At 54.7% G+C, this 1,020,000-nt stretch overlaps 66 protein-coding genes, 4 long non-coding RNA genes and 3 other non-coding genes across 181 annotated transcripts in view; 43 read left to right on the top strand and 30 right to left on the bottom strand.

Annotated features, from left to right (window-relative positions):
* SRRM1 (serine and arginine repetitive matrix 1) overlaps positions 1–2,250 on the bottom strand; it is a 23,734-nt gene extending 21,484 nt beyond the window's left edge. For all 15 annotated transcript variants that reach the window (XR_010425034.1, XM_064634993.1, XM_064634990.1 and 12 more), the window contains exon 1: positions 2,146–2,250. Coding sequence is in view for 14 of the 15 variants with exons in the window: in XM_064634993.1 (XP_064491063.1) it covers positions 2,146–2,166 (21 nt within the window). In the remaining variant the exon portion in view is untranslated. The remainder of the gene's footprint in view (positions 1–2,145) is intronic.
* Positions 2,251–2,443: 193 nt separating this feature from the next.
* Positions 2,444–4,211, top strand: LOC135402197 (uncharacterized). Its single transcript, XR_010425050.1, has 2 exons — positions 2,444–2,708; positions 2,969–4,211. It is a non-coding gene; the product is annotated as an uncharacterized LOC135402197 (long non-coding RNA).
* A 1,683-nt stretch (positions 4,212–5,894) lies between these two features.
* NCMAP (non-compact myelin associated protein) lies at positions 5,895–17,602 on the bottom strand. 5 transcript variants are annotated; one of them, XM_064635127.1, is made up of 5 exons: positions 16,313–16,680; positions 9,707–9,774; positions 7,817–7,911; positions 7,588–7,672; positions 5,895–6,612 (listed from the first exon to the last, which is right to left on the bottom strand). In XM_064635127.1, the coding sequence occupies exons 3-5, from the start codon at positions 7,899–7,901 to the stop codon at positions 6,471–6,473; spliced, it is 312 nt and encodes a 103-aa protein (XP_064491197.1). In that variant the 5' UTR covers positions 7,902–7,911; positions 9,707–9,774; positions 16,313–16,680; the 3' UTR covers positions 5,895–6,470. The 5 variants fall into 5 exon arrangements, with proteins under 5 accessions (XP_064491197.1, XP_064491195.1, XP_064491199.1 ...); XM_064635125.1 differs by lacking the exon at positions 16,313–16,680 and adding an exon at positions 9,848–16,297; XM_064635129.1 differs by lacking the exons at positions 9,707–9,774; positions 16,313–16,680 and adding an exon at positions 17,075–17,602.
* Positions 17,603–21,326: 3,724 nt separating this feature from the next.
* On the bottom strand, positions 21,327–30,345 carry RCAN3 (RCAN family member 3). 4 transcript variants are annotated; one of them, XM_064635115.1, is made up of 7 exons: positions 30,095–30,345; positions 29,090–29,120; positions 26,372–26,412; positions 25,470–25,712; positions 24,779–24,952; positions 24,157–24,328; positions 21,327–23,397 (listed from the first exon to the last, which is right to left on the bottom strand). In XM_064635115.1, the coding sequence occupies exons 4-7, from the start codon at positions 25,662–25,664 to the stop codon at positions 23,189–23,191; spliced, it is 750 nt and encodes a 249-aa protein (XP_064491185.1). In that variant the 5' UTR covers positions 25,665–25,712; positions 26,372–26,412; positions 29,090–29,120; positions 30,095–30,345; the 3' UTR covers positions 21,327–23,188. The 4 variants fall into 4 exon arrangements, with proteins under 4 accessions (XP_064491185.1, XP_064491184.1, XP_064491186.1 ...); XM_064635114.1 differs by lacking the exon at positions 29,090–29,120 and having other exon boundaries at positions 30,095–30,344; XM_064635116.1 differs by lacking the exons at positions 26,372–26,412; positions 29,090–29,120 and having other exon boundaries at positions 30,095–30,344.
* Positions 30,346–32,686: 2,341 nt separating this feature from the next.
* NIPAL3 (NIPA like domain containing 3) lies at positions 32,687–46,961 on the bottom strand. Of its 2 annotated transcripts, none has more exons than XM_064635084.1 (12): positions 46,579–46,961; positions 45,164–45,547; positions 43,547–43,615; positions 43,287–43,458; positions 43,134–43,193; positions 42,418–42,539; positions 41,660–41,756; positions 40,412–40,547; positions 39,756–39,844; positions 38,510–38,573; positions 37,439–37,533; positions 32,687–36,800 (listed from the first exon to the last, which is right to left on the bottom strand). In XM_064635084.1, the coding sequence occupies exons 2-12, from the start codon at positions 45,260–45,262 to the stop codon at positions 36,601–36,603; spliced, it is 1,203 nt and encodes a 400-aa protein (XP_064491154.1). In that variant the 5' UTR covers positions 45,263–45,547; positions 46,579–46,961; the 3' UTR covers positions 32,687–36,600. The 2 variants fall into 2 exon arrangements, with proteins under 2 accessions (XP_064491154.1, XP_064491153.1); XM_064635083.1 differs by having other exon boundaries at positions 42,418–42,563; positions 46,579–46,955.
* An 11,949-nt stretch (positions 46,962–58,910) lies between these two features.
* GRHL3 (grainyhead like transcription factor 3) lies at positions 58,911–85,525 on the bottom strand. Its single transcript, XM_064635075.1, has 16 exons — positions 85,200–85,525; positions 74,308–74,494; positions 73,579–73,640; positions 71,682–72,027; positions 71,353–71,432; positions 69,616–69,769; positions 69,029–69,140; positions 68,791–68,885; positions 67,066–67,224; positions 66,441–66,519; positions 65,945–66,078; positions 65,253–65,287; positions 64,475–64,563; positions 64,263–64,348; positions 63,390–63,454; positions 58,911–59,733 (listed from the first exon to the last, which is right to left on the bottom strand). Exons 1-16 carry the CDS (start codon positions 85,214–85,216, stop codon positions 59,619–59,621), a joined length of 1,815 nt encoding a protein of 604 aa, XP_064491145.1. The 5' UTR covers positions 85,217–85,525; the 3' UTR covers positions 58,911–59,618.
* Positions 85,526–120,568: 35,043 nt separating this feature from the next.
* Positions 120,569–125,541, top strand: IFNLR1 (interferon lambda receptor 1). The gene is made up of 7 exons (XM_064635205.1): positions 120,569–120,924; positions 121,385–121,508; positions 121,748–121,929; positions 122,269–122,411; positions 122,904–123,060; positions 123,563–123,681; positions 123,881–125,541. The coding sequence occupies exons 1-7, from the start codon at positions 120,828–120,830 to the stop codon at positions 124,811–124,813; spliced, it is 1,755 nt and encodes a 584-aa protein (XP_064491275.1). The 5' UTR covers positions 120,569–120,827; the 3' UTR covers positions 124,814–125,541.
* A 2,793-nt stretch (positions 125,542–128,334) lies between these two features.
* IL22RA1 (interleukin 22 receptor subunit alpha 1) lies at positions 128,335–135,341 on the top strand. Of its 3 annotated transcripts, XM_064635072.1 has the most exons (8): positions 128,335–128,553; positions 129,220–129,350; positions 130,893–131,025; positions 131,342–131,523; positions 132,730–132,914; positions 133,362–133,497; positions 133,700–133,821; positions 134,270–135,341. In XM_064635072.1, exons 2-8 carry the CDS (start codon positions 129,245–129,247, stop codon positions 135,245–135,247), a joined length of 1,842 nt encoding a protein of 613 aa, XP_064491142.1. In that variant the 5' UTR covers positions 128,335–128,553; positions 129,220–129,244; the 3' UTR covers positions 135,248–135,341. The 3 variants fall into 3 exon arrangements, with proteins under 3 accessions (XP_064491142.1, XP_064491143.1, XP_064491144.1); XM_064635073.1 differs by lacking the exon at positions 129,220–129,350 and having other exon boundaries at positions 128,342–128,553; XM_064635074.1 differs by lacking the exons at positions 128,335–128,553; positions 129,220–129,350 and adding an exon at positions 129,437–130,528.
* A 4,406-nt stretch (positions 135,342–139,747) lies between these two features.
* MYOM3 (myomesin 3) lies at positions 139,748–165,264 on the top strand. The gene is made up of 37 exons (XM_064635066.1): positions 139,748–139,850; positions 141,965–142,099; positions 142,240–142,314; positions 142,961–143,120; positions 143,365–143,522; positions 144,506–144,601; positions 145,268–145,356; positions 147,743–147,787; positions 148,001–148,141; positions 148,682–148,843; positions 149,105–149,246; positions 149,339–149,538; positions 149,828–149,881; positions 150,190–150,317; positions 150,896–151,079; positions 151,783–151,957; positions 152,556–152,677; positions 153,326–153,513; positions 153,656–153,782; positions 154,459–154,637; positions 154,714–154,828; positions 155,114–155,270; positions 155,608–155,717; positions 156,210–156,254; positions 156,374–156,510; positions 157,955–158,099; positions 159,098–159,157; positions 159,893–159,960; positions 160,247–160,357; positions 161,106–161,193; positions 161,825–161,863; positions 162,311–162,416; positions 163,170–163,333; positions 163,667–163,703; positions 163,816–163,838; positions 163,929–163,984; positions 164,688–165,264. Exons 2-37 carry the CDS (start codon positions 141,993–141,995, stop codon positions 164,982–164,984), a joined length of 4,290 nt encoding a protein of 1,429 aa, XP_064491136.1. The 5' UTR covers positions 139,748–139,850; positions 141,965–141,992; the 3' UTR covers positions 164,985–165,264.
* A 1,061-nt stretch (positions 165,265–166,325) lies between these two features.
* Positions 166,326–169,119, top strand: LOC135402195 (fatty acid-binding protein, liver). Its single transcript, XM_064635123.1, has 4 exons — positions 166,326–166,460; positions 167,522–167,694; positions 167,958–168,047; positions 169,009–169,119. Exons 1-4 carry the CDS (start codon positions 166,394–166,396, stop codon positions 169,057–169,059), a joined length of 381 nt encoding a protein of 126 aa, XP_064491193.1. The 5' UTR covers positions 166,326–166,393; the 3' UTR covers positions 169,060–169,119.
* On the bottom strand, positions 166,369–172,274 carry LOC135402198 (uncharacterized). The gene is made up of 3 exons (XR_010425051.1): positions 171,674–172,274; positions 170,606–170,681; positions 166,369–167,200 (listed from the first exon to the last, which is right to left on the bottom strand). It is a non-coding gene; the product is annotated as an uncharacterized LOC135402198 (long non-coding RNA).
* Positions 172,275–172,419: 145 nt separating this feature from the next.
* SRSF10 (serine and arginine rich splicing factor 10) lies at positions 172,420–182,958 on the top strand. Of its 5 annotated transcripts, XM_064635104.1 has the most exons (7): positions 172,422–172,633; positions 174,586–174,692; positions 176,364–176,465; positions 177,920–178,082; positions 178,377–178,430; positions 178,611–178,712; positions 181,750–182,958. In XM_064635104.1, exons 1-7 carry the CDS (start codon positions 172,569–172,571, stop codon positions 181,766–181,768), a joined length of 612 nt encoding a protein of 203 aa, XP_064491174.1. In that variant the 5' UTR covers positions 172,422–172,568; the 3' UTR covers positions 181,769–182,958. The 5 variants fall into 5 exon arrangements, with proteins under 5 accessions (XP_064491173.1, XP_064491174.1, XP_064491176.1 ...); XM_064635103.1 differs by lacking the exon at positions 181,750–182,958 and having other exon boundaries at positions 172,420–172,633; positions 178,380–178,430; positions 178,611–180,796; XM_064635106.1 differs by lacking the exon at positions 178,611–178,712 and having other exon boundaries at positions 178,380–178,430.
* A 230-nt stretch (positions 182,959–183,188) lies between these two features.
* On the bottom strand, positions 183,189–187,132 carry PNRC2 (proline rich nuclear receptor coactivator 2). The gene is made up of 3 exons (XM_064635122.1): positions 186,988–187,132; positions 185,864–186,068; positions 183,189–185,434 (listed from the first exon to the last, which is right to left on the bottom strand). The coding sequence occupies exon 3, from the start codon at positions 185,414–185,416 to the stop codon at positions 185,012–185,014; it is 405 nt and encodes a 134-aa protein (XP_064491192.1). The 5' UTR covers positions 185,417–185,434; positions 185,864–186,068; positions 186,988–187,132; the 3' UTR covers positions 183,189–185,011.
* A 33-nt stretch (positions 187,133–187,165) lies between these two features.
* CNR2 (cannabinoid receptor 2) lies at positions 187,166–199,955 on the top strand. Its single transcript, XM_064635100.1, has 2 exons — positions 187,166–193,622; positions 197,588–199,955. Exon 2 carries the CDS (start codon positions 197,655–197,657, stop codon positions 198,702–198,704), a length of 1,050 nt encoding a protein of 349 aa, XP_064491170.1. The 5' UTR covers positions 187,166–193,622; positions 197,588–197,654; the 3' UTR covers positions 198,705–199,955.
* Positions 199,956–200,330: 375 nt separating this feature from the next.
* Positions 200,331–205,475, top strand: FUCA1 (alpha-L-fucosidase 1). The gene is made up of 8 exons (XM_064635077.1): positions 200,331–200,695; positions 201,519–201,653; positions 201,873–202,010; positions 202,589–202,694; positions 203,067–203,267; positions 203,765–203,955; positions 204,535–204,634; positions 205,229–205,475. The coding sequence occupies exons 1-8, from the start codon at positions 200,346–200,348 to the stop codon at positions 205,370–205,372; spliced, it is 1,365 nt and encodes a 454-aa protein (XP_064491147.1). The 5' UTR covers positions 200,331–200,345; the 3' UTR covers positions 205,373–205,475.
* Positions 205,476–205,605: 130 nt separating this feature from the next.
* Positions 205,606–211,817, top strand: HMGCL (3-hydroxy-3-methylglutaryl-CoA lyase). Of its 3 annotated transcripts, none has more exons than XM_064635109.1 (9): positions 205,606–206,232; positions 207,025–207,114; positions 207,494–207,601; positions 207,929–208,024; positions 208,658–208,806; positions 209,508–209,571; positions 209,904–210,092; positions 210,366–210,491; positions 211,205–211,817. In XM_064635109.1, exons 1-9 carry the CDS (start codon positions 206,182–206,184, stop codon positions 211,304–211,306), a joined length of 975 nt encoding a protein of 324 aa, XP_064491179.1. In that variant the 5' UTR covers positions 205,606–206,181; the 3' UTR covers positions 211,307–211,817. The 3 variants fall into 3 exon arrangements, with proteins under 3 accessions (XP_064491179.1, XP_064491181.1, XP_064491180.1); XM_064635110.1 differs by lacking the exon at positions 205,606–206,232 and adding an exon at positions 206,363–206,449; XM_064635111.1 differs by lacking the exons at positions 210,366–210,491; positions 211,205–211,817 and adding an exon at positions 210,178–210,271.
* Positions 211,818–213,301: 1,484 nt separating this feature from the next.
* GALE (UDP-galactose-4-epimerase) lies at positions 213,302–216,593 on the top strand. The gene is made up of 10 exons (XM_064635101.1): positions 213,302–213,422; positions 213,503–213,618; positions 213,829–213,942; positions 214,315–214,491; positions 214,601–214,714; positions 214,801–214,867; positions 214,968–215,053; positions 215,182–215,259; positions 215,401–215,515; positions 215,592–216,593. The coding sequence occupies exons 1-10, from the start codon at positions 213,302–213,304 to the stop codon at positions 215,645–215,647; spliced, it is 1,044 nt and encodes a 347-aa protein (XP_064491171.1). The 3' UTR covers positions 215,648–216,593.
* Positions 216,594–216,745: 152 nt separating this feature from the next.
* Positions 216,746–225,700, bottom strand: LYPLA2 (lysophospholipase 2). 2 transcript variants are annotated; one of them, XM_064635113.1, is made up of 10 exons: positions 225,563–225,700; positions 223,203–223,307; positions 222,377–222,408; positions 221,654–221,719; positions 220,902–220,949; positions 220,658–220,728; positions 220,339–220,412; positions 220,111–220,212; positions 219,728–219,904; positions 216,746–219,226 (listed from the first exon to the last, which is right to left on the bottom strand). In XM_064635113.1, exons 2-10 carry the CDS (start codon positions 223,278–223,280, stop codon positions 219,176–219,178), a joined length of 699 nt encoding a protein of 232 aa, XP_064491183.1. In that variant the 5' UTR covers positions 223,281–223,307; positions 225,563–225,700; the 3' UTR covers positions 216,746–219,175. The 2 variants fall into 2 exon arrangements, with proteins under 2 accessions (XP_064491183.1, XP_064491182.1); XM_064635112.1 differs by lacking the exon at positions 225,563–225,700 and adding an exon at positions 224,521–224,917.
* Positions 225,701–225,752: 52 nt separating this feature from the next.
* PITHD1 (PITH domain containing 1) lies at positions 225,753–229,030 on the bottom strand. Its single transcript, XM_064635119.1, has 6 exons — positions 228,827–229,030; positions 228,072–228,115; positions 227,877–227,954; positions 226,840–226,944; positions 226,173–226,281; positions 225,753–226,006 (listed from the first exon to the last, which is right to left on the bottom strand). Exons 1-6 carry the CDS (start codon positions 229,010–229,012, stop codon positions 225,905–225,907), a joined length of 624 nt encoding a protein of 207 aa, XP_064491189.1. The 5' UTR covers positions 229,013–229,030; the 3' UTR covers positions 225,753–225,904.
* A 1,427-nt stretch (positions 229,031–230,457) lies between these two features.
* Positions 230,458–244,537, bottom strand: ELOA (elongin A). 2 transcript variants are annotated; one of them, XM_064635068.1, is made up of 11 exons: positions 244,370–244,537; positions 239,411–239,467; positions 238,674–238,792; positions 236,673–237,873; positions 235,495–235,609; positions 234,987–235,139; positions 234,533–234,630; positions 234,111–234,291; positions 233,519–233,630; positions 233,099–233,250; positions 230,458–232,560 (listed from the first exon to the last, which is right to left on the bottom strand). In XM_064635068.1, exons 1-11 carry the CDS (start codon positions 244,439–244,441, stop codon positions 232,499–232,501), a joined length of 2,322 nt encoding a protein of 773 aa, XP_064491138.1. In that variant the 5' UTR covers positions 244,442–244,537; the 3' UTR covers positions 230,458–232,498. The 2 variants fall into 2 exon arrangements, with proteins under 2 accessions (XP_064491138.1, XP_064491137.1); XM_064635067.1 differs by having other exon boundaries at positions 234,987–235,142; positions 244,370–244,536.
* Positions 244,538–244,584: 47 nt separating this feature from the next.
* Positions 244,585–256,315, top strand: PPT1 (palmitoyl-protein thioesterase 1). Of its 3 annotated transcripts, none has more exons than XM_064635085.1 (10): positions 244,585–244,801; positions 250,738–250,827; positions 252,018–252,127; positions 252,922–253,049; positions 253,354–253,424; positions 254,185–254,287; positions 254,368–254,458; positions 254,932–255,030; positions 255,220–255,291; positions 255,625–256,315. In XM_064635085.1, exons 1-10 carry the CDS (start codon positions 244,600–244,602, stop codon positions 255,745–255,747), a joined length of 1,089 nt encoding a protein of 362 aa, XP_064491155.1. In that variant the 5' UTR covers positions 244,585–244,599; the 3' UTR covers positions 255,748–256,315. The 3 variants fall into 3 exon arrangements, with proteins under 3 accessions (XP_064491155.1, XP_064491157.1, XP_064491156.1); XM_064635087.1 differs by lacking the exon at positions 244,585–244,801 and adding an exon at positions 248,397–248,480; XM_064635086.1 differs by lacking the exons at positions 244,585–244,801; positions 250,738–250,827 and adding an exon at positions 251,486–251,765.
* RPL11 (ribosomal protein L11) lies at positions 246,174–248,848 on the bottom strand. The gene is made up of 6 exons (XM_064635120.1): positions 248,734–248,848; positions 248,308–248,458; positions 247,825–247,931; positions 247,325–247,456; positions 246,868–246,978; positions 246,174–246,249 (listed from the first exon to the last, which is right to left on the bottom strand). Exons 1-6 carry the CDS (start codon positions 248,845–248,847, stop codon positions 246,220–246,222), a joined length of 645 nt encoding a protein of 214 aa, XP_064491190.1. The 5' UTR covers position 248,848; the 3' UTR covers positions 246,174–246,219.
* A 172-nt stretch (positions 256,316–256,487) lies between the features above and the next one.
* CAP1 (cyclase associated actin cytoskeleton regulatory protein 1) lies at positions 256,488–268,948 on the bottom strand. The gene is made up of 13 exons (XM_064635079.1): positions 268,930–268,948; positions 263,822–263,934; positions 263,365–263,465; positions 262,832–262,909; positions 260,817–260,960; positions 260,645–260,730; positions 260,410–260,515; positions 260,140–260,311; positions 259,308–259,495; positions 258,978–259,101; positions 258,783–258,865; positions 258,146–258,289; positions 256,488–257,847 (listed from the first exon to the last, which is right to left on the bottom strand). The coding sequence occupies exons 2-13, from the start codon at positions 263,913–263,915 to the stop codon at positions 257,764–257,766; spliced, it is 1,404 nt and encodes a 467-aa protein (XP_064491149.1). The 5' UTR covers positions 263,916–263,934; positions 268,930–268,948; the 3' UTR covers positions 256,488–257,763.
* A 5,776-nt stretch (positions 268,949–274,724) lies between these two features.
* MFSD2A (MFSD2 lysolipid transporter A, lysophospholipid) lies at positions 274,725–284,533 on the bottom strand. Its single transcript, XM_064635078.1, has 14 exons — positions 284,426–284,533; positions 284,186–284,308; positions 283,442–283,566; positions 279,973–280,096; positions 279,745–279,823; positions 279,004–279,176; positions 278,808–278,898; positions 278,091–278,212; positions 277,730–277,813; positions 276,896–276,979; positions 276,462–276,574; positions 276,117–276,260; positions 275,732–275,908; positions 274,725–275,376 (listed from the first exon to the last, which is right to left on the bottom strand). Exons 1-14 carry the CDS (start codon positions 284,501–284,503, stop codon positions 275,319–275,321), a joined length of 1,575 nt encoding a protein of 524 aa, XP_064491148.1. The 5' UTR covers positions 284,504–284,533; the 3' UTR covers positions 274,725–275,318.
* Positions 284,534–287,876: 3,343 nt separating this feature from the next.
* Positions 287,877–295,141, top strand: MYCL (MYCL proto-oncogene, bHLH transcription factor). The gene is made up of 2 exons (XM_064635082.1): positions 287,877–290,961; positions 293,276–295,141. Exons 1-2 carry the CDS (start codon positions 290,277–290,279, stop codon positions 293,845–293,847), a joined length of 1,257 nt encoding a protein of 418 aa, XP_064491152.1. The 5' UTR covers positions 287,877–290,276; the 3' UTR covers positions 293,848–295,141.
* A 2,409-nt stretch (positions 295,142–297,550) lies between these two features.
* On the top strand, positions 297,551–313,243 carry TRIT1 (tRNA isopentenyltransferase 1). Of its 2 annotated transcripts, XR_010425048.1 has the most exons (12): positions 297,551–297,738; positions 303,353–303,495; positions 303,912–304,008; positions 304,339–304,487; positions 305,339–305,481; positions 305,752–305,863; positions 305,969–306,081; positions 307,056–307,133; positions 308,458–308,567; positions 308,895–309,012; positions 310,135–310,312; positions 311,924–312,001. XR_010425048.1 is itself a non-coding variant. In XM_064635076.1 (11 exons), the coding sequence occupies exons 1-11, from the start codon at positions 297,583–297,585 to the stop codon at positions 312,061–312,063; spliced, it is 1,359 nt and encodes a 452-aa protein (XP_064491146.1). In that variant the 5' UTR covers positions 297,554–297,582; the 3' UTR covers positions 312,064–313,243. The 2 variants fall into 2 exon arrangements, 1 of the variants encoding a protein (XP_064491146.1); XM_064635076.1 differs by lacking the exon at positions 310,135–310,312 and having other exon boundaries at positions 297,554–297,738; positions 311,924–313,243.
* A 3,912-nt stretch (positions 313,244–317,155) lies between these two features.
* On the bottom strand, positions 317,156–324,994 carry LOC135402182 (CYFIP-related Rac1 interactor A-like). Of its 6 annotated transcripts, XM_064635093.1 has the most exons (13): positions 324,815–324,979; positions 322,078–322,161; positions 321,499–321,579; positions 320,189–320,268; positions 319,552–319,673; positions 319,366–319,471; positions 319,013–319,149; positions 318,808–318,885; positions 318,569–318,685; positions 318,380–318,459; positions 318,162–318,288; positions 317,866–317,936; positions 317,156–317,779 (listed from the first exon to the last, which is right to left on the bottom strand). In XM_064635093.1, the coding sequence occupies exons 4-13, from the start codon at positions 320,259–320,261 to the stop codon at positions 317,716–317,718; spliced, it is 975 nt and encodes a 324-aa protein (XP_064491163.1). In that variant the 5' UTR covers positions 320,262–320,268; positions 321,499–321,579; positions 322,078–322,161; positions 324,815–324,979; the 3' UTR covers positions 317,156–317,715. The 6 variants fall into 6 exon arrangements, with proteins under 6 accessions (XP_064491163.1, XP_064491165.1, XP_064491164.1 ...); XM_064635095.1 differs by lacking the exon at positions 320,189–320,268 and having other exon boundaries at positions 324,815–324,994; XM_064635094.1 differs by lacking the exon at positions 321,499–321,579 and having other exon boundaries at positions 324,815–324,980.
* A 2,984-nt stretch (positions 324,995–327,978) lies between these two features.
* HPCAL4 (hippocalcin like 4) lies at positions 327,979–331,762 on the top strand. The gene is made up of 4 exons (XM_064635121.1): positions 327,979–328,080; positions 329,826–329,995; positions 330,138–330,353; positions 330,615–331,762. The coding sequence occupies exons 2-4, from the start codon at positions 329,834–329,836 to the stop codon at positions 330,810–330,812; spliced, it is 576 nt and encodes a 191-aa protein (XP_064491191.1). The 5' UTR covers positions 327,979–328,080; positions 329,826–329,833; the 3' UTR covers positions 330,813–331,762.
* A 1,926-nt stretch (positions 331,763–333,688) lies between these two features.
* On the top strand, positions 333,689–344,800 carry NT5C1A (5'-nucleotidase, cytosolic IA). Of its 2 annotated transcripts, XM_064635098.1 has the most exons (7): positions 333,689–333,771; positions 333,807–333,912; positions 339,409–339,576; positions 340,399–340,528; positions 340,812–340,934; positions 341,372–341,556; positions 341,780–344,800. In XM_064635098.1, exons 1-7 carry the CDS (start codon positions 333,704–333,706, stop codon positions 342,143–342,145), a joined length of 1,146 nt encoding a protein of 381 aa, XP_064491168.1. In that variant the 5' UTR covers positions 333,689–333,703; the 3' UTR covers positions 342,146–344,800. The 2 variants fall into 2 exon arrangements, with proteins under 2 accessions (XP_064491168.1, XP_064491167.1); XM_064635097.1 differs by lacking the exon at positions 333,689–333,771 and having other exon boundaries at positions 333,817–333,912.
* A 12,564-nt stretch (positions 344,801–357,364) lies between these two features.
* Positions 357,365–366,407, top strand: HEYL (hes related family bHLH transcription factor with YRPW motif like). Its single transcript, XM_064635107.1, has 5 exons — positions 357,365–357,601; positions 361,210–361,276; positions 361,719–361,802; positions 362,259–362,340; positions 363,775–366,407. Exons 1-5 carry the CDS (start codon positions 357,522–357,524, stop codon positions 364,440–364,442), a joined length of 981 nt encoding a protein of 326 aa, XP_064491177.1. The 5' UTR covers positions 357,365–357,521; the 3' UTR covers positions 364,443–366,407.
* A 4,472-nt stretch (positions 366,408–370,879) lies between these two features.
* On the top strand, positions 370,880–385,022 carry PABPC4 (poly(A) binding protein cytoplasmic 4). Of its 2 annotated transcripts, XM_064635070.1 has the most exons (17): positions 370,881–370,988; positions 371,310–371,552; positions 371,820–372,042; positions 377,682–377,875; positions 378,151–378,266; positions 378,734–378,873; positions 379,095–379,189; positions 379,769–379,906; positions 380,496–380,591; positions 381,066–381,338; positions 381,594–381,681; positions 381,844–381,960; positions 382,532–382,659; positions 383,278–383,371; positions 383,480–383,610; positions 383,691–383,790; positions 384,687–385,022. In XM_064635070.1, exons 3-16 carry the CDS (start codon positions 371,850–371,852, stop codon positions 383,775–383,777), a joined length of 1,890 nt encoding a protein of 629 aa, XP_064491140.1. In that variant the 5' UTR covers positions 370,881–370,988; positions 371,310–371,552; positions 371,820–371,849; the 3' UTR covers positions 383,778–383,790; positions 384,687–385,022. The 2 variants fall into 2 exon arrangements, with proteins under 2 accessions (XP_064491141.1, XP_064491140.1); XM_064635071.1 differs by lacking the exon at positions 371,310–371,552 and having other exon boundaries at positions 370,880–370,988.
* LOC135402401 (small nucleolar RNA SNORA55) lies at positions 380,213–380,345 on the top strand. The gene has a single exon (XR_010425111.1). It is a non-coding gene; the product is annotated as a small nucleolar RNA SNORA55 (small nucleolar RNA).
* LOC135402402 (small nucleolar RNA SNORA55) lies at positions 380,847–380,975 on the top strand. Its single transcript, XR_010425112.1, has one exon. It is a non-coding gene; the product is annotated as a small nucleolar RNA SNORA55 (small nucleolar RNA).
* LOC135402400 (small nucleolar RNA SNORA55) lies at positions 382,099–382,232 on the top strand. Its single transcript, XR_010425110.1, has one exon. It is a non-coding gene; the product is annotated as a small nucleolar RNA SNORA55 (small nucleolar RNA).
* Positions 385,023–386,143: 1,121 nt separating the features above from the next.
* On the top strand, positions 386,144–389,420 carry PPIE (peptidylprolyl isomerase E). 2 transcript variants are annotated; one of them, XM_064635089.1, is made up of 10 exons: positions 386,145–386,246; positions 386,329–386,427; positions 386,583–386,626; positions 387,221–387,247; positions 387,422–387,503; positions 387,624–387,724; positions 387,853–387,976; positions 388,062–388,247; positions 388,821–388,963; positions 389,064–389,420. In XM_064635089.1, exons 1-10 carry the CDS (start codon positions 386,159–386,161, stop codon positions 389,130–389,132), a joined length of 963 nt encoding a protein of 320 aa, XP_064491159.1. In that variant the 5' UTR covers positions 386,145–386,158; the 3' UTR covers positions 389,133–389,420. The 2 variants fall into 2 exon arrangements, with proteins under 2 accessions (XP_064491158.1, XP_064491159.1); XM_064635088.1 differs by having other exon boundaries at positions 386,144–386,246; positions 387,422–387,724.
* Positions 389,421–390,926: 1,506 nt separating this feature from the next.
* LOC135402177 (bone morphogenetic protein 8B-like) lies at positions 390,927–403,060 on the bottom strand. Its single transcript, XM_064635080.1, has 7 exons — positions 402,631–403,060; positions 396,569–396,761; positions 395,478–395,626; positions 394,629–394,823; positions 393,911–393,990; positions 393,457–393,567; positions 390,927–391,786 (listed from the first exon to the last, which is right to left on the bottom strand). The coding sequence occupies exons 1-7, from the start codon at positions 403,043–403,045 to the stop codon at positions 391,637–391,639; spliced, it is 1,293 nt and encodes a 430-aa protein (XP_064491150.1). The 5' UTR covers positions 403,046–403,060; the 3' UTR covers positions 390,927–391,636.
* A 665-nt stretch (positions 403,061–403,725) lies between these two features.
* MACF1 (microtubule actin crosslinking factor 1) lies at positions 403,726–544,924 on the bottom strand. 12 transcript variants are annotated; one of them, XM_064635064.1, is made up of 99 exons: positions 544,834–544,924; positions 543,222–543,492; positions 509,896–509,957; positions 508,758–508,847; positions 506,108–506,185; positions 504,540–504,632; positions 498,281–498,447; positions 497,461–497,573; positions 497,261–497,367; positions 496,710–496,829; positions 496,509–496,604; positions 496,129–496,256; positions 495,944–496,037; positions 495,097–495,251; positions 494,695–494,971; positions 494,153–494,281; positions 493,806–493,883; positions 493,501–493,662; positions 492,785–492,889; positions 492,096–492,191; positions 491,742–491,867; positions 489,518–489,670; positions 488,876–489,030; positions 488,358–488,484; positions 487,749–487,932; positions 487,003–487,172; positions 486,566–486,744; positions 486,254–486,392; positions 485,623–485,816; positions 485,293–485,455; positions 484,754–484,837; positions 484,537–484,644; positions 483,778–483,876; positions 483,474–483,626; positions 483,293–483,381; positions 482,716–482,851; positions 474,573–479,864; positions 473,938–474,087; positions 473,486–473,701; positions 473,257–473,406; positions 472,190–472,423; positions 470,680–470,823; positions 470,360–470,593; positions 469,535–469,762; positions 468,467–468,988; positions 467,707–467,883; positions 467,083–467,206; positions 466,565–466,773; positions 465,694–466,011; positions 464,666–464,832; positions 463,453–463,609; positions 462,603–462,720; positions 461,130–461,192; positions 460,144–460,385; positions 459,487–459,616; positions 458,480–458,679; positions 457,293–457,788; positions 455,251–456,722; positions 436,453–436,614; positions 436,136–436,306; positions 434,863–435,029; positions 433,737–433,896; positions 432,204–432,288; positions 431,094–431,335; positions 430,741–430,947; positions 429,866–429,985; positions 428,616–428,723; positions 428,045–428,263; positions 427,278–427,481; positions 425,065–425,296; positions 424,160–424,386; positions 423,160–423,282; positions 422,952–423,053; positions 422,468–422,569; positions 422,195–422,368; positions 421,939–422,094; positions 421,600–421,797; positions 421,109–421,237; positions 420,612–420,785; positions 419,694–419,849; positions 419,347–419,553; positions 419,096–419,215; positions 418,753–418,922; positions 418,444–418,603; positions 418,019–418,213; positions 417,191–417,319; positions 416,970–417,113; positions 416,670–416,858; positions 416,236–416,353; positions 415,567–415,730; positions 415,223–415,234; positions 414,298–414,460; positions 414,041–414,195; positions 413,711–413,785; positions 412,942–412,959; positions 410,814–410,931; positions 408,344–408,555; positions 405,707–405,830; positions 403,726–405,355 (listed from the first exon to the last, which is right to left on the bottom strand). In XM_064635064.1, the coding sequence occupies exons 2-99, from the start codon at positions 543,439–543,441 to the stop codon at positions 405,099–405,101; spliced, it is 22,020 nt and encodes a 7,339-aa protein (XP_064491134.1). In that variant the 5' UTR covers positions 543,442–543,492; positions 544,834–544,924; the 3' UTR covers positions 403,726–405,098. The 12 variants fall into 12 exon arrangements, with proteins under 12 accessions (XP_064491134.1, XP_064491133.1, XP_064491122.1 ...); XM_064635063.1 differs by lacking the exons at positions 415,223–415,234; positions 543,222–543,492; positions 544,834–544,924 and adding exons at positions 407,654–407,764; positions 432,944–433,270; positions 515,989–516,126; XM_064635052.1 differs by lacking the exons at positions 504,540–504,632; positions 506,108–506,185; positions 508,758–508,847; ... (1 more) ...; positions 543,222–543,492; positions 544,834–544,924 and adding exons at positions 407,654–407,764; positions 432,944–433,270; positions 501,158–502,200 and having other exon boundaries at positions 415,223–415,237.
* A 5,416-nt stretch (positions 544,925–550,340) lies between these two features.
* NDUFS5 (NADH:ubiquinone oxidoreductase subunit S5) lies at positions 550,341–551,831 on the bottom strand. The gene is made up of 2 exons (XM_064635141.1): positions 551,480–551,831; positions 550,341–550,553 (listed from the first exon to the last, which is right to left on the bottom strand). Exons 1-2 carry the CDS (start codon positions 551,693–551,695, stop codon positions 550,449–550,451), a joined length of 321 nt encoding a protein of 106 aa, XP_064491211.1. The 5' UTR covers positions 551,696–551,831; the 3' UTR covers positions 550,341–550,448.
* A 791-nt stretch (positions 551,832–552,622) lies between these two features.
* On the bottom strand, positions 552,623–559,293 carry AZIN2 (antizyme inhibitor 2). Of its 3 annotated transcripts, none has more exons than XM_064635132.1 (11): positions 558,863–559,293; positions 558,184–558,285; positions 556,933–557,107; positions 556,683–556,856; positions 555,792–555,964; positions 555,223–555,354; positions 554,728–554,893; positions 554,447–554,609; positions 554,260–554,372; positions 553,838–554,052; positions 552,623–553,493 (listed from the first exon to the last, which is right to left on the bottom strand). In XM_064635132.1, exons 3-11 carry the CDS (start codon positions 557,029–557,031, stop codon positions 553,352–553,354), a joined length of 1,377 nt encoding a protein of 458 aa, XP_064491202.1. In that variant the 5' UTR covers positions 557,032–557,107; positions 558,184–558,285; positions 558,863–559,293; the 3' UTR covers positions 552,623–553,351. The 3 variants fall into 3 exon arrangements, with proteins under 3 accessions (XP_064491202.1, XP_064491201.1, XP_064491203.1); XM_064635131.1 differs by lacking the exon at positions 558,863–559,293 and adding an exon at positions 558,446–558,601; XM_064635133.1 differs by lacking the exons at positions 558,184–558,285; positions 558,863–559,293 and adding an exon at positions 558,446–558,634.
* A 946-nt stretch (positions 559,294–560,239) lies between these two features.
* On the top strand, positions 560,240–567,519 carry AK2 (adenylate kinase 2). 4 transcript variants are annotated; one of them, XM_064635139.1, is made up of 7 exons: positions 560,289–560,446; positions 560,907–561,032; positions 563,003–563,113; positions 563,215–563,309; positions 563,893–563,965; positions 564,092–564,239; positions 564,544–564,681. In XM_064635139.1, exons 1-6 carry the CDS (start codon positions 560,327–560,329, stop codon positions 564,230–564,232), a joined length of 666 nt encoding a protein of 221 aa, XP_064491209.1. In that variant the 5' UTR covers positions 560,289–560,326; the 3' UTR covers positions 564,233–564,239; positions 564,544–564,681. The 4 variants fall into 4 exon arrangements, with proteins under 4 accessions (XP_064491206.1, XP_064491210.1, XP_064491209.1 ...); XM_064635137.1 differs by lacking the exon at positions 564,092–564,239 and adding an exon at positions 566,710–567,519 and having other exon boundaries at positions 560,290–560,446; positions 564,544–564,739; XM_064635136.1 differs by lacking the exon at positions 564,092–564,239 and having other exon boundaries at positions 560,240–560,446; positions 564,544–565,633.
* Positions 567,520–569,687: 2,168 nt separating this feature from the next.
* On the top strand, positions 569,688–596,754 carry RNF19B (ring finger protein 19B). The gene is made up of 10 exons (XM_064635130.1): positions 569,688–569,749; positions 583,763–584,430; positions 589,082–589,287; positions 590,990–591,134; positions 592,332–592,494; positions 593,147–593,261; positions 593,761–593,901; positions 594,147–594,354; positions 595,343–595,474; positions 595,963–596,754. The coding sequence occupies exons 2-10, from the start codon at positions 583,871–583,873 to the stop codon at positions 596,438–596,440; spliced, it is 2,148 nt and encodes a 715-aa protein (XP_064491200.1). The 5' UTR covers positions 569,688–569,749; positions 583,763–583,870; the 3' UTR covers positions 596,441–596,754.
* Positions 596,755–597,890: 1,136 nt separating this feature from the next.
* On the top strand, positions 597,891–600,128 carry TMEM54 (transmembrane protein 54). The gene is made up of 6 exons (XM_064634865.1): positions 597,891–597,903; positions 598,467–598,660; positions 599,025–599,084; positions 599,261–599,449; positions 599,531–599,665; positions 599,821–600,128. Exons 1-6 carry the CDS (start codon positions 597,891–597,893, stop codon positions 599,911–599,913), a joined length of 684 nt encoding a protein of 227 aa, XP_064490935.1. The 3' UTR covers positions 599,914–600,128.
* Positions 600,129–600,171: 43 nt separating this feature from the next.
* HPCA (hippocalcin) lies at positions 600,172–603,716 on the bottom strand. Of its 2 annotated transcripts, none has more exons than XM_064635135.1 (4): positions 603,641–603,716; positions 601,716–602,176; positions 601,045–601,150; positions 600,172–600,794 (listed from the first exon to the last, which is right to left on the bottom strand). In XM_064635135.1, the coding sequence occupies exons 2-4, from the start codon at positions 602,091–602,093 to the stop codon at positions 600,697–600,699; spliced, it is 582 nt and encodes a 193-aa protein (XP_064491205.1). In that variant the 5' UTR covers positions 602,094–602,176; positions 603,641–603,716; the 3' UTR covers positions 600,172–600,696. The 2 variants fall into 2 exon arrangements, with proteins under 2 accessions (XP_064491205.1, XP_064491204.1); XM_064635134.1 differs by having other exon boundaries at positions 601,716–602,171; positions 603,641–603,663.
* An 8,033-nt stretch (positions 603,717–611,749) lies between these two features.
* FNDC5 (fibronectin type III domain containing 5) lies at positions 611,750–628,278 on the top strand. Its single transcript, XM_064635348.1, has 6 exons — positions 611,750–612,077; positions 620,852–620,967; positions 621,275–621,473; positions 622,987–623,079; positions 625,650–625,783; positions 626,508–628,278. The coding sequence occupies exons 1-6, from the start codon at positions 611,999–612,001 to the stop codon at positions 626,547–626,549; spliced, it is 663 nt and encodes a 220-aa protein (XP_064491418.1). The 5' UTR covers positions 611,750–611,998; the 3' UTR covers positions 626,550–628,278.
* Positions 617,156–643,169, bottom strand: LOC135402293 (uncharacterized). Of its 6 annotated transcripts, XM_064635333.1 has the most exons (6): positions 643,089–643,169; positions 639,698–640,846; positions 639,382–639,479; positions 638,588–638,692; positions 633,831–633,885; positions 632,769–633,548 (listed from the first exon to the last, which is right to left on the bottom strand). In XM_064635333.1, exons 2-6 carry the CDS (start codon positions 640,724–640,726, stop codon positions 633,492–633,494), a joined length of 1,344 nt encoding a protein of 447 aa, XP_064491403.1. In that variant the 5' UTR covers positions 640,727–640,846; positions 643,089–643,169; the 3' UTR covers positions 632,769–633,491. The 6 variants fall into 6 exon arrangements, with proteins under 6 accessions (XP_064491402.1, XP_064491404.1, XP_064491403.1 ...); XM_064635332.1 differs by lacking the exons at positions 632,769–633,548; positions 633,831–633,885 and adding an exon at positions 617,156–617,347; XM_064635334.1 differs by lacking the exons at positions 632,769–633,548; positions 633,831–633,885 and adding an exon at positions 630,999–631,156.
* On the top strand, positions 643,168–648,635 carry YARS1 (tyrosyl-tRNA synthetase 1). The gene is made up of 14 exons (XM_064635316.1): positions 643,168–643,301; positions 643,413–643,477; positions 643,984–644,130; positions 644,213–644,388; positions 644,727–644,856; positions 645,129–645,209; positions 645,484–645,576; positions 645,775–645,910; positions 646,083–646,168; positions 646,545–646,680; positions 647,066–647,160; positions 647,275–647,468; positions 647,601–647,742; positions 647,930–648,635. Exons 1-14 carry the CDS (start codon positions 643,286–643,288, stop codon positions 648,038–648,040), a joined length of 1,608 nt encoding a protein of 535 aa, XP_064491386.1. The 5' UTR covers positions 643,168–643,285; the 3' UTR covers positions 648,041–648,635.
* Positions 648,636–648,832: 197 nt separating this feature from the next.
* NHSL3 (NHS like 3) lies at positions 648,833–672,704 on the bottom strand. Of its 3 annotated transcripts, none has more exons than XM_064635298.1 (7): positions 672,473–672,704; positions 654,933–655,088; positions 654,638–654,693; positions 653,352–653,469; positions 652,870–652,986; positions 649,881–652,751; positions 648,833–649,658 (listed from the first exon to the last, which is right to left on the bottom strand). In XM_064635298.1, exons 1-7 carry the CDS (start codon positions 672,687–672,689, stop codon positions 649,636–649,638), a joined length of 3,558 nt encoding a protein of 1,185 aa, XP_064491368.1. In that variant the 5' UTR covers positions 672,690–672,704; the 3' UTR covers positions 648,833–649,635. The 3 variants fall into 3 exon arrangements, with proteins under 3 accessions (XP_064491368.1, XP_064491369.1, XP_064491370.1); XM_064635299.1 differs by lacking the exon at positions 672,473–672,704 and adding an exon at positions 664,595–665,112; XM_064635300.1 differs by lacking the exon at positions 672,473–672,704 and adding an exon at positions 656,509–660,750.
* On the top strand, positions 662,717–664,317 carry LOC135402303 (uncharacterized). The gene is made up of 2 exons (XR_010425080.1): positions 662,717–663,191; positions 663,720–664,317. It is a non-coding gene; the product is annotated as an uncharacterized LOC135402303 (long non-coding RNA).
* Positions 672,705–678,916: 6,212 nt separating the features above from the next.
* Positions 678,917–684,785, top strand: SYNC (syncoilin, intermediate filament protein). Of its 2 annotated transcripts, none has more exons than XM_064635310.1 (4): positions 678,917–679,095; positions 680,402–681,809; positions 682,969–683,093; positions 684,206–684,785. In XM_064635310.1, the coding sequence occupies exons 1-4, from the start codon at positions 679,052–679,054 to the stop codon at positions 684,267–684,269; spliced, it is 1,641 nt and encodes a 546-aa protein (XP_064491380.1). In that variant the 5' UTR covers positions 678,917–679,051; the 3' UTR covers positions 684,270–684,785. The 2 variants fall into 2 exon arrangements, with proteins under 2 accessions (XP_064491380.1, XP_064491381.1); XM_064635311.1 differs by lacking the exon at positions 678,917–679,095 and adding an exon at positions 679,379–679,854.
* A 385-nt stretch (positions 684,786–685,170) lies between these two features.
* RBBP4 (RB binding protein 4, chromatin remodeling factor) lies at positions 685,171–693,188 on the bottom strand. 3 transcript variants are annotated; one of them, XM_064635335.1, is made up of 12 exons: positions 693,022–693,188; positions 691,570–691,717; positions 691,292–691,437; positions 690,102–690,275; positions 689,340–689,455; positions 689,038–689,198; positions 688,801–688,927; positions 688,615–688,692; positions 687,491–687,567; positions 687,320–687,377; positions 687,113–687,223; positions 685,171–686,291 (listed from the first exon to the last, which is right to left on the bottom strand). In XM_064635335.1, the coding sequence occupies exons 1-12, from the start codon at positions 693,035–693,037 to the stop codon at positions 686,226–686,228; spliced, it is 1,278 nt and encodes a 425-aa protein (XP_064491405.1). In that variant the 5' UTR covers positions 693,038–693,188; the 3' UTR covers positions 685,171–686,225. The 3 variants fall into 3 exon arrangements, with proteins under 3 accessions (XP_064491405.1, XP_064491406.1, XP_064491407.1); XM_064635336.1 differs by having other exon boundaries at positions 691,570–691,714; positions 693,022–693,166; XM_064635337.1 differs by lacking the exon at positions 693,022–693,188 and adding an exon at positions 692,189–692,209.
* Positions 693,189–693,277: 89 nt separating this feature from the next.
* Positions 693,278–700,333, top strand: ZBTB8OS (zinc finger and BTB domain containing 8 opposite strand). Of its 4 annotated transcripts, XR_010425074.1 has the most exons (9): positions 693,278–693,496; positions 694,795–694,961; positions 696,738–696,762; positions 697,301–697,422; positions 697,649–697,731; positions 698,233–698,285; positions 698,456–698,492; positions 699,135–700,212; positions 700,304–700,333. XR_010425074.1 is itself a non-coding variant. In XM_064635338.1 (8 exons), exons 2-8 carry the CDS (start codon positions 694,874–694,876, stop codon positions 699,219–699,221), a joined length of 495 nt encoding a protein of 164 aa, XP_064491408.1. In that variant the 5' UTR covers positions 693,278–693,496; positions 694,795–694,873; the 3' UTR covers positions 699,222–700,333. The 4 variants fall into 4 exon arrangements, 3 of the variants coding, with proteins under 3 accessions (XP_064491408.1, XP_064491410.1, XP_064491409.1); XM_064635338.1 differs by having other exon boundaries at positions 699,135–700,333; XM_064635340.1 differs by lacking the exon at positions 694,795–694,961 and having other exon boundaries at positions 693,298–693,496; positions 699,135–700,333.
* Positions 700,334–701,660: 1,327 nt separating this feature from the next.
* LOC135402288 (zinc finger and BTB domain-containing protein 8A-like) lies at positions 701,661–706,555 on the bottom strand. 5 transcript variants are annotated; one of them, XM_064635322.1, is made up of 5 exons: positions 706,512–706,555; positions 704,619–705,580; positions 702,976–703,145; positions 702,423–702,769; positions 701,661–702,261 (listed from the first exon to the last, which is right to left on the bottom strand). In XM_064635322.1, exons 2-5 carry the CDS (start codon positions 705,550–705,552, stop codon positions 702,246–702,248), a joined length of 1,467 nt encoding a protein of 488 aa, XP_064491392.1. In that variant the 5' UTR covers positions 705,553–705,580; positions 706,512–706,555; the 3' UTR covers positions 701,661–702,245. The 5 variants fall into 5 exon arrangements, with proteins under 5 accessions (XP_064491392.1, XP_064491389.1, XP_064491388.1 ...); XM_064635319.1 differs by having other exon boundaries at positions 702,440–702,769; positions 706,512–706,541; XM_064635318.1 differs by lacking the exon at positions 706,512–706,555 and adding an exon at positions 706,039–706,171 and having other exon boundaries at positions 702,440–702,769.
* On the top strand, positions 706,507–724,392 carry LOC135402302 (uncharacterized). Of its 2 annotated transcripts, XR_010425078.1 has the most exons (4): positions 706,507–706,600; positions 707,746–707,857; positions 720,368–720,487; positions 724,261–724,392. It is a non-coding gene; the product is annotated as an uncharacterized LOC135402302 (long non-coding RNA). The 2 variants fall into 2 exon arrangements; XR_010425079.1 differs by lacking the exons at positions 720,368–720,487; positions 724,261–724,392 and adding an exon at positions 710,278–710,410.
* Positions 708,588–714,988, bottom strand: ZBTB8A (zinc finger and BTB domain containing 8A). Of its 2 annotated transcripts, XM_064635323.1 has the most exons (4): positions 714,858–714,988; positions 712,510–713,477; positions 711,902–712,071; positions 708,588–711,521 (listed from the first exon to the last, which is right to left on the bottom strand). In XM_064635323.1, exons 2-4 carry the CDS (start codon positions 713,447–713,449, stop codon positions 711,189–711,191), a joined length of 1,443 nt encoding a protein of 480 aa, XP_064491393.1. In that variant the 5' UTR covers positions 713,450–713,477; positions 714,858–714,988; the 3' UTR covers positions 708,588–711,188. The 2 variants fall into 2 exon arrangements, with proteins under 2 accessions (XP_064491393.1, XP_064491394.1); XM_064635324.1 differs by lacking the exon at positions 714,858–714,988 and having other exon boundaries at positions 712,510–713,557.
* ZBTB8B (zinc finger and BTB domain containing 8B) lies at positions 718,357–725,407 on the bottom strand. 2 transcript variants are annotated; one of them, XM_064635325.1, is made up of 4 exons: positions 725,340–725,407; positions 723,597–724,529; positions 720,875–721,053; positions 718,357–719,733 (listed from the first exon to the last, which is right to left on the bottom strand). In XM_064635325.1, the coding sequence occupies exons 2-4, from the start codon at positions 724,525–724,527 to the stop codon at positions 719,413–719,415; spliced, it is 1,431 nt and encodes a 476-aa protein (XP_064491395.1). In that variant the 5' UTR covers positions 724,528–724,529; positions 725,340–725,407; the 3' UTR covers positions 718,357–719,412. The 2 variants fall into 2 exon arrangements, with proteins under 2 accessions (XP_064491395.1, XP_064491396.1); XM_064635326.1 differs by lacking the exon at positions 725,340–725,407 and adding an exon at positions 725,148–725,252.
* BSDC1 (BSD domain containing 1) lies at positions 725,349–733,075 on the top strand. Of its 2 annotated transcripts, none has more exons than XM_064635327.1 (11): positions 725,349–725,431; positions 726,138–726,198; positions 726,673–726,789; positions 727,608–727,778; positions 727,891–727,945; positions 728,259–728,374; positions 728,725–728,793; positions 728,983–729,061; positions 729,463–729,975; positions 730,957–731,060; positions 731,284–733,075. In XM_064635327.1, exons 1-11 carry the CDS (start codon positions 725,421–725,423, stop codon positions 731,314–731,316), a joined length of 1,329 nt encoding a protein of 442 aa, XP_064491397.1. In that variant the 5' UTR covers positions 725,349–725,420; the 3' UTR covers positions 731,317–733,075. The 2 variants fall into 2 exon arrangements, with proteins under 2 accessions (XP_064491397.1, XP_064491398.1); XM_064635328.1 differs by having other exon boundaries at positions 725,420–725,482.
* A 748-nt stretch (positions 733,076–733,823) lies between these two features.
* KPNA6 (karyopherin subunit alpha 6) lies at positions 733,824–750,440 on the top strand. Of its 3 annotated transcripts, none has more exons than XM_064635308.1 (14): positions 733,824–733,931; positions 740,080–740,189; positions 740,949–741,044; positions 741,723–741,822; positions 742,114–742,208; positions 743,212–743,343; positions 743,568–743,656; positions 744,555–744,654; positions 745,619–745,782; positions 746,496–746,574; positions 746,667–746,792; positions 747,337–747,464; positions 747,876–748,054; positions 748,943–750,440. In XM_064635308.1, exons 1-14 carry the CDS (start codon positions 733,928–733,930, stop codon positions 749,125–749,127), a joined length of 1,587 nt encoding a protein of 528 aa, XP_064491378.1. In that variant the 5' UTR covers positions 733,824–733,927; the 3' UTR covers positions 749,128–750,440. The 3 variants fall into 3 exon arrangements, with proteins under 3 accessions (XP_064491378.1, XP_064491376.1, XP_064491377.1); XM_064635306.1 differs by having other exon boundaries at positions 740,080–740,282; XM_064635307.1 differs by lacking the exon at positions 733,824–733,931 and adding an exon at positions 739,541–739,560 and having other exon boundaries at positions 740,080–740,282.
* A 620-nt stretch (positions 750,441–751,060) lies between these two features.
* Positions 751,061–760,451, top strand: TXLNA (taxilin alpha). 4 transcript variants are annotated; one of them, XM_064635301.1, is made up of 12 exons: positions 751,061–751,259; positions 752,352–752,494; positions 753,405–753,713; positions 754,173–754,264; positions 754,896–755,066; positions 755,786–755,980; positions 756,576–756,695; positions 756,923–756,997; positions 757,448–757,540; positions 757,809–757,904; positions 758,386–758,490; positions 759,015–760,451. In XM_064635301.1, the coding sequence occupies exons 2-12, from the start codon at positions 752,377–752,379 to the stop codon at positions 759,384–759,386; spliced, it is 1,746 nt and encodes a 581-aa protein (XP_064491371.1). In that variant the 5' UTR covers positions 751,061–751,259; positions 752,352–752,376; the 3' UTR covers positions 759,387–760,451. The 4 variants fall into 4 exon arrangements, with proteins under 4 accessions (XP_064491371.1, XP_064491375.1, XP_064491373.1 ...); XM_064635303.1 differs by lacking the exon at positions 751,061–751,259 and adding an exon at positions 751,692–752,033; XM_064635302.1 differs by lacking the exon at positions 751,061–751,259 and adding an exon at positions 752,072–752,220.
* A 409-nt stretch (positions 760,452–760,860) lies between these two features.
* On the top strand, positions 760,861–767,001 carry LOC135402285 (coiled-coil domain-containing protein 28B-like). 4 transcript variants are annotated; one of them, XM_064635312.1, is made up of 10 exons: positions 761,096–761,282; positions 761,878–762,051; positions 762,132–762,286; positions 762,588–762,742; positions 762,828–762,850; positions 763,455–763,753; positions 764,422–764,583; positions 765,566–765,830; positions 765,956–766,065; positions 766,246–767,001. In XM_064635312.1, exons 1-10 carry the CDS (start codon positions 761,111–761,113, stop codon positions 766,348–766,350), a joined length of 1,620 nt encoding a protein of 539 aa, XP_064491382.1. In that variant the 5' UTR covers positions 761,096–761,110; the 3' UTR covers positions 766,351–767,001. The 4 variants fall into 4 exon arrangements, with proteins under 4 accessions (XP_064491385.1, XP_064491382.1, XP_064491384.1 ...); XM_064635315.1 differs by lacking the exons at positions 761,096–761,282; positions 764,422–764,583; positions 765,566–765,830; positions 765,956–766,065; positions 766,246–767,001 and adding an exon at positions 760,861–761,007 and having other exon boundaries at positions 763,455–763,646; XM_064635314.1 differs by lacking the exons at positions 764,422–764,583; positions 765,566–765,830; positions 765,956–766,065; positions 766,246–767,001 and having other exon boundaries at positions 761,153–761,282; positions 763,455–763,646.
* A 123-nt stretch (positions 767,002–767,124) lies between these two features.
* DCDC2B (doublecortin domain containing 2B) lies at positions 767,125–771,161 on the top strand. Of its 6 annotated transcripts, none has more exons than XM_064635343.1 (9): positions 767,125–768,024; positions 768,108–768,159; positions 768,615–768,691; positions 768,916–769,047; positions 769,497–769,637; positions 770,077–770,116; positions 770,423–770,606; positions 770,791–770,885; positions 771,040–771,161. In XM_064635343.1, exons 1-9 carry the CDS (start codon positions 767,756–767,758, stop codon positions 771,043–771,045), a joined length of 996 nt encoding a protein of 331 aa, XP_064491413.1. In that variant the 5' UTR covers positions 767,125–767,755; the 3' UTR covers positions 771,046–771,161. The 6 variants fall into 6 exon arrangements, 4 of the variants coding, with proteins under 4 accessions (XP_064491413.1, XP_064491411.1, XP_064491414.1 ...); XM_064635341.1 differs by having other exon boundaries at positions 770,423–770,612; XR_010425076.1 differs by lacking the exon at positions 770,077–770,116.
* Positions 771,162–771,187: 26 nt separating this feature from the next.
* EIF3I (eukaryotic translation initiation factor 3 subunit I) lies at positions 771,188–781,197 on the top strand. Of its 2 annotated transcripts, none has more exons than XM_064635345.1 (11): positions 771,188–771,318; positions 777,091–777,183; positions 777,268–777,355; positions 778,009–778,074; positions 778,665–778,814; positions 778,901–779,028; positions 779,318–779,428; positions 779,831–779,920; positions 780,177–780,250; positions 780,424–780,516; positions 780,819–781,197. In XM_064635345.1, exons 1-11 carry the CDS (start codon positions 771,301–771,303, stop codon positions 780,898–780,900), a joined length of 993 nt encoding a protein of 330 aa, XP_064491415.1. In that variant the 5' UTR covers positions 771,188–771,300; the 3' UTR covers positions 780,901–781,197. The 2 variants fall into 2 exon arrangements, with proteins under 2 accessions (XP_064491415.1, XP_064491416.1); XM_064635346.1 differs by lacking the exon at positions 771,188–771,318 and adding an exon at positions 776,763–776,862.
* Positions 772,643–776,800, bottom strand: TMEM234 (transmembrane protein 234). The gene is made up of 5 exons (XM_064635349.1): positions 776,717–776,800; positions 775,409–775,560; positions 774,016–774,082; positions 773,766–773,858; positions 772,643–772,870 (listed from the first exon to the last, which is right to left on the bottom strand). Exons 1-5 carry the CDS (start codon positions 776,727–776,729, stop codon positions 772,773–772,775), a joined length of 423 nt encoding a protein of 140 aa, XP_064491419.1. The 5' UTR covers positions 776,730–776,800; the 3' UTR covers positions 772,643–772,772.
* Positions 781,198–781,859: 662 nt separating the features above from the next.
* On the bottom strand, positions 781,860–785,441 carry LOC135402283 (myotubularin-related protein 9-like). The gene is made up of 10 exons (XM_064635309.1): positions 785,008–785,441; positions 784,418–784,526; positions 784,027–784,152; positions 783,770–783,943; positions 783,434–783,651; positions 783,146–783,307; positions 782,916–783,057; positions 782,608–782,828; positions 782,327–782,478; positions 781,860–782,208 (listed from the first exon to the last, which is right to left on the bottom strand). Exons 1-10 carry the CDS (start codon positions 785,187–785,189, stop codon positions 782,045–782,047), a joined length of 1,650 nt encoding a protein of 549 aa, XP_064491379.1. The 5' UTR covers positions 785,190–785,441; the 3' UTR covers positions 781,860–782,044.
* Positions 785,442–786,245: 804 nt separating this feature from the next.
* On the top strand, positions 786,246–788,444 carry FAM167B (family with sequence similarity 167 member B). Its single transcript, XM_064634937.1, has 2 exons — positions 786,246–787,250; positions 787,874–788,444. Exons 1-2 carry the CDS (start codon positions 786,966–786,968, stop codon positions 788,135–788,137), a joined length of 549 nt encoding a protein of 182 aa, XP_064491007.1. The 5' UTR covers positions 786,246–786,965; the 3' UTR covers positions 788,138–788,444.
* Positions 788,445–789,237: 793 nt separating this feature from the next.
* Positions 789,238–798,272, top strand: LCK (LCK proto-oncogene, Src family tyrosine kinase). Its single transcript, XM_064634935.1, has 13 exons — positions 789,238–789,481; positions 792,253–792,359; positions 792,442–792,523; positions 792,606–792,696; positions 792,822–792,920; positions 793,040–793,143; positions 793,222–793,371; positions 793,948–794,100; positions 795,004–795,183; positions 795,727–795,803; positions 795,898–796,051; positions 796,508–796,639; positions 797,369–798,272. The coding sequence occupies exons 2-13, from the start codon at positions 792,258–792,260 to the stop codon at positions 797,569–797,571; spliced, it is 1,527 nt and encodes a 508-aa protein (XP_064491005.1). The 5' UTR covers positions 789,238–789,481; positions 792,253–792,257; the 3' UTR covers positions 797,572–798,272.
* Positions 798,273–798,648: 376 nt separating this feature from the next.
* On the top strand, positions 798,649–812,782 carry HDAC1 (histone deacetylase 1). The gene is made up of 14 exons (XM_064634908.1): positions 798,649–798,766; positions 803,127–803,239; positions 803,650–803,767; positions 805,432–805,506; positions 806,867–807,005; positions 807,551–807,692; positions 808,521–808,613; positions 808,903–809,011; positions 809,123–809,263; positions 809,471–809,579; positions 809,673–809,803; positions 810,422–810,568; positions 810,651–810,699; positions 811,012–812,782. The coding sequence occupies exons 1-14, from the start codon at positions 798,718–798,720 to the stop codon at positions 811,037–811,039; spliced, it is 1,443 nt and encodes a 480-aa protein (XP_064490978.1). The 5' UTR covers positions 798,649–798,717; the 3' UTR covers positions 811,040–812,782.
* A 2,084-nt stretch (positions 812,783–814,866) lies between these two features.
* KHDRBS1 (KH RNA binding domain containing, signal transduction associated 1) lies at positions 814,867–866,535 on the bottom strand. Of its 7 annotated transcripts, none has more exons than XM_064634902.1 (12): positions 866,142–866,535; positions 858,530–858,657; positions 857,823–857,939; positions 856,676–856,822; positions 854,806–854,942; positions 853,769–853,982; positions 852,165–852,232; positions 851,847–851,905; positions 851,001–851,051; positions 848,887–849,085; positions 842,461–845,904; positions 841,765–842,354 (listed from the first exon to the last, which is right to left on the bottom strand). In XM_064634902.1, exons 1-10 carry the CDS (start codon positions 866,470–866,472, stop codon positions 848,988–848,990), a joined length of 1,350 nt encoding a protein of 449 aa, XP_064490972.1. In that variant the 5' UTR covers positions 866,473–866,535; the 3' UTR covers positions 841,765–842,354; positions 842,461–845,904; positions 848,887–848,987. The 7 variants fall into 7 exon arrangements, with proteins under 7 accessions (XP_064490970.1, XP_064490976.1, XP_064490972.1 ...); XM_064634903.1 differs by having other exon boundaries at positions 841,765–844,114; positions 845,849–845,904; XM_064634904.1 differs by having other exon boundaries at positions 841,765–842,676; positions 845,849–845,904.
* On the bottom strand, positions 815,485–817,479 carry MARCKSL1 (MARCKS like 1). The gene is made up of 2 exons (XM_064634907.1): positions 817,349–817,479; positions 815,485–816,363 (listed from the first exon to the last, which is right to left on the bottom strand). The coding sequence occupies exons 1-2, from the start codon at positions 817,409–817,411 to the stop codon at positions 815,740–815,742; spliced, it is 687 nt and encodes a 228-aa protein (XP_064490977.1). The 5' UTR covers positions 817,412–817,479; the 3' UTR covers positions 815,485–815,739.
* On the bottom strand, positions 832,518–848,909 carry TMEM39B (transmembrane protein 39B). Of its 2 annotated transcripts, XM_064634897.1 has the most exons (10): positions 848,887–848,909; positions 845,849–845,904; positions 839,144–839,320; positions 836,341–836,560; positions 835,989–836,072; positions 835,221–835,375; positions 834,200–834,536; positions 833,592–833,779; positions 833,127–833,247; positions 832,518–832,909 (listed from the first exon to the last, which is right to left on the bottom strand). In XM_064634897.1, exons 3-10 carry the CDS (start codon positions 839,269–839,271, stop codon positions 832,673–832,675), a joined length of 1,470 nt encoding a protein of 489 aa, XP_064490967.1. In that variant the 5' UTR covers positions 839,272–839,320; positions 845,849–845,904; positions 848,887–848,909; the 3' UTR covers positions 832,518–832,672. The 2 variants fall into 2 exon arrangements, with proteins under 2 accessions (XP_064490967.1, XP_064490968.1); XM_064634898.1 differs by lacking the exons at positions 845,849–845,904; positions 848,887–848,909 and adding an exon at positions 841,452–841,549.
* A 2,110-nt stretch (positions 866,536–868,645) lies between the features above and the next one.
* PTP4A2 (protein tyrosine phosphatase 4A2) lies at positions 868,646–889,987 on the top strand. 2 transcript variants are annotated; one of them, XM_064634910.1, is made up of 6 exons: positions 868,646–868,801; positions 876,913–877,638; positions 879,347–879,439; positions 884,319–884,449; positions 886,461–886,535; positions 887,585–889,987. In XM_064634910.1, exons 2-6 carry the CDS (start codon positions 877,543–877,545, stop codon positions 887,691–887,693), a joined length of 504 nt encoding a protein of 167 aa, XP_064490980.1. In that variant the 5' UTR covers positions 868,646–868,801; positions 876,913–877,542; the 3' UTR covers positions 887,694–889,987. The 2 variants fall into 2 exon arrangements, with proteins under 2 accessions (XP_064490980.1, XP_064490981.1); XM_064634911.1 differs by lacking the exon at positions 868,646–868,801 and adding an exon at positions 870,431–870,651.
* Positions 889,988–962,395: 72,408 nt separating this feature from the next.
* Positions 962,396–990,509, top strand: ADGRB2 (adhesion G protein-coupled receptor B2). Of its 6 annotated transcripts, none has more exons than XM_064635407.1 (32): positions 962,396–962,497; positions 969,556–970,363; positions 974,205–974,288; positions 975,343–975,507; positions 976,602–976,766; positions 977,892–978,056; positions 978,786–978,950; positions 979,029–979,130; positions 979,433–979,539; positions 980,198–980,392; positions 980,484–980,552; positions 980,665–980,773; positions 980,847–980,993; positions 981,692–981,767; positions 981,840–981,942; positions 982,424–982,467; positions 983,751–983,877; positions 984,394–984,497; positions 984,773–984,875; positions 985,122–985,272; positions 985,509–985,578; positions 985,685–985,751; positions 985,865–985,950; positions 986,545–986,643; positions 987,406–987,577; positions 987,649–987,744; positions 987,913–987,952; positions 988,104–988,762; positions 989,064–989,099; positions 989,400–989,504; positions 989,658–989,711; positions 989,831–990,509. In XM_064635407.1, the coding sequence occupies exons 2-32, from the start codon at positions 969,571–969,573 to the stop codon at positions 990,023–990,025; spliced, it is 4,653 nt and encodes a 1,550-aa protein (XP_064491477.1). In that variant the 5' UTR covers positions 962,396–962,497; positions 969,556–969,570; the 3' UTR covers positions 990,026–990,509. The 6 variants fall into 6 exon arrangements, with proteins under 6 accessions (XP_064491477.1, XP_064491478.1, XP_064491480.1 ...); XM_064635408.1 differs by having other exon boundaries at positions 962,415–962,497; positions 978,789–978,950; XM_064635410.1 differs by lacking the exon at positions 976,602–976,766 and having other exon boundaries at positions 962,415–962,497.
* A 3,705-nt stretch (positions 990,510–994,214) lies between these two features.
* Positions 994,215–1,016,400, top strand: COL16A1 (collagen type XVI alpha 1 chain). The gene is made up of 71 exons (XM_064635459.1): positions 994,215–994,321; positions 995,356–995,468; positions 997,370–997,432; positions 997,569–997,686; positions 999,151–999,274; positions 999,361–999,636; positions 999,726–999,806; positions 1,000,060–1,000,191; positions 1,000,584–1,000,637; positions 1,001,487–1,001,522; positions 1,001,955–1,001,981; positions 1,002,140–1,002,202; positions 1,002,352–1,002,393; positions 1,002,470–1,002,514; positions 1,002,718–1,002,753; positions 1,002,925–1,002,987; positions 1,003,116–1,003,160; positions 1,003,244–1,003,339; positions 1,003,436–1,003,474; positions 1,003,733–1,003,777; positions 1,004,049–1,004,084; positions 1,004,209–1,004,325; positions 1,004,417–1,004,452; positions 1,004,556–1,004,591; positions 1,004,670–1,004,759; positions 1,004,864–1,004,908; positions 1,005,042–1,005,077; positions 1,005,203–1,005,256; positions 1,005,404–1,005,520; positions 1,005,596–1,005,631; positions 1,005,738–1,005,845; positions 1,005,932–1,006,054; positions 1,006,127–1,006,180; positions 1,006,248–1,006,289; positions 1,006,373–1,006,408; positions 1,006,620–1,006,673; positions 1,006,741–1,006,809; positions 1,006,926–1,006,970; positions 1,007,104–1,007,130; positions 1,007,210–1,007,275; positions 1,007,402–1,007,455; positions 1,007,534–1,007,587; positions 1,007,676–1,007,729; positions 1,007,856–1,007,900; positions 1,007,987–1,008,103; positions 1,008,524–1,008,559; positions 1,008,785–1,008,865; positions 1,009,009–1,009,053; positions 1,009,343–1,009,387; positions 1,010,510–1,010,563; positions 1,010,676–1,010,729; positions 1,011,071–1,011,124; positions 1,011,253–1,011,297; positions 1,011,401–1,011,454; positions 1,011,546–1,011,581; positions 1,011,843–1,011,905; positions 1,012,023–1,012,094; positions 1,012,297–1,012,350; positions 1,012,443–1,012,487; positions 1,012,702–1,012,746; positions 1,012,849–1,012,902; positions 1,013,019–1,013,072; positions 1,013,206–1,013,256; positions 1,013,401–1,013,490; positions 1,013,608–1,013,643; positions 1,013,773–1,013,817; positions 1,014,909–1,015,097; positions 1,015,200–1,015,266; positions 1,015,345–1,015,521; positions 1,015,857–1,015,934; positions 1,016,034–1,016,400. Exons 2-71 carry the CDS (start codon positions 995,393–995,395, stop codon positions 1,016,234–1,016,236), a joined length of 4,839 nt encoding a protein of 1,612 aa, XP_064491529.1. The 5' UTR covers positions 994,215–994,321; positions 995,356–995,392; the 3' UTR covers positions 1,016,237–1,016,400.
* A 796-nt stretch (positions 1,016,401–1,017,196) lies between these two features.
* Positions 1,017,197–1,020,000, top strand: part of PEF1 (penta-EF-hand domain containing 1) — a 3,681-nt gene continuing 877 nt past the window's right edge. Inside the window, exons 1-4 of the mRNA XM_064635460.1 lie at positions 1,017,197–1,017,227; positions 1,017,560–1,017,782; positions 1,018,417–1,018,572; positions 1,019,076–1,019,219. Of these exons, the coding sequence (XP_064491530.1) occupies positions 1,017,210–1,017,227; positions 1,017,560–1,017,782; positions 1,018,417–1,018,572; positions 1,019,076–1,019,219 (541 nt within the window). The 5' untranslated portion in view covers positions 1,017,197–1,017,209. The remainder of the gene's footprint in view (positions 1,017,228–1,017,559; positions 1,017,783–1,018,416; positions 1,018,573–1,019,075; positions 1,019,220–1,020,000) is intronic.

Genomic DNA, 1,020,000 nt, shown 5'->3' with positions numbered 1-1,020,000 from the left:
GGAATGCACAAACTTCCCAAAAGGAATAAAGTCTTTTTCCTCATTCCAGGAACAGAAATGTCCTATTTGCTTACAGTGATTATCTCTGAAACCTCTGGGTGACTTGTCTGGGGCAAACCACCCCCCTGGGAGCCAGAAGGGTACAAAGAATACTCTTTATTGATCCTCCTCTGTTAAAAGTTGACCAACTCATCCCACTTGCATGGACAGACACTGCAGGTTAATTCATTTGGAAGGGAAAGGCCTGGAAGTTCAGTTCTGGAAAACTTACTTGTAGAGAAGTCAACAGAACCAGACAGGAATAAGAGGAAGTGCAGAGCTACAGCCAAACCCTGATGGGCTGTTAAAGATTCAGAGCAAACCCACAGCCTGGGAAGTTTATTCAGGAAAACAACGTGACTGATGGAAAACATGGAATTTAATTCATGTCATTCCCTGGGCCTGGAGGAAGGGGCTCAGCACCAGCAATAACAGCAGCTGTCAATGAACCAAATGATAACAAATAAGAAAAAAACCTCAACATTCTAAGCTCCCCAATCACTTTGGTCAGAAAGCACCTGGAATGAGCAACATGACATGCTGCAAAGTCATCACCCATGGAAAGGGAACAAACTACTGACATTCCCATTTGCTATTGCAGACCATGGGAATCCTAAAGACTGCCTGTGGCACAGGCACTTCACAGGATTAAGCCTGTTTAAAACTCTTTATAGTATCTGCAGTCTGCTGTGTGGCTCAGAACAAACACAACACTTGCCAGTTCACCCAGCAATTTAATGTTCTTTTTGGGTTTTGTTTCTTTTTTTTTCAATTCTTTCACAACCCAGAAAGGAAGGAAGATTTTTGTACCCTGTTTCTAACACGTGGCAAGAGGCAAAGGGAACCGAAGGGACAGAGCACGAGGGCTACAGGAATTTAAACACAGAGACAAAACAGTTTGCACTGAAACTTCACACACGTGTGAAGAACTGAAAGAACTATTAATAGGAGCTTTCTTGAGACAGGGAGTCCAAACTGCTGCTCTGCTGCACTTGTGTCATTTCACAATAACTTTGGTTCCTCCAGGACTCAGACTAAAGCCAGAACACCGTTCACAGCCCCAGTTCAGTGCCACGTTGCTTCTGTTTTTATAAAATGTCACCTTCACAGGCCAGTTTAAAAGAACGTTAGATTTCTAATTCAGTGTTTTCAGCCCCAGTAATTGTGCTGTCAATTACAACCACTTGATTTACAAACTTTGTAACAACTGCGCTGGCACAAGTGCAGATTTAACTCGTAATTATTTTTCTCAACACGAAACTGAATGGAGGGAAGGGTTACGTGTGTGCCGTGTTTTAAAAGCCTCCTAGTTGCAGAAATTGAAAAGAACAAGCGAATGAATCTTGAAAATTTAAACTGGCTTTCAAAATTACCAGGGAAAACCAAAACTAAGGTCGTTTCAATAGAAGAAAAAGCTGAAAAGAAGCAGGCATTAAACCTAGGCAGGTTTAATGGCCTCTGCAGAAAATGCAGCATAGCTGCAATAGAGACAAAATTCAATGATTAAAATAAGATAGCAAGGTTAAGAATAAGGCACAACTTCGTTTTGCCATGAATACACTTAACAACCTTAAAAATCCCTCTCTAAAAAAAAAAAATAAAAAAAAGGGGCAGGTTTGTTTGGTCGCTTCGAACGCGGACACAGCAGAACGTGGTCAGCGCAGAGCGGTGCTCGCTCCCCGTGGCCTCCCGGCCCGGTCCCCCCTCCCACAGCCCGGGGGGCTTGGGGGTCGCAGCCGTGACACGGCCCCGCGTGGGTCGGGCCCTGAGACCGGGGACGGCCAAGGAGCTTCCCCGCTGGAAGGAGAGTCCTCCCAGCGACAATCCTGCCGGCGAGGATCCTCTCAGCGCCGATTCTTTCCTCCGCCCCCCGCTCCCCTCACGCTCCCGCCCGGGCCGCGCCGCCGCCATTTTCTCCGCGGCGAGGAGCCTGCGCAGGGCGCGGGGAGGAGGAGGGGGGGGGAGGGTGCTCGGGCCGCCGCGCGAAGCAGCGCGGCCCCAGCGCGGCTCACGCAGCGGGCTCGGCCTGTCCCCTCCCCGCGCCCCGTGGCGGTGCGGCCGCAGCGCAGCCCGCCCTCAGGGCCTCGGCGGGGCCCCGGCACTTACGCGGAAGAACCCGGCGTCCATCTTGGCTCCTCCGCCTCCTCCCGGCCGCGGCGCGCGCTGCCGTCCCGGCGTGCACCGCGCGCCCCCCCCAGCCGCGCCGGGGGAGGAAGAAGGGGCGGGGACGGAGAGCGCGACGGAAGGGGCGGGGCCACAAGGCGCCTGCCCATTGGTTGGAGGGTCGGACGGGGGCCAATCAGAGAGCGTTCCGCGGCGGCGCGCGCGCGCGCGCGGGGGGGTGTGCGTGTGTGAATGTGTGACTCCTGCTCTCGCGAGATGTTGACACGCGCGGCTGGTTGCGACGCCGGAGTCTCGCGAGATCTCGCGTGCCCTCGCGGGGGCCGTGACTACCCCGCAGCGATGGCGGCGCGGACGGTTCGTGAGGGCGCAGCGGCTCCGGCCCGCGGGAACAGCCCCCGGACCGACACGACGGGGGGTTCGCGACGGAAAACGGGGCTCTGCAGCCTTCACAGAATGGCGGAATGGTTGGGGTTGGAAAGGCATTCTGGAGATTACACAGTCAGAGGCAGGGTCACCTGGAGCAGGTGACACAGGAGCACGCCCGGGTGGGTCTGGAATGTCTCCAGAGAGGGAGACTCCACGCCCTCCCTGGGCAGCCTCTGCCACCTCCACGGAAAGAAGTTCTGCCTCATGTTGAGGTGGAACTTGTTATGTTTTGCTTTATGTCCATTACTTCTCGTCCTGTCACTGGGCACCATTGAAAAGAATCTGGGACCATCCTGTGACACCCCTTGGAGATATCTGTGTGGATTGATGAGATATTTGTATGGATTTATGGGTCCCCTCTCAACTTTCCCTCTCCCAGACTGACCAGGCCCAGCTCCCGCGGTGTCTCCTCATCCCAGAGATGCTCCAGACCCCAAATCATCCCTGCGGCCTCCACTGGACCCTCCCCAGCAGCTCCTTATCCTTCTTGTCCTGAGGAGCCCAGAACTGGACAGAGACACTGCTGTGAGAGTTCTCTCCCCACACCTCAGTCACCAGTGTCCAGGACAGCAAACTGGTGTGACTGGTGCAGGTCACACGAATGTGACCTGCTGAAAGATGTGGGAGTAAAGTTACACCTCGCTGAGGTCAATACAAATTTACCCACAGCCTTGGGTTTTATCCCAAAGTAACTCCTATGCCTTTCATCTTCAATAAGGATAGTTTGCTTTAAATAAAAAATTATTAATAATAATTAATAAATAAAATTAATTGCTACTCAAAGCATCGCAGCTGCTTCCTGCTTCAGCAGCAGCCCTGTGAGAGACACGTGAGAGACACGTGGGTTTATGGTTGTGTTTTTGGGAGATAAATTGTTTATGGGACTGGGGAATAAAACCCAAAGAACATTCTTGTATTTTATCTGCTTAGACCTGCCTTGATCTGTGCTTTGCACGGCCAAACCTGGAGGAGTTCTGGGCTCAGCTGCTCCAGCACGGTGGATTGAGGGGAAGGAGGACTGGGATGGGGGTCAAGGTGGTGTCAGGAATTCAGTTGTCAGCTAAACTTGGAATTGCTTTGTGGTTTTGTTGGGAAAGGCAAGTTCCAGGCGGCCGGGAGGGAGGAGGACACTAGGTGGAGCTCTGTGCTCTCTGCTGGGGGATGAGGATGAAGATGAGGGGTGAGAGCTGCCGCCCCGCAGGAGTTTTGGGGTCGGGACTTACCCAGCGTTGCAAAATTAAACATTTTACCAGCGTATTTGCATCTCTTAAAGTGCCAGCTGTGAGAGTGAAGGACCCGACCTGCTGAAGGTACTCCAGAAGACTTTTAGGAGCAAAAAAAAAACCCCACCACTGATTCTTGCAAGACCAGCTCTTAACTCTGACCATCGAAAAACTTGTAGTGATATTTTTTTCTCTGCCCTGCGGCCCCAATGTCCTCATTGTCACTGCTGAACCAAAGCACAGAGCAAGGGGCTGGAAATGTTGCTTGTTCCTCCCAGGGAGAAAGGCACTGGGGCCACGAGTGCCCAAATCTTGTTGATTTGCAGAGTTCCATGGATAATCTCCAGCGAGTCTTGTGTGGATCACAAAGTGTTGCACTCACACTGCCTGTTCTCTCCACAGCTTTCAGTGTTTCTTTAACCAGCTGGTTTCCCTGGGGGGCAGGAGAGCAGCAGGGGCAGCTGAAGGGGGGCTTTCCCAAAACCTGGGCCTTTGGGAGTGGAATCAGGGAGCCGAGACGGGGCAGGTCGAGTCAGCGCTGAGGCGGCGCAGGGAGAGCGTGGGATCGTTCCTGGAAAACTTCAATCCACAGCAAATTACACAAGTGGAAATACAGGGGGGTTTTTGTTTCTTAGGAAGGTGATTTTGCTTGCTCAGCACAAGCTGCCAGGAGGGGATGGTGGGGGCCTCCCAGGATGGGCCAATACGAGGCAAATTTTTACTGGGATTGGAATTTTTTCGATTGAGCAAATGCTGGGGAGGCCAAAGCAGTGACTCTCCTGCCAGGAACAGCAATTCTACAAAAGCAGAGTTGCTCACAGTAGCTCTGCTTATTCTGCTCATGAACTTCAGTGGTTTGAAATGAAGTAAATGGAAAGTAAACAAAATTTGCTAGAAGTAGGTCTGGCAGGTGATGTTGAACACAACAGTAGGATGGGGCTTATCTTTCCTAAAGGTCTTGGTTTCAATACATGCCCAGAGAACATCCTTAGCTGATCAGAGATGGCAACAGAAGGTCAACTCCTTCATATTTTTTAGGAAAAAAATCAGATTTGCATCTGCTGTCCCTTCTGAATGATTAAATCAATCACCCCTGCCACAAAAAATAAGAGAACTAGGACAAGTAAAATATTTACAGCGAGATTCAGAAACTTCACAAGCAGCTGTCTCAATATTTAGCTTGGAATTCAAACCCTGCTCCAGTTTCAGACAAAAAAAAATATTGCAAAGTAATTGAATTTAGTTTCTGCACAAAAAAAAAAAACAAACAAAAAAACCAACCCAAACCCAACAAACCACCAGTTAGTAAAAGTGACCTGTTCAAGAGGTGGCTTCTTGGAAAAAAATATATAAAAAGTAGATGAAGTTGTCCCCCAGTCCCTCCCCCCCTCCCCTGAGGACGGGGGGGTTCAGGGATGTACCTGTTGGTGACGTGTTGGGAAGAAGCTGCAGGACAAAAAGCTCTAAAGCTGGAGGTTCTCTGATCAGTTCAGTCAGACAACAGGAACTTCTCCCTCTGTCCAGCCATTCCAGTGAGTGATTCCATAAAACTTAAGCTCTGTGTGTCAGGGAGTGGAGCTGTTCCCCAGAGCCTCATGTCCTTCCCTTTGAGACGAGGTTTAACTCCTCAGCTCCTTCCTAAAACCCTTCCTGTCTCTGTCAGCATTGGGGGCTGCTCTGACACACCCTCAGACAATCAGCCACTGATTGACAATGCTGCTCTGTGTTCCCACTCAGTGGGCTGTGAATATCCCTGGGAATTCCTTTGTGGCATTGCTGTACACCCACAACCATCACACTCACAAAACAACATCGTTTCTCTCAGTTCCTTTCTAGGATAAAAAAATTTCTAAAAATAGTTGGAGCCCGGTCTGCACCAGAGAACAAAGCCTTGCAGGGGGGGAGTGGCACACTGGGGCTCTGCAAAGCCTCACTTGCTTTAAAAAAGGTTATTCCTTCTATTCCCAGGGTTATTTTTCCAATTAAAGAACTCACATTTTGTGCAAGACAAAACATTCTCAGGCAGCTCCAGCCCTGGACCCGAAGCGATTCTCGAGAGTGAAAACCCTCAGACACCCGAGCTCCTTTGGAAATGGAGAGTTACATGGTTTATAGAAATAGTTTAAAAATACTTGCAAATAAAAAGTACCCTTTTATCTCAACCCATACACACGTGGGCTTAGAAACACGACAGGTGGGTAACGATAAATACAATTCTGATGCTTCCTGTGCCATCCAGCGTGTGTGAAACACACCACAAACCTGTGCCATGTAACTCACAACAAACCCAGCTCCAACCTGAGTTGTGGCACGTCCAGGTTTTTCTTCCTGTTTACCAGCAGAGCAGAGAAAGTTCAAACTCTGAGCCAGCAAAAGCTCCACAAAATCTGAGCTGGCACCTTCTCGCTTCATCCGCTCTCCCCACACCCCGGGCTCTGATGATTCCTGTGCCTCCACCAGCTGATTTCAGCCACAGGAAGAGTGTCCAGACCTCTCATTTTTCCTCTCAAAGAGAGAAATCAGGATTAATTACAATCCACAGCCAAAGCAACAGCCTGTTGCTGTTCCAAAAGCTTTGCTGCGGAGTCCCAGGTCCGTGTGAGCGACAGTTCCACCTCTTGTCTGCGGGGAGGACGAGTGTTCCCTGAGTGTTCCCGGTTACCTGTCGTGCAGGTGGATGTCCACAGGGATGAAGGTCACCGTGGGAGGCTGGCACAGGCCGTGGCTGTTGTGCCCCAGAGGAGGTGGCATCGCTGCCTTGGGGGGTTTGGGTTCCAGCTCCCGCTTCACCCGCATGCGCCTGCGGAGGGAACGGCACCGTCAGCGGGGTCGGGGCTCCCCTGGGGAGGGTTGGGGAGGTTCCCACAGAGCCAGGTTACATTGTACAGTTATTTGAAAGTCAGTAAAAGCCAGGATTTCATCCCAAAGAATCAACAGAGGAAGCACAGAGCTACAGCAGAACCCTGATGGGCCGTTAAGGATTCAGAGCAAACCCACTGGCCTGGGAAGTTTATTCAGGAAAACAACGTGACTGATGGAAAACATGGAATTTAATCCATGTCATTCCCTGGGCCTGGAGGAAGGGGCTCAGCACCAGCAATAACAGCAGCTGTCAATGAACCAAATGATAACAAATAAGAAAAAAACTCAACATTCTGAGCTCCCCAACCACTTTGGTCAGAAAGCACCCGGAATGAGCAACATGACATGCTGCAAAGTCATCACCCATGGAAAGGGAACAAACTACTGACATTCCCATTTGCTATTGCAGACCATGGGAATCCTAAAGACTGCCTGTGGCACAGGCACTTCACAGGATTAAGCCTGTTTAAAACTCTTTATAGTATCTGCAGTCTGCTGTGTGGCTCAGAACAAACACAACACTTGCCAGTTCACCCAGCAATTCAATGTTCTTTTTTGAGTTTTTTTTTTCAATTTCCTTTTTCAATTTCATCCCAAAGGTACAAAATGGCAAGTCAATGCTTCCAGAGCACGAGAAGTGAGAAATCAAGCTCCCCTCTGGCAGCTTTGCTGCACGCTCAGACCTTCCCTGCATCCACAGGAATCCCTAAAAGGAGCTTCCACCAAGCATCCCCCATGAAGGAATTCTGCTTCCTGACAACCCAGTCACTGACTGGGAGAATCAGGACACTTCCAGCAGCACACTGAGGTTTGGATTCTTCTGGAAACTGTCAGCAACAAATCCTGAAGTGCTCTGCTGGCTGAGAGCGGGGACTTTGGTCCATTTTGGTGAACACAGAACTTGGCCACGTACCTGTTGTATGTTTTCAAGGTGAGCAGAACCACTGTAAAAATGATGATCACTCCCACCACGATGGCAGCAACTATTGCTCCAGAACCTGGGAGAGAAACAGGGAGGGGAAAAAACAACCCCTTATTTACAAAGTTGTCACTGTACTCTTTGAAGTTTGGTAAGTACAAGGTCCACTTAAAAAATAAAATAATAAAATAAAAAAAAGCCACCAGCCCATTCCTTTTCTTACTTTGGTAGAGACTTTGTTCTTGAGACTTTGTGGTCACGTTCCCTGAGAGCTGGGTGTTGTTGCTCAGTGGCGTGGCCGTCGTCATCTTGATTCAGCTGCAGGGGGAAACAGGGCAGTGAGTTCATAAAACATTAATGAAACATCAACCCAAGTTTGACAGTGGTAATTAGGCAACTGTCCATTAAAGGGTCAGAACCTACAAAGTGAGGGTTCACCGAGCTGGGGTTCTTAATGTTTGCACTGTGGTGAAAATCTGGAATGGAAATTTCGCCCCAATCTTGAGCAGTTTGCTTTAAAATATCCCCTGTTTGGTATTAAAAAGATAAAATAAGACATAAACACAAGAATGCATTGTTGCTATGTACCATTGCTGTTTGGAATAACGGGTATTTTAAAAGCTTTAGGATTTTTAGATTATCATCTCAGGTTGAAGTACAAGTGTGAGGGATTCTGCACCCAGAATTCAGCAACATGTCTTGAGGGAAGGGGAAAAGTCAGCACAGGAAGGTTTAAAAACTCCATTCTAAAATAGAATTTAGAATAGTTTCATTCTGATTTGAAGCTCCAGAAGTTCCATGGCAAACAGGAGCCACCCCAGGACAGGGTCACTGCTGTGCCAGAGGGTTGGTGTGAGTTCAGCCCAGCACCTCCCTTGCCCCGCTGTCACCTCAGCTCTGTTGTTGGAAGTGGACAAGCTTCCAAGTGGACAGCTGAAAATATGCCTGTTCCTGGGTTTGAGTAAAACTAGATCTAGAAGAAGCAGCCTGGATGTTTACTGGTTTTATAAGCCTTTTCCAAATGTTTTCTCAGTGTACCTGGTAACCTGAGCCATCAAAGGGCTCCTTCAGCCCGAGGGAGGTGTGAGCACCACTTCCAACAGCCCTCTGGAACCACTTCAGCTCCCAGCTCCAGAGAGCTGGGACACTCCAGCTACCCTTTGAAAAGTAAATTATTCTTCAACACTCCTTATGGAACTGAGTTTCCCATTTCAGATGCTTCCCAGCACAACCAGGCAGGGCTCTGTTATACTCCACTGGGATACTGTGGCCCTGTGGCATGTTCTTGGTGCAGGTAATTCTGCACAGCACAAGACACACGACAGCCAGGAATAATTCAGGGGATAGAAATCAGCTGGTAAGAAAAATAACTGGGAATCTGACAGGCAGCCTGCCCTCCCTTCCCCCTGCTGAGGCTTTCCCAAAGGTTTCTGCAAAGCAGCCTCTATCCAACACCACACAGGGTGGCAGGCACGGATTTGGGAGGCAGGAGGACACAATGGGATGGACAGGGACAGGCAGGGGGTTGTCTGGGGAGGGCACCAGCTGAGTCAACACACGGTGTGTCCCTGGGAGGCTCCGTGGCAGGAACGAGAGGGATCAAGGACCAGCAGGAAGGGAAGCAGTCAGGGTTTGCCTGGGGATGTGGGATCAGGACTGCAAGGTCCATTTCACCAAATACTTCAATCCCCCAAAGGTAAAAAGTTTGGGTTTCTTCTTTTAACCTAAACCCCCAAAATAACTCTGTCCCGAGCCTGTGACTGGGTCGTTCTCCTCTGGCTGAATGATGCCTTTGTTCAGCCCAGGCCACGTTAATTCAGCAGCACAAACAGCAGCTGCAGATCTTTCAACACGGAAATATTTTGTGTTTAGAGCTGGCCCAGCCTTGTGGTGCAGCACAGGGAAAGGGTTCACACACACCTGGGGGCACCTGAGAGGTACCAGAGCTCAGGGAAGAGCTGTCCCTGCCCCTCCCCACCACTCAAAACTGTGGGGATGGGGGTTGTACATTGGCAGCAGAGGCTGAAGAGCCTCTCCATCCCTCTGCAGGCTGGGGAAAGCTGGGCATGGGCAAAATTCAGAAAATTCAGAAAAAAACACATCCAACTGTCACCTTGTGGCTCCTGACCAGAAGAGCTCAAACCCCAGGCTCACAGGAGTGTTCTGCCCCTCCTCTGGCTGCTAAAATAAAACCCCCCAAATAAATAAGGCTGAATAGTTTGATATTAGGTCATGTAATACTCCTGCTTCCTACCTTCCACCTGGTTCAAACCACCTTGAGAAGGGTTGAGCTGTTTGTGCATGACTCACCCAAACCTAAAGGATTTTTACTGTCAGTGAAACCTCCTGTTTACAAAAAGGATTAATTGATCTGCCAGGGTGGGAACAAACAATTGGAAAAATGCATCAGGTCAGGTTTTTTCTCAATGGTGCAGCAAATCAAGAGGTCTAAGACCTGTGTCTCCAAGGTCTGTGTCTCCAGCCAGGGCAGGAGGGGCCTGTCCTTTACCTGCAGCAAGTCCCTGCCCCGTGAATCAGCAGGTTCCACCTGACCAAGCCCCTGCTGCGAGACTCAGGGACCCAGCAAAGCCCAGCAAAATCCATGGGAACCCACTGCTTTTGGGGCATTGCAGCCTGGATCCCACTCTGTATGGGAAAGCACATGGGAAGTCAGGAGTGCTGGACAAAAGCCGTTCAGCAGGGGAGAAGAAATGGACTTTGATACAGCAATCACAGGACATTCCTTCTCCATGACACACTGCTGCACTTCCCCCTGTGCACACACACCTGCCTGGCCTTTGAGAGCCTCTAACTCACCCAGCCTGGGGGTGGAGGCTCACACTGCTGGTTGTTTTACAGAGCTGCAAATGTTTCCATAAAGTTCAGCCTCGGGCCCGTTTCCATGTAAAACACCTTGGCAGACACAGAGTGTGGGTTGTTTTGGCCCGTGGGAGCGATGCCCCCGTTGGTACAGCCCTCCTGCCCCCCCTGCCCTGCCCAATTTCAGCTGGGGGGGCCCCCCTGCTCCTTCAGGAGGGGCTGGGGATCAGAGCTCACCCATCAGCAGCTCCTGCACAATTACAGGAGAGGGGGGACAGGGAACAGAGGGCTCTGTTTGAGTCTTTATCCAGGAGAGCTGGGCTTGGAGAAGCAACTCCCTGCCAGGGAAGGCAGGTGCTGGTGAGGAATGCACCCAAATTCAGTGCTTGGCCACCTGGAAAAGGTGGGGTTTGCATGGAGCACCTTCCCAGCATCACTGGGAACGTCAGCGGGGATTGGGACAAGCGGTGATTTCAGACAGAGATAAAAACACCACGTGCTTCAGTGGGACCTGAATGTGCCCAGATCCACCCTGAGGGGCTCTAAAGAGGGAGGAAGGAGGGAAAGAAACCCCGAGTTCAAACTGCTGGGGGGCAGCTGGGGCAGAGCTGTGGCCTCAAGAGAACAACCCCTGTCTGTGCGAGCCCCTTCGTGCCCCACGTCAGAGCAGCACCTTTGTGGGTTTGTCTCAGGGTCTGGCACGGGCTCCCCAGGTTTAGCTGTTGTTAAAACACACATTAAAAGCTTTCCATTTCCTTGCCAGGCCAGAGAGAGTTCTGCAAACTGCAGCAGCTCTGTGCAGCAGCAGCACCAAGGAGGGGAGCTTAGTCACCCTCCCTGGCTTGTGTGGTGAGAGGGGCTCAAACCCCTCAGCTCACACAGGTGACAAGAGAACCAAACCCCTGGGAAGAAACCCCCTCATTTCCAGAGCCACACCTGGGAATATGAACCCAACAGACTCTTGTCCCTGACTTGCCCAGGAGCAATGCCTGAACGAGGCTGTGAACTGCACATTTCCCAGTTCTAATCCTCCTTTTTTGTTTTAAAATTCTGGGCCACACACATTTTTCCTCTCCCTCTGGGTGAATGGACTTATTCATGGGAACGACAGCAACTCCACCATGTGCAGCAAAGTGCATTCAGACCCTAAAAAACCACCCCAGACCCTTCAGGGTAGGACTGCCCATGCAGGCAAGCCAGGATGTGGAAGCAAAACAAGCCAGAGGTATTTTCCCACTGGTTACAGGCCAGGATCTGAGGCACACTGGGATCAGAAGCCTTGTGAAATGTCCAACAGAACCAGGGTTTGAAGTTAGAATGGAAAAAACCCCAGCAAAGCACCGCCACCCTGCTGGAGCTCCTGCAGCTCAGAGCCTGGGCACAGAACTGCCCAGGGGGGGCTGCTGGGTTGGGCTCAGATGCCTGTTCTTAATTTTTGTGCCTTTTAAACAGCCCAAATCACCCCTTTTCCCCTGACAAATATCATATGTGTCACCTAGAGCTTCCCACCCTGGACCCAGGCAGGATTTACTGCTTGTCTGAGCTTCCAGGCAGGAAGCTGGGATGCACAAAACCCCCTCCCCACCCAGAAATGCCAAACAGACCCGAATTTTTCAAACTAATACATCATCCAAGAGAAAAAGGGTCTGTTTAACCTGCTGTGGTTACTTAGTGAGGTCCTTAAAAGACATTTGCAACAAATCATTTGGTCCCGTGGCTGCATTTGCAGGAGGTGGAATTACTTCATTATTTAGGTCCCAAATAATTCATTAAGAGGAAATGGAATAAGATTTTAAACCCAAATTCCCATTTTCATGCACTGCACAGATGATACATCAAGAGAGAGCTGGGAGCAAATGTGAAGCTTATTCCTGAAAGCAATGCTAGAGGCTGTCTTTTGTTGGCAGCTTTTTTAAATGATTGTTAGAAAGCTCTTATTCTACATTTTTAGCCTATGACTCTACACACAGGCACCAAATTAAGCAACTCCAAGTGGTGTAACCAAGAGCTGGCAAATGAGAACTCTCATGGGATCCAACTCACTGTAACAAAGAGGAGAAGATGCAATGATCTGGTTTTGGGAGAAGAGATTCCTGTCCAACCACACTGAGCCATGTCTCCAGCCATATTCCTTAGGAATCCTTAGGGGTTCAGTCACCCCTGCACAGATTCAATAGCTCAGATCACGGCTGCTCATCTGGAAATCTGGGATACACCCCCCCTGCAGCAAGTCCTGTGCCTTCTGGAAGGGATTGGAGGCATTTCCACACTACATGTTACACCAGATGGGTTTGGATACACCAGCACATCCCAGAAATGCAGCTCCTGTGCTGGAGGCAGCTCATGAGCAAACAATTCAGTCAGGGAAGGCACCAGGAGGGAGAGAATTCCCTGTACAGAACAAGGCCCGAGGCTCATTCCCAGCTCATCTGGACTCAGCGGGAGCTGGGAGATCATTCCCTGCTCAAAGAGCTTCACAGAACCATATCTGTGAACAGCAGCTCCCACCAGTGCCTGCAGCACAATTAACCTGGGATTTGGGAATGAAAAATGGGGTCTGGTGGGTTGCAAGACCCACCACAGCAATGGGGGAAGAAAACCCACCTGCCCTCGTGCACGTGAAGGTGATGGTTGTTAGAGCAGGTACAAAGCATCACAGGAGCCCCAAAACACGACACAGGAGCCTCAAAACACGACACAGGAGCCCCAAACCCATGACACAACCCAGACTTTTTTGCTTGCAGCAAGGTGGTTCTGCCCATTGCTCACATCCCACGCTCTGGGAGGGTTCCTGGGAATGCTCATCAGGTGGGGGGCACGGGAGGGAAGGCCGTGTAATCAGCAGTTAAACATTACCCAGAGAAAAAACTGATTCAGAGAGGAGAAAAATGCCTCCAGGCACCTGCAGGAATCTCTCAAGGCAGGAGTGGCTCCTGGGGGATGGTCAGTGAGACTCGAGGGGACAGATGTTGGAGACCACCAGTGTGGGCACTCAAACGGAAAGCAAGAGGATTAATCCGAGCTGAGCCCTCAGTTAGAGCCTGGCAGGGGTCAGTGGCATCGTGCCAAGCACCCCCAAATCCCACCACCCAACAGTTTATCTCTGCTGTTCAAAGAAGTTCCAGCCAAGTGCCTGTTGGTGGCAAGTTCTGGACAAATAAAGCACAAAAACGCGGCTCATCCGTGAGGACATTTCCCACAGCGGAAAGTCAACCCCACTTTGAGCATGTAACCACCTAGAAAAGGCCCTGCCACTGCTCTGGAAAAGTCCCCACAGCTTTTCAGATCGCTGGAGGAGAGAGTTTTAAAAAAAAAAAAAACAACACTGCAGACTCAGCAATGTGTTTGCAGAAGTGCTTCCCAGGCTCTGCACCTCCCTGGATCTGCCTGGAGCAGCTCAGGAGGTTGGGGAAATCCTCTGTCACCTGCCATTTTCCATCAGAGCATCTGCTTTACTCCAGGCAAACCCCATAAATGCTCCACAGCAGGAGGGAGGGGGTCAGGGCTGAATTTGGAGCTCCCCCACCCCGAGCTGTGTTTCTTTTGGAGAGTGGATTGGCACAAACACGTGTGACCCCACACTGCTCCCGTGGGCTGCCTTTCCTAAAGACAGGCACACCTGCTGGGTTGAAGGTTTTGAGGCTTCCCTTACAGGCTGATATATCAGGAGGGAATTTGCCTTTCCAAGGGATTCTTTGGGTTTCTGCAGGAACACAGCAGAGCCTGGGTGATGCTCTGGGTTGGCACCGTGGGCAGCCCCCCGGGGCTGATTCATGGGCTCCTTCACCCTCCTCACCCCAAGCACTGCCAAATCCCACCAAAGAGCACCTTCCCAGCCAGCCCAGAGCTGAGTGGTGCAGTGCTGATGCTACATGGGAATATGGGGGTGTGTTTGCTCTGGGGGCTGCCCCATCCCAGTGGGACTGTGGTACAGGCAGAGCCCCTTCCTGTGCCCTCCCACCCAGCCTGGCACTTGAAGCAGCTGCACCTTCAGCCTCGTGGCTGGGCAGGGGCATCCCTGGCTGGTATCTGCCCTGAGCACCTGACAGCAAGGGAGGACTCCAGGGCCTCTGGAATTGGGTTGTAACTTGGTTGCTCTGTGGAGGTGGTTGTGAAAACACTCAGCTGTGTGTGTCAGTGGGAAACCGGGTGACTCAGACATCCCTGCAGCTCCTTCCCTGCTTTCCCTGCTCTGTGATCTCCATTCATGCCTCACAGCATCCCTCCCTGCAAGAGGCCTGACCAGGGCTATAGGTTTGAGCTGCATTTCCTGGGGTTTGTGGCTCTCCATGAAAGCAGCACAGTCATCCCCCACCACATTCCTTCCCTCTCCCACTGCCCAACACCAGGCCAGGGCAGGGCTCACCCTCTGGCCCCAACCAAACCCCCTCCTGACACAGTGACCCCCATCCCAGCCCAGCACGAGGGCAGGGAGCCCAGGGTGTGGGGTGTCACCCAGGGGAGCAGGGGCTGCTCTGGGCAGGGCCCAGCACCCCACAGGGTGTTCAGGATTGGGGGATTTGCCCTCAGAGCACAGGAGCTGCTGATCTGAGAGCCCTGGGTTGCCCATGGGCACTAAATCCTGACTGATTCACTCTCCATTGCCACAGGTGAGGAGAAGAATTCAGTGTAACTGATAAAAATCACACTTGCAGGAGCAGCAGACAGAGAGGAGCTGGGCTGGACAGGAAAGCTTCAGGAATTCCTGCCAACAAGGCAGCCAAGCCTCCTGCCAGCTGTGGGCCAGAGCTTTGGGAGTGTTGTCCTTGCTCAGCAGCTCAACCTGAGGTACAGCAGGCTCCCCAGCTGCTGGGCTGGACCTGCTGCAGCTGAAGCTCTTCAAGGACCAGAAAAATGCAAATCCTGATGCTTTTGTGAGAACCTCTGAGAGCTTCACATCCTTCAGGGTTTTCTGTATTAAAAACTAGAGAGAGACTCCTAAGTGGAGTACAGAGACTCCTGGATGGAATATCACACTGTCAGGGGGCAGGGTTAGATGGGATATTAGGAAAACACTCTTCCCTGTGAGGGTGGGGAGGTCCTGGCACAGGTTGCCCAGAGAAGCTGTGGCTGCCCCATCCCTGGAAGTGTCCAAGGCGAGGTTGGACGAGGTTTGGAGCAACCTGGGCTAGTGGAAGGTGTCCCTGCCTATGGTTAGAAGACAAACTTTAAGGTCCCTTCCCAACTCAAACCATTCTATGATATAAAGACTCTGTATACACAACACAAGGAACTCTCTCTGCAGCAGGGAAATGCAGCTCCTTTCACTTTGCAAACAGCAGCACAAAAGCACTCACAGGATTTCTTGCACATGCCAACTTGTTGAATCAGTGAGGCACCTTCCCCTCTCCCAGGAACCCTTTAGACAAACACACAGGTGGTTGACACCTCATGTTTTCAGCCTGGGAATCCCTCAAGCCCAGCCTGGCACCCACAGCCTGGTTACCTGTCCCTCCAGAGAGACAATGACTGACAGGCTGTGGAGTCACCAGTCCCTGCTCTGCCTTTGTCTCCTGGTTTGTAAGCACTAAACGAAACCCTCCTGCCCAAACACTCCAGCCCAGCCCAGCGTATCACAGCAGTGAAATCTGTTTACAAAATGCTCTGCTTCCTTTAGCAAGGACTTCCTGGGGCATTAAATACATAAATTACCAGGAAAGACCAGAAATGGCCGTTTAAACCTGTCAGCAACTTCAGCATGTTCCCAAATAATGCAAGCACTGTAGTTCAGTGGAGTCACTCAGCGAGCTGTAACACAATGCTCTGAGCTTTCTAGTCCTTCTCCTTTTAAATATTACTTTGCCAGCCCTTTCCAGCCACTCAACAGATTAAAGAAAAAATAAAACCAAACCCACACACACACACAACAAAACCACAAACAAAAAAAACGCCAACAAACCCTTATTTATAGCGCTGGGGTTGAATAGGTCAGGACCAGAGATCCAGCGTTTCCAGCGATGAAAGGACACCGCCAGCGAGGGAACAATCGCTCAACAGCCGCGCCGAGTTCTCTCCGGGGAGGGAACAACGCGCCAGCTCAACCCCAGCCCCGTCCCTTCGAGGTTTCCAATTAATGGAACAACTGCTCGAGCAGCAGCCGAACAGGGCGAGGGCATCTGCTCTCTGTTTCTCCCCGGCTCAGAGCTGCCCATAAAGGGCTCCGCGTTTGCCGCGGTAGGCGAGCACAAACCCGGAGTAACCCCGCGCACAAACCCGGGGCAACCGCGCCCAGAAAGGGGTGTTGGCACCGGCAGAAGGGTGCAAACGGGGAGGGGGAAATCGGTGGTAAATCAAGGGCGATTCCCCCGCCGCGGGTACTCACGGAGGATGCTGCGGGCTCGGGGCGCTCCCGCGGCCGCTCCGGCACCTTCCCCCGGCCGGGGCTCGCCCGCCGCCCCCTGCCCGGCCCGGGGACAGCCCGGGGACAGCCCGGTGCCGCTGTCGCTGCCGCCGCAGCCCCGGCACGGCCCCGGTACAGCCCCGGTACAGCCCCGGCACGGCCCCGCCGCCCGCAGGTGCCTCCCCGGGGCCGCCCAGCCCGGCCCGGCCCCCGGCGCCGCCTCCGCGGGTGCCCCCGGCACGGCCGGGCAGCGGCTGGGAGGGGGGTGGATGATGGAAGGCTCTGGGATACTATTCCCCACCACCACCACCACCAGCTCACAGCCAGAGCGCCGGAGATTTGGGAACAGCCCGACTCCCGCGGCGCTTCAGTGCCCAAAGGTCTTCCAGGCTCTTCGGGGGAAGGATCCCAAACGCGTCCATCCCGGGGGGTTCTGTCCACTCGTCAGGATCAAGCTGGAAAGGAATCCTTGCCTTTAACCTGTGCTTCGATGGCTTTATCCTGCGTTTCCCTCTAAAGAGTGGGGAAGAAGTGTGTGACCACAGTCCCTATCGGGATTTTTCCTGTGGAAATCCCACTTATAAAAGGGATCTGCCCCCTGCCTAGACCTGATGCTGCTCCCACGGGAAACCAGAAAACCACATGAACAAGCCACAGCCCTCAGCCCAGGCTCAGCTCGTGGTTTAGGGTTGTTGTGCAGATGTTTCTCCCCCCATCCTCCAGTTCAGCTTCCCCAGCTGCAACCAGAGCCACCATCCCTGCAACAATCCATCTGAAACACATGGATGGAACCTGCCCCTTACAAAGTCCTGCCTCCACATGCAAAGGCAGCAACAGGGGCATCCCAACTGTCCGTGAACATTTGCAGTGGATTTCTTGGGAAGACCAGAGCCTGAAAAGTTGGGATGAGCAATGAGGTGCTTCCTTAATTCACAGCTCTCTGCTTCTTCCTGGGTGAGAAACGTTCACTCTGTGTCTGTGCACAATGATCTGCAGGTTCACCACATAAAGCACTTTGGGGAGCCATTGACAAAGATGTCAAATATAAACCTGAACTTGCCCTTATAAACCTGAACTTGGATTTATAAACCTAAACCTGGATTTATAAACCTAAACTTGCCTTGGTGCCAGTCAGTGCTTGCACCAAAGAGAAAGCTACAGCCACACGTCCCATTTGAGAAGCTGGTGCTCAAGTCCAGGTGAAGACATAAAGAACAACCAGACCAGCACAGACCACCACAGGGAATGAGAACTCACCTCCTCCAGAAACTTCTGTGTTCCCAACACAGGTCATGCTCAGTCTGGTGCCCACCATGGACTGGTTTCTACACTGCACCCCAAGCTGAACCCCACAGAGGCTTTCTCACCAGAAACCACATCCAATTATTCAGCAATTTTCCTGTACAACTACAAAGACCCACATTAGTCACTTCCAGCTCAATCCTTTTGCCTCAATCCCTCCCTGTGCAGCTCCTTAAAACCAGAGACTGAAGTCTCAGCAGGGATTACTCACCAGTCATCCTTTCAAGGGAATAAATTTTGCTTGATTGGTTTCTTTTCAATTACTGCCTCATCCTGCATGAACAAGAAGGAACATGAGGCTCTCCTGGGAACAGGAGTGGTTTTCCAGCCACGTACCTTCCCTGGGCTGTATCTCTGGAGAGCACAAGGGGCTTCTTTCAACAGTGAGCAACCATCACTTGGAAGAGGTATGAATGTAAGTTAATGAAAGTAATTAATAACTCAATTTAAATAGTGTAAGAAAGAAGGAACCAGCCTCTGTGACTGTTGGATGGATGTGGAAAGAAGAAAATGTTCTGTGTTGCTACCAAGCATTGGCTGGATGATGTTCCTCCCTTGCAGAGATGCAAGTTCAAAGGAGAATTCAGATCTCCTGCTTCCCACTGCTTTGTCCTGAACAAGGACATTCCCTCTGGGACAGGTACCTGAGGAAAGACAGACCCCTTGCTTTAGAGAAACCCCCCCTGGAGCTTCTGTTCGAAGTCTCATCCACGTGAGAAAACCAATCCAGAGGATCCCCCTGGGAGGAACTGGCACACAGCAATCCCAGCTGGAAGCAGCCCAGTGTCATTGCTCCCAGGCACCCCAGTGTGCTCAGCATCCTTTAAGCCATAAAACCCACCTGGATTTATGAGGTGCTGCCCCTGCCCCGACGCTCAGGAGGGTGTGAACATCCACGGGGACGCCAAGGACGAGCCCAGCAAAGGCAAATGTGAGACAGCAGAGAGGGAGGGTGGGACTTTCCCAAGTGTTTGCTTGGGAAGAAATCCCTCACCAGGTCCTAAACTTGTAGCCCTTTACCATTAGCTACAGTAATAAACCCACACACTGGGTTTACACACCGTTAAATGTGTAAATACATATAAATGTTTATACACTGTTGTGTATAAACTGCTGCCAACACCAGTTACCCAGTTTACAGCTCCTCAGCCACCAATCCTGATCTATTCCTGTTAGAGGAGGACAAAAGGAGACACTGGGGTGCTCCAGAACAATCCTGACAGAGTCAGTGAACGCTGAAAGACGTAACAGGACTCTCAATTAACTACAAGGGCTGCCACAGCCTTACAGAAGCCCTAAGGAAGATAAATTCCCCGAATTTAATCATGGAGAAGGTCTGGACTCCTCCTGGAACACCAGGGCAGTTCACAGCACCACTGGTTACGTTTCCTGCACTGAGCAGGGCAGGGCCTGGGACTGTCTTAGTGAGAACAAAGAGAGAACAAAGGGAGAGCAGAGATATTGCAACAGACTGACCAGAAATTCATTATTAGAGTCTGGGATTGTGTTGTGAAACCGGGACCTCGGCACTCTACACATCCCCACAGCCTCCAAAGCCATTCCCAGACAGCCCTGCAAGGGCTGGAGCTGAGCTGAGGGGACCTGTCCCAGCAGGAGAGCACAGCCCAGGCCCTGCCTGCTGGGCTGAGCTGTCCCGACAGGGACAGGGTCCTGCACAGTCACCAAGGACACACAATTCGGTATTTTGATATTTTATGTAACAGCAAACCAGGAGTGTCCTTCCCACTGCCTCACCCTGGGACTGCTGATAGCTGGGATGTGTTCAGTGCAGCAGGGAAATCAAACATTCCCTTCCACAAGCCTGAACATGCCAAGGTGTTAAAAAGGCGAGAGCCCTCGTTCAGAGGAGGATTTTAACACATCAGGTAACGTTGGAACACGGTGTGGTTTTAGTGGGACTCAGCACAAACACAACCTAAAATGCCTAAAAAAGCTCAAGGTCCCACCCATTCCTCCACTCAGATGGGCACATGGTAAGACACAACTCCAGTCCTGGTCTTTTTTAATTGAGATAAATTAAACAGAGCCTGTGAAACCTTCCTGGAGCTGAGTGCGAGGTCAGGGCCAGCCCTGTGTCACACCCCCCCGGGCTGCAGGGGCAATACCTGCAGGAGAAGGAGTGTTTTATCCTGCTCTGCATTTTCTCCAAGGGAATGAGGCTTGGCTGGGGTCTCCTTCCACATTAAACACACACTGGACCATAAATCTCTCCTAGCAAGTTTTCCACTCAGAGCAGAACAAGTAAACAAAGCCTGGCAAGATGAACATAACAATCTTCTGTTCTGGGCTAAATAATCCAAAAGCAGACAAAAATGGAAGTGAAACCTTTCAAGGAATAAATGAAGCAATAGGCATTTTATCCATGAGGCCTTTCCAGGGGAAGCAGTTCAGCAAAGAGGTAGAACGAGGAGTTGTAATCACAAGTTTGCAAAAACAGGGCTTGTTCTCAGCTGTTGGGAAATAAAACCAAACCACCCTCAGCAACTGTAAATCCAGAAGACACAGGCCCAGAGAAACACCACACATTTCAGCTGCTTCTCCAGGAAGCTTTAAAGGGATCTGGGGTATTTATTTATACAAAGTGCAGGCTCGGAAAGGGCCGAGCTGGTGCCCCTGTGCCAGCCCTGCTGCTAAAAATAGCACCCAGCAGCAGGTCAGTGATTCAGAGAAACAGGTTCTGGTGGTTGTCACCGAGTCAAGGCACGCAGTAAATAAAGCAGAGCTGGCGTTCATTCACTCCCAAGGCAGGGTGTCACCCTGGAGTGACCAGAGCCACTTCTGGTACCGACCCATGGCCAGGACTCACCTGCTCCTGATGTCACCCAGGACAAAAGCCCATGGTTTAGTTTTGTGGATCAGTGCATCCCACATTATTTCTGTGAAGTCTGGCCCTTTCTCTCCTGCGGAAATGGGTCTTGGGAGATTTTTTGAAAGCAAGGAAATATTTCTCTTAATTGCAACAAAATCTTTGCAGAGCTCAGGACTGGCCCAAGTGTCAAACTCCCCTGAGGACTGACCTGGGCTGTGAGAGGCCCCCAAACCCACCAAAAACACCCTCAGTCCCTCCTGCAGCCCAGCAGCTCCCAGGATATTTCTGCTGAAACCCCCAACTCCTTCACTTCCCTGATAATTTCCACATGGAAAACCACAAACAGTTATTGGGAGCGTTCACTCAAGGCAGACACCACCATTAAAAATCTTATATATCAAACTTGGTCCAACCTCTGGAAAACAGCTAAAATCCCAAGTGTGAATGGCACTGCATTGTTTTATTTTAAGTGTCTTTACACAATGAGAAGTGCTGGAATGTTCCACATTTTACACGTTTACACATCGACAACATCACACTTGCTTTGCCTTAGAAAACTGTTTCTGAGGGTTTTCCACTTATTCCTACTCACAGCACCTTCTACAGTGGGGGAGAAATCAAACAGCTCACAAAATATAAACAGCACAGAGAATCCAGACAGGGCTTCTGGAATTTTAACAATCCACAAGCCTGATGGGTAGTACAGGTTTTTGTTGGGTTTTTCCCCTTTGTTTCGGTACCACAGAACAGTGAGACAGAGAAGTTGGTCTTTGAGTGATTTTAATACCTGAAGAGATACATAAATATCACACCTGTGGAGGCAAGGTGAACAAACCCCATTCTCCTACCTTTTTAATCTCTACTATTCCTGCCTCTGGAACAAGGACCTGCCTGCAGGATCCCACTTTGCAACGTGGAGCTGGTGGTGGGAGGGATCACAATCCAGGACAACACAAGAGCTGGAAACTGCTCCATCCTTGTGAACCCCTGACCATTCCTGTTCTCTCTGCTGTCAGCCAAGTGAGAACACTTTGGGAAGTTCAATAAGCACGTCATGAACGACTGAACCACACCAAAATGAACCCGAAAAATCCGAATTTCTGAACGACTCAAGTGATTTCTACACACAAACATCAGCAGCCTGGTTTGTTCACAAATCATTTTATCCTCTGAAATAGAAAAAAAAAAAAAAAGAAGAATCTGTCTAGACTAAAAAAGTTTGGCTATAAAATAGCATAAAAGCACAGGAGTAGGTGTTGTTATACCAAGGCATATTTTCCTCCTACTAAAAAACACTTAACACAAGATCACAAAATTAAAGATCTGTATTCTAAAAGATGCACCCTGCTCTCAGAGGCAGCAGATGCTCTGCCAGACACGCAGGATGCCACACAGGAAAACAGCAAACAAGGGCTGAAACTGCATAAGAACTGGCTAAGCCAGGCAACTGATTGTCTTTGAGAATACAAAACAGACTGGAGAAGTTAAAAATTAACCCTCAGCATCTTATCTCCTGACATGACCTAACAGTCACTGCATATCCGGCCCAGGAGCCGCCTGGAGGACTGGACATGTTCAGAGAGGATCAGAGACAACCATTCAGCTGCTGGACCCATATCTTAATCTACCCACTGTAATTAACTCCTAATGAGGTGTCAGTGCAAACCAGCAGTGCACCACCCAGAGCTCAGAGCAGGAGTGTTGGGGACAGACTCAGTGTGTGGCTCTTCCCCGGTGCAGCCACCAAACCCAGCTGAGTTCAGCTCCATCCCCGTGTTTGTGCCTCGTGTCAAATCACAAACACACACTTGGTGTTTCTGAGGAAAGCAAAGGTTAATCCCCACCTCAGCTGGGAAGGAGTTTTAGCACAAAGAGTGCATTTCACTTGTGTTTAACACTATATTAACTGGAAGCTGCTGGACCAGCACAGATCAGCTTTAAGTTGCTGTGCAAGGAGCTTTCTGGAACCCAGTCACGACAGCTAGAGATTATTTCAGCACTTGGTACATCACACTGTACAACAGAAACAAAAAAGAGTAACATCTTAAAAAAAAAACCAAACCCAAAACACAACCAGACTCCCTAATTGTCACTATTTCAAGTCAGGTGGATTTGCTACACTCGGGGGGGTGGGGGAGGGACTAGTCCCTAAAATTAAAGTGCTTTTCAGAGCATTGGCATCCAAACTCTTGAGCATGAGAGACAACTACAAGTCAGATCTGTTGTCGCTACAGCAGCAGCACAGACATCAACACATGGACTCAGGAGTGTCTGGTGTTGGTACCCCCTGGAGCAGCCCAGCTCTAGCAGGGCATGGTGCCCCCCACCTCCAGGGCACACTCGAAGGCCTTGGAGTCGCCCAGGATGGTCGGGGGGGGGTCTGGGCGCCGGGTCTGCAGGATCTTCTGTCTGGGGTTTCTGATCTCCTCCTCCTCCTCTGTCTCGCTCTCGCACACGTGCACCACGACGCTGGGGGTGGAGTCTGTCCCCGCGTGCAGCTCGTACTTCTCCCCTGGCAGCAGCAAACAAAAAACCGGGCTAAAGCACCCCCAGGGCAAAGCATTTCACCTCAAAAGCTCCTCAACATCCCCAGCAGCACAACCAAAGGTTCGGTTTGCTCAACCTCCACACTTCACTGAGCCTCTTTAAAATACTTACATCGTCCTTCGAACACAATCAGCCTTTCAACGGGCATTTAAAGCAAGGGAGGGATGCTAAAAACCCTCAGGAGCCACTGAAGACATCAAAGCACAAGCAGCACACCCGTTTTTAAGTGGCATCATTCATGCTGTACATTTTATGTGACATTTGTAAATGGAAACCCACAAAAGCCCTCGAAAAGGTTAAGCCTCCATATTTCCTGTTTCTCACAGAAAGCAAACACCAGGTTTCCCAGGAAGGCTCAGAAAGAAGATGATGATTAAACCCAAAAAGTACATATTAGCACCTCTACACCCTTGGTAACTTGAGCTGCCCATCTGCAAGAGACTGAAGTTCTCATGCCTCCTTTATAGTTTGTTCCTTAATGCTGAGACTCTGACAGAATTCAATATATGGATGTGATGGAGGCAGTACCACACAGGCCAGTCTGTGCTACTCTTTCAACCAATTAACTAATTAAGTGAAAAAAGTGATGGATCATTTCATTCAAGGAAGAAACATCACATAAAAGAGACCGAGTTTCTTCTCACACAAAGGTAAGGAGATAAAATCCCTCTATAACCATTTTTTAAAGTTAAGCATCACAGCAAAAGCAGGTCAATGTTCCCACCTGGTCCCAGCTTGGAGACAGCACACAGCAAGTCATAGTTTATCAGGGGAGTTGCATCTTCACTTTGTTTCCACCCAACTGGTGGAGAGGCAGGTGGGGAAATCAGGAACTGTTTGACAGGTTGTGGAGGGAGGAGGTAGGACTTGTCCCCTATTTCGCTGGATACCTGCACCTGGAGGCAAAACCAGGAGATACAGATGGCAAATATTAATTCCCTCTTTATTTAGTCCCTTCTCCACTAATGCTTTTCCACCCTTTGCTTTAGCAATGCTCCATTCAGCCCAGCTTTAAAAATAATTTCCCCCAGGGAAACGCTGCAGTTCAGAACTTGGCCTGTGCAAGTGCTGCCAGTGCTGATCCAGCAACAATATCTCTGCAAAGCATCTGTTATATGGAACATTTTGCATCCACTTCTTTCTTTTCAGCACATTTCTGTTTGGGTAGGAACAGCAAAACTGCCCCTAAAGGGTGAATTTTATCCCTGCCAGTGACTCCCTGACACGGCTCAGTGCAGGACAACGAGGCTGGAGGTGACTTCTGATGGTTGTCACAAATGGAACTCTGGGACAAAGGAGGAATAAAGGGACAGGGACACAGGCACAACATCTTTGTTCCATCACACCTGTGCAAAGTAAAGCTTCAGCTTCTTCCCACTGAAGTCTGTTTCGTGCAGCTCTATCCGTGCTCTCGCTGCTGCCTCGGGATTGCTGAAGTTTATCCTCACCCTCCTGAAGCTCTTAAACAACTGGAATGTCACCTGGTCATCATAGACTGTGAAAAGGGCTTCAAACCTTTCCTAGAGATGAAGTACAAACATTCTCCAGACACAAAATGAACATTTTCTCTCTGGGAAAACACACTGTCCTTTCCCTTTCCCCTCCCAAATCCCATCCAATTCCTTGATCTCCTCCACCTGCCCATTCCACACCTCCCTCAGTCACCCTGTAAACCCGTGTTCAGTGCAGCAGCTTTGTCCCAGAGTTAAACCTGAAACTCCAAGAGCACCTGGATGTGAACAGAGACCAAAAGCTCGGAATACACAAACTGCCACCTAGTGAGAGAAACTCGAAGTGCAGATCTCCAAAAATTCACATCACAGCACCGTGTATCCACTAACAATTCCAAAGGCCAGGGAAGAGTGGGATTATCTGCTCTTTGGTAACTCTACTCATGCTGCTCTGAGCTTCCCAGGAAAACACTTCGGGTTGGGTTGTTCCCCCAGTTATAACAAGCATTAATACACTGAAAATCCAGGCAAAAACATTAAATAGCTGCAGCTGCACTTCCAACCCCACACCCTCCCCCTGCCTTACCTTTTCCTCCTGCACCTCAAACACAGCTTCGTGGACACTGCAAGCAAAGAGGGAGGTAGGCAAGTCACTTAAATCCATCATCTCTTCCAAATCATCTTCATTTTCCCCAAAAATCATCTGCTCCTCCTCCTCCTGGTCGCTGCTGTACAGGTCTGACTGGCTGTCGCTCCAGGACTTCATGGGATCCCTCAGCATCCTTCACCCTCTGCAGCTCCTGGGCACGGGCCAGCTTCCAGCAGGGCTCTGCCATCCCAAAAAACACAACCCCAACTGAGTGGGAGGGCACCACACCACCCTGCCCTGGCTGGGGAGGCAGAGAATTTTACAAAAGCAAAGAAGAGAAGTCACCCTGACGTTTGTTGTCGCCCCCAAATGAGCAGCATCTCATCCCAACCCTGCAAGGGGAGCAGAGACTCTGCTGCTCAATCAAAAGGAACAGAAAGTTCCTTTCCTGTCAAGGAGCTGAAATTCCTCCTCCCTTTGCCCTGACAGAAAACCAAAATGACAACATTGTTCTAGAAGCTTTTCTCCATGACACACTCTGCACTGAACAGCCATTTCTTATTTAACAATTAAAACCCCTTCCCGAGTCATCAGAGGGGTCTTCTGATAGTTGAGGAAATAACTTTATTTCCTCAGGTACCCAGCAAAGTTAAACCACCTCTCCAAAGCCTCTCCAGGCACATATGGAACAAAATCTAAAATCTCCTAATGGAAGGAAATTTCCTTCTCCTGAGCACTGGAAAGTACCTTTCCTTCCCGTGGGGAAGAGTATCTACAGCTGTGAGTAAACACATCAAGGGATTAAAAAAAAACATGCAAAAAAAAAAGCAAAAGACTAAATAAAAGAGTTTAGGGAGACTAGCTTTTATACAGTAAAAAAAGATTTTAAAGGAGCATACCTTCTGCCACCTATGGCTGCAATAATCTTGAGGTTATCACACTGCAAATGAGAGAAAACATGGAACTGCACTGGATCTACCTTTGGAAAGAGTGTTAATTTAGCACATAACACTAAAAAAAGATAGGTAAATATATTGGTGTTTCATTGGCAATGGTCTCATTTGGAATATCAGCTTATTCTTTTGAAGCAGACACTGAGAAATGCTATGAACTGAAACAAAAACACATTAAAAATGCAGAATAAACCCACTCTCACTCATGGGAAAACATTAAGACAAGACTTCTAATTAACAACACACAAACACTTTGCAGTTAAGGAGAAAAAACCACGTAAAAATGAGGGAAAAATATTTAGGATAAATGGTTTTAAGTATTTCCAAACTGCTCTGGGACACACCTAAGGTGTGATGCTCCATTAAATGAGTTAAATTCATGGAACAAAAGCTGTTGGAAGGATCCTGTGCTCCTGTAACTGCCCCAGTCCCTGTCACCCCTTCAGCCAAACCACCACAAACTCGGGCACAGACCTGGGAACATTTCCTGAATTTCTCCAGGAAAAGCTCCTCAGTGTCACAGAAAGGATGGAAAGGGAAGAAAATGAGTTGCTGGTGGAAACCTCCTTTTTTGTGCTCGCTGATTCACACAAGGAGGGAAGAGAAAAGGGAACAAAAATGTGCCAACAAGGGAAAAAACAAAAGGCACCATCTGGCTCTGGGAGAAATCTGGGCTCAGCAAACCAGGCAGCAGGACACAGACACTCCTCCAGTCCAGCCAAGGTGGAACTGAGAGCAACATTCCAGCCCTTGGTTCTAAAACATCAGCTTAAAAGACCTAAAGAATGCATTATTGGGGGGGGGGGAAAAAATCTCAGTTTTTCCTTCTTTTTCCGAATTTGGTTGAAGTAATTCAGAGAATTATAATTAAGTTCAAAGTTCCAGCAGGAGGAGGTTCTAAAACTCTGAAACTCCTTTTGCATTTTGGAAAAAAAAAAAAAAAGAAGACATCCACGTTATTGCCACGTCTTGTGGTGGAACAGAACAGGGCAGTTTTGTAAAGGAAAAGGTGACAAATGGAAAAGTAAAAGGCAAGACTGATGGTAGGGCAGGCAACACAATTAAGGAAAGGTCTTTGCCAAATCGACTCAGGAATAGGAGAGGGATCAATAACAAACAGAAGTGTTTGCAGACAAGTGCCAGGAGCTCAGATATCCCAGACAGCACACACACAGTCAGAGAGGAGGGATGAAAAAGGAAAGGGGGAAAAAAAGCCAAGAAAAGAGCCAGAGCACCCAGCTTCTCTACAATTAATTTCTGTACCACTGAACAATTCGAGTTCCCTGGGAAGTGGACAGACAGTGATGGTTGCACAGTCACTGTGACTGTCAAGAGATGCACACAAACCTGCCCAGTTATCATCTTAACAGTGAATAAATTCAGCTGGCAGGCCCTGCACCTTCACTCTGTGTCCTGATTCGCTCCATCCAGCCCCCTGTGAAAAACAGGCAACCAAGCACCACCTCTGCCCTCCCACCTCCAAACCACACGGGGATTAAACCAACTGCACATCTGGGTTCTGGGCACAGAGCTGAGGTGACAGCCCTGCTGGCCCTGCCCTGCAGGCCTGCCCTCTGCTCACCACTGTGGCATTTTCCCCTGTAAACGCCTTCCATACTTGGAAAATCCCAATTTTTGCTGCCCAGCAACGTGTGGCATCATGGCCCACATCAAATCCTGCAGGAGGGGGAACTGTTGCACTGAGCAGATGCTCTGCAGGTCTGTAGAGTTTAAGGATCCTGATGGAAAACACCCTGTCCCCAGCTCTTGATCAGATACCAAACCATCATGTTTTAAGATTTAAATACAGCAGGAAAATGCCCGACTGGGTTAAATTTTCTGCCCTGTGAAAAGGCAGCAGGTCTCCAGTGAGGAGTGTAAATGACACCAGGGAGCTGGGGCAGTTTAACCCTCCCCGTGCCAGGAAGCAGATTAAATTCCTTCCTCAGCCAGGAACACAAATTTAATTCCCAGAAATCATCTCACTGCTTTAAAGAACAAGAGTGGAAACCTGGACATGGTTAAGCTGCAGAGCACAATGCAGTTATTCCCTTGAATTCCTGCAGCTTGCAGGGGAAGGGATTTAATAGAATCAATTTTAGCCTAAGTTAAGGGAACATTTCAGCAGCAACATCAAGAGCTCTGTGTAATTTCCAGCACAGCATTTCCTGCTGTAAAACCAAAATCTGAAAAGCTTCTGTAGAGAACACTGAGCTATAAAAGCTACTTCAATTATGCTGTGGTTCTTCCTTCATTAAGAATGCATCATAGTTCTATTCTTTTTAATCATAAACCTACATGGTTAATTCTGTTTTGGTTTTTTTTCTCATGTTACTCGTTTTTCATGACTTCACCCAAATCAGTATCAGAGCACCTGGTTACTGAGCAGTGCAAGAATATCCAACACCTTCCCTGGTATCAGATGAGACAGGTAAGACTGATGTGTGAACGTTAATTAACAAGTCCAGTGACAAACAGCCCTGTGAGAAGTGATATTTTAAAGAGAACAGGCAGAATTATTTGATTATGCAATTATTAGAAAGCATTAAAACCAGAAGAAGGGCACTCCAAGCTTGAGACAGGCACAGGAATGTGATTATCAGTGCAACAGCCAAAACACTCTGATTCACCTTCCCTAGGAAAAAAGGGAATTTCTTCACTTACCTCCCTGGAAAGGTGAGAGGTTCCCACTTATCTGTGAATGGAGATATGCAAATGCAAATTACAACCAGCTAATTCCTATTATGATCAGCTAATTCTTACAAGAGTATTAACTGCAATAAACAAATTAAAAGCGATTTCACTGCAATACTCATTAGCAAACTATTTGCTCGTTTCAGATTTGACACCCTCACACAGCTCGACTGAGGGGATCCCAAGAACTAAAGCCACTGGGATCAGACCTTTCACTGAGCCCTTTCTTCTGGGAATTAATACCTGCTTACCACTTGAACACCGGGTGACAGGGGCCGCTCAAACGCTCGAAAGCAAACTCTCCAACTTCACGCAGAGCTAAAAAAACCTTCTGAAATTTAAGCGAAGCAGCTTCTGCCACCGGGGGCTTCAGTTCTTCCCCGGCACAGGCAGCACTGGGGGGTTTTCCTGGACATCCTCTGGAGCAGCAGCTGAGCAGGAGCAGCTCCCTCCCAGTCACATCCCACCCTCCCGAAAACCCTCGACGTGAGGGCTGCACATGGCGATTCCCGCAGCAACAGGATCCTCCCCGAGGAGCTGAGGGGCAGAAATCCTTCCCTGGGAGGGAGGGAGGCCCTGGCACGGGGTGCCCAGAGGAGCTGTGGCTGCCCCATCCCTGAAGTGTCCAAGGCCAGGTTGGACAGGGCTTGGAGCCACCTGGGCTGGTGGAAGGTGTCCCTGCCCATGGCAGGGGTGGCACTGGGTGGTCTTTGAGGTCCCTTCCCACCCCACCCACGACCCCACACCCCGTGGAGCTGCCCCGGGCGAGCGCAGGGCCCGGGTGTCACCCCCCGCCCGGGCCGGAGCCCTCGCTGGGGATATTCTTTAATTAACCCCCCCCAAACCCTCGGGATCCGCCCTAAGGGAGAGAAAAGCAACAACAACAACAACAACAACCACCAAACAACAACAACCAAACAACAACTTCCCCACCCGCGGCTCGGAGCGCTCGGCCCGGGCCGGGCCTCACCTCACCTGCGGGCGGGGCGGCGGGAGCGCGCACCGCGGGGTCCCTGTCGTGGGGCTGGAGCGGCGGGAGCGCGCACCGGCCGAGGAGCGGTGCCCGTGTGGGGCCGGAGCGGCGGGAGCGCGCACGGGCACGGCGCGGGAGCGGCGGGAGAGGCGGGAACGCGCCTGCGCGCGCCCCCCCCTCCTCTCCCCCCCCCGCGCCTCCGGGAGCGGCGGGGAGGGGGTCGGTGACCCGGATGGAGGGAGGGAGAGAGGGAGGGAGAGGGAGAAGAGGAGGGAAGGGGAGTACGAGAGAGGAGGGAGGGAGGGGCGGCCCCGCGCATGCCCCGCCCCGCTGAGGGGTCGCGCCGGGCGGGTCACGTGGGCTCGGCGATGGCTGAGGTCGGGCGGGGGGGGGGGGGGGGATTTATTTAAATTTATTTAAAAATTCCGCACATCGCCCTCGGAGCTGCATCTGGAGAAGAGCCGGCGGCTCTGGCAGGGCCGAGCACGGAGGAAGGAGCCGCTTCAGAGCTGCCCGGAGGAGCTGCGGCCGCCCCGCCCCTGGGAGCATCCCGGGATGGTGGGACGTGTCCCTGCCCCTGGAACCGCATCATCTCCAAGGTCCCTTCCAGCCCAAACCATCCCACGGTTCTGGGGTAGCGGGAGGTGTCCCTGCCCCTGGAACCGCATCATCTCCAAGGTCCCTTCCAGCCCAAACCATCCCACGGTTCTGGGATAGCGGGAGGTGTCCCTGCCCCTGGAACCGGATCATCTCCAAGGTCCCTTCCAGCCCAAACCATCCCACGATTCTGGGATAGCGGGACGTGTCCCTGCCCCTGGAACCGGATCATCTTTTAGGTCCTTTCCAGCCCAAACCATCCCACGATTCTGTGATTCCACAGTTCCATCACCTGTTGCCGGAGGTCGGGGGAGCGCCGGGGGCTGTCCCGGCAGGGCAGGGGGCTCGGGGGTGCTCCGTGTGCCGGCACAGATGCTGCTCCTCCAGGGGGGATTTCTGGGCAGCCCTGGCCAGCTGCCAGCTGGGAACAGCGACAGTGGGAGTAAATCTCGGCTTTAATCCCAGCCGAGAGACGGTTCGAGGCAGCCCGTCATCCGAGCCGGCTGATAAATCCATGCCTGTGTCCCTCCACCTCTCAAAACACAAAGCAGCGTTCCTTTGTTTGGCCGCATTTGGCTGTCGGATTTCGGCGACATTTAGTTCAGCGGCTTTGTCCTCGCTTGGAAAGCCAGAAGACAGAGTGGGCTTTTAACATGAACACTATAAATTCCTGTGGTTGAAATGCATTTTATTCTAAATTTCAGGTGCGGTAAAAAAAGGGGGAGAAAGCAGCTCTCAGCTGGTCTTCTCCACCAGGCTGGGGATTTATTTGTGCACAGGGCAGGCCTTTCCCTCATAAGAAAACAGCAGAGCAGAACTCACTTTAGAAAGGTAAGATCAGTCTCACCTGCCCAGATAAAGGGATTCTGCAATTTGGATGCCGTGCAAATTTAGGTGGTGGTTGGTTACTCTCAGTTACCTCAGCCTTCCCTTGCTGCAGTCACATACTTCATTGTTCCAACACCACATTCTTCCTCCCTGGCCAGCAATATGTTCTGCTTTAATACCACAAACTCCCAACCTTTATGGCCATTTCAGAGGCATTTTAAATACTTCTGTCTCATTTGAAATAACACCTCCTCAGTAGCACGTGTTTCTGTAATGCTCCTGACATCTGGCTCAATTGCCATCACTTGATATGAGCACTTAAAACACTTGTCTGTTATACAAGACACTAACCCTTAAATGATTGATGTCAACAAATTATTACCACATTTATCAGAAATTCTGGGGCTTGGGGAAGCTGCTTCTGCCAGCATTGTCCAGGGATTCAATCAAGTGCAGCTCTTTAACACCAAAGCAGCTGAGGCTGCTCTTGGATTGGTTTTGGGTTTTTTTTCCCCTTTGTGGTTTGGGACCCCAAGAGATACATTTAATTAAGAGTATCCTGAGGGTTATCCCTCTTATCCCCCTTGACTAAAACCCATCTGTTAAGTGTTAATTAAGTTGGCAAGCAGTCGATTAAGCTGCGTCCCCACTATTCTAAATTTATTTACGACTGTCTCTAGATCTCTAAATGGCAGTGAAGCTGCTCCTGCATCAAAGACATTGTGCCCTGGAGCTGAAGGATGACAACTCCTCCAGCAGAGCATTCCCAGCTTGTATCAGAGGGCTTGGCTGTCTCAGAGAACAATTTCAGTAAAAAACTCATCAGTCAAGCCACCAGTGATTTTGGGGTTATGTCTCCCCACTCCTTTAGATTATCCTTGGATCACATTTTCAAGCTCTTCTCCAAAATAATAAATGCTAATTTTTTTTTTAAGCCCTGTAAAACAAAGTTTTTTAAGTAAATTGCCCAATTCCTACAGCTGACACCAAATACTTGGACACTCATGTAAAGCTGCAGCCCCAAAACACATCAATCTGCATTTCATTTATGAGTGTCCTGTTAAAAAACAGACAGACAGGCCTTTCAATACACATAAATTCTGCCTTAACTTCTCTCAAGACATTTAGGGCCAATTAAAACTATTCCCAGAGCATGGAGCAAGCCAGAATTCTATCAGTTTTACAACAACCTTTTATTCAAAGTTTCATTTTACCACAATCTTTTTATTGAAAGTTTCATTTCCAAAGGCCTCACCTAAAAGACAAACAGAATTAAATAGACATGCAACATTGCTTGTGAAAAATGAAGCAGTTATCCTGATAGTGCAATACTGTAAAGCTTGATTTATTTACACATTTTTATGTGAATGAGACAACACTGAAGGCAGTCATTTTATACATTCAGCCAGCACAGGAGCTGTGCTGCACAGCATTAAATTACACATAAAATACACACTGAGAGTGTATTAAGTGCTCTGGTGCATTGAGAAGCCACACAGTGTGGAGGCAAAGAGATGTCAGTTCACACTGGATGAAGAAGCCAGAGACAGAGCCAAGGAGCTGTTCCACAGTTTAGTGAAGGAAACAGCTCCTGGTGCTGAAAAATCCTTCCCCTTTGGGAATCTGTGGGTGCTGTGCTGTGAGCAGGGCCCTGCCTCCCTGGGGGTCACACTGCAGGGCTGACATTCACATGTTAAAAATGTGCTGTGCCTCAGTTTTATTATTTTTCACTCTCCTTTAAACCTCCCTGTGCTGCTCAGCTGTAAATATTTGCTGCAATCCTGGGCATGGCCATTGTCACCTCAGAATAACAAATACTCAAAGTTCAGACCTGAAGGTACAGATACCTTCCCTGTTTCAGCTTCTCTGAACCAGAAGGGAGGTGAGGAGTTTAATTCAATCCTGAGCTCTACCCTGCCACTGTCAGGAAGAGCACAGGAGTCCTACAAGTCAGGTTTAAATAAGATCCTTGGCCTCTCAGGGCCCTGCTCGTGCCTTCTCAGCTGTAAGACTGGGCTAGAGAGCAGAAAATAAGATTTTTTGGAAGCCTGTGAGAAAAAGCAAGAAAGGCAGAAGTACATAATACAATTAAAAACCCCAAACCCCCCACATTTTAGAATTCAAGTGTTGAACAGCAGCAGCAAACAGGAGTGAGGTGCAATCCATCAGTCCCACAATGCAACCCCTCCCTCAGGGCCTGGAGTTGAGGCCCAAGGAACACCTCAGGCTCTACTGATGTGGCAGGAGAATCAAAAATATTGTGATTTATGTGCTGTAGAAACAAGACACCACCTCCCCTGCAGTCCTTTGTCAGGAAGTTTCCAAAGGCTGATAAAGGGAGTTTTTCCCTGTGGCTGCAGGTAAATGGAACTGTCATTATTAAGCAGAATTATTTGAACACACAGAGACTGTGTAAATAAAACATGGTTATGTAAAGCTTTGGAGCAAGACTCTTCTTTCAAAGATTCTAAAGGCAAAAGAGCCAAAACCACACAATGACACAAAAGCTCAAGTTCTGGCTGGAGGAAATTTCCCTCAGAGCAGAAGTGCTGACACACCTGAGGGCTCTGTGCAGAGAGGAAGGTCAGGAGTCAGTCAGGGCTGGGGAAATTGGGCAGTTTACAGAAAAAGAAATCCCTGATTCAGGCCAGAGAGCAGCTTGCAGGAGAAGCAGAAGCCAGGCAGAGCAGCTGTGTCCCCTGGCAGAGCACTCTGTGCCCACCTCTCAGGATGTCAGGGCCTGTGATGAGGAGAAAAAAAACCCCAAACCAATCATTTATTGCTGCAAAGTCTGTGCTTGGTCACCTGCCCTTTTTAAATACTGAGAAACCACGTTCTGTTACACACAGGACCCTCCTGAGACAGATGTCAACAGCAAAACATTTAGGCCCTTCTGATGAATTATTTTATGCCACAGCAGCATCTGTAATAATTAAACACAGAGAATATTGCCACGTTAAGGGTGTTTGTAGCTGTCAGTGGTTTAGCACAGCCTGTTTTCAAGCTGTGTTCTGTGGTGGCAGAACTAATAGGTCAAAACAGCCACTGCCTGGTTGATTAAAAGGGCAGAGATAAGGAAAGGCAGCACTCCTGTGCCCTTCCCATTCAGCCTCCCTGCATGACTTCATTTGGCATTGTTAATGAACAAAAGCTGCCCATAAATTCACCATTGATTACCAGGATCCAAAGGCAGTAAATCAGTGTCACTGCAGCTGAGCAGATGAATGAATGCTCTGGCAGCATCAGCCCATCAACATCCTGATCTTGCTTAAACACAGAAAAGGATTGAGGGGAAAAGAAAAGCTGTTATTTCTCGAGGTTTCATAAAGCTGCAGTGTAGGGGATGCCACTGATAAGATCTGAATTGTCAGACTGGTGAAGAAACTTCACCCAGGTAGGGCCCCTGGGCACCTCCTCTGTGCAGGGGGGAAGGTTTTAATTCTTCTAAGCTGCACAAAAATGCCAGAGCAAAAAAAAAGTATGTCCAGGTTAATTTAGTCTTCAGAGCTGACAAGGCAAATCTCTGCAAAAGAAGGGTTCTGTTGTCACACACAACAGCAAGAACCTGGAAAAACTCTGTACAAGTCAGTGGAGTTGCAGGGGATTTTTGGCAGTGGGAACAGAAACTGGCCACGAGTCAATTTAAGACATAAAAATAAATAAAGGCAGAAAGAAACTGTCCCAAGTCCAGGATCCTCCCAAACACTTTGGTATTAGAGTAACCACTTAAAAATGCACCATTCCTTTCAAATACAGTCTTCCAAGGTCCTGGAGACACCTCCCTGTGCTTACAGCCCAAGACACACCAAATAGACCTAAAATTGAGTTTCACAGAAAAAAACCCCCAACTTTTAGAGAGGACAAGGATACCAAAGTGCCAGGATAACTTGCCTATACCAGTAAACGCTGTACTTTGTCCTTTTTCACTTGACAAGTCCCCCTTCTCCCCCCCTCCTGTCTGTTCTCCCTCCATATCAGCTCCTGGCCATCTGTTGGAAGCTGGAAAGATAAATATCACAAGTACACAAAGCTCAGTTATTGTTACAGTCCTGTGCACACCTCTCTTTTCTCCTTAGGTCATCCAGAAGAGTAGACAAGTATTTTCTTCCTTTTTAAAAAAAAAAAAAAAGAAAAAGGGGGGGAGGATCCCAGTTTATAAGACCCAGACTGAGCTTTTGAACTAAGGAATGTCACCACCTGTAAGTATTTGGGACCACTGAAGTTGGACATGCTGCCTCAAGCAGAACAAAAATAAACATGATAAATAATTAAGACATCAGGAAAAATTATATAAAATTCCCCACCAGATCCAGTCACATTATCCTCATTTCTCCCTGCCCTTGTACCTCACCAGTTAATCCAACTTGAAGCTCCTGCCGTGGAACAGAAAACTGGCAAATAATCTTTGTTCTAAGCCGACATATAATCCAGTGGTGCTCTAAAAACAACTCAACATCCTCAGTGCTTGTGTTCAACACCAGCCAGAGAACAGTTGTACAGGAAGTGCCCAAAAATTCGTGGTCTGAAGGAATCAAGCAGCTTGCTCACTCTGAGCAGTTCTGCTGCTCTAAAACCACAGTAAGTTCCAGTGTTGGTGCTCGAAAACAATTCCATTTATTGCCATGTTAAGTAAGTCAGTGGTCACACCAGACACGAGAGGATTTACAGCCTTCCTGCAAATCCATCAGTCTCTATAAATGAAAGATTAAATCCTGCTCTTCTCTCTCTCTCTCTGTGAGCCACTCCTGAAAACTTCTGGCTGGAGATAAACCCACTCCCAGCAGGACTAAAAATTGCACAGTCACTTCTCTTCCCACAGCATCTGCTCTCTCATCAGTTCCATGGTGCTGCACTCCCCATTTCACACTTCCAGCCAGCACAATTCCATGCAGAACTGGGATTTACTCCTTTTCAACTTCACAGCTATAAAGAGTTGCTTATTTTAATAATCAGCCTGGAAAGTTCAGCTGGAGACGAGCTTTCAGCTCTGTCCAGGGTTGGCTTTACACTTGCTTGTATTTTAATGGGTAAATAAATAAAAGGTCAGACTTCTGAGGATTCAAATCAGTCCTTTAAAGGTCACTCACTCCTTTTTGCTGTGCTCCAGCACCCGGTAGGGTGGGGCAGAGACTCCTTTGGAACCGTGTTGCTCCTGCACGATGGGCAGCGTGGCTGGGGTGTAAATCTCAGGCATGGTGTCGTTGTTCTCCAGGGCTCCGTAGGAAAAGGAAGCTTTGAGGTCAGGCTGGACTGCAATCCCTTTGTCATGCATGTTCTGCATGCCTGGAGAGAGCAGAGGTTCAATGCTTAGGGACAAAAATGCATCTTTCCTGTGCTCTGTTAAATCAGTGAATTATCAGGTCTCCCTGTTTTCCAGCTCAGCAGTTCCTCGAGTGTTAAATGAGAGACAGGATGGTTTTGTGCTCAGCACTGGAGCAGCTAATGGGGAAATGAGCTCCAAGGGAATGAGGGATGGCAGTCAGTTATCCATCAAGTGCTGCATAACTCTCACAGGGCTCACCAGAAAGTTTAGCTGTGCTTCCCAAAGGAAATTCCTGCTCCCCCTGGCCTCTGCCTCTTGCACAATCTCAGCCTTCCCCAAGAATCAGCTCTTCTTGCTGGACCAATCCCAAGCATATGCTCAAAAATAGTTAAATCTCCCTGGAGAGCAGCCAACTGGACAAGGCTGTTCTGACAGGACAGGGACCCAGTGGCATCCCAGTGGCACATCATCATCCCCTGTCTGCTCTGTGCAAAACATGCACAAACCCTTCATGAGGCACAAAAAAACCAGAAGGAAAACCACAGGAAACACCACAACTCTCTGATCCCTCTGACACTGAACAGAGCCCAGAGCCTGAGCTCTCACTGGGAACCCAACACTCCCAAAGAGTGAGGAACCCCTGGATTTTTCCTGTTACCTGGCATGGCATCCATGGATATGTATGGTTCAAAGGGCACAGGCTTCTTCCTGTTTCTTGTGATCAGGAAAACACCCAGGAATGCTATGAGGCACCTGAGGGAGAGGAACAACATTACTGAGATCACTGAAAAGGGAGGGCACACAATATTGCAAGTTGCTTTTCCAGGGTGCCTACCATGTAGCTCCAGAGAGGATTCAGAGCTATGAAGTTCAAGAACTGCAAAGTCAAGAATTCCAGAGCACTGTCCCAGCTGAGCCCCCTTCACCAGCACTGAAACCCCCCCAGCACTCAGCACAATGTCCCCTTTTCCTTATCAAAACACAGGGAAATTTTTCATGTTAATTAATGAATTAACCTTGACTAACTGAAGGGGAAAGGCAGCATATCAACACTTGGTTTCCTTTGATGAAATTCCAGGATTTAGCAGCCTGACCTTTGAAAGGTTTTCTGTAGGTAAACACAGTAACAACCACTGATCTGGATTTTTCCAGTGGGTCCACAGAGGAAGGTGCAGTTCAAAACAATAATCTCCCAATTGTGTTTTGTTTTTTTTCTTTCCTTATCTAAAAGCCATTTCACAATGTCCCCTGATTATGGAGAGCTAATTACATCAAGACACAGGAAATGTTCTACTGATCTATGTGCCCCAAGAACCAGACTCCAGAAGTCAGTCACAGTTCAGTGAAGGTGCAAAACCTCAAACAGATTCCCCAGAAATGGTTTCTTTCAGTTATTCTACAGTTCTTCCAGATTCATGAGCAGGTAGCTTGAAAAGCAGCCCCTATGACCCAACATCTGAGCTGATCTCCAGGACAGCCAGTAAAAGATTTAGTGATTAATGTTGTAATTGTGCATTACTGAGTGTTACACAACCTTTCTAGAGCTTCCAGCATCACCCAGACACGACACTGAGCTCTGCCAGAGAAAGTGTTTGCAGTCTGTCCTCCTCCCAAGACAGTTTGTACCCCCAGCAGAGACATATTTTTAAAGAAGAGATGTATTTTTAAAGTTTGAGTCACATGAAGCAATACTGTCCAGTTTTCTCTCAAGGAAACTTGAAGCACTTACCCCAGTGCAAACATACATATGTGGAGAACATCTTCACCCGTGAAGTCCAAGTAAAAAGTTGCTCCTTCAAAAGGAAATAAGTCATTACATCTTTCCCCCTCCAGTTACACCTCCAGCACTAATCCCTCCAGAAACCACATCAGGCAAGCTCCCTGTTTTTATAGTCAGCCCCTTTGTTTTGTTAATGATCTCGAAATAGAAAAAGGTGGCCTGATTTCTGTTTTAACACAAAATTATTGACGAATCTTCTAAAGAGTTTTGCTCCCAAAACAGCTCTACTGCTGTAACTGGATCTAACTGCAACAGGATACAAACCCTTGACCCCAAACAATAAGATCCAGCTCAAACCTCTCAAGATAAACATCCTTGGTGTCCTGGGTGTCAGCAGGACACATGTTCTGGGTCCTACTCTTTGCATTTTTAACTGAATAAGCTGATGGATCTGAGAGCCTGGGACATGACAGGAAATAAATACAAGGACAGAGTCTCTCATGACACTGAAGAGGAGCATTAAAAAGCACTGTGCAATTTTTGGGGGAAGTTATTGCCCTCTGTTCCAAGCAGAGGAACAAACTACTCTGTACCCAGCACTGCCAGACAAATGCACTCTCTTGAGTGCTGGGGTTTGGTTTTTTGTGTTTGTTTCCCCCAGCTTTGCTCATGTGTTTAAGTGAGGAGAACAAAACCTTACAAAGGCTGTTCCTCAGGTCTGAGCCCCAGGGGTTGGAAATGCTCAATCTTTGTTCCTGCAGACAAAGCTTTGCTACCATGGGCAAGGGCTGAAACTGGAGAAATGCAGAAAGAAAAAAAGCCTCTTTTGAGCAGCTGCACTCTGGATACAACAACAAGACTATTGGGGAGAGATCCCAACACCTTTGAGCAGAGGAAGCAAACAGGTTTGTACACTGTGTGGCACATTTGAACAAAATCTAGATAAAATTCAACCAGGAGAAAACTGAGCTGGGTACTGAACTGCACATCTAAGATCACACATCACCCTGCATGGAATGAGTAGTAATAGTCTCAAATCTAAAGATCCCCTGCATTTTTAATGAAGTGACAGCACTTAACAGAAAATTTTAACACAGTCTAATGGGATAATTCATGTTTTTTGAAGGAAAAACCAAACAAAGACGACAAGAAAATACAAGTCATCATCTTGCTGAGTGTTCACCTTCCTCAGCTGGGAGTGAGGATTATTTTCCAAAACCTTTGGCCCTTCTTTTGGGAAGGTTTGTGCCCTTACCTGCTGAGATTGCTGCTGCTGTGGACAGGATGTAGCCAACACTGGCAATCTGAGCTGAGTCATAGAGCTGTGAGGCTTGAGCTAAAAACCTGCAACAGAGTCACAGACAACATGGCTTCATTTGCAGGGACACTCTTTTTGGAAACACCTTGCAGAAGTGATGCATAGATTTAGAAAATTAATAATTTTTCTCACTAAAGCAGCAGCAGCAGCATCCCTTGGAATGAGTGACCTCAGGGCCACTCACATTTTGAGAAGCTTTTTATCCCTGCTGCTACTGGGTTTTCATGTTATTGCAAGTGCAAAGGGGAAGAAAAAAAAAAGCTAAAAACAGACACATTTTCAACAACACTGATTCGACAGTTTGATTTTAGCCAGTGCACAGATAACTGGATCTGATTTACCACCATTTCATTCCTAAAATTGTGTTGCAAATGCTTGGATGATGTATATCCACATTTGGGGTTAAAACTACTTGGCAGTGTCACTGCACGGAAAAAGCAAAGCCCACCACTACCCCAGGCTCCTGTGAGGTGGATTTGAGGACAGGTCACAGAAGAGAAGAATGGAGAGTTTTAATCAGAGCTTTTTGGAAGGGTACCAAGCAGCCCAAACCACCAGAACAATGACAGACACACAAAGAGTGAAGGGCTTACGTGGCCTGGTAGATGGCTGTGGCAATCATACACACCAACATGATGTAGAATATGGGGGAGTCCAGCTGCAGGGTCCCTTGGATGGAGACAACAATCATCCCTGCCACAGCCTTCACAGTCACCACGGTCATGGAACCTGGGGAAGGTCATGGAAGTTCACCCCACTCAGCTGGAGCACTGGCAGGAAGCTCCAAACAACCCCCAGAAACCTGACCCCCCCCTTTTCCAGGCCAAACGAGGGAGCAAACTGCCCCTTTTAGCACCAGCCCTGCCACTTTTATTCCCAACAACTTCAACAAGTGCCTGAACCTTTCTGTATCACAATCCCCATGTCTACAGAGCATTTACTGTTTCTTCTCCAAGTGCTGTCACATGATGGAAGGATACAAATCTTCCTCTGGCTTGGTTAATAAAAGCCGAGGAAGTTTCCAAAGCAAGAATCAGAAAGAACCTTCTTCTCCCTCTGTTAAAAGCCATTCAGAATTAGTGAAGTTGCTTTGTCTGTAATTCACAGAGCCTTTGAGGTATCAGTGACTGAAATCCAGCCCCAAACAGTTCAAAAAAACCCAAAAAACAAAGAAAAAAGAGTAAAAGACACTGCAGTGACTGAAGCTGCATAAATAGCAAACATTGAGGACTGAGACACAGATTTAAGTGTGTCAGACTGAGTCACTGCCTTGCTTTATTCACCCTTTTTAAAGTTTAACTGAGTAGAGTTTCTTTAAAAACAAACCCAGATTAATGTGGAGAAAGGTACCAGTGAAATGCTGCCCTTTCCAGAGTCACTGCAGGATCCCAGTGTGCACTTTAGGGATAGATTTGACTCCAAGCCCAGAGACTCTCCCAGTTTCAACAGGGACACACTGGCAGGGCAAAGTATTTCTCATTCCCTTACCCTCACAGCAAATCTTCCCAGAGCCAAGAAGACTCTTGTAGGTCAAATCCTCTCTTTCCTCCACTGGACCATTTATTCACTGAATACCGTGCTTTGTGTGCACAGATTAAAATTAAAATTAAATAAATAACTTGCACTTTCTGTGCTTGGCAGATTATTCCTCCTTATGGGAAATAAGCCTTAATTGTTCAAAGGTCATTTGCAAAGATGTCCAGCCTTTGTAGTAACAGTTCTGGAGCAGACTGGTGCATTTTATGGCATTAATTAGGTCAATATAATCTCCTAAATGCCAGAGATGCCTCAATTTACTGTAGTTTACTGTTTAAAGATGTTACAGCTCCACATCAACTCACCCAGCAAAGCCACCAGCAGAAGAATAACTACAAGGTAGTTTGCATTTTTCTCCTTGTAAAAATACAGCAGCAGGCAGAAAACAATGATCTCCACAAGCTACAAAAGACAGAAATGAGAATATCAAAAATGCAGATTAGATGGGGTTGGCAGTAAATGGGATTCTGAGCCAGACAAACACTGGAATTACACAATAGGGCAAATCAAAGGAAAATGGGGATCCCCCACAATTATAGATTAAATTTAGCATGATCTTAGAATCAGTTAAATGAGCTATTCAGTGGCTTCTTGCAGAACAGGAAACATGGGACACTTTAGACATTATATTTATGGTAAAGCAGCAGATCAAATAATCCTGACTGAATATTCCCATCAGAGATCTCAGCCTGCTTTCTGTGATGAGGTTCTGTAAGTGATCCCTGAAGCACAAGTCTCAGTTAATGGCCAAGCTCCTCTCAAATATAAAATGACAGATTTCATAAGATTTTCAGTGAGAAAGTAATGGCTCCAGTGAGAAAGTCAGTGTAGAAAAAGCCCAGCTGCAAGCACAGTAACTTCCAAATTAAATATCTTTCAAGTCAGAGAAGGAATGGGAGAGTTCTAAGTTGTACTTGTGCCTGACACCTGGAAAAGCTACCAGAGGTTCATCAGGGAGTACAAGGAACACTGGCAGCAACCATAAGGAAAAATAATGCTTGAAAGGAAACTCCCAAAGCAGGCATGTTGAGAAAACCACCCCCCATTTCCTGGGCCACCTTACCATGTAGAGCAGGAATGGCCAGCTCACTAAGTGCCTGGTGATGTTTTCTGCTGTCATCTTCTCGTGGCTGTTGGGTCCAAATGTCACCAGCAGGTAAGTCCCCACAACTGCCAGACCACAGCCTACGAAGGACAGGACGTAACGTCCTTGCAGCCAGGACAGGAGAGAGAGGGCAGAGTTAAGGAGTTGGGTGTGGGGAATTAACACCACACCTGAACATTCCTGGGGGTGACTCAGTGCCCCACTTCCAAAAGATCAGAGCCATCAAGCCCTGGGCAGTGGGGGTGTGGGAGCTGGGACAAACAGCTGATCCCAGAGCTACAGATCTGTATGGGGGGCTTCTCCTGCCCTGCACGGCCCTTTTCCTAGGAAATGCAGGGATGAATGCCCCAGTTCTGCAAACACTGATTTCCCTGGGCCTCAGATTTAGGGCTGCAGCTTCATCCTGGAGAGCCAGGATCCTCAAATCCTGCAATTCCTTGAATTTCTAAGATCTGTGAGATTCAGGTGATTTGGCACAAGTCTGAGAAAAAATATCCATCTTTAACCAACAGTGGATGAGATGACACCTTTATTCCAACAGACACCATGGAGACCTTGCCATCCCTCTAATAATAATATAAAATAATGACTGTATAATTCTTGAGAGGCCATGCTATGTGTGTTGAATGGCTTGTAAACAGAGAGGAAAACCAAAAAGGAATTGTAGAACTTACTCAAAAATTCCTTGGGCTTCCATTTTTCTTTAATAAATATAATCCCTATGATTGCACTAGCTATAAAAAAAAAAAAAAAAAGGGAAAGAGAAACAGTGAGTTGTGGGATCAACCAGGAATGTGCCACTGGAACACACTCAGAATCCTCCTTACCTATGACAGACACTGCACTGAGTGGCACAATCAGGGAGAGAGGAGCAAAGGCATAGGAGGAAAACACTCCCAGTTCTCCCAGCACCAGCAGGAGGAACCCACACCACCAGGTCTTGGTTTTGAAGTAGGCCCTGGGGTCTTTGGAGCCTGCCAGCCTGATGTGGCTGTACTTCTGGAAAAGAGAAGGGAACAGAAGCCAAGCAGGTTGGTCGTGGTGGATGGTTTTGGTGCAGGATGAATGTTTGCTTCAGGACACTCACCTGCAGGTTGAGTGCAATGCTGCTGACAAGGTGCCCAAAAATAGCCAGTAATGCCCCAATCAAGTTCTCCTGTACAAACAAAGGGAACACACAGGCATTCAGTTCAGCCAAGGGACTGGGAGGTTTTTTTTGCACACTCTGGAAGAAAGACTTTTAAAAGTGTTGCTGAATCATAGCATAGTTTGGGTTGGAAAGGACCTCTGAAGGTCATCTAGTCACCCACCTGTCAATAAAATCTGTTTATCTTCCTCCCTTTCTGCTGATCTGGGGCAAGCCAGAGAAGTCCCTGAGTCCCAAATCTGTGAACTCAGGTGAAAACCCCTAATAACCACTTTCTCCAAGAGACTTCAGTTAGTTTGCAGTTTCTCTGAGGGGAGGAAGATAAAGCCAAACACAATCACCCTGTCACTCATTCCCTTTGAGAAAACTCCTTTCATGAGGATGTTTATTGTCCTGGAATTCCACAGTATGGATCAGGAACCTATTTTGCTCTTCTCCACTTGTAACAGCTGCTGGTTCACTCAGTAATTCAGCCCATCTGAAGAGGCAGCTCAATTGTCACAGATTTTATGCTGTTTATATGAACCAGTTATTCCAAAAGTCACTGGTAACAGCTCCCAGCAGACTCCCAGCCCCTTCTGCACTGGCATTCCCAGCTCAGCAATAATTCCCACGATCTATAAAGGTGGAATTTGAAATAAAACAGGATGTAAAGCAGGTTGAGTCACAAAGGAAATGTGGAGTAGGAGTGAGGAGCCTGAGGCTAAGCCAGGCCTTTCAGCATTTGTGTGCTCCCAACAACTGTCTAAATCTCATCAGATGTCTTTAGCACTGTTCATTCAGTGCTGGTCTCCAAAATACAGTCCAGTCCCCCCTTGGGCTGATTTGGGATAACCCAGCTCACATTCACATCCCTCCCTGCACAGTGAATGTATGAATCTTGATTTTCTCATACACAGTAAAACAAGAACTCTCAGATCTGGAGTGGAACAAAAATCTCCTCATCGGGATGTACAAAAACCAGACTCACCCCAAACCCCCTGGGAGATCTCCCCCCACACACAGTGAAGGTGGCACAAGGATGTCACTGTGTGATCAGAGTTTTCTGGGCTGTGAGAGCCACAGGTCAACAGCAGTTGGGTCAACAAGGACCCAGGACTGTGGGCTCTGAGTACTTTGTCCAGCAAAAAAAAAAGCCCTTCTTGCTGAGGTTTCCTGAGCACCTTCAGAACCAGAGATTCAGAGGAAGCTGAGCTGGGAACAGCCCTGGAGAACACATCCCATCCCAAGTGCAGGCTCTGCATGGCTGTGGGCTGACCCACCCAAAATTCAAGCCCTTGAATACACAGCAAACCAGAACAACCTGGCAGAATTTACTGCACTTAAACACCTTCAGACACCCCCATCTTTTAACTGCCAGCCCTTCCTTCACTTTGGCTGCTCTGCAGACACAGACTTTCTCTTTCTTTCTCTCACTATACACAGCATGTAACACCCAGAAGTGGCTGGATACAAAGACAGAGCACTTTCTGCAAAAAATAACCCAAACAGAGCAGCATTATCAGCTCAATCCAACAGTCAGAGCCTTCTAGGGATGGACTGGGGTGGAAATCTGACCTTGTAGGAGAAGGAGTCTGTGTGTGGCTGCACAGAAACTGCTGCTGTGGCCAAGGGGAGCTGCTGGAGTTGCAGATTTGGGCTGTTGCCTCCTTCCATTTTGGTTCTTTGGAGTGTTTGCTTTTCAGCCTCTCTGCTGCTGGAACTTCTCTTTAAAGATGAGACGTGGACCTTGCTGGAACCAGCTTTTGGTACCTCTCCTTCCCATCCATCCTGTTTCCTTGGCCAAGCAACAATTAGTTCAGTGAAGCACAAATTCTCTGCAGCCTGTCAGTGCTTTCCTTCCCCACCAGCCCACACTGGGATAGAACAGACAGAAGGGCAGATGAGCCACTATTTCCACCAGTCAGTGGGGCAACAGGGTTATATTCCTCCAAGGTGACACTAAGGGGAAAAAAAAAGAATAATAATTAAAAAAAGGAATTAGATCAAATTAAATCAGTGGTCCAAAATCCTGCAGTGAAATCCTGCTGAAGGGTAGGCCACAGAAAAAAAAAACACCCCTGGAAACAAACTCTCAGCAGAGAAAGCAGATTTTAAATGTCTTCTTACAAACCTGGACAGAAACTCCTACAGACTTGGCTTTACAAGAGCTCTGAGCTGGCTGGGCCCCAGGGGTGACACACTCAGCTGGCATTTAACAGCACCACAAAGTCTCTGAAGTCCTGCAAGAGCTGCTTTTCATTCTCCTCCTGCCTGTACCCCTGGGGTTTGTTGAGGACCAGCAGTACATGAGTCACCCCATCCCCACGTGCTGGGGATGACAGAGCTGCTCCCAGAGGTCATCCCAGTGCAATCCCTGGGAGCAGTGGGGAGCCGGAATTCCTCGGAGCCGGAATTCCCCGGAGTCAAACTCATCCTAAGTGTCTGGCAAGCACCACAGAGAGTCTGTCTGAGCTCCCTGCACCCCCTGATGGCTCCTTCTCCCTCGGGGAGCACCGGCATCACCCCTGCCTGGTATGGAAGGAGATGCAGGTTTACAGACAGAGAGGGGGTGATCCCCACCCGTGACACGTCCTCAGGCCATCAGACCCCCGGGAGTGGTGCAGACTGAGCATCCCAGCCCGGGACCCTGGAAAGTGAGGCAGCAGGACCGCCCCGTGCTGGGCTGGGCACCGCAACCCCCCTGAGCCCACCCTGGTGCCCTTAACCCGCCCCGAGCCTCCAGCGCGCGGGGAACAGGGGCAGCACCTCAGTCCGGGCAGGAAACGGCAAAAAAACCCGCTGTGAGGGGAGGTGGGGGGCAAACCCCCCTCCCGGTGTGAGCGAACCCCCAGCGCAGAGCCCGGGTCGGGCAGGGGGTGTCCCCACACACCCTCGGGCCGGGCCGCCCTGCCCAGCCCAGCCCCGGGTTGTTCCCCACCGAACCCTGCGGAGTCCCGGGCACTCCGGGACGGGACGGCCCCGCCACTCACCTGTCCCTGACCTGTCCCTCAGGTGCGGCCCGTCCTTCCCCCGCCGCCCCCGGCCTCGGCCACAACTCCGGCTCCCGGTCAGCGCCGCGGGCGGTCCCCGCCCGGCTCCTCCGATTGGCCGCCAGCGCTGTCAATCCATACCTGGGCCCCAGCTGTGCGCGAGGATTGGCTGCGGCGCGGAGGCGGGACCCGGCCCAGCCAATGGGCGCAGAGCTCTGAGGGGCCAGGCGGAAGGAGCCGCGTTCCGCCGCTCTGTTGGGGCGGGGAGGCCCCGCGGGCCCCTCCCGGGGCTCCGGGGGAGCTCCCCGGTTCAGGGCTGCACGGACAGGCAGGGGCCCCCGCCCTGCCCCGGTGGGGCCCGTCCCTCCCACAGTGGGTCCGGTGGCGCAGCCATAGCCGCCTTAAGGCGCATGCGCGAAGCTCCTCCGCCGAGCCACCTTAAACCAGCCGCGGCGGCTCTGAGAGCTCGCCTGTGATTGGGCGCCTGCTTCCGTTCCCAAAGTAAGGGGCGCGGTGATTGGAGGAGAGCGGGGCCGGAGGTTGTCACGGCAACGGGGTGTCCGCGTTCCCTCCGCGCCGGCCCCGCCGGGGGACGGGGATGGGCCGGGGATGCACCGGCAGGTACCGGGAGGTACCGACCCTACACCTCACCGGGGCGGGGCAATGGGGTGTGCGCTGCCTCAGTCGCCCGGGTACCGCCGCTCCCAGCGGCGCCCTTCCCGGCATTCACCGCGGCGCCTCACCTGGGCGGGGCGCGGCCCCGAGCGGACTTCCGGTATCGCCACCCAGGGTCCACCTGGGGTCTCGCTTGGGGCTTCTCCTCAGGCTTCACCTGGGGCTTCATCTGACTCCTTTGGCCCCTGAGCCATCGCCCCGTGTGCTGGCAGCTCTCAGGCTGCCCTGTCCCATCTCTGTCAAACCAGCCCTTCAGCCCCTGCCCTGCAGCCCCTGAGCGCCTGGGACTGGTTTTAGAACCAAAAATCCCGGTGCCACACTGAGCAGGGACACTGGAATGGGATCTGAACTGGATTCCTGCCTTCCCACGGGTGCTCAGGGATGTCCCGGAGGGCGAGGCACGTGAAGCACAAAAGCAGCTCTTGGTGACATGTCCCCAAAATAAACAGCACTTCGAGCACAGCTGGGGAGTAAAAGCCCCAACCACGTGAAGGTTTTTCACTCAAGGCACAGCAGAGGGTCCATTAATGGAACAAATGAAATGATACTATTTATATCCACAGCAGGTTAGAGCTGTTTGAGGTCCTAAATTTCTCTCCTTGGGGTCAAATCAGGACAAGGGACTAAGAAATGCCATCAAATGTGCCCTGTGGCACTGCCCAGCTCCTCGTCCCACCACCTCCCCTGTGACAGCAGTGACTCAAACCTCTGCCCTGCAGTTGCAGGGCTCTGCTGAAGGCCTGTGCTGTCCTTGGGCACAATCCCACTTACATTTCCATGGATTGGAAGGGACATTAAAGATCATCCACCTTCCACTATCCCAGGTTGTTCCAACCTGGCCTTTGGACACTTCCAGGGATGGGGCAGCCACGGCTTCTCTGGGCAGGATCTGGGGTGTTCAGCATCTCCCCTCAGCTTTCCAGTTTGGGGAGGGTCATCCCCGTGGTTGTTCAAGTCCCTGACTCACTAAATGAGGACAATCTGCAAAAGTGATTTAGAGCACTGAGTCACAGCCCATTCAGCAGCAGCAGAGCTTCCAAGGGCTCTTTATCCTCCCACTCCCCCTCAATTTGCTTCTTAAATAAAACAGGGAAATGAAATGCAGAAGTGACTGCTGATTTCCTGGCTGGAATACTGTGCTAATGTTAGATTTGCCTTTCTCTTGCACCTCCCATTTAAAATGAAAGCTGGGCTTGGATTTGCATTTTCCTGTATCTCCATATTCAGAATCTCGTCATCATTGGCTGTTCCTTTGGGGTTTCAAGATTTCCTCCAGTCCTTATAAACACCATAGGAAAGTGAGCTCAGACTAGGGGGAAAAAAACCAGATTTTAGTCTCAGTCAAAGAGATTTCAGTATAACCAAGTGAGCAACAAAAATGTTTGAAGTTTAAGCCTTTGTTTGGAGGGGTTTTTTGCCACTGATAATGATCCTGGTTTGTAACAAGAACAGCAACTAAGTTAAGGTCGTTAAATTTGTAATCACGGCTGATAACAGGATGAGAAAAACGGTAATTCAATAATTTTTGTTCATTTGTGCCGTCTCCCACCCACCCACCCAATCACACACACACACACACACACACACACGTTGCGTTTTTTCAGGAGCACATTCAAAGAAATCGGTGGAGTTAATGTTTGTGCGCTGACAGCACAAGGTAACCCCTCCTATCTTTTGCTCTCCTTCCCGCTGATCCCCGATTTTCAGGAATTCCCTGGGCACAGCTCTGTCTGACCAGCAGAGGGAAGCAGAAAGACACTTTCAAACCCCCGCGATTCCCCAGCCTGCCCTCGCCCGGGTTCCTTTTCAAGTCCAGCCAAGACTCACAGGTGCCAAGGGCCTCCTGGGCTTTCTGGATCCACCTTTCAAGCTACTTCCTCAGCTGGTGGAAGGAGGATGCCCTTCCACGGCCTCCTGCTGTCTGGTGACTACGTGGTAACCCCAGAACTCCAAAAATCACGTACATTAAGAATTTCTGAAACTTTGCACCGGGTATGTAAAGCAGGTGAATCAAGGAAGTGCGTTTGACATCTTCCCTCTTTCTTCTTCTGCCTTTGGCATCTTCTCTTTCTTCTCCTTCCTTTGATCTCTTCCCCCTTGCTTGTCTCTCCCATCTCAGTGATATCAGGAGTGTTTTATCTCCGGATGGAACAACAGCAATCAAGGATGGAAAGGACAAAAGATGAGGGAAAATGATCAAGGTGGAGAAGTTGCTTCTGTCCCTTCTGCAGGCGCCGTCAGTCTGCCTGGTCAGCTTCCAGCAGTTCCAGGTGACCTGGTGCTGAGCTGTGACTAAAAGAGAAGAGGCAGAGTCTGGAGGCAGCTTCTCAGAGCACTCCCTTCCCTTTGAGAATTTCCTGCTCGAAGGGCAGAGCGGGCAGGGAGCCAAACCACAAAGCTACACAAGGGCTTGGCTGGTTCCTTCGTGGGCTTTATCCCTGGGGAAAGGTCCCTGCAGCAGCTTGGGGAGGGGAAGCGTTGGATCCATTAACACCAGACCTTTTGGGGGCTGCTGACTTAGTTCCCTCCACCAAAAGCACTTGGCTGTGTCCTCTCCAGCACGAGCCATTCCAGAGCACATTCCTTTAGTCAAGGATAGATGCCAGGACACGGAGTTTACCCACTGGTAATTTAGGCAACAGTAAGGAGCTTATTTGCTTCTCCCTCCCTGACCTAGAACACCCAACAGGTGAGTTGACCCACTTTTGTAGCTCTGCCAGTTTAGCCCTGTTTTCTCCCACCCAGGGGACACAGGGGGAAGCTGTTTCTGGGGGATTTACCTCTCAGCACAGTGGCCCTTGTGTTACCAAAACACAGTTCCAGGCGTTCTGAGGGCACTTTGAGGTGCAGCCACTTTAGCAAGAGGTAAAAAAACCTCCAAGGGTGTGTAGATGCCTAATCTCCAATTACTTCCAGCAGCACTGAGGTGATGATGGACATGCCAAACCCAGAGCTGGATGCACTGGATGGGAGAAGGGCTCTGTGGCTGCTTCTCTGACACGTGCTGTCCTGGAAGGTGCTAATCAAGAACGTGCTGCCAGAGCAGTAACTCCCCTTGTGGGGCAGGGCTGGGCATGGAGCTGCATCCCAGCCTCAGCAGGCTGGTCAGCAGGAGCAGCCAAGCCTGCCAACACCAGGGAACAGAGCTTGCAGATGCAGTTTTTTATCAGCTGCTGTGGAAACCTGCTGCAATTTTAATAGCCAGTTCCAGCACACTGGGCTGCTCTTGTTTCCCTCAGCACAAGCCTCCTGTCCAGGGTGGAGAACCTCAGGCACGTGGCAGGGCTCCCACACAGCAGGGATGGGAGCCCAGGACCAGGGGCAGGGGCTGTTCTGCTCCTGGGGCTTGATAAGGAATAGCTGGCTCAGGATCCCTGCTCCTCACACCACAGCCAGAAACCTCCCCCTGTCACTTTGGCACCCCTGGAGTGTCCCATGTGCTTAAAGGGAAGCACAGCCCTGCAGAAACTTCCCAGTTGTATCACACCCCTCAAACTTTGGTCTGTCCTGAAGAATTTTTCCTACAAAGAAAAATTAAAGTGGGAAGGATTATTCGTGTCCACCTGCTTGGTAAGTGGCATTTTTACCAGAAGGGCTGAATCCACAGGAATTGTGCATGCACATGAGAACTGGAGGCTGGTTCCTCGGGATCTGACTCCTTGCAAAGCTCTTCCAGCTTTCATGGAGGTGGCACATATTTGGGGTTTATTATTTTTAGCACTGTTACACTTGTCCGTGCACGCAGCAGGAACAGCTCAGGAAAACAGCCTGGGAAGTGATTTGCCTGTGATGTCACCATAAATCAGCACCTTCTCCAGCAGGAGCACTGCCTGCCCACCCCCAGCTCCTCTTCCCTTCAGAATTTTGCAAGACCAAGCAGAGCAGGAGCCTCCATTCCTCTCCTCTCCCTGCCATCCATTCCTGGTTGTTTCCTAAGGGGCATCAAGTCATTCCAGAGCTGCTGCTGCTGTGGATACCAGCACAGGTCCTGCCTGGATGATGTTTTTAATCAACCCCTTGCTCATCCTATGCAGGCTTCCATTTTCCCCCTTTGAACCCTGCACCATCCTGGTTGATCCTGCAAAACCTTCCACACAGTTAAATCCCCTCATCTATGAGTGCAATAATGCCCAAACTACTTTATCCTCTCCTCTCAACTGCACTTTTCCTTGTTCTCCAGTCCCAGGCATCCTGTTCTCCCTCCCTCCCTGTCACACACGTGCTGTTTTGGGGAGGGGGCATCAGATCCCTGCCAGAATCCATCTCTCAAGCCTTCAGAACAGGAGCTAAGTCCCTTCCAGAACATTTTCCCTTGGCAACTGGCAGACAAGACAATTAATGAAGTCCACAGGATGCTCTTAAAGATCAGGAACTCCAGTTCTCCCCATTGGAATAATTTCATATTTACATTAGCACAAAGGTGCTGCTTTCACCTTGCACGATCCCAGACCTTCCAAGCCACACTTTTTTTTTCTGGGATTGGCAGACAAGGGCATTCAGCACTTCATGGGACCAGGTCTGAAAAGCTGAGACAGGTTGGGATTTATTTGGCTCTATAAATAGAATCCTGCCCAGTCCTCTTTTTGAAAAGCCCAGGAAGAGAAGAGAGGCAGGAAAGGTGTGGTACTGCAAATAATGCCTTCTGCCCACATGCTGAATTAATTAGGCCCAACTCAGATGTTACAGTGAGATTTTTAGATCTGCCTTGGCTCCCAGTCTGTACAAACTGCCCTGTAAACAGAGAGAAATTTGATCCTCCTCATGCCCAGAAATGTCCAGCTTTCCATGCAACATGGAGACTTGCATTAAAGGATTATAATTTTGAAATTATGAAGACACAGTTAAAACCAAAACCTAAAATTCATGTGACTTGGAGAACAATAGAAGAAATACAATAATACCATCAGTGATGGTGCTGGTACATCTTCAGCTGGGATGTTGTGTTTAGTTCTGGCCACACTAACCCAGAAAGGCAATGGCACAAATAGACTTAATTTATAAATAAGAGATATTAGAGTCCCTGTAAAGACTGAAAACATTGAAGATGTTTAATTTAGAGAGAAGGCAAGTAAGGTGTATGTGAGATAACTGAGAAAAGTGAAATAATGAGCTTCTCCCACACCATATAAACCAGAGGGATACCAGCATAAACTTAAACCCCAGTAAATTAAAACTTGGAAGAAGAAAGTAATTGCACAAACAATGTTCATTCTCCATGTGTAAACTGGGATGATCATCTGCCATGAAAGCTGTTGGGAGCAACAGGTAGAGAAATAAAATAGTAATTAATAGTAGTTCGTTTGTGGAACTCACAGTAAGCAAAGTTTAAAAATTGTTTATATACATATGGACACGTATGGACTAGATGGACCACTGTTGTGTTCTCAGAGTAATTCCTATAAAAATTGGTTTGTCTTGGCCTGTGAAGGATGAAAAGCAGGGATATGCTGGAGCCATCCCATTACCATTGATGGTCCAGGTGGGATCTTCCCCCTGCCCTAACAACATCCCCCTGCCTGGGTGGGTTAGAGGGGGAGCTCAAGGCAGGTCAGAGTCACATCTTCAACAGGTCCTGCCTTTGAGGTTCACCCCCAGAGCTGGGGATCAGCTCTGTGCCCACGTGCTGGCCCTGCCCCTGGAGCTGTGCCAGCTCCTGTCAGCGAGGACCTGCCTTGGGGTTCAGTTCCTCAAGTCCTGCTGATTCACCCTTGTGCAAGGCACTGAACTGTCCTGTGCCTGCTGCTCCCCACCCCTGCCAGGCTCCACAGGGGTGCTGCCAGCTCTAACCCCCAGCAGTTCAGTGTTCTCAGACAGGAGCTGTCAATGAGGCACAGGGTTATTAATTAGATGGTTCATGGTGACACTCACGCTGCTCGTGGACTTACCTGTCCCTTCCACGGTGTCTTGCTGGATCTGTCACTGCTTTGGGGTTGTTTTGTTATTTTAGAAGGAGTTTTTCCTCCCTTTGTGCACAGCAGCTGCTCCCCAGTGATTTGTCCCCTTTCAAACTGCACTAGGTGCAGACACATCCCTGTGCTGAGGCAGAGCCTGTTCACTCTCTGATACCTGATGACTCTGCAGAGCTGTTTAAGGCAGGGTGAAGACACAACTTAATCAGCTTAATAAGCTGCCACTCATCAGCTGAGACATCTTAACTGGCTGCATGCATGCTCTTGAAGCAATTCATGCCTTTACAGTCATTTGACACAGCTGAAACATCAGCAGGGGTGTCTTACCTCACAGTTTGGGTGTGCAAAGAACACACGAGGTACCAGGCTCAGCTGACAGGGGATAATCCTGTTTGCTCACACAGCCCTTACACTGAGACTGTGAACTTTCTTACAATGACTCACTCTGGCTGAGCACCTGCCCCAGCATGTTCTGAGTTGATTAAACTGGTTTGCAGGCCATAATTATTTTCTATATCACAGTATAATGGCTTCGCATCGTATTAATTTTAACATTGTAAGAATTTGCTCCTGGGAACGGCCTTCTGGAATTAATCACTGACTCATGATTTACTGGGGGAGATAATATCTAACCTACAAGAGGCAGAACAGGAAACTATCTATTTAAAAGATGGCAGTGGCTGATAATTTATGGCTATAGACAAAGAGACATCTGAGAAGAAGGAGTGGACAGATCCTGCAATTTTCGTGGTCACTGCTCTCCCTCAGCAAAAAGGAACTTTTGTCTGGTAGCTGCAGGTTCTGCTGTTGAGGCAGTGACAGCTGAAAAGTGACAAATTTGGGAGGGCAAAAAAAGGAGTGAGAAACAAGAAAATAGTGTCCCAAGCTGTCCTCAAAGTCATCTTCAGCTCTGGGACCAAACCCTTTGTTAAAACAGAGGCAGTTAAATATGGCAGATTGGAGGCATTTCACCAGCTTAGCATAGGAAACACAAGGGCCAAAAAAAACCCAGGGAAAAAGCATCATGTTTTTTTGTTTGAATCTCTAAGTTAATTAGTTCAGTGCCTCAAAATCCGTGCTCATTTTCTGCCAGAGACTCAAACCCTCAGTGCCTTTGTGAATGCAACCTTTGCATCTTGGGCAGGCACAGAGAGACCCACCCACACTTGGGAAGCTCTCCCAGATTTTGGGCCTGGTGCTGCCAACAGCCCTGCCATTAGAACCACTCACAGCGGAGACAACTGGATTTTAAATGTGGGTTTTCCTTTGTTGGTCATTACCCACAGGAAAAGGCAATTCAAGGGCGTCCACAAAGCCCTTTTTCTTTCTGAAACAAACCTTTGTGCTTTTCTGCAAGCAAAGCAACACCAGTTCTGGCCAGGCAGTGTTTATGTCCCAAACCACAAGAGGATTTCATTTGGAAACATTTGGAAAACGGCCTTCTCTGGACCTGTGAGCCTTGAGCTGGGAGGGAAGGTGTTGCTGTTGATTTTGGTTCTGATCCTCCGTGGTGCAGAGCACCTTAACACACAAATCCAGCTGCCTCAGAGCTTCTCAAGGCATGTCTGATCTCAGTGCCACAGACACTGGTGGGTCTCCCTTCCGTGAGCTCTGGGAAGGTCCCTTGGAAGCTCTGCTGAGAAAACCACCTGGAAACCACCCTGGAAGTTTGGAGTAGCCTTAAGGAATCACTAGAACACTCCACAGCTCGCTGTGAAAGCCAGAGGCTTCAGGAGAAGCCACACTAGTGCATAATGCACCCAACATGTGCTGCTGGCCCACTGCCTGCTGAGGTTTGGGACCTGCAGCGTGAGGGCACAGAGTTTATCTCACAACTTCCACCACGTGGGAGTTCTCCTCCTGCTTGATTCTTTGACACTGCTAATGATCCATTTGTTCCTGTGCTCGGGACAGAGTTTAGTGTTGCCTTATCAGTGTCCCTGGAAATCAGCTCTGCCTGGGACAGCACTTTTAAATCCAGCAGCAGCTTCCCCACACAGTCCTGTCACACCGGTTGCTTTTCCTCTCTCACCTTCCCTGATGGATGCACTCTGCTCTCTCAGTGCCTGGTTTGGTGTTTGCACCCCTTGCCTGTTTGTCCTGAAGGTCACTCCAACACTGATTGTCTTCCAAGGCAGTAACACCCTGCTGCAAGTCAGAGACCTGGAACTGAGAGTTATTCCAGAGCCTGCGACCTCTCAGCCACACAAACCTCCCAGGGAAGCAGAGAAAGCGAGTCCAGCCTGGGAGACACCACTTTGATGGGATGGATGAGAACACATCAGACAGCAGAGCCATCCCAGAGTGTCCCACTGTCCATCCTGCTCCAGGGGGGCTGGTCACTGCCATAGATCCACAGGCACTGGCTCTGAGGTGCCTGGAAGGGGAGTGTGGGTTGAGAACAGCCTGGAGCAGTGGATCAGGGGCCCCAGACAGGTACAAACAGTAATTAAATCCTGCACCACCCTGAGATGTGGGAGCAATTTCTTATCCCCACTGCACAGAGGAAGAAGCCACAGCACACACGACCTGGAAAAAGATCCCTCATATCCAAAGCAGGGGCTTTAGACATTTAGGCTGTGTTTGTTTTGTGCCTGAACTCACCCCCAGAGGAACACACTGGGCATAAAGACTCGAAGCTGGGAACCACTGGGCAGGAATGGCAAGGGATACTCGTGGCTGCCCAGCATGGCAAGGAACCAGGGTAAAACCTGGGGCTGGGAATTAGAGCTGGAGAGAGGCTTGTAAAAGTCTCAAGTGCTTCCTTTGAGCCAGAACTGCCATTCCCACCTGTTCCATCCCACCACTGTTTCAAAGAGATGGAAAGGCACCAATGGAAACTCCCCTCTCCCGGGCCCTCCTGCCCCTCAGAATCCTCATGAGAAGACAAATAAATCCATCAGCAGATTGTTCAAGAGCGTTTATTGTCCCCGTGCAGTGACGTTGCCTGGCCTAAGATTAAGATCAACAATAAATTCCTGACCATGGAAAACAAAAAAAATGAGCCCATGAGAAAGCCCAGGGCTCTCCTTACCCAACAGGGGTATCTTTACTACATCTTTACTACATCTCTCAGCACTTGTATCTTGTCACAGGGGGTTGGTAAAAGAGGGGGAAGCTGCAGGCTGGGAGGGAAGCAGTGCCAAGAGGCATTTGATGAGGACAGAGGGCAAATTAAATATGAGGGGAGAAGATCACCAGTCTGTGTTATCAGAAAACACACAAACACTCCACACCCAACTGCTGGGGTTGGAGCCTGTGCCCTCTCCTGATCCAGGCAGTGGGAGAGAACAGGAGGGACCCCCAGTTGGAGTCAGCTGGTATGTGTCTGCAGGGCTGGACCACTGCAAATCCACGTATTTTACAATAAACATTGTAAAATAGATTGTAAAATAAACATAGCACTTCAACTGGGCCCATCAGAAATTCAATTATCCAAACCCAAAGGGAAACAGGTGAGACAGCAGAGCTGGGGGAACCCTCAGCAGCTTTATGGAAGGTTTCCACTCTGCAAAGCAGATGCAGACAGGGCTTCATCTTCCTGTCTTTAATCCTCTCCTCCGATACCCAGCACAGTGCCAGGGCTCCTCCGAGCGCGGCGTGTGGGTGTCCCAGCAAAACACGGGATGCTGCTTTTCCCTTTATAGCACTGCAGAACCACACCACACACCGAGCTCCTGGGCTGCCTGGCTGGTGATGCAAGGAATGAATAAGCACGAATAAAGACACAGAAACTGGGTGTTGTTTGCAGAAGTGAAGAGCAGAGCCCTCCGCCCAGCGCCGGGGATACCAGAGCTCTTGCACAACTCAGCTCACATGCTGCTGCTTCTCTTTTGGGTGCACCCCTGTCTTTGTGGGCACTCATTCACCAGGAGCACTTTGGAAGTGTTCCTTCCTCCACAGCTGCGGGGAGGGGGGGGAAGTGGCTCCCAGCCTGTGAGCAGCAGGACTGGGATGCCAGAGTGGGATTCCTCCACCAGGATTTCCCCCAAGCCCTGCAGAGCACACAGTGAGCAGTCCTGCTCTCAGCCTAAAAGGGCTGGATCAGTGGTAGCTCAGCAGCTCATTGGTGGAACTTGGCTCTGTGAATTAGAGAATGGTCATTAGTTAAAGCTGGTTTGAAAGCTTCCAGTTTTGTAGATGTCGAATAATTAACACAAAATAATAATTAATGCAAAAACCCCCACCTCCTCTGTGTTTCCAGCTGAGAACACCAGTGCTGCAGGCTGACTGTGCCATTCCATAGGGAATGCTACCCTGGAAGGGGAGGTCCCTCCTGAGCAGGGCAGGAATAAGGGAGAAGGGCAGGGGGGCAGATCCTGGAGCTCAGGGATGGGCTCTGGGGTCTGTCACACACTGCCCTGTGCAGAGCACACATCCAGCCCCTGCAGTGTCCATCTCCCAGACCAGTTTACTTTGTGTTCCTGACTGGAGTCAGCACAAACCAGCTCCCAGCTGTCCGGGGCAGCCCCTCCTGTGTCAGCAGGAGCCCTTTGCACAACACAACTTCTCCCACTTTCACACGACCTCTGCTCGCTGGGGTGGGGGTGTGTGTGTGTGAATCGCCTCCGTCCTTCTCTCGTATCTTGATCTTCAAAAGGAACTGGTGGGCTCCGGGCGAGGAGCCAGGAATGCTCTCACATATTTGGGAGCTCTGCTTTGCGCAACCTCCGCGGCAGCTCCTCGCCCTTGGCTGGGAGGGATGAGCGATACTGAGCCAGTCAGCAAAACACCCACCTCTGGGTGGCAGCGGGCGGAGGCTCCGCTCCTGCGCTGCCCTGGATCAACCGGCGCTTCCCTGCCCGCAGCGGGCACCGGCACCGAAACCCTCCCAGAGCCAGGATCACCCGGGAAAAGCCCCTGGTTCTCTGCCCCCATCCCACCGGCAGAAAGCCAGGGAGTTATTTGGGAGGTGCAGGCTCAGGGAGCCCTGCAGAGCTCAGGGTGGTTTCCCGTGGGATGGAACGCCTTGAAATCCAGCAAAATGCAGCTTTGTTCTGCTGGGAACCCGAGGTTACAACGTTTTTGCTGCTGTAAATTAGGAGTGGTGCTGCTCGAGTCACTGGAGTCAGAGAGAAGGGGGTCAGATGGGCAAAGCTGAGCGTTGGGGGATTCCTGGTGTGACTGGTTTGAACTGGAGCTGAAGTTCTGCTGCAGGAGGACTGCAGGCACAGCCTCACAGAACCAACAGTGAATCAGAGAAATCCTGCTGAAGAAGGAGTTTGTGATATGAAATGAGGGAGTGCAGAGTGCTGGAGAGATCTCAAAGGTTGATAAAGCCTTTAACTTATCTGAGCTTCATCTTAGAGGCCTCTACCAACACTTAAGTAACACAAAATTCACCCACCTGATGCATTTCTTTCCCAGTGAAGGCAGAGCTGTTCTCTCTTCCCCAGTCACGGGACTCAGGTGCATCTTTAACGTGGTGAGGGAAAGCAGAGGATGAAGAGGAGGGAGGAGGAAAGGCCCCAGTTTCCATTGGTCAGAGGATTAATTAGAAAATACAGGGCTCCCCTTGGCATTGGATTACCTGAATGGGAATCAGCTGTAAACAGTTGTAGCACAGGGGTGAAGGACTGAGGGCTGGCAGAGTGAGGAGTTCAAACAGTCCGTGCAGGGCAGGGAGGAGGATCACGGCTGCTGCAAAACCATCCTGGAGTCCTTTGGGTGCCTCTGAGGTCACATCCCTGCCCTGGCTCCTGCCCAGCCCATCCCAACTCCGACTCCAGAGCTGGGTGAAACAGCTCATTTTCCGTCTTTGAACCTTTATTGCTACGGAATATCCAAAACAACAAAACCAACAACACAGTTACAAAAGGAGTTCACGGAGAAATGTGAAGCAGCCTGTGTTTGAAATGCTCTGTGTCACCGTACTGAGTCCAATATAAAACAATGCATATTTATACATATATAAAATACAAAAGGAACAATACATCAGAAATGTATAAACAAGGGCTGTGGAGGCCTTGGTGGTATTTACAGTCAGAGATGTGGCAGGGTGGGGGGTTGGAGCAGGCAGTGTCCGTTCAACAGGGAGCTGAAAATGCATCTGTGAGAGTCTCTGTGACAGAGAGAAGCTCAGAGCTGGAAACAGTCAGAAGGTTCTGTGGTCTGGGAGAAGCCCAAGACCTGGGGTAGGATCAGTCACAGCCAAGGCCACCAACTCTGGTCTCTCTGCCTGTTAATGTCACTTGGTGTCCCCAGCTCTGCAACAGCAGGTCAGGCCCTCAGCGCCAGAAGAGAATAAAATAAAATAAAATAAAAAATAATAATAATAATAAGCCCAGCAGAGCAAAGTTCCACGTTCACATCCATCCTGATCTCGAGGCAGTTCCGTGGCCCGGCCCCGAGGCCGCCCCGGCCACGGGGGGTTCAAGTCAAGGCAACAAGAAGGGGCACGAGGCTGAGCTCCGTGGGCTTGGAGAGAAGTCCCAGTTAAGTGCTGCCTGAGGCTCTTTAGAGCTCCTTGAGGATGACCTGGAACTTGTTCTCTGTTTCCACCACGTCCAGGAGAAAGGCCATGTGGTTGCTGTAGTGCTGGATGATGTTGTTGTCCATGTTCACCAGGATCCTACGGGAGAGGGAGAGGGGCTGGGTCAGCACGTTGAAAGCAGGTCCACTTTGCCCAGCCCGAGGGGCTTAGCCACCGTTAATCAATTAATTAACTGATGGATTAAAGCCACAGCACAACACAAGGGAAGGTCCTGCTGAGCTTTTCCCAATTCTCCCAGACATGCCTTGGCCCAGCGTTGGCTCCACAGGTAAATCCCCCTGGATTATCAGGGTGTGAATTCAGAGCAGAACTGCTCACTCCTCCCTTCCCACCCAGGTGCTTCCAGGGCTGTTCTGAAGGAGCTGAGGCTGCTTTGGGAGCACATGGAAGTGGTTTGGGAGAGGCCTTTCTCCTTTCCAGAACTGCCTCCGAGTGCTGCCTGGGACCCCCTTCTGCAGGAACTCCCCCAGCCCATGGCAAATCCCTCCCTGTGCTCCAGGGATCCCAGCCCTGCTGCAGGTGCCTCAGCTTCCCTGAGCAGGAATCAATTCCATGGAGACACGAGGAAAAGGGAACATTTCCAGGGCAGATTTAAACCCCAGGCTGTGGTTCTGTGCCAGGCAAGAGCCCCTTGTCTGGGAAGGGGCAGCCTGGCATCACCCCACAGTGTTCCCATAAACCAGTGTGAAATTTGGAGGAAACAAAGAACAAATGCTCTTTCTTTGCAGGAAGCAACAACCCCTCCAGGTTCCCACTGGGGTCATTAATGGGGCAAGAGCGTTAATTGTGCAACGCTCCTCAAGCCAAGACTGAAAAGGAGGAAGGCTGAGCCTCTGACAGATCCAGCAGTTCAACAAGCACAGACAGGGGGCCCTGGTGCCCCCCAGGGAACCCCTCAGGGGCAGGGCAGGCTCCTCACAGCCCACCCTGCAGCCCTGGAGTGGCAGCTCTGCCCTCGTGTCTGGGCTGCTCTGCTCTGAGCCGTGCCCAGGGCTCGGTGCTGCCTTTCAGGGGTGCCCAGAACATTTCCCAAGGCTGGGAGTTCTGCCAGGGCACAGTTGGGGGGCACAGCCCACCCAGCACAGGGGAAGGCTGGGACACAGGGGCTGATCCATCCAGGGTGTCCCTGGGGAATCACAACCTCCGTGGCTGTATCCCAGCCCCAGCACCCAGGGGCAGGTCCTCAAGCCCTGGATCCCAGGTCTGGCCTCCCACAGGTGCCCCAGAGAGTTTCTGAGGGTTCCCAAGGGTGGGATGTCACAAAAAGCTTTGCAGCAGCAGAGCTGCTCCCTTTATCTCTGCCCATCTCAGTGCAGGAAGCCAGAGGAGTCACCTGTGCCTGCTGCTCCTGTGCTTCCATCTGATTTCCCAACCACAAACGATTCCAGGCAGTGTTGATTAGGAATCTGAGAGCCCTGTATTGTTTTTCTAGACCAAACCTCACCAAGATACGGAATTGCTTATTATTGCTCCTGAGTCACCCTGGGCCTGAGTTCATCTGCGTGAGCTCATGGCCCTGGGCAGGCCCGTGGCTGGGGTAGGACCTCACCTGCCATCAGGGCCAGGCAGGACCACTGAGCTTCACTGCTTTCCACCAGATGAAGATCTGCCCCCCAAGCTGTAATTACCGAGGGACGATTGTTTAGGGTGGAGCAATAGGATGAAATTATTGAAAATTAAATCTGGGGGAGCAGGAAACGGGGCCTGACCCTGCCATTGTACCACACTGGAGGTGTCTTTTATCTCCCTCACGCTTCAGCAGTAACTTCTGGCACTGGTCACCTCCAGCTTTCATCAAACCAGGTGTCAAGATTATTTATTTGAACTAATTTCCAGGCGTGGCCTTTTCTCTTCATCAGGCACCCCTTTGCTCCTCCATCCTGGGGAAGAGCTGGAAGGACACTTGCCTGTTTTCCCTCCCAGTCATTATTAAACAACATTCACTAAGTATCAGACCAAGTAATGAACAGAATCAAAGCCAAACAGAGTTAAGGAGACCTCTCCCCTGAAACACTGCTGTTTCCTGGTCCACCTGCAAACTCACCAGGGCTGGGACCTCTCCTGCCCTGCACATGCTGACACTCAGCTGGGCCAGGACACTCCAGCCCAAGCTGGAGTCACCTCAGAGGAGCTGCTGCCTGATGACACTCTGGTGACCTGTGGTGGCCACATCACAAGCCACCAGCACCGCTGACACACCTGGGGTTGGGCTCAGCCCTGGAGCTGGAACAATAAACTGACCTCCCCTGTCCCTCACAGTTGTTCTTCTCCCAGGTCAGACTCGAGGCCCTCTCTGGCTGCAGGAGCAGGGACAGCCCCCTCCTCACCAGTGCTGCTCTTCTCCTCTGGGGAGAAAATTCCACTTTCTGGGGCTAATGGATGAGCAGCATTTGACAGAGCTGAGGGCCCCGAGCTCAGGAACAGGTGGAAGAACATCCTGACAAAGTTGGATACCTCACTATGGCCCATCCCTCATCCTAAAATTAGGGCCATATTGAAAAACTGTTTTTAAGGGGGAAAGGTTGCTCGGTTCTGGATTTGGAGCTGAGGTGGTTCAGCTTCCCAGTTCAGTGACACATCCCAGTGTGGAGGAGCAAGCACTGCCTCTCCCCTCCCACCTTGCAGCTGCCTCCAGGCCTCCCTTCAGCTCTGCCCCCACAAAGCAAACCAGCCCAGTCCCCTGGGATCGAGTTATGGTGACACCAAACGAGGTGGAAGATCCCACCCAGGAGCTTTAGGACTTTCTCACGCCACTGCCACCAGGAAGGAGATGCAGAAGCAGGGCTTTGGGCTAAGCCCAAGATCCCCAGGGCCCTGCTGTCACACAGAGAACCTCTCTGGGCCGTGCTGGGGGGAGCAGCAGAGCTGCCCAACACAGGACCTGTCGTCAGCCCCGTGTCTCTGCCTCTCCCCGTGCTCAGAGCTGGGCCAGGGCCAGCAACAACAATGAGTTCATCTCCCAGGCAGTCGCTGCTGCTGCCCAAGCCTGATGGTATCTCACTCACTCTGCAGGAGGGGCTCTAAGCTGGGCTCTGTGAAAAGAAGCCTGGCACTTTATGAGTCGTTCCCACTCCATCAGCTGAAGGGAGAACTCGGTGCCGGAGCTGGGGATGGCACAGGGGGGATCTCAGTCCAGAAAGCATCCCTGAAAGTAGCACCTGGCTCCTCATGGAGAGCTCTGCCCTCCAGGGAACACTCAGCTCCTGCAAACCCACACCATTCCCTGCCTGGATGGGGCAGATCCGCAGGGATCCGTCCCTAACAAGCACCACGTCAGAATAACTTGAGAAGCCATTTCACATTTACCACAAACCTCACCTGTCACCCCCTGAAAGCATCACCTGAGCCAGCACAGTCTCCCCCTGAGCCAGGGACATTTCAGAGCTGGTTTGGAGAAGCAAACATTGATCCCTGTTTGATAAGTTCTCCATAACCTCAGGCTTTTAGGCTGAGACACAAAGGATCACCCATTAAACTACCCAAATAATTCCTCCTTCACCCAACTTCCTTTCCTTGGGGGACTTCACCCTCCAAACAAATATAATACAAACAGGTATTATCCGAAATCTTTAAAGCCCAGAGAGATCTGAGTTTTATATGCTCCAAATGGCACAGCCTGACATGGCTTTGCCTTTTATTATCTTGTTAAAATGCTGTTTGAGCCTATGGCAGCGTCCCAGAGAGGATGGGGGGTTTGGAGGCACAGCATGAAAGCAGATGAGAGATTAGCTTACCCTCTTTTGCATTTTTTGTAGACTTTATAAATGCTTTCTTCAGGAAGCCCATATTTTTCTGAAATCTGTGAGAGAAAACATGGCAAATCTTTGTACTTGTAAAATGAAATTCCCATGATAAAAATCAAAGATAACACCAAGCCAGGGGTGTTCAGCAGCAAAAGATCCCCCTCCCTCTTACTCAAGAAAAAAGGGGCCAAAGCCACAATCTGAACATTTCCCTGGGGAAGTTCAGTTTTGGTCTTAGGATGATAGGAGGCTTGTAGGTTTTTCCCAAGCATTTTCCACAGAGTTTTTTTCCTCTTTGTGGTGAGGGACAAGATGGCAAAGGATCCTCTGTGCTGACATTTTTCAAACTCTCTGTTTTTAAAAATCTGTAAAACCAACAGAGCTTAAAGTGCAGCCATAAAGCCACCCCAAATCTGGGAGGTTTATTGTTTGCTTCCTTCCCAGCAGTCTCCAAAGAGAGCTGGGTTATCAGAGATGCTGCTGATAATGGTCACAGAAATATGTCTGTGCTCCTCAAACACAGCCAGGGAATTCCAGCAGGAGGCCAGAGCTGACTCCAGCTCACACATCTCCAGCCTTGAGAACGGAAAAGGTGTTTTACGGTGGAAAATGTGAATGTGCTGCCACAGGAGGAGGTTCTGTCATGCTCTGAGCAGAACATCTTGCCATGAGGTGTGTTCCAACCCAGCCCGTGCCAGGAGCTGTTGGTGGAACTCACCTGCTGCTCACACTTTCCGTTTCCATTCCCAAGGGAGAGCAGACAGGAGGTGGGAGCAGCCTTACCTCCACCCCGCTGTCCCCCAGCACCATGCCCTTTTCTCTGCAGTTTGCTCATTCCCCAAGGGGGGTTTTGAGAGCACTTACAGCTGTCCTGAGGCCCTGGAGATCCGGTGTCTTCAGCATGAGAGCATCAAACACTTCCTCCGACTCCCTGCGCACGTACAGCAGGACTGGAAGAGAGAAGGGGCAGCACTGACTCAGGGGTCCCCCCAGCAGGGTCCCACAGCCACGTGGCCTTGTGGAATTCAAGACCCAAGGTTTGCCTGAATGGAATGGGTTCCCCTCCCAGGGATTACCTCTCTGGGGATCCTCTTCCTTGGTTTGCTTCAGAGGAATCGGGTCGAACTCGTCCGTGAAGGAGGCGCCGCTCCGCTTTAGGGGCAGCCTGAGGCAAAGGAAACAACTCTCTCAGGAGCACAGAAACAACAGCCAGCAAAATAACTCCAGCAACTGAACTTCTGATTGAACAACCAATTACCCCAGCAACCAACCAGCAATTAAATATGGGTCTGTAATTGCAGCAGCAAGTGTCCACCAGAGCTGTGACTTCCTGCCTAAAGCCCACGGGGAGCTCAGGGAGAACCCACAGGGGGTTTGGTGTCACACCAAAACCAAAAGTCTTTTGTACTCTTGTGCCATTGTCTCTCTATTGATATCACCAGATGGTGGATCATGGGGGAGATGCTGGTTCCCCCCACTTCAGACACAGCACAAGTGTGATTTCTACTTCATTCCAGGTTATTTTACAGCCTCTGGTTGCTTGAACCCTCCAGTGATGGTTGTGATCTTTTATCTTCCCTTTCTAACGTTGTCTCAACGAGAACAGCAGGACAGTCAGGGACCAGCTCACACTGGAGGGGCTCAGTGACAGGGACAGAAATGGATCCATGTTTCTGCAGCCCTTGAGTCCATTCTGGGCCCAAGTTTAACACATCCTGACTCTCAAGGGCATCAGGGAGACACTGTGCCGTGTTATTTTGCACCCGTGGACACACTGCCCATGGATATCAGCCAGCCAGGACATTCCCAAAGGCAGAGAGCAGCTGATGGGTGGGAAATGCACACAATCCTTACCTGTTTGCAGCGTTGGGAGCAGCAGGAGGGAGCACCTGAAATGGAAGGGGAACGTGGATCTGTGAGTTTGCACAGCACCACTGTGAGCCAGACAAGCTGGGTTGGGGCAACACGGGCACAGTTTAAACGTGAGTTCCCTCCTCCCAGCCCATCAGTTTTCCTATGCAATTAAACCCAAACACCTGTTTGTGTTTCTTAGATCAAACGAAATCTGATGTAAAGAACTGCTCTAGATTCCTTCTTTTTGGCAAACTGGACAGTTGTTTCTGAGGCAAGGAATGCTGATGAGCTCTGAAGGACACTGGGTTTAGGTTTCCTTCAGCTCAAGGGGGTAGAGAGGGGCAGAGATGTCCCACACATGCAGGGACTGATAATCATATTTTTCTACAGTTTCCTTTCTGCTGATATTTTTGCTACCACTCCAGTCCTCTGTGGAAGCTGCAGGTAATACCTGGAAGCCACAGGAATATCTGGCTGGAAGGAACCTGGCAAGGTTATCTTGCCCATCACTGTTGCACGACTGGGCCACTCCTGACAGCCGCGTCTTTGAGTTCACCACATTCCCACAAGGAATTGTGGCTTGGTTTGGGATTTTTGCATGACACAAGTCATGTGTGGGAGACTGATCAGCCTGGAAATGATGGGGGTGACAGGTGAGGGCGGCAGGTTGGTTGTTTTCTGCGGGGACTCACCGTGCCACACCTCTGCAGGCTGGAGAAGTGGACGTTGGGGATGAACAGGACCGGCTGCGTTTCCAGGTCGGTCTCCGGCCGCAGGAACGTGATCTCGTTCCCTCTGAAGCCAGAGAGCAAACAGCCTTTCAGACCTACAGATGGAAAGTCCAGTTCATCTCAGTTCAGGTGGCCCCGTGAGAGGCAGCTGTGAGAGAGGGGAAGGCGCCTTCCCACGGTGTCCCAACAGGAATATTGGAATGAAGACAGGGCTCTGTGGAACTGGCTGCCCTGGGGAAGGTCCTGCCATGAGTCCAAAGGGATTCAGAAGGGTTGGTTGGTGTCAATAAAAGGCTTTGGGAGACTTGGTAGGAGCCCAGCAAGGACCTGACTGACAGGCTGCTTCCGAGTGGTGCTGATTTCATCAGGCTTGGGATACCCGGGGCCAGATCCCGTAGGAGTTAACGGACATGGATTTCAACACACTTGGGATCAGGTAACAAACACAAGCACTGACCATTGTTGTTGGAGTCCAAGCATTTTCCTTTCCTTCTGAACTGTTTCCTTTCATCATCCCGCATTTTCCTCTCTGCTCCCTGTGGGCAAGATCGGGCAAAAATCAGGACATTGGGAATTCCAAGAGAGGGTTCACTGGCTGCCTCTTGGATGGGGAGCACACTAAGGTAAAGGCAGCCTTTATTCAAAAATGATCACCTCAGAGGCTCTACAGGCCATCAAACACTCTGATAACTTATCAATTAGAAAAAAAAAACCCCAACAAAAATAGAATTTGCTTTTAAAAATGAAAAAATGTGGATGAAAATAGCAGTGAGAAATTTTTCCACGGGGGAAAAAATATCTGAGATGGGGGAAGAACCTCGAAGGAAATTCTCACCTCTTCTGATATTTAAAAACTTTGGAAAAATAGAGTTTATTGCGAGGCACAACCCCAGGTAGGTCTGATTTGGGGAGAGCTCATCAGTGATTGTTCTGCAAAGGCCTCAGCGCAGACCCAACCCCGCCCAGGGGTCCTCAGCCCTGACCTCTGGGCTGTTCTGGGCTCTCCCAACCTTTCTGCCTTTACTCCTGGAGCCTCTGGCCACCAGGCTGAGCCCCCCTTGGAGCAGCAGCTGGAGCTGTACCTTGTCACAGAAGATCTTGATCTGGCAGACGGCGCGGTGCACGAGCTGGCTGCCGCCGCCGCCGCAGTCGTACGTGTCGATCTGCAGGTTCAGGGGGACACCCTTCACCCCCTTCTGGGAGGAGAAGTCTGTGCTCAGGCAGTTCACCCCAATAAACACCTGCAAGCAGGGACAGAGGATGATGTTTTCAGCACCAACGTTCTCACCCAGCAAAGGGAGGACAGGACGGGACCAAAGCAGCTGCTGAGCCTCCTCCCAACCCTCCTGGTGCCAGCCCAGCACCTGAGCTGTTGGTTTTGAGCACAGTCTTGTTCCCCTACACCTATTCCAGCTCTTCAGCACTCCCAAAATTCTGCCTGGGGATGTTCTTGCTGATATTTCTGAGCTTTCATTTGAACGAGGGACCCCCAGAGAGCAGAGCCCCCGAGGGAGGGAGGAGGGATAAGCTGCAGCCTCGGGAATTGCACTGCAGTGCTGCTGCTTAAATGAATATTCATCACACACTGGTCTCTTTTATCAGGAGGATGGAGTCAGCTCCAGTGGAAGCTTTTGAAGAAAAGCTGAGCACAGCTATAATCCACATTTTATCTCCAAATTGCCAACTCATTGGTATGATCTTGAAATTCCTCTGGACTCTGGGGACAGATTTGCAGCTGGAGAAGCTCCCACAGCTCCCTCAGCAAGGCTCCAGCTGAGGATTACAGCCCTGAAACCCAGTGTCAGCTCTAGTCAGTACCCGAGTATGAGAAAGAAAACCACTCAACTGTGGTGTGAAGTTTAGTTGGAAGGAGAGAAGTAACAGGTGCCACAGACGACCCAAATTCCTGACCCCTCCTGTCTCACTCCCAGCCCTCCCAGCTCTCTGAAGTCTCACCTTTACCTGCCCCAGGCCAGTGCAGGGACAGAGTTTCTGCTAAGAGTTAAACCCAGTTTTGCTGAGGTGCCCCCAGGGCTTGCCACATACCTGACATATTTCCATTTCTGACAACTTTGCCTTGAAGACATTTCTTAACCTCTTGGGTTGTAAAAGACCCACGTTGCCTTTGGGCTAAAGAAGGGCTTATTGAGATCCCAAAGCAGAGTTTTCCCAAGCTTCAGAGACATGGGGTATTTATGCTTTCCTTTTTTTCTTTCCTTCATCTGTTTTTTACATGCTCCTCTCAATCCACAGCCGACACAAAGTGCTAATGAGAGGCTCTGAGGAGACAGCAGAGCTGGAAAGTTGTTGCTCTAAGCTTTATAGAGATTCTAAGGTGAAAAGGGATCTTGTGACCTGCCTGGCTCCTTTCCACATCACACAAGGCACGGGAGGGTGGTCAGTCATGTCTGCAACCAACTGCTGCCTTGAAAGGAGGGTCTTTGTTCCCTGAGCTGGGGGTTATTTAAACAGGCTTCAGGTACATGTGAGCAGAGCCCTGAGCTGCTGCAAAAACCTTTTCTTCAGAGTTATCCATCAGCACTAAGAAAACATCTCTGAGCCTGTCTGGGGTGTACCCAGTGTGTTTATTAGCTAATGGCAATGCTTAAACACACAGAGAAGCCCCGTGTCCTCCCCGCTGTCCTGGCGGGCAAACACTCCCTGGGGCCGCTGGAATGGCACTGTTTGGATTTGGAACTCTCCCTGTCTTTCAGCTGAGGAGTGGGGGGGAGCATCTGGGCCGTCAGGGAGGAGCTGCTGCTGCAGACCAAGGCTTCCCACATCCCTCTCCCACGCACAGTTGGTACCTTTGCCTCCTCGTGGATGTTCCACACGAAGGACAGGGCGTTGTAGGCCAACTCCTCGATGTTCTGCACCGTGTTGAAGTTCTCCTTGCAGTCAGCTGGAAGGCAGTGGAGAGGCAGTTTATACTCAGGCTGCAAGACATCCCCCAGGCTCCCCAAAATCCTGCCCCTCCAAGGCCAAAAGAAGCCTTGTGATTTAATAAAGCAGTGCCAGGAGTCCCCAAGCCCACCCAGCTCGTACCCACGTCGATGACCCTCTGCTTGGCCGTGGGCTGGCGGGAGTGCCAGTGCTTCCAGAACTTGAGCTGCTCCGTGGGGATCTTCTCGTTGTCAAAAACGATCATCACCACGCTCTGTAACACAGGACAGCCCAGGTCAGCACACACAGCAGGCTGGGGCTTGGTGCCTGCATTGCCCTTTCCACCCGTGCCCTGGCCAAGTGTCACAGAAAACAGGAGGTTCTATACCTGGGGAAACTGAGGCAGGCAAGGGAAGGGATTTGAGCACAGTCCCAGGGGTGGCTCTGAGGCCTGGCCACACATCCCAGGAACAAGACTGGGAACCTCTCCCTAGCTCCATCTCCCCAGCAGGGCCCCCAGCCAGCCCTCTGTGCACCCCTGGTCTCACTGTGAGAGGTTCCAGCTGCCCAGGGACACGGGCTGTGCATCAGAGGATTCCCTTGCTGTGAGTGAACCCAAGCCACTCATCCCTCCAAGCCAACAGGAGCCACAAAGCCATCACTCCTCACGCTCAGCTCTGTTCCCAGGCCCGTGGAATTGCTGCGTGTCCGACTCCGCGTGTCAGCAAAATTGTCAGCTTGGCTCTTACCTTCACTTTATTTGAGGACAAGTGTAAACATTTGCTGTCTCCTGCTGTCCGCAGAGTGATGGGGTAGAACTGTCCTTTGTTGAGGTAGGCCATGGGAGAGTCCCCAGACTTGATGTGAATGGCTTTGGGTGACCCCAGCGTGTATTCAAAGTCACTTGTACGGAACAAAGAGAGAATGATGAATAAGCACACGTTGCTGTTTCACTCCAAAAAGCAAAACAAGAGCCGTGGAAGCCTCCACCCCTGCAGGTTACAGGTTGCAGACACTGCACACACAGGAGTTTCTGCCCTGCTCCCCATCTCACACACCCCGACAGCACCGAGCACCTCCCAGCACAGCACATTCTGATCCTCCCCAACACCCCAGGGAGCAGCAGTTCTCCAAGAGGCTCATTTTACCCTTTGGTTTTGGCTTAAAAATCCCTGGACATGATTGTAACCAATATTTTTCTGTGGATGGCAACAGAACCATTGCTCAACCAACACCATAAACCAGAGCACCAGGTACCCACAATGAGACTTTTACAACGTGCTAAACTCAGATTCCTGTCTCCAAATTCACACCCATAAATGGCTGAGCCAGGAATACTGTCCCTTGATGGTCCTGTCGAAGCAGGAGGACCTGCAGGACATTGCTTGATTATCCAGGTAGAGCTGGACTAAGAAGCCCAGCTTGTGGAACCCTCAGCCTGGTGGGCAGCAACTTTAGTCTTAAGCTAGAAAAGATTTGTGTCACACAGAGAAAGGTGTCACTGTGGACAAGGAAATCTGAGAGAAGATCCTGATTTTCAAAAGCTCTTGGGCATCCACCAGCACCTCTGAGCATTCAGACCAGGAGGCCACAGCTCAAGCTGCTTTCTGCTGTGAGGAATCTGAGCAGGAGTCTTCACACAGACCCTCCAAGTGCCCTGTTCAGTCACCAACCCATCTTTTTCCTGCTCCACCTCTGAAGATTGGCTTGGCAGCTCCTCTAATCTAGAGCCAGGAGAGCCAGAGAACTCCAGTGCACAATAGGGAACAGAGACGAGCTGGTGTCTGTGTGAACATCCCCACGTCTGACAGCTGAGTCACCCAGTCAGCTGACTCAGGAGGCAAATAAAAAGTGGGAGGTGAAATAATGTTACCTGCTGGGAGGTTTGATGCAGTATCTAGAGCAGTGAGGCTCTGCCTGAGAGAGGGGTGGAAAGGAGGAAGACATCCCTCTCATGTTTTAGGAATGAGAGGCACTGGCACCCTCTAAAATCAAGGTTGACTAACAGTGCTAAGTGAGAACCTAAACCTTAGATTAGGAGGAGGGTAATTATCACCCTCATCAACTGCAATCCTTGTTTTCTCTGTCATTTGCCCCATTCCAAGTAGCCTGTGGGAAGATGGTGCAGCCACCTGGATCTGTCTGTATCCCAGGAGCCAAGCAGTGCTCCCTGGGAAGGGGCTGGAACACAAAAAACCCTCACATGGACACCTCAGGGCCAAGGTGCTCATGAGATGTGACCAAATTTACACCAGTTTGTACAGAGAACATGAACTGCTTTGGGTCTAAAAGCTCATGGGACAGCAACTTGCTCCAAAGGCACCGGGGAGACACAAATTGTCTCTGGAAAAGCACGAGCCCTGTAATTTGCACTGGTCATTGCCCAGACTGGAGTGGGGAGAGGGAAGGGATGAAGTCATTCCCCAGGGAAGGGACACAGAGCCCAGTGTTCACTGGAAAGCCCAAGCCCAGGGACTGGCAGTTACCTCTTCACACCGTCCGTGCCGTAACTCTCGGGGCAGGGCGGCTCCGGCTGCGGCTTGAGGATGTCACTGAAGAGCAGAGACTGCAGACAAGTGCAAACAAAACAGTCAGAAGCAGAACCTTCCAGTGCTTTTTCCATCCACCTTCTCCCAGATGCCCCAACAGAGGCCACAGATAAAACACAGACCCCCATTTCAAAGCCTTATCCCATTTCCAAACCCAGCGATCCCATGGGAGCAGCATCCTAAGGCAAAAGCAAAGCTCCCTCTGACTCCAGCATGAGCAGAGCCCAAAGGAGACCCCCAAACTCCAGCAGTGAAAGGGCTCTGACCTCCTGGGGGTCCTCTTTGAAGGTGCTGTCTGGCTGCCACCGCTGCTGCGCCGGGGCCATGGGGAGGCTCTCGAAGAGGGAGTTCAACGAGCTGTTGTCGTACACGTCCCCCGCAGGGACCAGGTAGTTGTCTGGGGTGGCCTCCAGCTTGCTGGTGCCTGGAGGGAGCAGGGCTGGCTTGTGAGGGGGAGGAGGAGGAGGGATGCCTTCGAGACTCAAGCCGTTCTTCTTCTGTGGCTCACAGTACTCCTGGGTCATGGAAACGTTCTCGGACAGGAGCTTCATGAGATGGGCTGAGCCGTCGAAGGAGGCGATCTCCGGGTCGTAGTCCATCCCGTGGCAGTGCCTGGGGGAGAAAGGGGCCTGTCTCAACCTGGGGCAGAGCGTGGACAACCCCAGCGAGCTGTCACAGCAGGAACCAAGCGCCTTGATGTGCTGCTGGGGAGCAAACTGCACAGGTGACCTTGAGTCAGCTCCTGCTTGGCATGGCAGACCTGGCAGGCCCCTGGGTGATCTCCACCCACACCTCCCAGTGCAATCAGCAAGAGCCAGAGGTGCTCAGCAGATAAGGGATGATCACATGGGATCAGAGAATATGATTTAGACGTGGTTTGAGGCTGCACATCCAGGGCCTACATCCATTATTCCTTTATTTAGGCTATTAAATGCTCAGAGCAGCAGGGACAGTAAGAAAGATAACTGCTATGTGGTCTTTGCATCTCAGTCTTTTTAGGGCTCATTGATGCTTAAAGTTGATTTTTTTAATATATTCTGGTTTTTTGTTTGTTTTGGGTTTTTTTTTAAAGGAAAAACAATTCTCATACAAATTCACAAACTCCAGGAGCTTAGGAAGCAAAATTCCCAGAGAACAAGATCAGTGAAAATCTAACAAGGCTGCAGTGTTGGAAGTGGCCTCTTCAGAGCAGAAAATACTTAAAGTGCAGGAGCTACCAAGTGATAAAAACCTACAAAACCACCCTCCTTGCACAGGGAAACCATCCCTTTGTGCAGCATCCCAAACTGGTCCCTCCTGCAGCAGTGACTCCATGACCTGCTGACTCTGCAGCTCTGGCTGAGCTGGGAAAAGGGGATTTTCTGCCCCTGTTACCAGGCTAAGAAAACACACCAACCCCCACATCAGCAACCCCTTGGCAGCAGGAGCCACCCCAAGGGTGAGCCAGGAGCTCCCACCCACTTTGAGCTTCACCTTCAGGTATTTGCTGAAATATCCACACTTAATAAAAATTGTAGCACTGCCCAGAATGCAGAGGCCTTTCAGAGAGGAGAAATCAGCTCAATTCAGTTTACTTATGAAGAAGGAATGAAGTATCACTCGAGAGGCTTATTCTGTCAAGTAGTTAAAAACTGACGACCAGAAAAGGTTGCCAAAGTACACAACATCCAGGGGAGCTGAACTCACAGTGGCAAATGAGCCATTAATTTAATAGTTAATTATCTGAAAACCTCAAAGGACAAATGGAGTCACTGGAAGAGAACCCTGGGAGACTGTAAGGAAGTGAAACAGAAACCCTTATCAGCCCAGGGAATGGGAGAGGACTTGGCCATTCCCTTCTTGCTGCCAGTGCTTAATCCTTTTGCCCTTTCCAGCTGTCACAAAGCAGGAAATAAAGACAAATTCTTCAGCTGCTGCACATCAGCACAACCCCTCTGAGCACAGCCAGACAGATCCTCAGGTGTGTAAATGGGTGTAGCTCCATTTATACCCGCTTGGGATCTGGCCTAAAGAATTTTAATGTATGTCTCAGGGTTAATAACCTGCACTGTTGTTGGTAATAACACTGTGCTTTGATGTCTATTTTATGCAAGCTAAGAGCCCCATCCTGCCAGCAGCTGCAGGAGAGGGAGACAGCTACAGAGAGCACAAACTGCAGCCAACCTCTTTCCTAGTTCGTTGCGTCCCATCATTCCAGCTGGAAGAATCCTCTTCTCCTTTGGGACCTGAAGCAAGGCAGAACAAAGGGGTTGTTTATTGTTAGATTTTATTAATGGAAAACAGAGGCAAAAATTAGCCTTGTCTGTGAGCAAGTGAAGTCTCAGAGATAAAACACTGTGTGAATAACAAACACAGCAGAGCTGGGCTCTCCTGCTGGGCTGCTGCCATGGATTCCCAAGTAACCTTAGGCAAGCCACATCATCTTGTTCTGGGAAGGACCTTCAAAAGCACCCAAGTGAGTGGGAACATCAGTCCTATTGGTTTCAATTAGGGATAAATCATATCCACATTTCTTGAAGCTCCATCCTACAGCAGCACTGGAAAAATAAAGCTGCTGGGGTCTGTGACAGCTATTCCAGCCCCGCGTCTCTCAAAAGCTGTGGGGTGAAAAACCCACCAGCTTGAGACTCAAGACACCTGGGTTCAGTTTTTCAACATGGTCTGGATTCCCTCAGAATGGTGGTTTGTGCCTCAGTTTACCCCCTGTGTGCCCTGGGGTAATTGTGGCACCGGGGGTCTTCTGAGGATCATTACATAAACAACAGGAGGAGCTCAGGAGATGGGTCCCCTCCTGAGGTGCTACATATTTTACACATATTTTACACATATTTTCCCTTCACACTTCTCCTCTGGGACCAAAGCCCCCCCAGCCCCATTCCCAGGGGGATGTACCATGTAGTAGTCATAGAGGAGGCTCAGGGCGGCCACGCTGTCGTCGTCCCCGTTCACCCTCATCATGGCCTTGGTGGCTGCAGTCAAGGGGTTCTCCAGGTAGGTTTTCCAGGCTTCATCTTCATTGGTGTAGGGAAATTTCTGGAAGTTCATGGTGTCATTCTTCATCAGGCGCACAGACCTAAAACTGAGCCACACAGAGGGAACCAGGAGTGAAGGGTGAGAATTTCCCACAGGGCCATTTCCCTGTCACCCAGCTGGACACACAGAGGGCTTCCCAAAGGTGCTCTGGGATAGAGGAGGGATGCTTTCCTGGTCCTTAACTCCCAGAGTCTTTGGGAATACCAACTCTCCTGCCTGTAACTGTGTCCAAAATGAGGCCATGCAGGGGCAGCTGTGCCTCTGCTCCCTCCTCCTGCCCCACGGATGCAGAACCACGGCATCGTCTGCGCCTGCTCCTTCCTCAGCACACACCACCAGCCACTCACATCACACACATCACAGGGGGATGTTGGTCAGTAAAAAGGGATCAGGAAACTCACAGTTTTTCCTTGAATTTGGAGCTACAGGCCAGTGCAACCCACAATTAGACCCTGTCACTCCGTGTTCGGAGAACCTGCCCTGCCCAGACAAAACCAAACCTCATCCATTCTCTTTGCTGCAGTTCACGGGTTTTAAATTTAGTCCTAATCTAAATAAGGATTTTTTCCATCATTTGTATGTGATTTTACTCAGAGGGAAGCAGACAGGCAGATCACAACCCCCTCCCTTCCACTAAAAAATTCCTGGCAGAGGTGAGGCTCATGGGACTAAGTGAGCTGGGAAGCAACACACCAAAGTAATGCCCTGCCTGTCCTCTCTTCTGGCACTTTCTCCAGGCCTCTCCATCTTATGTTAATAAACTGTCAGACACTTAATTACCCAAACATTGGTCATCTTTCCTTTTCCTCCAGCAAACCCTACCAGCAGCCAGCACAGAAGTACCTCCGTGCATTCCCTGGGTGCTCCGTGCTGGAGGCTCCCCCTGCTCCGAGGGCAGAATCATGGAATCACAGGATCATTAAGGTTGGAAAAGACCTCCAAGATCATGGAGTCCAACCTTTGACCGAATATCCACCAAACCACAGAGGATGAGCCAGTGGCTGTGCTCCTGTCACACCCTTCAGCCACGTGTACACGGTGTCACCACCACAGCTCACACTATTCAGCATAAAATAACAAGTCCGTGGACAAAAATTATTTCTACCTCCAAGTGGAAATGCTCAGCAGGGTCAAGCAGGGTTTTTTTAGCAGAAGAGATTTAAAAAAAATCACAAGAAGATTTCTTTAAGTCTCCAAAGTCGCCAAGAGCCAGCTGGGGTTAAATCATGACATGAGTTGCTGATGTATTTTATGGGAAGGTGAAGAAAATCTACAGGAATTAAGGCAGTGAATGCTGCATTTTAATGGCATTTTTATAAGGAATATGTTGTTTTCTTTAAGCTACTCTCCTTGTGTTTATAATAAGTCCTGGTCTAGACTTTTAAGTGAATCATTGGGAGAACAATAATTCCTCTTGAAAGGAACCTGGCACCTCTGAAACTCTCCATGACTGGAAACCCTGACAGGTAGTGCCAGCCTACATTGTGGGAGCTGCCCACGCTGGCAGGGGCAAAGCTGAGGGCTCAGCAGATGCTCCTGGGATGGAACCTTGGAAGGCCACGGAGGTGGACCTTGGATGGGGTGAAGGATGCTGGTCCATCCTCCCTGGCAGCCTGGCTTCACTCCTGCACACCCCCCAGTCTCTCCCACTGCCACGTCTCCAGCAGGGAGTACACTTATAAACCACACAGGGGTAGCTTTGGTGATGCTCCTGAGCTCTCCTTGGCTGAGCAGCAGGGATGGGGCCATCAAGGGCTGCCTCTGCTCTCCTTGTCACCTTGTATTAAGGAATAAGTTGCTCTTCCTTCCACACCTGAGCTGCACGGGAGAGAAGCTGGAAACAGCTCTGCTGGCGGCCCGAGGCACCCAAATCCTGCTGGTTTCTGTGCTCACGTGGTTGAGCTCAGGCTGGTCCAAGGAGCAGCTCTTCCACCTGCTCCCCTCGCCCAGCAGGATAACGGGGATGCTGAGTTTGCTCCTCTTCTCCCTCACGCCGGGATGATGCACCAGCACCGTGAAACCTCAGCGGGTGGTTGGGGAGTTTCGTTGTCTTTAGCGTTTCTCACGCAGCCCTTCCTCCCTCCCTCCCTCCTCCCCTCCAGTGCCGCCGCTGTCTCCGAGCAGAGCAGTCGCCGTGACTCAGGTTTCGCCGCTGCCGACTCGGCGATGGGCTGTTGGGTCCTGCCTGGACAGGAATCCTCACCCGCTCTCAATCCCATCTTCTCAAGGAAGAACAGGCAGCACCAGGGCTTGCTCAGGGTGAGACTCGGCTCCTATCACTCGTAATCAACACAGATAAACACACCGGGGCCAGATGTAGCAACAGAGCATTCAGGAGCTTGGAAAAGCACAGATATGACAAGGAAAAAAAATGCTTTGGAGCTTTACTCTCCCTCACCCGAAGCACTCCTTGTGTGACTCCCTCCTGCCTCCCTGCCTTGTCCCCTTGTCAGCATTTCTCACCTGCTCTGCACTCTGGGGGCACAGGGAAGTTTGGGGGGGAGCTTGAGGTCTCAGTTAGTGAAGAACACAAAGTTCCGAAAAATGCCCTTGGACCCAGCATCTCATTTTCAGATGTGGCTTCATGGGGCAGCTCACAGACATCTCCCCCTCATCCCTGCCTGCCCCACAACTCTGCTGGGATAAACCATCCTTGGAGCAGAGTGGGAAACCTGCCTGGCCCTCAGCCTGGCACCCAGCAAAGGTACTGTCCTAAAGTGAACTTGAGAGACCTGAAATGTGGGCACACTTTGCCTCGTGGCACTTCTGTCACGAAGCAGAAACTCCAGGGATGGGAGGATTAGGACAGCAGCATTTTAGGATACTCCAGTAGGACCACTGGGAGCTTCAGGCAGGACCTTGTGGTGCTTGGAACCCGCTGAGGACTGAGACAGAGGTGGAATGATGGGGACTGCACAAATATTCCACCTTGTTTCTGTTCCAGAGTCTGTATGATCCCTGAAGTCACTGAACTACGTGATTGGAGCCACGGGAATCACCTCAGCACACTCTGCAGACGAGGTGCAGGGCAGACCCCATCCCATTTACTTTTCCAGCTCTGCTCTGACCCTATTCCAGAAGGTCAACAGGGCTAACCAGTACCTGAGAAGAGAGGGTGATGTGAGGAGATAAGCAGATATGGTGACGTGTTTAAGGCACCTTTTTGACACCAGCTGCATTTCAGTCCATGACATGACAGGACCCCGTCCCACCAGTTTGCTCCCACAGCACCTGAGATTGCACAGATCGCATTAGGAACCTCTGTGCAGGGCAGATGCAGGAAAGAGGCACCCAAATCCAGATCCAAACACACCTGAACTTTACTTTCCTCGCTCCCTGCGGTGCCCCTTCCCTGTGGCTGGGCCGTGTTTGCCCATTGCAAACTCCCTGCTGTGTTTGGCAAAGCAAACGCTCCTTTCCCGGTGCTGTGGCTCCAACCCAGGGAAACACAAACACGTGGGACCTGCAGCCTCCTTCCCTCCCTCCCTCCCTCCCTGCCTGCTGGAGCCTCGGGGTCATGTGCAAAGCAGAGCAGGGTTTTGGGAAGGGAGCAGCCTGTTTGTTTCCAAACAGTTCCGAGTTTGACACGAGGTGATCTCGGCCCCCTTTCCCGCTCCATCCCACCCCATCTCTGTTTCCCCTGTTTATCTGCCATACCAGTGGCCTCCTGGTGATGAATAAACACTCAGGGCTATGCTGAAACAGGAGAATGTGCCCAAAGGGTCTCGGTGGGGAGATGAGCCAAGCAGGAAAGAAACCCTTGTATTCCTTTTGCCTTTTGTTGGGTTTCTGTGGGAGGTTTTGCTGGCCTTTAAGCTTTGTGTTGCTTGTCTTTGTTCTCTCCCCTACAACTGATTAAGCCTCCAACCTAAATATCAGCCGTGCCAGATGCTGATGGCTACAGAGCAACACCACACTGTAAACGGAGCAGGGAATCCACGGCAACCAGCAGCAGGAATTCAAAGCCACAGAATAGAGACCCTGGCCTGGAGGACTTTAGAGGTACCCCAGGCAGCTCAGGAGGGGTCTTTCTTTAGCTCTGGTTTTGTGCACTGCACTCACCTCCCCCTTGAAGAACCCCATGTTCCCCAACAGCCTCTTATCAGAAATATAGGGAGGGTCAACACTGCACTGGAGAGAGCAAGGCCAGTGAAATGCTTTCTGGAGGAGATTTTGGCCTGTAAACCCTTGTCAAGGAAGAAGAGCATCCCACAAAGTGGCCTCGTAACCAAAGTCAAACTTCTCGGCTAATTCTGATTTTACCCTTTCTGCCCAAGCTCAATAAACAAGCACACCTGGAGACAAGGTGACAGCACAGCCAGCAGTGAGTGTGTTGTCACAGGCCCATTCCCAGTCAGGCAAAAATCCAAACGGAGACAGAACCAGGAAAAAAAGAAAACACAGAAAGAAACACAACAAACACAGACTAATGACAAAGAGCTCTGCCTACATGCCAAGTACAACAGAGTGTCAATCCATAGGCAAAGGCCCAGGATACCATAATCTCACAGCCCCTGACCTGCTCTGCCAAAGGGATTGGAATATTTTCTCTGGCAGCTGGAGAACAATGTGGGCTCTGTCACTGGTTCTGCAGGGGCATTTCAGGTTGTGCCCCTGGGGCAGTGCAGGTTGTTAACTCAGCACAGCCTGGTGCTCCCAACCATCCCTCAGCAAAGGCTCACCCCCAGACAGAGCAGGAGCTTCTCTTTTCCCTGGAAGCCCCGTGTGGCACAGGCAAGAGCCAGGAAACCCATCCCAGCCAGCCTGGGCCCTGCACAGGGGCACAGCACAGGGCAGGGACTGCAGGGAGAGCAGAGCAGGAAAGTGCCATGGATGGGGTGGGAAGAGAAGGGGCCATCCCCACTTTGGGAAGTGGCTCCTGGTTCCCAAAAGGGCTCAGTGGGTGGCCAGTGGAGCTCAGCACCCCTGGAAGGTGGGTTGGTTCTGGCCATGCCATGGGGAGGGTGTGGTGTGTCCTCGGTGGGATGGGATGGGATGGAGCAGGGGGGGCCTGGGGATGTGTTGTGCTGGAGGCAGAGCCCTGCCAAGCTCTTGGACTGAATCCCCCAACTCCAGCTCTCCTGTGGAGCTGGAACCAGCTGGAAGTTTGCAGGGTTGAATCCATGGTGGAACCAGATAAACCATCTAGGGGCAGGTGCTACCTGCAAAATATCCAGGGAACTCAGCTGTCTCCTGGCCTTTTTAGGTTACTTACAGCTCTTTAGGACCCTTATAACCCTTAAACTCAATATTCCTCCTTTTTTCCACGGCAGCCTAACTCCCTGCTTTTGTAGCTCTTCACTCTCCCAGGAGGAGAACCTGAGGCACAGGGATTTTTAAAATGCCTTATCCCAGGCTGCCCAGCCAAGAAGAGAGAACAGAACCAGCCCTGAACCTCTGCTATAAACCTTCCCATTGCTCTGGTTCCTGCCTCCTCAGCCTGCAGGGCTCCAGGAGACAATCCACTGCTGAGTGATGTTTGGGGGACACCAGCTGGTTTTGTGTTTTACCTGATAACATCACCCTTGAGGGATCCACCCACACAATCCTATTTCACAAATGATTCCTGCTTTAGTGCCTCCCCTGCCTAACAAAACAAATTACAGCACAGACTTAGTTTGCAGTTCAGGAATTACGGCTGATTTTTTTTTTTTTTCCAGAAGCAGTTTGTGATGTCAGACAGTTCCTTTTTGGGGTGCCCTGAGTTCCAGGACCATCTGCCTCCAAAGGGAGGGCACAAAACCAGGCCCTGAGCATCTGCTGCCACCTGGCACTTGTGAGATATCAGTGTAAACTTCACTCTCTTTCTTATTTTCATTATGGACAGTTAAGATACCTTAAATACACGTATTCATGGACACAAACCTTCATCTCACCAACACACAACACACTCTGCATTGAAGCTCCCAGTCCCTCACACACCATAAGGAAGATTACACACAATGAGAAGAGCTTCATAACTCCAAGAGTTTAGGTGCTTTCAGTTATTTTTTTGTTTGTTTTCAGTGCCTATGAATTTCTCTCCTGGCTTTCACATGCAAAATCCTACCTCCTACTTGCCATTTTATTTTTTAATTCTTGTTAGTCCCTAACTCCAAGAGTTTTGGCTTTTAAATAAAATAAAATAAGAAAAAAAAATCAGTTTTACAAGACTTGGATAAAAAAAAACCAAACAAAACAAAAATGGCAGCAATAAAGGGACGTGAAATCTTCTGTAAGAAAATGTGTTTCTTTTTTTGCTGCTCTTCAGGTAATCTGGTTTTAATCCAGTTATTATGTGCTACTATAGTGAGAGCAGAGCCCAGTTTTACCCCAGTTTCCATGCTTCCCTCATCACATCCTATCAGAGGAGCCTGCAGTGACACACTAAATGATGTTTCTGTGTGAAAAAGAAGAATTAAGGAATCAGTGAGAGCAGAGATGGACATTGACCCCCCAGGAGCCCTGGTTTGAGCCTCGGGCTCCCAACGTGCCCCAGGAGCCAACAGGACAGTTGGTCCTCCTGTTTCAGTCTGGGATGTGCTGACCTCTCCCTGTTGCCTGCAAGTTCAGTCAGGGATCCAACCTGGCACCTGATTTAGGCTGGCTGAAGGTGAGTCCTGTTGCCCAGGAGGCTCCAGGAGGCCGTGTCAGGGCAGGACACTCAACACGGAGCAGCTGCTCCCCTGCCCTGTCCTGTTCCATCCTCCCTCAGCTGCACCAGGGACTGTCTGCAGAGCTGGGATACAGCCAGGGTGGGCTCTGCCCTTTGGTTTTTATCTCTGTCTTCCCATCCTGGAGGGATTTTTCATCCTGGAGAACGTGCCTGGCTGATGCACTCTGCACGTACCCTCTGAGCTGTTGTGATTCAGAGTGTCCTGTGAACACACACCCCAAGGTCAACAAGGCTTTTGCTTTGCTGGTTAATAGAAAAAAAAAAACAACCCAACAAAACAACAAACCAGCATAATGTGCTTCAAACAGTGTTTTTGCCAAACAAAAGTGATTCATCCCATTGCAGGTATAACCCTATGAAACAAGGTATTTCTGGAGAGCAGGGACAAGCATCAGCACTTGGACTGCAAAAAGCAGAAGGATGAAAAGAAATAAAAAGTTGACAGAGCAGGAGGCTGGAACCTGGGTAAATGACAGCTCCTCTTGTCCTCTGAACACTCGTGGTTAGGAACTAAGGGGGATAAGGACTATTTTTGGATCAGAGCTACTCCTCACCCCCCCATAACCAGCTACCAGCCAGAACAACATCAACACCTAAAGAACAACAGGAAACAAACCACGACAGAACCATGGAAAGGTTTGGGTTGAAAGAGACCTTAAGGATCATCCAGTTGCACCCCCTGCCATGGGCAAGGACACCTTCCACTAGCCCAGGTTGCTCAGAGCTCCATCCATCCTGGCCTTGGACACTTCCAGGGATGGGGCAGCCACAGCTTCTCTGGGCAACCTGTGCCAGGGCCTCCCCACCCTCATGGGGAAGAATTCCTTCCCAATATCCAATCTATATCCATCCTTTCCCAGTAGTGTTTCACATTTCTTATCTTTCAAACTTGGCTGTTAGCAATGGAGCCTCAGATGGAATACAAGCATATGTTAAATAATCAGTTCCAGGGATTAATGTGTTTTTCATCCCTGAGCACACACTACTCCAGGATCCCTCTCCCTGCCAGTCAGCTGAACCAAAGTGCTCACAGGTGCAATCCAAGTACAAGTGCATTTCTGGATGAATACCTGACAATGATCAACAATTTAAACACCAGCCAGAACAAAGCAGGAGAAGATCCTCATCAGTGTGACTGTCTCTATTCCACAAATTTCCCTGGAATCATTCCCATGTACCAATCAGTTGAAAATGTGACCCAGAGCATCAAAGCAGAGATACTATGTAAATGTTGATTTATCCCTGCTTTGAGTCTGGAGTTTATTCAGAGGGCTTTTACTTCTTTGTTAGGAATTGCATAGCAGTTATTTGATTGTTGCTTCTTTAATTTACAAATCTCTCCTTCTCTTTACATAACTTGAAAAAAAAAAAAACCAACAACTCCAACTCAGCCTCCCTTGAAAGCTCACTTGCTCCAGCTTGGTTATCCCTTGTGTGCTTTGCTGCCAGGATTTTATAAAAGGGCTTTAACTTTTCATTCACCAGGAGCATAACTCAAGTTTTAATAACACACCTTATGCATGACAAAAATTTGCTTCTGGCGATCATGGTTTCGACCACAAAACCACAACTGGGAGTAACTCCTGGTTAACTCTTTCAAGCCCACACACTGCCAGAGTTAGACAGAAGTTCAGCTTAGAAGACTATGGAAATTATCAGTTAGAATATTTTACAATAGGCAAAACATCCCATTCTCCCATGGCACGCCAGTCTCTCCCCCGTCCTTCCTGTGAAATTAAAGTCCCAGAGGGAGAGATGAGATTGTTCTCCCTGTCATTTTGGGTGACAGGACCAGTCCATGGGGATATCACAGCGCCCTTAACATCAGCCACATCTGGGCACATGTTCAGGGCTCAGATCCATCCTCCGAGGTAGGGAGTGGATAAAGAACCACTCCAGATCCTCCAAGCGCTGCTCCTGGTGTCTGGAAAGCTACACCCAGGAGTTCACAGCTCCTTCAGAGCCCCATTGCTCAGATGAGGGGCTTTAGCAGCCTCTTCTCTCTTCTCTCCTCCCCCTGACACCTTTCCCCCTTTACAATAACCCCAAAGCCGAAGGTTTCAGCCATTCCTTTGCTCCCAGCTCCCTTATCTCCTATCAGTGCTCCCCTTCAGCCCCTGGGGAGTTTTCCATGAGGTGCTCCAGGTCCATTGTGATCCCAAAAGGTCCCCCCGGGGAGCTCTGCCCCCTGCCCAGGCACCAGCGGGATGGGGTTGCCGCACCCACCTCCCGAGGGAATTTCCCCCCCCAGTGAAGTAAAGCGGAGTTTTCCCGGAGCTCTGCAGGCGTGTCCTCGGCATCAATTTATGGAAAAACCTCGCACAGGGCCCTTTACCTTCAGGGGTGACCAAACACAGCCCCATCCCGGGGGCTGTCCTAAAGAGCCGAGATGGGAATGCCAAAGGCGGTGCTGCTCCCTCGCTCCCCTTTCTCATGCGCGGGGTTAACGGCCCGTTAGCAGCGCGGGAGCCAAACAACCGTGTAATTCAGCAGGCAACGTAATGGCCCGGGCCCTAATTAGTGATAAATACATCAATGGCCCTCCGCAGCCCTTCACACACACTCCGGGCGCTCCGAGAGCGAAACACGACTCCTCAATCTAAAAAGCATCACCTGTCAATGACCCAGAAACTTCAGAAAGCGAAAATTTTAAGTCGCTGGCTCTTAATCAATCCAAGCAGATTGATCCCAGCATTTACATAAAATAATAATTACTGCTGCGCCTTTTCAGGGTTCTTAATTAGGAAGGGATTAGCTGACACAGCAGCTCTGCCAGGCTTGTAAACACACACACACAGAGGCATGTGGTTTTCATCCAAAAAAACACCTTCCTAAGCACCATATCTGTAATCATACCTATATATATATATATATATGTTTATTTTTATATATATATTTATTTTTATATATATATATATTTTTATATATATATTTTTATATATATATTTATTTTTATATATATATTTATTTTTATATATATATTTATTTTTATATATATATTTATTTTTATATATATATTTATTTTTATATATATATTTATTTTTATATATATATTTATTTTTATATATATTTATTTTTATATATATTTATTTTTATATATATATTTATTTATATATATATATTTATTTTTATATATATATTTATTTTTATATATATATATATATGGACATAGATTTCTTGCTAAATTATTTCACTCACAAGTATTTCACACAGGGTTCCTCGCCCAGACAGCTCTTTACCACTGGATTGACAGCACCATTCCCCAGCATTATTCAATATTCCTTCAGCCTTTCCTACACCCTGTCATACCAATGTGACATTTGTTTGCTTTTATTTTAGAGGTGTGAGGCATAATATGCTGCGTTGATACCATCAGCCTCCAAAGTCCAAAATGTTTTGGAAGTGCCAAAATCAGAAGGGAGAATTACACAGGATCAATATGGTAAAACGCTTTTTCTTGTTTAAAAAAAAAAAAAAAAGAAGAAAAAAGGAAAAAAAAAAAGAAAAAATCAATTACAATCCTATCAATTACAATTGATAGGGTCACAGTGTGAATCCGTTTACTTAAAAAAAAAACAAAACCAAAAAAACACAAACAAAACAACCGAAAGCAAAACACAAATCCTCCCAAACAAGCAAACAAACCCCAATAAAAATTCCTCCAACCACGCCAAAAAAAAAAAAAAAAAAAAAAAAAGAATATGACACAACAACCCCTACCCTCAAAAACTAGAAACTGGTAAATACTGTGGAAGACATTTTCTAAAATTAATAAAATAAAATAAAATGCTGTGGCTCCTGTCAGATCTTGTTGGATAGAGGCAGAGCAGACTTGCCTCTAGACAGAAACCCCATGTGTCAAGTTTTAGGCTGGGGATAAAAAGGAACCAGGACTTTAAACAACTCCTAAATAAAACCACTACGAAGTGATTCCTCCTCAGAGCAGCAACAGGTCACCGAGGGACAGAAAGTGTGGAAAACTGCACTTGCCAACAGCTGGGCAGGCAGAGAACTCAGGAGTCTCCTCCAGCCCCGGAGCAGCCCCGGCAGGAGAGGAGAGAGAGAGAGAGAGAAAAAAAAACCCAACTCCACTTACTCAAGTTCATTGGACATATTTCCCCTGGGTCTCCCAAATGCTCGCAGCCAGCTAATCCCGGTGACCGCTCTCTTCTAGGACCTGCCGAAGACAGACATTGCCTGCGAAGTGTTTGATTTATGCGGAGGTTTCCCGTGCAGGTATTTGGCTGACAGGTGGGTCGGGGCCGGGATTGGCTGCCGGGACAGGTGCCCTGGGACAGGTACACCCAGACAGGTGCAGCGTAACCCTCTGCCTGCCGGCCCGCGAGGGTGGGGACGGGCCGGTGGGTGGGGAAGGAGGGAAAAGCCCTCCGGGGGGAAGGAGGTAGGATAAAGGAGTGGAATCAGGTATTCAGCTGGGTGATAATTAGTTTCAGCTTGGCGGACGCGTTCCCATCTCCCGCGATGCCAAGGAACTGTCATTTTTATGAATCGGGGGTTGATTTGTCCTTTGCTGTTTCTTTATATATAAATACACAGATAAAAATACATACTCTCTCTCTCTATATATATAAGGGAATAAATTAGGGAAGAAGAAAAGGCTCTTATTTTCCTCTCATTCCTACCTGGTAATTGTACAGGATAACCCTTTCTTGCCTTTCCTCACCTTCCCTGAGCTGCTCGCTCCAGAATGTCTTCGTAGATGTGGAGGCTTTTTTTCCCCCCCTCTTAAAATTTTCCTCTTAAAAAAATAACTTTAACCCCCCCCCCCCTCCTAACTTTAGATGCCAAGTCATGCTGGCCCAGGGAATCCTTGCATTACACTGGATGTGTAAGGAGCAGGTCTCTGGGATGACCTCTTTCCATACCATTCACTCCTGCCTTCGTTATCCCAGCGGGAAGTCCAGGCACCGTTTTGGGAGCTGGCTGCGGGAATACCACGCAGGCAACACCTCTGTAGCAACTCACCTGTAAATGGGGAAAAGGTTTTATGCAACAGAACAAAACTCATCGTGGCTTCAAGCCCTCTTGTTGGATGGTTTCTGTCATCCGTGTTGCAATGGGGAGGCAGAGGATGGGCTCAGCCGTGACTCAACGTTGACTGGATTTGGAAGGCAGGAGAGGATTTTACGAGGCAAGTTGATACAAGCCTTAAAACAAAGGGAAAAAGAAAGGCTTCCACCCCTCGTCCTCACCCCCCATCGTGTCTCACTCACTGACTGTCCCACTGGGCTCCTGCTCAGCAGGTGAACGCAGGTTTGGAGGTTTTGGAGGTGCTCACATAACAGTCAGAGCAGCTCTCCCCGGTGACAAACAGCCTCCCCAGCCCACTCGGGCGGGCACGAGGCGTGTCCACACAGGCACAGGTGAAGGCAGAGCACATTAATTTGGGTACAACACCCTCTAACACATCTCTGTGGCTCCTGGCTCAGCAGGGCCAGCTCGGAGCGCAGCACGAGGAGTGACCCTGGTGTATCTGCTGATAACGACCTGCTGGGCTGAGCTTTGTCTGAGCCAGCAATGATCCCCCTCCACTCTGCTGTGTGAGCTCCTGCCAGGAGTGCTGTGTGAGGCAGCCAGGGGCTGGGCAAAGGCTGTTTTCTGGAGATGGAAACCAAAGGTCTGGAGCAATGCAAACTCCATTCGGGATTGCTGGAGAGCAGCAGCTGCCAAAAGCTTGCACAGCACAGGACAGCAATACCCAAAAATCAGCTGCATGAGAGCTGGTGATCAAACCAATGCCATAGCACAGACCTTGCAGTGCTGAGAGTACAAAGAAAGAAGAGAAGAGAACCCATATAGAATTACAGAATCACAGAGGGGTTTGGGTTGGAAGGGACCTTTAAGATAATCCACTCCCAACCACCCTACCAAGTGCAGGGACATGCCCTATTAACCCAAGCAAAGCACAAATCTTATGCAGTCATGGCATTAGTTGATCAATATTCTGATTATATGTCCAAATTCATGAAGCTTTGCCCAGTTCATGATGACCAGAGTCACAGTCCTGGGTACTTGTCCTTTACCAGGACCCAGACAGAGTATTTCACTGACTCTGGGTAGTGCAGAGCAGCACCATCCCCTGAGGGGATTTCCAAGTTTCTTCTGACCTTTCAGTGAGACTTACTGAATTCCAGCAACAAAAGTGAAGGAGGAGAAAACACTACCTGAGCCAGCCCATGCAGGGGAACAGCAGGGCATGGGATTCTGACCTCTGTGGGGAAAAGCCCATGTCAGAGAAAAGAGAGGGAGAAATGTGTCTGGCAAAGCTGAGCAGTGACAGGCTTTGCCCTGGTGAAAGGTGTCCTGTGCCACCACTGCCAGGCCAAATCCACCTCTGGATTTGGTTCAGGTTTTCAGCCTTGGCCTTTTGCAGACCAGCAGGGATGACACTGCTGCTTTAGGAGAGGGGACAGGAGGAAAATGAACCCACCAGACCCTTCTGCCTGCCCAGAGCCAAGGTCTGTGACTAATGTGCTTCTGGCACAGCTTTGGCTCCACCTCTGGGGGTCTAAGCCCACCCCTGCTTCACCTGCAGCTCAACACCACTCGGGTGGGACTGGGACAGACAGGGCCAGTCTGGCCTTAGCAGGCTCCTGGTGCTGCCTGACAGTCTCTGGCAAGGCTTTGTGCCCTGACTGGAATCTGCCTGAGGAGCCACGAGGTCCCTCCTGGGAAGGCAAAGCACAGATTCTCCTTGAACAAACTCTCTGGGATTCCCCGAGGACAGCTGTGAATGACTCTCTTAGTTTTACTAATTCGGCTTTTTAGCATTAAGTTTCTTCTTAGCTTTGCTCCAGGACTTCACCTTTTTTCCTGAGAGGATCTTACTGAACAAGAGACTTGGCCAGGCTGGAAGACACGTGCTGGTTCTCACATCCAGCCTCATTCCTCATGCAATTCCCTGTGTCCCTGTCCCCAGCACTGGGGGCTCTCCCAGACCCCAGGAATGATGGTGCCTGGGAGCATCACTCCCAGCACCAACCTGCCCCTTCTGTGGGGCTGTGCATGTCTGGCTGCTTCTGGGTACCACCAGAGCTCTCTCAAACACCTTTTCAAGGCCAGAGGAAAATGTTTTCCTGCTCCCCATCCACCTCCCCCCTGACAGGACCCTCACAGCCTGTCCTGAGAGAGCTTTAGGCCAGCCCAGCACACACCAGTGTGGGTGTGATGTGTCCTGGTGGGAAGCAGGGACAGCCCTCCCGACCTGGGCACTGAGCTGCCTCCTCCACCAGCTCCTGCCAGACGGGACCACCCCTGCCCTGCCCCTTCCATCCCCTCTCTTTCCTGGGATAATGTGTGTGTTTTACGGCGCCTGAGAGGCCTCCAGGCCTGGACGCCCAGACAATCCCTTTGACTGTGATTTCAGTATTTCTAATTATTATTTTCTCTCTCTCTTTTTCTTTTCTTTTCTTTTTTTTTTTTTTTTTCATTTATACTCCACCCTCCAAGAGTATCTGGTGAGGGGGTGGGTTTAGAAGAAAGAGACCAAGAGATACATTCTCCCTGCACAAAACCCTCCCACTTCCCTTCCACTCCCCTGTTAAATATACCTTGGAACAAAAGCCTTTTATGATGCTCTAAAAATAAAGCATGCAGCAGTCAAGACAAACTGCAAGGTTTGGAAGAGAGGGCCAAATTTTGCTCACAGCTACACCCTCTCTAAGGCAACAGGGTTGCACTCGTGTTTGGCTTGTTAAACCCTCTTTAAACATCCAGGGGCAGACTGTGATTAGCTGCATTTCATTGGGGACAGATCAGCAGCTCAGTGACTGAGGACAACATCACTCAGCGGGTCTCCAGCCCTCAGGAGAGGGATGGGGCTGCACCTGGAGGAGCTGCCCAAGGTGCACAGTGGCCCTGTGTCCGTGACATCCCAATATTCCTAGTTTTCCCTCCCCTGTCGAAGTGCAGTGTGACCTCACATAAGTCATTCTGCACTCCTCGTTCCCAGCCTGGCTTCTTTTCTGTATAACCTGCAAGAAACTTCAAAGCAAGGGCTTTAATCCCTTTAGGATACACAGCTTTTCCCACTGACAGCTGTCAAACATCCTCTCCAGCTGTCCCGTGATGTGCCAGGAATTTCAGCTGTCTTTGAGCAAAGGTTATTAAAACACTTCAACAATTAATAGTCAGTAAGAGGAAGCAGCCTGGAGCAGGTTGAAGTGAGCTGCTCTCCAAAGGGAGATGTGGCTGCTTCAGGTGCTTTTCCAGCAAAAAGCACAGCTTGTGCCATGTAAGTTTGTAGAGACCTTTGATATCCAAAGCAGACAATCTTTCCCAGTGTCTCCCACAGCCTTTTCCTTGGGAAGGCAGAACAAAAAGCTGAGCTGGGACTTCCCTGGGCTGCAAGGCTCAGTCTGGCAGCACTGCCCTTCCTTCTGTTTGTACAGCACAGCAGAGGCTCCAGAAGTGCCTCTATAGCTCTATTGTCAGAGTCCTAACGAGGAAAAGGAAAAGGAGGATTTGGCCTCCTGAAGCCCGAGGGACAAACCCCTCACTGGCCCTTTCCCAGCAGCTGTTTTCCAGTGGGTGCAGCAAGGTTTCTGGGAATCCAGCTGGCTCTGCTGGATCCCAGCACCACTAAACAACATGACCCGATGCTTAAATGTCTTTTTAATAGAGTCAGGCCAGTTTGTTATTATCTGTTGTAGCCCACGGGGCTATAGGAAAATTCCTGTTGTCTTTATCTAGTTCTACCAGTTTTTAGGCAGTAACAAGCTTGGGTTGCAAACAACTGACCCAACTGAGAGTCTTCAGGGCAGGGACCTCCAGTTAAACAAACAAACATGACCCCCCATCCCAGCCACCTTCTCTTGGTGGAAGAAGCTTCACTTTTTCTCTGTGTTCTCTGGCCTGAGCTCATCCTGTGCTTTCTCTGGAGCTGACTGTCAATCCAAACCCAGCTGGAAGGATCCCACAGCAGGGATGGACATCCCAGGTTAGTCTAGAGAGGGAGGGTGTTGGCTGGAGATGTCGTAAGGATGTTCTCCATTTCAGGCTCAGGGTTCCTGTGATGTTCAGCTACAAACATGTACAGGGAAGGAGGCAGGGGAAGGTTTCTCAGAGGAAAACTGTGTCCTCTTTAAAAGGGACTTCACACAGACTCCAAGGAAATGTTGTCTCCTAACCCCAGCACCCCACAGCAGGCACATGCTGCAGCTCCTCAGCCATACCAGCTCAGGGGGCTTCCCTCCCATCCAACTCTAAACACAAAAGCACATTTCCTCCTGCAAAAACACAAGGGATAGAACTCCCCCTGGGTGATCAGCACAGCAGGAGCAGGAGGTGCTGTCAGCAACGCCAGCAGTGCAGGGAAGGGCTCAGGGCTGGGCCCACAGTTACCACAGCGCTGCGATTCCTCCCCGAGAGAAACTTATTTTTAAACATGAAAACAGTTTTTACAATGGACCAGATGCAAAACATCAGGTATTGCTCCCAACCATTTCCCCCACTGCTGCAGCCTGATCAAAGCTGCCTCCCTGCAGGAAGTTATCTGATGTCAGGCAGTGACGCTCCAGCAGAGATGAGTTTGGTCTCGGGTACCTCAGTTGACTCCACTCCTCATTAATCAGCCCTCCGTGAGCAGAGATATGGAAATGGCACTGGCAGAGGTGTCCCGAGCTGCTCAGAATAAATTACCCTTATCAGGCAGCACTGTCAGATCCCAACTGGGCTCGGATTCAGGCTCCAGCTGAAGCACCCAGTGGGTTTGGATCCCACTGTCTGCTCCCTTCACACCGCTGCAGAGACACCAGTTCCCACCTGAACCCAAGCCCAGCACAGAAATGGGATTTCATTTGGTAAATTCTGAAGTAGCAAATAAAAAAGAGGAAATACAAGTGAATATCAGCCCATCCTGGAGGACTGTAGTGAATCTCAGGGAGCTTTGAAAGGAACCTTGACGTGACAGCTTAGTTTCTGTAGGTAATTAGAAAAGCTCAGGCCAGAGATACTTATCTGTGAGCAGCATCTGGAACTAATAATGCCTTGGGTTTGCCAGGCCTCCACGGTTTCATCACAAATCTGCTGATACTTGCTGTTATTAGTTTATTTAGTTGCCTCTCAGAGCCTGACTTCCTGTAATCATCCCATCATGTGAAAGTTTCCTCTGCATAAAAACCTCCGTCCTTGGTGATCGTTGCAAAACGCCTCAAAACCCGATTCCTACAGGCTCAGGAATGAAGAGACAGAAAGGAAAATAACTCCCTCACACACCCCACAAAATGAAGCAATTTTAAAGCCAATCCTGCACCTACCAAGGACCTGGCCTGTGGTTTCCCCTGTGTTGGCAGGACCGGGGCTCATGACCTATTAGTGCTGAGGTTGGTCAGTACTGGACTCATCAAAGCACTGCCAATTTTAATTATTTCTCACTTCTGCCCTACACCTGTCATTACTCATCTGAATCACTCCCGGGATACTGGTACAGGGGGTGTTTTGGGGTGGCCAGGACAGGCACACAGCAGCAGTCATCCTGCCTTTCTCTGCCTCAGCACTTTGCAGGAGATGACTTTCCCACCACAGCTTGAGAAAACAGCTGTCAGACCTGATTATTTACAGAGAAGAGGAAGAAGTCGGCTCCACAATCTTGATTTGACTCTAAAATTGTCCCCAGAATTGGGATTCCCTGCTCAGATCCCAGGCCTGGCTTGGAGACACCTCCTGCTCTCGAAGCATTCAAATGAAAAGGTGAAGGCAGAGGGAGGGGAGAGGCAGCAAAGCTGGGCAGGGGCTCAGGACAGCGACTGTGGGAACTGAATCTCATTCCCAGTGAGAAAACTGGGAAGCCCAAAGGCCCTGTGTGAGTCAGAGCTGTCGCTGATACCGCTCAGGGAACACAGCCCCAGCTCCTGAGCAAGCCCACGGCTGCTTGGAGCTCCAGTTCTCAGCTCTTTGCAGGCAGGGAGGGATTTCCCTTTGAAAATCTCCCGTGAACAGGCCCAGTGCTGGTCCTGCTCCCTCCCCAAGGGCTCCAGATTTGTCCTGTCAACACGCAGCCAACAGCCCCCTCCAAAAATACAGTTCCCAGTGGGTTGGATGCTGCAGCAAAGCCCAAGCAAAGTGACAGTGCTGGAGTCTCTAGCCCAGAAAGGGCTAGAGAAAGAGGAAACTTGAACTTTCGGGGTTATCTTTTGGTTCAAGGGAGTTGCTGCAAAATGTCACCTTCCTCTGACAGCATGAGGAGTCAGTGGCTCCCCTCTGGTCCTGCACAGCCCTGCTGGGACCAGCCCTCTGCCAGCACAGGGGAAGCTTTATCGGGGTGGTGGGACCTCTGGAATCATTCCAGCACCCCCTCAGCTGCACAGTCCTCCTCCATCCACAGCTGCATCCAGCCCTGGATGAGGCTGTGAGACAGGTAGTCACAGCCAGGTATCAGAGCCCACACACCACAGCCCATCCCCTGCTGACACCTCTCCCACAGAGCCCAAAAGCTGGATGGAACCCGGGATCCGCTCCCATCGTTCTCTCCTGAGGGAACAGGACAGCTTGGAGAGCCCTGAAACTCCACCAGGATCATCTCCCCCAAACATCCTCCCCATGGCTCTGAAGTCTAGGAGGGAAAAAGCAAGATACCCATCTACCCCACCCTCTGGTAGTGGGCAAGCTCTGCTTCCTCGCTGGCACTTGTCTGTCATATTTGATACCAAATAAAGGCCCACTTAGTTCTGACTCACTCCACCTGCTCGTGTTGCTTAGTCTTCCTGGCCAGGCCATAATGCAACATCTGCAGTGAAAAATCTTACCATCTGAATTGAAACTGAAATTCAAATCATATCAGTTCATCACCCCCTCAGACAACAAATCTGACCAAAGCTTGTAAGAGCTTATTGGACTGTTTCTAGATCGCAGGTCAAACACACAAATCCACAAACAAATCCAGCTGATAAGTTTAGTTTTTGTCAGCCTCTGTAGGGCTGGAACTTGCAAGGAACTTGCTCCTTGGGGCAGGTTGTTGTTGGGGGATTAAGAGAAAGTTCACAGCCAGCTATCCCATGGAGTGGAAAAATATCAGGTGGTTTTGCAACGTTTAAAGAGATGCACCAAGAATGTCCTGGGTGGCACATGAGGGCTGCTGGCCCTCGGGGTCTGGGGATTTTCCTTCCTCAGAGAAAATGCCTTCTGCAAAAAGCACACAGCTCTTACAAAACCAGCTGTTGCTTTGGCTTTGTTAAATACAGAAATCAACCTCCTTTTACTTCAAGGTCTGAGGATCAGCCTCCCTCCTAAGCTGACATCATGTTCTCCCCACAAATACTGTATGGCACCCAAACCCCAGGCTCTGATGGCCAGGTAGGATCTGTGAGAGTGGCAGACCTGATTTATCATTTACCTGGTGCTGGGTCCAGCAGCAACGGCCTCATCACTGATATTCAGGGAGGAGGGAATCACAGAATATCCTGATTTGGGAGGGACCCACAAGGATCATCCAGCCCAACTCCTGGCCCTGCACAGACACCCCAACAATCCCACCCTGGCCCTCAGAGCATTGTCCAAACACTCCTGGAGCTCTGGTGCTGTGCCCACTGCCCTGGGGAGCCTGGTCAGTGCCCGACCACCCTCTGGGGGAAGAACCTTTTCCTGAGATCCAACCTGACCCTGCCCTGACACAGCTCCAGCCATTCCCTGGATCCTGTCATTGCTCACAGAGAGCAAGGACCAGTCCCTGCCCCTCCTGAGGAAGTTGTGGATCGCTCTGGACCCGTTTCCATGGGAAGCAGGAGCCCAAAGCTCTGCCCGCTGCACGTCCGTGAGCCCGGGCTCTGCCTCTCCCCACCTTTGAGCCTGTTCCAGTGCCAGGCCTGTTTGGGCAGTCCCACATGGAGCCCTTGGAGAGGAGCCACCCCCGGGGCTCTCATGGGATCTGCAGCCAGGACCGTGCTGCGAGTAATTTTATGCGAGTCTTAGAAAAATTTGCCTACCCCGAGTGTCTGCTCACCCACGCAAACCACTGGTGGAGATGTGACTTATAGCAATGCATTTTTACCCCAGTTTGAAACAAGATCAAACAAATTAGGCTGCACCAGCATAAACTGTGTCTCTGCTGGAGCCGGAACTGGTGCTTGTGGCCAAAACCCAAGTACAAGTGAGTCCTAAAAAGGCACAAAAGGAAGCTCCGATTTCATCTGAACCTGGAGGATTTATAGCCTTGACAGTGAGACCTTTTCCAGAGAGCTCCCAGAGCAGCTTTAGGATTAATCACTGCCAGTGAAAGCGGTGCCTGCTGCTCTAAATTTCATGATAGAATTAAATAATTTTAGGATGAATTAGAAAAATCTAATCTGAGTCAGACCCAGGACAACCAGTTCCAGAGCTCAGTGGAGAGGCAAAGCTGGAGCCTGGGTTCGGGTGAAGGATGGCAGATGGTTGCAGAAAGCCTTGCTGTAAGAATTTGAATGTGTTTTATTCCCTCTTGAATAAAAGGTCAGAGAAATGAGACACAAGGCCTACCTGGCTCTCCATTTGGGTTCCTGCACTTGAAGGTGCTCAGCAGGTAGGCAGGGATTAGGCTACTCCCTGTCTTAGGTCTGCCCTGCCTTTGCATTCCAGCTGATGGGAATAAGTGCATTAGAGTAGTTCTTCACCTTGACCAGGCTCTGGAAGGAGCAGAAGGACCATAGATGGGGAACACAACACGACCTGAGGACTTTTCCTTGCTCCCAGCTACTTAATCCTACAAATGTCATCCCACCAGAGATGACATTTGGGGAGCCCAACCAGCTGCCTGGAGCCAGCACTGAACCCTCAGTGCAGGCAAGTGCCAATCTGCCAAACAGGGCAGTGTGAGCCTTCCCAAGGGAGATTTTGGGGTGGGGGGGTTGTTCTTTCCTTCCACACAGTGACAAAGTGCCCCTGGCAGAGTGAGCTGGCACTGAGGCAGAGGGCAGGGGAGGCACTGGGGGACTCTCCCCCTTGGCCTGAGCGTGACATTTGGCTGACATTGCTGCAGGGCTCATCCCTGCAGTATCTGATCCTTTCTCCCTCTGATCTCCCGTGTCCTAAAGACCCCAGGCAGCCCCCCTGGCTACCAGGAACCCAGATCAATTCTGGCCATTCGCTGCCTGGGGTCAGGCTGTAAAATGAACAACCCAGGGTTGCCCCGAAAGGCAGATGTACTAATTAGAGAAACCATGGGTGGCAGTTCCGAGCCCGGTGCTTTTAATAACTGCAGGGATGTTGAGAAGCAAATAAATTATATGATGAAAGTCTACCAGGCTGCAGAACCCAGATATGTAATAAGCAAGACTGGCACCAAGACTGAAATTTTGCCCCCTGGGCTTGGCATTTTGTCTGATTGCCTTTCCAGATGGGAAGGTATCCGGAGCTTCCGGTCCTGCCGACTGCTTGGCAGAAAAGTATTTCTCAACAACAACCTGGAGAATCATCCTGGGAAGGCTGGAATTAGGGAGCCAGCTCTTACTGGCACTCAGGAAAGTGCAGCCAGGTTTTCACCAGAAGAGAGAAACCTTGGGTTTCTCTCCCGACTTTTGGATTTAAAAGGAGATATAAACCATATGGAATGTGCTTTGTATTTTAAGAAGGCAACTGGGTGAGGCATCAGTCCTTCCCTTTGGCCAGTGCACTGATGAAGAGGCTCTGGCAGCTCCAAGGGTCTGGAATGATCCTCGTCTCCTCTGACCCCACCAAGTGCCCCAAACTTCTATGGTTCATCATCCCAGCACCCTCATGAGGCTGGGAAAACCTCTCCTCTCCTTGGGCTCTGAGGTGCCTTCACCTGAGGACACAGCACAGTACAAAGGTCCCCATGGAAAGAGAGGCACAAACTGTTCACATCTGCAGGGTGCCAACCACACCTGGGCCTGCCTAAAGCCACCCCCAGGGGGTCACAGGAACAAACTTCTCCTTTCAACCTAAGCCTCTTCTCCCACAGGGTCAGTACACCCAAAATGCCCATCACAGGGTCATACCAGGGGCCACAAACAGACCCCACACCAGACATCTGGACCAACAGAGATCATTGTTCCCACCAATGGAATTGGTGGGAATTCTCTGCCCATCCCTGACCAGGAAAGGAGGACACCAGTGTCTGTACCATGCTGTCAGAGCTCCATTCCCTCACAGGCTGCTACACGTCCCAGCCCAGCCACACACAGTTATTTTCAATGGCAATTACAGCCCAGCTCCTGTTTCCAGGGCTGGACAATGGAATTGCAGGAAGAGCTGCCCTGACCCAGCACCATTGTGTCCATAAAATCGCTGCACTGGGAGATGCCGACGCTCCTCTCGGCTCCAATTCACTTTTAATTCTCCCGGGCCTGAAACCCTGCAGGAGTAATCTGGGGAGTTTGTAGCCATGGCACGGGGATTTGGGAGCAGCACCTGTTTTAGGAATAATCAGCCCAGCAGGAGGAAAATTTCACTCGGCTGGTCTCGGAGTATTTACATTTTTGACCTCATCTCAGCATGATAATAGTGCACTTTGTCACTCTGGAGGGCTCTGTGACTGGTTTGGCTGACTCCTGCATGGCTCTATTATGATTTTTCAAAAGACCTCCCATAAGGGTTAAATGACCTCACATTAGTGCTAATTTGGGGCTAACTTTCCTATTCAGCACATAACAAAGCGATGGGTGTTTACCCAAGTCCCGTGAAGTGACAGGGACCACACACAACCTCCTGCTCTCAGGACGCAGACAAACCTCCACCCCGGCCCCGTTCCATGAGAGAGGGATGAAAAATAAGAGAGGCTGTCGGAAAATCTTCCCCCAGCCTGTGCTCCAAGCACGACAGGCTGCATTAACACCCAGCAGACAACCTGAGGCAGCTCCACTGTGTCCCCAGGGACACAGTGCATCCTCCTGCAAAGGGAGGTGACAGTGTTCATCCCTTCCGCTCCCCTACGTGGCCCAATTGCAACCTGCTGAGTCACAGACCCACAAAACACTCGCCTGCCTCATTCCTCAGCTGCTTTTCTGCTCCACAGGCTCCTTGTGAGTTTAACTCTTATTAATTTGATGCCAGTAAATCACCCTGCACAGCCAATAAATGAAATGTCTCGTTGCCCCCGCTCCCGGGAAAGGAAAGGTTTGGCGGAGAGGAGGCAGCACGGAGGCTGCCAAAGGAATCCAGTCTCATCCCCATCCCACCTGCCTGTCCAGGATTAGTGAGAGCACAAATAGGGCAGGCTGGAAAGAACAACAAATCGTGACTGATGCTGCCAAGCACAGAGCCAGACACAGACCTTTGGCTACCTGGACTTGGTGTCAGGAGCGGAGCTGAACATCCGACACCAGCTCAGTGAGAGACCCAGAAACGCCAGGAAGGGCTTATTCAGAGCATCACTCCACTGCATCAGGGCCATGGATTTGGCCCCTTCCCGTTGCAATTAAAGAAGGTCAAAAAAGAAAAATAAAGAGGGAACACAAACATGTTATTGGCCGAGTGAGTAAACATTTCAGCCTCTTGTGCAATCGTTAATAATGGGACGAGGCATGTGTGAACTTCCTGTCACTGTCCTGCAGCTCATCCTGAATTCACCAAGGCAATTAGGGTGTCTTTTGTGCAAGAGCTGAAATTCTCCTAGATTGATTTAACGAGTATAATTTCCTCTTTGGAAGTGCTGGGAATTAATCACCACTTGTCCAAGCTCCATCTGGAATTCACTCCGTCAGCACAACGCGCGGCTCTAGTGGTGGAATCTTCGTGCTGACTGGGCTGGTGTTGACTTTGTTCAAGTATTTCCTACACTTAGAATGGGAAACATCTCAAATATGCAGCAAAGTCAACTGTCCCAGCACAGAACACGAAAAATCAGAAAACTGATTTTTTCTCTAGTGACAACACCACACAGACAATAAACCCAATTCTCTCCTTGCTCAGCTTTCATTGAAGATTCTGCAGCACTTTAATTACATCGACTCTTAATTTGCAGCAAGTGAAAGCAGCAGAACTGATGGAATATTTTAAAGAGAAATTAAATAAATACACCTAACCACTTACATATCTAACATGCATTTGCACATAAAAATGTCAATTTGTGCATGCAAATCAGGTATCTAGCCAGCTAATTCCCTATTTTCATGGCCACCCATCTGACTTGGGTGTCCAGCTGTAGGATTTGGGTGTCCAGCTGTAGGATTTGGGTGTCTAACTGTAGGATCTGGAGAGCTGAGAGCAGTGAATGTCTCTGAGAAATGACTGAATTATCTGGACTGCAAGAAATCTGTTCTTTCTTGCCCATCCCAAACTCCATAAAAACCTATAAATGGAGTCAGACAAAGGAAAAAGAAAACAATTCACAGCATATGGAGACACACAGTTGAAGTGACTGGCAGCTAAAAGAGCAGACTGCTCTAGAAAGAAAACTGTTTTGTTTATTTAAACAATTACTACTGCTTAAAAGGAAGAGCACTGAAGGAGGTGTGAATGAACTGCCCTTCTCAAAACTGAGGTGTGGCTGCTCCAGAGGTTTTCCCAGCATTTTGGTGTCTTTTGATGTAAACCACAGAAACTAAACTATATGAATTAAAATCAGAGCTCCTTAAAATTCACTAGTTCCAGGATTCTTCTTGGGAGCTGACCCATCCCTAGAACACCCCACAGGTGTACAGTCACAAAGGGACTGACATGAAAGTTTCAGCCAGTCTTTGTTGACTTCTTCCACCCCAGTGTTGACCCATTTTGAACCATCAGTAGTTTTCAACATCTTTTGGATGAGGATCTCTCTACATTTTCCATCCTTCTCTATAAAACCAGTTTAAACCAACTGACAACAACCTTCTTTTTCCCAGTTACCATCTGCAGAAGTTGTGCAAATCCCCCAGGGGTCTGTGGTTCAAAAGAGTTGATCCCTATCCCTTAATTGCTTCTCCAGCACATCCCACCCTTCATTCTCCCTCCTGGGAAAAGCCAGGACTTACTCCAGAATATCTTTTTCTCTGGGCAATAACAGTTCTGCCACAGGGAGCTGCATATTGGAAGCACTCTGCAGGGACATCTAATTAGAGATTGCAGCATCCCTGGGAGAATTATCAACCCATTGGATTCTGTCTATTGATAACAAACTCAAAGCTGAAGTGTCCTCATGGGAGAGCAGCAGAGCCAAGATAACAGCACCAGTCCTGCTTCCTGCCACTCTGCTTCCAGATTCTGGCTGAGACCAGGGGAAAAAAAAAAAAACATGCTCAGATCTGCCTTCTGCAAAGTTTCTGCCTGTCTTTGGACAGCTGGAAATGAAATGAAAATATCTCCTCTTAAAAAGGCCTCCATCCAGTTTTGCAAATAAACAGATAAGCAGCCACCCAGTGGGGGAACAAGATCATAACCAGCTGGGTCTGGGATGTGGAAAGGTGTGTAAAACAAAGAGAAAAGCGTTCAGGATGGCAAGAGGGATGTGTAGGAGACGGAATTACAGACACAGAATTACAGACACTCCTAATAAGGGAGAGGAGAGTTTGAACTTCCTGTGAAAAATTAAACCCACAAACAGACCTGGGAGATTCTCAGGGCCACGGAGAAAGGATTAGGGAGAGGAGAGGCGGGGTAAAACTGCGTCGAGTAGGAAACTGCCACAGAGAACTCTGAGCTTTCAAAGCCTTCCCTTTTATCTGGAGGGCTTTGGGGTAAGAATGGAGCAAGAGGGAGTAATAAGCATAGGTGCTAATTGCATGGAGCATCTCCACGGAGCTTTAGATTAAAGACTCCAGCACCTCGGGGGGTGAGGGAATCTGTTAATCTTGGAGACAGTATGTGGGGCAGGCAGCTGCACCCTTTGTTACCGACCTGCCTCCCTTCCCCATCTGATCATGTAAATGAGAGCTACAAATGCGGGAGTTTACAGCAACATCTGAGCTGGGATCTCCGGGGAGACAGCCATGGATTTATTTACATGTTCTGGGTTATCTCTGCAAACGATCTAACAGGGGCCCCTTCACTTCTGTAGAGTCCTGATGAAAGTAAAAACACTGTGCCCAGGGATTTCTGTTTGTGCTCGTGGGGCTGGGGATGGAAAGGTCGGATCCTCTGCCTGCTTCACACCTCCCTCAGCACCAGCACTGGCTGCTCTGCTCCTAAAGCCACGTCCCTGATGATGAGTTTGTGTTTCCAGGGGAAGAACCAGGGCCAGATTTAGTCTGATTTGCTTCAGCTTGGCTTTACATCGTCCCCAGGTGCCAGCCCAGCGTGGCTCATGATCCCAACTGCCCTACAAAGCTGCAGCAGCTTCCCAGAGAGGGATGTCCCTGCCCTGGGATGGTGGGACATCCAAGCAGGGGAAAAGCACCCACAGCCCTCAGGTGCAGCAGCTGTTGGGCTCTGCCTACCCTGAAAAGCTTTAGTACCTTCTCTTGCTGCAGGATGGTGGTAGCCCAGGGCTCCTCAATTCATCATTTTTCCCATGCTTCCATGTCTTCTACACCTGCACCCCTGGCAGGGTTTGTTTGGAAAAGCAGTAGGTTTACAGGACATTCCATGTGGTGAGGAAGCAGCTTGTGCTTCTCGTTTTTACTAGAGCAGCCACTCCTGGGCATCTTTGTAGATGATCCTGCTTTCTATGGTATTTTTGCTTTGAAACAAGAAGATTTCATGTGTTTTTATGCAGCCCCAGAGAAGGGAAGGGAAGGGAAGGGAAGGGAAGGGAAGGGAAAAGGGAAAGGTTCTCATCCTTATTTATTGGAAAAAAAACATGAAGTCTAGAACCAAAGAACAAGTAAAACTAACTGAGCTCCACAGTCCCTACAGTATTTCCTGCCTTTGGAACACAGGAGACTCATTTAAAGAGCAACTGAGCTGGGTGGGGAGACCATCGAATTTCCTTGGCCTGTGCTCTGAAAGGATGATTCAGAGAGGCCTCAGTGCTTCTGGGGGCACAGCAAAAATCCTTGTGGTGTGAGCCAAGCACAGCTCCCCCAGGTTATTTTCCCCAAACCCTCTGTCCCTGTGCATCTCTCTTTGAAGTAACTCCCAGGCCCATCCTGCAGCTCCATCCTGAGGGGTGCTGAGCACCCTCAGCCAGAGCCTGAGGGGAAAAGCAGGCTCTGAGTGCAATGAAAGGGCTCCCAGAGGGAAGGAGCTGTGTCCAGGGCCCAGGAATTCGCAGCCGCGGGAAGGCGGCCGAGACAAACGACGGGCTTCAAACTTGAGCTGGAAAATTTTACAGCTGCAAATAGCACTGGCAGTCACATAACCCAAGGGAAAAAAACAGGGGTAATGAAGCCTCCTGCTCCAGGGCACGAGCTGGTGGCCTCTGGGACAAGGGAGGAATTTTTCCTCCCATTCACAGCATTGCTCAGGTAGCTGGGTGCATTCTGCAGGAGTTTCACCATCCATGGAAATACCAGGTAAAAAAAGACAAAGATACTGCACTGGACGAGCCTCTGGCTGGATTTGGTGAGGACACCTAACAGAGGAGGCAGGCAGCAGCACTGCCATGAAGTAAAAGGGACATTGGATGAGAAGCCAGCCATGGGGTCCTGAGGGATCAGCAGGGATGCTCTCCAGGGACTGCAGATAAACACACCAGGCACAAAGGGAAATGCAGGCCAAACATGGTGTTTGGACTCTGAGCTGGAGCAGAATTCCCAGTGCTGCTCTGCTGGCCAGCCAAAGAGTATGTCTGTGGAACTGATTTCAAATTCCCACCTTTGGTGGCTGAAGACTGGGCACTTGGATCTGTGGCTCTGTCTGGGCTCTTCCTCCCAAACACTCCCTGTCTACTGACACAGGGAGTTGGCTGGATGTCTCCAAACATGTTATCTCTGTGGGCAAAAGTGTCTCTCATTGTCAGTCTAAATTCACTTTAAATTCACTGATTGTTATGTCAGTATTGTCCTTCCTCTGAAAATTTCTTTTCCTCCTGCCCGGTGCCCACAGCTCACAGATCTGCTGTGATGCACACTCAGGCCCTTCCCTTCTTTTGTTACCTCCAAATTAAACATTCCCTGTTTGTAGCTGTTAGTTTTTAATCCCTGAATACATCGATTTGCATTTTGTACTTTGAATGTCTTGCGTTCTACACTTTGAATGTCATCTTTCTTCTACTGCTGTGATCCTAAAAGTGACACAGCTCTTTCTGTAGAACGCCCTGACCCTCCTCTGCTCTTGATGATAAAGTCCAGATGAGAGCCAGCAGATTTCATGACTCCACATTGAAGAAAACTGATAAATTGGAGCCCAAAAATTATTCTGGAAAAACTCCTCTAGTAACCAACCTCCTTCCTGCCTAGTGCTGTCAACATTTCCCTCTGGGGTAAGTCCTTCTGCCTCAGTTTTCCTGTCTGCTTGGAGTGAATTATCATGTCCAGATCGACCCTCATTTTCACAAGGTCTCAGGTACAGCTACACCCCCCCCCCAAATAAGTACCTTAAAACCCCAGATGTTGGGACTCAAGAGCCCAGCAAATGGGCACAACAGCCTCTCCTGCCCTGTAACACTGTCAGCAGCTCCAAAGGCACTCAGGCCCAAAGGGATTAGGTGGTTTATGGGACCAAAGCTGGCAGATTTCCCCCCAGGGCCCCCACAGCCCTTTGCTCTGTCGCTCATCATTCCTGTCAGGCGGGTTCAGAGCGTCCCTGCCTTTGCTCCCAGTGGATTAAGGGGTGGCTGAGCAGTTCTTTTCTCCTGCTTTGTTGCTTGGAGTCGGGGCTGCAGAGGGGAATGAATTACATCAGACAAACACACTGAGCTGTCACTCTTGGAATTAACTGGGAGCCCCCCTGGTCCCTCCAGGAAAACGGCACAAGTGGCAAGAGAAGAGACACGGGAGGAATCTCCGCTCTCGTTCGCATGGATGGATCGACACGGTCATAACTTTTCTCCCCAGTAATTAATTTCAGTGTGTTATTAATTGTAATAACCATCAATTTCTAATGAACACGCTGGGCCTCATCAAAATCCTGGAGCACAGTTGTCACAATTAAAGTAACTGTAGCATTCCCTGAGCAACGGGCTCTGTTCTTCCACCTCCTCCCGCTCGGATCAGAGCTCAAAGCACCCCACGGGCAGGAGGAAAGCCAGGGGATTGCAGCATTATCCCAGAATCCAGGGTCTCTGCTGCAGGTTTTATACAGGGCTTTGAGGAAAACTCTCTTTCCCTCCATTTCATGCCGTGGTTACCATCAGTCCTGTGCTGCACTCGTTTGTTTGGAGGGAAGTTGTGAGAAAGGCAGGGATGATTCCAGGGATGATTCAGGTATAAAGCAAACAGGATCCTCGAGGGACCGTCTGCTGAGGGGAAAACAGCCTGGGGAATCCTGCTAAAAACATCTCTGAATGAAAGATCCAAGTCTTTTTGAGGTGCTGAGGTGGTTTAACCCAACTTAGAATCCCAGAATCCCTGAGGTTGGAAAAGCCCTCCCAGCCCGTGGATCCCCCCTGTGCCCGATGCCCACCTTGTCCCCCAGCCCAGAGCACTGAGTGCCACAACCAGGCCTTCCTTGGGCACCTCCAGGGCTGGGGACTCCAAACCTCCCTGGGCAGCCCCTTCCAATGCCTGACCACCCTTTCCATGGAGAAATTCCTCCTGATGTCCAACTTGAACATGCCCTGGCACAGCTGGAGGCCGTTCCCTCTCCTCCTGTCCCTTGTTCCCTGGGAGCAGAGCCCGACATCCCCCCAGCTCCTCCCTCTTGTCAGGGAGCTGTGGAGATGTCAGGAGACAATTACACTGCTGAGAGCTTGTTCCAGGCTCCCAAAGTGACAGCAACAGAGGGTTTGTCACTTCCTCTGCACAACTTCACCGACCAGAACCAAAACAACGGATTGCTCCACGTGCCATTAACCTTCTCCCTCTCACCCCTCACACACTGTAATCAAATACAGAGAAACAAGTAGTAATTACAGCATCAATGTCTTAGTCACCCGTCCTGATCAAAACAAAACTCAGGAATTTTATCATTCAATACTCAAAATGAGAAGCAGGAAAGCTACAGGAACATATTGTGCTGTTTTTTGGGACAGAGACTTTTGTTCTGAGCTGGCCCAGCTCTAGCACAGGGGTCCTGGGCCACTACTACAACAGCAATTAAGTTTCCCATTAAGACACACGTACCTTATTATCAGAGGTAATAGTTACAATTATGGCAAAATAGGCAAATCTATCAATTAATTCTTTTCTTCCATGTCTCCATATTCCTTCAAAGAAAACATCCCGAGAATGGCATCAAGGCTGCAAGAGCCAAAATAGATCAATATTTTCAATATTCAGTATTAAAAAGATCAATAACTTTTAGGTCAGGGTTAAGGACATGATGTGATGTTGAAGCACACAGCACAAATCCTGACTCTGGGGAGCCACAGTCCTGCCTATATCAAGATTTCCCAGTGTTAAGTCAAGGCAGGATTTGCAGAGAGGGGGCATTATCCCTTTCCAGGATTTCACAGTGCATTTGAGGAAGGCAAAGATTTGTGGTGAGGAGTGTTATCTTTTATAAACCAGCTGCTAGAGCTAAAAAAACAGAGATGCTTTTGGGCACTCAAACACACATCCAGATCTGACTGGAAGCACCAAATTTCCATCTGCATTTCAGCCAAGAAAATTGTTCCTGAATTGAATGAAATTATGGTGAACATCTTGGACAAAGCAGAGAGAAGAAGGGGTGGATATTTGTGCCAAGTTTTCACTTGTCAGCACAAGCTCCTGGGATGTTAATGAGGCCAATGGACTTCAGGCTGAAAGAACTGCAGTTTTTGTTGGCTCAGGGTATGGACAGGGGAGGTTCAGGATCTCCTGTGCCTGTCCAGGTGAGGTTCAGGATCTCCTGTGCCTGTCCAGGTGAGGTCCAGGATCCCCTGTGCCTGCCCATGGCCTGAGCTGGGCAGCCAGTGACCGGTTTGAGCTGTGGGCAGTTATTTCCTTACTCATTTCCGTGCTCTGCCACGGTTGTAATTTACAGGCCCTGTAAGTAGGTACAACGTTATCACCTCCCCGTGTTTTTTTTAATGAAATTTTTTTGGTTCTGGACTATGACCCAACCAAATGGTTTAGAACAACAGGTGAATCTCAGGATCTCTGGCTGTTGTAACCTCCCTCCTCCCCTCTGAGTCTCCTCCCCTTTGTTTACTGCAATCCTTCCTTTGCCCTTAGATTTTTGGGATCTCAAGAGCTGGACCATGTCCTGCCTTTGTGCTGCCTGGGATACATAAACACCCATTTGCATCCAGTGGGAGACTTTCCTGACCCCAGGACTCGCTCAGAGTGGTGGGATGAAGGTGAAATGTATTTACATACATGTAAATTTTTGCCATTTGCTGTGCAAAAATATCCTGTCTCTGAGATACAGGAAGACACGGTTCTGACTCAGAATTGATGCTATCGTTCCTGTCAAGATTAGAGTCTAAATTGTGCAATCCATCTTAACTCACAGTATCACTTGCTATGCAAAAGACAGTGTTTCATGCAGAGGTGTGGCCTTTCCAGAGATTGCAACAAATACAGACCACAGCTGGCTTGTCATTTAGATCCAATACAAATGGAAAGCACAGCCAATACTTCAGGTTTGATCCTAAAGGGAGCTCATCGTTCCTCATAAGCTGTGGGCTGACCTTAAATCATGGGGAAATTAATGGGATTGAGAGCTTTCCAACACCTGTCATGAAACTGCCCCTAAATTAAAACCAAAAAAAAAAAAAACCACCAAAAAAAAAAGACAACAGAAAAGGTGAAAGCACTTAAAAGAAAAAGAAGAAAAAACCCTCCTTTTTTCCCACAGGAAACTTCCATCACTGTTGTATTTTCCCTAAGGACATTTCTGTATCTGTCACTAAAAATTACTGCTGTCAGTGGTAATGCATCAGCCCAAACCAGAGGGCTGGGCTTTGGTGGGCTGAAAAGGGATGTAAACCACAGTTGCTTTTAACCACCAGCTCACCTTAGCTATAAGAGAACATATTGTTTGGGCAATAAATCCTATTTTGTCTCGGGGAAAAACGATGTTGGAAGGAAAAACGGCCTGTTGGTGTTGTTTCCACGAGCGCATGACTGATGCCTAATCAAGGCTGAGAGAGGCATTTCACTCACACAGGGCTGAGCAAGGGCCAAAACAGAGGGAGGAGAAAGGTATTTGACAGGGAAACAACTGCAGGTGAACGACAAAACCCCTTCAGCCCCCTGAAACAGCAAAACTCTCTCCCACCAGAGCCCCTAAACAAGGGGCCTTACGATTTCAGTGGCTGCAGGAACGAGCCTAAATTAACAGATTTCCTCCACAAAGTGAAATAACGCCCTGGAAAATTACACTCCAATAAAAAGCTAATGAAAAGGTGCAGTCTTGCCCTACAGATAACTTGTCCCTCCCGATCTTAATGAATTCCCTTGCAATTTTGACAAGCTTTTATTACAGTGGCACTCAACGCCCTGGAAAGGTGCTGTTCAAAGAGATGGTCTTTGTCCCAAAGAACATGATGTAACCCTGAAAAAGGCAATGATAGAGGCTGCTAATTATGCATTGTTTGCACAGGGAATAAAAAAAGGTTTATATGGAACTAACGTATGGGTAAGTGTAAGTATCATTAGGAGTAATTATAGTAACTGCCTCTATGATCCTCCTCTGTTATATTTGAGGCAGGCTTCGTTTCATAACTACAGGTTTGGCTGCTGAAAATCCTCTTTCACAACAGACAGCCCATTGCAAGCCCATGGCTTCCATGTATCCTGTCACTCTGCTCTTCCAGCTCCTCTGGGCTCAGGCTAGAGGAAAGCTGCAGCAATCAGTGCTGGGTTTCTCTTCTCTAATGTGATTATTGAGGGCTTTGCACGGGGAGATTTAATGCCAGAAACGTGGGCTTGTCACATCACCCAGGGAAAGGGACAGTGGAAAGCCCCTGAGCCCCTACACCTGACTTCAGGCACCGCTCAGCAGGGAGGTGAGGAAGGGTGTCCTCTGCCTGCAGGGCTGTTGCTGGGTAAGGGCAGAATGAAATGGGATGAGGAGGGCGTGGACTGGAGATAGGGAACGGGATCTCTCGTGGTGCAAGAGCCTGGTGTGGGGATCGGGGCACAGCCCAGGCTGGAGCTCCCTGGCCATGGCCGTGTCCACCCTGGCCGAGGTTCCCCATCACCCCCTGGCCCAGAGGGGCACAGGATCCCTCTCGGTGCCCCCAGGGAGCCCTGCAGGGATGGATCTGGGTGCCTGTCGGTGACTGCAGTGGCAGGAGGCCTCAGCTCAGCCCGGCGAGCCCACGCAGGCACCCAGGGCGGGTCTGTTTGTCCTTCAGGGCCACAGAAACCAACAAACAGCAGCGGGAAGGAGGAACCTCGGCCGTGTCCTCATCACGCCCACGCGCCCACGGCTGCCCTTCCTCCTGCCTAATGAACTGGGGATTAATTAGGGGAGGCAATGGGCTTCTGCAGGACTGTTGCTGTTTGTTGAGCCGGTGAGGCGTTTTGTAATCCCTCGCCCTGTTTTGCAGCGGGTGCAGGTAAAAAAAAAAACCAAAACAACCCACTGAGCTTTACCAAGGGAAAAAGAGAGTTTTATCAGATTTATCAAAGCCAAGGCACCTGTGAAGACCCTGTGGAAATGATGGCTGCTGCTGTATAAAACTGAGCAACAGCAAATATACAATCAGTGTTCCCCATTCATCCCTAGAAGAAAATATAGTATGGGAACATATACAGAGCATACAGTATGGGAAACAACAAAAAAAATCAGTTTTCCATCTTTGTTCAAAAAGGAGGGGGAAAAATTAAAGGGGATTTGACATTTACTTCTTTTAAATGAACAAAAAAAATTATTTTCCCTTAAAATGTTCTTACTGGCACACCGTTTATATAGTGGGGGATATACTGCTCAGGCAGTGGTGACTTGCCCCAAAAAACAGGCTGGGGGGGAAAACCCAATGTGTTTCCTTTTGTCATTGACCCATGCAGAACACAGGACACCCCAGAGCCTGAATTTTCCTTGTCTTTGCCTCATCCAAGCTCTTGTACCCATAAAAATACAGTGTTTAGCAGCATTAGCCTTTAATAGTCAGCATCCACACTGCCTTTTGTGGCAATGCCTCAGAGCAAGGCATTCCCAAGCCCCTGCTGTTCCCATGCTTTCCCTACAATTCTACTCTGGGCTGGGCTGTAAACTAATCCTGAAAAGGGTCTTTCAAAGTTTTCCCAGCAGAACCACTTGGCAAAGGACAAAGTTACTCTCCTGGGGCTGAAATAACTCTTATCTCCCTGGCCAGCCCACCTGGATGTTAACAGTCACTCTCCTGTCATGTAACTCAGTCTTGAGAGTGTGAACAAACATTAGCAGGTTTTAACTGCCACATTTCTGCATTTGGGCTCAGCAGAGCTCAGGGCAGAGATCCAATGTTGTCTTTGCCTGTACAAACCCACCACAAAAAAATAATTAAAGCGCCGAGACTTGACTTTTCCCCTTGGTTCCTTTCGAGAAAGGCTGAAGCTTCACCCAGGCACTGAAAACTTGAGGCCCCTTTAAAAACTCCCCCCCTCCCAGGATTATATTTGCCTCCTCAGCAGGACAGATGTCACGTTGGATTTCATTTCGTTTTCTCAGGACGTGACATTTTTGTTGGCTCCTGCAAGGGGCAGGTGTCTCATGCCTTTCTGAAGATCTTCACATGCATGAGCACACCAGAGAGCAGGCAAAGCCTTTGCCCTTCCCAGGAGAGAGATTTCGGAGAGGGATGTGCTGTGAGGGGGGGGACAAGGCTTCCTAAGCAGGGTCCACCATGAGGAGAGCAATCCCCGTGCAAAGGGCAGAGAGTCTGGCCCATTTGCTGTGAGATTCCACAGATCCTCTGTCAAAAATGAAGAGCAGGGTGTGAGTAGCTGTGTCCTGTCCTGCAGGAACAGCCTCTGCAGGCTGGAGTGCCAGGATTTCGGGTGGGAATGTCCAGGAGAAGACTGACTTTCCTCAGTTTTCCTACCTTTACCCCACACCTGGGTGGTTCCAGGGAATACGTGCAGGTTTAAAACAACCTGCCACGGCTTTGGGGACCAGACACAGCTGGTGGCAGCAGTCCCAGCCTGCTGACATTCTGCTTCCCACAGTGCCTGAGTCACCTGGGACACGGCTGTTCCTAAAGGACTGCTCCAGGAAATCCCTGCCTGCCCTATGGAACCAGGAAGAGTGACTTCCACTCATGAGGGATGCAGCAACAGCTCCAGCGTGCCTTCAAACAGGCTGGGCAAGGCTCTGCTGAGCTGTTGCTCCACTCTGTTGGCCACAGGGGCCAGAGGAACTGTCCCTTTCCTTTCCTGGTGAAGGAAGACTTGCTGTTTTGAGGTATTTCCTAATGGTCATGCCAATGTCCTCCCCCACTCCTCGCTTCCTCCCTCCTCCACCAAGTAGCTGAAGGCTATGAAAAGCTCTGGAGGTCCAGTGGAGTCATCTCAGATGATGCTGAAACGCCTTGAGCTTGGCTATGTGGCAAAAATTTAGGGAAATAATTTGAGTGCCTGAATGGTAATAACTTAAAATAGGTCAGTAAAATGGCAGTGAAGTCCAGGCAGATGCTCCAGTTCAGAATCGGGTAGTCTTAATCAAGCATTTTTAATCTGAAATCACTTTCAATTAAATTACAGCAAATACAAAGAATCCTAACAGAATTATTTAATTCTGAGTCTATATAGACCACTCCAATTCCAGTTGAATCTAAGGGGAGTTAGGTAGCTCAATTCATATTCACACTTTTAAAGACACTGACAAAACAAAGCTTGAAAACACAATGGGACAAAATGCTCTTCAACAGGGGGACACAGAAAAGTCCTGCAAAGCCCCAGAATCCCAGAATGGTTCAGGTTGGAAGGGACCACAGTGGGTCAACTGGTCCATCCTCCCTGCCCAGGCAGGGTCATCCCAGAGCACACAGCACAGGGTTGTGTCCAGCTGGTTGTGGAACATCCCCAGTGAGGGAGATGGAATTTGCTGCCTGTACTGGTTGTCCTCAAGCCTGGTTATAAAGATTCCACGTTCCCACAGCTGCCTCACCTGGAAGTTAAACACTAGGCACGGCCTGCACCATCCTGCACAGAAAAATCTGTATAAGGAACATATATTTTTAATGCAAACACATTCCCAGGAGCACAAAGGCACCCAGTGAAGGTGTTTCCTCATTGCTGGGTGCCTGTGCCCCACTGCCATCAGCACTAAAGGGAAAGAACAGGAGCCTGAGAAGACTCATCCTCTTGGGTGGAGGCTTATCATCACCACAGGAGATTTTAGGGTGATTCTCAGGGATTTAGACCTCCCATTTCAAATCACTGGCGTTTTACACTTCCAGATCAGCTGTGAAGTTGTAAAATCACTGAAGAAAGTGAAAATCAGGCCACATTAGTACCAAAAGGACCCAAAGTATGTGCAATTTCCCTCACAGCCTGGTGCTCTCAGTTAACTGAACTGTTGTTTTGTCTCTGACCATTCCCAAATAGGTTTTCTTACAACATCAACACTGATTTTCTTTTGACTTATCTGATAGAGTTAAAAGAAAACACCCTGGCAATGCCACTGCATCACAGGAGAGGCTTTGATCATCTGGAACTGCCAACACACCTTGAAGGGTGTTAAACACATCTGACTTGGCTGATGGAACCTGCCTGTTCCCATTAAGTGTCCCTGCCAGGAGCCACCTGAGGAGAAGGGGCAGCACAAGGGAGGAACAACCCAGGTTTGGGTTCCTGGATACTCCCTGAGGTTTTTTCCTGGGAGGAACTTTAGGACTTTGTGTTTAGCAGGTCACCCAGGCAGAGGTCAGGTGAAAGTGCATTTCTGCACAAGCTTTTAGGAGGAACTGACCTTTCCACTGTGGCTGTGAGCAGAGAAACCTTCCAGCAGGAAAAATCCTCTTTGGGATGGGGTGCTCATGTAAACTCAACAGATGAGGTTCAGCCCCTTGGATGGCAGGTCCAGGTGGGTGATCCAGAATGCCAGGACACTGCAGAGTTGGGATTCATGAGCCTCTCTGTGTGCAAAGGCCCTCCCAGCTGAAACCAGCTCTAACATTGCCAGGGCACGGATTGTAGACTCGGATTTTAAAGACTCGGATTAGAGGAGCAGATAGAGATAAATGCTGGAGTAGGAGAGACACTGCTGATGAAATGCTGATACTTCCACTCAATCTGTGTGTCTCAGAAACCTCCTTTTGGGGAAAAAAAAAAAAGAAAAAATAGTAATCCATTTGCACCAGCCTCTTTTATTTCCTGCTAATGGTTCAAGACTTTTCCCAGTTATCCTCTGCAGCCTGAAACACCAGGGGCACCTCATCCCCTGCCCTCTGGGAATGTGATTCTGGCTCTGTAGGTTATCTGGGGTGGGGGAGGAAGCAGGGCAGAAGAACGAGGGGGTGCCGTGCAGCTGATTCTCATTAATTTTGGAAGGAGTTATAAAAAGTAAGCTTTAAAGTCTGTCCTAAATATAAGGATTCAGCTGATTGAGAGCTCATCTGCTTCTATCTCTTGGCTAATCGTGAATACACTTCTGCTGTGTCACTTCAAAGGCACTGCACAGCTGGGAGGGTTTTCATCAAAGCTTCTGCATGTCTGGGGGAGGTTTTCCCCCCCATGAATATACATCACTGGAGGCACCTTTTCCCAACTTTTCCCATGCCTCCCTCTGATTGATCCTCATTTCATTCAGATGAGCTCTTCCTCTCTGGATGGCTAAAGGGCAAGAGACAGCTCCCTCCAAAGCTTTCCCACTCGCCTGGATGCCTCTCCGAAGATTTTCCTCTCATCAGAGTGGGGGAGGGAGGGAGCTGTTCAGACAAGAGATTGAGCCTTTAAATTAAATTCTTGTCATCTGAGGGCTGGGCCTGATAGTAGCGGGGGTGGGAAGTGTATTCTCCCAGTATCTCTGGGATAACTCTGGCCTGATCCTGAGCTGGTGTAAATGAGGACTGATCTCAGCACTGGAGTCTCCACCCCCCCAGTGCCAGGCAGGAGGCTGTTGGGTGAAGCAGCACCATCCCCTGCCTGGCTGCCCCGCGGGGTACATGAGCTCCAGGGACTCAGAGCACTCTCTGGAATTGCTCAATTCCCCTCTTTTTTCGGTGGGGAAGGAGGGCCGGGCAGCCCGGTGGAATTTCAAACACTCAGCCACCCTCAGCCGGGCTGGGATTTCACAAGAGCCCAAGACCCAGCACGTGCAGAGTGCTGGTGGAAATGGGGGCCCCTCCACAGCCCTGGGACGGGAGCTCCCCCCTCCTGGAAACTCTGGGCCCGGTGCCACTTGGTTACAGCACGTCTCCTGGCTGCTGGCCAGAGCAGAGGAGCCTCAACCTCATCCCAGCTCTCCTGCCCTCCACCCTCTAATTGTGTGTTCCCCAGGGCCAAAATGACCCCAGCACTGCCAGGTCAGGACACTGGATGAGCACTCCCACACCCCTGGGAGGTTGGCCCGTAGGGGCGGGAACGTGATGCTCTGGATGATTTTTTTAAAAAATGTTACAAATCTCCTACTCAGTGATCCATGTAAGAGTGACCTCCTCAGAGATTATCCAGTGAGATCTTCCTCCATTCCAGTGAGACCCCTCAACAGTCCCTCCCTGGAGCAGGAGAACTGCAGAGCCACCGCCCTCCCGTCACCAGCCAGTTCCACACTGGTGTCCTCACAGCCTCCTGTGCATCCTCTCAGTTCCATAAACCCACACCCTGGACCTTTACCAGGAAGTTCAAACCAGGTCCCCAGGGACATGTCACCCTCATGGGGACTCTCCAACGCCATAACCTCTCTTGGCACCTCTGAATCCTGTCCTCCATGCCCAGCTCCAGGCTGGAACCCTCCCCTCCACAGCAAGAGCCCCTCTGGACAGGCATTTAAGGCCAGGTCAGGTGTGATGGTGTTCTTTGTGATCAGGACCTTTCTTCCCCCCAGACAGAGATGGGATTTCCCCCACACCAATCCCTGAATAGTTAATTGGATTGTGAATGGTTTATCACATCTTTCACTGGGGTGTGTGGCTGGATTTACTTTGACACAAGCCCCTTTCTGAATTGCAAGTTGGCAACAATAAAAGGGAGAAGTCTTTAATTAGTTATCTGGCTAATTAACTTTTACAGCACTGTATAGCTTTGGCATCCAAATACTGCAATGCAAAACATTGCAAACATTCAAAGACTTCCCACCCCACCAGGAAGCTGCTGCCACCAGTGGTTGCAGGGGAAAAGCATCTCCCAGCCTTGGCCAAGGTGCCTGGAAATCCGCCTCTCCCTGGGCTCCCTGCACACCCACCCCTGCAGATAACTCACCTTCTCATGGTGATGTTCAAACTAAGGATACAGAACATATATGGCATCCCCACCTTATAGAATCATGGAATCATTAAGGGTGGAAAAGATCTTTAAGGTCATCGTCGACCCAGCACCACCACCGTGTTCACCACTAAAACATCCACATGTTTCCTGGACACTTCCAGGGATGGTGACTCCACCACTGCCCTGGGCAGCTTCTTCCAATGCTTTACAACCCTTTCAATGAAGAATTCCCTAATATGTAACCTAAAACTCCTCTGGCACAGCTTGAGGCCGTTTCCTCTCATCCTATCCCTTGTTCCCTGGGAGCAGAGCATGACCCCCCCCGGCTCCACCCTCCTGTCAGGGAGTTGTAGAGAGTGAGGAGGTCTCCCCTGAGCATCCTTTTCTCCAGGCTGAGCCTCCCCAGCTCCCTCAGCCACTCCTGGTGCTCCAGCCCCTTCCCCAGCTCTGTTCCCTTCTCCAGCCTCTCTCCAGCTCCACGTCACCCTTCTCCTTCCCAGCGTGTGCACTCACTTCACCACTGGTAAAATACACTCAAGATCAAGTTTATCTCCTGCTTGCAAGGGGTGTGCAGAGATCCCTGCTTCCCTGAGTTTCAGTCAGGGCCATCCCACAGTCCTGAGCCAAGAGTGAAACCTCTCTCATCAGGCAGGGTGACGTCATATCACAGTGTCAGGAACTGCTCCCCAAGGGGTGGTAAGCTCAGAATCCTGTGGGATGACCCCCAAGAGCAGGGTTTGGCTCGGGGAGTACAACAGGCAGGTTGCTGGAATTCAATCTCTCTGTTGGAACATGCAGGGTCCCCAGCACTTTTCCCACGCTGGGAGCTGGGGGTTTCGGGAGGCTCGGTGCCCCCGGGACGTTCCCGTGTTGTTGTATCTGCACCTTGTGGGCAAGCACGTGTTTTCCTCCCTGTGCACTGGAGTTTCGCCGTTGCTGCATGTCCAGGCAGCTCCCTGCCTGCTCTCAGCCTCAATGAAAAGGCACTGGGAAGGGGAGGGAAGGGGCAGGTTTCAGGGAAAGCAAGAGAAGCAGCGTAAAAAACGGGCCACCAGCTGGAGCCCACTAAGCCACACATCCCACTGCCCCACTGCTCAGGGAGGCACAGAGGGAAAGGTCTGTCTGTGGTCAGGCTGGGATCCAAACTCTGCCTGCTTTGTTGGAGTTTGGATTTCAGGTGAGATCCGTTTAACCACTGTGTTTAATTTATTAAGGGTAGAAAAGGATTTCGCTTGCTGCCAGGTCCAACACCACCAGGCAAAACCAGGAGCAAGGCTTTGCCCCCTCCCTGTGCCCATCCCTGTGGGATCTGGGGATCAGCTGAATTTCCAGCTGACAGAAGTGCTGCCTTTGCTCAAGAGCCAAGCTGTGCCTTTAGTGTTCCACAGGCAGCTGGTGGCTCCAGGACCTCAGTGCAGCAGCCCCGTGTTTGCACAGCACAGTCTGCACCCAAAACCCAGGTCACGGGGAAGGTAGACTGAAGTCAGTTTGGAGCTGCAGAAAGAGGATCAAGGCCCAGCATGGGCATGAGAGATTCTTCTCCTTGTTCATTTGTTCATTAAACCTCTTAGAGGGGCTGATTTCACTCTGTGAGTGCAGGGTTTGCTGAGGAAATAAAAAAATCTCTGCAGATTTGCACTTGCTAAATGATCAAGCAGCAAGGGACGGGGCAGGAAGGATGGGCTGGATCACTGACACAGGGAGGACATGAGGGGAAGGTTCTCTCTCCCTGTACCAGAGGAGGATCTAAACCTGGAGGGGACAGAGATGCCTGTATTCTCCCCCTGCAGAAGCAGACTATTAAATGTGTACACCCTCTAAATCATGCCCCTGGTATCAGGAGCTGTGTCAGCCCCAGTTGCTGTGCACAGGCAAAGCCCTGAGTTCCTTTAAGAACCCTCCCCCAGAAGAAAAAAATAAAGGAGATTAAATGATTCATAGCACTTGTATGGGGAAAACTTTATGGGCTTGTTTTTGCTTTTGCTTTTCATTTTAAGTCTTTTCAGGCTCAGTTTAAAAAACAAATCAAGCCCATTCTCTTCCCTTCCTCCTGGTGACAGGTTGCCCAGATGCCTGTCTGGGTCAAGGGGACACTGCTGCATTTTGTTTTACCATCTGCCATCTCCCAGCTCTGCGGATTTTTTTTTAACCTCTTAATTCTCAGTAGCATTTCGTTCTGTGCTAACCCCATGTTTGCTTCCCTGAACCTTCCAAAGTAATTCCCATCAACTGCACCACTCAGCAGTGTGTAAACCATGACAGTGCCAGGGCTGTTTCCAGGCACAAAGAACAGGAAATTTCCCCTTTGGAGCCACAGAAGATCAAGTGCCCCCCAGCTCCACGTCAGAGCTAAGCCTCCAACAAAAAGCTTTCTGGGGAGAGACAAGAAGGTTCCAGGTCCCCACAGCCAGGATGGTGCTGGCAGTGTGTTGGCAGTGCCAGGCTGTCCCTGGGATCTCTCTCCTCCCCTCGGGGTGTCCCTGCACCCTCTGCCAACGCCACACGCGGGGCGGGGGCTGTTTCCACACTCCTGTTCCTGGATGACACGGGTGCCTTTGCCACACAACTCGTCCTACAGACCTACATAAGCCAGGGAGAGCAAGGGAGAGCTGGGCAGAAGAGCTGCCAAGGAGGTGAAGACAGTGTGGGGTACAGTGATCCCTGCACCTCAGGGCCAAAGTTGTCCTTTCCTTGTGAGGAACTCAGGACAGGGGAGGAAGTTTCCAAAACTAGTGACTTGTTTGGACATTTTCTGCCCCTCCCCTAAGCATAGGTCTCCTTGTAAAACAGGATGTTCTCCCCCCAAAAATTGCAAGTGGTTTCCACAGAAAACTTTGGAAGTGCATAAAGTCTCACTTTCAGTTTCAAATTATGTTTTTATGTTTGGTTTGGGGCTGAGGGATATTTTCTCTTCAGACACTGCCATGCTCGTTCACTTTTCCAAGTGGATGGTGAAGAAATGTTGAAGGAAAAATTATTCCCCTGCCCTCAGATTTTGCTTTGCCCAGCTCTGAAGACAGGCCCACTTGGCACACTTTTACCACCACGGTTGGCAGAGGGTGGGTTTAGACTGGATATTAGGAATTCTCCCCTGTGAGGGTGGTGAGGCCCTGGCACAGGTTGCCCAGAGAAGCTGTGGCTGCTCCTGGATCCCTGGGAGTGTCCAAGGCCAGGTTGGATGGGGCTTGGAGCAGCCTGGGCTGGTGGAAGGTGTCCCTGCCCATGGCAGGGGGTGGAATGAGGTGGGCTTTAAGGTCCCTCCCAACCCAAACCATTCTAGGATTCTATGATCCACAGTTATATCAGCTCCACCACCTCCAGAAATGAAGAGATTAAGCCAAGAAAAGCAGTCTCACACTGGTGAGGACTCCAGCTCCACCTGGAAGCTCTGCAGGTCACTTCCCAAGTCAAAGACATTATTTTCTCACTGCCAAGCCTTGGGCTCACACAATTTTCCTGTCTCAGTCCCTGTGTGCACAATACCTGAGCACACATCCATGGTGAGAGGGATCTGGGGTGATGTTCCAGGGAAATGCTGAGGAATGCTCCAGGTCTGGGGGCTGTGGGAGCACAGGGACAGCCCAGGGATGGGTGGCAGGGGCTGCCAGGACTGTCTGAGGCATCATCACACCCTCAGCGGGAAGTTAATTAAACAGCAGAGAAGGAAAAGACCATTTAAAGAGCTGAGTCTGAGCAACTAAAGGCCTTAGTCACTCAGTGATGAAGATCTTAGGCAAAACCTGCTTTTAAAACAGTATTTATCTGGATCATGTTCCTTTAAGAAGTGTCTCAAATCACCCAGTGAGGGCTGCTGGGAAATGTCACTCTTGTTCCCTGACACTTTCAGTGTCCAGAAGGTTTGTGACAACTGCCACCTCCTCTCCCCACCTGCAGCTGAGCAATCCCACAGCACAGAACTGCCAGAGCTGCTAGAGAAGAACAATTCCTGACCTGAAGAAACTGAAAATTTTCTTCCCCAAATATGTGGAGTCGAAACTTTCCGGTGTTCCAATAGGAACGTTCTCCAAATGCACCTTCTGGTTTCATTCGGGGAAAGAAAAGCTCTTAACACTCAGAAAGAAACAAAAAAATCAACTGGGAAAGTCCATGTGGAGGATATTTCAGAAAAGGTATTTCACATTTTAAGAAATACTGAAAACATTCCCCAGCCCTGGGAGTGTCCAAGGCCAGGTTGGACGGGGTTTGGAGCAACCTGGGCTAGTAGCAGGTTCCCTGCCTGTGGCAGGGGGTGGAATGAGATGAGCTTTAAGGTCCTTCCCAACCCAAACCACTCTGTGATTCTGTGATTCATCCAACCCCCCCCACAACGTGGTGGTGATGGAAATGTGAGAGCACACTGGAAGTGTTAATCACGCTGCACTTATGGATCTGTGGTTCCTTGTGGTGCCATTTGTACCAGAAATGCCCTGTTACGTTTTTTAATCTGTGGATGTTCTTTATTCCCCAGGCTCAGTCACCCTCCCAGGCTCTCAGAACGCAGCACACACAGTTCTGGGTGGGGTAAGAGCAAAAGGAAGGAGCTGGGGTGACTTGATGCTGCCTGTTGCCTCCAAAGGCTTCACAAAATCAAACCACAGCCCCAACTGTGCCTCCTCCCAAGGGTGACACTGTGTTTCCTGCAGTGCCCTTCCTCAAGATGGGCAGATACCCGTCAGTGTGACTCAGGAAAGGTCGCAGGGTTTGCCCCCCTGGGCTGAATCAGTTGTTGCTCGTGGAGAGGGAAGAGGTGGCACATGGAGAGTTCCCCAGGTATCACAGAGCATGCAAAGGTGGAGGATGAGGCTGTGGAATGTACTGTGGAATGACAACCCCATCCCAAAGCATTTCACAGAATCACAGAATGATTCACAGAATCACTGAATGTCCTGAGCTGGAAGGGACCCACAAGGATCATCCAGTCCAATTCCTGGCTCTGCCCAGACACCCCAACAATCCCACCCTGTCCCTGAGAGCGTTGTCCAAACCCTTCTGGAGCTCTGGCAGCCTTGGGGCCGTGCCCACTGCCCTGGGGAGCCTGTTCAGTGCCCAACCACCCTCTGGGGGAAGAACCTTTCCTGATATTAAGGATGGAAGAGGACCACAGTGGGGCCAAGCAGGGTCATCCTAAAGCACATTGCACAGGATTGCATCCAGATGGCTCTTGAATAAGGATATTTGGGTATTTATGCTACATATGTGTAAAACAGTGGGAGGACTTGGGCACAGCTACTTATTTGCCCAAGGACAAAGAGTGTTCTCCTTCCTCTGCAGCAGCAGCTTCCCTGCCTGCATCATAAAGTCATCAGAGGCCACAGGACCCCCCAGGAGCCCCCCAGCACCGTGCAGCTGATCATCCTGCCCTTCCCACAGGTGACAGTCCTGATCCCCTCCCTGCCTGGGCACCCACAGCCGGGGACAAAGGGGAGTGGGGCAGGAGAGCAGAACTTTGGGTGGTCGGTGCCCTGTGTGCCCTCCGTGAGAGGATGCTGTGGGACCGCTCAGGGGGGCACGGCCCGGGCCGGGGGTGCTGAGCAGCGCGGAGGGCGGAGGGAGTTCTGAGTGCTTTGCCAAAGTTCCAAATCGGTGTCGCTCGGAGGAAAAGCGGGTTTTGTTTGATGGGCAGCGACACCTCGTGGCATTGGCCACCCCCTGTGCCAGCAGCGCTCCGGGATTTCCTGGGACAGGCGTGCTAAAATCAGGGGGAGTTTTGCCACAGAGGCCGGTGGAGCCCAGATTTCAGGGCAGAAGTTTCACAGGAAATGATGATGATGATGGTGATGATGATGGTGATGATGATAATGATTATAAGATTCACCTTCTTGCAAATGCTGACTAAAAGTGGCACCTCATCTTTGAGAGAAGCTGCCTGAGGGCTCTTAGCAAGACCTTAATGACTGGTCCTGGAACTGCTTCTGATTCTGCCCAGGCTGGTACAGGAAGCACAAGATCCATGTGTTGGTCCTGGCTCTGATGTTTGGATGCTGAAGGGGAATAGACCCTTCAGATACTTTGCTTTGGGTTTTTCCTTATACAGGATTATAGTTCTTTTTTTGCAGAAGAAAGAGAAACTTCATAAAAACTAAATGAAATTAAACAGAGGTAGCAAAAACAGCCAAGGACAAGTTCCAGTAACAGAACCCCATGGTGAGAAGAAATGGAGATTTTTGGAGTAAATTGTGACTGAAGAAACTCGTAACTTTGCCTCCTCCTATGGCTCGAATCATACCATGTTCATGGAAATGAGACATTTGATGCATTCCTGGTAAAAACACAGGCTTTGACCAGTACAAACCCAGCTCCATCAGCTCTTCTCCTGCTTAGTACCCAGACCCTGACACTCACAGGAGCAGCAATGGGCTGTCTGTTGGGCTGGGTGAGTTTTCCAGCTGGGGAAGAGCCAGGAAAACCCCTTTTCCCTAAGCTGTAACTTCATTGACTCATTCCCTTTCCTCATGGCACAGGCCTGGAGGTGACTGTGATGGGAAAGCAGGAGAACAGATGTGCCAAACAACAGCACAATCGATCCAGGGATTTCCCCCTTCTCTCTCTGTGCACAGGATGCAGTGGCACAGCCATTCCAAGCACATCCCCCTGGGCATTGTACTTGTAACGTGGCTGAGCCAGGATATTTCTTGATTTTCTGAGACACACAGAACAAAACTGCTGCTCCTTGGCTTTGCTTCAGGAAGAACTGTGAGGGTATGGGACACAGCAGCAACTTAGGAACCAGGCTGTGCTCCAGGAGAGCTCTGGAGTTGAAAGGAACTGTGTTGTGAGGACACAAACACCTTGAGAGTCTTATGGCTGCAAATTCCAAGGCCAACAGCCAGTGTGCCCATGGGTCTGGGAGCACAGGGGCCAAGCATGACCCATGTGCTGGCTCAGCCCTGGCAGCTGGTCCTGATCCTCAGGGAGATTTTTGGTCTCCTGACAGATAACTGGTAACCAAGTATAGGGAAGTTGCAGCACTGGCATTCAGGAGACACACAGGATTGAGCAGATGGATCCAGGTCCTTTCACTTGCCCACAGTGGGAAGGGGCAGATCCCTGTCCCACCTCTGCACCTCCCCCCTGCATCTGGAAAGTGGAGTGATTCCCTGACTCCTGAAAAACGTGATGGTGACAGAAATAAAGAGAAAATCCTCGATCTCTTGTAAACACCAGGCTATCAGAGCACCCCACCCTTCCGGTTTTTATTGGTGGTGGTTATAAATAGATTCCTCCAGCAGTGAAACCTCAGTTGATTTCTATTAATATTTCACAGCCACGCAGGTACATTCCAAAGGTCTGATTTTTAACGAGGTTGGGCTGGGCTTCCTCTGCGTTCCACAGCCTGTGCCGAGGAGCACTGGAGGGCGTAGTACTGCAACCTTTCACGCCTCCTTTCCCCAAAATTCCTCTCCCACGGGCTCCTTGCCCGGTCCAACGTGCAGGGCTGTGCTTGGCTGTAGCAGGAAGGGAGGGTGTGCGTGTGTGTGCGGGGCATTAACTCCAGCATCCCCTGGATTCATACAACTTTAGTCAAGAAAAACAGCGCCATGGAAAGGTGTCAAGGGAAGGAAGAGGTGACCAGCGGGATGTTCTCCTGGAGGGTCAGAGTCCTGCTGGCTCTGTGCTTCCTGCACCCGGCTGGAGGTACCTGTTTGTTACTTTTCCTTTCACAACGTGGCTTTGCTTGTAGGAGGAGAGACAGATAGGGGTAAATTTTAAGCAGTTTGAATGGGAATGATTCACACAAAGTGAGTTATTCCACGGCAAAGGCAATTTAAAATCTGTCTATAGAAGGGGTCTTGTTGAGGGCTGGTGATGGATGTACTGGTCTGCCAGGAAAAATAGGTGCCAGGAAAGTCCATGTGGCAGAGCTGGATGCTGCACCTTGCTGCATTCCTGGCAGGATCTGCCTGGGAGAATGTTTTATAAGAAATGAGGAAAAAAAAATTACTATATCACACCTGCTTCCATAGCCAATTTCCAGTTTTAAATGAACTGAGCTGCTCTGCCTCGAATTTTGACACCACCTCAATCAAAACCAGGTGATATTTCCTATCCCCAAAGTTATTTTTAAATAATCCACATGATTTTCCCTTTTGATCAGGTCATGTTCGACTTCTCCCTCCTCAGAATGTTACACTGCTGTCAAAGGATTTTGAAATGATTGTGACATGGGCTCCAGGAGAAGGATCTCCCCAAGATGTGACATATACTGTGAGTTATGAAAGGTGAGTCTGATTGAAGGTGTGGCACAGGGCAAACAACTGTGCAACTCTGTTAATCAATGTCATAATGATCAGTGACCTTTCAGCAAAAACCAAACATTATCCACGTTGAAAGTGCTCCAAACTCCGAGCAAGATTTGGGACCCATCCTCCAAAACACTCCCTTCTCTTGCTGCACAAATTATAGCAAAACAACACGTTTAATATTATGGCAATTATGGTGTGGTTGTTTCTTCTTTCAGCAAGGATCACGAGGGCAAATGGCTGGAGGTTCCTCATTGCAGCAACATTCCCACAACCTCTTGCATTCTGACTTGTGAGCCTTCAAACATCTTCGCCGAGGTCCGGGCTCGAGTGAGGGCTGTTTCAGGCCGGCTCCAGTCACGCTGGGTAAAATCCCGGTTCAAGGATTACTATTCAGCAGGTGAGTCTGCCAGGTTCCAGCCTGGATGGAGGGACATCCCAGCAACAGTGGTGCCTGAGCAAATGAGCAGCTCACACACCACAGGAACAGAAATCAGGAGCTTTGTGGAGCACAAACTGCGACGAGCCCTCATAGGTTGAAAATTAAATTTGCAGCAAGAGTTGTCAGAATTTGTTCATCGGAGCTCCAGGTGAACAAACTGGCTTCAAGCTTTCCATATACCAGCAGGGGGATGTGGGGTAAAAAAGGTGTTCCTTTGCCTCCCTCCTGGTGTGGATCAGTCTCAGAAAGGTAAGACCCAAGCAAGCACCATTCTCATGTCTGGCTGCTCGGTTGCAGTGGAACTGGCTCCCCCCGTGCTCATCCTGAAGGTCAAGGAGAATTTAATCCATGTGAGTGCCTCCTTCCCTTTGCCCACCTGTGTGGAGAAGCTCACCTGGAAGTACGAACTGAACTACTGGAAAGCTGGATCTGAAGACAAGGTCAGTAAAAGTGGCTCTTCTTGGGGGAGAAGGAGGAACAATGGCCAGCTTGAACTGAAACAGCTTCACATTTCTGCATCCAGGGCCTAGGGAAAAGGGACTGGCCAAACCAGAGTTAAACCAAAGCCAGAGGAAAAAAGTAGATGTGAGTGCATGTGTGTGTGTTGTGTGTGGTGTGTGTGTGTGCCTCCTTATTTTATTGTCAGTTCCTCATTTTTATCAGGAAGGGGATGCTACACTACAGTCAATATCTGAGGTTTAAAACAACCAGGTCAGCATTCCCTGGCAGAACAGAGCACAGCACAGCTGGAAATCCCACCCTGGGATCCATAACCCTGGGAGAGATTCTTGCTTGGAATGTCTCTCCATGCACCTCCCAACCCCTGAAGCCACACAACGTAACGAAGGGAATCATGGGCTGAAATGGTAGAGAAACACCACCCAAATAGTGAAAGAACCATCTCTCCAATCCTCTGTTTTGTTTCCAAACAGAAGAAATATGAAGATAAATTCAGGAGGGACTCAGTGACTATTAACACCACTGCACTCAGAGGCAACTACTGCTTTAGTGCCAGATCTATCTACGAAAGCTACCCCACAAAATACAGCGAGTTCTCCCCACCAGTGTGTCTGCCATTAAACCACAAAGGTATGTGGACCTTTTTCTGGTCCTTCCCAGAAAAGGATGTGGTGGGACATCGAGTGGGATTAGGCCAAGTCAAAGATTTCCACCAAAACCAGCTCTTCAAAACCAACAACAACAATGATGGGTTTCCTGTTAAAGGGTTGGATTTTCTAGTGAACTGTTCCTGCTTTCTGGAGAAACATTTTCACTTAAAAAAGCCAACCCTGAAATGTTTGCTGAATGTCCTGAATATTGTTGTGCTCTTGAGGGAAATTTGGGGAAAAATATGTGAATAAAGCTTCATGTTTTCTCCGATCCAAGTAAAGCATTGGCTGGTATGAACATTCCTTTGTGACCATGACTTAGAGTCTGATCTTAGGCAGGTCTGTTCTCCTTCCCCTGCATTTGCAAAATACAGATCTTGAGCCCACCATTTTTTGAGATTTCTGAAAGAACAGCTGAATATAAAGCCCACAACTGCTACAAAAACAGCACCAACAGGAGATTATTTTTTCTTCTTCACCAGTGAAGTTCCCACTTCCTGCCACGATCCCTGTGTTTGTCCTCCCCATCTTCCTGATTGGTGCCTTCATCCTCTGCTTTTTGAAACAAGAAGCCAAGCAAAGGAAGATGCCTCAGGCTCTGGTATGGCCCAGATTCTGGGGTCCCCTCCTGACTCAAAGCCTTGCTGGTTTTCAGAGGGGAACTGGGGAGGAGTGGGGAGGAGGGTTCTGCACGTCTCAGTTTTGTGTTCATAAGTCCCACTTTAAGTAGGCTTTCCTGTATCCAAACTTTTATTTTAAAAGCATCACTAACTGACTGTCTCCCTCCTTTTCCCTGGCAGGATTTTCGTCGCTTCCACGCTGCTGGAGCAGCCTTTCCCTGGGAGCTCAGTGAGAAGGAATTCTGCAGTGATGATCTGACCTGCACAGAGAAGCCAAAGGCACAAAGGAAGACAGGCAGAGCCTTAGCAAGGAACAGCCTACCACAGGTGGCTTCTTTCCTATCACCATCACCATCATCTTCATCATCATCATCGGAGGAGGAGGAGGAGGAGGAGGAGGAGGAGGAAGACAGCGGCACTTTCATCCCATACAACCAAGTGACTCGCTTTCCAAAGAGACATCTCAGCTGCCAACTACCCCAAGTAGTTCAGGGGAAAACAAGCTCGGATTCAGGAACTGGAGGTCTCTCTGTGGACAGTGAATCTCTGCTTGACCTCAGTACCTCGGGTTTCTCCTCCTTCCCAGAGAGAAAGGATGAGGTGGACACCTCGGGACCCCAAGCAAATGAGGAACCATCCCTTTCTCACAGTTCCTCCTTAGGGACAATATCCCTCACTGATGTGAGATTCCCAGGTTTCAGTGAACAGCACGAGGCAGACAGGGGTGAGAGCCTGGGAATGACCCTCCCTCATCCACTGATGGAGGGGGTTTGTGCCCAAGGCCCTCCCGGTGAGCACCACCCGCAGCAGGAGGGTCATCCCTTCACCAGGTATCACCAGAAATCAATCACTGATCTGCAGGGCCAGACCCACGGGATATCCCAGCTCGGGAAGGATCCCAGCATCCAGCTGCTCATCCCCTTACACACTCTGCAGGTGGCAGCAGATGAAGGGATCTCGAGTGACTGTGACAGCGACAGTTCTACCGAAGGGACACCTCCCACATCCACGGTGCTGAGTGACACCTTTGGACCTTCAAACACGGGGGACAAATATGATCCAAAGTTTCAATTCAAAGGCTACAGCCATGCACATTACTTGGGAAGGACCTAGAGCACCCAGAGTGCCTGGAAAATGCTGGAGAGCTCCAGATATCCAGGCAAGGAGACCTGAACAAGGACAAATATCTTGAGAGTGACGCTGGTTTTTTATTTATTCACTTGGAGTTTTCTCTGCTGATGTCTGGCCTATCAAGGCATATGACTTTAGGGACACAGAAGGTGTAATTAATTTCCCAGTAACCTCTGTACACTGTCCCAATGTACTGTGATAAGGTGCTCAGGCTCTGATTAGAGCCAGGGGTGAGTCAGGCAGAGGTATCTCGGGAGGTTTCACACAGCAAACAGGCACTGCCTCCTGTTCACCCAAAACTTCAGAGCAAGGGAGCTGCTACATGTGAGTTATGAAAGGCAAAACCACAACCCAGACTCGTGTGAAACCATCAGCTGGGCCCTGAAAACACAGTGTTGTGCCTGCACGTTGATTTGGAGGAGATTTTAAACTGTTTACGTCACATTTGCTCCTCCCCAACTGCAGAACTGCACCTCTGCTGGGCTGGGAGCACCTTACAGAGACAGTCAGCAACATCTGTTTTTTGTGGGATGGAAAGTTCTCTACCTCAGCCTAAAAAGATCACCTTCTGTGTTCCAACAGAGGGAGAAATATGCAGCATGTTTGTTTATTTATTTTTTGTTTTATATGGATATACTTACAGAAGCTGAAACTCCTCCTGCTGTGCAGAGTGTCTGAGAGCAATAATATTTTGATATTTTTATATATAACTCCATGTGTGTGTGTTTTTGTGTCCCAGAGCTACAAAGGGTGACTGCAGCTCATCCTGAAAAATATTACATTTTAAAACAGGACCCCACCTGGGCCTTCCTAATGCTTTGGTTGGAGTAGAATCCTATGAGACTTCCCAGACAGGCCATCCTGGGCACTGAAAAACCAGGACTGTGACCCTCTCTCTGAACAAAGAATCATGGAGTGGTTTAGGTTGGAAGTGACCTGAAAGCTCATTTCATTCCAGTCCCCTGCCCTGGGCAGGGACACCTTCCACTAGCCCAGCTTGCTCCAACCTGGCCTTGGACACTTCCAGGGATGGGGCAGCCACAGCTTCTCTGGGCAACCTGTGCCAGGGCCTCCCCACCCTCCCAGGGAACAATTTCTTCCTTATATCTAATCTAGCTCTCCCCTCTGTCAGTTTAAAGCCATTATCCCTTGTCCTATCACTATGTGCCCTTGTAAAAAGTCTTTTTATACTGAAGTATAAAGAGAGAGCCTTTGTGTGGAGGACACACCGAAAAGCAAAGCCTTAAAAGAAAGAGGGAAACACCCCCCAGCCATTCTCTGCATTCAGGGAGAGTTGTCTCAGATGAGGGGAGGGTGTTGATGGAGGGTATTAAAGCTGAAATCTTTAGAGAATCAGGAGAACAATATTTGAAAGGGGGAGGGGGTGATAGGAGGGTTTGGGAAGGGCTTTGAAGCAAGATGTGCTAATTAAGGGCCTGGATTAAAGTGGGAGGTTGGAGAAAGGACCCATCAACTAGAATTATCCTTTCTTTTCTTGCCTGTCCTCTGCAAAGTGTCCTTTGGTACATCCTGCATTGTAATCCCTCCAGTTCATTTAGAAAGATACAGGTGATACAAAGTAATCACCACCCAATTTCTTGTGCAATCAAGGAAAAACCCCCAGGCTTTGAGTTACAGGAAGCTCTGGAGTTGTGTAACCTCTACAAAATTATTTTGACATGTCACAGCTCTGCAAACAGGGCCTGGGATCAGTTCTTTGTCTTTCCAGGGAGCTGAGGGACAGGCTGCAGGGCCAGGTGAGCTGCACTGGGGGAGGCAGCATCCCACTCCTCCACGTTTTCTTTCAGCAGGGCCTGAGACCTGTTTTCCACTGCAAAAGGGTCAGTCACAGCCAGAGCACATGTAGCAGTCACCAGGTTTGCTGCAGGCCCCCCCCAGGACTGTGAGGGAGCTGAAAGTTTGAGGAGGTTTGGAAGTTCGAAGCCAAGTGCTTAATTTCAAACTTGAAAGTAGAGATTTGGAAACCTTCAGGCACCTAAAGATTCAGGGAGGTGCTTCCTGGGCTGTTCAAAAGGTGGCATCTTGCTAGAAATAAGGGCAGGAATGAAGCTGGAAGTTATATTCTCAAAACTAAAGTCTCAGGTGCAATCCAAGGTCCCTGATCCCTGCCCTGTCACACAGCAGAGGCACAAGGTAGTGACGTGAGTGAAGGAAAAAAGTGGAAATACTTTAGCAGGTCATTCAGGGAACACCCTAAGGAAGAGTTATACTTAACTAGATGTGGGCCACGCTGCTGGATAGGTGTGTCTTGTTTAACACACCTGTGAGGCTTCTGCCTTTGTCCAGGTGAGGTGAGAAAGACAAAATGCCCAGTGGTGCATCATGGCATGGTTGGAGCCCTGTTAACACCCTAGCAGAGCAGGGAACAGAAAGAGCTTCAGGAACAGACAATCCACGAGGTAAAGAGGGAAGCAGAAGGGGTAGTTGGGATTTGTGGAACTTTGGTGGAACTTGACCTTTATTCAGTGGTCCAGTTAGTCCTGGGCAAAGCTGAGGGCTGAGGACAGGAGCCCCAGCTGTGAAGAGGGGATGAGATAAAGCAGAGGAATGAGCCACAGAGGTAATCCAGTTTTGAAAAAGGAATAGCCACACTATAAACAGTCAAAAGCAGTGGCTCAGGGAGCGTCCTAAGCCTCAAATACAGGCTGCATGTGTGAAGCCTTCTCCTCTTGGGATATCTTGGGTAAAATAAGCAGCATGCAGAGGTACCAGTTCTCAAGTGTTCTATGCACCTGGTGGTTCTAAACCTGCATCTCCTGGAGATTTCAGTTTTCTCTTCTGAGAAAAACCTGAACATGTAATTTAATAACACCTTAAATAACTGAGCAGGCTATGGAAAAGGAACTATATCTCACAAACTCCCAGTTCTTACCACCAGGCATTCAGGGTAAGAACAGAGCCTTAAATTGTAAACAGACACAAAAATAAACTGTAGGTCTACAGTGGCCCCTGCACAAAGCATGTGCTCCTCCTGTGGAAAGGCCACCTCCTTTCTACCTCCTTCCTATGTCAGGTGAGAGAACTTCTGCACCCACCTGGCAGGGCAGAGCAGGGCAGAGCTGAGGAGCTGCCAAGGCTGCAGCAGGGCACGTGCTGGTCATTTGGTTCCCATCCAAGGTCAGTGTGAAGAGTGTAAAAACAAAGTGATCTGGCTGACTTTCACTTTGAGTAAGTATTCAAGGGTTTTTCTCGAGGAAATAGGTGTATTACTTGCAGCAGGCATTAAAGCCAACCAGGTGCACCAGCACAAAGTTTTAATTTCTAGAGTTTCAACAAGCCCGAGTCGCCCGACCAGAAAAGCCAGGCTCAAACCCCAGAAACCTCAGGGAGGGCTTTCGGGCAGGAAGCTCTCAGCAAAAAGGTACTTGGCTCTTTTTCAAGATTTGAGGGACTTTCTGAGCCTCTGGCTCGTGCACCTCTGTACAGTCAGGTGGGGAGAGGTGCTCCTGTGGTGGCTCCCGCGCTCCCTCACACATGCGCACGGCTCGGGGCTGGTGAGCTCAGCTCCCAGGGGAGGCGGGATAGGAGCTCTGCAGCCTGTTACTGAGCAACAAATCCAGCCTGGCCTCACAAGGGAGAATTTACCTCTCATGAAAGGTGATTCACCTGCACGCAGGATCAGCCGCCTGCCCTCCCAGCCCAGCCTGCCCAGGGATTCATGAAGCGATTCCTGCTCGTCCTGGCTGGGTTTGCAGTGGTCGGTAAGTCCTGACTTCTCCTTCTTTCCTGTCACTAATTGGGGTGTTTCTGCTTGATCCTGTAGTATGGGACATACTTCTATCATGTTTACTGAATTAACACCTAGAGAGCGAGCTGTTGTCTGAGGTTGCATAAAACTTGTTTTCCATGTTGTTCTCTCCTTTTTATAATTCCCATGTGGGTTGAGGTGCTCAGTGCTTGAAGGATTAGTAGGGAGGCAAAAAGATTCTTTCACTTCAAAGCATTTGCCACTGGTGTGTTACAGCCCAAATCCTACAGGATTAAAGGATATTCCTTGATTTCAGTGGGCTTTGGATCAGTCTCCTTGTGTCTCAAGCAGAGACACAAATGAACAAATAACCCTGGTTTTAAAAGAGGTACAAACAAATAATGTAATCTGAAAATCACAGAATCATCACACAGTGGTTTGGGTAGGAAGGGACATTGAAGAACATCCAATTCCACCCCCTGTCATGGACAGGGACACCTTCCACTAACCCAGGTTGCTCAGAGCTCCATCCAATCTGGCCTTGGACACTTCCAGGGATGGGGCAGCCACAGCTTCTCTGGGCAACCTGTGCCAGGGCCTCCCCACCCTCACAGGGAAGGATTTCTCCCTTATATCTAATCTAAATCTACCCTCTAAAAGCCATTTAATCCTACTCCAGATATGGCAAACTCACTCCTGGGATAATGAAGGATAAACTTGCTGTTTCCAAACTCCAGCTTGTCATTGTCTGCTCCTGTCTGTGCTCCTACATCGCAGGGAAGGCGCCTTCAGAAACTCCTAGAACAGAAGGTCTGTCACTGTGAAATATCCTGGTTTTCCCCTGCCCACACTTGACTGTGTTTGTGTTACACTGCTTTGCATAACTGTTTTAGTGTGGATAAATGTGGGAAGACAGAGATTTCCTACTCCTGATACGATCAGGATATTGGTGACTCAGTTTTCAATGTGCTCAGATAGGGAAACCCACCCACCCCCTTCCTACAGGACAGGGGTGCTGAGCCTTGAGCGAGCAGAGGCAGGTGTTGAAATCTGGGCAAAAGCTGGACTAGATTTCAGTCCATTCCTGTGTCATTTCCCTGCCCAAATGCCACACACAGCCCTGAGGATGGATCTGTGCCTTTCTGCCTGGCTGTCCTCCCCTGCAGCCAGCTGGTTTAGCTGCTGGCACTCAGCTCTGCTCCAGGGAGGCAGCAGGAGGGAAAGCTTGGAGCAGGATCTGGATGTGATTTAGCCTCTGCTCCTCCACAGCTGCTCAATGGGATCTTGTCCAAGTCACCCCCATGCTGCCCTCAGTTTTCCCTCCCTACTTTCACTTGCTCACCCCCTTCTCTAACAAGGGATCTCATTCATTTTGAGCACCATGGTGGGACTGATCACTCTCAGCAAGCACAGGCTGAAGCCCACCCATGTTCCAGGTGTTTATCAACACCACAAACTGCATTGAGTAATGTATAAATGATCTACCTTTGAGGATCTGTCTATAAATTGAATTTACGGAGCTTACAAGTCCTGAAGGTTGCCCTGCAATTTAGAACCTTGTGACTCAGCCTTGGGAAATTTTGCAGTGTTTATTCTCACGGCAGGAGACAAAAGTCTGTAGGACATTTCTGCAGCACCTGCTCAGAGGGACTATGGTTGTGTCCTGCTCTACAGGGCCACGTTTGTCAGGGACAGGTGACATCCCTGCTCAGCAAAGCCAGAGCCCACCCTCTGTGGGGCAGAGGAGCAGGGCTTGGGAAGCAGGGAGCTGGGTGAGTTGTTTGCTTTCAGCCTGGCACACCCAGATCAGAGTCCGGACATCGGGTCCCTGCGTGTCACTCCACAGATCAACCCAATAAAACACGGAGCAGGAGAGGTCAACAGCAGCCACATCTTCAGGGATGTGAAACTGAGCTCTGCAGGCCACTTCCCTGAGTAGGGGCAGAAAGCAGAGCCATTCATAGACATGATTCTGGTCTTGAAAACAGGTTATTATTCTTATTTTACCATTATTCTTATTTTACCGGTTTTGTTTTAACTGCTTTAAAAGAAACTTGACAAGAAATTCAAGGATTCTCTCTCTGGCTTGAGTTTTTGAGGCCTTTCTGTGTAACTTCCTGCCTTACATTTCTTTGGGATGAGTCAACAACCTGCAAGGTGTATATATGGTGATGTGTGCAGGGTTTGAAGTCTTGTTCTGCTCAAGCTTCTGCTTTGCAGCCCAGCTCTAGCAGAATATCAGGAAGTGGCATCCCTGATATTTCTGTTCACTAAACAGCACCAGACCCACGTTCATCTGAGGGCTGAGATGCCAGAATATGCTTTTTAATACCAGTTTCTTTGCTCCTCCAGGTATTGTGAGTACAGGGAGATCACCATGTCTGAAACGTGCAGTGTTTTCTTCCACGAACTTTGAGAACATCCTGACCTGGGAAACAGAAGCAGATATCCCCCCTGGCACTGTATTTGAGGTCCAGTACAAACAGTATGTGAAGTTTGCTTCTTTCTGGGAGTTGTGCTGTTTTTAGGGAGAGAGAGAAGGGCCAGCAAACAAAAGCTGGTTTTGCTGTTTTACTGTTAAGGAAATGGCTCTGCTTGGAGAAGAGCTCAGTGAAGGACAGGATTATTCAAAGTGGTACACGATGCTCAGTTGGGCAAATATTTTACAGCTTGGGTTGCCAACTTCACTCCCTTACTGAGCTACTCTTTGCCTTTAGCAACTTCCTCCTCTATTCCTCCGGTCATGTCCTACCAAACAAACTAAAAGCTTCTTGGTTTGGTTTTTTTTTTTTTAAACTCAGGTATGGAGAAAAATCCTGGCTCCCCAAGGCCGAGTGCCAGAGTATCACCCAGCACTTCTGCAACCTCACTGGTGAGACAGAGAACTTCACAGAGCATTACTACGCCCGGGTGAGGGCGACGGGCCGGAGCGGCTGCTCCTCCGGCTGGGTGCGCTCTGAGAGGTTTGAGCCCAGGAAAGAGAGTAAGTACCCAGCCCAAAGCCCCCAAATCCCACTTGCTGGGGAGCCAGCCCTGCTCTCACTGGTGTTTAGGGCAGCACCTCCCCTGATTTCAGTGTTGGAGGGCTCCTGTGCTTGCTAAGGGAGGGAGAGAAGGCCTGAAGGTTTGGTGTCGGGGCAAGGAGGCAAATGAGCAAATGGGCTCATTTGATCCAACATCAAAGTGGGACTACAGGGGAAAAGGAAAAGCCAGGTGTCTCTGATTCTGTGAGTCTCTGACCACATGACTCTGTGCCCTTGAAGGAAGAGCTGCTATTAAGGCTGATGAGAGGCAGAAGGAAATTAGTAAGACACAACCCAAGGACAGCCAGTAATAAAGTCCCAGGAGCTGTGAAATGTGAGCTCCTGAAAATTGGGATAAGCATCCAGCCCCATGGATACTTCATGTTCCCAACCCTTAAGTGAGCCCTCCTACAGACACACAGCACAGCCTTTGGAAGCATTATTGGTTCTGTGACTAAACTCTTCCCACTGCATATTCACCCAGAATAATTCAAGGTGCCAGTCAATGATTGTGAAGAGCCTTCAGATCTTTGCACCAAAAGAGCCACAGGCTGCTTTGGTCATTAAACACTCACTGTCATTGCAGTGTGGGCATCAGACATGAGGTGATCCTACCTCCCAGAGCTGCTCTTTGCAGCTTCATGTTTCCAAACTACAGGTCCATGAAGGAATCCCACTGCTGCTCTTAGAGCTGCTGCTAGAGCTGGGGTTAAACCTCTGTTTAGTGCTGGGTGTAACGTGTGCCTGTCACTAGGGATAAGTGTAGACACAAAAGACCTGAACTACTCTAAAATCTGGCATAGGTTGGGAATAGGAGTCTTGTCTGAGTGCCCTGTGGTGGGATTTCACACCATCACACACATGGGGGAGGATGTCCCTGGGAGGGACAGGGAAGCAACGTGGAATCACTGAGAACAGGGTCCTAAGGAAAAGCCTGGGGCAAGAACTCCTAGGAACAAACACTGGCTGAGTGTGGCAGAACCCCACAGCACCTGTGTCTCCAGTTGCCTGACTTTTCCCATGCTCATACAGCTCAAACCCTTGTTGTGCACGAGCAGAAGGAATAATTCCAGTGAGTCTGGGGGGGAGTGTGGTGTATTTAAGATGATCTGACAATTATCAGCTTTACCCTTCCCAGCTGACAGTGCCTGTTGTGTCTTTCCCAGCTGTTATAGGAGCCCCACAAGTGGAGTACATTCCCCAGGTACGGTCCATAAAGTTTCTCATCCGGCCCCCCTACACTCCCCTGAGGGGGGAGGACAACCAGCAGCTCACTGTGGAGGACATTTACAGCAAATTTGGGGCTGTTGGTTATCACCTGACAATATTCAACCAAAGGACACATCAGCAGGTAAAGCACAACCTCAGGCACTGGCCTGTGATTCTGTAAATCACATTTTGGGTAAGATGGAGAAGGATCTCAGAGCTTACACACGATGGAGGGGATTTCTGATGGGACAGGGAAAGTCTCGGAGTCTTTGACTCTCAGCAGACAATGGGAACTTTAAGCATTCCTCTTAAATTCTGGAAAAGAAACTGGAGTTTCTGAGGGTACTGTGACTAAAAAGATGACTTAATTAGCTCAAGTCTCGAGAAACTGAAATGCACAATTAAAAAGAGCAACAACAGAAAGCAAAGTGGTGTAAATATTTAAAATTCCATACGTACAGAATAATTATAGCACTAAAACACCTTATCAAGTAAAATAATATTTTATGCTGAATTTTGCAATCTGATTTGAAGAAAATGTAGCATTGAATCTTTCTAAAACACAGATTTTACCTTTGTTTTCAAACAGCGGACAAAGAATGAGCACAACAAAGAATTTGAAGTTTCCGACTTGGACCCAGACACGGAATATAATGGAACAGTTTATATGTATCTCCTCCAGAAAAGCAGCAAATCTCAAGTGTTTTGGGTTAAAACACTAGAAGGTGAGGCTGTTCACTCTGCTGATTGAAAAGTCCATCCAGGATGCTGGATACACAAAATACACTGATTTTCATCAAGGAACACCAACTTAAATAATTTAACAATTAAGTGCTATGAGACGAAACCTATAACACCATTTAGCTGATCTGGTGCAGCTTTTCTAATCCAACCCTCTTTCCACTTGTTCTCTTCCCCACTAACCAGACAAGACGTGGGTTCTCTACAGTCTGGTGGCCCTGGGATTCTGTGCTGGGCTGGTGTTTGCTGCCACTGGTTACGTGATCTACAAATATGTCAAACAACACAGTGCCCAGCCCATGGCTCTGGTGAGTGTCCATCAGCCCCTGCAGCAGAGCTTTAAGGTCATAAAATCCCAGAATAGCTTGGGCTGGGAGGGACCTGAAAGATCAGGGATTCTCACCTATCCTTCACCTCCCACACTGAGTGCTGGGTCTTCACGTGAGGTGAGCTTAAGGGATAATAAAGTATAATAATAAAATAAAAGGTTATTTCCACACTGTGCATAAATTAAAGGAGGAGTTTTCCTTCCTCGTGTTTTAGGATTGCACAGTTGATACACAGTGAGAGCTGTCTGTATTCCTGTGAGGGCTCATTCCCCAGGAAAAAAGGAGTTCTGTCAGCAGAGCAGATCCCTGGTGGTTGTTACTGGCTCTTACTGACACTTCTCCAAGGAAAATTTTAAAGAACCAAAAGCAAACCTTCAAGGTTACAGCTTCTTGTTAATAACTCCTGCTTGTTTGTCTACTCCAACAGGACTTCAGAGGGATTTCATCGTTCCAGCCTCTCACACTGACAGTGGAGCACATCATAAAGCCCATTAGTTTATCCAAACCTTCCCTTTTCACCTCTGAAGTGCCGCTGCCACAGATCAGCCAACAACTGGACCGAGCACTGGAGCCACCACAGCCTTCCTGCCCCCCCGAAAGTGGCTACCAGCAACAGGCAGAGGTGCCAACATTCCAGCTGCCCCCTCAGCCGTCCTGCAAGGAAATTGCGGCTCCGACTGGTTACGCTCCTCAAAAGGCCCAGCAAAGCATTCCCGCTGCCACATCCCCCCAAACCCTGCCCCTGACCTACGGGCTGTGCGGCGAAGGCACCGACCACGGGTACAAGAATTTGCAGCCAGACCAAACGCTGAAGGAAATCTCTCCGGGTCGTTTTGCTGATGGAAAGCTCACGACCCAGGTGCTGGGAAAGAGCTGGAATTACAAAGAACAGCAGCCAAAGGTGGCGTTGTGGGGGAGCAGGGGCAGAGCAGAGCCAGTGCCCTTCCAGGGGAGCCCTGGGCAAACGCAGCTGCTGCTGCAGAGTGACAGGGTGGAAACTCCGGAGAGTGTACCCCAGTTGTCCCTGTCTTTGCTGAAACAAGGAGGATGCTACAGACAACAGGCAGCAGGACTGCCACTGCTCCTGCCTGCAGGGAACGCTGGCACTGACTGTGCTCCAGGGGAGGAACTGTCAGCACCCCTCCTCTCCTCCGTCCGGACTGGGAACCACTCCCCTGGGGAGGACAACACGGAGCAGTGGATGTTGCCAGAGCCATTCCCACATCCTGCAAAGCAAATGCAGCTCCCAGAGACTCCAGACGTGGAAATGTTCCCGGCAGCAAAGGGGCTGAGCTGCACAGACACTGTCCCAGGCCGGGGCAGTGGCACTGCTCTCACTATGTTCTTCAAGGATTTGGAGTTAAAACTACAGGGGGATGAGGATGGGAACACATCATTTTGTTAGGATGACAACGATGTTAAAATCCAGATTATGTTTTCTTGCATGAAACGGAAGCAATGCAATAAAAACAGCTAATCCTGGATGGATTGACACAGCACAGGGTTGTCAGACTGTCCCACCACAGAGATTGGTACCTTTACTGACATAATTACTTCTTGGGTCACTGCAATATTGTGTCTTTTCACTTATTTCTTGCACATTCTTCAAACTTATTATGAGTTGGACTACTTTAAAAGCTGAGTTAAGATTCAGGTTCAAATTCCAGATTCAGTTTACTGAAAATTTACAACAGAAACTGCCTTTGCCCTTTACCAACACCAAAGATCCAGGTCCAAGACATATCCACCCTTTGAAGAAATTCAGGGATGCAAACCTAAAAGAATGAAATGTACCATGGTACAGTAAAAGAATCAAACAGAGATTGGTGGATATATGATTCTTGGAAAACAGTAGGCTACTTCCCTGCAATGGACTTAGTCACTGAACTGGGTAACAGCTCCTGATGCAGCACTTCTGTGAAACATGTCCTTGTCCTGCTGTGCTCTTTAAAGCCTTTAGCACTTGCACAGTCACAAAAGGCAATCTAAATCCTACTTGTTCAGGGGACAGGGGAGGAAATTATTTTTCATTCAGAGGAAGGCAGAGTTCAGCCTGTTGATTCCCACTGCTGTGGTGAAAAAAATGTGCGTGATGACATCAGTTTTAGGGGAGAACTGAAACCATTTATAGGAATAAGCAAGGCTTGAATGGTATGGGGAAGTATTTGCTCAAAGAGCCAAAGGCTGACCAGAGGCAAAACTCAGCTGTTCTCACTCTAAGTGCACTTGGGTGTTTTCTCACTCCAGGGAAACTGAAGCTAAAGGCTGAACTCCTCTTGCTTTGGGGTGATTTTGCAAATCAACCAAGGCCTTGTGAAGTAAAGATTTTTCATGATTCAAACCAGGATTAAAGGACTAGTGTTAGAAACTTTCCAGGCAAAGATTCAGCTCTGAACTGCAGCAGCAACAACTGACAAAGCACCGTGGCCATGTTGTGTGAGGCCAAAAGGTCCAGGTGTGGTGAAGAGCTGTCATGGCACAGGGTTTGAAAGGTTTAAATATGTGCAGGGTTTGGGTGGAGACCAGAGGGACATTTCCACTCCTCACCCCTCTTCATACCGTTCAGTCCCAAAGGGTTTGTGGAATGTCCTTTGATCTCTGTCACGTGCTTTGTGCCCCAAAACACCAACACACAGAGAAACTCTGCAGCTACAGGAGCTGCAGCAGCCCAGCTGTGCTGATTCCAAGGAGTGTGAGACCCCAGGGATAATATTTTTCCCTACTAAAGACCCCCTGGAGAGGCTTTTAAAGCCAGTGATGCCAATTACCTTATTCAGAGTTGCCTGTGGGCTGCATATCTTGTGTCAACAACATTCCCAGCCACACTGCTCAGGGAATAATCAAATGCCACAATGTCAACATTTTGGCTTGTGTTGTGAAACATAATCCCCCAGCACAGGATCAGTATGGGCAGCCTCGTGTGGAAGGAAGAGGGGCCTTGGGAGAGCATTTGAAGATGCTGTTAAAAAATCCATTATTTTCTATTTTAAAAGCCTTTTCAATTCCATCTGCAGACCCCCTGCCACAGGGTCTGGCCATGTCCAGACTGTAATACATGTATCATCTTGGAGAAGGGGAGATGGAAACTGAGGTGCAGAGAGTCTAGGAATGGGTCTTTAGAATGTCTGTAGGTTCCTAAAGATGCAAAGTGTCCCAGAGCTGGGACATCCATCTCTCCCTCAGGAACCTTAAAGACCTTCAAGGCTACATTGCCTCTGCACAGAAAGGCTGTGTATGGCAGGAATGATTCCAGCCCCCTCCCATCCTGCCTGTTCCACCCTTACCAGCAGCAGCTGGGATGGTCAGGGATCCCAGGCAGGAGGGAGGCTCTGAGCCATGTCCCAGGCAGGTGACTGACTCCAATATTCCCGATTTCCTGCTCTCACCATGGCTTAGTCAATGTTTATCTTTTAGGCCTTGATCTTCTAAGCAGAAGGACATTGGTTCTTGTCTCATGAGTCACCTCTCCAGTTTTACAGGAAGATCAACCCTTCTAAAACTGTTTCTCTCCAGAAAATCTTGGAAAGAGGTGTTGACGTTATTGAACTTTATTGGAGCTGCACAAGGAATGTGTCATCCATCCCTCATCAACCTGTGCTGACCTCACTGCCTTCAGCTTCCCTGCTGTTCAGAACCAAGCTGATGCCCTTGTTTGTGTCAAACAGCTGCTCCAGGACCTTGTTATCTCTGTCTCCTGTGCATGAACATATTCAGATTAAACAGCAGGATTTCAACACTGTTTCGAAGGTCATCCCATGCCAGCCACCTGTGCCCAGCAACACGCTGCTCCTCAGCTATCCTGGCTTTCCCAGATAACAGTTCTGATAGCTGCAGATAACAACCATGGGAGTGCCCTGCCACGAAGCCCGTGGGTCTGGCCAGGCAGATGTCCCGGCGATGACAGGGGAGCGTGGCAGTCCCAGTTGTCCCAGGGACATCAGAGTGGCAGGTGGCAGCTGCAACCCCGGAGCAAAGCACTGCTCTTTGTCTTCCCAGCTAAATCTGGGAGCTGTCACTCCCTCCCTCCCAGGCCAGCAGCCCTGCTCAAAGCTAGCAGGGATCCTTGCCCCGGGGATGAACGAGCTGCGGGCTGAGGCTCCTGTTCTCCCTCCCTCCCTGTTCCTTATTTCAGCCTTGGAATGTGCCCTCCCTGCTTGAACACCATGGAAAAGTCACTGATGGTTTTATAACAAGTCCTCTGAGGAAAATCTTAACTCAAGGGACAAATGAAAGCTCCAAATTCTGGAGGCAGAATGAAGCAGAGTTCATAGAGTCACAGAATATGCTGAGCTGGAAGGGACCCACAAGGATCATCCAGTCCTACCCCTGACCCTGCACAGACACCCCAACAATCCCACTCTGTCCCTGAGAGTGTTTCCAAACCCTCCTGGAGCTCTGGCAGCCTTGGGGCTGTGCCCACTGCCCTGGGGAGCCTGGGCAGTGCCCAACCAGCCTCTGGGGGAAGAACCTTTTCCTGAGATCCAACCTGAGCCTGCCCTGACACAGCTCCAGGCGTTCCCTGGGTCCTGTCACTGGTCACCAGGGACAAGGGATCAGTGCCTGCTCCTCTCTATAAATGTATCTACATAAAATAGATTTTTTGTCTTAGTTCTGGCCTGCCAGCATTGCTGTCAGTGATGGGGCAGTGGTGCAGCAGGACTGCAGCAGCTGGATCTCAGTGCTGAGCAGTGGCCTCATACTGCAGAGCATTTAAAATGTCCATGTATATCTTCTTTCTCCTCAGTCCGAGATAATGAGAGCTGTGAGACATGATTATTAGATGTTTTTGCAAGAAAAAGGTGAAAAAGTGGTCAGCCTTCATATGAGGAGAGCATAAGATTCGTCTTAAAGCATATAAGTGTTGATGTGACAAAGATGAATGAAGTTATTAATATTAAGTAGAATAAACAAATAACTACCCATTACTTCTCATAATATAAAATTCAGGAAAGCACTAGAATAGTCATGGAACTGTCCAAAACCAATGGAAGAATAATGTTCTTTCCCTTTGACAGCTCAGCTCATACCAAAGCACATTCAGGCCTGCCTGCCCAGTTGTTCCTGTTTGTTGCTTTCTCAGGAATGTCTGAAACACAGCCACCAAATAACCTTCCCACCTGGAAGTCCCTGTAGTTCTAATGCTGATCCTGAGTTTCTTCTTTGGCTGGTGAAGCAAACAAGGTTCTTAGAAATGGATCCTACTGATCTGGGCAGGGTGACTCAACCTGGGCCAGATTTGATGGGGGAGTTCATTTCCATAAGGCCTCTGACATCACAAAAAAATATCTCCTGCCTCTCACCTTGCTGGGAAGGGTTTATCCTGAGTGCTGGAATTGCAAGATCATCTCAAATAAATGGAAAAACAGCACTCTGTTCTGTGACCCCAAACTCTCAGACACCACCATGGGGAGCTGGATACCCAAACTCACCCTCCACTGGGGCACCAAGGCTTCATCTGCCTGTAAAAAGGGAAGTAAACCAGTCACAGCTGACCAAAACATAAGAGCTGCTGTAGCTCCTGGTCTAATTATACACTGACAAGATTTGCCTGGAGTTGCCATTCACTAAAGAGATGCCAAAGCCAATAATTTCACTCTCTTAGACAGCAGTGGCAAGGTTAACCCCAGGGAGATCCCTGGAGGGGGTTAAAATACTCATCATTCAGTTCAGGTGCTTTGTGAGCCTCTATCCTAAAAGAGCAGAGGATAATCCACCCCTGTGGATTTTGGAGGCACCTGCCTTCCCTTCCAGCCTTTGGCAAAGGCAATAATTGGCCTGGTTTAGAGGGAGTTTGGGAGCCCTTGGCACTGCAGTGACCACGCAGGGGCTCCCCATTGTCCCGGGGAGGGCAGGGCACGAGGCTAAATTTGACTCCAGGATGGGCACTCCAACATGGGGAACATTCTTTTGGGGAGAGTCATTCTTAGTGTCATCACCAGGGAGAAGGGAAGCCTCCTTTGTCCTCTCTCTTGCCTGAGGACAGGAGCTCTCAGCAGAGTCTTCACTGGGTGAGTTTGGTTTATCTGTAAATAAGCTGCTGTTTGTTGTGAGATTTTATAAGATCTTCAGAGCAGCATCAGTTATTTTTTTTTTCATGACAGCTTTGTCTGACTTGCACTTCAGAAATAGACTGTGCTTTGTCATTGTGTCTGCTTTAAAGTGTAATTGCTGTTTTTCTGTTCTGTGTTTCTGTTCTGTTTAGAAAATAATACATGCTTGAATTGAAAAGTGTAGGTTGTAGCAGATCAGAACTCTGTATCTTTGCACAAACACCAGATTATAAAGCACTGAAATTTGTCCAGGGTAAAATAAAAAAAAAAATATAGTAAAAATTAATCTGGATCAGTAATTATTTGTGAACATGGACACAAAGATCTGATGCCCAGGATGACAGGAGTCATTCTGCAGCTGAATCAGTCCTGAAGAGACCAGTATTTCATGCAATCACAAAGATATTTTCCCATAAAAGCCTGTTTTATTTTCTCTTTCTTACCCAACATTTCTTTGTTCCTTCCAAAGTTAACATCTACTAAGGAAATATTATCATGTTAATTCCTTATTTTCATTTTCATGTTGGGATATTTTGCATTTACCAGGACAATTGTGCTTTTCCATGGGCTCTTTATAAATTTATTTACATCAACAGAAAATTGTAAAAGTGAACAAAACAGCATGAAAAAATTGTCCTGGTGAAAGCTGAGGGGTCTGTATTTTTTCATAGAGCTCAGATTAGAAAGCAGTAAAGCTAAAATCCAGGAGGAAAATTTGCCAAGGGAAAATTTCAGTCATGGAACATGAGCTAGGGAAAGATTTACAAGTATGTTTGAGCAAATTTTATTCGGCAACAATTGCATTTGCAAAGCTGCTTTCACAAAGTAACCCGAGCTCTCAGAACTTGTAAATGTGCACAGTTTAAGGCTTGTGCTGTGTGGGTTTGAATTAAATGAGGGGAGAGGGAGATAAGGAGGGATAGACTTGTAAAATTTAGTTTAGTTTAATGCCCACCATTAGTCAGAGCCTGAAAGCAGCGAGCTGTGGATTCCCAGAGCAGGGGCTGCGGCAGAGCCAGGGATGGAGGGGAGCCAAGAGTGCCAGGGTTTGCTCCAATGTTTGCTCCCAGGTTTCACCTGTTGGAGCAGGATCTCCCTGGGAAGCTCCTCTGGTCACTCTTTGGGAAAATCCTGCTGCTTGCTGAGCAAGTCCTTTCAGGCTCACCTTCTGAAGGATGCTGTTTTCCCCGTGCTTTATCAACCTTTCTCTAAGGGCTAAGAAGTGATGACTGATCTCTCAGGATGCAACCAAAGGACTGGATAAAGCATTATCCTCCCAAAGTACTGGACTGTAACTGTTCCTGTCACCAACCTGGGAATAGGGAATTGCAGGTGGGAAGAGTGCAAAGGAGTGCTCTGTCTCAGCAGCTGGAACTGGCTGAGCATCCTGGGCTAGTGGAAGGTGTCCCTGCCCATGGCAGGGGGGTGGAATGAGATGGGCTTTAAGGTCCCTTCCAGCCCAAACCATTCCATGATTCCTGCACAGCAGCCTGTGTGCTTGGCTCAGCAGCATTGCCTTATCTAATCCCTGGCACATCCAGGCAGGGGCAGGTGTGATCACAGCCTGGGGGTCACAGGCTCTTTGCCATCACAGCTACCCCTGCAATATAGTTTCCAGCCTGAAAATCTGCTTATTTCCTAAACTTTTCTTCCACATCTCACTATCTGATGTTCCATATCTTATTTTATCCCTAATCTTCCATGTCCCTCTGGTCTCCCTCTCACAGTGCTCCTCATTTGCCTGCCTGCTATATTGGGGCTCTGATCTAATGGAACTCCCTGGGGGAATATCCACCAGATTTAGAGCACAGGATCAGTCCTGGGGAAACAAATCCATCCACAAGGTGCTGCCTACTGACTGTTCTGTTACAGGACTTCATTTCTTCATCTGATTCCCTTTTTCACAGAAGCACAAACCCCTCTCACAGTCTGAAAGTCAGCAAATGGTGTCATGTGAACCTTCACTCACAGCCCCTGAACATCAAAGCAAAGCAAGGACTTAATTATAACTCTGGGATATTTTGTTGAGGTGCCTTATTTGAAAAACCACTTTATGTTTTATCCTATTCCAGCTAAAAAGCTCATTTCTCACTTCCCAACATGGGAACCCGAACCTTCTTCCACCACAGAGAGGAGGAGCAGAAGGAGGAGAGGAAACACAGCTTGGAAATGACCTCCACAACCAGGAAGAAAAAGTTCAAAACCAGGTGAGCCCCAGAGCTGGGGACAGGTCGAGTCAACTGGGCCCAGACAGGACTTCCTACACATTCACAGGTTTGCTGAGTTTTGAGTTTATGAACTCATGGAATCTTGTCTGGGTTCTTTTCCATGTGTCTGCCTCTGGAAGTGAGGAAGAAGAGACTTTCAGCCTTTCAGAGCTGTCGATAGCAGCTGCCCTTGCCTTGACCTCTGAACCACCAAAGTAAGTCAGGAATCATGGTAACTCAAATATAACCACTCTAAGGGTCACAGTTTCCAATTTATTTTGTTTGGAAGCAAAATCAGCAGGTTGAATTGAAAGGTTCTTCCTTTAAAAACACCAGATCTCAACTAAAATGCAGGAAATGAAATGATAGTGCCTTAGTACCTGTGATAATGAGGAATATTGTCCTGCTCACAAGCAAAGGACTAAGAGAAACCAGATTTCAAAGGAATAAGTGAAAAATAACAGTCAGATTAATAAATTAATGGTAGCAGATGGGACTCTCCCTCTTTCCTAGAAAATCTTGGCATTGATCCTGCTGTCCATCTTTCTGTGATGGCTGAACAACCAACATCCCTTCTCCCTTCAATCCGTCTCCCAGCTTCGTGCCTGGCATTAAAACTGGTCAAACAGTGGGTCCCTGTCTTGTGCCATGGAAGTTTGATCTTTCATGGGAGTGCTGCTGGTTCCTGTGAAGGATAACTGCCCAACATTCATACCCACACTGCAAGCAGCCAGTGTTTCTGTCCTTAACACTTCTGGTTTAACCAAAAATATGTGCTATAAACAACAGCAAAAAAGGACCAAAACAAAACAAAAAACATTATCCTGACTTCTGATGGCTTTTTACCATCCTGTGTTCCAGGGATCACAAGATAAGCAGGGAAGCTGACATCCTAGAGCTGGAACAGAGGGGGCAAAAGAGGATTCGGTTTGGGAATGACCTGGAACACTTTGAGGAGGAGGTGATCCGGACCTGCAGGCTGCTGCGCGTGAGGGCCGACCGGAAAGCCCTGCGCAGGAAGGTCAGCTCAGACACCTCCACTGGGAACAGAAATGCCAACAGGGTTAAAATTACAGCCAATAGTAGCACCCTGGAGAGGATCCTGAACCTCAGCAGGTGTTAGGACAACCTCAGAGTCGCTCAAACCAAGGACAAGGCCTTGTGCTCCTGCCACTGAGGCATTGTCACACACCCCTTTTGTGAGAGAATTTGTGCAATAACAGAATCCCTTTCCATCGCCTTCATGTGGTGTCTCCTTGTCCCAGGCTGTGGAAAAGGCACGTGTGGAGAAGGAATACATTGAGCTGCGCTCAGGGAGACCCCCCATGTTCTGGATCCCCCTCAGAGCACACGCAGTGTGGGAGAGGATGGATGTGAAGTTGGCCTGTACCGTCCTGGGCTCCCCACCACCGCAGGTCACTTGGTAGGTCAGTCCCAGCAATGACCCCTGTGGGCACAGTCTGTGCATTCCAGGGAGCAGCCAGAGGAATAACATCCATGTCCTGCCAGAGAGAAGGAAGGGGGAGCTTCAGAGGTCACAGAAAACACTCTCAGTTCTCCAGCTCTGCTGTAAGGGCACTGAGTACTCCGTGGGCCTGGAAGCAGTGGACAGTCCAACAGGGCTCCTTCTGGGATTGTTATTCATGTAGATTTATTTCCCTGTTCCCTTGGTGTTGTCCTCTGTCATGCAGAAAAACTTGGGATTTAAGTCTCAGAAACCAGGATCTATCTTCAGCACTAAACCACCTTACACATACACACCTTCAAGGCCTGGCTGCCCTGGACACCACGAGAGTTTCAGCATTAAACTGCTGTTGCTTCTACACTTCGTAAAATACAACACAACTCTCACATTTACTCACTTGGCATATTTGCCAACCTCAGGGAAGGAGTGTTAAGTTCTGGGCCTGACTGCAGCACACACCATAGCAGAGAGATGGAAATAGATGAAAGATCACCTCAGAAAACAATTTGATCAGTTTGTCAAAGCCATGGACCCTTCCTCCCCTGGAAGGTTTAAGTAGGCAAACATTTGGATTACTAATGACTTCACAGGCAGGGAGCTCCCCATGTCCTGTGTCCTTCCAGAGGGGCCTCTTTGAATTATTCAAAGAGCAAAGAGAATATGATCCTCCCACAGATCCCCGAGGAACACAAAGCAGAGACATCTGCAAACTCCCTCCCACGACCTGCAGAGCAGGGAATGTTAAGTCAAGGCCACGCTGCCTCAGGCAGCCACCAGCATCCCTAGGGAAGGGGCAAGCAGGACTAGGGAGGGGATCTAGGTCAGCTGCAAGGCTGTTTTGAAGTGGGAGACCTGTAAAAGAGGGAATTGTATCTACTCCTCTTTTGTGCTGTGTTTGAGACAGGTAATTTCCTAATAGCACGTTGTTTGTGTCCAACTAGGTTTAAAAACGGAGTCCCCATCGATCCCCGCCTGGCCCCAGCAGGAAAATACAAGATAAAAAACAAATTTGGGATGCTGACCCTGCACATCAGCAGGTAATGTGTGTGCCCTTGGCTGAGCTGGTTTTTTTTCAGTTGAATAAGACCTGCTCTGCCACAACTCCCCATTTGTGTATGATAAACCATAAAAGGTAATTCTTCTGGAATCTGACCTCGCCTGACTTCAGGGCGCTGTCTTTGAGCTAAACCTGTGCCAATCTCAACAGCAGTTCATGAAACAGCAGTTCATTTAAAAATCCTAAAAAAAAATAAAATTTAGAGCCTTAATTTATTTCTCCTCCTCTTTTTAGGCATCACCAACATTTTCTCCTTCAGGGTAAGGCCACGCACGTGAAGCACTTCACAAACAGACACAGCAATGTGATTTAGGATGGATCAGTGTGATGAGAGAGACATCAGTTCAACTCTGAGAATTATACATGTGATAGACACATGCATATCCTCAGTGAAATCAAGTGTTCCACAGGTCTTTTGCTTGCTCAGTACTTGAAATGTTTTGCTTTCGGGTATCAAGAGAAAAAATTGGCCCCAAAGTATCAGAAATCCTTGTAATCAAAAGGAAAAGCAGCTTCTGGATGAAAAGCAAATATCTGCTTTTATTTTCTGGGATTAACGGGGAACCCCTTTGAATCTGTCCTGTGAAATATGAACAATAATTGAAAGCTAAAAAGGAGGGGGAATGTGTTTTGGTTTTTTTTTCAGATGCTCCATGGAAGATTCTGCTGAATACAGTGTGGAAGTGAAGAACCAGCACGGAGAGGCTTATTCCTTTGCCACGGTGCTGGTCAGGAGTAAGTACAAAATATGCTCCTTTGGCTTTAAACTTTCAAACTCTGTAGAATCTTCAAAATATTTTCATATATTATATTTTTCACTCTGGAAAAAAAGCACTGTTAATGGGAGAGGAGAATTCCTCTCACCTGTTAGTGAGGAGAAAGCACAACTGGCTAAAATAATCTTGGCTGCCACTAATATATATGCACATGGCTGATAGAACAGCTTCTCTTTCTCACTCACTTCTGGACTCAGCCAAAATCTTTCAGATTCCATATGGACACAGCTGTCCCTGGGTTAAAATTGAACTAAATTTAGGCATTTTTTTCTGCTGTGAAACAGTCACACAGTTAAATACATAACAGGCCTAGCAAGACTCTGCTGCATTTCTGAAGACAAGCAAGAAATTGGTTACCAAGACCTGTGGCTTTCAGAGGGACCTCTCAGTGCAGTAGTGCAGAGAATACCACATTTCTCTCTCATATCAGTAACTACCAAGAGCAAATACAAGATTTTCTTATTTGATCTGTGCTGTTCTTAAAATAACTGGCATAGGGAATAATTCAAATGGCAACAGATGAACAGGAAGGGTTTGTTTTGGATGTCTTTGGTCATGAAGAGATGGGTTTCTTCAACTGATTGAATTCCAAAGCCAGCTTGAACTATGTTTGCAGACAGAATGGGTTTTGTTTGGTTTAGACAATATATTTATTACAATATATTTATTTATTATTAGTGCTGCAAATATATTCTTGGCTCTGTCGTGGGTTATGTTAATATCAGACTTATTCTTCACATGCCATATTTTGATCACATCTGAATCCCATTTGGGATACGTATCCCTACAGAAGAATGTGACTCCAGAATTGTAACAGAAGTGCATCAGGATATCTTTCAGATCCTTTAATTGAACGGTGTCAAAATTCAACATACCTGGAAATGTGCAGCAGATATTTACCAGTTCTAAAGGGTTCTGTATAATAACCCAGAAAACCTTCATTTGCAGCTTTCCCAGATTTCTAAATACCCTTACCCCAGTGCAGAAATACAGAAAAAGTTGCCAGGTGTGCAATGCTTCTGCATTCCCAGTGTCCACACCTCAGGAACTGGCCTTTGCCACAGAGCAGCAGCAGCTGCCTGAGAGAAAAATTCCATGCCAATAACCACATCCTCCTCTCAGTTCCTGTCAGAATCTTTAGGACCAGGGTGTGATGGCAGGATAAGGGTCTAGCCCTGGATGAGATGGCTCTCCTCACCTCTAAGTGCCTGATTAACCTGTCTCTCATCAGGCTTTCCAAACCACTGTGGCTGTGGTGAGGGGCCCACTCTGCCCCTTCTCCCAGGATTTCTCATGCCATCCCAGTAACATGAGTCTTCCTCTTGCTATTTGCATTTAACAGTCTGAAAATAGAGACTCCAGCAAGGCCTTAATCCTGCCTGCACTGGAAACATTCCCCGGGCAGGCCGATGGCATCTGTGCCCCCGGCCCCGCTCTGTCTGCAACGGCCTCGATGCCAGGGGAGGGTCTCTGGGCTTTCACTCTCCCTGAAGACATCACTGAGGGTCTCTCAGGAACCTGGGATGAGGCTCTGCTTTAGTTCCCATGCTTTGTATTTCTTTCCTCCTCAGCTGTTAACACTCAGCCTCATGTTTTGCTTGTCAGCGAGCTCAGCTACTGCCAGACCTCAGTCCCTGGAAGAACAGGCGTTATTTTGTGGGCATTTCTGCCAACTTAAGGAAGTGTCTCAGTTTCATCATGTGTTAAGTGCATCAGTTCTTGGATTTCAGCTCCAAATAATGTCACTTTGTGATGTGGTGCCAACAGGCCAGAGCAGGTGGAGTGGGCCAGCACTCACCTGTGATGCCCCTAAAGAATTCACAATCTTGAAACAAGTGATGTGGGGACACACTTCCCTCAGCTCCAGGGATTACCTCAGTGTATCATCAGAAGAAACATCCTTGCTTTTGGTTAAATCTTGAAGTCCCAGTCACTGGTAGTTTTCAAGAATCCCACATCATCCTCTGGGAATGCTGTTTCAAGCCAGGGGTTTGCCTTCACTCAAATTTTTATTCTGTTTGCTTTTAACTTGCCTAGTGCAGCTTTGAAAGGCAGAAGCCAACCTTGAAAAACCCTCCTGAGCTCTGAATAACTGAGTGCACGTGAGCATCCAGAGCAGTATTGCTCACACTGGTACAGCCATGGGAACAATCCCCTCTGCAGACACATCCCCAGTTGTTTGTGAAGGGCATCAGCTGTCAAATGAATTACAGTTTTACCTCTTTGAAGGCTCACACTAAGGGCTGCTTCAAGGGAAAAATGGTTTGCTGAGCATCACTGGACATTTTTGAGGAGAAAAACACTGGCACGAGATTTGCTAAAAGTATTTCCTTCTTGTCTTACAGAATACTATGGAAAGGAGTCAGGATTTGATTCAGAAATATACAAAAGTGAGTAAATCATTGATGTTATTGTTATTTGTTTTTATAGCCTGAAGCAACTTGATTCTTTTTTTTCCTGAGCCAGAGCTTTTCCCATTAGCCTGACTGCACGTGCAAAGTGCAAGCTCAGGTACCACTCTAAATGTATGACAATAAAAACACTACAGGGAGGAAAGCTCTGGAGGCCTCTTTATCTTGCTGACTTTTACTCTTATTCCACAGGATCCCTTATGGCCAGGGAGGCAGATTTTGCTTTTCCAATGAAACCCTTATTTTCAAGAGAAAAGGAGCCTTTCACCCTCTCCTGTTACTTCTCTTCTGATTTACTTGACCACCAACGAGACATCACCTGGTTCAGAGATGGTTTGTAGACAACACATAAGTTTATATGTCTTTACCTCTAAGAATGTACCACTGGAATTTGTAGCTGTGACTGAATGTTCAAAGAAAAGGATCAAAATTCAGGATTCCTGAGCTGCTCTCAGCTCTCCTCAAGATACAGATGCCACTATTTAATTTCTCTGTTTTCCCCACTTGTAAAGGATGATACCACTAAAATGTTTTGGAGGTAAGGACATTCCTGCCCATGGGAATAATTTAAAAGCCTTAGTCCTATCCAGAGAAAGCATCAAGTGGAAAACTTTTGTTATACTCAGCTGGCAATCAGGGATTTCCCTCTTGGCCACACTGGTGATCTTTATCTGCTGTTAAGTTTTGGAAAGCAGGAACAATGCAGCAAAGTTGGATCAGTCCATGGCTATAACTTGGAGGCACAACAATAACATCAGGAATGTCTTACAGACTCTCATCTTGCTCTTTTGTGGGTTTTGCTGCCTTTTTTTTATGCCACTCCTAACCAGCCACTCCAGGTGAAGTTCCTGTCCCCCTTCTCATGCTCCACAGGTGAGTTGCTGCAGAATTCCCAACGTCAGGAGCTGAAGTACCAGGACCGGGAGGCTTCTCTGACGGTGCCGTGTGCCCACAAAGAGGACGAGGGATTCTACACCATCCGTGTCCCCTCCCTGGATGGGTACAAAGAACAGACCACTTATGTGTTTGTTAGAGGTACATGCAGAGAACAAAACCTCCTTCCATGATACCTTGGCAGGAAGGAATTCCCAACCTCACACACAAGGAAATAGCTCCCAGTTCTGCGCAGGGATGCAGTTATTGAAGTGACCAAATCTTATTTTCAGTAGTGATTTAGAAAACAAGGCTTGCATTACTGGGATGTAGGTCCTGAGACACTTAAAATTAAGCTACTGAACGAAAATTTTGGAACAGAAAGGAACAGACAGTAACCACCATCCCTTGGTGTTTCCACAGATGCTGCAGCAGAAACTCCTGGTGCTCCTGGATCCCCACTCAACATGAAATGTCATGATGTGAACAAAGACTGCTTGATTGTCTCCTGGGTAGCACCCAGTGATGATGGAGGAAGTCCAGTCCTGGGGTACCTTATTGAAAGGTCTGTAAGTTAATCACCTTTGAGCTAAAAAAGCTCATTATATTGTTGTGGGAATACCCTGAAGGAACTCCCTGGGCTGTGTTTTGTTCCAGGTGTGTTGCTGGGTCAGAGGATTGGGTTCCCTGCAATGCCCAGCCTGTGAAAACCTGCAGGTGCCCTGTCCTGGGCCTTGCTGAGGGACAGACGTACCAGTTCCGAGTAAAGGCTGTCAATAAAGTGGGCATCAGTCACCCCTCAAAAGCCAGTGATCCAGTTACAACATATGATCCCAACAGGGACAGGAGAGTGACAGGTTTGTACAAAATCAGGAAAAACTTCTCCTCAAGGACAGAGGGAGGCTGCAGCTATAACTGAAGGCAGTTTGTCCAAGTTCTCCCCATTCTCACAAACACCATTGGAACACTCTGTGCCTTCACTGAACCCACCTTGGGACTATTCTGGGCAGAAAAACAACAAAATACCATTGTATGTGACATGAAAGGTATATAATTAGGCATACAACAAATGCCACAGTCCTGGGTTCTGCCTCTCTTCCCAGCATCTCCTCTGAGTGGATAACATTGCCCTGTTTGACATTACAGTTATTCCGTACGATGAAGGCAGGACGATAGAAGTATCCAAGGATGACCTGGAAGGTAAGTTCCAATTTCCCCTGAGCCTTTTTCTAAGAGAGGAGTGATTGTTCTGCAACAAGGAGATCTGTGAAAACATGACTGGAGAAAGGATACTTTGGAAGATAACCATAATAAGCTGCACAAGGATCAGAACTATCCCAAAGAGCACAGCCTTTCATCAGAATCTTGGTTTGCCTCTGTGTCCCCAGAGGGTTTGTCTACTCCTGTATATTGATGAATCTTAATTTCTAGTGGGAAAACAGCAGCCACTGTAAAAGAACTTTATTTTCCTGCCACATTATCACTAAAGCCTTTCTGCCTTCCCATAGGACACATTAAAATTCCACTGCCACCCACCAATGTTCATGCAAGTGAGGTCAGAGAAGATTATGTGGCTTTGGCCTGGGATGAACCAGATCCAAGAGGCAGAGAGCCCCTGAATTATTATGTGGAAAAGGTAAGAAAATAACATCACAGAGAAGGGGAACTGCAGAGCAGAACCATTCCTTCCTCAGGTGGGTTGTGGCACTGGAGAACCACAGCCTCAAAAGTGGCTGGTTCAGCCTCCCTCCAGCTCCTCAGGGCACCTCATCCTGACTGACACCCACTCCAGGACTAACAGTTAACAGAGAATAAACTTTTACACTGCAGAACAGTGGCAGGATTTTAACAGGAAGGACCCTTCCTGCCCCAAAGTGTGGAAAAGCTGTGGAAAAACTGCACAGTCCTTCACTGTCCTGTTCCCCACTAATCATTTTGCTGGTTAATTAGTATCTACTCCCAGTCTCCTCTCATACACACTCATTTCTCACCCGCTGCACCACTTCTCCTGCAAAGGGGCCCTCTGTTGCCATGGGAGAAAAGTTTGGGTATATCAACAAGAAATCTGTAATTTATGGGTTTGGTTTATGGTTTTGTTTGTTTGGTTGGTTTTTTTCCCACTACTTTCCTACAATGATCAGCTTTGTTATCTGTGGGGGGGGGGTGTGCCTGAGTTACAACACAAGTTGTAAATTATCACCTTTTTCGTTACAGTCCATTGTGGGCAGCAACTCCTGGCAAATGGTTAATCTGGACATGCCAGTTAATTCCCCAAGATTTGCACTCTTTGATCTCGTGAAAGGCAAATGTTACCGTTTCCGTGTGCGATCCGTTAACAAGTATGGAATCAGTGAGCCATCCCTGCCCAGCCAGCCTGTGACTGCAGGAGCAAAACTGGGTAATTATTTCATTACTCTGCTCTGAAAATAACATGGGAGTTCCCCTGCCTGCCCCTTCTTTTAAACTTCACAGTCTGTGATTACACAGCAGTTGCTTTGATATAAGGAAATCTCTCAAAGCCTTAAATCCTTGTTTAATTACTTTGCAGTTGGTCAGTGCAGTGTAAATCTAACCAAGCAGCAGGGGGGGGAATTACATTTAATAAAATAGAAACAGTTGAAGTCTGTGTTTAATCCAAGTATGCTTCCAGCAGGGTGTGAGGGAGGTGACACAGACCAGTGTGGAAGCATGACCCCCTGTTTTGGGGGGTTCAGGCAGGAGGCAGAGGAAGAGGAGACGTGGCAAACCCAGACATAAAACCAGAGTCTGTAGACTGGGACAGTGTCCATGGCATTTTGCTCTAATTTCATACAGTCACAAACTGGTTTGGGTTGGAAGGGACCTTAAAGCTCATCTCATTCCACCCCCTGCCATGGGCAGGGACACCTTCCACTAGCCCAGGTTGCTCCAACCCCTGTCCAACCTGGCTTTGGACACTTCCAGGGATGGGGCAGCCACAGCTTCTCTGGGTAACAATTTGAAAATGGTGCTCTGGAAAAGGTGAATAAATCAAACAGGCCAACTCAATGTTTTGGTGGTTTTTTTAAATTATAGATTTTAAACTTCCCTATTTTTCTCTGTATTTTTTTCTCTCTTTTTAGCTCCTCTGCCTCCACCATCTCAGGTTTTAGCTTTCAGAGACACCAAGACATCTGTTGTTCTGCAGTGGGATAAGCCAAAGGATGGTCAGGAGCCCCTTGGGTATTACATCTACTGCAGGGAGACTGGGACAGAGGAGTGGCAAACTGTCAATAACAAGCCTGTGACATGCAATGAGTGAGTTCAGCTCTTCTCCTCCACTGAGAGATGACAGGGCCCAACCTGGATTCTTCTGTTTCTGGCTGGAGTCATATTTCAGATAAAAAAAGACCTTCCTTCACTCCCCCCACACAGGCTCACCCACACACAAACCCCACGTCCTCCCTGAGAAATCAGAATTGCTCAAAGCCTCACTTTTACACCCAAAGCCAGGCTGACAGCAAAGTCTGTGTGTTCTTCTCAGCCTGGGGCTGTGCAGGTACACACACCTTGGGGCACCAGTAGAACCACATTCCATTTTTTTGCTTGTTTTCCAGTAGAGTAAGTTGGCATCACTCACATGTAGGATGTAGAGTCCCTCTCTCACTGTGGGGGTCACATAAAGTCCATTAAAAAGTCCTGTTTTTCCCCCTGACAATTCCAGCCAGCAGAGTGATTCCTGTCCACCTGTTCCATACCCACTGTCTGATTTATTGGGTGACACTTTAATATGTAATGGCAAATAATGATTTTTGTAAGAACAAAGCCTTATTAATAATGTGTTGCTGTCTGTTCTAAGCACTGTTTACTTTTACTTTGCACAGTCAAACACAAACATATTAATTTACTCTCCCAGATTTACTGTTCCTGGGCTGCAGCCTGGAAAAGAATATGTCTTTTGTGTGAAATCTGTCAGTGAGGCAGGACTGAGTGAGAGCTCCCCAGAGACAGATCCCATCGTTGTCAGGCCAGCGATCGGTGAGTGGTGACACACCCTGCACAAACACACCAAAATTAAACCCCTCAACCCCCCAGCCATCATACATAGCTATTACTGCATGTAATGATGATAATGTTTGAGAAGTAAAGCAACAGAGAATTGATTTTTCTTGTGCCCTGCAGCTTCTGCCATCAACTGCACTTGCCACGGGTGGGCAGAGTTAGTTAAGTAGCATTTTGACTTAGCACTGTGTTACATTCCCAGTATTAACTTGGCTCTGCTACAGGTGACCATTTTAAGAGCTCAGTTATGCTGTGTCTTGAAATCAGCACTGGGAATTTCTCAGGGCAATTACAAAGTCCTACTGACCACATCAGCCAGGATCTGCCCCTCCATGTTCCTCATTTTATTGATCCCCTGCTTTCACCTCCTCTGTCACACAATCCATAAAGCAACACGGGAGAAACATCCTGAGACACAGCCCTGCCTTTTGCTGTGACTTCCAAATGAGAACCTGGTCATCTTCAAACCCTTTTACACTGCCAAAGTGGTATTTAGGGAGCCTTCACATAACCAGAATCACATGAGCACACTGAGATTTCCTCACCACAGTTCCTCCTGACACTTGGACTACGCTTCTTTTCCCAGCCCTGCACTGAACAATTCCCTGTTTTCTCTTTGCTCAGCTTGCCCATCGGCCCCACACGGCTTTGTCCTCCTGCACTGTGGGAAGACCAACATGACCATCGGCTGGAAAGCCCCGAAGCGCAAAGGAGGAACAAAGATCCTGGGTTATTTCCTAGACCAGCACGACAGCTCCGAGCTGGACTGGCAAGGAGTGAACATCCAGCCAATTCCTCGGCGAGTCTGCACGGTATTGCTCTCAGCTGTGCCCCTGTGCTGCTCCCAGCACAGCTGTACCAAGGGCTGAGCTGCCCCTAGTTCCAGCCTAGGAGTCTCCTCTGCCCCTCCCCAGCAGGGCTGTACTGACCATGTTTGCCCTCCTGCACCCAAAGGTCAGCGGCCTGCAGGAAGGTCACCTGTACGAATTCCGTGCCTGTGCCATGAACATGGCTGGAGTTGGGGAAGTGTCTGAGCCCAGTGACCTGTTCAGGTGTGAGGAGTGGACGATGCCAGAGCCAGGTACCTCTCATGTACATCACTGTCATCACGAATGGCAGAGTATTCTGAGCTGGAAGGGACCCACAAGGATCATCGAGTCCAACTCTTAAGTGAATGGCCCCTACAAATCATCTACAAAAATGTCACTAGGTGTATTAGTTATGGCCCTTACAAATCATCTACAAAAATGTCACTAGGTGTATTAGTTATGGCCCTTACAAATCATCTACAAAAATGTCACTAGGTGTATTAGTTATGGCCCCTACAAATCATCTACAAAAATGTCACTAGGTGTATTAGTCATCTCCTCACTCGCCCATGAATCCAAGGGGCTTCTGAACACTACACATCTGTGTAAATGTTCCTGCCAGCACAGGAAAGCACAAAAACATTTCCAGGGATGTCCCAGTTCACAGTATTATTTCTGCACTACACAGATACAGCACCCAGGTATTTTTAACAATATTGCTTCCAGAGAATGAACAATCTGGATCTAAAATCCTAATTCCTTTGTCTATTACACCACAGCAAATAACATTAAAGCAGCTGGTTTATGCTTTTTTTTTTTCCTAGAGCCCTAATTACCACAGAAAGCATCTCCTAGTCACTTGTTACCTTAAAACCCTTTCTGCCCCCAACCCCAAAGTGCACCCAGCTGCAGTTTTGAATGTTGGACAGCTTTCCTTTGTCTGCACAGGCCCCCCTTACGATGTGAGGTGCAGTGAAGTGAGAGACTCATCCCTGCAGCTCCACTGGGAAGCACCACTGTACACGGGAGCAGGTCCAGTTACAGGGTATTATGTGGACATGTGTGAAGAAGGCTCAGAGGAATGGAAACAGATAAATAAACAACCCGTAGCCACAACCCACATGAAGGTCTGTACACACTCTGAGTATCCAAGTGGTGCTTCTCAGTTGGTCTCACATTAATTCCTGCCAATGTTTCCTGCAGGTTTCAGGCCTGGACACAGGGAAATGCTATATTTTCCGAGTAAGAGCACTGAACAAGGCTGGCATTGGACCCCCTTCGCTCCCCTCAGATCCTGTGGTGGCCAAAACCAAACCTGGTATGAAACTAAAAGTGATGAGATCGTGTGAGTCTGTGGGTAGAATGATGATTCCAGTGAAAAACTGCCTTATGATGCACCAGCTACTTGTTTCAGAGCAAGAAAGACCCCCAGTCAAAATAAAGACTAGCAAATCAAACTGCCCAAATTGATCTACTCAAATGTACACTTTGTGGTTTGGGGTTTTTTGTTTGTTTTTTTTTGTTTGTTTGGGTTTTTTTCAGTTAGATGTGCAGAAGCTCAGCCCTGATCTGCTTTGGTAAGGAATGTTTTTCACTCATACAGGCACAAATGAAATTGAACTTGGGGTCGACGAAGAGGGTTTCATTTATATGGCTTTTGAAGCTCCTGAAAAGAATGAATCCTCTGAATTTATCTGGTCAAAGGACTACAAAGGACCACCAGATCCTGACAGAGTTGAGACTGAAGAGAAAGGCAACAGGTGAGTATGTAAAGCACACTGAGAAAACTAATTGTGGACTGTTGAATAAAGAACACATTAAACACTAAGAAAAACATGAAGCCAAATGTTTCCCTCTCCCTTCCCTGATTCCCAGCTCTGGTGTCCAGGAAATGCACCATTCAGTGCAACCTGCAGGTCACCAAAGGCACCAGTTGTCACACTGCCAGTGTTTCTGCCTTGCTCCTCGGTGTCATTTATAAATGCCAATTAATTCTCTATTTCATGTTCTGGGTGTATCAAATGTATTGCATTCTGTTAGAGGAGGCATGTTTTTTGAGGAAAACATAATTTTTATTGTTGTTCTTTTTACTTCTAGATCTAAGCTTATACTGAAAGAGCCCTCAGAAAAGGATCTGGGTGTCTATTCAGTGGAGGTCACGGATGTAGATGACGATATCTCTGCCAGCTGCACTCTAACAAAAGAAGGTAAACCCTAATAATTACCAACAACAAAAACCTAGTGTGCCCTAATTTTCTAATATTAGATGTCTAGAGGAAAGTTTCATGTAGAGGAATAGTAAGTGATTGATGTCACTTAATGACAGTGGCATCATTAGAAAGATGCTTCCCATTCCTTGAAGTCTCAAGGGCAGTTTCTTTTACAGTGCCCTAAGGAAAGATTCCATGCTTCCAACTCGACTGGAAAGTCATTTTTCCATCACAGTTCAGGTTTCACACACAGCTACACTATCACAGTGATTTAAAACTTCTTTAACACGCTCCTTGAATTGATACAACCAACATTTTATTCAGACACAACTAAGAATTATCTTCACAACCTTCTCTAGTCCTTCCCATTATCAAGTATTTTCTTTCTTCTTGGCACAGTTCATTAACAAATTAAATTACATGGATACAATTAATTTGTTTTGGCCTAGTTGTATGTATCCAAATGACTTTTTATTCTTTGCATTTCAGACCTGGACAAGCTACTGAAACGTAGCCATGAAATCAGGAACCCACGTAAGTCGAAGCAGTAAAACACCACAACCACATGTACAGACAGGGAAAGGGGAACCCTGGCTGAGCCAAATCCTGTGGTTTGCCTGTGATTCCCCTCCATGGTTCTCTTTGTTTGCCAGTGATCAAGCTGATATCTGGCTGGAACATTGATGTTCTGGAGAAAGGAGAAGTGAGGCTGTGGCTGGAGGTGGAGAAGCTGTCCCCGAACGCTGAGCTGCACCTCATCTTCAATGACAAGGAGCTCAAAAGTACTCCAGTAGGTTTTATTTTTGGATTTCATTCTGACTTCTGCTGTACAGGGAGATAGAGCAAATGGGTACACTCCCAGTTTTCTAAATTCCCATCTGATATTTTGTGCCTAAACAGAAAGGCAACTGCCTGATTCTCGAGCTGTGCAGTCCCAGCTGCGAGGCTGCAGCTCTGACACAGTCACAGACAGGACAATATTCCTCAGCAATATTCCTCTGACAACTTGCCACTTCCCTTTGCTAAAGGACTTTTCTGACAGTAAACCTCAGCCACATGTAATTTGTGGGATGCTCCAAATGCACCCGTGCAGGATGCAGAGCTCTGTCCTGGGGGACCACACTCGACCCATTTCAGTGGATGCTAAAGAAATTCCATCTCTTGGAATGGGATGGGATATTTTTCTTCTGCCTTCCCAAGCCAAGCTGAGGCTTTCCACCCCATCCATTTGAACTAAATACAGACAAATCTCATGAATCCTAGAAGCAGATGGAAGTGATTTATTTGCCAGTGTGGGGCACTGGAAATAGCCCTGCCTGGTGTGTCACGGCGTGCCCCGACCTCCTGAGACAGCCAGAAAAACGCTCAGCCCTCCTCCTTGTCTTCCCATATCAAGTTAATATTATAACATTTGAAAAGTATTTGGAATGACAGGACCAGAGGGGAGAACAGTTGAGAATGAAGCACAGTATAAATCAGCAGCCTGTCAGTTCAGTGCAGAGTGGCAATGCCAAGATAAGAAACAGAGCCCAGGGAACAAAGGACCAGCCCAGAGCAGTTCAGAGCAGTCAGTGCCGTGTTGGGGGGTTTAAAACAACACCCAACAAGTTTATCTAAGGCTTTGTCTCTTCTAAGAACTGTGGCTTCCCCACTGGAGGGCTGACATGTTTACAGACAATTAGAAGTGTTTGTCAGGCTCTTTGTAAGGACAATATTTGCTCGGAGCAAACAAGGCAGTGAGGCAGAATGATGATATTGATGTTGGAGCATCTGGCAGTTTCGGGTGTATGTGGAGGAGGTTCAGCAGCACCTGCAGGAGGGTGGAAATGTTACTCATCACGGCCACATATGCAATTACCTGTCACAGATTTTAATTAGTACAACACTTCTGTGATACTAAAAATCAGAGAGCTGAAAGGTGCATAATATCCAGCAAGGAGGAATGTGTTGTGTTTGTTAGGTGGTTTTAACAAAAAGTTTCTCCCTGAGGAAGGCTCTGCTGGAAGCAATTCTACCATTCCTACACATATAAATAATAGCTGAATCTCACAGGATGGAATAGCAGAGGGCAGTGGCTTCATTATCCTGTAAGAAGAGGGAAGTTTATAAAGATACAAATACAAAATGACTGGAAAGGTATTGTAGAAGATGCTGTGCCAGGAGCTGACCTTGGAGCAGTGGAAACAATACTGTGGAAAAACTCTTCAATTTATTGTATTTTCTTCGTTCCACAGACACATAAGATAAACTTTGTCAAGGAGAAAGGTCTCGTGGAACTGATTATCCAGGATTTCTGTGCAGATGACAAAGGGATGTACACAGCCCAGCTGCAGGATGGGAAAGCCAAGAACCAGTTCACCCTAGTTCTTATGGATGAATGTAAGTGGAAATTCGGGATCAAATATAGACTGCCATGCCCAGTGGAAACTTTGTGAGGCACTTGAGGCCCCCAAGTATTTCCAGCAGTTACAATGGCACACTGGGAATGGGGAGAGCAAATACTTATTTTAGCACACATTTAAAGTCCAGGAATCATTTAGGAAATTACCTGAATTTCTCTTTAACAAAAATTGAAGCTTTTGGTCTTATAAATAGAGTCCTTGATGATAAAAACAGTGGAATGCTTAGTTATTTCTTTCAGATGTTTTACATATTACCTTGCTATGGCAAACTGTGCCTTGGCAGCAAACTGTGTGATGTGTTATTTAGTACATGTTTATCTCAGGACAGGAGCAGGTTGAAAATTCAGTGTATTCAACAGCTGGGTGATTGCATTGCACTGAATGCAATAAAGAAACCAGTGTCATCTGCACTCCAGGACAAGGCCAGGCAGCAAAGCAACATGAAACACGCAGGGTCCTTGGAGATGCAGCACAGAGAGCCTTTTAAAATGAATTAAAAATAGAAAGTAACAAGATTGCCATTCAAATCCTTCCCCATCGAGTTCCTATCTCTAGTTTCAGTTCTTGCATTTTGCTTTCGAGTGACCTTCTAAAGCTTCCAAAGTTTTTGAATGGAAAATGTCTCTAAAATGGCAAGTCTGGTTGACTCCTGGAGAGAAACAGGCAGCTCCCCAGAGTGATTCAGCACATGCTGCATTCAGGATACAGAATAAATTCGAGGAGTTGTGCTCTGAAAGTGCCCATTTATCTTTGCTGACAATGAATGAGGCAGAGAAGCTGTGGTTGTCCAAGACTAGGAAAATTCTGTGCTCTCTGCCTTCTGTGGTTTATTGCTTTTTAAAGTTATTATTTCAGGGGGGGTTTAAGCTTTTTGTAAGGTCAAGACACCTCCTTCATTTTCTAAAACACCTTTTGGGAGCAGAAATTTCTAAACACAGGGGGGGTTTGTTGATTTTGTCCATTGCTATTTCGTAGGTTTTGCTAAAGTTGCAGAAGAGGCTGATGCAAAACGGAGGGAATGGAAGAAAAAGCAGGGTAAGATAAACCAGAGGTTCATCACTTGCCAGAATTGTGTTAAAAGGATGGCAAAACCCAAGCAAAGTTATTTCATTGAGTGCTCTAAATATTTTTCTTTATCATCTTTTTAAACACATTATTTAAGCTGATTACTACTCTAGGATAACACTCCTTATTTTCAGATACTTTGCCCTGCCCTTAAAAATCAAAATAATTTATTTAAATAACTTTAGCCAAACTACCCAGAATTCTTAGTATGGATCTGCTGGATCAGTGCTGTAACATTTTTGAATTCTGAAAACTGTCCAGTCTATATGTAATAATGAATACCATGAAAAAAATGTAATTAAGATCCACTTACTTTCCCTGGAGAAAACAGGATTCTCTAGATAAGTTTATAAAGATCAGTGTGTTCCACTTTCATTTTATCCCCCAATTTATATTCATAAATAAGGAAGTTCCTAAAACAAATTCAGAGGAAAAACTACTAAATTGGAAAGATTATTCCCTTCCCGTGAGGGGTAAAAATATTCGCTTAATAACGACTGTGATAACACATTAGACCACAGGTCCAGTTTCCCGGCTTGAGTTGCTTCTTACAGGATGAAAGTGCATCTCCCAATTTCCCCTCCCTATTCCAGAGCGTTCCCTCAGCGGCACTGCGGGAATTCAGCACTAGGGGGAAGCATTTCTGCGGGTAACACCAGAGAGCTGAGGAAACGCATCGCCCAAGACGTTTATTTTCTTTTCTAGGTCCACATTTTATAGAGAATTTGAGATGGAAGGTGACAGAGAGCTGCGAGGTGCTCCTTACCTGCAAGGTACACACAGCCCGGGGTGCAACTGCCCCGGCTGAATTCCTTCAGCATTCAATTTTAGGGGTGGATTTTAAGAGGATATGAAGTGTTCATCCAAATGCTTTGTTGCCAGCCAATGAAAGTAAGGAGATGTTATATTTTGGGCAGGAATTTTAATGAAGAAGGGGGGTTTCTAAGATTCTGGAGCAATTCTCTAATTGTAAGTGATGCTTCCTGTTAGAAGGCCATCCAGGAATTGAGAATTAAAATGCATTTGGGATCCTGACCTCTAAATGTTGACTTCAAACAGGCAACAAACCTGAGGAAGGACACCAAGTTCCAGTGGTTCTTCAACCAGAAAGCTCGAGCAGGTGGTGTGTTTGACCCCCAGACTGGGATAGGAACTCTACGTATTCCAAAGGTGAAAACCATAAAACAACTCAGAGGCTTTGGTGATCACATGAAAATGCAAAAAAATATGGGTTGATCTTATTAATATTCCTCGTGGTTTGGGGAGAGGAGAAAACTTCTAATGTTGTAGTTTAATGACTATGAATTTTAGTGGAAGGTGTCCCTGCCTGTGGCAGGGGTTTGGAACTAAAGGATCTTTAAGGTCCCTTCCAACCCAAATCAGTCTCTGACTTTATGATTCTAATAAGAAATAAGATGTTTTTAACAGTGAGTGGCTGTTAAAAGTTTAACACATCCTGAGAGGCTAAAAAGAACCTGAGGGCTTTTCTGATCAGCACTGGCTGCTTATTCTGGAGATGAACTTTAGTGCCATTGAAAAAAGAGTTACTGAGCTCGTTACAGAATGACCTGAATGCAATTTTATGGTTTAACCTATGGAGAAGGCCAGAGAAGCTGCCATAACCCCCCTTGTAATCTGAACTGCCTCAGAGAAGGTGCAGCTGAACAAAGGGAGGTTGGTGGTGCAGGGGGAGCTTCAGTGCAGTCTCTGTGTGGCTCCTTCCAATCTTGTTTGGGTTTGATTTTATATTTTAATTTCAAACAGCCAAATCATCGCTAGAAAACAACAAGAAGAAAATATCAGCTTCTCCCCCTCTTCCCAACCCTGTTTCAATGATATGGGAAATTCCTTTTGGGAGGGGTGTTGTTTGGTTTTGGGGTTTGTTTCTTTTTAAAGATATTACCCATATGTTTGGTAGGTGACCAAAGCAGATGAAGGTCAGTACAAAGCAGTTGTTTCAGACGAGCGAGGAGAGGACTCCACCCAACTGGATCTCACAAAAGGAGGTAAGAGAACCTTGTATCACACAATAATACACACTGACAGCCCTGCCTAGGATTAATTTTTGGATTTAAAACCAAATTTCATCACTTTCTACGACATTGTTAATTACCACAGTACTTTTTATAGAGATTAAAACCTGCATTAAAAATTCACTGGTCGAATTTAAAGGGTTTCCTGATCTACATCATAATGTCATTTACATCTGCAGTCATTTCTCAAGTTTGGACTGCACTATAAATTCTGTCAAGCACCATAGTTAAAAGCTCAGGAATTTTTCAGTCACTTCAACTCAGCATCAATCAGAAGATTCTGCTTCCCGAGATTAAATCCTACCCCGACATCTGGAATCCATCATTTAAACCTGACACATAAATCTCTTTTCTGGGAGGCAGTTGGTTGCACATGTTGAATGTTAAGGAAGATAGGAGCATCTAAATTTGGTAAGAAATGCCCAGCATCTAAAAATACATGAATCAGTGGCAAAAACTCCATTCCCAGTGAGCTCTGCAACAGAAGACGACAACAAATAACCAGTGGATATAAAACATCCTAAACACAGTGAAAGAAAGTTGGTAGATCAGATGTGATTTGATAAATACTCTATTTATAGACATTTCAATCTTTGTCTTCCAGCCTTTGAAGAGCTTCTCAAGGAGCTGTGCAGGATCAGTGGTATGTCATCAGTGATAACAGAAGGGGAGAAAGGGGGATGTCCCAGTCAGAGCAAACTGCTCTGGAGCTGCCCCTGGGTTTGGATCCAGTAAAACACCACCCATTCTCCTTCAGTGTGAGGAGGATGGTCAGTAAATAAATCCAGGGACTTAAAACCCCCTGCACTTACAAATTAACTCTGTGCTGGCACCTGCTCCTTGTCCCAGCACTGCTCTGGGAATTTGGCCAAGCTGTGCTACTTCTCTGACATGTGTAGCCCAGACCCGTGTTCTCCACAAGAGACAGTTTTTCTCCAGCTCCTGAAAGCTCCAGGGTCTCCAAGAGGCAGAATTCCACCCTGCTCTCAGCTGGCCACCTTCTCCACAGCGAAATGTTAACGTGTTCCTTGGGATTTTGTTGGTGTGACGTTTAAAATTGTGTGTTCTTGAAAGTCCTCCTCAATTTCAGCTCTTTCTGCCACACCTCTGAAAATCCAGCCCACTGAGGAAGGCATCAAAATCTACACTGATGTGAAGTATTTCACAGACTACATGAAAACAACCTGGTATCACAAGTGAGTCCCAAAAAAATGTTTGCAAAGCTCTTCTGGAACTCTGTTTCTTGTAACTGTTTATCCAAAATGAAACAGCTGGGCCCATTTAAGGCAACTGCAGATTTGTCTGAGTAAGGGCTGAAAACCACAATTCACTCTCATCCTGCAACATGTCTTGGAATTCCAGAATGAGCAGTCTTGTGATTTTTATCTTAGCACTGCAGAAATATTTATAAGTGATTTTCTTTACCAGAATAATAATGATGCCCTTACAACACTGCTCAGTTACAGCCTCCTTGGTTACAGACAGGGTTTTTTCCAAACACTTTATTTCTACTACTCTTTTCCTAAACCACTCTATTCCCCCACTCTGAATAACAAATATTCCCAAACACTATAAAATTCTTCCCAAACACTGGCTAATTTAGCCTCATAATGTCTTTATAAATAGAGAAATGGTGTTTTATTAGACACCACCTTCACACATATATAAGGATGCCAATTTTTAATAATGTTTAAGAGCTAAATGCTTACAAATATTCAACACGTAAATGCTATTTAATCTCCTAAATAAGGTCTTTTTTAAGTCTGTAAAGCTCTGGCAAACTGCCTAAAATCCCATGGCCCATGGGATTTCCACAAGTGACTAAGTACAAAACTCTCCCTGAAGTGAATTCTGACTCCCACACTTCCAACCAGCACAGGTCTAAAAAAAGTTAATGCTCTAATTTATCCAGCTCTTCTAAATACTAATGAGGTGATGTGTTTGCTTAGGGATAAACAACTAGAAAGCCGTGACAGGATGAAAGCTGGGAGCACCATGGATCGGGTCTGGCTCCACATCCTGAACCCCACGGATGCTGATAAGGGAAAATACACCCTGGAGTTATTTGATGGGAACAAGTCCCACAAACTGTCAACAGACCTGTCTGGGCAAGGTGAGCTGAGCCAAACCATCCCAGGAATGAGAAATACCTGAGCTGCTTTCCAAGAGTCCTCCAAAGCCAGGGCAGGGATTCCTCTCTCCTTTGTCTGAGCTGGAGCTCCAAACTGTTGGAGGTTTTTTCCCCCCTCTGAACTTCTCTTTGGAAAGGTCCCACTTCTTTCAACAGTATTAGAAATAGAGCCATATTTCCCTAAGGCAGGCATAGACACCATCTAGATGATAATTACATTTATCTGTGTGATCCCAACACTGAGGCATTATGTTAAATTTACTGAGTCAAAAAAAACCAAACAGCAACTTTCCCTAACACCTTTCATTCTTGCAGCCTTTGAAGATGCCCTGGCTGAGCACAGAAGGCTAAAGTAAGTTCCTGCCTAAATGTTTTCACAGCTAAATCTATTTTGAGTGTCATACTCTAAACTGAGAATATAATGGCTAATAAATAAAACCACAATCATTTTCTCTCACTTGCAGGGAAGCAGCAATAGCAGAAAAGCGTAAGTAAATTAATTTCTTTCCTTCAGTTAAACAAAGCCAAATGGTTTGCTGATAAGAAAAACTAAAAGGTTGTATTTGTTGATTCCCAGGTCGTGCCAGAGTTGTTCAAGGTCTGCCAGATGTTGCCACCATCATGGAGGATAAGGTAATATTGAGTAACTTCGTTAATTGGCCCTTGCACAGACACAGAAGAATCACTGATGGGGAGGAAAACTGCTGTTTTTCCCCTCCTGTACATTCCCAGCAGCTTTTCTGAGCTCCTGCATTTGCCAGGGGTGGAAAGTGGGAACCCCCCCAGCTCATTTTCACAGCCAGATCCCTTCTGTTGTCTCCCCATTTCATAGGATTAGACTTTTAAGGCCTTTAAGTGCTGGACCTGATTTTCCCATCATACCAACTCCCTGTTTGCATTTCTGAGTCACATTCCCCTTTACACAGGCAGAACAAAACCCCTGTGCAATAACTGCAAATTCATCATGTGCCTGTTTAAGTGTGACTTTACAGCATAAGAAGCTATAAAAAGGCAGTAGCACAAATACAAGTCAGGCCCAGTGGATTCAGGCAGGTTAATCCTGATTATACCAGAAGATACCAGAAAAAGGAGTGGCAGTCTGGGAATGTCACCTGTGGAAAATGAGAGGATTGATTTTTATTTTTCTTTTTGTTATTTAAAAGCCATGTGGATGTGGCTTTTGGGGGTGTGGTTCACTGGTGGCCTTGGCAGTGCTGGGTTAAGGGTTGGACTCGATGGTCTTATTTCCAACCTAAATGATTGGGATTCTATGAACTGAATTTCCTTGCATGTTTATAGCTTCATAATCTGTCTCTGCTCTCTTGTTTTACAACAGACCCTGTGTTTAACTTGCTGTGTTTCTGGAGATCCTTACCCAGAAATCACTTGGTTCAAAAACGAGAAGGTTATTGTGTTCAAAGACCGGTACAAGATGGATGTGAAGGGTTCAGTGGTGACAATCACCATAGAGAAAGTCTGCAATGAAGACACAGGAAAATACAGCATTTATGTCAAGAATAAATATGGGTCTGAAACAGGGCAGGTCACTATCAGTGTCTATAAACACGGAGAGATCCCGATAGGAACAGAGCAGGAAGTCCCAGCTGGGATCAGGATGAAAAAGCCTAAATGAATTAGTTAATTATGTCCCCTTGAATTTAGCAGGAATTTAACTCCTTTCAGTGTCTCTGCCCTAAAATTCAGGCTCGTGTCTCTATGTTTATTTTAGAAATATTTCAGTGTTTTTATTTTGGTAGTTGAACTCTGTGTGGGAAATACCAGAGGATTCACACGTGAGAACCAGGCTTTGGGTGGAGGGTTTTTGTATTAAATCACTGTGTGTTATGGATTTTCTTGTAGCTGACAATTGCTAATGTGTGTGTCATTAAACTTCAACCCTTGGTGACATCTCAGCACTGCTGTTGAGTATATCCATGATGAAATCAGTCAGTGTGTGTGTGGGAAGTCAGGACACACTCCACACATAAAAACAGCCTTATTCCCTAGCACTACTTCATCCTTGCTACTCAGGGATTCTATCCTGTAAATGTAACTATAAAACTGGCTCTTTGTGTGTGAATTTTCTTTAAAACTTACTAAAAGGGAGGTTGAGAATTTCTAAGAAGAAGTTCAGTGTTGGTTTTCTATTTAAATAGAAGAATTACTGACAGGTATGAACTCAGAGAGGTCACCCACCCCTGGGATACAGGCTCTGTTTGAATTAAGCAATATAACTGCAAGACACATAATCTATTGAATGCCTTCCAAAATCAACAGTCACACCTGCACAGACAGCAAGGAATATCATTTGAGGGCTGTAATGAGTGAGAATTCCTGGTGCAGCTGGTGAGAAGAAAAAATAACACATTGTGTTTACTTCTTGCATTCACTCTCCAAGCAATGTTCCATGTTTTATTTTACCTTTTGTCCTCTATGTATGCAGTGCTTGTTGAAAAACAGCAATAATAAACTGAATTTAATTCAGATTTAGATGCACATTACTGACATCTACTGGATAGAGTCATAACTGATGTCCCACTCTAACATGATTTTCCCTGATCTCAAGCAATTGGAGACCCACAATTTTGGAAGAAATAGCTGTGGATTTTATTAATTCACTATTCACCATTTAAGGTTCAAGAGAATATTGTGATAATTAGGAAGTTCCTGCAGTGCAACAGTAATTACCTCAGCCTATCATAAATTATGGCATTTTATCTGAAGAATTCTATTCAAAACACAGTAAAATGTATAAAAGAGAGAAGCTGTGAACTAAAAAAAATACAAATGAAGCTATGCACCACTTTACAACAATCATGGCTAATTAGAAGTGGGGTCAGTGACCCCCAACACCCCAAACGTCAAGGTAAGGCTTTCCACAGAGCAGAACGAACTAGAGGTTATGATCATTAAGAACAAATAAATGATTAATAATTGTTATTTCCCAGTTAATAATTAGCCATCTGACAATTTGGGCTGGCCTGTCCCCTTCCATAAATAGCACCCCAATGGGCAGGGAGAGCCCTCACCCCGTGGCACACGATGGCCTTCGCTGGGACCTGGCAGGTCTACGCTCAGGAGAACCTCGAGCCCTTTCTCAAAGCTCTGGGTAAGTGCCTGGTTCCTCCTGACATCATTTGCACCACACACTTTGCATCACAGCTTTCCAGGTTTTTTGACTTTTTTTTTTCCCACTGCCTGGTTAAGACTGTTATATCTAATTTGGACATGAAAAGGAGCTGAGAATCATAAAAATTGATGTAGAAGGGCTACAGATAACTGTCAAATTCCTATTTTGATGTTAGATGAGTTCCTTGAGAAAGAAGAGCTATGCTAGAAATGAACTTGTATTTATTAACATATAACTTTATAAATACATTCAACTAGAAATAAGCTGTTGATGACGTGTTCAGCTGCCCAAAGTGCTACTGGTACTCAGGCCCTTTCTGCAGTTAATCACCAGTGATTAACTTGTGTGCTAGCTGGTCAGGAATTGTGTGTGATTACCATGTGTGAAGCTGGTTAGTGATCTGTGAGTGATTAACAGGTCAGTAATCTGTGAGGAATCCACTCATGGTTATGATTGAAAGGTGCTACTTCAACAAAAATGCACTTACCTTCTTGACAATCCTGAAAAAACCTTCCCATTGGTGTTTTTAAGAGGGTGTAAGGGATATTCAGGAGAGTAAAATTCAGTTCCAGTAGAAGAGCCCAGTCTGACAGTATGGTGCCTGAACCAGCCCCTCTCCTGTTAACTGTGACACCCTCAAATCACACCAGGGAACCTCAATAAGGGAGTCTGAGGTACTCACACTGTTGCAGCTCTGTCTAGGCAGATCCACCTCCAATCTCCTGGGAAAACAACAATACACACAGTTTTTGTTATTGAGAAATGTCCTCATGTAGCCAGATGTTACTGACAGAAACAACACATATTCTGACCCACCATCAACAAACACAATGTCAAAATCTATCCAGACTAGAAGGAATGGAGCCAAATGCCCACAGGGGAGTGAAGAATCCACAACAGGATTTGTTTTTTAACCTGGACATCACTTTCTATGATTGGTTTGTACCTTTTGTGCCTTTACTGGAGAAAAGAATTTGCTGTTTCCTATCAACACAACTGCTCCATAATGGAAAAAAGTCCCATTTTGCCTGTTTTCACAGGGTTGCCAGATGACATCATCAAAGTGGCCAAAGACATTAAGCCTGTTGTGGAAATACAGCAAAAAGGAAATGACTTTGTTGTGACATCAAAAACACCCAAGCAATCTGTAACCAACTCCTTCACCCTGGGCAAAGAGGCCGACATCACCACCATGGATGGCAGGAAGCTGAAGGTAAAGGATTCAGGAAGGGGGCTCCTCTTTCTTCACCCCTGGGCTTCAGTTTCTGCACGAGTGGAACTTGTTTGTACCATTTCTGTTAGCAAACATTTCTATCCCTTCAACCAGCAGAAATGTGTCTTCTAAAACTCCCATTCCAATGCCCTGGGCTCCCGTTTAAATCAGCAGATGTGAATAGGAAACATCAGTATGGTTTATTTTCTATTTGCTAGTCCTGTGCTGATTCTAATCGAGTTCCAAAATCTGTGTTCCAACAGTGCACTGTGAACTTGGTCAACGGGAAGCTTGTGTGCAAATCAGATAAATTCTCTCACGAGCAAGAAGTGAAAGGAAATGAAATGGTGGAGGTAAGTGTTAGAAAATAACACAATTAAGAACATTGGGGAAAATGCTGATGGAAAACAGGTTGATTAGCTCTTAGTGTAGGCTCAAAATCCTGGCCCCAAAATCACATTACTTGCAGAATTCCTACACATGCAAGTACAGAATTTAAATATATCAAACCAACCAGATAGTGGAAGACACTATTAGTATTCTTTATTATTCATTTGTCTTATTAAGACCAATGCAGATGATTCTCCTTTAGATATTGCCCATGTATTTAACACATCCTGCTCAACAAATCCCTTTATTAATTACTACCCTGGGGCCAACTCCAGGCACAGAAGTGTGAAGGGTTTTAGCTGCTGAGCTGCAGGAAGGCTCCTTATAAATTCCCTGGATTACCACAGCAGTGTGTCCCCCCAGCTCTGGCTCCAGCAGCACCTCTGAAAGGACAGTAAGGGCTGAGTCAAACCTGAACATTCACAGTGCCCTCCTTCCACCTCAATTCTTCAGAGTTCTTCAGCTCTAAATTATTTAGTGCTGACAAAGAGCTTTGCTCTACAGTGAAGCTCGTTGGGCTTCTACAAAGTGTCCTCTTGGGTAAAGATGGATCCAAGGAGCACAACTAATTCCATAAAAGTTATAAGGTTTGGACACACAATTTCCTCAGGTCTTAGAGGGTATAAGGTCTAAAGGAATATAATAACACCTGAGTTAGAAAACTACTTTTCTAACATTAAGTAAGCAAGATAGCAACAGAATGGAGTTGATGAAGGCATTTATATTTAGATTTTCTGTCTTCAGATCTGGTACTGTAAACATTTTTCCCTGGTATGAATGTTATATTTATAGTCAGGTGTTGTGACTGTATTTTCCTGTGGACTAAGATGGATTTATACATGAATTACAGAAATGTCACTTAGCTACAAATAGATTTCCTAAAGTCTAAGTGGAAAACAAATTATGTATATTTGTCTTCTACAGACTATAACATCTGGTGGAGTAACACTGGTCAGAAGAAGCAAGAAAGTTTAAAGACAGACCATCTCTTTTGTGATATCTCTACATACCTAAAATAAAGTGCACTTTCCACAAGGTGTGATCTTTGTTATCTGAAAAAACAGTACAGGAAATAATTATGATTTCTGCTCTCCTTTCACACCTGCATCACTTCCCATTATTATAGGACTGTTTTCCCTGAGTGCTCTCACAGATCCCTTCTGTACTCAGAGTGACAAATTTTGCCTCCCAGACAACCAAACCTGGGCAAAAAAATCATGATGTTCCAGTTAATCACAATAATAGCTGGGAGCAGACAAAAGCTATATAAATGCTTCTTGATTTCTTACATACTCACCAAACATATTCCTGTGTCTAATAAAGTTTAGTCTTCTACTAAACCACTTTCTCTATAACCTGGCCAGCAAAGAACAAGCAGACATTTGTGGAGCTGATCTGCACCACATGTCACAGGAATGGAAACAGTGGTATTTTAAAAGCTCTGATGTATTTAACAGTCATTAACAATTACAAAGTAATAATAGGGTGGCTGCTCCTATTCTGAACTGCATATGAGTACAATTAACAAAAAAATGAGGCACTGCAAGAGCAAAGAGAATTAAAAATTCTTTCTGTTTGCAACGAACTCCCAGGATCTTGTCACGGTCCCAGTTTGGGAAGCTCAATTAAACCAGACTGTTTTGTTCAGACTCTGTGTCTCTACTGAAGTATAAAATGCACAGGACCTGTGCCTAGAACCATTTCTCTGTTCCCTGCTGATCAGCTCCTACTATTATATCAGCAGCCCCATTTCATACTTATACAAGCCACTGCAGATTTCTTGGAGTTGGTCTCGGGTGTAAGATCTCCATGAAAAAAAGCTCCTGGACTGATTATGCCATTTCAAAGCCTCATGGAGACGTTCCATTCCAATGAAGAGTGCTGAGTGTACATGTTCCTGTGCTAGAAGAGCAGTTTGTGAGGGGGAGGCTGTGTTTTAGTTAGTAACACTTACAATGGGGTACAAGCAACTTGGGAAGTGTATTCTTATTCTGGGATAAGGCTGTTCTCATGGGGAGTGTTACTGGCATAAAGGATCATTGTGTTCATTTTGCTTCCCAGGCAGTTCTAATGCTAAGTAGACTTTTACAGCCAGAATTAAATTCCATGGGAGAGTTGCACAGAAATAAGATCAACAGCAGAGAAATCAAGGCTGGTAGAACTCAGGGAGGAGGAGGAGGCTGCTTTAAAGCACCAGTGCTGCAAAAAGCCATCCAAGAGCTCGCCACCATTGTTTGGGAGTTGCTGGGTAACTGCTGCAAACTACACCCTGAAACCAAACACACAACGTGGTTTTCCAACAGTAACTTCACAGAACACTGATCAAATGCTGTATCTGTAAATGGAGGATGGAAAATACGAGACACTTCGGGTTGATCTCTAAACCAATGCAGAGATCATTCATTACTCATTTAAAGCTTGTTACAGTACAACAGGGATTTGCTTTGATGACATTAAAGCAAAATGTGTATATGTGTGTTTGTTTTGAAAAGAAACATGAAGGGTTATTTTGGTTCAGTACCTACCTAAGTATTCCCAGCACACTTGACACAATCTGCCTGGCAAACTCACATCTATTCAACCTCAAACAGTGACAACTGGAACACAAAAGTGGTTTATCAAGTTATAGATTGTAGATACTACACACTAAAAACACTAATCCTGTTTAGAACTTTAACTGATATTAAGCCATTTTAATTTTAATCTACTAAAAATTCAGAGACCCCCATCTCTTTTCTGCAGAGTCCTGAACAGACCACTGAGTGTATAACCACCATGAACTCCTCTTTTTTTTTTTTGGAAGAGTTGTGTATATAGCTGACACACATCTCCTGTGTGTGTGATTGAACTGCATTTGTCATTCAAAAACTGTAAAACCCGTGCAATTCGGAATGTGAGATTGCCAGGATATGAACAGCAGTGTCCACCCACCAGTTTTCATTCATGAATATTAAAGAAAAAAAGTGAAAATCCACTAGTGGCAGACATCAGGGCTGCAACAACTCCAAGTCTTTCAGTCCCAGCAGCAGTTTGCTGAAAATCCCTCACATGAAATGCAAACACAGTTCATTGAACCCTTCATCAAATCCTATGACAGTTTGGTCACAGATCTGCCATTTCTTCTCCTGTATATGGTGAGTCACACGAGGGTGGTAAGAAATAATATCTGATTTCAGCACAGTTGCTGTCTTTATTAGTTTCTTCCTTATCTTGGGAGTTCTGCCAGATGTCCTTGTGGCCCATAAATTCAGCATTCCTTGTGTCCACTATCAGTGGTAAATCCTTCTCGCCAAGCTCTGTTAACCTCCCCCTAAGTCTGAGATCATTGAAGTATGTCCAGCCCTAAACCTTAACAAGGCAATTCTACCAACAAGTAATTTGCTTTTTTGACACATGGAGCTTGTTAGCTGCTCTGTTTCAGATTAAATCTCCCTTTTTGCTGATTAGGCATGAAAGTATACGAAGATCAAACATAAAAGAACATCCTTTTCTAAAAAAATTTTTACATATTACAGAATCACAGAATTAACTAGGTTGGAAAAGACCTCTGAGATCGTGGAGTCCAACCTCTGACCTAACACCACCTTACCTACTAGACCATGGCTCTGAGTGCCACATCCAGCCTCTTAAACAAGTCGAGGGATGGTGAATCCTCTATCTAGATGGGCAGCCCATTGCAATGTCTGATGACTCTCCTCGCAAAGAATTTCTCCTACATTTTGCAACAGTACAGTAAAAACTCCTGGGGCTCACTGGGGGTAACAGGGGCCAGAGAACTGCAATTCTTTGTGCCTCAGGAAGTGGCTCAAGGGGAGCTCAGGTGGCTCAAGAGTGAGGGAAGAGCGCTTGTGGTTTGTGGTGCAGGAGTACACAGGAGGACATATTACAGGAGCACACATGAGTGCACAGAAGTCCACTGGAGTACACAGTCTCAGTTTGCTGTGCAGGGGTGTACAGGAGTATACAGAGGAGTACATATATTACAGGAGCACCAGGGAGCACACAGGAGTACACATGAGCGCACAGGAGGGGGCCATGGCGCCCTGAGGCAGCTGCGTGAGGCGGGAGCCCCCTCTCCCCTCACGGGTGGGCTCCGCCGCCATCTTGCCCTCACCCCCACCTCTCCTCCTTTTCGGCGGGAAAACCGAGCGCTCGTGGCCCGGCGCGCGGGGAACGTACTGCGCACGCGCAGCGCGCGCCGAGGCGCGGGACCGCGCGCTCCCGCTCGTGGCGAAGGGGGAGATCGAGTTCGGCGCATGCGCGGAGCGGCCCCCACCGAGGGAGAGGGGGCAGGTTTTGGCGCCGCGCTCCGCTCTCGCCGGAAGCCCCCGCGCGCGCGGGAAGTCTCGCGAGAGGCGGCGCGCGGGCGGGCGGGCGGTGCAGCTCCCCTCAGGTCGCCTCAGCCGCTCCCGCCGCGCCCGGGCCGCGCCGCCCTCCCTCCTTCCCTCCTTCCTTCCTTCCTCCCCCTCACCGCCGACGCCGACATGTCCCGCTACCTGCGGCCCCCCAACACCTCGCTCTTCGTGCGGAACGTGGCCGACGACACCCGGTGAGTGGGGGCGGAGCGGGGGCTCGCGCAGGCTTTGGCGGGCTCGCTAGGCCGCGCGCGCAGGGGTCCCCCCGCGGCGAGCCCGGCCCGCTCTCTCTCTCCCCCCGCATTCCTGTCTCCCTCCCTCCTCTCTCCCTGCCGTCCATTTCGCTGCGCTCCTTGCGGTGCTGCCCGTTCCCCGCCTTCTCCACGAGGATCCCGTTTTCCCAAACAGCGCCTTCCAGAACAAAGCTGGGCCGCGAGAAAGTGGAGACTCCCGCACCCGCCGCTGAGCGGGAGATTCCAGGCGGGATGTTGCCCCGCTGAAGCTGGGAATGCTCTTCTTGAAAAAGCAGCGTTGTAGTTAGATTGTGAGAAAACAGCGCGTTTATGCCCCAAAATGCCTGGCGTGGCCGGTTCCGTTAGTGCGGGAACCGCAGCCGGTTCAGGTGGAATGTTCCTGCGTTACATGCTCAGGACGGAGCGGGGGAAGCGGCGCTTGTTCTCCGTTATAACCGCGTTGTAGCGAGACCCCGTGAGGACTAAGAACGTGCAGTGAGAGAACTCCTCACAGGGAATTAAAATAATCTCGAAGTGCGCATCACACGGGTTCTTATTTAGGTGTTTTCAGTAAGCTGCTATTTTCTCCATTCCTCTTTTGCAGTTTATCGTGTTTCTTTAGTGTTGTCAGTTGTGGGACATTTATAGAGCATTTTGGTGCGGAGTGCCCGTGTCAGAGCACTCGTGTGTTGTTGATTTTTTGTAGAATTTTTATAGAAGTCCCTTGCGAGATATAATTCTACAAAATGCAGCTTTTCCAACTCTCTGCCTGGACGACTTGTATCAAAGTTGCTCAGCAAATAACAGCAGCGTGGGCACGGTGGAATGGAATGAATTAGGAACCTTGTGATCAAAAGTGTAAATAGCTTCAAAATAATTTTTTTTTTTTTTTGCATGAATTTTCTCTTTCCAGTCGTTTAATTTACTGTAAGAACAGATGAGGAGGACGATTACTTCCAAATTCTTTAAAATTATGTGGATCCTGTTGAGGCTTCACCATAAGCTTGTGATTAGGTAGCTCAGTGTTCCTGGAGATGGTTTCATTGTGAGGTCTCAGTGCTGGTTGTTGTGGTTCCCTTCTGCCAGCTCTGACTGTGTGGAGATTTGTTTCGCAACTGATGAGAAAGAGAAGTGTAAAAATACTAAAAAAACAGTAGTAACTCACTATACCCTCTAAATATGGTATTATATTAGTCTTTCTCATACAGGTTTTTGTCCTCATATGTCACAAAAATACATGTAAAGAAGCTGATGTGATTAAGAAACCTCTGTTGAGGACAGAGTGGTTGTTCCAGGGATAGTTGCACTTGGACGGTTTTGTCCCAGATCTCTAAAGCCAATTCCTTGGAAAAACTGTCCTGAGGGCATGAGTAGTTGCTCACTCGAGATCTGTTCTGTTTGATGTGGTTGTAAGTATTGATTATTCTATGCAAATGAGTTTGGGTGACTGGTTCATTCTTGTAATGTTTGTTTGGATCTTATAATTGATGTTTGGGTGTTGCAAAATGACTGTTGAGCTGTGAGGTACTTGAATAATAATAATAATAATTCTTAACAGTCCTTTTTTCCCCCGCTTTCTGCCCACCTTTGCTGGTACCTCCTGCTTTGAATTAACTGATGTGCATCACTCCTCAGTTGATACTTCTTTGAGTTATGCTGAAGGCTGTTTCCAACTGCCAGGGTATATCCTGAGCATCCCAAGTCCGGAGTGATTCAGAGAATCCCAGTGTTCCCCCAACGCTGAATTGCTCAAACAATGTTTTGCTACTTTCCTCCTCTCCCAGCTGCTTCCAAAAACCAGAGTTGGTCTTACTGATTGTAGGTTTTTATTTTTATTTTTTTTAAATTTGGTGGATGTTTCGTAACACTTTAAACAGTGAAAAAAACCATATAAGCTGTTTGTGATGTTCCAGGTCTGAAGATTTGCGCCGTGAGTTTGGTCGTTATGGGCCTATAGTTGATGTTTACGTTCCACTTGACTTCTACACTCGCCGTCCCAGAGGATTTGCTTATGTTCAATATCCTTTCTTCAGATGGCTCATTAGTGAGGGGTGTTGAAGTTTGAAATTCAAGTTTGTGTAAGAGGTAACCAATCTAAATGAAAAAGCAGTTTACTTTTGTGTTGTATCTAATAAGTGTCTTACTTATGTCGTGGTGTTTCGTTATTTTTGAAGATTAACTTCTCTCAATTGTTCTTTGCCTTTTTTGCAAAACTTAAATCAAGTCCAGTAATATAAAAGCTTGCTTATGTCACTGAAATTAATATTATATGATTTAAATGCAAATTTATCACTGACTCAAAATTGTCTGCCACGTTTTAATTATCACTGGTGTGTAAGTAAAGTTGTGCTTAGCAAAATGTGGCTGGTATTCCAATATAATATATTGTTAATTTAACAAATGGAAACTGGAATCACTTGATCAAAATCAGATTGTATAAAAACTTAGGTGAACTTCTCTCTTTAATATTGTCCCCTAATTTGCTGTCCTCTGTTGTTGCCTCAGAATGTAAAGCTGTACAGTAATGGCGACCCCAAAGAGAAAGCATGAAAGAACCTTTAGAGTAGAGTTCAACAATTAAGGCAAGTAGACAAGCCAAAGACCTCTTAAGGATCAGGCTTGAAGAGAAGGGAGAGTTTGGGAAAAGAAAAAATAAAGAAAAGCTGGAAGAAGGACAAGCCATAATGGGAGACAAAGCTTCGCTTTATCTACAAAAGGGGGAAAAGGTTGTTTTTCAAAGTAAAAGATAAAGCCATCTGTCATTTTTGGCCAAGCATCTCATGACAAGTCCTTCTGACAAGCACTTAAAGAGTTAAAGGTCAAGATGAAGTTGAATGGTGGCCAAGATTAAAGGAGTCATACCTGATGTATCCTACAGAATAACAGTTTTTCTTCTGTCTGTCATGTAAGCAGTGATTTGATGAATTATTCTGGTTTAGTCCATTGACAAAACCTGTAATATTTCTCTTGTGAGTGCTCCTGTAACTGTGGTCTGAATGAAATGGGGTTTATCGAGGGAGATGCTACAGCAGGGCAGTTGATCTTCTGCAGAGCTGATGCTGCTGAGAACTGAGTTGCCTCGAGGAGAAGGGAACTCGTTGTTTTGGGTCCCGTAGCTGGAGCAGGTGCACGAATTGCAGCATGAGAATGAGTGTGTGACCCTGCACGTTGGCCCTGACACAGTGCAGGGCTGGCAGGGTCTGCTCTTACCTCAGCCTGGGCAAGGTCTGTACACACAGCAATTTAAAACCACTTTGGTAAAGCTTTATCCCAGTTCTAACGTTGATATTTACTGTTGGTACGTCCAACGTAATTTAGGAATAGGGTTTAATTTTAATAAACTCAGTGCAGTGGAGAGAACTAAATGACCATTAATAAGTGTATTTGGAAAAGGATACCTTTATTTTCTTTGCATAAGTACAAGTGGGAGAAGAGAAAAGTTAGAGTATCACATAGCAACTGCTTGCTGATGGATGAGTTCTGGTCATATTATGAGAGTTTAATTTTATTACAGGAGTTCTCAGCTGGTGGTTAATTAAAAAAAATAATTCACTAGTGCCTAGTGTAGCATGACAAAAGAACTTGAAAAAAAGCCGCCTGTAAAATTAGAAAATAACTGACTTTTATTTTTGTTTTAAATACCAAATGTGTAAACTGCTCAAATTCCCAAGTACCTTAACACTCCCCACATTCGAAGATGTCCGTGATGCAGAGGATGCTCTCCATAATTTGGATCGAAAGTGGATTTGTGGAAGGCAAATAGAAATCCAGTTTGCACAGGGGGACCGGAAGAGTAAGTGCCTTGTGTGTGTTTCATCACACTGTGATTTTACCCTTCATTTTAGCACCAGACAGCATTCCATGTGTTACTGGTTGTTCTGATATGTTCTGACTTGTATATAAATAGCATGTGGATGTTTTGCTTTTTATCCAGTAACTATTAATGACTCGTTTTAGTTATAAACAGATAACTAAGTGCAACAGTCACTTGCCACAGTCATTCTTAGGACCATTCTGTGCAGTTCTCTGTTATTCCCAGGATTCAGGTAACGTGTTCATTTCCATTTGGTTTCAGGATAAAAGTAAATTTCAAGGTATCTCAGTTCAACAGGGAACAGAATCCTGCTTTTCTGAACAGAAACTGAGGTCTTCTAAATCTGTTTTTTCTGTACATAGTCTTAATTTGCAGGGAGGTACAGGTATTATATAAAACCAAAACATGCTCTTGGTAAACCTGGCACAAACCTGCTGATCTAAACCAGGGCTGTAATACTTGTGTGCTGCTTGGGAATAAAAGTACCTTAAAGATCTTTAGTTACAGCTCTCAGAGAAACAACCTGACTGTCCAGTTTTCCCTCAAATACACACAATTAACTTTTATTGAAGTCAATGGAAATTTTACACTCTAAAGGACAAGTTTCTGTCCTGTGTATAAACACTGGGATTTCTAATAAGCTTCTGAACAACATTAACTAAATCTCCCTTAGTGTTTTAAGCAGCAGCACTTAAGCATAATAATTAAAGGCATTTAGTACAGTGGTTGTTACAGTGTGGGATGTTTAAAATACTTAGAGCATGGTCTTTGGGTTTGAATGAGAGTGGGATTTGATACAAAGAAAAGAGAGCTGTGCTGTTTAGAGGAAATACAATGGAACACTAATAAGTTCATTCATTCTTAATTACTTTAATAACTAAGCTACAGATTGAATGTGCATTGTTTTACTGGGGGGTCCTTTTGGAATCAAACTTCTCTTTGTGTGGCATCCACTGATGCTCCATATTAGCTGGCTTTTAATCATTAAAGAAAGCTGTGGATCAGGTGTGATGCCTGGTGCTGTGTAATCAGGAAAATGAGTGTTTAATTAATTCCCTGTTAGCTTTCACTCATTGGGTAAATTCAGGAATGTTAGAATGTCTCGGTCATGGGTTTGACCTGACATACCAGTTTCCAGCTGGCCTGAAATCACCTCTGCCAGTTCTGTGTTCTGGTTTTATGGAGCATTAGTCCTTCCTTACTGTTTTTGAGGGGTTTTTTGTTTGGTTTTTTTCCTAGATTTATAATGCCCACGAGGCTGCATTAATTTTTGTCCAGTGGTTAAAGCAGCAGAAAGTGGCCTCTCGTGTCCTTTCCTAAACATCTCTGATAGAATCACGAACGAGCGTTTGCTAAACACCAGATATATGGATTAGTCACTAAGGGGGAAAGTAGGGCATCTTTTTCAACTTATGTATTGCTATTTTTTACAGCACCAAATCAAATGAAAGCCAAGGAAGGGAGAAACCTGTACAGTTCCTCTCGTTACGATGACTATGACAGATACAGGCGATCCCGGAGTCGCAGTTACGAGAGGAGACGGTCGAGGAGTCGTTCCTTTGATTACAGCTATAGAAGATCCTATAGTCCCAGAAAGTAAGTGTGTAGTGTGTGTTTGGCCTCAGCTGCACAGCAGCCTGCTGGAGGAGAAACACCACATTGACTGTTTAATCGTTATAAAATTGTGAATAATCCTTTTCTGTCGTGGGAGTAACCTGTGGGAGTTGCATATCTTGCATGCTGCATCAGATCAGAGACAGTGAATGAAATGGCTCTGTGCTTCACTGGAGAATAATTTAAAAATGCACAGCTTGAAAATTAATTTATGAAGCATTTGTGTGTCTGCATAGGTATTTGTCACCGTTTACTTTTTCTGATGTACCTTTTTAGCAGTAGACCTACGGGAAGACCTCGTCGTAGCAGAAGCCATTCGGACAATGATAGGTAAAACACTTTTTACACCCTTTGAATTGAAAGCTAGATCACTGTATTCCTTTAACTATAGGTTTAAAAAAAAAAAAAAAAGTTTCTCCTGCAAAAACGGTAAAACAATTTTTGATGTACTAGATGTGTAAGAATAGTGTTTTTACATTCAAATCTCCTCTCTCCCCTTTATTCTGATAGGTTCAAACACCGCAATCGATCTTTTTCAAGATCTAAGTCCAATTCAAGATCACGATCCAAGTCACAGCCCAAGAAAGAAATGAAGGCTAAATCACGGTCTAGGTCTGCATCTCACACCAAATCTAGAGGCACCTCTAAAACAGATTCTAAAACACACTATAAGTCCAGCTCAAGATATGAGAAGGAGTCGAGAAAAAAAGAACCAGCTAGATCCAAATCACAGTCAAGATCACATTCTAGATCTAGGTCAAAATCCAGATCGAGGTCTTGGACTAGTCCCAAGTCCAGTGGCCACTAACAGTGTTTCCATGTTGGTTTAGGCATGTAAGATTCATTTACACACAGTTCAGTTTACTTAAATTATCAGGAATATGATGTTGCAACAGTGCTAAAAAATATTTTCTTTGTCAGTTTTCCCTGTAGCCCACAATGGTTAAAATTAAAACAGTGTTGAGAAGCCACAGAGAGAGAGAGAGACAGAGAGAGAGGGAGAGAGAATGTCCACTTGGTTACATGTCATGGGCAGCTACTGATTTGGTTGTGGTGTCTCTATGTATATTTTTGTAAAGATTTGCATTTTTAATGCTTAGATATTGGTGATGAGTCGATCGATCGTAACTTGCAACATTGTCCTTTTACAAATGTCACACCCATAGAGAAATTGGTACCAGTTTGTGCTGAGCAGTTAAACCAGCTGTTTAACTGGTTCTTTTGACGCTAAACTTTGTGAGAGAACAGAAAACTGGACAGCTGTAGTGCAACACTGGCTGCTGGGCAATCAGCCTGGCAGTTTGGTCCCGTGGCTCCGGGGCAGGTTTCGGTGTTCTCCGTGCCCACCACCAGCACCAGTAGGGTGGTAATTGGAGCCCTTTGGAGAGATATTTTGGAGATTTCTCTTTAACCCTGGAGAGATGGTACTGACACTGCATGTACAACACGGGGAGAGAGTTGGGCTGTGCAGTGTCGTGACGGGTCGGGACAGAGGCTTCACTGCCTTTGGCCCGGCTGCTACTAAAGGTGTGAGAGGGGGGAGAAAAACCCACCTGGAAATGGAAAATCAAATTCAGATTTCAGCAGAGCAACTGAATATTAGGTTGTATGTACATTTTATGCAGTTTTTGTATCTATTCTAAATTTTAGTGAGCAGTTAACCATAAAATTGCTTAGTTTTCCTGCTGTTAGATACAAGTAGATTGTTTCGAGTTGTGTGTGTACAGTATATAAGAACTAAACTTTTATGCCAATGACTCCTGTGGTTAGTTGGTGTATTCATAGGTATCAAACCGTAGCCATCTCTCTTCCTGGGTAACCAGGCTTGCTTTTACACAGCAAAAAGCAGTTGGTCAAGCAAGTCTGAATCACTCCTTCCTCAGAATTGATAGTGGTTTGGTTACAAGATTTTGGTTTACTTCAGAACAAACGTTTGGAGTTGGATATGAACAAGAGCTGCATCTCTAGCTATGTAGTTTATCACTAATACAGTATCTTTAGAAAAATGAATGTGAAAAATAACAAACCCAGTGTGTAATCTCACCAGTATTTCTCTAGAAGGCAAGATCCTTTGTTATGGAAATGGCTTTTGGTGTTGGTTGTTTTTTATTTCTATTTACTTTCAAAAGCCAGCATCAAACATTTAGTGTTCCTCGCTGTCTGATGTCGTAGCATATAAAGACATTGATTTCCAAAAGTTCCTTTTTAGAGAAATGTTTTAGGGTTTGGCTTTAGTGTTTCAGCAGGGCCTTTAAAGAAGTGCAGATGGCTTTGGAGTGTTGGAACGTGCTTTAGGGGTTTGATCGTAGAATCTTTGTACGTTTGGTAGTGTTTCTAACTTTTTCTTTACTGTTTGCAGTTAATGTTCATGTTCTGCTATGCAATCATTTATATGCACGTTCCTTTAATTTTGTAGACTTTCCTGGATGTATAGTTTAAAAAAACAGCAAAAAGTCTATTTAAAACTGTAGCAGTAGCGTGCAGCTCTAGCAGAGGAAAGTTGTGGGATTAAACTTTGTATTTCCTTTCTTATAGAGGCTTCTAAAAAGGTATTTTTATATGTTCTTTTTAACAAATATTGTGTACTACCTTTAAAACATCGATGTTTTGATCAAAATAACTACAGACCCAGCTTATTTTCTGCTTGCTGTAAATTTAGCAAACATGCTGTAATAAAAAAATGAAGGAAATACTGATCCACTGGAATTATTGTAGCTTTAGAATTTGACTCCAAAGCATGGTTAGGAATAGAGCTATGCACCCCTTATGGAGTAAAATCCTTCCTATGGTATTTCAGTAAAGGCAGGAATTTATCATTTAATATCTGAATAAATGTCTTTTCACAGTTTTAAAGGGGTACGAGACAAAATGAGAATGATAAGCATAAGTTTTAGTCTAATATATTGAATTTTATTTACCATTAACTTTCATTATTGCTGGATGAACTTGTCCTATGGTTATAATTCAGATTTTATTAGCCGGGTTATGAACTACATAAAAGCTACAACTGAAGGTGCTAATAGAATCAAATTTATAGTGTCACCTTATCAATTTAGAGGTGCCATATCAAAACTGGCACCAGCAGTGGTTCTGTGGGAGGTGACAAAGCTTTGCTGGTGACATTCAGAGATGGAGCTGCCTCCTGGCACTGGAGGAGGTTCTACCACTCAAAGAAAAAAACTTAATTAGTTTGTTACACTCTTACACTGTGTAAGCTGAGCTGTGAATTATCCTGCAGCTTTCTGCTTCTACCAGCAGAACCCCCCACCCTTTTCAGCTTCATCTGTGTGGTCTTCATGACTAAATCCTGCTTAAAAGGGGTCTTCATGACTGTGGTGGGGAAAGCAGGGTTTGTTTCTGTCAGGGGCCTGCAAGGTCGTTCATGCTCTACCTTAGTCCAGCTGGGATTAGAGCTGGATCAGTGGGAGGAGGGCGGAGAACATCTCCGAGCCCAGGCTGAGTGATTTGAGACTGCAGAATAACAGTAACTATTCCTTTACTATTGTGTCAGCATGTCCTTATATTGTGTGCCTCAACATTTATGTATAGCACAGTTTAATTTTTTTTTTTTTTTTGTTTTGAAAATCCAGTTCATTGCAAGTATAATGTAGTGTCTGCCAGTTCTGATGGTTCTTTCTTTCTCTCCCAGAGGTAGGACTAAACTTTGACTTGACTTGTGTATATGAACAAGCCAGAAAAGCCGAACACAAACCCACGATGTTTCAAGAGTGCATGAATAAAGATGTTGTCCTAGTTCTTGCTCCCATGGAAAAATTGTGAAGAAGCTGTTCTGTGGGCCTTTCAGTTGGGGACGAGTTAGCAGGATGTGGCCAAAAGGGCAGGGAATGTTTATGCATTCATGCAAGTCAAGCCACAGCCCATCTAGATAACATCTCCCTTCCTTGATGCAGGTATCCTAGTCCTGCCCTAAAAAAAGCAGGAGCCTGTCTTGTGCAAGCTTCCTGCAGGTTATGCACAGCTGGAATGCAAGAACATTGCAGGCTACAAAAGATCATGTCTAGGCATCTTTCTTTTGGAGTCTCAAGAACGGTGGGAATTGCGTTTTTTTTTCCTGTGGTAAACTAGATTTTTGTCATTCCTGCGAAATTTGTAGAATTGAAGTAGTGTGTAAAAAAAAAAATAATATTCTGCTGAAATAATGGCTGTGCTCTAAAGTATCTGCAGCAAATCGATGGGTGGCAGCAGTCATAGAAGGCTCTATTGGAACTTCTTTTTCACCTAAAGTCCATGCACCCAACTGGTAATTAAAACTCTTCAATTTAGTGGTTAAGTAGCTGGGTGTTTAATTAGGGACTCTGATAGACTGGTCTCTGAAAGCTCAATGTTATCCTTTCTATGTCTTTTCAAGATGTTTAATGTACAGTATCATGGTTTTATTGGAAGTGGAATTTTTCCGTTTCAATGTTATTTTGAGCTCTCTGCTCGGGCAGAGCTTTTTTCCTGCCTGTCCAGTCTGGGGGCACAGCCCGGAGCGCGCTCGGAGCAGGGCAGTGGAGCTGCTGCTGGCTTTGCCAGGGATGGTGCAGACCAACATTCTGAAATACAAAGGGATAAATTGACACATTTTTAGGACATAATCACCCATTGAGAATTGCTGGTTTTCTCCATTTATCTTGTAACTTGCTTAAAAAGTCTGTAGTCCATTGCTATAATATTTGTCTAAAGATGCTCTTGCTGATGAGACTATTGTAGGAAGGGAAGACTCTGTACCCTGTAGTGTGTTTGATCAAAGATGCTGATGTTTTATTCATCCACATCCTTTCTTCTTGAGTTTTGTGTTCCATCTGTGCAAATAACCCTGTGAATTGGGAATAAAATGTACAAGTTTTGACTATAACTTGAGAGCACCTTCTGACTTAATTAATTAGTCTGTGGGAGATGGAGCCCCAGTGTCGCCAGGTTCTGGTTCTGTGAGGAATGTTAATTAGTGTTAATTTTCAAGCCCTATGTTCCCAAACCTCTGGAAGGGCATAAAGGAAAAGGCTGCAGTTAAACCTTCTCTGTGAAGGGAGCTGCCAAAATGATGTCATCCCACTTTCCCATTTCCATCTGAAAACAAATAGATGCTTTTAGGGGGTAAAAAAAAAAAGTTTATTTAAATTTTTTTGTTTCCAATTTGTACAAACACCATCGGTAATTGACAATTTGAAATGAAGAACAGATAATTAACTGGGATACAGCTCAGACTCTGGTGATGGTCCAGGTCACAACACAGGTTTAGAGACTGCCAATTCCATCTGATTGGGAGCAATAATTTGTAAACATTCAGCTGCCACTGTGTTTGGAATGTACAGAAAGACACCTCAGAACATTTCACAATCTGCAAAAGTCCCTTTCAAATTAAAGCACTTTTTTTTTGGTAATTCCTGTATTTTGAAAGAACCCTGGATGATCCTGTTCTCACAGTTCAGCTGTTCCTGCTGCAGGATCAGCTGGAATGTGACAGCACAGGAGCTGTTGCTGAAGGATTTGAGCAAATACTGGGAGAAATTGATGTCTTGCAGAGCATCGATGCATTTCCAAAACACAAAATGGTTACAATTCTTCGGTTTATCAAGCACCCAAACCCAGGCATTTGCATTTCTTACCGAACGCTTGATTTGGAACACATCAGTGTTTTTTCATCACTGAACACACACCTCTCCTCCACATTCTCAACAGGAGGAGCTGAAACTTCATCAGCTCCATTTTTTTTTAAGTTTTTTTTTATTTTATTTAAAAAATCTAAATAAGCCTCTTTTGCACTGATTTAACCTTAAAAAATGAGCTCACAACGAAGTACAACGTGCATATTCACTGCATGTGAAGTGCAAGGGCACAGCCACAAATGTCTTTTTTTTTTTTTTTTTTAAACAAAATAACATTTTTTTTTAAACTAGGCCACGTACTCAACATGGTCATCTTACATTCAGCAGTTTTGTACTAAAAATACTTCTGTGCAGGAAAGCCCAGCATAAATTTACATATGCTACAATGTTTTACATGTATTTACATGGCTCTGTCTTCCCTGTGAAAACACTGAATACCTGCCCCAAACTACTGTTAATTATTAGAAGGGAACCAATTCAAGACCAGTCTAAGGAACTACCTCACCTTTTATCATTATAAAAACTGATAGAAAAATGTGGTTTAGAACTCCTCAGTGCAGTGGGCATCCAAGGGATTTTTGGGGAGTTTTTTGGCAGTCACCTGGCAATGCAAAGTCTTTAGTTGGCACTCTGACTCGTGGAGATTCCCGGGAAGCACTGCTGGAGCTGGAGAGAGGCATTACGGATCTGCCTGGACTTCTTCCATCCCTTCAGGACGTTCTAGATTAGAGTCACGGGCTTGAAATGCTCATCCCCCACTCCAGGAGTGCCACCAAAGCTCCCAGGTACAGGTAAGAGAATCGTCTGTGCTTCACCTTGTGCCCAGGGGGAGGTTTCTGCTCAGCAAATCCACAGAATGTTTGTTTAGCACAATTTTACACCAGTCTGAAAAGCAGCAAATAACCTGACTAAAGCTTTCAGTGCAGTTTTTTTTTTCCAGTTCATGCTGCATTAAGTTAGGTAAGAGCTGGTTTTCTAACGATTCAAATCACAATTTTCCAATTCTGGGAGACAGTCCCATTTACTCTTACAATAAATACAATAAACGGTGACTGTTCAGGATTTGATTTGATTGATTTTAGAGAAAAATACCTATTTCACAGTGACGTGAACACAGCACTGAACTTTTGAGGTAAAACATGAGGGGAATGTAAACTTCCACCCCTCTTCCAAGTGACTAACTACATGCAGCAAGAACACCTGGCTCCACACACCTGTGCAGCTGGAGTTAGGAATAACAATGCTCAGATTTGAAACCCTGTCAATTTAAATCACTTCTGAAAAATAAGGAAAAGTTACATCTCAAGCCTGGACTTTTAGTAATGTTTTCAGCTGAAATGTCATAATTTCTTTGTCAGAAGGTTTAAAAGAAACAGGTACCCAGTGGCTCGGAGGCTTAGGAAGAACACTTGGGGAGGGTGGCTCGCTGAACTTGGCTCCAGCATAGTTCTGGTTGCTCTGGGGGGTGAACAACAGGTTGTGATTGTTGGGATTGCTGGGGAAGGGAACGTTGCTCTTGCCCCCTTTCTGCATGGCCTGCCATGCACCAGGGGATGAGCTGCCTCCACGTCCTCTTTCCTTCTTCATGTAGGTCTTCATCTGCGAGTTCTGCTCTTTGTTCTTCTGCCTGTTTTTAAGTTGTTGATGGTTCTTGGTGGTATTTCTAGACTGGGGAACTGGAATGTTGTATCTTTCTCCACCACCCATCTTCAACTTAAATGTCACCTGTAAAAACAGGAAGAAAAGTCGGGTGAGTTCTCATCACTCATTTTTTTTAAGCAGAAGATATTTCAGAGGATGTTTAGATTCTAAGCAAGGGGACACAAATCAGTCTAACCAAAACTTGTATCAATTCTGAGTAGTGGTTTTTACTTCTTTACTGGATACCACTTGAGTAATAAAAGGTGTTACTATTGAGTGCTGGAGAGATTTAAACCAAGCTTGTTACACCTAAAGATAGGGCAAAGTTTGCACCGATACAGCCACTCCCTCCAGGCTTCCTGCTAAGTGCAAGAATTACTCTGATAAACCCAAAGTGAACTGAAAACCACCTCCAAACAGACTGTAATTGAACTGCCAGACACCATCACATGGTGCTTGGCACCTTTCTGCTGACATTCCTGCAGTAATTTCCCCTCTCTCACCCCCATTTACCTCTCAGTTGTCTTCTCAGATTCCACACCCTCCAACTCTTGCCCCCTTTCTTGCTTCCAAGCCTGAAAGAACAGGTGCTGCCTTGTGCTGGACTCCTTCCTTTGGCTGGGAATAGAAGTTTTCATGGGCTGATGTGCTGTCTTCAGCCAGGGAGCCGAGCCCAACATCGGATTCTCGGCACAGAAGCTCCAAGGGAGAAGTCCCGCTGCAGAAAAGAGAAGGACATTTGACGTCAGAGTAAGGAAACAATTGTTTCGATTTGGGAGGGGGAAGCAGCAAATTCACAGTTAGCTGTGTCTCTTGCTAAAAATGACAACATGCTGCAAACAACCTCCCATCCAAAAACACAAGGCAGTATTTGTCTTACTCTCCTTATACAAACTTCAGCATCATACTTTGCATTTCACCAGTAACAGCCTTTTTATTATGCTCTCTCACTCTCTGTGTCTTAAAAAGCATTTCATGAGGCAATGAAGAACCTCATATTTTTTTTTTTTAATATGGAAAAAGCAACATACTTTGGGATTAACTTTAGGGAAAGCTCAACGGATCACTTGAGCACAAAGAAACCCCTCCCTGTAAACTGCCCCTGGAGAACGCACCCACCTAACTGGGACCAGTATAGGAACTGCCCCCAAATGTCCCAACACTTCCCGTGACACCCCCTGTACTCCCCAAGCATCATAGAGCTCAATTTCTCATCTGTCAGCTATTTTTTTTCACCTTGTTAGCCAAGTAATTCCTTATTAACTCTTACACTAACTTCCTGTTTAGCCCATGGCTTGTACTTTCCTGTAATCTCTAAGATTTTAATCTCGAGTCACTCCAATCTGTTCACCTCCTGTAAATCTCCGAACTCATCAGCCCCCAGCCCATCCCTCCGTCAACTCTAGAGGAGCCGCCCATCTCCATTTCTTTCGCCTTGTTTGGACTCAAACCAAGGGAATATAACCAGTCTCAGCCCAGCTGCTGCTGCTCCCACGAACCGGCGCTTCTTCGCCTCGGAACTTTCTCCTCTCCCCGAGCCCCGCGGGGAGCCGGGACCCCCCGTCTCCACCGCCCCACAACGGAGCACAACATGGCGGCGGCCGCGCCCGGCCCTTCCCGCACCGCTCCGCCCTTACCGACTTCAGTCCGCTCCGTTCGCCCGCAAGCAGAGACAACACACACGGGTCACTCGGAACCGACCCCTTGCTGCTCCGCCGTCAATCTCCAACCCCCCCACCCTCAAAGCTCCCTCCACCCTGCGCTGCCCCTCTCGCTCCTTCACAAAATGGCGGCCGCGTCCTGCGCGGTTTAACACCTTCACCCTCCTCCCCCCTCACTGCTCCCCGCGCCTTCAGCCAATCGGAGCGCGCCGCTCTCTCGCTCCGCCAATGGGCGCCAAGCTCCGTCTGTTGCTAGGCGGGGCCGGGGCAGAGCGGCCGCGGCGCGCGGGCGGGCGGGGCCGCCATTTGAATCCCCTCACGAAGGGCAGCGTGGGTCCGGCTGTGGGGCTTTGTCCCGCCCGGCTCGACCCGTCCGCCGGGTACCGCCCGGGGGTCCCCGGGCTCCCCTCCACAGCCCCCGGGTTCCACTCCACAGCCCCGGGACACACTGCCAGCAACCCCCTCCGCTCAGCCCCGCTCGGGAATTAGCACAACAAAAGGTTGTGGGACGCCCGCGCCAGCTGCCGCTTGGGGCTTCAATGATGTAAAATAATTCACGCACACACACACAAAAAAAAAGGAAAAACGCACAAAAACACACACACATCCCGCGGCTGTGCGAGGGGATTCAGCGAACAAAGAGTAAAATCCGGCCCCTCAGAGATCCCGCAGCGCTCTGGTGTCAGAGGGTTCACTGAGCCAATTCCACACACCTGCGCTTAGTTAAACTATTTAATGTTTAAATTTAAAGTATTAAAAATAGCGTAGAGGGATTTTTTTATTTCGTGTCAAAATACAGGGAAAAGCTTCCGCGGGTTTAAACTGCTGCTGTGGGAAAGCAAAGCCCCTGGCAGCAGCTGCAGTTCATGTTTATATTCACATCCTCTTACTTAACCTCAAAGTATAATTTTACACCAAAACCCACAAGATTTGGCCTTTACAATTATAGGGTGAATGAATATTAAATATATGTTAAAAATTTGCAGGTTTAAGAGTGCTCCCTGCCCACTGCTGAGGGGCCAGTTGAGCACTGTACACCACATTAAGGGCCAAAAAAAAGGAATTTCCAAAGAAAATGGAAAAGAACTAACTCAGTTCCAACACCACCAGATCAAAGCAGTACTTAAAACCAACACATGAACATTCAGATTTTTTTATTTTGAGGTACAGACAGACCCCTTGGGTTCCTTGAGTTACCCTGCATTTTTAGCTACAGAATGGAAAAAACTACTCTTTCCTCTTTTATCCCCAAAACATCTAAACCAAAAGTGTTTCCTTACTGACCAGCACCTGGTGTTACGGGGCTGTGACCCACTCCAGGGTCTTCAGGCACTACCAGGATAATGTAAAGAAGTTTGTATTTGTTATGCAGTTATTAAAAAACCCCATCAGATGTTTAAATACATGAGATGTGTTGACATACCCAAGCACCGACCTTTGTTCATATTCTTTATCGTATGTTTGCACAAACCAAGCTGAAATTACTTTGTTTTCCTCCCTTTGCTTTGGATTTTTTGGCATAATGTTATGGCTGAGATCCTTGTAGCAGCTTTCATTTTAGATAGAAGACAACAATATCTGTTGTAACCAAACCCTTAAGCCTTGAAATTCCACTGATTATCTCAAGCAACTCTCCTATAATGCACATCAGCAGATTTTTTGCTTTGGTTCTATCTTTAGTTTATTTCTGCTGAAACAATCTCATCTCAGTTTTCAAGTCAGGACATGTCACTGGGATTAAGAAACAGTATTTTACAGGCTGCAAACGTGCTCCCTTGTCCGGGGAGCAGAACATCCGTGTGCTTTTCAATCCAGATCAAGGATGACACAAGGTCTGGCAGTTTTTCCTCACTATCTTTGAGAATTCAAAAAACATCTCGTCTTTCAGAGCTGGTTTCGGGGTCGGGCTGACACATTTAGCCTGACAGGAGCAGGAAATGTCAAGGATAAACCAGTGCTGTACTTGTGCAGGGACTGTTCTGCTGAAACACACTGGGAACCCGGTGACTGCAGCAAGTTGTGTTGTTCAGAGTTCAAAAATACACAAAGGGGTATTTTTTAAATCAAAAGGACGGGCAGTCCAGAATATCCCAAACACCACAATGCCCAAATTGCAAAGTTACCCATTTTTTACACTTCAGCTGTTGAAGCCTTGGGCTGGTTTTCAGTCTTGCAATGGAAGAAAAGGAGATATTCCCAGAGCCATGGTAACCTTGGCAGGGACAGAAGCTCTCAAATCCCTGCCGTGTCCTGAAGACACAGCACAGACTGAATCCAGGGTTCAGTCCCCCTTATCATCAAAATCTGAGATTCCTTCAAGAGAAGCTACTTCGCTCCTTCAAACAACTATTTTTAACCCCTCTATTTTTTCCAAAGGCCTCAACATAAGACTTCTTGCTCCAAAGCTTGTGGCACTACATTCCCCTCAGGTACTCACAGGTAGTCTGAGGTATTTTAGCTGCCTCCAGGACCGTGTTGTGCCCACCCTTCATACCCACACAGCCCTCCAGCTGCCACAGACCAAGCTCCAGAGCCAGGGCAGTGCTTCCAAACCCGACTGTGCTGTGCCACGTGGGGACACGCACTCAGTGACCTCAGCTCCACTACATCCTCTCACAACACGTACGTGGTTTTTCTATTGTGCAAGTGTCTGCCCTGTCAGGATTATTCTGCTTCCTCATGTAATCCAAGGCTTGCTGCAACGAATACAGACTTTCTTCATGTTCCCAGGGAGCCAGTTTCTGCATTACCCAAATCCTCCTCATCTCCCCACCATATTTTTGCTGCTGCAGCGACAACAATTCAAGGTTTCCCCTGGACACTGCTATTTTTCACTCAGCATCTCTGTTCCCTCTCACAGCAAATGTTAATCCAGCCCAGGGAAGCAGCTCCATCTGTGCTGGCACTGCCACAACCAGCACTTTGAACCGAAGTTCCAGTGAAGACAAAGTCCCTGGAGCTTCATTAGCCCCAAACTGAGCCGCTTCCAGCTGTGGCTGGGATGGGTCTCACCACGCTGGAGCATCTACACATTCATGTGTTTATGGAATGCCAAAACTCCCGCTGGAGGGTTTCACTGGAATTACCCGTGGTGGATCCTGCAGGAAGTCAGCAGCACGGATGAATCATTTGTTGAGTTAACAGTGAACCGTTGCCCCAGTGCTGTTTTACAGTGACAAGTTTCCGGTACTAAGTGACTTTTAGTAAGCCCAAGATGTTTACTTTTTGCAGCTCTCAGAGCCCCCATGACACACTTGAAACTAGACTGACATTTCCATCTGAGTCAAACATTAAGCAGGGTATCAATCTATCCTCGAGTGAGAAATGTGTTGAGTTTGTATTTTCTTGAAAATCTGCACTAGAGTATTGAGTATACAGTCATGTTTAGAATATCCTTTGTTCTGTCTGGCAGAGGACTCCTTTTCCTCTGTCAAATAAAGCTCAGGAAATCCACAGCAACGATCTACAGGAACTGGGTGGATATTTGAATCTCTGCAGAGTAAATAGAGAAGAGGAACAAGAACCCCAACAATTTAATAAAATTACATACTTTAATTGTTTAAAGCTCCTCATAAGAACATTAAATAAAACAAAAGCAGGAGACTTAATGATATTTTCTATGTAAGCTGTACATATGAGTTAAGTCAGTGTCCACCAGTACCTGAGGTACATCAGCTCCACAACATGACTTCTGAACTCCATAAATAAAAGCACCTCCAGGCACAACTCCCAAGTCACACCCTGTGTGTTTTCTGTCTCAACAGCTCCCCATTCAAACTCCACCAGCCCTGAGTCACAGAACCCTGCAGGACCCTTCAACCCATTCAAATCAATACGCCTGGTTCACATCCTATCAGCAGGGAAAACATTGCCACCCTCAACCTCCTCCCTGCAGGGCAGCACAGGAGTTTCTGCGGCAGGAACAGCTCTCCTGGGCCACAGGAAGACCCCTTGGACAGGCCCTGTTTGCTCTCAGGAGCTGTGCTAGACAAGAGAATAAGTCTGGGGTTATTTTTTCTGAACATTTCCTCTAAGAGTGCAATATAAAGTCACTCACCTGGCTCTGAGTCACACCTTATCAAGGTGAGCAGTGCCTCCACTCCCTGCCCTGTCTGGGCCACCCAGTTTTCAAATTCAGCTTCAGCAAACACAACAGTCAGAGAAATACAAGCAAGTCCTCCCACAAGGCACAGACACCCTTCCTGCCAGGGCTGGTGTCTGAGTGTCCCATCACATGAGCTGTGTCCCAACACAGCCCCGGGGTGTTCCCTCTGCTCTGCAGACAGAGACACCACCACTGAGCAACACCAAGCTCACAGTCCCTTTTCCCCAGTGCCTGCACAGCATTTCCTTGACCCTTTCCCCCAACACCCTGCAGGACCAGAGCTGGCAGCTCGCCAGACACAGCCCCAGCCCCTCCTGCACCCCAGTAAGATGGGCACCCAACAGCCAGACACCTCTGCAGCCAGGGCTGCTACCTGTGCGAGGGCCACAAGGAAAGCATCCCTTCCCAGGGCTGTCTGCCCACTTGCCAGTTCTGCTCAGCCCTGGGAGGATCCAGTTCAGCTCCTGGCACCAAGGCCAGGAGTGCAAAGTGCTGCCAAGACTGCCCCAAAGAGCTCAGCAAACCCCTGCACCACTGTCTGTGTGACAGCTCAGTCACACCTGAATATACTTCTGGCTTAAATGCCATAAAATCAGGTACACTGAATTCAGGTAACGTCACCCAGCTGAGCCAGAGGGTCAGCAATCTGGCAGGACAATTTTTGCCATAAATGAGACTCAAAATACAAACTTTTAACTATGCTGCCACAATAATGTTTCTTTCCTGTAACACAGACTCCTGTGTCACAACAGTTCTGCCTGCAGACAGAGGAAACTTGGGTCCATATTTCACAGAATCCTGCTGGATGTGAAGGTGTGTCAGAGCAGGGAACAGTCTGAGGCTGAGAGCTGCTTTTTGTACTCAGGAATAGTATAAAGCATCTTCCTGTTTCTCACCTATTCTTTACAGTCTCGTAGCTGTTCCTGCAAAGGAAAATTTGTCAGTTCGTGGGAACTGAAATGGAAGCCCTTATTTTTTGAGACCGAGCTGATAACCCACCTCTTCTGCTCCGCTTACACAACAGTACGAGAGGCCTTTCACTGTTATTGTGGTTTCCACACACGAGATCCAGAGAGGGGCTTCCAAACCCGCCCAGCTCTGAGCAGCATCTAAAGGGTCAGGCAGGTCCCTGCAGTGTCCAAGCGCCCTGGTGAGCTGGGAATCCCCTTTTCCCGGCCAGGGGCCGAGGGGAAGCGCTGGGTTCCCAATTCTGCCTCTTTTCTCAAGCCTTCACAAGCCGATGCCCCGCGAGTGCTGCAGGTTTCCCTGGAGAGGGCAGCCGAGCATCGCTGACCGCCCGAGCTCCGGCTGCCGGGAACCCCCCTGGGCCACAAATAACGGCAGAGGGGAAAGAGGCAAAGCAGGATTCGGAGAGCACGAGGTGTAACTGCTGTTCAAAACCATCCCAGAATGGGGGAACTGGGATCCAAGCAGGAGGGAAGGCTGAGCTCCCACTTGGAGGAGGCGGGTTGCTGGTGCTGGGATGGGGCTGTGGGATGGCTCTGTAGGGTGGCAGAGCAGGGTAAGGTGCATCCAGGGGCCAAGGATCACGTCTTTGCTTCACACCCAGCACTGTGTGCACTCCCCACTGCAGCTTGGATGGTCTGTACACAACCATATGTGGCCAGTTCCTCTGGGATTTGGGGCAAACTTGCCTCTACCCACCAACACAGCGACACTGTCCCCCAGCAGCTGTCCCTGCTTTCCAGCAGCACCAGCACAACCTGCCCACACCCAGCTCCAGGCAGCTGCTGCCCAGCCAAGGGGGGGGAAGTGGTTATGGGAGGAAGGATGGCTAAGAGGAGGTAGAGCAGTGACTGCAGGCTCAGCAGCCCCTGGGTCTGTCCTCACCACAGGATTGTACCACTGAAGACCTTCCCTTCCTCTTGCAAGAGAGAAAATCACCTCATTCCTCTGGCATTAGCTGAGCGAGTGCACAAAGCAGGGCCTTCCCCACTTTGGGGGGCACAGAGGGGTGAGGTTTGTGCTGCTAATGGGGCTGAAAGACAGTAGATTTCTGAGCTTGCCCTTAAACCTGCCCTGAAACAGCCAGGTATATGCAGACTTTTCCATGTCTGCCTCCTAGGCCTTTTCCTCTCCCTCCTCTCCCACTTCTCCAGAGAAATCAGAAGAGCCCCTTGACTGTCCCTTGCCTCAAACGCTGCAGGTACATGGAAGAATCAGATGGAGTGAGAGAATTATTTCAGCAAGCCAGGAGCGCTCGAGCGGTTGTGAGATGTGGCAGTAGCAGGCAGAAGAACACAACACCCAAGAGGGGAAGTGGGGAAGGAAAGAAAACCCGACACACATTCACAGAAAGAGCAAGAAAGCGGAGGGAGGACTCGCACTGATGGTTTTCCAGCCCGGGGGAATAAACCAGAGTGGTAGAAGAAAGCCAGCTGAAAGCAGAAGTGCGTGAGAGGAGAGGGAAGCAGCCGCCGCTCGCAGCTGCACGGGCTGCCCTGGGAGCCAGAGGGATGGGAAGCCCCCGAGCAGCCGCGGGGAGGTGAGTGGCTTGCCTTTGCTGCCCCACAGCATCCGGCAGGGTCCTTTTTCTCACACGGGGCGGGCTGGGGAGGCTCCGCTGCACAGGGAGGTTCCTGGTGCTGCTCGGGATGAACTGCGGCGTGTGGCAAAGGGGGGGAAATTGGGGTTTAGGACGAATTCTTTCTTAAGGAGAGGATGAAAGGTAAGTGCTTAATAGCAGGCTGTGGGGTAAGTCTTTACAGCTGATTTTTGGAAATATTAACGCTGGATCAGTTCATCAGGAACTATGGGGATGGGACAATGGGGAATGGCTTCACACTGACAGGATTAGACAGGATTTTGGGAAGAAATCCTTCCCTGGGAGGGTGGGGAGGCCCTGGCACAGGTTGCCCAGAGAAGCTGTGGCTGCCCCATCCCTGGAAGTGTCCAAGGCCAGGTTGGACAAGGCTTGGAGCAACCTGGGCTAGTGGAAGGTGTCCCTGCCCATGGCAGGGGGTGGGACTGGATGAGCTTCAAGGTCCCTTCCAACCCAAACCATTCCATGATTCTGTGTGTCACAGGTATTTCCAAAAGTCTCACAGGGAGGAGTGTGATGCTGAGCTCAGTGTTTACTCTGACTCTGTGCATGGTGGTTTTGGTGGAGTGAGGGCAGCTCCATTTTGCCCTGTTTTGTGCCCAAACTGGCCCTCACAGCTGCTCTGCACCCACCCCATCCTGGGCTTCAAACACTGTCCCCCCCCAGGCAGTCACACGTGGGCAGAGCTGGACTCTGGAAAGAAATGAAGCAAATAATCTTCAGTGTGACATTTGTGCCAGACAGGTCCTACAGCAGAGAGGGAATTCCACTCCCCAGTATTTGATGTGGTCAGAGGGACAGGCTGGGATGAACAGCTATTTCCAAAATAATGGAAAAACTTCTGCGACTAGAACAAGAACTCACAGATAAACCAAAATATTTGTAAAGCAGAAGGTATTTTGCTTTTTCAACAAGTGAAATATCCAAGCATTAATGACAATTTTTGCATAGATCATATCAGGTGATCATTTAAGACATTTTATTTTATCATAACGATACATCTCAGAAATTCTGAACATGAAATATTCAAGACTTTCAGAGTGCTGCAGGCACAATGCACGGGCTGATTGCAGCAGGAAAACTTAATTTTACATTATCTAAGCAACTGGTATGTAACTTATTAATCACCAGGATGCTGTGATGGCTCTGTAAATGCAGGAGTGGAAGCAGGAATCGTGCTGCTGCGTGAGAAGTGTTGCAAATCTGACAGCTGGAATCAATCCCAGCAATGCACTGAGAAGGAAAAGGACTTTTCCATTTGTAAATTTAATTTCCCCCAAAGCCAGTGGAGTTATTAGGCTGGAGTGAGTGGGCTCACAGCAGATCTAATGGAGGGGGAGGTTTCTGTGCTGCTCTGGGCAGAGTTTAAAGTCACTGGGGCTGTATCAGGAATATGTTGCATTCCCAAATGTCATTCCTGGATTCTGTTCCTAATAACTGGGCTCCTCATTTATTCAGGGTGTTGTTTCCTGGGGCTCTGCTGTTGGTGCTGGCACTGTCTGGGGGGTTTCTCCGTTGCAAGGGTGCTTTGTTTTGGCAAAATATCCCCCCCTGGGAGATCCTGCTGGCAGGAGACACTGTGCCAGACAGAGTTATTCCTGTGCAGAAGCCCAGGGAATCCACACTTGGCTCCTTCCAGGGCACCAGTCCCTCTGTGCCACAGCTCCTGGAGTGAAAGGAGGGTGAGAAGCCACTTTGCTCTTTATTGCTGAGCTGAGTTGTCAGCTGGGACTCCCTGGGCTCCTTGGGCTGGTTGTGGGGCTGGAATTGCCAGGGAGGTGAAGATGCTGCTCCTGGAAAGGGGTTTTCCACCCTGGATGTGGGATTTGCCCTGTGGAGGATGCTGCAGATCAGCTCTCCCCCAGATACGGGCTGGAGTGTTTCCCAGGAGCTGAGCTGTGCAGGAGGCAGGGGGCATGAAAAAACAAATCCAGGAGCTCATCTGGTGAGAGGGAAATGTCCCCTGGGCATGAAAAAGCAGCTTTATGTCCAAAAAAAAAAGCAAACAAAAAAGGGGGACAGGCAGTGCAGGAGTTTTTTACCATTATAACCAAATTCTCTCCCCAAGCAATGTAATGTCAGGGATGGCATTTTGCTGCCTTCAGTCTCTTGCCCAGCATTCAGCAGTTTCCAAGCTTCTAAGCAAGTTAGTTGGATATTGCACAACTTCAGATTAGAGGATTTATGATGGCCCTGGGAATGCTGGCTGCAGGTAAGGGATGCCAGGATGATGCTGGAGTCTGCTTAATTAAAGGATGTCTTGGTCTGGATGCTGGAGTTTGGCTGGGGAGGTTTGGGTACTCGAGGCAGTTGTTACCCTGGTGGTCCCTGGTGAGCCCTGTGATATGAAAAGTCCATCTGTCTGCTAAAATCCACCTCTCTCTGGAGGGAGGGATGTTGTCAGGTTTAATAACAGCAGTTGGTAATTCCCTCTGCCCGTGTCGTGTTCCTGTGAAGAGCTGCAGGAAACGAGAGCCCTGAGATGTGAGTGCAACATCCCCAGTCCTGTTACCCCATGCCAGGGTCTGATGTAAGAGGAGAGAGACTTGCTGCAAGGCTGAGCCCACATGTCAGCCAAGGTCCAGGACTGCTCCAGCCTGACATGCCAAGAAATCCAGTTCAGGATAGACCTGCTCTGCCTGTAACACGCACCAAACGTCCTGGAGCCGCCAATATTCCAGCCCCACAGGCAGCAGGAGTGAAGTGTGGGGCTCAGGCTCTCCTCCAAGACCTCCTGGGCAGCATGTCAAGTACTGAGAAGCTCGAGGGTATTTTGCAGCTGCTGCAAACAACAGAACCGGGGATGAGCGTCAGGGAAATCAGTGGGGAAGGAAGTCACGGGGTCAGGTATAAAACACGTGTCAGATGTTGTAGATGGAGGTTTGTTGGTCAGTGCTGGCTGTTGTCACCTCTACAAACAGCTGCTGCTATTGCTGGATTTCCCAAAACAGGCAGAGAAACCACAGGTGGTGGATTACAGGTGGCTGGAGCCCCCAGCCCAGCAGCCCAGCCCCTGCCCTGCTCCCCAGGGAGCTGTGGCTGTCACAGTCCTGGCTGTGCCTCACGTGTTTGGCACATTTCCCCTTTCAAAAAAGAGCTGAGGGGAAGGAGAGATAGTGACTTGTTTGTTCTGGGGAAAAGGTAATGCTGTCAGGTCAATGCTCTCCTCCAGCAGTGGGAACTCATGGTCCCGTTGCCTGGATAAAGGATCCTGGACACTCAAAGCCAGGGAGATGCTTTCTAGAATGGGCTCCTGTTCTGTGGGATTTTCCAGCAGATGCTTGGCACTTGGAACATAGCATCTTGCTGTAAATCAGGCAGGTTTAGTGTATCCCAGAGCTGCCTCTTCACCTGCTCTCTGTAGCCTTTGTTCCCTGTAACCTGGGGCAGCACAACTGAGCCCTCAGTGGAAGTGCACTTGGTTTAAACACCAGTGTAACCCACAGCAAGGATGGGAGAAGACAACTGAAGGACAAGCCCCTCAGTGTGACGAAGATGAAAGGGGTTAAATGCATTGAGCTGCAGAAGTGGAGAGAAAAACCCAACTCTGCTGCCACAGGGTGCCCTGAGCAGTGAGTCCTGGAGGACTGGTAAGAACTGGCCCAGGATCTGTGCAATTCCCAGTGTTGCTGCTTCCCTCTTGTGGTGAGGAACCGGCCCGGGAATGGACGTGGTGCAGACGTGGTACCCGTGGGCTGTGACAGATGGGGCTCAGCTACATCACCAGACAAAGCCTGGATCTCTGCTGGGAAAGGGTTGAAGTTGGCTCCAGCATTTGGGCTGTGGACCTGAAAATAGGTCCCCATGGGCTATTTTCCTTTTGCTTGCTTCCCTCTAAAGGGGGGGAATGTGTCTGGGTTGAATTTATTGCCTGTTGTGTAAGTCCTCTTCCCCTCTACCTTTTTCAGAGCATCTGAGGAAGAGCAGAAGGAAGCAGAAAGGCTCTCTGTGAGCTCCTAGATCCAGTTATCAACCATGGATATCTGTAAGAAACCTGAAAACGCCTCCAAGTGCAGTGGGAGCACCATGGAGTGCTTCATGGTGCTCAGCACACAGGCACAGAAGATAAGCATTGCCACCCTGTGCTGCCTCTTTGGGACACTGTGTGTTTTCGAGAACTCCTTGGTGCTCTACTTGATCTTCTCTTCCCCCAGGACCAGGAAAAAGCCTTCCTACATCTTCATCAGCAGCCTGGCCCTCGCTGACATCCTGGCCAGCATCATCTTTGTCTGCAGCTTCGTGAACTTCCACGTGTTCAACGGAACTGGTTTTTCCAAGGAGGCGTTCCTGCTGCAGCTGGGAGGGGTGAACACCTCCTTCTCCGCCTCCCTCAGCAGCCTGCTGCTCACAGCCCTGGACCGCTACGTCTCCATCAGCCGGCCCTCCGAGTACAAGCTCCTGATGACGAGGAGAAGAGCCTGGATAGCCCTGGGAGTGCTCTGGGCCACCTGCGCCGCCGTGGCTTCCCTGCCCCTCCTGGGCTGGAACTGCTGCACGCTGGACTCCTCCTGCTCCGAGCTGTTCCCCTTCGTGGACGACAACTACCTGTCGGGCTGGGTGTGCCTCACCCTGCTCCTGCTGGGCTGCATCGTCTACGCCTACGCCCACGTGCTGTGGAGGGCCCGCCAGCACGTGGCCTACATGGAGCAGCACCAGGCACAGGCCGGGAAGCAGAACACCCGCATGAGGATGGACGTGAGGCTGGCCAAGACCCTGGTCATGGTGCTGGCTGTCCTCGTGCTCTGCTGGTCCCCCGTCCTCGGGCTCATGATCTACAGCATCTTCTCCAGGCTGAGCGACCGCCTGCGCAAGGTGTTCGCCTTCTGCAGCACCCTCTGCCTGCTCAACTCCATGGTGAACCCCATCATTTACGCCCTGCGGAGCAAGGAGCTGAATTCCTCCCTGAGGAGGGTGTTTTCTCACTTCAGGAGGCAGCTGAAGGCCCCTGAGGAGAGCCCGGAGGTTGAGAGCACCCACAGGTCCTCCGTGGTAGAGACCATCTGCGAGGACGCGCACGTGACGTAGGGAGGCATCCGTGGGAGACCCGTGAACTCAGGCTGGCAGAAACAGTCTGGATCACTTTCCCGTTTCTTTTCTCTTCTGGTGGAGGACCTGGGAGATGAGGATCAGCTGCCTGCCATGGAGACAGCTCCTGCTGATATTGTCCTTCAGTGCTGGGACATGAAGCGCATGGACTTTGCCCTCAGGCACATGGTGGGATTGCTGGGGTGTCCTGTGCAGGAGCTGGACTTGATGATCCTTGTTGATCCCTTCCAACCCAGAATATTCTGTGATTCTGTGATTCTACCACCTCCTGCCGGGGGAGGTTCAGGTTGGACATCAGGAGGAATTTCTTCACTGGAAGGGTTAAACAGTGGAAGGGGCTGCCCATCCCTGGACGTGGCACTCAGTGCTCTGGGCTGGGTGACAAGGTGGGGATTGGTCAAAGATTGGACTCGGTGATCTTGGAAGTCTTTTCCCATCTAAATAATTCCGTGATTCTATAACTTACACAGGCAGCCAGTCCCCAGGTTGCAGAGTTACCAGTGCCAGCCACGACACAGTGGATAAAACCACATCCCAGAACAGCAGATCCTAATATTTTATGACAATTCCCCCTGCCTGTCCACCAATAACCCCCAATGTGTTTTTATCACATTCAGTGGTGTCTTCCTTACACTCCTTAACACAGAGGTAACATCAAGTAAAACCCTCCACAGACCTTCAAGTCCTCCAGAAATCCCCAGGGATCACATAATCTCCCTAAATCACTTCACTGGGTACAGGCAGAGCTGTGCCAGCACCATCAGCAGAGTGCTGAGAGCACATGAGGCAGAGGTGCATCTATTTATACCAGACTCTGGGGGTTGTGTATGTGCAGCACAGTGACAAAAAAAGTCCTCATGTCCTGGCAAAGGTGAACAACAGAGACAACACAAAGTCATGATGAGCTCCCACTGGCAGGGAATGCCTGGCTGGATCCCACAGGAGCAGGATGGCAGCATCTTGGCTCTTCCTAGGAAAGGTGCAGATGGTTCCTCTGGACTTGCAGACAGTCTTGGCCAATTGTGTCTCACAGCATTTGGGACCATGTTGGTTTTAGCATCCAATCATGAAAAACTGGAATGTTCTCACTGTGGTTTATGGACTCAGCCATAGCTGGGGCAGACAGGACCCTGCAGGTACCACGTTTCCTCCAGCAAATTCCAGGAGAGCTGACCTAACCACGCAGTGTTTGGTGGATGTTACATGATTAAACATTACAGCCACTTCTCATGTTTTATTTCTGTTTCTTCCCTGGTGCATAAACACCTCCAGTTGACAAGGCTGTTCACTCAGACTTAACACAGGCAGGTTTAGCTATTTAGAATAAACGAGAGAAGTGCTCCGTGACACTGGCAAAACCTGGGGAACGTGGGAAGTTACAGGCGGCCTGGACAGACAGGAGCAGGGGGCATGGGGCTAACCAAGGGGACGCGGTTGCAGCACCAAGGCTGCCAGAGCTCAAGGATCATTTGGCGTGACCCTCGGGGATGTTCCTGCGCGAGGCTAAGGGTTGGATCGGGCACCCCCGCGGGAATGTGGCGGACCGCAGCCTCGAACCCGCGGCCCCGCGGTCCCGCCGTTGCCCCGGTCCCCACGGCGGCGGCCGTGACGTCACGGGCCATGGCGGCGGGCGCGGTGCTGTGCGTGGCGGCCGCGCTCGGGCCGTGCCTGGCGGCCCCGCCGTCACAGTACCGCCCGGACTGGGGCAGCCTGGACGCGCGCCCGCTGCCGGCCTGGTTCGACCGCGCCAAGGTCGGCGTGTTCGTGCACTGGGGGGTGTTCTCGGTGCCCGCCTGGGGCTCCGAGTGGTTCTGGTGGCACTGGCAGGGCCAGCGCGATGCCGCCTACGAGCGCTTCGTGCGGACCCGGTTCCCGCCCGGCACCTCTTACGCCGAGTTCGCCCCCCATTTTACCGCCTACGACTTCCAGCCCCGGCAGTGGGCAGAGCTCTTCTGGAGGGCAGGGGCCAGGTCGGCACCTGGGGCTGGCTGGGGTGGGGTCCCTGAGGGGCTGGGGAGGGTCTGGGGGTCCATGAGGGGACAGGGGGTCCCTGAGGGAATGGGTGCCATGGCCAGGGGTTCCTGAGGGGATAGGGGCTGGATCTGGGGGTCCCTGAGGGGATGGAGGAGTCCCTGAGGGAATGGGTGCCTGGCCATGGGTTCCTGAGGGGCTGGGGAGGGTCTGAGGGTCCCTGAGGGGAAAGGGGGTCCCTGAGGGGATGGGTGGTCGATCTGGAGGTCCCTGAGAGAACAGGGGGTCCCTGAGGGAACAGGGTGGGGTCTGAGGGTCCCTGAGGGGATGGGGAGGGTCTGGGGGTCTCTGAGGGAATAAGTACCATGGCCATGAGTCCCTGAGGGGATGGGAGGGTCCGGGCATCCCTGGGGGTATAGAGGAGCCATTTCTGGGAATGTCTGAGGGTTGGAGGTCCGTGGTGACCGAGCAGAGAGGAGACCGATGACTGGGGGTCCCTGAGTCCCTGGAGAGGCCCAGAGAAGATGGGGGCACTGTGCCTGGGGTCCCCAAGAGGCTGCAGGGGTCCCTGAGGGGATGGGTCAATGCCCAGAGTGCTGAGGAGATGACTGGTCTTGCTGCTTCCCAAGTCTCGATTGTTCATTCTTTTCCAGCATTAAAATCCATTTAAAACCTCTGTTATTCTTGTAGTTGCTTCTAAATTTGAAGGGTAGTGGCAGAGGGCTCCTCGCAGTGTGGTTATCCAGTCCCTGGCTGTTTTAGTGACTGTGGAATATCTCAGCTGTCCCCTTGCCATCCTGATCAAAACCTTTTTCCCCTCAGGTACGTGGTCCTGACCACAAAGCACCATGAAGGCTTCACCAACTGGGGGTCGCCCAGGTCCTGGAACTGGAATTCTGTGGATGTAGGGCCCCACCGAGACCTCGTAGGAGAGCTGGGAGAAGCCCTCAGGGAGAGGTATGGCACTGCCAAACTGCTGTTCTGTCAGCTGAATCAGTTGTTTGGGGGTTTTTTTTTGTATAATATTGCAGTGAATCCTCCTGGCTGTGCTGACAAACAGCAGAAAATGATGAGTTTAGTGTGAAAAACCTAGTGCTTGCAAATAATGAAATAATAATGCCAGCAGTTCTTAATCCCCACTGGAGCCTAACTCTTCCCTCCGTTTCTGTCCTTCAGGAACCTACACTATGGGCTCTATCACTCCCTCATGGAGTGGTTTAACCCACTCTATCTTGCTGACAAAAAAAATGACTTCAAGACCCAGAACTTCGTTATGAAGAAGATGATGCCTGAACTTTATGATCTTGTGTTAAAGTAAGAGCTACAGCGAATTCAGAACCGTGAGCACTTCCCGCTTCCAGAGAAGAGAGTGTTAATTTTTTGCCAAGGCAAATCTCATTACTAACCATTAGAAAATGGGTTCACATTTGTCCTGTGAACAGTCTAATCTGTAGAATAAGGTAGGGACAAATTCTTCATGGAAAACCAGTTCCCTTTAATCCTGCCTTTGTGCAGGGTGGCTGGAAGCGGGGCAACCTGCCTGGTATTTGTAGAGTAGAAGAGTGATTTCACTGTGGATTTACATCCTTGCCTTGCTTCCCCTTTCTGACAAAAATACCAGGCTTGGGCACATGGACAGAAAGGCTGTTGTCCCAGCTCAAGAATGTGCCTCAGAATTGCCTTTGGGATGCCAAATTCTGTTTTTTTGGAAGAACTGCATCCTCTCTTGAGCTGTGCAACAACCTCCCTTAGAGCTTTGTGCGAAGCAGAAAGTGAAGCAAAACCTCCTGGTGACACAGGCAGTGGGAAGGGGAAGTAAAATTATGTCAGATACAGGAAACACTGTGGCAGGAGAAAATGAGCCATTTTGAGATAACATTTATCTCTCTTAGGTACAAACCAGACTTGATTTGGTCGGATGGAGACTGGGAAGCTCCAGATTCATACTGGAATTCCACCTCTTTCCTTGCCTGGCTCTATAACGACAGTCCCGTCAAGGTACCAGTGTCTGCTGTCCCTCCTTGTGTGGGTGTGGGAGGTCTGGCAGCAGAGAAGCGTGTGATAACACCAAAAACCCACCTGGCAGATGCCAAATGTGTTTTATTCTTCCACAAAAACCAAGAAGGCCCGACAGTGCTCCTGTGAGAAGCTCCACTGTCCTTTGCAGCACTGCCTGAGAGAACAGGGAGGTGCTCTCTCAGAGACAGATTCAGCCTTCTCAGGAAGATTCTCTCTTTCAATACACGGGGAATTTTAATTTTAGGTGTTTACCTCCTCACTTGGATGCCTTTGCTGGCCTAGGGGGGTGATTGCAGGTGGAACAATCCAAGACAAAACGTTCTCTGCCCTGAGCTGAGTGTGTTCCCTCAGGACACCGTCGTCGTTAACGACCGGTGGTGTAACCGCTGCTCCTGCCGGCACGGAGGGTTCTACAACTGTGCTGACAAATACAAGCCAGGCACTCTGCCAGATCACAAGTGGGAGATGTGCTCCTCCATTGACAAGCTGTCCTGGGGCTACCGGAGCAACATGAGCATCGCTGAGGTCATGGATGAAGCAAGTATCATTGAGGTGAGGAAGCTGAAATCATAACAGCTATGGGGGAAGAACTGAGAACTAGAGGTTTCCTTCATCCCCCTACTTGCCAAAGGAGTTGTCGTGTGTTCCATACACTCAGGCTGGAGTTAAGGAGCAGTTGATGAGTGCCATCATTCATATTTAGATACAGTGATGTTCTAAATAAGACCTGGTCTATAATGGGAAAATAATATATTTCATGGGAAATATTGACACATTTTCAGATATGCGAGATATTTTTATTCCAACTTGTAACATTATTTCCATGATCTGAAGGCAATCATACTTTAATCAAACCAATTTCCAGAGCTGATTATGCTTTTAACAGACTGGGCTGTGTAAATACTGCCCTTCATTTAATCTACTGAGCCATTAGCTCAAGTGCTGTGAGAAAGAAGCAGCATGGGGCAGGAGAAAAGAAACACCAAAACAAAAGGTGTTTCTGTGTCCTCAGAGGTGAAGATGAGGTTACCTTGGTTTATCTGCCACAGGAGCTGGTGCAGACTGTGAGCTTGGGAGGCAACTACCTTCTCAACGTGGGACCTACCAAAGAAGGGGTGATTGTCCCCATCTTCCAAGAAAGACTCCTGGCCCTTGGGAGGTGGCTGGACATCAATGGGGAGGCAATTTATGAATCCCGGCCTTGGAGAGTGCAGATGGAGAACAGCACAGACACAGTCTGGTAAGGATTCTGCTGCTCAGCACCATCTGGGCTGGGACTTCCACAGCTGACATTTATTTCTTATTTGTTCTTAAATTTGGCACACTCTGAACCGTTGCTATCAGGTGCAGATGGTGTTTAGGTAATATCATACAGTTGGAACATTCAGTTACTGCCCCAGGCTGTTACCTAAGGAATATCTTGCTTGAAAGAAGAGAATACAAATTAGGACGTCACCCATCTTGCTTGGATTGTTAAAAAACAACCCTTCTTTTCAAAAAAAGTCAGGACTGCTTTAGGCAGTGGTTCTGGCCAGAAATCTCTACAAACTGGAGTTGTTTTTGTTTCCTCCAGTGTGTTCAGTGTGGAAATGCAGAGCAGTGGTGGGGATGACGCTGAGCCCAGGACACGTTCACAGATGACATTTGCACACATGGACTTTGTTTGGGTTTCATCAGCCAGCGCTGGTGGTGGGTCCAAAGTGACAGGGTTTGGAATGAGGGGAAAGTAGGTGACCCCTGTGTGGTGACAGGTGAGCTGGTGTTCTCGTGCCTGGTGCTGCCATGAGGCTCCTGACCCTGCTGGACTCCTGTCCCACAGGTACACCTCCAAGGGACAGGTCGTCTATGCCATCTTCCTGCTCTGGCCTCAGGACAGCGTTTTGAAGCTCTGCTCGCCCATTCCATGCCCAGCCACACAAGTAAGGAACCTGAAAAACAGATGACACACACTGAGAGCATATTTGGGGTGTTTATAGGCTGGGAAGGGCCAATCTGGCTTCATCTGGGAACTGGGGAGAGCAGGAGAGTTGTGTGCTCTGGCCTCCCTCCAGATCCTTGCAGCATCCTGGGCTATTCCTTGGTTCACTGAACATGGACAGGAGTTGCCAGGACAGGCTCATAGCTGCCATGGAATAGGCAGATTCTTCTCCCCTGGAATCTTCCGGTCCTGCTGATGCAGGGAGGGGAAGTAAATCCATATCCAGCCTCCCCCAGGGCAGGGATGGCTGTTCCTGCACCTCAGCCCGTGCTCAGGGGCACTGACCTGCTCATGGCAGGTGTCACCCTGACGCAAATTCTCCAGTGCCCTTTGCTCTAAACAAACAGAGGCAAAGCCTCAGTAACAAAGAAACACACAAACAACCAACAAACATCAAATGTTTGGCCTCAAAACATCCCGAGTGTCACCTCCTGTGCCCTGTGAATGATGGGTGGGGATGAATGGGAGATGCTCTGGGGTGTGCAAAGGGGGCCCGTGTGAGCTCCAGCTGATTGTCCCCTGCCCTCCTCTGCAGGTGACCATGCTGGGATATGCAGGGACTCTGAAGTGGCAGGAAGAAACCCCAGGGAAAGGGCTGCTCATCACCCTGCCCTACATGCTCCCATCTCCTCTCCCCCCTCAGTCGGGCTGGGCCGTGAAGCTCGAGGGTGTGTTGTGACAGCTGTGGGATGGGCACAGCATCTCCCAGTGCCTTTCTTTTTGACTGAATCCAAGAGGATTTTTCATTTATTGTTGAATAAATAATGTTTCACTTAAGAGAAGCTCTCCTCTAATCCCTTCTGCCTTGTATTCCTTTGGTGTTGATTGGAACAGTTGTGATCACCTTTCATCACAAATAAATGCAACAGAAGCTTGTTGGAAGAGATCTACACAAAAACCATAATCTAATACGAATCCATCCACAAACTTTTATTTATATCCTGTGGGGACAGCTACAAGGAGAAGAGGTTTTGTTCTTAGTGAATTGAAGAAAAGCCACTGTTCTGAGCTGATCTTCTGCTGTTGGAGTGAGAGCAGATTTCCAGCGTGGATGTTGAACCTCTCCATAGAGGGCTGAACTTCCTGAGTGATGAAACTCCTCACCAGAGCAGCCCGGGTGGATGTGGAGGACCCACAACGCTGCAAACAGGCACTGCTGGTTACTGTCCCACCCAGCACAAGCAAAAGCTGCCAGAACAGAGCCCCAGGGCTGTTTCTCAATGGACAAACATCCTGACCGCCTGCCAGGAGTCCCTCACGGGAGCATCACCCGGCCCCGCGATGACGCCGTTAGACACCGAAAAGGGACAAGAGAGCCACGGCCGCTTTGCCTCTCAACCTCATCACGCCGGTAACCTCTGTCGCAGCGCGGGGGCCCGTCCAAAACAAACAGCGCCGTGTTTACTCAGCGCCCGGGCCACCGGATAAACCCATCCTATAAGTGCGCGGCGGGCGCGGGGCCGGGCAGTGCCGGGGCCAGAGCGAAACATGCCGCAGTACGACACGACGGGAGCGCCCAGGGACGGCGCCTGGGCACAGGTAGGGGCTGGGGACGGAGGGGATGAGAGGATGGAGGGGATGAGGGATGAACGACACGGAGGGTCCGAGCCCCGGCTCCGGTTCGGGCTCCACGTGGGCGGCGCGGCCACGTGACCGCCCGTGTCACGTGCGGGGGGCGGGCGCGGTCACGTGATCGCGGTCGGACATGGCGGCGGCGCGGCGGCTGCTCCCGCGCTGGGCGGGATCGCTGCGGCCCGTGAGGGGGAACGGGGGGACCGAGGGGCCGGGGGGAGCGGGCCGAGGGAGCAGCGGGGCCGGGGAACGCTCGGGGCCGGTGAGGGGGGACCGGGACACCCGGGCGGGATTGAGGGGTCCAAGGGACCGGGGGGGCACCGGGATGGGGGAGATCGAGGCCGGTGATTCAAAGAAATCAAATTTAGTATGATGCTGTTAAGCCGTGCCGTCGGAGTAGGGTCGGGATAGCTCCTTCATAAACACCCCACTGAAACAAGGATTTTTCGAGCTTTTATACACTTTTAACACCTCAAGCCCCTCCTTGACAGTCAGTCATTTAATCCTTACAAGGCATCAACATTAATCTTTAGTTAAAGATAACTTAGACTTCTTTTATTTAAACAACCTTTGAAATAGTTTTCTATTTTATTGCTACGAGACACCAACATCAATCTTTGGTTAAAGACAACTTAAACTTTTACTTAAACAACCTTTGATTGATTTAGCTACCTAGAGTGTATTTTCAGATCTTGTTGTGGGTGGGGGTGAGGGGGCTGGGGGGCTCGGGGTCCCTGCTGACACTGCCCTCTGTGCCAGGTGAGCGCGGCGGCCACAGGGACGGGGACGTACCCGAGGCGGGTGAAGGTGGTGGAGGTGGGACCCCGTGACGGGCTCCAGAACGAGAAGGTACAAGGGGGGCTCCTGGCAGCTCAACCTCAGCCCTGCCCGGCCCCTCAACCCCTCCCTGGGGGGTTCTGGAATCACATACTCCAAATGTGCCACTCTGCCCAACAGCAGGGCTTTCCCTTCTTCTTTTTCTTTTTTTTTCTTCTTTTTTTTCTTCTTCTTCCTTTTCTTCTCCTTCTCCTTTTCCTTCTTCTTCTCCTTCTTTTCCTTTTTCTTCTTCTTTTTTGTTTTCTTTAAATGCCGCCTTTTTTATGTTGAAAAACGATCTTTTCTTTTTTAATTTTTTGCCTTTTTTTTTTTTTTTGCAATGAAAAGTTTACTGTGGAAATAATGACTTGAGGTCGTTTTTCTTTTCTTTTCTTCTTCTTTTTCCTCTTAGAACGTTGTGCCCACCCCTGTGAAGATCAGTTTGATCAACATGCTGTCAGAGACAGGGCTGCAGGTCATAGAGGCCACCAGCTTTGTGTCCCCCAAGTGGGTCCCTCAGGTCGGTGTTCCAGCTGGATTTACAGTGTCACAGCAGTAACCCAGTGACTCTGCTCGCTCCAAACCCTTCATTGCTGGGCAAGAACCAGTTGCAATATTCCAGACTTCCCCTTTGGACCCTGGGGAAGGGCAGAGGGACAGCTGGTCGTGCACGTCAGCCTGGCTGAGTGCCTGACCTCTGATCCCTCACAGGGTGCAGTGTTTGCTCTCAGAGGCCCATTTCTCTCAGCCCTAAATATTTCTGTTCCCATTACAAAAAGACATTTGAAGGGTTGTTTTCTAGGTTGGCTGTTGTCGCTGTTACAGAGCTCTGCTGGTTTCTTTGCAGATGGCTGATCACACCGAGGTCATGCAGGGCATCACTAAGGTGCCTGGGATCAGTTACCCTGTGCTGACCCCCAACCTGAAGGGATTCCAGGCAGCGGTAAGGGCTGGCAGCACCTCAACAGCCACGTGTTTGTCTTGCTTTTAGTCCCCTCTGGTGTCCCACAGCTCTCCTGACAGCTCCCAGCAGCTGCAGCTTTGCTGCTGCACCTGTAACTTTGCACTTTTGGAGAAAAACTTGGATGTGTCGTGGTGGTTCTGCTGTGGAACAAACTTTGGGGAGGAACTGGGGTATTTGGGGAAAAAGTACTTTTACAGAGTGAGAGAACTGTAGTTATAGATCATGGAACATCACAGAGTCATTGAGGTTGGAGAAGACCTCCAAAATCATCAGGTCCAGCCTTAAAGTTTAAATAATCAGGAACAGAAAAGTTTCTGTAAAGGGAAGTGTTTTATGGGGCTGGTTTGAAACTTCTCTACCAAGAGAGGCCATTGAAACACTTGAATTAACACTTGGCCATGAAATGACTTGAATTGAACTCCTGAAATCACTTGAATTGAGTCATGGCTGAGCTTGTCATTTCCCATGCAAGAAAGACCACCCAGCTGGGATTTAAAAACTGGCAGTGGGTTGGACTGCTTGGATTTAGAAACTGGCTGAGGGTTGGACTTGCTGCTCTCAGAGGTCTTTTCCAGCTCTAATGGTTCTGTGATTTATGGTGTTTGTTTGCAGGTGGCTGCAGGGGCCAAGGAAGTGTCGATCTTTGGAGCAGCGTCCGAGCTGTTCACGAAGAAGAACATCAACTGTTCCATAGAGGAGAGCCTGGAGAGGTTCAGCGAGGTGATGGCAGCAGCAAGGGCAGCCAACATTCCTGTCAGGGGGTAAGGAATTCCTGCAGCCAGCATTCCCACTCAGGGGTAAGGAATTCCTGCAGCCACCTTGGCATTGAGCAGGAGACGTGGCTGCTGGAGTTTATCCCTTTGGAGCCCAGTCCACGCAGCACTAAGGAGTGGGATTTCTTTACAACTTCTATTTTTTGGGATGTCTCTGCCTGGATTTCTGTGAGCTCAGGGCATGGAGGAGCTTTAGTTTGGACCACACTCAAGGTTTCAGCTGCTGCCTTGGTGCAAAGCCTGTTCTGCTCAGGACAGTCCACGCTCCTCCAGTTGGATTCACCCACCGTGTGGTTATTCTGTTGTCAGAAGGATCCAGAATAACAACAGTTTCTTGGCAGACATTCCACATGGAAGTGCAAAGATCACAATCCCAGGAATGCTGTGTGCTCTTGTCTTGGCAGATTTTTCATGTCCGTGGAAGAAGGAATTGTTGAGCAGTTAATTCTGTAATTGTTGAGCAGTTAATTCTGTAATTGTTGAGCAGTTAATTCTGTAACTGTTGAGCTGTTAATTCTGTAATTGTTCAGTAATTAATTCCGTAAGATTTGGCCACTGAACTTTTGGAACATGAAACTAATTCTTCCATCATAAAGACACACAAGATGCACTAAGTCCTGACTGATTTGGCCAGCTGAATGTCCTTGCCATTTTTCTAGCTGAAAGGTGTGTGCTTTTCTTAACCACAGATACGTTTCCTGTGTCCTTGGATGTCCCTACGAAGGGAAGATTTCTGCAGCTAAAGTTGCAGAGGTGAGTTTAACACAGATACAACCAGAATTTCTGAGAAAGGTTTTGGCTCATTTTTAGGGATATGAGTTGGGCACTGGGGCTGGGGGGGTGTCAAACCATTTAGCCAAAGCCTGGGAAAGGGAAGGCTGGGAAAGGTTCCAGCCACCACAGGGAGGGGAGACTGAGTCCAGCTGAAATGCACAGGGGAATTCAGGGAGGTTTGGGCACCTGGAGGTTTTCAGTCCCACAGAAGAGTCTCGTGGCTGCTCCAGGACATCACACACCGATCCCTGTGTGCAGCTCTGGGGAAGGGGGTGATGTACTTCCCAGGGCACATCCTGGCTTTTGGACAGGTCTCCAAGAAGATGTACTCCATGGGATGCTACGAGATCTCCCTGGGGGACACCATCGGCGTGGGCACCCCCGGGAGCATGAAGGAGATGCTGAGCATGGTGATGAAGGAGGTGCCCGTGGGGGCTCTGGCTGTTCACTGCCACGACACCTATGGACAGGCCCTGGCCAACATCCTGGTGGCCCTCCAGGTAGGATCCTTCCTTTGGATCACAGACTCATGGGGTGGTTTGGGTTGGCAGGGACCTTAAATCCCATCTCGTTCCCCCTGGGCAGGGACACCTCCCACTAGCCCAGGGTGCTCCCACCTGGCCTTGGACCCTTCCAGGGATGGGGTGTCCACACAAATAAAGCGTCTTCCTTTGGGTTTGTTCATTTTTTTGCTTGTGAATGGAAGCTGTGAGGGGCAGGAGGTTGTGCTGGCAGAGCAGTCACGCCTGGCTGTGGTGTGGGTTCCTCTGCAGATGGGGGTGAGCGTGGTGGACGCGTCCGTCGCCGGCCTGGGGGGCTGCCCCTACGCCCAGGGAGCGTCGGGGAACGTGGCCACGGAGGACCTGGTGTACATGCTGAACGGGCTGGGCATCCACACGGTGAGTGGGGCAGCCCCTGCATCCCCCTCCTGCTCCAGGGCTCTGCTCAGGCCTCAGCAGGGCTCTGGGTTCGGCCCAGGGAGCCTGAGCTTGGTGGGGATGGGGAGAGTCACACTGGGTCTGTGTGGGGGGGGTTGTCCTTCCACACCAATCCCACCCCCTCTGCTGGGAGCATTCCCTCCTCTTGGGATTGTTCAGCCTTGGGGTGACCTAATTGTGGCCTTCCTGAAGGGGCCCACAGGAAAGGTGGAGAGAGACTATCTTGTAAATAGTCTGTCCCTGGAGGGACAGGACACAAGGAATGGTTTCACACTGACAGAGGGATGCTGGATATTAGATGGGATATTGGGGAGAAATCCTTCCCTGTGAGGGGGGGGAGGCCCTGGCACAGTTTCCCAGAGAAGCTGTGGCTGCCCCATCCCTGGAAGTGTCCAAGGCCAGGTTGGAGCAGCCTGGGATAGTGGAAGGTGTCCCTGCCCATGGCAGAGGTGGAGTGAGATGAGCTTTAAGGTCCCTCCCAACCCAGACCACTCTGGGATTCTCTCCCACATCACACCCTGGGATCTGACCCTTGCTGTCAGTGAGGCTGCATTAAAGTTCCCTCCAAAGGCTCCCTCGCTCCCTGGTAGTCTCTCCCAGTGATCCCAGTTGTCACTGGGCAGCTGTACCCAACAGAAGCAGTGCCAAGGCCGTGCTGTGCTTCCCCCATGCAGGGTGTGGATCTGCAGAAGCTCATGGACACAGGAACCTTCATCTGCAACGCTCTCAACCGAAGAACCAACTCCAAGGTGTCCCAGGCATCCTGCAGACTGTGACACTGAGGGGAGTTTCTCCCTGGATCGAGAAGAAAGCGAGGATCTGGCACTGCCTGGAATTCCTCTCTGATCTCCAGTGCTCCTTCCTGGCTCAGCACTTGAGAGGGAACTCATAATCCACCAGAATTTATGAAGAAATGAGGGAAACGAGAATATTAGATTTGACCTTGAGGATGTCACCATTTGCCTTAGGGAAGGGAGGATGTGGATGGGCTCTGGTCAGACCAGCATCCACTGACTCCTGCCTTGAGCCTTAGGCCACCAGCCAGGGATAATCCACAGTTTTTCCAGCTGGAGCACTTCTCCAGGTCGGGCTTTCCCTTCCCTTCTCACTACAAATGTTAAGCCTGAGTCAAAAGCCTCTGAATGTCCTGGGGCAGCCTTGGACAGTCTTACAGGGACTGTGGCAAAGGACAGTGTATCTGTTGTAAGATACCTTTAAACACTAGGATAAGAAACATTATTTAACATTCTGAACAAATCACGTTTCTAATAAACTGAACCAGTTAAAGCTGCTGCTTCAGTTCCAAGTGCCTCCTCCACGTGGAAAGACCACATCATCTGGGGCCGTGGCAGAGAGTGTGAAACACTCCCTGCTCCTCACAGGTCACGGGGAACACCCCCCACATCCCCCAATCTATTTAAAATAATTTATTTTAACAGTTTATTTGCGAGGCGGGAGCCTCGTCCTTCCTTCGGGTGGGGTTCGCCTTTCTCTGCGTGCGGCGCCGTCTCTCCACATCCCTTCAATGAACTGTGGCAATTAAATAAACGTTCAACAATAACCGGCGCTGAAATGGGGCGGAATCGGGCAATAACCGGGGATTTTGGGGAGGGCGCAGTTCCCTCCTCCCGCCGCCGGGCGCCGCCGTCCCTCGCGGTGTTTTGTCCGCGCCGGGCTCCCGTAGCGGGGACACGTTTCCATGGAGGGGCCTTAAAGGGGCCGCGCCCGCGGGCGGAGCGGGAGCGGAGGGTGAGTGACTGAGGGGAATGGGGACGGGAACGGGAACGGGAGGACGGATGTGCTGCCCCGTTCGGCCGTGCCTTTCTGTAGCAGGGAGAGCCCAAAACCCCGGCGCCCGAGATAATTCCAGCCCCTGGGATACCCCAGGACCCCTAGGATAGATCCAGCCCCTGGGGTAATTCCAGCCCCTGGGATACCCCAGGACCTCTAGGATAGATCCAGCCCCTGGGGTAATTCCAGCCCCCGGGGCACGTTCGGCCCCAGGGACCCCTAGGAAGGCCCTGTCCCACCCCAGGGGAGCCCCCCGGGATCCCCTGAGCCCCCCCGGGCACCCCCGCCCGGCCCTGCCCGTGCCCCGGTCCCACCCCCGTATCCTCCCCCGCGCTGAAATCCGCCTTATTCTCCCTCCCCAGGGGCTGTTCCCCCCCGGCACTGCCCTCCCAGCATTTTGGGGGGCTCGGGGTGGAACCTCTCCCTGTGCTGGTCCCACACCCCGGTAACGCGGCGGGTCCTTCCCTCCGGGAGTGGAACAGGAGCTGCTGCTCCTTCCCGGGAGCTCCCGGGTCCCCCAGAGATCCCCGCAGTGTCCTGGGAAGCGGGGGTGGAACGGGGCCAGCACTGGGAAGGGCGGCTGGGACCGCGATGAAGGGGGGACTCCAGAGCTGCAGGAAAACCGGGGAATGGGTGGGGAAAGGGCAGAGCCGAGCCCCCTGTGGAGACCACCCGAATTCATCCCAACTCCCTGCACCTGTGCTCTGGGGCGAACCCCGAGGGGTCTGTGCTGGGGGATACGGGAGAGAGCGGGATCTCACAGGAAGGACGAGGGCTTTTCCCGGGCTGTGGCAGTGCCAGACCCACCCTCCGTGTCCGGGAGGTGTGCCCGCGCTGGCAGGTCGCGCTCCAGCCCATCCCTGTCCCCGGGAGAGCTGCAGGAAGTGCCGGAGGCGCTGCTGACGTGACAGTGCCCCAGCTGTGCCCGTTCCAGGCCGCCCCACACGGAGCTGAGGGATTTTCCTGCCCCAGGGAGAGCCATGGCCGAGAAGATCCTGGTGACGGGCGGCGCTGGGTACATCGGCAGCCACTGCGTGCTGGAGCTGCTGGAGGCTGGATACGTCCCCGTGGTCATTGACAACTTCCACAACGCCATCCGAGGTACGGAGGAGCCTCATCCCTCCCCGGGCTGTGCCGGGAGCTCCAGAAATCCCAGCTCCTCACTCCCCTCCATCCCCCAGGGTCGGACGCGCTCCCCGAGAGCCTCCGGCGGGTGGAGCAGATCGCGCACCGGCCCGTCCTCTTCCAGGAGCTGGATATCACCGATGGGGCCGCGCTCCAGGAGCTCTTCAGGAAGGTGAGAGCAGGAGCTGCGGCGCCCCAGGTGGCTCCTGGGGGGAGTGAGGTGGGAACCGGGGGGAAAAGGACAGCGCTGAGGAAACCCCTGTTCCTGCGGGGCGTGGAGCCCCCCCGGGGGGGTGAATGGCGCTCCTGGGGGGGGGAATCCCGGCTGGTTCCTGCCCGGAGATCCCATGTCCTGTTGCTGTTCCCCCCCCCTCCTGTGCAGCACCAGTTCTCGGCTGTGCTGCACCTTGCGGGGCTGAAGGCGGTGGGGGAGTCAGTGCAGAAGCCTCTGGAATATTACAGAGTGAACCTCACCGGGACCATCCGGCTGCTGGAGGTGAGAGGGGGTGCTCGGGGTGGTGCTGAGGGGCTGCAGGGGGGGCTGGGACCACCATAAAGGGGGGATTTCGGAGCTGCAGGAAAAACGGGGAATGGGTGGAAAAGGGCAGAGATCATCCAAATGAACACTGTGAGAACTCCCTGCCTTGGGGTAAAGCCTGAGGGACCTGTGCTGTGGGATATGGGAGAGACCAGGATCTTGGCTGGGTTTCACAGGAAGAACAAGGGCGTGATCCTGGGCTGAGGTGGCTGTGCTGCTCCATGTGCTGCTCCCAGTGCTCCCCGTGCCCGGGATGTGGCAGTGCCTGGGCAGGGCTGACCCCCCAGCACGGGATCTCCTGGCTCAGTGCTGGCTGTTCCTGCCCCCCAGACCATGCAGGCCCACGGCGTGAGGAACATCGTGTTCAGCAGCTCTGCCACCGTCTACGGGGACCCCAAGTACCTCCCCCTGGACGAGAACCACCCGGTGGGAGGCTGCACCAACCCCTATGGCAAATCCAAGTTCTTCATCGAGGAGATGATCCAGGATCTCTGCAAAGCAGAGCGGGTGAGGGGCTGCCCCGCGGGGCCGGGAGCCAAGGGCTGTTCCCACTGGAGCGAGGGGTGAGCAGGCAGCCCCCCAGGCACCCACCCAGGCAGTGTCTGTGTCCCCCCAGGACTGGAACGCTGTTCTCCTGCGCTACTTCAACCCCATCGGTGCCCACGAGTCAGGGATGATCGGGGAAGATCCTCAGGGGATCCCAAACAACCTCATGCCCTACGTGGCGCAGGTACCGCCCCACTGCAGCCTTTGGGGACCCCTGGAGTCATATGGGGGGGGGGCACAGGCTGACAGGGCTCCTTGTTCCTCTGCCAGGTGGCAGTGGGACGCCAGGAATTCCTGAGTGTGTTTGGGAACGACTACAAGACAGATGATGGAACAGGTATGGCATGGAAAGGGTGGAGCAGAACTGCCCTGCAGCCCCCCCAGCCTGGGGTCACCCCGGGCACAGGGCTCTGCCCTCACCCTCTGCCTCCCTGCAGGAGTCAGGGATTACATCCACGTCGTGGATTTGGCCAAAGGCCACATCGCTGCTCTGAAGAAGCTCAAGGAGAACTGTGGCTGCAAGGTGCCCTGGGGGACACTGGGGGCTGCCAGCCCTGGGGGGGGGGGGGGGTTCCCAGGGAGATAAAGGCGAAGTTTGGCCCTTGTCTCCTTCCAAAAGCAGCTGATCCATGTCCCTTATCCTCCTGCCAGATCTACAATCTGGGCACAGGCACCGGCTACTCCGTCCTGCAGATGGTCCAGGCCATGGAAAAAGCCTCGGGGAGGGAGGTAAGGTCTGACCTGCAGGGCACAGGTTCCCAGAGACCTCCCTCGCCCCCCCCAAGCCATCACTGCCACAGCAGCCCCTGGCACTGCCCCCTCAGTGCCCTCTCTGAGCCCCCAGAGCCCACAGAGCTGCTTTCCCTGCAGATCAAGTACAAGGTCACGGCCCGGCGGGAGGGGGACGTGGCCTCCTGCTACGCGGACCCGGCGCTGGCCGAGCGGGAGCTGGGCTGGAAAGCTGCCTTTGGCCTGGACAAGATGTGTAAGGACACCCCCTCCCTGGCACACGGGGCACTGCCAGGCCTGGCCCACCCTCACCTCCCCTCCCCCCATTCCAGGTGAGGACCTGTGGCGGTGGCAGCTGCAGAATCCCACGGGCTTCAGCAAGAACTGAGCCATGGCCGAGGGCTGGCCGGGCTCGGGGGCTGCTCCAGGCCAGCCTTTCCTGCCTCCCACGGCCCCAGCGAGGCCATCACCGTCCTGAGAGCAGCTGCAGCTCCCCCTCCTGCCTCTGGCACGGGGCAGGAAGGCTGGAGCATCCTCAGCCTTCCTCATCCTCATCCCCCTCAAGTCCTTTGCATCTCGCAGAGCAAAACCACAATGGAGAAAAGAGCCAGGGCTTGGTTTGGCTCCCATGGAACCCCCCATGGGAATGTCCAAGGGCTGTGCTTGGCTGGGCCCTGCAGCCACCACTGGAGCTGCTCCTGGGCCCTCCCTGTGCCCTGGGAAGTGGCTGCATCCAGCACTTGGACACTGTGAGTCCTGCTGAGCCCAGACTGCAGAGGAGGCCCCCCGTTCCCTGCTGCCCCACCTGGCTCTTGGTCTCGGGGGAGGTACCCACAGCCCCTGCCCTGGGCATGGAGAAGGTGCTGAGCCCCAGGAACACCCCCATTCCCCATTCCCACAGGGACCAGTCACATTCCAAGGCCACCACGGCTCATTTCCCCAGCCCACGTCTCCAGGGCCAAGGGCTTTGCACACACACACACACTTTTCCCTGCCCCCAGCATGGTTTTGGGGACCAAATCTCATCCCACGTGCTCCTGCTGAGCCAGAGAAGCCCCTGCCAGGGCTGTGCCAGCCTGGCCTGGTTTATCACCCCACTGGTGCCTGGTTTTGCTTCCACGTTCCCTGTGGCAGCTGCTTCCCAAATCCCGTTGCCAAAGGCTGCCCAGGAGCCTCTCATACTGCTCCTATTTATTCCTGGCAGCTCCAAGGGCTCTGTCAGGCAGGGATGACGCAGTCGGCCCCCTTTGCTGTCGGCTGGATGAATAACTTATGCTTCTAAATTATGAATTGAGCTTTTGATTTCTTTTTAAATAAACTTTCCTACTTTCTAAGTGGCAGCTTTGTTCTGCTTCCCCTCAGCCAGAGCTGCTGCCCCCAAAAATGGCACCTTGGGGCCTCGTTCTAACCCGCTCCCCTCCCCAACCCTCCCTTCCCAGAGGTGCTGTTGGGGGTCCTGCCCAGCCAGGAATGAGGCCAGCTCAGCTCTGGGGTAGGTTCAGGATTTATTTAACCTTGTTTCTCTGTGGAACGCACGCACACACACACAAAAAACCCCAAACATTTACAAGGAAGACGAGAGAAGGAAAAAAAAAAAGGAAAAAAAAAAACAACCAACAAAAAAACCCCAAAAAAACAAACCAAAGCTGTATTGAGGAATGGAGAGAAGCCATTCTCCCTCCTGGGTTCCCAGGTGGGGAGTGAGCAGGAATGCTCTGCAGGAGGGGGCCAAACGAGGCCCCCCAGGGATGGTCCCAGGTCCCCCCATCGCACACGGTTCCAGTTCACAGTCAAACAGGTCGGTCTGTCCATCGCCAGCCCTCGGTACCCCCGGGGAGCTGCACTCCCACCCCAGCCAGTGATCCACAGGGAGCTGCACTCCCACCCCAGCCAGTGATCCACAGGGAGCTGCACTCCCACCCCAGCCAGTGATCCACAGGCAGCTGCACTCCCACCCCAGCCAGCCCTCAGTGATCCACAGGGAGCTGCACTCCCACCCCAGCCAGTGATCCACAGGGAGCTGCACTCCCACCCCAGCCAGCCCCCTGTGCCCCCACCCTGGCCCAGCACAGGGAGAGGGGACAGAGCAGTGTTAAAACACAACACAGAAGATCCAGCAGGACTAACCCCCAGGCCAGGACTGACCCCCAGGGCAGGGGCAGTGCCAGGCTCCCCCCAACACCAGCATCAGCTTTGCTGGTTTAAGACTTCCCAAAGGGGAGAAAAAAAATTAAAAACCCAACCAAACCCCAAGCCAAGAACCCAACCAAGGGTGGGTCCCACAGATCCAACTCTCCGGAGAGCAGGTTATTGCTTTGGGCATCCCGGGCTGGGGGGGCACGGCTGGAGCAGAGCCCCCTCCAGAGTCCCCCACCAGCCCCCAGAGCAGCCCCTGGCCCTGGGGAGCTGCCAGCCCTGGCCCCAGCCCACTGCTGGTCCTGGGGCACCGGGCAGAAGCTCCACAGGGTGAGAGGCTGGGCCCAGACCAGGGGAGAGTGGGGACAGCCCTGGGGCCAGGGGTGGTGTGGGGGGGTTCTAAAATACATGATCAGCCCCAGGCCTTGGGGGTGTGGGCTCAGCCCGGGGGGGAGGCGAGGGCAGTGCTGCTCCACAGCCACTGCCCTCTGCCCTGTGGGAGGGGAGGGGAGGGGGGGCCAGGAGCCCACCCAGAGGAGACATTCGGGGCCCTGTCCCGGGGAGCTGCTGGGGACGGTCCTGGCCCCGCACCCAGCACGATGCCAGCACTCAGGAGAGGACAAACCCATGGGCAAGGGACCCCGGGGACCCTGGTGATTGTACACAGTGGGACAAGAGCCCACAGCCCCAGGGAGCAGAGAGACCCCCAGGGAGCACAGAGACCCCTGCGCTGCCCACAGGACGGGGTGCAGCAGCACCCAGGCCTCAGACGCTGGTGAGATGATGGCTTGGGGGCAAAGCTGCTTCTTCCAGCTGCGCCAGGAGCCAAACCTGGGGTCCAGGGACATCACCCCTCCCTCCCCGAGCCAGCCCAAGTCCAAAGGAAAGGACAAGTAGCAGCAAGAGAGACATTAAGGACGGGGCCGGCGCCGGGCGGCTCCGCCTGTGACTGTAAACGAAGCTTCAGGGCTCTGAGGGTGCAGAGCTGGGCTGGGGAATGGGGGTAGACACCTCTGGGACCCCCAAGGGCCGAGGAGGAGATTGTAAAAGCAACAGGAGGAGGAGGAGGAAGAGAAGGAAGGAGGAGATTATCTGAGGAGGGCAGAGCTGCCCAGGCCGGGGGGAGTGTGCGTGTGCGACAGGCGGGGCCGTGCAGGAGGTGCGGGGGCTGCGCTGACCCTGCCCCGGCCCCGGGCAGCCTTTGGCGGTACCGGCCCAGGGCAGAGCCTGCCCCGGGGCCTGGGGGCATCTGCAGGGGAGTCCCGGGTTCCTGAGCTCTGATTGAAAACCCGTGAGTCACCTGAGGGAAGGCCAAGAGCAGCCCCCGAGGGCACAGCCCGGGCTAGGCCACAGGGGTGCCCCAGCCCTGCCCTGTGCCCGTCCCGCTCCCCCCGCCGCACCCGGGCACGTCCCACCCCTAATACTGGTACAAAAAACCCAAACCCAACAGAAACACCTCCCCCACCCTGTGCCAGCCCACACACTGCAGGGGCCCGGGGGACGTGACCCCCACGGAACCCGCTTGGAGCAAGAGGAGGAGAGAAAAGGCCACTCCAAGACTCGCCTTCGACCGCTCCACCCTCGGCTCCGAGAGCAGCAGGGGCAGCCGGGGCACCCCCGGCCCGAGAGGGCGCGGTGAGAGGCGGCGGGGGGAGGTGGGGGTGCGGCGGGAGGTGCAGTGGGGGGCCATGGCTTCCGTTTGCAGCAGGCGGGTCACGGGGGGGAGATGGGCGGCTGTGACCTCGGCACCCTCCCCTGCGACAGTCCCGAGCGGCTCCGCTCAGATCCGCGGCAGCAGCTTCTCGATGAACTCCTTCACCGCCATCATCTCCTGCGGGGAGCGCAGGGCCCGTCACCCCGGGGACACCCCAAAGGGTGGGCCCTGCCCTGGGCATGGGGGCTCTGCAGCTTCCCCGGTGCAAGGTGGGAACAAACACATCCCGTGTGTTTTCCCTGACCCACCGTGCTGGGGATGGTCCCAAAGATCCCAAAGGTGATTCCAACCCCTGAGGGTCACAGAATATGTTGAGCTGGAAGGGACTCACAAGGATCATCCAGTCCAGCTCCTGGCCCCGCACTGACACCCCAACAATCCCACCCTGTCCCTGAGAGGATCATCCAAATGCTTCTTGAGCTCTGGCAGCCTTGGGGCCGTGCCCACTGCCCTGGGGAGCCTGTTCAGTGCCCGTCCACCCTCTGGGGGAAGAACCTTTTCCTGAGACCCAACCTAACCCTGCCCTGGGACAGCTCCAGCCGTTCCCTGGGCCCTGTCCCTGCTCACAGAGAGCAGAGACATTCCCGGGGGGATCCCATCCCCTCCCACGGCACTGACCTGAGGACAGGAACTGTGCATCACGCCAGGGTAGGTTTTGAACTGGACCTTGGTGGGGGTGACGACAGATTTCAGCTTCTCGGCAGTGAGGGCCCCGAAGCGGACGGGGATCATGGGATCCATCTCCCCGTGGCACTGCAGGATGGCAATGTCCTTGTTCACGCCGTTGTTCGCCGCCTGCCGCGAGAAGGGAATGCTGAGGTGTGCCCAGGTGAAGGCATTCCAGCAGGGATGGGGGGGCAGTGCTGCATCCCTGTGCCCAACACACCACCCAGCAGCTCAACAGGGCTGTGGGGGAAAGCTGCTGGGAAACTCCGCTCTGGAGAAGTCCAGATGGGAAAATTCCCCCCGCCCCTCCCTGTGGACACGGCAGCACGGGATACCTGTGGGAAGGCCTTGTGGAGCGGGAGCCAGCAGCTGAGTGCCACAATTCCAGCCAGCTGGTGCTGGCAGGTGAGAGCCGTGTACAGCGACAAGGCACCGCCCTGGAGCAGAGGAGGATGGAGTTAGTGCTGGGGGGGGATCCTGGGGCACTCACCCACCTCCTCACCACAGAACATCCCTCTGAGAGGTGTCTTTTGGGGTCCCAACCCTCATGTTCTCCAGCTCACCTGTGAGAAGCCCCCCAGGATGATGCGGTTGGCAGGGATCCCGTTCTTCATCTCATGTTCAATAATTGCTTTAACTGGAAGAAGACGGAGAAACGGGTCAGTGGAAGGTGGGGAAGGGGTGAAAAGCATCACCTGACACTTCCAGATGCACACAGGACATTTGGCACATCAGGGAGAGGCAGAGACCCCAGGGAGAAGGTGGACTGGGATCACAGAAGGGCAGAGAGGAAGGAGAGGTGGAAGGAAAACACCTGCTTCAGCCCCAGTGAGGGAGAGGCACTCAGGAGCCCACCACTTCCCCCTTCCCCAGGCTTCTTACTGTTTTCTGCAGCTTTCTTGATCCCAGCTTCATCCTCAGGTGCGTCCGGAGTCAATCCCATGAGGTCAAACCTGGGAGAAGCAGCAGGGTCAGCCCCAACCTCTCCCAGCACCCAGGGTATGGGGAGGCAGGAGCTGGGTGTGCTTTGCCCTCCCTGACTCCCACAGGGCAGTGGATTTTGGCTCTTCATCCCTCCCACTCCCCAAAAGGGTCCCACCCACCCCTGCTCCCCCCAAGCACTGACCAGGAGGGCATGACCATCTTCATGTTGAGGGTCACTGGGATCCGGGGCCTGTGGAGAAACAGTGTGGGTGGTTTAGCTCAAGGCAGAGTCAAGGAGCACAGGGGGACTGTCCCTCCTGTCCACAGTTGCAGGACATGACTCCCAAGGGAAAGTGGCAGATCAGGGCCACCAGACCCAGCCCAGGGGCTGCAAGGTGACCCTGGGGATCACCTGCCATCCCTGAGCAGATCCCGGATGAGCTCGAGGCTCCAGGGCACTGCCAAGCAGCCCAGGTGGGCAGCAGAGCACCTGCATCCCTCTCCTGTTTGCTGCTCCCAAGGCCAAGATGGGACATTGGAAAGGGACAGCAGAGCTCTCCCAGCCCAGTGAGTGTCCCCTGCACAGGCTATTGGCACTGGGGACACATCAGGACTGTGTCCTTCCCTTCCTGCTGAGTCCCCTCCTGCCTGACCAGCAGACGGAGAAGGAGCTCCAGTGCCTTTGGCTTTCACTGCAGCCACCAGGGATAAGCAGAGGACAGGAGGGGGAGGAAAAGAGCCTCAGAGCAGCAGCTCCTGTGCTGGTAGCTCTGTGGGGAACCGCTCTGCCTGCAGCAGGAACCGGCCGCGGCAGCTGAGCCAGCCTGGCTGTGCAGCCCCATGGGCAGGTCAGGGCTCAGGCCACCATCTGCCTCCCCCAACAAACAGCCCTGGCAGTCTCACAGCCCCCCAAGACACCCCCCCAGGGCACCCCCAGGCAAAGGCAGGACTTACGCATGAGGGCAAATGTATTTCACGTAGGGGAGGCGGATGGAGGAGAGAGCGTCGGCCCAGCTGTGCCTGCAAGAGAGGGAGGGCACAGGGTGTTCAAGGCTTGTCTGAGCCACTTGCCCCAAGGCTTGTGCCCACCCTGCCCCTCCCCTGATGTTATTTTACCAGGTCCTGCCCTCCCCAACAGCCTGATCCCCCTGTGAAGCCCCAGCACTGAGCCCCTGCTGTCGCTGATCCCCCTCTGCATCAGGGCGAGGGCAGCACACAAAGCCCTGGAGCTGGAGGCAGGGAGGACAAGGGGGAGGGGATCTCCTGCAGAGGGAGATGCGCCTTTGTCACCTCCACACCCCACACTGTCCTCCCTAGGTGGCCTTGCACGCCAGAGATGCCCTGGGCCAGGCACAGCCCAGCTCCCAGCGCTCCCAAGGACTGGAAAAGCCGCAGTGCTTATCAGCAATCCTGAAAGGCAGCACCACCCGCGGGGGGTGGGGGCTGCCAGGCTGCCGGCATCATAAATATTCAAGTGCAGACAGCTGCCGGCCTCAATTCCCTGTGATTCCCTGCCATTCCCTGTCAGGGCGGTGCAGGAACAGTTATGGACCCCAGCCCAAAGCCCCACACTGATCTCGGGCTGCCCCTGCCCCGGGCAGAGCAGCAGCAAAGGGCAAAATGCAAACGTCAGCAAAGCCACACGTCCCCAGCAGAGCCTGCTCCAGGGATACTCACCCCGTGTCTCCAAGGCCATGTAGGAAAATGACCTGTCAAACAGCAAAAGGAGAGGATTAGCTGATGTGAGAGTTGGAGCCCTGGGAGAGGGGCTGGGCTGGGCTGGGCTGGCAGTGAGGTGGCAAATGGACACTGAGTCACTGCCTAGAAGAGACTCGACTCAGCGACGCTCAGGACACGTCTGTGCTGTTTGGAGCATGAGGGATGGGTGGATCAGGGACATGGTAGAGGCTCAGTCTCAACTGCAGAATGGTTTGTGTTGGAAGGGACCTTAAATGTCATCCACTGCCACCCCCTGCCATGGGCAGGGACACCTTCCACTATCCCAGGCTGCTCCAACCTGGCCTTGGACACTTCCAGGGATGGGGCAGCCACAGCTTCTCTGCGCAGGCTGTGCCAGGGCCTCCCCACCCTCACGGGGAGGAATTTCTTTTGTGTATCACCAAACACTCACAAACCCATCCCCATGGGCTTTTCATCTGAGGCTACAGAAAGCCCTAAGCCATGGGGGGCAGAGGGAAAGCAGCCTGGGCACCCCAGGGAAGGACTGGGAGGGGATTTTCTTTTAAAAGCTTAAATAGCCAAATCAGCTCCAGCTTCCAAGGCCGAGCTGCGAGGCTGTGTCCGTGCTTCCACACCGGAACATCCCGGCCCAAGGACAGTCACTTTTCCCAAGCAAGGCGAGCCCTTGCTGGCCCTGCCTCCCACCCTGATGAGCTGAGGGACCACAGGCCCGGCTCAAGGCTCCTCTGAACCTCATGGAAGCATCTCCCTGTTTTCCAGCCTCCTGCCAGGAGGGAGGTAGCAGGGGGGGTCCCTCCCTTACCGCGGCGGTCTCCCGCTCTGCCCCTGAGACGGTCACGGCGTCGGCGAGGAGGGGGACAGACATGTTGTTACCACACATACACCGAGAGGGACTCGACACTGGCACCTGCAGGACACAGGGACAAGGGTGAGGCAGGAAAATAAACTACTCTTCCCCTCTCTTGTTCCCCCCCCCCAGCAACTATTTGCTGCGGAGGCAGCAGCTGTTTGGGGGAAAATTAAAGGGTAGGTGAAGGCTTTGATGTTTCAAGCCCTCGGGACACCCCACTCCATCCCCGGCCTGGTGGTGCTGGAGAGTCAGGAAGCAGCAAACACTTCCCATGTTGCACACTGTGGGGTGCTGGAAGTGTTAAAATTAGCTCAAAAATTACACCTCAGAGCCAAAGTTATTCCTGTGACTGCACTGGCGTGGGCAGAGGGCGCAGCCCCAGCATCCCTTCATTCCTTCATCCCCTCATCCCTGCCAGTGGAGCCATGGAGGAGCCTGACCCACATCTGCTCCGACAGGGAAGCAGGAAATGCCAGCAGCAGCACAGGGTTTACTGCACTAAAAAAGGTCCAGCCCTGTTTTATGGAGCTTTTTTAGGGATAAGCCGGAGCACTGGCAGCTGGCCTGAGCCCCAGCCCCTCCTGGAGCTGTGCCCCCCCAGTGATGGATGACATCCTTGTCCTGTCCTGTGACTGCAGCCAAAGCCACCCACTGTCCCCACTGCCAGTGTCCTGCCAGCACCAAGGGCTGTCACCTCCCAGATCCCGGGTTCAGCAGGGCTGACAGCTCCCACAACAGTCCATGGTGTTTATTCCCAGCTCCTCACATGACCCCGCTGACCCACCAGGACTAATTAGATCAGAGCTCGTTTACAGCACTGCCATCATCCCCCAGGAGCAGGATCAGCCTCCCAGAGGAAGATCACAGAATATCCTGAGTTGGAATGGACCCACAAGGATCATCCAGCCCAACTCCTAGCCCTACACTGACACCCCAACAATCCCACCCTGTCCCTCAGAGCGTTGTCCAAACACTCCTTCAGCTCTGGGGCCGTGCCCACTGCCCTGGGGAGCCTGTTCAGTGCCCGACCACCCTCTGGGGGAAGAACTTTTTCCTGAGATCCAACCTGACCCTGCCCTGACACAGCTCCAGCTGTTCCCTCAGGTCCTGTCCCTGCTCACGCAGAGCAGAGATCGGAGCTGCCCCTCTGAGGAAGCTGCAGAGCCCACAGCCTGCTCCAGCCTCACATCCCACGGCAGCACCATCCCCAGCACGGTTCGGATCACCCAAACCTTCCCCAAAACCGCGGTGTCCCAGCAGACATCCTTACCCAAGAGAAACAGCCTCCTCCTCTCCCAGCCCGGGCCAAAGACCTGCCTGACTCGTTCGCCCGACTGCTCATCAGCCGCTTCCCGGCTCCAATAAAAACACCGGGAAACAACCGGCTCCCCGGATCTGACACAGACACGCGGCCCACGTGCTCGTGTGTGTGTGTACTCCAGGGGCAAAACAACCAGCCAGGAGGAGCAGCAGCACCTGCCAAAAATCCTGGCGACAGGAGCCATAAATAAAAGCATCTCTGAAAAATCCTGGCAGACGGAGCCGCTCCCCGGGGAAGGCTCAGCCCCTCACGGCTCTGCCTCGCTGGGGGGGGCTCTGGGGGAAAGGAAGGGCTGGTCAGAGCTGCCCCAAACACCCCGTGGGGACACCCGGGAATGCCCTGCGAGGGAACACGACACCGGGAGCGGCGGGAACACGACACCGGGAGCAGCGGGAAGGACAAAGCCCCACAGCCCGCGTGGGTGTGGAAGCATCACCACAGCGATACGGGGCTCTCCGGGGGGGAGCCGGGTCCGATCGGGGCTGGTTAAAGTGTGGTACCCGCACTGACACACACGCACCCCTCGCGACGCTCATTAGGACGGGGCGCAATTAGCGTTTATTAGCGTTAATAATTACGGCGGCCCAGCCGCTCGCTCGGGCCCGAGAGAAACGAATCCCGCCTGGAAGCGGATGCGGTGGAGGCGGGAGCCGGCCTGACCTGCCCCGGCCGGGGCGGGAGCGCCGGTTTTCCCTGGAAAACAGGGATTTTCGGAGAGGCTTTTCCCGCTGTGACTCCTGAAGGCTCGCAGGGGGTGGGTTTGGGGGGCGGGAAGCGGGTGGACCAGCTACGGGAGCCAGAACCGCGGCCCCTCGGATCCCCCTCCCCCGTTAACCCCCGTGAGGGGGCCCGGCCGACCCCCCCCCATCCCCGCGGCCCTCACGGCTCTCCCCCCCCCCGCGCCCGCCGCAGTGGTACATCCCCCCCACCCCGGTTTTCCCGCCCGTCTCCCCCCGCCCCCCCCGGTGGTACGTGCCGCCCCCCCCCTCACCTCTCCCGCGGCCCGGCGCGCGCGCTCCTCGCGGCTCTCCCCCCCCGCCTCGCGCCGGAACTTCCGCCGGCGCGGCGCGAAGTGACGTCACGCGGGAGCGACGGCGGCGGGGAGGCGCCGCGGCCGCCATGATGGAACCGGGCACCGGGAGAGACCCCCGCGACAGCCGCACTCAGGGACAGCGCACAGCTCTGCACCTCAGCGTGTTTATTGCCCGCCACAGCCCGGCCCGCGGGCAGCGCCTCACACACGCGGCCCGGCCGCGCCTGTCCCGACACGTGGGGCTGGATGTCGTGTCCCGGGAGCCGCCCCGGTGTCCCGGGAGCCGCCCCGTCCCAGCCCTCAGGAGATGAAGTGTGTCTGAGGCGTGATCTGCTCCAGCCTGTGGTCGGCGGGGTTCGCGGAGGCCTCGTAGTTGCAGATGGTGACCTCGTGGCGATGAGCCTGGGTGGAAATGGGGGCTGTTACGTCCAGGGGGAGCGGGATTCCAACCCGCCCTCGGGCCCCCCGTACCGCTCGCGGCTCTGTCCCACCACCAGAATTCAACTTAATAATTTCGAGCCCTTCGCACCCCCCTGGCTCGGGCTTGTCCCTCTCTGCCCTCACTCACTTCTGTCCACTCCCCCTTCAGGCCGATGTAAAAGATCTTCGTTGTCTCCGCCCCGAAGTTCTTTGGGAAGTGCATGGAGAGGTGGTAAACGTTGGAGAAACGGGCAATTCTGGAAGGAAACACACCCTGAGGCCGGAGCTGCCACTCCAGCACAGCCCCACAGCCACACTCCAGCTCCCCCTGATCCCACTCGGACTTGGGATCAAACATCTGAGGTGCAGGAGGGGCTGCTCCCTCACACCCGTGGGTCAGCAATGAGCTGTCCCAGGGCCAGGGGACAGGACACCAGGGTGATTCTGCACCCTCAGTGATGCCTTCAAATCTATATTACATGAATTTTAGTACAGCTTGCTAGTACCTGTAGCCTGCTAGTAACTCTGTACAAAATTCCTAAAAATACCGTTTTAACATTCCTTGTTAAGAATTTAAGGTAAAATACAGATTTTAAGGCATCACAAGAAGCCCTGGGGCACTGGAACTGCCACTCCCAGGCTCCAGGAGGAGGTTTCAGGCCAGAGCTCCCACCTGGCAAGGGCAGGACAGAGCTGGGGAGGCGAATTCTGCCCTGGGCTGACACTGCCCTAAATTTGGCAGCACGTGGGCAGGCTGGACTGAGCTCCTGTGGCAGGGAGGAGCAGCCCCCAAACCCCCAGGGTGTGTCTCTCACTTGGTGGGATACTCCAGCTCGCCCAGGGGGTCCCGGTTCAGGCTGAAGGTCTGCTCTGCTTCCCTGGCTGTGTCATCAAAGGACATGTGAGGAATGTTCCTGAACCTGGGGAGACAGGAAGGAAACCCAGGGAGTTGTTAACAGCAGGGCAAGATAATTGTTTTCCTCCCCATCCATTAGCACTGCCCACATTCTTCTCAAGGAGAAGCTGAATTGACTTTGTCTTCTCATGTCCCCACAAAGAATCACCAGAAAACAACAAAAGGCTGAAGAAATAACATGGAAAAGCGTGGGACAAAGTTGGGGAGATGCAGATCTCTCTTGGATACATGAGGGAGCCCAGATATTGGAGGAAAACAGGGGAAGCTGGGTGCCACATAGCAGGTAATTCCAGCTAAAATTCAGCACCAGCACTTGGGCTGTGCATCTCCTTTGTCCCTCAGAGCACAACAACAGGACCAGGTGCAAGGTGAGCCCAGCAGGGCTTCACATCCTCTCTGTGGGACACACTGGACAATGTTGGCTCGATTAAGGTGTGTTTTTCCCCTCAGAAGCAGGAACTGCAGAGCACTCAACACTCTTGTTAAAATAAGAAAGAAGGAGTGTAAAGAAGGATCTGTCTCCCTTCAGGAGGGAAAGAGACAAAGAGGCCACGTGGCTCAGCACAACAGGAGCCTTACAAACCTCACCTGGCTGCAGGATACTGTCACTTCTCTTCACACTCCCTCCTTCCCACTGCTCAGAGCTCCCCTCTGGACCCTCTGACCCACCCCACTGAGCCCATGGCAGGTTGGTTCCTCACAGTGCACAGCCAGTGTCTGAACCAAATAGTCTAACTCAAACCAGCCCCTCATTTCTCTGGAGAAAAGGCAGCACCCATCCCACACAGGCTGCAGTTTATTTTCCCTCTTGGGTCCTTGGGATGACCAGGCAGCACAGCACCAGAGCACAGCCCTCAGCGGTGCCTGGGCACGGCGTGAGGGTGCTCAGCTCAGCTCAGCTCAGCTCCAGAAAGGTGAGAAGCTGGTTTTACTCACAGCCTCATCTCCGCCGGGTGCGTCCCGTCGTCCTCGCCCATCACAAGGACTCCTTTTAACTTCACGCTGCCTGTGAACCTGCCCAGACACACAGAGCGCCGTCTGCACCTCCAGTCTCTCCAAAATCAGCCCCTGTTGGAGGGGCACATGCTGTGCCTCGTCCCCAGGGGAGGAACAAGGGGTGGTGGAACTTACGGGATGTTAAACAGCAGCTCCTCGTCGTCATCGCTTTCCACGAACTGGGAAGAGAAGGAAGAGCAGGTCAGGACTGGGGCTGGTGGGGAGAGCAGGGATGTCACCCCAGAGGGGCTCAGGGGCACAGCAGCACCTCACTCACAGAGTCACAGACTATTTGGGGTTGGATGGGACCTCTGGAGATCACCCAGTCCAACCCCCCTGCCCACGCAGGGTCACCTGGAGTAGGTGACACAGGGACGTGTCCAGGTGGGGCTGGGATGTCTCCAGAGACTCCACACCCTCCCTGGGCAACTGTTCCAGGCTCTGACACCTCCATGGAAAGGTGTTCTGCCTCAGGTTGAGGTGGAACTTGTTGTGTTTTAGTTTATGGCCATTGCTTCTTGCCCTGTCACTGAACAGAGTCTGGGACCATCCTCTGACACCCCCTGGAGATATTTGTATGGATTGATGAGATATTTGTGTGGATTTATGGGTCCCCTCTCAACCTTCCCTCCCCCAGACTGACCAGGCCCAGCTCCCGCGGTGTCTCCTCATCCCAGAGATGCTCCAGACCCCAAATCATCCCTGCGGCCTCCACTGGACCCTCCCCAGCACCTCCTCCTCTTTCCCGCACCGAACAGCCCAGAACTGCCCGCATCGCTCCAGATGCGCCCGCCCAGCCCCGAGCCGAGGGGCAGCACCCAGGACCCCCCTCCCTGCCCTGCCGCGCACCCCACACGCCCCAGGGGCCCCCTCGCACCGCCGGCCCTCACCTTCGCGCGGTCGCCGCGCTCCTCCCAGGCGCGGAACACGAGAGCCCCGGAGCCCTCCCGGCGCTCGTTGAGGCACTGCAGGCGCTGGCGGTCGATGCGCAGGTAGAGCGCCCAGGCCGCCCCCCGCTCCGCCGCCTCCTCCCCGCAGCAGCAGCGGCACCGCCCGGGCCCGTGTCCGTGCGCCATGGCTGCGCACCGCGCATGCGCTCCGCCGGGGCACGCCCACTGCCCCGCCGAGGCCACGCCCACAGCTGACCAGGGCACGCCCATTGAGGTGTCGCCCCGCCCACAGGGCCATAAGGACGCGCCCGTTGCGCTGAAAGCCACGCCCACAGAGCGCTCAGGGCACGCCCGTTGTTGGGTTGCCACGCCCACAGAGCTAAGAAGACACGCCCATCACCCTGTTGCTCCGCCCACAGAGCCCTCCGGACACGCCCACCGCCCCAAATACGTGCGGAGCACAAAGGACGCGCCCACCGCCCCCTGACCACGCCCATGGAGCCTTGTGGGCACGCCCACAGAGCCCAGGACACGCCCACCGCCCCATAGAGCACAGCAGTCAGTGCATCAGAAACCGCGCCCACTTTTATCACCACGCCCACATACACCGAACACGCCCATTACCCCGCCCACATAGCCCAAAGCCCCGCCCACGAGGGCGTGGCCGGGCGCTGCACGTGCTGAGTAACCCCGGTGGTCCCGGCGAGGGGGCTCGGAAAGGCTCCGAGGGTCAAACTTGGGGGCCTTTTCCAGCCAGGAAGGGAGCAGGAGCAGCATTCCCTTCGGGAATCCCAATCCCGGAGCATCATTCTCCAAGGGGCCACAGAGACCCGTTAGTTTAACATTCACTGTCAGAGCCACGAAAGAACAAGCAGCCCAGGGTCCAGCGTTTGGCTTTTATTGAAACATGATTCTCCTCTTTTCATATAACTTATCTAATTAAAATATTCATCTCGGTTACCACAAAAAAAAAAAGGGAACATAGAAAATCGTATATACACAGTTATGGGACCAAAATACAAACGCGAGGCCAAATCGCTCCCCCCTCTCCTCACTCCTGTCAACTCATCCCGCCGGGATGGGGCGGGGAAGGGGGAAGAGGCAGCTCTGCTCGGTCCTCTGTGTGTGGTGGAGCACAGAACAACTGCACAAGGCTGGGAATGAGCACTTTAATCCCAGACTTATCCCATGGAAATAACCCTCCTCTGCTCCCGGCCGAGGGATGACCCTCCTCTGCCCTGTAGTGTCCGAGCAAAAGGAAGGGAAGGGCAAAGAACTGGCATCATCCCCGTGGGGTGCACAGAGCAGAGTCACTCCAGACACAGTGTCACCTCCCTGCAATCCCACAGAGCTAAAACACGGACACGGCTGGCAAAGCCTGGAGCAAAGGGGCTGCTCTGAGAGGGAAGGAGCATCACCCCAAAACAGCAACGACTGGGCAACACCCCCCTCTGAACACTGAGCTGGGGTATTAATTAACTGGCAGTTTTAGCAGAGCCCAAAATTGTTCTTGGGCATCACCCAGCTCCTTTGTTCGAAGCTCCATCGTGTCTGAACACGATGCCAAGCTCTGCTTCCCTCCCCTCTGCCCCTGCCCCAAGTACAGAGGAGAAATAAACGGTAGCACAACGGTCAGCAGAAGGAGAATATATTGTTATCTAATTAAAAATACAGCAAAATTAAATACAGCAAAAACGCAGGAGTAAGGAGCCAGTATTTTACAGCACAACACACACTGAAGATGCTGCACGGTAACATTTAAGCATCTGGGACTGTAACAAACTTACAGCACATGAGAGTCTGAGAACATTTTTCCAAGAACTTCAAACTAAGAAAAGAAGAGACCAAATAAACAGCAGACAGAATGATTTTAAAGCAAGAAATCTTTTAAAAGGGAGGAAGAAAAAAAAAAAAAAGGAAAGAAACAGACAACCCAAGAGAAAGCCAGAAGCAAACAGGGATTTTTCCAGAGCCCTCCAGGGAGGACCCTTCACAGCGAGGTTTCCCCCGGTCAGTGCACACAGACAACTCCACCGGTTTGGGATTTGGCAGCCACGGAAAGCCAGCAGCAGAGCTTCTCAGGAGCTGCCAACAACAACAGCATCCACTACCAGCATCTTTTCCACCCAGACAGTGAAGTCCTAGGGCAGCAAATATGGCTTGGAACAGGAGAATCCCTCCCCTCTCCGATCCAGTCGGGCCTCTGAGCCCTCACAGAGGCCACCACGAGACCTGGGTCTCACCAGCCCCATCCTCTGCTTGCACCAGCCCTGAGGAATTCACCTGGGGACAGACACAACCCACGAGCAGAAACCTTCCCCACGAGGCTCCACATGGCACAGCCTGGGTGTGTCCAGCCAGCCCAGTTGCCACCACACCCCTCAGCAGCACCGGGCTATGACACTCCCAGGAGCCCCAGGGCACTTCCTCACACTCCCACCAGCCACTGGCTCCACTTCACACACCTTTTCCTTCCCGAGCTCCAGCTCCTCAGACACCAAGTACAAGGGAGCCTTTTGAACTGCTGTGAAGGACACACGTTAGAACAACCACGTTCTGTCACTCACTTCCCTCCAACCTCATTCAAGTGGTTCCAGGTTCAGAGACCACAGTCCTTGGACTCTTCCAAAGAGGGGGCAGAGCAAAACATACAGAGGCAAAGACAGGATTTAGGCACCAGCTTCCAAACTGGAAATAAATCCTTTCCAATTCCACACAGAAAACAAGATAAAAGTATTCCTTCTTTCCACTAAAAGAGGCAAACGATGCCTTCATTGATATTTAAAAACTTCTTTCAATTGCAAAGTCCCCTATTCCTCTCCCAATAAAAAGTTAAAATCCCACTTGGTGCACAGTAAAATTCCTCCCCAATCCCTTGCAATTTTATTCCCAGTAGCCAGCAGAAGACAACAACAGCAGCAGAGGAAACGTCCCCAAAGGCTCTTGGCATCCCTGCACGGCCACAAAAGCATCTGTACAGGATCTACAGCAACAGCAGGGGGGAAGGTCAAGAGCTCAGGTTTTATTAACACACACGAGCAGGGAGCGAAGCCTCGGGACTTGATGCACTTGCTAAAGGAGTGACAAGTGGATGGGCCACCAGTCCTACCTGTCCCAGAGTCTCCAGGTGAGACTTTGGGCCCAGCAGGTACCAGATCACAAGGAAAGACTCCCGTGACACCCAGTTTCCACTCAGACAGATGGATTCCAGCTCAAGTCACAGAGGACGACCCCTTGGACTGGACTGGGAGGGGAGAGACTACTGGGAGCGACATAAATAACACAGCAGGGTAGAGGGGCAAAATATTAATTAAAACCATTTCATAATTTATTAAGAGGTTAAATAGTAAATAAGTCTCTGGATCTTCCACTCTCAGCAGGTGCCAAGACTTCACATTTTCCTGTGTCAGGAGATTCTGTACACCCTTCTTTCGACGGATGCCAAAGCCAGAAACAGGATGTTGAGGGCAGGGGGGAAAGAGGGGGGGCTTGACACTGAGAAAGGGACCAGAATAAAAGATAAAATACTGTGCCGTCATCTTGTGCAGATTGAAGCTTCTCCCAGCAGCTGCAGCCTCCAAAGAGTCCAAGGGCAAGGGCTGTTTGGGAACCTTCTCCCCCTCCAGTGCCACTCCTTCCCATGAGAGAAAGTCCCAGGTCAGCACTGCAAACTTATCTCCGAGAGAACCTGTTTTTGAAAGCTTTGATAGTCTTTGCCATCATTGGTGCAATTTCTGCAACGGAGAAAGAAGGGGAAAAAAAAAAAAAAAAAAAGACAAATCAAACAACAAACTCCCACACATGAAAGGAGCAGTGGCAGAGTAAGAGCAGAGAGCAATTCAAAGCTGCAGCCCTGGTAAGTGTGTGCTCTCTGATCGTGGCCCATCCTATTTATCAGGTCACAGACTGAGGAGAACCCACTGCTTTCTGCACTGCAAGAACACAGACCTCTGGTTAAACCCTCCCTGCTTCTCTCCCAGGAGAACTCCACCACATTTTCATAGTTCCCAACAGCTGGACAGACACAGGACAGCAGGAGGGCACTGGTGCCAGTAGGACAGGCTGACACAGACAGCTCTGAGCAGAAAAAGTGAATTGGATGTTTCCCTGTGCTTTCCCTTGTGAAAGAAGTTTGAACAGGCTCTCCTCAGGGAGAGGAGATGTCAACATCAAACCCTCCAGCATAGCCTGGAATTATCCTGCCGCACAAGCAGCTGTTGGTGAAGAAGGAGCAAAAAGAGGCCACAGGGATGTTCTGCAGGTTGTACTTACTCTTCACTGGGGGTTTCCTGGGGTCGAAGGAGGAGAAGGTGCTACCTGAAGATGGGACAGAGTGGGCACTGCTGGTGCTGGGCCCATCGTAGGACTGCTCGTCACTCACTCGAGCGTGGCTTTTGCTGGATGTGTACAGGACAGGTTTGATTCTGAAACACACAGGGGACAGGCATTTCAGTAAAGATTCACCACAGTTTGATGCAGTTCTACAGACATGAGCCATGTTTGCCAGCACCACGGCTGATACCACGTGGAACCACCTCTGTACTTCCCAGCAAGAAACAGCCCAGCAGAGTTACATGTTTCACTGCAAAAGGAGCTCCCAGACACACAGTATCCTTTCCTGCCCGGATGCAGAGCTTCAGGGGGAAGCTGGCAGGAGGCCCTGAGCAGCAAGAGCTACTGAGAAACACTCACTTGGTCTTCTCTGGCAGAAGAGGCCCTCCAGTTCCAAACTTCTCTTGTCTCCTTCGTACATCCCGAGGGGGCTTCGCTGCAGAGTTCACAAATGCCATTTTGGCCACTCTCCCTGCAAGAGGCCAGAGGGAAACATCACTTAGATTCAGCTTACTATAAAGGAGGCTCCTCAGTGCTTGTCTTCAAGTTCATCCACCTCTCCCCAGCCCATCCACTCCCAAGCTCTGGTAACAAGTCTCCTCCCCAGGGTCTGAACCTCTTGCAGTCACAGCATGGGCTGTGAGAAATCAGACTGATCAGCTCAGGAGTTCTCATTACATTCATCAAAAGAGCAGGAATGATTCTCCCCACTCTACTTTTCTTCAATCCCAGCATGGAGAAGCCACTCTGGAACAGGAGGTGCTTATTCAGCCCTAAACATTCCTGCTGTAAAATATCAAAAGATCGCTCTGCATCAACACCGCTAGGACGAGAGCGAGAGGCTGCCAAACCCAGAAGCAAAGGCCACCACATAAAGAACCCAGAGCTATGCACCTCCTAAACTGGACTAGTTTTAAGCCAGTCACCCCAGAACACCCTCCCTCAGCCCCACCTTTGGGTTTGTTGGCGTGGGCCGAGCCGATGTTCCGCGCCAGCATGAGCAGCCGCTGCTCGCGCGCGTCGTGCAGCCGCAGGTACATCTCCCGCCACGACTCGAACTCCTCTGGCTTCTCATTCTTGAAATCTCTGAGGCAGTGATTGTGCCACAGCTGATCCGTGTCCTCAATGAGCACCTGAAACAAACCCACACGGAGCTGGCATCCCTCCGGGCACACCTCCACTCCCCTCTCCCCTCGGCACCGGCGTCGCTGGAATTCCGCAGAGGGGCAAGATGGGAAAACCAGGAACTCAGGACTATCAAAAGCCAACTCTTGTTATAAAAAAAACCCCTTTGTTCTCTGCTATTCTGCTACTGCAGATGAGGACAGAACATGACTGTTCCATGTCACATCCCTTCCCAGCCAAGGCACTCACATGATTACATTCCTCGATGCGATACAGCTGCTCCGGGGTGCATCTCTCCAACACCGGCTCCAGCACGGAGAAAGGGACACCACCCACTTCATAGATTGCTAGAGAGAAGCAAGATGCACAGAGTATTATTTATCCTGCTCCTTCCTTGCAAGGAAAGGGTTTGACACCTTCAAATGCAGTGGGAAAAACTGCAGGGGAAGGGGAAATGAACCTGAGGCACCGGTACCTTCAGGTTAAGAAGTGCCCATGCAGGCTCTGTTTGCCACAATTTCCAGTGCTTTAGCACTGCCTGAAAGCATTCTGGGTGCTGATCCCTGCAGCACATGAGCTTTCAGGGAGATCTGTCCCATATTTGTGACAAGGGGCAGGTGTTCCCACGCTCCAGGCCAGGTGCTGCCAGGATTTATACAAACAAGCTGCCAAAATTTCAGTGTAACTGAGGCAAGGTACTTACAGTCGATGTTGTTGCTGAGGACCCTGATGCACTGCTGGTACAAGGACATCATCTTTGGGAGGTAGGCGGTTTTGGAGCCCGAGTACACCTGCATTTTTGAGTTTAACCGTCGGCCTGTGAAACCTGCTTCGCTCTCTTCGACCGGTGAGGACACTGCTGTGAGGGGAAGGACTTGGAGTCAGAAGGGAGCAGAGAAATGAAGAGCCCACCCCGATGAACACCACAGAGACACAAATTGGATTAATCCAGGAGCAACCCCATGGGCAAAGCCTTCTCCAGGAGACCTGCAACCTCTCTCAGGAAGGGAAGGCCCAAAGCCCAAACCCCAAAGAAGGGTCAGCAAAGGATTTTCCTTGTTTCTGCCGGAGCAGGTGGGAAAGCAGCTGCTTTTCTCTGAAACCTGGACTCTGAGCAGAGCCCAACAGAAAGACCTGGACCCAGCCAGCATCCACTCCTGCTCTCTCCCACAAACTGGCTCGTTCCAAACCTGTTTTCCTGCCCAACATACCTTTCCTTTTTGTCTGGGAGCAGGTAATGGACTCGATGGAGGGAAGAGGACGATAGTTGGCCTGGATCGGGGGCAGTGGGATGTCTGGTAACGTTGGTACCACATCTAAGATTATCTGGAAAGAGAGGATGGACATGCAAGTGAGACAGGAGTGCAGGAGAATGTGACATCCCACCAGTGTACAAACAGCACTGAACTGCATTCTTCTGCATAGTTTGAATAAACCACTCAATGCTGATCACTTCCCACTGGGAAACAGCCTCGGGGGTGGCTCTGACTAGGCTGTCAATATGAAGAAGCCAAAATCTGGGATCTGAATCACTCAGCTTCCTCCAGTAAGAGCCATCCACATCTTTAACCTACCCAGGACAAGCAGAAACATATCCTTGATATGTCATTTACCTGTTCTGCCTCTTCTCCTCCTGCTGCAAAAAAACTCTGCAGTGGTAGAGGAGGGAATGTCACAAACTGAGAGAAACTTAAAACTTTGATATGGGGCACTTTTTAGAATGAATGGCAAAGCAGAATTTTAAATGCTGTTAACATTATAAAAAACACTTTTTGAAGAGCCAAGTGCTTCAAAGTTCAGTAAAAGGATGAAACAGTAAAGGTTTTATATGTTAGTCCCTATTTATACACCAAGCCCTGGCACCCATGTGACAATGAATATGAACAGAAATACTGCTCATTTTCCAGGCTTTCACAAAAGAAGGTTTGTCTTTTGGAATAAGCTGCCTGTAACACCAGTTCTCCCATTTCTGGACACCAACAGATTTAATTAACAAAACTGTAGTACCAATACAGATAAAAAAAGACTCATTTTAGAGTGTAAATACTTGAGAGGGGAGACATGGGAACCTTGTTAGCAGGAGATGCACTGAACACTGGGCTGGATTCTGAGCTGACTCACCTCTACAGATACTCTGCCTGTTTAACAAGTGCATCATTGTCCAATACTCTTCCATATGAGTATTTAGCTGAAGGTTTTCTCTTTTACTCTCCCCATTTTTTGACCAAACATAAAATAATAAGCATAAAAAACACCCACTGCATTTCTTTCTTCCCCTCCCTCTTCACCCACTTTTCCAAGGGGAAAACCAACAAGCCCTAGACAGCAGAGGACCGAGAGCAGCTGATCCCACCTTCTTTGCTCACTGTCACATCCTTCCAAACCTTACCCTCTTTGGTTTAGGAGGCTCTGGAGGTTTCTTCTCTGCCTTTTTCTCACTTGTTTTCTTGTGGCTTGGACTTTTCTGACTCAAGCTCGAGCTGTTGCTGCTGGCTTTGGATCCGTTCTGTTTACTTTGCCCTCGGTCCTTCTCCCCAGCTGAGGGTTTGACCACTTTCTTTTTCTTTTTCTGGGGCTGGTCATAGCTGAGATACGACTCAAAGGACATCGTGGGCTGTTCAAACTCATCCTCCGCTTCCCCCTCCCCAGAATTTGAGGAAAAACCCACCGATTTTTTGTCCACGTCGGAGGTTTTGCGCTTCCCCTCTGAGGACTTTAAGCTCCCAGAAACCCCCTTTTCCTTGACCCTGTTTGACGAGTCAGCCTCAGCTTTCCGCTTCTCCCGCTCCGTGCTGGAGCTCTCCAGGCTCGGCTTGGACTTCTCCAATTTGCTTTTTTCAGAGTCCCGATGCTTTTGCTTCTTAACGTGGTTGTCCAAAGACTCTTCCAAGGGCGGCAGCGTGTGCAGCTTCTCCTTTTTGGAGGTGCTGCTTTCTCGGTTCTTCTCCTTCTTGGTGCCATCTGACGTCCTCTGCTTCTCCTTGCCGGCCGCTGCCACGGGGGATTCTCGGAGCTGCTCTTTAAAAGAGGTCTTGTGCAATCTTTCTGGGCTGAAGGCAGAGGTCCTCTCGTCCCCTCTGCCATCAAGTCGCTGCTTCTTGTGAGATTTGTGCTCTTTGCTTCGACTCGTGTTCCCTTTGTCACAGAAGTCACCGGAGTTCCGGCCTCCCACGAGCTTCTCCTGAAAGCTGTGGCCTTTGTTGGCTTTCCGGTGGAACACTGTGGGTTCTTCCTGCTCCTCAGAGGCATAAGGGTCTGTGTCCATATCCTGAGGGCTCTCGCTCGGCTCAGGTGACACAGCTTGTCCACAGTCCGAGTACTCCTGATCTGAAGAGAGCACCGGGGAAGATCTGCCCCAACCCTTCCCCTGGTGGCTGCTATAGCCGTAAGTCTCATGGGCTCTCTCAGGCCTGGGGTACCTTTTGGACTTCTTTTCCCTATGATCTGGGTTGTAGGATTGGCTGCAAGATGGCTGGAAGGGTTCTGAATAATCCTGGTCAGGCTCCTCATCCTCCCTGAGGGAGGACTCCTGATGTCTTTTGCTCAAGCTGCTCCTCTCGTAGTCGCGGTCTTCAGAGTCCAGGTTATTTCTGAAGGGAGAAAAAACCAAACCAGTTAGATTAAAACTTCCCACTGTGACTGAAAAGAGCCAATCCCTTTGGAGCATGTGGACTGGAACATCTCTTACAGAAGACTAAGGCTGTATTTGGTAGTTTTGTGGTGAGAATGCCACTGATTTTCTCAGGTTCAGGGATTTAAAAACTGCATTTCTAGTGCAAGAATTGATTAAACACTTTTATTAGAACTAGAGACAGATGTGTACAGAACCTTCTCCCTGGCTGTGTGGTGCCCATGGGGAATGTCACCCAGTTCCCAGGGAAGCACGTAGGAATGAATAACTGGGTCTTTATCACTCAAATCTATTTGATCTCAGTGCTGGGTTCAACACAGCTTTGTTACTGCAACATGCCTGCTGTCAGCAACTCCCAGTTTCCCCAGGGTTTTGGTTCATAAAAGCCTTCTTTCAAAGCAGGCCACTTCCTTTCCTTGGGCCTAGAACTTCCTGTCTTTGGCACCATAAAATGGGAAGCAAGCAGATTGCAGCTCTTGCTTTATTTAAGGCACTCTTCTGGCATCTCCTGTTAATCTCTTCATCAAATTCTTGAAAATTGGCCCCCTACTTCCACACAAAACTGCAGCCATCAGCACCCAACGCTCCACAGCCAGCAAAGGCAGGAGGTTTGTGCCAAAACCAGGCAAAAACCCCCAGGCAGAGTTAGACATTTGTTTTATGAGCTTTTCCAGAGCCTTCACTTTGCTTCCTTGGCCAGGGAGGTTTATGATGTCCCCTGCAAAGACATCCCAAAGCTCATCCATGAGGTTCACTCACCGCTCTGCCTCTTGGGCCACCGGCACCAGCTTCTTCCACCTGGCCACGAGGTCCTTGGCAAAGTCTCCCACGAGCTCGTGCTTCCGAAGGCTGTTCACAGTCTTCCCAACACCCGTCTCCTGCGTGAGAGAGCCAAGAACATGAATCCATCTTAGCAAAACGGGCATTCTCACCCCTGCTAAACTTCCTAAGGAGTCAATGAAGTCAACACACCACCTCCTGCTGTGAGGTAGGGATAAAGTTCCTTGATCTAGCAGCAGAGAGATCACATTTACCATGTTTCCTGCTGACATTGTCATTTACTACGTGTAAATCAGAGACTTAATCCTACCTGAGTCTAATTATGTGTATTAATAAACCAAGTTAGTATTTGCCATGGCAGCTGATAAATTTGAGGACAGAAGCCATCAATAATTTTAAGGATTAGCTCTCTTCCTAATTTCATGCTGATTTATCACTGGGATCCGCTCCGACTCTCATATCCCAGTCAAGTGTTAAGCTTTTGGAAGAACTGAGGATGACAGACTGCCCTCCATGGCTTCCCACCTGCTCTGACACGCTCCTTGCCCGTTCCTGGCACTTCCAGAACCTTATCACAATCACGCCCGTGACACCAGGCTGGAGCAGGTGGCCAAGGAAACACACCCCCTTCCAGGGAAAGCAGCATTTCCGTGGAAAACACTTATCCCGTGACTCGACAGACACGATGAAAGAGTGAGAGATTTCACAGCTCTTACCACGAGAATGTCAACTGTGATGGGCAACTCTGAGAGCCTCTTCAGACTTTTCAGCAGCTGTGGAGACAAGAGGAAAAGCGTTCAGAGTTGTCACACGGAACCACAGACCGGGATTAGGGAGGAGGAAAATTCTGCACTGCCTGAGAGCCTGTTAGGAAGATCCAAGTGGCTGCCAGCTGCTGTCTCGCTCCAAAAGAGCTCCTGAGTAGCTGAACACAAGGGCAAACTGTAAAGAAATTATCATCTCTTTGCCTAAGAGAACACATCTGAGTCTTGTAACGCAATCAAATATTAATGTTTTCCTCACACGGGCCTGCAACTTAAATCTGGCTCAAAGCATTGGGAACAGACACGCAGCAAGAGGAAGGAAGGGCTCGGAAAGCGGTGCTGGAATCGAATCCCTTGGCAAGGGAGGTGGGAACAAACACAAAAAAAAAAGGGGAAGGAAGATTTCTAGATGCTCTAAAAGACCTAAAAGGGGAACCTGTGTCTCCTGTGCTGACCCCCCCTGGGCCAGTGCTGCTGACAGCCTCTCTGCTCTCAGGTGCTAAAAAAGCACCTGAGCCCTTCCACAGCCTCTGCCTCTCATCCCACTTGTTTCTCTTCCCTTCACTGAACACCAGGGAAGTGTTTCCTCCACGCACCCCAAGCGAGGCCCTGTCAGCACCTACAGCCACTCCATGGGACAGGGACTCCAATGTCACCCCAGCAACAAGGTGTAGGAGCTTGACAAGGGGCAACGGCCTCAAGCTGCACCACGGGAGGTTAAGGTGGGACATCAGGAAGAATTTCTTCACTGGAAGGGTTGCCAGACCCTGGAATGGGCTGGAAGTGTTCAAGGAATGACTGGACATGGCACTCAGTGCTCTGGTCTGGTTGGCAAGGTGGGGACTGGTCACAGGTTGGACTCAATGGTCTTGAAGGTCTTTTCCAACCCTAATGATTGTGGGATTCGAGGTGAATGGGATGTACTTGTACCTCTGCCACCCAGGTGGTTTGGGACATTGCTTCACCCACGTCTATTGGCTCTGTAGCTACAGCACATGGTAGAACACATCTGACAGCACTGTTGCCCCTCACATTATTTCCCACAGCTCAGCTATAGCCACAGTCCAGCCTCATCAGCATTCCCATTATTATAGCCCCTATACAGCCCAGGCTTTGCTCAGCACTCCTATGCTATATGCCATACAAAGGGCTGCCCCTGATCCAGATCTTCTCTTTAAAACACTGTGCTCGTGCTCAAATCAGCACTGTCAGCCTCAGCTATTCCAGTCACCCCCACGTCCACCACGCAAGGGTCAGAGAGCTTTACAAGTCTCCCTTTTGAAGGAAATGAGTTCTTTTAACCTCAAGAGAAAAAACCCTCCTCGACACCGAGGGTTCACCTGGCTTAAGCAAAACCAGGACACTTCCTGCTCACTAGAAACCAACTCCTTTATATTTAGGACTTAATAACCGTGACACAAGGTTTCGGTTTTCTTGTTTTAGAAGACTGAAACAGTGATACCAAGAGTAACTGCTCTGTTGCCTTGCCAGCGCAGCTGCTCAACAAGTGCACTGGCAACTGAAGCCATCAAACCAGAGACAGCAGAGACACAGCCCAGCTCTGCTGCCTTCCCCCAGACAGGCAAGGCCTGCCACAATTCCTGAGTCAGGATCTCTCTAGGAAGGCCAAGATCCTCCTGGCAATGACAGTAAAGGAGTTTGGACTAGTGTGCACAAAGGTCCACTGGAAGGGGAAGAAGGGTGGATTTTGTAGGAGCTAGAAAAAGTCAAACAGGACATTATTAAGACAACAGCATCCCTTTAAGCTGATTAACTTCCTAGAGAGGTTGTTTCAGAGCTTACAAAATCCCACCATGAGAATAAGAGCCTGGGGAGGACTTGTTCTGGTATCCATAAAGCCTCTCAATTATTTTCTAGCTACACCCCACTGTAGCATTTCCCACAGCTCTTTAGCTATTTGTTGCCCTCAGGGCTGAATTCCAGGAAGAAAAGCGCTGTTCTCAATGGGAATGCTGTTCTCAATGTGGTTTGAGACCAGGGGACCCACACATTTGATCCAGAACACGTCTCACAGGGAGCTGGGTTATTCCACACCCACTTCAATCAACGCCTGCAGCCTCTGTGGAGCACAAGTCCTCGTGCATGAGATGCACAAAGTGAGACAAATCCAAAGCAGTGAGGCCTAAAAACTTGTACTAATGTGTACTTCCCATGGAAATGAGCTGATGGAGTGCATCCCACTGAAATCAGCCAAACCCACTCCAAGGGACATCAGGAAGAATTTTGGACATCAGGAAGAATTTCTTCCTGGAAAGGGTGGTCAGGGATTGGAAGGGGCTGCCCGGGGAGGTGGTGGAGTGACCGTCCCTGGAGGTGTTCAAGGAATGACTCGATGTGGCACTGAGTTGATATGGAAGGGTTGGGTCAAAGGTTGGACTCGATGACCCTGGAGGTCTCTTCCAACCCTAATGATACTGTGATTCTATATCTGGCAGCTCATCTCAGAAAAAACCAAGATCCTACGAGTCCTGTGAGGAAAAGGCGACCAGGCAGAAGACAGAGAACACCAGGCCCGTATCTTGGGAGGCACCAGATCGAACACACAGGACAAAGCTCTTCCAAAACACCCCAGTGCAGAGCAGAGTTCTAGTCAATCAGCCACAAGACACAACCCATGAAAACCTCCCTTGGTTCCAGCTCCAATCAGGTTTTGTTGAACATGGGTGGATTGTTTTCTTATTCTAAAACTCATCCAGACCGTTACGACACTAAAAACACAGATTAATATCAAATTACTCCAGCACAGACTGGTTGCTTCCTCTCAGTGAAGATGCTCTTATTCATGTTTTCCTTCTCCTATTTCTTCCCTCAGTCCTGCAGCAGAGTTTGTACCTTCTCTGCTGGGAAAAAAAAAGACTCTTTCCAAACCATTACAGCACTGCCCAAGATTTCCCTCACACCGCTCTGTGCCAATTTTCACCTAAAACCAATAATAATACTTAACACCTTTCAGCAAGGCAACGAGTTGAACACTTTACTGGGCAAATATTGTTCTTTCACATTCCTGATATGACATTTTCAAAGGACAAGGCAAGTAAAGTGAAGACTGGAAACGGTGTAAGGTGTGGGCAGCACCCAGGGATGCCGTGGATTTGTCCTGCTGGCAGGGTAAACTTTTATGGCACACGAAGATCCTCAGAAAATCCATCAAAGAAATGCAATGGCTACTAAATTCAAGCTTTAAAACACTAATGCTTTCAAGGATATAGCTGGAAAGGTACCAGAAATCAAGAGTACAGATGAAAGGACCTTTCTGCTGGGGAAGGGAAAAGGTTTTGGTGTCACCACCCTGCTCTACCTCCTCTGCCCGCCCTCGCAAGACTGCACAGGATCAACAGAGCAAGAAACCACTTTACTCCACGAGGTCACTGGAGAGAGAGTCAGGCTGTGCAAACAGTGCCCCAAGTCCCGCAGCGCCCCAGAAACACACACAAGCACTTCTTGCCCCAAGCTGACACAAGGGTCAGGGAACAGGAGCACTAATTCTATGTGCAATATTTGAAGTCTCGCCCGTGTTCTCGGCACCACGGAGCCCACACCCCCTGCAATTGGCTCCCTGGCAGTCCCTCAGCTCCATTTGGGGCTCCACCAGTTAAACCCTGCCCTGGCCCTGGCTGACAGGATGAGGAGAGTAACCAGATCCTATCACATCACCCCCAGCGAGGCTGGAGCTGGTGCAGGGGCTCCCATTTCAAAGGGTCAGCACTTGATCATCCACTCTTCTTCCTGGGCAGCGGGAGATCTTAGAAAGAGAGTTCTGCAGGTGTTTGCCTCAGTTAAACAAAGCCAGCCAAGCACAGAGCACCTGCACAACCCTCCCTGCCTCCTCTTTCACCAGAACTACGCAAAACACGAACCAAACACCTGCGAGCCAGCCACAACAGATGCTCCCCCTTTAAAACAGGACATCTCGCAGAACGGGTTCACAGCACGCCCGGGATCAACCGTAACTCCAAAATTTCCCTTGAAAAAGCAGCTCGGGAGGCCGGTTTGTCCCAGCAGGGGGGTCACTGCCGGCAGCCGAATGTCACCGAACACGCCGAGCCGGGGCAGGTCGGGGCAGTGCGAGCACAGCGGCCGCCCCACGGCAGCTGCTGCGGGCAGCACATTTTGGCAGCGGGCACGTTCCCGGCGTGGAGAAGGGGCAAGAAGAGCCAAGAAACTCCCCCAGACGGAGCCAGCCCCTCGCCCCCACCCACCCCCGCGGCGGTGCCAGGGGGTCCCGTCCCCCACCGTGTCCCCCCTCCAGCCCCGCGGTTGTGCCCCCCCCGCCCCGTCTCCTCCTGCCCCCGCTCGGGCACCGCGGCTCCTCCACGGGGAACACGTCACCAGGGAAAGACTCTTCCGGCGTGTTTTCCCGATGCCCAACCGCGCCCCAGCCCCTGCCAGCGGGGACCCCAAAAGGGACGCCCGCCTGTCACTGCCACGGGGGGTCCCCAAAAGTGACCCCGGCCCGATACTGTGGCGGGGGGACTCCACGAGGGACCCCTGCCCGCCACTGCTACAGGGGGACCCCAAAACGGATCCCTGCCCAGCCGCACCCCGCCTGTGCCACAGGGGTACCCCAAAAAGGGACCCCTGCCTGCACCCCACCCGTGCCACGGGGGGACCCCACACGGGACCCCTGCCCGCTGCTGCCAGGGGGGCACCCCGAAAGGGACCGCAGCCCGCTGCAACGAGCCCGGCCCGGGCTGGTGACAGAGCAGGGGATCCCATCGCGGACAGCCCCCGGACCGCCCGCCCGCCTCGCCCCACGGACCGCAGCCGGGCACGGCACTCCGCGGAGGGGGACCCGCGGCGGTGGGCAGGCCCCGCGCCGCTCTCCGCGCCCTCCCGCGCCCCGTCCCCGCCGTCGGGCCCCCCCCGGCGGGCCGGAGGAGCCGCCGTCACCTTCTTGGGCTCGGCGCTGCCCGCCAGCCGCGCCTGCAGCCGGCCCACGACTTCCAGCACCGACTCCGCCATGTTTAGTGCTGGCCGGGCCGGGCGGCGGAAGCGGCTTCAGCGCCCGCCGGGCACACGGCGCGGCCCCGCCGCCGCCGCCATCTTGGCTGCGGGCAGGAAGCGGAAGGGGCGCAGCGCGGCCTCGGCCATGAAGGGTGAGGGCAGAGTTCGGCGCCGCCATGTTGAGGCCTGGCGGCGGCGCGCGCGGCGCCATCTTGAGTGAGGGCAGGGCGGAGCTGAGGGGGGCGCGGCCGCCATGCCCGGCCCTGAGGGAGCTGAGGGGGCGTTGCCGGAATCGGGACGGGCTTCCACGGAATTACGGAGTGATTGAGGTTGGAAGGGACCCCTCGAGATCATCCAGTGACACAGGAACGCGTCCAGGTGGGTTTGGAGTGTCTCCAGAGAGGGAGATTCCACGCTTTCCCTGGGCAGCTGTTCCAGGGCTCTGCCACCCTCCCAGGGCTCTGCCACCCTCCGTAGAAAGTAGTTCTGCCTCATGTTGAGGTGGATCTTGTGTTTTAGTTTATGTCCACTGCTCCGTGTCCTGTCACTTGAAAAGAGTCTGGCACCATCCTCTGACTCTCCTTGGAGATACTTGTGTGGATTGATATTTGTAGGGGTTTATGGGTATTTGTATGGATTGATGGATCCATACAAATGGATGGATCCTCTCAGCCTTCCCTTCTCCAGACTGACCAGGGCCAGCTCCCCCAGTCTCTCTTCCTCACAGAGATGCTCCAGTCCTTTAATCATCTTTGTGGCCTCCACTGGACCCTCTCCAGCAGCTCCTTGTCTTTCCCAAGCGCCCTCAACCACTTCTCATGTGGTTCACTGCCTTCCCCTGCTGCTGTGGCAATGCCCTTGGCTGGGGATATCCAGGATAATTCCTTCTTCCCTTTGGGATTGTTGGCAGTGAGGATGTTCTTGCAGTGCTGTATCTCAGGTCTGAGTCTGGACCTGAGTCCAGCCCTTTCCATGTCCCCCACTGAGCCCACACCACCCCAAAAGCCTGCTGTGAATGTAGAAGTGATATGAGCAGTCAGGTGCCTGGGGGCGGGCGGGGGTGAGGAGGATGTTGCAAGGGAAAAGTTGAGGGTCTCTGTGCCTCAACCTGCAAATCCCAGTGCTTCCACCCTGGACTAACCAGTCTGAGAGCCAGGTAAGAGCAGCCCCAGCATTTGGTGAGTCACGGGGAGCCAGGGCTCATGTGGCAGGATCTGCAGAGATTTGTGTGGGGCACAGGAACTGCCGAATAATGGAAATAATGTCATGGGGAAATACTTTGGTGCTTTCTAAAATGGGGCTGCAGCAAAGTAGTGTCTGGAGCTGCAGTGTCCAAGTAGTTTTGTAGGTTGGCTTGGAGTTTGCTGTGACTCACACCCTGATTAAACCCAGGGCTGGAGGCACCAGCAGGTGAAGGAGAAGGACTCTGTCTGGTTAGATACTTAAGAAAATAATCCTGACAACTTTCTGAAGACACAGTGTCACCCAGTGTAAGTCCTGCTTCTCCTTGGGACTGGTGGCAGTAAGGATGCTCTTGCATTGCTGTTATCTCAGGGAGATGCAGGTCTGAGGGATCTGGAGAGAAAAACTGGAAAAAATATTTTTTACTTCCTGTGAAAGTTCAATATTTAACTTGTGTTTTCACTTCCAAACCCAGCTGAAAAGCTCCTGTCTTTCGAGTGCAGGTGTCCCTTGCTCCCAGCAGCTTCCCAGGTCTGGAAGAGCCCCCTCACAAAATTCACAACACAAGTAAGGGGTTAGAAAATTTTATTTACTTTTTTGGTAACAGGAACTGCTCATTTACCAGGAAGGATGATGCCATCATACTGTGAGGAAAGAAAAAGAAAGAACCAAGTGAGGCAGGAGGAGGGGAAAGGGATTCAGCAGGAGCAGGCTGGAGCCCTCCCTGTGCAGGGTATGACCTGTGTAGGTCCAGGCAGAGTAAAGAGCCTCCAGACAGACCATCCCTCCTTTCCACCTCTGAAAAACTATCAGCAGTCTCCACCCCTGAGACTTCCAACCCAGCTTTCAGCAGCTCCCCTTCGTGATCCAATTATTCGTTATATGGCCCCAAGGATTTATTTGGATTGCTCCATCCTCCAAGCCTGGCAGCTGAGCTGGGAGCAGGGTCGGAGCAACAAATCCTAACCCTGCCCCATCACTCGTGATCCACCTACATGTCACACCTCCAAAAACCTTTTCCACTCCTTCCAGCTCTCCTGCAAGAGCTGCTCTTTCAGTTCACCACACACACAAATAAAAAAGCACGAACAGCACCTCGTGCTCAAATGCAGCTTCTACTGCTCCGGGGCAGTAAAAATCTCTGATTTAAGCACTGATCAAGATCTTCCCCTGCCCAGCAACTTCCTGCAGCCCTTCCACAAAGCATTTTGCTGACTCTTGCTTGGGAATCCTTGGGATAGAAAAATAAAGAGGGCCTTTACCTTTTGCTGAAACCAGCGCATGGCTTCCTCCTTCCCAATTCTGTGCTTGGCCCCGATGTTGCCAGTCCTGCGTTTCTTGTCAGCAATGCTGAAGCCTGGCCTGCCCAGCACCTGCAGGAGGAGGCCAACAGCACTGCTTCACCCCCTGTATTTATTGATTTTCTTAAATTAAACCTTTCTCTAGGAGGGGAGCCTGGAACTTCCACAGTGCTGCTGCTCTTTCCCTCCCCAAACCCAGCCCAGCTATCTCTGTGTCATCCCAAAGGAACAGTATTTGCTTCTGAAGAGGCTTTTGTGAGGCTTTCCATAAATCAAGGATTTTATGGCAGCCCTGGGAATCTCAGATTAGAACCAAGGTTACCTTCCAGCACTTGGCAGCAAGTTCCATGGGAAGGCAGCTATCCTTCCAGAGCTTTCCCACGAGCCCAGCTGCTGCAGGGAAGCAGGGAATACTCACCACGTAGAAGTCCAGGCCGTAGATACCGATGCTGGGATCGTATTTAATGCCCAGATCGATGTGTTCCTGGATTCCAAAGCCAAAGTTCCCGGTGTCTGAGAAGTTGTTTTTCCTCAACTCGTATTCTCTCACCTGAAACGTTGGTTGTTGGTCACTATTTTGTTACTGAGAGTAACAAATCCTGGGAGTAACAAGTAACATGTTCTGCCAGCTGCTACCAGACCCCCAACCCGCTCACATGCTACTAAATCTTCATCCCTGAGATTTTCCTCCCCCAGGCTGCTCATAAATCCCAGCAGCAAAGACAAATTCCCTCCCAAAATGAGCTCATAAATAAGGATGAAACAGCACCCAAAGAAACTGAACATTCCCTGTATCAGACTGTATCCACGACTGACTTGCATCCAGATCAGGTGCAGCATTTTGGAACACACATCTCTTCACTAGGAACGGGGAGGTTTTGTTCTTCCACAAACCAAAGATCCAGCCCAAATTCTCACCTTCAACCCCTTCTCCAGGATCTCCTCTGCCTTGGCCCCACGCACCGTGCAGTGAACAGCGATCTTCTCGTTCCTCCTGATCCCAAAGGACCTCACCGTATACCGGGCTGTGGGCAGCAACAACCGCACTCAGGGAACAGCCAGAGAATTCCCACCAGGGGGGTTCAGAGCTCCGTACCACCAAAAAAATTAAAGGGAATTAAAAAGAGCCAAGGCGGCCTCTCTTTGGGGATGTTGGCAGAGCAGCAGCAGAGTCTGGAGGCAGAACGGACCTGACGCAACCACCCGCCAGCCCCTGATTATTTAAAACCCTCAGTTCTCCAGCAGGACCCACATCGGAGCGGCCCTTCCCACACCGGAGCCCCTTCCTGGGAGCTGCGCTGCCCCTGCACCCTCCGCACGCCCAAGAGAGGGAGGAAACCAAGAGAAACAACCAGGAAGAGCCAGGAAAACCACCAGGAACAAGCTGTTGTTGCCCCTCACCTTTGGAGAACACGGGGGTCTGGCCCGTGAGCTGCTCCAGCACTTTGGCGGCGCGGGTCAGCCGGTCCCCGCTCTCCCCGACGCAGATGTTGAGGCAGAGTTTGCGGATCCGCAGCTCCCGCATCGGGTTCTCCTTCTCACCCTGGTCTTGCTGCGGAGAAACCACACCGGCCGTCACCGGGGGTGCCCGGGGGAAGGGCTCCCGCAGGCGGACACCGCGCCCCCGCCGCCCCTTCCCCAGCAGCGGGCGGGCCGCGGCCTGTCACCGCAACCGCTCCCCACGGGCGCCGCACCGAGCGCTGCCCGCCCATCCCGCCCCCGCAGTTGTCCCGCCTGCCCGTCCCGCTCCTGCCGCGGCCGGGCGAGCCCCGGCGCGGGCGATGGCGGCGGATGGAGCCGGGCCGGGCCCGCGGCACGGCCACTCACCGCCATGATGGAGGCGGGGAAGAGGCGGGCCCGCCGCCGCCGCGGGGGGTTATGGGAGGGCGCGGCCGCGGCGGCGCCCCCTGGCGGACGGAGGGCCGCGCGGGCGGTTGCCATGGCAACCGCGGGACTGCCGTGGCTCCGCCCCCGATATTGATTATTGCTAATGATAGGAAACGAGTTAAGGTACAATAATAATGGATGATGATGATAACAACAACAACAATAATAACAATATCACTAACAATAATAACGACAATAACAATAATAATTATTATAATAATAATTATGACAATAATAATTATTATAATTATTATAATGATGATAGTAATAATAATATTAACAACAACGAAAGGAAAGGGAACACAATTTCTGGGGTGTCCTGTGCAGGGCCAGGAATTGGACTTGATCCTGACAACAACAACAGCAATAATAATAATACAAGGGAAAGAAAGAAAAAAAAAACAAAACCAGAAAAACAATTGATGCGCAATTCTTGGGGTGTCCTGTGCAGGGCCAGGAGTTGGACTCAATGCTGAAGCTTCTCCACTCCCAACCAGCAGCAAGTGTAACTTATCAGAGCTTCTCACACCCTCACAGCCCCATATTCCTTGAACCAGATTTGGGAACACAGTTCAGTTTCACTTCACTCTTTCAGTAAAGTGTTGGTGGGTTTGGGGGCTCTGCCTGGGATCTGGATCCTCTTTTTGCACCATTTTGGCACAGTCTGGAGCAAGGGTGGATTGCAGCCCACTCCCTGCTGCAGCCTGGGCTTTGCAATGCCATCAATTATTTTTTGCCCCAGTTGCTTCTAAGAGAGGATGAAGGATAAATGAATAATCAGCTTGTCTCATTAAGAAGAGGAAAAAAAAAGTGTGGGCAGTCTGTGTGCAGAGGGTGTGAAAAGCCTCTGGTTAAAAACTAACGTTGGTGCTTCATTATCAATTTACTTCATCTCAGAACAGCTTTGCTGGAAATAGCTGCAGGCTTGGCTGGCATCCAGCTTGCCAGCAATCCATGGATCCCATTTGGGATCTGTCCATGCTGCAGTGCTCCTTCTCACAGGGTGAAGGGCTGGTGCCTCCCCAGGGGAGCAGATTGGGGTCAGGAGGTGGACAGAGGTGGGTGGAAGTGCTGCCCCTGCTCCCCTGGGCCCCTTCCCAAGCTCGTGGCTCTCACCCCACAGCATTGTCCTGCCTGGCCCAGTCCTGGATGGTCCCACTGCCAAAGGCTGTGCAGAAGATCAGGCCAAAGAGGTTGAGGGCTGCAAGGAGGAAGAAGGAATTCCTCCAGCCACTGTGGAGATCCTGGGGGGCAAAAATAGAGCACGAGGGTGTCAGCCTTCCCTTTTTCTCTTTGCAGTGACCACCCAACTGCTGCCACCCACTAGTGAAGGCATTGACTCATCTCCATCCTCTGCTTGTAACTCCTGCCAACAGCAGAAGAGCTTTGCTCAACTCCAGACATACGGAATCAGGGAATCATGGAATGGCTTGGGTTGGAAGGGACCTTAAAGCTCTCCTCATTCCACCCCCTGCCGTGGGCAGGGACACCTTCCACTAGCCCAGGCTGCTCCAAGCCCTGTCCAACCTGGCCTTGGACACTTCCAGCCACAGTCCAACCTGTGTCAGCACCCACCAGCTCACAGCGAGGAATTGCCAGACCCCTCTTGTTGCAGAACCATTTCCTGCCTTGGCATTTTTGGAAACATTACATGCTGTGCTGAATTCAGGAAGCTTTCCTGCCTGGCACAGAGCTTCCCCCTCACTCCACTCCCTCGACCCTCTCCCCATCTCCAAGTACACCCAGATGGGTCCCATGCAGAGCTCTTCCTGCTTTCTGAGTCATCCCTGTGTCCCCAAAAATAGTGCTGAGCTCTGTTTTGCTGGGTGCTACATCCCATGTGCTCTTTGGGAGAGTGGGTTGGCTTGGTGTAATTTTTGATTCAGTGCAAAGAAAGAAATCCATTGCTGAGAGCAGATTTGTGGTGTTGGTTTTTTTTTCCAGGGATGTGCTGTTGGTTTGTGGCCCCAAATTACCTGGCTGATGAAAAGTCCAACTGCAGTGGGAGCAATAATTCCTGCCACTATGCCAAAGGTATTTGTGATAACCAGCAGGAACCCTGCATATCTGGGGACAGAAAGCAAAGGTTTCCTGAGTGGGGCAGAGAGGTGACTGTCACAGGGAGGGTGAGGAGTGGGTGCTTCCAGTCCCTTCCCTCACTGCAGGAGGGATTTCATCCTGCTCTGCTTCCCCCCCTCCCCTGCCTGCGTGTTGTCCTCGTGGCACTGCATCCTGCCCTGCCTGCAACGCTGCTGCCTGCTCCTACTCAGGATAATATCCAGCCTTGTTGGGAAACAAACCAAAAATGTCAACGAACACGGGAGCAGCCAGGCAGTGACCACTGGCATTTCCTCCCGGCACGGTGAGAGCGGAGCAGGCTGCACTGCCGGCATGGACACTTCGTGAGCACGGGGATCTACAGCAGCTTCAAACCTCCCCAGGACAGCCTTACTTACACCCCTGCTTTATAACCCTCGACCACAACAGCCTGGCAGGGCAGCGGGGTCTGTCCCCTGGGGGTACCCACTGCCCTGGGAGGCTCATTCCCTGACCCACCCTGTCCCCCAGGGGTAGCTCACGCAGCGGGAGAGGTGTCTCCCAAGCCCAGAGAGGGGACCAGCGGGGTCGTGGATCTCCCGGCTCCGTGTTCCGGGGCGGGGGAAGAGAGGCAGCCACGTGCTGTGGCGGGATTCGGGATTTCGGGGGGATGGAGCAACGCTGGGACTCGAACCCGCGACCCGGGCGGGAGCTTCCCCTGCCACGCCCCTTGCTGATAGACCACGCCCCCAGCGCTGGTCCCTCCTCTGATTGGTCCCGCCTCACGAGGCCACGCCCCCGGTGCCGGGGGCGAGTCATGTGGTCGGTCAAGATGGCGGCGCTCAGGGCGGCGATGCCGGTGCTGCTGCTGCTGCTCGGGCTGTGCCTGGAACCCGCGGCCACCGCCGCACCCCTGGTCATCTGGCACGGCATGGGTGAGCGGGACCCTCCACGGGGCGGCGGGGGAGGCTGGGAGCCGAGCAGGCCCAAGGGCTGCTCGCCGGCCCCTCTCCGGTGTCCCCCTCCGCCGGTGCCCACGGGGGCCGGGAGGTGCTGACCCTCCTCCACCGGCCCTGCGAGTGGCTGGCAGCTCCCGGCCCCGTCGCAGCGCGGGCTCGCGGTGTGTTTGTGGAGGTCAGGGCCCCGGGCCGTGGCGTGACGGTGCCTCCTGGTGTTCCCTCTCCCAGGAGACAGCTGCTGTAACCCGATGAGCATGGGCTACGTTCAAAAGATGGTGGAGAAAAAAATCCCGGGGATTTACGTTCTGTCTCTCAAGATTGGAAGCAACCTGATACAGGTAACTGGGGTGTCACTGGGGTTTCTGTGAGCAGGGGTGGCCAGTGGGTGGGTCTGAAGTTGCTGCAGTCTCTGGTATTAACAGGATTCCACAACGATTCGTGTTGTGCTTTCCCTGCTAATTGTTTTCTTCTGAGTGAAGTAAACAGCTTTGACACGTTAATAAAGTCCAATAAAGTCCAGCTAATACCTGCAGAAAAGAACTGGGGAAAACCAAATCCCTAATCTAAATTGGATTAATATGCAAATCCACTGATTAGCACACTCTAACCACTCCAGGTAATACATGTGATAGATGCTGTGCTAAAGCAGAGCTTTATCCCTGCCCACCCTTCTTGATTTACAACTGTTTATTCACTATAGTGTAATAAATTAGACTTCTGCACCTTTGTGGGTTTTGACAGTTTTATGTAGCCCTTTGGAATTCCTTTTAATAATCTCTCAGGATAATGTGCAATGTATGTAGTTTTCTGTTTTCTGGAGGAGATGGGTGAAGTTTGATTTAGTTTTATATACCTATAAATTTAATTTTATTTTTATATATATAAAATTTGAAGGGACTCAAACTGTGAAGAAGTTTGGGGAAATGTCACTGTCCCACACGAGGTGGTTTTGCCAGAGGAGGGAACAAAGATGTGGTGAAGTCTCAAAACTGGGGTTTCACTTCCCTCACTGTGAAAGCTCAGGTCCTCTTTCAAAACCAGAACTGTTAGTGATCTGCTTGCAGAGTTTCAAATAACACCAGGCATTGTAAAGGTGTACAAATGATATGTTTTAACCTGGCTAATCCCTCAGGACATGGAGAACAGCTTCTTCATGAACGTGAACGATCAGGTGAGGGAGGTTTGCAGCCAACTCGCCGCGGACCCTCACCTGAAGGGAGGCTACAACGCCATGGGCTTCTCCCAGGGAGGCCAATTCCTGTGAGTTCACATCCTGCTCCATCTCCAGTGATTTCTGTTGGGGTTCAGGCTCTGATTTAAAACCCTTTAGAAGTACTAAGCAGACATAAACTGCCAAACTCCTTCACAGAGGCAGGAGCGCTCAGAGCGCGTTTGCCTGTGGCCCTTCTCTCCCAGGAAGGGTTAAAATTCTCTCTGCAAACGTTACACAAGTGCCCAAGCCCACACAGAACCAGCACCTGTGGCCTTGGCATGTGAGCTGTGCATGTGAGCCAGGTCTCATGGCCTGGGCACGCCGAGCTCAGCTCTTCATCCTCCCCCACAGGAGGGCCGTGGCCCAGAGGTGCCCTTCTCCTCCCATGCTCAACTTGATCTCCATCGGGGGACAGCACCAAGGTAGTGTCCTCTCCAGCTGTCACACCTCCTGGTCACCCTGAAGGGGTGGGGGGCTCCTGTTAGCAAGAGGAATGGGATTTTTTTTGGCCTCTCCCTCAACTCTGAACCTTTTCTTTATGAATTAAACTGTCCCTTTGCTCTTGGATCTGGTGATCTGCTTTGGCCCAATTATTAGCCTCAGCCAACTGCATTATCTTCTGGGCTTGCTTAACTAGCAGTGAAAAGGGACCTTTGTAAGTAGATGACTCATTGTCTGAGTAGATTTCTTACATGCCTTGGGGGCAATAGGGATTAGTTATTTCAGGAGAAATTTCTACAGATCAAAGCCTTTGTGCAACTAAACCACCTGAGTATTTTACAATCAGTATCTGAAAGGCCAAAGCCCCAAGGAAAGGGAGGTATGAAATGGAATTTTAAGAGGTGTACAGTTAAAAGTGGCTGGAAATGAGTTTCAAATACTCTCTCCTTAGAAGTTCCATGGCTTGAGTGTATTTCTTTGTAGTGTAGTGGGGGAGACTTATAGGGAGCCATCCTGGGAACACCCCAGGTGAGCTGGACAGTGTTCAGCACTCCCCATCCATTATCTTTGCCACAGTTCCTGGGGCAGGACGGTTGCCTAATGGGATTGCAGGATTAAAGGCTGCCTGATTCCCTGGATAATTCTTGGCTCCTGCTCTGTAAGAGGTGGTTCTTTACCCTCCAGAAGGATTAAGGGATTTAATTTTGGCTCCCTGAGCTGTCATACCTCTCCATCCCCCAGGCGTGTACGGCTTTCCACGCTGTCCTGGGGAGAGCTCCCACATCTGTGACTGGATCCGGAAGACCCTGGATCTGGGAGCCTACACTCAAGCTGTTCAGGAGCAGTGAGTACATCCATCAGCAGCCAGAGCCATGGGAGCAGCTCTGGGTTTCCAGTCTGATCCTTGGTTTCTCTCCTCTCCAGCTTGGTACAAGCAGAGTATTGGCACGACCCGCTGAAGGAGGAGGACTACAGGAAAAACAGCATCTTTTTGGCTGATATCAACCAGGAGAGGGTAAGGAGGAGGAGGAGGATGTGACCAGGAGAGCAGAAGCTTTATCAGTGACTTCATTTATGTTGGTTCTCCTTGGCAGCAGCTTTGCTGGAGTCCCAAGGGAAGCACTTTTTGCCCTGAATCCCAAGGTATTTTTGCTGGTAGACTGATGAGTGAGATTGGTCTGTGGCAGAGCAGCTCCTGTGTCACTGAGCTCCTTTGGAGTGGTTGGTGTGGACATGTCACGTGCTCAGACCACCTTCAAGTGGGTGAAGCCTCTCCCTCTTCCGGGAAGGCAGGAAAGGCCCATCCCCTCCCTACAGCCTGGAGATGAACCCAAATGTCATGGGATTGTTGACACGTGGCACATTCCCACCCTCGAGGCTGGTGCAGTCCAGGGCTCCCTGTGCAGCTGAAGAGCAGGTTGGAGCAGTTTCCCTGACCTGTCTCTGGGCTTTCCAGTGGCTTGGATCTGTTCTGTTGCTTCCATGCAGGGCATCAACGAGACCTACAAGAAGAACCTGATGGCTCTGAAAAAGTTTGTGATGGTGAAATTCCTCAACGATACCATGGTGGACCCTCCAGCCTCTGAGGTGAGGAAGGCAGGGCAGGAGCTGCTTCTGGGTGGTGTTTTGGGGCTTCTGTTTTGTCTGGAGGTTGCTGAGGAGCAGGCTGGGCACAAACAGGGGCCTGACACCACACAGTCTCCAGCAGAAGCTGCTGAAGGCCTGCTTGGCTCCTGGAAGCCCTTCAGCAGCTGTTCCCTTGTTTTTATCCTGCAGTGGTTTGGGTTTTACAGAAGTGGCCAAGCCAAGGAGACCGTCCCGCTGCAGGAGACCTCACTGTACAAGGAGGTACGTGCTGGGGGGAGTGTCTTCTGCTTTCCACTCTTTAGTGTCCCTGGGGCCTTCAGGAGCTCTAAACCCCACAGCTCTGCTCTTCTCACCATCTCTGCCATTCCTGGGGCATTGCCTCCCCTTGCCAGTAGCTGTTTATTTGGGAAGGCACTTCTCTTCAGTCAGTTCTGGCAGTGGAAGTGCCACTGGTGGTTCATGCCTGGCTCTGGATCCCCTTCAGTGTGTGTTTAATGAAATCTGCTCCTGTAAGATTCACACAAAATTCCTTGTTCCCCTCCCTGAGGAGGAGGTTTGAAGAGCAGAGGTGGAACCCTGTACTTCTCTCCATAGGATCGCCTGGGGCTGCAGGAGATGGACAAAGCAGGGAAGCTGGTGTTCCTGGGGGTGAAAGGGGATCACCTGCACTTCTCAGAAGAGTGGTTTGACACCACTATCCTCCCCTTCCTCCAGTGAAGCTCCTGTGAGAGCACTGGGAAGGGTTTACTGCTCTAGTTAATGCTACTGTGCAACAGCACTTTGTGTGTCCAAGCCTGCAGGGATCTGGGGAAGGGGAAGAAGAGGGGGTTTAGCTCAGCACTTCCATAACAGTGGAATTCCTGGTGTAATTCCAGTCCCACGTGGGTGGGCTGAGCCTTGCACTGAGTCTGACACACTCCATCCTGCACAGGGCCTGGCAAATCTGCTTCAGCTCTCAGAGCTGTGGCCAGTCTGGTCTCTGGGTGATGCAGAAGGATCAGCTGTGCCAGAGGTTTGTTCTCCATCACCTGTTCCTCGCAGGACACAATGGCAGTATTAACCCAAATCACTAGTGCAGGGATCAGCAAGACTTACATGGCTGTATGCAGGGGAATTATATTACAGCCTGTCCTTCAGGATGGGGAAAAGGGCCAAATTTAGGCGTTTCTGGGGAAAAAGGAGGGTTTGGAATTCAGCAGGTATTAACAGCTTGAACAGTTTTCAACTAATGGCTTGTTTTATGCACTTTTGTACAACTGAAATCAATAAAGAACTTTACCTCTAACCAACTAAAAAAGGTGAGATTTGACAACTACTGAGACTGTTTCAAGGGGAGCTGAGGAAGGTCTGTGCTTCCCTGTGGAAAACTATTCAAAGGAATTGAGGAAAGCAAGGCAGAGGTGCATCTTGTCCTACCTGAGCTCCTGTGTGCCCCCAAAAAGAGACCAGAGCCACAGTAATGAGCAAGTTGGCATTAACTTTATTCTATCTTCTGTATAATCTTAAGTACATAAGAAAGGTTTTTTTCACAAGCCTCAGGAGAAGACGAGTACAAGTCACAGGACAGTTTCAAAATAAAAAAAATTTGCTTTTTTTTTTTTTTGTAAGTTTTGTACTAGAGAAAAAGAACATTGACACTTTTACAGAGGGAATGCATTTTAAGATATGCTTATGCCACCCGAGGCGTTGGAAAAAATGAAGGTCAAAGCACGTGCAGCTCCCTTTATGGGCCAGTACAGTACTGTGTGATCCATCACTCTGCTCCAGGGCCCTGGAACAGAGGCTACGACCTCCCACCAAAATAAAAGAGCCAAGCAACAGGGGGAAAAGGGTAGGATTCACTTCGTGGGGGCTGATTGCAGATGAGGAAGAGAGCGATGAACCGACTTGATCCAACTCGGGTATTTACAACTGACCTGGAATGGAGGAGGCCCCTTCCTCGGTGGAAGGGGACAGGTTCAGAAGAACCAACCTGGAAGACTGAACCTGAGTTCAGCTGCTCCAAGAAGGAAGCCCTGGGGCAAAGGTTCCCTTGTGAAGGTGGAGGGCTCATGGAGTAAGAGGTGCTCAGCTCCAAGCTACCAGCCAGGCTGCCAAGTAACCAGGGTTACACCACTGCAGCCTTCCTGTGGCACTGGGTAATTAAAGCCTCCTGTCATGGCACAATCAGAAATACACTGAGCTAGTAGGAATGATGAAAGAGAGGTCAGGGTGGAATGCTACGGCCCTTTGGTCCAACAAAACCATTCCCATGTCCTGTAACGCCACCAGCTAATACACAGAGCTGGAATTGGCAGCTTCCAGAACCTTCTCAAGACATCTGCCATAGCAACTGGGTACTGTGGACTCCGACAGACACCGTTACTCGTTAAAAAGGGGACAACATTCCTCTCACATTAACAGTTTGCTTAAAGGCAAAATACAAAAAAAACCCGAACAACACTCTGAAAGCCAACTGCCAGGACTGGCTGTGAAGTTCACTCTGATCAATTGGTGCAGTTAGAGGGGAGAGAAAATACACCTTCCTGCTGATAGATGTGGACAATAACTGACCCGCCACCTACCCCAAACCCCAGGCAGAGGAATTTCAGTGACGGCAGGTAGCTGTGTCTCTCGGGTAGAAGAGAAGCAGTTTGAGAGCAGAAAGGTACAAGAAATCTAAGAGAATCATCTGAAAGCAGATTTGTCCCACAGCAGGGCCAGGGGAGGGCATGAGCCTTGGTGCTTTTCTGCTTAGCCAGCAATTTCCGTCACAGTGGTGACCAACTTCTGACCGTTCCACACTGTCTTGAACTGTTCTGGGACAGGGAATTCAGTCTGGAGGGTGAAAACAGATCAAAAATCAGTTTATGGCTAAGACTAGTAACTACTCCCACTGCTTTAGGCATTTCTTTTCATAGATATGTACTGTGCCCCCTCCTGTGCCACCATCACTGCCTGTTCTGCCCCCAAGATGCCGAGGAAGAAGCAGCTCTCACGAAACACCAAGAATCATTCACAACCACCAGACTCTAGAAGCTGTCCCTCCACACCTTGCTGTAACTGGCATTCCCTGCAGGGCTCAAAACACATCCCCAAAGCAGAGCTCCACAAGGATTTCACAACAGACACTTACAAAGTCCCCCCCCTCTGTGGGAATGAGGACGTTCATCTCCGACGACTTGGCACTGACGATCTCGCAGTCCAGGGAGCTCTGGCTCAGGTACACGTGGCAACCGTCTGTCTTGTTGATGGAAATCGTTGGCACTTTACCCATGACCTGGCAGGGCCAGAGCAGCATTAGCTTGGACTGGGCAACCACAGCATTTTTCTTTGGTGTTTGTCTCCAACCACCCCCCTCCCAGACACGTGGGATTCAAATATTCCCACCTTTAGCAAAAATCCTAAGTTAACTTCTTGTTTTGATCTCTACAACAAAATTTCAGTGGATGCTGGGCAAACTGACCATCCCAAACCAGGTACCAAAACTGGAATTGGAGTATATTCTACTGCTGGCCTCCTGCTGCCCACCTCACAGAGCCTCAGCTTTTCCCTACAGCCCAGAAGCAGGAAGCAAATTGTACCCTTTCAGTGAGGCAAATTTCAGCCCTTTCTTAAGGGCTGGGTGAGCTGCAGAGCAGTAGGACAGATGGTGTTTCATAAATGTTCTCCAGAGATGCACATTCCTGTTCTGGAAATAAAACTACTCCAAGAACCAGATGCTGCAGATGCAGCAGTCACACTCCTGGCAGAGAGAGGTGACAGACGCTCACCTGAACTTTAACATCCCTGCTGTTGATGATCTCTACAATTCCCACCACGTCATCAAACACCAGACCCAGCTTCTTGCAGTTATCTGCAAAAAAAAAAAAAAAAAAAAGCAGAGTAGATCACTGAAAGGTTTTGGAGACTCAGGTTCTGCAAACACACCAGCACACAGAAGCAGTTTTCAGGGTTTTCCCACTCACCGAGGGTGATGGAGTTGATCTTGCCTTTGATTTGGAGTGTACTGTTTGTGCACTTGAAAACATATGCTACCTGCTTCAACTCTGTGTCACTAATTACCAGGTTAGTGGCATTCTCCTGGTTTTCCTGAAAAGGCAGGGAAAACACCCTTCATTTTCTGAATGCAGAGCAACTAACCCACACGAGCAGCAGGGCACAGCAGCTCCTTTAAAAGCAAACTGCAGGTGCTTTCAGGCTGCTGCCTCTTACAAGAAAGGTCTCCAGGAGACCCTCCTTCCCTGCTCCAAAGCTCCCATCCCTCCAACCCACTCATGCCAACACCAGGCACTCACCACTCTCCACTTTTTGCCCTCTAACTCCAGCAGTGGAGGTGCCTTTGGAGAGGTGGTTTGGGAGGGATTAGCATTACAGGCTGGTTTGGGAGCAGTGAAAGGTTTGGGGCCACTTCTCACAGGGCCCCCTTGGTTCTTCAGGGCTGGATTCTTGTGGGTTTTCATGTCATCTGAAACGTGCCTCAAGCCTGCAAGAGAAGTCAAACCTGAGACCCAGCTCTGCTCCAAGAATGCAGTTCCACAAACAGCAGACATCAGTGGTTACACCAATCATGACAGCATTTGTCAAAATGCAAATAAATTATTGGGACTGGACCTAAGTTGAGCCCAAACTTGTGACAAGTGGAGGGAGCAGGAAACACTGATGCAATACTGATGAGAACACATGTGCCACAGAACCAGAGTGTGCCAGCTCTTCCACTCTGCAGCTGGAAAAAGCCTTCAGCCAAGCACCTCACCTTTGTTTCACATCTGTTCTGATGTGCTGAGTGGGTAACACAAAAAAAAGGAGAAGGTTTGTGCAAATAATAGGTGCAAAACTGCACCTTTTACACTGGAGACATGCAGGGCTCGGTCTCCATTCCAGCTAGAGGTCAATGTCTTGTTGCACTTGCCAGGTGAGGGTGGGAATTCTCCCCTGGGTGAGCTCCCTTTGTCCCACTGATCTGGCTCAGCGCTGCCTCTGCCCCATACTGGGACCAGAGGGGTTTTTGTCATGTACTTTCTAAGGAGGTGTACTGAGGGACAGCAGCAAAACCAGGACCTGCAGCACAGCAGCTCCCTGGCTGGTGGCTGCTCTCCCTCCTCCCCTCCCTCTGCCACTCCCACTCACCCGAGGTGATCCCTTCTCCCCGGTTGATCTGGGCGAAGAGCGCGGAGCGCGAGGCAGAGTCGTCTGTGCTGGAGCTCACGGGGGCAGGAGGAGGGGGAGGGCCTGGAGGGGGGGGTGCAACCCCAGCAGGGGCAGCAGGTGCTGCTTTAGCCCCTTCTGTGGCTACAGGACCCTGTAAGAGCAGAGAAGAGGAAAGGCACTTGCACAAGCTCTGTTTCTGCTGCAATAATCACGCAACGATCAGCTCCTGCTGACAGAGCCAGCACTCACTGTTTTGCTCCAGGTCAGCCCTGTGGTGTGATACTCTTTGATGTAGGCCTGCAGCTCTGTCCAGATACTCAGATAAGCTTTCACCCAGTCCACTTGCTTTTTATCTCTGAGGACACAAGGAGATCAAAGAAGGAGGAATTAAAGACCAAGGAGGCTGTGGTCAGATACTGGAGCAGCCCCTTCACACCCAGCAAACTGAGTTCAACGACATCCTTAAGGGATAAGATGAACTTACACATCCTTGTACTCCTTGAGGATCCGATTGGTGTAAAACATGGCAGCATCAGTCATTTCCTTCACATAAGGACCAGGCTTTGGAGCCTAGAGCAGGAAGAACACATTGGAACAGCTGAGCAGTGAGCCAGACTTTTCCCACCAGTCCAACCACTCCCCACTGCAGTCCTTACCATGGCCACCCAGCCCAGGGCTGGGATGCTCTCACTGACAGCAGATAAGTGGTTGAACATTTTGCTACCACGGTTCTTCTCCCTGAAATTCTGCACCGCCTGGATTTGCTCCGAGATGGGTTTCAGGAGTGCTGAGAAGGCATTCTGCAGAGGGACAATAACAAGTAAGAAGATTAATTAGCATTGCTCTGGAACGGCTGCACGTCTTCATGGGCGGCTCTGCTGAGATGATGGTGACTCAGGAGAAGATTCCAACTGGCACAAGTTTCTGCTCCAGCTCCTGCCTAGGCCTGGCCCTCCCCTCTAGCCCAGCTCAGCCCCACAGCCCAGCTCCTCCAGGGCTGAAGTCATTGCTCCCAGTCGGATTGGTACGATGGGAGTACGCCAAGAACTGTGACTCATGTTCAATCCAGGAGACACTGACAAAGCTTGTTAGTAACCAGGACAGAAATAGCATTTGCCTCTCCTGGATTCTTTTGTTCCAAGACAGTTTGTTACATTTTTCCTCTCCTTCTCAAACCCTCAGAGAATGGGGTGCTGGGCAGGTTTGGGACCTGCAGCCTGCACCACAATCAAGAGTCACAGCAAGTTCAAAGGTCATCCTACCAAGCCAGACTTCAGGATTCCAGTTATTTCTCAAATCAATCCAAACCTTTAGTATTTGGATGGTAAAAACTGTTTCTGTGTGTTGCTCACTTGGAATGCTGACTGGAAGTGCTAAAAAGGGCTCTGGGGTCAGAGCAAAGCAACAAGAAGGTTACATGTTTCCAGAGCTGCCTCTTAGGCAACTTTTCGTTCCTTTACACTTAGAAAGTCTCCTGCTGGTGGCAGCAGAGAGAGACAAATTTGGGCAAAAGTTGCTTTTCAAAGCCTCAGCTTCTCTTGCTGTCCCTTCCCCTGTTTAGATGAAAACTGAGAGGTCCCAAAGCACCACTGGCCAGGCCACACTTCCAGAAGCTCTGGCCTAGTGCCACTGTCCAGTCACAAGATGGGGAAATTCTTCACCACAAGCACTGAGAGTTCACACATTTTGCATTTTAAACTGGCTGCTCCAGAACTAGACTCCTGCCAGACAACCTGCACAAAGACCTAACCTAGATTAAGGTGTTCTTTGTTCATAATCCTTTATTTAAATAACGTGTCAGTGGGATTTGTAAGCAGATTCTCAGGCTGGAGGCTACGTAGAGCATCCCAGCCAGCCTGGTGAGAGATAAACAACCCTCCAATGCTGAGTTTGGGGAAAAAGATGCAGATTTATTTTGCAGTGACTAGGAAAGGAGCACAGAAATCCAGCTCCCACAAGGTAACAGTAGAAGCCATGGCTGAGCCAGATAATAACTGCAAAAAGCAAGGTGGGATCCTGTTGCTCAGGAAAAACAGTTCTCAGCAGGGAAAAGCCAATACATTCAGGATCAGATTCTCAGCCACACATCCTGCTGAGAAGCAGCAGCCCAGGGTGAAGTGTTGAATTACTTGCTAAGGACAAATCAATCCTAAAAGCCCAGCTATTATTCAGAGGCCATTCAATAGACAGAAGTGTCTGTTTTGCTCCAGGAGGAGTTTGATGCCTGAAAGTCTGTGAGCATCACATAATGAAAAGCACACGCTACACAAATCCCAGTGTGGCTCCTGGCTCAGACAAGTTCCTGTCTGCAGGTTCTCAGGGAGCAGTGATTGTGCAGTGCTGGTGCCAGGTGAAACTGGAGACAGAGGCTGTGAGGTGACACTCACAAGCTGCTCCGACAGCTACAGAACAATTGTTGCTGTAACAACTGGGAAATGCCAGTTCTGCAGCTCTAAGAACCGACCTCCAGAACTCTGCTTGGTCTTGGGGGAGCCCCCAGAGCAGTTCATGCCTTCAGCAAGTGTCACTCAGGTGTGCAAGTGTCCCCAGTGCTCCTCCAGTTCCTCTTTTGGAGCAGCTGTAACAGCCCAGGCTCCCCTACACTCACAGACACCCCTGACTCCGAGGGAAGAGCCCACCAGGTTTCTGATCAGAGACGTCCCAGACTCACCTCTGCTGGCTGCTGATGCTGAGATGCCACCACCAGAAGAGCCCTTTCACTCATCAAACCCGCATGAACCATCTCAGCCTAAGGACAGAGACAAACATGAGAGAGATTCCCTTGCACCCAGACTCATGTTAACAAGTCATCCCACCGCCCTCAGCTCCTGGTCTGGGAGGAAGCAGCTACACTGATCTCAAACCATGTATTTTGAAGACAGCCATCCTCAAGAGAAACCTCAAAAGAGTGTAACAGCTCCTGAGCTGGGTAGTTTTCAGGCCTCCTAAAGGCCTGCACCAAGGTCTAGATAAAGCCAGGCACTTAACTACCTAAGATTTCCAGGAGCAGGTTTGATTCATCGTGTGTGCGTAGGTGGCAACCTGTTGGAGGTTATCTGGGCATCTGTTTTGAATCCTCAGGGATTACAAAGATCCTAGAATGCAGCACTAAAGGAATGCAGACACTGACAGCAAACGTGGCCCTTGCAGCCCTGAAGGACACGCAGCATCTCTCCAGACCAGAGGGAGAACACGAGTCCTTACGTGTTTCTGCACATCCCCGCCGACTTCTTTGCTGATCTTCACGTATTCGGCTACTGGGCCAGACAGAAGGGCATCGAAAGCCTGCACGTACTGAGCCACTCCTGCAGAGAAGGAACCAGGGCACAGGGATCGCTGGGAGGCACTGGGAGCACCCCCACAGGCACTGAGCTCCCAGGCTGCACCTCCCACCTGGGGCACACCATCCGAGTGCAGGAGGCTCAGCCTGGAGGGAAGTGCTGCAGCCACAGGAAGTTCTTATCTTCACAGGACAGTAACCACAGCCCTCTGCGCCTGCACAGGGTCTGCTCCCAACCCCGCTTCTCCCTGAGCAGGGCCAGCTCCCCCAGAGCCCCACAAGTGCCCTGTGCCAGCTCGGCACAGCTGCTGCCGGTGCCCGGCACTGCCCGGCCAGGCCTTCAGCACAGAGACTGCCCCAGGGAGGTGCTTTGGGCCTTACCTTTGGAGGAGCCCTCTCCACACATGCCAGGCCCTTGGCACACCGTCTCCAGGCGCTCCACAGCCTTCTCCAACCGTTCAACCAGCCTTTCCATATCGACCGCTGTCCACAACCTGCAGAGGCAGAAGGCAATTATTTGCATCCTCTGACAGTGTGGAACTCGAGTGCCAAACACTGCAGAGGGTTTATCAGCTGTCTGGTACAAGCTCTACCAGTTCCAGGAGAATAATTCCTACCCAGCTCTGCAGCCTGATGATGGACAGCAAATACCCTCACATTAGCAAAGACAGTCAGATTACACAACAGCCACTTGCTATTGCCACAGTCGCTCCTTTAATACTTTCTATTCCATTTTAAGAACTTCTTACACGTATAACGACACAAAACTTCCGCCTTCTAACCTTGTAGTGACACAAGTAACACACCAGTCTGCCCAGAATCTCACTGCAGTCAGTTCCTGGCCAAAGTCCCAGCTGCGACCACACAGCAAATGAAGCACAACTGCTCTGCTGGGAGCTCACACGCTCCAGGTGAAAACCAGAGAGTTTGACCCTGCAAATGCATCCACAGGGACCCCCTGGGGCCCTGAATTCCTGCAGGGAACATCTGTAAGCCCAGCATCACTACAGTGCAGAGCCTCAGCCTGCAGAATGAGCCGCCCTGGCACACGCCAAGAGGAGCAGCTGCACGAGCTGGGGCGGCAGAGCCGCTGCTGCAACAACGCGCCCCTGTTCTTCCTCTACAGCCTCCTCTGCAGGCACTGCACAGGAAAGAGGTGGAGGCACACAAGCCATTTGCAGCATCTCATCTGGAAAAGTCTTAAAAGTCATCTAAACTTTCCATTAATTACTGCTTTGCAGAGCCTCTGCACCAAGCAACAAGATGGGTCACGCTCGGAGCACACTAATGCACAGGGAATGCAGGGAGGGAGCAGCAAGTCACCAATTGCATTTTTATCTTATCACCACTCATCAAAAGATTTTACAGTATGAATCACTCTTATGGCCTGGACACAGCTTCCTTCTCACTGCTAGAGCCTGCAAAAGCTCCAGCTCCTGGAGGAGAGGGTCTTTCCCAAAATATTCCCTAGAATACTCAAAGAGGGAGGCAGGGTTTACTCAGCTGAACGATGAACTGATACCAGATCCCCTCAGAAATGAAACCTCACGTTCTCACTAGAGTTTTGCTTTCACTCACAAGCCTTCTCAGCCCTGCTCCAAAGTGCATGTTTTCACCTAATTTCCAGAGGATGTGGGGCAGATCCAGCATTAGTCACGAGCAGCAGCGCTGATGTCACAAGACAAACAAGGCCATTTTCCACCCCTCTTTCCCCTGGTTGCATGAGGAGGAGCAGCACTGCTGTGGGGGGCAGGGGAGAGGCCACCCCCCTTCCAAGAGGAAAAGAGTGGTTTCCTCCTCTGCCCAAGAGCGAGCCAGAGGACAGGCTGTGCATAAAACTAGACAGCAGTGACTGGATGGCTTCCAGATACACAAGAAAGAGTTCAGAGAAGCTGAAACTCGATGGCAGCCACCCCTATAATCACAGTAATGACACCTCTGCCTCTTGAATTCTGTGCCATGTAGAAATCCTGACCGCAGGATCCTCAGTTCTCTGCTGCATCCAGAACAGGGCTCACGTCTCCCCGTGGGAGCACAGCCAAGAGCAGAGCTCTGCCTCCCCCGCTCTCAGCACGCTCAAAGTGTGGGTTTTTTCCCCCAAAAGAGCCACCTGTTAAGGGAGCTCTGCCTGGCTTTGAGAGCAGCAAGGCAGAGGGATGTAACGCAGGGGGTTCAGGAAGGACACCGGGTGTGCTGGGCAGACAAAGCTGCTGTTCTGCACCACTGATCCCCACCACATTCCAGGCGAGGCTCTAATCTGATCAGCCCCATTACCCAGTGGCAAAGTGCAGTTCAAATCAGGATTACAAACCAGAAAGTCCAGATGGAAGGGCTGCTTCCTACCCCCAGCAGTAAAACACGCTGCTGCGAGGAGCATATCACATCAGCTGTTGGGATTAATGTCCTTTAACATCCCACTGTTCCTTGAGACACACATTCCTTCCACTCTCCCTGCCAATTTGACATGCCCTTCCTTGTTTTTCCTGACAGCAGCCATAAACTCACAGTGCTCTGTAAACCTGGTGCTATGGGGCAGATGGTGAACTCATTTTAATTTGTTTTTAATGGGTGGCATTAGGGCAACTTACAAGATAAGTCACTTGGTAAATTGGCAGCAAAATGAGAACTAAGTGCAGGCAGCCCAAAGTCCTGGATCTCAGTCAGTCTCTTGACTCACCCTCCCCTGTGCTCTTTGCACTGTGGATGCAGCTATTTCTGCTGCCTGCATACCCATATGGAGTGAAATAAAAAGATTTAGTCGTAACTGAATCAGAGCTTGTAATCCAGAGATTAACATTTAGCAAGGAAAATAAAAATAATCAAAAAGAGGACCTGCTTGGGCTACAGCTAGAGAGTGTTTTGTCCATGGATCACTTTGAATGTAAAAATAATTTGACAGCAAGTGACAAATTGACTTCACAAATCTCAGTGCAAACAATCAGGTCTCATTTCCCTTCTCTAAAGGGGAGGCTGAGACACACAGATCATCAAAGAGTCATTGTTGTTCTGCACATCATCCTGTGCTCTGGAGGGGTGAGGAAGACTTTCCAGGGGTTGGAGTTCTCCAGAGTGGAGAGGAAGCTCTCCCTGCAGGATTTAAACCCAGGTCTTGTTTAAATTCACTTGAACTCCGATTGCCAATGGAGCGGAAGTGATGGGCTCGCAGCAAACACACATTTCACTGTGGGCCAGGGAGGCCATTCCTTTTCACAGCACATTTGTTAATGTATCAACTGCCCTTTATTTCCATCACAGCTTGGGAACACGGCTTTGAACACGCTGTACCAAAACCAGGCTCCATCTACAGCGAGACTGTTTGGATACACTGAGCAGAGCAATAAAGGGAAGGGATTTTATCTGTAAAAACACCAGTTACCCCAAAGCCAGCCCTGGACATCACAGCAAGAGGAGTCTCCTGCTCGAGGAACATCGAGCAGTGGCACATCCCAGCCAAAGGCTCCTCAGAGCAGGGAGCAAGCTCTCATAAAACCAGCACAAATTAAATTACTCAGTTGCCTGAGACAGCACATTAACCTGAGCCCTTCCTTAGACATTCTGGAAGACACAAATGTTGGTTTTATAGCCAAAGCAAGTCAAACCTACGCTCCTGCTCACACTGAGCTGTGAGAAGCCCGACAAACTGCTGTCAGCACCATGAGATTTGCATCAGCGACTTCCTGTTTCTACGGGCAAGAGAAATAAAGATGGGACAACTAAATTAGGAACATACCACAGTTTATTTCTGAGCTGACACTGGAATATCTCAGGGGATCAGCTACCAGATGATTTCCAACATTTATATCTGCCAAAAGCCCAAAGAATTTTATTTTTTTTTTAAACAGTTCAGCTCATCAAGGAAGGAATTATTTGAAGCAAGACAGGAGTCAAATGCCTGAATTTAGTCAGTGGTCAGGACCAGCCACGAACACAAGACAGCTATTGCTGGTCCCAGCAGCTGCCAGGACAGAGATCTCGGCTGTTTATAGTACAACAATACTTTCTGACATGGTGCCAGAACCCGTGCTGGCTGCTCCTGCTATGTCACATCCACTTTATTTAGAAAACCAAAAGTGCTTTAAAAAAAAAAAAAATCCATCTGGCCTCTATTCCAGCTCTCCCATATAACAAAGCCATTAAAAATGTTATTTGGTGTTTTATTCACACATTAAGAGACGGTTAAATTGTCGCCTCGCTCCTCACTAGAGCAAAGATTCCTTTTTCACCACAATTAACTGGATTAGGGGGTTTGCATTTGCCAGACTCTGTTGCCACACTCCTCTCATTTCCATTCCCTGCCAGGGCAATGAATCCACTAGGGAAGTAATGAGGATCTCGGATCTAAGCTAAATTGGACACAGCACCAAGCTCCATATCAGGAATTCAGAGCATGGAAGCTCGTCAGCATCCCTCCTGAGCTGTGCCTGCTCCAGCACAGGCTGCTTGGCTGAACTTTCTACATGAATAATAGGGGGTATTTTTGGCTTCCAGAAAGCTCAGCAATATTCCAGGGACACAAGGATCGCCTCTGGAAGAGGATGGGAACACAGCAGTTCCTTGATGCCATGGATTCCTGGGTTTCCAGTGCACCTACAGCACAGGTCCTGGAGAATCCCAGATGGGCAAAAATCCTGTGACTTGATGTGTAAAACATTCACACTGTTATTTTTTCATTTCAGCATCACAAAACCCAGAGCAATGCCACGCTCATCCCGCCCTAAGCACCGCCAGGATGCAGCAGGAGGAATCAGCAACAGGCTGAGGGCAGGAACCACCCCGGGAAGACGGAGACGGTACCTGGGGCGTGGAGCACAAACCACACCAACATCCTCGCTCCGGGCTGCGGCAAGTCAGTGTGGGAAGGCGGATAAACCCCTGGCACACACCTGCCTGTCCAGGATAAACCCTCTGGCACACACCTGCCTGTGCAAGACAAATCCCCTGGCACACACCTGCCTGTCCAGCACAAATCCCCTGGCACACACCTGCCTGCCCGGTGAGTCGCTCCAGCCCCGGGAACGTGTGTCCCCGCACCCCCGAGACACCCCCGCTCCCGCAGGGACCCCCCGAGGCTGCCCCGGTCACAGCCCCGCCGAGGCGTTTGCACCGTTCCGTGACTAAATCCCCCCAAAAGCACCGCGTTTAGCGGGTCGACCCTCCGGTCCCGGCGGGTGGGACCCCGGCGGGTGGGACCCCTCCGGTAGTGACCCCGGTACTGGGCTCATCTTCCCGGCGGGCAGCGACCGTGTCTCCGCCCCTCCCGGTTCCCAGCCCCCGGTACCGCCCCCAGGACCTGGCTCACGGCCGTGTCCTCCCCGCCCGGTTCCTGGTCCCCTCCCGCCCCCGGGGCTGGGCCGTGTCCCCCCGCGCGGTGCCCGATGCCCGTCCCCGCTCGCTCCCGCAGCCGTGACCGTGCCCAGGGCCGTGTCCCCCCTCTCGCTCCCGCTGTTCCCGCTCCCGGTTCCTGGTTCCCGGTGCCGGTCCCCGCTCACCTCCCGCCGCTCCCGCTCCGCCGCCGCCCTGCCCCCCCCGCGCCCGCCGCTTCCGGCCCCGCCCCGCGCGCCGGATGTGCGCACGGCCCTGCGCGAGGGGGCGGGGCCTGGGGCGGATGCCGCCCCACGATTGGCGGCTGTGTGGGTGTGGGCGTGGCCGGAGAGGGCGAGGGGCGGGGCTTATGGGCGTGGTCTCTGCTATGGGAGGGGCCAGGGGGAGCGGGACCCCCGGGAGGGCCTGGGGGGGCTTCGGGGTCCGGGAGGTGCCCGAGGATCACACAGAGAGTTTGGGAGGGCTGGGAGCCCCGGCAGAGGCAGCTGGGACCAACCCCCGGGGGAGGACTGCAGACCACTCCCCCAGGAGGGGTTATTGGGGCTGTGGGGTCCTCAGAGGTCTGGGCCCCCCGGGAGGGGTCGGGGGGGCTCCAGGGACCGAGAGGTGCCTGAGACCCACAAAGAGGGGTTGAGAGCCCCAGCAGGGGCATCTGGGACCCCCCCGGGGGAGGGCTGCAGAAACCCCCCCCCGAAAGGGTTATTGGGCCTCTGGGGTCCTTAAGAGGTCTGGGACCCTCTAGAGGGTCTGGGGGGGCTCCAGGGGCTTCGACGTGCCTGACACCCCCAAAGAGAAGCTGGGGGAAACCTGAGAGCCCCTGCAGGGACGGCTGGGCCCCATCGGGGTTATTGGTGCAGTGGGGTCCTCAGGAGGCCTGGGACCACTCAAAAGGGGCTGAGGGTGGTTTAGGGTGCTGGGAGAGGTTGCACCCCTGAGAGGGGGTTTAGGCTGGAGGTTGGGGCCCTGGAGACATGGCTAGGGCTGCACCCTGGACCCCAGGGTGGGGCTGGGTGGGATGAGCCCCCTTTGGGGTCAGTATCGTTCTGCTCTTGCAGGGACAGTGCTTGGCTGGGGAGGGGGGTGGTTTGGGCTGGGGCTGGGAGGAGGTGGAAGGGATCATCGGGTCCTCCCAAATGGCTGCAACAGCAGGAGCTGAGGGCAAGGCCCCTCTGAGCTACATCTGGTGGGTTCAGGGTGGGAGAAAGGTCCTCATGGGACCACCAAAGCAGCTCCACCCTCTCTCAGGGTAAATCCAGGGGGGCTCTGGGCCCTGGATGCATCGTGCCATGGGTGATTGTCATTGCTGGCTCTGTGGGGAGTGCTGGCACATCCCAAGCATTAAAAAACTGCGAGGCTCCTGTGCTTCCAGGGTTATGGGGCACTCCAGAGCCTTGGGCTCACAGACCCCCAAGGGTCTCAAATCACTTGTCAGAGCGTGGATAAATATCGTCCCAGCTTTGTTGCTGGAGAGACTGAGATCAGGGTGGTCAAGAGGAAAATAACTTGGATGGAATAAGAGATCCATGGATTCGGCTTGGGATTGTTCCCACAGGAGGCTCCACTGTCTGCTGTTACCATCAGGGCAAGACTCGTTCCCAAAAGGTGTGTTTGCTGCAGTGGTTAGGGAAAGGGCAGCAGTGGGGACCGGAGCTTTGCTTTTCTCTCTGTTTTCGGGCCCCAGCCGCCCTGGGGAGGGGGTTAAACCCGCCCTCGGAGCCGGGGGTCTGGTGCGGACAAACAGACGGAGCTGGGGGTCTGTGCAGACAAACAGACGGCGTGTCTGTCCCGGCGAGGGCTGGGACACGTTGACAGGATGGGAAGGAGGAGAAACCCGCCGAGCTCGGCTGCCCCCAGCGCCGCTTCCTGCGCTCGCTGCGCTACCATAGATGGTCACGGCTGGGACTGGGATCCCAAGCGAGCCTGGGACCGGCCGGGGATGGCAGCGGGATCGCCGGGAGCGGGGCTCTGCTGACATCTAGTGAGGTTGCATCCTCCGGCTTTGAGCTCCCGCTGGGGCGGCATCCAAAGCCCTCCGAGGGCTGGATTTCTGTGCGCAGCCAGAGGATGGGAGTTGTGTGTCTGCTGGGTGAGCACACAGCTCCCACTGTCCCCCTCCCTTGGAGACACACAATTCCCCGCTCTCCCCCTCCCGTCCGTGCAGCCGCTGCCCTGGCAGAGCACATCCAGCCCAGCAGGACCCACCACTGCCCTCTCCTCCTCCTTCCCAGTCCGGCTGAGGTTCCCTGCAGCTCCCTCCGCTCACTCAGGCTGTTTGCTGCTTTTCTTGCCTCATTTCCCCCCCCTGCCAACACCTGATGTGCCTCTTGCTGTGTCTCTGTCGTGATCAGACACCTCAGGATCAATTGGCATGATGCAAAATAGAAAACAAGGTAAAACCACCTCTTTGCCATGCAGCCAATGAGTTCTGTTTTATAGCATCCTAAAACAGTCACTGCAGTGAAACACCAGCTCTATCCTGCCTCAGCAGTGCAGGGCAGTGTCTGTGGGGAGGAAGCAAGACTGGGAAGAGGAAGGAGAAATAACCAGAGAACAGGGAGAGGAACTAGAAGTAACCAGAGAATGGGGAGAGGGAGAGCTCTGCCCACTGGGGACATCACGGCCCAGCCCCAGTCGGGGTGTTTGCCTTTGGGTGGGTCTGTTCAGCTGAGCACAGTTCCTGGAGGAACAAAAATCAAGTTCCTGGTAAGGCTGGGTCAGGATAAACCCTTTGGCACCTAAACAAGAGCTGCCTGTTTGCAGAAGGGCTGTGAGGTCAGTGAGCTGTGGGGGATCCCAGTGCCCAAAAAGCTGTACCATCCCTGCCCTGTCTCCAGGGCAAAGCTTACACCTTCCCCATGCTGCTGCCAGGTGGTTCGTGCCTTGCCCCCCCTTTCCCCAAGCACCAAGGGAATATTTTCTTCATTTTTTTTAGCCATTCGTGTCCCCTAGGCAGCACCCTTTGGCTTTTTGCAGGAGAGCACTTGTCCCTGCTCTGTTGTGGTGCACTTGTCTGAGCTGCAGTGCAGCTTCATTCCTGTGAAAACAGATTTTTGATAGCAAGAAACCCTCTCACTGCCCCACCATTTCTGTGCACGCCCTGCAGTGCTGTGGCTGCCTCCAACCTTGGGAACAGTGGCCTTGCAAAACATTAACCAAAGCCCACCAGAGCAGGTCGGGAGCCTTCAGTCTGTGTTTGCAGATGAAGTGAGTGACCTCAGGCGGTGGCACAGACAGGATGACCCCTGGGGACAGCTGTTCCCAGGAATGCCTCCCTGCTGCCCACCTGGCCCTGGTTCCAGCTGGTGACAGAGCCCAGCGAGCCAGGGACGTGTGTCTGCTCACCATGACCCAACACCTGTCCTGAGCACAGCCCTGCTCCAGCATTCCTGCTTCCCCCCAGAGCTTCCCAGGCTGAGCTAATTTCCAGCTGGATCTCTTCCCTGATCCAGCCTCCCAGAGACTGTACCAGCACGGTGGGGTGACACCCCTTTCCAAGGATGCTTGATTCATGCTGAGGTGTCTGAAACCAGCCCTGGGTGATTCCTGCTGCAGTCTGGGGCATGTGGGTCCTTCCAGCCCAGGGGCTAAGGGAAAACCATCCCCAGCAGCAGCCATTGGAATGTTTCACAAATCTGGCTGGGAGATAAACCTGAGGCTTTTTGTCCTATCCCTGCAGATAAGGAGGGTGGTTATTCCTGACCCTCTGCAAGGAGAGACTTTCCACACTTCCACTTATCCCCTGCAGGGTGAATAGACCCAGCATGGCTGCTTTCACCCCAGGGACTGTCCCTCCTGCTGCCTCTGCCTTGGCCAGGATGGTTCTGCCTCTTGGCAAAGCCACCTTGGCATCAGAGGATGCACATCCAATTCTGCAGGATGACATGCTGCCCTTCAGAGCTACAACTGATATTTGCTTGGTGTTGTCCCCTCTGCAGTCATCTGGTTCCCCGAGCAGAGCAGAAACCCTCTGCTCTGTTCCTGCACAGGCAGCAGTGCCCCCCGAGTTCAGGGAAGGCTCCCCTGGTACCAGACAGGCTCCCCTGGCAGCCTGTTAGAGCCCATCAGCTGGGACTCGGCCCATTCCCAGCCCTTGCAGCTGATTCCCGGGAAGCAAAGCCCCAGCCCCTGTGCAGTGAGAGGCACCAGCTCAGCAGGTGGGAGCACACAGCTGACACCCTGTGTTTTCCCTGTCCTGTCTTTGACTCCACAGGGACAGCACTGCCCCTGCGTCAGCCCAGGCACACGGCTCACCCACAGGACACACCCAGCTGTCACTCCAGCTTTGCAAGGAGGTGCTTCCCAGCACTTGGATGCATTTCCTCCATCCCAAAGTCCATGTGGATTAAGCCATAGTGCAGCTGTACGTGCGGGCAACCTCTCCCCTCGTGTTTCTTGCCAGGCAGACTTCCCGTGCCAGAGGCTTTCTCTGTGCTTGGACTGAAACCCTCTGTAATCACAGCTGGAGCAAGATCTCAGCTTCGAGGCTGGAGTTTTGCCCAGGGCTCAAGTGTTATCGACTGCCATGGTCATTTTTTCCTCTCAAATCTATTTTCTTAAAAGCCTCAAATAGGAGAGGTGTGCTCTGCTTGGAATGTCCGGGCCCCGCTTCAATCTCCGGCTGGTTTTAGTCTCTTGAGCTGGCTGCAAAAAACCCTGAACACAGACTCCTCATGAGCCCCACAGAGCCAAGAAAACAAGGAGGCAGAGAATAAAATGTCCCTTATTTCTGTTGAAGCTCTTTGAAAACCAAAGCTAGCAGCAATCTTTCAAATCCTTGGAGGCAGCAGCGCTGCCCACACCCTTTGGAGGCAGCCAGGTCGTGGCAGTGGCTGGGATAACTCCCAGCAATCCTGGCCAGAAGCAGGGCAGGGGTCAGCACATTCACAACAGTCCCGAGCTCTGTGTTGGCTGGAGCCCTGCCCTCCTCTTTCTCCTCTCACAGAGGGTGCACATGACACCCACCTGCCATGCCACAGGGGTTGCTGGCTTTGTCCCCATCTTGTCCTGCCTGTGTTCCTTCCCTGCAAGCTCCATCCCCGGGAAAGCAGGGAGCACCCCAGCCAGGGCCAGCACTGCCTCCTGCCACTGCTCAGCACAAAGCCAGCTCCCAGCTTCCTCCCATCATCCCTTTTCCTTCTTTCCATGACCATGGTGGCAGAGTGGGGCCCAGTTAAGCATTCCCAGCTAAGGTCTAATCCCTCTGGGCTATTTTTAAATCCGATCCTCATTCCAGTCCTTTGTACCCAAATGTGGAACAAAGGATGAGCCCCCCTAAGCCCCCTGCTCTCAGCTCAGCCCTGACCCCCCACAACTTCTCAGTGTGACAAATGTGCTTAACAAAAGGCAGCAGCCCTGTCCCCTGGCACAGTGGCCTTGGGGACAGAGCAGAGCCAGCACAGTCCCCACACTGGGAATTCACCCCATCCTGCTTCATCCCTGGTGCATCCTCCCTGCACTGATTCCAGCCCGCTTTTCCCCGGAGTTACACTTGCTGCTGGGGGTGTGGGGAAGGCAGGGCTCTCCCCCACTGCTGCTGTGGAACAGGGAATGCAAGAGGATGATATAAATATCCACGGAGATTAGTGCTCCCACGGCCCTCTGTCCCAGGAGGGAGTGTTGAGTGTCACCCACAGCCTGCATTCCCTTTCTCTCTGCTCCCCAGCTGCCTCTCCTGTTTCCAGCCCTGGGTTCATGGTCTCCGCTGGCAGCACTTTGATTTCATTCCTCCCTCCACCCCCGTTCCCTCTTGAAAAGGAGAAAATAATAGAGCCTTTGTTGGATCGCTGCAGCACCGAGCAAGGAGCTGCACGGGGGAAAGGGGCTGCCTGGATTATGGCATTCCTGTGCCACGGCTCAGGAAAAGTCAATCCTGCACCCCATGGCGTGTAAAGGGACCCTGGGCTTGCTGACAGCCGTGAAAAAAACCCAGCCAAGCAAAAAAAATACCATCCTTCACACCCACTGCTGGCTTCCCCCACTTTTATGTAAATTAATATTAACAGGTCCTCGAGTTCGGTTTCTGTACAGATATATACAAACAGGAAACAGCTTCATATTTACATCATTAAGTTAATTGGGCCATATAAAAAAGAAAATAACAGGTTCCCAAAGTAGTCTCCTATGTACAGACAGCAGAGGTGAGCTCACGTGCTCGGCGTGGGCACACTGACAGTGTAATGTACACCAACCATCACCCCTGTCCCCCAGGTCACAGCCCACGGGGGCCAGGCACAGAGGGGCAGTGGGCACGAGTGTTCCAGGCAAAACAATCCCCATCCAGCCTTTTCTGCTCTCCAGGCCCCCGGCAGGATCAGTGCTTGTGTCTGGTGAGGCACACGAGTACCTCGGCGTGTGTAATGTACACTACCAGCGCTCTGTGCATCCCGTGGAAGGCACGAGACCGGCACAGATCCCATGTTTTCCAGGCGGTGGATGCTCCACACGGCTTCTCCAGGTGCTCTAAAGGCAGACACCTGCATTGGCACGAGGCTGGGCCAGCCCAGAGAGGCAGAGTCCTTCGGAGAGCCCCGGTGGGAGCGGATGGACCCGGCCTGGGTCACACGATGCTGGCCAGTTCTGTGTTGTCCGACTCCGAGCTGCTGTTGCTCTCCCCCCTGGGGAAAAGAGTTGGGAAGGAGGCATGGAATGAGCCACAGAGCAAGGTCTGCATCCCAGCAATACCTGCCTTGGAGCATAGGAGCTTCTGAATGGCTCAAGAGGGATGTCCCCGGACAAGTTTTGTGCAGCAACTGGGGCGGGTTCCTGCTGATTTCCCAACACTTCACGCCACCTCTTTGGAAGTTGGGATTGGGAAAACAAGTCAGCCCTTCCCTCACCCCACCACCCACGGGTCCTGAAGGATTCCTGGACAAGTCACAGTGTGTCCCAACCCGCCTGGTCCTGCCCCCACACACCCCCAACATGCTGGCATGCCACGTTTGCCACCTGGGGAGCACAGCTGGCACTCACCTTAAATCCTGCAGGGCTTTCTTGTTTTTCCTCCGTTTCTCCTCGTCAATGGGATACAGCTTGAACAGGAGCAGGCCCAGCAGGATCAGCACCACAGGTGCAGCAGACACCAGCATCTTCAGGGTGAAGTTCACCTCGCTGGGCTGGGAGCACCCCCGGGTCTGGTACCCTGCAAAGCTGTGGACAGAAAGGTACCTTCAGGCAGAGGAAATGGGGTTTCTAGGAGGTGAATTCATCCCTGCAGGGAGAGGTTTGCAGCAACAACTGGATTTAGAGCCCTTCAACTCCCTCCCGGCCCTTGGGAAGCAGAGATGTCTGGATGCAGAGGTACAAGACTGGTCTCCCTCCCTGCCCACCAACCCTCAGCTCCCACGCAAGAACTCACTCCAGGCTGAGTGTGGAGATGCCCAGGGAGACCCCAGAGGTAAACTTGGTGAAGAAGACATAGAAAGAGAAGAAGATGGCTTCATGGCCATGGGAGCCGGGGTGCTGCAGCTTGAAGTCATCTACGACATCTGGGAGCATGGACCTGTGCAGAGAGCGGGATGGTGAACACCAGGACTGGGCCAACAAAGCACCTCCTCTCTGCTGAGAGGATTTCCCAGCCCCATCTCGGACTGAAAACACTGCAAAGTGGCCTTTCAAGGATTTCTAACCCCCCCTCAGGCTCTGGAAGCACCTTGCCCAGCCCTGGGGAGCAGTGCTGGGAGCACCAGGCCCTCACACTCACCAGGGCAGCAGGAAGGCGGCTGCGACGCTGATCCCGGCCGCGACAGCCACGATGTAGGTGACGATGAGGTTACTGTCCAGGACAGCCACCATGATGAGGAAAGGGATGGCAGACTGGAGAGGGGACAGAAATCAGGTTGGCATCAGTAATGCCTGATCCAGACTCCCTGCCTTTTTGCCTTCCCTTCCACACATTCCAGCCCTCCAACTGCAGGGGCAGCCAGGGAACCAGTGGTGCCGCCTTTACCCCTGAGCCCCACAGCACATTCCCTGCTGACCTTGGCCACATCCACAGCAGCACTAACAGCAGGATGAGGGACAGGCACCAAATCATCCTCAGCAGCAGCCCCTGCCCAGCTCTGGGCCCTCTCAGAGGGACACAGCTCTGCTTTATCCCATGTGGGATCCACCCCCAGGCCCGAGGGACTCACTCACCGAGATGCCCACGTAGACAGCTGTCTTCTTCCCAAAGCGAGTAAGGAACCACTGCCAGAAGGGGATGGTCAGGGTGGCCGACAGCTATGGGAAGAGAAGGTCACATAGTGTCACAGGGCTCTTCTCTGGGGGGAAAAGCTCTTCCCAGCAAGAAGCAGCTCCTGAGCACAGCCTCCTCCCATCACATTCCCAGCACCCGTGATTTCCACATGCTGCTGGGACTGGCACGAAGCCACACGTGTGTGCGGGGCCACCTCCTCCCCCAGCGTGGAGAACCCTGGCACCACACCTGCACAAACAGAGGGAGGACCCAGCTCAATCCTGGGTGCTGGGAAGGGACCTGATCTTGTCACCACAGGCACAGCATGGCCAGGAGCCAGGCTCTGGGGGGAATATGGCACCTTAGGCCTTTCCACCCCACTGAGGAGAGAGTGGGAAGTGCTCCCAGGGATGAGGCAAGCTGGAAAGGGCTCTCAAGGAGCTGTTTTGCTCCATCTTCCTGGCAGTAAACACTGAGATCCTTTTCTCGAAGCAGGGGGAAGGGAGATAAGTAGCAGGATTTGGACAAAAGGCCCCCATGGCTCCTGGTCTGCCCCGTCTCTGGCCGCCTTCATTTGGGAACAAAGGCCTTGCTGTTCCTGCCAACCCACCAGGCCTTTGCAGGACATTTGGCAGCTTCTTCTCCCTCCCCTTCTCCCAGGGGATCTTTGATCATTATCCCTGTAGCAGAGCACCACAGCCCCATGGCCTCCCTGCCCTGAGATCCCATCCCATGCCAGCTCCCAGGGAGGACCCACGGGATCCCACCACGTTCCAGGACAGGGCCACACTCACCATGATGGCCAGGAGGATGTTCTGGAACTCGTTGCGGAAGCCCAGGGTGTAGGTGCAGAAGAGGGCAAAGTTTCCCTCCAGTAGCTGTGGAGGAGGCAGACAGGGATTAGGGGGGACACCCCACCTCCTCAGGGGGACACCCTCCTCCTCCCACAGCTGCACCCCCAGCACAAGCAGGGGAAGAAAGCAGCCATTCACTGACCCATCCGAGGGCACGAGGCCACATCCTTCCTCTCTGCCCTGGGGCAGCTCCGGCTCAGGGAGCTGCCACCTCACATGCTCCCAGCCCGCCAGGATCGTCCCTGCAGCCACCCCCAAGCTGTGCTGCTGCCATTCCCTCACCCCAGTCCTTCCAGCTCACCATGAAGCCCAGCGAGGTGAAGAGGAAGCCAGCAATGAGCTTGATGTAGGCACCGTGGTTCATCACCAGCCTCAGCCCCTGGAAGAAGGAGACAGGCTCGTCCGACTGGAGCTCAGAGGACTCTGGGGAGCAGAGCAAATCAGCCCATCGTTAGTCCCACCGAAACAGCACCCTTGGGTGCAAGGGGTGCAGGGCCCCATCCTGCCGCTCAGCACCCTGCACAAACCCCTGCCCCTCTACAGCACCCCACCCCAGGGGAGTCAGGGCAATCCCTGCCCTCATGCAGGGGTCCCTCAGCCCCACGGCGGGGAGAGGGTGGCCTGGCTGATCCCTCATGGGATAAGCAGGGGGAGGGAAGGACAGAAGCTACTGGACTTTGGATATCACATTCCCCCCCTGGGATATCCTAGTTGGCACTGGCAACCTTGGCCAGCCAAAAATGTGCAAGATAAAGGTTATCTCTGACAGTGCAGAGCAGAGCTAAGCCCTCATGGCTGTGCCTGACGCACCCCAGGGATGCTCTGGCCTCCTGCCTGCAGTGCTGCCCTTATGCAGCACCTCCCTGGGCCCCCAGACCCGGAGGTCAGCTCTACCCACCCCTCTCCTCTGGGGCTTGACCCGTGAATGAGGGGCCAAAGGCTCAGCCAGGCTTCTGGAGAGGAAGGAACCAGAGCATTTCCACAGGTGTGGGGTGTTGCAGCACCTCCCAAGCCTCACCTCTCTTCTCGCGCACGCCCGCCCACAGGATCAAGGCACAGAGGATGTAGAGCCCCCCGATGACCCCCGCAGCGATCATGTAGGCATTTCTCTGTGCAAGAGAGAGGGGGGACAGGTGAGGAAGGGGAAAATCCCGGGAATCAGCCTGGTCCAAAGGGCAAGGAAACATGGCAGGGTCTCCCCCACCCCAGCTTACGGTGTCTGTGAGCGAGCCGGTGTCGTGGGTCATGTTTAGCTCCTCCAGGGCCACCGAGGAGTTGGTCATGCCAAAGAAAAGGGGGCTCTCAATGCAGGGAGTGTCCGCTTTGCCCACGATCTGGCCCTGGATGGCGGTGCCCAGCACAGTGCCCAGCACTTCCACAGTCATACCTGGAGGGAGAAGCCAGAGGGACTGAGCACAGCCCTTGGGCACCCAGGGTGTGGGTGCAAATCCTCGTCCACAGTAGAGCCTCCCCAGCTGCCCTTCACTGCCCTTCACCGGGAGAAATGAGCCAGGCCAGCTCTGCTGTGGCTCCTTCCAAATCCCCACGTGATAAAGCCACAGGGAAGGAAAGTGCCTGCTGGGGAAACTGAGTCAGAGAGGGAGGCCAAGCTGTGGTCATGTGGCTCCCACTGCTGCACGATGGAGCAGGAGGAAAAGCTCAGGAGCTCAGACTCCCCATCATCTGCTCCAGGCAGAGCCATAACAGGGATCATCTCCCCTTCAGCCCAGCTCACACCAGACCAGACAAGGATGTCTGCTGGAGGAGCCAGGGAAGAGGAACGGGAAGAGCTGGACCAGCTGCAATTCAAGCCCTGAATGATCATCACACACCACCCTTGGGATGGAGGGGTAATCAAAGGAGCCCTTGCCAGGAGGGTTTATAAGGAGGATCTCCCCAGTGAGAGTTGGGAGGAAGGGGAGGAGGAAGAAAGGAACAAGGGGGGGAACTCTTACGGTAGGCAGTGGCTGAGTCCCGCTCGCTCTGCTCCCTGCTGATGAACATGGTCAGTGCTGAGTAAGGCACATGAAAGCACTGCAATGGCACAAGAAGAATTAGCTCAGGGAGGGTGTAACAGCCCAGGGGACCTGGGGCAGGGGAGGACCTGCCCCTCTGTGCAGCTCAGCACAGGGGAGGCAGGGACTGGTCCCCTCCATCCCTGGTGCGTGCAGAGCCCAACTCACCGTCACGAGGGTCTGGAAGACACAGTAGAAGACAAGATACCACATCACTTGGCCACTGGAGATGTCTGGCACAAACCAGATGAGGATGTAGGAGATGACAGCGAATGGGGTGGAGAAGATGATCCTTTGAGAGAGCAGAGTGTTAGTCTCATGGGCACACAGGGCCTGGGTAACCCCACTAGCCCAGGTCCCCCTGCTTCCACACATGCAGTGGGGTTCAGGCACCCGATCTGGGGGGCTCCTGAGCTGCCCCAGCATGGCCCACCCGGCTCCAACCCTTGGCCAGGAGGTGGTTGCCCCAGAGGTGATCTAAACCAGGCTGAAGGCAGCAGCTCAGGTGTCACAGGGTGGAAAGGGCTGACTCAGACTTCCAGGGAAGAGCTTTACTTGCAAGAACAGACATACCTCCTTCCATGGAAGTGATTGATCTGTTCTTGCCTTTGGCTTCCACCCTCAGACCCAGCCTCTTCCCCAGGCAGCACTGCTGTGTTCAGCAGGATGCAATCACCTCCCTCATCCTGGCAAGAGCTGGGGAGTAGCTGGGGGACAGCCAGGCAGCTCAGCCCTGCTCCCCAGCAGCCAAAAACCTCTCACCAGCTTGGCTTTTCTGCCAGGCCCCCCAGGCCCTGGTCCTGGGGTCACTCTAGTTCTGCTGGCAGCGATGGGGCAAACCACCATCTAGCAGCAGCCTGGCTCCTTCTTCCACCTCTGCCCAACTTCCCAGAGCTGTGGGAGCAGGGGCATGGGATGCAAAACGCAACGGAGGATCAGAGGGGATTGCTCAAGTGCTGGTCCCTGCAGGACCAGCCAGCAAAGGTGATGGGAGCAAGAAGCGATCCAGAGCACCTGCCCACTTCATCCAGGGGATCTCATAACTCCTGTCCTGGTGCAGGACAGCCAGGGCACAGCTCTGCTCTGCACCAGCACCCCAAGGACACCACAAGCTCCCAGGACCCCACAGCACTCCAGGAAGCACGGGAGGAATTCCTCCTCCTGGAGGGAAGCGAGCCAGGTGTTGAGGTCACATCCACATCTGTTTAGGAGATGGATTTTTGCTTGGCAATTTGTGAGCATCCTGCACTCCACAAACTCCAGGAGGCTGCGTCCTGGAGCGAATCCAGCAGAACTGGGCACGGGACCGATCCACACACGGCCAGAGCTGGCCCTGCACCGCCAGGGTACAGTGAGATCTTTCCGTCGGGGCTGACGTACAGGATGCAAAGTTTAAATTTAAAGTCGCGCAGGGAGGCGGGGGGGGGTAGAACGAGAAACTGGATCTCCATGGATGGAGAGCGACAGAGGCGCTGCACAGGACCCAACACATGCACATTCTTCCGCACCCACGTCACCCTCTCGGGGAAGAGGTGGGGGGAGGAAAGGGGCGAGCCTGCTCCAGCCCCTCCTCTGCTGCCGCTTATCGCCGAGCACATACGTGGAGCCCGGGGAAATGCTGAATGAATCACCAGAGCAGCGGCGGGAAGAGCGTCACGCTGCCCGTGGGCGCCTGAACGTCAGATGCGCCAGTTCCCCGTGGGTCACCCCAGCCCCGACACCGGGATGCTCAGCCCCGGCCAGGGCTGACCGGCAGCTCCGGGCAGACACTGAGGAGTGACTGGGAGTAACCCCTGACCCAGGCCGAGGTGATTAAGGCGCTCGGAGGCGGCTGCCGTGACGCGCTCGCCCGCTCATTGGCCCCGGCGCGATGGTGTGTTCCTTTGTGCCGCGCTCACACCCCTTCCCGGCCCCGCCGTTTTTAACTGTTTGCAAACGGCTGCGGCCCCGGAGAAGGTCAAAGCCAGGGGTTCCTCCGTCACCGACACCGCGAGGAAAAGTTTAGTCACCGGGAAGTCTGGGGTGGTCAAGGAAAAGGGGATCCCAGCTCTTAGCTGGAAGTCCCAGCTCAGAGCAGAATCCACGAGGCTGGGGGAAAAGAGGAAGCAGCCACCGGATGAGCTGCTGGGAAAAAACGTGACAAAAAGTGTTTCGAAAGGAAAGAATTGAAAGGGAGAGAAGTGATGGCCCTCAGAGAAGCTCTCCTCGCCCGTCTAAGGAGCTGGAGCAGCCGTGAGCTTTGAGCTGGAGGCAGCAGGAACCACAGATCAGCCCCCTCAGAACCTGGCAATAAACCCTCACGCGGGGGGGGGGTTACACAGAGTCATCTCATGAGTGCTGAGGGTTGGGGTCCGGCAGCAGCCTCCGAGACCACCCCAGTGCCTGCAACTCCTGGCTTTGCACGCAGGGAAACTGAGGCAGCACGGGCAGCTCTGCAGCCACAGCAGCAACACCTGCCTGGGGCTGTGCAGCCCCATACCGCCAGCAAACCCTGGGTTTAAGAGGTTTAAAATCAGCTCAGCTCCATCCAAACTGGACTCAGCGGGCAGCCCTTGAGCCATGTACAATAGCAGCAAGCTCCGGCTGCCCCGGCACTGCTGAGGGGCCCAGAGCGAGCCGAAAGCTCTGGCTAATTTTAACGAAGCAGGAGCCGCTTGGAGGAATGCAGCCGCTCCATCCCCACCCCCTGCCTCGAGATTAGGGCGAGCAGAGCCACGACAGCCATCCCTGGCTGTCCCACACAGCCCAGCCAGCCCCGTGCTAATCTCCAGACCCCAGACCCGGCCGCGCGCACGGCTGCGGGGCAGCTATTTCAGGCCGTGCGTGGAGCCTGGCTCCAACAACTGCCTGCTGCTGCCCAGAGCTATTCCAGGAAAGCCAGGAAGCAGAGGGTATAATCTGCGGGGGAAAGGACTGCTGTCCCTCCAATTCCACTCCCCCCATGCCCACCCTCTTCGCTGCATTGTATTTCAGCAATCCCACAGGCGCCCGGGGTTATTTTAGCACAGGACATGCCACCATGGCCACACCGAGGCATTAGCGCCCTGAAACGCTCCTGCACAGGGACAGGTGTTCATGGATGTCCTAAATCTGCCCCGGGTGCAGGCACGAGCCATTTGGGGGTTCACAAACCCCATGCCATCTGCTCCAAACTCCCCGCTCCCGAGGGCGGGCGGGAGCATCCACATGCGGTCACCCAGCTCCATGACAGCTGTTTTCCTGCCCCAGGAGTGCCCTCGTGACTGTCAGCCAGCACCCACCACCACGCACCTCCGCACACACCCCCGTCCCTCCTCCCTCTGGGTGTGATGCCATCTGCTCTGCTGGCACCTTGGCCCTGCCACCAGCCAGGTCTCTGCAACCACCGCTGAACAAAGTCCAGCAGGGACTTTGGAGCTCACAGGTGCAGTGACACGGAGGTCAGCCAGGTCAGGCCGACCAGCCAGAGCAACAGGCACAAACTTGAGGCCTCCCAGCTGTTGGTGGCACTTTGGGGCACTTGGCACATCACCTGTGTGAGCCAGGGCGTCAGCACGTCCTGCCCTGCACACCTCATGCCAGGGGATACTCAAAGCTGACACTCAAAGTGCTGTGACACATCAGGCAGGGAATGCAGGATGCTACCAACAGCTCTTACCAGGGCATCAGGCGGCCGAAGCAGGTCCATGAGGATTTGCTGATGAAGAAACCCACCATGGGGTCTGTGATGGCATCCCAGGCTCGTCCCACAAACAGGATGATGGAGGCATAGAAAGCATCCAGCTGCAGGAGGAAGATCTTGTGTCAGCACATGCAAACCCTCAGTGCCCCCAGCTGCCCTTCCTGAGCCTCTCAGGACCCTCCCAACCCTACCTACAGCAACCCCACTGCCATTTGGCAGCAGGGGACGAGTCTCTTGGTCTCTCCCGCTCGTTCAGGGGGATTTGAGGTGCCCAGTCCCTCCGAGCGCTGCCCCACCACACTCTTTCCACACCAAACTCCCACATCTCAGAGCTGAGTTCCCCAAACCCACCCCTGAGCCAGCACGAGGGAGCCCGCGGGCACTTCTCCCGTGGCTTTCTTCCCTTCGTTGTTTCACACCGATCCAGCACGCTGCGGGCCCATGGGACGCGTCCTGCCCCCCGCCAAAAAACAGCCACCACCAGCCCGTTTTATCGCGCGGGGAACCCAAGCGCGGAGCGGGCGCACAGCAACACGCGTGGGAGCGGCCCGCGGGAAACCCGCAGCCCCCGGAGAGGACTCCCGCCCCCGCGGGGCGATTCCAGCGGGGGCGGGGGCATTTCCCAGCCCCGGGTACGTCCATCCGACGGGCAAAGCGGCACGGGGAGCTCCGAGACCCCCGGCCCCGGCCCACCCCCCTCAGCCCCGGTCCCAGCCATACCTGCGCCACGTCCAGGAGGTAGATCTGGAGGAAGAAGCCGAGGGCGCAGCCCGTGATCTGGTAAGGAGCCCCCCCGACGGCGTAGCACAACTTGCTGCACACCGACAGCCGCTCGCGGCTCTCCTGCAACCGGGACCTGGCGTCAGCCACACCGGGAAGCGCCCCCCGGCCCGACATGTCCCGTCCCGTCCCGTCCCGTCCCATCCATCCCACCCCCGCCGAGGCGGTCCCGGCGCTCACCTTGCGGCGGTGCTGGCGGCAGAGGGGGGGCAGGAGCCCCCCTGCCCCGGCCCGCTCGGCGCCGCCGCCCCCGGCCATGCCGTGCGCGATGAATGGGGCCGCGCCGCCGCCGCCCGCCCTTGTACCGGCAGCGCCCGCCCCGGGAGGGGCCGCGCCGGCCCGCCCCCGTCCGCCTCCCGCGAGCGGCTGCCTCCTCCTCCTTCTTCTCCTCCTTCTCCTCCTGCCCCGGCCCTTCCCCCCTTCCCCACCCCCCGTCCGCCCACCCGTCTGTCCCCGTCTTTCCTCTGCGTCTCTGCTGTCTCACATCCCCTCATCCCTCCATTCTCGCATTCTTTCATCCCTCAGCTCCCCCCCTCAGCTCCATCCCTTCCTTCCAATCCCAGCTCTTCATCGCTTATAATCAAAGAATGGTTTGGGTTGAAAGGGACCTTAAAGACCATCTCGTCCCATTGTGCCAGGGGCAGGGACACTCTCCACTAGCCCGGGTTGCTCCAAGCCCTGTCCAGCCTGGCCTTGGACACTTCCAGGGATGGAGTATCCACCACCTCTCTGGGCAACCTGTGCCAGTGTCTCACCACTCTCATCCTAAAAAGCTTTATAATCTCTATATCTAACATAAATAATTTAGTTTATAACCATCACCCCTATCACAACAGGTCCTACTAGAAAGGGTGCAGTGCTGCAGTGACCCCAGCACTGGATGGTGACGTGGACATAGATCCCAGCACCTCTCAGCTGTGCCAGGTGCTGTTTGCCAACCAATGAGCACACACAGACCAGTGCCAGTGTTGTGTCACTGCAGTGACAGCCACCAACTCTGCTTGGCTCAGGCCACTGATCAAAGATCACCCCAAGACGGGACTGCAGAGCAGGGTTGAGCCAAGGGGGCCAGCGTGGCACCAGTGCCATCACCTGACTGCCACGTGGGACTGGGCATGGGGACAGGGGATGGGCAGGGAGGACGAGCCGCTGGCACCCAGCAGAGACCTGGGATGCAGCAGAACCTGAGTGGATGCTGGGGATGAGCAGGGTGGGCAGCCCCTGGCATGGAGCAGTGAGTGGCACAGCAGCTCCGTACACTCCCTGGTTTCAGCACTGAGCTGGTGTCACTGCTGACTCACAGTTTCCGGCCCCTCACACACGTGCAGTGGGTTCTCCCAGTGCTGCTCTGCGTCACAGCCCCGTGTCCGGCCACACCGGGAGCTCAGAGCTGCTCCCCACTGGGGACAGGGACCTGGGTGAGGCTTCAGAGTGTCCAAATTTGTTCAGTGATGCAAAATACCTCGAAACAAAAGGTGAGTGAGGTGTGAACAATGCCACTCACCCAGTCAGTGTGAGAGAGACCTGCCCCTGGCTCCTCGTCCTGCTGTGCTGTGCTGACTCTGGGTGCTGGTGTGGAGCAGAGGGCCCTGGTCACCTTCTTACTGGCAATGACCATGTCCCTGGGCAGCACTGGTGCAGCCACTGGGGACACAGAACCATAGACTGGGTTGGGTTGGAAGGGACCTTAAAGACCATCTTGTTCCTACCCCCTGCCCCGACAGGGACACCTCCAGTGTGACACTTCCAGGGACATCCATGTAGGTTTGTGTCCCTGCCTGAGAAAGTCCTGCACCACCCTGAAAACACAGATTTGGATCCCCCCAAAGCTCTCTGGTTCCCAAAGACAAGGAACCAGGGGAGGTGTATTTGAGTCTGCTCTGTGCCTCAGTTTCCCTTTCCACAGAAAAAACCTCTTTTGAAGGAACAGAGGGGACACTTGATTGACACTTGATCTGTAGGGACCAGACTCCCCTCTATGTGTGACCCCAGCACTATTACTCTGCTCCCTTTGTCCCAGAGGCTCCTCAGCTCCTGAGAATGCTTTTGGCATTCCTGTCCTTGAGTAAAGCACTCAAAAACCACCTCCTGGGCAAACTCGGCTTTAGGGGAACAAAGAGATGGCCTTTGAGAAGGAGATTGTGCAGAAAGATCACAGATAGGTGAGCTCAGCCTTACATATGAAGAGGAGAAGTAGACAGACCAGGATTTCTCAGGATTAGGAGGATTTTCTCCCCCAAATCTGGTGTTGCACAATTTCCTCTGGGGGATTTGAGATCTTCTTCCCAAGCAGATGCTCTGGGGGATCCTCACAGCAGTAAAGGGACTGCCAAGGGCTGATCCCTGTGGGGGTGTCAGTGCAGCAGCTCCCACCAGGTTTGGGGGCTCCAAGGTACAGGTGGTTGGGGCTGGGCCACTCCCAAGGTCACCTTTGTCAGTGTGATGGTCTGGCAGGCACAACCTGAGCTCAAATACCCTTTGATGTGACAGTGTGCCACATCCCTCAGATGGGGACACCACTGGGGACTCTTCATGGGCTGAGCCCCAAATACTGGCCTTGGGGACAGGAACAGGGATGGGGACTGCTGCTCCAGTGCATGATGCCATCCCCTGCCACCCACACCTCCTGCTGTCATGCATCCGGCACAGCCTGGAGCAGGATCTGAGCAAGTGTGAGAGCACCTGAAACCAGACAGCCCTGCCAGGCTGGGCCAGCCAGGACGGGGAGGATGGGCTTGGGGGCAAATGGCAGTGAGGTGGTCACGGAGCTGCCAGGGTGACACAGTGTGTGCCTTAGTGTGGCTCCCCAGCACTGAGAGAGCACTGCCCCAATGTCACAGAGCTTCTCCAGGGCTCAGGGCACCTCCTGGCACCAGGCAGGGTGTGACGGGGGCAAAATGGGACTGGAGGGGGGAGGAGGCAGCAAGACTGGAGCCAGTGGTGCAATTTCCTCTCCCTTCTCTGTCCCTCTCTGCTAAACTCAGAGTGGGTGGCTGCATGCCCAGAGAGCTGGGGCGGCCATGACCCTGGGGCTGTGGGCATTGTCCCCCACCCGGGCTGGGAAGAATTTCATGGTGCTCCCAAACCCCAAAGGGGCTCGGGTTGGCATTTCACAACCGCCCAGCCAGCCCCCATGGCTGCTGCCCAGCAGCTTCACGGGGACAAAGGGGACACATTGCACGGCAGCACGTGGCAGCTGCCCTGTGCTGCCCACCCCTCTCCTGCGTGGGACCCTGGGGAGCATGTCACAAGGCTGAGCAGGATGAGATAGGGCCAGGATGTGCTGGCACGTGGCTCACAGCCTCTGCTGTCCCTGGGGATCTGGGACCCCCATGGGGACAGCAGGGTGGCTCGAAGGCTGCTGCTGCAGCAGGATGGGGAGAGCCAGAGGCAGAGCCCAGCTCAGGATGCTCCTGGGCCAGGCTCAGGGTGACTGCCCACCGTGGGGAAGCACTTTGGGGTCTCAAAGTCCAGTCCTGCTGTCAGTGGGGATCCAAAGGGCACGGGGGCCCCCGGGGAACTGCCTTTCATCATGTGCTGGAGCCGCGCCAGCCACGGCAGCTCCCATGGGGCTGTGCCAGCGCCGGGGACACGTGCTCGGTGCTGGCTGTGGAGCTGTGCCAGTGGGCATGGTGAGAGTTATCCTGTCCCGTGGGCGGCCCCTCCATCCCTGTCACCTGCGGTGCTGCCGCAGCCCCCGGGGCTCTCACCCACCCACCCACCCACCCTGTTTGCGCAGCCGGCGCCGCAGCGAGAGGCTCTCGGCTCCTGTTTGCCCAGTGCCTGGAGAGGCCGGGATGAAAGGGCTGCGTGGCCCCTCCAGCCCTCTCCAGCGGTGCTTCCGCACCTTCAAAGCATCCGGAGCCCCTTGAAGCCGGGACAAGCACCTGCCTCACCCTGGGAAAAGCCGGAGACATCCCGGAGGCCAGCAGGGACGGGGAAGGAGACGTGGCTGAGAGCTATAGGCTGTAGGAGGCTTTGCTTCTGTGCCCGAGGATGTGTTGGTGTTGGATGGAACGGGCGGTTTGGGGCAGTGCCAGCAGTGTCCCCAGCCATGACCGCTTGTCCCTGCAGGTGCTGGGACAGGACAAGCCTCTGTGGCAACTCAGTCTCTGCCCTCAGTGTAGAGTGATTTGTTTCCTACTGAGGAAGAGGGGGCATCACCGACGACGCCCTCCCGGGGAGGGGAAAGGATTGGGAGCAGCCCTAGGGTGGGAGGATTCTGGCCTGGGACAGGGCTGGGAACTGGGGCCAACGCTGAGACAGGAGCAGAGAGGGAGCATCAGCCTGGGCTCCAAGGGGATACCTGGATCCCGCAGCTCCTGCCCCACAGGCATGCGGGCAGGATTGGGATGCTCAGGGCTGCTCTGGAAGGGCCAGGAGGGCATGCAGGGTGCTGCGGCCATCGCGGGGACCTCACGGCAGCGTCGCGGCTGGGAAACCACAGCCCCGGGCGAGCACCAGCACCCTCCCAGATGCGGGAGCTGGCAAAACTTCGCAAGCTCTGCTGCGCCCCGAGCCAGCAAGTGAAGGGCTGGAGCTTCCCTCGGGCACACCGGGGCACGTCGGGCTCCCCCGGGGCACCCCACCCGCGTGGGGACCCCGGGCCAGCCGCCAGCCCAGCGCCCGCTCCCGGCGCTGCTCCTCTGCCTCCCCCCGCGCCCGCCTCGGCAACGGGGAAACTGAGGCACGGAGCAGCGCCGGCCCCCCGCGCTGCCCTCCACGCGGGTCGGGTGCCCGTGGGGTGTCCCCGCCGCGTCCCCGTCCCCGCCGCCCCACGGACGGTGGTTCGCGGGCCCAGCAGGTGGCGCCCCGCGCCCGCCGGTGGCGGCGAACGGAGCCCGGGACCGGGAAGGACCGGGAGGGACCGAAGGGGACCGGGGGAAAACGGGGGGAGCTGTGATGGACCGCACTGGGCGGCGCTGGTTCGTGCGGGGCTGGGCTGGGCTTGTCTGTGCTGATCCGTGCCGGGCTACACTGCTCTGGGCTGTACTGGGCAGCGCTGGTCTATGCTTGGCTACACTGGGCTGACTGCACCGGGCTGTACTGGGCTGTACTGGGCAGTGCTGGTCCAGGAAGGGCCGTGCAGGGCTGGGCTGCACTGGGTTGTACTGGGCTGTGCTGGTGCATGAAGGACCATAGAGGGCTGTGCAGTGCTGGGCAGTACTTGGCTGTGCTGGGCTATACTGGTGGCTGGACTGGGACAATTTCCTCCCAGCATGGCTGATGCTGCATCCCAAGGACCAGTGCCCAGCATCCCCCTCCCTCCCAGCTCCCACTGCCACCGGCTGGGGCAGATCCTCTGTCCCCATCCACACTGGGTGGCAAAAGGAGGGTGCTGGGGCTGAAGTGGGTTCACACAGGCTGTGGGGGCAATCTGCTCGTTCCAGGTGGACTTTGTACCAGCATATGTGTGTGTGTGTAATGATGTCACAGCTGTTAGTCCACGAGGTGAAAGTCTCTCTGTGTCCTCATAACATTAATTGCTCTTCCTAGAAGGACCCTGGCAGTGGAGAGATGCAGTATCCTGCTGGGCTTGCTCGGATCCCACCATCTTATATTGGATGTTGGGGAGAAATTCCTCCCTGGGAGGGTGGTGAGGCCTGACACAGGTTGCCCGGAGAAGCTGTGGCTGCCCCATCCCTGGACGTGTCCAAGGCCAGGTTGGAGGGGGCTTGGAGCCACCTGGGCTAGTGGAAGGTGTCCCTGCCTACGGCAGGGGGTGGAACGAGATGAGCTTTAAGGTCCCTCCCAACCCAAACCACTCTGTGATTCCATAACTCCATGGTGCTCCAGTTTGCTTTGCCACCATGCTCAGCCGAATGTCCCCAGGCTGGTGGCATCGCTGCGTGCCTCTCCTTGCAGAGGGGGGGACCCCCAAACCCTGGCAGGACAGCGAGGGGCCCCCAGCGCAGCGCAGGGGGTGGCCGCTGGTTCAGAGCCCCGTTACCGGGGGCTCCGGGGGGGCCGCGGGATCGCTCCCCCCGTGCCCTCCCGGGGGGGCGGGGAACAGGGCAGGGCCCCTCCCTCTATGAAATGCAGGCCCGGCGATTGGCGGGGGCGGGGCCGGGCTCCGCGGCCGGGCTATAAGAGCGGGGGGAACAATGCGCCCGCGGTCCCGGCTCGGGGGCTGGCGCCGGGGTGGGGGTTCCCCCTCATCCCTGGGGCTGCCCCTCGTTTTTCTCTCTGTCTCCCCCTTCCTCATGCCGAGATGGAGTTTGACTCGTACCAGCATTACTTCTACGACCACGATGCCCAGGAGGATTTTCACCGCTCCACGGCTCCCAGCGAGGACATCTGGAAGAAGTTCGAGCTGGTCCCCACGCCCCCTCTGTCCCCGCTGGGTACCCCCGGGGAGAAGGGGTGCTGCTCGGGGGCGGAGGAGCGCTCGGGATGGCTCTCCCGGTACTGCCTCGCCGGGGAAGAGCCGGAGTATCTCATAGGGACCGGACAGATCTTCGGGAACCTGAGCGCTTTCATCCTCAAGGATTGCATGTGGAGCGGATTTTCAGCCCGGGAGAGACTGGAGAAGGCGATGACAGAGAAACTTTCCACGGGCACGCAGAGAGCCACCCCACTCAAACCCTCCTTCGCGCAGGATTTTGGGTTCAGCAGCTCCGTGAGCGAGTGCGTGGATCCCGCTGCCGTCTTCCTTTGCCCGCTGGCCGAGAGCAAGATCCCCGCATCCTCGGGATCCGAGGGCCAAAGCGACTCCGGTAAGGGATGGAGCTGCTCCGCCGCCGGGGTGCGGGCTGCCCCGGCCCAGCCACCCTCCAGCCTTGCTGGAGCCCGGCGTGGAGGACACGCGTGTCCACACATGTGCGTGCCGGGAGCCTCCCAGCCGGGCTGCGCCTTTGTTGAGGCTCCAAGCGAGCCCCGGTCCCGGCCCCACGAACAAAGCGGGCTCGGCTTCTCCCCTTCCCGCGGGGCTTCTGCTCGGGAAACCCCTGCCCCTCTCGGGACGGTGCGTGGGGCTCTGGTGGCCCGTCTCCCTCGTCCCGGGAGCCTCGTGGGCAGGTTGAAGGGCAAGTTTGCAGCTCGCCGTGGGAAGTTTTGGTTTTTCGAGTGTCGCAGCGTGCCCTGCTGCCGGCTCGTAACTTCGGCTGATTCTTCCTACGCTCCCACGGCCCACCCGGGACGGGCTTCCTTCGGGACAAAAGGCAAATTATGCCCTGGGGGCAGCAGGTTTGGGAGCAGCGGCGTGTCCCCCGAGGCGGTGGCTCCGTGGGACGGGCAGGAACAGCCGCATCAGCTTCCCAGCCCAGCCCCGGGGCACGTCTGTCTGTCCCGCGTGGGGGTGTTCACACGGGGGCTCGGCCTGGGAAGCCTCCGAAACCCACCAGCCAAGGGCGACGTGGCTCCACCCTCCCCCCGCATCTCCCCCGTCTCGCACCAATTTTCAATCCTTATTTACAAACATCCCCCGGGGCTCTCCAACCCCCCCCATCCCCAGTCCCGCAGCCCCGGCGGGGGCCGTGCGCTGTTTCCCTCGCTCCCACGGCAGCCGGGCTGACTCGGCTGCCGCGGTGCCGTGACCCCGTTAATAAATCTGCCGGTGGCCGCCACCTGCGCCGGTGAGTCACGGCGCGGGAAGGGCGCTTAATGCCATTAAGGAGCCCGGGCACTGTAAGCAGGTCGCGGGCGTTAAGAGGCTTAACCCAAATATGTGGGGCCGAGCGGGGGCCCGCGGGGGTCCCGGCGGGGTCCCGGTGCCGCGGGGGTCCCGGTGGGGTCCGGCCGCGCCACGTGGGCGCCGAACAAAAAGCAACAGATTGCAAACAATGAGAGCGGGCGCGGTGATGGACAGGAGCGGCGGCCAATGGGGTGGCGGGACGGCCGGTCTGCCCCGCCGGGCAGCCAATGGGCGGCTCCGGGGGGCGGGGCCCCGCGGTCCGACTTTTATTAATGAGCGGGGGGGGCTCCGTGTGTGTCCACGTGGCTGAGAACGGGCGGGTTGTGACACCGATGAGCGCGGCCCTCGGCCTGTGTGGGGCAGCGAGTGGCCCCCCCACCCCAGCGTCTCCAGTAGCAGGGTGGTTTGGGCTTGCTGGGCAGAGCCCCGAAGCCTGGGGGGACTGCGGTGTGGGCTGGGGGCCACGAGCAGGAATGTGTCCTGGAGGACCAGGCCTCTGCCCACAACGCTAGTGGGGATTTGGGTGTTTTGGGGGACCTTTAGCGAATGGCTGTATTTTCCCCTGAAGCTTAGGAAAAAAGTTGGAGGTGCATCTCTAAAGCGAGAGTAGTCACAAGTGTGTCTGCAGCCTGGTCATCTCAGTGTCCCCAGGGCCAGCTTCCTGCCACTGGGCTTTGCTGGCATAGGACAAACTGCACTGACAACAGGCAGGGTGCTTTGGGGTCAGTTATGCTTTATTTAGGTCTTTCTGTTCCCGGGCTTGGGATGCCTTCGAGGTTCAGGGTCTGTTGGAGGGACCCTTTCACCTCTCCCTCCCCCCCTGCACAGTGGGGGATTGTCCCCTCTGTCCCCGGGAAGCCGGGGTTGAATGGGCTTTATCACTTGTGAAAAGTAACAAGTCACCGAGGTGGGAAGCTGCAGCCGAGGGGAACAAAGGGCAGCTCTGCCCCCACATCCCTCATTTACAATTCCAATGGGCCATGAAAGCACCCGACCGGGATGAACTTTGGAGCTAGGCTGTCCCAGCATCTTGCTCCTCCAGTCCCTCCCAAGCAGGAGGGCTCAAGTGTTTCTTGCCTGATGATCCTTTACACGAACACATGTTGCTCCTGGTGCTGAAGTGAGGCAGAAATAAAGCCCCGTCCCATTTTGGGGGACCAGGCACATGAATGTGGAAGGAATTCTGCTCCTCTCCACACAATTGTATTGGAAGAGCACTTAAATCACATAGTCCCTTCAGGAGGTTGCAGAGTGGCTTTGCAGTGCATGAGCGAACTTCAGTGGGACAGCAGCAGGGAGATTGTCCAGGGGGGCTCTGGGGACTCCCACAAAGGGGCGACTGGTGGTTCCCAGCTGACGGGGATTTGTTCTTTCTTTGCCATGTCTGTTTTGAGCAGAAGGAGAAGAGATCGATGTGGTGACGGTGGACAAGAGACAATCGCTCAGCCTGAGGAAGCCGGTGACCATCACCCTGCGCGCAGACCCCCTGGACCCCTGCATGAAACGTTTCCACATCTCCGTCCACCAGCAGCAGCACAACTACGCCGCCCGCTCGCCACCAGACTCCTGTCCCCCACTGGAGTCACCCCAGCAGGACCAGGACCGAGACGAGGACGAGCCACCAAGTGCCGCAGAGCCAGTCCCTGCCATCACACCTCCTGAGCCCAGCTTGCCAAAGCTCAGCAGCAGCCCCGGCTCCGACAGCGAGGATGTGGCCAAGAGGAAAAACCACAACTACCTGGAGCGCAAGCGGCGCAACGACCTGCGCTCGCGGTTCCTGGCCCTGCGGGACCAGGTGCCCGGGCTCGCCAGCTGCCCCAAGACGCCCAAGGTGGTGATCCTGAGCAAATCCTCCGAGTACCTGCAGTCGCTCATCAGTGCCGAGAGGCGGATGGCAGCCGAGAAGCGGCAGCTGCAGCAGCGCCAGACCCAGCTGCTCAAACGGATTGCTCACCTCAAGGGGCACTAGCACCCAGGGTACCCCCCGCCCCAGTCCCCACAACCCCCCTGGCTCCCTCTCAATTTGCACATTTTTTTTTTTATTTTATTTTTTGGTTGTTTGTTGAACTCTTGGCCCCGGGGGGCTGGAGCACGTGGCGGTTGCTGCATGTGGGGTGGCCGTGGTGCTGCTCCTGGATGAGGGAATGGGGCCACGGTGGAGACCCCCCCCCATGGCATCACCTGCCTGGGGCTGGTTTCTTGGCACCAAGTGTTGCAAGATTTCCCCTGTCCCTGCTGTGAAGCTTTGTCAAGTGATTACTTCAATTCAAGAGCTCAACTCTACTCCCCCTCCCCAGCAGCCCCGGCACCCCTCTCTGCTGTTTTCCACCAACAGCATCACTGGGAGCTGCCCCTGGGCATCTGTCTCGCCCTAAAAATCCCAAGCAACCATGGTCTGCCTTGGCTCATGGAAGCAGGCAGACACAGAGCCCAGCACGGGCCTCGTCTCTGGATGGATCCCACGGAGATGGTGAGGGCAGGATGTCTCTCACCAGGGTGAGCAGTACCCTGTGGGTGATCCCCGATCCCCTTGCTCGGCTGGACCGTACCTCACTTCCTTATCACTTCACGCAGTAGCTGGTCTTGGATTTTATGTTCTAGAAACTGCTGCTGTAACTGCGAGTCTTATACTGGAGGCTGTGTTTTTATACTGTATTTTTGTACCACTTTTTGAGAAGTATTGGTAAAGAGTTTGCTTTTTTTATATATATATAAAAACTTTTTTTTTAAGGGGGGGGTTTCCTGCTGCAGGGGAGGGCTCAGTCCTGCTGCACTTGAGGGAGATCAGGAAGGGGCTGGCTCCTGCTGGACCCTCGAGCTGAGTCCTCACAGAGGCCATTTACCCCCTTGCAGCTCTCCAAACCACCCATTTGCAATAACAGGGGATTTTATCCCTTTCCTCTCCTTGTGAGTATCCTTGTGACCCCTTTTCCCACCCTTGTGAGTACCCTCTCACCAGCAGCCACTTAAAATCCTCAGCGAAGCTTTGGGCTTTGCAGGGGGCAGGTTGTGCATGTGTGTGGGGCTGCTCTGCCTTCGAGGCTTCCCCCTGCCTGTGCCCTCCTGCTGCCCAACCTGCGGTGGGGTACGTGGGTGGCAGAGTCCCCTGTCCCCTCCCAGGGGTGCTGGCAGGGGTGGTCCTGCAGGACAGCACCCTCGGGCCCCCACTGACCTGCTGAGAACTGTTAGAGTTAACACTGTGGTCGGATTTAGCACTTTCTTCATTACCTCACACTTCATAAATAAATAAGTTTGCAACAGCCTGGGTTGGCTTTTTCCATGCAGTCGGCTCTGGGTTTCCATGCATCACATCATGAGGCTCCTTGGGGGGGCTGACCTGGCCCCTGTGTTTTGGGGTATCCTGGACATGAATGGGAGTTAATATATTTTGCACCAGGGCTTGGCTGTGCCAAGACTGAGCTCTTTGTCCTGGTTTTCTCCCAGCAACTGAAGAAGTGTTCATGGTGGTGGGGCCAGGGAAATGAATCACCTGGATTATTTTTCCTCTTTTTAAGTGGTTTTATTGGCAAGGAGGGGCAGGGAGAGCCCACACTGGGCTCAGAGGAGGCTTTGGTGTAACTATAAACCCCCCTAATGGGGCTCAGGGCAGGCAGTGTGGGGTGATCACTGCCCCACAGGTCACGGGCTGTGGCTGGCAGTAACCCTATAGGGAGGGGGGAATGCAATCCCCTCGCTTCCAGGGGCATTGGAGAACTCCCTATCCCAGATCTGCCAAGTGGATGAAATTATATATATGTGTGTTCTCTGTGCTGCCCCCAAACTCAATGCATTTGGGTTTCCTTTGTCCTGGCAGCAAAAGTCTTACTCTAAATGCAGGAGGGACATGGGATCCTGTTACTGCTGAGGAGTCAGGAGAGAGGAGCCGCTGCTGGAGACTCGATCACCCGGGGGAAACCAGCCTTAAACAGCAACGATTCCACCCAGAAGCCCTTAAACACCCACCCTTTGGTTCCAGCAACATTTTGCGCTCTGTGTGTTGCATCACACCGTGTCACAGCCGTTCAGAGCTGCATTAAAAGGTGCTCTCGTGACCCACAGCTTAACCAGGGAGCAGGGTGACCTAAATCTGACACCTCGCCCATGCGCAGGAAACAAAGCCCAGATGTACCAGCCCCTCAAACGGTTATTTTTGTTGTGTGTACACTCACACTTGCAGCCTGGCAAGTCTTTCTTCAGCTCAAGGTGACCCTCCCGAGAAGCTTTTTAGTAAGTTGGGCTTTTTGATTTCTTGCTGAAGGCACATCAGAGGTTTGAAACATTAATTATCTTTGTTGGAAGTGATGAGCAAATCCACGGTCTGAGCTGAGACTGTTACCAGTGGGAAATGTAGTTGGTCGGGGGTGAAATAAGGAACAGCTCCAGTTTTGCATGTACCTTTGAGTTCTCCTGCTTAAAGCTGCATACACAAGTACACATCTACCTGAAACTTCCCTGGTTACTGGTGCATGTGTCTCCTCTCGTATCACCAGTCAGGATGAGGAAAGGAGACTGACAGTGCTGTGAAGTGAACAAAATAAACACACAGGGCTTTCCCCCTTGCTTGTTCAGCACTGCAGTTTGTGAGTGTCAGCTGTAATCACCACAGTTCGACGTTTCCGGGCCTGAATTAGTTATTTTTTATCACACACTGCCCTGCTCACACCCCGCTCCTTGCTGTACCCCCCAACCCACCTCTGCTCACCCATCACATCAGCACCGGCCCGGGGGTGTCGTGGGCACGATGCTGCCTTCACGCCTGGGCTGGCAAATTTTTAGGACAGTTTCCCGAGGCGCCGATAATCCCTTCCCTGCCGAGGGGGGCCGGCTGCCCGCACCCCCCCTCCCTCCCGGGCCCGCAGCCTCCCTCTCGCTGTTGCCATGGCGAGGGATGTGTGTTGCCGGGGAAAGCGGCACCAAGGAGGTGCCATGGCAACCGCCTCCCCATTTCCCTGCCCTCTGTTGCCACGGAGACAGCCGCCCGCTCCCCATCCCCTCCAGTTGCTGTGGCGATGGGGAGGACGAGTCTCCGCGGAGCCTGCGGTTGCCACGGCAATGTGCTCTTCTCCCTCGCCATGGCAACAGCCCCGCATCATCCTACTCTGCCCCGTTGCTATGGCAACAGCCCCCGCTCCTCATCCTCCCGCACCGTTGCCGCGGCAACAGCATCCCTTCCACCCCGTTATACTCCCTGGAAAAAAAAGGGACCGCGGGGCTGAGCCCCACGCGTGGACACGGGTGTGAGGGGCCCAGAGGGATTTTGGGGGGGGGAAGAGGGGAGCAAAGGCCCCCAAAAGAAGGCAGGGGCGTGGGGATGGGTTTGGAGACCCAGAATGCTGGAAGGGGAACCAGGCTGGCTCTGGGGACCCAGGACTCGGGGAGGGAGGGACCCAGGGGTACGGGGAGAGACCGGGGGACACGGGGAAGGACCGGGCTGGGTCTGAGGACTCGGGGCGAGACCGGGGGACACGGGGAAGGACCGGGCTGGGTCTGGGGAGCCGGGACACGTGGAGGGCCCCGGGGTCACGGGGGGGGGGGGGGCGTGTCTCGGGACACGTGGAGTGCCCCGGGGGCACCGGGAGGGACCGCGCTGGGCTCCGGAACGCCGGCGGGCAGGGGCGCACGGTGCTCGGGGCCCGGCCCGGACCCTCCCCGCGGGCGGCCCCGGCCCCGTCCCGCCCCCGTCCCGCCCGCCCGTGGCCGGGCCATGGCGGCGGCGGCCGCGCTGTGCCTGGGCCGGGCCCCGCGGCCGCCGCGGCCGCTCGTGGTGATCCTGGGAGCCACCGGCACCGGGAAGTCGGCGCTGGCGCTGCAGCTCGGGCTGCGCCTCGGCGGGGAGATCGTCAGCGCCGACTCCATGCAGGTACGGCCGGGAGCGGGCCCCGGGCCCCGGGCAGGCCGCGGGCGGGCCCCGGGCCGGGCCCGCGGCGCTGGGAGGCGGCCTGGGCTGCACCGGGGAGGGCCCGGGCTGGGCCTGGAGGGGCGGCAGGGCCCGGGCGGGGCTCGGAGGGGCTCAGCCCCGGGGGGCTGCGGGCTGGTGCCCCCCCGGGAGCCCCCGGGCCCTGTGTCGGGGTGTCTGCCGGGGAGAGCACGGGGAACGGATCCTGCTCGCTGGGAGCGCTCCCGGTGCCCTGTCCCAGCCCCAGTGACCCTGTCCCGGTGCCCCTGCCCTGGTGACCCTCTCCAGGTCCCGGTGACCCTGTTCTGGTGACCCTGTTCTGGTGACCCTGTCCAGGCCACAGTGCCCCTGTCTCAGTCCCAGTGCCCAGTCCCTGTGCCCCTGTCTGGACATGGTGCCCGTGTCCTGTCCCAGCCCTGGTACCCTTGTCCCAGTGCTCCTGTCCCAGCTCCAGTGTCCTGGTGTCCCTGTCTTGATGCCCATGTCCCAGTCCCAGTGCCCCTATCCTGATGTCCCTGTCCCAGCCCTGGTGCCCCTGTCCTGCTTGGTAGTTGTTTGTTCAGTGTGAGCAGTGTCACCATCTCCTCTCCTGCAGCCAGAGGACGGTGCCCTGTGGGTTTGTGGGCTCTGAACATGGTGGCACAACCGAAACTGCAGGGCTGGGAGTATACAGCCACCCCATCCCAAATAAAATCCTTCTGAAAGGAAACCAAAACAAAGATGTTTTAATTTTAGCCCACCCAAAGCTACATGGAGGTGTAAGGGGTTAACTGAGAGAGGCAGCAGCTGGAGTTACTTGGTAATGAGTGACACCCAGGGTGATATCCTCCTCACTAGCAAAGGGACACCAAGAGATATGGGAAAGGGTATTAAAAATTATATTTTTAATATCACTTGCCAGTGACAAGTGGTGTCATCTCTTATTGCAAACAGCAGCATGGAATAAATATATCAGTTGTTTACTTGGGTTCAGTCAACACTGAGGAGCCATACCTCATTTTTTGGTCCTAATGGTGTTCAGCTGCAGGAGCTTTGTCACAATGTACATTTCGGCCACCACAAGAATAACAATTTTGTTATTGTTTAACAAAATGTTTTCCTAATCCACACTTTCATGGTCTTCTTCCTGTAGTGCCTGAACTTTCCACCAAGTGTAACGTTTAATGTATTTATTACGCTTTCTAAAAAGGTGTTTTCTGCCAACACCACCCTTTGTGCTGCTCAGGGACACACACCTGCTGTGCTGTGCCCACCTCCTGGTTTCCTGCCCCAGCCTGCCACTGCTGGTCATTGTTTGTGTCCTAGAGAGCTAAACTTAAAAACTCCCTCTCCTGATTTTGGAGCAAGCAATCAGAAAGTAATTTCATGGAATGTTTTCCTTAAACTCTTGGGGAAGAAGCGTTTGAGGTCTGAGCTGAAGTGACAAAATCCCACAGGGGCAAAACATTCGTGCAAAGCGCGGAAGCTTTGTCCAGCTTTAATAGCAGGGAAGTGGCTGTTGGCTTGAATGATCCTGTGAACACGAGGCTGCTGCTGCACCCCGAGCTCTGCAGACGTGGTTGGGGCCGCCTGGCACGCTGTGAATTCCCGCCGCACGCTGGTGGATGTTTTGGAGCGTGTATTTTGTGCTCTGGTTGTTTCAGGTCCCACTATGGGAATGCGGGCGCTGGGAGGACTCTGCTGCAGGCGCCCAATGGCATCCAGGCTCCAGTGGCTCTTGTCCTCCTTTCCTTTTAATCTCATTCTAGCGTGACTGTGGAGCCAGAGCCGAGCAGCTCCGCTGTTTTATCCCGTAATGCACCGTGCTGCCGGCGCGGCCCCAAGGGGCGGCGAGGAGGGGGAGCCCGGCAGCCCCAAGGCCCGGCCCCGAGGGGCTGCGCCTCCCCCACCACACTCCACTGACCCCCCGTGCCCCCCAGCCGGGGCTGCTTTCTTGCTGGCTTTGTTCCCGTGGAATATTGTCTCCCCCCGCGGCGTATCCCTCCCTCTGCCACGCAGAGCTGGCTCTGGTGTCCCTGTGGAAGAGTTGCCGGGTTTTAAAAACCCCATTGCTCATTCTGGACTGACAGCTGCCAGCGACCGTGTCGCCCTCAGCCCCTGTTGTCCATTCATCCCTGGGCTCCGTGGAGCTCTGACAAATGCTGGCAGTGTTTTGGGCAGCTGCTGGAGTTGGAGCCAGGCTCGGGAAGGGGCCAGGGAGCCCCAAGCCCACCTGTTCCACACACAGGCACCACTCCATCTATCTCCAGGGTGTTTTCGTCATGGCTGTGAGTTGCTGTGGTCAAATTACAGACTTAGCTGCTGCCTGCTTGCAGCTCAGGAGCTCTGGTTAATCTGCTGGCCTCTTAATCTTTCTTTTTGTCCTTTCTGTTGCTGTTTGTCATCCCAGTGAGTTTTGTTGATGAGTAAGTAATTCCTTGGAAAGCCAGGCAGGGTGAAGCCAGTCCTATTTCTTCATTCCTGGCAGAGTAATGAACATGCAGCAATCCCAATTGCTTACAATCCCACTGTCCCTTCTGGATTTCACCCTTGGAAGTGGTGATGCAGTCCTTCTCCAGAGATTGCTCTAGTACACTGGGTACATTTATTAGTTAGTATTTCAAGTCATGACATTTTAAGAGCCTTTTCTGACATCACTCTCCTGGCAGGGGTCAGAGTGGGGAGTGAATTATGTTCTCCTTGCACCTTTGCTTGGTTTGGGTCCTCCATGCCCGTCTCCAGCTGGGAGATCCCTTGGTCCCCGTGAAATGTTGATGCTTTTCCTGACTGTAGGTGGTTTGAATGTGTCTGGGGCCACTCATATCACCTTGTATACTGTGGTATAGAAGTACCAGGGGGTACCTTTCCCCCGCGAGCGCCGATGGCGACAGAGGGGCAGAGTTTGGGATTGTGGGTGAAACTGGTGGCAGAGCCAGGCTTTGGGAGAGCCTGCCCTTCCCGGGCTGTGGATCCTCGAGGCACCACGTCCTGGGGATCTCTGGTGTTTGTGTCTCCTGCCTCAGTGTCCCCATCCTTTCCAAGGGGACGGCGCTGCCCTTCCAGCCCGGAGCCGCGGGGCCGCCTGTGCGGGGGCTCAGCGCAGAGGTGGGAGGACGCCGTCAAGGCTAAGCGTCTTTAGTCCTGGCTTGTGTTCCGTGTCTCGGAGGCCGGCTGCTCCAGGCTGCTGCTAATCTGTTTTGGGGCCTTAGAAAGCAACAAAGGCTTATCTGAGCCACTGGCTGAAAATAGAAATGAGTGTCAGGAGGACGTCTTGGTGCGAGGCCCTGCCGACAGCCAGCTGGTGGAAACCTTCTCTGGGCTTTGCTGGGTGTGTGTAAAAGGCTGCCTTTGTTTCCTCCCAGCCCACACACTGACACCACATTCCTCCTCTAGTTGCCAGATACTCCAGGAGCCTCTCGAGTGTTTAATCTCCAGGAGAACCTGGGGATTGCAGCGTGAACTGTGTATCCTGGATCTGCCCATGCAGGGCACTGGGAGCTCCTGCCTGACTCCGAGCCTCCCATCAGCCCACTGTATTCACTGTGATTGCAGACAGACAGTGGGAATTGGAGGAGCTGAAGGGCTGGAAATGGGGAGGGCAGGCACTGAGCCAAAGCTCACCGAATTCAAAGGCTTTCGGTGCCGACTGGAGCCCTGTGTTGAATGGAGCTGCTGAGCCCAGGGATCAATAGGCTGCCTGCAGCCACGGGGCATGTTGGCAGAGCTGCCTGTGGGCCTCTCCTGCCTGCTCACCATCCCCTGAGGCAGCTGGGTTTCTGCAGGGCAGAAGGGAAGAGTATTTGGTTGCCCTCCCTCTGCCCTGCCCCGGGGAGAGCCTTTCAGGACAGGAGCAGGAGCCGGCCCTCACCCTCCCGGCAGCAAGTGCCAGAGTTAGGCAAGACAGGAGCAGTGCTGGTTCAGCCACCCCAGTAGCTCACATGACTGCTCCAGGCAGAGATTGGACTTTCCTGCTCCACTAACCTTGGATTGTCCCTGGCTGCCACTCCGTGCCTGGTGCCCGTGGGTCACCTCTGTGTCACCTTGTCCTTCTGCCTGGGACCAGGGGAGCAGTGGGTGGAGGTCATGCTGCAGCCGGAGGTTTGGCAGCTTCTCAGAGGGTATTAAGGGGAAATTTATTTCTTAAAGTCTGGCTCTCTGGCTGGGGTGGTTTCTGGTTGATGGAGGAGGAAATGAGTACAGCTATTTCCAGTCCTTTTTCCCATTATCAGAGTTTATCCCAAGCTGAGAGACTTCTCTAAGCAGGAAGGTGCTGAGAACAAAACACGTCCTTCCAAAGTACCTCCTTTATCGTGCAGAGCTGGGCTGGGCTGAGAGGCTTTGTGTGCCCCACTGCCAGCACCCTTGGGATGCAAGTTCCCACTCTGATCCCTGTTTATCTGCAGCTCTGCAGAACCTTGCAGCACCCACTGACAGGTGTGCTTGGGACAGTGCCGGGGCACAGGACACCCTGTGCTGAGGAGGGCTGTGTTTGCATGCCATGGGAAGCAGGCTGAGGGGCCATCCTCCCTTCTCCTGGGTGGAATCTGCTCTCATCAGGAAGGGCTCTGCTGAGCTGTGGGGATGGGACTCCAGCCCGAGGCATCTCCAGTCCTTGCACCGCCTGGATCTGTGGGCTGGGCTGTGGCTGGTGCTTTATGCAGCCTGGAGGGTGGATTTGGTGCATCTGCTGGGATCCAGGTTGTCTTGGCTCTTTGCCAGGAATGTTCCTGAGGGGTTGGTTTGGGTGGCTTTTCTCCCTGCACTGCTCTCACTGAGGGCTAGCATGTCTCAGCAGTGCTCTCCCAGGTTATGTATCCCAAACTTGAGACTGAAGACACATCAAATGCTGCTGGTTGTGTTCACCAGTGTCCTGGCACCTTGGCCAGGACAGTGCCACTTTTTCCTGGGGTCACTGACCTGCACTGATGTGTAGCTTGCTCTGTATCCAAGTGTCTCAAGGGAGAACAGGCAGCATGTCAGGCTTTTAAGGTGTGCCTGAGCTCAGACTGTTTGTGTGTGTTTAGGAGGCTCCATGGAGTTCCATGTTGCATCCAGAGAGATCTTTGTGTGTTACAGGAAGCAGTGATCCTTGTCCTTGCATGAGACTCCGTGCTGTGCTGGAAATGGGTGTCTGGAGAGAGGTACCTCTGAGCTTTTAGCTGCAAACAGCAGCAGATGAGGAGGTGGCAGCTTGGAGGTAGCTGCCCTTGTTTCAGAGCTCTGTGCTGGGCTGGTGGCATTGACTGGGCTCTGACTCTGCTCTCTGATTGTTCAATCAGCCTTTCCATCCCTAATTACAGGGTTATATCAAACCAGGAAAGCAGTCACGTGTGGTTGGACTCAACAGTTCATCTCCCATGGGCAGGAACAAACACCAGAGAGATGCAGTTTGGCCCTGGCAAGAGCAGGAGTTGGCAAGATTCCTGCTGCCCTGCCTGAATAGGGCACGTGCCCCTGCCTGTGCTGCCTGCTCCAGAGACCAGCAAGGGGCTTTGAGGGGTGACTGGGACAGGCAGGGGCTGTAGGGGGGGGGAAGGAGCAGTGGTTGGTGCAGGTTTCATGGGTACAGAGGTGAAGGACGGGCTCTTCTCTTCCACAGGTGTACAAGGGCTTGGACATCATCACCAACAAGGTTTCTCCTCAGGAGCAGCGTCTGTGCAGGCACCACATGATCAGCTTTGTGGATCCCCTTGTCTCCAACTACACAGTGGTGGATTTCAGGGACAAAGCCATGGCTCTGATATCCTTTCACACTGCAGCCTGCCTGGCCAAGCAGATATGGGCTTCCCACCTCTATGGCCAGACCTGCCACAGAGATCAGTGTTTGGGCTCTCATATCCCAACTAACTCTGTTTTTTCAGAGGATATTGCTGGGGGGGGGGGGGGTTGGAGCTTCTCTTACCCAGCTAATGCTCAGGGCAGCCCAGGGAAGATCTCTGCTGCTCTGCAACAGCTGAGCTGGGCATTGCCCTCCCTGGCAGTCCCTGGGTGTCCGAGTTTTTGGTGGTGGCTGGCAGAGGTAACAGAGAGATGAGGGACACCTTTAACCCTGTCCTGCAGCCTCACTGGCCCCGTGGGGCTGGGAGAGTGGGCCCCAAGGTGCTGCTTCCCTCAGCCCTGCCTTACATCTGTGCTTAGCCTCCCTGACTATGGCACATTGAAGATATCTTTGCCCGAGACAAGATCCCGATTGTTGTGGGAGGAACCAACTACTACATTGAGTCCCTGCTCTGGAAGGTCCTTATCAACACCAAGGTACCGTGGGGGGCTGTGAATCCCTCTGGGAAGGGGTTAGAGACCCTGAGATTAGCTCTGTTGGTTAGAGCATGGTGCTAAACATGCCAAGACTGTGGGTTCACTTAACAGTTGGACTTATTGATCCTCTTGGGTCCCTTCCAACATAGAATATTCTGTTATTCTGCGAGCCCCACGTTCAAGGCAGGCTCGGTGCTGCCCCTGCTAGAGTGGGGCAAGGAGAACCCAAAGCCCCTTGTTCACCCCGTGGGTCTGGAGGATCTTTTTTCCTTCCTCTGGCCTTGCACAGGGATGAGCAGTTTGATTCAGGGCTGCCTTTGTGCCCCACAGGAGAAGACCAGCAGTGCCCCTGGGCCGGTCAGCGACAGGAAGGTGGAGCTGGAGCAGCTGGACAGCGCTGAGCTGCACCGCCGCCTGAGCCGGGTGGACCCCGAGATGGCGGCCAAGCTGCACCCCCACGACAAGCGCAAAGTGGCCCGGTGAGCTTGGCATGCCCGGGGCAGGAGGTGCCAGGGCCCAGCACCCCTTCCCCAGGGAATCGTGTGCCTGGGAAGGTGGCTCTCCCACCCCGGGCTCTGCTCCTGGCCTCGCAGTGGGACCTTGGAGCACTGGGGTTGGGGAGCTCTCTGGGCTCTGAGACCTCTGGCCACACAGACCCCTGCCTGAGCTGCCTTTGGGGTCCGGGGCAGCGCCTCACCCCTGGGCTGTGCACACCGGGGCTGCTCCCGCTGCCCTGCCCCAGCAGCAGGGTTTATCTGGAGCTATTTAAAGACAAGCTGCTGTGCTGGCTGAGTAACATAACTGAGCTCTGTGGGAACAGCACGGCAGCAAGACCAGGCTTGCTGCTTTGGCGGGCCCATCCCAGCCGAGCCCTGGCCCGGGGGGGAGCAGAACACCACCCACCCCATTCGCACGGTGCAGGGGACAGAGGGTTGGGCACCCAGCACAGCTTCCTGCACCTCCCTGGCTGGGCTGGGCTGAGCTGGTGGTAAAGCTCTGCAGCAGCATCAGCAGCGCTGGCCCCTTCCCTGCAGCCCTGCCTGGCTGGAAAGGGCAGGGCTGGAGCCAGGTCCCTGTCCCCTGCAAGGCTTGTCCCAGTGCCAGGCAGGAGTGGGTGGCTGTGCTCTGGGCTCCTTGGGTGCCCCCAGGACCTGGGTGTGCACGGATGCCGGGCACGGGAGAGGGATGAAACCTGCCCTCCCCCCACATGAGAGGGTTGGATCCCAGCAAGTGTCTGCGGTTCCCTTTGCTGGAGCCCCCGGGGCTGCTGGGGAAATGGGAAAAGCTCATTCTCACCGAGCCTCTGAGCTCTGTCTGTCTCTGCTTACAGGAGCCTCCAAGTGTTTGAAGAGACAGGGATCCCCCACAGTGAAATCTTGCACCAGCAGCAGGAGGAGGAAGGTGGGGGGCCCTTAGGTGGGCCCCTGAAATACCCACATTCCTGCATCTTGTGGCTCCATGCAGACCAGGCAGGTGAGAACGGGCTCCTGGCTGGCTAAGGTGGTGCAGGGTTAGGGCTGACTCCCTGCTTCTGCCCCAGCCTCCTCCCTGGAGAAGGCAGCAATTCCTTTGGCACCAGTGGGTGTGACAGAAAGCTCATTCCCCTCACCTGCTGGGCCCTGCCGTGCTCGGGTGGGGCGGGAGGTTGGCAGTGCCGAATCACGTCCTGGCACACTGTCCAGCCCTGGGCCTCCCGAGGGCAGGGCTCCAGGGGCTGAGCGTGCCCTGCTGTCCTGCCCCCAGCTCTGGATGCCCGGCTGGAGAAGCGGGTGGATGACATGCTGGCTGCAGGGCTGCTGGAGGAGCTGCGGGACTTCCACCGCCGCTACAACCGCCAGAAGGTGGCCGAGAACCGGTGGGTGAGGAGGCAGCTCCTCTCTGCTCCCACTCCCCAGCTTCCTCTGGGAAGGGCTGGGACAAGGGGATGGCTGTGACTCTCGCCCCTTGTCTTGTTCTCCAGGCAGGATTACCAGCATGGCATCTTCCAGTCCATTGGCTTCAAGGAGTTCCACGAGTACCTCGTCAGTGAAGGGAATTGCTCACCTGAGACCAGTGCCCTGCTGCTGCAGAAAGGTGGGAGGAGCACCCTGTGTGCCCCACGTCCCTCAGCCCCACACAGCTCCAGGTGACACCACAAGATGGTCTGGACCAAGGTCAGACCTTGGGGCAGGTCTTGTTGGGGTTGAGCTGCACCTTTCTCTCTGCATTTCCCACTTCTGCCAGCTCAAGAGAGCAGGGACTCATTTTCCAGGGCTTGGAGAGCGTCTCTGAGCATACCCAGAGCAACCCCTCCCTTCCCCCAGGCCTCGTTGCAGGATGTACAGGGCACAGCATGACGTGGGATCTGGGGCTGGTCTACTTGGGTGATGGGATCCCAGCTGGGCTGTGAATGCTGTGCAGAACAGGGGTAGAAAGGAGGACTGAAGCAGAACTCAAGGAGGGTTCAGTGTGGAGATGGAGACTGAAGAAACCACAGAAATGATAAAAGGCTTGAAAACAAGTCTGGTGCAGAAGGGGCTTGTTTTGTCTGCTCAGGAGACAATTAGGAGGGATATGATAAGCCTGGTATGAAATATTGACTGGTGGTACAGTGGTAAATCATCCTCTGGGCCCACTGTGGGTGGGACAAGCAGTCCTGGGCTCCATTTGTGCAGAGAATCGTTCAATTAGGCATTATGAGAGCAGTGCAGCCCTTGATTGTCCTACCTGCTAAAAGCTTCAGAATGGAGGGTTTGGGCTCTTTCCACCCACTGTTCATTCAGGGGTATTTGGGACATCTTATCCAGCCTTTCCACGCTGCCACTGCCCCTACACTGTCTGTCAGGGCTTGACCTCTTTGCTGTGATGACCCTTCTCAGTGCTGGCTCAAGCCCCCCAGACTGACAGTAGAAATAATTCTGGTGGTGCCACCCAGCACAAACATCTGTCTTGTGTGATTCCCCCCCTGGAGCCAACAGCCTCTTCTCACTGCTTTGAGCTCAGTTTGCAGCATTGCCCTGACCTTTGGGGTTTTTTTTTTTCTCTTCTTTAATCCCCCTGTTTCAAAGGGATCCAGGCCCTGAAGCAGGTGACCAAGAAATACGCCCGGAGGCAGAACAAATGGGTGCGAAACCGCTTCCTGAAACGTGAGTCCTCTGTTCCCATCCCTGTTCTTACACCTCTCCTCATCCCTCCTCAGTGCATCCCCCACTCCAGCTGGAGAGGGGAGAGTGGTGCTTTGGGGCAGTCTGTGTCCATGTGTGCCCTGAGCACAGCCTCTCATCCCAGACACTCAGAAGCCACCTCCTCCTCACTCTACCCTGTACCCCATCCCCTCCCCACAGCAGTGCCATCAGGATGGATAAAATCCCAACAGGACACAGTAAGCCTTGTGCCAGGCTCTGGTGGATGATGATGATGGCCACAGCATCCCTGCAGATTATCCCACCAGCAGCTCCTGAGGGGCTCAGGGAGGGGGTCCCCACGCACCCACACATGCTCCTGGCTCTGCAGGGAGAAAAGCCCATTTGACAGCTGCCCTCCAGATTAGGAGCAGGAGCCCTGTGGCTGCTCTTAGCCTGGGCTGTGCTCTCTGTGGTGGCAGGGAGCCAGCAGGACTTCCCTGTCCCAGCCCCAGCCTTGGAGCAGGGCCAGCAGCAGCAGCTGGGAGCCGGGCACTTGTTGAAAGGTGCTCGGTAGGGGCAAAACAACAATAAAATAAACAATAATAATAATAATAATAAAAAAGGCAGGGAGAAACTCAAGTCAGAAGAAAGATGGACTTTGAACGGGGCTCAAGAGCTCTCCCGGAGCCATGTGCTGGGTGGCTGCGGCTCACCTTTCTGGTGGCAGGTGTGCTTCAGATGGGCCCTGTCAGGGGCTTGTTTGTGGGTACAGCAATAAAACCAGCACCTGCTGGGGACTGGCAGGCGGCACCTTTTGATGGCTTTGTCCGGGCAGGGACAACCATGTGCCTGTGGGCAGGTGAGTTGTGGAGGGCAGGTGAGCCACAGAGAGCAGCCACGTTGCCCCAGGGAGCTGGCACTCTCTCAAAGCAGCTCTCTCACCCAGGCTGGGCTGCAGCAAGTGCCCCGTGCCCTGGCATCAGTCCCAGGGTGGCTGTGAACCTGTCCCTTGTCAGATTGAGGCACTGGTAAAGTATCTCCTGCCGTGACCTGGGAGCACCAGCCCCTGCACAATCAATTACAGCTCTGAGGCTCCACATCTGCATCTTCTTGTAAGCTTGGTGTGATGGCTTTGTGCCTGGATCCAGCTTTTTCATCTTCCTCAGCCTCCTGTGGGGCGTGGCTGGGGTGGGGTGGTTGTTCTCGTGACGAGCTGTTGGCATGCTCAGGTTCTGCAGTGCTCTCCTGAAGGCAGCCAGCCGTGGAGAGGCTTCCTTGAGTTCCAGGGTGTTCCTGCTGCTTGCTGGGGGTTCTGGTGGTGACCTGCCTTCCCGTGTCTCTGTAGGTCCTGGGCCCAACGTGCCACCAGTGTATGGCTTGGAGGTGTCTGATCTCCAGCGGTGGGAGGAGGATGTGCTGAAACCTGCTCTGGAGATTGTGGAGAGCTTCATCCAGGTACTGGATAACTGGAGTGAACACACGAGCAGTGGCAGTCTCAGCAGTCTCCAGGCCCCATGACTTGGCACACAGTCTCTCCCTTGAGCAGGGCTGGCTGCTTACGTGTCCAGCCTTGGGCTTTCCTTGCAGTAGTAGAAGTTTGTTGTCTAAGCTGAAAATTTCTCCTAATGCCCAGTGTTCCACTTGATAAAACTGCAGTGTTTGTCCTGCCCACCTTAGTGTCTGGGTTTGGCGAGCCCACATCCCAAACTCATCTACCAAAGTGAACACAGAGGGGCAAATTCTCATGCCAGAAACCAATTTGAGACATTATTTAATCTGCAGGGACGGGAGCCCCCGGCAGAGCCCCTGAAGATGGAGCACGATGTGACCGAGAACAAGCGGAGCCATCGCGTGTGTGAGCTCTGTGACAGACTCATCATCGGGGACAGGGAGTGGGCAGGTAGGATTCCAGCAGGGGGACAGGAGGGGCCTGGGAGGGGACACAGCGAGTGTGGTTATGTGGAGGGAGGGATGGAGCAGCTTCCCTGGCTGTCTCTGTGTGGCCGGATGACCCTCGGCACATGATCTTGGGCTTTCAAGGATTGTTTACAGCCCCTGGATGAAAGCAGCCATTTGCAAGCCCAGAGGGGGTGCAGGAGCTGTGCCACAGCAACCATCTGTCGGGCTTCCCCCCTTCCCCAGGCTTCCCCCCTTCCCCAGCACCCAGTAAACACAGGGAGTGTCATGCCAGGGATCTGGATGTAGCATCTGACTGTGTTTAGTCAGGGCTGCTGGTCCTTTACAACACTTTGGATGCTTCCTCAAAAAGCACAGAACAAATCTGTTTCTTCTAAAATTCTGCTGTATAAATGAAAGTATCTTAATGTTTTAATAGCTCTCTTTTGCTCCAGTGTATCCTATTTGTATGGGGTTCTTTTTTTTCTTTTTTTTTTTTAAAAGTATAGTAATAGAAAGGGATTTTCTATTTTCAATAGACTTACTTTAAAAGAGCTCAGCTGGAATCAGATTAAGTCAGTGAATTTATCTGTGCTGGGAGGCTCATGCTGAGAGCCAGAAACAAAAAGTAGTGGAGAAACTGGCTGCAGAAATGAAACTGGTAAATCTCCATGTGTTGCCCAAATGCAGGATGTGCAGGGTCGTGGTTTAACCCCAGCTGCATCCGAGACTTGCACAGTGGCTGGTTTTGGCTGGGACAGCTGATCCCAACTGGCCCACTGCCCACCAGTGGGATGGGGGAGAGAACTGGAAGGGTAAAAGTGAGGAAAACTTGTGGGTTGAGTTAAACACGGTTTAATAGAGAAAGCAAAGCAAAACAAGGAATTAATTCCCTGCTTCCCGTGGTTGGGCAGGTGCTCAGCCATTCCCAGTAAAGCCAGGCTCCATCACATCTAATGGTGACTTGGGAAGACAAACTCCATCCCTCCCAGTATCCCCCCCTTCCTCTTTCTTCTCCCCCAGTTTTATATACTGAGCATGAGCCTTATGGTCTGGGATATCCCTGGGGTCAGCTGGGATCAGCTGTCCCAGCTGTGTCCCCTCCAAACTCCTTGTGCACCCCCAGCCGTGGTGGCCTGAGGAGCAGAAAAGGCCTTGACGCCGTTCAAGAGCTGCTCAGCAACAACAAAACATCCCTGAATTATCCACCCTGTGTTCAGCACAAACCCAAACACAGCCCCAGACCGGCCACTGTGAAGGAAACCAACTCTGCCCCAGCCAAAACCAACACACGCAGACACAAGGTAAAGATAAATTTCCCAGGCTGTAGATCTTCAGATTTGAACGAGTCACTTATTCCGACTGAGCTGGGGAAGTGCTGGAAGCAAAGATGGAAGCTCATTGTAATGAGATCAGTTTGTGAGTGCAGTTGTTATTTTAGCCAGTCTCAGCTTGGAGGTGCTTTGAAGGAGCTCTGCCTGCCCCAGAACTAGAGCACTCTCAGAGCTGTCAGGGACCCTGTCACCCCTCCAGGTCCAGCAAGTTCTGTGACCGAGTGGGAGCTCCTCAAACACCACAGCTGCAGCTCCACGTCCTTAGGGATGTCATCCCAGATTCCAATCGATTGTGACAGTACCTCCCTCAACCAAGACCAGCTGTTGTTCTCTGCATCCAGCTGAACTGGGCTCAAATCCCCCAGATGGTGGGAGAAAAATGGCCCAAAACCTGGGTGCTACTTGTGCCTGCAAAATGGAAAAGGAAGGTGAAAACAGTGGTGGGAACTGAGTGGATCTGCAATCTGGTCTGTTTTCTTAAGTCAAGTTGCAGATAGTTCTGGGAACTGCTCCCAGTACCCTGCTGGCTCTGGAAGATTTTAAAATTTTATGTAATTATACAATTTGTGTGGACTTAAAGAGCTCGACTCCCCAGATAGCAGCAGCAATCAGCCCTTCTTCAGCCACTGCAGCTTTGGTGTTGCTTGTGACAAATTGCAAGAGGTGAGACTTTACTTCAAGCTGAGGGTGACCCTCCAGCATTGTGATAAAGCAGCAGCTTTGCATGTAATTTCATCCTTTGGCAGAAAAAGGATGACTGGAAAACACCTGAGGGCCTTAATTCAGCGAGAAAAATACCCTTGTTTAATTAAGGCCCTGCTTGAAAAGTTTGTGCTTTAATTGCTGCTCTGATCTCTTTGGAAACAGCAGAACCGCCCCGCTAAGGTGGTCAGACAAAGCACCTTCCCTGAGTTAAAAACACTAATAGAGGAGGTTTTGCCGTCCTTGAGGATGTGATTTCACACAGAAATGCAGCTCCTGCTGCCCCGCTGTGTCCATACAAGCTGAATCCCTGGGGTTACCCCTGTGTTCCCCTCTGTCTGCTGCTGCAGTGCCCTCCTGGCTGGGGCATTGCCCTGGGGTTATGCAGAAGTGTAGTTGTGCTCCAGGCTCCATCCCTGACTGCTCTGTAGATGCACAGGATATTCCCAGTGCTGTGGTGCAGGCATCCAGCCCTACAAATGATCCTGGCAGAGCTCCACAGGGAGCTGAGAGTTGCACAACCTCACCTGCAACCTGCAAAGTGCCACCTCTTTGGAAACACTTTCCCTTCTCCCGCCCTCTTGGGAGAGGCTGGGAGCAGACTTCCTGGGAGAACTGAGTCATGACATGGACTCTTCTGCATGTACAGAACCAAGATTATTCCTTCTTCCAGTCCTCCCTGTGTTCAGGAGGAGGTTTGGGAGCATTGTCCCCCTCTGAGCCCTGATAGTTTGGCCTAGAAGTGTCCAGAGAAACAGCCAGGGTGGGGCTTGGGAGTTCACTTTTCTGCAGGAGTGAGTTGTGCGGGAGGGTGGGAAGGGAGGATTGAGTGTTTCCTCCTCCAAATTCCACAGATTAAACTGCTCTGTTTGCCTCCAGCTCACACAAGATCCAAATCCCACCTGCACCACCTGAAGAAGAGGAGGAAGCTGGAGGCAGCCAGCTGTGCCACAGGGACTGCCGGGGACAGTGGGGACACAGAGACCTCAGATGAGGATGGCAGCCTGCCTGTGCCATAGGCCTGGAAACCAGCTGGCAAAGAGGATCAGCTGTGCATCCACCTGCATGGCGAGGAAGCACCTTAGTCCTGGGCAGCCTTGAACCAACGAGCTGAGTCCTTTTTTTGGGGATGAGGCAGGTGTGTGATGGCAAAGGCCGTCGGCTGCGTTGGATCCTCTTCACGTGGCCTCATCCCGCCGTGTTCCCAAGCTTCCCCAGCCCTGCCTGGAAAGGGCTGGGCCCCAGGGCAAGGCTGCTGGGAGCGTCCTCCCATGCAAAGTGTGAATTCCTGCCAGAGAGGCAGCGTTATCCTTGGAATGGTTGAGCTGATGCTGCTGGCATGTGGACGTGTGGATCCCAGAGACAAAAATACCCCGACTCCTCCAGCTTGGCCAGGAGTGCAGCTCCAGAGCTAAGGGAGCTCTTGCTGCCTTTATTGTGGAGAGGATATTTTTTTTTGTTCTTTTATATGGAAATACAGTTGCAGGATTATTGTGGGTTCACCTCCCTGTTAACAGGTGCGGTTTCCTTGCTCTCTGATTCCACCTGGCCCAGGTTCTCCGCTCTGGGCACAGGGCAGGAGGTCCAGGTCTGGTTCCTTCTTCCAGTAACCTTTTCCACAGCTTCTGAGGGAGCTGAGCAGATGTTCCCAGCATAGTGGGGGAAGGCTGATCCCTGAGCACACAGCAGGTGCAGAAGGAGCTGGCACCTGTTAAACAGGAACTTGGAAATGATCTCATCGAGTTTGCAACAGATGAGTCTGTCCTAGTTAAGGCTGAATTCCCGGGGGTTTTACACTGTGGTTTGGCAGTGGGAACCAGCCCTGCATTTGAATCTGAGCTGCTGAGCAGCAAATTCCTGGTGTTCCAGGCAGTTGGTGTCCCAGCATTGTTCCTGGAGGACGTGAGTGCCGTCTGTGCCTCTGTGCTCCCCGGCATGCTGCTCTGGTGAAACCAGGACAGCCTTTTCCAGGGCATTTGGGATTCTCCTGGCAAATGAAATTGGGACAGTTCCTCCTGGGAGGATTTTGGGTTGGTAGAGCGCAAGTTTTTCCTTCAGCTGCTTGTGCCATGTGGCAAGAGCCACCTCCCAGGGCTCATCCTGCGAGGGGAAGGGCTGCGTGGGTGGATCTGCCAGCGCAGGCTCTGGAGATTCCTGCTTTGGTGGGGATTAGATTAAACCTCCTTTTTGTGTTCCTCAGCACTGAGTTATTTCTGTCACGCTCTGGGGGGTGTGATGGAGTGTGGGGTGGCTTGGGAGCTTGTACCGAAGGGAATATGTGGGGAAGAGCTGGGAATTTGGCATTGGGCAGAGCTGGGCATCAGGTTTGGAATGCTGGGCACTGCATTTGTGTTGCTGGGTCTGTGCAGCACCAGCTGAGCCTCTTCTCCAGCCCAGACTTGTTTGCCATCCATGCTGACTCAGCCCATGGATATGGGCTCAGCCCAGGGCTGGAGCACAAGGCCATGAGGTCGTGACATGGAATCGTGTTCTCCCAGCCTGGATGGACGGGATGTGAGCCCCACTCACTGCCAGTGTGCTGGGCATGGTTTTTGACAGACAGCACGGAGATGTTGAGTCATCTCCCCAGGCCAGGCCAGGATAAACGGGGCCGCACTGGGAATGAGGGGTGGGATTATCTGCTCCGGCTCCTGAGTGCAGTCAGATGTCCATACTGTTAGAAATGGATTAAATATCCTTAATCGGTTTAATATGAACTTTGTTATCCCCACAGATACATGTTATTCCTCTTCCACAATAACTGTAGTCTGCCTGTTCTCTTCAAGAGCCTGCTCAGGATGGGCTGTTCTGAGCCATGGCCGAGCAGGGGCTCCCAGGCCTTCCCAGGAGAACAGGGTCTGTCATACTTGTCCATACTGTGACTGGGGTGGGAAGTGGAAGGAGGAAGCACACCCTGATCCTGCCAGCAGTGAGGAGCAGGTGAGTTTGCTTCCTTGGAGAGGTGGGGGCTGTCAGTGGGGACACAGTGTTTTATTCAGGCATCCTTGCCATGGTTTGCTCTCCAGGGAGGGAGCCGGTGTCTGTTGTACCTCTGCTGTTTGAGGGTCTCCAGGCAGGGTCGCACAGTTCTGGCACCAGCACCATCTCCTGCTCCTCCTGCTCTGGGCCCTGCAGAAGGGACAAACAATTTGGAATCGCCCTCCAGTCCCAGCCAGGACTCGCTGAGAAAGTTGTTGTGGTCTCAGGTTTCAGGCTGCTGTCAGTGCCGGGAGGTTTGGGGATGGGAATGGCACTTCACTCCATCTGCCCTCCGCTAATCCCCAGACAAACGCGGCTCTTCCATCTGTGCAGCCGGAGCCGCCGAGCCCATCACACCAGCCACTTAATCTAAATGGCTTTGGCCAAAGATAAGGTCATTAATTACACTGGGATTAGAAAACAGTCCAGGCCCAGCGTGGCTTGGCTCACCATCAATTAAAGTCCTCAGCGCCCTGGCCTGGCTGAGCATCGAGCGGAGAGCTCGAGCTGGAGGAGCTCTGTGTCCTTGCTGACAGGACGCTGCCTGTCCTCGGAGGAGCCCCCTCACCTGGGCACTGGTGTTTTGGCACAGCACTGGGGTGGCCTCCTGTCCCTGGTCACTGGCAGGGCTGTGTGCGAGGCAGAGCTGCAGATGCAGGTCCAAGGAGCGTGGGCACCGTGGCAGCCAGTTCAGCACAAATCCTTGTGTCCAGCAGTGAGAGGTACGTGAGCAGCACCTCCCCATCTGCATCCCCATCGCTGGCTGCCTCCAGCCTCCACCAGCCCCTGCCAGGCCACCACACTGAGCTTGGCCCTGACTCACTGCCCACACGGGTGGCCAAGCCCCAATGCCCTCGCTGTCCCCAGAGCTCAGAGCCCAAAGTCTGGCTGTGACTTGTGCTTCCTTCTGCTCCTCCACCTTTCGGTTCCCTTTTCTTACCAGATTTTGGGTATAAAATGCTCCGATCTGCTCATCCCACAGGAAATGGCTCATCCGTGCAATGCTGCCCTTTGCTGGGGCGGGATGTGCCACTTGCTCTGCCCTGCCAGGTGCCACGCTGGGGAACAGTCAGGGCTGGGACATGTCACAAGTTTGGCCTCATCCCCTCCCCTCACAAGCAAGAGGCACCATGAGGGAGGTGGGGGGACATTATGGGCTCTGTGCCAGGAGCCAACTGGCACTGGGGCACGGGGGCACAGCTGCCACCTCGCCCGGTGACCAGCTGGTGTCTGTGCCCCTGTTCACTGGTGGGTTTAAAGCACCCGGCTGTCCCTTAACTCCCGTTGGAGGTCCCGACTGGTGACGCTGCCCTGGCTCTTCCCACCCCAGTTCCCACACTGCAGGGACAGTCCTGCACCGGTGCCTCGGACGGGCTGGGCACCATCTGTGGGATGGTGTCACCTGGGGCCATCGGCTCCTGCAGACACACGGCAGCTGCAGCACCGAACTGAGCCGTGTCCTGGGCTCGTCTTCGGTTCCCAGGTGGGATCATCGTGTCGTGGAGCACCGGGGGGATTTAACGTGGACCTGGGTGGTGGGTGTGGTGGGAGGGAGTCCTCAGGGTCCATCTGGGCTCAGCAGGGCTGAGTGGCACTGCTGGCACCGCTGCTGTTGCAGGGCTGGTGGGTGAAGGAAACTAAAGGGGAACCCGAGTCATGGCTGGGGCACGGAACTGCTGGGAAAGCTGGGAGCAGGGCAGGGTGTGGGGGATGCTGGGGCACAGAACTGCTGGGAAAGCTGGGAGCAGGGCAGGGCGTGGGGGATGCTGGGGCACAGAACTGCTGGGAAAGCTGGGAGCAGGGCAGGGCGTGGGGGATGCTGTGGCCCATCCGGTGCCTCGGCAGCGTTTCGGGTGGCTGCGGTGCAGCCGTGTCGCAAGAGCCTAAAAATAAATGGAGCTGTTGGCCGGGGTTGTGCAACAGTGTGTGCCCCATCCCGCGCCGCGCGGGACCGGGGTGGATTTGGCGGCAAAGCCCGGGTGTGTGCGGCGGGATCCTGGCATCGGGCCCAGGAAATGCTGGTATCCGAAGGGCTGGGGGCTGTGCCCCCTCTTTGTCCCATTCTTGTGGTGCTGCCCTGTGCCCGGGGGTGCCCGTGCAGGTTTAGGGATGTGTGGGCTGAGCTGGGCTGTAGGGGCAGGTGTTTGGGATTGGTGTCCACATCTTGGCACCCTGAGGAACTCAGTGGGGGAGTCCAGAGTTCAGGGGGCTGTGGGGACCCTGCCCACGTGCCCTCCAGCACGTGGTTGTCACCCATTGCCTAGATGGGGAAACTGAGGCACGGGAGTGCTGCCAGTGCTGTGACACCTTGCAGGAGGCTCTGGGGTCCTGGTGGCACCTGTGGGGTGCCCACTGTCCCCTGGCAGTGGGGGGGCTGTGTGGGGCAGTGAGGGGGGGTCAGCAGTGCCGGGAGCAGCCTGTGTGCCAGGCGGGAAAGGCGGGAAAGGTGGCGGGAAGGAGACCACTGGCAGGACACCAAATCCCAGGGGACTTGGCCCTGTGCCCCGGGAGCGTGGCTGTGCTGAGGTGAGTCCTGGGGTGTCCCCATGGGGGGTGTCACAGCCCCCGCCAAGGGCTGACCCGGGGTCCAGCACTGCAGGGGCCCTGCCGGGGTCTCCCCCAGCTCGGGGGGCTGCGGGTGGGGGTGTCAGGCCGAGTGGAGCCCCCCCACCGTGTAGCTGGTGTGAGTGGGGCCAGCGTGGCCGCGTTGTCACGGTGTCACAGGGCCATCTGCCGGCAAAGGCACCGGCCCCGTGGCAGCCAGCCATGGCCTCCAGCAGCATCCCAGTCCTCCCAGTCGGCAGCTGCTGGGGCACTGGGGAAGGAGGGGGCCCTGGATGGGCTGGCTTGGGCGCAGCAGTGGGGGCAACCCCACCATGGAGGGCACCTTGGGGGCCACCCTGGGCTGTTTACCCTCGGGGAGCTCCTGATCACCGGCAGTGTCACAGTAGGGTTGAGACTTGGGAAGTGGAATTTGTCCTACAGGGATGGGTCCCCACAGAATCATGGATGGGGGACATGCTCCCTGGGGAGGGTTCAATCAGGGGGTCTCATGGATGGGACTCATGAGGGCTGGACGGTGGGTGCCTACCAGGATGAGGACATGGCAGAGACAGCCCCGCTCTGACCTCGAACAGATTAAATGTCATTTTATTTCACACCCAAAAAAAAATGTAGAAAAGAAGAGGTGAGTGTGGATTTAATTGCTCATATTAAAAATCTACCAGGTGAGACTGAGCCATTTCCTCCAAAGTCAGTGCAGATCCACAGGGATGCTTATTCCTCCTCCTTCTCCTCTTCCTCCTCCTCCTCTTCCTCCAGCAAATGCTCGGGGACCAGGATGGGGACAGGGGCGACACCTGCCCCCTCCCCAAGGTGTCCCCATGCCATGGGCACTCACTGCCACCAGCCCCATTGGCACATCCCTGCCCGGGTCCATCCTGCCCGGCCCCGACGCCCCCGGTGGGTGTCCCCACAGTGCCACCCGCACCACGTGTCCAGGAGCGGGTGCTAGTCTGGGGGGTGGGAAGGGGGGCAGGAGCGCCTGGGGGGGGTGGCCTCGGGCCATTTTGATGTTCTGTTAGTATTCCTGTGTATTCCTTATTGTCCCTTTTCCCTCTGTACAAAATGAGCAGTATGGTCATGGGCGTCGGTGACACGGTGACGTTGTGGCTGCGGCGGCCGCCCCGCGCTCACTGCAGCAGGGCCCGGATCTGTTTGGACGTGGTGTCATCGTTGAGGTGCCGAGTGGTGTACCTGGACAGAGAGGGAATGGTCACCCTGTGGCCACCCTGACCTGCTCTGCTGTCACCCCACACCCCCCTCCGTGGCCCCTGGCTCACCTCAGAGCATTCAGGAGCCCCTCGGTGCTGGTTGAGGGTTGGTCTTTCAAGACTTTGATGCAGCCTTTCATCTGGTGGGGGGGAGTGAGAGGGGCTGTGAGATCCCTGATGTGTCACAGAGGGGGCTGTCCCCCTTCCTCTCCATCCTCCTCCTTGCTGCTCAGGGGGATGAGTTCCCCTCGGGACCAGCTCAGTCACATCCCCATAGGGATCATCCGGGGGGAGCATCACAGCTACACTGGGATGAGTAGGATGGGTGTGACCCCCGCCCCCCCATGCATCCCATGGCCACTCACATCGATCTTGGAGGTCTTGGCAAAGGCCCCCACGGGGTGGACGTGGTCGTAGAGGATGATGACGCCGACCATCACCCGCATGCAGAACAGGAGGGTCTCGGTGTTGGTGAAGCGGCTCCGGTATTCCCTGTGCCGGGAGAGGGGCCAGCTGAGCCTGGCGGGCTGGCAGATGGATCCCAGCACTGAGATGTCCCCCCCAACCCATATGAGGTACTCACGGGGTCTCCAGCATCACCCTGCAGACACAGGCCATGGTGCTCAGGCAGTCAGTCGTGTCCTCGATTGGGAGGGTCTTGTTCTGAAACCCAACATGTCCTGACTGCTGTTTCCACCCCCAGTCACCCACATGGTGCTGGGGCTGTAAGGAGCCTTCCCCCCACCCTGAGGGTCCCCCCAGCATCCCTCACCTCCGAAACGAACTTGGTGGTGGCATTGCTGAGTGTTTTGAGCATGGGGGTGGCCTCAGCATAGAAGAGGGACATCCTGTTGGCCATCTCGTTGTTCACCTCGCTCTCTGCATCCAGCTGGGGAGGGGTGTGATGGGGGGCCATTAAGGTGGTTAATCACCCCCGAGTCACCCTCAGCCCTGTGAACCCCTGGGGGATGCCATCCTTGGTCAGGGTGGGGGACAGCACCATCCTTTCACCTGCAGGTTGTTGATGCGATTCCGGCTGATGGTCCGTCTGTAGTAGCTGAAGTCGTTCTGGATGGCAGGGTTGGTCATCTGGGTGGGAAACCTGAGTTAGGGGCTACAGCAAACCTGGGGGGTCCCAAAGGGACCCTGCTGGCTCACAACTTTTGCACGGTCCCAGTGTGTGGACCCCCAGTTCTTGTCCTGCACAGGGAGGTACCTTGAGCTCATCGAAGCTGAGGGTGAAGTGAAGGATCTCAGCAAACTGCTTGGCCAGGGCTTGCTCCCGCTCGAGGTGCTGGGTCGGGGCGTACGGGGGGCTGGTGAGGGCCTCCAGAAGGCTCCGCAGGGCGTTCTCTGGGGACGAAGCACCTCTGGTCCCCTCCTGCCCCACTGCACCTCCCCACCCCCCCCCCCCGATGGGGAAACTGAGGCACAGGGCAGCACAGCACCCAGAGCTGAGCACACTCCATGGCCGGGACTCCTGCAGACCGTCCCATTTCTGCATCGGGGCTGGGATGTGGGATGCAAGGAGGGGATGCAGGGAAGGGGGAGCGGGGGTCAGGCACTCACCCAGCCGCAGGGAGAACTCATAGAAGCGTTTCAGCTTAGCAACGAGGGGGCAGACGGCGCTCCAGGCCCGCTCCTGCAGCCGCAGGTCCCCGGGGTTTTGGATGGCCTGGGGAAGGAGAGCGCCAGCGGTCGCCCCAAGCTGTGGTGGGTGGGTGGGTGGGCAGCGGGCACCGGTGCTACACCCACCTCTCGGATCTCCTGCCCGGCACCCGTGTAGGACTGCAGCTCGGCCAGGATGGTCTGTGCCTCCTCCAGCACCGCGTTCACCTGGTTCCACACCGCCGTCTCGGCCTCCGTCGGCTGCGCATCTGCAGGGCAGCGCCCCGGGGAGAGAAACCCGGAGGGCTCTGAGCGGGGCCCGGGGCGGCGAGAGCCAGAGTGGGGTGCCAGCACCCCGTCCCACGGCTCTCCCGCCAGTCCACAGCCCTTCCTGGCGGGATTCTCCCCCTGATCCGTCTCCTTGCCCGAGCTCGAGTCAAGCCGTGGAGTGGGGGGCAGGTGGGGGCGAGTCCTGGCTGCCCTGTGACCACAGTCCTGCTCATGGGGGTCCCTGAGGAGCCCTCGGCCCCCCTCACAGGGCTCCCCGAGCAGCCCTCGGCCCTGGGCTGGCCCCAACTGCCCCGGGGGAGAGGTGTGGAGTGACAGCCCCCGGCCATGGGTCTGCTCCCCCTCCCCGGGGAGACCCCTGGACAGCAAAGGTGGGGGCAGGACATCTGGGATGGGCTCAATGCGATGGGCGACGGGTACAAGAACTCAAAATGGCGTGGATGTGGAACTCAGGATAAATACGAAACAAAAAAGGAAAATAAAAATCCCATCTCACTTTCAAAGTCAAGGAAAAAATTAGGGCCTTGGTCAAGTTCGTTATAAGTCAACACTTTTAGAAGGTTCCCCATGTGAAACCTGCAAGAGAAGAAACAAGAGGAAAAAAGCATGATGGTGAGGTGGAGCTCGGGGAAGAGGTGCTGGGCTGTGGGCAGAGGCGGTGGCCAGAGCCCCCGTCCTCCCCCCACTGCTCCCCGGGGGCTCGGGGGGCTCCTGGACAGCCGGGGGGTGACCCCTCAGCTGCTCCCGGCCCCGAGTGCAGCCTCTTCCCCCCCGATGGTGATGAGCGCTGGCGGATGGGGTGATGGAGAGGAAGGAGCGGAGGGAGGAGGGAGCCGCCGGGAAGCGGTGAGCGAGTCCCTGAAGTCTTGGCTACAGGCGTTCCCCTCCTCTAGGGGCAGAGCCAGCCCCGGAAAGGGGCATCCCAGCGAGCCCCCAGAGCCCCATGCCCGTGGGCTGTGGAGGGGACTGGAGGCAGGTGAAGGTTGTGCTGCCTCAAAGGAACCTGGAGGAGCCAGGAAGGTCTCTTGCCGCGGGAGTGGGTGGCTGTGTGACCCCCAGCCCTGGGTATTTTGGAGGTGCCTCTGCCTGAGGTGGTTGTGCACGACCTCTCCCCACTGGGAATGGAACTGGGGCCAGGACTGGGGTGAGTGGTTGCACTGTTTTTATGCTCCTCACTCTTGCTCTGAGCTGTGCCCTGGAGGAATTGCAGGAGAGGGAGCCGGGGGGCCCTGGGGCTGTACCCGGTCTGGCATCTTGTCACAGTGTCCACCATCCCCTGTACACCCCTGTGCCCAGCCTGGGGGGTCTCAGAGCTGTGCTTTCCTATCCCAATTAGCCCAGGTCGGTGGGAAGCAGGGGAAGGTCCCTGATCCCCATCACTTGGTTTAGGCTGTGACCCCTGCACCAACCTTTCCAGTGGTGCAGGTGGATCATTCCCTCCTCCTTACCCAGCCTCCAGGCTGTCCCTGAGGGTGGCAGGGGACATGCCACGTGGCCACCAGTGCCATCAATTACAGCAGCAGGCAGGTGCCTGAGGTCGTCCTGGGCCAGGTCCTGCTGCTGGGATGTATCCTGTATCCTGCCACTCAGCCAGGATGTCTCCCCACACTTCGAGGGGTGGGGCATCTCTAGGGGTCTCGCTCCCCTGCCCCATTCAACCCTTCGCAGGGTGAGTTTGGGGCTGCCCCAAGGCACCTGGGGACACGGGGCTGCTCGGGGACACGGTGCCTGTCCCCATCTTCCAGAGAGCAGCCACAGCAGTGGCCCCGGCCCCCTCCCCGCGCCCGCCCTGCTCATGGGACTTACTTTCAAAATCCAGGAAAAAATGAGGACAGTTTTCTAAATCTTTGCCCAATACCTTTATGAGGTTGCCCATGGCCAGCAGACCTGAGCGAGAGAAACAGAACAGAGTGGAACAGCACCGGCACCCCTGAGCCCCCACGGTGCCACTTGCACGGCACCTGCCTGTGCCCATCCCGCCAGGATCCGCACCCCGTGGCCCCCATCACTCTCCCTCCTGGCCGGGCACAGAGGTGTGAGCATCCACCAGAATGTGGCAGCTCGGCTCTCCCGGCACTTCTGCCAATTCCCAAGGAAAGTGGGATGAATGTCTGGGCGTGCTGTGCTCCCTGGGGCACCCCTGGCCATGCAGCCACCACCGAGGCACCCCGGTTCCCCCACCCTGGCACCCCGTGCTCTCCTGAGGGTTGGGGGGCTGCCCCAGGTGACCCCCATGGGGTCATGCCTTTGCTGATGGGGCTGGGCACTCCCCATGGACAGGGGAAGATCCCAGCTGGGAATTGTGTCCCATAGACTTGGTGTGGGGGTCTAGTGCCTGCGCTGGTGCATCCCACCCACCCCACAGCCGTGATCTTGGGTCTTTACCTCAGTGCCCGGAGTGGCAGCGGTGGCTACGGCAGGAGCAGGGGCTGTGCCACCCCCTGAGTCACTGCATGGGCTGGCGGGGACCTGCAGGCAGGAGGGTGAGAGGGTCAGGGCACCCCACTGCCCTGGGGACCCACTGGTGGGTGACCAGGTGGGGAGGCACAGTGGGACCCTGGATCCCACCACCCACCTCGTGCTGCCACCAGCCTTATTGACCTCGGTTATTTTTTTATTGCCACTGGCAGCTCACCAGGCACTGAGCTGAGTATCCCTGTCCCTCTTCACTCCTTGGGGGACCTGCCAGCAGCCCGGGGACAACCCCAGGGCTGAGCCATCTGTCCCCATCTCTCCTTGGAGAGGCCAAGATCCCCAGGGATGACTTTCCCAGCTCCACCGGTTAGGTTTGCTCTTTTCTGCGTGTTGCATGAAAATCCTTTTATGCCACCGATGAGCCACAACCCAAATCCTGCAGGCATCGGGATGCTCCCCCTGTTCCCTGTCTCCCACCTTTCCTACAGGGATGTGGGGGAGTCAGGATTGGCCCCATGGTGTTAGCAGGCTCCAGGAAGCAGTCATGGGTTCAGCAGATTGTAATTAAGCATTTGGGTTTAATTAATGAGGCAGGGGAAGGGGAGAAGGAGAGCTGGAGCAGCAGTGGAGAGGGATGGGATGGCCTCGTGCCTGGGATGGGGCTGCTGCCCCTCAGCCCAGTGCTCCCTGCTCACCCCCAGCGCAGCCCCTCAGCATCAACAGTGGTGGCTCTGCCTTCCTCCTCCTCCTCCTCCTCCTCCAGACCCAGTAAGTGGTGGCTTTACATTGGAGCTGCATCAGACTGACACTAAAATTCAGCTGCTTTTGGGGGAGCCAGAGCACCCGTGTTCCCCACTGCACACCCCTGCCTCAGTTTCCCCAGGTGTAGTGGGTGCTCGTACCCTGCGATGGCACAAAGACACCCAGAGCTGCCCCGGCACAGTGATGTTGAGGTTCGTCCTGCTGGATGCTGGGGTGTTTTGGAGTGGTGCTGAGGGGTCCCTGGGGTGCTGGGGGTCCCTGGGGTGCTGGGGCAGCTGGCAGGGTGGGAGATTGGCACCCGCTGTGCTCCGGCATTCGCACACATGCTGTGACTGTGACGGGCGTCCTCGTGGCCGTTGTCCTTGACTTGGGGCGACTTGGGGCTGGGATTTGACACTGCTGAACTCTGCCTCTGCCCAGGGAGGGGGCACGGACAGGTCCCTGTGCTCCCAGGTGTGAGGACACCCCGGTGTGAGGCCGGAGCCGTGGCACTGAGGTTCGGTGCTGGGTGGGAGTCTGGGGATTGCTGCAGCCCCTCCGGGCTGGGGAGGAGGATCCGCTGGGGGCTCAGCCCCTGATTTGCACTATTTCCCCGGTCCCAGGTGCCTACATCCTGTGGGTGCCCTTGGCCCTGGGAGCCCGGGGTACCACAGCACATCCCCCCCAGGGGGGCTGTCAGGGAGGGCGAGGGGCTCCCTCCAGTGCAGGCTGCCCATTGCTATGAGGCTGAACTGGGGGAACGGGAGCAATCACAGAGGAATGTGCTGCTGGAGGAGGGCTGGGAGCAGCACGCTCCCTGTCCTCAGCCACACCCGAGGTGGCCCTGGGTTCTGTCCCTCCCTGCGGTGGCCTCATTGCACCCCAGCCCTGCTCTAGCAGCTGCTCCTCTCCCCGAGCGTCCTGCCCCATGGGGACCCCACGGCAGGTGTCACCTCCATGGGGACATCCCAGCCGATGGGGTGAACACCCCGGCCCCCTGCTCCAGGCAGGGCCAAATCCTTCATCCTGAAGCATCCCTCCCCACAGCCGGCAGCACCCGGGCTGGCCACCCCGGAGGGGCAGCGATGCCCATGGATCAGGTCCCTCCGTGTCACCGGGGGCCGTTTTTGGGCTGTGCCCCTTCGCCGCCGGCGCAGCATCGCTGTGGGCACCGCAGGCTGGTGCAGAGCCGCAGCCCCGGCCGGGGGCTGGCTGACCCTTCCCCTTGACCTGGTCTCGCAGCCTCCCCGCCCGCCGGGTGCCCACTGGGTGCCCCCCGGGTGCCCCTCGCCCCCGCCGAGCCCCTCCTGCCGCTGCCCCCCGCCCATGGCCCCGCCGGCATCGCCGCAGCCGCTGCGGGGTCGGACGCGCGGTGCCTGAAGGATTTTTCATGGCGGGGAGGGGATACCTTATCCCGGGAATCCGGGTGTTGATCCTAAATCTTACCCCAGGATCAACCAGGACACCCCCAGCCCTGCCCAGGGTGGTGTTGGGGCTTCTCAGCGCCGCCACCCCCCGGTTTGGGGACCTCCCTGGGCGGAGGGTGGTGTGATCCCCCCGCGGGGCTGAGCCCCCGAAGTGGGGCTGGCGGGGTGCGGGGGGCTCCCCTCTGCCTGGCTGCGGCTGCGGCTGAGCGGCAGGATTTACCGCAGGGCTGCCGGGAGCCGGTCCGCAGCACCCAGCCGGCGCGGGCGAGCACCCACCCGTGCTCCCGCACCCACCCGGGGCCACCGCGGGGCTTCAGAATCCCCGGGGTGGGGAGAACCCACCCCATCTCCACCCCATCACCCACCCCATCACCCCCAGTCCTGCGGCGCACCGGGCCAGGGGTGCAAAGGGAGAGAGGGGTCCCTTGCGGGGGCTGCCGGCGGTTTGGGTCCCTGAAGGGGGGACAGCCAGCCCCTCGCCCTGCTCTCAGGCCTGGTGGCAGTCCCCGTCCCCGTCCCCCGTGGCGGCCCGTGCTCACCGTGGCGGTGGGAGCTCGAGGCGCGGGCGGTGGCGGCGGCCGGGGCGTCTGCGGATGCTGCCGGATCGCGGGGTGCCGGGGACGAGCCGCCCGCCGTGTGCGTGAGCCGCCCTGCGCCAGCTGCCGAATGCACCACAAAGACCACCATAGCCCCCCGGCCCCCCCTCCACGCCACTGGTGACGGTGACGTCTCAAGTGTGAGGGAGACGGGGATGTTTAACCCTCTGCGTGCCGGCCGGGGAACCTCTGCGGCCTGACTGGGGAGGGGCTCCGGCTCCTGCTGGGGGGGTGGGAGGGGGCTGCTCCCTGGTTTTGGGGGACACGGTGACCCCGAGAGGGTGCCTGTGTGTCCCCCCACATCAGAGCCAGCCTGGCTCAGCCCCAGCACCCGCAGCCCACTCTGAGCAGGGGGAGGGAAGTCCCAGATGTTCCTCTGCTCCTGACCCAGCCCATGGATGGCACTGCTTGCCCCCAGTCCCCTCTCCAGGGAGGGGGACAACCACTGACCCCACCTGGCGCCACTACCACGGGGACAAACCAAACCCATGCCCCAGGACCCCCCTTTTGAGCAGGCAGCTCACTCTGTCTCCCCCTGTCTCTCCTGAACTGGGGCCAGGAGTGGTTTGGGTGGCATGAACTGGCACAGAGCTGTTCCCACAGGGCTGATGTGGGAGGTAGGAAGCAGGTGTGGACCCCCAAAATTGGGCTGGTTCTGCTTTTCTACCCTGCACTCGCCTTTCCCTGGGGCAGCGCTGAGCATTACAGTGGGGACATCAAAAAGCATTCCCAGTGTTGTGGTCACCCCAGGTCCAGCTTGCCCAGTGGCACACAGGGGTGTCCCCCAGGAACACGGGGTGGGTGACAGCAGCTCCTTGCTCCTTTACTTGGGCATTTCTGTGCAGCAAAGCAGGGATGGGTGCCCACCCTCCACTGCCCCAAGGCACCCGGCACCAAAGCTCAGCCCTGGGGTGCAGTGGGCAGGGAAGGGACCTGAGCTGGGGATGGTGAGGGACCAGGGAAAGGCTGAGGCTGCTGGTGAGGAAACCTGGCTCGAAGGGAAGGAGCAGCAGAAGAAATAAGTGAGAAACCCTGATTTTGGCCCTGGCTGTGTGGCTGCTGCCCAGTGTCACTGGAAAACGGGGGGTTTTGTGGGGTTGCACTGGCTGTGACCATCATGCACTGGCCTCGAGGGACAGTGTCCATCCCTGTCCCCATCCCTGCCCAGCTCAGAGTGACAGGTCCTGCCCAGCGCCGTGTGCTGGTGACACCGACAGGAGTGGAGCAGTGGGAGGTCACAGATGGGCTGGCTGAGCCACCAGTGCCCCGAGCACTGCTGGTGTCACAGCCGGCTGACCTGGCAGTGCAGCGGGCTGTTGGAATTCTGGGATACGCAGCTCCCAGCAGTCTGGGGGGGCTGATCCGACTGTAGCAGCCCCAGGCAGCTGCCCCACAGCCCCCCCCATCGGGCACAGCCCCCCGGGCCGTGCTGGTGCAGCCCGTAGCCGCTGGGGGAAGCTGCAGCCCTTTGCATTCCACGGAGTGGCTGGATAAGGAGGTTTTTAGGAACGGGCAGGGCCCTGGCAGCTCTGCACCCCGGGGAACTCGAGGCAGGGAGCTGGGGGGTGCTGCTACGGGAGCGGGGAGCAAAGAGCTGACACAGAGCCAGAGTTGCCTGCAGAGCCAGTGTCCCCCCCAAACACCCAGTTGTCTGCTCTGCAATCCCAGGGCCAACATTCCAGTTAGGGTTTGGGTCGCCCCAGTTAGGGTTTGGGGCTCACCTGGGTGCTGTGATTGGGGCCACCAGTGTGTCCAGCCCCCCACGTGCCCAGGCAGTTCCCCAGCACCACGACTCACGGTGTCACAGCCCCAAAAATTGGGGCATTCCAGTATCCCACAGTCACCCTTACACCCATCTCCAGGGCGTCCCTGTCACCTGGTGCTCCCCTGCCTCTTGCAGCCGTCCCATGTCCCCTTGGCAGCCCTGTCCCATGAGCTGAGCTGGGCCGGTCTCAGCCCTGGCAGCCGTGCTGCTTCAATTAAGCCCTCATTAATTTTTCAGTCCCCCTGTGCACCCCGAGCACGGGAGGTTTGCAGAGCTGCTCTAATTGATGTCTCCTCAACTTCAGCATCTAAGAACTGGCAGTGGGTCCGGGGGGGCCTCATCCCCCGAGCTCTTGGGGAGGCTCACGGAGAGGCTTTGGGGCCGCCCAGAGCTGTGTGCCCAGAGCCCAGCAGAGTCTGTGGGGGTGACACAAAACCCATGAGGTTGAATCACCCCATTCCAGGTGGGGTCCAACCCTGGACACAGGCACAGTGCAGGGATGTCACGTCCAGCCATGGGGGTCCACCCCTTCTGCCCCCAGGGTGGGGGGGTGATGGAGCCCTGCAGCCCCACTGCTCATACACAGCTGAAAGTATTTGGGGTTTTTGTAACCCGGCCCCGTCTTGCCTCCAGCTGAGACAGTTTCTGCTGCTTCATGCAGCCACCTCTGCAGCAAAGGTGGGTGCACCTGAGAGCACATGCCATGGAGAAGGGCTGAGCACCCCATGGCACCCCACAGCCCTTTGGGGACGGGATGGGGACCAGTCCTGGCTGGCTGGAGACTTCATCTGGGCTCAGTGGCCACCAGCTGCAGAGGGACAGCTGTGGACAGGCCCAGGTGGCACTGGGATCACAGCAGGATGCCAAGGTCACCGGGAGAAGCACTCAGCTATCTCCATGGAAACATTCCGCGTTTGGTTCTGAAGATCAGAGTGGTTCTCTTGTCCCTTTCCCCTCTGTGCTTCAACTGTGGCTCTGCCAACCAAGAAGCCACTCGTGTGTCCCCAGTGCAGGCAGCATGGGGCCGTGTGCTGGGTGCCAGCATCCCCTGGCATCCCCCCGCCAGCATCCACCCACATCCCACTGCCAGCATCCTCCCTACATCCCAGTCTCACCATCCCCTCAGCATCCCACTGCCGGCATCCCTCCTGCATCCTGCTCCCAGCATCTCCCAGCATCCCAGTATCATTTCTCCTCCCAGCATCCCGGTACCCCCCCAGTATCCCACCTCGACCCCCCACCCCGCGGCCCCTCCCGGTTGATTGACAGCGCTCCCAGCCAATGCACGAACGCTGCCGCCGGGGGGGGGGGCGGGCGGCCTGAGGCTACAAGAGGGGCGGGAGCGGCGGGGGCTGAGCCGGCGGCTGGACCGCGGCCCCTCCGGTACCGGCTCCGCGCCCCGCCCGGCCCCGCCGAGCCGCCACCTGCCCGCGCCGCACGACAGGTAAGGGCCGTCGGGGCCAGAGCCGGGGCTGGGAGCCGGTTCCCCGGTGCGGAGCTGCCGTCGGGGCAGGTGCCGGGAGCTGCGCTGCTCCCGGGAGCCGGTTCCAGCGGCTGTCGGGGCTGGTGCCCCGGAGCCGCCTCCTCTCCGGGTGGGCAGAGCACCCCCACATCCCCATCCATCCCCGGGGCTGAGAGCTGAGCCTCTTCCCTACTCCTTAGGGTGCCAGTCCAGGGGTGCTGCTCTGTGCTGCCCAGGGTGCAGCCCTTGATGGGGACACCTGTAGTAATCCCCCTCTGTCCTGTTTTGGGACCAGCAGCCACTGGTCAGTGATGATGTTGGTGCTTTGGGGTGAGTGGTTTGTGTCAAGTGTGTGGTGGCCCTTCTGGCTGCTGTCCCCTGCCCTGGCGTGACTGGGCACAGCTTGGAAAAGGGAATGGAGGACTGTGAACCAAAGGATGTTGCTCTTGAGTCCTGGCCAATTTGAGGGCTTCGCTTGCAGGATAAGATGTGGTGAGACGCTGCCTCCTCCTGCCAGTGTGACTGGTGGGAGATGCGGGAGGCCATGGGTACGGATCAGGGAGGGGATGGCCGGGGTACAGAATTGGTCCCAGCAGCTTAGAACTGGACTGCGATGCTGGGAGGGCTCGTGCAGCCCCCCAGCCAAGCTGGGATCACTGGGGAAGTGTTGTGCTCTGTGGGAGTCTGGACATTCCCTCAGCTCTGGCTGCCGAGGGGTGCTGGGTTGAGTGTTGCTGTGGCAGACAGTGACAGATGCTGGTGGGATGATGGGGCAGGAAGAAGGCACTGCCTGTGAGATTAGCTGGCAATGGGGCTGGCTGGGAGCACGAGGAGCCCCTCATCACTGCGGGGGGAGGCTTGTGCCCATCCCAGGGTAACCCCACATCCCCCCAGGCCTGCATGGCCGGGACATCAGACACTCGGAAGGAAGACGGTGCTTGGTGGGGCTCCAGGTGAACTTCTACTCAACTTTCTCCATGGAGAGAGAAGCTCCAGGAGCTCTCAGCAAACCATCTGCTGCTCAGGCTGAGCGGTGCTGGCAGCCAAGGCTGCGTGGGAGCGGGCACGGCGTGTATCGGAGCAGATCCACGTCCTGCCCACGCAGCCATGGGCTCCCAGCGCTCTGTGCTGCTGGCAGCCCCGTGGCACAGGAGTGGAGGCCTGGCCAGACCCCATCCTCACCAAGGGCTGGCCAGGAGCAGGTTGGGTGTCACTGTGACCAGCTGGATGCTGCGAGTCCCATGGTACCAGTGAGGATTTTATGTGCTTTAGCAGCAGACTCTTCACTGTCCCATCCTTGGAGGGGGTCAAGTGAAGTGGAACTAGGTGATCTTTGAGGTCCCTTCAAACTCAAACCATTCTAGGATTCTATGATCGCAGTCTGGTAAAGGCCATGGGAAGAATTCTGGATCTTCTGTTGCTTTCTGAGTGGTTTTCTGCAGGCAAAAGGTGGCTGAGGAGATGGGGGGCGGCAGGTGCTGCTGCTGGGTGCACTGGGGGGCTGCCCCAGGGCCAGGTCCTGCACATCTCCAGCAGCAAAGGCCACAGCCAAGCATGCTCCCAGTGCCACAGTCACTGTCCTGCATGGACACCCATCATCCAGGTGAATCAGCTCTAGCATGGGGAAGAGGGATGTGGGATCAGCCAGCTGCCAGGGTGGAGGAGGGCCTGGGAGGACCATCCCTCTCCATGCCTGGTGTGTAGGAGCCGTGTGTTTTCCCTCCCAGGGGCAGCCATGGGCAAGCACAGCAGCAAGCTGGCCCCGGAGATGCTGGATGACCTGGTGAGGAGCACGGAGTTCAGCGAGCAGGAGCTGAAGCAGTGGTACAAGGGCTTCCTCAAGGACTGTCCCACCGGCATCCTCAACCTGGAGGAGTTCCAGCAGCTCTACATCAAGGTGGGGGCTCCAGCCAGGGGTCCAAGTGCTGCCTGTGGGGCTGGAGCACTCAGCTCCTGCTGGGCAAGGGTGCTGCTTCAGGTGCAGCCTGTGTGCTGAGCTCCCCCTCCTCGTTTCAATCTCTCTTCTCTCCTTCCCGCAGTTTTTCCCCTACGGAGACGCCTCCAAGTTTGCCCAGCACGCTTTCCGCACCTTCGACAAGAACGGGGACGGGACCATCGACTTCAGGGAGTTCATCTGTGCCCTGTCTGTCACCTCCAGGGGCACCTTTGAGCAGAAGCTCAACTGGGCCTTTGAGATGTATGACCTGGATGGGGACGGGAAGATCACACGCTTAGAGATGCTGGAGATCATTGAGGTACCAGTGCTTAAAATCCACAGGGGTAGCTTGTTTTTTCCAGGCTTCTCGCAGCTCTTGGGTCCCTTTTCACACCAAAGAATGAGTTTTCCTACCCAGAGCCTTGTCCAAAAGGTAGCCAGTGTGCACCAGACAGTAACTGTGCAGCTGCAGAGAACTCAGTCCCAACAGAGCAGAAATCCTGTGCCCCCGGCCTTGTCCTGGGACATTCTGCCCATCCAGCATTCCCACTCTGGTACTTTGCTTCTCTTTTTTCTCCAGGCCATTTACAGGATGGTGGGGACTGTGATCATGATGAGGATGAACCAAGATGGGCTGACACCCCAGCAGCGTGTGGACAAGATCTTCACAAAGATGGACAAGGACAAGGACGACCAGATCTCCCTGGAGGAGTTCAAGGAGGCTGCAAAGAGTGACCCCTCCATCGTCCTCCTCCTGCAGTGTGACATGCAGAAATAGAGCCCTGGGGCTCAGTACTGGACTGGCTGCAGCCAACCTCTGCTCCCTGTGGTGGTTTCAATGCCCATTTTTTGCTGAGCCCCTCTGTGCCCGCTTGGTCCCAGGTATCAGCCACGCTCCACCCCTCCTGCTGCCCATCCACCTCTGCTCCAGCTGTATCCTGGACAGCTCACATTCCATACCCTCAAAGGGTAGAGCCTGCTCTGGGTATTGTCAGCTTGAGGTTACCCCAAATCCATTTTATCCCATCCTGGAGCTGGATTCCCTGCAGCTAGTGACAAGTTTCCTGGCTCCCCAGGGCTAACTGTTCCCACATCCCTGCTGCTTTAGAATCACATCCAATCTAAACCTGGTTGTAGCCAGGTGGGTGTTGGTCTCTTCTCCCAGGCAACTATCAGTAAGACAGGAGGGCATGGTCTTAAGCTCTGCCAGGGGAGGTTTAGGTTAGATATTAAGGAGAAATTCTTTACAGAGAGGATAATCAGGCTGGAATGGGCTGCCCAGGGAAGTGGTGGACTTTCCGTCCCTGGAGGTTTTTAAGGTGAGACTGGATGTGGCATCAGTGCCATGGGCTGGGAACCATGGCAGGGTTGGATTAAGGGTTGGACTTGATCTCAGAGGTCCTTTCCAACCCAGCTGATTCTGTGATTCTGTGAGGTGCTGCTCCTGGTGTGTGGTGCTACTGTAGGGACTGAGGCTGTGCAGAGGTGTGGATGGGTCCTGCACCTCCTGAGCCTCCTGGCAAAGCTCTGAGGCCACAAGAAACATGCCTGTCCCCTTCCTCGCCCATCCCAGCCTGCTGCATCCATCCCTCCTGTCCCAGGCCAGGAATATTGTCACAGGTTGGTGTTTAGTCTGCACGTTGTGGTGTTGATGACTGTAGTATCTCTTAGAAGATGGTGAAGTTGTTATCTATTTTTTTAATGGAAAAATAAACTGTCCCCTGTGTATGGTGTTCCCCCCGAATGGCTTATTGAGGAGCAGCCACTGCAGCTGTGGGGAGAGTGAGGTGACAACACTGCACTCCTGAGCATCATTTAGGGGCCTCTGTTGGGCCTGTGACACTCCAAGGGATGGAGAAGCCCTTGGGGACAGCACAGTGGGGCTCAGTCTGGGGAGCCTTGAAGATGTGGGCAGGTGAAACTCTTCAGTTGTGCAGGTAGCTCTGGGGAAGGCAATGTTACTTTTGGGGTGGGTAGGACCAGGCATCCCTGGGCTGTGCTAGAAATGGGTTTCATTTGTCAATCAAAACCTTAGCTCAGGGCTGGGCATGGCCAGAGGACCTGGTGGCTTTGTCCTGGGCTCCATCCCAGCACCATAAGCAACTGGGATCTGTTATCACAGTATCTTTGTCCTTTTCTCCACCCTCATCTTCCCTGTGCATAGTTTCCTCTGGCCCTTCCTCTCCATCAGCAGCCTGCACAGATAGTGACTGTTGCTAGGGAGCTCTCACCAAATTTTAATATTTCTCCAATCAATCAGGCAGGGCTGGCTCCTGGGCAGCAGTGCTGACTCCCACCCACCTGGATGTTGCAAATCACCTGGTCTGCCCTGCAACAGCCAGCACCTGAGCACAGAGATGGGAGGATGCCAAGGCCAAAGCAGGGTGTGTATTTTTAGGAGTGCTGCTGAGGGGAGAGCTCTGCACCCTGGGTTTGGCCGCTGTGCTTTCCAGGAGGGGGTGTGTGTGTTTGCAGCTCAGCAGCGCTGGGGAAGCAGGGACAGGGCAGGTCCCGCTGTGTGGGGGCCTGGGGACGTGCCAGGGCTGCTGCCTGAAAAGGCAGCAACTCAAAAGCTTGAAGAGGGGACTCCAAGAATAGCCTCAGTGATCCCGGGGCTCTCCAAGCTCCTGCTTCCCTTGGGGCCACCACAGAGGAAGTTCAGGTGTTTCCCAGGAGGGACCTGCAAAAGCCCTGGGGAAAGGAAGTCTTTGAGGCTGAACTGGTATCAAACACCCAAAGGGTTTGGAATCCCTGGAGCCAGCCCTGGTCACCAGCACCCAGCTGGCTCTGCTCTCCTGGTTGAACCTCAGTGCGAGTGAGGTGGTGTTGGATTGATTTCATGGACAGGGACATGGGGTCCCTGAGGCTTTACATCAAAGTCCACAGGGAGTGTTTTTCTTTAGCTGTAGCACAGAGCTTTGGATAAAAAAACCTGCTGGTGGCCTCTGTCCTGGGGCTCTGTGACCTTCTCCCAGGTGCTGCCCTGTTCCAGGTGAGACAAGGTGAGATCCTCCATCACTTGCCCCTTTCTGGCTGATGGGCTTTGGTCTCTGGGTACACTCCCTGCTCCCCAAGGGCTTCTGGGGGGTCTGCTGATCACGGTATAGGTTTTAGTCTGGGCTGAATGCTGGGCTGTATGTGCTGTTTTGTGTCTGGACTTAATCCCACCAGCACTCCTGGGAGTGGAGAGCCTTAATTAACACCTGTGCTCATTCCATTAACTAGTGCATGGCACAGGTAACCCTGGCATGGAGCAGGGCCCCACCACACTTTGTCCTACCCTGCTGCCACCATCGTGGCTGCTCCAGCTCCCAGCACTGACCACCCTCCTGCCCTTCCCGCTGCCCTGGCATCGGTGCCACCCTGCGTTCTCCAAGGGTGGCCAAACCCTTGGCACGAGCAGGAGCTGGTGTCTGCCGTGGGTGCCCCATCACATCCCTCTCCGTGTCCTCCTGGGGGGCTCTGCTGATGTCACCTTTGTCCCCAGCCCCCTCCCCTCGCTCCCGGGGGCTCGCTGCCCCCGGGGCTGGCTCTGCTTTGGAACGAGGTCTCCCGGCTCGGTTCCCCGCAGCACTCCGGTATTACCGGGCGGAGGGGAGGCGGCGGCGAGGAGCGCTCGGTCCCGAAGAGGTTAATCCGTGTCCCGGTGGACTGAAACCCCGGAGCTTCATGGGATGCCTTATAAAGCGCGTTCCGCCGGGCCGGCCCCGGCTCCGGGAGCTCCCGGGACTGGCGGAGCCGCCGCCGCGCCGGAGCCGCCGGTGCCCCGGAGCCGCCGCGCTATGGAGCCGCCGGGCCCCGCCGGGGCGCCGGGCCGGCCCTGGGATGAAGCCAAGGCTTTCTACGACAACCTCGCCCCCAAGAAGAAGCCCAAATCGGTGAGAGCCCCCGAGGTGCCCAGCCGCGCTGCACTCCCTGCCCGCGGGGGGACGCAGCCCCTCTGGGTGCCCCCCTCCAAACCGCGTGCCCCATCTCCCCCGGGTGCCCCCAGGTCACTCCAGGGGCCCCATCTTCTACAGGTTCTCTGTGGTCCTCCTGGGTGCCTCATCTTCTCCGGATTCCCCCATGGAACCCCCCGGGTGTCTCTGGGTGCCCCATCCCATCTCCTCCACACTCTCTGGGGTCCCCCCGGGGGTGTCTCTGGTTTTTCTTTGACACCCTGTCTCCGTCCAGGTCCCGGGGTCTCTCCAGATGCCCCCACTCCTCCTTGGCATCCCTGGGTTACGCTTGGTTGTCTCTGGGTTCCTGTGGGTCCCTGTGGTGTTCCCGGGTCCCTCCTGGGCTGAGGTGTCCTTGCAGAGCGGCTCCGCGTCCCATGAGCTGCCTGTCCCCTGCGCCAAGGCGGGAGGCCCTGCCAGGGACAGGAGGGGTGGCAGTGCTGGAGCAGGGGGACAGCCCGGGAGCTGAATCCCTGCCCAGAGCAGTGGGGTGTCACAGGGGTGCAGCTGCCCCTGCCAGGCTCGCCTGCTCTGGGAGATTAGAGGGAAAGCCTCCGTTATCTAACCAGGGCTGAGCCTGCTGGGTTTAAACATGGGAGCGCCTGGAAGTGCTGCTATCCCTCGGGATAGCTGTGGAGCTCTGTGTGTGACCTCTCCACGAGGGGAGACAGCCAAGCTCTTGCTCTGCAGACCCCAGCTTGGAGCAGCCCCTGTGCTTTCCCGGCTGGGGACCCGGCTGCAGCCCCCTGTCGTGGACCCGCTGCCAGCTGGCATTGCTGTGTCCTTCCCAGAGGAAGAGGGACAGCCTGGCCTGGTGGCAGGATGCAGCTAGTTGTCTTTCATGCCATGCTCTCGGCCTGTGTAGATGTCAGCCCAGGCTCCTCCTCTCCTTGCAGGCAGCTCGATGACCAGTGCCCCCATCTGTGCTGTACGACTGAGGCGCCAGGCAGGGATGGGCTTTGCTCACACAGCAAACCAGCGGCAGGGCCGAGATCCAGGCACCCAGATCCTCAAGTCAGGCTGTGCCATCCCCCTTTGTGGGGCTGGGGATGATGCCCCGTGCCCCTCTGTTGGGGCAGGCTGGGGGCCCTCGCACAGAGCTGGGGTGCCCTGCTCTGCCCTGCCAGGCAGCTGCCAGCCCTGTGATGGATGGCTGCAGAGCACTTTTCTGCAGCGTAAATAATGCTCTGGGAAAACTCAAAACCATCCCAGCCATCGCCCTGAACTTTAATCTGATCCCGAGCAGGGGGCTCAGAACACCCAGGGCTCCCTCGTGCGTGCGGGAAATGGAGTTGTCAGTCTGTGCCCTTGGAGGTGCCAGGTCTGTCTGTCCTCTTGGTGGAACAGGAGCGGGTACCTGTGGGGGAGCAGATGTGAGCTGTGGGGGCTGCTCCCTCCTGGACACGGGCTGTGAGGTGGCAGGAGGCAGAGGGGTTTTGGGGAGCCCATTCCTGGCTGGGAAATGGGTTGGTTAACAGGGCATTCCCACTTTGCAGGGGTCTCCGCTCTTCCCATGCTCCGGCTCCTGTGGCTGCTCCAGCCTCGCTCCTGCCAGCTGGGGAGGTCAGCGAAGGGATTTGTCACTCCTCAGCAATGCTGAAAATGTCCCCCAGCCTCTCTGGTGACGCTGAGTGGGGTTAATGGGAGCTGACCTTCTTCTGGCTCCCTTCCTCTGAGCACCCTGCTTGTCCCCTGCACCCTTGGGGTCCCATCCGGCTCACCAGGGTGCCTGATTTTTGGGATGCTGTAGCTGGAGTGGGGGTGATGCTTGATCCTGGAGCAAGCCCTTCTTCTTCCCTTTCTGTGACCATATTTCACTCCAAAATCCACCTCCAAATGTTGAATTTGGTCTTCTGCAGCATCCAGGGAAGTGCCCAGAGCTGACAGGATTCTTCCAGGATTTTAGGATCCAGTTGAGTCCAGCAGATTCAGCCCCAGGCAGGGATCGAGGGGGGCAGAACAGGGTCCCCACTGTGGCTCCTGCCAGTGGTGGCCTCCAGGGGTGGCAGTGGAGCTGCTGGTGTTGAGTGCCACTGTGGGCACCTGTGGCTCTTGTGGGTGGGAGGACGCAGTCCCGCTGCTCATCCTGGGAGCCCGTGGGATCTCCAAATGTCTGCCTCTAATCCTTGGGGGGCTGCTTAGGATTTACATCTGATTAGAAGAGCTATTTAAAGGCCACCAGCTGTTGGGTCTGCAGAGGGAAATGGGCTGTTTCCAGTCACTCCTGAAATACAGCTTTGCCCCCCAAATTGGGGGTTTGGATCTGTGATGGGTTTTGCACTTGATGGATCTGGAGCATGTTGGAAAGGTCACTTACGCTTCGGAGATGGGCTTGGACTTTGTGGATCACCTGGAGCTGTGCCAAGGGCTGATGTCCCTCTTCAGAGGGCTGGGCTGTTGGGACATGTCCCTGGTCATCCCTCCTGTTTGCCTGACCACAGAGATGGACCCAGGATTAGGATGGGACCTTCCCCTGTGCTGCCCTGCTCATACTTCTCTTAAACACATCATTAATCTCTTGCTCAGTGGTCAGGATGGGGCTGGATCTGACCTTCCCATGAGAAGGAAGGGAGAAGAGCTCACCGTGAATCTCCAGGCAGCAAATTCAGTTGGATTCGGCTGAGCAGAGCCCAGGCTTGTGTTGGATGATGAGCTTTAACTGACTTTGGCTGACCTTGGATGTTGCTCCAAGGGGAAAACAGGGTTTGTGATTCAGAGTTCCCAAACCCTCAGGGGCTGGGGCACCAGGAGCAGGAGGCTGTGTTGGGATAGGGGCTATGAGTCTAAATACATCCCAACCAGGACTGTGAGCAGGACCCCTCCCATGCACGTGCTTCCTGTTACAAAAGGAGGGTGTTTGCCTTGAAACATCACGGTTTTGGGAGAAAAGTGGCATTTGTTGGGTTGTTCGCAGCACTCTGATGGGGGATTTGAGGTGCTGTGGTTCCTGGAGCACTGAGGCTTTTTAAAGCCCATTTCTGAATGTTGTAATGGCCATCTGCAGTACTAGTAGGGATGAAGAAGCATCCAAACAACCTCGAGGAGGGAACGCTTCCAAATGAAACCTCCACTTCAAAGAAATGTCAAAATGCAGATCCCTCCTCGCAGAGCAGAATTGCCTTATTTTTTAAATGTCAGCATTTCCCAGAGAACAGCAGGGCTGTTCCAGCCCAGCCGGAGCTGGGAGCTGCGTTAGCACCCGGGTGAGACTTTCCTGCCTAAAGTGCTCCGAAGGTGCAAATCTTCCTTGGCAGGAGCCGACAGGATCCGGCAGGTCCCATTCCCAAGGGCCAAGCTTCCTGCCCGCGGGCACCTGGGGCTCCAGCAGCCCACGCTGGGGCAGAGTCAGGCCCCAAGCTTATGGTTATTTTTATTGCTGCGTTTATTACCTCTTAAATTAACCTCCTGGAGGCTGGTGCCTTTAAGTGGCGGGGAAGGGACCTTGAGCAGCCTGTTGCTGTTGTGCAAGGTGTCCCCTCAGGGTGCAAGGTGTGTGTGTGTGTGGAGACAGAGATGGAAATTCCCTCTGGGCACCCGGCTTGGCTTCTGGCCCCAAACATCCTTCTGGCCCCCTTCTTTGTCTCTGTGCTGTTACATGTGGGCTGCTGACCTATTTTCTCTCCTAAGGATCTTCCTTCAGGGCTGGTTCTGGAGGATGCTTTGCCCTGTGGTCCGTTGGGGACCAGGATCAGGGAGCAAACACCTGGCAGGTTTCCTACAGAGCCAGCACTGCAGGGAGTCGGGAGAAGGATGGAGAGGCAGGACTCCAGCTAATGGCCGGATGTCCCAAGACCTTTAGTAGTTATTAATATTTTCAGCTAACAAATGGCCCATGTCACCAGAGTTATTAATTAATGAGTTGAAGTGCCAAGACTTGGCCTGTAACCAGTTAATAGCTGACACCCCTTGGGGATCTGAACATAATTGGAGGCCTGGCCCTGGTTCACTTGGAGCAATGCTGGTGCCATGGATCAGCTCCTGCGTGGACCTGGGTGATCCTGCATGTCCTGGGGGTTGTTCCCTTGCTTTCCTTATGGAGCCACTTCCAAATGGGATCATATTTCTTTGCAAATGTTGCAGGAAAGGGATCCCTGTGGCTGTAGTGATGTTCTCAGCCTGACCTGATCTGTGTCTTATCCTGATCACCTGCTGCTTAATCGCTTCGCTGGGGATTTTGGGAATTTGGGAACTGATGCAGCCTTGGAGAGGGGACTGACCGTGCTGCAGGGCTGGCCTTGGGCACTGCTTACAGGGGCGTTTGGTGCTGGGAATGGGATGGAAGCTCCCAGTGACTCATTCCTGGGTGTGTCTCTGTGCTGGGCTGGGGGCAGAGCGAGTCCCAGGGCAAACCCAGCCCTGTGGGGAGTGAATCCCCAGTGTGGATGGGGTACCTGTCCTTGCCAGGCTGCTGTTCCTGTAAAGCTCAGCCCTAGGCAGGGTGGGAGCTTGAACTTTGGAGCACCTGGGTGTGTGGAGCAGCTGGCAGAGGCACCCTCCACCCCTTGGGCAAACGGCATTGCCAGAGGATTACTCACGGGGTAATGCCACAAAGGATCCCAGAGATCACAGAGGAGTGGTTTCTGCAGTGCTGACACCTGGATTTCACAGGCTTCCTGCAGAGATGCATCCCTGAGCTCCCAGGGAGCCCCTGAGGCCTGTCCTGCTCCCTGGACTCGCTGCAGGCTCTGCTGGGGACAGGGCTCCCTGTGCCACTGTCCCTCTGTAGGATTTGCTGTCCTGGCAGTGAGCATTCCTCATTGGCCACCAGTAATTAACTTATTTTTGTGCTTGCAAGTGAGTGATGGGGATTAACACCTCCCTGCCCTCTAAGGGGAGAGGGACATCGGGTGGGGGTCAAGATGAGCTTGACTTTCCCAGTGTTCCCTCTCCCTCTGCCAAGTCCCACTGGAGGTGCCTTGTTGACTCGAGTGGATTTTGGATCAAGCCTTCGAACATTAATAATAATGACACATAAATCATTGCCTGCACCACCTGTTTGTCATGTTTCCGCCCACAATAACTCTATCAAGTGTTTTTAGGAGCTGAGCTGGCGTGGGTTGTTTGTCACATCTGGACGGCATCACGGGATGCGGATCCGGCTGAGCCGCAGAGTGGTTTTTCCTGGCTGGGGGGTGGGAAAAGCCACAAAAATCCCTTCTGCATGAGGCTGAGTGGTTCTCCTGGGGTAGTCCGTTGGGCCTGAGAGCCTGCTTGCAGTGGGAATGCTCGGGAGCGGGATCACAGGTATCCCAAAGGTGTGGGGGCGGCGCGTCAGGCGCATCGGGAGATCGGGGTTGCAGCTGCCCCTTGTCCTCCAAATCACTACAGAGGTGTCACCCACCCCCTGGCCTTTCATGCTGGGAGCGAAGAGATGCCAGCCCAGGGAGCGGGGCTGGGAGCAGGGGCTGCCTCCCCAGTTTGTCCCTCTGCCCACAGCCCAAGCCGGAGAACGCCATCACCATCGCCGTGTCCTCGCGGGCGCTGTTCCGCATGGAGGAGGAGCAGAAGATCTACAACGAGCAAGGGGTGGAGGCCTACGTGAAATACCAGCTGGACCACGAGAACGAGCCCTTCCTCCCCGGGGCTGCCTTTCCCTTTGTCAAGGTGAGAGTCCACCCATCTAAGGTGAATCAGCACTCTGGTCCTCACCCAGAAATTCCTGGGAGAGGGGAGTGCTGTGGGATGCTTGCATGGGGTCGGGATGGAGACGAGCAGTGTGGCAGAAGGGAAGCAGCCACAGAGCAAACAGAGGTCAAATAAACCTCCTGGCAAGTGATGTGCTGCTTCCAGGGCTGAGCAGATGCTGGATTTTGGCAACTGAGCCCAAGAACGGAAAAAATCATCTCTTTGGATCATATTTAGAGTTTCCCTTTAGGGAATTCTCATAACTTTAAAAAAATTATTATTATTATTACAATTTATTTATTCTTGTAAATTGGCTGAGTTTAGCCTTGCTGCAGAGTCAGCCAATTTCTAATTTTGATGTGTTGAAATGAGGCATTTCAAACTTGAAAAACATTTTCCAGTTTCTTCCCCAGTTCCTCTGGATTTAGTGCAGCTTTGGGTGCTCGCTGGAGCAATCTCTTGCCTGTTCCCAATGAATAAACTAATCCACTCAGTGGGGAGAGACTTATTCTGTTTCTGATTGCTTGAAAAACACTTATCTGTAAGTCAGAGCTAATTTATTCTCATTTCTTAAGCTCGAAACCTTTCATGTTTGAAAACAGAAGAGCAGCAATGTGGGTTTTTCCCCCCCAGAAATCAGTCTGTTTTTTCCCAGTCGATGCTGGCTTGGCTCAGGGTGTAGCTGGGGCTGGGCCAGATCCCTGGTTTGGTGAACAGGAGTGTTTTGCTTGGTGGGAGGGGGGTCAGGGCCACGCCTGGGGCTCGCTGACACTCCCCCCCCCTCACCCTGGGGTGCTGCAGGCACTGGAGGCAGTGAATACACAACTGAGAGAGCTCTACCCTGACAGCGAGGAGCTCTTTGACATCGTCCTCATGACCAACAACCACGCCCAGGTTGGGGTTCGCTTGATCAACAGCATCAACCACTACGGTAAGCGGAGAGGGAAGGTGTCCTTTGCTTGGCACCAAGAAAAGGAGATGTTTTCTCCTGTCTCCTCCTGCCAAACACCCTCTGAGCCCGCTTCTCCCAGATTTCCTGGGTATTGAGAGCGGGAGTTGGCCGGTGCTGAGGTGCTCTGGCTGCTGGCCCTGCTGTTGGGCAGCAGAGCCAAAATTAGCCCAGTCCTGGCGGCTCTGGGGATGCCACGGGGAGCAGCAGGTCAAGGCTTGTTCGGGGGGCACCAGGGCTCACCCCGGGGTCTGTCTGCCCTCAGATCTGTTCATCGAGAGGTTCTGCATGACGGGAGGGAACAGCCCCATCTGTTACCTCAAGGCCTATCACGCCAACCTCTACCTCTCCTCTGACGCCGAGAAAGTGAGTGGGGCCATTGAAGAGGGTGAGTCTGGGGTCCAGCCTGGGGGGGGGAAATGGGGGGAGCCTGGAGCCCTCAGGGGGTTGGTGCCAGGAGCAATAGCTCCAATACACATGTCCCTATGTTGACATGCCATTCAGGTTTGCCTTGTCCCACATCTTCGAAGCTCCAAAGAGCCTCTAGTTTCCATAGAAATAAGCTTTTCCACGAGCTCCACAGCTCTTCCAAGGCAAAGGCGGTGTTTTTGCTCATTAATTCTCGTATGCAAAGGGTGATTTGTCATCTGGGGATTTGTTTTTGCTGTAAAAGGTCTCGGGGCCAAGCTGCAGGCGCTGCTGGGTGCATTTCCTTGCGGTGTTTGCTTCCAGCCCGTCGTGTTTTGCTCTGCTCCTCAGTGGACGCGCCACGAGGACGGATCCTTGGGTAACTGCCACCTCTTGCCTCACGCTTTACCTCTGCAGGGATTGCTGCAGCCACCATCTTCAGCCCCAGCAGAGACCTGGAGGTGTCAGAGAACCAGCTGCGGGTGGCGTTTGACGGGGACGCCGTGCTCTTCTCGGACGAGTCGGAGCAGATCGTGAAGGCTCATGGCTTGGACATGTTCTTTGAGCACGAAAAGGCTCACGAGAACAAGCCTCTGGCACAGGTAGCGCTGGGGTGAAGCCAGGAAAAGGCTCTGGGAGGGAGGCAGCCCTCAGGGATGCTCTCACCTCTGGGAATAAGGCAGAGATGGGCATGTGGGGTGTGAGGCAGGTAGGTCAGCAGCTGCTGGCCCATGGGATGGCTGTGTGGGGCCCCTGCTGTCGTTTAGGGAGGAAGAAGGATGGCATGGACATCTGCAAAGTGATGGTTTCTTCTTGCTTCATCAGGGACCCCTGAAGGGCTTCCTGGAGGCCCTGGGGAAGCTGCAGAAGAAGTTCTACTCCAAGGGGCTGAGGATGGAGTGCCCCATCCGCACGTACCTGGTCACCGCCAGGAGCGCGGCCAGCTCGGGCGCCCGGGCCCTAAAGACTCTGCGCAGCTGGGGCCTGGAGACGGACGAGGCTTTGTTCCTGGCCGGGGCTCCCAAGGGGCCGCTGCTGAGGAAGATCCGCCCCCACATCTTCTTCGACGACCAGATGTTCCACGTGGAGGGAGCCCAGGAGATGGGCACCGTGGCCGCCCACGTCCCCTACGGCGTCGCCCAGAAGCACAAGCGGCCGGCGCAGGAGAAGCAAGCCCCCAACAGTAAATAGTGGAACTGGCTGGTCCCACAGCCCCTGGCATGGACCTCATCCCGTGTGTGTCACACCCCCGGCGGGGTCGTGGTCTGCAAGGCAGAGAGCGTTTGTCCCGGGGAACGTGAGTTTATTCCCCAGCGGGAGCCGTGTCGGGGGCGCGGAGGGAGGAGGGGGCTGATGGAACGCTTCCTTTCGCCTCTTTTAGTTGGGGTGCTGTGGTGGTGTCCCTGTCCCTCGTGGGACTGGGGGCTCCTCTGTGCCAGGCATCCCAAGAGCCATTTTCCCAGTTCGTCCGCGCGCTCTGCGCTCGCTTCAGGCAAAATCCCTCGAGGATGGATCCGCCTTGTGTGGACTCTTTGTGCCAGGCAGGTTTCACCTATTGGTGTTTATTTAAAACCCCAGGTAACTCCCAGAGACTTTGACTTCCAGAGCAAATGTTTAGGCTGAACTGGAAAGTGGGGAGCACCCAACAACCTTTCTTGCAGCTTTGAAACAAAATGTCCCTTTTAACTAAAATTAAACTGTAGTACTGTGTCTTCCCAGGCTCATCTTCTGCTCCCTAACTAGAAAATATTCAATATCTGTCCTTACAGCAAGATTTTGCCAGCTGAACAGCTCAAATTTGGAAAAATAGAAACAAATACTTACATATTAAAATGAAAAAATCCTGTTTCCTGCTTGGAGCTTTGGGCTAGCTAATGTATTGTTGGGCCCAGGTTTTTGTATTTGGGTTTCACACTTGCATGATTTAGCACTTGAAAATAATAATCTCAGTGAGGCATCCAAAGCCCAGCTCATCCCTGAGCTGTCCAGGGGCTGCAGACACATGCCCAGGGCTTCAATTAAGTTAAAAGCAGGCCCTGATATATTAGGGACATCATTTGAAGTCCATTTAGGTAAATCTGCAGAGAATTTCAGCCTGGGGATTTTAATTAAAGGATTTTTTTTTTCCCTTTCTAGGCTGAGCCCATATGAGTTGATAATCTTTTTCTCCTCAGCTTCTTAAAACCTCTGGTGTTTCCTAAAATAGACACCTCTGCTAGTGATGCTGTGAGAGAACCAAATCTCTGATTAAAAAAACAGGCTGAGAGATCAATTGGAGAGAAACTGGTGTGGAAATCACACTGACATTTCTGCTCAAAGCCCTGTCCCAGAGGACACCCTCAGGAGGAAAATTTAAAGATTATTTCTTCCTTGTGGGTTTTTTTTTTCCTTTTTTTTTTTTTTTTTGTACTGCACCCCACAGTGTAGGAGGAAGTGTAGCAGGAAGAATGCTCAGTATTATCAGTTTGTAGTTTTCTACAAACTCCATGGGCTGAAGTTTCCCAAGGTGTGTGTCTGCCTCTGGCTCTTTCCAGGGAAGTTTCAGCTCAAAGAGTGAGGCTGGAGCTTGAGTTATTGCACTTTTGAGGAATATATAAACAAGCTGGTGATGCCTTCAGTGGCTTGGCAGACTTTTCTCATTGCACTAAATCCCACTCTAGCAGTGAAGAGCAAATTGCACTTTTTTCCCCCCAAACTCTTTGACAGACTGTTCTTTGTCACATCTGGGTGACAAAGACCTCAGAGGAAGGTCTAAAATCCAAACAAACAAAGAAAAAAAATCTTGAAAGATGTGAGTATCTTGGTAACACATCCATTAACATTCAGGTTTATAGAAAGGTCTCATCTTTTTGATGTGAACCCAAGATTTTGGAATCTTGGGCTGGATCTTGGAGACCTTTTTTGGCAGCTGGGAGGGGAGCACAGCCTGGCCTCTCAGTAAACATCTCCAAGGTGTTTCCTGAAGATCTGCATCGTGGAAGCCCAGCCAAGCCCAGCTTGCACACGGGAGGGGATGTTCCAGGAGGAATGGAATTGTCAGCCAGCCCTTCGGAGCAGGGCAGGGTGCCAGTGGGATTGGATACAGGGTGCAAGCACGGCCACTGGGGTGGGTGGTTGCACTGGGTGCTGTGGGGAATGTGTTGGATGATCCAGAGGCAATGTTGGTGTTGGCAGGGCTGGGCTGGCAGGAGGAGATGGATGCCCTGTCTGGAGGTGCTGTGAGCTCCAGGGAAGTATGCACGGTGATTTTGGGGTGCAGCCCTGGATCTCAGCAGCTTTCCTGCTGCCTTTCTGGGCCCTGAGATGCACAGGGAGCTGGGTGGGAGCTGAGAGCAGGGTTTTAGTGACTGTGCTTAGGGTCCTGCTGCTGCCAGGGCAGCTTAGGGGCTCACTGGGAGACGTGGGACTCAGGAAATGGGCCCCAGGTGAGGCAAACCTCCCTTCTCCCCCCTTGAGTCCTTCCCGAGTGGGGATTTCTGTTCCTGCAGTGGCTGCCCCATTTGCTTTTATCCACGTGGCTTCTTGTGTTTTTATCTCCTCCATCACTACAACTGGAAGACATGGACTTGCTGCTTGTGTGCTTTCCTCATGTGCCCACCTGCCATGTCCCCTCGGGCTGGGGGTGTGATGGGGTCCCTGGTTCCAGCTCCATGGGCTGGGCACATCTCCCACCTGGATGGGCCAGTGCAGCCTCTTGTGCTGTCCTGGCTGACAACTGGACTTTCCTGCTGTGTGTTGTTGCCCTGGGTTTCACTTCATTGTCCTCCAGTGTTGTTTTTTTTTTTTTTTTGCCATGTTAATGAAATCCCTCGGGGTGTTTTTCTGTAATAAACCGTGTTGGTCCCAGCCTGGCTCTCTCAGTCGCCTTTCTCACAATGAGTATTTTGGCTGTCTGGGGTCCCTGCTTGGGACCTCCCAGGTTTTAGGAGGGTGGGGTGGGGGCGACGAGAAGCTTTTGGGGATTTAAGGGAATTCAGAAAATGTAATTAAAGCACCTAATTTGGAACTGGAAACCTCTGGGAGAGGTGGGATTCCAGAGCTGAGATGTGTGGTGATACAAACACCTCCCTCTGCTTTGTGAACGGCTTTTGTGGGAACCTGGACTCGTGATGAAGCCCTGGATAAAAATACAGTTTGGCAGAAGACTTTTGTCAACTTGATTTTCTCTCAGCCAACAGGTGGGAGGCAGCAAAAGCTTAACAGAGGAGATTTATTGCTGCTGAAGTACCGGGTTTATCCGAGTAGCGACACTGCAGTTCTGGTGTTGGCTCCTCCCTGCCAATAAGGGGAACAGATGGGTTAAGGGGAAGCAACAAATTCTCCATCCAACACCAAATATAGCCAAGGAATGTCCATAGGCCCCGGGGCAGCATCCCTGCTATGGGTGTTCATTTAAGGGATGGATGGCCCTCAGCAGAGAGTGTTTTGTTTTGCTGGAATGCCTTCCCCCAGCCCATCCCCAGTCCTGCATGTTCTTCCACCAGATGCCTGGAGGAAAAATCAAATTCCAGCACAGATTCCAGCCAGTGTTGCACCAGTGAAAGTCCAGGTGGGTCCATCCGCTCCTGAGAGGTCAAGATGTCCACACCAAGGCCAAGAGCTGCCTCTGATGCAAAATCCACCCCAAACCCCTTGACTCCGAGGGTTGACACCAGGGCCAGGGAGGGTCATGGAAGGACATGGGCCAAGGCCATGTGGGGTGGGAAGGGGGAGGTTTGTGCAGGTGGGTCTGGCATGTTTTGTCACTGCTTTGCTGCAAGCCTGAGGTTTTGTTTCTGTTGCCTGTTTTCCGAGCTTTTTCCTTTGCCAGCATTGCAGGGCTCTGCAGTGAGAGTGCTTTGAAATGGAGCCCATGGAGGAGGAGAAGCGCAGGCAGAGCTGATGGGGAATTATGCTGCCACTCAGCAATTGTCAGTGCAGATGTTCCCGAGGTAATCACGGCCTTGAATAGCAAGAACTGCTTTTCATGACGAATCTGTGATTTAACCCCAAGAACTTGTGGGGTGTCTCGGTGAGGGTGGGACACGCCTGATGACCAGCTGCATGGCAGGGAGGTCAGGCAGAGCGTGGACTCTGCTCTCCTCATCCTTCATGTGCATCAGGTAAGTCATGACACCTCCCTGCCTCAGTTTCCCCACTGCTGTGACATAGATCAGAAAGAATTATAAAATCACAGACTGGTTTGGGTTGGAAGGGACCTTAAAGCTCTTTGAGTTCTACTCCTCTGGCATGGGCAGGGACAGCTCCACTAGACCAAGTTGCTCACAGCCCCTTTCAACCTGGCCTTGGACACTTCCAGGGGTGGTGAATCCAAAACTATGAGTGACGAATGATCCAGAGGGAATATCAAGTCTGAAGGATGACTCTAGCTCGTTGGGGAGGGAAAGCAGAAATCCAGGAGTGCTCTGAAGTGCAGTGAACCCTGTGTCCCTGCAGGTCCCCATGTGTAGGGGCCATGCAAATACAGGTCTTTCCCGACAACCCTGTGATTTTGGCTGTGAGGGGTCCCAAGTGGGAACTCCACTCATCCCTGCACTCCCTTTGGTTTTACATCTTTCATGGACTGTGGAATAGGCTCCAACACACACAATCAGGGACCTGCAGCCATCCCAGGAGGCTAAAATGTCAGGGCAGGGGACCTGGTGACAGGCTGACAGAAACACCCTGAGTTGGAAGAGTAGATAAGGGGACCTGGCGGCAAGAGAACAAGCAAAGGGCACTTGCTATCAGCGCTAGCGGGGCCGTGCCAGGATTTGGACAGCCTGACCATCTCGTTCCTTCGACACCGCTATTTATAGCCCTGTCTGCTGATGCCTCTGTCACCGGTGCCTAAAATGGTTCCCCCGAGTGCAGCCAGGGCTGGGCTCGGCCACCCCGCGCTGCCGAGGCCACCGACGAAGCTGTGACTCAACGGGGCGCGTGTGAAGCCGCTTCACCGCCCCGCTGACGGAGGAAAGCGGCGTCTCCCGCTGCCAAGAGGCAGCTCCACGCCGGGCCAGCTCCTTGGAAGATGCACCAGACAGTTTCTGCTTCGGGCTTGGCCCCCCGCCAGAAGGAGTCAATGGGGTACATACACCCACCCTTGCACTTTTCTCCTGCCTTCCCCCCAGAACTGGGAATTGCCTGGCTCTGACTGGGAACCACTGGTATCCACAGCTTGGTGTTGGTCCTTAAGGTAGCTGTGGGATAACTCCACGGGGATAGCTCAGTGGGAATAACTCCCACCCACGCTGGTGGGAATAACCCTTTGGTTACTGGGCTGGAGCAGCACCAAGAGGGCAAAGATCTTGTAACTGCAGAGCAAATCCACCCAGCCCTATTCCCTGCCTGGAGATTCCCCTTTTAAAAAACTGCCTTGTTTTCCCAGTTCTGCCCAGACCAGTGAGCGACGGAGGCGGAGATCTTTCTGTCCTGGCGTTTTCCCATTCCTGCAGTGAAGGTTCTGTTACCAGGGCTGCACTTCAAAGCATTGCTGGCAGCACTCTGCCGGATAGGACTGTGCCATAATCCCCCAGGGAGGAGAGGAGAGGAGGGGGTGTCAGTACCTAATGGGGCTCCAAGAAGGCTGGAGAGGGATTTTGGACAAGGGCATAGAGTGACAGGACAAGGGGGAATACTTTTAAGCTGAATGGGGGCAGATTTAGATGGATATTAGAAGAAATTCTTCCCTGTGAAGGTAGTGAGGCCCTGGCACAGGTTGCCCAGAGAAGCTGTGGATGCCAGGGAGGACAAATGAGGGAAAATTTGCTCCGAATGCCCTATGAGGGAAGCCTGGCTCTGCCAGCCCCTTGCAGCACTGGCTTTTGGGCTGCATCTGGTGGGAATTGGAGCACGGGTGGATGTGGTTGTGTGAGTGGGAATTCACACCCATCCTGGTGGGGATGCATCTGCCCCGGGGAACAGGGGCCCTGTTCCTGCTGCCACAGCTGTGAGGACTGGGACGGGGATGGGGCCAGGGATGGGGCCAGGGGTAGGGAGAGGCACCGGCACGGTTGTGGTGCTGAGTGGGTGCCACGAGAGGGCGTGAAGGGCTTTGTGGCGCGGCCACGGGGTGACATGGTGGCTGGTGTCCCCCTCCCTGGTGTCCTTTGTGGGCCAACGTGCCCCAAGTGTCACCGCCACCTTCTGCGGTGCCGCCTGGTGCTCCTTCCCCTTCAGGTGTGTTTGGGGAGCGTGTGAATGGGTGTCTCTGCCTCAGCACAGACCCGGGGGCCACGTTAGCCCCCAGGTGGTCCCCAACCCACCACCTCACAGGGTATGACCCCCATGGGGAAGGGCAGCTGCTCAAAGCCCACCAAGCTGGGCATGAAGAGGTTTTCCTCAGTTCCAGTTCTGGCGTGTGGCATGGAAATGCCACCGTGGCAAGGCTGCCATCTCAGGCACCTCGTCACCCAGGGTGACCTGGCTGGGGGGCCGTGGGGGCCTGTCCTGCTGGCTGTACAAACAGGCCCCCGCTTCCTCGGCGGCCAAGTGGCCTCCTCCAGGTGCGGCTGGGAATCATTAGGAGCTCTCCGCGCCGGCTGAGTGTGGGAACTGGAAGAGAAAGCTGGAGAGAGGCCTTCTTTCATCTCCCCACTCCCTCCTCCCCCCGTGTCTGCCAAGGCTGGCTTCCTTTTGAATCCTTTAGCTTGTGCCAAGCGAGGGAGAAGGGGGGGGGGGGGAAGAAAGAGAAAAAAGGAAGAAAAAAAAAAACCCACAACCACAGGAATGTGTCCAGGGATCTGGCTTCATTCAGGCTGCTGAGCCCTGAATACCCCGGCTCCACTCGAGGAGCTGGAGGGAGGGCAGCCGTGGCCATCCCTGCCATGGCAGCAGTGGGAAAACAAACAGGGAAGTGGCATTTGGGCCATGGCTGTTACCACAGTGACTGGCAAAGGGTGGTGGGGAGGGGGACATGGCCACATCCCCCACCATGGCCCTGGGGAGGCAGGAGCACCCCCGGGTCAGGGTGCCATGAGTCCCGTGGAGGGAGTGAGGGGTCCTGCATCTTGGAGAAGCCCGTCCATATTCCGTCCTCACACGGGGATGTGGTGCCCAGACTGCCCACATTCCATCCTGGCATGGGGGCATGGGGCCCAGAAACATGCCCGTGTGCCAGGCCTGTCCCCCCACACAAAGACAACAGGGCTGCTGGCCGGGAGGGCTCAAGGGGAGGCTGGGAGAAGGATGTTTTCTGACTCGCTGCCGACTTTGTTCCCAGCAAATTAATAATTTCCTCTCGTGGCAACAGTGTTGGCCCGTGTGAGTGCGTGTGCAAGCGTGTTGGTGGCTCCCACTGCCCTCCCAGCCGCGTTTCCCCCCTTCCCGGAGGGTCTGCACTGCAGCCTTCCTCCATCCTTTCCTCAGCTGGGCTCCTTCCAGCTGTGCATAGCTGTCGGATTCGGCCCAGCTGTGCCGGCCGCTGCCTTGGGAGCATCCCGGCGGGAGCGCTGGGCCGGGCTGTGAACTGATGATGCGAGTGCCGGAGGTGGCGGGGAAGCGCCTTGGGTGGCGGGGAGGGAGGGAGGGAGGCGCAGCTCCAGGAAGGAGCTCGCTCTCTCTTGGCTTCGCGGCCGGTCTGGCAGCACGCTCGGGGAAGAGAGCAGTGAGCAAGCACACAGGGCAGCCACCAGCACACCCCAGCCTCTGTCCTGGAGATGTAGGACAGATCCCAGACAAACCCAGTGCTGGATGGGAGCACCGGCCACCCCAGCAGAGTGCTGGCACTTCACCTGCACAGCTGCACTTGCCACTCCTCCCTGTGTTGGTCTCACTGGGACTCACCTGCCCTGCCTGGAGCGCTGCTCCAGCTGCTGCAGCATCCACAGGCCACGGGATAGGGCTGTCTCTGCCTGTGGACCGTGTTTAACGCACCAGTGCCGTGGCTGGGAGGGCCTGTGGATGCTCCCTGATGTGCAAAACAGAGTGAGATTTGTTGAGGCACAGGGAGGCTGTGGGAATAGCCGGTGGCTTCCAGGCACAGTGAGGCCGTGGGAATAGACGGTGGCTCAGGGAGGTGGGGTGGGGATTAAAGAGAAAGAAGAAAATTCAGCTCATTGGCAGGACATGTATTTTTCCAACATAAAAGCAAATGGGGGAATCCTTAAATAAGTTAATTGTATAAAACTGTCCCTTTGTATTATTGCCTCACCTTTTCAGGGGGAAAACACCATGGTACCCATGTGCTGTGTGCTCCATGCATCCCCCTTCATGTTCAATCCCTTTGCCTGGAAGCTGTTCCCACACCACCCAGGAAGCCTGTGGGGCTGCCCACGTGCCCCCCACAGCACAGACACCTCTCTTTAGTGTGGGCACACACTGTGGCATACAGTATCAGGAGATCTTCTGGGAACGCCATCCATTCCTCGGGCAGCATTGTGTTTTGTTCCTTATTTATATCCCCGGGGTGGTGCCACAGGTGGGCGATTGTTCCAGCTGACAGCCTGAAAGGCAAAGAAACAAGATTTAACTTCCTGCTATTCAATTAGAGAAAGTGAGCATTCAGCAGCAGCTGCTGGCTGCCGGCAGGAGCCGACCCCCCCGCCGCGGTGGGCGCGGGGAAAGGGCTCCTCGGCAGGAAGGCTGCCTGCTGCTGCCGTGGGCACGGCGGCTCCGAAGCTGCTCTGAAGACGTTCTGGCCGTCAGTGCTCTCTCCTGGGTTCGTTTTCTGAAAGGAGATTGCCCGATCAAAGCAGCCGCGTGGAGCTCAAGTGAGATGAGGAGAAGCTGAGGGAGCTGGGGGGGGGCTCAGCCTGGAGAAAAGGAGGCTCAGGGGGGACCTTCTCGCTCTCTGCAATTCCCTGACAAGAGGGGGAAGCCAGGTGGGGATCCGTCTCTTCTCCCAGGTAACAAGTGACAGGACCAGAGGAAACGGCCTCGAGTTGTGCCAGTGAAGGTTTAGATTGGATATTATGGAAAATTTCTTCACTGAAAGGGTGGCCAGGCACTGGCACAGGCTGGCCAGGACAGTGGTGGAATAACCATCCCCGGAAGCGTTCAAAAAACTTGTGGATGTGGCACTTGGGGACATGGTTTAGCAGAGAACACAGCAGTGCTGGGTTAACTGTTGGACTTGACAATTTTAAGGGTCCTTTCCAATCTGAATGATTGTATGGGAAGTGCCAGCATGGAAAACACCAGCATGGGCAGGGGGGAGGACACACTAAGAGGGGAGCAGCCGTGCAAGGAGGGAAAGCCAGGAGCTCACAGTGCTGGAGGGAGCGGCAGCACTGTGAGTTCCCCCCAGGCCAGCCCAATCATTGCCCTGAACTCTGCATGATCCCTGACCCTGGGACCTCTCTGGCAGAGGGCTGGTGGCTCTGGAAGTCCTTTGGATGTGCACTTCTCCTCCTCTGTGCTGGAAGGGGCAGGGGATGATCCCCATCCCTGCTGAATGGGGACTGGGAGCCTCCTTATCCCCATTTCCCCCCACACGTGTGCTCCCTCATGGACACCAGCAAGGCAGGAGTGGGTGCACACTCCTGAGAGCTCCATGTTGGTAACAAGCCTCTCTCCATCTTCCCCTGCACTGACTGACCCCCCTCTGAAGCACCCGCTCACCAGGGCCTCATGGAAACCCCTGCAGTGCCCAGGGTGCAGTGAGGAGCACCGGGCTTAGGGTCTCCATGTGCCAGGAGCCCAAGGCCATTCCTGCTCCATTTCCTTTCCTCACTCTTCCCCTTCTGGGGCCGATCCAATTTGAGAAGAGTCCCCTGCTGCCTCCTCTCCCTGTCCCTTCCCTGTGCCATCTGTCCCCAGCACAGTGACACCCTCACTGGTGGTGTTCCTGCTAAAGATCCTTTCGTGCACCCCTGAGCTCTCTATTTTTAATCCATCTGTTTCCACGGACTCGGGGTATCTTCCAAGCTGGTTGTGATCACCAGGAGTACAGTTGGAATCCGTTTCACATTGCTGCAGCAAGCCACATGCACACGGAGATCTTCACATGCCTACACGCTCGCCGGCTGCCGTGCCAGACCTCGCAGCTCCGTCACCCGCCCCGATCCAGAGGGTGGGACTGAGCTGAGCTCAGCACCTCGCACGAACATGGGGCTCTCCCCCCAGACTGGGAAGGTGACACTCTGCAGCCAAGGCAATCAACAGCAATTAGCCCTTTTGGGAACTCGATGTGAAGCGCTGCAGAGGCTCTTCCGTGCGTGCCGATCGCTCTTCCTCCGCTCCTTTGGAGGTGACACGAGCTGGACACGCCGAACCACCGGTCATGTCTGAGCAACACTGGGTGCCTCGTGTCATTTCCATGGAGGCTGGGAGGGCTCGGGGTGATGTCTGTGAATGCTGAAGGCACTTGTGTACCCAGACAGCGAAGGCACATGCTGTCATTGCCTCTGCAGTGCCATCTGGCCAGCAGCAACGCAGCTAGAACCAGGGCTGTGCGCAGAAGAACATTTTACAACAGAAAGCAATTAACTGAATAAAGCCCTTTTTAAAATCCAGTAATTAAAAACAGTCCCTCCCCCTTGTTTTCCTTTTAAGCTGAAAGTTGCTGTTTACTCATTTGCTTTACAAAGTGTGCCTTGTTGTGGCTTCAGAAGAAATGAAAGTTTGAAGTGGTTAGAGAAGAAAGGCTTGGGGCTGGTGCGTTCCAGGCAGGGCGGAGGGGCAGGGGCTCTCCAGCCTGGCTTGTTTGTATTTGTTCTTGTCTACTCACAAGATCGCTAAACACACATTTAACAAGTGGTGAAACTGTCTACCAGCCTGATCTCTCCCAGGGTTCATGAGAAGAGGCCTGGCACATTAGCATGGCTGGGGGAAGGGGAGGGGGAGAACAGGCCTTTTGAAGGGTTGGTGTTTTGGGACAGAGCAAGGGAAGGGCTCCTTGTGCAGGCCAAGTCCCAAACAAAGGCATTGTGTTCCCCGGAGCCCTGGGGACTGGCCCCGGGGGAAGGCCAGGACCTCACTTCACCAGCCATGGGTTTTCCCATCCCAGCTCCTCTTGTTGCTGAAGGCCATCCAAGTCCTTCCAGCGGCCAGAGACGGGAGCGGGGCTGGCACCTCCAGGGTAGGCTCATCCTGTCCATGACAGTGAGAGCCAAGGAGACCAGGGCTGCAGTGGTCATGGGCACTGCCCTGTACTGCAGCAGCTCACCTTGTCTGCATCACCCTCTCTGGGTCCGGAATACCAGAGAGGAGCAGACCAGTGTCCAACGACAGTGAGTCTCCAGGTCCTCTCTGTGTAGCCACAGGGGAGCCCTGACCTCAGTCTGGGCTCCTGGAAGAGCCAGTAACCCTGTCTGTCAGCAGGGGTGGTGCAATATTAATTATCACTCATCGTGGCTTTTCTGTGAAGTGAGTGCCCAGTGCAGCCGCATCAGTTTAGGTGGGGAAACTGAGGCAGGGGTAGCTGGGACTAAACCACTGGTGGCGGCTGATGCTAAACCGTCAGGATCCACTGTTGATTCCAGAGCAGGAAGGTGAACCTGTCCCTGGCTGCCCTCCAGCCCCACTGACCTGAGGATGCAGTGACAGAGCTGCCTGACACCTGGCACCCCCTCTGCGGGTCCCAGCCCTGCCCTGGGCACGGGCTCAGGGGGGACAAGCACCACATCCTGCAGAGACAGCAGCACACCTCTGAGGTACCCTAGCCATGAGCTCGGCAGGTGCAGCCTCGTGGTGCCCCATCCCATGGGATTTGCGGGGCTGAGCCGCATTCCTGGCCGCAGCAGCAGGGCCGGGCGGGCTCAGACCCGCCGTGGGGCAATAGGTGTGAGGACACAGACAGTCGTGCCAGGGCGGAGAGGGCAGCGCCGAGTTTCAGTCGGGCCCCAAGCAGATCCAGGATCTGCCCTGTCCCTGCCTGGGGAAGGGTGAGGCCACGGGTTTGTGGGAAAATGTTGTTTTTCCCTCCCCTGGACTGCCCGTAGCAGTCGGCTGGGCCGGCTCTGGATTGCGTGGGCCGGGGAAGTGGGGGGGAGTTTGCAATTGTAGTGCCTCTGGCTTGGAGTGGAGCCACGGCAAACAATCCTCTCCTGGCTGTGCTCCAGATCTGACAGAACACGGAGGTGATATCGTATTCATACCTACACGCTTTCATCCCAAGCCACCTCCCCAAAGCCCTGCCTGATTCTCCCGTCTGTGATGAATCCCTCTGCTCAGCCACAGAACAAGACAGCCTGTCCGCAGCACTGCAGCCAGGAATCCTGTCCAGCATCCCTGCGAGGCCTCTGCTTTTGAAATTACAGCTGTGGGTCTGGCAGCCGGCGGTGGGACCTGAGGTTAGGAGGTGATGTTGACTGAAGATGTGCGGACAGGGCATTCCAGGCATGCACGGGGTTAAATCAGAGGTGTCAGTTCACGGGGAGGTAACAGATAAGTCCTGCTCCTGCCTCTGGCTTTCCAGAAGCCTTGCCCTCCCTCCCACATTCCAGCTGCTGCAGCTTTTCACAGCTGGTTGCTCTCCTGGGACATTTCCCAGAGCAGAGAAGGAGGGAGGGGAAGGAGCAGCTTGGTCCCAGCATGAGAGGGGGGTTGGTGGCTGGGCTGACCATCACCCCTCCAGGGAAATTTAGGCTGGAGCCCTTCACCCCCAGGAGTCTGCTGGCACAGGCAAACCTGGGCAATCCCAGGTTCCTGGCAGGGATCCACCCTCAGCCCTGGCCCGGAGAGTTTTTCCTGCTGCAGGGAAGGGACATCAATCTTTGCAGCTCACTTATTCCTTGGCCTCTGAAGCAGGGTAGCCAATTAGTGCTGGGTGTGATGGATGGCTTAGCCCCGTCCTCGTGACACCCATCCTCTGGAAACTGTTCCCACCATGGAGAGGCATAGCCAGCCCGAGCAGGGGACAGCTCTCAGCAGTCTCCTGAGTCCCAGAGGGTCTCACAGGGGTCCTGGGGACAGGGAGAGGCACTGCAGCAACACTCGCTGTGCTCTCAGAGGGGAAACAGCCCTGAGCATGGAGCCAGGGCTGTTAATTCAGGGCTTGGGGAGAGATTTCCTCTGATAATTCCCTGGCTTGGCTGTGGCAAAGCCTGTAGCTCTCCAGGGAAGAGCAGGGCGGCTCTGGGCAGGGGTTGGTCACCCACTGTCTGTGGCTCTGCACTTGGGGTCAGTGTGCCGTGGGAATCGCCTGCACCGATGCCCAGTGAGAGGCAAGCAGGGGCAGACCCCCATTTCTGCAGCCCCAGACCCCCCATTTCTGCACCCTATCACCCCTTGCCCACAGTGGGGGAGGTTTGTCCACTCCCTCCCACAGGACACGGGTGATGCTCATCCAAACCCAGCTCCCCTCACAGGCAGCTAAGCCCGTTTAATCCTCCCCTGTCATCTCCACTGAACCGGCCGTGAGGGGTCTCAGCACCATCTCTGCTTCAGCTGGGGTGGCTCAGATGGCCCTCACAATCCCCCTGGGACTGCTGGGGGTGATTATAAACGACTCTCCAGGAGCACAGCCTGGAAAATGGATCCGATTACAGGAGAAGTGGGTTTCAGGGCCCCCGCTCTGTTCATAACGAAGTGTAATCCTAGAAAAACATGTTGCCAATTACACTTCAATTGAACCCAGATAATGATGCTTAGACAAGGCCCAGAAAAGATCAAGTCTGGACAGTGAATTCCTTTCTAATGGAGAAGAAAAGTGTTCCTCCATGGCAGGTCTGGGCTCTGCGTGGTTCAGGCTCACTGTGATATGAGCAAGAGCCTGAAATAACCAATCTCAGGATCCCATTTAAATGGTTTTATCAGTGGAAAGGGTATTAATCTCTCAAAAACACATGTTTATGGGAAGTTTGGTTTGGAGATGTATGTGTTTCTAACTGAAATCACTTTGGAAAGGGAGGAGGAGCGGGTCTCAAAATTGCTAAAATAACACTTTTCTAATTCTTCTGGTTCAAAGTAACTTTTCATTTGGAAATGTAAGCTAATAACAGCTCGGCTTCTTGACCACTTTTCACAGTGAAAACAAAACATCAGAATTAGAGAAACAAAGTGCTGTGACCTAGAGCAAATGTTTTATTCTCTTTTTCAGTTTACAAACACTTCTGAAACGTCAGTTTTGCACTCCAGCGCAGGACGGCTGGTTCAGGTCCCTGTTGTTTCACCTCGGGAGGGAGGACGGTGTGGTTCAGCCTCAAAAAACTGGTCAGGGGGGCCGTGCCTTGCTCTGCTCCCTGTGATGGGCTGGGGCAGGCGTGGGTGAAGGGCAGGCAGGAGCTGGGATTTGGCTTTTCAGGAGCTGCTGGCGAGGTGCTGGGGAATTGCAGACACCTCGGGGTTGGCGGGTGCAGCGAGGGTGAGCTGGCAGAGATGGCTGAGGCAGATAGGGAGCACCCCAGGAGGCCACGGGAGACGGGTGGTGGGGTGGCTTGGCCGGCCCGAGCGGCGACGGGCTGTTATCGCCGCCACGGTCTTTGCAAAAGGCTTTGGGAAACCCACGTGTTGCCAGATCTCAGCGCTGATTATTTTTTTCAAAATAAAAAGGCATTATTTTCGTACTGGGAACCTCCACTTCGGCGCTCTCCCTCCTCCACGCTCTCTCTCTCTCTCCCACACACACACGTTTTTGCTGCCTTGGGGGATTTTAGCAGTGCAGGGCTCTGAAAAACAGACTCCTACCTCCTTCCCGCAAGCACTGGGAAAGGGAGATGCTCCCTAGATGCTGGGCTGCGGGTCAGAGTTTCCGGCACTGCGGAATGAGACAAGAAAACAGCAATTCATCCCAGTGTCATAAACCCTTAAAGCTGGGCTTTGGCCGCTTTGTTTTACAGGGTAGGTGTCAAATGCCCTGGCAGCGCCATGAGCTGGCACTTGGAAGATGCTTCCAAGGCTGTGGGAGCGTGGCAGGGGGCCGAGCTCCTGGCGGGACCACCGTGGCACAGCGCCGGGGTGCCAAACCCATCCTGACGCCTCCGAGTGCGGTGCCACTGCTGCCACCCCGGCCCTCGGCCGTGGCCACTGATTAATCCCAGTCGAGGGCCCTTTGAGCGGCGTCCTCAAACAGCACCGTGTTTCGAATAAGCTGGTTTCCATCTGAATCATAAACCTCCAAAGTGCCTGCGCCGCGCAGAGCCGGGCAGACATGTGTGTGCGTGTGGGGCTGGATGTTGATTTTTCCCTGAAACAACTCAAGGCTTTATCAGTCCCATCTCTTTCCCACGGTTTTCTGTTGCCAGTGAGGTCACTGGTCCCTTTAAACTGGGGCTGAGGCCAATGTGCAACGGGTGGAAGGGGGGCCGTGGGCAGGAGGGGGGGACATGAGACGGTTCACACAGACTGTTCCTTTTACAGGAAGACTTGGGATTTCGACCAGCGAGCGGGAGGAGGCGGGGGGGGGGGGCGAGGGGGGGCCCTGGGAACCGGGGAGCGCCGGCGCGGCCGCGTAATCCGTCACTCCTGGGAGATGGTGGCTCATTAACCCATTACCCAGGAGGTGGGGACGTGCCGGGAGGGAGCCAGGAAAGGAGAGCCGGGGGTGGGAGAGGCAAAGCGGGCAGGGGAGGAGCTGTGCGGGGCCGGAGCAGCGGAGCCCGGGCAGGGACAGCACTGCCCCGAGCACGGCAGGGGAAGGACGGCGGCGGCCACCGGGGCCACGCGTGGGGCAGCCTCGCCGAGCCCACCGACCTCTCCCCCCGCGAGGATGAAGCGGCTCTGCGAGGAGAGCTCGTCCGACACCGAGTCTGACGGCACCATCGACGTGGGCCGCGAGGAGGAGTACAGGTGAGGGCAGGCTCCGTCCCACGCGGGTTTTGGGGTCCCGGCACCGCGCACGGCGCTGGCGGCAGCTCCCCCCGAGCCGCTCGGGGCGGCAGCGCTCGGCGCCTGCCGGGGCAGGGCACGGGAGGGCACCGGGCTCTGCCACCGCCGCACCGGGGCACGGCACGGGAGGGCACCGGCTCCCCTGGCACCTCGCTGAACCCCTCGGGGCCGGGCTGGCCCTGCGTGGGGCCGGCAGGATCACCCCCGTGTGCCGGCGTGGGCTGGTGCTGGCGGCGGGACTGACCCAGCAAGGAAACCCAAGTGGCGATACAAGTGTTAGAGCTGTGTTGGGAGCTGATCGCATTCAAGAAAATGCCCATTAAAGACAGCGGGATGGCCTTCCCCTGCCAGGTGGGAGAAGGGCAGTGGGAGCCCGGGTGCTGGCAGGTCTCTGCACCCCGAGCTGGGGCAGCACCCCAGAGCAAAGGCGCCTGCCAGCTGCCTGGTGCCCCTGCGGTCCCTGCAATCCGAGGGCTCTCAAGGAGTGTGGAAGAAACCAGAAGGTTTTGCATGAGAAACCAGGAGGTTTTGCATGAGAAACGCTTCTGCTCTGCTGATGCATTCGTAACGCACCAGCTGGGGCTGTGATGTGTTAGGGAGGGAGCCCGGGCAGGGGAAGGCTGCCCCTGTGCCCCTCGGCATCGCAGTTCTCAGGCTCTGTCCCATCGCTGCTGAGCTGCAGTTTCAGTTCTGGGGCTTTGCTGCTGGTGAGGGAACAGTGAGGACAGGACCCGTGTGTGGTTCCTCGGGTGGTGTCCGCAGGTTTTGCTGCACTCCCCTGGGCTGCAGCTCCGCTGGCAAAGGGCATCCCCAGCGCCGCTCGCAGCCCGGGTTCCCAGGCTGTCAGCCCTTCATGGACGTGCCCAGGCTCCGAGGGTGCAGACGGTGCAAGGGATGAAGGAAAGTCTCTGTTACTTGTTCTCATCCAAAAATCAATTGCTTTTGAACTCTTGTTGCAGTAGCCCTCTGTCCCCCTCTCTCTGCATCCAGCAATTAATTCATTCCCTATTGCTGCCTGATATCCTGAGAGGAGAAGCCGCCTGCCTGGTGCCAAGCTCAGGTTCTCAGGGGACTAAATTCATGAGTCTGCTTCTGATACGGTCACAGCAGTCAGGCATATCCGAAAAATGTCCTGCAGAAATTCCCTGACCCCTTATGCAGTTTCTAAGTGCATCAATATTTAATCTACTTTCCTGCTGCAGATGAAATATATCCCACCTCTTCACATCAGTGCAGCACACAGAGTCTACAGTACCCTGAGGGATAAAATATTGGAATTGTCACAATATTTTATTTCAGTGAACAGTAATGATGAACTTTTAATCTCTTTCTGGTGCTGCTAATGTGTGTTTGTCTTCTCAAGGCAGTCGTAGAACCAGGCTGGCTGTGATCTGGTGGTATTTGTATATGTGTATGTTGTTCCTCATGTCACGCAAATATATGGCCAAAAGAGCTGTTCCTGCCCTGATGAGGTTACACCCCAAGTAATGCCATCTTGCATAGGATGCTGGTGGATCCAGGAAAATGAAACACTTCCAGGTGGGGAGTGAGGAGGAGTGATTAGAACAGAGGGAGGCAGTCAGGCTGCCTGGCTGGGGTTCCCAGCCCATTACCCATCGGTCGAGTGGTTTGGGCAAACCAGTTTTCCTGTAGTGTGGAGATGAGTCACGCCGGGTGTGAGGCTTGGATCAGTGCGCGGAGCAAGTTTAGGATCTGGGGTCACTGCAGAAGTGCAAGATACCTCTTGGTTTATAGCCAAAGTTGGGCTGTAAGTGATAAAGTTAAGAAAAAGAGCAATGCAGAAATTTTGATCATCAGAGAATATACTTACACTATATTTTATGTGGTTCAAATCAGTCAAACGTATTTTTAAAATACATTTTGCAGTAAGCTGGGTCTTGATATCCACATCTGGAACTGCGGCTCACAAAGAGCAATGTGTCCGGACCGCTCTGCAAAGAGAGTTTCAAAACGCACTGTTCCTCCTTGAGTGCCTACTCCGCATTCCTGCGCTGCCAGGCGAGTTCAGCACCCACCCCCTGCACGTACAACACTCCAGTGTCCACACACAGCCCGTTTTCACAATCATACGTGCTCATCATATGTGTGTCTGCGTGCGCTGGCTACACATGTTGGTACTCGTGGAGCCAGCCAGCACCTGTGCCCAGAGAAAGCCCACCCAGCAGACATTCAAATAGGGTACCTGTATGGAGATGAGTGGAGCAGGCAGCAGTAGAACGTGTTATTTCGTCTGATTGTGTAAAACCACTTCTGAAAGTGCCTCGCTTGGGCCTAACAAACTGTATTTTTAATGGGCTCAGTTTGGTCTAGTTTTTGGCTTGCTGCAGACAGCGCTGTCTGTGCAGGAATGTCATTAATGGACTCCTATTAAAATGCCTCGTCAAACTGAGAAGCATCTTGATTTGACGAGGTGAACCCAGGTGGCCCTTCCCAGATTTGCGTGTCTGACGTGGGCTCCGGTCCCTCCGGCGCGCTGGGCTGGCCGGGGCTGCAGATGGATGTGTGCTCACATCCCTGCGCTGCGTTTCGTAAGGCACAGAAACAGCCCTGAGCCAGTTCCACTTTCCAGAGGGAGAAACCCTGCTCGGGGAGGGCGGAAGGTGGCCCAGCTGGCCTCCCCCCCAAGCCAAGGGGTCTTGCTCCAGGGAGTTTCCCACGCCTGGTTATCCATCGTTATGGAGACCTCACCTCTGTGGGGACCTAAGGCTTGAACTTTGCCTCCCCGTGCGTGTCTAGCGCAGACCTTTGGCGTCTTTAGCCTCAACCAGGCCCGCCAGGCACAGGATGGTTTGTGGGGCCCTTTTCCTTTGCCTGTGCCCCCCCCTTGTCCCTCTTCCCTTGAGCAGAGCTGGTCCCTGGGGCTGTCAGGCAACAGGCAGGGTCCCACCTCCATCACCTCCTGCCAGGTGTTGCCCCCACCCAGGTCCTGGCCCTTCTCTGTCTGGTTCAGGAGTGTCCGTGCATTCGGAACGTCGCAGCCCACCCCAAAAATTGTGGTTTGGGAAGCGACTCTCCGGGAAGGCCTTCAGAAACCACATCAATGCTGCCGCTGGCCTCACCCTGAGGAGCAGCCAGCCCTCCCTGGGTGGGAGCTCAGATCTGCGCTCGTGCTATCGCGGCTCTGAGATGCAAAGCCCTGCAGACAGGGCAGGCTCAGACACGAGAGCTGGGAGGTTCACACATGGAGGAAAAAAAGGCCATGACTCCAGAGCTCAGATCGCTGCTTTTCCAGCCCTGTGGAGATGCTGACATGGGTTGAGATTGAAGGAGGGTTGAGCCTGGGAGTGAATGGACAGTTTGGTGCAGAAATCTGTCCAGGCTGGAAGGAGACTCTTGGAGGGGAGAGAGTGGTATCTGAATCTCTGTTTGGCTCCTCGTCCCCAATTCCTGAGCTCTGTGTTGTGGGTAAAAATGAGATGGGAACCACAGAAGATATTTTTTTGGGGGGGGAGGAGGAACTACAGATGGCGAACGTGTGTAAAGCATATGTGCAACAGAGGTTTCTCTCCAGCTAGTGCAAGAAATGACTCCCTCTTCTTCCTTTCCAGCCATGTTTCCAGGTCTGTGTCTCCCACTACAACATCTCAGATACAAGCCAGGAAGAAGAGGAGAGGGGTGAGTGTCATTTACAATGACCAGGGTGGTTGTGCTGTGTCCCTGGCAGGGGGTCAGGCTGGTCCCGGCTCTGTGCCAGGGATGTCGCCCTGTGTGCAGTGGGGGGCTGTTGGCACGTCCTTCCTGTGGGAACACCGTGCAGAATCATCTTTACACCATTCCCCGCTCCATCTCCTGCAGAACTCTCCTCACAGCCAAGTTTTTCACAGAGGTTTGGCCTCAAATCTGGCAGAAAAGGGTGGGGATAGGACTGGAGGAGAGCAATTTCACCTGGGATTATCACACCAGTCAGTTGACGCTTCTTTGCCCGACTTTTGCACCCTGAACATTTACATATATGGTCCCGTTCAAAGCACCTCTCTCAGCCTGGAGGGCTTTAGACCCGTGAGCTGTGGCTGTAAATGACTGTGGTTTCTTCTCTCCACTTGGAAATCTCCTGCAGATCATCGAGAAGCGGCGCCGTGACCGTATCAACAGCAGCCTCTCGGAACTGCGGCGCCTGGTCCCCACCGCCTTCGAGAAGCAGGTGTGTGTGTGTGTCTGTGTGTCCTGATCTCCTCCTGTGCAGGCTGCATTCAGCAGTGTTTGGGGTAGAACCCTCAGAATGAGAAAGTCTGGAGCAGCGCTACGTCTTTCACTTCAGGGAGTAAGTAGGTGGTGAAACTGGGTGGTAAAACGTTATTAGCAAATATTCAGGAGCCCCGGGGAGGATAAATTCAATCTAGAAAGTGTTTTGCAGATATGAAGAAGCACAGAAATAGGGATTTTCAATCTGCATCGGGGTACCTTGGGAAGGAGCTCTTTTTTTGTACTCACTTGATGTGAAAAGCAGAGTCTGGATAGATGCACTACACCAATCTGAGAACTCCCGGGCTTCAGGTTTTGAGGAGGAGATCATTGGTCAAACACTGGCTCCTGAGAGGCACAAAGCCCTAGACCATAAAATGATGAATGGCTTTTTCTTTCTGCTCCAAACATCCAGGGGTCTTCCAAGCTGGAGAAGGCAGAAATTCTACAGATGACAGTGGATCACTTAAAAATGCTTCATGCCACTGGAGGGACAGGTAAGAACTGCTCTTAGAAGCATATGGGTGAGGGGAAGGTGGAAACCTGGAAGAAAAATTCCCCATCACCTGTAGCAGCAAGCTGACACCAGCCAGCACCAAAACAAATGCTGCCCTGCTTGCTTCCCAAGGGAAATATCTCCTGAGGGAGGGCAGATAGACATTTCCCTGCCCTGTTATTTGACATATGGGTCAGCATCCCATGCATCCATTTTGGAGACTGGGCTATGTGGGATAGCGAGCCCCCAGACCTGCAGGGAAAGCACCGGTGGTGTTGTCACACCCCCCACTAAAAAGTTGTTCAGGCAGAGATGAGGTTAGTCCTGCTCAGAAATGGAGCCTGTTTCCAGGAAAAGGATATTAAACTCTTTACCTCCTCCCTGGGATACATTTCCTGCAGAGGCTGAATTCTGCATGAGGACTCTGCAAATAAACAAGGCCTTTTTTCCCTTTCTGTTCTTTTTCTTTGTGTGTCTCTTGGTTGTTATAAGAAGAGAGAGGGAGCCCTGTGCAAAATTCAACAAAGGTCTTATTTGTACTGAGACCTCAGTACAGACCCTCTGTCCTGTTCCAGTTAACAGGATGGAGATCACAGCTCCAGTAAAGAAGCCTCTGGCTTGCTTACCACCCAGTTTTGGCTTGCTGGGGACATTGCTGGCATCCAGGCTTTGGTTCAGAGCTGTAACTTGGTCTGGAACATTTGTTTAGATATTCAGTTTGACTGCACTGCAACAAAGGGCTGTATTGTCACGAGAAACCCCGTCAAGCACAGTGGTCCAGCGCTTCACTGTGCTGTGACATTTCTCTGCTTTATTGCTTATCGTCTCATGAAGCTGCAAGTTGGGAGTAGAAGCCTAAAAATCAGCCGTCAGCTGTTGATTTCTGTGGTTTTGAGCTTTCTTGGCCCAGCGGTTTTGGTTCTGCCACTGCCCTGTGTCCTTTGGCCAGACATTGGTTTAAAGGAAGCTTAAAGTTTGGGAGCCAGGCAGAGGAAAGTGGTGCTAAGTTGTGTGTGGAGGAGACACAGTGTCCCGCTGTTCTGCAAGACCAGGGATGGTCCATTTGCAAAGAAGGACCCAGAGCCTGTCTAGCCCACAGTCATGTCTCCAGCAGTGATAACCGATTGAATCCAATGGGGAAAAAATTCTTCCTTCCTGAGCTCAGTTAATGAAACCTCTTACTTGTCTCACATGCTGGGGTAAGAGGTTTCATGACCCTGGCAGGTTTATCCCTGTGAGATAACCACAGATGCTATTCTCATGCACGCAAACGTCCAGTCCCTTGGGACACCCACTTGGCTGTCTGCTTCAGGAATATCACACGGCAGCAAAGTGCCTCAAGTGAAATACACAGTGCATTAGAGAGGGTACTGAAATCAAAGCGCATTCCTGAGCTCTGCACGGGCTTACTGTCACCCGTGTCCTCTCCCTGCAGGCTTCTTGGATGCCCGAGCTCTGGCTGTGGATTACAGAAGTATCGGCTTCCGCGAATGCCTCACTGAAGTTGTCAGGTACTTGGGCGTCCTCGAGGGCCAAAACGCCACCGACCCCATCCGGCTGCGACTCCTCTCCCACCTGAATAATTATGTGGCAGAAATGGAACCTTCACCTGTGGCCACGTCCCTGCTGCCCATCCAGACGTGGCCATGGTCCTTCCTCCACAGCGCCGCCGGCCCCGTGCAGATCCCCAGGAGGGAGGCTGCTCCCGCTCCGGTAGTTTTGACTGCATCTTCCCTGGCTTACCCAAGCCCTGCTGTGAGGCCAGCCCCGCTTCGCCGTGTCCCGGGGGACATGCTGCCGTCCCGCCGAAGCTTCCTGGCCAGCAGGATGGGCTCTTCCAGCCGGAGGGCCCGAGGCGGAGGCTCGTCCACAGCCGTAGCAGCCGTACCCAGGATGCCATCGCCAGCGGGTGTACTGAGAGAGGGCTCGTCCAAGAGCAGCCAAATCGCAACATTCCTCTTCTCCCCAGCCTCTGCTGGCATCCCCGTTCCACCACCTTACACGGCACCCCCTGTCTTGGGCGCTGCTGCTCAGGGACCAGGGATCAGGGTTGGGACATCCAGGATCTGCCGCTCGTGGGCGACTGAAATCGGGGCTTTCTGACCCTCCCTTCTCCTTCGGAGACAGGAATTCTTCAGCACTCATTGCCCGCAGGCCTAAGAACAAACTCGGCTGAAAAGGCGTCTTTCCTGCTTTGCAGAAGCCAAGGATCCATAGAGAAAATTCTCTTTGCTCTTCCCTCTCTCCTCGCACCGCCCTCCTCGCCTCACCATCACACGTCCTCTCCCTCGTGATGCCTGCAGACGTAAATCACATCCAATTCGATGCACTTGTCTGCACGCGGATGTACTCCAGACCCTTCCAGCTACGAGGGAGGGGGCACACACACATCCTAAGCCCATTCCTCCTCCAGCAAACCCCTCTGCAGAGCCCAGCGTTGCTCTCCTTTGGAAAACAGCCAGCCTTGAAATACTGTCTTATTTGCCTGGGAACTCGGAGCTGCCAGATAGACTTGCTCGTGCTGATTCCCTGCGATGTGTCCCCCAGCTGCAGGACCTAATTTTGGTGTGGTGGGACAGACACAGCTCACCCCTGCCCAGCACTTCTGGCACCCACAAGGCAGGATAGAGCCCCCTCCAGCTCCCAAAGCGAACTGGCTGCCTGCTAATCCCTGTGCTTTCCTCACTGCATTACCAGCTCTTCCCACTTATGTGCCCTTAAGGTGGAGTGAGGCAACAGCTTAACAGAGCTGGTTCCCACAGCCTGGCTGAAAATCCCAGTCATGTCTGCAGGGCCTGTGCTGGGTCCCTGCACAAACTGTGCCGGAGCAGCTGGCCAGGCCACCTGGGTGCAGCCCTTGCTCCTCACTGAGGTGTGAAGAGGCGAGACAGAGGATTTCAAAGGGACGTCTGTCACAGAAGGGAAGGCTCTGACGGCCAAAGTGAGAAGAAAATGCCTTTTCCCTCTGCCAGTCTCCCTGCTGGAGCCGTCTCTCCTCCACCCCCTGCTGAAACCTCCACCCCCTGCTGAAACCATGACTGCACAGCGGGAACGGGTCAGAGCAGCCTGCATTTGAAGTGCCTCCCTCATTGTCCCTTATCCCAGCATCCTTCACCCTCTCCTCCTACAATGTCTCTGTTTTCTTCCTCCAGCACCATGTTTGGGTCTCACTCATTCCTCTTCCTGGGCTGGGACCAAAACCCACTGAGGTGTCACTGCAGACCTCGGCGAGCTCTGGGTCTGCACTTGTCCTGAGTTTGAGCTTTTCCTGCCTTACCCTGTGTGCCCCTAGACAACTGATGCAGCAGATATGCCTCTGCTCCTCTGGCTGTCCTCCCTCCCTCTCTTCCTCGGGCACAAAGAACAGAAACTTGAAGTTTTCAAGCCACCCTTCTGCGCCACGTCTCATGGAGGCAGGGCAGGGTCTCCCAGTGCTCCCCCTCACCTGAATGGCCCCCACTCCCTGCATCTGTGCCTTGATTGCTGGGATACATGTGCAGAATAGCCTGGACCCAGTTGCATGCCCACCCCTAGCCCACCTCTGCAGCACTGTGACACTGAAGAAGAAAAATGTGGAAAGGTCGGTGCAAAGAAAGGTAAAAAAGAGGGAGAAGATCTCTCTTGAATGGGAGAGGCTCTTCCCATGCCTCAGGTCAAACACACCACAGCCAGTTGGGCTGTGTGGATGAGCTGGTGTTTTCCTCCCTGCAGATTGCATCTGCCATGTGCATGTCAACCTATGTATCTGCTATTGTTTTTAAAGTGAGTCCCTCCCAGTTGTTTTGATGAAAGTCATCGCACTTAACACACAGAAATGCCTCTGCTACTTCTCCTCCCCCTTGTCCTGAAGTGCCAGAATCAGCCAGGAACAACGTATTCCCTTTTGATAAAGTCAGAGGAGGGGGATCCTTGCAGACCCCGGCTGTTCCTGTGGCTGGTTGGCACGTTAGAGCTCACGGCGAGTAGCCCGGCCTCACTTTACACTGTGCAGTGCTCTTAGATTCACAAGTTGTGACATCAGCAAAGGTGTCAAATAAAGTCTTTCAAACCCCTGTCCTGGCTGTCAAATGTAGTGTTGATGTGAATCTGTTCTGCTCATCCAGCCTGCTTGAATCATGGAATGGTTTGGCTTGGAAGGGACCTATGAAGGTCATTGGTGACTAGTTTTGCAGCAGGTGAGTTTTTGTTCCTGAAAAGGTTCAAAAAAAAAAAAAAAGGTAAGGTGACATCCCCTCTGGTGGTTTTATAGCTCTTGGTGACTCTGGTCCCAAGACTTTTTACTTTGCAAGCCACTATGTGAGCCAAAATCAGCCGGGTAGTCAGCAAGGCTTGACCTCAGATTGGCAATAATCTGTCACTTGAGAATAAATCATTTCATTTAGCTGCAAGGGTCTGCAAAAATGTCAGGGAACAGATGGGGTCCAGCAGATCCTTGCAGACAGACGCCCAGGGCTTGCCTTGGTCTCCTGACCCTTTGCAGCCAGGGCCAGCATAACCCCTGTGGCATCTCGCCATCGGGAAACGCTTTGGACTAAACAAAGAGCCACAGCTGAGAGCTTGTCTCTGTTCTGAGGAAAGGACCAGTAAATGATCCTTCTCGTGAAAGATGCTGGGAGAATTTTCTGGGGAATGGTGGGAATTCAGCTTCCTTTCCCATAACTCCTTCTCACTCCAAAATGCCTTTCAAAACCGCCCATAAATCCCTTCCTTAAGTGCTGTGTGGGGAATTGCTGGAAGGGAGCAACTGCAGCTGTGGTGGAGTAATGCAGCATCAGTCTGGAAGCGGGGAGCAACTTCAAGAGCAATAATGGGGCTATTGATGACGGGTCGTCCCGCTGGTGCCTGGGCTGCCCTGACCCGACGGTGGGAGCTCAGTGCTCTGGTGTGGCCTCGGCCAGAGAGAGGAACCAAATTACCCTCCGTGGGAGGCAGGAACACAAACCGGCCCCGGGGGCCAGAGTGGTAAAACAAAACAGAGACAGTGGAAAAAAAACACTTCCTGATCTCTGCGGATCAAACGGGAGCCGGAGCGGGTGGGAGGGCATCGGTTCAGGCCCGTGGGGTTTTCTCCCCACAGCAACATGGTGATTGGAGCAGTAGCTCGGGACTGGAGCTTCATTTTTTTTCCCAGGGTTTTCTTGAGCCTAAATGACTCTTCTAACACATCCTGGCAACTTTTGATCTACCCTGCAGGGGAAATCCCCGAACTCTCCGAGCACTCTCTTCATCCTTGTTCTTCAGGCAAAAGAAAACACGATGAAAAGGTCTGTGGGAAGGCGTGGGCTGGGGTTGCTCGGTTAAACACGGCACTGGCTCTGACCCCGGCGAGGCTGGAACAAAATCAGTGTCCTGATGAACCAGCCTTCCCTGCTGCTTGGAGGGGACAAGGCCACTCCCAGGCTGTGGGAGATTTGCTGCGCAGCAGGTGCTCTAGGATGGAGTCCTGCTCTCCCAGATTCGCCTGCATGAAAAATATTGCTTATCTCCGTTCTGCTCTTGCCTGCCCTGGATGTTCTCTCTCCTTTCTGCTAGTGGTGCAGTCCCGGCCTGCCATCTGCTGGTAAAATTCCAAAGCTGAGGAGGAGAAATCCTAAACCAGGGGCAGCATGTGGTTGAAAACTTGCCATCTGTGCCATCTTTTATGATGACCCTCAACGACTGAGGTACTGCTCAGACACACAGTGGTAGAGTGGCTTGAGAGGCCTCTGGGTGATTGATGAGTCTCCCAGCAGCACCATCGGGGACAGATTGGCAGGATGAAGACATTAACAGATGTCACCTTTGCTCCAGGCACTGCTGAAGGTCCTGTGACAGCGAACTGGAAGGATCTCAGGTATCGCTGGTCACCAGGAGCAGCTGCACTTGTGTGTTGAGGGCACCAAGAGCAGTGGGGTCCCTGGGGCAGTTTTGGGCCCTTGTGGGCAGAGGGCACCCCCAGCCCATCAGTTCATTTTGGGAGCAAAAAGGATCAAGGAGGACACAGGACTGTGGCTGTCTGCAGGGAGTCCCCTGGGAGGGAGCACAAATGTCACTAAATATGTTTCAAATCAAAGCCATTCGCAGCGTGGCCACAGCGGCTGCTGCAGCCAAAGGGCGTTTTATGTGGAAACATGTTCTTCGAGATCTGCTGTGTTTTGACTTTAGCTGTCAAAGCAGGAGCCGAACCCTTCCACAGCAAGACTCCTGTCTCAGTCCGTGGTTTCCAAGAGGAGGAGATGCCGGCTGTGGAGAACCAAGCACAGAACAGTGACAGGCACCAGGCACGATCCCACCAGCACAGCCTCCCAGCACCATCAGTTGTCGTGAGGATGATGATCTTGGGAGGAGGATGACTTGTGTCTTTAGAAAACAATCCAGACTGAAAATAGTGCAAAGTATTACAATTTACCTTGCTACTGTTACCTTTTATTCTGCTACGCTCCATTTTTCCACTGTAATGAAGGGATAGGTATCATATCCCATTTTTATGATAACATCATATCCCACTTTTAAAGCAAATTAAAGGTAATTTAATGCAGAATTTAAAAGTCACAATGCCCAGCTACCAGCCTCTGTAGACTACCTTACTTCCCCCTGAACAGGACGTCCATGGAGCCTGAAGGTCACTGATGAATCACTGAATCCTGTGCTGCTGTGTCCTCACGCTCCACTGAAGATGCTGGAAATAGATAATTACGGGTCTCCCCGGAGCCGAATCTCGTGAGCCTGAAGCCATGGGACAGCGGAGGGGGGTGAATCCCCTCTCTTATTCCAGAGGCTTTCTTCTGCATTCGGAGTTGTTCAACCCTCACCCTGGGAAGAGGGACTGACAGCTCACTACCACAGGGAGACATCGAAGACCCTTGGTCCCTCTCCAGGGCAGCCCGTGATGTGAGCTGGCGCAGAGCCAGGGCTGCCACAGGAACTCGCACTTATTTGAGGAAAAATTATGCCCTGAAGACAAGGAGGTTGTGGGGACAGCTCCAGCTACGGCCGCTCCTCATCCCACCACCACTACACCTCCAAAACCAGAGCTTGGAGCAGCGAGAAAAACAATCCCAGAGGAGGAATTTTTTCCTGATCTCTAATCCAAACCTACCCTCTTTCAATTTAAACCCATTCCCCTCATCCTGTCACTACATGGTCTTGTAAACAGCCTTGTCCCTAGAGAAATGTTTGCCCTGCTTGCACTGGGGCACACAAGGAGGCTGTGCCAGGGCCATGGCTGAGCATCCCTGAGGCGCTGTGGGCCACCGTGTCCCTGAGGATGTTACTGAAAACGTCGGGATAAATCAAACTCTCTAACACTATTTTTAGTATTAGAAAGCAGACATTACTTTATTCACAGCACTGGGTGAGTGTGGGGTTGCTCTCCAAACATGCACTTTCAAAACTTTTCACCACTGATACATTTTGGCAAACAAAGAAATTAATGTTCATTGGCTATAAATTACATAATTCTCTTTGTTAATTAGTATTCTATCTTCTACTGGTTATTGATTCTCTCGCTTCTTATGTTATTAGTCCACATTTGCAGCCTTTTTATTATCTTTTTCCCAGACAGAGAAGGTTTCAGCACCATCACTGAAATTATCTTTGTTAGTTTCTTCTTTATCTCTGGCTTCTGTGAAAACGTCCTTGTAGCCTATAAATTCTGCATCCCTTGCGTCCAGTTTCAGCAACACATCCCTCCCCCAGGCTTTGTTTATTGACGCACATCGAGGTTGGTTTTGGTAATTTTCAGCAGGTTTTTTTCAGCGATTTTCCCTGTGTTGTGATTCAAAGAAATTAAACTCAGCGGCATGATACTGTTAGGCCAGCATTCCTTTAATATGCGGCCAGGGTAATGTCAGGATGGCTCCTCCATAAACACCCCACTAAAACAAGGATTTTGAGAGCTTTTATACACTTTTAACACCTCAAGCCCCTCCTTGACAGTCAGTCATTTAATCCTTACAAGGCATCAACATTAATCTTTAGTTAAAGATAACTTAGACTTCTTTTACTTAAACAACCTTTGGAGTAGTTTTGTATTTTATTGCTACGAGACACCAACATCAATCTTCGGTTAAAGACAACTTAAACTTTTACTTAAACAACCTTCGATTGATTTAGCTTCCTAGAGTGTATTTTCAGATCTTATTTTTACAGGATTCATTATCCATCTTTGGTTGAAGATTAGACTTGGAGTACTTTCACTTAGACAGTTTTCTATTGATTTAGCCTCTCTAGAGTGTAGTGGTCCCCAAATCTAATTCAAACTGCGGCCACGTAGGTTGCCGACCTTCTTAATTTTTACTTTTCAGCAGACCATCATGACGTATCCCCTTTCAGTCGCCACAACAGCCAGCTCATTACAAACGGCGGGAAATCACGCCGGGTTACCATCGATTGATTAATTATTTAGAAGAGTTATTAGGAAAGTCGCGTCATTTTCAACGGGGGGGGGGGGGGGGAGTCGCCCCGTGGCGACCCCAAAATGGCGGCGCCCCCTCAGGGCCGGGCGGGTCCTCCCGCCCTCTGGGGGCGCTGCGGCGGCGGCGGGGACGGACACGGGGCTCTGCCCGCCGGGCCCGGGCCGCCTCCTCTCCGCGGCTCCGCGGCCCACACGCGCCGCCGCGGCGGCTATAAAGGGCCGCCCGCCGCCGCCGCCGCCTCTCCGCCCGCCGGGTGAGTCGGTGTCGCGCCCGGTACCGGCGCCTCAAGGGCAGGGAGGGATCGGGGAGAGCGCGGGGGGGGGGGGGGGGGTGGGCGAGCGAAGAGCGCGGCCGCTCCTTCCCGCCCGCCCGCCCTCAGGCCTCCGCCGCGTGTGGGGTATGGCCCCGCCACAGCCACATAAATATATATATATATTTGTGATATCTATAGAATATAACCCTCTGTAGAATATATACAAGGCAACGCCTGATTTTAAAAGAAATGTTAATGTAAATACGTGTCAGAGATTTATTTTTCTTTTTCTTTTTTTTTCTCCCCCCCCCCCCCCTTCAGAAAACCAACCGGCCGCCGCTCTGCAGGATTTGGGCTAAATCCAAAGCGGAAAAAAAAAAAAAAAGAAAAATAAGGCACGCGGGTTTTTTAGGACCTTGTGGTTTTTAGGACCTTGAGGAGGGTTTTTTTTTTTGCCTCAGAGCTGACGGGAAAAGCGCTCGGCAGCCGGCGTATGAATTTTGGTGTCGTATCAGTTTTGGCGTCGTATCCGATCCCTGCTGCTCCAGGAGGCTGAACTTTAGGGTGGTTTGTTTTTTTGGGTTTTTTTTTTTGGTTGTTTTTTTTTTTTTATTTTCAGGCTTGTCGAACCCTCTTTGTGCTGGTGCCCCCCCCCTCCCGTTACACCCACCCCGTTCCCCACGCTGTGTCTGCAGGCCCCAGCTTAGGCAGGCTTTTAAATAAGACTTTTGAGTGTTGCCCCGAAATTAAAATATTTATAAGAAGCTTGACTTATAGAAACCCCGAGAGGGGAAAAAAAACAAACAACAAAACAACAAAAAAACTGCTTAGTCGACAGCGGGAGTGAGCGGTGAGGGGAAGATGAACACGGCAGCCAGCAGTTACCCGATGGCATCGCTGTACGTGGGGGACCTGCACCCCGATATCACCGAGGCCATGCTCTACGAGAAGTTCAGCCCCGCTGGTCCCGTGCTCTCCATTCGGGTCTGCAGGGACATGATCACCCGCCGGTCCCTCGGCTATGCCTATGTCAACTTCCAGCAGCCAGCAGACGGTAAGTGACAATTACAGCCACGTCTGCAACTTTTTGTTCGTTTTTCCTCACTAACTCACGCTGCCGGTGGCCTGTGTTGCCAAGGTAGATGCCTATCAAAACGCAGTATGGGGGCGAGTAATCCCTTTCTAGTGATTGGAATTGGAATATTCACTGCTTGGTGTCTACAAAAATGCACATCTTAGTAGCTTTTCTGATAGATCTATATCTTGCACTGGTATTAAATTTTGGAGATGTGTGTTGGTTCCTCACATAAAAAAAATAATCCTCACTCTGTTCCCCTTCGTTCTGGTGTAGTTTTGGGCTGTTTCTGTGGGTATTTGTGCAGTCAGTCCTAGCAGAAAAAGCTCTGAGTAGCCAGCCCTGGTTGAATACTCAGTTAATACTTATCTTCTAGCTGTTCCACTCACTTCAGTGTAATACTTGGCAGATCTGGTTAACTCCTGTGTTTGTGCAAGCAGCTGGATGTCTCCCAGTTTGGGAAGTGGTGTTCCTGCTTTAAATGGAGAGAAAATGCATTGTTCAATCCATGGGAAACCAGGTTGTCTCACATGCAGAAGCCAAGTTAATTTGCCCTTGCCAGACTCTTCTTTTTTTCCACGCTTCAGTTTGTTTCCTACAAGTAGGTATTCCAGAGCTGAAGCAGCATGTGAAAGATGGGACAGGAGAGGTCATTTCAGAACATGTCTTTTCTGGAAGGAAAATGGGTCAGCATTTTCTGCCCTAGTTTTCAGAGCTTTGCTTGCTGACTAGTGCAAGTTTATTGCTCTGTGCTGTGGTTTAGCAGCACCTAAATGTGACAGAGACATCCAAAGGATAGTTGAGAATGGGCTTTTCCCTTGAATTCAGAATCAGTTCACAGTAGCACAGACTTGAGCAGCAAGTAAAGTTTCCTTTAGCCTGCAGTAGGTTTTCCTGCTTTACATTTTTGCAGAGCTTTCATCTTCTCCCTGGTCAGAGTAGCTTCTACATGCTCTTTCCTTGGGATATGGACTGATCTGATTGAGCACTTCTGATCCTTTCTCTTGCCAGGCTGATAAGAAGCTGGCTTGCACCCCACTGCATGATTCCTCCTTCATGGGACTCTCAGAAGTGCTTTTTGTGCAGACTAAGCAGTGTATTTATGTGTTTTAAAACTTCTCAGTGAGGAGGAAAGAACCTGAGAGCCCGTATATGTGGTCCTGTCCTGCTCTGATGAACCTGTCTGCTCTGAGTCCCTCCTATAGCCCCACTTTGGTACATTCATGTGCTGAAAAAGCAAAGGTACAGCTATCCCAGCTCACCTGCCTTTGCCTGGACTACATAACCTCATTTTGCAGGGTAAGAGGAATAAAAACAAGTAGCAGAAATAAAGCTAAGAACTCCGAGCTTGGATGAGGTAAATGCTGGGGAGATGGGGTGCAAAAATCTAGATGAAGTTCTCCTAAAGTGTATAGCAAAGCTGTTTAACACGTGGAGTGATGATGTAGAAAGGGAAGAGTGGCTGGTCACATGTGCTTGCTTTAGGAGAAAAGTTCTGCACCTTGTACAAATAGGTGGCTTTGCAGTATATTCCAAGGTAATCTTTTATGGTAATAAATAGGCAGGAATTTAGAGGGAGGTTGCACCATTCTGGCCTCCTGGTGAGGCAGCAGACATTTTAGGAAGCTCCTGCACTTGAAGTGATACTTAAACCAAGTAAGTGGTGTCTTGTTACTAATAGGTCCCAGAAGGTCAAGTGATTTAAACCTAATCATTGAGTTAATATCGGGGACAGAGAAATAGTCAAACTCCTCCTACCCTCCTGAAAACTCCTCTGAAATGCTCCTGGTTTCTTCTGGCAAACTGCTTAAATAAAAAAAAAACCAGCTGCTGTACTACATGTAATGCAGCAGAACATGAAACAGCCCTTCCAAAACACAAAGAATATAGTTTTTATTGTGAAATGCAGAAATTGGGAATGTTTTCAAGGTGGCAGTACAAAGCCCTGCCTGAATGAGGCTTCCTGAGAGGAGGAGGGGTCTGTGTTTTCTTCCAGGAATGCATAATCAGAAATGCACTTGGACTTCATTGCACTAAATCTGTGAAAACATGGGAGGTGTTCTGGAGCACTGGAGGGATCTGGTTTGATTTGTGAGTGAGAGGAGGTGCTACAAAATACCTCTTAATCAGGAGGTTTTGTGCTCTGCAAACTTTTAGAGGAGTTCTTATGGACACATTGTATGTTTGAAGTGGCAGTAGGTGTTAAAAGAGGGTGATAGTGATGGTTTACATGTCCCTGGCACCTTTTGTGGAAGGATGAGTGCTTTGTAAACCTGAGGAGAACAGTGTTTTAACTCATTTTGTGTGGTGAGTAGGACTGTGTCCTTATGGCCACAGAGCAAATCAAGTACCCAGAACTCTTCCCCATTCCGTGAGCCACGAGGAGCTCACGCTGTCACATCCTGAGCATGCTCTGCACTCCCAGAGTTCCTGTGTCCAAACCGGGTCAAAGCTTGTGTTTTTCTTTACATTTCTGTTAGGTGGTGGAGTGATGCTTGACCCTGGAGGGAGCTGCTTTCTGGACATGCTTTGTCTAACTGTCAGTCTGCTGCAGAGAGGTTGTTTTTAGGGAAAATGAGCTCTGCTGTTTTTGGTGGCAGTTCTTTGCTGTAGTAACCAGGGAATGCTGGATACTGAGCCTGTTTTACTGTGATAGGCAGAGTAAGGAAACACTTCAAAGTTCTGTCTAGTTCAGGCTCAGCTGTGGTTTTTAATATTTATTTTTTCTGACTGTGAAGAAGGGAAAGAAAACAAACTCATTTAATTTGAAAGAAAAGCTGAATTTCCCTTTTCATGTGTTCCTCGTGCAATTTAGTTCCATTCCAGGGTTTCCTAACATTGACAGTCATGACATGACAACTCAGGTAATGAAGCAGAGAAACTTTAATATGGCTACAGAGATAAGATGTTCTGAAAGCAGAGGAAACAAAATGTTTCCCAAGCCAAGAAGGAACCCGGAGCTGGGAATAGATAAGAGTCTGTAAAGAAGCAAGGTGTAGAAGAGTACAGAGAAACTTTTTCACTCTTCTCTTCCTTGAAGAGAAGACAGTGTAATGTAAATGCAAGTGTGAAGTTAAAAGGGAAGAGTGGGGGCTGACATAGTGCTACATTGCAGCAGCATTTCGTTGTAGTTTCAGTGATTGAGGGATTTAAGTGTGTTCTCTGTGCACCCTCACTTTTTTAAAAAATAAGTGGTTAAATCTGTGCTGTGTGCTTGGGTTGTCAGCCTTTTTTGCTTGGTGACCTAAGTGAGAGCCTTGGGGTTTGCAGAGCATCTGTGTTTTAGAATAAAACTTGTGTGGGGTTTCTCCTGGATGAATCTTCATGTGTGTGGTTTTATCTGTCTTCTTGCTGCTCAACCACAGTCACTAATTCCAGCATTGTGTTAGCTCTGGGAGCCTGTAAGGGAGGTTAATTACTTTGAGGCCTGAGGCAAACTGCAGTGAGTGTTCATATGCTTTCCCTATCCAGAAGGCCATGGAAGAGGAATGAAAAGGAAGCCTGGAAGGGGTTAAGAGTGTGTATAGTGTTCTGTATGAGTTGCATTTGAGTCTGCTGGAAGGATGACAGGAACCAGTGGGAGAGAAACAGATACAGGAACTGAAATAACTGAAGCTTTGTGTCTTAAATAGAAGAAAACGAGAAGGTGTTTGCTCAGATTAAGGAAATGAATCAGATGTGCTTAATGTGAGTCACTCACAGAAGTCCTGCTGATCCTTTACAGGTTTTCTGAGGTCCTGGTGGAATGGGGATTGCATTTCCACCTCTGGGTATGGCACACCTCCCTCAATCCATGTAGGGCTTTCACTGCTCACAAGAAGTGTCTGAGGGAACTTAAGAGGAGTGTAATGATAGAGTGGAACAGTAGCAACCTATTGAAAGAGCAGTGCAATAGTATCTGCTTAAGTATATGCTTAGGAAGCTTGAAAGGGCTGGGAGTAAGTTCCTCACTCCTCTGGACCTCGCTGGCTCTGTGGAGCCTTCACAGTTCCCTCTGGTTACATGCCACTGCTGCATCTGCTTGTCACCTTTCAGCAGGAGCCTGTTTCTGCTGCAAATGGTATATACAACCAGTTTGTGTCCTTGCCAACACATACTTCTGCAGGACCTCTGCCTGCTATAAATAAACACTGCCAAATTTGACAAGCTGGACCAGGTCAGCTGCTAAACTGCCTACTAGGAATGGACTGCGGGAGGAACCTCGCTTGCATGGGCTTGGAGCAGCAGCTGAGAAATCATTTTAGCATGGCAGTTAATTGCACTTAACACCTTTGACTAAACAGAGCTGGTAGAATCCTTAAATTATTATTGTTTTTCAAGGCTGGCTCCTTCATGCTGGAATGAAGTCCAGCAGAGCTTGTTTCCAGCTGGATTTATGTGTGAAGGACTGGGGGAAACAGTGATGGCCCCACTTCAATTTAAGAAGCAACAGCAACAAAAAAAACATTGCAAAGCACATGAAAAATTTTGAGAAATTTCCATGCAGTAGTTGAAGGGGGAAGGAAGTGCAGGAGGCTTTGGTAGGCAATGTCCCACTGGAATTCCTAGAGGTAGTTTTGGGACATGCTAAGTAGTTACTCTGCACAAGCAGAGGAAGGAAACTGTTTGAATTGAATTTTCTCCTCCTAAAATTTAATCAGCAAGTATTATAGGGTGAAGGTGGCCTGGAAGAACTGAGCCAAACAAATTTGGAAAACCTTGGTTCTGCCCTGTTAATATTCTTTGATTTTAATGCATGTCTTTCCATCTCTTTCTCTGCTTCATGCTGGGAATTAAGAGTCTTTCTTTTTCTCGGCTCACTCCATGCTGGGAGTGTTTTCTGGCCCAGAACAATCCAAGCATCTCAATTTTATGAACAAGATCCTGATGTGTGTACGTAATGATCCTTTTAATATACCAGTAGGCAGCAGAAATAGCACCATGGAGGGGGGTTTCAGTGTAGGTTAGAATGACAGTGCTGGGCTTTGAGAGTTTAGATAAACACTTCCCTTTAATCAGATTGGGTATATGGACTTTTTTTCCCAGAATTTTGCCAACTCTTGCTGTCATCTTTAGCTTGAGCAACTTGGGAACCGTTTTTTGGCCACAGAAGTTGTAGAAGCTGACTCATGTTGTCCTCCCTGCCAGCCACGTGTTCGTGCACATTTCCCCTGACCTGACAGGGGGATGATCCTTTCTCTGAATAGAAATGAGTACGGGTAGATATGAGTTTCATGAAAAGAAAAACAGCCAAACAGTCACTTTTATCGCTTCCATTTTTTAACAGGCTTTCCTGAATTGCCTTTCCTCCTTTTGAGGGAGCAATTTACCTTTATAATAATTATGAATATAGCTAATAGACCCCAGGCTCTTTGACATCCATTTTACTGTGCTGGTTAAAATATTGCTATAATGTAAATTTAAATAGTCTGTGAAACCTTTTATATATTTAACATGTCTAGTGACTGTGCTGCAAGATCTCCTTTGAAACATTGAATTAAAAGCCATTGGTCACCTGTGATAGTAGCCCAAATGTCTCCATGAGCTGGGTAAAATTCAGAGGAAATGATCACCCACCTGATGGAAACCTTTTTATTCTTTAACCAACCACATAAATCTGTTCTTGGCTTCTCTTGCAGCCGAGCGAGCTCTAGATACCATGAATTTTGATGTGATCAAAGGAAAACCCATTCGCATCATGTGGTCTCAGAGGGACCCTTCCTTGAGGAAGTCAGGGGTTGGGAATGTCTTCATTAAGAATCTGGACAAATCCATTGATAACAAGGCACTTTATGACACATTCTCAGCGTTTGGAAACATTTTGTCCTGCAAGGTGAGAGATGTGGTAACTTTGTCCAATTCTGCTGTGGTGGGGACAGGATCAGACAGTTCAGTGTAGGAAGTGGAAGGGGCACCTTTCACCAGATGAGGAGCAGATTCTGAAAGGCAGAGTGGGCCAAAAGCTGGGGCATTGCTGAAGTTGTGAAGTCTGAAACACAGACGCTGTCTTTGTCGTGCCCCGGGCAGTAAGATACTTTCACCTGAATGTGACAGAGGAGGCACCGCGTCCAGAGGGCTGACGTTTTGTTTTCCTTGCCCGTGTTGCAGGTGGTGTGTGATGAGAATGGCTCTAAGGGCTACGCTTTTGTGCACTTTGAGACCCAGGATGCTGCAGATAGAGCCATCGAGAAGATGAACGGCATGCTGCTCAACGACCGCAAAGTGTGAGTGTCACAGCCGGCAGCAGCAGCGCTCACATGCTCCGGGAGGCATCTCGGTATTAACAGGGACACACAAGGCACTGGTTCTCCTGGCCCAAGCCTTGGCCTGCTACCTCTCCACTACAGGGCTGGTGAGTGACCCTGCCCAAGCCATGGCCTGCTACCCCTCCATTCCAGGACTGGTGGGTTTCCCTGACCAAGCCTTGATTTGCCACCTCTCTGCTAGCGGGCGGGTGGGTTCTATGGACAGGACAGAGGTGCAGAGCTGGGTGGGCGTCCTTGGCTGACCATAGGACAGGTGATTTTTCTGGTTGGTCTGTGGCCCATTTGTTGTCCTCTGCTGTCACCCTTTCTTGTTCCCATTCCCAGCTCCTACTACACACTCATTTTTTTGCCTCGCTGCAAGTCACACATTGTTCTTCCACTCTTGAAGACAATCTGTTTATTGGGATTTTCATTCTTTCTTGCAGATTTGTTGGGAGATTCAAGTCTCGTAAGGAGCGGGAGGCTGAGCTGGGAGCCAAGGCAAAAGAATTCACCAATGTTTATATTAAAAACTTTGGGGATGACATGGATGATGAAAGACTAAAGGAGCTCTTTGGCAAATATGGTAAATACAGAAATACTTTAAATGAGACTGAATTCCATGAACTGTGGTAGTTTGAGTGCTGCTACTGTCTGTGTAGCTCTACCTGGGTCACTTTAAGGCTGAGGTGTGGGAGTAGTTGTGCCAAATGTTGGGCAGGAGGCAGAGGCTGAGGTTATTTTATGAAGCTTAATAGTCTTGAAATAGGTCTATGATATTTTACTAACCCTGTCCCTTGGTAACAGGTAAAACATTGAGTGTTAAAGTGATGACAGACCCCACTGGAAAATCCAAAGGCTTTGGCTTTGTAAGCTTTGAAAAGCATGAAGAAGCTAACAAGGTAGGACCGATTTTTGTTGTTTGGGTATCTTCAGAGAAGAAAAACGTGGTTTGTCATGGGAGCCTGTTTCTGAAAAGAAAGATTCTGCCTCAGGCATAACTGCTTCTAGATGTGGGAACTTAGAAACCTTTTGCACCTTACTAGCTCGACATTCAAGGGTAACTTGGCATTTCTCCAGTTTCCTAGATCCACAGCATGCAGTGGTATAATCAAGACTGTTAATTGCTGGAGAAATACTACAGTGCAGGGCTTGAGGAGAGGGACGGTTTCTAGAGTGAGAACATGGTTTAAAAATGGTCTTCTCTAAGCAGTGTGCTCGTTAAAATTTAGCCTTATTTTCAAGAAGGGGTGGGGATAAATTCCCAATGGTGTTGTGTCAGCATGATCTGTCCTGATAACTTCAGTTTGTCTTTAATTAGCCTGTTGTCACACAGAAACAGTGCAAAGGTAACGTGCAAACTTTGATTTATTGACTGACGGGCAGGATACAACGTGAGCTCTGGGCAGGCCTGTTCCTTACAGGATCAGGTACTGCCTTGCTTCAGCAGCTGACAGCTTCCTCTTGGACCCTCTGTGCAGGCAGTGGAAGAAATGAACGGGAAGGATATCAATGGGAAAATGCTGTTTGTGGGCCGAGCACAGAAGAAGGCTGAGCGCCAGGCAGAGCTGAAGAGAAGGTTTGAACAGCTAAAACAGGAGAGACTCAGCCGGTACCAGGTGATTAGTCTGTTCCTTCTCTGATTTTAAGCACCATTTTCAGTCCATTGCTGGACTCAAAAGGAGTTGACAGGGTAGTCATTGTCCTGTGAGAGACCCTGGGAGTTAAAACTTAAAGGTGTCTCTGTGGTATTTGGTGTCAAAGGGTTAATAATCTTGGCAGTGAAAGCGTTTAGGAGGACATGAGAAAACAGGCATGCAGTCTCCTTGACTGTCAAACGGGGAAACCCAGAGGGATGGGAAGAGGCAGCATAACTCTGCACTGTTGTCTCTAACTTATGGCAGAACTGGGTCATGTCAGAGGTCGCATCTGAAACTTCCCCGCTCCTTGAGGTGCAGTTCTGGACTGGGGACACATGATGCAACAGGGAAGCAGAGGAAATCCAGACAAGCTCCCTTTCACCACAGTGGGACTTGTCTCTACGCCTTTGCAACATTTATCACACCTTCAGCTTTGGGTGGTATGAAAGGAACATGATGCTAAATTAAGAGTTTTCAGATAAATTACAGCTCTGGCAGATGGATAACTGTTCCTGTGCTTAAGATTTTCTTTAATGTTATGAATGTCTTACTGTTCTCTCCCTTCCAGGGTGTTAACCTATACATTAAAAACCTAGATGACACTATAGATGATGAAAAACTGAGGAAGGAGTTCTCACCTTTTGGGTCAATAACGAGTGCCAAGGTATTGTTGGGTTTAGGGGTATTTCAATTTTAAAGCCTGAAGAAGGAACTGTTGTCTGACATGGGATTAAAGGGCAGTTCTTATCTTCTGGTCGTAGTGGTTCTGAAAATATCTGGACTAGTAAATAAACAGATTTCTTTGGGGCTTGGTGGGATTTTACTGAAAGCTTCATTCCCTTATCAAGAGGGGAGACAGGAAGGGGCAAACATGCCTGTTTAAGTGACTCTCAGTGAGCAGGAAATGGCATTTAGAGCTGCACCAAATCTTTCCCATTCCTTACTGCGCAGTGTGGGCCTGGGGACACATGGTGCTGACAGCAAAGCAGAGCAAATCCAGACAAGTGACTCTCCATTGAGTACCTGCCTCTACACCTCTGCAACAGTTATGTCCTACCTGCCTGAAATTTAAAAAAACAGTGATTCTTAGGCTAAGTTGTGCTGCTGGTCCTCCACTAGCAATTGATCTTTACTGCAGGTGATGCTGGAAGATGGACGGAGCAAAGGGTTTGGCTTTGTCTGCTTTTCCTCTCCAGAGGAAGCTACGAAAGCTGTGACAGAGATGAACGGGCGGATTGTGGGCTCCAAGCCATTGTATGTGGCACTGGCACAGAGGAAGGAGGAGAGAAAGGCCCATCTCACCAACCAGTACATGCAGCGCATCGCTGGGATGAGAGCCTTGCCTGCCAACACAATCATTAACCAGTTCCAGCCTGCTGCTGGGGGGTATTTCATGCCTGCTGTGCCCCAGGTGAGCTGAGCCAGTGTGGGTTCTTTAACCTGTTGGTTCAGCAGCATTAATCTCATTGAGCCTTTCTTATGTCTGTAAGCAAATAACTCCTAATAAGGGGCGCAGTCAGTGGGGTTAATTCTGTGACTTGCCAGCTGCCTGTTCTCTTAATCTGACTTGAGTGTTGAGTCCTGGCAACCACTGCCAAAACATGTTGTAAACAATGTTTGTGATTCACTTAGATGTTGCCTCTGAGCTTGTCTGATCTTTCTTCAGGCTCAGAGCAGACCCACTTACTATGCACCCAACCAGATGACACAGATGAGACCCAACCCACGCTGGCAGCAAGGAGGAAGACCTCAAGGTGAGCGTGCCGGAGGCTGTTTTGGTTGTATGACCCTTTGGTGGCTGTACTTCCCAATGGGAACAATCCATGCTTTCCTTTCCACGCACAACCCCTGTAGCTGACTGTTCTTGCTTGCCGGTTGGTTCTGTTCTGAGGATCTCCCCCCGTGTTTTCCATCAGGCTTCCAGGGAATGCCCAATGCCATGCGCCAGTCGGGACCCCGGCCAGCCCTGCGCCATCTGGCCCCTGCCAATGCTCCGGCCTCCCGTGGCCTCCCGGCTGCTGCCCAGCGAGTTGGTAAGGGATCTGCTCCCAGGCCATTCCCCTTGTCCTGGAGGGAAGGAGGAGCATGCTATGGAGACTTGACTTCCGCTTCCAGAGATGGTTGTCAGATATGGGACAACCAAAGGTCACCTGGAGCAAGGGGCAGAGCCAGCACCTGACTCTTTCCTGTTCCTCGCTGTGCAGTGCAGGTCTGGGGGACAGTTGGTGCTACAGCACAGCAGTGGAAATCCAGATGGGTTGTTTTCCACTGGTTTGGGACTCATCTCTACACCTCTGCAACACTTAACCACTCAAAAAAACAACAGAAGTCTCCGTAGGTTATGGATTTTACTTTGAGAGTAGAGCGCCCAAATTCATTTTATTCTAGGGAATAGCTGAAAAACACAAGATGTGGAATCTATGGATTAGTCCTAGGGAGAATAGCCCACTAATAAAGTAGCAAGTTACAGTTTGAAGACTGCTTTCTAAAGGATTATTACTGTGCAGAGCATGGTTTGGATTCAACGGTTAATACCAGACATCCCAACTTGCTTGCATGTTGCTGGAGGTGTTTGTTTGTCACTCTGATCTCCTTCCTTTGCAGGTGTTGGCACAGCAGCACAGAATTTGGCTCCCCGTCCACCTGTAGCTGCCCCTGCTCCCAGAGCTGTCCCTCCTTACAAATATGCCTCAAGTGTCCGCAGCCCACACCCAGGTGTCCAACCTCTGCAGGTAACTCCAGGGGCTGGGCTGGGAAGTCCCTGCAGTTACTTCAGGGAGCAGGTTTCACATGCAACTAAAGTGTTTTTATAGAAACTTAAGCGACTTTTATAACCCAGACAGGCATAATTTGGAATTTAGAAACCTGGCAGTTGTGCCTTTGCCAGGGGCACGCTGATTGGTTTATCTGTCTTGTGCTCCCACGCCCTTTTTTGTCCAGGTTTCCTGTAAGGATATTTTTCTTGCTGCTTTGTTCCCATTTTGCAACCATTTATTCTTTGCCAAGTCCTCACCAGGGTATCACTGAAAGCACAGTTTGCTTCTCCCACAAACCCTCTGCATTGTGAAAAAGGCAGGAGTGGATGTTGCTCTTTCTCAGTGTCTCACAATATTTGATCCTGTTTTTGTAAGGTTTACAGTGCCCATGTATGGCATTATGGGGTTTTGAGCTCAGGACTTGCAGGGAGCACGTTTGTGAACCAAGGGCACCTTACCTGTCCTTCTCTGGAAATTAAGTGTGCTGTAGGCTTGACAAAGATTGTGTTTTAGGAGGGAATACCTTAGTATTGTCTAAATATGATGGAATCAGCCTATTGCCTATTTCAGAACCCTCATGTCTGTCCTTTATAGACACCTCAGCCTGCAGTGCATGTGCAGGGCCAGGAGCCACTGACAGCCTCCATGCTGGCTGCTGCCCCTCCCCAGGAGCAGAAACAGATGCTGGGTAAGTGAAACTCCAGCGCTCACAGATGACCTCCCATCTGGAAATCCCCTCAGATCTCAAAAATTACTCGTTTTAATCGAAACTCCTCCGAACTCCTTTTCCCCTCAGGAGAACGTTTGTTCCCTCTGATCCAAGCTATGCACCCCAGCCTCGCTGGGAAGATCACAGGAATGCTGCTAGAGATTGACAACTCCGAGCTGCTGCACATGCTGGAGTCTCCGGAGTCGCTCCGGTCGAAGGTAGACGGGTGTGTTCCCTTGGGTGAGGTGGCTCTGGGGGGCTCGGAGGGAGAAGGTCTCACTGGGTTTGTCTCCCCGAGGTGGAGGAGGCCGTGGCCGTGTTGCAGGCTCACCAAGCCAAGAAAGAAGCTGCCCAGAAAGTGGGTGTGGTTGCTGCTACCTCTTGAACCAGGATGACTGGTGAGTGTCTCCGTCCTCAGCTTCACTTAGAAGCTTCCAGAATCAGTAAATAAAACATGATTGTTAGTGACCAAACCAGTCTGGAGGCCCCGTGCAGGGCCGTGTCCAGCACTTGTCTGATTTTAGTCCCCTCTTTATAAACAAACAAAAAACTCCTAATGTAGTTTCTCCCTACAGAATCCTTATGTAAAACTTAATGTTCTTCACATACCTTATTTTATTTAAGCATCAGAAAGCTGTTGTATAAGTCCCTGAAGTGTTCCTTGCAGCTGACATGTTCCAGGAAGGACTAAAGCTTTGGAATGAGTCCTGTGGAACTGCTGATGTGGGAAATGGGCAACACACAAGGTGCTCTAGGGACTTTGAGGCTAAACAGGCTGTTAATGCCCATTCCTTATCCTGAAAACCATCTGCCTGCAGTATCTGTTATAAAGTGCTGGTGTCGGGAGTGTCATTTCAGGGCACAGGTTTGTTCACACAAATGGTGTCACCTGTATTTGGAGCTGGCTCTCATTTAACTTCTGAATAAGGTTTTTGATTCTTCAAATGCCTGCTCTTGCTTTTGATGATCCATTTTCCTGTGGATTGTCTGGAATTGACATCCCTGGAACTTTTTGTGAAGCTGTTGTAGTCACATGTCACAACTCAAGCTGGTGAAGAATGATCAGGATTCTTATTTTCATCCGTATATTTCTCAGTGGCTCCGGTCACTGGCTGATTTAGTAAAGAATTTGAGTTTCTTGTGGAGAATTGCAATTTCTGATCATCTGACAACTGTGAACAGCTTCTCCATACCTTCCAAATTATATTGCAGTCCTTGTGGTTTGTAGTTCAGGAATGTTCCCTAGCCTGGAGCAGGGATGCTGTGAGTAACTTGTCTCCCCATTTTCCTGTAGGATACAAAGAAGCCAAATAGCCCCTTCCTAGACATCAGCTGAAGATGTTTGAAGATCCTTCACTGTCCTGCAGATCTCAATGCCATGCATCATATCACATAGTTATATTGCATTTTGTAAATTAATCTTCAAGATCTTATTTAAAAAGCCAACTCTGAAGCTCGAGGTTTCCAAAACCAGAATGGGGGTTCCTTTGTCAGAACAGAGCTACCCCTTGTGTCTTCTGAGGAAGACGTTGAGGATTTTAGGCTGGAAGTATTTTGTGGGTTTGCGTTTAATTGAACAATCCAGTTTGGAAAGTTTGGGAAACATTTATCAATAAAGGAATAAACTTGCTCTGTGCTTGTTGTCATTTCTCTCTGTTTGATAAATAAACGTGGTGTGGTTTTGTGAAATTAAACTGATGGGCAGTTATCAGGGGGTGAATATATTAAATTGGGGTTTGAGTTACTCTGCTTGTTAATTTTGGATGATGAGTGTTTTGAGGCAGCTGTGTTAAAATTATGCCTTGGGCAATGTATGAAAGGGTGATATCTGTAAGCAGTGATCTAAGAGAAGGGTTTGGGAGGTATTTTCATGTGAAGAGTACAAGGGTTTGGGCTTCCTTTTTTGCTGTCTGCTCTTAAGGAAAAGCTCTGCTGTTCTTTGTTTAGATCTCCAAATTTTCACCTGGGTGTTCAGTGGTTCTGGTGCTACTTTATACACTAAAGGTGGCTGCGTTTTGGTGCTGGGGCCCATAAGTGCTTTGCAAGCTGTTTTGGGTGATCCTTTGGGATAATAAAAAGCATTATGGAAATATACTTTAATTCTGACAGAAAGAACCACGGAACTGCTGAGGTTGGAGGAGACCTCCAGGATCATCGAGTTCAACGCCTTGTTTCGGGTGGAGGTGAACGCGTTGGCTCAGGGCGGTGGGCAGAGCTGGTGACCTGTGTGCCCTCACACTTGTTTCTCCATGAATGCCTTGAAATGCCGTATCAGAACCTCCCGTGATCCTGTGGTGGGGACCAGCCTGCGAGCACCCATCCAGATGTGCAAGTACCCATCCAAATGTGTGAGCACACATCCAGAGGTGGATGCACCTACTAATACTTCATCTGGACCAGCAGCTGAACTGCACCATCTGACCTGAACACCCTCAAACCCAGCCATGCTCATCCCAAAACCCTGTTCTCCATCAGGACCCACCGGGCTCCTACTGCTCCCCAAGACCCTCAGTGTCCCCCCGGGTCTGTCCTTTTGGGTGGCGCTGACCAGGGACTGCAGGATGGCGTGGTTGGTGGCGTTCATGCAGGAGTCCAGGGGGAAGGCACACTCCCCCTCGCAGTAACAGGAAAAAGCAGCTCAGGAAAACCCTGGAAGCTGGTGGGTGGCAGGTGCCAGGGAGGCAGCTTCCCGGGAGCTCTCGCAGGACAATCCCCCGTGGGACCCGCCGCCCGCACCGCCCATCCTTCGCTGCCGAGGGCGGGGCGATGGCGCCGTTCCGGGGCGGGTCCCGTCCCGACCCGTTCCGGGGGCGCCGGGGCGCGATGGCGGCCACCAAGCGGGTGCTGTACGTGGGTGAGTGGCGGGGCCGGGGGTGCCCCGAGCGGGGCCGGCGGTGCCCGGCGCTGCCCGGTGACCGCTGCCCGGTGCCCCGCAGGCGGGCTGGCCGAGGAGGTGGACGAGAAGGTGCTGCACGCCGCCTTCATCCCCTTCGGAGACATCACCGACATCCAGATCCCGCTGGACTACGAGACGGGTGCGTGCTGGCAGGGCTGGGCACGGCTGGGCACAGCGGGGCATCCCCGGCGTGCGGTTTTCCCTGGGATGGGATGGGATGGGATGGGACCCCCGTCGCTCCGTGGGACCGGTGTGTCTGTGCTGCCCGTGACCCTCTCGCTTCTCTCCCTCCAGAAAAGCACCGGGGATTCGCCTTCGTGGAGTTTGAGCTGGCGGAGGTGAGGAAGGGGCAAATGCTGGGGCTGCTCGGGGCTTTTCCTCCCCTGGGGTTTTGGGATGGATCCTCTTCCCTTTGGAGACAGTCCATGGAAGCGGGTGGGGCTTATACCTACCACAGCATTGAATCACTCTCCGGCAGTGGGAGATGTTGTTCTGCTCTTCCAAGTTCCTGCTTTTCCAAGTTCCCGCTTTTCCCATTTTCTTTTGGGTTGAAGCTACTGCTGGCCCGAACCCCTCCCTGCCATCGTCCCTGGGTGGGTTTCTTGGCTTCATGGGCAGCATAGACTGTCATATATTTGTGTTCTTATGGTCTGTCCTGGGTTTCATGCACAGATCTCTCCTCCTTTCCCAAGTGCTGGTGTCAGCAATAAAGCATCTTAAATAAAATGGATTTACCGGGTTGTTGGAAGATGAGACCCAGATCCTGGTTTGGATATGGCTCTTGGAAGATCCATCAGCCCTGGGGCAGAGGAGGTTTAGGAAAATCTGGCAGCCTTTTCTGTAATGAAGTGCTGGGGCATGTCTATGCTTAGCCTTGCTTTTAAAGGGAGAGAAGAAAGGATAGTAATTATTTTATTTTGATTTCTTGGCAGGATGCAGCAGCAGCAATTGACAACATGGTATGGACCCTGTTCCCACTCACCCTCAGAGACCTGTGGCTTTGCTGCCCTCTGTGCTGTGGGCTGCAGAGAGAACACAGGCTCTGTCCTCCTCTGACCTCTGTGGAGATTTTGGGGGGCATGGTGATTTTATACCTTTGGGTGGGCTTTGTTGTGCTTTTTTTCCCTCTGCAGAATGAGTCTGAGCTCTTTGGCAGGACCATCCGTGTGAACTTGGCCAAACCCATGCGAATTAAAGAAGGATCATCCAGGCCTGGTGAGTTGGTGCCTGGGAGGGGGAGAACATCCCTGTGGATGTTCAGAGCTTTGTTCATAAACTCAGGTGTGGCCTTTTGGATCAATTCCTGTGCTCTGACTTTTCCTTTTGCTGTCACAGTCTGGTCGGATGACGAGTGGCTGAAGAAGTTTTCAGGGAAGACTTTGGAGGAGAACAAAGAGGAGGGAGGAACAGAGGCCCCCAAACCAGAGGCACAAGAGGTAGGAAAAACAATCCCAGCCATCTGTATCCCCACTATTCCAAAGGCTGAGAGCGTGAGACTGGCCATCTCTGGAGGCACAGCAGAGGAATGTCATCAAAACTTGCTTTTGTTTCTTTTCCTGCCCAGGACGAGCCTCCTGCCAAGAAATCCCGGGTCAACCCTCAGGTTTACATGGACATCAAGATTGGGAACAAACCCGCGGGGCGGCTGCGGATCCTCCTGCGCTCGGATGTGGTGCCCATGACCGCAGGTGGGGAGGAGGTTCTGCCTCCCTGCCCTGGTGGCTTCCAGCAGTGTCACAGCTCTCACCTCTCTCCCCTTTGCCCCCCCTACAGAGAATTTCCGCTGCCTCTGCACCCACGAGAAAGGATTTGGCTTCAAAGGGAGCAGCTTCCACCGCGTCATCCCCCAGTTCATGTGCCAGGCCGGCGACTTCACCAACCACAACGGCACCGGAGGCAAATCCATCTACGGGAAGAAGTTTGATGATGAAAACTTCATTCTCAAACACACAGGGCCAGGTAAAGCCCATCTCCAGGCAGGAACAGGAGAGAAAATCGTTTAATATCATCTAGGGGCCACATTTGAGCTGTTTTGTCTTTGTAGTACTGGCCCTGAATTGTGATCTACGTTGGTCACATGCGTCTGCCACCGTGTGATCTGCCCTGGTCAGGCCCTCGTGTCACCAAGCAGAAATGCTTCGTTCCCTCTCCAACCACACAGTTAATTTCCAGTGTTACATAATGAAAAAATAATTTCAAAGCTGCTTTCCTGTTCCGTTTTAAAGGAGGAATGTCACAGCGTGACTATGAAAAGCGGGAACAGGCAAGCAGGTTTATCTCCCTACAAACATCTTTGCTGTTACTGCAGCTAAAAATAGCTAAGCAGCTTCTACCCCTTTCCATCTTTCATGCTTGCAAGTGTTTGTCAACATAATTGGTTTCCAGTAGTTTCTGTGGATTTTGATATTCAGAAGCTCTCCTAAGTCCAGGAGCATTTTGCAGGAAATGGGAGTGGGTTTGGGTCAAAGTAGCAGCTCGTGCTGGAATCCGTCACTCCCTTCTCAGCCATAACACTGCACTCTTTGATCCCAGGGATGGTGTCGATGGCAAACTCTGGCCCAAACACCAACGGCTCCCAGTTCTTCATCACCTGTGATAAAACAGACTGGCTGGACGGGAAGCACGTGGTGTTCGGGGAGGTGACGGAGGGCATGGACGTGGTGCGGGAGATCGAGGTAGGTGCTGGTCAGCAGGGTGGTCTGGGCACAGCTGACCCTCTTCCTGCCCTTAATTAAGAGCTTGGTGCCCTTAATTGCTGCTGTTTTTTTCTCCAAGGCTCAGGGCACCAAAGATGGGAAGCCGAAGCAGAAGGTGATCATCTCGGACTGCGGGGAGTGCCCGTGAGCTCGGCTCTTGGAGGGGCTGGATGGGGCGAGCCTGGCCAGGAGGGACAGGGAACCAGCTGGAATGGGACAGCCCAGCAACTCCCCAGCAGCGCCCAGTCCTGGCTTCTGTTGAAATTCCCCTGCAAAGCTTGGAGGGAAGGTGCCTGAGGGAAGTGCTGAGGGTTCCAACCTTCCCAGGATAAATCACTTCCCAGCCCGCGCCGCCCAAGCAGGGCAGGGCTGGTCCTGCTGCCGTGTTCCAGAAAGACTTTATGTTTGGGAAAAATAAAAGCTAGTTTTAAAAATACTGAGGACCTGGCTTTCAGACTGTCTCTGTGTGAGACTGGTCTTCGTTTTTCAGCAAAAATGCCTTCTTTTTTTTTTTTTTTTTTCCTTCTGCCCTTGTCTTTATTAATCCCGTGCCTAAATCCTGACTCCAGGGAAAGCTACCTGTGCCAGGGAAAGAGCTGAGCCGAATCTCTCATGCTTATTCCACAGCAGGATCTTGTGGAGGTGTTTTTGGCATATCCCTGGCTTTGTAGTGTCCTTTTCCATCAGCAGAGGGAGGCAGGTCCCTGGCTGGCAGCCTTCCTGCTGGAAAGCCAGCCTGGTCCAGCTCCATCCCCATCCCAGAGGGAGGGTGTTTACTGGGATGTGTAAGAGGGAAAACATGGTCAGGAAACACCAGGAAATGAAAGAGCCCTTTGGATGATGAAGGAAAAAAAAAAACAAAGTGATGAGGCTGTAAGGAAGGGGTTTAATTTCCAAACTCCAGTTTGAAGAGTAGGATAATCACGTGGATTTATAGTTCCTGTGGTGGGCAGCTCTGGCTGTGCACCAAAAAGGAGAACACAGTGGTGGGAAGTGATGGATTTGGGGTTTCCTATGAAATTATGGCACTGGGGGGGAGGAAGGGGTGTGTGGGTTTGAGCATGTGCAGGTGTTGTCAAGAGGGATGAGGCAGCTGGGACAGAGAGGAGTGAGCTGTGTGGGAATGGGTTGATCTTTTGAGGAGCTTGTGTCATTGGGGGTTTTTGGTTCTGCCAGGTCGGAGGTGTTGCTTTTCCATAAGAAAAACTGGGTTGCTTTTATTCACTTGCTGGCTTTCCACAATGTCTGGGGGTCCTGCACTGCCCTAAAACTGGAACAAGGTGAGACACAGGCACTCAGATGTGATTCCAAACAGACTAACCAGTCCAGCTTTTCCCTTCCTTGCTCTCTTCTTTCTGATGTTTAAATCTCAAATTTTTGAAGACAGCCCTTGCAGGGCCTGAACCAGGGAGAGAGCCCAGAGTGATGGAAGCCCTGGGTATTTTCTCTCTGCAGAAGGCAGCAGGTCAGACAGAGCCATGATCACATCCCAAGCTGGATTTCATGTGGAATTAGATACCCAAAGAAGCAACGCCTTTGCTTGGGAAGCTGGGCATTGACTAGGAGCAGATCTTTCTTGTTTTGGTGGGTTTATTGGGATTTTTTTCCAGGTTCATTATTTGTTTAGTGACACAAGGTTCCCCCGGGTATCTGAGCTGAGAACCAGGACAGGCCTTTTCCTTTTAAAATCAGAGCAAATAAATAATTTAATTGTACAAATAGCCCAGGGAAGCTGCCTGGGGCAGTCACAGCCCTTTTAGGAGCCCACGGGAAGCATCCACTGGTGAGCACAGCCTGACCTAAAACTCACATCAGGGCTCATTTTCAAGCAAATAGGTACAATTTTAGCAGATTCTGAGTATTTTTTCATTGCGAAATGTCCTCCAAACAGAGCACTGTTGTGCTGTGACATTAAAAAAGAAAGAGCAAGAGAAACTCCGTGTTTACTTTCCAAACTAGGCGTTTATTTTATAACAGTGCCGTAGCTCAATATGGATATTTTATTTTTTTTCCAAGTGGCTGAGTTTGGTGAACTTTAGGTAAACAGGAGCGGGTTAGTCAGCCAGCTACTTAATTGGCTGATGATATTTTCATTAAGGGAATTAAAAGCACTGGGTAGAGGTGGGTTAGTTAGAAATACACAGCTAGAAACAGCTCAATCCCAGAGCAACTCAGATGCTGCCTCCCTTGTCCTAATTACCCTTAAGCCCAAACTGCTTCCACCAGAGATTGCAGCAGCATGAGGGGAAAACACATCAGCCACAGACAAACCAGACACAGAACCAGCCACAAATCCTCTCTTTCCTATATATATATATATATGCTTGTATATATCTATGTGTCTCATTAAGCAGGGTAAGAGAATAGAAGTTTTATATTATTTACATCCACTTCTAGGAAGGGGTGGGAGGGATTTATTTTTATTATTTATTTTTATTATTATTAATGGACTTTTGGCTCTGATGCAGCCCATGAAACTCCTCTTCCACACACGCAGCAGAAACCCAGTGTCACATTGCTCTGGTGGGGGTGGGATGGGACGTTCAGGGATGGAGATGGGATGTTCAGGGATGGGGTTGGGATGGGATGTTTGAGGATGGGGCATTCAGAGGTGGGGATGGGATGTTCAGGGATGGGGATGGGACCTGTCCATCAGTGGCAGCCACACGATTTCACCACCATGTTGCGATGCTTCTTGAGGATGACGTTGTTGTTGCTGTCGTAGTAGAGGACAGAGGTGGCACTGAGCTTGGTGGGGGCACAGCACGCCTTGGGCACGGCCTCAGGCTTCATCAGGTGGACCTGGGGGAGGGATGCAGCAAACGTGGCTCCAGGCAAAAGAAAAAGCATCAAACCGACTCCTAGCTGCAAAAATCCTGGGTGAATGGGGAGATTATTCCCAGCGTTTTGCAAAAATATTTATCCTGAACTCCAGGCAGTCGCTGCTGCAGTTTATATTGGAGCAGGGCTCAAGGCACTGCATGGGCCAGGCAGCCCCTTCATTAACTTGGGACTTCAGGGCCCTTTTTTCTCACAAAAATAGACAAATGACTAAAAAAAGAATATAAATCAGGGCAGCGTGGGTCAGGCTCCGGTGTGGGCGGGGGGCGCTGCAATAAGAGATCCTCCACCCCGAATTTAACGTCTTCCACTAAAGTCTTAAATACACAACACCTCTCTGAACACAAGTCCCCTTCAGCTCGTTCAGACCCCACTCAGGACAGGCGTTATCCCGGGATTTTGCTGTGCAGCATCAGCCAGAGGCTCCCGGGCTGCCGGACGCGCGGAGCCCTCGCTGGCTTCACCCGACATGTGCGATTAATTTATGGCAGGGGCAGCCCAGCTCTCCCAGCTCGGAAGTCCGGTGTTTTTGCTGTCAAACCCTGCTATTTGCAGCACAGGCTGGGGCTGGCACAGCTCCACGGCCGCCTTTGCCCTGGCGCTTCCCAGAAGGGCCGGATCCGGGCGCCAGGTGATTCACATCCTGCCCAAAACGGCTCCGTTTTGGGAAGAGCGTTGGGTTTAGGGGCGATGGGTGGGTGTAGAGGGGAAGGGGGCCCCTCCCCGCCGCTGCCAGGATCCTTCCCAGCCCCGGATGGGCCCTGGAAGCTTCGTTAATGTCAAAATTAAACCCCGCCAGGCGACACCTTCAAAGGCTCGGCCGAGGGCTCGGCGCTCCCTGTAATTAACCGCGAGCACCGGAGCCGGTGTGGCTCTGCCATTGGGAAACCAAACACTCACAGGGCAGGAAATTCCAGAAATTAAAGCACTGGCTGGGATGCGGGGTGGGTTTGGGAAAAGAGGGACACTAAAGCTTTTCCTGCTTGGAATATGCTGAGCCCAGCGTTTGGGTGCTGAGCCGCAGCGGTGCTTTCCAGGGCTGTGGATAAACCCTCGGGCACGGCTGACACGGAGCCTTTCCAGGGAGGAATGGGGGCCTTGGTGAGCCCTGGGCTTGTCCCTGCTCCTGAGCCCACTGTCAGGGGAGGGGGCAATTAATCTGTCAGAAATCATCTGTTTTGTCCCAGCTGCTGTTAAACTGGAGCAGGATCGTGTCAGTCAGAAAACCAAGAGACGGAGGAGCTCTGGAATTACAAAATCCCCCTGTTACACCCCTCTGGCTCAGGCTGATGGGCAGAGCTGGTGACCTGTGTGCCCTCACACTTGTTTCTCCATGAATGCCTTGAAATGCTGTATCAGAGCCTCCCATGATCCTGTGTGGGGACCAACCTGCGAGCACCCATCCAGATGTGCAAGTACCCATCCAGATGTGTGAGCACACATCCAGAGGTGCATGCACCTACTAATACTTCATCTGGACCAGCAGCTGAACTGCACCATCTGACCCAAACACCCTCAAACCCAGCCATGCTCATCCCAAAACCCTGTTCTCCATCAGGACCCACCAGGCTTCTACTGCTCCCCAAGACCCTCATTGTCCCCCTGGGTCTGTCCTTTTGGGTGGCACTGACCAGGGACTGCAGGATGGCGTGGTTGGTGGCGTTCATGCAGGAGTCCAGGGGGAAGGCACACTCCCCCTCGCAGTAATAGGCTGAGTATCCCTGCGGAGCGATCACCCAGTCCTGCAAAAAAAAGGGATTACGTTGAGGGCTTCACCTTCCTGTGCCCCTTCCTCCATTCCCCACCTGCACAAACAGCTCAACCACCTCCTCCCCGGGTGGCCCTGCCAGTAGCAAAGGTTTATTTTGATTTTTTGGACTGAGCCATGAGTTGCTCAAGGTCAGCAAAGGGGTTTGGGGTTGTGGCAGTTCATGTTTGCCTTCCCAGCTCTCGGGATGGCTTCACGGGCAGGAGAATCCAGGCTGGGAAGGAGCCCAGGACAGAGGAATGGGATGATAGGGGGGTTTTTTTGTTTGTTTGTTTTTGGTTTTTTTTTTGCATTTACTTCTCCCAGTAGACAAGTACCAGCCAGCCGAGGTCCTGAAAGCTGACGTAGAGCTCGTGGCGCCGGCAGACCTGCCGCCTGTCCGCGGTGTGGACGTCATCTGTGGGAGAAGGGGACAGGGAACATCAGCCCTGGCATCCCCCATCCCACCCCTCACTGCAGCCATCCCCTCTCCAGGGAGGGATACAGCCCAAATGACAGGGGTTAGTCCAGGAGAACCACAGGAGAGTAGCCTCTGCTGCTGCACGAAGGGAAAAGGAGCTTCAGACTGGCCTATAATTTGATATTCCAACATTGGGGTGAAGGAATTTGGCCTTGGAAGGGTTATATCATAGCTTTGCTCATAGAGAAGATGACTTTGTGGGTTTCCCAAATTCAGTGGGTTCAGGAGAGCTGGAGCTTCCCGCTCCCCTCCTGCCTGAGCACCTTTCTGGGGCTGTGACACCCTTCCGGGGTGATGACACCTTCCCAGGGTGGCTTCAAAGCCAAGGGCACTAGGGCAAAAATTCCAGTATTCAGGAAACACCTTTTCCTTGGGGGCAACCAACCCAAACCCTCTGCACCTCCCTAACTGCAAACAACCCAATCCTAAAAACCCAGAGCTCTCTGCTCTGCTTCCCTTGAGCCCAAAAACTGGGATTTCCAGCAGCTGAAGGTGCTGACAGCAGATCCCTCGTGGCAGCAGCAGAGCCTGGTGTTTTCCACAGGGATCGCTCCTCCCCCCAGCAAAGCTCTTACCAAAAATTCCCGGGAGCTTGTTTGGATGTGGGAGGTCGTTGGTCTTCTTGGGCTGCCGCCTCCTCGGGGGTTTGGCCGCTCGTGTGACACGGGCAGGGCTGGGACTCGCCCGGAAAAACGTCACCATGAAGGGCTGCTTGGAGCGGGGCCCCCGGCGCCCCAACAGCCCTGCTGAGCCTGGATCGACGCTGTGCCCTGCAGGGACAGGACCAGGCGTGGGTTTGCTCCCAGAACGAACTCATTTTGTTAAAGCAAGGAGTCAAAACAGAAGAAATTTGCAGTGGAGAGCTGTGGTTTCGGCACCCCGAGGGGTTTGAAGCCCAGAGGTGGTACAGCCACGCACCCACCACCACATCACGGCCACACAGGATTAAAACCAAGTGATCAGTTTGCCCCTTCTCCCCTGGGGAGGAAAGCTTGGAGGGGAAGGGAATGGAGGGAGCATTCCCAGCTGTGATTGCTGGCCCCATGGGAGTGGAGATGCTCTGAGTGTGCCTGTGTGCCTGCAAAAGGCAGTGTGGGACCAGAGCTGATCCCACAGGGAAAAGAGGGTTAATCCTCTGGCACACACGCAGCAGCATCCCTCCAGGTAGGGAGTTCATTAAGTGTTAATGGGGTTAATTACAGTCCACCCCATTAGCATGAAGCCTTTGGAAGGGTTTTCCATCCAGGTTTGCCTGCAAACCCAGACTTCTGGCACCTGTGGGTTCTCTGTCACAGCAGGGAATTTAAAATTGCAGTGGGACAAACCCTGACATCACATCCCATGGCACCAAGTGAGGAGATGGGAAGACTCCAGTTCTTGGGAATTTGGCCCCGAATGCTTGCAGGTAGGTTCATCAAACTCACCATCATCTGTCTCCACGTAGAGCCTCAGCCCCAGGTTGTATTTCTGATCCAGTAACCAGTGGTTGCTGGCAGCTGTGACGTCAAACACCAACCAACCCTCTGTCCCGGCACGCAGGTCCTGGACATCCAGCAGGAACAGGTCAGATTCCCTGCAGAAACAAGGGGGGAAAGAGCAGGTGAGTAACAGCACCCAAAGGACACCAGCACCAGCAATAATTCTTGGAAATTACTGCTTGGTGCCTGTGTCCAGACAGGCCCTGGCACAGCAGGGTCAGGTCAGTAGCTCTTGATGCCGCCGGCTGTGCTGGACACGATGGTGGCATCCTGGAAAATGCACCCTCCCTGCCCTGGCCAAAATATCAGGGTGTGACATTTCCCCGTTGGAAACTTTGGGAACAGCTGATTGTGGCAGTGCCACTTCCCTTGGTGTTTTTATGGTAGTGGGAAGGGAAAGTGCTGGAGCCGGTTCTTGTGCAGGTTCCCATTCCTGTCTCCATCCCCACCATCTTCACCCCTGTTCTCACCCCTTCATTCCCATCCCCAATCCCATCCCCACCATCTTCATCCGCATCCTTATCCCCATTCCCATTCCCATCTTTTTTATTCCCATATCCATTCCCATCCCCTTTATTCCCATATCCATTTCCATCCCCATCTTCTCCATTCCCATCCTCATCCCCATTCCCATAATTTTCACTCCTATTCCCTTCTTCATTCCCACACCCATTCCTATCCTTATCATCTTCATTCCCACCTCCATCTTCATTCCCATTCCCATCCTCATCCCCATCTTCTTTATTCCCACACCTATTCCCATACCCACCTTCTTCACTGGAATGGGCTGCCCAGGGAGGGGGTGGATTCACCATCCCTGGAGGTTTTTAAGATGAGACTGGATGTGGCATCAGTGCCATGGCCTGGGAACCACGGCAGGGTTGGATCAAGGGTTGGACTTGATGATCTGGGAGGTCTTTTCCAACCTGGTTGATTCTATGATTCTGTGACTCCCACCCCATTCCCGTCCCTGTCATCCCCGTTCCCCATCTCCATCGCTCCCATTCCCATCCCCGCTCCCGTCCTCAGCCCCTCACCTGTTGGAGTGCCCTGCAGCCACCTCGTAGATGCTGATGTGCAGGCTGTTGTTGCTGTGCCGGGACGTCCCCCGGGCCTTGTAGATGCGGAACTCGGCGGCCGTGACGGACTCGCCCGCGGGCACCTGGGTCAGGTCGAACCTGAACTCCTTCCAGTACGGCTTCGGAGAGAACATGTCCCGGTCCTGCTCCACTGCAGAGCAAAGGGCTCAGGGAGGGCTCTGCCAGACCCCAGCAGGCTGATCCAAGCCTTCACCCCCCTCCCACCAAGTCCCCCCCAACTTCCTTGTCCCCACTTTGGGGACAAACCTGCTGGCTCTGAGCCTTCACCCCCCACCCCGAGCTCTTGGCTGCAAATTCATCTCTCTCCTCTCCCAAGAGTTTTAATCTTGAGGCATCCTGCCCCCCCCCCATTTTTGCAGCCCCCAACTTTATTCTGCTGTAGACCCGCCATCCTCCCAGCCTTCTTCCTTTATTACTAATTAAAATTAAAATTAAAAGCACAAGTGTTGGTTGTGGGAGGAGCACAGAGAAGCTGCCACTCGTGCCATGGTTTAGGAGCTGCAGCCTTTTGTGCTGAAAAACACACACAAAAAAAATTTGAGGTTTTGGGGTCAGCAGGACCATCTGGAGCAGGAATTGGGGTTTTCCAAACTTTTGTTGCAGCAGGACAGGGCTCTCCAGGGCCATTGCTGGGTACCACAGGTCCTCTCCTGCCCTCAAGCTTGGGGCTGCTGAAATGGGAGGACTTTCAGCCTATGCAGGATTGTAAGGTCACTTCTCTGTAAAAATAAAACCTCCCTTTTTACTAGAAACACCTTATTTTTGCATCAATCCATTGCATGCTGGGAAAGAAAAAAATCTGCTGATTTGATTTTTTAAGTCCATAAAGAACAACCCAATGTCTTTCTTTGCAGTAATGCAGCCCCACACAGTTTCTCTAATATGTAATTATTTGCTTCAAATTGTCCTTTAAAAATATTCCAATCTGCCTTGTCTCAATATAATTAAAGTATATGATTAAATATGATTAAATATGATTCAATATGACTAAAGCTTCTCCTGCTTCAGGCACAAAAGCAACGTAACCCATCTGTACTTTCAAGAGCAAGCCAACCAAATAAATAATTAAATAAAGATGCACATTTTAAATCCATTTTTTAACCAGTTCCAGGGGAGAAATATTCCAATTTTAACTCCCCATAAAGTAGTTGTTCCCATTCACATGGGGGGAGCAGCACGACGCATCTCTCCAAACCGAATGCTGAGATTTCACTTGTGTACCCACAGGTCTTTTTTTTTTTTTGCTGCTTCTTCTTCTTTTTTCCTTTTTTTTTTCCCCCCTCTTTTTTTTTTTTTTTTTTTTTTTTTTTTCCAAATCCCACATTCCCTTCAGCTACTGGCCTCACCACAAGCCATGTTATAAAAAAAGCCCGGGGCCAGGCGGGCAGGGCGGATGCGGAGAACGCTTCCTGCTCCGGCGGGGCGGCTGCCAGCTGTGGCAGGAGGATGCTGTGGGGAGCTGCATCCAGCCCGTGCACCCCTTGGAGGGGGGACACACCAGCCCCCCAAACCCACTGCAGCCCCTCAGGCTCTTCCCTCTTTTCCATTCCTTCCACCAACCCAGCGCTGATGGTTTTACACTCCCGGATCGTTCAGCGGTGCTGCCGAAGCCGCCGGTGCCTCACAGATGTTACAAAATCCCTAAATCCCCCCCCAAAACACAACCTCTCTTTTTTTTTTGGCACTGATAAACCCTCAGTGGGATGTCCCATGGTCGGTCCAGGGGATGCCCAGGTACAGAGTGGTGTCCCCTTGGGTATTTTCAGTCGCCTGGGTACTCGGGTCACCCCTCTGCTCTGAAATCACCGGGACCTTCACACATAAGAACCTTCAGCAAAGCAATGCTGCAGATGGGCCCTCACCCAGGAATGGGCAGAGGGATTTTTCCGTGGAGCCAAGGAGGTCACAGGGACCCCACACCACAGAAAAAGCCCCCAGGGTGATTTTTGGCCCCGGAGAAGAGTGAAAACCTTTGTTAAAGCAGAAGTTTGTTATGAAAACTTCCCGTCAGTGTGCTGTGGAGGTGATGGAGGGGTCCAGGGATGAAGGTAGAGGAGGGGAGCTGGTGGGAGGGAAGCCCAGGAACACCTGGTCAGTAAGAGAAATGCTATAGGGGATGCAAATAGATAAGCTCCTTGATGAACCAAATAAGATGGATTTAATAGCAATATATCTAGTGTTTGTGATGAGAGACTGGGAGGAACCCCTGAATACTCTGCCCCTTCATGGAGAGGAAGAGGGAAAACCCTTGGAGGGACAGGACCAAGGAAGAAGCATCCCCTCCTGTGCAGACATCAGGATAGGATCAGATGCAAACAGCAGGTTGGAGGGGGTTTAATATCACCGTGTTTCCTGCTACATTATAAACTCCTGTGAAATTACAACCCCCAAAGCACCCAGTGGGTGCCCAAGTAGAACAGTGGGTGCTAAAATGCTGCTGGGGGTGTGCTGGAGATGCCCCCCCGGCTCGCTGGGAGCCTGTTGGGAACCTGCTATTGATTGGAGGCGGGTTGGCTCAGCCACACCACCAACCCTCAATTATCTGTGGGCGGATTATCCGGATTGCGGATGAGACACACTAAAAAAGCCCAGCCCAAGTGCTTTGCTCTCCTTGCCCCCTCCTTTGGCATTTACTGTCTCATCCCAAAGAGCTGCCGTGTCTTTCCCTAGAGCTGAATGTCATCACAAAGTTGAATATGTGCTCCCACCACCCCCCAAAAACCACTATAAAAATTACTTATAAACGGCCCTGGGGCCATTCCTCTGGCAGGGGATACCCAGCTCGATCTAGACTGAGCCTCACCGTGTCTCCCAGCTCCTGATCCCTTCCCAGATCCCACCCTTCCTCCTGCTCCCCAGGTTATTCTTAGCTGCACGTTTTCATTGTAAACTTTCCCTGTTTCTATAAACTGCACATCAGTTGTAATTACTGGTCCTGGCTGCTCCCGATGGTCCCCATGATCATTTCAGATGCTAAATTAAAAGGAAATGCCAGGATATTCAACCACATCAAATGCTCAGGATCCCAAAATAGGTTTAAAAGAGATGCAGGGAAGATGCTGTCCTTTGCTTACAAGGAGGAAAAAATAAGCTTCCTCCATCCTCCTGGGATGAACACTGGGAGCTGCAGGACATGGGGCTCAGAACTGGACACTCCCAGTCCGGTTTCTTGTGGCTGGGAGACATCTTTGGTCACTGCTGCATCCCCCCTCGCTCACTGAGCCCTACACTCAGCCAGCTGGGAGCTCTGTGTCACGGGTGGGTCCCAGGGATTTTGTTTGCAAAGCTTTCCCCATTAAAACACACATGGAGGGTGTGTACAGAGCACTGACACCTTGGCACGAGCTGCCAGAAAACACTGCCCTGCGTCCCTCGGATGGATGCCCAGAGGAGGAGGCTCAAATGGCTGCAAAATGAAGCCAGGAGTGGGGAAAATCCTGACCCAGCTGCTGACAGCAGCTGGATTTCAGTGGTAATGGTGTGGGGGTGAGGGTAAGTGGCTGGCAGCGGGTGATGATCTTCCAGTGCGGAGAGTGGAGCAGCACCTCAGCTCCTAAAATTCAATTGAAGTGGCTGCTGTGAGCTCCCACCCCACACTAATGGCTCCTTGCAGTGCCCAGGGTGCTGCAGCTGTTTTTGCCAAGGTGTCCTGCCTTCCTCCCCAGTGCTCTCTGGGTTTGCCAGGAAGATGTCCCCAGAGCTTCATCTGAAACAGCCATGGGGAGTCCAGCCCCAGAGAATCACAGAATGCTTTGGGCTGGAAGGAACCTTAAAGATCATCTTGTTCCACCCCCTGCCATGGGCGAGGACACCTTTCCATAAGCCAGGAGCCATGGATGCTGGGAGGGAAAGGGAAGACGTGCATGTTGTTGTGCCACGGGGGGCTCGGGCACACCGAGAGCCTCTTACCACCACTCTGCTCCATGATTATACCCTGCCCATATCCATGACTCACGGCTGAGGAGAAATCCCAAAGCCCATCCTTATCCCAGTCTTAAAAATACAACCACCCACCTGACTCCTTCGGGAAGTGCTCAGAAATAACACAGGTCAGGCTTTATCCTCACACCGAGAGGAGCAAACGGGATGGGACGGGCGGATCCACCATCACCAAACCCAACCAAAGGTACCCAACCCAGCAGCCACCCACCACCCAGAGGCCCCCGATGCCCCATCCCCCTGCCCAGCAGGCAGGGCACTCTGCCCACCCAGCCCAGGGTGTGTCTGTGTGCCAGGGAGGTCTGTCATTTCCCCTTCCCAGGAAAAAGGTGTGCCTTTGGGAGCCGCGCTCCGGCCCCGCTCACACAGCCCTACGTGGGGTGGCTGGGAGCAAAGAGGTCCAAGTGCCCAATGGAGCACCGACTTATTCCATTTGCATGTCCCATCAGGATAATTGTGCAGCGAATTATGCATGCAAATGAGAGCTAGCCTTCTCCCACAAAAACTTATTTAATTAACATGAAGGGGCTGAGGAAGCCGCAGAAATCAAAGCCATTCAAATTGAAGGCTGGAACTGTGCTCCCCAACTCTCCTGGCTGCTCCAAGAGCCACCCCCCGTAACAGGAACCCTCTGCCAGCACCAACACCTCCTGGGCATCTCCCCAGCCCTCTGAACATCCCACCCTGTTTGCCATCAAACCTAACCATTTTAAAGCCTGTTTTGTCCCAAGTGCTGAGGGGAGCTGGAATTTGGTGCTCCAGTGTCCTCAGTCTCAGCTTCCCCAGGATGCTGAGCTCCCACAGTTCCCCCAGAGCTCTAGATGGGAGCTGGGTGCTGAGTGCCTGCAACTGTGGGGACCCCAAACACTGCCTGACCAGCAGGGCCTGTCCCACGGAGCCTCCTTACACAGAAGATGCAGGAATGGATGGAGGGGATTTGGGAGACAAAAGAGCTCCACAGCCCTTCCTCATCCAAACCTCCTCCCTGCCTCGGGTCTCCAGGAAGGGATTCTCCCCATCAGAGTAGTGATTGTATGGAACTCCAAGCTGGCCTGGGCAGGGATATCCCAAGCAGAGGGCAGAGGAAGAGCTCTACAGCCAACTGCCTGATCTGCTCATCCTGAAGGGTTCAGGCCAACCCAGAGCCTGCTCTCAGGGGGGACCCACCGTGTCCCGGATGCTCGTGGCCCTGCTGATGCTGGAAACAGCTCTGCTGCTGCTCATGCAACCACCTGGAAACTGGATGGATGCTGGAGCCCAGTAACCAGCTAGATGGGATTCCAGCAATAATTAGCAACCTCGAGGATTTATTTTGAACCGTGATTCAGTGTCCCACAGTGGGGAACTTGGTCCATCCTGCTGCTGGCACGAGAGCTGCTGTCCTGCCTTGCTCCCCAACCAGTTCATGTGCCCAGTGAAATGGGGAGTGCAGGGTGGACAAGCCCCCCTCAGCCCACCCTCGCTGCAGGACCTTCCCCTTCTCCATCTCCCCATTTTTAAGCAGAGCCGAGAGTTACACCTATCAGGGCTCACAGCCACCGTGTCTCTCCCAGCCTCTCTCCACCGTTATTGAGCCTAACTTCGGGAAAAAAAGAGGCTTTTCCCAACAAGGGCGCCCTGAGAAACCACCCCAGGACCGAGGGATGCTCGGAGCTGCCGGTATCACAGTTACGGGTCTGGGGTTTGGGTCGGGGTCAGCTAAGCCCCGTGCTCCCCGGTGCCCCCTCGGTACCTCCCCAGCTCTGCACTGTCCCGCTCCTGCCCGTGCGCCCTGCTCTGCTCCGGTCCCCCGCGCCCACACCGCCTGGATCCTGCCCGCACGTCCCGGTACCCCCTGTCCTCCCGGTGCTGCCAAAGCCGCCTAGATGCTGTCCACATGTCCCGGTCCTCCCGGTGACCCCGTACTGGCCCTGCTCCCGCACGTCCTGGTGTCCCCGGTGCATCCCGGTGCATCCCGGTGCATCCCGGTGCCCCCGTACGCCCCGATGTTCCCGGTGCATCCCGGTGCCCCCGCACGTCCCGGTGTTCCCGGTGTTCCCGGTGCCCGGCGCGGCGCTCACCCATGTTGACGAGGCTGACCACGGTGTCCGCGTGGCTGACGACGCTGCCGGGCGGGGGGCTCTGGGTGCTGAGCCCGGTGAGCACCGGCCGCGACACGGCCGCTTCCTCCCCGTCCTCCTCCTCCTCCTCGCCGGCCACGGCGTGGTACAGGTCGAGCATGAAGAGCGGCGCGGCGGCGGCGGGGGCGCGGGCGGGGGCGCGGGGCCGGGGCCGGCCGGGCAGCCCCAGCACGGCCAGGATCTCCCGCTGCACGTCCCGCCGCTCGCCGCCGCTCAGCCGCCGCTGCGGGACCCCGGCGGCGTGGAGCCGGCGGCGGAGGACGCTGCCGCTGCCCAGCTGGCACAGCACGGCCGCCACCCACAGCAGCGCCACGGCCCCCCGCCGCCCCCCGCCCGCCCCGCGCCCCGGCCCCATGGCACCGCCGGGACCCCCCGCCCGCCCGGTGCGGTGCGGCCCCGGGCACCGGCACGGCCCCGGCTCCGGCCCCGGCCCGCCCCGGCGGGGCGAGGGAAAGGGACGGTCCCTCCGGCGGCACCGCCCCGGCCCCGGCTGCGGGACGTCCCGGCCCTCCCCGCCCGGCGGCCCCGGGGATGGGGAGCCCGTGTGCAGCCGCCCCTGGGGGTGCTCAGCCTCGTGGGCACCCAAAACCATTGACATCAAAATCCATGGGAGCCCATCCCTGGGGATGCCTATCCTCGTGGGCACCCAAAGCCATGGGAACCCATCCCTAGGGATGACCATCCCCATGGGCACCCAAAACCATGGGCACACAAATCCATGGGAACCCATCCCTAGGGATGACCATCCCCATGGGCACCCAAAACCATGGGCACTCAAATCCATGGGAACCTACCCCCAGGGATGACTATCCCTGTGGGCATCCAAAGCCATGGGCACCCACCCTCACAGACACCCAAATCCAGGGACACCCAACCCTAGAGATGCTCACCACATAGGCACCCACTTCTAGGGATGCTCACCCTCACAAATCACCAAACCCAAGGGCACCCACCCCTGTTGACACCCAAATTCACCAGCATGGGATAACCAGCTCCAGCTGTCAATCCTCACAAAGCTAACACTGGGGAATAAAGTAGGAGGCAAGATTGTTTATTACCGCAAGCAAGTTTAATACAAAAATGTGTCTGGTTTTTAAACAATTCATTGGTAGAGCTTCAGTTTTGCCTCAATTTTAAACCAAATTGAGAGAATCACACAGCAACACGGTCAGGGCCGGAGAGGAACAATATTTAATAAATACAGGAGCTGTGGAGAGCCCTGGCCCCCGGCCCATCTCCTGGTCACTTGGTCAGTTTGATTTTATTACAAAGAAAAAGTAGCGTACAAAAGCGAGACAGGACTTGCAGCGAGTGTGCTGGTGAGACTCATTTCAAGGACAAGCAACTGTGCGTGTAAGTCCAGATTTCTCCTAGGAGCAGAGTTCACATCAACCTCAGCCTGGTTGGAAGTGGAATGACCAGTTAAATAATAAATAGGAAACAAAGAGATGCAGATAAATAGTGATTGTGTAAGGAACGCCGTGCGTCGGGCTCTTTTAAGCCATCAATCCAGAAGAATCCTTGAATTTGGAGACCCACCACCGCTAACAAGGGGTGTATCCGAGTGATCCAGACCTGCAGTCGTACCCACGTGCTCTCCTCCAGCCGGCTTCGGTGTGAACCTCCCTCCTCAGACCCTTCCCCAAACCCCTCCCCATCAGTTTGTTCTTTAAAAACAAAGCTGTCGGGACAGTATTTTCGAGACAGAATTGTCACGACCTTTGCTGTAGTGTGTGCAAATTTTATTAAGTCAAACTCCGCTTTCTTCAGGTAAAACCACATAGCTTAAAAAAATGGAAACATAAGCCCCAAGTCCCCTCACCTCATGTCTCTCTGGTTGAGGTATCTGTGATTTACAAAAAGAGAGTTCCTTGAACACTGCAGGATTCAGGTCTTTGCTTTTAAATATAATTTACCTTGCTGAGACAGCAAGTTTATAAAGACATTTAGGAAACAATCCTAAAAGATAAAGCAGGTTCACACCCTGCACCGCGCAGAAATCCTATTTATATTTTAGTTTTTCTTTACACTTTCACATCTTGACCTTTTTTTTTTTTTGCTTCCTTTTTTTTTTTAAATCTTTTTCTTGCTTTTTTTTTTGTTTTTGTTTTGTTTTGTTTTGTTTTTCTTTCTCTTCCACGTTTCATTTTTCCAGGCCCCTCTCTGAATAGGGGTCACCGAGAGGCAAATTTTATCTACATAAATATTCACATGAAAATAGTAACTTACAAAAAACGAAAAACAAACAAAAAAAAAACCCAAATAAGGCAGCTTCATAACACAACTTTCTTTTACACTTTTAACAATATAGTTTCTCCCATTTAGATAAATATACATCCAATGTACGGAGCAGGGTTAAAAACTGGACACAGGTTGGGTTTTTCTCTCAGGAGGGTACGGGTACAGTATTATCTTTTAGGGCCTGGAGTTTTCGGGGTGGCAGTGGTCGTTTTCTTGGACATGGTTGGGATTTTGGAGGGTTTGGCCATGCCCCGGCGGGAGCTGCCCTGCCCGCCGGCCACGCTGCTCTCCGAGGTGTCCGAACACGCCGACTGCGTTTCCAGCAGGTCGAAGTCGGAGGCGTCGCTCCCCCGCCGGCTGCTGGCCCGGCTCCCCGTGCGGCTCCCGGCCCGGCTCGTGGGACGACTGGCTGTTTTTTTAGGATCTGCAAGGGGAGCCCAGTGAGCCATGAGCAGGAGGATTCGAGTTCCTCCCCATCCCCGAACTGACCGGCACCCAAATCCCCAGCCCTGCTGTGGCTGCTTTTGACACCCACCAGCACCCCTTGAGAGAGGGGGCTCAGCATCAGAACCCATCCCTTCCCAAGCTTTTAACAGAGCAGGAGCAACTCCTTGGACTGCAGAACTCTGCCAGCATCTCCTCTCCCAGGCAGGGATGCAGCAGTGGGCATCAGCCTCCCACCCCCCTGCCCACCACAAAACATTCCATATTTTCCCCACCAATTTAAGCAGCAACGGCGTCGGAGGGAGTTTTTCCGTCTTTTCACCCGACTTACCTGCCCGACTGGTTTTGGCACCTGTAGAGACTGGTGAGGAGCTGTTACTGGTGTCCCCAGCAAGGGAGGTTCGGCTGGAGTGGAAGGTGGGTCGCTTCAGTTTGCTGCCTGCTGCGGGGGTCACCTTGGGAGGAAGAACACACAGGGCATCCTTTAGCTGTCACTTGGACTGTGACGGGCCAAGATCACATCCAAGATCAGATCCTTGGCAAAAATATTTTGGCATTTAAGGAACACCCATCTTAATGGTCAAGGAGGACACAAGCTGCCGTTTCAGCAGTGGATGATTAAAAAGGAAAAAGCCCAGATCCTGAGAATTTGGAGGGTAATGGCAGTTTGTGCTCTGCAGGCTGATGCACAGGTAAAAAAAAATCAAAGCAAAGCTGTTATACATCCAGAGAAGACAGCATCAACTGGGCTCAAAACCTCCACAAAGGGAAGGTGAAATATTGCAAAAATAGGGATTTTAGCATCTAGGCAGCTCAGGAGGGTTTTGGAAGGTTGTCAAGTACAACATGGGATCTTGAGAACTGCATCTCGTTGTGGGAGCATCAGCACAGCCTGACTGGGAGAGGTGGAGGGACACCCAGCTGGTGTCCACGCTCCCAGCACCAAAGGGCAGCCAAATTGGAAGAGTGATGAACAGAGACACAAAACACATCAAATCAGTTCTGGCCACATCCTGAAACGGTGCTTTTCCCGACCTTTAAGATGTTGCAAGTGCAGCTGATGTGGGGTGAAGCAGCACAACAGGCAACTCTGCTCCCGCCGCTGCGGGAGGAAGCGAAAGGGAAGGTGCCAGCAGGGTGAGGGCACCTGGATCCAGCTGGAAAAGGCAGCTCCAGTTTCTATTCACCACCCAAAGCTCTGGGTTTGGGGCAGTCCTGCAGGAAAGTGACTGCAGGAAAGTGTCCCCCATCCCTGGAGGCTTTGGGGAGCACAGGGATGCAGGGATGGCTCCAGCTCCTCTGCATCCCTGCACAGATGGACACAGACACCAGAGGGCATTTCCCAAGGAACTTTAAAGCAACAGATGGAGGGGTTTCTCTCCATCCTGTGATTTTTGGGAAACTCAGAAACGTTGGAATGTGATGAAACTGGAGCTGCAGAGGGGAAAGGGGCAGCTGAGGGAATTAAAATCCATTAACGCGCGATTGCTGAGGTACCATTGTCATCATCAGAGATTTCGATTCTCATCCTTGATCCTATTTTATAATAAGCAGCAAGCACAAATTTAGGGCAATTGGGAAAGCGCTCCTGACCTTCTGACAAATTAAATTAATCCCTTTTCCACATGGAAGCATCACTGAGCAAGACACAAGTTACCTCACCAGCGCAGTGAACCACCGAGATCTACCCGGTGCCTCTCATCACCCATTCACAAAGGGCAAGGAAGTCCACGAGGAGGCTGAAAACTTTAGGGAAATCAAAATCTCAGGCCAAATTCATCCTCCTGGGAGCATCAAGGCGGTGACAGGGCTGGACACACCCGACGTGCTTCAACATGGTGATAAACACAAGCGCTCCATAAAACTGAGGCGGTGTAGTTACAGTGCATGCGCTGTAGCTGATTTTCAAGTCTCAACTCGGCTGCTGGATTTGAATTTTGGGAAGCCAAACACGGCCCCTTTCCCAATGCAAAAGCTATTAAAAGCTTGGAAAATTAATATATTTTTTTAAAGCACAGAGAGAATTAACACCGCTCTCACGGTCTGGAGGCAGTTAAAGGCGAATTGAAAGCGCTGTGCTTTATTCTGAAGTCGATGTTTTATTTAATCCCGAGTTGGAAACCCATGAAAAACGCCAACAGTCGGAGCGTTAGCGGTGCTACAAGCGCTGCTCTACCACAGGGAAAGCGTTAAAACAAGGCAGGGGAGTGGGATGACTCCGTGCCAGTGGCACTTTGGCCTGTCAGCAGGTCCTCGGGGCTGCCAGACCATACTCTACCTCGGCGCTCGGGAGCTGGAAGTCGGAATAATCGAATCCCCTCAGGGGGGTGCCCGCTTTACTGTTTATCAACCAGGGTTTGTCATAACATCGAGAGAAGTGATGTGGAGTCTGTGAAATGGAAAATCCAAGGAAGGGGGGGAGAGGTGGAATGAGTGGTAAAAAAAAAAAAAAAAAAAAAAAAAAAAAGGGAAATGGAAAAGTATCTGGAATGGCGCGTGGGGAAACAGCACTAAAATGGAACGAGAACCAAACAGGAAATATATAAATTAAAATAAAGGGAAAAACCCTGAAAGGTGATGAAATAAACCATGCAGGGGTGAGTGATGTGGTGGGGGAGGAGAGATGATGGTTGATGGATTCTTCCTGACATCACAGCTCTGCCATGAGGAACAGGAGCCTTCGGCTGCACGGCGAGCGCCGGGAACCCTCCTGAGGAGCCATGGGCGTCCAGTTTGGGCTGGAAACCTGCCCTGCACCATCCCACCCCTCCAATCCCACATGGACAGCAGGGTTCCTCCTGCAGACACCATGAACAACACTTTATAGAGACCACAGTACCATCAAGCTCCCAAAGCCCCAACCTTCCTCCTCCTCCATACACCTCCCGCAGCTCCTCATCTCGCTGGGATGGGTTTTGGAGACCACTGGTTTCTAAAGGGAAGGGAAGGGTCTACATGTGAATCCCACCTTGGCTCCACTGGCTGGAGTGGCAGGGGAGGATGGCATGGAGGCGCAGCTGTGGTTGCTCTGGCTGGCGCTGGAACTGGATCGTGTCGGGGAGGCTGCTCGGGAGGATGGTTTGGACCTTCGGCCTCGCGACCGGAACGGGGTCATTCCCTGGGAGGCTCCTTCCGGCAGGATGAATTTCTCCCGGAGTTCAAGGTTGGTCCGTCCTCGTGCTGGAAGGGAACAAAGGAGGGGAGACATGAGGTTTGGAGGAACCCAGTGCTGTCACCAGGGCTCAGGAGGCTCCAGGGCTGGGAGCAGTGTCCTTGCACATCTCCTCGAGCCCATCTCCGAGAGCAGGCAGACGGCAGCGAAACCATCCCGGCTCTCCTGCTCTGCCTCAGCCTCCTCCTGCCACAGATCAGCTCTTTGAGAAACTGGACGATTAAGAGCTGCCTTAGGGTCATGGAATCATATTGGATGCTCTATTGTTCCCTTGTGGAAAAGCATTTAAACTCACCATGTTACAATGTCATCTGTAACGTGACTTAAAAACAGTAAAAGCAGCTTTGAAGGGTTGAGATTCTCGAGATTCTGAGAGAGATTCTGCTCTCTCGCAACTCTGGGCAGCTCTCCACGCATTTTTGGGGAGAGATGAGAGAAAAGTGACCACCAGCCACTAAATGCCAACTCTAAAATTTCATCTAAACACCTCAAAGAGCTGGAGGGTCTCCCTTCCACAAGCAAGGGGCAACCGAGCAGGGGGAAGGTCTGTGGGCTTCAGCTCCTGGGCCAGCTGACATGTGCCAATGTGTTTCATGCTCACGGTGTTCAAGCAGAGAGCGAGGGCATGCACTGATCCTTACGGGACACAGGAGGAATTCTAGAGCCGACGGATTACGGACCAGAAAGCCAAGAAAGCAACTGCAGGAGGGAAGCACCACGCTGAGATAACCAAGGGACAGAAACAACCTCGATGTCAGCGCTGCAAAGCATCTGCTGCAAAGCATGAGCGAGGGACGCCGGAGGAGCAGGAAAACCCTGAGGGTTCCCCGAGGCACACGCTGTAAATCATGCTGCTTTCAGCAACAGCCGTCGGACAGCCGGGGCACGGAATGCAGCAGCTTGAAGAAGACATATTCCGAAGCAATTAACATCTCAAGAGACCCCAGTGAGACAGGGACATGTGGAGCACAGGCCTAAGCCCTCCGAAACACGCAGCCTGATGTGCTCCATTCCTGGCCAGCCCCTTGCTGATCCTTCTCTGTCCCCTGGTCACGGCTCTCGGCATCGTGTCCAGACCGGACAGCTCTGACCACCTTCATACCTCAAGGTTTTGGAAAGGAGGTGACCCCAGTTCTCCATGCCCACGGTATGTGACTGGTCTGCGTTACCCCAACTGTCCCTTCCAAACGTGTCCCACCAAACCAGCTCCAACAAACACCACTCATCCCTAAAAACCCAAGACTGAGGTGGTTCTTCCCTCCTAATCTGCTGCTGTCTCTTCCTTAAGCTCAGGTAATCCAGGAGCTTCTTACACTTTAATTTTCCTGCATTAATGCTCAACTGAAACACCTTTTTTGCTTCACCTGGGACACACTTATGCAAGGTGATGCTTATTGACACACATACAGTAGGACACAGTGCTTAAACCACCCCCCCCAAAATCCAACCCAGTCCCTGAACAGCTCCATGGACAATGTCATCTTAAATGCAGCCCCTTTTACAACCCAAATCTGGTTTGTGGCAATTCAAAAAAAGAAGAAGGGCCATGTTTTCACCCCCAAGGGAAAAAATACGGGAAGAAAGTTCATTCCAAGGCACTGGAAGAAGATCCAGCACCATCAAAACAGATATTTAAGGTGCATAGTCCTGCCCAGCTCAGGGTTTCTAAATTAGTTCCTTATGCTGCTGCTTTAAACACAACAAATGAACTGAGAAAACTTGTATTAGAAACACATCAGAGAGAAGCTTAAAGTCACAAGAGAAATGTTTCCTTAGTGCCTAGGATGAGCCTGCATTCTCAGTGTCCCATGGCCACAGCCCGGTGCAGCTGTACTACAGGTTCACAGATCCTGGGCTTGAGCATCTTCTCCCCAGTGTGTCTCAGACAGGAATTTTACCATCTTCTGGCTTTGGAATCTTTCAGGTCACCTTTCCAAAGCTTACTCCATCACCCACAGGGTCACACGTGTGCACTGACCACCTCCAAGGGGAGCCGAGACCCCCCAGCACGGAGCTGCAGCTCCACTCACTGGGGTCTTGGAACCAAGGAACACAATCCTTCCCTCTTCTCCCCCCACAAGACCTGGCTAAACGCTGCAGTACCACCAAACCCTGCGATTTTAAGCTCTTGGTTTGCTTTGGATCTGTTTTCTCCAGCTCCTTCGGATAACCCAGACCCCGCTCTGGTCACTCAGCCACAGCAGACGAGTTTCCAAGCTCCCCTCAGAGAAGACACCGGTTGTATAAACCCCAGGGACTGCCTTACCTCTGCACGGATCATTCTTCACTAAAAATTCATCCAGGGCCATCCATCCCCCTCCGACACGAACCATGACCGTGCTCCGCAGGATACGGACCAGCCGCAGCTGCTGGGAATCGCCGAACTGCGGAGCCAAGGAACAGGTCAGAGGAGGGGGAACAACGAGGGACACCTGGCTCCTTCCCACAACAGGCTGCACCAAAAGGCTTTTACCCATCTGTTTAATATTTTTAATGCTTCTCCAGACAGGTTCTTCTGGAGTAAGTGCAGGGCAGTACCAACCGACAGGAGTTTTTCCTGCTGCCTTGGTTTTAAGATGATGCGACCACCCCAAATCCTCTGATTTTAAAGCTGGAAAGTGAATTTTTGAGGGCAGCAAATGGAATTTTAGAATTTGGGGTTTGGATGGGTTTTCTCAGACAGAGTTGTAGTTTTTTTTGCCCTTTTATTGTGAAGGAAACAGAGGCTGACAATGCCATGACCCTCCCGGTGCAGCCCACGTGGGAAAGAGCCGGCTGATTCAGCTGCGTCACTGCTGAGCAAAACACCTCTAATCATCATCAAGTCTGAAATCCAGGGATTTTCCTGAGCCTCAGACTTGACCCCACCAGCCACAAAGCCCCCGCCACAGCAATCGCCCAGTGAGGATGTTTCAGTGAGTGCAGAGTGATGGGAACCCAGGCAGGAATGTTGATTAGTGATTGCGATGTTCATTAGTGATCTGAAACACCTGTGACATCAAAACAAGTGCACCCCGATTCTGAAGCATGTGCCTGTTTTAGCAGTCTCCCTAAATCTCTTGGAAGGCCAAGCTCAGGCTCCTGGATGTCTGCTGGGGGAAGGGACACTGAGAGCCCGGCTTGGATGTGGCAGCTCTGCATCCAGGTCTACAGAGCACCTGCTGGGATGAGAAGACAGGAGATCCAGCCTTTGGAAGCAAGACCCTCTTCAGAATGATTAAAAAAAAATGGGAAAAAACCCAAACAGGAACACTTTTTGTGGGTGGATACACACACACACAAAAAGATTCAATGCAAACAGAGAGTGCAAAGTGACTGGGATGGATCATGGCAGGCAGAGGGGCAGGAGGTGACAGCATCTCTGACCCACAGGGATATGGCATACTGGACCACTGGGGGGTCTCCCTGCCTGGGAGTCCTACCAAAACTTGTCTGAGTGTGGTGGTTAAAGAGCTGCCCTGGTGCCCGTGGGCAGGGAGGAGGGCAGGGGAGCTCCTTCCCTCTCTCCAGGCTCTACATGAGGTGTCCTTCAAAAGCCAAACCCAGGGATGAGTCAATTCTCATTTCTGCTGCCACATTTACATTATTTTTCAGCTCTTGTTGAAAATGCTTCTATAATCACTGCCTAAATTAAAGCCAGAGTCTTCAGAGTCATCCACTTCCAACATCCCAGTTTGTTTCGGTTTGGGCATCTTTTTGGGTGGGCACCATCATTCCACATGAAAAACAGGCTTTTTTATTTGGGCAGAGGCAGTGGGGACATCAGAATGGCTCTGTCCCCCAAACCAGCCTGCACTCAGAGGGGCTGCACTGCTCATCCCGGGTCACAACAATATTGGGATACATGCAGGTTTTGGGAGCCTTCCTCCAGTGAGGAGTTACTCAGTGGGTGTAGCAGGAATGAGGGTTTAGTTACTGTTACCTATGGGATTAAAGGGGTGGACTCAGCGCTCTCATTCCATGGTGATTGCGATCCAAACCCACCCAGAGCCTGGTACAGCCCTAGTGCAGGTAGTTGTACCCCTGGGATTCCCCACAGGAGCACAAATCCATCTGTATCCCAGTGCTCCCACTACAGGGTGCCATGATTCACCACTGGTTACCATCAACATCCCCAGTCTATCCGAGGAAGGAGCTCAGAGAGAAAAATCTCTCCATTTTTGTCAAATCCTGCTTTTTCCATTGATTTTTTCCCCTTTTTTTCTGCCTAATGCCATTTTTTTCTTTTTTTTTTTTTCTTTTGGGTGGCACTCCTCTGTACCAGGCTCTGCTCAGCAGCGCTCCCAGATCATGTCCTCCCACAGCACCACAGGACAGAGCAGCATCACTGACACACAACTACGTTGGTTAAAAAATTCCAGAGGTGAGAGACAGCAACACAAGGCAGACTGTACCTGATTGCCGAGGAAGAACTATGGAGGGGGAGGAGTTGGAGGGAGAGGGAATGGGGAGCGGGGAGGAAAGTCCAGAGGAAGAGGAGGGGAAAGAAAAACAAGAAAAACATTTATGGGATTAACAGTGCAATAATCACGAAAACTGTTAACTGCAGAGTTAGAAATCTGGGGGGGGTTGGGGCTATTTGGGGGGAGAGAGAGGCTCTGGGAGGCTGGGGCTGGTGCAGCCGGAGGGGGGAACGCTGTGGATCAGCGACTCCCGGCTGGAGCATCAGCCCTGAAACCAGTGGGCAGGGAAGTGGGAGCCCTGCCACCAGCTCGTTTCACCACTTCACCTCGGTGAAGGGTTTGAAACATAAACAGCAGCTCGTTACAAAGAGATTCTGTAAGGAAATTATTCTCCCTTCTTCGGGAGCGAGCTAAGAAAAACACAGGCGTAAGGTACACTCATCCATGAGGAAAACTTCAAGGGCGGCTCCGGCGGAGTGAATGCGGCGTTTCACGGGGCCCCCGGGCTGGCTGCCCCAGAACAGGGACACTTTTATGTTCTCCCAGTTCAGGGAACGCCCTGGGGCCAAGGATGGAGCCGGGAAAACACGGCCCAGCCACCTCCGCCGGGAGCCGCCGTGCCAGGGCACGAGGTCTCCATCTCCCCCCCAGATCCTCCCACACCAGGCTGGGCACCCCCTCAGTGATCCCCCCTCCCCGGGTGGGAAGGGGGAGCAGGATTTGTGCCACTGGGGCAGCATTTGATCCCCCTCTGCCTTACCCGGTATTTGTTCTCGCCGATCTGCTCCACTTGGAATCTCTTGGCACACTTGCACTGGGCCACTTGCCTGGTGACCTGCCATCACCAACAAGAGAGGTAAGGAACCAGGATTTTGGGAGCCTATCCCAGTACAAGTCACTTCTTGGATAAAACACAGCCCTACGCAGCCTTTCCTTCAAAAACATGGTAGGTACCATCAATTCCAACCACTTATTTTGGCTCAGCACCACCACAACCCCTTTTTTTACCTGTTTTTTGCCTCCCCCCACTGCCAACCTGCAGCCTGAACCACCCCAACAACCCCGAGCACCCCTTTTTTTGTTGCTCTACCTCATCCTCGATCTTGTCAGCATCAGTGGTGGGGCGATAGGCGTCCTTGTTGGGATGGAGAGCAGCCACAAACTCGTAGTAGTCGATGTAGCCGTCGCCGTCGCGGTCAAAGATGTCGGCCACCGCCGTCATCTCCAGCTTCGTGGTGGGGAATTCTGGAAGGAGAAAGGAATGAGGATGCAGGGACCTCATTCATCAGAGGCAGAGGTGTGGGGGCACCAAGGCGGTTGTTTTCCAAGCTCATCCCGCGGGCTTACTGGAAGCCAGGATGCCGTCGATGAACTCCTGCCGGGTGATCTTCCCGTCCTGGTCTTTGTCGATGCGCCGGAAGAAGTCCATGACACGGGACTTCTTGTGGTTCATCCAGCGCATGTATTTCTTCCGCCAGACATCGAAGTCGAAGTTCGCAAACTCCTTCAACTGGAAGGCAAAGTCGGGAAGAGTCGGTGGGAGAAATCCCAACGGAGCAGCAGCCCCAAAACACCGGCCTTGGCTGAGCCCCAGCGCCCGGCGCCAACGCTCCCTGCCCGCCCTCCCGGGGAAGGTTGGTCTGGATTTATCCAGATGACCCTGATTAACGAGGGGGTTGCCCCAGAGTGACTTTCCAGAACAGGACACACAGCGTAGCCGACAGCCAGCACGTGGACTGCGCATCACGGGACCACCGACACGGGATGCAGCGTCCCCCGCGCTGCCGTACGGACACACAGGCAGGAGATCAGCTGCTTGCACACAGACACACACACACACACCTCCACCCCATCTGCTCGGGCTTTTGGGCATGTTTCCTCACCCTATGGACTCACCAGGGAGGAATTCCCACTGTCACCATAATTTTGAGCATGAATCTCCCCTCTCCCTTTCCCTCTGAGCAGACAAGAAAGGATTTCTTGCTCGTCTTGCACAGCAGCTGGGGCACAACTCAGCTCTACAAACCCTGCCCCAGCCTCAGACCCTCCAATTTAAACTAACACCCTTCTTATCCCCCAAAAGGACCCCCACAACCACACCAGCTCGAGCAGTTCACACCAAGGTAACACAACAACTTTTAGTAGGGGTTTGGGTTTTTTTTTTCTCTCTCTAAACACTCCTGGGGTTAAAAGCAACAAAGAAAAAACATGAATACGTATAAACTGAACTGACCTACAGCAAAAGCAACAGAAAACAAAAAAAACCACTCACTTCTGGGCATAGCTGCTTTGTTAAGCGTAAATAAAAACAAAAATGACATTAGATGTTTGGAAAAGATAGAGACAGTAATTGTTAAACTAATTACTAGGAGGAAAGCAGGGCCTGGCTGTCATTAGCTCTACAGATACCAACTACAGGGGCACAAAGTTGGTTAATGTGCAGTTAATTAATTAATCACCGAAGGGGTTTTAGCCTTAATATTTTAAGAACATTTGGTTTCTGGAAAGGCAGCAGGAACTGTCTGCAAGAGCTGGGGGCAGCGCTAATTTAAAACGCATGTTTTTGGGGATGAACTCCCAGTTCCCCTCCTTCCCAGAGCAGCCAGGGGCTGTTACCTCCTCCAGTCTGTCCAGGGCGTCGTTGAGCTTCCGCTGCCGCTCCAGGGCCAGCAGCCAGACCTGCTGCCAACGTGCTGAGAGCTGATTTATCCGGGGGTTCTTTGTTTCTGACTGGGAGATAATGGGCATGCTGGGGGGAGCAGCCTGACCCAAGGATTTTCCTGGAAAAAGGGAGGAAAACTAATTGTTTGAGGTAGTGTTGATGGGTACAAGCAAGTCTGAGCTGTCCAGGGAAGAGCAGCAATGAAATCTGTTTCATTTTTCAGAAGAGAAAAGCTCCCACGGCCTTGCTGGCTGGTATCCCAAGGGATGCAGTGTGCCCAGGTAGGAGGACATGGTGACAGCTCTACACCCACAGCCCTCTGGCAGTCAGGAACTCACACTGGACTCTGGCTTCAAGAAACAACATAAAAAACCACCCCAAAACCTCATCCCAAAGCAAGAGAGAAAGAAGAGCAGCTCCAGCCCAAGCACCCCCAGGAACAGCACACCCAGCACGGGCGTTTTGGGAAGTGCCACCTGGATTTTCCCCTCCTGACAAGTCTCAACAGCCTTCCTGGTGGCTGTTAACGCAGGATGCCTTGCTAATTGATAATCAAAGTTAATTAGCTTCCTATGTATTTCATTTCCTGCCATGCTAGAACGTTTCACCCAAAGCAGACGTACTGTTGCTGCGGGACTTGTCGATGAAGGGCCCATGGGGAGGCTCAGTAGCTTTTCTCTTGTATGTCTTTGTCACCCGGTCCACGTCCGGCTGTTTCCGTGTCATCTCCTCCATAAAGGACTGTCCAAACACAGAAAGGACAAGAAAACCTTCGTGATTTTGAGACTTTTTGTTTTGCAGACCCTGACTGGGATGTGCCAGGCCCATGGAGGAGAGGTGAGCATCAAGCACCAGCGATGGCAGCTCGTGGTTGAGCTACTGCTCAGTGCTGGCTTGGATTTCAAGGGTTGGAGTTCATCCCTGGGCTGGCTCTGCTCCGGTTGGGTCCCATGCTGCTTTAATAGGGACTTCCAAGAGAAGTCAATGCCTCCTCCAGGGAAGGATCCCACCCTCTGTCCCTCTGCTGAGTGCCCACCATGCTCAGCACTGGGCTCACCTGGTGCTCGGAGATGAGTCCTTTGACCTGATCGATATTCTGTGGCATGGGCTCCTGGTCCCGTTGGATCAGGGTTGTCTCAGCCCACTGGATCCAAGCCAGGAGCTCTTCCAGAAGCTCTGCATTCGCCACCAGCTCGGAAAGAGCAGACTCCAGTCTCTGCTGGTGCTGCTTTGCCCACGTGAGAACCTGTTGGAAACAGGATGAGCGTCAGCCCAGTGTGGGAAACCTGAGGCAGGACCCACCACCCCGTGGCCATCCCTGCAACCACCAGCCTGGAACAAATCCTGAGGGACTCACCTCCTCGAACCTGGCTCGGATGATGGTGATCCAGTGTTTGATGGTGGTGATGCAGTCGGGGTGGCAGGCGCCCAGGATGACCTCCCCCATTCCCACCGCCGCGTTCACGTCCACCCTCTTCTCCTCCACTTTCTTCATGAACTCCTGAAAGGCACAAATTAATTTTGCAGTATCCTCCCCCATAAATTTTGCTCGGGTTGCATTTTGGAGCTCCCTGTTACCTTGTGGGCATCGATGAGGGACTGCAGTGCCTCAGCATCGTCAGGTAGTGCTCCCCGAAAACGCAGGGACTGCTCTGCCTCCGAGAGCCATTCCAGCAGCATGTGCACAGCTGTCCTGAACTCCTCTGCCTGCAGAGACAAAAGCACAGGCATCAGCCTTCCACCTCCCCAAACAGGCTGCTGGATTCACTGCTGACAGCTGGGGGGACAACGGGCTGAGAGGGACATGAAAAATATAAAAAAAGGGGAAAAAAAGCCCAGTTTGTGGCCTGGGTTTGTGCAGCACCAGCAGCCAGGTCCTGCAGCAACCAGGCACCTCCCTCCCCTCAGCATCAGCTGCACTGAAGGACTAAATGTTTTTAAAAACATCACAACTGCCCATACCCTGAGCAGTCTGGCACCTGGGTAGTTTTATTCTGTAAATTGCCTACTTGATGTAAAAGCTGCTTAAGAGCCTTTGACCTTTGGGGTTGTTTTTTTTTTTTTAGATTCAGTCGAGGTCTCTCCCTCACACTAAACACTGGCAAACACCAGCCTGGCCTGTCTCTCATCACTGCTCTATCCCTGCTGTGCACATCGATGAGATCTTCCCATCCTCCCTTTTCAAACCAGCCCTTATCAGCTCTTTTTTTTTTGGGAAAACAATCAGTAAATCACTGCCACCAACTCACTGCTTCACAGCTCTCCCTGGCAACTGTTATAGGGCTGGGGGTGTCCTGCCTGGCCAGGGCAAAACCCCTTCCCTGAGCTTTGCCTTGAGCTCCCGGCACAAACCTGGAGCCCAGCAAAGCTCTCCAAGACCATTTCCACCTGTGGTCTTCTCCTCACCTGCTTCAAGGCCTGTTCCAGGCGGGTTTGTTTGGACACTGACAGCTTGCACACCGTGTCCCACCGGTTGCTGAGCTCCTGCAGCTGCACCTTCACCCAGGTCGTGTCGTCCCGGCTGTTCTCGATGAGCTCCCGGCCGGAGCGTTTGAGCACCTGGACTGTCCCCGTGCGCTTCCCCAGCTCCTTCTGGAAGACCTGGAGGGAGGGAGGGAGGACAAAAGCCAAGTAGGGTCAGCTCCTGTCACCTTCCCTGTGATGTGAAAGTTCCTTCCCACTTTTTCCACTGTTTTTCCCCCCCTTATCCACTGCAGGAAGCAAAACACGCAGCTCTGCAGGAAGGCACCAACTCTGCCTCTGTTCTTTGGCTCTTGGGGAAGACAAGCCCCACTCAGGTCTCAGAGAAGAGCTGGAAAAGGTGCTCTCACCTTGTGAGCATCCATGAGGTTCATGACCAGATCCAGGTCCCCATGGACAGGCTGGTCTTCAGCTAACTGGGGTTCCACCTTGTAGAGCCAGTCCACCAAGGCCTGCAGTGCATCCATGAACTGCCCAGAGAACAGCAGGGCTTCTTCCAGCTTGTGCTGCCTGGAAAACAAACATCCATGTGAACTCCCATGAATAAACTCAACTCCTTTTGTCATGTCCCAGTGCCCTCCAACCACCCCATGAAATCCTTTTGGTAACAGAGTCCTGGCACATGAGTACTGTTGGTACAATGTTGGAGCTGGACTTACCTTTCCACAGATTTTCCACACACTGTGTCCCACTTATCCCGGACCTCTCCCAGTAAATTGTCCAGCTTTTGAGTGTCATCTGGAAGCAAGGCTTTTTCCTTGAGGGCTCTGCCTGTCCTGATGGTGGTGTCATAGACAGGCTGCTTTCCACCCAGAGTCTTCTGGAACTCCTGGGAAACAGAGAGAAAACAAAACTGCTTCAGAACTGCATTCCCAGATGAATGTTTTCCATGGCAGCAGAAGGCTTTTCCCTTGTCCTGATGGCAGAGGAGATACTGCCCTGCTTCCCCTCCCTTCCTTCCACCCCACATCCAGCACCAGTCTGGCTTTGGCAAAGCCTTACCTTGTGTTTGGAGAGCTGGAGCTTGATTTTGTCAGGATCATTGGAAATCTCCAGCTCTGAGTCCAGGTGATTCTCTGCATCCTCCAGCCAATCAATCAGCTTCTTCCAGGCTTCGTGGAACTGCAAAGCAACAGGAGCAAGTCTGAAACTTCACACTGGTGGTGTCCCCAGTTCCTTCCTGGTCCTGGGACCTCCTGCCCTCCAAGGCTGGGCATTCCTGAGGTCTGTCACACCCTTCTCACGTCTCTCACCTGCTTGGCTCGCTTCCTGGCATCGTCAAGGGCCCTTCCTCGCTCCACCGAGCGCTGGACGACCTTCTCCCAGCGGGACTGGACGCTCACCAGCAGGTTCTTGATCAAAACCACGTCCTGCTTTTGGCTGAGGAACTTCAGCTGGTTCCCGGTCTGATCCAGCTCGATGATGCGATCCCGGTGCGCGTTCACCTCGTTGGCAAACACCTGCAAACAGCAAAGGTGGCCCACCTGTAAGGGGAGCTGGATGTGGCCACGACCAGCCCGTGGGTGCAGGGGAGATGAGGTGCCACCCTCGCCCCCTCCACCCTGAGAATGGAGCCACTGAGTGCCCATGGGGTGGGTACCTTGTGTTCATCGATCTGGGCCAGCACCGCGGCGAGGATGAGGCTGGCTGGGGGTGCAATGTTCAGGCTCTGCTCAGCCAGTGTCAGCCAGTTGATGAAGTCCTGGAGGGAGTTCTGGAAATCGGTGGCCAGGGCCAGCGCCTCCTCCAGCTTCGCCTGTGGCAGCGGGAAGGGAGAAAGGGAGAGGAAAAACACAACGCAGAGGGTGAGAGCTCTGATCTGCAGCTTCACAGACAGAGGTGGCCTTTGTGTCCCTGCCCAACCGTCCCTCCAACAGGAACCTCATCGCCTCGGCCCGGGAACGCGACTTGTTTACCAAGGGGAGGGGGTTTCGGTGAAAGCCACCGCTTGTCTTTCAAAACAAGAATGGTCCCTGAAAGGGGAGACCTTCATCGGCACACGAGCAGCTGCGTCACCCTTGGCTTCCTGGGAAAGGGATGGCCGTGGGGAGAGCGGCTCCGTGAATGGGGCGGATGACATTTCGATGGCGACAGCTGCAGCGCTGCACATTTATTCTGGGCCGAGGCCACCGCGGCCCTTGTTTTATCTCATCCCCGGCCAAAAGCTGAGGATGGAGTCAGCTCGGAGGAGGATTTGGCTTGACCAACAAAGCCCGCCTTTGAGAGCTGCGGGAGGCTTCTTCCCACCCCGCTAAATTAACCCAGAACGCAAATTTACTCTCATTTTCTGCGCGATTTAAGCAATTCTGATGACAATCTAGAAAAAAAAACCCACTAACAGCCCCACAGCTTGACACCCAGCACCACCTGAAAGACAAACTCAACCCGTACAACAGCAAGAGAGAGGCTGTTTTAAAAAACAACCCCAGCCCTGCGTGGGAAAGCAGAGAGGTAAAACAGGGTGCAGCTGCTGTCAGACCACAGGGCAAGGGTGGACACATCTTTCTCCCAGTGTTACCTTTCTCTCCTCCATTTTGGTGCTGACCAGACACCATTTCTGCTCCAGCAGTGCCACGCTCTGCTCCGTCTTCGAGCCGGAGCCAGAGTCGTCGCGGTTGAGCAGCATCAGCCGCCCCTTGGCCAGCAGCTGGCTGTAGACCTCCTCCTTGGCTTTGAACTGGCTGTACAGCTCCTGCAAAGAGGCACCACCAAAGGCTTAGAGAAGGAAGAGCTCCGAGAGGGAACATGCTGTGCTGCAAAACTCCAGGTGATGGGAACATTAGGTTCAGGACAGGCAGCAAAGTGACAGCAGCATGTCACTTTGAGCCAAGAAAAGGTGGTTAAGGCTTTGTGGATGCTTGTTCCAGGCATCAAGTGCGAAATGATCTGTAAGAGGAGAGCATAGCAGCCTCCTCTCCCCGTCAGATACAGAAGGGAGAAGTTTTGATGCCGATATTTGACAGGAACTTGCTGAATTAAAAGCATTAAAAAAAAAAATCTCTCCTGAGAAATTACCATGTGGGCATTGAGCTGTTCCCGGGCAGTTTCTGGCAGACCTCCTGTGGGTTTTGATGCTGACAATTGGCTCTCCATCCTCGTTAGCCACAGGAGGAAGTCTTCAATCTCACCATGGAAACCCTGAGCCTGTTCAGGAACACAGAATGGGCCCCAGGATCAGATGACATCAGCCACCATTGATCATGTGCCAGGGTTAACACTGTGTTTGCTTTGAAACCAGATATAAAGGCAGAGCTGGATGTGCCAGTGTGTTCAGGAGGGTGATACTCTGTGTATCCATAATCCACAGGTGTTCCTGGTCCTCCATGTGCTTTTGGGCAGGCACTGAACCACTCCAGGACTGAGTTACATGAAAAACTTGCATAAAAATAATCCCAATGTCTTCCTAACTCTTTCCCCCCTTATCTTCCCCCCAAAATGAAGGGGAAAGCAGACCCTCAAGCAGCACCTCACTACACAGGGGGCTATTCCCAACACCTCTTCCCAACCTGCTGGAGTGTGGACTGCAGCTGCTGCTCCCTCTCCTCTGTCTTCTGCAGCACTGACTCCCAGCAGGAATTCAGCTTCTCCAGGCGGTTCCGCAGGCTGCTGGCATCGTCCCCTGCACTTGACTCCAACAGCTCATTCCCTGCTTTGTTCACTGTCTCCACGGTGGCTTGGTGGGCCAGGACGTCGTTCTTCAGCACCTGCACGAGATGGGCAAACATTGGACATCTCTCTTAAACACCCTGTTGATCCCTGCCTGGTTGTGGACTCAAATCCTTCATGGGAAACCCAATCCTGCAACGGGAACGGACTGAAAATGTCCTTGGGGTGGGAATACTCACGTGGTGCTTTGCGAGTTCAACCTCGATGACTTTCGGGTCTCCATTGATGGGTTTTTGGGCGTCGAGCAGCTCCTCGGTGTGGGTCAGCCAGGCCATCAGCTCTGCCAAGGCGTGCTGGAACTGGCCAAGTGCCAGCAGAGCTGCTTCCAACTTGTGCTGGGCAAGGATGGGGACGGAAAAGGGAAATTTTAATAACTGGGAGCATCACGGCGAGTTTCAACCCCACACTTGTGAGAGCCCCAGGTCTTCACTCTACCTGTCTGTGAGCAATTTTCTCGCCCAAATTCTCCCAGAGATGTTTCAGCTCTGTCAGTGGTTCCTTTATGATGTCCCTGTCTGTCTCATCCGTAGCCTTTTTTAGCATCAGTTCACCTTGGTGATTAAGCTTTTCCATCTCAATCTGCTGCTGGTAAACCTCCATTTTAAACTCCTGCCAAAACAAGCAGGACAAAAACCAGAACCAAATGAATCACTGGAGCTCTGTGAGGCAGAGCAGTGCTGGGGAACTGGTCCCTCTCCGCCCGCGTACCTTCATCTCGTTCATCTGCTCCTTGACCGTGCTGAGGTCGGTGCCAACAGGTGACATGTTGCAGAGCTTGATCACAGCGTTGTCCAGCCAGTCAAACATGGCCTGGAAAGAGCACGGACAACATGAGCAAAGGGAATGGCAAAGTGTTCCCCCCGCTGCTGGTCAGGGAACAGGGATGGTCCCTCCGCCACCCCACAACCACAAAACTCGTCTTTCAGGGCTGAGGTGCTTGGCCAGCTCTCTCTTTCCTTCCCTCTCCTGCTTCCAGCATAAGGACCTGCCAGCAGCCACCTCACCCTGCTGCTCTGTGCAGGAATGAGACAGACTTGGGAAGATAAATTCAAACTATCTGCTCTTCCTCAGAGCTGGCTGTTGGGCTCGGGCTCCATCAGAGCCTGCAAACGCTCGCCCAGGAGATGTTTCCTGGACTTGCAGTGGTGTTCCCAAGGTCCACCCACTCCACACCAGCAGCCCTGCCTCTTACTTGAAGCGTATCTTGGTACTGCACAGCTGACTGCATTGCTTCCTCGAGCTTTTCCAGCCTCTCCTTCCACGTTTTGTTTAGGTTTTCCCACGCGTTGTTCATCTGCGGAACACAAGATTGCCCACGGAATTCGTTCGGCTCTTCAACCAGAGCTCCCACTTGCTCCCACCTGATTTTATCTGAAGGAGAAGCTGCTGGCTTTTCCTACCTCATCAATGCTCTTTTTCACTTCTGGCTTCTCAGTTTCGCCACAGGCAAAAATCAAATCAGTTCCAAGGAGGCGGATGAACTCCAGCTCTTCATGCAACCCATCAGTCTCCTCTTTAATAGTCTGCATAGACACAGCCACAGAAGAAAAAAAACCTTTATTATTAAATGCTCTTCCAAAACTGCCCCAAGAGCAGGAGGGATAAAGAACAGAGAGTCTTTCCTGCTCCTGTGTCCTGCACCTTGGCCAACAGCCCAACTCCAGACCCCAGGAGTAGGTGGCCAGTTTTGTCACCACCACCCTGGTCCACTCCCACCTCTGCCCACAGGACAGGAACTAAAATAAGAACATCTGTATTTAGATGTGAGCCTGAGCTGCCTGGCTGAAGATGATGTTTACAGGAGATGTGCTGTTTACAGGAGCATTTTGTCAACAGAGGCATGAGGTTTTGAGACTCAAAAGGTGCAAACTGAAGTCAGAATAGTTATAAAAAGGGGAACAGCAAAGCTAAACTTAGCAAAGCACAAAGAAACATCCCAGCTCCTCAAGATCCGGGTCAAGTCACACCCACCTGAAGTCGATCTCGCCATTTATCTGAAACAACCATCAGCACACAAATCCAAGCACTTATCTCCAGTCTAACCAAAAGCTAAATATACACTTCCCACGCCAGACAGCCTTTGGGTTGTGAGCAGAGCTGTGCAAGCTTCCACATCACTCCAAACAAGTGGGCACAACAGCTCTGACCGCACGCTTCATACGCTTCCCAGAACAGCAGCAGATAAAGTGATTTAAGGTGAAGGATACGTGAAATACACTTCTGGTTTATTCCTTGCAGTTCCAAATTGCAGTGGAAATAACTCTTCATGATCTGACTGACTGCCTACAAAACTGATTTACAGCTGCTTCTGGCCACGCTCACATCTAAGATCTTCCCAATTTAGAGGACAAGCTGGGGGCAGATGAGCTCCAGATTGAGGTACAGTCCCATGGGCCTCACCTCTGCTGCTTCCACCTGCTGCTTGATGATGGAGGGGTCAATGCCTGGGCTCTCCAGGTCATGAACAATGTCCTGTGTGTCCTTGATGGTTGTCAGGAGGGCTGCCATGTCGTACCAGAACTTCTCTGCAAGCTCCAGGACATCAAGGAACTTCATTTCACGTTCCTCCGTCCGAGCTTTGATGTCTTCCCAGTAGAAAACCATCTGATCCAACTTGTCTTGGATTACTGAGGAAGGAAGTTAAAATATTCAGTGGGGAAGGAAACCTTTCTACAACTCAAAAGCATTTTGAGAACACTTCGAAACAGCCAAGAGAATATTCAAAAGGGAATTAAAGAGGGCCAGGACTATCAGAGCATTAACTCTGGGAGATACTGAGGGACGTGAGAAACTCCAGCTTGCAGAAATAAAGCCTTTATTTATGTGCAGGCAACCTCAGGGCAAATTTGCCCACACACCCTCCCTCCAACGAACCTCTGTTCTGGCCACCTCTAGCATGAAGTCTCTGCTCACTCAGTCCATGAGTTGACTGTTGAGCTGCCAAGGAAGGTGCCAATTAGTGCCAATCGTGTTGATGGGTCTTTTTGTGCTGGGGATGTTCCTTCCCTCCATTAGATGCTGAATCAACATCAACAAATCATGTCACAGGGGCCGCCAACAAGAGACCAGCTCAGGGTGAGGGCTCAGCTTGGCTGAGAAGCCACAAATACTTCTTTCTCCTCTGGCTGATGCCACCCTGTCTGCTCCAGATGGAAGCAGGCACCAGCCATCTCCATCCAGAGGATTCATCCTTCCTCCTAAGGCCAGGAGAACCTCCAAAACACACCTTTGGCACACCAAAGCCTCCCCAGCAGCGATGGCTCGGGGAGGAGAAGCTGGGCACTGTTAAATCCACCCGGAGATACCTTTGGCTGCCAGGTCCTTGTCTGCTCCCTGGGACCGACCGATCAGCTCCTCCCCGCGGCGTTTCAGAGCCTCGAAGGAGGGCTGCAGCTTCTCCAGCTCCACGGTGGAGTTTTTATTCTCACTGATGCACTCCCGGATCTTATCCACCTCGGCGGGGATGAGGGGTGGCAGCCGCAGGCGGGACGAGAGGTTCTCCAGCGTCTCCAGCATGGGCTCGATCTTGTCGTGGAACTGGAGGAGAGCAGATCCATTAGGGCAGGGGAGAGGGCATTAAATGACGCCGCGTTGCTGCCTGCGTGTGCCACAGCCCTGAGCGCTGCCCCCACGGCCTCTCGGAGAGGACAGACATTGCCCACGACAGCAAGGCCACTGCAGCAGCAATGCCACCTGCAGCAGCAGCAATGTCACCTGCAGCAGCAATGTCACCTGCAGTAGCAAAGTCACCTGCAGCAGCAATGTCACCTGCAGCAGCAGCAACGTCACCTGCAGCCTCCTGCTCACACCTGCCCTGCTCCAACAGAGCCAACAGAGCAGCCAAGGAGACTCCCAGAGCCACCACCGGCACCTCTGACCCAAACATGGCAGTGACTTGTCACCCGATTCAACCCCACAAATCCACTTTTTTTGCTGCTGTCTTGTTTTTTTGTGGGTGGGCGAGAAAGACCCGGTCCTGGTTTGTCGGAGCACCCGGGCAAAGATGCTGCTGGAAAAGTGCCCGTGTTTGGTGTTGATGGGAATCTCTGTGTGGTGCAAGGCTGGTGGAAACCCACCCCGGCAGGGTCAGCAGGAGGTGGTGGGGGGCTGCATGCAGGTGGGGAGGAGCTGCCACAGAGCTGGAGCTTCAAAAGCAGAACCAGAAAGCCAGGAGTGAGAGAGGAAGGGGGTCTAGCAGGGTTTCTCATGGGTTTTCTTACAGAAAAGTCAACTTTGGCCTTAAAGATCCCAAACCATCTCTGCTGGTGGGAAGGACAGCTCTGCACTGTGGCTGCCAGCTCTGGTCCCTCTCCCAGTTCCTAATGGGAACACACCGGTGCTGGTGTCCACCAAATCCCAGGCTCTACCAGCAGAGAGGGGACGGGCACTTGGTGCAAAGTTGATCAGGACACGCTGGCTCAGCCAACAAGCAGGAGCAAACCAGCACGTCCAGCTGGAGCAGGAAGCTCAGGGTAAACCCCTCCGAAAGCAAAACCCCTGCTTTGCAGGAAGCGTTCCCAGCAGAATGAGCGGCTGAGACCAGGCGGCAATGCAATGAAAGCCATCCCAAAAACGTGATTTCAGGCCCCTGGAGTTAATTTTTAAGCATGTTCTGCTGAGCTGTGCATGGACCAGAAATAAAAGTCCGGGTGTAAAATAGAATCAGCCCAAAGAGTGAAAATGAATATCTGTGGTGGGGGACTCGCTTACCTCCGAAATCTGCAATGGTGGGGCGCAGTCAACACAAGAATGAAATGGGACCATGTGGGGAGGACGGGCACAGGCAGCAACACACACAGACAACACATTCCACAATGGGAGTGAGAGATGAGAGGGGAGGGGAATGTGGGGGGAAAAACTCGGAGTTAATACAAGTGCAAACCAAGAGAAGTGACTACACAATACAGGAATTAAAATAATAAAACACCCAGACGTGACAAGAACCAACTGCGCTACGGTAACAGGGGGTGAAATGAAACATAACTGGGAGTCACCAACCCTCAGTGGCAGGAACACTTCACCCCCTTTCTGGACTTTAGCACCTCCAGTCTCTGCCCTTCCTTTCCTATCTCTCCTGCACTCACCCACCTCCTCGGGGGATGCCCAGACCATGGAGACAGCTGTTACCTCTCCCATACAAAGGATCCTATATGGCTCTTCACTGCACTCACAGCTTATCAGAATTGAAAATTCTCTCTTCAAGCTCTTTCAAGAGGCTCTCCGGGCCCTTCCAACCTTGGGCGGATGCCAAAGCAGCCCCTTTGAACCAGCATCATTATTGTGGTTGTAAAAATTTATTAGCCTATTTACCACGTCGAGCCTCAAAAAAAGCCTTTTCCTCCCGCTCCCACAGCCAGAGCTGAGCAGCAGGAAACTGCCCCGGAGGTGTCTGACCACGTTATGCCTTATAAAGGGTTTTACAATCCTCACACTCGGAATAAAAACCACATTCCAAAGCACGTGGGCTTCCCCAGGGGGCTGCAGGAAGAAGATTCATCTCCTTGGCACCCCAGCGTACCTGGGTGGACTGCGAGACGGCCTCGTCGAGCGCGAGGGCCCGCTGGCAAACCTCCTCCTTGATTTTGGCATACATGGCCTCGGCCGTGGAGTACTTTTCCTGCACCATCTCTCCTTCCTCGGGGTTGAGGTCCTTGAGCTGCGGCCCGATTTTCAGCAGCTTGTCGATATGAGGTTTGTGTTCAGCGATGGACTCCCTCAGTTGCTAGGGAATAGCAGGGGAAAAAAAAATAGATTTGTTTGGAAATCTGTTTCAAGTCGCTGCCTATTTACTCCAAGCAACACTCCAAGAGATGTGATCGTATCTGGTAGGAACTCACACCGTGGATTTCATGCCCCAGCATCTGCCAAGCACATGGAACTCGGCTCTTCCTAACATGGCTATGGCACAACACCCAGCACGGGTCCTTCCCCAGCTCCTGGCCCTCCCCACAGCTCCACAGGGGACTCCACTGGGAATTTTTGCTTTGCAGCTCTCTACCCAAAAAGCACATAGTGCTTTTCCCTGCCACAATCAGGCAGGAGATCCAAAGGCAGCCAGGCTCCCCTGGGTGCAAGCTGCATTTTGGTAAGGGGTGCTCAAACGTGACAAGTTACTTCCACATGGCACACTTGGATTATGCAAGCAGGATCCCCAAAAAGAAGAGAACAGGGAAAAAAAATGAGGCAAATTCAAGAAAAAAGGTGCTCTTGCCTCTGCAAGTGCTGCAACTCTGTTTAAGGCAGAAGAACTCCTGGACAGGAGACGCAAACGCCGCAGCCTCTTACCCTCATGTCATCCTGCTGCTGCTTGAGCTGCTCGTGGTCGATGGCTGGAGGTGGCAGCTGGGAGAGGAGGGCTTGAGTCTCCTCGATCCATGGGTTCAGCTCCTCGTAGGTCTCCCAAAACTGGTTGACCAGGACCTGGGCACGTTCCAAGCGAGCGTAGCGCTCCGAGTTGAGCTGGCTCACAGCTTCGTACTGTTGCACCAGGGACTCGGTTTTCTCCTGGAAAAAAAAAAAAAAAAAAGAAGGAGGGAGGAGAGTTATGGTGAGGGATGCAAAAGGGCCCAGGAAAAGAGCCAGCTCCACGCTGTGAGCTGGAAAAGAAGGAGGTGCTTTTGGTGGCCTTCCACGTGCACGGGCTGTAATTCCAATTAAAGCAGCCTCGGGAATCTCTGCTGTCTCCCCCTCCCCAAACCCTGCAATAAAAATACGCAATAAAGGAGAGCAATAAATGTAAAGAGATTTCTGCTAACACTGGTGGGGATTACTGAAGATGGAGCAATTTTAAACTCCTTCAGCTTGTGCCAGAGCTGAGGATTCGCCTCTCTCCCCTCTCTGTCCCCCCTGGGCTCACCTGGAGAACAGCTTTTTGTTCCTCGCCACAGGTCCCGAAGATCTCGTTGCGCTGGCTGAACAGCTCATCCATGGAGTCTTTGTGCCGAATGATGTCGATGGAAAAAGCCTGCAGGAAGGAAAGGTCCAGAGAAAGGCAAGAAATCAGAGCTGAGCCCAACCTCTCCCCCCAGCTCGACCTCTCCCCAACCCATCCATGAGATCCTCCTGCCAGCACTGGGCGCCGCAGAGACCACGAAAAACTCATCACAAGTGTCCTGTGGCCCACTGAAAATCTGGCTGGAAATGCAGATTCCTGCCTGTTTTTCTCATGACTCATCTACATCAACCTCTCTCTTTCAAAGACCTGAAAACAGCTCTTAAAATGAGGTATAATCACTTCCACACCCAAGGTCCTCACCAGGGGAAAAGCTCCATCATCCATTCATTAGCAAAGATGTTATCCCCCAAAACAGTGCTCTCCAGAACTGCATCTACCAATAACTTTGCCATTCCCAAGGTCCACACGATTAACAGCTGGAAGCTGAGCTCAATTTAACTTAATGCTTGATGGTTCAGTCCCCCCACCCTTATAACACTCTTATTTTCCTTTTTTTTTTTTAATTTTAAATCCAATAAGCCTGTCAGCTGCTCTGATTGCCCAAGCAAAGGGAAGAAAAGGGTCGTTTATTTAAAGTGCACGTTCTTTCAGGCATGATCTCATCTCAAAGATATAAAAAAAACAAAAACCCCAGCGCCTCTTTGTTCCATGTCTGGCTGCCGGGAGGGAACTGAGGAGTCCCCCACTGCAGGGAACAATGAGCAAAAAGCAAATGAAAAAGCACCCTCATTAATCAATATATACATTTTTCTAAACCCTTCCTGCTGCCAGCGCCAGCAAGATCCCAGCAGAGCTTGCTCCAGTGGCCACACGGAAAGGCTTCCAAGGGAGCAGCTCTCTCAAGGGGATTCCTGGCAAGAGCACCCATCTATCCCTAAACAGCTCCTGCAAACGGACAGGAAGCTTTTTCCTTTAGAAGCCCAACACTTAATTTCTCTAAATTCTCTTTCTCCTCTTTTTTTTTTCCCTTTTCCTTTCCAAGGAGAAGCGTTGCATCTCTCCCGGTGCTCGGGGCTTGGCCCTACACACCCCAGGGTAAAGCTGCTCCCTCAAATCACATCCCGTGACCCAAACCACATCCCATCACCCAAACTGGGCCATCCCTCCTTGTTGCCCACCCCATCTCCCCCATCCTTGAGGTGCACACAGACCTTCTGCACCTGCAGCTGAGCCGTTGTCTGGTCCTGCTCCAGGCGGATGGGACCGAGAGCCATCAGCTTCCGCTTGGTCTCGGCCACCCAGGCCAGCTCTGCATCAGCTGCCTGCTCGTACTGGCACACGGGAGAGGATGGGCAGTGGTTAGTGATGGGCAGCAGGGATGGAGCACACGGAGAGCTGGGGATGGTGGGAAAAACAGAGGGACCCAGCGGGACACGGGAACAAACGCCTCGCCCCGGCACACGGAGGTGGGGAGGAGAAGGGACATCAGGGTGGACGCAGGTGACTCCTGCAGCTGGTTTTGGGGCATATTGGAGCAGCCATCTTTCCCTACACCCTCCCTGCCTGCAGGGCAATGGACATCCCTGTAAACAGGAGCATTATGCTCACAGGATCAGCTCCATGGACTCAGCGCTCCACAGAGCAAGGGCAGTTATTCACTGCACTCCACAGCCTCTGGCCTGTGCAGGACAAGCCTTTTTGGGGAGGACTGTTTGCCTGGAACAAATCTCTGTGCTCTCACAGCAGGGGATGATGTTTTTCCAGGCTTGAAAGTCACCTGCCCTTGGTTTTACACCATTTACATCACCCCTGTCAGCAGAAGCCTGCAGGCAGGATAACGCGGTGCTGCTCCAGAATTATCCCATCCCAACCACATGCAACAGGACCGGTCAGGAAACAGCCCTGCTGCCACGTGCTGCTGCTGTGGTCCATTTCTTGGCATTCCCAATGGGATTTGGCCCTCCTGTCTGGCTGTGCTTGCCATCCCTCCTGCTGCCATTGCACTGTACAGCTGGAGCAGCGCCGAGCCTCTCGCTCCCACTCTCCCAAGAAAACCCATCAGCCTCCAGCAGGGTTATTAAATTACCTGTTGAGACCTCTGAATAGCAGCATCGATTTCTTCCACCCTCTGCTTGATGGTGTCACTGACCAGCTTGTAGCGCTCGTTGGTGTCCGACACGAGCTTATCCAGCCCCTCACGGGCTCGCCAGGGAACCAGCTCCAGGAGAGCCCGGCTCACCTCGTTCACCGTGTCCAGGACGAGCCTGTGCTCCATCACCTCCTTCTTCAGCTCCTGTGGAAGGCACCCATGGACACATGTCCTTCTCAGCAGGTGACCTCCCTCTCCAGCTCCTCCCCGGCCTCTCAAACAAGGAGCAAACCCCCACGAGCTCCCACCCTCGCGTCCCCATCCCGGAGTGCCGCTCTCCCAGCGCCCACCTTCTGCCGCTGCTGGAACTGGGGGATCTGCTCTCCGGCGGGGGACTGTGCCCCACTGGAGGCCAGCTCATCCTCCACCTTGCTCATCCACCCCGTGAGCTCCTCGTGTGTGGACTGGAACTTGGTGGCCAGCTGCCGAGCCTGCTCCAGCGTGCGCAGGGCTTTGGAGCTGGCGGCGGTGATGTCGGAATAGCGGGTCTTAATCCCATCCAGCTTCTCCTGGATCAGCAACACCTCCTCCCCTGCGAGACAGCAGCGAGGGGTAAATGATGCTGGGTTGGGCTGCAGGGATGTTTCAGCAGCCACCTGCCCTGTTCCCCTCATTTTAAACACCTAATTCCACCCTAACTTCTCTTTATATTCTTACAACTTCAGCCTGTTTTTACAGCCAGGAAGCTACTCTCTCATTTTCCACCAGTCAGAGTAAAGTCCATCTCTTCCTTGGGATAGGAGCTGCTAAAACTGGCTTTGCCACAAGCTCCAAAACCACACCAGCTCAGTCCTCGACTAACGTGTCACAACTCCAGGAAAAAAAGGGCCGGTTCACTCTTTACTGCTGTTTCCAAGAGGACATGAAAATGCATGCCAAATCCTTTGTAATCACTCTTCCTGCTCCACAGCTCCCACAAGGACAGAGGGCTGTACATCTGCTCCGAGCAGACCACATCTGAAGGAAATGCATCGCCCCGACCTTTCTTCCCACTCATAAACATAAACTCACACCCACGTGGCAACAGCAACAACTGCTCAATATGGGAAAGCAATATTAGGAAAGGGCTGGGGGTATTTTTAACCTCTTCCCATGCGATTTAGCAGCTGGATGCAATGAGAAAACCCTCCCTTGTGCTGCAGGGTTGCTCAGCTCCGAGCATCCCCCCAGCAGCGGTGGGAATCACCCGCTCTCCAGGCTGCGAGCTGGGATTTGGGAGCAACCCAGTGGCTCAGCATCCAGGTCTGGAGGCAAAACAGCTGCTTTGGAAGATTCCAAAAGGAAATTAAGACCTGAAGGAGAACAGCCTCCCCTGAACAGCGATCACTGCAGAGCATGGACTTCCCAGGGAAGAGTGTGAGGAGGACTGGGGACTTCCCATGCCAAGATTTCCATGTTACCTGTGGTTTGTTTCAGAAGAGCTTGTCCGTTTCTGATGGCTTGGTCCACGTTCTTCTTCCTGTTCATAATTTCCTCATTCAAAGCCTGGTGGAAAAGGCAAATCTGGGTTATTCTGCTGCAGGCAGATCCCTGTGTCCTGCCAGCCAGAGATGCTACAAAGAGCAGGAACTTCCCTACTGAGTATAGGAAGGGTGGACAACCCATCTGATAATTGTCCAGTCATCCTGCTACAGGAATTATTGAGCCTTCTGGGACTCAAAGGCTCAAATCTTAGACAAAACCCATCCCAACCCACTGGATCCAGGTTACCAAAGGCCTTGCCCTTGTATTAGACAGACCCTCACTCTTGAGAAGAGCCTGCACAGCCCCAGGAGCGGAAGCAGAGGCTTCCTTGGTGGCCAGCCTGGATCCAAAAACCCACCAGGCTTTTCCAGCTCTCAGTCTTGGAAACAGCATTCAGCTTTCTAAAGGCACAGGGTGGCCAAGCTGGCTCAGACATTGTTCACAAAGCAACCGAACCATTTGAAGTTTCCCCCCTTCCCCCCCAAGGAAACCCATTTTTGGGGCCACAATTATTGTTTATAACACATGAAACATCTTTCCACTTCTCCAAGCCTCGAAGAAGAGAACCAGCAGCGGAACAAGCTTCGCAAAATTGAAGTCAGACCAGAAACAAAAACAAAACCAGATAAATGCAACAAAACAAACAACATAAACATGGAAGAAAAAGGGAAAATACCAGCTGGTCTGCATGCTGCTTCTGCAGGACGTCCCGTTTGTAATCCTTTACGGATACCGAGCCCAGCTTGTCCTCGACCTCAGCCAGCCAGTTGAGCACTTCCACCTCCTCCTCCCCAAAAAGCCTGGCGTTGGCCAGAGCCTGATCCAGCAGTGCTGCCTTCCGGCAGCACCGGTCGTGGACCTCGCCGTAGCGGGTCTGCAGAGAGTCTAATTTCTCTGCCAGCAGCCTCTGCTCGGCGGCACAGCTCAGGGAGGAGAGGGACTGCCCGACCCCGACCGCCCGAGACACGTCGGCAGCGTGGCTCTCTATCTCTTCCTCTAGAGCCTGAATGGCGGGAGGATAAAATGGACAACAGAAAGGAAAATGAGTGAAAAATGGATAAAATGAAATAAAATGAAATGAAATAAAATAAAATAAAATAAAATAAAATAAAATAAAATAAAATAAAATAAATGCAACGTGAAAGGGGAAACAAACGACGAGCGCAACTGAAGGAATGGAGGAGACACAAAACCCGCCTGCAAACGGCATCAAAATTAAAAAAGAAACACAATGGGAATGTTTTTTTCTATCCAAACCCAGATATACTTGCTGTGAGGTGCAAAGACATCGGTTTAATGTTCACCCACACTGGTGGGCCAGGGCTTGGCAGCCTTCTCCACACATAAAACAGTCTGGGTAACTCCTCCAATACTTGTGTGTGCCAAAAACCCCCTCGTTGTGGTGGCAACAGCCACCAGAGCAGGACCTGACACTGACCACCTCCATCCCATCCACGCACAGGTCCTACCTTGTGCCGACTGATCTGCTGCTGGATTTTGGCAGTCTGGGTACCAATGGGCTCAGAGTTGGCCAGTTTCTTCTCTGTCACTGACAGCCAGTCCAACACGGGCTCTGTGGTTTCGTGGAACTGCTTTGCCAGGACCAAGATGTCCTCCAGCTGCTTCTGCCTGTAAGAAGGAATAGTAAAATAAGAAGGAAGTAAGTGTTCAAGGCCAGGTTGGACAGGGAGTGGAGCAACCTGGTCTAGTGGAAGGTGTCCCTGAATATGGCAGGGGGTTGAAATGAAATGGGCTTTAAGGTCCCTTCCAACCCAAACCAGTCTGTGACTCTATGATTCAATGAAAACACTAAGGAGCCAGGAGTGGGAAGCAGCTTCAAGAATTAGAAAGCAGGAAGCAAAGCAGCCCTGTTCAGAGCAAGGTGAGACACCATGTCAGGCAAAGACAAAAATCAACGTGGAGAAACTGCAAATGGAGTTTTTTCCTGCAGCTGTGCCTTTAGGATCCAGTTTATCCCCCTTGGGAAGATGGCAGAAAGGCTTCCCCATTGTGCAGCTTCTCATGGAACAGTTTGGGCTGGAAGGAATCTTTAAGATCATCTAATTCCAACCCCCTTTTTTTCCACCCCTATCACTATCTTGAAGATCCCTTGACATACTCAGCTTGTGGCCAGACTCTTGGTGTTTTAGGGCTGCTGAGCTTCTGGTCAAAGACAATCCAGCTGTTCTGGATGGACAGCCCAGCTTGTTGTCAGTGACTAAAAACACTAAGAGGGTCCAATCCAGCCCTCAGAAGTGTCTTCATAGCCTCAGATATCAGCTTAGGTAGCAACAAGCACCTCATAAACAAGATTCTGGCGGCAGAAAGGTGTCAACAGGATGTTAATGCTTACAGGAATAAAAATAACATCCCTCCCCTGCAGGGAAATTATTTAATCTGAGCTCTTCCCTGCCATTGTAAACCACCGTTATCAGCTTCAGCTCCCAAACAGCCTTTGATTTCCCATGTTTTCCAGCTGTTTCCAGGTTTCCAGGATGTATCTGCGCAGAAATCTCTGCCAGCTTCCCGAACGCTGTAACCCCGTGCCCCGGGACGCCGAGACCCGCAGGATGAGCTGGTCCCAGTCCCTCTCACCTGGCAGCTGCCCGGCCCAGCAGCCCTGCCCAGCGCCCTGCCAGGCTCTCCAGCTGCCCCACGATCTTCTCCCGATCCGCGGGCTCGGCCGACTGCGCGATCCGGTCGCCCTCCGCCTGGATCATCTCAACGGTGGCTTTGCGATCGTCCAGGAGCCGCTGGAGCAGCTTTGGCATCACAGAGAGACCAAGGAGGAGCAAAGTTACTGCACTGGGGCAGCAGAAACGATTCCAGCCCTTGGAGAGGCCAGATCTCTAATTGTGGCTCAGAACCACCATCAGCACAGGGCTGAGACCAGACCCGGCCCGGGGGGAACAGCTCTGCCATCAAAACCAGCCAAAAAAATTATATAGTTATATTATATTACATTATAATAACAGCATGCTTTAATTTGGTCAGCCCTGAAGTGGTCAGGCAGCCGGACATGATGATCATTGTAGGTCCCTTCCAAGAGAAATTTCATTCTATTTATTCTATTCTATTCCCTTTCCTTCACATTTTCCTTTCCTTTTTCCTTTCTTTTCCCTTTCCTTTTTCCTTTCACCTTTCCTTTCCTATCCCTTCCCCTCCTCTTCCTCATACCATTCCTTTCCCCCCTCCTTTTTCATGTTTTCTTTCCCCTTTCCTTTTCCCTTTCCCCTTCCCTCTTTCACACTATTCAAACCATTTCTGCGACAGAGAAGTTTTCCAAGCCTTCCCCATCACCCCCCCCCCCAAACTTACCAAGTTTTTAACTTCCACTTGAAACACATTTCCTCTTCCCACCTCAATAGGTTGGACCCAGGCTCGGTAAGAATTCATTTCTAAAATACTTCCCCCTGACCACACTTGACCTTCCCTCCGCCCGCTCCGAGGGGCAGGCGCCGGCCCGGGCTGTTATCTCTGCAAACACTCCTCGGGCCCACTCTTAACACTTTGAACATTCACTTTGTCCAAACACCCAAACCAGCCCCTACACCACCAGCTTGCTCCTGACACAGCGGAATTACCGGCACAAACAAAGCTCAGGGCTGGAAAAACACGGCCGACCAGCAAAACCAGCAAGCTTCAAGAGGCAGCGGGACAATGAAGTGACGCGGTGATTTAGGCGATGGAGATACTGAGTGTGGGCAAACGAGCTGCCTGCTCCTTACACTGGGATGTGGGCAACCAGGATCCACCATGAAAGAAGCAGGTTTGTGGACATCCCAGCTGGGTCCACAAAATACTGTCTGGCTGTCCCAAGCTCCCCCCCCCCTCCCACTGAGCCACCCACCGCCCTGTGCTTGCTCACCTTCTGCTCCTGGATCTGGGCTTTCACCACCTTGTACTCTGCAGAGGGAGGTTTCTGGTTGGAGATGAGCTCCTCAGTGTCTGCCAGCCAGCTCAGCAACGGCTCCAGGGCATCCTGAAACTTCCCGCAGTGCAACAGGGCCTCTTGCAGCTGAGCGACCCGCTGGGCCACCTGCACCCCAAACACAACCCCACTGCATGGTCAGGCTGGGGAAGTGTCAATGCTGGAGCCCCAGCTCCCTGTCCACGACAGGCTTTTTCTACCAGACCCCAGTGGTGCTGAGAGAAACCAGTTACAGCCCCTCCCCATGCTCCCACCTTCTTGTTGAGGGTGTTCCAGCGGGTGTTGATCTCTTCCATGTCATGCTCCAGCCCCTGGACGTCACAGTTTTTCCCGGCGCTTTGGATGAGTCCTTGACCAACTCCATTGACTTGCTGTAGTTTAACCTGGAGAGGATCCACTTGCTCCTTCTGGAAGAGCTGGGGGTGGAAAAGGTGGGAGAGAAAAGGTATTTATAAGCTGTAAGCTGCTCTTCCAGCCCCTCCACCATTCCATAGATACAACAGGCTTTCTTTTCCAGTGAAGATGTAGTAGCTACTTGCACTGATTTTATTAGAATTGTGCAAGTTTGCTCAAACTCCTCCCTCGCCTTGACCCAGTAACACAAATGTCACAGGAATCTGCTGCTGTGGAGCACAGCTCAGGACCTATCCACATCCACCTCTGCTTTTAAATGGGTAAATCCCATATTTCCGAGCACTGGAGTGAGGTAGAGAGAAAAAAATGGGGAAGAAATGAGAGCATTGGCTGCAGCCAGCCATCAGATTGGGAAATAACGCTCCTGGGGAAAAACCCCAAGCAATTCTCACAGCGAAGCTATTGAGAACGGAGACCTGACATCATATGAGTTTTGTTAACCACGAAATTACAGGCAGCGAGGAGCTCACTGTATTTCGAAAGACAAAGGCAATAGGCAATTAATGTGCGAGTCGTTTACCACGGATTTGGCACGGTCCTGCCTGGGAATCCTGTGGGGAAAAGCTTTTTAAACCAAAAAAGATTTGATAGGGAAAGGGGGAGGAGAGTGAATGAAGCTCCCCATTGTCAAGAGAGGCAGCAGGGAGAATCCTGTTTCTGCAGAGGAGATAAGTGCTCTTTATCAGAGCTGGGGATCTGCTGGAACCACGAGGCGCCCCGTGCAGGGTTCCTCTCCAGAGCTGCACAGCCCGGTCCCAAGGGACAAACCTGCTGTATCCCCACAGCAGATAGCCCAAGCCCCAGAAAGAGGGAGCAGAATCCTTCCTGGCTTACTCTGCTCCCTTGGCCCATGGGCCCATGCAGAGCACAGGTCACCCCGCACCCAGCGCTGGGCAGGATCGGAGCCCTTGGCACTGTCGCAACATTTTCCCGTTGGAAAGCAGAGGGGATGGCAGCCAGCCGCCTGCTTTCTCAAGCGTGCCTCCTCCTCGTGCCCAAGAATGCATGGACATGGATGGCAACAAAAAATTCCCACTTGGATGCAAGATCTCCCCCAGCAGAGCAGCAGCTCGTGGAGGGCCCAGCTCTCCACACCGAGCCATCGCTTTGCCTCCAAAGAAACACAAGGCAGGCAAAAACCCCCAAACACACCAAAACCCCCCCAAAATCCCCAAACACAGTTCCCAGCAAGAGGCGTTGCTTTGACTTTCTTTGCCTCATTTCCAAAGAAAAAGCTGCTTCTTCCCAGCAGAGCTCAGCAACCAGAGGGCAGGGAGGTGTCCCTCCAGGACATGAGCAAAGGGTGAGCTGGCAGACACTGTCCAGAGCTGGCTGCTCATGGATAATTATTCCACAGTTATAAGAAATAAATGGTGATATGGAAGCACCGATTCCCCGGCTGTTCTCCTGTTACTGTTTATATATGGAGTTGCTGGTTAGAACAGCCAAACCCACAAAAGGATCAGGCTGATAAGCCTGGCATGCCGGGCTGGTCCGAGCTCTCTGCACAAAACAAACTCCAGGGCTCTGAAGCAGCCAGGCAGGGAGGGAGCCCTGTGGAAAACCCGGACATCCAACCAGGGGTACCTGTAACACAGGTATCAGCCAGCCTGAGAACCCAATGCTCCATGAGGATCCCTACAAAGACAATCTCACCAACAGCCCGAGGGTGAGCGTGTCCAACACCCTTGTTTTCCTTTGCTCATAAAAGATTCCAGTGATTTAGTTCATTAACCTCACTGTGACTCAGCTCTGAAACAAATATTTAAGGACTGCCCTGTGCCAGGCAGGAGAAGGCGCAGAGCGAGGTGTCCTGCCCTGGAGAAGGGCTGGACAGACATTTTGGAGAGCAGAAGGACATCTGCTCCACCACACCTCCGCCTCCTCCTCACTCCCAGAAATGCTTCCCAAAGCATCCCCTCGCTTTCTGCTTCCCTCATCTCCCTTAACCCCAGTGCTGCCGAACGCGGAGCCTGGTGAGAAGAACTGGCATCACCAACAACCTTTGAGCAAGGGGAAGGTTTATGGGGTTAACAATCAGAGGTGCTGAACCTAAAATAAGGGTCCCACCACCAAGGACACACTGAATTTCAGGCAACAGACAACACCACCGAGAACCCAATGGCTTTTCCCTCACCAAGGTCCTCTCTGGGTGTCCCAGCCTGTGCTCACATGGACCCCCCATGTGAAACCATCTCTCCAAAGCCCCTCCACGTGTGTCTCTCCAACGGGTGGTTCAGCCCAAAGGATGAGTAATTGCTACCAAATCGGGATTTTTGGCGCTGACTAACTTCTGATGTCTCCTTAGTGATAACTTCTCCCATTCCAGATGGCAGGAAATCAGCGCTCGGCTGTGGGAACTCCACCACCGAGGTCTCTCCAGGCAAAAGCCACGAGCACGGCACAGTAACGCCAATCCCCAAACGCCAGAGAGAATATGAGCCCCTTCCCATGCGCCTTCTGAGCCTCAGCACCTCAGTGCTCGCTGGAAAAGCTCTACAGACAGCGATGACTGCACAAGACAGGAATTATTTGCACTTAATTCGTTTTACAGGTTTCTCTTTTCCAATATATTTTCTGCTTCAAAGATGGGAACTACCCGCCCGGAGTCGGTGAGAAGGTTTTTCTGAAGTCTGTGATTTCCATCTGAGTGACTATAATGTACTTTACTAAGCCAAAAAAGTATAAGACAATAGCTGAGGTCATCGAGCAGTGAGTGTCTTTTGCCTACCCCGCTTATAAAATCACACAAGTCCCCCCCCTCCCCGAAACCTTTTGCCTGCCAAATTCAAGCCACTCTCAGGAGGGAGAAGGCTGTTCTGAAGCCTGAAGGACACAGATCATGCGTTACTGAGTGGGCTCCCATCTCCCACCCACCCCTCGAGTGCGAAATAAAGCGATTTCTGCGCCTGAAGCCCCGGCTGTGAGCGCCCGAGCAACAAATACCTCGTTATCTGGAACGAATCCATCTGGTAGAGCAGGAGGCCCTTCTGCGACGAGAGCAGCAGCGAGGGGTCCCTCTGTGCCCGCCAGCACCTCTCCCTCGCCAGGGCACAGGGAAGTGGCACCACCACAGCTGGGAGGATGGAAGGTGTCCCCCAGCGCGGCCCCAGGGAGGGTTTGTGAGGCGGGTGCTGCAGCAGAGGGTGTCCCCAGCAGCTCTGGGATGGTGGAGCCCTCTGGGAGGGGTGGGAAGGCGAAAGGGGGACCCTCCATGCCTGGTGGCACAGAGGCACCATCGTCCCAAGCTGCCACCTCAGCTGCGGGTGCTCTTGCAGCGGGGTCATCCTCCAAAGCCAGCACTTCGGTGGGCAGGTGCTCCAGGATGGGCGGCACAGCCATGATGGCAAAGTCATCTGTATCCCCCAAGGCCACTACCGACGGCACGGGGTCACCACCAAGATCCCCAACACCAGAGACGAGTGGATCAGCTGCTTGTGGTGGCACAGTGGCAACAGGCACATCAGCAAAGGGTGGGGGGGCTTCCAGAAGCTCCTCCACCATCAAGGACATGGCAGTGGTGGTGGCTTCCAGAGGTTCCTCAGCATCCATGGCAGGATCCCCAGTGGCTGGTGGTGTCTCCTGAGCCTGGGGCTCTGGGACAGTCACATCTCCTGGTGAAAGCGGGTGGGCTGGAGAAGAAAGCTCCCCAAAATCCCATGGGATGGCGGGCCCTGCAATGGGTGATGTGCCAGGAAGCCCTTCAGGGGCAGCTGGGCTGGCAGCACATGGAACCCCCTCACCCAGCCCTATGGCACGGCCCCAGCCAGGGGCAAACAGCAAGTCCGTGTCTCCTGGCTGCAGGATGGCTGCTGGTGTCTCACCATGTGTGACAGCCACCTCCACGGGGGGCCCCTCAGTGCAGGCAGCCCCTTCCAGAGCCATGCCCTGGCTCTGGGAAACCATTTCCCATGGGACGTCCTCAACAGGCACCGGGAACGTTGTCAGAGCCTCAGAGCCTGGCTCTGATGCAGAGCCAGTGTGGAAAGGCAGCAGAAAACCACAGCAAACATCCCCACTCCCTGCCAGATGAGTCCAGCCATCAGCTCCACTCCCTGATCCCAAATTTGTGGCTTCATCCTCAGAAACCAGTTCATTGCCAACAACCCAGTTGGCAACTTCCGTCCTTCCAGGCAGAAGGTGATGGGTCCCAAATGGATCCATCCCCTCAATGCCAGCCTTGCTGTGCTGTGGGGGAGATCCCAGCTCCTCCACTGCTGTGTCAGGAGCTGGGAGCTGGCAGGGGGATACTTGGCCAGGACAGGTCTCCTTGGGAAGCTGTGACACTTCCCCATCAGGGACCAGCAAGTCTTGCTTATCTTCATCCCACCCCACTGGAGCACCAGGGTAACCAGTTCCCCCCAGTCCAGAAGGTGGATGTGTCCCTGTCTCAGGAGATGGCATCCCACCAGCCACCACCACCGTGCAACTGCCCACCAGTGGGTCAGGATCATCCTCCTCCACCAGCACTGAGGAGCCTTCTAGGAGGGATCCTGGTCCTGTGGTGGCCACGGGGCTGGGGGAGGCCCCTCCATCCGAGTCCGTTGGGGTGACAGCCAAGGTGTCCCTTTCTGAGAAGGGTTCTGTCAATGGCTCCAAAGTGCTCAGCATCTGTGAGCTGCAGGTGACATCAAAGTCCTCCAGATCTGACACAACGGCAGAGTCTGAAGCACTGATGTCCAAAGGGGCCCTATGCTGACACCCTTCGACCTCTGACCCGGCCAGTTTGGTCGAATCTGGGTCCAGCACCTCTGAGTCCATTGGGGAAACCTGAACCTCCAGACAACCAGTGACAGCCCCACCACACTCATTCTCATTCAGGCACTGCTCTTCCAGCTCCAGGAACATCTGCACAGAGTCTGTGTCGGACAACTCGGGACCTGTGGGGCTGGCTGAGCGCTCCAAAACTGGAGCCAAGTCCTCAACTCCACACTGCACCGCTGTGTCCTCGGTACAGCCCGTGCTGCCGGGGAGGGGGCTGCCGGCACCCCCTGGGGAAGTGCAGGACTGGGAGGTCCCTGGGCCGGGGGCAGAGCCATCCGCCGGAGCAGCGGATTGTTCCCTTTCTTCAGAAATATCTGCCAAGCAACAGCTCTTCTTCTCCTCTGCCACCAGAACAGCCTTTCCTCTCTCTGACAGCGTCGCCTCCTCCCACTCCTCCATCATCACCCAGCGCTCGTCCTCCTCAAATCTCAGCTCAGACTCCGTTTTCTCCCTGAGATTGGAGGTGATGAGAATATCCAGTCCTGCATCCAGCAGCTCCTCACTAAGGCACGGAGACAGGTTGACGTTCTCCACTGTAGAGTCCGACCCAGAGGGCTCCAGGGTCTCCTGGTGCCCATCGTTGAAATTTCCCCTGATGAAATTCTTCCTGGCTCTTGGCCAAGTGGCACTGGGGAGTCGGCAAGCCCTGGCCAGGTCCCTGACACGGCCATCACCAGCGTTCAGCAAGGCCTGGCGCTCATCCCGGGGACCGTCGTACCCATCCACGCTGAACTGCTTGGCCGTCAGAGCCTCGGCTGTGCCAGATGACTTGGAGACGTGCTCCAAGGTGAGAGACTCGGACATAGGCTCGCCATGGTCGGGCTGGCCTGCCTGCTCGGTGAGCATGGCACTGGAATCCCGCTTGTCCCGCAGGGAAGGGTTGGAAGCGCCCGCTTCCGACACCTCGCTCAGCGAAGCCCCCATCCTTTCCGCAAATTCGGTGAAGTTGGGCGGCATGAAGGACTTCCATGACCGCCGGTTGACGTTCTCCTTCCTCTCAGGGTTTGGTCGCCTCTTTGGTGGAGCCGGCGCCGGCTTGGAGACGTCACTGCTGAGCTTCAGCGCGTCAAAGATGACCCGTTCATCCAACTTTTTCGGTTCTGGCGCCCTGGACTCGAAGACGTTGGCAGCTCCCAGAGTCCCGTTGCTGGATATGGTGCTGCCATCCCCCTTGCCAAGGGTGCTCTTGGAAAGCTGGTTGAGCTTTGATCCCTGATCGATTTGCTCATTAATTCTCATTGTGTCGTATATCGATCTCTGGGGCACGTAGCAATCCTCTATATAACCATCCTCATCCTCGCCCTTCCCCAGGCAAGTGCGGTTCTGCCGTAAACAGTCTGGCCGGCTCAGTGGTTTGCCCATACTCTCGTCCTTATGGATGACGGAACCGCCCCGGCAACCTTTCGCCCACCACGGCAGGAAGCATCACATGGCCAGCAGGTCCCAAACCCACCGTGCCAGGCTCTAATCCCAAAGCAGCGACCCTACAGGGATGGGATGGTGCACCGGCAGCACCGCGCCGCCTCAGCAGCCCGACCGACGGTCCCAAGCGGTGAAACAACCCATCTCATCCCCCAGGCCCCCCTAAAAAAATCCATCCATCAGCAAGTCACCCGAACCCAACAGCTTCGATAAAATATTCCAAACGGTTCAGAGACAGAAACAGCAGAAGAGTTTGAAGCTCTTGAATTATCCCGTCCGTCCTTCTTTACTAACAAAGGCACTGCTTGTCCCGGCCGCTCAAGGCTGGCAGCACCGAGCGGCTCCGCGCGTTTTCTGCCCAGCTCCAAGTGCCGTGGGAGTCCAGCTGGTCCGAATTAGCCTCTCCCCCCGACTCTCGTGTTTTCATTTGAACTGAGCTTGTCAGCGGATATTCGTACAAGTTTAAACACAGGAAGTTCTTCATTCAGGGCAAACTCGGAGGTTTCCTGTCTCAAAAACATGATGGCATTGTTGCTCCCCGTCACCTCGCCCGGTGCCACCGGGAGTCACGGAACCCCCCCCGAATCCAGCCGGCGGGTGCACGGCGGCAGCGGCACGCCGCGGAGTCCGGCAGTGCAGCAAGGCTGCTGGGTTCTTCGCTTTTTTTTTTCCGCTTTCTCCCCAGGAAAAAAAAAAAATTGGCTATAAAACGCATCCAAAAATGGCAAAGGGACGGAGCGGGATGGAATCCCCTGAGTTGCCTCCGGGAGCCGGCGGGGGGGACGCGGAGCAGCCGCGGCTGGAGGCGGCTGTTGCCGCTGCTGCTTCTTCTCCTTCTTCCTCCTCCTCCTCCTCCTCCCGGCCCCGCTCGCACTAACTTTCCCGGCGGCCGGTGTCGGGCTGCGGTGGCTCCGCGCCACCGGGCGGCCCGGCCATGGCGGGGCGGGGGGCGGCGGGGCGGGCGCGGGGCCGGTCCCCGCGGCGATGCGGGGCGGACCGGGGATGGGTTGGGGTGTGTGGAGGGGGTCTCACACACACACACACACACACCGGGGCCGCCCTCCCCTTCCCCGCCGCTCTCGCCCCCTTTTGTGCGCGGCTCAGCGGCCGGGCCGGGGGCGGGGGGCTCCGCGCCGCCCCCGCGGGCAGCCCCCGGCCGGCGCGGCGGGATGCATGGCCGATGCCTTCCTCCTCCTCCTCCTCCTCCTCCTCCTCTTCTTCTTCCTCTTCCTGCTCCCGGCCGCCGCCGCCCGCTCTCCTTCCCGCCGGCGGAACAAAAGGCCGAGCCGCGCAGGCCGCCGCACGCCCCGGCCCCGCCGCCGCCGCCAGCACCGGCTCCCGCGGAGCTCCAGCCCCGGCGGAGGGCGGGGGGACGCGGGGGCGGGCGGGGGGCGGCTCCGCGGGGCGGGGCGGCAGCGCCGGGGCCGCCCCTTCCCCGGGCGCCGCGGTGCCTCCCGCACCCCTCCGCACCGACCCCCCCGCCGGCCCCGGGAAGGGGGGACCGGAGCGCGACCCGGCTGGGGATGGCGCGGGGGATGCTCGGTGGCAGCGCGGGGGTGGTCCCCGCCCGCCCCGCCGGGGACGGCCCCTCCTCCGGGGGGAGGCGGCAGCCCCCGACAAAGAGCAGCAACGCCCTGGCTCGGCGGCGGCTCCGGCTCCGGCTCCCCCCGCCACCGGCCCCGCTCCCCCGGCCCTTTGTCCCCGAGCCGGCGCTGGGTGGGGGGCTGAGACCACCCCCCCCGCCGGGTCCCCTTGCCTCTCACACCCACCCTCGCACAAAGAACCGAGTTATTAAATCATTAAACCCCAAACACCCCCAAAGTACCATTTTTGCCTTCCCCATCGCTCTGCCAAAAACCCGCCCGCAACTTGCCGCCGTCAAGTTGCCCATCACCCACTGCAGGCTCTTCTCCTAAAAATCCTAAATTTTATAGCCTCAGGTCTAGGTCAGCATACTGCTTCCCCCCCACCCCGAGTTCTGTCACCCTCTTTTCCTCCCCCAAAAACCCTTGGGTTTAAGACAGAGGGAACATTGAGAGCAGAGAGGGAGGCAGCCCGGGCGTGTGAATCACCACTGCGAAGTGATGCTGAGGGAAGTCACAGACTTGGGAGAGAAAACAGGAGGGTTGGGAACAGCCTCCATGCATCTCCAGGCAACAACCCGCCCCACCAGCCACCCGGCCTTCTACTTTGGGATGAATTATGGAATCGAGATAAAAATACAAGGTGTTTAACACAGAAAAACGTGCAGCATACACCCCAAAAGTGCCAACACCGGGAGAATGGGACTTCAGTCTGCACCTTGCTGTGCCACAGCTTCTCCAAAACCTTCCCACCCAGCCATGGTGAGCCATGGCTGTGTTACAGCTGAAGGCTGAAGCCAAAGGAGACAAAATCCTGATTTTTTTGGATGCAGGTGCCTGCCATCCCAAAAACCCCGAGGCTTGGCCAAGGTCACGGCATGGCTGTAGTGGGAGTCTGGCTTCCCCAGCCCCAAACCCTTGGACCCTTCATCCCCATGTCCCAGCACCAACTGGACATGGAGCAGCTCCAGCACCACATTTTGTTTTTGGAGAGATGGAAACGGATGTTTTGTGGAACGGGAGGGTTCAGAGAAAAACGCCCGTTAAACAGCCCTAAGTGCTCGTTGGGAATGTTTGCACACTGGGACATCCTTGGAACCCCTTTTCTCCATTTTTAAATATAACTATGGAAAAGAGAGGAAAGTGGGGAGGGAGTAGAGATCTGTGAGGAGAGTCCAAGCAGCCTCTGGGGAGCCCCTTTGCCCATCCAGGGCATGTCCCCTCCATGTCCCACCAAGCCCTCCTGGACGGACGGACAGATAGACGGTCAGGGCTGGCCCTGCAGCCTCCTCCAGCCCCATCTGCCAACGCTGCCAGAGAGTCCCAAAGCCCAGATTTTTCTCCTTGGCGGGGGATACTCCAGCTCCTGGTCCCTGGTTATTAATCCAGCACAGCTGAAACAACAAGAGGATGACGGGGCTGTGCCAGCGCTCCGGCAGTGCCGCCCCCAGCTCCCCTGCTACCACCTTGGCTGGGAGCTGGCGGAGCAGGACCGTTACCGCTCCGGGGCCCCTCCGTGAGGAATCCCAGGCATCCGGGCTGGGGCGAGGAGGCTTTTTGTTCCACTGAGAAGAAGGAACGGAGCGTGGAGCTGCCGTTTCACAGCCAGAAATTCTTTTCCCATTTCCTCACCGAGTCACGTGCCAGGAGCAAGCCAAGTCTTCCTCCAACACATCCCCCCCATTTCTAAAACCATTAGGGAAATACTGGGCAAGGACGAAAGCCAATTAAAAACCTGCTGTGCCTGGCCTGAAGATCCCAGCCGGAGCTCTTGCAGGTTCCCCAAATCATGGCTTTAAGCCTCCAAGTGCCACCCCAGCGATGGGGACAGAAGCCAAACGGTGCTGGGAATTGCAAGGTCAGGGCTTTGCTTGAGCTTTGTGTCGGTGCAAGGGATGGATGGAAAGGACCTGTCTGAACTTTTGTCCTGTTGGGTGTCTCCAGGTGCCCACCATGGCAGTGATGGGCAGAATGGACCACCAAGAACCCCCATCTGGCTCTCGCACGCCCTCTGCTAAAACCCACCCAGCGGTTTTCCAAGATTTTCTCCAAGTAGCAGCACCTCCATCTGTCTCCTGAACCTGTTGGTTTCAAGCTTTCCTCATATGGCCACCAGCCCCAGCACGTGCCGTCCCTGTCACGGGGTGATGTCACCCTGTTTACGGCTGCGCTCCATCCTGCGCCGCTGCCGCCACTGTTTACATGGCAAAGCAGTATTTGGAAGCCAATATATTTTTAGCTTTCTTTTAATGCATCTCAGCAGCTGGAAGTGAGGGACCTGTGTTATGTGACGAGCAAGAGAGCGCAGAGGCAGCTCGAGATCTCTGATGGACGCGTCGTTAACGAGACCAGGGCACAACCATCAAAGCTTCTTTAATCTTCACCTTGGTGCCCTTCCTGCCCTGGGATTTGCAGCACCTGCTCGCCAGCCTGGATGAGGGTGGATGCAGGAGAACTCCTGCCTTGGCACCACGAGCTTTGGCCCTACAGGTCATGCTGACCATGCCATAGAGTCATAGAATAGTTTGGGTTGGAAGGGACCTCAAAGCTCATCTTATTCCTAACCCTGCCGTGGGCAGGGACAGAGCTCCAAGCTCTTTCCAACCTGGCCTGGAACACTTCCAGGCCATAGCTTCTCTGTCCCCCATGTCTGACTCCATGACTGTCACCGAGCTGGTGGTGACAGGAGGGACCACTGGGTTGGGACACTGTATGTCCCATCAAGGCAAAGTGGATGAACCCAAATGCCTCCAGCCCAGAGGGGGGACTTAGAGCACATTTGAGCCTCCCTCAGACACTGAATATAAAAGCACAAAGCCAAATCACACGCCCCTAAAATCTCCCTTAGAAACTGCAGTTTAGGTTTCACTGGGATTTTTACCAGAGGATTCACGTTTTCAAAGCCTTTGCTGTGTTTATTGGAAGGTCAGAGGGATTTCTTTCTCTCTGTGTTGCTCTCCTCCTAAACTTGCTCCTTTTCCCCTGATTGCTGTTCTGGTGCCACGTGGGCAAGCCCTGAGCTCCCAGCTTGACCCAGGAAGGAGCACCCAGGCTAATCCCATCCTGCCGTGCCACACTGGGTGCTCCCTCATCCCCTTGGCTTACAGCTGACTTCAAACCAATTTCACATCACAGCTCTGCCACTACTCAATCCCTCTTCAAAGGCTACAGCTGCTCAGGATGCAGGGAGCCAGCACATCTTTAAATCAGCCATTTGGAACCCAGAGCCTGTTAATTTGGGACTCTCCTCCGCGGGGCTGTGGGAGGAAACCTCGGCTGGCTCCACGGGAGTCTGCCCCTCCACTGGAAAAGTTTTAGAAGGAGGTTAAAAACCCAAACCCACAGGGAAACCCTTCTGCAGGTTGGATGGACATGGTGGTTTTTAATTTATTTTGTTTCTGCAAGGGTGCAGGGGCTGCACCGCAGCACTTTCCCTGCAAGGCAGCTCACGTAGATGTCGGTATAAATAATTCTCCTGAATGAAACCTGGAGCCCACGTGTTACAGCAGTGCTCAGGCACAGCCCTACATGTGGCATTCAGCACTCCCATGGAACCCCTTCTTCATGCAGAGAGCACCCCAAAGGTGCCTGACAGCAACCTGAGGTGGAGCTGTGAGAGAAGAGTAGAGCCATGTGCCAGGGTCTTTATGGCCAGGAGGTGAAACTCACCAAAATGCCCATTTTTGTCCTCAGCTGCCCAGTTTTCCTGCAAATTCTGCTGCCAGGCTTTGCTCCGGTGCTGCATGAGGGTGGATGAAGCATCCTGGGATACCCAGGCATCCTACTCCATGCTCCCAGTGAATCAGCACCCCACTGCCCACCCCAGGGACATGGAGAACTGCAGAAGCTGCTCCTCAGAGTAAAGGGGGACAACAGGGAGAGCCGAGGGATGGGGTGACTAATAAACTGCTCATAAGGCTCTTTAGGAAGTGAGGTAAGTGTGTTATCATCCAGAGAATCCTCTGGATGGGAGACATTTAAACCACTCCTTGGGCAGGAGAATTGGCAATTGTTCTTGAAAGGCTGCAGTGACTAATCCAAGCCTGAGCCCCTTCCTGCAGAAGTCCCCATTTGCTCCAGACCCAGTGGCCACAGTCCCTCCCTTCCCTGCTGGAGAATGGCAACTTGCTTGGATGCTGTGGGAGACGGGAATGTCCTGTGTTCACTCAACCCCACACTTCCCTATGGATGCCCCCTCCACGGCCATGTGCTGCCAGGACCGGGCTCCTCTCCCTCCTCTGCTCAGCCCTTGCAGACAAAAAGCTTCCCATCTCCTCCTCCCTCAGATCCTCAGCTCTCCCGGTCTTATGCAAAGCTGGTATTTTTAGTGTCTCCTGGAAACACTGTGAAGTGTCATCACCACCAGCTAACGAGTGCTCCGGAGACAGGACATTCCTCCGGCCATCTCCCTCAGCTGGGACCTGGCAGGGTCACCAAAGCATCTGCAAGTGGGTGGCTTTGGAGCAGTGACCCAAGGTGGCTCCTGAAAGGCACCATTTGATCACAGCCTGACTGTTTCACGGTCAAGAAAAGAAAAGGAGGGAGGAAAAAAAAAAGCCTCGCTATGATTTGGTCGATCTCAGCAACTCTTGGCTTTATTCGCTCTTGTTCTCGGCTCGCTCAGGATCAGGGAAGGGCCTGATGACACCTCAAGGTCAAACCCACCCGTGGCTTGCTGATGAACCAGCACACCGGCAACGTTCCCTTTGGGAACAATGAGCTCCAGGCACGTTTGCTCTTTCCTCTGTGATAAAATTTACATCCAAGAAAGAAGGAGACTGCAGGGGCCACTCACGCCCACGTTCCTCTTGTGCAAACACAAGATCACCAGGTTAGAAGTGCACCAAGCACCACCAAGGACCTGCAGCTTGGGCCACTTGGCCCAGCCAGGCTCGGTGACAGCCCTGTCACCCGGCACAGCTCATCACCCCCCATTTCTCATCCTCTTCGCCAGCGAGGGGAGATGGTGCCTTTAAGGCAGCTTAACAGCTGTCAGAGAGGAGGCATTTCTGCGTGTGTTGCTGATGCTGAAAATACAAGCCAGAGATACTTTAAGTAGGTCTGGAAAGCGTTCAACGAGAAGACACCGTCGTGCAGCCGGTCCCTGTTCCCAGCCCAGTCCCACCCAGCTGCTCCCAACTGGACGACTGTCGGGAGCCGCACGCATTCCTCCGGGGGCACAGAAGGGTTAAAAATACCCTCGGCCAGGCTGGGGCACAGCAAGTGGCAGAGTGTCCCTTCCCTGCCCCATCCCATCCCATCCTAGAAACCCAGCTCTGCTCTCCCACCTGCCGGCGATGCAGCCCCCAGCTATGGGGTCTTTGCTCTATGATGGGGTGTGGAGTGCCCAAAAAAAGCCTCCCCGGATGCTCGGGCACTGCCTGGGAGCACATGTGCTGCTCGTGGTGGCTAACGTGCTGTCTCCAGAAATTAAGGCTTTGATTTGGGTGTAAATACCTTGTGTCATCAGCAGGCAGATTCATTCCTGCTCTTTGGGTTAGCCCTGCGATCCCAAGGTGGGATGCTGCTTCTCCTCTGCCCATCCTCTGCCCAAAAAGCAGCAGCCCTGGGCAGCAGCATCTGGGAGAAACCCAGGGACACGGGACAACAGTGATGGGCACCAGTGGTATTTTCAACAGCACCACTGAGTCAGATCCCTGCTGGAAAGGTTGGGGGAACTGAGAGTCATAAATAGAGTGCTGAGGAAAGCTGACATCCTCCAGCCAGGAAGGGGGGCAGGAGGAGGGCACGGGAGTGTGCGTGGGCTCACAGAGAGCACAGGCTAACGGCTGCTTCCACTTAGGATGAAGTGGGGAGGACCCGGGGCAGGGTCAGACGGCGGCATTGGAATGGCAAGATGACTAATGCTGGTTAAGGCTTCATTCACTGCATCACCCCCCGGGATTCCTTTCCTGAATTTTTTTTATTCGAGCAGACAAAGAGGGTGCTGGAAGCCACAAGGGCTGCACGGGCCCTGGACGACCTGACCTGCTCTAAAATAAAAAGGGAGTGCGGCTTCAGTTATTGCTGTCTAGGGATTCTCCCTCCCTCCCTCCATCATCCAGCATTAAACCTTTACTGGCGTGACAGAGCAGTGCCCGAGTTCACTGCACTGAGCAACTCCAGTTTCAACCAAACCTCCCCAAAAACCCACACACCAGGAGGAAAGGCAGGAGGCCTGAAATCCCACGTCATCCCTCCGCTCCGCGCAACCTGCCTTGGCAAAGCCACCTCCCGTTGAAGGTCGGATGATGATGTGACAGACCCCCTTCCTCTCCCCCCCTCCTCCTCCTCTCTGGCTGGGCCAGGGTGGGGTTTAATTAACCCTGGGAGGAGAGGTCCCGGCTGTGCCAGCTGCGGCAGGTCCCGGCTCGCCGCATTCCTCCGCCGTGCCCCAACGCCCGCGGCAGCCGCGGGCCAAGCGCAGCTGCGGGGCCCGGGCGGCATCAGGAGGGGGGACAACAAATCCATGGAGGTCCAGCCACACACACGGACACGCCACCAACTGCCCCTGCGCCCGTTGGGTTATGTCAAGTTTGACGCTTTTCCTTGGGTTACGTTTTGGGTCGAGTTCTCCGGGCTCTTGCAGAAATCCCTTCTGACTGTTGAGTGCAAGGAATGCAGGCTGAGCTGATCCTGCTCTCATCTTCCTCACGGGGACAAAGTGTTCCCAGCAAAGCAAACCATTCTGGCATGATACAACTGAGAGCCTTCTCTGGCATGACTGCCCACAGAAGCTGTGGCTGCCCCATCCCTGGAAGTGTTCAAGGCCACGTTGGACGGGGCTCGGAACAACCTAGTCTAGTGGAAGGTGTTCCTGCCCACAGGAGGGGGGTAGGAACTAGATGATCTTTAAGGCCTCTTCCCACCAAAACCATTCCATGGTTCTATGAAAGGGGAGGGAACAGCACCCTTCCCTCCCAAGCATTGCTCTGTACTGCAGCGAGCCCCAAAATCTCTGCCAGCGCCTTTGACCCAGGGCTGAGTGTTACTCTCTGCTTTGTAGGTGAAATGTGGCAATGCTAGAGTTTGTCCAAAAACAACATGGTGAATCAAAGAAGGTCCCAGCTCAGAGTTGCCAACACCAGGCACCAGCCAGGCTTTGAAAGCCAAGTTCAAAACCCACTGCGTAAAAGATAAACAAAGCCCAGCTCGCTCAGCCAGGAGGCCAAGCTACCCCAGCACAGATGTCTTCCCCAAAACACCCAAAAATTTGATTCCATCAGCTCCGTGGGCCCAGGTTGATGGATGCTCTTTGGCCAGACAGGACAAGCCCATGCCTGGGGCTTTCTGGCACCACAGTTCCAAACCAGCAAACCTCACCTCTGCTTCTTCAGCGTGTAAAGGAGGGATGAGCCACTTGCACTGAGCAGATCAAGCTTTATCCCATTAGTTTCACAATTTTTGGGAGGAAGGGTTCTAACTCAGGGTTCTCCAGCTTAGGGGTTGCTGACACCAGAGAGCACGTGATGGAGAAACCCCCTTCATGTGACCCCCACCTTCTCATCCCTACCCGGGGAATCACTTCCCTGGGGAATTCTGCTGTTTGCTAAACTGAATCAACAAAGCTGTTATGTTTAGTAACATCCCAACTGTAGCTCATTTGATTCCAGTCATTAAAATTTAATATTAGTGTAAGCTTTGAGAAACCTGAGCTGACAGCAGAGAGAGGGGAGGGGGAAGAAGTGCCCCAGCCTGAAAACTCCTACGAGGAGCTCTGGCTGGTGGCTGGTGCTTGTCCCTTGTGCTGAAGAGCAGCTTCAGCTGAGAAGCTCAGCACAAAGATCCTTCCAACTTTCAGTACCTTTTTATACAAAAGGGGGCCCCTCAGAGAGGCAGCAATGGAAAGGGAATCACTTGGGTTAAACTCCCGCTGAAGATCAGGAGTTAAAAATGAGGTTCCTTTGCTCTGACAGCTTAACATGAGCTAACCCCATGTTATTTCTTCTGTGGCATTGCTGGATCCAAAGTGATCCATCAGGATGTCCATATAAGCACAGGCTCCAAACCACAGAAACGCCTTTCAGCTGCACTTGATCTCATCAGAAAACGAGGGGTGAAATTAGATGACCCCTTAGAGCCTCCTCCAGATGGGTTTCTTATGATCCTCTAAAAATGTGGTCCTCCAAACCAGTCCCTGCCTAGTTTTCCCGCACCCCCTGAACTCCAGGTCCTTCCTGCATCGCTGTCCTGGCTCTTGATGGCCGTGGGAGCCGGTGTGGACTCAGCCCCTCGGTGGTCCCAAACCCAAAATCGCATCCGCTCGCTGAACCGAAACACCTCCTGCAAACAAAGCCTCCCCCCCTGAGCAGCTGCTTCCCACCCTCCCATCGCTGAGAAACCCGGCCAGGAAGAGAAACTCAGAGCGGGAGAGGGCTCGTCCCTCCCAAAGCCAGGATTAGTCCCTCTGTGACCTGGGAAAGGGGCTGAGGGGGGGGGGGGGGGGAAGGAAAGGAAATGCATGGATGGCAGTTTTCCAAAAGTTAAGGGTTTGTTGGAGGTTGTGGCCTTTTGGGGCAAGTTAAAGGGATGTTTGCAGGAAAGGAAAAATACACGGGATGCTTCAAACATAAGCTGCTTCGAAAGTCATCTGTTCCTGGCCTCCATCAGAGCCTTCAATATATCGTCTTTATTAAAATCTGGACACAATGAGTCCAGAAGTGCCCACCTTTGTCAGGACTTCATTGGCAACTTGCCTGGAGCCCTGGGGCCATGCCTAATTTGCATCTCATTTACACAGATGTTCATTAAAATTAATGCCTTAAGACATAATATCTGCCTGCATTTGAGCCTCCTGGACAGACAGACCGCGACCGCTCCCGGAGAGCCCCAGTCACCCCATCCATCACCCCATCCATCACCCCATCCTCCCCCCAGTGCCACCCCCAGGAGCACTGCCTGGCTGAGGAGCTCTTCTGGTCCCCCTGGACACTCCGGGCATGCATCTGGTTTGCAAGCCAAGAAGGGAAAAAGAGTTGTGATATTGTCTTAGAGAGACAATTCATTGAGAAATAAAAGCCTGGTACAACCAAGGGAAGCCCCCCCATGCTCCCCACTTCCCACAGAGCCCAAGCCAGATTTCTCCACCTCTCTCCCTCCTGCACGTACAGAGGACAGACAGTCCCTGCCAATGCCCTTTCCTGTGCAGATCAGAATCAGGGAGATTCCAGCTCCTCCTTAGAGAGGATTGGAAGGTGAAGCCTTGCTAAGATCTGCTCTGCAACACTTAGGATTTGTGCAGAAATCCCTGCTCTCTGGATGCAGAAATCCTTGCTCCCTGGATGAACCGTGCATGGGAGGAACGCAGGAATGCTGCTGCGTAACCACAATTGCTCCATCCACCCCTTGTGCTTCTCCCCCATTTTATTCTCAGCCATTACAAGGCAAAACCCTCCCCTCCCTGCTGCAACTTTCACTCTCCCACCAACACACACCCCAAGTGCACCCCGTGGCCTCGATGGCCAACAAATGACTCCCGGTAAGGACACCTCATGCCCCCAGAGCACCCTTGGCTCATGCAGCCCAGGTCAGCCGTGTCTTACAGGGTCATCCTCAAGGTCACTGAGCTACACAGACCATGTGCAAACCCCTGTGATGGGTTAAGCTGCTCCTGCAAGCCCGGCCAGCCCAGCAATCTGGGTTTCGTCATCGTTCCTAATGGGAGCTGCTCAGCCGGGAATAATCCCTTGCTCTGCAGGAAAGGTTCACTGATTTTAAGTCCTAAAAACTCCTTTTTGGATATATTTGTTCCAAGTGACTGTGTGGTGTTTAATGATTTGAAGTCAAATCCTTCCCGTTGATATCAGCTCAAAGCAAAGCGCTGCCCAGCACAAGACAGCAACACCATCAGATGAGGCTGAGTTTGTCCCATAAATAACACTTACAGCTATTTTTCGGATAGGCAACCCCAAAACCAGAAACACCTTGTCCTGGTGAAGGTTTCACAGACATATTAAAGCGGTGGAATGGGATCAATTAGCCATGAGATGAAAAGTAAATGGCTGTAAAACTGCCTTCCCCTCCCGCCCCCCATTAACACCAGGAAACGAGCAGCCAGATGTAAATCAGCCCAATCATCAGCTCCTGAGCACATCAGGAATAGAAGTTTCACAGCAAGAGAATTTCTAAGCTGTATTAATATAATTAATGTAGTGTAACAGCATGACCCAACATCATAATACTGTATAAAAATATATCAAACACACTCCAACTCTTCCCTCTCACAGCATTTCATGCAAGTCTTGATGGTCCCCATCAGCTCCTTGCTGGAAACGTGAACAGCCCACATAAAACTTCACCTTGGTTTTACTTCCTGTGTGCATCCCTTGTCCCACAGTTTATCTGTGGCTGTATTTGTACCCAAGGACCCCAAAATGCACGTAAAATGTGGATGTAAAAAGTGAACAACAAGCAAGAATGGTAGGCCAGGTAGAAAGGCCTGCAGAACGCTCTGATCTGGACTAGACTCTCAAATGTTGCCAACTCACAGCTCAGATGGACTCAGAACCATCCCTCCCTCCCTCCCTCCCCCAAAAACCTAAATGTCAACCACCTTTACCAGCCCATGAGATGCTGGCACATCAGCATTACACATCACCAGGAGAACAGGGATTTTCCTCCCAGTCGCAAAATCTTTCTGCACCTTTTCACCGCAGGCTACCAAGTCCACCAGTTGATCTTAACACTCTCCACAGCAAGGAATGTTTTAGCCACCAAACCCACTCGAATTACAGCAACAAACAACAAAGGCGCGATGGCTCGGAGCCCAGAGGTCCCACACACAAAAAAAAACCCCCGCAACACCAGGCAGGCCCTCAGAACACCAAACACCACTTAAAAAAACCCCAACATTACAGCATCAAGACTTACCTTGAAGTCTGCCAGCTGCTGGTTGATGGTTTCCACCTCCGTTCCCACCACCCACTGCAAGGCCTCGTTCTCCTCGGCCGCCGCTGTCATGTGGGTCAGCTCCTTCAGGCGGCCGTAGAAGTCCTCGACGCGGGACAGCGTCGTCTCCACCTGCTCCTGCCGGTTCTTGCCCCTCTCTGTCAGTTTGCTGCACTGTTTGTTCAGCGTCTCCAGCTCCCGTTTCAGTCCTAACAGATCAGGGCTCCCTTCTTCCTCCAGCATCTTCTTGCACTCGCTTTCGGAAGCTTCGATGTCCGACTTCAGCCTGTGGAGTTTGCCCAGGAAGGCGCGGACGTCCTCGGCCTGGGACTGGAGGCTGTCGGAGTCTCTCCCGATGGGGCCCATGCTGTCCAGCTCATCGTCCAGGTCTGCCAGCTGAGAGAACATCTCCCTGACCCGATTATTGAACTGGCTGATCCCTTCCAGCTTGTTTTCCATGAGCGCACAGCAGTCGTTCACTTTCTGCTTCGCAGCCTTGAAGTCCTGCTGAGCCACTTCAGCCTGGCTTAAGAGCTGGGAACAGTCGGATCCGTCTGGAGCATCTTCTACCAGACCTTGAGTGAGGTTTTTCAGATAATCCACTTGTGGTTCGAGGGCCTGCAGCACCTCCTGCTGTGCCCTGAGCTTCTCCAAATTCTTGTTGCTGCAGGCTTGTGGCCCCAGGGCATCGTAGATCTCCAGCTGGTGCTTCGCCCCTTCCAGCTTCTTCTCAATGTTCTTGAAGCTCTCTTGAAACTCCTTGAGCCTCTGGGACATTTCTTCAATGGAGCCAGTCTTGGCTTGCAGCTCTTCTGTGATGGCATCCATCTTCTGATTGATGCCAGCCTTCTCATCCCGGATGTCATCCTCATCCGTCTGGGAAGCATCGATCAGGATGTCGGCAGCACTGTTCAGCATCTCCAGCAAGGACCGGCGCTTCTCCACATCACTCAGCATGGCCTTTGACCTCAGAAGAGTAGCCTCCAGCTGCACTGGGTCCAGAGTTACCTCCAGCTCTGCCACCTTTGCCTTGCAGTCCTCCACCCATGGCAGGAGATCCTCCGTGTGCCGTTGGTACTTCTGAGCTTTCTGCAAACAGTCCTTGAGCTTAGAGTGTCTATCAGCAGCCTGTTTGCTGAGCTCTTCCCAGTGTGTTTTCAGGCCGACCAACTGGTTTTGCAGAGTGGTCTTCTCCTCCCCAGGCTGGACTGAAAGCAGCAAAGATTCTCCCTCGGCTACAATCATCTCGTAGGAGCCACTGTGTTGGTTGAGGCTCTTCTGGAACTCTTCTTGTTCCTGAATTTGGCTCTGTAGCCTCTCCAGTTTAGCAGAAATCGGTTGGCTCTGAGCTTGCTGGCACAGTTTGTCATCTAGCCAGGTCCTGAGTTCATCAAACATATGCTGGAACTGCTGGGAACTCGCAAGTGCAGTCTGGAGTCGGTTCATCCGGTCGGCTGGAATGGGAATAAGATTAGAAGGCGACAATTAAGCTGAAATCAAATAAGCAAAGTGCAATTATTTAAAATCATCTCATATGTACCAACTGTGTTTTGATTAACAGGAAGGAGTTTTCCATTGCATCACCAGCCTTTTTGCTCACTAATTCATAAATTTTTTAAGTAGTAAGAGGCAATGATAACACGGTTGTCTCGGTTCTCCTGACCAGTCTCTAAATGCAACTTCTTAGAAACCAGAAGATGCGTCCCCAGATTAGAGAGTGGCCACTGGGGCTCCTCCATGCCCCACTCTGAATTTAGGAGCCTGTTTTTTTCCCAAGCACATGCCACAGTGCTTGTTGAAGAGTCACATCTGTGGGACTAAACACATCTGTTCCCTCTCCAGGTTCAGGTATGTCTGGAGTTTGAACTCTCTCGTGCTTGGTCCCAGATAAAACACCTATGAAGCACCCCAAAAAATGATAAATGGTGCTTCCCCTACTATTCTTAGAAATCTAGGGATGGGAGAGCCCTTTGGCAAAGAGCAGGGATGGAGCTTGACATTCCAATATCTCCTAAGTGTCTCACCTGCCAAATCTTCCAGCCCTTTGAGAGGAAGTGCCACCGTCTCCAGACGTTTCTTTAACTCATCTTTGAGGTACTGCTCCCCAATCAGGACGGAGAGGTCGTCACAGAGGGTCTGAGCCTCTGTGATCTCCTCTTCCAGCTGCTCCAGGTCCGAGCGGATCTCGCTGGTTTCCTCCAGCTGCTGTTTGACGGCATCGGGCTGTGTGCTGATGGCAGACTGGCTGCTCAGGCGCTGCCCAACTGCCTTCACCTTCTCTGAGAGGCCCTGGAGGAGCTCCTGGTACTGGGTGCTCTTTACTATGGCTTGATCAATCTGGCTGGAGCGGGAGTTGAGGCGTTCTGTTAGCTCGGACCATTTCTGATTAACCCCCTGGAGCTCATCCTGCACCTGGTTAGTGGATGGAGAAACATCTCCAGGGCCAGTCAAGATGCTCTGAGCTGCCTGGTTGAGCTGCTCGTGCTGTTGTCTGCGGGCTTCAAATTCCTTCAGCATAAACTGGGAACAGAAATAACATAAAAATGTTTGCATAAAACTGACAGCTCCGAATACACACAGTCAAAACAAACCAGACCTCCAGGGGCTTTATCCAGCCCGTGGAATGAGCAGGAACAAGCCTTTGGGTGGGACAGCCGTTGGGCTGGGTAGGCCAGGATTTATTGTGACCTTGGAAGTTAAAAAGGTGGGAGGGGTCTGCAGCTCCAGGACTTTGCTCTCTCTCTTATTTGTCTTACTGCTGCGTAATGTGACATAAACCAGTTAGATGAGAAGGCAATCTGATTATGTTAACTGGGGCTTTTTGCTTCATGATGTGGCCTGTTACGGACATGTTAGGATTTGGAAGCAGGAGGTATGGAAAGAGCAGGCTGGCAGGAGGAGGGACAGAATTAGCAAGTCCTGCAGAGCATCAGCACAGGTCTTGTTTAAAGCAATTTCACTCTCCAAGAGGGGCCAAGTGATTCATTGATGAGTCAATCCAGCACGGGGAAGGGAGCCTGGGCACTGCACCCATTTTAAGTTATTCACAGCAGTTTGGGCTCAGTTGGGAGGACTTGGGAGAGGAGCCATGAGGTCTCCAGAGTGCTTGCAAGACAAATAATTCCAAATGCAATCTTCCATCATCTCATATCTGGATGAGACAGCCTCCCCCTCCACGGACACCCATCGAGGAGATGCGAACCCGTCTCACCTGGACCTGCTGCTTCTGTGCGTTCAGCATGTTGGGGTCGATGGAGAGGGGTCCCAGCACGCTCATCATCAGCTCCTTCTCCATGAGCCAAGGGCGCAGCTGGGATTCAGCAGCCTGGAAGGTGGCCAGCTGGTTCGCCGACTCCTCCAGCTTCTGCTGCCGCTCGGCCGTCGCCTGGCTGGCTCTCTCCCACCTGCAATCTGAAGCACCGGCTGCGTTGGCCATGGTCGTGCTGGCCAGCCCACCCCTCCATCAAGCAGGTTTTTTTTCCCCTTTTCCCATGGTTTTCCCCATGGGAAACCTCCTCAGTTTTCCAGTAAAACTAGCGTGGCTCTATTCACTCTCTAACAAGCCGTTACCCAGTTCTAATGGCTACATGGTCTTGAAGCTTCCAAGGAAAAACCTTGCAAGCAGGATTTCTGTGTTCTAGTCACTACTGCCATGAGCTGGTCTGACCTTGGGTGAGCCATCTCACATCCCTGGCTCGATAAATGAGGATACTCTCCTGTGTATCAGTCCTCACACAGCACATGCAGATCTCCTGGATGGAGAACTCCATAAACACGTTCCTGCTATTTCAAAGAAGAGAATCTCTGGGCTTCTTTTTAAACACACAGCCTTGTTTAGTCAACATTTAATTACCTGGGATAGCCTCACTAATGACTAGAATTTTATATCAAGTAGTGAAGCTTTTAATCACAATAATCAACCCATGTCACTAACGCTTTTTTTTTTTTGCCTTTTTTTCTTTTTTTTTTTTAAAGCAGCAATTTAAGGAGGCACATCTTTAAAATCCACATCCATCACAGAGATTTCGTTAATCACGACAGTGCTCCTCTCAGGAACACCTTGTACACCAGACAGCTCTGAGATAAGTTTGCTATTTACTGAATATTAATTAAAAGTGACTCTGCTCTGCCACGACTTTGGGGTTGTCCCACACTCCTGAACCGCTTCTAACGTGATGTTTGGAGACAGAAGCCTCACTAAGTGCTTCAGGCACTTACTCAGGTCTTCCTGCATCTTCTTCCAGTTCGCTGCTTCTGGAGAATCTGGGTATTTCTCCAGCAAGCCAGAAAGTGCCTCCTTTACCTTCTGGATCTTCCCAGAATTCTGTTCCAATTCAGCCAGAAATGCCTGGAAAATAATGATTTGAACTTCCTCAGATATAGGGCAAAAGGATCAAAACACGGAGTAGGAACAAAGCAGCAGCTACAAGCTGCAGTTGGACAATTTTTGTTCTTTGCTCTTTAATTAAATTAACTTGTCAGTGATATTGTGAGCTAACTTGGCTCCTAGAGCAGGGAAAAGCTGGGAAAATTGCTTTCCAAGAGAAGCTGGAGTGACCCAGCAACAAGGGCTCCAGATAAGCTCTTTTCCCCTGAGCCAAATGCCTGAAAGCAACATGTCTAAAAACAAAGGGGAACTTTGGGCTCCTGCTCCAGGGAGCTGCCTGGGATATCTGATCTGGGAATGCCCTTCTTAAACCCAGGGCAGACCTTTATGACTAATCCTTCTGGTCCCGCTGCAATAAAGCACATCTCTGAGACCCTTTGGGAGATGCATGGCAGGGGATTGGAACTAGATGATCTTTAAGGTCCTTTCCAGCCCAAACCATCCTGTGATTCTACAATTCTCATTTTTAACTCAGGAAGAGGAGTTACCTTGTTGTGCTCAGCCTGGGCTCTCATTGTCTCCGTCTTGGTGGGCGAGGAGGAGGCGTCCAGCTCCGACAGCGTCCGTTCCTTCGACTCCAGCCACTTCAGCATCGAGCTGGCCTCCTCCTGCACCTCTTGCATCTTCTCCAACATAGCTGAGAGCTGCTGCTGCCGCTCCCTCAGCGCTGTACCCAGGGCCTGGTACTGCTGGGTCACATCCGAGACGTCGCACTGGATCTCGGTCAGATCTGTTTCCAAAAAGCAGCCTGAGATGAGGACCACTGCCCGTGTTCTCCATCTTAACCTGGACTATCAGGTTCTAATCTAGCCCTGGGCAGCCACAGCCAGCCAAGCATGAGAAGCAAGAGGCCACGCTCCATCCGTCTGCCTGCAGAGCGATGTCACATCATCCTCACCTCTCCTGCCAGAGGGGCTTTTCCACTTGCACCACATATACACGTTGACAGTTTGCAAACAAAGCAAATGCCTCCGTGGATGTGAGCCTGATGCAAGCTGAGCCCCCCCTTCATAATGCCACTGCTAATACAAGGTTAAACAATTTGACACCGAAATATAAAGCCATTTTTATGCCCCTATTATCTCGCTGAACCGGTGAGCTAACAGCAGATAACGGGCCATAATTAAAACTGCTCTTCAAACTGGAGGGTTGGATGCCATTATAATCCCGTAGAACCAATAAATTTAATTGCAGGCCTTAAAATGATCTCCCATTTATCAGCTCTTAACACCACCTGACAGGGTGTCAGGGTGCTGTCGCTCCCCAAAGCCGCCCCGCTCTGTCCTTCAGCCTGACTTCCATCCTCCATCCCCGCGGCTCCGGCTGAGAATTCCCAGCCCACTGCCAAGCTCATTCCCGTTGCGCCGGGATGATGCTGACAGTGTCAGATTGAGGTTTCTGTTCTCACAGACAGGAACAGGCAGGGACGTGGCTCGGGGGGTGTGTGCTGGCACAGCGGGGACCGCGAGCTCACCTTTGCACGTGTGGTATCCGTTCACGCTGCCCACCGACCCTCCCGGCACGGGCAGCGCGGCACCTGAGCAGGGGGGACGGAGACAAGGGACAAGAGGGATAAGACAGGTGTGTTAGGAATGCAGACAGCAAGTGATGAACACGGCCCATGGCACGGACCACCCCGGCCACCAAGCACAGACACGGCGTCTCCACGCGCCCGGCGCCGGGCAATCGGCATTAATTCCATTTGGAGTCCCTCCATCTCTCCTCCTCCCTCTCCCCTTGCTTTCCTGGAGCTCATCCTGCCTTGCTGGACCAGAAGCAGAAGAGCTGAAGCTGTTGGGAGCTGGGCACCTCTCCCAACATCCCAACATCACCCAGAAACCTGGGTGGATGCAGCTCCTGCATGGACCACTGGGGACCACTGGCCATCTCTCCATGCCTGGGAAGTTGCTCCCCTGAGCATGATTTTGTGAACTGTACTCTGTGAGACTGGTGAATGCCTTCCCTGAAGGGATTAACTCCCCCATATCCTCCTTTTCTTATGGGATGAAACTATTCAAGCCTGCCTTGGTGTGTGGACATGCTCTCTTTGCCCAGACACTCCAGGGAGGATGCACCACTGTCCTTTCCCTGGACACCTATGTCACAGCTATGGTCACAACCAAAGGGGGATTCACATTGCCAGGTAAGTCTCTCTCTCTTTCTAACCACATTTTTTAAAGTTTTCATGGATATAAGGGGCTGCACCTTTGGTCACCCCATGTGGGTGACCATGGGAGTCACCCACAACAAGCCTCTCCTCACTTCTCTTGGAGGTTTCCCAAAGAACTTCTCATGAACTTAATCCTAACAAACATATCCAGACCGTGAATTCCCACAAATTCCCAACAACAATGAGAGTCCAGGGACTTGTTTTCACAAGCTGGAAGACATCTTGGAGTTGGTTTCCAAACAAACCAGACATATTCTCATTGCTTCACAGACTTGAAGCCAAAAAGGAGACCAGCAAATCACATCTGAATATCGCAGTCTTAAATGTCATCCAGATATGAAACCCAAATGCTGGAGTTTGATTAAAACACTCCAGCCCTCAGGAGGCTGAAGCACATCACTAGGAGAAAGCAAAGAGCCACCTCCACGAGCTCCCTGCAGGGCTGACAGCCCAGACCCCCAGCTCTCATGCTCCATCTCATGGAGCTCTCATGCTCCATCCAAGCAGTTATATGTGTCCCCACAGCAAACACAGGGTAATTCAGAGCTTGTTAGGCTACAACTAATTAAGCCAAGTTAGGCTGATGCATTAATGCAACAAGCACCAGTGACTCAACCACTTTCAGCCCCACGATACTCAGACTGCCATGGGCCCTCTGAATTTGGTTAAAAGGGGGAAATAGCCCCATTTTTTGCTCAAGGCAGGCTCAGAAGATGCAGTGGAGACAGTGGAGTGCTGAGGAATGAGGTGTCCTCAGGAGAGTGGGCTATAACTCACCTGCCTTGGGAGGGGTGTTGGGGGCCGTAATCTCCACGATCAGATTCTCCAGGAGGGTCCCTCTGCGGCCAATCTCCTCCACCTGGGCCCCCTTCCCCTTCCATTCCTCCAGGAGATCCTGTTTGAAAGCAAAGGTTGGGATTGGAGGCCGTGTTTGCCTGGCCACAGCCCTCCCTTCCTCACCTGTCACCTCTGAGGTGACACGGTGGCACCAAGACACAGCACCCAGGGAACCAGCGCATGGCAAAGAGGCCGTGCTGGGAGAGTGGGTGTGAAACATCTATTTTTGCCAGGGGAATGAAAGAGTTGAAAAGCTCTTCCTTAACTAATGGGTCTGTTGAAGGAAAGCTTCTCCCTCCCACCATTTTGGGGACGTCCCTCCTCCTCCTCCCTGCACAGCCCAGCCTGGCTGAGCCCAGCCAGAGCCCGGCGGGTGCCGTGGGGTGCGAGGGATGTGGGTGACTCAGCAGAGCTGCTCTGCCTCTGAGTCAATCCCTTGGCACATCCCGATTTGCAGCATCCCTGTGCCGGAGGGGAGCGGGGGCTCGGGTGACAGGAGGCCACCTTCTGTGTCTGCCACGGGGAAACACTCAGAGAAAACGAGTGTGCTTGGGTCTCCCACTCCCAAATCCCGCCCAGAGCAGGCAGGGGGAGGGAAGGGAAACCAGGCAGCGCCCGAGAGGAATCTCACACTGCTCCCTTCTCCGCAAGCCACTGGATGCACAGCGAGGATTCCCGAGACCACAAACCACCTCCCAGGACTCTGCTTCCTGGAATTTATTCCACATTCCAGCATTTCCACACCAGCTGCCAATTTTTTCCAGTCAGATTCCAGCTCCCTTTGCCCCACCTGGACCTGCTGCCTGCGCTGGTGCAGCTCCTGGGTGCCCAGGGAGGTCTCAGCAGGCGGCACTTTGCCTTCGCTCTCCCTCAGCCACTTCCTCACAGCGCCAACCAGATTCCGAAATTCGTCCAGTTGCTCCTGGCAGGACGACGCATCCTTTTCTCTGAGAGTGAAAAGGTTTCAGAGAGTCAGAGCTCGTGCTTTGCCTTGCAATTACCCCCTCCTGAATGTAGCACAGTTGTGTCTCTAGGAGCCCTTTTTTTTTAATTATTATTATTAGATGTTGCCTGGGAACAGCCCAGGCAGTGCCAGCCAAAACGGGGTGCACCCAGTCCCAGCCTCTCACTGCTGCTGACCCCCCAGATCGTGGCTGGTGGCACTTTTGGGCAGCACAGTGGTAGCCAACAGCCGTGAGACTACCACTGCCAACCTGCTCTGCCTCTGCACCGGGCTCTTTGTCCTGGGAAAAGTGAAGCTTTGGGGATGACAGGGCTCATTCATGTCGTATCCCCCCAGGCAGCTGCATCCCTGGGGAGCCCAGGCTGTGCTGCCCCTCCTCCCTGGCCACAGCTCCATCTATTCAGCCCATCCTGGAGGAAGAAGGCAGCCCCCAGATGGGAGCCATGGGCCCCTCTGGCTCATCCCTGCTGACTGCAGCTGCGAGCAGCCTGCAGAGCGCTGAATTACTGGGGATTGTTGTGACTTTCATCTGCTTTTCCCCATCACCTTCCCTGTGTTCCCCAGGGATTTTGGAGACACAGCCAGAGAGCTGTGACCCCCAGGGATGCTGTTGCTCTGACCCTGCTCAAGCTGCCACGGCCAATCCGAGCTCAACCTCTGCTTTACCCCGACTTCAGGGGACTCTGCTGTGCTGTCCCCTCCTGGAGAGCCTCCTGGGGCAGGCTCCTGATCCTCTGCCAGCACCCCGCTCCCCTCCTGCAAGATGCTCTGGGGTGGAGCTGTGGCAGCCCACACGCCGGGAAACGCATCACACCGGCTCCTGCAGCACCAGGAATTTTTCCCAACGCCCCCAGCCAAGGCTTTTTTTAAAGCATCAGCTGGATCGAGCTGCCTCCGGCTCCTGGCGTGGGAGGAGGGTGGCAGGAAGAGTTCGCTCGTGCCCCCCCTTGGAACAGAGACCTCCCCAGGGTCTTGCTCAGGCCATGAAGCCACCCCCAGACCCACCTCCCCAGGGAGTGGCTGGGTCCCTGGGACTCACCTCTCCTTTGCCACCTTCTGTAGCTGCAGGAAATCTTTCTTCAGGCTTTGCAGCTTCTCCTGCTGCTGGAAGGCACCAGGGGCGAAGCCGCAGGAGCTCAGCTCTGCAGCCAGGTGCTCCAGGGTGGTCAGGTCCTCCTGGTGCTGCCTCATCTCTGAATTCAGCTCCTGCCAAGAGCAAAGGGCGATGCTGGTCATGTTCCCCACCAGCAGACACAGGTGCTGGAGAGACCCTCTGTGGGCAGAGCCATGGATGGCTCCAGTGCCATGGACTGCAGCTGTGCCAGGTATGACCCACTCCCACCTGCTCCTCCAAATCCAGCTCAGCAAATACTTTAAGGAGCTGCAGGAGCAAGTCTCACCTTCCCCTGTGCTGGTGTAAGGCCACACTGTGACTGGGATGGGATGGGGTGCCCTAGACTGAGCCAAATCACCCACACCACTCCCAGCACAAGTGTCTGGTTTTATGCCATCTTAGGGCATTTCTGAGGCTGTGGATGAACCATCCCCTGTAGCAGAGCACTTGTAGGAAGCCAGAGGGAGGAATCCTGCACAGCTATGACCAGCCACCACAACCCATGGCATCCCTGGAAGTGTTCAAGAGCAGGCCCCGAGCAACCTGGTCTGGTGAAAGATGTCCCTGTCCATGACAGGGAGCTTAGAATGAGATAATATTTAAGGTTCCTTCCAACCCAAAATATTCCATGATTCTCTGGCTCTAAGATCTTCAAGGCCTCTGTCCAATCCTTCACCAAGCTCACTGCCAGCACATGGGAATTTTGCTGTATTAGAGTCTTTAATTGGTAAGACCCTGCTACATTTGGACTGGTCCCTAAAAGCCTTCCTAGAGGCCCCATCTAAAAACCAGTCTGACTCTTGGGAAATGCCATGTCCTTCTCTAGCTGCTGGAAACAGCCTCATCCACTCCAGCCACACTCCCTTCTGCAGGCTACCTGCAGAAGGGAGGTCCTGCAGAGGTCCTGCCTCAGAAACCCACCGCAGGCAGAGCCTTCTGCCCCTGCTCCTCACCTGGATGTGCTGGGAGAAGTGAGCGATGTCCCGGTCCGGCTGGTTCCCGGACGCCAACATCCGCGTTCTGCTCTCCGTGAACTGCTGCAGCTTCTCTGAGAGCTGCTCGTACTGCTCCACTTTGGGGAGGAGGCCCTTCAGGGCATCCTCCCGCTCCTGCTGCTGCTGGCACAGCCTCCCAAACTGCTCCGTGACCTCGGCCAGCTTGTCCTGCAGGGCGGAGGCCGTGGGGCTGTCTGCGGCCTCCGTGAACCGCGTCACCATCTCCCGGGTGGCTTCCAGGCAGCTCTTCTGCCGGGCGATGTCCTGCTTCAGCTTCTGTGGTGGGCACACATGGAGAGGGAGGGCATTTTAGGGAGGTTCTTGAGTGAAACTGGTGTAAATCAGCTGGGCTGCCCGTGGGAGCAGTGGCATGTGCTTTGAGACAACCAGGGGAGGGAAAGAATAGTTTTCTACCCTGCTTTTCCCTCCCTTTCTGATCTCCCCAACCTGCTCTGCATTCCCCCTGTGCCTGAAATCCAACCCTGACTTGTTAGCAAAGAAAAAAGGAGACTTCCAACAAGTCTGTGACCTGGCACAGGCACAGGTCGCCCAGAGAAGCTGTGAATGCCCCAGTTGGATGGGAGCAACCTGGCTTAGTGGAAGGTGTCCCTGTTCATGGCAGGAGGTTGGAACAAGATGGTCTTTCAGGTCCCCTCCAACCCAAATAATTTTGTGGTTTTATTATATTAAGCAAAGGTTCTGCTCATATCCCTTTTTAAGATTTTTTTTGGTGGTTTCAAAACACTGTGGCTTAAACCCCAGTAACCCCTTGCACAGTGCAGGTCCCGCACGGGTGTGTTTGAGGTGAGGGAGTTGGGCCCAGCCTTACCACGCTTGTGGCAAGAGAGTCCTGGATGGAGGTGGAGGAGAGCTCAGCCGGCTGGTCTCTCTCCAGGTTCTTCTCAATCTCAGCCACTGACTGGAGGAGGCTCTCCAGGCTCTCCTGGACGCTCTGGGACTGGGCGATGGATTTCTGCAGCAGGTCCGAGCGCTCGGACATCTGCTGGGAGAGGCTCTGGAACCGGCTCACGATGGCATCTGCAGAGTTTAGCACAAAGGAGAATCAGTGGCAAAGAGCTCAAAGTGCTCAGAGAGCAGTGAGGGCCACCTTTGGCTCCTCCAGAACTTTCACTGACAACAAATCCCTGCCCCCAAATGCAGCAGTGAGACAGGGGACCCAACACATGTTGTCACAGCCCTCCCCAAGGGCAAGCACAAGCCCTGAGGATGCACTGCTGTGTGTTTACCTCTCCCAAAAGTAGGAAACTTCATCTCTGCTCCCTCCCTGGTTTGTTTTCACTCTCCCCAACCAGCCCTGCTGACAATGGCAGCTGCTTTGCTCCATACCTGTTGTTTCCCGAATATGCCCATGGTCAGGGGCTGGCTCTCCTTGTATCTCCAGCAGGGACCGAGCTGCTTTCTGGAGCTTCTCCACTGGTACCTGGTGCTCAGCCAGGTCTCCTTGCAGCTGCTGCTTTGACAAGAAAAAAGCCAAAATCAGTGATGGGTCAGGCAGGAGACACCCACTCATGGGGAGCTCAGGGTACCATTTAAACCCTCTGAGGGATCCCCTTCACTTAATCATTAATCACTAAAACATTAAGAAAAATAATAATGTCACTTGTAAAGTCCAACCCCATGCTGCAGGCAGAGCTGGATCAGAGGGCTTGGGCTGTCCCAGCACCCAGTCACCCTCATGGGGGAGGAATGTCCCCCTCTGTGTCCTGCTGGGGTGTCTGTGACTGCAGCCCCTCGCTGACTGCAGCCCCTGGCTGAGCACCTTTCCCAAGAATCTGACCCCACCTGATCTGCAGCAGCAGGACCTGCTGCATCTGCAGGTGCATCTTTGCACTCAACCAGCAAAAAAAAGCCAATGGGGAAGAGTCTCTTTCCTGCTGTTGACTGCTCAGTGCAGCCAAATTCCCATCCAGGCTCAAACACCCCCCAGGAGGTCAGCAAAGGCTCCTGTACCTTCGTGCTGGCAAGCTGCTTCTGCAGGACAGCTGGATCTGAAGAAACCGTCTCCGAGAGCAGCTTCCCAATGGCAGCTTCACTCTCCTGCAGCCACGTCCTGAGAGACTCTGCCACCTCCTGGAACTGCTGGTAGTGCTCCAGCAAGGTGTTCAGGTGGGAGCCGAGCTTGGAGCACTGCAAAGGACCAACGAGACGTGATGGGAGGACATGGGCAACCCATGGAAAAGGCACAGAAATCGTCAAGGAAGAAAAAAATAATTAAAAAATTAACCTTGCCACATGGTAAAGTAGTTACAGGAGGCAGCATGCAGACCAGCACCAAGCTAAAAGGTGCTGCCTTGCCCAAGCCTTGAAGAAGACAAGAGGGCATGGTCTTAAGCTGTGCCAGGGGAGGTTTAGGTTGAATATTAGGAAAAAATATTTTACAGAGGGAGTAATCAGACACTGGAATGGGCTGCCCAGGGAGGTGGTGGATTCACTATCCCTGGAGGTTTTTAAGATGAGACTGGATGTGGCATCAGTGCCGTGGTCTGGTAACCACAGCAGGGTTGGATTAAGGGTTGGACTTGATGATCTCAGAGGTCTTTTCCAACCCGGTCGATTCTACGATTCCATGATTCTCTGAAGACAATCCTTGCCCTACAATCTATGTATGTCCTGGAAGTCCAGCCAAACACTGAAGTGAAATGACCCTCTGCCACCCCTGGAAAACAGCACCCAGGGTTCCACTCCCAGCCCCGCAAAGCCCCTCCCGTACCTTGGAGTGCAGCGTGGTGTATCTCTGCGTCGCGTCCTCCAGCTTGCTCTTGACCACGCTCTTGGACATCAGCAGCTGGGACTCGGCGTCCCCAGCAGCTCCCTCCACATCCAGAACCTTCTGCCCCGACATGGTGACGAACCGCAGGTCGCCCTTGTGGGAGATCACGTCCTCGGAGAAGCTGCCCTGGCGCGCGAGCAGCCGCCGCAGGGCCGCGGGGTCACCGTCCCCCTTGGACATCCCCTCCAGGTCCCGCTCCGCCTGCGTCAGCCACGCCTCGAACTCCCCGTGGTCCCGCAGGAACTTGTGCAGCTCATCCCGCAGGACCTGCACTTGCTTCAGCCGCGTCTCTGACTGCGAGAGGGACGCTGAGTACTGGTCCTTCAGCTCGGCCAGCTGGCCCTGGAGCCGCTCCCGCTCCTCCCCGGCCAGGCTGTGGCCGTGCTTGTCCAGGAAAGCCTGAGCCGACTGCGTGGCCAGGATGACGTCCTGCTGCTGGGACAGCAGCTCCTGGTGCTGGGCCTGAAAGATCCACCGAGCAAAGGTGATGCTTGTGACAGAGGGTCTCTGCCCACCACGAGTGTGACTGAGCCTCCACACCCTCCAACAGCTCTGGCTGCCCCATCCCTGGAAGTGTTCAGGGCCAGGTCGGATGGGGCCCTGAGCAACCTGGGCTAGTGGAAGGTGTCCTTGCCCATGGCAGGAGGTTGGAAGTAGGTGAGTTTTAAGGTCCCTTCCAACCCAAACCAGTCTGGAATTCTATGACACAGCACCAGCAAGGTGGGGAACCCCAGGCTGGGGTAGAGGGGCTCTGCCTTCTCTGACCACGACTGGCACCTTCTCTCATTACCCTGATTACACCCTGCCAGGCACCCACCCACCACACAGCCTGTATTTCCACCAGGAAGTCAGGCAGGGACTTTCCAAGCCTTCCATATGGAAAATCACATGTCCCAGGGGCCAGATGCACCCAATACCCCATCCTATTCCCAGCTCTGCACCAGCAGTGGAGGCAGGGTCAGTGTGTGGGGCAGAAAGCTTCAAGAGGGACAAGGTGTCAGTCCTGACCTTCAGCCTCTCATATTGCTCATCCAGGCTCCCGGCAGTGCTGTCTGCTCCAACCACGTGGCTGTCGGGGACATCCCGAGAGCCTGTCCCTGCTCCTGTCCCTGTCTCTTGCTTGGCAGGGTGAGGTCTGTACTCCGGGAGCCCTCCCTTCTGCTCCAGCGACGCCACCCAGTTCAAAAGGGAATCGATCTTATTGCTGTTCTCCTCCAGCTCTTTGGCAGCTTTCACCTGAAAGCACAAACGCCCCAGATAAAATGAACCGGTTTTTGCATGTTCAGCAAACTGCTCCACGGGGGAGGGAGGCACAAACCAACACAAGAAAAAACCCAAGGAGTCTGCCAGCCTCAGCAAAGTGCCTCTCAGGCACACTCACAGGTCTCCAAAACCTTTTGTGGCTCTCTAGAAGGTGCAAAGAAGCTGTGAATAAATTCAGCCTCTCTGCTCCACTGCATTTCTCACCCCGACACAACCCAGGGTCCCCTCCCTGAAGGGCTCCACACACCCAGGTGGGAGCATCACCTGCACCACCAGCACAGGGAGGTGACTGGCATTCTCACTCCCACTGAAGGTCACCCTAAAGGCAGAGCAAGGGGCCTTTCTCTCCCCCATTTCCTCCACAACCAGCTCATCCATGGTTGCAACTCTCAAGGCATTTTATGACAGAAATATCCAGGGGACACCTTGCCTGGGGGGACACTCAGGATGGGACCACGAATTGCTTTAAGCTGCATCACCTAGATAACTACCAGAACCCTGAACGACTCCAACTGGACCTCACTGTCCTCCTCAAGCAGAGCCCAGAGACTACAGCTCTTTGCTCATTACCTTCTCAGTCTCCTGCTGCACTGCAGCACTCACAGCACTCTCCAGCTCCTTCTGGGCCACCTCTGTCCTCTCCTGCAGGGACTGGTATTGCTCCTTGGCACGCTGGAGGTTCTCCTGCAGTGCTGCCAGCTCCCCAGGCTCCATCTTGGCCTTGTTCTCCTCCAAAAACTCCTCTGTGCTTTTCAGGACGCTGGCGAAGGAGGCGGCTCGGGTGTGGATGTTCCTCTGCAGCTCCTGGGCAGACGATGCCGTGAGGCTCCGAGCGCTCCTCTGAGCCCCTCCACCTCCTGCCCCCCCCTTTTTTAAATTACAGCACTGACCTTAACATCACTTTGCCTCTGCTGCAAGGCAGACAGGTCCCCTTCTGCTCTCTGCTGCTCTGTCAGCGTGTCCTCTGCCTGGCCCAGCCAGCGGCTCAGCTCGGCCAGGCTCTGTGCCCGGGCTGCCTGCTGCTCCTGCAGCGTCTGCGGGCAGAGGAAAGGGGACAGGGGACAGTCAGTACCAGTGCTGCACCTCCACTCACACTGCTGAAAGGCAAGGTGAGAGGTTACAGCTGGAGCAGCTCCTGAAGATGAGGATTCAGCACAGAAAACGCCTTTTGTGGCTCCCCAGGAGCTCCTTCTCCCTCTCCAGCTGCAGGTGCCCCGTCCCTGCCGAGCTGGTGGCACATTTGCCACCACTCGAGCAGGTTTCTCTCTGAGGAGCTTGTTGAGTTCCAAAGTGGAGCTGCAATCCTCTCCCAGGAAAACTCGATCACAAGTTTCTGTGCCTTTTGCATTCCACGTTACAGACATTAAAACAGCAGCAGAAATTCATCAAAGGAGAGGTAACAACAATCCGAGTTAGGCAGCACCACTGTGGAGCCCCAGACAATCCAAAAAGGCTGTTTTTTTATGATCCTGGGGTTGGAGAAGGAGCCCTGGAGAGGAAAAGCATTTCTTTGCTGATCCAGCTCCTCCTTTTGCTGCCAGAGCACAACACAGAAGCGCCTGTTTGAGCAATTGAGCATGATGTGACCTGAGAGTCCCTGCAACACCCCTGTTCCCCTTTCCCAGGGGAGATAAAAGGTTTCTGAGTTTTTCACTGAGCATTTCAGCAAGGCGATGTACAAACTTGTGCAAAACACTGTGCTTGTTTCTCCCAGTCATAAGATAAAACAACAGAAGCAAATTGAAAGAGCCTTCTTAAGAGCTCTTCAGCTGCAAAGCGAGTTCTTCCTGGGTTAGGATGGGCGCACACTCAATCTGAAAAGGCAAAGCAAACTGGTTAATATACACACACACACTCCAGAGAGGACAGGCAAGAGTTACAGAGAGCAATTGTTAATAAAAAACACATTAATCCTGTTTTGAATAAGAGGATCCATGCAGTGATGGGTGCTGCAGCAGTGCAGCAGAGACCTGAGACTTGCTTTGGTCCTTGATACACTGTCAGCTCTTTCCTTGGGACAGCAACGTAGGCAGTGGAAACAAGACATTAACACTGCTGGGTATCTGTGGTGGCCCCTCTGCACAGGGATTTCTGGCAGGGTTACAGGGGTTTATTCCATCCAGTCCAAAGCAGCTCCACGAGGGCTGCCGGGCTGTGCTACCCAGACCTCACGAGGACTCCAGGCATTTTGGGAGGAAAGAGACTTTCTGCTTGGGAGCCACGTGGTGGGAAGAAGGAAGACTTTCAGAGGAAGCTCGTGATGTGCAACGAGAAGTCACAAACTGTGAGTGGCATGCACGTGAAATCCCAGAACGGGAGGTGTCTCGGCGCGTGTTCCTGCGGCCGGGAAAGCGCCTCAGCGAGCAAAGGGCAGCCAAGGGAGAGCAGATGTCTCACAACCTTCACCTGGTCCGTCTGCTCCGCTTGCTGGAGACAGACCTGCAGCACCTCCGCCCGCGCCGTCACGCGCTCCGACAGGTCCCGGAAAGCCTTCTGCAGCTCGTTGAGCAGCCTCAGCAGCTGCCTGCTCTGCTGGGGCGTTAAGTCCTGGGCGTGCTCTGAGATGAAGAACTGGATGTCGAAGGCGGTGGCGTCCAGCTGAGACTTGGTGTCGGTGAGGGGCTCTTTCAGCTCCTGAACGGGAGAGAAAAGACCCGTCAGGCAAAATGACCCCGCAGCCAGTGCTGGCCTGCGCTGCTTCCTACCTTCGGGTGGGACATGCGGATGGGCAGCACCCAAAAAAATGTGCTTTGACACGAGAAATACATTCCAGAAACACCAAATGCTCCCAAATCACACTCAGCATGGAGGTGAGAGCATCTCACTGCAGTGGTTTTCCAATGTTCCTCTGCACCAGGTGCTGGAGGCACCTCACCAAGAGGTTGCCTGGAGCAGAAATGCAGGGCTGCCCTTGGGTCTGAAGATGACCCAGGCCTGGAACTGCCACCAGCTGTGTACAGGTCGCAGTGACTCCATGTGCCACCACCAGTTCTCAAAGCCTTTGATCCACTGACTTCAGTGCCAAGGTGCTACCAGCAAGCAGGAGATGCTGAACTTGAAAATACCTTCATAATATCTTTAAAGTTATCACCAGAAGATGGATAAATGTGGAGGGGAGACCAGGCTCCTTGTACAGGTGATGGAGACCAGGGCAGGTGTGATGGAGGGGGCTCTCAGAGCCCTTCCAGAGGAAGCAGCTCTTTCCTCAACAGCCTGATGGGAATCATTCCTGGTCACTCAGCCCCCACCACACACCTATCTGCAGTGGAGCAGCCAAAGCAGATCCTTTGTGTATTGTGGAAACAAGCGACCTTGGAGCAAACACAGTATAGTCGCTCCTACTGCAGCACAGGATAAGGGCAAACCCTTGGCAGGCTCCAGGAGGGAAGCAGGATTAAAAGCTTCTCCTCCATGCAAAGGGCAGCAAGTTCATCAGCCTCAAGGATTAGGGGCATTGCCATGGTTACCTTGTAGTGGTGCAGGCAGCGACTCAAGCTGTTCGAATCGGTCGCCTGGTGATAATCGCTGTCATCCAGCGACTCTGCGGTGCCAGAGACCCAGCTCAGCAGTTCCTGGAGTTTGCCCTGAAGAGCCTCGTGATGTGCCAGGATTTTAGCCTTAAAAACAGAAATGCACCGCTTAGAGAAGGAGTTCTGGGGTGCTCAGGGGGGCAGCAGGCACATTTGCCAGCTCTACCTTTTCGTTTTCCGCCGCCCCACGAAGGTTTTGCAGCCGGGACTCCAGGACATCATTTGCAGAGCTCAGAGACTTCTGGAGGTTCTTGGCATCCTTCTCCAAAGCCTTCAGTAATTGCTCAGGGACTTCTTCAGGGGGGTTGGCCACAATCCACCTCACGGCGTCCAACTCCTGATTCACTGGGAAGCTCAGCTCCCGCAGCTCAGCGCCCAGGGCCTGAGGCAAGACAGCATCGTTATGTCTAAGACTGGGTGACTTCATCTTCCTGCTGCCAAAACCGAGCAAAGGTTTTGGAGATGCAGCTCCAAACACTGCGTCTAGAAAGATTCATCACCCCCCCCTCCAGCCCTGCTCAGCTGCCAGCGCTCGCCTGCCTTTCTCCAGGACGGGGGAGAAGGGGGACAAACTCTGTCCTGCCTAACACCAGCCAAGCCTGGCCCAGCCCTGCTCACCTCTGCTTGCTGCAGCAGGTCATGAAGGGCTGCCAGATTCTGCTCTGCTGGCTGCACCCTTTTGATTCTCATCTCGATATCTCGGAGCATGGAGAGATAAGATATCAGCTTCTCATCGTGCTCCAGACACATCTTCTTGCTGAACTTGATCTACAGAATCAAACAGGAAAACGAAACCTCAAATTTAGGCAGAAAAGAAAACAAAGGGGTATACATCACTCTTTTTTTTTTGTCAAAGGAGAAATCTGTTAATAACATTTCAGCTCATGGACTTGCCACTCGCTGGCCTTATCTACAAGATTTACTACAGGAAAAATAAAACATGTTGGTTGTTTCCAACATAAGCTTATAAATGGCAAGAGATCTCTGGTGTTACAGCAAAAGTGCCAAAAAAAGAGTCCTGCTCATTAGTCATTTAGAAGTAATGTTCCAGCAAAAGGAGCTGCAACTAAGCCCTGAGTGTTTTCAGTTGTACATCACCAGGTCCTTTGCCAAATCCACTGCAGCCAATACTGCAACATCCACTCCTCATGCTCTGGCTGCCCTCTGTGCCAAGGACCTTGCACAGATTTAGCATCAAACACACACAAATACCTCATAAAAAAATGTCAAAATAGCAAAAAGTATTCATTTACCTGGGCTGGTCTCGTGGATTCCCTCGAGGTTTCCAGCAGCTCCCCCTCCACTATCACAGGTAACAACAAGCTCCGATCGCCAGGACCCGGCTGCTTGGTCCTCTCCTGGGGGGTTTCTCCTTGGGATTTTGGGGGAACAGGGGCACCTCCTTGGTCTGTGGTGAGCTTGGCTGTTTGTTCTTGCTGTTTCTTTTCTTCAAGCCCAAGGACTGCAGAGGTTTCCTGAACTTCTCTGAGTTCTTCTCTGATAATCAACTCACCAGGCAGTTCCTCTGCCGCGGGGGCTGCGCTGGACACATCCAGTGTGGTTTCCACCTTCGTGTCTTCCCGAGTCATCCTCCCCTCCAGGCTCAATGTTACCAAGGACTCGCGACCATTCCTGATCCCACCTTTCATCACTTCTCTGGTTTCCCCTTGTTTGGGGGGCACAGGGAACACCTGACCCTCTCCAAGGTCTTCCGTATCTTTCTCAGAAACTGTTTTCTTTCCTTCCCCATCCCTGTTGCTCTCCCCAGGCTTGGCTGTGTCTCTTGCCAACCCAGAAGAAATCTTGATGATGGTTTCATGTTTTGGCTCTGGCACCCTTGAGACAAAGTCCTCCTCCTCCTTTTTCCCTGGAATTTCTTTGGAAACCAGAAAAGGAAGGGACTGCTTTTCTGCAGGTTTCTCTGGCTGAGCACTGTCTCCTGGAACACTGCCCTGCTTTGCTTTCTTTTTCTTGCTTTTGTGTTTTTGGGTAGGTTTGAGCTCAGTTTCACTTGTTTTTCCCTGATCAACTGGACCTCCTGCACCCAGTCTCAGTATTTCTCCTTCAGTGTGTCCTTCAGCTTTTTTCCCTGCAAGGTCATCTCCTGCAGGCTCCACAGGGCCACCAACCTCAGGGGGTTCTCCAGACTCTGTAGGACCCATCCCTTCCTTCCCTGGACTCACACTTACAGATTTCCTCAGGGCTGCTGGTGTCACCTGGACCATGCTGGTCACTCTCTCTCCTTGCCCAGAAGTCACCACTGCACCTTCTGCACCTGCCACAGCTCCCTCTGCACTTACAGAGTCTCTCCTCCTCCTCTCCTCATCCTCCACACTGTGAAGCACCTCCGTGTCCAACTGCTCCTTCTCCAAGGCCAATCCCTCTACTTCCCCCGTCTCTCCATCCACTTCTTCTCTCCTCCGTTCTTTCCCCCAGGCTGCTCTAACCTGGGAGCTCCTTTTTGTGATCCCTTTTTCCACAGCCTCTACCACCACCACCTCTTCAGGGAAAGATACTGCACCTGACACTGAGGGGTGTTCTGGAGTCACCTCAGCCTTTGCTTGGGGGTGACGATGATGTTCATCTTGGGGATGAACACCACCCTTGGAAGCTTCCTGAGGTTTTAACTTCCCTTCTGTCCGTGTTACGGGGGATGTCTCGGTGGCAGCGGCTGCACCTCCAGCTGTGTCATAGCTCGGGGCTCCAGGCTGAGCTTTGTGCTCAGCAACATCAAACCTCTTGGCAGATGTGGTAGGGAGGATAATGTCTTCCTCTTTTGGAGGTATTTTTTCCTTTTTTTCCTGGAAAAGCTGGGGTTTTTCCACCTTGCAGACCTCAGAACCATATCTGTCTTCGGGTATCTGTGCATCCTGAAGACCGGCAGCTAACTTTGGGCTAATCAGCCCTTTTTCAACAGCTTCCTTTACAGTCAACCTTTTCCCACCGCTGGCATCAACAATTCCCCCAGTCCTCAGCTGGTTGGTGGCGATGACTTTGGCCATGCCCTCATCCAGCAGCCCTCGCTCCACAGCAGCTCTCAGGGACAGCCTCTTGCTGACGGTGTCCTCCACCACCCCCCCAGTGTCTGCCTGTGCCTGCAGCAGCCGCAGGGTGGGCAGAGGGTCCACCTTCCCCAGCCTCACGGCCTCGGCACACGTCAGCTTGGTCCCCGTCACCTCATCCTTGATGGCTCGGAAGGGATGGACCTCCAGGTACCTCTGGCCAGATTCGATATCGATTTTACACTTCTTCACGAACTCCGAGTAGGGAACGATCATGCAGGTCTCGGGATCTACAATTCCTTCTTTCATTTCTGAAGATGACAGGGCTTTCTCCATCGCCTGCTGGGGCAGCAAGCCCTCCTGCACTGCTTGACACAGCGCCAGTCTCTGGCCAGAAGCTGGATCTAAAATGCTTCCACTCCCAGCCTGGATTTCCTGCACTCTCCTCTGGAATTCTGGACTAATGAGCCCTAATGACACTGCCTGGGGCAAGGGCAGCTTCTCCTTTGTAACTGGATGGACATAGTCCTGCAGGCACACACCTTCAGCCTTCCTGAGCTCATTACATAAATCTTGATCAATCAAACCATGTTCCACCGCACTGTTCACCGAAAGCCTCATTCCAGACACGTGATGGATGATTCCTCCATCAGCAACCTGCTTGGTCAAGAGCTGAAGAGCTGTTTGCTTTTCCAGGAGTCCTTTTTCAACAGACTCTGCAAAAGTCAAAGGTTGCTTAGTTTTAGGATCCACAATTCCACTGGTCTCAGCCTGTAAACTAACGAGCTTCTGTCTGGTTGCCTCATCGGTGCCTTTCCCCTTGGAAGCCTTCTCCAGCTTGACCAGCTCTTTCTGACTTGTTGGCTCTATGAGGCCCAGATTTGAAGCCAAAGTGACCGACACCTTTTTGCCACGTTTCAAGTCAACAATCCCTCCGGTGACCACCTGCCCTTCCAAGATCCTCATTGCTGTTTCCTTGTCCAGAAGGCCAACAGCAGCAGCATCCTTGATGGAGTAGACAAAGTTATTGCCCGGGTCAAGAACACCACTTATGGCTTTGTCGGACGTGAGAACCTCCTGGAGAAGCTTCTCATCCATCAGACCTTCTTCAATGACGTCCTCAGTGGTTAAGGACTCGCACGTCTGAGGGTCAAAGAAGCCACTGAACATCTTCATTCTCTCCATCAGCTTCACGGCCGTGTGGCTGGACACCACCCCGCAGGCCACTGCCTCGTTCAGAAGCAGCGTCTTGCCTGTCTGCTCGTGGATTATGCCCCCGCTTTGGAGCTGTGCTAAGAGCATTTCCAAACTGTCCCCTGCTTCCTGCTCCTCAGGGGCTGGCAGGGATGTTTCATCAACACCTTCATCACCTAATACTTCTTCCTCCTCTCCTTCTGCCACTTCCAACACACTTTCCATGTCTTCCCTGTGCCTCTCTGTTCGCGCTGTCTCTCCAGTTTCAGGGAGCACAACCTCCTCTCCTCCCAGCACACCATTTTCAACTGTCTCTTCGTTTAGTAAATAAACCTCTCGTACATCTTCTGCCTCTAGTTCAGGTTCCTCCACACTCTGAGACCTCTCTGCCACTGTTTTCAGTCTGTCTCTGCTTTCTGAAACACCCATTCTTATGCAGATCTCACTTTTCACAACCACTGACCCACTTTCCAAGGACCTCTTCTGATCTTCAGTACCTTCCACTCCATCTACTGCAGTAGGCTTGGATTCTTCTGCCTCGATCATCATTTCTTCTGTTTCTCTGAAACCACTGTCAAGATCACTGGGAGGTTCTGGCATCAATAATTTTACCTGATGTTTGCCCCTGCTTGTAGAAACAACCTTCTCTCTTCCAAATTCAGCATCAGGTTCACTCTTGATGGTCACCTGTTCAGTATAAATCTGCTCTTGCTCTTCCACACGCAGAACATCTTCTGCCTCCTCCATGGGACCTTCAGGTCCCATCACCACTTCCCCATTCTCCAAAACAGTTCTGGGTGGTTGGATCTTTTCACTTTCTTCTTTTGAAGGAGCAGATTGAAGCTCAATGTGCTGCAAAGCCAAACCATTGCAAGGCTCACTTTCAAGAGCCACGTTTGCCTCCGTCTCCTCAAAACTTGCACTGTCTTCCAAACTCTGTGCACAGGATCCATTTTCTTGGGTTTGGATGAGAGCTTTAGTGAGATTGTTCAGCTCTCCATCCACCAAGAGCAGCTTCTGGCCATCGTGGATGTTGATGTAGCTGTGGGTCATCAAGTGGAACATCAGCCTTTCATCGTCACTCCTTAGCAGAGGGTCACTGGGCTCTTCGTGACCTGTGGGACTCCTTCCAGGAGAGCTCTGGCCATGCCTGCTCCTGCTCGGAGACCCAGCGAGCTGCACACTGGCCATGACATCAGGTATGACTGTTGACTTCAGCTTCTTCACCACATCTCTCTCCAAGACGCCTTGTTCAACTGCTTTCTGCCAGGACAACACCTCAGTGGTTTCTGGTATAAAAACAGCCTGAATGAGTTGCCTGGTGCTGAGAATCTTGTGAACCAGCTCTGTGGACAGGATTCCTTGCTCCAAAGCATCTGCAACCGAGATGATCTCCCCCATCTCTGGCCACAGGAGCCCCTTGAAGGACTGCAGGGATTCCAGGACCACCAGTGCAAGCCTGGGTGATACCAAATCCTTCCTCACAGCTTCATCCACAGTCAGTCTCTCTCCCGTGACGGTGTCGATGATCCCGCCCGTCTGAAGCTGCCGGATGAGAAGTGTGCAAGCCAAATCCTGCTCAATTAGATTATGTCTCACAGCCTCACCCACAGTCAGCCTGTGCCCTGTCCTGGGGTCAACGATGCCACCAGCAAAGAGGTGGGCTTCCAGCAACCTGACTGTCACCTGCTGGTCTATCAGCCCTTCCTGGACTGCCCGGAAGATGCTGACCTCTCTGCCTGATTTCAAGCTCACCATTCCCCCTGCCAGCTGCTTCACTGGGAGCAGCCTCAGCCCAGTCTCCTGGTGGATGATGCACCGCTCCATGAGCTCTGCCAGACTGATTTTCTCAGCAGTGTTGGGGTCAATCAAATCCTTGCCACCTTCCAGGTGAGACACAAGTCTGGAATAAAGCTGGGGGGTAAGGAGCCTTTCCTGCACCGCTGTCTCCACGCTGATTCTGCCCTGATGGAATTTAAAGCCCCCAGTGACGAGCTCAGCCTCAAGAATCTTCAGCCCAATGCTCTCACTGATCCTCCCCTCTTCCATCGCAGCGACGACGGGTAGGAGCTGCTTCCCTTCATGTTCCACTTCTTCCACCTGGTGGAGAGCATCCTTCAACTCCTGCAGCACCTGGAATGTCCTGACATCGATGATGTTTCTTGCCAGACCTTTCTCCAAGGAGAGCTTCTCGTTGGTCTCTGGAACAGCTAAGTCAGACGTGATAACCTGGGCCTCCAGGAGGACCAGGCCCGTGTCCTGATCTATAAGACCTCTCTGCATAGCACCAAAGACAGGGAATATTTCTACTGTGCCAAGATCGATCACTCCTGCCACCGCTTCGCCGCCCTAGAACAGAAAGAGAAGGAAAGGAATTAAATCAAAATTGAGCATTTCCAGAACTCATTTCATGAGTTCTAGGGAGGCCTCAGTTTCAGAAAAAAAAAAAATTAAAAAAAAAAAATAAAGCTTAAAATCCCTAAACAGGCTAGAAAGTGAGTCCCAAAGTGTTTGAAATGCAACTCCAAGGTCATCACAGCCCAAAAATTGGTGCATTTGCCAGCTTGCACATTGCCAGCAAGTTTTAATGCTCGTCTAGTCCATCACCAGGGCAGTACCAAGATGCTTCCAATATCCACCACCAATAGCGCAGCGAAGCAGCAAGCGCCAAAACCAACAAGTGCTCCAAATGCTCCAAGGAAAAAGAGGGCAGGAGACCAACAAGCACAACAAAGCCCTTCAACAAGTCCAGTTTTTAAAAAGTAAAGACAACACAAATACCACTGTTCACTCATAGAGAAGAGAACCCCCCGAAGTCGTCCACTTTGGCGTAAGTAAGAACCTCTCCCAGCACAGCCCACATGCTGATTCCTGCCATGCTCTCAGTCCTGCACTTCCCAAGCAAATCTCAAGTGCCAGGATGGCCAGGGAGCACCACAGACCATGGAGCAGCTCCCAACCACGTGGCAGGGCAGCTCCCTGAGCACAGCCACAGCACCCGCTCTGCCCACTCCAGCACCTCGAAGTTGCTCCTCAGACAGGGCCAAAGGAAAAACGGAAAAAAGCTGAAGGTCCCAGCATGGAAACAGTGACAGACTGGGAACACACCATCTACTGTGGTGTTTTGGAGGGGCTTTTCTTGCTGCTGTCCCCACAGGGAGGGTAATAATTTAGATGATGAAGAGTATCTTTGTCCAAATGCTCTTTGGACATTTGGGTTTCTCCCAGTCCCACCGGTTGGGCCCAAGCACTAAAAGATTTTTGTGGGGATAACAAGGAGGGAATCAGGATCACAAAATTAATTGCTTTGCATCCCAACACCCTGCTGTGGGGAGAGGGGGAACCTTCTGGGGCAACCTAAGCTCTCCACCACCATCGCCAGACCCTGACATGCATATTCAGAGATGAACAAGCCGTGGAAAGACAGAGAAGAGAGAAGGAGGGAAAAAAGAGAAAGATAAAAAAGGAGATGGATGGGAGGGAGGGGAGTAAAAGGCTTTTACTTACCGAGTTGCAGGGTGTGCCTTGAGCAGTTAAAGACAGAGCCTTATGGAGCAGTTCAGCCGTATCACACACAGTGTAAAGCTTGGTGTTAGCGTCCAGCATGCGACTGTTTTGTTTGCAAAAAGAACCCCACACACAGGTCTTCCTCTTTCCCTTTGTGTGTTTTGTTTGTTTAAATCCCGGAGGGTTAGTTAAACTTGTAAGCAAGGATGTCAGTTAATCTCAAAAAACAGTTGACATGAAACACAAACTGTACAGGGACACATCATGCTCAATTTAGCGCGTTCTGCTTTGCATTTTTGGTCTTTCATAACTTCTTTCTGACAGTTGGATGTTTCCAGCAAGCAAATGTTAAAGAGTTCTTCATGCTCCCTCTACAGTGAAGCAACGGCTCCGCACGAGAGCCGCAGGGATCATTTTGTAGACGGGGAACTGAGGTGAAGCCCCACTGCCATCTCTTGTTTTCTTTCCTGGGCTTTGTCGAGAGCGTGAGTGAAAACTGTTCCAGCCCCAAAGCAGCCTCATGCTGTACCAAAACAGCCCGACAAGCCCTGGAGAAGGCTTTTGCCCTAAAATAATTTTCCTGCCCAAGAGGCAGGAAAAGGGAAAGGAAAAAAGCATCCTTTCCACAGGCAGGCTGCACCAAATCCGTGATGGCTTAGCAGTGACTAACAAGCCAACCCGCTCACCCTTCTGCTGCCAGCACGAGGGCTAAGGGGCTTGCAATAAAAGCACTTACTGCTCTGTAAAGTCCAGTTTGGAGCAAAACACTATATATTTAGGTGAAAGCTGGACAGGCAGATCTCAAACAGGTAGCCCTGACGCCCTCTCCCCGTGGGTGACTTGAACAGGGCTTCACTCACGGACCCGACGGCCAAAACCTGTGTCGTGCAGCCAGGTCTGAGCGGGCCATTGCTTCAGGGTACAGGGAGCCAGCAAGCAAACACACAAATATATCCATTGACACATGTATATACACTTAGAGAGCACGCACACGTATATCTGTGAATGACAGCTCGTAACAGAGGCAATAAAGGATGCGCTTCCAGCCCTCCCTACCCAGTGGAACAAGGACGGGGACTGACAGGAGTGCTGGTGGGTGTGAACAGGGAATGGGTTGGGAAAGTCTCCCAGGTCAGCTGAGGGGCTGGACAATGCAGTGGCCTACCACTGGGAAGAATGATTTGGTTCAGCCACAGCTGAGGCAAACCCTTTGCCAGACCCTGAGATCCATGAGGCCACAAGAATCCCACCTTCCTGCCTCCCCTGCTCGCAGGCAGCCTGTGAGATGGAGCCCGCTGAGGTTAAAGCCCTGAGAGGACATTCCTCTGAGGACACAGATTTCCCAAGGGGACCATTTCCAGGACAGAATTCCACCTACATCCCTGCTCACCAAGCATGAACGAGCCAACCCTCGCACAGAGGGCAGAGCTCTGATGAAAACCAAGGGACAACTCTCCCACTGACCTGGAAGGCAGCAGGGAAACAGCTCCTGCTTGGCCTCCAGGGACCATCAGCCTGGATGCTTTGGGTGACCATGGATGGAAGAGAAGGCAGGGCAACCACGTGCAAGTTAGAGAGGTGATGGGCCGTGAGTGGCCAGTGGCCACGAGACACACGACAAAGTGAAACCTTTTGCACCCCCTGAGGAGTGAACTGTGTCCGTGCAGCCACGGCACCGAGCAGGGAGCAGTACCTTGTGCTCTGTCTCCTGAGCCAGCTGGCTCTGGAGCTGCTGGAGCTGCTCCGAGGAATTGCTGCAGAGCTCCTGGTAGGTCTCCTTCAGGGCACCAATCTGAGCAGAAATCTGTTCCTTTTCCGGTTGGGAAAGCCTGCAGGGAGAAGGGGAAACCACTCAGGATACTGCACAAACCACCTCCAAAGAATTACCATGTTGTTCTGGTGAAGGAAAATGCCAAATCCACCATGAGTTCCTTCTTCCCACTGTCCTACTCCTTCCCAGCTCAGCTAAAACCTGCAAGGATAACTGAGCACAGGTTGACCTGCATTGTAGAGATCAAATCCCAAAATATACAGGGCTGGATTACTACTACAGAGGATTAACATTGCCCCACAGCATAAATGGGTTGCACATTTCACAGTTCTCATTGCAGATAAGAAAGAAGTCAATTGTTATGTGCAGCTAATCATTGTTTTCAATTGGAGTCAGGCAGTGGACCCCAGGAGCACCAACCCACCAGTGCCAGCTCTAAGGAATCTCATCTCCCATCCCTCTGCTCTCTCTGTCTGGCTCCTCCTTGGGTCACACTCACTTGTGGCTGTGTTTTGCCAGGAAGATTTGGGAAGTTTTGATGGCCTCAGAGACCTGTTCCTTCTTTGCAGTCAGCTCCTCATTCAGGGCCTGGGAAAAAAACAGAGACAAAGAAGTTTAAGCCAGCCGTGGAAAAAGAGCAGAAGTTAAACCTCAGTGTCTGATGGTCACTTGTGCTTTACCTGCTGCTCTGAGATGGATTTCTCAATGTCACCCAGTTCTCTGCTCCCAGCAGCAGCTGTCCTGCCTTGCACACTCTGCTTCAAGCCCAGGGCCCAGCCCAGGAGCTCCTTCACCTTGTCCACGTGCTCCTGCTTCTCCTCCTCCACTACTTTCTGCAAAACGAGGGGGGAGGAAGACAACCACGTCAAAGGGGGATCTCCAAAGAGGGAGAGGCGTAACCTCAACAGGGAGCAGCACCCTTAGGGGGGGAGGGAATGAGCCTGCACAGTCTGAACAGAGCTCAGCTCCGTTCCACACCCTCACCTCCTCCTCCTCCAGCCGCCGGAGCGCATCGCTGATGTACTTCACGTGCTGCGTGGTCAGTGTCACCAGGGCCGTGTAGCGAGTCCGCAAATCCATGAACTGCCAAGGGAGAGAAGGGGGAAAACGGGAGAGATCAGTCCCAGCGGCAGATCCGGAACGATGTACTTCACAGTACTGTGACACGGATGCGGCACCTCTTGCTTGGGAACCCCCCCAAGGCACCTGGCAGACCCAGAATGGCATCAATGGAATGCAGCAAGTCTGATGGGGAGGGTTGTGGCCACACATGCCATGCTGCACGACACTGGAGCGAGGGGAGACTCCGGTCACGGACACTGGGGCGGATGCTCAACTCTGACAGAGGGCTACCGGGATCTTTAATATCCACACAGAGCAGACAGGACCTCGGGGCCCTAAAGGTCTCATCCCAAAGATCCACACACAGTAACGCTGCATGGTGCTCTGGTTATTTACCTCACAAGGCTGAAGGGCTGAGCCGACCCCGCTGGATTTGACCCAGGGGTTCCCAGGGGTTCCCAGGAGTCTACGTATGTCATACCTGGTGCTTAGAGCACTAAGCCATCCCCTGTGGCTATTGGAAAAAACAGCGAGGGTGGAAACTTTATTTACACAAGAGAGTTCAGCAGAAGGAGCTCATTGCACAGGGACTGCTCGTAGGTTTGCTCGGCGCCGAAGGACCCCCCCCAAAACACACACAGTTCCCCCCTGCTGAGGTTGGGTGGGTGGTTGTGCTCCTACCTCCTGTGTGATGGCATCCGAGGACGAGAGCATGCGCCGGCGCTTCATGGGAGACTTCTGCTGCGACTCCACAAAGGCCCTGTACGTCATCAGCTGCAACTCATAGTCCTGAAAACACAGCCAGGGGTGGGGGAGACGTGGAGCATGAGAGACACAAACTGTGCCACGGCTGTTTCTGCCCAGCCAGTCTCACCCGGGTGCAGGAAGAGGACCGTACCTTGACGGCGGCCGAGTACTGCTGGGAGAACTTCTGACACTGGTCCAGCTGGGCTTGATTTTTCTCGATTTCTGCAGCCAAAGCCTTCAATAAAATTCAAAGCAAAAAGGGTTGTCAGGACAAGTCGTCTGAGTCGTTGCCCAGAGAAGCTGTGGCTGCCCTATCCCTGGAGTGTTCAAGGCCAGGTTGGAGTAACCTGGTCTAGCGGAAGGTGTGCCTGCCCGTGGAAGGTGGTTGGAACTAGACAGTCTTTAAGATCCCTTCCTAAACCATTCTGTGATTCTATGACAGCTGCCACAGTGGGGTGAGCTGAACTCTGGTTCCCATCCCTCCCCTTTTGGGTAAAGTCTTCGTGTTCTTCAATTTTTTCACGCAAGACCTCATCTCCACCTCAAGCTGAGCTTCTCCACTTTCCAGACACCCAGCTCATGCCTGCAGCCTCTTCCCTGCTGTGTTTCATATTTTCAAGCTCACACATGAAAAGAAGTGACACTGTCAGGGCAGCAACTGTGCTGAGACATCACGAGGTCCTTCCTCACCGTTTGCTGGCTGAGCTGCTCCGACAGCACCCGGCTGTCCTCTGCCTGCCCAGGCTTCATCAGCTCCTGCTGGACCGTGATCTCCTCGATCCAATGGATCAGGGCACTGTGGCACTGCCGGTAATCACTCAGCACCTCCTGGATGCTCTCCAGCTCCGTGTGGCTGAGAGAAGAACCACGACAGGTAAGAGGAAGGTGAAACGCCAGGGGTATCCCAGCCACCAGTGGGAACCCCATCTGGAAAAATATCACTGCTAACAAGCCTGGCCCCCGCTCTCAGCTGAAGCGTGAAAGTAAATCAGAGGGAGGAGGCAGGAGGAGGTTCCTCACCGGGTCTCAATCTGGGCGCAGACTCGCTGCCAGCGATCCCACAGCTGGCTCCCCTTCTCCTGGTAGCGCTCCAGGTCGATGTTGCGCTCCTGCCTCAGCCGGTACAGCTGCTCTCCCACCGCCTTCGCCTTTGCCATCTCCTCCTCCAACGTGGAGAAGACGGAGCCCTTGTCCTTCACTTCCCCGAGCCATTGCTGCAAAAACCAGCAAGAGACAGCCCCGGTTCACCACCCAAAGCAGAAGGGACATTAGGTCAGAGATGTCCTGCCTGGGGCTGAGAAGCCTGAGAAGGGGTTAATGGGCTTATTTTCCCACTCTCCTAAACATGCAAAGAACTAGGAGGTTATAGAAAGTGTAAAATGAAGGGGATCTGTTCCCAGTCTGTTCCCAACTCAGATTGGTTCGGTCCCTGTCCTACAGGAACAGGACATGGAGCTGCTAAGATGCTCAAGTGTGCCAGCATGTGCCCTACAAGAAAGTCACAGCCATTTCTTTACCTTTACAAAACAATAAGGGATCACATAAGCAGCACAAAATCCTCCCAGCTATATCGAGGCAAGAAAAACGTCACACAGCCAAAATTCAGCAGAGAAAGGGAAGGACCCTGCTTGACAAACCAAGAGCACCCAACCTGTAACGCTGTCCTGTGAGACTGAATGGCCGCCAGGTCAGCGGGAACTGCCTCCTCCTGGCTCAGCTTCACCTCGTACCCTTTCACCAGGGATTCTGCTCCTTGGGTGTTCCGGATAATAATGTCAACCGTCTTCAACCTGGCAATCAAACAGAGGCAGCACAATGACATCCAAAATTTGGCAGAGATCTTGACCGCGAGGCTGTTTGGCACTGTCTGCCACGGAGGGATGGAGCTTGGTTACGGTCGGGCGCAAGATGTGCTGGGCAAGTTCAAAAAGGTATTCGGGAATAGAAGAACATCCTGACTCACTTTTCCAGGTAGATGGAAGACAGCCCATGTGTCTGGTCCATCTTGTTCACCACCAAGTCCAGCTCTGCACGCAGGTGGGGGGTGCTGGACCCCGCGGGCGCCTTGTCAAGGAAGCTGTAGCACCTCTCGGACACAAACCGCAGGTCCGACTGCAGCCGCTGCAGATCCTCCTGCATTCGCTGTGGGAGGGAGGGAGAGGACGTGAAAGGAGAGCCCAAACAGGCAGAGGTAAAGCAGGATTGCCCTTGATGGTAGGAAAGGAAGCAGGGAGCCCACCTGCTGAGGTTTCCTGCTGCCTCCTGTGCAGCAAGATCCCCTCAAACCCCGCACATTCACGCACCCATCACCCACACGTTCACTCCAGAGAAGCTACAGCTATTTTTGGACCAGTGTCCACCACCTCCCTCCCCTGCCCATCTCCCAGCTGCAGGCCTGACCTCCTGCTCTGCAATGCGGATGGTGTTTTCCTGGATAGTGTCACCATCTGCTCGGGCGCTGCTCGGGGACTGGATTCGGCTCACGAGCCTCTGCTCGCACTCCTCCAGGCGCAGGCGGATATTCTTGAGCTCGGAGAGATACGTCCTGGCAACGGTCTCATCCTTGTCTTCTGCAATTCAGAGACAAACAAAACAGCAGCTCAAACACCCCCAGCCAGTATCTGTCCCAAATGGGGTCTGCTGGAAGCCTCGGAACTGAGCACAGCATTGCACCGACACCAGGATCTCTGCTCAGACGGAAAACAAGTTAATTAAATCATCTCACTCAAACACATCTGAGAATGAGTCCAGCCACAGGGAAACTCATGTGACAAAGCTGGAGTCCTGAGTCCTAACGGGACTCACAGTGTCACAAGTGCCACCACCACATATACTTCCCCAAAGACTAAACTCAGGAAGAAGTCCTTGCTCAGAATGCATCCTAATGACTAAACCCATCACCAACAATATTAGGGTAAGAGGACTCTCAGCAGTTAAGCTGAGGCTGCAAAGCCAAGACCTCTCTGCAGGAATATTGCTGGACAAGGGCCGAACACTCGGATGGATGGATGGAGAAATAAGGAGAGTAGCTGCTTACGCCATCAGCCAGCTAGCTCGGGAAAAGAAGAACATGAAGCCATCCCATAAATCCTTTGTTTATGAGTTCCCACAGCTCCTGGTTAAACCATCAGCCCTTTGAAGCTCACCGTTCTCCATGGACTCCAGCAGCTGCCGGATGTGTTCCTTGGAAGACTCCACTTCCTCCTCCAGGCGCAGCCGGTCCGACACCGAGAAGAGCTCTGAGTCCCGGCTGTCCTGCAGGAAATCCTCGTAGTGCGCCTGGAGGCTCTTCAGGGCTTGCTGGCACTCCCCTTGAGCCAAGGATCTGAGCTGTGAGTGGAAAAGCAGCACATCCAAACATTGGGAACAACTTCCCGCACACCACCTGCAGCCACCCTCCCCACCTGAACCACCCTCATTTGCCAAGGGAGTATTTCCAGAGGAGAAAAGGCAAACCCTCGACATCAGCCTCGTGCCTCCCCCACAGCTGTGCTCACTCCCTAATGAAACGCTCCATCCACGATCTCTCATCTTTTATTCAGCTCAGCAGCAAACTCCTGATGCTCTTCTTGTTGGGAAAAACTGCAATCCTTTTGCACAGCACCCCCAAGCTCAGGTTTTCCCACTGCTCAAGGTGTAAAGACCCTTGACTTCTCCACTCTTGAACTCTGGTCTTCCCCCTCTCCTCTGCCACACAAAGGAGCCCAGACAGGAGCAACACAACCCCAGAGCCAAGCATGGAAGTTCCTCCATACCTTTTCCATGCTGAAGCTTTGCACCAGGGCAATGTCCTTCCGCAGGTAGTTCCAGGAGATGAGGCTCTTTGTGTTCATGTGGAGCTGGTGCCAGAGAGCCATCACTATCTGGTACAACTGTTCTACCCTGCAAGGGGAAGGAGCAGATCCATCAGCCCTGGACCTTCCCTGACCACGTTAATCCTCCAGCCCTTGCTGCCAGCCAGCAGGCCATCAATCCAGTGATCCCAGTCTGGCAGCACACCGGGAGTGATGCTCCTGCTGTTCAGTGCCAGAGATCCCTGGGGGGATCCCTCCTCCCGAATTGTCATGTTCTCTTTTGCAAGCTGCTATAGCAGTGCCAGGGAGTTTGCAGCTTTAGAACAACAAGGGATTCCTTTCCTTGCCACAAATCAGCTGTGCCACCCGCTCCCATTCTCCACCCCAGCTTCTTTCCCATTGCCACCCCAAATCTGTCCCCTCCCATGCCCCCATCCCATCTCTGTGACTCTGCCGTGGTGGAGAGACCACCAAAGTACCTGTTGGCCATCTCGATGGCCTCTTTGTTGGGCGGGGGGATCAGGAAGCAGACAGAAGGCACCATGGCCTCGTTCCCTGTGGGGCTGATCACCTTCCACTTGGTCCTCTGGGAATTGTCCTCCAGGACACACTCGTCGTTCCTGCAGATCGTGATCTGCGGCAGCACCAACACCACCAGCCCGTCAGAAACCAGCAGCAGAGCCACACATGCCTGCCCCCTGATTCCACCCTCCCTTCCCAGGGGTGAGCCAGCTCCCAGAAATATACAGATAGATATATTTTCATCAAGCAAAAGCCTGGAATAGTGCCAAGCAGCACAGCACACTCGTGTCTGGAGAGGAAGGGACAAGGAAGTTAAATGGAGCTGGCTGCCACCCATGTGCTTGTTTGGCTGTGGCTGATGAAGCCCATCCTCCTTGGGGAAAAAAGGACTTCAGCTCCTGCCCAGAATAAATCTGAGACATGGAAATCTGCTCCAGGAAAAACAGCCGTGCTATTTCCCTCCTTCTGTCTTCCCACTCTGTTCCTGCTTCCCATTGACAGACACCATGGAGCTCATTCTAAACTGTCACGGGTGTCACTCCCCTGCCTCGTCCCTGCCTTCCCTTTGCAAGTTCTGCTGACACCCTCCGAGCCCTCACCTCGATCTGCCGGTAGTCACAGACAGCCTTGATGGGGATCGTGCTCTTCACAACGTGCTCCGGGTTCCTGGGCCGGAGCTGGACGATGGTTTTGGATCGTCCCACCAGGCTGGCGACGGAGCTCTTGGACTGAATGAGCTGCTCCTTCTCATCCTGGCAGAAAGAAGGACGATGGGCGGGTTGTTCAAGGCTGAGGAGGGGAGGTCTCTCCCAGGCATTTCGGGACCCCCCCACCCCAACGCTGGCCTGCAAGGGCTGAACAAACATCAGGAGGATCCTGCTGCCCTGACGGGATGGGAAGAGGGGTCAGATGGGATGGAAGGAAGAACGGGGTGGGACCACTCCACTACTACTCCCACTGCCCTGCAAAGCCACATGCACACCTCTGGCTCTTTGGCTGCTTGGACAAGAAAACATTTTCTTTCAAAAGGGCAAAAACAGAGAACACAACATACACCAAAATTAAAGTCCCAGGAGGTGTGAGGGGGCGAGAGCAGGACGAGCTCCAGCCCAAAGCCGGGGACGTTTAGTTGTCTGGAGGAGAGACCATGGAAGCATGCTCCCTTCTCTAAAGCAAAGGATGAAGGCATGTTGAAACCAATGGCTGGAATGGGATACGATGAATTATGCGGATAAAACATCTCAGGAGAAGGGGCTCGTGGTGGAGTGACCGCACAGGCCTCTGGGGCTGGGGAGAAATTTGCCGGTCGGAGGAAAACGCTGCGTAATTGATTCCTGCAAATCCCTGGGTTTGGTGACGGGGAAACCCAGGGGATTGGTGGCAAAGCTCCCCTGGAACAGCCTCCGGCAGCGGCGGAGACGTGTGCGGATCACGGCACTGGCAGCTCGTGTGATTAGTGACAGCTCAGCCCCTTCTGGCTGCAAAGGTTTAGAAAGGATCCCAGAAAATGTCCTCCCTCATGCTCGGTACTCTGGGGTTGGTTAGTGTGCTTGACGACAAGTGGAGGATAATTTAATGGGTTTAAGAAAAAAAAAGGGAAAAAAAAAAAAAGAAAAAGAAAAGAATAAATGATTAAATAAACTACCTGTGCCTGTCCCAGGGAGCATGATTGGAAGAAATACAACTTTAACTTATTAGGTAAGAAAGAGTAATAAAGCTGAGCTCAGGGCAGCTGCCCCAGTCCTGAGATCATGGCTGTTCTCCAGCTGCCCAGAACAGCCTCTCCCACCCCAGACAGCACCTGCCCAGACTCCTGGTGTTTCAGGGCTCCCAAACACACACCCCAAGAGCCAGGCTGGCTGCTCCATGTTCTGGCAATGCTGGAGGACAGACTAGGACAACCCTGAGACCATGACAGAGAGGACGGGGCAGCCCCCAGGCCTCCAGGAGAGAAGACAGTGCTGATGCCCCATCACAAACACCCAGTAACGGCATCCCAGTGTCACTGGGGACACACTGGGGATCACTGGTGTGCACTAAAAGCAAAGTCCAAGTGATTCCTGCCTCCACACACTCACATGTCACCTCCTGGCCCTTCCACCAGCAGCTCAGCATTTAACCCACAGCCCAAATCCTCCCCTGACCCTGGTTTCAAATGCCAGCTGATGCTTTGCTCCTTGAGGTTTGTTTTTAGGTTGTTTTTTTTTCAGGCCAATTCAGACAAGAAGATGACAGAGCAGTGGCCTGGCCTCTGCTCTCTGCTGTGCCACAGCTAAGCCAGGCCACGTGTTCAGAGATCAACCCCTGGCACAGCCAGGCTGCCCTGGCTCTCCCCCATCCACGGCGATGGATTAACGTGGGATTTGGGCTGGATAAAGAGCAGGCATTTCTCCACATCCCACTAGCTCAAAAGCAGAACCAGGAGCATCCTGCAGGCTTTGTCAGCAGAACTCAACCATGGTGGCACAACAGGCATGGATGGGGCAGAACCAGCTCGTCAGGCCGTGAGCTTGCACAGGCAGCACAGGGAACCTGCTCTGCACCCTGAGGACACCGAGAGGCTGGATGGTGCCTCTACATGACAGTGACCAAAATCCAGCCACCACACAGCTGGGGTCACTCACAGTTGCACCCCACAGCCACGTACAAACATATTTTGCAGCCCCAAGGAAAAGCAGAACGTTGACTGAGGTGGAAAACAAACCACGTTACATCAAACCGTGGGAATAAAGAGCCCGGTTTTCCCTGGGAAGCAAGAGGTGCCCCAAGCAGTGCTGCTGGACCAGGAGTCATCCCAGGGCAGTAGGATGCTGGAGAACCCACCATGGAGTCCTGCAGCAGGTCCTCCAGCCGCGTCAGGCTCGTGTTATGGTCGCAAGAATACTTCCTTCTGATGGAGTCCTGCAGGTTCCGCAGGTACGTCTCCGACTCCCGGGCGTCGCTGAAGAACTGCAAAGGCAAAAGGGTCACAGAAACCTGCACTACAGGGAAGCTGATCCTTTTTTTTCCCATCCAGCAAGACATCCCTAGAGAGCAGCTAAGAGAGATTCGGGAGAAACCCTGAGCACCCCAAATCCTCCTTCCCTCTCCCCCAGAGAGAACAGCAGCACAGGAAGCTCATGCAGCGGGATTCAGCGGATGGTGACCAAGGGAATTTGGGCTGCCCCTCCCAAATACCTGAAAATAGGCAGCGTTCTCCTTCACGTGCTGCTCCACGCACAGGCAGAGCTGCTTAATCCACTGCCACTGAGTCTGCACGGCAGCGCTGTACGCCTGGGAAACACACGGAAAACGGCGATGGATAAGGAGCATTGACAGCCAGGAGGGTCACGGGAAGGACACGGCAGGAGGGACATAAATGAGCAAGAAGGGTTTGGACACAAGGCAGGAAAAGCAGGAGATGGCAGACCCTGGACCATCAACATCTCTGTGTCCCACACACCCACGGGTACACAATTCCAGGGGCCGTGGGATGCAGAGTTTGCTTTCTCCCAACCCAGAGAGAAACCCCAGGGAGAAACGGATCCCTGCAGCCCTTTGCTTCACCACCACAGCACCCCTGGAAGCCTGAATGACTCTAGGGCAGCCAAGGCCATGCCCTGTGTCACCTCACTGCAGGGAAGGCTCATGCTCTGTGTAAGCGTATTTGTGTCTTAATTTGAGGTGGAGATTATTTGGGAATGGCCTCGAGCTCCTCACTGCACTTCCAAAATAAAACATCTCTATCACTGCGCTGATGTTCTGCCACCACGAAACACTTTATCAGGCACTGTGGGGTGGGACAGCAAGCCTCCCAGTCCCAGATGAGAAGATTTGCTGCCAGCTGGTTCTCAGGAATCTCCCAACTCCTCCAGGTGCCCACTCACCTCCACAGTTTGCTTGGCTGGGTGGTTCTCCAGGGACAGCAGCTCGGCCGTGTCCTGGAGGGAGCGGAAGATGTCCTGCTTCTCTTCCAGCTCTGCCATCAGCTCCTGCAGGAAGGACACAAACAAAGTCCAAATCTTACGTGTGCGGATCGACTTCACTCAGACCATGTATCCAACTAACACAGCATGGAAGAGCTGCAGGGAATACCAGTGTATCCCAGGGAATCCAGCACAGCTTATGGGAGCATCACAGCCCATTCCCATCAGGATGCCTCCCGTGTGCCAAACACACGGGGCAGATGTAACACAGACACTGGAAACCTGCCCAGGGACCTCTTCAGCTCCAGACAGTGTGACTGGGGAAAGATGGCAATTTATTTATACTGCTTTTAAAGAGGAATCAATTTTCCTCTTTAGCTCAGACTTTACTTCCCCTCCACTAGTTAAATGTGCCTTCAGTTCCAAACAGTGCTAAAAATACATCTTTTGATGCCTTTTTGATTGAAATTCAATTGAACACAGGCTTTTTTTTGCACTTTCTGCTCTGGGGAGAACTTTAATCAGCTCCACTCAGGAGCTACAAGCTCAGTGACTTGGGAGGGAGCATCCAGCCTCTGCGGGATTCAGGTCTGTTGGGAGCTGAAGGTCCCACAGGGGATCAAAAGCAGCAGCAGCACAACCAGGAGAGCACCCGCCCATCCCATCATCCCACTCACTGAGAAGTAGTTCTTCTTGGCTGCAATGTTGGGGTTGTTGTCACTCCAGTCATAGGCCAGTTCCTCCTCCTCCTTCTCATTCAGCCAGATCAGCTCGGCTGTGGCCCGAGACACAAACCCGTGCAAGCTCTGGAGGTGCCTCAGCCGGAAGGTCGAGGTTTCCTGGACACAAGGAAGGATGATTCCTCTCCCCTGCTCTGAAGGCAATGGGTGTCTTCCCCCCTCCCCAGCCCTGGAACAGGGATGCTCAGGAGCAGGACAGCAGGGATGGACCCCGGATGGGGTAGTTCTAGAAGCCCACTCACCATCAGCTTGCAGTACTGCGTCTCCAGCTTGCCAAGCGTCTCCGTGTAGCTCGCGCGGAAATTCGGAGACATTTTACCCTGAAGGACAAAAAATGCTCCTGTTGCCCGACACAGGATGGCATCACTTGAAACCCCATCCCCACATCTTTCTCCCCAGCTCTGGGTGAGGAAGAGGAGGTGGAGAGGATGGCTCAGGGCAGCAGCCTCTTGCACTGCGTCAGTTCAGAAGCTCTACCCTTAAAAAACACCTCTGTCCCAGGCACCTTCACCCACCAGAGCTGACCCCAATGCCCTCATCCCCCTGTACACATCATGCCATGCACTGTGTCACCCAGCCTCTGCCATACCTCGTACATCCTGGCCTCCTTTACGCTGGAGCCCAGGTCCTCCACGCTGGTGTGGATGTGCCGCTGGGTCTCCAGCTGGGATTCCACACTTGGAAGGTCAGTCCCCCACTCTGCCCGCTCCAGTCTCATCTGAAACAGGCCAAGAGGCTCAAGTCAGCACTCCTCATCTGCAGGAGCTCATCCCAAAAGGACATGAGGGCAAGGAAACCTCCCAGGTCACTTCAGAAGGAACAAACACCAGCCAGTCCTGGTAGAAGATCCTAAGCCAGTGCTCCAACACTGAATGATTTCTGGGACAGCCTACACAAGACCACCTGACTGCATCAGTACAGGTTTGCTTCCAGCTTTGAAAGGCTCCCCTGGTACCCACTGATCAGCAGGATCACAAGAGAGAAAATCCACCTCAAGATGAAAGAGCTCTCCAGAAACACTGAACCACCAAAGCAATCATCCATAGATAAAGGCAGGAAAAAAGCCCAGAGCAGCTTCCTGCCTTCCCACATCAGCCTGAGCAGAGGCAGGAGATTTGGCCCAGCACTCACCTGCATCTCCTCCACCCAGGCCAGCAGCTCGTACACGAACCGGAGGCTGCCTTCATCTTCAGACGAGGAGATGGCCACCAGCTCTGTCCTGGTCATGGGCTTCCTGAACCAGGAGGCCGAGGAGGTGTGGAGCCCCTTCGTCAGGGACTCGCCCTTCAAGTGTGTCGTGCTCAGCGTGGACGTGGGCACCAGCTCCAGGGTGGAGAAGTGGCCTTTCCTGTACAGGTTGGTGCATTCCAACCTCAGAGTCACCAGCTCGTCTTGCAGCCGCATGATCCTGGGGGAGCAGGCAAGGAATGGGTAAGGAGATACACACACCCTCCCTCCCTCCCCAGAACAGAGCAGAGGGGCCCCGTGCAGGCCCTGACTACGTTTCTCCATCTCGGACACAGTCCCTCTCACCTGAACACCAGCTCCTCCAGCTGGTAGTAGTTCTCATCCCGAAGGATCTGCACATCCACCTGGAGCTGGCGGATGAGCCCCTCGCACTCCTGCAGGTACACGACCACGTCGGACTCGTACTGCACCGGCTGGCCTGACTCCAGGTGAGCAGCATCCTGCACCAGGAGAGAGGACACTGAGGGCTGGGTCCCCTCAGCTCAGGAGAGGCAGGAAGAACACGACAGCAGCCCAGCATCAGCTTTGAGACTGAAAAAACCTTTTGATCCGCAGGCTTAACTTGAGCTGAATGTGAATTCATCCCTCACATCCCACCCAGGCCATCCCCCTTAGAAAAACTGCTGCAGATGAACTGAAAGCTTCTAGGGATAGATGGGATCACCATTTTTAGCTCCCAACCCTTTCAACCAACATCTCTTTCTCCCAGAACAAAAAAGTCCTCTTCAGAAACCTCCTCCCTACCCAGGGTCTGCCACCGAGTCCTTCCTGCCAGTCCTTTAGGCAAATAAAACACATTTTGGGGGTTTTAGGCCTCATTATACAACAAGCTTTCCCAGAAGTGCTATTCTCCTCCACACCAGCACCTCAGCAGTTCCATCCCAAGAAGGCAAGACCATTCCCTGGCCAGCCTGCCCCCAAGATCCTCCACAACAACCACAGTTCACCAGGTATCCACCACCCCCACTTTAGCCCCTCTGGGATAGGCTCAAGGGCAGAAGAGAAAGGAACATTGTCTAGGGGAATCCACCACCCCAGACAGAAAGAGAGGGGAAGAGATGGGTACAAAAGAAGAGTAGGAAAACAAAGAAGTAAATAAAATGAGGAGGGGGAAACACCACCCCCCACTCACAGCCTGTAGTGTGTTCTTCGCCAGAGTGAGTTTTTCTTCACAGCTCAGAGCACCATTCTGGATTTTGTTAGCGATTTGTAGCAGCAATTCCAGCCTGGAATGACAGAGGGAGATGAGAGAGAGGCTTGGGGTGTCCCTCTGGCCAGGGGAGCAGGAGACATCCCTTCCACAGCCACAGCACCAACCTCTCCACTGCCGGCCGCAGCAGCTTCTCGCGCTCCAGCATCTCGATGATGAGCTTGCCCCACTCCTCCTCCACATCGTTGGGGTGGTAGCCCTGGGGCAACTTGATGCGTCCAAATTCAATCCATACCTGGGGAAAACATCAACAGATTGGCACTGCCCACCTCCTCCTTGAGCTGGTTAGGGATTTCAGCAAGGAAAGGGGCTTATAAGGCACCAGCTCTGCCTCTGCTCCCACAGTTTGCTGCTTGCTACATCATTCACCCTGAGGGTTATTCCCACTTCTCCATTCCAAAACAAACCTGAACTGAGCACACTTCAGTCTTGCTAAAAGCACAACACTCCCACCTACAAGCCTCCAGGTAGCCATGATGATCCTTACCTCTAATAGTTTGTAGAGCTCCTCTATCCTTCCTTTTTCCTGCTCTTTCGCTGGGATTTCAGTTTCTTTGAAGTGTATGTACTGGTTATAAAGTGCCTGGGATGAGAAAGGTTCATCAGGAACCACCCTGGGGAATGCCACCACCCCTCCCTTGGCACTGAGCACACAGGACGCTGAGGATGGACCTTGTCCAGGACCTACCTTTAGCTCTACAGGGTTCTGGGGGAAGGATTTGTCTGACATGAGTATCGTGTGCTGCTTGATCCATGAGATGAGGGACTCCACACGGGTCTGGTACTCCAGCCACCTCGAATCCACCTCCTGTGGGGTGAGAGTGTCTTTGCAGAGCACTGCTGGTGGGCAAGTCTCCATGGGGAAAAGGGAGAGCCGGGCAGAGCACAGAAGGAACTGAAGTGCCACGGTCAAGCTAGTGGGTGGATCATCTGTGATGCCATCCCAGGTACAAGGAGGAGGAGGAAGAGGAGGATCTTCCTTGTAAGCTGCTCACTGGAAGCCAGCTCAGCTTTCCCATGAGCCCAAAACCCATGGAAGAACCCACAGAGCTTGGAGAACACCACAGCCCTACAGGCACACCAGCAGGTCACAGGGCACACACGCTAATGGGGAAGCTCCTTCCTCTCCCCAGGCCTCTTTCAGCCATCTGCTACACAGGGAACCTCCAAACCTTTCCCACACCAACCAGCTGCCTCCCAGATTGCTTTCCCAGCCTCCCAAACCGCAGCAACACTTACAATAGCGCTGATCCCTTCTCCTCCCTCAGGGACTTTGGGAAAGGCATCGTAGATTGAAGACACATAAGTTATCACGGATTTCTCATCCGGAGAGGGGACATCCACATCTGACAAGAGGGAAGCAGAAAAGGCAGTGAGGAACAGGAGTGGGTGGAAAGGTCAGCATTTCCCTGCACCAGCCACATCCCCCAGGCTCCCACCTTCAGCGTCCAGCAGCCGGGTGACCCCCAGGCGCTCGGCGATCTCGAAGGCCTGCTCCAGGTTCTCCCGGTTGCTCTGGATCTGCACCCTCTCCATGTCCACCAGATCTGGCCTGCAAGACACGCACCAGAGTCACAACACTGGCAGACAGCACGAGGTGCTCAGGGCAGAGCATCCTGGACGGGCATCGCTGCCGTGGGTGGTTCCGAGGGTTTGTCCCAGGCTGGTGGCTCTCTGAGGGGACCTGGGCTGCAGCACCTCCCCAGTTCATTCCCTTTGGGAAGGGGGAGGTTCAGGCTGTGAAGGAAAACCTCTTGGTCCCGTTGACTAAGCAGCCAGGGCAGAAACCAGCCCTGCTGGCCCTGGCTCTGACTCACTGCCCACGCTGAGCAAGGCAGAAGGTGTGAAGGGCTCTGCTGTCCCTAAAGGAAAGCTCTCAGGAAAACTCTGAGATCCTTGGATAAAAGCATGGATGGAAGTGCTGCTATTCATGGAAAACGAAAGGGCAGCACCAACATGTAACCACTGCAGCACTCAAGAGTTTAAAAGCTTTTCTTTTTTTGCCTCTCTCCCCAACCTCATCAAGGCATTTTTTTTTCTTGCAAACTGATGTATTTGTTGCTCATTCCAAGCATCCACCCCCCAGCTACCTGGCAGAAGAGATAATTCCAGGTAAAATGACATTGCTCCCTGCAAGTCTCACCCACATCCTCAAGTTCTCCAGACCATCACTGACCACTGTGGTGGGCAGGGACCCCCAGGAGATCCTCCTCCCCTCTCCCACCCACGCAACGCTCCCCACTGCTCCTTCCTGCCTACCTGTATCTGTGGATGAGCGCGTTGAACATCTTCCCATCGCTCCAGCACGAGGAGAAGTTGGTGCACTTCACCCCAATATAACCTGCTGTCACCTTTTGTGTCCACAGAAGCAGCTTCTCCTTGGCTGACATATCCCCCAGCTCCCCACTGATGTAGATGTCGGAGATCTGTAAGGAAGCGGCACAGCCGTGGGATGATGCAGGAGCAGGAAAGGCTCCACCAGGCACATCCAGTTTCTGTGAACTTGCCCCAGACCTAGCAGGTGCCAGGAAGGGCAGGAGTAAACTCCTGGTCACAGTGGGGTAGATAAGGGTGGCAAATTTGGGAACGGACCACCAGACCTGCAGGAGGGTGCTGGGGGTGTGGCATGGTTTGGGCAGGCTGGAGATCCAGGCAGGGGAGGGAAGCAAAGCCAGACATTTGCCAACCCCATTTCACAGCGGCACGAGGTGTTGCTTGGCTGTGCAGCCCAACCCAGTCAGGACAGGAGCTGCCACCACCAGACCCCAGCTTCCTACTACCACTGGAGCCACTCCTCTGCACCATCCCCATCCCCACCAGCCAGGGTTTGGGACACACCTCACTGGGAATGTAACGTTCTGGAGAAAAGGAGGCCCCAGGCGGGTCCCTTCCTGTCCCAAAAACGCTGTGCCAACTGCAATGCTCTTGTACATCTGCTCCTCCTGCCCAGCACCCACCACAAGGAGCCCCAGCACCCTCAGACACCTGGGGCTCCCATCCAACAGCACCCATGGTGAGCAGCAAGGGAGCACCCAAGGAGGGACCACAAACACCATCCCTTGCCAGGGCTGCAGGTGTGGCAAAGGATCCTCCACCTGGAGCTCCAGGGCACACCTGGATCACCCTGTTGTAAAAAATACCAACTTAAGAAGCACTTGGAGATGACATCTCTCCCCGACCTCCAGCTATAGAGGGCCACCAACTCCATCCTGGTGGGAAAGGGAAGGATGGGGAGAAGGCTGTCACATCCCCCCTCTGCCTTGCTGTGCCTGGAGAGGCAGGTGCCAGGGGGTGCTGGTGGCAGGGGTGCCATGACCCACTTCCCCAACAAAAGAGGCCGACAGTCACGGACCCCTCAGACAGACGCACAGGACTGGCTGCGAATCCCAGACCGGCACGTGACACCACGCACGTGTCTCCACATGCCAGCATATTTCTGATTGGCACGGCTTCCTCCTCGCCCTCCCCCTCCTCCAGCTCCCCAATTAGTACAATTACCTCCCCTTAATTAAGGGGCAGACAAAGGGGAGGATGTGAGCCGCTCAGATTTTTCCGGGGTGCCTGTGGAAAGGCAAAGGCAGGCTGGCTGCTCCCTGGATTCCTCCTCCCGGCACTGCAGGGAGAAGGTGTGCCAGGACCCGGCCCCACCCGCCGCCCTGAAAACACCCAGTTGCTTGATTCCTCCTCAAAATACACCCAGTTGGGTGCTGGCATTGCACAGGTCCAGTGGTCAGACATCCCTTTGCAGGCAGGAGACAGGGACCTGCAGGATTATCCGTCTCTCCCGCCGGCGGGGCGGATGCTGCCGGTGTAATTGGTATGCTGCAGCTCACCTCCCTCTCCCGAGCCTGATACGCTCATCACACATAAAACTGCTCTTTGTCAGCTGCTGCCACACTGCCGGCACTGCCTTTAACTCCTCCAGCCCCAGGGCTGGGTTTCCTTAGGGATGTCGGGAGCTGGCACCTGGCGGCAGAGCCAGGATGGATCGGGCAATGAGCTGGGTGAGCAGCAGGATGCAGGATGGGACCCTTCACGTCTGCAGGGAGCAGGAAGAGACCCACAAACCTCCATCTGCTCAGCACCCTCTTCTTAATTACCTGACAGCTCTTAATTAAGAGGAGAATGAACCCTTCTGTGAACCCACCCATGGGCTGTGCCCCACCCAGGCATTGCTGCCCATCGGGGAGCACCTCACAGCACCCAGTTCTGACAAATCCTTTATTTTTAACCACTGACACAGCACTGGGGTTCTCCAACCACTGGGCCTTTTCCCCGAGAGTATCCTTGCAGGAGACCCTCCTAGAGACGCGCCTACAGAGGTGCAGGATGCGGCACCAGCTCCACCCTCCTTTCTTCACATCTCTGTGACAGGACAAAGATTTAGGGAGGCACCAGCGAGAAAAGAGAGCGGAAACTCGCAGGACCTGGGGCCAAAGCCTTCCAACATCAGCCTCATGCATCAAGCAACTGGTGGCAGGATACTGAAGGCCAAATTGTGCCTGTGACACCAGTCCCAAGCCAGTAAAGGTATCGGGGACCACAGCCCCTCAAATCTTGTCCTGGGGTGTGTAAAGCTTGGACAAAACCCAAGAGCACCATCACCTGCCCTGGCACCCCCAAGGAGTGACCTCCAAATAGCAACAAGCTACAAAACACAGTATCATCCCCTCCTCTTCCTCTTGGAGACCCCTTGGAGTAGGCAGAGCCCCCATGTCTCCACATTCACCCACTGCCACCCGCCTGGGAGCTGAGCACAGGCAGCAGGAAGGGGACACCACAAACTCACACCTGACCCAGCAGCCCTGAGTGACCCAGCACGTGTGTCACTGGTGACAGCAATGGCACCGAGACCCTGTGTGACCACCAGCCGCACCCAGCAGCTTCTGTGACAGCCGCTCTCAGTCTGCCCGTGCCAGGAGCAGAAGACAGGACAGGGATACTTTCCCAGAGGAGATGCTGGAGGAGAAAAGGCTTCAGGAGCTTTCTGCACCAGCGTCCTCCCGCCCATGCTCAGCACGAGGTTGCCCCTTGCTGGGATGACCATCCCCGGGGGCCACCAGGATCTGGGGTCCACTGAACCAGGTCCCCCCGCCCCACTCCAAAAAGGGGGTGAGGGCACACGCAGGCACTGACCATTGCTCCGGCTGTCCCCGAGCTCCCCCTCCAATCCCAGCCCTCCGCAGCGAGCCTGTGGCCACCATCAGAGGGTGACACCGTGGTCCCACCAGCTCCCGTGGCCTTGGCTGGCCGGTGTGCCGGGTCGCTGCCGTACCCCGAGGAGCTCCGGGCCGCGCTGAAGGAGGACGGGCTGCGGGAAGCTGGCAGTCCGTGCCCATCTCCCTCCCCGGACCGAGACGATGGCAACCCTGAGGTTCTCCCCACACTGGGGTTTTCCAGCTGATCCACCATGGGGGACGGCGTAGACAGCTCCGAAACGGTGCCCGGCTCTGCTGCGGAGGAGCAGGTCCATGCGGCGCTGGAGCTGGGATCATCACTGCCTCCTTTCCCCCAGGCATCCAGGGCACTGCCAGCCCCCGGCTCCCGGCTTTTCGCTGGCTCCTCGCCGGACACGGCGCTGGCCGGGGACAGGAGCCCCTCGGCGTGGCCATCGGTCCCCCCGCGCAGGGGCAGCAGCACAGCCCGGCAGCTCCCGGTGCCGCTCCTCTGCAGCTCGACCAGCCGGCTCACCGCCTTCTCGCAGTCCTTCTCGGCCGGGTTCTCCAGCAGGCGGGCGATGACGGTGGTGCCTTCCTCCCGGGAAGCTCCCGCCACACCCGGCCGCTGCGGCTCCAGCACCAGGCGAGCTTTCTGCACCTCCCCCTGGAAGCGCTCCTTCACCTGCACGATGATCCCGGGCTGCAGCGCCGACGGGTCGGGGTCCCCGCCGCGGGGCTCCTCTCCTCCCCCCTGCCGGGGGGCTGCCTTCGACTTCGGCGCCTCCTCATCCTCAGCCACCTCCAGCGCCCGGGGCTCCTCCTGCGGGGCTGCCTCCGGCATCGCTCTCCTCTTCCCTCTCCGCCTCCGTTTGAAGCGGACCCTTTTTTTGGGAGACAGCGGTGCCTTTCCCACGGCTTTTTCCTTCTGCTCTTTAACGCAGCCCAGCGAATTCCCCATCTCCTCCTCCTCCTCCTCCCGCTCGGTGCCGGCAGTAACGCAGCTAAGCGAGTCGCCGGCTCCCGAATAAATCCCAAACCGGGCTTCATCGGATCAAGCGCCCGGCGCGCAGCGTTCCACGGACTGCCTCTCGCCGCCTGTCCCTCCCGCCAGCCCTGCCGCCACCGCCGCCGCTCCAGACAGCCATCTTACAGCCTGGGCGCTGCGAGGAGACAAATTCAAAGCATCTCACTGCAGTTCAGAAATCACTTGACCTAAAAGCAGGGGGAGCGGGGATTGGCTGCGGCGTCCTTCTCTCCAAATATGAGGTAATTGGAGCACGGCCCTCGCCAACACAAACAGGGAGCAGGAATCAAGGCAGCGGAGCGAGGAGGGGAGTGGGAGAGGGTGGGGAAAGGGGGGATAAAACACAAAACCCGAGGAAGGTTGGCAAAGGTAGGATAAAGGAAGGGGTGGGAGAGAAATGGGGAAAAAAAAAAAAGCAGGGAGGAGTCAGAGTGACTCTGCATGCTCGCCAACCGGCTCCGCAGGGGTGTTTCTCTCCAGTTCGGGAGGTTTGCTCCTTAATTCTTAATTCCAAGAGCCCCAGAAGACCAGCTCACATGCCCACACTCCTACCAGGCTCGCCCAGTTTGGGGCACAGATGGGCAGCCCAAGGTGCCCTGGGGACACAGCATTGCTTCAGGGAGCTGCAGTTGGAGGGTCCCAACAGGAACAGCAGTGTGATGTTCCCAATCCCACTCCAGCACCAGTCCTGCCTCTCTCCTGCAGCTTCTGCCCCAAATGCTGCCCAAAAGGGCAGGGGTTTGAGGAGCATGGAGCATCCCAACTCTGCTCACCGGGTCAGAGCAGGGTAACCAAAGTGGGGCAGCATCCAAACTGGGGGTGTCACAAAAACCGGAGAACAGGAGGCATAAAGATGGGGGGACTGAGCTCAGCCCCAGCAAGCAGGGAAAAAACACTCAACGAGGAAACACTCAACGAGGAGCAACCCTGGAGATGACTAAGGGAAACCAGTGACCACAAGAGCTCCCAGGGCACAGGGAAGCCCCCAGGGCACGGGGGGGCACCCCCCTCATCTTCACCACTCCAGCTCCCTGCAGAGCTGGTGATGCCCAGGCTCTGCACCAGCACCATCCCACCACAAACCTCTCCCGGGTTCTCCCAGCCGTCTGCCCCCAGGCAGCAGCACTGGGACACGGGAGATTAAGAGGCTCACAATGGAGCTACAACCCCAGAAAAAATCCCGTTAGCGCAGGCGGGGACAGGACGCGCAGGCTCGGCAGAACCAGCCCCACTCTCTGTGTCACCCACCCTGTGCCCCACGGCAGAGGGGCAACATCCCCTCCCAGACGGGCATGGAGGGCACGCAGGACCTCCTGATGTGCCCTCTGTGGTCTCCTGCAGCAGAGGATGCATCAGGGCAGGGTGACCGCAAGGACAGCGGGGACAAGATGCCACAACCAGGGCCCCACTGGAGATGATGGTGACTCATCAGCATCCAGAGCCTGCTCGACCCTGCTTTCCAGGGCCAAAGCTCGGGAAGAGCGCCTCGTCAGCAGCCTCACACCCAGCTTATCCCCCAAGCTCCTCCCAAAGGCCTCTTCCCGAGGCACTGCCCATCCTCCAAAAAAATATAATCTTCCCCTAAGTGTCAAAGCCAGCACTAGTCCTGTCTGGAAGATGCCAGCAGGGAAACAGCAGGAAGCTGGGACACAGCAGTTCCCACGGGCTCAGGCCCACAGTGGAGATGACTCCACAGCTAATGCCACACGGCCACGAGCTGCTGACAGCAGCACCACTCAGCAAGCCCCACATGCCAACACACTGGTGGCACTGGGGGCCACACATCATCCCCCTGAGGGCATCAAAGCTACAACCAGATAATTTGAGGCTATTAAAAACCCAAAACCCTCTTTTCCAAGAGCATCCCTAGCACACAATTGCTGGAGACGGTCCCGGGTCAGGGAGCTTCTCTCCTCTCTGCCCTGAACCACTGTCACACAGCTGACACATTCCATCCCAATGACAAGTCCTGTGGCTGCACCGACCACCCAAAGGGCCGGGAACGACTCAGGACAACAGCCCCGTGGCCCCTTCCGAATTTGCTCTTCTCCAGAGCCTCCAGCTGAGCAAACAGCTACTGCCAACAACCCCGGTGCCAACCGGGAGGCCACCGCACACAGCCCATCATTAATGCTTTCATTATGCAGACGATGAGCAGAGGGTGTTGCTATTCTCCCACACGGTCTCCATGACACTGCAGTGTGTGTCGATCCTCCGGACCCATCCGCGCGCCGGCACCACCACGGAACACGCAGGAACACGGATGTTGGCACCCCGGAGAGGCAACCCCACCACCCGCCCCGCGGCCCCCAGCAAGAAACTTCCCCGGCCCTACCTGGAAGTGGAGGATGATCGTCCATATGAGCCCCAGGGTGAGCTTGGGGTTGCCGTCCGTGATGTCATCGTTGCGAATATTCACCAGTTTCACCTGAAGAAGACACGAGAGGGTCAGAGCTGCCTGTCAGCCCCACCCTCAGAGCAGGGGGACGTGTCCCCCACCGCGCTGTCCCACCCCGAGCACTCCCTGGGGAGCGGGCACACAACACCCCAGCGCTTCCCCAAGAGGCAGCAAGGCCACCTCATCTGCTGGCTTGGGAAGGATTTTCCCATGTTTCCAGCACTCTCCATCCAGAAGTGCTTTCCCAGCACTTAATGGCTTTACTTCAGCTCATGGAACAGCGTCCCCGGAGCCCCGAGCACTGGTGCATAATTGAACAGCTCCAGCCCACAGAGCACGGGTAAAAGGGGATGACCAAGCTTTAACTCCATCCCGGGCTCAAAACCAAGCTCTAATCAATCAGCCCTAATGAAGGCATTGCCCTCCCTCTTCTCCCTTGGGGGAGTCCCTGCTCCCCACCACTCAACAGGACCCACAATCAGTCTCTGGCAGGAGTGTCTGGGGTAAGACATCCCAGCAAGGCCACCAGGCCATCCATCACACTTCAAAGGAAAAAGCTGTTTCATCCAAGTGGAGAAACGAGTTCCCCAGAGCCCTTGGCAAAATGTCTCTATCAAGGAGCTGGGGAGGAGGAAGAGGCGGGGGGCTGGAAGCGGCTCACCCTCCCTGGAGTAGGGAATGTGCTCAAATTTATTCAGTGCCCTCAGGCCAGCAGCAAGCAGAGAAAAGTCTCTGCTTCAGCATGAACTGGTACAATTTATCATCATCATCGCCTTGGCATATCTGGGAGCATCACGGTGGGGAGACCTGACCCAACAGGCAGAACAGGACACCCGGCCCCGGGGCTGCGGGGGTTTCACCTGCAGAGCCAACAAGTCTCGGGATGCAGCCCATTGCTCCAGGCAGGATCTGCCCAGGGGTGCGGAGCATGACTGGTCTCTGCCAGCTGCACAGGCACGGTGGGGCCAGCAGCTCCCAAAAGCCCAGGGGAGGGAGCCTGTCCTCCAAAAACTGAAGGATAATCAGTCCATGCTGACATCCAGAGGGGTGATGCCACAGAAGCACCCGGCTGTGCCAGCAGCAAGGCCAGGGCTGCGTGGGCTGGGCAGAACCAGCAGCCACATTCCCCTCAGAGCTGGTGGCAGGGCACAGATGTGCCACAGCTGCCCATCCCCACCACCAGGATCTGCTGAGGAGCCCCAGGTGAGGCTTTCAGGGCACAGACGTGACTGTTGGAGACATTTGCAAACCCCTTCCCAGAACTGGAGTTGGTCCCTCATTTTCACAGTAGTTTTTATGTGTATGGCTGGATTTCAGAGGGGGAATGGATTTCCCATTTTTCCCATGGGGAAAAGCCCCCAAAAGTCATCCTCAACCAGCACCATGGAGACGGGCACACCACAGCATGGGCTGATGCTGCTTCTCAACACCCTTCCCAAGCCCCAGCCAGGAGAAAGAACCACAAACCACCCAGCTCTGCTGGATGAGCCTCTGACAGCCCTTACCTGTCGCTGCTTCAGGAAATCCAGGGCAATCTGCACGTTCTGCAGACGGTGGAAGCGCATCCGCCCCTTCTCACGCGGCTGCAAGAGAGAGGCAGCAGCTTCAGGTCAGGCTCACAGGGTTGGCTGGGCTGGCAGCACCCCACATGCACAGTGGCCCCCCAGATCCCCTGAGAGCTGTCAGTGGGCTGGTGTGACCCCCTGTGCAGCCACACAACCTGCTCTGTACCATTCTGGAGCAAATAAAGCCATGGCTGTGCACAATCCTGCTGGAAGGCGGCAAAAAGGCCCCAGAGGGAGACTGAGGTGGGAAAACCTGAGATCTAGACCTCTGCTGAGACCCCGAGGGTTGGTGTCCAGGCCTGGCAATAGGCAGGACTGGCTCAGCCTCCAAGATCTCAGGGCAGGATCTCACCCAGCCCATGGACAGCCAGACAAGTTGGGAAAAGGGCTCAGCAAAGAGATGGGCTCAAACAGCTACAGAGTCCGACTGATCCAGGTGGAAGCAGACGTAGGACATGGAGACCCAGGCAGGGACAAGCTGTGGGTCCCCACTGATGGCAGAGGAACCCCAACCTCAGCATCAGCCCCTCCAGACCCAGCCTGGCTCTTCCTGCACATGGGCAGGGGCTGCTGCTTGAGGTACCATCTCCAAATCCTTCAGGAAAGGGAAAATGAGACACCCTGGACTGTGCCTGTTGCTGCTGCAGGTCAGGGATTTCCAGAGGTTGGCTGAGTCGTGGCCAGGGAAAAGGTATGGGGATGTTGGGTCTGCTTTGAAATCAGTAGGAGTGGAAGGATCAATGCCCAAATCCTGATCCCAGCCTCAATATGAGGATTCACCAGGATGCTCATAAAATCACAAAAAGTTTGGGTTGGAAAGGACCTTAAAGACCATCTAATTCCAACCCCTTGCCATGGGCAGGGACACCGTGTTCTGAACTGTTAGGATACCCCAAGTCCTCTGAATCACCTTCCTTCCTCAGCCTGAAGGGAAGACCTGTCCCTGCAAGGAGAGGAGTTGTCCCTGCAAAGGGAACATCTCCAGGCCTGCAGAGAACCATCAGGAAGGTGCTACAGCCCAAGCTCCTCCTGCTGAGGTGACACTGCACGAGGGCATCATCACCCAGAGCACAGGGGCTGGAAAACACATCTTCTCTTATACCTGACCAAGTTTTGGGGTCTGTCCCCTTCAGGCTGACCCTTGCCTGGGACCAGGCTGTGCTCGCTCCCACCTCCACTCACATGCACGGTCGTGCCCCGTATCCCAGGAAGTGCCTGTGCCCGGAGCCTGTCCATGCAGTGCCAGGTGAGCAGCCGTGTGGGACCCATCCCTGTCCCCTCCCACCCCGTGGAAGGACACATGCTGTCACACCGGGTGGGTGAGTGCCCTGGCTGCAGGCAGACGCTGCGGTGCATGCACAGATAATCCAGCTCACGGGAATGCAGCCCCGGAACGAGGGAGCATCTCCACTCTCACAGCTTCCCCTCCACACACCCTCGCTCAGGGCGACCACCCCAAGTGGGTTTTATCCAAAACCAAGGAGAGAGGAAGGCTGGGCTGCACTGGACTATCTGACGGCACTCCAGCGTCTGCCAGGGATAGGCTGCATCCAGGACAGGCTCAACCTACTTCTTCATCATCATCATCTTCCTCCTCACGCTCCTCGCTGCTTGCACGGCACCAGGCCGGTGCTCTCACCAGGCGAAGGCTCCGCTCAGCTGGCGGCTCTACGGGCTAAGGAGGACGGGAGGGACGGCGACGGGAGGGTGACACAACAGGGGAGACAGAATGGAAACCAAAATGCAACACCCAGGTGCGAGGAGAAATAAAAGAGCAAGGGACGAAGGCGGCTGGGTCTCTGGCACGCTCCGAGCCCCAGCACAGGAATTTCCTCCTGATTTTGGGAGCTGTGTGGATCATGAGTAGCGTGATCCAATTTTTCAGCCCCCACAAAAACCGATTTGGCGTCTCTGGAGGGTAACGGAGGGAGGTAGCAGATCTTTGCCCAGATCCTATTTTGGGGGAAAACTAAAATAATTCCTGCTGTGCTACCCTGTTACAGCAATCGGGATTCTTCCTGGAGCTGAGGGAATGTGTCAGTCTGAGAAGGAGGAGGAGGAGGAAGAAGGAGGAGGGGGGATTCCACGAGAAGAGGTTTGCACCACTGACTGCTACAAATCCAGCTCGTGCTGGAGCTGAGCTCGGGGCAGGAGTGTCAAATCTGAGTTAAACTGCTGGGCACGCTGCCACAGAAGCAGTTTTTAGTCAGATCCACCATTATCCATGATTTTAAATTTGGAGCCAGGACTGGAAGATGCAGGTGTGTAAGACTTAGCAAAAAGAGGGCTTTACCCAGGGCACCATAATCAGGTGCTTTGGTGGTATCCAAGAGAGACCAGCCTGGGGGACAGGGCTTTGAGTGAAAATAAATAATAAAAATAATAATATTAAAAATAATAATAATAATAACCATAATAATAAATAATAATAGCAATAATAATAAAAGAAACAATGACAGACATTTGAAAACAAAACTGTGGCGTAAGAAATGACAGCTGATGGTTGGGAGTGGAGGGGAGCAGGGGGAGGACAGAGGGGGCTTGGGGTGGGGGGTGGTTCCAGCATCCCTGTCCATCCCTGGAGACTCACCAGCTTCACTCCCGACAGCACTTCCAGGAGGGAGATGAGGTTGTGGCCATCTCGTAAATCCTCGTAGAGGTCGTTGATGTGCTTGCGCACCTGGGGAGGGGAAAAGCCATCAGGCCACTTCAAACTGTTACTCCAGAATTATGGCCAAGGAGAGCAGCCTCCCCCTTCCCAAACGACCTGGCAGAAGCTGCTGCCAATTTTACACGCACAAAATCTGACTGTTAAACCATCTGTACTCCAGGTAATCCCATAACACTGCACACAGATCCCTGCGGGAAGGGCAGCTCTTCCTGAGGCGGTGGTTTAACTTCTCACATTCCTCACAGCATCTCCCAAAACACAGCACCCAGATTCCACCTGGCAGCAGGTTTCTATGGGCAGCACAGCTACAGGAGCAAGCTGCCCCCATCCAGCCTCTGCTCCTGCTCTTCCCCAGACACCAAGGTTTCACTTTCCTGGGAGTCCCCAGATGTTTTCCCAGAGAAGCCTCAAGATTTTTCTGTTTTTTCCATCCTTTGTAAGATTTAGAAAGCAGCCAAAAGCTTGGCACAGAGTTTTGCAAAGCTGGCAGGAAAACACAGCTGGGACACCTTGTACCCAAGCCATTTCTTTTCCTTCTTTTTTTTTGGTTTTGTTTTTGGTAAATGGAGAATTAATTAAAACCCACCCGGCACTAACCAAGAAAAGCAGAAGGCACCTTGTGGTGACATGTTAATCCTGCTTAAAAACACGTCCCTTGGCACTGTTTGGGGCTCCTCCACATGCAAGAGCATCCTTTGAAAGACAAAAAAGCCCATTTTCCCTGGCAAGGTGGTGTGAGGGAAGAACCTCCTTTGCCCTGGCATGAGGGAGGATGCACAAGCTTCCTATTAAGCAAGGACCAGGTACCCAGGAGGGAAAGGTAATAAAAGGGCTGTGTGGTGATGCTACAGTGCCCTCCAAAGGCTCCAGCACATTTCCAGCACATCCTGCTCTGCTCTGAGTAAAGACACTCATGAATACTGAAATCAAACAGTCCTAGGCATAAAAAAAAAAATCGTAAAAAACCTTAAAAAGGCATTTATCTGCCAGTCCTGAGCTGGAACAGACACACACACGGTCATTTAACCGGCTTTATAATAAAATACGTGACTCTTACCTTCATCAAGTGTTTATTGACCCATTTAGTGAAGGTTTTCTTTTGGACTCTGTCCCGTTCATCTGTCAAAAGAAGACAAAGGCAGCTCTTGGTCAGTGGTTCTCATGCAGAAACTCAAATGACTTTGAAATGAGGGGAAGAGACAGAGGGATCGCCGCCGGTGCCAGGACGGATCCCGCGCCGGCACAGGGAACAGAGGCGGCTTATTCACGGGTTAGTGCGGGACAGGGCCCTTCACGAGGCTCCAACATCTCCCTGGGGCAGGGAAATGGGAGCTGGGACAAAATACACTGGTTTCCTGGTGAGAACAGTGCTATTTAATGAACGCAGTGTGGGTGACTGGGACAGGTGTAACTGCAGCACCAACTGAACGCCCAAAATGTGCCCCCGCCGTGGCTCCTCGGCCCCTCTGGAGGCAGCACAGGGAGGGAGGGGAGGTTTGCCCGAGCCCACCCACTTTAGGAGGGTGTCCCTCTGCCCTGCCTGCTCCCGGAAGGCTTTAGGGCATTATATAAACCCCCCAGATGTCCCGTTACAGGCCTCGGCCGGGCACCACCAGGGTGTGCAATTAGCAGCTTACTCTGTCGCTGTATTTTTGGTTCATTGGATTGTCAGGATTTAATGTTTATTTCTGTCCTGCAGCTCAGCCCTGGCCAGACACTGAGAGTTCTGAACGCCGGCGGGACACAGTGACAACGTGGGTGACAATCCCAGGGGGTCTCATCCCCAGGGGTGGCAGGGTGACAGGATGGGAGATTTGTGGTGATGCCCAAGCAGCAATGGGGGAGCTCTAGGCAGGCTTTTTGCTCCACGGAAAAAATAATATCACATGAAAAACGAAGGCAAGAAGACGAAAAGAGAGGGGCACAAGATGGGCCACACACACTGGAGGGTCCCACAGGGTGCAGGGGGGTCCCACTCAGCTCCCACTTCCCCATGCCCAGGCAGTGAGGAGGGCTCAGGGCAACCCCAGCAGCCAGCCCTGTGCCCAATGGGATCACTTGGGTTTAACAACAACACCCCAGAGGAAAAAGTTCCTCAGCACCAACCCCACAGCACATGACCCCAGGCTCCCGAGCACCGTCCTGTCCATCCCAGGGGATCCCTGGGATATTCAGGAAAGGATGAGCCCCATTCCCCCAAGAGACTCCCTCTGACATCTGGGTCCACCAGGCAGCAGCACCCCTCGCTTTGGTTTTAAGCCAAAAATCAAGAAAAGGGAGAAAACAGCATCTCTCAGCCGGAGATCCCCATCCACACCACGTGTCCTGCCAGACAGCCCCACACCCCACTCCCCGGGATGGGGGGTCACTGAGAGTCTCTGCACAGTCCCAGAGGCCCTTGAGAACACCTCCCAACATCTCCATCCACACAGATTGGAAAGCACCATCCAGCATCCTTCCTCTTCCTCCTCCACCCCACGGCTTCCCCTTCTGAAAGCGCCGCAGTCAGACACGTGGCACAGGGCAACACGTCACTTCGCCATGTCCCCCTCCATCCCTGGGCCAAGGCACCCAATCAGGTGCCAAAAAACTACCCGTTGGTTGAACTACATCCACACTCACTTCCCGTTCTGCCGGGCTCCAGCCTCGGCTTCCCGGGACAACGCGGCTGAGCCACGGAGCTGCTGCCTGGCACCGCCAGCCATAGGAAGCTGTGTCACTCTCACGTGTTTTTAGGGACTTTTCCTTCACCCGACCCTCCCAGAGTCCCGGTGTTGGGTCCCACCCCAACCCTGGTGTTAATTCAGGGTGGATAAAGCTCCATACCCTGTACCCCGTGTATCCCACAGGCTGGGCAGGGGAGGGTGGTGGGTACTAACCGATGCAGCACATCCGGCACACCAGGCAGGCGCTCAACCGCCTCCTCTCCCCGGAAAGATGCCGCCTCTCCATCGCCCCAGCCCGGGATGGGGAGCGCTGGGTCCCGGCAAAGCAGCAGCTGCCTCCCGGTTCCCGGGGAAGGGTCTTCTGGCAGCACCACCCACTCGCCGACCTCGGCCCCAGTGGGTGTGGATGGGTGAGTTCTCACCCGCAGCTCCTCCCACCACACCACTTCCTACCCCTGGTGCCCCCAGTGCGGGCACAGGCCGTTCCTCCTCCGGGCTATCACCGCAAACCTCACCACGATGTCAACGGCTGCTTTGCCCGCGGTCTCCCGGCTCCTCGGTTTCTCCGGGTGCTCCCAGCCCTGGGTGCCGCCAGCGCAGCAGCTCCGTGCCAGCAAAATCCTCACCCACGGTCCCAATGGCCGGCAAAGCAGCTTGGAACACTCCCAGCACGGAAGGGCAGAGCTGCCACCTCCAGCACGTGAGGAAGAAGCGGTGCCGAGTGCGGCGCAGCTCCGGCGACCGGCGGGTTGGGGGTGCAGGCACCGGCTCGCCCCGCAGAGCTGGGCACTGCCCGCTGGCCGGCTCTTGGCTTGTTTTTCCTCGTCTTGTTTTCCAGTTAATTGCACCAGGGACAGGAGGGACAATGCTGGGCTGTTCTCCCTGCTCCCGCCTGCAGCTCCTGCCCAAATCATGTCCCGGGTCTGAAGCGCTGGAGCTGGGACACGGTGCAGCCCCGCTCGGCACGCGGGGAGATAACGGGGGCCGCCTTATCACCACCTCTCTTCCTTTTCTTCTAAATATAATCCCCCTGCAGCCCTCCTGCCGGCTGCTGCCCCAGCCAGGAGGGCAAGAGCAGCCAGGGTGCTGCCTCGGGAAGGCAGGAGCGCATCCCCGAGCATCGCACAGAGCACGCGGGGACGGAGGCACCGAGTCCCACACGGACAGTCTGCAGCCAGGCACCTCCAGTGCTGGATCCCAGGGTTGCCTGCAGGCCAGTAGCTCCTCGATGAGCTCCCTCTTCCCGTCTCCTGCAGAAATTGAGGGGTTTCCTCCTTTTTTTTGCCCTGTCTCACCACCTTTGGGTGGTTCCCGGGCTCCAACCAGATTAAACCTCCCCAGCCCGCACCCGCACTATCAGCTGAGCTAATAATAATGCTGGATACTGCTTACTAACAATATTAAGGCATTGCAAGCTTATCTCTCCCTGGCTTATCTTTTCCAGAGTCACCCTGACAAACAACTTGTTGCAATCCCCTCATGTTCATCCCCTCCCTGGTTGCATCCCCCCATGCTCGTCCCCTCCCTGGTCTAGCAGAGGTTTGCTGGCCCCAGCCACCAAGAACCACCCTGTCACCAGCCAGGGACAGCGAGCAGAGGCGATGGCCTGGGCAGCAGGCAGGTAGGGCACGGCCAGAGGGAAGCTTACAGTGGCCAAAGGAAATCTGTCCCACTCTGAAGACAAGCCAGCAGCAGGAAAAGCAACAGCAGAGCTTCAGGTCCCCTCGCACGCAGGCCATGGAGCAAAGGCTGGTGGCAGTGACACAGGGAACATCACCAGCAAACAGAGACCATGCATGTAGTTTAATTCCCTCCCCACCTCCTCTCCCCACATTGCACACCAGAGCTCAGCCCACCTCATCCCCAAAAATGGGGATCCCAAAGGAACCAGGGCATTGTCTGCCCTCCGCCACAGCAGCACAAATCCCCCACAGACGGGCAGAAGCAGTAAGGATCAAGGAACATTGGTGGCCACACAAGGGGAAGGTGGTTTGGGGAACTTTCCCTCTGCTGTTGGTCCCACAAGTGAGCCCAGCTAGCGAGGGGGAACAGGGAAAACCATCCTGCCCCATATCTGCTATCCAGTGCTCCAAAATCAGAGGCATCAGCTGAGCATGGAAAGAAAAACTCCCACTCACCGTCCTGCTGGACTTCAGGGCCCCCAGGCACTTGCCATCGTCACAGGGATGGCTCCCACAGGCACTGGGTGCCAGAGAACCCCCCCAGCACCACCACAACACCCTGCTCAGACAATTCCCTTCCCGTTTGCCCGCGGCAGCCTCCATCCTGGCAGCCTGCCTGTGCCCAGCAGCTCCCAACACGTCTGGCCGGGAGCTGCCGCTCCCCCATGGATCTCTCCTCCATCATCGCTGGCCTTGCTTGCTCTCACACTCCATCACACTCCTCCTGCTCAGGCTGCTGCTGCCAGAGCCTGGTCCCAGCCCTGGGAATCAGTGGGATAGAAGGTGCCTGGCCAGGCACCATCCCTAACCCTAACCCTGGCTTGGCACCCTCCATCCTGTGTGTGCTCAGTGCTCTCCGGGATGGCCCTTTGCCATCCTTAGGAGGGAAACCAGGGGGTTTCATGTCGTCCACAGGCTCCTTCAGCCTCCTGGAATAAAGTTGGGAAGTGGCTCACAAACTTTCTGTCCCTGTTCATGAATTCCTGCTAAATCTGAAGGAATATGGGAAATCTCAGACAGGGCCCTGAGCTGGACAAGCTTGAGGACATCTCCGAGCCCACACTCAGGGTTGAAGTGGCATTAAACTGTGAGAGACAACCTTGGGGTGACGGAGGGGTTGGTTACTTAAAAATTCCAAAAAAGTCAAATTTCTAAGCACTGAAACCCATTGCTCTCACTTCAACACAAGCAAAGAATGGGAACACACGGGGATTTTTTTAAACCTGGTCCCGTTAAGATAGGGGATATGCAAAAAAACCTGGCTGGCTGAGGAGCAGGAGGTATTTGAAACATGCTGGCTGCCAACTTGAGAGCTGACATAATCCATCATGACAACAGAGCCAACCAGGCGGGATTTACAGAGCCTTTCACCCAGGGAGAGGAAACGGAGCCTGATTCAGCCTGGAAGAATGCACAAGAGATACCTGCGGTGGAAAACTATCCAACAGCCAGATATTTAATGAGGGAGACACCTGAGAAGTGGTGATGCAAAGGAGAGGGGGGCGGATGCTCAGCAGAGCTGGGTGAGCATCACAGGGCAAAAAACTCACTGCAAGATGACCCCCATCTCCCAGGATGCTGTGCCCACGGGATGGGCTTCACCTGCCCTTTTCTGGGAAGGAGCGATGAAGGAAAACAGACATTGGATATACTTGCTGCTTGCAACACTTGCTCCAGGATTTTCTCCAAAAGGGAAGGATTTGGGGGGGGGGGGGATAAACCCCTCCAAGAAGGGCGAAGCAGCAGGTCGGCATGAGGAAGAGACAGTCAAGTTGGGAAGCATTCAGGAGGTCTCTGGATGGAGCCAAGCACATCTCTGGACAACACTGCCTGGCCACGAGATTAATTAAATGGACAAGGAACGGCAGGTCAGCAGGAGGAATTACAGCAAGTCTGGGTTTAGTGGGTGACGGTGCATTCTGTTTGTGCAATTCACTCTTAATCTCCCTCTCCCAGTAGAGTTTAGAGGGAGAAAGGAAGAAGTGTATCCCTAAACAGTATCTAGGGAAAAGTCCTGCGCGCTGCCCAGGCTGCGCAGTCCCGCCCCTTTTCATGGAAAAAGGGAAAGAAAAGGGGGATTCGGTCACGGCCGCGGGGAAGAGGCCCCATGCAGAGGCACAGGCTAGAACAAGCACTGCTGGAAAAAAAAAAAAAAGAGGGAGGAATCAAAACAAACAAATCCCAGGAGGAAGAGGCCGGGAGACAGAAGGAGCTACCGAGTCCTTGTGCGGGGCCTTGGAGCTATCGCACCTCCCTGTAACGAATCCTCACGCTCCTTGGGCAGTCATGTGCAAGCCCTATTTTGGGAAACTGAGGCAGGGTCAGCCCCAGCTGCTCGGCGAGGCCGTGCCAGCGCCGGGAGGAGCTCCCGGGGCTGCGTCTTGCCGGTGTCGGTGGCTCCCGGAGACGCCGCTGTCCCGGCGAGGGGTGGGAGTGACGCTCCCCTACACCGGGGCAGAACCGGGAGGCAGAACCCAGCCACGTGTCGTGGGATTGTGCCAGACAAAAAGCAGCCTCATCCCCAGCGGGACCACCCCCCAGTCCCAGCCGCTCCCAGCCCCACATGGGCTGGGAATGGGTGGCGAGGCCAAATTTAGGTGGTAAAACCTCTGAGTACCACCCCCCCCCCCACATACACACAGGGCTCAAGGCCACCGGGAGGATCCCCATGGCCGTGTCCTCCTCCCTCCTTCCCGCAACCACGGCCCTGCCCGGACGCTGCCAACAGCTCCTGGGGAGGGAAAACAATCCATGACCCTCCAGCCATCTTAGTGCCTCCCTGCCCCCCCCGAACACCCCTACCTTCCCTGCTCCGGCTCCGCCAGTACAGGACGCCCGCGATGCCCAGGACGTGGCTCAGGACAAAGGCGGCGGGCGGCAGATAGGAGCTCTCCGACAGAGGCATTGTCTCCTATTCCCGGCCCGTTATCCCGAGCCTGGCTCCAAATTTCTTTCTCCTGAGGCTGCCGGAGTCCGGCATCGCCGGGAGGGCGAGGGGATGGGGGCTGAGTCGTTGCCTGTAGAAACTTCCAAAACTTCCTGCCTGCGCCTCTGCCCGCAGCTGGCTGTGCCTCCCCGGAGCTGGCAGGGCTTGGGACAGCCAGCGCCGCTGGGACTGGGAGATTTGGGAGCTCGAAGAGGGGGCGGGTAGAGGGACAAAGTGAGCGTCAGGCCGGCTCAAACATCTTTCCTCGGAGTTCTCGCGGCCAAACTTCGTCCACCCCCCCCCCCCCGCCGCCCCGCTCGGCGGGGAGAGACGTCATCTCCTCGATTTCCATTCCCAGCGGCGCTGGAAGGTCGGCTGCGGCTCCGGCGGCCGCGGCGAGGGGATGTCGGCGGGAGCAGCTGCCGCGTCGGCATCACCGCAACACCCGCATCCTCACGGGGGGCTTGGAGGGGCACGAAACCTCGCCCCGCAACGGGTGACAGTCAGCAGCGTCCCCTGCCAGCACAGAGCCCGGCAATGCCAACACACCGAGGGAAGCTGGGATCGAGGGGGAGCAGCTGGGAGATGAAGGCAGCGCCTCGAGGGGCTCCCAGGGGGCTCGGTACCCAGGGCTGGACCCAGCAACCCCCTGCTCACAGGAGAACCTCTGCCCAGCAAAGAGGCAAAAGCAACAGCAACAAAATTTGGGATTCTGGGAGTCAAGCAGCCAAAGGACATTTCCATCACCCTCCCTGGATGCCCAGGTTAAGGATTAACTGCCAGGACACGCCCTATGGGGAAATACCCCCAAAAGATGCTCCAACACCAGAGATCTGTCCCCCTCCCAGCCAGGTGTCCCACTTGCCCCCAGCACCACACCATGCACGGTGAGACTTTGCAGCCCAACCCTATTCACTAACGGTTTGCACCATGTTGGGCGTTACTTAGAGTTTCAGTTCTTTTCGGAACCGTTTCCGGCAGCAGCGGGACAGGGACGGCACAGGGAAACCGAGAGGAGCCGGTGCCTCCCCAGCCCCTTTGCCGTTGTAACCACAAGCAAACAGGGTGGGGAGGCTCCCACAAAGCCTGGATTGATTTCAGAGCCCATCACATACCACATCCCCCCCACCAGCTCCTGAGGGAAGAAACTTGCTCTTGGATAGAAAGTTGTAGGGAATTAAAGGCTCGTTTTTTCCCGTTACCTTCCCCAGAGGGCTCAGACAAGAGAAGGTTGTTCTGCCGACGCTTGGAGGCGAAGGGGAAGCTGTTTAGGTCAGGATGGTACAGTGCAGACCTGCGGAACATCAGCCTGGCTCAGGATTTACTGATGGGAGAGCCAGGAATCCCAGCTGAGGATTTACTGACCAGCCAGGAGTCCCAGCTTAGGATTTACTGACCAGCCAGGAGTCCCAGCTCACACAGGGACAGCACCACACCAGACACCATCCTGCACCACCCACTCCACAGCTGGAAAACCCCACGAGTTTCAGAGCATCACCCAGGTGCAAACTGATTTATATTTATAACCTTGAGCAGCTCCCCAAACCCTGCAGCCACAAATTGGTCAGGCTCACAAAGAAAACCACATCGAGCAAAACCTGACAGACCCAAACACAGCCTGAAATATTCCAAAACCTGGCACAGGTTGCCCAGAGAAGCTGTGGATGGCCCATGCCTGCAAGTGTTCAAGGCCAGGTTGGACAGGGCTTGGAGGCAAAAATAACATGAGCTTTAAAGTTCTTTCTAACCCAAACCATTCCATGATCCAATACTGCATCATTCCCTGGGGGTCCTGCACCCCTGTGACCTCCTAACATTGTTCAGGATAACAAGATGGGCAATAGAAAATACAGAGTTACCCCGGGGCTCGGCGCTGTTGCAATATATTTTTCTAGAGCTTCATCCCTGCCCAGATGAAAAATATCCCAGCATAGTTTTCATCCAAAGCCGTCTGCTTTGTGTTAAGGCTGCAGGAGGAACGACCCACCAGCAGGCACGAGGCCACCATAAATGGGCCCGTGGTCCATCCTGAGCAGGGCAAATAACACCCTGCAAGGCAGGTGGCTGCTGGTGATGTGATGGAGCTGGGATGTGCCAGCGGAAAAGGGTCTGAGAAGCAGGAGCTGCTTTCCCACATCCCCTCATTCCAGCTGCATCCACGGGGGCTGAGCTGCTCCTGTGCTTCCTGGGTGCTTCCCGCATGGAGCAGCTAACAAAATGCCCTGAGCACCTGATAAAATGCCCTGAGAACTGCCAGCTGCTCCAGCTGGACAAGGCTTCGGGTAAAAAAAAAAAAAACTTTAAATATATATACAATCATCTATAAATATATATTTTACTTCTAGATACCAACAGACTTTAGATATAAAAATGTCATAGAACCATAGAATATCCTGAGTTGAAAGTGACCCACAAGGATAGAGAATATATATATACAGAGAGAATATATTTATATATATTTATATATATTTATATATATTTATATAAATGTATATTTTCATATATAAATACATCCTCTGGCTGCACCAGGACACCCTGGGAATTCCTGTGATCCCCCACTTCATCCTGCTCAGTTTAACACCCTCACCCTACTTTCCTTTCCCTGCTCAGCACAAGCCACTGCAGGAAGGTGATAAGGCAGGAGGCGGCTGATCTGGGGTGCCTCGAGAGCCAACGGCGGGTTTCGGGGTGACTCGTCAGAGTTCTGGGGACCACCCACCCCCGGATGCAGGCCCTGACCTCCCACAGCATGAGCCTGCCCACCCTGCCTGCCATGGAAACCACCACGAGCACCCAAAACACAAACAGCCCGTTTTAGTTCCTCGCAAGGCGGCTTCAACCGTCGCCTCAGCCCAGAAAGGAAAGGGGTGGGGAGAGGACACCAATCTCCCGCCCGCGCAGGAATTTGGGGAGCGGAGAGGCCGTGCCCTCCCACAGGGGGGTCCTCACCTTACAGTGCACCCCCTTTTACACAGGCTGCCCTGGGCAGCATTTTGCAGCCCTGTGCATCACCCAGAATGATGGGTCACATCATTCTGATCACACACCCCCCCCCCCCCCAGCACCTTGCCTGGGTTTTAGGGTACCCCACAGGGCAGCTCTGGGGATGCAGACCCCAGACCCTCCCTTGCTCCAGCCATGCTCCTGCCCGGAGCTGAGTCATCCCTGGCTCTGGACAAGCACTGGGTGTCCAGGGCCGTTCCTCCCCCTCCATGTGCCTCCCCAGTGAGTAATGCTCAGACGACACGGCCGCTGCGGCTCCCGGCTCCGGCATCTCCTTATATGACCAGGGAAGCTGCCGGGCAGCGGCACACGGGAGCCGGGCACAGCCCTCACTTCCTCGGCACCATCCAGGGGATGGAGGCACCCTGGCACGGGGTGAATGATGCCAGTGGGGTGCTCCTCCACCCCTGGGTGCTGTGGCCTCCAAGAGGCACCCGAGGGCCCCATGAACTCCAGCCAGGGCCGTGTGTCCCAGCCCCGGGAGGTGGCAGCCAGGTGGCACTGTGGAAACGCTGGAGCGGGCATCACCCGATGGCACTGGGGACAGTGGCCAGAGCCAGAGCTGGCACCCAGCAGCACTAAACTGGCGGGAAGCATCACTCCAGGGCTCTGCCTGCACCCCATGTGCCCAAGGGTGCTGTCACTGCCCCTCAGCCAAGCCCAACCAAGTCCCCTATCACCTGCACCAGGAACCACTTGGTTCCTGCTTGGACATGGAAGCAGCTGTAAGCACATTGGGGGATCCGGGGGGGGCTTCTCTGCCCTAAATGGGCATCAGGGTCACCCCACCCTGGCCTCGCAGCAAGTAAAGGTCCCATCCAGCAGCAGTGCTGAGCACACACAAACTCGTGACTGCAGGACAGGAGCCAGCTTTCCTGCTGTGCTTCCTCAGCAATGCTTTTCCCCTTTTTGTTGTTTTCTCCTCCTTTCCGGGAGCTTTAAGGGCAAATCTCAGTCGCTTATGGCAGCAGCTGAGAATCGCCAAGGAGGGGAAGGAGACTCCAGGTTTTGGATCAGAAATGCCCAGGTAAATCACAGACAACACCACAGACAACAGGGGCAGGTCCTGCTCTGGAGCAGGGCAAGGAACCTGGCTGGGTTGGACAGGAGAGCAAACCCACCACAGCCCTAACGCCGAGCCAGGGGATGGAGCACATGCCCCACACCGACACCCAGCCACGCTCATTCCCCCCTTGGACTTTCCCCCCTTGGCTAAACCCGCGGCATCACGCCCTGCTTGCAAACCGCAGCAGAGGCAGCTGCAGACAGACAGCCAGACAGACAGACAGCCCAGCAAGACGCATCCCTGGCTGCCGAGCGCGCCCGCACGTGCCAGCGCACCCCTTTGTGCCGGCGCACCCCCGGCAAGCACGGGCAGGGCCCTGCCGGGGCGCGGGGCCCGCTCCACCCTGCCCGCGGCGCCAGGAGCCATGGGAAAGGAAAGCCAGAACAAAGATGACGTTTCTTCTGATCCGGGCTATTAAAAACAAGGTGGAACGAAGGCAGGTCACGGCTCCCGACGCTGCCCAGCGCATCACGGGCTCCGCTGCCTCGACTCAAAGTCCTCCTCCCGCCCTGCTGCCGGTGAATCACCTGAGCGTGTGCGGGCAGAGCCGGTGATCCCTCGCCATGTGGGCCCCGGCGCCCGGCCCTGCCCGCGTGCCGCCGGCTCCTGGCACAGCGGGCACATTCCCCACGTTAAACATTTCCCTCTGGCTTTCATCACCCCCGAAGCGGCCGCGGTCCCGCTGGGAGGAACGGGGAAAAATCTGCAGGGTCCCATGAGGGCCCCCTTGGCATCACCACCCCACTCCAGGGAAAAAAAATTGTGGCTGTGCAAGCTCTCAGAGAGCAACGCTCTCGTGGCCCTGGCAAACCAACCTCCCCAGTGTGGGGTTTTGTGCAAACAGGGATTTTGGCTCCCAGTACCCCATCGTCGCTCCCCATTTGCACAGGGAATAGTGGGAGCCTGAGCTGGGCTTCACCCTATTAACCAGAGCAGCCTCGTTCAGCCCAGAGCTTGAGGGGCTGTTCTGCACCAACCACCCCCCGGATCAGCACTGTGAGGGCAGCACAGATCAATATTTGCCTGCAAATCACTCACAGAGGAGCTGCCCACGCTGCCAAAGGTCGGCTGGACAAAGCAAAGACAGGGGAGAGGGAAGGGGCTGCAGGGAGGAACCTTGGACCCCACCCACCACCATTAGTGGTAAAATCAGAACTCCGAGGAAACAGGGAAAGGAAGCTCTGATGATAAGAACAGAGATGTTCCCCTTTCCTGCAGACGTCTGGGCACCAAAATTAGAATAATATCTTTAAAAAAACCAAGACTTCCCTTCCCACAGCAGAGCTGCTGCCCTGGCTGGAGGTGGGGTGGGACATGGGACAGGACCCCCAGGACCACCTTGCTGTGGGATATGGGGGTGGAGGGCAGGGATAAGAGACAAGTCTGGAAGCAAACATCATTCCTGCCGGCTTTCATGCTGCAAAGGCAAACAGCTGAGCTGGGGCAAACAGCCACCTGCTTACAGCTTAATCATTCCCCAGCAGCAGAGCTAGGCATGAACTCCTGCTCCCAGGCTGGAGGGCAAATCCCCCAGCACACCAGCAGTTATGGGGTCTACAGGAATCTGACATCCCAACAGGGGCTATCCAAAGGGGGCAACTCCAATGAGATGGATGGAGCCAACAGAAGAACACAGGGCCTCAAGAATCTCCAAAATCACCCAAAAGGAGACTGTTCCCTTCACAGCAGGAGCAGGGAGGCTCACCTGGCCCCCACAGCTCCTGCAGGAAAAGCAGTCAGCATCTCCAAGGCACCAGCAGGGAGCTCCAGCTTCCTTTCCTTGGCTGGGCTCACTTTTGGTGCTCCAGATTCAGCACCTTTCCCAGGGAAATCCGTAGCCATCAGCACTTCCAGCCCTGCTGCTCCCCACGCAGGTAGGGTGCCCACCCCTCCATGCATCCCCCAAAGTGACCACAGCTCCCTGTCTCCCACAACATGGATCCCAGCAGATCCACACACACGAGCCACGTGCATGCAATGCCATCCTGGACACGCCTCATTCCAACCCTCTCCAACACTGTCCAGGCTTTTGATCCATCCCTTCAGCCCGAAAGTGAGCGAGTCACGCCGGAGAGGGGATGAGGGTGATCTCACCGCTTCTTTCCCAGCATTACAAACCCTCCTTCCATCCACCCTCTCCAAGGCTGCTGGGATTTTGCTGACGCAGCAGTTCAGGCATTATTTCATCCCCTTCCACTTCTCGGAAGCCTCCCCTGGCTCGTCACCCCTGCGAGGACGCTGGCAGGGAGCCGGAGGGCGCTTGCTCATCGAATGATGCCACGAGACTCACGGCCACGTAACCCCGGCCCTGGGAAAGCACCGAACTCCCCTGAGCTGGCATGAACTCAGTGCCACCGTCCTGCAAGGAAAGGGCAGAGGGAGCAGGAAACAGAGACAAGCAGCAGCACCCGGGCACAGATAAAAGCTGCACATCCGGAGGCAGACGGCCAAGCAGCGAGGGCAGCTTGGAGCCGTCTTGGATGCACATGGAGCTGCTGGGTGAGAGGGATGAGGTGGTGCCGGAGCACAGGGATGCGCAGGGATAAGAACAGCAAAGGTTTCATGGCAGAGAACACCAAGTCTTTTTGGGAGTGAGCAATGTCAGCTCTAGGCAGAGGAAGGCTCGCTCGCACGCCCACGTGCAAGAGGACACACACGTCTGCACGCCTTCCCAGGGGCCTGTGCTGACACGGAGAGGTGGCATCTTTCCCAGGCCGGGGGAGGAGGAGGAAGGCGATGCCATCTCTGGGTCCCTCCCTGCCCCTCTGGCCACAGGGACAACACCACACACCTCCACAGAGCCGCTGTCTCTGGGGCTGGGTAAACACCCGCTCCGGAATTCCCAGCACACCCTGACAGTGGAGAGAAAAAGCCGTGAAAAAAAACCCCAAAACATAAAAAACACCAGAAAAAAACCCCACCACAAGATTTGACAGAAGCCCTGGCAGAGCCCTGTGCCAGAGAGCACCCCAAGCTCTGGTTGAATCCAGCACCTGCTCCCGCTGCCTGCACAGGAGTTGAGCACCAGGAATGCCCCGAATCCTGGAAAAATCCCCAAAATAAAGTCCCAGGCCCCAGTCTCTCTTGGAGGAGCCAGACCCCACAGCTGAGCCCCAGGGAGAACTGCAGGGAGCCGGGTCGGAGTCACAGCGGTTGGATCATCCCCGGCCGCTCAAGTCCAAGCTTTGCACTTCCCACAGCAGCGGCTTAGGGAGCAGGAAAGCCGGGGGGTGGAGGGATGGCCGGCATCAAAACTCCTTTTCTACCAGCTAACAAAAGACCCGGTGTCTCCGCAAAGAGGCTTGTTATTCCAACGCCAACCAAAGGCTGCTTGGCAGCGGGAGAAATAGGAAAACGTTAGGCTAGTGGGAACTGGCTGGGCTTTGTTTGGGGGTGCTGTGTTTGCACAGGGTCCACACAACGGGGGTGTCAGGGCCAGGGGAGTCAGGGCTGGGCTCCCCCTGACTGGGCTGCCTGGGTATGGCCGGGCTGGCAGCCCCCAGCTCTGGTGCCCTCATCCTGCTCCTCACAAATAAAGCACAGAGGCAAAGGGAGGTCAGCCCAAAGTGCTGTTAGGAAGCTGTGTGTCCCCCCATCTTCTGCCTTCAGCCCCCCCCAGGTGTGCCCCAAAAAGCAGCTCAGGGTCACAAGGAACACAAGGACAGAGGTGGCAGAGCTGCCACCCTAGAACAGGAGATGTGCAAAGCCTCCTCTGAGAAATGGAGGTCAAAGAGAAGGAAGCAGCCGATTCCCTCCTCTTCCTCTGCAGATGGAGGGCAGGCAGCAACCTTGAGCCCTGATCTCATTAGATGTCCCAAACTAAGCAGTGTGAAACCTGATTAGCGCCAGGCAGGAGGCGGCGAAGGAGCGGCAGCTCGGTCAGCCAGCCAGCACCAGCACCCTTCCACTGGACAGGGGTGGTGGCCTGGGGAGCAGGGCACCCACAGCACCCTCCCCACAGCACCCAGGATCTCGTCCTGGTCCCTCCATGGGCTCAGCCAGGGTCATGGTTCGTGACTGTGCCGTGCCCTGAAGTGATGTTTCATCCCAGCTGCTGCCGCCAGCTCCTGGCCGGCCGGCCTTGGCATGCAGCAGCAGCAGCAGAGAGAAACGTAGGATTAAAAAAAAGGAGGGAGGCAAGAGCCTGAAACTTCTGTTCCCTAGAGACCTGCTCTCCCACAGAGAACCTTAATCCCTGTTAAAAAGCAAATGAAATAATCCAGTTGCTAACATTGCTCTGCCCTCTTCGTTCAAGCCCCAGATCTGCTGGACCCCACCAGCCTGGCCCAAGCCCAGCAGATTCCCTCAGCAGGGCTGAGCTGGACCTTTCCAGGACTAAAACCACAAGGCTATGGTAGGAAAGCTGTAAACCAACAGGGACCCTCAGTTAGGGCACAGCCTGCGAGTCCCCACAGCTGGCAGTGGTGCCCAGGGGACACCTCACCAGGCGGCTGTGCCAGAGGAACACCATCATCCCATTCCCAGGAGCGACCAGCCCCATCCTCCTCATACAGAGGGAGACAGGGCTGCGAGAGCCACGTGCCAGAGGAACCAAAACTCACCAGAGTCTCCACCCGCGGTGGCCGGGGCAGATGGTGGCCCTGGATCTCTTATCACACCCGGCCACCTTGGGTGGCCCCAGCCCGGGCTGCTCCTCAGGGAAGCCACCACATGATGGGACGAAAGCAAACAGCGACGGCGGCACACGGGGATGAGCTGTGGTGCCGCTCCAGCACTGGCACCGTGGCACACACCGGGGCAGGAGGCTGCTCCTGACTCCTGCTCCAATAATCCCTCACATCCCTCTGGCAGCAGGGCCAGCATGTAACACCTAAACCCCTCTTTTTTTAACAGCAGAAACTCAACGGGGCCAAGAAACTCGTCACTGCGGGCACGTGCACGATGGTGAGGCAGCAGGAACGAGCACGGACCCACTCATGGCTGCCTGGGCACAAGGAAAATCTGAACCTGATTCCCCTGGGGAAAGCACGTGGCAGCGACAAGGTCAGATGGAGCCAGATTAGCTGGCATGCACCGAGAGGGCCGAGGAGATGCCGGGTTTGAGCCAGCTGCCAAGTAAACAACAAACTCCTCAGAAAGCGAAACCAGCCGTCCTCGTGCTCCTGGTAAAATTAACCCAGCAATAAATTTGTAATCAAATGGGTTTCCTGAGCCGAGCCCAAAGGATCTGGTCACCCCAGGGGCCGTGACAGACGCTGCCCCGGGAAACTCAAGATGGAAACTGTGTGGAAAGTCCAGGTGACCCCGCACCCACTGGGGCAGGGTCCCTCATGGAGCAGCATCTTTTGTCCCTGGCACAGAGGCAGGGATCTGGCAGGGCCCCCCAGCCCCATCCCAGCTGGGCGGGCTGGGGGCACTGGGATGCTCTCCAAGCCTTTGGGAGGAGATGGATGCTGGCACGGCGCCGGGGGTCAGGGGCCTGGACTTACATACACGAGCATTTACATATGAAACACTCCCAGCTCCAATATCCGCTGCTGCCTCCACCTCCCTGGGGAGATGAATAGAGATGAGGGGGGAGAAGGGAAAAGAAACCTCTCCAGCAATAAAACCTTGTTTTCCTCCAGCTCTGGCCAGCCCAGCAGCTCAAGGGCAGGCTGGGCCAACTGTTTTCAGCACTAAGAGCACACTTAGATCCGTGGCAAATGCCAAACAGCAACAGCAAGATGCATGGCACAATGTTTCCATGCCAGTGGGCACCACAGAGCCAACCATCACTGCCTGCAAAGGTGAGCATCCCTTCTGTGCTTGGATGTGTGGGGAAACCCCCCAGCAGCATGAAAGGGGTGGTTGTGCCCACTCAAAGAGCTGCTTGGCCTCCTCCAAGCGTAGAATCTCAGACTGGTTTGGTTGGAAGAGACCTTAAAGCCCATCCAGTCCCACCCCCTGGCATGAGCAGGGCCACCTTCCTCTACAGCCGGTTGCTCCAAGCCCCATCCAGCCTAGCTTTGAACACTTCCAGCTCCTTGCCCCTTCCCTGCCCACAACGTGCTTTCCTCCATCTCCCTGCCTGCTCCACTTCCTGAATTAAAGCCACACAGGCCTGTGGTAAACAGAGCTGGTGACAGACAAAGTCAGCATCGCTCAGTCTGCAGGCAGCCAAACAGACCAAAACCTGAAGATTGGGCTTCCTGGGGACTTGCCACCCAGGTTTTCATGTTCCCATTACAGGCTCACAGGAGTGGAAAGTGCCACAAGCAACGGGATGTGGGAGCCAGCGCGGGAGCCAGCGCTCCCGGCAGGGCTCTGGGCAGCACCTGGAGAGGGGAATGCTGCCAGATCAGCTCCTGCAACCAGTCACCTTGTAAACGCGATTAATAACGTCGTGTTGGCTCCCCACACCTCGCTCTCGCAGGCAGGAGGGGAATTTGCTGAGCTGCAGCTGGAAACGGGGCTGGAAAGCCCCGTGTGAGAGGTTCAGCAGCAGCCCCAAAACACAGAGAGGAGGGTCACTGGCACCCAAACCCAGCACCCAACCCTGCTCTGGCTGCCAAGGGGCTGCAGATGGGGAGGATGGAGCCGGTCACCACCCCCGGCACACAGCGACTCAGGGCTCCTTTCACATTGATTCCCAGTGCCAGCTGCAGCGAGGCTCAGGAAAAATTTATGATGGACACCACGGCAGCATAAGAAAGTGAATTATATTCCTCCCAGACTCGATAACTCAGGGCAGCTGTCAGCCACAGAGCTGCGGGATTAACCCTTCGCGGGAGGGTGGGGAGGCTGCCAGCCCGCCGGTGACAACTCCCTTGGCTCCCTGCTAAATTAAACATGGAATTGATTCACCTTTGTTATACAATGGGATCAGCTGGTAAAGCCCAGCCGGGCTGAGGCCACGCTGTAAAAAGGGGCAAGTCAATGAGAGTGTTGTTGGATGACAGGCGATGGCATTCCAGGTGCCTTCTGTTTTCCGCTCTGCCTTCCTTCCGAGCAGGAGAATCCCCAGAGCTGTCTGCAGCGGGGTGAGGTTGGCTGGGAATTCCGGAGGGATAAAAGCTCCTCTAACAGCGGGGAGGGATAAAAATAAAGGAAGAAGGGGGAGAAAAAGCAAGGAAAGCATTCCCAGAGCACCAGGTAAACTGAGCTGCTCTCCCGCAGCCCGGGCTCGCTGCCTGCAGCAGCGGGACAACGACCGCCTGCCTCCAGCCACCTGCCAGGGGCCAGCCCCGCAGGATCCGGTGTCCCAGGCAGCTCTCCAGGGACAGCCTGCGAGGCAGAAGAGGACAAAGCCCTGGGAAAGAGTTTTAGAAAGAAAGGAAGGGGGAAAACAGCAATCTGCACCCGGGTGCCACTGTGCACCCGCAGGCAGTGGGATCCATGCACCGAAAACAACCTCACCAAAGCCGGATCAGCCCCCATCCCGTGGGAACGGCAGCCAGCTCCTCTCACTTTAGCAGGAATTTGAGCTCAATTTCTTTTCCAGTTGTTATTTGCAAAGCAGCTTCCCCGGCCTCCCTGCACTGCTCCCAGGGCTGGGTCAGCCGCTGCCCCAGCACTCGCTTTGTGCCCGGACCACAGCGCTCCAAATCCAAATAAAAGACAAAAGAGGGAAGTGAAGCGGAGCCATGGAAGGCACCACCCCTGCCCGCCTGGGAGCTCCACGGGGAGCCAGCGGCTCCTGGACATCCCGGGAGTGCTCGATTCGCCGCGATCAGCGATCGATGGCAGATGGTCGGGCTCAGCCGGAGCGGCTCAGCCTCTCCCCGCGCTGCACATCCACACCACGGAGGGTGAGAAATACCTCTCAGGGTGCCGAGTCCACCCAGGAACTTCCTGTACTTCTCCAAGTTCATTTTCCAGCCGAACCCACCCCGCTGCTCAGCTGAGTGGCATCAGGGTGGCCCACAAGCTCCAGCCGCTGTCTCCAGCTCGGCATTCCCGCTGGAGTCCTCGCCCGTCGCCCTTTGACCACTGGCAGTGTTTCCTTATTAGATGAAGCACATGAAAACCTCCCATGGCTCGAGGCCACCCCCCTTTTGCAAATGAGCCCAGCGAGTGCCCCGCACCATCAGGGCCCCCCGGCATCCCTTACCCCACCCCTCCACGCCAGATTTCAGGGATTGTATGTCCTGGGGATATATTTCCAGCAAGGAGTATGTTTGAGGGAACTGGGAAGGCGAGGGAAGGAAAAAAAAACCACCAGGCTTCAAGATGGGAAGGCAGAAGACTGGGAAAACACAGTCAGTGGGCAGAGCATAGTGTCCTCATCCTGTGGGAAAAGCCACCCTGGTGACTCTGACCCCAGCCCATCAGCCTGGGAGAAGCCACCAGAAAAAGTGTCAAAGTGGTGGAAAAATGAGCCAGGTGACACCCACGAGCAGATGGGAGGCAGATCCCTCCTGTCTTTGCCCCCTGACATTTGCCACATGCTCACCCTGCACTGGCAGCATGGTGCTTACAAAGCCGAAAAGGAGATTTACTGGTTTTAAAGGAATTTTTGGCAGCAGGAACCAGCCCAGAGGGGGATCCAAGCACCTGCCCTGCTCACTGCTGCCCTTCAGCAGGACTGCTGTCCACTGGGCATGGACCAGCACTTCTCTCAAATCAAATAACTCATAATAACAATAATAGCATCAGAGGTGTTGAAATGAGCTGTCATGGAGGTAGATCCTGCTCTCCCTGTATCCGGAAAGATCCCAGCAGATTGAGCAAGACCCACCACACGGTGCAGGATCTGCCTCCCTGGGTTCCTGCACCTCCCAGCAGAGCCACCCTGTCACACCTGCACGAGCTTTGAGCTTTGCCAGAGGAAGAAGGGAGAGAAACCAGAGCAAGGATGTGCTGCAGGAGCCAAATCTCCCCCCAGAAACCAGGAGTGGGAGCTCCCTGTGTCTCAGGGGGGCAAGGAAATTCCCCTTATCCATGAGTGCATGAATATCCCAGCTCTTTCACCCTGCGTTGGGGTACATCCCAAAGCAAGCAGCATCCCATGGCAACGCCCCACATTATCCACAAAAATATTAATAAAGCCAAAACACTCATGGAAGCGGCCCTGTGTCCACCTTCTCCACAGCTCCATGGACAGACGGACACCTCTCCAGGGGCTGACCCACACTGGGGGTGTTGCTTTCCATTGTGAACGGAGCAAACCCAGCAGGCCAGTTGCCACCTGTGCCCCTGACAGCTGCCTGCCTGGGAACCAGGGAACCAAAATCCCTCTGGGAGCTCCGAGGGGGAAAAGAGGGGCAGGTGCTGAGGTGCCTCCCCCGCACTCTGATTACACCAGAAACCTCTGCACCACCCGTATCCATCACTGGGCTCTAGTGGGATGGAGGTGACACCTGAAGATGGCACTGCCTTCAAGAGGGGCTGTCCGAGCCCTGTGGGCTCGTTGTTGCAGCAAGGAGCTGATCCAATAGCCAGTGAGTGCCCACATGAGCAGCCTGGATTCAAGGCTGGAGCTGGAGGTGCCTGGCTGGCAGCCCTGCTGCATCCCTGGCATCGTGGGGCCGCTCCCACAGACAGCCCCCCGCGCCCGTCGGCAGCGCCGGGAGCAGAATAAAGTTGTTGCGAGAAGCCAAGTTGTCACCACTAAAAATAGCACAATGGAATTTTCCTCCAAGAACAAAAAAAGAAAAAGGAAAGAAACCCTGCTTCTTGCTGACAAAGGGGCTGTGAGAAGGAAGGGAGGAACAGCCCCACAGAAGGGGAGCAGGGGGACATCGTCTCCTTCCCCTCCCACACCCCCCAAACAGGGACAGAGGGAGAGCTGAGCCCATCACAGGGGAATAGCAGCACCGTCAACATCCCACCTGAATTATCCCCATCCTCCCCTTCCCAGCAAAGGGGAGAGACCAGACACCACCAGGATGGGCATGGCAAGCCGGCAGCTGCTCCAAAATTACAACGGTGGGAGGGAGATGCAGCTGCCCAGAATTGGCCCCTCCAGCACCACAGCTCTCCCCCAGCACCCACTGTGGCTCTGCACCCCCAGGGTGAGCAGGGTAACCCCACACTTGTGGGGGGGGGGTCAGTGCCTCCCTCCTGCTTTGCTCCCTAATGGATCTAACACGGAAACAAGTCAGCAGAGTGGGAAGGCAGCTGGAACCCACCAGTCCCCCCAAACCCGGTGGTGATGGGGAGAGCGGCACTTCCCTCCTCCCATCCCCAGGGGGTTAATGGGAAGCAGGTCTGACGCCACCAAACCCTATCCACAGGCATCCCAGCTCCCTCCATCCACAAGCATCCCGGCTCCCTCTCCCCGCTGGGAACGCCAGGAATTCCTGGAGGAGGGAGAATCTTCCAGCTGGCTCAATCAGCAAATCAGCACAGTGAGACTGGGGGGAGAGTGAGGGGAGCCCCCAGCTCCTGCCATGGCCACCACACAGCCAGCCTGCTGAGGAATCCCAGCATCTCCCAGCCCGGCAACTGCCCTCCACAGCAGGAACGAGAAGCATCCCAAACAGCCGGAGAGAGGATGAAATATCTCCACAGGCAGCGTCTGGAGCCGCCTGCAATGAAATCATGGCTGTCCCCTCCAGCCTCGTCCCAGGGCACTGCCCCCATCCCAATGTGCAGCTGGGGGGCTCCACTGCCCTTCCCCACCGTCACCAGCAGTGGGGCAAGGGCTGTTCCAGCCATTCCAAGGACGATGGCGGAGCCAGGGGAGGGAGGTTTGATCCAGGGCACGCCTGAGGTGCAGGGTGCATTTATTTAGGGGCAGCCTCACCAGCATGGCTGCACCACCACCACCCTGGCGAGCCCCCAGCAGGGTCACAGTGATGGCCACGGACACACCAGCTGTCCCCAACATCACTGTAGCAATCCTAGTGTCAACTGAACATTCCCGAAGCAGGGAGGTGGTGCAGGGGCATTAATTAACGCTCATTAGCTGGCAGGGGACTGCTGGGCTGGGGAGACAGCCGGCCCTGCTCCACATGGGAAGGAGTCGTTCCCACAGGATAGTTTTTACCGGTAGGGCTCTTGTAGCAAAACTGCCCAAGGTCAACACGAATCTCTCTGCCACGGGAGCCCTTGTATACAGTTTCCTGCAGGGAAAAATAAGCTGCTGGCAAAAGCATTTCTGAAAGGCCACAACGGACCCAAATAACGATTAATAAAAACCAAGACAAGTTACACCCTGATCTGACACAACCAGAAGTCAGCACAAACATCCCACCTGGATCAAGGCACTGCAGGAGCTGGGCAGTGGGTTGGGAGGCAGCAAGGGCAGAGAAAGGACTTAGGAGCAGGATGGGGCAGAGGTGGTTTCAATCCTAACCGTGCCAGGGCCATGCCTTTGACTTGGGCAGGGGTTCCAGCAGAGATCAAGGTGAGCAAAAGCAGAGGCTGGGAGAGAATACAACCCACGCAGGAGCTGTAGGGATGCAAAACAGAGCACTCATCACCTGTGGGAGGCTGGAAAAGCTTCCCCAGCATCATTAAAGAATGCTGGATGCGAGCACAGTGAGGGCAGGCGGCTGCCGGCACGCTTGGACTCGCTGGAGGGAAACAGGGCTCAACAGGAAATGAAAAATGGAAATGCAGCATGTCACGCACAGGAAAACAACAAAATAAATATGATTGTGGCCTCGCAGAACCCAGGGCTCACTGGCCCAGATCGCTGATAAACAGGGGAGCGACAAAGGGACACTCCTGGCACTGCAAGGATGTGGCTGCAGGGACCAGGCACAAGCACAAGACCTGAAGCCAGACCTGTCTCATCTCTGCTGGTACCCAGAGACCCAGGATCCCATCTGCACTGTCAGAGCCTGCTCATGGCTCTGCTCCAATGGGGCAAGAGGGAGCCTCAGCTCATCCTGCTGGGATCAGCGTCCCACTTATCAGCCAAAATCTCCCAAACCACCTCAACCAACAGCCCTCCCCGCTCCCCCACCTTCCAGGAATTTCTGGGCTTATCTGACCTAGAAGCAGGACACACATCTCAGATCACTTCCCAGGACTCACTTTACCATGTCCACGGCCAAACACACACCAAATCTGATCACTCAGCCTCCCGCCCTACCACACATTTCAGTGGGAAGCTGATGCTGGAGGATCCCCCTCCCCGGCCCCCAAGCCGGGTGGGATCCATCCAGACGTGAGCTTGGAAATGAAACTTCCCAGCTTATTAACACAAGCATCCTCTGTGCTTTGCAGACGCTGCCGTGCAGGGAACTTCCTTGGCAGTTTCCCTTTCCAAGCTGGAGGCTGTTTGAACACCCCCAAACCCAGCTCAGCCCCCCCCCCCCCCAGATAGGGCAGTGCTGAGAACTTAAGTCTGGAGCTTCCAGCAAGCCTTGAGAAAGAGTGTCTGGAAGGAGAAGGAGGCCAGCATCCAGCAGGGATGCTGCAGGCCTGGCTGCTCGGGATGGAGGATGGGGACGTCCAGGTAGGGGATCCCACTACCAGGAAGCTGCTCTGCTCCCTGTGCTGGGGAGAACATCACCCTGCCTCCACCACCTCCCAGCACTGGCTCTGCTGGTTCCCACCCCTGGCTCTGCTGGTTCCCACCCCACCCGCAGACTCGGATGGGATGGGAAAGGTGTGAGCAATCAGTCAGGGTGCGGAGAGGAGCCGGTTTGAAGGTCCTGCCCACGGCCCTGGGAAGGTTCCCTCTGCACTGCCGTGCCGGGGGGCACGTCACGGGTGACGGCCACCACCAGCCCCACAAATTAGTGCTCCCACCGTGTCCCTGCTGCTGGCCCCATCCCAGGTGTGTTGTGCCAGCACACCAACCACTGCACTGCCTCGCCCCAGGGGCAGCGATTGCCTCATCTGCCTGGAAAACTCAGCTGGCGTTGCTAGGATCCATCCACAGCACACGGAGCTTCCAGGGCAGCAACGCCCTGGGGACGGCCGAGCCACAGAGAGCGGTGGGAAGGGCTGGATTATTTGAGCTCAGGGAGTGGGGTCCCTTCCAGGGCTTCCCTGTCTGAGCAGAGCCCCAGGAGGGGCTGCTCTGCTTCCCAGCTGCTCCAAGCATCTTCCTGCTGCCCCACACCTGTCCTGGCTCTCCAGCAGGCAGATCCTGCACTGCCCCGTGCAGGAACCAGGCCAAGTCTGCGGCACCACGGAGGACTCGCAGCCCCTCTGTGCAGGAGGATGGAGATTTATCCAGAGATCCCAGCATACCCACCCCAAGCTCCAGCACAGCCTCTCCCTACACCTCCCTCCCAGCAACTGGGATCTGCAGTGCCCTGCTGCTTCCACAGCTGAATTTATCCATTTTACATGCATAAAAAGAGCACTTATCACCCAGGGTGTTCAAACAATGGTGTTAAGACACTTCGAATTTAAATAAAACCTCTTGTTTTACTTCCCTCTGGGAGGTTTCTTGCCACTGGCATCAGCCACGGTATGTCCAGAGCAGTCTAAACTTAGCTGACACAAGCGAGACGAGCCTGGAAAGGGGGTTGGCTGGAAACCAGCAGACGGAGGTCAAAGACTCCGGTCTCACCCTGAAGCATGAGCCGGGAAGGAAAAGGCTCCGACGGGAATGTGTGCAGGCTGTGCTGAGAAGAGCAGGGAGAGAACAGCCCTTTCCAGAGGCTCGGCGGCGAGCTGGCTGCTGCAATGAGATCAAAGCCTTCCGGCACGGCCCCGCACACCAGCGGGTCACCGGTGCCTGTGCCGGCGAGGTACCGCGGATGCGGCCACCTCGGACGGACACCCACCACCCCACCTCCCCAGGGGATTTTCTCTCTGGCCCAGGAGCACATGGAAAGGAGGGGAAGCAGCCAACAGCCCCGGGACCTGCGAGCCGGGCTCAGCCACGGTTCTGGTTCATTAGCAGGGCACCAGGACAAGGACGGCGAGCTTCCCGTTGATTCGTGGCGGGCACGCCGGCGGGATGGGGGGAGGCACGCGCCTCCCCGCCGGGCAATCCCAGCCCGGGAGGCACCGCTGTGCCTTGGGATGGTGATGACTCCACTGCGAAGGCAGCGGAGAGCCGGCCGGGCGAGGTGGGGTGGGTCCTGCCACCTGAGAAACCACCAACTCCATTTCCCCGTTGGCCAAAACAAGCACGAGCAAAACATCTTCCACCAAGTGCTCAGGCTCCACCTCAGGCACCCGAGGCTGCCCAAGGCTCCTGCCACCTCCTCGAGCCTCCCCTTTGCCTATGGTCCCCCCCCAGGACCAGGGAAGGCAACAACTCCCATGCACCTCCCCCCCCCAAAAAAAAAATCAGCATTATCCCACTCAATGATGGGAAGTCTGATGGCTTCCAGCCCAGCTTCCCCCTGTGCTTGCTCAAGCCAGGGACTCTCCACTCCGAAAGTGGCACTTGGCCAGCCCTCCTCCCAGGCAATGAAGAGGAAGAAGGGCTTCCTCTCCCCCAGTGAGGAGTCACTGTCATACCACCAGTCCCACCAGGGCTCTCAGAGACCGCAGGGACCTCATGCAGCCCACTCAGCACCACCCAGGAATGACGTTTATCCTTGTGGGATGAAATCCCAGCAACAGCCTTGCATCAGGAGGCAGCTGTGTGCTGGGAGAGCTGCTTAGCTCAAGGCACCTCCAAGACCCCAGCACCGGGGTCCAGACACCACTAGTTGTATTTGTTACGGCACAAGACAAGACACAAGTGGAAAAAAAATTATGTTCTTCAGAGATGGGAATGGCCAGGACTGCCACCCACCACCAGGAAGGCTCCACTCCCAAGTGGAAATGAACCCTGGTTGATTTATACAAGGGTCTTCCACCTCTGCTGCCCACCCCAGGCTCTCCTCCACTCCCTGGAAGGTTGTTCCCTCCCTAGCAGGAGCCAGGTTACTCGCACAAGGTGACAAGCCACCCTGCGCTGTCCCAGTCCAAACACGCCAGGCCACGTGCTGGGCACCACGGAGCTGGCAGAGACGGCGCCGGGGGTGGGAAAAATCTTCTCAGGCACCACAGCTACAGGTTCCTACCCCCAATCCCCAAAAAAGAGTTAATTATGAAAAAGAAAGGATCTCACCAGGATTGATTAGTTAATGTTTACAGAGCAGGGAAAGCATGACCTGAGCTCTCAGCAGCACTACCGCCACCCTTGAGCTGCCAAACGTCACAGGGGCTGCTCAGAACAGGGCCACAAGCTGGATCCTGCTTTCCAGAGTGATTGTCAGCACTCCCTTAAACACCAGGGGAAGTCCACGCCATGGGAACGGAAAGCGGCCTCAGCTGCTGAGCCCTGTGCCCATGGGAGGACAGAGCCAGGCCTTTCTTCCTGCCTAGAGCCCCCTCTGCCCGGGGGCAGCATCCAGAAGGGATCCACCACCACCACTCCCGCCGGCACCCGCGCTGCACGTCCCGGCACGCGCCGCTGCGATCCAGCGATGAGGCAAGCGGGGCTGGAACCTGCCCCACGCCACGTCCCTCCCCAGTGCAGCCGCAGGAAACTGGGCCAGATTGGTGAAGGTCGTGGCGCTGGAGACCTTCCAGCTGCAGGTGTGGGGGCTCTATTCCGGACAGGACAACCCGGAGGGCGCTGTGCCCCCCGAGGATGCCGGCAGCTGAAGGAAGCCACGCTCAGGGAGGCAGCGCCGGAGCCTCCATCGCCAAATTCTCCATCTTTAGCCCCGTCCCCTTGCTCAACCCACCCCCTCGGGACCAGGTGGGTGCCCCTGCAGTGCTGATGCAAACCTCCTCCCCCGGCACGGCCGCGGCGCTGCGGCACACCCCCCCAGCACCCCGCTGCCGAAGGTGGGTGTTCTCACAAAGAAAGAAATCACGGGGATCTGCCAGCTGGTTCACTCCTGCTCATCAGGGAAAGGCTGGATTTATAGCTCCACGTGCCGCTCCAAGACCCCTTCCCGTGCCATCGCCCTCCTTGCCTCCTGACCTGTCCTGGCTTGCTCAGCAGCAGAGGCCCCACTGCTCAGATTGGGGGTTTTAGGCTATTTTTTTTTTAGGAATAGAGTGGTGGTGTCAATTTGCCATCCCGGTTCCAGCAGGGCCAAGCGTCCTCCTTGCCCTCTGACGGTGTGAGCCAGTGTTGGCAGCACCAGGTCCTGGATGTGACAGGTACAGAGTGGCCACCACGAGCCAGACACCAACGCCACAGGTCTCCCCAGTCTGCCCTCAGCAGTCACATTTCGCTGAAAACTCCACGTTTTTGCAGGATTAAGAGGGGGAGGGGATGAGCCAGCGGAAAACTTGCTCTGGACAGGAAAACCCAAACCGTTTACAGGAGCTGCAATGGGGGAAAACAGGGGAGAGACGACACAACCACCGACTCAGAGCCCAGCAACCCAATCTGGGGCTCCCACTCAGCCCTCTCAGCACAGGTGGGGAGCTGGGAAGGAGTCAAAAGCAAAGGTAGGCTTTTTGGAGTATAAACACTCATTCTCCCTACACCACAAACACGCTCAAACAACACCCAGCAGGGTATTTCCAAGCTATTACCAGCTTTCTACCATATCCCAGCACAAATATCAGGTATTACCTAAAAAGAAACTCCTCCCCAGAGGAGCCCAACTGCTCAGTGAAAGCACCCACAGCCAGAGCACAGGACGGGCAAAGGGAGCCCAGGTGAAAGGGGTGCTCCAGCTGGGCCAGCACACACAGGCACTGGAATTTCCATTTCTCTTTTGGAACAAAGCAAACCCGATGCAAACAGCAGCTCTTCCCGTGCCAGCGCTGGCACCCGCTGCACTGCTTCCTGCGTCTCCACGCTGAACCCAACTACATCAAAGCAGCTTTTTATTAATAAAAGTTTGTCAAGTACTTGGGATGAGCCCGAGTCACGTTCTCCAGTGCCTTTCCAGGGCGCCCGAAGAGGCTTTATCCCCTGCTCCCTGTGGAAGCGGAGCGAGGCTGCGCGTCTCTCCCACCTCTGGGAGGTTTGAGTGGCACCCCCTGAATCGGGGAGCCAGGGAATCCATTATTCCCCTTTCTCTGCAGGCAGAAAGGAAAAGGAAACAGGCGCCGCGAGCGCCTGGCTCCTCTGGGCTCGGCCATCCATCCGCATTTTAAAGAGACTTGGCTGCTAAACTTATAAAAACGGAGCGCTGGGAGCCCTGTGGGGCTGAAATCTGGGCTCCAGGACAAGTCTAGCACTGCAGCAGAGGAGAGGGGAAAAAAATAATAATAACAAGCAGAAGAATGGGAACGCACACAACTGCCGGGGGTGAGCCGCTGACATCAAAACTGCACACTCACTGCCGGTACCGGCACCGGCACAGCCGCCACCACACCGGCCTGGGGAGCATCTCAACCCTTCCTCCCTGCCCAGCTGCGGCTCAGGGAGGGAGCCCAGCCCCGTGGGGACACTGGTGGGTCCCCACATACCTCGTGCCACCCCAGTGAGGGCACAGGGATGGAGGATGTCCGAGCACCAAGGCGTGGTGGTGGGATGCTGGCTGCTGGACACAGGGACCCCAAAAACTCTGGGAATCCCACACAGGGGACACGGGAAGCTCACACGGGGATGCTGAGCCCCCCCCCTCAAGCAGTTCATGCAGAAACACCCAGACATCCCACGCAGGGGACAGCAGTGCCACTCACCCCTAGGGCACCGCACACAGGGATGCTGAGCCCACGCAGGGGACACGGTACCCCAGGAACCCCACAGAGAGACACTGAGGATACAGACAGCCCACGCAGGAACCCGGGGCAGCCCACGCAGGGGACTCTCAGCCTTCAGGCATTGCACACAGGGGACACCTGGGGCACTTGGGTACCCCACACCGTGGGACACTTGGACCCTGAGCACCCCACACCAGGGGGACACACAGACCCCGGGTACCCCCATGCCAGGGGGACACCCGGACCGTGGGGTACCCCACATTGGGGAGGACACTCAGACCCTGAGCTCCCCACGCTGGGGGTGGGGGGAGACACCCGGACCCGGGGGCACCCCCATACCGGGGGGACACCTGGACCCCGGGGCACCCCCATACCGGGGGGACACCCGGACCCCGGGGCACCCCCATAGCGGGGGGACACCCGGACCCCGGGGCACCTCCATACCGGGGGGACACCCGGACCCCGGGGCACCCCCATACCGGGGGGACACCCGGACCCCGGGGCACCTCCATACCGGGGGGACACCCGGACCCCGGGGTACCCCACGCAGGGGCTGCCCGAGGATGCCCCCCAGAGCACCCCGCCCCGCCGAGCTCCCGGGGCCGCCCCCGCGGGCACAGGCACAGCACCGTTCACGGCACCGGCAGGGCGCCGGCTCATCCCCGCGGGGGCCTCCCCGCCGCCCTGCAGGCCCCGCCGGTGCGCGGGTTACCTTTGTAACGCTCCAGCACGTCCTCGTAGGCCTGGACGAACTCCTTCTCCTGGGTGCGGTTGGCCGGGAGCAGCCCCGGCACGTAGCCGGCCATGGCGGCCCCTTTGTGCCCGCGCTGGGCGCAGCTGCCGGCGGCGCGGCCAGGGCCGGTCTGCGCCGGGGCCGCTTCCGCCGCCGCGCCCGGGCCCGCGGCCCCGCCCACCGCGGGGGACACGCCCACCCCCGGGACACGCCCACAGGCACAGGACACGCCCGTTAAAGCGGCACGCCCGGCGACACGCCCACTCGGAGAGACACGCCCCCTGGGCGCGCTGATTTGCATGGGCCACGCCCATCGGGGCACGCCCACCCATAGGGATACGCCTTGGACACGCCCCCTGGACACGCTTGTAGGCACGGACACGCCCCTCGGACACGCCCGCTGGCGCTGGGCACACCCCCGACACGATGGTCATTGTACGCTCCGCCCCCCCGGGATAGGCCACGCCCCATCAATGGGCCACGCCCCCTGCGCCCGCCCTGGCCCCGCAGCGACCCCTGGTGGTGGCAGTGGGGGTGACTGGGGTGACACTGGGGGGACACCCGGGGGTTACACTGGGTGGGGGACACTGGGGGTGACACAGAGCAAGTGACAGTGGGAGTGACACTGGGGTGGCAGTGGAGGGTGACAGTGAGGAGTGACACCAAGGGATGACAGTGGGGGGGTGACAGTGGGGGTGACGTGGGGGGGGTGACATCAAGGGGGTAGACACAGTCCAGCAGGGCCACACGTGATGCCAGAGTGTCCTAGTGGCAAGTAGTGCCCCCAGCACATCCCAGTGAGCCCAGGGCAGTTCATCCCAGTGCAGCCCAGTGTATCCCAGTGCATTCCTGTGAGCCCAGGGCAGTTCATCCCAGTGCAGCCCAGTGTATCCCAGTGCACTCCTGTGAGCCCAGATCACTGCAGCCCCATGCATCCCAGTGCACCCCAGCACCTCCCAGTGCCACAAGGGCATTGCTGCCCAGTGCACCCAGAGCACCCTCTGCAATCAAAACACTGCATCCCAGTGCATCCCAGTGCACCCAAGCGGGACAGCATCTGAGCTGCCCCCAGTCCCACTGTGCCCAGGATGGGGGTCCCACTCCCTATGTGCCCAAGGCTCTGCACCGCAACCTGCCACCAGCATGAGAGCAACTGGGGGGACTGGTGAGCCTGTGGGTGACCCCCAGGCTGGGATCCTGGCTGGAGCTGGGTGGGAGCTGTGAGCAGGGAGAGCCAGGCCCCTTGTCGCCTTTTTTGGCCATCTCAAGATGCTGCTTTTTCACCCTGATGCGCCGTTCCCATGGCAACTGGAGGGCCTGGCTGGGTAACCATGGAAACAAGAAAAGCCCCATCCCGCTCAGGCAGACACCCTGTGTCTCCCCACCATCACCCAGAGACCCCCAAATCCCCCCAGGGTTGGGGGTGGCTGCACCCACACTCCTCCAGGGGATGAAGAGGAAACATGAGCAGCAGCAGCATCCTCCTCCTCCTCTTTCTCCTCCTCCTTGTCCTCCTGCAGCCTTTGGCCTAGGGTGGGGTTACACAAATCACCCCCTCACCCTGGTTTTGGAGGCATCTCCCCCTCATCATGGTGCCTTAATTAGGAAAAGTAATTAACATGGCACTGAGCGCCAGTGTCCGGCTGCATCCCTGCCTGAGCCTCCACAGGGAGGAGGGTTTGAATCCCAGCGACCTCATGGCAGGGTCTTTGTGCCCAGTGGTGCCAGAGCCAGGCAGGCATCCTCGGGCAGTGGAGCATCCTACTGGGAATGGCCAGAGCATCCACTGGGAATGGCCACAGGGATGCAGCTCCTCCGGCTCTGCCCGCAGAGCCGCCCCGCACGGAGCCCTGCAGAGGTGCCTGCGCTCACCACATCCCTCTGACCCAAAAACGCGTTCCCAGGGAAAGGGAAATCTGTGCCCGCCAGCTGGCACTCAGCGGTTCCTCCCCGGGCAGCGGGAATGCTGCTCGGAGCCTGCCCTGGCCCCGCTGCTGCTCCCAAGGCAGCGGAGAACAAGGGGGTTTGTTCCCGTGTCCCCGGGGATGAAGCACAGCTCCCTCCCTCAGCCAGCGCCGGCTCTGCCAGCGGCGCGGGTGACGCGCCCGGGTGACAAAGGACTCCCAGGAGTCTTTTCAAAGAGCCCTTGGAAAACCCCTGTGACGCCTCGTCCATCACCCCTGCCCGCTCACCCCCGGCCCCCCAGATTCCCCCGGCCCCTCCTGCCCCGGCACCACCCCAGCACCCCAACACAACCCTGGCAGCACCAAGTATGAGCAGATTTAGGATGAAAGAGCCTGTTTTTCCCCCTAAAAAACAGCCCCCACCGCCCACTCTCACCCTCTGCCAAGTGCCTGGAGCGAGACAGAGCGAGCGGGGCCAAGGGGCAGAGTCTGACCCTTCACGTCCTGCTCCCCCCCACCTCTCCCCCACCACTGCCTTCCAAGGAGCTGCCAGTAAAGCAGGGAACAGCTCCAGAACTGCCTGGGGACACAGGCCAGCGCGTCCCAGTCCCCTGCACCACAGCACCGGCACCTCCAGCAAGGTCCTCACTGGTGCAACCCCTCCATGGTCACAGCCGGGTCCTCCTTTTTTTGGCTCTGACGGCCAGAAAGGACGCAGAGACCACTAGACCCCATGGACAGTGAGGAGGAAGAGCCCCCCAGGTCCATGTGTCCCCCCAAAGCCACTGAGGTGCCACACTCCCCTGCCCACGGTGGGCACAGGATGGGGCTCCCCAGCCCCTCACGATGCCCAGGCTCTGCCCTCACTCCTGTGCCGGGTCCCTGGTGCCCCTTCCTGGGGATCCCAAGGAGCCAAGCCCCTTCCCCCTCCCCAGGCACACCGAGGGGTGCCAGCTCCCCCCGGGGCACATTCCACAGGCCCCATCCCTGGATCCCTGGTCCCCAGCCCAGTCCCTGCGGTGGGAAGAGGCGCTGGGGCGGCCGGCGCCCTGCAGACATTCCCGCTGAATAATGCAAGGATCTGAATCAATATTTCAGCTCATTTTCAAACTTGGTGACACAAAACTGTCTCGGAACTCTTTTTTTTTTTTTCCCCCAGCTCAGCACTGTCTCGCTGCACCTCCCAAGTTATTTTTAATGGGGAATCTGCATGAAACCGAATTTTGTGACATCCCCCTGCCTTTAATCACGGGCTGGATCCAGCTGCCATCAGGACAAGCACTCGGCATCCCGGGCAGAAAGGCAGCTGGGGAATGGCTGTGCCTTGACGAGGTCTGTCTCTCGGGTGCAGGAGGGTGCTCAGCACCCATCAGGATGGGGCTTTTGGGGCACAGAGGGGCCATGAGAGGTGATGGTCCAGCCCAGAAGTGTTAAAGGCCAGGCTGGATGGAGCTCTGAGCAACATGGTCTAGTGAAAGGTGTCCCTGCCTGTGGCAGGGGGTTTGGAATGAGATGCCCTTTAAGGTCCCTTCCAAGCCAGACCATTCCATGATTCTATGATGGGCACGTTGGGATCCTGGTACCCGGTCATCTCCCAGCCCCGGCGGTGCTGGGATTTGGGGCAGGACCAGCCACACCCTGCACATTTGCTTCCCCCAGCCCCAGACGGTGCATTCTCAAGAACCATCATTTGAATCAACTGGTTCTTCCAGCCCCAAGATGCCCGGAGCCGGGATGGCACCCGAGTGGCACCATGGCACGACCAGAGCTGCACGCACCCCTGTGCCATGGGGCAGGCAGGGAGGGAGCCCAGCAGCACCCCACGGCGACTCCTGACCTAGTGGCACCTATCCCTGCACCAGGTGCTGTCCCTGCTCCCCGGTGCTCCCAACCTGAGCCCCCACAGGGTGCAGAGCCCAGCGCTGGGGCTGATTTGGCCATGGGCTTGGGGCTGGCAGGGGCTGGAGGGGCAGAGCGGGCACCTCAGGAGTTGTCACCCTCATGCCCACCTCCACCAGCAAAATAAAAGCTGGGCCCTGGGTTTCCCTTGGAGCAACAGCCAGGAACAGCCCGGCCAGGGCTCGGCGGGGGCCCCTCAGCATGTCCCTGAATCCCGTTTGCTCCGGCAGGAGCAGATCAAAGGCGCCTGGAGTGCAGGGAGTTGTGGACAGACCCCAGCAGATGCAGATCAAAGCCCCCGATGGCTGTTTGGCCCCAGTGAAGAAGCAAATTCTGGCTCTGGTGCCTGGAGCCACCACCCTGAGCAAACTCCTCCATCGTCCCTCCCCAACAGCCCTGGAGCAGAGTTCCCACCTCCCCCCTCAACCAGCACTTGGAGAAGGAGCCATTGGCCACAGTGGGTCCATCCCTGTCTTTGTTTCTCCTTCCCATCCCCATTCCTTCCCCAGGGCTGTGACCTGGGCATCACGGCGGGGCAGCAGAAGGGGGACACACAGAGCAGTGACACAATGACCAGAGCGATGGGGCTGTCCATGGACACCACCAGGGCAAAGGAGCAGCCCCAGCAACATCATCCAGGTGGGAATCCCAAACCTCCCAGGGCAAATTCCTCCTTGGAGTACAGCCAAGGGCATTGTTCTACCAAGGAGCCATTTAGTCCTTAATTAAGCATTCTAATGTCACCCAACCCACGAGTTGGAGGAGCCCAGTCATCCCTTAACCCCAGTGCTGAGGGTATGAACTGCCCAGGGCGAGCCTGAAGAGGACAAAGCCTTGGCAGAACCAAGCCACCACCCTGGTCCTCACCCACCAAAAGCCACATCCATCCCTCTGTTCCCCATCCCATCCATCCCCAGTCTCCCTGGGAAGCAGTAGGGCACAGGGATGACCCCGAGACCATCTCAGCCACCTTGGGGGGAGCCCCATCTACCCATCCCCAAGAGGGATCCACTGCACAAAAGGGCGCTGACTTACCTGCCACCCTGACAACAGCCCTCTCAGCCGGGTCCAGCACAGAGTCCTGGCTCTTCCTCTTCCTCTGCTCATGGAGGGGTAAATTCCAGGGCAAGGTGTCGCCGGGCGGGCAGGGGGAGAGGCTGCCCGAGCGCTCGCTGCGGTAGGAGCGCTCGCTCCGGCACGACCGCTCGCTCCGGCACGACCGCTCGCTGAGGGTCTCCTCATCGGAGGACGACATGGCCCAGGGCACGGGCAGGAGGGCGGGCAGGACGTCCCCACGGGCAGCACCCTGCAGGAGGAGCAAACAGCTCGTGACACCGGGCCACTGGTGGGTCCTTCCCTGCCACAGGTGCTGGGGCTGATGGAGAAGGGACCATCCCACCCTGGACGTCCCTGCCCTCAGCCCCTGCCCAAATGTCCTCTTGGGCGGGTGAATCAGCCCTCCCAAAGCTCCTAAATGATGCCTCAGTTTCCCCCTTGCTGGTCTGACAGCTGGGATTCCCAGGGATGGGGACAGTGGCACGGCTTCCCCTCCACCAGCAAAGCCCACACTGGCATCCCCAGCACCAGTTCACTCCCACAAAGCCAAGTCCAACCTTTTTGGGTTTGGTTTCTTTGTGCTCGGCACAAGAAGGAGCAGCAGATCGGCGCTGCCCTTTGTACCTGCAGGTTTTTCCCCTCTGAGAATGGGAATGGCTCTAAAAATCCTATTAATCATGGCAGGGGAAGATGGTAGGGCTTTCTGGAGCACGCCGGGAGTGAGCTGTGCCGCGTACACACGCTGGGCAAATAAGCACCTTGCATGAGACATATTTAAAATAAATCTCATTGTGTCCTCTAGCACGACCAGGAAAAAATGCCTGAGACTCCTACAACCGATGTGCCGCGGCGCAGGAGCCGCCTCCATCGCGCCGAGCCTTTCCTTATTCCCATCATTTAATCGGCAAAACAGGAACAAAGAGACCCAAAAAAACATCGAAAGAAAAGGAGAAAGGATTCCATGAGTCATTCACCCCCCATTGAAAAGCTGTGAAAAAATGAATCGCGGCCCAAAACCGCGGCTCCCCCAGGCAGCCCCGGGGGGCTCAGCCCGCGCCCTGTTTTTGGGGGACCCAGAGGTGTGGGGCTGGGGGGGGCCGCGAGGCCGGGGGGGTTCCGGTGCCCAGGGAGAGGCAGAGCCGGGGGCTGCGGGGGCTGGACCCGGGGTTGCGGCGCGGGCGGGGGGGCAGCAGGTGCGGGAGGCAGCGGGGTGCGGGCACGGCTCTGCGGGGGCACACGGGGCCGGTCTGGCCCCCGCGGGTCCTGCTCCCCCCCGGTTCAACACCACCCCCCCTCACGGCACCCTCCGGTGCCCGCAGCTCCAGCCCAGCCCGGGCGGCTGCTGCCCCCTTTTCCCGGTCCATTCCCATCCCCACCCGCCGCCCTTCCGCGCTCCATCCCCGCTCCATCCCTGCCTCCTGCCCTTGCCGCTCCATCCCCCGCTCCTCCCTGGCGCTTCCTCGCTCCATCCCCGCACCATCCCCAGCGCTTCCCCGCTCCATCCCCGGCCCATCCCCGCTCCATCCGCCGCCCTTCCTCGTTCCCTCCCTCCCGGGTGCGCACCCCCGCTCCCGCACCCGGCCCCGCTCACCCCCCGCGGCCGCTCCGGTACCGACTGGGCGCGGGCAGGACGCGGCGCTCCCGATGCCGGCCCGGCCCCGCCGTGCTCTCCCGGTCCGGCCGCTCCCGGCCCCGCCGTGCGCTCCCGCCGCCGCGGCGCCTCCCCCGGCCCGGCCCGGCCCTGCCCACCGGGCGGCGGGAGCGGCGGGGGGGTCCCGGCCGCCTCCCGCCCCGCGCAGCCCCGGGACCGGCCCGGCCGCCCCCGCTCCTACACCAGCACAACCGGCACGGCCGCCCCGGGCACCCCCGGTCCGGCCCCGGGCACCCCCTCGGGGCTCCCACCCTGTGCCCCCCCTCCCCTCAACCTGCCCGTGCTCCTCAGGGCACCCCAACGCCTGCTGCCTCCGCACCCCCTTGCATAGGGGAACCCCCCAAGCCACTGAGCAGCTCCCCACCCACTGTACAGGGGGTCCCCCCAAACCACCCATCAGCTCCCAGTGCTCCACACACACCCCCCCTCCGAGACCCTCCTGCGTCACCTCAGCATCCCTCCTCCAGCCCGTCCCCTGCATCCCCCCAGGCCCAGGGTAATCAGAGCATCCATCGATCCGGGATCGGGGCCAGCAGCCACAGCCGCGGTGGGAGCACAGCGGGGGGGACACGAGCAGGGTGAAGGGGGACAGGAGCAGGGACAGGCACGGAAAGGGCCGTGCTGGGAGAGCTGTGACCTGCCCAGGGCCTCACCTGCGGGGCGGAGGGGCATCCCAGCCCCAGCCGGATCTGTCCCAGCGCCAGGCGAGGTGCGGGCAGGGACACCAGGAGCAGCCCGAAGGGGTGGCGGAGCTGCAGGACGGCCCCGGCCGCCTGGCAGGAGTGAAGCAGGATAAACCGCTCCGGCTGACGGCAGATCCAGCCGCCCCGCACCGACGGCGGGACCCAACGAGCAGCACCAGCCCCGTGCCACGGCCCGGGGCCAGCGCGGCTGCTCCCGCGGCGCCGCACACGGCCCGGCCCAGCCCGGCGCCCCAGTCCCCCCGGGGTCTCGGCGCACCCGGCTGCCCCCTGGGCATCTCTCCCCCGCCGGTTTTCAGGTCTCATCCCAAAACACGTCCCTTCTGCTTCCCGGTGGCTGTTGTTTTCCTGAGCACTTCCAGCGAGAGGACACGGGCGTGGGGTGCGGTGACACCGCAGTGCTCTTGGACGCTTGGGATGTGGCTGTAGAGGAGCACGTGCTGCCCTACGGCCCTGCCTGGCCCGGTCAGGGATGGGGCCAAAACCCGCCCAGGTGTGGATTCACTGGTGGGATGATCCCACAGGTGCAGCAGCCAAGGCCTTGATGACAGGAGCTCCAGCTGGGAATGAGGGCGTGAGTTCCTGGGATCCCACAGGAGTCCCAACAACACTGCAGCCAGGCCAGACTGGTGCTGAGGAACTGGGGCAAGAGTAAATAGCATCCTAGAAAAGGGTGTCCTGGTGGGTTGGCACCAGCCCCACCACCCTGGCAGCACTTTCTCTTCCCTCCCTGTGCAGGTCGCACACCCCTGGAGCGCGTGGTCGGGTCCACGCTGGACACTGACGGATGAATGTGCTCCAGTGAGGTCTGTGGTTCCCATCGTCATGAGGAACCCCTAAATCCGTGAGAGCTGGGGAGCAGGGAAGGCTCATCCCACCAGCGCCAGAGGCCTCAGACGCGCTGGGAGGAGGGAAGTGCCTGAAGAACCAGACACCACTCGCACCATTCCCGAAGCTCCCAGACGGGTTGGGCAGCTCAACCACGTGTCTGCGGAGCAGGGAGGTGACAGAGGTGACAGACCTGATGGCCCTGTGAGCCCAGCCACGGACAGCCCAGCCCTTGGCTCACACCAGGGTGACGCTGTGACACCCTTGGTCACCCCCACGCTGACCAGGCACCACCTGCCCCCAGGCCGTGGCACAGGGTTCACGGCTCTCGTGGGGAGCCCGGCGCTGGCTCTGGGGTGACGTGTCCCTCCGTCACCCTGCACTCCATGTCACCAGCCTGGCTCCAGCCTCCTCCCTCACGGTGCTCTGGGAGCAAACCCGGCCAATCCGAGCCCTGTTGAATCCTGGAGGAGTGAGGGCGGCCAGGAGACGGTGCCTGTTCCAGCCTGTGTGGATCTCACACCTGAAACGCGTTTCCCAAAATCCCTCGCAGCGCCAGGGGGTGCTGGATTATTCGTGCTGCGGATCTGGGTTAAGATCTTGTGTTGTTTTGCCTACATGGAGACAGGGAGTTGCTATTTCAGGTGGAAGGGGGGAGGTGGGCAGGGGGATCGTCCCTAAATCATTTGATCTCCCCATTCCTGTGCTGCACAGCAGGAAGGTGGGGACCCCTGGGACACCCACCCCAGGGTGCCAAGGCCTTGGGCACCCACAGGGCTGCAGGGGGATGTCTCCTGGTGAGAATCAGTCAGCACATGGCTCTGCCCCCGGGTTTGTCCTCTCTCCTTCATTAAAACCTTCGCCCAAGCCCAGGGATAAAACCTGCCTTTTCACTCGACTTTTGATAAATTATTCATCTCCCAAGAGTTGTTTATTCCCCTTCTCCAAGGCAAAGGAGCTGCAGATGCTGCCTGGGCTCCTGGAACATGCAGGGCTGAGGGTGCTGCAGGAGGTGGGGGGCTCACCCGAACCCCAGAACCCCAACTCCCACTGCTGGTGGCTGGGGGTTATAGGAAAACGGGGATAGGGGAAGGGACGGTGCTGGGAGAGCAGCGATGAGCTCTTCCCTCACCAGCTCCTGCCCCACCGAGGCCGTGCCGACAGCAGAAGTGGCTCCCCACAGAGATCTCCCACCCCAGCCCAGCCCCCAGTGCCTCCCACCCAGCCGGGGACGTGGCAATACCCTGCGCCAAAAAGACGACAAAAAAGGCAAAGAGCAAAATGTAAATTTGGAACTACTACAGGCTGGAAATGGATCTTGTTCAGGGCTCTGTGGTGAACCACATTCCGAAGCCGAGGATGCTCCAAATCCCTTTGCCCGAGGGAACTCGGGAGCATCGGACCCATTTTCGATCTCACTGCCCAGAGCCTCAGCCACGCTCTCCTCCCACCAGAGCTGGGAGGTTTGGTTTGTTTTTTTTTTTATCTCTCCATGAACTTGATCGTTTTCATCAAGCCTTTGATTAGTCCCTTTGTTGGCCGAAATTCCTGACAGAGCTTTTAACTACCGGCAAATGGCGCGCTCTGTGTGCCCTTGGCTGAGATAGCACCGATCGCCAGAGCAATCAGAGCAATTAGGTTTTGAGCGGCTCTAAAGAGCCACTCGGGAGCCAGGAGTGCTCAGATACATCCCAATATTCCCTCAGACATCTGGACCGCTCGGGATGAGTCACCCTCACCACCAGCAGGCTGCCAGGCTTTTTGCTGAGCCCGGTTGTTTTTTTTCCCCTCTCCCTGGAAAAGCAACCCTTCCCAATCACAGGATTGGTTGGGTTTTTTTTTCCCCAACCAGCAATTCCCTGGGAGCACCAGCCCGTGCTGTGGCGTGGCTCCAGGCGCCACCAGCCTTCACATCCAACTCGGGAGGGGTTTGTGATGCCACCAAGGTGAGGACTGTCACAGTCAAGCCGCCACCAGAAGAGTCATTCCTGAGGCAGACCCTGTGATCCTGCTGCTTCCCGAAGCCTCCTCCACATTCCCGGTCTCTCCACAGAACACAATGTCTCTCTGGGAAAGGGAAGGATAATTAACCATCATGATAATGAACAATTGGGAGGGTTCAGACATGGCACGGGGGTCACAAAGGTTTGACCTCTTGGCTGGCCTCGCTTCCCAAATTTCCATCCCTGAGTGAAACCCAGGGGCTGATCCTGGGAAATCGTGGTCCTGGAACAGCTCAACCCTGCTGGGCGCTTCCTGGAGGTGCCATGTGGGTCCCCACACCCCCTCCATCCACACAGTCCCATCCCCTCTGCCCTCTCCTCCTCCCAGATCCCTCCAGGACAACTATTCCCTGCGGATAAATAACTCCATGGCCAATGGCTCACGTGTCACTGTTCCACTTCCATGCCCAGCACAATTTTCCCTCTTTATCCATCATTTACTTGTTCTGGCAGCTCTGGCAGCATCTCAGCCCCTCAGGGCCTTTCCACCTGAAACCATCCACGTTTCTGCCCGTTTCCTCACACTGCTCCCACATCCCTCCTGTGTTTCCCACCCCAGGAGCTCCCTCCTGCCTCCTTTCACATTTGGAACACAGAGATGCACCCCAGTGCTGACATCCTTACCCCTGGCTCAGAGGATTTGAACCCAGACCCGGAATTTGGGGCTCTGCCAGGGGGAATTGCAGCTCCATCCCCAGCTGTGACTCAGCTCGAGCGCAGGGAATCCATCTGGGCTGGAGCAACGGATCCATCTGGGCCCTGGGGGAAGGGAGAAACCTCCCAGCAGCGCTCGGGAAGGCTGGTTTGGAGAGAGCTGAGGGAGAGGAACTGGATGAGGAGATGCAGAAATCCCAAAAGAAGGTCAAATCCCACTGGGAAGGCACCTGCGAGGCCGTGGCTGCCACAGCCTGTGTGGAAACAGTGAAATCCAAGGAAGTGCTTCTTCCAGGGGACTCTCTGGAAATAATGGAGCTTTCCTGGTTCAGGTCCCAGCCCTGGACACCCCAGGATGGCTCAGAGGTTGGGCAGAGCCCCGAAAACACAGCACCCAGCTTTGACCTCTCACATCCAAGCACGCAGCAATTCCAGGTCTGTGCCTGGAATCAGGGCTTCAGGAGCCTGTTCTGCTCCCAGGAGGGATCCCTGTGCCCTGGGAGGGGCATTCCCAGGGGAATTCCCCTCCTGTCACCTGCTGCTGGAGGTTCCACCTCACTTGGATCAGCCTCTGTCACCCAGCGTGGGGATTTGTCAGGATCAGGAAACCCACAGGCTCCCCCTGCATCCCAGATCCAGCACCAACTCCACCACCATCAGGATTAAAAGCACGGATTAAAGCACAAATCCGGCCCCTCTCAATTTCCAGGGACTCACCTGCTTCAGTGCTGTCCTCAAATCGAGTAGGATTTGGAGGGAATGGAAGGAAAAGCTCCCCCTGGGAGGGACAACCCCCCTGCCCACCGCAGCACTCCATGGATCCTGCTGACACACGGGATTTCAAAGCCTCCAGGGAAGAAACCTGCTTCCCACACAGTGAGAGGGCAGGAGAGAACTCAGTTCCATCCCCTTCCACCCCAAATCCATGTGGAAAAGAGGTGTTTGAGTCATTTTTCACCTCACACAGCTGGAGAGCAACTGGGAACAGCCCAGTTTTGCAGGACGAGCTTAGATAGTTGATGAGATTTTTTGGCATTTTTTCCAACTCTCCTGTCATTTCCAGCAGAAATCCCTTTCCTGCAGGAGGGACAGGCTGCCACTCCCTCCAGCCCTAGGGGCATTTGACCCCCTCAAGGGCAACATTCCCAGCCCCTCTCCGGTGTTTTAAGGTGTCCCAAATCCCCCTCAGGGAAATCAGCTGCAGGGAAAGCCCCTCACACCAGGTTTTACTCCCCCAAAAAAGAAACGACAGAGCCAAGGAGACATTCCAAAGGGATATTTACTGCTCGAGTGATGCGTGGGGTCACTGCCCACCCCTGTGTCCTGTGGGCTTGCTTCCCGCAGGAATTCCACGTCAGGACCCCGGGAATCACGGCCTGGAGTCGTCCTTGCCCTGGTGGTAGTCAGGTGGGGTGTACTTCCCTTCCTTGATCATCTTGTCCCGCTGCTGCAGGATGGTCTGGAGCCTCTTGGCCTGGCAGGGACACAGGGGGGTGTCACAGCTCTCAGGGGGTCCCCAGGGCAGGTCATGGAACCCACATTAACCCTGCCCTGGGTGCTCCTCAGACAGGCTGGAGCCTCTTCCCAAAAACCTGAGGGCTTTCAGGATGCTGCAGCACATTTTACAGCTGATGATAATTTGAGTTTTCAGCCCGATGTTTTTGGTTAGACAGGATTTCCTCCAGTGGCTGACCCGAATCCCAGGGTGGTTTGGGTTGGGAAGGGACCCTAAAGCCCATCCCATTCCAAACCCTGCCATGGGCAGGGACACCTTCCACCATCCCAGGCTGCTCCAACCTGGCCTTGGACACTTCCAGGGATGGGACAGCCGCAGCTTCTCTGGGCTCCTGCAGCCACCAGAGCCCTCGGGGAAGGGGCTGCTGGAGGTACAGAACCCACCCCAATCCCCCTTCTCCCCCTCGGGCTGGAGCCCCCAGACCTTCTCCAGAGCTTGCCCAGGACCCTCAGCACCCCCTCCCCAGCCTGACCCAGCACTTCAGGTGCCTCCAGCCCCCTCCCCTGGTGCTCCCGTGCCCCCCCTTTCACCCCTATTTGCGAGGGCCCCCCAGAGACCTCTGTACCCACCCCGTGCCTCCCTTAGGCCCCCCATACCCCCTCCCCTCCTCTTAATTAGGACCGTCCAGACCCTTGGGGCCCCTCATGTCCCCCCCCGGACCTTGGTGACCCGGTGCCCCCCCCGCTTATCAGGACCCTCCACATCCCCGTGACCTCCATGTCCTCTCCCCCCCCCCCCCGGTGCCCCCCGTATCCCCCCTCGGCCTGGACACCTCCATGTCCCTCACCAGGACCTGGTGCCCCTTTGTCAGGACCCCCCAGTTCCCCCCCCGTCCCTCCCAGCCCGGCGTCCCCCGCACCCCTCCGAGCCCCGCGCTGACCCACCATCTTGACGCGCATCATGCACTCCATGAAGTCCTCGTACTCGGGCCGGCACTCGCGCTCGGCGCGCGTCCGGCCTATCCCGTGCCCGCACTCTACCCACTCGCGCTCGAAGGCGTGACACACGGCGGCCCTGCGGTTCGGCTGCGGCATGCTCTGCCGCAGCAGCCAGGTGTCCACGTCGATGCCCAGCTGCTTCTGCAGGTCCCAGAAGGGCATGGTTGCGCGCTCTGTCGCGACACGGCCGCTGTCACGAAACCCCCGGCCCTCCCCCGGCCCGTCCTTCACCGGCCTCGCGCGACGCCGCCGCCGCCAAGCGCGACTCCAAGCGCGACACCGCGTCGCGCTTTGCGGCGGGGAGGGGACAGAGAGGGGAGGCAGGAGCGGCGCCCCGCGCGCTGCAGCGCCCTCTGGCGGGGTGGAGGACACGCTGCTCGCCGCGCCCCAGCGCCCCCTGGCGGCCACGCTCGAGGGTCTCCCAGTGTCCTTCCAGTGTCCTTCCAGTGCCCTCCCAGTGCTCCCAGTGTCATTCCAGTACTCCCACTGTCATCCCAGTGTCCTTCCAGCGCTCCCAGTGTCCTCCCAGTGTCCTCAGTGTCTTCCCAGTGCTCCCAGTGTCCTCTTCTGAGGGCTCCCAGTGTCCTCCCAGTGCTCCATATCCTCCCAGTATCCTCCCAGTGTCCTCCCAGGGCTCCTAGTGACCTCCAGTTCTCCCAGTCCCTGACTTTCAGGTCTCAGAGGGGCTGTCCTGTGCAGGACCCCCACACACACCCCAGGACAGGAGCCTTCCTTAGGGCTGAGGGGACCTCGGGAACCTGGCAGATGGGTCTTCCCCACAGTGACACCCACATCCCGAACCCACCCCCCTATTTCCGTGCCCCCAAAATGCCAGGGCTCCCTCCGGATGCCCGGACAAGGTTTGGGTGAACAGCCCCGCCCTCCCTAATGAGCAAAAGCTCATTAAAACGCTGATTGCAGACGGATTCTGCGCCGCCTCCAGCGCGGGGTGTGGAGGGGGAGCCGGGGGCTCCCTCATCCCCCACCCCCGGGCCACGCTGGACACCAGCTATTACCATCCCTCCTAAAACAAGAGCCCAAACCTGCTGGGCACCCCCCGCCCACCTGCCAAACACACTCTGCACGAGCTGGAGGAGCAGGATTTATGGGACAGGATCCATGGGATAGGATTTACTTCGAAGTTCCCAGTGCAGTCCTGGGGAGAGCGGAGCGGGGTGGTGCCAGCAGCAGGAGAGCACCTCCTTCCCCCTGGTGCTGCCAGGGGACCTTTCCCACTGTGGGACCTTTCCCTCCTCCAGTACAGCCATGAGACCTTTCCCCCACCAGTACCACCATGGGACCTTTCCTACTGCAGGACCTTTTCCCTCCTGATACCACCATGGGACATTTCCCTCCTCCAGTACATCCAGTACATTTCCCTCTCTGGTACCACTTTGGGACCTTTCCCACTGGGGGATTTTTCCCTGTCAGGTGCTGCCATGGGATCTTTATCCCCCCCCGGTACCACCACGGGACCTTTCCCACTGCAGGACCTTTTTACCCCCCGGTACCACTGTGGGACCTTTCCCCTACTGGTACCACTGTGGCACCTTTTCCACTGGGGGATTTTTCCACCCCTGGGTACTGCCACAGGATCTTCATCCACCCTGGTACCACAATGGGACCTTTCCCACCGTGGGACCTTTCCCACTGTGGGATCTTTCCCACCCCAGGTACCGCTGTGGGACCTTTATCCCCCTGGTACTGCCATGGGACCTTCCCCACCACCCTGGTACTGCTGCAGGACCCTTCCCCACCCCGGTACCACCCCAGGGCCCTTCCCCACCATGGGTCCTCCCCTCCCTGTGCCGTCCCTGCTCAGATGATGCCGGTGGGAGCGAAGACTGGGGGGACACAGAGGGTCTCTGCCATCTCCCAGCCGCAGGACAGGGGCGTGCAGAGGCTCTCACGGTCTTCTTCTGCCTGGAGGGGCTTTCCCTGGAAGAGCTGGATGGCTTTCCTGCAAGTGGGAGACACCCGAGGGGGAGCAAGGGGGAAGGAGCAGCCCCTCGTGAAGGGGGTGGGCCCAGAGAAGGGGAATCTCCAGAGTTCTCACATCCCCCCCAACAGAACAACAGCCAGAGGCGAGCTGCCCGTGGCTTCCCCAGCGAAAAACAGGCTCAAGTTTGCCAACATTTAAAAGACTAGGAGTTTTGCCTCTGAGGCCAGGTTTTTACCCTGAATTTTCAGGGCTCTGGGACTCAGATTTGACCCTTTTCCTCGGGCGAAGAGCCCCGGTGGAGGAGGGAAAGCGGCATCTCCCACCCCACCCAGCCCTGTCCCCCCACTCTGACCGTCTCTTACCAGGCCATGCGGGACATGGCGTAGGTGACGTGTGGCTGGGGACACCCCCCGAGCTGGGATGAGGCTGGGATGGTGTAGGCCCCCATGTTCCCAAAAAGCAGCCAGTCCCCGACGTGCAGCTCGGGCAGCTCCAGCCCGTCGGCGATGCGATCCTCGGCGTGGCCAGGGGGGCCCCTGAGGCTGCTGCTGTGGGAGGGGTGCTCTGGGCAGGGTCTCTGGGGTGGACAGAGAGCAGCCACGGGGATGAGGATGTCCCAGTGTCACAGTGACCTGTCTCATCTCCACCCATCCCAAAGATCCAACCCCGGGAGCCCACAGACTGGCTACAGCTTCCCCACAGTCTGCTCCCTTCTGGCATGAGGTGATGTCATACAACGTGAGGAACCCCCTGGGCTCTCCCCAGGCTGGGCAAACCCCCTCACCTTGTGCAGCCGAGGCCTGGGGCAGGGGCTGTCGAACAGGAGGCAGCTGAAGGCGCCGTAGATGCCGTCGTTGAGGTGATACACGAGGCTCTTCCTGCTGCTGGACTCCTCCTCTGGAAGGGGAACAAGGACAGGGCTCAGGGGGGGCTCGGGCACACAGGTGGACCTGTCCCACTGTCCCACCCACCGTCAGAGCCAGGCTGCTCCATGGGGATCTCTTCCAGGGCAGTGATGCTGACAGCAAAGGTGAAGGCAGAGGTGACGTAGTATCGCCCCGGTCTGGCAACAATCTCCACCCCGGAGCCATCCGGGAAGTACAAGTCCAAGGCAGAGTTCACCACGGCAGCAATCTGTGTGGGAGGAAGAAGTACCCTCTTGGATACAGGGATTTCACAGCGAGCCAGACCCAGGGAGAGCCTCCAGCCTCGCTCTGTGCCTGCTGAGGGCAGGTGCTGGGGGCTGTGGTACCTCTTCAAACTGGGCTCTGGTGTCCTCGGTGCCGGGGAAGCCCCCGCCGATGTCCAGGAGGTGCATCTGGTAGCCCAGCTCTGTGCCCATGTCAAACACCAGCTGTGCTGCAGCCACGGCCTGAGCGAAGGCCTGGGGCTCCAGCCCACGGCCCCCAAGGTGGAAGCTGAAGGCACAGAGCCCATTTCAACAGGGTTTGACTGTCCCCAGAGAGTGACAGCACTGGGACTGTCACCCACTGGCGGCAGCTCTGTGCATCCCACACACCACCTCAAGCCAGACCACCTGGACAGACCCACAGAGCCCCAAAAAGCCTTTCTTAGGGTCAAACCTGTCCCAAACTGGCCCCCACAAGGTGAATCCCTGCAAATCCCTGCCTTCACCTCACTCCCGGTGGCTCCGTGGAGCACTGTGTTGTTCCAGCAGGGCAGAGCTCCCCATATCCCGATCCACAGGGGCTGAGCACCCCTCTGGAAGAAGAACCACGTGCTGTACCTGATGCCAACCACCTCCACAGCCTGCTCCTTCGCTGCCTCCAGCAGGTGCCGGCAGGATTTGAGCGTGGTCCCAAATGTCATGCTCGGGTGGGCAGAAGGGCTGGAGTCAGCAGTGATCCCCAACAACATCCTGCACAGCAAAGCCACACTGTGTTGAGGGGGCTTGGAATCACAGGGTCATGGAATCATTAAGGCCAAAAAAGCCCTCTAAGATCACCGAGTCCAACCATTCACCCAGCACTGCCAAGCCCACCACTAACCCATTTCTCCAAGTGCCACATCTACGTGTTTTCTGAACACTTCCAGGGATAGTGATTCCACCACTTCCCTGGGCAGCCTGTTGCGATGCCTGAACACCCTTTCAGTGATCAAATTTTTCCAAATATCCAATCTAAACCTCCCCTGGCACAACTTGAGCCTGTTCCCTCTTGTCCTATCGCTTTTCTCCTGGGAGAAGAGACCGACACCAACCTTCTACAACCTCCTCTTCAGCCCCTGTAGCACCCCACAGGCCCCTGCCCAGCTCCTCCTCCAGCTGCCCCTCCAATGGTGCTGCCAGACACCCACCTGGCACGGGGGTGGCTCCTGGCCACCTTGCTCAGCTCCACCTCGTTGTCGAAGGTCATCAGCTGCACCCCGTGTTTGGCCGCATACCTGATGTGGGCAACCTGCTTGCAGGGGCTGCTGTAGAAGATCCTGTCAGCTGGGACTCCAATGCCTTGAACCCGTGTGATCTCAGCCTGCAGGGACAGGGAACACACTCAGGAAGGTCCCCGTGGCCACCACCAGCCCTGGGTCTTGTCCAGTTTGCAGCACCGGGGAGGGCAAAGCGTCAGCGTTGCGGCCTGGGCTTTTCCAAGGAAAAGCTACAAGAGCTCAAAGGCATCACAGTGGACTTTGTCCTGGCAAGGACAGACTGTGGGAAGGTGTTTAAAACAGCATGAGACCAGGAGAGGAAACAGGTGGGTTTAGCTGGCGTAGGGTTGGCATGTGACCCCTGGTCTGAGCTGTGACAACACTTGCACTTTCTCTTCCTGGAAACCCATCTTATTTAATTATGTACAAGTTAGTGGCTTAATTTGGCTCCTCCCTGGAAATCTGGCTATTGCAAATGATGAGGAGGAGGGAGCAGGGAGCTTTAGCCTCATCCTTAAAGAAAGCAAGAGTTGGATGGCTCTGGCAGTGGCACCCCAGGGGTGTGCTGTGCCACCAGCCAAGCCTGCCAGCCAAGACACCAGCTCCAGAGGCAGGAATGTTGGTCAAAGGGAAAGCCTGGGTCACCAGACAGAGGACAGGGATTTATGGGCTGTGCCAATAGACTTTTGACAGCAGAGGGAGACTCCTGCCCCTGTAAATGTCACCTACTGAGTGGAGACTTAGGAAAGGAGGGTGGGCTCTGCCACTCTCCCACAAATGCTTGTAGGATGCTCACTTGGAGCTGTCCTCCCACATCCTTACCTTGTTGGCACAGGCAAAGCCTGCCCCCAGCTCTGCCAGCAGCCGAATCACTCCTTCACTGCTGTTGCATTTAACTGGGAAATAGGGTTTCACCCGGGGCAGGGCCTTCAGGAAATGCAGGTGCTTCTTCACGACGTCCCCGAGGTCTGCCACGAAGAAGGCTTGCTGGTCGCTCTAGGGGAAAGCTGGAGTAAGCAGAAGCTTCCATGAGTGCCTCTTGTAAGGGGGGAAGCAGAGAACCAGCCCTTACCCCCTGGCACAGCTCCCCGAGGAGGTTCTCCAGCAGGTCTCTGGTGGTGAAGCCCTCCTCCACCATCAGGAAATTGGATTCATTCAGGTACCCGTTCATGGTGGGATGTTCAGGGTGTGATGATGCTCATTTAAAGCCTCCTTGAGTAGCGTATAGATTCTAAAAAAGCAACACACTGGAAAAAAGAAGGAATATTAAGGGCAGGGTCCAGAAGCTTCATCAGCACCCCGGGGTGCTCCCCATCCATCCCTCCCACGGCAGCACTGCCCCAGGCAGAGCTCTGTGCTGCTCTGCTCCAAACCAGCGTCTCAGCAGAGCCCTCCTGTGGGTTAAAGCATCTTCTTTTGGGGGAGGAGACACATTTCTCTGCAGCTCAGAGCTGTGTTTTGGCACACAGCAGCCTTGCCTCCATCAGCAGCAGTTCAACAACAAAGCCAACTGCACTGCGAAGAGGATGGAGGCCTTTATGTGCCAGGACATGTCCCTTCACGCTCTGGAATGTAGCTGGATCTGCTGTGGTGAGGATCCCTTATGGTTTCCATTCTCATGGATCCATTTTCCCAGGCACACAAGCCCTGGGAAAAGGGAGGCAGAGCACAGACCCCTCACTGACACCGCCCGACCTGAGGACAGTCTGGATCCCTGCTGTGGATCCACGGCTCTTTCATGACACAGGGTGTGGAACCAGGGGACAGTTAAGCTGCACAGAGTTTCCTGGCTCATCCTAGCAGAGCTTTATCTTTAAGCTTGCACACTTTAACAATTTCCTGCCCTGGACCCAGCCTGTCTCATAACCCAGAGAGCTGACAACATAGCAGGGAACATTTCCACTGATAATCCAGGTCTAGCCCCAGGGATCTTACAGGAACATGGTCTCTCTGATCTGAAGGGAGCAGGAGGCAGAGGTTTCATTTCTCAGAGCAGCACTGCACCTCCTCCCCACAGACACCTACTGACAACATTTTGGGGCAGGCACTGGGAGAAAGACCACGCTGACCCTGGAGCAGCAGGATGTTGTAATGCATTGAGCAAGCCCCACCAGCAAATTCCAGAGCTGGGGAATGAGGTGAAAAAACATGTTTTTAAAGCTCTTAGAGCCTCATATTCAGGGAAGGAGAGCGACTGCTACAGCTTTACCCTTCACATCCCATCACTAAGCAGCACCCAGCCCACCAGGATGGGGCACGGAAGCAGTGAGGTGGGTCATTCCTGTTGGAACACGTGCCCCAGCCTGGGACACCCCCCCCTTACCACGGCCCGGTTCTCCCTCCCAGGTGCTCAGACGTGCTGCCCAAGGAATGCAGAGTTCCCACAGCACCCTGAGGTGTGGCTGTTGCTGGGGGTCCGGGGGCCCTGGGGAGAAGCAGTGACGGGGTTAGCGAGGGAGAGGGGCACCGACAGCACCCTCCACCCACCATCCCCAAAACTCAGCAGCCACAGGCATCCCTCACCAGCCCCCTCCTCACTGTGCCAGGCAAGACATTTCCCCTCAAAGACCCCTAAGCCCCCTTACCTCAGGAAGCATTTAAACAGATTCTGCCATGGGTCTCCCGAGAGAATGAACCGGCCCCAGCAGCGGCTGTTTGTCCTGCCCCAGCTCCCTGCCCGCCCTGAGCCCTTGCAGAAGAGGGGGGAGCTCTGCACCCCTCCTCTCTCAGGGCTCCCTCCCTGCTCTGCCTCCCAACTGTAACCATGACAACCAAATCCAGCGACCCTATTGGCTGAGCTGCCTCTGAGCATCCTGCATCCCTCTTGGAGAACACTCCCCCACCTCGCCCGCCCCCTCCCAGGGCTGGGGCTGCCCCCAGGAGTCACCTCGGGGTTCTCACCCAGTCCAGCTCATCCCCAGCCCAGCCCTGCTGCGGGGCCACCTCACGAGGCTGTGCATCCTATGCACGGGGACCCTCGTGGGGAAGAGAGCTCAAAATACCTCTGAAATGCTGCTGCCAGGGAAACCAGGCTCCCTGCAGTGCCTGTTTGGCTGGGACTCCGGCAGGGCGGGCAGGAGGTAGTTGGGAAGATGTCAGGGACTGATCCTGCCCTTGCTGAGGTGCTGCCAGCTTCAGTGGGTTCCCTGGCAGCAGGTCCAGCTCTGCCATAAATGGAGGTGCTTCGTCTGGTCCATCAGTGCTGTCTCTGCTGCATTTGGAAATGGTTGCACTGCTCCATCCCACAAAGAGCAAGGGCCGAGCAGGGACTATTTTAATTTCTTCTTGTTAATTTGCAGGTCCCTCCTTGGTGCTGCTGAGGAGCCAGTGTTCTGTGTGTGGAGGGGTAGCTGCCCCCAATGAGGAGGTGAGAGGGACAGACTTATCCTGGGTTTCTGTATTCAACACCGTGGTCTTGGCTTTGCCACAGACTCTCCTGACAACCAGGGCCAAGGAAGCTCTTGTCTCCTGTGAGATCCTGGCGTGTTTTCCCAGTGCTCTGGCCTGGCACCAGTCCTGGACTGCTCTGCATGGAGTGTGGGAAGCCATGCAGAGAGCATTGCACTGAGGGGAGAGCAGAGGGATGCAGAGCACTGCAGTGCCAGTCTCTCCTGGATGTACCAGGCAGGGTTGTGATGCACAGCCCACGCAGAGCAGGGCGCTGAGCCCAGCCCACGCTACGCCCACGCAGCGCCAGGGCAAGCAGAGCTCAGAACCACAGAGTTACAGAAGGAATTAGGTTGGAAAAGACCTCTGAGATCATCAAGTCCAACTTTTGACCTAACACCACCTTGCCTGCTAGACCATGGCACTGAGTGCCACATCGGTCTCTTCTTAAACACTTCCAGGGACAGTGAACCCAGCACCTCCCTCGGCAGCCCATTCCAACGTCCGATCACTCTCCATGTAAAGAACTTCCTACTGTCCAACATAAACCTGCCCTGGTGCAGCTTAAGACTACGTCCTCTTTTCCTGCCACTAGCTGCCTGGTGGCAGAGCCCGACCCGCACCTGGCAACACCCTCCTGTCAGGGAGTCGGGAAAGAGCGAGAAACTCCCCCTTGAGCCCCCTTTTCTCCAGGCTGAGCCCCTCACAAGCGCTCCTCACAGGACATGCACTCCAGAGCCTTCCCGAGCTCCGTTGCTTTCCTCTGGGCTCGCTCCAGCCCCAAAATGTCCTTCTTGGGCTGAGAAGCCCAGAACTGGACACAGCGCCCGGTACCGGCGGAGGACCCCGAGCCACGCGGAGCCATGGCCCCGCCCACCACCGGTTAACCCCGCCCACCGCACTTAACCCCGCCCGTGGCCGGGATTAACCCCGCCTACCCCACGCATAACCACGCCCACACTCGCTTTTAAACCCGCGGCCGTTGTCCGTGCGGCCACGCCCCTCATATGCATAGTCACGCCCCGGGCGCGTGGGGTCACGCCCCCCGGCGCGGGGCGGGCGCGCAGTCGGCGGCGGCCATGGCTCCGAGCGCTCAGGCCGGGGGCGGCCGCGGGCAGGGCCCGGCACCGGCACCGGGGCTCCGCCACGGCATCCGCGCCGTGCTGCTGGGCCCGCCCGGCGCCGGCAAGGGCACGCAGGTGAGCGGGGATGCGCGGGAGGGGCGGGGGGGGCGGGGGGAGCTCCCCGTGAAGGGAGCGGCCCGGCGGGACCGGCCCGCCCGGCCTTTCCCCGTGTGACCGCCGCGTGGGCCTCGCCGAGGGCATGGGGCGTGCGGGGTGTCCCGCTCCGCAGGGCCTCCCTTCCCTCGGGGTGCTCGGCGGTATCGCGCCTCCAGGGGCCCTTTGTCCCGGATCCCTTTGTCCCGGAGCAGGGCCGGCCCGCGGGGACCCGGTGCCCTGGCCCCGCTCCCGGAGCGCTCCGGGGACTCGGCGCCGGGCCCTGCCACGTGCTGCGTGGTGCCGGTGCTGCACGTCCCGGTGCTGCCACAGGGGACAAGGCCCCAGCCTGTCCACCCCAGCCCTGGCTGAGCGTCCCCCCGGCCCCCCACCCCGAGGTCCCATCCCCGGAGCGCTCACCGCTGTCTGTTCTCTCCCGCAGGCTCCCAAGCTCGCCGAGACCTACTGCGTGTGTCACCTGGCTACCGGGGACATGCTGCGGGCCATGGTGGCCTCGGGGTCCGAGCTGGGCAAGCGGATCAAGGAGACCATGGATGCTGGGAAGCTGGTGGGTCGTGAGGGATGTGCTGGGAGGGGACATGGGCTGACAGCACCTGGAATGAGAGCAGGCAAAACCCGCCTCCTGTTTAGAATTCTCAGTGACAAAACTAATTAGTGTGGGAAGGCAGATTGCAGGATGAAGGCAGGGGTGGAGGTTTTCCTTCTGTTATCCTGCAGGAGAAACATCCTATAAAAACACCTTTCCTCTTCAGAGTTGCTCTTTGCTTACTGACAGCCTGTGTCCTTGGGTGGTTCTTGCATTTATGCTCACAGGGTGAGTTCTGGCTGGTTTCTGAGCATTCTTTGAGCTGAAGGTGTATCCTTGGAGCTGCAGGATGTTGCTTTGCTGCTCCAGCCTCTCTTCCCGTGATACCTGGACTCCAGGTATCACTTCAGAGGGTTCATCTGCATCCCAGCTCTTGCACAAGTGGTGAAAATAGACTTAAAGTTGTTGCTGTGACAGCTACAGCAGGTGCTGTGTGAGAGAGGCACTTTAGGTCCCCCAGAGACAAGAGTTGGAATCTCTGACATTCACTTTACAAGGGTCTAATTATCTCATCAGAAGGACTGAACTATCTCCAGGAAACTCAAGGAACCACAAATTGCAGCGACTTGCCCCCGTGTGGGGCAGATCTCTGGCATCTCTGCGGCTGTCACGGGCTCGTAACACCCCAGGGAGCCTCTGCAGGCCCCAAATGGGGAGAGTGACGTGGCTTATCTCAGCTTCTGCCCAGAGCTCGTTGCAACACCGAGCCTGCGATACCCGGCTGGTTATGAAAGATAGGGACGTTATCTGGTGAGGCTGGTGGTATCTGCCACGTGTGTGTGTGGCAGCCAGCTCCAGGCTGCTCCACGGGGAGCTCTGTGCTCTGGCTCTGTGATAACTCAGCTGGGAGCACAGCAGTTTGGGATGGGTTTATGCTCAGGGGCTGTTTCTCTGAAGGGTGTAATCAGGAAGGCACAGAAGTGACTTGTTGCTTCACCCAGACTTCCCCCCCCGCCTGTGGGGGCTGTTGTTTGTGTGTTGTGACAGCCTGGTTCCCAAATCCTGCTGGGTCCCAGCTGTGTGTGTTGGAGAAAACAGCGCTGCTGAGGAGAGCTGCTCCCAAATAAACAGCTATTGTTGGGGCTGCAGCATCTGTTAGTGCTGCAGCGTGGAAAAGGCACTAATCCCAGCGGTATGCCGAGATTGTTGGATGGGAAAAAACTATCCAGCAAAGCCAGAGCTTGTCAGCAACTACTGGGCTTTTACCTTCACACAAGGTTTATGGGAGTCAATGAGCAACTTGCCTGCTCTGCCCTTCCTGTCTCCTGAGGGAGATGTGTGGGTGAAGGTACAAAGTAACAGGAAATCAAGGTTATGTCGAAATTTTCTGTTGTGAGTTGCTTTTAAAAAAAAAAATAATCTCAGGAGTTTGTCTTCGAGCTGACAGTCTTCCTTGAAATACAGCAACCTTTGTAACGGCGAGGTTACAGCACTGGTCCAAGTCCCTGGCACACTGTGGAGTATCCCTGGAGTGAAAGGTCTCCTTGGCCACATCCTGGTGTTGCAGCTGTGGCAGGGAGTGCTTCCCACAGCAGTCATGGCAGGGAGTGCTTCCCACAGCAGTCATGGCAGGGAGTGCTTCCCACAGCAGTCATGGCAGGGAGTGCTTCCCACAGCAGTCATGGCAGGGAGTGCTTCCTTGACGTGGGCAGGAATGAGCATGCAGCTTTCACCCTGTTAGCAGCAGTGCCCTGTGCCATGGCTGCTGCCTCTGGCTGTAGGAGGGGCCTGAAGCAGCCTGGGCACTGACATGGGTTGTAGAGTCACAGGATATCCTGAGCTGGAAGGAACCCACAAGGATTATAGAGTTCAACCCCTGGCGCTGCACAGGACAACCCCAAAAGTCCCACCATGAGCGCAGCAGCTCTGGAGGCAACTGTATGTAAGTTCAGGGTGTCCCTCCTGACCACAGGCTTCCCCCCTCTCTGCAGGTGAGCGATGAGATGGTGGTGGAGCTGATTGAGAACAACCTGGACTCCCCTCCCTGCAAGAACGGGTTCCTGCTGGATGGCTTCCCCCGCACGGTGAAGCAGGCGGAGATGGTACGTGGGGCCCTGCTCAGGGACTGCTCTGGCACCTCCTTCCCTGCAGACAGGGGTCCCTGGGCCCTCAGCCCCTCTGAGGTGGGTGTTTGCTCTTGCAGCTGGATGAGCTCCTGGAGAAGAGGAAGGAGAAGCTCGACTCGGTCATTGAGTTCAGCATCCCTGACTCCTTGCTGATCCGGAGGATCACTGGACGGTAACGCTTCTCTCCCAGATGCTCAGTGCACAGGTTGAGGTTTCCTAGTCTGTGGAATGGCATCCTGATTTCAGATCCCAGGTTGTCCTCCCAGTGCTTAGGGCTGGCTGTGGTGCTGGTCTCTGTTAGATTTCTGCTGTGATCCCTCACCTGTTCTCCCATGGCTGGACCAGCCTTGAGCAGAGCCCCTCCCTTGCCCTATAAATTAGGGATTGTTGACAGGAATCAGCATCCTTGGTGCCCCAGCTCAGCCTTTAAAGTCTTCCTTCTCCAAAGTCAGTATTCCTCCCTTAGGCAGAACAATGCACACATTTGGGCACAGTCTAAGGTCACTGTGTCACCCTCACAGCTCCAGAAGCCAGACCCCTTCCCCAGTAAAGCAGGAAGTAAAAATTCCTTCTCCATCTCCTGCTGCTGCAGCTGCTTTTCCAAACTGAAGAGGCCCTTGGTACAGAAATAACTACAGAGAATTTTCTTACTAGTGAAAGGCAAATCATGTTGCTGTTACAGATGTTCTTGTGCTGATGAGTGGCAGGCTCAGGAGACCTTGCCCTGCTTTGCTGACACTTATTTTCTGTCTCAGGCTGATTCACCCAGCGAGTGGCCGCTCGTATCACGAGGAGTTCAGACCCCCAAAAGAGCCCATGAAGGATGATGTATGTGAGCTCCCAGGGCCACAGCTTGCCTTGCTTTGGGTTTAGCTGATGCTTTGCAGTCTCCCTGGAAAAAAAGAACTCATCTCTTTCCTTCTCTTGTACCTTCTGTCCTGGCTTTCTGGGGAGCGTGGGGAACTGCTTGGGCAGCCTGAGCCGACGGCACTGCGGGGAGCGAGGCCTGGAGGGATGGATGAAGGGATGGATGTGCTGCAGAGCTGGCCCGGGCTCTGCCAGCCTCAGAACTTGTTGGACTCTGTCCACAGCTGAAGTTGCGGTGGGTTGTGACTGGTTTCCATCCTGGGGAGCAACTGTAGCTGGTGCCTGCTCTCGGGGCTCCTGGAGTGGTGTATGGGGGAACGACCACAGTGCTGAACCCTCCTCTCTTCAGTCACTGCTCTGGGATTTGTTTTGGCTGCCCTGGGTTCGCTCTGTCTCCCCCGCAGACCTGGGGGTCGCCTCTGCAGCTCTGCATTTAGTGTGGCCTGGAGGAGGGGTGCGGGGGTTGTGGGAGCTGTGGAGAGAAGGGGGGAGCGTGCCAGGCTGCAGCAAGCTGGAGACTGTCCCCTTGCTTCTCCCAGGTCACTGGAGAGCCCCTGATCCGCCGCTCCGACGATAATGAGACCGCCCTGAAAACCCGCCTGAAGTCCTATCACACCCAGACCTCTCCCCTGATCTCCTACTACAGCAGGAGGGGGATCCATACGGCCGTGGATGCCTCCCAGTCTCCTGACGTGGTGTTTGCCAGCATCCTGGCAGCCTTCTCGAGAGCAACATGTAAAGACCTGGTTATGTTTGTTTAGGGCTCTGTCCCAGGACAGAGCTCTGCTTTCTCTCTCTCCCTCTCCCTCTGTTTCTCTGTCTCTGGGGCCAGGGAGGGTGAAGAGCTGAGCAGATAGAAGAGGAGGGGACAAGGTGATGCAGCCCAAGGCAGGGCTGTGCTAATTCTCTAATTAAACGAGCTGTTAACGGTCTCTATCTCGCTATATGTGAACGTCAGTCTGTCTGCGGGTGTGGGAGATTTTGGCCTCTAGAGGCCGCAGCGAGCCCAGGCTCCGGCTGCCAAAAATGGGATCTGCACCCTTTTGGGTCAAAAAGCTTTTGTTTCATCTTAGAAATGCACCTACCTGGAGAAGGAACTGTACTTCCAGCTCCTCCTGGCTGCTCCACAGGGGCCTAGGAGAAGGTTGGAGGTCAGGATTGAGTAGTGGGGAAAGGATTTTCCCAGGTGATGTGAAGGTGCAGGAATGAAACGTGGGTTTGCTGTGTGCGTGTTGCTGGGGAGCAGCCGTGGGAGGGACAGTTTTGCTGCTGCTTGGGGCTGAGTGACAACGTGTTCTCCTTGTATGTGTTTTATTCCTGGTGGGGTGGCAGGTTACCTGAGAGCACAGCCTGTCTTCCTGTGCTGATGGGACTTAGGGGACAGAAAGTGTGTGGGGGTTTCAACCTCTTGTCATTTGTGGGCCTTAATATAGCAAATTAGTGCTTCTTGCTCTTTTTAAAAACATGGAGTCCGTGTTTAGAGTCTCACAGTCACTTTGTGGCAGGTTGGGATCTCGTGAGGATAAGAAAAGGACTTGGGTTTTATCTCTTCACCCTTGCCTTGGAAGATGTGTTGAGCTTCTCCTGATCCCAAAGTCTAAATATAATAAAGCCTTATTGCAAAACAAATGATTTCTCAAGGCTGGAGAGACAGCATTATTAACCACTGGCTCCATGTGCCCTTGAGCTAACGACCTTCATTACGAGCTCATGGAAATGTTCCTGTTTCTTGAGCAAATCCAACGGGCTCTCTGTGTGAGGACACTCTGGGGGGGTAGTGCCTTGTCTTCTCAGGGTGACACTGCAGGGCTGGCACTGACCTTTGTCCATGAGGGATTCCAGCCCTTCCTAGAGGACCCCGCTGTAAATATAGATTGGCACAGGTGAAACTTTGTCCTTTGGCCTTCCATGTGTATTTGCTGATTGAGAGGTACTGAGTACCCTCCTCTCCAGAGGAAATGGCCCATCTCCCTCCTGTGCACTGAGCTGCTTTGGGCTCTGTGTCCAGAGCAGATGCTTAATCCTCAGGAATCCCTTGCTCTTTTTCTTGATAATTTCTCCTTTGTCTGAAAATCACATTCTGTCCTCATACATCCTTTCCAGGGAAACAACCTCTTCCCTTCCAGCAAACTGGAAATGACACCGGGGAACCGAAAGCAGTTGACTTGTTTCTCTTGAAAGCACGTGACTGGGGAGAAAGGGTTTGGAAGTCAACAGGGCTGGTTTTGTCAGCAGCCTGTGCTCCCCTGGGATTCCCAGATGGCCCTTGCTTTGTCTCTGGCTTTCCTGTGGAAGGGCAGCCCCAATGCCAGCACGCTGGGAGGTCGGGATAGCCTTTGGGATAGGATTCCTGTGCTCCAGGGAAGGGGAAAGCGTGTGTTAGAGCTGCCTTGGCGTCTCAGTGACTGTAAAGAAGTTCTGAGTAGAAGCAGCTTTTATCTTGAGAGAGTCAGAGAGCTGCAGCCCCCTCTGTGCTGCCATAATGGCAGGGAAGGGTTCCCAGCCACTTGGCATTCCTGGATTTGGTCAGGGTTTTACTCTACAGCAAGAACAAGATGTTCCTCCACTTTTCATTCCTTTCCTCCCTTGTGCTCACTTTGCATCCAGCTCACCAGCCTTTTTCTGCCATAAACCATGCTTCATTTTGTTTGATTTTTTTTTTCCCCCTAAATATTTTTTTTTCTCTTTGTTCCCATTTATTCCAGCTGAGTGACTCCGTGAACCAGATGAGACACCACCAAACGCTGCACACTCTGCTACATCACCCATTGCAGCCCTCCCTTGGGTGCAAGGGAGGGCAGCTGGGAGTGGGGGGGTTATGATTGATGGGAGGGGGGGGGAAAGGAGGTGGTAAACAAGGGTTTTGGGGGCTGATTTGGTAGGGTTTTGGTTGGATTTCTTATTTGGCAGAATCATTGTGAGGAAGAGGTGGCCTTCTCCTTAGAAATCATGTCTGGGGAGGCAAAACAAGAAACACCTCTGAGTGATCAGCTGCAGGTCCTTGACCTGTTGGAGGGTAGGGTTAGGTGCCATTCCAGGCTTCTCCAGGACTTTCAGGGCTTGTCTCGTGGGCTCTTGGTACCCTGAGGCCACTGAAAGGTTTGCTGTGATTTTCCTGAAGTTGCTTCCTGTCAGCGAGGACCAAAATGAACAAATGATGCATCATGTCTGAAACGGAAAGGAAAAAGAGGTGCCATGGGTTTTTCCTGGAACTTTTGTTTTTCTTGTTCTGCTGCATTCCTAAACCCTGGCACAGAGACTTCTCAAGGATTCTCTGCTGCTGAAGAGGGGCTGTGGCTCTAGTCCAAACCTGCCTTACCTGGGAATGGGGTGGCTTTTCTGTGATCATGACCAAGCTGGAATTCACACAATGCTGAAGAAATGCAAAAGAGACTTTCTTAATTGCCTGCAAAAATAACACTTAATTGGGGGGGGTTTTTTGCATTTCTTTTTAGATCAAATGGTGCCTTGTCTAACCTCTGAATCAATAATAAAATAACCCCTTTACATTTGTATCTGGTGCTGTGTCCTCTTTGACCTGCAGACAGCGAGGAGGATGAGGAGGCAGATGACAGCATCAACTAACAATTGTGCTGGGTGGATCCTGGGGCCTGATCCTATCTCAAGGATGTTCTGTGCAGCTGAAAATGTGGCTTGTAATTCCTTTTATCTCTTCTCCTTGCTGAGTGTGTCCAATGCTTTAGATCACCATAGCAATGGTGCCTTTTGCTGGTTCTCTTTCCTGTTCATGCGTGACTCTGAAAGCACTGAGCCCCTGTGCATCCTGTTTTTCTCTCTAGAGCTCCTTGCAGGTACTTCAACTGATGTAATTCTTTTTTTTCCTCCTCCCTTTGCATATCCAGTGTGTGGAGGAGCTGATGTTGTTTTTTTCTTGTCTCTTCCTGCAGCAACGGGAAGCCATATATTGTGTATTCTGTTTCTGCTCATTTGCTTTCTGCCTTTCAGACCTTCTTGCATCCCTTCCTCCACCTGTGCCTCTCTAAATTCACAGGGGAAAAAACTGTCTAATTGCAGGGAATGAGAGCATTTCCTGCTCTCCCTTTCTCCTGCCTCCACAGGGACCCTGACCCTCAGATATCCCAGAGGAGGCTGTTCTTGATGTGCTGATGGAGAGTTGTTTATCCACACTTCTTGCAGCCGTGCTTGTGTTCAGGGCTTTGGTTCGGGCACCGTGGCCCAGCACCAGAAAGGGTTGGGCTGCATATGCCAATTTCCTGCAGAAATTACTGGTTTTCCAGCATAACTGGGCTCTCCTGCTCTTCAGCCATTCAGTCTCTGTGCTCAGGTGTCTTTGTTACCTCTCTGTACCTCCCATTACCACTCTCCCTCTTTTGAAGCCAAGCTTGTGCCTCCCTGACTTCTTCCCTCGTTCCTTTTGATGGTGGATGTTAAACTGTGCTCTTCCTTGTTTGGGATTGTGTCCTCTGCTCCCTGCCTGCTGTTTTAGAAACCTGTTCTGCCTGCTCCTCCTGGCTTTCTGGTCCGTGGGATGGAGAAATCTTGGCTCCTCTGAGGTGATCCTTACCTGAGTGTGGAGTGTGAAATGGATTATTGGGATGCTGTGGAGTTGGATCTGTGCTGTGACCTGTCTCTCTCTCGCTGACCTTGAATGTTTTCCACAGCACACGATGCTCTGCAGGTGCTGTAAATTCCTTCTGCTCAACCATTTCGTTCCAGCAAGCTGCTTATCAGGCACTCTTTTGAAAACTGTGTTCATATTTCATACACACAATTATTCAGCAGCTATAAAAGGGGAAAATTCCTATTTATAGCACAAGGACCAGCATCAAATAGGACACTGAATTCTCACTGATAGAGGAAGTGACCTGTTCTCTAATGCAGCAATATTTCTGCTGAAAAGAAACAGCATCTTGGATGGGGGGAGGGATGAAAGCCCTGGGCCATCTCTTTCCATTAAAAATGTGCTGCAGACCTAAAAATGTATCTGCCCTTCTCCCTTCCCAACGAAACCTTCGGCGACAGGGATTGCAGGAAAACCTTTCACTGTGGGTTTGTGGTTAGTGGTAATGAGCCCACCGACTCCTGATGGTCTGGCTTGGAGCTGGTCTTAGGTTTCTGATCGTTACCTGATCTCTGACCTTGACCTGGGAGTGAGGAGGAGTCACTGCAGAGATTTCTGCCGCGGGCGAGTAGCACAGATCCTGGTCCGGGGGGAGTCTGTGCCACCACGGTGCACTTGGCACAGCCCTGAACCAGCGAGCACATGGGGCTGAGGAACAAAGAACTGGCTGGGAGCAGTGAAGGGAGGGGGTGGAAAGGTGGGAAGAGCTCAGGGGGCACGGGTGGAACTGTGGATAAGGCAAGAGCCTGTGTGCTCTGAGCCTGCTTCCCGTGACTGCCCCTGCTCCCCCTTCCCTTCCAGGCATATCGAGCCACGGCTTCGCCAAGGCCATCACTGGCCATTCCCTGCTGCTGTCCCCCTGCCCTTCCCGCGGTCTCTTTAGGAAGAGCTGCAGTGGGTGATACCAAGCGAGGCCCTGGGAGGTGGAGGACCGGAGGATGGGATTCCCCTCCTGTCGCTGTGGCAACCGCTGGGCAGGAAAAGCAGCAGTGGGATGCGATGGGTGCGCTGGGGAGGCTGCGGGGGCCGGGCTGCGCTGACATCACGCAGGGAGGTGGTGCAGAGGGAAGGGGAGTGGGAAAGGGAGAGTGGGGAGACTGCGGAGGGGAGAGCGCTGCACAGGGAGTGGGCTCCGGGGACAGGTAAGAGATGCTCGGGGGCAGCGGGTCAGGGTGGGCTCCACGAGTGCTGGGTGATGTGCTGCGGGATGGCTCCTGGGGAGCAGGAACGTTATACAATGCCCGAACAGCCTGGCACAGCAGGGCTTGGCTCTTGGACAGCGAGACCAGGTCAGAGCCTGGCTGGCTGGTGCAGAAACTGGTGCAAATGCTTCCCCCCCCCAGGATACCAGTATGTGTGTCACTGGCACCGTGCTGGGAAGAGCCAGGAGTAGTGTGCCTCCAGAACAGGCTGAAGGGACTGGGGAGCAGCCCTGGTCCCTCTCTAGGAAAGGGAAGCAGAGTTCTCCCTAGGGATTAGAGCACAAATCATTGATGAAATGAATCAGAAGTTTGGAGACCTTGTCCCTTGAGCTACATCTATCTTAGAGGAGGCTGTAAGCAGAGCTGGAGAACTGGGACCGATCCCAGAAGCACGGCTGGGGTGGGAATCCTAAACTCTGCACATGGAGATGCTGCACATCTCCAGCAGCCTCAGCACTTACCCTTCCTGTGCAGCAAGCAAGAGTTCTGGGGAAGGCAGCCAGGGGCATGACCATTGCCAGGAGCTCTCTGGATGTGGATCCTGGGGATCTGCAGACCTGGAAGGCAAAATAATGAAGTCCTTGAGACCTCTCTGGGCATCGTGTTGCCTTTTAGCACAGCGGTTGCATAACGGGATCCGATCTGCTTGCGGAGGGAGCAAGGGTGACGGTCACCTCTGTGCCCTGCAGCAGCTCAGCAGTGCCTACCCCCCTCCCCGGGGGGGGGAATTTCATCTTTCTTCCTAATCCAAGGGTTCCTTAATGCTTGAAAAACTGGTGGGTTCACAGCTCCGATTCCACGCGATGTAGGGACTCTACGCCTACACGCAGCACTAGCAAACTAGAAAGTGAGTTTGTTGGCACCCACTCATCTGTGCTAACCTGATTTTTTGGCCTGTTAGGATCCTTGGTGTGTATCTGACCGAGGAAAGTACATTTAGGGTCAAAAGCCCAGTGTTGGTAACCCCTGTGGGTGTCAGAAACCAGTACTGGGGCGGAGATGGAAGAGGCACAAAGTAGAAACCCTGTTTGAAATCCAAGAACAGGGAGAGGCCACTGCTCATGTGCCAACAAGTCTGTTGAAATAACACATTTTTGGAGTCATTTGAAGGGCTGGGGGCAGCAGTGGGGCCATGGAGAAATGCAGCCAGGAGTGCTGGAGAGTATGTGAGAGAGCACAGTTGCAGTAACGAGCATAAATAGGCTGTAATTAGGGAAGCAACTGCCGTGTGATGCACGATCCTTGCCCACGAAGGCACAGGTGCTGGGTCTAGGAGGGAGCACTTGGGAGTGGCTCAGGTGGCCACAGTGCTGCTTGTGACATGGAAACTGGAAACAGCAGCAGCCTGTGCTGCTCTGAGGGGCTTCTGTGGGAGCAAGGGGTCGGAGCCCCACGCGTGGAGGGTGCCAGGCAGTGCTGTCACCCCCAGGGCCGCGTGGCCAGCTGTGTTCTGTGCCTCTGGCATGGGCAGGCAGGGAGGAGAGGACCCGTCAGCAGCTCTGTGCCAGCCCTCAGCACCACATGGGCAGCTGTGCTGGGAGGGAGCCAGCCCGGGATGGGCCCCGGCATTCCGAGCGGGACCTCGCTGGAACCAGGCTCCCAGGACCTGGAGCCAGGCTCCCAGGGTCAGGTTGGGGAGGGTGCAGGGAGGAGTCAGTGCTGCTGGGCTGCAGTTTCAGTCCCCGAGGTTGCGGTTCTGCACGACCGGCAGCGGGACTGCTCTCAAAGTCGTGTTTCAACTTGATTTTTTTTTCAAGGTTATTCAAAATTTAATGGGGGAATGGCACCAGAACCTCCCACAAGCAGGAAGTCCAAGTCAACCCTCCCAGTCCTTGACTTTCTCCGTGGCTCAGCTGGCTCTCCTTGCTTTCCCCCACACTTGCCTACACTGCAAAAGGGATGATCATGTGAATATTACATAGTCTGGCATCTGCACATCAGCTGCAGCAGCTGAGGCTCTGACATGCTCCCAGTGCCTTCATGTGACCCCGTTCCACAGCCATGCTGTTACCTGTGCATTCGGTCCCTATCCCAGGCTGTCACTGCCAGACACACAATAATAATGAAATACAAGAAATGGGAACTTGTGCTCCCTCCTGGGAAAAGAGCTCTGGAGCTTTGAGCCTCTGCAGAGACCTGGAGCGCTGGGAGGAGCTGCCCTTGTGCCAGTGTCCAGAGAAGGCCCTGGGAGCTGAGCCAGGTGCTGTGAGACATTTTAATCCTTCCTATTCCATAGTCCATCTTGGCCATGACTCCCCTGCAGTGAATGTTTTCCCTTTCCTGTGGCAGGGACACTCACAGGCGCCTACCTTGTGTTTGTTTTCACTCCTTATCTGGTACCAGTGGGAGCAGGTGGGGCACCAGTGAGTCAAGGAGAGTGGGAACACACATTCCAACTTCCTCTTGGGCCGCCCTGGAGTCCCCTTGATCCTCTCCCTAAACCCAGGCTGAAATTTCTCTCTGCTGAGGTAGCTGTTTGTTTAATAGCTGAGGTTACTTGAGTAATCAATAGCTCTCTGGTTCCCAACAGAAACATTATCCCTTTGGCCAAATCAGCTTTCCAAATCAGCTCTTCTGTCTTTGCTATAAACCTGCCCCTGGCTCTCAGCTCTGGGAGGATTTAGGTGCATTCCTGACCTACCTGCACAGAGCCCCACTCCTTTTCTTTCCTTCTGCCAGCGTCACTTTTTCTCTCTGAGGTTAAGCAAGAAGGGCTGGAAGCACATGGAGAAATTGCTGGATTTATTGGACTCTTCAGTCTCAGCCCTTCTCTTGGCTCTGCTCCAACAGCTCCTTCTCTGTGCCTGTTTCCCTAAGGAGGGAGGTGAGGAGAGTCAATGGGATCCTCGTGGCCAAGGGCATTGCTGATATAACTCCCAGTCCATGGGCTCCAAGAGAACTTGGCTCAGCCACTGCCAGACGAAGAAAAACTGTTCCCATCACGCAGCAGGAGCTGTATCCCAGAGAACAGGGCTGGAAGACAAGGTGCCCATAGAAAGGCTCCATGGCTGCACATAAATTTTCCTTGCAAACAGGCAAAGGCACCGACTCCCTGGAGCTGGATTTCCAGTGGTTCCATCCCAGCAGCCAAAGGCTGGGCTGTGGCTCTGGGCTCCAGTTTCCTATGACTGAAGGAGGCCACGGGGTTTGTTCTGCTGCTGGGGCAGTGGAAACCGCCTTGCTGTGCATTGTGAGCATCTCTGCACATCTCTGTTCTTTCCAAACCAGAAAAGGTCACCGAGACCCAAGAGAAACCCACTTCCCTCCTTCACTGAACTCCTTCTGCCTCGCACATGCTTTTGTTGCCATCCCTCGCTTGCCAAACGCAGGAACAAACACTGGGGTTTGGCAGAGCTCAAAGCCTTGGCGTGGCTGATGGGAAAGAGGCATTCTTGGTCCTCAGCCCGGGGACAGGGCTCTGCTCCATGTCCACTGCCAGCTTTTCCAGCTGCAGTTTTGCTGCTCATCCCATGCTGAGAGCACTGGTCTTGGGGACAGGCAGCACCCCTGGGTGCTGGGCTGTGAATCCTGCAGGGGATCCATGGAAAGTGGGCGGGAATAGCTGGAGCAGGACCCAGAGCTGCATGTATGGGGGGACGTGCAGGAGTCGGCGCTGCCCCGAGAGGCTTTTCCCCAAGAATTAATGATGCCAAGCGAACAGGGAAAGGCAGAGGGAGGCCATGTAGAGCCAGGCTGCCTCTGCTTTGGTTAAATAGGGCTGGTTTTGCTGACAAGTTCCCCCTGAGAGACTGCAGGGCTGAGATGGGGAGGGATCCTGGAACTCAGAGGCAGCTGGAAGGTTCTTGGCAGCTACTGCTGTTTCAGAGTCAGGCACTGGATTTTCCTGGTGCTTGGGGGAACTGGGATGGCAGCCTGGATCAGAGATGGCCAGGCTGGACAGATGAGAGGCGGTCATAGCTTCTGCCTCTCTGTTGGAAGGATGCTCTGGAGCAGCAGCAGGGCCTGATTTCAGAGAAGCATTTGAGGTCTCAGTGCACAGTGATCGCCCCAGAAACCTCCTACTCAATTTTCTGCTGTGCACAGCCCAGCCTCAGGCAGCACAGGGGGTAATTTGCTCAAACACTGGCTAAGGCAACCCACATATGACAAGCCTCAGAGAGGGAAGAGGGTTTCTCATGGTGGTGAAGGGGTGAGAGAGAGGAGGGAGGGAGAAGAGGAATTTCCTGGCTGTGGTAAAGGTGGGCTCTGCTTGAAGAGAAGTCAGAGAGAATGGGTTTGTGGTCATGACATCAGGCTGGGGGAAGGAAGGAGTGGGTCAGCAGCAAACCCCAGCAGAACAAAACCCATTTGCCTTTTCATGATGGCCTGGGAACGGAGGACACACCAAACTACAGCTCCCCTCTCCCTCTGCCCACCTTGTTCTGCTGCAGAGAGAGCAGAGCACGGGGGGGAGCAACCGTGGACTGAATCAGCAGCCAAGGGTCGGGCTGGGGAAAGATCTCAGCTGAGACAAGGGAACCCTGATCAAGCACATGTTCAAAATTTCCCACCTGGTTAGTGCTGGCTCAGCCCTCTGGAAAATGACACATGTTTTCCTTGCTGCGGGGCCAGAGGGCTGTGCTGGGAGCTGTCTGCTCTCCCGTCCCAGCTGCAGATGAGAGGTGCTGCTGGCAGGGTCCACAATCACTCTTCTTTCCCCTTTTGACAGCTGTTGCTGGTTAGGAAAATGGGAATGTTCCCCAGGCAGTTCTCAGCAGGAACTGCCCTTTCCAGGGCTGACCACTTGGGCTCTTTCTTCCTCTTCCCAGCTCCTGACAGTATTCACAGATTTGGGTACATTCTAGTCTTGGCAAAGCACTGCCCTCCCCTGCTTCTCTTCCTCACATGACACAGGAGAGGCTGTGGCCTGTGAAGGAGGAATGTTTGTTCTTGGACTTAGATCAGTATAATTCTTGAGTCTGTTCTCTTCCCAAAGCACAAAGAAAGAAAGAAGAACTGCTGGGACCACTCCTGCTGTGGGGATTTACACCCCAAACTGTCAGTCTGTTCCTAGCACAGAGATCCTGTCACCAGCTATCCCCTTCCCAGTGCAGGATGCAGATTATGCCTTGCAGGAGAGCAGTAGGAACATCAGGGCAAGTTGTGGAAAGTCATTATATCTTGTCACATCTGACACAGAGGCCAAGTGAGTGTCCACAAAGAGGGAACACTGGGCAGAGCTCAGTGGAGGCAGGAAGGAGACAGCAGGGCTTGTTGCTCCTGGAAGCTGTGGGTACAGAGCTTAACAGAGGGGTCAACCATCTGAGAATGTGCAGGAGTAACCACTGATTTCAGCTGCAGCAGGGTAGGAAACCCCAAGGTTCAGAGCTTAAGCCACTTTCTAAGAGAAAAGAGCAGGACTAGCAGGAAAAGGGAATGACTCCAGCCAGCAGTGGCTACTCAGAGGACACTGACAGCACAGAAGTGGGTGCATTTGGGCCACATCCTACCCAGCAACTTGAGAGTTCCTCAGAAAGCCCAAATGCTGCAACTGAGCTAACTCAGAAAGAAGTGGTCTGGCTAAGGCCAAGGTCAGTCTGAATAATCCCTTCCACTCTCTCTTCCGCTTTTGTGCAGTGAGACAGGAAGCTGAAAATTCCCCGGCTGATTTTGGGAGCCCAGGCAGAGGTCAGCGAGCAGGGACCACCCAGTGCAGCCTGAGTAACAGATGAGTGTGTTGTTACCCAGTCCCTGTGCTCAGCTCCCTCCCTGATTCCTTGCAGCAAACAACAGAATTTCCTGGTTCTTTGTTTCAGAATTCAAGGGAAAATTCTGCCACCCATGCCAAGTTAAATTAAAAGCTGGTAAATTCAGGAGGCTTTTTGCAGCGAGGCACTAACCTTTGGAATTGCCTCAAGACTTGGTTAAGTCACATAATGATAACTGGCTTGGAAAAATCCTGATGGTTTTATGACCTTTCACAATGTCTGTACTTCTGTACCCAGGCAAGGGTCACCAGACTGCTCCAAGACATGACCAGATCCCCTCAGAGGGATAAAGAAAGAATTCTCCTCCTCTCTTTCCCTGTCCTGGTGTGACTGCCATTGCTCAGTTCTGTAACACACGGGAATTACCCCAGGCCAGAGCAGTGTGGCTGGAGTGCTGAGCTCACCACACAGCCTGTTCCCACGATCCCCATTTTGGTATGAGAATGATCTCTGTGTTACAGCACTTCTGGAGGTGCCGAGGTTGTCGTGTTTTGGAAACTTTGCCTCTGAGACAAAGTGAAGGGTTGTTCCTCAGGGAAAGAAGTACCACGTGTGTGTCCTCAGGAGGAGACACAGGGCTCCTATTCTCACAGATGATCCTGAAGAGACCTGAACAATTCAGGTCTCTCCCTGACCTCCTGGCAAGTGAGGGAGTGTGGATGTGTCTCTTCCCCTGCCAAAGTGAACAGTTCCTTTCACTTTTATTTTGCTTTCTGTGTCCCCAGCCCCAGGGCTTTTGCAAGTTGAGTGGTGGCTCCAAGAGGGTGTTATTTCACAGTGGTGGCCATTGCTGATGGAGCTTCTGGTAAGGCAAGACCCTCCTGAGGGCAGTCGTGCTCTTGTCCTTGGAAGTTCTGCTGAGACCTTTCCCTTCCCAGGTGCCAACTGGTGCTTTGTGGGATTGAAGCTCAAACCTCCTCTGAGGCCAAGCAGCCACAGGGACAGGCTTCAGCCACCACCTGCCCACGACAGCAGGTCCCACTGGTGCTCAGTTCACTGGAGCTTTCTCCCCTTAGCAGGTCACTGCGAGCAGTGGATTATACCCTGGCAACAGGGACACTGCAACATGCAAGCCCCGAAACTGCAGCGCCTGCTCCACTACACAGCAAAATAGGTCGTGCATCAGCAAATGAAAAAGGACAGATGGTGTCTGCTAATACAGCTTAGTTTATGGCCTGCAGGATTAACTCACTAGTTGTCATGTCTGCAGAAAATAGGAAATGGGTGGGTCGGCTGGAGGAAATGTGTGGTGTGCCCAGCCCTACCTGTGCTGTGGGATGAAGCGGCTGGAGAGGATGTCAGAGATCCTGTGAGGTTTTGAGATGCTGCTGAAGGGCTGCCAGTGTCTTTTGGGGAGTCTGGGCAGTTGTGCCTAGTGCCTTGTACTGAGTCTTCCCGTCCAGCTCAGATTCCCACACTCCTGCCACAAAGGCCAGCGCTGTAGGGAGAGATGCTGAGCCGAGCGGGGATCTCCAGCAGAGACAGGAACACTGTGGTCTGTGCTCCAGCAGCTCTGGAGAAGCCCACAACTTCCTGTCCTCTGCCAGCTGCAGGACAGCCTCCAGTCCAGCCTTTTGAACTCCCAAACACCCACGTGTCTGCAGGAGTAAGTCAGAAAGCTGAGGCAGAAGCCTCAGGTCTTTTCAATGCCTTCTCTGTGACACACTGTTCTCCTTTCCTGGAAATCAGGCCAGTGCCTCACTCTGTTCTCCTTGCAGAGCTCTGGCTTCTGCATCTGCTTTCTGAAGGGCAGAACAAACTCTTCCTTAGCCCTCCATGAATGGTCCTCCTGAAGATTTCACCTCACTTCTTGCTGCCTCTGCCGTGGCCAGGTTTGCTCATGTCCTGCAAGATGCTTAGCACCCCGAAAAACAGCTGCCATCAGGGAGATACTCCAGAGCCAGTGCTGGATTCCTGCCCTGCCATGCCATCTCCTCTTGCTGGTGGCACCTGGCTCCCTCCTGTGTGCTTGGCCACCACCACCCATCACAGTGTGCCCAGGACAGGCAGGTGCCTTCTGCTGCCACAGGTGTTTGCCACCACCACCCTCTCCCACAGCCAGCCATCACAGGCACTGGGGTTTCCTCCAGTGACTAATTAGCCTGTGTTTATGCCAACACCAAACACATAATTGTCTGTTTAACAACTCTGGTGAGGAGGGAGTCTGGCTGCTCCCTGGTACCGTAGGAACCAGCCCAGCCCTTTTCCCATGGCAGCACCCCACTGTGCTAAACCTTCTCAGTTATAAATCCCCCATCATTAAGGGTAGCAGGTCACTGGTAAGAGTGACTCGAGAGTGGGGATCATTGTCCCTTCCATCCCCAAAGCTGTGAGTGCGCAGGTGTACAAAGAACTCAGAACAGCCTGTGCTTTCATTACAAAAGGAAATGCTTCTTTTGTAGAGGGAAAAAGCATGTCAGATTATTACTATTATAAGTAATTGCTTAATGCTTCCTACACCTTTACGTCATTGCTGAAGCAGACAGTAGTTATCTGAGTCCCTAACTGGGGTCTCTTCTCAATGCATGTGTGTCACTGATGGGGTCAGGCCCATGACCGTCCTGGCTGCTGGAGCCCTGGAGGAGACAGGATGGGCATGAGAGGCTCCACATTCTTCCCCCTCAAAATCTCCCCACCTCCCACCTCTTTTATCAGCCGCTGACAAACCTTGCCACGTGTGTAGGCGGCTCCCAAGCTCACAAGATGATTCCCTGCTCCCCCCTCCATGAGAGCGCTCAGGATTTCAAGGACGAGGAGCGCAGCGTTCCTCCGTCTGCAGGCCTGCTCTGCAAGGGACGATGCTCTCAGAGAGCTCCATGTGCTAACTCTCTCCCAGGATTTCACATGACAGCATCTTCCCCAGAAAGTCACAGCAGGGAGTGGAAGATTGCTGTGCGTGTGGGTGTTAGGAGGGAGCAGAGTGGGATGGGGAGATGGAGGGGAGGGGAGGTGTAACCACAGACTAAACCAGAGAGAATCCTCTTGGAAGAGCCTCGCATTTCTGATCCCAAGGCTCCAATCTCCTTCCTTTTCCTCCCCATTTAAAAGAATGTCAGTCTTTGTTATGTCCAGCAGAGAAAAGGGGAGTCAAGGAGAATCATCTCTTCCTTCACTGAACACATCTCAGGGGACCATGAGAAGCAAACAGAACATGGACTAACCAGATAGACCCAGCAATGTGCGCACTGGGAGAGCCCTCCCCAGCCACTGGTGTCCTCCCTGGAGAGCCATGAGGGCCATTAATGACATCTCCATCTGACAAACGATCCCAGTGCATGTCATTACAACACAGTGCTTCCCTGGGGCCCTGGCAGAAAATGACCCCAATGAGCTCCAGTTTGTGCATCCACAGCTGCTCCCCGTGAATGCACAGCGTCCCTCGCCACAGAGCTCAACGCTTTCAGGGTTAACCTTTGCTGAATCCCTTGGACACAGCAAGACTGACATCCCTGCTCTGCACACAGCAGAGCTGGGACCCCAAAAAGAGGAGTAAGGAAGGCCACATGCTTCTGGCACGACTCTTCAGGGCAGGAAGCTGGGAAGAGACCCTGCCCTGCGCTTCTGAGAGGTTTAAAGTACCTCTGTGCTACTTGGATCTGTCTGTCCCTGTCACCCTCCCCTAAATGCTGTGAGTACAGCACCTCTCAGGTGTCACAGCATGTACCTGGCTGTGCCTTGTGGTGGGTTCTCAGCAGAGAGACCCTTGAAACTGCCATCTGCATTTTGGCACTGGGGAATCCTGATGTGCCTGCATCCCTTTAACAACTCTGGTTGTCCCACCCTAGCAGGGCCAAAGGTCTCAGCCTGCCCAGAGAAACCAGAGCTGAGTCATTCCCGAGTGCCCCTGTCCGAAAACAAGGAAGAATTCCTGCTGTAAAGCTGTTCCCCTCCTTCCCTCATTTCCTCGTGTCTGTGGCTATTTCAGAGAGCAGCGACACGAGCTGGATTTTCTCTAAACTCTATCTGCTTTACAACACAGCCTGTGCCCCGTGAGTAACCCCTCCCATCCCTGTCTGTGAAAAGTGGAAGAAACCCCGAGGAGACCCACAGAATTCTAGAGAAAACAGTCTGTGCTGGGGAGGGTTTCACACGTCTGTGCCTGAATGACCCGGAGGTTTCAGGCAGACTGAATCTTTGTGTGCCTTGAAATAGCTGTTTCAACACCCCTCTGTGTCCTGCAGGCCAGGGATCAGAGCAACAGGTATTTACCACACCTGTGATAGTCGAGTAATCAGGAAAGGCAGGGGGTGGGCAAAGGGGATGTGGTAGGAGCTGGAGTTTCTATTTTATCTGGGGCCTCCTGCCAGTGTCCCACCACAGCAATATTCCCGGCCAGGCACACCCCCAGTTCCTCCATGCAAATACTCCCAGTCTGAGTTTCACAATCCCTTCCCAGCAGGCACCCTCTGCTTTCACTCTCTGAATTACCAAGGGGAATTTTCATTACATCACCAGAGACTCTTCCTCCTCGACAGCGGCAGAGCTGTCACTTGCTTTGCAGGGGGGTTTTGGGGTGTGGGTGGCCACGGTGTTTCTCTGGAAAGAGGCCCTGTGCCTCCCAAAAGCAGGTTCAGCCCAGCTCAGCCTCCCCCAGTGGCTCCATCCAGGCTGGGAACGGCACTGGGCGGTGTGGGGTGGCTCCAACCAGTGCCTGGAGAAAGCCTTTTCCCTGGAAGCCTTCCTGGGAGATATGGCATTTTAAGGCAGCTTTAAAAGTCTCCTGTGCCAAATCCTGCCCTGATTTAAGCAGCGGGGTCGGAAGTCAGCAGTCTTCCAGCTTTCTGCCAGCATAAGCAGAAGCAAATTTGCCTGTTGGAGCTGGGATTTGCGGAATGATTCGCTGCAGCATTTGAATTCCCCCCTTCCTATATTTTTTTTTCTTTTGTTTGTTTTTGGTTTATCTTTTCAAATATCCCTGCGTTTAACAGTCAGACTGGTGACTGTTTCCTTGCAGCCCCGGGGAGGGGCTGATCTGATCTCACTCCCAATCCGGCGACTTTCCAATGAGCCTCTTTCCTCTCCTCCCTGGCAGCTTGTTTCCCTGCCCTCTCCCTCCCGGCTTCCCAGCCCCAGTTCCTGGCTGGGTTGTTGGTTTTTTTCCCCCTCCAGTTTGAATCAAAACAAACTACCGGGTTCAAACTGCTAGTCAGGAACTTGCTGAGCAGGAGCCTCTGCTCTTGGCAAGGGCTATCAAAACTCGCCACGGAGAAACACCTTGGCCACGGAGAACTTATTTTTAAATAGCTGGTATGTCTGGACCATGGCGGGGTCCGGACAGTTGGAATTCTGTGTCTCTGAGCTCCATAAAAGCACTGAATTCCCTCAAACATATAAAGACTGGCAAGAGGTCTGAGCAGCTTGGGAGGAGGGAAGATGGCTCTGAAGTCACTTGGATTTACCCTGGCCTCCCCCAGCCCTGTTTGTATCATGATTTTCCTCATATAAGGCAATGAAGAGTCATTTCTGCCCCATCAGCACGTTGCAAAGCCGATGCTTTTCCCAGGAACTCCAGATGGTTTTGCTCTCTGTCTCTCTGTGTCTGCACTACTGGTAATTCAGGCCTGTCTCACATTAGCTTTTGAGCTGAAACCTTCCCACAATTAGTTACAGTCTGTGCTCTTGCGCTGCAGAGGACGTAGGGCTGAGCTGGCAGAGCGCTGTCTGGGAGATCCGTCCCACACACGAGTCTTGTTCAGGTTTCTCTATTTCGGTCAAGAGTGTGATTTTTCTAGTGAAATCATCAAAGCGAGACAGTCTCTGCTACAGATGGGCAGCGACAGCCCTTAAAAATGCCTCATACCCAGCTTGCCTCAGACAGGAACAGTTAATTTCAATATAATCTTGTTTTACACCAATATGACACCTCTCCTTTCTTCCTCTGGCCCTCCTTTCCCAACAGTGAAATGGGGAGAGGGCCCTTTCCCTCTGGGAGCTCCACAAAACAAGTGTCAGGGAGATGCTAAAGCATCTTCATGCCTGCCCACGACCTGCCAGGGACCAGAGCTCAGCAACTCACTGCTCAGGGACAATGTGCTCCACAGACGCCCTTGTAGCATCCCAGATTCTCTTGGAGCAGAGCTGTTTGGCTCCCTTGCCAAATTACCTTGCTAATTAACAGGGTTTTTGATCCCAGGCAGGAATTTACCACTTTGAGGCCAATCCTAAGTGTGGCCCAAAACTTCCAGCTGGTCCAAAGCCACGTGTGCTGTGGCAGGAATGCCGGAGCACAGCAGATGAGCTGACAAATGTCTGGGGAATGTCATCTCCAGGGAAGGAGTTAGGTGCAGCAGACATCTTGGGATAAGCAGTAAGTGAGGGTGTATAGCAGGCACAGAATTAATGTGGAAAAGCACAGGGAAAAGCATGAATGCTGTAGGGTATTTAGGTGAGGAGGAAGCTTCATTTATGCTCTTATGCAGGTGATTTACTCCCTCTGTGCCAGACAGGGAAGTGTCAACATTATCCCTGCTGTGCAGACAGACACAGGGTCTTTGCCTACAGCAATCAGGCAGCACGAGCACTGAAATCCAGGTGCTTCCAACTGTCAGCCCGGGTTTGGTTCCTTGCTCCCAGGTCAGAGGCACCAACGAGGGCTCTCGGCAGCCGGGAAGGATCCTGGTAATAACAATGCAAACAGGCTTTCCTGAGAGAAATGATTTCGGGAATAGCGATAGCTGGGAGAGACAGTGATGGACTTGTCACATGAATAACCACAGTCTGTCCAGCCAGAGCTGACAGTCTAAGGGAAGGCAGCCCCTTCTGTGCTGATTTAACAGGCTCCTCGTAGACACAGCAGATCTTTCTGCTTCGCCTCCCTTGCATAATAAGCAGTGTCCTTCCTGTTAGCTCCTCAGCCTTTGGATGGGAGTCGAGGCTGGCAGACCCCTGTGGGCACGGGGGAACCCTGGAAGGAAGCGGAGGCTTTTAACTTTCTGCATGACTGCAGTAGGAATGTGGGTTGTAGTTTCAGTGCCTCTGAACCCAGCACTCCTCGGGGAGGAGTTCCCCGGGTGAGTAAATCTCCACATGATCTTCACAGACGTTATGAAGGAGGGACACACAGCGAGGGACAAGGTGCTCCAGTGGGGCGAGTGGATTTAGAGGGGGCTCCTGACGTTATAGATCCCTGTCTCCAACAAGACACATGTTAAAAAGCAAACTGCCCCAGGGATTTTTAACAGAAACCTTTTTTTCTGCACAACCCAGCCAGGCCCTAGATGAGACCAGAAGGCTGGAATGGCCACCCTGGGGTGGGCAGAGATGCTCTGGGCAAGCGCTGCAGCCATGGCAGTGCTAAGGGAAGGATTTTGAGGGGAGCAAGGGGTTGAGGGGGGGCCATGGTGCTGAGGGGAGATGGGGAGCTGAAGGGAGAGTCATAGAATCATAGAATATCCTGAGTTGGAAGGGACCCATCAGGATCATCGAGTCCAACTCCTGGCCCTACAAGAATCCCACCATGTGCCTGAGAGTGTTGTCCAAACTGGAGATGGGACACTGAGGGAACCACTGAGGGTGTTGCGAAATGTGGAATACACATTTTTGTGTACTTTCAAGTGTAAGGGGAGCCAGGGACTGAGGGGGGCCGGGTGTTGAGAAGGAGCCAGGGCGCTGAGGGGAGATGGGGAACTGAAGGGAGATGAGGTTTTGAGGGGAGCTGGGGGTGCTGAGGGGAACTGAGTTGCCGAGGAAAGTCGGGTGCTGAGAGGAGCACTGGCACTGAGGGGAGATAGGGGCCCTGAGCCCCCCATGGTGTTAAAGGCAGATGGGGAACTGAAGGGAGATAGGGAGCTGAAGGGACATGGGGAGCTGAAGGGAGATGGAGTGTTGAGGAGAGATAGGGAGCTGAGGAGACATGGGGAGCTGAAGGGACATGGGGAGCTGAAGGAACATGGGGTGTTGAGGCGAGACGGGGAGCTGAGGGGAACCGGGCTGCTGAGGAGAGTCGCGTGCTGAGGGGAGCAATGGCACTAAGGGGGGCCGGGGGCGCTGAGGGGAGCCGAAGAGCAGAGCGGGCGATCAGCTCTACCCCGCTGAGACGCTTCAGAGCCACTCATGGCACCGCAGCGGCGGGACGGGCACAGGGACAGGGACGGGTACAGGAACGGGCACGGTCCCTCCGGGGCTGCCCGGGGGCGCTGCCCACAACCGAAATGGCGGCGGCGGCGGCCGCGCCCGGCGCGGGGCGGGACAAGGCGGGGCGGGGCCGGGCCGCGCTCACCCGGCCCCGGCGCCGCTCTCGTTACAGCGCGGCCGAGGCAGCGCCCGGCGGGACGCGACGCTCGGAGCCCCGGGACCGACCTGCAGCCGCCACCCCGGACCCCTCCGAGTGATCGCCACCACCGCCGCCGCCGCCATGGGCTCCGAGCGGGACTCCGAATCGCCGCGCTCCTCCTCCATCCACTCGGCCGCCGCCAAGTGCCCCAAGCCCGGCCGCCGCCGCCGCCTCTCCTTCCAGAGCGTCTTCTCCGCCGCCGCCGCCTCTGCCGCGGGCGGCCGCCGCCGCGCCAAGGCCGAGCCGCCCCCCGCCGCCCCTCCGCCGGCCCCCGCCGCCCCGCCGGCCCCGCCGCCGCCGCCGCCGCCGCCCCCCGAGGAGGCGCCGGTGGTCCCGGAGGGCGAGGAGGAGCTGGAGTGCCCGCTGTGCCTGGTGCGGCAGCCGGCGGAGAACGCCCCGCGCCTGCTGTCGTGCCCGCACCGGTCGTGCGGGGCCTGCCTGCGGCAGTACCTGCGCATCGAGATCACCGAGTCCCGCGTCAACATCTGCTGCCCCGAGTGCAGCGAGCGCCTCAACCCCGCCGACATCCGCCGCCTCCTGCACGACTCCCCGCACCTCGTCGCCAAGTACGAGGAGTTCATGCTGCGCCGATGCCTCGCCGCCGACCCCGACTGCCGCTGGTGCCCGGCCCCCGACTGCGGGTGAGTGCGGGGGGCACGCGGGATGGCGGTGGGGTGGGTGCTGCCCCTCCGTGCTAGGGCAGCTTGGGGAGGGGGGACGTGCGGTGCCCGTGGGATGCTGCCCCATCCCTCTGCCCTGGGACAGCGTGGGGAGGAGGGATCTGCTGTCCCCGTAGGATGCTGCTTCCTCTGTCCTGGGACAGACTGAGGACCCACTGTCCCTGTAGGGTGTTGTCCTGTCCATCCTGGTAGAGCGTGGGGATGGGAGGATCTGCTGTCCCGTAGGGTGGTGCCCCATCCATCCATACTGGGACGTCCTGGGGAAAGGAGACTCCCCGCCCTGGAGGGGTGCTGCCTGTCCCCAACACGTCCTGGGACAGCTGGGCGATCCTGCTGTCCCAGCAAAATGCTGCCTTTCCCCAGCAAGTCCCGGGCATGGCATCCCAGATGGGATGGCCCTGGGACCTGCTGTCCTGCTGAAATGCTGCCTGTCCCCACCTGGCTCCCAGGACAGCAAAGGGAGGATCAGCCCCAGTGGGGTGCTGCTGCCCGTACACACTTCTGTTCTACTGAGTCCCACAAAGAGCCCTCAGTGCAGACGTTCTTTGCTTGTCAGCAGTCTGTTCAGGACAGCTGATGGGCCTTGGGTACCAAAATGACACTCCATCTATCCCTGTTACCTCTCTAGGGCACTGGGATTTGACCTTGGGGATTGTGGAAATACAGGCAGATCGGGCATGAGTGACAGGATTTGAAGGGGGTTTTAGCTGAGCCATCGTTTCCCTAATTTAACAGAAGCCTTTTTTTCTGCACAAATGAGAAGCGTGGAGTTTCCCAGCTGCGTGTTTCGCTGTGAGCCATGGGGACAGTGCATGGGGACACGCTGCAGCCCTCACGGTGGGGAAGAAGGAACTGTAAACAGTCACTATTTCCCAGTGAGGATGTTGAATACATGGCAGAGAGGAGTGATGTTGACTCACTATCCGTTGCCTAAGTGAGGAAATGTCTGTCTGTCCAGAAGTCAGCCCAGCCAACTGTGATGACTGTGTAGTTATGAGTGTGTTGCTTTCATTTTCTCTTCCATTTTCCTTCCAACGAACTCTGTTGGTTTCTGTTTGAGCGTAAGCCAAAGCTGCCTGGAAAAGGGCTTTGTTTGGGAAACTTAAGAGAAGTGCTGTGAAGTTTAGCTAGAATTCAGCCTGGATGGCAAATCTGAGTAGTGAGGACATGAAAGGAAAGTCTGACCTAGTAGTCGGAATGGAAAAGGTGGTGGGAGGGTTGTGAAGATTTAATCAAAGCATTGTAATAGGCATCCTATGCAAATCAGTGAACCTGGCTCAGGTTACCCATTTCACGGCCTCTGAGCATCCTGTATAAGGGCTTGTTCCTTCAAAGGGTGAAATTAAAGGCAAACAACAGCTTTGCTCCTTTCTGGAGCCAAATCGAGTGTGAGATCTTGATATTTCACCAGCACTGGGGATAAGATCAGAGAGACAAGAGCTGGTTGTGCTGCCACAGAGGGAATGCCCCTGCTGTTCACCAGCTAGAGAAAATCCGGTTCCTGCTCGCCGAATCTCAGCTCCTTGACTGCTGTGATATTATCTGTGCTCAGGATAAGGTGTACAAACAGCCGACGTCACCCAGGCTGGCTGGGTGGAAGGAGCCAGCTCCAGCACGGCCCGGAGGGCGTTGCCTCTGTCACAGCAACCCAGCCGTTGCTTTGAGGGGTTTTGGGCAGACTGGTGTCACAGGCGGCTCTTTCTGCGAGCAAAAGCCTCCTCCCTGGTTAGTCAGTGAGCAGGGTGAGCCAGGTGACACGCACAGCATCCTCCTCCCAGCTGCCCAGAGCAGCAAGAAGCGACCCTGGGGCTGTTGGAGACCAGGCAGCCTCGTGGACCAGCACTGCTGGTGTGTCTGTGGCGCTCACACAAAGGCTGTTGGAATCAGCCCTCCGGCGGGGAGAAGAATTAATCACCCTATTCATTCTTCCCAGCAGAGCTTGTGTGGCTGTGCTTATGTAAAATCAGGGTATGAATTATTTACAGTGGGCTTTCCCCGCTGTAGTAGTGCTGGAGTACAGAGCCAGAGCGGGAGCGTAGGGCTGGGGGCACGGCCGTGGCTGGCACTGGGTGTCACCCCTGCCAAGGTGTGTAGGGCTGGGGTATGGCCATGCTTGGCCCTGGGTGTCACCCCCACCAAGGTGGTGGCATCAGGAGGCTGCGGGGCGATGGCAGACACGACCCTGGGCGTGTGACACGCAGCGTCCAGCGCCTTCCTCACACGCCACAGTCTTTTCTTTAAATTCCTCTTTAAATGGAAGAGCCTGGCTGTGCTGCGGGGAAGGGGAGGAGGAGGAGGACCAACACAACACCGGTGCATGTTGCCATGGAAACTCCGGTCAATTGATGCGCCATCAATCGCAAAACAAATCATTTTCTGTGTTTTGCGGCTTCGGTTTTTCCCCTTGCTACAGTCAGGTGGTATCGCTGTCTAGTGTTTGTCACACTGCATCCTTCCCAAAAGCTTGGGAGAATAACAGGACCTTTAGAGGAACGGAGCTGTGTAGGCTGAGCTCTGTGAATGAGCAGGAGGAGGGAGGGAGGCAACTCGTGGCCGTCCAAGGCGTGGGCTGGAAGCAGAGCTGTGTGATTCCTGGGGTCTCAGGGAGACACTCTGTGGGGAAAACTCAGTTTCCCTTCTCATCTGCTGGGATTGGGCCTGGAAATGGCTGTTTAAGTCAGCGATGTGTCAGAGGTCAGGGGAAGAGGGGAGTGCACTGGCCATCCAGTGCCATAACTATTCCCAGGCATAGCCCTTCAAAACCCACTTTCTAGTTGACCTTGACTTGGAGCTGTGTTATTTCTTTTCCCAACAGACAGTTGTGTAGCTTGTCTCCCCGCAGCTGTGGGCTCGTTCATGATATTTGTCATTTCAGCTCTAGCAATAAAATATAAATGATGATGATTTTAATTTCTCGAGTGTTTAAAAAAACCCAGCGTTTTGAGCGAGGAGTTAATTTGGGGTATGGGGTTGCTTAATATATTACACTGAGCTCTCCTAGCCTAGTTATGGTTTGAAATAGCAGTGTCACAACACAGCTGGGTAGATGAAGCTTTTCCTTTTTGTTTTGCCAAGATCTTTGGCTGTAGCATAGTGGCAGGGTGAGGATGTTCAGTGGGATACTCCTTAGACAAGATGCATAGGGGTTGAGTTTGTCCCTCCCAAACCCCTGGGCAATACAGAATGGTTTGGGTTGAAAGGGCCCTTAAAGATCATCTTATCCCACCCCATGCCATGGACAGGGACACCTTGCACTAGACCAGGTTGCTCCAAGCCCTGGCCACTTCCGGGGATGAGGTTTTCCTGTCTCTCCTCCAGCACTGGGCTCAGGTGCAGGTGTGTTGCTGCACACGTAGGCCCTGCAGTCGTGCCTCCTGGCCCCGAGATGTTGTTTCTTTGGCGACTCTGTCGTAGCCTGGCAGGATGAAGTTGCTCAAACTCCCACGGAATGTGAATCATTGTGGTATGACACATTCAGCAGTTCTCACGCCGCTGCCTCTGAGAAGAGGCAATACGACTTGAGCTACACGAGCTCTAAATATACAGCCTTAAATAGGAATTATTCCCTCTGACCACCAACAAAAATACTGAGGGCGAGCAACAAAAATACCCTTTTGCCATAAGGGTGTTGCAGAGCTGGGAAGGCACTTCTGGAATTGCTCATGTCAGCCCCTGCCAATGGAAACAGCCTCATCCTCAGTGACTGTGTTAGTCAGATTTCTCTAGCAGTGCTTGCTGATGCTGCTTAGACTTTTGTGTACACAGGACACTTCCTCCTGGAAGTGTCACTCTACTATCAGAAGTGAGCTGGTTGAACCTGGCCTCTCTGTCTTGCACTCTCGGTTGGTTTTACTCAAATTTTGGCTTATTCCAGTGGCAGGGTGTTGTTCTTCAGCACTCTCTGGAAAAGAAAGTTCTGTGGAGATCAACAGGAGCTTGCTTCTTGGCATAGCTACACATGGAATCCCCTGTTATTCCACTTTTTTAGGATCATTCAGTTAATAGAAGTGCCCAGGATAACCTCAGCTTTCCTAGACTCCTCCAGACCACAGAGCATCCACCCATATACCTGTCCTAAGGAACTGGGGGGGGGGGGGGGGGTGTGCCTGGAAAGAGCAGCCTGAGCCTGTCCTAGGAGCCTGAGTTGGCAGAAGGAGCAAGGAGTTAGCTGGGCACACCGTGCACAGATCTTGTCTGTGTGAATTGCCCGTGGGAACTGCCAGCAGTTACTGAGGAGAGAACTCTGTGTCACAGGCTGGCTGTGTGAAAGGCCTCTGCCCCGAGTAACCCAATTAGCACTGCTTAATTTCAGGCCCTGCAGTGCAAGCCACAGGGCTGGAGAGAGCAGGAATGTGTCTGGCGTGGAGGCTGCTGTACCAGTGATCAGAAATGAGGTGGGAGAGGTGGGGTGGGCGGCCTGGGGGCTCTGGGTGACCTGCCACGGGCTCTGGGGGTACCAGGCACGCCTGTCTTGGCAGCAGCTCTTCAACCAGCTGCTCTGAGCAGAGCAGCTCAGGCAGCCACAGCCTGGGCACCCTGAATTAAAGGATCACTGGGCTCTGGCTTGATAACTTTGCCTTTCACTAATGCCCCCGGCGTGTTCCCCCTGCAGTTACGCGGTTATTGCCTACGGCTGTGCCAGCTGCCCCAAGCTGACCTGCGAGAGGGACGGCTGCCAGACAGAGTTCTGCTACCACTGCAAACAGATATGGCACCCCAACCAAACCTGCGACATGGCCCGCCAGCAGCGGGCACAGACCCTGCGGGTACGGACCAAGCACACGTCGGGCCTCAGCTACGGACAGGAATCCGGGCCGGGTATGGATTCACGTGTTTTCCGTAGAGTATCCTCAGCTGGGAGGGACCCACTAAGGTCATTGAATCCCAACTCCTTGCCCTGCACAGGACAGCCCCAAGAATCACACCACTGATTTGGTTTTTTTTTGGTTACTCAGTGCTGCAGCTGTGTGTGTGAAGCTGAGGAAGAGCCACCTCTGTGTAAACCCCCCTCCCCTCCAAGCAGTGGGGTGTTAGTGCCCTGCGTGGCACAGCTGAGGGTCTACAGCTGCCACTGTGAGAGCAGCTGTGAAACTCAGACTCATTTCCCCTTCTCCTGTGTTAGGACATGTCTGGGCTCCTCCAAGAGCGCTGAACAGATCAGTAGGTGATGATGTGCTTTGGGGCCTTCTGTGTGACAGCAGCTCCCCTCATCCGCCCCAGCTCTGCTTGTGGCTCTTTTGGTCTTGGATGTTCTCGCTTTTTGCTGATCTAAACCCTGAACAAATAGTCACTTTTTACCCTTGCAGCTTCAAATTTGCCTGCTGTGGTCATGAAGAGCAGCATTCATGCCCAGCTGAGTGTGGGGAGCCTTGCTCTGTGCACTGTTAGGTGTTAGTAATGTCAGGTACCAAAAAAAATGCCAACCCACAGACTCCTACACTGCCTGGTAGGAGCTGCTGTGTCTGCTGAGTTTGTGTTCCTTAAAAATAACTGTATTGACTCTGGAAGGGGGCAGTGAGGCCATTTTGTAAAGCCCTGCCCTGCCCCCAAACAAAACACCCTGGTTTTCCTTCTATGTCAGGAGTTTAAATGTTAATTCACTTAGTGTGGAGCTGTCGTGGGTGGTTCAGAGGTGCCTTAGTGGTATGTTGAGGTTCAACATGTCCCAGTTAGAGAACCCTGATAATGGACAGCAGAGACTCCCACAGTCTCTGGTACAAACCAGCCAGTAAAAAAAAAAAAACAACCAAACCAGTTTCTGAGATTTTTCACCCTGTTAAAGAGATCCCTGCCAGGAAGGGCACTTAGCCACAGAAAGGGAGGTTTTTGAGACAGTGGTTTTTCCTCACCCTGTTCTGCTGGATCCAGTGTGGTGATTAATAAGGTGTGAGCTGGTCTCAGCAGCTGGATTTCATCTTGCTGAGCATTGCAGGGGCCAGCAAAGCCCTGAACCACAGCACAGCCATTGCATAACCACGATCAGATGACTCCTGAATTAAGGAAGAGATGAAAGACCCTTATCCCACTCTGCCAGCAGCAAACTGGGGCCTGGGCAGCCTCTGCTGCAGACCCCAGTTCCCTTTTGGCTGCCCAAGAAGGCTGGGTTTGGTATTTTTCCAATGCCTGTTCTCCCAGTTGTTCTGTTGTTCTTGGCCCATGAATCACCTCAGTGGAGCAATTCAATCGTGGCTTGTTCTTATGCTGTTGCCTTGGCTAGCACAGGGCAGGTATGACTTGTTCCCAGCACTTAAGCATGTCCTGGAGTACATTCTGTTCAAGGTCAGAATAAGTTTTTAAAGTAGCTGTTGCTCTCAGTCCCTGCTGCCCGGGCTCTGGTGGGGTCTCTCATCAATGTTATCATCTCGCTCCGAAGATAAACTAAAGACACAGCACCCCTGTGGTCAGCAAAGGTGTTCTGCCTGCACAGAAGGGGGTTTCATCCCGTGCCAAGATTCCCCTCGTGGATTCCCTCATGCTCACAGCAGAGGTTCCAACTCCATCCCGTGCTTCCTCCCCGCAGCCGACGACATCAAGCCGTGCCCGCGCTGCAGCGCCTACATCATCAAGATGAACGACGGGAGCTGCAACCACATGACGTGTGCCGTGTGTGGCTGCGAGTTCTGCTGGCTCTGCATGAAGGAGATCTCGGATCTGCATTACCTCAGGTGAGGAAGAGGGGAGCAGCACACCGGGGTTCCCCAGCCTGTACCCCGTGCAGCGCTACGGGCTGGGACAGAGGGGCTGGAGAGCAGCCAGGCAGAGAGGGAGCTGGGAGTTTGGGTGGACAGGAAGCTGAACATGAGCCAGAGTGTGCCCAGGTGGCCAAGAAGGCCAATGGATCCTGGCCTGTATCAGGAACAGGGTGGCCAACAGGTCCAAGGAAGTGATTCTTCCCCTGGACTCAGCACTGGTGAGGCCACCCTGGAGTGCTGTGTCCAGTTCTGGGCCCTCAGCTCAGGAAGGACATGGAGGGGCTGGAGCAGGTCCAGAGAAGAGCAACAAGGCTGGGGAAGGGACTGGAGCACAAGTCCTATGAGGAGAGGCTGAGGGAGCTGGGGCTGTTCAGCCTGGAGAAGAAAAGGCTCAGGGGAGACCTCCTCACTCTCTGCAACTCCCTGACAGGAGGGGGGAGCCGGGGGGGGTTGGTCTCTTTTCCCAGGCAACCATCAGCAAGACAAGAGGGCTGGGTCTTCAGCTGTGCCAGGGGAGGTTTAGGTTGGATATTAGGAAGAATTTCTTTTCAGAGAGGGTGCTCAGCCATTGGAATGGGCTGCCCAGGGAAGTGGTGGATTCTCCATCCCTGGAGGTTTTTAAGATAAGACTGGATGTGGCATCAGTGCCATGGTCTAGCAACCACAGCAGTAGTGGATCAAGGGTTGGACTTGATGATCTCAGAGGTCCCTTCCAACCCAGCTGATTCTATGATTCTATGATTCCTGCTGCTGGGGCAGCACATGCCCATCTGGGGCTGTTCAGAGGGGTTTACTGCGTGTGCTGGGCTTTCACCCTCCTGCCTCTGCACTCAGTCTCTCTAATTTTCTTCTTTCTGACCCAAAGAGCTGAACTTTGTTCCCACTTTACGGTGGCATGCTCTTCCACACCAAAAAAAAAAAGCTCCTGATACTATTCTTTTGAGAGCTTTTGGTCTACTGGATGTTAAACACATCCGGTAATGTGATTGATAATCACCTTGATGAAAAATTAATCTTGATGGGGGGAAAAGAAGAGAGAAGCCTCTTTTGTGTTGTCTACACGCTTCCTAAGTTTTGGGTTTTATTTTTGTGGAAGTTGGACTTGGGGTTCTTGGGAACATTTAGGAATTGCTGTGGTGTTAATGTCATTTTTTTTCCCCTCCCACGAAGCCCCTCTGGCTGTACATTCTGGGGCAAAAAGCCATGGAGTCGTAAAAAGAAGATTCTCTGGCAGCTGGGCACGTTGATCGGGGCTCCTGTGGGCATTTCCCTCATTGCTGGCATTGCCATTCCTGCCATGGTCATTGGTATCCCTGTGTACGTGGGGAGGAAGGTAAGTGTGGGGAGCAGAGGGGTTTGGGGACGTTCCCTGTGCTCGAGGCATCCGACCAGAAATTTAGAGCTGATATGAAGGGTGGATCTTGCAACAGAAGCAAAATTCAGTTGTCTCTTCTAAAGCTTGTCTTATCTCCTGGGCTTTGTGTGGGCAGAGGGAGGGTGGTGGCTGATAAGCCCTCATAGCCCTTCAGGCTCATGTCCTCCCAAATGCATTTTGCAGTGCTCTTGTGCCACTGCTTTAACCCAGGAGCACGCCAGGAGAAACCTGGTCCCTTTTGAGCCCATCCTGTGATGTTGGGCTCTGTGGGACAGTGGTTGGACCCCGAGCATCACACCTTGCCATGCTTAAATCACTCGTGTTTTGGTGCTGACCTGCTGCCTCAAACTGTGTGATGCTGCTGTGTGTGTCTGTGCTGATAAAGAGATGTTGGGAGGGAAGAATTGGCACATCAGCACTTTACTTGTAACTTCTTCTTTTTCTTAAGCACAGACCCTCCTACTAGGTCTGGTCTGTGAGGAGATCTGTGAGGAGATGAGGTTCTTTAAGGGCTCACACAGCTGGCAAGGCTGTAAAATCAAATACTGTTGTCCTCTGGGTGTTTGCTCATGGCCAGGCTGTTCTCACCTGGTGCTTCTCCTTCCATCAGATCCACAGCAGGTATGAGGGGAAGAAAACCTCTAAGCACAAGAGGAACTTGGCCATCACTGGAGGGGTCACCTTGTCTGTCATTGCCTCTCCAGTCATCGCTGCTGTCAGTGTTGGTAAGTGGGCTCAGTCCCTGTCCCTTCTGGTGGGCCAGTAGCCACCAAGGCAAGTGAGTAGCCCAGCCCTGTGCACTGGGGGTGGCCAAAGGCAGTTTGCAGAGTGCTGCTGTGTGTGGTTTTGGGCACAACCCTCTGTCTCACATCCAGGCTGCACGTCCTGCTGTGCTCGAGGTGGCCTGGAGCCAGCACAGGGCTTGTCTGGAGCACCAGCTGCCTGTGCCACAGCCCATCCTGGTGTCCCTCGACACACAGAGCTGTCCCTCACTCATGGACTGGTTTGGTGGCTGGTGTCTCAGGGGTTCAGTGCTCTTGGGGTTCCCCCATTCTGCACCAACAAAGGGCTCCTTCTCTGTCCGTCTGCGAAATTTTGAGCTACAACCTTTTAAAAGCAGCATAAACACAACTGAGAGAGTCCCTACCCCAAAAAAATCCTTTCTGTCTGCCCAACACAGCTCGGCCTTGAGCTCCTCTTAACCCAGCCCGTGCTCCCCTCCAGGTATTGGGGTCCCCATCATGCTGGCCTACGTCTACGGCGTCGTGCCCATCTCGCTGTGCCGGGGCGGTGGCTGTGGGGTCAGCACAGCCAATGGAAAGGGGGTGAAAATCGAGTTTGATGAAGATGATGGACCCATCACAGGTAACGTGGTGACTGGGGAAGGGAAGGGGTTGTAATGAAATGCTCGGGGGTCGTGATGTTTCCCAAATCTGAACATCTGTTTTCACCTGGGCCTGGCTGGAAGCAGGTATTTGCTTCAGTCTTGCTGTGATCAGGTGTGCTGCTCTCAAAGCAAAATCTCAGCTCTGCTCAAGGCTGGGAGGCTGCCTGGGATGAGACATCACTTCCCTTGCTGATTCCCACCCCTGTGCTCTCCTCCCCTGCAGTGGCTGATGCCTGGAGAGCCCTGAAGAACCCCAGCATTGGTGAGAGCAGCATTGAGGGGCTGACCAGCGTCCTGAGCACCAGTGGCAGCCCCACGGACGGGCTCAGTGTCATGCAGGGCAACTACAGCGAGACAGCCAGCTTTGCTGCCCTCTCCGGGGGCACCCTGAGCGGGGGGGTCCTCTCAGGGAGCAAGGGGAAGTACAGCAGGTAAAATTGGATTGCTGGGGAAAACCACAGAGGGTCCCAAGGGCTGTGTTGGTTGGGCAGGTTTATTCTGGGGAGCTCTCCAGGACTGTGAGTGGTTGTGCTTCGACCTAGTTATGTCCTAGGACTTTTGCATCTTGGTCTGTCGTAGAGTAACCAGTCCCAGCAGATCACCCAGGGTGATCAGGGACCCAGGGTGGTGTGGCTCTGGCACAGGCTGCCCAGAGAGATTGTGGACTCCCCATCCCTGGAAGTGTTCAAAGCCAGGCTGGACAGGGCTTGGAGAAACCTGGTCTAGTGGAAGGTGTCCCTGCTCATGGCAGGGGGTTGGAACTAGATAATCTTTAAGGTCCCTTCCATCCCAAACCATTCCATGATTCTGTGAGCAGGCTACTTCTGGACTCAGTGCCAGGCTGGTTCTGGCAAGGAGGACAGAAGATGAGTTTCAGTCCCTACTGAGCTCCCTAAAATTGCAGAGCTGCTGCTTCAGGTTAATTTGGAATAGCACAGAGATGCCTGCGTGACCTGCTTAGAGCTATTCCACTCCTCTTATCCCAGCCTGGAGGCTTTGATGCTTCCTGTTCTCCAGTGCAAACGGTGCCACTGCTTTCCAAGTCAGGAGGTTACGCCGCAGTTTCCCTCCAAACCTGCCTGTGAGTCAGTTTGCTGGGTAATTAGAGACACGTGTTGATGTGGCAGCCAGGATGTAATCGTGGCTCTGCGCGAGATCCGTGGAAATCAGTTCTTCTCAGGAATTGTGTGAGTCATGGAGGTAAACACTGCTTTACCTTCGTCATGGAAAACAGAATGAATTTGCCTAAATGGAGCCAAAAATGAGGCTGTATGTGAGAGGAGCCATTGGGGTTAAGCTCTGTCATGCCGAGCTGTGCCAGCACGCAGGGCCTCTCGCTTTCCCATGAAGAACAGGGACTGATTACTGCTCCTCAGGGATGTCTAAAGCATTTCTAAGGAATCCTCCTCTTTCCTGCAGGCTGGAAGTCCAGGCAGATGTCCAGAAGGAGATTTTCCCCAAAGACTCGGTCAGTTTGGGGGCGATCAGTGACAACGCCAGCACTCGAGCCATGGCTGGTTCCATCATCAGCTCCTACAACCCCCAGGACAGGTAGGAGGACATGGAATGGTGAGAAGAGCATTGGTAGTGGGTGTCCTGGAAAAATCTGTGCTCTGTGAGTGCTGCTGTGGGTGGTGGGATGACTGTAGTTGCACCAGGCTGCTCTTCTGCCGCTGGCAAGCAGATCAGTCCTTTTGCTGGCACGGGAGGAGGACTGGGGACAATTTGGGAGCAGCCTCCGTGTGTGGTGTGGAGCCTGAGGAGGGGATCTGCATCCCAGCACCCTCAGGGTCTGTTCCTGGCAGCTTCTGGGGACTCTGGAGCTTTCCCAGCTCAGCTCCTGGCTCAGATCTTGGCTGCTGTGGGGAGAACTCAAGAGCAGCGAGTGTTGTTGTTCCTCTCGTGCCAAGGGGTGATGAGCAGCATCTGGCTCATGTTTGGGAAGTGTGATCCTCCCAGTTCAGTTGGTGCAGTGCCCAGCGGTGCCCAGTTGAACCCAGTAACCGTTCCCAGTAATGCCAGGGTGCTTGTTCCTGCAGGGAGTGCAATAACATGGAGATCCAGGTGGACATCGAAGCCAAACCCAGTCACTACCAGCTGGCCAGCGGCAGCAGCACAGAGGACTCTCTGCATGTCCACACCCAAATGGCAGAGAACGAGGAAGAGGAGGAGGAGGAGGAGGAGGAGGAAGAGGACGGTGAGCAGGAGCAGACGTGCAAACACCAAAGCTGTGAGCAAAAGGACTGCATTGCCAGCCAGACCTGGGACATCACCCTGGCCCAGCCCGAGAGCATACGGAGCGACCTGGAGAGCTCCGACAGCCAGTCGGACGACGTGCCGGACATTACCTCGGACGAGTGCGACTCCCCCCACTCTCAGACTGCAGCAGGCTGCCCACAGACCCCCAAAGCTAGAGGTGCCGAGAGCCCAAGTGCCCACCTGAGCCACTGTGCCCAAGCCGAGGGCTGCCGGCTGGATGAGATGGTCCAACTGGAGTGCATCGAGGCCAGAGTGTGACGTGTCCTGCTGGCAGCACACCCGCTGTCACTGCGTCTCTTGGGCCGGGCTTGTGTCCCTGTTGGCTCCTGTTTGCCGTTCTCCAGCTGGTTCCCCAGCCTCGCCTCGGGAAGTCGCTGTTTCTTACGTGACATAAAAAGGAAAGGAAAGGAGAAAAAAAAAAAAAAAAGAAATCCCCCTGCCGTCTTTTTGTTTTAATTTATTGGTTCAAAGTCTGTGAGGTGTGTAAGAGTGTAAATATGTACGTGTGTCTGTATGTCTGCAACCATCCTAAGGGACTCTTGGAATAAATAAAGACTCTGGTTGTCATTCGACTTGCGTCCATCTCATCCTTTCCAAAGCTACAGGGAAATCCTCCAGCTGCCTTTGCCTTTGGCTCAGGCGTTTGTGAACGTTGTTCCCAAAGGCTTGGGAAGAGGAGGATTCTCTCTTCTCCATGTGCAGCAGGGCTGGGTACAGGTTAAAGGAGGGGAAGGATGGGGGGACTAAAGCCAAATTCCCAGCTGTATGTATGGGAGCTGAGGAGGCTGAGTGATGGCTCAGGTGGGATATTGGGCTAATGTTTTTGACTCTCTACCTAGACCAGGCTCTTCCCCAGATTGCTCCCAGGAACCAGGGTTGTCCCTGTAATTAAGCTGTTGGTGCCTCCTGTCTGCAACAAGCTTTGCAGAGAGATTAGTGAGGGTCTCCCACCAGTGAGGGAGGGTCCCCACAGCCCCCCCGGTGTGAGCAGAGTGCTCTTCTTGCAGCCACCTCAGCAAGCCTTTGTCCCCATCCCTCTCCCCATCTCCTGCTGTCAGTAACTTCCCTGGAAGCTTCATGAGGGCGATGGCCACCAGACTGGTTCCTCTGAGTCACCCTCTGGGAAGTCACCACCTGCCCTGACCCTGCTGCTTTGCCCTCTCTCTGCAGGTACCTGGCAGTGCTGGCCTGTCCCCTGTGGTCTGGCAGTGTCCCAGCCTGAGGGGCTGCCTCTTCCCAGACCCTCAGCCCCTGGCCTTGGACCTGCCTGGCTGGATCCCAGCCTGCTGCCATTGCTGTAGGGTGGAATAACCTAAGCGTGCTGGGGAGGGGGGAACGGGTGGGGAAGGGGGTGAGGCAGAGTGACAGGGTGTATTGGCACAGCATGGCATGGTGTATTGGCATGGCACAGCATGGCATGGGGTATTGGCATGGCACAGCATGTCACGGCATGGCTGCTGGCTCGGCAGCAAGGGGAGTGCAGGGGTGGGACATGCAGGTGAAGGTGGAGTTTATCCCTTTGTTCACCAGGGAGCTGGTCTGACAGGAATTGGAGCAGCAGTGGGGTGCAGCAGGTGAGTGGCTCTGGTGCCCTGGTCCTGATCAGACGCATTTGGACCCCGATGGACCCGTCTGCCTCGGGGCTGAGGGTGGGCCAGGCCCCTTGGGCATCGAGGGGCTCTGATGGCCTGATCCTGACCCGGTGAAGATGTGCCAAGGAGGTGAGTCTGGCTCTGGCGTGGTGATCCTGACAGGAGGGCTCCAGCACTGCCCTCCTGCAGGGGAAACTGAGGCAGGGAGGGAGGGAGGGGAGCTGAGGGGTCGGGGATGGAGCTGGGCTGAGCACCAGCTGATGGTGGGTGTGTGAGCAGAGCAGCCTCAGGGGGGGTTCCAAGGGAGGAACAACCCCACAGTTGCTCCTCAAAGTACCGGCTGCCAGAACCCAGCACTGCAGCTGCCACTCGGGGACAGCTGCTCTCCCAGAGCTTCTTTGTCGCTCCAGGGAGCCCCAGCCCTTCTCAACCCCATCAGGGACCTCTGTCCCCAATGGCTGCTGGCCCCACACCACCTCCTGGTCCCAGGAGAGCCGGCTGGAGCAGTGGTTTGCATACCTGAGCTACCAGTGGCTTCCACCACATCACCTCCTGCCTGATCCCCCCGCCAGCATGGGCCACGTCCTCTGGGGCTGTCCCCAAACGCCCCATCCCTGTGCTGAGTGTGGTGCAAGGGCAGGAGGGACAACCCAGTGCTGGCCACCCCACACCCTCCTCTCCCCTCCTCTCAGGACACCTCAATCCCGGCAGCCACCGGAAGGTGCTGATGAAAACGGGCCTCATCCTCCTCATCGTCGGGCACCTCAACTTCATCACGGGGGCCCTCGTCCACGGCACCGTCCTGCGGTTCGTGGTGGCCCCCCGGGACGCCGTGTCCCTGCAGTACATCAGCGCCAACACCGCCTCCGGCATCGCCGCCCTGCTGGTACCCCGGGCAGCAGGGCTGGGGCACACGGGGTGGGTGAGGGATGGGGGTGGCGTGGGTGCAGTCTGGGCAGGAGCTGGGATGCAGGAGGATCTGGGATGGGTGTGCTGTAGATGCAGGGTGGGCAGGAACATAGGATGCAGGATGGATTGCTGTGTGTCCCCTTCCCTGCTCTAAACAAGCCTTTCCAGAGCAAAACCAGGGGATTAAACACCCAGGGGCTTGTTACTGGTGGGGGCTGGGGGAGGTGAAGCGCTGCCCCCACGATGCTGAAATGGCCAGTTGAGCTGTCGGGGACAATGTCAGCAGGGAAAGGGGACCGATGTCGCTGGGGCCTCTCTGACCTCCCTGTGCTTCCTCGCAGACCATCTCCTGTGGCATTGCTGCCCTCATGCTGTCCCGCTACCTCGCCCCCGCCGCCCTTGTAAGCACCCACGGCCCCCCACCCCTCACCCAGCCCCCAGCAGGCTGCAACCCTCCCGTGGAGTGGGCACGACCACCACATCCCCTCACTCAGGGGCTGTCCCCGTGGAGGGCACGTGGGCAGTTGGCCGTGCACGGCCCTGCCTCGCCCTGCTGCCTCTTCTCTCCCTCCTGCAGAAATGGGCACTTCTCGCCCTGAGCGCCTGCAGCAGCCTGGCCTGCCTGGCCTGCCTGCTGGGGCTGCTTGTTGCCATCGGGCTGACCCTGGGCAACCAGGGCCAGGCACTGCTGGCCCCCTGTGCCGTCGCCAACATCGCCCTTGCCCCGGTCTCCCGTGAGTGCCCCTTCGATCCCACGCGCGTCTACGTGAGTGCCCAGTGGGTTATGGATGGGGGTGTACTGGGGATGGGGAGGATTTGCAGGGATCTGATGCCCTATGTCCCCCAGAGCTCCACGCTGTCCCTCTGGGCCGTGTCCCTCGTGCTGGAGTCGATGGAGATCATCTTTGGCATCCGCTGCCTCCTGCTCGCCCTCGAGCTCCTCCACCTGGGCCGCTGCTGCCGCGGGACACACCGGAGGAAGGTGACTCCTGGTTCCTGGGCTCAGCACCAGCCTGCTCCCATGCAGGGCTGGGATGGGCCTGGCTGGGCTCAGGGGCTCCAGGATGAGGGTAAGACTGACTGATCCAACACCCTTATCCCACTGGTCTCGTTCTCATCATCCTCTCTGGCTTGCAGGTCTCCTTGCAGGCAGCTCCTGAAGAGAACCCTGACCCAGGGCAGTGCCTGGGCTTGCTGAGGCTGGACAGCATGGAATGTGCCCAGCTCTGAGCGGGGCCTGAGAGATGACCCTGTGGATGTGTCCTGGCCATCCCAGCACCCACACAGCCCCACGACAGGACTTGGCTTTCTCCCAGCCCGGCTATTGGATGGACACATCCCCTGGACTCCGCCAGCCAGGACACATGAGCCCATCCCCGTGGCCTTGGGTCACCTGGAGCTGCAGCAGAGGGGGCAACTGGGCTGGATCCAGACCCTGCAAGGAAGAACTTTCCCCTGGGGGTCAGTGGCCCCTTTCCCACCACGGACTGCACTGACACAAACTTTATTCTGCAGGTATTAAAAGACCAGAAGCGCATCCCCCCTGCTCGGCTCCCACCCCTGCGCCGGCCCTGGGGAAGGGGCTGGCCCGACCCACGCCCATGGCAGTGTGTGCATGCGGAGGGGGTTTGAGGGGAGTGGTCCCCGAGCCACCGGGTCTTTGTCCCCCGGGCCGTGTCCCAGCACCTGACAGAGATGCACCGGTGGCTTCACCGCCAGCTTGTCCTGCCGGCCTGGGCTGTCCCCCTGCTCCGACCCCCCGCCGTTTGAGGGGACCATCCTTGCTCGGGGCAGACCCTGCCTCCATCCTTCCCCCCAGCACAGGAGGGGACCGTCCCCCTGTGCTCCCCCTCGCCGCAGCCTCGGCCGGGCTCCAGCTCTCATCCCAGAGGGGGCTGTGAGGGCACAGGGTGGGGACCGCGGGGGGCCGGGCAAGGGACGGTGGCAGTGGCTGGCTGCAGGGTCGGGGGTGCCTTGGGGGGCCACGGGGGGGCTGTGGGGGGTCCGTGGGGCTCAGAACTGCATGGCACCGCTGGGGTCACACTGCAGCAGGCGCACGATGGACGGGTCGCTCTTGGCACCTGTGATGAACTCCTCCAGCGAGAGCTTCCCTGCGGGGAGGGGACACGGCTCAGCCTGGCGGCCACCACCCAGGAACAGAGAGCTGTCGGCACATCCCACGGACACCCACCCACCCGGGATGAGCACCCCGGGGTGCCCAGCACCCTGAGCCCCTCCGGCTGCCCTGGCCACACCGGCGGACATGAGCCATTTAATCAGCGTGCGTGCGGCTCCTTCTAAGGCCCCCCCGGATTTATCCATGAGACCTTTCCATAATCCCCTCCATCTCCTCTCATTTACCATCGTTATTAGTATCCATCTGTCGGAAGATTTTTTCCGTTCTTTTCTCCGGGGTCGATTCGTCTTCAGGCATGTTCATCACGGAGGAGACCATTTTGTAGATGGCCTGGGAGAGGGAGATGGGGATGAGGGTGGGTGCAGGGACCTGGCGTTGCCCACCTGAGACAGGGACAGCTCTGGGCTTCACTTCCCTGGGAATGGTGATGTCATTTAACACCTTTCCCATGGGATCGGGCTGTGGGGGGTTTCAACTCCCAGCTCAGCCAGAGCTGGAGCTGCTCCTGCAGGGAGGAGATGCCACTGATGCTCATGCCACGGGATTGGGGTTAAGGCAAGGAGAGCATCTCCTGTCCCTTTACCAACACCACCAGGTGTGCTTGGGGACAGCTGCCATGCACTCAGCCCTCCCTGGAAGCATGGGAAGAGTCCTGGGAAGGGGTAACAAAGGGATGCCCCCAGGACAGGGAAGGAGCTCTGGGTTAGACTGATCCTTGCAGCCACAGCTGCAGACAGCAACAGGCTCCATCCCAGGCACTGCCAAGCCCTGTACCCCCAAGGGGGGTACCACAGGGTGCACATCCCCATCCTGGGGAGGGGACAGCCACCGTGACACCGGGGTGACACCCAGGACCACGCAGGAGGAGCCGCGGCGGGGCGGGGGAGCCCGGTACCTGCACGATCTCCAGCATCTCCTCCCGGCTGATGTAGCCGTTGCCGTCCAGGTCGTACATGCTGAAGGCCCACATGAGCTTCTGCTCCAGCTTCCCGCGGGAGGTGACGCTGAGGGCGATGATGAACTCTCGGAAGTCGATGGTGCCGTCGCCGTTGGTGTCGAAGGTGCGGAAGACGTGCTCGGCGAACTTGGAGGCGTCGCCGTAGGGGAAGAAGTTGGCGTAGATCTTCTTGAACTCCTCCACGTTGAGGATGCCCGAGGGACAGTCCTTCAGGAAACCCTTGTACCAGCCCTGCAGCTCCAGGTCGGAGAACTCGGTGTTTTCCCGCAGGTCCTGGAGCATCTCCGGGCGCAGTTTGCTGTTCTGCTTCCCCATCCTGCTGGGACCCGCCGGCCGCCCCGGGGAAACGAGCGCTGGAGTGGGGCAGGTGCCTGGCCCGGCTCGGGGTTCCCTCTGTGCTACAGAAGGGGAGAGGGACGGGGCAGTGCTCCCTGGCAGCCCCCGGATTCCCGGGAGGACGCCGGTGCTTCCCCCTCCATCCCCGCCGGCCGCTCTGAGCCGTCGGGGGCGGCCCCGGGGACCACCCAGGGCCGGGCAGCGCCAGCCCCCTCCCGTTTGCGTAATAAGCCCTTACAGCTCATTTGCATAATATATAGGTGATATATAGGTGGGATCAGGAGGGCAGAGCAGCCCGGAGGAGGGGAAGGGGCCGGATTCGGCCGCGGCAGAGCGTTGCCCGCGGCTCCGGGTCCAGCCCAGCTTTGGGGCTGGCCGGATCTGGGTCAGATCCCTCGGAGGAGGGTTATTTTCAGCTCCTCCGCTGTCTCTGTTAATATGTGATGCCTCTGGCTGGCACTGGGGCCCCAGGAAGGGCTGGGGGTGGCAGGTCCCTGCTCGGGGCTCCCTCCCCACCTCAGGGTGCCCACAGCCCTGGGGGGACCCAGCACACCCCATCCCGCCAGGATCACCCCCGAGGAGCACAGAGGGGCCCAAGGAGGGCAGGGTGGGTGTCCAGCACCTGGCCACGCACCACAGGTCCCCACCCCGGGGGCTCTGGGAGGACCTTGACCCACTACCAGTACCCAAGGCTGTGTTGTGACCCCTCCGTGGGAGAGAATGGGCTCAGGGGCTTCATGGATGCAGAGGGGGCTTCAGTGCCTGGAGCACCTGCTGCCTTATCCAAAGTGGGGACAGATCCCAGCACCTCCAAACCCCCCATTCCTCTGTGTCACTAGACAAACAGGACTCCCCAAGGGGAACAGCCCAGTAGGGTTGGACCCCCAGTTACAGAGGTCTGGGACCCCCACAGTGTCTCCCCACTACCCCCCACCACTGCTCCATCCCCCCTCCAGCAGCCCGAGGGAGAATCTGAGTGCCCCCACCCCACTCAGGGGTCCCCTGTTTTGTCCCTCCGGGGCTGCACGACCCCCACCTCCGATGCCCGAGGGGGCTGTGACCCCTTCCCACTGCTCGGGGCAGCTCCCACCTCTAGGAGGGGAACCCTTGGGGGGCTCAGCGCCCTGAGAAGGGTCTGCAAGGACCACCCCAAAGCGGACACCTCCGGAAGGGTGGCTGGGCACCCCCAGGGAAGACTCTCCCGTAGCGTGGCGGGGCTACAGGGGGTTCTCCCCAAACCGGACACCCCGGAGAGAGGGGGGTTGCCAGGGACACACCCAAGGAAAGGTCCCCTCAGAGGAGGGGGGGTTACCAGGCACCCCCGAAAGGCGCGCTGGGGACCGAGGTGGACACAGGGCACCCCCGAAAGATGCACCGGGGCGGGAGCGGCTCTGCAGCCGCCGGCGAGGAGGGACGTGCCCGGGGCTGGGTCCGTACCGGTGCCCCGGGCTCCCCGGCTCCCCAGTGCCCCCAGGACGTGTGTGCCTGTCCCCCCCCGGGTTCTCCCCGTCCTCACCACCTCCTACCTGCCCGGAGAGCAGCCGCCGCCGCCGCCGCCGTGCGCCAACGCAGCCCGGGAGCGCCCGCCGGGAGCGCCCGCTGCAGTGCTGGGCGGCGGGGGGGCACCGGCACCGGGGGCACCGGCACCGGGGGCACCGGAGACACCGGCATCGGGGGGCACCGGCACCGGGGGCACTGGCATCGGGAGCACCGGCACCGGGGGGCACCGGCGGCACCCGCAGCATCCCCCCCCCGTCATCCCCCACCCGCCCCGGGACCCCACGCACACCCCCCCCCGAGGCACCGACCCAAGGAAGGGAGCTCGGGGTGCAGCCCCTGGTCCCCCCAAGGCGGGTCTGGGGTGAAATGGGGGACCCCTGTTGCACTGGCAAGGGCTGGGGGGCTTTGGGAACACAGGGAATGGGAACGCTGGGAGCACTGGGAGGTCTTGGGGCAACGGGAACACTGGGAAGGAACACTGGGAGCACTGAGAGCACTGGGTGGGCTGTAAGGTCTTCAGGCACTGGGAGCACTGGGAGCACTCAGAGCACTGGGGGCTCTGGCAGCTCTTCAGGCAGTGGGAGCACTGGGAGCACTGGGTGGACTGGCAGGTCTTGGTGCAGTGGGAATACTGGGAGCACTGGGGTACACTGTGTCTCTGCTGGCCCAAAAAGGTGCCAAGCCAGGTGTTTTGGGGCTAGAAAGGGACATTTCGGGTTGAGTGTCCCCAGGACTCGGGTGAGGGTATGAAATCCTCCCCAGTCACTCCAGAGGCTGAAGCAAAGAGGCTTTTGGCACCAGGAAAAGGCTCCAGTGGAGACAGATGCTCTCTATAAGGATGTGCCATTCCCAGCAGGTTTTCCTGTGTCCCTGCACCAGCTCCCTCCATTTTCAAAGCCTGGGATCACTCGACAATGCCGTGGGGAGCAGATGGCAGGGGCAGATGGGAGGAAGAGGCACTCTCCCTGGAATTACACAAACAAACACACATAAAGTGATTAAACTCATGGCCCCGCCACTGGGCTGGGGGAAACAGGGAAGGGGCTGGGGTGGCTTTTCCAGGGTGGGGAGCTGTGGGGAAGGACTCAGGATGGGGCTAATTCACCCCAAAATCTGCTGGGCACTGAGAAGCTGTGGCTGCCCCATCCTTGAAAGTGTCCAAGGCAGGTTGGACGGGGCTTGGAGCAACCTGGGCTAGTGGGAGGTGTCCCATGGCAGGGGGTGGAACTTTAAGTGATGATTCCATGATCAGTGAGGCTGAGGGGCTGCAGGTGCCCGTCAAGGAGGGAAAACCTGGCACCTCCAGGCCCAAAATGCCAACCTGAAGCAGGGCAGGAGACAGGGACCAGTCCTGATAAAGCATCCAAAATCCAGAGGTGTATTTCAGAACACGGGTGGGCAGTGCTTGACCAAACCACTGCCAGGTTGACAACAGGCCCAGCCCAGGCCCTGAGCACCACAGGGACCTTGATGTGCCACAGGAATGAGCAATTGCTACTAATAAAGGCAATATTGGTCTCTCATTGTGGTTTTTACCCCCTGTTTTGTGCCTCGTGGTGGTACCGCTGCCCTGCCTTTTGCTGGAGGACTCTGGAGGACCAGGGACCTGCACAGGCTCCTTCCTGCCTTTCACCTGCACCTTTGGGTGCTGAGCCTTCTCCTGGGCACTGCCATCCCCCTGTCAGTTCCCTCCACACTGAAGATTCCATGATTCCATGATTCTGTTGCAGCAGCTGGGCCTGTGCCCCAACCCACCCGAGGGGATGGTGGTTGTGCAAGGCTGGGAACCCTCCATGGGGTCCAGGGTCAGCATCAAGCCCAAGGGGTGTTTTGGGACTGGCATTGGGCTGGAAACAAGGGAAATGGGAACGGGAAGCTGCTGCAGTGGTGCCTCCTCCCACTCTATGCCAGAAGGATGTTTTGAGAGGTGTGGGATGGGATGTGGGGCCTTGGGATGAGCAGAAAGGTGAGAAAAAGGGAGAAATTTGTTCCCTTAGGGAGACACCCCAGGGGGCTGGAGCTGGGCACCCCACACCCTGTGGTGCTGAGGGCAGGGGAAGAGTGGGGGCCCCCAAGGTGGGGGTGTCATCTCCCCTCCAATAATCCTCATATCTATTTTAATCCCCCTGGGCATGAGTGACAGAGGCCCAACTGACGCAGGCTGATTTGAAAGCATCCCATTTCCGACTCAAACCCGACCCTAAACCCACCTAATCCTCGTGCTGGAACGGATTGTGGGAGGCAGAGGGAGGGTAATGCGGGTGTGGGGGGCTCAGGCAGGGACATCAAACACCGGGTGATTGCAGGGTCCCTGGGAATGGGGCCAAACAACCCCCAGCCCATCCTCCCTTGGCTCCCACACCCTCCACCCCAAAACCTTGGGGTTTTATGGCACACAGCCCCCTCCCTTGCCGTGGGGCTGGGCACCACAGCTCGTGCTGCCAGGAATCAGCCGTGTCTTGGGAAGCAGGACCGTCTCCTGGGGGTGGCAGGGCAGGGAGCAGGACTGGCCCAGGGTTGGCTCCTGCTGGCCCCAACCCTGTGGTGCTGCCAGGAGGACGCTGAAAGGGCCACAAGCACAGCTGAGACACCTTCCCAAAGCTGGCAGGGAGAGATGTGGGGTGCTGGCTGGGAGATTCCCCCTCCTCTTCCCTCTTCCTCCTTCTCCTTCTTCTCCTCCTCCTTCCCCTTCTCCTCCTCCTCCTCCTCCTCCTCCTCCTCCTCGCAGGGATTTCTGTGGGAATTTCCTGCGTTGTCATAGCAGCCATGAAGCCCCTGAGGCTTCACTGCAGCAGAGTAGGTTGGGATGGGGCTGCAGGGGACACCTCGGGAGGGACATCACCGTGTCCCTGCAGGCAGGGCAGCATGTTCTGGCCTTGTCATGGCCCTGCACGTGGTCCCCAAGCCGATGGGTGTGGATGGTGCCAGGGTGCCCAGGGCCTGGTGATTTGGGGTCCAGCATTGGCCTCACCAACCCCAAGTGCCCTCAGGAGCATCCTCCCGGGATCCCACAGAGCCAAGGGTGGCACAGGAGGAGCCCAGGTGTGTCCTGTGAATGTGCCCTGAGGAGGTTTGATTCCAAACAGACCAACAGAAACCATCCCTGCAGCCTGCTGGGGTACTGGGATGAACTGGGGGGGAAGAGGGCAAAGCTAGAGGGGCTCAGCCCCTCGTTGTACCAGGGTGTCCCTGATACCCCACAGCCCCCTCCCTGTGGGCCCACACTGACCCCAGAACTTGTCCCTGTCCCCACACTTTGCACGGCCCCAGGGAGGGCACAGGGAAGGTAAGAGGAGCAGGGCACGGGGCAGGGGCTGCGGGAAGAGCCGAGGATTAAAAGCAAACGACCAGATAATGAGGATCTTTGGTAAAAAGCCCATTTGTATAATTTAAATCTCTAATAGGCTTCCTGGAATACAAAGCCCTTTGTGATGCCCGATCTCATCTGGATCAGGAGCCACTCTCTCTCTCGCTAAATCTTGCCTGAGCACGGTGGGGATGGGGGGAGGTTTCATAACGTTTCATAACGGGGTGGCTCCATCCCCGTGTCCCCGCGGCCCCAAATCCCCTCGTCCCCACGTGCCGTGCCCGGGGTGCTGCCCTGCAGCACGTACAGCTCACCTCGCCCGGGCAGCCAAGGTCGGGGCCCCTGGGGACGTGTGTCCTGGTCCCCTTGGGGCGCTGGCACCTGGACACTGTGCTCGGCAGCGCCGGCACACAGGGCTGGGGTGTGTTTGGGGGCAGTTTGGGCACAGGCGTGTCCCCAGCTCCAGAAATGGCTGTGGGAGGGGCAGTGTTGGGGTGCTGGGGGCATCGTGGTGCCCAGTTTTCTGTGCCACCTCCCCTGGCAGCGGCTGTGGAAGTGCAAGACCTCAAAGGGTTTCCCCGCCATGGAGGCAGTTTGTCACCGTGCCCAGAGGGTCACAGAGTTTGTCACCTGCCCGAGCCAGGGACAGCCCACGGCCGGGCTCTGTCCCAGTTCATCCCACCTGGGGGGGTCACGGTGCTCCCCGGGCCGTGCTGGGGACAGCCCATGGTCAGGCTCTGCCCCAGTTCATCCTGCCCAGCAGTTTGGGACCCCAGCTGGACCCCCTCCTGCTGGGGGGGTCAGGCCATGCCCAGGGCTGGCTGGGGGCTGTGGCTCATCCCTGCTGTGCCCCAAAACGAGGAGGGAGGGACATGGAGGTGATGCCACGGTCCCAGGGAAGTCACGGCCCCGCTGATTCAGGAATGGGTGAGAATGGGGGGGGTCTGTCAGTGGGGCAGGGGGGAGGGCACCCAGAGGGGGTCTGGACCCAGCCTTGGCCCTTGTCCCCCTGCCCTCTTCAAGGAACAGAGGGGAAAAACGCCATCACCACTGCCATCAGTGCCACCAGTGCCACCATCACCACCAGTGCCACCACTGCTATCAGTGCTCTCAGTGTCACCAGTGCCACCACCGTCACCGCTGCCACCAGTGCCACGGCCACGCGCGAGCCCGGGGCTCCCTCTCGTGGCCTCTCGCCCCATCTCACGGGGTGACCGAGGACCCTCGGGGACGCGGCGGGGGGGCAGCGGCAGCCGGGGCAGCGGGTTCGGGGTGGCCTGGGCTGGGGGAGGGTTCCGAGCCGGGGGGCTCCGAGTTGGGGGACTCCAAACTGGGGGACCTCAGTCCCCTCGTGTCCATCCCGCCCCCTGGGGCAGGACCCCGCTCGGAGCCGGGGTGCGGGTCCCCTCCTGGGGGGCACGGGTGGGATGCTGGGGGGTCCCGGCCGAGCCCCCCGCCTCACCCGGCGCTGCGCGGGGCCAGACCCGCCTCGGTGACGGCAGGTGGCAGCAGCGGCTTTCGGCAGCGCCGAAATGCGGGGACGGGAACCCGCACCCCCTGCACCCCCCGCACCCCCCTGCTCACCCCCCGTACCCCCCGTACCCCCTGCACCCACCGCACCCTGCACCCCCCGCACCCCCTGCGCACCCCGCACACCCTGTACCCTCTTCACCCCTTATTTCCCACATCCCCTGCAGATCCCGCAGCCCCTGAACCGTGCCAGCTTGGCACTCTACATGCCCTGTACCCGCCCCTTGCACACTTTGCAGTACCCCCCGCACCTCACATCACCCTCAGCACCCTGCCAGAATGGCGCTCAGCACCTCCTGCACCCTACTCAGCACCTCCTGCACCCCCTCAGCATCCTGTACCCCTCCTTCTGCCCAGCACCCCTGGCAGCCCCCCATGCAGGGCCCCCCACCCAGCACCCTTTGCCTCTCTCCCGCAGCCCTCCCCATGGCCCCGATGCCTTTATGCCCCCCCCCAACCTGCAGAGTCCCCCCAGAGCAGTGTCCCCCCAACATGAAGAGTCCCCTCATGGGTGTCCAAATCCAGAGAGGAGCCCCCAAGGGCTGGAGGGGGGAACACAACCCAATGGGAGTCCACACGGGTGATGTTCTGTGGGTGGGCTCTGTGATGGGGTGCAGGGAACCTTCACCCCAAGAGCTTGGGGTGCCACAGGGAGGTGCAGGTGATGCTGGGGGTGGGGGGCACCGAGCTGCTCCTGGGGCACAGCTACAGCTCTGGGGGCCAGGGGTTTCTGGGGAGCAGGAGCATGGGGTCCCCCAGATCTGCCAACATCACTCTGGGGATGCCAGGACTGGGACTGTCTCTTTTAGGGGGCATCCAGAGCATTTCTGCACATGCCCAATTCCCTCGTGGGCTGCACAGGAGGCCCCTGGCAATGGCCCTGCCCCACAGCACTGACTTAGGGGCAGTTTTGGTGTCACAGGGCCGTGTCTCTGTGCTCAGCTCCTGCCAGAGCCCAGCCCAGCATACGGAGGGTGGGATGGGACAGGAGGGGCTGGGCGTGAGGAGGGGACAGCTGGCGGCCTCCCAGGTGTCCGTCTGGTGTTGGGAGAGGGAAGAGAGGAGCGTCTGCGGAGCCTGAGTGCGTAATTAGAGCTGTGACTTAATTGGCAGACGGGGACGCGCGATGGGCTCGTGTGACTTGAATAGTGATGGGCTGGGGAGGGGGAGGAAGCTCCGCACTGCACAGAGCCCAGAGGGGACCAGGGGGGCCAGGACACCCCGAAAAGCCTTGCCCAGTGATGGGAAAGGGGAGGGGACGGGGAAAGGACCTGCACAGCACGGTCTGTTCCATGAGTCCAGGGGCAGCCCGGACCTGAGCCCTGGAGGGGATGTCAGTGCTATGGTGAGGTCCCAGGGCACCTGCTGAGCATGGCAGATGTCATGGGGCTGGAAAAGAGCAACGACTCCCCCTTTATTTGGAAAGGGGGAGAGGGAAAAAACAAGGAATTGTGGTGTTGTCTCTGTTCAGCCTCTGGAAAAATACCAGGACACATCAAAAACCCTTCTGTGGGAGCCTGGGAGGCAGTGGGATGACAGGGACCAGTCCTCTCACAACTGCCAAGAGCAATGGGGCCAAAACACCGGCCTTCCCATGTGTTTGGCCCCTCACTGTTGGCATAGGATGGGGTCCAGCCAAGCTGGGAATTACTGGATTTGTGTGACAATTCCCTCTATCTCGCTGCTACTGGGGGATTTGGAGATCCCTGTGCAGAGACTTGCTGCTCTTGGTACGGAGGCACATCCTGCTGAGACCTCAGCTTTGCATTTCTGGGGCCAGTTTGGCTGCACCTGCCTTGGAACTGGGGGCCTCTGGCTCTGCTCCAGGTGCTCAGTCCATGGAGGAAGCACCAGCAAGAGCCCAGATCCTGGCAGTGCCTCCTGCCCAACCTCGTGCTCTGGTGAGGGAAAGCCCAAGGGAAGCAGCAGCCTGGCCTGCAGCCACCCCTGCATGGCTGTGCCCAAATCCTGCTCCGTCGGCCGAGCTCACCCAGCCCAGCCACGTGTGCCTGGATTTGGGGTGGGCACCAAGCTCAGTGAGGGGCTGAGTCTCCCCCCTGCCAGCCCGGGGCTCCTGCTCCTCCCCTGCACCTTCTCCACTGCTGAAGTGATGAAATTTTAATCTGCTGCCAGGCAGGAGATGAAAGGGAGGCACCACAGGCGCTTCCCTGGGATGCAGCCGCTGCAGCCCCGGCACCACGATGGGAGCACAGACACAGACACTGTGCTGGGAATTGTCACCACCCAGGCTGAGGGAAGAGGGGTGCAATGGTGTGGGTTTGGCAGGACAGGGCTGTCTCCTGGCTCTGGTGGAGGTTTTTTTCTCTTGGGCAATGGGTGCCTGTGGCTTCTCTGGGAAGGAGCTTTGGTTGACGGGAGACACTTTGAGCTCTGCAGGGTCTCCTCTACACGAAGGGACCTCTCAGCTTTGGGGTGTCTCACTCTGACCCCCAAGCACGACAGTGTCTGTGCATGGCCTGAGGGTCCCCAGCACTGCTGCAGGAGGCTGGAGGTGACAGAGGCTGCCAACACTGAGCCCCTCACACCTGATTCACTGCACCCCTTCATCCAGCTGGATGGATGAGTGGAGAGAAATCATTGGTCCATAAACCAAACCACAGGGACCCCATTGATGCCACACCCCCAGGCAGGTGGGGACAGACAGGCAGTCAGTGGTGCTGCCCAGACCCTCGGCACAGGCTCCAACATCCACCCCCTGCAGCACAGCCGGGTGTTCCCAGTCAGAGCCATCCGTGCCTGCTGGAACCTGTTGTCCCTGCCCGGTGGCACCAACCCCGTGCCATCACAGCCAGCCCCTCACAGGAGCAGGACTCCTCACTGCTGGTGGGGCACAGCAGAGGGGTTGGAGCAGGGACCCCCAGCCGGTGTCCCATGATTTGGCAGTTGGGGTCAGGGCTTCTATTCCCATCAATTAGCGACCGTTAATCAGAGGGTGTCGGTTGATTAACCTGGAGGCTAATTCCAGAGGCTCATCTCACCCTCTTATCACGGAATTCAGAGCCTGGCGACTCGCAGGTGACACCCCGGCGGTGACACGTCCCCGCTGGTGGTCTCGGGTGGGAGTGGGACCCCCTCTCCTCCCCGCGGTGTCCCGAGCAGCCCCTGCAGGGCCGTGCCGGGACCTCGGCGGGGGCAGGAGGGGCGGGACGGGGAAACTGAGGCAGAGAGTGGGGCCGTGCCGGGTGGGGGGCCCGAGCCGCCCCCGTCCCACCGCCCCCGGGGCCGGGGGAGGGACCGGAGCGGGGCTGCCCGGCGCTGCAGCGGGCGGAGCCGGGGCTCGGCGGGGCCGCCTCCCGGTCGAGCCCAGCCGTGCCGTTCCGTGCCGTGCCGAACCGAGCCGAGCCGTGCGCTGCCGAGCCCCGCCGAGCCCCGCCGCACCGGGCGGCACCGGCGGCCCCGGCGGTACCGGCCCCGGCGCTCTCCGCGGTGCTGAACGGCTCCGCCGCGCCCGCAGGACGCGCCGCCGGCGGGGCTCGGCCCGGCACGGCCCGGAGCGGCTCGGCCCGGCCCCGAGCGGCCGCGGGGGATGGAGCCCTTCCTCGGCTGCACCGGCGCCGCGCTCCTGCTCTGCTTCAGCTACGCCGGTCTGCGCCCGGTGGAGGCAGGTACGGGCGGCCGGGCCCCCGGGAGCGGCTGCCGGGGGTGCGGGGAGGGGGGTTCGGTGCGGGGAGATCCCCCCCGGCCGGGGGAGCAGCGCGAGGGGACGGAGTTTGGGGTCGCCGGGACTTGGTCGGGATTTGGGTGCAGAAGAGGCGGCGGTTTCGGACGCGCAGCCCCGCGGCACCGGGCTCGGGGAGCGCCGGGCGCTCGCCCCCGCGGGGTCCCGGCGTGGGCGCTCCAGCCGGGCATCCCCGGGAAAGGCGGCTCGTGGGGATGTGCTGTGGGGACGGGGAGAGCGAGCCGAGCCCCTCGCCCAGCGCTGGGCACGGAGAGGCGAAAGCTCTTGGGCACCTGAGCAGCGGCACCGGTTCGTGCCACTGGGATGAACGGGAGCAGAGGGGGCAAAGCCAGACCTGCTCTGCCGATGCCGCGGCACGTCAGCCTCGCCAATCCCCCTGCCCGGCTCACCCCCGGCTGTCCGGGGCCCAGCTGGGACCCCTGTGAGCTGGGGAAGCACCGCGGCCCCAGAGGAACCTCCTCTCCGGGGGCACAGCACGTCCCAGCCCCTGGAAACCAGGCCCCGCTGAGCTGGGCAGTGGGGGATCTTCGGGGAAGGCAAAGGGCCCCATGAGCTGGACCTGATTTTGGAGCGACCAGGACGTGCTCAGGTCCTCTCCTCCCTGCATCGGCCGGGCTGAGCCTTGACCCCAGCACCCCATGTGGGTGTAAACTGGGCAGTGCTGGTGCTGCTCCCCAGCCCAGACCAGCCGCCCTCCCCGGCTCTGTGCAGGGCTGTCTCCTTCCCTGGCTGCAAGATGTTGGTGGAACAGCTGCTTTGATTTGCAGACCGCTGATTGCCAGGATATCTTGCATTCCAGGAGGCTGGGGGTGACTATTAGGGATGCAGGAGCTCCAGGGAGTGGAAATTCCTTTGGCCAAGTCAGCCCCGGGAGTTGCTGGAGTTACATCCAGCCTTGTCAGGGCTGCAGCAACCCCCCCCCCCCCCCCGAATTCCTTCGGCTCTGACATCCATCCTTGGCCTCTGAAGTTGCCGTTTCACAACTGACAGATCCGGGGAGATTAATGAAAACATTCCCGAGAGGAGGGAGCGCTGAGGAAAACACCGCGGCACAATGGAGGCGCCTGCAATTGTGACAGCCCTCCCGATCTTCTGCAAACTAGGCCACTTCCCTGCTCTTCCTTATCCTTGAATCACCTCGGTCAGCAACTGGGAGTAAACACGGAGTTGTGCCCCTGCCCATAACCACCTCCTGCTCCTGCCTGTGCCCCGAAGTGTCCGTGCCACGTTTTGAGCTGGGCAGCTCCGTGGGCACGGAGAGCTGCCCTGTCTCATGGGTATGGTGTGTGCTGGGGAGGCAGGAGGCTCAGATATGGGCTCTGCCGGACCTGGGTGACCTTGGTGTTGGGCCACACACCCCTGCTGCCCCCTCTCTCTGCGTGTCTCCTTTGCCAAGGGTGGTGATGAGCTCTGCCCGTGCCCCGGCGAGGCAGCAGACTTGGCCTGTCCCTGTTTTTCAGAGAAGGAACAGTGGAATGAGGGTCTGGAGTGGTTTTCCCAAGGTCACACGGAGGTAGTGGCAGCACCACCACCAGCTCCGTGTCCCCAGCTCCACCTGATGATGTGGCCACCAGGCCACTGAGGCACACAAGCCAAGAGTCACTGGAAAAAGCCCATGGAGAGGAAATCATTCCCAGGCAGGGATGGAGGCTCGGGGGTCCTTTCCCTTTGGACCCAGAGCTTGTGCAAGTGGGTTTGAAACAGTTCCCATTGTGGAAGGTTAAAGCTGCTGTTCCCAGGAGGGAACTGGTGCAAATTCCCCCCTGGCAAAGCCATGGCAAGGGCGAGTGAGGGAGCAGCACCGAGCACAGGCCCTGCTTTGAGCAGGGGTTTGCCCAGACAGGACCGTTTTTTGGCAAGGTGATGCCAAGGTGAACAAGAATTGGTAGCAGGACCAGGAGGAAAAAGTAGCTGAGAAATAACCTCCTTACCAACACTCTTTGACAGCCCTCAACATCCCACCTGTGTGGGTGACCCCTCCAAGTCATTCCTGCTGCTCCCTGTTCCAGAGGGTCCCTGAGGAAACACTCAGGATGGTTGGCAAGTCAGAAACAGGATTTGATTTTGCCACAGCATTGCTCTGCCAGCAGCTCCCTCCTCCTTAGGCTGAGTTAACAAAGAGGGGGGTGAGCTGGGCTGGGCTCAGGGCACTGCTGAGGGCTGTAAGAGCAACAGGGAGATGATGGAAGACTCCAAAATAGGCCATGGCCCCTGCAACTTTTTAGGGCAAAGAGCATCTCTGTAAGGTGCTGGCCCAGAAAGCAGCTCAAGTCGGGTTTGTTTTTGTGAGATGGAGGGCAGAGGTGACATTGCCAAGGCAGAGGTAAAACCTCCCCTGCCAGCACAGCTCCAGGCCCAGTTCAGCTCTCAAGACCTGGACTGGCCTCCAGTTTGAGGAGCCCCTTAACAGCCCCCCCCCTCCACTGCCCAAAAAGGGGCCAAACCCGCCTGGCTGGATTCTGGTCACTGCTCAGCTCCAAAGTGTGTCCTCACACCCCAAGCCACGCTGCAAACCAGCCACCTCCTCCTCTGCTGAGGTGAGTGTCCGTCCTCACCCCCTCCCCAGGCAGCCCCCCCGGCCTCAGGGGGGAAGGAAAGCAAAGCAAAGCTGACAACCCGACTCCAGGTGCTGATTCCTGCCCTGGATGTGCTCTCCCTTCCCCCTGAGCCCGGGGAGCTGAGCTCACCCGTGGTGTGGCAGGATCAGACCGAGCCACAGGCTCAGCACACAGGGGAGGGAGAGCAGTGATCGCTCCGAGAGCTCCCTGGGAATAACAAACCAACCCATTCCGGCCCCTTCTCTCCATCCCGGAGGCCACGGAGGTTCCTGGCCAGCTCAGGGGAGGCGTAAGCACTTTATTGATTTCTGCATTCCCTGTGGGAGAGGTTTAATTGGAGTGGGGAGGTTTCTAACCTCCCTGTCAGCCTCTCAGCAGGGATGCTGCTGCGCACGAGGCAGCCAAGGTTGTGCCATCCTCTTCCAAACGCTGTCTCCTGCTGGGAATATACCCATGGAAAAGGGACATCCTGCCCAGAGAGATGTGCTTGCAGGCATTAACCGTGCACAGGGTCCTCCATGGAGTATCATCCATGTGCTGGTACTGGACACGGCCTCGTCCCTCGGAAATTTATTGCTAAATAAACCCCTCCTGGTTTATAAAGTGCCCAGAGGCCGAATTAAGGCCTGAATCGAGTATAATTCAGTTAAAAGCAGAAATGTGTTGAGCAATGAAGCTGCAAATCTTTACATGTGCAGTAAAAAGTGGGATACAAGAGCAGAGCTGGGCTGGGAGCAGCCAAAAACTCCTGGGAGAGGTCTGGCACCGGCATCCAGCGCTGTCTGGGAAAATCCCGGGCTTGCTCAGCCTCTCTGCCTCTGATTTCTCTGATATTACAGAGGGGTGGGCTGAGAGGAGCTAGAAAAGCCCGTGGCACCCAGTTCTCCACAGACATTCAGGTCCCAGGTAAACCATGCCATGATGGCAATGACTCTGCTGTGGGTTTGCAGCATTAGAATCCAAAGGGATTGAAGGGACCTGAGTGGATCCTGCCTGGCTTTGGGACTCAGGGACCCCAAGGTTTGGCAGTGTGGGGCTCTCTAAAGCAGAAGCACCCCTTCCTTCTGCCCTGAGGGATTCCCAGCAGCCAGGCTGGACACAGAGAGCATCTCCATGCTCTGTGAAAAGGCTCCATCCTCCCTGACAGCATTTCCACCCTCAAGTTTGGGCACCTGCTCGCTGGGAATCGGCGGCAGAGCCGAGGGGTGGGCGGGAGGGGGCTGGCCTATTAATATCCCGTTTTTGCAGGGAAGTGGGCGGTCAGCGGGAAATAATTGCCTCTTTCCCAGCCCAAAGAACCACCAGTTGGTCTTTCTGCTCTTTGAAATTGCCAGAGCTCAGCAAAGAGCCCCACTTCCCACGGGGCCGGGAGCGGGATGATCCCTGCTCCCTCGCACTCCCCTGGGGCTCCCCTCATTAAAACCCTCGGGAACGCTGAGCAACGTGCCAGCCCTTCCTACACACCCCATAAAGCCGGCAAGCAATTATATCCACTGATGGGATCCATGCTGGGAGAGCTCAGAGAGGCTCAGAGAGGCAGTAAAAGCAGGTCTGTGTGAATCCACATGCCTGAGAACATCACATGGATCTCACGGATGCTCCTTCCCCTTGCAGGTCGTGTCCTTCCATCTCCTGCATCTGAGGGCTGCAGGGATAAAGAGCTGCTGGGATTTAAGGCTGGCATTCGCTGCTTCCTGCAGGAAAGGGCAGCTGGCAGGTGGATGGCATGGAAGGAGCTGCTTCAGAGCCTCAGCAGGCACTCGGCTCACTGGACCATGTCCCTGGGGCTCTGAGGCTCTGAGCCCTTCCCTGCAGGAAAGGAGCTGTCTGGGAGAGGAGCTAATGGAACTGGGAAATGCTGAGAGCACAGCATAGCCTCAGCCATGTAGGAAGCAATTCCAGGCACCTTCAAGTGGTTGGAGTTTCCAGGACAGCTGAATTCAGAGGGAGGTTTTTGGGGCCAGGCTGGGCCCCTTGGCTGGGGAGATAAATTCAGGAATACACTTTAATTCCAAACCTATAACCCAACCACAGGACTTGGCCGGCCTGAGGTGACCTCCAAGGGTGTGATATGTCCATAGATTCCTCCTTTCCTTCAGTGATGCCTTTGTGGCCCAGGAACCTCCCTGATCCTACAGGTGCCAGGCAAGACACCCCAGGGTTTGGACACCCCCTTTTCTCACTCCACCACCCCCCGATCAACATCCCCCCCTTCCGAGGTGACAGCAGCAGTGGGATGGAGACAAACCTTCCCCCTGCTCTTTCTCCCACCCATCCCATCCTATTTACAGCTCCAGTGGTGGAGCCAACACACGGAACAGTGGTTGGTCTCCTCTTCCTCTTCCCCCACAGTGGCCGCTGTGCCGATAACAAAGCCAGGGAGGAGCCAACCCCGGGCTCTAAAGTGTGTGTGGGGGTTTCTCTCTCTCAAATCAAAGTCCACTAATAACAAGGAAAACATTTAATGGGAGGCTGGAAGGGGTTTCTCAGGATCCAGAGGGGATTAGGGATGATCTCCAGGGCTCATGTCTTCCTGCTGCGCAGCGGCGGCGCCGACCTGCACCTGCCAGAAGGGCTCCAGGTGAAGAGGGAGGCAGAGCTGGGACATCCAGCCCTGGGGGACCTGAGATTGCGGATTCTGTGGGAAGGAAAGGAGACATGACTTTAGAATCCCCGGCTTTGAAGCTGCTGCTCGTGTTTAAGAGCCTTGATTCGGTCTTATATCATCAAGGCTTCCCCTTGCGGGGGAAGGCCCCCCTTGAGGGGGGCCCAGTTTCTGCTGATGTGAGAAGGGGAGTATCTTTCCACCCAAATTCGGCCAAACAGATCCTCTGCCAGTTTGCAGAGTGGGATTTGTTCCAGCAGCATCACAGCTCCTGCTCTGGGATGAAGCTAAACTGCTAAACCAGGAATATTGCACCACACGGGTCCCTCAAGGACCAGACAGGGAATGTGCTGCCCTCAGAGATCCTGGAGTAAACAGGCAGAGAAAGGTTTGATCCACAACATGTTCCCTGCTATCCCTGCAGCCATCCCACCCTCTGTGCCCGCTCCCAGAACACCAGCACCTTCCCTGGCTGCCACAGGCACAGAAGCAAAGTTTCCAGGAGTTGCACATGACTCTAGGAAGGAAGCAAAGGTTTGGATTTGGCCCTGCTAGAGCTGCTGACCCCCTGCAGCTGGTTGGGAAGCAGGAATTACACTTTCTCCACCTGATCTCAGCCAGGTTGGCACTACAGAGAGCTGCAACGGGCCCAGGGAGCCAAAAGTCACATGGAATATCTTGGAACAGTGTTTGGATATTAGGAAGTCATGATCTCATTGTGCATCTCCCGGGAGCGGCCAGAAAAGGATCCTCATGGGTGAAAATTTTGCTTCCAAATTATTCACTCAGCTCTGGGAGCAGGAAACTCATTCCTCCTGGGTTTGTATTTCTGTCAAACGCTGTATAATTCTCTTTTCTTAGTGCTTTTTATGCTGGTTTGACACCACTGATTTATGTGTAGCTACTCCTAATCTGTGGTAGTGCAAGGGAAGGCTGTCCTAGATTCCCAGACTTTAGAGCTGCTGACTTCAACTAGTCTGCCTCTCTCTCAGGTATTGCTTCAAGGGGGGGGGTTCTAGAATGTTCTTGACCACCCACATCAGATGATTTCTCCCCCACCTCCATTCAGATTCCGGCTTTGCAGGCTTTGAGCTCTGGGTTGCAGCTTTGCCAAGTGTTCCCTCCTGCCTCCACCTTCTCCCACCACTTCCCAGAGGGTTCTTTGCTCTTCCCCAGCTCTTTAAGGTCTTCCCAACTCCCCCACATTTTAAGTCATCAGGAAACTTGGACACTTTTTATGCTGTGCCTCCTCAAGGTCACAAATTTCAAAGGGGACTCAGGTACCAAGCGCAGAGTGCTGCGTGTTCCCTTTTCCCAGCTTTTTCCCTGATCTCTGTTCTCTGTTCTTGTGGGGTTAATTAATCTTTTCCAAGGCCTCCTCAACTTAAGCTGAGTGGTAGCTCCTGAAAAAAAAAACCCACCAAAATTTAGCTCCTAAAAATACCCAGGGATGACAACCACGCTGGGATTCAACGGTGCAGAAGTGCCCGGCTGCAGCTGGAGACTGTTTTGTCTCCCATCCCTCAACTCAGTCATGTCCTCTCCGTATGTTCCAGCAAATTCATCAGGCATGACTCACAGACCTTCCCTGTGCACATTCCTGTCTGCTGACTGCCCCTTCCTAAAATTAGACCCGACTCTGGTTGGTTCAGGCACGGGGGAAGGTGAGAGATGCAGAGCCACGTCCCTTCCCTGTGCCACAGCAGGGAGCCGGGGCTGGAAGGGGTTGGTGCTCGGGATGGGGAGGATGATCCATCTCCCTCCTCGCCTTGTCCTTGGCTTGCAGGGGAAGGTGAGGATGATGAGTGTTTCCTCATGAGTGTTTCCTTCCCCCAAGAGCTGGCAGGGGAACACTGCCTCATTCCATGAGGGCCAGCCCCTGGGAGATGAGAATGCTCTGGGTCAACACCGACTCCATCATCTGCTCCAGAGGGGAATGACACATCCCCTGGGAAATCCTAGAGACCACAACCACTTGCTGCTCCTCCTGAAGTCCCAAGTTTAGCCATACAGCAATGCTTTTGCTCACTGAGAGACTCTCTGGAATCAGTCTGGGTCTGATTCTTGTCCAGACATCCTATTCCTCAGGGACTCCCTGGTGGGTGTGGAAGGAATGAGGGTGTTGCTCTGTGAGTGCAGGACAGCACTGACCTTCAGCTGGGGAATTCTGTGCTCCCGTTATTTCTCTGTTCCCAGGGGAACATTCACCAGGAGTGATGTCAGTTGTTTGGAGACACTGACACTACAGCTTGAATATTTTCAGCCCCATCCAGGCGGCTGGGACTGACTATATATCCAACAAGTGTTACTGGAGATGGGCACACGTGCTTCCCTCTTTTACTGGTGACCTCAACCCCGGCCCCAAAGGGGCTGTGCAGTGATTCTAATGCCACAAAAGTATTACCTTCTTATAAAAGTCAGAAAAAACATTACTCTTCCTCACCCTCCTGAGGTTATTTAGAGCATTTACTGCTTTGGGTTCAGGGCACGAGCTGGAGATTGTGAATTAAATGTGACCAGAGGAGAGGGAACAGAGTCCAGCTGGAAGAGCTGTGCCAAGTTTATGATGTAAAACCTTCACCTGAGATGCCAAGAAGGGCTTTGGACTGTGCAGCTCCCTGGGGAAGAGGCTCTCAGGGAGGGTGTGCAGGAGTCCAGCTCTCCTTGGCAGGGCTGGCAGCTCCACAGGGCCATTCTACTGGAACTGGGAATAAACACAGAGCCTCAGGCAACTGCTTTCCTGGCCTGCCCTTCTCCCAGTGCAATATCCCTCGGTGTGTCCTGCCAGCTGTGGGTGGATGATTGCTGGATTTCCTCTGACATCGGCCACGAAACATTTTCTGCCAAACTTACAGCAAAAGAAACACTCCCAGTTACTACTCCTGCATTTCAAACCTCCAGAGTGCTCATCAAAGCATTCCCTTTGCATACTTCCCAGGCAGATTTTGCATCTCCTCCCAGCTGTCACTGTCAGACCGTAGTAGGGAACAACAGAGAGAACGTGGAGCGTGGTTGGGAAGGAGGAGATGAATGAGCTGCTCAGGGCTTGGCTGTGTTGGCAAAAGAAACTCTTCCCAAGGGTCAGTTATTTCATATGTAGAATCATGGAATGGTTTGGGTTGGAAGGGACCTTAAAGATCATCCAGGTCCTCTCCTCTGCCATGAGCAGGGGCACCTTCCACTAGCCCAGGTTGCTCCAACATGGTCTTGGACACTTCCAGGGATCCACGGGCAGCCACAGCTTCTCTGGGCAACCTGTGCCAGGGCCTCACCACCCTCATAGGAAAGGATTCCTTCCCAATATCTAAGCTAAATTTCCCCTCTCTCAGTTTGAACCTGTGCCCAATGACACTCATACTCTCAGCAGAGATCGCCTAGAACCTCACTGGGAATCGAGACCTGGAGTACCTGCAATTTCCAGGTCCCATATCCAGAAACAAACCCAGGAAGGACCCTGAGGAAGGCCTTTTCCCACTCCCTTCCTTGCTCTAGCTCTGTCTCCTGCCCCTGTAAAGGCTCTGCTCTCCCTCCCTGCAGACAGCCCGTCGGCTCCAGTCAATGTCACGGTCAAACACCTGAAAGCCAACTCGGCCGTGGTGACTTGGGATGTTCTGGAGGACGAAGTTGTCATTGGATTTGCAATTTCCCAACAGGTACAGTGCCTACAGTTACTCAGCTCCAGTCATGCTCGTCTTCCCCCCCCAGGTCCCCTCGGTGCCCAAATCCTCCTGCTGCAGTTTAAGCCCATTCCTTCTCGTCCTGCCCGCTGTGGTCCGAGGGGATTTGGCTCCCCGTCCTCTTTGCAGCAGCGTTTCATGTGCTGGTGGCTGCAGAGAGGGAAGGGCCCGATGGGTCCCCACGTCCCTGGTGGGCAGGGCAGGAGGCAGGTGGCCTTAGGGGACAGCAGTGCACACGGGGAGGCCTCCCCACCACTCTGTGCTCTCCTCTCTCGGCTTCCAGAAGAAGGACGTGCGGATGCTGCGCTTCATCCAGGAGGTGAACACCACCACCCGCTCCTGTGCCCTCTGGGACCTAGAGGAGGACACTGAGTACATTGTGCATGTCCAGTCCATCAGCATCCAAGGCCAGAGCCCTGCCAGTGAGCCAGTCCTCTTCAAGACCCCCAGGGAAGCTGAGAAACTAGCCTCTAAAAATAAAGGCAAGTGTGGGTGAGTTCCTATGTGGCCCCCGGGACGCCCAAGGCAGCGCAGGGCTCTGCAGAGAGGAAACAGGATCCTGTGTAGGGAGAATGGCTGGGATAAACACACACAGGGGGCTGAGTGCTCTCTCACAGCCCTCAGGGGACAAGCAGGATGCCTCAGGGTACCCAGCAGACAAGGCTGAGGGGTGCACAAGGTGACAGGGAGGTGCTGCCAAGGCGGGCTGCTCCTTTCTCCCGTTTCAGATGAGGTTTAACAGGCAAAGTGAGGAGGAGAAGGTTTCCACACTGGGAGCTGTGTGCCCAGCTCCCTGCAAGTGGAGAATGCCAGGGGGAAATTCCTGAGCAGTCTGTGAACTCATGTGGAACCAGCCCCCTGGATGGCACTGGCACTTGTGGGACTCGAGGAGTCTCCAGCGCTTGGATTCCAGGGCAGCAGGAAAAAAAAAATACCCCAAATATTTCTTACATTTGAAGTATTTCTGCCAAATCACAGAAAGCTGAGGGTGGAAGGGACATCTTGAGATCACCCAGTGCAAGGCCCTGCTCAGGGCAGGTTGTCCAGGATCACATCCAGTTGGGTTTTGGATATCTCCATGGAGGAAATCAGGCACTTCCTCACTGGCAACTCCTTCACCTGTTCCTCTCAAGCCAAACCAGATTGTTGAGGGGTTTCTGTCAGCAAGAATCCCTGCTCCAAAAAGGGCCTGGGAGTGCAGGGCTGTGGCACACACAGGTCCCTGTTTGCCTGCTGAGGATCCAGCCTGTTCCAGGGCATTTGGCCATGGTTCCAAGGATGTTGCAAGTTCTTGATTCTTTCTATTAAAAGATTTGGTGGCTGTAAATACTGAATTGCTGTTCATCTGAAAGCACTAAGAGAAGCAGTGCTCCCTTCCTGGGGGCCTGAACTGTAATCTTCTTAGTGCTTTGAAGCCAAGGAGGCGAATTACACCCCACAAAAAGTCTCTGCTCGTTTCTGAATCCCAGGGCTCCACTGCAAAATATCCTGCCAGGCTCCAGGAACTGCTGGAGCCTGCAAGGCTTTGTGACAGCCACAGACAGCACTTACAGGGACAGAGACAGCAGAGCCACCACAGGGACAGGTAACATGTGGGCTCACCCTGTGGCAGCTCCTGTTGATCCTGTCCCTGCTCTGTCCCTTCAGGATGTCACAGAATCAGAGAATGAATCACAGAATCATGGAATGGTTTGGGTTGGAAGGGACATAAAGATCACCCAGTCTCACTCCTTACCATGGGCAGGGACACCTCCCACTAGCCCAGGTTGCTCCAACCTGGCCTTGGACACTTCCAGGGATCCAGGGGCAGCCACAGCTTCTCCGGGCAACCTGTGCCAGGGCCTCCCCACCCTCCCAGGGAGGAATTTCTTCCTAACATCCCATCCAAGCTGCCCTCCTGTCAGGGTGAGGACTCCCTCAGAGCTGTGACCCTGACACGCTGCAGATTTGGCTCAGGGTGTTTGGTTTCATGTCTCTCTTTCCCCCCTTGTGCAGATGAGGTGACAATGAAGGAGATGGCGAAGAAAAACCAACAGCTGCGAGCGGGGGAAATTCTCATCATTGTTGTGGTGTTGTTTATGTGGGCAGGTCAGTTCAACCTCTCCCTCAAAAGCATGTGATAGCCACAGAGTATCCCTAGGGATGGATGGATGGATGGCTTGGTTTGCACGTGTAATCATGGAAAGACCTGAAAAGAGACCCTTCCTCCCACCAGGAGTGTGGAGTACTCAGCTGTAAGGTTGGGCAGTGCCAAAAGCAGGAGAATCAGTGGGTCAGGTCTGGTCCACCAGGAGTAGATAATGGACTTGATGGAGCCAATTCCCAATGGCTAATCCTGTAATCTCATTTTTTTCTGGAATGATCTGAATATAACACCCTCAGCCCTGGAATCATGGACAGGTTTGGGTTGGAAGGGACCTTAAAGATCATCCAGTCCCACCCCCTGCCACGGGCAGGACACCTCCCACTAGACCCAGGCTGCTCCAAGCCCTGTCCAACCTGCCCTGGAACACTTCCAGGGATGGGGCACCCAAACATCCAAGGGGATGCCTTGAGCCCTTCAGATGATACAGGGCATCTGTAATTATCTGGATATTATATGACTCCAACACTCATGCAAAACAGAAATTTAAGAGTCTCACTCTCCACACCCACTATTTTATATATATATGTGTATATATATATATAAATGTACACACTAAAACCTACTTAAAACCAATTAAAATAATGGAAGCATATGGAAGAGTTTTCCAACAAGAGCTTGGCACCACATGTCAACAGATCTTACAGGAAATTGCACCTAGGGGAGATCTCACTTGTGTTTTAAGCCTGTAAACAGGGAGAGGAAAACCCCTCCAACTCCTGCTCTGTCAGTTTAGTGTGTCTGAAGTGGCTGTTGTTTGGAAATTACACCCATGAGTTAATGGGAAGTCAAGTTTGCACAGGTTTGTTCTCTGTTCAGAGAGCCCTGGTGTCCCCTGACTGCCTGTAAAACATTAATGATCCCACATTTGCTCCCTGAATGGCTCAGGTGACCCGAGGAAATCTGGCAGGGAGGGTAATTAGCAGCAGGATAAATCTGTGATTCATAACAAGACAGCCTTTGCCACTCGTGTTTAGTTCCCCTGTCCCAGTCAAACCACTTTCCCACACACAGAATATTCCTCATCACAGAGGGGGAAGGAAGGATTAACTATGTCCTGCAAAGTTCCCTACAAGTGAATCCATGTATTACATTTTTTTTGCCCTTATTTGCACCTCCAGAGCCAGGGCAGAAGTTATTCCCAAAGACAACCACACAAAACCCAAAACTAAATTAAAGGGTTTCCAAAACCTCTAGTCCATGATTTTTTCAGCATTTATGCCAAGTTTTTACTTGTGCACATCCAAATTTAAATGCCCTGCCAGGAAAAACAATCATGAATAATTACATGGAGCGACTGAACAACTGATTCATCTCCCCCTGTAGAATAATCTGAAACTCAGATCAGCTGGGAACAAAGAATTTGCTAATCCCACAATTTCCCTTCCAGACAGATGACTTACATTTAAAAAGGAGAGGAGGGAGGGGAAGAATCTCTCTGCATCGAGTGGGTTCTTTACAAAGTCTCAGTGTAAAAAAACCCTCCCTCCAGCTCTTAACCCACCCTGTGTGATGATGTTTGAGCAAATCCAAACTGGAACCAGTTTGGACTGAGCCAAGCCCCAAACTCTTGTGCTGTCGGTGTTTCTGACATTTTTCTGGCATTTTTTGTGGCACTTTGCTTCTTTGTGCCTCAGTTTTGCCCTCTGAGATCACAGAAGGTGTGACCCTGGCAGATGTTAACACCTGCTCTCCCAGGATCAGCCGTTTGTCCCCATTCCCAAAGAAAGGACTGGGATCTCTGTGCATGTCAGCAAAGCCTGGGGGCAGCTGCCATAACCACAACTCACCTCACAGAGCAGTTTGTGATGATCTGGTGGAAGTTTTACACACATTTTGCTATTAAGGAGTATTTTTCAGTAAGGGAAAAGCAGCATCTGCCTGGACCTACTTAACCTACGTGTCTGGAATGTGCAGGCAGAGATGTTATTTGGTGAAAGCATCACAAGGAAGCTTTGGAGACAGACATTTGCAGTCTTCTTACGTGCCATGGCTGCCCCTGCTTCCCTCTCCATGTGCCTGGGCGGGAGGAAATTTCCACTTGCAGCTTGTGCTGCCGTGGCTGTTGCACATCTGCAGGTGTTGTCCTGCTGCTGGCACACAGGACCTGCCTCCCCTCTGCCAGCTCCAGCTCCTCTTCCCCTCAGAGGACAGAGATCAGAGGACATGTTTTCACTAATCAGAAATTCCAGGAGCCCCTGTGTTTGCAAAGCAAAAAAATCCCATGGAACTGCAGGAGTTGGTTGTTGGCGTGAGGGCTTAAAACACTTGTCCCATTTATTAACAGGGAAGTTGGAACATAATTAAGCTTCTGTCCTCCTGTCTAACTAGTTTAGCATGGAATTAGGCACGGGGGAAGGAAAGAGCCAGAGGGCTGCCTGGCTGCTTTAGAAAATGATCCTTGGGAGGAATTGTGGATGCTGCCGAGGAGGCACAAAGGCGGCTGGCAAGGAGGGATCTCTGATCTCGGCAGGCTGAGCTCGTCTGTGTGATCACTGATGGTTTTTCCTGTCAGGGGTGATCGCCCTGTTCTGCAGACAGTACGACATCATCAAAGATAACGAGCCAAACAACAGCAAGGAGAAAGCCAAGAGCGCCTCGGAGAACAGCACCCCGGAGCACCAGGGCGGGGGGCTCCTGCGCAGCAAGGTGAGAGCTGGGGACAGGGCACACAGCTGGGGACAGGGTACACATCTGGGGACAGGGCACACAGCCCTGAATCACCCAAAACCCCTCTGTTAAACACCCCCCCCTGCAGCCGGGATGCGGAAAAGGAACACCCTCCACCCCCACGCATCACTTCGTGCTCTGAGCCCGCCAGCCACGCCTCTGGATGGGCCTGAATTGCCATCAGAAATCAGGATTTAACCCACAATTCTGAATTATCTGAACACCTCTGGAAGAAAAACGAGTTCCTCGGGTCCTTCCACAGCCCTCAGGTGGCACGTGGCGAAGAGGACACTGCTCTTGTAATTAACTGAAAGTTAATCAGCAGGAGCACTGGCTGGTGCACGATGTCAAAGGTTTGTCACAGCCTTAGTAAACAGGCTCAGCTTAAAACAGGCTCAAGCCTATAATTTATACCGACTTCTTTCAATTAATTTAACTTCCTTGTGTTTCTATTCTCTCTGGCACATCCCCACCGCTTCACATTTATTTATTATTTTAAACAGTTCACTAATTTCTGCTCACTCAGAAGCAGTGAGGAACCACAGAAGCCTAAGGCTCAGCTCTGGCCCTTTTTCATCATCATGAGGGGACGGGACAAGAATTCTCACAGAACCTGACCAGCACAGTGCACTGACCTCTGATGTGGGTTGGTTTTTTTCCCCTCTATCCATCCTTTCTCCCTTTGTTTCCTCTTCTCTCCTAGTTTCCAAAAAACAAGCCCTCAGTGAATATCATCGAAGCATGACAGGCCTGTCACCTGATCGATGGACTCCATCCCTCACTCTCACTTTCTGCCTCTGAGCCGTGATGACTGGGGAGGTGAAATATTGTCAGAGCGACCTGGAAAGAGACCCAGTGATTGTCACCTTTTGGCAGACATCTCCTCCCACCTCCTGCAAAACATCTGGCCAGGAAGGAAAATCCTTCAGAAATCCCTGACACCCAGAGAAGACGGAAAAGCATCGGTGAGACAGGTGCTGACCCGGACTCGTGGATCACCTGGGCTGGAGCAACGTCTCACACACTCCTTCCCACCCTCACGCTCCGTCTTCTGGGACGACTTTCCTGTCTCTGGGAACGTACGAGGTTTTGGTGTGTCTTTATTTGGTCTCACTGTCACTCCACCCTGGCAGAATTCCCGTGAGCTCGGGCACCGGGCACCGCCACCCCTCTCCGAGCAGGAATGGAGGGAAGCTCATCCCAAACGCCACCACCCAGCCGAATCCTGGCTGCTGTGCGCTCTCGCCTCGCTTTGCTCATCGATGTGTGTTGTGTGACACGTCTCGCAGGTGGGTTTTTAGAAACAAAAAAAAAAGGCATCCCCCAGTTTCCATTCCCACCAGGAGAACCTCCCCTGGTCGTTCTCCGGTCAGGCTGCAGCACATCTCTCACTGCTGCTGTCTCTCCTGTCTCACACTGGTGCTCTTCACCTCAGAAAACCGGGGAACACTGAGGCACAGACAGACACGAGGGGACACCAGAAGCTGTTATTTAGCTTCCAAGGATAATTTCAACCATTTTCTTCATGGTATTTTTCAGCTGGGCCTGAGTCCACCACCAGTGTGATAAAAGGTCCATAAAAATGTAGCCAGTCAGCAAAAAAAAAAAAAAAAAAAAAAAGGAAAAAAAAGACAAAATACCTGATGATACCGGTTGCTATGCAAGGGCTCCAGGGGCAAGAGCTGTTTGTTGTGGAAGGCTCTGGCCTGAGGGACCTTTTTCTGAGGGCTTAGGTTCTTAAAATGCTTCTTTTAGCAGGGTTCCTGTGGGAAGGGCTGGTTCTCCTGACAGTGCCTGTGCTATTTTTGTGGTGTTGGAAGGGCAGGTATCTGCTGGAGACAGCCCTTCCCAAAAAGGACGAGGATGAACGGGAAAGGGGCTGGGATTCTCCTCTCTCTTATTAAGTGCTTGATGTTTGCAAGCTGACAGGATCCCTGGGATTGCTGGTGCTCTGGAAGCTGGTAGATGCAGGACCATCACGTGGACAAGATTTACTCTCTGTAGTGTGCCATGGGGTATCTGTATTTATTTAATTACTCCACGAGACCACTCCATATGCACTAGGGGATGAGGCAGGATCCTACTTGTTCCATCCAATGCCAAGACAGGTTGGCCTGAGTAGGGTTTGGATCTTGTTAGAACAAACCTGCACTCAGATGAGCCTGGGTTAGAAGTCCCTGCAAGGAAACAGGCTGGCAGGAAGGACTTCAGCCATCTCTCCTCTTCCACTGGCACCAGCCTTTCCAAAAGAGCTGGTCTGGGAGAAAGGCACAGGGAAGTTTGCTTGCAGATGTGTTGGTGAACAAGCAAAGGCTGCCCTTGTGCTGGCTTCAGAAGACAGGCCAACCCCAAAGGTCTCTTCAGTGGATCCTTTGCCAGAACATACTCCTCCATCACCAAGAGGGAGAGGTCAACACCTCTGATACAGACAGAGCAATAAACATTTTATAATGTACAATAAAAGATTAAAGGCATCTCTTGTGTCCTTGTAACATCTGAATTTGGTAATTTTATATTCACCTGCTCCTAGCAGAACACACCCCACAGAACTGGGGGGCTTTCCCTGTATTTCCCAGTGACTAAACCCAAAATGTCTGGATGGAGAAACCCAGGAAGGTTCAGAGTTCACTCTGGCTGCAGGACAAAAAAAAAAAAAACCTGCACCATAAATAGCACCACAGCCATACCTAGCAAAATCCTTCAGACACGGCTGTTATCTCCTAAAGAAAGAAACAGCATTTGGAATCCATAGCCCTCCAAAGGGAGATTTGGGACAGATGGTACAGCATGTGCACAACGATAAGGGAGATGCTCTCTCCTAATCCGGGAGCAGACAGCCAAGCAAACAGCCCTCAGAAGGTGCTCAAGAGGAAACTCACCCGGGGAATTTGGCAGGTGGGGGGGTTGTGTGGCTGTTTTTAAAGACAGTTGTCCCTGGGAATGAAGACCAAACCCCCTTTGTTATTCCCCAGCGAGAGGTTTAAGCCATTTCTTTCCTAACAGAGATGGGACCACTCCTTTGGTAGAAGAGAATTAAAATGTAAAGGGTCGGTGTCAATATTCACACCACGACAGGGCAGGAGGTTCCAGGGTCATCATGATGCCCCAGAACTGCAGGGTTTGAGAGTAAGGAAATAATGCTGTTAGTGAGGAGAAACAAATGTAGCCTGGCAGTAACTCAGCTCAGAGAGGGACTCCAAGCCACCCAGTTCAGGAAAATATTTTCAGCAACTCAAGACTGAAGTGATGCAACAAGACCACGCTTTGGGAAAAGGTTCTCCCCTTATAGGAGAAGAAAGTTATTTAAAATCTCGCTTTCCTGAGGGTCATAAACATCAAAACTGTTTAGGTATTAAATTCCACTGTCACCCATGACAGTCCAACACCATTAAGGCTCTGGGCCTGTGTGAGTTCAAGCCCATCTTTAGAACAGAGACCTCATTCCCAACAACAGCCGCCAAAAGATACTCCTGAGGTGTTTTACAGTCAATAAAGGGAAGGGATCAGGGAAAAAGAAACCCAAGACACACTGAGGGAAGTCATGCTGGGCCACAGCAGAACATACCCCAAAGGCCACCCACGTTCCCCGCGTGTTTTTCCCTGACTGCTGATTTTGACTCATTGTTGGAGCAGGAGCTGGAAAAAGGAGGTTTCAATAAATACTAAAAAGCAGCAAGTGGGAGTGGGCTGGCATGACAGGGAGCCCAGAGAGCCCTGCAAGTGCTGATTCCCTGCTGATCTCTAAAAGCAAAGGGGAGCAGCCCCCCAGCAGCCCCTGGGGATTAATGCTGCTGATTTCCAAGAATCAACTGAGCAGAGACCGAGGGCACAACAGGAGCAAGAAGCTGCAAACAGAACCCTTTGCCAGCACACTCAGGGCTGGCAGTGTTTAAAGTTAAGTACCACTTGCCTCCATCCTTCCAAGCACTGTAATATTATGCCTACAAGTACAATTTAGCCAATATATTCCTCCCCCACGAGTTTAGGAAAGCGGAGCCGCGGGAGGAAGTGTGGAGCAAACAAACCCTGCACAGCGTGTCCTTCCAACTCACAACACTGCACCAGCCACTTCTCACACCTCCCTCGCCACCACAGGCACCAGCACAAGCTCTGGGCTCTCTCCTCCGAGGAAAATGAGAACATTAGGCATTTTATTCCTTGACAGTTCAATAGCATCCGAGGAGGAAACACCTACACGGCGGAAAGTGTTAGTACAATCTCAGCTGGTAATGACTTTCTGGAGGAGATTTAAATTGGGAGGAGGAACAGGCTGCTAATGCCAGTGTTTGCCAAAGACATGAAAGGTTACCTCACTCCAAAGCGAATGTCACAGCTGCACATCCACTCTCCTGATAAAAATATGGCACCTCTTTGACTGAGTAGTCAGCCTGCACTTCCCAAGGAGAGAGTTGAACATTACACCATATGCTCCCCACCAAATGTAATTTCCCCAGATTTGCAGAAAAGCTTCCTAACGACACATAATGAGCCATTACTGCCGAGGCTGGGAGCAGACGCTGAGCTGACCAAATTCCATCAGCTTTCTAGCATTTGTTTAAAAGCTGCCTGATCAACATGCTTGTTATGCTAAAATATCTTCTGTTTCCTCCACAAATCTGGTGCCTATTAAATTGTCTGATGACCCGGTGGATTAAAATGAGGATGTTCCTCCTCGTTGGTGCTTTAGCCCACACGCCTCGAGGAAGGAGAGCTGGGTTCTCTCTCAGCTCCTGCATCAGCATCAATTTTGTTTAAGTAAGTTCCAAATGAGGAATCTTTATTATTAGTGACAGAGCCAGGGAAGACACAGCTTGAATTTCAGATCCCAGATGGAGGCAGCGAAGCTGGCAGCCAGAAAAGCCATCTTTTTCCTTGGAATCTGGATGCAAAGCCATTGAGTGGCAATAATGACATAGCCCCACGATGCCATTTGACACTTTGTCCTTTTTAGCTGACAAAACCCCCACATTTAGTGCCACCAACTGCTAAATAAAGCCTATTTATACCATCCAGACCTGTTCAGCACAGGCTGCACCTGTATGGCACTAGAAATCCTCTCAGCCAAAGGGAGAATATTACCAGCTTTCCCTATTCCCTGTTTCAGGACATAATTTCTTCCCCCTTACAGCACAAAAGTAGGGAAGAGCTGGTTAGTTTTTTGAGAGGAAGGCAGAAAAAAACCCCCACATAGGAGTTTAATTTCAGTCCCATTGTCTTCCAGCTGCTGTTGGCTGCCTGTAACACATCCATGAACGCTGTTAAATTTTTAATTGTGAGGCCTTTCATCTCAGAGCTCACGCAGGGCTTGCACAAAGCAGCTTCTTCCAGCCTTACTGATGTCACTGGATTCTACTACAGCAAAAAAAAAAAAATAAAAACCATCAACACAGCCCTTGGCTACACTCAAGCAAACACACAGCACGTCCTTCCACGAAGGTTTAATCCACAATCCCTCCCTCCCCCTGCAGTGTCTCCACCATTCAGCAGATATGAATCACTTGCAATGTCAAAGAAGGAAATTTTCAGCCACAAAGCTGCCCAGAAGCCTCGATCCCTTCTCGAAGAGCAGAGCTGGCAGTGTTCATTCATGTGAGAGTTTTACATTCACAAGGAGCACAAACACCTTGGGAGGAGGCACCTGCCTGTGCCCAAAGTGTCCAGCACAGGGAAGCTGATCTGAGCCACAGCACCCTGCAGACACCATCCCCTCCCTGCCAGGGTCAGGTGCTGCCTGTTGAGCAGGATTTCATTCTCTCAGCAGGGCAGAACCACCACCAGAAAGCCTGTTTTAAGAGAAGGTGGTATAAACAACACCCTGGCTGCTGTACATCACTCAGTGGTAACCCCATAAACAGACACATAACAAAATCGTGGAAAATCCTGAATTTCAGCAAAGGAAGCAGATTTCCTGTGGCATTCCCACTGCTCTCCCCCTGCTGATCAGCAGGGACTGTCCATCACTGGTGGAGACAGAGCTTCCCTCTCCCAGCACTGTGTGACTGCAGCAGCTGCTGCCACTGCTGAGTTACTCTGGCCTCCAAAGAGCCAGTCTGGGAGCAGTTTAATATCAGATAAACCCTCCAGCAATCCAGCCAGGCTGCTTTCACCACGGGAGGGGGTGAGAGGCTCTGCACTCAGGCTCCTGCTGCCCCTGTGGCCTTCTCAGAATGCCTGAAGCAAACTTTGTTAGGAGGAGGCTGAAGAAATTCCTCCTTGTGAGGGTGGAGAGGCCCTGGCACAGGTTGCCCAGAGAAGCTGTGGCTGCCCCTGGATCCCTGGAAGTGTCCAAGGCCAGGTTGGAGCAGCCTGGGATAGTGGAAGGTGCCCCTGCCCACGGCAGGGGTGGAAGGAGAGGAGCCTTAAGGTTCCTTCCAACTCAAACTGTTCTGGAATTCTGTGACCTGGACAGCAGGTGAAACTGCCTCAGGACCACATGTAAATTATTCCTTTTTCAGAACACCTAATATGTGGGATTCACTGGTTTAGGAGACAACAACCACCTTGTGCTAATAACCCCCACACTTCCCAATCAGTGCTGCCAAGGGATTTCCCCTTCTCTTCCCATGAAAGGCTCTCTGAGGACAAAATTTACAGATGTAAAAGTCACCCAGGAGGCTCTGGGGGCATCAATAATGTGATATTTGCTGGAGAATTCTTGACACAAAGCCCTAACACTGGCCATGCACCACCCCCAGCTGTACAACCCACCCCCAAACGTGCTGTGCATGGATTCCTCCCTCACTGGAGGCTGTGTTATCTGGGAGTTAGTGCAGTCAGGCAGTGCCAGGCTCTGCTCCAAGCTTCCCTGCTTATCCTTGGCACAAATGACTTCCACTCTCTGTGTCTCAGTCACTGCACATCTGGGACAGTGAGAAAAACTTTCCCTGCTTTTCAAAGCCACTTCCTCCTGTCCTGCTCCAGAAGGGCAAAAGAACAAAATATATGAACCACGACACCAAAAACATCAGTTTAAATTTTATCTCTTTAAGATCATATTAACCAAAAGCATCTCCAAACCAAATCAAATTACTGTGATGAAAATATAATATGATTTCCTCCACGAATAAACCCAATTTGCTCTCCAAATTCCCCCCATAAACACCTAAAGGGGTCATAAGGTCCTGCTGACAACCCTGGGAAGAGCATTTTGAAGATCATCCTCTCCAGCTGCAAAGAATTTGGAGGTTTTATGCTCTGTTAGAGAAGGAGATGGAGGCAGCACAGAGATCAGGAGCTGCTGTTGGATTGTGGCACACAAATGAACACAAGGTCACACTCATCTGGGCAGCCCAGGAAGGCAAGTGAAAGAAGGGCCTCAGTAACACAGGAAAAAAAGAAAATTACATTTAACAGGTACAAAATATTTATAAACTCAAGTGCAAATCTCGTAAAATACTTTTACAAGAGAAATCACAAATGAAACAGGTAAAAACAATCAAAAAAGGCAAACTTTCCAGGGACAAAAGCAACAAGAGAACAAGACAAGCCAGCAGGGAAATCAGCAGCTCCTCCTGAGTTCACAGTAACACACACAGCTTTGTCACACGGAGGAGAACAGCAGCCACAGCTGTTCCTCACAGTTTTAAACCCTCATGTTATCCAAAGGGATCCCAACCACTGCAGGAGATTCAATGCCAAGCTTTAAATCGAGTTTTTTTCCACTTCAAAGCCTGTTTTCCAGCTTCCATCAGTGAAATGATCCAACATCCCATCCTGCCTCTTGAACACCAACTGCACCTGTGACCTGGGAGGAGGCTGTTTGCAGTTCAAAGGGTGCAAAGCACAAAAGCTGCCCCCACAAAGCAGATCACGCTTAAATTGCATCTCCAAACCTGCCCCAAATGTTTCAAAACCAGAGAAACTCCCAGTGACCTTTTCAAAAGACAACTTTTCCAAACACAAACCACTTAAAAACCAGACCAGTTACCAACTCCAAATGCAGAACACAGCAAAATCAAACGGGGTTACACTGGAAGTGGTCGGGAATGCTCTGGAAATCGTGGAGTTGGGCCAAGTTCTTGCTCACCCAGTGGGTATGGCTGTACCTCTGGGTAGCTTTCTTGTTGGACCTTGGGTAATTTCTGCAAAAGGAAGTCAAATAGTTAAAACAAACACAAGAGAAGCGTTGCTATGAGAGGCTGGAACAGCATCTTCTCTGAAAAAAACCTTCTCCATCTCCTTGGGGTTTGCAGCTGGTACCTAATTTTCCTCTGAGGAGGTTTTGAAAGGAAAAACCACATTCTAAGAAGGCACCTTGGAAAGTTGATATTTTAGAAGTTTAAAGCCTGTCCTTTCAGGGACTCTGCTTTGTGCTCTATCACCTTCTTGGCAAAGCTCTTTCTCCCTGGCCCACCACAAAGGCTGAAGGCTCAACTAACAGGCACTTCAAACAAGCAGCAAATTTTCCTCCCAAAGTGCTGCACTCACATTAAATCCTCTCATTTGCACATTCTGAAATAGCAAGGCAAACCCCCACAAAACTCCAAGCAGCCTCAGAAAAGCAAGATTAAAAAACAAATTACCTCAACGAGCTTGGTTATCTCCAGGCCTCAGAGTGCTACAAAGCTTTGTCACATCATTAGAGGCTGCTTTGCCCCTTCTGCACTTTGCAAAAGATAATTTTGAAAGCAAACTCTGTCACCTCTTTTTTTTTTTTCTTCTTCTTCTCCGTGCACAGGGATGAGGGTAACTCAGGAAACACAATTTATAAACCTCAAACCCATCTGGTTTGCAAAGCACAGTAAAATCTTAAGGAGTATGGACAACCATGGGGGGGTCACTCCTGAAAAAACCAGTGGTTTGGAGAAGGAACATCTGCCTGGCACAGGGTTGGCACATCCACAACACAGAGAGTTTTATTTCTGCAGCAAAAACAGGCAGTGAGCAGAAGGTCTCAAGCCAAAGCAACCTGGTCACACCAAGAGCTGGGGAGAGATTTCTTTCGGCCTGTATTCCATCAGAACAGCTCCTTCCCTGGAATGCTGCCCTTGCTGGAGTCCATCTCTCCCAGGTCTCTCTGTAAAGAACAGGGAGTGTGTCCTTGGCCAGTGAAAACCCCCAGGATTTTCCATCCTGCCACTGCAGTCATGTGAGGGATGTGAATCACGGGGCGTCTCTTGAGCAATTCCAGGTCTCCTTCAAAAACTGCAGTGTCAGCTTTAATTTACCCAAAGGAAAACTGACATTTCTTGTCCAAAAAAATGATATTTCCAGAGAGGATTTTTTAAAAAAAGTGTTCTTGAAAAATCCCTGGGTTTGGGATGGGTTGTTTAGGGAGGTTCTCCAGGACAGCTCACAAAAGGCAAACTCTCACTGTACACAGTAGTTTGTGTTGTCTGCAATAAGTGTGTAAGAAATCACAGCTTTTCACAAATTTTTAAGCCTTTCCACAGGTCAGTTCCCTCCCTTGGCATTGTGAGTCCCAGGTCTTAAAGCAGAGGGAATATTTCCTTTCACCCCCAGCCTGAGGGCAGACAAGCTGTGCAAACTACCACTCTGACTCACTCCAGGAAGAGGTTTGAGCTCCTCTCCAGAGGAAAAAGGAAAGTCTCAGGGGCAGCCTAACCCCACAAATACTTGGAAAAAGCTATTACCTCAGTGCCTCACATAACCATCTACCCCAGGGCTCAGAGGAAGAGTCCTTCTGGCCATTACACCCGAGGAAAGGGGACAGTGACACCCTAAATAAGTTCTGTTCCGTGGCAGTTCAGATTAAAACATCCCTCATCCTTTCACAGCAGTTGAGACCAAACTACAGATTCAGGATGAGACTTTCAGGCAAGTCCCACTCATTTAGAAACCAGGAGCTCTGATTATCTCTGCAAACTCCCCTGCAAGCAGAAGCCATGTGAGAGAAGCCCCTGGACCAGGACTATCACCCCCTAAGAACTGGTAACTTCTTCCCACTCCCCTCACCATAAACCTCCTAGAAATCTGCTTTATCAATTCCTACCCCATCCCCTACTCTAAACCCCAACCCATACCTCTTGAAATTTAGGGTTTGGAGGTGGATTTCATTTCCTTTGAAGTGATATCTCCCTCCCAGGCTCAGCCACTAAAGGCAATTCCTCCTTTATGGCAGCACAGCCCCAGTCCTGCACCTTCCCTGCCTGCTCTCCATTCAAGCCAAATGAATTTGGGCAGGAAAAAACTCTTTCAAGATTAAGTTCTTTTTTCCCCCTCAGCCAGCTCAGCATCAATCAACAGACCAGATCCTTTCAAGGCACAGTCTGCAAGCACAGAGTTCATTTGTATTTCACAGATTTGTTTCTCCATATGCTCCCTTACACTGTTCTCCCTTTCCATCACCTTAAACACACTGTCTGTTTTTTAAAGATATTGATCTTTGTTATTACAGTAAGAACCAGATGGTTTGTGACTCTTTACAAGGTATTTCCTCCTCCTCTCCCTTTGATTCAAGAGTGATCCAAGAAAATAATTTATCAGGTTTCTGCCAGGTTGTAAGAATTGCTAAAAACATCATAAACCTCTAGCAAACAGATCAGGCCTCAAGGAGAACTCCTGCTGGAATCCTGCTAGGAAAAGGTCAGCTTCCCAGGGACCTGAGGGCCAGGGATGGGACTTGGAGCAACCTGGTTTAGTGGAAGGTGTCCCTGCCCATGGCAGGGGGGTAGAACTGGATGATCTTTAAGGTCCCTTCCAACCAGTCTATGATTTTGCTCCAAACAACACAGTTTTAGGAGCCTCATTACTTGAGTGGCTGATATAGACCCAGAATCGCTGAGGGAGATCTCCTCAAGAGGGAAATAATTCTATTTACTGCTGGATAAAGGGCAATAACGAGGTGCAAACGCTGACAAATGGTCAGCTGGCAGAAATCTTGTGTGGTCAATGATCAGCCACCCATCGCCGAGCAGATGTTCAAGTCACATCTCATTTTTACAGCTGCCACAACGCAGCCTCAGCAGCATTTAAACCCCTCCAGGAAGCTGCAAATAAATTTATCTATTCAGATTGAGTATCATCCAGAAACCAGAATGAGAGGAGGCACAGGCAGAGCCATGGGTTGTCTCCCAACTCACTCGAGATGGCTCGATGTGAAAAGTTTATTCTGAATATAAAAGGATTTCTTTCAACCAGTCAGCATGACTTTTAGCACTCAATCACCCAATATAATAATATATAATATATATATAACATATCTAAGATATATAGGGGAAAGTTATATTTATACATATGAAAGTTGTATTTATAGAGAACCTGCAAGTGCAAGATAATGTGCAGATGAGGGAAAAGACAAAAATCTCTGCTGTAGACAGCCCAGAATTCCCTCAGACAACCCAGCAGCAGGAGCCAGGATACAAGGAAGAACAGACAGATTACATAAAAGATGGGATAGCAAAGGCAAACATCACACTGAGACAAATGCCAGGAGATTTGCAACTCAAAACAGAGCTAAAGATTTGTAGCAGCAATATATTAGTTACTGCTTCCCAGAGGGAATTCCCTTGCTGGCTCTGAAACCTGCTAATTTTCCTTCATGAATTTCTCGGGATCACTCTGCATTTCCCATGCAAACGATCCATAAGGCATCTGCTGCAGATCCAGGTGCCTGGGAACAGCACACAGGGCACAGCCAGCCCACTGAGAGGGTTTCTCTGTGACAACTGGGAGAGCCCACGCTGTCTGTCGGGCTGAGTTCCAAGCCCGCAGCTATTTGGAAATAAAGAGAGGTTTGCACTAATAAGAAAATCAAATTGTGTGCATCCCAGACAATGTTCTTCCCCGGCAAAATAGAGCTGTATTTCACTCGTCAGCCCCGCTCACTTAGAGCTCCTGCCTGATTTTCTGTGACTCACAACATACGTCTTGCATTTTTAATTTGAAAGGAAGAGAAAACAGGCCATTTCAGCTTTGCCTGCCTTGTCCCCTCTGCATTACTTATGCTGCATTCATGCACTGGAAGCAGCCCTGTGGCTATGCAGCTGCTCCTGTGCCCGGGTAAGTGCAGGCTCCACACAACTGTCACTTCCTTACAACTCGCCAGAAATGACAATTATTGCACCCGTGAACACTCAAAATAACCACAGTGGGAGGCTGTGGCTGGAAGATACCAGAATATTTTGCCCTTCAGAACATCCCAGGCCTCCCCATCAGATGTCACCCTTCAGCTGAAACCCACACCCTGCTCTTTCCAACCCCTTCCCTCGCACCTCTGCTCTGGGATGACACGGCTGGGGGGAGGTGTCAGCTCTGAATCCAAACCTCAGCACTGGAGTAAAGATCCCCCCAGGCTGAGTTCACAGGTTCCAGGGAGGTTTGGAGTGCCCAGCCCTGGAGGTGTCCCAGGAAGGACTGGACGTGGCACTCAGTGCTCTGGGCTGGGGGACAAGGTGGGGATGGGGCACAGGGTGGATCCATGGGCTGGGAGGGCTTTTCCAAGCTTAATGTTTCTGGGATAGTTGTGAACTGACAAGACCAACTTACCTTCCAGTGCTAAGCCAGAGCTCAGCTCTGCTTTTCCCAGCTGACACAGGCCTGTTTTGGGAACATCCCTGACACACAAATTCCCTTTACAACGTTTTTCCCAGGTATCCCCAACCCTGAGACTCATCTGAACCAGCCCTGGAGCAAGACTGAGTCCTGTACAGGAATTGTGTGCCTGGTGGTGCTGCAGCAAGTGTAACAGGCACTTTTTATCCCCCTCTGAAAACAAATACATTAAAAACATCAAAGAACACGAGTCCAGCCAGCCAGGCCTCCTGCCAGGACATCAATTTTTCCCTCCCCACCAGCTTCACCCCATCTCACCTGAGGGCTTACCTGATAGAGGGGGTACCCTTTTCATCAGGTGGGTGTGCACACTCTGCATAGAAACGTTTCTTTTGCTCAACTTTCACTTCTGAAATGCAGGGCCGTTGTTTCAGTCTTTAAAATAATAAATTAATAGTGTTAGGGTGTTTTTTTAGATTATTTGTCAAATTAGGTTGCAGAAGACAGAGAGGGCACAGTGCCCTTCAGAACTATTAAAGACATGACCTCCTTGTAGCCCTGTTCTGTGATTGAAAAAAATATAAGTGTTTGTTTTACTGAAACTGCAAAGATAAAACACCCAAGAGCAAAGCAGGAGGGTCAGCTGAGTGACCTGGCAGGTCACTGCCCTGGTTACCTCGCCAGGAACCCGCAGAGAGCCCTCAAAAGCAGATCTTTCTCATCACCCAGGGCCGTGCCAGGAACAGCAACGCACGGAAAACCTGAGAGCAGCAGGTCTGCAGGGAAAAACCCCCGAAGTGGCACCTCCAGGAGCAGGGGAGAGCAGCAGGAACCATCCCGACCCGCTCCGCTGCTGCCATCTGCAGGAAAAGCGCTCGGGGAGGAGCCCAACAGCACAAACATCCCCGGTTCTGCCTTCAAACCCCTGCCCCAAACTGGCTTAACCACCTCCTTTCCCTTTTGGACCTTCCCTGTCTTCCAGAGTAAATTATTAAGTGCTTTTCCCCCTAATTCAGTGCACGGTAATTAAATGACAAGGGTAAAACCCAGCAGCACACAACCAACAAATTGGTTGAGGAAATAACTGGGATGTTTCTCAAGCTGCAAACTTGCTAAGAAATTACCTTTTCTCCTTCTCCTGTGGGACAATAACAATTTTTCCAGGTTTCTTCCCACTGGGTGTCTCTTCCTGCACAGTCTGGACTATAGTTGTGTCACTTAACTGGAAAGGTCAGGAAAAAGGGGATTAACATGCAAAATAAAATCATTCCATGTAAGTTTTGCTTGTACAGTTACATAAAAATCACACTTTGCTCCACTTGAAAAATCCTCCCCCCTACAAACACAGCACTTGTGTGCCTATGGACATCACCACAAGCACAAACCCAAAGGAATGGAATTAAAAACATTTTAGCTACAAGAATTAAGATGTGAGTTTACTTTAATATCGCCTGATGGCTGCTCAGCTCCTGGAGATTCCCCTTCACCATCCTCTGGAGAGTCTGATTTCCTTGAAAACAAGTTCACTGTTGCTTTGGGAAGTTCTTTGTTTCCAGACCCAGGAGCTGGGCTCTCATCACCAAGGTGAAACAAGGGCACGGCTCTTCCCAGGCAATCCAGGCTTTCCTGGCCTTTAGGCTCCAAGGATTCTTCCAGAATGCAGCTACCAGCAGTTGTAGCATATCCTAAACAATCATCTATCATTGCTTCTAGAGCTTCTCTTTCCACCTCCACCAGATAATTGCCCTCCACGGGCTCATCAGAACCGCTGACAGCAAAGGGGCTGAGATGCAGCAGATCCTGCAGGTCAAGGTCCTGCTGCAGGTGGATCCCACCCAAACCAGCACTTCCACTCAAAAAGCCAGGATAACCCCCAGAACTGACTGGGGAATGCTCCTGGGGCAGAGGTTCCTCTGGTTCCTCTGCAATCTCCGAGGTATCTTCCCTGACTGAGGCCCCGCTGCAGCTGCTGCTCCCGGCCTGCCCGCTCTCCTCATTTCCACTTTGGCTCAGATGGCTTTTTCTAATCAGGTGCTGCTCAGCTTCTGTGCAATCATCTGCCAAGATTTCCTGGATCTCCTCCTCGGTGTAATCGAAAGGAGAGTTCCCTTTCTCACTGCCTGACAGTTCCAGCAGGGAGTCATCCAGCTCAGTGTCATCGAAGCACCTGCTGGTGTCCAGGGAAATGGTCACGTCGTTGTACTTGGACCCACAAAAACTGGCAGCAAGGTCGCCCTGGCCACTCTCATCCAGAAAATGGGAGCAGGGAGAACCTGGGGAGAGGAGCAGCAGGTTCTCTGATGGCTTTGGAGTGCTGCAGACATGACTCAACACACGAACCCTCTTGGCTGACTGCAGGGCCTGGAGCTGCGCTGCGGAATCCAACAACCTCTTGGCCCTGGGAACTGTGTCCTGTTTGAATTCCCGACACAGGCAGAGCCCAGGGGAATGAGGGGAACCGTCTCCCATGTCACTGTCGCTGCCTGGATCTCTGCTTCCAGCTCTAGAGGCCTGTTCTGAGGTTCCTCTGCTCCTGGTGCCCTCTGAGCAGCCCCTTCAGAGGAGGAATCAGCAGGAGTCGGCTCCAACCTGCCAGCAAAACCAACACCAATAAAATGAACTCAGCTGCTTTCCAGAGGTGCTGGGATGTAACAGGGAAGGTGAAAACACTCCTTGATCTCTATTCTTGACTCTTTTGGGTCCTAACACATAACAACAACCAATCCCTCGTTCCTGAGTGTTCCCTCACACGGGGTTTTATCAAGCAGGACTAATACAAACCCCAGTCACCAACATCTCTGTGCCAGCCCCTCCAAAACTGCTGCAAATCACTCACACCAGACCCCAGGAATCACAGCTCACAACCCCAGATCACAGAGCACGCTTCAGCTATTAAATAAAAGCTCCCAGTGTCTCAACCCCCACCCTGCAAAGACACAAATGAACACATAAAAAGTCTTTTTTTGGGTTAGGAAAAAACTGAGCAAGGGAAGAGTAACCCGGTCAGGGAGCAGAGGGGTCATTCAGGAGGGGATTAGTCACTGAGACACTCACACAAAACACACATTACAATCCAAGATCACCAGATAAAGAACCTTCCCGTTTCCAAGTATTCACAAACAAACCCTCTTTTTCCTGGAGTGAGGACTCTCCCCAACAGGAATCTTTGGACCTGAAAGCCCTGCACTTGACTCTCAGCCAGCAGGAGAATTTGGACTAAGGAAAGGTATTTCCTGTCCTCTTTGACCAAGGATTTAAAGGAATGTCTTTTTGTCTTCCTGTTGCTTTGACTACCTACTGCTTAAAAAAGGGAGGGGGGTGTGCAACTGCAGGGATAAAACCTGGGAATTTCTGCTGCTTCCTCTTGTCATTCTGCCTAAATAATAAACATGGGCACTTTCAGAATGATGCTATAGGAAAAAAGAAATACCTGGGGAATGAGCTGTGTGTGTACAAAACCCCCACAGGAACACATGGAGTCAGGAGCAGCCCCAGTGCTTGCCTGGAGCTCTACAATTTACCTCCCAGTGCTCCAAGAAAAACATAAATAAAACCAAATTAAACATGGATTTTGTCCTATGGGGTGTGGCAGTCCAATAATGCAGCTCCTAACCACAGAATCATGGGATGGTTTGGGTTGGAAAGGACCCTTAAGGATCGTCCAGTTGCACCCCCTGCCATGGGCAGGGACACCCAGGTTGCTCCAACTTGGCCTGGGACACTTCCAGGGATGGGGCAGCCACAGCTACTCTGGGCAACCTGTGCTAGGGCCTCCCCACCCTCACAGGGAGGAATTTTCCCCCATATATCCCATCTAAACCTGCCCTCTCTCAGTTTGAATCCATCCAACCAATGGACTTGAAAGAACCAACTCTTTGAAGCCTCTTTGTTGGAAGAGTCTCCCAAGAAACCCACTTGGAGACGTTTCCACTGCTGACAAAGAAATGGATTCTTTGCTGTGGGACCTTCCCAATTTACTCCACCCCATCCTGGGCTGGGTCTGTACTTCCAGCTCTACATCAAGGACTCTGGAAGCAGGACTTGGGTAACTTGGGTGATTGATGATTCCCAAGCCATTCCCACAGCAGTGTGTGGAATTCAGGGGCTGTGCAAGGATTTACTCTGTGGAAATGGCCTGTAACAGCTTAAATATCCTTAAATTGATGTAAAACCAGGCTGCTTGTGATTTGTCCACCACGTGAGATTATCTTCTCTGAAAAGGCAAAATCCCAGATTGGGCTGGGAGGGAATTTAGAGACGATCCAGCCCACCCCCTGCCATGGGCAGGGACACCTCCCACTATCCCAGGCTGCTCCAACCTAGACTTGGACACTTCCAGGGATGGGGTAGCCACAGCTTCTCTGGGCAACCTGTGCCAGGGCCTCCCCACCCTCACAGGGAAGAATGTTTTCCCCAATATCCCATCTGTCCCTGCCCTCTGGCAGTGGGAAGCCATTCCCTGTGTCCCGTCACTCCATCCCTTGTCCAAAGTCCCTCTCCTGGAGTCCCTTCAGGCACTTAAAAACCTGCAGTAAGGTCGCCCTGGAGCCTTTCCTTCTCGAAGGCACTGACACCACCAGCAATTCCTGTTCCTTCCCTCATGGAGCCCAGCGGCCCCTTCTCCCTCCCTAAGGGGCACCGCCCAACCGGCGCCTCAACGGCACCGCCCCAAGGCGGGGCTTTGGGGGCGAGCCCACCCCCTTCGCTCCTCCTCGCGGCCCGCCGGGGCACCGGCCGCTCCCGGAGCGCCGGGAAAGGGGGTAAAACACCCCAAATAAACGAGATAAACGAGATAAAGGAGCCCGAGCAGCGGCCACGGCCCGGCCCTCACCCGCCGCCATCTTAAGGGCGCCGAGGCCACGCCCCTGCGCGCGCGAGGAGCCCTCTGATTGGCCGAGAGCTGCAACCCCCCGCGCGAGGCGCGCTCTGATTGGTGCAGCGCGCCCCCCTCCCCGCCGTTCACCTCCCCATCGGCAGCTCGGCGATCGTGCCGCCCAGGCGCCGGTAGCCGAGCGCCGAGCGGGGCTGATGCAACCCGGGGCAGGTCGGTGGGGACGGGGAGGGGAAAAGGGGGTGACAGGCGGGGGTTTTGGGGGGTCTTGGAGAGTCCTGGGGTGGTGGGGGCTCCGGTAACGCCTTGTTCCTGCCCCCGCAGCCGCCGCCATGGAGCCCGCGCCCGGCCCGCAGGAGAAGTATCAGCTCATCACGCGGAACCTGCAGGTACCGGGGAATGGGTGGGGAACGGGGAGAGGGGATCGGGGCACGATCCGGGGGAATTAGGGCAAGATCGGGGGGAATAGGGCAGGGTCGAGGCCCGGACAGGGGTATTAGGGCAGGATCGGGAGCAGGGCAAAGCGGGGTGGGGGAATCGGGGCAGGATTGGGGGGATCGGGGCAGGGTTGGGGGAAGGATCAGGGGGTGGATCGGGGGGGGGGATTAGGGCAGGAATAGGAGTTGGAGAGGAGGGATCTGGGCAGGATCGGGTCCAGATACCGGGGGGACCGTGGCCGGAGCGGGGGCAGAATCGGATCCGGAGTGGGGGATCAGAGCTGGATCGGGGCCCGGGCAAAGGGGTGTGGGGGGATCAGAGCGGGTGTAGCCCCGGGGATGAGCCCCTGGCACCAGCAGCGCCCCCGGGACACGCGGTGTGCCCAGCCCGCCCACCCGCAGGACTGTCCTGCCCTCCCCAGCTGTGCCAGATGTGCATGTTTTGTGCCCCCCTCTAGGAGGTCCTGGGCGAGGATAAGCTCATGGCCATCCTGAAGGACCGGGAGCTGAGGATCTACTGGGGCACAGCCACAACGGGCAAGCCCCACGTGGCCTATTTCGTGCCCATGTCCAAGATTGCAGATTTCCTGAAGGCTGGGTGTGAGGTAATGGGGTCACACAGGGACCCCACACCCGGGGGGGGTGGTTCCTTGGACTCCTGTCCATGACTTGTGCCCTCTGTGCCAGGTGACAATCCTCTTTGCTGACCTCCACGCTTACCTGGACAACATGAAGGCCCCCTGGGAGCTGCTGGAGCTGCGCACCCGCTACTACGAGCACGTGATCAAGGCCATGCTGGAGAGCATCGGGGTGCCCTTGGACAGGCTCAAATTCGTCCGAGGCACCGACTACCAGCTCAGCAAGTGAGTCCTGGGGCACCTGGGCTGGCAGAGCACGGCCTTCTCCTGACCCTGCCCTGCTCCTGACCCTGCTCCTGGGACACCAGGTGCCTCCAGGGTTTGTCTCCTCTCAGTGAGGCCAGAGCCAGCCACTCTGGGGTGTCCCCATGTGAGTCCTGGGGCACCTGAGCCGGCAGAGCCCAACCTGGGGCTCTGCTGCTCCTGAGCCTGCCCTTCTCCTGACCCTGCTCCTGGGGCAAAGTGAAGGTGCCTCCAGGCTTTGTCTGCTCTCAGTGAGACCAGGGCCAGCCGCTGTGGGATGCTCCCCATGCCAGGTGGGCTCAGTGGTGCCCTTCCCACAGGGAATACACGCTGGACGTGTACCGCCTGTCCTCGGTGGTGACGCAGCACGACGCCAAGAAGGCAGGGGCGGAGGTGGTGAAGCAGGTGGAGCACCCCTTGCTGAGTGGTTTGCTCTACCCAGGCCTGCAGGTGAGGCAGGGGCTGCCCAGGGAGGTGCTGGCAAAGCCAGGACCGCAGGGGTGTGAGGGGCTGGGCGTCCAGGTCGTCGTTCTCCACCCCAACATCCCACCCGGCAGCGGCACAAAGTTGCTGGTGCAGCAGACAGTCCAGAATATTCCCGTCCTTTCCCAGGGTGGGAGTGCCCTGGGAGAGGCTGAGGGACAGGCAGGACGTCTGAAGGCTGAGCAGAGCTGGAGTGGGGCATTTTGGGCCCAGCCTCAGGGCTCTGTGTGTCCCCACAGGCGCTGGATGAGGAATATCTCAAGGTGGATGCGCAGTTTGGAGGGGTTGACCAGAGGAAGATCTTCACCTTCGCAGAGAAGGTCAGGAATAGGGGGGTTTCTGCCGTCCTGGGGCTTGAGGGAGGGCTTGGACACTTGCTGATCCACTGGGAGAAGGGTGTGTGGGGTTTTGGTTGGCACCACAGTGCTCTGTGCTGCAGGGCTCTGGTGCCCTGGGAGCTCACAATGGCTCTCTGGGTCCTGTTATTCTGGATTCCAAAGTCATCTGGAGCCAGGAGCAAGCAGGGATTGTGACTGAAAGGTGATCTTTGGATGAGCATTGTCTCTGACTTGCCTCTTTCTTGCATTTTTGCAGTACCTCCCTTCCCTGGGCTATGCCAAGCGTGTCCATCTGATGAACCCGATGGTTCCTGGGCTGACAGGCAGCAAAATGAGCTCATCAGAGGAGGTTGGTGCCTGATCTGGCTGTGCCAGGGGGGTGTAGAGGGGCAGATTGAGGGCTGGGGGTGGAGAGGGTGCAGCCCTGCAGGCAAGGTGACCTCTCTCTGCTCACATGGGTTTCTAGGGAGTTGCAGCGACTCTCTCATGAGTTTTCTCTTTTGGGCAAAACGTTGGGTGAAGGGGCTGAGGAAATCTCTTGCTGCAGGACTCAAAGATTGATCTTCTGGACCGCAAGGAGGATGTGAAGAAGAAGCTGAAGAAGGCCTTCTGTGAGCCAGGGAACGTGGAGAACAACGGTGTCCTCTCCTTCATCAAGCACGTCCTCTTCCCCCTCAAGTCAGGTGAGGGCTCGCCACGCTTGGGGGTGTTTTCCCCATGGATAAGAAGAGGGGACAGGAGCGTGTCCCCTGAGTGCCACCTCCCCAGCCTGTGGTCCCCACCCTGGGCAGGGTGGGGCAGGTGGTTTTATCTGAGCCTTGAGTTAATCTGAGCCTTAAAATCTGTGTGTCGCAGAGTTTGTGGTGCTGCGAGAAGAAAAATGGGGAGGAAACAAAACCTACACGGACTATGAGGCCCTGGAGAAGGACTTTGCTGAGCAGGTGAGAGCTGGGAGGGGCTGAACCTTGTCCCTGTGCCTGAGGCTCCCGTGAGCAATCTGGGAGCAGCACTGGGAAATGAAGATCCACACTGGGAAGAGGTGTGGAGTGTGGCCCAGTGACGGGGTGCTCCCAGCCAGGAGAGGATGGGTGAAGGATGTGGGGTCACCAGCTGTCCTGGTGCAGGACAGGGCCACATCAGCCTCATCCTGGAACAGAGCAGCAGTTAAACCCTTCTCAGATGTTCCAGATGGAAGCAGAAGTGTCCAAAAGAAGGGCTCTGATGTCTGAGGGGAACCAGGCTGAGGGTTGGGGTTCATCTCCAGTTCCTCCAGTTCCCACCCTGGGCCTCAGACAGGAACCTGTTTGTCATGTACAGGTCGTGCACCCCGGAGACCTGAAGAACTCGGTGGAAGTGGCCCTGAACAAACTGCTTGACCCCATCAGAGAGAAGTTCAACAGCCCAGAGCTGAAGAAGCTGAGCAGTGCTGCATATCCCAACCTGTCCAAAGCCAGTAAGGAGGTGCTGGGAGCTGAGGGAAGTGGGACCCTGGGAAGCAGAGCCCTGACATGTGGGGCTGGGTGGGAGAGAGTCTCTCCAGGGGCTGAGGTTAGAGAGAAGTTCTGAAACTTCAGTCTCAGAAACAGCCCTGGAGAACACTGGGAGAGGTGAGGAAGGCCAATGCCAGGGCTGTTTGCCTGCTCTGGAGATGCTGCTCTGGTGCTTGAGAGGGCAACACCGCAGAGGAGAGGCTGTGCTCCCTGGTGTGGAGACAGGCAGGGAATTCCCTGCAGGGTATTCCCCCCAGGGCCTGCATTTGGGAGTGACTGTGCTCCCCAGGGCTTGGCCAGCTCCCTGAGTTTATGCTGAATGATGTGACCATTCCCTTTGCCCTGCAGAGCCTGGAGAGAAGGGCACCAAGAACTCGGAGCCAGAGGAGGTGATCCCGTCCCGGCTGGACATCCGCGTGGGCAAAGTGATCAGCGTGGAAAAGGTACCACGGGGCGGTGGGGGAGAGTAACCACCCCACATGGACACTTGGGGGGCTTGGGGGGGGTCTGCCCCCTCCCCTGCCACCCCATTCCCATCCCTGCCCCTCCCCTGGCAGCACCCAGATGCAGACAGCCTGTACGTGGAGAAGATCGACGTGGGCGAGGCCGAGCCCCGCACTGTGGTCAGTGGCCTGGTGCAGTTTGTCCCCAAGGAGCAGCTGCAGGACAGGCTCGTGGTGCTGCTCTGCAACCTCAAGCCCCAGAAGATGAGGGGAGTGGAGTCTCAGGGCATGGTGCTGTGTGCCTCCAGGTGAGGGAGGGAGGGAGGAGGGCACCGGGGTGGGAGCGCTCCAGGGGGGACATTCTGGACTGCCCTGTGCTGCCCCAGGGCACTGAGGGGCAGGTGGGGACCACCTTGGGGTGACTCTGCTTTGTCTTCCAGCGTGGGGGAGCCCCGGCAGGTGGAGCCCCTGGACCCGCCGGCCGGGTGCTGCGCCGGGGAGCGCGTCTACGTGGAGGGGTACGAGGGCGGGGAGCCCGACGAGGAGCTCAAACCCAAGAAGAAGGTCTTTGAGAAGCTGCAGGTGAGGGGCTGGGAACAGCTCAGTGTGGCTGGGGCTGCAGGCATTGACTGGGGCTGTGCTTAGGGTGTCCCCGCCCCTGGGTGACCCCAGGTTGGCTGTTTGCCCCTCGGTGCCCACGGTTGTTACTGTCAGCAAAGCTGGGCACTGCTGCCCCACTGCTGATCCTGCCTCCCTGCTCTGCTCCCAGGCTGATTTCCGTGTCTCCGAGGACTGTGTCGCGCAGTGGAAGCAGAGGAACTTCCTGACCAAGCTGGGGAGAGTCTCCTGTAAAAGCCTCAAGGGTGGAACCATCAGCTAACAAGTGCCAGGGCTGCTGCTCGTGCCTCCTGCCTGGCCCCCGCCACCACCTCGGTCTCTGCCATCTCCCCCCTCAGTGCCCCGAGCTGGGGGCTCAGCCCTGCAGGACCTGGAGGCTCTGGGACTGAATTGGCAGCCTCCAACATCCCCCTGGGCCTTGTCTGTGGGCCAGAACTGGGGCCTGGAGGTGGCATCCCACCTAAAGGACTTGTGTGACTCATCCCCACGGCCTTCAGCTCCACGCTGGGGCCATGGGCTCGCTCCCAGTTGTGCCATGGACTGCACTCCCTGCCCCCTGGTCCCGAATGGGACGGCATGTGTGGGTGCTGCAGTGAGGGCAGAAGGGAAAAGCTGCTTCTCAAACCTGTGTTGCTGCTACCAGGGCTGGGACAGCCCAGCAGGACCGTCCCCTGCCCTGCCTGGGCACCTCCTGCTCCACCCTCAGCCCACCAGGGCTGTGGCCACTGGGACTGCTCTTTGGCCAGGAGCCCAGGGAGCACCCATGGGTCTGTTCCAAGCCTGTGGGGGGTGTGGGCCTTAAACACTGACTCGGGATCCATCTGTCATAAACCCAATAAAACATCAAGCTGACTGCACACGGGTGTGCCTGTCTGTCCAGGGGAGGCAGCTGAGCAGGCAGCCAGCCCTGCTCCTGAGCCTTAGTGGGCACTGGTGCTGGGAACCAGCCCGATGGGGGTCTGTGCCCGCCCTGGAGCTCAGAACCATCCAGAAGGGACCTGCCACGCGTGGCAGTGCCGTGGCCATAAGCCAGGAAGCACAGGAGGCAACGAGCTTAGGTCATCATTTTTACCAGCCAGGTACAGAGCTCTGAGCAGCTACTCGGCGGCAGAGGGTCAGTTGCTTTTGGTTTGGTTGGGTTGGGTTTGTTGGTTCGTTGTTGGTTGGTTGGTTTTCAGTTTTTTTACAATCAAAAGAAATCAAAATGTGACCCGAGTTTACAGAAAGAATCGAGGCTCCACCCCAGAGCCCAGGGCCTGAAGAGCAGCTCAAGGGGCAGCCAGGCTCCCCCTCACCCTGTGGCCAGCGTGGCTGCAGGATGGCTGGGATGGGCAGTGGCGAGTGGCCGGAGCTGGCACTGGCCACGAGCCCCTCTTGCCTCTCTCCATCAGGGGACAAAGCCCTGGTCCCTCCCAACCAGTGCCTCCATCCCGTCCTGCTCCTGTTTGCATCCCCCCCCGGGCACTGCCGTGGCCAAAGCCTTCCCATTCCCTTGTCCAAAGTGCTTCAATTCCTCGCAGGCCTGGAGCAGAGTGGTCCCACCTCTGGTGTCTTCGGTCCCCAAACTCCTCTCGGCTCCGCACGCCCAGACCAAGCAGCAGCCTGGCAGGGAGGAGGTGCTGGCTCTGGGCACAGGCCTCGAGTCCAGTAAAAAAAAAAGCAAAATAAAGCTGTAGTACTTAGGAAAGTGAAACCAACACCATTTTTGCATAAATATCATCAAGGCCGTGGAGGCTAAGGCTGTTTGCTTCCTGTATTAAGTTAGTTGCCAGTTCCACACTCGTCTGTTGACCTGCCCAGGTCCCTGAGAGATTTGGATTCCTGTCCGTGGGGGCACCAGTCCTGCAGCATCATCCTTCAGGCCGTCTCTCCCCGTCTGTCTGCAAGGCAGGAGGGAAGAGCCCGTCAGCCACCCCGAATCCCCACTTCCCACAGCCCTACCAGGCTCTCCCTGCTGTCCCAGTGCCACCCCAGCCACAACATGGCCCAGCTGCCACACTGGGAGCCTATAGCTCAGGAATGTACAGCCTGGGAATGTACAGCTCAGGATCCTGAGCACCTACAGCAGCAGCATTCCTGAACCGGGCTCCCATCCCACATACCTTGTGCAGGGAGGCTCTGAGCTGGCGGCTCCGTGGTGTCCCTGCCCTCTGTCCCCGCGGCCGCTGTCCCTGCCAGCTCGCTCTTAGTCCTGCTCTCGTCCGCCGGCACCGCCGCGGCGTTCCCGTCCGGCACCGGGGAGCCCAGCGCCTCTGCCCCTGCTGCCTTTGGGCTCAGCGGGGAAGGAGCCGGCCCTGGGCCCAGCGAAGGCTTCTTGGCTACCGGAGGGGGGACCTTGCCGGGTTTTCGGTGGGCTTGTGCCTTGCCAGGGCCCTGCGGGGCGGCCGCCGGAGCCGCCGAGCGCTGCCCCGAGAAATTCATCAGCTCGGCCACCAAGTTCCTCTTCAGGTCGGCCTGTGCCTCGGGGGACGAGGCCGTCTCGATCACCACCTTCCGGGAGCTCTTGGCGAAGATGAAGCTGGCGGTGGAGGCCGCAGACTTGCTTCTGGGGGAGAGCTGCCCATCCTCGGGGGGCCCCCCGGGCTGGGCCGCTGGGCTGCCGGGCGGCTTCTCCGCGGCCCCACCGGAGGCCAAGGCGGCCGCCTTCAGGTGCACGGCGTGGTGGAGCGGGTTGGAAGGCACCGTGTCTTTGGCAGGAGGGGGCTGCCGCGTGGACAGGGACCGGCGGACGGGCTTCTGCGGGGCCGGGCGCTCCTCGGCCCCGGCCGGCGGCTCCACGCTGACGGAGCGCAGCCGCACCATCTGCAGCAGCGAGGGCGTGACGATGGGCAGGCTGGCGTCCTCCTTGGGCACAGGGCCGCTCTTGCTCCGCGACACCGGCTCCTTCCTGGCGTCTGCCCGCGGGCCATTGGCCGCCTTCTTAAGGCTGATTTGGGGTGGCAGAGCCAGAGCCGAGGGTGGCGGGAGAGGCGGCGGCGGCGGCACAGAGGCCTCAGGAAGGGGCTCAGTGGGACACGGGGGCTGCAGTGCCCCGGCCGGTGGGACTTGCTGTTGGCTGCACGAGGATGGTGAAGATGCAGCCCCCGGGCTCGGTGTCACTTTCTGCCCGTCCACTGGAGCCGAGGTGGCATCGGGCAGGCTGGAGAGATAGGATTCATCCGGAGGGGGGAAGTCTGCCATGGACAGGTCGTGTTCCTCAGGAGCTGGTGGTGGTGGCGGGGGCCAGGCGGTGTCAGCGGGGGGCTCCCCGGTGGTCTGGGGGCTCCCCTCCGCCTTCTTGGCTGGCGGGGGAGGTGGGTGGTAGGCAGGAGGCGGCGATGGAGGTGGAGATTTGCCACTGGGCTTGGCCCCGGGCTCCTGGCAGGCAGTGCTGGGCGCTGGGGGGTCTGGTGAGGGCAGTAGGGGGCCAGCAGGAGCCGGGGGCTGCTGGGGCTTAGTGGGTGGTGGGGAGAAGGGAGCGGGAACCTTGGGGTGCGGCGGGATGATGAACCGGTCCGAGCGGCAGGTCAGCGCCTCGGGGGGCGTGGGGTCCGAGGCTGAGGAGGAGATGGAGGTGAGGGAGGAGGACACGGAGAGCGCAGGCGACTGAAGGGAGCAGATCCGATCCGGCTTCTGGGGCTGAGACTTGCCTGGGGACACAGATGGCGGTCCCAGCCCCTTGGTGGGCAGTGTGGGCGTCCCACTCTGGCTGGAGTAGCCGCTGGAGGGGGACATGGTGCGGTCAGACCCATCCGGGCAGCTCCACTTGGGCTGAGCTTGGGGCTCCCTCAGCACCACAGTCACCCCAGGGCGGCCTCGTGAGGCCTCGGGGGAGCTGGCCCCAGCCAGGCTCTCGGAATGGAGGCTGCTGGTCTCGCTCAGCGACGATGGGGAGAACACCTCATCCTCGGCCGTGGGGCTGAAGGGCTCGGGGTGCGGAGACCAGGGCACGCTGCTCTCCCGCTGGGGCCGCCGGTCGGGCTTGGGGGGCAGCCCCAGCACCTTGGGCTCCCCATCATCCTTTTGGTGCAGTGAGTAGGTCCTGCGAGGGGGGGCCGGGGGCTTCTTCATCTTCCTGAGGGAGACGCTGCGGGCGGAGGAGCGCTCGCTGGCCAGGCTGCCCGTGTCCGAGCCGTCCGCCTGGCTGCTCATGCTGTAGGCAGGGGACACCCGGCCACTGCTGCTCCCCACAGCCAGCGAGGCCACAGGCGTGAGGCCGGCAGGGGGCTTGGAGCAGGAGCTGGCGAAGCTGGCGGAGCTGTAGACGCTGATCTGGTCGGTGTCGGAGTGAGCTGCAGCGTCCACCTCGCTGTGCGGCCCCGCCTCGTGCTGCCGGTGGTCGCAGCCGCCCTGGGAGGAGATGGTGGAGCTGTTGGAGACGATGGTCTCCGTGGACTGCGAGTGGCTCCAGTTGTCGCTGGAGGAGGAGGGCTCACGGCTGCGGGCGCTGCGCTCGGAGAAGCGGGAGAGGGACCGCACCGAGGCCGGGCTGGACGACACGAGGCTGCAGCGGCTCAGCGTCCGCACGCTGCTCCGCGTCAGGGCCACCACGTCCACCATGGGCGGCAGGATGGCGTTGGGGATGATCTTGGACATGTAAGTGCCCTGGGGCGAGATGGACATGACGGGGCCTATCGCCACCTCCGGGTGGTTGGCGTAGGTGGTCATGCCCGGCACGGCCAGAGACTTCGGCCTCAGCATGGGCGACAGCTTGGCCGCTGTCTTCCTCCCCACCAACGTGTCGTCGTAGTAAACCCTGTTGATGTGCTTCTGTAGGGCTGCGTCTGCCTCCTCCAAGGCTCCCAGGCAGACGCGGGCGCCGCCGGGCACAGCCAGAGGCTGCAGCTTCCCGTCGATGGTGGGGATGCGGACGGCGTCGCCCGAGACCTGCCCGCCGTTCAGCAAGGGCTGCGCTGCCTGGCTGCCCCCGCGCCCCGCCGGCCCTCGCCCATCAGCCCCGGGACGGCCCTTGGCTTCGTGGCTGTTCCTGAGACCTGGGAGCAGGGAAAGATGACCTCAGCGTGATCCCAAGGCAGATGCTCCAAGCCAAGGCAAACGGAGCTTGGACAACGAGACCTGACCCTAACAATCCCCCTTACCCCCAGTGCTTACCCAGCTCCTTATGGACATGTTGGGGGATGCCCAGCACCGTCGTCCTCCTGTCCTTCCTCTTCTTGCCAGCCCTCTCCGAGGATTTGGGAAAGGAGTCGTGCGGTCGGAAGGTGGAACCTACAAGAGGCGTGAGGAGGTCCAGCAAGTGTGAGGGGGGCCCTGGCCAGGGTGTCCCCAGTGTCCCCAGCACCCCCTCACTGACAGAGATGCTCCGGGACGAGCCAGGCTCAGGCATGGAACATCCCGAAGAGGCACCAGCAGCAGGGAGGAGATGGTGTCTGTCTGTCTGTCCATCCCTCTCGCCCAGCCCCAGCGCTCTGACTCAGCCGGAGTTGCTCTCATCTCTCCCAAGGGCCCCCAAATCCCTGCGCTGGCTCGTGGCCACGCCAAGGCAGAGCCCAGCTTTCCTGCCATGAGCTCCGACCCCCCTTGCATCCCCTTGCCTGGTGTCCCCCTCGTCCCACGGCCGCCCAGCCGGGTACCTTTTCGCTGGATCATCTCGGAGCGGATGGAGAGGGCGTCCTCAGAGGTGCTGTCCGTGGCACAGGAGGCCGCCCGGCTCCGGATGGACACACTGTCATCCTCCGAGAATGCGCAGGACTGTGGGGACAGAGGGACAGGGGGCTCAGCGGACCCCGGGCAGCGGGGACGGAGCTGCCCCGGCCCCAGCCAGGCCCCTTCCCTGCCTCACACTCACTGCGCAGCCCAGACAAAAGCTTTTCCGAGGGCCAAAGGCTGAGTCAGCCACGCCGGCATCCAGAGTCCTCCCACCAGGAGCGGGGCCGGGAGCAGCCCCTGGGACCCCACGTGGCTTCACAGCCCCCCGGAGAGCAGGAAAGCTGGGGTCTGGCCCACCAGGAGAGCACCTGAAGGAACTGCCAGCCCTGCCTCTGTGCCAAGCCAAAATTGGCCCCATGGCTGTTCCCAGCCTGGCCATGACCCGGATCCCAGGGCTGGAGGGCTGCCATGGTTCGGAGAGGGGCGTGGGACAGTGACAAGCAGGCAGGGATGCAGTCAGGCTGGGGACCCCCTGCACTCAGGTGCCACTGTGGGCACGGCCAGTGGCACAGCCCCACGTCAGGCACAGCTTCCAGTGTTCCCACCCCTCCAAACCATCCCTTGGCACAGGCAGAGGTTGGGACGAGACACATCCTGATTCCTGCGCCTCGCTGCCCCAGTGGCTCTGCCCACCCTGGGGTTTCCAGACCCTGCTTCCAAGGGGTTAAAGGGGACAAGAGCCAGTGGGAGGCAGCAGCTTGAGCAAACACAGGCGGGTGAGGCACTGGCAGCAGGGTCAGAGCCCAGGGACACGCCAAAGCCCAGCCTGGCCAAGAGAGTGGAGTTTCTCCTTGTCAGCAGCTGGGGAGGGGCAGAGACACCAGGCTAGATATGGCCAACAGTCCCTATTGTGCCATCCTGTCCCTCCACCTTGGTCAGGGCTGCCAGGGGACACCAGTGGGACAGGAACAGGGGGATAGAGGGATGCAGGAAAGGTGGGGATCCCCGGCAGAGCCCCACAGGGCAGAATGTGTCGAGGCCAAGCACAGGGACAGTGGCTCATTATGGGGCAAAGGGGATGACACCGAGGGACACACAGCCTCTTCCTGCCCAACAACCCCCCTGGACGTGGTCCTGCCACCTTGGCTGGTTCTCTGTCTGACCCCAAACACCACTTAGGGGGGACAGAGGAGCCATCCTGTGTCCCCTCACCCCCCGGGGCACCCCCAAGAGCACCACAAGACAGAGGCAGCTCCTCGGCAGGGCTCACCTGGAGGCTGCTGGTGTCCCCGTGGTCCCAGGCACTTTTGGTCTGCTTCTGCTTCTCTGTGGAGGGAAGGTAGGAGGTAAATCCCCCCTGGAAGAGCCCGCAGGCAGGGAAGCAGCTGCCGGGCTGGCAGTGCCCCCTGCACACCTCAGCCACCGCTGGACTCCGGTCAGTCCCATCGCGCCGCCCACGCGGCCCGGCCAGCCAGGAGCTGGGGACAGCCAGGAGCTGGGGACAGCCAGGAGCTGGGGACAGCCAGCTGCCCTTCCGCCGTGTCCCCAGGCCTGGGGACACCTACCTTGGTGCTGCAGGGACTTCAGCCCCTGCTGAGCCTGGCTGTGCAGCTCCTCCAGGTGCGGGGGCCGCGTGCTGGGGAAGAAGACGTTGTCGGGACATTCCTCGCCCGCCGTGTACTGCACACTCAGCCGCTTCTCACCCTCGCCCTTGGCAGCACCTGTGGGGACAGGGGGGTCAGCTCGGTTGGGGTCACAGCCCTGCTCTCACCGAGGCACCCCCACCCACGGGATGCAGCCGGGAGAAGTGCCGGGCGATGACAACCATCCCGGGATGACGTTATCCCGCCCAGCTCCAAACTGAGAAATCACATCCCACAGCTCTGCCCGGCCGGTCGATACGCTGGAGTCGGGCTGTCTCCACTGTTTTTTCCCCCCACTGGCTGGAGCTGTGCTGGGTATGGGACCACCCTCCTCCCCAGCGCCTTCATTAGGAGTAAACAAGGAGCGAGTTGTGCAGGGCTGGGGGCAGTGGAGCAAGAGGAAGGGCAGCACAGGGGGATTAAATGTGGATGGGAAGATGATGACTTTCCCTTCAGAGCATTGCGTCATTCCCAGGCCTTGCTCATCACCCCAGGAGCAGGGACTCACCCCATGCCCATCCCACGGCTGGGAACTGCACAGACAAGGGAAACTGAGGCACAACCAGCTGCAGAGACCCCACAGGACCCAAATTCCTGCTCCGAGCCCCCCGGGGTGCTGCACACCCCATCTGCCATGCCTGGGGCAGCACAGAGCCCTCACTCCCCATCTCACAGCCCCCTCCCCACAACCATCACCAGCACCTCGGGGTGCCCACGACGAGGGGGCTGCCCTGGCACCACCCAGACAGGGCACTGCGGCACCGAGGCACAGCCCTGCCTGCTCCTGCCTGAGCGAAGCCTCAAACTCTTCCTGCCCGGAAAACAAAACCCAGTTCCAGGCTGGGGAAGGGAAGGGCGAGCACAGGAAACCGTCGGGGCTGGCGGCAGCACCCCGGGGCCACGGGCACCTGCTGCTCAGCATCGCCGGTGCCACACACCCGTCCCCTTGTCCCCCGTGTCCCCCACGTAGCCCATCCCCTCACGGCCAGCCCGGCCAGGCAGCGAGGCAGCCGTGCTTTGACTCCATCCAGCACACAAAGGAGCAGGCCTGGAACAATGGAGCCGCCCGCCCTGCCGCCATGCCGGCCCCTGCCTCCGCCAGCACCCACGGGCACGGGGGCACGGCCAGCCCGGCAGAGCCTGGTGCCACAGGGGTCCCCTGTGCTGGTGCAGGGTCCCTGCAGGAGACACAAGACACCCACAGCCCCCCCACCATCATGTTCCTAAACCCTTTTCCCCCCCAATTTCGGCAGCCCCTCGCCTGACACCCCTCCAAACACCCTGGGAGCTGCCTTCCGGAGAGAGGAGCGCTGTGATTTATTCCATTAACTTCCCGGCGGGCGAGGCCAGGGCTGGGGTGACCTTCCCTGCCCTCCCCCGGGGATGGCAGCCCCCCTGCCCACTGCGGGTGACCAGCGGGGGTCCTGGCGGGCAGGGGTTGTGTAAGGACAAGCCGCTGCTCCCTCTCTCCCTCCCTCCCTCCCAGCTGCTCACTCACCCTTCTTCTTGAAGAAAGCCAGAAGCGAGGAGAGGTTCCTGCCCATGAAAACCACCATGGTGGCCGGGGAGAGGGTCTGGTCCCCAGAGAAGGGGGGCTCCGCCGCCCCCCAAGGAGGCTCAGCCTATTGTGCTGTGGTCGGCGAGGCGGATGCCGGCGGTCCCCACCTCCCTCCCTCCGTCCTCATCCGCACGGCGGGAGGATGCTCGGCCAGGCAAAGAGGCTCCTCCAGCGCAGCTGCCTCTGAGCGGGGAGAAGCCCGACCCGGGGACGGCTGCGCGGTGGCAGGAGGGGACAGCCCCAGCTGCGCCCACCGCGCTCCTCGGTCACGGGAGAAGGAGAGTGGGGGCCCCTCCTCTGGCCTCCCGCTCGCTCCCCCGGCTCTCCCGCCTCCTCCCACGCACGGCACGGACCACAGGGATCTGTTCTTCCAGGCTCACGGCCAGGATTTCCCCCGATTTCCCCTTCTCGCAGCCCTGGGACCCCCCGGGACGCTGCAAACCAGTTGCTCGTTTCCACAACAGTGCGGCCAACTGGGAAGAACTGGGAGGCTTCTCCTCCGGCAAGCACCAGCCCTTGGGATATGACACAGCACAGACAGAAGGGTTGGCGTTCCCCTTCCTTGCCCATCCTCAGTGCCCCCAGGACACGGTGTCCACCACAGCCCCCCCAGCTCCTGGCACAGCTCAGCCCAGAGCAGGGGGACACGAGCCATGGTGGGGCAAAGGGTGTTTGTCCTTAGGGACAGGGCGTCCAGCACGGCCACGTCATGGTCACAAGGGCTGGGGGAGAACCAGGTCTCAGACCAGTCTAACCAGTAGCTCCAGCTGCTGGTGCGGGGGCACATAAGGCAGGGGCAGAAATGCCAGGCAGTCAGGCACTGGCACAGCCCTGGCACTGATGGTCCCCACCATGGATTTGCTCCATGCTCTCGGGGCAGTGGAGCCAGGGAATCCTGTGCCATCTTGGGAATCAGCCCCATTTCCCCCCTTTACAAGCGTTTTGTCCTAAAAGGTGAAGAGCACCTGCCAGCAGGCAGCTGTGTCCTCATGCCAGCTGGGAGCCGACGTGTCAAACCCTCCATTCCTTGCCCTGCCAGCTCTCCACAGTCTGTGCCCAGGGTTTATTCCATCAGGACAGAGGTTGGGCTGTAGTCAGAGCAGCGTCACCCAACACAGGGTCCCAGCAGACCCCAGGAAGTGACTGTGCAGCCCAAGGCACAGTTTGACCTTGTGAAGGGCACCTTTGTGTTCCCAGCCAGGCAGCGCCGGGCTCAGGAAAGATTTCTTCCCTGGAACTCCTCCGTGGCCATAACACCCAACACCAGCAGCACCCCGGCTGTGCCTGCCCCAGCACCTGCCCCAGCACCTGCCCCAGCACGGGCAGGATCGGCCCCGCTGCCCACGCGCTCACCCAGAAGGTGCCGGGGGCCGCGGGCAGACGCTCCCCGGCTCTTTCCACAGCACAAGTGGAAAAGGGACATAATTAAAGGGCTGAGGAAGCACAAAGCCAGCAGCCACGTGCTGCGCTGAGCACTGCCCTCTGCGCTCCGGGCAGCCCGTCACGAGCCCAGCGAGGGCCATGGCTGGTGGCAGCCGAGGGACACTGCTCCTGGCTCCACAGGGAAGGGTCCAGCTCTCCATCTTTGTCTGCATGGATGGGGCTGCACTCGGGATGACCCTTCATGGCACGAGGAGCTCTGGGAGCCCCCGCAGTGAAGGTGGACAGTCCCCCCTGTGCTGCTGGTGCAGGGCCCAGGCACGGCTGAGCTTCAGCCCCGTGGGTCTGCCAATGGCAGCACGCATGGAAGCTGCTCCCAGGGCTGTGAGGACATTCCCAGGTGCTGGCAGACACCCTGTCCCTGCTCCACCTTCCTTCACGGGCCCGTTGCCCACAAGGACACAAAGGGCCTCGGGAACGTCCCTCGCTGACAACACTTGCATCCCCCTCCTGAGTGTGACATCGCTGCAGTCGGGGCAGGAAGAGCTCAGCATGGCTGCCTGCAATCTCTCAAAGGATAATCCAGGGCAGAGCCAGGATTATCCTGGCCACGGAGGAGCCTTGTGGCAGCGTGCGAAGAGCAGCCTCCGCTTCCCCTCCCACTCCCTGCGACCTTCGCTACCGCATCATCCTCATCCAGCCAGCCTCGCCCCTGGCTCTGTCAACACACAGTGAAACCTGCCACAAACAGGACAGGGAAGGAGGGAGAATCCAGGAGGGAGAGAGCCCTGATCCCGTGGCACAGGCTGCAGGCCTCGGTGGGCTGGGGAAGCTGCTGCAGCTGCAGCTGGTGCCGGTAGCAACACGCCCGGTCGGGCTGGTGTCCCGGCCCTTGTGCCTGTGCATTCCTTGCAATACATCCTGGATCACCCTGTCCCCTCCAGGCTCGGCTGACACACGTGCCTCGTCCACATGTGGCAGCGGGATTCTCCCAGAGAAAGAGCCAGAGGTTTCTCAGCACCAGGCACTCTCTCAAGCATGGTCTCCCTGACTCGGAACTGGTATCTGCTGCTGCCTGTGACAGGGACGGTGTGGAGGTAGCAGAGCATCCCTGCAGTAAGGCACAGTAATAGGAAGGGACAGGGAACTCCATGTACCTCGCCTTCAGCTCTTCCTGCTCCTCTCTGTGCTGGCAGAGCAGGGCTGGAGACACAGGGGTGGCAATGGGAAGGGCTGCACAAGGGAGAGACCGGAGCTGAGACCCCAGAGGAACACGGCCGGGGCTGTTCATCCCTGGACCAGCAATGCTGCAAGTGGGACACGGTGTCAGCCCAGCTCCCTCGATGCTGCTCCTCATCTGGGGAGAGCCAGAGGAGAAAATCCCAGCTCCTGTCCCCCTCCTGGCCAGGCCTGTGCCTCTTGTAAGCAGCAGGTTTGGCCGGGCTCAGCTGCAAACATCCATCTCTGCCTGCTCGGCACTGCCTCGACTTGCCTGCTCCCCGCGCAGTGGCAGCTCCTGCGGCGGGAGGCAGGGAGGCAGGGAACAGGCAGCAGCAGGAGGCAGGGAACAGGCAGCAGCTCCCTGCCCACCCCTTCACCACCACTGACTCACCGGAGAAAAATGGGGAGGAGGGGGGAGCTGGCAGGCAGGAGGGAAGGGGCTGTGAGGTCCCCAGGGGAGCCCGCCTGTGTCCTCCAGCTCAGTGGGATGGAGCCTTTGCCTCCCTTCTAGTGGAAGCCAGAGCAGTGCAGAGGGCAGCAAGAAGCCCCCCTGCCCCACGGGGTTGGTGCTCTCCCACCCCTTTGGGGCTCCTTCCCACCACGCTGCATCCAGGTGTGTGCCCAGGCTTTGGGGACCACTCTGCCCCCCAGTTGCCTGCAGATGCCATGAGCATGGATAACACTAATGGGGTGCACTAGGAACCCCATCCCATTGCTCCCTATGGAGCAATCAGGACATGGAACCTGCCACGGCTGCGAGAGCCCCCACACTCTGCTCCAGTATCACAGAATCACAGAATATTCCAAGGTGGAAGGGACTCTATCCTGCCCCTCTGCTACAGCATGAAGTCCCTCTCTCCCTCTGCACCTCAGCCTTCAGCTGCTGAGGGGGGCTCAGGGGCCACAGTGCCCCTGAAGATAACCAGCCCTGCCACTCTTTTCCCCCAAATCCCTGTCTCTGCACAGGATCCACTCCCTAGGACACACCACAGGATCATGCTCCCTCCAGGCAGGACAAGAGCACAATAATATTTACGGTGGCTCTGGCCATGCAGCCCCCCACTGCCAACCTGCCCTGGCCACCCTCGGGGGGCTGCTGCTCCAGCCAGGAAAACATCTCCACCGAGCAAACAAACACCACCCGACCCGCGCTGCTGGCTCGGCTCTCAAACACGATCCCACGCAGAGGCTGAACTAAAATTAATTCAACTGGGAAAACAAACTTGGATCGTTTGTTCTTCCTCTAAATCACAGCGTAGAAAACTGGCCGGTGTTGCCTCAGTGAGCCAACGGGCCCCGGCGAAGGAGCTGGCGCAGGGTGAACTCCTGCTTGGAGCAGAGTCGTGGCTCCAGTCGCCTCCAGCCACGGCTGCTGTCATGGCAGGAGCACACGGGGTTGTGCAACAGGCCCTGACCTCGCTGCTGTCCCACACTTGCCCCACAGCCGGCCCTGTGGTGACACGCAGCGTCTCCTCCTCCCTGTTGTTATCACAGACCCCAGGTGAGGGTCTGGCAGCAGCCCGGGGGGGTCCCAGTGCTGCAGAGGGGGACAGGACCACCCCAATGCCCAGCTGTGCCTCACTCCCAGCCCCTGTAACAGCCCATCCCACCCATCCCCACCCCGCGCTCGTCCCCTCCCGAGAGAAGCCACCAAACAGGTTTGAAGGTAAATAACAGCCTTCCCCGGCCAGGAGCCGGATCCGGGCGGGAACATCCCAGATGGGGCGCACGGGGTGGGAGAGGGCCACGAGCAGAGCCTCGGAAGTGATACGGGGCCGCCAGTGGCATGTATGGCCAGGGACAGGCCACCAGCACCTCCTCCCTCCAAGTCCAGAGCTTTGTCACTCCCTGATCCCCCTCCCTCCGTGTCCTCCACCTCCCACGGCCGCGGTGCCCGGGGCTGGCTGCGGCCCACGGCGCGTGCCGTCATGCCCGGCGTGTTTGCAGGGTACCCAGGTGCTGCTCACATGGCAGGCGTTGCCTGTCGCAGCAGGAACTTGGCTCCGCGAAGGAGCAAAGCCAGGAGACGGATTAAGGACAAGACGTTGCAGGTTTTTCCGTGCACGGATCCACCGTCCCGCGGGCAGCGCCCAACCCCGCTCCCACCCGCGGGGCTCTCCCCAGGGAACACTGAGGAGCTGCTGATCCCCCACCGGGGATTGGGACGGACACGGCGATGCGGGATCAGGCAGAAGATGGGAGAAAAGGCGTCAGGTGCCACCAAAATGGGGTGGGGGATAACCCCCAGCCGAAGGGCAGGTCCCATCCCTGCCCCTCGGTGACAGGGCATGTGCCAAGCGGGCACGGCACGGCATGTCGGAGCCGAGCGCTGCAGCAGCTGCCTGCCCGGGACACCTGCAGATCACCTCCTCCCCTGCTCCAGGAGCAGGAGGGGGCACCAGGAAGGGCTCAGATGTCCCGCACGCAGCAGGGTGCCGGCCGGTGTGCCTGGAGAAAGTGCCTGTGTAAATCACGGTGTATCCCCCGCCGGGCTGGGCCCCTGCCCTTTTCCGCTCCCCCGGGTGTTTGCGGAGCCGGCCCAGCGTGGGTCTGGCACGGAGAGTGGCTGTGAAGGAGAAAGAGCCCAGAATTGCTCGGCCCACCCCAGAGCTGCCCAGCAGGAGCTGGAGCTGCTGAGACACTCCAGCACTGCCACTGGGAAACCTCATGGCCACACAGCACCCCTTGCCCCAAACCTGCCCCCAAACCTGCCCCCCCTGGGCCATTTGGCTGCCCCATCCCTGGAAGTGTTCAAGGCCAGGTTGGATGGGGCTTGGAGCAACCTGGTGTAGTGAAGGTGTCCCCACCCACAGTGGAGGGGTTGGAATGAGATGAGCTTTAAGGTCCCTTCCAACACAAACCATTCCACGATTCCATGATTTGACCCTGCAACCCTCCCCAGAGCCCACTGGTGGGAAGGCGGGTGCCGGATGACCCCACACCCAGAGCTCTCCGCTGGCCACATCCCCGCTGAGTCCGCGGGGCACAGCCTGGCCCAGCGCCACGTTCCTCCGCCCTGACTCAGCAGGGCCCGGCGGGGCGTCCCGATAAGGAGGTGATAAGAGGCTTCAGCCTCCCTGGTGCTCAAGGACCTTCCCCAGCAGCTCCTACCACGGACAAATCCGGGAAGGAGAGGCCAGGGATGCACCCGGAGCAAGCCGGGCCCCGCTCCAGCGTGGGGACGGGGTGTGTGGGTTTGGCACTGGTGGGGCTGAGCGGGGAGGCTCAGGCAGGGAGCAGAAGGCAGAGCCACCCCAGAGCCCCCAGCTGTGCTCCTGCCTGCCCACCCTGTCCCTGGGGATCACTGCTCCAGGCAGAGCCATCCTGGAGCTCCCAGCTGTGCTCCTGCCTGCCCACCCTGTCCCTGGGGATCACCACTCCAGCTCCTCTGGATCCAAAGGCTCTAGGTGCCCATGGCACAAGCACTAAGGCATCTGCTGATGCCAGCCCGGGCCTGATAGACCAGCAATGGGCACAGCAGGGCCAAGTCTATACTTCCAGTCACTAAACAGATGGGAACTGGGGGACACTGGTGCAGTTGCCTGCCATATGCAATCAGCCTCCAGCCCACAATCCGGCAGCACCGAGGGTCTCCCCGGGCGAGATGGGGCTGCCGGCGGGGCCGTCGGGCGGGTGCCGGCACACCCTGCCCCCAGCCGGCGATCCCGGCTGCGCCCTCCGAAATGCTGAAGCGACACAATGCAAATTCTTTGGCTTTGTGGCCGCCGCGCCGTTGCCATGGAGCCGTCGCAGAGAACAAACACAACTCGCCCCATGTTTTCTCAGCACCTTCCACCCCACGGCCTTCGGCCCCAGCGCCAGCCCTCGACTCCCGGGAATCGCACAGTCCCAACATCCCGCCCCTTTCAGGGCGTCCAAAACGGAGCAGGGCTTCTCCCGGCCAGCCCTGGGGAAGGGGCAGCAGTGGCACGGTCCTGGGTCAGGGACTGGCCAGGGGCACTCAAGACTTGCAGGGGATGGAGAGGAGATGGAGGTCTGGATGGGAATGCTGCAAGGAAAAGGTGAGGATATCCCAGGGATGCGGCTACAACAGACCCTGTCCAGTGGCACTGAGCCCTTCCCACATGGAGACTACAAGAGGATGACTGTGGCAGAGAGGAGCCTGCAGCCAGCCTGTAGGAGAGGTGGACAGTGGAGATCCTGTGGTCCCTGCACAGCCATGGACCCTCCTGCCTCAGTTTCCCCAGATGCCGAGGGGATGCTGTTGGCCCCCTCTCCCTGGGCAGGGTGTCCCCATCCCAGCCTCCACCTCTCTGGGACAGTTTTGCTCAGCGTGGCACTCCCCAAGCCCGTGTGGAGTTCACCTCAGACCCTGTTTACCCTGGGGACAGCTCGGTTCACGCCCCTGGGCGGCTGCTCACTGTAAAGACCGAGGGAAACAGACCGAGGGCAGGAGAGATGGTGGGGCCAGGATCCCGCAGGGATGACAGGGGAAAACTGCCCAGTTACCCCCCCTCGGTCCTGCTAACCCCACTCCTACAACCCCAGACACCTGCCCACATGCCTGTCAAATCTCCTCCTTGACTCAGGCCGAGCTGGGGACACGGGGACAGTTTAACGACACCAGTGGGGGAATCAGAAACCCCAGGATGGGGATGATGTTACTGCCAGAGACCTTCCCCGTTGGCATCACCCTGCTCTGATGGAGGAACCACGGAGGGAGGTCACCGGGACCGGGCACCCCGTGGGGCCGATGGTTCCATATGCGGGTCCAGGCTGGCTGGGACCCTTTCCCCTACTCCTCTTCCCTGCGGAGAAGAGCTTGCCCTGCCCCATGCCTCCTCGTGGGCTTTCCAGCGGCATCCGTGGAGCCAGAGCACAAGGCAGCGGAGCGACCGGTGTCTGCGAACAGACAGACGTGCAGCGAGGTGATGAGTATGGGGGGAGCAGCCCGGTGCTCCCTGCAAACACTCCCAGATCCAGCCCGGTGCTCCCTGCAAACACTCCCAGATCCAGCCCGGTGCTCCCTGCAAACACTCCCAGATCCAGCCCGGTGCTCCCCAGGGCGCAGCGGGAGAAACCGAGGCAGGGGCTGGGAGCGGGGGCTGGGGAGGAAGGTGACGCCGGCAGCGCTGGGTCCCCGCTGTAACTGCTGGGATCCCACTCGGAAAACAAATCAGTAACTAATTCAGCTGATCCCGTCCTGATAGCGCCGGCGAGCCCATGGCCGGTCCCCGGCGGGTCAGCACAGCCCCTGCCTGCAGCCGGAGGGTCCTCCCCAGCTCCGGCACTGGCGTCAGGGGGTCTGATCCTGCCCCCCCAGCACAGGGAGGGCAGAGCGAAGCCTCCACCCGCAGCCCCCCCAAGTCCTGGCGAGCCCCACATCGAGGTGGCCGAACTTTCCCCAAAGTCACCAAGCCGGGACCCCTCGCGCCCCCTCCCCTGGCATCCCCACGGCTCCTACCTGCCCTCGGCTTCCCGGCGCGGCCGAAGGGCCAGGAGGAGCCGGGCTTGGCGCCCGCCGGGCTCCTCTTGCGGTGCGCGTTGCCCATGAGGCCGCTCTCGCCTCCACCGCGGGCGGGTGGAGGGGACCGCGGTGCTACATCGCGGAGCCGGGCGGGCTCCGGCGTGGCCCGGGCGGCCCCGGCAGACGACGGCGCTCAGCCGCCGGCTCCCATCCCTCCGGCCCCGGCGGAGCTCAGCGCTCGCAGGCGGCTGTGCCGGAGCCAATGGTACAGGCAGAGAGGAGGGGCCTGCCGGAATCACCCGTCGGATCCCACAGCACCCTCCCAGCCCCATCCCTCCGGCAGGGATGCCTGGGTGATACAGAGAGGCTGAGCGGGCAAAGGGAGAGCCTCCCCCTCCTCCCCGCCCCGAACCTCAAACAGCGCTGGGCATCGGGGTAGCCGGGCATGGCACTCGCCTCCAGCCGTGCTCCCACCTCCCTGGAGTTTGCCACGCTCCACCGAGCCGCCAGCACGCCTGGCTGTCCCCGAGCACAGCTCCAACAACAGAGGCTACCACCCCCCCCACTCGGGGGTTTTGGGGGTCCCACCCCTATGGGGACACCCCAGCCGAGCCCGGCATAGTGTGGCCAAGACCAGAACAGGACTTCCAAGGCTGGGGCACAGCGCCCGAGGACACGGGCTGGGTCCGGCCGCTGCCCAAACTCAGGGCGAGCACCCACATGCCAGCGCCCACGCACCCGTCGGTGGGTGTTAACCCCCCACCGCCCTCCCCACGGCCACTCCTGTCTCTGGGGCAAGTCACGAGGAGGTGGCTCACGCTGCCGGCACCTTCCTGTGCCCTCCCCGGGTGCACCTCGGCTTCTCCCCGCTCCAGCCCCTGCTCCAGCAGCGAGACGGTCACGGCTGGCAGGGGACGAGCAGCTCCGTGCACAGGCACTGCTGCTCCAACAGCTGCCCAGGCTGCCCGGACAAGCCCTGCCACGGCCCCTTCCCAAGGGCGTACACCAGCCTGCCCCCTCCGAAGCCCAGCTTTCCCTCCTGATTTTTAATTAGAACATTAAAAGCTGCGAGGGCAGGGAGGGGTCAGCCAGCCAGGCAGTGGTGGGCAATTCCCTGCTGGCAATGTTTATGTTCCTTAGGTGATTCATCAAAGGCTGGGATAAATAGGAAGGAGGGTTTTGTGGGAAAGGCACAAAACTGGGGACATGGTGCAAAAAAGGAAAAGAAAAATTAAAGATCAACCAGCAGCTTTGTCCTGACCTCCCAAGGTGATCGGCACTGAATTAATCTTTGGACCTCAGTCTCCTCCTCCGCAATGGAAATATTGATGGTTCAGTTCCTCACCAGCTTGGTTGGGTGCCCAGGGCACGGTCAGCTGGGCAGGGACAGTCTTGTGCTACAGAGACATGGCTGTACCAGTGTCCCTGTGATTTGCTGCCCTGTCTGCTGCTGGAGCTGTTAAGGAAATGGGGGGATGCAGTAGGAAACTATTCCCTGTCTCCCATTAGTGGCTGTACCCATCCTGGGGCAGCTGGGATTAAAGGTCATGGTCACAAGTACAACACATCAGAGGTCTCTGCCCAGGGGAACATGATTTTTCCCTGGGCTGCTGGAGTCAGGTCAGCCAGGGGCATCTCCAGCCTGGGACAACACTTCCTCCCAGTGCCCAGCACCTCCCAGGTATCCCTTGGACATCCATCCCTGTGCAGCAGCTCCAAAACAGGATGTGTGGACCCCTCATGCTGCTCAGACCCCTGCCCGGCGGCACAGGGGGCTCTTCTGCAGCCACATAGAACAACTCTCCCAGTGAAGCACTTTTACTTCTCTCCCTGGAAGAAACAGAGAGCCTGGAGCCTGCGAGTGCCCCAGATACAGGGAGACACTTCCCCCTCCACTCCCAAAACAGACACTCTCCATGCCAGCACCTGCCAGGCAAGCACAGCCACCACCAGCACCGAAGTGTCACCGCCCCCAGCCACAGCCTGGGATGTGCCGGGGGGGCTCCGAGAGGGAGCTGAGCCCCAGGAACCCAGCAAAGCCCACGTGTGCCAAAAATATCAAGTGGCTTCTCTGAGCTGGAACAACTGTGATGGGGTAATTCACTGCCACGTGGAATCCAGCACCAGCTTCAGCTCCTCCTGGGCCTCATGTTTCAGTCCCTGCTGAATTTGGGGGGGCTGAGAGCAGCATGGGGGCTGCAGCATCCCCACAGACCCCACAGACCCACCCCATCGCACCTCTGGGACACAACCCCCTGTAAAACCTGTGGGCAGGCAGCTGCCTGCTCTCACCCTTCATCCCAGACCTGGTTTGCATCACTGTGCCCAGAAATCCAGCTCAGGGAGCCTGGGAGTGGGAACAACTGAGCACCCCAGTTCCTTGCTCTGTGTTAGAGCCTCAGAGGGGCCCAAAGGGGAAGGGAAGGGTGGGAAGCACTCACAGCTTCCCCAGCACACAATCCCCAGCACACCCAGTTGTGGGGTGAGGGGTGAGAATGGGGAACTGGGGGCAAGAGACGCTGACTCCAGGCAGAATCTCTCCTCCAGGCCAGAAATCCCCAGTTTTATTCATTGAGAGAACTCTGATAAGAGCTGGAGTGGGAGGGGGGAGAAGCTGCTCCTGAGATACAGATCTGGTCACACGGTGTGACCGCTCCAAGCACATCTGATCGCTCCAAAGTCACACATTCCCTCAGTCACAACAGCCAGCCGGGGCGTGGGGACCCCTCCGTGCTGGCATGGGGGATGGATTCATTCCCTCCTGGTGTTCCATCCATCCCTCCTGGTGTTTCACCCGTTCCTTCTGGTCTTTTCTAAACCTGACGCCGTCTCCGAGCAAACACGGAGTGGGAGCTGAGCTGCCTGAATGAGAAAGGAATTCAGCCCTTGTTCCCTTCATGGGGAAGTAAAGCTCAGCGAGGCAAAGGTAACAAAAAAACCCCCACTTGAGATCCCCAATCATTAACAGAAATACATAACCAGAAGGGTTTCAAATGATTTCCTGCTCAAGCCGGAGTCCAGGCCGGCTCTGCCGATGACAGGTCCGGCTCCAGCCCGCAGAGGTGGAGGGAGCCCAGCTCCCTGCTCTGGGTGAGGTGGATTTTATCCACGCACAGCAGGAGCCACAGGGACCAGCCCAAGGCTCCGGCTCCTGCTTGGCAGGGAAACGCTTTTTCACTTCATCCTTGCCCAGCTCTTCACCTTCCAACGGCTTATGTTCCCATCGCTGCCGGAGTCAAAGTCAATGATGATATTGTCTTATGAAATCAGACCTTCCCTCCACAGAGAAATATGACTCCGCTGAAATAGTTTTATCGGATCTTATGGAACGTTACTCTCAAGAGTAATTCTTCCAGTTGTCTCCAGGTGGAATAGCTGTGGTTGCAGACACACCTCTCTTTGTTCGCCGAGCCGCTCGCCGGTGCCAGGCCAGGCCAGGCCAGGGGATTCCTGCTGCTCACATTTTCTGGAGTGTCACTCTTTGCCTGCTGCAGATTAACAAACTCATTCCCACACGGGCACGGGAACAATTCCGGGGTGTGGGAGGTGCGGGGACAGCCACCCTCTCCCCTCTCCTTTGAGCTGAGAAGCTCAGGACTAAACACAAGCCCCGTGTTTACACCAAAGCAAGTGCCACGAGGCAGCAGGGGACAGAGGAAAGAAGTGTCTGGGGAGATTTCACATCTTGGTTGTTATCAGAGCAACACACAGGGACAGCTCAGCCCCAGATTTCCTGGAGGGCTCACATGCACCCCAACCACCCTGTGGTGTCACCAGCAGAGAATCACTGAGGCTGGAAAACACCTCCCAGCCCATCGAGTCCAGCCTGTGCCCAATCCCCACCTTGTCACCCAGCCCAGAGCACTGACTGTCACATCCAGTCCTTCCTTGGACACCTCCAGGGGTGGGGACTCCACCACCTCCCTGGGCAGCCCCTTCCAATGCTTAACAACCATGAAGAAAGGGAGTACAATCCCCATCTCAGCCCAGTCCCTCCACCCGCTGCTCACCCCGCACACGGCGAAGCCCCGGTTCCAACAAGCACTTGCTGCTGTTACAAAGCAGCTGTGAGCATTGAAAGCTTTATTTTTAACATCACTAGTCCCCCGCCCCGGCCAGGAAATCATTGCTGCTGGACTGAGTTGGCATCAAAAAGGGAAAAAGAAAAAAAAAAGCCGACCCTAATTTAATATTTCTGGAACATCGATTCCTTCACTTCATCAAGGAATTAAGAGGAATGTTGCAAAAGCCGGATAGAGCAGCGGCCAAAAAACAGACCAAAGCCACAGGCAGGCAGCAGGACCCCAGCACCACCTCATCCTTCATCCCAGACCTGGGTTTACACCTCTGCACTCAGAAATCCAGCTTGGGGAGCACAGGGGGTGGGAATAGCTGAGCAACCCAGTTCCTTTCTCAGTGTTACACCCTTGGTGCAGCCCAGCTGCTCTCTCCACCTCAGTTCCCATCACAGGGGTTAATCACTCCTCTGCCTCCAAAGGTTATTGTGGAAATAAACACGATTGGAATGGCAAGGTGCTGGGATACCATGGGAATGGGGCCACAGAGGTGCTCAGAGCAGGCAGGCTGTGTACAGGTAAAACAGCCCAGGGCTGGTGGTATCCTGGCACCCACCGCACACCCCGGGATGGGGCATTACAGCTCACAGAGGGAATTATCCTACTATTGCACTGGCATAAAAACGGGCCCTGCTACAGCCAGCAGGGCCCATTCATCCAAACAGGGCAGAGCATTCCAGTCAGGAAGCAGGAGAGGATGCGCTTCCAGCTGGGATGGAGCCATCCCCCGCTCACAGAGCCGCCGGTGTTCCCCCCGGAGAGGCGGCTGACGCTCGCCCATGAGTGGGATTACTGAGCCTTCCCCCCACACAGCTCAGCTCTTTGGGCAGCCAGAGATGGGATCACTGATAGCCGGACCCACGGGATTGAGCCCAAGTGGAAATGCTCTCATCCTCCTGCTGCCATGATTTCAGTGCTGAGCAATGCCGACCTCCCCGGCACCCAGGGCGGAACGGGCAGATGCCCGGGCTGAGGAACGGGTCCTGATCCAGGTCTCCTGGGACAGATTCCCTCTCTCCCATCTCTGAGCCATCTTGAGACCCTGCTCCCCCTCCCCATTGCTGGGATACACTGGGGATGGTCAGATGTGCCCTGTGCTCCCCTCCATGACCAAATCCACCTGTGGGAACAGCTGGATGATGGGGAACTGGCGGGTCACAGGCCAGATCCAAACCACCCGCAGCACCACACGGACACAGGGGAAAGCTGAGGGCACCCAGAGCCTGCCAGGCCCTACTGCAGCTCTCCCTTCTCCCCCTCCCACAGCTCCCGGCTGATGTTTGGAAAAATTCCCAGCTGGTCCTGCTGCAGGAAGGGCTCGTGATGTCGGCGGCGAGGCCGATGCAGCCCCCGGGCAGGTCAGAGCCGCGTGTGGCGCAGCCGATGCCGCCGGCTCCAGCACTCGGCTCTGCGGCCACATCCGCCCATGGAAAGCACCCAGAGCTGACACTCCTTCCCTCTCCACAGCTCAGCCCAAACCACCCCCCGGGGCCTCCTGACCCCCATCATGCCGGGAAGTGTTATCCCCCATCTCCCGGGGAAGGACACCGGCAACCCCGGCGCGTGCTGGCGGTGTCCCGAGGACTCTGGCAGCCGCAGCGGGGCCGGAGGCACTGGAGCAGGGAGGGGTTCCTGGCGTGCTCTCTACGCTGGAATTGCACAGGGAGGGTGATTCAGTCGTGCCTTGAGAGCTGCAACCGCTGAACATCCGCACTGCTTCCCCCGGAACGCCGCGGAGAAAGCGGCGACGAGGGGGAACGTGGCACCTCCCGCCCTGTGGGATGCCAAAAGCACAGCCTGGAGGGGAAGGGTCCTGCAGGCTGGGCTGGGGCGCTGCACGAACCCTCCAACACCAACATGGACCGTGGGCACTCAGGGCAGCTCTCCCGGGCGCTGAATCACAGATTATCACACGGGGATATCTAATGGAACAACGTGGTGATGGATCCACAGCTGGCACGAGCTGCAGGGCGTGCTGAGAGGGACAGCGTGGTGAATGTGCTGCAGGTCCCCGAGCTGCCACCCTGACGGGCAGTGACTTCGCATTTTGAGGATTAGCTGGTGAATGTTACAACTCCAGGGGAAAAAAAAAAAAAAAGAAAAAGAAAAAAAAAGGGAAAAACAGGGCTGGCAGAGCTGCTGGGGGCGTTCCTGCACCGCGAACAGGAACATCACATGCTCCGGCACATCTCATTTTTTCTGCTCAGGTTTCAGCGTTGGGCCGTGGCAGCGGCGTCCACACACGGCAGGATCTGATGGACCAGCTCAGGAAAGAGCTCAGCCTCTTCCCAAGACCCTCCTGCCTTTCCACAGCCATTCCTCTCCTGTCACGGATCTCCGTGTGCTCCTCCGAGCAGGAAACGTGCCTGCATGCGGTCTTGGATAACTGGAAATTCACTCCCTGGGGCAAATCGAGGAAGAAAGTCCCAGCTGACAGCATCCTGCTGCCCTTGGGTGCCGCACAAGTGGCCTCTCCCTTGGCAAAAGCACAGAGAAATCCCTGTCAGAGGTGCCTGCAGGGAGGGCAGCGGCAGGACAGGGATGGTGTCCCCGACAGCGTGGGGTGGGAGAGTCTGAGCGTTTTTGGGGTGATCCCTCCAGTGATTGCTGCCTCCTGGGACACCAACACTGCAAACTGAGCGCACTGAGGAGACGAGCATGACCAGACACGCCACCACCCCATCACTGAGCCCACAGATCCCCCAGAACACGGCCCTGGGGTGGCACAGAGAGGGGCACCTGGAGCACCTTCCACTGCAGGTTTGTCCCGGTCAAGGTGGCGGGGACGTGGCCGGGCTGTGGAGGCAGCACCCACAAATGGGGTGAGGGCAATATCTGGGGCAGGAAGGGCCACACCTGGAGCAGGCAAACACCCTGCCCAGGAGGAGGAGGAGGAGGAGGGGGGGGGGAAGGAGGAGGCAGCGGCTGGCGTCCCTCCAGATCTCCCTCAGCCCCAGTGACCTTCTGACTCAGCGGAGAGAGAACCTACCCAGTGAACCGGCACCAGCCCTCGGGGCAGGGGCGAGATCACACCAGGGACTGCCGGATCCGGCCTGCTGCCACCACAGTGACGGCCACCGCGGCCAGCACAGCCCCCACGGCCACCAGGGCTACCACCTCCTTCACCCCCTTCAGCCACTTCTGCTGCCACCACGGCCAGCACCTCTGCCCCTCCTTGGCCACCGTTGTGTCCCCTCTTTAGCCATCCCCATGGCCACCACCTCAACTCCTTTTCAGCCACTGCTGTGACTGCTCTTTGGCCACCTCCAGGGCCAGCACCTCAACCCTCCTTGGCTTCTTCCACTGTAACCCCTTGGCCACCTCCATGGCCACCACCTTCAGCTCTCCCTGGCCACCTCTACGTCCAACACTTCTCCTTCACCACTTCCATGGCCACCCCTGTGACTCCCCCTTGGCCACTGCCATGACCCCTCAGCCACCACCCAGACCCCTCCCTGCCCACCTCCACGGCCACCACGCTCACCACACTCCTCGCCCACCACCTCGCCCCCTCCATGGCCACCACTTTGTCCACCTGACACCCCTTGGCCACCACACCCCAACACCTCCTTGCCCACCTCCACAGCCACCACTCAACACTGCCACCACTCCGACAGCACCGTGGCCACCACTGTGACCCCTCCTTAGCCACCATCCTGGCCACCACCTTGACACCTCCTTGCCCACCACCCCGACACTCCATTGCCCACCACCCCGACCCTTCCTCGCCCACCTCCACAGCCACCACCGTGACTCCTCCTTAATCGCCACCGTGGCCACCTCCCCGGCCGCTCCTCACCTGGTCCCTCGGTGCCTCCCGCGGTGCCGCCGTCCTTGGGCTGCCGCCGGCGGCCCCGGAGCCAGCTGAAAGCCCTGCGCAGCGAGTTCGCCCGGGCCTTCTTCCGCCGGGGGGGAGCCCCGGGATCCCCCTTCGCTGCCGCCGCCGCCGCGGAGCCGCCGCCGCCCCGCTCCCGGTCCCGCTCGGCTCCCGCCGCAGGTGCAGCCCCGGCGGACATGGCCGCGGGCAGCGCCCCGCACCGCCCCGCACCGCCGGCAGCCGCTGCCCATAGGGCCGGGCCCGCCCGGCTCGGCTCGGCTCCCGCTGCAGCCCCGGCCCCGCTCCGGGCTCCCGCCGAGCGCCCGGCGCCGACGGAAAGTTTCTTACGAGGCGGGGCCGGGCTGCGGGAGCTCCGCCCGCACCGGCCCCCGCCCACACCCCCCCTCCCGCCCGCAGGTGGCCCCGAGGGGGGGGAGCGGGGACCGTCCTCTCGATGTCACCGCGGTCCCCTCCCGCGGCTGCCGGGGGTCCCCGAGATGTGCCGCCCACCCCACGGTGGGTCCCGGCTTTGTCCCCTGGGGACCCGCGCCCCGCGCGGGGGGGCGGTGCGGGGACGGCGGGGGCTGATCCCACCCCTCGGGACCCTCCGTTTCTCCTCCCCGAGGTGCTGAGCGTCAGCGGGAGGAAACGGGGGAAAACAGGGAAATAATATCCATGAGGGACCGGAGCGAGGAATTCCAGCATCGTCATCCCTGGAGCGGCATCCCGCAGGTCTCCGGGGGGACTGTCCCTGTCGCTGTCCCCGGGAGAGGAGCCGGGGCTGGCAGCCGTGTCCTGCCCTTGCCCTGCCACCCCGCAGCCACCAGCGGTCCCTCACCTGGCGGGCCCGAGGGTGACATTTGCCGTGTCACCGCCAATGGCAGCGCCCAGGGGGACACGGTGCTCCCCGACCTGGGCACACCTGAGGGCACTGACACGCTCCCTGCAGCCCGTGCCACGCTGCTGCTTGTTGCTAATAATAAATCAGCTCCTGAAAATGGAATGACACGGGGCAGGGAGGGAATTCAGCCGCTTGATGTGGCTCTCCCAGCCTCTGCCTGCGGCCGAGAGCACACCAGGAGCTGCCTGGGAATGGCAGAGGCCCTCGGGAAAGATTTCACTGCTTGGTACAAGCTGGCATTGTTCAGGAGCATGACCACACGGATCTGATTTAGATTAGATCTTGGGAATAAATCCTTCCCTGTGAGGGTGGGGAGGCCCTGGTACGGGTTGCCCGGAGAAGCTGTGGCTGCCCCATCCCTGGAAGTGTCCAAGGCCAGGTTGGACAGGGCTTGGATCAACGTGGTCTAGTGGAAGGTGTCCCTGCCCAGGGCAGGGGAGCGGAATGAGTTGAGCTTCTACTGTAGAGTTCCTCTACAGCTCAAACCACTCCACGATTTTGTGATCCAGCTGGGGGGGGACAATGGGATGCACAAGAACGTGGGCCGGAGGTGCAGCACATCCCAGCGGTGAGAGGGTCAGTGACAGGACACGTGGCAAAGCCAGGGGGACCATCCTATCAAGAACCCAGGTGGTTTCTGCTGCATTTCCACGCTCCTGGCTCGGAGGGGTTTGGGTCCCCGAGTTTCCTGTTGTGAGAAGCTGCATCGCTGTGTTTCAGCCGCATCCTTCCCGGACGCTCACAAGGGCCTGGCCGTGTGCCCGGAGGAGTTTGCCAGCCTCTGGAAATGACTAGAAGGATTTATAAAGCATCCACAGGCTTCCCAGCCCATTGCTGTCTCCTGTGGGATTCAGGCACCGCCTCCTGTGGGATTCAGGCCCTGGTACCACGTAGCCTGTGGGCTGTGCAGACCTGAGCATCCTGAGCATCCCAGTGGCACCAGTGACCCGGGATGGGGAGGCAGCACCAAATCCAGGGTGATACCTGCAGGAAAGCTGGGGCTCACTGTGCTTTTGTGTCTCTGCCTCCTATTCCCTCCCTTCACCTCCCTGAGCCTCAAATCCAGACCTAAATGAGCACTGAGAGAGTCGGGCACCAATTTCCTGGCACCTTCCTGCCCCCCCATGATCCCAGGGGAACAGCTCCTTCCCAGGGTGAGGGCTGAGCACGTCACTGCTCCCCAGGGCTTTGCTGACCCACGTTGAGCTGAGCAGTGCTGAGGAGAACCTAATCCCCAATTAGGGCCTTTGTGTTGACTTTCTGCTGCCAGCTCCAACTTCCCAGTCATTATCCTCCCAAAAAAATCCCGTTTTTCATATCTTGCCCCTCCTCGGATGGCAGCAGAACCAGTTTGAAAAATATTTTCACACACAGTTATGGAGCATTGTCCAAATAATCACAGTGAGAGGGAGAGTATCAGTTACCCTCTGGGGAGAGGAAAGTAGAGGAGGAAGGTGAAGAGGAAGGTTGCCTTCATCCTTCCTGCTCTTACAGTCCCAATCCTAGAGAAGAAGGAAATTCCAGGAGCTTCCTAAAGAACCAGCCCTTCGTGCAGGGCCCTGGAAAGCTTCACCCCCTCTCAGAGAGCCTCAGGGCCAGCAGTGTGTGGGGTACCCAGCTGGGTACAGGATACTGGGAGCTTCGTGGGGAGAGCAACTGGCTGGAGCTCAGCTCCTGGGAGATCCAGGCACAGGGGAGGGGAGGCAGAGAGGCTGCCATGTCCCCAGGAGCCCCCCATGTCTGATTCTTGGGAACTGAGATCTCGAATGTCACCTGAGGGTGATAAAACACGTCAGCTCCTGCTCCGGCATCACGTGTCCCAGCAACCACGGGAGCTCCTCGTGCCAGGGCGGCACGGCCTCGGTGCAGCCGGTGCCTTGGGGTGTGCTCAGCCATCCTCTGCCCCAATTTCCGTTGCCTGGCTGGGACACTGAGCCCTGGCTGCTCCCTCATTACTCATTAACACCTCCATCACACACAGGTAGCCGGGACAAGGTCCTCCCACATCCGCCCCGGCCCCTTTGAGCCCCGTGGGTGCTGCTTCCCACCCCGCTGCACCCCGTGTGGGAGCTGCTCCCTCCAAATCCCTTCTGCAGGAACCAGAGCCGGAGCTCCTACTCTCTGTTTCTTGCCCCAGGATATGGAAAATCCCAGCACGGGCGCTCGGGCGGCAGTGACCCCACCAGAGATCGTTGGGATGCAGGGACTGGCTGCTGTGATGCTGGAAATCAGCTCAGTTGTAAAAATGAGCATCCTAAAAGGATGTGCGGGGTGTAAATGTCATGGGAAGAGTGGAGGCAAAGGGCTCCTTGCTGAGGTGCCAGGCACAGGGAGATGGGATGAATAAATGGCAGAGATCACTCCCTGCCTGAATCCCTCATGCTGGAAGGGACGGCTCTGTCACAGCCCAGGAGCATCACCCGTGTCTGTGGTGTCCTGGCCTGGTGGCCACAAGAGGCATCTCCTACTCCTGTGTGAGCATCCTGATCAAAAGGGAAAAACCTGCAGGAATGTCAGCACGGCCTCGCTGCCCAGCGTGCAGGATGTCATGGACACGTCGGATGACCTGCCCCATAAGTGGCCCACAGGCTGGAACAGGCGTGATGGGGCTGATTGCCAGTGGCAGCCCCAGACCTGGGGTGTGAAATCCCCCCGGGGGTGGCACGGGGGGCACGTGAACACAGCAGGGTGCTGGGGGAGCTGCCGTGGGAGCTGCCAGGACAGGCAGCCTTGAGGCAGATGTTTAATCCCAGTGTCTGGGATGAGCAGAGATAAAGCCAAAGGGGCACAGTGTGGGACTGGCTGTGCTGGGGGGGATTTTGGTGCTCAGTCCCTGCAGCCAGACCCCTTATCTGACCCTGCTCTGCTCCACTGGCTGGGCCAGAGTATCCCTTGGGAGCAGCTGTGGCAGGAATGGTGCTTTCCTGATCTCACTCACTGCAGGGAAAGCAGGACCCAGCACCCAGATAAGTGGGAGCCGCTGGCGCCTGTGGCACAGGGACACGGTCTGGCCCTGCTCCCACGGAGCTCCCAAGGTCCCAGTGGAGCAGACGGTGCCTTTGGACTCTCACCCCTGCCTCAGCTGGGCATGTGCCCACACTGCACTCTTCTTCCTTCTCCTCCTCCTTCTCCTCTTCCTCATCCTCCATCCCTGCTGGGTGACCTCACCTCCCTCTCCAGGATCTCCCTCGAGCCTCCTTGCCTGGGCTGGTGCACTGGGAATTTTGAGATGGGTCCATGGTGGGTTCATGATGAGCCCCCAGGTGCTCCCAGGACTCGGCAAATGGAGCCAGGGAGAGCCAGGAGTGAGGGCACTGTGCTGGCAGCACTACCTGGGATCACCACTGCCTAATCCCACTGGGATTTGGGCAGGTTGGACACCCCATGGTGCCGCTGGCACTGCCAGAGCCTCTGGCTGGGGAGGCCCCAAAGCTGGGAAACTTCCCTGGTACTTCCAGCCTGTTCCTAAAGATTGTGTAGGGACAGCACGGGGACAGAGCCAGCGCTTGCTGTGGCAGCGCCACGGTGGCAATGCCAAGATGGTGGTGCCAGGGTGGTGACGCCGCAGTGCCAGCTCCGTCCCTGCCCTCGGGGCAGATCTGCCCTTCATGCATGAAGGAAAAATCCACCAGGAAGGGAGACACAGCCCTAGGTCATTACAGGGCAGGTGAAGTCCCCCCCAGCTGCTCTTTGCTCCCCACGACCCCCCTCAGCCACTCGCCGGGGCCGTGTTGGTGTCGCAGCGACCGGATCCGCCGCCGTTTATCCCGGCAGCCGGAACACTCCGTCTCTCAGACTCCCTCAAACTCTCTCCTGCCTTTTGCCTCCCCTCTGGCAGCGCTGATAACTCCCCTCCAGCTCTGTTTACCGGAGCAAAGTCCGCGCTGTTTGGCCGCCCACGGCGTCTCCCCGCACGGTCCCGTCCCAGCCCGTGCCCGCGGCCGCCGGGCTCTGCCGAGCGCTTCTGGGTCTGGCCGTGACACCGGAGCCGCCCGTTGCCTGGTTATATCCACAAAACATCCCCGTGCCGGGGCCTGGGCCGGGGTATCCGCTTACGGAGCACAGAACAGCTGAGCCTCTTCACTCCCCACCCTGCCCTTGGCAGCTCATCACACAAACCCCCAGCGCCGCTGCCATCGTCCCCTCCAGCCCCTACAAGGGGTTGTTGGACCCGGCCCACGTGATGTGCAGGTTTTTTCCCCTTGGCAGTTTCGGCTCTGGATGTATATATTTATACACCCAACTTGTGCGAATTAACAGCATTCCTCTCCGACTGAGTCAAAAATAGAGGCGTTCCGTGGAAAGAAAAGAGAGAGAGAGAGAACGAGAAGGTGCGTCGTGCTGAAAAAAAAAAAGAGCAACGGGGTCCAAAAAAAGAGAGAAAAAAAAAAAAAAAGAACCGCTGAAATCTCCCTTTTCCTTTTAAAGCTCTGTTCCCGAAGGATGGACGGGCGCTGTTATTTTAAACCTGGTTCCGGCAGCCCCCGGCGAGCCACGGGCAAGGTGTGGGTGACACGGGGACAGGGTGGCACAGGGTGGTGGTGCAGGCTGTGGTGTGTGTTGCTGGGTGATTTTGGGGCACGTAAGCTGGCGACTTCCTGAGAGGCGAGTGCCAACTTCCTGAGCGCGGCAGGAGCGGGCGCGGGCGGAGGTAGGATCGGGGGGCAACGCCGTGAGGGGTGGGTGGGCCAAGTGGTGAGCTGAGGTACCCGTGCCAGCTGGGCAATTTGTATCTAAAATGTGTGTTTTGTGTGAATACATGCTGGCGGTGTGAGGGCCAAAGGGTTGGTTTAGGATCCACAGAGCGGGGAGGATGGGAGTGGGCGCTGCTGTGGGGATGGTGGGTGGGCAGAGGTGGAAAAACAAGTCAGTGGGAGAAGGGTGAGGGCAGAGTCGCTGCTGGACACCCAGCAGTGTGACCGTGGCCACCACAGGGCTTTGCAGAGTGAAACACCACCTTCTCCATCCCCAAAACAGAGGGAAAAGGGATCGGTTGTGGGCGGAAGGGGAAGCAGAGGCCGTGCTCTGCCATTACTGGGGTGTTTGCAGGGCCAACCTGAGGCATCTCAAGAATCCTGAGATATTGGTGTTTAAGACACCGATAATCAATACCGAGGGGATTGTAACACCGTGCTCCCAGCACCCTCACTCACCCGTGTACAGGATGAGGCCCTGGCATTTGCATCCTCTGGCACTTCCCCTTCCATCACAGATGAACCCCCACAGCCCCAGGGGACCCCTCCCAGGCACCCCACTATCCCCATCCCGGCCCACCCCCATCCTGCTCAGGACCCGGGCGGGATGGGGACCTGCAGATCCCAGGAAAGAGCCGCGGGAAGGGGGGGCTTCGAGGCTGCACAAAACAAACCTCCGCCACAAATCACGGGTGGGAACAGCCGGAGCGGGTGGGGGGCTGCGGGGACTGCTCCCTAGGGATGGGGGCTGGCTGCAGCCAGTCCCTGCGGCTGCCTCTGCCAGGGATGCAGACAGCCTGGCCTTCCCCGCCCTCCTCCTCCTCCTCTTCCTCCTCCTCCCCGGGGCGGAGGAAGGCAGCGCCCGCAGCTGGCACTGCAGGCGGTGGCCGGGCGAAGCGGCTGCTCCGGGGAGTCTGATTTCCAGCCCTGTTTATTAATAACCCCCCCCCGCCCCATGCTAAGCCCATGTGCAGTGCAGAGCCGGAGGCGCTGGGCTCCAGGGGAGGAAGGTAAGAGCCCACCCGGGCTGGGCGGGGAAGGGGCTGATGCCCCCCGGAGGGTCCCGTGGGTGCGGGATCCAGGGTGAGGTTGGGGGCGTGGGGCAGGCGAGGGGGCTGCCAAAGCCTTGGGTGCAGGGCTGGGGTGGGGGGATCTGAGGTTCAGCACTCCGAGACCCTCTAGGGTGACCGGGGTGGCCCCTCTGGGGTACCCAGGAGTTCTGGGGTGCCCTGGGATGAGGGGTGGCGGGTGAGAGCGAGCCCCCACGCCCCGTTGGGAAGGCAGGGCTGTGTCCTCCCCTCCCGCCCTGCCCACTCAAAGCGGAGCCGAGAACTTTGAAAAATAAGGGCTGGCACAGAGGAGGGCAAGGAAAAACGAAGCAGAGGAGCCCTTTCCCCACCTTTCCAGGCGCTGCCCCCTCTCCAGCCGCCGGCCTTTGAGTCCGAGGCTGCGATGTGTCATCGGTGCCGAAAACTGCCTTATTAGGAGAGAAAGTATCGGTGAAAATCAGTTCTTTCCTTAAAGCCGTTGCTCCGAGCCGAGGGCTGCCCGCGAGTGCCAGCCTGTGCTCATTCCTTAGGGAATGACTAGACATGAGCTCAGCGGCGTGGCCGAGAGGTGAGAGCATCCTCCCGCCGAACCCACCGGCCCCGGCTCCCGGGAAGCAGCAGGAAAAGCCCCGGCTCGTACCCGGGGGTTATTTTCTCCATCCTACCCCGAATAACGCCCGGGAGAACGTGAGACCGAGGATTTGGCGGTGGCAGCTGCGGGTACCGTGTCTGGGGACAATGCCGGGATCGGATGACTCTGCAAAGCGGCTCCTGCTGCAGGCGCTGCCGCTCGCCCGGAGCTGTGCGTGCGGGGTTTGCTCCACCTCAGCCACCCGGGAGCCTGCCTGGGCTCCAGCAGCACATTCCCGTGCCGTGAGGTTATGCCACATCGTTAAAATCCCGGGAAGTTTTAAAGGGAGTGCTCACACCGGTCGCGCCGGTGCCGCCGGGGAGGTTGGCCGGGACACGGTGGCTGTTCCCATTGGCACCGGAGCAGCTCTTGGGTTTGGGGGCTGGGTTTGCATCCCCCCGTGGCAGTCAGCCTCTTTAAGAGGGATTTCTTCCCTTGTTCTGGACAGTTTGGGTCCAAGTTGTCACCGGAGCGTTGGGCACAGCCCTGCCCAGCCCGTCCAGCCTGTGGGTGACACGGGATGGTCACGGCTGCAGCACCCCCAGCTCGGTCTGCTCCGGGGGTCTCACAGGGTGGGAGGAAGGGCTGAGACCTGTTACACTCATTGCTCTGGTTCACGTCTCCTCTCTCTTCCAGGGACATGATGGCACAGGCTGAGCCCCCTCCAGAGCTGCAGCTGGATGAAGCTGGAGCATCCTCAGCCCCTCAGGGAGCGGCTGCAGGCGCTGCTCCACACGTGGATCATCCACACACCCCGTCAGACCCATCAGGGGGTGTGGGGGTGACATCCCCGCTCAGGGGCAGCCCAGACTCCAGCCAGGAGCTGCAGGCTACCAGCAGGGACACTTCCTTGGAGCTAAACATGCCAGGGACCCAGCTGGACGAGGATGCAGCCGGGGCTGGGATCCTGCTGGATGTGGACGTGGCAGGAGTCCCGCTGGACGTGGATGCGGAAGGAGTGGGGATTCCACTGGATGTGGGTGGGGCAGCGATCCTGCTGGACGCAGATGCAGGTGGGACAGGAATCCCACTGGACATGGATGCAGATGGAGCAGAGATTCCACTGGATGTGGATACAGGTGGGACAGGGATCCCAGTGGATGTGGATGCAACAGGGATCCCACAGGACTTGAATGCGGGTGGGGCAGGGATCCCACTGGATGAGGATGCAGATGGAGCAGCAATCCCACTGGACATGGACACAGACAGGGCAGGGATCCCAGACGATGCAGACACAGACAGGGCAGAGGTTCCACTGGACATGGATGCAGAGGGAGCAGGAAGCCCTCTGGATGCAGACGCCACAGAACATCAGTGCCTGACCCTGGAAGAGCTGGGGAACTACTTCCAAGAGTGCATTGAAATCGTGGAGCAGCTGGAGAAGGAGAGAGACAGCCTGATCTCGGAGCTGGCCCAGCTCCGGGAGCCGGCGCTGCAGGAGATCCGCCATGCCCACGAGGAGATCCAGGCAGCCTGCAGGCTGCTGGCCAAGGTGGAGCTGGAGAGGGACAACCTGAGGGACGAGATCCGGCAGATCAAGCAGAAGCTGTTCAGGGTGACCAAGGAGTGCGTGGCCTGCCAGTACCAGCTGGAGAGCCGGCGGCACGACCTGTCCCAGCACGCCGCCTACCAGGGCGAGCTGGAGACCCAGGCCGGGCAGCTCTCGGGGGAGCTGTCGCAGCTGAAGGAGACCTGCGAGAAGGAGAAGGAGGCTCTGAGGCAGCGCCTGGAGGCCCCGCCGTGCCGGCAGGACAACCTGTACCTGCAGGAGAGCCGCCGGCTGTCCGCGGAGTTCGAGAGCTTCGTGGCGCAGAGCCGGCGGGGGCTGGAGGAGCACTACGAGCCCCAGCTGCTGCGGCTGCTGGAGCGGCGCGAGGCCGGGGCCAGGGCGCTGCAGGAGATGCAGGGGGAGATCCAGGGCATGAAGGAGGCCCTGAGGCCCCTGCAGGGCGAGGTCAGCCGGCTGAGGCTGCAGAACCGCAGCCTGGAGGAGCAGATCGTCCTCGTCAAGCAGAAGCGGGACGAGGAGGTCGGGCAGTACCGGGTACGTGCCCTGTCGGGCACCCCACAACCATCCTCTGGCAGAGCAGGGGTGGCTCTTTGCAGCCAGGGAAATGTGGGTGCTGCAGGTCTTGCACGCAGGGCCAAGGGGAGGAGTGGGGTGCATGGGGAAGGGGAGGAGGTGGAATATCTCCTGCTGGTTGGAATCAAAATTATCCCCCACCGGGCTGGCACGAAGCAGCAGCCCCTGGGCATAAGGTAAACCCAGGGATGGGGTGGGAAGTTCTGGGGCTTTACCCAGCTTGGAAAATAGGTTTCTCCTGAATATATTCTCCCCTGGTTTTGGCCTGCCCCTTGGAAATGGCCCCAGAGAGCAGGGATGAGGTGAAGGGTTTGGAGGGTTCCTTCCCAAAGCTGCTGAGCACAGGCACCACACATTTCCCACACAGGGCTGGGCCAAGGCACTTGGAAAAGCCAGTTTTAAATAAGTGTGGCTTTTCTTTAAAATCCAGTCCTGCTGGGGCAGATTCTGCCCTTCCCACTGCCAGGAAGGGTCCCATCTCCCCTGCCCACAGCCCATGGGCTGGGCTGCCTCCTGGGAGGGTTATTTCTGGCTGGGCCAGGCCTTTTTCCCCCGGCACTTTGGTCTGAGGGACAAGGCAATTCAATATCTGCAAGAGCACATTTGGCAAAGAGGCTCCACAATTAATCTCCCCCCCTTTCAACACTCTCTGTTCTCGGCTCGCAGGCGCTGCCTCCTCCCAGCCTGGCTCCGAGCACTTTCTGGAACTGATGTTCCCCTTCCATTGCAGCTCCTCCCTGCTGGAATGGGGACCAGGCCACCAGCACCCATGGCACAGCTTGCCTTGGATTTCAGGGACCACTGTCCCTTGGAGGACAGGACTTTGGAGCATCCCTGGTGTGCCTCCACGTTTTCCTTTTCCCAAATTCCTCATTTATCTCCTTCTGACTCATGGGCTTTTACAGTTCTGGCAGCTTCTCAAAACACACACTGAGGAGTTTAGGGGACAAAACCAAGCAGCTGGGAGAAGCCTAAGGACAAAACACATCCCAAATTCCCACCTTTGTAACCAAACAAAGCTTTTTTTGCAGAGGTTTTTAAAGAGGGTGGTTGGGCAGTGTCAGCCTGGCTGTGCACCTTCCTCCTCCAGCTAATCCAGTCTTTTCTTTTCCCTCCCCAGGAGCAGGTTGAGGAGCTGGAAGACAGGCTGAAGGAGCTGAAGAATGGGGTCCAGCTCCAGCAGCGCAAGAACCAGGAGCTGGAGGAGCTGAGGACGAGCCTCCACAGGGAGCTCTCCATCTACAAGTGCGTTTGTGTCTCATCCCTGCAGTGCAGAGGGGTTGGGAAGAGGAGGAGGATGGTGGGGAAGAGTCTGGGGACACACAGCTGTGGGACACCACAGGCTTCTGCTCCTGGTTCCTGGGGACATGGCTGGTGTGTGACCCAGGGGCCCAGCACAGCAGGAATTCCAGCCCCTTTGCCAAACAGCAAATAGGGATTTGCTGGAAATTCCTGCACGCAGAGGAGTGGAGTTGCTTCCCAAGAAGCAGGTGTGGCAACTTAAGTGGTGGTTTCCTCAGGAATATATGGAAAGGAGCTGAGGTTTAGGTTTGGGAAGGTGTGGATGCTCTCCAGTGGGAGAGAACTGTCCTCTGCTCATAAAACTCTATGGCTGGGATTTTCCAAAGCTCCAGAAAACACCCTGGAGTTTGTGGACTGTTTTACTCACCGAGCCTGGAGCTGTTCTGTTACTCCAATCCCAGCTGTGCACACTCTCAACCGTTTTCCGTGACCTCACTGCTCCTTTAGCATTCCTTTTTCCCCTTCTCCCTCCAAACCTCCTCACAGGATATCCCCTGCCCCAAACAGCTTTTATCCAGGTAAGACTTTGGCCTGGCAAGCACAGGGAAGAGATCTCTCAGCCTGTGTTCTCACCAGATGTATTCAGATCCCAACACCACCCTCTGTCTGTCGTGTGGGGTTCTCCCAAATCACAGACCAACATTTAATCCCGTGGACTCTCTTTTAACTCCTGGGATCTACAACCTGCCCTTCCTGGAAGCGACAGCACCCGAGGCTTCTCCAGTGTCAGGACACCTTTAATGAGGTCTCACATTCACTCCAGGGAGCTCAGAGTTAAGTGCAGCTCCGAGCTGCCTCTTCCTGTAGCTCACACCAGAAATGACATTCCCGTCTGTCAAATCCTGTTTGCCAAAGGGCTCTGGAAGGGCTGGGCCAGGCCCACACCCCCCCAAACCCACGCACTCACCGAGCCTCCTGAAGTGCTTCCCAATTTCTCTTCTTCCGTATTGTGAAAAGAATGCTTTCCAGAAATAGCACCCCCCTTCCCTTTTTTCCTCCAGTCAGAGTATTTATGTAAATATTCCATAGCCTAAGTTTCCTTTCTCCCCTTACAGGAGCTGCCTGGAAATCTATGGACACCTTTGCAAATCGGAGGAAAAGGCAGACCAGGACTGTTAGAACTATGGAATTTTCCTCTTTGCAGCAAAAACAATGGACAGAGGATCTACAAGGGATGTCTCCTCGTGCTGCTTATCCTGCCTGAAGCACAGCTGCTGCCTGGAGTCAGGAATACCAGACAGTCCTTTCCCTGGGTGTGTTTCTCCAGGTGCTGCTGCTGCTGCTGCTCATGTAGTAAAACTGCTTTTCCACAGAGGAGCAGAGCAAACAATCCTTGCACTGAACAATGGACACGGATGAGGAATAACAGATTTATGTTTTGCTGTGTTTGGGAAAACGTATCTTGCCTTGTCCCATAGATGGATTGTTTAAACCTGCACTGAAAGTTCTGGGGGGGTGGGGGTGTTGACTTTTAAAAGTTTACATGCAAGAGAAGCTTTATCCTTTGAACAGGATTTTCTTTTGTATTTCAAGGGTCTCTGCTGTACTGGGATGTGCCCCACAGAAAGGAGGTGGTGGGTAAGAGGTTTTCACTTTATATCGAGTCTCACACTGAAAATAAAGGTCAGAGTTTAAGGAGCCTTTTCATTCCCAAAGCTGCGTCCCCAAATCCCGAGTCTGTGTGTCCAACCTGGGTGTTTGTACCAGACTATTCATGCTGCAGATTAACAAAAACAGCTCTGTGGCAGGGGCTGAAGGCAGAGCCAGAAGGCAGACAGGCTTGAGGGGGAAGGAACAGCTCAGGGCTTTTGTGGCTGCTTGGGGATTTTAAGTGCTCATTGACTCATTCCACAAAGAAAACAGCAAAAAAAAAATCTATCCCAGCACCCAGTCTCGTGGGACACACAGAGGTGGAGACCACACCCTTCCTATCCCTGCTCCCTGAACAGGTCAGCCTTACCCTGACAGAGCAGAAAAGGCAGGAAGAAAAGAGCACAGAACTCCCCAAAACTCCATGGCGTTTACGTAGAAAAACTTTATTCCACCTGAAGGACTTACACGCAATTAGTCATGAGGAGATGGAGAGTAACAGGCTGCTGGTGGCACGGGACACCCGAGTGGAAGACGTGCAGGAACCAGTGGTCAAGGACTAACTCCTAAAAAAAGTAGTTCATCCACGTTTAATCTGCTCCACACCAGCTGCCAACGCTGCTCAGGGCACCGGGCAGGGCCGTCCGCTGGCACAAACATAACACCTTTTACAACTTGGGGGGCCCAAGTCTTAAAAACCATTTCACAGAAAGGAAAGAAACATCATGTGAAAAAACACAGCTCGAGAAACACACAATAGAGCAAAAAAAAAACATGGGGGGGGGGGTGAAGGATGCTCTGCAGGAATAGCTAAAGAATCCGAACCGCTGTGGCCCAGCAGGTGGGAGAAAAGGGAGAGGGAGGAAGGAATGAAAAGCCCAGAATTGCCAGGAGAGACAAAAAAAAAAAGAAAAAAAAAACCAGAGAAATTTCAGTTCGAGTCAGAACTTGCAAGTGTGTTTTGCATCTGCAAAGGCAGAAAAAAATCCACAAGGTACAGATAACTAAAGGAATTCCAAGGCCTCTGAGCTGCACTGAGGAGGCCAGGACCTTCCACACCATTTCTGAGCTGCCAGTGGATTAACAATTGTATCATCCCTATTGGCTCAAGCCCACTGGGCAGCTCTGCCAATTCAACTTTTGTTTAAATTAGGAAAAAGCCCGTGGCTGGAGCAAGGAAAGAAACCAAACCCAAGCTTGCTGTGTGATGAAAGGCAGCCAAAAGGGGACAGCCAGCCTGACACAAGAGGTTGCTGCAGGAATTCTGATCGAGGGGCTACAGCACAGACCTGACTGAGGGGGCTGAGCCCTTTTTTGGGGGGTGGGTACTCGCTGTCTGGGTGAAAAAGCCTGTGATGGGATCTACAGGTGGATGGCTGAACACAAAGCCTACGTGTGTCTCAAAACCAGTGTTAAGTCAATATCGGGGTTGAGAGGGAAGAGAAGGAAAAAAAAAAAAGACTAAAAAGAGGAAAAGGTTGTCATCTAGGATCCTTGACCTTCTGGATCCACGCTTCCTTCGGGATCTTCATCGTTATAGATGTTCTCAGCCTGCAAGACAGGGGTGGAGGGATTGAGGAAGCACTTCCCACTGCTCTGGACAGGATTCCGCCCCCTCAAAAAGCTCTGGCAGCTTTTAATCTGCAGATACGGATCACCCAAGATCATTTAACATCAAAGCAGCAACACAAATGACCTTTTCCATAAGAGCCACATCTTCAAAACATTTCCCAAGTTTCCTCTAAATTGTTTTAGCTTAGGAATCTGCCTTGTTAAAGCAGAGGCCACTGCAAGGCTTACTTCAGTCAACACTGGTTTGTATGAATTTAGTAGATCCTCTGCTTAGCTGCACCTTCCAAAAGAACCACATGGAAAGCTGCCAAGAACAAAATCTACAGGTAAATAAAAAAAAAAAATAGGATTATGGTCTTCTCAAAGGTCAAGATTGTTTTCCAAAACCTTCAACAGCTGGGAATGCAGGGGCAGCAAACCATTCCCATTCTCCATCCTCAGGAGGGCATTTGTATCATTTACAAAGATTTTATTCCTCAGGACAGTAACTAACAGAAACCTCAGTTTCATTGTTGGTTCTCACACACTGTTTTCCTTCAAGCATAGAAGGGAAAAATTTTCTTCTGCACCAGCACTTCCTTATTTTATTTATTTTCTTTTAAATACAAAACAGCTTCTGAGTATTTGGAAACCATTGTTCTGACCAAAGCTAAAGGGGGTTTCACTGTCCCTTTGAGATTTCAGCAATGCTACAAAATGAGCAACTCTGAGAGCTGCCAATAAAAGCAGGAATGCTGCAATCCAGGCATTTCAACACCATCTCTCACCTGCCACTTCCTGCACTCTCCCAAGCAACTCACCATTTGCCAGACTTGCATGATATTATCTTCTGATACAGAACAAATGACCCAGGGCTCGTTGGGATTCCAGGAGAAATCAGAGATCTTTGCAGTATGACCACCATGAATAAACTAGGATTGGGGAATCAAAAAGGGGAGTGGTTACAAATCTACCCTTGTACGAGTGAGCAACTGGTCAAAGTAATTAATGAGGTTGAAATGACTCACCAACAGCTCTGGGGGTCCATCCTCAGCATCTTCAGGGGATTGCTCTTCTCCAATTTTACTGCAAAAAAAAAAAAAAGGAGAAAAAAAGAAAAGGGTTGGTTTGTTTTTTAAGGTGTGATGCAATTAATGAACAACATTTTGTGGGGACAATGTGAGTAATTTGGGATTTACCTCAAGTCCCAGACATTTAGCCTGCGGTCCGTGCCACTGGAGGCCAGAATAGTTTCATTATGGGGAGACCACTGAACCTGCAGACAGGGATGAATTTGGAAATTAAGTTTTAAGAAGCTGTAACGTGACACTGACAACAAACACCACTTCATTGTGTGTCCTGAAAGCTCTGTGAGAATTCAAACTGACAATAACCCGGAATAAAAATACCCCCAACTGAGAACTCTGAACACAGGAGGCAGTTTGTGAACATCCCCACACCAAAAAGGTGCCACCTGGAACCTTTCCTCCAACAAAGCCCACGTGTTCCCAAGTGCAAACAGCTCCCAAGGGTATTGGCTGCTCCTTATCTCAGGAAGGATTATTGCACAAGGCTAACCCAGGGATTCCTTCAGCAGTAGGTGCAGTTCTCACATGAAAACAAATCACTGGAAGTCGAGCTTAGCTGCCCAAAAGCTCACATTTACCACTCCTGCTGGAGATAAAGCTCTCCAAAAACACACCACCTAATAGGATCACAGGATTAGGAAAGAACTCAGAATTCTGCACTTCAGGATTCCGTGTGTAGCTTTATTTAGACATAACTATGGTCTGAACTAATAATCCTCCCACCAAAAAGAAATCTCTGCATATTTTCCCCTCTGATTAAGGCACGAGCTGGAGATGGAAATATTGTATCTGCTAAGCACGTGCCACCCATGATGTGAACATTCTATATTTACACCAGTAAAATTAGCAGTTGTTTGTTGTCAGAGGATGTTTTGGTGATCCTGTTAAGGGGAAGCAGTTAAACCTTCCTCCAGGAGCAGGCTGAGGAGATGGAAACACTGCAGCCATTTCACTGGGGCCTCCTGCTTCAATCTGCTGCCATGAATAATTTAATGGACCCTGCACTGCTACCATTTCATCCTTCTGCTGTGGTTAAAGCTCCAGAGCATTTCTCTGTTTCCAGTCTGGCCTCCTGGACACTCTTATCTGTACTGGAGCTCTGCAACCCCACAACAATAACCCAGAAAATGATAAGCAGGGGACAGAAAAGAATGAGTTTTAAAGTGAAAGTATGTCTATTAAAAGACTATTTTTCCAAGTCTATGTGCATAAAAGATAAAGACATTTTGTTATACCTGAAATATTTCATCTTTATGTGATTCAAAGGAGTGCAGCTTCAGTTTTAGGTTCCTCAAGTCCCACAGAGCTACAGTCTGTGAAAAAAACCACAAAACCACATTTTGTTGAAGTAACCAACGTGTACATCCACACTTACACATCAGAAACAGGACAAGGATGCTCCAAGCTCAAGGAGGATGTACCTTATCAGCTGATCCTGTGGCCAGGATGAACTCACTGTAAGGGTTGAAGGAAAGGCAGTTGACTTCAGCTGTGTGAGCATCCACGGAATGACTGGGTTTGGAGGTGTTGTTTGACCGAGTGTCCCAGCTGGGAATGGAAAAACACGGAATTGAAACAAAGGTTCCTGTCCCCTTTCACCAAGGGACTGAGCAGCAAATGGGAAAGCACTTGGGTTGGGAAGAGGTTCCCCCACTTACATCATGAGCTTCTGATCGTCAGCAACGGAGCCAAAAAGGGATTCATGGAGCAGGTGCCAAGATACATCTTCCACCACTGCTGTGTGGCCTGTGAAGATGGTCTTTGCATCCACCACTTTGCCTTCTTTGGGAACAGCACTGATATCCCACAGGCAGATGGTCTTTGAAACAACAGAAAACTCAAAAAATTACTTCTCCAGACAGATGATCCTTCACCTCCTCCCCTCAATCCCAGAACATTCCTGACCTTCCCAGGGCACACAAAGTGCAGGCTGGACCTCAGCTCTACTTAAAGTACTCACATGATCATCAGAGGCACTGAGCAAGTGCCCACTGAGGTTTGGGTTCCAGGACAGCCCATAACCCTCCTTCTGGTGCCCACGAAGACGCAGGTCAGGGTTACACTCTCCAGAAGGATCTGTAATAAGGCAGTGCAAGAACTCCAGTGCCTGGTATCACTTCCAGCACATCCTGCAATATCTGCATTAAGTTTTACTGTGCTTTACTAAACTTAGCTGGGCCTTTTTCAGTAGCCCAGGAGCCACCTCTCCATGCTTTGGCCTGAGTCTCCTGGTCCAGCTGGATGGAGGAAGAGCAGCTCATCTGTCACTGCTCCAAAAACTCCTCCTAAACTGCTGGTGGGATATTTTTCTTTCCCTCATCATCCGTAACTGCACTTTTAAAGTAACAAAGGCACTTCTGATCCTCCCCACAAGTGGCAAAACTATTTACTCTATACTATCTTGATGAGTTTATAGGTTAATATCTTCACAGGATATCAAGGGGAACAGCTCAGCTACCCACCAAAGAAATCACAGCTTCCAAAAAAAACCCAAACACCACCACATACAGTGAGGTGACAAAATAACCAGCAAAAGCACAAGGTTTATCTTTCCATGGATACATTTGGAAGCTTCATACAAAATAACCTTACACTAAACACCCACTTGGCCCTAAAACCCCAAATGACAGGCAATCCAGGCAACTTTTTAAGCTCTTTTTCACCACATCGAGCTTTCCTTTGGGAAGGGCTGGCTGGTATGTGAGAAGAAAGCAGCACCCACCTGGTTTGGAAGGGTGTTTGGTGTAATCAAAGACCAGGACATCACTGGATGGAGTCTTGGTGGCAATGATACAGGGGTTCTGTGGCATGTAACGTGCTCTGTTCACTTCTCCCTCGTGGTTTATCTTGATTTCAATCTCAATTTTCCCACTGACTGACCCGAAGCCTCCAAACTCTAGAAATAAGAATTTAGGAGTTGTGAATAACAAGTTTCAGATCAAGACACAAGGATTCAGACTCAACTACTGCTGCCAAGCTCTTACTGCAAAATAGGCAAGTTCTGGTAAAATCAAGTTGCAATTGGGTCTGAAATACAACCTGCTAAAGCTCTCTTATCTTTATACTTAAAAGTCACAGTAACTTAGTATTTCACAAAATTGCACAGCACAATTCTGGCCAAAAGGAGGGGTTTGGGTTTGTTTTTAAACTGGAGTATGTATTTTTGAGAAATACTAAAATAGAATAGAAACCAAGTCTTTATGAGACAATATTGTGCTCATGAATAACTCTTAAGAGGCCCAAAGATCAAAATACTCATTGCACAATCCAGACTTCCTGTAAAATGAAGGGCAAACATTGGATCATTTAAGGACTTTCACCAGGTGGAAACACTGATTCAGTCAAGTAAACATGAGAAATGTCTAACTTGTGGCAGTGCTGACACCCACAAAGGTTACAGGAAACATCCAATTCGAGCCTGATATACTGCATAAAACACAACAGAAACCAATTTCTACAATAAAACAGGGGCTGGCACAGCTATCAAGCTGTAAAAGAATATAAGAATATTCTTCTACACGAGTGACTTTCTCATTGGGAGAGTTTATGTAGTGCAAAAGTGACAGTAAAAATACCAATAAGCAGCACTGCATGGAATTCAGTGTCAATTCCTGATGAGAAACAGGGAGGGGTGAGGTTTCCCACAGACCAAAATGCTTTTGCAATAAGCCCCCACCTTCTGTTTTCATCATTAGATTCTTAAGACATCACATACATTCAAAAACCAGAGTGTTTATCCACAAAAGGGGCATATTTGTCACTTAATCTCCCCATTAAGGGGGTAACACAGAAATAAATGGTTCAGTTGAGAAGTAGAAGTGAATCTTGCTGCCTGAACGTTGAGAGAAGGTGAATTTTCTATTGGGAAAGGGAAGGAAAATATGGTTAAAACCCACCCCTTTGGAGTCTTACCTCCTTTCTCACTGTCATAGTGGGAGGCATCAAACTGGGCATCGTCGTTGGGCAGCTGCACACTCGCTATGACCAGGTGATTCTGCTCATCTGAGGTGTGGGTGCCCAGGACTAACCTGTGGATACTGAAATCTTTGCCTTCAGGTCTGCGAGGGGAGAGGAACAAAGCAGGGGTCACAAACACTGGGCTCATTACAACACTGCCTTACTTTAACAAAAAGTGATCCTGGATTTACTATTTATTCTGCTTTAACTAGAAAACAAAAGGATTAATTTACCTTGTGACATCAGGAAGCCACTGAGCAGTCAAGCTGGGCCACTCCAGGGCGTGGGTCATCACCAAATCATACAAGAAGGGGGTGTTCTTTTTCCATATTTTATACTCCTCGTTGATCACACGTTCTTCCACAGCATCATCAAAGGCTGCTGAAGTGGGTTTTTAAAAAAATACATACAATTAATTAGCCTGTATTTAAAGACACACATCACTGTGAGCAGGCAATGGATTAGAGCCAACTACATCACACCCTGGTTTGCTGTTGGATGCTCTACTGGTTCTTAGATAATTAAAAATACCCTGTTGCACACGCTAATCCTTTTATTCTGGATATATGGCTTGAAATTAATATTAACTATGTCAAATTTCATCCCTGGAAGTGTCCAAGGCCAGGCTGGACAGGGCTTGGAGCAACCTGGGCTAGTGGAAGGTGTCCCTGCCCAGGGCAGGGGGTGGGACTGGATGGGCTTTAAGTTCCCTTCCAACCCAAACCATTCTGTGGTGGTTCAGTGATGATCATGTTGTCAGCAGGAGCACAATAAAATTTTAAAGCTTAGGGCACAGGGCACCACGGAGGCAAAGCCCAGACGTGTAACAACGTTTAAAAGCAGGACACCCACCAACTGCTGTTAAACAGGCCAGTCTGGGTGCAGCCTTGAACTAGTAGTTCCCAAAAATCCAGTTTTCCGAGGCTCCTTCTGCTGCCTGGTTGTTCTCACACGTTTTTCTCATCCCATCTGCCACCAGCCTCCGCCGCGGGAGGAGGAGAACGGGGGCGGGCAGACCTGGGGGGGTTCACCCGCGGAACGGGGACACCCCCGCGGAACCGGGGATGTCCCGTGGAAACGGGAGCACTCCCACAGACACGGGGGGAACCCCCACGGAAGGGGGGCGGGCCCGTGGAACCGGGGCTGTGCCACGAAACGGGAGCAGCCTCCCGGTACCGGGGCTCTCCCCCAGGGAACGGGGGTTCGCCCCCGTGCAACGGGAGCTTATCCACGGAGCTGGGAGCAGCCCTGTGGAACCACGGGACACCCCTAGGAACGGGGGCATCCCAAAGGAAAGGGGAGGGCGGCCCGCTGAACCGGGGCACCCCCACGGAACCGGGGCACCCTCACGGAACCGGGGCACCCCCGCGTGGCGCGACACCTTTGTCCGCACCACCGCGTCCTGCCCGCACCCCTCGCATGGCACGGCCCTTCCCCGCTCCCCTCACCCCACCGGAGGGGGCCTCACAACCCCGCTCCTGGGGGTTAACGGAGGGTCCCGGTGGAACTCCCCGGCCGGTGCCGCGGGGAGTTGGCGGCGGCCATGACGGTGGGGGGGGGCTCGAGCGCCCCCTGGCGGCGCCGCCCCCGCTCCTCTCACGCCGCGAGGAGGAAAGGCGAGAGGAGGGGGGGGACATCCCCGCGCCTCACGGCGGAGGCCGCGCCGCCCATACGGGAGCCTTTACCTTCCTTGTCCGCCATGGCGGGGCGCGGGGCTGAGGCGCGGGTGGGCGAGGCGGTCGCTGCGCTGGGCGCTCGGAGCCCTCACGGCCGCGGCTCCGTCCCTATTGTTTCCTGCCCCCGCTGCGCGCGGCTCCCCCGGGCGCCGCGCGCACCCCTTCGCGCGCCAACGCCGCCCAATCAGCGCCCGCCGCCGCCGCGCCGCGGCCAATCGCCGAAGGCGCGGGAGGGGGCGGGGCGGGGACGCGAGCGCGCGCCGCGGTCACGTGGCAGCGCTCCCTGCCCTCAGCGGGAGCCGCCATCTTCCCACCCCCCAACCCCCGCTCGCGGTCTTAAAGGGGCCGCGACCCCCGCGCTGAGGGGGCGGCGGTTTTGGGGTTTGTTCCCGGTTCGCGATCCCGGTTCCCGAGTGGAAAGAACCGTGACCGCGGTTCCCTCCGGTCACCACAGAGCGTGTAGGAGCGGGATTGGACCCGACCGGTGCGTGTGTGGGCCGAGGCGCGGCCCGCCCTCCCTCCGCGTAGGGCTGCCCCTGACGCCTTCGAGTATCCTCGGCTTGTTATTAATTATCTATAATCATTAATTATCTATAACCGCTAATTATCTATAGGCATTAATTTCTTCCTTTCCCCCCACACAATTCGGCGGTGAGCTTTACAGGCGTAATATTTGCTGGTTCTGGTCGGCTGCTGAGGGTAACGTGGGCTCTCACCATCCACAGCCAACAGCAAAAATCGCACAGCAAATATCAAATATCGAATCAGTATCTGGGTTTATTTCCCCAGAGGAGCCCTGGCTTCTCAGTTTCAGGCTTCTCGTTGCAACACACCTAAAAATTGAAGTTGGAAATGCTGTATCTTGCTTCTAAGCCTTGGAATTAAGAACCAGCTCCTGTTTAAAAGTAGCCTGGATGTTATGGGATAACTATAAATCTATAATTTGCGTTGTTTGGGGAAGTGTTGGGCTCCTCTGTGGGTAAATCTTAAAATGCACCCCAAAAAAAAAGAAAAAGAAAAAGAAATAATGACAGTGGTTGTTATGTCTGGAAATCTGGGGAGGAAAATTAATTGCCTTGGAGTTAATCAGGTGCTTCAGTTTGAGTCTGGTGGACCTGCTAAGGTCAGCTCTGAGAATTAGGCTTTTAAATGGGGGTTTGGTGCAGCTGTTTGGGTTTTTTCGGGTTTTTTTTTATTAAAAAGAACTGGAAGAAAAGGAACGCAGGAAAACCTCTGCATTTGTGTGACGGCCAGATTTGCCAAGAATTCGCTTCTGGGGCTGAAGGTTTAAATCTAATCCTTGTCCTAAGAGAAAACTAGACTTTTTTTTTCCCCTGTAAGTCATGTCTGGGGGTTTTTTGGAGGCAGTGGTGTTGCAGGTGGCTGCGTGATGCACAGTGGGCTGAGCTGTAAAATTCAGGAGCGGTCACCTGAAGTATGAAAGTTTAATTCACTTTACAGCTGTATTTTATTATCTGTGGACAGATGGAATGCTCAGCACACGCAGTTAGGAGGGAGAAACAAGATTATGGCCAGGAAAGCCCAAAGTCCACAATTTCCATAAGGAATGTCATCCCTTGGCTCCCGTGGCCAAACACACCCGTGGGGTGAGTGCTGTGGGATTGACTCCCACCTTCTCCCACCCCCCAGCTGGGACAGAAACAACTGAAATTCCGTGTGTTTAGGACTCATTTGGAATAGCTGAGCCTGTGGCTGAGTGTTCCCGAGGTGCTCTCAGGGGAGAGAGGCTGAACTGAGAGGAATTCTCCCTGTTCTCCACAGCGTCAGCAGGTGGAGTCACTCCAGGACGTGGCCATGTTTTCCACCCCCAGGAAGTGAGGGAGAGTTGGATCCCACGGCCATGGCAGCAGATGAGAGGGATTACAACCTGACAGAGGAGCAGAAGGCTGTCAAGGCCAAATACCCTCCACTCTGTAAGAAATATGAATGTGAGTATTTACAATAATAAAATTTTTCTACATATTTTGTATGTTTTATTATATATTTTGTAAGTTTTGTATTTTATAATTTTATTACACATTTTATATCATTTATATATCAGTTTGTATATTTTACCTATTAGATATATTTTACATATTTTCAAAATAATTATATATATTTAAAATAATGACTTCCTGATCCAGTGTGTGTGTCACAATCATGAGGGCACAGAAAATAGCAGGACACAAAGATCTCCAATTTCCTTTGTCACAGACAAATGCTTTTCTTGCTTTGGGTGCTAAAAAAATCATGGTAAAAATAAATAAAGTGTCACCTTGAAAACTTTCCCTAGGTGTCATTGCCTCCAAAAACCCCTTGACATGACTTATAGGAGATTTTCCTTTAGGGAAAAAAAAAGCCTAGCTTTCTCTTAGGACAAAGATTAGATTGGAACCTTCAGCCCTGGAAGCTCGTGTGGGGCAGATCTGGCTGTCACACAAGTGCCAGGGTTGTCCTGTGTCCCTTTGCTTGCTGATTCTTTTAATAAAACAAACAAAACCCCCTAAAGAACTGTATCAAACATTTATCTCAGACGTGATCTCAGGAGTTGTTGTTTGGTGCAAATGTTCCTTCATAAATCCATCAGACACAAACCCAAGAATTCCAAGCCATTTCTTAGCAAGGCAGGACATTTTTCTACCTCTCTCATACAGGAAGAGACATTCAAGAGTGTGTTGGTCTTCTCTGTGGTGTTTTTACTCCTACATGCTCTACTTAAAGATCATTATCTCTCCTTTCCCCACCCCTGGAATGGCTTCTAAGAGGATGTCAAGTGAGTAGGTGGCAGCCCAAGGGCCAACTTCAGGCAGGAGACCATTCCCTGTGTGTTTTCCATGTCTGTCTGGAGGGACTGTGCCTGTTCCTCTGTTAGAATTTATATTTTTAGGAGGTGTTCAGATCTTTATTTGATAGCAGAGCAGAGATACTGTGACATATTACAGTAGTCACGCAGTTTCCATAACTGGGAGAGGTTTTATCTTTCTTTTTACATGCACTGGAATTTGTTTGCTTTAGAGACTGTTGTTGAGAATCCATTAACAGTGTGTGAACTCTCTAAACAGCATCAGGACAATCTGTTAGCTGAAGTGATCCTAGTGTGGCATTTATTTTGCATCCCAAATTAGTTCTGTCTCTGCCAAAATTTTGGGGTAATTTTGCATTTCTCTCACTCCTCTGAATAAATATAAATGTAAATCTCAATACATGGTAATCATGCTTTATTAGTAAAGTTTGCTTTCTATTTTATACTACCTACTATGTTTTAAATTCTTCTCTTTGCCTAATGGGTGTTTTTGGGTGTGGACAGGTGTATTTCCTCACTGAGCTGGAAATATTTGCAAATCTCATCCTCTGCATGAATAATTTTCAGTCCTGCAGACTTCAGCATAAACTCTTCAGTCCTGGTTAAAGTTTCCTTTTTATTGCAGTTAACTTGTGGAAGCCTGTTGGGTTACAACAGCTAAACCCTGCACACAGAGCTGGACACAGAGGGCACTCACACAACCACATTAAACAGGGGGTTTTTTATGCTTGGCAGAAATAATCCAAAATTCCCCCTGTGCTGAGTTTTTCTAATATACTGCAGAGTTAGATTTGTCATGTCTGAGGATAAGTGCAAAAAGTTCTTGTTAGAGAATCAGATATCGATGTTATATTTTATATAATCCCTGTTTTTTAAATAATTTTGGTGGCATCATGGCTTTTCTCTTTTTCCTTCCCCTCAGATCTGGATCACACGGCAGATGTGCAGTAAGTGTTGGGCAGCTGGGATTTCTCACTGTGATAAACTCATTATTTCTTGCACTGCTGTAAGTCTGGAGTAACTGCCAAAGACTGGTGGAACTATGAAATGTCACTCACTGGGTGTTTTGGGGGTAAATTTTGCTTCTGCTTTTGGGAGAACACAGAATCATGTCCAGTTCCTTTTCTAATATTCCAGCAGTGCTTCTGACCAAGCCTGTGTGTTGTTTGGAAATGTCTTTTGAAATCTCATTTTCACCTCTTTTAAACCAAATTTCTTCTGCCTAGTTTGCTTGTGCAGCCATCAATTAGCCATATCAAGGAAGAATTTCCCTGGTGGCTGTAAAACATTTATTTTCCATATTCTAAGAAGCTCTTCTCACAAACCCTTCTCTTTCTGGGAAGCAAGTTTTGTTTGTTTGTTTGTTCATTCAGCTCCTCTGCATGAATTCTCCCGTTCTCATTGTTCTGGTTGCTCCCCTGCAGGTTGCTTTGGGGTTTTATTTCTCTTTGTCCCAGTGCAGTGAGTTGTCCCATGTCCTTTTAGGCTCCATGCCTGGGGAGACACGTTGGAAGAGGCATTTGAGCAGTGTGTCATGGCCATGTTTGGCTACATGACGGACACCGAGACCGTGGAACCCGTGGATACAGTAGAGGTGGAGGCAGAAGGTGAGGCTGTGTTGACTTTTCATGGGGGGAGTTATGAAACCTGAGGGGAAAAAGGTACCAAAAATCTGAATCTTTGCATGAGATGGCACTGCACTTAATTAAAATATAATTAAACATCACTAATTTTAGTCTTCTGATAAGCTGAACATCTGATGGATGTCCTCTTAAAAAATGTTTGGATGTTCTTGCTGAGGCAACAACTGACATCTCTGCTTCAACCACGCAGGGCACGACATGTTGTCTCTCCTCTTCCACCTCCTGGATGAGTGGCTGTATAAATTCAGTGCTAATGAGTTCTTTGTACCCAGGGTAAGTGTCCTGGTTTGATCCTTTTCCATCTGTAGGACAAGGCTGTTCCCTGATAATACCAGCTCTGAAAGAAATGGTGTTTTAGGGAAAAAAAAAAGGAACATGACAAATACAAGGCCAGGCTGGACAGGGCTTGGAGCAACCTGGGCTAGTGGAAGGTGTCCCTGCCCAAGGCAGGGGGTGGGACTGGATGAGCTTTAAGGTCCCTTCCAACCCAAACCACTCCACAATTCTCTATTTCAGCCCAACATGTGGGGAACTGGAACTCCCAGGGCAGAAAAACTCGAGAAATCATTAAGCTTTGTTCCCACAAACACCAATTATTAGCTGCTGTTACATGTTCTCCTGCCTTGGTGTTCCAAGTAGCAGTGTATGTCAGGTTCTCTGGTTTTAGACTCCACCTAAACAGTGAAATATGAGCCTTACAAGTGGGGCTTGCTGACATTTTCTGCCTGAAGGTGGGAGATGTGACTGAAATATTTCTCCTCCCTTTTTCTGCAGGAGGTGAAAGTGCTTCACATCGACCGAATGCAATTCAAAATCAGATCAATTGGGTGAGTTAAACCATCATCTAAAAAGTGGAGGATGGACTTTTTTTTTTTTTTTTTGCTGCTTTTGAGGCTCTAAATGAAAATCTCACTGCTCTATACTCATCAGTGAAACTAATTATCACATTTGGTAAACACTACCAAAGTTCCAACCTCTCTTCTTTTTGCTTTTAAAGGTGGGGAGAAGAGTTCTCTTTAGGCAAACACCCACAGGTATGCAGTGGTTCCTCTGTCCATCTTTTCCATTTAGGAGGGGGAGGTGTGGTGTCTTTTAAATCAGAGTCCTCCAGGGATCCAAGTACAAACATGACTGGGTGGAATCACAGGCACTAAACTTTTGGATTTTTTATTTTTTTGTGAATGTGTTCCTTAAACTGTTGACCTGAGCCTGACTTCTCCTCAGCACTAGCAAAACTCAACAGTTGGCTTTGGTTTTGTGATGCTGATAACACAGAAAACCAACCATTATTCAGAATGTGCACGTGGGTTTGGGTTTCACACTATTGGCACAGCCTTTGGCTTAGTCAGTTTTTGCTTCTTTCTTCTTTTTTTCCCCCCTAAAGAACTGCCAGAAGCAAATCCTGATCTCCTGCCAGCTCTTTAGCTGTGTCAGTTTTAGCACAGCACGTGGGGATGGTCTGTCAGAGGCAAGAGGAGAAATTTGTGGCATTAAGAGGCAGTAAAATAAGGGAAGAACTCCTTTTTTTTTTAATAGCATGGCATTTTTCTTATTAGTCAGTTTTTTGGGGGAGAAGATCTATGAAACTGGATAGCATTTGAGGGAAGAACTGTGTGTTAGGAACTGTGACAAAGGAGATCATTTTGAAAATCCCTGGGTTTGTGTCTCTTTTCCAGGGCACAGAGGTCAAAGCCATCACTTACTCAGCGATGCAGATCTGTGAGGATGAAAAGCCAGAAGTCTTTGTCATCATTGATATTTAAAGCAAGAAAAGTATGGCCAAGTGGATATTATGGGCTGGCAAAAGTCCCCTAAAACTGTAATCCCTGTGAAAGTAACCAAGGAATCGGGCAGTTAAAATCATAAATTGAAGGGAGTAACTGCAGGGAATGTCAGCCAGTGTTCATGTGAAGATGGTGAGACTGAAAATAAAAAGGACTAGTTGGAGTTTTGGGGGATGTTGAGAAGAAGAGATCTGTAGGAGTTGGAAATCTCCCAGGAATGCTGGTAGTCAGCTTTTAAGGCTGGTACATATGTATGAAATACAGAAATTAGTGGAGGTCCTAACTAAAATGCTGCCTTTTTGTAGGGTGGCAGGAGAAAATGTTCATCTATGTGATGTCCTTTGCAGATTTCACTGTTCTAATTCTGAGCTGACATCCCTCCTCCATTTTATACAAATCCCAAATAGCTGCAGTGGCTCAGATTTAATGTGGAAAGAAATCTGACTGTTGAAAAGACACCTAAAAAAAAATAAATTAAACCAATTAAAAAACCCCAAACCACCACACTTTTAAAAGTACTTAAAACCAAAAGTCGTGCCAGCAGGTGGTGCTGAATTGCTGTAAACAAATTTCCACCTGAAATCCTAAAGCATGTGACCATGTACCTGGAATCCTCATATCACCTCTGATCCCCCTGAAAAGTTGGCAGCTCTGCCAGGAGCTGCACCAGGTTGGAAAGGGGTGCCCCAGGCTCTCTGCAGCTTCACTCCCAACTGTGTCTTGTGAAAAAGGATTCTCTTTATAAAAGCAGATGGTTTGGATCACCCTTTAGAAAGGACAATGAAGACAGTCCTTTAATGTCAAAGGATTATGGGCTTCACTGAATCAAAATTAATCAAGGATAATGGAAAGTGTGTTTTGTCTTAAATCACAGGTTGGCAAAGGTGTGTTACCTGCCACTGCTATTTAAATGTGGGGAGCACAGCCCTGACCTGTTATTGTGAATGCCTCACGTGCCTCAGCTCTGGAGGTAATGTCTTACCTTGCCAAGTCAGCTTAAATAGATCTGGTTTTATTTCCTTATGAAGACTGAGGGATAAAAACCCCTCTTATTTTTTAAGCGTGCCGAAATAAAGCTCGGACTGAAAGGATCCCTGGATTTGTGTGTGATTTCTGACTGATGAATCCAGACACTTGTACTTTGCTCCCTGCTGAGGTGAGTGGACTCTTTTCTGAGGGCATCAGTGGGGCTGTGGGGAGGTGGGTGAGGGGCTGAGGGCAGCGCTGGGGCAGCCTTGCCTTTTGTCCAGCTCTCTAAAAGGCGAGGAAAAAAACGAACAGAGTTAAATTTTAACTGTGGAGACCAATGCTGAGATGCCTCGTGTGTCTCTGGCTGCAGCAAGTGAAGTGCTCTGCTTTTTCAAGTGCTGGCAGGAACTTGCTAGAAAAACATTTGGAATGAGCTAAGTAAGTGTTACTCATCTGTTTCTTTTTCAGTATTTATTAAGTGCTTGCTGTAAAAAAGGCCTCAAATCCGCCCTGTTCCATTTGCAGGGGCAGGTTTTAGCTCACAGTGTTGTTCTCCCAGGGCTTTACAGGAGCCCCATGCCTTGGCTGCAGCCTCTCACCAAGCTGGGGACCCACTGAGACAATTAACTGGGGAATTAAAAAACATGCCCAGACTGCAAACCCTTCTGGGGGTACCAGAGGATGCTGTTCATGGAGGAAGGTTAGATGAGTTTAAGGGCAGAGTGGTGAAGTACTTGGAAAAGACCTGCATTGGTGGTTCCTAAAGGTACAAATCCCAAGGCAAGGAAAACCCTTAAACTGAAAAAGGCTGGAGTTTGGGAGAGTTGGGGAATTGTTATGCAGGCTGGCCCCATTCTCCTGGTTTAATGGCAACTCTTGGAGAACCTGGATGTGAATCAATAGGCCTGTTCTCAGATTCCCTGCAGGGAATTTTCACTTGCTTGGCAGTAACCTCAGGCTACAGATGCTGCTACCAGGAAAGAAAACACGGCACCAGGCGAGACATGAGACCAAACAGTGGCTCTTTATCAACAGTACCCACTGGGAGTGCCATTCTCTGCTCCCAGGCAGAATGTTTGTACTGTACACTCCCCCTGAGATGTAATTTTTCTAATCATTTTACCACTGAGCATTTTCAGTTTCTGTACCAAGTGCAGGTTCTCTGATCCAAATGACTGGGGGGAAAAAACACCGTTAGTAAAAAAGCTGAGGAGGCTCCAGAATTACAAAGGTTGCTTTGCCTCTGAGGGATTTTTCTTTAGAAACAAATGTTTTTTATGCTGTCAAGCATCCTAAATTTGTATGAGCAGGAAAACCTTTCTTGAAATAGCTCCCACTGAAATTAAACTTGGCATCTTTATTCCTAGGATAAGATAGAACAGGAGTTTAAGGAAATCTTGCACCAGCCCTGAAAAAAAAAATAATTAAGGAAAAAACCTGACAAGGTACTTCCAGTGATTGCACTTTTATTTCCTTGGAACCACGTTGGTGTATCTTTCTATAAAATTCACAGTACAAAAGAGGCAAAGTCATACTACCCAAGTGCACTACATATGCTCTGGTCACTACTCTACTCTGGCTGTGGGAATTCTTTAATCATGCTTTTCTCAACTCTAAGAAGCAGTTAAGTTCACTCAAAAAAAAAAAAAAAAAAGAAACAAAAAACCAAAGATCTGGTCAATAAGTTCTTCAGCAGGAAGAATTCCACTTGTTTCCTTTGCTCCTTTCTTAGGAAGTTTTTGAAGTGTATGTACAAGTTAATTACAATGCCAGTAAGACTTTCTCAAAGCAAGTTTGCAGTCTTTGCTTTTTAAAAAATCTGTATCATACAGAACCTTTGTAGAACTGTAGGTTGGTTCCTGCTTTCACTGTGAGCAGGAGCTCTGGGCAAGTCCTTGATGAAATATAAACCAATTCTTCTAAATAGTTTCCAGATAATAAGTGAGGAGATGAACTGTGATGATCCTTGTGGGTCCCTTCCAACTCAGGATATCTTATGATTCTCAGTACTTTCTGGATGATATTTAGAAGCAGTTACACTGTTCCATGTCTGCAAGTACAAAACAACTTTGTTTTAGCCCAAATTTTGCTTCTCAAAATAGAATTTCAGCAACACTTCATTTCAATTCAAGTAGCAAACCAGCATTTAGTCGGTAGGACGCGAGCAATTTAACCTGGAATACAACAGGTAACAAGTACACAAATATCTACCTAAGATTTGGTTTCACCTTTTCCTCTACCTCATCTGGAACATCATCATTAGTGTGTCGGACAACCAAATTATACGGCTCCTCCTCCGCTGTCTCTTCATCTGATTTCTGCTCCTCTTCCTCCTCCTCCTCCTCCAGAGCCCATTTGGGGCGTTTGTTCCCCGCGGAGGAGGAGACAAGGGAATGTCCTGCATCGAAATCCTCGGGGGTGCTGCTGTCCAAACTGGCTTCTGCCAAGCACTTGTGGCACAGCCTGTAGCGCCGCGTCCCTTGCTGGACCACGCAGCCCGTCAGCTCCGTGACTTGGCGCTTGCACTTCCTGCAGATCAGTTTGCCGGCCTGGTGGATCTGGAGAGGGATCCGGAGAAAAAAAAAAAGGACATTTTAACAAAATTTTAAACACGATCTGCCAAGTTAAATGATGAATAATTAAGGTCGACGACGCGCAGCTGCGAGGAAGCTTTTGGGGCGCCGGCGCTGGAAACGCCCGGACGGCTCGTACCAGCCGTGGGTTTATCTCCTGGGATATATCCCACGGGAAGGCCGTTCCGTACCGTTTGGAAGTGGTTGCGCAGGTGCTCCAGGCGGGTGAACCTCTTCCCGCAGGCCTCGCAGGGGTACGGCCGCTCCCCGGTGTGGCACCGCAGGTGCCGCTTCAGGTCCGCGCGGCGCTTGACGGTGTGAGTGCAGAACGGGCACTTGAACCTCATGCGGGGCAGGTCACCTGCCAGGGGGGGCACAGGGGAGGGCTGTCAGCTCGGAAAGGGGCAGTTCCTGCTCCGGCAGCAAATAGGGAAAACCCCCAAATATTTTATATAAACATATTATGTGTTGTCAGAGTCATTAACTCGGTTGGTTGGTTGGTTGGAACTATTAGCAGTGCTAATAGTGCCAAGGCTGTGGGTTTGATCCCCACATGGACCACTGATGATCCTTGTGGGTCCCTTCCCACTCAGAATATTCTGTGACATTATGTAATACAGTGCCATGGTCTAGCAACTGCAGCAGTAGTGGAACAAGAGTTGGACTTGATGATCTCAGAGGTCCCTTCCAACCCAGCTGATTCTATGATTCTATGATTCTATAATATGTAAGATGTAAAATAGAATATATAATGTATGAAATACAATCTACAACAATGTAAAATATGGGCTTCGGGGGTATATACACACGTGTATACACATGTATGCACATATATAAAATGTATTTCATCTATAAAATGCATTTCATCTAAAAATGCATTTCATCTATAAAATTTATTTAATCTGTAAAATTTATTTCATCCGTAAAATTTATTTCATCTCTAAAATGTATTTTATCTCTAAAATGTGTTTCATCTCTAAAATTTATTTCATCTCTAAAATTTATTTCATCTCTAAAATTTATTTCATCTCTAAAATTTATTTCATCTCTAAAATATATGAAATAGATAAAATATGTGAAATAGATAAAATACCTGAAATAGATAAAATATATTTAATATGTAAAATATATCTATCCCCCCCCAAGCCCGTACTTCTCACTGAGCATGTTAAATGACCATTTTAAAGTGGTTTTTCTTTCTTACTGGGGGTATTTTTTAGACATGCAGATGATCATAAATATGTAGCTATTATATATATTTGTACTGTCTGAACCATTAGCTTTTCCATCAGCTAATGGTTCATAGCTTTGACATTTATAATCTCTGTTTAATATATCAGGGTGCCCAAAGTCTTCAGAATATGCCATTACAATATGAATAATATGTTCATTCCCAAAAGAATATACATGAGAATAGACCTGTCATCTTTATCCCACCCTCTCAGGCAGATGCTGACAGTCCATCAGGAGCTCAGGTGCTTTATGTTTGTGGCCAAACAGCCACAAAGTTTGGGCTGGTTGGACCCCAAGGGAAATGCAACCTCCCAGCAGTGCCAGGACCTCTCACGTGAAGGAATTGAGTTGGATTGAGGTTGAACTATTAGTGCCAGGTTTGGAGATCTACAAGAGAAATTCAGTCCTGGGTAACGCTCTCCCATCCCACTTCCCATGCCCTGTTCTGGCTGCAAAGTCATTCCTGAGCAGATAAATTCACCTCTAAGTCTAGGCACTGTTTTGGTTTCCATGCAGCCCTACAAACTCTCTCCAAAACATCACCTGAATCCTCCTAGATAAAGCCAAACTTTTCCAAACCATTCCTCTTTTTTTTTTTTACCTTCGTTCCAACTACTCATTACACCCAAAATCGTGGGCATCGAGGTGTACAGTTCTTCTGCCTTTAACTCCATGAACTCGGGAGTTCTGGAAAGTTCTTGTTCTAGCTGAGTAACAGACCATCTCTTGGGTACCGCCTCCGAGCCACGATGACACCCGTAATCATCTCGACCCACGTCGTTCTCTGCATCAAACTCGGCCTCCTCCCCGACCCTGGAGGTGGGGCTGGGATCCGAGGCACCAGCTCTGTCCGGTTTGCCCTGTCCCAAATCCCGGCTCTGGGACAGGCCCAGGTGCTTCCGGCGCTTCCTGCCCGAGCCCTGTTTTCTGCCTCTTTTCGACAGCTGGGTCTCTGCCCGCTGCAGAATCACCTGCGAGGACAGGTAGCTGCCGTAGCTGCTCCAGGAGTTTTCGTTCACGCCGGGCTTTTCATCCGGGACGGAGTAGGAACGCCGGGGGTTGCTCTTTGCTTTCCTCCTGGAGCGATAAAGGGCGGGACGGGCAGGCTCGCTGCTCGTGCTTTTGGCCGAGAGGCTGAGGTAATGATCCTTCTCCTTTTCATTAATATCCAGGGAGGACTTGATGAAGGTCTTGCAGACATTGAGAATATCTGTCATCTGCAGGTAGCTGGCAGCTGACATCACCTCGATCACATTCTGACCGGTTAAAGACAATATCCCTGAATACACAAAGTCCAGGATAACCATGAACGTCTCTGGAGAGAAGACCTCGAATGTAGCTATTGTTGGCTGACTCGTCTCCTTCGAGCTCTGTGAAAGGAGCATTTTGAAGTAGCCGCTGCTGGCAAACAGCACATTGCGATGGGCTTTGAAGACCTTTCCCTCCACCAGGATGTTGCAGTCGCAGAACAAGTCCTGCTTCCGCTGCTCGTTCAGCTGCTCCAGGAGGTGAGACTGGTGAGAAGAAATCTCCATCCCAGGCGGGGAGCGAGAGGAGGGTTTGCTGTAAAGGAAAAAAACATCATCGTGACAATCTGCATCAGCGTTGCTGAACCCTTATCTAAAGAGACGAGCTCCAATTCAAAAAACGTTATCACATTCCCAACGTATCTCCCAAGCCCCTGCGGCTGCTACAGGAACGGGAGAGAAGAAACTTAACAACTCCAGAAGAGGCGGAAAGACGCACCAGCGGGGATTACTCAGTATCCCGAAAGAACGCAGATCGCATCCGCCAAGGCGTTAATGGTTCTCGGACCGAGCGGGAGCGCTCGGCCCTCCCGCCGTGGGCAGAGCCGCGGGTGCGCGGCGGGCGCAGCCCCTGCCCGGCGCACCGGGGGCCGCTCTGGGTGCCGGCGGTGGCGGCCTCCGTCCCTCGGAGCCGTTCCCTCCGTCCCCGGGATGCCCGACGGCGCCGGACCCGCCCGCCCGAGCGCTCCCCATCCCCATCCCCCGGGCACGGACCGCCCCGGGGCCGGGCGCGCCGACCGCAGCCTCCCTCGGCGGGCTTTGCCGCTCCCTCGGTGCCGCCGCCGCCGCGCGATGCCCGCGGTGTTCCCGGTGGTGTTCCCAGTGTTCCCGGTGTTCCCGCTCCCGGGTGCCGCGTGCCCGGCGCTCCCGCACCCCCCGCACTCCCCCGCCCGCCCCGCGCAGCCCTTTGTTGCCGCGCCCGGGGCTGCAAATGGCGCCCGCCGGGGGGACGCGGCAACCCCGGCGGGCACCGAGCGGCTCCGTCCGGAGCCGCTCGGTGCCCGCCGGGGCTGCCGCGTCCCCTCCCGACCCGCCGCCGCTCCGGTGCTGCCGCCGCCGCTCCCGCCGGGTGTGCGGGGGGCAGAAGGGCCGCTCGCCGGGCGCTGCTGCCGCCGCGGGCCGGGGGGCGAGCGGGCGGGTTTCGTGAGGGGGGATCCCCCCCGGCCCCGCCTCAGGGCTCGCCGTGCCTTGCAGGCGACGCCGCCGCCGCCGCCTCCTCCTCTCCCGCAGCCCCCGCGCCCCGCCAGCCCGAGCAAAAGGGGAGAAGAAACAAAAGGTATTTGCTGACGTGGGCGTTGGACACGGACGCCCGAGGGCTGGGGACACACAATTAAAGGGGCAACGCACCCGGTGGAAGCCGCAGACCCGGCGCCCGCCCCGGCCACGGAGCCCCGCGGGCACCCGCGGGATGCTCCGCAGGCCCTCCCGCACACCCGGGTTTGTGAAAGCCCGGCCCGGGACAGCTTTGTGTGTGTGTGTGTGTACCTTGGGAAGCGTCTGTAGCCCCGCGGTGTGGGATTTGTCACCTCGGCTCGATATCGCGGCATTTTTGTAACGGAATTTTTTTGGTGCTCAAAGCACCGCGGGAGGAGGGGGCAGTACGTGGATCGCCCTGCTTTCCGTCCCGTGTGGAAGGCGGAATCAGGATGCCGAACTCAGGATGCCAAACTCAGGATGCCTGTTAGAGGATGAGACTCTTTCAATCTTATTCCTCGAGATCATTGAATCATTTTGAGAGGGAACCTCCGCAGTCATGGGTGCAGTTCCCTCCTCAGAGCAGGCTGGGAGGACGTGGTAAAAACCAGTTCCTATTTGCACAGTCGAGTGTCAGAGAGAACTTCAGTAGTGTTTAATTTAGTCCAACAGCTAAGCCAAGGCAGGGGAAGCTCTTTCCAGCCACTCCTCCCAGTTTTTTCACAAAACCTCTTGTCCTGTGTTCCTGCTGTGTTTAAAATTTTCAGTGCACCCAATAAGCCGCCTCTCTGCATTTCACGAGTTAAACAGGATGAAAGGTTACACCAGCTCCCAACATGGAAGGGTTTTAAGTTAAACAGTATAGAAAATATTTAACTAAATGCTATTATAAGATTTTCTTAGTAGCTTATTGAGTTATATCCATCACTCAACAGACATAACATTGGTACAGATTTGGACCTGATGGAAAAAGTCTGGAGGCAAGGACTGAAGGATTATGAGATCCTTTTCTGCAAAACTCAACCCTTTGGGGCAGAATTAGAGAATTTTTTCTTCTATTTCATTCTTACATGTGTTGCCTCCAACCAAAAATAATTAAAATATAAGAAAGGTAGATACTGGTGTGGTAATGGGGTAACTCTGGCAGTGACCAGATGCTTCAGGGAAGAAATGTATATTCCATCATTTTATATCCAACAGAGATTTTTTTTTTTTTTTCTCCCTAAGTTATCACTGAAAATTTGAGAGGCACCCCAAAATCCTGGAGGATGGAGCATTCCTGGAAGGATACCTGCAGCAGTCAGTGTCAGTCCTCTGTAAGAGCTCTGCGGGCTTAGAGGTATTTTTAAAGATTATTTTAATCTCAATTCTTTAAAACTGGAATAGAATATAAATCAAAAGGTTGGAAAGGGAGATTAATTCTGAGGCTGGGTTGGTTTTTTTTTGGAGTCTGCCTTTTTTTTCTAATTAACTGGGGGAGCAAGGGGACCCAACAGTTGAACCTTTAGGGTAAGGACAAGTGACATTGTTTTGGATAGTAAATACAGATGTTCAGGTAATTTAATGGAAAACAAAAAGATGGGAGATGATGTGAAAGAACTGATCAAGCATCACACAAGTCATAGGTTTATGTGGCAGGGAGAATTCTGTAAGAAATACCTGGAAAAGGGGCAAAGAGAATTTTTTAATTCAGCATTTCAGCCTTTGAAAGGATGGCAAGATATTGCCAGAAAACAGGGACAGTTAGAGGTGAGACACTAATCAGAGGATGATGATGACTTTTTTCTTTACTCTTGACTGTGGTTTGTGAACACAATAAACACAAGCCAAGCAAAAATAATCACAAGTTTGGGTTAGAAAAGACCTTTAAGATCAAGTCCAGCACTAAACCTTGTGCCTGAGAGACATGAAGGTGAAAGAAATGCAAGGAAAAAAATTAAAGTCAGTGGGAACATCCCCATATGGTCTTTCCTCCTTGAAAAGAAGGAAAATGTTATTCTGCTGCTGAGTGGTACATGATCCTCACAGGGATATGAAGAAGACAATCAAGCAATGGCAGGAGGCAAAAATAAAACAAATACTTTCATTTCGAGAAAAACAAGGAAAACGTGTGACTGGTTATGTAAAATGAAGGACGTAGAAAACAGAAGGCACTTAACATTTATCTCGTCTTGCAATACAAAAATAAGGAAACAACAACCAAAATTAAGGCAACAAATGCAAAAAATGGTAACTTTTAAAAAATATAAAACGTAATTGACCTGTGGGAATCGCAGTCTTGAGCTAAAACTCCAAGCTTAATAAGATACTTTAAAAATGACTACAGATACCTAGTTATGCTACTGAGAATAACATCCACATATAAAACCAGTAAAAGCCCTTGTTTGCCCGGAAAATCAACAATTTATCTGCCTGTGTGTAAAAATTAATTTGTCTTCCTGTGGATAGACTGTTCCACTTGCCCACTTAGAGCCACTTCAGGTCTTGTTCTGAAGCATCTGGTCCTCAGTCTTCTTAGATTTATGGTATCTAATTAAATTGAGTATTGATCCAAAAATCCCTCTGCTTCTAAAAACACCCCCCACTATCAAGAAACACTTAATAGTCTGACCTTTACAGTTGGCAGTTAAGATTTCAGGCCTAGAGAGACACTTTATTTTCCCCTCCCCTTAATCCATCCCAAACACACACAGACTAAGCCCAGTCACTTTTTATCCTGGGGACAGCAGGCACTGATACCTGGAATTTATTGTCACACTGTTTAAGGTAAAGGGAAACATCTTGGAATTTGATCCAAGTCGCTCCATATTCTTTGACATATTTTCTTGTTCTCTGATTTAGTTCAGGTTGCTCGGGAATATTTCTGAGCCATTTGATAACAGGCATTTCAGGAGTGAAAAAAAAAAAAGCTCCAAGAAAATTAAATGTCTGTTTTCACACCGAGTCCATTTCTGGGCTGCTGACCAAGTGTCAAATAAAACTGAGGCCAGTGTAAGTCTTGTTTGTAAAGATGTTCTCATGGTGGTCATCAGAAAGTTTTGTGACTTCTCCCCTCCAAGTCCTAAGCCAGTGATGGTGATTTTTGTAGGACTGATAAAAAAACCATTTCTTGTTTCCTTGGGACATCCAAGCAGGATGATTCCCATCAGCCTGGAATGTCTGAGGGGAGGGTGCTTAGTGCTTACACTGAGCACTAAGGAAGCACTTGAGTTATCATTTAAGAGACCTTGGTCACCTGCAGCCTGGAATGATGGTACTAAAAAAAAAAATCTCTGGTCATGATGATACTAATAAGGTTATACAGTTTTTACATGAATAAAAATAAAATAGTGATTTTTTTTCAGCTGTCCCTGGGAAAGATTATATAGTGTGTATATATATATATACATATGGGATTGTTCTGTAATAAACCCCGGGGTTCAGCCAAACATGCTTACAAAGCTGTAAAAAAAGAAACAAATTGGAGTTTTCCAAGTCTTACAGCCATTGAGTCCCATGATCCCAGGATGAAGAACTGGAATAACACTCAGGTCTGTCCAAAAAATGCAGAGTAGCAGCACCCTGGGAGCATCTTCTGCCCCTCTCTCCTTTACAGTGCTGGGTGAGATAAACTCACTAAGCAACACAACAAAGTGGGTTGTTTTGTTAGAGAAGTCAAATTTCTTCATCCTTCCCGACCTCTTGTAGCCTAATTGTAGGTGAAATTACACAAATATGATGCCTAGAACTTCCAGCACATCTTGTTCTCATGTTGTACAGGCTGGAGAAGGCTCACAGGATGGAATATCCTGAGTTGGAAAGGACCCACAAGGATCAGCCAAGTCCAGCTCCTGGCCCTGCACAGGACAACCCCAACAACCCCACCCCTGTCTGGCACTTTTGAGAGGTTTTTTAACAAAAGAGAGTATTTTATTAGTGTTTATTAAAACAGCCCAGTCTGAGAGCCCAATTTTGAGAACGAAACATCTACTGGCATCAATTAATGATCCATATTTATAATTAATTTGTCTCTGATGTGTTGACTAGGACTAGCATTCATGTGCTTATTTTCTTGTAAAGAAACAGGTCTTGAGCCAGTGATCTGCTAAAGATTTGCCTTATTCTAATAAATTTTACAGGAGTCCTTTTCCAGACAAAAGTGCCAAAACATTTTACATGCTCTTTCTTAATTAGCTGCCTTTTTCCTTATGAAGAATAACATGGAATTTCATGGAACATTCTCTTCCCTTCTGAATACTGAAGGGAGGTTGTCTGGTTTGGGGGGGGGCTCTTTACACTTTGTTTATCACCCCATGACATAAACCCCACATCCCTACAAGTGTAAAAAGTGGGCAATTCGCAACACTCTGCGACTGTTTTTAAATACTGAGACCTCACTCCCTTGAAAAAAGGCTTTGAGACGTGCCCCACTGTCTGCTATAAACAGTTATCCATGGAATACTGCAGTTTCCTCCTTCATCCACTATTTAAGGATGGATTCTTTCTCGTGAAGCAAAGCATTGAGGGTTCTGAGAACAAACCAGACCGGACTCAGCGGCGCGTCCATAAATACATGCAAGCCTGGACCTGTTCAACCACATGTCTCTGTAGGATTAACAACAGCTGGTGGAGGGTGTGTGTGGTCAGTACATTCTCCCTCTTCCACGGGACTCCCAATCCTCCTCTTGCAGCTACCTAATGTTTGGTTTCACGTCCTTCTCGTCCGCCTCGTCCTCGCTGTCGTCGACTTGCTGGATGACCAGGTCGGTCGACCCGTCCTCCACTATCTCCACGTCAGACCTGTTGTCTTCGCCGTAGTGCCACCTGGAATCCTTGTCCCCGTCCTGTGGGAATTCCAGGGGTGCCTCAGCCTCCAAGTCAATGCGGATACTGTCTATGCCGGCCTCGGCCAGGCACTCGTTGCACAGTCTGTACCGGCGCGTCCCCTCCTGCACCACCTGCCCCGTCAGCTCCGTCACGTGCCGCTTGCACTTCCTGCAGATGGGCTTGCAGGCCTGGTGGATCTGGGAAGAGCGACACGGATAGTTTGGATACAACACCCACAAAAATGACAAAAAAAAAGCAGGGTTGTAGCAGCGTCAAAATAGCGGCGTTAACTCGCTTCGAGGGACATCAAACATTAAACTGCCCCATCCCCGGCACTGGAGCTGCCCACTGAAGCTCCTTTACAGCACCTCTGCAAACCACCAATTAACCAAGAGATTCCTCCCCCCCTTTCCTACAAATTAGGCTTCAAATTGCCTGCAGCAAAAGCAAATTAATTTTCTATTACCTCCTTCTTTTACGGGAGTCGATTCTATCAACCAGGTACGCTCACACTGTGTTTAATTAGGCAGGGTTTGCACATTAAACAAAAAATCAGGCAGTTCTTAAAAGTACATACTGTTCGAAAATGGCTGCTGAGGTGATCCAGCCTGCTAAACCTCTTCCCACAGGCCTCACAGGGGTACGGGCGCTCTCCTGTGTGACAGCGAAGGTGACGCTTCAGGTCGGCTTTTCTTTTCACCACGTGGCTGCAGAACGGGCACTTGAACCTCATCCTGGCCAGGTCGTCTGTCAGGAGATAAATTAAACCCCCAAAAAACGAAGTAATAATGTGTCATGTCACGTCACGCTTCAGGAAAAGGAATTTTATGAGCAGAATAGCACGTGGCTTTTACTTAAAAAAAATATTACCGTAGGTCCTTTCGGGCACAAAGCTCCTGCGTTTTCCTGTAAATTACACAGGAGTGTAACAAAGGAGGAGTGGACCATTAGCTGTTGTTATCACAGCCCAGGCAAGGCCAGGTTGGATGGGGCTCTGAGCAACTTGGCCTCCTGGAAGGTGTCCCTGCCCATGGCAGGGGGGGTGGAAGGAGATGGTCTTTAAGGTCCCCTCCCATCCAAACCATTCTGGGATTCTACGAAAATGAGGTTAAAAAAATATCCCAAAAGGTCACAAGCTAGATTTCCTTTGAAAGGTTGGTTTAATACCCCAGGTACCCCGCTCACCTTCGGCCCAGTTTCCCATGACTCCGAGGATGGAGGGCATGTTCCCGTACTGCTCGTCAGCCTTGGAGGACTTGGATTTGCCGGAGGGACGGGGCGACTCGTGCTCCTGCTGCGACACAGCCAAGCCCCTCGGCATCCCCTCGGAGCCCTGGCCGTACTGGTAGCCCACATGAGGAGTTTCAACCTCCGTGTCGATGTGAACCTGCTCCTCGGGCGGCGCGGGGTGGCCGGCGGGCTCGGCAGCCCTGTCCTCCAGCTTGCTGGATTTATAGTGGGGGATGTCCGAAGGCTGCTGCAGTCCCAGGTGCCGGGATTTCTTGACGGAATCCTGCCGCTGCTCGTGTTTGGACAGCTGCTGCTGGGCGTTCCTCTGAGAAGCAGGGTAGTAGTTGAAGTTGCTCCAAGTGTTTCCGCCCATCATACAAGTCCCTGGGTCTGGGCTGGAGTGGGAATGGGGGGGGCTGCTCTCTGCCCTCCAGCCCCCGCCGTACACGCAGGATCGGTCCACGCCGTTGGAACTCACATCTTTGTCCGAGAGGCTGAAGTAACGATCCTTCTCCTTCTCACTGATGTCCAGCGAGGACTTTATGAAGGTTTTACACACGCTGATAACGTCGGTCATCTGCAGGTAGCTGGCGGCCGACATGACCTCGATGACATTCTGACCAGTGAGAGACAGTTTGCCTGAATACACGAAATCTAGGATGACTGTGAAGGTGTCAGGAGAAAAGGCCTGGAAGGTGGCAGTCGTGGACTGACTCGTCTCCTTCGAGCTCTGTGAAAGGAGCATTTTGAAGTAGCCGCTGCTGGCAAACAGCACATTGCGATGGGCTTTGAAGACCTTCCCCTCCACCAGGATGTTGCAGTCACAGAACAAGTCCTGCCTGCGCTGCTCATTCAGTTGCTGCAAGAGGTGAAACTGGTGAGAAGAAATCTCCATCCCAGAAAAGAGGAAACGAAACGTCGCTCTAAAAAAACGAAGAAAATAATTACACTCTTGACTTCGGCGCCCTGCGACTCAGCCAAAGACTCCAGACACGATTTTATGGACATCTTTCGAAAAATATAATCTCATTTACCGAAACCTATAATTATATTTAAATCACGATACACACAACCAGAGACTCATTTTCCAAGAGAACGCGACAAAGCCAAGACCGCGTTATTTGGCAGAGGAGGGTGTGCTACAGCTGGGAGCATCTCCATCCCTGGATGCGGGGCTGGATATGGGAGTGGATATGGGGTTGGATGTGGAGTTGGATGTGGGGTTGGACATGGGGTTGGATGTGGGGGGGATGTGGGGTGGGATGTGGGGTTGGATGCGGGGTGGGATGCGGGGTGGGATGTGGGGTTGGATGTGGGGTGGGATGGAGGGCTGGATGTGGCACTGGATGTGGGGTGGGATGTGGGGTTGGATGTGGGGTGGGGTGTGGGGTTGGATGTGGGGTGGGATGAGGGGTGGGATGCAGGGCTGGCTGTGAGGCTGGATGTGGGGTGGGATGTGGGGTTGGATGTGGGATGGGATGTGGGGTGGGATGCAGGGTTGGATGTGGCGCTGGATGTTGGGTTGGATGTGGGGTGGGATGCGGGGCTGGCTGTGGGGTGGGATGCAGGGCTGGCTGTGAGGCTGGATGGGGACTGGATGCAGGATGGGATGCAGGGCTGGATGTGGGGTTGGATGTGGGACTGAATGCAGGATGGGATGCAGGGCTGGATGTGGGGTGGGATGTGGGGCTGGATGCGGGGTGGGATGCAGGGCTGGCTGTGAGGCTGGATGTGGGGCTGGATGGGGGACTGGATGCAGGATGGAATGCAGGGCTGGATGTGGGGTTGGACGCGGGGTTGGAAGTGGGGTGGGATGCGGGGCTTTATGCAGGGGGCTTTATGCAGGGGGCTGTAGGCAGGGGGCTGTATGCAGGGCTGGATCCGCGCCGCCCGCGGGGGCTGCGCAGCCTTCAGGCAGCTCCGACGAGACGAGGAGCCAAGAGCCAGCTGCGGCTGCGGCCGCGGCCGTGCCCGTCTCTCCCTCATCGCCCCGCTCTCTCTCTCTCTCAGGCACCGGTATCCACCGCGGCCGCCACCACCACCACCCAAATCAGCCGCTCGGTGCCCGGGACGCCCGACAGCGCCGAACCCACCGCCCGCTCCCGCAGCCCTTTGTTGCCGCGCCCGGGGCTGCAAATGGCGCCCGCCGGGGGGACGCGGCAGCTCCGGCGGGCACCGAGCGGCTCCGTCCGGAGCCGCTCGGTGCCCGCCGGAGCTCCCGCGTCCCCCCCTCACCCTCCACCGCCGCCTCTCCCCGAGTCCCCCTTCCCCGCCCCAAACCCCCGCCGCCCTGCCCGGCCTACCGGCTGTGCGGGAACCAGCGCTCGGGTGTTGCGGGCGCTGCCGCCGCGGGCCGGGGGGCGAGCGGGCGGGTTTCGTGAGGGGGGATCCCCCCGGCCCCGCCTCAGGGCTCGCCGTTGCCTTGCAGGCGACGCCGCCGCCGCCGCCTCCTCCTCTTCCCGCAGCCCCCGCGCCCCGCCAGCCCGAGCAAAAGGGGAGAAGAAACAAAAGGTATTTGCTGACGTGGGCGTTGGACACGGACGCCCGAGGGCTGGGGACACACAATTAAAGGGGCAACGCACCCGGTGGAAGCCGCAGACCCGGAGCCCGGCCCCGGTCCCGGAGCCCCGCGGGATGCCCCGCAGGGGATGGGATGCCCTACAATGCCGCCTTTTCGCACCTTTATCTACAAGCGGTGACCCAAATCCTTCCCCTTTTCTCTTGCGGCTCCCTCCGAAGGACATGTGACATCTTCTTTTCTCTGTTGGGATCTGTTATCTCTGTGTCTGAACCTCTCACTTCTCCCCTCCCAAGTTTGGTATCTTTTTTTTCCTTCCTCTTCTTACCACCAGGGCCTTTTTTTCCGTGCTTTTCGCACCCCAGTTATATCCCATAAATATTTATTTTCCCGTGGAAGCCATTCTGCCTTAACCGTGTCCTTTGTGTCCTTTTTGCCCTTCCCTTCCATGAACTGCAGACATTCCATCCAACCTGGCCTTGGACACTCCCAGGGATGGGGAAGCCACAGCTTCTCTGGGCAACCTGTGCCAAGCTAGGAGGGCACAGTTTCTCTGGGCAACCTGTGCCAGGGCCTCCCCACCCTCACAGGTCTCTCTTTCAGAGAACAATTTACAAATGACTCTAAAAAACCCAACATTCTTCTTGCTGGTACAACCTCCTCCCCGGATCACCGAAGAGGGTTCTTTGCTCACCCTCTGATGGCCCTGGGCTGCCCTGCTCTGCTTTCCTGCTTTTCTTCCCCCACAAAAAGTCCTTTTCACCAAGGATGGAGACAAACCTGTGGCTCTCATTCCCCCCGAGTGCTGCAGCACCTCACATCTTCCGTGGAAGAAGATGTAAAACCTGTGTGCTTGCCACGAGATTTATATTTCCTCTTTGAATGAAAACAGTGAAAAGCAAGAAAGGGTTGTTACAGTTTTCACTGACTCAGGATATTCTAAATCAACAGGGAAATACAGTTTTGTTTGTGGATTTTCCAATATAATTCAAAATTATCTGGAAAGAATATTTGGGAGTCTGTTGCCCCCACGTGCTTTTCCTCCTAGTTCAGGTCAGTGGCTGCTTCCCAGCATGAAAAATGAAAAGCTTTAGAGAGTTTAAAAAGTTCAATTAGTATAAAACTTTGGAAAGCCAAGTCAGTGTTAATAATACAAAAGATTTTCTAAAAAACCCACTTGGCTGGGGTTCAAGTGGACAGGATCCTTTTAGTCCTTTCCAACCAAGAACCTGATTCTTCTTGCAAACTGTCTGTCCCCAGGAATTGATATACCCATTTTTTAATTGGGTTAATTAAAGGGAGATAGTTATTTTGTAATTTTAATCCCAGAAACTGAAACATGAGCCTTAATCTAGACACTCCCAGGTTTACTCAGTCAACATCTGAATGGTAAAAAAATCAAAGCAACCCTCTCAGAGAGTTTTATTTTCTAGACAATCAAAAAAACTCCAGAATGCTCCAAGATCCACAAATATAGTTCAGTCACTCCTACAAATAAGGTTCAGTTTATAAGAATCTGTCATTGTAACTGGACTAAAGGACTTCAGTTATGAAACTGTCTTACAAAACATCAGGAAATCAAATGACCACGTTTGGAAGATTTACAAGGGCTTGCACCAAGAGGTTAAATGAGCTACAAATACCAGTGCAGCATGTATTCCTCCAGTGAAATACAGTGCAATTATGTGCAAAAATACATTAAAATGTACATTCCTAAACAAAGTCAAGTACATCAAGCTAAGACTTGAAGATATGTCGTTCTGCACGGCCTTTAAAAACCTTTGAGAAAGAGATTGCATTAGAAATAACTTCCCTAAAAACATTATTTTTGATTCTTCACCAAGCACCATTTCAAAACAGCCACATCATTTTCTCAAAGCTTGTAGAGGCTGGATCTACAAGGGAAGATTTCAGGGAAAAAAACACCCAAAAAACTAAGTGGAAAGCACGAGAAAAAACAGATTTACATGAACATACCCCCCTCCCCAGGTCACAAGAATGTGGGTAAACTACATCCTCTTCTACTACAAAGGCTGAAGGACTCCATAGGAAACAAAGCAGCACAACATGACAATTCCAACAGGAAACACGAGTTTGGTGGTGACTTTCCACGTGGAATGTGCACGGCCAACCCCCCCCTCCCCTCACCCCTCACAGCTCCATTCTCTAGGCACAAGACACACAAGAACAATCTCTAAGACCAAAGAACAGCAGGTTGAAGGAAAAGGTCTCTGCAGACACACCCGCAGCTCTCTCGCCACACTCAGACTTCCCAAGGGGTTGGTTTTCCCTGCTCTGAGTGTCCCCACGGGCTCAGCCAGGAGCTGCATCTTCCCACAGCTGTGGAGCACTGGCCAGAGCCAGGCTGGGCTGATATTCCATGTCTAGTGGCTTCTACCAATATTTACAATGAGGTGGCACCTTCACGACCAGAAATGGGGATGTCTGGTCACCAAACATCGTTTGGGATCCCTATTTACATTCCCCCAGTCTCCCAACAAACCCAGATCCCTCGTGTCCCTCTTTCAGGTGCTCTCACATGCACAAGTCCCTCCTTCACCAGACGAGCAGATACCAAACAAACACCCCTCTGATGTTGGAGGGACTCACCAAAAAAATCGAGCAGGAGCCCAGAAGTCCCAAAAGACAAGCCCTGGGAGGCCGGAGGTGGCATTTTCAATATTCCAGCAAGATTTACAAGCCCACCTCTGGCTCGGATTTTCAAGAGCACTGAGGACCCCAAAACCACAGCAGGATTTTCAGAGGAGCTCAGCTCCAAGTCTGGCACCTACACAAGTGGTCCCTTTGATGGTTTAAATTCAGATGGACTAAAACAGGGTTAAATCAGAGGGCTCTTTGCTTTTTTTTAGGTTTGCCAAGAGCGAAGCCTTTACACCAAAAGCCTCAAGAAACACTGCCTTAAGTGGGAGGAACTGCTCATCCTTTGTCAGCCAAATCTGTCTGCAGATCTGTCCAGCCTTTGCTCCAGCTAGAAAGACTCACAAAATTTGCCTTCTCATGAAACACTTATGAACAGCAGAGTAAAGAAGCATTAACAGTCTTATTTCACAGTATATTTCAGTTTTGTCCCTTCCTTAGGGAACAGGAGGTCTCCCCTAAGCCAACAGGTAGTTTGTTTTCTTCCAAAGCTTCCCAGCCTGATTTTTTTGATAGCTTATATCAACTTGCTACTGGAAAGGTAACAAATCTCACCTCCTTTGAAAACCTTGAGCTATCCCAGCAAAGAAACAGGAGGTTCACAGTGGAGGTGTTTTTTTAAAAAAAAAAAATAAAAAAATACTCAGGGAAATTCACACAGCAACATAAACCATGAGAAGGATCCCCAAATTCTAAAAGAAATTATAGTGAAAGGGATTCAAAAAGGGTGTTCAGAGCTCTGTTACAGCAGATCTGGATACTTCACTGCTCCTCAGCCACACCAGCTGTGGATCTACTTTTTAATCTGTCAGTGTCAGAATTCCCAAGGAACCTGCTCGACAGCTTTTAACTCCTGCTGTAAAAAGCTGAAGAGAATTTGGGCATTTCACACTTCTAAACCAAGAGACCAGGCCACCAGACACCATCATTTGCTTAATATTTCTCAAGCCAAGACTGCTGATGTCTAAGTGACATTAAAGACACATCTGAAGATCTGCAGCCTGAGCTCTTGAGAGAGGAAGATGCAGTAAAAATTCAGGAAGAGAAACTTGATCTCCAAATTCCTGCGATTAAGGACACGTGAAATACAACTATTCTTACTGTCTATCCCTTCAGCAGCAGCATATTTTTGTTATCCTGGTTTTTCTGCCCTGGTTTCCAGGTCAAACCCAGTCCAAGCAAACACTCCTGGTTTACAGTTTAGGTAATACTGTCCTGACACAGAAGGATCACAGTTTAAAGATTTAAAAAGTCCCAAGGTAAGAGATGTAAACTACATTTCATGTCATCTTCAGATGTAAACTACATTTCATGTCATCTTCAGAGAGAAGGTGGTGCCCCTTTCAGGTCAGGGATTGAGGACCACAACAGCACTGTTTGAAGAAACCTGTTATCAAAACAACACAGAGATGTCCCACCACCTGCAAACTCAAAACCAGAGAGGCAGAGAAATTGCTCAAGTCCAAGCTCTGCGAACCCCAGACAGGAGATTCTTCACAGATTTCTGGTGCACAGCACTGAAGACTTAAAAAGCGTTAAAAATTCCGATTTTCCCCACCGTTCTATTAAAAAAAAAAAAAAAAAAGGAATAAAAACCAGCACAGTGTCACTAACTGGGGCAAACGTGCAGTTTTCTGTTGCTGCCAGGGGAGGCTCCCGGTGCTCCCTCTCCCCTCCCACTGCTACATCAGCGCTTCCCTGTCCGACAAACTCCTGTGGATCTCCTGCTTGTCATCCCCCTCCTCCTCCTCCTCCTCGTCGGCCGGGTCGTTCTCCTCCCCGGATTCCACGTAGATGGGCCAGTCGCTGTCGGCATCCCCCTTCTCCTGGCCCTCAGAGGCCGTTTCCACGAGGCTGAGGTTGATGGGCACGGAGTCCTCGTGGGTGGTGGTGACGCACGTGCAGCTGTCGCAGAGCCCGAAGCGCCGCAGCCCCGGGGACAGGCTGTTGGTGAAGGTCCTCCTGCAGCCCTTGCAGATGATGGGCTTGTTGGAGCGGTGAACCTGCAGGGGAAAAAAGGGAGACAAGCTGGGATTAAAAAAAAAAAAAAAAAAAAAAAAAAAAGCAGCGACCTGCTGGTTTGGAAATATTTCCCAGAGTGGGGAAGCGGCTATGCTGGAGCTGACAGGGGGGTGATCCCACGTTTCCAGACACAAAGGTTTGGGCTATGTAAGAATCATGGATGGTTTGGGTTGGGAAGGACCTTGAGCTCATCCAGTTCCACCCCCTGCCACAGGCAGGGACACCTCCCTCTAGCCCAGGTTGCTCCAACCTGGCCTTGGACACTTCCAGGGATGGGGCAGCCACAGCTTCTCTGGGAAACTGTGCCAGGGCCTCCCCACCCTCACAGGGAAGGATTTCTTCCCAATATCCCATCTAAATCTGCTCCTTTAAGTGTGAAACCATTCCCCCTTGTCCTGGCACTCCGTGCTCTTGTAAAAAGTCCCTCTCCATCTTTCTTGTAGGACACCTTGAGCTGTGATAAGTGATTTCCTCCGGAGGAAGCAGGTTTTTTATTGGGATGGGAAAACAACCATAAATTTGAAGATCCTTATTCTGTCAGAAACTGTAATAAAAAAATATTGTTGTAATCAGCCCAATGGTTGTGACCCCTGCTTTGCTGCTCTCCCCTTGCAGACCTGAAGGCAAAGATTTCAGTACCCACAGATGAGCAGAATCACCTGGTCATAGAGAGGGTGCAGCTGCCCAGCGACGATGCCCAGTTTGATGCCTCACACCATGACAGTGAGAAAGGAGGTAAGGGCCCAAAGGGGTGGATTTTAACCATATTTTCCTTCCCTTTCCCAATAGAAAATTCGCCTTCTCTCAAAGTTCAGGCAGCAAGATTCACTTTTACTTCTCAAAGTAAAGTGCCCACCCTCACAGGGGAGAATTCCTTCCCCGTACCTAACCTAACAGACCAAATATCAAACACCTCATGAACCAAATACCTAACTTATTGAACCAAATACCAGTGGCTTAAACTTATTATTATTAGAAACCTGACAACAGCTAAACTCCCCTGAGCCTGCCTCGCATCGGCCACGGCCGTTTCACCCGATGTATTTCGGGAAACGCAGCTGGAAAATGCCAAAAAACCAAGTTCTACAATGAATTTCCCGAGGGACACGGGACCAGACTCACGCTCAGGGCGTGGCTCCGGAGGTGCTCCTGGCGGGTGAAGCGCTTCCCACAGGTCTCACAGGGGTAGGGCCTCTCCCCGGTGTGGGAGCGGATGTGCCTCTTCAGGATCCCCTTCTGCTTGGCCGTGTAAGGGCAGAAGGGGCACTTGTGCAGCTTGATTGGCACCACCAGCACGTCACCTTTAAGGGGGAAAGAGAAAACACACAGAGCAGCGGGTCAGGCAGGGGCAGCACTGCTGGGAATGCTGTGGGGGGTTCCTGTCCTGCTCCCGCAGATCCCAACCCAGGGAGCTGCACCTCCCCTGTCCCTGGGCTGGGCTTACCTGGAATTCCCTCAGCCTGTGCAGCTGCAGACATTGGTGCAGCTGCAGATGCCCAAGTGCCTTGGAAATGAGCCTTACACAGCTGATACCCACAACAGGAAAACATTCATTTTATTTTAAGAAGCCTTTAAGTGCCCCAAACCTGCTTTTAGTGCAGGGGGGTCTCTGCTCCATCTCAACCACAAAAGTTTCCTACTTCCTTTTTTTTTTATTATTATTATTAAACCATTAGCATCAAACAGCATCAGGAACTAAAATCTTTTAACACAAATTGCAGGTAGGAACACTGCACTGTGCCCCATGTGGTCTTATATTTAAATGTGGGGAACCCATCTCAAAACATCAACACTTGTTTCTCCTGCCATTCACTTCAGCCTTCCTGTTGGGAATAACAACAGGCTAAAGGACTCCAGTACATTTGGTGATGGTATTTCACTGTTCCTAAAATCAAAGTGCAGGTGATACCCAATTTATGAGGTCAGGTGCAAAAAGAGAATTAAACTTGAAGGTCACATTTTACACCAACGTGAGTATTGCCAGGTTTGTCAGCATCAGCCAGGGGTGAGCTTCCCTTCCAGCAGAAGGGTGGAGATGTGATGCTAAAGGATTAGTTTTCCCTGTTTCAGGCACTGATTCAGGGCCTTGAGCTCTTCCACAAGCAGCTGAGGTTGCAGAACATCCCTTTATTAAGGTTTATCCAACCCACTATCAAAAAAGGTGTGTCTAATATTAATGGCATGTGAGTGAGAGCCACCTCACCCAATTCTGGACCTTCAAAAGGTATTGCTAATCCCTGCTGGGCACTTAAAGCTCCATTAAAAATAAAAACCAAACCCAGTTCTTAGTCCTGACTTGCTTCCAGGCTCTCTAGAGGTGCCTGTTTACCCTCCACCTGCTGTGAAGGGGACCAGGATGACAAGAACAGATGTGGACACTCAAAAATATAAGTAGTATTCATCTCCTGTGCCAGCCTGAGTGCACCATTCCTCTGTCAGGACTTTGTATTTCTCATTCCTGGTGTCTTGTGAAAATGCTGAGGCAGCAGCACCAGTGAAAGCTGGGAAGAGAAACTCCCATTCTCCTCAATGCTTATGATGTCCTGTTTTAGCTGGGAAACACAAGGAATGCAGGGCTTGGTTTCCTTTCCCTCACTCCCACTTAAAGCACATCTACCACTGACATTTCTACTCCACTGCCAGGACTCCTGGTGTTCTCCATCAAATTCTGGAAGCATCTCCCTTTTTAATGATTTATTAAACAGCTGGGAGATTTTAAGAGAGGAAAAAGAGAAGCTTGTGTGTTTGATGCTCCTGCCTTGCTACACACCAAAAATTTACAGGCGTGATCTGTGACAGCCCTGAGAGCTTCTGGGGACAGTAAAACTGCATTTTGTGATTTTATCAGCTCCCTGTTTCAAAGCAGTGAGAGAACAGGTCTGTTTTATTGGCTCTAGGATCACAGAGGCAGGCCTGAGCTGGAGATGATGTGAGCACAAACTTGCTGGGCGTGGCAGAGCACCCAGTGCCAGCCCTGTCTGTGCCCAAGGCACTGTGGCATTTGCCACATCCTCACTGTTTGTGGCACCTGCAGTTTGCCAGAGCCACCTCCCGTCTTCACAGGGCTGTTTGGGCAAGGCAATTATCAAAAAAACAGATAAAATGCCCAAATCTTTATTGTCCTCTTCAGAGGAAATGCATATGGACATGAGTTTCTTCTTCTCTGGGTCCCTGACACTGCTCCTGGGAGATATTCCTGAGACATTCCAACGAGTGCTGGGCTTGGGGCAGCAGTGGAACCTCGGTGACCAACAGCTGAAAAGTGAGTTTGCCTCTAAAAAATCTCATCTTTATGCAGCACCACAGAGTTTAAAGCTTTTAAAGGACTTGTAGGTGTCCCTCAGTATTGGATTAAACTGATTTCTGCCCTTTGAAGTTCAAAGCAGGAGCAAAGAGACCATCACCCAGCAGATGTGCTGGCAGGAGCTCCAGTGGGATGAGCTCCTTCTGCTGTGCCAGGTCCTGCAGCAGATCCCTCTTGTGGCAGCTCAGCTCCTCCTGGATTGCTCCTTACAATGTGACCATCCACAAGAGAAAAAATTCTCTTTAAAAATTCACCTGCCATTCAAAGAGGTCTCAAGTGAGTTTGTTTATTAGAGCAGAATCACCCACACTTAGCTCCAGTTTCTGTTCCAGAGGGGCTGTGAAGCTCTTGGGGATACTCACCTCCCACGGGCTGCACTGAACAAACAAGTACAGCCGCTTTGGAAGTCCACAACAAGAGTTTATTTCACTGTGCCACAACATTCACCGACATATTCCTGAGCAAGAACAGCAGCAACAAGAGAAGTCTGGGCACAACTGAGCGGTTTCCTCAGCCTGCACCCCCCCAGGGTCCTCTCACCTGTGTCCTCACCATACCAGTCGCTGTGAATGTCCACCATGGAGCTCATGGCCACCCCTGCGTCCTCCGTCCTGCCCTCAAACCCCCTCACAAAGTGCTGCACCACGTCCTCCTTCCTCTGGGCCGAGCTGTTGCGCAGCAGGGCCTCCAGGAACTGCTTCATGTGGTAGTTGTTGCAGGCCAGGTCCACGGGCTGCCCCTCCTCCATGTGCTCCAGGGACAGCGGGGCGGGATACTGGGGCAGCCTCTCGCCCACCTCCACCTCCCCGTCGTCGTCGGGGTCGAACTCCACCTTGGGTTCCACCCCCCTGGGCAGCGAGGAGTTCACCCCGTCCTGGGAGTCGCCGCCCAGGGGGTCCCTCACCACCAGCTCCAGGGGGTGGCAGCTGCTGCAGTCCCCGCACGGGGGGTCCCGCTGGCAGCCCGAGACCCCTTCCTTATCCTGCAGGGACGAGCCAGGGGCAGGGCACTGTCCCCGGGGGCCGAGGGACGTGCCCTCCCTGGCAGAGCTCCCGCTGTCCGCCTGGTAGAAAGCCGCCTCCCGCTCGATCTTCCTGCAGATGTCCAGGGAGGACCTGATGTAGGTCTTGCAGAAGTTGACCACGTCGGTCATCTGCAGGTAGCTGGCGGCCGACATCACCTCGATCACGTTCTCCCCGCACAGGTCGAGCTTCCCGGAGTACAGGAAGTCCAGGATGACGGAGAAGGCCTCGGAGGTGACGATGTCCAGGGAGGCGGTGCTGTGGCGGCCGCTGTCCTGGATGTAGTGGATGAGCAGCGCTCGGAAGTAGCCGCTGTTGGCGAACAGGATGTTCTTGTGCGCCTTGAAGATCCGGCCCTCCACGATGATGCTGCAGTCGCAGAAGAAGTCCCGCTTGCGCTGCTCGTTCAGCTCCCCCAGCAGTTTGGTGTAGTAGGACTGCACCTCCATGGCTGTGCCGGGAAACACGGGGCACCGTCAGCAACAGGACTCCCGACAGGACACCGGGGATGCACGGGGGACAGGGGACATCGGGGACCAGGGGGATACTGGGGACAGGAGACGCAGGAGGGACACACGAGGAACAGGGGGGACACACCGGGGACAAGGAGGGACACACCAGGGACAAGGGGGACACATCAAGGAGAGGGGGGACACATCGGGGACAGGGGGGACACATCGGGGACAGGGGGACAGGAGGGAAACACGGGGACAGGAGGGAAACACGGAGACAGGAGGGAAACACGGAGACAGGGGCAGCAGCACCAGCCCCCGCCCGCGGGAGGCTCCGGGGATGCTCCGGGACACCAAGGACCGTCCGCACTGTCCTGCCCGGTACCGAGATCCCTCCCTTCTCCAAGGACTGTCCTGCCCGGTACACTGGGGGTGTCTGGAACACCAAGGACCGACCCTCCCGGTACCAGGATCCTTCGCTGATCCAAGAACGGTCCTTCCCGCTACCGGGATCCCCCCCTGCTCCAAGGACCGTCCTGCCCGGTACCGGGGATGCCCTGGAATGCCAAAGACCGTCCTCTCCGGTACCAGCATCCCTCCCTGCTTCAAGCACCGACCTTCCCGGTACCGGCATCCTTCTCTGTTCCAAGGACCTTCCTGCCCGGTACCGAGGGTGTCCCGAACGTCAAGGACGGTTCTTCCCGGTACCAAGACCCCATGGAACGCCAAGGACCATCCGGACTTATCCTGCCCGGTACCGGGATCGCTCCCCGCCCCACGGCCCGTCCCGCCCGGTGCTCCCCGCTCACCTCCGCCCGGTGCCGGTCGCTCCCGGTCCCTCCCGGCCGCCGTACCGGGGCCGCCCCCGGGGCGGGGCAGGAAGTGACGTCATGATGCACGGGTGAGGGGTCGGTAAATATTGGTGACGTCACATTGCCAAGATGGCGGAGGGGTGAGCGGGGCACGGGCGGGGGGCCGGGATGTGGGGCCGGGATCGGGGCTTCTGGACGCTGATCCGAGGTCTGACTCGGTGTCTGGGATCTGGGGTCTGGAGCTGGAGTTTGGGCTTGGGATGTGGGCTGGGATCTGGTTCTGGGTTTGGATCTGGATCTGGGATCTGAGGTTTGGACTCGAGATCTGAGTCTGAATCTGCGTCTGGATCTGGGCTCCGGGTCTGGATCTGGGGTCGGGGTCTTGGATCTGGATCTTGGATCAGGGTCTGGGATCTGAGTCCGGGGTTTGGGATCAGCATCTGGGTCTGGGATCTGGGGTTTGGGGTCAAGATCTGGGCCTGGGTCGGGATCTGGGGCTGGGGCTGCAGTTGGGTCTGGGTCTGTGCAGTGTAATCTGGGGGCTGGATGTGGGCTCTCAAGTCTGGGCTGGAGTTCTGGCTCAGGCTCCGTGTGTGTGTGTGTGTCTGCGTGTGTCTGCGTGTGTCTGCGTGTGTCTGCGTGTGTCTGTGTGTCTGTCTGCGTGTCTGTCTGCGTGTCTGTCTGCGTGTCTGTCTGCGTGTTTGTGTGTCTGTCTGTGTGTCTGTCTGTGTGTCTGTCTGTGTGTCTTTCTGTGTGTCTGTGTGTCCTGACGCCGTGTCCCCCCCTATCCCGCAGGGAGGACGGGGGCTGGTGGCGCAGTTGGCTGCAGCAGAGCTACCAGGCCGTCAAGGAGAAGGTGGGACCTGCGGGGCTGGAACACGGCCTGGGAGGGCTGGGAGGGCTGGAATTCCAGGAGCTGGGGGCCCTGGATGCTGTGCAGGGATCTCGTGGCTTGGGGGAGCAGCACTGGGCTCTGTCACATGAGAATCACTCCCCCAAGCAGGGAGGGCTCTGTGGTGTGTAACTTCCTGCCTGTGGCAGCACTGCTGGTGTTAATTATACACAACACTCAGAACAAGGCTTTTCCCAACCTGTGTTTTTCTATTCTTAGCTTAAAAAAAACACTCCTACTTTAATGGTTTGTGCACAGCAAATCCTGCTGTTATTCTGGTTGCTGTGGTCTTACTCATTACACTGGCTGGGGCAAGGGCTCAGCTGGGTTAAAGGCTCTCACACTCTAGTCTTTGTAACATGATGGGTGTTCCTGGAGCGACCATGGCTTTGTTGGAGAGCAGAAAGGCTCCACAGTTCCTCTGTTGTCTCCTTGCAGTCCACAGAAGCCCTGGAGTTCATGAAGAGGGACCTGGCAGAGTTCACCCAGGTGGTGCAGCACGACACCGCCTGCACCATCGCCGCCACGGCCAGCGTGGTCAAGGACAGGCTGGCGGTGAGTTGGGGGCTGGCAGAGCTGTGGCACAGGGGAAAAAGGGGGTGAGCGGGGTGGTCCTGCCCCCCAGGACACTGGACAAACCCCAGTTGTGACCTTCAGGTGTCAGGTTTTCTCTGCAGTGCAAGTTTGGTGCTGAGCACTGCTTGTGCTTCCTTGTGGAACTGCTGGAGGTCACGGAGTCGTGGAATGGTTTGGATTGGAAGGGAGCTTGAAAGATAATCCAGTTCTACCCCTCTACCATGGGCAGGGACACCTTCCACTAACCCAGGTTGCTCCAAGCTGGCCTTGGACATTTCCAGGGATGGGGCAGCCACAGCTTCTCTGGGCAACCTGTGCCAGGGCCTCCCCACCCTCCCAGGGAAGAATTTCTTCCCAATATCTATCTAACCCTGCCCTCCTTCAGCTTTAGGCCATTCCCCCTTGTCCTGTCACTCCATACCCTTGTAGATGAGTAGAAGAAGGTTCCCTGTGGTTCCTCTCTCCCCTTGTGCTGTGTAGGTGAGATCCTGACAATGTCACTGTGCATGGCACTGGATCTCCCCATGAGCTGTCACCCTCAGCCTCAGCCCTGTACAGCTACTGCTGTGACAGCCCAGCCCCAAACCAGCCAGTCCCAAACCTGGCTGTGTCCTTCCCATAAACCCTGGGCTCAGTTCCCTACAAACCTGTTACAAATCCTGAGGTAGGAGCCTCCCACCATGCCCTTCCAGCCCAGGCACCTTCTCAGCACTTTTTTGAAGGGAGAGACATCCTGCTTCCTTAAAGGATCCTATCCAGGGACTGTCACTGACCCTGTGCTGGTTCCTCTCTTAAAGAGGACGGAAGGTTCCTCAGGTGCCACCGAGAAGGTGAGGAAGGGACTGTCAGACTTCCTGGGGGTCATCTCGGACACATTTGCCCCCTCACCAGACAAGACCATCGACTGTGACGTTATAACTCTGATGGCAACACCCTCAGGTACCACCGAGCCCTACGACAGTGCCAAGGTGAGTGTCCTATTCCTGGAGGGAAGCTCGGGGATGTGGAGTCCTGAGCCCTGTCCCTGGGGCTCTGCTGCTGCCCCTCCCCTCACAGCTCTGCCCTGTGTGTCTCCTCCAGGCTCGTCTCTACAGCCTCCAGTCCGACCCAGCCACCTACTGCAACGAGCCTGATGGTATGGGGGGGTCTGGGGGGTGGTCTGGGGTGCTGCCCAGCCCAGCTGGGGGTCTGGAATCCATCTGGAATTCCCCAGAGAGGCTGCTGGCTTGTCCTGCAGCTAGGATCACCAGTCATGGAGAGCACATCTGTCTGTTATGTTAGGGGCCAGCTTAGGCTGAGTTTACTGGCCCAGTTTAAACTTGTGCTCTTATGTGGGCCCCATGTCTCCCTCCCCCTTTGCCCCAGCAGCATCTTTCCAGTTAAACCTCCCAAAACTCTTCCTGCTTGTTTGTGCCAAGGCCTGTTATCTCTGTGCTTGTCCCACGTAGGCCCTGCTGAGCTTCTGGAGGCCTGGCTGGCTCAGTTCAGCCTGGAGGAGAAGAAAGGGGAGGTGGCAGAGCTACTGGCAACCAGCCCGTCCATCCGGGCCCTCTACACCAAAATGGTGAGTGAGGCCCTGCCTGGCTCCTGTGGGCAATTCCTCACTTGGGGAGTGCTGCAGGGAAGCCCTGAGCTGCCTGGGCCCTGGGGTTGGTATGGAAATCACTGTGATTGCATGGGGATTAGGCAGCAGCTTGTAGTTTTATTCCATACTTGTCACAGGCCTGGCACAGGAGTTCCTCTGGAACTACCCAGTGCGTGTTGGAGCATCTTGCCTGAGGCTTGGCCCCGAGTCTGTGCACCTGAAAACACGGTGCCTTACACAGTGCAGGGGGGTGGCTGCAAGGCCTGGGAGGAGGGAGGAGCATGGCAGCAGCTGCAGCCCTCCCTCTGAAGCAGCTCATCCCATTCCAGGTCCCTGTGGCTGTTTCCCACTCCGAGTTCTGGCAGCGCTACTTCTACAAAGTGCATCGCCTGGAGCAGGTGGGTCCCGGGCTGGGGGGGCTCCCTGGGGGTGGGCACGGCAGCCAAGGAGCCCTCCAGGGCACAGCAGAGGCTTTTCCTGAGAAAGCAGGGTGCCTTGGCTGCCTTGTTGTGGTCAGTGATGCTGCAGTGCCATGGGGAGGAAGGGGCTGGGGACGTGTGGGGCTGCTGACGGGGAATTCCCTGCAGGATGAAGCCCGGAGGGAGGCTCTGAAGCAGCGAGCAGAGCAGAGCATGCAAGAGGAGCCAGGCTGGGAGGAGGATGAAGGTGGGTCTTGATGAAGGTGGATTCTGGGTCTATGTGGGTGCCTCCTCCTCACTCCCACAAATCATGAGGGGCAGCAGAGGAACAGTGACAGGACCCAGGGAACGGCTGGAGCTGTGCCAGGGGAGTTGGGATGGATCTCAGGAAAAAGGTTCTTCCCCCAGAGAGTGGTTGGGCACTGAACAGGCTCCCCGGGGTAGTGGGCATGGCCCCAAGGCTACCAGAGCTCCAGGAGCATTTGGACAACTCTCTCAGAGACAGGATGGGATTGCTGAGGTGTCCTCTGGATGATCCTTGTGGGTCCCCTCCAGCTCAGGATATCTGTGAACTCCAGCTCCCAGCCCAGCTGCTGCTGCTGCTGCTCTTGCTGAAACATCTCTCGCTTCTCTTCTGCCTCCCTACAGAGGAGTTCTTGGGGATGTCACCCCTGCCTTGTGCAAACATCACATTTCCAGAAGCAGCACAGAAAGAACCCGCCCCGGCAGCCCCGGAGGGAACCCACCCCACTGCTCCCCAGGGCCCCCCCGAGGGGAGCTGGGCCGTGCTCCCCCCGGAGCTGAGCCCCTCGGAGAGCAGTGAGAGCGTGTCCCTTGTGACTCAGATTGCAAACCCTGCCTCTGTGCCTGCTGCACAGCTACAGACTGGAGCACACCCTGCCGGGACCACAGACCTCTCCCAGAAGCTGGAGGAGGCCACCTTGGAAGAGCCAAAGCTCCCAGAACCTGCTCAGCCTTCTGCACCTGCACGGGAATCAGCAGCATCCTTGGAGCCAGCAGCTGGTACAGAGCTCAGAGAGGGGGAGAGCAAAGGCCAGGGCAGGACAGAGACTCTGAGGGAGGAAGGGCCCACGGATCTACGAGTCTTCGAGCTCAACTCGGACAGTGGGAAGTCCACCCCCTCCAACAACGGCAAGAAAGGTGCGTGTGTGGGGCCACACGGGGCCTGGGGACCCGCTGGGGGGGCAGCTTTTGGGGAAAGGACTCTGGTTTTATGGTGACAGGGGAGAGGAAAGGGATTTTGCCAAAATGCCCCGTGAAGGGTAGATCCTAATGGCTGAAACTGAAGTGGAAGTAAATCCTTATGCTGTTGGGTTGGTCACATAAGGTGGTGACAGCTGGTGTCACAGCTCCATTCCATGTTCCCTCAGGGGAACAAAGGGTGAGACTCCTGCAGGACCAGATTAAGGACATGTCACAACTCTGGTTGTCTCCATTTCCAGGCCTTTCCTTGGGGTGATACTGCCTTGAGCAGAGCCTTGAGCTGCAGCTCTCCCAGGATAGTGGGTGTGCTGCTTTCCTGGGGTTAGAAAGCCACTGGAACAACCCAAGATCCACCAGGGTGGCTGAGTGTCAGGAGCTGGCTCTGTGTGTGGAATTAAACTGGACAAGAAATCAAAAGGCTGCTGGCTGAGCAGAGCAGGCCTTTGGCCCTGGAGTGCCTTTGGTCCCTGGATGCCAGGGAAAGGCTGGGAAAGGGAATGTGGCGATTCCTTCCCTCTGCCTGTCACCCCAGGAGTGTCCCTGCTGCTCCTCTGCCTCAGGAGGTTCTTTCTCTTGGGGGTGATGACAGTTCTCATATCCAAGTCAATCCCTATCTGTTGTATTTTCTGTGTGAGTGGAACCAGACACATCCCAGCTCTCCCAGGCCAGAGGAGGACATGTTTCAGCATCCACCTCTCCCACTTGTCCCAAGCCAGCCCTTGCTGTGAGGGAAGCACAGCTCAGTCCATCCCCTCTCTGTCAGGGAGCTGGGAATGTGGAGGCTTTCCCTCCTTGGGCAGGCTGTGGGAGCTCTGACCCTTGGGAATGCCAAGGAATTGGGGCCTGCTTGGGCAGCTCCAGAGTGTCTGGAGAGCAGGTGCAGCTCTGGAGGCTCAGTGGGGCTGTTTGTGGTTCCAGGCTCCAGCACGGACATCAGTGAGGACTGGGAGAAGGACTTTGATCTGGACATGACTGAAGAGGAGGTGCAGCTGGCCCTCTCCAAGGTGGAAGTGTCTGGGGAGGTGAGTCAGGGGGAGCAAAACTGCTCCCCAAAACCATCACCAACCTGAGAGAAGGGCTGGCAGAGTGTGCAGGTTTCCCAAGGGGAACAGAGCAGGCAGATCCCTGTTGGAAGGCTGTGGGAGCGTGAGGACACCTCAGGCTTTGTGCTGACTCAGGTGCCCGGGGCAGGAGGAGCTGTCGAGTTACAGAACCAAACTGAGGGATGTTTCCTTTTGCTTGCAGCTGGAAGATGAAGAGTGGGAAGACTGGGAATAAAACAGCTGCTTCCAGTGTGTGTCACAGGCTCATTTCCACCATCGAACGTGAATCAAACCACGGACCGGCTGTTCCTTTGTGTGTGACTGTGCTGGGGGTTGCACTTCCAGGCTGGAGGAGTTTCATTCCCGCTAAATCCTGTGGGCAACTCAAGTGACCCCTTCAGATCCAGGAGGGGGAGGAAGCAGGAGGTCTCTGGCACACGTAGCCCGTCTTCTCCGTAGGCCCCAGAGACTGGCCAGGCCAAGACTGACCGCCCTGACGTGTGGGGTGGAGGCAGAGTGAGGGGTCCCCGGGGCACTGGGACCCCTGGCAGGGGTGTTTGGTGCTGCCAGGTGCCAGCTTGGCTCTTTGTTTGCTTGTGTGTGCACGTGTAACCCACAGCTGAGAGGCTCCTGGATGTGGCTGTTCCTGCTCCGCTCCCTGCTCTGCACTCCTGGCCCGGGAAGAACACACGGGCAGGACCTGGAAGCTGGAGGTGCTGCAGAAAAAAGGCACTTGGCTTGTGGCTTTGACCCTGGAAAGAGCCAAACCCCCTGCCAAACCCCGAGCTTCTGCCTGGCTTTTTGTCTTGGAAGCTTTTCCTCACGGAAACTCCCATTTCCTGCTGTGAGAGCAGCAGCTCCTCGAAGGGCCAAGGCCTGCTGCTCCCCCCTTTGCAGCTGCACCACCTTCCTGCACTGGGCTTTGTGTCCTTCCTAGTTAAATTCTCCAAGCAAAGTACTCGTGGCTTGTCCTTACTTGAGCCCTGCTGGGTTTGGGTCACCCCTGGAGCAGAACCCCCTCGTTGTGGTGCCCAGTTCAGCTCTTGCAAAGCCCCAACCTGACCCACTGACCACTTTAACCCCTGCTTGGCCATTCCCTCTGCCAGCCTGGGGGGAGGCAGAGGCTCCCAAGTGTGGGTGGGACCTGTTGGCTGAGGCTGTGTGTCCCCTCCTGACCCCTCATGTCCCACCCGTGCCGGGTCCCACAGCCACCAGGGCCACGGGCTTTGCTGTGCTCACTTGGATCCCTTCACTGAAGCCCCCATGACTGCTTGGCAACGTTTCCCTCAGCCCCACAGCCTCTTTTTCTGGGGCAGTTTCCTTGTAATGACACACTGTGTTGCTAATACAGAGTTATCCCAAGGGGACAGTGCCCTTGGTGCTCCCCCTGGCCTTTGGGGTGGTGGTTTAGTATGTGATGCCTTTGTCCTGCCCCTCCCAGGGCTGCCCCACCAGAGCTGTGGGTTCCCTGCTGGGTCTGGACAGCACTAAATGAGGTGCACTTAGAAGAGTTGGGGGTTTGGGGTGTGTTTTCTGTGGGTTTTTTCCCTCCTTTGGGGAGATTCCACCCACACAGGTGGGAGCATCCCAGTCCTGCCAAAGGCCTGGGGGCTGGGGACAGCTCTGCCTGGGGTGAGGTGGCTCCAGCCTTGTCCTGGCTCAGATTTAGCTGTGGTGGGCAGGGGACACCAGTGGGGTGTCGGGGAGGGGTCTCTGGGGGTTTGCTGGTGTCAGTCCCAGCTGGTCCCTGGGCAGAGCTCGAGGGGCAGCGCTCGCATCGGTGTCACTTTTCCTTTCTTCTTTAGTCCAATTAACCGTTGGGTTGGTCGTGCAATATTCTTCTGTTCTGAATCTCTGCATCTCCCTGAGCCTTTTCGAGCTGGGGTGAGAACCAGGAACAATTCTAACAGCTGGTAGTTTTGTAACGATGACTTTCTCCAAACCTTTTACAGACTTGCAGTTATAACAGCAATTAAAGGAATTCTCTGAGTCTCTGCCCTGTCTCGGGTGTTCTCGTTCCCTGTGGGATGGAGGGACACAGACAGGATAATTTAGAGCTCAAAATGCAGGTGAGGTGTGTGGAGGGGACACTGGGGCAGGGCATGGGACAGGGTATGAAGGGATGGGACACAAGGGATGGGACACAAGGGATGGGACACAAGGGATGGGATACAAGGGATGGGTCACAAGGGATGGGTCACAAGGGACAGGGTATGAAGGGATGGGACATGGATGAGGTGGGACACAAGGGTCAGAATATGAGTGATGGGACACAAAGGGATGGAGATGGGATGGAACATGAGTGATAGGACATGAGGGGATAGGACATGAGTGCTGGGACACAGGTGATGGGATGGGAGGGACGTGAGGGGGCAGGGTGGGAAGGAATGGGATGTGAACGAGGGGGGAACACAAGGGTCAGGACATGAGTGATGGTACACAATTAATGGGACACAAGGACATGAGTGACATGACACGAGTGATGGGACATCAGTGATGGGTGACAGGACACCACTGGCAGGACACGGGGGAATGGGACACAAGTGAAGGGACACAAGTGACAGGAAACCAGTGGCAGGCGACACGACACGAGTGATGAGACACAGGTGACAGGACACAGTGACAGGTGACACGACACGAGTGACACGACGCGACCTCCGGGCCAGTCCCGCCCCCGCCCGCTGGGGGGCGCCCGAGCGCCGTGGCCCCGCCCCTCCCCTCGCGACCGCCCCGCCCCTCCCCGCGCTCACAGGTTTGTCCCCGCGCGGCCGCCGTCCGGCCCGCGCCCCGCCCGGTGCCGCCATATTGTGGCCGCCGCCACCGGAGCCGCCGCCGGAGCCGCCGCGATGGGTGAGAGGCGAGAGGACTTTGGGGAGCTCGGGGGGCTGCGGGAGCGGCCGCGGGGGCTCCGGGCACGGTCGGGGAGACAGCACAGGCTGAAAGGGTCACCCTGTAGCCGGGCGGCATGCACAGCCCGCCCGCCCCGCGCCGCCGCCGCCCGCGCCCCTCACCGGCTCCCCGGGGCTGAGGGCGAAGGGCCCCGCGGAGCCGCTGAGTCACCCCGGGGACGGCTCCGGGGGCTCGGGGGGACGCTGGGAGGGGCTCTCGGTGAGGGGCACGGGGCACGGGGGTTGTTACCGCTCCGGGCAGCGCCAACAGCGACTTTGGGGCGCTCCGAGGGGGGGCGGGAGCTCTGAGGGGGTTTAATGCTGAAATCGCCCGGGTTTGGGGGTTTGGTGCTGAAATCCCCCGGGTTTGGGGTGTCGGTACTCTAATACCCCTGGTCTGGGGTATTAATGCTGAAATACTCAGGTTTGGGGGTGTCAGTGCTGTAAAATTATGATTTTAGGGTGTGTTAGTATTGTAATACCCCAGTTTTGAGGTGTCAGTGCTGAAATACTCTGATTTTGGAGTATTTGGGGCTGTTCCTGCTGCACCCACCGAGGTCAAACCCTAGGGAGGGACCCGCTGCAGCCGAACCTCCATCGAAGGCTCTGTGGCTGCTTCGTTTAAATTCTCAGATTGCTGTTCAGTTTAAATTCTGAACTTTGCAAGAGTTCAGGGCTCGGGTGAGATCCAAGTCACCTCTTCACGGTTGTGATAACCCAGCAGGGCTTTGTGGCTTCTGTAAAATAAACCTTCAGCCCCAGTGTCACCATAAACGTGGGTGGCACAGGCAGATGTGCAGGGAAGGAGTGGAGGAGTTTATTTCCATCTTTATAAACACCAATAAATACACTTAAAGGCTCCCGGAGGTTGCAAGCAGGTCTCTGACGGCTGCAAATAAATCACAGCTGAGCGTTGCCCTTCAGAAGGTGCTTTAATACCAGCAGGTTTTTATTTTGATGTACCTGAAGTGCTCAGGGAGGAGAGGTGGCTTTTTTCTGAGGGCTCAAGTCATAATACAGGGTTTGGATGGTGAGGTGGAAAAGCCAAGCCTGGAGCAGCTGTGTTCTCCTTAAAGCAGAGTGAGGATCCCGTGCAAGGAAGGATTAAGGTTTTATAATTTTTCCCTGGAATGTTGTCTTTTTAACCAGGCCTGCTTCAGAAGCTTAAAGTGACAGAGGGTGGGTTTAGGTTGGATATTGGGAAGAAATTCTTGGCTGTGAGGGTGGGGAGGCCCTGGCACAGGTTGCCCAGAGAAGCTGTGGCTGCCCCATCCCTGGAAGTGTCCAAGGCCAGGTTGGAGCAACCTGGGACAGTGGAAGGTGTCCCTGCCTATGGCAGGAGGTGGAATGAGGTGATCTTTAAGGTCCCTTCCAACCCAAACCACTCTGGGATTCCGTGAAGCTTTAAAAATGCCCTTTGGGGTGGGCTCCTGCTTGTCATGATCCCATCAGGAACTTTCCTCTCCAACCCCTCCTGTGATGTTCCAGGACAAGTCTGGGACAGTCTCCGTGTGTGCAGTGGCTGCTGCACCTCCCCAGCCCCGAACAGCTTTTAAATCTTAATTTATAACTCGGGATGTAAAACCTCAGCTGGCAGCTTTGAGGAGAAGAATGTCCTTGGGCCTCTTGTGAAACATCTGAAAACTGCTGGAGCACTTTTATCTGGAGCTGAGGAGTCTGCCCAGGAGCTTCCCATCCTCCCCACCACTGCACTTTGAGTTTAATATCCCCCTCCCTTGAATTATCCTAATGAAACATTTATTTTAAAATAAACCTAGACTGATTTTTTTCATCGTTTTGGGTGAGAGGGTAAATGGGGACAGCAGGGTTGTTACCCCTTCCTGCAAAGTGCAGGCTGAGGGTGCTGGATTTTTGGTCAGCAGTTGTGACACTGTTGGAGGTTCTCATTAGTTCACTCCTCATTTGCTATGCAAATTAGGTATTTAAATGCATTTATATGCATTAAATGCTCAATTCTTAATAAAACTCCTCTGCCTGATGAATTTAACAGTTAATTGGCTGGTTTGCTTTGTTTGCTTGTGTTCAGGAGAGCAAACATGAACTTTGTCAGGGGGAGAGTTTGATCATTACAGTCGTGCAAGAGTGAAAGTCCTGATTCCTTCAGGCTTTCAAAGTCCTGATTCCTTCAGGCTTTCAAAGTCCTGATTCCTTCAGGCCTCCAGCTCTGGGGCTGGGGAGGTCCAGATAAATCTGCTTAGCAAATCACACAGTCCTGATTGTTTCTGAGGCAAAGCACACGTTGGAAAGGATGGATTTATTGGAATTTTATATCCCTCTGAGTGTTTCTGGGTTTTTTTAACCTGGAACTCTTGTGGGTTGATTTTGAGGTGATGTAGCCAAAGTTAATCCCTGTTTTAGGGACTGTTGCAGAGGACTCTCAGGTGACACTTGTGCTTGATCGTTCCACCCTTAAGGAAATGTGAATGTCTCAGGTTGAAGAGGATTTAAATCCCCCAAACCTCAGATTTTTGGGGTGAAAAGATCAAATCAGGAGGAGGCAGCGTTGAAATTACCATGTTGGCAACTGGGCTGAGGAGTGGGGTGGGTTCTTTTCCCATCCAAAGGGAATCCTATTCTTGGTGCTGTGAGACTTAATTTCCCCCAAAGAGAATTTCTGCCTGTCCCTTCCCCCTCCCAGCCCTGGCCCTCGGCGAGGATTGCACATTCCAGCGGTGATATCACATCCCTGGCTCTGGGAGCTGAACCGGGAGGGATCGAGCCAGTGGAGCCAAATAGCTGCGGGGAGATGGGATTTACCGGCACAGCCTGTCCCGGGGGGCGGGGACAGGGACCCGGGGGACGGGGACAGGCTCTGGGGGAGCCTCGGTGGTGGCCTGTTCGTGGGAAACACTGGAATAACCAACCCCTGTGAGAACGTGAAAGAGCAGAGCAAACGTGCAAAGCAGACCTGCAGGAGTGACAGCCACTTTTCCAGGCTTTAAGGGCAACTGGTGTAATTCCAGGGCTATAGGGAAAGCCCTGAGTTGCTGATTATTTGACAGGATTTCTTGTGTGGTTGTTCTCCTGTTTAGCTTCGTTTTCCCTCTGTCTTCTGAGCAAAGTGATTTTTTTTTTTGCCCCTTTTTTTTTTTTCTGTTAACTCAGTGCAAAACTATCAAAGTGACAATAAAAGCCTCTGGTTTTGACTAATTTCTGGTAGCAGCTCAGAGCTGTCTTTTTATACAGTGTATACAAATAATTCAACTGCTTTTATGTATTTATTACAACCAACTTCATTTAATTTGTGTTTAAGTGGTACAGATTATTTAGTCTTTTCTTTCTCTAGTTTCAAATGCTAAAGTCGTCGTGGACACATTTTTTCTAGAAGAGAATCCTCTGGAGATGTTAAATATGTTAAACAGCAGGAGGAGCTGGGAGGCTCCTCTGGGATTTCAGGGAAGGGGATGACATGGAGAAACCCAGGGAATGTGGTCAGGAAGGTTTGTCCCATGAAACTCAGTAGTTCACTGAGTGTGTTTTGCTGCCACTTGTCTGATTTAGGGGAGGTTTTGCTGTAAATGACCAAGTTTATCCTATCCCAGGGAAAACTTGGGGGAAGGGGCCTTTGGAGGTCACCTGGCTCGGAGCTGGGAATGTCCCCAGCGGACACTAATTGGCAGATTAGTGCTGATGAAGTTCATCAAGTGTATTTATTTACACTTGCATCATTCCCCAGCCCTTCCCCACTCCAAGGGCTGTCAGCCCTCCTGGCCAGGCCGTGCCACAGGGATTAACAGACACTTTTAGAAGGTTCCCTTTGGAAGATTCCCTCAGTGAAAGGGTGTTTTGGCTTAAAAAGAGCCGTGTCAGGTCTGTCAGTGAGTTCCTGGCCTGGCCTTTCACTCTGACTCAGCAGCAGAAGTCCCTGCAGTGACTCAGCTCCCCGGGGTTTAATCAGCAGCTGAATAAAAGGTTTGAAGCAAATGCTTTTTGTCATGCAGAGAAATGGGAAGAGACAGATCTGGATTCCTGATCCAGGAATATCAAGGAGCTGTTATAATCCTGGCCCTGGAAGTACAGTTTTGGCTGAGCTGCTGCAGTTTCTGTTGGCTTTACACAGTGCTCTGCTCAGCCTTCAAAGTCAACCTTTCACGCTGTTTTTCCTTTCTTTTAAGTGGTAAATACCTTCTCATGCCTCAATTTATAAGGATTGCTTCCCCATTCCTGACAGCCCAGCTTCTCCAACGGCCTGATTTTAGTGGGTTTTGTGGGAATTCCCACTGATAGAATTTGAGTTCATAATTCACAGCCTGACTTGCAGATGAACTGGATGTTTTGTCCTGAAACACCACAAATACACAGTTTGTCCATGCCTGGATTCCTGCTGTTTGATTCCATGTGTCTGGGCCTGCTGGAATCCCTGGTTCCTACAGTGTCTGACCCCACTGTGAGGTCCTGATCCTGCATTTGTCACATCCATCCATTGCCTGGAAATGGGTCACAGATCAGCATTCTCATGTCACTCAAGTACTGACACAGATGATGGGCTGGGAAAAGCCAATGGAAATCATCTGCAGAGCTGAAAATGTGGGAGAGGAAAATAGGAAATTTAGTCCCAGAAAGTGTTGCACAGTGATGTGAAAAACCACTCCTCAGGGCTTGTTGTATCTTTGGGGTTTCCCTGCAGGATGACTGTGTTCTTGATGCTCTGGCACAAAAAAAAAAAAAAAGCCATAAAGGACAAAGTGCTGAGTGTTCCTGGGTGTTCCTGAGCCCTCAGTGTGTCTCTGGCTGTTCCCCAGCTCTGGGGTTGCAGAGCTGAGTGGGGCTGGGCCAGTTTGGAGGCAGCTGAACTGTCATGTGTCCCTTGGCTATTTATATGACTGCCTTTTTCCTCCTGCTCTTCTTAAAAAACCACCTTTTAATTGGAGACTTGGGTTCTTAAATTGTTTTCAGGATTAAGCTTTCAACTCTTACTCTCCTGTGTGGCTGCAGGAGCTGCCAGCATTGGGGTGATAATATGAATACACAACCTATAATATTTTAACAGGTAGTTAAATGCACTTTCTGAATTAAAATCTATATGTAGATGACACCTTGCTACTGTACAGACACAAATCTGTAGATTTGCATCTTGTTTGGTGTCTTTTGGGCTGTTTTGGGAAATCATAGAGCTGAAAGTATTTTCTTAAATGATTAATTTTCCCGGTTGGTTTCTCTTCCAGCAGCAATGAAATGCTGGATATTTGTGTGTTGTGTGTGTCTCCTCTTGGCTTGTCTGTGGGTTTTAGGGACTGAAACTTCTCCACTTGATCTTGGAAGGGCTCCAGAGTGGCTGCAGGCAGTTGATAAGTGTGAAACTTTCTGTAAGCCACGGGGCTGAGGGTGCCTCGGGCTTGAAAGTGGGGCACAAGGAGATAACACTGCAAACTTCCACAAAACACTTCCCTTGGCAGCTGGGAGAAAACAACCATAGTGGTTCCCAAGTGAGCTGTGGAGGAGTAACTTTGTTCAGGGTTAGTTGTGACTCCGATTCCTTCCTGTCCTGAGAAAGGCACAGATGTGCAAATAATCTGTATCCCAAACAGGAGAGCTTGGAGAGATTCAGGAGGACTTTTGCAGCTGGATGGGTGAGGAACTGCCATCCTTTCATACTTGGGTTACTGCTTGGCCCTGGCTGCCTTGAACTGTGCCAGATAGTGGAGTGTCACTTCCCTGACCTGGGGGCAAACACACAGGGAATCAGGTTGGAATTGCTGCATTAGTCAGCTGTGAAGCAGCAGAATAAGTAGGTCAGGGACTGAGGCAGCACCTGGTGGGACACACGTGGCCTGCACCTCGTGTACAGCTCTGTGCTTGCAAGGGGTTATTGTGATCATAAAATCAAGGCCTTGGTTCTGTTGGGGTTTTTTTCTGCTTGGGGGTAAAAAATGTCCAGGTGTGGTTTATGCCGTGGTGACACCAGGGAGGTTACTTTGGTTTTGGGTAGAAATTGAGTTTAGTTGTGCACTTGGAGCAAATAAATCCGTTTAGTCTGGGTATTCCCTGCTCCATGCACAGGGAGTTCCTTGTCAGGAAGGACAGGTGGATGAAGGAGCAGAGAGTGACAGGAGCTCTGAGGCAGGATTCTCTTGGTTTCCTCTTCACAGAAAACTATCGAATGAAGAGTTACAAGAACAAAGCCCTAAATCTGGAGGAAATGAGGCGGAGAAGAGAAGAGGAAGGAATTCAGCTGCGCAAACAGAAACGAGAGCAACAGGTAACTGTCATCTTGAGTAGGTTGTGTTCAGCCTTAACACAACCAAGATTGTGCTGCTGCCTAACTGGAATCTTCAAGGATCTGTGCATTAAGGTTTGTTGGCAGTCCTCTTATTTTTTTCCTGTTCTAACTGAGATCATGCTTTTCTCTTTTTCTTTGTACCCAGTTCACACCAAGAGCTTTCCAAGCACTTTCTCCTTGGGGTACTGGAGGTTTTTTTTGTTCACAGATCCTTGTTGTTAAAGGTGGTGGTGTTTTTTTGGTGGTGTGTTTTGGTTTGTTTTTTTTTTTTTAATTAGTGAATGGGATTATTTCCTCGAGAAACAGGAAGAGCAAGTGAAAGTTTGGGCTGTGTGTATTTCTTAACCCTGAGATGTGGGGTTTTTTGGCTTGGAGGTCTATGAAAGCACGAGGTGATGTGTGTGGGACTAAATATTTGCTCTATGAGAACATCACCTACCAGCTGCCTTCTGCCCAGTTTCCCTGACTTGTTAGATCAAATTCTGCACTGCCTGTACCAGTGGCTGAGTGACTTGGGCATTTGCATATCTGAGGGCAAGACTTAGCATGTTTTACTGTTGGGGTTTGTGTGCCAGACTAGTCCTGAGAGTGCAGAGCTGTTATTAATGACCACTTTTTTATTCAGGTTGCCTTCAGTCTTAGCTGAAGGGATCCTGGTTGAGGAACAAGAATGTCTAGTTGTGGAGCCTGTTCACCGTTGCTTTCTAATAACAATTCCTGTGCTTTGTTCCCCACCAGCTCTTTAAAAGGAGGAATGTGGAGTTGATCAATGAGGATGACTCCATGTGTGATAGTCACCTTGTGGATTCCTACGTTAGTTCCACAACATGTGGGGTAAGGTGCCTTTCCTTGTTCCAGCTGGGCCTTCAGATTTAATCCTTTGGGGGTGCTGAGGCCCTGGCACAGGTTGCCCAGAGAAGCTGTGGCTGCCCCATCCCTGGAAGTGTCCAAGGCCAGGTTGGAGCAACCTGGGCTAGTGGAAGGTGTCCCTCCCCATGGAAGGGAATGGAACTGGATTATCTTTAAGGCCCCTTCCAACTGAGACCATTCTGGGATTCTGTGATGGCATGGAAGTGACAGACATCAATATTTTTGCTTTATCCCTTTTTAGAGGACTGATGTCACTTGTGCAGCTGGAAGAGCCACAAACCCTTGGCCAGAATGCAAACAGTAAACTTATTCCCAGTGGGACACCGGTGGAGCCCTGAGCCTTGTAAAGCTCAGCCAGGGAATCACCATCCCTGGGTTTATCAAGGGTTATTTCCAGCTGCATGTTCAAAATCCCCCTCTAGAGCCTTCCACGTTTACCCCCTTCCACCCAACAGCATTGCAAGTGTTACTGCAGTGAACTGGAAAAGTCTCTCAGGAAGTAAATAGTGTGCTGGGATCTCAAAGTTTTAATCTTTGACTCACCAGCTGAGCACAAATCGTGGTGGGCTGTCACGTGTGTGATGCCTTAAATATCTTAGGCTGAAATGGAACCATTTTTCTGTCTCCTCTGCATCTTTTCAGGAGGGATTGATCACAGGAGAGATGGTAGAGATGCTTTTCTCAGATGACCCTGACCTACAGCTGGCAACCACTCAGAAATTCAGGAAATTGCTCTCCAAAGGTAAAAATAACTCATCCCTGCCACGGGATCTGGCTTTTGCAAGAGTCTGTGCACGTGTTGCTGTACAGAAGCTTTGCAGCTTTGAGCTTGGGGAAAGAAAGCCATAAACTAGAAATGTGATAATTTACTGTATTGCTGAGGATTGACAGTTGTATGAACTGCACAGAAAGTGACTCTGCAGAGTTGTCCTGCTGAGTTCAGTACGACTTGGGATATTAAATTAACCCTTCGTGCTTGTTACTCCCCTGCATGAGGCCTGTACACTGTTCTGACACTGCTTTGCTGTTCCAGAGCCAAATCCTCCAATAGATGAAGTGATAAACACTCAGGGAGTGGTGGAGAGATTTGTTGAATTCCTGAAAAGAAGTGAAAATTGCACATTACAGGTAAAGGAGATCATGTTATTAATTCTTCATAGCTCTTTAACCTTTGCTTAGCAATGTGAACCCACACATGCCGTCAGGGAAAAGTGATGTTTTGAACCCAAAAAGTGCAGCTTGTATGATCTGTAGGAGAAGACAAAGGTAGCCTGTAGTGCTTAGGCAAAAAAAAGGAAATTATAAATTGCTCTGAATTAAATTCTCGAAGGAATTCTGGCAAAAATCACCCAGGAGAGTTTGGAACTCCCGTATCTGACATTTCTGCCGGGAGCTGGTGGAGCCATGGGATGAACATGCAGGAAGAAATTGTGTGAGGAGAAACCTCCATTATTGGAGGCATTTAAGTAAAGGCCAAGAGTCTGTTAGAAATGGGTTGGGCAGTGCTGCTCCTGCCCGGGGCAGGGGGATGGACTGGGTGGCTTCCTCAGATTCCTTCCAGCTTGGTAATAAGTCTGGTTGCTTTGGAGGGGTTAAAGACACTTCCATACATGGAATTTGATCTGAGTTGATGACTGCTTTCATCTCTTTTCCTGCCCTCTGGCCTCAGGCCATGGACCAGAGGGGCTTAATTTCCAGAAGAACCGAGTGGGAGTTCTGTATTTAAACCAAAGAGAGCCAAAACCAGGGAGTTGCTGCTCAGCTTCCCTTGAACTCGAGGAGTCTTTGGGGCGGCAGATGAAACGTAGAAAACTTCCTACTTTTGGGTGTTTGTGCTCTGTGTGTCTTCATTTCCCTTGCTGGGGAGTGGTTGTGGAGGTGAAGTGACATGGTGTGATTGGTGGGGACACCTTCACTCGCTCGTCCTTTGAGCAGCTGTGGCCTCTGAGAGGGTTTTTAGCAGATGTGGCTCTTCTGTTGCTCAAGAAAATAAAATCCTTTGATTGTTGAGGCATCCTCTTGTGATGTGCTTCCTTTCCCTCACAGTGAAAGAATCACAGCCCAAATGTAATGATTTTGCCAAATCAGGCTTGTTTTACTGATTCTTTTGTCGCTGGTTTGCCTGTTTCAGTTTGAAGCTGCGTGGGCACTGACGAATATTGCATCAGGGACTTCCCAACAAACAAAAATAGTCATTGAGGCTGGGGCGGTTCCCATATTTATAGAGCTGTTAAACTCTGACTTTGAGGATGTTCAGGAGCAGGTAAGGACCACTCCTTACTTTGGGGCTGGGGGATGAACCACAGTGGGTTGCACACCATAAAATGCAGTGTTTAAAATGAGTGACTGGTGTCTCCCAGCTGGTTCCACACCACAGGTGGAAGTGTTGTTTGCCTGGAATTAGGGGAAGATGCTTTCTTAGCACACTGCCTTGTTCTTCCTCTGTTAGAAACTGTGAATGCTAAAACTGTTGCTGTTTCCTTTCAGGCTGTCTGGGCATTGGGGAACATTGCTGGAGACAGCTCTGTGTGTAGAGATTATGTCCTTAACTGCGCTATCCTTCCTCCCTTATTAATGTGAGTAGCCATGAACACTTGCCAGTGCAGTTCTTGGAGTCCCATTGTGCCACAGCAGCAGTATTGGAGCTGGGCCAGTAGATTCCCTGGTGGTGATCACTGGGAATCAAACCACTGGTACCAGATTAACTCCCAGTTCAGACAAGGATCTGATGGATGGAGTGGGACTCGGTGGATAACAGGCCTTTTCACAGCCCTTCACACTGCTCTGCATGTGGAGGGGGTGCTGCTGCAGTGTGCTGGTCCTTCTGGAGTCACAGGGTGTCCCTCAGGTCCTGCTCTCTGCTTGGGATATGGATACCAGGGGCTTGGGGTGGGAGCAGGTCTCTATACACCCCCTCTCCCAGCGTGGTGCACACCCACCACAGTCAGACCCATCTGTCAGGCTCTCATAGCCCTGGAAAGAATTAATCTTCATCCCATCCCTAGAAAACTAATGCTTTGTCACAAATGGCTTGTTTTCCTGCTCCTGGTGTCAGTGCCCTGTCCCAGGGGGGCTGCCTGACTCCTCATCCCACAGGACTCACCATCCTCCTCAGAGCTCAGAGTCTGAGCAGTTCATGTCACCCAGTCTCTGGTGAGGGCTGGGAGTGTCTGGGCTGAACTGGAACCTGGAGCTGCACTTCACTCATGTGCCCTTCCTTCTGCAACTTGCCTAAGGTGGAAGTTGCCTTCCTGCCCCGTGTCCCTTGGCACTGTTGGGAATTACAGCTATTTATCCTAAGTGGTCTCATATCACTTCTCTTGCTCATTGAGAGGCTCAGGTGACAAACAGCATGGCTTGAGCTACACCCAGTGAAGCAGTGCTTTGACTTCCTTAAAATCATACTGGTTTTAATGCTTTTGATTCCCTTGACTTCCACATAAGGATCATAATTCCTGGGGATTCTCTCTTTAGGCTCCTTACGACGTCCACCAGGTTGACAATGACACGAAATGCTGTCTGGGCCTTGTCAAACCTGTGCAGAGGGAAGAGTCCCCCACCTGAATTTGATAAGGTGAGAATAAATGCCTTGTGGGCAGAACAGGTGGCAGGGAGACACCCAGTTAAGATGTTTGTCCGAGTTATTTTGGGCTGTTGGACTCCTCTAAGTCATTCCATGTGGGAACAGGGTGAGCTTCTTCCTGCTGAGGTGGATCTGGTTGTTCAGATGTTTGTAATTTCCTGCCAACCTTTCTGCCATCAGCTGGACCCCTCAAGTAGGACACAGGCCAAGGCTTCCCTGCAAGGTTTCTCTATCTAAAAATGGGTTTCTCTAAAAAGGGTTTACCCTTTTGTTATGAGCTCTCTGGAAATTTGAGACTTCACTCAAATTACCACTAAAAAACTTTCTGAGACTTGAAATACTACAAAGCAGGAGTCCTGTAGCCACATGGGAGCTGTGGCAGCTTTCCCTTTCCTGGGAGCCTAAGAAAAGGTCCTGCTGGCCTTTCAGGTGTCTCATCCTTCTTTGGTGGAACAAAAATGTTTTAAATCAGTGTGTTATCACTTTTCTTAAGTGAAAGCTCCCGTGCCAAAGCTGGGAAGCCTGTGGTGAGGGATGAAATCTGAATTGAGTGTAAGCAGAAACCCACTTATAAGTGATTGTGATACTCAGAGGTGTAACTTGATGGTTGCTGCTTTGAATTATGAAGAGTCAGAAATGGAGCAGAGCTCTTCCAAGGGGTGACTTGCCTCAGGAGTCTGGACTGGGTCTGGGAAGATGTCATTTGAGTGTAGCAATGAAGCTGTTGGGGTGGCTTTGGACGCTGTGATTAGGAGGTGTGGGAAGCAGTGGGAAGCTGCTGACTTGGGGGAAGGAACCTGTGGCCCTGCAGGAACCTGTGGCCCTGCAGGAACCTGTGGCCCTGCAGGAACCTGTGGCCATGCAGGCCTTGTCTCAGCAGCTGGTCAGTGGTGTTGGCCTGTGGGGTGGTGGTCCTGGGCAGGGTGACTAACCCAGCTGGTGGCTGTTGTTCCAGGTGTCTCCCTGCCTGCCAGTGTTGTCCAGGTTGTTGTTCAACAGCGACTCTGACCTGCTGGCAGATGCCTGCTGGGCCCTTTCCTACCTGTCAGATGGTCCCAACGAGAAGATCCAGGCAGTGGTGGACTCAGGAGTGTGTCGGCGGCTGGTGGAGCTGTTGATGTGAGTACCTGGGGTTGCTGCCTCAGGCAGGAAGCTGAGCATGAATCCATGTCAAATCTGTCAGAGCACTCCACACTTCCTGTGCTCACGGGATCCAGGCACCTGGGCTGACCTGGGAGCAGTTTTGTAGGAGGATCTGGAGCAGGTTCAGAGCTGTAGTTTGCTGGTTTGTCTTCCTGGTTATACTCGACACTAGTGAAGAGACACCTGTGTTGGTCTCAACAGCAGTCCCAAAAATTGCAAATTCACTGATAAAAGAAACCTTACCCTTGTAAATTTCTGAAATTGGAGAGGATGAGTGTGGGCCAGCTACACAGAGAACTTAGGAAGAATTTACTAAGGAAAGATCAAACTCACACTTCTCATCCGTGGAGGGAGAGAGGATTGCAGGGTGTCGTGTGCTCTCAAACTTCAGATGGGCTTATGGAAGCCTGGTTGTGAGGCAAATCAAAGAACAGTGGGTAGCAAAAGTCAGCTTGGCTTTGTTTCTCCCATTATCTATGTGGAAAAGAGGATTGAGTTGGGATATAAAGGACCAAACTGTGTTGCAGTTTTGTTTTCGGTGGCAATACGGCCAACTTACTGTGTGTTTCTACATGCCAGGGGCTGGATTTCTAAGGAAATAATGCAGAGGAGATAAATGGGGAGAGAATATTCCAAATATCCCAGTGATCTGATGGATTTGCTTGTGTCCTTGCCCTGTTTCCCTGCAGGCACAATGACTACAAAGTGGCCTCCCCAGCTCTGCGGGCAGTTGGCAACATCGTGACAGGGGATGACATTCAGACCCAGGTGAGAGGAGAGGCCTTTCCTGCAGGGAATGCAGTGTCCATCAGCTCCAGACCTGGCACTGGTGATCTCACTTCTGCTTCCTCTCTCCAAAGGTGATTCTAAACTGCTCAGCCCTGCCTTGTCTCCTTCATTTGTTAAGCAGTCCCAAGGAATCCATCAGGAAAGAGGCGTGCTGGACTATATCCAACATCACAGCGGGAAACAGAGCACAAATACAGGTACTTTCTCCTCCCAGATTCCAAGCTCAGCATTAAGGCTGTGCAGCTTTTTCCTTATCTGGCATTTTAGGGGCTGGATTTGTTCACCTCATTCTGCAGTAATTTGCAAATTTGCTGCTCCCAACCATCTGCCAAGCGAGCTGAAAAAGAGCTTGGTGATGGCACCAGCACAGACCAGCCTGAAATGATTCCCACACATTGGATCATTGGAATAACAGGAGATACAGCCCTTTATTTCTCCATGCTCAGCCCCTTTGAAGCTGGTTGAGTTTTAATTATCCTTTTCCTGACCTACATAGGGAGGCAGATCAGTGCTGAAAGCATTCCCACAGTATTGATGCAATACCAGGGATGGTCTGTCCTGCTGGTTATGGAATATCTCGCGTTAGTGGGATTTGGCTGAGGAATAAACCAGAGGAATCACCGAAACTTGGGGAAGTTTTTGTGTTGGGAAACGGGGGAGAGGTTTCTTCCAGGTGCTGAGAAGCCTTTCTTAGGAATGGTGTTGCCAGTGCCAACCCCTGTCCCTGCCCTCTCTCCCCAGGCAGTGATAGATGCCAACATTTTCCCGGTGCTGATAGAAATCCTGCAGAAGGCGGAATTCCGCACGAGGAAAGAGGCAGCCTGGGCCATCACCAACGCCACCTCAGGAGGGACTCCTGAGCAGATCAGGTATTCCCTGTGGCTCCTCCTGGGGGAAATCCCTGGGAGCTTTGCCTTGATGGGAACTGCAGGGCACAGTCCAAGCTTTCTGCATGGATAGTTTTAGACAAGGCTAAATGTCCAAACTTGATGACAGATTAAATTCCAGTGTGGGCTTAATTTTAGCAGCACCTGGACTTTAAAAATAGCTTTTTTATTTTTTTTTTTTTTAAATAAAAGGGAGGTTTCTGAAAACAGGGGCTGTGTATACAAGTGCAAATAAGTGGATAAAAATTAACCTTGCAGAGCAGTAAATACGTATTTTAAGGTAAATTTATGTGGTTCAGATTGACTCGTTTCCTTTGCTCTTTCTGACGGAGCCAAGGTGCTGCTTCCCAGCCCCTGAACACCAAGTGTGTGTTGCTGGTGCTCTCTCTCCAGGTACCTGGTAAATTTGGGTTGTATCAAGCCTCTGTGTGACCTGCTGACTGTCATGGACTCCAAGATTGTTCTGGTGGCATTGAATGGGCTGGAGAACATCCTGAGGCTGGGAGAGCAGGAAGCCAACCAGAGTGGGACTGGGATCAACCCCTACTGCAGCCTGATCGAGGAGGCCTATGGTAGGTGGGGGCTTTGGGCACTGCAGGAGGCACTGAGGGGGTCTGTTGGGTGCTTTCCTGCTGTGTTAAGGGGTTTAGTATGTTCCAAAACAGCCAATATTTGTTCCAAAGTCTCTTCAGACTCGTGATTGGGTGAGGAGAAAATACTTGGAAGTAAAAACTATCAGAATTCTGATCCAGGCTTCCAAGACCTGGAGGCCAAGCTGATTAGTCGTGGCTTTCACCAGCTGGGAGTGTTTACTCAGCTCAGCTCATTTCTGGTTAAAAGTGACAATTCTGGGCCTAAAATTGCTCAAACTGTGCCCACTTGAACACTGGAAATCCAGGGAGAGTTTGCTTTTCCCTGGAGCAACTTAATTTGGTGATGGTGGTTTTTTTTTTTTTGTCCTTCTCTCAGTGCTTTGAGGAGCAAGTTCCTATTTTGGTCTGGAACTCCCTGTGTACTGCCAGTGTCTGCTTTGCCCTCTGATTATTACACTGTGTCCTGATTCTCCCTGTAAGAACAATCCTTGGAATTCTTGGATGTGCAGCAGGGGATTTAATTAGGGCAGCTAAAAGCTGGAGGCTGCAGACCCTGCTCCTTCCCCTCCCTACCCCCTGCAGCTCCCAAATTCCTCACAGCCAGTTGTGGAGGCTAAATCAGATTCCAGTCAAATTAAAACATCTGTATGAGCTGGAAAGACATTAATGCTGCCTGGCAGGGGTGAGATCCTCGAGCAGCTCTGGAATAGCTGCATTTAGTTCTGGATTTAGGTGTCAGAGCTGCTCAGAAAATGCAAATCTCACAGAGTGAAGAAGGATGAGGGTGGGAGTGGGAATAAATCTGAGGATGAACTACCAGAATTTCTTTGTTTCATCTCATTCCAATTTTTTTTTTTCCCCTGCAAGGTTTGGATAAGATAGAATTCCTCCAGAGCCACGAGAACCAGGAGATCTACCAGAAAGCCTTTGACCTGATTGAGCACTACTTTGGGGTGGAGGACGACTCCTCCGTGGCCCCCCAGGTGGACGAGAACCAGCAGCAATACATCTTCCAGCAATCCGAGGCCCCCATGGATGGTTTCCAGCTATAATGTGCCCTGGGGAGAATTAAAACACGCCACAAACTTTCTGGAAAAGCACCTGGGAGCAGCTGCTGGCCCTTGCTGGGAAGGCTGAACAACACCCTGAGTTTAGGAAACTCTTCTTCCTTCAAACAAAAAATACAAACGGCGCTCGGTCCTTGCGGAAAGAAGGGGATTCTTCTTATCCTTGTTTCTTTTGGCTGCTGCACACGTGTCTTTAATGCAGGAGGGACACGGAGGTGACAAAGTGGCACCTCCTGGTGGCTTGTTCTTTGTGGTGGTCCCTCCCAAATGCAGTTCTTACCTCGGGTACTCCCGTGAGGCTCCGGCGTTGGCTTGGGTGAGGACACAGATCAGAGAGGGAGTTTTCTGGCCACAATAATTCTGGAAAACGTGGGTTGATCTATTTAATTTTTAATTTTTTTCTTTTTTTTTTTTGCACATGTTACTCTATTAAGGACTCTTTAATTGGCCAAGAGCAAAGTTTAACCCTGGCCTTCCTCCTTCAGTGGACAGTCCTGGGTGAACCCAGGCCGAGTTCCCTGAAAAAAACGGACAGAAAAACAGGGAAGTTCTCCCACTCTTGGGAAGATTTTTTTCTTTCTGCTGCTTCCCTTTTGTCTAGATTTTATTTTGTTTGTTTGTTTTTGTTTTTGTTTTTTTTTTTTTGAAGAACTGCTAGTGGTATTTCCAAGGATTTAAGAAAAAAAAAAAAAAACACAAACAAAAAAAGCAACAAGAGCCCAAAGATGGGAACTGGGGTGGGGTTTTTTTCGGAGCAGGAAGCACAGCTACCATTGCACAGGTTTGGTTTGCATTGTACTGACTGACACCAGAGCTCTGAAATGCTGAAACCCACCTTCATCTTTACTTGAAATACTTTATTTTCCATGAGAACATGGGCTGAATTCTGGGGGTTTTTTCCTGCCTTGGGGTGGTTTGATGACTTGGAGGAAGGCTTGGTGGTGACAGGGGTGGTGGGAGCTCCAGCAGCACCAGGTTTCCAGGTTTACATCCTGCTCACAGTTGTGATAATGTACATTTTACTTCCAAAAAAAAAAAAAAGTCAAATCTCTGTATTTTTTATATTATATATAGGTAGATATTTGTCTAATTGGGCCGCAGAGAAAACTATATATGGAATTTCTGCAATTCCTGTAAATAAAGCGCTGTGAGGCAGGAAAACACCTGGAAACCCATGGGCTCAGGGCTGTCCTGCTGCCTCTCCTGTTCCCTCACATCCTGTCTGTGTGAACACGGAGCTGCCTGAGCCCCCTTTGAGTGACTTTGCCACGATTTCATTAAAACCAGAGGAGAACACAGCAGAGTTTTGTGGTGCCGGGGGAGGAGCTGAGCCCCCGCGGGGGTCACGACGGGGGGGCGAGGGGGCCCTTGTTGTGCGAGGAATGAACCCCACGGGCGCAGGGGGGCGGGTGGGGTGTGACGGGGGCTTGGGGCTGGTCTGAGGTTACTCTTTGACCTTCCGGGGGGGACGGGAGGGGACCCCGGGGACCGGGAACGGGTGAGGTCTGCGCGGGGCATGCTGGGAGTTGTAGTCCCCAGGACGGCCCGGCGCGGGGCATGCCGGGAACTGTAGGCCACATTTTCTTCCCTTCTTCCTCTTCTCCCCTCCCCACGAGGGGTATGTCGGCAGCCATAGGCAACAGTTTCCCTTTCTCCTTATCGCTCCCACGCGCGAGGGACATGCTGGGAGCTGTAGGCCCCGGTCTCCCTCCTCCTTGCTTTCTTCCTCCTTCTCCTCTCCCTCTCCTTTTCCCTGTCCCTCGTCCCGCGCTGTGAACGCCGGGAGTTGGGGGCCGCGCGCGGTGCATGCCGGGAGTTGTAGTTTCCCCCTCGCTGCCTCCCGCCGCGTCTCCGCGGCGGTTCCCGGCGTGCCCCGCGCGCGGCGGGCGCTGATTGGCGGGGCGGCGCGGGGCGGGCGCACGCGCGGCCGTTGGAGGCCCCGGGGCCGAGCCGCTCCCTCAGAGCCGGTACCGGCGCCCTCAGCACGGGCACCCTCCGCGCCGGCACCGGCGGGACGCACCGCGGGCACACCGGCACGCATGCACCGCGGCGCCGCGCCTGCCGGCTGAGCAGCGAGGCGGCACCTGCGTCAGACCGCCGGCGCTGACGTCACGGGGGTGCGCGCGTGACGTCACCCCGCGGGGGGGGGCGCGGGGCGGCTTTGACGTCAAGGGCGGGGGAGGGAGGGGGTCGCGGGGTTGTGAGGGCGGGGGCGGCACCGGCGGCTGGGCCGAGCCCCGGGGGCGATAACGGAGGGGGGGGGCACCGGGAGGCGCGTCCCCGTGTAACGGGGCGGGGGGGAGCGGGGCCGGGACCAAGGGGGCGATGGGCCGGGGGGAGCGGGGTCGGGGGGCCAGGGGTGCTGCGGGGCCGGTGATCGCCCCTCGAACCTGGTGATCCCCCCCGAGCCCCGGTTAACCCCTCCCCCGAGCTCCGGTGATCTCCCCCCGAGCCCCGGTTATTGCCCCCCCCCGAGCCCCGGTTATGGCTCCTGGGCCCCGGTTCCCGCCCGGGAGCCGCTCCCGTTGCAGCAGCAGCGGAAAAGCAGCGCCCGAGGCGCGGGGCAGGTGCGGGTGAAGGCGCTGCCCCGCAGATCCCGCACGTGGGCGGTGACACGGGCCGGGCTCCGCCGCCGCTCTGCCCTCGGGTTTGCCTGCCAGGCGGAGCACCGGGAGGGGATGGGGGCACGGGAAAGGGATCCCACTGCTCGGGGAACAGCCTGGATGGGGAACTATCCTGAGCTCCAAAGTGGGAACAGCCTCTCGCCTCCAAAATAGGAACAGCCTGGACTCGCAACTGTCCTGAGCTCCAAACTGGGAACAGCCCCTCCCCTCTAGACCAGGAGCATCAGCATCCTCAGCCCATAATTAGTGCCATAAGCAGAGCAGAGGGTGAGAAGGGTGAGAACATTCAAGCCCTGCAGAGGGAGAGGGGATGGGGATGAAGAGCTGGGATTTTGGGTTCTCCTTGTCTGGGGTTTTGGGCTCAGCAGGAATTGACCTCTCTGCTGGAGATGCTCTGGTTTCTGGGTCCTCATCCCAGTGAGGGGGTTTCTCTGTCAGCTCTGAAATCCAAGAGGTACAAACTGGGAACCAGGCCCTGCTTTCCTTGGCACAGAGCTGTGGTGGGAGCTCCTGCTCCTTCCCAGTCCGGGTGGATAGCTCCCCAAACCCTCCAAACCTTCCTAAAATCGCTGTTTGTTTCTGCAGAGTCTGACAGGGCCGAAAGGCTGTGATGAAGAACCAGGGGGTGGAGACCAAAGGAGCCCCACGTCCCTCTGGTGCTTCCAAAACGAGCAGCGGGATGGGGCTGGAGGAGGGAGACTCACCCGAGGCTGCAGCACCCCCAGAAGGTGGGGGGGGTCCCTGGGGAATGGAGGGGTGGCTCTGCTGGCATTCCCTGGAATGTGTGAGGGTGGGTTTGAGCCCAGAAGGATTCAGGTTGCTGCTTTCTCTGCATCCAGCTCTTTGTATATGAGCAGCTGTGTTTTCCAGGGCAGAAATTCCTGGGCTTTTTCCTCATTTCTGTGTGAGGAACTCCTGGAGGAGTTCCCATTTCCTGGCAGAATCGTGGAGTCAGTTTTACCTGGAAGCAAAGGGTTGTTTGTTGGTGCTTTGACCTTAAGGGTCCCATTCAGAAAATGCCAGGCAGCTCTTTCCTGTTACTCATCAAAACTGTTCTCTGGGATACAAAATCCAGGTGTAATGGAGGAGGAACTTGGTTAAAATTAACCCTGCTTGGTGCTCCCGTGCCTGGGGATGGAGGAAACACACAGTGAGGAGAGTTATTTTAATAACCAGCTGCTCTTGGAAAAAGTTTGGAGGCAGGATGTGCTGCCTGCTCCATGCCTGAGTGTCTGCTGGGTGGGATGAGGGATGTTTGATCCCAGTACAGCTGCTCTTCCAGTGAGGACAGAGGCTCACCCAGGTTTAAAGCCCATTGTTATGCTAAAAAGCCCAGCCCTGGGGGATCTGAGCTGCCAGTTCCTCTTGGGGAGAGGGTGAGGAAAAAGCTCACAGACAACCTGCTTGTGGTTGAGTGGGGGGCTGGGGGTGGAATTTTTGCTCTTGACAGATGTCAGGGGCTTGGTCATGCTCTGGTGATCAAAGGAGAGGCTGTTGGGAATGCCCTGCCATTGTCAGGGCAGCTGGCTGGAGACAAAGCAGCTTATCCTGCTGCAAGTCCAGCCAGGAAAACCTCCCCTTTCCCTGTGTGTGGAGGGGGGGGACCCTCATGCTTTGTGTTTGTGTGTCCCCCCCCAGCTCCCCTCACTCAGGAGGACTCCAAGTCCTCCCAGGATGTGTCCGAGGAGCTGAGCCGGCAGCTGGAGGACATCCTGAGCACCTACTGTGTGGATGCCAGCCAGGAGGGCCCAGCAGAGGACAGTGGGCACGGGGAGCCCCCCGAGCCCGAGGAGCCCGACAAGGGCTGCCCCGAGTCCCCCCGGAACGGGGAGCAGGAGCCGGGCGGCCCCGAGATGAACGGGGAGAAGGAGAACTCCAAGGGCACCGAGGAGGGCGGGGACAGAGACCAGAAGAAGGCTCAGGAGAAGAAGAAAGCCAAGGGTTTAGGTAAGAGGTTCCCTGCCCTGGGTGTGCTGCAGCCCTTGGGTTTATCCTGCAATGATCAAATCTGTGCCTTTGGACGTGTTTGGGAATGGCACAGCGTCCTGTTCTGGGGGGGTGTGAGGGATGTACCCAGGGCAGCAAAGGCACTGGCTGCTCCTGGGGCTGCCACAGCCTCTGAATTCCATGGATTTCTCTTCTCCTGGGCACAACTGGCTCCAGCCAGCCCAGTGGTGATTCCTGCTCTGAAAACCAGGTCTCTCCCCAGCTGCTCCACTTATTTTCACACTGTATGTGGTGAAATCTGTGGGGCAGAGTCCTGAGAAGACCCCAGGAACAGCAGCTCTGGTCCAGGGCTGCCAGACCTGCTCAGTCCCCTCCTCTCTTCACTCTCACGAGCCAGAGCTCTGTGTAAGCCATTTTATCCAGTTTGTTTATTTATTTCCATGCCCTGTCTCATTCCAGGCAAGGAAATCACTTTGCTGATGCAGACACTGAACACCCTGAGCACATCAGAGGAGAAACTGGCAGCTCTGTGCAAGAAATACGCTGAGCTGGTGAGTCCCTCTGGGACTGGGGGGTGACACAGCAGCTCAGGGAGGCAGGAGGGACATTCCAGGAACACCCTGGAGCTTTGCAGTGCCCTGGGATCTCTGCAGTGATCGATACCTGGATAGAAGGGGTGGGTGTTGCTGGGTCCAGCCTGGTGGTGTTTGTGAGGTGTGAGTGTGGACAGGAGGAATTTTGGCAAATCTGGGTGTAAGAGGAGCTCAGGTCTGTTTTCACACACGAAGCCTGACACCACGTTTAACCAGAGTTAGTTCTGGGCACAGGCCTAGTTCCCTTCACAGATCTGGAGCAGGGGAGGTGTGGGGCTGCCTGTGCATGTCCAAAGTGTCCCTGGGTGGGTTTTCCCTGTGCTCCATTGGAGCAACACGTGCATGGAGGTGCTGGGGCAACATGCAGGTCTTTCAGATTCCAGCAGAATGGGAATTTAGGAAGGAGAAAGGTCCTGTCCAAGGGCCCTTGGGCTCTGTGTCACTCCTGCTCTGCTCAGAAGTGTCACCTTTAGTGTCACAAAGCTGCTCTTGTTGGAGCACAGTCTCTGCTCCCTGTGTCCCTCAGCGGGCACAACACACAGCCCTGCCCTGCCCTGCTGCATCCATGCCCTCTGCTCCCCTTTCCCAGCTGGAAGAGCACCGTAACTCCCAGAAGCAGATGAAGATCCTGCAGAAGAAGCAGACACAGCTGGTGCAGGAGAAGGATCACCTGCAGAGCGAGCACAGCAAGGCCATCCTGGCCCGGAGCAAACTGGAGAGCCTGTGCCGGGAGCTCCAGAGGCACAACCGCACCCTCAAGGCAGGTGTCTCCCGGCTCTGCTCCCAGGGCTGCTCCATCCCAACCACTTGGATCACTCTCCATTTTGGCAAACCAGTGGTTGCTCACAGTCTGCCCTCAGGGCAGGGCTTTAGCTTTGGTGTTAAGCCCTCGTTGTCTGCATTGTCCGAGTGTTATCTCAAACACAAGTGCTGTGAGGAGAGGCTGAGGGAGCTGGGGCTGTTCAGCCTGGAGAAGAGGAGGCTCAGGGGAGACCTCCTCACTCTCTACAACTCCCTGCCAGGAGGGGGGAGCCAGGGGGGGGTTGGTCTCTTCTCCCAGGCAACCATCAGCAAGACAAGAGGGCTGGGTCTGCAGCTGTGCCAGGGGAGGTTTAGGTTGGATATTAGAAAGAATTTTTCTTTGCAGAGAGGGTGCTCAGCCATTGGAATGGGCTGCCCAGGGAAGGGGTGGATTCTCTGTCCCTGGAGATTTTTAAAAAGAGACTGGATGTGGCATCAGTGCCATGGGCTGGGAGCCACGGCAGGGTTGGATCAAGGGTTGGACTTGATGATCTCGGAGGTCCCTTCCAACCCAGCTGATTCTGTGATTCTGTGATTTTGAGGTGTAGCCACTGCAGAAAGGGAAGGGAAAGGCCCAGAGTCCCTTCCTGATGGATATAAGGAATAGTGGGAAGGCTGGGTGGGCTCGGAGCATCCCTTTGGTGACGTGTCCCTCCCATCCCTGCCCTCCTCACGCAGGAGGAGGGTGTCCAGCGCGCCCGGGAGGAGGAGGAGAAGAGGAAGGAGGTGACATCCCACTTCCAGGTGACGCTGAACGACATCCAGCTCCAGATGGAGCAGCACAACGAGAGGAATTCCAAGCTGCGTCAGGAGAACATGGAGCTGGCAGAGAGGCTCAAGAAGCTCATCGAGCAGTACGAGCTGCGGGAGGAGGTGGGTCAGGACAGGGGTATCCCCCTGCCCAGGGAAAGGGGGTTCCTGCTTCCAGAGGGGAAATAAACCCAGCAGATTCTCCATCATCACATTCCTGGTAACCACAGCCCAGTAATATGCTCTCATCAAGCCAGTTTTTTTTACTGCCACAGAACATCAAGGCTGTGTTTTGCAGAGTGGAAGGGAAGGAAAACACAGGTTTTCAAGAGCAACACTCAAATGATAAAGATTCAGCAGGGAGGGGGAAGTGTACCACACACTCACTGCTTTAGCAGAAGAAAATATCCAGTATATCCAAAATATCCAATATATCTAAATGTATCTATATCCAGTGTATCTAAATGCACATACAAACGCCCAGCTATGTGCATTTTATACCAGTAAAAGTTACATGATATTTTTTTAGGTAGTTTATTTATGCTGTTGAGAGTTCCCTCAATTCATTTAATGCAAACTAGACGTTTTTACTTTGTGTAGAACGTTGAGGTTCATTCATGCCCTTAACGTACATTAATTAGACACTGCTCACAAATAACCTGCAGTAAGAATATCTGTTTGTCTGGGGTCTTCTGAGCCTGTGGTGTTCCCTTGGCAGCACATTGACAAGGTGTTCAAGCACAAGGAGCTGCAGCAGCAGCTGGTGGATGCCAAACTCCAGCAGGCCCAGGAAATGCTGAAGGAGGCAGAGGAGAGGCACCAGCGGGAGAAGGACTTTGTAAGTCGTGGAGCAGTTCTGGGGTGGTTGTGACCCTTGTTACTGCTGGATCCCTGAGTGCAGAGCACAGAGCAGGTTATCCCACATCTTGCCTTGCTTCCTGAGCAGCTGGAGCCCTGCTCTGCTCCTTGTGCTCCTCCCAGCCCGCTCCCATCTCCAGGCCCAGCACCAGCCGTGCAGGGATGTGCTCAGAGCATTCCCAGGTAACTGCTTTTGCTCTTCCCCAGCTGCTGAAGGAAGCTGTGGAATCACAGAGGATGTGTGAGCTGATGAAGCAGCAGGAGACCCACCTCAAGCAGCAGGTGAGTCACCTGCTCTGTGTGCTCAGCCTGTTTTGTTTGGCTTTCTTTTCTTCCTTCCTAAGCAAGGAACAACCCAAAGTTCCTTAATCTGGAAAACACAGGAGGAGGATCTCTCCTGGGCTTTGGTATTGGTGAGCTGAGACTTCCTTCAGCAATTCTGCCTTCTGGGAGAAAGGTGCCTTGTTTTTTTCCACTGCTGGGAGCAGTCATGGGATCATCCCTCACTGAATCAGCCCCAGCAAGTGCCTCCTGCCCTGGCCAGGAGATGTTTATAGGACACACCACTCTGAGGGTGTTTCCCTAGGGCAGAATTTTCCCTTGGCAGAGCAGCTCTGTGCTGCCAGTTTGTTTGTGTCCCAGGACAAGCAGCTCAGTCCCTGGTTGGCCTCTTCCCTGCCCGGGTGAGGCTGCCAGTGGGTGCCCTGGTGAGCTCCCTGTCTCTCCCCACAGCTGGCTCTCTACACAGAGAAGTTTGAGGAATTCCAGAACACCCTTTCCAAAAGCAGTGAAGTGTTCACAACGTTTAAACAGGAGATGGAGAAGGTGGGTAACACCTCTGCTGTCATGGCTCTCCTCCATGTGAGCTGCAAGAGTGACAGCTTCATCATTCTGTTTAATTTTGGGTCTGTGCCAGGGGAGGGGGTGGCACCTGAGGACATGTGAGATGTCACTGCAGTGCTCTGCCTGGGGCTTATTTGAGGCTTATTTGTCTTGGGGTGTCCTGTGCAGGGCCAGGAGTTGGACTTTGATGGGTCCCTTCCAACTCAGGATATTCTGTGATTCCATTTGTGCCCTTTTTGTGATCCTGTAGATGACCAAGAAGATCAAGAAGCTGGAGAAGGAGACCACCATGTACCGCTCCCGCTGGGAGAGCAGCAACAAGGCTCTCCTGGAGATGGCAGAGGAGGTGAGGAGGCCCTGGGGGTGGGCTGGAGCTGAGGGGGGGCAGGACAACTCCTGCCTTAATGCAGGATGGTGAGGTCTGAGGGAGCAAGGGCAGAAGGAAAGCCTTGATGCAGCTTCAGGTGCTTTGAATGCTGAGTGTTTGCTTGGTCACAAGTATTTTCCCCTCTCAGGCTTCTCTAGAATCAGTCATGGAATGGTTTGGGTTGGGAGGAGTGTTACAGATCATCCAGTTCCATGGGCAGGGACACCTTCCACTATCCCAGGTTGCTCCAACCTGGCCTTGGACACTTCCAGGGATGGGGCAGCCACAGTTTCTCTGGGCAACCTGTGCCAGGGCCTCCCCACCCTCACAGGGAAGGATTTCTCCCCCCTATCCCCCCTAACCCTGCCCTCTGGCAGTTTAAAACCATCCTCCCCATCCTGTCACTGTCTGCCCATATCCCTCTGGGATTTCATCCCTCCCTTTTTGCCTCTCCCTGCAGAAAACCCTCCGGGACAAGGAGTTGGAGGGGCTGCAGGTGAAGATCCAGCGGCTGGAGAAGCTGTGCCGGGCCCTGCAGACGGAGCGCAACGACCTCAACAAGAAGGTGCAGGACCTGTGTGCCCACACGGACCTGGCAGAGCCTCTGAAGGACCCATCCCGGGACAGCTCCGACTGTCCCAGCTCGGGGAAGGCCACGCACAGCCCGGATCCTGCGGAGAGCCTGGGAGAACTGAGCCCAGGAGCCACAGGGCAGAGCGGGACTGAGGAGGGACCTCGGGGCACTGACTGAGCCCCTGCAGGGCACAGGGGTGGGCACAGGGAGGGGGACCTGGATGTGCAGACTCCATCTGATGCCCCTCTCCCGCTCCTGGGACAGGTGGAAAAGGACAGGACACAGCCCTCCTGGGGATGTGAGATTTCCTAGCTTTTAGTTTTGTTTTTTTTTTTTTTTAAATTTTATATATATATATATATAATGATATATAAAAAATGTGCAGGGCAACGTACACTTTATATATGGATACCCATGGAAAACCAGACTGACCCGCCTTCCCTGCGTGTGTCAATAACTAATATATGGAGCCTCAACTGATCGTCCCTCTCACTAAAAGACCTTGTCATTGGCAGGGGCTGCGATCCCCAAAATCTGGCGCAGCTCAGGAGGGCAGGTCCCTGGATCTGTGTCCCACGGAATGCGCCGGCACCGCCTCTGCTGTCCCAGCGACTCTGGCACCGAGTGAAAGCCAAGGAACAGAGCTGGGGGAACCACAGCGCCGGATTCTCCCGCTTCCCTCTCCTCCAGGCAGGAGGGAGCTCCTGGACTTGCTCCTGCGTGAGCTGGGGGTGCAAGAGGCCGTTCCCCTGCTCTGTTCTGTGTGTGGAACGGGCACAAGGAGAAGCAGGAAGGGCATTCCTGGTCCTGTCCAGCGGGACTTTCGCTCTTCCCAGGACCTGCCAATGTCTCAATCGCCTTACGATTCACAGTTGCCTCTTTGCTGAACGCACATGTGCACAAGTGTATTAAACAGTTAATCCAAAGGTCTAATTCCCAAGTGTTTTGCACAAGTGTGTCATCGTTGTGCAGGGGGACGGGGCCCCCTCGAGCTCCTCTGCCCCATCCCTGGGGGCACCCACGGAGCTGGGGCTCCAGGAGGATAAACCCTGTGTCTGCTCCAGGATCACTGGGACCAGCTCCAGGACTGTGGGCCCTCCAGCCTGGGGGTACCTGTGCTATCCCAGACCCCCCTTTTCCCTTCCCTCTCTGCCTTCTTGGAAGAGCATCTCCCCAGTGCTGCCTCACCCCACTCGCCTCAAGGACCCGGCTGTGCTGGGAATGTGTTCAGGGACAGACGTGGGACCTGCTGGCACTGGGATTTGGGATTTCTCCTTAAGTTTCTCAAGACTTTCTCTTTCCAGTGTTCTTTTGGAAGACCTGACGTGCTTCAACCTTCCTTCGCTGCAGCTTCTCTGTGACAGACTTTATTCCCAGCATTGCCTTCCTTCTGCTGGAAGCTGGAGCCAGCTGGCTGGAGACATTTCCCACCGTGGATGTGTTCAGTGGAACAGCTTTGGATTCTCTTCCGGCAACGCAGCTGCTCTCGCATCTTCTCTCCACGAAGGACCTGCCTCCTTGTCCCCCTTTCCTCTGCAGGGACCCCAACGAGCCCAGGTCCAGGGAAGGGTCTGTCTGCAGCAGGGATGGGCTCCAACAAGTCTGCACAGAGCTGCGGTTGAACATCCACTGGGACACATTCCCTGGAGCTGAGCATGGCTTTGCCTTCCAGCATTTGCCTCTGGAAGGGTCTGGCAGGAGCCCCCGAGCAAGTGAATGTAGGTCTGGCCTGGTGGGACCACCCTGTTCCCAGCAGCCAGGCTGAGGAGGGGCTGCTGCCAGGATCGGGATCTGGGCTTCTCTTCCCGCTCCTTCAGTAAAAGGAAAACCCCTTAGGAATTCACCAACTTCCCCTCCCTGTTTTTTTTTTTTCTTTTCCCCATGACGGTACAGAAAACCCCTGTGGGGGCTGTTGTGTGTATCCTGTATCCAATAGAAACGCTCCCAACCTCGCTGCTGCTGCCGCCTCTCTTGTCTCTCCTTCAGTACCACGGGGGGGGGAGTGAAGATTTGGGGTGGTGGGGTGGGTTTGGGGAGGCCACACCAGCCTCTGTGGGACGTGGCTTTCCTGTCTCCCGGCGCTCTGTCCCTGCCTTTCCAATGGGGACGAGGTGGGGGAGGTTGGGAGGGGATGTCCCTGCCCGAGGGAAGGTCGGGTGGGTCTCCAGGACCCCCAGCGTGGGACATTCACCTGTGGCTCTCCCTCCAGGGGATGCTGCAGCCACCAAGTGCCACCTGCCCTGAGGGTGCCCAACCCCTGGTGCCCCCATTGGCTCCAAAATGTCCAAGGTCGGATTAAAATCCTGGCGGGATTTACACGAGCAGCCGCGCTCCGTCTGCGCGCGGGGCGGGCGGGGGGGACGGGACTTGTCTAATCCCGTCCCTGCGCCAGGGCTGGAGGCCCTTCCTGGCTCCTTCCCGGCTCCCTCCCGGCTCCTTCCCAGCTCCTTCCTGCAGGGACGGATCCCGCAATCGCGGCTCTGCGCTGACACCGGGGGACAACGCGGGGTAAGCGGAGGGGGATGGAGGGGGGGGCACGAACGACCCCCGGGCCGCGGGGGAGCGGAGCGGGGGCTGGATCCCGATCCTGCCCCATCCCCGACCCCGCCGGATGCTGATCCCGGGGCTGGGGCTGGGGCCGGTTCTGGGGGTCCGGCAGCGCCTGGAGGAAGTTCCCTTTCCCTTTAAATGCAAATCCCGGGCTGTGCGGACGGTGTCCGGCGGGCTCGGGGTGTCCGGCAGGTTTGGGGTGTCCGGCAGGCTCGGGGACACGTGTCCGGCAGGTTCGGGGTGTCCGGTGGGCTCGGGGACACGCCGGGTCAGCCCCCCGGGCCGGAGCGGGGCCTGGCACGGGTCAGTGCCCGGCCGTGGAGCTCCGGAGGCTGCGGACAAAGGGGCTCCACGGCCCCGGAGCGGGGCCGGGGGTCGGGGGGGGGGCTCGGCCGGAGCCCGGAGGTGTCGGTGCCCGCACGGTCCCGGTCCCGCTCTCGCCGGGGGCAGCCGAGGTTGAAATCCTGCTCTCCCGGGGCTGGAGACACGGCGAGAGCCGAGGCCAGGCCGGAGCTCCCGCTGCGAGCAGAGTCTGAGCCCGAGCCCGAACCTGAGCCCGAGCCTGAGCCTGAGCTCGGCTGCTGCCCCCCGGGAAAGGGGGTCCGAGCTCCTGCTCCAGCCCTCCCACCGCCAGCGAGCCCCGGTGGCCGTGGCTGTCACCCTTTGTCCTGGGGGTCCTGGTGGCCGTGCTGAGGGTCCTGGTGGCCGTGGCTGTCACCCCCCCACGCCGGGGGTCCCGCAGCCCCTCTGCTGTGCCCCGGGCAGACTCGTCTCCTTTTCCTGAACCATCAGGGAAGGAGCCTCCAAGCTCCGTGTCCGTCCCCGCAGGGTCCCCGCAGCCCCCGGGATGGAGGAGCGGAGGAGGAAGCGCAGCCCCAGGACCTGCCTGGCCCAGCCGGCGCCCCCCGGGGCCCCGCGCCCGCTGCCCCCCAGCAAGAGCACGACCTTCGCGCTGCCGCTGCCCACCTTGCCCTCGCCCCGGCAGCGCGCCCGGCTCCGCAGGTCGGTGCGGGATGGGGGGGACCCCCTGCAGCCCCCCCGTGGTGCCCCTGGAGCGATGCAAATCCCTCTTCCCTGTGCAGGACCAGCAAGGAGCGGGCGCGGGCGGGCGCGGGGGGGTCCCGGGGGGCCCCGCTCCAGCACAGCTTCCTCACGGACGTGTCCGACGTGTGCGAGATGGAGGGGGGGCTGCTCAACCTCCTCAGCGACTTCCACTCGGGAAAACTGCAGGCGTTCGGTGAGGAAACAGGGACTGGGGGGCCGTGGGGACAGGGGATGTGGTGGATCCTTCCTGGGGGGGGGGCAGGGAAGGAGTGGGATGGGATGGGAGATGGGATGGGGTGGAATGGGATGGGATGGGATGTGTGGATGCCAGGGAAAGAATGGGACAGGATGTGTGGATCCCAGGAAAGGAGTGGGATGGGATATGATGATTCCCAGGGAAAGAGTGGGACAGGACATGTGGATCCCGGGGAAGGAGTGGGATGGGATATGATGATTCCCAGGGAAGGAGTGGGATGGGATATGATAATTCCCAGGGAAGGAGTGCTCCTTCGAGCAGCTGGAGCACGTGCGGGAGATGCAGGAGAAGCTGGCCCGGCTCCACTTCGGGCTGGACGTGTGTGTGGAGGAGCTCCCCGAGGAGCAGAAGAAGGCGGCGGCCGACAGGAACCTGGACCAGCTGCTGGCACATGTGAGTGTCACCCCCTGTCCCCTGCCAGGGCTGGGACCCCCCCAGCCCCTCCACCAGCTCCTCAGCTCTGCCTTTGCTCCCACAGCTGGAAGAGCTCAGCAGCTCCATGTATCCTTGGTGAGGGTGAGTGGTGACAGGGACAGTGGTGGCAGTGCTGGGGGTGGCAGTGATGGCAGTGCTGAAAGTGAAGGTGGTGGCAGTGGCACTGGTGATGGTGGTGATGGTGGTGATGGTGATGGTGGGAGTGGTGGCAGTGATGGAGGTGGCACTGGTGACAGTGGGGACAGTGACAGTGATGGTGGTGGCAGTGACAGTGGTGGCAGTGGCAGTGACCGTGATGGCAGTGAGAGTGGGGACAGTGGCAGCAGTGACAGTGATGGTGGGGACAGTGACAAAGGGATCAGTGATGGGTGGGGACAGTGACAGCGGTGGCAGTGGTGGCAGTGACAGTGACACTGGGGACACTGACAGCGGTGGCAGTGATGGCAGTGGCAGTGACACTGGGGACACAGCGGTGGCAGTGGCAGTGGCAGTGACACTGGGGACACAGCGGTGGCGGTGGCAGTGGTGGCAGTGGCAGTGACACTGGGGACACAGCGGTGGCAGTGGCAGTGGCAGTGACACTGGGGACACAGCGGTGGCAGTGGCAGTGGTGGCAGTGGCAGTGACACTGGGGACACAGCGGTGGCGCTTCCCCTTGACCCGCGCTCAGACAGAAGCTGCACCTGGCGGAGACCTCGGACCCCGAGGACGCGGCCGCCTGACCCCGGCCCTGCCCTCTGCCCGCTCCCGGCCCCGTGCCCGGCCCGGCCCCCAAACCGGGCCCCCAGACCGGGACCCCCCAACCTGCCCCGGGGGGACCCGCGGGGGCGGGGCCTGGCGGGGCGGGGCCCGTCGCGGCCCGATGACGCCATCGCCCCGCGCCGGGGCGGCGCAGCCATGGCGGCGCTGGGCCCGCGGGCCGAGGCAGAGGGGCGGCGGCGGCTCCTCCGCGCCCTGACCCGCCTGCAGGTGAGGGACGGGGGTCCCTGTGCCGGGGGGAATGGGGGGGCACAGCTGGAAGGGGCTTTTTTGGGGGGAAACAGCTGGTGGAGGCCTTTGGGGGGGCACAGTGAGGGGGGCAGAGCTGGATAGGACCTTTTGGGGGGGGTAGAGCTGGACGGAGATCTTGAGGGGGCGTAGAGGGGTCCTGGGGAGGCACAGCTGGATGGGGACCCTTGAGGGGGGCATAGAGGGGTCCCTGGGGCGGGGGGTCTGAGGAGTCCCTGGGGAGTCAAAGGGGTCCCTGGGGGGGTTGGAGGGGTCCCTGGGGGGGTCGTAGGGGACTGTGGGGGGGTCACAGGGGTCCCTGGGGGGGGTCAGAGGGTCCCTGGGGGGGTCATAAGGGACCCTGAGGAGGGTCAGAGGGGTCCTTGTGGGGTCAGAGAGGCCCCTGGGGGGGTCTGAGGGGTCATTGTGGGGTCAGAGGGTCCCTGGTGGGGTCTGAGGAGTCCCTGGGGGAGTCAGAGGGGTCTCTGGGGGGGTCTGAGGAGTCTCTGGGGGAGTCTGAGGGGTCTCTGGGGGGGTCAGGCACGGGAGGTCCCAGCTGGGTGCCAGTGCCTCATTAAATGGGTGTGGGAGGGTGTTTGGGGGGCTCGGGGGGGTCCGAGGGGGCTCTCCCAGCTCCAGCAGCTCCACAGGCCTGTGCCAGGGGGTTCCTGCTGCGGCGGCGGCTCCGGCGGGCACGGGAGGATTTCGAGGCGGCCGTGCTGGAGATCGACGGGGACCTGCGGGAGCTGCGCTGGACGGGGCGGTTCCTGCTGCGGCCCAGCTTCGGCCCCGGCCCCCGTGGGCCCGCCCAGGTGGGGTCCTGCCCGGGGAGGGGATGGTCCTGCGGGGTGTGCCCGGGGCTCTGTGACCCTGCCAGGAAAAGCCACTCAGTTGGCAGTGGCAGCTCTGCCCGGTGATCCCGGGCTGGCTTTGTGCTCCTGGGGGCACACCGAGGGTGCCCCGGCCCTGGGGCAGTGCCCGACCTGCACTGGGGGTCCTCTGGGCTCCCCCCTGCCCTGCTCCCCCTCCTCTGGCCCTTCAGAAAGTTTGGGATGGCTTAAACCAGACAGGGAGCAGGAGCTCTGCCAGCAGCAGCAGGGCCACATCTCAGATCTCTGTGTTTTCTTTTACATGTTTTCTTTCATAAATATTTACATTTCTCTTATATATTTTTCTATTTTCTTTTTATATATTTTTATATTTTTTATATATTTCTATATTTTCTTTTATATATTTTTATATTTTATTTTATAATTTTTTATATTTTCTTTTATATATTTTTATATTTTATTTTATAATTTTTTATATTTTCTTTTATATATTTTTACATTTTATTTTATATTTTTTTATATTTTCTTTTACATATTTTTCTATTTTCTTTTATAACATTTTCTATTTTCTACTTTCTTTTCTATTTATTTCCTTTCTCTTGATTTCCTTCCTATTTATTTCCTTTCTGTTTTTCTTTATATTTTCCTCATATTTATTTTTCTTGTACTTATTTTCCTCCTATTTATCCCTTCCTATTTATCCCTTCCTATTTATCCCTTCCTATTTATCCCTTCCTATTTATCCCTTCCTATTTATCCCTTCCTATTTATCCCTTCCTATTTATTTCCTTCCTATTTTTCTTCGTATTTTCCTTATATTTATTTTTCTTATACTTATTTTCCATATATTTTCTTTATGTTCTCCTCATATTTTTTTTTCCTTCTTTCCCCTTTTCCCTCCCCTATATCATCTCTCCTCCCCCCCTTCCCCATTTCCATCCCTCCCCTGTCTCCCCTCTGGCAGCCCTTGGAGCCCCAGGAGACCAGCACCAAAAACCCTCTGGAGGAGCCTGAACCCCCTGAACCAGATGGGACCCCCCCAGCCCCCCTGCAGGGCAGGACAGCCCCGACCCCCACGGGCCCAGAGGACACCCTGAGCCCCCCAAATGTGGGGGTTGAGGGTGACAAAGGCACGGAAAAGGAGAGCGAGGAGTGGGACAACGACAGCGGCGAGACCTCGGTGTGGGACAGCTCTGACCTGGGCACAGAGACCCTCGGAGCCCACCCGGGTGAGGGGGCACAGGGGGGTCCACAGGGCAGCCACAGCCTCGAGAGGGCCTTGGAGAGGCTGGAGGGAGCTCCCACAGGCCGGATCTCTGTCCTCACCCTGGGCTGTTGTTCCGTTTCTTTGCAGAAATCCCTCTGGGGGACCTTCCCCAGACCCGCTCCGGGCTCCAGGCCTACAGGACCCACCTGCTCATGGAGCTCATGTGGCTGCAACAGGCCATTGCCAGCAGGAAAAACGTGAGGGCCTGGCCCTGCCTCTTCCCAAACAGCAGGGGCAGCCCCTCCAAAAGCGGGGCTGGCTGGGGACAATCCCATTATCCAGGGATTGGGCTGGGTGGGGACAGGGGTTTTGCTGTTTGATCTGCCCCTGGGTCTCTGAGATTTAATCATCAGTGTTTGGTTTTCTTCCTCTTCCAGTTCTTGATGCTGAAGCAGAAGCTGGGGATTCCTGACTCCTTGGGAGGCATTCCCAACCCCCTGGATGGGTGTGGGGAAGCCGTGGAGCTGCAGCACCACGGGTGACCTCAGGGGAGCTCCAGCTCCATGGGTTGATGGTTTTAACTTCAGCAGAATGTGGCAAGAAAGCCTCTTAGTTCTTGTAGATGTGGATGTTTGGTCAGAGCAGGATTAAACACTGTGGAGCCAGGGAGGTTGTGGTGTGTGCTGGAGGAATTCCCAGTGAGGATCCTTCCACAAGGACCCCATTCCTGTTGGCTGAGCTGGGTGATCCAGGGGGGGAAAATGGAGGATGGGAAGATTTTTCACTTACAGAAGGTGCTTTTGGACTGAAATGCCTGAAGGCAGCAGGTGCTGGGACCTGCAGGAACAGCCTGTTCCTCTCTGAACTGTGGGGGAATCTGAGCTGTGTGTTTGGGAGGGCTCTGCACTTCACACCTCTGCAATATCCAGGATCTCCAAGTGCCCGCGGTGGATTTTGGGAACACTGGACCAGTGCCTCAGGGAGGTTGGGAAGTGCTCTATCTGTTCCTGTAGCTCAGGAACATTCCAGGTCCCTGGAAAAGGGACTTTCCACGTGGTGCTGTGGTTCCCCCCCGTGATTCCCCCTCTGCATTCCTGCTGCCTGAACAACCTCTGTTGCCAGGTGGCAGATGGATCCCTCTGTTCCAGAATAGATCCCCACTTGTTTGTGAATAAAAAGCTTTCCTAATGCTCCTCTTTGGATCTCTTCCTGTCTGGCTTCCTGCCTTTTCCTGGGCAGAGCCAAGTCCTGTTTTGGCCCATGGAATCTGTTCGGGACAAAGTGCCCACTGGGATGTGGGTGCTCATCTGATCCAGGGTGGGATCCTTTGCACTTCTCCTGAGGGGAACAAGTGATGCCAGGGGGGTGACAGCCCCTGGGCAGCACTGCTGTGGGTGGGACAGGAAGATCCTGATCCATAAATCCCGGTCAGAGCCTGGTGACTCCAATATTGGGCTCCCGTAGTGGTGGTTGAGGATTGAAGAGCCCTGTGGTTCCTGGTTTTCTGGCAGAAAAGTGCTCTGCAGGCGTTTGGTGTGGCCTCCCACGGCTCCCTCCTGCTGGGTTTGCATCCATGGAGATGCTCTGTCACGCCAGGCTGGGCTGGGAAGGGGCGGGACAGCAGAGCCCAGAGCGGCTGGTCAGAAGGGTTTGGGATCTGGGGGGCTGCTTGGGGGGGGTTTAGGCTCAGTGGGAGGCTGGTCAGAAGGGTTTGGGCTCAGCAGGAAGGGTTTGGGCTCAGCAGGAGGCTGGTTGGAAGGCTTTGGACTCTGGGGAGCTGGCTGGAAGGATTTAGGCTGGTCAGAGAGGTCTGGGCTCAGTGGGAGGCTGGTTGGAAGGGTTTGGGCTCTTGGGGGGTGTGATTTGGAAGGGTTTGGGCTCAGCAGGAGGTTTGTCCACTTGCCACATCCCCTGTGACCAGTGTGGGGACTGGTCATCCCCCCTGGGATGAGCCCTCAAGGCCCAGCTCCAGCCAGGACCGTGCTGATCTATCGCAACGGGGACCGTTTCTTCCCGGGGAGGAGATTCCTGGTGACCCCCCGGCGCTTCCCGACCTTCGAGGCCTTTCTGGACGAGGTGACCAAGGCCCTCCACACCGCCCTGGCCGTGAGGAACCTCTACACCCCCCAGCATGGTCACGGTGTCGCGGGGCTGGGGGACCTGCGGGACGGGGGCCAGTACGTGGCAGCGGGGTCGGAGAGGCTCCAAAAGCTGGAGTGAGTAGAGGGAGCTTGGGGAGCAGCTTTAGGCAGCCATGGCTGGGCTGGGGTGGGGAAACACCCTTGTCTTGTTCCCACAGCTACTTAAATCAGAGAAGGAAGGAGCCCCGTGGGACGAGGAAGAGTCTGCAGGTGGGTCACTGAGGGGCAGGGGGGTGAAAAACAGCAGCTGATGGGACTGAGGTTGGGATTTAGGGCTGTGGGGATCAAAGTGCCCCAGGGATCAGCAGGACACGGGGGCTGCTGCTGATCCCTTCATCCCCCTGAACAGTGCAGGGAAGGGTCTGAGCTCAGGGATTCCCTGGCAAACCTGGAACACACTCCCTGTTTGAGGAGCCTCTGCAGCCTCCCTGTTGCTGACAACAAACCCCACATGGCAGCAGCAAGGCTGGGCAGGACGGGCTGTGTCCCAGGACAGGCTGTATCCCACCATGGGCTGTGTCCCAGGACAGGCTGTATCCCACCATGGGCTGTGTCCCAGGCCGAGCTGTATCCCAGGGGTGTGTGCAGGCAGATCCTGATGGAGAAACAGGAGCAGCCTGGGAGGCTCTGCAGGGCTGTCCCTGTGCAGTGAACTCTGTCCCCAGTCCCACGCTGCAGATCCCTGGAAATCCAACACCTTCGTCCAACGGCAGCAGCTCTCCCGCCTGCCCTGCACCATACAGTAAGTGATTCCATATTTTCCCCTTGGAGGGTCCCTGGGAATGTTTTCAGAGGGGGTTTCTCCGTGAAATCCCGGGAATGCTGCCCCACAGGGATGATTCCCAGTTTCCAGCAGGAGTATTTGCTGTAAATACGGTCTGGGCACTGGTGTCTGGCTGTTCTCCCCATCTCCCACAGCTCTGGGAATGCTGGCTCATCCCGTGCTCTGGGCTGCTTCTCCTGCAGTGTTTTCCGGAATGGGGATCTGCTGAGCCCTCCTTTCCCACTGGTGCTCCCCAAGAGGATCCCACTGGAGTGGGACACGCTCCTGGCCACGCTGACAGAGAAAGTGGAGTTGGGCAGTGGAACCGTTAACAAGTGGGTATCCAGGGAAGGCACTTCCCATAGATCCAGGACATAGGGAGCTCTGGCTGGAAGTTCAGACCATCTGCTTTTGCAAACTCGTTTGCTTTTCAGGTTTTCCCATCATTAAATGAGGGATAACCCCAATGTCCTGGGTGCTTTGTGATGCTGGTGAAAAAGCAATAAGCAAACAGGAAAAAAACCCCACAACATAAAAAGGAGTTTATGTCTTGAGGGAGGGGAAGAAAACCTAATTCCTCCCCAAACATCAATTTAGCCAAGGAGAAAGCTGGGATCTATTGCATCTCACTGATCACTGGGCATGATTTCTGTGACTTCCTCAGAGTAACACTAAGAATGATGGATCCTCTGCCTCGTTTCCCACTCTGCCCTTGTTTTCCACGCTGAGGGGGCTGTTCAGGGATTGCCAGAGCCCTGATCCCTTTGCTGTCTCCTTCCTCCAGGCTCTGCAGGCTGGATGGGACCCCGGTGTGCGGAGGGGAGGAGCTGGAGAATGGCCATCACTACGTGGCAGTGGGAAAGGAGGAGTACAAAGCCCTGCCCTACAGGGAGCTGCTGGTGCCCCAGGAGTGCAGGACACTGGGGTGAGTGGGCTGTGGCCAAGGGGTGTAAGGAATTCCCTCTGTGGTGGCCTTCAGGCAGAGCCATCCTTTTTGTGCCCCCCCTCTGTTCCCTCTGCCTGTGCCAGGGTTTGAGTTGTGCTTCGTGTGTTGGGAGTTCAGGGAAGGAAGAAGGATGTTATCAAAGGTTTTTGGTTAGTCCCTGAAATCCAGGGTTCAGTGCCAGAGGAAGCAAATGGTTTGGCTGTTTCTCAGCTGCATGTTCATGGAGCACTGAGAGGGACTCCTGTCCATTATCCACGGAATTTCCCAGGCCTGTGGTGGGCAGTGTGGTATCACCTGATGGGATCCACTGTGGAATGTGAAAAACACCTCTGGGCCCCTTCTCCTCTGGGAAAAGAGGGGACTGTGCCCTCCCTCAGCTGACCTCTGCCTGACGCTGGAATTTGCTTCTTTGTTACAGGAACCACCCAAAAACCAGGCACAAAAAGAGCCAGGGCAGGGTGAGTGCTCAGTGGCACAGAGTGGTTCGTGCTGCAATCATGGAATGGTTTGGGTTGGGAGGGACCTTAAAGCTCATCCAGTGCCACCCCCTGCCCTGGGCAGGGACACCTTCCACCAGCCCAGGTTGCTCCAAGCCCTGTCCAGCCTGGCCTTGGACACTTCCAGGGATGGGGCAGCCACAGCCTCTCCCTGAAACCCTCTTGTTACAGTTACAGCTTTGTACCAGTCGGGATCAAGGAAAACAGCAGGAATTTGAGTGTTTAGGGACTGCCCTGCACTTATAAACTGTGATGGTTTTTTTTCAGCTGGGTAGTCGCAGGGTGCAGGCCACGGGAGCTGCAGAGAAAGGCAAGATCCCACCTGCCTTCCCACAGCTGCAAATTCCAACCAGGGAATCTCCCCTCGAGGAGGAAGAGCCCATTTTCCATGTCAAACCTGTGCGTGCAGGACAGAACAGAAGGAGCAGCAGGAGTGTGCAGCCTGGCCCAGGTGAAGGTGTGAGTGTGGAGGGGGCTGGATTTATGATGCTGAAGGACAGGACTCCTGCATCCAGCAATTCCTGCAGTTCTTCTTTCCCCTCCTCACCTGGGCACACACCAGGATTCTGCAGCCTCAGCGTGACCAGGCCATGCAACACCCATGGAACAGCTTTTCCCTTTTCTTTTCCTCACAGGAAAAAGCCTCTCTAAACCCAGGGATCCAAGGAGAGAGATGAGAGGTGCTCGGGAAGAGGGTGAACACACCAGGCTGGATGTACCCATTGACCAGGTCTGAGAGGGGATTTCTTGCTTGTCTGGGACCTTCCTGCTCCAGGGAAGGACTCCTGGTCCCCCTGGAATGGCTCAGCCCCAAGGGCCAATGGAGAGTTCACAGCAATTCCTTGGGGAAGTCCTTGTTTTCTCACTGAAATCCTATTTATCAGGTTTAGGACACACTGAGCTGCTCTCCGATGTGTAAAGCCGAGAGTAACCACGAGGGGGAACCTGAGAAACGACAGCACGGTGTCACTGCAGGGCCTCGTGTGTTAGAAAGGCAAGAAATCCCATCTGGAGAATGAACAATTCCCTTCTGGAACGTGAAAGCTGCAGCTTCCCACCCCAGTAAGGACTGCAAAGGCTCTCCTGGATTCTTCTGTGTTTCCATCCTCACTCCTGTCACAGAAGAATTTACATGAAAACCCAAAATGAGACACCACAGAAAGGTATTTATTCCCCTCACTGTTTCTGTGGAGTGGGGGAGAACATTCCTGTGGTCAGATTCCTCCCACTGCAATTCCTGAAGTTCCTTAAGCAGAACTTACCTGTATCCAGGTGAAGCTCAGAATCCACCAGGGAATAACCACCTAATTCTTCAAATGGCTGAACACACTTATTTTAGTAACAGAAGTTCAAACCTTTGCTTTAAAAAAGAGGGGAAAAAATAGTTCTTTCTAAAACAATATTCTGTGTGACGAGGTCAGCAAAATTCCTGTTGTCAGTGGTGTGTTAATGATTCCAGCTTTTCCTGAGGATATTTGGGATTGCTGTAATGGGTGACAGTGCAGGTGACTCAGCTCTGCCTCGGTGGTGTCTCTGGGTTAATTAGAACTTCAAAGGAAGACAATTCCTTTGAAGTGAAATTAGAGAAAGCCCTGGTGAAGCTTTAGCTGGTGGTTCCTGACCCTTGTTGTGCTGTGTTTGCTGCACTGGGTGCTCCAATGCTGCTGCTTTCCCTTGGCTTTTCCCCCCCTGGATCACATTCCTGTGCAGTTGGTTTTATTCAGATGCACAGTGTTGTTAAATAATGAAGATTTTCTCCTTTATTTCTCAGAGGAAATGGCTGCTCTTCTGAGCTCTAAATGGGCTGGTTTGTAGCTGAACTGGGGAAGGAAGAATTACCAAACAGAAAACATGTTTTAATAACAAAACACCTGCCAGGGTTTGCTCTATGTCGGGTATTTCTTAGAAACAGATTTCATTGTATCATTGTCCCTCTGATTTGCAATGCCTGGATAATGTTTGCAGCAATTAAAGCTGTTCCCAAATCCATATATATTTTATTTCTGTCTTGGGAACATCTCCCTGATTTAGGAAAAGTCACAGGAATAAACAGCTCCTGCATCAGCCTCCCTGGGCAAGGCTTTCTGATTCCCCTCCCTGGAGTTTCTCATTAATTACAAGGGTGACAATGATTATTTTTTTTTCCTTCTGTGATTTCTCTGGTACTTTGGACTGATAATTTCACTGAAAAGGAACCCACCCTTCCTTCCTTAGGGACACACTGCACTTGTGGGTGTTTGATGGACGAGAGGAACTCTGAGCAAAGCCCTGTAGTAACCTCTGAGTAAGGGGCTGTGCAGTGTGAGCTGGGACAGCTGAGCACAGCAGAAAAAGCCATTTTCACTTGCTTGGCTACAAGAAGGAGGAATTCCTAAAAAAATTCCTTCTAATCAAAAATCAGTCAGTCCCAGAAGGTCCCATTGAATGATTTATTAACCCCTTATTGCCCCTTCAGTGCTGAGCAAATTCAACTTGAAACTTAAGACATGGAATGGGATGTGCTTTGTTCCACCCTGGTGCTCAGGGAATACAGTCCATGGGTTTTGACATCTGTGTGTCAAAATCCACCTTTCCCAGGTGTGGCTGAGCCAGGAGCCCCCTCAGCCACAGGGGGGGGTTACCCTTGGTCAGGTTCTGTCCCTCTGCTTCTTGTTCCTGAACCAGCCAGACACAGTGAGACCCCCAGGATGGTGAGCAGCATTCCTACCACAGCCCCTGTGGGAATGAACATATTGGGAATGTGCTTATCAAGAACTGGCAGGAGGGGTTGGAATGAGATGATCTTGAAGGTCCCTCCCAACCCAACCCATTCTGTGATTGTCTGTACAGTTCAGACAATGCTCAGGTGTCACAGGGCAGGGATGTCTGGGCAGGGCCAGCCTGGGCCAGGTGAGTTCTGAGGGGGTTTGGATGCTCAGACTGTCCCTGTACACTGAGCTCGGGATGTTTCCAAGGAAATGTCACTCCTGTGTCTGTTGGAGAGATCCAGGCTTAAACAACAACAACTAAACAGCTCAGTGTGTTCTTACAGCTGCTGTTCCTACAGCTGCTGTTCCTACAGCTCCTGTTCTTACAGCTCCTGTTCTTACAGCTCCTGTTCCTACAGCTCCTGTTCCTACAGCTCCTGTTCTTACAGCTCCTGTTCCTACAGCTCCTGTTCCTACAGCTCCTGTTCCTACAGCTCCTGTTCCTACAGCTCCTTTTCCTACAGCTCTTGTTCCAGGTGCTGGAGTTTTAAACTTTCCAGTTCCCTGCCTTCTTCTGCCCTTTTGAGCAGGGCAATGTCAGTGCAGTTCATCAGGGAAGGAAAGGAGGATGGGTGTTGACATTTGGGGGCTTATGAGCCTCTCCTTTTCCATGGTGGGCATATTATTTAGTGCTTCTGTTATGGTTCAACATCTAGTTAGGTTTTTAAGCTCTTTTAGCTTAGAACAGCCAGTTCTAAATTTAAATTCACCAGCCCTGCCCAGAAATCTGTGTCACTTCCCTTTCAGGGTCTGCAGCAAGAGCTGCTGCTGAACCAGGCAAAGCCTTGGGGGGGTATTTGCTGTTTTCACACCCTAAATCAGCCAACAGAGGCAGGGGAGGGAATGCCTGAAGTGTGACTTACGTTTGCCACCAACATCCTCTCCCAGGATCCTGCCAGTCACCAGGGTCACCACCAAAGCCAGGGAGTTGCAGAGTGGGACTGCCAGGGACAGGTCTGGAAGGGGAGGTTTAACAGAGCTTAACGTGGAGGTTCTTGGTTTATTTGGGGTGATTCCAAGGCAGCTGCTGGGGGTTGGGTTAAGCCATCAATCAAACCACTGATCCTCCCAAAATCCTCACCAAGACACGACAAAAAAGCGCCAAGGACTGACCTGTGGATGCCAAGGTGAGGTAAAAGAGGAGGGATCCACCTTGGTTGAGCAGAAAGGGCACCATGTACTGCAGGGAGAGCACAAACCTGTCAGCAGTCCCATATAAATCCCACATATATAAAACCAGGGATGGAATATTTCACAGTTTAAGTGAGGGTATCGAGGCCAGGAGCAGGTAGGAATGATGCCAAAGGAATTTTGACACTGAGCTTATTCCATGCAAAATATGAGGGTTGATGACCTGACACCTCCAAAAACATCTCAGTCCTGCACAGAGAGGGCAGAGCTCCAGGGAATGAAATGAAATATTGCTGAGGGTAAGGAATTCTGATGATATATGGAATATTTCACAGTGAAATAAAGGTATCAAGGCCAGAGTGAGACGCAGGAACGATCCCAGAGGGAGGAATATGGAATATATATGGAATACATATAAAAATACATATGCAATATTTAACATTTTAAGTGAAGTTATTGAAGTCAGAGTAAACAGGTAGCAACAATCCCAGAGGCAGGAATATGGAATAAATATAGAATTCATACATATATACATATATATTTATATAAATTATATAGAATTTCCATATTTATAAAAATACATGTGGAATATGAAACAGTTTTAGTGAAGGTATCAAGGCCACAGTAAGAGGTAGGAATGATCCCAGAAGCAGGAATATGGAATATATGTATATATTTATATATAAATATATAGAATATACACAAATATAAAAATATATAAATATATATATTAAGAATAGTATATATCTAAAAATACATAAAAATTTATTATATATATTCCATACACATAAAAATATATATGGAATATTTAAGAGTTGAAGTGAAGGTTATATGGAATATTTAAGAGTTGAAGTGAAGGTATCAAGGCCAGAGTAAGAGGTAGGAACAGTCCCAGAAAATGGTATATATGTATAAATATATATATATATTATATATATATATATATACACAATATATATAAAAATTCCATATAGATATTCTGTAAATATAAAAACATATATGGAATGTTTAAGAGTTGAAGTGAAGGTATCAAGGCCAGAGTAAGAGGTAGGAATAGTCCCAGAGGCAGGAAAATGGAATATATATGTGTGTGTATATATATATTTATATATATAATATATATATAAAAATTCCATATAGATATTCTGTAAATATAAAAACATATATGGAATATTTAAGAGTTGAAGTGAAGGTACCGAGGCCAGAGTGAGAGACAGGAATGATCTCAGAGGCAGGAATATGGAATACATATTCCACATATAAATTCCATAAATATAAAAATATACAAGGAATATTTAACAGCTTGAGCAAAGGTATCAAAGGCTGAGTGAAGAAGCAGGAGTGATCCCAGTTTGGTCCCTGCTCCAGGTCCCACCTTGCAGTTGAGGCCGAGGAAGCGGATCTCGGCCAGGAGCTGCCCCAGGCGGCCCCGGCCCCGAACATCCTCCATTCCCGCTGCTCCCGCCCTCAGGAAGGGGCTGCTCCCGCCCCACAGCACGGCCACCAGCGCCAGGGACACTGCCTGCCCTGTGGAACACCGGGATCAGCAGGATGGGGCTCCTGGGATCCCGGCCTGGGATCCCACAGAGCCCAAGGGACGGCCCTCACCCACCCTGGAACACCCGGGAGTGTCCCAGGCAGGGCTGGAGCAACCTGGGACAGGGGAAGGTGTCCCTGCCCACGGCAGGGGGTGGGACTGGATGGGCTTTAAGGTTGGAAAAGCTCTCCCAGATTGTCAAATCCAACCGTGTGCCCCCAAGCCCGATAAACCCTCTCACAAAGTGTCACATCCACTTGTCGTTTGGACACTTCCAGGGATAATTTGGACACCCCAGGGATGGTTTGGACACTTCCAGGGATAATTTGGACACCCCAGGGATGGTTTGGACACTTCCAGGGATAATTTGGACACCCCAGGGATAATTTGGACACCCCAGGGATGGTCTGGACATTCCCAGGGATGGTTTGGACACTCCAGGGATGGTTTGGACCCCCCTCAGGGAGGGGGACTCCACCACATCCCTGGACAGCCCCTTCCAAGGCCTGACCACCCTTCCTGTGAGGAATTTTTTCCTGTTATCCCTCCCCTGGCAGAGCTTGGGGTCGTTTCTCCTGGTCCTGCTGAAGGACACGGAGCTGCTGGGGTGAGTCCAGAGGAGGCACTAAGGTGGTCAGAGGGATGGAGCAGCTCTGCTGGGAGGAAAGGTTGAGGGAATTGGGATTGTTCAGTCCGGAGAAGCCTCGGGGTGACCGCATTGTGGCCTTCCAGGACCTGAAGGGTCTACAAGGAACATGGGCAGAGACTATGCACAAGGGTTGGAGGGACAGGACAAAGGGGAATGGCTTCACATCGGAAAAGTGGAGATTCAAGTGGGATATTGGGAAAAAATTCTTCCCTGCGAGGGTGGGAAGGGGCTGGAATGGATTTCCCAGAGAAGCTGCGGCTGCCCCATCCCTGGGAGTGTCCAAGGCCAGGTTGGAGCAACTTGGGGTAGTGGAAGGTGTCCGTGCCCATGGCAGGGGGTTGGAATCAGGCGATCTTCAAGATCTCTCCCAACCCCACCCATCCCGCGCCTCCATCCCCGTTTACCCGCGACAACCCAACCCCGCATTCCACAACCTCCCTCCCGCTCCAGGGACACCCTCACATCCCCTTTCCCCGCCGCCATCTCCTCCCTCTCACCCGCGGTCGCCATGGCAACGGCGCTTCACTTCCTGGTCGGACCGGAAGCCCGGTACCGTTGCCATGGCGACCCCGTGACGTATTTCTTCTGCGACTCCTCAACCCGGAAGTGACCGCCCTCCTCTCTCCTCAGCGTGGCCGCCATGGTAAGACCGGAGCGGGGTGGTCGCGGTTGTCGCGATTTGTGGCCGCTCCCGATGATTCAGCGGCTCAAAACCGCCCGGTCCGGGGCTCCTGGGGCGCGGGGGGGCGGCTTTGCCGCTCCCCCGCGCCCCAGGAGCCCCGGACCGGGGGCCGCGCTCGCCCCCCCGCCTCACCCTCCCTTTCCTTCTCCAGCTCCCCTCACTCATTAATTAATAACTTAATAATTGCAGAAGCCCATCCTGCTGCAAGGCCATGAGCGCTCCATCACGCAGATCAAATACAACCGCGAGGGAGACCTGCTGTTCACCGTGGCCAAGGATCCCGTGAGTGCTCCCCCCCTTACCACCCCCGCCATGATTCGTTAGTTTATTATTAATTAATCCGCGCGGTTTTTTTTCGCCTCGCAGATCGTCAACGTGTGGTATTCGGTGAACGGCGAGAGGCTGGGCACCTACAACGGGCACACGGGGGCTGTGTGGTGTGTGGATGCCGATTGTATCCTTTTTAATCCCCCCCAAAAAAGACCGGTTTGATCCCATGTTTTAGCCCGGGATTCTTCCCATCAGACTGCCCCTGGGCTCCTTCCTGCTTCTTTACCCTTGATCTCTGCACTTCAACTCTTGAATATTCCATTTATATTTTTATATATTTATATTGAATATAGATAGAGAATTTATATATATGGAATTTGTATATATATAAAAATTCCATATATATATAATTATCTTTGTGTATGTAATATATATTCTTTTATCTATATATGTATTCCATATTTCTGCCTCTGGGATCATTCCTGCCTCTTATTCTGACATACCTTCACTTAAATTCTTAAATATTCCATGTATATTTTTATATGGAATTTATATATATATAATATATTTATGTTTTATATACATTTATATTTATATATACATTTCAATATAAATTTATAGTTATATATATCCAATGATATATATAAATACACATATTCCATATTTCTCCCTCTGGGGTCATTCCTGCCTCTCACTCTGGTCTTGATACCTCCACTTAAACTGTTACATTTTCCATATGTATTTTTATATAGATGGAATTTTTAGGCATATATACCTGTAGAATTTGTACATATCTAAAACATTTATCCATGTCCTTCCCTGACTGGTGGCACCCAGGGGACACACGGCACGTGCTCACGGGCTCTGCCGACAACAGCTGCCGGCTCTGGGACTGTGAGACAGGTAAAGCCCTTCCCAAATCCCTGCCTGGCATCTGCAGGGCATCCACAGGGGTGGGGCAGCTCTGCCATGGAGGGTTGGGGGTGTTCAGCCTGGGGAGGAGACCTTGGAGACCCTCCCAGTGCCTGAAGGGGCTCCAAGGGAGCTGGAGACAGACCTGGGACAAGGGATGGAGGGACAGGACAAGGGGGAATGGCTTTAAGCTGGAAAAGGGGAGATTTAGGTGAGAGATTGGGAAGGAATTCTTCCCTGTGAGGGTGGTGGGGGGCTGGAATGGATTTCCCAGAGAAGCTGTGGCTGTCCCATCCCTGGAAGTATCCAAGGCCAGGCTGGAGCAACCTGGGATAGCATCAGGTGTCCCTGCAGGCAGAGGGTGGAAAAGGTGATCCATAACGTGCCTTCCAACCCAAAGCATTCTGTTATTCCATGATTAAGCTCAGAAAAGCCCCCCAAAATCCGGTGGTCTGTGACTCACAAGTGATTCTGCAGATCCCAAGTCAGGGATCCCCTGACCCTCCTGCCTCCCCTGGCACCCCTTCCCCTGTCCCATAACTCCCCCCAGCCCCCTGAGCTGATGTCCCTGTCCCCCCCAGGGAAGCAGCTGGCCCTGGTGAAGACCAGCAGTGCTGTGAGGACGTGTGGCTTCGACTTTGGGGGGAACATCATCATGTTCTCCACGGACAAGCAGATGGGCTACCAGTGCTTCGTGAGCTTCTTCGACCTGCGGGACCCCGCCCAGATCGGTGAGGGATCCTCCCCGGGGCTGGGGAGGGGCTGGGAGGGGGTGTGGAGGGCTGTGCCACCTCTGTGTGTCTGTCCCCTCCCTCAGAGAACAACGAGCCCTACATGAAGATCCCCTGCAGCGACTCCAAGATCACCAGCGCCGTGTGGGGCCCGCTCGGGGAGTTCATCATCGCGGGCCACGAGAGCGGGGAGCTCAACCAGTTCAGTGCCAAGGTCAGGGGCTGGTGGAGGGGAGGAGGATGGCACAGCGTTCCTGTGGGGTTCAGGGGCAAACTGTAGGATTTTGGGGCTCCAAACAGCAGCTTCATGGAAGGGTAGTTCAAATTTGTGGCTCCCCTGAGCAAGGTGGATGTGCCAACCCCCCCCAGCTCAGGTGGAGTGAGATGATCTTCAAGTTCCCTTCCAACCCACACCATCCCAGGATGCTATTCCATGATCTCCTAAATTATTTTCAATGAGGAGGACTCTTCCCAGCTCTCTGAAACTGCCTCTTCCCCCTCAGTCAGGGGAGCAGCTGTCGAACATCAAGGAGCACACCAAGCAGATCAACGACATCCAGACCTCCAGGGACATGACCATGTTCATCACAGCCTCCAAGGACAACACGGCCAAGGTGAGGTTTTCCATCAGCAGTGGATATTTCCTGGCAGGACCTCTCCTCAGAGCTTATCACAGGGGTTTTTTTCCTCCTCAGGGATTTGAGAAAGTGGAAAGGCAAAGCTCAGTGGGAAAGCTCAGTGAGGAAGGGGAGATGCCACCGTGTAAAATTATCAGTCAGGCATTGAAAATGAAATTATTTTGGCATTTCCAGAGTACTTTTGGCATTTTCCAGAATATATTGGCAGCTTGCCACCTCTGGAAGGCGACAGGTTTACCTTAGGCTGGTGTTTTGGCATTCTGGGGAAGTACATTTTGGGATTTGAGTGTCCAGGAGTGACTGCACCTCCCCAGGTGAGGCCCAGCAGCTGGATTTGAGTGAGTTAATGAATGAACTCTCTGCCTTTTTGCCTCGTAGCTCTTTGACTGCACATCCCTGGAGCACCTGAAGACGTTCCGGACGGAGCGGCCGGTGAACTCCGCCGCCCTCTCCCCCATCTTTGACCACGTAAGGATGAGCTCCCTCAGTGTCACCCCTGAGCTGTGTCACCAGCGTGAGTGTCCCCAGCCCAGCTGAAAACCAGGGCTGTGCAACGGGGCTGGGGAATTTTGCTGGCTCTGGCACGGGGAACGAGGCTTTGTGCCCTCTGATTTCCAGCCTCAGTGGTTCTGGGATTCCCCAAAGGCTCTGCTCCCTCCTCCCCCAGCTGCCCCTGAGTGTGGGACCAGCAGCACTGAAGGGTGGTGGCTCCTCTCCTTTGCAGGTCGTGCTTGGTGGTGGGCAGGAGGCCATGGATGTGACCACAACCTCCACCAGGATTGGCAAATTTGAGGCCAGGCAGGTCCTTTCCCTCACCTGGAGAGCTCCTGACAGCTCAGAACGCTGTTCCCGGAGCACCCTGCTCCTGGAGGAGTCCTTGAACATGCAGAGCTTGTTTGAGGAATCCCTGATTGTGCCCCTTCCAGGCTCCCAGCTCCTTGTGACAGTGTAAATCTCCTTCCTTCTCCCAGGTTCTTCCACTTGGCTTTTGAGGAAGAGTTTGGCAGAGTGAAGGGTCACTTCGGTCCCATCAACAGCGTCGCGTTTCACCCCGACGGGAAGAGGTGAGGCTCTCTGGGGGTCTTGCAGCGTGTCCCAGCCCAGGCAATCCCACTTTTTAGTTGGGATATGTCTGGACCTACAGGATCCCTGTGCTGGGAGCAGAACCAGCACCTTAATCCTCCCATTCCAGCCTCCCCTCAGGCCAGCCCGGGGGGTCACCAACACCCTGTTCCACACTTTGGCTGCCTCACTGATCCTTTCTTTGCCTTGTGACTCCTGTGTTAGTTCCAGGAGGGGGTTGTGAGGCCAGACTTGCCCCTGGTTGCTCCTGCAGCGTTCCTGACTGTCCCTTTCCTCCCTGCAGTTACAGCAGTGGGGGTGAGGATGGCTACGTCCGCATCCACTACTTCGATCCCCAGTACTTCGAGTTTGAGTTTGAAGCCTGAAGGAGGATTTCCCTCTCCTCTCCTCCTCCTTTTTCTCCTCCAACCCCTTGCCCAGTCCATCAGCTCTGTCACGGGGCTGCTGTAAGGCCTGAAGTTCTCCTGCTGCGTTTTGGGGGCTGTGTGAAGGTGGGGAAGTGGAAACTCAGCCAGCTCCAAAGGGCAGGAATGGCTTTTGTGGGAAGGCTGCTGGGTTGGCTGCCTGCCTGCCCCGGGGGCTTCCTGCCTGCTGGGCATATTTATACATCAGGGGAGGGAAAAAATCATCAGGAAATAAATAGAAATCTTTTGTAAACACAAGGCAAAGCACCTCTGTGGGGTTTTTTTGGTTGTTTTTTTTTCCCCAGTTAACCCAAGGACTTTGTTTTCCTGGCTCTGTTGCCAGTGCCTTGTTCCACACCCATGGGCAGACAGACAGTGCTGCTCCTCCCGGGACCTCTGCCCATCCTGGCTTAACTCTTTCCCAGGGAGTGACCCAGAGCCTCAGGTCCAGCCCTGAAGTGTGAAGAGGCTGGAAGTACAGCAGCCAGGAATTGTTTTCCAGCTGACACGCACGCGCCCGGCCCGGCCGCTTTGTTTATCTGCTGGGCTGACCCTGGGCCAACTTTCCTCATGGAACAGTTATTTCCTGCTCTAGGAGCTCGTGCTCCTCATCCTTCCCCCCTGTCTCACCCTGCCTGTCGGGAGGGGTGGTTTGTTTCTCTTTCCTTCCTCAAATCTGGGTTCAAGGGCAGAATTCCCAGCCCGGCTCTCCCAGCTTGGAGTGGCTGATGGAACAGTGAGGCTGCAGCCTCTGTGCCTTCTGTGGAGAGGGTGTTGGTTTAGTGTGAGCTGCTGGTTTTGCTGTGCCTGGCTGGCAGGCAGGTTGATGTCCTGCTCCACAGCCATCCACAAGTGCTGCTGAAATCCCACTGGGAAGGAGCATCTTTCTCCTGCCCCTATGGAAGAGCAGAATGCCGGTGTGGGCTGGGAGAGAGGCTTTACTGAAACAAGCTCAGTCTGGGCAGCCCAAAGGCTGGGAAAGGGGGTCTGTTCCTCCCTCCCAGAGCTGTCCATGGGGTCTGTGTCCAGCACAGCGCTTCCCACAGGAAGCTTCAGTGTTGCCTTGTCCTGGCATCCCATGGGACTGAACTGCCTGTGCTGCCCTTCATCTCCTGTTCTCCATCCCAGCAGTGGGGTCAGAGAGGGACTGGCTCAGCCTGTTCCCTGTGCTCTCCTTGGCAGGGGTGTTGTTTTCCTCAACCAACCGCTGGATCTCTGCCCAGGCCTCATCCAGGTGCTGGGATGGACGGATCCAACGGAGGAATAAACCTGGGAGAGAAGGGGCTGGGTGTTATTTCAGCCCTGTCAGCGAGGGAAAGGCAGAGCAGCTTCCCCTCAGCCAGCCCAGCTCAGGGCTGAGGATGGATTTTGGGAGGATCCCGCTCACCCTGCCAGAGCTGGATGCTCTGGGGCTCCACGGAGGGCCAGATCACCAGGGCATTGTGGGAGTAGAGAGGGTTCAGGAGCTTCTCCTGCTCCTCGGGCCGGTTCAGCCAGGCCCAGAGCGAGTGTGTGCTCTCCTTCACCTTGCACAGGCTCCTGTGGGACATGGGGGATGTGTTTCAGTCCCTGCCAGGGCTCGTGGGGTTTGCTGTGACCCAAACCGTGACCAGGAGGGGATTTGCTGGAGTTGCTCCCTGGGGACAGCGCTGTCCCCACCCCTCTCACCTCTCCTTCTCGTTGTTGCAGAGGAAGGTGCCGTAGGCCGAGGCGTAGGCGTTGTCGAAGAGGGAGAGGAGGAGGCGCTCCCCAAATTCCAGGGAGAAGGGGAACTGGCGGCTCAGCTGCCACACACAGTCCAGGAAGAGCAGGAAAAGCGGTGCCTCCTGCTTCAGCCGGGCGTGGGAATAGGCAGAGTGGGCGCAGCGGAGGTGGAAGGGGTGTCCGGCCTGTGGGACCCCGAGGGGGGGGGATATGGGGCTGAGGGTGCCCAGCCAGGCTGGGATCCCCATCCCCCTCGGAGCTGCCGCTCTCACCTGGATCCACTCCCGCTCCAGCAGCCCCTGGAATCCCGCCAGGGTGCGGCAGGACGGGTCCAGGATCACCTGGGCCAGCGCTGTCACCAGCAGCGTCGTGTCCGTCCCCTCCGCCCCGTGCACCAGCACCGTGGCCTCCTCCCTGTCGGGATCAACCCGGGATGGCGCCCGGATTTCGTGCCATGCTGGGAGTTGGGGGAAGGAGGGGCTTTGGGGTGCAGCCCCCTTACCTGTCCATGCACTGGGCAGCCAGGCAGGCCGTGCTCAGGGCTGCCTTGACGTGGCTGAGCCAGCGGCTGCTCTCCAGCCGGCCCAGCCACCGGTCCATGCTCAGGGAGGGGTCACTGCAGGCTTCCACCAGCTTGGCAAAGCTCTCCTGCAGCGGGCGGCCCCTGGGAGCAGGGAGAGAGGTGCTGGGGGCTTGGTGACTCTTTTGTGGGGGTGGACCCCCCATGTCATGCCAGGCAGTGCGATCACCCCCGTGTCACGAGAGCGCCAGGGCTCGGCACAGCCCTCACCTCTCCAGGGGCCGGTGCAGCCTCCTCCACTGTGGGTAGGAGGATTTGGGCTCTGTGCCTCCCCCGGTCATCCGAGCCTGCTTTGCTGCCTGGGCCGAGCGTGTGTCGATGATGAAGCCCCTCTCCCCCTCGTCCAGGATCGTCCCCAGCAGCGTCTCGTCCTCGCGGCACCGCCTGCGGTTGGGTCCCGTCAGGGGTTGGCTGCTGCGGAGCATCACCTGCAAGGTGAGAGATGGGGAGCACTGGGGGACCCCACAGCATGGGGGGGCTTCCAGCCACCTTTCCCAGAGGGCTGGCGGTGGTGGGAGAAGGGATGAGGGGGTGGGGTGGACTCACGGTGCGGTTTTTGGGGTGGAAGTAGCTGAGGACGGGGAACCTCCTGCCCTGCCGGAACCGGGCAGCCTTTCTCAGGGCCTCGTCAGCCACGGCCGCAGGCACAATGACGGTGGGAGGGTACGTGGGGCAGGTGCTGAAGTCCTGGTTCACGGTGCTCAGCCGCCACTGGCTCGTCTGGGGCAGACACGGGGTCAGGGGGAGCCCTGGTGCCCAGCCTGCTGTGACTGGGGAGGACTCAGGTCTCCTTCCAGCCTCACCTGCGAGGAGATCTGTTGGAAATACTGCTCGAGGGGGAACTGGTGCCATCCTTCCTCGAGCTTCAGGCTCGGGGGTCTGTAGAAGAACGGGTACATCATCATCACGGAGTCCACCGAGGAGAGGGCCTGGAGTGAGAGCAAAGCCGGCGCTGGTCACAGGGCAGGGGTCGTGGCTGGGAATGTCCCCAGGGCTCTGCAAACCCCGTGGCTGTTCCCTGCTCCTGGCCACATCCCAGCACCAGGCGAGGGCTGGGCAGCACCAGCGGCCCCACGGGGCACCCTGTGCCAGCGCTGCCGGAGCTGAGTGCTTATTTACCCAGCGAACGACAGACGCAGAGCAAACACGGCGGGGCCGCTTTGCCCTGGCAACCCTTTGCTGCCCGGGGCTCACCTCGATGGAGCTGGCGATGTTGAGACACTCCTCCATGCCCGGGATCTCCAGCTGCAGCACCTTCAGGTCTTTGCACCGGAGCGTGATGGTGCCGGAGGAGCCGGTGAGCCTGGGGGAGGCAGGAGGGGGGTCAGGGCTGGCCGGGGGGCCGTGCGCGCACAGACGGACACACAGACAGCGCCGAGCTGCCCTCTCCCCCCGAGGGCTGTGCTGGTGTGGTTGCCAAATCTCTGGCTCTCGTCTGCCCCCGGAGCCGGGATTTCCACTGTCTCCCTGCCCTGGACGGGGCACGGCGGGCGCCGCGGTGGTTGGCAGAGCCAAGGGAGCGTTAAAAGCCAAACCTGGTGTCCCGGGCGGAGCTGTTAGTCCGGGGGGGCTGGTACCAGCCTAAATTCTGCACTCTGAGGAGAAGAGGAGGTCAGCGCCCGGTGCTGCCGTGCTGGGCCGTGAGGAAGAGGAAGGACAGGGCTCGGCGGGCAGCACCCAGGGGTGGCCGTGCTCCGCTCGGGAATGCTCCAGCTCGGGAGGAAGGGGTGACAGGGCCGGGAGGGAGCGCGGGGCAGCCGCGGGGCGGGGACCAGCACACGCACCTCTTCTCCACGGCGTCCACGTTGCGGATGAGCAGCCAGAGCTCCACGTCCCCGCCGGGGCAGGAGGAGAGGAGCAGGTGGTGGCTGGTGATGCACAGGGTGCCCCTCACCGCCGGCAGCCCCGCGCACGACAGCAGCACGTTCTCCACCGTCGCCGTCTTGATCAGCTCCGAGAACTCCATGGCCGGCTCTGCCCGGCGCGGGGGACTGGGGAGGGAGAAAGGGGAAATCCTGCGGCGCACGGCCCGGCTGGAAACCCCTTCTTCCCTCTGCGTCACGGCCTCACCCCCTCTGGGTGTTTGCGCTGTCACCTACAGCGGACGGAGCTGCGAAACGCAGCCAGGGGGACGTTTCCTCCCCGGGGAAACTGAGGCACGGGGCGGGGGGGGCTGAGCTGACCCCAGGCTCCCACCCCAAGCCGGGTATCCCGTGCCGGCTGCGCTGCAGGGAGGCGATTTTTGGTGAAAAGGGAGCAGCTCCAGGTCCTTCCCTGCCACCCTGCCACCAGCCCCCCCCCCCCCCCAGCTGCCAGGGCCCCTGTGCCCACAGTGTCCCCACCCCGGGCCTGGGGACGGGGCAGGAGCTGCTGCCAAGGCCCCTGAGTGAGGAGGAGAAGGAGGGTGGGCACCTGGCAGTGTCCCTGTCGCCCCTCTGCTTACCTGCTCGGGCTGAGGGGGCAGGTTGGGGGGGACCTCAGGGGGCAAGGGGGGACCTCGAGTGGCAAGCAGAGACCTTGGGGTGCAAGTGGGAGGACAGTGGGGTGCAGGCAGGGGACCTCAGAATGCCCACGGGGAGCTCCTGGGCATAAGCAGGGGACCGTGGGGTGCAAGCAGGGACCGTGGGGTGCAAGGAAGACTCTCAGGGCGCAATAGGAGACTGTGGGGTGGCACCAGGGACCCTGGCTTGCAAGCGGGGGACCCCAGAGTGCCAACAGACACAAGCAGAGGAGCTCAGGGTGCAAGCGGGGGGGGATTTCGGGGTGTAAAAGGGGGATCTCGGGGCGCGAGAGGGAGAGCTCGGGGTGGGAGGAGGGACCTGGGGGTGCACGCGGGGACCTCGGGGTGGAAGCGGGGGGGCGGCGATGCCCCGCACAGCCCGGCCGGGCCGGCGGATGTCGGGTTTAAGGTGGCCCGGTCCGGAGGGACGGGGCGCTCCCCGGGGTCGGGGGGCTCCTGGGGTGGGCTGGGGGGCGGGGGTGTCGCCGCGTGGGGTGCGGGAGCGAGGGGACACGCGCGGGGCCGTGGGAGGGACACGCGAAGGAGAGGCGGGGGCTCTCTCGCAGCACTGGCGAGGCACCCGTGGAATTTGGGGGGGCACTCTGGGGGCGCCGGAGGGGTCGGGGATGGGCGTCCGAGGGGCAGGTGAGACCCGTGGGACACAGGTAAGACCCGGGCCCCATCGCTGCTGCCCCTGGAGCCCCCCGGGGCAGGGAGGAAGGGGGAGAGGGCAGATCCCGACGCGGTTCCACCTTAACGTCCCGTCCGGGTGCGGGACCCCGGCTGCCCCTTGTGCCCCCTCCCCCGGTTTCTTTTTCCTTCCTTAGGCTTTTTTTGGGTCCCCCCCCGGGTGCGGGGGGGGGCTGCTGCGCCCGGGGATAAATCATTCCCGCTCCTCCGTGCCCGGTGAAGGCTTCGTCCGGGAACGGGGAGTCTCCTCCCAGCCGGAGACAATGATGCTAAAAACGAAAAGGAAAACAACAAAAAAAACCCCATCACGACAACATCGAATAAACCCAAAAACCCTCCTCCTTTGCACTCCTCTGGATAAGGAAATTCCTGCCCATCGGAATTGTCCTCGGGGGATGGATAAATAGCTGGGAACCGGGCACAGCTGGGGGAGTGAGGGAGTGGGTGGTTGGGTGGTCGTGGCCAGGGTAGAGGCTTCATTTCCACGGTGGGTGGGTTGTTGAGTGGACAGAGGTCACCCAAGGGGCTGGGGGGGCTGCGGGGGGTCCCACCATGGCCCTCAGCCAGCTGAAGTTCAAGGAGCTGGGCGAGGAGGAGCCCACCTGGGAGGAGGAGAACCTGGACAGTGTGAAGGCTCTGACGGCCAAGCTGAAGCTGCAGACCCGGAGACCCTCGTACCTGGAGTGGGAGGCCCGGGTGAGGGGGCAGCGCTGGGGCACCTCGGGGGGGGCCCGGGGGGCTGAGCAGGGCCCTGGGCACCCCGAGGACCAGCTGGGTGGTGGCGTCTGTGGCTTTGCCACCATGGAGGCGGCTCTGGAGTGGCTGAGGACGGAGCTGGTGAGTAGCTGGCAGTGGGATGAGGGGTGAGATGGGCCCACAGGGCTCCCCCGTGCCCGAGCTCACGCAGCAGTGAGGGGACGTGGCAGGGTCAGCAGGGGCTTTTCTCCTTTGCCCGGCTCAGTGGGTGCATGAGGATTTTTGCCAGGCACACGTGGCTCTGTGGTGCCACAGCTCTGCCCCTGTACCCTCACCACACTGTTGGGGTCTGCACTTGTCACCCCCCCGGCTGCTCTGCTGGTGGCACTGCTGCTGTGGACTCCTTTATGTGGCACGTGGTGTCTTCCAGAGGGTGGCACCCAAAATCCCTCAGGACTTGGGGCAGGTGCAGCTGAGCCGTGGTGCTGCCAAACCTGCTCCAGGGGCAGTGCCATGGGAAATGCCACCACCCCCATGGGGCACAGGGTGTTTGGGAGCACCCAGTAGCCTGTCCCTGAGGCAGCAACAGGGTAAAAAGCCCACAGGCATCAGACACTGTGCCCACCGCAGGACCGCGTGAGTGGGCTCTGTGCTGTCCCAGGGTGGGTTTGTTCCCTGGCTGAGCCCCATCCCTGCTGCCCCATCACCCCTGCAGCTGATCCGGGGGTGATCCCGCTCCATCCTGACTCCGGTCTCCCCTCCAGAGGGAGATGCAGGCTGTGGACCAGCGCCTGGCACAGCAGCTGATGCGCCTGCGGGCGCGGCTGCACCGGCTGAAGGTGGAGCAGGCCTGTCACCAGCACAAGGAGATGCTGGACGACGCCACCTTTGGCCTCGAGGGCTGCGAGGAAGACTCGGATCTGCTCTGCAACATCCCCCCCAAGGCCGCCTTCCTGCTCTCCACGCCCCTCAAGCACATCGGGGTCACCCGCATGAACATCAACTCCCGCCGCTTCTCCCTCTGCTGATCCCCCCCGGGGGCCGGGTGGGAGCCCCGCAGGCACCCACGGGTGCATCTGGACCTGGCAGGGCTCGAGGATCACTCCCAAAATCCCTCGGGACTCGGGGCAGGCGGAGCTGAGCCGTGGTGCTGCCAGCCCTGCTCCAGGGGCAGTGCCATGGGAAGTGCCACCACCCCCATGGGGCACAGGGCGTTCTGGGGGCCTGTTCCCAGGGACAGTGGGGTCAGGCACGGTGGAAAATGTTGGGAGCAGCCCTTCGAGGCGGAATAAAAGGAGGTGAAGGTGAGAGCTGATGTTTTTTCCTGTATTTTCACGTACCCAGGCACCTCCCTGGCCCCGTAGATGTGGCTCCAAGATTTCTGCTGTGGGGACCAGAGAGGGGGGGAGGGAGGTGACAGCACAAGCTGCCACTTGGGGATGTGACTTCCGCAGAGTCCTGTGTGCAAGCACTGCCAGGGACAACGTGGGGAGACCCAGGGAAGCTGTGGGATGACCCAGGGAACATTTTGGGGGCTGCTTCTCCTTCCCGGGCCGTGGGGAGAGCCTGATGTGCCCCCCAGGCTGCCACAACCCCCCCCTCCCTTCCCGACACAGCTGGGCTTCCTGTGCCTCACCGAGCTGGTACCTGCGGCTTCGTGTTTGATCTTAGAAGCCAAGACAATGGTGTTGTGGTTGCTCTGCTCTGAGCTGTCTCCAAAACACAGGGCTGGCAGCCTGGCAGGGGCACAGGGGGTCCCCCCGGCTTCAGCCCCTGCCCCCTCGGCTGTCTGGGTGCCAAAGTCTGTGGTGACCAAAACAGTGGTCAAAAAGGGGGTTTTGGGGTGCAGGATGAGTCCTACAACGGGTGTAGGGTCTCATGGGGTCAGGGGCAGCTGGTGCAGGACACTGCCAACCTGAGCCCCGGAGAGGGGACAGCACAGGGGACTGGGCAGCAGGTGACAACCCCCTGCCTGTCCCTGACCCTTCTCCCACCCCGTGGGACCCCACAGTCACCACCGAGGGTCTCAGCACGCCCCGGGCGAGGGGACAGCCAGCGCTGGGACCCTCTCGGCGGGGATGGCAGGAAGCCCTCGGGGTTTGTCGCTCGCTCTTGCGGTCGGGCACGAGCTGCGAACGAGCTGCTCGAGAGTTTGCTCATGAGGCAGGAAATGAACCGGGGCAGGCGGGAGCGGGAGCAGGAGCGAGAGCGCCCTCGGGGAGCACGGCCCGCGCCTCGGGGGGCTCCGCGCCGCGCCCCGCAGGGTCCCCGCGCCCCCGGCGGGATGGGCAGGACGTGAGGAGGGAGTCTAGGAGGGAGTCTGCCAGGGAATGGGGGTCTGAGAGGGGCCGGGCATCACCTCCTGCCAACAGGTAAGAGCTGGGGGTGGGAGGGTCTGCGCCGTGCAGGGATGGGAGATGGGGACCGCCGGGACAGCGGGGGGGCTGTGTGCTCTCCGAGTGCCCCTCGGAGGGGGGGAAATGGAGGTTTGGGCTTGTAGTGAGTGGTGGGGGGATGTGAGCGCCTGGGTGAGGGATGGGGGGAGTCAGCCTGTGCCCCCCACTCCTCTGTGCCCTCCCAGTTGGGGTGAAAGCTGCTGTCTCAACGTTCCCTGCCCGGGGTGGGAGCACCGGCCCCCTCACAGGGCTCTTCCCAAGGCCCCCATTTCCAGGGCAAAGCGGGAGTTTTGTCCCCAGGGCTGTGGGTGAGAGTGGTGTAGGGACAGGCAGCAGCTCAGTGCTGGGCTGCTGGGGTTTGCTTCCCAGTTTGGGGGTTCAGACATTGAGATAAACCCATTTTTGGTGCTGCCCCAGTGCAAAGACCCTCCTGCTGCAGGGGCAGCTTTGGGGTCGGCATCCTTTGTGTCGCTGAGGCTGTGCCAGAGTAGGGCTGGACACCCAGTGAGTCACAGATGGCTGGGGGACACTCTGGTGAGCCTCGAAGAGCATCAGGGATGGGGTCAGCCCAGCCTCCAGCCCGCCCACACCCGTGACCAAACCAACCCAACCTGGCCAGAGCAGAAAGGTCAGCCCAGGGCAGGGAGATAGGGGGGTCCAAACACACTCCAGAGCCAAAACAGGGACAGGAACACAGTAGGACACATAGATACCTCCCGGGGGACACACCGAACATGGGGCAGGGGCGCCTACACGTCCCTCCCAGGCACCTTCGCAGCAGAAATTCGGTTTGCACAGATGCAGTCACCAAAAGCCGACTTCAAACGCCCCTTTTTCCCCCCCGGCGTGGCCCAGGTGAAACGGCTGCTCGGTGGAAATTACGCTGTGGCTTGGGGCTGTAAGAAAAAAGGCGCAGTAGCAGCACCTCCCTCCCCACCCCGGCTCCCTGCAGGGAGGAAAAAACACCTCCTTTGGTAAAGGTGCCTGAAGGGCTGTGGGGGAGCTCTGGGGGGTCGGGGGCTTCTCCTCTGCGGGGCCAGGGTGGTGCTGGGGGGGTGGAGGTGGGCTTTGCTGCTGCTGGGCATCGCTGTGGCCCTGCCTGCTCCTCCTGCCTGCAGCAGGAGCCCCTTTTTGGGTGCCAAGGTGAGTCCCCAGATGGGGTCACCAGAAGGCACCAGGGTGGTTTTTAGCAGTGTTGTGTGGCATGGGGGGAAGGGAGGGGTCAATCACCTGTGTTCTCCTCACCAAAACTGCCAGTCACCCGCTCCCCTTGGTGGTGGGCACCCCAAGGTGGCACCACGGGGATGGTCCCCGTGTCCCTGCTGACCCTGGACCCAAGGGAGGGGGCTCCTGGTCTGGAAAACCAGCCCTGGCAGTGCAGGCTGGGGGGGCTCTGACTGGCAGCATCCTCTGGCTGAGACTGGTGGCACAGGGGGCTGGCAGCACCCCGGGGACCCTGCACCCTCCCTGGGGACCCCCTGTAAGCCTCTTCCCTACGTGCCCACCAAATGAAGCCCCCACCATGGAAAGAGATGGATTTATGGCAATGGCAGAAAACCAAGGCCAAAGTGGTGCCAGCAGTGCCAGCAGCCGGTCTGTCTCCCAGGAAAGTATCTCCCAGAGCTCAGCAGGGCACCAGGAGAGGATGGGGACCCTCCCAGCCACGCCACTCACTGCCAGATCAGAGCTCCCACTCAGAGCCAGCGCAGCGGCCGCCGGTTTTGGGGTGGTGGGACAGACACACCCAGGCTGGCTCGTGGTGACTCGGGGCTCCCAGAGCCCGTGGAAGCCACGCCAGGGCCCCCAGAGAGCCCCCAGAGCCGAGCCTGGAGAGCAGGGTTTGGAGGCCAGGTGTTGGTGGAGACAGATCCCGGCCGTGTGGGCGTGGGGGATTCTGCAGAAGAGCTTTTTCCGGGGCCGTGGGCCGCCGTTTCCACACGATGCACCGTGGGGCTCCCAAAACCATGGGGGTTTTGTGCCATCGTCAGCATTTTCGGGAAGGCCAGAGGTGCCCGGGTGCTTTGCAGAGCCCTTGTGACACTCATGACATCCCTGCCCACACCAGGGTGCCGGGGACACTGGGGACAGCCCCGCGCCGGCTCCGTGTCACCAGGGCTGGTCCTCGAGGTGGAGGTGGAACATCCTCCTGGATGTTTCGGGGTGAGCTGCACAGGATGAGGGGCCCTGGAGCAGGGGTGGGGGTTTAAGGACATCCCTGATGCAGGAGAAATGGGGGTGAGTGTGGGGGGAGAGGCCGAGAGCTCGTGGGAGATGGAAATCAGAGGCGGCACAGGGTGGGTGGGGAGCGCCCACATCCACCTCTGACCCCAGGAGCTGCTTTTGGGGGGTGCCAGGCCCAGCCAAACGTCATCAAACACAAGGGCCATGCACGAGTGTATTAATTGTTAATGGGGTATTGGTGATCAGGTTGCTATCTGGCTGAGGAACAGAGGGATCAGCCCAAGGGAAGGAAGGAGGTGGGTGGGATGGAGGGTGGGAAGGAGCTGGTGGGAAAGGGGAGCCTCAGGCTGGGGGACTAATTGCCTTCAGTGGTTTTAATTAAGGAGGCCAGAATAAATTAGGAGGAAATAAGGGCTGGTGACAGAGAGCCAGGGGATGTCCCCAGTTCAGCTGAGGAGTGTGCAGGATGGGCCATGCCCTGTGGGAAGCCAGACGGATGGATGCAGGGATAGGGGTGTGCTGGAGCGGGGGTGTAAAGGCTCCCCTCACCACCTCTGCCCCCCCAGGCACCATGGGCTGCTGCTGCAGCTCAGACTATGACGAGGACTGGATCGAGAACATCGACATCTGTGAGCACTGCAATTACCCCATCGACTCCGACAGCAAGAACCAGGTGAGGAGGGGGTGAGAGACCCCCATCCCAGTGGCCAAACCCTGGAAGGTGAGGACTCACGGGGCTCCTCATCCCCTGGCAGAGGCTGATCCGCAATGGCTCCGAGGCGCAAGACCCTCTGGTGTCCTACGAGTCCACGTCCCCGCCGTGCTCCCCCATGCAAGGTGAGGTCTGGCCGTGGTGGGGGGTGGCTGGGACACCCCCAAACTGGCCACTGCCACCCTGTCCCTCCCCTTGTCCCCCCAGATAAGCTGGTGGTGGCCCTGTACAACTACGAGCCCAAGCACGATGGGGACCTGCGGCTGCGGAAGGGAGAGAAGCTCCGTGTCCTGGAGGAGTGAGCGAGCGCCAACCACGTCCCAGCACCGACCCTGGCACGGCCCCACAGCTCCTGTGCTGGCGGGGGGGCTGTGCAGGGCCCTGGCAGCTGGAGGGGGGTCTCACCTCGCCGTGTCCTTGCAGGAATGGGGAGTGGTGGAAGGCACAGTCGCTCACCACCGGCCAGGAGGGATTGATCCCCTACAACTTCGTGGCCTTGGTGAACAGCCTGGAGCCCGAGCCGTGAGTAGGGATGGAGCAGGAGCCGTGCCCTGGCAGAGGGGGACGGAGCCAGGAGCACCCCAGAAGTGCTGGTGGGTGAAAGCACAGCCTGACCACCCCCCCCATCCCTGTGTCCCCAGGTGGTTCTTCAAGAACATCAGCCGCAAGGACGCCGAGCGGCAGCTCCTGGCGTCGGGCAACACGCACGGCTCCTTCCTCATCCGGGAGAGCGAGACCTCCAAAGGTACCTTCCTGCACTGGGAGAGGCCCTGGGAAGCACTGGGAGGGCTGTGGGGGACCCACACAGTGCCTGTGTCCCCAGGCTCGTACTCACTGTCCGTGCGGGACCTGGATGAGACCCAGGGGGAGACGGTGAAGCACTACAAGATCCGGAACATGGACAACGGCGGCTTCTACATCTCCCCCCGCGTCCCCTTCAGCAGCCTCAGGGAGCTGGTGCAGCACTACACACGTATGGGATGGCCAGGGGGGATGGGAACGGGGTGGGAATGGGGCGGGAATGGAGCGGGATGGGGTGGAACTGGGATGGGATAAGAACGGGGTGAGATGGGACAGGATGGAATGGAATAGGGTGGGATGAGACCAGATGGGATGGGACAGGATGGAATGGGATAGTATGGGATGGGAATGGAATAGGAATGGGGCAGGATGGGAGAGGGATGGGACAGGATTGGATGGGATGGAATGGAACAGGAATGGGGCAGGATGGGATGGGAATGGAATAGTAATGGAGCAGGATGGGGCAGGATTGCATGGGATGGGAATGGTATAGGAACAGGATGGGATAAGACAGGATGAAATGGGAATGGGATGGGATAGGATTCGATGGGACTGGGATAGGATGACATGGGATGGAACAGGACAGAATGGGAATGGGATGAGATGGAATGGGGATAGCATGGGATGGGATGGGATGGGATGAGCAGAACACGCTGCTCCACGTGCCCCAGCCAAGCCATTGGCCTGTGCCCAGCTCCTGGTGCCTCTGCCTGCCCTGACCCCCCCCCCGTTCCTCTCCCAACCCCAGGCAGCTCCGACGGGCTCTGCACCCGCCTGGGCAAACCCTGCCGGACGCAGAAGCCGCAGAAGCCGTGGTGGCAGGATGAGTGGGAGGTGCCCAGGGAGTCCCTGAAGCTGGTGGAGAAGCTGGGAGCGGGGCAGTTCGGAGAGGTCTGGATGGGTGAGTGAGTCAGGGCAAAACTGGGGCCCCACGGCACCCTCGGGGTGGGAGGGATCCAGCTGGGATCACTCATGGAGCAGCCAGCACAGCCCCGGGTGTGGGACTCATGGCTTTCCAGAGGGGTTCTGGGAGAAGGGAGAATCCTTCTGGATCACCCAGAGCAGCCCAAGCTTCCTCCTCTCCCATCCCAGCCACCCAGGATGGAATGACAGGGGTCCTGTCCTCAGGGAGCTGGGCTCTGCTCGTGGGAACAGCTGCTGGCTTTGTCCCCACTTGGGAAATGTCCCTTGCTGTGGCTCTGGCTGGAATTCTGGGAGCAGTGGGGGGCTTGGAGGCAGCACGGGGCCTTGAGAGTGTGGTGATCCAGCCATAAAAGCACCTGAGTGCTGAGGTGGGGAAGGCACTGGGGCTGCCCTGCTGCTCCCCCTCACTAAAGAGGGGTCTCTGCCTTCACTCCCACGGGCGCTGCCTGTCCCACGAAGTCCCCTCCTGGTTCCCATCCAAAGCCAGGCCTGCCTGGCCCCCCCCAGCTCCCCCTCCTGCTCAAAACCCAGTGACCTCCTGCCCTCGTGGTCACTGAAAGCCACACGTTACAGTATCTGCCTGGTGGGTTAAGGTGTGATCACAGATTTTAGCCCAGGGCAGGGCTGGGACCGCCCCGAAAATCCTCCGGCCACGCCGCGACAGTCCGGGGTGTGAGAGTCCCTCTTCAAGCCAAACTTTACAGCCTTCCACTGACCTTTGCAACCCACAGCATCTCTTCCTCGTGCAGTCTTGGCTTGGGATGCTCCAGACCCACAGAGCAGCCCCCACGCTGCCTGCTTGGCTGGCACTGCTGGTGCCACCCGTCCCCAGGGTCGGGGGGGTCCCTCTCCCCATCCCGCTCTTCCTGGCTCTCCACAGGCTTCTACAACGGGCACACGAAGGTGGCTGTGAAGAGCCTGAAGGCGGGCAGCATGTCCCCCAGCGCCTTCCTGGCCGAGGCCAACCTCATGAAGAACCTGCAGCACCCGCGGCTGGTGCGGCTCTACGCCGTGGTCACCAAGGAGCCCATCTACATCATCACCGAGTACATGGAGAAGGGTGAGACCCCCCCCAGGCGCTGCCCACCCTGCATGGGGGTGGCTGGGGGAGCTGTGGAGAGACGTGGTCACTCAGCCACGGGGTCATTCAGGCTGGAAAACTCCTCCAAGATCGAGTCTGGCCTGTGCCTGATGCCCAGCCCAGAGCACTGAGTGCCACATCCAGTCGTTGCTTGGAGACCTCCAGGGGTGGGGACTCCACCTCTTCCCTGGGCACTTCCAAAAGTCCAGTCTTCCAGCTCCTGGCTGTCCCATCCAGCTGTTCATGCCAGTTTATGTGTCTCCAGCCGCTTTTGGCATCCCTGCCACGCTCTGCCTTTGCATTGTCTCGGGGATAAAGGAGGGGAGAAGGACCTTGCAGGAAGGGTGTTCTGCCCACCCTCCCCTGCCCACCTTCCTGGGGCACTGTGAGCTTCCCAGCCCCACATTTTGGGTTGCAGGGGGTGACAGTGCCCTGGTGACCCCCTCCCACCACACGACCCCGAGGTGCTGGGGAGGGGGGCAGTGTGTGTTTTGCTGCTCAGACCTGCTGCCCTCCCTGCAGGCAGCCTCGTGGACTTCCTCAAGACCTCGGAGGGAGTCAAGCTCGGCATCAACAAGCTCCTGGACATGGCTGCACAGGTGAGGGGGGCAGGGACACGGGGCTGGGGCTGGGAGGGCTCTGCGGGGCCGGAGCCGGGGCTGTTCATTGTAAACCCCCCTCTCCAAATTACAGATTTCCGAAGGCATGGCCTTTATCGAGGCCAAGAACTACATCCACCGTGACCTGAGGGCCGCCAACATCCTCGTCTCGGAGGCGCTGTGCTGCAAAATCGCCGATTTCGGGCTGGCCCGGCTCATCGAGGACAACGAGTACACGGCTCGAGAGGGTGGGACCCCTCCTCCCCGCCCTGCCCCGGGCGTGCACAGAGCTTGGGGACACGGCGGAGGGACCCCCACCCACCCCGGTCCTCTGGGGGGGTCCCCCCCGTGCCCCGGGAGCAGGAGGGGGGTGCAGTGACAGGAGCTGCAGGAGGGGGGAGCAGGGAGGGGGCTGCAGGGACACTTTTTCCTCCTCCATTTCTCTCTCCTCAGTTGGGGGAGAGCACGGGGGGGCTGCAGGACCCTGTTTGCCCACCCGACCCTGCTTTTGGTGGCTACTGCAGGGACAGGGGTGCCAGCCCACCGCCGAGCAGTGGGGGACAGGGGGGGCTGGATGCCACCAAACCCAGGTCATCGGCAGGGACTGAGCCTGACCCGGGGTTTCACGGCAGATTAAACCCAGAGGGGTGATCCCAGCTCTTCCAGGACGCTTCATTCCCTCCCCTCCCGCTGTTTTTTCCCAGGGGCTAAATTCCCCATTAAGTGGACGGCGCCGGAGGCCATTAATTACGGGACGTTCACCATCAAGTCGGACGTGTGGTCCTTCGGGATCCTGCTCACCGAGATCGTCACCTACGGCCGGATCCCGTATCCAGGTCAGGATTTCCCGGCAGCTGGAAGGATCTCCCGTGGCAGCGGGGCTGGCACACGCGAGCGCACGCCCACGAGTGTGGACATGCACTCCCGCACGCACACACGCTCCCAGCCTGGCTCCCTGCCCTCCTCCGCAGCCAGGGATCCAACCCCTTCCCGAGGCACATCCCCAAAAGACACCTGGAGGGGCGTTCGGAGGCGGTGGAAGGGGGTGGAAGCTTCCCCAGGGGGTTTGGGGTGGGACCTGTGACATGGGGGTGACCCCAATTCGGTGTCCTGTGTGTGTCCAGGAGGGGATGACCAACCCCAGAGTGGTACCTGTGACATGGGGGTGACCCCAATTTGATGTCCTGTGCGTGTCCTGGCAGGGATGACCATCCCCAGAGTGGCACCTGTGACATGGGGGTGACCCCAATTTGATGTCCTGTGCGTGTCCTGGCAGGGATGACCATCCCCAGAGTGGTACCTGTGACATGGGGGTGACCCCAATTCAGTGTCCTGTGTGTGTGTCCAGGAGGGGATGACCAACCTGTGACATGGGGGTGACCCAAACTGAGTCCTGTGCATTGTCCTGGCAGGGATGACCAGCCCTGGGGTGTGGTCCCTACAATGTGGGGGGGGACCCCAAATTGAGACCCACGTGCAATGTCCAGGCAGGGATGAGCAGCCCCAGGGCGGTACCTGTGACAGGGAGGGTGACCCAAACTGAGTCCTACACATTGCCCTGGCAGGGATGACCAACCCCGAGGTGATCCAGAACCTGGAGCGGGGGTACCGGATGCCGCAGCCGGACAACTGCCCCGCGGAGCTGTACGAGCTGATGAGGCAGTGCTGGAAGGAGAGCCCCGAGGAGCGCCCCACCTTCGAGTACATGAAGAGTGTGCTCGAGGACTTCTTCACCGCCACCGAGGGCCAGTACCAGCAGGAGCCCTGAAGGGCCACAGGACCCACTCCCCCGTGTTGGGGTGCTGGGAGTGGTCCTTCTGCATCAAACCCCCCCCGACTCCATGAGCATCACGGTGTTGGTGGACTCTCCCCAGGACCTCGGCAGTAAAGATTTGGAGCGCTCCAGACTTTGGGAGCGGCAGATTTCACCCCCCTCAGGAGGGGATGGACGGCCAGGGCAGACCCCCAGCGGCATCGGGCTGGCACGGGGGGCTCGGTGGGTGCCCACCACGTTTTTCCAGGGTGGAAATGCAGCCTCCAGCTGCACATGGAGCTGCCCAGGGGGCCCGGCAGCCCCTTGCCCTGCTCTGGCTGTGCCTCCTCCACCTCCCTGGTGAGGGGAGGAACCCCCCCAACAGCGATGGCTGAGGCATCCCTTGGCCGTGGGATGCTCCTTCTTCTCCCCCCCCCCTCCATGGCATTTGCAGGACCCATTTTGGGGGAAATAAAGGCCTTTTCAGCGGCGGGGCCAGGCTGCCATGGGATGGGGTACAGGGAGTGATGCCCACCAGGGATGGACCCCACTAGGTGACACCCACCAGAGACGAATCCCACTCTCACCAACCCACCCTGAGGGGGCTGCTGGATCCCCCCAGATCCTCCTGACCCCCGTGAGACCCCCCAAACCCCATCCACATGGAACAACCCGACCTTGGGGGGGGCTGCTGGACCCCCCCGACCCCCGCGAGACATCCCCCCCCAGCCCCATCCACATGGGACAACCCGATTCTGGGGGGGGCTGCTCGACCCTCCCCAGACACCGCTGACCCCCGTGAGACCCCTCGGCCCTGAGGGGGGGGCTGCTGGGGGGGCCCCGTGCCCCCCTTCCCCCGCGATGGTTCATCCCCATCTGCCCCCCCCCCAAAATCTAATGGTTCCGCCCCACCCACCCTGACCCCCTCCTCCTTTGCCCCCCCCCGCGATGGTGCAGCCCCCCCCCCGTGCCCCCCCTCCGCAGTGGTACGGCCCAGGTACCGCCTAACCTGCTGGGTGGCGCTGCGGCCTCGCGATTGGTCGGCGGGCGGGGCCGGCGCGCGGCGATTGGGCGGGGCGGAGCGGGGGGCGGGGCGGCGGGGCCGGGGCGGGCGGGGTTGGGTGCGCGGGGCGGCGGCGGGCGCTGAGGGGAGGCAGGAAAATGGCGCTGACGCAGGGAACGAAGCGCAAAGTCTGCTACTACTACGATGGTGAGGGGAGAGGGGCGGGAGGGGGCAGCGGGGAGAGCGGGGCAGGCGGGAGGGGAGAGGAGGGCAGTAGGGGGCGAGGGGGGGCAATACGGGGTGAGGGGGGCAGTGGGGGTGGGAGTGAGGGGGGGCTGGGGGGGAACTGGGGTCGCTGGGGGGGGTGATGGGACTCACTGGGGTGGGAGTGTTGGGTTTACTGGGGGAGTAATAGGCGTCACTGAGGGGGTAAAGAGGTCACTGGCGAGGTAATGGGGTCACTGGGGGGGTAATGGGGGCGCTAGGGGTCACTGGGGGGGTATTGGGGGTCACTGGGGTGGGGAGTGGGGTTTACAGGGGTGTAATGGGATCACTGGGGTGTAATGGGAAGTCACTGGCGGGGCATTGGGGGTCATTGGGGGGAATGGGAGTCACTGTGGGGCTATGGGGGTCTCTGGGGATGGGGTGAGGGATTGTCTGGGGGAGTAATGGGGGTCACGGGGGGGGTGGAGGATGCTGGAGGTAATGGGGGTGTGGTGGGAGTCACTGGGGAGGTAATGGGGGTCACGGGAGGGTGCTGGGGGGTATTGGGGGTCACTGGGGGTTGCTGGGGGTCACTGGGGATGCAGGTGAGGGTTTGGGGATGGGGGTCACTGGAGGACATGGAGGTGGGGGATGCTCTGGAGGGGGTAAGTGTTGGGGGGGATCACTGGGAAACGTGGTGGGGCTGCCCTGGGGGTGCTGGGAGGGGTAGTGGGGTCGCTGGGGGGGTGCAGGGAGGGAGATTGGGGTCACTGAGGGCTGGGGGGGCAATAGGGACATGTGGGTCAGGGGAGCATGAGCTGGGTTATGGGGGGTCCTCTTTGGGGCTGGGGGCACCGGGGGGCATGGGAGGGGTGTGGGGGAGCATGGCTGGGGTGTGGGGAGCACTGGAGGGGAGAGTGGGAAGAGTGGGGGGAAGTAGGGGAGCAGGACTGGGGGGAGATGGGTGTGGGAGTCTGGGGAGTTTGCAGGAAAGGCTGAGGGGGGTCTGGGGTGGAGAGAGGGGCACCAGGCTGAGAGAGGCTTTGGGAGCTGTGCTGAGGTGCTGGAGGAGGATTTTGGGGAGCACAGGGAGGTGAATCCTCCTGGAGCCACGTCAGAGGAAGAGGCACTCCTGGTGTCAAGAGGGAACAAACCCAAAGGCTCTGGGAGCCAGAGTGGCCGTGGCTGTTTGCAGGGAGCTCCTGTGGCCAGGAGCATCCTCTAGTTCTGGCTCTGGACGTGCTGGGTTGGGGGGTGGCTCACTTTGGTTCTGAGGCGCTGCTTTGGGGCTGTGTAACCATCCCTTTGGAGCAGGGAATAACAGGGTGCTGGGGCTGCCCAGATCCCTCATCCACCCCACAGGCTGGGGGAGAAATCCCAATCCTGCCACCCCTGTGCCTTCACAGCCCCCTCCCCTTTGGTGATGGGCAGGGTCAGTTTTTTTATAGACTCTGCTCCCTCAGTGTGAGGGGTGTTGTGCAATTCTCTATTTCATCGTGGTTTGGGGTCTGAAATCAAATAAAAACTTGTTCTTGCTGCTTTTTGCCCCTAAATGGACGTGCCCCCGTGGAGGGGGCTCTTCCAAATGACTGTGTCAGGCGTGTGGGGAGGGGTTTTATTGCTCTGGAAAAGTCAAATGGGAGGTTTGCAACCTGTGCTGGGTCACTGACTCAGTGCCTTTGGAAGGGCAGGGCAAGGAAGAGGCAGGGTTAGAGCTGTGGGTGAAGTGAAATCGAGCCCAGTTTCACCACACAACTGCTCCCTGGGCAACACCAGCCTTCCAAAAATGCCAGGGGGAGCCTTTGGGCCCTAAAATGCCTGGTTTGAACTCAAGGAGTGCCAGAGTGGCACAACAGGTTGGGAAAGAAAACAGTCTCCGTGTCCAAATTTAGCCTCAGTTTGTAGGAGGTCAGGGTCAGATGGGATACTGGGGGGAAATCCCTCCCTGTGAGGGTGGTGAGGGGCTGGAATGGATTTCCCAGAGAAGCTGTGGCTGCCCCATCCCTGGGAATGTCCAAGGCCACGTTGGACAACCTGGGATAGTAAAAGATGTCCCTGCCCATAGCAGGGGGTGGCACTGGGTGCTCTTCAAGCTCCCCCCCAACCCAAACCACCCTGTGATTCCACGAAATCCACCCCTCTCTTTGGGATATAACATGCTCACAGAGCAGCCTGCTGGGCTGGCAGCAAACCATAAATCTTTGCAGGCACGTAATTATGCCTTAAATACGAAATAACCGGTTGTTTGGTGCGAAATGCTGAGCAGAGCTGCCTCCCCTGAGGTCTGTGCTGCACAAGCTCAGGTCCCACACTCTCGTCTGGAGCTGCCCTCCCTAATTTACACCCTGGTGAAGGTTTCAGTGCCTTTTTTTTTTTTCTTTCCTCCCTCACTGCTCTTTTCTGAGCAGCTGACAAGCATCCACAGCGTGGCTGTTGCTGTGGGGCAGAGGCACAACCTGCAGTGGTGGCCAGGAGGTCACTTGTGCTTTGGGGCTTTTGTTTTCCACGCAGGGAAGGTTGGATGTGCTGGGATGATTCCACACAGGGAGGTCCCTGGGGGATGGTTTGGGTCTCTGGAGCCCTAAATTTCAGGTGGAGAAGGAATGTGGGATGCAGAGGGTGGGGAAAAGGTGATCAGGTGTCCAAAGGGTCTTTTTTGGAAGGGTTTGGATGTAATTTCTCCCTCATAAGCTCCTCGTGAAGGGACTTGTGTAACCCCTGCAGGTGAAGAGGTGTCTGTGGAGTTCACAGTCTCTTAATCTGCTCTGACACTCGTCCAGGGCTCCACAGGATTCCTGGTGGGATGTGCCAGCACAGGGAACAGGCTCTGGAGGTCAGGGTTGGCCCAGGGCGTTCCACTGACAGCCTGAGGTGAAGATGATGCTGATTTTTTAAAGCTTCATGAAGTTTTGTGGTTGTATTTTCTATCTAGGGTCACAAACATCTTGTATTAAGTTCCCCCAAGCTTGATTTAGGGACAGTTTTAGGGATATGTTTTACTGTAGGGCTGGTTACTCTGGTAAAACACCTTCACACGTTTCAGAAAACGGAATTATTTTCAGTAAAAAGACGCATTTTACCGGAAATAATTCTGCTTTCTGAAGTTGTACTGAAAGAACACAACGCCCCATTTCCCTGCAGCCCCAGAGACAGGTAAAAATTCCAGCAGCAGAGTTGTCTGGGCGTGGGATTTGCACCATTTGCATCCACTTTGACTGAAAATAGGTCCACGTCCACAGGAGGGAAGAGCTCCGGTGCTGTGGGGAAGCAGCAGCTTCTCCTGAATGTTGAGATGGGTGATGAAATATTAATTCTCCCAACTGAGTCACCAGCCAGACTGGATTGAGTCTCCTGCCTTCCTAAACGGAGCAGGAGTTGTACAACTCCATGAACAACTTGGTCTGGTTTCCCAAGGAAATGAGGCTTGGGAGACGTTCCTGCTGCTGCCTGAGCGTTTCCTGCTCCTGGCAGTGTTTGATCTGTGCCTGCTGCAGCCAAATCAGGCAGGAGGCACCCATCTGAAAGTTAAATTTCTGTACATTTCAGGAAAATTAAGTTCCTTGGGAAAGGAGGGGGGGAAAAAAAACCCACCCAACCTCAGCCACTGAGCAGCGGGGGGAGGGAAACGTGAGCTGGGCTTTGGCTGGGGAGGAGACAATCCCTGGGGGGAGATGGACTTGCAGGAAGGTGACTTTGTTGCCTTGGTGTCCCTGAGGGTGGCAGGGAAGGCCTGGGATTCCTCTGGAGGATTGCAAGGAATAAAAAAAGAAGGGTGGGAAGGGTTGAGAAGGTGTCAGAGCAGGGCTGGGCTGGGGACAGAGGGACCTGCCCTGGGTCTCGTTTCGCTGGGGCAATTAGTGAGAAAGGGAGGCAGAGGCTGTTGCCTGGGATGAGGCACTGTCTGAGCTGGGATTAAAATCCCATGTGGATCCTGCTCAAGGAAACCTGGGAGTCCTGAAGTGTGAGGGGTTTTCCTGTGCTGAGTCAGCACAGCTGCCCAGAACTCCTCTGGTCCAGACCTGGAGCTGCCTCCTCTTAACTTACAGAATGGAGTGATTTGGGATGGAAGGGACCTTAAAGGTGATGTGATTCCAACCCCCTGCCACGGGCAGGGACACCTTCCACATGCACAGTGTGATGTTTGTGGCTCAGACTCTGCCTGGATTGGCTTCTCCAGAACCAGCATTAAAACCTCCCTACCTAAATTTCCACTTGAATCCAGGATAAACTTTTCTGAATCCCTGGAGATCCCTGTGCAAAGAAGGACAGATGAATGACAGATGACCTGCTGGCTTGGTTGGGGTTCCCTTGGAAGGAATGGGGGTTTTTTTCCCTGCTGTAACAACCCCCTTTCTGCTCCCAGGGGACGTTGGGAACTACTATTATGGCCAAGGCCATCCCATGAAACCCCACAGGATCCGGATGACCCACAACCTGCTGCTGAACTACGGCCTCTACAGGAAGATGGAGATCTATGTGAGTTGTGGGGCTGCTCATCGAGGGAAATAGTTGTGAAAGGTCATAGTTGATGTGTCAGGTTTTAACTGTGGAGCTTCAGACTTGCTGAGGAAAAAAATAAACAAACCCTTAAGGGTTGTGCTGATGTATTTCTGGGTTTTTTTTCTGAGTGTTGTAGTGAGATGTGCTGTGCTTCAGAGGAGCTTTGGAGACTGGAAAGCTGCTTTTTTTTTCCCCTTGCACATTAAATTTATGTTGTGTTTCTGCATATGTGACACACTCCAGTAGTGGCATTTCTAAAGAAAGCGAGTTTCTCTTGTTTAACGCTGCTGGTTTGATACTTCTTTTTTTTTTTTTTGCAGTTCCTGGGAGAAAATCTGGGATTGGAAAGGGGAATTTATTTTTTTTCTCTTTTTCTGTCCTTGCAGCGTCCTCACAAGGCAAATGCAGAGGAGATGACCAAGTACCACAGTGATGACTACATCAAATTCCTGAGGTCCATCCGCCCTGACAACATGTCTGAGTACAGCAAGCAGATGCAAAGATGTGAGTTGGGCTGCAGGTCCTGCCAAGGTTAAAAAAAAAAAAACCCCATGGATCTGGGGAATCCGAGGCCTGTTGTGGAGGTTTGGGATAAAAAAGAGCAGGGAGAACCAGGGGGAAATTGTCTTTCTCCTGACTTCCCTTTTGATTTTTCTGGCAGATCAGTCATTTTAAAGATGGCTCAAGCCAAAAAGCAAAAAAAAAAAACCTTTGACCTGCCTGTCTTTGTTTTTGTGTTGGGTTTTGATGGGAACTCTCCTAAAAATTCCCTTCCTGGCTCGGAGGTGACTGACTGACCAGCTCCATTTATGAGCTGCATGGATTTTGAGTTAATGTGCTTGTCTTCAACCAGAGGTGGGAAAGAGTTGGGTAAATCAAACAAACAAACTAAAAAACCCCTTTCTCCTCAATTATCCTCCAAACCTGCAGTAACTCTGAAGGGTTCTCAGGGCAGTTTGGAAGGGTTGAGATCCACATTAATACCTGGCAGCTTTGTGTCAGGATGGTTTATTGTGAGCTGATGTCTTGTTCTAACCCCTCCAGCCCATGGAAAGGCTCTTTAATGGTGATTTTAAGGTTACAGGGACCTGGTTTTGGTCTCCCTGCAGCTTTGAGCTCACGTTTTTTTGGCAGGGGCTGCAGCAAACTAGATTTTTAGCAAATACAGACAGAGTGGGGGAGGCTCAAGCTTCATTTAAACAGTATTTTGGTCTAGGAAATCTGGTGTGAGCTGAAGGGGACAGATATTAAGACCCAAGCACATAAGAGGAAGGGGGGTAATATGGTTTATGAGTGATGTACTCCCTACAGTCCATGATATTCCTTAATACACCAAATGACATATAGCAAAGTGCATATTTCCCCAAAGTGACCTGTTTACCCCTGGAGCAGATACAGCTCATGAACACTCTGCTCTCTCTGGCAGACAACATTTTTCTGCTCTGTGACTTCCCCAGAACTAAGGCAAAATGTGAAAAATCATCTTAAAGACACAAGGACAGAGCTTTTCTTCAGCAAACCCTGCAAAGGAGAGCAGCTGTAAAGGGGATGAACTGATTCTGCTGATGCCAGGCTTGGGCAGGGTAACCCAAAGGGGCACCAGGTTTAATTTCTTGTGGTGGGAAACGCACAGAAATCGGTGACTTAAATTCTCCTCACTCAACAGAGGAGGTTTCCAGCCACCTCTGCAAGCTGATTATCCAAACTCTGCCCTGCTGAAACAGCTGGAAAGTGGGAACAGTCACTTCCTTCTGGGTGTCCCTGTCCCCAGCTGGGAGCATTGGGGCTCCCTCCTCACACAGCCTTTGTGGAGATGACTTTCCAACTCGTGCTGTTTGTGCCTTTCTCGTTAAGCACAGGAGGAAACACTCCACGGATGTTGTTACAAAAAAATACAGGTTTACTTTTGTTTCCCTGTTCCTAAAATCAAACCTTGCCAAATCTGGATTAGCCACAAACCTGCTGCTGGGTTGGTTTTTTTTTTATTTTTAATAGTGGAAGTGGTTCCAGCAGAAATTTGCCAAGGGTAGAACTGCAGTTCTGCTGAGAACCTAAAAACTCTCTGATGCTGGTCACTCGTCCACTTTGCCTTTCTAATCTGAGTGGTGATATAAGCTTGGGTTTTTTTTGTGGGTTTACCTCACTAATTGTTCTATTTTGTTTTCTAGTTAACGTTGGGGAGGACTGCCCTGTGTTTGATGGGCTGTTTGAGTTCTGTCAGCTCTCTGCTGGAGGCTCTGTGGGTAAGATCACAAGTCGTGTGCTCTCTCCCTTTTAAGCAAATGCATTTTGTGTGGTTCTGTCCAGGAAACACATTGCTGTGGGGGGTGCTGGGGAAGCTCTGTGAACCTATTTCTGATTCCCTTAATAATTAGATCCAGATTTCTCCCCGTGTGAGCCCAAGCTCTGCATATTGATGGATCCCTCTCCATTTTAGTCTGGGTTTCCTCACTGAGTATGTGAAGGGCTCTTTAAGTGGTGTAACAGCATCACCAGTGGTAGAGTTAAACCAAAACCACAGCAACAGCATTTAATTTATAAAAAAAAAAAACAAAAACAAAAAAACCAAACCAAACATGAGCTGCTTTACATTAAAAAAAAAGTTGTTAAAACCTTGCTGTGGGCAGGGATAACCTGGAAAGGAAAGAACAGGGTTGCTTTATCTGTTGGTTGTAACAAAAAGCCTGAACATGAACAAGGAGCTGAGGGGTTTCAGTGAGTTCCCTCAGAGCTGGAACACTGAAATGCTTTCACAGTTCTCACAGTTGCAGACAGGCAGGTGTTATTGTGCTACAGAGCTTTGTGGCTGCCACATCACAGTGACACCTCCAGGTCTGTTGTTTCCTGTGACGTGGTGCAGCAGCACCCACAGCCACTGGCTGCACTGTGGTTTTTGGAGCAACTCTGAGCTCTCTGGTCCCAGAACCTGCATTCCCTCTTCCCCCTTTTCTTCCCCCTTTTCTTCCCCCTTTTCTTCCCCCTTTTCTTCCCCCTTTTCTTCCCCCTTTTCTTCCCCCTTTTCTTCCCCCTTTTCTTCCCCCTTTTCTTCCCCCTTTTCTTCCCCCTTTTCTTCCCCTTCTCTTCCCCCTTCTCTTCCCCCTTCTCTTCCCCCTTCTCTTCCCCCTTCTCTTCCCCCTTCTCTTCCCCCTTCTCTTCCCCCATGTCTTCCCCCTTCTCTTCCCCCTTCTCTTCCCCCTTCTCTTCCCCTTTTTTCCCCCTTCTCTTCCCCCTTTTTTCCCCCTTCCCCTTTTTTTCCCCCTTTTTCTCCCCTTTCCCCCTTTTTCTCCCCTTTCCCCCTTTTTTCCCCTTTCCCCTTTTTTCCCCTTTCCCTTTTTCCCCCCCCTTTCCCTTTTTTCCCCCCTTTCCCCTTTTTCCCCCCTTTCTCCCCTTTTTCCTCTTTCTTTCTTCTCCCTCTTTTTTCTCCCTTTCCCCCCTTTCCCCTTCCCTTCCTTTGCCCTTTGTCAGTCTGGGGACACATCCAGTGTTAAACCCTCGTGCTCTGTGCAGGACCCAACCCCCCCATGAGCAGCACCATGGGAAGGGCCCATCCCTGCCACAGCCCCTTTGCTCTGGTTTTTACCTTCTCTCACTGTCCCCCCCCAGCCAGTGCAGTGAAGCTGAACAAACAGCAGACAGACATTGCAGTGAACTGGGCAGGAGGCCTCCACCACGCCAAGAAGTCGGAGGCTTCTGGCTTCTGTTATGTCAACGACATCGTCCTGGCCATCCTGGAGCTCCTGAAGTAAGGACAGCACCACCCACCCCTCTGTCTGCCCCTCCTGCCCCATCTCCTCCTTCCCAGCCTTGCCTTTTTGGTGCCTTTTTGGAGCTGTGCTTTCCCAGGAAGGGCTGGGTCAGCTTTTGGGGGGTCTCCTCCAGGGGTGTCTGTGTTATCCACCGTGCAGGGAGCAGAGGCTCCTGGAGCGTTGTGCTGGTGCCCTTTGTCCCTTCCCTCTGCCACCCACCCTGGAAAAGAGGGCACAGCTGGCACGTGTGACAGCTCCTGGCTCAGGGCAAACCTCAGTGGGAGGCTTGGGCATAAAAAAGCAGTTTATTGGCTGGAGCTGAATAAGCTGAGCTGAGTCTGCCCTCAGCAGCAAAAGGCACTTTATTTTCCTCTGTGGGTCTGTTCCACCGCTGACCGAGGCGTGTGTCCCTCCTCTGCAGCTCTTTCCCTTGTGGAGCCTGGGAACCAGCCCCAGATTCCCTTGTTCTCGTTCTTTCTGCTGGTGAAGGCAGCCTTTACTCTGAATAAATGGAATACCCTGGCTCCTTTGTGCCCCCCAGGTATCACCAGAGGGTGCTGTACATCGACATCGACATCCACCACGGGGATGGTGTGGAGGAGGCCTTTTACACCACGGACCGTGTCATGACCGTGTCCTTCCACAAGTACGGGGAATACTTCCCAGGAACAGGGGACCTGCGGGTGAGACTGAAGGCCTGGCTGAAGATTGCCCTGGAATTTGCCCTTTTTCCATCTGCCACTGCTCTCCTGGGTGTTCCTGCTCTCACAGTGACACCCTTTTCCTGAGGGCAGAGGTGTAGGTTCAGCTGGTGCAGTGGGAGCTTTGTGCCGGGGGTCGTGTATTGAACCCAAGGCTTTGGTGTCACCATTATTTTGCTGAGAAAAGGGGCTCTGAAAATGGTGTGTTGGTCACCTGTAGCTGCTTGGTCACCCAGGCTCTTGGGGGAAGGTTTCTGAGTGGATTTATCCTGTTGGCATTTCTTCCTGTAACTCAGCTCTTTGTGTTAATGAGTCCTGGTGGTAACTGTGTCACTCAGGTAGATCCAGGTGTCCCTCTGTGACTTCTGGCACTCCCATGCCCCATTTCTCAGGGGTGAAGGGTTCTTTACCTCTTTTTATGTGCTTTTCTAGTGGAATTACATTTTTCTGATCTAAGTTCTCCTGCCTTTCACCCATGAGTTGTGTTTTTTTCAGCCCTGCCCAGAGTTTGTTGCTGATGCAGCTGCAGCATTTTTATCCTGGTGCAGCCACCGTGCACCAGGAACGAATTAATTATTTTTAACAAGTTATTTTCAATAAGACACCCGGGTATGAGAGTGATAATAGAAATGAAAATATATTTCATTTTAAAGCAGTGACATGGTCAGCCCAGACTGGGACTGCGGGCTGGGCTTAATATTGGGATTACACTGCTGGAATTCCAGGCTTCCCTTCCTGGTTTGGAGCACAGTTTTGGTGTTCCAGCTGGACTTCTGGTGAGCTGTGGTCTCTCCTCTCTCCCTCCAACAGGACATTGGTGCAGGCAAAGGCAAGTACTATGCTGTGAACTATCCCCTCCGGGACGGCATCGACGACGAGTCCTATGAAGCCATATTCAAGCCTGTAAGTGAACTCCTCCTCGCTCAGTGGGTCACACTTTGTCCCTGGAGCCATTCTTTGGGGAGGCTGATTGGGTTTTCTGTGCTGAGCCTCACCAGGGGCTCTATTCCCCCCGAACAATCGCGGCCTGTCCGGGAGCTCCGGCGCGTGAGAGCCCCAGTGTTCCAGGACAGGGGAATCAGCAGCTGTGGGAGCACCAGGGCTGTCTTCGTGGCCCTGGCTGACATGGGTGTCACTGTGCTGCTGTGACAGTGTCCTGTGCAGAGCGTGTAACAAGGGGTTTGTTGTTTAGGTGATCTCCAAAGTCATGGAGACATTCCAGCCGAGTGCTGTTGTCCTGCAGTGTGGATCAGATTCCCTCTCCGGGGACAGGCTGGGCTGCTTCAACCTCACCATCAAAGGTAGGAGCACACAGTGCCTGTGCTGAGCTGGCATCACTGAGATTCCATGGAAAAGTGTGTTCTTATGCCATGAGTGTGACCTTTCCTCCCCCCCCACTGCTTTTTCTGCAGGTCATGCCAAGTGTGTGGAGTTTGTGAAAAGTTTTAACTTGCCCATGCTGATGCTGGGAGGGGGCGGCTACACCATCAGGAACGTGGCCAGGTGCTGGACCTATGAGACTGCTGTGGCTTTGGACACCGAAATTCCCAATGGTAATTCTCCCAGACTGAGGGCCAGTGACATTCTGGAACAGCTCAGGGAAGAGGTGTTGCTGGGGCAGAGGCAGGAATGCCAAGATTGCTTTTGTTACCTCTCGGTTGTTTCTCTGGGAGGGCTTTTGGATACCCTGATTTGCTGTAGCTGTTCCAATTTCCATTCTGGTGGTGGCTTGGTGTTTATTCCTTTTCATTTGCCCGCAGAGCTTCCATACAATGACTATTTCGAGTACTTCGGGCCAGACTTCAAGCTCCACATCAGCCCCTCGAACATGACCAACCAGAACACCAACGAGTACCTCGAGAAGATCAAGTAAGTGGTTGCTCCTCCTGGGGACTGGCCCTCCCCTGGGACCTCCAGGGAGGCACCTGCTGACCGAGCTGTTCCTTCCCTGGGTGGCTCCAGGCAGCGCCTCTTCGAGAACCTGCGCATGCTCCCGCACGCCCCCGGGGTGCAGATGCAGCCCATCCCCGAGGATGCTGTTCAGGAGGACAGCGGAGATGAAGAGGAAGATGACCCTGAGAAACGCATTTCAAGTACGTGCTTGTGTCTGGCTGGGTGCCAGAGAGCCCTGAGCTGCAGGAGGAGGAGGAGGAGGAGGGTGTAGGGTTTAGATCTGCCCGGTTCTGGAGTCTCGGTTTGAATCCGTTTTGTGTTTCGTAAGATGAAGCACTGGTGCTGAGCGCTGCACCCTTTGCCAGATGATTTCCATAGTGGAGAAACTCTAGACTTTAATGTGAGAGCTCAAGCAGTTCCTGGGATGTAGGTGCTGGGACAGAACCCTTTCTGGGAGACTGTCAGGTGTGATGCCAGAAGTGTCTTCCACGGTGGAAATGGTGGTTTGTAGCCAGATTGGCCTTTAGGATCTGGCAGACAGATTTCTCAGTGGGAGGCTGGTTAACCTGCTTATGCTGTCAAGTCTAGACATCACACTGTACCTAATCCAAGTTGTCCATGTGATCTTGGATCCTGGGCATGAGCAGTGAGGAGGGATGAGTTAAAAGATGCAGCAGGTACAGTGTTTTTATCGTGGCCTAATCCTGACTTAGGTAGGCTCCTCAGTTCACTCCAGTGAACTGTACCCAGAGAATTAGTGCCTGGAGCCTCCTGACTTGTAAATCTATTCAACCAACCTCTGTCCTCTTCACACTCAGTCCGCAATTCCAACAAGAGAATATCCTGTGATGAGGAATTCTCTGACTCTGAGGACGAAGGGGAAGGAGGGCGCAAAAACGTCGCCAACTTTAAGAAAGCCAAGCGTGTGAAGGCAGAGGAGGAAAAGGAGGAAGAGGAGAAAAAAGGTGAGCAGGAGAGCTGGGACCTGGAGCTCTGCCTGGCTGGTGCTTTCCCACTGCACTGCCGTGTGTCTTTGTTTTTTCCTAGATGAGAAGGAAGAGGAAAAAGCGAAAGAGGAGAAAGCAGAACCCAAAGGGTGAGTCTGGAGTCTGCTGGGAGGGTTGAGGGGGTGATGTGGCAGCTTGGCTGGCTTTGGCACAGGTTCTGAATGGGCAGAATTTTGCAGGTGTTGAGCAGCCCACCTGATAAAACACTGTGAGAGCCTTCTCAGGGCTCAAAAATGCTGCTTAAAAAATCAAAATCAAAACATAACCTCCGTTATAAATTTTAGCTGAAGATGGGCCAGATGAGCAGCACTTTTAAGGCTGCAGCTCTGGCTTGTTGTTAGAGCCTGGGCACAGCTCAAGCTGCCTGTTTAAACCAAATCCTTCCCTTCTTGCTTCCCCAGGGCGAAGGAAGAGCCAAAATCCACCTGAGCTGGACGGGCCTGTCCATGCGTAGTTTGTCGTAGGTTTTTAGCTCCCGGGTTGCCTCCTATTCCACAGGATTTATATTTTATATATGTTTCTGTATATATTTCTATATAATTGTATAAATGACTTGAGGACTGTAAATTATTCCTTGCTGCACTCCTCGCTGGGAGCAGAGGGGAGGATTCTGCGGAGCAGCCAGACCTGCACTGCCCAGATTTGGTGACTGGGAAGTTTTCACTCTTGCCTTCCACTGCCTCCTTAGCGTGTCTGTAAACAAAAAAACAAACAAACAAACAAAAAAAATCATTTCCTTTACTCTCTCCTCTGAAATAACCTTGGAAAAGAATAATTTAAGTAGAAGTAGTATCTGCATTTCAGGTTAGGTGGAAAGATGGCCATGAATTCTTTTTGTTTGGTTTTTTTTATTCTTCTTCTTTTTTTTTTTTTTCTTTTTTTTTTTTTGGTGGTGTTTTATGGGAGAATCCGAGTTCCCAATTGAAGCCTGTGAGAGACTATTCCTTTGGTCTTCAGTTTGATTCCACTGTGGCAAGTTAACTGCAAGCTGGTGCCACTTCTCAGGGTCAAATAGTGCAGTTCTTGAATAGAGTTGGTTCCTCCCTGCAGCAAACTCGTGGAAAGAGATGAAGCAGCTTAAAAACAACCTGAAAAGTGATTTTTTTTTTTTTTTTTTTTTCTTTTTTAAGTGAATCAGCCCCAGGGCCCAGATCTGGAAAATGCAGAGTGAAAACCACCCGTGTGTGGTGGCTCAGTTTTCCAAGATCTGGCAGATCCAGGGAGTGTGGCAGCATTATGCACCTCGAGGAAGGGAAGGGGTGGAGCTTTTATACCTGTTTTTTTTCTATACCTGTGCCCCTCTTTGTGGGGGGGGGGGGGGAAGTGAGTTACTGCCCCTTTGGCTTTGTTTTTCCTGCTTTTCTGCCCTTGGCTCCCAGCACTGATCCGTGTCCTGGGCTGAAACCACTGCAGAAATCCCCAATCCCTCTCCAGCCCAGCCCCCAGCCTGGCTGAGAATTTCAGTGAAATACTATTTCTTTTTTTTTCAACCTGAAGTTACAAACGTTTTCAAATTGAATTTTCCTCCCAAGGCCAGTAAATACGAAGAACCTTTTTTTTTTTTTTTAATCTGTTGCCTTCCTGAGGGAACAGCAGATGGGGCTCTGAACGCTCTTTACAGCTCCTTTCCCTCCTCCCACACATTATCTCACCCCCCGAAGGTCTTTTGTGACCGGCTCTGCCCCTTTCTTTAGCATCTCCTTTTGTACAGCTGATCATTAGCCGAAGCTTTCGGTGGAAAAGTTTGGTTTTCAGGCAGTTCCGACTCGCTGCTCTCCTTCCTCAGGGGGATTCCTCCGGCCCTCAGGGGAGGGTCTGGAACCTCCCCCGGGAGCGCTGCCGAGGGTTTCAACTCTAATAATGCTGCTAAAAACTTAACACAGGTTATTTTTTCAAAGGGTTTATTTTTTTAAAACGCTTCTTTCCCCCCTCCCCCCCCCCTCCCCTCCCTTCCCGTTTTTTCCACCGTGAGTTTTTTAGTCTCTTTTGGATCCGGGTGAGGTGTCACTCCTGCTCTTCAGTGTTTGTATGTGAAGCGAGAGAAGAGATCAGTGTAACTTTGTGTCTGGGGGGGGGAGGGAGGGCAAGGGAGGGGAAATATATTGTGGTTTTTTAAAGATGCGTTTATTTTGAATTTTGAGAATCTTTTTAATAAAAACTGGTACATTTCTATGGTTGGTGTGAGTCTGGCCTGCTTTCTGCTCAGAGACTGGTGGGTGGGTGAGTTCATTTTCAGAGTCACAGCTGGATGTAATGTAGATCCCAACAAAAAATTCCAGGTGTAACAATATTTGGGAAGAGAGGTGAGTGTTTAATCCCATCCACCAAAACGTTTTGTTTAGAATCTACTCGGTGCAAAATCAGTTTCTTTTATAAAATGTCCAATTTTGTTACTTTTTTCCCCCTCTTCCCTGAAAAATTGCTTTAGTCTAATTTGTAAATGTTTGGGGTTTTTTTTTTTGTTTTGTTTTGGGTTTTTGTGGTTTGTTTTTCTGTTTTGGTTTTTTGGGGGGATTTTTTTTGTTTGTTTGTTTGTTTTCCTTTTGCCTTGGATTTTACAAAACAGCCTTGAAATTCTCCCCCTTGCCTCCTCTCTCTGGGAAAGGTGACTCAAAATACCACAGTTTTGGGGGGGGGGGTGTGTGTTTATTTGCTCACAGCTCCAACCGAGGGTCACTGGGGTGGTTTTTCTGTCCCAAATTCCAGCTGGGTTCTCCTCTAGCAGCATCCCTGGTGCTTGACTGGGTTTGGGGTTGGACTTGCAGCACTTTGTGGTGCTCAAAGCTCGTCTGGAAAAGGAATAATTAATGATGGGAAGGGCCGAACTTAATTCACCATTTGCACGAGCTTAATTCACCATTTGGATGAGCTTAAGTGGTTTTACCTTGTGTTGGAGCGAACAAAAATTCTCTAATTTAATTAGGAGCAGGTTAATTGTGCAGCTGATCACACCTGAAATGGCCACAGGAGCCAACTCTGCTGGTTTTTTTACAGCTAAAAAAAAAAAACAAACCAGCTTTGTGTGGGCACAGTTGACTTCCCAAACATCCCCCCCTTGCCTCGGGGGGGAACCCCGTTATCCCTTTCACCGGAGCACAGGAGCAAATCCTCCCCTCCTGGAACAAAAGCCACCCTCCAACCCTGTCCCCCCCTGGAACAAAAGCCACCCTCCAACCCTGTCCCCCCCTGGAACAAAAGCCACCCTCCAACCCCGTCCCCCCCGGTGCCGAGTGCCTCCGCAGTCCCTCTGTTTTCCAGGGATTCCTAAAATGGCTGCCACGCTGCAGCTCGGGCGGATGCACCAGGATGTGACAGGCTCAGAAAGGACAGCTCTGGTTCAAAATGGGGCAAAACACCCCATTTGTTCCCACCCCCACCACCCCCTCCATGACTAGGGATGACTCCCCTGCTCCCTTGGGAAGCAGGCCCCTTGTTCTTGCTTCCCAGAGGGATGTGCTGCACAAAAAAACCAAGGAGTTTTGGGGCATTTCCACCTACCTCGAGGCTTGGGAGGAGCCTGGATGGTCCTCACCCCTTCCCAGGGTGGTGCCTGTTGGGCAAACAATGGGGGTTTTTTTGCTCTTCTCCATCTTCTTTGCCAGCCAAAACAGCAGGAGCAGGTGGGAATTGGGAGCTGGGATGGGAATTGGGAGCAGGCCATGAAATGGAGGGGCTGGCGGGAGCAGCTTCCCTGGGCTGTGCTCCTTCCTTCCTTGGGAAAAAAGCCACCTTTCCTCGGGAAAAGCCACCTCAACCCCTGTGCAGGTGACAGAAGGGATAGAGGCACCATTGTGCCCTTGGATTTCCCTTTGTTAAGGAAATCTTTGCTCCCAGCGCACGCCTTTTGTGCTCTTTTCAGCAGAGAGGAGCTAATCCTGCTCTAAAGCCACTAAAAAGAAAAAAAACCCACCACCAATTTATATCAGAGAAACCATGCTCAAAAATGGGAATTTCACCCAGTAACCCTCATTGTGAGAAAAATACCGGATTTTTCAAACCCACCACCCCCCCACACCAGGAAAAATCGGGTTGGATCTCTACAAAAACAGGTCCCCAGCAGCCAGTTGAGCAGCAATCCCGGGGTAGGGACAGGGCTGGTGTGGGAAAGTCCTTTGTGGCTGTGGCTCTACATCTGCTGCAAGTCAATTAAGTGTGAGCAGTGATTAAATGCAGCAGCTGTTGAACTAAATAAGCAACTGCCATCTTCCCTTGGCCCTTCCCTGGCATCCAGGACAAGAAGGACTCGAGCTCTCCCATAAAGGGGTCACCATTTATTCCTTTCAAATGTTACAAGAAAGCCCCGTACAGCTTTTTTTTTTTTGTTTTGTGGTTTGGTTTCTTTTTTTTTTTTCCTGCTTTTTTTTTTTTTTTTTTTACAAGTTAGAAAAATTGCAAATCAAGTGGTTTGGCCATTAAAAAAATTATTTACAGAGAAAACAACGTTTTGCTTCACATTATACAGCTGGCAGGGCCCCCTCTCTCCACCCCACACCCTAAAAGTTATCCCTTAGAAGCAGAATTAAACACAGCGGACTTACAAGCTTTTATGGTTTTAAGCCAATATAAGACATTATAAAAAACTAACCAGATTAGCTTTTAAACCATCGATTTCTATAAAAAGCACAAAATACTTTAAATGAAGTCAGAACCAGGAATGTAAACTGAGAAATAAAGAACAAAACAACAAAAAAAAAAAAAAAAAAAAGAAGAAAAAAAAATAAAATCCATTGAACAGTCAGTGGGCTTGGAAAGCTGCTGGGAGGAGAAGGGACAGTCTGGAGGCCGCAGAGATCCAGAGCAGGACGTGGGATCTGTTTTTCTTACAAACTGTAAAACTCCAGTGAATGTCCAGGATAACAAATCTTCCTCCCCCAGTTCTGTTTTTTTTTTAAAGGATTCAGGTAAAACTACTCCAAGTGGTGGCAGTGGTGTGGGAATCCAAACCAGCTTTTTCTACCGGGGGAAAAAGGAGGGGAGGAGGGGAAGAGATACCTCGAGGGGGGCGTGTGGGGTCTGGGGAGTGGTGTCAGTTCTAGGTGGGCTGGGGGGGGGGTGTGGGCGAGTCCGTGGTGTTCCAGGATGGAGAGGACGGCGTGAGAGTCTCCAGTGAGGACGATGCCAAGTGGAATCTACTCTTCCTTCTGCTCCACCGCCGCGGGGCTTGTTGTGGGCTCGGCCCCCGCGGCTTTCGAGGGCTCCTCGGGTTTGGCTGCGTCTCCTTGGCTCTCCCCCGCCGGCTGCTGCTGCTGCTGCTTCTCTTTCTCCTCCTCCTCCTCCTTCTTCTCCTTGCTCCCGCCGGCTTCCCCCTCCTGCCCCTTGGGCTCAGCTCCCTCGCTGCCCTCCCCGGGGCCCCCCTGCTCCTCCGCCGACCCCTCCTCGGGGGGAGCCGAGGGCTGCACCCCCCCCGCGGGGCTCTCCTCGCCCTTGCCCTGCTGCTCCTCCGTGGGAGAGGAGCCAGAGGAGTCCCCGGCTTCCTTCTTGTTCTTCCGAAAGGAGATCCCGCTCAGCTTGAAGGATTTCTTGAACGAGAACTTCTTCTTCTTCTTGGGGGCCTCCTTGGGGGCCGCGGCCCCTTCTTCGGGTTTGGGGTCCCCCCCGTCGGCGGGGGGGGCGGGCTCGATGGCGTCCCCCCCGCCCGGCTCGCCCTCGCTCTCCTCCTTGGGGGGTTCAGCCGAGCCGTTCCCGTTCTGGGGGGACACCTCGACCCCCACCTTGGGCGTCATGTCCCCGTTGTAGATCACGTGGCCGTTCTCCTGCGGGGGGGGATGGAGCAGCTCCGCGTTAGACCCCAAACCCCGACCTCAAACCGCGACCCCGAACCCCAAGTCCCCCAACCCAAAAAGGGGGGGGGGGGGGGTTCCCAGCGGGCGAAACGGAACGGGGTGGTAGGGGGGGATCCAGATGGGGAAAAGAGGGGTTTTCCTGCCAGGGGAAACGGGAACACGGGGGGCTTCCATCCGGGGAAAGGGGATGAGGCGGGGGGCACCCATATAGGGGAAAAGGGGCTCACCGGGCACTGGGGAGCACCCAGCCGGGAAAAAGGGATACACCTGGCACCGGGGGGGCATCCAGCCGGGAAAAAGGGGGGTTTTCAGCCGGTGGAAACGGGAAACACCGGGCACAGAGGGGGCTCCCAGCCGGGGAAAAGGGGCGCACTGGGCACCGAGGGGTACCCAGTCGAGGAAAACGGGGGCTTCCACACGGTGGAAACGGGGATAGCCGAGGAAAAGGGGGGCTTTCAGCCGGTGGAAACGGGAAACACCGGCCACAGAGCGGGGCACCCAACCGGCGAAAAACGGGGTCCCGGGGGGGGGTGTGTGGGGGAAATCCAACCGAGGAAAACGGGGTTCGCCGAGCCCGGGCGAAGAAGGGTCGCACCGGGGGGATATCCACGATGGGAGGGGGGTGGATGGGGGGGTCCATCCCGCTGCCACCGGGCGGCGCCCGCGCTCCACTCCCGGTCCCGGGGCGCGGCGCGGACGGGACCCGCCTGGTGCCGGGGGGAGCCCGGGGCGCGGCGCGGGCGCTGCCGCATCGCCCGGTGCCCGCCGGGCAGGAGGGTCCCTCCGGGCGGCAGAACACCCACCCCACCCCCGGGGGCACAAGAACCCACCCCCATGCCCGGACCACCGCCGCTCCCTCCCCGCCGCCGCCGCCGCCTTTGTTCCGCGCTCCCGCCCGCCCCGACGGGGCGCGGGGGGGTCCCGGCGCCGCGTGGAGGTTCCCCCCGGTACCCACCTGCCCGTTGGCCTTGGCGGTGTCGGGCTCTCCGCCCGCCGCCTTGGAGCCCTGGCTGCCCATGGTGCGGCCCGTCGGGTGCTGCCGGCCCCGCCGCGGCGGCTGCGCTGGGCGGGAGTGGGGCGAGCCCCCCGCCCGCCGCTGATAAGGCGCGGGGCGGGGGCGGGACGGGGCCGAGCCCGCCCCGGGGGCGGGGGGACCGCGATGGAGCCACCGCCCCGCCGGGGACCGGGGGAGGGTGGGGGGATTCTGGCGGCCGCCAAGCCCCCCCCTCCCCGTCCCTCCTGTGCGACCCCCGGGGATCGGGGCAGCCGCGGTGGGGTGAGGGGAGGGGAGGCGGTGGGAGGGGGTGGTGGGGAGCCCCCCCCTCCCAGCCCAGTGCCCTCTCCCCTGCATGGGGGGGGTGTTTATCCAAGCCCCATCATCCCTGGGGTGCTGCTCACCCCACCCCTGACACCGTTGGGGTGCCTCTGCCTGCGGCCCCAGCACCCCTGGGTGCCTGTGCCCCCATCCCCAGCACCCCTGGGGTGCTCCTTGCCTCATCCCAGTCACCCTGGGAGTGTCCCACGGTGCCACTTGTCCCTTCCCCCGTCACCTCCAGGACAACACCGTGGTGCAGGTCATCCCAATCCTGCTCACTCTGGAGTCCTGCTCCCACCAGGGTCCTGCTCCCACCAGGGTCCTGCCTCCCCCAGGGTCCCTCTCACCGCAGCCCCAGCGGTTCCCCGAGGGTCCTGCTGTGGGGACAGGTTGTGCAATGGGTCACACCCCGTCTCCCCACCTCACCAAGCACCCTGATACACACACAGGGAGGTTTTTCCCCTCTGGGTGTGTTCCTCTTCTCCGCTTTCCCGGAATGGGAGAGCTCAGGAGAAAAGAAAATGGGACTAAACTCAAGTGGATGCTGATTCTGCCGAGGGCCCTGCAGCGTCCCTGTGCTGCCAGGGATCTCCAGCAGTGCCAGTGGGGGATTCACTCCCATGACACTCGGGCACAGCTGGGCTTCACTGGGGGCTCCCAAAATCCAGACCCGTCTGTGCCGGTCCGAGCCACCGACATTCCCTGCTCGTGCTCCCGGGTGCCACGTCCCGATCCCTTTGGACTTGGAACCTTCCAGGCACTCTCACACCCTGCTCCCAGCAGAGCCCCCGTCCCCCAGCACCCAGCTGTGCCCTGGAGCCAAGGCTAGTCTCCGAGGGGGAAAACAATGTCCCGCTGTGTGCGCTGCACCAACAAGGTCATGTTTTGTCTCTGGCCTCCCTCCCCCCCGGCACATCATCATCTCGCCCCCGTCGGAGCGAAATTGCTGTTAATTAAAACAGGCGGCATCTTCCTTATTGACTTTTGGGTGCCAGTTGATAAAGCCCTTGGATGGCTGCCGGGTGCTCCGGCCGGCGGCGAGGGCCAGAGTATCCCAAGCAGCACAGGAGCCAAGGAGGATGTTCCCCGTTGGAAAACACGCGGGTACCAGGGCTTTGGGAAGACAAACTGCCCAAGGGAGCGTGTGGAATTAGTCAGTGAACAGGATCTGTGTCCCAGCACTTGTCCCTGAGTGTGAGCTCCAGGCTGGTGTCCCCAACCATTTCCTGCTGGGGAGCAAATCCTGGCTGGGGAGTCCTTCCCGCTGTTCCAGCAGCCATTCAGCACTGGGCAGTGTCCATCCCAGCTCCACACTTCTCTCCCCACCTTCTGGGAGTTGTTTTCAGTCTCTCTGCTGAGGGTCATTTGGTCCTGGCTCTTCTCTGCAGGAATGCAAAGAGGCCTCGTGCCGCTGTCCCGTCCCATCCCATCCCATCCCATCCCATCCCATCCCATCCCACCCCACTGCTGCAGCACCCCCACATTTTGGCTGTGCCGTGTACCCCTGAGCCAGCACTGGCTCTCACAGTGCCCGTCCAAGTCCATCCATCCCCACAACCACCCCAAGACATTCCCATCCTCCCATCCCAAAGCCACAGGGAACTACTAAGGAGAAAGGCACTGGTGGCCCATCCCCACCTGCACCATCCCTGCTGCTGAGGGGGCTCTGGGGGGCTCTGGGGGTGCAGCCTGTGGGGTGACAGTGGTGTGGTGGCTCTGGCTGTTGGGTTGGGGACACCAACACCTTCCCTGTGCTGCGGACAGGCCTCGTGCAGGGAAGGTGTTTCCTTTGGTGGTGGGTGAATCCGAGGGGATTTATGGGGCCGGGGGTCAGGGCTGGGGCCACTCAGCTCAGTCCCTCCAGTGCAGAGCCAAGGTCTCTTCCATGTTTTTCCTGGAGGGGATAAAGCATTTCACACTCCCCCCTCCCTGCTCTCCTTCCAGCACCAATCCCAACCCCAGGGCAACGGGAAGCAGATGTGCAAAGGGTGAACTCGAGCGTGGTTGGACAGGTCAAGATGCAGAGCTGGCAGTGGGGGGACAGTGACAGCCCCCCCACCCCGTGCCAGGACCTCCTCACAGATGTTTTTCCAGCGACTTTCATCTCCAAGGAATCCCCAGTCGCCACGTCCGCTCCCGATCCCGGCTTTTCTTGAAAACCCTCTTCTGCAGCGCTGCGTAAGGGCCGTGTTTATAAATAGCCACATTCCCGGTGGATTCCCGAGCCGTGCCTCCTCTTCCAGGGCAGATGTCTGTCCTTCCTGCGCTGCCGGCGGCGGCGGCACCGGGACGGCTCCGCTGGATCCCGGGCCGTGCTCGGCGTGGCCACCCCAGCGCCCCGTGGGTGTCCCCGGGCAGGCCCACGGTTGGTTATTCCCGCTCTTATCCTGGGAAAAGGCCGTTTTCCCGCTCCGTGCGTGGCTGGAGGTGACACGCGGTGACACCGGGAGAGCGGGTGAAGGGCAGGAACTGGTGAATTCCGGCACGAACCAGACACCAACCCAAACCCTCCCGGTGCAAACCAGTGGGAACCAGCGGTGGGTCCCGTCCCTCCGCTGCTGCCTCGGGTTCCTCCGTCCCCGTGGGCAGGGAAGCGGGGCAGGGCAGAGGATGCTCCGGTTCCATCGGGCTCTCCCCGGGCTCGGGGGGCTTTGGCTGCCTGGGAGGGGCTGGTGATTTGCAGGCCGCAGACAGACGGACAGATTACGGCCTGTGTTCCCCTCCGGCAGATGGACAGGCAGACAAATCTCTGCCGCTCCCGCCCGCGGGGCCGGGGCGACGCCAGATCTTTGCGGATGTTGTTTTCCACTTTCCAGACCTACTTAAACTGCGGCTGATTATTAATTTATTGGGTGTTAAAGCGCTGAGAGGCTGCAGGGCAGAGCGGGGGAACTTGGCTCCCACACCACAGGGCTGGAGAAGGACGAGGAGGGACCATCCCCAGCCCCTTGTCCGGCCCCGGCCACCCACCGCATTCCCCCGGCCCTTAACGAAGAATTGAGGCAATTATTTATTCATGTACTCACATCATCCCCCGGAGGGTTTTAAATTTGGGGGGGGGACGACCCAGCCAGGGCGACCAACAGCGCTGGGAACGAAGCAGAGGGATTTCCATATTGATTTATAAATAGCAAAGGAATTAACTAATTAGATCACTCCAGGGAGAGAATTCCAGCAGGGAGAGTGTGGGGTTGGGCTGTGCCGTGTGCAGGGATGGAGGGTCATGGCTTCTGCCACCACCACGGCAGTGGCAGCTTGGGATCAGCCCTTGGGAGCAGCCTTTGGCTAAAACAGGAGCATTTAGGGTCTGGGGGCTGCCTGTGCTGCCATGTCCACCCGCTGTGCCCCTCGTTTGGCTTTCCCAGGACATGGGCACCGACCTGGTCCCCAGGATGATGCTCATCCCGGGAGGATATGGGATGAAGGGGCTGGGGCACTGCAGGTGCCGAGCAAGGCTCTGCTTCCTCAGCTGCAGGAGGAAAATCTGCTGAGCTCCATGCCAGGGGATTCCTGAGGGGCACAAGGAAGAGCCGGGAATCTCTATCCTTTGCCTAAGCAGAAGCTGGGAAGTGCCAAACCTGCCCTTGGAGCCGGTGCCAAGTGACCCTGCGACATCTGCACCGGGGAAAAAGCCTCCTGGACCCAAGCAAGGCTCTCCAGGGACTTTACCAGGGCTCTCCCTGTCACCACAACCAGTGTCCCCAAATCCTTCCTGCCCTGGGAAAGGCTCCAGCCCGGGAGGCTGCGGAGAGGCGCTGACTTCCCATAGAAACACATGAAAGGGCCCGTTCTTGTATCTGCCAGAGCCCCATCATTTTTGGTTGTGAAGATCCCATGGCAACCGGCGCCTTCTGCAACTGCTACACTTGCTATTTCTGGCCTTGCTTTTCCCTCCTGCAACATCCCCCTGCATCCCACCCCGCAGGATCAGCTCTGCTCTCCCCCGTCCTGGACCTTTCCCGCCCCATCACCCCCTTCCCCGCTCCTGCTGGGGGGGGAGAGGGTGGCTGTCGGGAGTCCTGGAGGAGGAAAGGGAGAGCAACCTCCTCCATATTGTATCTTGGAGACCATCTGCCCTTCTTTTGGGCCAGGAGCTGGAATATTTGCCATCAAAGCCAAGACCCAACCTCAACCCCTCCAGCCCCATCCTGTGCTGCCCCAGCCCTGGGGTGACAATGGTGGGACTTGAGGGGTCCCAGATGCCTTCCCATAGACATGTTTTTTGGGTACTTTTGGCATGGTGGGGTTCAACACCCTGTGGGGAGCCCCTGCATTGCCTTTCCCAGCCTGATGATCCCTCCTGGCTGCTCCTGGAAGGACGGGAAGGCCCTGGCCCCGGCATCCCGCTCATCCCACGCGCCTTATCGCCCCTATCCCGGCCTTAGGCTGCATTTCGGGGCTGATAAAGGTCTCCCTGACCCTGAGCAGCCCAGCTGGGGAGCACTGTGAGAGCAGAGCAGCTGCCAGAGGGTGGCCAGAGGGAAAATGGGATGCAGAACCCAGCTGGAAGCAGAGGTGGGAGGGTGGTGGGTGGTACCACAGCGGGCTCTGCTCCCCTGGCCTGGGCAGGGTCCCCCGGCAGGGGCTGAGCAGGGAGCAGGTCTCAGACCCTCCTTCCTCCTGAAAAGGGAAGTTTATAATGGAAACAAAAGCGATGCTGAGTCCAAGAGGAGCTTTTCCCATCCCGTTTCCTGCGGAGGTGGGACAGGAGCACTCCCGCACGCCACAGCTGGGGCAGCTGGAGGGGAGGGTGGGCATCGTGCTCACCAAGTCCAGAATTCCTTCCCAATATCCCATCTAACCCTGCCCTCTGGCAGTGGGAAGCTGTTCCCTGTGTCCTGTCCCTCCATCCCTTGTCCCAAGTCCCTCTCCAGCTCTCCTGGAGCCCCTTTAGGCCCTGCAAGGGGCTCTCAGGTCTCCCTGGAGCCTTCTCTTCTGCAGGTGAACCCCCCCAGCTCTCCCAGCCTGGCTCCAGAGCAGAGGGGCTCCAGCCCTTGGAGCATCTCCTCTGGACTGGCTGCAGCAGCTCCTGCTGTTGGACCCCAGAGCCGGGGGCAGCTCTGCAGGGGGGGTCTCACCTGAGCAGGGCAGAGGGGCAGAACCTCCCCCTCCCCTGCTGCCCACGCCGTGGGGATGCCGATCCCAAAAAACACCCCTTGGCGGTGGGACACAACATCCCACCCCCCCCAGCGTGGTGACCCCTTTTGCCCGAGTCCCCGGGGCCGGTGGCATCCAGCCGACCTCGTCACGGACCCGGGACAGGGAAGCGGGGCTGGGATGCTCCGGGGCCGCGGTCCCTCCCCCGGGAGCAGCGGGATCTATGGGCCTCTTTCTCCCGGCAAGTCAATGTGTCTTTTTGTTGCGCTGCCGGGGTTGATGCCGGCGAGCGGGGACAGACAATACGTCGCATTGTTCCCTTTCAGCAACATCTGACGGGCCCAGGCAGCAGAGAAGAGGCCAGTGTGTGTGCCCGGGATGGGGACGGCCGTGGGGGAAGGGACCGGGATGGACGGACAGGCAGCAGGAAAGACGCAGGGACAACCCCGGGCAGGCCTGGATGCAGGGCTGGAGGGATGCCGGGTGCCTGGGCGGCGTGGGAGATCACAGAATCATGTTATTTTGGGCTGGGAGGGACCTTAAAGATCATTTAGACGAGGGAGGTGTTATTTCTGGAACCCAAACAGCCTGGAAAACCAGCTCTGAGAGCCACAGACTTCCCACCCTGCTCATCCTAATGGCATATTAATTATAAAGCCTCATTAAGAACCTCAAGTGTCAATACCGTGAACCTTCCCGTTGCTGGTGCCTCTCCCAGAATTCCTGGCTGCTTTCCCGGGACTCTGCAGTTGGGGGTACCTGCCAGCCCTTGTAAATCCAGGGAAATCCTCTCCCCAAAATCCCACAAAGGTGGGATGGAGCTCAGTCTCTGTGGGGCTGGGCTGCGGGGGGGGGGGGGGGGGATTGGGAGCAGAGCTTGGAGGGGGAATCACGGCAGTGCCAGGATTGTCTGCAACTTTCCATCAGAAATCCCCTCCTTCCCTCATCCTGGGCTGTCCCTGGCCGGGACTGCCTCATTGCCGGGAGCAGAATTCCCCTCAACCTCAGAGCAAAACCGAAAGTGTCCCCGGGGCCACTGCAGCCACAGCCCAGAGACCCCGGGAGTGGGCTCCTGGGGGGCTGCTCCGTGCCCCAGCCTGGTGCTGAGGTTTTTGGGGAGCACTTTGCCTTTCAGGAATTCCAGCTGAGCCGGTTCAGCTCACATCCTCCCGGGGAGCTGGTGGGATGCGCTGGGAGGGGGCACGTGGGGGTTTTGGACTCTCTGGTGACAGGTGCCACCCTCCGACCCCCTCACAAACCTCTTGCACAGCTTCCAAGGCCGGGGGAGCGCTGTGGGTCCCCCTTGTGCCGTCCCCATCCCTCTGCCAGGGGGGTCTGCAGCCCCTCTGTGGTGGGACACCGGCCCCCCCGTTCCACCCGCTCCGGGGGAGGTGCCGGGAGGGGACGGCAGCGGGTTTGGGGGACCTGTCGGGGAGGGGGCTGGCGGTGCGGCCCCGTTTGGTGGCAGCGGTGCCCTCCCCGCCCCCACGGCTCGCTGGGATGCACCGGCGGATGCAGCTCGCCCAGACTTGCATGGCCGTAGCCATGGCAACGGCTGCGCCGGGCGGGATGCGGGGGGATGCGGGGGGATGCGGGCGCGGGGCTGCAGCGCTGCCATCGCACCCAGGGCTGGCTTCTCCCAGCGCTGGCTTCACCCCACATCTGTCTTCACTGCACATCTGGGTTCTCCCAGGTCTGGATTCACTCCATGTCTGGGGTCAGGGAGGTCTGAGTTCGTCCCACATCTGGATTCACCCCACATCTGGCTTCACCCACATCTGGTTTCATCCTATGTCCGGCTTCACCCAGGTCTGGCTTCACCCCACGTCTGGGTTCACCCAGGTTTAAATTCATCCCACATCTGGCTTCTCCCAGATCAACCCATATCTGGCTTCACCCCATATCTGGCTTCACCTCATATCTGGCCTCACCCCCTGTCTGGTTTCACCCCACCTCTGGTCTCTCCCCACACCTGACTTCACCCCTGTATGAGCTCACCCAGCTCCGAGTTCACCCCACACCCGGCTTCCCCCTGTCCAAATCCCCCCCATTGCCAGCAGCGATGCCCGGGGACACACGGACACGCACAATCCCCGGGGTGCCGGTGCCAAGGGGGGGTTGCAGCCCTCGGGGAGGGGCCGGGCAGGGCGTGGACGGAGCCGTCACCGCGTTATCGGGGCCATAAAGCCGCCGCTGTTTGCACTGGTGCGGCCGCGCTTTGTCTCCGCATTAACTTTTAACCGCGCCGGCTTTTCCTCTCCGCTGCTCCCTCCCAGCCCCGCCGGGCTCGGGGGACTGAATCCCAGCACGTGGCAGCGCCGTGGGGGGGCCGCATCCCGGCCCCCAGCCCGCCGGGAGCAGGATGGGCACCGCTCCGGTCGCATCCCGCTCCTTCCCTCCGGACGGGAGTGGCGGGGGCAGAAGGGACATCGCGGCACCGCGCGGCTGCACCGGTGCCATCGGTGCCACGATGCCAGGCTGGTGCTGCCCACCTGCCCACCCCACCGCCCGCCCCAGCCCCCTCGCCGCCAGCCCGGCTGGGTTTGGCAGCAAAGCAGCTCAGCTGGAGAAAAGCCTCGGGCGCTGGAGTGACCCACTAACCTTCTTCTTCTTAAAAATGCATGAAATGCAGGCGGCTGCCGCGGGACTCGCACATGCACCGGGCGGGGGCACGGTTTGGCACCGGGCGGGGCAGGGGGAGCCTCGGGGAGCCCCCCCGGGGGTACCCACTGCACTCGCCGCCCGGATTTGGGGGGCTGGTGCTCTTTGGCGCCCGGTACATCCCCAGCCCTGGCAAGGGGTGGCACGGGCAGGGATCCCGGGAGGTGCCCGGGCGTGGTGCAGCCCATCTGTGCCGGTGCCACCCGGATGTGGGAACGCCACGGCGGAGCGAAGTCCACCTGGAATGTCAGCCAGGAGCCCGCTGCCGCAGTCAGGGCTCGCTCCAGGCTCCCGTTGGAGTCCAAGGACATCCCAAAGAGTCCTCCCTGCTCCGCCCAGTGCCACAGCGGTGTCCCACTGGAGGCACGGGCTGGGAAGGGGGGTCCCGTGGGCACAGGCTCACCCCGTCACTGCCAGCACAGCCCTGACCTCGTTTCTCTCCAGCTCCTCCACGCCTTTAATACACCCGGAGCAGATGGCAGCGAGCCGGGGGGGGGGTTGGGGTGGCGGGGGGACGGCGGCTCAGCCCCTCCACGGGGACACAGACCCCGCTCCCCGTGCCCTGAGCACCCCGCGGCCCCAGCGGGACACGCGTGGCCCTGCCCCTGGTGTGGCCCTCGTGCCGGTGACCGCGGGGGAGGGGACACGTCCCCACCGCCCTGGAAGGGGTTAAGGGATTCTGTCACATGCGGCTGATTGAATTTCGGGCTCCTTTGCATGGCTGATTGCGGCTGCAACACCTCCGTGAAGACACAGCACTATTTTTAGCTGCTCTGGGCTGGAGTTGAGCGGCCCCCGGGCAGCCTCGGGGCAGTGTCCGACCCCAGAATCCCACGGCAGGGGGGACAGGCACCCCTGGCCTTCGGCAGGAGCAGCAGAGGATTTGCAGGATTAAGGGTTTGCCTTTGTTTTTGTGTCACAATCCTGTTGGAAGAAGAAGAAACAAACCCCAGGAGCCAACAGCAGCCCAAGCTGTGATGCCGTTAGCCTGGATTGAGTAAATCATGGAGCTGCTCCATCCCTGCTCGGCTCCACAGCTCGGAGAGGGACTCATTCCTTGGCTGGATCCATGTTTCCCATCCTCTTCCCTCCTCGCAGCCCTGCTCCAGTCACCGGGAGCTCCTCGGCCTCGCTGCTGCCCACACGGCTCCATCACCCCGACCAGCCGCGTTGTGCCTCAGAGGGAGGGAGGAAATCACCGTGGGGAGTTTTTTTCCAAGCCCTTCTGGAAATCCCTGCGGCTTCCTCGGGGTCTCAACCCTGACTCACGGGGCAGTGAAGGCGAGGCAGAGTGTGATGACCCACAGGAAGCTGCACACGCTCCTCCCAGTGCTGCCCACGGCTGAGCCCCTGTCCCTGCACACACACACATGGTCACACCTCTGTCCCTGCACACACATGGTCACACCTCTGTCCCTGCACACACAAGCAGTCACACCTCTGTCCCTGCACACACACACACACACACACACACACACACAAGCAGTCACACCTCTGTCCCTGTACACACGTGCCCCCCCAGCCGGGCCCTTCGTGCCCCAGTGCCAGCCAGGTGGCAGAGCAATCAGTCTCTCGACTCCTCCGACTGATTAACATAAATTGACACTGACTAATTAACCGTCCTGCCTCATTAGAGCCCGGATGCCGCATCCCTGGGAGCAGCAGGCAGCCAAGGAGCCCTGGCTGTTGATGCATCATGGCCACGTTCCACCCCACACTGGGCACTGGCCACCCCTGGTCCCCCCCGACCAGGAGTGTCCCCATCCCTGTCCCCACCCCACAGCCCTTGTGAGGCTGCCAGCAGCGATAACGAGATTGGTTCCTAATCCACTTATTCCTGGCTGGAGCAGAGGGCTGGCAGCCTGCTTCCAACACCCAGAGGGCATTAAACCCCCAGACCCCAGGGCCAGCAGGGAAAACCCTGGTGGTCTCAGCTGTGGGGTGATGCCAGGGGGTGAAACATATGGAAAGACCGTGGAGAGCTGAACCCTCCAGCGGAGGTGACACCATCAGCAGCGTGGCCTTGGGGAGCAGCAGGATGAGCAAACCTTGCATCAGCCGGGAAGGGAGATAAGGAGCCCTTCCCAGTCCTGGCTGGGAGAGGGGGAGGGATGGGGGGTTGCTTTAGGGAGCGGGGTGCAGGGGTAGGTCACCCCGGCGCGGTGACACCCAGCTCCGCAGGAGGAAGGAAAAGGAAATTTTTCACTTCCCTGTTTGCTCAGGGCTGCCTGGGAAGCAGAGGCCCCGCGCAGGCCCCATCCTGCCGCTGCCTGCTGGCACCCGGGGCTGAGTCACGGCACGTCCGACCGGTTTGGGGGACACCCTTGGGCTCAGCGTGGGAATGTCCTGACCTCAGCACGGCACAGAGCCGGGACCGGCCCCGCCGAGCCGCCCGCGGGACCCTCAGCTCCCCAAAACCCAGGGGAGGGGCTTTGCCCTGGGGGCTGTGGGTGCTCCCAGAAAGCTCATTCCCAGTGCCCTGCGTGCGATCCCTGCCGCCCTGAGCGGTGGATTATAAACTAGGTCAGCGGTAGATCCCCAAAAGTGATTGGAATCAGGGAATTGCCACTCCCTGGGGCGAGCCCGGCGGGAGGTTGGCTCCGCTCGATGCCGTTATCGCTGGGCTGGAAGGGAAGGGCTGGTGGAACAGGGACCCCTGGAATTCCCCGACGGCAGCGCCAGGACCGGGTCCCACATGGATCCTGGGCATCGGAGCCACGAGGAAGGCACAGGGTCTTGGGGACACTGCGCCAAGGCCAGGTCACCCCGTCCCAGGCTCAGGAAAGCGGATGGATGGTGCTGGCACGGCCGGGAACGCTCCGTGCGGAGGAGGCAGCGCCGCGGGGCAGGAAGCGGGACAGCAGCGGGGCAGGAAGGCAGCCCCGGCCCCGGGGCCGGCGGAAGAGCGGCGGGAAGGCTCGAGGGAGGAAGCCTGGCCCCGGCCAGGGGCTGTCCCGGTGCACGTGTGGGGGCAGTGAAACGGGGCCCGGCTGTGCCTGCAGTGGGACCGAAACTCGGCAGTTCCCGGGAGAGCCGCGGGCTGCAAACGCCTCTCGACGCTCCAGGGGCTGCAGGTCCCGGCCTGTCCTGCAGCAGCCACACGTCGGGACTCGCAGCCTCGTGCTGCAGGGTGGGAGATCCCAAACTCGGGGTGCAGGACCCCCTTCCGGTGGTGGCAGAGGCGGTGCTGCCACTCACAGAGCTCCTGGCTGGGGTCTGACCAAGGATCCAGGACCCCCAGGGGCGTAGGGGTGGGTTTGGAGGGGGACTTACGTTCCTTTGGAGCTCCGTGAGGGTTTGGGGAGCTCAGCCTACACAACGCCCAGCCTGACACCCACCTGGGAGGTGGGCGACCTTCCCAAGCTCTCCCCTCGTCCCAGCTCTTGGGAAACATCCCAACACTCCCCAAGGTCTCCACTCAGCACCTCTGAGTCCTCGAGCATCCCCAGCCCAGATCACTGGGAACATTTAGCTCAGGCCCGGAGCGATGCCGCTGGAGGGGCCGCGCCCCCGCTGCGCCCACCATGCCGGGGGTCTCATCCCAGTGTCTCCCAGCGCAGGGGTGGAGCGCCGGGAGCTGCTCCGCGCTCGGCGGCGGAGCAGGGGATGGAGCTGTTAAATATTTATAGCGGCGGTTGGAGCTGCCGGGTAAAATGGCAGCGGAAGCGGAGGGGGGACGGCGGGAGGGTCCATCTGGCCCCCGCACTCGGAGTCACCATCTGCTCCCCGCGGGAGCCGCTCCCGGCGCCGCGGCGGGGCCCGGGCTGCTGGGGGTGGTGCCTCTGCTCCCGGGCACAAGTGCGATGAGTTTGGTGGTCTCAGGCGATGGCGGAGGGTGGGGGGGTGGCTCAGGGTCCGCCCCACCGCCCCGTGTTTGCTCCAGCTCCCGGGTCCCCATCGTGGACTTGTTTGGAGGAGGAAATGAGGACATGTGTGTAATTGCTAATGAGGATGCGCATATGCTAATCAGGGCTCCCAATTATGGCAGGACGGGGCCTCGTGGGCTGTGTCCTGCCCCGGTTTTGGCCAGGTGAGCCCTGGGCAAGGTCAGGCAGTGGTGGCCGGCTCAGCTCAGCTCGGCTCAGCTCATCTAGGCTTGGCTTGGCTCAGCTCAGCATCTCCTGGGTTTGGGTGCCCCCATGGAGACCCCACAGCTCTGGGTCTGGAGGAGAGCAGGGTCTGGGGTCCCACTCGGGGGTCCCCAGCTCCCAGCCCTGGGGGAGCAGCGATGCTGGTGGGATGGGCACAGGGAAGCAGCTCCCACCACCCCTCTGATGTTCTTCCCCTCTTGATCTCGCTCACAGCCTGCCACGGTGTGAGGTGATGGTGGGTAAACAAATCCTTGATTAGCCACTTTTGGGATTTGGCTTTGTTAATGTCAAAAATATTTATTAAGGAAGAATTAAAGCTACCGGTCTCCGGATACAGGATGGCACAGCCCAGGTGGGATCACCTTTGGCTTGGTGGGGTGCTCCTGTCCCACCCTCCCCCATCCCAATTCCCACCTCAGCTGCTGCTGGATGCTGGATTTGGCTGTGAACCAGCCAGGGACGGGCTCTGGGATTTCTGGGGGGATGAGGAGATGCTGGGAAGTGTCTGTCAGGTCCCCAGTGAGGGGGTTGAGCTTCAGGATCACCCAGAAATCCGGGACCCAGCAATGGACAGTGTCCGTCCTCCATCTGTGCCAAGCTGGGGTGGGAGCAGCCAGGAGCTGACTGACTGCAGGTCAAAGGAACAGGGATAGGGTGGGAGACGTGGCCTCTCAGGAATGCTGGGATGGGCTTTGCGGGGAAAACAGCCACTTCCCATCAGCTGCATCCGCTGGGAAGCAGTGGGAAGCAGTGAGGGGATTCCCGGCGGGCTGTAGGAGGCCGAAGTTTATCCCCATTTCGGGTGTGAATAGGGAGGGCTCAGCCACATCCCCAGCAGTGCCAAACCCATGGAGAGCATTTCTGCCTGGATTTTTGCTCCAGCACGGCCGTTGTCCTGGGGTCCCACTCCTGGGGGCACCCTGGGACGTGTCCCCAGCAGGCTCCCTGTCCCTCCTGGCTCGGGGCCCACACCACGATGCCTGCCCCGCTGGGGGGACACTCGGGTGAGATTATCCATAATTGCCTGCACTTTGATGTCCGTCACCTCCTCTCGGGGGTTCCTCGTTACCTGCAGCAAACCTGTGCCTGGCATCTGGCTGCTAATCCCGGGATTAGCGGGCGTGGGGAGGGCAGCAGATGGAGCCTGGCCAGGCCGGGACCCCCAGGGTGCAGCCCATGGGCCAACACTGTTTGGGTTGTCCGGGACCCCCAGGGTCACCAGGGCAGCTGGGTCCCCAGTGGAGCCACGTCCATGGAGAGCCCGGCTGCTCCCAGGGGAATTCCCACCCGGGATCTCCCCTGGGGCCTCATCCCCTCCAGAGGCCCTGGGAAAGCCCCCGTTCAAGGGAAATGAGACGTGTCACTGCTCCCAGTGACAGCCTTTCCCAGCTGCAGGAAGAGCATTTCTGGGAAGCCAGTAAGCTCCCTGTCCAGCTTCTTCTTGCCCCCAGAATATCCGCAGCGCACTCAGGCTGGGAAAAAGGGAAGGGGAGAAGGAAATGGCTGCACGTCTCCATCCTGTGCCCACCCAAATCCATCTCCTTCATCCCTGGGGTCCTGGCCGGGCAGGGGGAGGAACAGGAGGTCCTGAGGGAGCTGCTCCCAGGGCTGTGTGCCGGGGGGGTGGGTCTGTGCCCCCCAATTCCCAGCCAAACCCCCCCATCCTGTGGCCGAGCGCCCCACGGCTGCGTGCTAACCCCAGGGTCCCTGCTCAATGGGAGGAAGGAAATCCTCATCCTCGGGAAAGGCTGGACACGGCCGTTTCCTCCCGCCGTGCTGGGGAGGGGGCCGGGGCACCGGCACACCCGCCCTTGGCGCCCCGACATCATCACCCCCCACCCCATCCCTATGGAAACCCCGTCCGGAGATTGGATTTGGTCCTGGTGGGGTCACACGGGAGCCAGGGACAGGTTGGGGGGGCCTCTCCGTGCCCTCCGACCCCAGGGGACCTTCCGGGGGGGTCGGGGGGCTCCTGCAGCCGCCCCAGGCAGCGAAGCCCCTCGGTGTCCGCGGGCGTGGGGGGATCCCGGATCCGTGCGGGTCCCGGTGTGGGCTGGGAGGGAGGGAGGGCACAGTCCCGGGGGGCTCGGTCGCATCCGGCTCCCCCCCCCCAGCCCTCGGTATTCCCGCGGCTCCTTCCTCTTCCTCGCCCTTCGCCCGCTGACGGCAGCGCTCACAAAGGGTGCCCTTTGCCCCGCCGTGTCCCCGCCGTGTCCCCGCCGCCCCTCGGGGCTCTGCCGGGCACCGAACCCGCCCCGCCGGTGCCCCGGGCGATGCTGCTGCCGCTCCCGGCCCTTGTCCTGCTCCCGATGCCGCTCCCGGTTCCCCGCGACCCGCTCCGGGGCTCGATCTCCGATTTCAGTCGCCAATAATCTCCCCCGGGGCGGCGGGGCTGGACCGGGAGCGGGACCGGGATTGAGACGGGGATCAGGACCGGGATCGGCACCGGGACCGGCACATGGATCAGGATCGGGGAGGATATTGGGATCGGGAGAGATATCGGGATCGGAAGCGGGACCGGGACCGAGGCTGGGAGCGGGATCGGGACTGAGATCGGCACCGGGATCAGGATCGGGATCGGGATCGGGATCAGGATCGGCACCGGGATCAGGATCGGGATCGGGATCAGGATCGGGAGCGCGCGCTCCGGGCGCCCCCTGGCGGCGGCGGGGCCCCGCCGGAACAAAGGCCGGACCCGGGACCCCCCCCGGGATCTCCCGGGACCCCCTCGGGACCCCCCCACGGGCAGGAGGGAGCCCGGGACCCCCCCCCCCATAGGGCCGGGACACCCGGGGAACGAGCTGCGCCCCTTCCTCCTCTCCCTCTCCCTCCCCGTCCTCCCGCTCCTCCTCCTCCCCCCCCCCGGCCCGGGGGTCCCACCCCGCCCCGCGCCCTTCTCGGAGGGGGGCGTGTGCCGCGTGGGAGGGATTATTTAACCGAACAACAAACGCACAAACAACTTGTTGGGAGTAAAAAAATATGTTTTTTTTTTTTCCTTTTAATTACATCAGTTATCAAAGAAAAAAAAAAAAAAGCAGTGGTAACAAAAATACAAAGCTCTGAGGGTTTCTTGTTTTGTTTGTTCTGTAACAAGCTCAGCATCAGTGCAATTGTTTTAATTTAACTTCTGCTCTGAGTCCCTGCTGGCAGCATATGAGTAGGCTTTGCCCAGCACCAGACGGTCACGCAGCAGCTTGAAGAAGGCGTAGTAATTGCTGAAGAGGATCAGAGCCAGGGAGATGGTCTGGTGCCACTTCTCCGAAGAAATCAGCGAGTAAAGCTGGTAGAAGATGACGGCCCCTTCCAGCAGGATCAGGATGTTGAGGATCCTCAGTGGTTTGCTGAAAAAGAACTGTGAGAAAGAACAGTGAGGCAACCGAGCGAGAGGCAGAACCTCTGGGGTGGGTTCTGGGTGGGATTCCTCTGGGATTATCCACAGGGATAAGTAACTTCCCACCCTGGGCACTTGGAAAGCCACCCTCTGGCAGCCCCAGGTGTCCAGGACACGAGGACCATGGCCCTGCCCGGGTGCTACCCCTCTGTTTCCCAGGAAGGAGACGTGACCTTACGTGGAACCTGAAGTGCGAGACGTCGGAGGGCACGGCCACGTTGTAGTGCCCCACGGCCTTGTACACGTTCTTGCTGTGCTTCACCAACACCCCCTGCGGCCACATGCACTCCTCAGTCCACCTGCAGGGAACAGGGAGCCCTCAGTGCTGCCTGCACGTGGGAACAGGGGCTGCTGCCTTCCCCCTGCCCACGGGGAGCACGGGCAGGTTGGCCCGTCCGGGTGTGTCACCACGGTGGTGACAACTGGCAGGTACCCGTGGCCAGGAGCAGCAGGAACCTTGCCAAAAATCAGCTCTGCTGGCTGAGCTTGGCAGTGGGCAGTGCACAGAGTGTCTGTGCTGTTGGAGGTGTCAGCCCACAACTCCGCTCTCAGTTTTCTCCCTCGTTTTTTATTTTAAGGCTGAGCTCCCTGTCCAGCCCTCTCAGGGAAAACCCAGCCCTAACCCCAGGAGAGAATTCCTTACTGATGCTGCAGCACGTTGGAGCAGAGGGCTGGATCCACCTTCTGCCAGCAGCCCAGGTGTGCTGCAGCCTTGTGGAGCAGGTCACAGTAGCGGGCAGGGAGCAGGTACTGCATCAGGATCACGGAGGTGCTGATGGAAACCAGCAGGAAGAGCTCACAGGACCAGCGTTTGTCGTAGTACTGAGTGTTCTGTGGGGGGACAGGAACGTGTGGCATGTTTGGGCATTGGTGTGACAACGTGTCTGCACAGCCCCACCTGCCAGAGCCATCAGAACACAAAGCACTCAGGCAGGTAGAAGGAGGCAGCTGCATGCAGCTGTTAATCCTGCTTGGAAAGAAGCAACCACATAGGATGGCTGATGCAGAACTGCTGTGCCAGCACCAAAAACAGGGGGATGGCTCCTGATGCTCCCCGTGCTCAGCTGACAGCGGGTGGGAGCACCAGGGGACAGACCTCCCTGGGGGATGAGTTACGAGGAGACATTTGTCTCATTCACAGATCAGGAATATAACATTAGTACCACACCTTAGGGATTCAACAACGTCCCCCTCCATGCTGCCACCACGGCCCAGTGCCCCACCTCCCAGCCAGCCCCAGCCCTCTCTCACCTTCACAAACCAGACGGGCACGAAGGCCACGTAGTAGGCACTGAGCATGGAGCTCACCAGCACCTCCTTCATGCGCCAGTTGAAGTCCATTTTGAGGTACTCCACCTCGTTGCGGATGAGGTCCGGGGAGAGGCAGCAGGCGTGGGTGGGCATGGCCTCCATGCCGTACATCTGCCGCGTGTGCTGCTTCCACGTCTCCTTGAGCACCGTCAGGTAGTCCCTGCCCCGGGCCCCCACCTCGCCCGTGTCCCTGGGGCCGATGTTGGCCACCTGGGCAAACAGCCCCGCCTTGCGCAGGTCACAGTTCAGCTGGAGGAAGGGAATGTACATCCCGAACCTGGAGCAGCACAGGGTGGAAGGGCTGTTAGTCCTGAGGGTTTGCTGCAGCACAGCCCCTTCCCAAAGCCAGGAGGAGGTTCCCTGTGGTTGCTCCACGCCTGGAAGTGTCCAAGGCCAGGCTGGAGCAACCTGGGCTGGTGGAAGGTGTCCCTGCCCGTGGCAGGGGGTGGAACAGGATGATCTTTAATGTCCCTTCCAACCCAAACCATTCCATCATTCTGTGATTCTAAATGGCCTCTAATACCTATAGAAACTCCTGAAAAGAGCTTCACCACTGATCTCAAGTCTCAGATCTTTATGGATGCTTCCTCCTTCATTTCTCAGGGAGAAAGGAGCTATTTTCCATACACGACTGGAAGCAAAACCAGCTCCCTTTTATCAGTTAACACGAAGCAGGGAAGCTGTTTGATTCCCTCCACCTGGAGCCAAAGGAAACTGAAGCCACGAATTTTTTGAACACTATGGGAAAAGCACACACTCCCTTCTCAGAGGACACGAGCAACCTAAGGATTGGTGCTCACATAAAGCTGAGACACAGGCAGATGTCAAAGACCTGCCCTGCCAGCACGGAATGTGACACAGCAAAAAGGTGACCAGGTAACTGAGCACTTAGTGAGGCTTCACCTCAACACCCCCTGCAGTGCCCATGAGGGATCCCCCTCCCTGACACAGGGGTACTCACGGGTAGCACAGGAACAGGAGGTTGAGGAAGGAGTAGGTTCTGAAGAGGTGGATGATGGATCGGCACAGGCTCCAGCCCGTGCCGGTGAGGACGGCAAACCGAGTGACCACCAGGAACACGGAGCGGGGCAGGGACACTTTGCCACTCTGGGAAGCCTGTGGGAGAGAGGAGAGAGCTGGGCACAGGGGAGGCTCATTCCCTCTTCCTGCAGGAAGCAAAACTCAATCTGTGAATCAAGTAAAGCACCAGGGAAAGGCTGAGTGATGCCAGGACAGGGAGGCCTTCTGTGGAATCTCCACTCTCCAAAACCTCTGGAATCTGGGCCTCATTCCTCAGGCTGGAGGGAGGAGAGCTCTGAGTTCCTTGTTAAACTCTGGCAGTTAAAGTGTGACCAGCCCACCCTCCTGGCCCTGCTCACCACAGGACATTTCCACGGTGAGCAGACACCCACTGACTTTCCCTGGGGAAAGGTGGAGTGATGGAGAGAACAGGAAAAGAGCCAAATAGGAGGAGGGAAGCAGAATCACTACAAGTCTAGTTGAGACAGTAATTCAGAGATAATCCCAGAAGGACAGAGTCAGGAGAGGTGGTTTGGGGCTCTCAGTTCTGTTCTCTGCTCTTCCCATTCCAAACCATGCCTGGGATTCTGACTTGGGCGTATCACAAAGCTCTTTAGGAAAAGACAGAGGAGTTTGGAACTGCAGAAGGGACACACAGCCTTGAAATTCCCCCCAAAGAACAGCTCTGAGATCTGCCTGGGGACTTTACCTCCTTCACAATAGCACTGATGAGCCGCCGGGCCAGGACGATGGTTGTCACCGTCAGCACGTTGAAGTCAATAAGGTGAAAGTTCTGTGGAGACAAAACCAAAATGATCCCGTTCCCATGAGGCAGCAGAAACCCACATTCAACAGAGAAACTCCCAAGTTATCCTCTTCTCTTTGGACTCTCTTCCAAGATTGGAGAGAGAATGACAAGCAGGCAGCCAGCGCCCAAAACTTGGCAAAGTAAAGAGCTGCAGAGTAACATGTAGTTTACATTAAATATAAATATATATATAATGTAATGTTTAACGACCCCAGAGACATCCTGGGAGTATCATCTGTCCTCTGGTGCTTACCAGTGATGTGTGGGAGGGAGGGTGGGAGGGTGGGTACCACCACACTGTCTTGTAGATGTTGATGTAGTGGACAAAGAGAGCGACGAGGTGACAGAAGAAGAGCTGGAGCTCGAACAGGACACTCCTCTCCACAGGCAGCTCTGGGATCTTACAGTGCCTCAGGGGGACCACTGTCTGTGCTGCCAAAGGGGGGCTGGAAAGGCCTGTACCTGAGCCACTCCTGCCAAGGGAAGCCAAGAGTCAGGAATGAAGAGGGCAGTGTCCTCCTGCCCGCCCACCCAGGCTGTACAAGGTCTAACACTGACTGAGAAACCCAAGCTAACCATCAGTGGCTGCCACAAAACAGAAGTGTCAGCACCCCAAAGATGTCCAGGATGACTCTGGCAGGCAGATGTGAGCAGGAATTTGTCCAGAGAAAGCAAAACTTGGAACCAGGCCAGCCTACAGCACCAGGTCACTTGATATTAAATCCCCTGTGTTGAGCCAGGTTCAAACCCAGGGCTGGGCTGTGCTACTCAAGGGACAACCAGTGACTCCCTTAATTAATTGGAACCTTTCAGACCTCAGGTTGCTATTTACATATCTAAGAGTGCTTGAACATGAAAGACAGAGCAATTACACACAAGCCCTTGTTCATTCTTCACCTTCTATTCACCTGAGGAGGAAAAACGAGTTTAGCCAGAGGTGTGTGTTCCTGTGTGAGCACGCACAGGATCCCAGACAGATCCTTTAATCGAGGGGAATTAAGATACAACAGATATATCTCTCCTGATTTGCAGTCTCTAAATAACAACAGGCGAAGGAATCTGGGTGTGGGTTTCAAAGAAACTGCAGAGCACAAACTCCCATTGAAAATCCCAAAATGAAACCACAGGTGTGGCTGCAGGAAGGCTGCTGATCCTGGGGGATGCAGCTGGATCAGTCCAGGGTTTAAAACAGCAGGGCTGACAGCCTAAAATGAGGGGGAAATCTTAGGAGATGTCTCTCTGAAATGACCAGATTCCCAAGGTGAAAGAGATTCAGCTCCTCAGGATTGATTAAACTGTGGAATCACAGAATGGCCGGGGTTGGAAAGGACCTTAAAACCCATCCAGTCCCACCCCCTGCCCTGGGAAGGGACACCTCCCACTAGAGCAGCCAAGCCACAGCTCCATAAGCAGGAGGTGCCTTATGAACCCTGCAAAGAAAATGTTAAATCTGTCTAAACACACTCCCTGCTGAGGGCCCTGGGCCAGGAAAATCACAGGGGTACAGTTATCCAGGCAAGTCATTGCAAGGCCACAGGCAGAGCAATCCAGGTTTGCTGGGAGAGCAAACACAGCTCCTTATCACAGGTGGGGAATGCACAAACCCACACCCCAGCTCATCCCCAAGGAATCTGGGCTTTTCAGGAGGGTATGGAGTGACAGGGCAAGGGGGAATGGCTTCCCACTGCCAGAGGGCAGGGTTAGATGGGACAGTGGGGAGAAATTCCCCCCTGGGAGGGTGGGGAGGGGCTGGAATGGATTTCCCAGAGAAACTGTGGCTGGCCCATCCCTGGGAGTGTCCAAGGCCAGGTTGGAGCAACCTGGGACAGGGGAAGGTGTCCCTGCCCATGGCAGGGGGTGGGACTGGATGGGCTTTAAGGCTGGAAAAGCTCTCTGAGATGGTTAAGTCCAATCTTGTGCCCCCAAGCCCATCAAACCCTCTCACAAAGCTCCACATCCACTCGTTTTAACACTCCCAGGGATGATTTGAACACCACAGGGATGGTTTGGACACTCCCAGGGATGGTTTGGACACTCCAGAGATGGACTGGACACCCCCAGGGATGGTTTGGACACTCCAGGGATGGACTGGACACCCCCAGGGATGGTTTGGACACTCCAGGGATGGACTGGACACCCCCAGGGATGGGGACTCCCCCACTTCCCTGGGCAGTCCCTTCCAAGGCCTGACCACCCTTCCTGTGAGGAATTCTTTCCTGTTACCCAACCTGACCCTCCCAGGCGACAGGACAAGGGATGAACGGCTTCAAACTGCAAGAAGGGAGATCAGGGTGGGACACTGGGAAGAAATTGCTCCCCGTGAGGGTGGGGAGGCCCCGGCACAGGTCACCCAGAGAAGGAGTGGGAACGGGATGAGCTTCAAGATAAAAATAGTGTGGCCAGCAGGAGCAGGGAAGTGATCCTTCCCCTGTACTCTGCGTTGGTGAGGCCACACCTTGAGTATTGTGTTCAGTTCTGGGCCCCTCAGTTCAGAAAGGATATTGAGGTGCTGGAGCGGGTCCAGAGAAGAGCAACAAGGCTGGTGAAGGGACTGGAGCATAAGTCCTATGGGGAGAGGCTGAGGGAGCTGGGGTTGTTTAGCCTGGAGAAGAGGAGGCTCAGAGGTGACCTCATCACCATCTATAACTACCTGAAGGGAAGTTCTAGCCAGGTGGGGGTTGGTCTCTTCTCTCAGGCACTCAGCAATAGGACAAGGGGGCACGGGCTTAAGCTCCGCCAGGGGAAATTTAAGTTGGATATCAGGAGAAAATTCTTTACAGAGAGAGTGATCAGGCATTGGAATGGGCTGCCCAGAGAGGTGGTGGATTCACCATCCCTGGAGATTTTTAAACGCAGATTGGACGTGGCACTGAGTGCCATGATCTAGTAAATGGACTGGATTTGGACCAAGGGTTGGACTCGATGATCTCAGAGGTCTTTTCCAACCCAATTGATTCTATGATTCTATGATTCTATCCCTCCCAGTGCAACCCATGGCAGGGCAGAGGTGGCTGCAGAGGGGAGCAGAGCCTGGCCGTGGCTCTGGGTGCCCGTACCTGGTCCGGGAGCGCACGCCCGTGACGGAGGAGCCCGAGGAGTGCGCGGAGCCGCCGGCAGCTCCGGGCTCGCACAGCGGGTTCCGGCAGTAGGAGGTTCTGTTGGGACCCCGCCGGCCCCCGGCCATTCCCGAGCCGTGGGAGCTGCTCACTGCGGGATCGCTCCAGGCCCCACCACTGCAAGCAGAGATGGAGCGTTGATTAGGGACGGTTGATCATTCCAGGCTCATCCGTCACCACCACTGCCATGGCAGGATAACCCGATTCCCAACCCTGTTCCTTGCCTCCTGCATTTCCCCAGGCTGTGGATGAGGGCTTGTTGAGGTGCTGGGAATTCATGGAGAGTCCGTGTGTGGAGGCTTCCACGGAGCTCTTCCTGCCTCTCTCCCAACCCAAGTTTACAAGGAATTTAATCAGCATCCCTGTGGTGTTATCCCTGTGCCACAGGCAGGGCAGAGACTCAAGAATTCCCCAAAAGGAATTCAGGGGGTTAGGGATATCAGAGGCACCCAGAGATGCTCAGGAATTCCCCTGAAGGATCCAGGGAATTAGGGATATCAGAGGCACCCAGAGATGCTCAAGAATTCCCCAAAAGGAATTCAGGGATTTAGGGATATCAGAGGCACCCAGAGATGCTCAGGAATTCCCCTGAAGGATCCAGGGAATTAGGGATATCAGAGGCACCCAGAGATGCTCAGGAATTCCCCTGAAGGATCCAGGGAATCAGGGATATTAGAGATACCTAGAGATGCTCAAGAATTCCCCCAAAGGACCCAGGGAATTAGGAATATCAGAGGCACCCAGAGATGCTCAGGAATTCCCTCAAAGGATCCAGGGAATTAGGGATATCAGAGGCACCCAGAGATGCTCAGGAATTCCCCTGAAGGACCCAGGAAATTAGGGATATCAGAGGCACCCAGAGATGCTCAAGAATTCCCCCAAAGGATCCTGGGGATTAAGGATATTACCTGGGTCCTCTTTGCCCAATTTTGTGCTGAAATTGAAGATTACAACTTTTTCTTTTTTTTTTTCCCAAGGAATTACAGACTGGCTTTTTCCTTTTTGGCTCCTTAGAACTGGGAAAAAGAACCCATTTTTAGGGCATTTGTTGTTTTATGTTTGCATGGCACTGAGGCCAATGGGGTAACAGCCCAAATTTAGCTTTTCCAGGGATGTTTGGCACAGTGTAAACCATAACACTAATCCCAAGGTTTTTAAACCTTCCCTGGATCCTGCTTAAACCTCAGGAGACCCTACACAACTTCAGAGAAAGGAGAAGGTGATAAAACCCCCATTTACAAGTGAAATCTGAGCTGTGAGGAAACTCAGGTCACACCAGTTACTGAACATTCCTTTTCCTGGTAGTGGATAATTTCCAGTTTGCACCACTTGGAGTAAAAAATACTTGCTGAGGGTTTAGAGACTGTTCTTAAAAAAGTTTTAAAGCTGGAGCTGAGCTCAGGAATCCTAGTGCTGGACAGTGTGGGACACCTGGGAAGCGTCGGGATGCAGTTTTTGGGGGGTGCAGGAGCTCTGGGAGCTCCCTGGAAGTTCTGAGGGAGCAGTGGAGGCTGTGAGGGCACAGACAGGGGGGGTTCGGGGTCTGCAGGAGGGCAGGAAGGAGCCACAGAGGCTCCAGGGGAAAAATGTGGGGTCACAAGGAGGGCTAAAGAAGAGCAGTGGGGGCCAAGGGGGGCCTGGGGGAGCAATAGGGGCTGAAGAGGAAATGTGGGGGCACAAGTGGGGGTTGCAGAAGAGCTGAGGGGGCCACTGGGGGCTCGGGGGGGGCAATAGGGGCTATCAGGGGGAAATCTGGGGGTGCAAGTGGGGACTGCAAGAGAACAGTGGCCAACACAAGGGGTCTGGGGGAGCGTAAGAGGGAAATGTGGGGGTACAAGTGGGGTCTAAAGAAGAGCTGAGGGGGCCAAGGGGGCTCTGGGAAAGCAACAGGAGAAGTCAGGGGTGATGGGAGCTCTGAGCGCCCGGGAGGTCCGGCTGGGGCAGCACCGCGACCCTCCAGGGAGCCCGGGGGTGGCCCTGCAGCCTCTACTGGGGCACACAGGACCTGCATTAAGGACTCCGGAGGGAGGTGAGGGGTCCATGAGCACGCCCCGAGGCTGCTGCGGGGCTCTGGAGGGGCTCCGGGCGAGGCCGCGCCCCCCCTGAGCGCGGCGCGGTCGGGGCGGGGCGAGCCGCGGGGCTGCGCCGCGCCCCGCCCGGCGCACGGGCCGTCCCCGCGGCTGCCGGCGGGGCTCCCCCCGCCCGCTCCCGGCCCGGTCCCGGGGCCCCCTCCCCGGTCCCCCCTCACCCATCGCCGCCGCCGCTCCGCCTGTGCCGGCCACAATATGGCGGGCGGGCCGCGACGGCGGCCGGCGCGGGACAAGCTTCGGCGGGGCGCGAACGCCACTGGCCACGCCCCCGACCCGCTTGGACACGCCCACCGAGTACTTGGATACGCCCCCATTCCGTTCGGTCACGCCCAAAGCCACGCCCCCTCCAGGCCGAGGGCGCCGCAGGGTCCCAGCGCCCACCCGTGTGTTCCCCCCCCCTCCCATAGGGGACAGACCCCCCCCAAACACACCCCGTCGAAACCAGTGAAACAACCGCTGAAAGCCAAAAAATATTCATCGTCAGGACTTTATTACACGGAATGAGGGATCACTTCCAACACAAGAGTTGTAGGATCGTGGAATAGCTGGAGCAGAAACCCCAGTGCTCCTCGGTGGAGGAGCTTGCCAGGCTGCCATCCAACTTATTGGTGCAGGAGCTCACCAGGCTCCCATCCAAGCTATTTTTGTGCTGTGATTCACCTTGATCACTTTTCAGCATCTTTATCACCCGCTCGCAGCGTTTTTTTCCTCAATGATCTCCTCCACTTGTGGGCGTTGGTGCTTCGGCACAGATGGAGCGTTTTACAACACTGAGAACCAGCTGGAGGCAAAAATCTCTGAAATTAATGGACTTCCACAGGCCCAGGGTTTAGTTCTTTACTGGCTTTGGAAGGGGATGCCCAGGGAGGTGGTGGAGTTCCCATCCCTGGAGGTGTCCAAGGAATGACTGGACGTGGCACTCAGTGCTCTGGGCTGGGTGACGAGGTGGTCACAGGTTGGACTCGATGGTCTTGGAGGTCCTTCCCAACCTAAATGTGCAAAGCCATCAAAACCTAGGAGTATCCAGACATCTGTGGTTTAACAGAGCCTTCCAGGAACAACTATAAAGGTAACAGGACGTACCAACATCAGGTTAAAAACATTTTCAGGTTAAAATATATCAGGTTTGCTACTACAACACGACGTATTGAAGCTTTTTGGTCATACCTAGTTCCAAATTCAGTGGTAAAAGTAACAGCTTCAGCAGAAAACACTTTATATTTCAGTGTTCCAACACACAGCTGCTGCTCTCGTGGGATCCAAGGGAGGCTCCAGTGTTCTCCAACACTCCCCAAGATCTGGCAGGTTCCTATTTCCCAGGGAAGTGTCTTAACTGTGCTCCTTGATCAGCTCTGAAAGCAGCTCCCCGGAGACTCATCCCTCCTTGCAAAAGGAGCAAAAGGAGCGTGGAAACAAACATTCCCATTAAAACATATGGCAGCAGTGGAAGGCTCAGCTGAGCAGCAACAGCAAAGGTTTGTGTTCTGTGCTCACAGAACGGAGCTTCCCAGGGAGAAAATGAGGAATAACATCTCCACTGGGATGGGAGTCCCTGGATAACCTGCAGGAATTCCTCCCCCTCACAGCTGATGAACGGGACACGTGTCCAATGTCTCATCCAGCATGTCACAGGTTTATCAATTAAGGAAGAATTTCCCTAAGCCCCGTTTTCCTCCCCAAAAGCTCCGGATGTGCTCGTTCCCAGGGAAGCCTGTTCTCCTCTGCAGCTCCCAGCAGACACATCCCAGCTGGTCCCTCCTCCTCTGGGGCCGCTCAGAGGGTCCATCCAAGCTGCAGGAATCACCCTCAGCCCAAGTGTTCTCCAGGAGAGCAGCAGGATGGGTTAAGGAAGGGAAAATGCACACTTGAACTGTTTTTCTTGGCTCTGCTCGCGACAGATGCTCTCATACAAATTTAAAAGCTCGTCCTGTACGAAAAGAATCATCTGCTCCAAGTGCTGGACAGGGAATCCAGCTGTGCTCGTAAACCCAGCTCATCCAAGATGGGATTTTGGAGGGACATATCGAGGTAAAGGCTTAAACCACTGTGCTTTCAGAGAGGCTGAGTTAGACACAAAATACCACAGAGGGTGTGGAATTCCCATCTTGGAGGTGTCCAAGGCCAAGTTGGACAGGGGTTGGAGCAATCTGGTCCAGTGGGAGGTGTCCCTGCCCATGGCAGAGGCTGGAACTGGATGGGCTTTAAGGTCCCTTCCCACCCAAACCATTCCATGAATCTATATTTCCATATAACAGAGCTCAAAGCCATTTGTTTTATTTAACAACCCAAACAGCAACTTGAAACCAGGGCTGAGGAACGGGCAGGGGATGAGAGTCTCCTTCCAGGGAAAGCTGCTGGGGGTTTTTCTGGAATTCCAGCTTGGTTTCACTTTCCTGTGGCTGTCCAGGATCCCACAAAGCACTCAACCTCCCTGAGGGGGTAAAACCCGGGTCTGTGCCTGCTCCAGGCACAGCCAGGCTGAGTAGTTATACCCAAGAGGCTGGAGAAGCTGTGACCACGCAGGGAAAGGGGCAGGGAAGGTGGGAATGCTGCGTGTTCTGCAGCAGGAGGATGTTCCTGGAGCCAAAATCTCTTAACAAGAACGGTTTTTGTTGGGAAAAGCTTCCCCAGAGGAGAGGTCCCAGCTGCTGCACATCCCCCTGCACAGAGCCAGGCACGACAGGGCCTTCACCTGCTTTATGGCCTTCACCAAAACCCTACAAATAATAAGGTGAGGATTAGTCCTTTGGGAAAATTGGGAGATGAGAGATCCCTGGCACTTGTGAGGTCACAGCCAGCTAATTCCACCTCCAACACCCACCTGCCAGTAGGAAAGGGAAGGTTATTCAGGTTATTTAGGTGACTCAGACTCAAAGGAATCTCTATCCCTCACAAATTCCTGCATCACCCCCGGAATGTCTGGCTAATTAGAGCATCTTTGAGAGACACATCCTATGCTGAGGGTTATTTTGGGATCTCCAATTAGCTCTTGCAGACTCCAGGCTAAAATCTGACTGGAGCAGTGCTGTGAGAGGGAGGGAACGTCTGATCCAGGGCATGTTTGCAAAATACTTGTAGCATATACATCTATTTCAATATATTAGTATTTACAGTCTGCCACAACATTTAAGTCTTCCCCATAAACATGCAACAAAGGCAAGGCACGAGCTGGATCCCTCCAGAGGCAGCGTCACAAGATCCCCTTCTACAGGTAAAAAAAAAAAAAACCCTGCATCATAATAGATGATCTCTATCAAATCTTTTCCACTTGATACAAAAGCTGTGCCTATTAAGAAAGAAACGGGGAAGATTGGTACATGGCCAGAGAAACTGATGTTCCAATTACATTGTAAATGAAGATGAATTTGATAACCAGGCCACAAATCCAGACACGTTATCGTTCCCCCTGGCAGGATCCAATTTTCAAGTGGAAGAATTCAGGGTAATCTCCCTGTTGCAGCATTTCCACACATTACCTCTTCCTTGTCCCTAATGCTCCTCAGATAAGAGAAGCTCGTTTGGGAGCTTTACAATTCCATGTAAAATTAGACTCGTGTCCTTTTATGTCCTGTGCCCAGGTTGCCTTTTGAAGCCGTTGGGCTTGTTCAGCACTGCAAGGGTTTATTTCTTTGTTCTTTTATTTATGGAGATCAGACTTTCAGCGGTCTCAGGGTTTGAGAGGAAGCATTTAGCTGTTCCCAAAAGCCTTGGGATGCTGCCCTGGGGGAGAAATGTGTCCTTGCTGCCTAAGCAGGTCACTCCACTGATGTGTGATCACCTCCCACTCGTTTGCAACCACTTGCATCCATTTATAAAAGCAATTTATTAGAGAAGCATGGCCTGTTCCCCATCCCTAGAATGTTCCAGGCCAGGTTGGACGGGGCTTGGAGCAACCTGGTCTATTGGAAGATGTCCTTTCCCATGGCAGGGGGTGGAATGAGATGGGCTTTAAGGTCCCTTCCTACCAAAACCATTCTGGGATTCTAAGAGATGTGTCCCAGGATCCCTGATGGAGATCTCTGGCTATGCCAGCGGACAGAAATCCTTAAAAACTGACCAGCCAGCAGCCAGATCCCCTTTGATCCCACTGATGGGGGCCAGAAGGTGTAGAACTAGCAAGGTCTGGCTGGGTTTAAAATCTGCAGCCTGTAATTTTAATGCCTTATGGACTCCCACAGGAATTCCCACCGAGCCATTCCTTCAGCTGCTCTGCTCCTGCAGCATCGGGTGACAAATCCCAGATGATCTTTAAGGCCCCTTCCAACCCAAACCAGCCTGTGATTCCATGAAACCCAACACCACCAGGAAGCAGCAGCTCCAAGAGATGGACCTCATCACATTTTCCCCCCTCCCTAAATCCACTGAAAACCTCTTTCCCTCCGGCTCCCCGGCTGGTACAATTCTGGAGCCTCCTCCACACCGTGACCTCTGCGAGAGCATCGGGGCAGGGAGAGCCAGCCAGCTTTCCCTTTTTTATTTGTGGGGATGTGGTTTTAACAGCTCAGATGGTGCCACCCCCACCCTGTAAAAACACAACACACACACACAGACTCACCCCCGTGGGCGCTGCCCCTGCTCCTCCTCACCCCCGGCGCCGAGAACCCTCCGCTCCTGCAAATCAAAGACAGTTTTCGTGAGGCCCCTCAATGGAAGCACAAATCCCACCCTCCCTCCCTCAAAAAAAAAGAACAAAAAAAAAAAAAAAAAGAAGAAAGGGAAAAAGAAAAAAAAGATTCCCACATGCAATTATTACACATGAAGGAAAACATGCAACTTCAGCTGAGCTGTGGACGTTTCACAGGGAAACAGCAATACTGGGGCGGGGGGGGGAGGGAGGCTAAAAAGTTTACATTTTTAAACAACTGAGCGGAATTTGGGGGTTTGTTGTTGGTTTTTTTTTTTGGCAGTAGCAGGAACTAACTAGGTTCGTTTTCGTTTTACATCCTTGGGTATTTAAATATTCCTCTTTGCCCACATTCCGCCGGAGTGCATTTATTTTTTACCTCCGAGGGCACGTTTATTAAAGTTATATCTCTAATTTATGCAGAGAAAAAAAAAAAAAGTGGGTTGTTTTAAAACGTTTTTATTTTAAACATTTTTTTCTTTTTTTTTTTTTTGCGAGTTGCCTTTTTTTTTTTTTTTAATTACATTAAAATTAAAACATCTCAAGGCTTGGCTGGATAAAAAAAGTTTACGTCACGGGTTTATGGAAAAGAGAAATGTGCTGTTAAAATCAGACATTTAGGTTACCTTTTGGGCGATGCATGTTAGCTTTACACATCCTGATTGATTCTCCTGCGATAATTTTCCTTTAAAAGGGGGGTAATGGGCAGATCTTTTCATCAAGCAACCACATTATGCCCTGAAAGCTGACTCCAAACCAGTGTTGAAAATTCGGTTATTTGCACTTTAATAACAATCTACAAATACAAGTTTGTGGTTTTTTGTTGTGGTTTTTTTTTTTTTCTTTTTTTTTTTTTAAAGTATTCCCCTCGTTCATGCGCTGCCACAGTTTTGCTCCCTAATATTCTTATTTTTCACCCCCGAGCAGTTTAATTCTCTCCCCTTAAAGAGTTCCAAATTTGTCTGGGAGATGGGAAACACAATCCATTTTTTTTCATGTCTCTTTAAGAAGCATTTAGTTTTAAATATATATATATCTATATTATATATCTCTGTACATCCACACCCTCTCAGAAGGATTTAAGGAGCAGCTGCAGCACCATTCTCCAACAAAAATACATTTTTTAAGTGGTTTTTCCAAGTAAAAGCTACCCTGAAGTAGGAAGGGCATCATCTTAGCCAAGGGGGGGGGGGTTTACAGAAAGCAACTTCCTTCTCCTCCTGGTGGCAGCTAAGCCTTGGAATTTTCAGCATTCCTTTTGTCATGCTACTTAAACCAGGGGTTTCAGGCTCCAGCTGGAGTCTGCAGCCCGGAATATTCTCCGAGGCCATTTGAAATCCGAATCAGTAACTCAGCAAAGAACCATAAAACACTTTCCAAGTCAGATTTCTGCCCCAGTCCAGGCTCAAACCGCTTTTAACAACTTCCAGGGGGTGAAAAACAAATTTTTCTTTTTCATACATATATAATTTTTTTTTTTTTTTAAATTTAAGCTCATTCAACGAGCTCGGTAAATTTGTTTTGTTTTGTTTTTTTTTTTGGTGAGAATTACAAAAAAAACCACCATTTTTTTTTTTTTTAGAATGTCTCCATCGTTTTAAAAAGACAATTATAGCTTTAGCATTAATTTAAATTTATTTAAAAACAAACAGAACGGAAATAAAAATAAAAAAATCGCTACTTTTTATCGCTCAACCAAAACAAATGACAATTCATCACATTTACTTTGATTAAAAAAGGACTAAACTTTATTGACAAATTGCGACAGACATTTTGACACGTTTTTAGCTACCTAGTTAGGCAGACTTACACATGTAGCATTTTCTCTTCCAGAACAGAGTGGGAGGACAGTGTACAAATCCAATTAGGACTTTATCTTATGTACAAAGTGAAATTTTTGATCATTTTGTTGTTTTGTTTTTTTTTTCCCAGCTGCAGTGTCCCTTTTTATGCAAAGCTCGTGCTGAGATACACTTGAACAAGTCGATGGGACTGCTAATATTGACATTTTTTTCTTTTTTCTTTGTGTGTTTTCTTTTTTTTTTTTTTTAAACTTGCACTGGATTATCTGCCCCAAGCACTATAAAAAAATGAGAATTTTACAGAGTTCAGACCTACCCATGGAATATTCTGCTTTCTACTATCAAACACTGGGCAATTAGAGCCATGCTTTGTTTTTTTTCCCTTAAAATTGTTCATCTAGAACCAAACTAAGAACCCCTTTACACTGGAAATATCTGCTTCCCAAGCATATCTCAACACTGCACGGGGGGCTAGATTTCAAAATCCACATAAGAAAAGTCAATTTTACAAACCTAATTTTTCTTTTAGGTCAATTCTCTTTAAAAAAAAAAAAGCTATTTAATTTGTTGGAGGATCCTTCGTATTAAAATTTAAACTTCAAGATTCACCAGCAATCTCCTTATAAAGAAGTTTTGGCATCTGAAGTTACTTTTTTCCTTTTTTTTTTTTTTTTTTTTAGAAATGGTGGCAGCTACTACAGTTACATTATGATTTTAATGCTTAAAAATAGCCCTGAATTTTGAAATGTAGCCTACTTTGGGATTCTGCAACTACAACCTTTATGGGTTCCTTTAAAACAAACTTTAAAAAGTTTTAAACAAAAACCTTAATTTCATAGCTGCTAAGCAAAGCATGTCACTTTGGAAAACTAACACTTTTAAACTGTGGTTTTGTAGGTTTTTTTTTTTGTTGTTGTTTGTTTTTTTTTTTTCCTTAAAAAAAAAAAAGAAAGGTACAGTTGCGTTTATCTAAACGACAAAGAAAGAAAAAGCCACCTACACACTGAAAAAAAAAATAAAAATAAAAATTAAAAGTCGCTTCCTCTAGAAAAAAAAAAAAATCTATTTAACTCATCTTTTAAAAGTACTACGTACAGAAGCCGAAATGCAGGGTGAGGATGGAGTGGGAGAAAAAGGGGCCACGAAGAAAAACAGTTAGACAATTACTTGTCTGGTGTGGGCAAAGCAACGGGAATCCTGGGAGATACAAGAATCAGTAACAACTGTTTTGCTCAAAAGTGGGATTTCTCCCTCATGTTTTGTGTTTTTCAGTAGCGTCCGTAGGGGTGGTCTCGGTAGGCCCCCTTCACTGGCCTGGCCGGCGGGGCCTTCAGGGAGGGCCGGCTCCCATTCCAGTCATCTTGCCCTGTGGAGAAGACAAGGATACGTCAGGGATGTGGTGGTGGTGGCTTCACCCCAGCACCCGACTGGAAAACACCCCCTGGTCCAACAAAAGATTGGATTTACAGGATGATTTAGGCTGGAAAACCCCTTTAAGGCTGAGCCCAATTAACCCACCGCTAAACCTTCCAGCGCTGTGGGAAGGAGTAGGTGACACAGGGACGTGTCCAGGTGGGGCTGGGATGTCTCCAGACACTCCAAGCCCTCCCTGGGCAGCTGTTCCAGGCTCTGCCACCTCCATGGAAAGGAATGAGTTCTGCCTCAGGCTGAGGTGGAATTTGGCTGGGTTTTAGTTTATGGTCATTGCTCCTTGTCCTGTCACTGGGCACCACTGAACAGTCTGGGACCATCCTCTGACACCCCTTGGAGATATTTGTATGGATTGGTGAGACATTTACATGGATTGATGAGATATTTGTGTGGATTGAGGAGATATTTGTAGGGATTCATGAGATCCCCTCTCAGCCTTGCCCTCTCCAGACTAACCAGGCCCAGCTCCTACAGTTTCTCCTCATAAGGATCCCCAAAATCTCCTGCAGCTCCAACCTGGACAAACCCGGTGCCTTTCAGGAGTAATTAATTCCAGCAGGGCCAAAGCCAACCCCCAGGGCAGTGTGGCACCAGCTGTGCCAGAGGTTCTGCCAGCATCCCTAATCCCAGGGTCTCACCATCAGGGACAGCTGCAGGAAGTGCTTCCCTCCTTCCCAGACACCAGGCAAAGCAGATCCTGGGCAGGTGAAAGGTGTCCCTGCCCGTGGTGGGGGTTGGAACGAGATGATCTTTAAGGTCCCTCACGTCCCAAACCATCCCAGGATTCCATGAACCACCACTGAAGCAAATGGAGTTCACATCCCTGTTGTCCCTGAGACAGCTCCAGCCCCAAATATCCCAGCTCAGCTCTCATTAAGGCTTGTGCCTGCAACATCCACCCTCGTGTTCCTGCCAGTCTCTCCAGGGTCACCACTTTATGAAATCAGGAGTCCCACGACAGCCGAGCCTGTTCCTACCACCACGGAGCACATTCCCCTTTTCTCCAAACTGTCTCCAGCCTGGCCCAGTGATTTATTCCTCTAATTCTGTTTTCATGAAAGCAGAGACCAAAGGAAATTGCTGTGGATAAACAGATTAGCCGTGGCAACTTCATGCCAAGTGTACAATGAGCATTTTGGCCTCCCAATCCCGGTCGACTCCGCCGCTCTCCCACCAAGCCAGAGGCACAAAGGGCTCTTTGTGCTGTGTGACAAACACAGGCAACAAACCCAGGCATTGAAGGCAGCAAAGAGCCAACGTTCCTGGGAGCAGCTGTCTGCTCAAATGCAGCCTAGGCTGGAAAACATCCCTGCTCAGGCACCTGAGTTTGAACTTCCCACAGCTTAAACCCGGAGCAGGGAACACCCCGAGGCTGGAGCAGGGTATTAACTCTGCTTCCCTGATACTGGCATGACAGGGCACAGAGGATTCCCAGTTCCCAGGGATCCCAGAAAGCCCCTCCAGCTGGTCATTAATGTCACTACCTGCACTCACTCAGCTGATGCTCTGGGAAAGGGACTGTTTCCAATCACATGGAATTCCGTGCCTTCACGCTGTGCAGCTTTGGGAACTTATGATGTCATGTGGTCTGGAATATCCCTCTGGTCAGCTGGGTCAGTGTCCTGGCTGTGTGCCCTCCCAGTTTCCCCAGTCCCATGCCAGAGTGGCAGTGCAAGGAGCAGGAAAGGCCCTGGCTGTGTGTGAGCTCTGCTCAGCAACAACAAAACATCTCTGTATCGTCAGCACAAATCCCAAACTCAGCCCCAGAGCAGCCACCGGGAAGAAAATTAACTCTGCCCCAGCCCAAAGCAGCACAGGCTTGTTTAGAGGGAGAGGAAAATGCTTCTTACTCATTGATTGCCACGTGCAGCTGCCATTCCAAACCTGGATATAGGACCTGGCTTAAAAAAGAAATGCAGCCACAGCTGAGGGGAGAACTTCTGCAGTGATGGTGTTTGTCTTCCCAAGGAAGCAAGTTACTAATTCCTTGTTTTACTCTGCTTTTCCCATTGAACTGTCTTTACCTCAACCCACGAGTTCTCCCACTTTTACCCTTCCAGTTCTCTCCCCCATCCCAGGAATGGGGAGTGAGTGAGTGGCTGGTGGGGTTTGGCTGCCCCTTGGGGTTAAGCCACAACAGCTTGGTTCAGTCCAGCCTAAGTCAGTACTTTTACATAATTCAAATTAACTAAACTTCATAAACTACTTGCAAGTCATATTGAGCAAAATTGTTCCAAAGAGAGGCCTTTATGTGACATACAAATCCATTTTCCAAGCTAATGTATAGCACAGAGTCAGGATCAGGTAGCGGGTTTTTGAGGATAAGGAAGCAGATGGAGTCATACAAAACACAGTCCATGAAGACCAGACTGCAGCAGTAGTGCTGTGGGTGGAAATCCAGACCTCTTAAAATATTCTAAAGCTACAAGGAAATTAAGATATTTCCATAGTTAAAAAATGGATCTTTTTAAAGTGTCATCTTTGAGACAATCAAGTTTGATAAGGATCTAAACCCACAGAATGTCTTTGCTTGTTCAGATCTAGATATAAATGTTCTACCATGAAAACTACTTGAGGTTCTCCTCAGTTTTTGTTCAGACCCTGGAGTGACACTGGAAAACTGCTGGTTGGTCACAAGCAATTCCCAACTACGTGCAGCCCCTTCCCAGTGAAAGGAACAGTATTCCCAGACATACCATAAGCTTCATAGGTTTCCTGTGCCTCCCCGTGTCCATAATCATAGTATTCTGTGTCCCTGGAAGAGTAATTAGGTGGTTACATCCAGTGAAATCACATCCTCAAACTGACACAACTTGCACAAACGCTGGACAAGCAAAAGATGCCCAGTGTTGTCATTTCCCAGGCTCTCCTGGACTGCAGCAGAACAGGGCACCTTCTCTACAGCTCAGACCCAGAAATGAGTGTTTGCATTCCCTTAAAATGGAAAAAAAAAAAAAAAAAAGAAAAGAATAAAGGTCATGCATTATATGTCAGGAAGAGAGAAGCCAACTCACCCTTGGCCCTGGCTGTAGTAGCCCTCATAGCCCTCGTAGCTCTGGTCTACGTACGTGTCGTCGTAGCCCTGAAAGGGGTCATGACACAAACGTGTTAATGGAAGGACCAAAGGATAATTCCTGGCCAACAGGGATGGCAGGACTGAATTCAGGCTACAGCAGCTCTCAGAGGAGCCTGGAAATCCTTCCCTGCCACAGGGAAGTGGCAGACATGGCTGAGACCTGCTGTGTCCCGTGGCTCGGGAGGAATGAATCATACTAATATTTATAATTCATGGCCAAGGCTGCAGCTCGGCTGAGGGACAAATCCCTGTGCCAGGAGACCTGGAACTGTGTTATTAGGAAAAGGTTCTTCCCCCAGAGGGTGGTTGGGCACTGACCAGGCTCCCCAGGGCAGGGGGCACAGTCCCAAAGCTGCCAGAGCTCCAGGAGGGTTTGGACAATGCCCTCAGGGACAGGGTGGGATTGTTGGGGTGTCTGTGCAGGGCCAGGGGTTGGACTGGATGGTCCTTGTGGGTCCCTTCCAGCTCAGGACATTCTGTGATATCTAAACCACAGATTTACAATTAGACAAACCCCAACCTCTGAACTTAGGACTGGTTTCAGTGAGAAAAACATTTTACTGGGAAGAGAAGCAAACCTTTTAAGATGTATCAATAATTGTGATGATTCCCCAAAATGCTGTTGTGCTGTTGTTTCTCCTTTGGGACACCAAGAGCACAGATGCCAAGATAAGCTTGGCAGGAGGGTGGTGCTGAGTTATACAACTTGAAACATCCCCCTGTTCATTCACTTATTTGCTTTAAGGATTTTAGTGGACAGAGGAAGCCTTGGGTGCCTCTTGCTTAAAGAATTCTCTTAAGAGAACATTACATGAACTACCCCAATCTCTGACGTAATTTTTCACACCATGCACTGAAAGTCATGGAAAACTTCGGTTCCTGGGGGCACATTTATAAAAAACAACCTTTACTTTGGATTTAGGACACTTGCAGTTCACTTCTTGGAGGGTTAAAGAGGCAGAGAAGGTCATCAAGCACCATCCCAGTGGTCACTGGGGATCCCAGCATCATCCCAGTGGTCACTGGGGATCCCAGCCCCATCCCAGTGCTCACTGCGGATCCCAGCCCCATCCCAGTGGTCACTGGGGATCCCAGCCCCATCCCAGTGGTCACTGGGGATCCCAGCCCCATCCCAGTGGTCACTGGGGATCCCAGCATCATCCCAGTGCTCACTGGAGATCCCAGCCCCATCCCAGTGCTCACTGGGGATCCCAGCCCCATCCCAGTGGTCACTGGGGATCCCAGCCCCATCCCAGTGCTCATTGGTGATCCCAGCATCATCCCAGTGCTCACTGGGAATCCCAGCCCCATCCCAGTGCTCACTGGGGATCTCAGCCCCATCCCAGTGGCCACTGGTGATCCCAGCATCATCCCAGTGCTCACTGGGGATCCCAGCCCCATCCCAGTGGTCACTGGTGATCCCAGCCCCATCCCAGTGGCCACTGGTGGTCACTTCTCCACAGCCATCTCCTGTCAAGTCCCGTGGAATATCTAAGACACATTTAGCTGGAGGTAGAAAACCGAAGACAAATAATTCCTTACATATTCCTCGTAGGCTTCTGGCGCAGGAGGAGGAGGAAGGGGTATCCTCTGGATGCCAGCTGCCCGTGCTCGGGGGGCAGGAGCCCCCCGGACTGCCGGAGGAGGGGGCACCCCCCGGGCTATGGTGGCCCCCCGAGCGATGCCCCCCCGCACTGGGGCCCCTCGCACCAGGGCCCCCCGAGGAGGAGGAGGAGGGGGACCAACCCCACGGCCCCTGGAAGGAGAGAAAGAGGGTTGTGAGCAGCTCCTGGGAGGACACTGAGGCTGCTGCTTCTATCTGCTTTAAAATGCAACAACTTGGTAACTAAACAGAGCTGTCCTCAGCAAAGCCATGAAGGCTTTATCAGCACGAGAATTAACATTGTGCCCTTGCAATATTTGCTAAAACCTCCCCTGGGATGAGAATTCTGCTGCATTAGGTGTACAGGCAAAGGAATAAATGCGATACAGGACTTTGGGCAGGTGATTTCTTGGAGTTCACTGACCTGGGATGGCTTCCAGACCTGCAGGTCCGTAAGGATCAGTGATGAGATGAGGGAGGGACACGTCAGGGCTGAACAGGCAGAAGGAAAGACACTACCCCATGAAACAGGGAGTGAAGAAAGAACTATAGTAACAGTTTTATTGCCAATTTATCCCAGAGCCTTGACAGCACTGACAGAATGATGCCATCCCAGAGCTCTCAAACGATGCCAGTTTAATCTGAAAATGCTTGTTCTGCTGAAGCTGCACAAGATCTGTTTACACACAGTTTCACAGGCCAATTGTTGAAAGGTTGCTTTATAAAACTATTGATTGCAGACATCAAAAATAACACAGAAGACACCCACTGTGTTAGATTACATCTCAAAACATGCAAAACATCGGATGCCAGCGTGCTCCAGGCGAGCCTGCAACACAAGGCTGGAAAAGCCTTGGCCAAAATCCAAGGTCGAGCCCGACAGCTGATGTGCAAGAACAAGCAGTTTAACCTCCTCTGACAGGGTAACTCTGAGCAAAATGCAGCACTTCCAGGTCTGTGCTTTTGGGAAGGATACCTTGGAACGGGTGGAGGTGGTGGTGGAGCTGCTCCCCTTCCCCGCCCGGGGCCTCCTCGGCCGCGGTTTGGCTCTGGGACACCGTTCAGGTAGGACAGCTCCAGGAACTGCTCCTGGCAGATATCATCCATCATATCCTGAAAAGGGGGGACAGTCAGTTCCAGAGAACAGCCAACTATCCAGGCTGTGCCCTGGGATATCCCAGCCTGCTGTGCTGGAATAAAAATAACTGAATAGTCCTAAATTAAAATCTGCTGGTTGGTTTTACTGGGATTTGCTCAGCAGGTAACAGGGCAGCTTTCTCCAAAGAAGAAATGCATGCCCAGGAGCTCAGGTGAGCACAGAGCTGGTCCCTGGGAAGGGGATCTCTCTCACAGGGCTGCTGGAGGTACCTGATGTCACCCAGCCCCATCCCAGTGGCCACTTTTCCACAGCAATCTTATGTCAGTCATGTTGAGTACCTAAGACACAGTCAGCTGGAATTAAAACACCAAACAGATGTAATTCCTTACATGTTCCTCATAGGTTTCTGGCACAGGAGGAGGAGGATCTGAGGGGATCCAGCCTCAGGAATGAGCTCAGATCCCTAGTGACCCTTGGAAGCCAGGACACCCCACCCCTGAGCCTCACACCCAGGGTCTTCCCAGTGCCACAGCAACACCACAAAGTGAGGAGTCTCCTCCCAGATGTGTCTTCCAAGCCCTGTTGGCTTCCACAGTGACTTCCCTGTCCATTTTCCCAAGTTTGACACACGGATTGAAGGCAGGGACAGAGAAGACACTTCAAATAGCAAGGCTGCTTTGGCAGCTCTGCACATCCCAGGGGCTCCTTGAACATGACCTCTTTCCTTCACAGACACTCCACATCACAGTCTCTCCTCCTCCCTGTGTCAGACCCAGGAAAACACACACCATCCACATGCCTTTCCCACTGCTCCCATGTTCTACCTGCCCCTGGTACTTCAGGAAGAACTTCCAAGCTCTCCAGGCTCACCTGTGGAGCACAGTGACAGGGTCTGTGAATCCCTCTACGAGGTCTCTGAGTTACAGGCTGGGCTGGCCAGCAGCAGGAACACTGCATGGGTCTTTCCCATTTTTTCCCCCCCTAATTTAATGAGCAACACTGTGATTTTAAAACATGTGAGAGACTCCTTCAGGTTCTGCCATCCTCAGAGGCAACACTCCAGCACAGTCCTGTTACACACTGGCTTAAAACAGGAATTTGGCCACAAAGGTCTTACAAAGTTCACCAGTAAAACAGGTCCCCAAGCAGGTGACAAGTGGCACCTGCATAAAAACATGGTTTACTAAATGATGTTCCTTCACATAATCCACATTTAAAGCAGCAGAAATGCTGATTTAACAGGTGTGTCTCAGAAAACAGTCACCACAACGAATAGAGCTCATGAGCTGCCTGGGCTCACCCTCCTCATCCTCACACCACTGTATTTAAGTTTCTGATCTGACAGTGAAGTTTTCCAGCTGGATTTCTACAGTTCCAAGTCAGAGGAACCCATCTAAGAATTCTCTTCCATGCCAGGCAAGACTAAACTTATTCTCCCACTAAACCTGGCACGTGGAGCTGGACAAGCTGCTCACCCCCAGCACCCACAGCTCGCGTTGGGATGGAAAGACCTACTCCAAGTGCTCTATACCCCTACCCTGTATGGTTTGTCATTCTAATCATGGTTAGAGGAATAATAAGTACCTTCTGCAGGATTAACAGGGTTATTTGAAGCTGCCACTTTATATTCCAGGTTCCCTCAACTACCCCAAGTGAGATTACACTGTGCAGATCTTACCCATCCTGAGCCAGGTTCACCTCCCACCCACCTCCTGCAAAACCAAAAAGAGTGCCAGCATATACATACTGGAACAAGGAATTTCTTGACCTCCTCCATGGCATGAGCCATCAGGGCATAGGCCTCACAGGGGGGCCCAAAAACCTCGATGAAGACGTGCAAATCCATGTTTAGATGAGCGTATTTCGGGTCTCCCCCTTTGCGCAGCTCCTCCTCCTGAAACAAAGAGAGAGATTCCTGAAGCTGAACCACACACACAGAGAAAAACTGCTTTTCTTTTACCTGCTTTCTGAGCCTTTAACAGGAAATGTCTGCAAAAGCATCTGGACACAGATCATGCAAACAGGCTGTGGATTGAACAGGTTGCTAATGGCAATATTTTTAATTGACCCCATGGCAATATTTTTAATCGACCCCAGCCAATTTTTTTCCCCCAAGATTTATATCCAAGCTTGTTGTTCTTCCTCTTCTTCCTCTTTCTGCCAAGGTGCTCTTTACCACCTCAGGAAGCTCTAATGCCTCAAACAAGATTCTGTAACTCCGTTGTGAGACACTTCTGTTACTCAGACTGTTATTCAGTTATTTAAGAAGCTACAAACAAGCTGGAAGTGTAAAAGCTTTTCATGCAGCTCGAGTAAAACCTGAATTAAGTTACAGCTCTGTTGACTCTTAGCTCAGTTTTTGGAACAAGCAGGAAAAAAAAAAACAACCAAACATTCTTTTCATTTTTTTTTCCCCGTTATAAAAACACCTCCTGGCACTTTGTGATTCACTAAAGATTACCAGGAACATACTGCTCCAAGATCTTCAATGAACCATGAGAATTCAAGGACTTCAGAGAGAACAGCTAGAAAAAGGATTTCATTTTTTTTTATGGAGGGGAAACATATTCCTTCAGTGAAGGACTCTTCAGGGAGTAACTGGGATTAATTCTGATTTTATAAACTTTGTATTTCGTGTCTCACATAAGCCATCTCTGCATCCAAGGGTACAGGGCAGCACAAGATGCCTGGTTTATAAGTCCTCCTCATAAAGAAAATATACATCACACTTCAGCCCCCATCCAATTGCTCCCAACATGCCCAGAACAATTCCTACTGCTTTGCTTTTGGATTAGAATGGTTTAATCTTTTACAAAATGCTCCCAGAGCCACTGCCTCTCACAGCAGTAGGAGAGGAATTGTGTGTGTGCACGTTTTCAAGGTGATGCCCTTACCCTGGCTTTGTCTCTCATTGAGCCCTTCCCCAGCACAGAAATCTTAGCACCAGTTTCTTCCTGAAGTCTCTTAATGGTGTTGCCTTGAGGTCCCAAAATCTTTCCAACAAAGTTGAACTGCAAGTGAATTAAAAAAAAAAAAAAAAAAGGAAACAAATTAGCTCCAGAGTCCAGCAGATTTAACAGAAGCTTTTCTGAATGTCATGTTGGCTGACAAAAAAAAATAAAAATCAGTCACTCCATTTTCTCCTCACCAAAAAATACAGACCAAAAAAAAAAAATTTAAGTTTCAAAACATTCTTTTCATGAAGAAAATGCTCCACCAGAAAAACCAAGCTCAATTAACTCCCCTGAAGTGTTTAATTCTAACATCTACTCTGCAGCAGTTTTACAGGCAGCGAGTCTTAATGAGCTAAATGAGTTTTTTTAACTGTAAAACACAAAGCTCCATCCATGGAAGTGCCTATCCCAGCAATAAAATATCCCAGCTGTGCATCACCATTTAAGCTTTATCCCAAGACATTTTAGAAATGCAATATATTAGAAACAAGATCCTGCAAGCCTGCACAGGAAAAATTCCACAGTGATAGTGGAACAGAGCATTAACTCCTGCTGACACTCTGACAGCCACTATCTCTCAGTCAGCCACAAAATCCACAGAAAATAAGCAAACCCCAGAGATTCAGTAGCTATTTTCTGGCCCTCACCTTGGGGTACTGTTTGACAGGTATCAGAACTCGTTCTTTCAGCTTCATATTCTTGTGGGAAAATAAATCCAGGTAGTTTTCTTCCTCCTCCTTCTTTGTTGTTTCACCCTTCTGAATTTTTTCAATTTCTAAACGAGATAAAAATAGGGCTGCTTTTATATTCCTCAAACAAGCATCAGTGCAGAGCTGGAGTTATGACAGGACACACCACCCTCATTCCCTGGGAATGGATCAACACTTGGAATGGTCTTAATGGAACATGGACAGGTCACCTCTTTAGTGCTGGAATCCCTTCACAGCCTGGATTCCAGAGGCTAAAAATGGGATAATGGACAAAAACAAGGAGGAACAGCAGAGAATGCCCCACAAATAATTTAACAAATGAGAGAAGGAAACTGCAAGTAGAGTTTTGTGTGTCCCTTCTGCTGTGGCCTGAACACAGCACCCACATGTAGACCCCTAAATGCACAAAGAAACCAGCCCAAATTGCACTAAAACTACACATATTTGCTATAACGCAGCAGAAATCAGCAAATGAGGCAGGTTTTTTATCAGTCAGGCCGAGCTATTTTAAATCCATTATTTAATTAGTGGTGTCAACACATCCTGACATGATGAATTTCAGTTAAGTCGAAAACAATCCTAATAAACAACAACCCAGTGAGTGAGACAGAGTGTGGTCTGGTTTAGGAAATCCTCACAGCTTCATTTCATTCAATGAATTCACCTTTATCACACAAATAATTACTGGCTGGGTTTTCAAACCCTCAGCTGAGCAGCCATGAAGGTGAGGGGTAGAAGCTCTTAACTCGATCCAGGCAACCCAACTACAAATTTTTTTGCCTTTCAAAACAGGATTTTGATTTTTAATTGTCTGTTGTGAGTCACAGAACCTTAAAAACCCACTGAGGTGGCCTGAGGGAAGGCAAGGAATGCTGAAGCCCGAGGGGATCTGGGACAGATCCCAGTAACCTGCTGGAAGTAGGTCGTTAAGGGAGGTCAATTAGGAGCTGGCACAAACCTTAAACCTGCCTGGAAATTAAACTTTCACTGAGAGGTGGCAGGATGTGACCCACATGGAGGAAATTCAAGATCCTCTTCCAGGCAGGCATTTCTTAGTCATTAATGCACTTTTCCTTCTTACAGGGATAACACCCCAGCACTTTCCAGAAGAAGACAGCCCAGAGCTGCCTGGCTTGTCCTTTCCAGAGATGTCCAGTCGTGGACAATTTCTATTCAAAGGCCAACAACTAAATGAGAAGTTCCCCCAAATCTGGAGCCAATCCAGCAATCCCAAATTACTGATGAACCATGAGGAATCCTTTGGTCCAACAAAAAAAAAACCCAAACAAACAAAACCAAATTGGTCACATCCAAATCCACCACAAATTATTATTTACAGGTGTTTATCAGGAGCACGACCCTTCCTTAAAAGTCAAATTGTGCCATTTCACCAGCAAACCCAAGGACTAGAAATACATTTTCTGAGTCGAGAGTGCTCTGAGTACTTCTCACACCTCTGGGGAAAGAGACACTTCACAGGATTATACACAGAACTGGAATTGAGCTGCAAAACAAAACCAACACCTGCTTAGTCATTACCAGAATTTCCACAGTGCAGCTGCAGTCTCTCGTATTTCCTGTGATTTCTGTTCACCTCAAACTCTCTGCTTTTGCCTAAAGGTTCACATTTACAAGTTTCAGAGGCTCGACACATGGACTTGATGACCTGGGAGGTGTTTTCCAACCTTACTGATTCTACACCAGATACTCAGCATATTATCCACGCAGGAATATTTTCATATCATCCAAACATGACCAGTGGGTTACCATCACCCTCCTGGACAGGCAACCACCCCATGGGCTGAGAAGCAGCTTTCAAGTGGTGCAGAGCACAGGAAACCACACAGGCAACCAAAAAAGAAAACAAAAACCCCAAACCCTTATGAAAACATCACCAAATAATCAATATTTTAATTTTTTGGTTCTGGACCCAGAATAATATAAATTTAAATATAAAACTGGCTTTTAGTTTAGAGAGATCTAAATACAGAACCTGGAGACTGTGGGAGAGAGTTAATATTCCAGACCACATGGTGTCACGTTCAGTGGATGAAGCTGAGGCAGAAGAAGGATGGGGGGATGTTGGGAGTGATGGCACCTTCCCAAGTCATGGCTGGGTGTGATGGAGCCCTGCTTTCCCAACCACTGGGAAATTGGGAAGTGTGGGATGAATTCCTTGGTTTGCTTTGCTTTTACCCATTGAACTGTTCATCTCAACCCACATTTTCTCACTGTTGCCCTCCCAGTTCTCTCCTCCATCCCAGTGGGGCAGGGGGTGAGTGAGGGCTGAGTGGGGCTTGTTTGTCACCCAGGCTCAAACCAGGACACAGAATCATGACAAAATGCCTGAATTTTTTATCTCTGCTCACAACAGCACCTTGGCTCCCTTACAGAAGTGTTACCATGACTCCTTAAAAAAAAAAAAACAACCACCGGATCAAATCGCTTGGAAAAAGATTTCTTGATTTTTGCTCTAAAAAGAAGTGACTTTCTGAAGATAAAATGCAAAAGCATAAAAACCCCTTCAAGTTCACACACTGTTGAATTTATAAAATAAGACAAAGAGCTGCCTTGATTGGTTTTATGTAGGTTTTTTTTAAATTTTAGATATAAGAACACGATCAGAGAATCAAGATTTGGAAACTAAAGGTTTCCCTGGTGAGGGATGACTTAAAACCCTATAGAATTGACTTCTGAAATAATTCAGTTTTCCTAAAACTGTATGTAAACTTCTGAAAATGCATCCTGTACAGAAACAAGAAGTGTTTCCTATAAACACAATAAGAAAAAAACACCCTAAAACTTTCCTGATGGAAATTAAACTACCCCGAGGCATCTTCTGGGTTGTTAAACCCTCAGCCATGCAGCCATAAAAAGTGAGGGTCAGAAGCTCTTAACTCGATTCAGGCAATGCAACTATAAGTTTTTTTGTCTTTCAAGAATAGGATTTTGATTTTTAATTGTCTGCTGTGAATTAAGAGAGCCTCAAAAGCCCCCTGAGGTGGCCTGAGTGAAGGAATTCTGCAGCCTGAGGGGATCTGGGACAGAGTCCCAAACCAGTGAATCCCAGTTCACATCCACCACACCCAGCAAAAATCCATCCTGCCTCCTGCAAAAGTAGGAGTGGCATCTGGGAATTGGTCTGTGAGGGCAACAGTTAATTAACAACAAACAAAAAAGAAAATGCTAAAGAAATAAGTGGCATCGGATCCACGTCTTCAAGGAGAGTATAAAATGTGGGAGAGGGATAACCCCACGTTCTCCAGCTGCTGGAATTCAGGTCAGTGGGGGTGACCCAGCAGTCCCCTTCAAACCCCTTCACAGAGCAAAGCCTGGAGCCTGGAAAGAGGTGTGAGGGAGGATTAAAAACATGCCACTGGTGACGTGTCCCACTGCTCCGCATTCCAGAGGCATCTGGCCACGCTCTGGCCACACAACACAGACTCTCCCAGGATATCTTGAGCTGGAAGGGACCCACGGGATGAAGTGCTGAGTGAACTGGAGTGGGAGCAGCTGTCAGAGCAGTCACTGGTAGGGAGGAGAAACGCAGGGATCCCTGGAGGGATTGAGCCCCATTCCAGGGTGGGATTTTAGAGGAGAAGCAGAAGGTTACCTGCTTGGCACAGGGAATGTCAGCGGGCTGGCACTGCTGGCAGGGGTGGCACTGCTTCCCAGACTTCTGTGGGACAGGGATTGCATTGGCTCAGCAGGACTCCTATGGGGCAGGTAAAGGGGGTTGGTAACAAGGGGCCACAGTGATCCCCAGCCACTGCTCCTCAGCTCAGCCCAAGCTCTTCCTTAGCACAAAATCACATTAAACACTGTCCTGCAGCACATCTGTGCTCTGCAGAGCAGAGGCACATTCTGTTTATTCCTAATATTGACCCCATGCCCCAAAAAACCCACCAAAACCAGACAGTTTGGGGGTAGAAGCCTCTGGAAGAAAGGGAGATCTGCCCCCCTTCACTAGTTTGATCCCACAGGAGGGGAAGCAGGGGCCTGCTCCTGGATGGACTCTGCCAACAGTGGAAGCTGCAAACACTAATCCCACCGTTTTCCTCCCCAAAATACACCCTCCAGCCTGTATTCCTGGGAATTCCAGCTGGGATTCCTGGACCAAGAGCTCTGCTTTGGGGCTTTGCTGGGAAGAGAGGGGACAGAAACTGCCACCAGCACTGGGAGGGAAAGGAGCAGGATGCAGGGAGAGGGGAACTGTGAGACATATCCCAGGTGGGAGAGGCTCCCAGGACAGCAGTGGGAAGAAGAGCCCCAGCAGTGGCAGCAGACCAGCAGTGGGTAACATTGACATGGTTTAGCAAAATATACACTGAAAAAGGCACCAGTGAAATGATTTGGGCATATCACAGCCTGAGACATCTGGGGACAATTTAAGGTGGCAGTGCCAGCTCCTCTGGGGGCAGGATTTATGCTTAGAAGCACAGAAGCTGAGATAATCTCCATTTCAGGGCAGCCTGAACTCCATGTGAAACAAGCTTCAGGCACAGCTCCTCATCCCCCCTCAGCCCCCTCCAACCCCTGTGCTCAGTTCCTTGGTGAGTCACCACTCAGCCCTCTGACTTTTCCTTTTTCCTTTTCCCTTCCTAGGAATGCACAGACTGAACCTGCCATGAGATTCCAGCACAGTCAGCAGGGAATTCTGTCCAGGAGTCCCCCAGCACCTCCAGCTGCTCCCTCGTGTTGCTTTAACTCCAATTGCTCCATGCTCCGAATCCAACCCTCACCACCCACTCCCATCCCTCCTGACCACCCCACATTTCTGGGGATGTAAAGGGCTGCATCCAACAGAGATGTGGTGGAATGACACAGAGGTGACCAGCTCTTTTCACTTGGGAGTTTCTCCATGAAATAAAAATAGCTAAAAATACCACAGGAATTTGAAAAAAACCCAAACCTACTCCTGGCTAACACAGAGATGGATGTCTTCTGTCTTCCCCAAAGCAGGGAAGCAGAGAGGAATGTGCCTTTCACACCACCAGCATCCCCCCATGTTACAAATGCAAGGGAGGAAAAGGGTTTTCTTGTTCCTGTGGAAGAGGGAGGTCACACAGACCCCAAATCCCAGGAGTGAGACATGGATCACATTCCAAGGTGCAGGAAATCCCAGTTTTCAGTCTCTGTTCAGGGTGCTGGGTAAGAAAATGTAGCCAATTTATGCCTTTTCATCACACAGTACGTGGGTCAGGAATCAACATTAATCCCATCACTGCAAGGCCCTAAATAAAGCCAATCTCCTCCAGAAATGCTGAGCAGCTTTAGAACCACAACAGTATTTTAGACAACTTTAACATATTAAGAGTCTTAGACTGAATGCAAGATTCCTGCAGGGCCCCCCTCCCCGAGGCAGGGAGGCCAAGCAAGTTCCACTCCTGAAAAAAGGCTGGAATAGGAATTCTGCTGACATTCAATATCAGCCAGTTCTGCATCTGGAAGTCATTTTGCTGGAGCTGTGCTGGCTCTGTGTGTGTGTGTTACATCTTTGGCCCAGATTGAAATTCCAAAGCACAGCAGCCTCTCCAACACGACATCCCCGAAGGGTGCCACAGCAGTGGGAAATTCCAAGCGATCCAGAGCAGTTTGGGGTCATCCAGGCAAAAAAAGACTTGACCTGAAGCCACCTAAAGATCACCTAAACCCACCATTTTGCCTCGGATTCTTCCTCATCCTGAATCCGGACTAACAGTGAACGCTCCCAAAGGACAGTGATTTTTAAAACACCCAAAGCAAGCACGAAACATCTGGAGCTGTTCCAGTTTTAAGCCTCACAAAGCTGCAGTCTGCTATCAGCAATTTTTAAATTAATGACAAAAAAAACCCCCAAACAACAAACCCACCCTCATAAATCCTCGTTACACCACTCGAGTGAACGAGGCTTTGCTAAAGTGGGCTGAGGACGCTGTTCTTTTGTTTGGGAATCACCAAACTCCTTGGCTTTCCTTTGACTGGAAGGCATCACCACCGAGCATCAGCTGGCTCGAGGGGTTTATTAATCAAAACCATTAAACTGATGGAAAAAATCGGATTAGAAAACTAATTTATTTAGATCAAGATGTTGGCGGGTGAGGCCGAGTTTACCCGCGACGATCCCCCCTGGTCGTTTGCACAGTGGGAGAAAGCAACTCCTAACAATTATTCCCTGCATTGAAGGAGCTAATAAAACCTCCAGCACTGCACCAAAACCATGCATTTTTAAACCTTAGGGGGGAAAAAAAAAAAATTAAATAATTTAAAAGCAGAATGATAAATACCCAGAGATTAAACCCTTGCTCTGGGTGCCTCCCAGCTCCCCTCCCTGCACGTAAAGCAGTGAGGGGTGGCAGATTTTTTAACCCATTCCCATTTTTAAGCTGACTCCGGGGTCTGGAGGCAGCTGAATGGGCTGGATGGAGGCCCCGGAGGCGGGTGCAGCAGCTGCACCGGGGAGATCCAGGGAAATCCAAGCTGCCAGGCGATTGGACAGCGGGATGGGGAAGGAGAAGGCTCGGCAGGGCACAGAACAAAGACTGCCATTTCCAGGCCCTCCTCGGGCTCGGCAGAAGCACCGGAACGAGCTCTCACACACATTTCCAGGAGGGAAAACCCACGGAGATGGCAAATCGTGGCTCGCCGGGACTCCAGCGGTTGCTACGTGGGAACCCCCCGGGGTTTGTGGTCCTTTGTGGTCCCTCTCTCCCCAGGGATCAAAGGGCTGCCTTGATTTTGGCTGGGACAGAGCTCGTTTTCCTCTCAGCAGCTGGAATAGTGCTGCTTTTTTAGGATTTACGTGAGAATTTGGGGATTTATATGAGAATTCCATCGCTACCACCCTGATGTCTGGGCTGTTCCTGAGCACCATTTACCCCAAGACTCCTCAGAGTCTCCTGCTCTGCCAGCGAGGAGATGCACCAAAAACCGGCCAGGACAGGTGACCTGAGCTGTCCAAGGGGATATTCCACCCACAGACCGTCATTCCCAGTATTCAAACTGGAAGAAGTCACCTGGAAGGGGCTCAGGGTGATCAGTTAGTGGGCGGTGAGCAACTGGGCACCAGCTCTACTCCCTCTCCTTACCGTCACAATTATCATCGTTATCAGCATTTTTAGCACTATTATTACATTTTATTCTAATCATTAAACGGTTACCTCAACCCACGGGGTTCTCTTTACAATTGTCCTTCTGCCTGGCTGGGGTTACACCACCACAAGGGCTAATATAACACAGTATAGTAGAATATAATATAGTAAAATAGAGTATAATAAAATACAGTATAATATCATAAAGTATAATGCAATATAGTATAGTACAGTATGACCTAGTATAGTATAATATGATAAAGTATAATATAACGTAGCATAATAAATTATATTACAATATAAGCGTCAATATAACACATACAAAACTTTTGGGGCTGCGTTTCGATCCGGGCTGGATTAGGCTGAAATTAAACAGCGAAATACCCAATTTTATCGAGTTTTCACCCCGGGGGGGGGTCGCACCTCGCACCGGAGCCCGAACTGCCCCGTCCCCCCCCACCCCCGGGGGGTGCCGGTACCTGCGGTGAGGAGCTGCATGGCGTGCGTGAAGGACGGGTCCAGGCTGTCCTTCTCCGCCATCAGCTCGGGCAGGTACCTGTTCTCGGGCTCCATCTTCCCGGCGGCTCCGGACGGCGACGAGGCGGGCGCGCCGCCTCCACCGCCGCCGCCAGAGCCCCCCGAGGCACCGCCGCCGCCGGCCGCGGGGGGAGGCGGCCGCGCCCCGCTGGCGGCCCCACTGGCGGCCCCGCGGGCCCCTGTGCAGACGCACTGGCGGCGCGACGGCACGGCGCGGCCAGCGAGGTTTTTCCCCCGGGACGGGCGGCCCGCGGGGTCGTCGCGGCGCTGCATGAGGGGGGCGCGGGGGCGGCGGGGGGGACACAGCGCGGGCACCGGAGCGGCCGCACCGCCCGCGCCGCGCCGGGGCCGGAAGTGCCGCGCCGGAAGCTCCGCCCCCTTTTTCGGTGAGGGAGGGGGGTGGTGTCCCAGCGCGCGACCACCCCGCGCATGCGCAGAGAACGGGCTCCCTCACAGCACAGGCCCCCCCGTCACACACGCCCCGCACAGAATCGCGCAATCAACCAGGTTGGAAAAGACCTCTGAGATCATCCACAGTCCAACCTGTGAGCCAACCCCACCTTGTCACCCAGACCGTGTCACTGAGTGCCACATCCAGTCTCCTCTTAAACACCTCCAGGTACGCTGACTCCGCCACCTCGCTGGGCAGCCCATCCCAATGTCTGATCGCTCCCTGTGTGAAGAATTTCTTCCTGATATCCAACCTGACCCTCCTCTGGCACAGCTTGAGGCCATTCCCTCTCCTCCTGTCCCTTGTTCCCTGGGAGGATGGAATCATGGAGCCATGGAATAATGGGATTGTGGGGTTATCGGTGTTGGAAGAGACTTTCAGGGTCATCCTATCCAGCCCCAAAACCCACCGCTGCCACTTTAAAATCCCTAAACCACTAAACCACATCAGCTTCCAGGGGTGGTGACTCCACCACCTCCCTGCGCAGCCCCTTCCAGTGCAGGACAAACTGAATGGTGAAAGGATTTCTGCTGATATCTGACGTGAATCTCCCTGACCACTCCAGTGATGAAAGGATTTTTGCTGATATCTAATCTGAATCTCCCCTGTCTCACCCCGAGGCCATTTCCTCAGCTCCTCTCACTGAGCTCACTCTTCTCACTCACGGTGCTAGAAGAGACTGGCCCCCACCTCACTGCACCCTCCTTTCAGGGAGTTGTAGAGAGTGTCGAGTCCCCCTTTGAGCCTCCTCTTCTCCAGACTAACCAAATCCGGCTGTCCAGGAGCCTCACTGAGGTGAAGCCTCACCGATGCCGAGCACACAGAGCCATAAAAATTGTGAGAGGGGCGATGACAGGGTTGGGACCGGCGGCGGGACTCGAACCCGCGGTGGTTCCTCCTCGTACGCATGCGCAATTGCAACAAGCAACCCCCCCCACACCCCCCCCCCAGGCGCGACATTAGTCTCGGCCCGCTGCGAAAATGTGCCTCGGCGGACTCATTGCGCCTGCGCAGAGCGCCGCGCCTCGCAGGTGCTGCGCGTGCGCACTCGGTGTCCCCGCCATGCGGCGGCGATGAGGGGCTGTGAAGGGGGTGGTCGGGTCGGGGTCTGAGAGGGTCACAGGGACCGGAGACCCCCCCGCCCGGGGCACGGGGAGCTGAGAGCACGGCCTGCCCGGGCCACAGGGCTGCTCTAAGGGGCAGGTCTTGGCGGGGTGTGCGTGGGAGATCAGCCTGTCTTTGCAGGCCGTGGTAGTGCCCGTGTGGAAGCTCCCGGCCCAGATCCAGGTCCCGGTCTCAGGGAAGCGGAACCCGTGGGAAGCCCCGGACGGGCTGTACCACTGCCGCCATGCGGGGGGGAGGGGGGGAGCTGCTGGCGTGGAAAGCTCCGCGTGCACGTGCGGCCGCAGGGCCAGTCCAAGTGCGGGCAGCGGCGGGGGGGGGGCGCCGGGCCGTACCAAGGCAGGGCTGGGGACGCTCGGTGCCCGCTCAGGGCAGGGCGAGCCGCCCCCGGGCCGTACCAACACCCGAGATGGGTGGGTGTGTGGGGGTGTGAAGCGGGCTGTACCACGGGCTATAACGGAAGAGGGGGATGTTATAGGAGAGCAGAGACACCTCACACTAGAGCAGGTCGCTGAAGGGTTTTAACACTGCCAGGGCTGGGGCATCCACAGTCTCGCTGAGCAACCAGTGCCTCACCACCCTCACAGGTAGCAGTGTCTTGTTAATATCAAACTTAAACTTCCCATCTATTTTTACCCATTGCTCCTTGTCCCTGTCACTCCAATTTCCGAAGAGAGTGCCCCTGCGGCTTCCTTAGAGGCCCCTTCAGATCCTGCGAGGTCTCCACGCAACCCTTCCTCCTCCACCTCCGCATCCTTTCCCCCCCCCCCAACCGGGCCGCGAATGGTCGCGTCCATCGCGCTGCCCCCGGGGCGGACCGTACCACTGGCCGGGCCCGCCGGGGGGGGGAAGGGGCGGGCCGTACCACGGGGGCGCGGGCGGCGGGGGGGGGCGCGGCCTGTGCGCTCGGAGCCGTGTGGCGGCGCGCGGGCTCTCGGTGTCTCCGGCCGGACCGGGCCCAGCGCTGCCCCAGCCCCGACCCCGGCCCCGGCACACCCCGCCCGGCCCCCGGCCCGCTCAATGCCCAGGGTGAGGGGGCGACCGGGGAGGGGAGGAGGAAGGAAGTTAAGGAGGGAAAGAGGGGGGAGCCGCCGCCCCGCGAGCCGGGGGAAAGCGGAGGGGTGGGGGGGCGGTTGCTCGGGAGGTTTTGAGGGGAGTCCCTGCTCTGGGAGGGCCTCCCTTAGGCCGCTGTGGGTGGTTTGGGGGGGGTTGTTTTGTGCTCTGGGGTCTGTTTGCGGGAGGGGTTGGGGGGGTCTCGGAGGTCCACGAGGCTCTGGGCTGAGGGGCTGGTTTGGGGGGGCCTTGGGGGTCCACGAGGCCGTGTCGGGGCTGAAGGGCTGTTTTGGGTGGGTTTGGGGAGTCCACGACGTTCTCTTCGGCTGTTTTGGGGGGGTTCTTGGGGGTCCACGAGGCGCTCTCTGGTTTGGGGGTCTTGGGGGTCCACGAGGTCCTGTCTGGGCCGAAGGGCTGTTTTGGGGAGTCCTTCCTGCCCTGGAGGAAATTCCAGGCCTGTGGGGCTTGTTTGGGGGATCTCCGGCCTCGGGGGGCTCCCTGCCTATGAGGAGGAGGTTTAGGGGCTTTTCGTTGTCCGTGGGGGACCCTCCTCTGATTCGGGGCTGGTTTGGGGGTCCCCCGTGGCTGTGGGGACCCCCCAAGTCTGGCTTGGGACTGCAGCCCTTAACCTGCAGGGTTGGGGTGTCCCTTCTACCTGCAGGGCTGGTTTGGGGGGTCCCGACTCACCTGTGGGGTTTGTGTGGGTCCCCCCTCAGGTGGGACGAGAGAACCCCAAGGGGATGGTTTAGGGGAGGGAGGACAAGTCCCCCTCATACTTTTTTTTGGGGGGTGTTCCGGATGGGAGGGCATTTCCTGTGGGATTGGAGCAGTGGGAGGACAAGGAGACTGCAGAGGGGTCGGTGTGGGTGAAGGTGGGGGGGTTGGAGGGGTGTGTTTGAGGGAAGGGGGTGTTTTGTGTGGACGAGGGAAGACTTTGAGAAAAGCTAGTGGGTTGTTTTTTTTTTTGAGGGGGGGGAGGAAGAGGATCTCGCCTTGTGTAAAACCTGGAGATGGTCTGTAAAACGAGGAGGTTTTTTTCCCGTGGTGAGAAAACGGAGGGGGAAGAGCTGGGAGAAATTAGTGGGGGGGATATTTCTCAGGCTGGGGGGGCCCATGTGGGGCGGGAAAGGAAGGGTGTCCAGGATGTGGTGGTTTTCCTGGGGTTTGAGTGGGGGCAGGGCTGCGAACGCCCGGGCCGGTTTGTCAGGATAAAGGGCTGCCCTGTGGGATTTGGGGCTGGAAGAGGGGGGGAGCCGATGAATTCTGGCACGGGCAGCGCCTGGAGAAAGTCCTGGTGTGGCCGAGGGTGCTCTGAGAGTGACCTGCAGGAAGGGCTGAGTCAGGGAGGGGTGGATTTATTGGGAATGTCAGCTCGGGGCGTGCTGTGGTGGGCGAGGAGCCCTGACACCGAGAGCTGAGGTTTGGGCTTTGGAGCACAGGTGAGGCCGTGGGCTGGGAGGGGTTTGGGGCAGGGATGGGGGTGGAAGTGGCCTCGCTCCTGGTGGTTCCTGGGTGTGATTAGTCACGACCTGTGTTCTCTCTCGGGGCAGCCTGAGCTCGCTGGTTTCGGGGCGAGGAGGAGGAGGAGGAAGGCACAAAGTTGGCTTTTAAAGGCTCCTGTATAAATGGAAACTCGCCTCGAAACTCCCCGAACGAACCAGGCAGGGTCTGACTCAGAACTGCAGTTAGTACTTAAAGGAGAGAAAAAAAGAGAAACCCACCACTAGCAGCAGCCAGAAAACTCTATCTCCTTATGACTCAACGTGTAGAAATACTTGGATTTAATCAACTCAGCTGCTGGAGAGCAAAGATCAGTCGGAGTTAAGGTAGGAGTGGGGATGCACAGCCAGGAATGGGGGTCTCACACAGGCTCTAGTTGTGATGTTTTCATGTACATCTCTCATAAACTTCAGGGATTCACTTCAGGTTTAATTCCCTGCAGGTATCCACCCCTCTCTTCCACACAGAACGTTTTCCTGTCTCGGGGCAGAGCTGAGCTGTGCTCGCAGGGCTTCCCTGGCTCCTGCCTGGACTTTGCCCCCCTGGAATGCCGTGTCAGTCACCTGTGGTGAGGCCTGGGAGGGAGAGCCGGGTGATTCATGGCTCCTGGAAAGGCTGCTCGCTTTTAGGAGGATGATCCACACCTGGAAAGGGAGGCCTTGAGATGGTGTAGGGCCAGCAAGGGGCTTTTTACAAAAGCATGGAGTGACTGGACACAGGGAATGGTTTCCCACTGCCAGAGGGCAGGGTTAGATGGAATATTGGGAAGGAATTCCTCCCTGGGAGGGTGGGGAGGCCCTGGCACAGGTTGCCCAGAGAAGCTGTGGCTGCCCCATCCCTGGAAGTGTCCAAGGCCAGGTTGGAGCAGCCTGGGCTAGTGGAAGGTGTCCCTGCCCATGGCAGGGGATGGAACTGGATGAGCTTTTCCAACCCAAACCACTGTGGGATTCTGTGATTCGAAATGGTTTATTGTAGGTTGTGTATTTTGACAACATTTCTGGAGGGAAAACACGTTGTCAGTGATGTGCTGTTCCCGCACCAGCAGAGAGGAGCTCGGTGTTGTTTGGTATCTTTGGATTAGTTGGACAGCTGGAGGTTTAAAACAGCTCTGTGTAAACATTGGAAAACAGCCCTGATGGCTCGAGGGTTTGGGCTGGAATTGCTGGTTTTGGTGCAGGTGAGCTGCAGAGCTCCCTGGGCTGGCACCTCTTCAGGCCGTGTATCACAGGGGTATAAAACACCTGTTTATTTTGGTATCATCTCACAGCTCCTTTTGCTGATTGTGAGGGGATAAATGAGTCTTAAACCTCTTGATCCTTTCTCAGCTGTAGCACCTGGGGACTGGGGGTTTCTGGCTGCACTCAGGGCAGTGTCGTTTTGTTGCCCCTCGTTTCCCTGTGTTCCGCTGAAAAGCCCAGTTCTCTCTCCCTGAAAATCGAGCCCTGCCCCAGAGAATGGCCTGTGGGCTGGAACAATTGGGACTTTGTGGACATGCAGTGAGATCTATCAGTCAGCTCCAGTCTCAGTTGTCAGCCTGCCTTTAGCTGCCTCGGGAGCAGGGGAGAGGAGCCAGCTCCCCACTACGGCGTTTTTCCAGCGGAGGTTGATGGCACATTCAAATAAGTGAGATGAGTAAGATGCAAGTAATTCAACTCTGCAGCTTCTGTCTTTCTGTGTGATTTGAAATTGCTTTTAAGTCCTGCTTGACTTGTTAATGGGGTTTTGGTGGTGTTTTTGATATTTCATCTGAAAGTGTGAGAATATTTAGTTGCTGGTGATCAGGCAGGACCCTGTTTTCAAAGACCAGCAGTTGATCCAGCTTAGACAACTCAGCATTCCCACTTTTAGGAATGAGTTATTAGTGTCACATATTCATGAGGTGTTGTCTGAAGTAATTTTTGATTTTACTTAAATATAATTCTGTGACTTAAACAGGACAGTAGCTTAAATCTCTTTTTTCGTAGCAGGGGCCTTTTGGTTTCGACTTCAAACAATTTTAGTAACTTTGACTTCAAACACTTTTAGGAACTTTAAACTTTTTGGGCATGGTATGCAAATAACATTCAAATATGCCCTCTGAAGGATTTTTAAAAACTTAAGTGGTGGGTGGAGGAAGGTGTTCAAAAAAAACCCCTGTGTCAGAACAGCATTTTAAGGACGAAACATGTTCTGTTTCACAGGAAGGAGAGGCTGTGGAGCATAAAACATAAAGGCTATCAGTCCTTTCTGGAAGGCCTAAGGCAGTGCCCAGTCACTTCCCACAGTCTCCAGGGTGATGATCTCTCCATCCATGCCTGGATATAGAGCTCTGACCTCACCCACGTTTAGGGATGGCAGCTGAACCTTGCCAGCATTCTCTCAGCCCTGGGCTTTGCTGCAGGCCTGTTCTCACCCTGAGCCCTTCACAGGGTGCCTTTGACAGTCCTCACCATTTCCTGACGTGGCACTTCTAAAGTGGAGACTCCTTTCATCTGGATGGGTTCTGTTGGTTTGGGTTTTTTTATTCTTGCTGGGGCAGATCCGTCTCTGCTGCCGTGGGCTTTACAGAGGTTACTGCGAAAGGAAACCAGTGAGTCACCCCCAGGACTTGTCAGCAGGCTGGGAGGGAGCTGGGAGGGAGCTGGGAGGGAGCTGGGAGGCAGCTCCGGGGGTGGAACAGGGTGGAACAGTGAAATTTTTTGACCTCACCCCTCTCCAGGCACGTGTCACTCTGAGCAAGCTTCCTTCAGAGAGTGTCCAAGGATCTCATCCAAGAATGTTCATTCCAGAGGTTCCTTTCTCTGTGTGCTGGGAGAGGATGTTTTAGAAAAGATGGTTCTTGCTAGAAAAGGTGGTTCTTTTGCTTCTTTCTAATGTGTGTTTCCACTGTTTTAGGGGATTGTTTTGGAGGTCTCTGAACTCTTTGACTTGAAAAGCACCTCGTGCTCCAGGTGGAACGGGACATTTTGGCAGTGTAGGGATGGGGTGTGGGTCACTTGTAGGGCAGTGCAGGAAGGGGAAGTGGAACCTGGTGTGGGCAGAGGGTCAGGAAAAGCCTGGCTGGGCTGCAGTGGTGTCAGGATGGCAGTTTTCATGGGATCCAGCTGCTGATTCCACGTGTGTAAATGCAGGACACAAGAATGAGGTTTTACAGAAGAGGGAGAAGAGGAAAACTCAGCAGCTCGTGACCTGACTTTGATAACATTGAATGTGGAATCTCACTTGCAGGAACAGAATTATTTGAGATGGTTTGAAAAATCCTGGCCTTCAAAACACCAAAATATTCCTTAAGCTCTGAGTGACAAATTAGCAGGCTCTGCTGTGCATCCTGTGCACTGGGCTATTTTGAAAGGGGATCCCAGTGACCTTTCCAGGGGTATCCGTGTTTTGCAATCCCTGGAAGCTGCAGCTGTTCCAAGCTGTCTCTTCTCTCTGCTGTGTTTTGAAGGAGCTGGTGGAACTGGGAATTCCTCACGATTGCATTCCTTGTTTTCCATTAGACCCCAGGCTCCTGTAGGCTCAGCACAGAGCAGAGAGTGGAGTCTCTAATTTAGGAGTCAGTGCAGAACAGCCACTGGAGATGAGGAGGTGTTGGCTTTTTGCTCAGAGCAATCTGAAGTGGAGCTTCTGTCAAGTCATGGAGTCATGTCACTGCTCTCTCTTTAATTAGTTATCACCCCGATTTATTTATGCTGGTTAACAGGACTTGCCCCTCCCTTGTGCTTTCAGCATCTTCTTGCACATTCATGGGATTTTGAAGGACATTCTCCTGAAATGGGCCCCGTCTCAGGCTCCCTCTGGCTGTGTGGTGTGAGGGGAGCTCAGAGCCTGCAGGATGTCTGTGTGTGTTCAGTTATAACTCCAATTAATCCCTGCAGTTAATCCATCAGTGGCTGCACAGGCTGTCCCAGCTCCCTCCACCTGGTTGGCCAGATAAGCATCTTGACTGATGGCTGTTCCCTGATAACCAGCACCATCAGGAGCTCACTCCCAGGCATATCCAGTCCTTTTCAGCTCCATGGATGTTTATGGCTTGGCTGTCTCTGCTTTCCCTCCTCCCCTGGCTCCTGATGGAGCTGTGGAGTGTTGGGTTTTCCTCCTCCCTTGCCAGGCCAGCCCCATAAAACACGTTGTAATTTTTTGGTTGCTCTCCATGTGCTATCTCACTTTCTGAGTATAAAAAGTTGGAGGTTAATTGGCTGAAAAAAAAAATTATTCCTTGTTTTCTGCTGTCCACAGGCCTGGTTACAGTCTATTGTCACTCTTGGGGTTGTGAAGTGCAAATTTCTTTGATAACGCAGGGAGGGAGAAATTTTAAACTTATTTACTTAGGGAGATCAGAAGTTGTAGACAATGGAGTTTTAATTTAATTAATTAGGAGCCTGGTTTTTCATTTTAAACCTTAGCAGCTGGAAATCATGGGAGGAAGGAAGGGATCTATGTCAGTAACCAAACCTGTAAAACTGTGTGCTACATAAACTTCTTATCCTTCTGGAAGTAGTTTTTCAGCCTTAAATACGGTGCTTTACATTTTTAATCACTCCTCAGCTATTAGCTAATTAAATGCTTCAGGAATAGTCCTTTGGGGAAGGTAGGATGGTGTCATCCCTGCTCTGCAAAGGAGCTGAGCTTGGCCAAGGTCACCACAAGCAGCTGCAGATCCAAGAGGAGAACTGGAAAGGCTGACTTCCATCCTTACCTTATGGATCATGTCCTTTCTTAATGACTTGGGAAATTGTTTGTTCAACAGGCTTTTAAAACAGCTGGGTTGAAATTCCCTCTTTGGTTTGCTCCAGGGAGGGGAGGTGTATCCCAAATGACCTGATACAGCTCCCCAACAGCACTGGATGAGGCTCCTCCAACCAAAGTCTTGGTGCTGAGAAGAAAAATGTTTAAAGGGTTTGTTTAAATGTGACTTAACAGCTCCTCCCCTCAGCACAATGTGCTTGGGAGTGCTGGAAGCCTCTGGATCTGTGTTTTGATCTCCTATGCCAAGATGTTGACCACAGTTCTCATTTAGATGACCTTTTTAGGTCCTCAAAAAACTAGTTTTGAAGCTGTTCTGTAACCCAAGTCTGCAGATCTGGACATGGCTGGAGTGTCTGTTCAGATGGAGGGAAAACAGGGCAATATTTGCCTGGAAAAAAAAAAGACTTTCTTGCATCAGGTTTTGGACACAAGTGGCTGCTGTGGCTGTTCCTGGTCCATTGTGGCTCCAACAAACCCTCTGAGATTCTGGGATGTAAATGAGAGACTTGTGACAAATGTGCAAGAATTGGCAAGTGGGAGGACTTGAGTCTGATGTGTTTAGATGGGACTCTTCCATCTGGGGTGAGACTTAATCCTGTAGGCATTCCACTGATAAAATATTCCAGGATTCATTTTTGAAATTTGTAATTCAGTCACTCAGAGCAAGAGCTGCATTAAGGTCGGGGGAGGTGATTGAAAACATCTTTGTTCTTGCCTCTGGCAACCTAATTAATATATTTTTTGGCACCGAAAGCTGTACTTTAAGGAAATAATTGCTGTTCTTTGGGTGATTTTTGACCTCATGTCAGCGAGAAAGGTAATTTCGTAGCACTTCATTTGCCTGTTTTAAAGTGAGGGTCTCATTAAAACCCTGAGCACTCCAGAAGTTTGGGGTGTGAACTCCATGTGTGTGTGTTTTTCCCTAATTGCCCCCACTCCAATGTGCCACGTTGACCTTTCCACTCCAGTTGAAGGTTTTGTGACTTCTGGCTGCAAGTTTGGATTTTATTCAACTGATTTAAACCTCTTCCCTTAAAAAAGAAGTGTCAGCAGTGATTCTCTGGCTTATTTTTAAATGCAGTGAAAAGCCACGTTACTTATTTAGTATTTCAGCCTGAAATGAGTCGAGCTGCTTTGGGATAACTCCATTTTCATCCCCCTAAATTCCATGGTTGAAATGACACTGTTCCATCTTTTATTGCCATGGCTGAAACATCTGTATTTCAAATCCCGTGTGTTGGACTGGAAGCTGTTGTGTCTCTTAATGCCCTGCTCTGTAAACAGAGATAAGACTGGGAATAACTCAAAGTTATTATAGTTATAACTAAAATAATTGGGAATAACTAAAAGTTATTACTGCTAAATGGCCATTTGGTCATTATTTTGACTGATTTCTGGAGGATGTTTCCTTACCACTGCTGGGAGTTTGGGAACGAACGTTGGTGAAATTTATCTGCCAGTAGAAGCTCGAATACAGGAAAAATTGATTATACTCTTAATTTCTTATTTATTATACCCTTATTTCTGCTGATTTAGTTCAGAAAATAAAGCCACACCAGCACTTTGGGCTGAAGCCAAGCAGGTAGGACTGTACCTACAGACACTTGAGTGCACAAAGGAGGGGACACAGAAAGGTTTCCTTGTTCTCTGTCCCAGGAACAGCAGCTCCAACGATATCCCAAATATTTGGGCTCGGGAATATTTGGGAATATTTGGGCTGAAGGTTGACTTGTGCTTGTTTGTTTTCCCAAATGCTCTTCCCTGGTGTTTAACTGGAGTTTCTCTGGGCGGGTAGTGGCTGGAAATAGAAGGCCCCAACAGCTCTTTTTTTTCTCCCTGCTGTTTTTCCCTGTCTCCAGGTGTCCCGTCGGAGGAGACGTCCCACATTTATGGCGATTCTGAGCGCCAGGGCAGAATTCTGCCAGGCCCAGCACAGCCTCCTGGCTCACAAGTGAGCTCAGGGCAGGGGGGGGTCCCACGTGCCATAATTCCTTCGCCTCGGAGCCCCCGGACCCAGCGGACACACTCAGATATATGGGATATCTCCTGCCCCTTGGAAGCGGATCCCCTGCAGTGACTCTGGCCAAGCGAAGCGTCAGGAAAACAAAGTGGAGACAAAACCTGCCCTCACCTTTCTGCCTCACCAGTGCCTAAATGTAGAACAGGCTGCCCAGTGTTGCACGTAGTCGGAATTTGGGGAGTCTGGAGGAAACCACCCGCAGCAGTTGAGGCCCAAGTTGAGTTCAAGTGGATCCTGAAGCAAACCTGCTTTTCTAGAAGTGACATCCGTGAGGAACAAACACGTCAAAGCAAGCTCTGATCAATCCCAGGCATATTAGCAGTCTTTTTGATGTTTTCTGCTGTGAAACCTTTCCAAAGTTATTGATTTTTTTTTTTCAAATTTTATTTTATTTCCTTTTTTTTGTTTGTTTGGTTTTTTTTTTTGGTGTTTTTTTTTTTTTGGCCCCTTACACATTTTATTTGCCATTATGAACCGTCCAGCCCCCGTGGAAATCACTTATGAGAATATGCGTTTCCTGATCACTCACAACCCAACCAATGCAACCCTCAGCAGGTTCATCGAGGTAAGGAGTCAAAAAAAAAAGTGTCCCCTCTCTCCTCACGTGCTCATAATTCCTCTCCAGGTGCTGAACTGTCATTCCTCACACCTCCTGCTCAATGCTTGGGCTGTAGGTTACTTGAAACTCAAGGTGTTTTTGTATTTAATATGTTGTTCACATTCTCCTGACAGTGCAAGAAGAGAATCCACTGATGACTTTTTCTGAACTCCTGCATTTCTTTAGTTGCAAGAGGCTGGGTGAGCTTCCATTTTGGAATACAAACACCCCCCCTCCTTGTCATCAAGGATGTCACTCCTTGGACAAGGAGAATGGGTTCAGACTGAAAGAGGGAAATTCAGGTTAGATACACAGGAAATTCATTCCTCTGGGGGATGGCACAGGGTGCCCAGAGAAGCTGTGGCTGCCCCTGGATCTCTGGAATTGTCCAAGCCAGGTTGGAGCAACCTGGGATAGTGGAAGGGAATGAGATGAGCTTTAAGGTCCCTTCCAACCCAAACCAGTCTGGGATTCTGTTCTTGTCCTGGTACCTGCAGCACTGCATGTCCTGCAGTACTAACTCTCATTATTCATTAAATAATTCAGTGCTGATCCATCAACCTGTTGCTCACCTGCTGCCTTTGAGGACGTTGTTAACAGAGCTGGAACTGCTTTCTGAGCTTTCTTCTCCCTTAGAGGACCAAGTGCAATCCTTAAACTGATGTTCCAGCTGCCCTGCCCGTCCCACAATTGTCAGGGATTTCAGGGGCTGTGATTTATCCATGAATTTGGCTTCAGCCTGGGTTGAGCTGTGGGAAGAGTCAGGCACAGTGGGTGCTGGGTCTCACTGTTACTGACACATTGGGATCTTAAATATGGCAGGATTCACTTTCCTGAACAAGTAGCAGATGGCATCATCTGAGAAGTAGTAGCACAGTAGATTTCACATTCTGCTTTGCTCCAAACCTGCTGTATCTTTGTGCCCTTCTGTCCTATATCAAGAGGACTTCTGTCTGCTGTGTGCAGGTTTTTTTCATTCCAGAGAGATCCTGTCATCCCCTGCTGATGTCTCACAGACTTCCATCACTCACAGCTTGCTCTTCACCATGGATCTGCTCAGATACCACTGGTTAATTTTCTCTGAAAGCCACATTTTTTTGGTCTTTATTCCCCCCCCCCCCATTATTGTGGCTTGTCTTCCTTTTTCAGGGGTCTCGACTCAGGAATGGATATTATTGCTAATTATAAGATGTAACAGTGATTCAGTCCAAACACGAGGGGAAATTCTGCTCGTTGTGTGAACCTTCAAAGTGAACTGGAACAGCTTTTGTTTGATCTTCTGATTATTTATCTGGCACAAAGTGCTACTTATAGTGCATTACCAGGAAGCTGGAATATGGTGGGGTGTGTGTTCTGTTCCTCCCTGCCTCCAAATGTCAACACTGGCTGAAGCAAACAGTCCCTGACTTCTATTTAAAGAGAAGAAGAAGCTGCTTGGAGAATATAAGCAGCTATTTTAATTTTGCTCTTCCATGTGCAGTTTTTTTTCCACCTTGCCATTTCCCCAGAGGGGAGGAGCTCAGAGGTGTTTCTCATTTTTCCTGTCACTCATAACCTGTCCCTTGCCCCTTCCTGGGGAGGACTGTGTGTAAAATGTTCTGTTTTGTACCTGAGGAGGAAGTCTTTTAATTAACATCACCCTGTCCTTGCTCACATGTTTCCCTTTCTCTTAAAGGAGCTGAAGAAGTATGGAGTGACCACCTTGGTGCGAGTCTGTGATGCCACTTATGATCAAGCTCCTATTGAAAAGGAAGGAGTCCGGGTTCTAGTGAGTTGCCTTTAAAACTGTCTTAAAAAAAAAAAATGTGCATTTACATGTTTAGAAGTGGTGGGGAATCTCCTGCATGCTTGTGGCTGTTTCAGCTTGGCCAAAACTAATGTGATCCCCTGCATCAGGTAAAGGTGGTTTGGAGGAACTCGCTGTGTTTTCTGAAAGGTGTTTGGTGGTTCATCACTGTTGTCTTTAGTTGGGGTAGAAATGTCCCTTCCCGGGTTTGTTTTGAGATATTTTGATTTGCCTTTTTGTGAATAGTTTGATACTAATCCAGCCTTGTGGTTGATGCAATTTGGTTTGGTCCTTATCTGGATACAGCAGTTCTTGGCTCAGGACTCAGATAAAACTCCCTTTTCTTGCTCTTACAAAAAGTGCCACTTTTTGAGCCTGTAGCTGATAAGTTGATACAGAACTCTGTGGGCTGGCTGGATAGAGCCATAGAATCATGGGAGGGATTGGATTGGAAGGGACCTTAAATATCATTTAATTCCAACTGCCACGGGCAGGGACACCTTCCACTAGCCCAGGTTTCTCCAACCTGGCCTTGGACACTTCCAGGGATGGGGCAGCCACAGCTTCTCTGGGCAACCTGTGCCAGGGCCTCCCCACCCTCACAGGGAGGAATTTCTTTCCAATATCCCATCTAAATGTGCTCTCCTCACCTCTGAAGGGAGCCAGGCTGCTGGTGGCTTCCCAGTTGAGCAGGTGGAATTCCTTCCCTGCTTACTCACAGCTGACAGTTGGGCAATGGTGTCTGACTGTTGCCTGGTGTTTCAGGGGAGGTTTTTTTAAGAGGTGTGTGCTCATTCTGAGCTTGCAGGCGGTGTTTTTCCAGGCAATACTTCTGAATTATTAGAGTGTGTCTGATACAATCAGTTTGTTTTACTGGAGTGAGTAATAGTCTGTTGTGAGGGCAGAAATTGCATCTTCGTGGTGCAGGTAGTCAGCTTGCCATCGCCTCCTGCTTTTTATGGCTCTGACAGAGGAAAACTGCACTTTTCCATGAGCAGAAAAACTTATATCCTGGCATATCTGTGAAAACTCCACGTCCAGGTCAGTCAGGTTTCTTGGCTCCCAGCCCTAGTCAGCATTTACTCCAGTTCCAGGCAGCCACGTGGGCCTCAGTGTTGTTGGAAAAATCAGTCACTGCAGGGCTGTGCTCTGGAATAGCATTTTTGCTCCCTCCAAGCTGGCTTAGACTTGGACATCACAGTGTTTTCAGTGCTCTGAAACCTCCAGCTGTGACACTCCTCAGGTTGCCAGAGGCTGGAAGGATTAAACTTGTGGTGGAGAATCCCTCCAAGCCCTGATTTAAGCTGGGGCTTAGCAGAGTGTTCCTGTGCCAGAGGGGAGAGCTGAGTTCATCCCAGAAGCTGTAGGGCAGCGTTGCAGAGGTCCAGCCCTGCCCTGGGCAGCTGGGCAGGGAATTCCCACCTTCTCCATGCCATGGCCAGGCCCTGGGGCAGCTGCAGGAGCCAGAGCTCTGTGCTCTTCCAAAATAGCTGGGGGATTTTGGTTCTCAAGAAATGTTATAACCTCGGTGCTGGCTGGGCTTGGAACCGAAAGCGGTTTTTTGAGGAAGCTTCGCTAAAAAACTGGAAATGGTGTTTCCTCCAGCCCTGCTCTGTTGTGCAGCCTTTCACTTCGAGCAGCACACGTGAGAATCTCGTGTCTGAACACGTTTGCCTCAGCCCCAACAAAGCCAAACGATAGCAGTGCTTAGCGTTCCACTGCTCCAGGAGGGAGATAAATCCAGCAGGCATCTGCTAAGGGTGACAGAAAGGGGAGGTGACAGGGCAGGTTCGTGCTAATGTCATCGCTGATCCTGATGGCCCCAGTCAGGAGGTTGTCTTGGTAATTTACTCGATTGCTGCAGTGTTTGGCTATTTGAGATAAGCTTAACGACTCCCTGACACGGCCACCTCCCACAGAGCTTTTCCTCCCCACGAATTCCTGCTTTTTCAGAGCGTGGTCCTGTGGCTGTACAGAAATGGGATTGAATTACCTCTGGCTGAGAAAATAACACGTCGCTATTTAAAGCCAATATTCGCTTGCAAAAATAACATTAAGATTAAAAACACAGCCCGGGAGAGATTAGTGTCTGTTTTTAACACTGCTGAGGTCAAAAGCTTAGTGAAACCCCTGAAAAGGGGGGCAGTTCAGCAAGCCTGGATCATGTACTGCAAGATGGGGAGAATGTGGCAGCTCCAGAGCTCTTTGGCAGATGGCACAGTGAGAAAGTAGGGAATGAGATGTTCCCTGGTTGAAGTAGTACTACTGCATATGCACGTGTTTATCAACAGAGATCAAATCCAGGAGGCAGCAGGTGGGGATGGATTTAGTTCCTGTGGGCTTGTGCAGCTCTTGGTTGTGTTCATGTGTCAGGTCTCGTAACAGAAATGTTACATCAGGGAAAACCTCCCAGTTTTCCTGCAAGTGTTTTTTGCCCTGGTTGGCAGCTGGGGAGGCCGTGGTGGCTTTGTTCATCTTAAAGATCCAAGAGACATTTCATTGTTCTCCTTCTCTTAGTCCTTGATTTATTGGGTCAGGCTTTCTTTACACTCTGGAACAGCCACCTCCTGAACACTGCAAGGGAATTTGTTGCCATGGGATTGTGGGGTGGAAGGTGGAAGGTTCCACACTGGTGGCTGTGGTCTCATCCTGCACAGCTTCAGGCACACTTCTGGGAATTCATAATTTAAGTTTGGGGTTTTTTTCAGGGGTTTTGAGGTGTCTCCTCAAAGTTCTGTCCCTGCTTCTCAGCCATCTCAGTTCTGTGCTGCCAACCCCGCAGCCAGGACAGGCCCAGAGCTGTTGTGAGGAGCAAGGGCTGCTCCAGAGGAAGGGAAATAAGAATAAAACCCTTTCCTGCCTCTCATCCTTCCCACTGCTTCAGGGTGGCACAGAAGAGCTGCATTTTCTCTTTGTGCAATCTCATCCTGGTTATTAATGACTGTTTTTGTGTGGAGCTTAGCAATTGGTTTTCTATCCTGCCTGACAGGAATTCTGCTGGCAGAACTCATAATCAGGGGAAACAAAAAAAAAAAAAACCCTGCAAACTTCACTGCAATGACTCCTCCAGTCCCAGAATTATTCTCATTGCTTGTTCCAGGCAATGTTTTATCAGTGCTACTTTCATGTGCCATTCCTGAGAGGTGATGCTCCGTGGGGAAATGGCAGTGGGGATTAATTCAGGCCAGCCCAGGAGTTGTGTGGATGTGAAGGTTAATGTGTGAGCTAAAGCCATGGATTAAACTCCTGTATTTGCTGTGAAGGAAAGGATTTAATTTAAATTAAATTTAAACACTGAACTGACGTGGAAATCCTGTTCTCTGCAAGACAGTTACAGAAGAAGCATCATCCTGCCTCATCTCTTGGCAGCCTGTGCCTCTCTTCCTGGGACAGTGGGTGACACAGTCCTAAAATAATCCAGCCAGCACTGTGTGATTGAGTGGAAAATCTCATAAAAGCCTTTTATTAGAAAGAACAAGTTTTACTTCGTGATCTTATTTCTGTAGCCTTTTATTTTGCTGTGTTGTCCCAGATATTTTTGATTTTCCAGGTACTTTAAAAAAAGGATTTCTCTACACTCTTCAGACTTGATGTATCTTTCTGAATTAACCACATATAAAGTTATCCCAGTGACTCAAAGCTTTTTGGTTTTCCACTTCTTTTTATTTCCACCTTTCAACTTTAAGTGCCATCACATTTCTAAGGTGCTCTTGGGCTGGGCTGAGCTGTGTTTGCTATTCAGGAGGTGTTGGAGTAGCAATAAGTGCATTTCAAAATGAAAAAAGTCTGGTGGGTTTTTACCTTTAGTTGTACTTGTTCAGTGTTCCTACGTGGTGCTTTTGGACTTCAGAAAATATTATTTCATCATAACTTGTTCTCAAGGCACTACATGAAAGGCTTGGTTTTGGCTGATGAGGGGAGAGAGCTCCTTTCAAAGCAATTTCCTTCCATTTGTTGAATAATGTGGGACTCTGGCTGTGAGTTCCTCTTCTAAAATACATCACAACCATCTAAAGGAAAGTGCTAAATAACTCCTCAATATTATTTTTTCCCCCTGACATCCAGGAGTGCTCTTTCTCCAGCACTCCCCGTGTCCCAGGACATTCTAAAGCACGTGATGTTGTGCTTGGGCTCGAAGTGGAGGCACAACTTCCAGGAGAGCTTTGTGGCCTCAGGAAAATGGGAAGTTCCTGCCATGTCCTCTTAATTACAGCCATATTGGTGATATTAAATGTGGCCTAGAAAGTTCCATGCTGGCTCCCCCTTTAAGAGCAGAGATGGAAATGCTGCTTGAGTGTGACTCTGTTGCTGTCTGATCACCTCCTTTATGCCTCTGAATGTGGGGTTTTTTCGACTTGAAAACACCCAGGTAATTGTTAAATTGCTGATTGGGATTCATGGCAGCTGGAGAAGCTGATCCATCAGAGCTGTTATGAATTGTTAGGAACAGCTTCTCCTCCACAGAGCTACAAATAGTGCTTTAAAAGGTCGGCACAAGCACAGGAGAAAGTCTACAGAGTTCTCATCCTTCACGTGTTTATTTGAAATGCTTATTGATTTTTACATATTTTTAATAAAATGGGATTTCAAAGGCAGCTATTTTTCAAAAAAGCCCTATGCTGCAAAGGAGCCAGTGAAGAGCTTTATTGAAAAGTGCAATTAAATGGTTGTTAAACATTTAATGTTGCGTTATGGTATTGACTGGTGAACTTGTGTGCAACCAGCAGAGCACCCGTAGAGCTCTGTGTGTGTTTGTGTGTGTGTGTTGTGCATTTCCTATTGAATTGTTCTTCTCCCAGTGGTGGTTGCCTTGCTGCTGGTTGTGCATTTCAATCCCTGATGGAATTTTTTCCCTCCAAAGGACTGGCCCTTTGACGATGGAGCACCGCCCCCGGGTCAGATAGTTGACGACTGGCTGAACCTCTTGAAAGCCAAATTTCGGGAGGAGCCCGGATGCTGCGTGGCTGTTCACTGTGTTGCAGGGTTGGGAAGGTCAGTATCCTGCTGTCTGGGTTTTATAGTCTGCCCCTGGAAGTTTATTTGGGAGGTAGGTCACGGAAGGTGTTCAGTAAATACCAGTTTTCCTGTTTTCTCCTAAATAACACTTTGAACCAACAGCATCGAATTAGTGTCGTTAGAGCAAGAGAGACTTATTGCAGCTTAAAAAATCCTCAGTGATTTCATAACTCTGATCAAGGGTGAGAGGAAAAGCCTTGGAGAGCTTGTTCAGAACAGTTCTGTCAATCATGAATGACACGAGGAGTTAGAGACATTAATTTAAAAGTCTGTGTTTTTCTGTAAAATAGTAAAAGCTCTTTTGTTCTTTTTGACACAGGCAATATACACACAGTACCATTTTGAAGCTGGTTGTTTTTTTTTTTAATTTCCTCCTGTTTTCAACTGGTAAACTACCAAGCATGTGGTAATAAAAAAAAGGCATTGGGAAGACCTACTTTAATTACTTTCTTACTCTCAAGTGGCTTCAGTTTCAAGAAGTCAGCCTTGTATTTCTTGCTCACTTGCAGATGTTTCTCTCCTCACCACTGAAAATACAACTTCCTACTTTGGGAAGAACCTTCAAGAACCTTTCAAAATGAAAGAAAAGGAAAAAAAAAAACAAAAGCTCAGGAGAGCTGAATGTTATATTCATATTTCCAAGTGTAATCTCTGGATGTTATGTTCCTCCTATGGGCTAGGAGGAAATGGAACTTAATTGTTTGTATTCTTGGAATAGCCATGGGAGTGTTAATATTTAAGGATATCAATGAGTGGGAGAGAAAGGATAAAGAAATCAAGCAGGGCCAGGGTTGGAGTGCAGCAAGTTCTTAAATTTCCACCTCTAGAGAAGGAGAGAGAAGGGGGAGAATGAAGAGCTGGAGGGAGAAACAGCCAACACTGGAGGAGACAAGAGCCAAAACCCCAAGGCAATTAACATTTGTTTATCCATTTCTGCTCTATTTTTATCTGAGGAACATCTCCAGGAAGGTGGCCACGTGCAACTCAAGTGATTTTTCAGCTCTCCTGTCCTTGCATAAGAGCAGGGCAAAGGGGACCAGGAGCTTCTCATCTGGTGTGTGGCACAAACACATCATGAGTTCAGCTGGTCCCTCCAGAGTGACCTTTCCCTCCACTTCAGGCAGAAGAGGGGAAGGCAAGAGCTGCCCAGATTTTATGTTTAAACCCAGCAAACTCTCCTACCTGCAGTGAGGAACTGAGCTTCAGCTGTAGGAAAAGAGTTTTGTTCTGTTCAAAAAAGTGACCTTTGAAGTTTCGAATGGTTTCCTTGGGAAAGTGAGTAATTGTGTTTATGCAGGTGCAGGGTGACAGTGGGAGTTGTTTCTCCTGAATTATGTTGTTGTTTAGCCACGAGTACAAATTGTCCCATTGCTGGCACCTGTTTAATCCTCCCCTGCTCCACTCCTGGAGGTGCCTCTTGCACTGTGTATTTTAGTGGGGTGAACATCAATCCAGGAGAAAGTCAGTGTGTACTTGAGATTTCTGCTTGTTCTTCACACTTGACTTCTAAAATGTGGATTCCAAGGTAAAAAGTTCTGTTGCTCCTGGAACGCCCAGTTCCTTTACAGAAGGCATTTAAAAAAATAAATCTCTCTCTCTCTCTCTCTAAAGTCATCTGTTGAGTGCTTCACAGATCTGTCTCACATACAGCTAAATCTGCAGTGTCAAGTGCATGCAGGAGGTATTACAGAGTAGAAAATGAGGTTAGGGTGAAATAAGAAAGCATAAAAATGGAGAATTATCGTTTCATGCCCTAAACACTAAGGAGCTGCTATTGATTTTTATTTCCTTTGCTGTGTGCTGAAAGCAGAGCTGTCTCCTAAAAAAGACATTTTACATTAGGTACCAGCAAGCAAATGTCTTTCTGTAGGTAATGCTTAAAGAGAAAATACTTCAGCTCTTTGGTTTCTAGATTAATTTGATGAATTTTGAAGGATTCAATATATTGTTTCTCTAGATCTTCCTTAAATATTGATTTCTCCTTCAGGGCTCCTGTTCTGGTTGCACTTGCTCTCATTGAATGTGGAATGAAGTACGAGGAGGCAGTTGAGTTCATAAGGCAGTAAGTTAAACTTCCCCATTCTCCAGAAATCTTTCACTTCATTGCTGTGTTTGACCAGCCTGAGCCTTCAGCAGAGCTTGCTTGGGTTTTATTATATAATATATACTAAAAATATAAATATAATGGACACAGCTGTGAATGTTGAGCCTGGTGCCCTTCTCTCTCTTTGAGGATGAGGATTAACAGGTGATCTCTCTCCCTTTCCTTTCAAAATCTGGGTTTATATATTAAGCCATTGACCAAAGGCTCAAAGATTCTGGTTTTTTTGGGGGGAGGTAGAAAAATGTCCAGGCTGGGGCATTAAAAATTGCTTCTGGTTAATAAAAACTGAAAAATAAAATTTTGGTGAGGATGGGTCAGCAGGTGGGTGAACTGCAGCACTGCCAGGGGTGTCCTGGGTGAGTGTGACCCACCCAGAAATGGCTGGAAAATCAAACTGGGCAAGGATGAGGCTGCAGAGCTCTGGTTCAGAGATAACATCAGCTCTTGAAATGAAGCTCAGCAGGTGAGATTTGTGTGGAATGAGCTTCGCCAAAAAAGCAATTTATCCTTTTATGGCTTCCCAGGGTCTCCAGTTATCTTTGTATTGCTGTCAACAGCTTTTTCTGAATTTTTCCTTCTTTAAATTCCTTTTGTCTCTTCCTGGGTATGCTGCCTTTGATACCCAGAAGCTTTTTTTTTTTTTCTCCTGAGAACCTCTTATCTCTTCACATCTGAATGTCAGGGTCTCACTTAGCTAATAAGGAGCACCTGCAGGAGAGGGTGACCTTGGTGCTCTTCCATAACTACTGCAGGTGATGGAAATCAACTCTCCCCCTCCCAGAAAACAGGCTGGAATTGGCTAGATTTTTCTGTTAGATTGGCAGGCAGGTGATAAAGTGCTTGTGCTGGCCTGGCTTATCCTTCCTCAGAGTGGGGATGGACACAAATCCAAGCCAAAAGGCTGTTTTGTGGATACAGAAAAGCTTTGAAAGGAGGCCTTAGGATTTATAAGGTGACTGAAGCAGTGCTTTTTCCATTGATATGAGCCTTCCTTCTCTTTGTTTTAGGAAAAGGAGGGGAGCTTTCAATTCCAAACAGCTGCTTTACCTTGAGAAATACCGACCTAAGATGAGATTACGCTTCAAAGATGCCAACGGTCACTGCTGTGTTCAATAAAAACATGGTCTCAAACGAAGGCAGAAGTTAACATGGCTCTTTTCTGGACTCTTGGCACCTGGAAATGTGAATCTGGAATCAAACTACGTCATCAAATTAGTGGTGGAGTCAGTGCTCCTCAACCTCTGTCCTAAGGGTGATGATGATTGAAAAAAAAAAAATTTAAAAAAAAAATAATTATAAACCCCCCCACCCCCCAATTAAGAGAAACATTTCAGTGAAGGATTGTTTTCTCCTCAAGCTGCAGTTTGAACATCTGCAAGGAGAAAATCACTTTCTGAACCTTCTGTATTTTTAACTTTTTAAGAAAAGAAATAAAGTAAATTTTATGTCTAAGGAAAACCAGCAGAGCATTGGCTTGTGCAGAAACTATTTTCTTGATTTGATGGAAGTACCCCCCCCAGTCAGGGCCTGAGACATGAATTCCTCTTTCAAACTCTTTTAAATGGAGTTGCCTTTTGTTTTTTAACCTTGCTGGGACCTGGCAGAGACACGAGGAGGAGCCTTAGTTGCTGTCTGGGAACAGTCTGACAGCCTTAAGCCCAGTTTGGGCATATCCTAGAGACTGGGTGATGTCTGTGTCCTGTGTCTACGTGGAGTTCAGGTGTGGAAAAAAAACCTGAAGGGCTTTAACAGAAATCTCCCTGCCTGATACCTTTGGGGAATCTGCTAAAGTCCTTTTCTGAGTGGTGGGAGATTGTGTGTGTGTGTGTGTGATTTTCTGTGTGTGTGTGTCAGTCTGATTTTTTCCAAAGAATTTGGCTGAAATGTTAATTATCTTTCTGTTGCTGGACAGAAAAATCTATCCTGGCAGAAGACTGATGTTCCAAAGTGTCCTGGGTGAGCGAGGGGCAGTTCAGACAAGGACTTAAAATTAATTTATCTGTCATAAGGAAGACGAAGAGGCTTTTTTGCTGCTGTCCAGATTCTCTGCCTTGGCTGAGCACAGGAAATCAGGATTTGGGGGAGGGTCTCCTTTGTACCCTGTGAGGTAAAGATGAGTCAATGCCTGGGGTGGGGATTTCAGTTCAGTTTAACCACTTATTGCCTTGTTATTTTTTTATTAGGTTCTTTTGGAGGGAGAGTCTCTGGTTCCACACCAACATGCCTGTCATTGCTCACCCCTGGCAGAGCAGAAACATGCTGATTTTTGGAGGGTGGACTGGGCACCACCTTCTTTTTGTGGGTGCTGCCAGTGAATTAACCCAAGTCATTTTTAGAGCCTCTAAGGAGCAGTTTTGGCCAGGCTGCTTCTACCAAACACGTGTTACTGTAGTGCCCTGCCCCAACAGTGACTTCTGTCTGTAATATCCAGCCCTGGAAGGCTTTGGATACAGGTTTAGGGGCCTGGGATGCTTTGCTGTGGAGCACCAAAGGCAGGTGTTGGTCTGTACCTGCAGCAGGTGTGGCCTCGTACCCATCTCTTCCTGATACCTCAGCAGCTGCCTGCCCAGGATTTCCCCCTCTTCCAGACTCCTGCTTTTAGTCTGCAGCTTGACTGTGCAAAAACACAGGTAACAGACTTTATTTTTTAGAGTTCTATTCCTGGGAGAGGTTTATAAATTTAAGCAAAAATAAAAAACCAGGTACTTGTCAGCCCCCTCAGGGGAGATCCTCGGGGAGGACCCCGTGCTCCCCAAAATCCGGTGTGTCCCTGCCTCCAGCTGTGGTGTTGTACTTGAGCTCCTTCCTCCCTGTGCCACGTGGAACGTTTCTGAGTTCTTTTAATAGATAAAGGAGATGCAGAAGTGTTTGTGGTGTGGGTGCCTGTCCTTGGGAGTGACGTGTCTGGTGGTGTCCGAGTCCGGGTGGAAGGGAGATGGTGCTGAAATTACCTAATTCTGGCCTTTACCTTCCCCTCACAAACCACAAGCCTGATGTTCTAACTGTTCCTGCAAGTGAAAAGTGATGTTTTTTTTAGTCAAAGGAAATACTGGTGTTTAGTTAAAGCTGATTTGACAAATGATGGAAGTCAGATTGGAGGGGAAGGTGTTGAGCTGGATTAAAAACCCAAACCCCACGTCCTTCTGAAAAAAAAAAAAAGAAAACCAATAAAACAAATTTTACATGCTCTATGTATAACTTTGCATTCTTCCCCCTAGTTTTACTCTTGATTAATAATGTACTAATTATCATATGCTATGACTCTGCAGCCTTAATTGAGGGAAAAATAGTGAAAAGTGCAGATTGTCACCAGAACGGGGGGAATGTCACTGCGACCGTGTCCCGTAGGCACAACACCTGGATCAGCACTTGAACGTAGTGCAATAAAGTTCTTGCAGTAAAATACCTTCCCTCTGGCTCCTGATGAATTTATTGCAGCTCACTGATGTTGAATGATCTTTAATTTTAACCTGAAGGCACAAGTTTGGCTGTGTGTCCCCCCCCCGGTGTTGGTTCCCTGTGGCTTGGAATTGCCAGTGGGAAAAGCTGGTTTCTCTTGGAGAGGGGATGGTGCTGCAGACAGGAACAGTTCTCTGCCTTTCAAATGATCTGTTTAAAAAAAAAAAAGTGTAAACTTACCTTTAAACAATCCAAACAACAGCTCTGAACTTTCCCAAGAGCTGTCCAAGATCTGTTGCCAAACCCTCTGGACAAGGCTCAGCCTTGGCAGCACCTGAATGGGGAGATTGTTTTGGGGTAACAATGGGGGATTTTGGGAGGCCTGGATCCCAGTCCCTTTCCCTTCCTTAGCAGTGGAAGGCCATTGATCTGTGTAATTTATTTAAGTAATATAAGGTGCTGTCTCTGGGTTTCACAGATAAGGATCCAATTGGCTTTGCTTTGCTTGCCATCAAAGAAATATGTTCTTTACAAATGGGTCTCATGTTTCTAATATTTATCAGATTTTTCCCAGTACTAGAACAAATTTTTAGTCCCTGTTTGCTATGGGATAATAAACCACTTGGACTGGGAGATTGGGAAGTTCCAGCTCCTTTTTGTACAGTTTTGGGTTTTTTTAACACCACACTCTAGTTTTGTTTGTTTTTTCACATCTACCTTTTTGTTACCATGCACTAAAAGCGAGATGTCTTGCTAATTAAAGGCTACTCAGTATAAAAAATATCATGTACTTAATTGGAGTTGAGATATCCCTGTGTGATACAAGTCACTTGTTCCTCTTGTTAATCTTTTTTTTTTTCACTTAACATCCAGGCAGCTTCAGCTGCTGATACTTTAATTGGAGGTAACACTTAATCACATGCATATTTATATAGCTTAAAATGCTACTTTTGGAGCAATTAGGAATGAGGAGCAGAGTGGAGTGACTCTGGGTGGGGAAGGAAGCTGCAGGGATCATGGCTGGCACTTTATGGAACACTGGGATAGTTTGGGTTGGGAGGGACCTTAAAGCTCATCCCATCCCACCCCCTGCCACGGGCAGGGACACCTTCCACTAGCCCAGGTTGCTCCAACCTGGCCTTGGACACTTCCAGGGATGGGGCAGCTTCTCTGGGCAACCTGTGCCAGGGCCTCCCCACCCTCACAGTGCCTTTTTAAGTAAAAGATTATAAATAATTTATTTAACTTAAGCCTTGCAGATCCCTTGGAGCACAGCTGTAACCTGTAGCCCAGCTCTGCAGGAAGTCACTCCTGTGGTGGCAGAGGTGGGAAGCTGGGGGTAAGAGATGGTCCCTGTGGAAGTGGAGATGTCCAGGAATCCGGCCTAGAACTGGATTTGATGCCTGGGGAAGTCCAAAGGGATGTAATAGGTGATGTTTCCACAGGTGGATCTGAAACCCCTTTCGCTTCAGGCTGTCCAAGGGTGATGTAGACACGGACACCTTGATACTCCCACCTTAAAATATTTCTGCAAAACCCAAACTCTTTGGTCTGGAGCCAAATCTTAGGCCCTTCCCTTGTTTTCACCCCACTTAAATCACCGTCACCAGTGAATGAAGTGATGTAAGTGAAATCTTAATTCTTCCTACCAGATAATCAGGCTGGATCTTCCTACTCCTGACTTGAGGGGGACATCAAAAAGAAAACTGGCTGTCCTGTGGAATGGACTGACAGGTTTTGGTTTCCACCCAGCACAGAGCTCCCTGTCCTGGGCTCTTGCCCTTGTCTGGAGTTTGGAGCAGATCCTCGTGCCAGGGGCGTGGTTGGCACCAGGTAACTGAGCACCTGAGCTCTTTTTGGGGGGTGTGGGGTGACCTTGTGCCTGGAAACAGCTGTGGGTGGGATGTGGAGGCTGCCAGAGCAGCTGATTTATTCTGGCAGGGGCTGGAGCAATGCTGGGATTTGAGGTGGCTCAATCTGTGCCTTCTCTTACAGGGCTTAACTCTGGGGGTGGAGACCAACGAGGGACACCTGGAGCCAAAGCTGGAGGAAAATCCCTGATTCAAGCCTGTGGATGGACTGGAAGAGATGAAAAGGGGACAGCAGCAGGTAAGGAATCACTTCTCTGTGCAAAATGGGAAACCAAAAACAGTAATAACATGACTCCTTCAGGGCTGCACAAAGTCAGTGAGGGGAGGGAATCTGGTCCCAGGATGTGGGACACCCTGTGTGGAGGGAGGGAATCTGGTCCCAGGATGTGGGATACCCTCTGTGGAGGGAGGGAATCTGGTCCCAGGGTATGGGACACCCTCTGTGGAGGGAGGGAATCTGGTCCCAGGGTATGGGACACCCTCTGTGGTTCCTGAAGCTGCTTTGTGGGACAGCAGGGCTGGGTGTTGCTGGCTGGGGTGCTTTACTGAAAGGATTCCCTCACTGCCATCCCCCTGAGGGGATGCACGTGCAGGGAGCCTGAGGGTGGCATGCTGTGGAAGGCCCCTGCTCCCAGCCAAGCAGGAGGGCTGGGGCTCCCAGCATCTGGAATGTTTGCAGGGAACATGAAGCACAGCGTGAACCCCTGGCTGAAATAACACTCAGGAAGCCCTTGGGTTGTCTTTGGCAAGGCCATGTGTTTGTGGGGCTCGTGACCTTCCTGGGCTACTGTTCTGTAGCTGTTTTTTCCCTCGTCCTTGTTATCCAGAGGGATCCTTAGCCTGCTGGGTGGCACAGGCTTGCTGAGCTGGTTATTCCAATTGACTGGACTTGGTGCTTTGGGGTACCTTTGGCTGTGGATAATTCCCCATTCAGGCAGCCTCTGCCTCTCCTTGATTTATTGCCGTTTCAATTTCCAACAGTAAAAGGGGAGAGGACGTTCTTGCGTGGAATATTAGATGGCTTGAGCAGCAGAATCACAAATTTTCCTGAACAACAGGGCAGTGAAACCCATCAGGCTGAGTGGGGCTGGGGTGGGGGGGGAGATGTTAAAACAGCAGCAGCGTGTTGACATCTAATCCTGGCTGCGAGCTGGGAGTGCAGGCAGAGCCTCCTGCTCTTCTGAGAGCTCTGATGGGATCGATATGTTCCCGCAGAACACTTCAATCCCATCACTCTGGCCCTTGGCAGGGAGGGGAGGGGAGCATCTGCTTGGCTGGGAGATCTTTGACTAGTCCTGACAATGAGAGGTGGTTCTTTTGTGCGTGTTGCCTGGGGGCAGTGAGTGAGTCAGAGGGTTTCCTGCCATCAGAGGAGGCAGAGGAGGGATAAAATGCAGATGGGATGGACTCCCCGGGGATGGAGGGGCTGGGTGGTGCTCTGGAGGAGGCAGCTGCAGTGTCTTGTACCCGGGGGACCTGTGGTGTGACCCGGGCTGGAGCAGCTCCTGGTGGAGTGGGTGTGATCCATGGATTTCTTCCCTTCCCTCCTCCTTAGACGCTGAAAACAAGATCATAGAATCATTAGGGTTGGAAAAGACCTCAAAGAACATTGAGTCCAACCTTTGATTGATCAGCTAGACCTTGTCAACCTGATCAGAGCACTGAGTGCCACGTCCAGCCATGTCTTTGACACCTCCAGGGGTGGTGACTCCACCACCTCCCCATCAGCCCGTTCCAATTCCTGACAACCCTCTCTCTGGAGAATTTGAAGGGTAACAAAATACTGTCAGGGTAGCAGGGGAGAATCTGGAGGAAGAGCTGCATCATGCACAACTGAATGACAATTCCAACCTTCCCAGCTGTTCCCTTAGCTCCTGCCTTGCTGGTCACACTGGGAGCTGTGGGACAGGGACCTGGTATTACACACAGGCTTTTGGGGTGTGCTGCTAATTCGTATTCGTGGTATTCAAAGTCAGGCCTGATCTTGCCATGGAGTGGGGCAAGGGGGAAAAAAAAAAAAGAAATTCTATTAAAAAAATAGAAGTGTTGTCAAGGAAACTGCGAGTGAGGCACAGAGAGAAGTGTCCCCACAGCAGAGCTGTGTGAGCACAGGGAGGGCTCCACACATGGAGTGGAAACAGCAGCGTTCAGTGCTCACTCCAGAGCTGTTTTGATTGCTGGGGGACTCCATCCCAACCTGCTGGAGTTGTTCTGTGCACGTTCCTTAACGAGCCAGCCTTTCTGTGCAGCTCAGCCTGAGATCTGAAACAGGAGGGGGTCAGGAAGGTGGCAGAAATTACAGCAGACTTGCTCTGGGAAGAGGGATCCTTCCTGCAAGGATAATGACTTAAAGCAAGACAAATGCTCTGTTTCTCAGTTAACTCCTCTCCAGCCCCAAATCCATCACAAAATGCCTCGCGTTCGACGTCCTCGCGTCTCTGCCCTTAATGATGACAGTAAATTTAAACACCCCAGGAGGGCTGGGAATAGCTGCCAACTTCTGGGATGCTCCTGCTGCGACTTGGGTGAGGCTGCTGGGGCTGCTTTTCCCGGGAGTAATGAGGGAGCTGAGTCTTCCACACGCTCCCAGCCCTGGTGAAAGCAGGTGTGACGCCGGTAACCCGTGGTTGTTTCCTGGTTACCAGGTAATGGCTCTGTCCCAGGTGAATCCTCCGTGCCTGCAAAGGTAATTTTTCATATGGCTCTGCTGTTTGTGTGCTGAGCTGAATCCAAGCTTGCCATTTATTTCAAGCAAGGAATCAAAACAGGGCTGCCAAAGGGCAGGGAAACTAAACCGTTTGCATCAGCTTGGAGATGGCTTTAAATGAATTCCCAGGGCTCTGCCAAGGTGCTGGGCACTGCCCCGCTGACCCCTGGCACCCCCGAGGGTCCTGCTTTGCTGCCCTGAGCTGGGTGGGCTGCAGGGAGCCCCCTGTGTCCAGCTGCTGGGAATTCTGCCCCTGGATGCTGCAGCGGAGCTCGTTGTGAGTCTGGGCTTGTCCCTCCTAAACAAAGCAGCTCTGAGCCAGGGCTGGGAGCTGAAAATGCCTCTCTCCTCCAGCTCTCATGTTTATGTATGGCTGCTGTACACACTGGTATTATTCCACCTGTTTGATGCTAATGGGTGTTTGGGATAGAGCAGCTGCTAAAGTGGCACACACTGGGGTGGATCAAACCAGCAGGTGACATTTTTCACCGGGCTTATCTCGGGGAACAAGCCGGGCCTGCAATAAACTGGCTGCTCCCTCCTTTTAGCTGAGGACAAAGCTGCCATTATGCAGGGCCAGGAGAAAGTGAAACCCCAGGGGATGGGCTGAGTGAGTGTGTGATATCCCTGCTCCGACATTAATGCGGGAACTCAAGGTCAGAGGCTGCCCAGCTCTGGGAGCCCGAGGCAGAAGGGGCCTCCAGCAGGAAGAATGGCTTGATTTCTTTATCTCCTGGATCCGTGTATCAATTATCCGTGGCGTCTGACAGCCTGGGATGGGAATAGATTTTTCTGCTCTTTAGGAGAGGTTTGGCATCTCCTGTTTGCCCGTGGTGTGGCCTGTGAGAGGGAAAACCCAAGGGCAGCAGCTCTGCTTTAATCTCAGGTGCTCCTTCTGTGGCTGGCGAGGCAAATGGTGCTGCTAATGTGAATTAGGGAAATCTGCTGTGCTCTGCTCTGGAGGGATTGCTGAGAAATTGGAGAGGAAGTTACCAGCCCTGCGTGGCAGAGAGTTGTCGCAGGGTTAAGAAAACCGGATCAGCCTCAAAATGGAGGGATTAAAAAAAAGCCATTTTGTCCAGTTTTTAGGATAAAAACCTGGCTGGTATCATGACCTCAGCCTTGGAGCCCAGGGGTTCCCAGTCTGTGTCCTCTGGGAAGGAGTGCCAGTGGAGTGATGCTCCTGCACCTCCCTTGGGATGAACCACGGGGTAACCCAGAGCTGTGGCAAAGCCCATCCCCAGCTCCAGGAGAGCAGAACCAGCATTTCTGGTCAGGGTCAGGGTCCTGGCCTCTCTAGGATAACAGGAGGCTGTTTCCACATTCAGATTGATTGAAATCAACTCCTTGATTTGGGGAAAAAAACCTCCCCTGCTGCCTCCTGCCCCTTCCTGCTCAGCTCTCTGAGCTCTGGGAACACTCCTTTGGAAGCAGCATGTCCAGCAGCCCATGTGAATGGGAAAACTTTCCTCTGGAGCACTCTGGAGTTTTTTAAAGAATGTGAATTATTGCTCTTGACACTTCCCAAAGTCTGGGGTTCCTGGCCTGTGTCTCAGGACCCTTCTCTCTGCAAAGGCACCATCTCTGCATGGACCAATATGCCCCCTCCTGCTCTTCCTCACACCCTTCCCTTCCTTGGAATTCCTTCTTTTTCAGTTTTACTCCCTGCACTGAACCTGCAGCTCCCTGGAGAGGGGCCTCTTCCCTCCTGTGCAGTGTGTCCTTCTGGAAAAGCAGCAGTGTCCCTGCTGCTCTGTCCCTCTGGCTGGGGATGTTTGCAGGGATCCCTGCGCTGCCCTGGCTGTCGCCCGTCCAGTTTGCAATTTTTAATGATGGGAATAAATGTGACCTCTTAGGGATCAGCCTCGTATTGGAAATGCAATAACAGAGGAGGGAATTGCTCTTGGAGTCAGGCTGTGAGGGCTCCTGACTGCAGCCACAGGGCTTAATGCAGCAGGAGCCTCTTCCTAATGGATGGGAGCTCTGCTCCCGAGCTCGGATAGCTGATCGATACAGGGCAGGGAGGGAGCAGCATTAAATCTGTGCCTTCTCAGGACCTCCCAGGAGAAGGGGAAGAAATGTATTTGCAGCCTCATAAAGTGATTTCCCAGCTGGAGTGGAGCCTGGCAGGCCATGGAGCTCTGAGCCCTGCCTGCTGAATCCCATCCCGTCCCCACATTCCCATTGTTGTGCCGTGGCTCCACACTCCGTAGAACTCTCATTATCTCGAGTCTCCCTCGTGTTTGCTGTGGAGCTGAGGCAGCAAACGGATGGGAATGGCCCTGAGATAAAGGCTGAGGGAATGTTTCCTGCTTGCCTGGAGTCTGGAGAGAAAAGGGTCATAAAGCACCAGGGCTGTTGATGGAATGTGTTTTGCATTTGGTGTGAGACAAAGGAAGGAGTTTGGATGGAGGCCTTGGCAGAACTCAGGTGGGAGATGATCCCTGTTCCCTTGACAAGGACGTTTCAAGGATGGGCAGTGACCTCCTAAATCTGCACTGTGACATCTGAGTAGGTGCTGCCCTCGAGCTCTGCACAACTTACACCCAGGAGGGGCTCTGGCTCCTGCTCTCCCAAGCAGTGGGGCTGCACAACTGGGAATCTCCCTGTCCCAGCACTTGGGATGCCCACACTGGTTGCCCACAGAAGTGGCTGCCCCATCCCTGGAAGTGTCTGAGGCCAGGTTGGACGGGGCTTGGAGCAGCCTGGGATAGTGGAAGGTGTCCCTGCCCATGGCAGGGGTGGAACGAGATGGTCTTTAAGGTCCTTTCCATCCCAAACCATTCCATGAACCTGTTGCAGGCAGGGTGAGATGCTCTGCCCTTGGGAGGCTGTGTGTGGCAGATGTTTACCTGGTGTGGGGGTGTGGGCAGAGGGGATGGGATGTCCTTTCCAGCAGCCAAAGCTGGGAATGGTGGCTCTGGTGGCCCCAGAGCTGAATGTCATGGCCAAGGAGAGGTTTTGGAGGTCACCTTCTCATGTCCCCAGGTGCTGACTCCTCTATGGCTCCACCTCTGTAAAGCTCCCTCACGAGCCACAGGAGCTGTGTCAATGATCAAAAGGTGTTTGCACTTGGCTGCCTTTGCTGGCCTTGGAGTGTAATCAGGAATGTCATCCATGCCCTGTGTGCTGGCCTGGCTGAGCTCTGCAGCTGTAGTTTGGGATTACCAGGGACTGAGGTGCTATTCCCAGTTTGGCTACAGCCTCATTTCCCATCTGCTGTGTGCCTTGCACAATCCCAGTGCAAATCCCAGAGGGGGACAGGACGTGTTTGTCACTTGGCTGAGCATGACAGGTCTGGACCACCGAGTCCGTGGGTGTCCCACAGTGGGGTGTCTCTGTGAACCAGGAGCAGGGAGGTGGCTCTAGGGGTGGCACAGCCCAGTGTGGGCGGGTTCCTGGCCAAAAAGAGCTTGTCCATAAATAAATAAACTTCCTTGGTCGTGGTCCAAAGTGGTGTATAACAAGCAGAGAGGCTTGTGGGCTTTGACTCTTCGGTTTTGATGCTGGATCCATCTTTCATGTGCCATCTGGTGGAGCACCTGCCTCTGCCTTGCCAAGGAGGGGGAGCAGATTCCCCTGGGGTGGTACCCTGGGATTTTTTTATCCCTCAGCAGTTGGGAGAGAGAGGGACAGGGTCATCCTGGGGGGTGGCCAGGGATCAGGTGGGAGCTGGGGGTGGCTCATGTCCCGCTGGAGCAGCTGTCCAGCTCTGAGCCAGATGGAGCTGCACGTGCCTGGGATCAGAGCAGGGATGGAGCAAGGGATGTGCTGTGGCTTCACAAGTGGCTGCTTCCCAGCTCTGCTCCCTCTGCTCCCTGTCCCCTTGCCACTGGCACAGGGGGAGGCACATCCCTGGAATTTTTGGGAGCCCCCTCCAAGCCTGCCACTTGCACCCTGGGCTTGCCAGGGACCCGGCACAGGAGCAGCCACCCTTCCCCAAGTGTGGGCTGTGCTTCCCAAACCCCACCCAAGCAGCTTCTCCATGTGCTCTGCAGACGTGTTGCACAACCCCTCGGGGATGAAACCTGAGGATTTTATGGCTCTCCCTGCTTTTCCAGGAAGGGCTTTTTGCCCGGGCAGGGCTCTCTGGGCCGCAGTGAAATGGGATTTTCAGGCTCACGTGTGTTTCTAGGAACCTCCTGTCCTGGGAGAGAGGAGATGGGCTCACAGTGGTGCTGCAGCTCTCCAGTTTCCCTGTGGCTGCCTCCTGTCTGACTTTTAAAAACCCTGTTGAACACCCTGGAGTGTTTCTGGAGCCACATCCTTGTCCTTCAGAGAACAGGCTGGGGAGTGCGTCAGCCCGAAAGCGTGATGGGAACAAATTTTGAAGAGCTTTTGATGCCAGGAGGAAAAAGGGGAATTGGCCTGCGTGGGAAGGGTCCTTGGCACTGCTACAGAGCCTGGAAAAAAAGAAATCTGCCATTTGTTTAGCGTTTCCTACCCAGTTTTCTCACATTCCTGCGACTGACTCATAAACCTGCTGCTCTGCTTCTCTGGTATTCAGCCTCAGGGCCTCATTCATGGATGTCTTGGAGCTCTGCAGCCCCTCTGTTCCTGCTGGAGCAGGTGGAATTGCTCAGCAGAAAGCGCCCTGCACCTCCCAGGATGGATCTCGGGGCCCCCCTGGTGCGTGGGGAAGTTTTGTCGCTTGGAAACAGCTGATTGCTGTTTAATTAACAACAGTTAACATGTTTCTTGAGGGTTGGGAAGTGTCCAGATGAGCTTTGTTCCAGGATGCTGCTCTTTGTGGTTTGATCCCAGGGCTCGGGTGAGTTGTTCCTGGGGATTCAGCTGCTGCCCTGATGAGGAGTGTGCACATAATCCCTCTCCACGGGTAGAAAACACCCTTTGAAAGTTGCCCTGGATAATCCATAAACACAGAAAGGAGCTTGAGCAGGGTCAGAAACAAATCCGTGACATTTTTACATCGGCAGGGAGAAAACAAAATTTCATCCGAGGTTTTATTCAATGGAGAAACTGATAATAAACCTCCCTTCCTCCAAACGGGCCGTTGCCATGGCAACCGGCGGGACATGCCAGGATCCGGGGATGGATGTGAAGTGTCACCACGAGGAGAACTGCTGCCTTCAGGGCACCCGGGGAGGGGGGGGGAGGACTGGGGAATAGGGATTTGGGATCCGAGCAGCGAGAAAGTGCAGCTGGATGAGGTTTGGGGAGATAAATCTGCAGCTCTGGCCACGGTGGTGGCTGTCCCTGTCCCTGTCCCTGTCCCACCCTGGCAGAAGAGGGAGAGACCCCTGTGCCCTGCACAGCTCAGCTGCCCCTGCCTTGGGACAGCATTTGTGGGTCTGGGGGCTGCTGTCTCTGAAGGGCTCCAGCTGAAATAAGGGGCTCCAGCTGAAGGACACCTGGGAGCAGAGTGAGGTGTTAATCCCACTTCCCTTTCTATCCTGGGAAGAAGAGGGTTCTGTGCTCCATCCTCCCCACGATGTGCAGCCCACGCACGTCGCTGATATTTGGGGGGTTTTGCTTGTTATGGGGTTTTTTTTCCACTCCCAGGAGGAGCTTTGAGGTCAAAACCCAGCACTTTAAAAATCTTATCCCTGTGAAGAAGAGCAGTCATCCAAGTCCAGGTAGCCAAGAGGATTGGGAGCTTGTCTGGGATGTGGATTCAGTTCCCTCCTGTGAGTGAGGCACTCTCTGGGCTGGCAGGGCAGTGTCACTGGGGGGACGGTGACCGAGTGAACCTGTCACTCAGTGAGGGGGACACTTGCCTTGTGCAGCAGGGAAAGCATTTAGGAACAGCTTTTCTCCCCAGGAATGGCTGTCAGGAAGCAGCAGGAGATGGAAAGGTGCCAGCCTGGAGCTGCCCAGGGCATGGCAGGGACAGAGCCAGGCCTGGAGGCTCCCTGAGAGGGGAGGCAGCTTTTCCCTGGCTCTTGTTTTTGCAGCCTTTTTTTCATGTTAAAACCTCCTGGTATCTGCTCCAGAGCCTGGAACTGCAGAGCTGGGGGAGCTGGAGGTCTTTTGTCTTGTGCCTGTCACCTGCCTCATGTCTGCACCCCAGCTCACTGTGGACTTCAGGATGGAAAATAAATGCTGGAAGTGGAGCAGGTAGAATTCCTTCCCCACAGGTGGAAATTGTAGGTCTCCTGGGGGCAAGCTGGTGAATGTGGCAGCTGTTCCTGGTCATTATTTCATAGCCTGGAGGCCTCCTGTGACAGCCTTCACCCCTGCCCCCCCTGTCCTTGTTGGTCATCTGCTTTGGAGAGGGGATCTTTGTACTCCCTGGCTTTAAGGAAAGCGTTTGAGGAGCAGTTGGATCTCCTGCAGAGGCAGGAGCTGTCACTTAGCCAGAGTCAGGAGGCACAGCAGATGGTGACCTGTTTTTGCCAGTGAAAGAATGAGGTTGGAAAGGCACCGTTGAAGTGAGGACATGGGGAAGGCACTGCCTGGCCGGGCCTGGGATAAACAAGGATCCATTTTAGCCAGCCCAGGACCTGCCTTTTCCCGTGCTCGGGGCGAGGAGGTGATGCTTGGGAATGTGAACCTCCGTGGTCCCTAATTTTTAACTCTCAGAGTTATGTTTGATGCCTTTAAAAGATGCCTGGGGTAGGATGGGAAGAGTTTGTCCATCATGTGTCTAATCTCCAGCTGTTCCCACCAAGAACTCCAGGAGAAGGGACCCTTAACGAGCCAGACCCCAAGTTAACATTTCAACCTGATCCCTGATAAAGCTTTGTCCAAAACAGGGAGGATGAGGATATTTTCCTTTTTTTTCCCCTTAGTTTTCCTGTGTGCAGGGAACTCTTGTAAGCTGATGTTTTGCATATAAACATATGTTTCTTCTTGGAGTGTTGCTGATTTCTTGGCCTCAGGAGCTTCTTCTGGGAGTTTGGCCACGTTTGGTTTGTGTTGAGTGAACAAGTGTTACAGCTTTGTGAGGGCTTTCTGGGGGAATTGGGGTTGGAGCTGGGTCCCTGCTCAGGTTCAGCTCCTGCCTTGGAGAGAACTTCATCACTGGCAGGTTTTTTCTGGAGCAGAAGGTGCCTGAGGCAGGGCTGGATGCCCCTGGCAGGAGAATCCCAAAGTCACCCGAGGTGTGGAGCTGGGAAGCTCTGGATGAGTTTCCCTGGGAGGGATTTGCTGATTTTGAAGCGTTTTGGGTTCTTTGCCCCTTGCAGTGGCTGTCACAGTCCTGTACGTGGCTGTCACTGTCACTCCCTAACAGGGGAGATGAAATAATGGAGAAAGGTTTTTCAGGATTTTTTTTCAGTTTGCCCAGAGAATCTGTGGACTCTCAATCCCTGGATTGGTTCCAGGCCAGGTTGGACAGGGCTTGGAGCAGCCTGGAATAGTGGAAGGTGTCCCTGCCCATGGCAGGGGTGGAACTGGATGAGCTTTAAGGTCCTTTCCAACCCAAACCATTCCATGATTGTGCTGGGAATTCCACCCCCAGAAAATGATCCAGGTCCCACATAAGCAGAGGGGCAGAAGGGCTCGTGGTCCAGCATCTGGGGAACCCCTGGCACAGCTCCCAGGAAATCCCAGCTCTGCTGGAACCAGCCTGGCCAGGGGCTGGTTGTCCGTGTTTGTAACCTGGCCAGGTATTTGGGAGGTATTAATGGGAGGGAGGGAGTGTTTCCAGATCTGGGAAAACAGTAACAGGGCTGGAATGGTCTGCTGGAAAACGGGGACGTGCAAGGAGATGGCAGGATCCAGAGGCTGAGGAGGGTTATGGTAATTAGGACAAGGGATACAGGGAGGCAGATGAGTCACTCGGAGATTAGGTGAATCTCAGCAGGATTATTACAAGGGAAAATCCTGCAGATGTTGGATCTCAACAGCTTGAGGAGTCACCTTGAAAAGGGGAACTTTCCAGGGCACTGACCTTTGAGAAAAGAGCCTTGGTTTAATGGGGATTCGGGTCCAAAACGGTGGCTCGTTCTGGTTTAGGGGATCCCTCCCTCTGTAAAAGAGATCCAGGGGCAGGGCAGGTGGCACAGGACACAGGTCAGTGGTGGCCTCTGGGTGGGACACAGGGGTCTGGGCATCCCAGCTGTCCTTGCACACTCCACTGACTGGCTGTGGAAGGCTGCTCTGAGCCTGCGGGGTGGAAATTCCCTGTGGGATTCTCCTCTCCATCAGCACCTGGTGGAAGCGACACCCTGGGGACCAAGTGCTCCTGGCTCTGCTCCAGGGCATGTGGCACTGTCACCTCGTGTATCCCAGTGACAAACACACTGTGGCTGTTCCCAGGGGGAATCCCTTTTCCAGGGGCTCAGTCCCCACCGAGGGTGGGCTCGGAGCAGGGAGATGGGATGGGAAAGGCAGCTCAGAGAGCCCAGGTTTGTTATCCTGGTAGGACTCCCCCCGTGCCTTGGGAAGCTGGCTGCTTGTGCACTCCAGCCTGTGATCCTTCTGGATGAAATATTAACTTCCAGAGCATGAAATGTTTATTAATCAGGCAGCAGCGTTTGGGCACGAGCCGTGCGAGGCAATCGCTCAGAGAGAGGAGAGAGAGCTGCCCTGCTCTCTGTTTTCCTTGGCAAACTGTCAGGATCCTCGGCTCCCTTTAATGACCACGCACAGGGAACAAGGAGGTCTCCGTGGGAGGGGTGAATCCTGCCAGCTCAGAGCACCACGTATCCTAATTATGCTTAAAAGCCAAAATGCAGAGGGGCGGGTGCTCTGGGGAAGGAGCAAAGGCTCTGTGGGGCAGGGGGATGGCCACAGAGCAGGGATGCTCCTCACCTCCATCCTCCTGCTGGGTGGGGTGTGCTGTGGTGGGTTTGGGGTGGGCATGGACCTTGGGAGAGCACTGCTCTTAACCCTTCTCCTCCTGCCGGGTTGTGGATTAGCCACAGGGCAGGGGAAGGGGGATCTGCTGGCCCTGCAATAATGTCCTGTTCCTTCCCAGCCCTCTTTGGAGCTGCTGGAACCTCCCTGAGCAGCAGTTCCAGGTCACACCTGAGCTTTGTGATCCGAGCCTGTGCTCTGACCTCTCCCAGCAGGGCGACTCTCCCACAGAGCCCCGTGCTGGGAGCTGTGACAGCCACAGCAAATCCCTGGAGCAGCCTGTGGGCAGCCTGTGACCTCTGCCCGCTGCTGCCAGCCCTCCAAATTAGCAGGGCCTCATTAGCAGTGCTGGCAGCAGAGCCTGGCACTGCCCTCAGCCGTGGTGGTGTCCCTGTTGGGTCTCCTGGGCTGTCCAAGCATCATTACACACCCAGCAGGCTGGGAGGTCCATCCCAGGGCTTTTCCTCCTGCTCCTGCAGCTCCAAAACAACTTGGGAATCACAAAGGGGGGGGGTTTCTCTGCTGCCAGGTACTGTTAGAGAGTGGAATGATCCCGTGGAATCTTTGTTGGGGGGGTTTTGTGTGAATTGCCCTCTCTCGTCCCGCGTTGTGATGACGTCGTTTCCATTTTTGGGGGGGAGGAAATTTTTGGTTTGGTTTTGGCTGGTTGGTTTTGTCAGTGTGAGTGAAGGTTGCGTGCTGCATGTGGATTTTAGTGATAATTCTTAAATATTGCTCTTAAATCAGAGCCCAGGCTCTGAGTGGGCTCTGCCCCTCTCTTTATTGCCAACAGTGATGCTGCTGCAAGTGGAGCGGCCCCAGTGCAGCCCACCCTGCCCTTATCCTCTGTTTCCTGCAGGGAAAACGGGTATAAAATACTGATTTGGAGCCTGGTGGAACAGAGCTCCCTGCCTTGGTGGCTCCCTGTGAGCCCCAGGCAAGGGAACAAGGAGCTGCCACCACCCAGCCCTTCCTGAACCAGGGCTGCTGTGTCACCCTGGGTGGGGGTACAGGGGAGTTGTGTCATTTATCTGGGCTGTGTGACAGTGGGGGAACACTCCCAAATTCCTGGCACTGCTCCCACAGTGGTCCTGGCACCTGGCCCTGGGCAGGTGACCTTAGTTTTATTCCCAGCCACAGCTCCATAATTCCCCAGGGAGCAGATGAGCAGCAGCCCTGGCCTGGAGTGCAGTGCCTGGGCTCACTATAAATAGATTAGTCCTTAATCCTAAAAAGATAAACCAGTGCTGCTACTCAGGCAGATTAAGTGATATTGGGGGGAATTTTCCAGCCTGTGGAGTGGGAGGATGGAAGTGATGAGCATTCCCTGCTCCATGACTGTCCCACGGAGCCCTCACTCCTTCCCCACAGCACCCACCCTCACCCTCTGCCTTTTGGGTTTTTAGGTGTAATTGGGATAAATGGTGCTCCCAGATGGCACAGCTCATGTACCCAGCAGTGGCTCATGGTGTGGGGGATGCAGCTCTGCTGTCACATGCAGGGCTGCTCAGGAATTGTGGATATACTGGCCTGGAAGGACATGAGAGGATGTGTATCCACGGCAGATAAAAGCCAGCCCTGTGTTTGCCACAGGCTGCAGCTGCTTCCCAGCGCTGTGACACAACGTGAGGCTTCCTGTCGTGTGGAATGTGACTTTAACAACCTTATAATTTAGCAGAGTGAGGATTTCTATTTCTCTTTGATTCCTTTTTTCCCTCACGTGCCTTTCCCCCCCGGCTGGCACCGTCCCGGGAGCGCCCCTTCCTCAGGCACATTCTGCTGGGGGTGAGGTGGAGGAATGGGGTCTTTGAGGAAGCAGGCATGACAATAATGACACACACAGCATGGTTTGCCAGGTGATGGGCTGAATCCTCCAATGTTTTCAGCGAGTGCAGGTAGGAAATAACCACCTTGTGCAACACGAGGTCGTTTCGTGCCTCTAATGAGGCGGTGGCGGCGTTGAGGTGTCGAGGGAGTTGTCTGCATCTCGTGCTTTGAGGCTGATTTCAGGCAGAACATGCTTTTCCTCTGTTATCCACATCAATACAAACAGGAGAGAGGCTTGGGGAAGGCAAGGAATAATTTTTAATTGGGTGCTGAGGCTCCAACCTGTGACATTGGGAGCACCCTGACACTGCTCCCGCTCGGAGGATGCTCCTGCATCCTTCTTGTTACTGGGAAGGGGGCTGAGGCTGTTGGAGCTCACAGAGGAAGAGGAGGCATCTTCTGAGGAACCTTTGGGGTCTGTCCATCAGTGTTTTCTCTCTGAAAAAAAGCTGAATTGAGGCCACAAGCTCTGCCGGGGAAGATGCGGGGACGGTGACATGGCTCGTGGGTGAGAATCGTGGGGAATGTGCTGCTGTTCCCATGAGCTGGATGCAGTTACCAGGCAAAGCCTCACTCCTGATGCCTCTTTCTTGGCCATGCAGGCAGTGAACCCCTTGTTTGGGCCGTGGTTGCCGTGCTGCTGGAGGGAGCAGCTCGGGAACAAGCTGTTCTGAAACACAACAAACCCACTCGCCGTGTTCCCTCTGGGGAATCAGCTCCCTCCACGTGTACCTTAAACTCACCTGGAGCCTCCAGCTGCCTCTCCTGGGAGGAAGAGGCAAAACTGTTCTGTCTGTGCCACACCCCTCTCCCTGGGAGCTCAAAGTGGGGTCCCTCACTGGGAATTCCAGCTGGGATCTGCAGTGGGGGAATCTGGGCCCAAGCCCTGCACAGGGAGATGGGAGTTCAGCTCAAGCAACTAAAGGAGGATTTTCCGACGTGTGAGGTTTTTTCCCTTGTCTTAGAGGGGCTGGAAAAGGTCTCCTGGCAGCTTGTTAAGAGCATTTCACTTGCCAGTGTTTGTTTCTGCTCTGGGAAATGCGAAACATGTGCCCCAGCCTGCAGGAAGGCCACTTTTTAAAGGTTAGAAGTAAATAATAGAGATTAATAGCAATAACAGTCTTGGTATCGTGTTGCAAACATAGGCCTTGAGTAAATCTGAAGGTTACCAAATAAATAATAGTGATAATCTTGTGTATTTTTACTCCTTTGGCTTTGAAAGCTGGTTTTAAAAGGGTTTCTGAGCAGGGAAGTGGATGCAGAGAAGGGGCAGGAGTCTCCCTGAGGCCCTGGGGGTTATTTGGGGAATGTGGGGCAGCCAAAGGTGTTCCTTCAAAGGCTCTTCCCTTCCATGCTGAGGAGATACTTGGAGAAGTGATGGGAGCAGAGGAGGAGGCTGGTGCTCCCCATAATTCCCAGGAATGTGAGGTGGTTAATGCCTGGATGGGGTTTTTGGTGGCTGCAGAGCCTGGAGAGGGGCTGATGAGAGTTTGCAGCATCTGAAGGCAAACCCAACTTTATCCATCAGGGGTTAATCCTGCTCCTGACCCCAAGCCCTGGCTAAAAAAATCGATTTACTCTTGTGATTCTGTTTGGGGCAGTGAAGGGCTTTTAGCATCAGCTGGGGAAAGGAAAGGGATGTCTCCTGAGTTACTGGAAAGGGCTCAGACGTTATTTTTGGTGTTTCCAAGCAGGCAGAGGTCCTGCCACAGATCCTGCTGCTCCCCCCCCAGCAGTGGTGCCTTATTTTGGGCTGTGGTCAGCCTTGAGTCACAGCTGCAGCAACACAGAATCAGCTCCAGCACCTCGTGGTGCTTGGAGGGACTTGTCCAACTAGTGTTGGTTTGTCACTCCCCAGGGAAAACAATATTCCAACACCCTTTCCAGGGAGCAAACAGGACTGGTGTGGTTTTCCCTCCTCCTGGTTCTCCAGGCTGGCTCCTTGGCCATCCTTCCTTTTCCAGGCTCAGCCCTGGGGTTGGGTGTTTGCTCGGGGGGGGGCTTTGCACAATCTCAGGAATTACTTGGAGGGCTTGGAGCCCATCCCAGGTGGTGCCCAATTACTGATGGAAGGGAGCAGGATGTTTTCTGGTCACTCAGCTTTTTGCAGCAGCTAAAAAAAATCACTATTGACTATTTCCCCAGGAGGGCAGGAAAATCCTCTGCATTAACCAGGTTGAGCCCAGCCTTGCTGCAAAGGCACCTTCTGTACCCACTTGAAAACAGCAGAGTGCTGAGAGGAAGGGGTTTAAATTTTAATTACACCTGGCACAGGCTCAGGGTGAATTTTTGGGCTTCAACTGGAGGGGTTTTTTTTTGCTGCTGGGTTTAGTGCAGAGACACCGGATTCGAGGTGGATTTGCTGACTGGTGCAATGTGACACAGCCCTGAAGGTTTTAACTCTGCCACTGAGCACAAAGAGCTTTCCTGGCCCTTCTCCCACCCGGAGCTGGTTTGTGTTAAAATCTTGCCGTGGGCAGAAAAAAAAGAAAGGATATTCCCAGCGCTGGGCACTGGGAAATCCTCCTGGGGTTTCAGAGAGTCACACAATGGTTTGGGTTGGAAGGGGCTTTAAGGCTCATTGTCCCACGGGCAGGGACACCTTCCACTGTCCCACGTTGCTCCAAACCACATCCAAGCTGGCCTTTAACACTTCCAGGGACGGGGCAGCCACAACTTCTCTGGGTTCCCACCCTCCAGAGAGACTCTCCTGCTGCCTCTCATTGCTCCCTGGAGCTCAGTGCATCTGGCAGCTTTTATTGCTCCTGCAAACCAAGGGAGTTGGTGCCTGGCCAAGGCCTTTCCTGGAATTGCCTCGGAGCTTTGGTGCCGTAACCCTCGGAATTCCGAGCTGGGGAGCAGAGAGGTGAGCAGGGGATCCCACTCCAGCAGTGTCCAGGCTCTGTCTCCTCCCTTTGGGTGCCCAGCTGCCTCTGAAGGGGGAAATTTCTGCGCCTCTGAATGGATGTGATTCCCTTGTACAGGATCCAGATGGCACAGGGCTCCCTGTCCTCGGGAGTAAACACAGCCGGCACTGGGAATGCTGTGCCCAAACCTTCAGCGCTGCTTGGCTGCTTTCCTTGGCATGTCCATCCTGGGCTCCTTCACCCCTCACCTCTTTGGGAGCTGCAGGGGTCACCCCATGGCCAGCAGTGGGGTCCTGGCACCCAGAGCCACCCTGGCACAGCGGAGGTTTCCCAGGAGCCGAGGGGAGCAGGGCACAGGCAGTGCCTTTGTTCAGCTGCAGGTCCTGCTTTTTGAGCATAAAACTGGGATTTGGAGAGAAACTTGCAGCCTGAGGGAGGGTTTGGCAGGTCTCCATCAAAGCTGGGGTCTGGTCCCCAGGGTCCCCAGCTGCTGTTTTCCCAGCAATACTTTTCCAGCTGCTGGTTTCACCTTCAGTGTCGCCCCGCCAAGCCACGGTGCTGGGTTTGGGTACTTCTCGTGAGCTCCTGAGCATCTCCCGTGGCTGGTGGAGAGGCCAAACCAGAGGTCTGCAGTTCCAGGAGTGCTGGGGAGAGCTGCCTCCAAGTCCTGGGCGTCCCCAAGGGGGACGTGGCCACCAGCACTTGGGACCGGTGGTCCCGTGCCACCAGCCCTGGGAACGGCAGCATTTTGCTGCCCTCTAGTGAGGTCTGCCAGCCGGGACCCTTTGGGGTCCCCACAGCACCCACACCTCCCTTTGGGGTCCCCACAGCACCTACAGCTCCCTTTGGGGACCCCAGGGCACGTCACATCCCTGCAGGTTGGTGGCACTTTGTGGTGGGAGCCGTCCCAGGGTGGCAGCTCCACGTCCCACTGCAGGACAAGCCACTGGCTTTAACTGACCCCCAGAGCAGCTCTGTGCCCCCCTTCCCAGGCCTGGTGGGACCCCACCTTGTCTCCCTGCCATGCCCTGGGCTGCAGGGTGCTGTCACCGAGGTGTCACCCCCTGCCACCCCTTTCCTTTGGGATCTGCTCTTTGCTGAGCAGTGAGGAGACATTTACCCTGACTCTGCCCGGGCAGCTGCTGCTGCATGTAAATAATACAAATTAATTAAAAGGAAAATCAAATCTAGGCTCGTTTGTAATTAGATAATCCACAAGCCCCTGGTATAATTAATTATGTTAATAGGGCTCTGCGAAGGCGCAGCGGGTCCCGGCGTGGGGTTGGGAGCAGAGGGAGTGTGGGATGAGTGGCTGGGGGTGCTGAGCTCTGCTCCCTGCACATGGATGGGGCTGGATCCCTGTCCCTGGTATGGGGACTGCTGGTCTTTCCCATTGCATGGCTGTGCAGACACAGCCCTGACCCTGGGGATGCTCATCCCCATCCCAGTGGGTCTCAGCTGAGGGAGTTTTCCATCCCCACGGAGGTTTTGGCTCCTTGCTCGTGGTTCCCCAAGCCCAGGCTCACCCGGGATCCTTTGCTGCTGCTCCCTGTGCTCCACACCAGCTCTCCTGGGTGTCCTGGGAGTGGGAGACCCCTGGCACATCCTGCTGGTGTTTGAATCCAGCCTGAGGCCTTCCACAGAGCATCCCTGTCCTGGGATGCAAAGTATCCTTGTCGTGGATGGCAGAATTCCCCTCCTGGGGTGAAGAGTATCCCTGCCTTGGAGCGTGGAGCATCATTGTCCCAGGGTGTGGAACATCCCTGTCCCAGGGTTCAGAGCATCCTTGTCCCAGAGTCCACAGCATCCCTGCTTTGGGGTGTGGAGCATCACTGTCCTCATTGCCCTGGGGTGCAGAGCATCCTTGTCCTGGGATCTAGAGCATCTCTGTCCTGGAATGCAGAGCATCCTTGTCCTGGGATCCAGAGCATCCCTGTCCTGGGATGCAGAGCATCCTTGTCCTGGGGTGCAGAGCATCCCTGTCCTGGGATGCAGAGCATCCTTGTCCTGGGATACAGAGCATCCTTGTCCTGGGATACAGAGCATCCCTGTCCTGGGGTGCAGAGCATCCTTGTCCTGTGGACCAGAGCATCCCTGTCCTGGGGTGCAGAGCCAGCCCAGGGCTCTCACAGAGCAGGGTGGTGATGGGCAGGCTGAGGCCGTGGGTGCTGGCAGAGCTGCCCGCTGTGGGCAGCCCCGTCCTGGGAGGGAGGAGGATTTCCCTGGGAGGAGGATTTCCCCGGGAGGAGGATTTCCCTGGCAGCAGCTTCACTGCGGCAGAGGGCAGCAGCAGGCTGGGCACGGCGGTGCCCGGGGCCGTCCCCCCGCAGTGCAGCGGGGTTTGGGTGCCGTGCCAGCCGTGGGACACGGGGAGGGCACCCCCGGGTGTGCCAGGGTTTGTATTTCCGACGTGGTGCCCGGGGCGTTGGCGGCAGGGGAATAATTCAGCTCAGGGAGCTCGGGGAGCACGTCTGCAGCAGAGAGGGGGTTTGAGCTTCCCTCTGCTCCCCCCCGGGGGTCTGATCCGACCCCTCCTGCCCAGGCACAGCAGGATGGGATGCCATGTGTGTGCCCCTGTGTGCAGGGGCCTGTCCACACGTCCAGCTGCCAAGGTGGAATGTGCAGGTGGATGCCCCAAGGATGGGCCTGTTGCATCCCCAGGGACCCTCCTGGCACGGAGGCTCTGGCTGGCAGGTGGCAGTGGGGGGTGCCACCAGCACCCCCAACACGCTCCCTTCCTGCCCTCTCCTTTCTTTCCCTGATTTTTGCTCTTTCCCACTCCTGCAGGCAGCAGCATTCCCAGCTCTGGCAGCAGGGACAGGGATGGGATGGCCAGGAAAGGGTCTGGGGTCTTCCCAGCCAGCCCACCCCCTCTGCCGTGCTCCTGGCACTCCATGCCTGCCTGTGCCAGCCGGGAAAGGACCTGGCACAGCGTTTTCCTCCTGTTTGATGGTCTGTTATCCTCCAGGGACACGCAGGGAAGCGCAAGGACAAGGACAGGGACATCAGATATGAGAGCTGAGCGGGGAAGCCGTTCCCCTGGAGGGCAGCTGGGAAGGTCCCGTCCTTCCCGGGAAAGAAAACACCCTGTGCTGTGGGGTGTGGGTGGCTGTCACCACCCCTGGCACCTCTGGGACTCTGTCCGGGCTGGGGGAAGGATCAAAGTGCTCCCCTGGAAATGGGATTCACCAAGTCATCCTGGTGTGACAGGGTGGGAAGAGGCAGGGCTGGGGCTCCGGGAGGACGGAGCCTCTTCCCGGCAGATGAATGGAGGCTCCTGCCACGAGTGCGGGTGTTAAACGGCTGCTGTCAGTCAGGATTAGGGCTGACACTTCCAGCCTGACAGGGGAGAAGATGTTGTCAGGAAACCTCGAAGGGCTCGGGGCGGGCGAGGAGTGAGTTTGTCTTCCCAGGGATACAAATCCATCACCCCCTGGGAAGTGCCCGATCGTTAATCACAGCCTGGCTGCAGGCACAGGGCTGCCGGGGCAGGGATGGGCACGCACGTGTACCGGGCACGTGGTGCACGTGTACACACGTGTACAGGCATGTGTGACCTGTGTGCACACGTGTGCAGGCATGTGTGACCTGTGTGCACGCGTGTACAGGCACACACAGGCTGTGCACACACCTGTACATACATGTGTGTCCTATATACACACCTGTACATACATGCCCTGTGCACAAGCCTGTACATACACACATGTCCTGTGCACACACCTGTACAGGCACACATGCTGTGCACACACACCTGTACAGGCACACATGTGCTGTGAACATACCTGTACATACACACATGTCTTGTGCATACATGTCTTGTCCTTTGCACACACCTGTACATACATGTCCTGTACACACACGTGTACAGGCACACATGTCCTGTGCACACCCCTGTACATACACACACGTGCTGTGCACACACATGTACAGGCACACATGTCTTGTGCACACACCTGTACAGGCACACACGTGCTGTGCACACACATGTACAGGCACACATGTCTTGTGCACACACCTGTACAGGCACACACGTGCTGTGCACACACATGTACAGGCACACATGTCTTGTGCACACACCTGTACAGGCACACACATGCTGTGCACACACCTGTCCTGTGCACACCCCTGTACAGGTGGCAGGCGGCCGTGTCCTCCCTGTCCCTGCTTTCTCTGAGCCTCACGCACTCCTCAGGTATTCCAAGAGCTGGGAGCGGAGAAAGCCCCAGGGACACCTTGAATTAAAGGGTAATTGTTCCATATTTTCCGGCTGCCTTTTAAATAAAATAATCCAAATAACCCCCCGTGAGCCCGGCCTTTGCGCCAGCCTCCGGGAGATTCCACACGGGGACTTTATAGCCCAAAACTCCATAAAACTGAGCTGGAATTACCTCGTTCTCCTTGGAAACAATTACAGTTTTTATCTGTGGATATTAAAAGGGATGATCGTTTGGTGTAGTTAAATCTTCTCCTTTTTTATATAATTTAATCTTTGTGGATCTGGGTTGGCGGGTGTGGGGCTGCCCTGCCGTCCTTGCTGGATGCCAACGGGGCTCCTGGGATGGGGAGAAGGATTTGGGGGGGGGAATTTGGGGGTGCACGGCTGTGATAAGGAGCCAGAAACCATCCCAGCTTCCCTTGTCACGGTGGGAGAAAGGGCAGGGATAAAGTTTTAGGAGTAGGCAGGACCCCTTGGCTGCATCCCACTCCTGGTGCCCCGGCCCCGCTGCCCTGCCGCCGCTCTAATCCCAGGTAATTGGATTTACAGGGAGTGCTGTATCCAATTACACAATCCTAATTAACAGCCCGAAGTTACAAGTGTGATGTGTCTTGCTTTCAGCAATTATGATTAATTTTTTCCAGGATACACACGCAGCCCTTGATTACAGGATCCGCGGGCAGCGGGAGCTGAATGCTGATAATTGAGCCGTCAGCGAGGAGGAGGAGGCACCACACGGGGTGATGGGCACAGCCCTGGAAGTCGAGGGTCCTGCTGGTTCCCCCCCTGGGTGACAGCAGCTTTTGGGAAGAGAGGGAGGGATGTGGGGCATGGCTGGTGTCCCCACGTGTGGGGATGTGTCTCTTCTCCGTGCAGAGAGCACCGGATCCGAGGGTGCATCACCAGCAGGGAAGGAAGGGGGTTCTCCCCCCCTGCTCTGCTCAGGTGAGACCCCACCTGCAGTGCTGGGACCCCCAGGATAAGGAGGACGTGGAGCTGCTGGAGTGAGTCCACAGAAGGCCACGGAGATGCTCCAAGGGCTGGAGCACCTCTGCTCTGGAGACAGGCTGGGAGAGCTGGAGGTGTTCACCTGAAGAGGAGAAGGCTCCCTGGAGATCCCTTCTCCAAGCTGTTCCGTGCCTTATTGCTCTGTTTGCCGTTCCTTATTATTATGTTCCCAAGCATCCACAAGTTCCCAGCTTGGGACATTAATCCAGCACAAGCCAGAGGCTTATCCAAATAGGGACTCTTCCTTGGTGGGTTTTAAACTAAACTTGATAAATCCTTCATAAAAGAGAAAGGGCTTTCATCTCCGACGGGTCCGCGGAGGAGCCGATGAGGGACGAGCGCTCCGGTGCTGCACATCTTCATCTGCTCGTGGATTCTCCCCAGGAGCTCCAGCTGCACATTTACTCCTGTTCCCGCTGTGTTTTTTCCTGCTGGTGGTGAGATCCCAGCCTGGGGACGGGACCCGAGGCCGTGCTCCCAGCTTTGGTGTCCCACAGGAGCCAGGATTTGGTCTTGGGGCTGGCGGGATCTCGGGGATGTGCTGACGGGCAGGAGGGGCCTCTCCTTTGGTTGTGCCTTCCTGGGAGCATCCCAGTGGCTCTGTGCCTCCTGCCAGCGTGGCAAGCAGGGCCATCTGCCCATGTCCCTGCCAGCTGCCCTTGCTGCCCAGCCCTCTGTCCCCCTCCACCTCTGCTTGGCTGCCTGGATTCGGGAGTGGCACGATGGGGCTGTGGGGCCACGTGTGGTGACAGGGACATTTCTTGGCTGCTGTGCTGGCCGAGGGCAGGGGGGCTTGACTTCCCTTTGCTGCCCCTGATGCTCTGCCCTGCCCAGGAAGCTCCAAACGGAGCGCTCAGAGCCACATCTCCGGCCTCTCCTTCTTTTTTTCTCCCCAGCCCTTGCTCCCTTCCTCTCCTCCTTCCTCTCCCTCTCCTCCCTCCAAGCCCCTCAGCTCCTCCGGTGCTCACGCAGGGCTTTGATCTCTGGAGAGCCCCTTCCTCACTCCGAACCCGCCGCAGCAGCGCTCGGGCGCAGACTCATTAAAATAGATGAGGCTCCCTTTGATCGCCGCGGTGCTCCCAGGACCTTTCCCACTGCCAGGCTTCAAGCGCAGCCGCCGCCTTTCATCCCTGTGCCGGCGAGGAGCTCGCCAGCCTGGAGACCCGCAGCTTCCGGGGCCGCTCCTCACTTTTCCAGGGAAAGGCTGGGGGATCCCGGCCCGGGGGGAGCCCACGGGGACGGGGCAGGGCTGCGGTGCGTCCCCAGCACCCGCCACGGAGGGATTTGGGGACACCCGGCAAGGACACGGGAGCGTATTGGAGATGTGGGGAACGCTGGGGAAAACAGAAAGGGGAGGAGAAGGTGAAGATAAAAACAATCCCGGGAAAAAAAAAAGAGAGAAAGGCTTGGAAAGCAAAGGAGAAGGCAGCAAGGGTAGCTGCCCCCCTGGGCAAAGCTGGAGCTTGTTAGACCTTCCAAGCGACGTGTCTGAATTTGATAAAATAGGAATAATTAATCGTCTCCCCCCTCGCGGGTTGGGCTCTCTGTGCACTCCCGGCTCCGTGTGGTGCTGCCGGGGCCGAGCAGCTGCTGGGCTGAAAACTGGGGAGATTTGGGGGAGGGAGGTGGTGGTGAGGGTGCAGGGAGTGGGGATGTGGGATGTAGGGATGCAGCTGCAAGGATATGGGGATACAGAGAGGCAGGGAGTGGGGATGTGGGATGCAGAGATGTGGGATTTCAGTTGTGTGGGATGCAGGGCGTGGAGATGTTCTGGGGGGATCCCCAAAGGGAAGTGGCCCCTCTTGGGACCTGCCTTCCCACACGCACTGAGGAGGGCTGTGAAGGTGACATCCAGGGCATCCTGCAGGGCCACAGGGCACCCAGGGGGACACTGAGGGACAGACGTGGCTCCTGCCCTTTCCCACTCTGGCTCATCCACCTCCATCCCCACAGGAGCCAGCCCGGTCTGCAGGGAGCTGGAGAGCCAGAGCTCCCTGAACAAATATTTGCCCAGACTGCTAAAATGAGGCGAGTCCTGCTAATTACAACTAATGAACTGCCAGGCAGGCAGCCCTTGCCCTGTGTGCCATGGCCCTGCCACGGGCACGGGCAGTCTCAGCTGCTGCCGTCCCGGTGGGGACTGTCCCCAAAACGTGCACGTGGCACCTGCCCTGTTGGGTGAACAGCAGCACCAAGGATGGCACTGTGTCACCGAGGGTCACACTGGGCCACCAAGGATCACACCATGTCACCGAGGGTCACAGGGTGCCACCGAGGATGGCATCGTGCCATCAAGGATCATACCATGCCACCAAGGATGTAGCACGACCCCTCAATCCCACCACGGCCCCTCTGTCCCACCGTGGCCCCTCTGTCCCACCACGGTCCCTGTCCCGGCTGGCAGAGCCTTCGCTGAGCCCTTAATAAGACGTGATTCACACACTGTGCTTAATTAGCGATTCAGTTAACGGCGTGTAATTCAGGCGCGACCCTGATTGCATCCGAATGCTACTTTATTTCTTCTCTGCCGCTTGCATTCTGAGCACTAATTATGCCTCTTTGGATGCTAATTGCTTCCCAGCCCTCTGCCGCTGTCTTTCCTGAGCAACATTTATTTTTCATGCGTCCATGTGTTTAAACTAAGAAAAGCCGGGAGGGAGGTGGGAGGAGGGAGCTGCATCGGTCCAAGGCTTCGCCAAGATCAAACATGCCAGGAAGGTGAGCTGGGACGTGCGAGCGCTGCCGGCGGGGAGGAGTGAGCGTGGGAAAGGGCCAGGCTGCCCTCTCCTCCTGCTCCTCCTCTTCCCCCTCTTCCTCCAGCCTCTCCATCAAACCCCTCCGTGCTCCCCAGGCTCGTCTCCCTTCTCCGTGGGGTGTCCGGGATGCGGGTCCCGGGGCCGGCAGCGATGCTGCTTTGCCACCAGGACAGGAGCTCCCTGCAGGCTGTTGGTCCGCTTGGGGCATCCCAGTGTGGATGGAAACCACCCGTGCCAAGGGGTCAGGCTGGGATAGGGATAAAAAAGCCCTGGGGGAGCCAGCCTGGGGCACTGGGTTAGGGATGAAGCCTTGGGGAGCTCAGGCTGGGGCAGGCAGGAGATGCCCATGGATGTGAACGAGCCAGGGGGTGAGTCCTGCCCACTCCTGCCCCCGTGCCTCAGTTTCCTCGATGTGTTCCCCAATACCTGCGTTCCCCAAAACCCCAGAAGTGGAGCAGCGTTTTCGGATCCCAAATGCAAGTCTCCCGTGTTTGCTGAGGTCCTGGGGGGTGTGTGGGCACCCACTGATCCCCAGGGGCTCCGGTGGCACCGGTGGAGCCGGGATGGTGGTTCTGGGAGCTCTGCTGGAGCCCGGGCTGGTGGCAGATGTGCTCCCAGGGCACACACAGCACACGAGTGTCCCGTGCACACCAGCACCCGTGGGACCTGTCCTGCCCAGCCCCGGGGGTGCTGTGAGAAGCGCTGGTGCAGGAGCGTGGCTGCAGGAACGTGGCTGCAGGAGCGTGGCTGCAGGAATGTGGCACGATGCCGAGCGGCGGGGCCGGGGCACCGGGAGTCGGCTTTTACGGCCCTCGGTAATGACTGTATCATTAACAGCGATTTAATTAGCTCAGCCACTCTCAGTAATGGCATCGCGGGGCCGCGAGCTGTGCTTGAGACGAGAGAGGTGTCGGGGCCAGACAGGCAGAGCCGGCAGTGTCCCTGTCCCCTGCCTGTCCCCTGCCTGTCCCCTGCCCTCCCGCGGGGTCAGGCTGGCCCTGCCCTGCTCCGTGCCTCAGTTTCCCCAGCCCTGAGCATGGCCATGCCCAGGGGCACATCCCGGTGCCCTGGGATGTTCCAGGGATGTGCCAGGGGGGGACTGGAGGACTGTGGACGTGCAGGACGGTGGCAGTGACTGCCCAAGGTCACACCACGAGGGGAGACACCCTGGTGCCCGTGACTCCCTCCTGCCGGCCCCTGGGTGCCCCCAGCAGCCCTCAGATGAGGGAAGATGAAGGGAGAGATCCCTGTTTTCACGCCTCTCCCGGCGCTGTCTGCAACTGCCGTGGCACAGGGGGGTGAGGGTCGGCGATGCCAGCGCTGGAGGAGCTGATTCCCGGGCCAAACCTGTTGGCATTAGCATTTTGCCTGGTGTTTCATGAATAGTTAATGGAAAGAGCCCACAGAAGGGTCCCGCAGTACCTTGGAAAGCATCTCCATGAATATTCATCTGCTGGGGAGATGCAGCCGGAGACAGGCTGAGTGACAGCTGTCAGTCTCCCAGCCCTGGGCATCCCGGGGGGAGGGATGTGTGGGGCCGGGGGTCCTGGGGGCCCTGCTGGGCCTCGACAGCACCAGCCCGATGGCTGTGGAGCGCAGGGGGGTGGCACCGACCCTCAAGCACCGGGATTTGGAGCTGGGAGCTGGGATTTGGGCTGGCTCAGAGCTCTGAGTGCCGAGGGAGAGATCCCCAGGCCCTGGTGGGGAGGCTGGACACGGCTGCACGCGGCCACTGGAGGGTTAAATCACGGCAGAGGTGGGAGGTGGGAGATGCTGCCTCTTGATTAGTGTCTGCATTGCGGGACATTAATGCAAAGTGTTATTAAGCCGTTGTTTCCCAGGGCTGACGTGCTCTGGGATGCAGGATGCTCCCGACAAAACCCCCTTTCCCGGCTCCTGCAGGGCTGACTTTGGGCTCATCCCGCCGTGGTTTGGGCTGTGGAGGAGCTGCCTGGGCTGTGGAGGAGCTGCCTGCACCTGCGAGCCTCACTCCAGGATAATATTGACGCAATCGCGTTTATTTATTTAAAATGTTTGGCAGCGGGTGAGGGAGCAGAAGAACGCGAAATCCTCTTTGCATTGGATTCCTGCAGAATGGCCCTGCCACCCTGGCAGCCACTCGCCAATTAAAGATCCATCAGCAACAAGGAAAACAAACTCACGGATCCCTAACGCTCCATATTAAAAGTTAATAATAGAGCCGGCACCTGCAGCAAGAGAGGGGAATTAAGAGCAGCGCTTGGAGTAACGCGGTAAACGGAGGAGGGAGCAATTAACAGCCATAAAGAGATGAAGAGAAACAATTAGGAGGGGGTTGAGCACCGGCACGTGCACACCCGAGCACAGGAGCGATGCGGATGTGCCACATCATAGGATCGGAGAATCATGGAATGACTTGGGATGGGAGGGACTTAAAGCTCTTCTCATTCCACCCCCAGGTTGCTCCAACCTGTCCTTGGGCACTCCCAGGGATGGGGCAGCCACAGCTTCTCTGGGCAACCTGTGCCAGGGCCTCCCCACCCTCCCAGGGAGGAATTTCTTCCCAATATCCCATCTAACGCTGCCCTCTGGCAGTTTGAAGCCACTCCCCTCATCCTGTCCCTCCAGGCCCTTGTCCAGTCTCTCTCCATCTCTCCTGTTGGCTCTTTCAGGTCCTGGAAGGCCACAATCAGGTCACCCCAAAGCCTTCTCCTCTCCAGGCTGAACAATCCCAGCTCTCCCAGCTTTCCCTCCCAGCAGAGCTGCTCCATCCCCCTGGTCCTCTCGGTGCCTCCTCTGCCCTCACTCCAACAGCTCCACGTCCTTCCTGTGCTGGAGACCCCAGAGCTGGAGGCAGCTCTGCAGGTGGGCTCCCACTGCCTTTCCCACCATGCCAGGAGTTTCTGGGATGCTTTGCTGTCTGCAAAGACCACCAGGGCCTGGGATAAATCCCACCCCTCCCCAGCCCATCCTTCCCCCAGGCTTCCCCATCCTAACTCCCCAGCCCCCTGAGGTGCCCCCACCTCCAGCACTCTTAGGGGTGACCCGGGCAGCTCCAGCTCCTCACCACCACTCCCTCCCTGCCTGCATCGATCCCGTTTATTAAGCTATTAAATTATTTTGCTGTTTCAGAGCTGGGTCAATAAACACAGAAACGACCTTTCCCGTGGGCGGCTCCGAGCCCGCGTCGCATTGAGCGGTGTGGGGCTGCCGCTCCTCCCCTCCCACCTTTGGGATGCTCTCCCGGGAAAAAACAGGGAGCTGAGGCGGTGTGGGGCTGCCGCTCCTCCCCTCCCGCCTTTGGGATGCTCTCCCGGGAAAAAACAGGGAGCTGAGGCGGTGTGGGGCTGCTGCTCCTCCCCTCCCACCTTTGGGATGCTCTCCCGGGAAAAACCAGGGAGCTGAGGCCGCTTTTGCAGCGCCGGTGGCTGTTGGAGGAGCGGTGGGATCGGGAGGATGCTCCCGGCCCCGGGGCAGGGCTGGGGAGGCCGCCCCGGGCTGTGACAGGAGCTGCTGGTGGTGGCACCCGCTGGAGTGACGGTCCCTGGGCTTTCTGTGCCCGGGAAAGGAGACACAAATCCGGGAGAACGAAAAGAGGGTTATTTTTGTGCATTAATTTTAAAACAGGGGCAGGAGGAGGAGGAGGAGGAGGAGGGGAAGGAAGGTGAGGCTGGTCTGGTGTTTGCACCGTGGCCCAATTTCCTGGTGTCTTGCCCCCTTCTGAGGTCTGGACCACTCCATATCCCAGCCGTGGGATGGGACCAGCCTGACTGCACAACCAGGGAAGGGCATCTCCTTCCTTTTGGGAGCAACGCTGTGGTTTTAAGGGATCTGCTGCTTCTTTGGGAAGCACTCCCAAGGAATCAAACCCACGCTACAGCCCATGCCCATCAAACAGGGGGATGTTTGCTGGGGGGGGGTTGTAAACCTGTGCTAAATCCGGGCTGGGAGAGGAGATGTGAGAGATCCTGGGGACGCCGGGCTGAGCAGGGGTTTGATTTTTCAGGAGTTATTTTGAAAAGTGGGGGTTTATGGTGGGTTTTTTTTTTTTCCTTTTTTTTTTTTTCTTTTTCTTTCTTTTAAATTGGTTATATCACAGTCCAAATGGGAGAGCTGATATCTCTGAATATGCAGCAGGAGCATTCCTTGCAGGCTTTAAACAGAAAGTAAAATGTTTTAACTATTACAATAGAATATTATTAGAAGGGCACCGGCAGGACGGGGACTTGCTGCTGGCATAGCAATGAAAGGAGAATAAAATCCAGCCCTGAAAGCTCAAAGCCAAACGGTCGCTTCCAAGCCCTGACTTTTTCCATTAGATATATTTTTGGAAAGGAAAAAAAAAAATTCCATTTTGGAGGTTTTTTTTGGGTTTTTTGGTGTTTTTTTGATCTGACAGATTACTAAACCCCCCGATTTTAGAGGGGAAAAGTGAATATCTTGTCGAGGGGGGGAGCTGGTTAAAATAAACCCTGGTTGCTCCAGCTTTTTACCCTGTGTCTCCATCACAGAGCTTGCCAGGTTGGGGGTGGGGGGTGAGGATCAGCTTATTAATAAACTTAATGAGATGAGTAACATTGGCCGCTAATAAAACGGGAGCAAATCTCCCATATTTCACCGCTGGAATCGGAATCACCGTGTCTCACCACCACTTCCAGCCCCTGGAAAGCTTTATATCTCCGAAACCCTGTAATGTCATTAGCAACTAATTGATTTTTTGCAACATCTTGGCGAGATAAGCGGAGCAGGATCCTCGTTTTGCAGCGAGACAAATGGAGTGACCACACAGCTTGAGCCACTGCCCGGCTCTCCCAGCAGCCCACTGGGGACTCCTCGTTGGCCCCCAGATTGGAATATTTTTAATATTTTTAATATTTTTAATACTTTTAATATTTTCCCCGTTTTTTTCCCTCAGATTTCACCACTGTGGCTCCGCTGCCTGCGGGGAGAGGGGATCCAGGAAGGGGGGGTGGGAGTGGGGTTGGCTTTTGATTTCTGGTGCTGGGAAGGGGAATCAGGGCTCGGCACGGAGCACCCGGATCTCCAGCCTGCCACATCCCAACGCCCTCCGTGCCCAAAATCCGGAGCCGTGTTTGGGATATCCCGGCTCGAGCCCGGCCGTGGGGAATTCCAACCAGTCCTCCCCTCCTCCCCGTAACCGGGATTTATGCCAGGAGAAACAGGAAGCCGGAGGGAGAGATAAATTAGAATTATTTTTAATAAAATGGGGATCATTTTTAATCACGTTTAAGTTATTTTTCTCGAGCCACCTCGTGCGGCGCAGATTCCCCTGAAAAATGGGGAACTTTCATCTCTTACTGCTTGGAAATTAATTCCTGCCTGACAGCCATGGTGCTTAATGTAGATAATAACTATTAGTTCTACCCCAGACAGCACATTCCGTCCTGCGGGGCCGGGGCTTTCATTTTTCTCCCTGGATTAGACTAAGTCCTTCGACAGGCAGAGAAGCCCTTGAGAGAGGAGGGGCTGGGGGGACACACGTGTTGTTAAGCCATATGGATGCTCCTGAGCTCCATCCATCCCTCTTCCCAGCCCTGGCAGCCCAGGAGGGTTTTTTTTCCTCTGTGTGTGTGCAGGTGATGGGGTTTGGTGGAGGAAATAGGGGATTTGGGGTTGGTCCGAGGGTAGATCCATGGATTGCACTGTCCTGAGTGGCCAGGGCATTGCCACAGTCCTGGCACGGGCTGCTGCCCTGGGCATCACCCACCAGCAGCAGGGTGGAGGGACAGGACCCACGTCCTGTTCAAAAAGGGGCTGCAGATATGAAGGGAATGGAGCTGGAAAGCTGGATGCTTCCTTGGCAGCAGCTCCATGGGTTTACAGCGGGAGTGGGAGACAGGACAGGGCTGGAAGGCCTGTGGGAGCATCCAGAGGGTGGATGATCTCAGCACTGAGGTGTTTGGTGTCTGCCCTCTGAAAACCTCAGTGACATCGGAGAGGAACGGGAATAGAAAACATCCTCATGGAGGGGAGGCTGGAGGATGCAGGATGCAGAGGGCACCAAGAAGGGCTTGGGGGAACCCCCCATGTGCTTTTGTGTCCTGGAGGCATTGCAGGAGTGTGGGACCCGTTGGCAAAGAGCCCCCTTTTCCCAGGATCTGCCCTCCTGGGTGATCCAGGACGTGCCCAGGGGACTCTGGGGCCTGGGGGTGGATGTGCCTGGGGGTGGATGTGCCTGGGGGTGGATGTGCCTGGCAGCCCCAGCATCACCTCTGCCAGAATCTCATCCCTCCCTCTGCGAGGTTCAGGCCTTTCCCGGGAGTGTGGAGCCACACTTGCCCTCCCTGGAGTCACTAATCCCCTCGCCTGGCTCGGCTCGGGCAGAGATAATCTCCCTCCATCCGCCGGGGCCCGGGGGCAGCAGCAAGAGCTGCTTAAAAGCAGCACGGAAGAATCCGGCAGTAATTTAGGAGCAATAAGGGGTTTCTGCTGCTTTCCCCGCGCGGTGCCGTCCTTCCCTCGCTTCCCTGCATCCTCACATCCCCGCATTCCCGCATCCCTGCATCCCTGCATCCCCGAATCCTTCCTTCCTCCCCTCTCCTCGCCCCCGGGGCTGTTTTGCAAAGCCTGTGTTTCAATCATGTGCTCCCCACGCAGGGCTGGGAGAGGAGGGGATGGAAAAGTCCCTTTCCTCCTTGTGGGAGCCCGGAGAGCCCCTGTGGAAGTGTTTTTATTCCCGTCATCCCTGCGAGGATCTTACTGGTACCTCTGCTGAGGGCAGGTGTGCTCAGAGCGGGGATGGTGGTGGTGGGATTGAGAGCAAAGCCAAGATTTTGGAGTGCCTGGTCACTCCTCAGCCTCCCCCTGCTCCAAGGGGTGTGGAATCACCTGTGCCAAGGTCCAGCATCGCCCACCCTGCCTCTGAGCCTTTTCCCTGCTCAGGGTGTGGGTGCTCTGGCTGACCCAGGGTGCCAGGGTGGCCCTTCTGGTGCCAGCTCAGGGCTCACGGTGCGTTTTGGGGGGCAGAGACTGGGATGTGACCCACCATGGATGCTCTGTGCCCCACCAGTTCCCCTGTGGAAGCACCAGGCCTGTTTTCCTGGCACTGTCAGCCCCTGCACCGCTATTGTGGCAGCAATTACTGCTCTGTGCTGACATCCAGATCACAGGGGCTTTGATCCGGCCTGTTTTCCCTTTTGCTGCCATTTCACATTCATTAGCTGCACCATTTGCTTACTTAAAACTTTGAAAAACACACCAAAGGCCCCGGTTTTTGTTAAAGGGATGGTTTCCCTAAAGGGACGGGTGGTGACACCCCCCTGTCCCCTCTGAGATGGGGGGGCAGAGGGGATGCAAACAGCTCTGGGCTCGTGGCAGAGTGTGGTGTGTGATCCCTGATGTCCTCAAGCTTTGGGATGCTCTCACTGATCCCTTAATTAAGGAGGGAAGGAAGATGTGAGGATTCAGCAACTGGAGCCATCAGTCCCTAAATAACCCCCAGCAGAAGCGAGAGCAGCCTCTGCCCCCCCCGTGGGTGCCCGGGGTGGGGGCTCACCCCACTCCTCACCCTCGTGATCCCCCCCCCCCCCCCGCTGCCGCTGCTGGAAAAGGTTCTTTTAATCAGGGGTAATTTTATGCATCATTAATATCAGGCCTGATTATAAGGAATGAAAGTTCAGCGGAGGGAAAGATGAAAGGAGGAGGTGGCCACCCCTTCAGCCCTCACCACGGCCGGGGAGGGGGCACGGGGGGGGTCTTTGGGGGGTCTCTGGTTGGTGTGGGGCTTTGTGCTCAGTGTCCCTCCTGTCCCCCGTGTCAGGCCAAGGGGATGGGATGCAGGACACCCCATCCTTTGGGAACCCTTTGGCCATGGGTGTGCACCAGGAGTCCGGGGACAAAGGGGGTCTCCTGATGCCGGAGCCGCCGGGGATGGGGAGGGGATTTTGGGGAGCCCTGCAGAGCCCCAGCAGCACAGGCAGAGAGGTGATTATTCTCTTCCCTCGTTAATGCCATTTTATGCCTTAACGTGCTTTGGAGCCTCTCCTGCATCAAAGGAATCTCTTCCACAGGCGATGGATCAAACACGCCCCGAGGCTTTGGGGTGGAGCCAGTGATGCTCATCCTGCGACTGCCCCTGTCCCCCGCTGGCTTTCCCGTGGGTGATGGGCAGGATTTGGGGCTGGATACGGTGCCAGGGCTTAGTCAGACCCCCAGGAGCAGCCTGCTGGTGAGGGGCTGCAGTGTAGTGGGGTTTTACCCCAATTTCATGTGGCTGCTCCGTTCCCTGGGAGTGAGTCCAAACAATTCCTTGGAGGATTCCTTCCTCCTCTTCCTCTTCCTGACCTTCTCCTGCTCGTTTTCCCTTCGAGTGTGGGTACAGCCATAAATTAGAGCCTCCACGAGGAAAACAACATCTGTTTACCCTCCTCGGATGTGCTGCTTGTAAGGGAAGAAGGAGGAAAAGGTGCCCAAATGCCGCCTCAACAAGTAATTTTTTTATTTATCCCCTGGAAAAATTCATCCCCAGCTCTTCCAGACGAGGCTTCCCCTCTCCATCCCCTCCACTCTCTCCGGGAGACAGAGATGGAGAGGGACAATTTTCGTTGCCTCGGGTGTTGAAGGAAAAAAAACCCCACCACGCTTTTATTCCTCGGGAAGCGCAGGACATAAAACCTAAATGCCAAAAGCACCTTCACCGATGTATTTATGAGGATTCACCCCAATAAAACCTGAGGAGCTGCCAAGAGATGCCAGAATCCCACGGGAACGGACCGTGATGGAGAACTGGTGGGGGCTGAGGAGGGGGGAAAGGTTCCTGCTGCCGGGATCTCCCAGTGGAGATGGCACATCCCAGAGAAACTGCGAGTCCCCCGGCGGGGAAGTGCTGATGAGCATGAAATAAATTATGGTTAATTGGATCAAAACATCTCAGCGGCTTTGTTTCCTCGCTGCCGGGGCGGGAGCTGCAGCAGCTCCTCTCTCCAGCTGCCAGGTGTGGGACACGGGTGGCACGAGGGGGGTCTGTGCCCACCGCCCCCGGGAGGTGCCACAGCCCTTGTTCCTGCCCCGGTGTAAGAGCCACACGCTGCACAAGCTGCTCTGAAATGTCATGTTAGCCAACATTAATGGGTGCATGTTTAATTAAATATCATTCCCCCCCCTCGCCCTCCCCTCCTCATCCCCTCCCCTCGTCCTTTCCCAAGGATCGAACTCCGCTGCTCTTTAACCGCCAGCTCCAAACTTTGAGTAAAATGGAAAAAGCCCAAAGTTCCCCTCTAATATTAACTGTAATGAGATAAACTTAATTGAACAATTTCACGATGTCATACTCATTTCCCTTTTTAATTAGGTCCTTCTTCCATAACAACATGAATCCACATGATTGGGAACTTCCAGGAGCGGTTCGTTACCGAGAGCTGGAATTAGCAGGAGGGTTTGGAGATGCTGAAGCAGCTCCTGTTTAGTGCTTTGAGGGAGGGAGTGATGCCATGGGGGGTAAAATTCCAGTGCTCCTGGTGCCTGGGGGGTGGCAGGAGAAGGAGGTGACGTGGAGCCCCTTGTCCCTCGCTGCTGGGTGCTCTCCCTTCACTGCTGTTTCCCAATCAGGAATTAATTGCACTTAGCAACATAAACAACCTAATAAAATAGGAAAAAAAAAATGAAAATAAAGAGAATGGAAGATGAGCTACGGCTCTGAGCGGCCTGGGAGGCGTTGGGAACTCGTGGCACTGGGATGCTGTGGGTGGAGGGTCTGAGGGCAGGACCCCAGGTGGGTCGGGATGTCCAGAGCATCCCTTCAGAATGTGGGAGCCACTGTGCCACTGGGACCTGCTCAGGCACAGCCCCCCTGTGAGTGACAGTATCAAAGACAGTGCTGGGCGAGCCCTGTCTCATCCAGGCTGCAAAAATCCAGGGATCCAGCCTATTTTTCCAAGCCAGCATTTCGAAGGACTGACTAAAAGCGGGGGGAGAGGGTGGCTGGGGATGGGGGGAAAGGAGTCCCAGCACAACTGGGCACCACTGGGGTGCCTGGCGTGGACTCCTTGTGCTTCCCATGGGAGCTGGGTGGGAATGGGAGCCTCACCCAGCGCCTGCCAACCCGAAATTGGGGCATCCCCCAGCTTCGTGTGCCCCCTTTGCACGGCGGCTGCTCCTCTCCCTGCGGGCTCCGAGCAGGTATTTTGCAGGGGAGAGCACTTAGTGCATTAGCAGAGGCTGCTCGGCGCCCGCGGCCGGGCTGTAATTAATCATTTATACAGCTCTGGGACCCCTGGCAGCGTTGGGAGGGAGTAATTACACCTCTCCCGCTCCTCTTCCTCGCCGCCGCGGCCCCGCTCCCCCACCCGGCTAGCGGGGAAGTTTTGACAAGGTGATCAATGAGGTCTGCGGAGGGGGATGCGCCGAGGGGAGAGGTAATTAGAGCAGAAAAAGGGGCCTGGAGGAGGCAGCCCTACCTAATGGAGCAGCCGGGCGGCAGGTTGTGGTGGAAAAAAAGGGAATAAAAGCAGGAACGTGGCCACTGACCCCTCGCTGAGGGCACGGGGTCCCTCTGAGAGGGAGGTTGGGACCAGTTTCAGTGTGGGGTGATCCGGTAACACCATCCAGTGCCGGCCCCAAAGATGCTGCAGGGTTGCTGTGTTGCCCCATGCACGCAAGTTTGCCTTCCCACAGCTTCCCTGCAGCTGGGGAGAGGGGGAAAATGGCCCAAAAAAAGCACTATTTGGGATTAAATTTACTTCCCCAGCTGCGTGAGGACTCCCAGGATGGGCTTGGGGAGGGGGGGGAGCAGCACACGCTCGAGGGGTTTTGGGGGCTCAAGGGAGAGGAGCCACACAGCTGGTCAGCTCCACGTGGACAAGGTTTGAAGCTGCTCGTTAGCCCCGAAACATCATTAGGCAAAACCTCGTGGAAAAAAAAAAAAAAAATCCCTGGTCCTTAAAAATGCAAATAACATGGGATGCTGAATGTCCTTGTTTGCCTGTAATTGCAAAATTCTTAGACTCAATCAGCCGAAGATAAACTGTGTTATTTAGGAGCAATTTGAAAGCAGACAGATTGAAAACAATGGGCCGGATTCGGCTCCCGGCAGCTCAGGAATGAAGCCAGGAGCTCTGCGGGATCAGCTGGGCCCTGTAGGATCCATCCCCCTCGGATGGAGAGCAGAACGGTGCCTGGAATCACTTCCAGAGGCAAAGCCTGTGGGATGCCCCTGCCTGCACACACCTGCCTGGCTCCAGGGAGTCTTTTCATGGAATATCCTGAGCTGGGAGGGAACCACAAGGATCCAACTCCTGGCCCTGCCCAGGACACTCCAGCAATCCCACCCTGTCCCTGAGAGTGTTGTCCAAACACTCCTGGAGCTCTGGCAGCCTGAGGGCCGTGACCAAACCCTGGGAAGCCTGTTCCAGTGAATGTTTCCCTGCAGAATTCCTGGGCATTCCCAGAATTCTTGCAATTGCAGCCTTGGAATGCCTAAATTGCCACAAGCATCCTCCTGACTCACAGGTGGAGAGGCAGCCTGGCCCAGCACATCCTGCTCCCGCATCCCTGGTGTTTATTTAATATTTAGGGAAGAGGAGGCAGAGGGACTGGGGAGCTCCAGCAGGAGAAGGGCCAGCAGCCAGTGACTTTTAAAAGACACTTTTCCTGCTTTCTGTGCTGCAAATAAATCACTTTGGGGACTGTCCCTGGCTGTCTCTGCTCTGATGAGCTCTGCACCAGCCGCCACTTCCCAGTCCCCAGGAGGGAAGTGCCCGGGCTGCCGCTGGCACCACATCCTGGTGCTGTCAGAGGGTGACAGCTCATGGTGGCAGCGCTCCCTCCTGCCTGTAAACACACGGATTCTCCGCTCAGCTCGCTGGGAGGTGGAAGTTCTGACTGTGGTTCATCCCCACCTGCATTGCAAGAGCTCAGAGCAGGGCAGAGCCTTCCCTGGGTGCTCAAATCCAGCTGGAGATACTGGCTGGGTGCCCACCTTTCCTTGGCCACACTCCCTTCCCTGGGTGCTCACCTTCCCTGGGTGATCTCCCTTCCTTGGATGCTCCCTCTTCCTTGGATGCTCTCCCTTCCTTGGATGCTCTCCTTTCCCTGTGGGCTCTCTCTTCCCTGGACATTCTCTCTTCCCTGGCTTCTCACCTTCCCTGGGTACTCAGCTTTCCCTGGCTGCTCTCCCTTGTCCAAGGGAGCCTATAAATGTCCCATAAACCCCAGCAATTCCAGCCTCAAGGCTTTGCCTGGCTCTGAAAGGAGCTCTGCCAGGTGCTCTCCGGAGCTCTGCTGGGAGCAGTGGGACTGGGAGGGTGGAGGAGCAGGAGGGACCACACAGTAACTCAGAACATGCGGGTAATTATCTCACAACCATCCCATTTTCCCTCTCCGTGCAGACCTACAAGGATGTAAACACGATTCCCTTTAAACACAGGCTTCCCAGCCATCCATCACCTCATCCAGACTTTATTATGCCCCACTCTATACGTTATAAATTACATTTTAATGATAAATTACGCACTCCTAATGCAAACCGCTGCCTCCCGGGGCCGGCAAAAACAATAATAGATTTGTACAAAGTGAAAATGGGGAAATGCATATTTATGAGGCTGGGCACTTTTGGGGGGGAAAAAGGCAATTGTGCTCTGAAATATTTGTGTTTATGGATTGCTTCCTATTTTTTAAAAAGGCCTCTGTGTTTCTCGTGCTCAAAATGCCAAGTCATTGCAGGCGAGGAAGGCGGGAAGTGCTCCCTGGGACTCCTGAGTGCTGGGATCCAAACGGGGCTGGAGTGAAACCTGGTCCTTAATGGGATTTAATGGGATGAGAAAATCCCAGGGGATGCTCCGGCACCCCAGGATGATGGTTGGCTGCGGGGCTGGGGTGGAAAGAGGGAGCCCCAAGATTTTGTGGCCTGCAGATGAGATGTGGGTGGGGGAAAATACCCAGAACTCTGGGAATAATGGGGGGGGGATGGGGATGTGATAGGGAATGGGATGGGGATGTGATAGGGAATGGGATGGGGGTGTGATAGGGAATGGGATGGGGATGTGATAGGAAATGGGATGGGGGTGTGATAGGGAATGGGATGGGGATGAGATGGGGGGATGTGATAGGGAATGGGATGAGGATGTGATAGGGAATGGGATGGGGATGAGATAGGGAATGGGATGGGGATGTGATAGGGAATGGGATGGGGATGTGATAGGAAATGGGATGGGGATGTGATAGGGAATGGGATGGGGATGAGATGGGGGGATGTGACAGGGAATAGGATGGGGATGTGATAGGGAATGGGATGGGGATGTGATGGAGGGATGTGATGGGGGGATGAGCTGTGATGTCTGTGTGTTTTTCAGAGCAGCGAGGAAGAGGAGGATGAGCAGGAGGAAGTGTTCCTGGGGGTACCTGGCCAGGGAAGGGCTGGCTGCCAGCACAGTGGTCTGGTGGTGCCAGGGGGGTGCCGTGGCTGCTGCAGAGGAGGGGGGCAAAGGGGCCCTGCCAACCCCGTGCTGCCAAGTCGGCTCTTTTGTCTGCACATCCATTACTGGAGCAGCTTTTGACTCGAGCAGAGATCGCGTCTCTGGCCTTCAGCAAATGGCTTTTTCAAGGTGAACATCAGCTTTCTGCCAGAGCCAGAGCTTTTGGGAGCTTTTAAAAGAGCATCCTTTATTCGGCAGAGGCAGCTGGAGTCCCTAAGTGGGATCAGGGCCCCGTGGTGTGAACCCTTCGGCTCCTGCCTGGCACGACCAGGAGGAAAGGGGCAAACAGCACATGGAGGAAAATAAGAGGAGAGGGGCAGGAGGCAGGGAGGGTCCTGAGGGGATGCAGAGTGTGTGGCTGTGCAGGGAGGAGGGAGGTCATGCATGACACTGGCATTGGGAAGAGGTTTTTGGAGACAGGAGGGGGGGGATATTCACTCCCAGGCAGGGTCTGGGAACAATAAGAGCAAGGACAGCACGAGCCAGCGCTGGAGACGCTGCTCCATTGCCAGGCCTGGCAGCACCCGGGGTGATGGAGAGGTGAGAACGAGGGGGTCAGAAGGGCACAGGAAGGTCTGACGTGGGCAATGACGGTGCCATCGGTGCCATCGGTGCCATCAGTGCTGCTTCCTCCATCCCCTGCGGGCGAGGGGCTCGTCCCAGCCCCGTCTCCATCGGGTACTGAGCCCCTGCCCCCGGGCACGGGCACAGGAGGGGGTTGTGCGGGAGCACCCGAATAGTTTATGCATGAGCAGCCCTTCGGCTCACGCACAAGTGCCCCATTAGTTCGTGCATGGCCACCCAAGCAATCCCTGCCCGGCCCTCAGTTCACGCCTGGGTGCCCCACACCCACCCCGAGCCCCTCGGGAGCGGCTGAGGGGGGTGTTGGCAGCCGGGGGAGGCCGGGGCTGGGGCTGCAGTTCCGCAGGAGCTCAGATCCTGTCCTGGGAGCTTCACTGGAGGATCCTCCCTGAGAATCCCAGGCCCTTTCTGGCTGTCCCGTGATCCTGGGAAGGAGTAAAGGCAGCCCCTGGCAGTGTTGGGGAAGAGGGGAAGGAAGAGCTGCAGCTGGTGGGGATCTGGGATTTCTGGAGTCTGTGGGAAACTGGGCTGAGGGAGTCAAGTCTCTGGGTGGGAACACTGGCACAGGGCAGCCTGGAGGGGGGCTGTGAGTCCCTTGGGGTGCAGGGGGAAGCAGCAGGGCTGGGGTCCCCCCAGTCCCCCTGAGCTCTGAGCTTGCCCACAGCTGCTCCCAGCAGTTCTCGTGAGCAGGGGACCAGGGTGGCCAAGAGCTGAGCACCAAGTGGGGACAGGACGTTCTCTGGGACTTAGGGACAAACGGAGAGGATGAGCTGAAATCCAGGATGGCAACTGCCTGTTAAGGGAGCTGGTATCCAGCCCAGACACGGCCCTGCAGTGCAGGGGGGTTTCCACGGGCACCATCGGACCCAGAGGGGCAGAACCCCGAGCAAAGCAGCCGGAAAGGAGCAAACGGGCCTCGGTTGTGCATCAGGCCCAGCTCTGCCGGCAGCAAATGGTGTCCAGCAGGCAGGAGAAAGCCCCAAATGTGGCCAGGGATCCTCTGCACCCACTGCAGCCCTCGGCCACGCTCCCACCATCCCGTTCCTTCGCCAGCTCTTGGGGACAGGAGGCACCTGGGGATGTGCCGAGCAGGGATGACCCTTCTCCCATCCCCTCCCCTCCCTTCTCCCATCCCCTCCCCTCCTGCCGGCGGGCTCAGCCCCGGCACAGCCTCCGTGTTCCCCCCGGCAGTTTGGGAAGCAGAAGGTGGGAGTGAGCGTGTGTGGCGAGCTCTGCTCTGCCTTCCCTTCCCTCCTCCTCCTCTGCCGCCCGGTGTCAGCGGCACGACGCCGGCGCTCGCCGCCAACGCCGGGGAGCGGGAAGCTGTTCCCGTCTATTTTGGGTCTGGCTCCCCGTGGAGGGGGCAAATGCAGGGAGAGGGGCCATCGGGATGTCTGTCTGTGCCCCCAGGGTGCCATCAGCCCCTTGGTCCCACTCGGCCCCCGCTGCCGAGGGTCTCACGGGCGGGATGGGAGAGGTGACACGGGATGCGGGATGGGGACAGCGGTGCTGGGAGTCGTGGGCTCAGCACCCCGGCGTCCCAGGGCTGGACCGGGCCAGGCCAGGCTCTCCCGAGCCGGGTGAAGTGGCAGCACCTGGCTGGCTATATTTAGGAGGAATGTAGGGCAGGCTGGAGCATCCCAGGCGATCGCCTTCCCGCACGGCATGTGAGGGCTGGAGTGGGGGCTGTGCCGGGGGCCCCAGGGGGCTGCCTTGCCCCGAGCAGATGGGGGCTGCTGCCCATCCGTGTGTGCAGGCGCGCTCCGGCCCCGGCCAGCTGGCCAAGAGCTCGGGAGATTCCCTCCGAAGGATTTTTGCCGTGGCTGAGGGGCGGCGGGGCTGCGGTGCACCCATGGCAGGAGAGCCCCCGCTCCTGAGGGGTGCAGGGTGCTCCCCACCCCGCCGACCCCTGCTCCGGCTCCAGGGCTCTTTACCCGGCTGCCGCGGTGCTGGCAGTGCTGATCTCCGCTCGACAGAGGCCTTTGTTCTGCTGCGCGGGAGATGTTTAATTCCCATTACCGTCATTAGCATAACAGTACAAAGAAAGGTGGAGGGAGAAAAACCTCTGTCGTCCCCTGATCTCCCGGATCTCTGCAGCAGGACAAGTGGCGCCAGCGGCATGAGGGAGCTGCCAGCCCGGTGTTGGGCAGGATTTGGCACCGGGGAGGGTGCTGGGGAGGGGAGAATCCCACTGCATTCGGGCGAGCAGGAGGTGCTGCGGGCATTGCTGCCTGCTGGGCATCTCCCACCCTGTTGGCATCAGTCCTGTGCTCTCCATGTGGACACACTGCCCTTGGCCAGCCATGGTGGGAGCTCTTGGCTGCGTTCCAGCAGCTCCCAGATCTCTGGGAAGCTGCTCCATCCTCGGGACCAGCCTCATCCATATCCCTGTGTTCATCCCCAACCCTGTGCTCATCCTCATCCCTGTGCTCATCCCCAGCTGCTTCCACCAGCACGTCCTTTGGGCAGCTGAGCTCACACAGGAAGGGCTATTGTGGCCTAATAATGCTGCAGCTCAGCCCCCAAAACCTCTCCAAGCTCCTCATTCCCACCGATTTCCATGTGTTTTAGGTGGAGTAAAGCCCATTGTCCCCATGTTCCCACAGGGCTTGGCTTTGGCTGCCACAAGGCGCCAGAGTGGCCATTCCCAGTGCTCTGCTCCCCGAATCCCCTCAGGGCTCCCTGTCCTGTCCATCAATCCCTCATCCCTGGCTGGCCAGCCCAGCCTGGCAGCTCCACTGTCACCTCCATGGTGGCCGTGATTCGCTGTCACCACAGGATTCACCCCAGCCCAGGGTCCCTGTGCCACTGGGGTCACCTCCTTTGCCACTCTGAGGGGCTCCTGGGGATCCACTTGGGGCTGTGTCCTGGACTATGGAGAGGGGGATGCTCTTGGACCCCGGGGATCACTCGCCCAGGTGATTCCTGGGCTGCTCCACAGGGGAACAACGGGAGAGAGGGGAGAGCTGAGGAACAGGCTGGAAAGTGCTGGGAGCTGAGCTGGGCTGTGGATGAAAGAACTTTGCTGGGGCTTCTGGATGCTGAAAACAGCTTCATCCACGAAATTGCAGTGGAGGGCTTTCCCCCTCCTGCCAGCCTCCCCCTCTGCGGGAGCGGGGCCGACTGTCGAGTGGCCGACGCAGATGCTGCCGATTGGGGCATTAAATTTAAAGAGCTGATTAAGTGCAATGAAAACCGTGTCAGCTCCTTGTCAGCGAGGAGAATGCATCAGGGCTGCGGATTAGAGGCTGAGTGACGGCCGGGGATTGCGGGCAGACAGCAGATCCATCAGCCCAGGGGAGGAGAGGGAAGCTTTCCCATCCCTGGGTGCTCCGTGCTCTCCTTCCCTGGGTGCTCATCTCCACCTTGTCCTTCTCCCGCCGTGTCTGAACCTGGTGATTTGCCCCAAACCCACTGGAAAACCCCAGGGGTGCCCAGCTTTGGGCAATAACCTTTCTCAAGCTCAAGCAGGAGGGCTGGGGTTGAATTTGGTCGCAGCCACGCAGGAATGAGCCCGTGCTGAGCTCTCCCTCCGCAGCAGGGGCTCGCCCAGAGCTCTGGCTGCTGCAGCTCCCTCCCCACGGGCTGCTGGCAGGCGCTGCCGGCTCGTCACCACTTCACACCTTCCCCAATCCCAAGCCTGGATTTCTCACTCATCTCCGAGGCGGGACCGTGTGGGGAAGGCGGGGGATGGTGTGGGGTTCAGCACCCACCCCCACCCGTCCCACGTGCTGGATCCAGCGCGGAAATGCAGATCCAACCACCCCCAGCTCTTTTCCTGCTTCATCCCCCGCCTGTAAAATCCGGAGGACCAGAGCCTGCAGAGCTGGGGCTGGCTCAGATGATCCCAGTGGACTCGTGGCTCTGATCTGTGTGGCCAGAGAGTCCTGGGGACTGGCAGCAGAGGGGCTGACCTGCCTTTAATTCGGGTATAAATAAATGTGAAACCATCATCTGTTCTTCGGGGGGCATCCAGCCTTTCCTCTCTTTCCCTTGGTTAATTAATTTAATGGTTTTATGATTGCAAGGAGATTAGCTGGGAGATATATAATCTATATATAGAGGTATAGAGGGGACTATAGATAGCACATAAAAGTGAGAACAACCCCCACTCCCCTTGAGTTGGGAAGTTTTGAAGGGAAGGGAAGGGAAGGCCTTGCTGGAGGACAGTGATGGAGTGCCTGGATCCAGCCAGCTCACCACAAATCCCGGGAGATGCTTGCTGGGATTCAGCAGGGCTGGCAGGGAGGTGAGGGAGAGGAGGGTGGGGATCCCAGAGCGCTGAGCTGGGGTTGCAAAGGCTGTAACTGGTGCTGGGTGAAGCAGAGGGAGGGGAGGGTGGCACATCCTGGGCTGGTGAGTGTCTGCCCTGGAGGCCACAGCACCCTCTGCCTTGGGGTCCCTGGGGTGCCCAGGGTGCTCTGGCAGGTCTGGCTGTGCTGCAGAGCCTGCAGTGTCCTGGGAAAGATGGAGATGCTCCTGGTCCACCCCACCTGGGCTTGGGCACCTCTGTCACCATCCCCACGATGTCCCCATTGTCACAGTGGTCCCCCTCCAAGGGTTCCCTCATCTCTACAGATCAGGGACCTGGGGAACAGAGGCAGATGCACCCCATAAAGGGAATTGTGGTGCATTTTTGGGATCGGGGGGATCAGCAAGGACCCATGATGATCCTGGGGGATGGATGAGTCCCTCTGCAAGACCTCTGGCTCTTCCTCCTCTCCCTCTCCCCTTCCAGCTCAGCCCAGTGCCAGCGTTCCTGGCAGCGCTGTGACGAGCCCCATCCTCCTCCCACCTTGCAGACAGCCCTGATCCCTCTGCCTGTGCTGTCACCTGCTCCCTGGCAGCTCCCTTTGTGCAGGGAACAAAGCCAGGCTCCCAGAGAACACAAGTCTATCGCAGGATCGACAGCTGTCACGGAGGGAACATCCAGGAGCATCCGGAGGGAACATCCAGGAGCATCCGCTGTCCCCTTCCCACGGGGCAGGGGAGGGAGGGCAAAGGGTGGGGCTGAGCCCCAGCAGCTCATGACAGGCACCGTGGGCCGATGCTGGAGCTGGGGGTGATGCTCCTGCGTTTGTGTTTGACCCCCTTGGAGCACCGGGACTCCCCCCAGGGAGGACCCTCACCCGGGGGGGGGACACGGGCACCTTCACCCCGTGGCATCCACGTGCTGGTGGCTCCTTCTTTTCTGGCTCCCAAGGATTTGCATCCCCGGGGCTGAGGACAGCGGGGGCTGCACTGGGATGGAGGGAAGGTCCCAGCAGCACCCCGGGGAGCTGCACTGGGATGGAGGGAAGGTCCCAGCAGCACCCCGGAGCTCCGATGCTGCCCAGGGCTGGCGTGTGGGTCCGTGGGCAGCTCCGGAGCAGTCACCACCGTGCCTGTCACCCAGGCTGGATGCCACTATCATGCCGGAATCTCCGGAGGCAGCGAGCTGCAGATTGACTTTGACAAACACGGCCCAGAAGCTGCGTCTTGGTGGATGCAAATTATTCAGCAGCTCCCGGGAAAAACGCGCTCTGACAGCGCGCCTGGGGGGGGCTGAGAAGGGGCTGCAACAACACCCTGTCACAGCCCCTGCCGGCAACAGCTGCGCTGTCCCCCCGCCCCTGGCACCCTCCTGGCATCCAGAGGTGGGGGGAAAAGGCCTGGGGGTCCCTGAGGGCAGGTGGGTGAGAGGCTGGGAGGTGACACGGGGTGTTTGGCCTCGGGATGGAGCCCCCCGAGCTGTTGGAGTGGGCAGCAGAGCCAGGGACTGGGTGTGCAGCAAGGAGCCTGTGTGCGTGTGAGTGCATCTCCAGGCATGGGTGGGGAGACACCCAGAGTGTCCCAGTTCATCCCAGTTCATCCTGGTTCATCCCAGTTCATCCCTGTTCACCCCAGGATTCCATCCTGCTCCCCAGGGCTGGGCTGGGCTCATTCCCCCGGAGCCGCTCAGGGCTCTCTGCTGTGGGGCTGTTTGGAGATCGGCCGGGAGCTGATAATGAAGATCTGGGAGATGTCTCCTGGGATCGCTTTTCCTGATGTGATTTGCCAGGTGCTGGGCAGGTGGATGAGGCAGAAGAGCCTGTTGTCAGCTGAGGTTCAGTTCGCACTCAGAACACAAGCAGCAGCACAGCCACTCCCAGCTGTGAGCCTGCAGCAGGACTGTCCCCAGGGCTGTCCCCACGTGGGTGACACCTGGGATCGGACACCTCAGCCTTGTCCAGGGTGTTATGGACCCAAATAGGTGCTGTTTGCATGAAGAAATGCAGGTTTTGAGGCCATCCCCTGCCCCAGCCCCAGGCAGACACGTTTTGCCTCTCTCCCAGGTCCCACAAAATGCAAAGCCTTTGCAAACTCCGAGGATCAAGTATGCGAATCCTGAGGAGGAGAACGGGAAACAAATGACAAGGGGAGAAGCTGTTTGGAGCCAATCCCTTTTGGAGGTGGCATTTAAGCAGATGGAGGAGTGGAGAAGTGCTGTCTGAGGAGGATGTGATGGAAATGTGAATACTGAGAGGATGCTCTGGCTGCCTGGTGGGAGCTGCTGCCCTCCAGGATCTTAATGAAACAACAACCTGCGGCCACTGACCCACAACCAGCTCCTTGTACAAACACTGCCGGCCCTTTGGAATGGCAGGAGAAGCTTTCAAGGCTCATTAGGTGCCTCGTGGGGCTCCCTCTGCTTCCCCGGAGGTAAATGGGAGCTGGGCAGTGCCGGGGCTGCCTCACCAGCCAAGCCCTTTGGAAAGGCTCTCCCTGCCTTTGCTGCCCTCACTCCAGCTAGTCCTGGGAGCAGCCAGGGCACACATGTGGCACGTGGGTGCTGCCAGCTCCGTGCCAGGAATTGCTGCTGCCTCGTGCTGGGACAGCAAAGCAGCTCCGTGGCTCTCGGGGCTGGGCCGCGCTCGGGAGAGACACCCCTGCCAAACCCTCCACACTCCAAGCTGAATTTTTCCTTCCTGAGGGTTAGGAATTAATATTTATCTATCACTGTCTTGTAATTAGGCCTCTCAGTGATGCTCCTGTACTTGGTTGGAGCAGATAAATGCAGATGATGTGCGAGTGGAGCAGTGGGCTGGCTCGGGTATGTGCCTGGCGTCTCGATCAATACCAGGGCTCCGGTAAAATTTTCCATGATGCTTTTCCATGGGCTGCCATTCCCGCTCGGCCTCGGGAAGGGGGACACGTGGCAGGAGTCAGGGCTTGGGGGGGATTTTCCCCTCCAGGTGTTTCCCCATGTTTTCGTGGCTCGGTGTCCTGCGGTGACGGGCGGGGACGGGGATGAGCCGGGCAGGAGGGAGGATTCCTCTCGGATCTCTCTCCATGCTGCTTCCCATCTGCTGTATTATTTCAGCATTTAATTATTTACCGCAGGCTGTGTGGGCAGCTGTACAGAGGCAGTTATTGCTTAATTGAGCTACTTGACTCCAGCGCTGCCAAAAGAATAACACGAGTGAAAAAAGGATCCCCCTCTTGTCGGGCAGCCCAGGACGTGGGGGCAGCACCTTCCCAGGGCTAGAGCCAGGCTTCCAGGGCAAGTCTGGGGTGCTCACCACCCACATCCCACCTCACCCCTCACTCCAGCCAGTGAGGACTCCAAATCCAGCCCTGAGGGAGAGGGATGCTGCAGGGAGCAGTGCTGGGGCATGGTTGGGGTGCAGGGCTTGGATGAGCAGGGATGCTCCAGCCAGGTGGGCTCACATGGGGGCAATGCCCTGCCAAGGAGATGCCAACATCCATCTGCTGAGTGTCCCGTGCCTGGAGCTGGAATGTCCCCTGGCAGTGCTGCTCTTCCCCATCTACTGATGCAGAGCTCAGGGCTTCCCCTCCAGCTGAGGCTGGAAATGAGTTTTGCAGTGTTTTCCCCATTTCCCAGAGGGAATCCAGCCCTGCGCTCTCCCTGCTCCTTCCACCACTAATTCCCTGTGACCTCCCCATCTGTCACCAGGCTCGGTGTCCCCAGGACCCCCAGCCCCTCCGACTGGCAGTAAAGCAGCTTCATCCATCTCTATTTCCAGAGAACACAGAGCTCCGTGGATGAAAGCTTGGGATAATTGATATTATTATCGAATCCAGCAGGATGCAGATTGTCACAGAGCAAACATCTGCCTGCTGCTCCTCAGGGAGCATGGGGGAGAGCAGAGGGAGAGGGGCCACCACGGCTGCTCCCAACTTCCCTGGGAGTGATGATGGGAGTGAGGATGAAGTCAGGGAGACCCGAGTGTGTGTGGTGGGGGTGTTGGGCACTGTCTGCACCCCTGGGGTGTGTGATTTGGGATGGAGTGAGGTGGGTTGGGAAATGGGGACCTGGAGGTGGCCAGACCCGGTGCCCACCAGCATCCCCCACTGACACATGGGAAGCAGGGATTTATTGTCCTCCAAAGGCTGTGTGTGCCTGGAGGGAACAGCTTGGGATGTGTAAAGGACAGGAGCCATAAATATGCTCCAGGACGCTCCTTGCCCTGAGGCTGGGACCTTTGGCTTCCCTCAGCCCATAAATCACTCAGCCCTGCTCTGCAGCCTCCTCCTGGCATTCCTGGGCTGGGAAGAGGGATGGCTGCAGGGGTGGGGACAGCAGGGACAGTGGGAAGCCCTGGCTGCCAGAGCCAAGGTGCAGCTCAGCCTCGCTGGGCGCCCCCTGAGCACACCAGGGTGGTCAAAGGGGAGCAGATCTCTGGGTTGGGGGACACAGAGGTGACACCTGTGCAGGTGTCACGGCTGGTTTGGCATTTCGGAGGCTCCAGCCCCTCACTCCCGTTACCACCCTGGCAGGAGGAATGAGATAATTTATGGATGCCTTTTACTGCCTTCCCAGTGTGGCATAAAAACAACTCTGCTGCCTCCACTGCTCTGCTCTCCCCACCCATGTCCCTTGCTGGGTTGGCCCCTGGGCTTTAGTGGCTTCATTCCCCAGAGCCACCCTTGAGGGAGCCGCGTCCCCGGGCGCGTTTGCTGCCGGTCGGGAAGCGGCTGGTTGTGTGCAGAGCAATAAATTAATTAAACCCATCACATAAACCAGCACAACAGCCCCAGTGGGATCCCCCTGCCGATGCAGTCGCCGGCTGCATTTAGGTACTAATACCCTGACAGGAGGGCTTTAATTATCAGCATTTAAGCCTGGTTTTCTCCTCCCCGCCCCAGCGTCTCCCGGGTTCCCGCATCCCGGGGGAGCCGCCTGTCAGCTCGCATCGCTCTCCGGGAGCATCCCTGCTCCTCTCCCGGCACCATCCCAGCCTGTCTCCCGCAGCCATCCCCTGCTGCTCCGCCGGGACGCCGGCGAGCGAGGATCAAACCGAATTAGTGTGAAGCTCTCGCATAAAGACCCGGCAAAAAGCAAAGCGATTCCCGCCCGATCCGGTGGCGCTGCCGGAACCCGCCGGAGAGCCGGGGGTGGCGGGGGAAGAGCTCGGCGGGGAAAAGGGCCAGCGTGGTGTGGGTTTTGATAAATTGTTGATAATCTTGGCTGCTGGAGGAGCTCGTGGGATCTCTGTTCGGGAAGAGAAGGAATCCCGAATCCGGGAGCTTCAGCAGCTCCGGTTGTCTCGGTGTAGAACACACTGGGAGGGTTTTGCCAGGCTCGTGATGGGAATGGTGGCATCGTGCTCCGGGCAATCAGTGGCACTGGGAGGAGGTGTCAGATTAAGGTACAGCGTGGTTTTGCCTCTCTGGGGTCTCTCCATCCTGCCCTGGGCACTAGAATGTGGCCATTCCCCTCTCGGAGCCATGTCCGGAGCCATCCTTGATGCCAGCTCATGTCCCTCTCCATCCCCAGCCTCAAATCCATCCCTTGTAAATGGAAGAGGGGATTTCCCAGGAAAGCAGCTGAAGGGAAGGGCCTCTCCCTGCTCATCCCGGGCTCCCTCTAGCCCACACAATCCCATCCCCTTTTCCCAGGGAGCTCCCACTGGTCCTGCCCTCCTGGGACGACACCACAGCGCCCGGCTCGCCCTGCCTCTCCTGCCTGGAGCTTTGCCTCCTGGCAGGATGGGATCCAGCAGAAGGAATTGTACAATTTAACGGGATATTACAGGCCTAATAGCACAGTCATTAGGAGTTTGGGAAATAAAAGAAGAAAAGTGTAAAGGGAGAGGTGGCAGGGAGGCGCTGGGTGGGATTTGGTTAAATTTTGAAGGAGGCAAACTTTCCCCTGGGAAGGGAAGGGAAAGGAAAGGAAGGGATGGGGGGTTTGGGAACAGCTTCAGGATTGTTTTGGTGCAAGGGTGCCGGGAGTGCAGCTGGAATTTCCCAGCCCAAGGAGCTGCCAATCTCCAAACCCACATCAGGAGGAGCCATCCCGTCGGGAAGGGACACGGAGTTTGTCTCCCTGCCAAATCGTGCTCATTGCTCCCACACGCCAGCTTGTGCTGCTAATTGTCTTTTAATTGTAATGGAGCTGTAGTCAGCTGTGGTTTAATTAGCAGTGTACCTTATCCATGGAGCTGCTCCACGCCATGTGTGTGGGACTCACGGGACACCCCATGATGGAGATGGGATCATCATGTGGGAAGGAAGTGGCAAGTCCTCTGGCATGGGAAGGGCAAGGAGCACTTGAGGAAAAGCATCGTGACAGTGTTGGAATGAGCAGGGGGGAAGAGAGGGTCCTCTGTTGGATTCTGGGAGACACTCTGACTGCACCAGAGGGGTTTGGTCCTGGGGGAAATCCGTGCAGAGGGAGCCTGGGAGCAACGAGAAGGGCTGTCACGGTGGGGTGTGAAGGCTCTTCCACACACAGGTGCCTCTCAGGCCCTGAGATGTGGGGTTGATGCCTGTGGTGAGCCTTGGGAAAGCCAAAACCCTCTGAAGATGAAGGGGGGGCACTCCCAGCTTGTGGCATTTTCCCTGGGGTGCTCCAACTCTGACCTCGTGCCCGGTCCTGTCCCATGAGGAGCATTTGCCAGTGTCAGAGAGGGCAGCCCAAACTGCTCCTTTCCTCAAAATCACTCTTTATTCCTTTCTCCTCCCCGTGTTTCACCCCGGAGAGTGGGAATGGAGAGGCTGCTCCCCTTCATCTGAAGTTTTCCCAGCCTAACTTCTTTGCCAGCTGCTGCTTTGGGGCAGCATTTTGGTGGGTGCTGGGCTGCTCACAGGGTGCAGCTGAACCCCCCTGGCCATGGATCACCCACCCCAGATCTCACAATATCCCAAACTCGGTGCCTCCAGGGGCAGTGGGAGCGCTGACAGGAGCAGGTACAGCTGGGGGATGGATGGATTCCCACAGGAGGGTCTGTCCCAGCAGAGAAACAGTTGTCAGGGCTGCTTTGCCAGCGCTGTGCATTTTCCCACCAATAAACTCCCGCCACAATTACCCCATTTTTTATCTTTATGGCCTCGGACGCTGCGGGAGATACTGGATCCATATCAGAGCACAAGAGGACATGAAAAAAGTTGCTGAAAGCAGCGAGGAGATCAGTCAGGCCATCGGGTGAAATATGCTGGTTTGATTCAGCGTTCTGCGGGTAAACCAGGCCTGATTTATGGGCCCCAAGGAGCTGCACACACCAGGAGCTGCCTCCTCTGGAGGGCACTGTGCTGGCATCACCCACGGCTGCTGCAGAGCAGGGGCATCCCCAGGGACCCCCAGGAAGCCTCACAGCCTGGGAATTGCCCCTGAGGAGGCTGAGGTGGATGAGGAGCCGCTTGGTTGTGCTCAGGTGGAGGAAGGTGTGAAGGAGCAAAGCGAGAGGCAGCCACAGAGCTGCTTTCCAGGAGCTGGGGTTGCTGGAGCAAAGGAAGCCTCCCTGTGTCCTGCGGCTGGAGGGATGCTCTCACCCCCTGCAAAGCCAGGGGTGCACTGCAGGGTGTCCAGGATGGTTTCTGGGCAGTGGGGCTGATGTTCAACCCCTGCCTTGCGCCGCCGCCCCCCGGGCTGGGACGTGCTCGATGCTCCCACGCCCAGGGGACGTTTATCCCGGGGATGGTTTGTGTTCCTGATGCTCCCACGCCCAGGGGACGTTTATCCCGGGGATGGTTCATGTTCCTCACCCCCTGCCTGTGCTGATCCAGGCGTTTGCAGTCCCTGCCCTGCCCGCAGCTGACGTGTGGGCTCAGGCCCGGCCGTGGCAGCGCTGGGGTTATGATGTGTATTAAAAACCCAAAAAGTCAATAGGAAAGGGGCAGGAGGGATGGCAGGGCCCATCCATCACCTGGCCAAGGCTCATCCCGGCCAGAGGACCGTGGAGCTGGCTGGCAGCTCCATCCACACAGCTCCTGGCTGGGAGGGTGTCTCCCACCTTGGTCACCCTGCTCCCTGGCCATCCGTCACCCGGAGCAGGGGATGGCAGCAGGGCTCGGGGTGAGGAGACAGGGATTTATGGGAAGGGCTCGGCAGCAAGGCTGGGAGGTGACCGTGGGAGAGACGCAGGAGTGGAGGGCAGAGCTGGGGGGGGCTCCTGTAGCTAAAAGGGTGCTGCACCCCCCTGTGATCCCCCTTGTGCCCCTGCCATGAAATCTCCGCAGCCAGAGCAGGACAGAGCCCAGGGGCCGTGTGGAATGTGGGGTTTTTTCTTGGATATTGATGGATGGAGGCCAGTGTGACTTGGGGACAGGCTCAGGTCAGCCCCAGCCCAGGGTGTTGATGACAGTGGGCTGCTGGATCAGCTCTTGGGTGCCTGGGGGAGGAAGAGGGAGCGTTTTCCTTGATTATCCAGCAGGAAAGAGGCACTGCAAGAGCTCAGGGGCCTGGTGATGCCAATAGGGATGTCCCCAGCTTTGGGGCACTGCTCAGTGGCTCTGACCTTGTCACTCTTGCCCTGGTTTTGGGGGGGATGTGGTGCTGTTTGCCCCGTGTTATGGCAGGCAGGGATGGAGGTTGGGAAAATCAGACCCGGCTGGGCACAGTGCCAGGTGGGACCATCCCCGAGCGGGGCTGGCAACTCTGGCTTGTCCCAGATCCCACCCGGGGGATCTTGGAAGGTGTCCCAGGGGTGGAGCTCCCCCCAGCAGGCAGGAGGGAGCGGTGGGCAGCACCCCTGCCGTGCTCCGGGGGCGGGGGCTGTCACTTGACATCAGTTAATGAGCACTTAACAGCAGTATGGAAATTCGCTTTTCACTCTTATCCGACAAGAGCAGGTGCCTTTCTTTTTTTCTTTCCCTTTTTTTTTATTTTTGGTCCCTTTCTCTTTTAATCTCACCACAAATAGTCTTTTCTTTTTTCCTCGTTTCCCTTTCATTTAGCAGCAAAGCAGCTGGGAGATCACACCGGCTGCTGAATTCCAACCCGGAGCCTGTGATTTTAATAGATGGGCATTACCTGGGCACCTTTGCCATGGGGGAGTTGTGTGAGACCCTCCCTGCCCAGGGTTATGGTGCTTTACATCCCTCCCCAAACCCTCTGTTGCTGTCAACACACGGTCACGAGCGTCACAAAATGCTGGTGGAGGTTTTTGGACCCTCAGGATTAGGAGCTCCAGTAAAAATTCGGATTGTTCCATCCTTGCAAGTGCCCAGAACCAGGTTGGACAGGGCTTGGAGCAACCTGGGCTAGTGGAAGGTGTCCCTGCCCGTGGCAGGGGGTGGAACAAGATGATCCTTAGTGTCCCTTCCAAACCATTCTGTGAAGAACCCTGCAGCCCTGGGGGGGTTGTGTTGATCTGAGTGCACGTGTGTGTTGGTTCCATCCTCCGTAAACAGGGAAAGAAAAGACACTTGGCTTTGCACACATCTGCCTCCTGGAAGCACTTTTTAGCTCCTTTCCTTAGTAATTATTCCTGGGTTGAGAAGGCAGCCTCTAAGACCTGGGAGGGAACGTGTCAGTCACATAATGATTTTCTTGGTGTTTTTTTTTCTTTTTTTTTCCTCCCCCCCCTCTTCAAATGAAAGTTGGCTAATGGTTCGTTTCGAAAAAAAATAATTGCCGCTGATTTCTCCAAATTGCAGAAAATGTATTAATGACACTTTTCAAGACAGAAATAACACAATTTGCATTTAAATGTGCCTAATCTTTGCAAACTCCACTTGGTATTTTCTTGCAGACACATAAAATACCGAGTGTGGTTTCAGCACGGGGAGAGGGCTCCGAAGCTCCGGAGCTGGGGCAGGAGCAGGTGCCTGGGAGCTGGGAATGGTGATGGGATGGCTCCACCTCGGAGCTGGTGGCACTGCCAGCTCTGGTGCCGCAGGTTCAGGCAGCAACATCCGAGCTGTGCCGGGTTTGCTCACCCAGTTTGACTCCCCGTGCTGCCGGGAGGGGAGCACGGCCTCGCTGAGCGGCTTCACTTCATCGAGAACCTGCCCCTCGGTTTTTTTTGCTGCCTCGTTAGTGAGAGACACGGCTCAGGAGTGGGGGAACAGCCCCACCCTGCAGGGGTGATAAGGAGTGAGGGGGGTGTCCTGTGCTGCTGCTTCGGGTTTGGTGCCTTCACGGGCTGTGGGTGAGTGACTGGGGAGGGGTTTTGGGTCACCAGGTCCCTTTGCTGCCTTTCCATCCCCCTGGCATCCCGATGGGAGGGGTGATTCTGGGCGAGGTGAGTGTGTAGGGCTGTGGGATGGTGGCACAGAGGGGCTGCTGCGCCCCCGGCCCTGCCCCCAGCCTCTCCTCCAGTGCTGTTTAATTCCCCATTAGGCAGAAGAGCGCTTGGTTTTTAGGAGATCAGAACGGGCTCAGAACTGTGGAAATTGGACTTTTCCCTGGCTTTGGCAGGGCAGAGGAGCTGAGAGCAAAATCCCCCCCGTAGCTTCGGCGGGAGATCAAGAGTAGCCAAGGAATCATGATGAATCCTTGGTCTAATCTCCCTCTTCCCGTTTAACGATCGTTCCCAGCTCCTCCTGCACCGGCTCCCTCTGGAGCTCTGGGCTCTCCCAGCTGAGTGGGGACGCTGAGGCACAGGGCAGTGGAGCACAAGCCCAGCCTGGGGCAGATCTGGGGGTTTGTTGGAGGATTTTCCCGCGCTTCAGGGTCGCTCTGGCCCCTGGGATGCCTCCCTCCCAACCCCTCGTTTTAGGATAAATGCATTGTTCTGGAGAGGGGAAAAAATTCCTTTCGCCCGTGGAAAAATAACTCTGTTTCCTTCGTAAAAACAGCAACTGGTGGTGTCACTGTGTCCCGTGGAGCTGAGGCTGCTCCCCCCATGAACAGGACCCTTTCTGGGGGCTGGTTTTCCGGGATTTCACGGCTCTGCTGCAAAAGGAAAACCAGCTGTTGGGAAACTGGAATTGCAGGTTGTCCAGGAGGGATTTGTCTGGGCAGTAGGGGGGGGTCCTGGGAGCCTGGAAACCCCTTCTTCTTCCATCCAGGGATGCCCAGTGTGGTGTTTCCTTCCAGAAGGAGCGGTGTTTTGGGGTGCAAGGTGCTGGGAGTGCTGGAATTCCCACTGTATTCCCAGCACCACACACTGCTCTGCTGCTCTGGGTGGCCCTCGGGGGGCTTTAACTCGCCCGGTTGTGCTTTATGTGCAGCTCACTCAGATCCTCCCCGGGGCCTCCAGCTCCATAAAAAGCAAACAGCTGCCCTAAAAACTAAAATGAGGAGGAAAGCACTCTGGTTTATTCCCTGCTCCCTGCCTTTCTCCTGCCTGGCTCTTTCTGAGTGTTTTTGCTCTTCTCCCTTCTCCTCCTGGGGTTGGACCCTTTGCAGAACCCATGGAGAGGCAGAGGTAATTCCCTCTTGGGAGCTGGTTTTGGGAGCATCCCTGGTGCTCCCAGCCCGTGTCACATCCTGGGGTCGGGATTCACCCTTGGTGTCCCCATTCCTTGGGAAGGGAGAGGAAGCACATGATGTCCCATCCCCAATGCACCTCCACGGTGTTCCCTGGAGAGGGGATGGGAAGACCAAAGAGAGGGATTGGGATGCAACACCCGGGTTTCCTGTGGAGCCCCCGTGCCCTTGGCATGCCCCCAACAAGGCCATGGCAGTGGGGGACCCCCACCAGCCCCTCTCTCCTCCTGAAGTTCTCCCTCCCCTCTCTCCCCTTGTGTTTTCCTTGCAAACAGCTCGCCTTTGAAATTCAAATGTACTAGTAGCCCTCTCCTAACCCTCTGCAGGAATATCTCCCTTTTCATCTGAAAATAATTAACAAATGAACAAAACTCCTGTGTGAAATTAAAATTCATGCCCAGAGGTGACCTTTGAAGCCCAGCACTGCTGCTGGCTTGGGATGGTTTTTTTTTATATTTCCCTTTCTTTTTTTTTCTCACGCTCTCCCCTGCTTCAGAGGGCTCCTTCACACCTCCTTTTCCCTCTCTTTTTTAATTGCAATAAATTGCATTCCTCCAGGGACGCTCTCCCTCCCACCACTGCCTCCTCTCCAGTCCTGGATGTCCCTGTTGGCTCCCAAATCTCCCCCTGGAGTGGGAGCAGGCTCGGTGTGATGCTCCCCACGGGCTCGGGCACGGCGGGCACGGCGCGTCGGGTTTCTGGTGGATCAATCAGGTGATTAAATCCCCACCATCCAGCCATGGCTGGGCTCCATCTGGCCAGCTGGCACCCCGACACGGGTCCAGGGTCAGCTGTCACGGGAGGATAATTGTCTGTAATTGGTAACGAGGAGCTTCACAGCCAGAGCCCCGCCCCGGGGAGGGAACTTCCCGCGGGATGCCCTTGGGGTTGGAGATGTCTCATCACTGCTCATTTTAACTTGATGCTCAAGGGTTTGCCTGTCCTGGTGCTGGGATTCACCAGGCTTTGTCCCTCTGGTACTCCCTCTTGCTGAGCAGCTGCCTGGTGGGATGGACTTTTCCAGGGAGAAGCCAACCCAAAGCCCTTTTTCTCTCTGAAAATACAGAGCCAAGAACTGACACAAGAACGTTTCCTGGTGCAGCCTGGGGGGCTCTGGGGAGGTGTGTGCCATCCTTCTGTGTGTGTGTGTGCCGGGGGAATCCTGGTCCCCTTGGTTTGGTCTCGCTTTGCATCCCAGTTGGGAATGATGGAGGAAGGGAGGGAGGGATGGGCCACCCCAGTACCTGTGGTGGGGTTTGAGGAGCAACAAGGGCAGGAGGGAGCTGGAGCAAGGGCTGATGAGGCCACTGGTGCCTGGGGGGCTGTGCCACGAGGAGGAGAAAAAGGTCTTTCCTGGCATGGGAACAGGCTCTGCTGGCTTTTGTCTGCCCAAGGGTGGGATTCCAGGGTTGTTCCTGAGGATGCTCCTTTGGGGCTGGGTAAGGACTCTGGGTCCCACGGGAGCGGGTGGGTTTCCTTCATGTCCTGTCCTTCAGCCCCAGCTCTGGGGAGCAGGGAACAAGCAGACACCCCCCCCCCCCCCACCCCCTGCGGAGGCACAGCCGGCTCTGTAATTAAGCCAAGTGGGAAAGGTTGCCATGGTACCAAAAGCAAAGAAACGAAGCTGCACCTTTATTGCTGCTCCGGAGCCTCCGGGCATTCCCAGCCCCTCTTCCAGGGGATGGTGGGATCTGTGGGGCACAAGGGACCCCGACACCCCCCTGCCCCGTGTCAGTGGAGGGGCAGAGGCATCAGGATGGGGCAGCAGGGCCTGGGGGCTGTGCCTTGTGTCTTCCACAGGGATGTGGGGTTGTCCCAAGGGGCTCCATCCTGCTTTCCCCCTGTCGCTGCGATGCCATGGGGCCACGTCCCTGTCTGTGCCCCCTGGGCTGCACTGCAGGTGACTTGTGGGGGGTTCTCCGATGGGCTCACATGGACCCCGGCTTGGAGGGGCTCCCCCAGCACCCCAGACCTGCTGGGTGATGGTGTCCCCTGCACCCCAAAATCCCTGTGCCTGCCCTGCTGGAGTTGGCTCCATCACGTCCCGTTGTCCTGGCAACAGGCAAGGATGCTGCTGAGCCAGCCCTGGTCGGTCCCCTCTGGCTGTGGGGGGCTGCCCTCACCCTGGAATGTCCCTCCTGCACTTGGATCTGAGGGTCCTGCTGCTTTCCCCAGCCAGCCAGTGAGGGAAAGTGTTTCTCCCCCCCGGGATGGCGGGCACTATCCCCTCCTCACTCCCCAGCTCGCTCCACACGCAGGACAGGGGTGAGTGGTGGCTTTCGTGTCCCTTTGTCCTGCCCAGCTTCTCAGACTGAGGAGCAAAACAGGGGGACACGGGCACAGCCAGAGGCTCAGGGCGCTGGGTGTGATGAGCAGGACGAGCCTCAGCCATTCCCGTGCCTGTCTGGGATTTCTTTTCTCTGCCTCTGTCCCACATTCCGAGCCCGTTCCGTGCCCTCTCTCTGGCCTCGCGCTCCCGTTGTGTTTCTGCCGCGACAAAAATAGACGAGGAGGTGCTAAAATAGAATTAAGGATATGTAAATGCTGTTTGTGCTCGCCCTGTTGCCTCCTTCGTTCCAGCAGGAACGATGATTTTTCTGCCAACCTCAGCCCGAGGAGGCGATTTTGGATCAGGGAATGCTGGGACGCGAAGCTGCGCCTGGGGGCGAGGAGCTGGGCTGCCTGGATCTGTGAACTCCCTTTGGCACCGACGACCCTTTTCCCAAAAGCTCCTATAAATACCGGTTTTCCACCCAAAATCGGCGAGTGGCACCACGGGCTCCCTTCGGCCACCCTGGGGGAGGGGGGATGTGGCATCCCATTCCAAGGGATGTTTTGCAGTCAGGAGGAGGATGGGGAGAAGCAGGCTCAGCCCTGCGGCGCAGGGTTGGACTTCTGGTGGAGGGAGAGCTTCACAGCTCCGTTGGTTCCTCCTCGTGCGGCGAGGGGGGGATATCTCGGGAGCGCTGCCATGAATCTCGGCCGTGGCTGCCGAGGGGAAGGAATTAAGCACTTTGAGAAAGCTGGCAAAGATCCCTCTGGGAGCCCTGCGGCGGCTTCTTCAAACCCATCCTTCTTCTCCCTCCCACCAGAAGTTGCAGGACGCGGTTGCTGGCGGTGCCAACACCAATCCCTGCTCTGCTCCACGTGCTGCCCACCCGGGTGGGTGTTATTCCATCCCTGCACTGACCCGGGAGACCTGGGAACCCCCTAAATCCCCCTCAACAGCCACAGGCTCCCATCCCACCCCTTCTCCCTCGTTCTCCTCCTTCTCCCGGTCTGGTTTCTCCCCGTGGATCGTGCTGGGAAGGCTGGGAGGCCTCGGGGCCGTGGGTGTGAGCTCTGCCAGTCGGCGCAGATGCTGTATTTGCTCACACAACAGCTCTGCCTCCCCCCTCCAGATTTTGCCCTGGAAAACTAGGGCGCAGCCACGCTGCCCACGTCTCCTCATCCCCCCTCCCTGGCATCTGCTGCTCCTCGTGCTGGGGATGGGGGAGCAGGCGGGTCCCTCCTGGGGCTGGAATGCTCCAGAGATGGATTAGGGGGGTTGGATTTGGGATGAAACCTGTGGCTCTGGCAAAATGCGGGCAGGGTGGCATTCCATGGCAGCGCCATCCTCGGCGTGCCAGGGTGTCCAGCTTGGGAAGGGGCATCAAGGCATCACTGGGACCTCGGAGGTGTTTGCTCCGGATCCTCTCTCCCTGCCTCAGGACGCAGTGGAGCAGCAGGATGAGGTCCCAGCGTGGCCGTGCACCCACCCGCCGGCTCCGGCTCCGGCACCAGGCGGTGCAGGGAGGCAGCACAATCTGCATGTAAATGGGGATATTTAAAGCCGGAGCCGGGTGGGAAGCGAAGGAATCAATTTCCCAAGTGGGAGGGCGGGGTGTTATTTTTATATATCACTGGATACGCAGCTTAAATCTGGCCCTGGGAGATGGAGGGGAAACGGGGCGGGTGGGGAAGGCAAATCGTGTCCCAGCGTTTTGGCTCTGCAGTCGCTGGATCCAGGAGAGTTGCCATGGCTGCCAGTCCCGGGCCGTGTCCCTCTCCTGCCTGGGCCCGGGTGGGGTGGCAGGAGGGCACGGGGACCTGCCTGTGCTCTTGCTCGTGGCCCCATCAGGTCCGTGCCAGCGGCTGCCCTCGGCTCCGAGCGCTCCCTGCACTCCGAGCATCTCCACCTGTTTTTGTGCCATCGCTGGCCACAGCCTGGATCTGTGGTGGATCTGTGGGTGTCCCCACAGAGCTGAGGATGCTTCTCCAGCAGCGCCGCCGGGTTTGGAGGTGGGCAGAGGCTCCTTTTGTGCTCACTGTTAATTAAGAGGATCATTCAGAGCCACTAGTAGTGTAGTGTGTTGTCTTATAATAGTTGTGATTCTGTCCCTGTGCCAGCTTCCATTAGCAACAAAACCCACTTATCTTGTTCTTCCCTATCTCTTCCCTTTATATTTTTATCCTCCCCTCTCCCTGCAAGTCTCTCTCTCTCCTCTTTTTTCAACCCCAGCACCGCAGTAATAATTCCACCAGTCGTCATCTCGGTTGACAAAACACTGTTGATGTGACAGCTCCGAGCTATGAAATCTCCGTTACCGCTCGATAATTAATTTACTAATTGCGTGCGCCGCTCCACCACGGAGCCCGGAGCCAGCTCCGGGGCTGGCAGTGCCACCCTGACCTCGGGGTGCCTGGGGTGGTCCCCTGCCTGTGCTGGGGATCAGGGGGGAATGAGGGGATCTCCTGAGGGATGGGAGCCCTCCAGGAGGTTGGTGGTCAGGCGTGGGGAACAAGGGAAACTGGGGTGGAGGGAAGGGATGGGGCTGGTGTGGGATGCAGTGGGGTCATGGGGGAGGCTGGTGTGCCCCACTGCCCCCCAGCTTTCTGCCCGGGTGAGCTGCCAGCGCTGCCAGCCACGCTTGGATGAGCCAGCGTGTCATCTCCATCCTCTGTCTCACCGGAGAGGTTTCAAAACTGGTCCATCATTTGGGAAAAAAAAAGAGCCCTTTTTTTTTGCCTGTCTCCTGGATGGAAACATGGATATGTGCTTCACTCCCATCCCAGGTGTGGGGTGGGACCTGCCACTGCCTTCACACGGGACAGGGGGCAGGAGGTGTCCCCAAAACCCCCTCCATCCATCCCTCTGGCACACCACAGCCAGCTGGCTTCCCATCCCGTGTCTCCTGCACCCTGGGAGGGTGTGCTGGAGGCAGAGGGAAGGTCTCTCTTCCTGCCCATCCCCTTTCTAAACCAACTCAGAGACTGTCCATACCCCCTGCCCAGCTCCGTGCAGGGGAGCTGGGGCTCAGCAAAGCTGATGGTTCCCACGTGGGGATTTCAGTGGCTGTGAAATGGTTCGATTTCCCCTGATTGCAAGAGTCAAAATGAACAAAGTCTGCCAGAGCCAAGTGACATCTCTCACTTCGACACCGCCACTTGTTCCGTTCCTGGAGGGAAATGTTGGGTTTTGCTTTTTTTTTTTGCTGATTTTTGTTGTTCCTTTTTTTTCCCCCCCTCCGTTGTCTCAAACCCCAGATAATGCTTTGTCATCTGCAGGAAAACTTCTCCCTGTCTCCCAGTGGGAGAGACGGGGCAGCACCTCGGCCGTGCCCCTGCTTGGGGAGCAGCATTTGGGGATAAATTCCTCTGTTTGGGGTTAAGCAACCCTGTTTGGGGTTAAACCTTCCTGTTCGGGGTTTTGTGAGGAGGAGAGACCCGACTTTGCTCCCCAACCCTTGGAGATTCTGCCGTGATGCCACTAGTTGGATGGCCCTGGGTGTGTCTTTGCATCCAGGGAGGTGACACATGCTGGGATCATTGTAGGGAAAGGGAAACTGGGGCGTGGGCAGGTAACCTGCAGGGCTGCTTGGTGTCCTGGGCACGGGGCTGCCTGGCTGCACCGGGTGTCACTGGCACAGCACGGGTGTCACTGGCACAGCACAGCACAGCCACTTGACGGGGATGGGGGGGTGGGTTAAGTGTCCTGTCCCGGTGCCAGGAACCTTCCAGGGCTGCCACCTCCTCCCTGGGTAAATAAATAACGTCTCGCCTCGGCCGCCGCGGGGCCGGGGCCGTGGTAATTGCTTTTTGGGAGACGCAATTACCAGGCAATGTTGTGGAACGTGTCGTGCCCCTGGACCGGCGCAGTCTCCTGCCAGGAGCCGGCCTGGCCGAGGGTTGGGAGCTGGTGGCAGGTGGTGACTTCCCTGAGGGCTTTAAAGGCATCACTGAGCTTTGGGTGCTGCTCACGGGGACCGTGGCACCGTCCTCGCCTGAGCTGGGCTCCCTCTGCCACACGTTGTCATCCCCAAGGCCGGATCCAGCTTTCCCACGTCCTTCCCCTTTCTCAGCAGCCGGAGCCCCCAAACCCTTCCTGCTTTAAATCCTCTGCTTTTCCACACTGGGGGTCTTTGGGCTGGGAGAGGGACCACACCATGTTCCCCTCATGCCATGTGGGCTCTGCCTTTGCTTATCACCCTCACCCAGAGCTTGGAAAACACTGATTTGTAATTTGGGATGGGAGGGGAGGGCAGGGCCAGCCAGGGCAGGAGCAGCTGAAAGCCGAGGCTGTTTGGGTACGTGAGTGATGGTTTTGAAGCACGAAGCTGTGGCTCTCAGCAGCTTTTGAAGCTCTGGGAAATTTGTCTTTTTGACTCTGCAAGGTGCTCAGGCGAGGAGGGAAATGCATTACAAGCTGAAATGCTCTGAGAGCAGAGGGGAAATGTTACGTGATTCCAGCCCCATTCCCTTCCAGCCGGAGGAACCCGGGGAACAGGAGACATTGTATTCTCCACATTCCTTCCCTCCCTGTGCCCTGTGTGTCAATGTGCTTGTTCCTTCCCCAGCTCCTGGAGCTGAGACCAGGAACTGGTGGCTCCTGCTTCCCAACCAGTCGGGCACCCAGCCTGGCTTGGAGGGGTGAAGGGAACACTGGGATGGGGCTGGGGGACAGCCCAGATCCTGGTCAGGGATAAAGCCCTTCCCATGCTGAACATCCTGATGCTCCCCAGCCTCCTCCCTGGTGGGACTTGAGAGGGGCTGGGGGGTCTGATGCTGAGCATCCTGAGCATCCCGATGCTCTCTGGCAAAGCAGAGCCCTCTCCTGGGGGCAGCGGGGGGCTGTGGGGGCTGTCCCTCGAGTGGGTACCGGGCTGGGGGGGTGGGAGCCGTGCTGTGCCGAGCCTGCACAGCCCCACCAGGGAGCCTGGGAGCTCAGCATGACGTGTGGGGAGTCGAAAATAGACTCGGCGCCGGTTCGTTCACGATAATAAATGGGAGCAAATTGCAAACGGTGGGTGAGTGAGTGACAAACGCCGGTGTTTTAATGTCCTCACAAAAGACCCGTGTGTAAGTGGGACTTTGCATGAGTAATTCCATACATTTTTAATGGTGGACCCTGGGGGAGAATCAATCACGCGACGCAGCTGAGTTTCCCTAATTCAAGGGAACACAAAGCAATTTGGCTCGATAAGCGCCGGTTCCCCGCTCTGGGGAGGCTGCACGGAGCCTCTGGCTCCTCTCCCCCCACACCACAGGGACCTCTCCCCCCGGAAACCTCCCTTTGGCAAAGCTCAGGACTCGCTGGCTGGGCTGGGGCCTCACCGGGAAGGTTTTTCCAGCTGTTTTTGGAGGGCTTTGGGCACGGAAAAAACGTGCTCGGCTTGGCCTTGGGTCATCCACGCTGCAGAGGGGGGGCTGGAGGTGCTGGCTGTGGAGGAGAGATGCTTTTCCTGGGATGGGGACACTGGGATGAGGTTGTGCCTCGGGATGTGGGGTCTCAGCTGGCCACCAGCCTCCCTGCAGAGCTCTTGGTTTTTGGGAGCATCCCGAGGTTCTGCTCCAGGCTCACCTGCACATCTCTCCTCAGCCTTCCCGGAGAATCCAGCACAGCACCGGGGAGAGACCCAGGGACAGGTCTGGCCAAGAATAGCTTTTTTGGGGGAAAAAACCCGCCCTTATTAGTATTCTGGATGATCCCAGCTCCATTCATCTCCAGTGGCAGGGCACTTAGCACACATTAGTAGAGCTTCCCTATGGAGTGAGAGTGCAGAGCAGCCCCCCTGGGTACCACCCCCTGACACGGGGTGCTGCTCCCACAGCAGGATGGTGGCACTGGGGGCCAGTTAGGGGGAATCTCCCCCATCCCCTGAAACCCCAAGGGCTCCACGTGGCCCTGCAGGTCCCCTGGCAGAGATGGCAGGAGCCTTTTCCACATGGGCAAGCAGCAGGCAGGAGGTTTTTGTGGTGGAGTTGTGTCCCTGCAGGAGCCAAAGGCTAATGTGCTCAAACTTGCTCTGGGGATATAGAGCACCTCATTTACAGGGGTGTTTTTTATGCTGCAACGGAAGAAAGCAGCTGCTATCTGTACAAACAAAATTAGGCCAAAGGAGGAAAGTAATTTCGTAAAAGAAATAGGGAGATGCAGGGGGAGATGGATAGGAGACAGATGAATAAACACAATCTACATAGAAACTGATAAAAATTCAATTTCTGCTCACACAAGTCCCGGTCTCACTCACTCCCTTCCTCTCCTCCTCTCCACGCGCTCTCCGACGTTGTCTGCGGCCCTCGTGCATCCATCTGGGATGTGGGAGGCAAACACAATGATCCTATTCTGTCTTCAACACGCTGCAAAAATTGTCTTCAGTTATGGTGCTTTAATTCCCTTGACTCTGGTGCTATAGTCAATATTTGCCCCTGGCAAGCAGTGGGTGCCAGGGCGAGCGGGGTGGCCCCTGGGGTGAGGGATCCTTCTGGGCATGACCCTGCTCCCACTGCAGTGATCCCACGGAGCAGGGCTATGGAGTACCTGGATGGGGATTTGGGAATGCAACCCCATGGGATGAAGTGGGTTTGGAAGGAATTGGCAGCTGCTGTGAGTGATCCATAATCCCCACGAGTCTGGCTTTATCCCTGTTCTCCCTGTGAACCCCGGTTCCTGGAGCTGGTTGGTTTTTAGTGCATTTACTGCCTTTTGATGTGGGTTATAAAAAAAATAATGCATCCAGAAATCTTCCTGGGGCCACCTGTGCCCCACACCAGTAGCTTGTCTGTGAGGTGGGATCGCTTGCAGCTGGAATGATGCTGGGAGGGAGGGAAGGACCTTGGGCTCATCAGGGAAACCCTGGCTGGAAAATTCATCAGCATGAGCTTAGGGACTGGCCACAGGTGGGCCTGGGAGCTGGAGCTGGCAGGTAGGTCGTGTTTGATCTGTTCCTCATGCTGCTCTGGTGGCTCCGTGCCCGTCCTGGTGAGGAGGCAGCACTGCCTGGTCCCTGCCTGCTCCTCTGGATCCATGGCCAGCATGGGCTCTTGGAGGAGACTTTTCCTGCCTCTTCCTTCACCCTCTGGTCATGGAGGGAGCATCTGGCCTGCTGATGGTCCCTTGAGGGGCATTTTTTGGCTCCAGGGCTGTTTGATGCTAATGGGGGTGGCCCCTCTGCCCTTCCCAAATCTAGGGCCACAAGGTCACTTGGAGGAGCAGGAGGCACACAGGGCTGAGTCAGAATGGGTCTGTTGGAGTGGGGCTGTCCCAGGGGGGTTGCAGGGACCCCCCTCCCACCTTCCCCTGACGCCCCTTCCACCTCCTTCTCTTCCCTTTTCCCACCGCAGCATCCCTGGCCCAGCATCCTGCTCTGGATGCACTCCAAGGTGCTGCAGAGCCGTGCCTGGAGCTGGGCACGGGCACATGGGGGGCTCTTGTGTGTCCCCTGTAGGTGGGCACGTGGGGCACAGGGCTTTGCTCCGGGTGGCCCATCCCCACGGAGCGAGTGATGCCTCCGGGAGGGAGGGGATGGATCGATGGGAGCAAAGCGAATGCACTTTCCAGTCTGTTCAGAGGGCAATGGAGCGTGGAAACGGCCGTGCCAGGGGGAGTGGGGCACGTGCTGCTGGGGCACAGGAGGGCTGAGCCCTCCTCCTTCCATGCCCAGAGCTCCAGGGAGGCTGGACACAATCCTGCCGGGGGCTGAGCATCCCCATCCGAGCCCGGAGAGCTGGGGGCTGGTGCTCTCAGGAGTTACTGACTCCTTCTGTCCTGCTTCATCCCATGGGGTCGCATTCCCAAATCCCCATCCAGGTACTTCATAGCCCCGCTCCATGGAATCACTGCAGTGGGAGCAGGGTCATTCCCAGAAGGATCCCTCACCCCTGGGGCCATCTCGCTCACCCTGGCACCCACTGCTTGCCAGGGACAAAATATTAACTATAAAGCTGGAATGAAGAGAATCGAAGGACCAGGGAGCATCCTCGTGGGTGTGGGACTTGCATCAGCTCCAGAAACTCCTGCTAGGGGGGGCACTCAGGAGTGGGTGCTCTGCTCTGGCTCCTGTCTCGGGCATTTGGGAGGCTCCAGGCTCTGCATGGAGAGCTGGGAGAGGAGGCAGAGGGTGCAGGGCACCCACGTCCCCCCTGCACACCCACGTCCCCCCTGCACACCCACGTCCCCCCTGCACACCCACGTCCCCCCTGCACACCCACGTCCCCCCTGCACACCCACGTGTGCGGAGGCTGAGCTGAGCTGCAGCCTGGTTTCCCTAGGAAACCAAGCAGAGCCCAAAATCCTGCGGGGAAGAGCTGGAGGGGCTCCAAAACGTGGCTGGAATAGCTCTGTGCCCAGGGAGCCTCGCTGTCCCACCCAGTGCTCTGGGGACACGGGGATGCTGATGGCACTGGCAGTGTGGTGGCACCCGGGTGGCCGGGGGTGTGGGGGGGCTGTGCTCAGCTGCAGGGGGGGTCTTGGAGAGGGAGGTTTGGCAGTGAAACATTCCTTTTGGGTGCTCCCCTGGCACTCACGGGTGACCAGGATGGGGCAGTGTGGGGCTGTCACCAGCTCTGTGGGGCTGCCACCGGTGCTGGCATGTCCCTGCCGTGGCCTCGTGCAGGATCAGGGATGCTCACAACTCACCCAGAGCATCCCCTCCTGAGGCACAGGGATTTGGGGTCTGCTCCAGAGCCCCCAGCCCAGTGCAGCCTCTAATCCTGCTGCCACAGGAGCTCGGGGGGGGGGGGGGGTTTCCCTGGGAAGAGCCCTTGGATGAGGGGGAGGAAGGAGTGCACTGTTTCAGGGGACCAGGCAGGTGTGTGAGCAAAGAGCTTCTCGCAGGTGGCTTCTCACCCTCACCCTGTGTGCTGCCTTCGTGCCAGCCCTCCTCCACCTCCTTCTCCTCCTCCTCCTCCTCTTCCTACACCTCCTCTTTCACCTCCTCCTCTCCTCCTCCTCCTCCTCCTCCACGGGCCTTTTGCACGCTGCCAAGTGAAGATGCATTTACCGGGCTGCACGCTCCAAAAGTTGCTATGCTCCCCTCCAGGCAATTAAAAGGAAGCTATTTCTCCTCAATCAGGCGTATTTGAATATGGAAATGATTTTTAATTACTCAGAGTCAATATCATTTTATCACTGAAATGTGTTTGAACGAGGTTCACCCTGTTTGCAGGGCGTCTAATAAGCCGAGTGCAAATTCACCGCGTTTTTACGTGTGAGCGAGGGAAGGTGCTGCCCTTTGGAGGTTTCATTCCCAAGCTCCTGATGGGGCAGGAAATGCCAGTCAACCCCTGCCCTGCCACAAAGGCAGCGGGGGAAGGCATGGCAGGGGCCACCAGCCCGGCTGGGGACGCGAGGATGGCGCTGCCATCCCCGTCTTGCCTGGCCCTGAACATGCCCAGGGTCAGCTCCACACGGAGCTGATGACAGCGTTAGATCCCCGGCTATTGTCTCCTGATTAATTTGCTAATTATGTTCTGCTTTAATCCAAGGGCCTGGCGGCGGTGTGGAAATGTCAGGCACTTGTTTATGCCCCGGGTTGCTGGCGGAGTGACAAAGGCAGGATCCCGGAGGAGCCACACGTAACCTGGCCCCGCCGGCTCTGGCATCGCTGCCGCGGCTCCCACCGGGCCAGGACTGAGCTGCTGCCTCTGCCACTGCCTCCCCTGCAGCCCTGGGCCTGTCCCTTTGCCTCAGTTTCCCCCATGGAAGCTGAAAATGCCTGGGTCCACCTCCCTGCATGTTCCAGGGTGGGAGTGCCGGCACTGTGGCCTCAGTGGCAGCTGTCACCAGGGCTGTGGGGCTGTCACAGTGCTGGGCATGTCCCACCCTGCTTGCTGCCATGGCCCTGTGCAGGATTGGGGCTGCTCAGAGCTGACCCAGAGCATCCTCTCCTGAGCAACAGGGGGTTTGGGTCTATTCCAGAGCCCCCAGCCTGGTGCAGCCTGTAACCCAACTTCCATGGGGACTGGGAGGGCACATTTCCCTGTGGCAGGCACTGGTTGTGGTCCCTGTGCCTTTGTAGGGTTGCCACAGGGGGGCAAAGCACACAGTACCCTAGGGAAAGGTGACTAGGGCAGCTTCCATTGTCTCCCACAGTGTCCTGCATCCCAGTTCACAGCTTACTGGGAGGAGCTGGGGCTCCAGCCCCTTGGGGGGATGCCACCCCTTTGGGGAACATGCCACCCCCTTGCTGACGAGGGACGTGGCCGAGTGGTCCCCAAAATGCAACCTCTGGGTTTTCCTGCTGTGAAAACCCACCAGGTGCCGGGGTGGAACACAGAGCTCCTGCAAGGCCAAGCAGCTGATAAGAGCCCGCTGCAGCCGGGCTCTCTGCAGCCCTCATGTATATTAATCGAGATGAATATTTATGCAAAGTTCCTCTCGCTGTGAACGCTGCTCGAGTGCAGGCGTGATCTGGCCTCTGCTGCCGGGCTGGGCAGTGAGATGGCTCTGGTGGATGGAGGTGGAAAGGAGCTGGGGGTGGGATTGCTCCGTGCCAAGCTGCTCTGGCTCAGGGAGGATCTCCCAGCACGCTGGGATCTGGAGGGATTTATCCTTGCTGAAGCCCTGGGGTGGAGCAGGGCTGCTTTGTGGTGCATGGAGACCTGGAGGTGAAAATCCTGCAGTAGTCCAACTGATGCTGTGCTTGTCCCTCAGTCCTGCAGGCCCAGGAGGCAGCTCAGCACCTCAGCAGGTAGAAACTCTCCCAATTTCTCTGAGAAACTCTTCCAGTTTCTCCCAGAAACTGTTCCCAGTGTCTCGAGTCCTTCGTGCTGCCCTGCCTCATGCCAAGGCATCACCTCTCCATTGGCACAGATGGACATGGATCAGCCTTGATCCATCCTTCGGTGCATAAAGAGCCTGGAAATACCAAAATGAAGATGCTGAGCTGAAATCCATCTTCCTGGGCACAATGATTGCATCCATAGGTCTGGGAGCCATTTGGGACAGGCTGTTGGCTGCGCCGCCACGGCAGCGTCCTCCGTCCGGAACAAACCCCAAAGTGAAATTTATTCCAGGGCTTGTTCACATCCTTCCTCTTTGTCTCATCACTTGGGCTTCCCTTGCTCTTTTTCCTTGGCTTTCCTCCCTGCCACCAGCAGCAGAAAACTCCACGTGAAGGGCCCTGGGAAGGAGCAGCGGGCGCGGGCAGCTGGCACAGGGCTGGTGCCTCCATCCTGGTGATGGGCACCGAGCGACTGGCGAAGGCTCCTCCGCCGGCACTTGCTGCCTCTTCCCATCAGGGCGGATTATCCTGCAAACCAAACTTCCCTGTTTATCGCCGGGTTTGTTTTTCCACTGGAGCAATTCGCAGCGAAGTTTACGGGAAGCGGTTCAGACAAGCGGCTGCCGTTACCGGCTGCTCCGGGGCCGCACCCCGTGCTTCCAGCCAAGGTGCTCCTGCTAAACCTTTCTGAAAAGGTGCCATGCTCAGGGGAGATGGTCCCTGGGGATTGGGCCTGTCGGGGGCCACGGGAGCATCCCCACATCCCCCAGGCCGGGAGGTGGAGTTGACTCTTCCCTGAATCCTCGCCCAGGGCTGGGCACAGAGCAGCTGCCACCTCGGCGGCTCTCCCTGTCCCTGATTTCTGTGCCAAACGAAGGGGAAATAAGAGCTCTCTGTCGGAAGCTCAGCAGTGCCGGGTGCCTGGGGAGTGCCCGCCCGGTCCCTGGCTGTCCCGGTGTGCCCGTTCCCCGTGGCAGTGCTCGCCGTTCACCGCGGCGCCAGCGCCTGCACAGTGATGGCAGCGGCACCAGGGACCTTGTGTCAACCTGGTGGGTTATTATTGCCTTAATGGACAGGTCTGATCCCATCCAGCCACCACCTCTGCACACGCTGCTCTAGTGACAGCCTGGGCGATGCTCTGCTTGCACCGAGCCTGGGCCCCCTCCGATCCACAGGCACTGGCCAGGCCAAGAGCCCTGAGCAGTGTTTGCCCCACAGCCCAGCAGCTCGGGGGGGTGAGGAGGAGGGTGGGGGCTCTGGGCCCTCATCCTGATCAGCTGAGGACATGCTTTGTTTTGGCTGGGAGGGTCTCTAGTGCCTTCCCAAGCTCTGGCTGGGGGGGCTGGGGGGCTGAGCACGCCTCTTGCCTTGCTTTCAGCTGGGGGTACGGTGGGAACGCAGCTCACGCTGTGCCGGGGGAGGTTTGCAGGGATGCAGCAGCAACGAGCAGCTCCAGAGAGCACCCAGTTGTCCTGGTAACGGTGGGTGCCTCCAGCTCCCACAGCTCAGCCCCCCCAGCTGGAGCCCCTCAGCTGTGAGCAGAGTCCCACCTGGGGCAGAGACTTGGCAGGGAGCTGATGTGGAGATTGGGAAGGACTCGCTGGCTGGACAGGCAGCAGCAGGCACAGGGGATGTTACGTGCGCAGCCACGGCCCGTGACCAGGCCTGGTGGCAGGGGGACTTGTAGGACAGTGGTGTAAGCCAGGATGTGCCACTGCTGGCATTTGGGTCAGGGAAATGACCCAATACACAGGTGTTGTATCCCACATCACATTCCCCATTGTATCCCATGTTGCATGCCATGTGGCATCCCGCCTTCCTCGCAGGGCAGCGGTCGCTGGTGCAATCGATGCCTTTGGAAATTCCTGATTCCCTCAACCATGCAGATCCACTGGGCTGCGGGAGCAAACACCTCGTGGGAAGCAGGGAGTGACCCGGGGAGCTGTGGGTTTGGGATTGTCCACCCGCAGAGCTGTGCTGAGCTGTATTCACAGAGCCGGGGTCGGGAATATCCTCCGGCTCTGTCGGAGCTAATGCTGCTTTTCTCCCCGGGATAAAAACCAGCCTGAAAAGCTGGTGTGCTTTCTTCCAGCCTTGACCCCCAGGGGATGAAGTGTCTGTCTGGGGACACTGGGTCAGGCATCCAGAGGCTGCAGGGGAGGACTGGGAAAAGGGAATGCCAGGGAGGGAAGGAGCTGAGCTGCACATCTCGGGTGGATACGATCCTGCACTTCCAGGGGATGGATTAGGGCTGGTGCTGAGCCACAGATTCTCAGGGTGCTGAGCAGTGATCCCAGTGGTGCCTCCTGCCCTCTCCCTCTGTCAGGCTCAGTCCAGATGGAGGGCACGAGGGACAGATCCGTGCACCCCTGTGGTGGGTACAGCACCCACAGCACGGGGCAGGATGTGTCCAGCAGAGGTGGACAGGCAGCAGTGGGAATGTGCTGCATTCCCAGCTGCGCTGCTCCCGCAGCGAGGCAGCCAGGCCGTGCCGCATCCCGCTGAGCTCCTCCTGCACGGCTGGGGCTCCGTGTGACCCCATCCCCTCCAAGCCAGAGCTCCCGGTGCTCCCGGCGAGCTCTGCCCCAGGCGGCATCGGGGCTGCAGTGGAGCCTCTGTGCTGGCGGCTCAGTCGCCCACGGACCACCAAGACACTCAGGTTTATCCCATCTGTGCACAGCCTTAAACACGTGAAACCGCAGCTCTGCAGCCCCCCAAACACCCCTGTGCCTCTGGGGGTCCCACAGGCTCCGTGTCACACGCGCTCGTGCCACGTTTGTGCAACCACGGGGTGTGACAGCCCCATCTCTCAGTCTCCCTGCATGCCATGCCCCCTTCACCCCACACCTCCTGCACCCCACAGCCCCCTGCACCCCACAGCCCCCTGCACTCCTGCAGAACACACCACGCCGAGGCCTGCACGTGTGTGCAGGTGGGGAACACACGCAGGGGGAGCTGCAGGGCCGCTGGTGGGGAGCACACGCACCCCACACAGCCTGGGGTGCCCCACAAAGACCCGGGCTGCCCCACACAGCCCCAAGGTGCCCCACACAGCCCCGGAGTGCCCCACACGGCTCTGGGGTGCCCCACACGGCTCTGGGGTGCCACGCACGTGTGTGTGCCACACCACAGCCCCCCCCCGACGTGCACGCCTGCACCCCCACGCCTCACCGAGCACGCACAGACCCCCCCCGTGTGCACCCCCCAGCCGCTCACACACGGCCACAACCCCCACCCGCGCCCGCACCGACCCCCCTCACGCGTGAGCAGCGGGCACACGCCAAACCACACGCGTTGCACCCCGCACGCCCTCCCCCCTCCCGCCGGAGCACAACACAGTGTGCGTGTTCCCACCACATCCACGCGTGTCCGTGTGCATCACACACATCCCCCCCTTCCCCGAGCACCCCCCCCAGCGCTGCAGCATCCCGGGGGTCACCTCCCTGCACCCTCCCCTCCATCCACACTCCGGGGGGAGAGGGGGGGGCGGCGAAGGGAGGGGAGGCGAGGCGGGGGTGGGTGTCGGGGGGGTGGGGGGTGTCCCCGCCGTGCCCGGTGCTGTCACACCGCCCCGCTCCCGGCGCATGCAGCAAGTGCCCGAGCGGCGCGCGCCGCCGCCGCCCCCGCGCCCCCCGCTCCCCTCCTTCCCCTCCCCTCCCTTCCCCTCCCCTCCCCACCGCATCCGCCGCCGCCGCCGCCACCGGGGCCCGGCGCTCTGCGCGCCCGCTCCCGGCCCCGCGCCCGCTCCCGGCCCCGCGCGCCGCCGCCGCCGCCACCGCGCTCCCCCGGGCGCGCCCGGGCACCGGCTGCTGCCGCCGCGGCCGCTCGGGGATGGCCAGCCCGCTGCTCGCCGCGCCGCGCCGGGGCTACACGCGCTGCTAACGGAGCGCAGGTAAGGGCGCCCGGTGACCCCCCCCCCCCCACTCCTTCGCCGGTGCACCGGCACCCCCCTCTCGGTGCACCGACACCCTCCCTCCTCCCCCGGTGTGCACCGACACCCCCCCTTCTCCCCGGTGTGCTCCCCCCCCCGCACCTCTCTCCCGGCGCGGCGCAGCGGGGGCGGCAGCTCGCCGCGGATGCGGGATGCGGCGGCCGGTGCTGCCGGTTGGCAGAGCCCCGGTTCCGCCGTGCTCCCCCCCTATCCCCCCCCGCACTCCCGGCTCCAGCTCCAACGCCGGCCAACTTTCCTGCCCCGGCGGCGGGGCTGCGGGAACGGGAGTTGCAGCCGCGCCGCGGTACCGGGGGTGCCCCGTGCCCGGTGCCCGCGGCGGGCAGTGGCATCCCCGGGGCGGCCCCGGCCCTGCCGGGAAGTTGCGCGGGGCTGCGGCGGCGCGGAGGGCTCGGCACCGGGGCTGGCTGTGAGCGGCGGCGTGCCCGGAGCTGCCGGTCCCCCCTTCCCGGGGCTGCCGAAACCTCCCTTCCCGGGGCTGCCGGTTCCCCTTCCCGGGGCTGCCTGTTCCCCTTCCCGGGGCTGCCGGTTCCCCTTCCCGGGGCTGCCGGTTCCCCTTCCCGGGGCTACCGGTTCCCCTTCCTGCGGCTGCCGGTTCCCCCTCCTGGGGATGCCGGTATCCCCTTTCCCGGGGTTGCCGGTCCCCCCTTCCCGAGGAGCTGCCGGTCTCCCCTCCGGGGCTGCCGGTCCTCCTCTCCCCGGTAGCTGCCGGTTCCTCCCCGGTCTGCCAACCCTCCCCCCGGGGCTGCCAGTTCCCCCCGGGGTATCCATCCCCCTCCAGCATGCTTGTGCCCTCCGCGGGGTCCCGTTTCTCCCCCGGGGTGCCAGTCCCTCCCCACAAGCAGTGCCAGGGCCCCGGCAGCCCCGCGGTGGAGGGGCTGCACGCGTGTCGGTGGGCACATGTGTGTTGCTGGGCACACGTGTGGCACCGCGGTGCTGTGGTGTGTCATCCAGCAAGGCCACGGGTGGGTGCTGGGCTGCCTGCTGGCACCTCTTCCAGCCCTGGCGTGGGCACACGTGTGCTGCCAGCCTGGCACGCGTGGGCGCTCGGCGGGGTGGTCACCCCACGTTGTCACCCCTGGGCAGGGCCCCGGGGATTCGGCGCGTACCGGGGCGCGTGGGCAGGAGCGTTGGCGGAGCCCCGGCAGCGGGTGGGTGGGTTTGCAGCTCTCCCCTGCGTGGGGGCTTTGTGGGGGGGCCGCGGGGAGCCTCCGTGCCACGGCACCCGGGGACCGTGGGCGCGCAGGAGGGCACACGTGGGCGCCCGGCCTGTGCCGCCGCGGGCACGTGCGGAATGCAGGTGGCAGCCGGGTCTGGGGGGGAGCTGGGGAGCTGCATCCCTTCCCCGGGGGGCCTGCGAGCCCCTGGGGTCCACGGCACGAGCGGTGCCACGTGTGCCCACGCGTGTGCCCGCGCGGGTCACTTGTTGAGGACGGGGAGATTTTCCGCACCGCGGCTGCACGGCCGCGCCGGGGGCTCGCGGCAGCGGCGTGTGAACAACCCTTTGCTTTTCTAGGTCATGTCACTGCTGGCTGTGCTGGCTGGCGCCTGGCAGCCGGGGCCGACGGTGACGCGGGGAGGTGGCCCCAGGGTGGCCCGGCTGGGCTGTGGCAGAGCGGCCGGTCGGGGGTTCAGGCCGGGCGCTGCCGGTGGCCGGGGCGCACGTGGAGCCGGTGGTGCGGGGCTGGAGCTGAGCTGTGGCACTGGGATTGCTCCCCATGGGCTGGGGCAGTTGTTGGGGACTGACCTTTCCCTGCCTTGAAGGCCGTGGGTGAGCGAGGGGGGCTCGTGAGGGGGCACCCGGCTCTGTGGGCTGGCATCCATGGGGAGGAGCGGGGTGGCGTGGCTGTTGTCACCGTCACCACCACTCTGGCCACTCTCACCAGGGAGGGTCAGTGCCCCATTTCCCAGTAGGGTTCCTTAGTGGATGGCATGGATGGCAGCAGATGCTGGAGTTGGCTGTAGGGCAGTGCCAGCCCCGCTGTGCCCGAGCCCAGAGCCTGACAGCAGCTCCTCTTCAAGGCCTGCCCAGTTGCTTGTCAAGCCTTGCCACCAGACCCTGCTTTGATCCATGGAGTCTGCAAGGAGCCAGGATCCTACAAATTTGGTCTTTGCTGGAGAGAAAATGGACACGGAGCTGGCACAGCGGGCAGTTTGCTCTCCGACTGGCATCCCCATGGCAGAGGTGCTCCAGCACCACCTGGGACACACTGCCAGCTCTTCCCAGCTCTCTCTGGCTTTGCTGAACACCTCTAAGGACCTCTGGCAGTGCAGCTCTTCTGCCCAGAGTGACACCTCTGCCGTGCTGGAGGTGGGGCCAGGGGTGCTGGGCTCTTCCCAGTGGGCTCATGGCCGGCAGAGAGCTCTGCCCTGGCACCAACCTCCTGCTCAGAGCCACGGGAATAGATGGGACTTTCTTCACCTGGGCTGTTCCCATCACTGCCAAGTTCCCATGCCCCGAGCTGGGCACTCTCCAGGCTGGGTGGGGGCTGCAGGATGACCCCCTGCCTGGAGGAAGATGATATTTGGACAGATGGATGGATGGATGGATGGATGCATGAACCATGGGATGAGCCACCAGCCGCCGTCCTGTGATGCCTCAACACTCCTCCATGGGAATTTGGACTGAGGCCCTGCAAACTCGTTTCCTACCACGGATCTGTCCTCTGATGGGGACGAGGCTGGCTTGGGGCCACCCAGCTCTGTTGCCAAATGTCAGAAGCTCTGTAGCTCCTCGGTGCTTACGAGGGCCATTGCATCCCCCCTGCTCTCATCCTGTCTGTTCCTTCTTGATGTCCTCCAAGAGCAGGATGGAGCCAGGCCTCTTGTCCTCCCTGGGGCACCTCGGAAGCTCCCAGCAGGGCTGGGTCTGGATGAGATGGTGGGTTACAAAAAAATCCCCCTCTGGGATGAGCACACATCCTGCTGCCACCACGGTGACTTGGACCCCCATTTGGAGTCTCCTGGGGCTCCCAGCCCTCCACCCCTTTGCAGGACGGAGCTGATGGAAAAGAGGGAGCCACATCCCAGTGACATGGAAACTACTTGGAAGAGGCTGCAGGAGAGCAGCAGGAACAGCCGTGGCTGCTGCAGCCCCTGCAGGTGCCCTGCAGCAGAGGGGGGGCTTTGCCCCCAGGGACCCCCACAGCCGTGGAGGGGGAGGCAGCACACGTCGTTCCCTGGCAGAGCGTAATCCCCAATCCCGGTGGAGATTTCTCTGTGCTGTCTCTCGGCCTTGCTTTTGGAGTGGAGTTTTACCAACAGCAGTTAAGTAAAATAAATAAAGAGGCCTGTGCGTGCCAGTGCTCGCGAGGCCGCGCCAGGGATTGGCAAAGCAGCACCATTAATTACAGCTCGGCACCGCTGCCAGCCTGCCGGCTCCAGGAGAGGCCGTGGCAGCGCGCCGGGGAGCCAGAGGGACACGGGAGACGTGGGGGCACCGAGGGGGGGCAAGCGTGGTCCTGGGTGCCAGGGGGGTTGTGCCGCAGCGGGTGGGAGCGGCACGGACACCCCTCTCCCTGCGTGTGCGGGCACGCGCCTTGCAGGGAGCCTTGGATTTTGGGAGGCGAGGCTGGAGGCTGGGATGGCAGTGGAGTTCTTCCCAGCGATGCTCACGGAGCGAATTCCTTGGTGGAGGGGCTGTGCTGGTGCCGTGGAGGGCCCAGGACACCCCAGCTCAGTGCTGGGGGTCCCCGCGCCGGGAGGGCTGAGCGTGGAGGTGGCAACGTTAGCTTTGGAGTTCCTGGATGCCTTTGAACTGCTAGGGAAGGTCCTGGAAATTGGAGGGTCAGGGGTTCTCACAGTGGAAAGAGCTCATTATGGTGCTGTGTTTGCTGGTGTCACCTCTGGGCAGGCAGGGATGTATTCCCATAGGATGGAGCCACATGGCCGTGCCATCAGCCAGTCTGCTCCTCCCCAGATGCCGTTGCCTTTTGGCAGGGAATGAGCCTGTTCCCGCTGTGGATAAACACCCAGGACTCCTCTGCCCTTCCTTCCCCTCGTGTCTTTGTCCCGAGCATCCTCGTGTTAGGAATTCTCATGGATCGTGTAATTTTTTCATGGATTGTGTATTTGCCACAGCCTATTAAGAGAACAGTCGGGTTAAAAACCGTGTCCCTCAAACCCCAAATCTCCTTTACTCTGCCATTAATCGTCTCTCAGATTGTTAATGCCGGGGGTTTAGTGCTGCCCGTTTATCACTTTTTGGGGCTGGTTGGCTTATTCCTGGCTTTGCTTGGCTGGAATGGCACAATGGTCAGGAACTGGCCTGAGCTGTGCCAGGAGGATGGAGCTGGACCAGGACCCGGACAAAATCCCTGTTTAGGTGAAACGTCCTTAGGGAAACAACCTGTTAGTGCCTGAGGAGCAGGGCTGGCCTGGAGCAGTGCCGTGCCGCGGCGAGGGAGAGCCGAGCCCCGGCTGGATCCTGCCGGAGCCAGGAGGGATGCGATGGCAGTGAGGGAGAGAGGGACCCTGCTCCGAGGACGTGGAGCCCGGGATGTCGCTTCCGCCCGGCCTCTTCCCGGCTCTGTGATGGCTCTTTAAAAGCTTTAATTAAAAACCCACCCCCTTCCCTGCGCCCGGGCGGGAACAAAGGCAGATGGAAGGGGCTGGAGCAGGCGCCTGCGGCGGGCGAGCGTGCCAGGCTGTGCCCGCCGTGCTCCGGGAGCCATCGCCGTCCCCGGCGAGCAGCGTCTGCTCCCCAGCCGGGCTGTGGGTGCAGCAGGTCCCTGGGGCACTGCCAGCTGCCCCCAGGGACCCCCTGAGTGGTGTCAGGATGCGGTCACCGGCGCCGGGTGGTTCATTCCGTGTGGACCGAGGTGGCTTTGGAGGCAGAGGGGTGATGCCAGCCCACTCAGCCGGGCTCGCCCATCCCGGAGCACATGGACAGTGATGCTGCAGGGTGCGTGGTCCCCCCCGTGGTGCCGGGTAGGGGTGACAGTGACCCCTCCTCGTGTGGCTCAGCAGCTCCTGCCGGGTGACTCGGTGCCCCAGATGTTAAATATCTCCTCAGCCCAGCGTGCAGCTCAATGAAATATTTTCACTGCAGCAGCAGCAGCAGCTCGAGCGCTGCAGGGAGCGGGGCTGGTGCCGAGAGAGCTCTCTCACCTTTGCTTCAGCCCTGGCTGCCCGTAGCAGCTCAACCTGGTGTGCTGGCCTTGGGGCAGCTGCAGCCTCGGCAGGTTTTTTGGGTTGAGAGGAGGCTCCTTGTAACCCAGAACACCTGGATTCATGTGGGGAGCCCAGGGAGGTGAGGCAGGGGCTGCCTGGCTGTGTTCATCCCCGCCGAGCCTTCCAGCAGCCGGCTGGGCACCGGGAGGGATGGATGGATGAATGGATGGATGGATGGTGGTGCCGGAGCATCCCTGCTCGCTGCTCCAAGGCGAGGGAAGCAAGCTCCATCTTGTGTCCCTGCCAGGCTGCGGGAGCCCCAGGAACTCGCTGCAGAGCAGCAGCGTGTCCCTGCCTGACCTCCTCCTCCTCCTTTTCCTCTTCCTCCTCCTCCCCCTCCTCCCCCATCCCCAGCTCTCCCAGAGCAGTGGAGGGCTGGGACTCTTTGGGGCACTTGGTGGTTGCTTGGGGAGCATCACTGGGGAGTGCCCATGGGGCTCCCTGCTCCGGCTGCCCCTCGGCTCCCCGCTGCTGCTGCCGTTGGAGTTCGCTGCCGTGGGGTCTCCTGTTGAATTCCCTGGGGTCTCTCAGGGGGTGGAAGTGACCACGGGAAAATGGGGTTTTCTTTGGCCCCAGATCTCCCTGCTTGCACTGGGGTGCCTCCAGCCTGGGCTGCTCCCCCTGGCCCCGTTCCCAGCCCCTCTCTCCCCATGCCCACGTGGCGCTGGCAGGGGCCGGATGCCGGCACGGAGCCCCCGCGCTGCCGGGGCGGCAGGAGCCAGTGCCAGCCTGTTGCATGAGAGCTGGGATATTTTTAGCTCTCTGATGTGCCCATCGTGGCTCCAGCGCAGGCTCAGCCAGGGCTCCGTCTCCCCCGATGAGCTGGGGGATGCCCTGGTACCACGGCCTCAGCCAGGGGTGATCTAGGAGCGGGAGATGTTGGTTGAGGATGGATCAGGGCGTCCCCGTGCCGTGCCAAGCGCTCGGCATCCCCAACACATGGCTGGGCGGAGGGGAGCGGGGATTTGGGTGGTGGTTTTGGAATCAACCTCTGCCGTGACATCCATGCCTGTGCCCACCTCCTGAATGTCCCCTGCTGTCCCCAGGGCTGGCCCCGTGCCCCTACTGCCCCGGGCACAGGCTGCCCTGGCTGAGCGGCGCCGACACGCGCGCGGCAGCCTCGGCCTCTGAAGAGCCGTGCTCCGGTCTCACTTAATAAGGCCACCGCGTGCATTATTTTATTAATGAGGTATTAAAAAGCTATTCCCGGCGATGCTCTGCACGCCCGGCGTGGTGTCCAAGAAATACGTGCTCGTGCGGGGATGGCTCACCCTGTGCCCGGCTCTCAGGGCAGGTGGGGGGACACCAGCACTGTTGGGGTGCCTGTGCACCCCCAGCACATCGCCCCGAGCTGCCCCCTGTCCCCGTGGTGCTCCGGGGCTCCAGAAATAGCTCCAAGGGCTTTTATAGCACTGTCTGTGCAGAAGCTGTTTGGTGGCTCCTTGCCCAGGTTGTGCTTGGCAGGCTCTGGTGGGCAAGCCTAGGGCAGGGGGTCTGTGGGGGTGGGAGCTGGGTCTCTGCTCTGGTGGATTTGGGGTGAAGTCTCCAGCCCATGCTGCACAGTCCCCAGCCCAGGGACTCCTTGGCACAGCCTGGGAGATGGATCAAGGGTCTCCCACGGCTGTCCCTGGCCTGTAAGGTGGCAGCTGGGGACGTGGACCAGCTGGGGCCATGGAGTAGCTGGGATGCTGCTCCCACACCCCACAGTGGCTGGGTTTGGTGCAGGGTGCTGACCCCCCAGACCAGCTCCCCACTCCCCGGCACAGCAGGGAGCCCACAGCAGCCATGCCTCTTGCTAAGCCCATGTCTGTCTGTCTGTCTCCCCTCAGGGCAAATGCCATAGGATGACCGCTGCTGGTCCCCTCTTACTGGCTGTGATATCGTCTCTCCTGTGGCTCACGCGGGGCTTCGACCCGGCTCCCAGCGCCTGCTCCGCTCTGGCCTCCGGCGTCCTCTACGGCTCCTTCTCCCTCAAGGACCTCTTCCCCACCATCTCCTCCGGCTGCTCCTGGACCCTGGAGAACCCCGACCCCACCAAGTACTCGCTCTACCTCCGCTTCAACCGGGAGGAGCAGGTCTGCACCCACTTCTCTCCCATGGTGCTGCCACTCGACCACTACCTGGCCAACTACACGTGCGACCCCCGGGGCGAGGCCGCCAGCCCCCCGCCCTCCCGCCAGCGGCCCGAGGAGGAGGAGGAGGAGGAGGAGGAGGAGGACGCCGAGCTGGAGCTGTGCGAGGACGCGGGGCCCTTCACCTTCCTCCACTTCGACAAGAACTTTGTGCAGCTGTGCCTGGCGGCCGAGCCCGAGGCGGCCCCTCGCCTGCTGGCCCCCCAGGCCCTGGAGTTCCGCTTCGTGGAGGTGCTGCTCATCAACAACAACAACTCCAGCCAGTTCACCTGCAGCGTGCTGTGCCGCTGGCTCGAGGAGTGCCTGCAGGCGCCCGGCGCCCGCCGCTGCGGCTTCACCCACGCCGGCTGCAGCTGCCAGGCCGAGACCCCGCCGGCGCCGCGGCGCAACGGCACCCGGCACGCGGCCAGAGCGCCCACCCCGCCGCCCGCCGACCCCGACTGCTGCCCCACCGACCTGCATTCTGCGAATGCCAACGACCTCGACCTGCCCGAGGTGCCACACGGTGAGTGGGGGTCAAGGAGGAGCCCCGGGGGTGGAGCCCCTGCTCCAGGGCTGCTGTGCGTGGAGCAGGGTCGTGGAATGGGGGAATTCTGCCCATGCATGTTCCCTGGGGCAAGAGAGCACCAGTCAGGCACGGGGCACGGAGCAGGGAAGCCGTGCAGTGGGTGAATCCTGCCCATGCACGCTCCACGGGGCAGGGGGGTGTCAGTCGGGCACAGGGAATTTGTGCAGTGGATGAATCCTACTTGTACACACTCCCTGGGGCTGGAGGGTGTCCGTGGGGCACTGCATGGGGAGCAGGGAAGCCGTGCAGTGGGTGAATGCTGCCTGAGCACACTCCTGGGGCTGGATGGTGCAGACTGGGTGCTGGGCATGGAGCAGGGAAGTCTGCAATGGATGAATCCTCGTTAACCCTCCATGGGGATGGAGGAAACCCTACATGCATGGAGCAGGGAAGCCATTGCATGGAGCAGGGAAGCTGTGCAATGGATGAATCCTGCCTGTCAACACTCTCCAAGGCTGGAGGGTTAGAGTTGGGCACGTGCATGGAGCATGGACACCGTGCAATGGATGAATCCTGTGCCCCGCCCCAGCTCCATGGGCACCTCTCCAGAGCAATGCCCAGGCTCAGCAGAGCTGCAGCTTGTTTTTCCCTTGCCATGGTCCCACCGACCCCTGGTGCCACTTGCCACCATGGTGACCCCGGGTGATGCCACGGCTGCTCTGGCACAGCCCGTGTGTCTCCGTGGCCTCGCTTGGCGCCTTCCCGGCACAGGGCTGCGAGCCCGGAGCGGGAGCTGACCCGCTCTGCTTTGGTGGAGACGTGGAAAACAATTTGCAGGTAAAATGACCCTTTCCCCGTGGCAAATTACCCTTGACTGCTGCAGCCCGGGCGCTTGTTATTCCAGGCAGGATGTCGTGGCACGGCGGCCGGGCTATTAACCAGGCGGAATGAGGCCATTTGCTCGTTACGGGATTGTGGGAACGTCGGGTGAGGATAAAGCAGCTGCGCTCACCCATGTGCTGGGCACCGGGATCGGGCTGCCCAGGGCAGGGGCCGTCTCTCCTGGGTGCTCCCCATGCCCACGGTGCCAAGCCCGGGGGGGTGATGCGGGGATTTTGGGACACATCTGGCCAGATGTTTCCACACAGCTGCCCCGGGGTGATGCGCGGGCAGGAGCAATCCCCGACTGGGCTGCGTGGGGTCTTTATCTGGCAGATTAGGTGGCGGGGCTGGGCTGTGGGTGTACATATAATTTCATTGGGCTTTAGCATTTATTTCAGGAGCTAAATGTCATTACGGGCAGATCCCCCGACTAAATCCCCGGTCCGTTACAGCTGCAGGGCTCTAAATCGCCTCATCCCGAGGGGAGCTGCTTGAGCTGATTTCATTTTATAGGTTTTTCCCTTTTTTTCCCCCCTTTGAACGCAACTCCACATGGATGACTAAGAGCTCAGTGCTGGGTTCAGGTGCCATCCCCAAGGTCAGGCTACCCCTTTAACCAGGGACTGCCTGGGGAGCAGCGGGATGCAGGATGGGATGGAGCAGCTGGATGCTTCTCCAGGGGGTTTGGCACATCCCCACGGGCGGTTTGGTGGGGTTGGTCACGCCGGAGAGGGGGGGGTCCCTGCAGACCTGGCAGGGCACCACATGCCGCCTGTCCAGCTGCGACAGCAGCAGCGCAAACTCCCACTCCTCCTCCAAATTACGTTTGACATTCAATTAAGGGCTGGAGCGCCCGGAGGTTCGATGTTATTGCGGTGCCGGAGCCGCAGGGGTGACGCTCTGCCTCGGCCGCCCCTCGTGCCACGGCCGCTGCCACCGTCCCCCCCGGGCGCCCGCCGGCGTCACCGAGGGGCCGGAGCACAGAGCGCCCTTCATGCGGCGAGGGGGTCCCACCTGGCGTCCCCCCGGGGGGGAGAATGGCCGCCTTTCAGGGGGCCGGTGGCAGGCAGGGCCGGGGGGCTGAATGGCGCCTGTGAGCCGAGGCTTGGCGGGCGCCCAGCGCTGATCTCACCGGTTCTGCTCCGCCGCAGCGACGTGGGGGGCTGGCGCCCGCCCAGACCCTCCCCACGGCGCTGGCCCCGGGGTCCCCGGCCCCCGCGTCATCCCCGGCGGGGAGCGGCTCTCCCGTAGGCGAGGGGGGGATGTGGTTTGAGGCACGTGGGTGGAAGGAATGGATGGATGGGTGTGGGAATGGGGATGGAGCTTCGGGCGTGCTCAGCCACTCGACTCTGGGGCTGCAGGCCCTGGGAGGGTGTACCCCCACCAGAGAACCCCAAAGGGTGACCCCTCTCTCTGGGGGTCTTTGGACGGGGTACGCTCCCCCAGGACCTGCCACATCGAGGCCAAGCAGTTCCAAGTTTTGGGTTCCTAACCCATCACCCTTCAGAAACCAACCCCAGGGAGGTGATGCTGGGACAAGGACACAGCTGGCCTTGGGATTCATCCCGAGGTCCCTGAAAGGACAGCCCTGCCCTTGCACCCAGCAGCTGTGCCCTGGTGTGGGGTGCTGGGCACCCCCGGGACAGGGGTGCCGGGGTGAGCCGCAGCCTCCCTGCGGTGACAGCCGAGGATTTAGTGCTCTCTGAAGGAAATTGAATTTGGTGTCTCTGTTGAACACAGCCAGGGAGAACGCTCTCGTATATCCTCGGGATTTATGGTTCTCCTGGGGCGCTCGCCGTGCCGGGTGTAATTCTGCCGTGTCGCTCCTGGGGGTGGGCGGCCCCATGGGGAGCTCAGACAGACCCCCCTGGGCATCCCCTCAGCCTCTCCAGGTCTCCCTGTGTCTCTCATGCCATTGGGAACCCCAAGCCACAGGGCAGGATGTCCCCAGGGAGGATCCGAGTGTCCCTGGCTGTGCTGGTGGTGCCGGTGAGGAGCCTCGCAGGGTTACCATTGGTTAAGGCAACACTCGGTAAATTTGGGTCTGTTTTTACAGCACAATCAGTGTCACAGTAGCCTGTGCTCCCTGCTGGGGCTGGGCTGTCCCCGTCCTGTGTTCCACCCTTGTGCCTGGAGTATGGCTGGGGGCTCCCTGCCAGTGCCAAGTGTCCCCATGTCACCTCCTCTCTATCCCCTGGGGACGTTGCCACGCTTGGCTGGCAGTGCCAGGCAGCTCAGTGAGGCACTTGTGCCATACCTGGCTGCTCTCCTGCCTGTCACAGCAGCGGGGTGTTTTTGGGGGTCGTATCATCGATGGTGCCCAGGGGATCCCCTGCTGTATCCCACAGCACATCCGCTGGCAGCAGCGGCTGTGCCGTGCCTGGAGTGAATCTGTGGGAACTCACCAGCATCCTGCACCCGGGTTTGGGGACAAGGGACCCCGCTGGAGGACAGGAGGTGGCCTGGGGGCTGTGGGGGAGGCCAGGGAAGGCGTCCCCCTGTGCCTGCAGCCGCGTCCCCCGCCGAGCCCTCCACATGCCAGTTAATTTCACGCCAAGTGCTCTTGATGGATCACTTGTTATTTTTGGTGAGCCGAGCCATAAATTTGTGCCACCTCACTGCAGCAAGCTGATAAGTGGGGATGGGAGAGCACCTCTGCCTGGCACGGCGGGGGTACAGGCACCCCGACTGCACCAGGGCTGTGCCACTCGGGGCTGTGCTCCAGCTGCAGCCCCTGCGACGGGGGTGACGCTTCTGGGGGAGCCGTGACACGTGCTTGGGGGTTCTGTGAACGTGCTCAGCTGTGCTCAACCATCTCTTGCCCTCAGGGATGCCATGCAGTGCTCAGCGTGGGGCCAGGCGTCCCTGTGTCCTCCTGCAGTGTCCCTTGACCCGGAGTGGCCTGTCCCCATCCCTGTCCCCTGCCCACTCTCACTGGAGCACTTCCCTCTTCCAGGCAATGCGGTCGAGGAGAACCAGAAGGTGAAGACCCAGTGGCCACGGTCAGCAGATGAACCAGGTGTCTACATGGCCCAGACAGGTACCAGCACTGCCCCAGCGTGGGGACGGGCAGGGGGCACTGGTGACACTGGGCTCAGGTGCCCGGGCAGGGGTGATGGAGATGGAGCAGCTCCCTTTAACTTCCTGCCCACGGACTGACTTAATTTGCTCCATTTATAAATTTTTTCCCTTTGCACCTTCCTCTGAGGGTTGTAAAGCAAACAAAAATCCATTAATTGTTTCGTTCAAATGTGTTTATTTGGCAAATCCATCTGGGTGGTTTGAGTGTGCTGCTCCCCCCTCCTCAGCCCCCCTGATTTATGGTCAGAGGGCCCGGAGGTGAGTGGGGAGATGGATGGGCCCCGGCTCTGCTCCGTGTGCCTGGCATGCAGATCTCCTTCTGGGTGCTCACGGGGGTCCTGCCCCCCCTGGGAGCTCCTGGGCAGAGCATGGGTTGACCCCAGTGGTGACTCAGTCCAGGCTTGGGGTCCCCGTGTGACACAGAGCAGCCACAGCACGTTGTCACCACCGTGGGCGACACGGAGCCTGCGTCCTGCCTGTCTGCAGGACAAATGGTCCCCTTTGGAGCCCTCCTCCATATATCCCTGTTTAATTTAAACGGATGGGCTCTGCTGTTGGCCTGTCCAAGAGCCTCAGAGACATCATCAACCTTAATAAGAGCTGGTTGTTGTAAATGTCAATGTGTGATGGGGTGGGGAGGGGGAGCCGTGGCGGGCTGCCCACTCTGCCTGCCCTGCCTGCGCTGCCTGTGCTGCCCACGTTGCCAGCCCTGCCCTTGCTGTCTGCACTGCCAGCGCTGCCTGTGCTGCCTGCCCTGCCCGCCCTGCCTGCACCACCTGGGGTGGATGCTCTCCCTCACACAGGGTGTGATCCCACGCCCCAGTCCCATCTGCAGGCGCAGCTGGTGCTGTGCCCAGAGGGCAGGGCGGGCTCCTTCACCCCGCTGACATCCTCAGTGTCACCCCTGTCACCCACAGCACCTCCTCCTTATCCCTGCGCTCCCCAGCGCTGCCCAACCTCCTTCCCCGTGCCCCCCCCGGGGGGTTCTCAGTCTTCCTGTCTCCCTCCCGCAGGGGACCCGGCGGCGGAGGAGTGGTCTCAGTGGAGCGTGTGCTCTCTGACGTGCGGGCAGGGCTCCCAGGTGCGGACGCGCTCCTGCGTGTCCTCCCCGTACGGGACGCTGTGCTCCGGGCTGCTCCGGGAGACGCGCGCCTGCAACAACACCGCCACCTGCCCAGGTACGGGGGGCACGGCGGGCACCGGGGGGGCTCCGCCGCCGCCTCGGGGTGCCCAGAGGGGATGTTGTGTTGCTGGAGCGTCTCCGGGGCTCTCGGAGGTGTGGGGTGGGTGAGGAGGGCGGCTCGGCGCGGTCGCGGCGCCCACCCCGTGCTGGGCTGCTCGGAGCTCTGCTGGCGTCCCTCCATCCTCCAGCCTTCCTGCCTGCTCTTGGGAGGCGTCTGGAATGGGTGCCCTGCACCCTTGTGCCTTGTCACTGGTGCTGCTGCCGTGGATTTGCCTTTGGAGCAGGTTGGCTGGTGGCCTCTCTCTGCCCTCCCTCCTGGCTAACTCAGGGCTTTCCCCTGGATGTCCCCGAGGTTTTGTGCTGGGGAGAAAGGAAAGGCTGGAGCCTGCGCCTGGGGGACTCGAGGTCTGGCCTGGTCTGCTGGGGGGTCCCCATTTGCGTGGGGCAGGAGGGGGCTGAGCTGCTCCGTGCATCGAGGCAGGTCACAGGCAGGACGCTGAGGGTCTCATGTTGGTCCGTGGTGGTGTCTGTGCGTCTCGTGTGGGATGTTGGGAACCTGAGGGATCTCAGGGCGCCGCAGTGGCAGCGGCAGCCAGACTGCCCTGACCAAACCTGGGATGTTTCAAGAGATCTGCATCCCCAACACACCCAGTGCCCAGTTCCCCTCCATCCCAGGGAGTGCAGCCCTGTCCCGGCATCAGAAGTCACGGAAGAGCATCCTTTAGGATGCTCCTGTGCCACACTGGTCCCTGCTCCTTTCCCGGGTCTGCTCAGCTCCCGTAGGTGCAAGGGGCAGGTCGTGCTCGGTGTGTTGAACGTGGTTTGGGGTGAGCCGGGCTGTGCGTGGGCAGGGGGGACGTGTGCTGCTGGTGCCAGGACCCTGGAAAGGAAGCTGGAGCAGGACAGGGAGTGGCAGCAGCACCGCTGCCAGCTCAGGGACTTGAGGTGATGACAGGAGAGGCGGTGCCAGGGACCGTGCCCGACTGCACCACGGGGCACGAGGGGTCTGCCATGGCCAGGACCCCTCTGTGGCAGGAGGCAGAGGGGGAGGCTGGAGCCCGGCAGAGGTGGTGCTGTGCTGTGTTGCAGTTCCCAGTGCGTGGCAGGAGTGGTCCCCGTGGAGCCTGTGCTCGGTGACCTGCGGGCGAGGGGCCAGGACCAGGACGCGGCCGTGCGTGGCCTGGCGGCGCGGAGGGAAGGCCTGCGAGGGCCCCGAGCTGCAGGCCAAGCCCTGCTATATCGCGATCTGCCCGGGTCAGTACCTCCCTCCCTCTCCCCAAGCTCCTTCTTCCCACTGGGAATGCCAGGACATGGCACCGGCCGAGCGCCAGGGCTGCGCTCCCGGCATGGGGCTGCGGTGCTGCGAGGGATGGGTGGCACCGCCGTGGGGAGCTGGGACAGCCCAGGGGCTCAGGGATGCTGTGGCAGGGGATGCACCCTCCTGTCCCTGCTGGAAATCCGGGGGGAGAGATGGCACCGTCAGCTGTACCAGGGTCTCAAGCCCCTGGCACGGGCAGGGGTCCAGCCTGGGGGCCGTGGAGGAGCCGGCTCCTTCCCTGCCTATCTGCTGTGAGTGGCACAGCACTGGCACCGTGGCGGCACAGGGACATTTTTGGGGCACTGGGAAACGGCGAAGGGGGTTGGCTGCGGGGTCTGTTTGTGCGTGAGTGGTAACACCACCCACCCCTTCCTCCCGTGTGCCAGGAGTGGCCGTGTTGGTGGCCATGGGGTTTGTGTGGTGATGGTCAGGGGTGCCACGTCAGGGCCAGCATCCCCGTGGGGACCCCACGTGTGGTGCAGGGAGGCCAGCAGGTAGTTCGGAGCAGGAAGGAGCGCGGGAGCTGAGGGGGAGTGCAAGGGGCATCTCCTCTGCAACAGCTCCATCGGGGTCATGCCATACATGGCTCGTGGCTTTAGCCACAGCAGCCCCATGGAGATACTGCTGGTGTTCATGGGCTTGGCAGGGAACAATGCCAGGGATGCTGGGTTTGGTGGAGAGCGGTGCCAGGAATGCTGGGTTTGGTGGAGAGCGATGCCAGGAATGCTGGGTTTGGTGGAGAGCGATGCCAGGAATGCTGGGTTTGGCAGGAGTGACGCTGGGGCTGCTGGGTCTGGCAGGAGTGATGCCAGGGGTGCTGTGTTAGGTGGGAGCAGTGCCAGGCTCCCCGGTGTGAGCGTGGCCGTGGTGGTGAAGCCAGCCTGGGGGTTCAGCCCCAGTGACAGTCCCCCAGCGTGGGGCAGGATTCAGCGCCGGCTGAGCTCGGCTTGGGGCGAGCCGGCACATCCGTAGGTTGGACCCGTTGCACGGAGATCCCGGTGTGCATCCCGGTGGCCGCCGGCCAGTGGGAGCTGACGCCGCCGCCCTCCTTGTCCCCGCAGTGGAAGGGCAGTGGCTGGAATGGGGCGCCTGGAGCCGCTGCTCCGTCACCTGCGCCAACGGCACCCAGCAGCGCACGCGCAAGTGCAGCGTCTCGGCCCACGGCTGGGCCGAGTGCCGGGGGGCCCACGCCGACGCCCGGGAGTGCTCCAACCCCACCTGTCCCAGTAAGGCCCCGCGCGCTGAGGGGGGAGCGGGGGGATGGCCACGCCGGCACGGCGCGTCCGGGGCACGGCGCGTTCGGCACCCAGCGCGCGGCCCGGCCGTCCCGCCCTGCGGTGTCACCGCCGGTGACACGAGGGTGCCGCCAGCCCCCTCCGCTGCGGGGGAGCAGGAGCCAAGGGGCGATGCCAGGGAGCAGCAGCCGCCCCCCCTGTTGTGCTGGTCGCTCCCACCGGGCACGCCTCGGCTGAGGGTTTGTCCCCTGGTTGCGCCGGGGGACCCGTCGGTGCCGGGTGGCCGCGGGTCCTGCCGTGCTTTGGGCGGACAAGCACATGTGAGCTCTGGCGTGTGCACACGGGGCGGCTGGTGGGGCTGGGGACGGCTCTAGGGGTGGGGCAGGGGGGCAGGCAGGCCGAAGGATGGACCACAGGGTCCTCGTACAGTCCTTTGAACCCCTCCTTGTCTCGTGGGAGGGGGGGTGGCATCGGTGGCAGGCGCGAAGGGAGGTGGGCACGCCACGGGTGCCCGTGGATGCCGGCAGGGAACGGTGGGCATCTGCACCAGGATGCCAGTCTTGTCTGAAAGAGACTTAAATCGCTGATCCATGGATTTCATACCCTGTGGGGTTTCGATCCATGGTGCGTGCGGCAGCGTCGGAGGTGCCCTGTCCCCGTCCCCGCGGGTGCCGCTCGCCGTGCAGAGCTGGGTGTCCCACAGTGCCCCCATCCCCACAGCAGACAGCAAGTGGGGTCCCTGGAACCACTGGAGCCTCTGCTCCAAGACCTGTGACACCGGCTGGCAGCGCCGCTTCCGCATGTGCGAGGGCACGGGCGTGCAGGGCTACCCCTGCGAGGGCACCGGCGAGGAGGTGAAGCCCTGCAATGAGAAGAAGTGCCCAGGTATGGGGTACCCCACACCCCAGTGCCCATCACCCCCATGTCTGGGCTGCTCCTGACCCCCCCCCCTTCAATGCCCAGCCTACCACGAGATGTGCAAGGACGAGTACGTCATGCTGATGACCTGGAAGAAAACGGCTGCCGGGGAGATCATCTACAACAAATGCCCCCCCGATGCCACAGGTGAGGGGGGGGTGTGCCCCCAGACACTCCCACGCTGGTGCAGGGAGGGAGGTGGGGGGTGGCATTGGGGTCGAGCCACCTGGAGCAGAGCAGGTGGTTTGGGGTCCAGCATCCCCAAACCCCCCCAGCCTGGAGAAGGGCAGGGTGTGGGAGCTGACATCGGGTTTGAGCACCCCCAAACCCCAGAGGTGGTAGGTGGCATTAGGGTTGAGCTCTCCCAAGCCCCCCTGGCCCTGGAGCAGGACAGGGGGTGCCAGGAAGGTGGTTCCCATGCCAGCCCCAACCCCAAATCTCCCGTGCAGGGACTGCCAGCCGCCGGTGCCTGCTGAGCCCCCACGGGGTGGCCTACTGGGGTGTGCCCAGCTTCGCCCGCTGCATCTCCCATGAGTACCGATACTTGCATCTCTCAGTAGGTGCCCGCTCTGGCACGGACCCCTCTGCCCTCCCCTCCCTGTTCCCGGGGCTCTGCCCCATCCCTGGCATCCCAGCAGCTGCCTCCTTTCAACAGCTGGGCACTGTGTGGGGAAACTGAGGCAGGGGCTGGGGCGGGTCTCTCTCCTGTGTCCTTGGGAAATGGCTCTCGGGAGGGGAAGGGCCCCCCAGACCCCTGTGGAATCCCCCAGACCACCATGGGTTGGGAATAGGAACCCTGTCCTGGAGCTGGGGGGGACACCCTGGTCTGAGCTGTGTTCCCATGTCCTTAGAAAATGGCTCTTTGGATGAGAAGGATGCCCCCAGACTCCTGTGGATCCCTCACACCCCTGTGAACACTCCCAGACCCCCGTGGGCTTGGAATAGGGCTCCAACCCTAGAGCTGGAACAGGGACCACCATCCAAGTTACGCTCTCATGTCCTTGGGAAACGGCTTTTGGGATGGGAAGGCCACCCCCAGGCCCCTATAATGGCCCCAGACCCCCGTGGAACCCCCCAGACCCCCATGTCCCGCTGCTGCCCCAGTCAGTGCAATTATCAGTGTCCCCACTGCCTGGGCTTTGGGCATGAGGAGGGTCCTGGGGACACAGAGCGCTGCTGGGGTGAGTGACACAGGTGTCCCCACCCCGCCCAAGCTGCGGGAGCACCTGGCCAAGGGGCAGCGGGTGCTGGCAGGGGAGGGGATGTCGCAGGTGGTGCGGAGCCTCCTGGAGCTCATGGCCCGCAAGACCTACTACAGCGGGGACCTGCTCTTCTCCGTGGAGATCCTGCGCAACGTCACCGACACCTTCAAGAGGGCCACCTACACCCCGTCCTCCGAGGACGTGCAGGTAGCGGGCGGGGGGACAGCGAGGGGACGCGCCGGGGAGGCGGCGGCGCTCGGTCCCCGCAGCCCAGCCCCGCTGAGCCCCGTCCCCGCAGCGCTTCTTCCAGGTGGTGAGCTACATGGTGGACGCCGAGAACCGGGACAAGTGGGAGGATGCCCAGCAGGTGAGTGGCACGGGGGGCGGGCACAGCTGGGATGTCCCCACTGCCGGGATGTCCCCACAGCCGGGATGTCCCCACCACCCCGGCAGCTCTGGAGCTGTTCCACCTCCCGCAGGTCTCTCCTGGCTCTGTGCACCTGATGAAGGTGGTGGAGGACTTCATCCACCTGGTCGGGGACGCGCTGAAGGCTTTCCAGAGCTCCCTCATTGTCACGGACAACCTGGGTGAGCGGCGGGGTGGGCGCGGGGTCCCGGGGGGCTGCGGGGAGCCCGTGGTGACCCCGCTGTGCCCCGGCAGTGACCAGCATCCAGCGGGAGCCCGTCTCTGCCGTGTCCAGCGACATCAACTTCCCCATGAAGGGGCGGCGGGGCATGAAGGATTGGGCCCGCAGCTCCGAGGACAAGCTCTTCATCCCCAGGGAGGTGCTGAGCCTCGCCTCTGCCGGTGAGAGGGCACACGTGTGTGCACGTGTGTTAACGTGTGTGCAGGGGGCTGAGCCTGGGGCTGGGTGGGAGCGGGCACGGGTGTGAACACACATGTGGGAGTGCACATCTGGTGCCGTGCACGTGTGTGTGAGCGTGCACACCTGGGACAGGGCACGTGTGTGAATATGTGTGAGCCTGCACATGTGTGTGAACGTGCACATCTGGGAGTGGGCACAGGTGTGAACATGCACATCTGGGAGTGTGCATGTGTGTGTACACGTGTGAGCCTGCACGTGGGAGTGCCCATCTGGGAATGCTCACACGTGTGAACGTGCACATCTGGGAGCCTGTATGTGTGTACATATGTGTGAACATGTACATGGGAGTGCACATCTGGTGCTGTGCACGTGTGTTATGCATTTGTGGCACAGCACACATTCAGACACAGGTGTGGGGTGCATACCCAGGCGTGGCGTGCACGTGTGTGCAGGTGAACACGTGTGTGCTGGCATGTCTGGGGCTGTGCATGAGTGAGAGCACATCTGGACGGATGAGCACATCTGGGAGCCCACGTGTGTGAGCGTGTGGGTGGTGTGTCCGTGCGTGCCACGTGTGTGCTGGGGGGCCGTGTGTTCCTTCACACGCGTGTTGTCTCACACGTGTGGTGCTGAGCACACACATGTGGTGCTGAGCACACACGTGTTCCTCTCTCTGCAGAAGCGGACGAGTCGTCCCACTTTGTCATCGGGGCGGTGCTGTACCGCACGCTGGGGCTCATCCTGCCCCCCCCCAGGTGAGTGGGGCTGCCCGCTGTGTCCCCCGCTGTCCCCCCAGCTGTCACAGCCCGTGTCCCCCCTCCCCGCAGGGCCCCCCTGGCCGTCACCTCCAAGGTGCTGACGGTGACGGTGCGCCCGCCGACCAGGCCCACGGAGCCCCTCGTGCTGGTGGAGCTCTCCCACATCATCAACGTGAGTGTCCCCTCCCATGTCATCAACAAAAGGGTTCCCCTTTCCACATCAACCTGAGTGTCCCTGTCCCTCTTCATCCACGTGAGTGTCCCCTCCACGTCACCCGTCCCACGGCGTCATCATGAGTGTCCCCCTCCCACACCATCAGCGATGTGAGCGTTACCCTTCCTCATCGTCAGCCCTCCTTCGTCACCAGCATGAGTGTCCTTCGTCACCAGCATGAGTGTCCCTTTCCCCTCCCACGACATCAGTGTGAGTGTCACCCTCCTGTCCCATCACCGTGTCACCTCCCGGTCCCTCGTGGGTCCCGCCAGGCACTGAGAGCCGGGCAGGGGCCACCAGCTCCCAGCTCACGGCCACAACACTGGTCTCCGTGCCCACGGTGGGGATGTGCCAGTGCTGGGGCACCTGGGCAGGTCCCCAAGGGCCACGTCCCCTCGTGGGCTGGGGGTGAAGCGCTGACCTGTCCCTGTGTCCGCAGGGAACGTCCCACCCGCAGTGCGTCACCTGGGACTACTCGAGGACGTGAGTGAGGGACGGGGGGACAGGGACACTGGCTGGGTGGTGGGGCTGGGCCAGGGGCCTGGTGGGAGGGGTGGGGAGCAGGGATGGGAGCAGGGAGTGGGAGCAGGGAGAGGGAGCAGGGATGGGGAATAGGGATGGGGAGCAGGGATGGGAGCAGGGAGTGGGAGCAGGGATGGGGAATAGGGATGGGGAGCAGGGAGTGGGAGCAGGGAGAGGGAGCAGGGCTGGGGAATAGGGATGGGGAGCAGGGGAGGTCCCTTCCCACATCCAAGCACCACTGCCACGGGTGAGTTGAGCTCCCACGGGATCGATGTGGCCCCGGAGCCCAGGAATGCCCGTGCCAGCCTGCCAGATGTGATTTGTTAGCGCTGGCAGGAGCGAGGGAAAGTAGGGCATGGTGGGGGAGGGTCAGTGCTGCGGGAGGGGTGGGGGTGGCAGTGTCAGCCCCCCTGCCCAGGTACCCGCGGGTGCTCTGTGTTTCGGGGTCACTGGTTCCAGTACCCCCGTGCTGGTGGGGAGGTATTGGTTGTGATGGGTGTGGCAGGTCTCAGCCTGGCCCCGGGGATAGTCCCCAGCTGTCCCACAGACCCAGTTCCTGGTTTTCCTGCCCTGCTGGGAGCTGTGGCTGCTCTCCCTGTGCAGTGGGCAGTGTCACCGTGGGGCACCCCCTCCCTGCTCCCTCATGAGGGGTCCCTGTGGCAGGAGGGGTCCCTACAGCAGGAAGGATCACCGTGGCAGGAGGGGTCCTTGTGGCCAGAGCGTCCCCATGGAGGGAGGGTCCCCATGGAGGGAGGGTCCCTATAACCAGAGGGGTCACCACGGTGGAGGGATCCCCATGATGGGAGGGGTCCTCATAGACTGAGGGGTCCCCATGGAGGGAGGGAAGCATCACCCACCTGGGAGGGGACATGGGTGCCAGGGAGCTCCTGGGGCTGTCCCTGCCTGCCCCTCTCTACCCCCTCCATCCCCACCCCCCCTCCTCCCAGGCCTGGCCCCGCTCCATGGTTTGTCCCCCCCCCCCAGACCTGTGTGGGATGATTAAAACCCAAGCCTTTGTGTTGCACCACTCCCAGGAGGATCAGCCCAGGGCAGGTGGGGGCAGCGGGGCAGGGATGGCTTCACCCTCCTCCAGGGGTCTGGGGGGATCCCCTGGCAGTGCCCCCCTCACCTGCCCCCCCCCAGGAAGGGGCCAGCAAGGGGTTAACTCAGGAGAGTTTAACACGAGGGGCTGCGTGTGTTTGATTAGTTCAAATTGCTCTCCCTCGCTCTCCCCCATTAATCAGGGATGCTGGCTTGGGAAACTGGGACACGGAGAGCTGCCAAACCCTGGAGACCCTCCCGGCACACACCAAATGCCAGTGCCGCCAGCTCGCCACCTTCGCCATCCTCGCCCAGCTGCCCAGAGACCTGGTAGGGGACAGGGTGGGGACAGGGGATGGGGATGGGGGGTGATCCCCGGGCTGGGGGGCCTGGCTGAGGTGGGGGTCCTGAAGGAGGGTGGGGATGGGCAAGGAGCATTTCCTGCACCCTGCTAGGATGGGGTGGGCGCTGGAGGGTAGGGGGGTGTCTCCCACCAGCCCAGGGGAAGGGTCCCTGCACCCCCCAGCACCTTCCAGCACCCTGAGGGTGGGTCTGTGGGGGCAGGGGGCTGCCGTGCTTGATAGAGCACTGCTGAGAGCCAGCAGGGGAGGGGCAGCCCCAGCCCCTGGCATCCCCCCACCCCATTGCTATTCCACCCGCGTCCCCCGTCGGCATGGAGATGGGCGCGGGTCCCCGGGAAGGCGCCTTGGCTGTGCCACCGCTGTCACCGACCCCCTCTGGCACCCAGGGGTCCCCACTGGGGGGATGGAGGGCACAGCTGGGGGTAGGGAGCAGCCGAAGGGGGGTGGGTTGGGCTCAGCCACTCCCCCCCCGGTTCCCCCCCAGGCCATGGACCCCTCGGGCACCCCGTCGGTGCCACTGATGATCGGCTGTGCCGTGTCCTGCATGGCCCTGCTGACCCTGCTGGTGATCTACGCTGCCTTCTGGAGGTGACCCGGGGGCACCTGGGGACCTGGGGGGCACCTGGGGCTCGAGGCCGTGTGGGGAGGGGGCAGCACAGGGGGGGCACAGCGCCAGCAAAGGCTCGGCATCGGTGAGATTGAATGCAACGTGGTGGGAAGGGAATAACCCAGGTGGGAGAAGGTGCCCGGGCTGCCTGGCACTGTCCCTGCCCCAGAACAGCACCCACCCACCCATTGGCGGGGACAGGGGACAGGGACAGGGGACAGGCTGGCACCCCGGCCCCACGCTGGTCCTGCCACAGGTTCATCAAGTCTGAGCGCTCCATCATCCTGCTCAACTTCTGCGTCTCCATCCTGGCTTCCAACATCCTCATCCTCGTGGGCCAGTCCCAGATGCTCAGCAAGGTGGGTGCCACCCTCCTGCCACCCTCCCGGGGTCCCCAGGTGGGCACGGGGGCTGCCGTGGGATCCAAGGCCGGTCACCTCCTCCCTGCTGGCTCCCAGCAGCAGATTGGATTTGGATTAACTCGATCCTGGGATTAAATCCTCTGCGCTGGTGGCTTTGACACAAACCTCACCGGGCGTGGGGGTTTAACCGCCGCGGTGCCGGGCACGTGGCCGTGTCCCCCTGATGTCCCCGTGTCCCCACAGGGCGTGTGCACCATGACAGCCGCCTTCCTCCACTTCTTCTTCCTCTCGTCCTTCTGCTGGGTGCTGACGGAGGCCTGGCAGTCCTACCTGGCGGTGATCGGCCGGATCCGGACACGCCTGGTCAGGAAGCGCTTCCTGTGCTTGGGATGGGGTAAGAGCCTGGGATGGGGTGGTGGGAGGCACCACCCTGGTACCCCCCCAAGGTGCCAAGCTGAGGCACAGGGGAGGAAAGCAGACCCAGGAGTCTTGGCGAGGCACCCTCAGGCCACAGGGAGTGCCAGAAGGGCCCCATCGCTGTCCCCATCCCCGGGGGCTGGCACAGGGGTGATGCTGGGGGGGGACAGCAGTGTCACCCCCTGCAGCTCCAGCCTCGTGTCCCTTTTCCAGGGTTGCCAGCCCTCGTGGTCGCGGTCTCCGTCGGCTTCACACGGACCAAAGGCTACGGGACGGCGACCTAGTACGTGGGGACGGGGGCACACGGGGCTGGGCACGATGCCGGGAGCAGGGGGTGGGCACAGGGGTGGGCACAGGGGTGTCCCCTGACACGCCACGGTCCCCTGCAGCTGCTGGCTCTCGCTGGAGGGCGGTTTGCTCTATGCCTTCGTGGGACCCGCTGCCGTCATCGTGCTGGTGAGCTGCCCCCCGAGCCTCTTGGAGCCCCCCCAAAAACCCACCTGGGTGGGCGTGTGGCTGCTCGTGGAGGGCTCCGTGCCCGCCCTGACCCCGCGCCGCTCTCGCCCAAGGTGAACATGCTGGTTGGCATCATCGTGTTCAACAAGCTCATGTCCCGCGACGGCATTTCAGATAAGTCCAAAAAGCAGCGAGCTGGGTAAGTGCCCTGTGCCCCACGGGGGTGTCCCTGGGGCCTGTGCCCCCTCACCCTGCACCCTGCCCTGCCGCACCAGGGGCATGGCATGGGGGTCCTCCGGCAGCGGGCTGAGGACGGGGCAGACTTCATCACATCAGTGGGTGGTGGGGGCCAAGCCCGGGGCGCCCGCAGCCTGTTGTTGGGGGCAGCTGGAGGGGCAGCTGGGGGCAGCCACCCCCACGCTTTCCTTTGGGAATGGGGTCCGCACCCTGCAGACCCCCCTCCCTGCCCGCCCCACCCCCTGCCGCTTGGCCACCCCCTCATCATTAACAACTGCTGCCGCCCTCGACTAACCCGGCGCTCTCTCTCTCTCTCTCTCTCTCTCTCCCTCTCTCTCTCTCTCTTTCTCTTTTCCTTCTCCCATTCGCTTTTTGCCTGTGTCCGTCCATCCATCCATCCATCCGTCCATCCGTCCACCCCTCCCCGACCCCATCCCCGCCATCCTGCCTTGCTCTCCCCACCTCCCTCCCCGCCTTCCCCGCGCCTGCATCCCCCCCGCGTGGCCCGGTCCTGGCCGCGGGGGCGCCGGGGGTGGGGTGTGTGTGGTGGGCACAGCTCGGAGCCCCCCCCGTGCGGGAGCCTGCTGCTGAAATGCACCAAGTGCGGCGTGGTGTCCAGCGCGGCCATGACCTCCGCCACCGCCAGCAGTGCCATGTTAGTGCCCGCCACGCGCCCGCCGCATCCCCCCCACCCCACCCCGAGCACAGCCTGGGCACCCCACGGGGGTGGGCGGTGGGTTTGGTGGGTTTCGGGGCCAGGCTGTGCGCTCGGGGCGGCGCGGGCACGGGGCGCGCGCGTGTCCCATCCCGTCTGCATGGCATGGCTTCCGCAGGTCACGTCATCGCCGGGCTCGGGGCACGGGGGGGGCCTGTTCCCTTGGGAGCGGGGAGGGCATGAGGGGCACGGGCTCAGGAGTGTCCCCACGACCCCTCATCCTGGCACGTGAACCCCCCCGGGGGTGCTGGCTGGGATGTGCCCGCTGCCACCCTGGTCCCCATTCCCGGGGGTTTAGTGGCACTAGAGGCAGCCCTGCAGAATAAGAAAGAAATCCCCTTCCTGCTCTTCTGGTGGCTGTGGGACAGTGATGGTGGCCCCACTCACCCCCAGCCCCCTCGCTGTGGCTGCACTGCCTGTGTAGGGACAGGGACACGTGGTGATACCAGTGGCTCAGCCTGGGGGGCTGGAGCCCACAGGTCCCCTCAGCCCTCGGTGCCCTGAGCACCCAGCCGGTGCTGGCTCAGGGACACCGAGGAAGAGGGGACAGCTGGGTGGCACAGCCAGCCCCGGCCATGCTTGTGGGGCGCGGGGCAAAGCTCAGGGGGCTGCTGCGGGGCAGGGGGGGCAATGCTTGGTGGGGGCTGTCAGGGGGCAGCCCAGCCCGGCGGGCTCACCCCGGCCCCTCTCTCCCTGCCCCAGGGCATCGCTGTGGAGCTCCTGCGTGGTCCTGCCTCTGCTGGCGCTGACCTGGATGTCGGCCGTGCTCGCCATGACCGACCGGCGCTCCATCCTCTTCCAGGTCCTCTTCGCCGTCTTCAACTCCGTCCAGGGCTTCGTCATCATCACCGTGCACGGGTTCCTGCGCCGAGAGGTGGGGCGGCCCCGGAGGGGTGCCGGGGGACAGCCCTGGCCGCGGGGCCGTGACCGGCTCTGTCCCTGCAGGTCCAGGACGTGGTGAAGTGTCAGATGGGGGTGTGCAGGAGCGAGGAGAATGAAAACTCGCCTGACTCCTGCAAAAACGGGCAGGTGCAGATCCTGGTGAGTGCGGCTGTGCCGGCACCGGCAGGGCCATCACCCCGCTGGGGCAGGGACCCCTTGAGGCCCCACCGCTCCCTGTGCTGGCCAAGGTGCTTCATTTCCCCTTCTTTCTCCCTCTCTTTCTCTCCTCTCTCTCTCGCTCTTTCCCCTCTTTCTGTATTTTTATAGACAGATTTTGAAAAGGACGTTGACCTGGCGTGTCAGACAGGTGAGGTCTCCCCTGCACCCTGCACTGGGGACAGGGATGTCACCGTGCCACAGCTGGGAGGGACAGGCAGCATGTGCCAGGGGGTCACTCCTGCCTCCTTACCCTCCCCTGGGACCCCCGGAGCTGATGCTGACCCCCTCCCTGCCCACAGTGCTGTTCAAGGAGGTGAACACCTGCAACCCTGCCACCATCACGGGCACGTTGTCCCGCATCTCCCTGGACGGGGACGAAGACCCCAAGCTCAACACCACGTCGGAGGGTGGCCTGGGCTTCTCCAGCCTGCCAGGGAACATCCCTCCCACCAGCATCCTGGTCCAGGTCCCCAAGATGACGCCCAACGTGGTGGCGGGCTTGGGCGAGCTCGGCGACCCGCCGGCACAGCAGCTCAGCCTGGACGCGCCGGGTCCCGTCTACCTGTGCACGGAGAGCAGCCTGCGGCCCCTGGAATACGGCTGGATCCGGGCCCCTGAACCCCCCCGGGAGAGCGACTACATGATGCTGCCCCGCCGCACCGGCAGCCTCAAGCCCTTCCCGCGGGATGAGGGGACCCTCGGTCCCGGCGCCGACGAGGGGGTGCCCGGCGGGACGGGGCGCCCGGCGGCCGAAGGTGACACCTACCCTGGCTTCGTGGCAGTGGACCACGTCAACGTGAACTTGAACCAGCCCTACGGGACGGTGAAGGCTCCCTACGGCCTCCAGTTCAAGCAGCACCCCACCGTGCGGCAGATCCTGGCCTCGGAGCTGTCGGAGCGCAGCCGCACCATGCCCCGCACCGTCCCCGGCTCTGCCATGAAAGTGGGGTCCCTGGAGGTGAGCGGGGAGGCTGGCATGGCCCGTGGGCACGTGTGTGGGGAGGGACACGTGTGCAGGAGCACGTGTGCATGTGCATGAGTTACCCCTGTGCCCACCCTCGGAATCCCACCCTCGGCTCGGGGTCGTGCGGTGGGTGAGCTCCGTGTCCCCCTTGGCCGAGAGCGTCGTGTCCCCAAGCCGGTCATGGCTTGGGGCTGGCATGAGCCCCCCCACCTTGCTCCCCCTCATCCTGGACCTGCAAAGACCTTTCCCTTTTCTTCTCCGTCTCCTCTCCCTGCTCCTGCCTGTCCCCTGCCAGAGGAAGAGGTTGCGGTACTCTGACCTGGACTTTGAGGTAAGTCCCACCATGGCAACAGGGGTCACAGGGTCAGGTGCCATCAGAGGGGACTGAACCACCTTGTCCCCGCTCCCTTTGCCCCACTGGCAGCACCCAGGCTCAGAGGGGATTTATACCAGGCAGTAGTGAGCGTTGGCTCTCGACTAAAACACCAGTGCTGAGCGTGGAGTGGGCTCCTGCTCATCCAGGACACCCTGGGAAGGCAGGGCAGGGTGTCAGGAGAGGGACAGGGACGGGGGCTGTGCCAAGGGCTGCAGGGCTGTGCCGGTGGCCGCAGGCTCTGCTCTCCCCCCGCAGAAGGTGATGCACACACGGAAGCGCCACTCTGAGCTCTACCACGAGCTCAACCAGAAGTTCCACACGCTGGACAGGTACCGGGCTCCGTCTGCCGGCTCCTCCAAGGTGAGGTCCTGGGCGTCCCGTCCTGCCCTGGTCTGCCCCTCTGCAACCCTTCACCTTCTCCTCTTGCATGGGCTGGGGCATCCCAGGGAGGGTGGGGGGGGACCGGCCCTCCAGGAATGATGCAGGAGCTGAGCTCTGTGGGATTTTCCGCAGCGAGAAAAGCGGTGGAGCGTCTCGTCGGGCGGCGGGGAGAAGAGCACGGCCAACGTAAGTGCCTGGGCCCCCTCTGGGGGGTCACCCCACCCCATCCTGGACAGGGCCAGAGGGTGGAGCGGGTGGCTGTGCACATCCCCAGCTGCTTCCCACGGCTCCCCCTGGCCCCGCAGGACGTGACCAGCCCCGAGGAGCAGCGGCCGCAGGCCCCGGCCGCGCCGCCCAAGCCATGGAGCACGTTCAAGGCGATGACACTGGGCGCCCTGCCCAGCGCCCAGCGGGACCGGCTGGAGCTGTGCCGGGCAGACTGGGAGAGCCCCTGCGCCGGCCTGGACGCGGCCGACGGCGACTTCCAGACGGAGGTGTGAGCCCCGCGCCCATCGCCGCCGCCCCCGGCCCGCGCGGGGCTGCAACGAGCCGAGAACGCTGGGTTTGCTCCGTCCTCCTCGGCGGCCGGGGGGGTCCCTGCCTGGCCGGAGCCGTGTCCCCCCCGGGCAGAGCCCGCGCTCCCCCCGGCGCAGCCGCCTCCCGCCCGTCCTCGCGCGGTTCCTCCTCCCGCCACCCCCCGGACGCGGGTGCGGAGGGGACCCGCGCACCCCCCCGTGCTCACCCACGATCACGCCTGCACCCCCCCGGGGCAGGACCGGCCGTCGAGGCCCTTCAGACCTTCGTTCTTTTCTACCGGGATGTTTCTTCACGCCGTGCACCGTGTGCACGCGAGCGGCCGCCCCCCACCCTCCCCCAGGACCCCCCGTTTCCCCGGGGCCGTCCCCTCCCAGCCCTCCCCACCGTCCCCACCCCACGGGGCAGGTGCTGTCGTTGTTGGAAATAAAAGTTCACTCTCTGTGGTGCCATGGGGCCGCGGCCGTCGCCTCGTGCTTCGTGTCGGGGTCTGGCCGGGGAGGGAGTGGCTGTCGCCCCGTGGGGTCCCCCGGCCTGCCTGCACCCCCCTGGCCCCCTCCCTGCCTGCAGGATCCCACCAGCCAGGGCTGATCCCGTGCCCAGGCACTGCCGTGCAAATGAGCCTCTTATCACAGGAGCCGGGAGCACTTAATTACACGGTAATTAATCTGTGAGCAAATTAGGAACTTCGGAGGCAATGGCCGTGCAGAGGCGCGTCAGGTGGGCTGCCTGGCACTGCTGGAGCATCCTGGCATCCGGAGCAGGAGTCTCCAGGGATGGGTGCTGGGGCAGCAGGAGCGTCAGGAATGCCAGGCTCCAGAGCAGGAGCTGTGTTGGGATAACAGTGCTGGAGGAGAGGACTTCCCTGCCTTGTGGCTCTCAGCACATCAGGGACTAGAGATTTGGGCTGAGCGATCCATGGAGTGGATCAGGTGCCCGGGCAGCTCGGCTGGGCTGTGGCACTGAGGCCCTGCTGCCGTGGTGTGCCATAAGGTGCCAGGGAGGGGTGCGTGGCTGCGGTGACATTGGGAAGCAGGTCCTGGTCTTGGCTGTTGCTTCTGTCTGGGAAAGGCCACCTGAGCTTCCCGAGGGCTTCGAAGAGGACAGGCTTGGCACAGCCAAAGGAGGCTGCCCACTTTGGGCTGGTGGCCAGTGCCCAGTTCAGATGGTGTGTCCCTGTGGCCAGGCCAGGAGATGCTGCTCCCAGTCCCACCCGTGCTGGGACACTGGGGCAGGATGTGGCCCTCGGACAGGGGCTGCTTTGGGGCTCAGCTGTGGCTCCCAGCCCTGTGGAGGGCGTGGGGTGAGGGTGATGCCGTGGGTCAGGGGCACTGTTCCCTCGTGGGGCTGTTCTCCCTCTGGTTTGCCACTAATGGCAGCCACATCCTCTCGCTCTGGTTTCTGGGAGCCACCACGCTCTGGGATCCCCCCGCCCCCTGCTTTGGGGGATCCAGGGCCTGCTCCAGCTCCCCTCCTCTCCTTCCCAGCCAAACACAGCCGCAAGAGGCGGCGTCAGGGTTTCCTGGGGCATCTGTTGGCAATTAGCAGCTCTTATTACTCATGGAGACGCCATATGTGGTGAGGGAACAGAGGCCGGGAGAGAGGCACAGGCTCGTGGTGTGTCCCAGCACGGGGGACACGGGGACAGCCCCCAGTCCTGCGGGTCTGGGCATTGATGGGGGATACTGGGGGGAATCAGAGCAGGATGGAGAGCTCTGGAGCCATTTTCCGTCTGCAGCTTCCATCTGAGCCAGGCTGTGTGTCCCCAGTGCCAAAAATGTGCAGTTTGGGGGGCGGAAACGATGGAGAAGGAGCTCTGGGGCTGTGCAGCCGCGGGGGCAGGGTGGGACAGGAGCTCTCTGGCGCTTCACCCTTCACTTTTTGGGAAGGAAATCCCTCCAAAAGAGGCAAAACTGCAGTTTTAGCGCCGCAGAAACAAACGGCCCTGTGAAGAAGCTGGAAAGAATTCCCGCAGGCGCTTTCTTTCCTGACTGGAACTGGGAAGGGGAGGGGGGTGCGGCTGGATTGGTGCAGAAATTAATGCTGAACCGCTGAAATCCTCACCGCAGGAATTCCCTCCTCTGCCTTGTCCGGGCCGGCAGCCACCCGGGGTCCGGCCGGCGTCACCCCAACGCTCAGCCCCCGGATTTGGGGGGGCCTTTCGGGGGCTGAGCTCAGCCTGGGAAGCGGGGGAGCCCCACGGTAACACCAGCGCCGCGGCTGCCGCGTGACGCTCGGGGTCGGAGGCAGATTGTCTCCAGCCCGAAAATTGTCGGGCTCTGCTCCGGCTCGTGTTTCTTGGCAGCCAGCGCGGCAGTTTCTTGGAAGCGCAGCGTGCCTCTGCTTTTTCCATGCTGGGCTGGTGGGCAGGGGCTGCAGGATCCTGCCTTCCATCCCCCAGCTCGGCACGGCTCCAAGGGATGCCGGCGCAGAGTGCTGGGGAGGCGGGATCCAGCCTCTTTCCCTCTGGAGATGCCGATCCCGTGCGCTGGAACAGCCATGGGAAGCGGGAGCTGCACGGAGCAGTTTTCCACGCTGCTGCCACCCCCTGTGCTTTTTGGGGCTTTTGAGGTGCCTTCGTGCCACTGGGCTGGGGACGACCAACCCAGGGAAGCAGCCTGGGAAATGAGGGAAACTGAGGCACGGGATGGGCAGCGGGAGGGATGGGTGTGACCCCCCCAAATTCATTCACAGCTGACTTGAGGGTTCTGGAAGCTGCTGGTCATGTAAGGGGTCTGGCTGGAGAAGAAGGGACAAGGCTGCCCTCCATCCTTGCTCTGCCGTGGGGCGAGATGTGGCTTTGGGGTGGGTTGTGGGGCCAGTTTTGGGGCCATACCCCCCGCCCACAAGACATACAAACCCCACTAGTGCTCCTGCACCGGGTTCGTTGCTGCTGGGTGGCCCCAAACAAGGAACAGCTCGAGGTGAATAATCATCAAAAAAACAGGAATTATAAAAGTTTCGTTGTATTTTGTTCCCACTTGCTTTAATTACCCTTAATTACCTCAGTAGGCATCTCAGAGGAGCGTCGAGTGCTCTGTCACCACGTCTGGGGCTGGCGGGTGAGTGACTGGCAGAGTGGAGCTGCTGGGTTTGCCCACGACAGCTTATTTACTGTCTCTGACTAAACAGCAGTTGTTAATTAGCTCCTTTATGGAGATACATGCGTCCCTCACGCGTTTGTAAAGCTGCAGCCTAAATAGATTCATCACAATTTGGGAGGAAAGCAGCTGAGCCAGGGCCCGGTGCCATGCTGGGCATCACTGGGAGCAGGGATGCAGGGATAGGGGTGCCAGTGGATGCTTGGAGTCCCCCAGACCCAAACTTTGCATGAGGTGGGCTTGTTCCCTGCCTCCTCCCTGCCTGTGGGGGATCGGGGTGCCCTGGCACGTGTGAGCAGGGGATGATGGAGCAGAGCTGGGCAGCCAGGCCCTGGGGCAGTGTTCCAGGCTGGCACGTCCCAGCGGCGCAGAGCTGGGAGCTGGGATGGGTGCCGAATCCCTGCAGGGCTTGGCGAGGCTCTGGGAAGTCAGCAGCTCTGCCGCTGGGGACTTGGGAGCAGCACAGTGCCAGCGGGAGGGATGGTGGCAGGGATCCCGTCTCGGGGCTCTGACCCCAGGCGCCCTGTTCTGAGCCAGGCTGTCCCCAGGCCACCCCGGGCACAGGGGATGGGACAGCAGCTCCATGTCACAGCGGGGTCTGGCTGCCCCCATGCCTCGGGGTCTGCCCGGAGCTGCTCCGCCGGGAGCCTGTGGAGGAGCATCCCTGAGAACCATCCTCCGAGGGACACCCTCCTCCCGCAGGGACAGGCGTTCTGGCCAGCGGTGCCACCACCGGTCCCCGTGGGGAGGAAGAGCTGCTCCACAGGGATGACAGCCAAGGAAGGGGCTTCGCTCCCACCCCCGGGATCGGGGTTCCCCTCCTCCGGGCGGAGATTCAGCCCCCCGAAGGGGGAGAAGGCGGGTGGGGAGGGGAAGGAGGGCGCTGCCGGGGGAGGCACCCGGGGCGGAGGAGGATGAGGAGGAGGGCGGGGATGCGAAGGCGGGCGGCGGCGCAGGCCCCCCCGGGTTGGGGGGGGGGGGGGGCGGAGGGCGGGCAGCGCTGGGGGGCGGCTCGGGCCCCCCCCGGAGGGAGGCGGGGAAGGCGGCGGGGGCGGCGCGGCGGCTCCCGGTGTCCCGCGGCGGAGTTCCCGGTGTCCCGCGGCGGAGTTCCCAGTGTCCCGCACCCTCCGGGCAGCCCCGTCCCCGCCGAGCCCCGCGCAGGTGAGCCCCGCACGGCCCCGCACCGGGAGCGGGCACAGCCCGGCTGAGCCCGGCCCCGCGGCGGGGAGGGACGGGACAGGGCGAGCCGGGGATTCCCCGTTAATAACAGGAGTTAATCACCGCCCCGGGGCCGTGGGGACCCGCCGGTGCGGAGGGTGCGGGGTAGGGAAGGCGGGGAGCGGGCGGGGAGTACTGAGGGGGGGTCAGGAGTGGGTGCAGGGGTGGGCAAAGGGTGCAGGGGTGGGAGCAGGGGTGGGTGCAGGCAGTGGCAGACCAGAGGAGCCGGGAGGCAGCAGAGGGGAGCCGGGAGGTGCAGGGGTTGTGTTTTGGGATAGGGGGGCTGGGTCGCAGGCAGGGAAGAGCAGGGGGTGCGGGAGAGCCCAGTGCAGGCAGTGCAGAGGTGGGTCCCCACTCACGGGGGTCCCCGCTCACGGGGGTCCCCGGGTGCTGTGCATGGGATGAAGGCTCAGGGATTCACGTCCCGCTCTGGCAGCAGCCAGTGGAGCCGGAGCGTGTCCGGTCTGTCCCGACTCCGTCTCCCTCCGTGCAGCCCGGCCTTGCCTCGTGGCAGGAAGCAGGAGGGAGGCCAGGTCGGGGTGACCTGCAGGGCCTGAGACACCCCGGGATCCACTCGGGACTGGGAGATAAAACAGGAGGGAGTGAGACCTTCCTGGGGTGTTCATACAGTAGGTGCCCAGTTCCACTCTGGGGAACCTCAGTCTTCACATTTCCGGATGTTTGGAGCGAATCCAGGTGCTGTGATTGGACTGAACCCACGGGATGCTGGGGCTTGCCCTGTGTGCTTGGGGTGGGTGTGGAGCAGATGGTGATCCAGCAGTGGATGGGGGGAGGCCGCACTGAACCCCAAAATTTGACAGAGCCATGGCCAAGAGGGTCAGGACCAATTCCATGCTGGTGGCTTTGCTGGAAGTATCCCAGTGTTGGCAACCTCATGGGCTGGTGCCCACCATGGACTGGTGCCCACCAGGCACTGCTTGCCCATCCCGCTGCTACCCAATGTCTTTCCCTTGCAGGCAGCTGTGTTGGCCCTGAGCTGCTGCCACGGGCACCATGAGGGGTCTCTGGGCCCTCGTGCTCACGGCGCTCGTCGGTGCCTGCGAGGGGAAGGAGCTGCCGCCGGCGGAAGGTAAGGGACACCATGAGCAAGGGCTCGGGGTCTGCACGGGAGCAGCCCCCTCCTTGCATGTTCCTGGGGAGGGTTTGGTCAGACCTAGGGATGGCAGGGTGGCTGGAGACACCGCGGTCCCCACGTGCCACGACTGGAGCGGTGGCTGTGGACGGACATCGGCTCCCTGCTGAGCGCCGGCTGCTCCAGGCTGTGGGGCTTTGCTCAGCATCCCGTGTGGGCAGGGGGCCAGGGAGAGCTGAGCGAGCCCAGCCATGGGGAGCCAGCCCAGGGACACCCCGGCATCGCCCCCGCAGCCCTGGCCGTGCTCGTGGAGGGACTGGGCTTGGCCGTGCTCCGGCCGCGGGACGCTCGGTGCCAGCTGGCAGCGCCGGCGGCGCGTCCGGCAGCACGTGTGGGGTAGGTGAGCCAGGACCTCTCAGGGCTGTGGCAGGGATGCACAGAGCTCCCAAGGGAGTTTTGGCCTCCAGCTGCCAGCTGGGAAGAGGTTTGGCCACGGTCCACACCGTGGTGGAGGCTGCCCACGTGCAGTGGGGGACAGAGGGACGATGGCCGAGCCCACGGGGGTCTCTGCCGGGGTGTCCCTGGCCACGGGGTCGCTGTGCCTGGGTCCCGGTGTGGGAAGAGCTCGAGGCGGATGCCGGGGAGGAGCCGCTGGCAGCGACGCCGTGGTTGCATCAGGCTTTGTGGGGGTGGAGCAGTGGCTCGTTTGGGGGGCCCGGGTTTGCCCGTGGGAGGGACCCATAGCCGGCACCAGCTCCTGCTGCCTGGCACGGCGTGGCCTCCCATCTCCTGGCCTTTTCTTAGGGCTATGAGGCTTGGACAGATGAGATTTTCCCTTAGGATCTGCACCAGGGCTGGGAAAGGCTTCAAAGGGATCGGGCCGGGGTGATTTATGCTCTGCTTTCCATCCCCTGGCCTGTTGAGGATGATCTCAGCGCCAGCAGGAGGGAGCTCTGCCCCCGGCTGGGACACTCGCAGCCCCCCCTGCCGCTGCCGTGTCGGGGGTCCCGAGGGTGAGGGCACCCCCCCACACCACTGCTGACCCCATGTGAGCGGTCAGCCTGGGGGAGAAGCACTGTGGTGGTGCCTGAGGGCCCTCCCTGAGGGAAGAGATGGAGGTGGGCAGTGGGGCTGGAGGGGGGGTCAGACATCCCCCCAAGAACAACCAAGGAAGAGGTGAGCGAATTGGTGGCCATCCCTGCTCCAGGCTGGTGTGCATGGAGACAAAACAAATTCCTCTTTCACTACCCCCTTGTTTACTCTTTTATCTCACACCTCTCAACATCTGGTGCATTCAGAGGAGGTGGATTGATGCTGCTGAAGCAGTAATTTATCAGTGCAAACAGCAGCAACATCCCCGTGATCACGGCTCACATGGCATTTCCAGCCTCTTGCTGTCCCCTGGCTGGACCCTAAAGCCTGTCCCCTGGGCCACTGGGTCTGAGCTGTCACCAGGATGGGACAGGAAGGCCAGAGGGCAGCCCTGGGTGCCATCTCCCCACTGTGGGTGTCCATGGCACCCGTCCGAGTCTCCTGATGCTGATTCCAGCTGCGGAAATGTTTTGAGGCAAAACACACAGGAACTGGGAAAAGCGTTTCACCTGGTGAACTGGCTGTAGGAGATGAAGGGGCTGGCTCTTAGTTCACTGCCTATCCCCTCCAAACTGCTCCTGGAGGGCTCCAGCTTCTCTCCTCCAGGCACCCAGGAGCCAGTGCTGCTGTGGGAGCAGATCCCTGCTGGATCTGTGCTGCCAGCAGCTTTGAGGGGCTGGGGTGAGCTCCTGGAAGCATCACAAGACCCTCTTGAGCTTGGGGAGCTCTGTGTGTTGCCACCCTGCTTGTCCCACTGTGCCCCTGGGGATGCTGCAGTGACGGTGATGTGCTGATTTGCCTTGCAGGGGAGCTGTGCCCGCAGCTCTGGGACGAGGACCTGGCTGGGGACAAGTATGAGAACATAACGGGTAAGGAAAGCCTCTCTCATCCTGCAAACGGGGTCCCTGGGCAGCCCTGGCACCCCGGGGGTGGGCTCTGTGCCCTGCCTGGGGAGCATCACGGTGTGGCAGGGGCAGGCCTCACCTGCTCCGCTCTGCCCTGCAGGTTTTAACCTGATTAAAAGGTTCGACCTGCTGAGGATCTCGTCCGTCAAGAAGATCCGCAGCCCCCGGGGGCCGACAGTGCTGCGGCTGGGGGCTGTGCCCCTGGTCCAGCCCACCCAGTGAGTGGGGGGGGGCTCGGGGGGTGGCCCTGGGTGTGACCCACGGGGTGGCCCTGGCTGACTAAAGCTCCCCCGGGCACCATCCCCGTGTGTTGTAAGGATGGAACCCAAGGGGAGCTGGGTGGGCTTTGCCCTGAGCTCGTGCTGGGGGCACCAGGCAGCCCCACAGCACCCCGGGAGATGCAGGGGACCCCAGGGCTGCCCAAACACCTTCTCCTAGAAAGTAAATCAGGGGCTGTCGCGGCTCAGCTGGGTGGTGGCCAAACCTTACGCAACCAGGGCTCTGTGGCTGCTCTGTGGTTGCGCTTGGCAGGCGCCCGCGGGGTCTAGACGAGCTCAGGACGCTGCACAGCCCCGAGCAGGCACTGCGGGGCCTGGGGGGCTCTGCTGGGGGAGGCACACGGAGCCTGGCCCTCGTCCTCCCTGTCTCTGGGGCGTCCTGCCCGGCTGTGCCCGTGGCTGTGCCGCCCCACAGTGCCAGGGCTGGCAGGGCTGATGCAGCGTGGCAAGGCGGGAGCAGATCCACGTCCTCGGGAGCTGTTCCTGGAGGAAACCGCTGCGGTTTGCACGGCTGCCTCCTCCAGCCTGTCCCCACATCGCCCCAGGGCTGGCACGCAGCTACAGCGGGCATGGGGCTCTCCTGGGGGTGAGGAAACCCGGCCTTGGCTCCTGACCTGGGCAGCCAAATCCTGGGGTGGCTTCAGGGTGGCTCCAGACTGGTGTTGCTCTTGGCTGGGTGCCTGTGGCACCCCAGATCCAGCCGTGGGGAGTGCTGAGTGGGGGATGACCACCCTACCCAGGTTCTTAGCTCCAGGTGGGCACCTCTGGGTGCCCATCCACCTCGGTGCCCAGCGAGGATGTCCCCGTGTCCCATGGAGAACAGAGGGGACCCTCAGGTCTGTCCTGCTCCCCATCACTTGGTCCAGCTCCAGAGGGGTGGTTTGGAAAATCGCTGGCGTGGAGCTGAGGCCGAGAGCAGAGCAGAACCCAGAGCAAATATTTCCAGTGGTTTAGTGGGCTGTGGGAGAGCTGGGCACAGTCCCACTGGGGAACTGCCACGGCTGCCATCCAGCCCATGGAGCCTTGGGGGTTGTGGCTGTATTTCCTGGCTTCCCAGGGGAAAATTGGATACCGTGGGGATAAGTGTGTGGCCCTGGGTGCTGCAGCCACTCCAGGAGGGCTGTGTTTGGGGTGCAGGGGGTGGGGCAGGGATGGGGAAGGTGCAGCTGGTGCTGAATCCACCACGATGGCATCTGGGATGCCACCGGTGGGGACAGAGTCTGGCAGGATTCACGGGGGGCTCTTGGGGTGATGCTGCCACTGGGTGCCACAGGGATGGGTGCCACAGGGATGGGTGCCACAGGGATGGGTGCCACGGGGATGGGTGCTGCCACCAGCCTTGGTGCCAACTCCAGTCCGAGAGCCTGGTGCAGGGTCCAGTGCCCCTGACACCCATCCCCACAGGCAGGTGTTTCCTCGTGGGCTGCCCCCCACCTTCACCCTCATCTTCACCTTGCTGCTGAAGAAAAACAGCACCGGGGAGCACTGGTACCTCTTCCAGGTCACCGACCGGCAGGGATACCCCCAGGTACCGCCCCGGGAAGGCGGCGGGATGCACCAGCAGCGCGGGGACAGCCAGAAGCCGTCCCTGAGTGTTGTCCCCTCTGTGCTCAGCTCTCCCTGTCCGTGCACGGCCCCGAGAAGAGCCTGGAGTTCCAGGCCAGGGCAGCAGGGGCCGCGTTCGTCAGCGCCGTGTTCGCGGGGAAGGCCGTGGCGTCCCTGTTCGACGGGCGGTGGCACAAGGTGGTGGTGGCCGTGCAGGGACACGCCGTCTCCGTCCACCTCGACTGCTCCTCCATCTCCTCCAAGCCGCTGGCACCGCGGCGGGCGCTGGCCCTGGAGGGAAACACCTTCCTGGGGCTGGACACCGTGCGTGGCACCCCGGTCCGGGTGAGTGCCCGTGGGGTGAGGGCACCCCTGCCACCCCTGGAGCCGCCCCTGACCTGCCACCCCTGACCTGCCACCCCCACCCACTGCAGTTTGACATCCAGCAAGCCCAGATCTACTGTGATGCCGAGCTGGCCCGGCAGGAGGGGTGCTGTGAGATCTCGGCCAGCGGGGTGAGTGCCTCCGAACCCCCCCCCCCCCATCCCAGCTGGACCCTGGAGTTGCCCTGTGCACAGGCAGGGTTTTCCCCAGAGGGGAAACTGAGGCACGGTGAGGGCTGGTCTCTCCCCTGTGGGTCACCTCCTGCTCGCGGTGCCTGTCCCCGTGGGTACATCCCTCTCCTGAGTCACACCGGCTGCTCAGGCGGGGCCGGGGCTCCCGGCTCTCCCCTCGGCAGCCCCCCACAGCAGCTCTCTCTCCCCGAAGTGCCAGACGGAAGCTCCCAAGACCCGTCGGCAGGCGGAGCTGATGCAGAGCAGCAACCTCATCGAGATGGTGCCACAGCCCGAGGGCCGGGTCTACACCCGCTGCTTCTGCCTGGAGGAGCCGCTGGGCACCGTGAGCTCCGGCGTCCCCATCCCCGTCCCCATCCCCGTCCCCATCCCCGTCCCCATCCCCATCCCAGCACGGGGAGCGGTCCCAGCCCCGCGGGATGGGCAGTGGCTCAGCTGCCGTGCCCGGTGCTGCTGAGCCCGCAGCCGCACGGATCCAGCCCCTGGAAAATCCCTGCCTCGCTCTTTCCACCGCGCCAGGCGAGGGAGGGAGCTGGCGGTGACCGGGGCCCTGGGAATGCGGGAGGGGACGGCTCCTGTGGTCCCACCACTGTCTGCACTGGCCGAGACGGGTCTCATCCATGGGGGTCTCAGGCAGGATGACCCAGGATTCGTGGAGAGGGAGCGCCCAGGAGTGCACAGCTGGGATAACCCGGGGGTGCTCCTCTCTCTCCACAGGAGCCGGTGAGAACCTCGGGGAGGAGCAGCCTGAAGGAGGATCCCAAGGAGAAGGTGAGGGAGGTGCAGAGCGTGTCCCAGCCCGGCTGCCCTGGTCCTGCCATTCCCAGCTCCACTCCCCTTCCTCCCGCCGGTGCCATCCCAGGGGCCCACCCACCCCCTGGGCTGGGTCTGCCCCGCGGCATTTGGGAACTTTCCGCTGCTGCCAGAGCTGCAGGTCTGGAAAAGCAGGGCAGAAGCGGCTGCTCTGCTCCCCCGAGCAGGAACTGAGGCCCCACTTGCTCTCTGCTGCTGCTGGAGAGATCCCAGCTATGGCCAAGGGCCTCTTTGTTCCCTCCGAGCGTCTCCGGAGCGCTGCCAGAGCTGGGAAGCGTCTCCAGTGCTCCTGTTCCTCAGCCCTGCATGTCTGTGTGATCCCTGTCCTGCCACAGGGATTCAGGGCTGCTGTGTCCCAGTGGTGGGATCCTGCTGGGGATCCCAGGGGTGTAGATCAGGTCCAGCAGTGTGGGCTGAGGCCTGTGAGAGCACAGGGTCTGTCCTGCAGCTCCATCCTGCCTGTCCCCGATCCCATGGGAGCAGACTGGAGTGGCTGGTTTGGCTGGAGGGGCCGTGGTCAAGCCACAAAGCCACAGGGAGAGCCGGGTGCCAGGCTCTTCATGTCCCCAGGGAGCACACACAGTGGGTTTTCCCTTCTCCATCCAGGACATTCCCTGTGCCCACCCACGGGCACCCCTGAGCTGGTGGGGAGATGCTGCTGGGGCAGCCCCACGGGTTCGGGGTGCCCAGGGGAGCGAGGCAGTGCCACGGGGGTGTGGGTGCCATGGAGGGCTGGGTGCTGTAGGGTTTGGGGTGCCATGGGCAGTGAGTGGAGCTGGTCCAAGCCCCCATCCCTGTCTCTTCCAGTGCCCGCCCTGCTCAGCACAGATGGCATCAGCAAACGTGAGTGTGGCACTGGGCTGTGCTGGCAGGACAGGGGAACCCCGGCCCAGCCTGGCTGGGCTGAGAGCTGGGGACAGCAAAAGCCACCAGGATGCTGGCTCAGGGGTGTCCCTCACCCCTCTGTCATCACCACTGGCCCCCCACGACCCACAGCTCCTCCTGGCCTGGGGCCCTGCAACATCTGGCTGTGGGGAAGGTCTCTGATCCCTTCCAGATGTGGCCCCATTGCTGCAGCAACCGCTGGCTGGAGGTGTGGGGGGGCTGGTGGGGGGCTGGTGGGTGTTTGGGACCCCTCATGGAGCTCCTGAGGTGGCACTTGGGGACAGGGCGTGGGGAGGATGGGGACCACGGTGGAGTCAGGGCTCTCCTGCTGCCATTTGGAGCCACCATGACCTTGGGGGGCTCCGGGACATCTCCCTCCTCTCTCCCCAGGTCACACTCGGTCCCTCAGGTCCAAAGGTAGGTTTGTCACCCCCCAGGACACCCAGGGCCCAGCCCTGGCAGGGATGTGGCCACTCTGTGCCTGGAGCATCCCTGCCTGGAGCCGTGGGCCTGCTGTGGGCACACATGGGGACACCTGAGCCCGTTTTGTGCCCCACACCTCCCCTCTCTTGCAGGGCACCAAGGGTGAGCGTGGCCTGCCCGGCACCGCCGGTGCCAAGGGGGACAAGGGCGACCGTGTGAGTGTCCCTGACCACGTCCTGGGTGGGGACCCTTCTGGGGGGTCCTTGCCATATGGGGGTCCTGCTGCCCTGGGGGTGTTCCTGGCCCCCCACCCTTGGCCGTGGTGGTTTGGGCAGAGCCCCTGAGCCGCCTCCCCCCTCTGCAGGGCATCGACTGTGTGCGCACCCACCCCGGCGGCCCCGTGCAGGTGAGACCCCCCCGACCCTCCCTGAGCCCCCCTCCCCACCTCTGCCACCCCCTCACCTCCTTCTCCTCCTCCCCAGTGTGCTGAGGGGCCACGGGGCGAGAAGGGGCAGCGTGGAGAGGTGGTGAGTGACACTCGGCTGTGGGGACACGGGGTGGGGACACTGTGGTGGCCCCCCCTGCGTGGCTGGTGTGCCCGGGGTCCAGCCCTGAGGGTCCAGCTCTGTGGGTGGGTGGTGGGGGGATGAAAGGAGTGGAGCTGAGAACAGAGAGGACCCTGCACAAGCCCACCCGTGGGCACCCACTTCTTCCTGCTGTTCCCATGCAGGGTGTCCCCGGGGCCACCGGTGCTGACGGGGAGAAGGTGAGTCCAGCCCCTCTGTGGGTCCTGGCACTGCGGCAGGGACACCTGAGCTGTGTCCCCTGGGGTGGCAGCAGCGGTGCCAGGACCTGCCGGGGCCAGCCTGGATAGCAGGGGTGACAGTGTGGGTGATGCCACAGGTGACAGCACAGGTGACATTCATCTGTCCCACAGGGCCAGAAGGGCCAGAAGGGCGATGGGGGACTGCAGGGCAAGCCGGGGCGCCCAGGGCGTGATGTGAGTAGTGCCAGGGGGTACCTGCCCCTGCCCCCTGGGCACCCCCTGGGCAGTGGGGTCCAGCTGCAGGACCAGCCTGCCCGTGGGGTGCACACACAGAGCCTTCACACCCCGCTCCCCTCCCTCAGGGCCGGCCCGGAGAGATCTGCGTGGTGGGCCCCAAGGGCCAGAAGGTGGGTGGGGGTCTGGGGGGGAGGAGGTGGGAGATGAGGCACCCGGTGCCAGCACTGGCATTGACACCTCCCTTGTGTTCCAGGGTGACCCTGGCCTTGTGGGACCCGAGGGGCTGGCTGGCGAGCCGGGACCCCCAGGGAAGCCAGGATCTCCAGGGATTGGCTTTCCAGGGAAGCCGGTAAGGACCCCTGTGCCCGGATGACATGCCCAGTGGGCAATGCCGTGGGAAGGGGTGAGGTGTTCCAGAGCTAACACCACCCTCTGTCCCTTCCAGGGTGACCCTGGTGGCCCCCCGGGTCCGAAGGGAGAGAAGGTGAGTGGAGGGAAGGGGGTCCCAGCTGCCCCTCCCTGCCCAGGGGGGCTGGTGGGGACTGGGATTAGGAGCTGGATCTGGCACTGCTGAGCCAGTGCTGGCTGGTGGAGCTGCCACCTGCTCAAGCCCCAGCTGGGTGGCCCAAGGACCTGGCTTGAGGGGCAGGAACCCCCCCGGGGGGACAAGGGTATCCCAGGGGTGCCAAGGGCTGTGGTGTTTTCCTCTTCTGGGCTCAGGCTTTCCCATCTCTGGCTCCAGGGCAGCTCGGGAGCTCCTGGACCCGGAGGATCGCCTGGGACACCCGTGAGTACCAGGAGCCTGGAGCCAAGGCCCGGGGTCAGGGACGGGTTTCTTGGCTCGGGGTTGGGGCTGTTTGGCCAGAGCAGTGGCGGGATCCAAGCCCAGGAGCTGAGAGGGATTTGGGATCACCCAGTGATCCGGCGGCCTGGCTCGGGGCTGGGATCATCCAGTGCCACAGCTGGTGGAGAATCAGGGGGAGCTCCGTGGCACTGCCAGGGCACACCTTCACCTCGGGGCTCCCTGAAGCAGCCCCCTGCCCACCTTCCTCCCACAGGGTCCCCCCGGTGCCCTGGGGCCAAAAGGAGACAAGGTAGGTGCCATGGGCTGGTGCTGGCTCGCCCCACCACGGTGCCCATCCCTCACCTCGGGGCTGCTCGGGGGCCACTCCAAGGACCCCCCGGCCTGGGCTGTGTCTCACTGTCCCCCCTGGGCAGGGTGAACCGTGTGAGGTGTGTCCCACTGTCACTGAGGGGATGCTCGGTGCCATCGGGGTGCCCGGCAAACCAGGACCCAGGGGAGAGCCCGGAGCGCCCGGCAGGGACGGGGTCTCGGTGAGTCTGAACCTGGGGGCTTGTGGGGTGGAGGGCAGGGCAGGGGCTCATCTCAGCATCCCTGATGCTCCCTTTGATTCCCCCTTCCCAGGACAGACCCGGCCCTGCAGGACCCAAAGGTGACAGGGTAGGTGACATGGGGTCGACTGGCTTGTCCCCCTCTGGGGACACCAAGCACCGTCCAGCCCGTGCTGGCAGCACCCAGCCCAGCTCCTGTGTTTCCTTTCCAGGGAGATCGTGGCATCCAGGGGATGAAGGGGGAGAAGGTGAGTGTCCAACCCTCTGTCCCACCCTCCCCCTGAGCCCCTGCAGCCCCCTGAGCTGTCCCCTGTCCCACCCCCCAGGGGGACTCGTGCCTGTCCTGCGATGTCCGTGTCCTCGCCGTGCTGCGCCGGGGCCCTGCCGAGGGGTTTGAGGGTGAGCCGGGGCTGCCGGTGAGTCCTGGGGCTGAGCCCCCCCGTCCCGTGCTGGGGGGACACCCCGGTCACCCCAGGGCTGCTGGGGGTGCCGGGGGTGTGACCATGGGGGTGTTCAGCAGGGTGACCTGGGGCTCCCTGGGCTGGCTGGGATCAAGGGTGAGAAGGTGAGTAACCCCCACACCCACCCCCCTTCCCGCATGGCTGGAGTCAGTGGGAACGGCTGGATCACCCCATGGGGTTGGGGCAGCCTTGTCTGACCCCAACCATGCCCCTGTCCCTGACCCTGCTCCGTTTCAGGGGGACGGTGGCCAGCTGGGACCCACGGGCAGACCGGTGAGTGGGGGCACAGGTGGGCAGGGGGGCTGTGGGGGCTCAGGGTGGGTGCTGGCAGCCCAGGGTGGGCAGGAGCCGGGTGTTGGGGGCCGTGGTCTCACCTCTGCCGTGGCTTCTCGGTGCAGGGGCTCCCGGGAGAGAAGGGTGACCCGGGTGTGCGGGGGCTCAAAGGAGAGAAGGTGAGCCCTGCCATGGGGACCCCCGGGACCCCTCTCCCTGCCCTGTCCGTGCCACCTCCCCAGCTGTGACCTGTGCAGCTCATTGCACGGGACAGCCCTGAGGTGGGCACAGCAGAGCCACATTCCAAGCGGGATGTCCCTGCGCAGGGGGAGCCGTGCGGGCAGTGCCCTCCCACCCCACAGGCCCTCCAAGGGGCAGCGACAGTGGTGGCTGTGCCAGGACCGCCGGGAGAAAGGGGCCAGAGTGGCCCCCCGGGCAGAGCGGTGAGTGCCCCCCGTGCCCACAGTGCCCAGTTTGGGGGGGATGCTCCAGCCTGACCCGTTCCTCCGTTTCCCCAGGGCAGACCGGGCGACGCTGGGCAGAAGGGGCAGAAGGTGAGAGGGCCTGGGAGGGGGTCCCAGCGGGGCTGGTGATGGCAGAGGTGGCTGTGACCCCTGCGTGCCATGTCCCTTCCCTCCCCACGTGCCCTCTCTTTGCCAGGGGGACACTGGCAGCCCCGGGGACCCGGGCACGCCGGGCATGGCCGGTGTCCCAGGGCTGTCGGGTGAGCCTGGAATCAGGGGTCCGGCCGGCCCCAAAGGCGAGAAGGTGAGACCCCCGTATTTTGGGGACCTGTCCCCTGTCACTGTGGTGTCCCCCACCCCTCCATCCCTCTCCCATCCCCTCCTCCACAGGGAGACCCCTGCGAGCTGGGTGCTGCTCCACTCGGGGACCTCTCGGGCGTGGCTGGCATCCCAGGAAAACCCGGACCCAAAGGGGACCAGGGCCCCCCTGGCATCGGCCAGCCAGGCAGACCCGTGAGTGCCCCCTCCCCATGGGCACGGTGCCCAGTGGCATCGTGCCCTCAGGGTGACCCTGCTGTGTTTTAGGGGAAGCCGGGGCTGCCGGGGGTCCGGGGCCCTCCCGGGCTGAAGGGGCTGCAGGTGAGCGGGGTCCAGGGGCTGGGGCTGGGGGTCCTGAGGGCACCTCACTGCCCCTCCATCTCCCCAGGGTGAGCCAGGACCGCGGGGGATCGGCCAGCCGGGACCACAGGTGGGTTTTGGGGTGCCCATGCCGTGCCGTGCCGTGCTGTGCCGGGTTGCTCTGCCGGATCTCACACACTCTGCTTTTCCCAGGGAGACCCCGGGAGCACCGGACCCCCCGGGACACCCGTGAGTAGCATTTTAGGGTGCCCAGTCCTGGGAGATGGGACAGCCACCAGCCCCCCAATTCCTGCAAGTGGGGGGATCATCCCCCTGCAGCGTCAGCCCTCCCTGTGGGCAGTGGCAGGGGGGTCCTGGCCGGCCCACCCTGGGGACAATGCTGTCCCCTCAGCTCACTGGGGGTCTGTCTGGGACAACTAACACCCTCTCGTGCCCCCAGGGCCCCCCTGGACCCCAGGGACCCCCGGGGATGGCAGCAGAGAAAGGTGCCAAGGTAAGGGAGCATCCCCCAGCCCTCCGTGCCCCCCCTGCCCCCTACTCCTGCTGTCCTTCCTCTGCAGGGATCTCCGGGGCCCAAAGGTGCCGTGGGACCTCCTGGACCACCAGGGACCAGTGTCACAGGGCCACCGGTATGTCCTGCCCTCTGGGATGGGCACTGCCACCCCCCCAGCCCCTCAACCCTGGCTAAAAGTCACCGTGCCAGGGGTCGAGCCAGGGAGCTTCCTCACCCTCCTCTTCCTCACAGGGCCCCGGAGGGCAGCGGGGGCTCCCCGGGTCCGGTGGGCAGCCGGTACGTGCGGGGGGTGCCAGGGGGGACCGTGCCCAGAGCGTGGGCTGAGCTGGTGCCCCCCATGCTCACTGTGGGTGGGGGGCACTGGGGGCACCAGGGGCCACCCGCTCATACTCCACTTTCCTCCTGGCAGGGGGAGAAGGGTGCCCAGGGAGAGAAGGTGAGTTGGGGTCTGGGTGGGGCCATACCCCCCATTCCACCTCCTGCCCTCCCTGCCCTCACCTCCTCTCTCTCCACAGGGAGACCCCGGGGAGTGCTCCTGCCCCCTCAGCCCCCGCCAGGACCCCAACTACACCGGGATGCCAGTAAGTGCCATGAAGTGCCCATGGGCACCCCTGGCTCTGCTTCACCCCCACGGGCACACCCTGATCCCCCTCAGCACCCCCCTCCATCACATTCTCTCCCCCCTCTTCCCCTTCTCTCGTCCCCAGGGAGCCCCAGGGCTGTGGACTGGGATGTCCTGGCAGCCACAGCCAGGCCCGCAGGTGGGTGCTGTGCTGCACCCCCCACCCACCCCCACCTCACCCCCTGCCTCTCTCTGACTGTGTTTTGGGGTCTTGCAGGGTCCCCCCGGAGCCCCTGGTCCCCCCGGCCCCCCCGGTGCCCCCGGTCGCCAGGTGAGTGACAGGGGACAGGAGATGGGAGCAGGACTGGTGCTGCCCAGCTTTTAGCACGGGGGTTTATCCACTCTCTCCTTGGATTTAGGGAATGCCAGGACACAACGGTTTGCCAGGACTGCCTGGGCCTGCTGGAGACCTGGTAGGTGGTGCCCCTGCCCATGGCAGTGTCCCCTGTGCCCCACATCCTGCTCCCCTATTGTGGGACAGTCCCTCCCTCCCTCCTCCCATCCCTCCATCCCTCCATCCCTCCCTCCATCTCTCCCAGGGGCCGCTGGCCGTCATGGCTGAGAGGAACATCGAGGTGCTGAAGGTGAGAGTGTGGGGATGTGTCACCTTTTCCTGCCCTGCGGACCCCAAACGCCTCAGGGCGCCCCTGACTCCCCCTCTTCCTCCCAGACTCTCTGTGGGGACTGTGCCCAGCTCCAGGCAGCCTTGGAAGCCCCCAGGGGTGTCGAGGGGGAGAAGGGGGACGGGGGCATGCCGGGTGCCCCCGGCAGCGAGAGCTGTGCCCGCGTGAGTATTTCCACACCTCCGGGTGGGAATCTGGGTGCCCAAAATCCCCTGGTCTTGGGGGGGGTGAGGTGAAGAGACGCTCCCAACTCCCTGGGCCACGGGTGGTGTGGCAGCTGTGGGAAGCAACACGCTTTGGACACGCTCTGAGCACGCTCTGGACACGCTCAGGGCACACTGTGGACACGCTCTGGACACGCTTGGGGCACACTGGTCCTGCTGGGAATGTGGGCAGGACACACATACAATCCCTGCCAGCCCCAGAGGGGTTCCTGGGAGGAGGATGGGATTGTCCCATTGCAGTGCAGGCTGGAGCAGTGGGTGCTGAGCCCCCGAGGGATGTGGGGTGAGGGGCTCCGAGCCCCGCTGTGCCCCACGGCTCCTCCGGGCTGATCCCTTGGTGACTCCTGGGTTTTCTTCCAGTGCTTTGCCCAGTTCCCGAGAGAGGAGGCAGCTCGGGTGAGTGAAGAGTGTCCCCCCCTGGTCTCTCCCTGCTCCTGGGGATGAGCTGATAACCCAGTCCAACTCCCTGGTTCCCAGGGTGCTGCAGAGGCTGTACCCCCATCGTGGGAGCAGACGGGGCTTCAGGGGGGTAGAGGCTGCTTTGGGGGGGCTTGGCAGGGCTCAGTGGTGGGCAGTGGGCAGTGCCAGCCCGGGGTTCTGACACATCCCCACTCCCTGCAGGGTGACAGCCCTGACACTGACTGTCCTGGCCATCCTGGGTTGCCAGGTGCCCCGGGCATCCCTGGAGAGAGAGGAGAGCAGGTGAGTGAGCTCCAACCCCTCCTTGGACCCCCTGCCATCCCAGCCCTTCCCAGGGGCCATGGCTGGTCCCTCGGTGCCCTTCAGAGGTGGTCTCTCTCCCCTCTGTCCCCATGGTCACACCTGACACCTCAGTCTCTCCCCAGGGCTCACCAGGACTGCGGGGACCCCCCGGACCACCCGGGCCCATCGTAAGTACCCGTGCCCGGGGTGAGGGGCTGCCAGGCTGTGTGGCCATCATGGTGTGGTTCTGTTGGGCTTGGAGGCCCTAAAAGCAAGTTGCCAAGAGGGCTGCCCCGTGCCCTGAGGCCGTGGTGATGGGCAGAGGGGCACGGCATGGCCTGGACGTCCCAGCCTGGAGATGGAGGTGAAGGTGCTGCCAGCCTGGAGATGGAGCAGGAGCTCTGTGGCACCCCGAGGGCTCAGCCCAGGCTCCCCCGTGCCCTTTCCGGGCCGTGACCTCCCTGTTTTTCCCCTCAGGGCCCCCCAGGCTTTCCTGGAACGCCGGGCGCACCCGGACTGCCCGTAAGGACCCAGCACGGCTCTGCTCTGTGCCCTGTGTCGTTGCCGCTTGGTTTGGCTGTGTCCCTTGTCCCTGTCCCCCCCTGGGAGCAGCTGCAGCACAGCTGCCCTGTTTCTCTTCCACGCCATCTCCATCCTGCCATTTCCACCTCCTCCATCCCAAAGCAGGGGCTCTCGGTGGACCGGGATCTGGGAATGACCTTCCTGAGCTCAGGGATCTGGCGCTGGCACTCGCCAGTCCTGGTGCCATCATCGTGGCACCTGGTTCAGCTCAGTGGCTCCTGGTGTGCCGGGGACCTGCCACCCCAGGGGATGGGCTGGGTGGCACCTGGTGGCAGCTGCCCTCAGGGAAGCCCCTCGTGGGGACCAGGAGGATCCTCTGTGCAGCCAGCGCTGCCTGGGCTCATCCTCCTCCTCCTTTGCTCTCTCCTCTGTGGTCATTCAGCCTCCACCACCATCTCCACTTTGATCTTCATCTCCATCTCCATCCTCATCTCCATCTCCATCCTCCTGCTCCCGCCCGCGCTCGCTCCCGGCAGGAGCTGGTGGTGGGGCTGTGCCGGCGGCTCTCGGAGGATCCGGCCCTCCTGCTCGTGTCCCCTCGTCCACTAATGTCACACCACGGTCTGTCTGGGGCTCTGGGGGGCTCTGGGGGTCGTCGCTCTGCCGTGTGCCAGCGTGTCCTGTCCAGCCCGTGTCACCTGGGCACCACGTCACCCCACTAACCCACCCTGAGGTCCCATGGCACGGAGCCCAGGGGCTCCCAGCTGTCCCCTGGGAGGATGGGAGGCTCCAGGCTGGGGCACGTGCTGGGTGCCAGGAGCTGGGCACCCCATGCAGGCCCCCCAGGGCTGAGCTGTGGGTCCTGCCCGTGGGTCACAGCGCGTGGGGGGCACAGGCAGCAGTGCCAGTGTCTGGGTCTGAGCACTTGGGCTCAGGCTGAACCGGGTGCCCATGGCTGTGCCGTGGGTGGAGGGAGCCCAGCCAGTGCCAAACAGGTCCTCCCTGGTGCCCAGGGAGGCTGGTGGAGATCACAGACCCTATGGGGTCCTGCTGCCAGGCGGGCACAGCCCTGGGCAGGGGTTGCAGGAGACCCCCTGCAGCTCCTCTCTTCTCCCCCCAAAGGGTCTCCAAGGGGAACGTGGCCCTGCTGGGCTCGCTGGAGCCAAAGGGGAGCCGGTGAGTGGGGTTGGAGGAGGGGACAGGGGGGGGACACTCCTACCCTGTGGGCTTTGGGCACCTGGCTGGGGCATTGCAGGTGGCTCATCCTCCTCCTCCTCCTCCTGCACAGGGACCTCCAGGACAGCCCGGCTACCCCGGTGCAATGGGCCCCCCCGGCCTGCCCGTGAGTACTGTGGGGAGCCAGGCAGGCTCTGCCAGCCCCCATCCCCTCAGGGGTCCCCATGTCCCTCCTGGTGCTCACTGGGACCCCCCATGTTGCAGTTGGGGGACCCTCAGTGGGCACCAAACACCGTGTCCCTGCAGGGCTCATCCCTGTCCCACCCATCCAGTCCCATCCCACACGTTCCCAGTGCCCTAATCCACTGCCCTGTTCCTCCATGCCCCATCCATCTGTGCCCTGTGCATGCCCTGCCTGTGCCCCCATCCTTCCTCTTCCATGTCCCATCCGTGTCCCCTCCCTGCCCAGTGCCCCACTCTGTGCCCTCCATCCCCTTCCTTCCCCAGGGCATCAAAGGCGAGCGAGGCTACGTGGGCCCCCCCGGGGAGAAAGGGGAGCTGGTGAGTCCCTCGGGGCTGTGCTCTGGGGGCAGAGGGGCTGGGGGCTCTCCCAGGTGCCCCCTCACCGTGGGCACCAGGGCTGAGGCCCTTCCAGCCTCATCCATCTGACCCCATTCCTGCCTTCCCAGGGACCCCCCGGCATGGACGGGCCCCCCGGTCCCGCAGGGCCCGCGGTAGGTGCCCACCCTGACGGCCCCCGGGGGGCTGTGGGGAGGGAGGGGGGAGGCTGTGGGTGCAGTGGGGTGCTCCCCACCACCTCATCCCATCATTCCACAGGGACCAAGGGGAGAGCGGGGGCTCCCGGGCAGCACCGGCGAGAAGGGGGATCAGGTGAGCACTGCCAGGGGCACAGGGACCCCCAGGACCCCCAGTGGGCAGGGCGTGGCTGTTGGGGTCTGGCTCAGCTCTCATCTCTCCACAGGGTTTCCAGGGCCAGCCTGGCTTCCCGGGACCACCGGTGAGTCCCTCCTGCTGGGAGCGATGCTCCAGCACAGCAGGGTGTCCCTGGGAGGTGATGCCCATCCCTGGCTCTGTGTCCCCATGTCCTCATGGGGCCAGGGATGGGGGGTTCTACAAGGGGAAATGGGCACATCCCGTGGGATAAGATGCAGGGAGCAGCCCCAGAGCAATCCCGCTAAAATGAGTTTGGAGGCAGCGGGATGCGTGGGCTGGACTCTGCTCCTGGGACCCCCCTCACTCATCACCCCCTTCTCTTTAGGGTCCCCCTGGCTTCCCAGGGAAGGTTGGTCCAGCTGGGCCACCAGGGCCCATGGCTGAGAAGGTGAGTGCCACGGGCCAGTGCCACGGGACGTGGCTGTGTGATGGCACCGCTCGTCCCTTGGGCTGTGGCCTGGTTTGGTGCCCCAGCTGTGCCCGTGACCTCCTGTGGCTCTTACAGGGCAGTGAGGGCATGCGAGGCCCCACGGGGATGCCAGGACCCCCTGGACCCCCAGGACCTCCGGGCATCCAGGTAAGACCCTCCCCATGTGTCACCCTCGGGGGCAGAGGGGGCAGGACCACCCATGTCATGGTGCTCCTGGGAGCATCACTGGCTATTCCCATTCCCCAGGGATCTGCTGCCATGGCCTGGGGTGCCCAGAGCAGGTCCCTCAGGGACCCCCAGAGCCCCTCAGTGCAAACCACCCTCTGACATCCTCACCTTGTCCCCGCAGGGCCCCGCTGGCTTGGAAGGACTGGATGGCAAGGATGGCAAGCCGGGGCTACGGGTGAGGCCTGGGGGCTCTCTGGGGTGCTGGTGGGGGACAGACACCCTGCAACCCCCCCAGGACACTCCCACCCCGTGTCTCTTTCTCTCCAGGGTGATCCAGGCCCCCCTGGGCCACCAGGGATGATGGGTCCTCCGGTGAGTGACAGCTTTCCTTGTCACCCCTCCCTGGCGCTCAGTGCCTGGCATGTCCCTGCAGCCAGGCCTGGGGGTCCCCTGAGCCAGGACTGTCCCACTGTGTGTTCCTGGGGACACTGAGACCCAGGGGGAGGATGGGGGCCCTGGTCAGGGTCCCTTGCCTTGCTCTGCTGGCGGGAGCTGGGACCCCCACCCAGCTCTTTTCTCTCTCCAGGGCTTCAAGGGGAAGACGGGACACCCGGGTCTCCCAGGACCAAAGGTGAGCGATGGGGACACTTTGTGGTGACATCCCCAGGGTCCTGAGTCCTGAGCCAGGGTATCCATGCATTGCTCTGCTCACAATGTCCCTTTCTCCTTTCAGGGTGACTGTGGCAAACCTGGACCCCCGGGGAGCCCAGGCCGGCCGGGAGCTGAGGTGAGTGAGGGGTGGGTGGGCGTGGGACCACTGAGCTGCTTGGGCACCGTGCAGCCTCTCCTCATCCTGCCTTCCCCCTAAACACCCTGCCTTCCTCATCACCCCATCTTCCTCAGGGTGACCCCGGGCCCATGGGACCCCAAGGCCGGCAGGGACCCCCAGGGCTCATCGTAAGTTGGACCCGCCCCTCGTGGTGCACCAGGAGGGTGCCCGTGGGGGGATCACAGCAGGGACTCCCTCCGGTGCCAGGAGTGGGGTCATCACCCACGGCCCCCCCGCTGACACCCCTGTCTCTGCCCCCAGGGACCCCCTGGCAGCCCGGGACAGCCGGGTCCCGCTGGCCTCGCTGGAGTGGTGAGTCCTGGAGCCCCCACCACAGCCCCAGCCGTGGGATGTGGGGTCGGGATGGGGCTGGGTGGGTGCCATGGAGAATGGGTTTGGGGGTCCCCATCCTCATCCTGTGCTGATTGTGGTGCTCCTGCTCCCTCCTCCGTGCAGGGGCTGAAGGGTGAGCGTGGCTCCGTGGGGGAGCGAGGTCTGCCAGGGATGCCAGGGCAGCCGGGACCCCCGGGACACCCCGGACCACCGGTGAGTGCAGCATAGCCCCCGGTACCCCAGTGCCGTGGGGACCTCGAGGACTGGTGACCAGTGGTCACTCTGTGGTCACCACTGTGGTGGTCACTGTCTCACACTTTGGTCTCACAGGGGGAGCAGGGACCAGATGGACCCGTTGGGAAAGAGGTAGGAATGTGGGCTCTGGAGCTCTCCTGCCCAGCTGGACCCACAGTTGGATCGTGACATCCTCACGGTGTCCCCAGGGTGCCCGTGGTGGGGACATCCCTGCCACCCTGCTCCTTTGTGTGTCCTCAGGGTCCTCCGGGAAAGCCGGGCATTGCGGGACCAGCAGGACAGAAGGTGAGGGGAGTCTGGCTGTGCCACTGCAGCCATCCTGTGCCACAGCCATCCCACAGCCATCCCAGCATCCCACAGCCATCCCAGCATCCCACAGCCATCCCGGCATCCCACAGCCATCCCGGCATCCCACAGCCATCCCAGCATCCCACAGCCATCCCAGCATCCCACAGCCATCCCAGAACCTCACAGTCATCCCAGAACCCCACAGCCATCCCAGCATCCCACAACCATCCCAGAACCCCACAGCCATCCCAGCATCCCACAGCCATCCCAGAACCCCACAACCATCCCAGAACCTCACAGCCATCCCAGCATCCCACAGCCACCCAGCATCCCACAGCCATCCCAGCATCCCACAGCCATCCCAGAACCCCACAGCCATCCCAGAACCCCACAGCCATCCCAGCATCCCACAACCATCCCAGAACCCCACAGCCATCCCAGCATCCCACAGCCATCCCAGCACCCCACAGTCATCCCAGAACCCCACAGCCATCCCAGCACCCCACAGTTATCCCAGAACCCCACAGCCATCCCAGCACCCCACAGTTATCCCAGCATCCCACAGCCATCCCAGAACCCCACAGCCATCCCAGAACCTCCCAGCCATCCCAGCACCCCACAGTCATCCCAGCACCCCACAGTCATCCCAGCATCCCACAGTCATCCCAGCATCCCACAGCCATCCCAGAACCCCACAGTCATCCCAGCATCCCACAGTCATCCCAGCACCCCACAGTCATCCCAGCACCCCACAGTTATCCCAGCATCCCACAGCCATCCCAGAACCCCACAGCCATCCCAGAACCTCCCAGCCATCCCAGCACCCCACAGTCATCCCAGCACCCCACAGTCATCCCAGCATCCCACAGTCATCCCAGCACCCCACAGTCATCCCAGCATCCCACAGTCATCCCAGCATCCCACAGCCATCCCAGAACCCCACAGCCATCCCAGCACCCCACAGTCATCCCAGCACCCCACAGTCATCCCAGCATCCCACAGTCATCCCAGCATCCCACAGCCATCCCAGAACCCCTCCGCCCCTCTCAAGGTACCGGGGCTGAGCCCCGCCTCTCCCATCCCCGCAGGGTGAAGCCGGATCCCCCGGTGAAAGAGGGTACCCCGGGGAGAAGGGCAGAGCCGGGATGCCCGGGGGGCCAGGGAAGAGCGGCTCCATGGGCCTCGTGGGGCCACGGGGACCCGCGGGAGAGAGGGGCCCCCCCGGCACTCCGGGACCCGCGGGCAGCCCCGGGCTGCCGGGCCCGCCGGGGATGATGGTAAGGAGGGGTGGCCGTGGAGAGGGGGGGGTGCGGGACCCCCATTCCCCGCGGGGCGCGGTGGCCGTGTCCCCTCGCGTGTGTCCCCTCGTGTCCCCCCAGGGAGACGTGGTGAATTACGACGAGATCAAGAGGTTCATCCGGCAGGAGCTGAACAAGATGTTTGACGGTAACAACGGGGCGGTGGCGACGAGGTGACACCCCCACCCCCGTCCCCGCCGGCACTGAGCTGTCCCTGTCCCCGCAGAGCGGATGGCGTACTACACCTCCCGGCTGCACTTCCCGGTGGAGATGGTGGCGTCCCCGGGCAGACCCGGTCCCCCCGGGAAGGATGGGCTGCCCGGCCGGCCGGGACCCCCCGGCTCCCCGGGGATGCCGGGGCAGATCGGCAGAGAGGGGCGGCAGGGCGTGCCGGGCATGCGGGGTAGGTGCTGCTCCTGGGGGCAATCCCAGTGTCCCCGGGGCATTCTCAGTGTCACTGGCATGTTCCCAGTGTCCCCGGGGTGTTCCTGGTGTTCCCAGTGTCCCTGGGATGTTCCCAGTGTCCCCGGGGCATTCTCAGTGTCACTGGCATGTTCCCAGTGTCCCCGGGGTGTTCCTGGTGTTCCCAGTGTCCCTGGGATGTTCCCAGTGTCACTGGCATGTTCCCAGTGTCCCTGGGGTGTTCCCAGCATTCCCAAGATGCTCCCAGTGTCCCTGGGTGCTGGGATGTTGTGGTTGTGCCAGGGTCTCACCCTTCTCCATCCATGTCCCTTCCAGGTGAGCCGGGTGCCAAAGGAGAGAAAGGCGAGAAGGGCATTGGGGTGATGGGGGACAGCGGCCCCCCAGGGCCTCCAGGTGAGCCCCCTCCCTCCATGTGGCCACCAGCCCCACGCAGGGGCTTGCTGCCGCCCTGGCACTTCGTGTCACCTCCCTCTGTCTCTCCATCTCTTCCAGGTCCCCAAGGACCGCCAGGCTACGGGAAGATGGGCCCCCCGGGCCCCGTGGGGCAGCAGGGCATCCCTGGCATTCCCGGCCCCCCCGGTGCCACGGGGCAGCCGGGCAAGGCGGGGCACTGCAGCCCGGCAGAGTGCCTGGGGGCCGTGCCCATGGAGCAGCCCCTCTTCCAGCCCAAGAACGTCAAGGGCCCCTTCGGCTGAGGGTCCCCCCGCCCCCCGGCTTTGCTGTTAATATTGTTGTTTCCCCGCTGTGCCGGGGCCGTGCCTGTCCCGGGGGGGTGGGATCTGGGATCGGGGGTTGTACAGCTCCGTCGGGATCGCGAGGGCGGGTGGATCCTGCCCCGCAAATACACCTGTGCTGGTGCCCCCGCGCCTCCCGCTCCGTCATCGGCACAGAGGGGTCTCTGCGTGTCCTCGGCCCTGTTCCCCTGGGATGCTGCTCTGGCTGGTCCTGAGGCCACCCCAGTGGGGGTGCGGGCGAGCTCCCTGTGACCCTGGGACTGATGGATGAGGGGATCTGGGAGGAATCCCGGCCCTGATCCCAGGGGATCCCGGCCCTGCTTCAGGGGAAATCCCAGCTCAGCTTCCGGGCAATCCCAGGTGTGATCTTGGGGGATCCCAGTCCAGTTCCTGGGGGTATCCCAGCCCTGATCCCAGGAGATGCCAGCGATGATCTGGGGGGGATCCTAGCCCAGCTCCTGGGGAGATCCGAGCTCTCATCTTGGGATTCTCGCCTTGCTCTCAGGCTCATCGTGGCCCTGCTCTTGGTCTGATCCTGACCATGCTTGGAATCTGGGAATCCCAGATGATCTCCCACGGTGATCCCAGCCCTGCTCCTAGGCAGGGTATCAGTCCTGCTCCCAGGGGAATCCCGACCCTGATCTTGGGGGGTTGCCAGCCCCACTCTCAGGCGGATCCTGGCTCCACTCTCAGGCTGATCCCGGCGTTGCTCCCGGGGAACTCCAGCCTTGCTCCCGGGCAGCTCCCGATGCGACTCCTGGGGGACACGGTGGGGCCCACCCCGACCGGGCGCCGTTGCCGCTTTAAGGACTCCCCGGTTACGTCATTCTCGCGCGTTCCCGCCTTTCCCGGGGGCGGGGTCTCCTCGCGTACGCATTTTTCAGCCAATGGGCGTGTGCTCTGCCGGTGACGTCACCGGGGCGGAGGGCGCGCTATGGCGTACCCGGGACAGGTGGGACCGGGACCGGGAACCGGGATTGAGACAGGGGACCGGGACCGAGGGCCGCGGCGGGAACCCAGGACCACGGACTGGGATTGGGATCGGGACGGGGACAGGAGGCGGCGGCGGGAACTTAGGACCGGGACCGGGGACCAGGATGGTTATCGGGGCCGGGACCTGGACCAAGACCAGCGGCAGGGACCGGGGATAGAGACCGGGGTCGGGAGTCGGACCGGAGGCTGTTCCGCGAGAGGGGGCCGGGCCGGCGGGGCGGGGGGCGCGGGGTGAGTTGTCGCGGGGTCCGTCCCGGTGCCCGCCTCACCCCGGTTCTGTGCCCTCCCCAGGGCTTCCCCGGCGCAGGACAGGCCCCCCCGGGCGGCCCCTACCCCGGGGCTCCCTACGGCGGGGGGCCACCCCCGGGGCCCTACGGACAGCCCCCCCCACCCGGGGGTCCCTACGGACCGCCCCCGCCTGGGGGTCCCTATGGGCAGCCCCCCCCCGGGGGTCCCTACGGCGGCCCCTATGGTGGCCCCCAGCCCGGGCCCTACGGAGGGGCGGCCCCAGGAGGTGAGTGCGAGGGTCTCTGTGTGGCGGTCCTGGGGCAGAGCGGGGGTCGGGGGGGTCCTCAGGTCGGGGGTCGGGGCTGAGGGGGTCCCCATCCCCATCCCCACCGTGTGCCAGCCCCACTCCGTGCCAGGAGGGGTGGTCTCGTCTGCCCCTCACCCAGCTCAGCAGAATTCAACTGGTGAGTGGAAGGCGAAGTCACAGTTTATTATTTTAACGTCCTGGAGGAGGAGAAAGAGGAGGAGAAGGAGAAAGAGGAGGAGGAGAAAGAGAATAAAAGGAAGGAAGAGGAGGAGGAGGAAGTGCCAGGAGGCCACAGCCCTGAGCACCACCAATAAAACTTTACACCCCACATCCGACCCCTGGCACTGCCAGGTTTATGGGGCAGCACTGTAGTTCCTTGTCCATCCTGAATCTCCACTGGTTTACAGCCCCTTCTCAGCCCCCACGCACCATGTGCCAATCCCAGCCCTCCCTGACCTGTTTTCCCAGGATCCCACAGCTGTAAAACCCGCTTGGAGCAGAAGCGCTGACTGGCCCTGGGTGTTGGCCACGTCCCTGTGAGCCACCCCCAGGGACAGACCAGCCCGTGGCCTCTCTGAGGGGGTGACACCACTGATGGCCTCTCCCCACGCAGGCAGTGCCCCCCCAGGTGTGGACCCCGAGGCCTTCTCCTGGTTCCAGACGGTGGATGTGGATCACAGCGGGTTCATCTCCGTGAAGGAGCTGAAGCAGGCGCTGGTCAACAACAACTGGTCGTCGTTCAACGATGAGACCTGCCTGCTGATGATCAGTGAGTCTGGGGTCTCCCACCCCTCTTCCTGCTTTTAATCTGGTTCATTTGGGGTCAGTCTGTGCCGGGGTGAAGCCCATCCCTGCAGCATTCCCCTGTTCCCTGGGCATCGCTCCCCTGAGCAGCTGGAGCCAGGGCTGGGCAAACCGAGCAGCTCCCGGCGCCCTTTTGGGGGAGGAAACGAATCAGGGGCCCAAAATCCTGCTTGGAAAAGGGGACCCCAGCTCTGCTCAAGGCCAAGTGAGCCCCAGGTCCCAGAGAGCCAGGGAAGAAAGAGAAGGAGAACCCCAGTGATGTGGAGGCTGACCCAGAGCTTGCCCCGACGTGAGGCTTTGGTGCCGTTTCTTACCAGCCTCAGGGATGGAATGGTCCCAGTTGATCTCAGTCGTGGTGAGGGGGGGATTTTGGGGCTGGGAGAAGCCATGGCACAGATCCTGGGCTGCCTGGGAGTTCCTGCACCGTTTCCACTCCTCACTGCCCTGCTCCTGCTCCCTCCTGCCCAGACATGTTCGACAAGACGCGGTCGGGGCGCATCGACGTGTACGGATTCTCCGCCCTGCTCCGCTTCATCCAGCAGTGGAAGAGCCTCTTCCAGCAGTATGACAGGGACCAGTCAGGCTCCATCAGCTTCACTGAGCTCCAGCAAGGTGGGTGAGGGTCAGGGACAGCAGCCTGGCCCATCCCGAGCATCCTGGCTCTGCTCCAGGTTTATTTCCAGCCGGGCTCGGTGACTCCTCCCGGTGTGGTCCCTGCATCCAGGCTGGGGGGTCTCTGAGCTCCTGAGGTGCCTCCTGTGCATCCTGGGAATGCTGGGCTGGCTAATCCGGCCGTAGCAGAGCTGGCACTGAGCTTCCCACGGGACAGGAGGTGATGAGCTGCAGCAGGGCTGTGGCACAAACTTCCTTCCTTAAGGAAGCCCAGAGTTCCCCCCCTAAATGGTATGTGGCTCGAGCCTGTTTTTCTGGGAGGAGCTCTTGGGCGTGTGTGAAGGGGGGAAAAATGTCTGGAATTTGTGCCATGGTTTGATTCCTCCCTCTGGGGAGCCCTGCCCCTGCACACCCTTGGTGGGAAGTGTGGGAAGGGAACACTGTGCTGGTGGGAGATGGGCTCACAGGCCTGTAGGCCCCATATACCCCACAGGTCCTATAGGCCAGACAGGCCACATATGGGCCACATATGCCCCATAGGCTTAAAGGCTGCACAGGTCCTATAGGATCTCTAGGCCCTACAGGATACACGGGCCCCATAGACCCCATAAGCCCTATAGACCCCAAAAGTCCCATGGGCTCCATAGGCCCCATGGCCCCATAGACCCCACATGTGTGGGACATGAGGTGGACACGGGGAATGTGGGGCATGGGGAATGTGGGACATGGGGGGTGTGTGCCAGCAGGGCAGGAGGACACAGCCAGTGTTTCTCCCTCTGGG

Source organism: Pseudopipra pipra, chromosome 24 (assembly GCF_036250125.1).
Source record: "Pseudopipra pipra isolate bDixPip1 chromosome 24, bDixPip1.hap1, whole genome shotgun sequence".
Taxonomy (NCBI): domain Eukaryota; kingdom Metazoa; phylum Chordata; class Aves; order Passeriformes; family Pipridae; genus Pseudopipra; species Pseudopipra pipra.
Note: the sequence above shows the minus strand (reverse complement) of the source record. Positions and strands in the feature narration are given on the sequence as shown.

Excerpts from the sequence above, each read along its gene's own strand:
- ZBTB8A (XM_064635323.1), bottom strand. The coding sequence starts at position 713,449 with ATGGAGATTTCTTCTCACCAGTTTCACCTCTTGCAGCAACTGAATGAG. Across the intron at positions 712,072-712,509 it reads CATGGGAAACTGGGCCGAAG|ACGACCTGGCCAGGATGAGG; the intron begins GTGAGCGGGGTA and ends ATCTCCTGACAG. Across the intron at positions 711,522-711,901 it reads TCAGCAGCCATTTTCGAACA|ATCCACCAGGCCTGCAAGCC; the intron begins GTATGTACTTTT and ends CGCTCTTCCCAG.
- MARCKSL1 (XM_064634907.1), bottom strand. The coding sequence starts at position 817,411 with ATGGGCAGCCAGGGCTCCAAGGCGGCGGGCGGAGAGCCCGACACCGCC. Across the intron at positions 816,364-817,348 it reads CCGCCAAGGCCAACGGGCAG|GAGAACGGCCACGTGATCTA; the intron begins GTGGGTACCGGG and ends CCCCCCCCGCAG.
- RBBP4 (XM_064635335.1), bottom strand. Across the intron at positions 690,276-691,291 it reads CTATGACAGTGAGAAAGGAG|AGTTTGGAGGCTTCGGGTCA; the intron begins GTAAGACTCCAA and ends TCTTATTTCTAG. Across the intron at positions 688,693-688,800 it reads CCACAGGATCAGCTGATAAG|ACTGTAGCTCTGTGGGACTT; the intron begins GTACATCCTCCT and ends TTTTTTTCACAG.
- CNR2 (XM_064635100.1), top strand. The coding sequence starts at position 197,655 with ATGGATATCTGTAAGAAACCTGAAAACGCCTCCAAGTGCAGTGGGAGC.
- HEYL (XM_064635107.1), top strand. The coding sequence starts at position 357,522 with ATGAAGCGGCTCTGCGAGGAGAGCTCGTCCGACACCGAGTCTGACGGC. Across the intron at positions 357,602-361,209 it reads GGCCGCGAGGAGGAGTACAG|CCATGTTTCCAGGTCTGTGT; the intron begins GTGAGGGCAGGC and ends CTTCCTTTCCAG. Across the intron at positions 361,803-362,258 it reads CCACCGCCTTCGAGAAGCAG|GGGTCTTCCAAGCTGGAGAA; the intron begins GTGTGTGTGTGT and ends CCAAACATCCAG.
- FNDC5 (XM_064635348.1), top strand. The coding sequence starts at position 611,999 with ATGGAGCCCTTCCTCGGCTGCACCGGCGCCGCGCTCCTGCTCTGCTTC. Across the intron at positions 620,968-621,274 it reads GATTTGCAATTTCCCAACAG|AAGAAGGACGTGCGGATGCT; the intron begins GTACAGTGCCTA and ends CTCGGCTTCCAG. Across the intron at positions 623,080-625,649 it reads GGTGTTGTTTATGTGGGCAG|GGGTGATCGCCCTGTTCTGC; the intron begins GTCAGTTCAACC and ends TTTTCCTGTCAG.
- ZBTB8B (XM_064635325.1), bottom strand. The coding sequence starts at position 724,527 with ATGGAGGTGCAGTCCTACTACACCAAACTGCTGGGGGAGCTGAACGAG. Across the intron at positions 721,054-723,596 it reads CTGGTATGGTGAGGACACAG|GTGACGTGCTGGTGGTGCCA; the intron begins GTGAGAGGACCC and ends TCCCCCTTAAAG. Across the intron at positions 719,734-720,874 it reads TCCGGAGCCACGCCCTGAGC|GTTCACCGCTCCAACAAGCC; the intron begins GTGAGTCTGGTC and ends TTTCCCCTGCAG.
- NT5C1A (XM_064635098.1), top strand. The coding sequence starts at position 333,704 with ATGGGATGCCTTATAAAGCGCGTTCCGCCGGGCCGGCCCCGGCTCCGG. Across the intron at positions 333,772-333,806 it reads GAGCTCCCGGGACTGGCGGA|CCGCCGCGCTATGGAGCCGC; the intron begins GCCGCCGCCGCG and ends GGTGCCCCGGAG. Across the intron at positions 339,577-340,398 it reads CTGCCTTTCCCTTTGTCAAG|GCACTGGAGGCAGTGAATAC; the intron begins GTGAGAGTCCAC and ends GGGGTGCTGCAG.
- SRSF10 (XM_064635102.1), top strand. The coding sequence starts at position 172,569 with ATGTCCCGCTACCTGCGGCCCCCCAACACCTCGCTCTTCGTGCGGAAC. Across the intron at positions 178,083-178,376 it reads AGATCCTATAGTCCCAGAAA|CAGTAGACCTACGGGAAGAC; the intron begins GTAAGTGTGTAG and ends GTACCTTTTTAG. Across the intron at positions 178,431-178,610 it reads AGCCATTCGGACAATGATAG|GTTCAAACACCGCAATCGAT; the intron begins GTAAAACACTTT and ends TTATTCTGATAG.
- NIPAL3 (XM_064635083.1), bottom strand. The coding sequence starts at position 45,262 with ATGGAAGGAGGCAACAGCCCAAATCTGCAACTCCAGCAGCTCCCCTTG. Across the intron at positions 40,548-41,659 it reads TCTGCTGGTGGCTTTGCTGG|GTTCCATGACCGTGGTGACT; the intron begins GTGAGTTGATGT and ends GACCTTCCCCAG. Across the intron at positions 37,534-38,509 it reads ATATGTATGTTTGCACTGGG|GTGCCTCATAGCATTCCTGG; the intron begins GTAAGTGCTTCA and ends CCTCTCCCTCAG.
- RPL11 (XM_064635120.1), bottom strand. The coding sequence starts at position 248,847 with ATGGCAACCGCCCGCGCGGCCCTCCGTCCGCCAGGGGGCGCCGCCGCG. Across the intron at positions 247,932-248,307 it reads GACCCCCGTGTTCTCCAAAG|CCCGGTATACGGTGAGGTCC; the intron begins GTGAGGGGCAAC and ends TGCTGCCCACAG. Across the intron at positions 246,250-246,867 it reads TGCGCTGGTTTCAGCAAAAG|TATGATGGCATCATCCTTCC; the intron begins GTAAAGGCCCTC and ends CTTTCCTCACAG.
- MYOM3 (XM_064635066.1), top strand. The coding sequence starts at position 141,993 with ATGGGAACCCGAACCTTCTTCCACCACAGAGAGGAGGAGCAGAAGGAG. Across the intron at positions 161,194-161,824 it reads ACTGGATCTCACAAAAGGAG|CCTTTGAAGAGCTTCTCAAG; the intron begins GTAAGAGAACCT and ends TTTGTCTTCCAG. Across the intron at positions 163,704-163,815 it reads GCTGAGCACAGAAGGCTAAA|GGAAGCAGCAATAGCAGAAA; the intron begins GTAAGTTCCTGC and ends TCTCACTTGCAG.
- TXLNA (XM_064635301.1), top strand. The coding sequence starts at position 752,377 with ATGAAGAACCAGGGGGTGGAGACCAAAGGAGCCCCACGTCCCTCTGGT. Across the intron at positions 755,981-756,575 it reads AGTACGAGCTGCGGGAGGAG|CACATTGACAAGGTGTTCAA; the intron begins GTGGGTCAGGAC and ends TTCCCTTGGCAG. Across the intron at positions 756,696-756,922 it reads ACCAGCGGGAGAAGGACTTT|CTGCTGAAGGAAGCTGTGGA; the intron begins GTAAGTCGTGGA and ends GCTCTTCCCCAG.
- LOC135402288 (XM_064635319.1), bottom strand. The coding sequence starts at position 705,552 with ATGGAGATTTCTTCTCACCAGTCTCACCTCCTGGAGCAGCTGAACGAG. Across the intron at positions 702,770-702,975 it reads TGCGCAACCACTTCCAAACG|ATCCACCAGGCCGGCAAACT; the intron begins GTACGGAACGGC and ends ATCCCTCTCCAG. Across the intron at positions 702,262-702,439 it reads CAGATGAGGTAGAGGAAAAG|ACATGGAACAGTGTAACTGC; the intron begins GTGAAACCAAAT and ends TTGTACTTGCAG.
- MYCL (XM_064635082.1), top strand. The coding sequence starts at position 290,277 with ATGAAATGCAGGCCCGGCGATTGGCGGGGGCGGGGCCGGGCTCCGCGG. Across the intron at positions 290,962-293,275 it reads CGAGGGCCAAAGCGACTCCG|AAGGAGAAGAGATCGATGTG; the intron begins GTAAGGGATGGA and ends TGTTTTGAGCAG.
- EIF3I (XM_064635345.1), top strand. Across the intron at positions 778,815-778,900 it reads GCGGGACCCCGCCCAGATCG|AGAACAACGAGCCCTACATG; the intron begins GTGAGGGATCCT and ends CCCCTCCCTCAG. Across the intron at positions 780,251-780,423 it reads ATTGGCAAATTTGAGGCCAG|GTTCTTCCACTTGGCTTTTG; the intron begins GCAGGTCCTTTC and ends TCCTTCTCCCAG.
- PPT1 (XM_064635085.1), top strand. The coding sequence starts at position 244,600 with ATGTTGAGGCCTGGCGGCGGCGCGCGCGGCGCCATCTTGAGTGAGGGC. Across the intron at positions 253,050-253,353 it reads TCCCAGGGAGGCCAATTCCT|GAGGGCCGTGGCCCAGAGGT; the intron begins GTGAGTTCACAT and ends CCTCCCCCACAG. Across the intron at positions 253,425-254,184 it reads CATCGGGGGACAGCACCAAG|GCGTGTACGGCTTTCCACGC; the intron begins GTAGTGTCCTCT and ends TCCATCCCCCAG.
- NDUFS5 (XM_064635141.1), bottom strand. The coding sequence starts at position 551,695 with ATGCCCTTCTGGGACCTGCAGAAGCAGCTGGGCATCGACGTGGACACC. Across the intron at positions 550,554-551,479 it reads GCATGATGCGCGTCAAGATG|GCCAAGAGGCTCCAGACCAT; the intron begins GTGGGTCAGCGC and ends TGTCCCTGCCAG.
- RNF19B (XM_064635130.1), top strand. The coding sequence starts at position 583,871 with ATGGGCTCCGAGCGGGACTCCGAATCGCCGCGCTCCTCCTCCATCCAC. Across the intron at positions 584,431-589,081 it reads TGCCCGGCCCCCGACTGCGG|TTACGCGGTTATTGCCTACG; the intron begins GTGAGTGCGGGG and ends TTCCCCCTGCAG. Across the intron at positions 593,262-593,760 it reads CATCGCTGCTGTCAGTGTTG|GTATTGGGGTCCCCATCATG; the intron begins GTAAGTGGGCTC and ends GCTCCCCTCCAG.
- MFSD2A (XM_064635078.1), bottom strand. The coding sequence starts at position 284,503 with ATGGCCGGGGGCGGCGGCGCCGAGCGGGCCGGGGCAGGGGGGCTCCTG. Across the intron at positions 283,567-284,185 it reads ACCTCCTGGACGTGGCGCAG|CTGGATGCTTTCTATGCCTC; the intron begins GTATGGCTGGGA and ends TTCCTCCTGCAG. Across the intron at positions 275,377-275,731 it reads AAAGCCCTGCAGGATTTAAG|GGGGGAGAGCAACAGCAGCT; the intron begins GTGAGTGCCAGC and ends TCTTTTCCCCAG.
- PNRC2 (XM_064635122.1), bottom strand. The coding sequence starts at position 185,416 with ATGGGTGGTGGAGAAAGATACAACATTCCAGTTCCCCAGTCTAGAAAT.
- RCAN3 (XM_064635115.1), bottom strand. The coding sequence starts at position 25,664 with ATGCTGAGGGATCCCATGAAGTCCTGGAGCGACAGCCAGTCAGACCTG. Across the intron at positions 24,953-25,469 it reads TTGAGGTGCAGGAGGAAAAG|GAAAGGTTTGAAGCCCTTTT; the intron begins GTAAGGCAGGGG and ends CTTCATCTCTAG. Across the intron at positions 24,329-24,778 it reads TGAAGCTTTACTTTGCACAG|GTGCAGGTATCCAGCGAAAT; the intron begins GTGTGATGGAAC and ends TTTTGCCTCCAG.
- FUCA1 (XM_064635077.1), top strand. The coding sequence starts at position 200,346 with ATGGCGGCGGGCGCGGTGCTGTGCGTGGCGGCCGCGCTCGGGCCGTGC. Across the intron at positions 202,011-202,588 it reads CTTTATGATCTTGTGTTAAA|GTACAAACCAGACTTGATTT; the intron begins GTAAGAGCTACA and ends TATCTCTCTTAG. Across the intron at positions 203,956-204,534 it reads AACAGCACAGACACAGTCTG|GTACACCTCCAAGGGACAGG; the intron begins GTAAGGATTCTG and ends CCTGTCCCACAG.
- IL22RA1 (XM_064635072.1), top strand. The coding sequence starts at position 129,245 with ATGAAGGATAAACTTGCTGTTTCCAAACTCCAGCTTGTCATTGTCTGC. Across the intron at positions 129,351-130,892 it reads AGAAACTCCTAGAACAGAAG|GTATTGTGAGTACAGGGAGA; the intron begins GTCTGTCACTGT and ends TTGCTCCTCCAG. Across the intron at positions 133,498-133,699 it reads TTGGGTTAAAACACTAGAAG|ACAAGACGTGGGTTCTCTAC; the intron begins GTGAGGCTGTTC and ends CCCACTAACCAG.
- KPNA6 (XM_064635306.1), top strand. Across the intron at positions 743,657-744,554 it reads ATCCTTCCTCCCTTATTAAT|GCTCCTTACGACGTCCACCA; the intron begins GTGAGTAGCCAT and ends TTCTCTCTTTAG. Across the intron at positions 744,655-745,618 it reads CCCCACCTGAATTTGATAAG|GTGTCTCCCTGCCTGCCAGT; the intron begins GTGAGAATAAAT and ends CTGTTGTTCCAG.
- FAM167B (XM_064634937.1), top strand. The coding sequence starts at position 786,966 with ATGGCCCTCAGCCAGCTGAAGTTCAAGGAGCTGGGCGAGGAGGAGCCC. Across the intron at positions 787,251-787,873 it reads AGTGGCTGAGGACGGAGCTG|AGGGAGATGCAGGCTGTGGA; the intron begins GTGAGTAGCTGG and ends TCTCCCCTCCAG.
- PTP4A2 (XM_064634910.1), top strand. The coding sequence starts at position 877,543 with ATGAACCGTCCAGCCCCCGTGGAAATCACTTATGAGAATATGCGTTTC. Across the intron at positions 877,639-879,346 it reads CCCTCAGCAGGTTCATCGAG|GAGCTGAAGAAGTATGGAGT; the intron begins GTAAGGAGTCAA and ends TTTCTCTTAAAG. Across the intron at positions 879,440-884,318 it reads AGGAAGGAGTCCGGGTTCTA|GACTGGCCCTTTGACGATGG; the intron begins GTGAGTTGCCTT and ends TTCCCTCCAAAG.
- COL16A1 (XM_064635459.1), top strand. The coding sequence starts at position 995,393 with ATGAGGGGTCTCTGGGCCCTCGTGCTCACGGCGCTCGTCGGTGCCTGC. Across the intron at positions 1,004,760-1,004,863 it reads AGGGTGAGCCGGGGCTGCCG|GGTGACCTGGGGCTCCCTGG; the intron begins GTGAGTCCTGGG and ends GGTGTTCAGCAG. Across the intron at positions 1,015,935-1,016,033 it reads CGGCCCCCCAGGGCCTCCAG|GTCCCCAAGGACCGCCAGGC; the intron begins GTGAGCCCCCTC and ends CATCTCTTCCAG.
- TRIT1 (XM_064635076.1), top strand. The coding sequence starts at position 297,583 with ATGGCGGCGGCGGCCGCGCTGTGCCTGGGCCGGGCCCCGCGGCCGCCG. Across the intron at positions 304,488-305,338 it reads GACAAGCGCAAAGTGGCCCG|GAGCCTCCAAGTGTTTGAAG; the intron begins GTGAGCTTGGCA and ends CTCTGCTTACAG. Across the intron at positions 307,134-308,457 it reads GCGAAACCGCTTCCTGAAAC|GTCCTGGGCCCAACGTGCCA; the intron begins GTGAGTCCTCTG and ends GTGTCTCTGTAG.
- PABPC4 (XM_064635071.1), top strand. The coding sequence starts at position 371,850 with ATGAACACGGCAGCCAGCAGTTACCCGATGGCATCGCTGTACGTGGGG. Across the intron at positions 372,043-377,681 it reads CTTCCAGCAGCCAGCAGACG|CCGAGCGAGCTCTAGATACC; the intron begins GTAAGTGACAAT and ends CTTCTCTTGCAG. Across the intron at positions 378,874-379,094 it reads GGAGCTCTTTGGCAAATATG|GTAAAACATTGAGTGTTAAA; the intron begins GTAAATACAGAA and ends CCTTGGTAACAG.
- LOC135402177 (XM_064635080.1), bottom strand. The coding sequence starts at position 403,045 with ATGGGGCCGGGGCGCGGGGCGGGCGGGGGGCGGCGGGGGGCCGTGGCG. Across the intron at positions 396,762-402,630 it reads GGTCAGCCTCGTCAACATGG|TGGAGCAGGACCGGGACATG; the intron begins GTGAGCGCCGCG and ends TTTGCTCTGCAG. Across the intron at positions 393,568-393,910 it reads TTCAGGACCTCGGCTGGCTG|GACTGGGTGATCGCTCCGCA; the intron begins GTACTTGTCTAC and ends TTTTTTTTGCAG.
- LOC135402195 (XM_064635123.1), top strand. The coding sequence starts at position 166,394 with ATGGCCTTCGCTGGGACCTGGCAGGTCTACGCTCAGGAGAACCTCGAG. Across the intron at positions 167,695-167,957 it reads TGGATGGCAGGAAGCTGAAG|TGCACTGTGAACTTGGTCAA; the intron begins GTAAAGGATTCA and ends GTGTTCCAACAG. Across the intron at positions 168,048-169,008 it reads AAGGAAATGAAATGGTGGAG|ACTATAACATCTGGTGGAGT; the intron begins GTAAGTGTTAGA and ends TGTCTTCTACAG.
- ZBTB8OS (XM_064635338.1), top strand. The coding sequence starts at position 694,874 with ATGGCAGCAGATGAGAGGGATTACAACCTGACAGAGGAGCAGAAGGCT. Across the intron at positions 694,962-696,737 it reads ACTCTGTAAGAAATATGAAT|ATCTGGATCACACGGCAGAT; the intron begins GTGAGTATTTAC and ends CCTTCCCCTCAG. Across the intron at positions 698,493-699,134 it reads CTTTAGGCAAACACCCACAG|GGCACAGAGGTCAAAGCCAT; the intron begins GTATGCAGTGGT and ends TCTCTTTTCCAG.
- PITHD1 (XM_064635119.1), bottom strand. The coding sequence starts at position 229,012 with ATGGCGCACGGACACGGGCCCGGGCGGTGCCGCTGCTGCTGCGGGGAG. Across the intron at positions 227,955-228,071 it reads GAGCTGCTGTTTAACATCCC|GTTCACAGGCAGCGTGAAGT; the intron begins GTAAGTTCCACC and ends GTGTCTGGGCAG. Across the intron at positions 226,945-227,876 it reads CACCCGGCGGAGATGAGGCT|GTTCAGGAACATTCCTCACA; the intron begins GTGAGTAAAACC and ends CTGTCTCCCCAG.
- LYPLA2 (XM_064635112.1), bottom strand. The coding sequence starts at position 224,592 with ATGAGCAGTCGGGCGAACGAGTCAGGCAGGTCTTTGGCCCGGGCTGGG. Across the intron at positions 221,720-222,376 it reads CATGGCCTTGGAGACACGGG|GCACAGCTGGGCCGACGCTC; the intron begins GTGAGTATCCCT and ends CCTCTCTTGCAG. Across the intron at positions 220,950-221,653 it reads AAATACATTTGCCCTCATGC|GCCCCGGATCCCAGTGACCC; the intron begins GTAAGTCCTGCC and ends GTTTCTCCACAG.
- BSDC1 (XM_064635327.1), top strand. Across the intron at positions 726,790-727,607 it reads TGGTCAAGGACAGGCTGGCG|AGGACGGAAGGTTCCTCAGG; the intron begins GTGAGTTGGGGG and ends CCTCTCTTAAAG. Across the intron at positions 731,061-731,283 it reads AGGTGGAAGTGTCTGGGGAG|CTGGAAGATGAAGAGTGGGA; the intron begins GTGAGTCAGGGG and ends TTTTGCTTGCAG.
- ADGRB2 (XM_064635407.1), top strand. The coding sequence starts at position 969,571 with ATGACCGCTGCTGGTCCCCTCTTACTGGCTGTGATATCGTCTCTCCTG. Across the intron at positions 981,943-982,423 it reads AGCTCTCCCACATCATCAAC|GGAACGTCCCACCCGCAGTG; the intron begins GTGAGTGTCCCC and ends CTGTGTCCGCAG. Across the intron at positions 989,712-989,830 it reads GGGAGAAGAGCACGGCCAAC|GACGTGACCAGCCCCGAGGA; the intron begins GTAAGTGCCTGG and ends CTGGCCCCGCAG.
- IFNLR1 (XM_064635205.1), top strand. The coding sequence starts at position 120,828 with ATGGAAAGGTGTCAAGGGAAGGAAGAGGTGACCAGCGGGATGTTCTCC. Across the intron at positions 121,509-121,747 it reads TATACTGTGAGTTATGAAAG|CAAGGATCACGAGGGCAAAT; the intron begins GTGAGTCTGATT and ends TTCTTCTTTCAG. Across the intron at positions 121,930-122,268 it reads CAAGGATTACTATTCAGCAG|TGGAACTGGCTCCCCCCGTG; the intron begins GTGAGTCTGCCA and ends GCTCGGTTGCAG.
- TMEM54 (XM_064634865.1), top strand. Across the intron at positions 599,085-599,260 it reads ACCTCGCCCCCGCCGCCCTT|AAATGGGCACTTCTCGCCCT; the intron begins GTAAGCACCCAC and ends TCCCTCCTGCAG. Across the intron at positions 599,666-599,820 it reads GCGGGACACACCGGAGGAAG|GTCTCCTTGCAGGCAGCTCC; the intron begins GTGACTCCTGGT and ends TCTGGCTTGCAG.
- HPCAL4 (XM_064635121.1), top strand. The coding sequence starts at position 329,834 with ATGGGCAAGCACAGCAGCAAGCTGGCCCCGGAGATGCTGGATGACCTG. Across the intron at positions 329,996-330,137 it reads TCCAGCAGCTCTACATCAAG|TTTTTCCCCTACGGAGACGC; the intron begins GTGGGGGCTCCA and ends TCCTTCCCGCAG. Across the intron at positions 330,354-330,614 it reads AGATGCTGGAGATCATTGAG|GCCATTTACAGGATGGTGGG; the intron begins GTACCAGTGCTT and ends TTTTTTCTCCAG.
- LOC135402283 (XM_064635309.1), bottom strand. The coding sequence starts at position 785,189 with ATGGAGTTCTCGGAGCTGATCAAGACGGCGACGGTGGAGAACGTGCTG. Across the intron at positions 784,527-785,007 it reads GTGGACGCCGTGGAGAAGAG|GCTCACCGGCTCCTCCGGCA; the intron begins GTGCGTGTGCTG and ends TGCCTCCCCCAG. Across the intron at positions 783,652-783,769 it reads TCCACCCCAAAAACCGCACC|GTGATGCTCCGCAGCAGCCA; the intron begins GTGAGTCCACCC and ends CTCACCTTGCAG.
- AK2 (XM_064635136.1), top strand. The coding sequence starts at position 560,255 with ATGCATAGTCACGCCCCGGGCGCGTGGGGTCACGCCCCCCGGCGCGGG. Across the intron at positions 560,447-560,906 it reads GCGCCGGCAAGGGCACGCAG|GCTCCCAAGCTCGCCGAGAC; the intron begins GTGAGCGGGGAT and ends TCTCTCCCGCAG. Across the intron at positions 563,966-564,543 it reads AAGAGCCCATGAAGGATGAT|GTCACTGGAGAGCCCCTGAT; the intron begins GTATGTGAGCTC and ends TGCTTCTCCCAG.
- LCK (XM_064634935.1), top strand. The coding sequence starts at position 792,258 with ATGGGCTGCTGCTGCAGCTCAGACTATGACGAGGACTGGATCGAGAAC. Across the intron at positions 792,921-793,039 it reads AACAGCCTGGAGCCCGAGCC|GTGGTTCTTCAAGAACATCA; the intron begins GTGAGTAGGGAT and ends CTGTGTCCCCAG. Across the intron at positions 796,640-797,368 it reads CGGCCGGATCCCGTATCCAG|GGATGACCAACCCCGAGGTG; the intron begins GTCAGGATTTCC and ends TTGCCCTGGCAG.
- LOC135402182 (XM_064635091.1), bottom strand. The coding sequence starts at position 321,667 with ATGGGCACAGGCAGGTGCCGTGCAAGTGGCACCGTGGGGGCTCAGGGG. Across the intron at positions 318,886-319,012 it reads TCAGCTTCGATGAGCTCAAG|ATGACCAACCCTGCCATCCA; the intron begins GTACCTCCCTGT and ends TTTCCCACCCAG. Across the intron at positions 318,686-318,807 it reads ATCGCATCAACAACCTGCAG|CTGGATGCAGAGAGCGAGGT; the intron begins GTGAAAGGATGG and ends ACCCCTCCCCAG.
- KHDRBS1 (XM_064634900.1), bottom strand. The coding sequence starts at position 866,472 with ATGCAGCGCCGCGACGACCCCGCGGGCCGCCCGTCCCGGGGGAAAAAC. Across the intron at positions 856,823-857,822 it reads CAATGAGAGACAAAGCCAGG|GAGGAGGAGCTGCGCAAAGG; the intron begins GTAAGGGCATCA and ends TCTTTGTTTCAG. Across the intron at positions 849,086-851,000 it reads CTGCACGTGGCAATCAATGA|GGCAAGATGACTGGAATGGG; the intron begins GTAAGAAGCATT and ends TCTTCTCCACAG.
- HMGCL (XM_064635109.1), top strand. The coding sequence starts at position 206,182 with ATGCCGCAGTACGACACGACGGGAGCGCCCAGGGACGGCGCCTGGGCA. Across the intron at positions 206,233-207,024 it reads GGGACGGCGCCTGGGCACAG|GTGAGCGCGGCGGCCACAGG; the intron begins GTAGGGGCTGGG and ends CCTCTGTGCCAG. Across the intron at positions 207,115-207,493 it reads ACGGGCTCCAGAACGAGAAG|AACGTTGTGCCCACCCCTGT; the intron begins GTACAAGGGGGG and ends TTTTCCTCTTAG.
- DCDC2B (XM_064635341.1), top strand. The coding sequence starts at position 767,756 with ATGAGCCCTCAAGGCCCAGCTCCAGCCAGGACCGTGCTGATCTATCGC. Across the intron at positions 768,160-768,614 it reads GGACGAGGAAGAGTCTGCAG|TCCCACGCTGCAGATCCCTG; the intron begins GTGGGTCACTGA and ends CTCTGTCCCCAG. Across the intron at positions 769,638-770,076 it reads CAGGAGTGCAGGACACTGGG|GAACCACCCAAAAACCAGGC; the intron begins GTGAGTGGGCTG and ends TCTTTGTTACAG.
- CAP1 (XM_064635079.1), bottom strand. The coding sequence starts at position 263,915 with ATGGAAAGGCTGGTTGAACGGTTGGAGAAGGCTGTGGAGCGCCTGGAG. Across the intron at positions 262,910-263,364 it reads GCGGGGATGTGCAGAAACAC|GCTGAGATGGTTCATGCGGG; the intron begins GTAAGGACTCGT and ends CTCTGTCCTTAG. Across the intron at positions 260,516-260,644 it reads CTCAAGGAGTACAAGGATGT|AGATAAAAAGCAAGTGGACT; the intron begins GTAAGTTCATCT and ends TTGTGTCCTCAG.
- GALE (XM_064635101.1), top strand. The coding sequence starts at position 213,302 with ATGGCCGAGAAGATCCTGGTGACGGGCGGCGCTGGGTACATCGGCAGC. Across the intron at positions 213,619-213,828 it reads TCCAGGAGCTCTTCAGGAAG|CACCAGTTCTCGGCTGTGCT; the intron begins GTGAGAGCAGGA and ends CCTCCTGTGCAG. Across the intron at positions 215,260-215,400 it reads AAAAAGCCTCGGGGAGGGAG|ATCAAGTACAAGGTCACGGC; the intron begins GTAAGGTCTGAC and ends CTTTCCCTGCAG.
- LOC135402293 (XM_064635329.1), bottom strand. The coding sequence starts at position 640,726 with ATGGGAGACGGTTCCCCTCATTCCCCTGGGCTCTGCCTGTGTCGGGAA. Across the intron at positions 638,693-639,381 it reads CCACAGGAGAAGGAGAAAAG|ACTGAAACAACGGCCCTGCA; the intron begins GTAATTTCTTAG and ends ATTATTTTAAAG. Across the intron at positions 633,886-638,587 it reads AAGGGTACCCCCTCTATCAG|AAATTACCCAAGGTCCAACA; the intron begins GTAAGCCCTCAG and ends TTCCTTTTGCAG.
- TMEM234 (XM_064635349.1), bottom strand. Across the intron at positions 774,083-775,408 it reads TCCTCGGCCTCAACTGCAAG|TACATGGTGCCCTTTCTGCT; the intron begins GTGGGACCTGGA and ends CTCTCCCTGCAG. Across the intron at positions 773,859-774,015 it reads CCTCACCTTGGCATCCACAG|ACCTGTCCCTGGCAGTCCCA; the intron begins GTCAGTCCTTGG and ends CTCCCCTTCCAG.
- PPIE (XM_064635088.1), top strand. The coding sequence starts at position 386,159 with ATGGCGCCGTTCCGGGGCGGGTCCCGTCCCGACCCGTTCCGGGGGCGC. Across the intron at positions 387,977-388,061 it reads TGTGGTGCCCATGACCGCAG|AGAATTTCCGCTGCCTCTGC; the intron begins GTGGGGAGGAGG and ends CCCCCCCTACAG. Across the intron at positions 388,964-389,063 it reads ACGTGGTGCGGGAGATCGAG|GCTCAGGGCACCAAAGATGG; the intron begins GTAGGTGCTGGT and ends TTTTTCTCCAAG.
- ELOA (XM_064635067.1), bottom strand. The coding sequence starts at position 244,441 with ATGGCGGAGTCGGTGCTGGAAGTCGTGGGCCGGCTGCAGGCGCGGCTG. Across the intron at positions 235,610-236,672 it reads AGCCTCCTAAACCAAAGAGG|ATAATCTTAGATGTGGTACC; the intron begins GTAAGGTTTGGA and ends CTCTCTTTCCAG. Across the intron at positions 234,292-234,532 it reads GCATCGAGGAATGTAATCAT|GTGCTCATTGAGGACACGGA; the intron begins GTGAGTGCCTTG and ends GGTTTGTTTCAG.
- MACF1 (XM_064635052.1), bottom strand. The coding sequence starts at position 502,138 with ATGGGGAATTCGCTGGGCTGCGTTAAAGAGCAGAAGGAAAAAGCCGTG. Across the intron at positions 495,252-495,943 it reads CGAAGAACACACTACAGGCT|GATGCTGCTCACCTGGAGTC; the intron begins GTGAGTGGGGGG and ends CTCCTGGTGCAG. Across the intron at positions 416,354-416,669 it reads GACTCATCTCCGAGCACCAG|TCCTTTATGGAGGAGATGAC; the intron begins GTGAGCCCAGTG and ends GTGTTTGGACAG.
- GRHL3 (XM_064635075.1), bottom strand. Across the intron at positions 71,433-71,681 it reads TCAAAGAGGACCCCCAGGAG|TCTCTGCTCTTCAGTGACAT; the intron begins GTCAGAGCCCTT and ends ACTTGTCTGCAG. Across the intron at positions 64,564-65,252 it reads GCTCCCAACGCTGCAAACAG|GCTGCCCCTAAAGCGGAGCG; the intron begins GTAAGGATTGTG and ends CCTTTGCCTCAG.
- SYNC (XM_064635310.1), top strand. The coding sequence starts at position 679,052 with ATGTGCAGTGCAGAGCCGGAGGCGCTGGGCTCCAGGGGAGGAAG. Across the intron at positions 679,096-680,401 it reads CTGGGCTCCAGGGGAGGAAG|GGACATGATGGCACAGGCTG; the intron begins GTAAGAGCCCAC and ends TCTCTCTTCCAG. Across the intron at positions 683,094-684,205 it reads AGGGAGCTCTCCATCTACAA|GAGCTGCCTGGAAATCTATG; the intron begins GTGCGTTTGTGT and ends CTCCCCTTACAG.
- HDAC1 (XM_064634908.1), top strand. The coding sequence starts at position 798,718 with ATGGCGCTGACGCAGGGAACGAAGCGCAAAGTCTGCTACTACTACGAT. Across the intron at positions 805,507-806,866 it reads CTCTGCTGGAGGCTCTGTGG|CCAGTGCAGTGAAGCTGAAC; the intron begins GTAAGATCACAA and ends GTCCCCCCCCAG. Across the intron at positions 808,614-808,902 it reads ATGAAGCCATATTCAAGCCT|GTGATCTCCAAAGTCATGGA; the intron begins GTAAGTGAACTC and ends TTTGTTGTTTAG.
- HPCA (XM_064635135.1), bottom strand. The coding sequence starts at position 602,093 with ATGGGGAAGCAGAACAGCAAACTGCGCCCGGAGATGCTCCAGGACCTG. Across the intron at positions 601,151-601,715 it reads AGATGCTGGAGATCGTGCAG|GCCATCTACAAAATGGTCTC; the intron begins GTACCGGGCTCC and ends TCCCTCTCCCAG. Across the intron at positions 600,795-601,044 it reads GATGGATACTAATAACGATG|GGAAGCTCTCGCTGGAGGAG; the intron begins GTAAATGAGAGG and ends CCCTCCCCGCAG.
- TMEM39B (XM_064634897.1), bottom strand. The coding sequence starts at position 839,271 with ATGGCCGGGGGCCGGCGGGGTCCCAACAGAACCTCCTACTGCCGGAAC. Across the intron at positions 836,561-839,143 it reads GGCGTGCGCTCCCGGACCAG|GAGTGGCTCAGGTACAGGCC; the intron begins GTACGGGCACCC and ends TTCCCTTGGCAG. Across the intron at positions 836,073-836,340 it reads CTCCCTCCCACACATCACTG|AACTTTCACCTTATTGACTT; the intron begins GTAAGCACCAGA and ends TTGTCTCCACAG.
- NCMAP (XM_064635129.1), bottom strand. The coding sequence starts at position 7,901 with ATGACGACGGCCACGCCACTGAGCAACAACACCCAGCTCTCAGGGAAC. Across the intron at positions 7,673-7,816 it reads AGAACAAAGTCTCTACCAAA|GTTCTGGAGCAATAGTTGCT; the intron begins GTAAGAAAAGGA and ends TTTCTCTCCCAG. Across the intron at positions 6,613-7,587 it reads ACCTTGAAAACATACAACAG|GCGCATGCGGGTGAAGCGGG; the intron begins GTACGTGGCCAA and ends TTCCCTCCGCAG.
- NHSL3 (XM_064635298.1), bottom strand. The coding sequence starts at position 672,689 with ATGTCCGCCGGGGCTGCACCTGCGGCGGGAGCCGAGCGGGACCGGGAG. Across the intron at positions 653,470-654,637 it reads GGGACACCAGCAGCCTCCAG|TCCTGCGCATTCTCGGAGGA; the intron begins GTGAGCCCTGCC and ends CTGTCCCCACAG. Across the intron at positions 652,987-653,351 it reads CGAGATGATCCAGCGAAAAG|GTTCCACCTTCCGACCGCAC; the intron begins GTACCCGGCTGG and ends CGCCTCTTGTAG.
- YARS1 (XM_064635316.1), top strand. Across the intron at positions 646,169-646,544 it reads AGAAGGACTTTGCTGAGCAG|GTCGTGCACCCCGGAGACCT; the intron begins GTGAGAGCTGGG and ends TGTCATGTACAG. Across the intron at positions 647,161-647,274 it reads AAGTGATCAGCGTGGAAAAG|CACCCAGATGCAGACAGCCT; the intron begins GTACCACGGGGC and ends CTCCCCTGGCAG.
- LOC135402285 (XM_064635312.1), top strand. The coding sequence starts at position 761,111 with ATGCTGATCCCGGGGCTGGGGCTGGGGCCGGTTCTGGGGGTCCGGCAG. Across the intron at positions 762,743-762,827 it reads TGGACCAGCTGCTGGCACAT|CTGGAAGAGCTCAGCAGCTC; the intron begins GTGAGTGTCACC and ends TTGCTCCCACAG. Across the intron at positions 765,831-765,955 it reads GACCCTCGGAGCCCACCCGG|AAATCCCTCTGGGGGACCTT; the intron begins GTGAGGGGGCAC and ends GTTTCTTTGCAG.
- AZIN2 (XM_064635132.1), bottom strand. The coding sequence starts at position 557,031 with ATGAACGGGTACCTGAATGAATCCAATTTCCTGATGGTGGAGGAGGGC. Across the intron at positions 555,355-555,791 it reads AGGAGCCACCCCCGTGCCAG|GATGTTGTTGGGGATCACTG; the intron begins GTGGGTGTCTGG and ends TTTGCTGTGCAG. Across the intron at positions 554,894-555,222 it reads GTGGAGGTGGTTGGCATCAG|CTTCCACCTTGGGGGCCGTG; the intron begins GTACAGCACGTG and ends CTGTGCCTTCAG.